The sequence below is a fragment of the Schistocerca cancellata genome, chromosome 8, assembly GCF_023864275.1.
Source record: "Schistocerca cancellata isolate TAMUIC-IGC-003103 chromosome 8, iqSchCanc2.1, whole genome shotgun sequence".
Taxonomy (NCBI): Eukaryota; Metazoa; Arthropoda; class Insecta; order Orthoptera; family Acrididae; genus Schistocerca; species Schistocerca cancellata.
In genome coordinates, this window is record NC_064633.1 from 340,733,404 (window position 1) to 341,857,252 (window position 1,123,849).

The following is a 1,123,849-nucleotide window of genomic DNA, read 5'->3' on the forward strand; positions in this document are numbered from 1 at the left end:
TGTTGCCAGATTGTGCAGATAACCAGACTTAGAGAATTAGCAAGCTGGCCAGTTTTTTTGTCCCATGTCGTGATCGGCGCGGACTTAGCCTCTGAAGCGGCCGGCTGCCGGTCGAGTTTTATGTCAAAGAGTGTACATCCACCGGGCGGATTCGACCCGTGGGCTATGCCTCTCTCTGTGTCTCGGAAGTAGGAGTTTTTATGTGCTCCGCAATCCATGTGGGTCGTTCTGCGAACAACGCTAATCCCATTTAAAGGTGTGCACTCAGATCTTGTCTCAAGTTCGTAACCCAGATTGTTTTTACAGGGTGACTATTATTGAACTATATAAAAAAACGTAAATTAGTTACAAACTACGGCTTGCACACGCTTTATTCAACATTTAAACGTCACTACGTATATTCGGATTTATGGCATTTTCGATAGGTGTGCAATCACTGGTGATGATGTGGCGCGGACGAATAGCGAAAATCTGCATCACCTGCCGAAGTGTCGGAACATCGATACTGTCGATGACCTCTTAAATGGCTGTTTTCAGCTCAGGAATGCTTTTGGAGTTATTGCTGTACACCTTGCCTTTAATCTGGCCCACAAAAAGGAGTAGCATGTGTTCAGTTCCAGAGAATATGGGGCCAATCGAGGCCCATGCCAATTGCCTCTGGGTATCCCAGAGACATAATACGGTCCCCAAAGTGATCCTCCGGGACATCAAACACCCTCCTGCTTCGATGGGCTCGAGTTCCGTCTTGCATGAACCATATCTTGTTGAAATCACGGCGACTTTAGATAATGGGGATGAAATCATCTTCCAAAATCTTCGCGTACTGTTCGGTAGTCACCGTGCTATCAAGGAATATCGCACCGATTATTCCGTGACTGGACGTTGCACACCTCACAGTCAACCGCTGAGGGTGAAGAGACTTCTTGATAGCGAAATGCGGATTCTCAGGCCCCAAATGCGCCAGTTTTGCTTATTGACGAACCCATTCAGATGAAAGCGGGCTTAACTGCTACGCCAAACCATACAGGGCATATCAATTCCCATCACGCCCCGCGACCAACCGTACAGTTTTAACATACTAGTGCAAACCGTTCAGAAGTTACGACGATTTTATTTCATGTAGTTCAATAATTGTCACCCTGGATAAGACCTGCGCTACACTTAATTGCCTTTCCTGGAGCGCACGGATCGTAAATTGCAATTTTTTAGAGAAAATATTTTTGAACAAAACGTGTTATTCTTTCATAACTCGAGAACAGAACCATACAAATGAGGTATGTATAAAACAATCTAAATAACTTTCGTCTACACAGGAATTTCATGCAATCTCTTTATTATTATACTGTAATTTAGTGATTTTTCTTTAAATAGCATCTTTTCAGTTACAGAAATTACACTGTCACATTGAGGGTGTTGATGACTAAATATTGAATAATAAGTTTCAATCCAAAACACTTTAAATAAAATTTTCACTCTTTCGGACATTCGTGTATTCCTCAGTGCACAATTAGCGGATTGCACAATAGAAAATTACTCTGATTAATAAATAAGTATCTCCGATTTTATGTTCCTAATTACCACGTCTGTTTCCAAAACAGCAATGAGGTGGTGAACCTATATATATGTATATTCTTTTTTTCACTCGAAAACAATCCAGCCGACAAGCTTGTCGTAGTTACTTCTGTGTGATCACCTGTGTAGCATCACACGTACATACTATAAGTTCATATTGTAAGACTTTCTCCTGGATACTTTTCATTGGATCATTGTATACTGGAGACTTCACAATAATTCTGGTTTCCGAGGATGGATCAAATCAAATGGCTCTGAGCATTATGGGACTTAACATCTGAGGTCATCAGTCCCCTAGAACTTATACTGCTTAAACCTAACTAACCTAAGGACATCGCACACATCCATGCCCGAGGCAGGATTCGAACCTGCGACCGTAGCGGTCGCGCGGTTCCAGACTGAAGCTCCTAGAACCGCTCGGCCACTCCGGCCGGCTGAGGATCGATCTTCAGTATCGCAGAGACATCGTTTCCACGACCATAAACGTCCGCACAGGACGACCGCAAGTCTTGGACGAGCGGACGTCGTGTCGGATTCATAGGGCAATACTGGGGCTTTGAACGATTTCCTGCCGATCTGAATGTGGGGCGTCAGGAACCCTTTTGCAGCAAGCCTGTACAGAGACAGATGCACAACATAGTTGCAACAGCCGTTAAGCGACCCGTGCCCCCTTACCTTCCCATGATTTTTGCACACTCAGTGCAATACGATCGCGAGACACACGTACGTCAAACTAGTTAAATTTAAACTGAATATATGTTGAAAAAAGCAAGCAAAAAATTTATATACAGTTACTAATACAGTTATATACCATCACTGTTATGGGTGGTGTTGCAACAATACAAGCTGCAGTGACAGGTGTAACTCTCGATTTCTTTTGACTTAGGACACAGAAAATCTCACATTGTACTAGCTCTTTGGTCCTTTTCTAGAAGACGTAAACTCCACCGCCTTAAAACCATTACAGAGCCGAATTTTGGCCGAGGTGAAACGTGATAATTAGCCGCAGGTTTCTCCAGCGGACGCGCAGATTTAGCAGCCACACATGCGTGTTCATCTGAGCGTCCGTGATGACATAACGGCCGTAACTAATTAAGTATTAAGTTGGGAAATGGGCACGCTTGGTAAATTAATGGTTACGCAACATGGTGGACAAAATTTAGTCTCTGACGTGCCTCTATAGTACGTAGTGGACCATCGGCACACACTTCGAGTAGTTACACATGTGTTGGTCAAAACTGTGGAAACCTGTGAGGAATGCATGCTTGAACGCAAATGCAGATGACTGCCAAGTCTGCAGGTTGCGCTCTTGTACTTGACCACGAACGGCATCTGTACTATGTCTTGAATACGTTGCAAGTGTCAGTCGCGGTCAGAACACTGTCCTGTGAGGTTGTGGCCGCCTTATGTTTGAGCTAAGCGAATTCGAGCGTGGCCTGTGCTTCCGTAACCAAGAGAGCCGAAGTGTTTGGTGTTTCAAGAGGCATCCTAACAAAGATTTATACGGCATTCTGGGAAAGGGGAGAGACATCATCAGCTAAGTCACAACGCGGACAAAAGTGTGTGTTGAGTGATCGTGACAGTCGGTCATTCAAGAGGACCGTGACGAATAATAAGAGAACCACAACAGCAAAAGTCACTGCAGAACTGAATGGTGCACTTGCGAACGATTTCAGCACCAAAACCACTACGGAGCAATGGGAAAATGTCACTGTTTTCAACTTATGACCGAGTGTACCTGCCAAGCACTTAAATTTGCAGATTATCCATGTAGATGTAGACGTACGTTTCAAGAGTGAAACTTGGCTGGTGTTCGGTGATGATCTGGGCAGCAAATCGTGGTTCAAAATGGTTCAAATGGCTCTGAGCACTATGGGACGTAACTTCTAAGGTCATCAATCCCCTAGAACTTAGAACTACTTAAACCTAACTAACCTAAGGACATCACACACATCCATGCCCGAGGCAGGATTCGAACCTGCGACCGTAGCGGTCGCGCGATTCCAGACTGTAGCGCCTATAACCGCTCGGCCACCCCGGCCGGCCAACATCGTGGTATTCCATGGGCCGTATGATTACTCTACAAGTTCGCTTTACTGTTGGGGATTATGTGACCGCTTTACCTGATCAGGTCCATCTCAAGGTACAACGTTTGTTCCGCAATGGTGATGCTATGTTCAATATTATTGAGCCTTTATGGTCTACTTTGGAGAGAGGGATGCGTGATTGCTATCCAACTTCAGCATCGTTACCTGGACTTGCCACAATTTTGTAGGAATAATGGAACAAGATTCCTCTGAAAACCATACAGGATCTGTATTTATTCATTCCGAGACATCTGGAAGCCATTTTGAGCGCCAACGATTTTCCTACACCCCATTGGCCTTGTAACGTGTCGCGTTTTTCGTGTTTCCACATTCTTTTCCAGCCTCTGCGGATACAGCCTCTAGGAAAATTAAATAGACTTTGGGAGAAAAGAGTACAGCTGTACGAATACCAAGAGCTCAAACGGAAAGCCATTAGTAATCAAAGAAAGGAAAGCTTGTGGCCGTCTACCTATCGGAAGGTGAATATTCACTATTCAAGTCCGCAGAGGGGCAAATATAGATTCTGACCACTACCTTACCAGAGTTAAAATTAAATTCACTCCAAAAAGGAAACGCCAAAGGAAATCACCACTAATTCCCAAATTTGACTTGAAAAATATCAAGGAATCAGAAATTACAGAAGCATGGGATAAACAACCAACAAACAACTGGAAAGATTTCCGAACGAAAATTATACAGAAAGCAAGAGATTTGATTCCGTTAAAGAAAATATCCAAGCATCCATGGTGGAATTCGAATTGTGATAACGCATTAGAAGAGAGACAACAAGCCTTTTTAAATTACAATTGTGACAAATCAGAAACCACACAACAAACATTTTTCAAAGTGAGAAAACAAACAGCTAAAATACTTAGACAAACTAAAAGAAAATACCTTAATGAACAACTAAACACAATTGAAGAAAACTTTAAGAACCACAACACTCAAGATTTTTATAAAATATTCGCAAATCAAATCAAAGGATACACTCCACAAAATCTCTGCTTCCGGAAACAGAATGGAAAATTGGCACTAACTAACAAAGAAAATTGCCAAGAACTAGCTAAATATTTCTCACAACTCCTAAATTGCCCACAACCAAGTACAAGATTCCCCAGATTACAACCAGAACACACGAATGAGACTTCACCACCACCATCTCAAGAAGAAATTTATAGTCACATTAGAAAACTCAAAAACAATAAATCATCGGGAGAAGATGGAATTGTAGCTGAACTACTGAAAAACCTTGGTCCAAATTCGTTAAAAGAGATCACTAGCATCATCCAAGAAATTTGGCAGACAGAAAATATCCCAGAGGAGTGGAAGTGTGCACTAATTCACCCATTGCACAAAAAGGGAGAGAGATCAGACGTAAACAACTACAGAGGCATTTCACTTTTACCAGTTACCTACAAAATTCTATCTGCATGTCTCCTAAAGAGGGCACAAGAACAACTAGAACATACAATTTCAGACTACCAAGCAGGCTTTCGTCCTAATAGATCATGCCCGGAACAGATATTCAACCTTAAAACTATTTTAAAGATTAAAGCAATCAGGTCAAAACCAATAATCTGCACATTCGTTGATTTCAAAAAGGCATACGATTCCATAGACAGACAGTCTCTATGTCACATTCTCGAAGAACGAGGCCTAGACACTAAAACCCGAAAACTAATTGAACAAACACTAACAGAAACCAAATCAAAAATTAAATTCAGAGGGGAAATTTCGGAACCATTCTCAATTAAAACAGGAGTAAGACAAGGAGATGGGATCTCACCACTATTATTCAATATAGTTTTGGACAAAGTTATGAAAGAGTGGGAAGTAACACTAAGGAAACAAAGCTTGTGGAAGCCAATTGAACTAGGAAGAGGTAAAGGAAAATTGAACATCCCTTATTTAGCGTTTGCAGATGACTTGGCAATTATAACTGACAGTGAAGAAACAGCAGTAAAACAAATTGAGACACTTAAAGAATGTGCTGAGAAGGTTGGCCTGCAAATCTCCTTTGAGAAGACAGAATTCATCTGCTCAAAATTAGATATTTCGAAACTAAAAACAAAGTATGGTGAAATAACTAGAGTCAAGCACTTTAAGTATCTCGGTGAAGTTATTGAACCAACAGGACTTGAGAAAATAGCACAAAAAAACCGATTACAGAAAATCAAGAAAGCATTCGGACTTATTCAAAATATATATAACAAGAAATGTCTATCAAAAGGCACTAAAATCAGACACTACAACACAGTCATCAAACCAACAGTCACATATGCAAGTGAAACACTCTCCCTGAATAGAAAATTAGATTTACACGAAATTAAGAAAGTAGAGAGAAAAATTATTAGAAAAATCCTAGGACCACGATACACACAAGATGGATACAGGCTGCAGACTACTGAGACAACCGAAAAAATATCAAACATCGAGGCAGATATCAGGAAGAGGCGGATGAAGTTTTATGGACATATAGACAGATTACCTGGAAACAGGTTAACTAAACGTCTATTGGACTATATGACATCACTTAAGGCAACAATACCCTGGGTAACTGAAGTTAAGAAGGATTTGAAAAAGGCAAAAATTGACATAACAAACACATCAGACCGGGATACATTCAGAAGAAAAATCGACAAGTGGAAGTTTACTCCAGAGACGGAATCTAAACCTTTCCGACCAAAGTGGACCGAAGAAAGGAAGAAGGCCTTTGGGGAGGCAATGAAGAAATACTGGGAAAATAAGAAGAACATTAAGAAATGTTAATCACCTGCTTATCGTTCTCCCATGGGGACATTCGCTAATAATAATAATAATAATAATATTCTTGCACTGTCTGTTCACCTTCACGCACAGTCTGCCCAATCCTAAACTCGTAAAGAATATTGAATCCGGTCAAGGAGAGATCACCCACAGTTAGGGGTTTGGAGAAAATTCCCACTTAATTTGCATTGCTCAAACTGATAGCCCCGAGTAAAATATTCTGCATATGAGTGCGTTAATATTAGTTATGTTCTTCCCTGCGCGTGAAATGTAAAAGTTTCACTTACCCAACAAATTCTAGAGTTCCCACAGAATAAATGTTTCTCCGCTGATCGTACGCGTATTTATTTTTCTCCAGTGAAGTAAAATGTTCAACATAGATTAGACTTCAGTTCAAAAATCACACGGAAATACTTTCACTTCAGTAACTTCTAGCTACAAATCAGAAAAGGGATTGTCGGCGCAGCTATATCTTAGCCCTCCGAACAACTGTAATTCCGCATTCGAAACACTCAGCCAGTTATGAGAAATATAAACTCCACTGTACTAGAAATGAATAAACATTTGTTAAAGATACTGGTTAGAGCTGAGTCTCGTTAGCGATTGACAAGAACTGTCTATCATTGCTAAGCAATTGTCGTCCTATGTAACATTCATGCAACGCCACACTGCACACAGAAAACAAACCAAAACCCAACGCGGCTGGCGGCTGGAGCGCGAACTACACTCATGGTCATAAATTTAAGGATAATTGCAGAATGTGGTGCCACACAACGTGGCACTACTCAAAACTGGTGCTAATAGCATAGGTACATAGGGAACACACACGACATAGATTTGAAAGTTCACGGTATTGGTGATAAGTTGAGAAAACCGTCCCGAAAGACATGTCCTACAAAAAGCCACTTTCTTGCGCATGTACCCCGACATCAATATGGGATATGATCACCATGTACAAGTACACAGGCCGCATAACGGGTTGGCATACTCTGGATCAGGTGGTCGAGCACCTGCTGGGGTATAGCCTCCCATTCTTGCACCAGTGCCTGTCGGAGCTCTTGAAGTGTCCTGGGGGTGTGAAGACCGAGAGCATCCCAGACGTGCTTGATGGGGTTTAGGTCTGGAGAACAGACAGGCCACTCCATTCGCCTGGTATCTTCTGTTTCAAGGTACTCCTCCACGATGGCAGCTCGGTGGAGCCATGCGTTATCATTCATCAGGAGGGAGGTGGCACCCACTGCACCCCTGAAAAGGGTGCAACATGACGTCCCGATACACCTGACCTGTTACAGTTCCTCTGTCAAAGACATGCAGGGGTGTACGTGCACCAATCATAATCCCACCCCACACCCTCAAACCACGTCCTCCATACAGGTCCCTTTCAAGGACATTAAGGGGTTGGTATCTGGTTCCTGGTTCACACAAGATGAAAACCCGGGAGTATACCTGGACTCGTCCATGAACACAACCTGGGACCACTGTTGCAATGACTATGTACTGTGTTCTTGACACCAGGCTTTACGGGCTCTCCTGTGACCAGGTCCCTAGGCGAATAAACCATGTCTGTTCTGTCGTCTGTAGACTGTGTGTCTGAAGACAACTGTTCCAGTAGCTGCAGTAAGGTTCCGAGAAAGGATACCTGCAGTACTCCGTGGCCGTCTGCTGGCACTGATGGTGAGATATCGGTCTTCTTGTGGTGTTGTACACTGTGGACGTCCCGTACTGTAGCGCCTGCACACGTTTCCTGTCTGCTGGAATCGTTGCCATAATCGTGAGATCACACTTCGTGGCACACGGAGGGCCCATGCTATGACCTGCTGTGTTTGACCAGCCTCCAGTCGCCCTAGTATTCTACTCCTCATAACGTCATCAATATGTGTTCTCCGAGCCATTTTCAACACACAGTCACGATTAGCATGTCTGAAAACGTCTGGATACCTACTCGCTGCACCGTACTCTGACACGCACCTACACACCTCTGCTTTTATGGATTGCTGCCAGCGCCACCGTGCGACGACCACAGATCAAATGTACCGTATGGTCATACCCCGAGGTGATTTAAACCCGATAACCGCCCACCAGAGCGTTGTTTCATTATGTATCAGCATTATCCTTAATATATGAGCATGAGTGTATTTGACAGCTCACATGAACATAGCAGCCGACGATAAATGACGAGCTTGTTGGCTACATCAGCTCCCTCAGATATGCAGAGCGTCGGCCAAATATCTTGCTGGGAAGTGCACTTGACCGCCGAGCTTGTTTTACGTTCCGGAAGCGGATCTGCTTTGCGTGGATGTTGTTGTGCTTGAGGGTGAGGGTCAGGCCTGTTTTGCGGTCGTGAGTTCGCTTATTTCTGGGTACACGTAAGCTGATTTCGCTCTGTCAGTCGAGACTGTGGTCAATTTATCATTCACTAGAATGTCCCGAGCACGTGCTCCTCTATCGACGACGCAGATTTGTGTGAGGCGGTTGTACCGCTGGTTTGGCACCATCCGTGCGTAGCGTGATACGTGTGCATGTCTCTAAATCACGTTGAATGTAGATTAGGGTCGTGCCGTGTCTAGGTGCTTGTTGAGGGCGAATGCGATTAATGTGTCTTCTCAGGTGACAAACGAAATCTGTCTGGTCGCAGTGAGGAAGCTGAACGGAGCTTGGGAGTCGTAGTATTTTGCCGCACACGAGTTCTGCTGACGAACATCCAAGTCCAGGTTACAAGCATTGTGAAGACCAAGTAGGATCGTGAATGAAGCTGTTGTCCAACTAGTGTCGTGACACATCAATGGCCGGCCGGTGTGGCCGAGTGGTTCTATTTGCTTCAGTCTGGAACCGCGCGACCGCTACGGTCGCAGTTTCGAATCCTGCCTCGGGCATGGATGTGTGTGATGTTTTTAGGTTAGTTAGGTTGAAATAGTTCTAAGTTCTAGGGGACTGATGACCTCAGATGTTGAGCCCCATAGTGCTCAGAGCCATTTGAACCATTTTGACACATCAATGCCTATTTCAAGGAACGGTGCCAACGTTCAATCACGCTGTTGCTCGCTTCGTGGTAGCTTGTTGTCCTGTGATGAATAGCGCCGCAGAATTGCTAAGTTGAGTGAATAGCTATGATTCGAATTGTCGGCCGCGGTGATGTGCAGTGGACAACCGTGAAATCCAGTCCGACACAAAGGCCAGCGAGTTTCTATAGAAATGTTGTCGACTAGCGTTGAGTCTGCCAACGAGTTAAACGATCTCATCGCGCATGTCCATTGGATCGGAGAATTTTGTTTATTTTTAGGTTCGGAAAGTGCTGCAGTCAGTGGTTCTTGCAACTCGGCCGAGCGGGGCAGATGACGACGGTAAAAACTAAGTAGTCACAGGAAACAACGTAGTTCCCTGGCGGTTTCAGGTCGTGAAACCTTCATTATGGCTTATACTTCTTTACACAGCGATAGTGACCTTGCTGACGAAATCAGATGTCCTAAGAAGGTAGTCTGTGGTTGGCCAAATACACACCTAGCAGTATTCAATACGACACCATGTTACCCTAAGCGTTTAAAGACTTCCACCGAGTGTTGCTGGTGCTGATCTGCAGTGGCCGAATAGACGAGGATGTCATCTACACAGGAAAACCGGAATCACAATTCTTGCAGCACGAAGTCAATAAACCCTTATCAAGACTGTGCAGCATTACATAGCCCAAATGTCCTAAAGAAACATTCGGACAAGCCAAACGGCTTGATAATAGCCGTTTTTGAGATATCCTCATCTGCTACGAGAATTTGCGTGAAGCTCTTTGTGCAACCTAGCACACTAAACACAGTCGGCCACTAAGAGCATAGTTATAATCTCTTAACAAGGTCACTGGATATCTATCTGACTCTATCCCTGCATTAGGTGTACGGTAATCACACACGAACGCCATGCGCCACAATTCTTGGTTATTAGGCGGAGAGGTAATGACCACAGACTGCTAGAAGGGCGAATAATACCTTCTTGGAGCATACAATCGAATTCTGACTTCGCTGTAGCCAGACGGTCAGCCGCTAATCGCCTAGGTCTTCACGAAACTGGTGGATCAATGGTCATTTTAATGCAATGACCGGTGTTGTGACGTAGTTGTCTCAGGGCACATGGAGGTCACGTTATAGCTGGAAACCGTTCAAATGGCTCAGCGTATTTACGACCTGCCACCTAGACGAGCTTTGGCTGTGTATGGCTGTACAGCGTTAGAACCCAGCAGTTGAAAGGCCTATGATGCTGCCGAAGAGTTCCTGTATTCACGACTTCCGCTAGCAGATGATAACGCGCCAGGAAGTCTGTTCCAGTTATTGGTTCTGTAATTTCAGCGATGGTGAAATTAAAGGGGAAGGCACGGAGCAGTCCCAAGACCAACTCAATACGTTGAGTGCCGTCTTCCAATCGCTGACAAACAGAAGATGAGACTACGACCAGTAATTGGATGCGCCTACGTCCGACAGCTGCTGGCATGTGGGTAAGCACAAGGCGACGTGCACTTCCTGCGATACCAGCAAAGAAAAGGTTGCTGACCTCCACCACTCGGGCCAAGGAGCTCGTAGAGGAACGACTACACGATCTTTTACGGCAGCTTCCCCTGTCGTTGCTAGAGATGCGAAGAAACAACAGCACACTGATCGCTTTCAAAAAATGGTTCAAATGGCTCTGTGCACTATGAGACTTAACATCTGAGGTCATCAGTCCCCTAGACTTAGAACTACTTACACCTAACTTACCTAAGGACAGCACACACATCCATGCCCGAGGCAGGATTCGAACCTGCGACCGTAGCAGCAGCGCGGTTCCGGACTGAAGCGCCTAGGGGATAGTGACGGCTATCGAATTGGACCATCTCGTCCAGCCTACCTATCCGGAAACTTTTCATCTAGAAATCGATAGACATTTAGGGATTAGTAAAGTGGTGCCCCACCCTGCTGGAATATATCAGGTTGCAGGTGTTCTAACTGCGACACAGAAAACTCTCCACGTAAATACCACCGTTGACCGCAGACTGACAAAAAATAATAAAAAATTGTGCATCAGTCCGCAGCAAACATTGACCCTGGGACTCTCCGTTACCATTTCACGTGTAACATGAGGATGCTGTTAACCCCATATATTTCTGAACGTTGTGACGATTCAGTTGGCCAGATACATGAAAGTTGCCTAATGGAAGAAACAATTCTTTTCCAAGAAATCGCTATTTGCGTCAGTCTTGCCTAGCATACTTTTACTTTACTTTACTTTACTTTACACGTGGCTAAGGCCTTATCGACGACCATACACCTGCTCTACGAGCCTCTTACAATTATTTCTATCCAGGGAAATTGTTGTCCAATCAGAGTTGATGCCCATCCTAGCTGCATCTTCCCGGATATTCTCCATCCACCTAATTCGAGGTCTTCCTCTTCTTCTCTTTCCTTCTAATTTCTTAGTGGATGCTATTTTGGGTAGTCTGTTCTCCGGCATCCTTGCTACATGACCAGCCCAGATCAGTCTTCTCTTCTTTAACATTTCCACAATGGTACTATGTTTGTACAGCTCCCGTAGTTCTTCATTTTTCCTTATCCTCCACTCCATGACATTTTCATCGAAGATTGGTCCAAATATTTTTCTTAGTATTTTTCTTTCAAATATCAACAGTTTTTCTTCATCTTTTTTCCTGAATGTTATAGCTTCACATCCATATAATGCTACTGGTACAATAGTTGACTGATAAAAACGGATTTTGAATTCAGTACTAAGTGATCTCATCCTTAAAATTTTGATACAGCTGTAAAAAGTTCTATTAGCTGCTGCTAGACAGGCGTCTATTTCTATTTCTGCTCTATTGTCTCTGCTAAAAAGACTCCCTAAGTACTTGAAGTGGTCAACTGCCTTGAAAGTGAGACCATTTACGGTCAGTGGTGTATTCTTTTGGAGTTTTTTACTTATGACTAGATATTCTGTCTTTTCTTCATTCACATGAAGTCCAGCTTTCTCAGCTATTTTGAAATAATTTTGCATCATCCTGATTAATTCAGCTTTTGAAGTGCTTATTAAGGCTACATCATCTGCATAAGCAAGTCTAGTAATGTTCTGTCCCTGCAGTTGGATCCCTTGTGGATTAGTTTTGGTGAATTCTCTATCAATCTTCTCTAAGATAATATTAAATAGAATAGGTGAGATGGCATCCCCTTCTCTCAGTCCAGTGTACACCTTAAAATTTTCAGTCTCTCCTGCAGGTGTCTTAACTTTGCATATGGTTTCTTCCAAACACATTTTAACTAATTTGATTAATTTTAATGGTATTTCAAATTCTTTCATGGTGTTTAAGAGTGTCTGTCGGTGTATACTATCATAGGCCTTCTTGAAGTCTATAAATAGAATATGGATATCTACATTAAATTCCCATGCCTTCTCAGTTATTTGTCTCAATGTGAATAAGTGATCCAAAGTGGATCTGTTAGTGCGGAAACCACTTTGGTAGTCCCCAATCAGTTCTTCGGTTATGGGAATCAGTCTGTGTAGTATACACAGTCTTGCCTAGCATATCTATCGAAAATTGTTCGCGCTAGGGTTTGTCCGTAGGCTTTAATGCCTGAAGCAGCTGCACCTTATAGAGATATAGCCGTAACTTCTTATCCAAGCCATTGCGTCCTATTGACAGTCTCATTTTCAACTCTCTGGCCTCCGTATGCACAGATTTCATCGGACTCCTTGCAAATACCTGCCGTATCTTGTCAAAGTTGGCGTCTGAAAAAGATGGGCGATTCATCCATCCCCTTCTCCTGCCTTCTCTTCATGGACAACACTACCTATTGCCATAAACGACGTATGCCAAGCCCGAGTAGTTCGTCGGGACGGTGGTTGTCTTCCATACCGTGTTCGAAAGTTTCATTGCACTTGGGTACCGGACGTCATCTGTATGAACCAGACCACACACTGATCTTCATCCTGTGGTGCCACATTTTATTAGATTTTCAAGTTCAATTTTGCTACAACATTGCGTCACCTTGAAGGTAAAAAAATTATGAGTTACCTTATAGCATGGCAAAGCAATTGTTAATATATAGTGTAATTTTAAAGTCATTAATCTGAAGTTGTAAAGATAATTTGTGGACATCCTGTATTCCGTCAGTCGTTCAAGTATTCTATCACATGCCTGACAGTCGATAATAGAGGCTGAGTCAAAAGTCGCAGTACACCCCGTTACGACAAAAACCCTGCAGGATTTGGGAAACCTGAATATTCCAGTAAGTTGGTCTACCTTTTACGATGTATACCGAACAATGGAACCATCTCGAAATCGGCAATCTTGTGTCTACGTCATTTTTGTTAAAATGGAAAGGACGTCGTGTGATATATCAGATGACATCAGCATTTTCTGACAAATTCATTCCTATAAACAGATTCGAAGTAGTAGTTGTGGTTGAAATGTTACAACACTTTTTTTGTTGCAGATAACTGAGTTTGGCTTTGACCAAGAAGTAGAGGACTGACGTCATTTTGATATCTCGAGAACAGAGTTTCCGTGTCATAGCTGCAGATTTTAACAACCAGCAGTCAGAAAGACTTCCAGTTTCACACAACACAGTCAGTTGCTTAATTTCCAAATTCCGAGAGACGGACTGTGACGGACAAGGCACGGAGTGGCCGTCCAAAAAGTGCTACTGACGAGACAACTCAACACTCGTTTTGGCGGCTTTTGTGAAGAGCCCATTCCGCAGCACACTACCTTTGTCGACAGAATGTGGAATCAGCCAGTCATCGAAGGTATGAATCCTTCACGCTTATCGATGGCATCCAGTCCAGATTCAGCTACCTTATCACCCAGCGGAGGATGACCCAGACAGACGTACGCAGTTTTGGACGTGGGTCCTAGAGCAAGATCAACAAGGTCCCTCTTTTGCACAAGGTATCTTGTTCAGTGACGAGGCAAACTTTTTTGTCATTGGTGAAGTCAACCGTCACAACCACAGGTACTGGAGTGAGCAGAAGCTACACTCTGCCAAACCTTCCAAGGTAGTAGGTGACGTAAAGGTTACGGTGTGGTGTAGAATAGGGGATACCCGTGTAACTGGACACATTTTCATTGGCCGGAACCTTACTGCTCAACGCTACCTGGAAATTCTGAGAGAAGCAGTGTTTCCCTTAGTTCCGAATGAAGATAGCAGCTTTCCCTCTTACGTTCAACATGGTGAGTCTCCACCACACTACGGAGAAGTTGTTCGTCAGTGGTTAAATGGTCAGTTCCGTGGTCATAGGATTGGTCGACATGGTTCTGTAGAATAGCCATCCAGATCACCTGATCTCACACAACTTGACTTTTATTTGTGGGGTCATTCAAAGCAACTCGTATATGCAGAGAAAATGCGAAACAGACACTACCTCGAGCAACGCGATGAAGAAGTGTGTGCCAGCATTTCTGCGGAACTCCTTCTGCAAGTGTATAATGATTGTATTCACCTCCTTCAAATGGGCGTCGACCGAGAGGAACACCATGTTGAACACATTAAATGATTGTCCTTTATGGAGAACAGTCCAGCCTGTAATCCAACCAAAATGTTTTATAACTTGTGAACCATAACTGCTACTTCGAATCTGTTTACAGGAATGAATTTATTAAAAAATGCTGATGTTATTTGATACATCACACGACCCTCGTTCCATAAAAAAATTGACTTAGGTTCAAGATGGTGTCCGTGTTCGGTATATACCGTAAAAGGTAGTCCACCTCATTCATACCTTACTGGAATATTCAGGTTTCCCCATTCCTTTGGGTTTTTTGAAATAACAGGGTGTACTGCGCCTTTTGACTCACCCTGTACAATTCAATATTCTTTTTCAGCATACGTAGCGCACAGACAAATCATGGCTGCAGGAGTATTGTTCGCTATGCCATCGTTGCTCACGCTGTCTAAGGCAGGTAGTTTCGTCTTCCCCAGCACCTTTGGATACTGAGATCCGTCGTAGTACTCTTTCTACAGCAGTTTACGTACATATTAGCACGAGACACATCCCCATTTTTCTGATTCTTCAGTCTGAGCAACATATACAAAATGTGTATATATCATATATCCTTCTATCACTGTCATAGGAATCGAAAACTACGATCACCATAGGCAAACCGTTACAAGTTGAAAAGTGGAAGGAATATGTAGAGGGGCTCTTCAAGGGAAATGAACTTGAAAACAGTATTATAGAATAGGAAGAGAAAGTGGATTAATATGAGCTGTGACACTGAGAGAAGGGTGTGGCAGTGAACTAAAAGAAGCCAAATATTGCACCTCGAGTAGACGACATTCCATCAGAATCACTGAAATCCTTGCAAGTCTCAACCATGACAAGACTACTCCACCTGATATGTATGATATACGAGACTCGTTAAATAACCTTATACCTCAGTAACAAAGCAATAATTCCAATTCCAAAGAAGGCTGGTGTTGACAAACGTAAATATCACCGAACTATCACTGTAATAAGTCATTGCTGCAAAATACTGACAGGAATTATTTACAGAAGAATTGAAAGACTGGTTGAAGCCGACCACGAGGAAGGTCAGCTTGGTTCCGGGGAAATATAGGAACGCGTGTGACAATACTGGCCCTACAATTTATCTTAGAAAATAAATTAAAGACATGCAAACCTCCATTTACAGTACGTTTAGATTTAGAGAAACTTTTTGACAATTTTGACTGTAACGCACTCTTTGAAATTTTGAAGGGAGCAGAGATAAAATATAGGAGCGAAATGTGTTATACAGCTTGTACAGAAACCAGACTGCGGTTGAAATAGTCGAAGGACATGAAAGGGAAGTATTGGTTGAAAAGGGAGTGTGAGAGCGTTGCAGCCTATCCCCAATGTTATTCTACCTGTACATTGAGCAAGCAGTAAAGGAAAGCAAAGAAAAATCTGGAGAGGAATTAAGTTCAGGGAAAAGAAATATAAACTTTGAGGTTTGCCGATGACATTGAAATTCTGTCAGAGATGGTTTACGACCTGAGAGATCAAATGAGCAGATTGGATGGTGTCCCGAAAAAAGGTTATAAGATGAACATTAGCAGAAGTAAAACTAGGGTAATGAAATGTAGTCGAATTAAATCACTGGATGCCGAAGGCATTAGAGCAGGAACTGAGATACTAAAAGTAGTAGATGAGTTTTGTTATCTGGACAGCAAACTAACTGATGATGGCTGAAGAAGAGAGGATATTAAATGCGGACTGACTGTGGAAAGTAAAACATTTCTGAAAAAAAAACGAATTTGTTAACATCGAGTATAAATCTAAGTGTTTCGAAGTCTTTTTCGAAGGTATTTGTCTGAAGTATAGTTTGTTCGGCAGTGAAAGGTGGAGAACAAGCACTTCAGACAGAAAGAGAGTAGAAGTTGAAGATTAGATGGGTAGATTGCATAACTAATGACGAGGTACAAAGTGAATCGAATTGAGAAGAAAAGAAAATTATGGTAAAACTTTACTAAAAGAAGCGATCGGTTAATAGGACACATTCTGAGCCATCAAGGAATCGTCAGTTTGGTATTGGAAAGAAGTATCAAAGTAAAAATTATAGAGAGAGGCCAAGGGGTGAATAGACTACGCCCGTTCAAATGGATGTACTTTGCAGTAGTTATTCGGAGATGAGGAGGCTTGCACAGCATAGCGTAGTGTGATGAGCTGTATCAATTGTGGCGTAAGTCTATCCACTGACATCTTTTTTCAGAAGAAAAAAGCCAACTGAAAATTGCTACTTTTGACTGGCAACGAAACCACCAACTATAACGTTTAAATCCGTTGCGTAAATATCCGTTACTTTCATCCCAGTCGTCTTTCATTGTTCATATATGCCGTGTACATACGACCGGCGTTCAATAAGTAATGCAACGCATTTTCTTTCCGAAAGCTGGTTGATTTTATTCAGGATTCCAATACACCCTATTACACCCCACTGTTTTGGCTATAGATCCCTATTTTTTCAACATAATCTCCGTTTACTGCGACGGCCTTACGCCACCTCACTAGGAGGGCCTGTATGCCCACACGGTACCACTCTAATGGTCGACTTCGGAGCCAACGTCTTTCTGCATCAATAACTTCCCTATCATCCACGAATATCTTCCCGCGGAGTGCACCTTTCATTTAGCCAAACAGATGGAAGTCGGCAGGTGCGAGGTCCACACTGTAGGGCAGGTCAAAAAGAACAGTCCAGTGAAGTTTTCTGAACCCTCTAGTGCGCAGACTTGTGTGAACCTTTGCGTTCTCATAGACAAGTAGAAGTTCGTTTGAATTTTCGTAGCTACGAACGTTCTGAAGTCCTTTCTTCAATTTCCTGATGGTAGTAAAATACACTTACAAGTTGATCGTTGCACCATGTGGGAAGACATGAAACATAATAAACCGTTCAGAGTCCCAGATGGCCGCTCCCATGACTTTACTAATTGAAGGCGCTGCTTTCAACTTTTTCTTCAGAAGAGAGGTGGTGTGACATCACTCCATTGGTGCCGTTTTGCTTCCTGTTCGAAATGACGAACCCATGTTTCATCGGCTGTGACTATGTTCGATAAACAATTTTCACGATCAGCCTCGTAACGCGCAAGCAGTTCGTCGCTCTTTATGGTCTTCTATTAAGCGACGAGGGAAAAAAAATGAAATGATTATGCATCATAGTTGGCCGGGACGCCGCATCCGGGGGAGTTCGGCAGCTTAGTGCAAGTGTTGATTCAGTCGACGCCAGATTGGGCGACTTGCATGACGGTGATGATGATGAAATGATGATAAGGACACCACAACACCCAGTCCACGAGCGGAAAAAATCTCCAACCCGGCAGGCAATCGAACGCAGGCCTGCTGCATAGGAGGCAAGCACGTTATCCATCAGGTAAGCAGGCGGACGGCAGCGACGAACCCAGCGGGCACACATCTTTTTTTTACCCCAACTGGTGGACGAGGGTGTCAGCGCTACCAGCAGCTGAGCACCGAGGTATCTGATTGTGATCCGCCGATCACCTGTAATGGACGGCCGGTGTGACCGAGCGGTTCTAGGCGCTTCAGTCTGAAACTTCGCGACCGCTACGGTCGCAGGTTCGAATCCTGCCTCGGGCATGGATGTGTGTGATGTCCTCAGGTTAGTTAGGTTTAAGTGGTTCTAAGTTCTAGGGCACTGATGACCTCAGAAGTAGAGTCCCATAGTGCTCAGAGCCATTTGAGCCATTTTGAACTAAAAGTAAAGCCGTTACTTCGAGTAACGGCAAAAGATGTATTGGAAAAGTTGCAACAGATGTGTGATAATGCATATGCAGAAAATATTGAATTGTTGCGACACGAGTCTCATAATAACGAGGGAAATGGTCAGGTGGTACGCAAATTCATTTATCAAAATTTGGTGAAGTTCAAACAAAGATGGCTACGCTAGATAAACCAACAGAGGAAGCTGATTTGTCTGCACATTTACTTCACACATTGCCAAAATAATTTGGTCACATTTATGTGAATTGGCACAATCTACTACAAGAGAAGAAAAACTGGCATCAATTACAGAAAAAAGTCAAAATTACGAGTTTCGAATACAAGGAAGAGATGAAACAAATGTCGCAACTGCAATGTTTTCACAACCCATGGAAAGAATATCAACACAGCAACAACGCAAGAATAAAATGATTAGTATTCAAAAAGGGCAAAATTTAAGCAAACGCGACGTGAGGAAGTGTTTTTCCTGTGGTAATAATGGACATATTTCGAAATACTCCAAAGCAGGCTTCGTGTGCTTAACGTCCAAAGGTAAAAGTCATCTATCCCGGAACTGTCCTAGGAGAGATGATTCTGCACTGCAATGCATTCATTCTGATTCTGCAGTGTTATCAGCTTCGAGAATATCATCAGAAGCAATTCCAGGAAAAACATGGCACTAGAAGTCTGATTTACCTGAAAAAGTAGACATATCAGTGTGTGATGAGTGGTACATGGATAACGATGTAACACATCATGTAACAAACCTTCTAGATTGGTATGTTTCACACAATCATTTTGATACACCAAAGAAAAAGGACAGCGCTAAGAATTATGTGCACATCAAAGCGTTTGGAAATGGCCGTATTGATGTTGAAGCTTTTGATGGAAAAATGTGAACCGATCAATATTTTGAAGATGTGTGGTGCCGTCCAGATGGTGCTTACAATTTATTTTCTGTTAGAAAGGCTGGAGAGAAAAATATTTATCAGAGTATCAAAAATGATGGTAAAATATGGTTACTTTACAGAAACAACATACTAATTTCAGTAGATTTATCCAAAACACGAACGAACTTTATCGTTTGGCAGTGAAAGTGCTCCAGCAAGAAACATCTTTTGTTGTAAAGAAAGCTACTGATAATCTTCAAAGGTGGCATGAAAGATTTTGGCACCAGAGTAAACGACGTTTACAATCTTTCTTGACAACACATGGTATGATGTAAAGGTTGATGGAGATATTTGTGAAGGTTGTGTGCTAGGTAAACATCATCGGTTAGTCTTTGGTAACCGAGTCGGAAAATCAAGTGGCCCAGGAGAATTCGGCTTTGCCGATGTCTATGGTCAAATGGAAGAAAAGGATTTAGCTGGATATCGATAATTCCTTGTTTTTAAGAATGATTTTTCTGGTTTCAGAGTGACGTATCTTTTACGGCTAAAAAGAGATTAAACATAAAATGTCAATATTTATTGTCATGGTGAAAACACAAGCTCAACTGAATATTTAAAAAATTGCGAAATGATGTTTACATGGAGTTTGATAACTGTGATGTAAAAAGATATGCTGTATCAGTTTGGATGAAACATTCTCTGACTGTGTCGTACACACAGTAGCAAAATAGAGTTGCTGAACGCGAGAACAGGATTATCTGTGAGATGTTAGGTCCATGGCTTCAGTCAGTAAGACACATTCCATAAGCATTGTGAGGTGAAGTTGTACTTGCTGCAGTTCACACTCTGAACCGAACTGGGCCGACAAAAGATAAAGGAAAAACAACAACTGAATTATTTTTGAGAAAAGAGCGTCGGTTTGGTAATTTGAAATTATTTGGAGCAGAATGTTTTGTCTGGATTCCAGCAAAGAAACTGAAGTAGTTTGATGCTAAGTCTTTGAAAGGTTATGTATTTGGCTATGAGTACTGTAGCTAACGTGTGTACCTTCCAGCCAGACAGTCAGTTATTGTCAGCCGAGATGTAAAATTCAAGGATAAAACATTATAACCAACAGTGATTAGTTGACGTCTCGACTGTGAATGATTTTAAAATTGCAACATCGTATTGTTTAAATGAAGAGGAAATCTCAGAAGAAAATATTACAGTACTGAATCATCATGATATTGAAGTGATTGAAGACGCAAATGACATCTCGAATAGAGAAATGGCCTGATGAGAAGGCCAATACGTTATCAAGATGAACCAGAGCAACCAAAGTGTTAATGATGACGGAAGTTCTAAAGCACTACGGTGAAGCAGTGAAGTCTCCAGCCGTAGAAAACTGGGAAGCTGCAATGGATGAAGAAATGCTCTCACATAAAAATTTTGTACCTGGAAATTAGTTGATTTATCAGCCAAAAGAAAAGCTATTGGTAATGGCTGGCTATTGGCAATAAAATTGAATAATAACAATGACATCGTCCGTTACAAGACAAGATTAGTTGCCAAAGGCTTTAGTGAGAGGCCATGAGCTTATTCTTCTGAAATATTTAGCCCTGTCGTTAGATTTGAAACAATGAAAGCCCTTTTATGTGTTGCTGCTTACCGAAATAGAAAAAATTAACACTTTTATGTCAAAACAGCATTCAATGGTACTTTGGACGAAGGAATTTACATGCAACATCCACAAGATTATGATGACAGTACAGGTCGTCTGTGCAGATTGCTTCGAAGCTTGTATAGTTTGAAGCAAGCAGCAAAATGTTAGTGTGAGTGCTTGAAAGTGCACTTGAAGAAATTAAATTTACGGGAGAGCAGTACTCATCCATGTATCTATTTTTTTGAGAATTTAATTCTTTTATTTTGTGTTGATGATGGATTGATAAAGGTATACAATGAAACAAGTTCATAGTTGCTCAGAACAATTACAAGAGAAGTATGACATTTCGACAAACCCAGGGAGAATTGATCATACCAAGGCCAAGGATATGAGACCAATCAGTCTGTCCTCCTTCATTCTCAAAACACTGGAAAACCTAGTTAATGTATACGTTGGGGAGAGGAGGATATGTAGGGTCCCTCTACACCTGAACCAACACGCATACCAACCAGGTAAATCATGTGAGACAGCTCTCCACCAACTCGTTGTGAAGGTGGAAAAAGTACTTCCAAGCACTTCCAAGAAATAGCCCTCTGCATCTTCCTGGATATCGAGGGGCCTTTAGTAACACGACCTTCGATTCCATGGTAAGGGCAGCAGAGGTGCATGACCTGGGGACCACTATATGTAGGTGGACCAGAGCCATTCTTAGTGGAAGGAAGATAGAGGCTACCATGATGAATGAAAAGATGGTAATTAAGACCATTAGAGGCTGCCCACAAGGAGGAGTTTTGTCTCCTCTATTGTGGAATCTAGTGGTGAACGAACTCATTGATGAACTAAATTCCAGACAATGCTTCTGCCAAGGTTACTCACATGACCTTGTCATAGTAATACTTGGCAAATTCACTGACACAGTCAGGAATATGGCACAAGGAGGGTTGGACATTGTGCAAAAATGGTGCATTAAACAGGATCTGAGAGTTAATCCTAAGAAGACTGTTGTGGTGCCATTTACGAAGAGACATATTCAGCATGCAAGTTGGAATCTAAAGCTCTTCGATGAAACTCTACCTGTGAAGGGGCCAGTGAAATATCTAGGGGTAACCTTGGATGAGAAGCTAACTTGGACCCCTCATATTAAGAGTATCTGCTCCTAGGCAGAAAGCACTTTAGTGAGTACTAGGAGGGCTTGTGGCAAAAACTGGGGCCTAAGCCCCAGGGGTATGCACTGGATATACACCACAGTGGTTAGACCTAGGATTTCCTATGGGGGCGTAGTGTGATGGAAGAAGGTAGAACAGCGGGTTGCTGCTAAAGAGGTTACTAAGGTGCAGAGATTGGCCTGCTTAGCCATAACGGGCGGAATTAGCAGCACACGAACCGCTGGAATGGAAGCCATGATGGATATTCCTCCTCTTCACCTTTGGGTTAAGATGGAGGCAGCATCTGGGGCATACAGACTTAAAACTGGCCAAAACTGGGTCTCATTCGGATATCCATAATCACACACTAACATAGTGAGTGAGGTAAATATAGGTATGGCTGGGGAAATGCTCGCTGACTATATAATAACTCCGAACTGCTTCGACAAGCCTTACAACATAATAATTGGAAGTAGGGAGCAGTGGGAAAAAACAGTTCGACACCGTACGGGGGACATCGTTTGGTTCACCGATGGGTCGAAAACAGATCAAGGCGTTGGAGCAAGGTTGTACGGGGTTCAGCCAAGACTGGAGAGCAGCATCTCTCTAGGGAAACTGGCCTCTGTATTCCAAGCCGAAATTACTGCAATCAGGGCCTGTGTGGAGGAGAATATGAGTAGGTGCTACAATGACCGTAGCATCTACATCTATTCAGACAGCCAGGCAGCCCTGAAATCATTGGCAGCTCCTGCAACAAGATCTAAGATTGTTGCAGATTGCCACAGGGTTCTGGTGGAGCTAGGGGGAAGCAACAGAGTGTACCTAGTGTGGGTCCCTGGTCACTCAGGGATCTGTGGCAATGAACAAGCCGATAGATTGGCTAGGATGGGGGCAACAACTCCATTTATTGAACCAGAACGTGTCTTGACAATCACCAAGGCTATGATCAAATTAGAACTACGGAACTGGTTTAGGAAACAGCACGTAGGATATTGGACCAAGGTCCATAAACAAAAACATGGTAAGGTAATGATGCCCGAGCCGCGTTTTAAAAGAAGCTCTGTAATCCTGGGATTGAACAGGAAAGAGACCAAACTCATGACTGTACTGATGACCGGCCGTGGGAACTTCAAAAAACACCTACACACAATGGGTATAATGGAAGAGGATCCTAAATGTAGGATCTGTGATGAGGGTGAAGAAACTGCATCACACCTAATCTTTGAATGCATGGCATTTGAGAGTAAAAGATACAGAATCTTCGGGGCAACTAGAACTGAAGAAATTGTGCCTAACAAAAAACTGGCGGAGGGACTTCTTGCACTATTTAAGGGCACTGGTTGGCTTTACTAGATATACAGGGAGCGATACCGCGCAATAAACCTAGTTTCGGTGCGGGCAGTGGCGTTTTAGACCTAAGCTGTTTTAGCTCTCTTGTTAAAATCAGTCAATCAATCAATCAATGATGTTTCGGCAAGCGAAGTGGATTGCTATCTTGGCCTCAAAATCCAAAGATTTGAAAATTGTGTAAGGAATTATCACATGCACGTTCAAAACGAGTGGGTATGATATGACCGATGCAAATTCAATATTATAACCAGCTAAATCTGTATGAGTACCTGGTGATTTACCAGCAGCTAGTGATACAGACACTTACCGTATTTATAATTGGAACACGTTCAGATCTAGCATAAGCTGTCAGTGTTGTTCCAAGCGTACAAGATTCACCTCCTGAAGCCCGCCTCAAATTGGTTAAATGAAATCTTTGCATCTAAAATGCACAATTGAAGATGGAATTCAGTTTAGAAATTTAATGAGTTATGTTACAGAAGCTTATAGTGAAGTCGATCATGCAGGTGAATAATGTTCTAGACGTTCAATAAGTAGAGTTTTAATGAAATGTTGTAGTGGACGAGTAATATCGAAAAGTAAATTTCAAAACTGTGTTGCACAGTCGTCAATGGAAGTCGATTTTGTTGATGCAAATAAGGCAAATAAACCAATAGCGTTGCTGGATCAGTTATTGAACGAAACTAAAATTATTGAAGAAATTTCAGTTCCTACTTTACATACTGACAAGGGAAGAACAATTAAATATATAAAAAGTACAGATTCTACGAACACTGTAAACATACAAAAAACACATTATCAGTATGTACGGCATTAGTCAGTGAGAAGGAAATCCAGGTAGAATACGTTTCAGCAAAAGATCAAGTAGCAGACACTTTTATTAAGCGTCTTCCAGTGAAGATGCTATCAAGAATGAAAACATTAATTGGACTGACAGAGTCAAATCTTCGATTCAGTAATAAAATATAAGCACTGCGGGAAAGTGTAAAGCAGTGGTCGTCAAACTTTTGTGCCTGAGAGCCAATACCGCCACTGTGGGGCGGTACACGGGGCCGCGTTCTTATCTGTTTTATTATTAACTGGTAACCTCTATAAACTAGTATGTTATGATCCCACTATAGACTAGCCGTAGCAAGCCAGCCTCGAAGTACTGAGCGTTAAAAGGCGGCACCATTCAGAACACTTGGTGTCAACTGTTCTCTGCCAATGTCAGTGACCCCCCAAAAGTTGTGAGACTCTAATTGTCTGACGAAGCATTCTTGTGTTGTTTGTGTGAGCGGATGGTTAACTGTACTTATATTTAAATGTATTATGCAATCAAACACTACTAAATGTACTGAATGCCATTTTTCTTCTACTCAGTATTACAACAGCCTTAATTTAATTTCATATTCTTTGCTACAAATATGTACCGCATTTGATGATGACTGTCCTTATAATGCACATTCACGAATCGACATTACTTCCGTGTCACAGTTTATACTATAACTACTGATCGGTACGAGTCGCTCACGCCCTGAGTTGCCAGCAATGGAAGACAAGCAGTAAAACATTTCCCCTCTCACAGCCTCTAACAGCGCATTGGATTGGCTACTTACCCCTCTGGCTGAGGTAAGCGGCCGAACTAACCAACGTCATTTAAAATAAAGCACATATTGAAATATTACTCTCTCTGCAAGTATTTTAGTTTGTTACTGCACGACTACATTCTTAAGAAGCTCCTAACTTTACACAACCTTTTTGGATTCGGCTGTTAGTTGCTACTTGCATATTATTATAAAATGCGGCTGAGAACCGCTGCCCTCACGATTACTTGATTTGGGCCACAATTTGACAACCACTGGTGTAAAGGAAGACATAAATTACAATTTCGTATTTTATTATATATGTAATGATATTGGTGTCGTTGTGTTAGTTCTTAGGAGAGTTGCTGTTGTTCTTCTTATGTTGTTATGAGTAACATGTTGCTGTATAACAGTTAATAAATCTTTGTTTATGCAGAATATTAGTTGGGTATTTTATTCCTAACAGATGTGTAGTGCAGTATCTTTTATGATTTGTTTTTGATATCGCTCTCTATGCTTCAGCTATATACACTATGTGATCAAAAGTGTCCGGACACCCACAAAAAAGTACGTTTTTCATATTAGGTGCACTGTGCTGCCACCTACTGCCAGGTACTCCATGTCAGAGACCACAGCAGTCATTAGCATCGTGAGAGAGCAGAATGGGGCGCTCCACGGAACTCACGGACTTCGAATGTGGTCAGGTGATTGGGTGTCACTTGTGTCATACGTTTGTATGCGAGATTTCTACGCTCCTAAACATCCCTAGGTACACTGTTTCCGATGTGATAGTGAAGTGGAAACGTGAAGCACACGTACAACACAAAAGCGTACAGGCCGACCTCGTCTCTTGGCTTACAGAGACCGCCGACAGTTGAAGAGGGTCTTAATGTCTATTACTGTGTAATGGGCAGACATCTATTCAGACCATCACACAGGAATTCCTAACTGCATCAGGATCCACTGCAAGTACTTTGACAGTTATGCGGGAGGTGAGAAAACTTGGATTTCATGGTGGAGCGGCTGCTCATAAGCCACACTTCACGCCGGTAAATGTCGAACGACGCCTCACTTGGTGTAAGTAGCGTAAACAATTGACGATTGAAGAGTGGAAAAACGTTGTGTTGAGTGACGAATCACGCTACACAATGTGGCGATCCGATGGCAGGGTGTGGGTATGGCGAATGCCCGGTGAACCTCATCTGCCATCGTGTGTAGTGCCTAAAGTAAAACTCGGAAGCGGTGGTGTTATGGTGTGGTCGTGTTTTTCATGGAGGGAGCTTGCATTCTTTGTTGTTTCGCATGGCACTATTACAGCACAAACCTACATTGATGTTTCAACCACCTTCTTGCTTCCCACTCCCGAAGAGCAATTCTGGGTTGGCGATTGCATGTATCAACACGATCGAGCACCTGTTCATAATGCACAGCCTGTGGCGGAGTGGTTACACAGCAATAACATCCATGTAACGCACTGGCCTGCACAGAGTCCTGGCCTGAATCCTATAAAACACCTTTGGGATGTTTTGGAACGCCGACTTCGTGCCAGGCCTCATAGACCGACAGCGATACCTCTCCTCAGTGCAACAGCACTCCGCGAAGAATGAGCTGCCATTCCGAAAGAAACCTTCCAGCACCTGATTGAACGTATGCCTGCGAGAGTGGAAGCTGTCATCAAAGCTAAGGATAGGGCAACAGCATATTGAATTCCAGCATTACCGATGGAGGGTGTCACGAACTTGTAAGTCATTTTCAGCCAGGTGTCCGGATACTTTTGATCACATAGTGTAGCTCAATTCAAGTTGCCGGTTCCACGGTTCGCTATTTCTCGTGATTTTTGCTATGCCTTATTCCTGAATGTGTTGCATTCCCTGTGTTTTACTATTACTTTTATTCAGAGGTTCTCACATTACGTGATAGCTTCGCTCTATGCAGAACCCTATTTCCTGTGTTTCTCCTGTTACTTCCGATATTTAGCCGCGCGGGGTAGCCACGCGGTCTGGGGGGGCCTTGCCACGGTTCGTACGGCTCCCCCTGTCGGAGGTTCCAGTCCTCCCTCGGGCATAGGTATGTATGTTGTCCTTAGCGTAAGTTAGTTTAAGTTAGATTAATTAGTGTATAAGCCTGGGGATCGATGACCTCAGCAGCTTGCTCCCATGGAACCTTACCACAAACTTCCAAATGTTTCCGATATTTATTTTTACATTAAGTATTTCCGCAATTCAATAATTCGTGATGATATTTCAGCGCCGTGGAATCGTTTACGAGTATTGGTCGCTATAGTGAAATCTTGTGTCTTTTGCATCTTTGAGTCCAGTATGGCGTCAGTGGTCAAATCTGACTGGTGCAACCGTGCGGTAGAATTTATCTGCTGAAGCACCTAACTATCTGTCAGTTCACACAAACTCAGAACAGTTAAAGTCCAGCTCAGCAAACAAGGGAAGGGGTCTGACATGTGAGTCACCGGTTACATTCAAGGTTTGCAAGGACCTCTGTATTGCAAATATGAAGCCACGTGTTTCGGCTTTTCTCTAGACAATCCCTAGTTTTTGGAAACATCGAGGCCAAAATTGATGGCGTAAAATCGTATTTCAATGCTATACATCGGAAGATCGTCTAAAAGCAAACATTTTTATTGCCTTAATTTGTGGTCCAACGTTAATAATATTGGAATTATCAACATTTTTGTATTTTCATGCTGTTAACTTGGGTACCCTCACTCAGTGTGTCCTTGAGAGCGACGTCGACGATCTAGCGGTCAAGGCATTAGACTACAAACTATGGACTGTGCAGCTGGTCCCAGCGGAGGTTCGAGTCCTCCCTTGGGCATGGGTGTGTGTGTGTTTGTCCTTACGATAATTTAGGTTAAGTAGTGTGTAAGATTAGGGACTGATGACCTTAGCAGTTAAGTCCCAGATTTCACTCACATTTGAACGTTTGACTACAAACTGCTGGTCCGTGTTCCATACTTTGTCGTGGCTTATTTTCTCATTCGATATTTTTTCGGTGTATCTGATAATATTCTAAGAACGGGGATTCCTTTCTTTCCTTTTCTGAAGTAAAGCAATTACAGGTGTGGTTAATAATCAAATACGTATATATGATGCACTGACTGTTATTTTCATCATGATACATGGCGCGCTAGGTAGGACTTCATAGATGATTATGCTCAACAGACCTGCACCGTGAAAATAACACCGAAAAGTATCTCTTTGTCAGCAGTATGACTTCTAGTTTTTCCAACAGGTAAAAAATTTCATCACACGACTTCAAAATCACGTGACATCACAGCTGAACAGAGGATTACAAGATAGCGCGGATGCGTTGGTCCAAAACCTGTTGTCCTCACCTGTCTGTCAAACTATGCTTTTATATACTTGATAGGCATCCAAATTGCTAACTGATAGATCTGTTTTTAGCAACGTGAATGATACGTGGTTTCCACGAACAATGTAAAAATTTGGAAATTTGTGGTAAGGTCTTATGGGACCAAACTGCTGAGGTCATCGGTCTCTAAGCCTACACACTATTTAATCTAACTTAAACTAACTTAAGCTAAGGACGACACACACACACCCATGCCCGAGGGAGGACTCGAAGCTCCGACGGGGGAAGCCGCGCGGACCGTGACAAGACGCTCAGACGGCGTGGCTACCCCACGCAGCTCACAAACGATGTAAAGGAAAACATGTATAGGCGGAGAGATTTCGTTCGTGTGTTATGCATGGTGCTAAACATAATTACGTTTTTCCTGTTTCTAGGATAAGTTTCACCACACTGATTACGACAACGCTCACGGACATATCATCAGTTAGGATTATGCAATAACATACGTTAGGTATATTTTTGTACTCTGTATCACGATGAAAATAGTTTCAACGGTGTGACGTGATTAGTAGTCAGACCTGCAGACGTTTTACTTCCAAAACAGGCAAAAAAACATTCCGCTTATCAGATTATTATCAGATACACTGCTAAATTATCGAACGGAAAAAAATGTCTCGACCGAGAATCGAGCACAGTCCAATGGTTATATAGTCTGATGCCTTGACCGCTTGACTGCCGATCTCGCTGTGCTAGACACATTGGACGACTGGTATCCAAGCTACAGCATGAAAGTTAATAACTCAGACTTATTAACTTTGGACTCCACATTATATTAAGAAAAAACAGTCTGCTTTTAGACGATTTTCGATGTATGGCATTGAAAATACGATTTTCCATCATTTACTTTGACCTTGATTTTTTCAAAAACTAAGGAGTGTCTAGTAAACAGGTTAAACACGTGTCTCTTTATTTTCAGTATAGAACGTCCTTGCAAAACTTTATCAAAATCGGAGACTCACATGTCAGACCCTCCCGTTGTCAGATCTTTCCGGGCGCAGCCTTAGCGCCTCGAATGTAGGCAACCACGCCTACTCGGCGGTAAGTGAGGTTGTCGTCCAGCAAGGAGCTAAACACAGAGGTGCTGAGCCAAGGAACGACGGCGCAGTACTTTGTTGATGTCAACGAATGACGATGATTTGCAGAAGAGCTAACACTAGGAGCTCTCCTACTTCACAATTCATCTAAAAATGATATGCTATCACTTTTATTGGAATTGTCTTTATGTGTGACAGGTGAACGTTATTCTTCAGCAGGCTTTACAAACAGCCTTTTAACTGCGACAAGCACCGCTGTCTGACTCCAGTGGCGCACAGCCACGTTACTTTACTCGTTAATAGTGCGAATCTGGTGTTACACAATGGCTCAGTTTTCTGTATCACTATAAAAAGTACTAAGTCTGTCGGTATAACTATTTTCGTTCCTTGGAGTTAACAGCTACTAACGGTCGACTACGTGCATAACATTAGTCAGTTTTTCTCTATCAACTATTTCGAAACAGAGAACGTTTTACTGAGAATACAAAAAAAATTGTAAAGGAAAACATAGTCCGTAGTACGCTGTAATATTCTTTATTAATTGTGCAGTCGGCCGATTTCGAAGCTCGTCACTTTCAAGCACTTGTAGATAACAGTAGTAATTTATGTGCCACATTTAATGTGATATAGCATGTGATGGCTACCCACATGTGCTCGAAAATGACATAAACGTTGAAATCGGCCTATCGCACAGTTAATAAAAAATATTCCTGCCTACTGCGGACCATGATTTCCTTTACAAAAATTTTAATGTGTAAACAAAACTGACAACGCTTAGTATTGTGATATGCACTAATGAGCCTAAAGACTTTGACCACTGATTGAATTCCGTGGGGGGGGGGGGGGGGGGGCAGTGTGGGTACGTGACGTGGTAAGGTAAACACAGTGGTTGAGCAAATTCATGGAAACGCCGCGAGAAATGCATACTTGAATACAAACGCAGATGATAGCCAAGACTGGAGGCTGTGCTGTTGTATTTGACCACGAACTACATCTGTGTAATGTTCTCAATACGTTGCAAGAGCCAGTCGTGATCGGATTATTCTCTTGTGCAGTTGTGAGTCCATTTTGTTGGAGCTAAGTGAGGTCAAGTGGGCAAGTCGTTGATGTTCTTATGATAAGCACTTTTGTAACCAAGGTAGCCGAAGTATTTTGTTTTTCAAAAGGAATCGTATCGTATCGTGTGATCAAAAAGTAACATAATTTTTTATTTCTCTCAAGGAATCTTTATTTATTCATCAATACCTAGTTTGTCCCCTTCAAAGTAATCATCCTCAGATACACTAAACTGATCAAACTTGTCGATATTTTTTCGGTCTTGGCTCTTCAGACAGTTTCCATTGGGACGCCTGGGCCTTGGTTTCGACGTCAGAATCGTATATCCATATTTCATCACCTCTTATAACCTTCTTTATAAATTCTTGGTGGTTGTCGACTTCATTCAATAGCCCCTGAACAATGTCTACGTGATGTCGTTTCTGGCCGAAATTCAACAGTTTCGGAATAAACTTTGCTGCTACACATTTCTTACCCAGAACACCCGAAAAAAAATTTTGGCGTGAGCCAAAGGACATCATCAGCAACCTCTCTCATGGTGATTCGGCGATTTTCCGAAACTATTTTCTTTAGTTCTTCCATATTGTCGTCAGTGATAGATGTGTTATGGCCTCTAGGGCGGTCGTCGTCTTCAACTTCTCCTCCATCTTCTTTGAAACGTTTATACAACTTTTAAACTCTCGTCTTACTTATAGAAGATTCGCCAAAAGCCACAGTTAACATTTCGAATGTGGTGCCGCACTTCATTCCATTTTTCAAGAAAAATTTAATCCAAACTTATTGATCCATCTTTTTCGAATGTAAAATTTCGCGAGCATTCGGAAACACATGTAACCTATTCGACTGTCAGTAATAAACTAAATATTCAAAACAGCTGAAAATTCAAACATACATGAGGAACATGTGTACCAAAAAGATGATAAAACTTTTCTAACCCGATGTATAAAGCCCGCGAAATAAAAAAAAAATTCCCTTTACTTTTTGATCACATTTAGCATACAGCACACAGAAATCAGAAAAACATCATCCGCTAAGTCACAACGCGGACGAAAGTGTCCGCCGAGTAATCGTTATGGACGGTCATTAAAAAGGATTGTGACGAAAATAAAAAGACAACAGTTGCAAAAGCTGCTGTACAACTGAATGTCTCATTCACGAACCTTGTCAGTACTAAAACAACATGAAGGGAGATCCATAAGCAGGGAACTGCAGGGCGAGATGGAATTCCGAAAGCACTAATCAGTGAGGCAAATGCTCGTAACAGGAAAGCGTGGTGCCGAAGCCATTAAACCTGGACTACGGAGCAATGAAATAGTGTTATTTGGTCAATGAGTCTTGTTTCACACAGTTTTCAACTTCTGGCCGAGTTGCGTCCGAAGAGTGAGACTCGGCGAGGGTTCGGTGATAATTTGGGCAGCCATATCGTGGTATTCCATGGGCCCTATGGTTATTCTGCGAGGTCGCACTATTGCCAAGAATTACGTGTCAATTTGGCTGATCACGTACATCCCACGGTACAACTTTTGTTCTCCAATGGTGACGCTGTATACCAAGACTAGAGGGCCCCTGTTCGCACAGCTCACGTCATTCAGAACTGGTTTTGTGTTAAATAAGATGAACTGTCGCATCTCCCATGACCACCACACCACCATACCTCAATATTATTGAGCCTATGTGGTCTACTTTGGAGAAAGGAGTGAGTTTTTGCTATCCACCTCCATCATCATTACTTGAACTTGACACTATTTTGCAGAAAGTATGGTATAACACAGGTTAACAACTCCCTAAAACTGCGAATAAAACATAAACTGAAAGGGAAGTATGACAAATCTGATGGCTCTGGAGTATACAGGATTGACTGCAGTAACTGTGACAAATATTATATCGGTCAAACAGGCCGCTCTTTTAAATTAAGGTTTAAAGAACACTCATAGCCACGAACTGCTTTGGGACAGCATTTATCTGAAACGGTCATTCCATAGAGAGCATTGAGAATTGTATGCGTATTCTTCACAGAGTGGAAAAAGGCCATGCTCTCAATTCATTAGAGGAGCTCGAAATATACACTCCTGGAAATAGAAATAAGAACACCGTGAATTCATTGTCCCAGGAAGGGGAAACTTTATTGACACATTCCTGGGGTCAGATACATCACATGATCACACTGACAGAACCACAGGCACATAGACACAGGCAACAGAGCATGCACAATGTCGGCACTAGTACAGTGTATATCCACCTTTCGCAGCAATGCAGGCTGCTATTCTCCCATGGAGACGATCGTAGAGATGCTGGATGTAGTCCTGTGGAACGGCTTGCCATGCCATTTCCACCTGGCGCCTCAGTTGGACCAGCGTTCGTGCTGGACGTGCAGACCGCGTGAGACGACGCTTCATCCAGTCCCAAACATGCTCAATGGGGGACAGATCCGGAGATCTTGCTGGCCAGGGTAGTTGACTTACACCTTCTAGAGCACGTTGGGTGGCACGGGATACGTGCGGACGTGCATTGTCCTGTTGGAACAGCAAGTTCCCTTGCCGGTCTAGGAATGGTAGAACGATGGGTTCGATGACAGTTTGGATGTACCGTGCACTATTCAGTGTCCCCTCGACGATCACCAGTGGTGTACGGCCAGTGTAGGAGATCGCTCCCCACACCATGATGCCGGGTGTTGGCCCTGTGTGCCTCGGTCGTATGCAGTCCTGATTGTGGCGCTCACCTGCACGGCGCCAAACACGCATACGACCATCATTGGCACCAAGGCAGAAGCGACTCTCATCGCTGAAGACGACACGTCTCCATTCGTCCCTCCATTCACGCCTGTCGCGACACCACTGGAGGCGGGCTGCACGATGTTGGGGCGTGAGCGGAAGACGGCCTAACGGTGTGCGGGACCGTAGCCCAGCTTCATGGAGACGGTTGCGAATGGTCCTCGCCGATACCCCAGGAGCAACAGTGTCCCTAATTTGCTGGGAAGTGGCGGTGCGGTCCCCTACGGCACTGCGTAGGATCCTACGGTCTTGGCGTGCATCCGTGCGTCGCTGCGGTCCAGTCCCAGGTCGACGGGCACGTGCACCTTCCGCCGACCACTGGCGACAACATCGATGTACTGTGGAGACCTCACGCCCCACGTGTTGAGCAATTCGGCGGTACGTCCACCCGGCCTCCCGCATGCCCACTATACGCCCTCGCTCAAAGTCCGTCAACTGCACATACGGTTCATGTCCACGCTGTCGCGGCATGCTACCAGTGTTAAAGACTGCGATGGAGCTCCGTATGCCACGGCAAACTGGCTGACACTGACGGCGGCGGTGCACAAATGCTGCGCAGCTAGCGCCATTCGACGGCCAACACCGCGGTTCCTGGTGTGTCCGCTGTGCCGTGCGTGTGATCATTGCTTGTACAGCCCTCTCGCAGTGTCCGGAGCAAGTATGGTGGGTCTGACACACCGGTGTCAATGTGTTCTTTTTTCCATTTCCAGGAGTGTATAAAGCAAAAAGTAAAGACCCAACTAAACTGCTTAACTAACAGGGTGACTTTGTGCCCATTGACTACTTTGCTTTATTTGACAATGTTTAACTCTAATCACTGCACGCCTCTGTTGTATATAGTTTGTTGATAATTTCACCTAGTATCGATGCCTCACATATTACGATTGCAGTGGGCATAGTATCATCGAAAATGGACAGTGAATTTATGGAAAAGTGCTGCACGGTCAGATGAATAACTTTTCTTGTTACACCAGGTGAGTGATCGCGTCTGGACCTGCCGCCATCCAGGAAAATGGCTTCAAGCGGGTACCAGCAGCGGACGCAGGCCAGTGGTGGGCAATAGTGTGCTGCTAGTGACATTCACCTTGTTTTCCGTGGGGCTTTTGGTAATCATCAAAGGCACAATAACAGCTACGCACTACGTGAACATTATTGCAGAACACCTCCATCCCTTCGTGCTTAGTGTTTTCTCTCATGGCGATGTCATCTTCCAGCAGGATAACTGTCCGTGTCACAGAACCGTGCTACAGTGGTTTGAGGAGCATGACAGCGAACTCACGTTCATCTACATCTACATCCATACCCCGCAAGCCACTTGACGGTGTGTGGCGGGGGGTACCTTGTGTACCTCTGTCGGTTCTCCCTTCTATTCCAGTCTCGTAGTGTTCGTGGAAAGAAAGATTGTCGGTCTGTCTCTGTGTGAGCTCTAATCTCTCTGATTTTATCCTCATGGTCTCTTCGCGAGATATACGTAGGAGGGAGCAATATACTGCTTGACTCCTCGGTGAAGGTATGTTCTCGAAACTTCAACAAAAGCCCGTACCGAGCTACTCAGCGTCTCTCCTGCAGTCTTCCACTGGAGTTTATCTATCATCTCCGTAACGCTTTCGCGATTACTAAATGATCCTGTAACGAAGCGCGCTGCTCTCCGTTGGATCTTCTCTATTTCTTCTCTCAACCCTATCTGGTACGGATCCCACACCAGTGAGCAGTATTCAAGCAGTGGGCGAACAAGTGTACTGTAACCTACTTCCTTTGTCTTCGGACTGCATTTCCTTAGAATTCTTCCAATAAATCTCAGTCTGGCATCTGCTTTACCGATGATTAATTTTATATGGTCATTCCATTAGCTGCTTCCAGTTGCTGACCTGCTATATTGTAGCTAAATAATAAAGGATCTTTCTTTCTGTGTATTCGCAGTACATTACACTTGTCTACAATGAGATTCAATTGCCATTCCCTGCACCATGCGTCAATTCGTTGCAGATCCTATTGCATTTCAGTACAATTTTCCATTGTTACAACCCCTTGATATACTACAGCATCATCCACAAAAAGCCTCAGTGAACTTCCGATGTTATCTACAAGGTCATTTATGTATATTGTGAATAGCAACGGTCCTACGACACTCCCCTGCGGCGCACCTGAAATCACTCTTACTTCGAAGGACTTCTCTTCATTGAGAATGGCAAACTGCGTTCTGTTATCTAGGAACTCTTCAATCCAATCACACAATTGGTCTGATAGTCCATATGCTCTTACTTTGTTCATTAAACGACTGTGCGGAACTGTATCGAACGCCTTGTGAAAGTCAAGAAACACGGCATCTACCTGGGAACCCGTGTCTATGGCCCTCTGAGTCTCGTGGACGAATAGCGCGAGCTGGGTTTCACACGATCGTCTTTTTCGAAACGCATGCTAGTTCCTACAGAGTAGATTTCTAGTCTCCAGAAAAGTCACTATACTCAAACACAATACGTGTTCCAAAATTCTACAACTGATAGACATTAAAGATATAGTCTATAGTTCTGCACATCTGTTCGACGTCCCTTCTTGAAAACGGGGATGACCTGTGCCCTTTTCCAATACTTTGGAACGCTACGCTCTTCTAGAGACTTACGGTACACCGCTGCAAGAAGGGGGGCAAGTTCCTTTGCGCACTCTGTGTAAAATCGAACCTTATCTACGATTTTGTCATCTGTGCGACAATCTAGAGAAGGAACTACAGTGCAGTCTTCCTCTGTGAAACAGCTTTGGAAAAAGACATTTAGTATTTCGGCCTTTAGTCTGTCATCCTTTGTTTCAGTACCATTTTGGTCACCAAGTGTCTGGACATTTTGTTTTGATCCACCTACCGCTTGGACATAAGACGAAAATTCCTTAGGATTTTCTGCCAAGTCAGTACACAGAACTTTACTTTCGAATTCGTTGAACGCCTCTCGCATAATCGTCCTCACACTACATTTCGCTTCGCGTAATTTTTGTTTGTCTGCAAGGCTTTGGCTATGTTTATGTTTGCTGTGAAGTTCCCTTTGCTTCCGCAGCAGTTTTCTAACTCGGTTGTTGAACCACATTGGCTCTTTTGCATCTAGTGCGATCTTGCTTGGCACATAATCTAACGCATATTGTACGATGGTTTTGAACTTTGTCCACTGATCTTCAACACTATCTGTACTTGAGACAAAACTTTTGTGTTGAGCCATCAGGTACTCTGAAATCTGCTTTTTGTCACTTTTCCTAAACAGAAAAATCTTCCTACCTTTTTTAATATTTCTATTTACGGCTGAAATCATCGATGCAGTAACCGCTTTATGATCGCTGATTCCCTGTTCTGCGTTAACTGTTTCAAATAGTTCGGGTCTGTTTGTCACCAGAAGGTCTAATATGTTATCGCCACGAGTCGGTTCTCTGTTTAACTGCTCAAGGTAGTTTTCAGATAATGTACTTCAAAAAAATTCACTGGATTCTTTGTCCCTGCCACCCGTTATAAACGTTTGAGTCTCCCAATCTATATCTGGAAAATTAAAATCTCCACCCAAAACTATAACATGATCGGGAAATCTACTCGAAATATTTTCCTAATTTTCCTTCAGGTGTTCTGCCACAACAGCTGCTGAGCGAGGGGGACTATAGAGACATCCAATTACCAAGTTTGAGCCAGTTTTAACGGTGACCTTCACCCAAATTATTTCACATTTCGGATCTCCGTCAATTTCCTTCGATACTATTGCACTTTATATCGCTATGTCTTGTCCACAAAATTCGCTTAATCTCAACCCGATGTAACACGTCTAGGACGCTATTTGATGCCAGCTTCACAGCCACAAAATATATGCTTGTGATTCGTGAGAACTGCCTGACCTGGGCCTAGACATTGCCATCGCGTATCTCTGAAAATCTTTCAAGGACTTGTTAGTTAGTTATTTAGCGGATTTCATGTTCCATAGATCATTTGAACGATTGTTTTGTCGAAATGATATGGAACGAACCAGTTTACATATGTACATGTGGTTAGTGTTTACATTAATGAACACATTAATTATAGTCCTACTCAGTTTTAAGTAGAAATTCAGGAGAAATGATATTAAATTAGATCTAAAACTTGGTTCGCTACCTGTCAGACATTTGATGTTACTGGGCATACGATGAAAAAAGTTTTTGCTGCACACTGAACTCCTTCCTGAGCCCCTGACAGCTGTTACAGTGGGTAATATAGGTCATCCTCTAGTGTTGTAGGTATGTACATCACAGTTCTTCTCAAACTGTGATGAATTATTTATGACGAATTTCATTAGCGAATATAGTTATTGTGACGGCACAGTTAAAAAGCCTAGCCGCGCGGTCTTGGACGCCATGTCACGGATTGCACGGCCCCTCCTGCCGGAGGTTCGAGTCCTCCCTCGGGCATGGATGTGTGTGTTGTTCTTAGCATAAGTTAGGGTAAGTAGTGTATAAGTGTAGGGACCGATGACCTCAGCAGTTGCTCAATTTAAAAAAAAAATTATAAAGCCTAGCTCCCATGACGTCTGTGGGAGAACACCACATATTATTCTTATTGTTCGCTTTTGTGCATTAGGTACTTCTTCCTAAGAGATGAGTTACCCCATAAAATTATTCCATGAGACATTATTAAGTGGAAATAAGCGAAATATGTCAAGAGGTTGATACATTTGTTTCCAATATTTGCACTTGTACGAAGACTAAAAGAAGCTGAACTTTGTTTGATAAGCTCAGTAATATGCTTCTTCCGTTTCAAATTTTCACCAGTATCTACAACCAAAAATTAGGAGCATTCTACTCTATTTACTGACTCCTGCTGATGTGCTACATGAACTATTGGTATGATTACTTCTAGTACAGGACTGAATGCAGAGTGTGTGTGTGTGTGTGTGTGTGTGTGTGTGTGTGTGTGTGTGTGTTTTTTCAATATTAAGAGAGAGTCTATTTTCAGAGAACCACATAATAATTCTTTCGAAAATAACATTTACCGACTCTACTACTCGTTTCTCTCTTATGGGATTTATTACATCACTAGTATCGTCTGAAAAAGTACCAATTCTGCTTGTTGAATGTTAAGTGGAAGGTCATTCACATATGTAAGGAATAGGAAAGGAACCAAAATTGAACCTTGTGGGACTTCTTTTGTGATTTTTTTTTCCAGTCGCTAAAATTTTCTACCTTTAGGACATTGTCTGAATTATTCTGCACAAATTTTTGTATTACGTTTGTTACTTGTGATTCAAACCAGCTGTGTGTAAAGCCATCAGTTCCACAAACTTGAGTTTTTCTGAGAGATCCGGCTGGAGTGGCCGAGCGGTTCTAGGCGCTTCAGTCTGGAACCGCGCGACTGCTACGGTCGCAGGTTCGAATCCTGCCTCGGGTATGGATGTGTGTGATGTCCTTAGGTTAGTTAGGTTTAAGTAGTTCTAAGTTCTAGGGGACTGATGACATCAGATGTTAAGTCGCATAGTGCTCAGAGCCATTTGAACCATTTCTGAGAGAGTATCACGATCTACACGATCAAAGGCCTTGGAAAGATCACAAAAATACCAACTGGTGTTATACTACTATTTAAGTCTTTTACTATCTCACCGAGCGAGGTGGCGCAGTCGTTAGACACTGGACTCGCATTCGGGAGGACGACGGTTCAATCCCGCGTCCGCCCATCCTGATTTAGTTTTTCCGTGATTTCCCTAAATCACTCCAGGCAAATGCCGGGATGGTTCCTCTGAAAGGGCATGGCCGACTTCCTTCCCCATCCTTCCCTAATACGATGAGACCCATGACCACGCTGTCTGGTCTCCTTCCCCAACCAACCAACCAACCAATCTTTTACTATCTGATCAGTGAATGTATACATAGCATTCTCAGTCGTACAACACTTCTGGAATCAAAACTGTGATATGCTAAGCAAATTGTTTCCACTTAAGTGTGCAGCTACTCTCGCATACATTACTTTTTCGAATGTTTTGGAAAAAGATGTCAGTAAGAAAAATGGTTTCAATATATAATATTAAATATATACTATCACCTTACCGTGTCATAGGACAAAGATTCACACTATTCTCCGTATGATTTTTTTGTCTTCCTCTTTTCGAAGATGCAGACAACACCAGAGAAGTTCAATTTCAGTTCGTCAGTAAAAAACACTTTTCGTAATCAACTTCACCATTACAATTGGATATTTAGTAGAACAGTAATGTGGCGCACTCATTCATAACATACTTATGAAGCAATGTACAAGGTGTAGTGTAACGACGCAAGTTTTGTATGAATGATTTTCTTTTAACATATGACCATGTGCAGACTTCGTCACCTACGTCAGTTACAACACACTTCAAAATTATCTAAATTCTTTTTAAATTGTCTCTGAATGGTTCTTGAACGAAACTGTAAAACATCATCATTTGAGTCGTATGCGCAGAATTACGTCACTCAATCCAATTTGTTTGCACAAACTTTTTTCAATTTAGATGTCGTTTTGTTTCTTCTCAGAAATTATATTAATGCAAGTTATCTGATTTAACAAATATTAGAACCACATTGAATAAACTTTCCAGATTCAAACTCGCGATGAACGTTGTCAAAGTTAATAATCAATTCATTCACATAATTCTTCATAAATAAATTCTCGGAACACGTATTTGAACTTTAGCAGTATCCACTAGTTTATTATCTTCCTACATATCAGGAGAAAGAAAACTGGCGTTCTACGGATCGGAGCGTGGAATGTCAGATCCCTTAATCGGGCAGGTAGGTTAGAAAATTTAAAAAGGGAAATGGATAGGTTAAAGTTAGATATAGTGGGAATTAGTGAAGTTCGGTGGCAGGAGGAACAAGACTTTTGGTCGGGTGATTACAGGGTTATAAATACAAAATCAAATAGGGGTAATGCAGGAGTAGGTTTAATAATGAATAAAAAAATAGGAGTGCGGGTTAGCTACTACAAACAGCATAGTGAACGCATTATTGTGGCCAAGATAGACACAAAGCCCATGCCTACTACAGTAGTACAAGTTTATATGCCAACTACCTCTGCAGATGATGAAGAAATAGATGAAATGTATGACGAGATAAAAGGAATTTTTCAGGTAGTGAAAGGAGACGAAAATTTAATAGTCATGGGTGACTGGAATTCGTCAGTAGGAAAAGGGAGAGAAGGAAACATAGTAGGTGAATATGGATTGGGGGGAAGGAATGAAAGAGGAAGCCGCCTTGTAGAATTTTGCACAGAGCATAACTTAATCATAGCCAACACTTGGTTCAAGAATCATAAAAGAAGGTTGTATACCTGGAAGAATCCTGGAGATACTAGTAGGTATCAGATAGATTATATAATGGTAAGACAGAGATTTAGGAACCAGGTTTTAAATTGTAAGACATTTCCTGGGGCAGATGTGGATTCTGACCACAATCTATTGGTTATGAACTGCAGATTGAAACTGAAGAAACTCCAAAAAGGTGGGAATTTAAGGAGATGGGACCTGGATAAACTGAAAGAACCAGAGGTTGTAGAGAGTTTCAGGGAGAGCATAAGGGAACAATTGACAGGAATGGGGGAAAGAAATACAGTAGAAGAAGAATGGGTAGCTCTGAGGGATGAAGTAGTGAAGGCAGCGGAGGATCAAGTAGGTAAAAAGACGAGGGCTAATAGAAATCCTTGGGTAACAGAAGAAATATTGAATTTAATTGATGAAAGGAGAAAATACAAAAATGCAGTAAATGAAGCAGGCAAAAAGGAATACAGACGTCTCAAAAATGATATCGACAGGAAGTGCAAAATGGCTAAGCAGGGATGGCTAGAGGACAAATGTAAGGATGTAGAGGCTTGTCTCACTAGGGGTAAGATAGATACTGCCTACAGGAAAATTAAAGAGACCTTTGGAGAGAAGAGAACCACTTGTATGAATATCAAGAGCTCAGATGGCAACCCAGTTCTAAGCAAAGAAGGGAAGGCAGAAAGGTGGAAGGAGTATATAGAGGGTTTATATAAGGGCGATGTACTTGAGGACAATATTATGGAAATGGAAGAGGATGTAGATGAAGACGAAATGGGAGATAAGATACTGCGTGAAGAGTTTGACAGAGCACTGAAAGACCTGAGTCGAAACAAGGCCCCGGGAGTAGACAACATTCCATTTGAACTACTGATGGCCTCGGGAGAGCCAGTCATGACAAAACTATACCATCTGGTGAGCACGATGTATGAGACAGGCGAAATACCCTCAGACTTTAAGAAGAATATAATAATTCCAATCCCAAAGAAAGCAGGTGTTGACAGATGTGAAAATTACCGAACTATCAGTTTAATAAGTCACAGCTGCAAAATACTAACGCGAATTCTTTACAGACGAATGGAAAAACTGGTAGAAGCCGACCTCGGGGAAGATCAGTTTGGATTCCGTAGAAATGTTGGAACACGTGAGGCAATACTGACCTTACGACTTATCTTAGAAGAAAGATTAAGAAAAGGCAAACCTACGTTTCTAGCATTTGTAGACTTAGAGAAAGCTTTTGACAATGTTAACTGGAATACTCTCTTTCAAATTCTGAAGGTGGCAGGGGTAAAATACAGGGAACGAAAGGCTATTTACAGTTTGTACAGAAACCAGATGGCAGTTATAAGAGTCGAGGGGCATGAAAGGGAAGCAGTGGTTGGGAAAGGAGTAAGACAGGGCTGTAGTCTCTCCCCGATGTTATTCAATCTGTATATTGAGCAAGCAGTAAAGGAAACAAAAGAAAAATTCGGAGTAGGTATTAAAATTCATGGAGAAGAAGTAAAAACTTTGAGGTTCGCCGATGACATTGTAATTCTGTCAGAGACAGCAAAGGACTTGGAAGAGCAGTTGAACGGAATGGACAGTGTCTGGAAAGGAGGATATAAGATGAACATCAACAAAAGCAAAACGAGGATAATGGAATGTAGTCAAATTAAGTCGGGTGATGCTGAGGGAATTAGATTAGGAAATGAGACACTTAAAGTAGTAAAGGAGTTTTGCTATTTAGGGAGTAAAATAACCGATGATGGTCGAAGTAGAGAGGATATAAAATGTAGACTGGCAATGGCAAGGGAAGCGTTTCTCAAGAAGAGGAATTTGTTAACATCGAGTATAGATTTAAGTGTCAGGAAGTCGTTTCTGAAAGTATTTGTATGGGGTGTAGCCATGTATGGAAGTGAAACATGGACGATAACTAGTTTGGACAAGAAGAGAATAGAAGCTTTCGAAATGTGGTGCTACAGAAGAATGCTGAAGATAAGGTGGGTAGATCACGTAACTAATGAGGAGGTATTGAATAGGATTGGGGAGAAGAGAAGTTTGTGGCACAACTTGACTAGAAGAAGGGATCGGTTGGTAGGACATGTTTTGAGGCATCAAGGGATCACAAATTTAGCATTGGAGGGCAGTGTGGAGGGTAAAAATCGTAGAGGGAGACCAAGAGATGAATACACTAAGCAGATTCAGAAGGATGTAGGTTGCAGTAGATACTGGGAGATGAAGAAGCTTGCACAGGATAGAGTAGCATGGAGAGCTGCATCAAACCAGTCTCAGGACTGAAGACCACAACAACAACAACATATAGACGTGAACCTGAGCCTTGACAAGATAGCACTGACCATTTACAACATGATTAAACTTTCTATGACGTCATTGTTGTACAAAATTACAAAATCTTATTTTTTTCAGTTTTTTAGAAGCACGACGCAACAACTCGGTTTCAGGATCTTCTGTTGCTCTCTGGCTGTCGACCCGCGACGTATAGTGGCCCGCAATTTTCTCTCTGGCCCCGGCAGTGAAGATGCTGTCTCCGTTCGTTGCGCCGCCCTCTCCGTACATGAAACATAAAAAATTAAATACAAAACTTTAGACAATTCACAACAGTTACAAAGATTACAAAAATACATAAACAAAACACTAAATTAAATTTATATTCACCTGCAAACTGGGCTGACACTGGTGGATGGGTGACGCTTCAATTTCGCGTCCCACTACAAAGGGCGTGCTGAAAAATAATGCCTCCGATTTTTTATTCTGTTCCCAGTGTTCGTTAAGGTATTATATGTCGTGCATATTACTCACTTTACTTCCCCACTCCACTGAGGCAAGTGGCCTGAGCTCACAGTTGGTGCACATCGACAGCGCAGAAAGATACTTATATTGCTTCTTTTCTGTGTTTACTTCGTAGATTCTTACTTAAATTGCGTGTGAGTTTCGTATAGGAGATGTAATTTCGAGTTTTAGTTACCGTAATCGTAAATTCAGGCAGATTGTAGTGCAGTCGTTAGGCATTTGTGCAGGTTAGTTCATACATTCTTTGTGTGTTTCCCTTGCGTTATCTAGGCACGGACTCGTGTTTCAGTAACTGTTGTTCAACATCGATTAGAATGGACAGGGACTGTGATTGCTGTGTTCGGATGAGGGCTGAGTTGGCATCCCTTCGCTCACAGCTGCAGGCGGCGCTGACTTCGGTCACGCAGCTTGAGGCTGTTACCAATGGGCACCACTGTGGGGAGCCGGACTTGGGTATCACAGGGATGTCAACCTCGTCCCGTCTGTCTCCAGATCGGTCTGCTGCTGTGGTTGCCCCGGTTGCTGCCCACAGTGGGGCTGAGCCCTTGCCTGTGGTTGATTGGGAGGTCGTTCCAAGGCGTGGCAGGCAGCGAAAGACGTCCCCGGAGGCTGATCAGAAAGCCTCTCCAGTGGGTCTAACAAACAGGTTCCAGGTACTGTCTCTGGCTGAGCTAGATGCAGCTGCCTGCCCTGTTTCAGAGGATGATTCTCAGCCTTCAGGGTCCAAGGAATCGCAGAGGGTGGGCTTATTGGTAGTTGGGAGCTCCAATGTTAGGTGTGTAATGGGGCCCCTTAGGGATATGGTGGCTAAGGAGGGGAAGAAATCCAGTGTGCACTCCGTGTGCATTCCAGGTGGTGGCACATGTCGGCACTAATGATGTGTGTCGCTTTGGATCTGAGGAAATCCTCTCTGAATTCCAGCGGCTATCTGATTTGGTGAAGGCTGCCGGTCTTGCTTACGAGATGAAGGCAGAACTCACCATTTGCAGCATAGTTGACAGAACAGACTGCAGACCTTTGGTGCAGAGCCGGGTGGAGGGTCTGAATCAGAGGCTCAGACGGTTTTGCGACCGTGTTGGCTGCAGATTCCTTGACTTGCGCCATAGGGTGGTGGGGTTTCGGGTTCCGCTGAATAGGTCAGGAGTTCACTACACTCAGCTGGCGGCTACACGGGTAGCGGAGGCTGTGTGGCGTGGACTGGGCGGTTATTTAGGTTAGAAGGCCTCGAGAAAGTACGGGGTGGGCTGCAATCTCAAAGGGTGCGTAGCAAATACAGGACGTGCTTGGATCAAGGAACAGTCGGAATTATAGTTGTAAATTGTTGTAGTTGTGCTGGGAAAGTCCCTGAGCTTCAAGAGCTAGTAGAAAGCACAGAAGCTGAAATCGTTATAGGTACAGAAAGCTGGCTAAAGCCTGAAATAAGTTCTGCAGAATTTTTACGAAGTCTCAGACGGTGTTCAGGAAAGATAGATTAGGCAGAATTGGTGGTGGAGTGTTTGTGTCTGTCAGTAGTGATTTATCTTGTAGTGAAGTCGAAGTAGATACTCCGTACGAATTGGTATGGGTGGAGGTTATACTTAACAGCCGAACTAAGTTAATAATTGGCTCCTTCTACCGACCCCCAGACTCCGATGATATAGTTGCTGAACAGTTCAGAGAAAATTTGAGTCTCGTAACAAATAAATACCCCACTCATACGGTTATAGTTGGTGGGGATTCGACCTTCCTTCAATATGTTGGCAAAAATACTCGTTCAAAACCAGTGGAGGCAGAAAACATCTTCCGAGATTGTCCTAAATGCTTTCTCCGAACATTATTTCGAGCAGTTAGTCCACGAACCCACACGAATTGTAAATGGTTGCGAAAACACACTTGACCTCTTAGCCACAAACAATCCAGAGCTAATAGAGAGCATCATGACTGATACAGGGATTAGTGATCACAAGGTCGTTGTAGCAAATCCACCAGTAACAAACACAAAATAATGTTATTCAAAAAGGCGGATAAAGTGTCACTAGAAGCCTTCCTAAAAGACAATCTCCATTCCTTCCGAACTGACTACGCAAATGTAGACGAGATGTGGCTCAAAGATATAGTAGCAGCAGCAATTGAGAGATTCATACCTCATAAATTGGTAAGAGATGGTACTGATCCCCCATGATACACAAAACGGGTCCGAACGCTGTTGCAGAGGCAACGGAAAAAGCATGCAAAGTTCAGAAGAACGCGAAATCCCGAAGTTGGCTAAAATTTACAGACGCGCGAAATTTGGCGTGGACTTCAATGCGAGATGCCTTTAATAGGTTCCACAACGAAACATTGTCTCGAAATTTGGTAGAAAATCCGAAGAAATTCTGGTCGTATGTAAAGTACACAAGCGGCAAGACGCAGTCAATACCTTCGCTGCGCAGTGCCGATGGTACTGTTACCGAAGACTGTGCCGCTAAAGCGGAGTTATTGAACGCAGTTTTCCGAAATTCCTTCACCAGGGAAGACGAATGGAATATTCCAGAATTTGAAACACGAACATGTGCTAGTATGAGTTTCTTAGAAGTAGATACCTTAGGGGTTGCGAAGCAACTCAAATCGCTTGATACGGGCAAGTCTTCAGGTCCAGATTGTATACCGATTAGGTTCCTTTCATATTACGCTGATACAATAGCTCCCTACTTAGCAATCATATACAACCACTCGCTCACCGATAGATCTGTACCTACAGATTGGAAAAATGCGCAGGTCGCACCAGTGTTTAAGAAGGGTTGTAGGAGTAATCCATCGAACTACAGACCTATATCATTGCGTAGGTTTACAGTAGGGGTTTGGAGCATATACTGTATTCAAACATTATGAATCACCTCGAAGGGAACGATCTATTGATACGTAATCAGCATGGTTTCAGAAAACATCGTTCTTGTGCAACGCAGCAAGCTCTTTATTCGCACGAAGTAATGGCCGCTATCGACAGGGGATCTCAAGTTGATTCCGTATTTCTAGATTCCGGAAAGCTTTTGACACCGTTCCACACAAGCGACTTCTAATCAAGCTGCGGGCCTATGGGGTATCGTCTCAGTTGTGCGACTGGATTCGTGATTTCCTGTCAGGAAGGTCGCAGTTCGCAGTAATAGACGGCAAATCATCGAGTAAAACTGAAGTGATATCAGGTGTTTCCCAGGGAAGCGTCCTGGGACCTCTGCTGTTCCTGATCTATATAAATGACCTGGGTGACAATCTGAGCAGTTCTCTTAGGTTGTTCGCAGATGATGCTGCAATTTACCGTCTAGTAAGGTCATCCAAAGACCGGTATCAGTTGCAAAGCGATTTAGAAAAGATTGCTGTATGGTGTGGCAGGTGGCAGCTGACGCTAAATAACGAAAAGTTATTATGAGTTCCAAAAGAAATCCGTTGGAATTCGATTACTCGATAAATAGTAAAATTCTCAAGGCTGTCAATTCAACTAAGTACCTGGGTGTTAAAATTACGAACAACTTTAGTTGGAAAGACCACATAGATAGGCGAGCCAAAGGTTGCGTTTCATTGGCAGGACACTTAGAAGATGCAACAAGTCCACTAAAGAGACAGCTTACACTACACACGTTCGTCCTCTGTTAGGATATTGCTGCGTGGTGTGGGATCCTTACCAGGTGGGATTGACAGAGGACATCGAAAGAGTGCAAAAAAGGGCAGTTCGTTTTGTATTATCACGTAATAGGGGGGAGAGTGTGGCAGATATGATACGCGAGTTGGGATGGAAGTCATTATAGCAAAGACGTTTTTCGTCGTGGCGAGATCTATTTACGAAATTTGAGTCACCAACTTTCTCTTCCGAATGCGAAAATATTTTGTTGAGCCCAACCTACTTAGGTAGGAATGATCATCAAAATAAAATAAGAGAAATCAGAGCTCGAACAGAAAGGTTTAGGTGCTCGTTTTTCCAGCGCGCTGTTCGGGAGTGGAATGGTAGAGAGATAGTATGATTGTGGTTCGATGAACCCTCTACCAAGCACTTAAATGTGAATTGCAGAGTAATCATGTAGATCTAGACCACTAGAGGGTTCCAAATTGTAGCATGTAACATGGTAGTGTGTAAAGCTGGCCAAACATGCTAACTGCATGCTCGACATGCACGTTTGTGCAAAAGAGCTTGAGCAAGCATTTACAAATTCCTCGCGTGTACACCCAGTTCAAGCATACTTGTACATGCATTAGTTTGTTTACCAGAAAATGTCGAGTTCAGAAGACGATCCACTGGCTTTGACAACATTTTTGCTTGTGTTACAACAAAAGAAAATGAAGATAAAATGTGATATGTGGAGTAAAGAGTGATTAAAGAAACGAAAACATTATTCCCTTATTAACAAGTCATGATAGACATGCTGCGGAAACCATCTCACAGTACTGTTGATTTTTCTTCTCTCTTTCTCTATGTAGTATAGTACTCTTTGACTTGACCTACAGTACAATACAACCTTTGTACAGAATTAAGTTAATATATTTTTTTAAATATAATCCTAGAAATGCTTATGTATACCAGATTAGTTAACTATTTGGACAAACATAACATTCTCATGACCTCACAACATGGTTTCAGAAAGGGTAAATCTACAGAATCAGCAATTGTCAGTCTAAGAGAACACATTTTACAGTCGTTAGATGAGTAAAAGGTTGTCTCTGCAATGTTTCTGGATCTTTCAAAGGCATTTGACACCATTGACCATGAAATGCTGATACAAAAATTAAGCAACTATGGTATTCGGGGGCAACCAGGTGAATGGATAAAATCATACTTGTGCAACCGCAAGCAGTATGTATCATTAGGAAACTTGTACCAATCAGAAACCAAATCCATCAAATATGGAGTGCCGCAGGGTTCGGTAATGGGGCCATTGTTATTTAATGTATTTGTTAGTGATATAGGTGTTGAGGAGAAAGAAAAAAAAATTGTATTCTGATGACATGACAATACTAAATAGTGACCAAAATATGGAACAGCTTGAGAGAAGAGAATACATATCTGCAAATGTCACAGCTCAATGGCTGTTGGAAAATGGACTGGTTATAAATCTAAAAAAGACTATGTATGCAGTGTTTAAAAACAAGGAAAAGGCTGTAGACATGGATTTAGAGGTTGATGGAACAAGGCTGGAAGAAGTAGAATCTGCTAGTTCCTTAGGTATTCTTGTGGATAATGAACTGAAATGGAAAAAAAACATATTAATAATGTCTATAAGAAACTGAGTTCTGTCATATTCTTAATGATGCAGCTATCACAGTATTCAGACAAGAACCTTCTGTGTACAGTGTATCATGGACTTTTTGAACCATACTTACAGTATGGAGTGACTGTGTGGGGAAACTCAAACAAACAAGAGGCAAAACGAGTGTTCACATTACAAAAAAAATACAATTAGGACCATTTTAAGAAGAAAGACTTCTGAAACATGCAGAAACTGTTTCAAGAATTTAGGTATCTTAACTTTTTCGTCGTTGTATATATACAAAACAATACTGTACATCACAAAAGGTATGAGGACTGGATTACAAATGCTAGTGTACACACCCACAACACAAGAAAGAAGAATGAAGTAGGGAGCATACCCCACCGACTGGCAATGCTAGAAAAAGGACCCCAGTACTCTGGTATCAGACTACTAAGAAGTCTTCCCAAAACCCTGCAAGATAGTGTACTTCAGTGACTTTCCAAAGAAACTTAAAGACTATCTCATTGAAAAAGAGTTTTACAGTGTTGCAGAATACTTATGCCATTAAATTTGTATATATTGTTACTCATTATCAGTGATGTAAAAATGTAAGCTCTAGGTGTAGAAAAATAAGTGATAAGGAATGTTAATACTTTGACATGTCCTATATTACACGTACATTTACTGTACACAATGTAATCTTACAGGATCAAATAAAATTCAATTCAAAAATTCAATTCAATTCAATTCAACTTACAGAGATACTTCAGTACCACCCATGAGGATGAAGACGACCTGGACATCCACTAAAATGACTTATGTATCCTGTTTGATTGGAACCAAAACAGGTCAACAATGGCTTTTCATGCCTGAAATATGATGATGATGATGATGATGATGATGATGATGATGATGATGACCTTTACTAACAATATTCAGGTAAGGAAATTGCTTTCCATATATGATAAAAAGCGATTATTATTTACATAAAACTAGTACAAGAGAGTTAAAAGAAAGAACACCTTCACATTTAAAGGTATTTAACATTTCTCACAAATCTTTCATGCATAGAATAAACCTCAATCAGTCATTCATCATTGCTTATTTACTTATTTTGCACTGGAGTGAATATTTTCACAAATCTTTCTGAGGCTCAATAATCTGTCATACATTTCCATGCCTGGGAAAGTGAAATTACATTGTTGCATTGAAGAACTTGAAATCGTAGGTTCCAAAATACATCTTTTCACATGACCTGAACTTACTCATTTCTGAAAAAATGAGTTCTATGTGTGCATTTGACCCTGGAAGGCAAAGGATGAATTCTATAACCTTAGGGACGATTATTGCAATGTTTTTCTCCTTGAGTACTTTAAAAATTTCCATCCACCCATCCTGTACTGCTACGTTGTTAGTATTGCATTCACATGATTGTTTTAGCCAACAACATTCATCAAACAAGAGTGAACAGTCAAGGATTACATTACCTATATCTTGTATTGTTGAAATATTGACCTCCATGTATGACAATTTTGGCTTTTATTTCAAAGTAGACGAACAGAAGTCGGTGCATGTCATGTGCAAATTTCTGACTCCATGAAACTAGATAGTCATATTCTACACTGTAGAGCATATTTAAAAATGAATAAAATCTATTTTGAGCTAATCGGTTACACACATACAATTTCAGTAACATGGGTTTAACTTGCAGACTCAAAAAATTATTCTCTCTCCTATGTTTTACCTTCGATTTTAGTAGCTTATAACAACCTGCTCCTTCTGCAACACAAATATTACGCCACTGAATTTTTAGAACACTTGTCTGAAAGATATTTAACTGACTGCACACAAACCGAAACCATAATTCTCATTCCTCATTATTGAAAAATGAATCCAAAGCATCAGGGTACCATGACTTTGGCAGAAAAATGACAGTAAAGCAGAATAAATTTCATAATCCTTTCAAGTGCTCGCTATAATGCTAATTACCTTGTCCTTCTGTAACCCATTCCTTGCTGATATGCAGTATTCACTATTCACAAACTCACAGAATTCCTTTAGTCATTCCACCCTAACACTGCGTATATGGAAATACTTATAAATTTTACACACAATGTTTTCTACATCGATTGGTAACTTTCCTACTGCTGTTTCTATGCTGTTGTGAATTGTGTGTGCAGTGCAACCAACACCTACAAGACATTTTTTTCAGACTTACTTATAACTTGCTGAAAATGTTTTCTTTATCACCTCTCTTAACCCCACCAAACGTACTATTCATTTTATCTCTGAGAGACACAAAAAGTTTGGCTCCAAATTGTGAGCCTGCAGAATGTGCTGTGCACACTATGATAAGACAGCTGATGTTTCATTTATGACAGAACAGAAATCTAACTTTATATGTATCCCACTTTCAGGTTTGAATTCTCTGACAATGAGAGGAAGCAATTAAGTAGATTTATGATTGTTGGTATCAATTCACTTTATTAAGAGCTTCAGTAAAAAGCTCTTTGCACCATGAACCAATTCATTATAAACAGTACATTCTGTTTTCATTCTTGCTCAACTAAACCTGATGTCATACAGTTTCTTAATCATTTTCAATGTGCAGTCCATAGAACTATAGCTGTGAGTGTGACACAGTGTGGTAGGCAAATGTTCCTTCTGCCACATCCAACTTTAATTCTTCTTTGCCTGAGACAGAAGGAATTTGTAAAAGTTACTAACAAAATAAAAAAGTGCAGTAGTTAATAACAGAAGTATAAGATTTAAATATTACAATATTCTGTTAACATACCTAGTATTGTACTTGGGAAGAAGTTGCTCATTTTCAGTGATGTTGCACCAGCTGTTGAACCCAATTTATATTTCTTAACTTCTCAGGCTGTAAAATGTCTGAACTTCCACGATGTGCAATGGAAAATGTGTTGTGGTGAGTTGTGCAGAAAACCTCACAATCTTGGTACTTTTAGATGAAAACATCCACTTTGCTTTTAGGACAACATGGTATTTTCATTTTTCTACTTATCTGTTTGGGATTAAGTATAGATTAAATACCTACAGTATAGCATTGCTGTGCTGTTATGAGTGCAATAAAATAATTCTGAATTTATAAATAGAGTGAGCAAACCATCTTATGTTTTATTTTTCCGCTGACATTTGATAAACTAGTGTTGTGAATATGTTGTGCATCAAGGGGAGGGCCCATCCTTGTGAGAATTGGCGATGGATCAGTGAGGGAATCCATGCACCAAAGAAAGTGCTGAAACAACTACTTTCTGCAGCTCATTGATGTCTGAATGAGGAAATTGTTATGGCATAGCCGGCCGGAGTGGGCGCTACAGTCTGGAACTGCGTGACCGCTATGGTCGCAGGTTCGAATCCTGCCTTGGGCATGGATGTGTGTGATGTCCTTAGGTTATTTAGGTTTAAATAGTTCTAAGTTCTAGGGGACTGGCCTCAGAGGTTAAGTCCCATAGTGCTCAGAGCCATTTGAACCATTTTTGTTACGGCATAAAGCCAAGCACCAGCGTGCCAATAAGGAATGATAAAGAAGAGATGGCTGTGAGAAGACATCAGCCAATCACGCGCTGACTGACCCCTCTCCAGGATGACAACATGACAGCAGTGGCCCCTATGTGAAGAGGACATAAGCGCCACGATTGCTTATTATGTATGTCGCCCTTTGCTTGCAGCACATGCGTGTAATTGCAAAAGTTAAGAATTGTAAAGTTCTTTTTGTAATAAAACTCATTAATATGATTTGTTTGTCTAGCGAACCAAGAATGCAGGCTTCCTGGACACCACATATTTGGCAACAAAGACATGAACAAACACCAACACGACAACCCAGATCCTGGCTGCCACCATTTCGTTTTGTTGTGGGCTTTTGTGTTTTGCTGGTGCCTTAATTCTACCTTATTTTTTCTCTGTAGGAGTGTGTTTACATGTTTTAATAGTGTCTCTTATAGTGTTTTCTTCTATTAAGTGTTTTCAGGTAGGTATTGCAGAAAACAAAAGTGGTGATGCAAAATGGAAACTGTAAATATAATGGAACAAGTGAGGCTCTTCAAACTATAAACAAACTCAAAAATTCTATCTTGATGCATCTAAATATAAACAGTTTAGCAGGAAAACATTAGGTAGGTTATTCTAAAATTGATGAACTGCAAGTTATACTTCCTGAACTGGCAAATATAAAGGTAGTCTGCTTAAACAAACACTGGATCACAAAAGAATGAGTAGAAGTTCTATATAAAATTAGTAATTTGAAACTTGCCAGCAGCTTTTGTAGAAAAACAAATCTCGTGGGGGCTCCTGTATCTTACTGCATGCCTCCTTAAACTTTAAAAGTGAAAGAAGATTTTAGTTATCTAAATGAAGAATCTATTTTTGAAAGCTGTTGTGTACAGGTGTGTGATTTAAATACTGTGATAATATCAATTTACTGAGTTCCTGGGAGTTCTGCTACTAAATTGTTCTTAGAAAAATTTCAATATCTCTTAGATAAACTTAAACAAGAAAAAGACTGAGAGTGCAGGAGACTTCAAATTAAATACATTAATTGAAAGCAGTGACATTGAAAAGTTTCATGATTTAATCAAAAAATCTAGTTTCAAGTTAAACTTTACTATGTGCACTAAAGCAAACTTCCACTCAGCATCCTGCATAGATAATATTATTGCAAATTATCTGTTTGGAAATGCAAGAAAGTTTTGCCTAGATCTAGGGATATCTGATCACTCTTCTTTGTTTATAGAGCTTCCCAAAACAGAGAAATTAAAATCTGAACCCTATATACAGAGGAATTTTAGCAAAGAATATTTAGAGTTGTTTTGTGATAATTTAAGTGTTACTAGCTATCATTTAGACCACTGTGATTCAAGCAACAAAAATTTTGATATATTTCTAAATTGTTTTTTTGGGTGTATTCAATGAAACATTTCCCTCACAATCTTATCAAAAGAGAGTCAGGAACAAACGAAATTGGATTACACCAGGCATAAAAATTTCAAGTGCCAGAAAAAAAATAGAAACCTTAATTTTGTAAATTATGTTAAGCGCTATAAGACTATATTCAAAAAAGTTATACTGGCAGCAAAAAACTGGCAAATAGTATATTCATAAACAAACAAAGAAATAAAACAAATGCAGCCCGATCTGTTATGAAATCAGAGTTGGGAGTCAATGTTAAAAGTCAAGAAATTTCTCAAATTAGGTTTCAGGGTGATATTATTGCAAACCATGTTAAAATGTCAAACTGCTTCAATGATTTCTTTGTCACTATAGTAAAACTGGACATAGACATGACAGCCCATCAGGACAACATGATTTTCAGGCATAGAGATGATATACAAAACATTTGTTTTAAAAAATTCAGAAAAATCACTCAGAAGGATGTGGAAGACACAATATGATCATTAAAACACAAAAATTCAGCTGGATGGGATGGAATACCTTCCATGGTAATCAGGCAGTATGCCATATTATTTCATACCCACTATTATTGTAAACCAGTCCTTTGAAAATGGGTCTTTCCCAGATGTCCAAAAATATGCAGAGATTAAGCCATTATTTACAAAGGGATCACCAGATGATTTGGAAACTACTGGCCTATCTCTCTCCTTCCTGTTTTCTCTAAAATATTTGAAATACTTGTGGCAAAACAATTAGAAAATTTCCTTACAGTAAATGGTATCATTTGTAAAAATAAGTTTGGCTTTCAAAGAGGAAAAAGCACCATAAATGCCATAAGAGAATATACAAAAAAATAAGCGCATCACTAGACCAGGGTACAAAAGTCTCAGGAATATTCTGTGATCTAACAAAAGCCTTTGACTCTGTGAACCACCCATTATTACTTCACAAACAGATGAGCTGTGGGATTGAAGATACTGCATTTCAGTGGTTCAAAACTTATCTGACAGAAAGGAAACAAAGAGTTATGTTAACATCAAATTCAGTTAACTGCCACTTCAGATGCAAAACTATTTCCCAATGAGTTCCACAGGGTTCCATAATGGGTCCTTACCTGTTTTTGTTGTGTATATAAATGATTTACCGTTAAATATTGATGCTCATTCAGTCTTGTTTGCAGATGACACCTCAGTCCTGATAGAAAATGATACAGCTAGTTGCAATAATGACTGTGTGGACAATGTGGCCTATTCCACACCTTATTTTAGATCTATGTGACGATACTGTGCTGATTATATTTATATGTTTTGACAATGCCATTATGGTCTTATCACTTTAGGACATGGTGTAGAAAAATTCTGAGGATTGTCATTATGGACTGAAATCGGTCATTGTCAAAGGAATTGATATTGTGGTCAAAGAGTGGAATAAAAAACATTTGACTATAGATAAGATTCCAGACAGTATAAAAATGTTCTGGGGAAACTGGAATCCTGGTTCCATAATAATGGACTAAAGCTCAATGTCACTAAGATCAAGATGATGCAATTTGTCTCTAAATTGTCAGTAATACATCCTGTACAAATGATCCATAATAACCGACTGAGCCATGTGAAATTCTTGGGTCTAAACCATGATAAAATTTTAACTGAGAGAGACATATAGACTTCCTGGCAAATAAATTAATTCCCTAGCTTCTGCAATGTTTATTTTATCTGGTGCCACTCATATGGACACAAGAAAGGTAGTCTGCCACAGTTATTTTGAATCTGTTATTCGTATGGGATAATTTTCTGAGGGAACTCTAGAAGCAATACAAGGCTACTAATTCTTCAGAAGAAAATCATTAGAAAGATATGTTGCCCACAAAAATGAGTCATGTCGCCCATTGTTCAAGAAATTAAAAATACTAATAATTACTTCATTGTACATTTTTGAAATCTTAAGTTTTGTATATAATAATAAACATAATCTTGAAAAGTTCAATTTAAACCTAGCTATGGTACTTGCCACAAGGAAAACTTTAAATATCCTTCACATCACTTAAAGCTTTATGCTCTGACACCACTGTGCATGGTGCTAAAAATATATAACAAATTAATAGGAAGAAACATATTAACCTGCACTTTGGTTCGCTGAAATGTTTACTCCAAAATATTTTAATAGAGAAATATTATTACACCATTGCAGAATTCATGGAAGAAAGTCTGACACTTCAAACAATAAAAATCTACAGCTAATACTGCAGTGTTGTCTGTGTATAACAAAGGAAATTGGTAAACTGTTAATTTATAGTAAATATCTTAGTGTTGTATTTATTGGCATTATTCTTAAAATAGTGTAAAAAGAATTTCTGTAAATCATTATACATTATATTTTTGCTAAACTTGACGTGTCTCCTGTACAACAGATCGTATGATCTGTACAATTTAGGTAATGAGACTAATAAATCACATTTTACATTTACCAGTTGTTTTGCAAGTTGATGCTGCTTCTTACGGAATCAGTGCAGTGCTTTCGCACAGATTTGGTAATAAAGATAGGCCTATTGCTTTTGCATCAAAACTGTTGTCCAAAGCTCAGTGTAACTATTCACTAATAGAGAAAGAGACATTGGCTATTGCATATGGTGTCACCAAATTCCACCACTATTTCTATCACAAGCCACTACAGTCTGTGTTTCATATGATGAAACTGCTTCCTGTACAAACTGCCCAGAAATTGCAACGATGGGCTTTGTTGTTGTCTCAATATCAGTACGAGATTGTGTATCATCCAACAGCTCAACATGATAATGTGGACGCACTTTCACGTCTTCCCATTGGCCCTGATACGGACTTAATGCTTCTGCTGCATCTTGTTGTCACTTCTATGCCCAGGATTCTGAATTGCTTCAGTCCTTTCCTCTGAACCAGAGGAAAATTGCACAGGGCAGAAGAAGCTGATTCAGAGCTGAACGTTTTGCTAAATATATTTGCACATCTTGGCCTTGCTCATTGCATAACACAAAGAACTCTGTAGCGCAACAATACTTTGCACATCGGCATAGCCTCACTATACAGCAAGGTGTGATTCTTGTTCAAAAGGACAGTGGAAAGTCACGTGTGTTGATCCCCAAAGCTTTGCAAAAAGAAGTGTTGCAGTTACTTCAACAAAGATGCTGGAGGATTGTTTGTACGAAACAGTTAGCACATCGACACTATACTTGGCAGGGTATGCACAACCAAATAAACCAGATGACTTCACAGTGTCACGCATGTATGGAAAATCAGTCCGCTCCACCACAAACATTCTCTGCCTGGCCTAAGTCGCAATCACCATGGTAACGTGTGTACATAGACTTTGAAGGACCTTTCTGGAACACTCATTGGTTGATTGTACCAGACTCTTATAGCAAGTTTCCTTTTGCTGTGCCAATGAACTCAACAATGTCACATAGCACAATTCAGGTGCTGTCCTCAATTTTTTGCCTCAAAGATTTGCCTGAAGTCATAGTGTCAGACAACAGCACTCAGTTCACATCAAATGAATTTCAAACATTCTGTGAATGCAATGGCATACAGCATCTAAATAGTGCACCATTCCATCCACAGTCAAACTGCAAAAAGGGACTTTTTGTCACAACCTTCAAGCAGCAGATGGCCAAACTATGCACAGCACACACCAGGGATCAAGCATTTCAATTGTTTCTCGCCTCCTATCATTCGCATCCATGAGATTGACCATCGCCGGCACAATTGTTCACGGCCGCCGCCATTGGACACTGCTCCACCTACTCCACCCTCCTCAGTATCCGGCACCAAAGGAAGACCGCAAGCATCTCTTTGCACTGCATGATATTGTGTTTTTCAGGGTTTTTAGCAGCAGCAGATGGTGGGCACATGGCGAGATCAATCGTCAACTTTGCGCATGCATGTATCTCATTTCAGGCCCGGACGGATTGCAGCGCCAGCATCACAATCAAGTTCACCACTGTCATGTGCATGGTGACCCTTGTGTATCTCTTCCCCCAGATTCACGGATCCCGAGGACAGCGCAGCCACAGCAGCCACCAGAGGGTGTCATCACGACACCGTGAGACGACCCCATGGAGACGGATCCTTCGCCTCCTCTCGTCCTACTGATGGAGCTGACCTGCACATGCCACAGTTGCAGACACCATCTACATCTTGGAATGGTCCTCAGGAGGTGAACACGTTCCCTTTTGGGCATTTTCTGGGGGTTGTTTACACCAGAGTGCAGGCTGGACCGTGTTGTACGACCAGAAGTCTGATGTCCCCTGCAGCCACAGCTTCTGGTACATCGCAGTGTCTACACTCCTGCGTCCCTCTTGTTCTCATGATCCTTATACAACGATGGTCTATAGATTTGGTGGGGGGGGGGGGGGGGGGAGGACTATTGCGGTGTAAAGCCAGTTGGGAATGATAGAGAAGATATGGCTGTGAGAAGATGTCAGCCAATCGCATGTTGGCTGACCCATCTCCAGGATGATAACATGACAGCAGCAGCCCCTGTGTGAAGAGGACATAAGCGCCATGACCAAGTGGTGATGGCCCAGTTCAATACTAGCTTCAAGACTAGCGACATTGATAGAAGCATCAACTCTATGTAGCACTGACTTGGAATTGTCTATAGTGACCGCGGATTAGTGTTGAAACTGCAGCCACACCAATGAATCAACACAATTTTCCGTGAATTTAGTGGTAACCGACATTAAGTGACTGATAAGGCTGCAGTATTTCTCATAGCATATGGCTATGTTAAATCTGCAATTTAATAAATTCACAGACGATGATTGCTAGAAATTTGAGAGAATTCTGTAATTAATAATAATGCCAAACACAGATTCCAGTAGGGGCAAGTGCACCATCTTGCCACCTCCCTTGTTGACGCCTATGATGGTACTTAATTTTTAATGATGAAGTTTGCATGCTAGTTCCAGTTTAGATTTTCTTGGATACATATTCCAATGACTTTAGTGCTGTTTACAGTTTTTAAGTGTTGACCGGATAGCATTATGGTAGGACTTATTCTTTATGCAGTATATAAATGCCCTGTTACTATCCTCTCTGCATTTATGACAGTAACAATTAGTGCTCACTTTCATTAGTGGGGCCAGATAAAGATCCAATAAATTTTATAATGAAATTGTTCTGAATTGTTTTATATTTATCAGAAACCAATATAGTGCCTTTAAACATATCATTGCTATAAATCACTGACAGTTCATTTTTTAATTCATCATGACAAATAAATGGACTGTAACTTAATGAAAATACATTGAGCAAAGTGGCTGGGAAATGTGAATTTCTTGGGTTAATAATTATGAAGCAGCTAAATACATCAGAAAATCTTCAGGATTTGGACTGAGAGTTGAGCACATCCTATCCACATTCCTCCAGCACTTCAACACCTTCTCACCCATTTACTTCACATGGCCATCCTCAATGTTGACCACCTGAAGAATACCTACATTTTTCATCCATCCACATCAAACCTACCAACTACCAACATTACCTCCACTTCAACAGATGTCACCTACTCCACACCAAAAAGAGTTTCCATTCAGCCTAACCACCCATGGTCATCGTCTGTAGTGTTGAGCAGTCCCAGACCAAAATTACCCTCCTAACCTTGTCCAGAAAAATACCTCCTTTGCTTCATGTTTCCAGTTACCTGCCACCTACAACATACTCACCATCCAACTACAAAGGAGCTCTCCTGTCATGACAATTACCATCCAGGATTAGTACAACTGAATCACTTTCTCTGACAGGACTTGACTACCTCTCACTGTGCCCTGAAATTAGGAATGTGCTACTCGCCATCCTCCCTACTCCTACCACAGTGGTATTCTACTGCCCACTGAACCTAAGAAATATCCTATCCCATACCTAGTCCACCCCTGCTCCCAACTCCTTGCCTAATTGCTCATAACCCTACAAGACACACACTCCCACTACCACCTAGTCCAGTCCTGTCACAGGCATCTCCTATTGCATCAAAGGCAGGGTTACCTGTGAAAGCAGCCATGCAATCCACAAACTAAGATGCAACAGTTGTGGTGCATTCTATGTGGGAATGACGACTAACAAGTTGTCTGTCTACATCAATGACCACCAGCAAATTGTTGCCAAGAAACTGCTGGATCACCCAGTTGCTGAACATGTCACCCAACACAGTGTGCTTCGCTTCAATAACTACTTCACAGCCTGCACATCAGGAGCCTTCCTACATCAGCTTTTCTGAATAACAAAGGTGAAAACTCCACTTACAACATAGCCTCCATACTCATAACGCTCCTGGCCTCGACTTTTGCTTATCCCCTTCACTGATCACAGTTCCCACTTCAGTACTAAACTTACCCACTACTCCGCCAATGCACCTATACAGTCCTTTTCTCTTCTCTCTCCCTTTCCCCTTCCTCCTCTCCTCCACCCCAGCACAGCCTTCTGATGCTGCACACAGTAGCTCTATCCTATCCCCAGCGCATCCCTGAATATTCCCCCCAAGAAGCACAACTTCTCCCACCTTACCCTATTGTACTGCCCCCTCTCCACACTGTGCCACTCCTTACGCCACCCCTGCCACGTATTGCTGTTCATGTCAGTTGCAGCCTGAAGTCAAGCCTCAGCAGCTGGAGACAGTAGCCAAGTGTGTGTGAGTTGTGCATGTGTGTTTTCTATTTTGGAAGGGCTTTTTTGTCTGAAAGCTTAAATATTTAGCAGGCTTTTCATCGTGCTTGTCAGTGACTAAGTGCATCCTCCGTGTGGCGAGCAGCAATCTACACTTTTCATATGGACATTCCATTGTTTAAGAAAACTTTTTGTTGATGATACCTAGTCGATTGACTTCTTGTTTCTCTTCCATATCTAATTTCACATTTAATAAATTAAAGGGTGTGTATTAAAAACACTCTACTTTTTCATTTTAAAATCACTGAGAATACTCGAGTTTCAACATCACAACTCCAGAATGTGGAATACTACTGACAGACGGCTCCCATTTGCTGCTTGCAACATTTGCCATTGACAAATGGCAGCAGGGGGGAAAGCTTAAGTAATGGAAGTGGAAAATTAGGGCTACTGGCCCAAGCCAGCTGGTTCAAAACAGTGTGCAGACATGTGGACAGATGTGCAGGGAGAGGAGAGTGATAATGTGACAGGGACAGAAGAGTCTGCTGGGATGCAGGGAGAGATGGGTATAAGTAGGATGGTCTGTCCACAGGGCACACCCAAGGTGGCCCTCAGCTATGCCATAATGAAGGGTGAGGTGAAGAAAGGGAAACAGCTGTCACATCACTCTGTCTGTAGTTTTCATAGTCGTTGGTGTGGTGGGTTTACTAGCCACATGACACTGGCTGTCAGTGCTGGATGAATGGCATGGGGAAAGGAAAACAGGATGTGCTGAGGGGAGGGGTAAGAGGGGAGTAGTAGCAAGACCTGGCCTTGCTACTGGCAGCTCAGGGTAATTTCATGTGTGTGTCTGTAGTGGAGCAGAGGAAACTGGGCCTGATTACCTCTGGTCTCTGTCACTTGTATTACACCAAAATCAGGTCATACTCAAACTGTCTGGCATTACAAGGAAAAAATACACAGAAAAAATTATATCACAAAATTTATGGTGAAGCTGGATCTGTCTGTACCTTAAGAATAATCTGCCCCTGATAAATGATAATAATGTTTCTCAAGAACCAATCAGTGATATGTGGTACACATAGTTTGATTTCATTCTCCACATCTTGTAGTCCTCCCTCTTACTGGAATTTTGGTGCCTTTTGCAAGTTTTGTATTCGTTTGGTATGGGTTTACTAACTCCGTCATGTGTTCTTGTTTGAAAACTGCCTCAATCGGAATCCGTTTATTATCTCCAACTATTGAAGACGACACATTTTATCACCAACAGTGCTTTGCTGCTTGTTACTTAATATCACATAGTCTATATTTACTGATGACAGAGTAATCTTATACCTGAAAGAATCAGATCAAAGCTACAGGGTTTACAATGACAAGGCTATCAATTACTACTATATAAGTTTTCATACTTCAAGTGCCATGGAGAAAAGTAAACACTGCACCTGCAATTTACAGTACTCTGAAAGTAAATTGTGCTCTAAGCTTATATCCTACCTCTGTTGCCGACATAATCTTTATGTTGATATCAAACTTATGGTTTTGTAGGTGAAGCCTCTCTTCCAAGAGGAGTTGCTAGGGGACAGCACCACAACCAGCCGCACTCTGGAGGAAACAGTTCCCACGATGTCACAAGTTCATCAGAGTACTATTATTGCACGTGTCCACCAAAATATGGGACTGAATCGAAAGAAAAATGTTGACAGAAAATTAGTAAAACTATTTACGAAAGATTACCAACCTTTTTCTGTTGTAAATGGCTTGGGATTTCATAGTTTTGTGCACACACTGAATTCTGCTAGTTAAGAACTTCAAGTAGGACATCTACATCTACATCTACATGGATAATCTACAAATCACATTCAAGTGCCTGGCAGAGGGTTCATCGAACCACCTTCATAAATCTCTGTTATTCCAATCTCGTATAGTGCGCAGAAAGAATGAACACCTGTATCTTTCCGTACGAGCTCTGATTTCCTTAATTTTATCGTGGCGCTCATTCCTCCCTATTTAAGTCAGTGTCAACAAAATATTTTCGCATTTGGAGGAGAAAGTTGGTGATTGGATTCTTGAGAAGATTCCGTCGCAACGAAAAACGCCTTTCTTTTAATGATGTCCATCCCAAATCCTGTGTCATTTCTCTGACACTCGCTGATATATTTCGCGATAATACAAAATGTGCTGCCTTTCTTTGAACTTTTTTATATACTCCATCAGTCCTATCTTGTAAGTAGCCCACATCGCGCAGCAGTATCCTAAAAGAGGACGGATAAGTGTAGTGTAGGCAGTGTCCTTAGAAGGTCTGTTACGTTTCCTAAGTGTCCTGCCAATAAAATGCAGTCTTTGGTTAGCCTTCGCCACAACATTTTGTGTGTGTTCCTTCCAATTTAAGTTGTTCGTAATTGTAAAACCTAGGTATTTAGTTGAATTTACAGCTTTTAGATTAGACTGATTTATCGTGTAACCGAAGTTTAACGAGTTCCTTTTAGCACTCATGTGGATGACCTCACACTTTGCGTTATTTAAGGTCAACTGCCACTTTTCACACCATTGCGATATTTCTTCTAAATCGTTTTGCAGTTTGTTTTGATCTTCTGATGACTTCATTAGTTGGTAAACGACAGCGTCATCTGCAAACAACCAAAGACGGCTGCTCAGATTGTCTCCCAAATCGTTCATATAGATAAGGAACAGCAAACGGTCTATAACACTACCTTGGGGAACGGCAGAAGTCACTTCTGTTTTACTCGATGACTTTCCATCAATTATTATGAACTGTGACCTCTCCAACAGGAAATCACAAATCCAGTCACATAACAGCTGAGACAGTAATCCATAAGCACGCAATTTCACTACGAGCCGCTTGTGTGGTACAGTGTCTAAAGCCTTCCGGAAATCCAGAAATACGGTATTGATCTGAAATACCTTGTCAATAGCACTCAGCACTTCATGTGAATAAAGAGCTAGTTGTGTTTCACAAGAACGATGTTTCCTAAACCCATGTTGACTGTGTGTCAATAGACAGTTTTCTTCGAGGTAATTCATTATGTTCGAACGCAATATATGTTCTAAAATCCTGCTGCATATCGACGTTAATGATATGGGCCTGTAATTTAGTGGATTACTCCTACTACCTTTCTTGAATATTGGTGTGACCTGCGCAACTTTCTAGCCTTTGGGTGCGGATCTTTCGTCGAGCGAACGGTTGTATATGATTGTTAAGTATGGAGCTAATGCATCAGCATACTCCGAAAGGAACCTAATTGGTATACAGTCTGGACCAGAAGACTTGCTTTTATTAAGTGATTTAAGTTGCTTCACTACTCCGCGGATATTTACTTCTACGTTACTCATGTTGGCAGCAGTTGTCGATTCGAATTCTGGAATATTTACTTCGTCTTCTTTTATAAAGGCATTTCGGAAGGCTGTGTTTAGTAACTCTGCTTTGGCAGCACTGTCTTCGATAGCATCTCCATTGCTATCGTGCAGAGAAGGCATTGATTGTTTCTTGCCGCTGACATACTTCACATACGACAAGAATCTCTTTGGGTTTTCTGCCAGGTTTTGAGACGAAATTTTGTTGTGGAAACTGTTACAGGCATCTCGCACTAAATTTGGAGCTTCTATAAAACATCGCCAATCTTGGGGATTTTGCGTCTGTTTAAATTTGGCATGTTTGTTTCTTTGTTTCTGCAACAGTGCTCTAACCCGTTTTGTGTACCAAGGGGAGGATCAGCTCCTTCATTTGTTAATTTATTGGTATAAATCTCTCGATTGCTGTCGATACAATTTCTTTGAATTTAAGCCACAACTGGTCTACACTTATATCATTAATTTCGAATGTGTGGAGATTGTCTCTCAGGAAAGCGCAAAGTTAATTTTTATCTGCTTTTTTGAATAGGTATATTTTTCGAGGATTTGGGGATTACAATTTTCAGACTTGCTACGAAAGCCTTGTGTTCACTGATCCCTGAATCGGTTTTGATGCTCGCTGTTAACTCAGGATTATTTGTTGCTAAGAGATGAAGTGTGTTTTCACAACCGCTTACTATTCGCGTGGTCTCATGAACTAACTGCTCGAAATAATTTTCAGAGAATGCATTTAACACAATTTCGGATGATATTTTGTGTGTACCTCCGGAATTAAACATATATTTTCACCAACATATTGAGGGTAAATTAAAGTCACCACCAACAATTATCGTCTGAGTCGGGTACATGTTTGAAATCAAACTCAAGTTTTCTTTGAACCTTTCAGCAACTGTATCATCTGAATTGGGAGGTCAGTAAAAGGACCCAATTATTATTTTATTCCGGTTCCCAACAATGACCTCTGCCCATACTAACTCACAGGAAGTATCTACTTCTATTTCGTGACAAGATAACTACTTCTGACAGCAACAAACACACCACCGCCAAACGTGTTTAGCCTATCCTTTCGGAACAGCATTAGGTTCTAAGCAAAAATTTCGGCTGACCTTATTTACGGTTTTCTATTAGCGCTTGGAGCTCTGGTACTTTCCCAACACAGCTACGACAATTTACAACTGTTACACCAATGGTTCCTGTATCAACGTTTTTCCTGTGTTTAGCCTGCACCCTTTGTGACTGAAGCCCTTCTTGGGTTTTCCCAAGACCCTCTAACCTAAAAAACCGCCCAGTTCACGCCACACAGCCCCTACTACCCGTGTAGCCGCTTCCTGCGTATAGTGGACACTGACCTATTCAGTGGAACCCGAAAGCCAACCTGTGGTGCACGTCGAGGAATCTGCAGCCTACACAGTCGCAGAACCGTCTGAGCCTCTGATTCAGACCCTCCACTCGGCTCTGTATCAGAGGTCCGCAATCGGTCCTGTCAACTATGCTGCAAATGGTCAGCTCTGCTTTCATCTTGCAAGCAAGACTGGCAGCCTTTACCACTTCTGTTACCCGCTCAAAACCAGAATCTCTTCTGATCCAAAGTGACATAAATCATTGGTACCGACATGAGCCACCACCTGCAGCTGGCTGCATCCTGTGCTCTTCATGGCATCCAGCAGGACCCTTTCCACATCTGGAATGACTCCATCTGGTATGCAAACGGAGTGCACACTGGATTTCTTACCCTTCTTGTCAGCCAAGTTCCTAAGGGGCCCCATAACGTACCTAACGTTGGAGCTCCCAACTACCAATAATCCCACCCTTTGCGATTGCCCGGATCTGGCAGGCTAAGTGGTTTCCTCTGAAACAGGACAGGCGACAGCATCTGGCTCAGCGAGTGTCAGCCATAGACAGCACCTGGAACCTGTTTGTCAGACAAACTGGGAAGTCTCGCCGCCTGCTTCGCCCCAGGGCGACCTCACATTCTACCACTACCACAGGTGAGGGATCAGCCTCAGTGTGAACAGTAACTGGGTTGGCCACTGGTGAGCACCGATCAGAGCACTCTGACCTGCTGGACATCCATTGGTTCCCCACAGCCGGCTCACAACAGTGGTGCCCATCCACTGCAGCCTCAAGCTGTGTAACCGAAGCCATCACAGCCTGAAGCTAAGAGCGAAGTGTCACCAACTTGGCTCTGCACACAACAATCGCAGTCCCTGTCCATACCAAAGACCGTGGAAAACTAAACTATGCAGATAAACTGACTATTGGCACGTGCTGCTCAACTCTACTATAGAACCTGATGAAAATACAAGAACTGTGTCTAGTAATATGCAGATATTCAAAAACCTAACTACCGAAGCACGCAGGTGAAACTAAATAATTTGACCCTGATTTGGAACTTGTAGTAGGCTGTCACAAAATCGGTTTACTTTCTGACGCAAACGAAAAACGCGACAACTGTCACTATTAGATATTAAATTTACACGCAGAAACTCAAGAAACTGAACTATTAAAGCACACAGATGATATAATAAAATTAGCTCCTGGTTAGAAACTGGTAAATGACAAATGCGGTTACTTGCCTGTTGCTGGGTCTGTCTCGGTCGGCTACTGCTGCCTGACCACTAAGACAAATGTAACAATTCCAATAGCATATATAGAGGCAAAAGAACAAGTTCCACATAATCTGCATGGTGTAAGGGCAGTTTGTTTGACAACAGATTGTTGGACATCCACTTCAAATTAAACCTACCTTACTGTGGCAGGACAATTTGTTTCAGAAGATTTTAAACTACAGTTTGTGTTGCTGGATCATTTCAAGTGCACATAACAGCCCAAATTTGTCAATTGCTTTAATTGCAATCACAGACACATTTAATCTCAGTGACAAAATCGTAGTGGCTGTAACCAACAAGGCACCCATTATGAAAAATTCAGTTTCCAGCTGCCTGCACTGAAAATATTTTGACTCTTACGTCTTGTACCCTTAACTTAGTTGTTCAAGATGCCTTTAACCTTTCCAATCACTTCACTAGAAAGTGAAGACAATTGTAGGTTTCTTTAAAAGGTACAGCAATGCAACAGAGTGACTGTTAATATGCCAAAAACACAGTGGCAACATTAATGTCTAGATATTGATACAGGACATGCCAACAAGGTGAAACTGTACCCTGTTTATTCTGGAGAATCTAAGTGAACTGTCACACACTTTGAGAGCTAGGGTTGCACTTTGTAATGTAGATCTGCCAACAGTTTCTCAAGATGAATGGCTAATCTGCTCAGATCTTTGTTCTATTCTAAAAGCATTTGAGAAGATTTCAGGGTGAGTTACTAGTGCTGAGCACTATCGAACTGGCAGTTCCGTAAGTTAACAGTTAATTTCTTTGACTGATAAATCTTGAGTGTCTTTCTGTCTACATTTTCCTTACATGTTGTGTTAAAAAACTCCACCCAAACAGCTCATGAAGGCCCAATGGTACTGATGGGCCGCTGTGTCATCCACAGCCCACAGGTGTCATTGGATGCAGATATGGAGGGTCATGTGGTCAGCACACCGCTCTCCCAGCCTGTAAATCTAATTTTTAGACATTTTCTTTCCCTTTTGCCTGCTTCATTTGCAGCAACTTTATTTTTTATCCTTTCATCAATTAAATTCAGTGTCTTCTATAACAACCAGGGATTTCTTTTAAGCCTTGTCTTTTTACTATGTGATCCTCTGCTGCTTTCACTATTTCATCTCTCAAAGCTACCTATCCATTTTCACTGTATTCCTTTCCCCTCTTTGAGTCAATTGTTGCCTAATACTCATTTGAAACTCTCAATAACATTGGCTCTTTCAACGTATCCCTATCCCCTTCCTTAATTTTGCACCTTTTTGCAATTTCTTCAGTTTTAACCCACAATAAATAATTGTTCGAGTCCACATCTGCCCTTAAAAACTGCTTCCAACATCTCTGTCTCACCATTATACTATCAACATGAAATGTGCCAGTGCCTCCAGGTCTCTTCTACGTATACAATAAACTGGGGTGAGACTGGTCCTACAGGGTAACAGTGTTGCACTGTGAGTAGTTTGTTATAAATTTCTTTCCTAGCACAGCTAGTGGGGAAATTATGATTTTTATGGTTGGTGTCTGTTGAAGGATGTATGTTGGTGGCAACATTGCTACTAGGGTTTGAACTACAGGAAAATTCTGGTAGAGGCAGCACTAGTATTTTTCGGATCAATCATTTTGTAGAGAAAGAATTGTCTGGGTACTTTCATATCCATGTTGCAGAAGATAACAAACAAAAAAATCTGGTAAGCAGGCATTTGGTGCCTAATATTGTGCTAATGCAGTTGCAGTATGTGGTTTTTATGCCAAAGCTGATATTTCTATGTCTACATGTACATCTATACTCCGCAAGCCACCCGACAGTGCGTGGCGGAGGGTACTTTGAGTACCTCTATCTGTTCTCCCTTCTATTTCAGTCTCGTATTGTTCATGGAAAGAAAGAGTGTCGGTATGCCTCCGTGTGGGCTCTAATCTCTTTAATTTTATCCTCATGGTCTCTCCGCGAGATATACGTAGGAGGGAGCAATATACTGCTTGATTTCCTCGGTGAAGGTATGTTCTCGAAACATCAACAAAAGCCCGTACCAACCTACTGAGCGTCTCTCCTGCAGAGTCTTCCACTGGAGTTTATCTATCATCTCCGTAAAGCTTTTGCGATTACTAAATGATCCTGTAACGAAGCGCGCTGCTCTCCGTTGGATCTTCTCTCTCTCTTCTATCAACCCTATCTGGTACGGATCCCACATTGCTGAGCAATGTTCAAGCAGTGGGCAAACAAATGTACTGTAACCTACTTCCTTTGTTTTCGGATTGCATTTCCTTAGGATTCTTCCAATGAATCTCAGTCTGGCATCTGCTTTACCGATGATCAATGATTATTTCTCGAATAACTGAGATATAACTGGAAGAGGTAATTTTGAGATTAGACAGGGTTACTTGGGTTCTGTACCACTGTCACCCACTGTTTAATTTCAGAGTTGACATCTGAATTGAGTAAAATAATATTTAACTGATTTTTCTTAGCCTGATGTGTCTGAAGTGTGTTCCAATTTTCACCTTTCAGTTCATAATGCACAGAAAGCTCAAACATGTGCCTGGATATTGTTCATATTTAGACTATTCACTTGAAACTTTGCAAAAATATCTGGAAGGCATCAAATAGAAGCATCTCCCACATCACGCAGCCGTGGGAAAATGTGGTACACTTCACGGTTCTATAACAAATAAACTGAAGGGTGTATACAGCTCTGTTATTAGGCAGACAAGGGTGTTTTCTCAAGAGGAAGAGAAAGGTTTTAAGAATGACAACTTGAAACTTGCAGAATTTGGATTTCCTGTCACTAAAACAGACTTAAGATTCTGTGTCAAATATTTCTTATTGAAAACGGGCAAAAGTGTCCCAAGGTTTAAGAATGGACCCCAGTATCAGATTTGGTTGCATAATTTTTAAAATTCCATCCTACTCTGACAGCTCATGTTTCTAAAGATATAAAAAGAGTGAGAGCTGCTATCAGCAAAGAACTGCTTGAATAATACCAAGAGAATCTGGCAAAACTAGTTAACAATATTTCATCAACACACACCTGGAATTATGACGACACGAACCTATGAAATGAGCCAGGTGCAAGGCATGTCATTTATTGCAGAGGATCTAAATATGTAGAACAGATTTACGTTGTCTACAAAGCCAAAATTTTCTGGGGAGACTTGGACACTAAATGGATCCAAACATTGTCATTACTACAGAACAAATAGTGGCTCATTTGACAATGCCACATTAGAAGATTGGTTTAGGAAGGTAATGGTACCAAGTCTAAAATATCGAGATGGCCCAAAAGTGATGACAGGTGATAATCTTGCTTCCCAAATCAGTGAAATAATCCTAAAGGCTTGTGAAGAATTAAATGTTCACTTCATATACCTGCCACTAAATTCTTTAAATGTAACACAGCCACTGGATGTTGCTGTGTTTAGACAATTGAAATTGGAATGGCAATATATACTCCAGGCATGGAAAGATACTGAGAGTGGTAGCAGAATATCTGGAGTTCCTAAAACTACTTATTGTTCTCTTTTAAAGAAGCTAATTGAAACAGTCTCACCAAATGTGAAGCAAAATCAACAAGTTGACATGCATACAGTAGGAGACTCATTTCTACAATACCTAGAAGATAAACATAATGATATTGAAGGCGTTAATATTCCTGGCAAGCAAAAGAAGAAGAAGCTAAGTGTGTCTGTTGGGCAGAGCATTACTGTTGATGATTTGAGGAAAGAGACTGAGTCAGTAAACCAAAGAAGCAGACTGAACATTCAAAGAAATCTCTAGTCGTGCCAGCTAGTTATGATTCAGCCAAACTCAAAGAAATGGAACTGGCATCTGATGACCTGTGTGAGACCTTCAGTGATGCAGAAACTGAAATAGCTACTCATTAAACATCTTGTTTGACATTAGAACAAAAGAAAGAATTGAAAAAGGGAGACAATGGAGAAGAGTATCCAGAGATTATCCATAAACTTTATGTTAATGAGAAGAAAGGACCCACTGTTAACTGTGTGATAAAGTTTGGGAGAAGCTGCTAAAGAATATTCTTTATAATATGAATTGGAGGACATAATCAGAAAAATAGCACCTCGTACATTGTTGGGTAAAATGGGATACTTCAATGTTCCAGAATTAAATTATGTTGTTTAATTAGAATGATAAAGGCCAACCAGCAGGGTTGTTCTATTTCAGTGACATGATGTTAATACTGTACTTAATTTTGAAAAGTATTCACTATTTTTTTTCTTTCTGAAGTTAATTCTGAGATTATTTGCTACTGTTTTCTGTATTTTGTCCAATAAAATAATCAGTTGGGATATTTGTCCATAATATTTTCAATCAGTTTTCTTTCAGTATTCATTCAACCATACCTGGGCTCGCGAGACATTGGTCCTGAACAAAACAGTAACCTAAAAGCACAGAATTACAACATGGACCACAGTCTCCCCGAGCCTGGGCAAAATCGTTCCACAAATTTCAAGGTCTATATCTCAAAATGTCGTAAACTTATGTAGTGACTAATGTTTAATGTTAGCACTAGTAGGGAATGTCATCCCAAAATGAATCATTTCAGAACACAGCATGGTGTTATAATGTCTTGGTATGGTTTCATTATTCTGATTTCATAACTGTCATCTTCAAAGTTATGAAACAGGGTTTAAGCTAGAAAATAAAATGATGTTGCAAAAATGCTCAAATCAAAATTTACATTTGTGCAAAATATAAGAAGTGTGCACAAAATTCTGCTAGTTGTAAATTTTATGCATTGTACTGTTAATGGGGGTTTTAAAAGTAAAGAAATGTGTGTATTGAACTGAAGCTAACAGTAATCTGCTAAATGACATATTTTTAAATTAACTTTTAAACATATAGAGCCACACATCCCACATCATATCTACACTACAGTAAACTGTCAGTATTGATTTGCATATTTTGGATTATATTATAGCAAATCACATTAGAAAACAATTGTTTTTTGTGGTATCGAAAGCTACGATGCCACAGCATAAATACAAGCTCTAAAGTTGGCACTACGACAGACACCAATGACAGCGCGGGAGAGCTCTACGAGGTCCGCTGCAGATTCACCCATTCGATCAAGAGCAGACGGCTGGGACACTTCGCTTCAGCTTTGCACCTACGTACTAAGTTATGTGTGCCCCTCTAAATACTCATGAACCGGTAAACCACTTTCGCTCACTCATAATACTGATGTGTTTTACCTCAGCTGCTCCTACTCGCTTCATTCATTCGGCCAACCTTTCAGTTTTTCAGAGCAGACCCACGCCTTCCAGGCGGGATACAAAAGCTGGTGATGAACAGGGATTAAAACTTTTTTTTCCTCTCCTATCATTTCCTTTCTTTGCACAGTACTGCTTTCTTTTCATGCTAGCCTAATTATAAGCCTTTCATTTGTGTAAACCATGGCTTCGCCACAGGAACAGGCTTCGCTTTCCGATCTTGTACGTTTTCAGGCTCAGTAAATGACGCAGCTGCTTCCTGCCATAAACTGACTGGTCACACTACAAACTGCAGCTACTTCAGTACCTCCAACACCACTGCCTATGCCGAAGGTGCTGCCATTTCGTGTCTTCAATCCTGACGTTAAACATTGGCCAGAATACATCGCACAGTTCGAGGCACACTTCGAGGCATACAACATACCAGGTACAGAGCAGCTCGCCTTTTTCATTGTCAATGCGGGTGTTGTGTTGTACTGTGTGCTCGTGAAATTGTTTCCCACTACTCACCCAGAAACTAAAACTTACGACGAAGTGATTGATTCTTTGAACTCCCACTTCTGTGACAGTGTAAATGTGGCAACTGCACGCTACAAATTCTTTCGCCTCCGGCGTGGCCCTACTCAGTCCAATAAAGCTTGGTTAGCAGACCTACAGGGACTAACATCTGATTGTAACTTTAATTGCTCATGTGGACGCTCATATGCAGATATAATGATTAGAGACAGAACGTGGTGGATCACCGCATCCGCGAGCAAATCCTCAAATTTAAAAACCCAGCTTTGGAGAAGTAGTGGACTTGCTAGACAGACAAGATACTTTAGACATGGCTACTTCCTTGTTCGACGTGACCCCGGGTGTGTGTACTGTTAGCACGGCACAACACGTGCCCTTCCATCCGGCCCCAGCACAGCCAGTCAAGCTGCGCCACTCGCGTGCAAGTAAACACGTTTCAAACCAGGCACCCACTAAGAAACTGAAATCATGTCCGAACTGCTTTCATGCCCACCCACGGGACAGTTGCCCATCCCATCAAGCACAGTGTTATTTTTGTAAATAGAAGAGACATGTACAAGCCATGTGCGGTAAGAGAAGTTCTAAGTCACAACCTGTCTCCCATTCGCGTGACTTGCGTGGGCATCACCACAATGGAAATGCCATGATCATGATTCACATCAGCCTATGGACATTAATGCCATTTATTCAAAACCTTCTGCTTCATGTGTGTCAACAGCTCATCATGTGAATAAACAAGTTTTGGCAGACACTTCCTCTCACATTCAGTGCGATGCGAGGAAACTTTTTGTGACTTTGAACATTTGTAGACATTTGGTTCACATGCAGCTGGAGGACACTCGAGCATCAGTTTCTTTACTGAACAAATTAACGTATGACTTGCTTGGTTCACCCCCACTTCATCGTTCGCATTCCACACTGACTGCATTTACTGGACAGGAAATCTCAGTACTCGGCGTGTGTAGTTTCCAAGCCACATTTGGTGCAATGATTCGTACAGTGTCTTTCCCTGTGCTCTGCTCTAATGATGCTACGAACATTTTTGGCATGGATGCATTTGAACTTTTTGGCCTCGCAATTCAGAACAATGTACTTTACATCAATGCCAGTGACCATGCAGACAGTGTTGTCGCACTATGCGATGATTTTGCTGAACTGTTTTCTGATGGCCTTGGTTGTGCCATAGACTTTGCAGCATGTGTTGTAGTTAAAGACAATGCCATGCTTATTTTCCGATGCGCACGCCAGGTACCACACGCACTGCACACATGGTAGCTTCTGAACTTAAGCATTTGCAAGACAGTGGTGTAACTGAACCTGTTTCTGCTTCACCATGGGCTTCACCTATAGCGTGTGTGAAAAAACCAAATGGTCATCTATGTGCTGACTTTAAATCTACAGTAAATCCCCAGACAGTGGTAGCTACATTTCCCTTACCACGTCTGAGGACATTTTTGATAAGCTTGGTGCAGGAAAATTCTTTTCCACGATTGACTTGCACGATGCATACTTTCAGATTCTGCTCTATGAACAGTCGCAGTGCTATTTTGTGATCAACACCCACCTTGGTTTGTTCAAATTTTGCCGCCTTCCATTCGGTTATGCTTCGACTCCTGCTATATTTAAGTCTTACTTGCAGCAATTGTGTGCCACTGTCCTTGGTTGTTCCAATTATCTGGACGATATTATCGTATCAGGTTGCACCCTTGACGAACATTTGCAGAATTTGCATGCCTTATTTACTGTACTTTTGCAGGCAGGACTAAAGTGTAACAGAAACAAGCACAAATTTTTTCAAATGGAGATTCAGTATTTAGGACATATGATTAACGGACAGGGTATCCACCCCTCGCCGTCACAGCTCAGTGTGATTAGAGACTTGCCAGCACCCAGGAACTTGAAAGAACTTCAGTCTGTGTTGGGCAAAATTACATATTATATTCTGTTTATACCAAATTCAGCGCCTTCAGCGTGAGAACGTTTCTTTTGTTTGGTCTTCAGAATGTGACGCTGCTTTCCCCAAGTTCAAATCTGCTTTGTTGAGTGATAGCTGTTTGATTACTTTCGATCCCTCCAAACCAGTTATTTTGGCTGTCGATGCATCTTCTCACAGCCTAGGAGTGGTTCTCTCACACACCGCACTAATTCAGTCAATCGCCTGATCACTTTTGCATCTAAGTTGCTCAATTCTACTCAGCAAAACTATTCTCAAACCGAGAAAGAATCCTTAGTGACTGTCTATGGAGTGACAACGTTTCATGATTTTTTGTACGGTCACAAGTTCTATTTGGTCACCGACCATAAGCCTTTGATGTTGTCGTTTCACCCGTCAAAGCCAGTTCCAGCCCATACAGCACAAAAGTTGCAACGTTGGTCTTTGTTTTTGTCTAATTACAATTACGAAATCTTGTTTTGGCTTACGGCCCAGCATGGAAATGCTGACGCTTTGTCTCGTCTCCCTATCAGTCCTTACAATGTGTTTGATTCTTCTGAATTGTCCTGTATGTTTATTGATTCACTAGATAAGGAATTATCTGATGGTTTTCCATTGGATTTTCGTCGCATTGCTTCTCTGACAGCTGCCGATGCTTCTTTGCAGGTTCTTTTGCAGTATATTCATACTCAATGGCTTCCATCTGCTACACAGATTCGTGATCCATTTGTTCGACATTACTTTGTGCAACATCACAGCTTGTCTGTACACCACTGTGTTATCTTGTTATGAACTGACAGTGATCAGTCTCATGTGGTTATACCTCGTTCGTTGCAGTCGGAAATCCTCCGATTGCTGCACGCTGGTCATTGGGGTATAGTGCGGACGAAGCAATTAGCGCGTCATCATTGCACTTGGGTCGGCATTGATAAACATATTGAGAATTTGCTTGCTAACTGTCACTCTTGCATGGAGCATCAATCTGCTCCCCGTCAGTGCTTCTTTCTGTGGCCGACTCCTACTGCGCCTTGTCAGCGCGTTCATATTTATTTTGTGGGCCCTTTCTGGCACACCCGCTGGTTGATAGTTATTGATGCGTACAGCATCTTTCCTTTTGTTGTACCTTCGTCTTCTACTACATCTGCCAGTACTGTTCGGGCTGTGACGTCTATTTTTTGTATTGAGGGCCTTCCTGAAGTTACCGACGGAATTGCTACATGGCCGCGCCCATCGGTCGCTCCTGCAGCTATTGCACCCACCGCTGCCCACTCCCACTACTTTACCTCAATCTGGCTTGGCACCGCATACTTTGGTGTTCTATCGCGTTTTCTCTGGCAGGCAGCGCTGGGAGCAGGGGTGCATTCTTCGCCAGCTTGGCCGCACCTTATTTGTCTTTTCTGGTCCCTCCGGCACTGTCAAGCGACACTGGAACCAGATCCGTATGTGCCGTCCTCAGTTTTCTGCCACTGTTTGTTTTCTGGCAGAATTGGAGGCTTCGCGGCTTCCATCGCCTCAGCCCACAACTCCACTGACGGCGCATCCGCCGCGGGTGTGCCTGCCATCGTCGTCGCCGCATCCGCCATAGGTGCGCCTGCCGTCGTCATAGCCGCTGCTGGTCTGGTCACCTGCACTAGACGACACACTGATGACAGCGCCCTCTAGCTGGCACTGTGGAGCTCTACAAGCATTGCTCCGGATTCACCCCATTTGATCAAGAGCAGATGGCTGGGACACTTCGCTTCAGCGTTGCTTCATATAGAGACTTTGCACTACTTACGACAGGTCTAAGGCTACATGCTCATCTGTACAAAGTTACGTATGACTCTGTATATATTCATGCACCAGTAAACCAGGTTTACTTAATTGCAGTACCAATAGGTTTTACCTCACCTGCTCCTACTCGCTTCCTTCATTCGGCCAACCTTTCAGTTTTCAGGAGTAGACCCACGCGCCGCCTTCCAGGCAGGATACAAAACATACCTTCCAGACAGTGCACCATACAAGCAAAGTACTACACCTAGCAGTTTGATGGAGGCGGAGTGCTTACCTCGATGTATCATATTCTTCAAAATGTATCCCGTAACCTCCACAATGTCATGTCCTCTTTGCTACAACATCCTCATGCTACAAGTATCTACAGTGAAGTGTGTGAAGTGTTTAGTAACAGAGCATAGTGAAGTTTTGAATTATATAGTGCATAATGAAAGTACATAAATATAAAAAGTGAATTTACCATTGTTGAACGTAGTTTTGAACCATATTCCAACTTTTCCATAAACTTAATTATTCCAATTTTAGTGTTCTTTTTTCTGATGATACAATTTTATCAAATACCATATAATGTAATGATTTGATAATAATGTTTGATTGCATCACCATTTCTCTTGTTCTGCTGTGATTTGTATACTACTGCATGATGTTTTCTATGTCTTTTGATCTCTCTATTTCACACAGTTAACTTTGATGAAAAAATTTATCCTGATAAATAATCACAGTTCAACTGCATTGTGTATCATGTCATTCCATCTGTTCCTCATAATCAAATGAAAGTTGTTCATGTAAAAACTTTGTTTGGTTAGTTAGCCAGTAGAGAATTTTCCACTCAGCATGCACTGGTTTGATCAGTGTAAGGAGTTGGAGCACAAGATGTGAGCACAGAACATCAACAGGGTGCGATGACAGCTGGGCATCTCCATCTGTTGTGAAGGGATCACTCGAGCTTTGGTGTTGTGGTTTGGCAGTGTTTTGGATGGCACAGAACAAGAGGCTCTGCCTACAATGACAATTCATTCTCTTTTATTATGTTCTGAGGTTCACTTCAGATATGTTGTTCTGATTAATACACCCAGTGTTGTAATTGTTACGTAGAACAACCAAATACAGAAGAGTTCTTTAAAAAGTTATTGTGTCATTTAGTAGCCTAACTATAACAAAGCTTTCTTCCAGCCTTTGACCCTCTGCTGATGAAAAATAAGTCACATGGCAAGAGTTGGTGGCACTGCATAACATGTCCACTGCACCAAGGAAATTCAAGAAAGGGAACTACAGAAAAAGATAATCGAGGTAAAAGTTATCAAGAAGAGTACTAGAATGACAGATTGCTCATCAAGTCATTAGTTCAATACCACAATCTGAAGCCTTTCTAAATGCTTCATTTGGCTTAGTCCCGGGCAAAACTCATTATAACTACTTCAACTGCTACATCAAATTATTGGACCTATTGATAGTCATAAGCCAATCAATGTGATAAAACTTTTAAAGTCTATAGAGATTCGGCTTTACCCTCATCCTACTTAATTGCATAAAACAATGAGTGCTTGCATAGAAGTAATTAACTTTGCTTACATGGAAGTGGCCTGAGTTAAGTATTTAATATCTGTACAAGAGCTTTTCTCCTTGATTATTTATTTCTTGCTGCAGCTTTAAAGTCAGTTTGGATTCTTCCATTTTTTCCTCTGTGATTGTGTTTCACTGACAAGGTTTCTATGTACATATATGTTGTCTAGTTAGATGATGTCTTCATAATTCTGTTTTTGTTGCCATTATATTATATCTTTCTACTGGTTAAACTTACGTTAAGTACACAATATATACATTAGTTACAGGCATACCACAATGTTAATGATTTATTGATCTTAATTGCTGTTGGACAACTTGAATGTTTTGTCTGTGGTTTGTTTTGAATTTCTTCCCTTGGATTTCATATACGTATGAGGAAGCCAAGGTTGAAAATTAGAGTTCCAGGGATGTCAGTTTAGTATGGCTGCACCTCTTTCTTTAGAAAATAAATATAGCCCTCTGTGAGCTGTGGACAACATGTGGCTAAAACTCTCTGGTTGCAACAATCAGATATGACATTACAGGATGAAAGTTGTGGTTGTCATTCAGAGTTGGCCAGTCATAAAGAGAAAGGAGCTATAAAATGTGTTTGGATGCATGTGCAAATGTTTTATGTTAGGGCGAGTGTAGGGAAAGTCGTTGCAGAATTAATCATCTCAGAACACAAGGTGTCATTGGAATTTCATGGTATGATTTCATTATTCTGGTTTAATAACTGCCAGCCACAAAGATATTAATAAATCAATAGTAGCATCTGAATCTATTGTACATTCTGAACCTCATCCACTGGTAATTGAATGTTATTAATCGTTATCAGGAGAAAGAAAACTGGTGTTCTATGGATCGGCGTGTGGAATGTCGGATCCCTTAATCAGGCAGGTAGGTTAGAAAATTTAAAAAGGGAAATGGATAGGGTAAAGTTAGATATAATGGTAATTAGTGAAGTTCGGTGGCAGGAGGAACAAGACTTTTGGTCAGGTGAATACAGGGTTATAAAGACAAAATCAAATAGGGGTAATGCAGGAGGTGGTTTAATTATGAATAAAAAAATAGGAGTGTGGGTAAGCTACTACAAACAGCATAGTGAACGCATTATTGTGGCCAAGATAGACATGAAGCCCATGCCTACTACAGTAGTACAAGTTTGTATGCCAACTAGCTCTGCAGATGACGAAGAAATTGCAGAAATGTACAATGATATAAAAGAAATTATTCAGATAGTGAAGGGAGACGAAAATTTAATAGTCATGGGTGACTGGAATTCGATAGTAGGAAAAGGGAGAGGAGGAAACACAGTAGGATAATATGAATTGGGGGTAAGAAATGAAAGAGGAAGCTGCCTGGTAGAATTTTGCATGGAGCTTAACTTAATCATAGCTAACACTTGGTTCAAGAATCATGAAAGAAGTTTGTATACATGGAAGAACCCTGGAGATACTAAAAGGTATCAGATAGATTATATACAATGGTAAGACAGATTTAGGAACCAGGTTTTAAATTGTAATACATTTCCAGGGGCAGATGTGGACTCTTACCACAATCTATTGGTTATGAACTGTAGATTAAAACTGAAGAAACTGCAAAAAGGTGGGAATTTAAGGAGATGGCACCTTGATAAACTGACTAAACCAGAGGTTGTAGAGAGTTTCAGGGAGAGCATAAGGGAACAATTGACAGGAATGGGGGAAAGAAATACAGTAGAAGAAGAATGGGTAGCTCTGAGGGATGAAGTAGTGAAGGCAGCAGACGATCAAGTAGGTAAAAAGACGAGAGCTAGTAGAAATCCTTGGGTAACAGAAGAAATATTGAATTTAATTGATGAAAGGAGAAAATATAAAAATGCAGTAAATGAAGCAGGCAAAAAGGAATACAAACGTCTCAAACATGAGATCGACAGGAAGTGCAAAATGGCTAAGCAGGGATTGCTAGAGGAAAAATGTAAGGATGTAGAGGCTTATCTCACTACGGGCAAGATAGATACTGCCTACAGGAAAATTAAAGAGACCTTCGGAAAAAAAGAGAACCACTTGTATGAATATCAAGAGCTCAGATGGAAACCCAGCAAAGAAGGGAAAGCAGAAATGTGGAACGAGTATCTAGAGGGGTCTATACAAGGGCGATGTATTTGAGGACAATATTATGGAAATGGAAGAGGATGTAGATGAAGATGAAATGGGAGATACGGTACTGCGTGAAGAGTTTGACAGAGCACTGAAAGACCTGAGTCGAAACAAGGCCCCGGGAGTAGACTACATTTCATTAGAACTACTGACGGCCTTGGGAGAGCCAGTCATGACAAAACTCTACCATCTGGTGAGCAAGATGTATGAGACAGGCGAAATACCCTCAGACTTCAAGAAGAATATAATAATTCCAATCCCAAAGAAAGCAGGTGTTGACACATGTGAAAACTATCAGTTTAATAAGTCACAGCTGCAAAATACTAACGCGAATTTTTTACAGACAAATGGAAAAGCTGGTAGAAGCCGACCTCGGGGAAGATCAATTTGGATTCCGTAGAAATGTTGGAACAGATGAGGCAATACTGACCTTACGCCTTATCTTAGAAGAAGGATTAAGGAAAGGCAAACCTATGTTTCTAGCATTTGTGGACTTAGAGAAAGCTTTTGACAATGTTGACTGGAATACTCTCTTTCAAATTCTAAAGGTGGCAGGGGTAAAATACAGGGAGCGAAAGGCTATTTACAATTTGTACAGAAACCAGATGGCAGTTATAAGAGTCGAGGGTCATGAAAGGAAAGCAGTGGTTGGGAAGGGAGTGAGACAGGGTTGTAGCCTCTCCTTGATGTTATTCAATCTGTATATTGAGCAATCAGTAAAGGAAACAAAAGAAAAATTCGGAGTAGGTATTAAAATCCACGGAGAAGAAATAAAAACTTTGAGGTTCGTCGATGACATTGTAATTCTGTCAGAGACAGCAAAGGACTTGGAAGAGCAGTTGAACAGAATGGACAGTGTCTTGAAAGGAGGATATAAGATGAACATCGACAAAAGCAAAACGAGGATAATGGAATGTAGTCGAATTAAGTCGGGTGATGCTGAGGGAATTAGATTAGGAAATGAGACACTTAAAGTAGTAAAGGAGTTTTGCTATTTGGGGAGCAAAATAACTGATGATGGTCAATGTAGAGAGGATATAAAATGTAGACTGACAATGGCAAGGAAAGCATTTCTGAAGAAGAGGAATTTTTTAACATCGAGTATAGATTTAAGTGTCAGGAAGTTGTTTCTGAAAGTATTTGTATGGAGTGTAGCCATGTATGGAAGTGAAACATGGACGATAAGTAGTTTGGACAAGAAGAGAATAGAAGCTTTCAAAATGTGGTGCTACAGAAGAATGCTGAAGATTAGATGGGTAGATCATGTAACTAATGATGAGGTATTTAATAGAATAGGAGAGAAGAGGAGTTTGTGGCACAACTTGATGAGAAGAAGGGACCAGTTGGTAGGACACGTTCTGAGGCATCAAGAATCACAAATTTAGCATTGGAGGGCAGTGTGGAGGGTAAAAATCGTAGAGGGAGACCAAGAGATGAATACACTAAGCAGATTCAGAAGGATGTAGGTTGCAGTAAGTACTGGGAGATGAAGAAGCTTGCACAGGATAGAGTAGCATGGAGAGCTGCATCAAACCAGTCTTAGGACTGAAGACCACAACAACAACAACAACAACAATTGGTCAACAAATCATTGTTAAAAAAGGAGAGGTGTTATTATCAATTAAGTGAGACAAAGGAGGAGTTGGTTTCAGGAGATGGATGTTGGCTTTGTGTCTGTCTTGGCTATGATAACATGTTCTCTAGGTTGCTTAATAGTAGCTCACCAGCATTCCTATTTTCTTATTCATTATTAGACCTACTCCAGCACTATCACTGTTTGATTTTGTATTTGTAATCCTGTACTCAGCTGAGCAAAATCTGTTCATCCCGCGATCAAACTTCATTAATTCCCACTATATTCAACTTATTTATCCATTTCCCTTTTCAAATTTTCTACCCTACCAACCCAATTAAGGGATCTAACATTTCATGCTCCAGTCCATAGAATGGCAGTTTGATTTTTCTGGAAGGATCAACCTTCTGAGTAGTTTTCTCCCAGGGATCCAACTGGGGGACTATTTTACATTCATAATATTTTACCCAAGAGGATTCCATTAACATTTAAACATACAGAAGAACTGCATGTCCTTAGAAGAAGTAATGACTGTAGTTTCCCCTCACTTTCATCCGTTCACAGAACCAGCACAACAAGGCCACGTTGGCAAATGTTGGAAATCAATCATCCAGACTACTGAAAAAGCTGCTTTTCCTGCCCAGTAACCACAAGCTTGTCAGGCCTCTCCACAGAGACCCCTCTGTTGTGGTTGCACCTGTTGCAGATCAGCAAAACTCACTTTATTAAAATAACCCATAACACAAAATGACATTCAAGTGACAGAGTGAATAAAACAACAGACTAATCTATCAGGAAAAACAAAGAGTAAACATAGATCACAGGCGGAGCCAAAGATGATATTGCAGAGAACTTTCACTTCGCGTAGCACTATGCCATACACATACACTGTATATTAGTTTCCGTACACTTCACTACTCCCTCCCTTAGTGTCACCAATATTACCTGTTGAACTGGATGCATCATCCAGATCAGGTAACAACAGGTCCCATACTGGTTGCAGCTGGAAGAAAGGAGTGCTAGTTCTGCAAGTTTCACAGGAGAGCTTCTGCAAAGTTTGGAAGGTTAGAGATGAGGTACTGGTGGAAGTAAAGCTGTGAGGACAGGTTGTGAGTCATGCTTGGGTAGCTCAAATGGTAGAGCACTTGCCCATGAAAGACAAAGGTCCCGAGTTAGTCTCAGTCCAGCACACAATTTTAATCTTCCAGGAAGTTTCATATCAGTGCACACTCCACTGCAGAGTGAAAATTTCATCCAGCAGTCTTTTTTATTGGGTCAAGTTTTTTTACCTTGGTCTTGTGACTGTTCTTGGGACTTTTGAAGGTTTTCACTCTTTCCATTTTTTTAACATTCTTTCCCTCACCTTTTTTGTGTTTGACCTCCACTTCCAAAATTTTACCAAAGTGTGGGCCATTTGTGGAAGGACACATTATTGTGATGCATTAACTCTCCACTGTGCACTGTTATCTTTTGCACCTAACAATCAAGTGATCTACCTCTGCACCCACAATCCAGTGTGGTAACTGATTTGTTGTGGCGGGGCTGTCATGTACCCTCTAGGTGGTAGCTTCCTGACAACACAGGGATCACCCTCACCCTGCTGATGCCTGAACTATAACCTTCCCATGTCAGCCAAGGAGTAGATGCCTGTCCACTTCGGGGTACTGGGACTCCAGGCAATAGCAATAGGCCAGGTGGCCTTTTTCTTGGTGGGCCAGTGCCCATAGAGATTGGAGTGAGTGGCATTGGGGAAAATGATCCGCAATGAAACGGATCAAATTTAATGGTGGCCATGCCAAAATGGATGTCTTGTCAGTCAGGAACATTGAGATATAACGCAGAAATTTACAATTCTATGACATTTCTGTCATTGACCATGTCCCAAGATGAGGGCCAGGCAAGGAGAAATGAAAGTCGACAGTTTGCTGAGTTCTTGGTTTGTTCTCACATTGAAAATGTCGCAGATCAGTTTGGGGAGGTTGCAGCAATAAAGAGAATGAAAAATGGATCTTTGCTCATCAAAACATCACAAGCCAACCAATCACAGGCAATTCAAGCCTGTGTCAAGTTAGCAAATACACTAGTCACTATTTTTCTCTTCATAACAAGCTCAATAGAATTCAAGGTGCTCACTTCCATTCAGACCTAATGCTAAAACCGACAAAGAGCTGTGGTGTGGAGTCCATTTTATTTGCCACATCTAAAATGAGGCCAAAGATAATAGAGTGGACACTGGATCTTTTATCCTAGCCTTCAATGACAGCGTTTTGCCTGAGAAGGTTAAGGCATTGTTTATCGGTGTGATGTCAGGCTGTACTTTCTTCCTCTGATGAGATGGGTTAAGTGAAAAAGATTCGGACACATGTCCCTTCTGCTGTTCTACCAATGCTATCTGCAGGAATGTGAATGGGTGTCCCACAAGGGCAGCCCTTGTCGCCAACCCCCTCAATGTGTCAACTGTCCCTAACTGCATCCTCCTCATTAACCACAACGCTCAGTGTTCAAGAGGGAGAAGAAAATTCAGGAGTATAAAATGCTTAATGACCTGTTTTACCAAGATGCAAGGAAAAAGTTTGAAAGACTTTATCCGACTAATATTGTCTTCGATATTGTGACTATTGTGTCACAGTCCACAACTCACAAGATGACACATTCCAGAGCCTGCCATACAGTTGGGGGATGGAATGTCAGCCCCATCATCCCCTACACTTATAGCACCAGTGTTCACACACAATCAGAGCAGCCATCAAGCATCAGGGATGAAGACACCTATCAAGGTGCCCCCTTCCAAGATAAGGTCCAGCAGCCACAGGATGTGGACTGAAAAAAAGTACAGTCCTCTTCACTTTCAATAGATAAAATGTGGAAATCTTCACAGAAATTGAAGTCTCAGAGGGATAAGCAGAAAGGTAAACTACTTTCTGAGGCTTCAGATGTTCTGCTCCCCAGCCCTGCAGCAGTCACACCTATGCACACTGACAGTGGATCATGCAATCAGGTGAACGATGACCAGGAAGCAAAGTAATCACACCCATATTTTCCGTCCGCCACTTTCTCAGACCTGTCACCAACACTCCTTCAGAGGAACTGTAACAGTTACTACACAGCTACTATCACCATTTCCCCAAACTCTGTCATTTAATGGCTACTTACTCCATAATTGGCATAATGCTTCAGGAAACATCGTTTATAGCAACATATCTCCCTCCTCTGAAAAACTAGAAACCCTACTGCACAAATTGATTTAATGTCGAGAGAGGGTCTGGCGGTGTCTGTACCCTCACATGCTCTGATATTATCAGTCAGCAGATGCCGCTTACCACTGCACTAGACAATGGCCGTTAGTGTCTACCTGTCAGTTCAGATGACAATATGTAATGTTTATCCCACCAGATGGACCTTTCCATTATCATGAGCTGTTAGAGTTAGTGGGACAGCAACCTACCCCCTTCCTTCTACTGGGGACTTAAATGCCCATAATACTCTGTAGAGGTGGCAACACTATGTCTCACAGAGGCTGGGTACTAGAACTTGCCCTTTCAGACTTGGACGTCTGCCCAAGTATCTTATTCCTGATTCAGTGGTGCATCTATGGCAATCTTTGTAACATTGATGATCATTTTCCTATTGCCTCCCTCTTCACTCACAGATGTCTGGAACACGCTCCACGTTGGTCGCTTCAGAAAGCTGACTGGCAGGCTTTCTCCTCTAGTCACCTTTGCAGCCAGTCGTGTGACACGATATCAACAAATTAGCATAGGATACTATTGCTCATTCTACAGCGGCAATGATACCCTACTCCTCTGGTTCATCCTGACAACTGCTGGTGCCATGGTGGTCTGAAGATATAGCCACAGCTATCAGGGAATGCTGCAGGGTGCTTCAACAACACAATTGCCATACCTCTATGGATAATTTCATAGTATTCAACAGACTCTGGACAAAAGTGTGGTTTTTAATAAAGAAAAGGAAGCAGGAGTGTTGGGAGCAATACATCTCAACTATGCGATTCCACATCCATCGCCCCAAGCACGGACTAAACTCTGCCATATTTGTGGCCATCCACCAACCACAGCAGTTCCTGAAATGCCTGTCAATGGTGACATCTGCACTGATCCTGTGGTACTTGCCGACTGTTTTGTGGCACGCTTCACTGATGTGTCCACTTGCAGTAATTACCATCATTTCCTGACCTGGAAACACCTTTTTCAGTACCATCCACTACCTTGTAACACCACAGCTCTTATGCTGTATGGATTTATTTTGTTTTTTGCTTTATTTAATGTTACATTGTTGATCGTCTGTAAATGTGTTTGAATCGATAACATAAAATTGTGTACTCTTTTCTTTGTCAAACCTTTGATGTCGTAATTTGATTCTATGCAAAGTAGTGTATCTGTAATTTAAAATTCTTTGTCCCATTTGGAGGGAACAAAACTTACTGTATATAATTGTAATTTTGTGTGAATAATTTTTTGTAGAAGTGTCAATATGTGAAAATGTTCTGTTTTATTTAATGTATTTGTTTGCTGTTATGTAAACTGCTGACCTTCACTTAGGGTTCTTAGTTATTCTGTATGTAAAAGGTGTAGTGGTTCCCCTCGGGAACGGAACTGTGTAGCGCGCACAAATTGTGGTTGGCCTAGGTGGAAAAGGTGGAACTGATAGTCAGTTGGGGACGAGCCACCAGTCGGAGACGAGCTACGAGTCCGTGCACTGCCATGTAACAGATGCATATGGTGCCGATTCCGAGAGAGGCTTTTCCTGCTTCTTTCCAAGGCCTCGGATGGATGGATAAATAGCTGGAACTATTCTGGAGTTTGTATATATCATCGCCACCAAGAAATGACAGAGTCCAGCAATTCTGCCTACAATTCCACCTACCAACATGCAGTTGCCACCACATTGCGCAATCATTGCAACGTTATACTATAATGATGTACAGTGAAGGATCAGCTTAATGGACGTGCTAATGTGCTGAAATATAAGGTAATTTGTATCTGAATTTATGTACCTACCTTGATTTTTCTCCTCATCATAACACCTCTCAGGTTCCTTTCCGTTTGAGCTAAAGTGATATCCGAGTGTCCTTACTAAAAGAAATTAAAGCCTAGAGTTTTGCTAATTAATGCCTCTTGAAATTAGTAAAAGGAAAGTTAAAGTTAATGTGGCAATAGAGTGAGTTAAAATAAATGTTATTTGTCCAAAAGTAATTTTCCTATTAAAACTGCTATTTAAAGTGCTGTTGCTAACTTCAATATTAAAAGTTCTTAAGACTGAGGCTTATAAGGCAAATGATCACATTATTGTCTGTAGTAAATTCTAAAAGGTGAGTCAGTTTCTTGCAATTTGGTCAGCATTGTGTTTCGCTGTAGTAAAAGTGAGAAAGCTGCAGTTGTGAAACAGTATATATTCATGTTTGCCAAGTGTTTGTGTATCTTGTGTATTAGAAGTGCATGTTAATAGTAATGTCATAAAGACCATTCACTTTATGTAAGCCTGAAAGTAATAGGGTGTTTCGGTATCTCTTATAATTTAGCAAGTAGTTTGTGCTGCTCCAGTTGTTAGCTTCAATCTTAAAACATATGTGTGTCAGAGTTCATTGCACTCGCGTGTGGCTAAGTCTATGTTGTGTTTGTCCATTATAGTTACTTATACCTACTTTCATAAATGAGAATGTTAATCTTTCTCTTGCCTAATTAGGCTGGCGACCGTTTCCCTTATTCTATAAACAGTATAGCTAGGCAAAATTTTGTTTGTCACTATACCAATATTAACGTAATTCTGACTTTCATTTCCGATAAGCCACCTCCGTTAGGAACATGGTCAACATAACAAAATTCCTCTCAGAGGGTAACACTGCTCTGTTGCTTTGTGCCATAGTTGCTTTTACAAATTAGTCTTGTCACAACCTGTTTCTGGCATTGAGGTTATGGTACAGTAGTAGCAGACAGGAGTGTTATAACCTTTCCATACACATGGCTCTCTATCATATAATTTTCCTTTTAGTGAATGAGAGCTTCACAGCAGGTACAGCTCCTGGATCCTTCAAAATAACCAAATTCTCAAACATCTTTGTGCCGACAGCATTAAACATATCCTTTGGCTTTTTAATCACATTTGACAGTAAGGGTATTTCCCTCCCAATAGCGAGAAGGTATTATCATTCCTGTCCTGAAACCAGGAAGGACCCACTAATTTCAACTAACTACCAGCCAATCTCTCTGACAAATTGGCTGTGTAAACTATTCAAGCAAATAGTCAGCCATCTTCTTTGTTGAAGCCAGAGGGCATATATCACAATCCTAAAGTGGCTTTCAGGATTTTTGGCTTTCCAGTCCACCACGGATCACCTTATACATTTGGAATCTGCAGTGGCCAATGTCTTTGCACATCGCCAACATCTGATTGCTGTGTTCTTTGATCTACAGGTGGCATACAATACCACCTGGTGATATCAGATCCCACCTATGATGCATAAGTGGGATTTCCAGGGCAGTTTACCTATTTTTATCCAGAATTTCCTATCTTTCTGACTTTTCCAGGTCTGGATATGTTCAGCTCTCAGCAACCAACATGTACAGGAAACTGGAATCCCTCAGGGATTGGTTCTAAGCATAACGCTGTTTGCTATCGCTATCAATGGTATCATATATGTAGTGGGCCACATAGTCTCTCCATCACTGTATGTGGATGATCTTTGCCAGTGTTATGTCTCTGTATTACTGTGCACTGCTGAGCGACAACTTCAGGGGAGTATCTGGAGAGTCCATGACTGGGACATGAATCATGGCTATCAATTTTCTCCTACAAAATCTTGAGTTATGCAGTTTTGTTGATTCTGGACTGTGCACCCGCACCAAGTTATTTGTCTTGATGACCAGTAACTTAAAGTCAGTGAAACTTTCCAATTCTTAGATATTTTATTTGACAACAAGCTAACTTTTCGGCTGCTTGTCCACTGGCTCAAGGCAGCTTGCATGAAGAAGCTGAATGCTCTCCATTTTCTTAGTCACTCCTCACTGGGCACGGACCGCACAATTCTTCCAAGATTTTACAAAGCGTTGATTTTATCCCGCTTGGACTATGAATGTGTTGCCTACAGGTTGGCACTGTCCGTATTGAGCTTGCTGGACCCTGTTCACCACACTGGCATGCAGTTGACAACACAGGCATGCAGTTGACAACACAGGCCTTCCGTACAAGCCCTGATGACAGCCTCCTGGCATAAGCCGGTGTCCCACCTGTGTCAGTTAGACGACAGCACCTTCTGGCAAGTTCCTGATGACAGCCTCCTGGCATAAGCCGGTGTCCCACCTGTGTCAATTAGACGACAGCACCTTCTGGCAAGTTACCGAGTCACAACCTGTCAGATGCCTGGTCACCCATGTCACTCCACTCTATTCCACAACCAACTGTTCTGACTGTTTGCGCATCACCCAAAACTGGGTAGACCAGCTGGTTTCCAACTCGATATTCTGCAGAAGGACCTCCAACAGCCTCCATTAGTCTGTATTCCTAGAGCTGCCTCTCACTTTGGCTTTTACATTAATACATTGTTCTTTCCTGATAAGGAAAACTGATGATCCAGTAGGTTAATCCCTTTAAACACATAATCGTCATCATCAGTAGCAGGGTGTATAAAGGACAAGAAAAAAATCATAGATTTCCTGGTTAAAAATACACTTTTCCTTACGTGAAAATACACTACACCTCAGCTAAAAGTAAAATATTTCTGTGTTAAATGGCAATGTACTTTCTCTCAGAGATGTAAAATTTGTCAATCCTTTAAATGAGCCCTTTAGGAAATGAAGTGGGTGGAAGCGCATTTTGCAACATACACACTGCATATTTTTCATATTACAAAAGCATAAACATGAATTCTTTTACAGCATGATAGCTTCCAAGGCACTGACACTGAGATTGCAATGCACTTTTGTCAATCATTTACAGCTCATGTCACATAAGCTCACCTGCCACCGACAGCAGGAATTCAAAACATATACCACGTGATGTAGTCAGCCAATAGCAACATTAAAAGAGTGCAGACAAACAATTGGGAAAAGTTAATGACTTAAATTAAGGTATATACAGCATAGCTACAAGAAAAGCTAAGCTTTTACATATTATAATCGGTCATCAAAACATTGTCCCCCCCTCCCGAGTGTGTGATTAGGTAGGATTCTAAGACTACAGTTTGAATTGTAGCAACTGAATATTTCTGACAAGCAAGATCATCAATTTCATGCTGTGCACCGAACATTTCATGGGTTATCTGGCTGAATAAATTTCTGTCAAGTACTTCAACTTCTCCATAGAAAAGCCAATTATGTGTGAAATTGCTGAAGACCTCACCTTTTTTTGAAGGCTAATTATATTTTGCCATCGTTATTGCACTTTGTAATCTACAAAAGAACTAAAATAAATATGAAAAACTAACATTTAAACTTTGTCTTTTGTAGCATATATTAGCCTTTAAGATGCAAATGTGCTGGTAAAATTTTAAGTAATAGCATAAATGGTTGGTCTTTTGGGCCCAAAATTTTTCCAAGCGGTTGGTCCCTAGTGCGTTTTGAATGAGAATCAAATGCTCCACAATTTAAGAAATTCACCACACATTCTAATACATAACATAATTCATTTGGCTTAAAAGGGAAATTACTTTGAAAGTAAAGCTTCTTAAACCACCATTCCAACTATTTTCCTAAGACCTGTTAAAAATATAAACAGCTGTGACATCATGCTCATCGAAAGCAGTTTGTTGCTATGAAGTACTGCACACTCTTTGTCCTAAAGCCTTTTGACACACTGTGCTTTCAACAGACTTGTAGGTGCAATATATTTTGCTGTTGTAAATGGCGCATTTTCTTTGCAACTTTAGTTTTATTTTGTTGTTATTCTAAATGATTAATGGAAAATCTCATATAAAGATGTGAAATAAATACTAACAAAGAGATAGAGGGGCTGGCCAGTACTTACCTCAGCTCAGTACAGCCGATAGATACACATAAAACAGAACCGAAAATTTACATTCCTAGCTTTCGGAACAAATGTTCCTTCATCAGGGAGGAGAGAGGGGAAAGAAAGGGAAGAAGGGAAAGGAGATTCAGTTACTCACAACCCAGGCTATGAAGCAACAGGGAAAGGAAAATAGGGAAGGTAGCAAGGATGGAGGCATGGTTGTCAGAGGGAAGCCAAAGATATTCAAAGATATTCAATATCTTTGGCTTCCCTCTGACAACCATGCCTCCATCCTTGCTACCTTCCCTATTTTCCTTTCCCTGTTGCTTCATAGCCTGGGTTGTGAGTAACTGAATCTCCTTTCCCTTCTTCCCTTTGTTGTTATTCTCTCACTTATGTTTTACTGCTGCAATATTATTCTGCAGTAGTGGGCTAAAGTAAAATTCTTTCTTAGGGTATTAGTTCTTACTAGTCAAAATTACAAAAATTTAATTGAGGATTAAACAATGAAATAATCTCAGAATTCTTAAAAAATTCTTAGGATTTTCCCAGATTTTGTGGTTGTCCTGGGGCATATACACCCTGAGTAGGCTAAAGACGCATGGCTTGCATGGAGAGCAGAAGATGTGTGATGCTGTTGATGCTGCTGTACATAGTGCAATATGGCATGGTACTGAGCACAAATATAAGCCAAATTTAATGTGTTTGACCATTGTACATCACATGGGTTCACCAACTTTCGCAGGTTAGCAAAACTTACTTTATTGACTTTAAAATAACCCATAACACACAATGACATTTGAATGACAGAGTGAACAGAACAAAAGAATAATCTATCACGAAAAATAAAGAGTAAACATAGAGCATAGGCTGAGCCAAAGATGATCCTGCACAGAACTTCCACTTGTGCATAGCCCTATGCCATACATACATACTGTACACTAGCTTGCATATACTTCCACCTGAGGTACCACTATCTGTATTGTTAGGGCACGCAAGCCATCCCATCTTGGCAGTGTCTATGGTTAATGGAGCAGCAAATTCAGTATAGGATCTAATAGGTATACCATTGTGCCCTGGAACTTAGTTCAGTTTCTATGATTTCAGCTGTTTCTCAGTGCCACTGACATTGATATCTATTTCACTTTTATATGCAATGATACAAGAAGCAAAATGGGGCATCACTCCTGGGTTTTCCTTTTTAAACAAACATTTGAATACAGAGTTAAGCATTTCTGGTTTTACTTGGTAATCCTCCATTTATTTATTTTATTTATTTATTTACTTTTTTTTGTGCTGCTTACAGCCTTTACATATAACCAGAATTTCTTTGGGTTTTATGATAGGTCACTTGACAATATTCTGCTACAGTAGTCACTGAAAGTCCTCTTGATAGCCAAGCATGTTTCATTCAGTATCTCTCAAACTATAGCCACATGCTTTGTTTTACACCTGTTATGCAGCAGTCATGTTTCTTTGCTATTTTTGTCAGAGTAATTGTATACCATGGGGAGTCCCTCTTACCAGTAGCTGTTCTACTGTGTACATGTCCATCCAGTGCATTATCAGCTAGTCTTTTAAATTTGAGCCATAGTTCCTACAATCCTGTCCTGAGCTAAGGTTTCAAGCTCCTCATTGAGATATGACAGTACTGCTTCTTTATCTAATTTACTGAATGTATGAATTTTTAATTGTTTATTTGCCCATTATTCTTTGGTAACCATTGTTGCAACTGCCTCATAGTCACTGATACCAGTTTCGATGTGGACATCCTCAAAGAGGTTAGGTCTATTTCTTGTCATTAGATCCAATATATTTTCATCATGAGTGGGATTCCAAGCCATCGGTTGTAGGCATTTATTAGGTTGGTGCATAAGTTCAAAGCATTTTTTTGTAAGTTTAATAAACACAGCAAAGAGTTCAGTTATTAATAATATATTCTCCTTGACTATTTACAATAGTCTGCCAGTGCTGGAGTAACTTTACGATTCCCCAACTATAAAAATCACACGTTTTTGTGGTGAAGAACTCGTCCAGCCATATTCAGAGTGCATTTTCATCCGGAACAGAAGTTCCTTGAAGGTTGTTTAACAGAGCACCAGAAAAGTGAAAATTTGAGGTCACAAGATCAGGTGAATAAGGTGGGTGTGGAATGACTTTCCAGTCCAACTTCTCTATAATGTTTTTTGTCATTCTTGCAGAATGCTGGCAGCTGCATTTCACATAGTCTTCCTGGTCATTGCTCTTGGATTGCATCTGCAAGACATCTCAGTTGGTGACAATAAATGTCAGCAGTGATGGTTACACCTAAGGGAAGCAATTCCTAGTACACCACACCATTTTTGTTCCACTAGATGCATAACATTATCTTTTGTGGATACACACTGGTCTTTGTACTGTGAACTGCTGCTTTGGTTGGGCTCAGCCATAGGAATGGTTGGTGTTGTTCATGATCCAATTGATTAGCAAGCAGAGATGTGCACATATGGCCACTAATTGGTTTTTGTGATTTTGGCTTAGAGCATGTGGTAACAACACGCTCATTTTTTAACCTTCTCATTTGCATGCAAATATGTTACATAAAGGAATAATCACAGCCATCACATTTGCCAGTTCTTGAGTACAAGCACATGGGTCACTGTGAAATGCATTTAAATAATCCCCATCAAACCTCAAAGGTCTCCTCAGACATGGACAGTCACTAATGTCAAAATGATCCTCCTTAAAATGAGAAAACCATTTTCTTGTCATGCTCTATCCAGTGGTATTATCTCCACATGTGGCACAAATATTTCTACCTGTTTCTGCTGTTGTCACCCCTCAACTGAACCCAAACAGAAGACTATGTTTGAAATGTTCCGATTTCTCCTCTTGATGCTCCATTTTCTGGTGTCCACAGCTCCCCTCACTATCTACAAATGACAAAATGTAAACTCAAATAGCAGCAATGAAATTCAAATAAAAAATTACAATCTATAATTAAACCCTTACCAACTGGAATACCAATACGCAAAACAAAAACAGTATGAACTTATGCACCATCCTAATAGCAATGTTTCACAGGATGTCTTGTCACACAGCAGACAAAACTAATTATCTCAGCTGTTTATTGGATGATTACTACAGTAAGATTGAGGAACTTAGGTACATTAACAAAATAAGGTTCTCTCATAAGTTTTCAATTACACTAGGACGTGCATCTGGTGATCAATGAAGAATCCAATTATAATTTGATGCCCCCTTCCTGATACTGAGTCTTCCTCAAACAATCTCACATGCAGCCAGTGGCAGATCCAGGATTTTGTTTTGGAAGGGGTTGACCCAGCTAAAGTACGCTTTGTCAAGGTAAACACTAAAACATTAAGGGCTAGTTGTATAATCATCGCTGACTGGAGATCAAATTTGACATTACATCAGAAATTGAACTATGTTCAGGACTGAGCTCTATTGTATAATACCTAACTTGGATCCTCCAAAGCAGGTTCACATTTGATCTTAGGTGGCACGTAAGATGCTTGGCAACACGTCTAAAATCAGCTATCGACACGATTATCACATTTCAACCGCAGCTATTTATCATACATCATAGATATGCAGTATTTACTATTGAAGGTATAGTGCAATAACCATGGGAGCAATCAAATAGAAAAAGAAGCGATCATCAAACCTCTCTAAAAATGTAAAACATTTGCTGCTGGAAATTGTGTGCAAAAAAAAATTTAAACTCATTGTGGCCAATAAGGTAAAGGCATGGAGAGAAGTTGCTGTTGACTTTAATTCTCTCATAAGGCCAATACACTGTGGACAGCTCTGCAAGCTGCTGATATGTCTGCTTTACACAGATCACCAACCACTATTTGAAAGGTTCCTGTGGCATAAAATCTTAAGGTTAACAGTAACATGCACATTGCATTCAGGGGTTGGTTTCTTTCAGTTCGTTTCATCAGATAGCCTCTGAGCCGTAACTGCAACTTCTCTGTGGTACTTTTCTCCTGAGCCTTAGTTGCAACTGCTCTACAAAACTTTTCTTCAAATGAAACATCAGCTTAAATGACGTGTTATTTAACTCAAAGAGTGGGTTCAACCTTTCATAGAATGTGCGGGGAGATCATTGGGTCTCATTGGCATCTTCCTCTGTGGACATATTTGAACTCTCAGGTATTTGTAAAGTAAATGAAAGGAAACAATGTAATTTACATCACATAGGGTTTTTGCACACAGAATTTTGTCCAACAGTGGTCCAGAATGCCTGGAAAACAGAGAGTATGGTATGGTTTCGATGGTATGGAAATGCCTGGCGATGTTGTTATAATTATCTTTACAACAAATACAGTAGAAAAAGTAATGACAAATAGAAACAAAATTTAAAGAATTGATGTGGGTTCGAACATGTGATCTTCTGAACTGCAGTCCACAGTGCAACCTCTGAGCCACCGAATTTGATGAAACAGAGTTATGTGGTTAGATTATTTTAAAATACTTGCTTATGTTCTATTTATCAATGCACATGGAATTGTCATAACAGTTGAAGGATGTGTTCGGTAGTTAAAAATTTAATACAGACTGTCTAGTTACTGCTACTTGAACCAAAAGAGAACATATATAAGTGATGAATAGTTACTGTCTGCTGTCAAAATTCCCATACTTAGCTGTTCACCGCAAATATTTCAAATTTTCGTTTCTTACACTGCTGCTAAGTGCCTATAAAATAACTTTGAACGAATCACTTAAATTATGAGTCGTCTCCCAAGAGCTGTTACAAGACTGGTCATTAAGTTCCTTAACCTAACCTTCCAGATAAAAGAAAGTATTTTGAGCCCAGCAGCATGAGAATGACATAGTCACATATTTATTTGGCATTTTTTGTGTTAATAACAACTTTTTTATTGTTCCAGTTGGTATCTGCTAAAAATAAAATCTATGAATCAATGTGCCAATACAATATAAACTGATAATTAGGACTGAACCTGACTTTGAACTGCGAATTTTTGCCAGTCAAATATGATCCAACTTCATGGTGATAAGATCTAGGGTTAGCATTAATACAACACAGATTCCCAGGTTTAGTTTGATCTAAGGTCATTTTCTGTCTTAACCTAAGGTTAAATGTTTTATATAATCGCCCCTAAGAAAGTACACAATTTTTTTTTTTTTTTAATACACAACAAGTCTCCTCCCTTTTTCAAATTCTTCAATGACTTACCAGGTTGTAGGCTACCAGATATGTCTTGGTGAATATATATGGCAGCCAAATCGTTCAACATGTCTTCAATCATTGGACAGAAGTATGATTTTATTAGTTTAAGCAAAGGAAAGCTGCACTCAACATTGTAAGTGGATACTCGTAATGTAGTGAGAATGTGGAAAACAATTTTTATATTTGGAAATAAATCATTTGTATCTTGACGCAACTCTACTTCTGTTTAGGGGAGATGTTTCCTGTCTCTGCAAAGTTCCTTCCAAAGAGTTTTTCATCCCAACAATAAGAGTAGATGAGGTAAGTTGCTGCTGTAAACACATGCAACTGCCACTACTGAGTTCAAATTTTTTGTTTTTGTGATTTTTTGGAGAACACCTTGAGAAGTGAAGAGTGCTCTGCTCTTGAAAAGCAACTCGTCAACTGTGATAATATAAAATCAATGAGAGGAAGGAATACATTCAATCTGAAACAAAACATTACAAGACATGACATCATTCTTGAGCCTGAAAAAACATATAGAAAAGTAAGAAGTGCTGCATTAGGCAAAAAGCTTGTGTATGCATCAAAAGTTTATTTTACCTCTAATACTCCTGAGCATCAGGTGGGTGATGAGTTGAATATTTGGTGGTTTTGGGTGTCTGCACTGAGATGTCCAAAGGTTCTACAGTACTACACTCCTCCTGGAAAATTTCATCATTTTTAGTTTCTCTGTACCTTTCCAGTGTTCTTATTACACTGTCTAGATAGATCATTGAATAGAGGCCAGGTGACTTGCACTTTCTGATGACAGAGAAATTGTGTCCATTTCTTCAAGGAACTGTACGATAGAATCAAGGAGTTATTTGAATTGAATGAGTGAGTCATGTCTTTCAAAGCAGTGTGTATCATTAAGACTTTGTAACTTAACTCTTTTCACCTCTGGGTGTTTCTCAAGTATACCTCATTTGAAAGGTTCCAATATTTCTGATGACTTATGCACAAAATTGGTAACAGTACCATACTACCATACCTACAACTCCCATGATATTGTGGACACTGGGCAAGCTGCAGGCTTTTGTGATACCTTGGTTTAGTTGATATGCTGCACAGTGCATACAAGTCACTAGTGGTTGAAGCTGCTTTATATGAAACTGTATAGCACTAAACCTTCCAGATATATTGGCACCTACACCATAACCTTGACCTCTCAAATTCTCAACTTCTAGGTTGACTTGATTTAATGCTTGAATGATTTCATCACTTAAGGCTGCAGCAGTCAAGTCAGCTGTAGATGGGAAGCATATGAACTCTTCATGTATTGTGCACTTTTGTTCATCCGGATACATAATATATACACTGAGTTGTTCTTTACCACTAACATCAGTTCTTTCATTGCCAAGGACAACATGTTTTGCTCCTATGACTTTGCTGAATACCTTTTTCATTATGACAGAATGGCAACAGCCAACTGATTCTGAGTTGTTTTGCTCGGATATGTAGCATTTTTTGGCACTGTCTCTAAATATTTTTGAAGATGAATCACCTAAGTAATTGTGAAATTTTAAAAGTGCTTGAAATTTTTCTTGGCCCATTTCATCACTCAGCGTACCATCATTTCAGTGGCCTCTTAACAGTATATTTCCTCAACCACATAGTATGATAACCTTTACTATAGGAATCAGCTGCTCTCTATTAGGTTTAAACATTTTCACTTTTGATTAAAATATTGACAGTCTTTTTGGGGTTTTTATATTAACTTTTCAAATGTGTACTTTTAACACCCTCATTTTTTTACAATCAGTAGCAGTATGGTTTCTGCAGATATTTTTTATATTTGCGAAGTGGATGAGTGGGTATAAAAGATCCTAGAGGCACAGAATACTTGCCCCCCTCTCTGGACCAGAAAATAGTGCTCACGGCAAAAAATATGCAGTGTTCTGGTATTGGCTACAGACTAGCCGAGAGTATTCCTTTAGCCAGTTAGATCAGGACTTTCTCTTTTTGCCCACTCTCTGTCTGTTCTGGATATTCAGAATTATGAGGTGGTTCTGAAGATTCCATCATATGTTTATACTTTTTCATCATCACTGGCTATTTTTCCTATTACACAAGAAATACCAAAATGATTTTCAGTGCAAGTAGGGATGTGCTAACAATTCCCACTGACCCTGTTATGGCTCTGTAACAACAGCAAACAAAAACTACACCCTGTACATGAAGTAGAAAATCATACATAATCAAACCAACAATTTGATCTTGAGAAGTGCTCCACAGGATTATTTAAAACTGGCCAATAATCCTATAAGAGGTTAAAATAATACTCATCAGTCAATATGAGCAACTGTTGTTTTTTTATGAGTCTAACTCAAAAATAACAAAAAAAATCAGCAGTTGCCTACAAAAGCTACATAACTACTAACCTACTTGATCAAAAGGTATGAAACAGCTGAATTTTTGAGGGGGGTGGGGGGGATTTCGATGTTGGTCCCGTAGTAAATGTTGTTCTTATTGATGAGTATCTTAATCTCTTGAAAGATTATTGTCCAATTTCAGGTAAATAATACAGCATAAAACTATGAAATTCACGGTGGCTAATGAGAGACAAAATCTAGTTTTTAAAAAGAATTCAGAACCAAACAAACCCGATGACTGATATTATATTACATTATTTACATTAAATATTACTTCACACTGTCGCTTGTAAGGCAGGCAAATAGCATTGAAAACCAACAAACTCACTAAATAAAAAGTCATAAACTTGACTAATAGCATTTATATGAATTTCATTGACAAATATGTACAGACTAAGTAGAAGTATGAAACTTCCTGGCAGATTAAAACTGTGTGCCGGACCGAGACTCGAACTCGGGACCTTTGGCTTTCGCAGGAAAGTGCTCTACCAACTGAGCTACCCAAGCATGACTCACGCCCCATCCTCACAGCTTTACTTCTGCCAGTAGCTCGTCTCCTACCTTTCAAACTTTACAGAAGCTCTCCTGTGAACCTTGCAGAACTAGCACTCCTGAAAGAAAGAATATTGCGGAGACATGGCTTAGCCACAGCCTGGGGGGTGTTTCCAGAATGAGATTTTCACTCTGCAGCGGAGTGTCGCTTATATGAAACTTCCTGGCAGATTAAAACTGTGTGCCGGACCGAGAAGTTTCATAGCAGCGCACACTCCGCTACAGAGTGAAAATCTCATTCTGGAAACATCCCCAGGCTGTGGCTAAGCCATGTCTCTGCAATATCCTTTCTTTCAGGAGTGCTAGTTCTGCAAGGTTCACAGGAGAGCTTCTGTAAAGTTTGGAAGGTAGGAGAAGAGGTACTGGCAGAAGTAAAGCTGTGAGGACGGGGCTTGAGTCGTGCTTGGGTAGCTCAGTTGGTAGAGCACTTTCCCGCGAAAGGCAAAGGTCCCGAGTTCGAGTCTCGGTTGGGCACACAGTTTTAATCTGCCATGAAGTTTCATATCAGCGCACACTCCACTGCAGAGTGAAAATCTCATTCTGGAACTAGAAGTATGTACCTGATGGACTTTTGAGTTTACAATGATAAGTTGCTGACATTGTTTCTAGGTAACATTGGTTCATTTTTGCTCAGTTTGTACTCTTCTTGCTTTCTTTTCCTGGAGGAAAAAAGTCCTCCTTTATGTTTTGATGTCATTTTTCAAAATTTTGCAAAAACAAACAATAGCACACCACAATAACACTTGAAAGACACTTTAACAGCACATTCTATTGTGTTCAATTCTACAAACCATACATCTATGGCCTATGTGTACAGAAGCATGTCACACTCACAAACTATACACCCGTATCTCAAGTAGCATGCACAACCATGGTGCATGGGTGGGTGGCTGTTTGGAGGAGGTTGGGGGGGGGGGGGGGCTGCAAGTCAAATAAGAGGTGCATGAATTAAAAACTCATCACATAAACACATTCTTATAGAAATTTAAAATTTTAAAACATGCTGTACTTACTTCAAATAGGTTAAGTAAGGACAAGGTATGAAAATTGTCCTGTAGGTAGTGTAGTACTAAGAAAGCAGGATAATATCACTTTACATCTGAGATTTGTCAGAAGTGGACACAGACTTTTTTTTGTTATCTACTGCATCAAGTACACCACCTCCATGACCCCATTAGACAACTACTTCAATATATGTTTAAAATTTTTTTCTAAAAGTCTCACTGGTGTAAATCTCAGGCTTTAATCATCTTTTGTACCTAGCATTTTGTAAGATTCACTGCATTTTAGGAGTGCTTTAGACTATGGCTCTTTGTGCAAACACATCAGCAATTAACCACTAGGATTTTAATTCTTTTTCCTGTGAGGCTCCTTGACTCTTACGCTGATAACCCACACACAGCCAGTTACTTGGGTAGAGTCTCTGATGTGAACACCTGAGCCATTCAGGGGGACCCTACTCTTCTCACCCTGTGGTGCAAGCCTAGGAAGTCACAGTCTAGCAAGTCACAGACCTTTGGAGTCATTAATTCTTGAAGAGATTGGTTCTAGCCTTTCATTTGATGCAGAATCAGGGACCACAATTGGATCTGGGAACAATGCAGAAGATTGTACATTTTGCTGAAATTTTGTGAACAACGTTAGTTCATTTCCTCAACCATCTCTGTCAGTCACTGGAATAATCCAAGTATGACCTTGGAGCCCAGATGACAGGCATTGTTTGTTGCAACGTACATCACAATCTGCAGTCAGTAGCACTCTGTTCGCTCAGTGGCTCCCAGAATAGCCTCTTCAGTACGTTGAATGAGGCCCCCAGGCATACACACTGAGTGCACATGGTCATCCTGCCCATACCTTACTACGGAACCTAAGCGGTACCATTATTCACTACATGTTAGAGCTACAAATGATTATTAGACCTCTATCCTTTTGCTTTGGTCTATTTTTGCCACAGACACAGCATGTTCCCATCAGGTGAAGTGTCTCACTGGCTCAGTTTTAGTTTCAGTGGAAGAAAGCACCTCCGTCTTGTTAATTAGGGAGAGGGGTGTGACATCGTGAGTTCTCCCTGGTCCCTGTCTCTGCTGTACAGGGCACCTAGACCTACCATTGGTCCACAACTCACAATCAAGTGTATGAGTAATAATAAATCGTATGCTTCTTGTAGAGGAAACAGTATCCACAGGAATTGTGCTTCTGTACTGTTTCATTGATTAACCTTCAAACATTGATTGTATGGTAATGCACAGCTTTATATATAAATTACCTGCATGGGTGGTAGAGCAACACATCTCTATATTATTAACTCAATTTTGTTCAATTGTAGCTGTAAGAGCTGGAGCACTTCCCTTGTTAGGCCAACACTTTTAAAAGTATATGCTCAACATTATTCCACCCGGGGGTGATCTATGTTTATGTGAAAATAGAAGTAACAAATTTCAAAATACCACCATCACTTTAATACAGCATTTGTACACATAGACTAGATTCTGTGAGGTGTAGTGTGCAAGATCAGAAGATGGCAACATAGTTCTCCAAAAAAAGTAAACTACAGGGTGATTCAAAAAGAATACCACAACTTTAAAAATGTGTATTTAATGAAAGAAACATAATATAACCTTCTGTTATACATCATTACAAAGAGTATTTAAAAAGTTATTTTTTTCACTCAAAAACAAGTTCAGAGATGTTCAATATGGCCCCCTCCGGACACTCAAGCAATATCAACCCGATACTCCAACTCGTTCCACACTCTCTGTAGAATATCAGGCATAACAGTTTGGATAGCTGCTGTTATTTATATTTTCAAATCATCAATGGTGGCTGGGAGAGGTGGCCAAAACACCATATCCTTAACATACCCCCATAAGAAAAAATCGCAGGGGGTAAGATCAGGGCTTCTTGGAGGCCAGTGATGAAGTGCTCTGTCACGGGCTGCCTGGCGGCCGATCCATCGCCTCGGGTAGTTGACGTTCAGGTAGTTACGGACAGATAAGTGCCAATGTGGTGGCGCTCCATCCAGCTGAAATATGAATTGTTGTGCTTCTTGTTCGAGCTGAGGGAACAGCCAATTCTCTAACATCTCCAGATACTGTAGTCCAGTTACAGTAGCACCCTGACGCTGACGACTAGTCAACAGCGCCTCAACTAAATGAAACTTTATAGCTCCCTTAATTCACTGACAGATAGTGCTTAGCTCTGCCTTTTGTCGTTGCAGAGTTTTAAATTCCTAAAGTTGTGGTATTCTTTTTGAATCACCCTGTATATAAAAGCTCTACTAAAGTGATTGTGGCATTTTTAAGTTTGTTACTTTTCAAAAAAAAGAAAGAAAGAAAAAAGAGAGAGAGAGAGAGAGAGAGAGAAAGAAAAGACACTGGCAGTTTCATACAGAAACATGTGAGGTGGCTGAGAGGTTATGTTGTGACTTGCTTTGTAAATATTAAAGTGAATTATTCACAGAACTTGAATTATTAATATTAACCAACAAGAAAAATAAAACTCTGTTATATGGAAATTCTCCCCCTCCCCCATGAACCATAGACCTTGCTGTCAGTAGGGTGGCTTGTGTGCATCACTGACACAGATAGCCGTACCACAGGTGCAACCACAACGGAGGGGTATCTGTTGAGAGGCCAGACAAATGTGTGGTTCCTGAAGAAGGGCAGCAGCCTTTTCAGTAGTTGCAGGGGCAACAGTCTGGACGATTGTAGCATCAGCCAAAATGGCCTTGCTGTGCTGGTACTGCGAATGCCTAAAAGCAAGGGGAAACTATGGCCATAATTCCTCCCAAGGGCATGCAGCTCTACTTTATGGTTAAATGATGATGGCGTCCTCTTAGGTAAAATATTCTGGAGGTAAAATAGTCCCCCATTCGGATCTCCAGGTGGGGACTCCTCAGAAGGATGTCACCATCAGGAGAAACAAAACTGGCATTCCATGGATTGGAGCATGTAATGTTATATCCCTTAATAAGGCAGGCAGATCACAAAATTTAAAAAGGAAAATGGATATGTTGAAGTTAGATATAGTATGAATTAGAGAAGTTCGGTGGTAGGAGGAACAGAATTTCTAGCATGCGCGTGAATTGTGTGGGTGCGCCAGAGCTCGAGCACCAACATACATAATCTTATTGGTGTGCAATACCTACAAAATTTTTAGTTTGATAAGTAAAATAAAATAAATATTTCTCACTTGCCTTCATTAAAAAGTTATGAACTATTAAAAACTGAGATGGAAGTTAAAATTTCTGACCTCTATAATACATGTTTGTTTCAGATGTCTTTGAGCAAAGGCAACCAAGAAACACACTCCCCCATCCCTTGCCTTTCTCTGGCCAGGTCCAAAGCACTACCCAGAATAACAGTCACACTATGTTGTGAATAGAATCTCATCTTTTTGGCTTGCTTTCATTTTTCCTTACAACTGACATGCTACAATACTCCATTTGCCAATAACTGTTTTAAAATATCTCCTTGCCAATACTGAGGTATAATAAAGAATAATCTATGATAGAAGGAAGATGATTGTTACAGACTACCTCAATAGTTATTTTTATTTAAACAGCAGTGTGGTTTAATATTTCAGTAAACTGTTTGCATGTTATCTGGAGTGTTATTGTTTTGTTTGTTGAACCAATGGCTTTGAAGGATGTGGGACCTTATATTGTAGCCTGAAGAGGTATTACCACATTAATAGCTAGTACAAAGTAGAGGTCCACTGATGGGATGCATGGATGAAAAGCTCTTCGCCGGGCAAAAATTTTCAAATGTTGCGCAATTACTGGACGCATATGGAAAGCTGAAACACAATATTGAGAATTGCCTCTGTACATATCTCTTTGTTTATATTGCATGGGATTTTACAACAAAATCCATTAAAGTTCTGTTTCCATCTGCTATAATGAAAGTTATGTTAGTTAATGTAGACTATATATTTTATCCAGAATGAGATTTTCACTCTGCAGCAGAGTGTGCGCTGATATGAAACTTCCCGGCAGATTAAAACTGCGTGCCCGACCGAGACTCGAACTCGGGACCTTTGCCTTTCACAGGCAAGTGCTCTACCAACTGAGCTACCGAAGCACAACTCACGTCTGGTACTGACAGCTTGACTTCTGCCAGTGCATCGTCTCCTACCTTCCAAACTTTACAGAAGCTCTCTTGCGAACCTTGCAGAACTAGCACTCCTGAAAGAAAGGATATTGCGGAGACATGGCTTAGCCACAGCCTGGGGATGTTTCCAGAATAAGATTTTCACTCCGTAGCGGAGTGTGCGCCGCTATGAAACTTCTCGGTCCGGCACACAGTTTTAATCTGCCAGGAAGTTTCATATCAGCGACACTCCGCTGCAGAGTGAAAATCTCATTCTGGAAACATCCCCCAGGCTGTGGCTAAGCCATGTCTCTGCAATATCCTTTCTTTCAGGAGTGCTAGTTCTGCAAGGTTTGCAGGAGAGCTTCTGTAAAGTTTGGAAGGTAGGAGACAAGGTACTGGCAGAAGTAAAGCTGTGAGTACTGGGCATGAGTCGTGCTTCGGTAGCTCAGTTGGTAGAGCACTTGCCCGCAAAAGGCAAAGGTCCCGAGTTCGAGTCTCGGTCGGGCACACAGTTTTAATCTGCCAGGAAGTTTTATATATTTTATGTTAGGGGGTCAGGATTTTTATTTCTGCAGGCAGGCCTGTATTGCGTATGTTATGCCGCTGGGTCTGTGGGTTTATCTTAGTGCATTTGAACCCAAGTTTGATCTCTTTACTGTTGTTTTCAAGTCAGCTTTGTTACCAACTGAGCTAGGGCAGTCTCAGTGTATGCTTATAGTACTGGTATATATTATTATTATTCTTCCTTTTCTCAGATGTTATGTCTGGTCAAAATTGGAAAGAGACGCGTACCTTGATCAAGCGTGACTTCCTTTTAACTGTACGGTATATGTTACATTGCATTTAGGAACTTTTGGGTAATTGAACATGTATCAATAATTACAGATTTCTGTAGTTGTATGTATATGTTTGGATGTAGCTGTATTGCGTTGATGTACTGGTGGATATTGTGTGGTATGACTCCTGTGGTTGATAGTATAATTGGTATAATGTCAACTTTATCCTGATGCCACATGTCCTTGACTTCCTCAGCCAGTTGGATGTATTTTTCAATTTTTTCTCCTGTTTTCTTCTGTATATTTGTTGTATTGTGTATGGATATTTCGATTAGTTGTGTTAATTTCTTCTTTTTATTGGTGAGTATGATGTCAGGTTTGTTATGTGGTGTTGTTTTATCTGTTATAATGGTTCTGTTCCAGTATAATTTGTATTCATCATTCTCCAGTACATTTTGTGGTGCATACTTGTATGTGGGAACGTGTTGTTTTATTAGTTTATGTTGTATGGCAAGTTGTTGATGTATTATTTTTGCTACATTGTCATGTCTTCTGGGGTATTCTGTATTTGCTAGTATTTTACATCCGCTTGTGATGTGATCTACTGTTTCTATTTGTTGTTTGCAAAGTCTGCATTTATCTGTTGTGGTATTGGGATCTTTAATAATATGCTTGCTGTAATATCTGGTGTTTATTGTTTGATCCTGTATTGCAATCATGAATCCTTCCATCTCACTGTATATATTGCCTTTTCTTAGCCATGTGTTGGATACGTCTTGATCGATGTGTGGCTGCGTTAGATGATACGGGTGCTTGCCATGCAGTATTTCTTTCTCCAATTTACTTTCTTCGTATCTGTTGAGGTTATGTTATCTAAAGGGCTGTAGAAGTGGTTATGAAATTGCAATGGTGTAGCCGATGTATTTGTATGAGTGATTGCTTTGTGTATTTTGCTAGTTTCTGCTCATTCTATAAACAATTTTCTTAAATTGTCTACCTGTCCATAACATAGGTTTTTTATGTCGATAAATCCCCTTCCTCCTTCCTTTCTGCTTAATGTGAATCTTTCTGTTGCTGAATGTATGTGATGTATTCTATATTTGTGGCATTGTGATCGTGTAAGGGTATTGAGTGCTTCTAGGTCTGTGTTACTCCATTTCACTACTCCAAATGAGTAGGTCAATATTGGTATAGCATAAGTATTTATTAGCTTTTGTCTTGTTTCTTGCTGTCAAATCTGTTTTCAGTATTTTTGTTAGTCTTTGTCTATATTTTTCTTTTAGTTCTTTTAGTTTTTGTCTGTATCCTAGATATTTATAGGCATCTGTTTTTTCCATCGCTTCTATGCAGTCGCTGTGGTTATCCAATATGTAATCTTCTTGTTTAGTGTGTTTTCCCTTGACTATGCTATTTTTCTTACATTTGTCTGTTCCAAATGCCATATTTATATCATTGCTGAATACTTCTGTTATCTTTAGTAATTGGTTGACTTGTTGATTTGTTGCTGCCAGTAGTTTTAGATCATCCATGTGTAGCAAATGTGTGATTTTGTGTGTGTATGTTCCAGTAATATTGTATCCATAATTTGTATTATTTAGCATGTTGGATAGTGGGTTCAGAGCAAGGCAGAACCAGAAAGGACTTAATGAGTCTCCTTGGTATATTTCTCGCTTAATCTGTATTGGCTGTGATGTGATATTATTTGAATTTGTTTGGATATTAAGTGTGGTTTTCCAATTTTTCATTACTATGTTTAGGAACTGTATCAATTTAGGATCTATTTTGTATATTTCCAATACTTGTAGTAACTATGAGTGGGGTACCCTATCAAAAGCTTTTTGGTAATCAATGTATGCGTAGTGTAGCGACCTTTGTTTGGTTTTAGCTTGATATATCACCTCTGCATCTATTATCAGTTGCTCTTTACATCCTTGTGCTCCTTTGCAACAGCCTTTTTGTTCTTCATTTATAATTTTGTTCTGTGTTGTATGTGTCATTAATTTCTGTGTAATGACTGAAGTTAATATTTTGTATATTGTTGGTAGGCAGGTTATGCAGTGATATTTAGTTGGGTTTGCTGTGTCTGCTTGATCTTTAGGTTTCAGATAAGTTATTCCATGTGTAAGTGTACCAGGGAATGTGTATGGGTCTGCAATGTACCTGTTAAATAATTTAGTTAGATGTGAATGTGTTAAGGAGAACTTATTTAGCCAAAAATTTGCTATTTTATCTTTTCCAGGGGCTTTCCAATTGTGAGCAGAATTAATTGCTTGGGTGACTTCATGTTGCAAAATTATCACTTCAGGCATTTGTGGTATCATCTTGTATGTATCTGTTTCTGCTTGTATCCACCGTGCATGCCTGATATGTTGTACCGGGTTTGACCATATGTTGCTCCAGAAGTGTTCCATGTCTGTTATGTTTGGTGGATTGTCTATTTTAATGTGTGGGTTATCTATTGTCTGGTAAAATTTCTTTTGGTTTGTGTTGAATGTTTGGTTTTGTTTCCTTCTATTTTCACTTTTTTTGTATCTTCTAAGTCGTTTGGCCAATGCTTGTAATTTCTGCTTCTTTTCATCTAATTGCTCTATCGCTTCTTGTTGTGAGATTTTACCTAACCTTTTTCGTTTTTTTCTGACATTTCATTTCCTATAAATTGTGTTAGCTGTCTGATGTCTTTTCTCAGTTTTTCTATTCTGATCTGTAGCCTGTGTTGCCATGCTGGTTTTGTGGGTTTCTTCTGTATGTTGGTTGGTTCTGATCTCTGCCTAGTATGTATATTTAGTGCTCCTATATAAACCAGTAGTTGTAACTCTTCCATAGTTGTGTTTTCATTTATTTTGTTGTGTATGATTGTGTTGATAGTTTTTATTGTTGTTTCAACTTGTGGGTTATTTGGTGGTCTATGCAAGAATGGTCTAATGTCTGTATTTGTGTCTTTGTATTCTATATATGTCAGCTGAAATTTCTCTTCTATATCTAACATGTGTGTCACTTCGTGTTCTATTTGTGCTTGTTCTGGTGGCTGTCTTAAGATTTCGTTTTCCTCTGATTGTTTAATTGATGCGTGTTGTTCTTTGTTTGTTTGCTCTGGGATTTTTGAGTCCATTACTGTATTTTCTTCTTCTTCTGATTGCACATTATTTTGTTCCAGTATTTGTTGTACTTGTTGTTTGATGTTTTCTAATTCTGACTGGGGTATCCTGTTATATTTTATTATTACACGGATCTGATCAGCTAGTCGTTGTTCTGTTAAAAATTTTAAATCTGGGTATCTGATAATAAATGTTGTGTATACTTGTAATCTGTATCCAGTTGTGTTGATTCCTAGATTTGTTGCTTGGTAATAACAGAACATGAGGTGTCGATTAACTTCATCTGACCATCTCATCCTCTGTCTTTGTTTTCCTTCTAGGGTGGTTGCAGGAAGCATATCCTGCAAAACACCTCTATTTGGATTTAAATCATTTTCCAGTTGGCTAGCAGTGTCATTACCATTGTGGGCGGGCATAGTGTTCAAACGTTGTCCCCGACCATGACGGCGCTTGTCCGAGGCTTCTTTAGTTCTTTCCTGAACCAACTAATCACACTAAAAGGTGGGTTCGCCCTATTAGTGGTTTGTTCTTTTCGTCGCCTTTTACGACTGGCAGAACATACCGGAGGCCTATTCTTTTCCCGGGCCTTATTATTATTATTATTCACATACTGGCCCAATAGGACCACAAGAGATACAGTCAGTCAATGTGACTTTTGATGGTTGGCCTTCCTTTGTGTCCAAATTTGTTTCACCCTTTCAGAATAAGGTCTCTTTCTTTCAACAGACCACATCATTCCATTCTGTTTTCTAATCTCCCTTTGACCAACTTTCCAATCAAATATCTTTTGCCTGAATGTTTTTCTATTTGTAATGCCTGCCCAGGTTATACCAGCTACTTTAAGATCCTTCTTAACCACAGTGATCCATTCAATTAGCTCAGATTTGGCCTTACTTCTGTTTTTGTAGAATTCTACTCCTTGTTTTGTCAACCTAATGCCTGTCATTCTTTTTATGTGCCCATAAAATTTAAGTTGTTATTGTCTCAAGTCACTATGTATGTCTGTGTATTCTTCTATTATTTCTTCTCAGCCTATAAGTTTCTCCATCAGTAATTTTGGGGTGTAATATTTTCCTAATAATCTTTCTTTCTTTTGAATTTCTTCAGTATTCTTCTTTCTACTTAAAATTAAAGTTTCTGCTCCATAAATACATTCAGTTTTGATTACTCTGCTTTAATGCCTAAGTTTACTGAATTGAGAAAGTAATTTTTTATTATAAATATTGTGTGTTAATCTGAATGCAGTTGCCATTTTTGACAGCAAACTTCATTTGCAGCTCCTTCCATACCATTTTCTTGTATGATTTCCCCTGAGTATTTAAACTTAGAAATACTGTTTATTTTTCCGTATTTAGTGTTCAAAAACGTTGGTGCTTGCTTGTTGCATGTCATACATTGTGTTTTTTCTAATGATATTTGTAGTCCTACTTTTCCGCAACTTCTCTTTAAGAATTTCAATTTGTTTCTGAGCTGTGGTAATATCCCTAGTTAAAACTGCCAGATCATCTGCAAAGGCAAGGCAATCTACTCAAATATTACTTCTAAGTTGATTGAATGGTCTATATTTTGACTCACTTTTGCTCTTGCCATTCCGTAATTACCTTTTCCAAAACACAGTTAAACAGTAAGGGGGGAGTCCATCACGCTGTCTAACACCAGTCTTTATATCAAATGGTTCAGAAATTTCTCCCATGAATTTAACTTTAGAGCTAGTTTCCTTAATCAATGTTGGAGTTTTATTATCTAGTCCTTGTTCATTTAAGGTTTGGAAAAGAGATTTACAATCAACTGAATCATAGGCCATTTTAAAATCCACAAATCTACATACACTATTGTTACTAGAAATCCTTTGGTGCCTGAAGATTAGTTTTAAATTATGAAATTGTTCCAGACAGGATCTGTTTGGTTAGAAGCCTGCTTGGTATTCACCAGTTTTAGGTTGTAACTGTTCTTGGGCTCGATCAAGTAAACATTTCAAGAGAATTTTGTATATGAGCAGGAGAAGAGAGATTCCTCAGTAATTATTAACATCAGTACTATTCCCTATTTTACGCAGTGGATGAATTAGGGCAGGTTTCCAGTCCTCAGGTATTCCCTCAGTTTGCCAGATATATCCTATTAGTTGAGTGATCTCTTTTGTAGTGTTTGGGCCAGCTGGTTTTAATAGTTCTACAGTTCTACCATCTCCTCTGGATACTTTATTGTTTTTAAGTCTCTTAATTTGTTTAGTTATTTCAACTTGTAAAGTTCTTTTAGGTAGGTGTTATTAGTTTGCTGTGGTTGGAATTTATTCACTGGTTCTGGACAGTTTTTCAAACTACTTAGCAAATACCTTACAATTTCCCTGGTTGTTAATTTAACTGCTATTTCTTAAAGTTGGGCATTTTCATAGTTGCTTTTGTGTGTCAGATTAAGCTAGATGTTTCTTTTCTTACAGGTAGAAAGGTGATGTACATATTTTCAGTTTTGTTACTATTCCTATTTTTGAATGCCTCATGCCTAGATGTAACTACTGTTTCACAATCTGTGCTCCACCAAGGCTGTTTTTGTTTCTTTCAAAGCAGAATTAAATTTTATGCCGTTTTGATGAACTTTTCTTTTAGGCTTTGCCAACTGTTGGATTGTGTTTCATCAAGTTTGCTTGTTATTAGAGTTGGGTTTATATTAGCAGTGTCAAATTTTGGGATAACAATTTTTTTAAAGATTTTTTGAGGTTGAAGTTTTACTTACATCCATGTTAATTAATGGTCAGAATCAATTAATCAAATTTAAAATTTCTTTGTAAGTAGGGTATGAAATTGCTGCACGATCAATTTGAAACTCTCCAATAAATGTGTTGGGTGCCCGCCAAGTTTTTTCTTTAGAAGGGTCCTTTTAAAAATGTGTTGACATTATTTTAAGGTGAAAATTTTTGCATGTTTCAACATTTTTGGTTTGTCCATTTATGCACAGGAAATCCACCTACAATTTTCCTATATTTTTCCTCTTTACCTAATTGAGCATTAAAATCACCCCATTAAAATTTTAACACGATTTGAGGGAATTTTCGAGATAATGCTTTTTAACATTTCCCAAGTTTCATTAACTTCTTCAGGTTTTATACATTTATCCTCATTAACTGGCATATGGACATTAATTAAAGTGTTTGCTTTATTTGTACATGTAAGAGAAATTGTCATTAGTCTATTATTAATGGGTTTTACCACCATTATTGAATTTTTAATATTTTTGGAGACTGCAAAACAACTCCCAAATGTGGTGTACTATTAAGAATTCTTTTATTAGTTTTACTTTTAAAAAGACAATAAATGCCGAAATCCATAGTGTTATTGTCCATCATTCACATTTATTGAAGTGCCAAAATTTGAATCTACTGTTCTTTTAATGTATCTCACAATTTATGAAGTTCACTTGGTTGCAGAAGTGCTTGTATGTTAAGTGTTGCAAAAAAATGTATTTGTTTTGGTTTTAAGTTGCCCACAGCACTCAAACTTCCATTCTGGTTGGCCCAGAATCTGGAAGACCAGTTGCACCAGTAGTACTGATGGTGGATTGACCACCTGGGGTAATATTGTGATTATCAAAATGCTCCGTGATTATTGTACCTTGAATCAGCTAGGGTTGAGTAGACTCACTGAGTGAACTCATAGTGTTAAGACTGGAAGTGTTAGTTGCTGTGTTATGACACAGGCAATGTTCCCAAATGATTATAAACTAAAGACAATTATTTTAAAAAATATTAAGAGTCTCCAGAAGACACATACTACATTCCACCACTGGTATGCATCCACAGAAATTTTGGAAAGTCAGTGTCCTGGACTTCTGGTTAGGTGAATACAGGGTTATAAATACAATATCAGATAGAGGTAATGCAAAAATGGGCTTAATAATGAATTAGAAAGTAGGAATGCGGATAAGCTACTATGAACAGCATAGCGAATGCATTAATGTAGCCAAGATAGACACTAAAAGCCCATGCCTACCACAGTAGTACAAGTTTATATGCCAACTAGCTGTGCAGATGATAAAGAGACTGAAGAAATGTATGATGAGATACAAGAAATTATTCAGATAGTTAAAGGAGACGAAAATTTAATTGTGATGGGGGACTGGAATTTGACAGTAGGAAAAGGAAGAGAAAGAAAAATAGGAGGAGAAAATTGACTGGGGGAAAAGAATAAAAGAGGAAGCCACCTGGTAGAATTTTCACAGAGCATAAGTTAGTCATCACTAAACTTGGTTTAAGAATAATAAAAGAAGACTGTATACATGGAAACAGCAGAGTGATTATATAATGGTTAGGCAGAGATTTAGGAACCAGATTTTAAATTGTAAGACATTTCCAGGGGCAAATGTGGTTCTGACCACAATTTATTGATTTTAAACTGTAGATTACAACTGAAGAAATTCCAAAATGTTAGGAAATTAAGGAGATGGGACCTGGGTAAATCAAAAGAACCAGAGGTTGTTGAGAGTTTCAGAGCGATCGTTAGGCAGCAGATAACTAGATCAGGGGAAAGGACTACAGTAGAAGACATATGGGTAGCTTTAAGAGATGAAACAGCGAAGGCAGCAAAGAATCTAATAGGTAAAAAGACAAGGCCTAGTAGAAAACCTTGGATAACACAAGAGATATTGGATTTAATTTATGAAAGGAGAAAAATACAAAAATGCAATAAATTAAGCAGCCAAAAGGGAATACAAAAGTCTAAAAAATGAGATTGACAGGAAGTGCAAAACGCCTAACCAGGAATGACTAGAGGAAAATGTAAGGATTTAGAAGCATATATCATTGGGTTAAGATAGACAGCACCCATAGGAAAATGAAAGAGGCCTTTGGGAAAAAGAGAACCACCAATATGAATATCAAGAGCACAGATGGAAAACCAGTCCTGAGCAAAGACAGGAAAGCAGAAAGGTGGGAGGACCATATAAAGGATCTATACAAGGTAGATGTACTTGAGGGTAATATTATGGAAATGGAAGAGGACGTAAATAAAGGTGAGATGGGAGATATGATACTGTGTGAAGAATTTGACAGAGCAATGAAAGACCCAAGTGAAAACAAGGCCCCAGGAGTAGACAATATTCTTTTAGAACTACTGATAGCTTTGGAAGAGCCAGCCTTGACAAAACTCTTCCATCTGGTATGCAAAATATATGACACACACAAAATACCCTCAGGCTTCAAGAAGTGTGCAGTAGAATGAGATTTTCACTCTGCAGTGGAGTGTGCACCGATATGAAACTTCCTGGCAGATTAAAACTGTGTGCTGGACTGAGACTCAAACTCGGGACCTTTGCCTTCCACGGGCATGTGCTCTACGAACTGAGCTACCCAAGCACGCCTCACGACATGCCTTCATAGCTTCAATTCTGCCATTACCTCATCTCCTTCTGTGAAGTTTGGAAGGTAGGATTTAATTATTTAAGATGATGATTTTTTGTTGTTTAGTCATGCAAGCCTGGCAACTAATTTTGTGGTCAACCAGAAAGAGATGGAGAACGTACTGACCTTAGTTTCCAGTCTGCACAGCCACATTCTGGTCCAGCCCACTGAAAGAAATGTTTCTATCCTCCTTCCACTTATCAGGATCAGGACTATGATTGTAAATGATGGTATAAAGTTCTAGTTCAAACATATATTGAGTTAAGTATTTTACACACACAGTTTGAAAGTCACTAGGTTCAATTGACAGTAAATCTTTGTATTCTAAACAGCACAACTAGCTGTTCAGAGACCACCAAATAGTCCTTCGTCATGACTACTAATACTCAAATAAATGTTCAAAATAAATGCTTGCCACAAAAGTGAAAATAATAGTCACCACTTGCCATGTGGATTTGTAATTATCACGGACAGCACACTAACAGTTACTTTAGCAAATTCTAAGCGATCCAGGACAGTGTACAGACTTCACGAGTCCACTATCAGTTTTTATCACAAATACGTGATTGTCACAGTCCGTCTCTGACGTCATCCGAGGCAGAGCACAATCCGACATTTAACTGGTGTGGCTGTGTGTGAAGGGAACCCTCTTCCTACCTCTCGGGCTGTATTTATATATGTGCTGCAGCAGACGACCGAGGGAACATCTGTTTTCATCTGCCTTATTTATACGGCAGCAGCCCCTGAACGACCACTTTCTCAGACACATAATCTTTAATAAAAAAGTTATGAATCAATTTTGAATCTTTTTAATGTATACATGTATTTAGGTAAGTTGTTTGAAAGCACAGAAAAAGTTTCAGCTCGCTTTAATAAAAACTTTGCCTTCTACAATTTTTATAGTGGAACTAACAGTAGATCGTTACCTCTGAACCATACCTTTATTAGAACTTGTATTGGATGTTATTACTATTATGGTTCTAAAATTTGGTATAGCTCTATTTTTTAGTAGGTTTTATCATGTGCTGTAACAATTACAGGTACTTAATCTACTACAAATGGCTATATTTTAGTTACAAACTTGTTTTTCATGAAATTACTCAAAAAACTATAAGAGGTAGCTCAACGTGGTCTCTCAGTTATTATTTTTGGGGTGAACTGAAGCATAAAACAAGTTTTTACATTTCTAAGGCCCAAATTTAGCGCCACTTATTTGTCTTAAAAATGTGGATTCAGGTTGTAATTTTTATTCATTTACTTTGAAATTTGCACGATTTATTTCTGTCCTTCATCAGCACCTTCTGACCAAATTCTAGCTTTCTAGCTTTATTATTTAGCACCACTTATTTTTTTCTTAAAAATGCATTTTTATGGAAAGTATTAGTTTAATTACATTAAAACTTGATATATAAAATGTTATTACAATAAAATATATGTTGACAAAGTTTTAAATGAAAATTTTGGCTTTTAATTTTATACTCAATTGTGGTGCAATACTTGTGCGCTACACATGGACGCGTTAAGATGGCATGGTGGTACTAGCAGTGAACTGGGGTAAGTCCCAGCACACTTGCACACCTCTGTATCTCACACACGGAACAGTGTTTTTTTCGCTTCATACTTCATAAACTGGAAACATATAGTATCAGAGAAACGGCTAAAAGACTAATCACACTTAAAAGACAGAGATCAGTTTACACACAGTTGCATACAAAGTGGGTAACATATTAAGCAGTACACATCCAGCCCAGCTATAGCAAGTGTGGTGTGCTCCAAGGCCAGTTGTGAGACCTTTATTGTTTGTATTAATGATCTGACGACAGTGCACAATAGCAAAGTACTTAATTATGCAGATGACACAACAGTCACCGCACTAGAATTGTCTGATCCTGAATTGTTCTAAATTCCCTTGAAGTATTACATCCAAAATAATTACTTGGTCTTCTAAATAGTCCCCAATCTGATGGACTACAATCGAATGTTGTGTCTGATGATAGTACAGAAAAAAAAATTGCATGATACAACTGCCCTCCTTGGAGTAATATTGGACAGGCATCTCCCTTGGGAACATCACACTGACTTTTTTATGTCAAAAATTAAGAAACCCAATTTACACAATGATGATAATGTCATAAGATCTGAATTATGAGCAAATGAGTACTATCTATCATGCCTTAGTATATTTACACCTCACATACAGAATTGTAGTACATAAATGTACTGCTACCAAGCACGTGAATAGGATATTCATCCATCAAAAAAGGGTATAAGGATTCAGTACAATCTTAGTTTTAATGAGTCTTGGAGAGGGATGTCCAAAAGTAAGAATTTACTATAGTCTGATGAAAATTACTTTTTGGTTGACGGTTCACGCACTGGAATTGATTTACTCCAATCACAGAGCACAATGTCATGCCAGAACTGTCTGTCACCACCAAACTGTCACAATGAATGGCCATTCTACTTCCAATTCCTTGTTTGGCTTTCTTTCTTAACATGTTTGGATCCTGAATCCTGTATCTGCCTCTGTTATTTTGCAATTCATTAGACATGATAACAACACAAAAAACAATACACACACTGTGATGTTAATGAATTATGCATATTTCATCCACAGCAACAGCCAAACACTACTACATCCTTTCACACAAGATGCGATTCGGCGTCACATATACAATCATCACAGAGATTGGCCTACATTACATAAGCATTGTATGACATCGCACAGAGATGAACTTTCTGAAAGCTGCTGCTGTATGTTGTGACTGGCTCTTTAGAGAGAGAGCAGTGACGTATTGCAGAGGTTAAGATACATACCTGATGCGTAGAAGGTCATGTGTTTGAATATGATCAGAAGCATTGAAATTTTTAATCTTTCAATCTTTATCAAGGTGACTTTGATTAGTATTCTCATTCAAATAACTGGTTTAAACATAATTCTTTTTCTATTTTATTTTGCTTCTAAACTTTTGTTGCATGATTTACATCCTCATACCGACTTTTCCGTTTGCTCTTTTTTTCTCTTTCTATATTCTTTTTTCATTTGTTATGTCCCTGTGTCAGCTATGATCTGTAAACAGGGACCATCCAGAACTGCTGATTAATAGGTAGCCAGTGTGACAATAGTTTCAAGCAACCACTGAAAGTGAGACAGGACAGTTTGCTTTTAGCAATGGAACTGAAATTTTCTGTCTTGATTTTGCTCACAGGGACTAGTTTTAACAGCCGTGAACACAGCGAGCATGATTAATAATTCAGCTACAAGCAGCTGATGACCGTTTTTAGGATACACTGGACATAACAAAGTTGTGGTTATGTTAGGTCACAAATGTAAAATCATGGCTACAAAACATGTTGTCTGCCACATTTCAGTCAATGCTCACTTACAATCAGCTGTCAACAAAGCACGTCGCTTTCCTGTATCCAGGATGGAAACCAGCACTTTGCAATGTGATACCTTTTTCCCTTACAATAGTGTGAGCACATAAAATCTGACTGTATTTTTTGATTACACCTCCTGAAAGCTCTTAAACTGCCAATCAGTCATTACCTTACACTTCATTATAACAAATTGCACCAATATCTATGAATTTCTAAGGGATCCTCAATATTTGAAACAGCATCTATTCATACAACATGTCTTATAACATAAAAGCTATCAATTAAGAGCTCCACCTGAAGCAACGAAATCTAATATGGCATCTCCTTAGAACTCGATACAACCGTGAAAGTTAATAAACATGCCAAACCATCAAAATTGGGGATGTACGTGTCATAGTGATGTCATAGAGATGTATCACCATGGTGAGCCTAATGTCATACCTCACGATGGCCATTGGCAACACTGCTCCATGTCATATGTAAGTAATGGCACTTGTGAAAGGAGTCACCATGTTTGTGTTGTCTTTCTTTAACTGAGCAGCAGCCGATGTGGCAACACTGTAGCGGCAAGTAACCTATCAACCAACAAGTCGTTTTAATCAGACCATAAGACTACTATCAATATATGTTTATAAAATTGTTCAATTAATTCTAAAATACAAGCAGTACACTAGTCTAAATAGAGATGTACACAATTGTAGTACTATGAAAGTGTGTGATTATCATCTAGAAAGGCATTACACAAAAGATGCAGATAACAGCCCCTATTCCACGGAGATTAAATTTTATAATAAATTTCCAAAGAGTTAAAAAAGTTCAAGTGAAAGCTATTTTTAATTGTTCTTGAAGGAGTTTCTTATCAATAAATGTTTTTACAGTATTAAGGAATTGCTTTCCAATGAATAAAATATTTTCATTTGTACCAATAGTATTTGAAAGTGCCAAAAATCTAGATACATTGTTTTTTTCTTTTTTTGTAATTGTTCCCATGCAGCTATGATGTGAATGAACCTCATGAATGTCCTTCCCGGTTTTGGCAAATCCTTGCTGGTCAATAGTGGAACGTTGGTACTCAGGAAATTTTTACTCAATACACCGTAAAAGTAGTGGTGGTGGTGGTGGTGGTGGTGGTGGTGATGATGATGATGATGATGATAATAAATTATTTCCTGCACCATGAAGGAATTAACCGAAGGTTTTGGCACTCAGTAGCTGTGACATACATGTGAAGACAAACAAATTATTACAATTTCAGAAAAATTGGATTATTTATTCAAGAGGAAGGGCTACACAGATTAAGCAAGTCAATAACGTGTTGCTCCACCTCTGGCCCTTACGCAAACAGTCATTCAATTGGCATTGAGAGAGTTATTGGATGTCCTCCTGAGGGATAGCATGCAGCATGCCAAATTTTGTCCAACTGGTGCATTAGATCATCAAAATCCCAAGCTGCTTGGAGGGCCCCGCCCATAACGCTCCAGACATCCACAATTGGGGAGACATCCAGCAACATTGCTGGCCAAGGCAGGATCTGGTAAGCACAAACACAAGCAGCAGAAATTCTTGTTGTGTGTAGGCAGGCATCACTCTTGCTGAAATGTAAGCCAAGGGTGGCTTGCCATGAAGGGCAACAAAACAGGCTGTAGAACATCATTGATATACCGCTGTTGCTGTAAGGGGGCCATCCTCTGGTGGCTCAAATTGTCTTCCTGGTTATCACATTGTAGCTAGTCAGTCTGCAATGACACCTTTGTTTGTTACGTACTGTCTTTATATATCTGATCAAGGTGTTCATGGTATATACTTCATTTGTTTAACACATACCTGTTAGTAGTTTCACACTCTTGTACATTCTTTGTATAGTTACATTTTCTGTTATTTGCTATGTATTTCTGGATTGCAGACAATCCAAGGATGGGTTCTACCCAAAACATGCCAAATAAAGTCATTGGTTTATCAAGTGGTAGCTTCTAACTAGTGACCAATAAAGCAATTGTGCAGTACTATTGATTTGCAATATGGTCGCATTCGTCCTGTGTGACTTTAAGTCAGAATTGCATGAAATATGTATGTATATTCTCTTGCTTTCAGGGTTGTGCGCAGCAATTGTGCATGGTGTAACTGGCAATTATACATATATTCAAACTAATTTCTTCATTAATAAGTTGTAATTGATGCCACTGGATCAGTAAGATTCAACTGTTTATAAGTTTGTCTCACAATCATCTCATATCTCTCGATCGTTTACTAATGCTTGGAATGAAACAATAGATAAGTATTTCATTCATTAAGCAGAAAAACAAATGAAAACAGACAATATTACTGCTGACTTTATCGTCACTAGGAATGCTAGCATTGTCCCAACTGTCAGACAGTAATAACTTTCACAGCAGTGTGTGCCACAACTGTATATGTTACACCAGGGGTAGTCAATATTTTCTACCTGCTACCCACTTCTGTGTCTCTATTAGTAATACTTTTTTTTACTGCACACTTGTTCCACAGTAATAGTGATTGATAAAGGAGAGAAGTAACTTCACTATGTAAAATTTATAAAGCCAAGTTACAGAAAGCAAAAGCATATAAAAATTACTTACCAAATATTTCGTCAAAATTTTATGGAAACCTAATGAAAATGTTTTTAATACCCTTACCACTTATCACTGTGTTAGACAGTCATGCAGGAATCTGTGAGTGTTAAGAGTTGTAAGACTAATTTAAAGGTGCAATCCAGTGTGTTTCCGTGTTTGCTTTACTTCTGTCTTCATATTTCTCCAACAATTACTGGTTTACTCACAAAAATTCACCTATGCACACTAATGAAGCAAGCTCCACTTTTAACTTCAAATACAGGTAATGTTTTAGCCAGCAATGTCAAATTCTATGTTTTTGCAAAACAAATTGTACCAAAAATGACAGGGTTTAGGGAGATCTTTAATCTGCTGCATCAATTAAACTGCATACTTCTGTAAGACACCAGTATAGATACGAAATTCACCAAATACAACACTTCAGCTTCATCAACAAGTAACTCAAAATCATTCCTGCTCCATTTGCTTTACATCAGTTAGGTTGAAAGGTACTGGACACAGTGTTGATTTACATGCTTGGGAAACTAAAGTGCCATATTTGACTTTTACACATTTGTACTTATGTATTGTCAAAATATCTGTTTAATTGATGCACTGCATTAAAGAGCTCTCAAAAATGCAACCCCTCCCTCCTCTTTTTTTTTAACAGTAGGTTGTGCAAAAATATCAGGAAATATTACTGGAATGTAGTTTGTTTAATGTCACATCTAGATCTCTTGTCCTTTACAGCTTGTCCACAATAACTTGATAATTTTACTGGTGCTGACAGAAGCAGAGAGTCAGCATTACTTAAATAATATTCATATTCCTCTGATCTCTGCCAATGTTACAGTGCCATAGATGTGCAGTGTTACTGTACACAGAGAAGCTCCCATCCCCTTGTCAGTCCTAATGTGGGGAGGGGGAGGGGGGGGGGGGGGGGGGAGGAAGTAAGACATGCAGTTCCCGATAGCCACCATGTATACTGCCAACATGTGGACAAGTTGTATGCAGAAAAGCAATCACTATTTTAAGATTATATGCAATTCTCAGAGTTGTGAAAAATGTCAAAATTCAATTTCAGCCTTCCCAATATTAATCCACTGCGACCCTCAGATGTATAGCATAATGCTATGGCCACTGGATGCGCAGTCAGCTGGGGAAGTGTGGGTAGTGCAGCAGTGGTTGGGGGTCATTCAGAACACTGGAGGGGAAGTGCTGTTCTAAACTGAAGCCTACTCTCACATTTTTTGTAAATATTAAGTGGGTCCCCTCCATGCCCACACTTGTATGGTGACCATTCTAAAAGATCTACTATCACCTCTGCTTTCGTTAGTATCTAGAATTCCACTGAAAATGCAGCGATTTATTTTTGCCTGGCATATTAACCATTTGTAACTTTCAGAGAAGTGTCATGAGTGGCGAATTTTGAGTAAAACCTACACATTTCTCTGGTTGCCATGCCAAAATCTGATTCCTTTGCCCAGACACAATGGAGTTTGCACTGTCTCACCACACTAAAATGTTGTCCAGACACAATTGTGAGAGAAATGTAATGTCTTCACATATGTTGTTCCAAAACCCTTAGCATTTCTTATTTCACCAGGCTCTTAAAAATTACATTCTTTCACCGAAAAATGCTGCACACAATTCCTGATCGTCAGATAGCATGCATGCTATGCCATGACAGTTTGAACTCAATAGTTTTCATGCAAGATGGGGTCCCAGCGCACATAGCTCGTAAACTTCACCTGCTTCTCCGAAACACATTTGGAAACAATCAAATTATCAGTCAATCGTTTTCAAATTCTAATCTCACTCCCTGTGACTTCTGGTTGTGGGGCCTCCTGAAGGACAGGATTTACCAGGGGAACATTCACACATGTGCTGATCTGAAGCACGGCATATCAAGAGAGATATCCAGCATACTTATGGACGTGTTTCATTCTGCTGTGCAGAATGTGACCCTGTGCTTTCTGACTCTTCTGAACACTGATGGGTGCCATGTTGAGCCCCTTTTGTAGCAGTAATGGTACCACTATGTAATGGTATGATGGACCATAGGAGCACATTGAAAGTTTTTCAGTTGAATTGATTCTGCATTATTTCTCTTCCTCATGACCTTGACATTAATGCTAGCAAGTTTGGTACTCGCACGGTAATTAGTTTCCATGTTATAACGTGTTAAATACGGAAAGTTTAATTATAACCACCCGGTACAATTTTACGTGCGAATCGAAAAAACGCCAAGTGTTGCAGCATTTGTCAAAACCGCTGATTTTATGTGATGTTTCTAAAAATCTGAGATTTTGCATATTTTTCAGTTTCTCATTAACACAAATTTTTTCTGACTATGGTTATGTGTGTAAAACTATTTCTTTCAGCCATTGTCTCAACATATTGCCAACACAGACACTAACCGGTATGGAGGACAAAAAAAAATCTTATGGATATTATCCTTTCACTCACCAATGTTGTAAGTGTACTTACTTCTCCATTTTTCATTCTTGAAGTCTGTTACTCCTACTGAGCCTCTAACTTCTTATTGGACACAACTGTATGTGACAATTTTCTCCTAGGTCTTTAGATCCTTTTAGTTTCTTTTTTGTCTCAGTTATTAAAGTGATGTCTATCTTTCTTTCATTCATTATTCTTAGTAGATCTTCAGGCTTATTTGTTACACTTGTCACATTCCATGTCACAATCCTATATCTACATCTACATGATTACTCTGCAATTCACATTTAAGTGCTTGGCAGAGGGTTCATCGAACCACAATCATACTATCTCTCTACCATTCCACTCCCGAACAGCGCACGGGGAAAAACGAACACCTAAATCTTTCTGTTCAAGCTCTGATTTCTCTTATTTTATTTTGATGATCATTCCTACCTATGGAGGTTGGGCTCAACAAAATATTTTTGCATTTGGAAGAGAAAGTTGGTGACTTAAATTTCGTAAATAGATCTCGCCGCGACGAAAAACGTCTTTGCTTTAATGACTTCCATCCAAACTCGCGTATCATATCTGCCACACTCTCTCCCCTATTACGTGATAATACAAAACGAGCTGCCCTTTTTTGCACCCTTTCCATGTCCTCCGTCAATCCCACCTGATAAGGATCCCACACCGCGCAGCAATATTCTAACAGAGGACGGACGAGTGTAGTGTAAGCTGTCTCTTTAGTGGACTTGTTGCATCTTCTAAGTGTCCTGCCAATGAAACACAACCTTTGGCTTGCCTTCCCCACAATATTATCTATGTGGTCTTTCCAACTGAAGTTGTTCGTAATTTTAACACCCAGGTACTTAGTTGAATTGACAGCCTTGAGAATTGTACTATTTATCGAGTAATCGAATTCCAACAGATTTCTTTTGGAACTCATGTGAATCACCTCACACTTTTCGTTATTTAGCCTCAACTGCCACCTGCCACACCATAAAGCAAACTTTTCTAAATTGCTTTGCAACTGATACTGGTCTGTGGATGACCTTACTAGGCAGTAAATTACAGCATCATCTGCGAACAACCAAAGAGAACTGCTCAGATTGTCACCCAGGTCATTTATATAGATCAGGAACAGCAGATAGTATTTTAGACCAAAACTCTTGTCCTCCTTCCATCTCAGTTATTATTGTTAGCTATACAACCGAGACTTTATTGTGAGTATTACCAGTAGTGACAATGCAGCACAGTTCAGGTGCCAAGAGTGTATAAGCACACCCTTAATGCCTGCGCTGCACCGTGCTTCCAGACCTCTCAGTGATTGGAGCTCTAGCACTGACAGGCCTAGCCACATGGTGTGTGTTACCAAATACAATAATTTCATAAACCTGAAGATAGGATTTTAAAATCCCAAAACTGGTCGTGGTTTGAATAAATATTAGTACAACTGAAGGGGATCTCTAAATTAATCATGAGTACCAGCAGGCAAGACGTCCCCCAGCAAAGTTATGGGCACTGTGCAGGTTAAGCCCTATGATGGGGCTGCCACCCCTATGCCTATAGGCTGGCACGATTTTGTGTTGGGGTTTACTTCCTTAGCCTTTGAAGATCCCTCTTCTACAAGGTAGCAGTTAAGGGCCCCTCCATCAGCTTCACTGATTCAAAGGCAATTTCTCCATTGTTGCTGTCATCAAGTTCTTTGCCAGAGCCCCATTAGCTGTCACTCTTCAACTACTGTACAGGCCTTGGAGCACACACAATTTCTGCTGTACTTCATCTCTAAAAGCAATCCCTTTCCTCATGTCATTGCCCATCTCCCGTGAATTGGACAATGGGGTTCGATTTATTTTTATTTCCATCCCAGACATATAGATTTATTTGTGTGTGCTGATTGCTACAGAAGTCATTTGGCTAAATGGCTCTGAGCACTATGGGACTTAACGTCTGAGGTCATCAGTCCCCTAGAACTTAGAACTACTTAAACCTAACTAACCTAAGGACATCACACACATCCCTGCCTGAGGCAGGATTCGAACCTGCGACCGTAGCGGCCGCGCGGTTCCAGACTGTAGCGCCTTTAACCGCTTGGCCACCACGGCCGGCCAGAAGTCATTTAATGACAAATTAATATGCAATGCAGACAAGAAAAGCAATGTAGTCTGGGGTGTCAATAAAAAGGAAATAGGGAGAAACAAATAAAAGCATAACAACAAATTTACAAGAGAGGTAGTAAATTAATACTTAGCTCAAACAATGAGGCTGCTGCACCTAAGGAAGAAACTCGTGCGGAAGTCTGAAGAACTGAAAATAAATGCAAGTGGACAAGTGTAACTTACAGTAAAAAGAATTTGAAACATGTCAGTAATGAAAAACAGAGCAAAAAAATTAATTTCTTGTTATTAGCGATTCTCTGCTGAAAAATGTGGTAGTGCTGAATTCCACAATAGGTCTTTGTCCAGGAATCAAGACCCACCAGTTGAAGAAACACTTTAGCAACATATATAGGTTGCAGGACGGTTCAGCAGAAGCATTTCGGAAGAATTACAAAGGGCTCTTCATCCACATAGGTACAAATTCTCTTAGAAACAGCACTGAAGAGGAAATTGTACGTGAAACAAGAAATTTAATTCCATCTGCCAGAAACCTCTACAAAACTTCTAGAATCATGAAGAGTGGTATTATCTACAGAAGATCAGTTAGTGATTGATATATTGAGAAAATAAACTATGACTTAAATGACAACTGTTATGATCTAGGAGCTGTGTTCATAAATTGAAATAAATTCTTAAGCAATAAATATTTGGGTAAAGAAGGTTTTCATTTAAACAGGTTAGGATCCAAAATTTTTAGTAAAATGTTCACTGATACATGTAAAATTCTGTAAAATAGGGAAAACTTATAAGAAATTATGAGGATGAGAAACAGTGTTTGGTAACGAAAATAGCAAGACAGAAATAGTACCCAAGAAAGAGTATGCTTGAGACCATTAATAGAAAAGAATGTCCTTCCATAATGCACTTGAATATAAATGGTCTAAGTGCTAACTTTTCGAACAAAAGTCATAAAGTGACGAATTAAAAATTATTCTATTTGAATGTAGAAACAGCAAAGTTATTTGCCTCAGTGAACATTGGCTTACATCTGATGTCATTAAAATTCTTAATGAAATTGAAAATTTCAAATTAGACAATAGCTTTTGTAGACGAGAGAAATCACTTGGAGGCTCTTTCATATTTACTTATTCTGATATAAAATGAAAAATGATTCTTATCATTTGAATGAAGAATGCATATTTGAAAGCTGCTGTATCGCGTTGATGGACCTAAATGTCGTAGTAGTTTCTATTTACAGAGAAAGCTACAATTGAAGTTTTCTGGTGAAATTTCATTGCCTGCTTGAAAAAACTCAATAAAGAAAAAATGAAAAAGATAGTAATAGCTGCTGTCTTTAATCTTAACATCATAGTTGAAAGCAATGATGTGTCCAAATTCACTGATTTCATAAAAAACTTTGGCTCTATAATAAACTCCATGCAACCCACTAGACGAAATGAACAGTCAATTACCTGTATTGGTAATATTCTAACAAATTAAATATTTGAAGATGTTTATAAATTTTGCATGGATTTAAGAATCCATCATTCGTTGAACTATCAAACATTAAGAAAGAAATTTCATGTAACAAAAGCCATAAAAAATGAAAAAAAATCAGTCACATTTAGAAATAATTTAAGAGAGATTGGAAGGCCTTACAACAGCTGTGTTTTGAGTAATAGACTCTTAAATAATTTTTTAAGTAGCTTTGTTGAAATATTTAATGAAACTTTTCCACTTAGAACCATATGCAACAAAACGACTAATAAACTTAAATGCATAACCCAGGGTATAAAAATTTTTAGTGCCAGGAAGAGGAAACTCCACAATGAACTGAAATTTAATAAAAACAGACATTTCACTGAGTGTGTTTGTCACTATAAAGCTACATTAAAAAAAAAGAGGTTGGACGACAGCCAAACAAATGGCAAAGTAGTAGTTCATAGTACAACACAAAACAAAACCAGTGTGATCTCTCGTCAAATCAGTTAGGTGTTAGAGTTAGTAGTAATGAAATATCTAGGATTAAAGTAGATGATAGCTTTATTGTAAACACAACTCAAATATCAGAGTTTTAAATTAATTCTTCATTAATGTGGTAAAGTCACATGTTGATGTATCAGAGTACGGTAAATTCCTTTCGAATCCACCAAGAAGCTGAGTATTTAATGGATTTTAAAAAAGTCACAATAAATTGTGGAAAATGTTATATTACCATTAAAAAATAAAATCTCTGCTGGGTGGGATCAGATACCCACAAAAGTGATTAAAACAGTGTGTGGCATAACAGCACCTCCCCTAACTAAAATATTCAACCACTCTTTTGAACAGGGATGCTTTCCCAATGTTTTGAAGTATGCCGAAGTCAGAATTCTGTTCAATAAAGGTTTGAGGGAAAGACATGGGAAACTACAGCCTATTTCTATTCTTCCAGTCCTGTCAAAAGTTTTACAGAAAGTAGCTGCAAACCAGATCAAAAACTTTATTGTAAAAAATGATATTACTGTAAGTAACCAATTTGGATTTCAACCAGGAAAAAATGCTCCGGATGCAGTGAATAACTTTACTGACAAGATCATTGGATCAGAGGAGTAAAGTTGTAGGTATCTTTTGTGATCTCACAAAAGCATTTGACTCCGTGAACCATGACTTGCTTATCTACAAATTAGACAAATACAGGATTAAGTCCAACACTCTAAATTAGCTGACATCACACTCATACAACAGAAAACAAAGGCTAACTATCACCTCAGATGCAGTGAATTATTGTTCTAAATGGAGTAAAGTATCACAAGGTGTGCCTCAAGGCTCCATTTTGGGGCCAATCATGTTCCTACTCCATGTAAATGACTTCCCCATAAATATAAATTCCCTATCAGTTCTGTTTGCAGATGATACTTCTGTTTTAATTGAAGAAGACGATGCAAAAAAAAATTCCGAGCTCCATCGTAAGCACAGTGGATACCTTAGAAAACTGGTTCCAGTTAAATGGCTTGAAACTGAACATAGCAAAAACCAATATGGTACATTTCAAAACCGAACATTCAAAATATGTGGAACTTAAAATACAACATAACAATCAACCTATGAAAGAAGTTGACACTGTCAAATTCTAGGGACTAAATGGGACAAGAACTTAAGCTGAAATACACATATTGACTTCCTATCAAATAAACTAAGCAGTTTTGCATTTGCAATGCAAATACGAGCAAATTCCACTAACTTGAGTACACAAAAAATTACTGATCATAGTTATTTTGAATCTGTCATTAGATATGGGATAATTTTCTGGGGAAGTTCAAGTAGTGTATCTCGAATACTGAAACTGCAAAAGAAAATTGTCCAATACATGTGTACTGCACAGCAAACGGAGTCTTGTTGCCGATTATTTTGGAAACTACAAATCCTAACTGTTCCCTCCATATATATTTATGACATTATAATCTTCCTACACAACAAACAAAAATTATTTGAGGGGAATCATTTTAACCATACATACAACACAAAAAATTAAAATAATTTTATGCTATAAACAAGCACCTGTTGAAATTATATGCACAGATTCCACAGTATATGGGGATGACAATATACAACAAGTTAATGGGCAAAAACATATTTAATATGAAGCCAGAAATTTTAAAAACGAGGCTGCAGAAGATTCTGTGAGAGACATGCTACTATTCAGTAGAACAACTCATAGAGGATGAAATGATAATTTGAGCAAGGGATAATTAAGTGTTAGATGAGACAAATATACCACAACTCAACTATGGGAATGGGTATTTTGTAAGCATTTCAGATAAATTACAACAATTCTCATCAGATACATTACAACAGTTCTCAAAAGAAAATATAACACATGTAAACAATTATGTAGTACATACAGTGACATTATTACCAATCAAAGCATGAAGTCAGCAAAACTTCATAAAACCTGAACAAATAAAAAGTCAGTAGCCTTACATGAAGTACCAATCTTAATCGCAAATAATGCATGCAGACCACACAAGTTCCAATGAATGAGTCACCACAGGGCAATTTACAGACTATTTTAAACAGGTAAGAGTTAGGCATCTGCTAAAGAAAGGTCATTCAAAAGACATGGGAAAGAACGGTCTATAAACTGCTGTCGTCATTCTTAAAAATAATAGAATCAAGTATGAAAGAATTAATGAATAACTTAAGTAAATATAGCCCTCTAAGTCAGACATAGTTTGGGTTCCAAAGTGGCAGAACTATAAAATCACACACAATAGTATTCAGAGAAGTGGTATTAGATTACCTTGACAATGACAAGTGTATCACAAGCTTATTGTCATAACTTTCTAAGGTTTTTGATACTGCTGAGCTTACTATTATACTAAATAAGCTAGAATCATTACAAGTAGTGAGTTGTAGCTATTGACTGGTTCTGATCATAGCTAGCAGAGATAAGACAACTCTCAAATATGGCTAAACTTTTAGCGAAACAAATTAATGTAGGTCGTCCTCAGAGTACCACATTATGACCAATATTGCTCCTGATGTACATCAGTTACTGTCTCCAGTCATGTTAGTCACAGGGAAAAATTCCTCTTTGCAATTTACAGAATATGATGAAGTCCCATACTCCATAACAGAGCGTAGGGGAGACCTGCACTGCTGTATTAGGTAAGGTCCTAGTGGAGATGGTTTACCATTGCCTTCCTCCGACCGTAATGGTGATGAATGATGATGATGATGATGAAGACAACACAACACCCAGTCACCTTGAGGCAGGTGAAAATCCCTGACCCCGTTGGGAATCATATCCGGGACCCCGTGCTTGGGAAGCGAGAACGCTACCGCGAGACCACGAGCTGCAGACATTCACAGAATATAGTCACTGAGAAAATAAAAGACTTGCTTGCCAAGAAAGCAAATGAAACACTCAATGAAGCTTACAATAGGTCAATTTACAAAGAGAGAGAGAGAGAGAGAGAGAGAGAGAGAGAGAGTGAGTGAGTGAGTGAGTGAGTGAGTGAGTGAGTGTGTGTGTGTGTGTGTGTGTGTGTGTGTGTGTGTGTGTGTGTGTGTTTTGGGGGGGGGATAAAATAGGAAAAATTATAGGCAACACTTTAATCCTATGTTTTATCCCCCTCAAAACCCTCATTCCCAAACAATGTAATATTCTAACACCTTGTCCTCTTACTGAGCTCAAGATCCCACTCATTATAGAGGGACACAAACTCTATTTTTGAGGCTAGCAAATGGGGAGTTGCAGAACACAAAATTGAAACCAAACATTGACACTGTTGCCTTTATTTGTGTAGTGTTACATTGTGAAATAATTTTATGTGCAGTGTGTGTTGCGTCTGCAGTGATTGGCAGTGATAAATGAACGGTGTAGCAGTAGCATTTTACATTATTAAATGACTTATTTACAAAACATTATTGTAAACTAGGGATAAACTGAATGAGGCAGCGCTGTTTTAAACAGACTGGCATTGTATTTGGGAGGCAATACTATTTTAGGTTTTAAATGGTTTTCCTAAATTACTTCAGGCACATGCTCGTATGGTTCCCACAATAACGCCTTGGCCCACTACCTATCCTACACTTGTAGAACTCTACCTCTGATCACGTAATTGCCTGTACATAAGAACTATGTTTGTTTATCTTAAACTGTAATGACCTGCCCCACGGCTTGTACACACATGAAAAATTTTTGCATCACCTCGGTTCCTAGAGTCCCGGAACCTGTACAGAAAATTGAAATAGAGATCAACACAATCATCACTTCTCCCCTCTTTATTGCTCATGAAAACCACACATTGCATGTTGTTCCACCATACAGTGAGACCTCCAGAGGTGGTGGTCCAGATCACTGTACACACCGGTACCTCTAACACTCAGTAGCACGTCCTCTTCCATACTATCCACAAGTTCATCAAGGCAGTGTTGGTACAGATTGTCCCACTCCTCAATGGCGATTCGGCGTAGATCCTTCAAAGTGGTCGTCAACCCTTTTCAATCCATCCCAGGCATGTTCGATAGGGTTCATGTCTAGAGAATATGCTGGCCACTCTAGTCGAGCGATGTCGTTATCCTGAAGAAAGTCATTTAAAAGATGTGCACAATGGGGGTGCGAATTTTCGTCCATGAAGACGAATGCTCATCAATATGGTTGCACTATCAGTCGGAGGATGGCATTCACGTATCATACAGCCATTACAGCACCTTCCATGACTAGTATCATATGTCGGACCCACATAATGCCACCCCAAAACAGCATGAACGTTCCACCTTGCTGCACTCACTGGACAGTGTGACTAAGATGTTCAGCCTGACCGGGTTGCCTCCAAACACACCTCTGACTATTGTCTGGTTTATGTCCTATGCAACACTTATCGATGAAGAGAACGTGATGCCAATCCTGAGCAGTCCATTCGGCATGTGGTTTCGCCCACCTGTACAGAGATGCATGGTGTCGTGGTTGCAAAGATGGACCTTGACATGGACTTCGTCAGTGAAGTTGCGCATCATGCAACATATTGTGCACAGTTTGAGTTGTAACACGAATTCCTGCTGCTGCACGAAAAGTGTTACTCAACATGGTGGTGTTGCCGTCCGGGTTCCTCCAAACCATAATCTGTAGGTAGTGGTCATCCTCTGCAGTAGCAGCCCTTGGGCGGCCTGAGCAAGGCATGTCATCAACAGTTCCTGTCTCTGTATCTCCATGTTGGAACAACATCGCTTTGGTCCACGCCGAGATGCATGGACACTTCTCTTGTCGAGAGCCATTCCTGGCACAAAGTAACAATGTGGACACAATTGAACTGTGGTATCGACTGTCTAGGCATGGTTGAACTACAGACAACACGAGCCGTGTATCTCCTTCCTGGTAGAATGACTGGAACTGATAGGCTGTCGGACCCCCTCTATCTAATAGGCGCTGCTCATGCATGGTTGTTTACATCTTTGGGCGGATTTAGTGACATCTCTTGAACAGTCAAAGGGACTGTGTCTCTGATACGATATCCACAGTCAACGTCTATCTGCAGGAGTTCCGGGAACCGGGGTGATGCAACTTTTTTTGATGTGTGTATAAATGACCCATGGCTGAATACTACAACTATTACTGCCATTACCAATCTAGACACATTGCTAATGCATATGTAACAAATTGACTGCCATAAGCTTAGCTTTTTTCACTGCCAGGCCAGGGACATGGCATTGTGTGTGAGGTACTGCTGTGGCTGCAGCTGACCACATGACGTGAGGCATGAAATTCTGCCATGGCCACCAATGGCCTCACAGCAGTCAATGTGTTAAAGAACAAATATCTCTATAAACAACACTTACAAAAAATTATATAATTTTTAACACTACTCACAAAAGGCAGACTTCCACATATTATTCTGGGAAAGTGTTTGTAGCCAAAGTATTAACAAACTGTAAAATCTTATCAGATTTTTGTTGAAGGTCTCATGCCAATAATTATTTATTGTTTACAATTATCAATAGTACAATCACCCAGATGAATAAGCATGCCTTGTGGAAAACACAGTATATATGTACCAAGTGATACCTTTAGTGTAAATATCTCCTTTTTCCAGAGCAGTAGCTACTGCATTTGCTGAGAGTGAATTTGCAGGTAATGCCATTATATAAAAAGCAGCATATTTGTCCATCTCCTCCCGAGCTTCTGGATCAATTTCAACTAAACTTGGTACACAAACAGCCCAAGTATCATCTCTGTGGGAATTAGATCGCCACATGGGATTAGCCGAGCGGTCTAAGGCGCTGCAGTCATGGACTGTGCGGCTGGTCCTGGCGGAGGTTCGAGTCCTCCCTTGGACATGGGTGTGTGTGTTTGTCCTTAGGATAATTTAGGTTAAGTAGTGTGTAAGCTTAGGGACTGATGACCTTAGCAGTTAAGTCCCATAAGATTTCACACACGTTTGAACATTTTTGGAATTAGATCCTCCTAGTCCTCGGAGATAATGGCAAAACCAATTTTTCAGCCCCCGTCAAGTAGGCTGGCCTGGATGACAGGTCTGTTGTGTGGGGATACTTTATCGACCTGATGTACAATGCAGTCTACAAGTCAGTGGGCAAAAAATAATTTTTAAGCCTTCTGACATGTAGGCTGCCTTGCTCAGGTGGTGTATTCTGGGAGTAATAGTAACTTGCTTTATCAATCTGCTGTGCTGAGGTTACATACATGGGTGGGAGGGACAAGACAGATAATGAGAAAGAGAGGAGCATGAGGTGGAGGTGGAGGTGGAGGTGGAGGTGGAGAGGGAAGCCATGTGGACAGAAGGAGGGGGTGGAAGATATGGTTGGAGAGAGGCTGAGGAGGAAATGAACAAAGAGAAGGGGAAGGAGCAGATGAACAGAGAGGTGTGACGGTGAGACAGGCTGGTCAAAAAGGAAATGAACGCAAAGTGAGAGAGGCCGTGGGGAAAAGGCTAGTTTTATATATGAAAGATATGCAGTATTCTTTCTGCATTACTTTTGGTTTATTCGAATGTCTATTTAAGTTTCTTTTGTAAAGCAGGGTGGTGGTGGTGGTAGTAGATTTCAGCAGCTTATTTTGAGACGCATGCAGAAGGTGTTCATCACTAGGGCCCGGATTTTAATTATCTAAAAAACAGTGAAATATGCAAGCATTTATGACCTAAAATTTATATAAATATGACCTTAAACAATAAAATATGACTTAATAGAAGTTTATTTAAAGCATTGTTGTTTGTTTATTTAATGTTTTATTCACCATAATGTAATTCAAAATTCGCTTCTCAAAATATTGTTTAAGTATAGTTCTCTCTTTCTGTAGGGTTTGTGGCTAATTTGCACCTATTTTTTGAATGTCTGAATGTTTTATTTTCTAAACATGAAGTACAGTGAATACATCATCTATTGAAACAGTAAAACAATGTTTTTATTTCTACATAGTATTTAATGCGTTTCACATTATTTAATACCGTATGTCAATCTTCAGTATCTGCAAAGTTGCACTGGATCACAAGGTGCATTTTTTCAGGTTTTCCATTGTCAAAGATCTACGGTTGTCGCTGAGGATAGTTTTGTACCTGGAAAAGCTCCTCTCCACTTCACAAGATGTCACTGGAGCATATATGAAGGCAGCCAGGTCGCTGGAGTTCAGCTTTGTTTCAGTATCTTCAAATGTTGCGACATTCCCTGAAAGACTCTCACTAATTTTGCACAGTGTAGAATATCCAGCATTCCGTTGGAGAACACTTTGCAATTTGGTTTTCAGTTTGTCAGACACATAACCACGAGCTCCATCCAACTCACTCTGCACATGTTGCACGATACTCAGGGCCTCACATTGCTGAGTGCCAACAGCTTCCAGTCGTTTGATGGCTTTTGATATCACTGAAAAATTGACATTGATGTATGCCAAGTTTCGAGATAATGTATCTGTAAAAACTTCTTTCACAATTTTGATAGCACTTGATTCATTGCTATCAAGCTCACAGAAGATTGTCTTTATTTGGGTGTAGTTGGTGCAGTAATACTCAGCAGCATTAAGCCAAGCACCCCATCATGTAAGAACAGGTTTAGGTGGGAGGGACGTTGAAGGTGCATGTTCCTTGAATTTCTGCACCCGTAGAGGATCCTTCACATTGATTTTCTTGTCACAGGAAATTAATTTGTCCACATCAGGGTAATTTGATCGCACCTCTTCAACAACTCTGTGCATCGCATGTGCGAGGCAAGTGGCGTACACCGTACTGGGGGTAGATAATCTGAAGCCCTTTGGCTGCTTTAGCCGTATATGAAGCACTATCTGTTACAAGCAGCAAAACGTTGTCTCTTTTCACACCATCCGACCATAGTAGCTTCAGAGAGTTGTCAAACAAAATAGCAATCGTCGAATTGTTTACTCTATCGAGAGCTTCACACGTTAGTAGGAACGTATCTACAGGGCCATCAACTTTTAGAACACCAACAACATCATTTGCAATATATCGCCCACTAATATCTGTAGTTTCATCTATCGACAGCAAGATCTTTTGCTCATCAATAGTAATTCATATTTTGTTTGACAACTCTCTGAAGCTACTATGGTCGGATGGTGTGAAAAGAGACAACATTTTGCTGCTTGTTCCTGTAGCATACGGATAAATATTTCTTTCTCAGTGTAGATTCATCTGGAACTGGATGTGTAGTGTACTTCTCCAAGAACCGTCTGATGCGTGGATTCTTCAGCTTTTCCAGTGGGATGTTGCAGGACACCATCATCTCAGACAAATCCTCGCAGAATGATTGCATGGTTGACGATTGACCTGTCTGTTCAAATAACAGCATTTGCCTGTTGTTTTCAGCACTTCATTTCACACAGCTGCTGTGTTTAGCGGTATTACAGTGTTGTTCCACATTAAAGCACTTTTCTGCACTAGCTTTAACTTCACACAGTTTACAAAATAATATTTTCCCATCAGTACTAAAGAACTTCTCTCCAAATTCTCGAACATATCCTCGCAACTTCACACTGTCGGAGCACTTTGCTTCAGGAATGTTGAACAAGGTAAAGGCTGTATTCAAACTGGTTACTGGGAACACCTGTGCAACTGCGATGATTATTACGGCAGAAGCCCCCTTTGTTGGCTCTGAAAGCATATTGTCGACTCTGTGCAACAATTTTTTATGTTCACTAAATGACTGTTGTGGTACAGAGATTTTCTGCTACAGTCCTGAGAAATAAAGCTGTGTACTAATTTATCTGTTTATCTTTCATAATAGCACGTTAAATATTGTCTCGTGAGCAACATATTCATTTTCTTATTCGTATGTCCTGTAAGATAAGAGAAAAACAGTTTATGCATTTTTGGCAAAAGTTAGCTGCCATATGACCTATTACTAAAATTAGTTGAAATATGACTTCATATGCACAATCAAAATACATTTTTCAACACTAAAATGCCTAGATTTGTGTATAAATTGTTCTAAAATTCACCCTATAGTTCAGGAAAAAATATGACTTTTCATTAAAATCCAGGCCCTATTCATCACTGCTTGGTCACTGCACCTGCTCAGGAGATGGACATGAAAAATTCCTTAAAGAAAACAATAGGTGAAAAACAAAAGTTAGGCTGCACTGGTCGTACAATTGTGGACATTTGTATGTCCATTCCAAGGTTTCCGCCACATTTTTTTCTGTATAATAACTGCCATTAGTATTGTCATTCACCAATATGTGTTTTTCTGTCATCTTTTGTTTGTGTTGCATTGGCTGTTGACAGTTCGGATGTCATTTTTCTTTCAATAAGGACGGAAGTGGTGGTGGTGGTGATGGTGGTGGTAGGAAGAGGGGGAGGAAGAGGGGGAGGAAGAGGGGGAGGAAGAGGGGGAGGAAGAGGGGGAGGAAGAGGGGGAGGAAGAGGGGGAGGAAGAGGGGGAGGAAGAGGGGGAGGAAGAGGGGGAGGAAGAGGGGGAGGAAGAGGGGGAGGAAGAGGGGGAGGAAGAGGGGGAGGAAGAGGGGGAGGAAGAGGGGGAGGAAGAGGGGGAGGAAGAGGGGGAGGAAGAGGGGGAGGAAGAGGGGGAGGAAGAGGGGGAGGAAGAGGGGGAGGAAGAGGGTGAGGAAGAGGGTGAGGAAGAGGGTGAGGAAGAGGGTGAGGAAGAGGGTGAGGAAGAGGGTGAGGAAGAGGGGGAGGAGGACAAAGAGTGTTCGAATTCTTCTTTAGAAAGGCAATGTTCTGTATCTTAGTTGGTTATTGTTTCAATGGATGAAGTGAAGACAAGAATGATAGATTAGGCATCAGAATTGCCACAAGTTTCAAAATGGTTCAAATGGCTCTGAGCACTATGGGACTTAACATCGGAGGTCATCAGTCCCCTAGAACTTAGAACTACTTAAACCTAACTTACCTAAGGACGTCACACACATCCATGCCCGAGGCAGGATTCGAACCTGCGACCGTAGCAGTCGCGCGGTTCCGGACTGTATCGCCTAGAACCGCTCGGCCACACCGGCCGGCCCACAAGTTTCCTCAAGTGTATTCTACAGTACAAGAAACATTAGTCCAACTGAGGAAATATCTAGACAGAGAGAGAGAGAGAGAGAGAGAGAGAGAGAGAGAGAGAGAGAGAGAGGGGGGGGGGGGGGGGAGGTGGGGTGGCAGATTCCATTTCCTGATGTGAGCAAAAATCTTAAGTACCAACATCTTTTATAAAGAATTGTTTTTTAGATGGAGAAAGCAAGCCCAATGATGTGTGTTTCATTAACACCACTTACATTATTTTATTTCAATAAAACGAAGCAAATTTGGTGACAAAATTCACATTTCATTGGAGTTGCATTACGGATTAAAAATACCTTCACTGATTTCAGAAATAACCTCAGAAAGAAGTAGGCCTCTTGAAAGAAGTGTATAAGGCGGGGAAGAATTGTGTAAAGCAACACTGTAAGTGACCACCAATGAAATGTTGGTTCTACTATGATCGTTATTGTCGGTTATCACCCCATCGTGTTATATCTATTATTTTACAGGTATTGTGTGATTTTTCTTTTGAGAAATATATGAGTACAAAGCATACAAACTGCCAGGGACTCTCAAAATTTTCATCTTATCATCCATACTGTCTAACGTATAAACTATTTTTGAAGTGCCAAAATGAACTAGAAAAAATAAAATCTCTATAAAATGCCACACTGCGCAATGTACTTGCAGTGCGAGAGTACAATTCCTTAAATCCATAATCCCTGGTCTCTGGTCGGCTGAGCAGCACTGCAGTCCTGGTCCATGGATATACCACGAAAATCCACTACATTACGCCACACACGAACAGACCCGGTCTGCTGGCAGATCGTTGAGACTATAGATCTGATGGGCAGGACCTGCACATTAGTGGGAACTGAATGGCTTCAGATCGACAGGCCCAATCCATTACAGATGCTCGTAAAAATGGCCTCTGGTTTCGGCCTGTCATGGGAATTCAGTCGTGTGCCCAGCTATTCGCGAGCCACAGACAACATGTTGATGGAATGAGACCATGGCGATCAATCCATGCCACAAGTAACTTATTCAAATAATCTGAGAATCAGTAATAATGAGGACAGGTAGCAACTCACCGTAAAGACAACCACACTTTCACAAGTAAATTTTCAGCCATAGCTTTTATCTGAAAATGAGAGTGCACACACACACACACACACACACACACACACACACACACAAAAATCACTGAGACGTAACTCATGCACACATGACCACCGTCTGGCCACTGCATCTACAATCTCTGAGGATCAGATCCAAACAAACCACTCCTCATGCCATCTTGCCTCTCATCGGCAGCAGCTAGGCTAGTGACAAGAGGTGGTGGCAGCACTGACTGCAAAGTGAGGGAAGTGGAAGGAAGGGAAGAAGCAGTAAGAATGAGGGACTAGGGAAGTGGTGCATATACTCAGCTGCACTCAGCCAGCTAAGATGTATGACACCCCAGTAAACAAACCTTTTCATCTACTGAGACAAGAATGAGATTTTTCCAGGATTTTTTTTCATATTTTCCTGATATTTCCCTGGTGTATTTGGAATTTCCTGATACTCCGCTATTTCCCTTTTTTCCAGAACCCATGGCAGCCCTGTACATATAAGGAGCAGTCAAATGACAATGAAACACATGGGAAAGTAGGGAAACTGTTTATTACTTCAAAAGTAATTGCCATAACAGTTAATATAGTTAACCCACTGTGAGGTGAAGACAGTCAATGCCTTGATGAGAAAATGCTGGCTGTTACCTACAAAACCACTATTGTGGCCACGTGAACACTTCTTCATCCGAAGCAAATCGATGGCTATGAATGTCTTCCTTCAGGACACCAAACATCAGGAAATCGCATAGGGGTATATCAGGACTGTATGGAGGACATGTAAGATACTTCTCCACAAAATTTCTGCATGGCAACAAGTAGGCAGGCCTCTACACTACTACTTTTTTTTCTTTTTCTATAGCAGTAGAGATTCATCTCCTTGGTAAAATGTATAGAATATGATGCATGAACAAGTAAATGCAAAAGTTCAGATGAATCGAGGGATGCAGCTAAACCATGTAGCGCAGTAATCTCTTGGAGAGAGAGAGAGAGAGAGAGAGAGAGAGAGAGAGAGAGAGAGAGAGAGAGAGAGAAGTTCCCAAGCTCTTGGTTCTAAAACTTTCAAATAGCACTATATGGCTTTTACACTGTTGAAGGTGTTGCCTTCAAAATAACATTTTCCTTTTAAAAATGTTACATCATCATTAATAAATCAATCAATCTTTGAGATACTCTCTGAGTCCACAGGCACAATCTGAAGAATATCTATGTCATTTGGAGGAACTCTGTATACCAGTGTAACTGATAAGAAACAAAAAACAAGTATTATGAAGGATTTTATTTGTGTTGCAATTTAAAATATTACAGTCATAACATAACAAAACAAAATATTCATCAGTGGCAACATGTTATTGCACATATCACTCCAGCAATATTTCCAAAATAAAAATAACAAATAAAAATCAGTTGTCACTTGGCATGAACATTTTCTTCTGTAGATATATTGCTTACATTTTGAGTCCATTTTTTTTATCTTTAGCTCCAAGCAGTTTCCATTACTGCAGTCTGCTATTTTCCATGTGTAAAGTGCAATGTAACAGGCAGCTCTGGTGTCAGTATTAATATTGTGATATAAAAAAAGAAAGGAAGTATTCTTATGATGTAAACTTTGTGCACTGTGAGACAGGTTGATTGATAGGAGCAATGGGCAATCACTGTATACCATTATAAACTTAAATGCCTTAAAGTTTACCTACACGTACAGATTAACTGCAAGTCTTATTTCAATTTTGTTACATACTGTGTATACCTTATACCTCACAGTCCTCAAAATAATCATGGTTTAAAGTGCATGAGATGAAAACTGGAGGCCTGTATCAAATTTTCACTCTGAAAGTAAGATTCAATTATTAACATCAATTAATGAAAAGAATTACATTAAAGTCTTCAAATCATTTTCTTTTATTACTTTACAAAGTATTTCTAAAATTTTCATTTATTGTTGAAGTATTAAACTGTTTCTTTAATAGAACATAATTTTTATCACAATTCTCAACATAAATGTATAAACACCACATATTTTTTGCATAAATTAAACAATCTATTTACAGCTGAGCACATATATTTTAAATCACGAAGAAATAGCTGTGGACAGGAAATTTCATAAATTATATAATATTTCCTTTTTATTACATAATATTTACTTCTTTTAGTGAAGGCCATACAATCTGCACTTTCATCTAGTCATGAGTACCAGCTCTATGGACTACATGAAGACTGTAGAATAGGATTCAAGGTAACAGATTCTCTTCAGGCACAATTCTTAATACTGTAAAGCAACAACTCTGGAAGGATCCCCCATTCTCCCTCCGTAGTAGGACAGAAGTGGCTGAATACATGAGAACAGAGATTTCTTTTTGAGACTGATTAGTAAAGGCATATTTTAAGCAGCCAATACAAATATTATAAAACTGGTTTGTTTCAAATCACTTCACTGGACTACTGAACATGTCTGAGTAACATATAGTCACTCACTTTGACACAAACAACAGTTCCAGTCACACTTTTTGACAATTCTTGCTGCTGTTACTACACAGTACAGTCATATTTAAGGCACTACCCATAAACAAATGTGATGTGTTCTCAATTTACTCTGAGTCCAATACAGTTAGACACTCTAAAGTGTCTACTATCACACTCATGTTACACTTAAGTAACTAAAGGATATGACCTGCTGAAAAATGACATTTAGATCTATAGCTGAATGATTTTGTGGGCATAAAGATTATCACAACTACACTCCAAATAGTGATTACTATGCTGTCAGTCAGAAATTCCTAATTTACAATTACTGTCAACGATTCAGCAGAGATGAATGCTGGAGCAGATATTATCTCTGCAGCGGAAACAATATGACTTCAGCATCTCGTGTACCATGATCAGAATACCTTGATACAACATAAATGACAATCTTGTTCAATCCCTAATGTCTAATCATAAAGACTGAGGAAGCAATCAATATGATTAACCTGTAGTTAAACAGTTGTTTTCACTTGAGCAGCAAAAAGTGGGGGTATTTTATTAAAAATGAGATTATGGGTTAAAAAAAGAAGGGACAATTACACTTCAGTATATATGTTTATCGAGCAGCTTTGATAAGGTTGTCATTTTAAGAATTCAAGCAAATAACTTTTTAATTTATCGAGTATAATATTAACCCAGTTACTGAAGATACAAAGTAAACACTTCTCCTATCTTCTACAGAACAAAAATATGATTATTCCAAAATTCAACTTCACGCAGCACGATGCTAACACACTTCAATCATAGATCAGAGCTCAGGAAAAAAGCAAATGGTACTCTATATGAATATTGTGATGATCATTTTCATCCACACAGTTGTTAGTCATCACAAAACAATACTCTATCACAACTGTTCCACTGCCATAATGTACACAACGGTACTAAGATGGTAGCTCAAGATGTGATCAACCAAGTGGATATCATTTCCAACAATTATCCTCTCACTCTCAGGAACAAACAAAACCATCATTTCATGTGATTTTGTGAAAACCCAGTTAGAATCAGCTAATGATATTATAAAGGCTTAGTACTGTACGGCTATTATCATACCGTAATTCCTATTACTTTACAAGAAATTGCTTGCATAGTAACAATACAGTGCTAATTAATGCTGATATAATTCCACTTCTCTGGAAGATCTGTGTCACCCAATGGCATTCAGCCATTTTTCTCTATCTTAATGACGTGCAACAAATTCTTCCAATGAGACAGGAATCTGTCCACGATAAGGCACATTGTATTTACGAATTGTGGCTGCAGCTAAACAAGTGAGTGTTGTGTAGCGTACTGGATTTATTAATTCATGTAGTGCAACACCTGCAGGCAGCAGCTGTTCAAATGTACGGCCCTGACCATTCCTAGCATCTAAATGTGCACCTCCTTCAAGCAGAGTCCTAATGAGAGACGGTGCACCTAACTCTGTTGTAGCGCCAGCTGCAAAATGAAGTGGTGTGCAGCCATCATCATCCTTTGCATCTGCATTGGCTCCAGATGCAAGGAGCAAAGATACAACAGCTGCTGAAGGGAGACGGCAGGCTGGATATCTTCCTCCTTCAGTTCCACCTCCACCTCTCTGAGCACATGCCACATGCAAGGGTGTGGCTCCTCCAAGTCTGTGTGTTACAGGTGCCTTTGCCAATCTAAAAGACATACAAAATTAACAGACAAAATATACACACACTTATTTCACTAAAATAAATTTTGATATGAACACACAAACTGCTTTATATTTAACCAAAAGAAAAAGCAAAAAGAAAACCACACACACACAAAAGACATCTGTGTTAAACGAGCCTTGAAGACTTAACTATGACACTGCTTCGCAAAAGAAAAACATTTGAACAAAAGGACACAATTCTCCCTTAAAAGTGGAATGTTGAAGGAGGTGCCCATGTACCAAAGGGCAGAAACTGAGCCACAATATGAATTTATTTAATGTATTCTTTCCAAAAAACGTCCCCATTGCCCCTTACATGAACATCCTGCACAATTTTCCCTCAGTCTGTGCACTCCTCTCAGTGAAGCAGTTACCTGCAACCATAAAACATTGAATATGGGACTCTAAAAATTGTTTAAATGTTGTTCATATATTATAATCACCTTCGTAAAGGTAATAATGATGTATCAAACAATGGAAAATCCAGGATGGAATGTAACAATATTATGAGAAGAAAGTTGCTACTCACCATATAGTGGAGATACTGAGTCGCAGATAACCACAACCAAAAGATTTTCACACTTAAAGCTTTTGGCCAATGGCCTTATGTCAACAACAACCCCCCCCCCCCCCCCCCACACACTCTCTCTCTCTCTCTCTCTCTCTCTCTCTCTCTCTCTCTCTCTCTCTCTCTTTTTCGCCTTACAAACCGCACTGCACGCTCTACTTACAAGCCATACTTTATCAACCTTCTCGGTCGTACACAACAGACAGCTACCAAACCACACTGATTGTTGGTGCAGCATCTTATGTCCCGCATTTCTCCCGCCGATATAATTAATCTTATACTTTCAAATTGATTACTCTGCCTGCGCCATTTCACATATTTTTGCATGTTTACTCCGGCACCTTTCCAGTGCCACACAATATTGTATCTCATCCTATGAACCACTCCCCACTCCAGACACTTTCTCCGTTCTATCCCAGTTCGCACCCACTAATACCACCATCTAGTCACATCTGCCATCTCCCATCTTCATACTTACCTACCCTCAGACCGGTTAACCACAGTAATATATGTATATATTTTATCAGTTATTCTTTACTTAGAACCTTGTGACTTCTTGCCAATATCAGCAAGTTTTCGCATTTCGCTATCATCGACTCCTAATTTCTTCTTGTTTCCCCATTTTGCATCCATCCCCTCTTTTTCGTATGTTTTCACACATATTTGGGTGTATTTTTGTGAAATTTTTCAGAAGTTATTCTACATTATTTATGTAATTTTTCGCATTTTTCCACCACCATGGATCCTTCTTCATTCCATCTGTGTCAATACTCCTTATCCCTAGCCAGATCCCAGTCCCCTATACTGTTCCTGTGTTGCTGCTTGGCTCATGGAATCCCCCCTAATGGCCTTACCATCAAATTACAAATCCCTGGCTGCCACCCCTCCTCCCACAATGACCTCCACCTGTTCAAATTCCGCCAGTCTTTAGCCCTCACCAACATAGTCCTGCAAAACCATATCAACCAAGCCCAGACCACCTTGTAGTACCTTCTCCCCATCTACAAGATTCTTCTGCTATGCAACCTCAAATTCCTGGAACCCATAAAACACTCAAACTCTTGCCCTGCAGGAATTTGAGCAACATGCATGATGCCACCTTAAAAACTCTCCATCCTGCTCACTTCCTACTCCCGCCTTGGAGTGCCACTGTCCACCACCTCTACAACAACCTCCAAACCTTGTCTTGCAGACCTACTACACTTACCGGCCCTCCAAAACTCACTCTCACCACCACACAGAATCCGTAACCTAAACAGACCCATAACACAGCCATGAACCTACCCTCCAGAAGCCTTAGCCCCACAGAAATATCAGTCCTTTCCAAAGACCTCACCTTTTGCCCAACTCCCAAATTCAATCATGCAGAACTTGTTAAAGACCTTCTCTCCTTCTCCCGGTCCCTACAGTGGAAACCCTTTTTTGCCACCAACCCTACTAATCAGACTCAACCCAAGACCATTATTGAACCTGCCTAACTCAGTTCAGTCCTCCATCCAACCCATGACCCACCTGCACTGCCCCCAAAACCACCCCCTGTTAACTTTCCAGAGTTTCTTAACCTCAAACCTTGCCTCACCATCATTCCTCAAATCCCTCAACATGCAGACTAACCTTACATCCGCAGAAAAAACCGCAGTCCACCATCAAAAAACTGATCCCAACATCACAATCCTACCTGTGAACGAAGGCTCCTCACTGTTGTTCTGAACCGCAAAGATTACCTGGGGAAGGGCTCTGCCAGCTGTCAGATACTTCCACCTACAAACCTTGCCACAGTGATCCCATTCCAGTAATCCAGCAAGATTTCCATCCCAGAACCTCTGCCCACAATCCATCTCTCTACTCGCCACTGCCACTCCCAGCACTCCTGCCTTCTACATGCTTCTGAAAGTCCATAAACCCTACCACCCAGAACTCCCCATTGTGGCCAGTTACTGTGCTGCCACTGAGAGAATCTCTGTTCTTATAGACCAACACCTTCAACCTATTACCTGGAACCTACCCTCCTATATAAAATATACAAACCATCTCCTCCACCGACTCTTCACACTTCCTGTCCCTTTACCACATGGTGCCCTGCTCGTCACTATTGATACCACCTTCCTGTACACTAACACCAACAACCTCCTTCCTAGTCACCATGACCAACTATATCCTCTCCCACAATTACTTATCCTTTGAAGGCATTACCTACGAACAAATACAGGGTACGGTTATGGGCACCTGCATGGCACCAACTTTTTCATGGGCCATCTAGAGGGATCCTCCCAAAGTACAGTAATTTACTGTTTTAAGGGATGGGGAAGATCCACCATAGTTCAATAGCCGTGTTAGAAAAGTGCTATGTGAACAAAGAGCAGATTCAAAAGAGATAAAAACTTAGCTGACAAACAAAAGCTGAATGAAGCCAAAATGACTATAAGGAGAGCAATGAGAGAGGTGTTAAATGATTTTGAAAGTAAGACACTGTCAACAGACCTGAGTAAAAACCCTAAGAGATTTTGGTTGTACGTAAAATCAGTAAGTGGGTCAAAAATCATCTATCCATTCTCTCAGTGACCACACCAGCACCGAAACAGAAGGTAACAGAGAGCAGGCCAAAATATTGAATTCAGTCTTCCGAAGTTGTTTCACCGCAGAAGTTCGTAGCACTGTCCCTCCCTTCAAACACTGTACGAAAGTCAATATGGCAGATATTGAGATAACCGATTGCCAAACAGGAAAGCAGTTACAATCGCTTAGTAGTGGAAAGGCATCAGGACCAGATGAGATACCTATAAGATTCTATAAAGACTGTGCAAAAGAACTTGCTCCCCTTCTAGCAGTGTTTTATCACAAAACAACAAAAGGTACCTAACAACTGCAAAGAAGCACAGGTCATTTCTGTTTTTAAGAATGGCCATAAGACAGATCCACTCAATTATAGAACTATATCATTGACGTCAATCTGTTGTAGAATTACGGAACATGTTTTACGCTCAAGAATCATAAATTTTTGGAAAATGAACATCTTCTCTATAAAAATCAACATGGATTCTGCAAACAGAGATCCTGCAAAACTCAGCTCACTCTGTCCATCCATGAGATCCACAGTGCAGTGGACAACGGCGCTCAGGCTGATTCCGTGTTCCTCGATTTCAGTAAGGCATTTGACACCACCTTGCATTGCCATTTAATGGAAAAAATACGAGCTTACGGAGTACTGGAGCAAACATGCGATTGGATTCAAGACTTTCTTATGGATAGAACCCAACACGTCACTCTTAACAGAACTAAATCGACAGATTTAAAGGTAATATCTGGAGTACCACAGGGAAATGTGATAGAACCGTTGCTGCTTACAATATGTATAAACAATCTAGTAGAAAGCATCAGATGCTCTTTAAGGCTATTTGCAGATGATGCAGTTGTCTATACCAAAGTAGCAACACCTGAAGATAGAAAGAATTTGCAGAACAACCTGCAGAGAATTGATGAATGGTGCAGGCTCTGGCAGTTGACCCTGAACATAAATAAATGTAACATATTACGCATACATAGGAAAAGAAATCCACTACTGTACAGTTACACTACAAACGGCTCGATATAGCGTCTGCCGTAAAATATCTAGGCGTAACTATCCAGAGCCAACCTTAAGTGGAATGACTATGTAAAACAAATAATGGGAAAAGCAGACACCATACTCAGATTCATCAGAAGAATCATAAGGAAATGTAACTCATCCATGAAAGAAATGGCTTATAAGGCACTTGTTCATCTGATTCTTGAGTACTGTTCATCTATCTGGGATCCCTATCAGGTAGGACTGATAGAGGAGATGGAGAAGATCCAATGAAGAGTGGCATATTTCCTCACGGGAGTGTATATCTGGTGGGAGCGTGTTACGGAGATGCTACACAAACTCCACTGGCAGACATTACAAGAGAGGCCTTGTGCATCAGGGAGAGATTTACTATTGAAATTTCGGGACAGCTCTTTTCAGGAGGAGTCTGACAATATATTACCCCCCCCCCCCCACACACACACACACACACACACACACACACACACACACACACACACACCCCTTGTGTATTGACCATGAGGAGAAAATTTGAGAAATTAGAGCCAATACAGAGGCTTACCGACAATCATTCTTCCCATGCACTACCCATGAGTGGAACAGGGTTGAAGACATCAGATAGTGATGCCGAAAGTACCCTCTGCCATTCACCATTAGGTGGCTTGCGGAGTATGATTCAGATGTAGATAATCACAGATTCTTCCTTCAAATATCCTGTTATTTCCATTTCATAGAGGTTAACAACAGTCCATTTCTAACATGACATGTCATTTTCTTCTTGGAAGAGGAATAATTACACACCAAACAGCTCTCAGCAAATGAGAAGAGTCATGGTTACCTACCTGTAAACAGTGCAGTGAAGTTCAAATGTACGAGCCTCATCAAGTCCTGGCAAAAGACGTGCCAGCAAACATGCAAGCTGCAGGGCAACAACAACAGCTCGACGTAACTGAAGAGTTTCTCGTTCACCAACAGCTGCTGCTGGCATGCGATCCAGTTGAGTTGAGCCAGCCTCTACCTCTCTCACTGCCTTCCGAAGTACATCTAGCACTTCTTCAAATGATGCTTCAGGAACTCTCCTACCACGTGCTGCTGGTCGGCCCTGCTCTCCAGCCATGAAAGCAAACAGCTCAGCGAATGACGACAGTGAGCTCTGGGTCATCTGATTCAGGGGATCCAGCATTCTCTGCAAAGTACAGTTCTACAATGAGGTAACAGACACACAACATTGTATCAAATGTCAAGGAATACACTGTCAGTGAACTAATTTTGAAACATCAGAAATATTCTTTTCTTTATTGTATCTTTTGTCCATTACTTCATTTCAATATGAATACCGATAAATACAAAAGGAAGCAGGAGGGGCAAGAGCTTGGAACTCTTTTTATGTCCAATGGAACATTATGTGAGAAGAGGATAACCAAATTAGCAAAAGAATGACGTTGGTAGGACAGACATACATATACCTCAATAAAACATCCTCAGTGCTACCATTTATCTACGAATGTTTACAAAATGTAGACATTACAAAAATACCACTTTTAGAAAGAAGAACTTCAGTCTAACACTTCTGATACATCATATGAATGAGTTTGCACTTGTAATAAGCTCTACAAGATACAGTGAAAAGTCATAACTATCACGTTCACGTGACCAACCAACATATATAAAACTCAGTATCTTGAGAATGAAACGAGTTATCATTCTGCTCTCAGTATTAGATAAAATTTCGATATCTTATCTACATTTCAAACTTAGTAATTTGTTTTTCTCTCTGTAAACACTTTAAAATTTTCTGCAATGCTCTACTTAATTTGATTTGGCACAGTTACTATGACAAATAAGGAAAAGAAATTCAGCCCTCTGAGCAAATATGTGCAAAAATCAATTTTTTTCACTGAATAGTTTTCTTAAAATCGAATAATTCATATTTCATAGCAGACGGAATGTCTTCTCTCAGTAGAGGTAGCTGCATTAGGCATAGTTTATACACACTTGCATAGTACATAACATGAACTTCACAATAAGACCAATCAGTTATCTATTTCACTGGCATTGGCACCAACAATAATGCTCTGGACAGCTAGGAATTAAATGTTCATTTTGATAAACTTTACTATTACTTACAATGCTCTGTATCAAAAGAGTAACACCACTCAACAAAACTAGGAATTAGTTGCTCTGGCCATCACAATTACACAGCAATAGTTACATAGAAAACACTGAAAATCATCACCTGCTGCATGTCTAAGGCATAGTTCCAAAGGGCAATGCAGCGTGAAAATTTTCCTGCATCAGCATAGACAGCTCCTCTGTAGCGCACATAGTAACTTGTGTCTGGATGTGCAGGGCCAAGTATGCGCTCACGAATCACCAGTGCCTGCATTCTCATTTCATCTGGGTCTGCAAGGAGTTCCTCTAAAGTCTCATGATCTGTCACCTCTCGAGCATGATCATATGCAGCAACTGTCACTACTTGCACAGGTTTAGGAAGAGGTGGTTCTCCCTGAGGAAACCTGCAAGAACATATCATAACTGAAAGCATTCCATGACCAGTACAACATCAGACTACATTCCATTATTAAACTGAACAAAATAATTATTCATTTTTGTTTCTGACTAGTTAATAAGGGGCATAGCTTATAAACTGAAATCAAGTCTCAGTATATAGGAAAATTATATATTTTAAGCACATATTGCAACTAAGTCTCATCCCTTTGACACAAAAAGGTTTCAGCAAAAAATGAATGTGGATAATACTAACACAAATTACGGGGTAGAGATTGAAAAACACACATCTTCCATAACACGACTTCTGAACACAGGAGAGAATGAAAAGAAAGGACGGAAATCTAGTATATCAGCATAAAAAATTGGAATATTTCACTCCCTCCTTACAAGCAAAGCTATTTTGTTAAGAGCATGGTTATACAGATCAAAACTGTATATACACTGAAACACAAGATAATAAGAAATGAAGTGAGTTAATGACAAAAAGGGCAATAAATTCAATCTAGAATGAATTTTTGCTCCTTAGTAGTGTGTACTGACCTAGGCTTCCCACAAGATACACAAGAGAACTTCTGTGATGTTTGGGAGATAGGGAAACTGGTACAGGTGGAAGCAAACCTATGAGGATGCGTCGTAAGTGGCCCGAATAGTTGAGTCAGCAGAATATTTACCCATGAGAAGTAAGGGTTACAGGTACGAGTTCCTATCTGGCACACAGTGTCAATCTGCCAGAAATTTTCAATAAATTCAACGCTTTTAAGGCAAACAGTCATGCTGATACCTTCTGAGGAAGGAGAGCTATGTAAGCCAATTACTGAAAACGGCACCAAGACTGATGGTTCAAGATGGGCATACGAATGAAAGAACACAAAAAAAGGAGAAAACGCAAGTACTATATGTTATGAAATATGTTGTTGCAGTCAGCTGTCTGAAGACAGGTTTGGTGTAGCTCTCCACACTAGTTCATCACGTACAAACCACTTCATTTCCATAAAGCTACTACAATTTACATTCACCTGAAACTGCTTACTATAGCTGACTTGATCTCCCTGTACAATTTTATTCCCTCTACACTTCCTTCTATTCCTAAATAGACGATACCTTGGTGCCTCAACATGTGTCCAATCAAGTGGTCCCTTCTTTTATGATAATTGGGCCGTAAGTCCCCCACCCCACTTCAGTTAAATTCAATTCAGTACTTTAAACTGGGGTCAATCCATTGATATCACAATGCAAATTTGAGTGTTAACTGTACAACCCTGACGTTCATATATTCACACATTAATTTATTTTTAATTCAAAATTGCACTTAGTTTAATTTAATTGTTGATCAGTTTCACCCCATATGGTGAATCACAAAGTAATTTGTATGCAAAGACAGAATCACACTTACAATGTAGTGAATCACATCACTATTTTGAATTTTAAGAAATATATTGGTATATTTATAACAAAATATTAAATTTTCTAGCCTTAAAAGATTATATAGGTACATTAAATTCTAACACTACTGCCACAAAAACCCTTGCACTCAGATAAGTTTGACAAACAATTTTGTTTCAGTAATTTGTGAGACTATCAACGTCAAGATATTTACTCAATATCATAATCATCTACCCCTTGTCCGACCTGAGAGCTGAGTGGTCTGCATGACGGAAAGGGGCTCAAGTTCAATTCCCGGCTGGGTCTGAGATTCTCTCCACTCACGGACTGGGTGTTGTGTTTTGTCGTCATCGTCGCCATCATCATCATCATCATCATCATCATCATCATCATCATCATCATCATCATCCCCATCATCATCCCCATCATCATCATCATCATCATCATCATCATCATCATCCCCATCGACACACAAATCACCAAAGTGGCATCAACTAAAAAGACTTGCACCAAGCGCCCGGTCTACCCATTGGGAAACCCAAGTCGCCAGACATTTCATTTCATCTACCCCTAGAAATATGTATTTACCTCACTTTCTATGATCTGCAACATTTTTATTTTTTCAATAATTTGGAACTTTCTACCCTTAACTGCATCTTCCACTTTCAGGAAGATAAAATGAACATGACCATTAAGAACTTACTTTCTCAGAAATTTCATTTTTAAGCGTCATTAGAGACAATATTAATTTTACCAATAAAATACCTAAACCTTCCTTTGATAGGAAATTACACTAATGGCAAAATCATTTTTATTGAATTCATGGACATCTTTATCCTTTTCCTCCTCCATTCTTTCATTTTCAATTGAACTTGTGCTGTTCTACATCCCCGTTATATGTTCTGGATATAGAATCAGAATCACAATACGATGACTCCCTGCTTTCAGCACAGTCACATTCACTTTCATTGGAGTCACTGACAGCAGTACTTTTTCCTAGAGTCCAAGAGCTTTGCTTTTCTCATTATTCCTTCTGTTTCATTACAGTGAACCTTTTTCAATTGCATTTCGAATATGTGTGTTGTTTCTGGGATCTGTGAAATGACTAGTGGGGCAAAAAGGAAAAAATCCTGCTTTTCTGGGCCCAGATATAATATCATATTTAGAAGCAATGGCTATATTTTTAAAGGCTCCTTTCAACAACCTAGAAAATTTAGATTTTACTACCACCCCTCTATTCTTCCTTTTCCAGTCATCTAGCATGTTTCTCCAAGCAAGTTTTTTGAGGTCTAAAAATGGGCACCTCACGTGGCAGACACAAATTAGGTGGTCGAGATACAAATTTAATGTCATGTTCTTGGCATACTTTAATCATGTTAAGTGACAGATGACTCAAGAGAGCATTACCTATCATCATTTCCAGTCCCTCTAAATGCTGGACGTAAGGCAAGACAATTACAATAGAGCACAATTCAAAACACTGTTAGGTCAAGCCAATCACTTCAATTTTTATTATAAGCTGCACCGATTAAACCACCTCCTGTGCAAGTATAGCAGGGATGTTTTGCCCACTATGTAAGATGGGAGGAGTGTGCCATCTGCAACCGCTGCTTCACTAATTACTTCCAATTGTCCAGGATCATCACAAATGATATTCTTGTTACAGTTTACAATGTTGGAGGGAGGGACACCATTCAACGACCCCTCAAGGTTCTTAAAACAATCACTCACTGTTACCTCACATAACTGTCACCCTTGCCCTCTTTGCATTTTCACTTGCTCTTGGCATTTCTCATTTCTTTTCGAATAACATTTTACCCACCCATGATCAGGTTGATCATCATGAAATCTTTTTTTCAATACGCTCTGCTTGATTAAGATATGACTGTACGGTGTCCCTAAAATCACTATTCTTAAAAGGAAACCCCATTTCGCGTAATGCAATGTTCCTTCAACCACATTTTTACTCACTATTTGCTAACAATGTTTGGCCATCTATTTTATATTTGTGTATGTTCTTGAGTTTGTCATTGTCTTTTAAGGAACTATATATTGTTCTGACACTGTGAATGCTCAATTTTTTTTGATTTAGCAGTCTTCAGAACATTTGGAAGAAACTTTGGGTTGTAGTTGGACTTTTGGGTTGGTCTTAGAACCTTCTTTTATACTCATGATCTGATTCACCCTACAAAAATGCAGTTTTGTAATTAAGCACACATAATGTCTCAGGGGTATTAACAATAAACATAAAAAATGAAACAGTAGCACTTAAAATGTTCATATGCAAGTAAAAGTATTACAACTTACCAATTACATACAGGAAGTACCTGATGCCAGCAGAAGTTTTCTTACTGATGTACCTTATGGCATTAATTAAAGTACTCCATGGAGGTCCAGTGTGGGCTGTAATTCTAGTGATATGACAGTGCTGTAATGTGAAACCAATTTATGCTGGAAAAAAACTGCTTCCAATTTTGGCCACCAGGTGCAAATCTGGCACTGTACAGCATCTATCCCCAGTGCTCACACTGAACAAATTGTGTAAGCAGTAGTTAATAATAAAACTACTTTCTCACTTGTGTCATTTTTTCTGCCCATGCCCCATTCCTAATCCATTACAAATGGAAACATTTCTATTCATTTTTCTTACAATCACAGTGCCTGATTTGTACCTGGTGGGAAAAGTTGGAACAAATTTTTTTCCAACATAAATTGGTTCTGCATTAACGCACTAGAATATCTACCAAGTTTCATTGACGTACAATAATTACAGCCCACACTGGGCCTTGTTCAGTAACTGCACTTTAATTATAACCACGTGACATTTACTTCATGAGTGCAGCACATGAATTGCACATCTATTGATGATGCCAGTTGCTGGTCCCATGCTTTCCAACACACCATTTTTATTGACAAATCAGTCAAGAATTTGCAACAATGATCAGCTGCCGTGTTCTTGGTAAGATGTCACAGTCAGATACTTAAATGTTGAAGAATTGGTTTATCAGATTTACATCATCAGATTCACCTCATTTTACAGTACCACTTCGTTGCTTATCCAATTTACCCATCTAATCTGCAGTTTCCTACTTGAGCAGAACATACTAAAGCTTCTATTCTCTTCTTATTCAAACTATTTACCACTCACATTTCACTTCTACTCAAGACAACACTCCAGACAAATATCTTCAGAAATTACTAACTAACAAATTTATATTCGATGCTAACAAATTGGTATTTCAGCAATGTTTCTGTCACTGTTGATAGTCTGCAATTTTTATCCTCTCTACTTCAGTCATCGTCCTTCACTTTTCTGCTCAAATAACAAAACTCATCTACTGCTTTTAGTGTCATATTTTCTTATGTGATTCCCACAGCATCACCTGATTTAATTTGGCTACATTACATTGCCCATGCTTTACCTTTGTTGGTATTACTCTCACAACATGTTTTTAAAATAGTTCCCATTCCACTCAGTGGATGTTCCAAGTTCTTTGCTATCTTTAACAGAACACTTATAACCACTTCCAAACCCAAATGTTAGTGCTACTACCATCCATGCTGAATGACCTGCGTTCAATTTATGGTACCATCTCAGATTCTTTATTCTGTGGTAGGGAGGTCTTTGGATGCAGTCCATTCAGCCTTCTGAAGCCACATGAGGAGCTGCTAGAATAAAGCAGCAGCACCATCAAGATTCTTGCAACAGGCTGATCACATGTCCTATGATCATAGATCACTACTCATACTGTTTTGTACGCAGTAGTCTGCCAGTCAGAAGATGCCAAAGGGTTAACCCGGGAGTGGTGTTTAAGTTTCAATATCACTGGCGAACTTCAACCTTATTTCTTATTGTTGAACTTCAATTTCATTTGCAAATTTCTTCTTCATTTACTTTAGTGCTTGCTCTATGAACAGACATAATAGAGTAGGGAATATGCTACAGCCCTGTGTCATGACCTTTATGACTACTGCCTCTCTTATGTCTTGTGCCTCTTAACTGCAGTCTGGTTTCTGTACAAGTTATACATGATCTTTCACTCCTCAAATTATATCCCTGATATCTTCAGAATTCTACAGAGTGTATTCCTGTCAACACCATCAAAAGATTTTTTCCTTTCTAAATCTACAAATGCTATAAATGTTTGTTTGCTTTTTTTCCTTGTCTACCTTCAGAGAGAAGCTTTACAGTCAGCATATTTCTGTGTATTCCTACATTTCTCAAGAAGCTAAACAGGTATTCCCCAGCTCATCTTCTGTCATTTCGACCTTTGGTAAGTAGTTCATTGTAATATTCTATAGCCATGACTTATTAACTGGACAGTTTAGTACTGCTCAGATCTGTCAGCATCTGCCTTCTTCGGAATTGGGATAGTTATATCTGTTTTGAAATTTGAGTATTATTTCCTTGGTTCTCCCAAGAATCCAAACAATTCTGGAGAAATACTGTCCACTCCATGTGCTATGTTTGTTTCAGCTCAAATCTTTAATTGCTGCGTTAAATTCTTATCACAGTATTGAATCACCCTTCTTATTTACATTCACTTCCTCTTCTTTCTCCTTCTGTGTATTCCTTCGATCATTATGGCCTTTTCTAATTTGCTTAGTGTTAGCTTCATACTTCAAATAACTTTAGACAGTTTGTCTGGCATTACTTCAATAATTATTACATCACCACCACCACCACCACCACCACCACCACCACCACCTGTGTGTGACTTGAATTATATAAACATTTACAGAAATTTCTGAATATCTGTACAGCTCTCTCTCAGTTGTTTATTACTGTGTTCTCTGCCATCTTAATTGATCGAATGTTGTGTCTACCCAACGTAAGTGACAGAAGTGAAATAAGTTTTCTTCACATTCCAACTGTTTTCAATTATTTCTATGAGGTAACTACTGTTTTATCTTCTCACATCCTTGATGGAACTCCTGAACAATTTCATTTATCAGCACTTTCTATAATGTTTGTCTCATTATTTGCTTGAAAGTATTTCTCCCTCTTTAGTAGTTGCCTTGTTCCATTTGATTTTTTTATAACATCTCTTGCTGTTTTCTGAAGGACCAGATGCCCTTTCTGCCCAGATTTATGTAATACTGACCTTTTAATATTCTGAATCTGTTGCCCCTTGTAGCCTACTCTTAAATAAATTAAAATCTTCATTTCTGCCTTTCTGTTCTTTCTAGCCTTGTACTTTTTTTGTTCTCCATCTTATGCATATGTAATTATGGGAGTTTCTTAAGTGGTTTAGGATGAACAAATCTTGTAAATTTTATACTGTCTAGCAAAATGTGACCTATTTCATGTTAGTTCCATTTAATCCTTGCTTTGCCAAGATACTGTGTGATTTTTTTCTAGGAAAGTTTGTTAAGAACAAACGAATTGTTCTAGACAAAATTTCACTAAGTAATGACATCAGTCATTTCTGTTTTCAGAACCAAAGTTTCCATACGAATAACTTTTCTTTAGTTTGTATCCCACGTCTGCACAGAGATTTTCTTCGTCATCTGCTACTCTTATTACTTGTCATATGTCATTTTCTGTAACTTTTCATAGAGCTCTTCTACCTCTTCATTAAAATGTGAGCACTTTGGTACGTACACTTGACTGATTTCGATAAAATATATTTCATTTAAATTCGAAACAAGGATGGCACAATAGCCATAATATTCCTTTTAATTTTGTTTCTTAGAATAAAAGTTATGTCCGCATTCCCACACTGCTCCATTCTTCAACAAAATCCTTGGTCTGATTTAAATTCAATTTGGCCTTCATTGTTCCATCACATTTATCACAGCCATACTATATATCATTTTTGCTTTTGATCCCAAAGTTCTGCAATTTATTATCCTGAAATAGAAGTTGGTTTTCAATGCTCCATGTTAATTTATTGTAAAGCCAATGGATGGATGAAAGTGTACAGAAGTAGCTAGGTTTAACCCATGTCCTGGAGTCACTGCCTGATTTCCTTCAGTTGATCACTCCTAATATAATTTCACCTAGGACAGAATACCAATGTCCCAAAAATCCGCACATAGTAGCATAACCTTCGATAACCCTAGCTATGGTACACTAGGCTGCCAGGGTTTGAGGTGTTTGGTGACGTGCATTACCAGTGCTAAACATTTACAGAGTTGTATTCAAAGCACTCTCAGTCAAATGCTTCTAAATATCAGAACCCGAGATCAACACAAATCTATATGGACTGGAAAGCCAGCAGGGATCTTACAGTCCAAGAAATTATAATGTATGTTGCTTTATTAGAACATAACAATACACAAGAACAAAAACTTACAAAATACCAAATCAGAAGAATATGATTACAGGCTTACCTGTCATCCATTGCTCTTTTCCAAAGACCCAGAGCACCAATCATATCTCGCTTTTTGTCAACATATGTTGCTCCGAGTAGTTCCAAAGCATCAACACGCTCATGTCTGGATACAAGATTTGGTAATTTAATTAGATATTCTACAATATGTGTATGCCCAGTAACGCTTGCAGCCAAAAGAGGCGTCATGCCTGCAGCAAAATACATAATTATATTTCTATATTGCTTGATGTTCCATTTTTTAATGTTTTGTATAATAAGTGGATCTCATTTGTCTCAAGTTTCATAATGTATCTTGTTTTGAGATGCTTTTTTAACATTAATGAATTAATTTTGTATAGTAAATATAAAAACGAAGTTCAGTTTTCAATGAAATGGTAACTCCTACTTAGAGTAACAGTGAGTTTCTTTCCAGCAGCAGTAAGAATGCAGATATGAAAGGTAGTAAGTTACAAAAAGTAGAAAAAGATTTTTAGTTCAAACATCTTACACAGAAATACATCATGTCCAGACAAGGAATGAATTATATTACTTCACCTGTAGAAAGCCATACTCTTTTTGTAAGCGGACCTACTTGGTGCCAAATGCCGCATTTTAACTTTTACCAAAAAACATAACTACTGTCTAACATGATTGATGTTTGAATTTGGCATGAAGTCACTGTCAGCACACCACAATAAAGCCACTGCTTTAAAAATGTAAAATGTTGCCTCACATGAAATTCATACAAATGTGATGGAGTGGCAGTATTATCCACCTGTCTGTCTGAAAGGAACAATTATAGTGCTGGGAACAATTATGTCAAATTATTGTTGTCAGTGGATAAGTGGTAACAGGATAACATAAATCCATTGTTATGTTCTACATGCAATTAAACATATTTTGTTCCAGTGTACCCACAACCAACCAATATCTGAAATTTTTTTCTGCCTGTTGTAGGAGTTTCCTTTCAACCCAACTGAAATTTGTCTCACTACCCTGTGTTCTGAATGACTTTGTCATTTCTTATTTAGCGTTTAACTTGTCTTCTTTATACCTCTTCCTTTCTTCTAACCAACCATTCTTTTAGTTGTAATACTGTGTTGTCATATGCTTGTAAATTTTAATTATGATTATATCTCAAATAAACTAAAATCAAAGAATTTAACAATCCGAAACTCAAACTTCATTGATGACTTTCTAACAGATACTACAAGCCAAAAATCACAGTACTGTAGCTCCCACTGGGCCCTCTCAAAAACTTGTTTTCATTGGTTCATAGTCTAGTAGTTTTTAGTAATATGTATTGTTAATTGCAATAGAAAAACACCATTCAAATATGATATGTCAAGCAATTTTCATGTAAAACACTATCTTCACAGAATAAATATTTAGGTGCAATTACCATATGAGTCTACATCCATCTGAGCACCATGTGCAATAAGTAACTTGAGGATTTCCAAGCTGCCTGACTCAGCACAGTCATGAAGGGCAGTGTTGCCTTTAACACTCTTCCTGTTCACACTGGCGTTCAGACTGAGGAGAAACTTGGCTATCCGGAAGTGACCCTTGTAACAAGCAATCATCAGGCAGGTGTGGCCATGCCTATTTGCCACTTCAATATCTGTAGAAATGAAAATTACTGTTAAAACTGAAAAATAGAAAAGTATACAAGAGAGAAAATTTTTAATAACTAATAACCAATTTCAGCTCAATTAAATTTTTATCAATATTACCAACGTATTTTTGAATCTCACAAAATGTCAAACCTAAAAACTGTTGAACATTATATTACCTTTACTGTAACAGTAGAGTCTGTTGCACTTGCATGGCAAGTCTGCATTTATTTCTTTACGGTCCACAGGTTATCAATCTGTATTGTAAATTCAACAGACTTTGTCAATGAATCATAAAAAGTTTATCTACCTTAACCCTTTTCCATGCCAATGGAATGGCGAGTGGCAGTTGACACTGCAAATTTTGTTTTCCACACCGATGCGAAGCCTCATTCAACGTAATTTTTTTATAGCTCTCATATACTCCAATGTGAATCTGACTTTACTAGGCACCAACACTGCACTGTTGACCACAAAATATTGCTCCAGAAGTTGGGCCATTACGGAATATGAGGAGCAGCTCACAACTGGTTCACCACTTACTTTAGCAACAGGCAGCAAAAGGTCTTTATTCACAATGTTGATAATGGCTGTGATGTGGGATCTGAGTGGAGTACTGTCAAGTGGGGAGTGCCCCAGGGATCAGTGTTGGGGTTACTCCTGTTCCTTATTTATATAAATGATGTGTCCTCTAGTATTACGGGTAACTCTAAAATATTTCTGTTTGCTGATGACACTAGCTTAGTAGTAAAGGATGTTGTGTGCAACATAGGCTCGGTTTCAAATAGTGCAATACATGACCTCAGTTCATGGCTTTTAGGAAATAAACTAACGTTAAATCACAGTAAGACTCAGTTTTTACAGTTTCTAACACACAATTCAACAAAACCTGATTTTTTAATTTCAGAGAAGTGAAACTGAACAGTTCAAATTTCTAGGTGTTCAGATAGATAGTAAGCTGTTGTGGAAAGCCCACATTCAGGATCTTGTTCAAAGACTTAATACTGCCATTTTTACTATTCGAACGGTATCATAAGTGAGTGATACTTCGACACGAAAATTAGTCTACTTTGCTTATTTTCATTCGCTTATGTCGTATGGTATTATATTTTTGGGTAACTCTTCCCATTCTACAAGAATATTTTTGACACAGAAATGGGCGGTTCGGGCAATAAGTGGTGTGAGTTCATGAACCTCTTGTTGACCTCTGTTCACGATTCTCGGTATTTTGACACTGGCCTCTCAATATGTATATTCCTTATTGTCATTTCTTGGTACCAATATTAATTTATTCCCAAGAATAAGCAGCTTTCACTTGGTTACTACTTGGCAGAAATCAAACCTGCATTTGGATCGGACTTCCTTAACTCTTGTGCAAAAAGGTGTACAGTGTATTTTCAATAAGCTGCCACTCAAATTCAAAAATCTTAGCAGTAATCCACACACTTTCAAATCGAAACTGAAGAGTTTCCTCATGGGTCACTCCTCCTATTCTGTCAAGGAGTTCCTTGAAAAATTAAGCAGATTCTTATTGTATTGCTGATAGTGTTTACTTAACTTATGGACTAAATTTTTTCAGGTTCATGAACATTTATTTTTATCTGTTGTTACTTTTATGTTGTAATTTCATGTACTGACACGTTCCATGACCTTTGAGATTTGCTCCTCAATTTGGTCCTACAGAACTTGACATGTAAATAAATAAATAAGTACTGCTATCTAGGGAAGCCTACATTAACTGTGGCAGTCATGTTGAGAGAAAGGTTTTAATTATTATGTTCAAGTTGGTGCACAATGGATAGGTCTCCACGCACAGTCCTTTCAGAGGTAAAATGATAACATGGATTCATTTGTACACAGTGCGATTGAAAAGATGATAGAATCAAGTTTCAACAAATATCACAGAATGAAAAGTTTTGTGTTGTCCAGCTTTAGTAAATATTTTTGAATGAAAGAGCATTTCTTGTTTTAATGTATACCTCATTGTTTACCCTAAGAGTCATGCAATTCTTTGTGGCGCACTCACAGGCAATTTAAAAACAAGTGCACAGAGACACCCTGAGTCTGCATTATGGAGTGCAAAGGATTATACAACATTTTCGAACATGCCAACAAAAGAACTTCATACCACTTTAAAAGTATCGCTATGCGGAGCTGGTGTCTACCCTGCAGAAGTAGAAGAGACAAGCCATGTCATTCAAGTGTGCCTGGAACAAAATTATTTTCAATTTTAAAGAACCCTTTTAAGCATTTAGATGGCTCAGTTATGATGTCTTCATTCAGCCATGTAGTGGCAGAAATTTTGATGTACCATTTTGAAAAGCTATTCTTAGATGAATAAGAATATCTTCACAGTGTAAATATTTCTTTATATATTTAGGCATTAACATCTCATGAACAATGAGGTCATAAAAGATGGAGCACAAGCTCAGATTACAGGTTGAGGAAGGAATACGACCATAGCGTTTCTGAAGGAACCATCCTGGCATTTGCCTTAAGTGATTTACAGAAATCATGGAAAGCTTAAATCTGGATGGCTGGATATGGATTTGAACTGTCATCCTCCTGAATGCTAGTCCAATGTGGTAACCTCTGCGCCACTCTGCTCAGTAGTCTCTGTGGACTGTCACGTCACCACCAGACAGCTCAGAACATTCTCATGACATATAAACTCTCAACACAACACCACATTTCACTAAGGAGCTTGGTGGAAGTCCATGAATTTCCTTGATCTTAACAGAGACCAGAACATGTGAATGTTGTTTCAAAATCTACAGAAAAATTAAGACAGACACTGTAATATGCTCTTTTTTCAGGGACACTGTAACATGATTTTTTTTTTTTTTCCAGAACATCAAACACCATACAAACCTACTGCCTTCCAATCCATGGTGCATCATCTCACTCCCATTCACATTTCAAAACATGATTTCATTACACAACTAGGCACAATGAAATTCTTTGCATTGGCTATGGCTACAGCCCCGGCTTAATTGACAAAGAAGTGCACAATAAACAAAGACAACAGATCCTACCACACCCTTATGCCCATTTCGCAGTAACAGCCACACCTAGAAACAACTGGTGTACTATATGAATGTGGGGAGTATGTTCTTTCAGACACATCTGAAAGAACAGACACTATGTGTAATCCATAACTGTGCTACATATTAAATAAACTGAAGGTGGAGGGAGGAGAAAGGAAACTAACGTGAAGGGACTATTAATATCAGCTGCACTTTATGTAGAATCAGCAGTGATGAGTGAAAATTTCTGCTGCGCTGGAATTCGAACCTGGGATCTGCTTACTAGGCAGTTGCATTAACCCCTATGCCACCCGAACACAGCATTTATCGCAATAGTGTGAACTATCTTGATACGCCCCTTGGACGACTAACATTCCCACCTTGTGCCACCTATCTGCGGTCTCCATCCACGTCCTCCATCCTCACTACTTTGCAATTCCCGCAGGAATTCATTGTCCATTGAGGTGAAAGAATGGACACCAAGCATTCATATAATTCGCTCACCTTGATGGGCAATGGGTCCACCACCTTGAGTGCAGATGCACAATCATTTCCGACCTCCTGTGGGAACCTCAAAGTAGCGAGCATGGAGGACATGGACAGGAACAGTGGGTAAGTGGCATCAGTTGGGAATGTGGTCGGGTGCGAGTGGTACCGAGATACTCTGCACAATTGTGAGAAACACTATGTCTGGTTGGTGCAGTGGTTAAAGCAGCTGCCTAGAAAGCAGGAGATCCCAGGTTTGAATCCCAGTCCGGAAGACGTTTTCATTCATTGCTGCTGATTCCACATAAAGACCTGATGCAGCCGAAATCAAGAGGCATTTCCCTTTCCTTCCCCCCCACCCCCCACCCCACCCCCCCACCCCCCCCCCGCCCCCACCCCTCCACCTACAATTTACATACCTAGTATAATATTCCATATTTAGGAAAATTGTACAACTGACAAAAAACTCTGGAACAGTTCATTTATAAAACTATTTTATGTATGCAGTATCATGGCTCACATCTTATTTAGATGTAACAGATTTATTACGTAGTGGTGACATTTATTAAGTGTTTCCTTTTCTGATGAAGGCTTCTGCAACTTAATATGTCATCTTTACTGTAAGTAGCAATTTATCTTTTCCTTGTATTGCTGATACTCCACTATTTACTTTTTAGTTTATCCACTCTCAACTTCTTTCTATGTACAGTTGTAACAGACTGTAAGTACAGGCCACTTTATTTGTAATTTCTGGCTAGTGTCATGATGAAAAATTCTGTAAACTGGTAATATTTTTGTGTGTCACGGTTCAGATTTTTCTACTCAATTGCGCACCACACTAATTGCTTGTCAGCTGATGATGCCCTACAAGCCAAAGGCCAGTTTTTAGTAAGTAAATACCAGTGAAACAAAATAATTTTGTTGACTTTTCACACTTTAAAAAGGATTATTATTTGATAGTTTATGCTACTGATGGTGTCATCACCTGCTCCGTTGTCAACAAGGAATTTAACAATTTCGAAGTGGCCATCAAAACAGGCTGCTCGGAGTGGTGTGGAGTTGGTCCTTGTAGTATTATTGACACATGCACCATGCCTAACCAGAAGTCTGACGACAGAGAGATGCCCAGCTGCAGCAGCACACCACAAAGGGGGAGCCCCCTCTATGGTCTCGCCATCAAACATAACTGAAACAGTGAACCAGCATATTACTGCATTTCAATGTAGTGTGAAGGTCCACTGTGCTCACATACACAAATACATAAATACAGAGAAGAATTTATATACACTTCACAAAATGTAATACAATTCATTTTCCATGCTAATTCACAGGAAATAAAATTTATTCACAGTTTATATGCTGAAACCAGCATGACTAGACTAGCAATTATTTCCCAGTTACAGAATTTGCGAGTTTTTCAGATACTTATTTCAGTGAAAGAAAGAAGTGAATAGGAGAAAAGGAAAGCAAGGAAAGGTAAATTAATTTTCAATCTGTGCTGAAAACTAGGAGAAGTTGTGCCAACTCTCGTAAGACATATAAGATGCATTCATCATACACAGTACTTGTCGGCTGCTATAGATCAGAGGTGCAACCACAGTACCTAGAGTAACTTCCTGTTATCCTTACCACTTCACTGTGCCCTCAAAGTGGCTTGCTAAGAACATAAAGATTAGCAAACTCTGAAATAATTAATACTAACATTCTTCTGTCTGAACTCAATCCAAGTCCAAATTTAATTTTCTAGGTAATGCAACTCACCCAGTTTCTTCAAAACTGTTTATGGGTATTATGTGATGAATCGTACTAATGTGTGCAAGTGGTATCACAAGTGTAAGGCTGGTTGGATAAACGTTCACAATGAAGAAAGCTGGGGGAGGTCCTCAATTGTGACTGATGAGACTGTGGACAAGATTGAAGAAATGATTCATGGTGATTGTCAAATGGCTTTGGGCAAGTTGAACACAATGTTTCCAGAAATCTCCAGATTTCTTCCACATGAAATCATTTCTGATACACTTGGTTTTCAGAAATTGTTTGCAAGGTGGATACCATGACAGCTCACAAGCAAAGTCGACAGAATCACCTCTTCACAGGAATTTCTCACGGACTTTGAAATGAAATGTGTACAATTAGTTGATGCTATTGTGATTTGACAAAACACTGGTGGTCCACTACATCACTGAGAAGGAAAGACAATGCAGTAGCAACAACGAGCAACAACACTCATCACTGGTGAAGAAATTCAAAACCCTTGCCCCAGGTCAAAATCTCATGCCCCCCTGTCTTTAGGGACTCGAAGAGGATTCTGACACCTTAGGTTCACTGTCATCCATCATTTTCCGTATTGTCCTGACATGACCCTGTCAGATTTTCATCTGTTTCCAAAACTTAAATAGTACATTCAAGGATCTCACTTTTTTTTTATTTTTTGGATCAACAAGGTAGGTCGAATCATTTACAAGGATTGGATGAATATGGATATGCATGACATGAAAAAGTTTCTTGGTATTCTGACCCTGACTGTAGTTTACAAGTCAAGAAATGAAGATATAAGTCAGATCTGGAATGTTCAAAATGGCCAACTACTGTTCAAAGAAATTCTGTCTCGCAACCACTTCCATGCTGTTCGGAGGGTGCTGTGTTTTGAAAGTGCAGTAGCCTGACATTAACAGAAATTTTCGAGATAAACATGCTGGTCACATTTCAAGGTTGCTCTCCATTTCAACAATACATCCCATGAAAACCTGGTAGATACAGAATATAGTACTGGGCAATTTGTGACAGAGCAACAAGCTACTGCTGGAAGATGAAAGTGTATTTGGGAAAGGAGGAGGAAACCAGAGTCATGCAATTTTGAAAACCCTGTGACTGAACTTGAAAAGTCTGGACATAATATCATCTCCGATAATTTTTTTACATCTCTTGATTCAGCTCATTTGTTGTCAAAATATCTGACACTAGTTGGTACTGTCTGGGGAAAAAAAAAGGAACTGCCTGGAATTTTAATAAACCTAAAGGACGTGACGTGTATACCATATTATTTGGTTTTCAACCAGGTGTGATGATAGCCTCTTATGTTCCCAAGAAAAACAAAGTTGTTACGGTCTTAGCTCTTTTCATGATCACGCAATGGTGTCACCATCACAAATAACAAAGCCTGAAGTTATAATGAAATACAATGGCACAAAGGGTGGCACTGACACCATGGACCAGAAGATGTGATGCTACAGTGTGAGTGATAAAACAAGGTGCCAGCCATTGGTGGTTTTCTTCAACATGATCGATGTATGTATAATGAATGCATATATAATTTCGATGATGTTGGATACCAATAAGAAAATGAGATGTCCAATTTCTATCATCAATTTGGGAAAGCAACTAGCAGCAATAAACAAGTCAATGAATTCGTTAGTAGCACCAGATCAAGGAAGGGCAGTGAAACCACCAGCTAAGAACAGGAGAAGATGGGCGTACTGTGTAGAGAAGAAAGATAGCAAATACCAAATTACATGGTATAAGTGCATCAAACCCGTATGCTCAGAATATTCTGCTACTGTCTGTATACTCCGCATAAATTTGCAATAAGAATATAAGCCAGCAGTAAAAGTATAAAAACTGCATTTTTTTAAAAATGTGAAACTTAAAAAATTATTTTAAAAGTACTTTTATCTCGAAAGTTGTTCACATCTTATGTAGTTATGGCAGTACCAATTTGTGTCAATTTAAACAACACAGGCCTGAGTGCCCTAAATGCTAGGCAATGCCCATACAGATTTTCTGGTAAGCAGAGGGTTGACGACGTCCGTCTTTTATTTGCAAAGGCATATCATTGTATTTTTATGAAAATTTCAGCATGGGGATGGTTGTAGTTTTGTTAATTTATCAGCTAACTAAAAGGACTCATGACATTAATCGAGGCTTCTCCCAGGAGCACTTTAATGGGAACGAGGAATCTTCCTCTACAGTCAAGGTCGTTAATACAAAGCAGCATCCTTAACATGAAAATATTTAGTTTCAATCCCGCTGGCATAAGAAATTTTTATCGCCAGTAATTGAGCAGCCAGATAAGGAAACAGAGGTATGATGTTCTTGGTCAACACACTGAGTATCAATGTCCTGGGTTAAATACCAAACCGATCGCTCAGTCCTACATTTAGGGCAGGTCACACTACTACTACTACTCCCCTCCCATTGTCATCATCATCATCATCCTCATCCTCCTCAACACCAACACCACCATTCCCAATTTAGTACAATGACGAAAAGATACAGTGGCAGATATATCTTATACATCTTCTGAAGGATTTTACCTGGGATGGAACAAGAAGTTATTACATGAACACATAAGCAGATCCAGCAAAAGCCACTAAAATGAATACCATGCTACACACATCAATGTATTAAAATGCATTTCCTAGTTCAATCTGATTTTAATTTAATACATTCATTTTTCTGAAACCTTCCTTGGGGGTTCCAGATGCACAAACTTCAGAGAATGGGAAATATTGTTTTCACTTTTAAAATACCATTCTCTATACAGAAGACAAAAGTTTTACAGTGAATGTTTTCCCAGACTAACCTGAACCTGGCTGCTCTATATCAGCACCACAACGTTCCACAAGATATTCTGCAACATCATAATGGCCATTACGGCATGCCATTACCAATGGTGTAGCTCCACCAGTCCTTGCACCAACAAGCATTTGGACTTCTTCCTTGGTACGTTGTTCAAGGAAAACCTGCAAAACAAAATACTTTTTATAATTATTATTTACCCATAAGGAATAATCTACGTACAATGAAAATTATTTATCAAACCACTGTTCACTTGTATCAGAGTATCAACATCTGTTGGATGAGAAACATGCTCTAATAGCTATCTGATGTGTTAACTTAATGTTGAAACAAGGCTTTTTATGTAGACACATGATATAGCACATTTCAGTATACATGCTCCGGTCACATTAATGCAACTATGCCATGTTGAATGGCACTGTGCAGTAACCACTCGCACAAACAGAAGGTGGCAGCACTATCAGTGGCGGGTACATGAAGAGTGTTCAGGTGATGCTGAAAACAGTGCAGTTATTGTCGTAATGCAGAAATGGAGCAGTTTATCTGGACCCGAAAGGGCATAATAATTTGCTTTCGGGCCAAGTGTGGAAACACTTCCAAAATGGCTAAGACTGTGAACTGTCTGCATGCTGCCATGGTTAAAATACACTAAGCATGGTACAGCTATGAGTCATAGATGACATGGGTCAACGACAGCTGCAGAGATGTATAAGGCTAATAGACTTGCAGCCGTTGAGCAACTGATTGCCTGAATAAACCTCAGGGCTATCAACAGGTGAAAATGAGTATGAAAGAAACATGGTCACTTCTCTAGAAACATAGCTGCATGCATAAAACCTTCCTCCCACGAGATACAGCCTTATTGAAGGAACCTTCAGTCCTGAGCAGAAGGATTTGGTAATTCAATAAAGGTGAGTGCTATGCCGGCAGCAGCATGGCTACTGGCAGGGTCATGCAAGCTGAACAGGCCTTGCCAGAGTAGTCAGACAAATCATATCGCACATAGGGGGCTCTATAGGTGTAGGGAAACCGCCACCACAAGAAGTATATATTCCGGTGCTGGACAGCCTTTAGCAAAAACAGTGATGGAACTATTGACACCTTCTTATGGAAAGTAGCATCACCTCTACAGGGATAATTTTATAACAGTGCAGAACTTGCAAGAAGGTAACTGAAAATAAAATTTAAATTTGTGGAATGATACGGCAAAATAGAGGATTTCTGGAAAAATTAAAGCGCGCAATAGTCAATATGTTTGAAGCTTGTCATCGACAGAATGGTGAAGTACTTGCACATGTTTGGAGAGCTTCAAAAACTGAAACAATAAGAATGATCTCTACAATACATAATGCCACTTTGACTGACACTCACAGAAAAATGTACAAAAACCAATTACACAATAAAAAAACCTGAAAAGTGTATTAGACTACAACAAATACAGGAACGGAGTGGGCGGGCAGACCAATATTTGAGTTATTACCCTATGTACGGCGGTGCAGGTCTCCCGCATTGTCCACTATGTCTGTCAAGGAGTATGGGAGGGTGGTCGTCATCATCATCATCATCATCATCATCATCATCATCATCATCATCATCATCAAAATGAATAAATGAAAACGAAGAAACTGCCATGTATGTTCCAAAAACAAAAAAAGAGGAACAACAAACTTAATGTTTAAGTCTTGTGGAGTTGTGTTCCATCTTGAAGACTGTTTTGCTGCATATCATATGAAAGAGAAACACAAAGTACCAAAGACAATGCAAATAAACAAATATATGAAACAAACAAATTTTGTATTTATTTATGTATGTATATCTTCGACATTTCATGAAATTAGGGGGAAGAGGGTTGGAAACTTATGAGAATTAACGATGAGATTAGTGAAACTTAACAATTTACAATCTACCGATAATGTCAAGAACGGCCGGCAATGAGCCAAGTAATCCAAATTAGTGCTGCCGGCACCAAGAGAATACATTTATATGAGACGTGCAGACAGCAAAGTGTTAAGAGGTCTACCATTGATTCTCTACAACCCAGTGTTCGCAGACAGTGATATACTTCCCTCTCCCTTGTAGCTGACCCTTTCATCCCATGAACATCTACCAAAAGGAGGAATTCCCTCAACTCATTACATAGTTCATCAAACCATTCCTGGCATATGGGGATTTGTATGCACATGTTGTGCTTCATCGTCTAATAATCTGCTCCAGAGGTCAAGATAGTCATGTCTACTATGAACGTAAAAAACTCAGCATTAGTACAGTGTTATCTGTTGTCAATCTTCTGTTTATCCATTGTCCATACTATTATCCATTGTACACACTATTCAGCAAGAAATGGTCAGACACCTGCTCTCTAGTGACTGATTTCCAATATGGATTCATCTATCAGACACAACAGTATCTGGACACAAGACACCAAGGTAAATGCTGAGCAATGAAATTTGTTTTACACACAACTAACTATGTTCAAAAACCTTAACAGTATCCAGGAAACGGTGGATCATATTACCAACATGTTCCCCCTCACTACCGAAACTTTCACATCAAAATCTAAACCCAAATAAAGGTAGATGGCCAGTACTGTAGTGGAATGAGGAATACACTTAGACAAGCAAGTACAGTTTTAAATAAGTTCCCATGCTGCCCACCTGTAGAGAACTTTGCAGTTTTTTTGGTGACAGTAGTTGAATGTTACCGGATTATCATGGAGATCAACAAGGCAAAAGGTCCTGAATACTATACCTTGCCCCACTAAGATTCAGTGGTATCACAGACCATTCACAATATTTCTGTGAGAGCTTGGGTGGTGTCCAGTCACTGTTGTTGTACAAAATGGAGGCTTCATGATCAATCTGGGAGAGCACAGGAAAGAGCAAAACATTTCACCATAGTTAATTTCGTGACCATGTCAGAACCCAGTTTTCTAGCATCATAAAGTGATCACTGAAAATCATGATTGGAACTTTGCTGCCACCACTGGTGAGGCTTTTTAATGATCCTTCCCCATGTAAGATGTGGATTCAGCACTTTGTACAGCTTTTGGTAACATCTGATGGCGATAAAAACCGTTACAGTGTATCAGAGCACCTCACAGGAAACATTAAAATAACACTCTCTCATCCTGTATCTAGAAGACAGTAGAACTATCTGACTCTGAAACTACTTTACGCCACTCTTGAAATCATGGAAGGGATGTATGTACCTGAGTCGCACTCAACACCTTTGTAGGAAAGATCTGTCACCAAATGGTCAGTCATTGTCTGACCCGAGTCTCTCAATCCATGTATCTCCACAGCGGCTTTCAAGGTGAGCTCGGAAGATATCACATTACTGTAAATAGCCTCATCCTGCTGGGTTGTGCAAGTACCTCTGATTTTTCTCCATTTCTCTAATTTTTTTATTAACTGAAGATGTATGGAAGGAGAGGCACGCTGCAGTCAGTCGCAATCCCATTAGTTTTTATTATATTACAAATCTAGATTTTGGCTATAAATACCCATCTTCAGTGCATTTTCACTACAATTCAACAGACTTGCAGCAGCTCATGTCACGAACTGCCGCAAGTCAGTTGAATTGTATGAAAATGCACCAAAGTTGGCTATTTATAGCTGAAATCTGGATTTGCAAGCATAATAAAACCTAAAGGGATTTCAGCTGACTGCTGTGTGCCTCTCCTTCCATACAATCTATGGTTGCTGTGCACAACAGTTTCTGATGGAGTCACAATTGGTTAAGAACTAAAGATGTATTGTGCAAAATATCAACAGGCAATACATTTGAATGAATAGGGTCATTGATAGCATCTTCCCATCCTCCTATGTCACTGACATCGTATCTGACTACTCTGAACAGAAGAACAGTGTCCTTTATATTGGTAGTGTCAGTATGACTATCTTTGCATTTCCTATTAACAGTATAGGACTCCTGTCATGAGGACTCCTATACAGTGCTCTTTGCATGTGGACAATATCTCCATCTTTGATACTTTCCCCACTAATAACCATTCATCGATTCCAACTGACAAGAGAAAGCTACACAAATGGGCAATCTAGAAATGTTTAAGTTGTCAACTAAGAAACCTGTTTTGGTCATTGCAACCTTCTGCACCCCATTTTTAACTTTCCTGAGGTGAAGACATTCGTTCTAAATTTTTGGGACACGGAACACATTAGACATTAAGCTTACCTGGTTGTCTCTTTAGGAACCTGGAGGTGTACATCCTAAGGCTATAAATGTAAAATTAATAAGGGAGAAATACAGCTTAGCTGTTCCAGTTTAACAGAGCTTTCTCTTGTGATGCCAAACTGTGTTGTATGCATGGTATATGATATTATTTGAGAATAATTTGAGTGGACAGTTAGCCAAATACCTCCCACAGTCGCATTTCAGCAAACAGACAAGTTTCCTGTTTTTCGTTTCTATCAACCAAAAAAAGTATTTCATTAGTGACACTGCCAAATCCATTGCTTGGGATACTTCCATCTTACACAATGATACAGATGGTGCAGTGGTAAAGCACAATGGTAAGACACTGGACTCTCATTCAGTAGAAAGATGATAAAAATCCATGTCTGGTCTTTCATACGTAAGTCTACCGTGGTTTCCTAAATTGCTCAAGGAAAATGCTGGAACAGTTCCTTTTAAATGGACACAACTGACTTCCTTCCTCAATCCACACTCCTACTTGTCTCTAATGACTTTATTGTCAGTGGGACATTAAATCCTGACTTTTTTTCCCTTTTGGTTCTTCCAGTGCAAATTTATTGTTGCTTTTACTGTGAAATGTCTAACATAATAGTGATTTAATACTAATGTGGTTCAAACAATCTGGGTTTTTTTTTCAGAAATTTTAAAAGAATTCACTTGCCAGAGAAATAGGTCACATTCATGGAAGTGGGGTTTAGTTTTCATTAATAATTGGAAGAGCAAAATGCCTCTGGTCATGACAGGTAAGTGATGATAATAAAGCAAGTATCCAGGAACTACCATATAGTGCTAAACACTGAAAATGGTTTGATGTTGAAGGTATATAACAGAGATACCAAACAGGACTAGTATCTCCCACCAGCTGATTTTGAAGAAATCTAAGAGGGTGTTTCTTGTCCATGGTTTGGGGGGGTGGGGGGTCTTGGGGATTAACTGCAACCCTGTTGGGCAATACTTGCAGAAGGTGAGGAAAAGATTGATCAGTACTACAAAAATAGAATGCATGTTTCACAATACAGTTCTAAATATCTTTTAAAGACTATCATCCCTTATTAAAGTAGGTACTGGTACATTATATAAGCTACTCCTTTTATAGCTGAAAGGCGATAAATGTAGCAAAAGGGCAGTGGAATAAGAAAGTGACAAAGCTAAGAAATTTGCCCAAGTCATCTCATTCGAAGATGATTTGATGTTTACAGCTGCAAACCTAGTTCACCCGTTTTGATGTACTTAATGTCATTCGGGAATGAAGTAGTTGAATCACTGGTGAACTTGATAAAAACTTGTTAGATGCCGTTAGAGTAGACATGGCGAAGTTCCACATACGAGTCTACAACTGGAAGAAGACAATTTGATTTTTATCAAAGAAGAATTAACTATTTCTGTGTTAATGTCAAAACCTGCCCTGAAGGAACAAAATTTTCTCTATGGGAATAAATAACGATGTTTTGGTATAATACTAGCATTCGGAAGTATTTGAAGCAGACTTTACAAATATGTTTCAGGGTGTCCTTAATTGGAGATCATTCTACGTTGGGTACTATATAACCTTTCTCAAACCCACAAACACTAGAATTATCAATAGAAGAGGAGTTGACAGAACTGTCAACAAATTAAGTGCTACAACTGACATTAAAAAATGAGTATCAAAAACATGGGCTTCAAAGGCTAATTCCAGATTTATGTCCAGTTATGCATTGTATCAAAGAAGTTTCTCATTGTATTCCTGCCAGATTTAGCAAAAAGATTTACTGCAGTCAGCAATTTGCTGACAAAGAAAGTCAGTAACAGAACATGGCGATTTCAGACTGGTGATGGCAAACTGACACCAAATATCGAAAAACTGTCACTGCTTCAAGCTATATATTTATATGACTCTTAGGAGAAACATCATACACGAGTACACCAATACTGTTAATGTACCATGTACATGTTTCCATGACGAACACCATCGAAAAAGCTGAAAAACTATGAGTTATCTTACTGATTTCAGGAACAGGAGTGGTTTTTATTATTATTATTATTATTATTATTATTATTATTATTATTATTATTATTACTATTATTACTATTATTATTATTATTATTATTATTATTATTATTGTTTTTTTTCCTGGAAAGGGGGCAGTAGACCAAGAAAGGTTAGGAACCTGTAGTATGTAATGTCCTGGAGAACGTTGTCTGACAACAGCAGGCAGCCTGGATGGGCCCAAGGTACGAAATGTGTGTATTACATCATTGCTAGTGTTGTACTGTATATGTGTATTACATCATGGCTAGTGTTCAAAACTCCTCTAATGCGGTCTACTTGGGATGCACCCATTGGATTCCACGCAGAACATGGAATACTCACTCTACCATATGGTCTTGAAACTATAATAATGAAAAAGAATGTACTAATAGGTTGTGAGTCCATCGGTCGGACAACAGTTTCCTATCACTACTGCAGTAAAGTGTCACCCACCAAACTCAACATCAAAGACACCTGTAGAACATGGTTGTCAGTATTCGTCAAGTACGCTTTTGTTATAATTCTTGCTGTGGTATTTAATAGTGCCAAAGCCATTTTTCTTTCGCAAGTTACACAGCTTGTCTTCACCAACTAGCTGTCCTTGAAGCTATGCCAAGGAAACTCTCAGGGCCAAATTGCTTCGTCATCAATATCTTTCAACGAAAACATTTTCAAAGAGTATTAGAATTGATTTCAGTACCATGCAAGAGAGTCTTACTGAAACATTGGGTGATTTTCTGTATAGCTCAAACAGCCTCGCGTAATTTTGTTCTTCCTTTAACAGGAATTGTTACTTACAAACCGAGAAGAGTCTTCAACAGAGCTTACAAATCTTTCAGGTATTGCAAATAAAGTTCTATTTGTACCTCTTAGCCCCATGTATCATCATGTTAATTGTCAGAATAATCAATAATATCACCTGTGCATTCACATCCTGAACATACTAATCAAAGCTATAAAGGCCAATAAATGCTAGATGATCCTTACTGCATCTTTTGCACTGGTCAAGTCTCCATATAGCTTTTTAAGTGTTAGTATACAGGGTGGTCCATTGATAGTGACCGTGCCAAATATCTCACAAAATAAGCATCAAATGAAAAAACTGCAAAGAACGAAACTCGTCTAGCTTGAAGGGGGAAACCAGATGGCGCTATGGTTGGCCCACTAGATGGCGCTGCCATAGGTCAAATGGATATCAACTGTGTTTGTTTAAATAGGAACCCCCATTTTTATTACATATTCGCGTAGTACGTAAAGAAATATGAATGTTTTAGTTGGACCACTTTTTTCGTTTTGTGATAGATGGCGCTGCAATAGTCACAAACGTGTAAGTACATGGTATCACTTAACATTCCGCCAGTGTGGACGGTATTTGCTTCGTGATACATTACCAGCCTTAAAATGGACCGTTTACCAATTGCGGAAAAGGTTGATATCGTGTTGATGTATGGCTATTGTGATCAAAATGCCCAACAGGCGTGTGCTATGTATCCTGGACGACATCATCCAAGTGTCCGGACCGTTCGGTGGATAGTTACGTTATTTAAGGAAACAGGAAGTGTTCAGCCACATGTGAAACGTGAACCACAACCTGCAACAAATGATGATGCCCAAGTAGGTGATATAGCTGCTGTCGCAGCTAATCCGCCCATCAGTAGCAGACAAATTGCGCGAGAATCGGGAATCTCAAAAACGTCAGTGCTGAAAATGCTACATCAACATCGATTGCACCCGTACCATATTTCTATGCACCAGGAATTGCATGGCGACGACTTTGAACGTCGTGTACAGTTCTGCCACTGGGCACAAGAGAAATTATGGGATGATGACAGATTTTTTGCACGCGTTCTATTTAGCGACGAGGCGTCATTCACCAACAGCGGTAACATAAACCGGCATGATAAGTACTATTGGGCAACGGAAAATCCACGATGGCTGCGACAAGTGGAACATCAGTGACCTTGGCAGGTTAATGTATGGTGCGGCATTATTGGAGGAAGGATAATTGGCCCCTATTTTATCAATGGCAATCTAAATGGTACAATGTATGCCGATTTCCTACGTAATGTTCTGCCGATGAAGATGTTTCACTGCATGACAGAATGGCGGTGTACTTCCAACATGATGGATGTCCGGTACAAAGCTCACGTGCGGTTGAAGCGGTTTTGAACAGCATATTTCATGACAGGTGGATTGGTCGTCGAAGCACCATACGATGGCCCGCACGTTCACCGGATCTGACGTCCCCGGATTTCTTTCTGTGGAAAGTTGAAGGATATTTGCTATCGTGATCCACCGGCAACGCCTGACAACATGCGTCAGCGAATATTACGGAAGGCGAACTACTCGCTGTTGAGAGGAATGTCGTTACACGTATTGCCAAATGCATTGAGGTTGACGGACATCATTTTGAGCATTTATTGCATTAATGTGGTATTTACAGGTAATCACGCTGTAACAGCATGCGTTCTCAGAAATGATAAGTTCACATAGGTACATGTATCACATTGGAACAAACGAAATAAAATGTTCAAACGTGCCTACGTTCTGTATTTTAATTTTAAAAAACCTACCTGTTACCAACTGTTCGTCTAAAATTGTGAGCCATATGTTTGTGACTATTACAGCGCCATGTATCACAAAGCGAAAAAAGTGGTCCAACTAAAACATTCATATTTCTTTACGTACTACATGAATATGTAATAAAAAATGGGAGTTCCTATTTTAAAAAAACGCAGTCTATATCCGTTTGACCTATGGCAGCGCCATCTAGCGGGCCAACCATAGCGCCATCTGGTTTCCCCCTTCAAGCCATACAAGTTTCGTTCTTTGTAGTTTTTTCGTTTGAAGCTTATTTCGTGAGATATTAGGCCCAGTCACGATCAGTGGACCACCCTGCATTATTCAAGACGTTTTACGTTTCTATCCCAGAGTGGATTTGTTTTATCTGATGATAATTTCAACACGTCATGGTTAGTAACTGCACGCCACACTGAAGTGTCGCAACAGGCAGTCTCAAACATGCTTAGTTTTTCCGGTAAAGAATTGTTTTGACTGACACACATTTCATATATCGCGATTATAATGTGATAGTCCTTCGTTGTTGTGAGTGCCTTTTGAAGTTTGGTGGGTCTTTCTGTGTTTGTGGTACTGTCCAATCCTGTGGGCGGTATGATCTATCCAATATATTCAAAGAAAAATACCTGTAAACAGATAACCATCTTTCATGATTATTGAACCATGTGTTAGCTATGATTAAGTTATGCTCTGTACGAAATTCTACCAGGCGGCTTCCTCTTTCATTTCTTACCCGCAATTCACATTCTCCTACTATATTTCCTTCTCTCCCTTCTCCTACTCTCGAATCCCAGTCACCCATGACTATTAAATTTTCGTCTCCCTTCACTACCTGAATAATTTCTTTTATCACACATTTCATCAATTTCATCATCATCTGCAGAGCTAGTTGGCATATAAACTTGTACTACTGTAGTAGGCGTGTGCTTCGTGTCTATCTTGGCCACAATAATGCGTTCACTATGGTGTTTGTAGTAGCTTACCCGCTCTCCTATTTTTTTATTCATTATTAAACCGACTCCTGCATTACCTCTATTTGATTTTGTATTTATAACCCAGTACTCGCCTGACCAAAAGTCTTGTTCCTCCTGCCACTGAACTTCACTAATTCCTACTATATCTAACTTTAACCTATCCATTTCCGTTTTTAAATTTTCTAACCTACCTGCCCGATTAAGGGATCTGATATTCCACACTCCGATCCGTGGAACGCCAGTTTTCTTTCTCCTCATAATTACGTCCTCTTGAGTAGTCCCCGCCCGGAGATCCGAATGGGGGACTATTTTACCTCCGGAATATTTTACCCAAGAGTTCGCCATCATTTAATCATACAGTAAAGCTGCATGTCCTCAGGAAAAATTATGGTTGTAGTTTCCCCTTGCTTTCAGCCGTTCGCAGTAACAGCACATCAAGGCCGATTTGGTTAGTGTTACAAGGTCAGATCAGTCAATCATCCAGACTGTTGCCCCTGCAACTACTGAAAAGGTTGCTGCCCCCTTCAGGAACCACAAGTTTGTCTGGCCTCTCAACAGATACCCCTCCGTTGTGGTTGCACCTACGGTACGGCTATCTGTTTCGCTGAGGCACACAAGCATCCCCACCAATGGCAAGGTCCATGGTTCATTGAGGGGGGGGGCTGTTATTAACACAAAAAAGTTAAGGAAATATGTGAATGAGCAATACTCCTACTGCTGGAACTCAAAATATTTTTGTAGATCTGTAAGGTACGTTAAGAAACTATCGGTTAAACAAGTAATGAGCGCAGACAATTACTGATCTTATAACAATTCCTCGTAATTAAGGTGATTAAGGCCTTTTGTGGCCACTTAGTGGCAACATTACTGGTATTGAGGTTACGAAAAAAACTTCAACATTGATTTTCTCGGAAAGTAGTCGCCGTCTCGTTGAAAGCCACTAGCAGTATACTCAGGGCATGTTCCTCTACAACAGATCGAAGACTTATCACGGTCTGATGGTCCCCTTGTCACCCGTGGACACAACAAGAACTCGCCACCGTCATCTCGCGAGATAGACATGCATTTGACACTTCATAGCAGATAGGAGTAAGACAACAGCAAACCACTTCCAAGAGGGAGATTACCTCATTTGCCCAGAGCTCATGACCTGAGTATGGGACTGACTTACACGAAGGCTCACAAAACTCTCTAGAATCAGCGACGATGAGACGGAAGTATCAGAACATGGCTATTCTACAAATACTGTACTAATGGTTTAACCGATGGTGAACGACGTCCAGTAATCTATTGGAATCATCTAACGTGACGGAGGAATGAGGATGAAAATATTTGAAATGGGACGGGTCGTAAGTGCTCTCGAACCCGGAGACAGGAGGTGTGGCTGCAACACGGGGTATAATTAGCGAGCGGGGGCAGCGAGTCTTTGTGCGCGGCGCTGGCGAGAGCCCAGCACTGTGCTTGTGGCGTGTCACCACTCGCCACAGCGGGGTCGGGGCAACGACTGGCATACAGGGAAGCAGGAAGCCGACCTTCCGGGCGGGACCCGCGTGTGCTTGCGGAGCGCACCACCTGCCGGTCAAGGACGCGCCACGCTCCATTCTGCCTCAACTGAGAGTGTGGCCCCACTGCCGAACGCGCTACCCGCAGCTGACTGCGCACACTTCAGAGGGAGTGGCACGGTTCCAAGTCGGCGGACATAAACGTACACACTCGGTCGTGCGCCATACTGTCTAACCCATGACGCATGTTATAAACCACCTGCCGAAAGTCGCATTCATCCACGGTGCATGGTCGAGTGTACATGATGTATCAGTATCATTTTCCCATCCTTCCTGTTCCATTCGCAAATGGGGAAAAAAGACGATCTGTAATTCTCTCTCTGAGCCAGAACGTGTCGAATTCTGGCGTTTTGATTCCTACAAGAGACGTATGTCGGCGGGAATGCTATAGTATATTTCTCGAGTCATTTTGGAACGTGAGAATGTGACATTTTTTGAGTAACGCTCTTCGCCATACAGAATGTCTTTCGTATAAAAAATATTCCTAGTGCAATTCACTGAGTATTTCTGCGACACGCTCACCTGACGATGATCTAACGGGAGAGCCAGACTGTAACCCCAAACATTTCACTTAAGCCATTTATATTATCCTCCTTTTTCTTCTACTTCTTCTTCTGCTTTTACTGTCTCATTGGACCACTTCGCAGTTAATCGTTTTCCTCGTCATATTCTTGAAATGGTTTTCTTTCGGAATTGCCGGTATCTTTTCATTCGTTCCGATCTATTTTATCTTTCCTCAGCTGTAAATACCCTTGTTATTGTTTGTCCTTTGTCTTTTTTAAAAATTCTAGCTTTTTCATATCCTCCCTGATTCCCTTGATCCACCCTACTTGGTGCTTTATGTTCCAAAATTTTTCTACAATTTTTCTTGATAATCTGGTTTCTGGTGTCTTCATAATGTGACCAAAAGAGGGATACATCTGTAATGGGCTCCAGTTCGCTCTACACAATTTCATTTGGAACTACTCACCACTGTCCAGCATTTTTTAATATTTCTTATTGATGCAAATTCCTGCTGTTATTCTCTCTTCTTACAGGATTTTGTCGATAATGTTTTTCTGGGTGACATTGCGAAGATTTTCACTTCCGTATGTCATCTCTGGTTGAACCAACGTCTTGTAATGTTTCAGTTTAGTTTTGACTGACAGAAATTTTTTATTGTATGTATACCATGTTAATTTGAGCGTTTATCATTTTAGTAGTTCTTACTTGCCATGCAGATTTCTCGTCCAGGTTGTATGTTAAAATTTCTCCTAGGTATTTACATTGTTTCACTATTTTTACAATCATGTTATTTACTTTTATGTGGTTGATCACTAGGGGATCTGCTGTCATAGTCACAGTCTTTTCAAATGACATCTGGAGTCCTATTTTTTGTGCTATATTGCGCAAACTTGTTACTCCATTTCTGGCTTCTTGAATGTTGTTAGATAGTAACGCCAACTCATCTGCGCATCCCAAGCAATTTAAATATGTTATGTGATCTTTCTTGGTTCCAATTCTTAAGGTTTTAGGATTTTCTTTGTACCATTCCTTCATCAGGGACTAAAGTGCACGGTTGAAAAGTGACGGCAATAAATCACCTCCATGTCTTAAACCCTTTTAAATGAAAATGGCTCAGATATTTCTCCTCTGAGCTTTACTTCAAATTTGGTGTTTGTTAGAGGAAAATTTACCAATTTTATTAATTTGGGGTGGAGATCGAAATTCCTTAGAATATTCATTTGTGAAGGTCTGTGGACATAACCATAAGCATTATTTATGTCTTCAAATGTCATGACTTCTTGTTTTTGTCTTCTTTTATAGTAATCCATTTTCAATTTCAAAGTGATTATCTGATCTAGGCAGCTTCTCCAGGGTCTAAATCCTCCTTGGTAGTCTCCTAGTTCCAGTTCAAGCCAATATTTATATCTATTTCCAAATCTTCGAGATAACTCTCGGAGAATACAGTACCATGAATAGTCTCGTATGTGGCAAGAAATTTCAAAATATTACAAGTTTCGTTTAAGACACCTTACTTTTGCACTTGCTTTCCTTGCTGTTAACCCAAGTGGATTTATTTGCTGCCTGACTCGCTCCAGAAAACATTCCAGCCAGAAAAACGATGTCCGTTCACACGCTGACCATGTGTGCTGCCAACAAAAAATGCGACGTGGTTCCCGATCTAGCATTCGATGTCTTTGTCACATATTAATTTATTGCAGATCATTTCCGCCACTTAAGTACTTTACAAAGATCACCCGTCTCCTCCGCAGGTCTAAGCAGCCTCATTTTCAGATACAGCATTCCCACTATTTTACATGTTCGTGTAACTTTAATCTGGAAACACATGATCACAATTTTAGTACCAAGTCGAATATTGATAATGGTGAGTGCACACTTCGATTTTACACCGTATAAATTAAAAAGTTTCGAAAGTTTGTTGCAATTATAATTATTAGATCTATTATGCACAACTGCTTCTCAAATAGTGTCTTTCTTGAAAGATACGCCCAGCTTTAGTCTTCTTCTTCTTCTTCTTCTTCTTCTTCTTCTTTATTATTATATATGTTACATTGCATTTAGGAACTTTCGGGTAACTGAACATGTATTGATAATTACAGATTTCTGTAGTTGTATTTATACGTTTGGATGTAGCTGTATTGCGTTGATGTAGTGGTGGATATTGTGTGGTATGACTCCTGTAGTTGATAGTATAAATGGTATAATGTCAACTTTATCCTGATGCCACATGTCCTTGACTTCCTCAGCCAGTTGGATGTATTTTTCAATTTTTTCTCCTGTTTTCTTCTGTATATTTGTTGTATTGGGTATGGATATTTCGATTAGTTGTGTTAATTTCTTCTTTTTATTGGTGAGTATGATGTCAGGTTTGTTATGTGGTGTTGTTTTATCTGTTATAATGGTTCTGTTCCAGTATAATTTGTATTCATCATTCTCCAGTACATTTTGTGGTGCATACTTGTATGTGGGAACGTGTTGTTTTATTAGTTTATGTTGTATGGCAAGTTGTTGATGTATTATTTTTGTTACATTGTCATGTCTTCTGGTGTATTCTGTATTTGCTAGTATTGTACACCCGCTTGTGATGTGATCTACTGTTTCTATTTGTTATTTTCAAAGTCTGCATTTATCTGTTGTGGTATTGGGATCTTTAATAATATGCTTGCTGTAATATCTGGTGTTTATTGTTTGATCCTGTATTGCAATCATGAATCCTTCCGTCTCACTGTATATATTGCCTTTTCTTAGCCATGTGATGGATGCGTCTTGATCGATGTGTGGCTGTGTTAGATGATACGGGCGCTTGCAGTGTAGTGTTTTCTTTTTCCAATTTAGTTTCTTTGTATCTGTTGATGTTATGTGATCTAAAGGGTTGTAGAAGTGGTTATGAAATTGCAGTGTCGTAGCCGATGTATTTGTATGAGTGATTGCTTTGTGTATTTTGCTAGTTTCTGCTCATTCTATAAAGAATTTTCTTAAATTGTCACCTGTCCATAACATAGGTTTTTTATGTCGATAAATCCCCTTCCTCCTTCCTTTCTGCTTAATGTGAATCTTTCTGTTGCTGAATGTATGTGATGTATTCTATATTTGTGGCATTGTGATCGTGTAAGTGTATTGAGTGCTTCTAGGTCTGTGTTACTCCATTTCACTACTCCAAATGAGTAGGTCAATATTGGTATAGCATAAGTATTTATAGTTTTTGTACTGTTTCTTGCTGTCAATTCTGTTTTCAGTATTTTTGTTAGTCTTCGTCTATATTTTTCTTTTATTTCTTCTTTAATATTTGTATTATCTATTCCTATTTTTTGTCTTTATCCTGGATATGTATAAGCATATGTTTTTTCCATCGCTTCTATGCAGTCGCTGTGGTTATCCAATATGTAATCTTCTTGTTTAGTGTGTTTTCCCTTGACTATGCTATTTTTTCTTACATTTATCTGTTCCAAAAGCCATATTTATATCATTGCTGAATACTTCTGTTATCTTTAGTAATTGGTTGACTTGTTGATTTGTTGCTGCCAGTAGTTTTAGATCATCCCTGTACAGCAAACGTGTGATTTTGTGTTGGTATGTTCCAGTAATATTATATCCATAATTTGTATTATTTAGCATGTTGGATAGTGGGTTCAGAGCAAGGCAGAACCAGAAATATTATTATTATAGTCCGCCCCGATAGTTGAGTGCTCAGCGTGACGGAATGCCATGTAAAGCGGCCGCGTTCGATTCCCGGCTGGGTCGGAGATTTTCTCTGCTCAGAGACTGGGTGTTGTGTCGTCATCATCATCATCATCATCATCATCATCATCATCATCCCCTTCGAACGCAAGTCGCCCAAGTGGCGTCACCAAAAAAGACTTGGACCAGGCGACTGGTCTACCCGACGGGAGGCCCTATCCACACATTTCGTTATCATCATCTTATTATACTAAGATATTTCAGATATCTTATTGTTATTACTTAGGCATCTGGAGCTCATCGAAAGTCTGCGTTCCGGTAAGTTTTTAATGGAGGGGGGGGGGGGGGGGGGACAAGGTAGCAAACACCCTCCGCGCCACAATCGCTACCTGACTCTCACCCTGACGAAACAATTCTGCAGCTGTTCTTTGATTCTTCCCCATCCCTTTTGTTTTCACAACTTTAACGGGTTCAGGCCGATGAACAACAATCAAGAACTGGTCTTAGAAGGATTTTGCAATCGACGTCTTTCTTATGATACTTCCAATAAAACAATCTGTCACTAATTTTTCTCCCCCACAGTTAGGTTTATGTAGTCTGGGCAGAAACTTGTATATACCAGAAGTTTGTAACTCATTCCAGTGATTGTCAAATGCGTAATCAATTTAAATAGGATTCTTTAGTCTACGCACATTACGTTACATTTATTTATCTTGAGCTGCCATTGTTTACACCAGGCTGTGACCTCTACAAGTCCGTCCGTATTTTATAAAAGCTCCTAACAGCGTTGCCTGCGCGCACCTTCGTAGTTGCACAGACATTATCCGCCAAGTCATACGCAAATGGCTGCCTTTGCTTCTGAGGATCTCTCTCCACTACGAATGACTTAGGGTGTTCTGTTCGCAAATAGCCTTAAGTCCTCAATCGAATCGTGTATCAGTTGGAAAAAGCCCTTATCTGCTTGCGAGTTGTGTTCAAAAATTAAGAGAAATTCTGTAATTTCGCGTGTTGTGTTAGTCCGATTCGCGCGATTTTTTCGTTGTTGTATTGATCAACACGAGTAAAAGGTATCTGCACAGTGTTACGTCATTTAGTCTGTTGTCAGCTGTCAAAAAGTTGACGTGCTTTTGGTAGTATCAACAATTACTTATTTGTATAATTCGTATCAGGGTATTGTATCATATTACCCGTCGGAATGGCGTCGAAAGTAAGGTTCAATCGTCCCATTGTAAAGCATTCCGGATCGCCAAGACGGAGAAAAGCTTGACTAGTGTGCTCAAATATGACAGTTATGTTCACTGGGTTCTTAGATTTTAACAGCATAGTGTACGATGAGTTCTTGTAATAAGTCGAACGAACAATATGGGGTACTAGTCGCAAGTTTAACGCCGTTTTCGTGAATCAGTTAAAAAATCGTATAGTAAAATAATCCATGGATTTTGCACCACAATAATACACCTGCTTACATTTCGTTGACTCGTGCATTATTGGTATAAAAAAAAATACTGTAATGCTGCCCGAGACTCCATATTCGTCAGAAATAGTTCTACGTGGATTTCTTCTGCTTACAGAAAACCTTTAAAAGCCATCGTTTTACAAGTATAGATGATAATAGGCATCGCTAAAAGCTATCCCCCGATGGTAAGAGTATGAGAAGTGTTGGAAAATGGGCTGCGTAAGTGTATAACATCTAATTCTATACAAATTCTATACACATGAGATATCACTGAAGTAGACGAATAAAATTCTTCAAAAAAAATTCCCGATATTTTTTGAACTTGCCTCGTAATTTGGTTCCTAGGCGATGGTGCGGAGCAGTGTAGATTGCACTGTGGATGTCAATAAACACGACTCTGTGGCATTCGGTATGATAAAAAGAAAACAACTTCGCGGTTTTCTTGAGATCGGTTCCTCCATGCTCCATACAAAATGACCACAGCCAGTTCTCTTCTCCCAAATTTGTTCAATCCAAGCTTGGTCTCCATTTATAATGACGTCGATGTCTTCGGGACATGAAGTTGGATCTTGCTTCGATTGTAGATGCCCAGGCAAGGTTCCAGAACATTTTCCCACACAAGTGACCAATCATTTGTCACCCCCTGCCCATCCCCATCCCCCCCCCCCGCCCCCCTTCAGTGCTCGGGTGTCCCTGTCGCCTTCGACCGCTTGGTGCCCCAATCGGCCGCTACGAATTGTGGTATGGCATGTATAGAAATCTTACAGTTGTGGAGACTCTAGGGCCCTTTCAGCTTGGCGTCGGCCGTAAACCAGGACTGTGTATGCCAATTTCTCTTTAGTACGCGGAGTTATCCATTTTAAAGATACCTGGCAAGCTATACTGACGGAAAAATGTCAACATCAAAAAGTAATTTGTAGTAATGAAATTTCGTGAATACATTTGTCTAGGTAACATGTTTAAGAGATTAACGTTGCATTGAAAGATCACAGGTTAATGTAAGCGCGAGATAAGCCATTGCTAATATGAAATGCTGGTACATTAATAAGCGCTGTAACCGCCAGAATGTTGAATGCAAGCTTGCAGACGTGTGTGCATTGTATGGCAAATGTGCCAGATGTCAGTTTGAGGGATGGACTTCCATTCGTGTTGCGCTTTGTCGGTCACTATATGGACGCTTAATGCTGGCTGTGGATGAGGCTGGAGTAGTCGTCCGATGATGTCCCTTATGTGCTCGATCGGTGACTGATCTGGTGATCGAGCAGGTCAAGGAACCACGTCGACTCACTGTAGAGTATGCTGGGTTAGAACAGCGGTACGTGGGCGAGCATTAGCCAGTTGGGAAATACCCCTGGAATGCTGTACATGAATGGCGGCTCGAAAAGTACAATCACGAGACTGACGTGCAGTTTTGCCGGGCGAGTGCGTGGGATAACCACGAGAGCGCTTCTGCTGTCATATGAAATCGCAACCCAGACAGTAATTCCAGCTGTAGGTCCAGACAGGCTGGTTGCAGGCTATCAATTGATGTCCTTCTAACCAACATACGACTATCGTTGCACTGAGACAGAACCAGTAGAAAAAACAACAGACATCCACCCTGCCCTCCAATGAGCTCTCGCTTGGTCAGTGGCTGTCTGCCTCGGATCGTCCTTGAAGTAACTAATTTTGTAACAGTTTGCTGTGTCACTGTGGTGCCACCTGCTGCTCAGCTTGCTGCTGCAGATGCAGTGCGATGCGACAGAGCCATACGCCGAACACGATGGTCTTCCCTCTCGGTATGCCACGTAGCCGTCCAGAGCCCGGTCTGGCGACTGTAAATTCTCGTGACCACCGCTGCCAGCGATCATGCACAGTAGCTACATTCCTGCCAAGTCAGTCTGATACATCGCAAAAGGAACCGACACGTCCTCCTAGCCCTATTGCACTTCCTTGTTCATACTCAAAGGCGCCTTAAATGCGTTCTTGAGTAACTTCAACTCACCACGTCCAATCTCAAAGCTAACTAGCTCTCGTGATTGTTATAGTGTGTATTTAAAGCAAACCTGATTTGCATCCTCGTAGTGGTACTTCCAGCGCCACTCTAATGCGACTGGCACGCAATTTGAATAGACGTCTTTCAGTTGTGGGAACACGTCTACGAACTTTCGTTTATGTCGCAGAACTCCTTGGCGTTGCGATTTTGTTTACGTCAGTGTATTTTTGACATACACACGACCGTTGTCAACGCAAAAGTGTCTTTGCTTTTCAGCATTATAGCTGTTCTGCTTAAGTATACGAGGGAACATTCCTGTGACTGCGCATAAGTCGAACACAATTCCATGTCTGTTCAACGTCGTTTGTTTTCTCAGCATCACGTTCCGCAGCGAAAAAGGTGAATGAGCGATACTGGCTCAGCAACGCACATTCAGGAGGGGGCGGTCGAGTAGGGACGCCGTGTAATGCTACCAGCTTGGCGCGAGCCCAGCAGGCAATGCAGCTGGTCACGGGAGATGGTGAACAGCCAACGGCGTGACTCCCCCTATCAGCTGCTCCCGAGCACGTGGCGGAAAACCCACCACGTAGTTGCCAGCGTCGCTTCAAATATCAACCAGCATCGAGAGCGCAGCTGTACTCTGGTGAGGAGTACAAGCCGAAATGCGCGTCACAACGACCTCACAGCATAAAACGCTCAATTATCTACCTTGTAGTCATCTGCCTTATTTGACTGTATCTACCAATATATCTCTTATATGTCTGATAACTTCTTAGCAATAGATAACTAATGGATTTGTGTAACTGCTCACCCCATAAACGTTACCAGGAACAAACTGGTAACAACTATCGGGAACTGAGGACTTTGCACTAGCTACATTCTACTGAAGAGCTGAATAGCCTGCAACCATAGTAAAGCAGTGGATGTGCCTGTTAATCAACTTTATAGCATTATTACATACTATCTACGGCCAATCCCACTGGAGAAGTCATACTGTCTCGCTGGAATCGCTTCCCCTCTCATTTGAAGAGAATTATCCGCTAGAAAATAGGAGACGAAAGAAATGGCATAAGAAGCTTATCATCTGTTTAATTAGCAGCAAGCACGTTCAACTATCGCAGTCCAGAAAGACTTTAGACAACTGAGGCGCTCACAGAACCAGCATACCAAATTAGTCTATAAATCGTGGCGTACTAAAATCCACCATCCGAAGGAGCACTCCGTCATGACCACTAGAAGAATGAACTACCCGGAAATCACTCGACCGAATCCGTTACGGCGTCACAAAAAGGAAGCCAGTCATCAGAGATGGGTTCTCAATATGGTGTGTGTTCTGTGGACGTAGACCATCTGCAGTGTCGACTATGTCCAGTGTGGTTCTTGTCTGTAGTTTAAGATTTTTAGTATTATACTTTGATGCGTACATGTGTGTTGTATGTTGCTTGCTTCTAATACGGAAAATCAGCCCCATTACTATAAGAATTAGAGACGAAGGAAGTCAAAAGAGCTCGCATTCGTACACTAATAAGACAAAAAAATCTAATGAAAATCGCATCTTCTCTCACTAACTTTCACGTGAACGCGAATTATAAAACTGTAACCTAAGTCATTGTTTGAAACGTATCCTTAAAACACAATAGGTTTATAGGAACGACAGATTCAGTGGTTGAAAGCAAGTCCACTGGTCCGAAAGTTGACGGTTTGATCATCGGTCAACCGTGGATTATTATTTATCTCGTCCCTGCAAAAAATCGAAGTTGCACTGCAGTTCAAAGTCAACATTGAAATGTAGTTCTTCCTTTAACTGACTACACCATTTTGAAAGAAGACAAGTGTATATTAACTCCAACAGGCCAACGTCCGCTGTGGTGTTCAAACCAACTTTTTCATTAAATATCGCCTTACTTTAAGCTAAATAAGAAAACAGGAAGTTCTGATGAGCAAATCAGATAGAATACACGCTTGAAATGTCGTCCTTAAGAGACACTACAATTTCCTGCTTAACAGTTTGGCAATCAATCATTTAAACTGTAAAAAGCGTACATCTGTCTCATAGTAAAATGAAAAATACAAGACAGTTTCGTAGGTAAGATGGTATCTGTAGTCTTCTCAGGAAATTCAAACAGTCTGTTAAAATGCTGTCGAAAGTTTCAAGCCGCAAGTACGTATAGCTGGTAGGTCCTCATGCAGGAGTTGGAAGGCACGCGTCATGGACAATGTCCGATCCGAATGGGGGTTGGTAGCAGGCGTACTGAATTCTTTGCGAACAGTCGGAATTAGATACAGTGAGATCGAATGATGATGTGCCCTGGTACACAGCCCAATGGCTCCTGCTTCGTCTCTGTAAGTGGAAAAGGGTGTTCTAAATATTTTGCATATTTTTACCTTCTCGAGACGTACATTGTATTGTCTCTAGGGCACATCATGTGTCGAAACACACGATAAATCTGGTGACATATTCGCATCTCGTCTCCACTTCCCTGAAGGCTAGACATTCTCCATTATGTAAGTATGGTGATCCATTTAGTGGATCCTGAAGACTGAATCAAAGAAATCCACTGAGCAAGGACAGAAGTTCTCTTGTTTAGATCCACCTGCATAGTCTGTGACTTAGGTAGACTGCTTGAGCAAGGTAAAATACTGACAGAGTCAAAATGGAACGAAGGAAAATTTGGGTTTAAGGTTACGTCGACATCGAGGTCTTCAGAGATAGAGTGAAAGCTTGAACTGCTTGAAGGAAAGGGAAGGTAACCGGCAATGCCCTTTCAAAGGAACCATCCCGGTGTTTGCTTGTAGTGAATTAGGGAAATCAGGATGCCCGGATGCGGGTCTGAACCGTCGTCCTTCCGAACGCCACAGTGGAGACAGACCTACATAGTCATAAACTGCTTAAAATTTTATGAGCTACTTTACATAACCTTGGGCGGCAAAGAACCCAGCTACCACAGAACACTTCAGTTTACAGGAAGATTACGTCGTAACGTCCCGCTACTGGACAGTGAGCATATTCTGAGTTGGGAAAGAAATTTTGCATTCGCTTATTGAAGTACACATCGATCCAGCTACTGTTTAAGTAATTTAGGAAAACGTAAGCACACTGAACAGAAATCTGACTCCCCGCGAGCCATCACGGTAAGAATGCGTAACGCCGCTTTCGGTTTTGATAAAGGCCAAAGTTCCGCTGGGACGTGTGTCCACAAGTTAGCTCAGGTGAAGTACCTCACTGATAACGTGCCCTACAGCTACAACATCGCGGTGATGTTGATTGCTACGTTTCACATGCTGTCCCAGATACACTGCTGTGGCGAAAGTCATGGGATAGCGATATGCACTTATACACAAGGCAGCAGTATCGCGTACAGGTATGAAACGACAGTGCATTGGCGGAGCTGTCATTTTTACTCGGTAATTCATGTGGAAAGGCTTCCGACGTGATTATGGCTGCACGACGGGCATTAACAGACTTTGAACGCCGAATGGTAGCTCGAGCTACACGGATGGGACATTCTATTTCGGAAATCTATAGGGAATTCAATATGCACTTGCAGTGTCCATAACAGCACATCACCTGCAGCGCCACTCCTGGGTTCGTGGACATATCGGTTGGACACTAGACGACTGGAAAACCGTGGGCTGCTCACATCAATCCCGATTTCAATTGGAAAGAGCTGATGGTACGGTTCGAAAGTGGCGCAGCCCGCACAGACCCATGATCTTGTCAACGAGATACCGTGCAAGTTGGTTGTGACTCCGTAATGGGTGGGCTGTGTTTATATGGAATGGACTGGGTCCTCTGGTCCAACTGATCGGATAATTGACTGGAAATGGTTGTCTTCAGCTACTTGGAGAGGATTTGCAGCCATTCACAGACGTATGTTCCCAAACAACGGTGGAATTTGTGTGGATGACAATTCGCCATGTGACTGGGTCACAACTGTTCGCGATTCGTTTGAGGAACATCATGGAGAATTCGAGCGAATAGTCTAGTCATCCGGACCGCCCGACATGAAACCCATCGAAGATTTATAGAACAGAACTGAGATGTCAGTTCGCGCACAAAATCCTGCACCAGCAACGCTTCCGCAATTATAGACGGCTGTAGAAGCAGCATGGTTCAATATGTCTGCAGGGGCTCCCAAAGACTTTCTGAGTCCATGCCACGTCCAGCTGCTACACTACACTGGGCAAAAGGAGGTCCGACATAATATTAGGAGGTATACCATGAGTTTTGTCACCTCACCTCAGTGTAGTCTCTAAGTTTTTCTGTGGGTTTAAGATCGCGCAATTTACAGGTCAAGTCGAGTGGCGATAGTTAACCTGAGTTTCCGTAAGCTAGGAACGTAGGCGTGGAGCCCTTTGAACACGGCTGTTGTCAACCTGGAAAGCGGAAGTGTCAACGGCATACGCATCAGCATGATGTAGAAGGAAGGTCAACAGCTGTTCACAAAGATACTTGAAATACACATCCTGGTTCACGTTCGCGGTAACCTGAATCAGTGAGATTAAGGTCACACAATCACCTGCTACCATTTCTAGAACATCTACAACTCTCCAGAGAGACCAGTGTGCTATTTTGAGGTGGTGACTAATATTTCGGACGGTTACAGGATGGCTGTATGGGGATGTGAAACACTGTCTTCCAGAATGCAAGGCCACTGTCTGTACCATTGCGTACGGTCGGTCGGTAGGACTGCAGTTGGATGCACGTGAAGTGCGAGACTGTCTGCATAGAGGCTGGTAGGAATGATGTGGCGGAGAATGGAGAAATGGAAGAGTAGCGGTGTCTGTTGACGAGCAAGCTCGGCTGCAGTTATGAGTGGAACAAAGGGCGGCGGCGATTGGCGGCAGCCGGCAGGGCAGCCTTGGGCGTGCTCCGTACGGAGAGCCGGCCAGCTGTTACGCGCCGCGCCGCTTCCGTCCTCGCCCGCGCTTGCTCAACGCTCGCCAGCCTCCACCGCTGATCTACCGCTCGGCGGAGCCGAGCTGACAAGACAAAGGGATGAATACGCGCCAGGAAATTGAGGAAGACGACCGTCAGTGTCACGGCGCAGCATCAGCCCTTTCCCAGGAAGAGTTTTCTTCGTAATTACTTAAAAAAATATTTTGTGCAGATGGTGTCGCAGTCAGCTAGTAAGTATTTGAAAAACGTCATATTTGAGCCTGCAGTGAGCTGCTGATAAAGAATTATTTTGTGTATCAATAGTTTCCGTTTTCAGATCTGTAAGTATCTAAAATCATTTATAACGATTACGTTTTCACCGTGGCGTCCAATAGAATAAAAGCCATCCTGTGTCACTGCCGCCACTAGCAAAATATTATACAGTCAATACAAAAATGTACAGGGTGGTTATATTTAAACTTTCGCCACTTGACAGGGCCTCACAAAAACGAGTGATTGTAGGACTATGAAACTTTGTGGAAACATTGGTAAGGACACGCGGAACAGAAATAATGAATAAACCACAGAGATAAACATATTTAATTTCCACAGTAGCGGGCAACATTTGTTAATCGCCCACCATACCTACGTTCCAGGTTACAAACGTTGCTCAATGTGACGACATTCTGCATCCACGACAGCATGGTGCAGCACTAGACACATAATTTCACAACTGTTCGCAGCATTTTTCAAACGGTGGACCATGGACCGTTCAACAATCGTGAAACAGCTCGTGCACTGCTCGAAGAACGCACATTGCGTCAGCGTTCTCAGCGACTTATTCGACAATTTTTGGCGCTATTGGTCCCGGCGCGGAAATATAACCTGTTTGTAATCCTTTAGTACGTGCTCACCTTCTGCACACCCGTGTCGACTGACTGCAGCTGTAATGCATACTAATGCTTGTGTTTCAACACTACTCACAACGCAAATCCTGCTGGGAATCATTCCTATAAACTTCGGTGCCCATATGGTAAGCAGTTTTCCGTCCACTGGTTGAAATGGCGAAAGATTAATTACAAAAAATGGTTCAAATGGCTCTGAGCACTATGGGACTTAACATCTGTGGTCATCAGTCCCCTAGAACTTAGAACTACTTAAACCTAACTAACCTAAGAACATCACACACATCCATGCCCGAGGCAGGATTCGAACCTGCGACCGTAGCGGTCGCCCGGTTCCAGACTGTAGCGCCTAGAACCGCAATCACTCTATAGTAACACAGTAAATCAATCTTCGCATACTGTAATAACCAGGTTCCCCTTTCCGTACCGAGACACCTTACATTAATTGTAACACATTTGCTTGCCGACCAGGTGTTCTAGCTTGGTTTCAGTATTGTAGGCGCCCGAGACAATTTCCGGCAGCAGTGGGAAGGGGTTTTTTTGTTCGGCCTCAGTAAAATGGGCTGGGTTTTCGCAAATCCCTCGAAACAGTGGCCGTTGGGAGCTCACTACGTTGGTTTACAGAGAGGATGGCCGTTCCAGAAAGGATTCTAAACGTCCCGCCAGGTGGGAGCATCTTACAGGAACGCTGTAAGAAAGGACAGGGGAATAGCCAATGACAATGCCTATTTCTTGCTCCTGCTTTCTGTTTCGCTAAAAGGCCCACATTTTAAAGGATTTCGTGGAGTGGTAGGGAGTTTGCGAGATCGGGAAGTCGGTCGTGAGCACTGGTAGAGTGAAGGTGGTAAAGCCGGAACCGCGGGGGTGGGGGCGGTGTCTTCATTATATCAGAAGTCGGGAGTAGGTGAGCCTTCGTGCACAACCAAGTAACTGAGTGCAGCGCGGAAGACTAAGTGCGTTCCCGTGAGCGGGCGTCAATTTCTGCTTACCGCATTATCCTGTTGTATCTCTGCGATTGGTGAAAAGTGATGATTGTGGACTTGGGCGGTAAGATAAACGATCTGCGAAAACTTTGAGATATTAACTAGCTGGAAGAGGTGGTTATGTAAAACTTATTGGACTTGGTTAGGATTATTTGACACCAACAAATTTCATTCGAATCCGTGAAAATCTGAGTGACTTTTTCAGGCTGGCTTCTGAACTGTACTCCCGTTTGTTTTTGGGGTAATAGTCAACGGCAACCGCTAACAGCAAGTTGAAGGAGCTTTACGGAACTGTTGGCGATGAACTATTCCAGTCCTGTATTCAGATCTCGAATCTTACCTGAAAGATAGGTAGTAACAGGGCTTTAATTATTGAGTTAAGTTGGGCAGCTTAACCCCATATCGCAGGTCAACGCGAGACGGAAATACAGAAGCGTCCGATCTTACCCGTCGGCTTTGACCCATGACGTCACAAATACCGCGGAAACGACTATAAACAATTCCAATATGGCGGATATAAAAACATCGCATACGTATTGTAAACACTGAAATACACAAGTTTCACAAAAAGCCTAATGACTGTAACGGGACAAGCGTGGGAAATTAGGGGTTTTTGGGTGCGGAGAAACTAAATATACAGAAATGTAGCCACCGACCGCCATTCAAAACCACGCAAAACAACGAAATAAATCAACATCACAAAACTGACTAAATACCAAAAAACACATTCCTATCCATAATCGGACACTTCCCTTAACCTATATAGCTCAACAGAACCTACCGATCACATCCCCCAATAGAAAACTAAGAAACGAAAGCTTCCCTTACACCTACATACATCGGCACTTATGCAGTTTAGCAGGTACGGAAAAAATTTTTCATTTTTTTTCAAAATTAGATCATCATGTGTCGTTATGCGGTGGGGGGAGTCTGCAGTGCCCCCCCATCCCCCCACAGGCTTCATTAGTGTCAAATCAATATTTTCGAATCATAGGCGGCCGCTGCCGCGGCCGCATTCCAAAAAAAACTCCCAACCTAACCTCAAGTGGGCTACGCTACAGATCAATATGTTCATCAAATTGCTTCATATTACGTATACATGTTCATTAGTGTCAAATCAATATTTTCGAATCATAGGCGGCCGCTGCCGCGGCCGCATTCCAAAAAAAAAACTCCCAACCTAACCTCAAGTGGGCTACGCTACAGATCAATATGTTCATCAAATTGCTTCATATTACGTATACATGTTCATTAGTGTCAAATCAATATTTTCGAATCATAGGCGGCCGCTGCCGCGGCCGCATTCCAAAAAAAAACTCCCAACCTAACCTCGTATTCAGGGCTACGCTACAGATCAACCGAACCACAACCAAATACACTCAATAACAAACTCACCCGACGTACAGCAATGAGCATTAAATTAACCATTAACTCACTAATAGAAATTCCGCTTCAAATCCAACACCTGAGCAACAGAAAACTGACCCCACCACACGAAACAAACGAAACAAACGAAAACCATGAACACACCACCACAGAGCACGACAAACAAAAACAAGACATCTACAAACACGCCACAATCGCAAATCAAACTCCGCGCCGTAATGACGTCACACACCACAACACGCTTACGTCACGGGTCAAAGCCGACGGGTAAGATCGGACGCTTCTGTTGACCCCGCGAGACTGGTGACACTCACTCTAGACTTATTGTACATGTGTAGCAAATTGACTTGGGTGCGCCAATAAACGTTTTCCATTGACTTTGTCAAGCACTAAGTCACGTGATTTGTCTCGTGTGCCGCACAGGTAGAGTCCGTGGATTCTAGCCGCGCCCGCGAGTGTGATTTCGTGCGGCGCCAGGCGAGCTCAGGGGACAGGCGAACGGTACGTTGCCAGGTAACTGCTATAAACAATTTCACTATACCTGAAGATAATATAAAAGCGAAAAGTAAACAAACAATCGCTTTATCCACAGCTAAGAGTCGTTTGAAATGTTACTTTGTAATACCCATTTTCGACCTATTTTGTATCTTTATCGATATTTGTGTGTCATTTTGCAGTGTTGCTTACACAAAATATTGTATCTGTCACCGAAATTCTTTGACTATGTGTTAATGTTTCAGTTATGTGAAACTTTTGAACGATGGTGTTTAAATTATGCTTGTGGATTGAAATAACTAATGGAATGATTGTTATGCAATGGCCTGGTCCATAGTTAGGGAACACAGGGTTGAATGTAACAGATGTGGGGAAGCCCGCACCTACGTCAGTAGCATGGCAGAATGGAAAAGGTGTGATTGGCGCGCAAGTGGCGACTCGCCCTTTGTGACGGGAGTCTGGGCTTAGCAGTGCTGTGGTTAACATATCGTTAACAGTAGCGGATCATTGTGGTTCATATTCCTGGAATCTTGAGGCCAGAAGAACGTTTAAGGGCAGTATTTGTGGGTCTCGGATGTTGAATTTGGTGATACCATCATCATAGCATGGTTTTTGGCCCTATAAATATAATTTCGACGCCTAGAAGATATGTAACTGGGTGAGGCCAACAGTACTGCTATGATAGCATCGCCGCCAGATTAATAGCCACTGCAAATTAAGCCACCAGTACCACCATGATTCCTCTAAATTGTTTATATTTGGCACTCTGTAAATGGACCAGGTATTAGCGAAATTTGGTTGATTTTGTAATAATAATTGTGGTGCTGTTAAAAGCTCTATCTTACACCCGTGATTATCCCAAATCACAAACCTGGACAGGTATCCTATCCTAGTGAATTTAATTCCGACTGTCCTGATTTATTATGAGAATGAGGTTGAGCTTGAATTTAATGTTACGTTGTCATTTGTACAGCCAATTATACTTTTGAATAGTTCAAAAGACTGCTTATGAAAGCACATTTGTTATTTAAGGAGTTATAGTTTGTTGTCCTTCATTTAATTAATAATTAGTGATACGAATACTTGGTTCAAATTGCTCTGAGCACTATGGGACCTAACTTCTGAGGTCATCAGTCCCCTAGAACTTGGAACTACTTAAACCTAACTAACCTAAGGACATCACACACATCCATGCCCGAAGCAGGTTTCGAACCTGCGCCGTAGCGGTCGAGCGGTTCCAGACGGTAGCGCCTTTAACCGCTCGGCCACTCCGGCCGGCCTAAGAATACTTACCATCTCTCATACATACTGGTATAGTTTTGTTAATTAGCATGGTTATTCAAACTATGAAACTTTAAGGAACCGCATATACTAAGCGAGTTAGTTAATGAAGCAATGCAAAGGCTCCTTCAAAGCCAGTGCAGTTAGACTTGGATTCTGTTTAGTTGCGTCAAACCGAGTTTAAGAAAGAACTATTTACTGTGTTATCTATTCTAATGCAAGTTGGTTAATGCACAGGCCTAGAGACACTGTAATAAGCAGTGAAGTTACAGATTATGATCATTAGCAGACCCCGGATTTAAATTCGGAATCATTTAAAGTCTTTTCCTGTTCAGTATTGCTACTAGTATCATGTGTGTCGGTAACTGGTTTTATAAACTGTTACACCTATTTCATTTACGGTATGTGTTGTTGAGAGGCATATGTTACTGTTCACTATGTGTGTGTGTGTGTGTGTGTGTGTGTGTGTGTGTGTGTGTGTCGTTATTTTGCTTGACATAAGAATGCCTAACTGGGCCGGCGATCAGTTTTAATATTTAACGTTACAACTTGCTTTTGTGCTGGGAGAACGTCTGTTCCTGCCCCACCGTTTACTGTTGGTTATACTTAGTTGGATTGTTTCGGAAACGAATACCAGTTTGACTGTTCTATTTCCATTACGTTACCTTACGGTCACAACTTTAAAAAATTCCTTGCACAGGTATAACGTTAGCATCGATTGCCATTTTAAGGTGGTCGGTGGTACCGTTACAACTTGTTCAAATGCTAAGAGGGTTGACTAAAAAGTAATGCCTCCACCTTCGTAACTCGTCAACAGTTGGCCTCTTCTCTACAGCTCCAGTTGGAGGGAAGCCTTAGCATTCAACGATTTTGCTGTTACAGTGTAAAGTATGGAATCGTGCGCAGACGCTCTGTCAATGTGATTTAAGCAACGTGCAGTCAGGGAGTTCTTGACAGCAGAAGGTGTCACCCCAAGGAGATTCATTAGAGAGTGAAAGCAGTTTATGGCGATTGTTTTGATGTGAGTATTGTGCGTCGTTGGGCGAGTAAGTTTAAAGATGTTGAGGCAGGAACATCTGAGCTGCGTGACAAACAGAGTTGGACGTCCTGTGACAGCAACCACAGAGTTTCACAAGTAAAATGTTGACAGATTGATTCAGGACGATCGTCGTATCACTCAGAGAGAAATTGCAAGCACAATCGGCATTCCACAAGAACGTGTGGGTCTCATTATTGCTTTTCTTGGCTATCGGAAGATTTGTGCACGATGGGTACCCCGGATGCTGAGTCCTGAAATGAAAGCGCACAGACTTGAAATTTGCCAGGAACTTCTCTCGCGTTAGGAGAATGAAGGTGACGCCTTCTCCATTCTGCTTTCATTCTCTGATGGATCTCCTTTGGGGTCACACCTTCTGCTGTCAAGAATTCAGTGACTGCACATTGCTTAAATCGTATTGATCGACCGTTTGCGCACGGTTCCATACACTATAACAATACAATCGTTCAATGCTACGGCTTCCCGCCAACTGGAGCTGTAGAGGAAAGGCTACGGAACATGCAGTACCTGGCGCATACGAATGCTGCCAACTTTGAAGAGTTACCAAGTTGGAGGCATTACTTTTCAGTCAACCCTCGTACAAAAAAATTTTTCACCACCCTCATCACTTACACAGTTTTTGTATTTTGTTCTGTCTTCCTAAATGAGTTTCAGTAGGGTGCACTGCGTCACCAATCGCGGACAGGGCAATATGGCTTTCGTACACTGTTCAGTCTGTCAATATGTCTCAAAGGGCTCGCACAGTGTGATTTTACAGCAAGAAGGGTTGCCAGCAAAGGAAGTTGTCAACCACACTGGCATACACCAGAGAGACGTCATTCGAAAAGTCAAACTATAATCTTGTATGAGACAGACAGCACAATAAATCAACCCCGCTGTGGTCGCGCGCAGTCAGCAACGCCTGCTAATAACCCTTCCTACAAATTATGACTCGTAGGTACCTCTATCACAGTGGTTCCTAACCAGCGGGTAATTGCCCCCTGAGGGGTAAAATGCAATTTTCTGAGGGGCAAAACGAAAAGGGTACAATTGTGTTAACTCGAGTAGGTCGTTTACAGGACGAAGGGATCAAGCGAAGCGGTCCTTTTCCGTTATTAAACCATTTTGTCCAACTGTGTCGTTGCGTCTATGTGTACCATAAGGTCCTCAGATTGATGCTGACTTAGACAGTTAAACCATCGTCACTACAGTCATTTTTCTGGAGACGAATAAACGGCGATACTTTCATCAATATAAATAAATCATCAATTCGAAAGTCAAGTCTTTAATTTTTTCCTGTTATTTTTCGAATCGGACACTGTTCAAGTTGAAACACTAAGCTTAGTGGCAAAATTTTTCAACAATTTTTCCTTATCCGTAGTATGCAATGCATCCAACTTCTCTCTTTTACCCGCAAGTGACGGGGAGCTATATAATACTTCAAAACTCAATGTTAATTAATCAACCGACATCCTCTCAGTAAACCGTGTTTGACAGTTTGCTAAATCTAAACAGAATGATTATCGTCTTCTATTGTTGCTGATATTAGCTTCAGATCATCACATACTGTCCGTGTCCATTTACTGCAGTTTCTGTACTTAAAAAAGAAAAACCGATCCGGATGAACAGGGCATCCAGATTAATGAGGGCCTGATTAATGAAGAGAGATGAGTTTTATTGTGGAAGTAATTGTCCTTTCTTCCCCGACGCTATGATGGGGTTGCCGCCCCCTCTCGGGTACGCTCTTGGCCTCAGGTCACGAACATCGGCCAGTGAGAGCGCGCGCACACTCGACGCGAGGCGCCTGGCTCTGGCAGCGCGTGCTGGCAGGCATGCCAACTGCGCAATTGGCGCCGCCAGGAAACGGGGAAAGTGACAAAGGAATGAGCCACACGGCCGGCTAACGGGAGGTGCGATCAGGTAAATTCTAAGCGGCCGGAGCCAGCGACCTGCCGCAGTGACTCAGCAGCATGACAAGGTCGCCAGCACCCGGCAAGGCGCGTGCACTCTGACTGGACCGACCACATTCGCCAAAAGGAAGGGAATGTGCTACGATTTCTACACAATAGCCTATAGTGCACTTTGTTTCGTCACGGCTTCCCACGAGCGAGCGCTAACAAGTATCTTTGCACTTACGAAAGGGAGTGGCAATTCTCTCCACCCATTTCTAGTTTAAGAAGCAAACTAAGTGCAACAATTTCATTTGATGGTCTGAATATCCTGAGGTACTCAGTCTTCTCTTGTGAGTAGATTTAAGATTCTGAAACGAAGGATTACAGAAAAATGGAGAAAATTAGATGGTTCGATCGCATAATTAAACATCCACTTAACTGAATTGGCGATAAAAGAACATTTATTTATTTAACCATTCATAAATTTGTTTCAAATGTCAAGATTAGGGCTTTGGGGATTATTTCACATTTAACCAGATCATCTTAATGAGTCTACATTACAAAGGGTATAGTACATGAGCAAAACACCGTTTTTATATATCTAAAACAGTTCTGACCAACTTTACAGTCAGACATTGTAGCAGGGTCGGCTAAGAGCCTCGTAGCGAGCTTTTTACTTTTACCTGTAATGCGAGGCCAGCCGATGGCAGAATGAGCACCGATTGGCGTGTAATTGTGACATCATGTGGATGTAATACAAAGCAGCAAGCTTTTTAGAAAAGAGGGGAATGAATGCGATTCATTAGCCTGTCGACATTGCGGCATTTTTGGGCATGGAATCTTGCCTATGAAACAATTACACCATTTGGTAGTGCTGGCAACTTTTCAGAAGATTGGTGGATGCGTAATATTGGGGGGAATACAGCAGCAAGCTTCGTTTAGAGATGCAAGAAAGAGAAAGACGTGGACAAAGAGTTGTATCTGGGACGCGGAAGAGAGGAGTCTATCAAGGGATGCGGAGGCTACATTGCAGCTGCGCTGACAAGTCTCGCGGTCGCCGGGTCTCCATTCTGTTCCCAGTTCACAGAATATTATGGTAAGCATTCCTTCCAGCTTCAACACATTAGGGAAACCAAAAGTAGATCAAATTCAAGATAGCTGCCACTCGCTCATTTGTCAGTACTGCCTCAGTTTCTTGGGATCTTTGGGTGCTGGTTCCACACAGACTGCGATGATCATAATCGGGCTACTGTGCTGATTTCATGGAATTAGATCAGAGGTTTGATGCAACTACAAGTCTTTCACTTCAACTTTACTAACTAAAAGGGTTAGTTAGCACTAAGTATAGCAGAAAACGTATTTGTAACATTCTTGCTGTCGTAACTGTGTTTTACTGCATTAATATTCTTTCGATAATAAACCATAGTGTTACTTAAATCTTTATTTCATTATCATAACCAATGCCTTTAACTGATATGTCAGTTTCCCTCCTTCAGATTCTTTGATAGGGCTAATCAATCAGATCGTTAATAAATCCCTTGGCAACACTAAATTTGGCGCTGGGACTCAAGGGTATGCCCGATTCCCGATTAATCTCAGATTCAGATCGATGTCATATTTCTCTGTCACGTGGGCGCGTTGCATATAAACCTTCATTTAAACACGATTCTTTATTATACATCATCACGAATATATCACTGTGGTCATAATAATCATCGTCGCCGTTTCATTCCGAAGGTACATAAGAGAAAAAAAAAAAAAATCACGACGAATCTCAAACCCAGGTGGAACAGACCGCTGCTCGACAGATGATGCTCTCGCGCGGTACTCAACAGGCTCGTAAAACTTTGGACCTCGATTTCTGGCCAACACTTTAGATGCGCACAATACTAGAGCATAATTTGTTATATTAATCATATAAAATCGTTGGGTGCATGCGTCTCTCCTTGGGTGTGTTCAAACAAGGGACTTCTTTAGGAAGAGGAGGGGGTAGTCATCTGTACGACCACTGTGTCAACAACCAGATGAATCCAGAATCAGATTTTCTATCTGCAGCGGAGTGTGCGCTGATATGAAACTTCCTGGCAGATTAAAACTGTGCCGGACCGAGACGGTAGAGCACTTGCCCGCGAAAGGCAAAGGTTTCCGAGTTCGAGTCTCGGTCCGGCACACAGTTTTAATCTGTTAGAAGTTTCAAACCAGATGAAGGCGGTTATGGTCGAAAAGATTCGTTTGGGGAGCTTGAATTACAATTACATGAATTCGTAGTGTCTGTTCCTTCGAACACGTCCGAAAGAAGAGACACCGCGCTTTCATGTAATTGATTTCGCCTCGATGGGCAAGAATCCACCTTCTTCAGTGCAGATACACAATCACGTCCGACCTCCTGCGGAATCTCGGAATAGGAGGGATGGAGGACACGGACAGGGACTGTGGATAGGTGGCGCTAGGTGTGAGTGTGGGTCCGCCGAGAGGCCTACCGGGATATCTCGCGCAGTTGTGATAAGCACCGCGTTCTGGGTGCCGCAATAGTTAACACAAATGCCTAGTAAGCAGGAGATCCCGGGTTCGAATACTGGTCGGGCATACATTTTGACTCATCGTCGCTGACTCCAAGTAAAGAACCAAAGCAGAGCACATCAACTGTCCCTTCCCTCCTTCCACCTTCAATTTACGTATATTGAATTAAAATGTATAAAACTGCAGTGTTTCTGCAGAAACGGAAGTGTTAAACTTTTACCCAGAGATTATTCTTCCTAAGTGTTCCAGAAAACTTTGGGGACACCAGTAGGCAGTTAAGTGGAGACGAGCAGCGTTTAATCTTGTGATCCAGTCGTTGCGTCTGTGGGATTTTTTGAGTAGCAATGGGAGTGCTACAGGGACCTTGTTTTAGTGGTGTAAAGGTTGTTTAATCCTGTATTGCTGAAAGAGCCCTTCTAAACAACATTTCGCGTCTATAGGAGTGCAGGAAGCTGGTAAGGGTCGTTGATTAATGTTACCTTCGCCGACTGTGGCGTCATTAGGTCGCAGAAAACGTGTTCCCAACGTGGAACACATGGGCGCCAGCGGATGTTTGTTGTGCGACCACGCAGATAGAAGCACGGGACTTTTCAGTCCTTATCGAGAACACTTACATTCACTCAGTCTGCGTCCTTCTCTTTCTTCCAGCCACAAGAAGAGAGAATACCGAACCACTTTCTTGGTAACATGCAACATTTTCATTTTCATGTCTTGAATTTTAGGTTATTCTCTTTCTATCTCTTGTACCGAGTTTTTCCTTCTTTTGTTTTTGTCAAGGAATTTCAGTGTGACTCCGTTATCCAACCTATCATCTCCCCCATCGGTGTTACCGTCTTTTACGTACATATCTTTGTTACCTAGACGTGTATATTATCCTTAATATGTTCTTTAAAGTTCCAATATCGCGTAAAGCATTGCTTCCTCCATCAATCCTTTTCTCCTGACTAGTCCTTTCCTTATTAACGTTGAACAATCTGAACAATCGGTTGTTCACGAGGTTGTAGCGTGGATAACTGTACGAACATATTTTTATTTTTCATTGATGAACTTCGTCACATATGTATTCGTTGTTAATTTGTTTGATAAATTTACTACTTGTTTCTTCCCTTTCCTTAAACAGTGTTTTAGATCTGTTCCGGAACACATTTTTATTCCCCGACTAACTTTTTCCACGGGTCTTGACTTCAGTATAATGCTTATCATATACTGCATTTTACAGAATGAATTCTCCACACACGTTTTACCCATGTGACGAACACTGAACGGCCAGGTACGTTGCTGAGCCTAGGTGCCACTGAACAATACCGCGTTGCAGTCTTCAATCATCACATCTTTACATATGCACTGCGCCGTTCGAAACAATTCAATTTTTAGACTTCAAATGACCCACACAGTATTTTATTACACTGCTAAGTACTCTTGTTTCTTCTTTCTTGGGTTAAGATGAGGTGCTCCACTGCTTCCTTTTTAAACAATCGTGGATGTTTTGGCGTGCTGCGAGCCGCCACACAGCTGTTTCGGGTGGACTACTGCTAGTTTGAAAGCACTAGTGACGACAGCACCCTGCGTAGCACCTGAGCTTATCGATTAATACCACACAGTTAAGTTTCTTAAGACTGTCTCAGAGTGCGAGGATAATGTCAAATATATCACATACAAGTACCCTATTTTGCAATATTATGTGCATAAAAAATTTATAAACGATTCCAAACCCTGGCAGGTTAATATGTTACGGTGCACTTCCACTAAAAAAAGAAGCAATAGTTATTTTACGATAGTTATCACAGAACGGGTATTTATTTGGCAGTCAATCGTGTAGTGTGAGTGAAAACTGCTCATTTGATGATAGCAGTACTACGTGACCAAACATAATTCCAAATCACTTACCCTCGTAATCAGGAAGAAATTAAGCAGTTGAGGTTACATACCTCAAAGTACGTTGCAACAGTATGGACAACATGATTCAAAGTTCTTGACAAACACAGAGAGAGAGAGAGAGAGAGAGAGAGAGAGAGAGAGCATCACTATGAAGAAAAACAGTGACACAATACGTAAAATGAAACAAGCTAACTCCTTTCCAAAAAATTGCAGGAACAGTAACGATTAAAAACGCTTATCATATACTGAACAGACGTAAAAAATTGGAGACTTCTTTGTGTTTTGGGCTGAAGGCTCTGTAGCTAGTAGGCCTTGCAGACACTTCTGCACTCCTTTGTGAAACAACTGAATGGCACTGGCAGACGGGAAGATTTTTTCCTTCCTCGGCAGGATATCGATGATTTAGCACAGAACCCTAACTGTGACCATCAAGGAAAAAGAGGCGGGCGGTCAACAGAAACTGAGCTTCAGCTTGGACTGATTTGGGAAGGGCTTCGACGGTGCTCGTTTCATAGAAACCATTCCGGCTTTTGGCCGGACGGTGATATGAACCGCCGCCCTCAAGGGGGGGTAGGGGGAGAGAAGACGCTTGTTTGTGTATCTACACGGTTGACGAGACTTACGAACACTAGTAAACTTGCGTAAATATCGATAGAGATGTATGAGAGCCATCGCGTATCAAAATAACACACAAAAACTAAATTGTCTTATAAGTAAATTTCTTTTACTGTGACTTTCCTCTTTTCTGCGCTTCACTTATGACCACATGCATCATAGGTATGAGAAGTTTCACATCGTCCGTTGTTTTATTCACTAAAATCTCTTTTCACCAATTATACATTCACATATTCAGTAGTGGATTATGGTAAAGTGTTTCCAACCTGAAAAATCATTCTTCCTTTTCGATATCTATCTACATGAATGTTTCTTAGTTTAGATTTTTTGTAACCTCGAATCAAGAAGCTATAAAATGTTTCACCTCACCATGGACATATTATGGGAGCGACGGAAGTTAGGATATTGCTCACCAGTTTATTGTAACCGCAATTTGGAAGGAAATACAGTGATATTCATAAGCCAGATTTTTACCAAATAGTAATGTTTCATAAACCGAAGAGATATATGTATAACGTAATTCAGCTAGAGAAAGAACAATCTCGTGTCAAGGACATTTACTGGGCTGGGGAACAACTGTATGTTTCGGTATATAAGTTAGATGGCTCAGTAGATAAATATGCAAACGAAAATTTGGTCGTTATCTGCAGGTGCGTAATGCTTGAATGCAGTAATCACGTAGTACATCTGAATCTGATCTCACCAGAAAAGAGAACACGGGAGATGCGCATGTCTTCAGTGTTTCGAATGTGGATAACTCTATGTTCACAGAACCAAATTATGATTTGAACAGTGAAGTCGCGATTCCGATGAAATTGTAAACTGACAGTTGATGCGCAAAATGAGTATTTCAATGAAGTAGCTGTGTTGTAATTGCGGCATTAATTGAGAAAGATTTTCTTGTTAGTAGAAACAGAACGATATTTCGTATACACTTGTGAAGAATGGTGAGGTGACGGGTCTTTCGTAATGATTCCAAGGTAGTTCGCCAAACATATGGTAACCTTCAGAAAGAGATTTGAAACAAGAAAGGCCAGCCGCCATCAATGCCACACTGGTGGGGCCGGCACGCGGAAGCACACGAGAGCTGACGCGAAACCTCCCGCGGAAACTGCACACCTGCCGAGCCGTCAAAACCAGTACACGATTAATAAGAATGCATCACTTGCTCAGATTCTGAGAGCAAATGCCCAAATTATCTAGTAATGGTAATAAGTTGCATTTATACCACGATGGTGGCACAAAGATTATGAGACTAATACAAAGAAACAACAGCCAAAGTTGAAAATTTCACTTTTCTTCACCTCATGACTAGTTGCGAGTAGGGACCAACTTTCAAATCACCCAGTAAATAAAACTAATATTTCCCAAATTATAACAACCACATGAAGATATATATGTATAATAAAATAAAACGTTACAGAGCATTGTCTGAAAACGGGTTCTGACCTGAATCTAGTTATCAAGTACATAAAAGTGAAATTTGCAACTTTGGCTGTTTTCCCTTTGTATTGATTAACACAAGTTGCTGCCATGCAATTACTACAGCATGCACGAAGTTCGTAATTCTGATACCCGTCACTACGCAAAGCAACAACGACCGTTCCCTTAAATTAGAAAACATATGGCACCAGTATACGCTACCTTTAGCACCGATCGTAATGGTGTGATCACTTGAATGCAAAAGAACTGGTCTAATAATTTGCTACGTATATTTTCTATGTTAGAAAGATCGCAATGTCACTTAACAATAGGAGAGTGCAGTTCCTGTAATATTTATTTCTTTAGTTCCAGTCTATGATTACAAAAAATTGTCGGACTATCGATATCGATTCATAATGATGATAGACTAGAATTAAAGAAAGGAATTCTTTACTTCCTAGGTCATTGCTTTTATTTGCGACTATGTCGTAGCTTAAAAAACTTAGTTTATCACTGCGACTTTCTTGGGTAATTGGATTCCAGACAGAGAATGTGCTTTAAGAACACAGTTCGCAGCCTCCGAAGACGAAGATTGGCTCGGCCGTCGAAATATTGAACATAAAAATGAAAACGGGAACTCACCAAGAAAACCTAATGGGTCACAGTTTCCGAAGTGCTGAACAAATCAGAGCCAGCGAGAATCGGTTACGGGAACCAAAAATGATTGCCACCTTTACCTTAACTACCCCATTATGTCGAGTACTGTAATCCCACGATTACGTGTAGTAGCGCCAGACATAAAACTTGGTTGGCAGAAATGTGAAACAAAGCTGGAGCATTTCAAATAAAAACATGTGTATCCTCCCAAGCGACGTACGATGCGTAACAACAATTTCATCAGTTCCAGCAGAAAATGTCTGCTATAGGCGCTATCATCGTAATACTCCGTCTGAGTGAATCAGTGGGAAGATTCTACGACATGAGGTGGACGGTGAACAGCGAAGTCCATTACTGACAAAATGACAAAAAACGTTAAGTAACCAGAGGACATGGCCAGATAGCAATTTAATTTCGTATACGTGCACGCCATCGTCGGATACGAAACGATTAGAGCTGCAATTCTCCGTGACAGGTGTAACGGCTACCGGAGTGCGTTAGTGTTGGTCGTGTTTAATGTTGTTACCAGACCCCGTACGGAACGTAAGGGCCGTGAGGGCACGGAGATCCCACGTACTCGTACCAAACAGCGTTATCAACATCTAAACCATCTGAAAGGGGCCTCACTGTGGACCTCCACTTGACAGGCCGGTCCAGTTGTGCAATATCAGTCTCAGTATTTATCGAAACAGTATTATCGGTGACGAGTGAAAACCAGGGAGGGAGGGAGGGAGGAAGGAAGGAAGGAAGAGAGAGATAGAAAGAGAGAGAGAGAGAGAGAGAGAGAGAGAGAGAGAGAGAGGGACAGACGATAAATTTTAATGAGACAGTAATTTTTCGTTTATTTAAATATAAATTTATAAAGTAGCACTAGTTACAGACTTAAAACCAACTACAAATCCACATTTAATTTCAGAAGCACGAAAAATTCGTATTTAAATAAATATATAAATTTTGAAAATGGTTCATTTTTAGAAACATACTTTTTATTCCCCCTCTCCTTGAAATAAGACATTTGTCTCTATAAAAATTGTCAACCCTAGTCACGCTTCACGTACAGAGTGGGGCATATAAAAAGGGCCTGTACGAGCGGATACGATTAGATGTCAATGTATGCATTAACGGAGGAGGAAAAGAACTACAGTTATTTCTAAAAGGATGGAGCAACTGGCCATACAGCCGGCCGAACCTTGGAGCACATGTACACAATCTTCACGCTTCACAATGTTGTTAGCAAAGGTCAGTCTGGTCGTGGCCCTAGCTGGCCGACCATGTCATCTGATCTATCAGCGTGCGATTACACTGTGTGGGTAGCCCTCAAGTCTAAGATGTAGCGCAACAACCCTCACAGTCTTCCAGCAACCCTCACAGACTTCCAGAACAGCAAAGGAACATTTCGTATGAGACGGCGACAATTCCAGCCGTCAAGCTTCGATCCACCTTCAGCAACTTGCTCACCAAGGCCCAAAAGTACCAAGAGATGAACGGTGGTCACTTTCAAGATTTGCTATAGTCAGGTAAGTACTGTATTTCCTTTCCTCTGCTGCGTTTCTTTGTGTCCTGGAACGCTGTTCTCCGGGCCACTTCCATTTGCTCCATTGTGTCTAACAGAAAAGGCTGAAGAGTTTGTTAATGAAATCACTCAAAAAATTTATACATGTGACGTGGCTGCAGACACTAGTTACATTCAGTTGCTTCATTGGACTGAAAAAACAGATTGGACGAAGAAACAGTCGACTGGTCGATCGTTTATTAGAATTACTCGGTTGTCCCACCACTACGGTCCTGCACTACCCCTGATGACTATCGTCGGTGATTATGACGGCAACCAGGGAATACGTTCCACTCTTCCAGTGTTTTGTAGAGGCACTGCGGTGTCACTTCTGGCGTCACACAGTGTGGGAGCTCTCGAGTATAACTTCTGGTCACGGTTGGTAGTGACTGGGGGAATTCTGACGGCACAACAGTACGTTACTGATATTCTGCGTCCTTTTGTGTTAACAGTCATTTGATAATATCGTGGCGCCATTCTTAAGTAGGACCCAACGCTCGTTCACACATGGCACGTGTCTTTATGAATTGTCTTCATGATGTTGACATACTCCTTTGGCCACCGAGATCCCCACATTTGTCCTCGAAAGCACACGTGTGGGATCAGCTTGGACGTCAACTCTGCCTCAGTGCTAATATCCAGAATAGCGATGACCAGTTAGAACAGTTTGAAACAGGAGTGGACACAACGACTTTATGACATCCTCCCCTATGGAATCAGTGCTAGCATCCAGGCCAGAGAGGGGTGTAGAATGATACTGTTATGGGGGCTCATACTTTCAAGTTCTTAGCAAATTTGATTCGATTCTATAATCACCAAAATAATATTACATGCCCTCTCAACATGTGAAATTCCATTTCACTTCCTTCCCCCTTCTGGCGGCTTCACTTGTTTCGTCAGGCGGTGTATCTAGGCTGTTCGTGATCCAGCGGAAAGGCTGTGTTCCTCTGGCTTTAAATACTGTATTGTCACGCAGTAGAAGCCCGAAACACCGAAATCTGGACACAGTTATCAATAATAAGCGTTGTGGCGATGCTTTTTCCTAGAGTCAAGCCGCGAGTTACTGAACTAATATCCGATGAGGGATCCATATTTTATCTGCCAAATAGATAAAGCTTTTTTTCCCACGCTATATGGCATCTGCCATATAGATTTTTTTCCTTGAGACAGTGAAGTGTTTAAAGCACATAATCATGTTCGCTGGCAAGGAACTACGGCACCAACGCTGGACATGCATATACCTAAAAACTGAATGTTTGACTCTCAACTACATACTTTCTATTTTAATGCTTCGTATAAAACCAAATATACTTCCTTTATATGTTTGTTTTTTTATTTTCCCAGCGTAATAATCTTTTTGCACTCGGTGGCTCAGTGGTAAAGTGCCGATTGCAAATACATAGTCACCGGTTCAATTCCAGGATTTTCAACTGTCAAATATCGCTTCTTTCACCTCCGGTAATGTTTTCTCTTGTATAAAACATGTCTAGTTGCACCGTAGTTCGGAATACACACTGAATTTTAAGTCCTCCAATAACTGGCTGCTTATGTCACTTCAAAGATCAAAGGAAGGCAACGGCATGCCACTTCCAAGAGGACCATGGCGAGTGAAACTCTGTGGTGCTCAAATCAATCTTCAGATTGATGACTGCTTTACTAAATGACCTTTTGCATTAATTTCAGATCTGCGCCAGGATGCTCTTGCCACAGAACACGAAATCCAATCGGCAAGCTTTCTTTGTTCACGTGGGGTCGAAGAAACATTTCGGGAAACTAAGCAACAGAAATTTCAAGTTGGACTAACTCGTGTTGAAAATGTTAACGTATGTGAACATAAAATACATCATTCCCTGTTCACGATCGGTTAAATCTAACAACAAATACGAGTCTGAAGTCATGGAAAATTTTTTGCTCTGTGTCCCACCACATCTGGGTCATTACAGGATTTCAGGACAGAATCATTGCGGCGTTTGTGTAGGTGTACCCGTCACTGTAATATGATCTGCCAGCAGCAAAAATCCGTTATGTCGCTCCGATGTCTGATTTTACTCTGTTCCAACTTTATACATTAAAATATTCTGGGAAAAAGTATGGATTTCACATTTTCCGTCTCAGGGGTTAAATATAAATTTTTGTTCTCTTAGTACAATTGCTTTTATGCTTACGAAAGGGCATACACAACCTTGGAATTTTCCATACAACTTTTTCGATTCTAAGCCTCTTGCAATTTTATTTTACACGCGGTGGATACGGATCTTAATTTCATGTTTTCGACACCATCAACTTCGTCAATTTCTCTTCTCCTTTCCAAGCGCTATTCATCAGCTAATTTATTTTTCTACGTTTTCTGGAAGACAAACTCAACATCTTTCTGTTTTTCTCACTAGCCTATCCATTTCATTCACTAGGAAGAGCGTTGATGTTTTGGAAACGTGTTACTTTACGGCAATAATTAGTGCGTTGGGGAAATAATCAAATTAACTTTTTCTGAGATCGATCTCACAAGACTTGGAAAAAACCACGAAATAGTTTACATCAGTATACACACTTACTGCGGTACGCTACAGTTCTAGTTTTAATTTGTGCCATACAATCTGACTTGCGGAAGATAACACGAATGGAAACCGCTGGAGATTTGACGACGTCGGCGCAAGAAAGTGCTAAACGTTTATTGAATAACTCGATGTCATTGGATCAAAATGCGGACACAATTAACCACATTCTAATAATAAGTAGCTTCACATGGCGGGATAAGTCAAGACATTATGACCACTGCCCACCGCGAGGTTGAATGCCTCCTTGTGACATTGCGGGCACGTAATGCGGTTACGAAAGTGTGTAAGAGGACCAGACACGGACGTGGGATCACACTAGCGAAGGTATGGGCTGCAAATGAGGAAATCCATATAGATAAGCGACTTTGACAAAGGGCAATTATTATTACGCAAACCCTGTGAGCGAGTATCTCAAAAACGGCGAAGCTGTCGAATGTTAACGTGCTACTGCCGTGAGTATTTACGCGAACAAGTAGGACAGTGAAACTACCACTAAGCGCTCAATGGTTAGACATTTACGATTCCTCACAGAACGTGTGGTTCGGAGGTTTGTCTGCTCTGTAAAGCAGGATATATGGTGATCCTTGGCATCTCTGCCAAAACCGTACAATGCTGATGCACGGACAAGTGTTTCGGAACAAACCGTTCATTATACATTGTTGAACACGTAGCTCGGCAGCAGACCACCCCTGTGTGTCCACATTTTGACCTAACGACATCGTCAATTACGATTGCAGTGGACACGGGACCATCGGCATTCTACCGTCGATCAATAGAAACAAGTCGGCTCTTCAGGTGAATCACATTTTTGCTACACTGGGTCGATGGTCTTCTCCACAAACGACATCATCGAGGTGAACGTAGGTTCGAAACGTGCAGTGCGCCACGGACGCAGGTGGTTCAAATGGCTCTGAGCACTAAGGAACTTAACATCTGAGGGCATCAGTCCCCTAGAACTTAGAACTACGTAAACCTAACTAACCTAAGGACATCACACACATCCATGCCCGAGGCAGGATTCGAATCTGCGACCGTAGCAGTCGCGCGGTTCCAGACTGAAGCGCCTAGAACCGCTCTGCCACCACGGCCGGCGACGCAGGTGGTGGGGGTAGTATTATGCTAAGGAAGACATTCTCCTGCGCTTGAGTGAGACCTGTGGTAGTAATCAGAGACACGCTGACAGCTGCGAACCACCTGTGTCCCTTCATGCTTGATGTCTTCCCCGACGGTGATATCTTTCAGCAGTATAATTGTCCGTGTATCGGGTGATGATGATGGTGGTGATGATGGTGGTGATAATTATTACTGGTTTCCGGGGCGTTCAACTACGCCGTTATCAGCGCCCGTACAAATTCCCAACCTTTGCTCAGTCCAGTCTCACCACTTTCTTGAACGATGATGAAATGATGAGAACACAAACACCCAAGCATCTCGAGGCAGGTGAAAATCCCTGACCCCGCCGGGAATCGAACCCGGGACCCCGTGTCTCGGAGCTAGCACCGTGCTACGCTACAGTGGTTTGAGCAGCATTATGGTGAACTCACGTGATGTCTCGGCCGAATTCGTCTGATGCAGATCATATGGCACCCATCTAGGTTGCAATAGGGGGCTATCACCGCATTCGCAAATTAGTGACTCGTTATTTACGCGAGTTACACGTCCTGTGCGTAGATATATAATGCCATTTACTTCCAAAAGCCTACCACCAAACTATCGGATTCCTGATACGCAGAATCAGAGATGTATTTCGTGCTAAAGACGGACAAACAAATTATTAAGCATGTGGTTATAATGGATGGCTGGTTTAAAAGAGGGTGGAAGGGACATAACTGCGAGGTCATCGGTCCCTTGTTCCCAGTGAAATAATTAACAACGGAAAGAAGAAAAGAAAGGAGACTTACAGCACAATAACAAGAGAAAAGTAGAATCAGAAGAATGACAGGAGGACAACAACACTACTATGGACAAAAACAGGAAAAGAAAACCATAGAGAGAAGCAAGAAACAGGTAGAAGGAGTAAAAACAAAGAGAGCAGATGACCGTGGCTGGCCGACCACGAGAATAAAAAGGAAAAGCCAGCCACTCTGCGACACATTAAAACACCCACCCTGAAACCATTAGAGTGGAGAAGACTAAGGGACAAAGGACATGCGCTAAAACTTACAAGAATGATAAAACCCGTCGTCGCGTATAAAACGTAAAACTAAATTAGCCGATGTGGCGTTGTCAACTAAAATTAATGGCAACGAATCCGATAACTAAAGAGTTCGTCGCAGGGCAGCCAAAGAAGGACAGCTCACAAAGATACGGGCCACTGTCAGCCGGGCGCTGCACCGACACTGAGGTGGGTCATCACGTCGCAGAAGGTAGCCGTGTGTCACCCAAGCGTGGCCAATGAGTAACCGGCAGAGAACCACAGAGTCCCTCCGAGAGGTCCGCAAGGAGGACTGCCACACATTCGTAGTCTCATTAATGGCTCACAGTTTGTTGTGCGTGCTGAAATTATGCCATTTCGTCTCCCGAAGCCGCAAAACCTTGCGGCGTAGTACTGAACGCACGTCAATTGCAGAGAAGCCGATCTCCATAAGCGGTTTCCGCGTAGCCTGTTTGGCCAGCCTGTCAGTAAGTTCGTTGCCTGGGATTCCGACGTGACCTGGGGTCCAAACACCACTGAACGACCGGACCGTTCCAGGGCACAGATGGACTCCTGGATGGTCGCTATCAAAGGATGGCTAAGGAAGCAATGGTCGAGAGCTTGTAGGCTGCTCAAGGAGTCAGTACACAGAAGAAACGCCTCCCCAGAATCCGAACGGATGTGGTCAAGAGCACGAGATATAGCCATCAGCTCGGCAGTGAAAACACCGCAGGCATCGGGCAAGGAGTACTGTTCAATATGTCCTCCATACGCAAAGCCGACGGGAGCAACAGCCATCGAGCCGTCAGTGTAAACCCCTTCGTGGCCTCAGTACTTATCAAGAATCGAGAGGAAGTGGCAACAGAGAGCCGCGGGGTTAACTGAGTCCTTAGAGCCATGTGAAAGGTCCAGGCGAAGCTGCGGCCTTGGTGTACATCATGGAGGTGTACGTGAATGGACCTCAAGTATAGGTGGTAAAGGCAAGGCCTCCAGTTCAGAAACAAGGGATTGGACAGGAACTGCAATTGGTATCCCTGACCTGGGCCACCGATACGGGAGATGAACCGCCGTGGGTGAAAGGAGACGGTGATTCGGATACACAAGAGAACTACGAACGTATGCTACGTAACTGGCCTGCAGTTGTGCACGCCTAACCTGCAGTGGAGGCACTCCGCCTTCCACAAGGACACTGGTCACCGGACTTGTCCTAAAAGCTCCTGCCACTAGGCGAACGCCACAGTGGTGCACTGGGTCGAGTAAACGCAACGCTGAGGGCGCCGCCGAACCATAGTCAAGGTGGGATTGAACAAGAGCTCTGTAGAGCTGCAGCAGTGTAGAGCGATCTGCACCCCAGTTGGTGTTGCTCAGGCAGCGGAGGGTATTGAGGTGCTGCCAGCACTTCTACTTAAGCTGACGAAGGTGACGAAGCCAAATCAATCAGGCGACGAAAACCAGTCCTCAGAATCGATATCTCTACTACAGTGATCGTCATTAAGGTAAAGTTCTGGTTCTGGATGAACAGTACGACGCCGACAGAAGTGCATAACACACTACTTTGCGGCCGAAAACTGGAAACCGTGGGCTAGAGCCCATGACTGCTCCTTGTGGATGGCTCCCTGTAGGCGCCACTCAGTAACACCAGTACTGGTGGAGCGTTATGAACTGCAGAAGTCGTCTGCATACTGAGAAGGTGAGACGGACGGCCCTGCAGCTGCTGCTAGACCATTAATGGCCACTAAAAATAGAGAGACAATATTGAGCCCTGTGGGACCCCATTCTCTAGGATATGGGGGGGGGGGGGGGGGGGGGGACTATGGGAGGCACCAACTTGGACACGGAAAGTACGAAGCGACAGGAACTTTTGGATAAAAATCGGGAGCAGGCCTCGGAGACCCCACTCGCATAACGTGGCAAGGATATGACGTCACCAGGTCGTGTCATTCGCACGAGATTATTAGAGGTAGAGCGACCCTGGCGGAAGCCGCCCTGACATGGAGCCAGTAGGCCACGTGACTCCAGGTCCCAACACCGCCTACACACCATACGTTCCAGCAGCTTACAAAGAACGTTGGTGAGGCTGATGGGCCGATAGCGATCCACATCAAGTAGGTTTTTACCGGGTTTGAGTACTGGAATGATGGTGCTCTCCCGCCATTGCGATGGAAAGGCTCCATCGCACCACATCCGTTTGAAGATGACGAAGAGGTGTCACTTGAGAGATGTTTAATCATCTGACCGTGGATCCGATCTGGCCCAGGAGCTGTGTCCAGCGCAATGTGCAAGGGCACTGAGGAGCTCCCACTCTGTAAATGGGGTATTATAGGATTCACTGTGGAGTGTAGTAAGAGAGAGGACTTTCCCTTCCAGCCACCGTGGAGAGTGCGAAAGGCTGGTGGAAAATTCTCCGACACAGAGGTTCGGACAAGTGCTCGGCAATCGCGTTTGCGTCGGTAGATAACATGCCATTTACGGTAACACTGGGGACACCTGTTGGGGTCTGGTACCCGAAAACACGTTTGATATTTGCCCAGATATGGGAAAGTGACGTTTGGCACCCATTGGGCGAGACATCTCACCGAACACTCCTGCTTCCGTCGTTTGATAAGTTGGCGAACGCGAGCACGGAGCCGTTTAAAGGCTAAATGAGGTGCTCCAGGGAAAGGTGCCGCTTATGCCACTGTAGAGCTCGCCGACGCTCCTCAATTGCTTCAGTGACTTCTGGCGACCACCAAGGGCCTGCTTTTCGCCGGGAGCACCGTAAAGAGCAAGGGATCGGTGTTTTCTGCCACAGAAACGATTGTTGTAGTCACTTGCTCAACCATCACATCGATGTTCCCGTGTGGGGGAGATTCAACGGTTACAGCAGAGGTGACAATTTTCCCAGTCCGCCTTGTTTAAAGCCCATCTGGGCAGGCGTCAGTGGGCTTGACGCCGGAGCAGTGACATGAAGATGGGGAAGAGGTCACTACCACACAGGTCGTCATGTGCTCTCCAGTGGATAGATGGGAGAAGTCCCGGGCTGCAAATTGATAAATCAATGGCCGAGTAACTACCTCGAACCACACTGAAATGTGTGGCAGACCCAGCATTTAAGAGGCAGAGGTCGAACTGAATCAGTAAAGTTTCGACATCTCTGCCTTGGCCAGTAAGCAAGGTGTCACCTCACAAGGGGTTATGGGCGTTAAAATCTCCCAAAAGTAGGAAAGGTTTAGGGAGTTGATCAACCTGTGAAGCTCATACATTCAGGGGTACTGCACCATCTGGAGGAAGATATAAATTGGAGACAGTTATTTCCTGTGTCGTCATTCTGACAGCCACAGCTACGAAAGGGGTTTGAAGAGGCACTGACTGAGTTTAGGACATAAACGCATACTCCACCTGACACTCGATTACTGTCGCTACAGTTCCTGTAGTATCCCTTATAGCCGCGGAGGGCAGGGGTCCGCATTGCCGGGAACCCGGTTTCCTGGAGGGCAATGCAGAAAGCAGGTGTAAAGCTTAACAGTTGCCGTAGCTCAGCCGGGCGGTGGAAAAAACCGCCGCAATTCCACTGGAGAATGACGTCATCGTGAGACTGGGAAGGAATGAAACGCAGTCATTATTCATTTGGTCTGAGGATCTGGCGAGATCTAGGTCCTCAGCGGACGCCAGAATCTCCACCTCATCTGCAGACGCAGAGCTTGAAGGTAGTGGTGGCGTGGGTGCCACCGCAATTCCTTTGGTTTTGGGGACCTTCTTTTTGGATTTCTATCACTTTTCCTTCGGTTTCCGTGGCTGGGAGGACTTCAGTGGCACAGTCTATGGGACAGAGGATGAGCGTGAACCCTGTGACCCGCTGCTTTTGGGCTCTTCAGCCACTGGCGGGTGTCATCTTCCCCAGCAGCAGAAACCTGGGAAGGAAGTGACCCAAGGGACCCCTTCCCAGCGAGAGCAGCTGAAGAAGTTGTACACTTCTCCAGCTTAGACCTGGGGACAGACGTCCCCGATGGTTGGGGGGGGGGGAGGGGGTGTTGCTCCTGAAGTAGGTGGTGCAGCAGCAACAGGGAGGAAAGCGCGCACCCCCCCCCCCCCAGCATCAAGGGGGCAGGTGTAGTTTTCTGGCTCTGAGAGGTGACTGGGGTTGGCGGAGCTGATGGGGCTAAAACTGTTGTAGTGGCGGTGTAAGACTATGTCATGCGTATAGGATGTGGGCGTTCAAATTTCCTCTTGGCCTCAGTGTAGGTCAGTCGGTCCAGGGTCTTGTACTCCATGATTTCCCTTTCTTTCTGGAGAATCCTGCAATTTGGCGAGCAAGGAGAGCGGTGCTCTCCACAGCCAACATAGATGGGAGGCGGGGCACATGGAGTATTGGGATGCGATGGGCGTCCGCAATCTTGACATGTGACGCTGGAAGTACAGTGGGAAGACATATGACCGAACTTCCAACATTTAAAGCACCGCGTTGGGGGAGGGATATGGGTTTTACACCACAGCAGTAGACCATCACCGGGAACTTCTCAGGTAAGGTATCACCCTCGAAGGCCAAGCTGAAGGCACCGGTGGCAACCTGATTATCCCCCAAACCCCGGAGGACACGCCGAACGAAATGTACACCTCACCATTCTAAATTGGTGCGCAGCTCATAGTCGGACTGCAAAAGAAGGTCCCTGTGAAATATGATGCCCTGGATCATATTTAAGCTCTTATGGGGCGTGATGGTTACAGAAACATCCCCCAGCTTGTCACAAGCGAGTAACGCTCGTGACTGGGCAGATGATGCTGTTCTGATCAAGACTGACCTGGATCTCATTTTGGACAAGCCCTCCACCTCCCCAAACTTCTCCTCTAAATGCTCAACAAAAAAACTGAGGCTTCATGGTCATGAAAGATTCCCCATCAGCTCTCGAACATACACGGTACCAGGGCGAATACGAGTTGCTGTCATTCTAGCCTGACGTTCCTCCTGTGGTGTGGCCAGGAAGGGGAACGATTTGCGGTCGTACTTCTGTGCATTGAATTGAGTCCGTGGAGGCTTAGAGACTGCTGGTGTTTGACCAACAGCAAGAGGTGATGTACTACACTTCATCACATGTCATCTGCCCTGATGCCACCCATTCCGACCAGGGGCCCTCCCCACGGGTGCCACTCACCCGCAGCAAAGGCCACCTGGCAGGATGGCCATTGCCGGAAGTCCCGATGCTCCAGGGAGATGGGCATCTACCCCTTGGCATACGTGGGGATTTAACGGCGCAAGCGTCAGCAGAGCGATCCCTGTGTGGTCAGGAGGCTACAACCAACTGGGTACATGGCAGCCCCACCACAACGGACTGGTTACCGTGCTGGATACCAGGTGCAAACAAGTCCACTATCATCGTCAGCGTAGAAAACGATACTGCACAGTTGATGGGAAAATACGCACCGAGGAGGGTGACCTCGCCCAACAGCTTGGTTCAAATGGCTCTGAGCACTATGGGACTCAACTGCTGTGGTCATAAGTTCCCTAGAACTTAGAACTACTTAAACCTAACTAACCTAAGGACAGCACACAACACCCAGCCATCACGAGGCAGAGAAAATCCCTGACCCCGCCGGGAATCGAACCCGGGAACCCGGGCGTGGGAAGCGAGAACGCTACCACACGACCACGAGATGCGGGCGCCCAACAGCTTGAAATTGAGCAGAAGTGCAGATCCACGTCGATGAAGGATGTAATAGGTTTCAGCGCATGATAGACATGATGCACCATGTAAGGCGCCCTTCCTAAATTGGCTCGCTCTTCGGGAAAATTTTGAAAAATGGAGGTCGAACCCTACAGGGGACCATCACAAAGGCCGAAACGTGAGAGACTCCTTTTAGTCGCATCTTACGACAGGCAATAATACTCCGGGCCTATACTAACCCCCGGAACCGCAGGGGGGTGGTTATAATGTTTTGTCTCATCAGTGTATATCGCTAGAAAGCGCCACCAATGAAGTACGCACTTTTTCATCTAATCGAAGAGAAATAACTGAAAACTACGCTTTCCTCCGCCGACCCCTTCATTTTACTGACACGTGTAACTAAGATACCTTTTGTTCAAGAAAATTATCATAAAAAATTACACCTGGTCCGATCATTTTACTACAAGCAGGCGTTGCGAGGCAAGCGACGTTGGTGGACATAGAAAAACTTAATTGAAAATAATTTTTTCAGTTCATACAATTTTCACAATTTTTACCTCTGGGTTTGGAGAATACTTCTTTGTAACGGTGTATGGGCGAAGTTGCAACACTGGTGGGAAAAAAATCTGAATAAAGACTAAAACAAACATGTTGCGCTTTTTGAAATTCTGTAAGTGTGTGAAAACAGATCGTAAGAGGTTTATTCAAGAGTTGTCTCTAAACGTCAAATATCAACACACTGTTGATCAGCTTTCTGAGAACATACATTTTATCTGCCGCGAATTCCAACATGAAAATCAGTGTATCCAATAGTATAGGACTATTCTCACACGTATTCGCTGTGTTCAGCCGGACTTTTAACAGGCTATGTGCAAGGACTACTTCGATAGATGGATTGTAGGGTGCAAGAAAGTGAAACGTTAACGATAAGCAATTCAGAAAAGAAGAGAATATAAGCTTTTGAAATGTGGCGCTGTTTAAGAATGGTGAAGATTAGATGGATACAATGAACAGCAAATGAAGTGATACTGAACAGAACTGGGGATAAAAAGAAGTTTATGGTAACATACCGAGGCATCAAGAAATCGTCACGTTAATGACGTAGGAAACTGCGGGGAGTAAACATTATAGAAGTCTTAGGCATGAATACACTAAGCTAGTTCAAATGAATGTAGGTCGCAACAGTTGGTCTGATGCGACAAGGCTTACACAGGATAGAGCAGCGTGGAGAGCTGCATCAAATCAATCTTCGAACTGAAAACAATAAGAGTAAAACACCCACCTATCGATCTAGGTGGCGCAGTGATTAGCACACTGGGTTCGCATTCGAGAGGACGACGATTCAAACACCCGTCCGGCCATCCTGATTTAGGTTTTTCGTTTTGTCCCTATATGGCTTCACGCAAATGCCGAGATGGTTCTTTTGAAAGGGCACGGCCGACTTACTTCCTCATCCTTCCCTAATCCGATGGCAGCAGTGACCTCGCTGTCTGGTTCCCTCCGCTAAATCAACCAATCAACCTAAACACCCACCCAAGCGGGAAAGGGGTTGTGGTGGAAGTGGGGGAGAAGGACAATGATTCTAATTACGGTTTTTTAATTATTCTGTTAATCCAGTATCCAAAGGTAATTCAGAAGACAATGAAGCACACTATTTGTTGTAAGACGTGGTTATGATGTCTACAATACGCTATTTTCTTAGTGCAAAACTATGGTTCGGATTGTTGTTGTTCTGAGTGATTGTAACATTCAAATAACATTTTCGGTTAATATTGTCACGAAAAATCATCGAATTTGAAGATTTGGTCGCGTGATCGAAAACGCTCTGTTACTAGCTGAAGCTGTGGTGACGTCAAAGATTTGGAGTAAGACTAAACTTGACACGTGTTACAGGAGTGATAGCCGAACTTACAAGGTTTCTCTGTAATCTCTCTGCTAACAATTAAGCTATTTAGCGATGGAAAACGCATTTACAAATTGTACGTAACAATGGAAAGGAATTTTGTGAACGATGACGGTGGAAACCTTCCTAAAGACGATACGTTCACACTCCACCCATTTAGGGCGGAGATACGTGCAAAAACTGGGCATTCTTTTCCCCGCTCCACGCATAATCATTAAACTAGCTCAAAATTGGTCAGTATATGTTGATTGTCGACTATCACATTCATGTGAAATACACTTGCAGAAAGTAAGATGAGCTCAACTTGTACAACATACCATCGTTCATTGTCCTGTACTCATGAATTACGATCAAAAGCGCAACAAAATTCATGGCTAATCTTAGGGTTGATTTCCTTGTATACGAGACAAATCAGCGGAGGTAATGCAAGATACTATGCTCTGTGGCGCAATGGGTACCGCGTCTGACTACGGGCCAGAAAGTTCGAGATTCAAATTCTGGACACAACGTAAACGTAAACAATGTCGTCAAAGTTTCAGTGTTGCTAGAAACACGATAACAGCGTTAGCAAGAACTATTTGTGGTACTTGTTTCGATGATGGGATGTATTATACACAGCTTGACATTAATTTTAATTGGAGAAATGGCCAACTGATGATAAATGTATTTAATTTGTAAACACACAATTCCGTCTGTTGCAAAGCATTGCTAGTGGTGAAGATATTACCACATGCACATAGTACAACGAGGGGTATGGCGATGAGGTAGAATGACATGAAATTAAATGATTCTATGGTATTGATGGCCGGGAGTCCCCACCTGGAAAAGGTCGGCCGCCGAGTTGCAAGTCTTTTCAGTTGACGCCACATTCGGTGACTTGAATGTCGATGATGGTGAAATGATGATGAGGACAACACCCAGTCCCAATCAGATAAAATCTCCGACCCGGCCCGGACTCGAACCCATACCCGCAACATAACTGTCAGATGCGCTGACCACTCAACTAAGGGAGCGTACGGCGAAGAGGTCTTGTACGTGGAAAAGCATGTACAACATGCAGGCAACATAAACGTAAGGGCTGGAATGTTTGTGAATGGGAACTAACATCAGTGTTTGAAGCAGATTTATTTCATTTTTATGTAAGATGATGAAATTTAAACAATAGATATCTCAGACAGTACGAAGAAGAAAAAAAGGACTGTTTCCAAACCAGTAAAAAGTGTGTGGTCACATTAGCTAGAACTCATCTCGAAGGTGATGTGTATGAACGGCTATTGAAAATGCAAGCGCTTGTAAACGGCAGGGAAAACGCGCCAGTATTACGTTTCTCATTGATATGATGAAGCTATGTAAAAGTGATTTTGTTTTCATATATTGGATTTGAGACAGCTACTAATAGATAACTGTTTATTAAGCATTACAGTCCACCGCACTGCCGACTGAGCTACCAAAGCGTGCGGATAAGGGTGGATGTAACTACAGTCATTTCTCCCTATTTTCACTGCGCGTTTCATCTCGTTGAATTACCCTGTCCTTCCTTGCAACAGTCGGAAAGCATATCTCCGAGGAAAATTGATGTTAACTTCAGAGCGCAAGACAGTCTTAAGTTTGGGAATTGATGTATCGACGTGGTGGCATTTCGTCCGTATAGTGCAACCACGTTTTAAGCAGGTTCTAATTCTTTGGAACACTCAAACACCATATTGCACGAGTTTTTATAGACGTGCGCAGTGTGATCAAACAGTAACGGGAATTTTTTAATTTCGTGGGCTTTATACATTAGATATCGAAAACTTTTTTTATCTTGTGGTACAAATGTTCCTGACGTATGTCTGCATTTTCAGCTGCTTTGAATATTTAGTTTATTGTGGACAGCCGAAAAGGTTACACATGTTTTCGAGTGCTCGGTGAATTTTAACTGAAAAATGGATTAAAGTGGCAGCGCCGCATTCGAAATGCTGAATGTGGCTTTTGGCCCATCCCCTATGAGTAAGACAAGGGTTTACGAGTGATATAAATGTTTCACAGAGGATCGAGAAGACGTTGAAGACGACGACCGCCCCGGACGTCTTAGTACATCAATTACCGACGACAGTGTGGAAGAAGGAAAGGCAATGGTTCCGGAAAAACGGCGTATCACCATTAGAGAGGTTCCTGATGATGTCGGCATATCCTTTAGCTCAGGCCAAGTAATTTTTTGGGATATTTCGGGCATGAAACGTGTAGAAGCAAAGTTTGTTCGGAATTGTTGAGTTTCCGCAAAAACGACCTCGCATAAACATCGCTGAAGAAACTGCTGAATGAAGTCGCCAACGATCAACAACTGGTGACGAAACTGGTTATACAGGAACGACGTCGAAACCAAGGCTCATTAGTCGCTATGGAAACTGCCTGAAGGGCGAAGACCGAAAAAAATTCAAGTTATTTGAAATCCACCTCCACTGAAAAAAAAAAAAAATCTGAAATTCAAGAGGAAATGTGGCATTTTATGAGCACAAAATGACGTATTTAACGATTATGACGATTTCAGGAAACAGTCTAAAATCCTTTTCGACCTCCCCCCCCCCCCACACACACACACATATACAGAGAGAGAGAGAGAGAGAGAGAGAGAGAGAGAGAGAGAGAGAGAGAGAGCGCTGCGGAGCGCGTGCGGGGGCTCAGCGGCCGTCCGCCGGCTGCCTCCGCCAGATATAGGACGCGAGGGTAATTATAGGCCGCAAACCTGCCCCACGAGCGCCTGCTGAAATGCGCGGCACTGAAGATTAGGAGTACCGCACTCTCGCTGGTTTAGCCGGTTACCAACGCCGTAGGACTAGTTTTAGCGCCGTTTCCACAGTTCCAATTCAGTTTTTACGAATTTCTTAATATGGAATGGAATCACTAGCAGCACACATATACAGCAGTGATGACACCGACCACGATTCCGATTACCTTTATTTTCATGTTGAAAACCCAACTCCCAATTAACACATCTAGACGAGGTGTAATAAAAAAGTAACGGGAATTTTTGTTTTCCTTAAAGAGTCTTTAGTTATTCATCAACATCAACTTTGTCCCCTTCGAAGAACTCCCTCTCACATATAACACATTTACTCCAGAGCTTTTTCGATCTTGGAAGCACTTCCTTGATGTTCAACTCCTTCAGTGATTCTGTTTTTATCTCATCAATGGTGGCTCAAAATGGCTCTAAGCACCATGGGACTTAACATCTGAGGTCATCAGTCCCCTAGACTTAGAACTACGTTTAACTAACCTAAGGACATCACACACATCCATGCCAAGGCAGAATTCGAAACTGCGACCGTAGCAGCAGCGTCAATGGTGGCAAAACGCCGTTCGTGGTTCTCTTCAGCCCCGAATGCATTCTTGTAAACTTAACAGGAATTAAAAGTGTGGCTTTTATTGCGGCGACAGCTAAGCTGGCAAACCGGTACTCAACAACAGCCGTTACATCGAACCTTCTTGCATTCAGTAACGACCCTATAAAGTCGATGAAAAAATTGGTAGTTCTTCCTATGCGTTCTACAGTTTGTGGAACGTATTTTACAACACTGCACGACAAAGCCCCCTCCCACACTATGAATCGGACGATGGCCACACTTTGGCTATTTGATCGGGAAACGCTGCAACATTTTGGGTACGGCCCGGATACTTCACCGTGTAATTTTCACATCTTTGGCCACCTGAAGAAAGACACTCGTAGACGCCGTTTCAGTCTGACGAGGAAGTGCAAGATTGGGAGCGGTTAAGGATCCGTCGGTGGCCGACCGCGTTCTACGAAACAGGAATTGGTTATTTCAAAAATGGTTCATATGGCTCTGAGCACTATGGGACTTAACTTCTAAGGTCATCAGTCCCCTAGAACTTAGAACTACTTAAACCTAACTAACACATCCATGCCCGAGGCAGGATTCGAACCTGCGACCGTAGCGTCGCGTGGTTCCAGAGTGAAGCGCCTAGAACCGCTCGGCCACATCGGTGGCTTGGTTATTTCGTCTCCCAAGGGGATAAAAGCCTTACCGCGTGTAATGATTACTTTTGAATGGAATCATCCCATGATCCCGTTGTGGTTGATGTCTGGTTTTCATTTGACTGCCCCCAATAAAACACGACAGCAACGTTGACTGTGATGCTTCCGTGGATGCTACACGACACAACATGACGAGCTGAGAGCCTGAGACTGTTTACTGCAGTATGTCACTCGCCCTTTCTGTCCGGAAAACTAGAGGAAACGTAGAAAGGACAAACTGTACCTAGCCCTGATGGGCGCAGTTACAATTTATTTTTAGGTTTGAAAATCGCTCTCGCTGTGTTATTATTTTCTTAGTTGTATACTGGTGTTCAGCAGCTTGCAAGGCATATGTTGAGCGGTAGAAGCATAGCAAGTTGCCCTCGCCTCTGAGTCACTACGTCCGCCTAGCTCTAGAGGTAGGGGAGATGTGTCAGCAATCCACCACGTCATCTCCGTGGCAGTCCTCTGGGTGCAGGTGCTGCGGAGAGGTAAGGCAGTGTTTTTTCCAAACCGAAACGTTTGACAGTGCTTTTCCTCGGCGAATGTATCTCCATACGTGATGAACATCATCAAGAAATGAAAGCTGCGATTAAATGAAACATACCGAAAGTAAAATTCTAAGTACCGACTTGACAGAAAATCCTAGGGAGTTCTGGTCTTACGTTAAATCAGTAAGTGGCTTGAAACAGCATATCCAGACACTCCGGGATGATGAAGGCATTGAAACAGAGGATGACACGCGTAAAGCTGAAATACTAAACACTTTTTTCCAAAACTGTTTCACAGAGGAGGACCGCACTGCAGTTCCTTCTCTAAATTCTTGCACAAACGAAAAAACGGCTGACATCGAAGTAAGTGTCCAAGGAATAGAAAAGCAACTGGAATCACTCAACAGAGGAAAGTCCACTGGACCTGACGGGATACCAATTCGATTCTACACAGAGTACGCGAAAGAACTTGCCCCCCTTCTAACAGCCGTGTACCGCAAGTCTCTAGAGGAACGGAAGGTTCCAAATGATTGGAAAAGAGCACAGGTAGTCCCAGTCTTCAAGAAGGGTCGTCGAGCAGATGCGCTAAACTATAGGCCTATATTTCTAACATCGATTTGCTGTAGAATTTTAGAACATGTTTTTTGCTCGAGTATCATGTCGTTTTTGGAAACCCAGAATCTACTATGTAGGAATCAACATGGATTCCGGAAACAGCGATCGTGTGAGACCCAACTCGCTTTATTTGTTCATGAGACCCAGAAAATATTAGATACAGGCTCCCAGGTAGATGCTATTTTTCGTGACTTCCGGAAGGCGTTCGATACAGTTCCACACTGTCGCCTGATAAACAAAGTAAGAGCGTACGGAATATCAGACCAGCTGTGTGGCTGGATTGAAGAGTTTTTAGCAAACAGAACACAGCATGTTGTTATCAATGGAGAGACGTCTACAGACATTAAAGTAACCTCTGGCGTGCCACAGGGGAGTGTTATGGGACCATTGCTTTTCACAATATATATATAAATGACCTAGTAGATAGTGTCGGAAGTTCCATGCGGCTTTTCGCGGATGATGCTGTAATATACAGAGAAGTTGCAGCATTAGAAAATTGTAGCGAAATGCAGGAAGATCTGCAGCGGATAGGCACTTGGTGCAGGGAGTGGCAACTGACCCTTAACATAGACAAATGTAATGTATTGCGAATACATAGAAAGAAGGATCCTTTATTGTATGATTATATGATAGCGGAACAAACACTAGTAGCAGTTACTTCTGTAAAATATCTGGGAGTATGCGTGCGGAACGATTTGAAGTGGAATGATCAAATAAAATTAATTGTTGGTAAGGCGGGTACCAGGTTGAGATTCATTGGGAGAGTCCTTAGAAAATGTAGTCCATCAACAAAGGTGGCGGCTTACAAAACACTCGTTCGACCTATACTTGAGTATTGCTCATCAGTGTGGGATCCGTAACAGATCGGGTTGACGGAGGAGATAGAGAAGATCCAAAGAAGAGCGGCGCGTTTCGTCACAGGATTATTTGGTAACCGTGATAGCGTTACGGAGATGTTTAACAAACTCAAGTGGCAGACTCTGCAAGAGAGGCGCTCTGCATCGCGGTGTAACTTGCTCGCCAGGTTTCGAGAGGGTGCGTTTCTGGATGAGGTATCGAATATATTGCTTCCCCCTACTTATACCTCCCGAGGAGATCACGAATGTAAAATTAGAGAGATTAGAGCGCGCACGGAGGCTTTCAGACAGTCGTTTTTTCCCGCGAACCATACGCGACAGGAACAGGAAACGGAGGTAATGACAGTGGCACGTAAAGTGCCCTCCGCCACACACCGTTGGGTGGCTTGCGGAGTATAAATGTAGATGTAGATGTAGACCCAACTAGATTCAATGAAGCTGCAACATTTACAACCTACACTACGTGGTACAGTCCTTGACCATAGCATGTCTACGAAATCTCAACAAATCTTTCTGGTTATCTCAAACGATAAATGGACTTAAACTAAATTTTGTATACAACTTCAGTTCGCCCTACGTCACTGATTCAAAGAAAGGAAGATTAGAGTTCAAAATCTCGTCACCCGCGAAATCATTAGAGACGGAGCACAATCTGTGACAAAGACGGGAATCGGCTGTATCCCGACATTCGCCTCGATCGACTTGTGGAAACCACGGAAAAAATGTCTCTGGGTGGTAGAACGAACACCCTAATACCGCTTTTCCCGGTTACGAATACGATGTCCTGAGATCTGCGCCTATTGGATAACAGTTGAAGCTCAATATTATCACAGATACAAGATTTAAAATCAATTTTCGTATCGACAGCTATGATTTGAAAGGCTGCTTAACGTCAAAGGGTTTGAGAAAATCGACTAAAATGCACCTAAAATGACCAAGGCGTTGGGTATGGCTTATTCCATCCGACAAAATTATAAGAAAAAGGAAAGACATACCTAGCGAAAACTGTTCCCTATTTAAATCAAGCTTCTCAGAAAATTTACGATTAGGTGCATTATTACATTGTTCTACAAACATATTTTATGGTGAAAGATAACTTTCCAGATTTAAAAACATTTGCGATTATCTATGAACATATTTATTTATATACTATCTTTTTGTCTTCGTGAGCGGTAAGCGAAACATAATACTATTTTAGTAAAAGATTAGACGCATAATAAAGGAATTCAATAGAAATTTAATTTAAATACTTCCCACAAATGCAGTTATCAAATACTGCAGGACTAACCACAAATCGGATTACACAGACTAAGCTGCGATGTTCTCGTACAAGATAGAAGTGCCTCAAATTCGCGCTCACAGGTCGTACTTAGGACGACTGCCAACTGAGATGTAAATGCGGCAGCGTCCAGTTCTGGACACGAACCAGGAACCCGTTCCTGCGGCGCCTCTAGCGTAAGGTCTACCACAGCAGTGCGCAGAAGATAACGTAACACGTACAGAAATTATTATCCACGCTAGTAGTAACCATGTTTAACACTGTTGAACATTACTACAAAAACTAAGAGCAGCAACAGCAAATTTTCTGAGGTAACGCTGGCATGTGGCAAAGATTCGCATCTGTATATATAGCTAAACCACAGAGCGATTCTAATGTGCTCTTCTGTAGGTCACTTCTATTATAATTCTGTTCTTTTGCATAGATCGGCCTATGGATGTTGGACCACCGAGTTAATACTCGTAGTGTATTTTTTAATGAGAACAGAATGGGAATTGGAGTATCATAGGTGTGAAGAAATAAAATACTACATGATTGTAGCAACTAGATACGATGCAAATAGGGAAAGTATACCGTACAAAGAAATTGTATGCTTTATTTAACTCCTCAACTGCAGCTGTAACATGAAACAGCGCTATAAAAATTGGGAAGCTCCAGTCTAACCTCAAAGAAAATGACACTCTTCTGATAAACATTTCATACGCAGTTTGAGCTTAGGAGAGTCCTCACTGTGCAACGGGGGTGCAGCTGCTGTAGCTGACATAGTCTCAATATTTTTCTCGTGTTGGTAGGCAGTACACTGCTGCGCTACCGGGATCTACAGGTACCATCTGGCGATCTTAACGTGTAGAGTGCATACTTGAAACAGAGTACAAACCAGAGACTTGGTTCTAACGTGGCAGCGCGCTACTCTAGGTAAAAACCAGATCAAAGAACAGTGTATCAACGCGTCATTCGCCTGTTTACTTCGTGTTTGTTCACAAAGCAGAATTCGACTGTAGTATACATACAGAATAGGAACGTTTCGGTGAGATGCACCTGCGGTAGACAACAAAATCTACAGGAATTTTCCAAAAATGCTTGCTTCATTCTGTTGACAGGTGATACCAGAATTCAAATGAATATTCATTTCGAAGAATATGGCTAGTCTATATGTCCAGAGAACATACCACGACGTAGGGCGCAAAATAATCTTTTCTGCACCAAAGCGTAAGCTTAGTAAGGTATACGACTAAAAATCAGAAAGATCAAAGCATCTTTCTTATCGGTCCTAAGATTTCTTTGTAAACTATCGTCTACCCTGGCAGTGATTCGTACATGTGAAAATTGCCAAGACGTGACGCGTTTGGTGGCCAACGTTAAACTATGGTCTGTCAGTCAGTTCAGAGGTCGTAGGCAAGGCAAGGGCATACCACCTTCCAATAGGAAGATGCTAGTAAAGTAGTGTGGTGTTCTGACCAATCTTCGAGGTGAGGACAGCTTCAAATACACTATGCGATCAAAAGTATCCGGACACCTGGCTGAAAACGACTTACAACTTCGTGGTTCCCTTCATCGGTAAAGCTGGAATTCAATATGGTGTTGGCCCACCCTTAGCCTTGATGACCGCTTCCACTCTCGCAGGCATGCGTTCAATCAGTTGCTGGAAGGTTTCTTGGGGAATGGCAGCCCATTCTTCACGGAGTGCTGCACTGAGGAGAGGTATCGATGTCGGCCGGTGAGGCCTGGCACGAAGTCGGCGTTCCAAAACACACCAAAGGTGTTCTATAGGATTCAGGTCAGGGCTCTGTACAGGCCAGTCCATTACAGGGATGTTACTGTCGTGTAACCACTCCGCCACAGGCCGTGCATTATGAACGGGTGCTCGATCGTGTTGAAAGATGCAATTGCCATCCCCGAATCTCTCTTCAACAGTGAGAAGCAAGAAGGTGGCTGACACATCAATGTAGGCTTGTGTTGTGATAGTGCCATGCAAAACAACATGGGGTGCAAGCCGCCCCCCCCCCCCCCCCACCGTGAGAAACACCACCACACGATAACACCACTGCCTGCAAACTTTACTGTTGGAACTAAACACGCTGGCAGATGAAGTTCACCGGACATTCGCCATACCCACACCCTGCCATCGGACCGCCACATTGTGTACACAACGTTTTTCCACTGTTCCACTGTTCAAACTTCCAATGTTTACGCTCCTTACATCAAGCAAAGGCGTCGTTTGGCATTTACCGGCATGACGTGTGGCTTAAGAGCAGCCGCTCGACCATGAAATCCAGGTTTTCTCACCTCCCGCCTGACTGTCATAGTACTTGGAGTGAATCCTGGTGCTGTTTGGAATTATTGTGTGATGATCGGGATAGATGTCTGCCTATTACACATTACGACCCTCTTCAACTGTCGGCGGTGTCTGTCAGTCAACAGACGAGGTCAGTCTGTACGCTTTTGTGCTGTACGTGTCCCTTCACGTTTCCACTTCACTGTCACGTCGGAAGCAGTGGACCTACGGATGTTTAGGAGTAGAAATCTCGCGTACAGACGTATGACACAAGTGACACCCAATCAACTGACCACGTTCGAAGTCTGAGTTGCGCGGAGCACTGTGGAAACTGACACATTAGGTACGAGGCAAGTCCTTCCATCATATATTCGCAACACATAAGCACATCGGCTATTTTCATCATATTGGTTTGATTGGTCTCCCGCGTACATCCGTCCTCCCACCTGAAAGGTTGGGAGTACCTAATTTTGGTTCTTCAAAATTTTCAGCTAGTCATTGACGAAAAAGAAATGTTAAGGCGCCCCATCGCATACGCCAATTCGCGCCAGTGGCAATCTCCATGAACATCCAGGGAGAGGTGGACGGGTCACGGTGGCCCGATAATGGTTGGCCGTCAGGACGCTCGAAACTGAGTCCTTTGGCGTTTTTCTTGAGGGACTGTGATAGCAGTCTTCTTTACGAGATTCCAGTAGAGTCGGAGAAAGCAAGGGACAAACGCTTTATAGAAGCGGTAGGCATGATTGAACGCATGCCAGATATTTTAAATGCTTAAGCTTCCGTCGATTTCGGCTTCCTTGTTCACTCTGTAGCAGACCGATTTTTCAGACTTATATCTTGTGTAAAACTTTTTCTACCTGCTTGATAATAATATCTACGTCTAAATAACAACAAATGCAAAAAAAAAAGAAAGAAACTGAGCTAGTTGCGGAAATAAGAACATTCAAATAATATAGCGAGGATGTGGGTGCCCGCACTACAACGTAATTTTAATCCTCTCTCTAATTTCTATACGTGTATAACACGAGCTGTTTAACAGTCTGTAGATGGCATATCATTTCTGGTCTTTAGTATGTAATGCAGGTCTGACCGTACTAAGCCACCAAATACAACCACCTGTCCTCAAGTGCTTAGTCTGGAGCAGCGAGACACTGTTCTTGGGGGGAACTTTCGAAATTAAAAGGGTATAGAGACGTGAGAAACAGGAACGGGCCACGTTGCCCCACTGAGCCGCAGCGTGGCGTGGTGCGGCGAGCGTGATGCGGAAAGTGAAAGGACGAGACAAGGTTTGCGCGCGCCGCTTCCGCTACGCCCTGATGGGGCAGATAAAATGCCGCGCTAGTCGCGGAGCCGGCCACCGCCTGTGCGCCAGTAAAACCTGAAACATATGGGCTGGTCGCCAGCAGCTATGAGAACTGGTCTGCTCTTAACGTAGGAAAACTCCTTTCTCACTAGCAGTGAAACATCTCACAAAATCTCACGAAATGTTAGAATTTTAAATCTGAGGTGAGCCTTAATTACGTCATCCACTTATGGTGCTCAGGGTCAGTAGCTAAATCTCTCATTTAACTCCCTACTACTACACAAGTGATGAAATGGTGATCAGTAATTTTTTTAACATAACTTTAAGCACTCGTTACCGCATTACATTCTTCTTCCCAAGCCGATCTTCCTCATTCCCAGCGCTATTAACTGGTACAGTCTATTTAAATTTCCCTTCCTCAGAACTCGCTGTACCAGAAAATATCAATTTTGTACACTTTCAAAACTTTGTATCTGCCACTGATATTTCTTAACCCCAGATTACCAAACGCTAGTACAATTTACGACTGCAGAAAGGTATTAAACGTTAGATTTTGTACTTAATTTCGTATGTAACATACCACTGGAGATCTAATACAGTAGTAGTAATTAACTAATGCATAACCTGCAACTTCTACTGAATAAAATTTAGATTAGTGAACTTGACGATGGGTTAGTACCAGTGTAACTTTCTCCCCTCCCCTTTACTGTTCTAGGGCTAAGTAACAATGATGTAAAAATAATACTATATGTATGAAATCCTGGTCCGGTTTAAGTGATAGGTTTACATAAATAAATAAAACAATTTAATTTCCAAAATACTGACATGAAGTATTTACAGAACAATGGAAAAACAAAGAATCGAAGCTCAGGTAAGATCTGTTTTGCAGCCGGAGAATGTAGGAACACGAGGGGCAATACCGACACTACCACTTACATTATGCTGGAGAAAGCCAAACGATTAGAGCATTTCTAGATTTAGAGAACGCTTTCGACAATATCTTTGAAATTCTGAAGACAGCACGGATAAAATACTTACACGATGAGAGAAACGTTATCTATAACTTACATATAAACCAGATGACAGTTATAAGAGTCGAAGGGCACGAAAGGGAAGCAGTAGTTGAGAAGGGAGTGAGATGATATTCTGTACACTGAGTAAGAAATAAAGGAAACCAAGGGACTACTTGGAAATGGAATTAAAATTCAGGAAGAAGAAATAAAGCAAATGGAGTTATGCCGATGATATTTTAATTCTGTGAGCGACGCCAGGTTACTTAGATCGGTTGCATGAAATGGGTTCATTTCTTAAAAAGATTAAATGATCAATATAAACAGGAGGGAAACAAGGATAATGGAATGTAGGCGAATTAAATCAGGGACGCTGAAGGAATGAGATTAGGAAATGCCTCACAAAATAGTAGACACGTCCTGCTACTTGGGCAGCAAAATAACAGTTGGTTGCCGAAGCAGAGGGGATATATAAAATTCAGACTGGCAATAGGAAGAATAGAGTTTCTGAAAAAAGAGGGGTTTGTTAACATCTAATATAAATTTTTGGGTCACGAAGTCATTTCTGAAGGTATCTGTACGGAATGTAGGCTTGATGTGAGTCGTGGACGATAAGAACTTGAGACGAGAAGAGAGAGAGAGGTCTTGAAATGTGGTGGTACAGAAGAGTGCTGAAGATTAAATGGGTAGATCGGATTACTAACGAAGTGCTAATCACTCTAACTGGCGAGAGAGAAATTTGTGGCTCAACGTGACTAAAGGAAAGGAGACGGCTCACAGGACGCATCCTAAATCATCAAGGAATCGTCAGTTTGGTAACAGATAGAAGCGTATGTATACTAGGGAGGGGGGGGGGGGTGAAACTGTATAGGGAGACGAAGCTCTGACTGTAGTAAGTTCAAGCAGGTTTCGTTACGCAGAGTGAAGAAGCTTTTACAGCGTCGACTAGCGTGGAGAACTGCATCAAACCAGTCGTCGGGCATGACCAAAGCAACAACCACAGTAATTTAATCTCTGCTTAACTACTGTTTACTTTCTCAGCAAGATTCTTCCATACTTGTGCAACTGACCTGAGGTAACTCTGCTTTCTCCAGGTCCTTTTATTAAGACTGATTTTTCGTTTGGGTGTATTTTACTGCGTACTCTCAGATAACAGAGTTGCCCACCACATTCGTTTCTTTTTCACTGATATCTTCTCTGTATCTTTCCTCTCCGCATCATACTTGTTTCGGCTATTTAATACAGTTATTGAATCTCTGATGGGCTACAATTACCTGACTTCACAAGGTTAGATATTCCCTCCCACCGCTTCTCCCCCACCCCCTCTCGCTCTCTGTCCCTGTCTCCACCCACAATAATTTATGTAGTTCAACTGTCACTTCCGTCTCACTCTACGCTTTAAGAAACCCTGGTATTTTAACAACTAATAATCAAAAGGACAAGTGGGGATCTAGAGAGGTCGGTGCCTTCGAAACAAACTTTTCTGACTAAAATTTAGTTTATTTCCAAATAACCTGCCTTTCGAGCTGTAGCATCACCCTATACTTTCCTAGCTTATTGCAGATCTTGAAGATAATAATTAGTTCTCAAACTCTAAAATACCATGATCTCTCCATTAAACGTGAGTTTTCTCACCTCATACTATTTCTACCAATTTGCGTATAAGAAAGAAACTGTAGTATTGAACCAAAGGGGAAGAAAACCGTTCGTAGCAAAATGCAACAATTTTGCTGTTAGGAACTGCAAGCATATTGGAGGATGCGTATTCGGGTGCAAGACTATTTTTTTAAGTTAAATTTGCTACTTTTTAAACACTTCATTTATCACACAAAATATGACATATTGAAATACGGACATTTCACTAAGTTGTTCTCTCCCAGGAAATACAAGAATAGCACACCGTACGCATCCTGAAAGTTTATACCCTTGGCGTTTACAGGCGATGGACAGCCGTCGCCATTATTGGAGCACTTTCGCAAATGGAGTTCCGTTATTTCCATTCTTGCTCGAGATCAGTTTGGTAGAAATTCAGGCGTGTTTCATCACCCTAACATAGTTCAAAAACTTACTTGGGAATGCAGAACACCACACCGAAAGACAGCTGGAAAAAGGTGAGGCAAAACAAGAATCTACTTCTGGTGAACTCTGAGCTGCTTGCAGAGAGTTCTTATACGCAAATATTAAATATCCGTTTAGTTTCGATGTTGACATCCTTTGCTACTAACTTCACAGGTACGTGCATGGCGTAACTGAAACTCGTGCGAAAGTAACGGAATCCATTTAACTTCTTGTATACCCAGCCACGCTGTAGAGTACACAGGGTGGTCCATTGATAGTGACCGGGACAAATGTCTCACGAAATAAGCATCAAACGAAAACACCAGATGGCGCTGCCATATGTCAAACGGATATCAACTGCGTTTTTTTTTTTTAAATGGGAACCACCATTTTTATTACATATTCGTGTAGTACGTAAATAAATATGAATGTTTTAGCTGGACCACTTTTTTCGCTTTGTGATAGATGGCGCTGTATTAGTCACAAGCGTCTAAGTACGTGGTATCACGTAACACTCCGCCAGTGCGGCCGGAATTTGCTTCGTGATACATTGCCCGTGTTAAAACGGACCGTTTACCAATTGCAGAAAAGGTCGATATCGTGTTCACGTATGGCTATTGTGATAAAAATGCCCAACGGGCGTGTGCTAAGTATGCTGCTCGGTATCCTGGACGACATCAAAGTGTCCGGACCGTTCGCCGGATAGTTGCGAAACGTCAACCACGACCTGCAACAAATGATGATGCCCAAGTAAGTGTTTTAGCTGCTGTTGTGGCTAATCCGCACAAATTTCGCGCGAATCGGCAATCTCAAAAACGTCGGTGTTGAGAATGCTACATCAACATCGATTGCACCAGTACCATATTTCTATGCACCAGGAATTGCAAGGCGATGACTTTGAACGTCGTGTAAAGTTCTGCCTCTGGGCACAAGAGAAATTACGGGACGATGACGCGTTCTATTTAGCCCGAAGCGTCATTTACCAACATCGGTAACGGGAACCGGTATAATATGCACTATCGGGCAACGGAAAATCCACTATGGCTGCGACAAGTGGAACATCAGCGACCTGGCGGGTTAATGTATGGTGCGGCATTAATGGGAGGAGGGATAATTGGCCCCCATTATATCGATGGCAATCTAAATGGTGCAATGTATGCTGATTTCCTACGTAATGTTCTACTGATGTTACTACAAGATGTTTCACTGCATGACAATGGCGATGTACTTCCAACATAATGGATGTCCGGCACATAGCTCGCGTGCGGTTGAAGCGGAATTGAATAGCATATTTCATGACAGGTGGATTGCCCCGGACGTTCACCGGATCTGACGTCCCCGGATTTCTTTCTCTGGGGAAAGTTGAAGGGTATTTGCTACCGTGATCGACCGACTACGCCTGACAACATGCGTCAGCTCATTGTCAATGCATGTGCGAACACCACGGAAGGCGAACTACTCGCTGTTGAGAGGTATGTCGTTACACGTATTGCCAAATGCATTGAGGTTGACGGACATCATTTTGAGCATTTATTGCATTAATGTGGTATTTACAGGTAATCACGCTGTAACAGCATGCCTTTTTACAAATGATATGTTCACAAAGGTACATGTGTCACATTGGAACAACCGAAATAAAATGTTCAAAAGTACCTACGTTCTGTATTTTAATTTAAAAAAAACCTACCTGTTACTAACTGTTCGTCTAAAATTGTGAGCCATATGTTTGTGACTATTACAGCGCCATCTATCACAAAGCGAAAAAAAGTGGTCCAACTAAAACATTCATATTTCTTTATGTACTACACTAATATGTAATAAAAATGGGGGTTCGTATTTTAAAAACTCAGTTGATATCCGTTTGACCTATGGCAGCGCCATCTAGAGGGCTAACCACAGCGCCATCTGGTTTCCGCCATCAAGCTAGACAAATTTCGTTCTCTGTAGTATTTTCGTTTGACGCTTATTGTTGAGATATTTGGACCGGTCACGATCAATTGACCACGCTGTATATAAATCTCCACTACAACCATTCTATACTCGTTAGAGAACGGAAGAATCAGTGCTTTTTCAACACAGCCAATTTACTTGTTAAGATACCGTCAAATAAAAATTCACTTTCCAACGAGCTTGCGTAAAGAAATACGATTATGTTCGACTTCATAGATAAAGATGCGCTACGAGCACCTGTTCCTGTTGGTCATGGATTTATCAGACACAGCTAACAGGAAACGGAGCATCGATAGCAAAGTGGTCAACATTTTCGAAAGGTCCGACAGCGACGTTTCCCACGCGTGGCACCTGTTCGGAGGTAGTCATGCGCACACCGCATTCTCCAAACGTCAGCGGCGAAGATAGGTAAATCTGAACGGAGTTTTCACCAAAGCATACGGAACGGCCTTTGCGTAAGCTCGTCTCCGCAGCCTCACCAGGTAACACCACGTTCTAAGAGGAAGAGACTGAGGCACTCAAAAAAAGACGATTGCCCAAGCCCACAGTTCGTCGGTTTATCAACAAAATGACAGGCTCATCGACTACAGAGTCACAGGAACAGAAAACCCATATGCGGAAAAGGAAATCAGCAGTCTCTTCCTGGCATCATAAATAAGGCAACTACATCAAGAATAGGGCGGATTTAATGTCATGGATAGTCACGGTGAAGTAGCTTCTTCACTCTATCAGAGACTGCAAACATCTCCAGCTGGTAGAAATGCGACGTTAATACGAAACCTTTGATTCAGTCTCTTTTCCTAAAGTCGTAACAGTTCGATACGCACAAACGTTTAATTTCCAAGAGCTGAAAAAATCTGCCTCACTCCCTCTGTGTATATTTACTAGTGCTGCCTTCGCTCTTTCTCAGATTCTTACAACCACGTATCACATGAAAGGTTACGACAAATACACAGGTCACTTTTCGATTAACAATAAGTTAATCTAGGGAATTCACCAAGGGAAGCACTTCACAGGTTAAACACATTGCGCAGAACTTTTTCAGTCTTACGAATGGTGTACGAGAATGATCCAAATAAAACCTTGTTGTTGTGGTCTTCAGTCCAGAGACTGGTTTGATGCAGCTCTCCATGCTACTCTATCCTGTGCAAGCTTCTTCATCTCCCAGTAACTTATGCAACCTACCTCCTTCCGAGTCTGCTTAGTGTATTCATCTCTTGGTCTCCCTCTACGATTTTTACCCTCCACGCTGCCCTCGAATACTATATTGGTGATCCCTTGATGCCTCAGAACATGTCCTACCAACCGATCCCTTCTTCTAGTCAAGTTGTGGCACAAATTTCTCTTCTCCCCAATCCTATTCAATACCTCCTCATTAGTTATGTGATCTACCCATCTAATCTTCAGCATTCTTCTGTAGCACCACATTTCAAAAGCTTCTATTCTCTTCTTGTCCAAACTATTTATCGTCCATGTTTCACTTCCATACATCGCTAAACCCCATACAAATACTTTCAGAAAGGACTTCCTGACAAATCTATACTCGATGTTAACAAATTTCTCTTCTTCAGAAACGCATTCCTTGCCATTGCCAGTCTACATTTTATATCCTCTCTACTTCGACCATCATCAGTTATTTTGCTCCCCAAATAGCAAAACTCCTTTACTACTTTAAGTGTCTCATTTCCTAATCTAATTCCCTCAGCATCACCCGACTGAATTCGACTACATTCCATTATCCTCGTTTTGCTTTTGTTGATGTTCATCTTATATACTCCTTTCAGGACACTATCCATTCCGTTCAACTGCTCTTCCAAGTCCTTTGCTGTCTCTGACAGAATTACAATGTCATCGGCAAGCCTCAGAGTTTTTATTTCTTCTCCGTGGATTTTAATACCTACTCCGAATTTTTCTTTTGTTTCCTTCACTGCTTGCTCAAATACAGATTGAATAACATCGGGGAGAGGCTACAACCTTGTCTCACTCCCTTCCCAACCACTGCTTCCCTTTCATGGCCCTCGACTCATAACTGCCATCTGGTTTCTGTACAAATTGTAAATAGCCTTTCGCTCCCTTCCAGTCAACATTGTCAAAACCTTTCTCTAAGTCTAAAAATGCTAGAAACATAGGTTTGCCTTTCCTTAATCTAGCTTCTAAGATTAGTCGTAGGGTCAGTATTGCCTCATGTGTTCCAATATTTCTACGGAATCCAAACGGATCTTCCCCGAGGTCGGCTTCTACTAGTTTTTCCATTCGTCTGTAAAGAATTCGTTTTAGTATTTTGCAGCTGTGGCTTATTAAACTGATTGTTCGGTAATTTTCACATCTGTCAACACCTGCTTTCTTTGGGATTGGAATAATTATATTCTTCTTGAAGTCTCAGGGTATTTCGCCTGTCTCATACATCTTGCTCACCAGATGGTAGAGTTTTGTCATAGCTGTCTCTCCCAAGGCTATCAGTAGTTCTAATGGAATGCTGTCTACTCCCGGGGCCTTGTTTCGATTCAGGTCTTTCAGTGCTCTGTTAAACTCTTCACGCAGTATCGTATCTCCCATTTCATCTTCATCTACATCCTCTTCCATTTCCATAATATTGTCTTCAAGTACATCGCCCTTGTATAGACCCTCTATATACTCCTTCCACCTTTCTGCTTTCCCTTCTTTGATTAGAACTGGGTTTCCATCTGAGCTCTTGCTATTCATACAAATGGTTCTCTTTTCTCCAAAGGTCTCTTTAATTTTCCTGTAGGCAGTATCTATCTTACCCCTGTTGAGACAAACCTCTACATCCTTACCTTAACATTACAAAAAATCATGTAAGTAGTAGTAGTAGTATCGATTTGGCACTTGACAAAAGTTACCAATGTTTCGACAAATGACCAACATTTGGCAGCCTGTTGTTGATTCACAGAAAAGGAAAGTATCATGTCAGTGAAAATATGGCCGCCCCATTGTCGACTCCCAACGTGTTGGAGCAGTGGTGAAGCTGTTAACCTGTGGAAATGGATCCCCTAGTTGAAAGCGTAGTACCGTGATTTGTGTGCGTCCCTGCAGTAAGTGTGCCAGTGGTGCGACAGTTTAAAAGAGGCGCAGCTTTTATGGAAGACGCTAAGTGCTTGGCCAGGTACACCACATAATGACGAACACGTTGCCTCCGTGGAAGAGCTTGTGAAGGAAAACTAGCGTATTAACGTAAACGAAATAGCCACTGTTTTCGATAGTAGTGTTGGTTCAGCACATAATATTGTTCTTTATGTGCTGCGACTCAATCAAGTGTCCGCAAGATGGGAAATACGTCAGTTGGCTGCTGAACTGAGAGGTTGTCGCGTGGATGGCTGTGAGGAAGAGCTGCGTCGGCTCCGGGCAGAAGGTAATAGTTTTCTCGGCATAATCGTTACAGATGTAACCTGGATACAATATCACTAACCTGAAACGAAGAAATCTAGCACGGAATGGCGTCATAGCTCTTCGCTAAACCAAAGAAATTCTGCGATCGACCATCGGCAGTAAACGTCATGATCATGAAAAAGAGGATTGACAGTGACCTGTAATTCATATTCAAATCAGCTACGAAATTATCTTTGCTCTGCAATCAGAAATTAACGGCGAGGACATCTGACTGCAGGTGTTTTGTTGGAACACGATAATGCTCGTCCCCATACTGTCCGTTCAACAGAACAAACAATAAAAATACGAAATCTGAATGTCTGACCATCCACCTTACCCTATCTAGGCCAAAGTGACTCGTGTTCGTACGGCTAAACGAAGCTCTGGGAGACGAGCACTTCCGAAGCGATTACGGGATGGCAACCGCGGTAGACGAGTCTTTGTTTTCATAATCGAACATGACACATCCATGCACTTTGGAAATGGTGGAATGCGTGATTCACACGTCATCGGGATACGTCGAAAAATGAGGTATCTGTAATTTTGCTACTCTGCTTTGCATTATAATAAAGTTTTCAATTACATCGAACTCGTACGTTTATTCATTCATTCACTGCCTGATCTACTCTCTGCTGCCCCCGCTAACTAACCTGCATTTAAAGTAGACGAGAAACCTCTACAGAAAATACATCACAACTCTCATATCCACTTACATTTACTAACAATAAATAGTTATGTATCAGTTCAAAATAAACTCCAACATTAGAACTGACTTTGCCGGTTATAACAGGACCTACAGTTTAAAGTAAACATAGAAACATGCATTTTGTCTTTTCCCACACATAACCATCACTGGCGAAGTGTAAAGTTGCGATACACGGCAGATTAAGCGCAGGACTGACCAAGGGTTGAACGCCCCTGGAAACGTAACGCTGACCGCTTTGATCTTTATCAGGTCGACAATTTCGGGTCAGCTGCTTCCGTGGCTGTTTACTCCTGGACGATGACTAAAATACAGGAAATCATACGTAAGTTACTGAGTTGGAGGGCCAGCCCAGTGACTCCCAGTATAATACTCGTACGTAATTTAAGCAATGAACGAATTTCATCCCTACCGGAGAATGAGACTATATTCTGTTGTTAATCATAGATGGATCTACGTCGTCTTCAGCTTTCCGATGAACTAAATAAACATTTACTGATCTTTGGTAAGTACTCAGGCAATTGGATGTAAACCTGGAACTAATAGACAAATGTACGACCATTTTGTGTGGGGACTCGTGAGAGGCATTTCGTGTTTATCTTGGAAACTAAAATCACTGTAACTGAGAGACACAGAAGAAAATTTAATAGTTTTGAACTCGTGGCGATATCGAAGCATAACTCGAAAAGAATGCACATCTACAGTCCGATATTACAATGGTACAATGTGTAACTACTTCACCATTTGTTACAGGGACACGTGTGTACGTAAGGTCACACCTGCTGTTTTCCGTATTTAAGACAAACGTGATCTCTTCTGTAGAATACTAGTATCACAACATAATTTCGATCCTCTACTGTACCATTAGAGACTGTATTTTTATGTTTTTTCAACACGCAAAACTAGGCTACTTACGCGACGGCGATGATGAGGACAACACAACACCCAGTCCACAGGCGGAGAAAATGAAGCCGGCCGGGAATCGAACCAGAGCCCGCTGCATGGTAAGCAAGCGCGTCACCTCTCAGCTAAGCAGGCGGACACCGATTTTTGTGATTTTGGCTTAGAGCGTGTAGTACCCATATACCCGAGTTTTGAACCTCCCTCATAGTATGCAAATGTCGCTCGATGGTGGAATGATCACAATAAATAACATTTGCCAACTCTCCAAGTACAATGACGTGAGTCATTGTGGATTAATGCTTTTAAACGAAGTTCATCAAACCCCGAAGGTCTTCCTGAGCGTGGAGCGTCACTAATATCGAAACGATGCTCCTTAATACGAGTAAACCATTTCCTTGCCGCGCTATGTCCAATGGCATTTTTCCCATACGCGGCGCAAATGTTTCTGACTGCCTCCACTGCTGTCACCCCTTTACTGAACTCAAACAGTCGGAAATGTTCCGGTTTCTCCACTTAGCACTCCATTTTCTAGCGTCCATAGCTCCACTCACTAACTCGAAATGACAAAATGTGAACTCAAATAGCAACAATGAACTACAAAAAAAAATTACAATCGATAAATAAACTCATAGCAACCAGAATCCCAGCATGCAGAACAAAATCACTACGAACTTTTGCACCAACCTAATAGATCTGTAATACTACGAAAATACACTACTGGCCATTAAAATTGCTACACCACGGAGATGACGTGCTGCAGACGCGAAATTTAACCGATAGGAAGAAGATGCTGTGATATGCAAATGATTAGCTTTTCACAGCATTCACACACGGTTGGCGCCGGTGGCGACACCTACAACGTGCTGACATGAGGAAAGTTTCCAACCGATTTCTCATACACAAACAGCAGTTGACCGGCGTTGCCTGGTGAAACGTTGTGTGATGCCTAGTGTAAGGAGGAGACATGCGTACCATCACGTTTCCGACTTTGATAAAGGTCGGATTGTAGCCTATCGCGATTGCGGTTTATCGTATAGTGAAATTGCTGCTCGCGTTGGTCGAGAGCCAATGACTGTTAGCAGAATATGGAATCAGTGGGTTCCGGAGGGTAGTACGGAACGCCGTGCTGGAACCCAACGGCCTCGTATCACTAGCAGTCGAGATGACAGGCATCTAATCCGCAAAGCTGTAACGAATCGTGCAGCCAAGTCTCGATCCCTGAGTCAACAGATGGGGACGTTTGCAAGACAACAACCATCTGCACGAACAGTTCGACGACCTTTGCAGCAGCATGGGCTATCAGCTCGAAGACCATGGCTGCGGTTACCCATGACGCTGCATAACAGACAGGAGCGCCTGCGACGGTGTACTCAATGACGAACCTGGCTGCACGAATGGCAAAACGTCATTTTTTCGGATGAATCCGTGTTTGGCGACATCGCTGTGAACGCGCATTGGAAGCGTGTATTCGTTACCGCCATACTGGCGTATCACCCGGCGTGATCGTATGGGGTGCCACTGGTTACACGTCTCGGTCACCTCTTGTTCGCACTGAAGGCACTTTGAACAGTGGACGTTACATTTCAGATGTGTTACGACCCGTGGCTCTACCCTTCATTCGATCCCTGCGAAACCCTAATTTTAGCAGGATAATGCACGACCGCATGTTGCAGGTCCTGTACGGGCCTTTCTGGATACAGAAAATGTTCGACTGCTGCCCTGGCCAGCAAATTCTCCACATCTCCCACCAATTGCAAACGTCTGGTCAATGGTGGCCGAGCAACTGGCTCGTCACAATACGCCAGTCACTACTCTTGATGAACTGTGGCATCGTGTTGAAGCTTCATGGGCAGCTGTACCTGTACACGCCATCCAAGCTCTGTTTGACTCAATGCCGAGGCGTATCAAGGTCGTTATTACGGCCAGAGGTGGTTGTTCTGGGAACAGATTTCTCAGTATCTAGGCACCCAAATTGCGTGAAAATGTAATCACATGCCAGTTCTAGTATAATATATTTGTCCAATCAATACCCGTTTATCATCTGCATTTCTTCTTGGTGTAGAATTTTTAATGGCCAGTAGTGTGTTTTCTCCGATCTTTAACGTCAAACAATTTCAGCTCAACTTCTGAATGACATCATAACCTCAATATGTACTTAAAACGAAACAGAAATACGAACAGGTCCCTTAGAAAGTATCTTTTACATTACTTAATTTCTTAGTTTAAAAGGCTATACTGCGCTAATAAAAAAAAAATTCGGTGATATCTGCCTGCTAAAATGTTCATCTTCATTGAAATTACTATGGTACTATCTTACCTTTCATTCTGAAGTGCAACGAACAACCAGGTACGTCTTCAAATTTTCTGCAGTCATAGAACGTCACCGATCAGAAAAACGGTTTTTGTAGAAGGAAAACTGATCTCTCCACATTACAGAACGTAGATGGTGCAAGCTTTAGCAGCTGACATTTTCGTAGAGAGATGTCTGCTGCTGCTGCTGCTGCTTCACCCCACTGAGGATATTTCACATAGTAGCGAGGGTCGAGTCGCCTAGATTTCTTACCAAAACATCTCCATTTCTAACGATTTCTGCAAAGGCAACCCGATAGACTTGATGCTTCTGGCAAGAAATCCGGAGGTGTTATGGCCGTACGCCGGAGAATTTTCGATTTGAAGCTCACTGAAAGCATTTTGTGCCTATTATACTGAACTGAACTATTCTTTCGGAGATCTATCAGTCCCAGATTTCACGACTTGAAAACTTTCATTATAAAAGCGGATAGCTTTAGTCCATATACCCCCACCACTGTAGGACAGACACGCTAAGGCGGAAAAGCTTTCTAGGCGTAGAAATTATTGTATTTACCTCTGCGTAGCTGCCGCGCACTTCTTCGGCGATACTTTACAGTGCGTGGGCCAGACAGGCGAAGTGGGTTAAGCGCGGCCAGAATATACGTTACGTAGTTGCCACCTTCAGTATGCAAGCCGCAGTATCAGAATACTAACAAGAATTCCCTTGTTCTACAGCACTTCGAGTTATTTTTGCGTTTCAACACATTGCACGAAATCAATAATTGCTTTGAGGAATCTTCTCCGTCGAATTTGACAACAGTGAAATTACCAACGAAACTTCCGCATGTGGTGATTTCTTATATACCGCTGCATAGTTTTCAGAACCTCCAGACAGAAAAAATAGTTTTTCCTGAATGTCAGATAAATGTTGCCTGCCGCACTGCTGAAGAAACGCGCGATGTCCAGGCACTTGAAGTTTCTACCAAGAAACTAGCAGTTACAGGGGAGCAAAAAGAAATTCACTTGTGGAGTTCGCATTATTTTGCATCTGTATCTTACGTGTTTTCATTTTCTGGTCAATCTGTACGAGTCATCATAAGTGTATGCTGCTTAAGTCGGGACTTCGTTGAGCATCCGATCGGCTTTGTGCACGTTCAACACAGAACAATTTCTCAATCAAGGATCTAAGCGTCGTCCATTGTAGCCCTAGGTCTTAATTTTGACGATTTTGATGTAAACTGAGTCATCACGAACACCAACAGCTATGAACTCTTTAAGAACCAACTATTTGGTAACATTTTCTTGGTGCACACACTTGCTACTTTTTTGTGTGCGCCGCTGCCAATCTCAACAGCACATGAGCGCCTTTATTACAGAGAATAATGGCTACTGCAATGCTACACATAGTGTTATTATTGTGCTTGCTTTCATTTTGAAAACAAATCTCACGGCTTCGACAACTAACCCCAAGCACGTCCTTCATAATCCAACAAAAAGTGAAATTAGCCACGTTTTATTGCATTAGGACGTGATTTTTGTAGACGATTTACTTCCTTTCTCCAGCTTTTGTAATAGGTCGGATTCGGATAATTTTCTAAGAAAACAACCTACTGGGTGTCTGGGGAAATATGATGAAGGTTAAAAAGATCAATAACACATACTTTCACGAAACACAAAATTAAAATATTTAAATCATTTAATTATAGTCAAATTTGTAAAAAATATATGACGATAAATTGAAATGCGTATCTGGTAACATAATTCCTGAACATTTACATTTCTCAGTTGCGTAGGTGCGAAGTAAAAGAAGTAGTAGGTAATTACATAAAAAATTCGGGTTCTAATGACTGCGTAAAGCACAATGTTCAGAAGAATTAACCTTTGTTGTCACACAGTATCCCAAAAATACGAGAGAGACTACCACAATCTCATGACTGAAAAACAGCTAAGAGTTTACAGGACACATCGGAAGCTCGCACAAATGTTGTAATATTTAAAAACAATAATTATCTGATGAATTTATCCCACAAATAGTGTTCCAAAAGTGACACTAATCAGGATGACATACATTTTAGAACAAATAGACGATAAAAATTAGTGAACACTGCAGAGTTTCGGGCGACTACTGCATTGCTGCACATTTGTGCCTAATGGAACATTAAGTTTGCTTCTTGACCATGGGAACGTGTCTTCTGATTAAGTTAGATATCTATATACTTTGTTAGCTTTATAATATACCCATGAAATCTTCCAAGCATAAAGTCGGTATGTGAGAATTACAATTCATTCACGTTGGTCCAGTAGTTTAACCTGGTGAGCATATATTTAAAAAAGGTTAAAGTGGTTAGACTCCGGAAGAAATACAACCTGGCCAAAACACTTTCATTTTTTCTATATTCCGAGGTCTCGCAACGTCGAAACATACGCCATACTTTTCCAGAACTTAGTTTGTGACGTGCTTGCAAATAACTCTCGAGAAGCGATAACCTATTAACACACACTTCTGTCTCTGACAACGTTGTCACCTTGATATGCTGAATCACGAATGATAAAAATGCTGCGTTCGTCATATGTAGTACGATCTAAATGTAGGACCCCCTCTCACTCTCTAGCCCTTCCACTTAATATGGCCCCTCGAGGAACTTCCAATGAGAAAGGAATGCGATTTCCCGTGCCAGTCTGCTAGTTACGTGCACTGCTTAGAAAGCACTGACTGGATATTCGGTGGCGCTTCTGTTTCTGGATTAATATTCAACGGGGTTCGATAGTTCATTTGCTTGGTCGTCAACATTCCGACCACAAGTTTTCGCGTTTTTATGGTATACAGTGCAATTTCTCTCTTCAACAAAAGTTTGTGCTTCTGAAATATCTCTGAAGGTGGTCATTCGGTTAACGGTAGCTTTACAGCATATATTATAGTTTGATTCCCTGTCAGTAGTTCAAAACGTGACTTTATGTTGCAGTGAGTTCTCTTTTCACGTCCTTTCGTGCTCTTGCTGGAACGGTTATAAGAAAATACCCATCAGAGTATAGAGGCAAACAACCCTACAAGATCATAGTTTATCATTTTGGACGTAAGTCACTGGTATTCTATTTAAATATCACCGTAATAATTTGACTGACAAGCTGTAAGCTTACGCGGCTTTAGGTTACCGGAAAACGGTATGAATTCTTTGAACTCACTGAATTATGTACTTATCATTTGGATAAATGTAATTGGGATAACGAGGGGTCGGGAAAGAGGGTGTGGAGGCACAAGTGATATTCCAGCAGTATAGTTCAAGATTCAGATATATAATAGGAACGCTTATTTGAGCAAAAAACTACATAGGGCATATTCCTTATTCCGAATCGTTTCCAAGATAGAACACATCTAACGTACATTTACTCTTCGGCTAGTGGCACGCATGTGTGTCTTACCGACCCTACCTCGGTGACGCTTTATTCTAGCCAAATCTGCCTCGTTACTTTCAACCTCTTTGCTCGGGGTGTTTTCATGCCATTAGACTAGCCCGCTGAACGTGCAGTTGTCCATCGTGTGTTATAAGTAGGGCGAGGAACTGAGAGTGAATCAGAGAGAAACATCAGTTAACTGCGTTTGGAAACGCGCTGCCTAAAATGCCACACTCCTACACTAATAAAGGATGTGCTGATATGGTGTATGTTTACGGTTTCTGTGATGGTGGTGCTAATGTTGTCGAAGAATACCGTCGGCACTGTGTGTACCACAGTTTTCGGAACATTGCATGAAACGTGTGTTCTTATATGTGCCCATTTTTCTTCTAAGAGTGTAGCTCAACAACCTGCACAGGAACAGTAACGCATTGTTGAAACGGTGCAGCATAGTCCTACAAATAGCACACTGCGATTTTCTACACGTAGCAATGACCCACAGCACACGTGTACGTCAAACATTACATGCGCAAAATTTGTACCCATATCACATAAAGCGTGTCCGCAATCTTCATACTGGCGACAGTGTCACACGACTTGAGTTTTGACCCTGGCTAAAAATCAATCGTCATTTGCTTCCTTTAATACAATTCACTGAAGAAGCCACAACCGTTTACACGGAACGGAGTCAATAACACGGTAATAATCGTCAATGGCCGCAGGAAAAACCACAAGCTACAATGGAAACCAATTTCCAAGTTTTTTTTTTTCGATTAATGTTAGATACGGCAGTAACATGTTAATAGGTCCTGTCATTTTAGACGAACGAATGACGGGGCAGAATTACTTCCCCTTTTTTGGAAAAATTCGTTTGTTGTGGAAAATTCATTTGGGGAACATCTTGTGGGCATTCACTTGACCACAAGGACTGTAATGTACTTCCAGCATGACGGAGCCACTACACATATTACCAGACATGTGAGGAAACATCTCAACTGCAGTTACTCTAATCGCTGCATGGATCGTGGCAGCACAAGTAATTCGCCACCAAAATCACCAGTACATTAGATTTCTGTTTATAGGGTCGAATAAAGTCTGAGGTGCACCAACGAAACGTGATTACGTGAGATGAACTGTTTGGTTGCATCATGGGCGCTGCTGCCTTCATTAGGGAACGTGCACAGACAATGGAACAAGCACCCCTTCATGTTCTCCCTGAAGCGCACAAATGCACTGAAGTTGACGGTGGGATATTCGAACATTTATTGTGAACTGTGAAAACAGCCCCAATACGAAGTGGACGATAAAACTTTGAGCCGGTGAATACGTTAAAAATACGTATTTTTTAATTGATATTCTGTAAAACGCATGTTGTAATGTTCACCATCTGTTGTACGACATACGTGCATGAGTAAGTAGGGCAATGTATTGAGTCATACAGAAAATAAATAACAATGTACATTAAATGTTTCTTATCTCGGAAACCATTCGAAAAAGGGCAGATATGCCCATATGAAGTTCTTTGCTCAAATGATCGTTCCTGTCACATCACTATTCCTCGTGCGACAACCTGTATTGTGTTGTGCTTCTGCTTAACGCAAAATCCTCTTTGCTATAGAAAGTCTTACCACAACATTATTCAATATTAGAATATGTTTATCGCTATATTTCTGGGCCAGGACAACGAGGAAACTATTTTTAAATTTAATGGTGGCGTCAAGACGCTACCAACGTTACCTAGCATAACGGTTACATTTACTTGTGCTTTGACATAATGTGCCTGTGAAGTAATAACTACTTTGAATAAATTTCCACTGTTAGAGCGTTGTCGGAAGCGCATTCTGGAGGTGCACTCTAGAGATGCAGTCTTTCCGTAGTTTGTAGCGAACCCTAGTTCTGATAACTACTGACTAGGTACCTACGCGGGAGGATCGGAAAGCAACGCACAATAATTTCTTTCTCCCCTGGCATTACAGCAGGACTGTCGAAATTTCGGAACGATCTAGTTTGATATTTGCGCTACAGAGTATTTTGTTTTCATGTGCATCTCTAGCGACAGAAACCTGAACTACGAAACAAACATGGTGCGCATATTGCTGTGGTCAACTTGTGAAGAGCACCGAAGTGTAGTTCGATATTTATGGGTCAAAGGCATAAACCGAGAGAAATTCACAGCGATATGCGCGTCGTGTACGAGGACGACTGTATGGACCCTAGTAATATCTCCAGATGTGCATTCTTCCAGGAGGGCCGTGTGAACCTTAGTGATTCGCCATGCTCCGGGCGGCCTGTAACGGCTGGAATCCCGCAGAATGTCGGAGCCACTGAGGCAGCAATACTGAACTACTGGTGTGCGCAAATGCGAAGTTTATCGCAGCAGCTCAATATTTCCTATGCTGCTGTGCGCGACAATGTTCATGACACGTTGAAACTTCGCAAAATTAGAGCTCCCTGGGTGCCTACGAACCTAACAGACAACCACAATGATCAGCGAATTGATTGGTTCGATGCTTAAAGGGACCAAACTATTAGTCATCAGTCCCTTCTTCCTCCTCGATGGGACAGGTCTATATGACTGTAGAACATATAGAGCCTACCGCCGAAACCCAGGGGAAGAAAACCCCAAGGTCTACCGGTGTCAGCGAAGTCGAGGTAAGGGACCAAAAAAAAAAGACAGAGGAAGAAAGGAAAGCAAAGTGCTCCGCCCAGGGAGCAGCCGGAAGCCCTGAAGGCAGAGTGCAATGAGGGGACATATATCCCCCAGCTTCCACCACTTACCATAGGTACTCTACTCCGAGATTGTCTTAGAAAGACTAGCACCACGGACAGCACAAGAGAAGCACAGAAAGACAAAAGACGAACCATTCTAACGGGGCAGCGAATAATGACATGCATGGATCACTTCACACTTTATACCGCAGAAGGGCACGGCATTCAGAAAGAAAAAAAAAGTCACTGGTATTAAGCCGTAGGCGTACCACTAAACGTCGGGAGGAGGGTATTTTAACTAGGTTGTGTACTGGGCACTGCCTTCTTAGCCGTCGCCATTTGTTACCAGGTGCTCCCCCACCACTGTGCACACTGCGCCCAACCTTTAACTGACCGCCATTTCCTGATGGAATGCCCATTTTTTAACCGTTCATGTTCCCGCTTGGGATTGCCGTCCGAGTTATCGGCCGTTTTAGAGAAGGAAGTGCAGGCTGTCGACTGTTTTACTTTTTATCCGTCGTAGCAATATGGCGAAGGCCATTTAAATTTTAGTTCTGGACCTCCCGTTTCTTTATAATGTATTTTATAGACCTTTCTCCACGTCCCTGTTTTTAGCTGTCTTCTCTTACGTCGTTTGGGATTGATGTGTAGTCTTTTTCAACTCCTCTCTGTCTTCGTGTTCTATAGTTTTGACTTGGGCGCGTATGAACCGAGTCGTTTTTGCGCCTAAAACAAAAACTACTCGCCTGAAACCAAGCAGGCCTCTATGGAGCGGAAACATGCTGGTTCCCCAATACCAATAAAAAAAAAAGTGACTCAGTCTGTTAGGAAAGTGTGTGTGACAGTGTTCTGGGACGTCCATGGTGTGTTACTGATGGACTATGCTGAACAGGAGACCAGTGTGTGTGCTGTAGCCTGCATTAAAACTGTGGTTAATTTGCAAACAGCCTTCGTGACAAAAGCCTCAACATTAATGGTGACGTTGTCAAACTTTACACGACAATGTTCGTCCCCAAGCTGCCGCTCCTGTTCGTGAGAAAATCGCCAGATTTGGTTGGGAGGATTACAGCATCCACCACACAGTCCGGACCTTGCACCGTCGGACTTTCAGCTGTGAGCCCATGACTATGTAGGAAATTAGGTTAATTATGTAAGTTCATTTGGGTTTTTTGCATAGTTAATTATTAAAATCTTTGGTAGTAAAATTTGTATGCGTTACTTTCCGATCGTACCTCGTATATACTCACTAAATGCCGATCCACGTGAATGGACCAAGTTTGAACAACAGCAACTGAGGAGTAGCGTACTGATGTAGTTACTGCACAGACAGTTTTTATTTAATGGTGTTGTGGCAACTCTCAAAAAGAATCTACCAAAACCTGATGTTCTAAGGAAGATACATTTCTAACAACCAACTAATCTTTAGTGTACTGAAGGAAGATTAACTAGCTTGAATTACAGTTACAACGTATGACAAGGCTAGGCTACACACATGCCATGCAGCTCCTCCAAGATGATGCTGTCGAGATTTCGCACACGTGCCTCAAACTGTAAGGAACAACTATAATTCCGACTATTTATTGAAGCGCAAACCAAAGAGGTTACCGAACTTTTATACCACGTTTATTTAATTCATCTCGTACGTTCTACCGGCGAAGTGAACCATGGTTTAATGGTGTCAAAACTAACACAACCTGCTCACTCGAAGCCGTGGAGGAAAGGTCTATACTATACAGAGCTTACTGTTTGGTCCCACAGTTTTCAGCAATTGACGAATGAATCAGATATTGTTATTTGAGAATGTTAATACCAAGGTCACCGAGGAGTGAGGAAAACATCTAATATTCAAGCTGCTTAATTGCTTTCGGTATCGAGGCATCGGCTGGTGCTGCTGCAATAAGGAAACAGTTGCCGACTCCATATGCAGCCACTTCAATGCCGTCCGGTACGAGCGGTCAGCATATAGCGAACTTCCCAACACACGTGCTCACCAAATAGTAAACGTCTCAACGAACTGTGCATAAAAAGCATCATCAGCAATGTTAAACGCAACAGTTTTACATGAAACTCACAGAAAATGAAACAACTTAGTGTGGCATGAGATAGATACTGGCAGTTTCTTTGTAACGGGCACTTGACAGATATATATCTGCGGAGTGAAGCTTGTTTCAACTACAAGGCCGTACCGAACAGCGCTGTTTGTATCTGGTCTTACAGTTGCCGGTTATCTACTTGAGAATCACCCAGTATAGAGTAAAATTCAGGGCGATTCCGACCCAAGGATGATGATTACTATTAATTAGTGTGGACTCAACGACAGCGAGGTCTTTAGTGCCCGTACTAAAATTCTGTGGCAGGAGTGTGGATAAAGGGTTCAAACTGTAATCACAAGGAAATACACACACACACACACACACACACACACACACACACACACACACACACACACACACACACACACACACACAAAAACGCGACTTAAATCGCTTACGTTGCCAGACAGAAAACACACACTAAAAAGGAAAAAGCAGAGGAAAGATTGAAATAATAAGGATGAGCCGACCACTCTAACACACTAAAATCTCTAGCCTAAAGGCTTAAGCTAAAATCGAAACATTTTATTAAACATTAAAACACCACCACACTTATTCTGTCATCTTCTAAAACAAAGGGCAGATCCCCACTGATATTTATGTCCTTTCATTACGTATAAAAAGCATTCAGTAAAGCATCACAGCCGGGGGATCCTCTCGCCGGAGTATGAAGCCATGTGTTGAGGTACAGAGTCCAGGTCAAAGGCCTTGATCACTTCATCCTGCCTGCCTGACCGACCTGAGGTATACCATGGCCGGATAACCTGGCTTCACCAATCACAGCGTACTGTCCCTCACCCCCCCCCCCCCCCTCAAACTACCACGATTTCTGGCACTTTGTGTCACGTCACATTGCCTGCAAGCCGCCTTGGCGGCTCAATCTGTTTATTTCCCTAAATTACCACGTGCCAGAATGCTACCTGCTTTTCTCGCTGTAGAAGAAAGTACTGTTGGTCATGTACTAGCTGGACCACTTTCGCTTTCGGGTGGAAGTGCTGCACTAAAAGAAATGTTTTGCATAATACCGAAGATGAAATGCTCGTAGCTCTTAAGGTATGCATTTCGGAGCCCATGTTTACTTGACGTTTTTGCTTCGAATGACCGATCCTGTTACGCTCTGTAATATCGACCATTCCTCCTGGGTCACCCCTTAGCTTCTCATGCGAGTTTTACACACGCGCAATACTCAGCCAGGAAATGCCTGGACATTCTGGAGCTGCGGCTGCTCAGATGAGACCCAGCAGAGGATGACCAGCACGGCTGGATTTAAATTAGAATCAAGGTCACTTGCCGCCTCCGCGCTTCTCAGACCCACAGGCGCTCAACTATTCTTTTCGTGTTCCATGTCAGCATTTTTTTCTGCCTATTCTCTTCTCGATGAGCGCGATTTTTTCACGTGTTGAATGAAAATGTTCACAGAATAATAATAATAAATCGCTGTCTTGTTTGCATATATTGCGAATACATCTAAAAATGGTAATCATAGGTGTGGGGATAGTATGAGGGTGGTGAGTAAAAAATAATCGACAGCGATCGATATTAGCAACGAATACATAGATTTCGAGACCTCTAGTATGATAAGCGCCTATACTCTTGAAATTTACGCTTAATTTTAGTCTAATAGACCTTTGCAGAATCTTCTGATGAGTGTTTAGGAGGATAATTGGACATGACACTGCAAAAAGAAAGATCTGGGATTCAGTCCTCAGCATGTTTTAGGATTTATTTTTTGTGTCATAGGTTCTTTTAGAGGACAAAATTCCAAGAGATACGGAGTTTCGAAGTTCACATTAATCTATTTCGATCGTAGGCAATGGAAACGACCTAACTCTGTCTGTGGAAACCCCTTAAATCCAGTAACCAGTGCCTCCATTATCAAAGAGAGAATTGAAAGGGCATGTACTCCTCTAATGTGTCACTAACTAGGCTTCTACTATATAGTTACAAATGCCAAAATTGTCTCACTATCACTTTATATCATTCTTTAAGCAACTGTTCTAGCTTCTACTGTAAAATTTACCAAAATGGGGTTACTATCGATATGTAGCAGTGTATGCCAGTTCCAAGGTACCAGGAAGCCGAGGGTATATGACACATAGTATTCTAGTAAAGCACTGTGGTGTTCAAAACAACCCCTCAGAATCCGGGCAGATTAACCAGTTACAATATATTGGAAGGAAGGAGTTAAACGTGCAGGAACTGGACTCAACCGGACGTGTTGATAAGCTGATTTAACCATGTGGAGACAGGCGTGCCGTGTGGATTCCAACACACCTCCCAGTTGCCTTTTCGGGAACTTACGAGCCATTACTTGTAAGTAACTGTTATCAGCTGGCGCTCACTACGGGCGACCGCTACGAGACGGATATTCACTGTTTTGTGTCTCACGTTTACGGTTCACTGTTCGACTGCCGTCGCTGTGGTGTACGTCGACTCATTGGGAAACGCGCGTAGTGTCTTAAGTTTGAAGTGACTCACGCAGGCGTGCTGACAGAACACAAGCCACACTGGTCGTTCACGAACGGAGATACAGCGCTTAATTGTACTGATGATAAAAAAAACAGCTTTACCTTTACGTCCGTTAGACACGGAGGGAATACGTCGAGATTTTCTTTAGTCATCAAAGTAATGACAGAAGGTTCCCCACCGATCACGTGCGTTCTCAGAATACTTTCTGCTGCTAGCATTCTTCTCTAGACAGTCGTATCGCCGATGACAGCTTTGAAAGAACCATACATCACAATGCGCTGTGTGAGAAAGCAAGTTTACTACACTGATATAACCTGTGCTACAGAAAATCCACAAGTCCATTTTTCGCGAACCTAACAGTGTAGTTCAACGCGTACATTTTGCTGCGCAGTTGGTTGGTTGATACGGAGGAGGGGCCCAAACGGCGAGATCATCGGTCCCATGGAATTAGGGAAGGATGGGGAAGGAAGTCGGCCGTGCCCTTTCACAGGAATCATCCCGGCAATTACCCCGCGAATGAGAGTCCCAGTGTGTTAACCAACGCGCCACCTCGCTCGGTACTGCCTAATCCATCTTATTCTGTGGGAAGTATGGAGCTTCGTGTACCGCTGTTATTTCCCACATTTCCAGTTCCAGGTGAAAATGGTGCCCGGGAAGGACGATTCATGATAAGCTTACGTGAGAGTGCGAATCACTGATTTTTTTTCATGGTTTTAAACGAGGGAAGTTTGAAAAGTTCTCGAAATGGAATAGAAAGAAACGACTTGCCTCAGCGAAACTTTTTTTATATTTTTCAATGTAGTCTCCCTATACGCTAATGCACTTGGCCCAGCGATGTTTGAGTGCCTTGATCCTGTCACAAAAATCAGATTCATCCATCCAGGATCGCAAAACATCCGTCAACTTCGACTGTTGGTCCTTCGTTTGAAGAGAATCTCCGTCCACCGAACAAAATTTTGGGATTGAGGAAGAGAGGTAAGTCTGATGTACCAAATCAGGAGACTAAGGCGGATGCGGCAACAATTCGTATCGTACTTCTGCCATGGCAACTACACTTGTGTGCGGGCGCACATTGTCTTGATGTAAGCTGACTCTTTTTTCCTTGCCAAATCTGGCCTTTTTGCGTATCTCTTGCTGTAATTGGTCCAGGATGTTAGTGCAGTATTTTCTCTTGATTGTTTCAGCAGTGGGAAAATAAACTCACGCCATTATCTTCCCGGCCAACTGTATTAGTTTTCTTGGTGGTGGCGAAACAACGAGTCTCCACTGTTTTGTTGTTTTGTCTCTAGGGTATAGTAATGGACCCCAGTTTCTTCTGCGGTCACAAACCGGCGCAAAAAACATTGTTGATTGGTCTGAAAATGGGTCAAACTTTGACCGGATATTTTGAGTCCGACGCGTTTCCAATCCTCCATTAAGAGATATGGCACCCATCTAACAGAAAATGTTCTCATATCCAATTCCATTGTTAAAATGTGGTATAACCATTCACGTGACATATCCACAGCTTCAGCAGTTTCTTGTGCTTTAAGCCGACGATCCACCATGACCATTTTACGCATTCTTGCAATAATTTTTGGGGTGGCGGCACATCTTTCTCGGCCACAATGCGGATCATCATCTAATCCCTCCCGATCGAAGTTAAACTCGTTCGTCCACTTGGAAACAGTTGAATATGAAGAATTAGAGTCCCCCAGTGTGTTTTATTTTCATTTTATTTTACACGTCTAGTTCCGCAGGACCAGATGGAGTAGCTAATCTCCAAAGTGATGGAAGTTGTCAGTACATGAAATTACAACATAAAAGTAATAACAGATAAAATAAAATGTTTATGAACTCAAAAAATGACAAGCCACAAGTTTGTGTAAATGCAGTCAGCAATATAACACAGGAATCAGCTTAATTTTTCAAAGACATCCTTGACGGAACAGAAGGAGTGACCCATGAGGAAACACTTCCGTTTCGATTTAAAAGCGCGTGGATTACTGTTAACATTTTCTGATTATTGTGGCAGCTTATTGAAAATGGATGCAGAAATATACTGCACACATTTTTGCACAAGAGTCAAGGAAGTGCGATCCAAATGCCGATTGGATTTCTGCCTGGTATTAAATGAGTGAAAGCTGCTAATTCTTGGGAATAAACTGATATTGTTAACAAGGAACGACAGAGAGAGAGAGAGAGAGAGAGAGAGAGAGAGAGAGAGAGAGAGAAGGGGAAGGGGGAGGGGGAGAGAAGGGGGATAGAAGGGGGTGAGAAGGAGGAGGGAGGGAGTGAGGGAGAATGGTTCAAATGGCTCTGAGCACTATGGGACTTAACATCTATGGTCATCAGTCCCCTAGAACTTAGAACTACTTAAACCTAACTAACCTAAGGACATCACACAACACCCAGTCATCACAAGGCAGAGAAAATCCCTGACCCCACAGGGAATCGAACCCGGGAACCCGGGCGCGGGAAGCGAGAACGCTACCGCACGATCACGAGCTGCGGACAGACAGAGAGAGAGAGAGAGAGAGTCAAGGGATCAACAATTTAGTATTGGAGGGCAGCGTGGAGGGTAAAAATCGTAGAGGGAGACCAAGGGATGAGTACACTAATCAGATTCGGAAGGATGTAGGCTGCAGTAGGTACTGGGAGATGAATAACTTGCACAGGATAGAGTACACGGAGAGCTGCATCAAACCAGTCTCTGGACTGAAGACCACCACCACAACAACAACTTATACCACTTATTGCACGAACCGCCCTTTTTTGCGCCAAAAATACTCTTTTGGGAAAGGGAAGAGTTACCCCAAAATATAATACCATACGTCGTAAGCGAATGAAAATAAGCAAAGTGGGCTACTTTCCGTGGCGAAATATCACATTCTTCAAACACCGTTTTCGAATAGTAGAAGTGGCAACATTAAATCTTTGAACAAGATCTTGAACGCGGCCTTTCTACGACAGTTTACTATTCATCACAACATCTAGGAATTTGAATTGTTCAGTTTCCTTCTGTGAAATTACAACATCGGGTTTTGTTGAATTGTGTGTAAAAAAAAAAAAAAAAAAAACTGGGTCTTGCTGTGATTTAGCGTTAATTTGTCTTCTGCAAGCCACGAACTTATGTCATGAACTGCACTATTTGGAACAGTGCCAAAGTTGGACACGACATCCTTTACTACCAAGCTAGTGTCAACAGTAAACAGAAATATTTTAGAATCACCTGTAGTTCTAAACGGCATATCATTTATATAAATAAGGAACAGGAGTGGCCCCAGCACTGAACCCTTGGGCGCCCCCATTTGACTGTGTGCCCCACTCAGAACCCCACATTAAGCCATTCTCAACACCGTGAATAATAGACTTTTGCTGTCTGTTGTTGAATTAAGATGTGAACCAGTTGAGAGCTAATCCCCGTATTCCACAATGGTCCAACCTCCGGAGCAATATTTTGTGATCAACACAAACGCCTTAGTTACATCAAAAAATATGCCTAGCGTTCAAAACCTTTTGTATAATCCATCCAGTACCTGACAGAGAAGAGAGAGCATAGCATTTTCAGTTGTTAAGCCACTGTTAAGCCACTTCTAAAACCGAACCGTGCATTTGATAGCAAATTATGTGAAACAAAATGATCAATTATCCTTACATACACAGCCTTTTCAATAACATTAGCAAACACTGATGGCATAGAAGTAGGTCTAAAATTGTCTACATTATCCCTTTCTCCCATCTTATAAAGTGGCTCTACTACTGAGTAGTTTAATCGTTCAGGAAACTGAGCAGTCTTAGAGGAAAAATTACAAATACGGATAAGTACAGGGCTGACATGTGCAGCACAGTACTTTAATATTCGACTAGGTGCTCCATCATATCCGTGAGAGTCCTTAGCCTTCAGCGATTTAATTATTGATTCAATTTCCCCTTGTCAGTATCACAGAGGATATTTCAGGCATCACTCTCGGAAAGGCAGTTCCCACGATAGTTAATGATTCCTTGTAGAAACTTAGTTTTTATTTAATTCGCCATCAATGTTCAGAAAGTGATTGTCAAGTACTGTACATATACCTTTCTTATCAGTAACAGAAATATTTTTACTACGAACTGACTTTATATCGTCGACCTTGTGCTACTGACCGACACTGCCTTCACGACTGACCATACGGTTTTAATTTTATTCTGTGAATTAGCTATTCTATTTGCGTACTACATACTCTTTGCCTTCCTAATAACATTTTTAAGCACTTTACAATACTGTTTGTAATGGGTTACTCTAGCTCGAGTGTGACTACTTCTAACATTTTGATATAATTCCCACTCTGTTCTGCATGATATCCTTATCCCACTAGTCAGCCACCCAGCCTTTTACTGCTAGTACCATGTTTAGAACGTTCTAATTGATAGCAACTTTCGAAGAGCATTAGGAATGTGTTAAGAAAAGCATTATATTTGTCATCTATGTTATCGGCACTATGAACTTCCTGCCACTCTTGTTGCTTAACGAGTTTTAAAGAACTCTATTGACGTTGGATTAGCTTATCTACATAGTTTGTAATTATATATAACATTTGTTTGAGTACAAAAACCTTTTAGTGACAAAATTTGTGCTTCATGGTCAAATGTCATTCACCCTTTTACTCACAAAATGCTCGTCTTAGTAATGAAGAATGATTAAAAATGTTGGCTATGGCTGTGCTACTCTTACCCTGCTACCTGGTTGAAAAAACACTCTGCATCAGGCCATATGAATTTAGGAGATCTTTCAACATCCTTTTTCTTGCACGACCACATACAGAATTAATATTGAAGCCACCACATTTAACTAATTTTTGGTACTTCCTACAAAGCGAATCAAGAATCCACTGTAGCTTGAGCAAAAGTGCTCTGAAGTCAGAGTTACGGGACCTATAAACAACAACAATTAGAAGTTTAGTTTCACAAAATTCAACTGCCCCTGCACAACATTCAAATACCTGTTCAGTGTAGTGCCGTGATACATCTACGGACTCATACGGAATACAGGTTTTAATGTCCATAGCCTCTCCCCCACTCCGCAAGGAACTCCTTGTAAAACAGCCAGCTAATCTGTATCCTGGTACACGATCAGTACCAAGAGCACAGACGCGTCGCGTGTTTACTCGTAGAGGATGGCTTGTTATTACGCGGGAACCTCGTTGTGCTGGCATTAACATTAGATTGTGATTCAGAGAACTTTTCAAATCAGCCTCGAGGAAGCAATTTGTTGGTTAACTAACAATGGAGATGGACGGGCGAAGATCCCCTTGATGCTTCCACGCGTACTAAACGAAACGATTTTTTAGATATTCTCTACTTCCTGTAACAATCTCACCTAGTTAGCAATCGTATCTGAAGAGCAATACTCAAGACTTGGTCGAATGAAGGTTTTGCACACTACCACCCTTGTGAGAGGACTACACTTCCTGGTGGCTGCTCCGATGAAACTGTCTGGCAGCTGCCTATCCTATGGTGAGTTTTACGAGTTCATGTTGAGGGTCAAATGTCAAAATCGTTGCAGCAAACGACGATCACTCGCTGTAATTTATAGCGTTCAAATTTTTCTACGTGCTACAGCAGCCTCAGCCGCCAGATACATTATGGTGCTTCCGCTGTGGCAATAGTAAACTTACGAGAGTCGTGGCACGCTGAGAAGGTTCAAAAATGGTTCAAATGGCTCTGAGCACTATGGGACTTAACATCTTAGGTCATCAGTCCCCTAGAACTTAGCACTACTGAAAACTAACTAAACTAAGGACATCACACACATCCATGCCAGAGGCAGGATTCGAACCTGCGACCGTAGCAGTCCCGCGGTTCCGGACTGCAGCGCCTAGAACCGCACGACCACCGCGGCCGGCGCTGACAAGGGAACCTCCTCATCGCACCCCCCTCAGATTTAGTTATAAGTTGGCACAGTGGATAGGCCTTGAAAAACGGAACACAGATCAATCGAGAAAACAGGAAGAAGTTGTGTGGAACTATGAAAAAATAAGCAAAATATACAAACTGAGTAGTCTATGCGAAGATAGGCAACATCAAGGATAATCTGAACTCAGGAGCGCCGTGGTCCCGTGGTTAGCGTGAGCAGCTGCGGAACGAGAGGTCCTTGGTTCAAGTCTCCCCTGAAGTGTAAAGTTTTTCTTTTATTTTCGCAAAGTTATAATCTGTCCATTCGTTCATTGACGTTTCTGTTCACTGTAATAAGTTTAGTGTCTGTGTTTTGCGACCGCACCGCAAAACCGTGCGATTAGTAGACGAAAGGACGTGCCTCTCCAATGGGAACCGAAAACATTTGATCGCAAGGTCATAGGTCAACCGATTGCTCCACAGGAAAACACGTCTGATATATTCTATACGACACTGGTGAGGGCATGTGTGTCACATGACAGGAATATGTTGTCGACCCACCTAACTTGCACACTTGGCGAATGAGTAAAAAGATTCTCCTACATTGCCCGATTTAGGTTTTCTTGTGGATGTGAGAATTACTCCCAAAAAAGTGATGAAAACGTAAGTTTGTCACATAAACTGCAACAAATGAATCCAACAGTTTCACAGTCGCACACTTTTCCCTGTGCTCTGTCAAAACATATGTTTTTAACGTTTTCAATTTTTTCCGAGTGTAGCCCGTCAAATCCTGCATATGTCCAAGCAAATCTGAACATGTCCTGGAATTCTGGAGAGCGAAGTTGATTATGTGTGAGTGCCTGAACTTTGATAACTGTCTGAAAATAAAAAATAAAATTTTTACACTGGAAGGAAGACTTGAACCAAGGACCTTTCGTTCCGCAGCTGCTCACGGTAACCACGAGACCACGGCGCTCCCTAGCTCAGATCATCCTTGATGTTGCCTATCTTTGCATGGACTACTCAGTTTGTAAATTTCGCTTATTTTTTCCATATTTCCACACAACTTCTTCCTGTTTTCTCGATTGATCTGTGTTCAGTTTCTCAAGGCCTATCCACTGTACCAACTTATAACTAAATCTGAGGGGGTGCGATAGGGAGGTTCCCTTGTGAAAAGGGATGACGCTGTCTTACACAAGCCTTGCTGTGATGATGAAATTATGTAACAACTCGCTGGTCCCGCTGCCGGTGACAGTGACCTGGTTGTGCGTCTGCGCCAAGTGTCACCGTGTACATAGATTGCAATGCAAGTTGCCCACTTCTAGTTCCCCGAAGGATGTTAACGTGAAGATAAGATACGGTTGATGATAAAATGAATTATTTTAGCGACACCGGGCGTTTGTTTTCGTGGCTGGGTAGACCGTGCAGAAGGCAGACAGGCAGGTTACGGTGACCCTGGGAGTGCGCGGAAGCGGCGTGCTAGGCCAGACTAGCTGCTGCCTTATATGCTGGGGCAAGGCCCGCACCAGACAGCCTTGCGCCTTGTCGAGGTGCCGCGTGCCACCGTGCCGGCCTCCACGCGGCGTGGCGCTACAGCTGCTCTCGCATTTCCTGCTGCTTCTAGCGTTGGTTGGTTGGTTGGTTTGTGTGATTGATGGGACCAGACTACTAGGGCCATCGGTCCCTTTTTCCATGAACCCCCACAAGGAATAAAAACAAACAATGGAGACCAGACAAAAGGAATTAATATCACACCGAGTGTGAAAATGGTTGGCCGACCATAAAAACAAAAAGGGAAAAGCCAACCACCAATAAATGCACTAAAAACCCCAGTCTAAAATCGTAGGCCAAAGGCCAGACTCAACACAAAAAAAGGACAAACGCTTAGATCAGGCGATAAAAACCCCCTGCGCGAATAAAACTCAAAACTAAATCTGCCATCGCAACGCCATCTGATAAAAGTGCAGGAAGCGTATCAGGCAGCGCTAACGTCTGCCAGAGCGGAATTACAAGCGGGCGGTCCAACAAGATGTGAACCACAGTCAAAGCCGACCCGCAGCGGCGCAATAAATAGCTGTGCGTTATCCAGGTGCGGCCAATGCGCAGTCGGCAGAGGACAACAGAGTCATGGCGAGAGACTCGCAAGGAGTGCCACGCACCGGTTGCCTCCTTGATGGCCCGAAGTTTGTTGGGTAAAGGAAGGGCGCGCCATTCTTCACCCCAGGTGCGAAGTACCTTCTGCTGCAAAACTGACCTGAGGTCACTCTCCATAAGGCCAATCTCCAAGGCTGGTGCACCGACAGCCTGTTTGGCCAGCGTGTCAACACGTTCATTTCCCGGGATGCCTACATGACCTGGGGTCCACACAAAGACCACAGAGCGGCCGCAATAGGCAAGAGTATGGAGGGACACCTGACTCCTGGATAGCCATCACCAGACGAGAGCGAGAGAAACAATGGTCGATAGCTCGTAAGCCGCTCAGGGAGTCACTACAGATAACGAAGGCCTTACTTGAGCAGGTGCGTTTTCTTCATACATATATTAAGGGCGCAATGTCGACGCTATAAGCTCAAGTCGTTTGCTTATCGAGACACACTGTGACAAGCATTGTCATCTTCACTTCGCTTTCCTGGACGTGGCCAAGTACCACGTGATCTCATACTGTTTGCCGTTCAAGAGTATGAAGTACCTGAAAAATTAACTGTTTGGGTCCGGCTACTCTACCAAAATCCTGACAGTCGAGTACTATTTGCTACTGGGGTATCAGGCGACTTTCCTGTTTCTGTCGCTGTCGATCAGGTATCTTAGAACATATTCTGAGCTCAAACATAATGAGGTGTCTCAAACAGAATGACCTCCTCCATGCCAACTAGCATGGATTCCGAAACTATCGATCATGTAAAACCCAACTCACAATGTTCTCCCTTGACATACTGAAAGATTGGACTCACGTGACAGACTGGAAGCTTAAGGTCGAGGCAGTCAGGTAGATGCACTATTTCCTTATCTCCGAGAAGCACTTCTCTCGGTACCATACCTATGCTTACTATCAAAAGTAGGGCCGTAAATGTAAAATTTGTGACTGGATTGACGACTTTTTAGTAGGGAGGATGCAGCATGTTAGCTTGGATGGAGAGTCACCGTCAGATGCAGGAGTAACCTTCGGGTGTGTTGGGACCCCTACTATTCATATTGTATGTTAATGACCTTGAGGAAAATATTAATAGTAACCTCAGACTTTTTGCAGATGAAGTACTGTCTGAAAGAAGCTGCATAAATATTCAGTTAGATGGTAATAAGATTTCAAAGTGGTGCAAAGCCTGGCAATTGGCTTTAAATGTTCAGAAATGTAAAATTGTGCACTTAACAAAACGAAAAAAGTAGTATCTTATGGGTATAAGTCACAATTGGAATCGGCCGACTCATACAAATACCTGGCTGTAACACTTGGTACTGACAAGAAATCGAATCATCACACAGGTTCAGTCGTGGGTAAAGCAGGTGGCACACTTTGGTTTATTGACAGAATACTGGGGAAATGCAATCAGTCTAAAAGTAAGATTGCTTACAAATGACTCGTGCGACTCATTCTAGAATTTGCTCAAGTGTGCGGAAGCCACAAAAGTAGGACTAACAGAAGATAATGAACGTGTACAGAGAAGGACAGCATGAATGGTTACAGGTTTGTTTGAAACGTGGGGATGGGGGGGGGGTGAAAGATACACCGAAAACACTGAACACGTAGACTCAAAGACAGAAATTACACCGAGAAAGTTAAGTAACAAATTTTCAAGAAACAGCTTTAATTGACTTTAGTAATATTCAACAACCCCCTTCGTCGCGCTCACTCAGGGATCTTGAGGGTGATAGAATAATTACAGCACATCGAGTCCATACGTAAATGAAACAGTACAGTTGGATGTACACTACTCCATGCACTAAAAATATTCAAATGTGTGTGAAATCTTAAGGGACTTAACTGCTAAGGTCATCAGTCCCTAAGCTTACACACTACTTAACCTAAATTATCCTAAGGACAAACACACACACCATGCCCGAGGGAGGGCTCGAACCTCCGCCGGGATCAGCCGCACAGTCCAGGACTGCAGCGCCCCAGACCGCTCGGCTAATCCCGCGCGGCTTGCCATGCACTTCAGAGTCGCTTGCAGAGTATAGATCCGAGCGTGAATGAACCCTCCTGAACAGTCTGGACTACGTCTCAATGTAAAGAACACTGAGTACCTGCCAACAGTTGCAAATAATACAGACAAGCAACAAGATTGACGGTATAGATCGGCGGAAAACAAATGTCTAAAGCACCCCTTCTCAAAAATCGCTTTTGGCGGGTCATTCGTTTATGATTTGTGATAAGATCCCAAATCGACTCGAGTCGACAATATACCACACTGCAGTCCACCCAGTTGCCTTCTACGTTACAGAAAGTTCGCTCGCAACTACAGAAGCAGATCAAAGGCTTGCTGTAACAGAAACCAAAATGCTCCGGCGGACGTGTGGCCTGACACTACATCGTGCGACTATTATGCCATTCGCAGGCGGTACAGGGTGGCACCCAGTCTCCTTTCTGACGACGCACAAGATCGTAGCCAATTTGAGACAGAGAGCCAAAAGGGCGGGACCCCACTGCACTTCAGGATAAGTGCTGAGGAACAAGATCAACGTCGTGGCTGGTGATTCATACAGAAGATTAGTGTACTTCTAAAGTGCTCTTCTCCTATCTCACTTGGTATCACATGTTTACAACGCTTTGGTAGGACTCAATGGATTCATTACAGCAAATTTGAAATAATAATCAAATGTTGAAGTTAATATTTTATGGTGATTGACTAGTGCAGTGAGACAACTACGAATTTCATAATTGTAATTCAGCTACAACCACAGTTATGGATACTGAGAAATGGTTATGTACAACACAATGCAAAAAAAACTGTAATTTTGATCCCATTCGCACGGAAATTGACTGAGCTGAACGCATGCACTACACTAGTTAGGCATTCAGCCAGTTAGCGAAGGTTTTCCTCCCGTAGTATACCTGAGACGGGTCGAAGTAACTAATTCAGTATACCCATTGTGGATCATGAACTGCAACTGTGATTTAAAATTGCCATTTTTGTAGGTATAATATGCAACCGATCGCTTTTTTGAATTCGGTACGATTTACTGTACCATTAACTAATTTTCGAGTCCCTGCGGGTTCACCGTCAGGGACACATCTTTCAGGAATATTATAGTCCGGATCAAGTGCTGGAAGACGTTAGGGTTGTGATGCTGGCGGAAATAACGGCAGTGTAGCTAACGAAATATGTACGAGATCATTATGTTTTAAGATACTTACGCACTGCACTGCCTTGTGGTACATTTTATAAGCTGGCAATATGAATTTGCGTGGATACTGCAAGACAGTACAATGTAAGTATCCTAAAACATTCGTGAGTTTTCAGTTGGCTAAATTCCCATTATTTTCGACAGAACAACTCTAACGCCTAGTGGTCTGGAACGCAACACTCCTGTAATGTCTTCAGCTGATGTGTGTCTGCGGTGACTCGAAAAATAATTAACGGCACAATCATTCAAATTCCGAAAACGACTGGTTGCATATTATTGAAACTACATAAACGGCGAATTCTTCGATTAGTTACAAACTATTAACTCGCGGGCATGGTATGTATAAATAAAGGTTCCTTTGTTTTTGAGTGTTATAACGATTCCACCTCACCTGAAACGTACCCTGCATCACGGCTTATGTGCCTGGACGCGTAGCTGCCTAAACCCTTTCAAAGAACTTGCTTACGATGGCCTCTGACGTCTGATATGTGCAAGATGCTCGATGGTCTGTAGAGCAGATGGGGAATCACAACCCCTGATCACGTCTACTTCCTACCACTCCAACGTTCCTTAAACCATACTATAAATACGATGTATGTACTCTCAGGCTACACAAACAATCATCTGCACACCTGTCCAAGACAACAGCCACAAAGCAGTAGCGATTTGCTACGTCCTCAAGAAAGAGGGATAAAATCTCTACCGACGCCGCTCAGACCTTGTTCTGATATATTTACAGATTAGATTGATGTGAGGAGCCCATACAATCCAGTGGCTCGTTACCGAGGAGGCTGAACGTGATGTCTACAGAACGTTATTTGAACATACCCTTTCGAAAACTCTTAGACCTGTGCTTCCACCTTGATGAGGCAATGGCACACAATGTTACGAACCACCTTGATGGACAACCTGGGCAGAGATGGCTTTACAATAAAGGATATCATGCCCGGTTGTTAGGTGCTGGCGAATCTCCCACATTGTATGGTCCTGATCCATGAATCTTTGTTCATGACGTTTCGTCCACAGCCGCGTTGGACATTTTCAGAGGTGCCTCTGTCGGCAAGACTTAGCGTAATCTGATGCACCTCTGAAGATGTACAGAACATCAAGAACAAAAAAGTTTCAGGGACGACGACCATACAACACTGATGATTTATCAGCAGTTAATAATGGCCTTGTCCTCGTAGTCTTGTCCACTGGCAGGTTAAATCAACAGACATAACGCCGAAGGACTACTTCTTCTGCCGGCCGATGTGGCCGAGTGGATCTAGACGCTACAGTCTGGAACCGTGGGACCGCTACCATCGCAGGTTGGAATCCTGCCTCGGGCATGGATGTGTGTGATGTCCTTAGGATAGTTAGGTTTAAGTAGTTCTAAGTTCTACGGGACTGATGACCTCAGATGTTAAGTCCCATAGTGCTCAGAGCCATTTGAACCATTTTGAACTACTACATCTGGCCTCAAATAGCTAAGTGCCGTGGGACTCCCGAGCATATACAACCGCAAATGATACGTCTTACCAGTCCGCCATGATCATGGCGGACGCTGCTCTAACTAATACGTAAAGCTTATGAAACGAATGTCATAATACCCGAAAATTCGTCCCGGACCGGGATACAAAGCAGAATTTCCTGATTTTAGTAAGCAGTCGTCTTAACAATTATGCCACTAGAGCACGCTTCCAGATCTGATTGAAGCTTTCATTTACCACGCTATTTTCACCAATGATTTACGGACACTACTACCGTGAACACAAGAAACCTAGTGTTCTAGTTATCGTCTGGTACAAATTATCAAACATCACGAGATATTCATTACACTGTAGGATCAGTGTGTATGAACGATTTCCACTAGAATCATTTCCCGTCACTGCATCTATACTGATTTCATCTCTATCGATCCATTCGTTTCATGCCAGTCAGTGCCTGTAATTCATTTCCTACACAGAGTGCGTTTAGCTAGAAAATGAGAATTACTCGTGTAATTCATTTTGTGGGTTGCTTGTATGTTCCTGTACACATTATCCTCCAATAGTCAGAGCGTAATGAGTAGTTGCTGATTTATATTTAGAGCGAAATTCAGTCATCAATGTTCCTGAACTTGTCAAAGATATTATTCGATCATAACGCATTGGAGACCTTTGGTTTCACAAACCACGCCGCATACATACCTCTATAACCGCCAAATCGTTGTCAGTTGGAACTCATATCGCCTTTTATACTGATAACTCGAGAATCAGTTACGTCGACGGCACCGTTCTTGTCCATTCAGATCTTTGTGGCCACCTTTACCACAAGAGGCTACTATGTGAATGTGTGGTATACCCTTCGCAGACTACAATTCTAACTCTCGTCTTCTCAGCAATTGAGGAAAAATCTTACTCCATTAACAGTTTAATCACATTCCGTGTTTAATAAAGGATGTAAAAAGTATCCGTTATGTAATTTCTCAATGGGAAATGTTTGTTCCTTGATGTACATAAGCAAAACTCAATTTCTGACACTATATTTTCCTACGTGAGTTTCATTACTTTCTTATCTTGTAGTAACGTCGTCGTTGCTTTCCCTCTTCTCGGTCATAATACGACCGACATGATAGGTGATGTCCGTAGCCACAGACACACGAAGTCTCTCAGACGCCACTGAGCCCCCAACATGTTAACCTACACCATTTGCAATTAATTCTGAGGAATGGCGCGCGACATGGATACCGTGAACCATAGGCCCTAGTCCCATGCATCACGAAAAATTATTTTAGGTCATTTTAGATATCAGAGTTCTTGATTAAAATTTTTAATACTGTCCGTTTAATTACACAGGAGCAAAGAGGTAAGCTATGCGTGAAAGGGAACTACGCAGATGTGAAGGCCATCACAAAATGCCGTTCCCAACGAATGAAAACAGGCTCGGTGCCAGATATTGGCACAACTTAGCCGTTTCGTAGCAAGTTCCACACCACGCCATCCGCTCACAGTGACTTAAAATGCAAGCTTCAAACTATCAGTTCATATACGATATTGCCATCAATAACATAATCAGCTGTGGTACAAAAACAAAGCTGTTTTCTTCCAATCTTAATCCAGTATTTTTCGTATGTTTTAGAACTTTTTTTCTGGCTGTTATAAGTACTCCAAATCCTCCCAACTTTTCCTCCCAATTCCTCTAGGTACAAAAATCGTTCACTTTATGTAAAAGTTTGAAATCTAAAGAAGAAGTCCCAAATATCTACCACAGGGGGGGAGGGGGGGGGGCGGACATGTGCTGAAACGACTGTCTCGGGCCAAGGAACTAACACCAACGAAGAAACTAAGAAAAAAAATGTGTCTTGTCTATAAAATTACATACTGGATGAACTACTGGGTAAATTATGTACTCGAAATTCAAGAAAATTTATTTCTGCGATTCTTTTCGTGGAGTGCACGAGAGAAAAATCAGACGAAAGTCCTATTCCTGCTCTCCCCGACGCATATATACGAACAGGTCTAGCTTCTGTAATTATCTCGCTGGTTAACACGAATTTATTTGCGATCTCGAAATCAAACTTTCATTTAAGCTTAACGGACGAGCAGCAGGTATGATTTTGATAGAGTGACGTAACGAGATGTAGCCCTGTGTATACACACAGTGAATGAGTGGTCTCCACATACATAAAATACCCTGAAACAGATGGGACTTAGAAATGCTTTAATTTGCCAAGAAATGTCAGGCTACGAATGCAGCACATAGTGGTTTCTCGAATGGCAGGTGGAATTACTTCCGGTCTTACAGTCATAATAGGAAACTGTTTCCGTAAAGGCTGCACGCAAAGTAGGTTAGCGACCCTTGGATCGATTTAGGGGCGATGCACAAGTCGTCGACCACGGAAACTCCCGTTATTGTTCGTAAGAAGCTACACAGGGACTAATAACTTTATGTACATTTAGAACCCTACACTTATATTTGAGACTACAGGTATATTACTGAACACTGTAAAATATTTATTTCTGTTTCCCATGTAAGCCTCGATTCCCCGCGTCTTTCGTTCCTCTGATAGCTGTACTGAAATCAATATTACTCCACAAATTACGCGAATTTTAACGTAAATATTCTTAGGAAACAGGTGTGAACCGCCATTAGCTAGCTAACCATTAGCTACGGACAGTTTTCCTCATAAGAATTTTCAAAGTTTTCTAGTTTCATTCTAATAGATGTAATTTTATTTTCGAGAAAGTAATGCCAATTTTTCAGTTTGCAGCGTATTCGTGAAATATCCGAACCATTCGATGATCTGTCGATAGGAGAGAAGAAAAGCGACGATAAGAAAATGAACCCTGTATTTTATCGACGCGAAACGATTTCAGATTACCCGTTCGGATTTGGTTTAGTGAACACGCCAACCAATCGACCAGTCGAAAGATATAATTAGACTATCAGCCAGAGCTTGTAACTTCAGACTCCTTTACATCGAACATTCCCTTCACCTCGCTGTTCACCATAGCGTTTCTACGTTTACGAATCTGAGAAAGGGAAGATATGTAAGACCTCGTTCACTTCGAAATGCCATTAAGGCCTAAGCACCAAGTCAGCCCGAGAAGGATAACTATCTGCCTTGGCCTTGCAGTAGAAACCCTTGGGAAAACTACGAAGAACCTACATCAAGATGTCCGGAAAAGAAATTGAACAGAATTTCTGCCGAAAACTGAGTCCAGTATCGTAAACAATGGTTGCATCAGAGCACCAGTGTTTCTCAGTATGAAGCAGACAAGAATATCACAATAGAGAAGTGGGGTGGTAACTAACGGACAGAAGGTATAGGAAACGAGCTTATTATTACTTAGTACCGTTTTAAACCAGTCCACAAAAAAATGCATAGTTGTTTTATGTGAAGGGCTGCAGCAAACGCTTATTTCACTTATTTTAAGGAAACTAGGGCTGGTTTAGGTGCTATGTACAATAGCACATTAAAACAGGTGGAATTTCTTTACCTAAGTTCTCTGCTTTAGGCTTTACACATTAGTTCGCATCACAGTTTATAAGGTTCGTACTATGAAAATGACCCGGTAACAACATAAGACCAAAATGGCGTGAAGAGGTTTCTGGGTGCTCCTTCCTAATTCTGTGACAGTGACAGTAACTGTAACGTCACACGGCATCAAGTACCTATAAAACTGAAAGACAACTGATAGCAGCGCGTGTAGTTTCTTCTAGTTCAAAATATGAATTTTATAGTGGACGAGGTATTTTACACACATGCAATGTTGTGCTTTATATTTATGTTCATCGGTCTGATCTGTGAAAATAAAACATGTGACCCGCATATAATGAAGGGGTACTTACAGGTATTATTATGACAGACATGTACGTCGCTAGATGTGTTAAGAGCACCAAGCAATTTCTTGCAGTTTTCATAGTATCTTCTTCGATCAGCGGTAGTTTTCGAAGTACTCGTGCCTTCGTCACTAATTTAGACGGAGGCAAAATTTCTGTAGCACCACAAAGGCAACAAGTAATATTCTCCTTGCTATAAAGAAGCAGGTCTGAGGAACAAACATCCTAAAAAATGGCAGGGATTGTAAATGTCTATAATAACACAATTATCAAGGAAGAAGCGGAAAACATTCCTGTGGAGGTATCTGCCAGCAATTAGAAGACATTCATATTGGATTTGGGAAAGAAAAGAAGCGAGAGAAACTAACAGCTGCACAAATTATTTCTAGAAGATAAATCGAGACTTAACATATGCAATAGAGATTTGTCTGTAAGACATGGGTTCTGCACTTTATATTGTGGCCAATTCCGATTACCATCCAACGACTTCAAAAACAACATCTTTGAATCCTGAGAAGAATAGCAAGAACCTGTCCAAGAAAATCCATACCGAAAAATGTAACTAGTGGAACTGCAGCTTTATAGCCGAAACGCATTGCCGACTTGAGACAGAAAAGTGGTTACATAAACAAGGAATTGAGTTTTTTGGATGATGATATACACGATAGAATATGGCACGTGTATTGTGTGAAGACGTATTTGTGATGCTCCCAAGAGCCGAATGAAAGAAGGGTATCAACATCAGCCAGCAGGCGAAACTAGCGAGTGGCTCTGTAATACTGCGCACTAAATCATCTGTGAGTAAAAGGCTATCTGATTACAGTATGCCACTCATACTCCGCGCACTGAGTCTTCAGTTTAAATGGAGGTAGACGTCAAACAGAATGTCATCTCTTTAAAATATGCAATCAGCGTTCTTTCTAAAAGCATCTTCGGCTATATTTATGTATCATGTACGCCAAGCTTTTACATTACTGCTCACAAAACAAATTTAATTCTATACTTAAGAAGGGGAGTACAGAAATGTTCAAAAGATCGGATAAATGTTGGAATTAGTAAACAACGCGATACAACTCCGCTAAATCGGTGACATTAACATAGTGAAGCTGTAAGTGTCAAGTACAACTAGGATGAAGTCACAACATGAAAACATTAGCAAAACCAAAACTTACCAACTAACGCTACCCACCACGGGAATGGAGGGTATTTTATATTTGCATTTTGTTATTAACGTGTAGAAGTATGTTAAAATTTGAAAATTTAAGGGCAAAGTGTATAGCACATGGATTACGCAAACTGTTAAAAAAATATTGTTATGACACATTTATTTGATCCGTTAACTCACGAAGTGTAACTATCCAGCATTACCCAAGCCTTAAACTACGTCACAGATCAGCTTCCGCTAAACTTTTTTACTACTATGATAGACTCGCTGGCGAAAATTCACAACCGAATTATCACGTTACAACCTGATCTTCCTCAGGATACAACATACAGGGTGCCCCACGAGGAATGGTCAATATGCACAGATATGACAGGAACAATCATTCGAACCAAAAAGTCTAGTAAACAAGGGCTCTAAAATGCTTACCTTTAGAGCAATGAGTACATCTTAGATACTGTGAAAAATCTCCACTACAAGCTCTTTGTTTGCCGTATTTTGGAAGGATGCAGTGCGCACCAAAAAATGAGAAAATTGTGAAGTAAGTGCATGCCTTACGAGCTACAAGCACTTTTTCATCCTTCCGCTACTGTTGACACCCACCTCTTCTACTAAAAGTACTTATACCTCTTACCGTATGCATTTTAGAACCCACGTTTACTAGACTTTTTGCTTCGAATGGTCGTTCTTGTCATATCCATTAATATTTACCATTCCTCCTGGGGCACCCCACAGACATATCTGTCACAATACCAAATAAAATAAAAGTACACAGCATAATGTCAGTATCTCGATCTTCAATGCACTTGCCATCCACAATAACTACAAGAAAGTTAAAGAACACGACTGACAAATACATCTGAATACACCAATTACGAAACATACAACGTCACACACCAAGGAATACAGCTCGCCTTGCCTTGTTCGCATGTCTGAATTCCCACCTCAAACCGAAGCAAACACTACTAAGGCTAAGCCCGATGCCAGTGGAACACTGAACCTTTTCCGCATCTGGCAGGAATCGTGGCTTTCACTTCTCGCTAGACCTGCTAACTTAGAAAATTATGGGCAAACCAATCTTTAGGCTGCAAACTCTCTCCTTCCCACTATCTGTCACTGCTACTTATTCTACAAGTAACAGTAAGATAACATCTGCATATGATTATTTACATCAGTTTCACGTGTGTCAAAAATCTCGACACTGTCATAAGAAAGGCAAATATTCACCTGCACAAGTTATTTCAGATGCAAATGAATTTATACATCAGCTTTATGTTTTAATTCCACTTCACTGAATTCCATCCAGTTAACAACCTAAGCTACGATCACAAAATGAAGATATCTTAAGAAATCATACAAATTTAGAATGGTTATATTCAACAATAAAGAATACCTAATGGTCATTTGTCATTTCGGTCGTAAAGTAATGGAAATATATCTGTTTCATAGTCAACCACTTAGCTCAAGTTAATAAAATATTGTCATAGGCTTAATGAAAAGCAACCTCTCTGTACAACTACACAAATTTTCACATCATAGGTACCGTTTCAAATTCTTGTCTCAGTCCTACCGTCGTGTCACAAAGCACTAGAACATACTCTATCACAAAAAAAAAGTTTCGACAAACAGTAAATATGACAAAAGAGAGAACCATATCAAGCACTTCACAAATGACTGCATTAAAACATGTTTGTAAATATTCCCCTGAAGTTATCTCGATGTTTAAAATTAAATATCACTTCTTTTAAATCTCTGCGGTCATGAGACCTTTCACAAAGCTTTAAACTCTGGAACCATTCACAAAAAAGCAAAAATAATAAATACGAACCCAACACCATTACATGCCATACAGGTCGCATTTGTGACAAATGTATACAGTTATCAAAATTGAAAGGCTACCACTTTTCGTAATAATTTTCTTCATCTACAACACATTTGTTTCTTAAATCAGACTGGCTTCCCTTTTACGTATTAAAGAAAATCAGTTGATTTACATCTTTTGGAATTATGTCTGTACAGACAGATTAATGATGTTGTTAAAAAGAAAGAATACAAACTAAAACCAACAGAAAAGAACATACAGCATGCCTAACTTGAGCGGGATTTCCACTGCAATTGTCAACAGCTTAATACCTTAACAAAACAACGTTTCTCAAGAATTAACAGCTTTGTAGCAGGCCATACTGAGAACTGAAACTAATCTACTCCAGCAGACTACTTTACCGGACTTATCAGACAGCTGAATTTTATACTGACTCGAGATATCTGAGAGCACTACTGAATGTAATACTGTGCTAATATATGAATGAAAAAATTCGTGTGTATCATTTCACGACATTAACCACCCATAACAGCAAAATACGGCAGCAACCAAACTCTGGCAAACCGACAGGAGGGGGCAACTGTTTCCAGTAAAACGATATACAGTGAGTGTTTACAATAATAACAATTCTAAACAATAACAAAAAATGTATGCACTACTAATCGCACAACTCCGTACGTTTATCAACATATACGAAAAAAATTAGACGAAAATATATGAAACGCCAAACACAATTACGCGGATGGGTAGCAGCCAATGAATTCTTAAAGTCAATTAACATATTATAAGTTTTATTTCTTACACACAAAAGACATGCCTCGCAAATACAATATACGCCATTCACTACGAGGAAAGCAGTATTGAGGAAAAAAGGACAAATTCGAACTCTTGCAAGGACTACAGCAAATGAAAATTTATCTTTAGAATTGGCAATATACGAATCAAGTTGGCCCAATGAAATTGGTGAGAAGCTGTTTTCATTCAAGGCTTAATGAACTTGTGACTAAGGAATTTTCCTACTCTGATAACAATAGCACATAACCTCAACTGGACTACCAATAACATCTACCTCATTTATCTTCTACTGGACACGTGAACAATGAATCTACAATTACGACTTGTCAGATTAGCTTGCAAAATCACTATTCTTCAGGTTCTATCTTCGTGATAAAGTAAAATAAAATAAACGAACTAATAAATAGAGTACAGACCAAATGCCAGAGATGCTGTACACTAAGCTAGCACGGACTAATAACCGATTCATGCATTGTTTGCAAAATGATTTTATTTTTGAAGCAATAAATTGTCGCACTATTATAATGTCTGCTACTAACGTTTTGTTTTGCATGCGTTAAAGTGCTGTTAAACAGGAGCAAAACAACATCTACGAAATGCAGTGACTACAATCGTATAAACAGTAACAGCTTAGAAATTCATGGAAAATGGGATCTGATAATGACGACAAAATATTTAGGAACCGATAAAGTGGCAGTTGTGTGATTAAAAACATAAGTACATTTCAGAACATTACCTTCAGTCGCCGTAATCTGCCATCCCTAGCTGCATTGAATACAAAATTTTTGATGTCCATTTCTTGATTTTCCGACATACTCCACAGCCCAGGTTCACAAATCTTAATAATTCCCTAATTTTATCCGCTGCAGCTCTCCTCAGCAGCTGTAACGGATAAACTGGAATAAAAACACAATATGGTCTGCACCTGGTTCGGACGTCCCTCACCAGAGGTCTCCACCATACTGCCAGGCTGCTCAGCCCAAAGAGTTTCAGCGGCTCAGCAATACCACTCCTCGAAAAATTCTGACAATAGGTATCAGTGAAAAGACTAACTTTACATTTTGTTTCATTAGTGAAAATAAAAGTAATTAATGCACATATAAAAATACCACTAAGTTGTAATAGACCATATAGCAACATTTTTATTGAATAAATATGCAACAAATTGCACAAATTATGTGGAAACCAGAGATAACTGAACGTCGACTAACGTAGTGAAAGGTACAATAAGTGATATCATTAGCTGTAGTGGAAGTGTGCTGGCTGACTCTTTATGGTCTGTGGTCTCAGCTCCACGCGGAGTTGAAGGGGACCTGTCACTCTTCCACCAGCAGGCGGGGCTTCTGCAGTTCTGGCTGATCATTGGCTGAGAAATATGTGACGTTTCTCTCCAATATACCACGTGGGATATACGCCATTACAAGCAAAGTATCTGGCGGTGGCGGTAGTGGAACAATGGATTGTGCGCGTTAAGAGTGCGAAAACTATATATTTGAATGAAAATCGGCTACGTAATGGAATAAACGAAAAGAATAATGAGTGTATTTTTAACTGGCGCTGTGAAATGTAATTGTGATCAAAGTAATTCGTATTATTGGTAACGGAAAAGTGTGACAACAGTAAAATATTTCGTGTGCGGTGTTGTGGGTTCAGCAACCTGCGGTTTTGCCGAAAGTGGTAATATGTGGAGGTGATGTTTTCTTCAATTGGCATATAGCCGTGTGTGTATTTTGTGCACAGTTTCATCATGTATCCTGCCCCGGCTAGACATCCATCTGCCGCGGTAAGTCACTGTTTTGTTTACTACCTCTTTTAAAGGAAATTTTGTTTCTTGTTGTAGAAGATATGTGTGTCTTCGGTTGTTGAACAATCCATTTGCCGCAGCCATTAAGACTTGTTGATTTTAAAGCATTTGACGATATTTAAAATACGTAATTATTGTGTGAAATACACATGAGTTTTCATTTGTTTACATACATACATTACGCATGTTATTGTGTATATTTTCCTTCATTCATTCCGTGAGGGACTGTTAGTTATAGCGAAGTTAGTAAGAAGGAAAACGTTTCTTCATGGACATTTTTTTTCTTCTTTTAAAACATCCAGATTAGCTACAAAAAGGATGTTCATAAAAATGAACTGAGCTATATTTGCCGAAATATAAGGAAATAAACATTGTGCTCAGACACTGACAATAAATTTCGTTCTCATTTTACTAAATTGTTCCTTGCAAGCTCGAGTAGTTACCACTCTAGCTTACGCTGTTTCTCTCATTCCCGCTGCGTTCTCCTTCCCGCCGCCTCTCTCCATCTCTCACTCTTCCCCACCCAGGCTCCAGCAACAAGCTCCGGGTCAGCCGTGATGAGCCACGATAGAACAAGGTGGCGGGCAGCCGCAGCAGAACAAAGGGCTCTTGCTTCGCGCGTCGAAATGAAGGGAAAAAAAAGGTGGAAGGAATGAGAGGATCCGAGATGTGATGACGGATGGTGGAAGAATGATAGAAACGAAGAGGTTGGTGATCACGGATAGGTCACAAGCTATCTAGAAATTGTCGCATGTTTTGGTTTTTACTGCTTCAAAAAAAAATTATGGGTGATGCACAACTAAGAAAATGTGGGGATTTAATATCAAGTGGATTGTCTGAAAATAGGCTTAATTTCTGTCGCTTGAGAAAATGTGCTTGCCGATACGACAGTTAAATCTCATACACAGCATTCCTTCCAGGATAGATGAAGTCACGGTCACACCGTGCTATGCAGACTTTAGTTTGCAGTTCTGAGAATTTAAAATGCTGGATACTTCCTTGATTCATGGTTTCCATATTTTGTGTTAGGAAGGCATTATCTTACATCTAACATCGCTCGAGTATCTTTCATTTTTTGTTAAGTGTTCGCCCCGTAAAGAAGACGATAAAATTCTTCGTTTCTGTTTACATTACAATACATATCTTCCTGGGAGATCATACGTAAATCAGTTAGTGTTATTGGCATGCACGGTGCGCTTCCAACTGAGACATACCGAGAGAGATCACATAGGGTATTAATTATGTAAACAAGAAATTATTGGGTTACTCGAAAAGAACATACCGGAAAAACGTACCATCCGAAATTGGCCGTTGACCTTAAATTTGAAACATGGTGAAATGAAGATGTAACTAGGCTACTTGGATTGTATTGGGACTACAGAGCCCGTGATCGACTGCCCTCCGTGACAGGAAGCAACATACATGGGCTCTTGGGCTCTTAGGGACCTCAAACATGACAGATTTTTCCCTATCCTGCACAATACAGGGTAATTCAAAAGTCATACCCCATAGGTAGAACTGGGTAAACCAGTACTCCATCGACAATTTACGAGATAGTAGCATGGACCAAAACAGGAAGAAGTGAAGTAAACATGTACTCTGAAATGTATACCTTAAAAGCTATGTTCCCTACTTTATCATTGATACTGCGAAACAAATCTCTTCTATTGCATGCACTTCTCTTTCCATATGTTAAGAGGTAGTGGTACGGACCAAAGAAAAAAAAAGGTCTAACAAACAAGGGCCCCCAAATGCGTTCCTTGAGAGCCATAGTAGCGATGATGAACAAGTTCTCGTAGCACGTAAGGTACACGTTTTAGAGCACATGTTTACTGAACAATTTTTTTAACTTGTTCTGGAAAGCAAAGAGCTTGCAGTAGAACAGATTTGTTTCACAATATCGAAGATAAAGTTTTCATAGTTCTTAAGGTATGTTCACTAAGCTTCTTTCTAGTTTTGGTCCATGCCACCACCTCTGAAAGTTTGTCGGTGGAGTTTTGGTGTATTCTTATGTGTCACAAGGGACATGATTCTGTAAGAGAAATCATGTCGTTTGTTTGTATATGTTGTGTAAGTTATCACGAATAAAGCGTACATCGTCGCCCATTTCCTGCAAGACAATAATCTGTCGCATAGTTAACGGCTCTAATGTGGCATTGACAGCTAGTTTTTATTAGATGAACAGAGCAGGCATCTGAGAGAGCAGCATATTAAGCCAACAACCAGTTGTCGGAATTCCGGTACTTCTTCAGGAATGGAAGATCATGAAGAGAGGTGTCAGTCATACGCGTAATACGCTAAAAAGAGTAATTACATATAGATGATAAACAAGCATAAAACGTTTTCTGAATCCAGTGTATTTCTTATGAGTGTCCGTCTGCATTCATACATCTGTATTCTATGTCTTCGTATTTTTGTGTGCTACTTCATTTAGTTTTAATTCTGCTTGACCATCCTCGTTGTGTACGACCTGGTCGTACATTTCATTGCCACTAGTCACAAACTTCAGAGTAGGGACATATATATACAAAATTGTAATTAGTGTACGACTACTTCTGACAGCGCGCGTGTGCGCTGTGTATGTATGTGTGTGTGTGTGTGTGTGTGTGTGTGGGTGTGTGTGTGTTGCATGAGTTAGTTGCAGTATAATCATTAGGCTTGCGTCTTACGTTGATATGACACAGCAGTATTGCTATTATTAGACTGCTTACTAAGTAACCGCAGAAGACAGTACTTTTGCAGGCGTATGTTCCGTAAATGCAAGAAACACACACATACGTAAGGAATTCTGGTTACTCAATTACTTTCAATAATCGAGCGTGCCAACGATTTTACTACGGATCAGACGATCCATTACAGTAAAAGATTATCTAGCCTGTCATAAACATCAGATATGGTAGTTTGATGCTGTTTAGACCAGGTTGGCAATGGAAAAGCCTTTAGCATTTACATAGAAAATTGATTGTGAATGTAGATGTTGTGTCGGGCTGTTACTACTTACGCTGCATAATCAATGGCGGAATTACGAATAGTTTCCAACAGTTTACAGTAAGTTATCACTGGAAACGTGTAAAAAGGAGTCAAGCAGCAACTTGAGAAATGAGGAGCGAATCTAATTGCAAAAGGTTGCTTATCCTGTGCATAAAAGGAAGGGAAGAGGAAAAGAATACAACAAAAGGCGAGTGGTTAGCTCCCAAGAAATGAAATAGTCAAGGCAGCAAAAGATCAAATAGGCATGCAGAAAACGCCTAATCGAGATCATTGGTTGACATGAGATATGTAATATAACTGATGGAAGGAGAAGTTATAAACTGCAAATGCGCAGGCAAAAGGGATGGACCAATAATCTCCAAAAATGAGACTGGCCGTAAATGCAAAGTGGAAAATCAGGAATGGCAATACAAAGAATGCAATGCTGTAGAATCAGGACTAGGGGAAAGATGGATGAACGTATAGGAAAGTCAAAGACTTGAAGAAAAGAAAAACACCTGTGTGAATATTAAAGAACTCACATGGAAAGGTTGCACTAAGAAAGGAGGACTACGATGTAGGAGGAATATGTAGCTCTATATAAGAAAAACAATATTGAAGGAGATATTGTAGAAAATAGATTATGGTTTGGGAAAAGAAGTTGACAAAAATCTGTAAGACCCAAGTCAAAACAAGGCCCCTGGGATGGATGTCATTCCCTTAGAAACGTGCCACAAGAAAAACGCCCAACAACCTCAAGAAGAATGTAATATTTCCTATTCTAAAGAAAGCAGCTACAGACAGGAGTAAATATTACTGGACAATCAGTTTAACAAGTTGCAGACTGACACGAATTATTTACAGAAGATAGGAAAAACTGGTAGAAGCTGACCTCAGTGAAGATTAGTTAAGAGTTCTGGAGAAACATATTAACACATAAGGCAGTACTGACACTACCAATTACCTAACAAGACAGGCTGCAGAAAGACAAACCCACATTTATAGCATCTGTAGATTTAGAGGAAGCTCTTGACAATACTGACTGAAATACAAATTTTAGAATTCCAGAATTGTTTGGGATAAAATAAACAAGCAAAAAGTTATTAGCAACTTGTACAGTAACTAGACTGCAGTTATAAAAGTCAAAGAACGAGGAAGGGAATCAGTAGTAGAGAAAGGAGTGAGACAGTGTTGTAGCTTATTCCCAGTGTTATTCAATCTGTACATTGTGCAAGCTGTGAAGGAGACCAAGAAGGAAATTGGAAAAGAGACTTAAGTTCAGAAAAAAGGAATTAAAAAGTTTAATGTTTGCCGGCGACGTAATTCTGCCAGAGAAGGCAAAGAACATGGAAGATCAGTTGAAAAAAATGGATAGTTTCTTGAAAAGAGGTAAGAGAAATATCAGCAAAAGTAAGAAACAGCAATGGAATATAGTCTTAAATCAAATGATGTTGAGGAAGTTAGATAAGAAAAGAGAGATTAAATGCAGATGAGTTTTTCTGTTTGGGCGACAAAATAAGTAACTATGGCCATAGCAGAGAGAACATAGAATGCATACTGGCTATGGCAAGGAAAGCATCTCTGAAAAAGAGAAATTTTATTATCATCAAATATAAGTTTGTGAGTTGGGAAAGATGTGCTGGAAGCTTTTGTATGGAAGTTAATCGTGGATGAGCAACACTTAAGACATAAAGAGAGTAGAAGCTTTTGAAATGTAGTGCTACAGAAGAATGCTGAAGATTAAATGAGTAGATCGAATAGTGTAAAAATAAGTTTGTTTCATAGCTTAAGTAGGCCTAATAGAAAGTAGCGGTTACTGTAGCAAAAGGCCTCTCACAAAACACAAATTCTGTTAGTAGGCCTATGTAAAGGCTATCAGGAACACCAAAGCTAGTGTCCAGACTCTCATGGGTGATAAAAGAATTGAAATTGAGGATAACTACACAAAAACACTGAATTCAGTTTTCAAGTGTTAATCCATGAGTACGACACTAGTTAAGCTTCCACAACACTGTAGAGATGAGTCATACAGATCGTAGTGTCGGGGATTGGCCTTACAAAATAGTTAAATTGAACATGGGCCAGTGGGACTCCCATATATTTCAGAACCCTAGAACATGTTTCCAACTCAAAAGTAACGAGGTATCTCGCACAATAGGACTTGTTATATATCAGTATGGAATACGAAAACATCAGTCATGCGAAATCCAAAAGCGATGGACTGAGGCAGTCAGGTAGGTGCAGAATTTATTGACTTGCAAGAAGTCTTTCACTCAGAATCATAACACTAATTGCCAAAATTTAGTTCACATTGGTATCAAAATTTGTAACAGGATTGAAGGTTTCTTGGTAGGAAGTATATTATCTTGGATAGAGTGTCGTCTCAAGGGGAGTGTATTGAGACCATTGCTGCTCATGTTATACACACATCAAAAAACGTTTTGCATCACCTCGGATCCGAGAGTCTGGAACCTGTACAAAAAATTGGAATAGAGTTATTCACAAACATCATTCCCGCCCTTTTTATTGCTCATGAAAACCACACATTGCATGTTGTACCACCAAACAGCGAGACCTTCAGAGGTGGTGGTCCAGATTGCTGTACACACTGGTACCTCTAATACCCAGTAGCACATCCTCTTGCATTGATGCATACCTGTATTCGTCGTGGCATACTATCCACCAGTTCATCAAAGCACTATTGGTCTAGATTGTCCCACTCCTCAACGGTGATTCGGCGTAGATCCCTCAGATTGGTTGGTGGGTCACCTCGTCCGTAAACTGTCCATTTGAATATATCCCAGGCATGTTCGATAGGGTTCATGTCTGGAGAACATGCAGGCCACTCTAGTTGAGCGATGTGCACGATGGGCGCACGAATTGTCGTCCACGAAGACGAATACCTCGCCTATATGCTGCCAATATGGTTGCACTATCAGTCGCAGGATGGCATTCACGTATCGTACAGCCGTTGCGGCACCTTCCATGGCCACCAGTGGCGTACGCCGGCCCCAATAATGCCACCCTAAAACAGCAGGGAACATCCACCTTGCTGCATTTGCTGGACAGTGTGTCTAAGGCGTTCAATCTGACTGGGTTGCCTCCAAAAACAGCAGGGAACGTCCACCTTGCTGCATTCGCTGGACAGTGTGTCTAAGGCGTTCAATCTGACTGGGTTGCCTCCAAACACGTCTCCGACGATTGTCTGTTTCAATGTATATGCGACGCTCATCGGTGAAGATGACGTGATGCCAATCCTGAGCGGTCCATTCGGCATGCTGTTGGGCCATCGGTACTGTACTGCATGGTGTCGTGGTTCCAAAGATGGACCTCGCCCTGGATGTCGGGAGTGAAGTTGTGCATCATGCAAGCTATTGTGCACAGTTCGAGTCGTAACACGACGTCCTGTGGCTGCACGAAAAGCGTTATTCCACATGGTGGCGTTGCTGTCAGGGTTCATCCGACACACAATCCGTAGGCAGCGGTTATCCACTGCAGTAGTAGCCCTTGGGCGGCCTGAGCGAGGCATGTCATCGACAGTTCCTGTCTCTCTGTATCTCCTCCATGTCCGAACAACATCACTTTGGTTCACTCGGAGACGCCTGGACACTTTCCTTGTTGAGAGCCCTTCCTGACACAAAGTAACAATGCGAACGGCGGTATTGACAGTCTAGGCATGGTTGAACTACAGACAACACGAGCTGCGCACCTCCTTCCTGATGGAATGACTGGAACTGATCGGCTGTCGGACCCCTCCGTCTAATAGGCGCTGCTCATGCATGGTTGTTTACATCTTTGGGCGGATTTAGTGACATCTCTGAACAGTGAAAGGGACTGTGTATGTGATAAAATATCCACAGTCAAAGTCTATCTTCAGAAGTTCTGGGAGCCGGGGTGATGCAAAACATTTTTTGATGTGTGTATATTGATGACTGGGCAGAAAATATTAATAGCAACCCCACGCTTTTCACATGTGATACTGTTATCTGCAATGACATATTGTTCGAAAATAGCTGCACAAATATTCAGTCAGATGCTTTAAAGTTGTGCAAAGATTGGCAACATGCTTAAAATGTTCATAACGTGAAATTATGCACTTTGCGAAACGAGGAAAGTAGTATCTAGACTACACTATTAAAGAGCGACAACTGGAATTAGTCACTTAATATGGATACCTCAGTGTGTTTGTGGTAATATAGAATGGAATGAGCACAGAGGTTTAGTTATAGGCAGACTTTGGTCCGTTGGTAGGATATTGGAAAATGCAATATATGAACTTACATGCACCTCTTGTCAACCATTATACAAGGTGAAAACATGCAGAAACTTTCAAGATATTTAGAACAGCTCAGAAGTCTGAGTGACATCTCCCACACACATTTGCTGACCACCTAATGCCCCAAAACCAACTAAAATTGAAGCGGATTTAAAAATACTAAAATTCAGCCACAACCTGTACCATAATCTTACAGTAGAAAAAACTATCAAATACAGAAGACATTAACAGCAGGAAAATTATTAAAAACGACTACACTACACTGTGCAAAGGCCCATATTCAACACATTAAAGTAATTCTACAGAAAAGGCGACACAAACAGCCAAACACACACACACACACACACACACACACACACACACACACACACACAAAGCACTGACTGTTCGCAGCTGGCAAAGGAAGGATGACGTTTGCTACATATATAATTGCTAGAAACGGTATCCTTGCTGTTCTTTCTACCCAGTCTCTGACGAGATGCTTACACTTATTGCATGATTTTGTTGTTACGATAATCAAAACTCACGTCACTGACTGTGGCTTTCATCATTGTTGCCTCAGAAGTCATCGCGCTGTACAACGTTTCTAAACAAGGGTAATAACGAGGCCGATATGGTAATTGGGATGACGCCGATTGGTTTGGTTGGAAACGTCTGAATTTGACTGGGAGGACAGAAAGAAAACTTCGAAAGAACAAGAGGCCTTCGTGTGCTAGGTAGTGTTCATTTGGCCAGCAGTGATTTTACGTGGAAGCAACCAATCAGAAAGGACGCAAAAATCGTGAGTAAACGAGTTTTGTAATGAGGTCGTGTACGCACGAATTAATTGCTATTACACAAACTGAAACATGGGCATTGTTTCTAGGTCACCATACCACGTCAATTTTAATCTATCTTTGGTGACTGGTACAAAACTGTCACATAAGATTTTTTTTCTTTTGTTCCAGGGATCAGGGAATGTGCTTTGCGTAACTTTTGAGACGAGGTGACGAAACTAGACTGAACTCCTGAACATCTATTCGTTACCATTTTTTTGTAATCAGTTTTGATGCATAGAATCGACATACAGTGAATTTAGTAACTCTGTAATACGGTGTTGCAAGAGGCCATCTAAATCTGTTGAATTATCCATCACGATAGCATGTATGTTGGTAGAGACATAAAGCGGGAGAGAGTGAGAGAAAGAGAGAGACAGAGAAATATTTTTCACTTTCGGCTTTACAACCATGACCTCCGCCACTCAATTTACCAGCTGCTACTTGAAGTTCAGAACTTTTCTCTGCTTCACCGACTGAGGAAGGAAGACAGGGTTGTCTACATTTTCATTGTGGAAGCCTATCAGTTCGAGCGAGCAAGTGCATGGCAGAAGGTACAACAAGGAACGTCATGCCATGTTCATACGAAAAATGAACAGAACGATTTATTTAGAACAAATGAATGATCTTTTATTTTATGTCACAGTTTGTAACAAGAGAGAAGTTATGGGCAGAATTTTCTAAATGGGAGGCAATGAATGTTGAGTACAGTAATGTTGCTTCAGGTCAGTAGTTCTTAACATTTATGTGAAAGCAATCGTAAAATGGAGATCAGCAGTTCATGGGAATATTTTACTTCAAGGCAGTATCGTCCTACATGCATACAATCTGGCTGTCTTCGTTAATCAAATATTGTTGAATAAAGTTACAATGTGGTAACATCAGCATCGAAAAGTAGAGCTACGGCCTTCACGAAAAATACATCTCATGGAAACATTTGTGCAGACAGTTCCATAAGTGTTAAGGTATCATTTATAACAGAGTACCTTCAACCTTGCAGACCAGTTTGGTTTCGGGAGGTTAGAGGAGTAGAATGTTTTAGACTGGGCTGCAGATTGTAAACTGTAATCACAGAGAAACACCATTAATTGATCGGCCGTAGAAGATACGGAATTACTGTGTATATGGCCATTATGTCTGTGGCTTAAAATAAAGATGATGCTGAAATAGTTTGTACTGCAAACGATCCAACGTTTTTATCATCATAGGAGGTAAAACTGTTGCCAATGTGAGGGCTGATTCTAATACCAGATTACTTTAATAGGCAACGTACTATTTTAGGTGGTATGCCATTGCCTTCTTCCGACCTTTGAACAGACTTACCCAGCTGCAGGGGAACCTACAGTTTAGCATAGACTTGGAGCTGCAACTTGGCATTTTTACTTATTATCATACTTTGCCATAGTTGGAAGGAATGGAAAATTGACAGACAGAAACCTTAAGATTGTAGTATTCTAAAACGGATGCATCTGCTCAGCTGACAAGCATTCATGCCAGAAGTGGCATTCATGCAGAGTGCTGTGCGCCACCCGCGATTCTGTACCCTTCAAAAATTACTACAAACGCGTGTCGTTAATGCACATTTCTGAAGATACGATGCAAGGAAATGACTGCTAGAGAGAAGCTGCAATGAAAAGCAAATTAAGCTGCCGTATCTTTAGTCTGAGGCACATTTTCGATTCACCACGCAGTTACGAAGAAGCTATGAACTGCTTAGAATGACTTTCATCCCGTACATTTGCGCTTAACATGGCGGTATGTAATTCTGAGTACACGGCTTCCAAGCCCATCTGCGCTGAGTGGCAATTACAGACTTAATTGCCTGAAGTCACAGAGGCGCTGTGAGCATTTCTAACTCTCCCTTCGTATTCTGGGATCGAAGATGTTTGATGACTGAAAATTTTTACTGATTCTGTCTGTATACACTGTTTTCTGATTCTTGTAAGACCACACTCAAGTCCGAATCCGAAAGCTGGATTGTCAATAAATACATCACTGAATATTGAAGGCATGTTTATTAAGCACACCAGCGTACAACCAGAACAGAACTGATCTAGATGGAGTGTGCAGTTATTTATATAAATATCGAATATTCGAGAAAGCTAGTGAATTTGTAGAAGCATTGAATATTCCAGACATACAAACATTTCAAACTTTAAATGTTTCAGGAACCTCCCAAAAATCATAAGTACTTAATAACAAATATTTTCTGTGGTCAGTCTGAACCGGTGCCCCTCCGCACGCCAGCTAGTGACGATAACCACTGCACCACACTGATGGCACCAGAAATCACGACATTGATCCATCTTCTGGAGAAACAGTGACCCGCTGTTTCAGCTGACTGCAACACTTTGGATCTGGATCTTGCCGCTGGTTGTCTGTATGGCGGCACTGGTGGTGCCTCGCATTCTGGTCATGTTGTTACGTCCTCGTCACTACGATGAGTATCGAAGACAACCCCTCGAAGCACCACCATCGAATTGGTCTTACGTTTCCTTCAGACTCCCATCGCCGATCTGCCCCTCTCGACAGTAAGAAGGCTTCATACGGAAACTATGGACGACGTCTCTGCACTTTTGTATTCCCGAGGGAGGGTAATAATCTCCGATTTGAAATACGACGTCCAGCATGCGACAAAGGATACGATTCGGCCCAACCTAGTGCTTTAGTAACTTTGTCTGAAGTCCCACTGTCTACACACGTATGAAGATACGTACCAAATCTCCCGGCCTGTATCTCACTGGCCAGACAACCCCTCGAAGCACCACCATCGAATTGGTCTTACGTTTCCTTCAGACTCCCATCGCCGATCTGCCCCTCTGGACAGTAAGAAGGCTTCATACGGAAACTATGGACGACGTCTCTGCACTTTTGTATTCCCGAGGGAGGGTAATAATCTCCGATTTGAAATACGACGTCCAGCATGCGACAAAGGATACGATTCGGCCCAACCTAGTGCTTTAGTAACTTTGTCTGAAGTCCCACTGTCTACACACGTATGAAGATACGTACCAAATCTCCCGGCCTGTATCTCACTGGCCAGTGCTGGGCGTTATAGTGCTCTCGGTCTTTCTCCTGAGCAGTGAGGGCCAGGATGCTGCCTGGATTCTTCAGTTGGGTGTTTCACATAGTCATCCTGAGTATTGTCAAGTTTGAGACACAAACAGTATATCGATTGTCGTCACAGCCTCCTGACGTGGAGCGGAAAGAGCTGTATGAAATCTGTAGAGTGTTGACCACTGTGTTGTTTGAATGTCTTGAGTGGCAGAAGTGCATCCTAATCTCCCTATTCGACATCGACAAACGGCGAGAACATATCTGACAACATCTTATTAAAGCATTCTATTGGGCCATACGTCTGTGTATGGTAGGCATTTATACTGTGGGAGATGTCGTAACACTAAATTACCTCATACTAATCACGAATGGGAAATTTTTCACGATCAAAGAGCATGACATGGGGTGCACTGTGCGTGAAAATAATGTCTTCTACAAGGAACATTGTAATTTTTGGAGCTTCAGCACTTGGCACAGCTTAGTCGAAAGCATAGCGAGTGAGGAAGTCAGTACAGACTACTATCCATCGATTCCCATTTGTCGACTCAAGAATCCTCCCCAGTAGTTCAGTTCCAGTTTGGTGGCATCCTCCTTGAGTCGGTTCCTCTTCTTCAAGGTTTCTATGGCTTTCAGCAGTATTGGATCTTCCCTCTGTTCTGCAGCAGTGTCATTTAATACTACAACGGCTGAAATTTCGTCCATGTTGCTGTGTTTTGCTAAAGGACTCCGTGAAATGCAGTCAGCGTCCATGTGTTTGCGTCCGCTTTTGTACACCACTGTGACGTCATACGCTAGAAGCCTAAGTTCTTATCTCTCCAGTCGACCTGGCGGATCCTTCAGGGCCAGTGAGCCGGCATGACAGTGGTGATCTATCACAACAGTGAATGGCTTGACAAGTAACTACAGCTGGAACTTTTTGATGGGCCAAACAACTACAAGGCACTCTTTCTCAGTTGTTGAGTAGTTCTTCTCGAACCTGGAGAATACTCTGGAAGCAAAATCTATCACCTTTTCAGCACCTTCTTGATTTTACGCTAGACCTGCCCCTATCCCAAAACCGCTAGCCTCAGTGTGAAGTTCTGTCTCTGCATTCTTGTCATACAGTGCTGGAACGGGAGAAGATGTTAGCGCCTCCATAAGGACAAGGTAAGATGATGTTTCAGGAAATTTGGCGTCTCCCTGCGGTAGTTGTTTCGAGGGAGATGCCTTTACAAAATGCCGGTAGTATGAGCACATTCGGAGAAAACTTCTCATATCACGAATGTGACAATGAGTTGGAAAATCTGTGACCACTGTAATTTTCTCTGGGTCAGAATAGATTAGATGCCGCAAGATTTTTATTCCGCGGGCGACAAAAAAGGCCCTTTTTCGGGTTCAGGCGAGACTTACAGTCTGAATGTAGAACATGTTGCTCACGTATTAGATGTTCTTCAAATGGCTTTGGAAAAATGACATTGTCATGCAGATAACAAGGACATGTCGTCCATTTACGAAGCAGATTTACATTCAAAGGTGGCTGGGAGTCCAAATGGCGAATGAACTCATAGAGGCTCTCAGGACTTACGAAGGAAGTCTTCTCACAGTCACCCTTATCAACCTCTGTGTGCTAGTAGCCTGTCTGCATCTCCATAGTCTTTGTGATTTTGTTCAGTCATCGGGTATTGACGCAGAAATGCCATATGCCGTCCTTCTTCGTACGGATCATCAGAGAGGATCAGTGGCTCTCTGAAGGTTCGATGACGTCTTCTTGCAGTATCTTCTCCATCTACATCTACATGATTACTCTGCAATTCACATTTAAGTGCTTGGCAGAGGGTTCATCGAACCACAATCATACTATCTCTCTACCATTCCACTCCCGAACAGCGCGCGGGAAAAACGAACACCTAAACCTTTCTGTTCGAGCTCTGATTTCTCTTATTTTATTTTGATGATCATTCCTACCTAAGTAGGTTGGGCTCAACAAAATATTTTCGCATTCGGAAGAGAAAGTTGGTGACTGAAATTCGTAAATAGATCTCGCCGCGACGAAAAAAGTTTTTGCTTTAATGACTTCCAGCCCAACTCGCGTATCATATCTGCCACACTCTCTCCCCTATTACGTGAGAATACAAAACGAGCTGCCCTTTTTTTGCACTCTTTCGATGTCCTCCGTCAATCCCACCTGGTAAGGATCCCACACCGCGCAGCAATATTCTAACAGAGGACGAACGAGTGTAATGTAAGCTGTCTCTTTAGTGGACTTGTTGCATCTTCTAAGTGTCCTGCCAATGAAACGCAACCTTTGGCTCGCCTTCCCTACAATATTATCTATGTGGTCTTTCCAACTGAAGTTGTTCGTAATTTTTACACCCAGGTACTTAGTTGAATTGACAGCCTTGAGAATTGTACTATTTATCGAGTAATCGAATTCCAACGGATTTCTTTTGGAATTCATGTGGATCACCTGACACTTTTCGTTATTTAGCGTCAACTGCCACCTGCCACACCATACAACAATCTTTTCTAAATCGCTTTGCAACTGACACTGGTCTTCGGATGACCTTACTAGACGGTAAATTACAGCATCATCTGCGAACAACCTAAGAGAACTGCTCAGATTGTCACCCAGGTCATTTATATAGATCAGGAACAGCAGAGGTCCCAGGACACTTCCCTGGGAAACACCTGATATCACTTCAGTTTTACTCGATGATTTGCCGTCTATTACTACGAACTGCGACCTTCCTGAGAGGAAATCACGAATGCAGTTGCACAACTGAGACGATACCCCATAGGCCCGCAGCTTGCTTAGAAGTCGCTTGTGAGGATTCCTTCCTCCCGATTATCTGTCGTTTAGCTGTCGGCATTCTAAATGAGCGCTGTCTAATTGGTGGATGATCCCCAGCGTTTAGGTGTTTTATCATTGGCTTCTTAGTCTCTTCTTTTCTCCATTACAGGTGTGACATCGTCCGAAAACTGACGCAGAATGTCTTATTACTCGTTAACATTGTTCTTCGTTCGAACCAGATCCAGTTGGTGCAGCGGTAGTAGCTTCCTTCCCTGCTTTATCCTTAGTGATAGTGGTGCATGCCTCTTCATCGATGACACAGCTACCCTCCTTGAACTGGTTCCGCTGCCCCTACACACATATATTTAGGGATGAGTTGTGGCTGCTTGTGACAATTAGTGATCGAAAGTTCTCCTTGTTTCACACTGTTTCCAACTTGTGGCCTAATTTATGTCCCAATGGTGGGACATGATACGGATTCGGTTGTGATTTGGGCAGCCATATCGTGGTATTCCATGGTCCCCATGATTACTCTGCAAGGTCACATTATTTTCAAGGAATATGTGATCAGTTTGAGTCATGTTGTCCATCCCATGGCACATTGTTTGTTCCCCAAGGGTGATGATGTGTTCAGAGATAACGGCCACTGTCCACACAGCTGCATCGTCCAACACTGGTTTTCTGAGCACAGGGATAAATTGTGACATCGCTTCTCTCGCCACCACAGTCCCCAGATCTTAACATTATTGAGCCTTTGTGGTGTATGCAGAGAAGAGTACGTGATCGCTGTCCACCTCCGTCATCGTTACCTGAACGGTATAAGATCCCTTAGAAAACCATACAGGACCTGGATTTATCCATTCTGAGACGAGTGGAAGCCGTTTTGAATGCGAGCTGTTTTCCTACACTGTATTAGGCTTGGTTATATTTGTGTTTTTGAAGTTTCCACAGTTCCTTCCACCCCCTGTAGTTTTTGATGTCTTTTGTTCTTTACCATAAAAATGGCGCAAACATATAAATATTTCTCATGCTGCGCCCAAAAATGTAGTAAATTACTAACACCTTACAAGTGGGGGACAGAAATCTTTGCCATTTAGTTCATATGATTATTACCTTGTTCCTGTTCACATCGATCAAAGAAACATAGTAGTAATAGTATCACCGCTGTTGATTGACCTATCAGCTGTCGGAGTATAGGAGGAAGGAGCCAAATGCAGAAAGCACACTCTGTTAACAGTCGAGGACGAACAAGTTGGTTAGTCTCACGGATTCATGTACTCAGTTTTATGATCGGAACGATATTGTGTATTCACGTATTCTAAACGTGTTATTAGCCTAGTTATAACAGAAAAGAATCTGACCAAATGTCCACTCGGATCTTGATAAGATTGGAACAGCTGCAAAGATTGGCAACTTGCTTTAAATATTCAGAAATGTAAAATTTTGGTGTTCTCGAAACGCAGAAAAATAAAATCCTATGATTAACATATCAGACTAGATGTAACGGTATATGTTAAAATCAAATGGTATGATCTCGTATGCTTAGTCGTAAGTAAAGCAGGCGGTGGGCTTCATTTATTTGCTAAGATAAGTCTACGAAGGAGAATGCTTAAAAACTATTGTGCGATCCATTTCAGAATACTGCTCTGTTGTGCTGAACACACAAGTAGGAGTAACAGGGGATATTGAACGTATACAAAGAAAGGCAGCACAAATGGTCTGAGGTTTGCTTGTCTCGTGGGAGCTCTTCACGTAAATGAAGCAAAATCTGTACTGGCAGACGTTTGAAGGTAGCCGACACCTATTTCATGAAATCATAGGCTGTAGACTTTCGCGGTCGTTATTTACCTTTCTGCTGATATTTATTTTTTTGGTCATTAGGCCATGGCCCAAGGAATAATTCTCTTCCTGACGTTTCGACTTCCAATGTTAAAGACAATATCAGGGGCTTTAACGGCTCAGAAAGCAATTAGTCTCACAGAAGTTCAGCAAGCCGAACTATTTATATGTATCCACGCAATGGTCGTGGCGTTGCGCGAGTGCATACAAACAGTTCGCTTTACTGAGCACGTATGAGACTATAACAGCTTTCTGAGTCGTAAAAGCCTTTGATGATGACTTCAACATTGGAAGACGAAACGTTAGGTAAAGAATTATGTCTTGGACCATTGCCTAATGTCCATAAAACAAATATTAGCAGTATCCCACGAAAGCCTAGTTACTAGTCTTGAAGAAACACTGCTCTGTGAAGAACCTAGTATATACTTAACCCCCTACATATCACTCCAATAGGACCAGCGAAGACAAGATTATACAGGATGTCTCTGTAGGTACCTCACGACTTAAATGTGTCATACAATCCAAACTAATTAAGATATTCAAACCATATTCGGCTTATGTAATACACAACCTCACAAAGTTTTTATGCCATTCAGTCAATTTCAACGTGTGCGCCTCTGGTGACATGCACAGCATGCAGTCTGTGTTCAATCTGTGTCCACACTCGGCGCAACATATGCGCATCAACTGTGGATCCGCTTCTTTAAATCATGGATTTTTTTGACAGGCGTTTGCTAGAATCTATCCTTGACATACCCTCATAAAATGAAGTTCATCAGTCTAATGTCAGGCGACGTAGGACATCAGGGAATTGGACTACCTGTGCCAATGTAGCGATCTGGAGACAACTGTTCTTGGACACCTCGCAAAGTCTGAGCCCAATGTGGCAGTGTGCCATCGTGCTGGAACTTGACTGTGTCTCAGCGGCCAGTCAGTTGTGGTAAAGCAAACAGCTCCAGTATATCAAGGTAGTTTTTAGAATTAACTGTTATTTCTTGGAAATAAAATTTTCCCACGATGCGATCAACCATTAAACAACACTACACATTCACTTTCGGGCTTTCACGTATCTCTTCTGTCACGCTATGAGAATCGATTGTTCGCCAGATGCGAAAATTGAGTTTGTTTACCTTTCCACACACGTGGAATGTTGCTTCGTCAGTAAATGCTAGATTGTTTTCGAATTTTCATCCTCTTCTAAACGGTGAAAAACGTGCATAACGAAATGCAAGGGTCGTGGCTTGAGGTGTGGTTCAGTGCATGCAAACGTTGCAATCGGTATGGATGCATGATAAACGTTTCCGAAGGATTCGGAGCACAGTCTCTCTAGGAATTTGGAGCTCCTGCGGCGCCTTCCGAGTAGACTTTTGCGGTGAACGTTGAAAAGTCAGCCGTGTCCGTTCTGTATCAGCTTCACTGGTTCCAGGTCGTATCGACGTCCGCGAGGGTGGTTGCTTCCTGTGTCCTGACTGGAAGTTCATTTGAATCTGTATATCCGATTTGGTCTGAGTAAACTCTTCCACAAACTAAGCCTTCTCTTGAACCGTTATCGTTATCCGTCACTCACGACAACCTGAAACAAAAACAAAACTTCGTGAGTTTTTCTGTCACATGAGCCAAACCTGGTCGTAGTGTATCTTTTGAGACACGCTGTATTAATTGCAATGCGCACGGAGGCATTCTTGATGCGACAGATACCTTTCTTTTGTAAGCTTTTTATTAAATGTCTGTCGGAGAAAATATAGAATACACTGATTTCGAAATCTTTCTCCTCGTGTAACATGTACCTCAGGTATTGTATTCCATTGCTGAGCAAAACTGACTTGGTTGGCCCTGTGTTGCGCATATGAAACAAAACTTCAAACTTCATGAAACGCAAATTTGAAATACAGAAAATGAATCCAATTAAATTCCCAAAGAAACTAATTGTGTGATCAATGAACACTACGTAACCAAAACTCAGTACGGAAGCAGATTATGAATTATGCGTGATACGAAGTGCAAAGTTAGACGAAGAATATCCACAAAAATAAATTACTGCTCTACTCAGAATAAAATAATTGTTTGAAATTATCAACTTTGTTGACTGAAAATTAATCCACTTGCTACCACGACGCCTGACAATTCTGATTACACACTACTTGCTCAAGAATGCAAGGTGAGATCGGCCCTGAAATAAAAGTGACTTATCCCATGCACAGCATGCTGTTTTTTGTGTCTGGAGTATTGACGTTCAGGAAATCGAGTACAAATCAGCAGATGCAGGAACTAAAGATAAATAATCCACTCAATTGTTGCTTCGTGTGGTATAAGGTGCAATGCACAAAAGATAAAAGTTAAAGACTTTGCTATGGATCGTTGAGAAGGGTTTTACTTTAAAGAAAATCGCTTTTGAGAAATCGAACAGTGGTACTAAATAAATTGCTCTGAGCACTATGGGACTTAACATCTGTGGTCATCAGTCCCCTAGAACTTAGAACTACTTAAACCTAACTAACCTAAGGACATCACACACATCCATGCCCGAGGCAGGATTCGAACCTGCGACCGTAGCAGTCACGCGGTTCCGGACTGAGCGCCTAGAACCGCTAGACCACCGCGGCCGGCAGTGGTACTGATACAAAGACTGCACAATATAAGACTGTAACAATTACATTATTCTTTCATTGCGAAGGAACTACAACCATACCTTTAAAATTCCTCCGAAATCGTCTGTAACAGTAATATGAACAAGAAAGCATTATACGTCAGTTTTCATCTTCAAAATCAAGTGTTCTAGATAGCTTCTCCCAGAGTCACAAAAAACGGATGTCATTCTTTGAAAGACTCAGCTGCATGCTACTATACCTCAAATTAGAATGCCCCAGCGCTACACAACAGACTGACTAGTAGTCAACAGCAGATAAAACTAAACGCAGAATCAAGGATCTTATTTGCCACTCCTGTAGTGTGCTCATTCATCTTTGTCCCAGTACAGTAAAAGTGAATTATTTACAGTAGTAGAAAACAAATGGAGAATTTTATACTTCAAAAGAATCCCTAACGGTAAAGTTAGTATAATTTGAACTATTATAGCCTGCCTCGATAGAATCATTGTCGTAAGGGGTCTAAAATAAAAGTCGCCCGGAAAAATTAATTTACCAGTATAAAAATCGTAGACTAGGGCCATAAAATACGCATCTGACTGCTTTCAGTAATGTTTTGTCGGTCCGGGCACCGATAGACACAAAAGTCTGCTAAATAACAAAACAAACAACAAATAACTGTCTGTTTCACGCAGCAATTAATAAAAAAACTGCACGCTCGAAGGAAACGACGGACTACTGAGAACAAAACAGAACATATATTCTTCAAATAACAAATAATTTCGTAACAATCTTTAAAAAGAAATCAATCGTAGTTTCAGTAGCTCGGGCGCAAATTTATATCGGTAGACCATAACTACTACAGAGCCAAGGCCACCGGGTACTGTTACAAAATTTTCTTGTTTACCCGCGACAAAGGCGGGTTGTTGATACCGTGCATTTTTTAACGTTCTTCTGTGCGTTACCCAGCGATAACTATACTAACAGCTCTTTGAGTGCCAGCCAAATATGCTCATATTTCGTTTCTTGCGTAATTAGGAAATGGATGCCGCGAAACGTCACAAGAATGCAAAATTAATATACTTCACGATTTTGCTCCCACGTCAGCCTGTTAAATCGCAAATTTATATAAAGTTCGTAGTCAGAAACAAGTAAAGAACTCTATCACGTACAGACCAAGGGAATTTATTTTGCCTAACTGTATCATGGAGGACAGTGCAAATTAGGATCTGCGGGCACCCCGAGTTCCTTGCTCTGAGAGCAGAGTTCTACGTGTAGGTCGTATAGAGATCACTGCCTCTACTGCGAGCAAATCTTTCTTGCGTATACTGCATTCCCCGGAACTCGAAGCTGGTGGCTGCTTGGAAGTTCTTTGCCAGTTACAAAGAACAAATATTTACAGTTATTAGTAAAAGGGATTTCTCCCCACTGTTCCCTCTTCTCTGATTATTCAGTAGTAGTTTGAAATTAATATTGAGCTAACATTATATTTCAAATTGGTATTTTAGCGGGAAATGGAGAACTTATGTAGCTGGACCGTTACACAGTCATTGTTCCAATGTTCCATAAGCGAATGGAATGGGCAGGAACCCCAATATGTGCTACAATGCGATGTATCCTCTACCTTGCATTTCACTGCGGTTCACAACGTGTGATTGTAGATTTAGTGTGGAATAAGATGACTGCTTTACAAAACTATTGGGATTTTAAATACAAGTTGTTTTACAAAGATTCATCTGACTCTATAAACTATCTTCTACATGACCCAATGTGGAAACTTAAGGTAAATTTTACGTTATGCATAGGACTTGAAAGTTTTTCGTTACAGAAGAGTGATTCGATTTTCCGAGGATACATCTTTTGATATGTGTACATATAGCCTTTGGGGACGTTTACAATTAGCCTTAGCATCAAATTTTCCATCTAAAAATGCTGAGCGTGCCGTCCACAATACGCACGGCAAACATCCAGTTCGGTTTCAGACATAAACATTGCCTCCAAGCACACCTAAAAGACAAATGAAGACTCGGCTGGTACCAGGAGTAGACTTCTGTCGACCACGAGCGGAACTCTTTTTATGTGCTCTACGTATGGAACGAGCACACCAAAATGATCTACGCATTCTCCGTTACATAAAGAACCAGTGTCTTCAAATGTTATCACCATCGTCGAATGCTTTTTAGCTGCAGTAGATGTGGTGCCGTACACTCGACGAACATGACACTGTACAGGAGTAGTCGCATTTCATCCGTTGAAACGGAGGAAGAAACCAACCTTTTGTCCTATGTTATTGGTAATAAACGAGCGAGGTAGCTATCTGCACCAGGCAGACACCTATTGGCAACTATATGAACCAGCAAGGACTATTACCTTGGTAAACGCTCAGTTTCGATGGATAAGCTGAAATTTACCCCGTGTTTCTATCTTCATTCACAGAGAAGATTAAAGTCAAGACTAACCTACGAAATTAATATCATTATTTGTATCAAGTAACAGTCAACGGCCCTGCCGAGTCGTGTGCATCGGTTCCCGTCAGATCACTGATGTTAAGCAACGTTGGGCGTGGCCAGTACTTGGATGTGTGACCGTCCCGGTACGCCGCGCCCTGTTGTCAGTTGTCGCTTTGCCTTTAAGGGAGGACAGAAGTGATGGTGGTGTGGAGTTCCTGATCACCAGTCTTTGGCGCCAGCGTCCTGAACTAAATTCCAAACCTTTCCGCAGTGAGGGCATGCGATACTGCTGCCGTGTCTCGCGAAGTAAGGCCATCAACAGCATGTATCCGTCCGTCAGACGTGGACGTTAAAAACAATTAAAATCGCTCAAAAAAGGAAAGGCCGCTGGACCTGATGGGATACCAGTTCGATTTTACAGAGTACGCGAAGGAATTTGCCCCCCTTCTTGCAGCGGTGTACCGTAGGTCCCTAGAAGAGCATAACGTTGTAAGATTGGAAAATGGCACAGGTCATCCCCGTTTTCAAGAAGGGACGTCGAACAAATGTGCAGAACTATAGACCTATATCTCTAAGGTCGATCAGTTGTAAAATTTTGGAACAAGTATAATGTTCAAGTATAATGACTTTTCTGAAGACCAGAAATCTACTCTGTAGGAATCAGCATGGGCTTCGAAAAGAACGATCGTGTGAAACCCAGCTCGCGGTATTCGTCCACGAGACTCAGAGGGCCATAGACACGGGTTCCCAGGTAGATGCCGTGTTTCCCCCAATGCGTTCGATACAGTAGTCGTTTAGTCGTTTAATGAACAAAGTAAGAACATATGGACTATCAGACCAATAGTGTGATTGGATTGAAGAGTTCCTAGATAACAGAACGCAGCAAGTCATTCTCAATCGAGAGAAGTCTTCCGAAGTAAGAGTGATTTCAGGTATGCCGCAGGGGAGTGTCGTGGGACCGTTGCTATTTACAATATATATAAATAATCTTGTGGATAACAACGGAAGTTCACTGAGGCTTTTTGCTGACGATGCTGTAGTATATCGAGAGGTTGTAACAATGAAAAATTGTACTGAAATGCAGGAGGATCTGCAGCGAATTGACGCATGGTGCAGGGAATGGCAACTGAATCTCAATGTAGACAAGCGTAATGTGCTGCGAATACACAGAAAGAAAGGTCCTTTGTCATTTAGCTACAATGTAGCAGGTCAGCAACTGGAAGCAGTTAATTCCATAAATTATCTGGGAGTAGACATTACTATCACTCTTACTTCGGAAGGCTTCTCTCCATTGAGAATGACATGCTGCGTTCTGTTATCTAGGAACTCTTCAATCCCATCACACAATTGGTCTGATAGTGATTTAAAATGGAATGACCGTATAAAATTAATCGTCGGTGAAGCAGATGCCAGACTGAAATTCATTGGAAGAATCCTGAGGAAATGCAATCCGAAAACAAAGGAAGTAGGTTACAGTACACTTGTTCGCCCACTGCTTGAATACTGCTCACCGGTGTGGGATCCGTACCAGATAGGGTTGACAGAAGAGAGAGCGAAGATCCAACGGAGAGCAGCGCGCTTCGTTACAGGATCATTTAGTAATCGCGAAAGTGTTACGGAGATGTTAGATAAACTCCAGTGGAAGACTCTGCAGGAGAGACGCTCAGTAGCTTGGTGCGGGCTTTTGTTGAAGTTTCGATAACATACCTTCACCGAGAGACAAGCAGTATATTGCTCCCTCCTACGCATATCTCGCGAAGAGACCATGAGGGTAAAATCAGAGAGTCCAAACAGAGGCGTACCGACAATCTCTCTTTCCACGAACAATACGAGACTGGAATAGAAGGGAGAATCGAGGTACTCAAGTTACTCTCCGCCACACACACCGTCAGATGGCTTGCGGAGTATGGATGTAGATGTAGATGTAGATGAGGAGTAGGCTATGTGCCACCAATGTGTTTCAGCTTCTCTCTTCTCTCATCTTTTCGAACTAGAACATGATACTACACTACAAAACTCTACACACCATACCATTACAGTCAAGTACATTTAACGGGTAGGCTTACACACACAGCTCTAATACTTCGCGAAGGAAAGGTGCCAGCGGCTGCGAAGGATAGGGAACACCTTTTCAATTAGGCGGGTGAACCTTCCTTTCGGACTCTCCCACCCATTCATGTCGTACGACTTTGCTCTTTTTGTGAAGTAACTTACGTAATTTGTCAAGGCGGTATGTGTGGTAATAACTTGACCAAATCGACGGCAGATTAAGGCAAGTTGTTAATGCCTGACGCAGTAACGTTTGGTACTTCGATAATAATTCACGATTAATGTAGTCACTGATTTCTGAAAGCCCGCAGTGCAGGTTGCTTACGGACTGGATGATGATGCCGTGCTGTTCTGTTCTCTGCTGTGGTTAGGCCGAGGCGCGCGTGCCGCCGGGAACGGGTTTGCCGCCTTCCCCCCACTCCACCACCACACACACACACAGTCCCCCACCGCTCCCTCTTTTTTGTTCCTCATCCTCAGAGAGCTGCGTGGTGTCACGACAAATACCGTCGATGCTGAACCAGTGTGACCGCTCCCTACCTGGAGATAAAAGCCTCTTTGTCTGCGACCTAACACAACCAAGAGTCGTAGGTATCGATGTCTTCCTTGCGTCTCCTTTTCACCCGACGGACCACAGTGTCATTGCTGCTAAAAGTACAGGCTTTCTGGATTATGCCGAATTTCCTCAGCAAGTCGCAGAAAGTGGCAATCAATATACAGGGTGAAACTTCCTGGCAGATTAAAACTGTGTGCCCGACCGAGACTCGAACTCGGGACCTTTGCCTTTCGCGGGCAAGTGCTCTACCAACTGAGCTACCGAAGCACGACTCACGCTCGGTACTCACAGCTTTACTTCTGCCAGTACCTCGTCTCCTACCTTCCAAACTTTACAGAAGCTCTCCTGCGAACCTTGCAGAACTAGCACTCCTGAAAGAAAGGATATTGCGGAGACATGGCTTAGCCACAGCCTGGGGGATGTTTCCAGAATGAGATTTTCACTCTGCAGCGGAGTGTGCGCTGATATGAAACTTCCTGGCAGATTAAAACTGTGTGCCCGACCGAGACTCGAACTCGGGACCTTTGCCTTTCGCGGGCAAGTGCTCTACCAACTGAGCTACCGAAGCACGACTCACGCTCGGTACTCACAGCTTTACTTCTGCCAGTACCTCGTCTCCTACCTTCCAAACTTTACAGAAGCTCTCCTGCGAACCTTGCAGAACTAGCACTCCTGAAAGAAAGGATATTGCGGAGACATGGCTTAGCCACAGCCTGGGGGATGTTTCCAGAATGAGATTTTCACTCTGCAGCGGAGTGTGCGCTGATATGAAACTTCCTGGCAGATTAAAACTGTGTGCCCGACCGAGACTCGAACTCGGGACCTTTGCCTTTCGCGGGCAAGTGCTCTACCAACTGAGCTACCGAAGCACGACTCACGCTCGGTACTCACAGCTTTACTTCTGCCAGTACCTCGTCTCCTACCTTCCAAACTTTACAGAAGCTCTCCTGCGAACCTTGCAGAACTAGCACTCCTGAAAGAAAGGATATTGCGGAGACATGGCTTAGCCACAGCCTGGGGGATGTTTCCAGAATGAGATTTTCACTCTGCAGCGGAGTGTGCGCTGATATGAATATCAGCGCACACTCCGCTGCAGAGTGAAAATCTCATTCTGGAAACATCCCCCAGGCTGTGGCTAAGCCATGTCTCCGCAATATCCTTTCTTTCAGGAGTGCTAGTTCTGCAAGGTTCGCAGGAGAGCTTCTGTAAAGTTTGGAAGGTAGGAGACGAGGTACTGGCAGAAGTAAAGCTGTGAGTACCGAGCGTGAGTCGTGCTTCGGTAGCTCAGTTGGTAGAGCACTTGCCCGCGAAAGGCAAAGGTCCCGAGTTCGAGTCTCGGTCGGGCACACAGTTTTAATCTGCCAGGAAGTTTCATATCAGCGCACACTCCGCTGCAGAGTGAAAATCTCATTCTGGAAACATCCCCCAGGCTGTGGCTAAGCCATGTCTCCGCAATATCCTTTCTTTCAGGAGTGCTAGTTCTGCAAGGTTCGCAGGAGAGCTTCTGTAAAGTTTGGAAGGTAGGAGACGAGGTACTGGCAGAAGTAAAGCTGTGAGTACCGAGCGTGAGTCGTGCTTCGGTAGCTCAGTTGGTAGAGCACTTGCCCGCGAAAGGCAAAGGTCCCGAGTTCGAGTCTCGGTCGGGCACACAGTTTTAATCTGCCAGGAAGTTTCATATCAGCGCACACTCCGCTGCAGAGTGAAAATCTCATTCTGGAATATACAGGGTGTTTCGAAAAGAAGGAAAAGTATTATTTTCACCAAACTATCGATCGCTGCGCCTCGGCTCGGCTTTTGGAGAAACGAATACCTAGTCCAATTCATATTAATAGCCGCTAGATGTCAGTTGTATTCTGTTTTGCTTGGTAACCGTCATATGATTAAAATGACTACTCCGCAGCGGAAATCATTTTGTGTTCTCGAGTTTGCAAAGTGCAATTCCGTGATTACAGTCCAAAGATGTTTCGGGTTGAGGTATCGACTTGATCCTCCGAAAGGGTGGAACATTCGCAGATGGTATCGACAGTTTCTAGATACAGGATGTGTATGTAAAGAGTCTTGGCCGCCCTCGTGTTCCTCGAGAAAATGTTGCACGAATTCAAACTGCTTTCCAACGAAGTCCTTCAAAATCAACTCTTCGTGCCAGTCGGGAGTTAAAACTGCGTACAACCACAATTTGGCGTGTTTTGAGACTTCGGTTGGTTATGAAGCCTCACAAGTTACAGCTGTTACAAGTTCTGCGTCGTGATGAAAAACGCAAACTTATGGCATTTTGTAAAGAGATTCTTGATGCTATTGACGACGAAGTTAGTGGTCAGGTAAACACACAATGTTCGAATTTGGGCCTTCAGAATCAAAATGCAGCCATTGAACATGTACGAAACATGTACGACATTCGCCCAAAGTCAATATGTTTTGTGCGATATCCCGATCATCTGTTTACGGCCTATTCTTCTTTGATGGAAACACGGTTAACGGTCAGCAGCATGTCGCTATGTTACAAAACTGGTTGTTTCCGAGCCTGCACGAAAACAACTTCTTTTTCCAACAATACCCCCTCGCTGGAGTCGCCAAGTGCGTAAATATCTGAATGAAACTGTATCGAACTGTTGAATTGGTCAAGGAGCAGACGACTTAGCATGTCTCAGCTGGGCTCCACGGTCACCGGATTTGACACCCTCTTGACTTCTTCCTGCGGGGTGTCGTTAAAGACAAAGTGCATGTACCACCACTCCCACGTTGAAGAACCGGATCCGTACTGCCATAACATCAGTGACCAAGACATGCTCGTCCGAGTGTGGGAGGAAATTCGGTATCGATATGATATAATGTTGTTGGTGTCGCTGGTAGAGGACATATTGAACATCTGTAATCTGAACTCGAGAGGTTCGTGAATATGTGTGTAAAGTTTCATATTCGTGCCGGCCGGAGTGGCAGAGCGGTTCTAGGTGCTACAGTCTGGAACCGCGCGACCGCTACGGTCGCAGGTTCGAATCCTGCCTCGGTCATGGATGTGTGTGACATCCTTAGGTTAGTTAGGTTTAAAAGTTCTAGGGGACTGATGACTTCCGATGTTAAGTCCCATAGTGCTCAGAGCCATTTGAACCATTTCATATTCGTATGGCTTACAGTTTAATAAATATACGCATTCGAAATACGTATATTCTTTTTGAAACACCCTGTATTGCACAGTGAAAGAAAATATCTGCTTATGATATCGTCCTGTAAGGGCGATTGAGTTCAACAATAACATTGGCTATTATTGTTCCTAGCAGAAATAATCATATTATTATTATTACACATTTTTGCCTCCAGGACAGCGGTTGACTGTTACATGAGTATTTATTTATTTCTTGCTTCCTGCTTTTTCTCTTCCCAAAACCTCTTCATCCTTTGGCTGTATTCCTGTTTCGTTTGCTCTGTCCATATTTGCCTGTTTTCTTCCTTTGTCTTACTTCAGGTTTCGTAATGATAATCTTGGTTCATTTACCTTCTTTCATTTATCATTTCAGTGCTGAACCCTGCTTGTGTTCTTTGTGAGTCTGTTGTTGTTCATTCTATGTGTGTGTCCATAGAAGTTACCGAGCGAGGTGGCGCAGTGGTTAGCACACTGGACTCGCATTCGGGAGGACGACGGTTCAAAACCACGTCCGGCCATCGTGATTTAGCATTTCTGTGATTTTCCTAAATCGCTTCAGGCAAATGCCGGGATGATTCCATTGAAAGAGCACTGCCAACTTCCTTCCCTAATCCGATGACCTTGCAGTTTGGTTCCTTTCCCCAAATCAATCAATCAACCAACCAACCAAGTTACTCGGCGTTTTCTGGTCATTCCTGTGTGCGCGTTCATATATTCTTCGGTTGGTCTCCACCCCTATACCATCTCTGTGCAGTGCTCCAAAAATAATTCTGCGGATTTTACGTTCTATTTCTTCTGCCTCTGTTATGCCTCATGCTCCGATCGTTTCCGATGCGTCGAGTGCTTCGTGTAGTATCACTGTATTGTAGTGCCTGAGTTCAGTCTGTCTTGAAATATTTCTTTTATTGTAGTGCACCCATGTCATTTAGTGAGCTTTCTAAAGTTTTTCTGTTCTTTCTGTACTGGATGCCGTGCTTGATCCTCCTGTTTGTATATATTCCCCAAGGTATTTGAGTTTTTTCACTCTTTTAACCTTTCTGTATTTTGTGCATCTGGCTTTGTGGTTATTATTCTTTCTTTCCATTCATTGCGTTTGCTCGTGTGATATATGTAGACCTGTTTCGACAGACACTTCGTGTAAGTATTCCAGTGTTTCTTGTGATTCTTGTCTGTTATTCCCGAGAATTGCCAGGTCATCTACAAGTGCCGGGCATTTTATGATGGCCTTGTTTGCATGTATTCATGAGGTAATCATATATATTATTTCTCAAGTCAACATCCCATTTTTTCAACACATATTAATCGTACAGGGATGAATGAGATACCATTAGAAAGGTTTTTTCAGCAGCTTATGAATTTGCGTACCTATTCTTCGCTAAAGCTTACTGTTTATGGAAAATGTTAACGTAAAAGAGACTTTTAACTGTTATACGCAACAGCGCATCACGGATGCCCAGCTTCATACCAATGTTTTCCGAAACTAACTTATATGGATAAGAGACTCCCTTTTCGTATTATCTTATTACAAATGCCATTGTATTTGTTTTAAAGTACTTATTAACTGGATAATTTGTATGCAGCGTTGTCACAGGCTACGGCCGTGGCCCCTGCGGTAGTCCATTATTTTCCATTATTTCTGCCCGTGGAACAAGTTGACTTTTGTAAACGAAAGTACTTCCAGAAACGACGACATATTTGTCATTGTACCCTTGAATTGTGGTTTACTTATTGCTACTATGACTTACCGTGCTTTCCTGTACGAAAGGCAATTAAAATCTCAAAATTAGACGTTATTGTGACAGGTAAGATGCGAACACTATGCTCTAACCTACACATTTCTCATTTATTTACTTCTTTGTATTTTACATTCGTGGTTCTCCTGAAACTTCTCTTCAACAGCAGGTAAATATAAATATTACGGTCGAAAGCAGTAATGCGTGGAATTGTATGTGCAAGAATGTATAATAAATTCGTAATCATTATGTCACGTCGTTCGGTTCAGTTTAAAGATGTTTTCTCTTCATTCCCACAACTACCCTTATTCCAGTGACTGCACTGGTTCCAATACTGACCGTACTTAAAACTATAAAAGTACTTAAGTTTTGCACAAGTCCCCTCGTTAATATGAAAATAGCCATTCTACTGTGCGAACACCTAATGAAGCATGGACATGAACCATCTAACACGGAGCAGGGCATGAATATTGTTAGGATGAAAATCCACAACAGAAAACACCTAACATTACAAGAAAACTTCAACATACAAAGAGCTCTTGCATTGAACAAGACAGTAATAAATGACCAAATGATCATGCTAACCGCTTAAGCAATAACAGAGAGGCATAACATAGCCAGACTAAATAAAATTAATAATTAAGAAATAAAAAAACCCGCATCACACACACACACACACACACACACACACACAGTAACAAACAAGAGTATTAAACTGCATACAGACACCACAACACAAGCAAAAGAACAAAAAACACAGCGACAATTGTCAACACTACATACTGTAAAGTGTAAATAAACCAAACCAAAACGCAGCATTAGTGGAAGTGAGGTGTTACGTCGAAATGTATCCGTGAAACACCGACAACCAGACATCCTGTGTACTCGTACCATTCAAGTACAACTCCAGGACGCCAAATATACACGAATAAGGTTACAAATCTTTAAACAGAAACAAATATTAATTTAATGTCGCGAAACTTGTGGTACGAAAAGTTGTTTCTTACGTAACAACAAAGGAGTAACAAAAAACTGCAATGAAGTAAGAAATTTGTAATTATTATATAATGCAAATATTATACACGAATACAAACTGTGTCACAAGCCACTGAAGATGCTTCACAATTAGAGTAAGCGAAACGCGTGTCCCACAGTAAAAACAGCGTTTCATTTAGTTCATTAGACGAACCATATCCCAAGAAAAGAAAGAGGAGAAATAATTAACTTAGAACCAATTTGTTCCTGTTAATGTGTAATGTAATCGTATTTTAAGTTAATCCTTCCTCCGAAATTTTGCGATTGGCCTTCGTTTTACCGCGTTCTCTCTGAATGCTGATCACCGATTTCCGTTTTATTGGGTTTTCTCATTTTTTATATTCTTCATTTATCCAATTCTATTTACCGAATTCATTCTTCGTGCTCAGGTTCCTTTTTTCCTGCAGTCTATTCTACCTAATTTTCAATGCTAAAGTCACCGCTTACTGTTGAATAGAATACAATATGTAAGTGGTTACCATCAGCACTACGGTATTACGGATGCATTTATTATCCACATTCGACACATTACTCATAAAATTTTGTTCTCTGTGGTATTTGGCCTGTGAAAATGGGCAAAGCCCGAAACTAGTCAGCCAGTAAATAAATAAAAGCTTTGGTGCAAACATTTAAAAATGTATTTTCTTCGAGGGTATTGGATTGCAGTCGAATTAAATTACCTGACGCTGAGGGAATTAGATTAGGAAACGAGACACTTGAAGTAGTAGATGAGTTTTGTTATTTGGGAAGCAAAATAATTAGCAAGGGCATTAGCAAGAACAGCATTTCTGAAAAACAATATTTGTGTATACGAAGTCTTCCCTGAAGGTATTTGTCTATAGTGAAGGCTTTTACGTGGAACGTGGACGATTAACAGTTCAGACAAGATTTGAATAGAAGCTTTTGACATGTGGTATTACGTAATGGTATTGAACATTACGTAAGAAGATAGGGTAACTAATGAGGAGGTAGTGTATCGAATCGGGAAGATAAGAAATTTAGGGTACAATTTGACTAAATTCGTTGGCAGGACAGATTTGAGGCATCAAGGAATTATCAGTTTAGTAAATGAGTGAAGTGGCTCTGAGCACTATGGGACTTAACATCTATGGTCATCAGTCCCCTAGAACTTAGAACTACTTAAACCTAACTAACCTAAGGACAGCACACAACACCCAGCCATCACGAGGCAGAGAAAATCCCTGACCCCGCCGGGAATCGAACCCGGGAACCCGGGCGTGGGAAGCGAGAACGCTACCGCACGACCACGAGATGCGGGCTAAATGAGTGAAGTCTCAGGAATAAACATTTCAGAGAGCGATGAAGGCTCGACTACAGTAAGCAAGTTCAAAGGACGCAGATTTATGTAGTTACGCAGAGAGATGAAGAGCCTGCGCAGGATATACGTATATACATCGTCCGTCCAAAAAGTTGGAAGACACATTTTATTCCTGGCAACTACAATGGCGGCTGCTTGAGCTAACAACTGTAAGTAACAGATGTTCCTTGTACCTGATGGTGGAAAACCAAACTGTCGAATTCTGCAACTCTGCTAAATCAGTCCACGAACGGAACACACGAATTCGGCAACTTCTACCTGCTGCCGTGAACGGAATACACGAATTCAGCAACTTCTACCTGCTGCCGTTATTTGCAATGGTTTCAAAACAACATTGAAAACAGCGCACATTGAAAGAGATATATATGAAAACAAATATTTTATTTATCATTATACATAATGAAATATCTCAAGAAAAAACTTGAGTTTATTTTACATGTTCATGCTCAACTTGTGGCTGTTTTGCTGTTTGTGTTGATGTGGCCATTTTTGGCAGTATTAATTCTTAAGTACGTATAGGTTTGTGCACGTTTCAAACTTATGAAACCCAAATTCTCAACGTATTGTCCCAGTATTGTCGGACATGTCCGAAAGAACAGATACTATCTTAGTATATATATATATATATATATATATATATAGATAAGGCTCACCGGCCACGTGACCATCTTCTTCTGTGCGAATGCACAAACAGTGCCCGAACTGTTACGGGAATCGGCAACGCGCCGCGATTAATGAGTATAATGGGTGGGGGCACTACGAATGTAGTGCGGGACAATACGTTGAGAAGTTGGGTTTCACGGGAGGCGTGCCAGAGATAAATCCCTGCAGTCGCACTATTCTCTGTGTCCTCGGTGGCTCAGATGGATAGAGCGTCTGCCATGTAAGCAGGAGATCCTAGGTTCGAGTCCCAGTCGGGGCACACATTTTCATCTGTCCCCGTTGACGTATGTCAACGCCTGTAAGCAGCTATGGGTATTCATTTCATTGTAAAATAATCATAATTCGCTCGTGTTATGAAAAACTTATTGGCTCTGCAAAAATGGTAGTACTAGGAATGGCAGAAAGAAATTTGGTGTATATTCATGGAAAGTGAAAGGTAGTCACCTAGGCTGGAAACAGCTAGTGGATCCGTATCAACGAGTGGTAGCGCCTCGACTCTTGCCCGCGCCGGCTGGGAGCTGTCGCCTCGTGGACAGATGCCAGAGCCCCTCTCTCCACCGCCTTCCTCCCCCTCCTCCTGCTATAGCATTCGTCACGGGGCAGCGCATCCCGCACGCCCGCGCCACCGCCTCCGCGCCGACACGCCGACTCGAGCACAGGAATCCCACTCCACTGGGCTCGTGTCTCTGGGCGCAGCTGCCGCTATTGCCACGGCTAACCAAACCTCGCCAGGCATTAAGGCGGCCGCACACACGACAGCGAGTTCGACAAGCATGCATGTGCAAGGCTTCACAAATCTACTTAGCCTCCATACGTGATACACCTGTTCAAGCTTTAGTATGTGTTTCAAATGCGCTGATCTCGGACGATGATGTTATGTTCGTTTTTGTCGACTTTGTCTATATGATTGGAAAAAAAAAACTAGTCAGGTGCGAGTACAACTCGTTCACTGAGGGTTTTCGTACGAACATAAATATGTATATACGCAGTTCGTCCATTCTGGGAATCGAGGATAGCGACATTGACATGAATGTTTTAGTTTCAGCTTTGGAATCGGATAACAAATGACAAAAGAGATATTCTTTCCGTGTGATATACACTAAAGAGCCAAAGAAACAGATACACCTACTTAATAACGTGTAGAACTCCCGCGAGCACGTAACAGTGCCGCAACACGACGTGGCAGGGTCTCGACTAATGTCTGACGTACTGTTGGAGGGAACTGAAACCATGAATCCTGCAGGGCTGGCCGTAAATCCGTAAGAGTACGAGGGGTTGGAGATCTCTTCTGAACAACACGTTGCAAGGCATCCCAGATATGCTCAATAATGTTCGTGTCTGGGGAGTTTGGTGGCCAACGGAAGTGTTTAAACTCAGAAGAGTGTTCCTGGAGCCACTCTGTAGGAGCTCTGGACGTGTGGGGTGTCGCATTTTCCTGCTGGAATTGCCCAAATTCGTCGGAATGCACAATGGACACAAATGGATGCAAGTTATCAGACAGGACGGTTATGTACGTGTCACCTGTCAAGAGTCGTATCTAGACGAATCAGGAGTCCCATATCACTCCAACTGCACGCACCCTATACCATTACAGAGCCTCCACCTCTCGAACAGTCCCCTGCTGACATACAGGATTCATGAGGTTGTCTCCATACGCGTACTCGTCCTTCCGCTCGATACAATTTGACTCGTCCGACCAGGCATTCCAGTCTTCAACAATCCAATGTCGGTGTTGACGGGCCCAGGCGAGGCGTAAAGCTTTGGGCCGTGCAGTCAGCAAGGACACACGAATGCCATATCGGTGATGCTTCGTTGAATGGTTCGCACGCTGGCAGTCGTTGATTGCCTAGTATTGAAATCAGCAGCAATTTGCGGAAGGGTTGCACTTCTGTCACGTTAGATGATTCTCTTCAGTTATCGGTGGTCCCGTTCTTGCATAATCTTTTTCCGGCCGCAGCGATGTCTGAGATTTGATGTCTTACCGGATTCCTGAAATTCTCTGTACACTCGTGAAATTGTCCTGTGGGGAAATCGCCACTTCATCGTCACCTTGGAGATGCTGAGTCCCATTGCTCGCGCGCCGACTATAGCACCACGTTCAAACTTACTTAAATATTGATAACGTGCCATTGTAGCAGCAGTAACCGATCTAACAACTGCGCCAGACACTTGTCATCTTATACAGACGTTGCCGACTGCAGCGTCGTATTGGAAATTTATCGTAATGATTATGGGACCAAACTGCTGAGGTCACCGGTCCCTAGGCTTACTCACTACTTAATCTGACTTAAACTAACGTACGCTAAGGACAACACACACACCCATGCCCGAGGGAGGACTCGAACCTCCGACGGGGGGCTGGGGAGGGGGGGGGGGGGGGGGAGCTGCACGAACCCTCACAAGACGGCTATCCCGCGCGGCACAGCATCGTATTCTGCCAGTTTGTATAACTCTGTATTTGAATGCGCATGGCTATACCAGTTTCTTTGGCGCTTCAATGTAATTACAAGTAAAGTTTTCGGAGATTTTTCCTTTGTTTGTAGTGTGAAACCTTGTTTCTTACTAAACTTCATGAGTCTACATAAGCAGCAAGTACCCTGTCACTTTTGATGACTCAGTTTGCAAGCATCGGAATATGTGACATAAATGGCCGTATCATTTGATCGCATTGACTTCGAAGCTTCACTTGTTGCATCGCCCCGGGACGATAAACCTTAGTATGTGACATGAATTTTAACTTGATACGTCTGTCCGTGTCTGAGGAAAAGGTTCTGAACAGACGGACAACAAAGTGGTCCTATAAGGCTTCCGCTTTTACTGATTGAGGTACGGAACACAGGAAAGGAATACTTGATACGAGGTGCAAAAACTGATCAATGAGACGAAAAACTTATTCTCACAGTGAATTACTCTGTTAGCTAAAAACACACAGCCGGAAAATATGCAATACCATCAAGAAACCAGGCCATTTTATTGAAAAGTAACGTGGACAGGTAGTTCGTCATTGTAGGAGGATGTGATAACGAATTCAGACCAAATGAAACACGCGTCTTACAGTAAAAGATGCCCAAGTGGTCGGGTCAATACACAGTGTCCCCCTTCTCCCCCCCCCCCTCCCTCCACCGCTGTTTGCAACGCAGGAGTGTATTCTCGCGTGCCAGCCAATATAAAGGTTCGAAATGGCATCCTGCAATAGATTGTTACAGACACCTCGCACCTTTTGTTGCAATTCAGCAATGGTTCTTGTAAGATCTGGATAACGACTAAGGGATCTGACGATCTTGCTGTCCAGGGCAGTTATTGTACACCACGAAGAGCACTTCGCGTCGCAGCAGACATATGTGGACGTGCATTGTCCTGCTGAAAAAGCACGTCACCTTCCTGTCGAAGTAATGGTAGTAGCACTAGTGAAATGGAGCAGGCACTGGTTACCTTACCTTCTAGAAACGCCACAAGTGGGCGCGAGCTGGAAATAATCCCCCTCCCCCCTCCCACTCACTTTGAAGCCTTGTGTAGGACGTGTGTGTTGCGGGCGAATGCACTCCAGAATACACCGCTCACAGGTGCCAAAGAAACTAGTCTTTTCACTGAACACATCAGGGTGCGACTTCACTCTCTAGTCGACGCTTTCGCGACACCAGATTAGCCCTGTTTGGGGATGTCGTGGTGTCATTGGTAGCCTGACCAGCGGTACAAGTGATCTTATTCCTGCTGCGAGCAGATAGTTCCCAATGCTCCTTGGTTACACATGAGGTGCAACATGTAGACAGATTTCTTCCCTGATTGGTTTTCGGTCCGCTACCATTGCTCGCAAAATGTGCCGTTCTTGACGAGTGTCTGTACTATGCGGATGTCCAGAATCTGGTCTATGGGTGTGACAGTGCTCCACAGACCACTGCTGCTGATGATGATGTTTGGTTTGTGGGGCGCTCAACTGGGCGGTCACCAGCGCCCAGACAAAGTCTCAATTTTTACACAGTCCAATTTCTTTCACAGTCCAATCTAAGCCAATGTCACGAATGATGATGATGATGATGACCAAATGATGAGGACAACACAAACACCCAGTCCCTGGGCGGAGAAAGTCTCCTACCGGTCGGGAATCGAACCCAAGACCCCTTGATCCAGAGGCAGCAACGCTAGCCACTAGACTACGAGCTTCGGACCGACCATGGCTGAAAGAAGCGGTACATCACAGATACATTGGGCACAACAAGAGCAGCAATCTCCTCATCCTGACCGCTTTCAGATGATTGAAGCTGTTCAACAGGAGTATGTATTTGTCGGTTGAAGCGGTATTTAATAGCATATTTCCATGACTGGTGCATTGGTCGTCGAAGTACCATACCATGGCCCGCACGTTCAACGGATCTGACGTCCCCGGATTTCTTTCTGTGGGGAAAGTTGAAGGATATTTGCCATCGTGATCCACGCCTGACAACATGCGTCAGCTCATTGTCAATGCATGTGCGAACACCACGGAAGGCGAACTACTCGCTGTTGAGAGGAATGTCGTTACACGTATTGCCAAATGCATTGAGGTTGACGGACATAATTTTGAGCATTTATTGAATTAATGTGGTATTTACAAGTAATCACGCTGTAACAGCATGCGTTCTCGGAAATAAGTTCACAAAGGTACATGTATCACATTGGAACAACCAAAATAAAATGTTCAAACGTACCTACATTCTGTATTTTAATTTAAAAAAATCTACCTGTTACCAACTGTTCATCTAAAATTGTGAGCCATATGTTTGTGACTATTACAGCGCCATCTAGCACAAAGCGAAAAAAGTGGTCTAACTAAAACATTCATATTTCTTTACGTACTACACAAATATGTGATAAAAATAGGAGTTCCTATTTCAAAATACGCAGTTGATATCCGTTTGACCTATGGCAGCACCATCTAGCGGGCCAGCCATAGCGCCATCTGGTTTCCCCCTTCAGGCTAGAGAAGTTTCGTTCTTTGTAGTTTTTTCGTTTGACGCTTATTGTTGAGATATTTGGCCCGGTCACGATCAATGGACCACCCTGTATACCTCATCTCTTCCTGCCCCCGGATAATAAATACCTTCCTTTTTGTCTTCTATTGTTCGTTCTGGAAGAATTAATCTTTTACTAACGGTATATATCTACGACATTGTCACTTACTTTGTATTTTGCTACAACCGCTGTTTTCCTTATCGTAATAGGCTTCGGATTTATTTGTACTGAAGCAACGCTGGTTTTCATATTCTCGAATGAACTCTTCCGGCAATTTGCAGTTGACGTGCTTCACATAGCTGGACCTAGAGCTGGTACGAAATGGCGCCTCACAGCTGATATCCGTGCAGAATGTCTGTACACACGGCCAACCATGTATACGTTGTTAAGCTTACACAAGCTTGCGTGACTGAAAATTGGTCAAGCCTTAAGCAGTTGGAAGAGACGTAATACTTGCACAACATTACCGTACAGACGATCAAGTACGTTTCCATAAAATGCTTATCGTGCGTACTTGTCAAGCTTGCACTTACATATGTGGATGGCTGCCTCACTGCCTTACCACATTGTGCAATAAACAATATGTACTCGGTGATAAAGTATATTCACGGTCGTCGAAAAATTAATCTCCAGCCATCATTACGTATCAAATAGTTCATTTCGAACATTACAAGTATGATACTGTGTTAAGAACAACTGACTGCAACTCTTCAATTAGTTGCTCTTCACACAGATATCATCCTTGTGATGTTCGAAATAAACGATACTTTTAATTTAGATATGTAATTGTTATCTGCAGATTAATTTTTCGACGACCCTGAACATGCTTTATGACCGAAACTAGTCGCAATATTTACTTTGCCAATCTAGGAGCTTCCCGTTATTACTCTTTACAAGTTTTATGTGGATTTTAAGTAAGGATCTAATCCCAAATATTCCATGTTGGTTCATGTTTCATTTCAGACGCCCATTTTTCCATATGAAGTATTTGTAATTAATGACAAAGCATACTGCATTTTAACTATTAAGTTTACGATACTGGTCACTCATGTACCCTAGTTTGTAGTGTCCTTTACTGGCCTCAGTTATCTGTATAAATGCTGAATGCATCCAGGCCGTCACCAGCACTTACTATGTACCAACATATACAGATTTTGAAGATGATATGTAGATCGGAATATTTTGTCGTATGCATGGCTGATAATCATGTAAATATTTTTTCTTATTTTTCTTATATAGCACTAGGCTTGTTATAGACTGGCCTTCAGCTAACTCAGCTTAGTTGGTTACACTATTGTTTCTCTATTTGTCATAGATATGAAGATGGCAGTAGCCGAAACCGGTAATTGTGAATTGTAGAAAATGGTTCAAATGGCTCTGAGCGCTATGGGAGTTAACTTCTGAGGTCATCAGTCCCCTAGAACTTGGAACTACTGAAACCTAACTAACCTAAGGACATCACACACATCCATGCCCGAGGCAGGATTCGAACCTGCGACCGTAGCGGTCGCGCGGTTCCAGACTGAAGCGGTCGCAGGTTCGAATCCTGCCTCGGGCATGGGTGTGTGTGATGTCCTTAGGTTAGTTAGGTTTAAGTAGTTCATAAGTTCTAGGGGACTTATGACCTAAGATGTTGAGTCCCATAGTGCTCAGAGCCATTTGAACCATTTTTGAACCAGACTGAAGCGCCTAGAACCGCTCGGCCACTCCGGCCGGCTTGAATTGTAGAATTTGTGTGATCAAGACGGATCTTTACAAATAAAGTGCCATAACATGATCACGGACTCATTTACAGACTGTCTTCAATTGATATATTATTCATTTTCGGATTTTTTCCTGGTGTGGTTCTACTGTCAAGTTTCATGATTGTATGTCAACGGGAAGTATCCAACAGGATTTAATGAGGGAGTTTGCGAGTATCAAAATTTGTGACATAAATGACCTTACCTTTTGATACCGTTGACTTAAAAGCTTCAGTTTTTTATACCGTCAAGGGACCGTAGACATTCATATGTCACAAAAATTTCAACTTGTTACGTCCACCCATTCCGGTGGAAACGCGTTTTTAAGAGTCGGACGGACAGACAGAGGGACAACGAATTAATACAATAAGGGTTCCGTTTTTACCGATTGAGATACGAAACCGTAAAAAGAAGTAAACAAGCCCAGAAATATCGAAAAGAAGTCCAGTAACCAATCGAAACACGAGGTCTGTGCAAAAAATTCCAGAACATCCGTAATTTCGCGTGAATGGTGTGTTGGAGCCAAATGCGTTGGCATCCATGCAGACGCCTGTGTTTAATGTGTAACTGCCGGATGTTCCATTGTTGTTTGTCAGTTAGTTATTATGCAGTGCTGTATTGAGTAGAATGTTGTGTAGCACAGTTTGCGAATTTCGAGATGGCAGAGTTAGAAGAACAACGCGCCTGCATTAAATTTTGCAAGAAACTCGAGAAAACGCCAAATGATGTAGGAAGCCTACGGTGATGAGTGCTTAAGCCGTACTCGGTGTTACGAACAGTTCACACGGTTTAAAACGGGCGGAAGTTACAGATAACCCACGTTCAGGACGCCCACCGACGTCTACCGGCGACGCTCATTTCAGGAACGTCAACGATGTTGTGCGTGCCAGTCGAAGATGACTGCCCGATGATGATGATTTATGACGGAGGGTGCTAAACAGCAAAGTCATCGGTGATGAGTGCCCGAGAGATTGCAGAAGAATGTAACATTTCAGTTGTGTTTATGCTTCCTAGTTGTCGAATTATGGGGTGTCTAGGAAACCTGCTTTCTCGGATCGCTGTACAAAAATTCAGACAAATCGTATTAATGAGTGATATTACGAAAAGGAAAAAAAAAACAATATTTAACATTATGTTAAACAGATGGGTCGCAAGCAAAGGGCGACAGACAAAATGAGAAATCTCTTCAGTATAACAATTCCAAGTTAGAGCTACATATAATGTACAAGGAATGTAATGAGCTTTGACGCTTCTATCTAGTTGCGTCTCCACGCTGCTGTAGAACTGGGCCGCGGACTTTTTTTGTTGTTGAAGAAAGGCCCGTCGGCTTTGCCTATTCGCCGTGTATTTTTGTGTGTGTTTGCATGGTTGTGCTGTGGTGGCACTCTTTATTTAACTCTCGGATGCGAGTACTAGTTTATTTTAGTAAGTAGTATTTGAGTCGTGCCTGCCTATCCTTAGGAGTTATGAACTGTCTACACATTAATTGAGAGAGATGGCTAATGATTCTAATCTATCTACAGCGTTGTATGTTTACTCTAATCTACTAGGTGTCAGTTTAGTCTGCTGACTCTTCAATTATGCTACGTGGGCAGTCGGGCACGGCGCTTATATTCTCTTCGCATAGAGGCCGCTGCCATCGCGTTGTCGTCCTGGAGAGGGGTCGGTCAGCGCCCAATTGGCTGACGTCTCCTTCACAGCCCTCTATGCTCTCTCGTTCCCGACTGGCGTGCCGGCGCTTGACTTTACGCCGTAACTATGTAGTTCGATCAAGTCATGAAAACCTGACACTGCATCTCGGAATGCATCGTGTTGCCGCCAAGTTCGTCCCACGGCCCATGAGTCAAGACCTGAAACACCTTCGCCTCGCAATCTGTGAAGAGCTTTTGGATCGCGCAAATGAGAACGAGATGTTCCTTAAGAGAATCATAACTGGTCATGACACATGGGTCTACTGTTATGATGCTCAGACGTTGAGAGGACGCAAATTTGCAGCGATGGACCAGATAAAAGAAAATTCGCCGACGGCGCTTCGCGCGATCCAGGCGTACCAAGAAGTGGAAACGGCGTTCGGAGCTATGTATGAACTGTGGAGAAGAGTATTTGAAAGGAGACCGTACACAGTAAGTCAAAGGCAAGTGTAGAAAAATTTGTGATCGAAGTTTCGGAATTTTTTGAACAGACCTCGTACGCAGTCAGCAGCGTCAGGAATTAAAAAAGAGTCATTCCAGAGAATCAGTCGTAATTTGGACTGTGATACGACTGGCTAGCCACAAGCAGTAATTTCCTAACAGCCACAGGGTGGTTAAACCCGACGCATCGAGTCTAGAATCGAATGCAGATCCTTCCCAGAACGAACGAGCGCATTTCAAAGTGTCTGAAAGATGAAACGCGCCAACGTTAGAAGTGCTTGTGGTGGAAGTGCGTTGCCAGTGCCTCCATTTCCAGGAACATTGTATCCACAGCGCCGGGTCTCTCTCACGCTGCATAAAACATGCCCTGGAGAGGTGCGCGCGAGTTTTGTGGCCCGTAACGCACAAGAAATGGAAAAAGAGCAAAAGCGATGAATAAGGACGGGAAGCGGACGAGGAGGAGCAGGGGGAGGTGGGAGGAAGCGCAAAAAATAGATGTGGTGGGGGGTGGGCGGGCTGTGAAATATTTCTGACGGATCGGAATGCCATCTGAGCGCTCAGTTTATGTGCGCAGGCAGCTTATCAGAAACGCCAGCGCTCAGAGATTTATGGCGCATAAAGCAGGCAAGCGGACACGGGGTGAGACAGTGTTGGAGGGGAGTGGAGAGGGGATGCCGACAGTAGTGCTGAGCCCCTTCCCCTCCCATCTCCTGCCGTAATTGGTCAACCACCCAGCGTGCATAAACATCACCACCTGCGTAGCCACGCCCCTGCGTATTGTCGGCCAAGGGAAGCTGCGCTAGTTTTCGGATTAAGGGGCTATGTACCAGATGAAATCTTGAAATTTTTGTTTTCTTCATTGATCGTAATCTACGGAATTTCTCCTTTCCAGTGTTATACACTGATCAGCCAGAACATTAGGACCACCGACCTACTATCGAGATAAATCCGTTCAGGCGATAGCAGCGTCACCTGGCGAGGAATGACTGCTACTCAAAAGGGAACCTCCCCATCGCACCCCCCCCCTCCCCCCCTCAGATTTAGTAATAAGTTGGCACAGTGGATAGGTCTTGAAAGACTGAACACAGATCAATCGAGAAAACAGGAAGAAGTTGTGTGGAAATTTGAAAAAAAAAGGAAAATATACAAATTGAGTAGTCCATGCGCAGCATAGGCAACATCGAGGATAGTATGAGCTGAGGAGCACCGTGTTCCCGTGGTTAGCGTGAGCAGCTGCGGAACGAGAGATCGGTTGTTCAATTCTGCCTTCGATTGAAAATTTTACTTTCTTTATTTTCGCAGAGTTATAATCTGCCCTTCCGTTTATTGACGTCTCTGTTCACTGTAATAAGTTTAGTGTCTGTGTTTTGCTACCGCACCGCAAAACCGTGCGATAAGTAGACGAAAGGACGTGACTCTCCAATGGGAACCGAAAACAATTGATCGCAAGGTCATAGGTCAAACGATTCCACCACAGGAATATATTGTATACGACACTGGTGACGGCATGTGCGTCACATGACAGAAATATGTTGTCGGCCCACCTAACTTGTACACTTGGCGAATGGGTAAAAAGATTCTTCTACCTTGCCCAATTTAGGTTTTCTTGTGGATGTGATAATCACTCCCAAAAAAGTGATGAAAACATAAGAGTTTGTCACATAAACTGCAACAAATGTATGCAACAGTTTCACAGTCGCACAATTTTCCCTGTGCTCTGTCAAAACATATGTTTTAACGTTTTCAAATTTTTCCGTTTGTAGACCGTCAAATCCTGCATATGTCCAAGCAAATCTGAACATGTCCTGGAATTTTGGAGAGCGAAGTTGATTATGTGTGAGTGGCTGAACTTTGATAATTGTCTGAAAGTAAATAATTAAACTTTTCACTCGAGGGAAGACTTGAACCAAGGACCTCTCATTCCGCAGCTGCTCACGCTAACTACGGGACCACGGCGCACCTGAGCTCAGACTGTCTTTGATGTTTCATATCTTTCGCATGGACCACTCAGTTTGTATATTTTGCTTATTTTTTCACATTTCCACACAACTTCTTCCTGTTTTCTCGATTGGTCTGTGTTCAGTTTCTCATGGCCTATCCACTGTGCCAACTTATGACTAAATCTGAGGGGGGTGCGATGGGGAGGTTCCCTTGTCAGACACACGCACGGTGCATGTAGTATCAGTGATCGTGCTGTCTATGTGTAGACTGAGGAAAGCGTGCGATCTATTTGAATTTGACCGAGGGAAGATTGTGATGACCCGGAGGCTCGGCACGAGCATTTCGGGAACTGCACTACGTAGGTTTTCGAGGAGTGCTGCAGTGAGTGTCTTCGACACGTGGCGAAACCAAAGTGAAACCACGACCAGACGTCGTGGGATTGGGCGGCCAGCACTCATTTCAATGTTAGATGTCGTTGGCTGGGCAGGCTGGTAAAACAGGACAAGCGACGGATTGTATCGGAACATAGTTCAGACTTTAATGCTTGGCAGATTACAAGTGTGTCTGAACTGACAGTGCACCAAACACTCCTAACGAAGGGCCTCTGCATCCGACGGTCCAGGCGTGTGCCATTTTTAACACCACGACATCGGCAACTATGACTGAAAAGGGCAAGTGACCATCGGCACTGGACGTTGGCGCAGTGGCAGTGCGTTGAATGGTCTGATGAACCCCGATACTTTCTTCATCATGCCGTTGGGAGGGCGCGAACCCGTCGTCTTCCAGGGTAACAGCTCCTTGAAACCTCTATGCGGGACGAAGACGAACTGGTGGCGGTTCCGTTATGCTCTGAAGAACATTTATGTGGGCGTCCATGGGTCCAGTGGATCTCGTGCAAGGCACCATAATGGCCAAGGAATCGTTCACTGGTTGCAGACCGCGTACATCCCTTCGTGAAGGTCATGTTTCCTGACGGCACTGGCATTTTTCAACAAGATAACGCTGCATGTGTGATGGAGTGGTTCGAGGAACACAGTGGGGAGGCCTTGTTGATGTGCTGGCCCTCTAACTCGCCAGATCTGGACCCGAGCGAACACATCTGGGATGTGATTGAACAGAGCGTCAGAGCTCATCACCCCTTACCTGGAATTTACGGGAATTAGGTGACTTGTGTGTGCACATGTGGTGCTGACTCCCTCCGACAACCTACGAAGTCCTCATTGCTTCCATGCCACGACGCGTGCCGCTGTTACACTTACCAGAAGTGAACATACCGGCTATTAGGTAGTAGTCATAATAGTGTTTATAGTACATATACATTATTGCTTTATCTCTGGTTTATTTCATTTAAAGAAAACACTGTGTGGGCGTGACTATTTTACAAGAATCTGAACAGTTGAAGGTAAGATTCTTCAGTTGTTTAGGAGATGGGGATTCAAAAGCTTTCAAAGCAGTTCAAGAAGAGAAGCCACGTGGAGAAAATGTAACTATCACTAAACAGAAGTGCAAAAGTCATATACGAAAAGCGAATGGGTACGTGGCTGCGACGACTGAAACTGCGTACAAGGATGGAAAATGGCAGAGGATTAGGTGGTAAATATAGCCTCACACAACGTATCAGAGATAAAATATAAAATTATGATGGCATGACTGTCAGACAAAATGTTAGTAGCGTAGCTGTACGGGCAGTTTTCTTTCACCTCTCGTCAACAAACGATAAACCTATTCACGGCCTGTGCCCTCCAGGAAATGATTCGTGGTGCAAATACAAAAGAGCACAGCAACATAGGGAGAAATTTATTCACAAAACTGCTATACCTGTTGTCATAGTGGAGGTCTTGAAAAAAGCTTTCAGAAGTTTGTCAGATGTAAGGATATTGAGGAAACGTCATCTTGGCCGCACCTAGAATCTTAACGAGTCCATCAACAGCGTACCTTGGGCCAGTAATTCCAAGACAGTGTTCGTGTCAAATAATACACCGCGTTTTTCTGTCTTTGATGCAGTGGCAATGTTCCATGAAGGAAATGCTGCAAGGTGTGAAGTTCTGAAAAAGACTGTTGCAAACTTTTGGTCGTTTCACAGTGAAACAAAATGTTAAATTTACAGGGCATCACAGAGAGCTAGTGGAAACTCCGCAGACGAGCAGGAGAAAGGACACTACGAGATGAGGTAAAAAAAGGATGCAGACAACCCTTCTTATGGAACTGGAATGAACTGACAACTTTTAACAGCTGTTTCCCGTAATTTTTTACGAATAAAGTGTGTTGTTTCCTCAGGTTCTGTTTGCCAGAATTTGTTCAATGGTTAGAGCCTTACGTGCATAGAAAAATGTTGACAGTTTCTTACTTTGATGACAGCGTTTTACAAAAAATAATTATCTTAAAACTAATCAACATTTTCAGAAATCCTTCTAGTAAAGTGGTTAGAAATGTTTAACCTACATGACATTTTTCTACAAATATTTATCCCTAATAGGTTATGACAAAAGGTTCCTTTCTTATAAATAAATTTTACTTTATTTAAGGTATTATCAACCTGCCTGGACCCACTCAAGGCTTACGTTCAAGAATATCGGAGAATAACGAATCACGGAAAGGAATGAGGGAAGCTGTATTGGCACTAGGTTAACTTTTGGAAAGAAGATTAGAAGGAAACAGAAAAACATGTATAGTACTTATTGACCTAGAAGAAGCATTTTATGTGATTGATTGGAAGTTGTGCAAATTATGACCTGACTCCAAGGAAAGGGGGCTAATTTTGAGTGCATACAAATTTCAAAGTACTATACTGGATGTTAATGGTAGCATGATAAAAGCAAAGATCGGAAGCGCAGTGAGACAGGAGTGCCCTTTATCACTTTACTTATTAAATATGTTCATCTAGGAGGCAATAACAATAAAGAAAGAAAAGACGACCTCCTGTCTCAGCATATGAATTAGGTTCCCAGATACGTGAGAGCTCGAAAACTTATTAAATAACAGAACCCATTACGTGGTCCTCGACGGAGAGCTTTCACCAGAGACGAGGGTACCGCAAGGAATGCCCCAAGGAGCTGTGATAAGACAGCTATTGCTTTTTATATACATAAATGATCTGGCGGAAAGGGTAGGCAGCAATCTGCAGACGTTTGCTGATGGTGCTGTGGTGTACAGTAAGGTGTCGAAGCTGAGTGACTGTAGGACACAAGATGACTTGACAAAATTTCTAGTTGCTGTGATGAATGGCAGGTAGATTTAAATGTAGATAAATGTAAGTTAATGCGGATGAATAAGAAAAAACAAACAACTTCGAATGGGAATCCCTGAAGAAAAGAATAAGACGTCCAGTTTGAAGGATACCACTGGGAAAATTTAAAGAACCCGCGTTTGAAGCTGACTGCAGAACGATTCTACTGCTGCCAACATACATTTCCCGTAAGGACCACGAAGATAAGATACGAGAAATTAGGGCACATACGGAGGTATGTAGACACTCGTTTTTCCGTCGTTCTGTTTGGAGTGGAACAGAAAACGAAATGAATAGTGATGATACAGTGTACTGTCCACCACGCACCGTGCGGTCGCTTGCGGAGTATGTTTGTAGGTGTAAAATCAAAATTTTGAAAAATGCATATTCAGTGCATCAGAGTTGCCGATGACATTGCAGTAGTGGCAGACTCACAGAAGGAATGCTTACGGTCTTAAAAAAGAGGTAACAAAACTAAAAATAAATACCAAGACGACCAGGCGGTTGGCGGAATTGGTGAAGGCGGAAAGCCTCGCTCGCGGGGTGGAATCAGAGCTAACTATTTGTGGTATCGTTCCCAGAACCGATCGCGGTCCTCTGGTTTGGAGCCGAGTGGAAGGCTTAAACCAGAGGCTCAGACGATTCTGCGGAGATCTGGGGTGCAAATTTCTCGACCTCCGCTATCGGGTGGAGAAATGTAGGGTCCCCCTGAATAGGTCAGGCGTGCACTACACGCCGGAAGCGGCTACAAGGGTAGCGGAGTACGTGTGGAGTGCACATGGGGGTTTTTTATGTTAGAGAATCCCCTCCCTAGGCCCGACAAGACGCCTCCTGAGACGCGGCAAGATAGGAGTAGGCAAAATGCAACAGGGAATAACAATATTAATGTGCTAATAGTAAACTGCAGGAGCGTCTATAGAAAGGTCCCAGAACTGCTCTCATTAATAAACGATCACAACGCCCATATAGTACTAGGGACAGAAAGTTGGCTGAAACCAGACGTAAACAGTAACGAAATCCTAAACTCAGATTGGAATGTATACCGCAGAGACAGGCTGAACAGTGAAGGGGGAGGCGTGTTTATAGCGGTAAGAAGTGCAATAGTATCGAAGGAAATTGACGGAGATCCGAAATGTGAAATGATTTGGGTGAAGGTCGCGGTTAAAGCAGGCTCAGACATGGTAATTGGATGTCTCTATAGGCCCCCTGGCTCAGCAGCTGTTGTGGCTGAGCACCTGAAGGATAATTTGGAAAATATTTCGAGTAGATTTCCCCACCATGTTATAGTTCTGGGTGGAGATTTTAATTTGCCGGATATAGACTGGGAGACTCAGACGTTCATAACGGGTGGCAGGGACAAAGAATCCAGTGAAATTTTTTTAAGTGCTTTATCTGAAAACTACCTTGAGCAGTTAAACAGAGAACCGACTCGTGGCGATAACATATTAGACCTTCTGGTGACAAACAGACCCGAACTATTTGAAAAAGTTAACGCAGAACAGGGAATCAGTGATCATAAAGCGGTTACGGCATCGATGATTTCAGCCGTAAATAGGAATATTAAAAAGGGTAGGAAGATTTTTCTGTTTAGAAAAAGTGACAAAAAGCAGATTTCAGAGTACCTGTTGGCTCAACACAAAAGTTTTGTCTCAAGTACTGATAGTGTTGAGGATCAGTGGACAAAGTTCAAAACCATCGTACAATATGCGTTAGATGAGTATGTGCCAAGCAAGATCGTAAGAGATGGAAAAGAGCCACCGTGGTTCAACAACCGAGTTAGAAAACTGCTGCGGAAGCAAAGGGAACTTCACAGCAAACATAAACATAGCCAAAGCCTTGCAGACAAACAAAAATTACGCGAAGCGAAATGTAGTGTGAAGAGAGCTATGCGAGAGGCGTTCAATGAATTCGAAAGTAAAATTCTATGTACTGACTTGGCAGAAAATCCTAAGAAATTTTGGTCTTATGTCAAAGCGGTAGGTGGATCAAAACAAAATGTCCAGACACTCTGTGACCAAAATGGTACTGAAACAGAGGATGACAGACTAAAGGCCGAGATACTAAATGTCTTTTTCCAAAGTTGTTTCACAGAGGAAGATTGCACTGTAGTTCCTTCTCTAGATTGTCGCACAGATGACAAAATGGTAGATATCGAAATAGACGACAGAGGGATAGAGAAACAATTAAAATCGCTCAAAAGAGGAAAGGCTTCTGGACCTGATGGGATACCAGTTCAATTTTACACAGAGTACGCGAAGGAACTTGCCCCCCTTCTTGCAGCGGTGTACCGTAGGTCTGTAGAAGAGCGTAGCGTTCCAAAGGATTGGAAAAGGGCACAGGTCATCCCCGTTTTCAAGAAGGGACGTCGAACAGATGTGCAGAACTATAGACCTATATCTCTAACGTCGATCAGTTGTAGAATTTTGGAACACGTATTGTGTTCGAGTATAATGACTTTTCTGTAGACTAGAAATCTACTCTGTAGGAATCAGCATGGGTTTCGAAAAAGACGGTCATGTGAAACCCAGCTCGCGCTATTCGTCCACGAGACTCAGAGGGCCATAGACACGGGTTCACAGGTAGATGCCGTGTTTCTTGACTTCCGCAAGGCGTTCGATACAGTTCCCCACAGTCGTTTATTGAACAAAGTAAGAGCATATGGACTATCAGACCAATTGTGTGATTGGATTGAGGAGTTCCTAGATAACAGGACGCAGCGTGTTATTCTCAATGGAGAGAAGTCTTCCGAAGTAAGAGTAATTTCAGGTGTGCCGCAGGGGAGTGTCATGGGACCGTTGCTATTCACAATATACATAAATGACCTGGTGGATGACATAGGAAGTTCACTGAGGCTTTTTGCAGATGATGCTGTGGTGTATCGAGAGGTTGTAACAATGGAAAATTGTACTGAAATGCAGGAGGATCTGCAGCGAATTGACGCATGGTGCAGGGAATGGCAACTGAATCTCAATGTAGACAAGTGTAATGTGCTGCGAATACACAGAAAGATAGATCCTTTATCATTTAGCTACGAAATAGCAGGTCAGCAACTGGAAGCAGTTAATACCATAAATTATCTGGGAGTACGCATTAGGAGTGATTTAAAATGGAATGATCATATAATGTTGATTGTCGGTAAAGCAGATGCCAGACTGAGATTCATTGGAAGAATCCTAAGGAAATGCAATCCGAAAACAAAGGAAGTAGGTTACAGTACGCTTGTTCGCCCACTGCTTGAATACTGCTCAGCAGTGTGGGATCCGTACCAGATAGGGTTGATACAAGACATAGAGAAGATCCAACGGAGAGCAGCGCGCTTCGTTACAGGATCATTTAGTAATCGCGAAAGCGTTACGGAGATGATAGATAAACTCCAGTGGAAGACTCTGCAGGAGAGACGCTCAGTAGCTCGGTACGGGCTTTTGTCAAAGTTTCGAGAACATACCTTCACCGAAGAGTCAAGCAGTATATTGCTCCCTCCTACGTATATCTCGCGAAGAGACCATGAGGATAAAATCAGAGAGATTAGAGCCCACACAGAGGCATACCGACAATCCTTCTTTCCACGAACAATACGAGACTGGAATAGAAGGGAGAACCGATAGAGGTACTGAAGGTACCCTCCGCCACACACCGTCAGGTGGCTTGCGGAGTATGGATGTAGATGTAGATGTAGACCAAAGTCATGGTTATAGACAAAGAAGGAGGTGAAGTAAGACAGACATAAGGAAAGGCAGGGAACTACTCGAGGAAGTAACCGAATTTCATTATATCGGTGTCATTGTGAAGGAAAACAGTAGACCTCTCAACGAAAGCGAGAGAGGAATGTCACTGGCCAGCAGCGCCATCGACAATGAGAACCTTCCTTAAGCGTTCACAATAAGCAAACGTATTTAAACTTTTTTGTACTGAGTGTCCTGATATACGGATATGAAAGATGGACGTTAACAAAGCAGGTGAAAGCTCGTCTCGACGCTGCGGAAATGTGTGGCACTGACAGAAAAACGAATGAAATTGTTCTTCAAGAAACAGGAGAGAAGGAAAAACTACTGAAAGCTATAGGATAGCGCAAGAAAAAGTCATTGGACACTTAATTAAACAAGATATTTTTTCACATAACATTTTTCAAGGCAATATCATAAGAAAAAAACCAGGGGACGACTGAGAACACTCGATTAAAAGAAAATAAAAAAAGAAAATAAGTATGACAAGTGAAATGGAATGTTCTTCATACATTGAACTGAAGAGGACTGCTTAAGAGAGGAAGCTGTTGCTTCAGAGACAAGGCTTAGCTTCTTGAAAGAAAGAAAATAAAGCCATCTTACGGTGTGTGGCGGGTGTTATTTGGGTAGTACTTTCGCTTTCCCTCTTTCCTGTTGCAATCGCGAATGCAGCGAAGGAAAAAAGATGCTGGTAAGTCTCCGTGTCAGCTCCAAACTATCTAATTTTACTTTCATGGTTTTTTCACGGGATAAACGTACTATATTTAATGATTATTCTAGGAACGTACGTTTTCTGAATGTTAACAGTAAACCATACCGTAATGCAAACGCTTTTTTGTAACTTGTACCAATAACATTAATGAGCGTCTCAGTGAAGATATCGTGCTGTTCTTCTTTTCATTTTCGCTATTACCTCTGTCGATCCTGTCTAGTGAGTGTCCTAGACTGACAAGCAATACTCGCGTATCGGTCGAAGGGGGTTGTGCAATGTAGCTCATTCCTGGTTGGACATCTTTGCTGGCGAATATTCCTGTGGATATCGGTGTGGCATCTGCTTTTCCTACGAATACGTTTATGTGGCCGTTTGCCATTAAATCGCTCCGTACTCACACCCACAGATATTATCAGAAAAGATAAGTATTGGGAATATGTATTGATTAGAAAGACTGGTAAAAAAAATAGTTGTGGGTCGGTCATGAATTTCTATTTCGTCCACAAAGCATTTCGTTTGTTAACCATCATCATCAGGTACAAAGGCGTCATTTTACATGGCTGTTCTTAGTATTGAGAACTGCCGATTTCGTGCAAGAATGCGAGGTGGCTGTGACGTTAGGTTGTGATATCCAAGTATGGCAGTGCGACTGCTACTTTCTGTGGCTGAAATTCGCTTCTTTATACCAATGTATGTCACTCACAAAATATTGTAAATGATGTAAAGTGAGAAACATATGTGAGTTTCAGCCTCAGAATGCAGCACACGCGCTGCTCATCTTGTACTTGCAGGGTGACAATTATTGAACTGTATGAAAAAAACGTAAATTAGTTACAAACAACGGTATGCAAACACTTTATTCATCGTATAAAAGTCACTCATTTAGGTTATGACATTTTCGATATGTCGGCCATCATTGGCGATGATGTGGCGCAGACGAATAGCGAAATTCTGCATGACCCTCTGAAGTGGCGGAACATGACGCTGACGATGTCCTACTGAAAGGCTGTTTTCAGCTCAGCAATGTTTTTGAAGCTATTGCTATACACCTTGTCTTTGATATAGCCCCACAAAAAGAAGTCGAATGTGTTCAAATCCGGAGAATATGGCGTCCAATCGAGGCTCACGCCAGTGGCCTCTGGGTACCCCGAGACCAGAATGCGGTCTCCAAAGTGCTCCTCCAGGACATCGAACACTCTCCTACTCCGATGGGGTCGAGCTCCATCTTGCATGAACCATATCTTGTCGAAATCAGGATCACTTTGGATAATGGGATGAAATCATCTTCCAAAACCGTCACGTACCGTTCGGTAGTCACCGTGCCATCACGGAGTATCGCAACGATTATTTCGTGACTGGACGTTGCACACAACACAGTCACCCGTTGAGGATTAAGAGATTTTTCGATCGCGAAATTCGGATTCTCAGTTCCCCAAATGCGCCAGTTTTGCATATTGACGAACCCATCCAAATGGAGGTGGGCTTCGTCTCAAAACCAAACTAAATTCACATCAAAGTTCTGTTCATCAATTCTGTGAACAACAGTGTTAGCGAAACACATACGCTGTTCCCAGACTCTGGGGCTTAATGGCTGACGGGTTTGAATTTTGTATAGGAAAAGAGGCAGATCTTCAACAACAATTTGTCGCAGTGTCTCCTGGTTATTTCCCACCTGTTGTGCAACTGGTCTGATAGATTGCCCGTGGTTGGTTTGAAACACGGCGCGTGTCTTCTCGATGTTTTCAGGCAAATAGGCCTTCACAAGAGATATTAGCTCAGGCACGCTGTACCGTGACATTTTCACGTGCAAATGGCCGACAACAAGGTGCGCATGCGGATACTAATTCCCATCATGCTCCGCGGCCATGCCGTGCGGTTTGAACGTCCTTACGCAAACCGTTCAGAAGTTATGACGATTTCATTTCATGCAATTCTGTAATTGCATGTGCGAAATCACCACTGATTATCAGTAAGAACAGCCATGTAAAAAGGCGCCTTCCATTTGGTGATTATGGTCAACCTTGAAAATATGTAGTACACGAAATAAAAATTCATGACTGGGACACAATTGTACGGGTTGCGCAGAAACATTCAGGCTGTACGCGCGAAAATTCAAGCGGGCACCAGGTACAAATTAGTGTCACCTGTTCCCACTAGGTAGATGATAACGCACGAGACTTCTCAGCCTTTGGCTGGTTCGATCATTACTACCGTCCCTGTCAAATTTTTGTATGCCTCTCTTGTTCGGTTTTAGGAAACCAAAGTAAGAAAACGTTTGGCGACACCATCTCTGACGGTCCGCGTTAACTTGGCTAATTAACTCGCGTATCGAATTTTTATCTTAACATTTATCCCTCAGCACAGTCTACCCTGCAACACCATTACAAGTTTTTCAGTCTGTTTCTGATCACCCTGTGTATTTGTTTCACTCCAACACTCGCAGTCCTCGCATTATGGTCCAAATCAGATGCAATGGATAGAGAGTTAAAAAAAAAATTACTTGATGAACATAAGTAAAACAAGGCAAGGATTATAGTTAAAATAAGTTAAGTCATTCTGACAGACTGAGATTAGGAATTGGGATGTTGATTAGATAGATTACGTAGGTAGGTAGGTAGAACGAGTAACGGGTAAATAAGAGGTCCTTGATCGGATTAGGGGAAAACGAAATTTGTGTTACAAAAAAATGGTTCATATTGCTCGGAACACAATGGGACTTAACATCTATGGTCATCAGTCCCCTAGAACTTAGAACTACTTAAACCTAACTAACCTAAGGACAGCACACAACACCCAGTCATCACTAGGCAGAGAAAATCCCTGACCCCGCAGGGATTTGTGTTACAACGTGACTAACCGAAGGGATCAGTTGATGGAACACATGCTAATGCATTAACGAAACGTCGCTTTCTCTCGGGAAGAGGGGGAGAGGTAAAAATTGGGGAAGAAAAGAAAAAGCTTAACTATAGTAAGTAGTCTTAGGGGGATGTTGAGTGCAGTCATTATACAAACAGGGAGAGATGTACACAGGACAGCTGCATCTTACAGCAAGTAACTAGCACTTTCTGTGCCTGCTGTGATAAGCTGTGTAGAAGTTCCATTTATACCTGTGTAGTAACCTTAGTATTACAGCTGATTTCGTCAGGCAAGTAGATTGTTTCCAGAGTATATTAGTACTGTCATCCGCCCCACCACCCCAGTGTAGACTACCCCAATCCAGCGTCGTGCAATGTAGAAGATCCCAGACTGGGAGAACCGAAAGATTGCGCCCACCAACGCCACCCGTGCGTTGGCCGGCACAGAAAGAGCGGGGGCAATTCCCCGTCTTGCTGCCGGCGCCACTGATCGGGTGGCAAATTGAATTTACGGATCGGCGGCTCCTTGGACACTGTGGTGAGATGTGGAAGGGGGAGCCGTTCAGGGACACCAGTACTTCAGGCAACGTCCTGCAAAGGCAGCCGTGTTGCCGCGCTCTGTGAAAGGGCGACAATTAGTCCGCACTGACTTTTGGAAGCCATGTGATTGCAGACTCCACTGAAAACTCACGGCTAGCATTGGGGGCATAATTGCGATTTATCATGCCATTAATTTTTACTACAAGAACGATGTTGTATTGTGAAATGTCTTATTCGTAATATATTTGGAATACTGAGTCCAACCATTACAACTCTTAACGTATTTGTAAATAAATGTCTTACAAATAACAACGTATGTTGCACGTTATAGAGGAGATTATTAGCATTCAAAGACCTTATAATCATATTATATGGGTAAATGCAGAAGTCTTGTCGAAATCAATGCGTGAATCAATGTTAGGATCCCAAACTTCAGTTCATATTATTTAGTGTATTCTGTTTTGTTTTATAAATAAGATTGGTTACTGTAGTTTCAGGTTGACTGTTGAAATAATAAGTTTAATGTAAGTAAGTTCCTCGTTACTGAATAAAATTGAAGAATTTTAATTAAATGAAAGATACTTCAATAAGATTTGTGATTGAATAGACCAACTTGGGATGCTTTGTGCTGAAGGAAGTTTGACCTGGTTACAGATAAGTTCAGATTCAGATTTAAATACGATGTTGTAGTGGGAGGAAGATAGCTTTTGTGAAAAGAGGTGGAACCCGTTTAACTGCATAAGTTATTCAACTGAAAAGAGATTGGAACCCGTTTAACTGCATAAGATATTCAACCCAACGCTAAGATTTTACCTTTCTGCGTGGTGAACGTTATGATAGAAGACGGAGCTGCGTTTTGTTAGCAAAGAGGCAATATATTGTATAACGATTGTACATCGTCTGGCAATAGAGTGAAGTTATCATATCGCCAGTGAAAGAAATATTTAACTGTGCGTTTGGGTATTTCTCTCTCTCTCTCCCTCTTGTTGTTGTGGTCTTCAGTCCTGAGACTGGTTTGATGCAGCTCTCCATGCTACTCTGTCCTGTGCAAGCTTCTTCATCTCCCAGTACCTACTGCAACCTACATCCTTCTGAATCTGCTTAGTGTATTCATCTCTTGGTCTCCCCCTACGATTTTTACCCTCCACGCTGCCCTCCAATACTAAATTGGTGATCCCTTGATGCCTCAGAACATGTCCTACCAACCGGTCCCTTCTTCTGGTCAAGTTGTGCCACAAACTTCTCTGCTCCCCAATCCTATTCAATACTTCCTCATTAGTTATGTAATCTACCCATCTAATCTTCAGCATTCTTCTGTAGCACCACATTTCGAAAGCTTCTATTCTCTTCTTGTCCAAACTATTTACCGTCCATGTTTCACTTCCATACATGGCTACACTCCATACAAATACTTTCAGAAATGACTTCCTGACATTTAAATCTATACTCGATGTTAAGAAATTTCTCTTCTTCAGAAACGCTTTCCTTGCCATTGCTAGTCTACATTTTATATCCTCTCTACTTCGACCATCATCAGTTATTTTGCTCTCCAAATAGCAAAACTCATCTACTACTTTAAGTGTCTCATTTCCTAATGTAATACCCTCAACATCACCCGACTTAATTCGACTACATTCCATTATCCTCGTTTTGCTTTTGTTGTTGTTCATCTTACACCCTCCTCTCAAGACACTGTCCATTCCGTTCAACTGCTCTTCCAAGTCCTTTGTTGTCTCTGACAGAATTACAATGTCATCGGCGAACCTCAAAGTTTTTATTTCTTCTCCATGGATTTTAATTCCTACTCCGAATTATTCTTTTGTTTCCTTCACTGCTTGCTTAATATAGAGATTGAATAACATCGGGGAGAGGCTACAACCCTGCCTCACTCCCTTCCCAACCGCTGCTTCCCTTTCATGCCTCTCGACTCGTATAACTGCCATCTGGTTTCTGTACAAATTGTAAATAGCCTTTCGCTCCCTGTATTTTACCCCTGCCAGCTTTAGAATTTGAAAGAGAGTATTCCAGTCAACATTGTCAAAAGCTTTATCTAAGTCTACAAATGCTAGAAACGTAGGTTTGCCTTTCCTTAATCTTTCTTCTAAGATAAGTCGTAAGGTCAGTATTGCCTCACGTGTTCCAGTATCTCTACGGAATCCAAACTGATCTTCCCCGAGGTCGGCTTCTACTAGTTTTTCCATTCGTCTGTAAAGAATTCGTGTTAGTATTTTGCAGCTGTGGCTTATTAAACTGATTGTTCGGTAATTTTCACATCTGTCAACACCGGCTTTCTTTGGGATTGGAATTATTATATTCTTCTTAAAGTCTGAGGGTATTTCGCCTGTTTCATACATCTTGCTCACCAGATGGTAGAGTTTTGTCAGGACTGGCTCTCCCAAGGCCGTCAGTAGTTCCAATGGAATGTTGTCTACTCCGGGGCCTTGTTTCGACTCAGGTCTTTCAGTGCTCTGTCAAACTCTTCACGCAGTATTGTATCTCCCATTTCATCTTCATCTACATCCTCTTCCATTTCCATAATATTGTCCTCAAGTACATCGCCCTTGTATAGACCCTCTATATACTCCTTCCACCTTTCTGCTTTCCCTTCTTTGCTTAGAACTGGGTTTCCATCTGAGCTCTTGATATTCATACAAGTGGTTCTCTTTTCTCCAAAGGTCTCTTTAATTTTCCTGTAGGCAGTATCTATCTTAACCCTAGTGAGATAAGCCTCTACATTCTTACATTTGTCCTCTAGCCATCCCTGCTTAGCCATTTTGCACTTCCTGTCGATCTCATTTTGGAGACGTTTGTATTCCTTTTTGCCTGCTTCATTTACTGCATTTTTATATTTTCTCCTTTCATCAGTTGAATTCAATATTTCTTCTGTTACCCAAGGATATCTACTACCTCTCGTCTTTGTACCTACTTGATCCTCTGCTTTCTTCACTACTTCATCCCTCAAAACTACCCATTCTTCTTCTACTGTATTTCTTTCCCCCATTCCTGTCAATTGTTCCATTATGCTCTCCCTGAAACTCTGTACAACCTCTGGTTCTTTCAGTTTATCCAGGTCCCATCTCCTTAAATTCCCACCTTATATGTAATTGAAGACCATGAACCTTTTAAGGTCCTGGTTAACAGATTGGTCCCCCGTTTGACAGAATCATAGCTACGTCCTTGAATTCCACTGTATCTGTCAGCTACTAAGCTGATAATAGACTGACTGACATTGTATCGTCACAGGTCAAAAGCGAAACACAGACTGTCCGAATTGACGAGCAACGCCCATATTTATGAGTTTGCAAGTCTGGCGAGAATTGTCGTGAAGCAAATATTTTTAATTAGACAGATATTATAATAAAGACAGTAATTTTGACAAAAGTATACATTTTTTGAAACCTGAGGATTATTGTTGCAAGGATATGCTAGTTATTCGTATTGTGTTCAGTTTAAAAAAAATAATATTCTAGATTGTGAAAGCTTCATCATCGATAACTTTTGAAACAAGCTATTTTTGGATGAAGATAATTGTTCTTTCAAAAGAGGAGAAATGGAGGGTTTCAAATGAGGTATCTCATGGTTTACACAAATTACGTACTCCCGCGTAGAAATTTTAGGAAAAACATACTTTGTAGGAATCGTAAATTTTTCATATTTTAGTAGAACTAACAATAGTATTACAATCAGAAGACTGATAACTAAGCAAAGTTTAATGTGAAACATCTTTGCCCGCATCTCGTGGTCGTGCGGTAGCGTTCTCGCTTCCCACGCTCGGGTTCCCGGGTTCGATTCCCGGCGGGGTCAGGGATTTTCTCTGCCTCGTGATGGCTGGGTGTTGTGTGCTGTCCTTAGGTTAGTTAGGTTTAACTAGTTCTAAGTTCTAGGGGACTTATGACCACAGCAGTTGAGTCCCATAGTGCTCAGAGCCATTTGAACCATTTTTTTGAAACATCTTTATTATAATTTCGACAGTTTGCGAAATATATTGATTATGCATGACGTGTTTGATAGACAGTTCCGCGTTCTGGCCCTAGGCAGGCCAATCGGGTCCGACGACCGCCGTGTCATCCTCTGTGATCTGCATCATTTTATGCGATACGGAGAGACATGTGGTCAGCACACCACTCTCCCAGTCGTGTTCCGGTTTCTTGACCTTCGAACAGCTGTTAATCGGTGGAGAAGCTCCTCAGTTGGCCTGACGAGGCTCAGTGTACCGCGTACCGGTCCTCCAACCAAGAAAGAGAAGAAGAAGAAAAACTTGGCAGTACCGTCAATCGAACCCCTCCGCATAACTTTCAGCCACGCTGACGGACACAGTTACGAAGACGGCCGTTTAATAGACATTATAAGAGAAATATAAAGCGTTATTTGGGTCATTGGCGCCCCCTTTTGCGTTTCGATTACTTTCTTTATTTTGAAATAAATGATGTGATGACGAACCGCTATTACTTTACATTAAACAAACTTCGGTAGGGTGATGACATATTTCAGACGTAAGTACCGAAGGCTTGTTGGTATCGACTACTGCAATATTGCAAATTTACCTACCCTCTGATACAGGAGGACAGTTTAACGTACTCTCCGAACCACGGTGACACTAGGCATTGACCACAGACACAGATCATTGCCAGAGGTGAAATAAGTAATAAAAGAATGTGTTATCGCAAGTAGGTGATGGAAACGTTTAGTCCACATCATACGTATCGCCAGTCTTTGCAATCACCGGTGGAACAGAGTGCTCAGAAATGGTTGAGATCATGGTGATCAGTAGTAGTTTTTTTTTTTCGTGCAGCGCTGTCGCCGCTCCTAGACGCAGGGTGGTCGTAGCGTGACGTGGCAACGCCGGCCACCGGTCGCCCAGCGCCTTCCGTCGTTCCCCAGATCTTCCCCATTTACAGCGGCTGATGGAGAGGGCTTATTGCGGCGACACAAAAGGCCCGCTGCCGCAGTCTTTCCCACCTCCCGGACTCCGCCGTGTCCGTCCCTCGTTCTCCATCTCCAAGAACAGGCTGACCCTTCGTTGTAAGACGAGGACACGAAACGGCCCGGACTGACGGTGTGCTGGCGAACGCACACCCCACTGCCGTCTCTCTCTCTCTCTCTCTCTCTCTCTCTCTCTCTCGTGTGTGCGTATGTGTGTGATACATGAGATTTACGGTAATAGCGATAAAAAGTGTTACTGCATAGTGCAGTCAGTGTGCCAACAACTTAGAAAGTTTGTTATTAATGGCCCATTCAACAAATACAGTTCCTGCACGCTAGGAGGCCGCGCATTTTAAGTGGTTTACTATAAGCAAGGAACAGATTCCGAAAACCACGGCTAGGATCCAAGGGGTGACCTTTCTTCTCTCTCCTTTATTATTATTTTTTGGTTTCATGAACATAGAATCATACATAATTTATACATGCTGTTGAATTTTATGTGCGTATGGTGACACTGATATTCTACTACAGTTCGTCACTTTACAGAAATAATATGGTAACTTAACAAAATAAAAATTTCCATAAATTTGTAGTAGAATTCGCCCTAAGTACGCATTTCAGTATGTGTGTGTTTTTTGTCTTTATCGCCCTCTGCCGCGTTAGCGAGTCGCAGTCGCCCCTCCTCTGGCGAGGCCTTTCTATAGCTCGTGCAGGATACGGTGGGCGATGCGCATTGGCCAGTTTTCGCCCGAAGAGCTGGGCGAGTTCATTCGTTTGTTCAGAAGGGGAGGCCGCCAACGTTTACCACCTTTCGGCCAGTCGGCGATGACAGAATCGACGCGCTCACCGTGCAACATTTCTCAAACGATTTTACAGAAAATGTTGTTGTTGTTGTTGTGGTCTTCAGTCCTGAGACTGGTTTGATGGCAGCCCTCCATGCTAATCTATCCTGTGCAAGCTCCTTCATCTCCCAGTACCTACTGCAACCTACATCCTTCTGAATCTGCTTAGTGTATTCATCTCTTGGTCTCCCTCTACGATTTTTACTCTCCATGCTGCCCTTCAATACTAAATTTGTGATCCCTTGATGCCTCAAAACATGTCCTACCAACAGGTCCCTTCTTCTAGTCAAGTTGTCCCACAAACTTCTTATCTCCCCAATCCTATTCAGTACTTCCTCATTAGTTATATTATCCACCCATCTAATTAATCTTCAGCGTTCTTCTGTAGCACCACATTTCGAAAGCTTCTATTCTCTTCTTGTCCAAACTTTTTATCGTCCATGTTTCACTTCCATACATGGCTACACTCCATACAAATACTTTCAGAAATGACTTCCTGACACTTAAATCTATACTCGATGTTAACAAATTTCTCTTCTTCATAAACGCATTCCTTGCCATTGCCAGTCTACATTTTATATCCTCTCTACTTCGACCATCATCAGTTATTTTGCTCCCCAAATAGCAAAACTCCTTTACTATTTTAAGTGTCTCATTTCCTAATCTAATTCCCTCAGCATCACCCGACTTAATTCGACTACATTCCATTATCCTCGTTTTGCTTTTGTTGATGTTCATCTTACACCCTCCTCTCAAGACACTGTCCATTCCGTTCAACTGCTCTTCCAAGTCCTTTGCTGTCTCTGACAGAATTACAATGTCATCGACGAACCTCAAAGTTTTTATTTCTTCTCCGTGGATTTTAATACCTACTCCGAATTTTTCTTTAGTTTCCTTCACTGCTTGCTCAATATACAGATTGAATGACATCGGGAAGAGGCTACAACCCTGTCTCACTCCCTTCCCAACCACTGCTTCCCTTTCATGTCCCTCCACTCTTATAACTGCCATCTGGTTTCTGTACAAATTGTAAATAGCCTTTCGCTCCCTGTATTTTACCCCTGCCACCTTCAGAATTTGAAAGAGAGTATTCCAGTCAACAATGTCAAAAGCTTTCTCTAAGTCTACAAATGCTAGAAACGTAGGTTTGCCTTTCCTTAATCTAGCTTCTAAGATATTACAGAAAATATTCGGTAAAAAAATCATTGTTGCTTTAGTTGTAGCTTTATATGTCAGGTTCATTATGACGTACCCATCATTTTGTTAATAGTCGTAGTTAGTGTGATATTTACGTGGAAGTAACACGCTGCGCGGATTTCGAAAATGTTTGCAATGAAAAATAGGGGTCCCTATGATTTTGCTTTTGGTGCATATTACATAAGGTGTTGCTGCATATGAAATTTAGCAAACGTATTTAATTTTTTCTTTAGATGTGGTTGACGATCTCTATTTGTCACCAATGTCAAGAAAATTGATCTGATGTAGCGCACTCATCTGCGATCGCACCGCGCCAGCGATAAAGCCAAACTGAAATATCCATTACTTTCCTCGTATTTCATAAACGCTTTGAGATATCGAAATAAGATTTTTGAAAATGATAGCACACAAAGAGGAGAGTATTTTGCATTATGGTTATTATGCAAAACTTCATTATCTGCTGTGTTATTCCGCTAACTACAATAATGTAACTTTTAAGGACCATCGACAGTTGGCTAAAGGAAAAATGCTATAGGTTTTGGAACAACATAAGTGAAGTCAGTATACGTTCATTTTGTACAGAGGATGTGCTATTTCATAAGATGCTGAACTGACTTTTCTTCAGTTCCTAGCTTAGTAAACCAGTGTTTCAGAATTCTCTCACAATTGTGTCGGCACATGTTAGTGAGGTGAGACTGTGTGAACTCCGATGGGTTTTAGCAAAAGAAAAAAATTTTAACTTTGCAACAAGAGAAATGCGTAGGCTTTACTCAAAATTCCCTGTGCGTGACTCCTCTCTGAAAGTTACAAGTGGTTAATAAACCAGGCGAAAATAAGCCGCTGCATTTCCGGCGGAATTCTGCTTAGATACTAACGAAAGAAGAGGTGACATCTTTTCGAATAGTCACCATGCAAGTGTGGGCATGGAGGGTCACAGCTTAATATTTCCCAAAAAGTGAGGCTTCAGTTTAGAACGGCACTTCCCCTCCAGCGTTCGGCATTCCCCCCATAGCGGTCTCAGCGACCAATCCCCCCACCCCCCACCCCTCCCACACTCCGGTATTCCCCAGCCGACTGCGCATCTAGCGGCCACAGCATTTTTTCGGTTGTTCGCCTTCCTGATGTAGGCACCGTATTCGCATTTCGTCTCACACTACAGGTCTCTTCCGTCTCATACCTGGTCGGAAATGCCTTTGTCGCGATGTTTACAGCGGTTACACACATCTGTACTTACTCGCAGGATGTAAATTTTCCAGTGCCACGTTGTTATGGACACAGAGGGCTGACGTCTGTCGTTCCCAACAGAGTGGTAACGCTTTGGGGGTGTCCCTAGCACGCAGTGGTTGTGTTCGGTCTGTCGTGGGTTTATTTTAGGGACATCCTAATATTAAACTTGCTTAACAGTGTTCGTTACATTTTATTATTGACAACGTAATTTGCAGTACCTGACAAAAAAAATGACTCAGGCAGAAGACTTCGTCGGGCGCCAGTATAACTTCGTACACGTACGCACCATCAGCAAACATGTAAAGAAGGGCAGCTGGGGAGAACTCGTGCTCTGCGTGATTAGTGTTGTTACGAGGCCTGGTAGGGTATATAAGGGGCGTCAACAGCGCCAAATGTTGAGTGATCACTTTGAAGGATACGAAGACACTGTGTATACTTGTGAGACAGTGTTATCAGCCCTTGATAGAGTAGATGAATGGTGCAGTATTCAGATTTGTGCAGCATTCAAGTGGAACATTGGGCTGCATGGGAACCTGAGGGTAGCAGTACTTGTCGTCAAGGTTCTGGTTGCCCACATCTCACCACCAAAATGGAGGACCGCCGTATTTACCGTACAGTCCGTAGGCTGCCGTTGACATCACAACACAAACGGCTGCATTTGGAGTGGAGCGCTTTCCGTGAAGTATGGACTGCTTATGAATAGCATCGCATTGTGCCCAACGATGAATCTCGGTCGTGGACTATTCCGTGTGACCCTCGTCTTGAGAGTATGGCTGTGCTCTGGGCAGTAATGCGAGCCGAATTAATGCCTAGTGGGCAGTAAATTTTCTAAATGGGCATTTGCTTAGGAATTTGCCCAAAGCAAACTTTTTAATGTTTTTACTGCAGGAATGTATAGCTTACCTGTTGAAATAAGGAATCGAACGATACCCCCCATATTAAAAGTTAGTAAATGTTTACACTTAAACGTACGTACATAATTCATTCCCTTGGACTCAACTCGTTCGTTGAATAGGTGCGTAGTAATAAGCCAGTGTAAAAAGACATTGTCCTTAAATGATCGCCATTTAATGTAACGTAACGTGTCAAATCTGTGAATATTATTAAAAATGATTATTGATAACAAAATTATGGCTGAATGCATTTGTTTCTTGATGATAAATCTATTCTTAAATGTTAAACTCTTTTCAGTGAAAAAACAAAAAAAAACGCTTTATTGTGAGATGCAGCGACATTTGAGACAAATTATAACTGCTCTGCTATGAATATAAAATGAGATCACTAACATAAAAAAAAAACTTTACTAACAAAGAATCGATGCCCGAGACACTGGAATCATTCGATTCCTAGACAGTCGGCATTTTCTTGGAATCGGAATCGGAACATGACACATCCCTAATTAAAATCATTATGGATAAAGTCTTTTTATTCTAATTTTTTGCAGTAGCATAGCGTAAGTAAAAGTACTAGCTGCTTAATTTAAACTACTTTTTTTTTTCAAAGATTACTTTTTAACTTGAGTATTGTTTTTTTTTCTATTATGTACTATCCCAAGAATTGACCTAATTAAATATGTAAAGAGTTACGATCAAAGTCCAATTTATTTCCCCTAAGAAATCTTCCCTAAGGCTCAAGCAGCTTTTTCAACTTGATTATTCGACCTAGAAAGAAGCAGTGTTGCAAGACAGCTTTTCCAATACAAAATATCACGTTACATTTTTTTATAAGCGCCGCTTGTCGCTTAATCTTTAAAATGCATACATGCCCGGGCATTTATGAATTTTGGGCACTTGCTGTCAGGCAGTTATCCCGGGCTTTCGCCCCAACTTATAAATATCCAGGTATCTTGCACCACTAGCCCTGGGGGGGGGGGGGGGGGAGACTCCATTCTTCCAATGCTTTGGAGGGATACAGCGGTGTAACTCCTGGCCTCGTGGTGCGGGGAGCCTACGCGTTTGAGTTCAGGTCGCAGCTGCCGCTGACTGAGGGAACTCTTACGGCACAACGATACGTGTTACCTCCCATGCGCCATATCGTGATGCCATTTTTCAACAGTACAATGCTTACCCACACGTGGCGTGTGTCTGTATGAACTGTGTGCGAGGTGTTGAGGTACTCCCACGGCCTGCAAGATCCCTGGATTTGACCCCGTTAGAACATTTCTGGGAACAGCCCGGGCGTCAGCTTTGTTCCAATGCAAATATCCAGAATTTCAAGGCTCAGTTACGAGAGTATTGGGGCAGCTGGCCTCAGGTCAGGATACAACAGCTTTATTACATTCTTCCCAACCGAATCAGAGCATGCATACCGATAAGGGGTCTCATACTGTCAAGTTCTTTGCAGATTTGACTTAATATTGTAATCACTAAAATAACATCAGATACTCTCTTAACCTGTGAAGTTTATTACCTGCACCCTTCTGGGTGCCTCGATTTTGTCAGGTATTGTATTTTACAACTTGACAACAGTGGCTTATGATAGAGATTATAATACCTGACGTTTTAGGTTTTATATCGCCATGTAAGCTGGTTTAAACGTCTTATGAACCTGGTGAGGGTCCGAGGACTGAAACTGGTTGTAATACAGAAGTGTTTATTATCAGCTCTTGGCGATGTACTTTGATGTTTTTGAAATATTTGCGAGATTTGGGGCACCACCTTCACAAAATATACGTGATACACCAATAGGAGGTAGAGCACGAAGGTTCCAGTGGATGGAGTATCCTGTAAAAGCATCCAGGTAGCTTTGTGGCAGCTTATGGTAATTACGTAAGTGATCTGTAAAAGAATCGTGAGTGATAAGGAATTGGTCCCACCCGATATATCGAAACCCACCCAGAAAATTTTTATGCCGGAAGAATACAACGAAAGAAATTCGCTGTCAATATTTTAGTTACTGAGATGCACTCCAAGTATTTTTTGTTGTTGTTGTTACTCGTTTTTGTTGCACAGAGGATCGCTTGTGACTGTGGTTCATAGAGCTTCCTGCCTAGCGCGCGATCGATCGTGGCGAGAGAGCATTGCGCCGTGTAGGAGTGAATTTGAGGCACCTAAATCATATAAAAAATGTAATGTATCATTACTGTTTTGAATAAGAAGTAGTTTGTATCGACAGCTAAACTGTTGCATACGTAATTCTTACAAAGGTGACTAGCAGAGGAATATAAATCAAGCAGTTACATTACATACGACCTCCATCAGTCATCATTTATGCAAATGACATGTTTCTAACACATAGATCACTTTACAACAATTCCTGTAGCACAGTTCTTATGATAATTTTTGAATAATGTGTATTTTAGACACAATGGAACTGTTCCCTGTTCATTCCCCACAGTCATCACAATAAAGCAAAGCGTCATTTGAATGAGGAAAACGAAATTTTCCTTACATCAGGCACTCCTGACAAAAGAAAAATTGCCGGCCGGTGTGGCCGTGCGGTTCTAGGCGCTTCAGTCTGGAACCCCGTGACCGCTACGGTTGCAGGTTCGAATCCTGCCTCGGGCATGGATGTGAGTGATGTCCTTAGGTTAGTTAGGTTAAAGTACTTCTAAGTTCTAGGGGACTGGTGACCACAGATATTAAGTACCATAGTGCTCAGAGCCAAAAGAAAAATTAATGCTTTCAGGCGTGTCACAGTAATTATTACTTTTATTGATGCAGAATTGCGGTGGAGTAAGAAATGGTCATGGCCGTTGCTCTGATCTCCTCCCACCCTGATCTCCCCCCACCCCTCCTTCGTACTTCCATCGGTAGTCCACATTACAAAATGTCTTTTATGAAGAATTGAGAGAAGCGAAGATTACAATAAACTTTCTAGTTTACTTAGCTTGTCATGCTGAGTTGGCTCCGGTTCTTCTTCTCTAGCGCTATGTACAGGCCAAGAGTCTGGCAAAAGAAATGAACTGATTTCTCCAGCTGGTTAGAAAACGTTTCGAATGAAATGTTAACAGTTACTCTTTCCTATTATTCCAGATTTTGAAAATTCGATTACAAGATATTTGCCACTAAACTGTCCTTTCTTTTATTTTTGGTCCTAGTAAGCCTTGAGGTCCCTGAAGACAGACATAAAGGCTGCGGAAACAGTTATTCACCCATACTTATCACTGCCATTCTTGTTTATAACTGACATAGCATTGTATTGTATGGAACTGGGGACTTAGAAACGACGGAGAGGATTCGTCCCCGCCGTAGCCCTTAGTGGTACACAACCTCACCGCCGCCCCACACCGAACTCAGGATTATTGTGCGGTTCGGCCCCAGTGTGCTACATCTTCAGTCGGGGGTGCACAAATTCTCCAGCCACCTGGCGAACTACGAATTCGGCAGTTTTCAACATTTTCTAAAAATACTTGCAGTGCATCTTAGCAGCCAAAATGTTGACAGAGCATTTCTTTCATTGTATTCTTCCTGTATAAAAAATTTCAGGGCACGTTTCGACACGTCGGATTCGACCATTCCCTTGACAGACGCACGAAGACGGTTTGTACGACGCATATGGAATGCCCGTGTGATTCTTTGGAAAACCAGGAAGACAGCCATATCGCCTCCTTCAGCCTTACCAGGTGTCAGGAACATGTATACTTTCCAGCTCCCTGCTCATAGGAATACATATAGTGTCACTCCGTCCCAAATGTATAATAACAGAGATTTAAAAGAAAATTTGTTATTTTTATCGATAGCGTATGAAGAAAATAGATGAAAATCGTAATACTGACACTGACCTGTAACTATTAAACATGGAGTAATAATTTTTACAAATATTCCCACATCCACATTTGACGCAGGTTTTCCGCCGCAAAGTAATTGTTACTGCGTGTTTCCGTATCCGCGCAGACCTCTACTTACCATAAATGGAACTTTTTCCCGTTCGCAGTCTGTGTTTAGGGTCACGAATTGTACTTACTGCAGTCGGCGACGATTTCTGGCTTTGATCTGCGCAGAGCGCAGGCGGTGTCAGAATTTTTCGGGCTATGAGTGTTCCGAAACTGAGCCGTGTCAGGAGCCATTATTGGCTGACGTCAGACGGTGTGAACGGGTCGTCACGCGAGTTTCCGGAGCCACAGAGGTGCCTACGAAACTCGACTGCTGAACTGCGTCGTGGCACTCCGTTGTAGTTGAGTTTATTCTCTTTTAAGGACGCTGTGAACTTATGAATGGTGGAAAAATGAATTTCTGTAGTCTTCCTGATTACATTGATATACAGAATGCCCCAAAAATGCTTTTTACAAACTTTGGGAATAGGTTCCTTACACTAAAATAAGAAAAAAAGTCTAGTAAACGTTGGGATCTATTTGCATACTTCGATATTTTGGAACACATCTCTTGTACTGTGAGGTCTTTACTTTCCATATTTTGGGAGACGGTAGTATTGATCAAAACAAGGGAAAGAGTCCAGCAAACGTCGGGTCTAAAATGCATACTTTTAAGAGATTAGAGGACTTATTGATCTTCGCTACCGTGAAACACGTCTCTTCTACAGAATAAGTGCTCGTAGCGCGCTTAAGGTGTACATTTTACTGGACATTTTTTCCTTGTTTTGGTCCATACTACCCCCTCCCAAAGTATGGAAAGCAAAGAGCTTGTAGTAGAAGAGATCTGTTTCATAGTATCGAAGATGAACATATGTTCATAGCTCTTAAGGTATGCATTTTAGATCTCATGTTTACTAGAAGTTTTTTTCTTCTTTTGGTGTAAGGAATTTGTCCGTAAAGTTTGTAAAAGTATTTTTGAAACATCCTATATGGAAATGGAAAATGGCAGCTATGTACTAAATTTTAGAGTTAGCGCCGTATACACTACCACTTCCCCTTTACTTTTATTATATGAAACCATTAGTATTTCGAAAAAAAAACTGTAAAAAAATTGCTTTCAGCGATTCTGCTTCGGATATATTGTATGTGTTGGTGACACTGCTGCTTTCCAGCATCTGTAAATGATGATCTTTGCTCCTTTTTATTTTGGCGTTGGTGAAGTGTTTTGTTTACGTTCTACTGGAAGTTTATTGCCTAAGTGGGTGTAGATATTCTTTAGTGGGCAACAAATACTAACACTGCTGCACATCAGGAAAGTTGATAAAAGAAAATTTAGTGGTTAGTAGATTACAAATAAAGCAATAATTACAAAATGAGACGAAGCTGTGTGTGAGTTCTTCAGGGGAGGAATCCCCGCATGGCTCGCCTCCCGATGACTCCCAATTTTCAAGTGAATAGTGATGCAGTTTGTAGTAGACACTAAACTCTTCGTACTACTTTATTGTTCAGTTACTTTTAGGCAGTTACACCACCAGATTTCTTACTTTTCGCATTTCCATTATCAAAGATGATGTTTCGACAATCGATTGTGAAATTATATCGCACATCCAGAATGTTACCTATACTGATAAATTAACTGTAGGTTTCTATTGCTGGGCATGTTAATTCCTTTAAGCGATTACATATTTCGCCTGGTTAATATACATATTGTGCGGGGTTAAATAGGTCTAGTATCTCAGCCATCATGTCATAATATCTGGTAAAAAGTTGTAGAAGCGTTTTATAATAGATTGCCTATCAGGGTTTTTTAAGTATTCTGCATTGACCGTGACGAACTACAAAACTGTATAACACGTAGCCTACAAAAGAAATTGTTGATGAAAGAAACATGTGCTGATTTTCACATAATGTGGAATCGAAGAAGTACCCATTGCCCCTAAGAACTTAAGTGATTAGCCTATGTAATTGAGAATGCTAGTGTGCTGGCGGTTAATACGTATTTCTCCTTTTTCCATCCTGATGGTAGGAGGAATTTTTGTGATAGGTATTGGGCCTGAAAGGAGAAAAGATTGTGGCCTGCAGTTAATAATCACCATACCCCACGCCTATCTTACGGCTGCCGTCCTCAAAGTCTCCAGAATGACCTCATCATATGGTGACTTGTTCTTCAAATGGGGCCGCTATGTGGAGCCTATTATAGATAGGTAACCAATGAGATGTAACCAGGTTTCATCTTCTACCTTCCTTTCATTTCATATTCGTCGATAACCTTAACATTGCAATGCAAACAGCTCTTTAGTCATTAACTATAGGGAGTCGTGTAGGTTATGTTAGAATTAACGACTAGCGAAGAGTAACATTTGTATATATTTTGTGCCAATCGATCTTACATAAACCGTGTCTCAGTTACAAATACGAGTCATTGTATGGCCATTTATACGGGGTGTTCGATAAGTCTCTCCGCAGAGCCGTATGACTGATAGCCGTGCGTGCCGTATACCGCAGTGAATATACCGAAATGAAACTCAGTGAAATACAAGTTATTAATTTATTGAATATTCCTTTTTATTTACAAATTTTCACATTAATTGTTGAAAGTGTCCTCCCTGTTGTTGAATACACAATTCAATTAGTCTAATCATGTTTCCAAACACAAGCTGTAACATTTCTTCTGTAACAGAAGCAGTGGAAGTGGATGTTGCAGTTTTCGGTTAATCGATGGATTTTGGACGGTTTTTATAGACAGTTGCTTTCGCTGCACCCCAGAAGAAAAAGTCAGGTGGTGTTAGGTCAGGCGATCGTGGAGGCCACAGTCCCTGTGAAATTACGCGATCACCAAAAACATCACCAAGCAGTGACATCGAAACGCGAGCTGTATGCGCGGTTGCACCGTCTTGTTGAAAATATCTGTTCAGTATTTTACCTAACACAAGTCCTCCTATGAATGGGTACAAAATATCACTGCAGTATCGTTGTGCGTTTATTGTTTCGTTGAAAAATATGGTACCGACAATCCGACGTCTAGAAATTGCAGTCCAAACTCCTATTTTTACAGAATGAAGTGGTTCCTCATGAATACACAATGGATTCGCAGTACTCCACATACGAGAATTTTGCGAGTTCATGTATCCGGATAAATGAAACCACGCCTCATCAGTGAAAAACGTTTCATTAAGAATATCCTTCCCATTTTGTTGAACGAAATTTTTGAACCATTGACAATAATGCAGTCTCTTGCCATGATCATTATTTTTCAGTTCTTGCACGACTGTCACTTTGTTTGGGAAAGTTCTAATATTTTGCTTACAGCTGTGTGGGCCGTTCCGACACTAATATCGATTTTACTGACTTGTTCGGACTCATGGAAATTTTATCGGAAATACCGAGTAGTTTATCCTCAGACAGAACGCTAGGACGACCACTTCTCGGTGCATCTGACACCGAACCCGTACTTCGAAATTTGTTAATCAAATCTCGCACAGTATCGCGATGTGGGAGTGTTGTCTCCGGGAAAACTGAGTTAAATGTTTGACGAACTGAAACTGTGTATTTACCGCCAGCTTTGAACACTTGTTCGACTAAAAACACACATTCTTCAACGGTTAGCATTTTAACAGTGACGAAAACGAAACAAAGGAACTAAACTTAAACGTTCACGTCAACACGTAACGACACACACCAACGGTACTACTGATGCTGGCTGAGATAAACGGAACAGAGGGGAATGCTGGGAGAGTCCACTTGAAGGGAAGTAACCCAGGCGGGCGAACAATCGTACGGCACGCGCGGCTAACAGTGATACGGCACTGCGGAGAGACTTTTTAAACACCCCTTATAACGTCTGAATATTTTTACAGACCCAAGTGTCGTATGTCAAATTATTGGTCTCTGTCTTCCACAAGCAAGGAGTTAATCTGGAATTCGGTACACACTGTTACCGACATTTCGCAGAGCTCTGATGTTCAGTAAGCCAAGGTCCATTCACTGAACACCTCTTTCAGATCGTCGTTCATTTGCTCGCAAAGAGGCGTTGCACAAGTAACTGCTTAAACGTGCTATTAAAATAGTTTGCTTCGTTTGCCCAGTCAGGCAGAACGCACTAGTGTTACCTTTGATACTGTTCAGAAAGAAAGAGAGTGGGAGCGGGGAAATTCTGAATTAAGTTATTTTTTGTGACCTGTGTACAAAAACGCCAACGGCCTTGCCGCACCGGCTCCCGTCTGTTCACCGAAGCAAAGCGCTGTCTGGCAGGGATGTGTGACCATCCGGTCTGCCGAGCGCTTTTGGCAAGTGCAGTTAACTCAATCCTTGTGAGGCAAACTGAGGAGGTACTTGATTCAGAAGTAGCGACTCCGGCCTCGTAAACTGGCATACGGCTGGGAGAGCGGTGTGCTGCCCACATGCCCCTCCATGTCCGCATCCAGGGACGCCTGTACCAGAGGATGAAACGGCGGCCGGTCGGTACCGTTGGGCCTTAATGGCCTGTTCGGGTGGAGTTAAGTTTAGTTTTTATTTACAAAAAGGAAAAAAGTCAAGATACGAACATCGACTGTCATCCTGTATTTGGTTTCACATCCTGGACCAATTAGTGTATTCTGCATTCCCCGACAGTTGTAGTAGGTCGGATGGAAGCAAAGTGAGAAGCAGGAAACACACGAGTAAAACTGCAGCATTTGATTCATTATGCCCCCGCTTAGTTAAAATATTGTGTTTAATGAGTTTGTTATTGTGTTGTACAACCTCCAAGATTCAAAAACTGAACCAATGAGACCAAATTGCTGTGTCTGTTCATCCGTTTGATCTACAGGTTTCATTAGCCTACATATTTCCGATGAACTGAGGAAAATTACGTCTTCATCTGCCCTTATCAATGTTGTGTTTGTATGAGGGGGTGGGGGTCAGTTCGGTTATTTACGCGTGGTTAATCTCTTTTCTGCGAATGACACACTTCCAAGTACCATTCTGAAGTCCGTTCTATGGATTCTAGCAAAGATCGTTTGTTGCATCACAATAAATCGAAGGCATAAGCGTTCCCGTTTTTCGGTTTGTCGAATCGAGATCGTGGTTTTATAGGTATCTGCTGTTTTGTTACCGCGTGATTAACAGTTGAGATTGATGCCTGAAATTTGATTCAAATCTGGCGCATGGACTGACCTAATTGACGGGCACCTTGGTTTCGGCCGCGCTTAGTTTCAAGTTCATTTCCCCCGTCGTAACTAAGAAACATCTGTATCGAGCTCGCACGGTTTATATAAATTCGCCTTATCTTTTCAGTTTTGGATTAGAGCGGGGTGGTCATTAATAGAAAGATAATAAACGTTGATTTCAGTGCTCAAAATTTTGTATAACGACACTTTAACATTACTCACGTCACTTGAGATTAACAGCCGTTGTAAACAAGTCGGAGATAAATATTGCTGCAATGATAAGATCCTTGACGCTGTCGCAGATAATACAACGCGTACTTTCATGTTGCTAATACTGTAAGGCACTTATTTACAAGTGGCAATTTCCGCTTTTTCTGGCGAACATACCTGTCAAAGAAATACTCAAATCAGGCAGCCCTGTTCGTACACTGAACATAAATCTCGTTGTTCCAAATTTGGCTTAACATAGAAATGGTTGTGATACTGGTCTGGAACATTTTACTGTGAACAGAAGTCTGAACTCGTACCACGAAAAGAAAACGCAGTCAGGCATTAAAGTTTTACGTCTTTCTTTAACCGTATATGTTTGAGGCCACTACTATTAGATTTATTATTGTTGTGATGAAGATCATCGTGTCGTGCCTTTCTTGGAGACTCATCCAAACGTTTCAAGGCACCAGCAAACTGATTTCTCGAAAACGCGTCGTTTATTGACATGATTGGTTGTGATAGAATAACGGGAAACTTCGATTGGTGGTTAAATAAATTTCGAATGGTAGCTTGCGTGTAATGAAAGTAATCCGTTTCAAGGCGAAGTCGCTTGTTACAGACGTTAAGCATAGCGTAATGAATAGAGACGCTGAGTTACGAAGTGCTGGGTGATGTGCTGCAGGTTCATTCACTTTTTTTTTTTTTTCGCGTTTCCTACTAGGTCCTGAGTCTCTCTTATTAATTCAACCTCTTCGTGGCCGAATTATTTCCGTAAGTTGTGGACTTTTAATGAGCATCTTATAGGGCTAAGAAACAACTCCTAAGTCACAGTTTAAATGTTGAAAGTGAAAAATTAGCCTAAACATGTAAAAAAAAATTAGTGGGAGCTATTGTTCACCCTGGAGTCGCGAGTAATCCCACTCGGCGATTTAAAAAAATGTTTAAGTACAAAAAAATCTTAAAAATTACGTTTTTTCATGCATGTTGGTTGTCCTTCGAGTTCACTAAGGTGATGTACCGTAGAACTTAGAGAAGTGTGGTGCTATACACAAAGGCACAAGGCAGCTTTTACACATTACTTTTGTTTTCATTTTATTGTCCTTTGTGCCACATTCGCGGCACCTGCAGACGAACCTATCTGGAATTCCTGACACGCCTCTTTTCGGTGTTTGAAAAGGCACAGGCCTTCCTCTTCGCTTACGACTTGAGAAAGCAGAGATGAGCTACCTTGCCAGGTGTTGTCAAAATTTTAGTTGGTCTGCTTCTGTCTTTTTGAAACTTTCATATGACGTAGGAATTGGCAACTGCCAAATCTACTAAAAAGGAAACAAAAGTGTGTTGTCACTTCAGTGAGTGATCACCTACAGCATACCGTTCTCGCAACTGATCTAATGTACCAACTCCTCCCGTTGTTTCATTGTACTCTGCCACAACCAAAGGGCAGATTACTTCATTTCTGGTACCATATTTATTTTTTCCCTAAACAGCTATGTTTTTGGAATTTTGATAATTTGATTATATGCACTCGGGTTTACTATCCTGCCACTTGGCTGGTGCAAAGCATGACGTGACAGAGAATTAAAATTATCCTCTGCTAAGTTTTGAATTTTCTTCAGCATGTGTGGGTGATACTTCCTGTTTGACCAAACAGAACCAACGCCAAAAAGTCCACGAGACTGTAGCTCTTCCATTATTCGATACGTTGTAGAATAATTATCAAGTGTCATCAGCCTTTTACTTCCAACCTCTGCATTTGTTAGCGTAAACAGAACGTCTTCACACAGCGAAAATTCAGAGCTACCATCTTTAGCCTTGAATATCCTTTGAATGCCACATTCGTCAACTGCCAAAACAAAAGATGTGTGCGCTTCACATAACTTCTTTGTTACAGCATTGATGACAGATAGGATTTTGTGCAGTTTCTTATATCCTGGTTGTCCCATTTTGACACACGCGATGTTGTCATTGTCACGCAGATTCTCAAACAAAAATTTTGTATCGATGTTTTGTGAACACTGATGAGAAAGCAGGTACACCAATAAGATCGCTACCCCAATAATTTCCGAGTTGTGGCGGTTGATGTATACCCATTAAAATAAGCATTCGCATAAAAGATTTTAGCTCATGAACGGTAATTCCTGCAAGTTGCTTTACTGTTTTCTTCCACGACTTGACTACACATTTTTTCCTGTTTTGCATATAAATTCATTTGATTGGTACTGTGCAGAAATAGATCTTCTTAAAAAAAAGACTGGATATATATTATTTCATTATCGGGTTTAGAGAAATTAGCCTGATCTCTGGGGGTTTCTTCTAATTTCATTATAAGATTTTCAATGTAAGATACAGCCTTCACTCCATGTATTAATACTCTGAGAAAATGTGGACGCAGCTCTTATTAGAGTTGTTACATATTGTGACATGACAAGCAGATAACCAATCATTAAATCATTACATGGTACAACCATGTTATCTCTAATTTCGTTCGAAATGTGTGAAGTATTCAGTTTATACACGTCATCAGAATCGGGGTAGCATCGAAATCTGAATCTTCTACATCGTTTGGTAAGGAGTGCAAATTTCTCAGAATCTATTCTGGTATCAGTCCAGGCATTATACACAGTGAAAAACGTAACAACAAACACAGTGCCAATTTCAGAGCTACACAGCTTGCATATCACACAAGTTAAGTGGGATAAATAGTTCCCACTAATTTACCTTGCAATATTTCTGTGATTTTCAGGGCAAGCTGACAAATAAAGACGTATACTGCTTTCTTGGTAAACACAAAAGTAGAAAAATAGAACGGAGTCTATTCAGGCACAAAACAAAAGCACAGAATACAAAAAAGGCTGTTGCAGTAAAAATAATGGCTCCGTTTCTCTAAGAAAGGCGCCTCTACATTGATTGACTAAAGATGTAGAATATACAAGAGCTTCTGAGCGCCAGTTGACAAACTACAAGCAGTTAGCACACTTGTTACAGTGAAGTGGGAACGCTTACCAATGAGCTTGTTGCGAATACAAATAAAAGTGGGAACTTTGATTGCAGTGGTCAAGATTTAGTACAAGTACATTCTATAATATTCCATGTTATCTAAATTTAAGTGAGCTTTCTATAAGGAGTGTTTGTTCGATTGGCTTAATCTACAAGAGCTATTGCACTAGTCGCAGTAAGATATTTTGTACTTTCTTCTTCAGTCGTGTATGTCTCACGTTCTAAAAATTCTGCTACTCAAGAGGAACAGCGATCAAATACAAATGGCCATAGCGTTTTGCTAAAAAGTAAGAATGGCGAAATAATTTTTATCTTATGTGGAAGACTATTGTAAATTTGTATCACACTATTTGTAATGGAACTTATCAGCTGATGTCTTTACTGATTCTACATGGAACTTACTTTCTGCCTTAAAACATGTTCACGGATATTGAAGGCTTTGTGTACTTATACTACAGACAGAAAAAACATGAGTAGCGTTTGGACAAAGGCGGAAATGTGCAATGTAATAGAGCTAACGTAGGGATTTCGTAAGCAGACTGTGTGATTTGCGAGCCACTTCGAGCCAATAACTGACGCTGCTGCTCGTATGCCACGCCCCTTATGTAGCCCTCGACGCCTCATCGAGACAGGCGTACCGTTTGCACAAGCCGCATCGTTTCTGAGCGTTCAGCAGCACGGTGAACTCGGCACTCCCAACCTTAACGTTCGAATGCACAGTCCTTTTGCCGACGACGTTAGCATACTCGAATTATTGGCCAGAGTCGGACGAAACTTTCTGTTGCCAGAATTTAAGTCGGACGTTACAAGAACCGTGGGTCTAGTTTGCTTTATAATTTTTACGGCGATGAGAGAGGCGAATTCATAACTCATTCTAGTGGGTGAAATTCTTCAGCTCACCATTTTTTGTTCTCTCCAGTAGATTTTTCATTTTTACTGTACCCTATTTCGCAATGTGCCAAATCTGCGTCTAATGACTGACAACGAAACCCGAGAGCTGCATTTGGTCGCATTTTCATTCACCTTCTCTGTTGTTATTGCGCGCCCAAAATCTAGTGGTACTGAACAGTTTCAGCACGTTAATCATGGCATTTAATATTTTCCATGCTATTGGCAGAACACTTCCTAATCGTTGTCAAATAATTGTTGACATCTCTACATTGTAAAGCACTCTTACGTATTATCTTACTTAAACTTAATTTTAAATCAGACCAGTACGAGCTTCCTCGGCCACGACTTGCAGCGGCTAGCTCCAGGCAGACCTCTATACAGGGTATTTTAATGCTATAGGTACAAACGAAAGGGGCGAGTAGAGAACAATGAAAGAAGCAATCATAATAAACATGTGTCCAGATACCAGTGGCTTCTCCGACACGACGTAATGCGACTGAGTATATGTACACCTTTTACCGGAGTCCCTGGGGATCCAAACTGCAGATACGCACCTGGTGACGAGCACATTACAGCAAGCATTCACCGCGGGTAGCGTTCGCTTGTATACGGGCATTAGCATGTTTCTTCATCGATGAAAATCCTAGATGTGTTCTGTATACATTGACAACCATCCGCAGTGCGTTCCCAAAGTTTAGAATAAAAGTATCCAACGGGTTCAACTCGGGGAACCTGGGAGGCTATGGTATTGGCGAACCATGCCCGATTAACAAGTAGAAAAAACACTTATCAACACTCAGGTATCCAGAATGCTTCTAAAATCGAACGAGAGGAGTTTACCATTCTTAATTTACGCATCACTTACAGTGTTCCGATATAAACTTAGCGTTAGATGGCTATAACTTTCACATGGCTGCACATTCGCAAACTGGTACTTCAAATTGAGTAAACAAGTTCCTCCCGGACTTACGTTTATTAAGATTATTGTTTAATTGGCATCTGCCCGCCTCTCTCTTTTACAGCTATAACTAGTCTTTTCTCCATGGATTCGTCGACGTACATGTATGTCACATATAATGCACACATCGCTTCCTCCTCCCATCTCTTGGTCTATCTCCTCCACCCACTCACTGCCCCTCTCCTGTCCCCTCTCTCCTTCTCCCGCTCTCTCTCTTTCTCTCTGCCCATCTCCTCTTTTCTCCTCCGTAATATGGTTCTATACCTGCAGCCAAAGAGAGAGAATATACGTAAGGAGGCAGTGGCACGTTATCTAGCGCTCCCTGCGGTACCAGGCTCTGCCATTAGCCGCGGTGTTCCGTGAAAGCGTTCTGTGGTTGATCGGAAAGCGAGTGTACGGGTACTAACTTTTAAGGTAAGCAGTTGTCGAATTTCTTTTCGAATTCGTGCCTACTATTTGCGAAACATGTAACTGCATTCAGAGAAGCAATAAAACTACGAATATTTCTTAGGTGTACTTCAAGTCGGCACTGTTTAAAAATATTAGTTAGGGGTTTTGTACACTTGTCTTATACGCCAAACAGAAAGAACTTCCACAAGTTTATCTTTACATGAATCTGCGAATTTATTGCTTATGCGAGCTTCCCTAGGTTTCCATTGGAAAAACAAGCCACTGACAAAGACATGGGATAGTCCGATGAGAAGAGAAGATTGGTTTCTGACGAAAAATACATTTGTTTTTCATATTTCGAAGCCAAATTTATGCATGAAGTGAATGACAAAAAAAGGTACGCCTAGTATTTTCCAAGTCATCAGCAAAAAAGTAATGTACAGAAACGGCCACCTACAGAAAGTGTGCCAAACGAAAGGTATTTGCAGGAAACTCGCGCTAGTATCCATGCATCGGAAGTGATGTCAACATCAACTGTATATTTAGAAAATATTTTTCTATTAGTAAGTGTTTGTAAATGTACGCCACATACTCATTTTGAAATATGTTGATCATGTTGGCAGAACGTATCAAAGCATTAACAGCTGAGTTCTGCGCTCGTTTCGTCTACTACTTATTGTTCTACATATTATCCCATACTAAATTTTCCAGGCCATGGCTTCTGCTTTTGAATGCTCCACTGTTGACTGTTTGTTGTTACAGTATTCATATGAAAGCTGCTCATACTGTTAGGAGATGATGTACGTGAAGTGTTAGTGTGCTATACTCAGAGATAATTTTGTTTCTGGCTATAATTGCTAAACGTGGAGATTAATAACCCGGGTGACACCCTGTTTAATTGTATAAACCAAAACCTACCCATATGCTGATCACGTTTGTGTGTTCTCTAGAAGATTGAAAGAGCTGGAAGAAGGATTTGGCAGACTAGAAAACGAGGCACGAGAGTTGGAGTCTTCGACTAATTCTTCGGCTCCAGGACAAACGCTACAGTTAGAGATGTACATCCAGTTAAATGGAGCCAACTGTGGAAGGTGTGAGAAGCGCTGGTAACGGTAACAGCTTAAGCAAAGAAATAAATGCTGAAGGAAATAGAGCTTACTGAGCCCTGATTATCACGTTGCCTGAGAAGAAAATCTAACGGGACTGTCAATCGAACGATTGTAAGGCCGGTCCCATCTTCTCAAAAAGTCATGTTCTGTCACAGCCACTGCTCATGTTATGTGTGGCTCAGAAACATGGTCAGTGGCTGTGGCAGAACATGACTTGTTGAGAAGATGGGACAGGAAAATATTCAAATGGCGCTAAGCACTATGGGACTTGACATCCGACGTCATCAGTCCCCTAGACTTAGAACTACTTAAGCGTAACGAACCTAAGGACATCACACACATCCATGCCCGAGGCAGGATTCGAACTTGCGACTGCAGCAGCAGCGCGGTTCCGGACTGAAGCGCCTAGAACCGCTCGGTCACAACGGCCGTCCAGGAAAATATTGAGAAAGATTTTTGAAACCGTGGCGAGTAAGGGCAGTGGAGAACACGGAAAAACAAGGAAAAGGAAGGGCTGTACGGTTCTGCTGACCTAGTTTTGAAAATCAAGTGCTACAGATTAAGATGGTTGGGCCGTGTTAAGCGAATGCCAGGGGATAAATCTGTCAAGCCGGTCCAGAGACGAAATCCAGGCGGCAGAAGGTACAAAGGAGTCCACGGAAACGGTGGCTGGATGGTATGGAGAAGGACTTGCGAAAGATGAGAATGAGAAGATGCAAGAAACGAGCAGAAGATCGTCAAGATTGGGCTGCGATCGTCAGAGAGTTCAAGGTCGATCATGGACTGTAGCGCCAAGTAAGTAAGTATAATTGTTAAACGCTAGCAGCTGAAAGTTATTTCTTAATTTCCTTACGCATTATCATATACGACGCTCAATTCTTTTTTTATGCGAAACATGTCGTACGGTTGATCAATTTGCTTCACTCTGGGGGCGGAATTGCCTTTCTATGGTATTCCGTATCTTCGGCTGCAACTGACAGAGAATTTTTGGACAGCATGGCTGTGGAGGTGAAGCAGCGATTGGTATGATTAATCAATTATTCAAAAACAGTCTTAATCGCATTTATTATTATTATACCGCCAACCGGTTTCAACCCGACGTAGTGGTCATCTTCTGGGCGTTTACACACATACTAGAGTGCGCCTGATATACGCTTTATAATTCATGGCAACGGCGTCCTCACCACAAGGTGTAGAGGGCTCTGTAGTCCGTCCATATTAGCCGTTTAGTAAATTGACTCAAATATTTTGTACGTAAATGTACGAATAGATATATTATAATACAGGCGACACCAGTTTTTGTATGTCACGAATTGTTTTACTTTTTATTATGGCACATAATGTAATATACTTTTACGAGTTGACTACGGAACATATGTTATTATCTTATAATTAACGCTATAATTGTAACTCTTTCTAAATGGAATAGTCCCGTTTTCTGTTACTGTCACTTAAATTTATGTTAAACCAAGGTGACTAGTAACGACATATAATAAACTGTATTTAAAGCCGTTGATCGCCGCTGGGGGTGTTGCCGTCTATTCACGTGATCTCAGCACGCTATTTAAGCCCATACGAAGGGTTAGTCTCGCGTAGTTTCGTGCCGTTATGTAGACAGGAGTGACACCACGAGCAGTCGACCAATGGGTAACAAATTTTAAATTTACGTAATTTTGGCTGTTGTGTAATGGGGTCTTTCTGACGGATATCTATAAATTCACAGTGTGAACGCCCAGATGACCCCTACGTCGGGTTGAAACCGGTTGGCGGTATAATAATAATAAATGCGATTAAGACTGTTTGTGAATAAGCGACACACAGAAGTTTTTGATGTGTTGATGTACCGCAGTTATTTGTGTGATATTTGTATGTACTGGTTTCATCGAATAAACAAATGTAATGATGTTAAATGGGAGTATTTTGAGAAACAATAAAATCATCTACATTTTTAAAAAACCATGTTTGATTTTCTAGAAATTTTCAGTGTCGCCCTCATTCGCTTACGTTGTGTGCGAGACGTAGCACCTCTGTTCCGCGCCTCCACGTGTTCCTTGCGAAAGTATCAATCCCGAAGTAATTTTGAACAAACTGCAGTTAGGCCATTGGGAGCCTTAAGGAGCATAGCTGTGGACGTGCTGAGAGGCAAGACTGAGCGGCTGGGCCATCTTGGCTGGACGTAGGCACGTCCGTTGGGGCGCCGTCCACCGGTCGCTTCAATTACGAGCAATCAGGCGCAACGGCAACGGCGCACTCACGCCCACAATTAATGCGCTCGCCCGGCCGCCCGTGGCCGAGGAGGAGGGGAGGTGCGCCCCTCCCCCCTCGCGCGTCCGCGGCAACGGCCGGCCGGGTCGCGGTTCACAGCCGGGTTAATTGTCGCGGCCGCAGCGGCCAGAAGTCCGACTGCTTGTATTCCTGGTGACGCCACGGCTCACGTGTAGATGGCGCCGCGGAAACTCCGACACACACGCCACTTTGAAGTACGGGACGTGATCTCTGTGCTACCTCCATGTTCGGTACAACGCTGCTATCTCAGTCCAGAACTGCACCATGCATACAGATGCCTCGGCATCTCCCGCAGTCTTCAAGTTTGGCCAAATATTTCGATCGGTCTGTACGTAATTAAGGACTGTTTACTTATTTCAGATTATAAACATAGCGATGGTCTGTAACAGTGACTGAGGCAGAGAACTATCAAATCGGCAAGAGACGTCACAACTTCATTAGAAGTTCATAAACAAAAATGTTCCACAACTATTCCTAAACCACCGTCCTAATTTCAATCATACTTGGTGCACAAATCACAATCTGGAAAGAATCGGTGTGGGGTAAGAACCACCCGCCTAACAGAGGGATTGGAGTGGGACTGAAATAGCATTGTCACCCACGACGCGAGAATGACTGCAGTTATAGACTGGCGACAAACTGTACACATAATTTCATACCAAATTTGTTCTTCCTGACGACCACCACAAAATTATGAAAGGACAAAAGCTTGTCGCTTACTACATTTTCGCTGTACATGCAGTAAAACTTTCGCATGAAGCATGACGTTTTAATTTCTTTATCTTCTTTACTACTAACTGTATTCGTGACACATATACCACTGAATGAACCAGAAAAATTACATCGTTGTATGGCAGCTAGCCCAGGAGATATGACGTCAGATACTGAGACGCGTGAAAAACTGCGCATCATGCATGACTTTTTAATTTATTACTTCTTTGCCACCAATTCTCGTCGCAACACATTTTGTAAACAGTAGCCACATAGAACACTGGATGTACCTGCAAAACTGTATCATTACACAGCACATAGTTCAGGAGATACAACGGCACAAACAATGAGCTGCGTGAAAATGAAACTGTAGAGCGAAATTCGCTAGACAGACAGGTGAAATACGTGTACAAATATCGGTGAAATGTGTGAAATATATGTGGCATGTGCGTATGCGGACAAAGCTACTGGTAAAAATCTCTTCCTTAACGCATGGAACTATTTCAATTAACTTTCGTACGCAAATAGTTGCAATAAGGAAAGAAGTATTTTAAGAATAAAAATCAGCATTCTGCTGTTGGTGAGCATGATAACATGAAGAGAGACCAGGGGAGGTAGAGGAGAATGATGAGCGTGGGGGAAGGAGGGGATCGATACAAATTGAGGAGGAGATGCACAGAAGTAGCGAAGGGGGAAATGGGTAGCGAGTGGAATTGTGGAGATAGAAAGAGAAAGGAAAGAGGAGGAGATGAGCAGACAGAGGGGGAGGAGGAAATGGATAGAGAAAGAGAATAGGAAGAGGTGGGCAGAGAGAGTGGAGAGCGGAGAAGATGGACGGAGAGAGGGGGTGGAGGAGATGAACAAAAACGGGGCGTAGGAGGAAAGGAAAGAGGGACAAGCAGGAGATGGACTAATAGAAGATTGTATTAAATACATACCCGAGCAACTAGTCCAGAATGATTGCTTCCTCCGCGTAACATCAGAATTTTACAATCTGTTTCGTGGTTTATTTTCCTTCAAATATTAGCAGAAAATGTAGTACTCCAGAAATTTTTCTTGCACTTTGTTTCTTTATTGCAGGAAACTGACAAGCATTTAGAACACTGTATCGTAAATCAGTTGTCTGTCACTCGTACATGTATCTGTCTTGTCAAAATAAACAATATATAGCACCTATAAGTGCACACAGTTTTTCTTGAAACTCGATATTTAATTGCCAGTTGAAACAAACATGATGTGGCAGTTACAGGACATGTATCTATAACATAAATGGCTCAGCTGCGCTATTAATCAGCTAACTCTGTGCACGGAACCAGTTGCACGTTGTCTGTCTGTGTTGCCGCATGTCGTTGTACTAAGGCTTTTCTCTGTTCCATTATTGACAGAACAGAAGAACACACTCTAGAGGTAAGCAAATTGTGATCTATTATTGCCATAGTTAAAGAACCAAAGGTAAGAAGTTAAGGTGTACCATTCACAATAATGTGAAATTTGTAACTCTTATTGTTGCTTGTGTAAGAACAGAGGTTATGCAGTGCGTTATCAACAAATATTACTGGCGTTTTCCTCAAAGATCGGATATGCTGCGTCTTTCGAAATGTCTACACTTGGACGTCGGGCCATTTTCGCTGTCATATTATTAGTTTAATTGATGTTTTAATGCGGAGTTGTAGAGAACGCGTTAACTTCGTTTCTTTATGGATAGTCTACACATACAAAAGGAAATAAAGCCAAGTTCTTCATGATCCGCGGAAGATGTGAAACTAGCATTAACAAGCGTTACAGGCGGCTCCTCTGGATGACGTACCAGCAGTTAGCTACATGGTTTCAGAAAGCGTGTGGGTGCAAAAAGATGGAAAATGGTAAATGCTTCTGAGTTTTGATACTGAAATGCATTGGCCGGAATAGCCTTTTCACTGTGTGGAAAAGCATACCAGTCTGATTTCTGCCGTCTTCACATGCTTGTTTAGTCTTTTTCCGTGTAGATGAATTTCGACCTTTTATATACTGGACCGTTTTCACAATTAAAATACCGTAATTGTATTACATCAACTATAGCTGCATGGTTGGAATCCAGGCAGTGAGTAAATCATAATAGCAATACTCGGGGCATCTAAAGAAGACGGATGGGTCGATCGTCGAAGTATTGTATATAAAGTAGAAACAAAACCTCGGCAGAAGACTCACGATATTTGGTTGCTTTGTGTACCACCCCCCGTCCCCCGTCCACCGTCCCTTCCTCGCGAAGAATGTCAGTTGGTTAGCCTTTGTGGGCTGGAATGTGTCAGCCGAAAGAAATACTGCTCATCGCGTCATTCGTGCGACGCTCAGTATTGACGGAAAGCGCTGGTTTGTGTTCCGTTACAAACAAAATAATCTTTTCAAGCAAAATTTTACGTGCCCACTCGATCGAGCGGTTTCGAATTGGTTTAGTGAGATGTTCTTTTACTCGACATGTATTAACAGGGACCGTAAAACACGAAGGATAACATATTGTTCACCAGCGACAGCTATGATCGAGCGAGGTGGCCCCAGTGGCTAGCTCACTGGACTCGCATGCGGGAGGACAACGGTTCAAACCCGCGTCCGGTCATCCTGATTCAGGTTTTCCGTGACTTCTTTAAATCGCATCAGGCAAATGCCGGGATAGATCCTGTGAAAGGGCACGGCAGACTTCCTTCCCCATCGTTCCCTAATCCGATGGCACCGATGACCTCGCAGTTTGGTCCCCTCTCCCAAATCAACCGAAAGCAATGACGTGGACCGCGATGACTGCTACGGCCGTGCAGCGGCGTGGCGCAATTTGACTAAAAGAAAGGGTCGGTTGCTATAACACCTACCGAGGCATCAAGGAATTGTCAGTTTGGTAATGAAAGTGTGGAGGGTAAAAATTATAGTGGGAAACAAAGGCCTGGATACAGTAAGCATGTAAGAATGGATGTAAGTTGCTGTTGTTAAGCAGAGATGAGGATAGAAAAGCTAACTTGGAAAGCTGCGTCAGACCAGCCTTCGTATTGAAGACCAAAACGACAACTGAACATCAACAGAGGTACAAAGAAGTCACCATAGCACTTTCTGTACTGCAGGGGCGTAACCGCTCTATTTGGGACGATGCAGGTGCGAAGCGTGGAAGATTCTTGCAGGCATTCTCCGACGGAATTGAAAGCCTATATGGCCGCAGGGTTTGTAACACAAGACGCAGAGCGCAACGAAGCGCGACGGCGGCGAGGGAACTAACGTAAGAATGCGTGCCTCTGGGGAAAAAAAAGAAGGCGCTACCGTGTAGACCTGGGCGAGTTGTAGGAAATACGGCTCTCGCATACAGCGAAGTCGACGCAAGGCACTAGCTGAAGGTGGTGGGAGACACGGGCCTACGGATAATGCTGAGACATGGAAAACTCATCGATGTGCTGGCAGGCTTTGATGACGCGTTCCTATAGTGTTAGTACGTTATTAACAGCAAATATTTAAAGCGTCCCCACAACCAAAATCCAAGGGATGAACATTGGGGGAACGAGCTGGCCAACGTATTGGACCTCCCCGACCAATCCATTGCCCATTAAATGTCTGTGTAAGTGTTCTCGGATATTCCGGAGAAAACGGGATGGTGCTTCATCGTGCATTCAACGTTGTTGGAACGGTATCTGCTCTAGCAGACCAAGTAAGTGGTTTGGGAGGAACTGAAGATACCTTACACAATCACCTAGTTTGTTATTACGTGAGGTACTGTTAGTTCATCGCTCATCATTCCTGTCATACATGAACTGACAATCGGCACTGAGTCTTCCCTCTTCAAGTGCCCATGACCAGTCGCAGAGGAATGTGTCCTCGTTTGTTTACTGCATTTTTTATTTTTTTATTTTTTTGGGACTCAACATCTGAGGTCATCAGTCCCCTAGAACTTAGAACTAATTAAACTTAACTAACCTAAGGACACCACACACAGCCATAACCGAGGCAGGATTCGAACCTGCGAGCGTAGCGTTCGATCGGTTCCAGACTGAATCGCCTAGAACCGCTCGGTCACATCGGCCGGCTCTACTGCATTCTCTATTCGTACCTAATAACAAAGAGCCTGTAGTAGAAGATCTGTATTTTGTAGTATCGAAGCGATCGTTTGAGACCCAACTCGCTTTATTTCTTCATGAGAATATTAGATACAGGCCCCCAGGTAGATGCCATTTTCCTTGACTTCCGGAAGGCGAGGCGTTCGATACAGTTCCGCACTGTCGCCTGATAAACAGGGTAAGAGCCTACGGAGTATCAGACCAGCTGTGTTGCTGGATTGAACAGTTTTTAGCAAACAGAACACAGCATGTTGTTCTCAATGGAGAGACGTCTAGAGACGTTAAAGTAACCTCTGGCGTACCACAGGGGAGTGTTACGGGACCATTGCTTTTCAAAATATGTGTAAGTGACGTAGTAGATTGTGTCGGAAGTTCCATGCGGCTTTTCGCGGATGGTGCTGTAGTATACAGTGAAGTTGCAGCATTAGAAAATCGCAACGAAATGCAGGAAGATCTGCAGCGGATAGGCACTTGGTGCAGGGAGTGGCTGACAGTTAACATAGAAAAATGTAATGTATTGCGAATACATAGAAAGAAGGATCCTTTATTGTATGATTATATGATAGCGGAACAAACACTGGTAGCAGTTACTTCTGTAAAACATCTTAGACTATACGTACGGAACGATTTGAAGTGGACTGATCATATAAAATTAATTGTTGGTAAGGCGGGTGCCAGGTGAGATTCATTGGGAGAGTCCTTAGAAAACGTAGTCCATCAACAAAGGAGGTGGCTTACAAAACACTCGTTCGACCTATACTTGAGTATTGCTCATCAGTGTGGGATCTGTACCAGGTCGGGTTGACAGAGGAGATAGAGAAGATCCAAAGAAGAGCGGCACGTTTCGTCACAGGGTTATTTGGTAACCGTGATAGCGTTACGGAGATGTTTAGCAAACTCAAGTGCAGACTCTGCAAGAGAGGCGGTCTGCATCGCGGTGCAGCTTGCTCGCCAGCTTTCGAGAGGGTGCGTTTCTGGATGAGGTATCCAATATATTGCTTCCCCCTACTTATACCTCCCGAGGAGATCACGAATGTAAAATTAGAGAGATTCGAGCGGGCACGGTGGCTTTCCGGCAGTCGTTCTTCCCGCGAACCATACGCGACTGGAACAGGAAAGGGAGGTAATGACAGTGGCACGTAAAGTGCCCTCCGCTACACACCGTTGGGTGGCTTGCGGAATATAAATGTAAATGTAGATGTAGAAGATGGACAAGAGGTCATAGCTCTCAAGCTTTTAAAGCCCATGTTTACTGAAGTTTTTTTGTCTCAAGATACAGAATAACGTTTTCTTAATACCCTCAATATTTCGCAAAGATTCCTGATATCCCCTCTTCCGTCTCTCTCTCTCTCTCTCTCTCTCTCTCTCTCTCTCTCTCTCACACACACACACGCCTTTGATGGGAACGGACAGTGAGCCAGTGGTGATGTAGCGCAGTCAGAGGCGAGCGCAGCGCCGGGGACCGGAAGTGGCAGCAGCCGCGGCCTGTGGCCTGCACGTTTCCGGCGCCAGTGGCTGGCAGCTATACTGTGGCGCCCACTCGTCGCCACTTCCTGCCAGCGGCCATTAGCAGCCGCAGCCCACTACCTGAACCTCCTCCTTCCTCTACAGAGCGTCTCTCACCGTTTGTCAGTCGCTCCCATACGCATTCACTCGCCGTATACACAATGTGTACTATTTATCTTAATCACCGCAAATAACTTTTTGCTAAGAAGAAAAATTTAAAAAAAATGTATCAAGCAAATGTTGCTTAGCTTCGAGAGGGACATATCCACCATTAACACATTTCTTGTACGTTTGTTCGTTACGAAGACATGAAGAGCAATGCCTCCTTTTTAAATAGCACCATGTGCACTACTGGCCATTAAAATTGCTACACCACGAAGATGACGTGCTACAGGCGCGAAATTTAACCGACAGGAAGAAGAAGCTGTGATCTGCAAATGATTAGCTTCTCACAGCATGCATACAACGTTGGCACTGGTGGCGACACCGACAACGTGCGGACATAGGAAAGTTCCCAACCGATTTCTCATACACAAACAGCAGTTGACCGGCGTTGCCTGGTGAAACGTTGTTGTGATGCCTCGTGTAAGGAGGAGAAATGCGTACCACCACGTTTCCGACTTTGATAAAGGACGGATTGTAGCCTATAGCGATTGCGGTTTATCATATCCCGACATTGCTGCTCGCGTTGGTCGAGATCCAATGACTGTAAGCAGAATGTGGAATCTGTGGGTTCAGGAGGGTAATACGGAACGCCGTGCTGGATCCCAACGGTCTCGTATCACTAGCAGTCGAGATGACAGGCGTCTTATCCACATGGCTTCAACGGATCGTGCAGCACGTCTCGATCTATGAGTCAACATATGGGGACGTTTGCAAGACAACAACCATCTGCACGAACAGTTCGACGATGTTTGCAGCAGCATGGACTATCACCTCGGAGACCGTGGCTGCGGTTACCCTTGACGTTGCATCACAGACAGGAGCGCCTGCGATGGTGTACTAAACGACGAACCTGGGTGCACGAATGGCAAAACGTCATTTTATCGGATGAATCCAGGTTCTGTTTACAGCATCACCATAGTCGCATCCGTGTTTGGCGACATCGCGGTGAACGCACATTGAAAGCGTGTATTCGTCATTGCCATACCGGCGTATCACACGGCGTGCTGGTATGGGGTGCCATTGGTTACACGTCTCGGTCACCTCTTGTTCGCTTTGACGGCGCTTTGAACAGTGGACGTTACATTTCAGATGTGTTAAGACCCGTGGCTCTACCCTTCATTCGATCCCTGCGAAACCCTACTTTTCAGCAGGATAATGCACGACCGAATGTTGCAGGCCCTGTACGGGCCTTTCTGGGTACAGAAAATGTTCGACTGCTGCCCTGGCCAGCACATTCTCCAGATCTCTCACCAACTGAAAACGTCTGGTCAATGGTGGCCGAGCAACTGGCTCGTCACAACACGCCAGAAACTACTCTTGATGAACTGTGGTATCGTGTTGAAGCTGCATGGGCAGCTGTACCTGTACACGCCATCCAAGCTCTGTTTGACTCAATGCCCAGGCGTATCAAGGCCGTTATTACGGCCGGGGATGGTTGTTCTAGGTACTGATTTCTCAGGATCCGTTCACCCAAATTGCGAGAAAATGTAATCCTTTGTCAGTTCTAGTATAATATAATTGTCCAATGAATACCCGTTTATCATCTGCATTTCTTCTTGGTGTAGCAATTTTAATGGCCAGTAGTGTATTTTTAAATTTTTTTCTATTCGGTTATCCGCTTGCTTTCCTCAACGTCTGTTCCAAAGCTTATCACAGTATACGACTCACGTAAACGTGACGCTATTAAAAACTTAACACAAAATTGACTGTGACACTCCTGTACTAGCTCACAGTGCAGCTGCCTGGGGTAACGTAACTCGTCCACTTGCTGGAGTTGACAGTAAACAATTGGAAACACAAGGAAAATACAGAATGGTCATTAAGGCAACCGCCTTCAGTTGAAGGTCTGAGAAGGAACCCCGTGAGTGTGAGGTCGCAAGTTGAATCTTTAGGCTCGTGTATCATGAAAAATAGTGCGCCACAGTGACGCCAAAGGTTCGCATCAGCAAGATGGAAGGCTAACTCTTTGGGAGGTGCAAATCGTGCAGGACGTTCAGCGAAGTATACACTCCTGAAGAATGCATATAGAAATATATTGGCGCAAGGGGGTGATAACAAACAGTGGAGTGTGACAGCAATCAACCGAATGCGAAACAGTCTGTCATGGACCTTATCGTAAAACCGGCTATCCTTCAAGGCTTAGTTGCTGATAATGCGATAATATATTTTATAGGCAAGGAAAAAACAAACATCCAATGGTTCAGAGGATGAATTTGTCCACTGGTTCCAGCCGGTATGAACTGCAATGTCACATACTTTTCAGGCGGGATAATTTACTCTAAACGGGCATGATATTTATACAAAGCAAGTTCTTTTGACCAGCCACTGGCCAAAATCAGTGCTCATAACATAGTTGCAGTTCTCTTACTCGCATTTTCACTTTTGCTTGCGGTGACGTAAATACTCCCGACTGCCCTTGCAAGATCACGCACAGTGAGAAACAATCGTTGGGGACAAAGCGCTTCCAACTTCTCGCAGCACAATAAATAACTTTCAAGCCAATCTGGCATCCAGATTAACAGTCAGCATAATTGTATACCCAAGCGTTAAAGCATTAATGCTATATGATCTTGGCCGGCCGGTTTGAGGCCCTTCAGTCTGGAACCGCGCGATCGCTACAGTCGCAGATTCGAATCCTGCCAAGGGCATGGATGTGTGTGATGTCCTTCAGTTAGTTAGGTTTAAGTAGTTCTAAGTTCTAGGGAACTGATGACCTCCGCTGTTAAGTCCCATAGTGCTCAGAGCCATTTGAACCTATATGATCTTGATACAACTCTCTTGGTACCTCTAATTTCCAGGATTCCTTTCATACGCATTTTCTCTTCGAATCGCGATTGGTCGGGATTCAAACAAAATGTGCTGAACGACGAGAGAACTTCGTTTATCTCATCTACAAATTTCTGGGCCGATTCCGTAGTTTTCCGTGCATCTTAAAGTTAACACTTTGTTTGAAATTCCTTTATCTTAGGTCTTCCACTTCTGTAGCATTGTTTGAAGTTATGCAAGCATCAATTGCTTTCCTTGAAATCATTGTAATCTATGTCGCGCGCAATTTGATGTGCATCACGTAGTAAGTCACTATCATGCACATCCTGTAAATTGTATCGAGCATCCTCGAAACGCGCAAATATGTGTTTGTGACAAGTGCGTCTTGTCCTCCCTTGAATATTCGTAGTTTTTCTTATGAACTAGACGGTCATATTACTGCGGACATGTTAGAAATCTGTTCATAATTTTTTTATATATATTGCGGATGATCTTCCATGTACGTAATTATGTTTAGTACCCACTTCTTGGACAACGATTGTCCTTTACTACGTTTCACTGGAGACGGGATTTGTGGCTCCGTGTCCGACAAGGATGATGAAGTTTGATTTGTTAAGCACATATCGTCATCACTGCACTTCTCATGTACATTGTTCGCACAGTCCAGCGTGTACGACACCACACGTGCCACTGACTCATCTTGCAGGAACACTGATGTTTCATCTGCCACTTCCTGCGAAATTCCTTGGTTCGTTTCTGACGAAATGTCGTCTTCGGAAACAGTTCTTGTAGATATAAACCAACGTTTCCTTTGTCAATCGTTGCCACTGCTCTGCTTTGTGTCAACACCACTAGCACTGTAGCACCGTCATGAATTACTCGTCGACTAAGCAGTTGTAACTACGCTCCGTAGCCACTTGCTGTGCTTACCATTAGATACGTCCAATCCCCGCTCCCTTTTGTCATTAGCAGCGTGGGGCGTCGAATGCCCTGAACATCATAGGCTTTTGCGACCTCGCACTCAAGGGGTTCCTTCTGAGCAAGTAGAATGTGCATCAACGAAGAGCAGGAGGAAATGTTACATAGCGATAAAAAATATACTCCACTACTGCACTATATTTAAACGTACTGTAAAAAAGAAAACAATATTGCAGTTACTGTTCTGCGAACTGACATTCTCCACAGATGAGTAGCATTTTCACCCTCTTTTCGTTAATCTACATTATACCTTATATTTGACCGCAGAGACTTTCTACACAGAGGAGACATAAACAGTCATTTTAGAGAGTAAGGAACTACACAAGATAAATGAAATAATGACGCCCTCCCCCTAAGAACGGAATCCTGCACCTGCACCTCAGGGACCAGTAAATAATGGTTTGAGAATTCTCTGCATTTCCTGAACGATATGAACAGACAGCGTGAGACAGTTACATGAATACTCACAAACTGCAGCGGAAAGCTAACTTTGAAGGAAGAGCCAAGAACCATATTACTTCCTCCCACACACTTTCTCCTTTATGACTATGGCGGTAATCTACCGGGTGATCAAAAAGTCAGTATAAATTTGAAAACTGAATAAATCACGGAATAATGTAGATAGAGAGGTACAAATTGACACACATGCTTGGAATGACATGGGGTTTTATTAGAACAAAATGGTTCAAATGGCTCTGATCACTATGGGACTTAACATCTGTGGTCATCAGTCCCCTAGAACTTAGAACTACTTAAACCTAAGTAGCCTAAGGACATCACATATATCCATACCCGAGGCAGGATTCCAACCTGCGACCGTAGCGATCACGCGGTTCCAGACTGAAGCGCCTAGAACCGCACGGCCACACTGGCCGGAATTATTAGAACCAAAAAAATACAAAAGTTAAAATAATGTTCGACAGATGGCGCTTCATCTGATCAGAATAGCAATAATTAGCATAACAAAGTAAGACAAAGCAAATATGATGTTCTGTACAGGAAATACTCAATGTCCACCATTGTTCCTCAACAATAGCTGTAGTCGAGGAATAATGCTGTGAACAGCACTGTCAAACATGTCCAGAGTTATGGTGAGGCATTGGCGTCGGATGTTGTCTTTCAGCATCCCTAGAGATGTCGGTCGATCACGATACATTTGCGACTTCAGGTAACCCAAAGCCAATAATCGCACGGACTGAGGTCTGGGGACCTGGTAGGCCAAGCATGACGAAAGTGGCGGCTGAGCACACGATCATCATCAAACGACGCGCGCAAGAGATCTTTCACGCGTCTAGCAATATGGGGTGGAGCGCCGTCCTGCATAAACATCGTACGTTCCAGCATGTGTTTATCAGCCTGGCAGGGGATGATGCGATTCTGTAACATATCGGCGTACCTCTCACCCGTCACGTTGTTGTTGTTGTTGTTGTTGTTGTGGTCTTCAGTCCTGAGACTGGTTTGATGCAGCTCTCCATGCTACTCTATCCTGTGCAAGCTTCTTCATCTCCCAGTATCTACTGCAACCTACATCCTTCTGAATCTGCTTAGTGTATTCATCTCTTGGTCTCCCTCTACGATTTTTACCCTCCACACTGCCCTCCAATGCTAAATTGGTGATCCCTTGATGCCTCAGAACATGTCCTACCAACCGGTCCCTTCTTCTGGTCAAGTTGTGCCACAAACTTCTCTTCTCCCCAATCCTATTCAATACTTCCTCATTAGTTATGTGATCTACCCATCTAATCTTCAGCATTCTTCTGTAGCACCACATTTCGAAAGCTTCTATTCTCTTCTTGTCCAAACTATTTACCGTCCATGTTTCACTTCCATACATGGCTACACTCCATACAAACACCTTCAGAAATGACTTCCTGACACTTAAATCTATACTCGATGTTAACAAATTTCTCTTCTTGAGAAACGCTGTCCTTGCCATTGCCAGTCTACATTTTATATCCTCTCTACTTCGACCATCATCAGTTATTTTGCTCCCCAAATAGAAAAACTCCTTCACTACTTTAAGTGTCTCATTTCCTAATCTAATTCCCTCAGCATCGCACGACTTAATTTGACTACATTCCATTATCCTCGTTTTGCTTTTGTTGATGTTCATCTTATATCCTCCTTTCAAGACACTGTCCATTCCGTTCAACTGCTCTTCCAAGTCCTTTGCTGTCTCTGACAGAATTACAATGTCATCGGCGAACCTCAAAGTTTTTACTTCTTCTCCATGAATTTTAATACCTACTCCGAATTTTTCTTTTGTTTCCTTTACTGCTTGCTCAATATACAGATTGAATAACATCGGGGAGAGGCTACAACCCTGTCTTACTCCTTTCCCAACCACTGCTTCCGTTTCATGCCCCTCGACTCTTATAACTGCCATCTGGTTTCTGTACAAACTGTAAATAGCCTTTCGCTCCCTGTATTTTACCCCTGCCACCTTCAGAATTTGAAAGAGAGTATTCCAGTCAACATTGTCAAAAGCTTTCTCTAAGTCTACAAATGCTAGAAACGTAGGTTTGCCTTTTCTTAATCTTTCTTCTAAGATAAGTCGTAAGGTCAGTATTGCCTCACGTGTTCCAACATTTCTACGGAATCCAAACTGATCTTCCCCGAGGTCGGCTTCTACCAGTTTTTCCATTCGTCTGTAAAGAATTCGCGTTAGTATTTTGCAGCTGTGACTTATTAAACTGATAGTTCGGTAATTTTCACATCTGTCAACACCTGCTTTCTTTGGGATTGGAATTATTATATTCTTCTTGAAGAGTGAGGGTATTTCGCCTGTCTCATACATTTGCTCACCAGATGGTAGAGTTTTGTCATGACTGGCTCTCCCGAGGCCATCAGTAGTTCAAATGGAATGTTGTCTACTCCCGGGGCCTTGTTTCGACTCAGGTCTTTCAGTGCTCTGTCAAACTCTTCACGCAGTATCTTATCTCCCATTTCGTCTTCATCTACATCCTCTTCCATTTCCATAATATTGTCCTCAAGTACATCGCCCTTGTATAAACCCTCTATATACTCCTTCCACCTTTCTGCCTTCCCTTCTTTGCTTAGAACTGGGTTTCCATCTGAGCTCTTGATATTCATACAAGTGGTTCTCTTCTCTCCAAAGGTCTCTAATTTTCCTGTAGGCAGTATCTATCTTACCCCTAGTGAGACAAGCCTCTACATCCTTACATTTGTCCTCTAGCCATCCCTGCTTAGCCATTTTGCACGTCCTGTCGATCTCATTTTGGAGACGTTTGTATTCCTTTTTGCCTGCTTCATTTACTGCATTTTTATATTTCCTCCTTTCATCAATTAAATTCAATATTTCTTCTGTTACCCAAGGGTTTCTATTAGCCCTCGTCTTTTTACCTACTTGATCCTCTGCTGCCTTCACTACTTCATCCCTCAGAGCTACCCATTCTTCTTCTACTGTATTTCTTTCCCCCATTCCTGTCAATTGTTCCCTTATGCTCTCCCTGAAACTCTCTACAACCTCTGGTTCTTTCAGTTTATCCAGGACCCATCTCCTTAAATTCCCACCTTTTTGCAGTTTCTTCAGTTTCAATCTGCAGTTCATAATCAATAGATTGTGGTCAGAATCCACATCTGCCCCAGGAAATGTCTTACAATTTAAAACCTGGTTCCTAAATCTCTGTCTTACCATTATATAATCTATCTGATACCTTTTAGTATCTCCAGGATTCTTCCAGGTATACAACCTTCTTTTATGATTCTTGAACCAAGTGTTGGCTATGATTAAGTTATGCTCTGTGCAAAATTCTACAAGGCGGCTTCCTCTTTCATTCCTTCCCCCCAATCCATATTCACCTACTATGTTTCCTTCTCTCCCTTTTCCTACTGACGAATTCCAGTCACCCATGACTATTAAATTTTCGTCTCCCTTCACTACCTGAATAATTTCTTTTATCTCGTCATACATTTCATCTATTTCTTCATCATCTGCAGAGGTAGTTGGCATATAAACTTGTACTACTGTAGTAGGCATGGGCTTTGTGTCTATCTTGGCCACAATAATGCGTTCACTATGCTGTTTGTAGTAGCTAACCCGCACTCCTATTTTTTTATTCATTATTAAACCTACTCCTGCATTACCCCTATTTGATTTTGTATTTATAACCCTGTAATCACCTGACCAAAAGTCTTGTTCCTCCTGCCACCGAACTTCACTAATTCCCACTATATCTAACTTTAACCTATCCATTTCCCTTTTTAAATTTTCTAACCTACCTGCCCGATTAAGGGATCTGACATTCCACGCTCCGATCCGTAGAACGCCAGTTTTCTTTCTCCTGATAACGACGTCCTCCTGAGTAGTCCCCGCCCGGAGATCCGAATGGGGGACTATTTTACCTCCGGAATATTTTACCCACGAGGACGCCATCACCATTTAATCATACAGTAGAGCTGCATTTCCTCGGGAAAAATTACGGCTGTAGTTTCCCCTTGCTTTCAGCCGTTCGCAGTACCAGCACAGCAAGGCCGTTTTGGTTAATGTTACAAGGCCAGATCAGTCAATCATCCAGACTGTTGCCCCTGCAACTACTGGAAAGGCTGCTGCCCCTCTTCAGGAACCACATGTTTGTCTGGCCTCTCAACAGATACCCCTCCGTTGTGGTTGCACCTACGGTACGGCCATCTGTATCGCTGAGGCACGCAAGCCTCCCCACGAACGGCAAGGTCCATGGTTCATGGGGGGCCCGTCACGTTAGCAGTTACAAAACCAGAATCACGCATTTCCTCGAAGAAAAAAGACCCGATAACGGTAGATGTGGTAAATCCAACCCATACCGTGTCTTTCTCGTCGTGCAATGGAGTTTCCACGACAGTTCTAAGATTTTCGGTAGCCCAAATTCTGCAGTTGTGGGCGTTGACAGACCCTCGGAGCGTGAAATGAGCTTCGTCGGTCCACAACACGTTACTCAACCAATCGTCATCTTCCGCCATCTTTTGAAACGCCCACACCGCAAATGCCCTCCGTTTCCCTAAATCGCCAGGTAACAGTTCATGATGCCGATGGATTTTGTACGGATAGCATCGGAGGGTACGCCTAAGTGCCAACCAAACAGTAGTGTATGGAATGCCGGTGCGATGTGCGACTGCACGAGCGCTGACTTCCCCGTGCATAGACGAACCCGCTACAGTCTCCATTTCTTCCTGAACTGTCTCAGCAGCATTACAACTTCTGCTCAGTCGGCCACTACGGGGTCCATCGTCTAAACAACCCGTGGCTTCGAACAGTGAAATCATTCTCGCCACAGCTGCATTTGTCAACGGACCTTTACCCGTTCGAATCCCCTTCCTATGGCGATAGGACCGTAACGCTGAACTAGCACATTCCCCATTCTGATAATACAGCTTCACTAAAAGCGCCTTTTCAGGTAACGTCAACTTGCTGCGACTGCTGGCGCATCTGATTCTCTCTCTCATTACAGCTCTATTTATACACGATTGTCATGCGCAATCACTGACGTTTTGCTGTCCAGCGCCCTCTGTCGGACATTTTGCGATATTTTTTTTCTCATAAAACCCCATGTCATTCCAAGCATGTGTGTCAATTTTTACCCCTCTATCTACCATATTCCGTGGTTTATTACGTTTTCAAATTTATACTGACTTTTTGATCACCCGGTATTAAAATCTGACAGTCGTCTTTCCTGCTAAGTATCAATGAAATGTTTTTTGGGGGGGAGAGGGGGAGGGAGGAGGTGAGAAATAGTACAGCGTATTGTATGGTATCGGTGTGACGTTCCAGATCGCGCGTCCTTGGCATGCGATACCTGTCTTTACCTAAACCGCTTCTCCACCTCGTGATCCTTGCAAAGGACCTACAGTGCCGTTCGTACATTTGTGTCATACTTTGAATTTTCGTTCCTCGCACTCCTTCCGCAATTAGGAAGCCTCCATTGCTCTGTTTTCATTGGTGTCCAGTAAATTGCACCCAATGAAATTTGCGCCCGGAAAAGGCCGAGGAAGGGTTCACTAATCCCCCCTCCTAACTCTGCGACTTGCCCAGCAGGAAGGAGGACTGATGAAGATGACTGGAGATACTCGAAGAACTGTAATGCGTAAATTTTTATATTAGAAGTGATTGTTGCAGTTTTATTTTCTGTCGGACCTAATAATATGTATTTACTTTGCGAGCAGATCTTCAGAAAATGCAATGGAAAACATTAAATCCGAATTAATAACGCGAATTTTAAAAATGATATATCCTTTACTTGACAGCGAGTACTTTAAAATAAAATAGGGTGTATTCCCACGGGTCAGCATGTGGTACATGTAATGGGCATAAGATGCGGTGTCATACTAACGAAAAGGCCAATTTGCATGCTTGCAGGGTGAACCATAACTTCACCGACAAAATTTCGCATATTGTCCAGGGATATTACCCGACTAATTTGGTATGAGGGTGGTCTGCAGTGGTTCGTTACAGAGCAGCACCTTTCGCTTGTTCTCTTACCCCTTGTACCGGTATTTCATTGAAAATATCCGCATAACAGTGACATTGCTGACATTATGCGGCGTGAGTCTTATTTGGAGACAAACTTACTCCATTCACTCATGGTGCTTACTACAGACGACAGTAAGGCACACTTTACTCTCGGTGCTGAAGCCTGCATTCGGTAGTGCACTGCTCCAATCTCGGGTTGGTTTTTCCAGCAGTGTTGGTACGTTAACAGTGACATTCAACGGCGTTTTTCGTTGCGACGGGATCTTCTCATGAAATTTCAATCACCAGTTTTCTCCTCCGATTGCAAAAACATTCTGTTGCCACACAACTACATAAGGAGAAATGATCATCACGATAAAATACGAGAAATCAGGGCTCGCACAGAAAAATATAAGTGCTCGTTTTTCCCGCGTGCCGTTCGAGAGTGTAATGGTAGAGAGACAGCTTGAAGGTGATTCATTGAACCCTGTGCCAGGCACTTTATTGTGAATGGTAGAGTAATCACGTAGATGTAGACGTAGATGGATAGGTTTACTCATGAAGAGTCGGCCGATATGTAGCTTGTCTATGGGTTCCCTGAACACCGTGGAGAAACGGCATGATTACGATATGCCCAGCTGTTTCCGCAGTGATGGCAACCCCGTAACAGCAGTTTTGCATCTTTAAATATGCGTCCACGAATAACCTTATCCTTTCGTGTTATTACGCTCTGGTGATTGCTTCGTCACTCTTGTGAAAGTATTTTCACAGAAACAAAGATAATTATAGTAACAAAGCCTGTTATGTCATAATTACCTAATGTAATGCGCCATTGGAGACGACATGTCTTTATACCAAAATACTCAGAAAAAATATCTCTGAACAAACCCTGGGCCGGCCGGGGTGGCCGAGCGGTTCTAGGCGTTACAGTCTGGAACGCGTGAACGCTACTGTCGCAGGTTCGATTCCTGTCTCGGGCATGGGTGTGTGTGATGTCCTTAGGTTAGTTGACCTCAGATGTTAAGTCCCTTAGTGCTCAGAGCCATTTTGAACAAACCCTGAAATTTTGTCGGTGGGTCTGGTCCATCGTGTATAGGTGTATGAAAGAGGGTACTTCCCACAGTACCAGTTATCATCGTTTCTTCCCGTTCCATTCGCGTATGGAGTGGGGGGGGGGGGGGAAAGATTGCTTAAACGCCTCAGTGGGCGCTGTAATTAGTTCACACTCTCCTCGTTATCCCCACGGGACCGATACTAACCAGTTGTACATTCATAGATTCATCATTTAAAGCCGGTTTTTGAGACTTAATAACTAGGCTTTCTCGAGATAGTTGGCACCCATCATCACGCGTGTTCCAGTTCAGTTTCATCAACGTCTCCGTCACAGTCGCCCACTGGTCGAACGAGCCTGTGACCATTAGTACTGCCTTTCTCTTTTTCGCCATATATCCCCTGAATTGACGAGGATCCCACACACCCAAGCACGGGTGTTTTCTACATTGTCTCCTTCGTACACTGATTGCGTTTCCCTAGTATCCTAACAACGAACCGAAGTCTACCCCTGCTTTACCTACGACTGAGCATATGTGATCATTCCATTTCATTCACCTGCGAAGTGTTACACCAAGGTGTTGTTGGTATTGTGGTCATAAGACACCACGTAGTTTTCGTTTTGTGAAGAGTACTATTTTACAAAAAAATGGTTCAAATGGCTCTGAGTACTATGCGACTTAACTTCTGAGGTCATCAGTCGCATGGAACTTAGAACTAATTAAACCCAACTAACCTAAGGACATCACACACATCCTTGCCCGAGGCAGGATTCGAACCTGTGACCGTAGCGGTCGCGCGGTTCCAGACTGAAGCGCCTAGAACCACTCGGCCACTCCGGCCGGCTACTATTTTACATTTCTGAACATTTAAATCACGTTTTCAGCCTTTTCATCACTTTGGAATCTTATCATTATCTGTCTGAATATGTGTGCAGTTTTTTTTTTCAGACAGTACCTCATTATACACCAAGATGACGAAAATCGAGATAGGGATATTTCACATATACAGATGGCGGTAGTATCGCGTACATGAGCTATAACAGGGCAATGCGTTGGCGGAGCTGTTGTTTTTACTCAGGTTATTCGTGTGAAAAGGTTTCCGAGGTGATTATGGCAGCACGACAGGAATTAACAGACTTTGAACGGGACATGCTGTTTCGGAAATCGTTACAGAATTCAATATTCCGAGAATATTGCCGAAGTGTGCTGAAAGTACCAAATTTCAGGAATTATCTAACACAACGTACAACGCGGTAGTCGGGGGCCTTCACTTAACGACCGAGAGCAGCGGCGCTTGCGTAGATTTGTCTGTACCAACAGACAAGCAACAGTGCATGAAACAACCACAGAAATCAGTGTGAGACATACGACGAACGTATCCGTTACGACCATGCGGTGAAATTTGGCGTTAATATGTTATGGCAGCATACGACCAACGCGAGTACCTTTGTTAACAGCACGTCAACGCCTGCAGCGTCTCTTCTGGGCTCGTGACCTTATCTGTTTGACCCTAGAGGACTGGAAAAGTGTGTCCTGGTCTGATGAGTCACGAGTTCAGAACTCATGGTAGGATTCGAGTGTTGCGCAGATCCCACAAGTCATGGACCCAAGTTATCAACAAGGCACTGTGCAAGCTGGTGGTGGCTCCATAATGGTGTGGGCTGTGTTTACATCGAATGGATTGGATTCTCTGGTCCAACTGAACCGATCATTGACGGGCAATGGTTATGTTCGGCTATTTAGGAACCATTTGTAGCTATTCATGGACTTCATGTTCCCAAACAAAGATGCAATGTTTATGGATTACAGTGCGCCATGTCACTGGTCCACAATTCTTCACGATTGGTTTGAAACACATTCTGGACAGTTCAAAAGAATGATTTGGCCACTCAGATCGCTCGACGTGAATCCCATCGGGCAATTACGGGGGCGTAATCGAGAGGTCAGTTCGTGCACAAAATGCTGCATCGGCAACACTTTCGCAATTATGGACCTTATAGAGACAACATGGCTCAATATTTCTGCAGGAGACGTCCATCGACTTTTTGAGTCCGTGCCACATCGAGTCACTGCACTACGGCACGACATTAGGAGGTATCCCATGACCTTTGTCGCCTCGTTGTAGAATACTGGATCATCAGCGAAAAGCATGAGATTACTAAAATATTGTCCGAAAGGTCATTACTAAACAACATCAACAATCAGGAAGTCAGGTGGAAAAACTGCGAATTGGATTTCACAGGATCGGATGTGTTCGGAATCCATGCTGTTTGACACGGAGGAGATGCCGCATAACATTTGAGATCAGGATATGTTCCAAGAACATACAGCAAATGGATGTCAAGGATGTTGGACGTTAGTTTTATGATTCACTACTGATACATTGCTTGTGTATGAGTTTGACCTGTGCTTTCTTCCAACCCCTGGGCACCGTTTTTTGTTCGAGGGATCTGTGACAGATTATGGTTAAAAGCAGGCTAACTCAGACGGAAATCTCATATAAAATCTGATATAGATTCCACCGGGTGCTGAAGCTTTGTTAAATGTCATCGCTTTCAGCTGTTCCTCAACACCACCAACACTAAAATTTGTATCATTTCTCTTTGTAGTGGTGCGAGAAATATGTGGGAGCAATACTCCTGGATAATTCTGCATATCATTGTCGACATTACTAGCTAGAAGATAAATGATCAATGTAAAATTCTATGCTAAAAGATCAGAGTATTCATCACAACTTACTGTACGTAACGTCATAACATACGTACGAAAGAATAAAAAAATTTCAAAGTGACAAAAGTATATCGATTTTTTATATGGTGACATAGTACGCATGGTAATGTTACCGATGACAGTGCCACTACAAGGGAATTACTAAATCAGGTTTTCCGAAATACCTTCATCAAAGAATGCGAAGTAAATAGTCCAGAATTCGAACCAAGAACTGCTGCCAACATGATTAACTTAGGAATAGATATCATCGGTGTAGCGAAGCAACTCAAATTACTTAATAAAGGCAAGTCTTCCGATCCACACTGTAGACGAATTAGATGCCTTTCAGTGTGTACTGCCATGGTATATAACCGCTCATTCGACGAAAAATCCGTATCACAAGTCGAGGAAGTTGCTCAGATCTCACCAATAGTAAAGAAACGAAAGGGGAGTAATCCGTCCTCTGCTAGAATATTGCTTAGCGGTATGGGATCCGCATCACATAGGATTGATGGAGGACATCGAAAAAGTCCAAAAAATGGTAGCTCGTATTGTATTATCGCGAAACAGGGGAGAGAGTCATGGAAGTGACACACGAGTTGGGGTGGCAATCATAAAAGAAAGGCATTCTTTGTTGTCGGGAATTTCGATCTCTAAGTTTCTCCCCCTGTTATGAAAATGTTTCGTTGCGAAAACGATCATTATAATAAAATAAGAGAAAACAGGGTCGCCTTTCCCGCGCGCTATTCGAGAGTGCAACGGTAGAGAAATAGCTTGGAAGTGCATCCGCCAGGCACTGCAGAGTAGTCATGCAGATGTAGATGTAAATATGCATCATAAAAAAGGAAAGCAGGGTATAAGCGTTCAAACAAGTGGAACCGGTGTCATACGCATATGTAAGAGAGAATATCGTGATCGTTATGTCGACAATTGGTGGCACTCTTGCTCTTCTTGCGGCAGTAGGATATTTTGTTCACGTTGGTATTTGCATGGCGGCGTCAACGCAGCTCGGTCAGGGTTTTGCAGCACCTCACTGCGGTCGGAGGGAGGGAGCGAGCGAGAATCCGTGTTGCAGGTAGGCCGTGGCGTGGTGAGTGGGTAAACTGGGTGCAAATTTCACAGGTTTCTAGTTGGGTGCAATGTTCACTGCGTGCAATTTTCATATATCCATTTCCAGAACTTTTGAGTTCAGTGGACGTTCGACACTTGCACGTGCTCGCCGTGTCGTCATGTGCGTGTGGGCCCGTGTCCCTCTAGCGGCGAAGTTTGCAGCCTTAGCGCTGTTATAGAGACCACACATTATGGTCCCTTAAGCGGTTTTCATTTCACGGCGCCGGCTCGTTTCTTTTTTGAAACGCTGTAATATGGATAGTAGGCAATGAAAACTTCGTAGCTCCATCTGTCTGTGAAAACCACGTAGACCCAGCAAACACAAACTCCTTTATCAAAGAGATTTGGTGGTGTATGGATTTCTCTAATCTTTCAATAAGTAGGCCCCTACTAGATAGTGATAAAGTTGCTACATTTATAACTATCACCATATTAATTTTTAAGACATCGTTTTAGCTCCACCCGGAAAAATTAACAAAATGGAGTTAGGAGGTTTTTTTGCTTACCAACGATATGTGCCTTGCACCTTACCGTACGATGGCCTGCGCTGACCAGATGTAGATGTGCTAAAGATGCCGGAGCTGACCAAGTTCGAAAGTAGTTGGTTTTGTCTGTAGGATGATTTGAGACCGGCGTAGAGTGCCTTCAGAGCAAAGTCGGTGGACAATGGGGCAACTTTGAACGCGAATGTGGTCGGCTGGTGGCATTTGGGCTGCGGGCGCTGCCGGACTCATTTTGAGGGCGAACAGCTGGCGGCGCGGCGCGCTGTTTGCGGTTGGCACCGCTTCTCGCCGCGGACTGCGGCCATAGCGACGCAAATGTCAGCGCCGCGTTTCCTGCCGGCCTTTCACCCGGCCACCACTCCTCGCCGCGCTGGCATTTGTGGGCCGCGGCCGAGTGTACCGCTCTGCAGTCGCGCGGGCCACAAGTACGAGGGGCGTTCAATAAGTAATGCAAACTTTTTTTTTTGAAAGTACGTTGGTTTTATTGAGGATTGCAATACACCGTATTATCCTCCACTCTTTGGGCTACAAGACCTTTTTTTTTAACATAACGTCCGTTCAGTGCAACGACCTTACGCCACCTTACCAGGAGGGCTTTGATCGCTTGGTACCACTCTACTGGTCAACGTCTGAGCCAACGTCTCGCTGCTTCAATAACCTCCACGTCATCCATTTACTCCTTCCTGTGGAGTGCGTCCTTCATTGGACCAAACAGATGGAAGCCGGAAGGTGCGAGACCCGGGCCATTAGGGTAGATTAGGAAGAACAGTTTTGTGAGCTTCTCTCATCTCTCTCGTATGTGAGGCCTTGCATTGTCATGAGGAAGGAGAAGTTTGTTAGCATTTTTGTGGCGGCGTACTCGCTGAAATCGTTTCTTCAATTTTCCCGGGATAGCACAATACATTTGATAGTTGACCGGGTCTTTGATTCTGATCTGTCGATCACCTGGAATTAGTGTATCCGCACGTTCCAACATTACAGAGGTCACAGCTACGTATGTGCGGCCGGCCGGCGCGCGGGTGATCGGAGAGTTTTGCGGGACCTTGTTGCAATGATGACAGACGCCTCGTCCAACGACTCATCGTGCGTTTGTTCACGCCAGGTTTATGTACACACGCCATTTTGAAGGCTATGTATAGCGCCGCCATCTATCGGAACTTCATGATATTAGCGGAAATATTCCACGATCTCCTATAACGAACTCTCTTTTTTATTTATTTATTTTTTATCAACCGAAACTGGCCGAGGCAGAAATGTGTTTCTTTACTTTGGCCGGCCGCTGTGGTCGAGCGGTTCTAGGTGCTTCAGTCCGGAACCACGCGGCTGCTACGGTCGCAGGTTCGAATCCTAACTCGGACATGGATGTGTGTGATGTCCTTAGGTTAGTTAGGTTTAATTAGTTCTAAGTTTAGGGGACTGATGACTCAGATGTTAAGTCCCATAGTGCTTAGAGTCATTTGGACCATTTTTGTTGCTTTAGTTATTGAACACCACTCGTATCTCTGGAGCGATTGCTGGCTAGTGGTGGGCAAGAAATAACATATCAGTTCCAAATCACAACGAGTGAGAAGTCGCAGTTTTCACAATAGCAATTTTACAGTTTCTGGCTGCGACCTCAGAAACAATTACAAGTCACAAGTAGCAATTTGAATGGCATTGAACATTCAGCGCTGTGTGCTGTGTGTTGAACGACGTTCGTAGTTCGTTCTCGGAGGCTCCTAACTGACGCTATGGATCGTCGAGGAAATGAAACAAAAAGCCAATTTTTTGTGGGAAAAATTTTGCGCTTGATGTTTTACCAGGCAGCAACACTGATACATTTGGTTATAGTAGTGGTCGCCAAACTTCTTTTTCTCAAGAGCCAATACTAATCTTGATGGTCCGCATATGTACCGATAGTGTTGTTAATTGGTAATCTACATAAATTAGTATTTTCTGAGCCCCCTATGGACTAGCTGTAGTAGGAGTTTGATAAGTCGACCGCCGGCCACCAGATACTGGTTGTTGAAAGTCGACTGTTGTTCGTTTCATGTTGCTGCCATTCTCAGCGTCCCCAAAGTGTGACACTGCAATTGCCTGACGAAATATTTCGTTATCTGTATAAGCGGGGGTGAATATATAACCAGCGTCAACGAGTGAAAATGTGTGGCGGACCTGGATTCAAACAAGGGACCCCCTCATTAGTAGGCAGCTGCGCTACCCACACACCGTGTCTGTCGCAATTGCGCGGACTATATCGGCACGCCTCTCAGCCGACCCACATTCCTGCCCAGCGTCACCTCTCTACACTCCCCATCCATGTCCTCAGTGGTTGCTACTTTGAGTTTCCTCAGGAGGTCGGACGTACTTGTGCATCTGGACTGAAGGTCACGGATTCATTGCCCATCGAGGCTAATCATTGTACGAATGCATAGTGTCTGTTTCTTCGGACATATCGAAAGAACAGACACCATGCATTCATATGAACGGTCACACATGTTTACGAAATGTTTTGAATGAAATGTTTTGAATGTCATTTTTCCTCTACTTATTGCGTTGTGTTGCAACAGCTGTCATTTAATTTCACCCAGTGACGCGGCGCATTAGTTAGCTCCATGGAGGAGACACTTCAGATCCGCGTCCAGACATCCAGCTGTAGATTTCCGTAATTTCCCTCAGTCGCTCCGCTCCAGGCAAATGCCGGGGTCGTTCCTTTGAACGGGCACGACCGATTTCTTTCTCCATCCTTGGAACATTCCGAGCTTGTCCTCCATCCATAACGAACTCTATGTCTAGGGGACGTTGATTCCTAATCTTCCTTCCTTGTTTAACTTAATTTCATATTCCTGCGGTATGTACCGCATTTGAAGATGAGCGTCACTGTAATTCACGAACAAATCTTACTTACATGTCAAAAGTTACACCGTAGCAATTGATCGGTACGAGTGGCGCTCGCCCGTGAATTGTCAGTACTGGAAGACAAACAATAAAACATTCCTCGCTCAGATCCTCTAACCCCGCATTGGCAATGATACTTACCCTCTACCTCTGAGGTAAGCGGCGAACTTACTCAGTTCAAGGCCGAATTTACCAACATCGATTACAATTAAGCACATGCCAAAATATTACTTTTTTCGGTGGTGGCTCATCTAATGCAACTATATGAAAAGCCATTTTCGTATGCATTCCGCTCCTTTTTATTTGTGAATCACTGCACTGCCGATTAGTGATCTCATTAATGTGTGTGTGCCGTTCTGGAGCTGTACTTGGTTGGCTTGTGTACCCAGCACGTCCGATTTTTGGTGTTTGACAAACACAATTCGACTTAACACCTGACGTCCACTGATCACTGTGTTTTGGTTTGGTTTGTCTCTAAATATTTTTTTGTGTTACTCAACAGGAAAAGTACACTCAGTTGAAGTTTTTGGATTTGGTTGTTAGTTGCATATTATTATAAAATACGGCTGAGAACCGCGGGCCGCAATTTGTCGACCAGTGAGCCAGGGTGCATTATTGGACATTCACAGGCCCTGCGCCCCCCCCTCCCCCCCCCCCCCCCACGTGAAATCTTGGCTGTGGTGACGCTGGGACAGATTAACTTGTAGTGTAGCGCGATATTTAAACACACATAACGCACTTTTCATCATAAAAGCTACAATTGCTATGTAATTTCAGGAAATGTATATTACAAAATGGAGAATGCTCCGACGAATGTTTCGAAGCGCATTATACACGTGTGTCATATATATTATTTATCAAGCCAACATCGCTTTTTCTCAACACAAAGTGGTCGTAAAGGAGTGTATGAGATACGATTACAAAGATTTCTTCAACGGCTTCTGATACTGCATACCGATTTTGCACTAAAGCTTACTGTCTGCGGAAAATTTTAACATTAAAGAAATTTTTAACTATCAAAGGCAAAATGGCATCATCGATGCCCAGCTTCATACCTATATTTTACGAAGCTAACTTATTAATCACGGATAAGAGACTCACTTTTCATATCATCTTGCTGCAAATACCATTTAATTTGTTTTAAAATACTTATCAACTGGATAATTTGTATACATCATTGTCATAGATAATAACGACGACCACTGCGGTAGTCCATTGTCTCTGCCCGTCGTACAAGTTGACTTTTCTAAATGAATACACTTTCCGAAACGACAAACATATTTGCCATTATCGGCTTGAATTGTGATTTGCCTATTGCTACTACAACCTCACGTACTCACTGTGACTGAAAATGTCTGTCGAGTTAAAGTTATCGGTTATGTGGCCCTCCTGGCAGCCCCCGATCTCTGCCAGTCGTACAAGCCGGGACAAACATTCCGAATGCAAAACACATTTTTGGACACATCGGAATGTATATACAATGATGTATCATTCATTCGTGATTATCATTTCCCGTCGCTCGCTTCATTTTTAATGATTTTTCTTCATTCCTACAACTACACATATCCCAACGACTACACTTGTGCCAAAACATTGTCATTACTTAAAGCTATAAACTTTCGCACGGGTCCCGGGAACGTACATAAACTACTAAAAATGCAATCAGGTGCCCATTGCGTAACTTAAGCATTTTTTTCAACACTGCAAGGCACAGGTAAATCTTTGCGCATATCTTGAAGTATCGCCCTTAAACTATTCCCGACGTCAAATACGTAACCATATCTTTATCAATAATGACCTGGCAGAAAATTTAAGAGTTGAGAAGGCTTTAACAAGGGAAGAATGGAATTTTCATTATTCACTCGCAGTCTGTTTCACCTTTACTTACTATCCCTTTAAATGACTTCAGTGACACATTTTTAAAATACTAAATTTGCACACTTTACAGGGCCCGTTGGTTGCTACCTGCCGCTAATCACAGTGTAACGTCTACAGTGATAAGTCGCAGAAGTCACATTTTAACTTTGGCAAAAATGCGGAAGGTACAAGTAATGCGCGTGACTGCTACGGTCGAAGGTTCGAATCCTGCCTCGGGCATGGATGTGTGTGATGTCCTTAGGTTAGCTAGGTTTAAGTAGTTCTAAGTTCTAGGGGACTGATGACCTCAGAAGTTGAGTCCCATAGTGCTCAGAGCCATTTGAACCATTACAAGTAATGAAATCGTGAACTGCGATTATAAACGTTGACAACTCGCAATTAAAATTCGAATTTATCGAAAGGTATCATTCACAGAAATCATTGATATCGGAAAGTCAAAGTTTAGCGCATACAACTTCGCGTGATCTCAACATCGAGCCGAGACAGTCTGGTGACTTCGGTACAGAGCTGTTTACGATTTACTTAAACATCGAGAATTCAGTATTGCACTGTTTGTTCTATTTTTACGCGTATGTATGCGTAGCAGCAACAGTATTACAGAAAAATATTTGAAAGAAGGAAGAATTCCTTTCCATTGGACAGTACCACAGAGGTCTGGGTATACTTATCGCATTGTAAGAGGAGTATAACGTGTTGAAAAATATGAAGACACTGTCTGATCAACAGGTAATATTACAGGACGAAGTCTTGCGATTTAATACGCCGTACGTTTACTTAAGAAGATAGAAACAAATTAAGTAGTATGGAAATACGCGCTCAGTCGTTCCAGTGAATGTATTCAAATTTAGGTTATTGTCATCTGCAGATTTCGGTTATGTACGGTAAACACGGCCCAGTCACGTTAATGTGATCACCGCCTCTGTTCGATGTCACTGTACAATAACCACTGACAGAATGCAGATAGCGGCAGTAGCACTGAATGATGACATTTGGTTTGTCGGGCGCTCAACTGCGTGGTCATCAGCGCCCGTACTAGTTCCCAATCTTTGCACTGTTTAGCCTCGCCACTTTCCCGAATGATGATGAAATGATGAGGACAACACAAACACCCACTGCGCGGACAGAGAAAATCACCGACCCGGCCGGGAATCGAACCCTGAACGCCGTGATTCAGAGGCAGCAACGCTAGCCACTAGACCACGACCTGCAGACTCTAGTGTTGGAGGGTATGTAAAGCGTGCCAGGGAACGCAGAAAACAATTCAGTCGATACCGTACTGCAGAAACGGAGCGATTTACCTGACGTCCAAAAGGGCATGATCATGATTTTCGGGCCACGGGTGGAAGCATTTCTGAAACGGCAAAGTTCGCCTGCCAACATGGTGAAGGTATACCGTGCATGGCAAAGTTTCAGTATCCAAAACAGGCGCCGAGTCAATAGTTGTGCTGCATGGGCCTTAGATGGAATTCGTGAACGACGGCGCAGAGATGTGTTCGGGCAAATAGACGTGGAGCTGTTCAGCAACTGACCGCCCAGATGAAACAAGGGGCTAGCGACAGTGTCTCCTCAACGACCGTCCAGGGCCTCCGTAGCAGGCACCTATTTCATGCACCCGTCCTGGCTGCTTTTCATTGGCGACGAGGGCTCGCGCTTGCACGCAAATAACGCAGCCGGAATTGCACGGAGTGGCCATTAAAGATGAATTACGTTTTATCCTCCATCGAACAGTGGCCGTTGTCATGTACTGCGTGAAACGTCTGAAAGCAAATACCCTGCAACAGTCGGCGTAAGGGTCCAGGTCTGAAGGCAGTCCCCAGGTGACCTCGTCTGGAAGCCACAGAGGATCAATGCAAGTAAGCACCTATGCTTGGGGACCATTGTCTTTTCATCGGCACTATGGCATTTACCGGTAGGACAATGCAACGTATCGTGCAGCTCGCAGTGAGTACGTGTGTAAAGATTCGGAGAATATGGCGGCCAATCGGGACCCTTGGCAGTGGCCTCTGGGATCCCAGAGTTAGAATGTGGTCCCCAAAGTGCTCCTTCAGGACTCTCCTACTTCGATGGCATCGAGCTCCGTCTTGCATGAACCACATCTTGTCGAAATTAGGGTCACTTTGGATAATTGGGATGAAATCATTTTCCAAAACCTTCACGTACCGTTCGGTAGTCGCCGTGCCATCAAGGGATATTGCACCGTTTATTCCCTGACTAGACATTGCGCACCGCACAAGTCATCCGTTGAGGGTGAAGAGACTTCTCGACCGCGAAATGGAGATTCTCGGTCCCCCAAATGCGCCAGTTTTGAGTATTGACGAACCCATCCTAATGAAAGTGAGCTTAAAAAAAGTTCAAATGTGTGTGAATTTCTATGGGACCAAACTGCTGAGGTCATCGGTCCCTAAGCTTACACATTACTTAATGTAAGTTAAACTAACTTACGCGCGAAGCACAACACACACACACCCATGCCCGAGGGCGGACTCGAACCTCCACCGTGCGGCTACACCGTGCTGCAAAAAGTGAGCTTCTTATGCACAGGCGCATACTAATTGCCATCGTGCCGCGCGACCAACCGTGCAGTTTGAACGTCCTAATCCAAACCATTCAGAAGTTATGACGATTTTATTTCATGTAGTTCAATAATTGTCACACTGTATGAAAGGATGCGTGGCAGACAAGCCTTGTGCAACGATCAGCGGACTCGCTACGTGGAGCATCTCACATGTCAGAGCTCGTTGGCTCCACTGTGTGCTTAGCGTGAAGCGGTAGATCTGAAAGTGATCCGATTTTGAAATTTTTTTTTCATCCCAACAGTACATTCTGAAAACGGGTTCCTCATCAAAACTTTATCTTCTAGCTCCCCTCCACAACCCCTAGAAGCCTATCATTGCAATTATAAAACACTTTATACACGTATATACGAAAGCAACATGGGAAATACAGTGTCACAAGATCAATACTGTTGGCAGAAATTAGAAGCAGTAGTGTAACTGCCCGGGCCTACTGATACAAATCTTATCACAAACTAAGAACTTCTTTTGTTTTATTTTAGTCCTCTCCGTCCAGCGAACTACGGGATGCCAGAGAAAGACTGTTACTTGGCTGCAAATAATATCCCGTATAAAGGACAAGCAGTAAAGCGCATTTTATTGGTATTTTCTTGTGGCGGAGGCACTAAAAGTTATACGTTGCGAGCGTCCGGAGGAAATTACTTTAAAGGAAAATTAGTATTTTTATGCTAAAAATTTTGATCACATCTGTAGCAATAAAAGCAGCGCGCAAGAGTCGTAAACGGCCCCTCGGTTTGTTCTCTCGTGGTCGTACTGCTCCAAGGCATCCATCGAATCAACGTCGCCGTCAGTCTACTGCTGCGTCATTAGAGTTCCAAATAGAAATAGACCAGAATCCAGAAGGTTGGAGCAAAGCCCGACTCTCTTCGTTGCCATTACGCTTCAAAGTTTGAAGAAATATGCTTCTGTAGAATACAAAATTCGCATGTAACGAGGCCCTAGTGAAATTTAAATCAAGGGTTTTGAGTCAGTAATATTAGGAAAATAAGCTTATCAAATGTGTTGAAAATAAAAAATGTAATGTCTAGAATAATAGCATTATTGTTAAAACTGCATTTATAACTAATTGGTACGATACCGATACGCTACCTAGCATGTTCCAAAACGCCCCGCATAAAAACGGGATTTTTCCGGAGCTCATAGGTCGCGTTATATTGGTGATTGAAAGGTACGGTCAAGTGATGTAGATAGAGCTTGGAATAGAGATACATTGTATACCCAACACGAGGATCGTTTTACTGTAACTATCCAATAGTATAGCGTCAAAGTTTGAATATTATGCACTTCCTCCAGCTTGGGCAAATGTTGTTCTTTTTGCGTTATTTGTGCTCTGTGGTGCACTTTAAGGGGGCTTATAGAGACACCATTTAGTTCTTGGGGGGGGGGGGGGAGTGTTAATGAGAAAATTCTAAAAACATGGTTTTTGGGTACCAAAACCGAGCTACGGATTCGCAAACGGGCACGCCCAGCAAATGACTATAATTTTTACTATATATTCCTAAGATCCCGATCTCGAACAACCTTGAAAATTTTTTCTTGATACCTCAATCTGTTATCGAGTTACAGAGATTCCAAGTTAGCCAAATTGTACAGGGAAAATATGGTGTGAGACGAAAACGTAGTTTATAAAGTGACGTAACACGGAGAAACAAGCTGTAACGTGTCTGTTATCAGTGTAAGGGTTCTGGGAACCACATGTTGTCGAACTGAAGAACATGCAAAAAAAATTTTACAAATAAGATCCGATCTGAGATGTAAAGTTAATTTTGCGTTATTTCGATTTCGCATAAGTACACTATCAAAATTTTGCTGCACCATAAAGTTCTTTTCCAATGAGTGACACGCCCTGCTGTAGTACGGAAAAGAAGGGTACCAGCGGAAAAATGCTCCTAAAAGGAGCACAAAAAGTTTAATGTGCTCCTATTTTTAAAAGACTCTGAGTAAAAAGTGGGGCACCAGTTGCCTCATTCTATCTTCCTGTGGTGTGGGTACTGTAAGACCTTCGGTACACACACCATAGATTATTTGACTTGTCGCTCTAACGAAGTAGGCGAGTGTCAGCAATATGTCTCGTGGTCTTATCGTGGCGTGTTTATCTTCTGCCGTTAGGTCAGACGATAGGAATGCCACTTGCACGCTTAGAGTAGCAGATTGACGGTGACCAACTTTAAACAGAACTTGATTAATTTTCACACAAATTTATTAAAATAATAAAAAGCATAGATATCACGTAACTTGATTCTGGATGCTGTTTACAATTGACAATCTGAAGTTCCTTTGGTCATGGTACGTTAATCTTATTATCACATATCTCTGATACTTGACAAAGTGTCTATACATTTATCTTCATGGCTATGTACAGGAATATGGTAATCTTATTAGGCGCAGACTGAAACTTGACTATAGACTGGTACAGACAAACGCAGACTAATGCAGACTGACTAATCGGAGGTCTGTACACTCGTTATAATACCTCGCGCGTTCAGGTATCTCTGCGCGAGTGTGATCCGCGAGGAGAATAGGTTCTACGGTAGCATCAATCTCATTGGCTGCGTTACATATTAATACGCGGATCGGCGGAAGCAGAATTTGGTCCGTCTCTGTGACAGCGCCATCTCGTAGTGCGGAGACGGACGAGCGCTGCGCCTGCGCTCTTGTGCTTAGCGGGGCGCGCTTTAGTGGGGAAGTTGTGTACGCGCTGACTACGCGGAACTATGTACACAACACTTCCTCATCACCTTTTAAAATTTTCCCAAAAATTTTGGCATGCGAACATATTTGTGCTTAGAACCTGCTGAGAGAGAAGGAAAACTAATAAATACTGGAAGATAGTAGACAGTGGTTGTGGTATAGAAAGAGCGCAGTAGACAATGGCAGTGTGGGAGAAAGACCGTGTAACAGTGGCAGTGGAACGTAGTTGATAGTGCCAGGAAAAGAGAGGAGACAATGCCAATGGGAGAGGAATAAAGATAAGGAGAAAGTGGCAGTGGATGAGAGCTAGTGACAGTGAGAGACTGTCTATGACAGTGTCAACGAGGAAGGCTGAGATGGTGACAGTACGAAGAGACAGCAGTAATGAGAAGGAATAAATGAGATGATGGCTATAAGAGGGAGTAGTAGTAGGACAGAATGTGGCTGTGAAACAGGAGACAATGATAGTTCGAGAGAGACAAAGAGATAATGACAATGAGTTAGGTGAATGAGAATGGGAAAGAGGGACTGGATAAATGTGAGCGATGGACTAGTGGATGTCTGTGCGAGTAAAAGTCTCAGCTTGTGGGAGTGAGATGTTACATGTTAGAAAGAGCACGAGTATGTTCGCGTTCCAAAATTTTTGGGAAAGTTTTTTAAAGATACTGTGGAAGATAGAATGAGGCATCTGGTACTCCACTTTTCAGTCGGAGTCTTTTAAAAGCAGGAGCACATTAGCCTTTTTCGTGCTCTTACAGAAGCAATTTTCAGCTGGTAGTATTTTACTTGAAAGGATACGAAGTTGTACGTCGCCTGAAAGTTTTCGTATTCTGTAAATTAAATCAATCCATTATTCAATAGAACATTAAAAAGATGCGTTTAAACGGCCATAGTAATTTCACATTGAGATGACAAACGTCATAGGATACCCCCGTAATATCGTGTCTGACATCATTTCGGCCGGCGTAGTGCAGGAGCTCGACATGACATGGACTCAAAAAGCCGCTGGAAACCCCTGCGGGAACATTGAGCCATGCTGCCTGCCTCTATAGTCGTCCATAACGGCGAAAGTGTAGGTCCGATTCGATGGGGCTCGTGTCGGGTGAACTGCGTGGTCAAACCATTTGGACGAACTGTCCAGAATGTTCTTCAAGCCAGTCGCGAACGATTCTGGCCCGGTGACATGGCGCAATATCATCCATAAGAATGCCATCGTTGTTTGACTACAAATGATCTCCAAATAGCCGAACATCCGGAGGACCCACTCAATTCGATGTAAAAACAACGCACACCATTATGGAGTCACCATCGGCTTGCACGGTGCCTTGTTGACAACTTGGGCCCATGCCGTCGTGGGGTCTGCGCCACACTCGATTCTTGCGATCAGTTCTTACCAACTGAAATCTGGACTCATCTGACAAGGCCACGGTTTTCCAGTCGTCTAGCGTCCAACCGATATGATCACGAGCCCAGGAGAGACGTTGCAGACGATGTCGTGTTGTCAGCAAAGGTACTCACGTCGGTCGTGCAGCCATAGCCCATTAACGCCCAATATCGTCGTTTGTCCTAACGGACACGTTCATTGTATGGTCCATTTGATTCCAAGGGTTATTTCACGCAGGAATGACAACTCTACGCAAACGCCACTGCTCTCGATGGTTAAGTGAAGGCCGTCGGCCACTGCGTTGCCCATGGTGAGAGGTAATGCCTGAAACGTGGCTCGGCACACTATTGATACTGTGGATCGCGGATTATTGAATTCCGTAATAATTTCCTAAATGTAATATCCCAAGCGTGTAGCTCCAACTACCATTCCACGTTCGAAGTATGTTAATTCTCGTCGTTCGATCGAATCAAGTCGGAAATCGATTCACTGAATCACCTGAGTGTAAATGACAACTCGGCCAGTGTATGGCCCATTTATACCTTTTGTAAGCAATATTGTCGCCTGAGTGTATATTTCTGAAAATACACTGGTGATCCAAATGTTATGATTAATCCCCAGTGAGAGACTGAATGTTGCCAGGTGCTGCTGCGGGCGTGTGACGGAGTAAGAAAAATGTGTAAGTGTAGCAAAGACCAGTGAGAAATAATTCCATTGACGATACAGGCTGCAAATGGGGGGAATGAAGTGAAATGATCGTATGGCATTTATTGGCCGGGATATCCCCTTCGGGGTTCGGCCGCCGTATTGCAAGCCTTTTTAGCGGACGCCACTTAGGCGACTTTCGTGTCAATTATGATGAAAATACAGTGACATGAGCGACTTGTTGAGGGAGGGCAGACTACACGACCCAGCTGGGTGCCTGTTCATGTGCTGCTGTTATGAACTCATGTGGAAAGTCCTTTGGGGACGGTGAAACTACGAGTTGTTGGATTCACGCCTCATCACGGAATGTGAGTCTCGGAGGCTTGCCCGCTCTGTAAAGTAGAATAGGTGGAGGTCTGTATCAGATCTGACGACGGAGTAAAGTACTGGTGCAGGCGCTAGTATTTCGTAGCTTACCATTCACCGCATTTTGTTGAGCACGGAGCTCCACAGCACACGACCCCTGTGTGTTCCCGTGTTCCAACGGCATCGTCCGTAATGCTCCATTAAATGTACCAAACAAATGGCGTTACTAAATCCGACGATTTCCACATGGCTGACAACGGGGTATACAGAATGTTTTGAAGGGGAGTAAAAACTTATGAAGCATTTATCTATTTTGTATTCGAGGTATGTTCAAAAACCATCTGTAATTTAGCTGGTTGTGTTTGTCCGATTCGCGCGATTTTTCGTTTTTGTGCTGGTAAACGTGTCTGGAATACATTCGCTAGATATGACCCTGTGTGACTGTTTTCTGTTTCCAGGAACAAAGACAACCTTAAATGGCCGTAGTTTTACAAGCTTAGATGAGATTAAAAGCGCATCGTCGAAAGAGCTAAGTGCTATCCCGTAGGTCGAGTTCCGGATTGTTTTGGGGATTGGAAGAAGAGCTAGCACAAGTGTATAATATCTAAGGGGGACTACATGGAAGGAGTCATGCAGTCGAACCCAGGGTTGCATGGCTGTCGAGAATGTTTTAATTTCAAGTTCGGAGTCGGATGACAAATGAGTAAAGAAATTTTTTTCGTGTTATATAATTACAAATTAACACTTTTATAACGTTTTTCCTTTACTTGCAGCTTCAAACCTTTCTTCCTGACAAATTTCATGATTCTACGTTTACGTTACGTGCCCTATAGGATTTAATGTGCGAGTTCGCGAGTTTCAAAATATGTGACATAATTGTCCGTATCTTTTGATTCCATGGCCTTAGAAGCTTAACGTTTTTACACTAACAAAGGACTATAGACCTCACTATGTGACACAAAATTTCAGCGTGATACAAGAAACAGTTACTGAGAGAAACGTGTCTTAACAGACGGAGGGACAGACAGACAGACAGTCGGATAACAAAGCACCAAAATTTTTTTCGTGTGATAGGATTAATAATTAACAATTTCGGATTTTTCCCTTTACCTGTACTCTGACACCTTTTTTCTTCCCAAATTGCGTGATCTTAGACCAATGAGAAATAACTTATAGGTTTTGATAAGTGATATTTGTTTTGTAAATAAAAAACCGCCTTTTCTTGCTGCACTGTACAAGTATTTTATTTCTCCCAGGCGCATTTCGCCTCTTTTCACTTTAAGGCATCATCAGTGGGATCTGGAACAATACAGTTTTGTTTCGATATGTGTTATTTGTAGATTACAAAATAGGTTTGGTACTGAGAGATGAAGAAGCTTGCACAGGATAGAGTAGCATGGAGAGCTGCATCAAACCAGTCTCAGGACTGAAGATCACAACAACAACACATATCACAACAAAACTGTATTGTTCTAGATCTCACTGATGATACCTTGAAGTGAAAAAGGCGAAATGCGTCTGGCAGAAATTAAAATATAGCGCAGCAAGAGAAAGCGTTTTTTATTTACAAAACAAATGTTCCTGTGCTTGCTGCGGAAGATGGCCCGCAAATAAACTCGTCTGATGAGTGAATTTGCAAACATCACAATTTGTGACGTAACTGTCCGCACTTTTTGTTTGCATCAACTTAAAAGCTTAGAATTATTACATCGCCAACTGACAGCAGACCGTAGTATGTGACATAAATTTCAACATGACACGTGTACCCGTTCCTGATTAAAAAAAGAGGGCTTAACAGACTGCAATCCGATAATAATTGACAAAAATTTTTTGTGTGGTATGATTACAGATTAACAATTTTCGTATTTTTTTTCTTACGTTGTAGTGTGAAACTTGGCTTTTCGTCGATTCTAGGTCAATGAGAAGTGGCGTATAGGTTTTAATGAATGAGTTTGCAAGTCTCAAAATATGTGACATAGATGGCCTTTTCTTTCAATTGCTCTGACTGATAAGCTTCACTTTTTTACATCTCCGAAGGACCATAGATGTTAATATGTGACACAGGTTCCAACTTTATACATATACCCATTGCTGAGAAAAAGGGACTGAAACAATTGGACAGACAGCAGCAACAAAGTCATCCTATAAGCGTTCCGTTTTTACCGATTGAAGTACGGAACAATAAAAACGAAAATTGCCTAAACGTTTTGAACACGCCTCGCATGTCGTAAATAAATGTTGCTTCTATTAAAGTTCCAACCCTTGTGCTAAATGGAGGCTGTGACTCGGTATGGCACTATATTTTTCTTCACAGATTTTTCAAGTAAGAAGAAAAAGGTATCAAGAAAAGGACTCGGTGTAGTCTTATTATTGTAAACATTCTGATAATGAGAAAACGTGTAGAGAACGGACTGTGGTATCATTGCAACATGCGGCTGTCTAGATGTCGTGTTTTGTTGGTCCTCTGCGTGTTGGTTCGCACATTAGCGAGTCGCGTACACGGTAGGGTTGCTGTCAGTAATCTACGCGCGCGCCACGCTGCCACCTATCACCTCGACTCCCCGATATGGCGCGCTGCTCAGCGCTGTCCACCTCTGCCTGCTCTATTAATGACGGCCGCCGTGATTCACACGCCGGCCGCTGATTACCGCGGCGCTGCTGCGCACGTGTGTCCGCTCGCTGTGATTTATACCTGTTGCTAGCGATTTGTTCGGCGTTCATCAACAGCTATTTTCAAGTAATGTGCGCTCTGTCCGACTGCTGTCTCTCTCTCTCTCTCTCTCTCTCTCTCTCTCTGTGTGTGTGTGTGTGTGTGTGTGTGTGTGTGTGTGTGAGAGGGAGGGGGGAGAGCATGCGTGGTGCGGCTAGTCGGATTTTGCCACCGATGTTTGCGCATTGTAGAATGTTATCCGCGCTATATGTTTCGTTGTCACACTGTCATCACAACATATGGACCACACCTGTGACTGTGGGGGTGGGGGAGGAGGAGGAGGAGGAGGAGAGGGGACTACCGGTTACATATTGACCGCTGTTCCGCTCTCCTAGATCCGCACATGAGGTATCTAACGCGACACCTGCAGTTACTGATTATTCGTTTGTAGATAATGAAGAACGCCAGAGATACGATCCAGCCTCAATGACTTAATTTGATCCTTGGACTATACATTACTTTCTTATATCTTTCAAAGTTGTGAGGAATGCATATTATTTTGGTCATTCTGTAAATTCTACTTCTAACGTAAATATCGATATGCGTAGCCCACACAGAGAGCAAAACCATGTAACTGAGTAATCTTCGACTACTGCTGCAATATCTTTGTGTTCCTGCACCGCCTCTACCTGAAAGCAGTAACAAAGTTACACGCATTCGAAGTTCAGCAGTGTTGATTAGCTAACGTATTTTGACGATCTGGCAGGAAATGTTTTTTAGAAGTGTGATACGAACGAGATTAATGGAATTGGAGTATAAACACTTTTGATGCATTTATAGAGAAAGATGCTAACGAGATTATTTGTTTTTCTGGAATGTTAAGAGATTGTGGTAAGTACGCAAATGCGTAGCATTCTTTTATGTTATTGAGATTTTAGTAACGGAGTTCAGATACTAGGTCTGTTATGTGGATTGTACTGATAAGAAGATGAGATTCTCTTACTTAAAGTTATTTCTGAAGGTCGTGTTGCGTAAACACTGCTTTGACAGTCAGTTGATTTTTAAAGCATTACTTTTGAATATAGTGTTTCATTTGAATTTTATCAGAAGTCACATCTCATCAGTTACAACACGTACCCTTCGTTCAGTTTATTATGTACGTACACACATTGCACGTTTTGGTACTCAGTTTTCAGTCGTGGTTTTTTAATATTGCTTTGCTGCTATATGCTGTGCGCTACTTTCAAGAAACGTGCAAAAATGTTAATCAAGACACGAGGTAAGTGAAAATACAGTTTAGGGCCATGGATTACTTTGTAAGTTCAGTTGCGCGCTTATTTCAGAACTCAGGTTACATTCAGAGTAGCATTGCAGTTTTTTTGTAGAAACAGTTAACTCCAGCTTGTAGGCGGCGTTGAGAAAATCAGCCACTGCGTCGACCACAGCCGTAATGAAGTGGAACATGAAATGTTTTCCCAGTTGTGTGTACGTACAACTATCAGTTTTATAATGGAATGACGACAATGAAAATTTGTTCCGGACCGCGACTCGAATCCGGATTTTCGCTTTGGTTATCCGTGCACAATTCACGGCCAGACCCAAACTTCCATATGTCGTCGTTGCTGCGTCAAAGCCTGTAGTCGTACATACTCATACTGGCCATTAAAATTGCTACACCAAGAAGAAATGCAGATGATAAACGGGTATTCATTAGACAATTATATTATACTAGAACTGACATGTGATTACATTTTCACGCAGTTTGGGTGCATAGATCCTGAGAAATCAGTACCCAGAACAACCACCTCTGGCCGTAATAACGGCCTTGATACGCCTGGGCATTGAGTCAAACAGAGACTGGATGGTGTGTACAGGTACAGCTGCCCATGCAGCTTCAACACGATACTACAGTTCATCAAGAGTAGTGACTGGCGTATTGTGACGAGCCAGTTGCTCGGTCACCATTGACCAGACGTTTTCAATTAGTGAGAGATCTGTAGAATGTTCTGACCAGGGCAGCAGTCGAACATTTTCTGTATCCACAAAGGCCCGTACAGGACCTGCAACGAGCGGCCGTGCATTATCCTGCTGAAATGTAGGGTTTCGCAGGGATCGAATGAAGGGTAGAGCCACGGGTCGTAACACATCTGAAATGTAATGTCCACTCTTCAAAGTGCCGTCAATGCGAACAAGAGGTGACCGAGACGTGTAACTAATGGCACCCCATACAATCACGCCGGGTAGTACGCCAGTATGGCGATGACGAATACACGCTTCCAATATGCGTTCACAGCAATGTCGCCAAACACGGATTCATCCGAAAAAATGACGTTTTGCCATTCGTGCCACCCAGGTTCGTCGTTGAGTACACCATCGCAGGCGCTCCTGTATGTGGTGCAGCGTCAATGGTAACCGCAGCCATGGTCTCCGAGCTGATAGTCCAAGCTACTGCAAACGTCGTCGCACTGTTCGTGCAGATGGTTGTTGTCTTGCACGATCCATTACAGCCATGCGGATAAGATGCCTGTCATCTCGACTGCTAGTGATACGACGCCGTTGGGATTCAGCACGGCATTCCGTATTACTCTCCTGAACCCACCGATTTCATATTCTGCTAACAGTCATTGGATCTCGACCAACGCGAGCAGCAATGTCGCGATACGATCAACCGAAATCGCGATAGGCTACAATCCGACCTTTATCAAAGTCGGAAACGTGATGGTACGCATTTCTCCTCCTTACACGAGGCATCACAATAACGTTTCACCAGGCAACGCCGGTCAACTGCTGTTTGTGTATGAGAAATCGGTTGGAAAGTTTCCTCATGTCAGCACGTTGTAGGTGTCGCCATCGGCGCCAACCTTGTGTGAATGCTCTGGAAAGCTAATCATTTACATATCACAGCATCTTCTTCCTATCGGTTAAATTTTGCGTCTGTAGCACGTCATCTTCGTGGTGTAGCAATTTTAATGGCCAGTAGTGTATATTTCCCCTTCAAGGGAGAACATTTTAACTGAAAGTCGCCGCCAGGAATCGGCGGAGAAATACGATATTGCAGGGCCTGTGTTGCTGAGAAGAACGATGCGATGTTCCTTCGTACATGTATGCATGCATACAAGGTAGTGACTTTCAATTGAAAGTCCTCCGCTGTGCGGGAATTAATCTGTGTGCGAGTACAGGTTGTGACGCAGGAACGACGACATATGGAAGTGACAGTGAGACGTGCCTGGTTAACCAAAGCGCTTACGGCGATCGCTCGCGTAAAGCGGAAAATCTGGATTCGAGTCCCGCGCCGGCCCAAATTTTCACTGTCGTCATTCACTAACATGTATGTAGAGAAGAGCTGCAAGGTGTAGCTAAACGTTACAAATCGAACAGTTTTTATCTTCGCTGTGGTTTCCATTCCGCGACAGATTCTTCATGCTTTGAAGCACTCATTTGTTACCGTGTGTGAAAAAATTGTACTACTGTAGCCTGAGCGAGTGCTGGGAGAATAGGTTAGCAGAGGACGCCACTGTTCACCAACGCCGGCGTTATATGTTTACTCCCGAGAAACTTTGACGAAGCCGTTTCGTTAACGGTCTGTGTGAATGGCGCCATTTGAAATGCGTTATGGAATGTTTTTCATGTTGGTGCGTAGGTAACTTAAAGCGGAAAACCACTAGGCCCAAGAGGACGCCGAAGAAGAAGCTAACAGGTGATATTAATGTAACGGTGCTGATAAGGGTGTGTCTTCGAAGTGGTTTGTACTTACCATATAAAGTAAACGAACTTTTAAAAAAATAAATAAATGAAAAGACAAGTCTGACGCAGAACAACCGTTTATTATTCATTAGAAATAGAACGTCTTTGCAGCGATCCAAATGGCTAGGGAGAGTGTTTTTCTTTTTAAAAAGTACTTGTAAGTTTGAGTTGCGTCCGGTAAACATCATTAAGGAGACCCGAGAAAAGAGGAGCAGCGGCTCGTTAAGATGGGCGGTGGCGTGTAAACGCCGCGGCATGGCTCAGCACGGCGCGCTTGTAGCGGGGGACGCTTTACAAGACCCGAGCAGACACTGTATAGTGTATGGGAACAGCCTGCCGGGGGCAGGAATGTGGGGGAACCGCGCCAGGGGTGCGCAAAACCGCTCGCGCCGTGCCGCACACCAACCCGCGCCCCGAAGCGCAGCCCTGGAAGACAGCTGCGCTGATGCGCCATGCCGAAAGGCGGGTCGCGGGGAACAGCGTGATAATAAAATGTCCGCGAGGCCGCTGCTGCATACTGCAAGGTGGTCCGTACGAGTGGAACCACCTTTCTAAAACAAAAATAGCTGGGTAAACAGAAGTCTGCTGTCAGGCAGTACGAGAATGGGAAAAGCGAAAAAACCAGTGAGGCAATGCACCAACATAATAGCTATTTTGAAAGCCACCATCTTGGAAGCAACACGTAATATTCAGATGGAAAGGAGGACAGGTGACGTACCCGTCAGATAGAGAATTTTAGTGCTAGTTCATGCATGCTGGATTTTGTGAACTCGACAGTCTTTAATGATTATTGGTCCATAGCTCAAGCAGACACAGATACTTTTAAAATGTTTGATTTCAGTGACATAACCGGTTTCGGGCATTCATACCTCTCTACAGGTGGCTACCGTTTCCAGTTTCATTAATCTGTTCGTCAGCAGCATGTCGCCAGCTCCAGCATTGCACATGAATATTTGAATATATAGCGCCACTTTATATGTTTCTCCGATAGTAAAAACATGCTAACGGCCTGTTTTTATTTACGTATATGGTGAAAAAGTTGTATCCAATTATTACGTGCCAGTGGATGGCGATTTCTCTTGCTATGTTCCATACGTTTTTCCAGAACACTGTGTAAACAGTTGCAGAGCAGACAGTAGACATATTTTAAATACATCACTGTGACACATAAAACACGGTTCATAATATTCTTCATGTCAGTTAAAGCATCACACATGTGATTCACATTCGATGTTTTTCTTTTGAAAGCAAAGACAATCCAATAAGCCAAGATATCATTAATCTTCTATTGAGCAAAAGGCCTAAACTAAGCAAATAAAATAAGTGGAAAATGCAACTTGTTAATAATAAAGAAACGCCTTTATTCTAAGAATGAACTAATTATTTAAGTCAAATATTATTGGGCTCTCCTTCGTAAAGTTACTGTAGTTAATGAAAGAAAGTTTTACACCAGACGCATTTCGCTTTTATTTATAAAGCATCTTCTGTGATCATCCTGGAAATGTGGATAAACGTATTTGCACAATTTATTTTTATGTATTCCTTTATAAAGTTGGCGTGCAGTGTACTTACGGTGTTCCTGCTTCTCGTCACATCTCCGCAAACCATTGCTTTTTCCTTCGTTGTTAGCCGAGTTTGTGGTCGAGACCAACTTCCTTGTACATTTACACTTGCCTGTCTTTTGTTTTTTTGAAAGTACTTTTCTTACGCTGCCTTGGCGTTGTTTCCACGTCACCTCACTTTACAAATAGAAGTGCAGTCACATGTGTTCCGCACGCAGCACTGTATTACGGCGTTTAAGTTTGTTTCTCGTGTAGGTTTTGAGCCTTGCCAACGTGTGATTTTTAAAAATATGTAATTCGTCTGTGTGTGTGTTTGTGTTTATTTGTGGCTTGTAGGAGGGGGGGGGAGAGAGAGAGAGAGAGAGAGAGAGAGAGAGAGAGAGAGAGAGAGAGACGTCTCAAATGGCTCTGAGAACTATGGGACTTAACTTCTGAGGTCATCAGTCCCCCAGAACTTAGAACTACTTAAACCTAACTAACCTAAGGACAGCACACACATCCATGCCCGAGGCAGGATTCGAACCTGCGACCGTAGCGGTCGTGCGGTTTCAGACTGTAGCGCCTAGAACCGCTCGGCCACACCGGCGGCCTATCTATAACAACCAAAATGTACAAATGTACGTATCCATATTTCCGACGACCACAGATGATTTGTAAATAAAAGCAAAAAGCGTCTGGTGCAAAATACTCTTTAATTAATTGGTGTATGCTTAATACGGAGAAATCAGTAACAACTGATTGGAACAGCTGTGGCGGAAAATGATTATGCAAACATATATTTTTTTTAAGAACTATGGCATAAGTTTTTTAACAACTACCAGCGGAAATTTTAACGAAACCTAATAAAGCCATCAGACTGCAAACTATAAATTACACACACACACACACACACACAGAACTTTTGATGATTATTACCGTTTATAATTTAGCTGAGATCAATGTAAAATTACACGATAAAAACAATGGTGACCTATATTTAAGCGTGTCATTCATTCGAGTGTTATGTCACATTTTTCACAGATCGAAGTAAATACTGGCAATACAGGCTGCAGGACATGCTCGACATGTTCAGCACATTGTAAGGTTATTATCCGCTTCATCGATTCCTCACTGACTTAAACTAGTTCACGTAGAAGAATATTAGCACAGCCATCAACTAGACGCTCCCTCAGGTGTGCGATATTTCCATTCCTCACCGCGTACCTGTTTGCCTTCACATGTCCCCACTGATAGAATTCTAAACGTAAACCTGAAGAACGACGCGGTCATTCCATCAGTCCACTACAACCTATCCGTCTGCGGGGTAACTGAATGTCCAGGTAGATGGGGAAACGACGATTGTCGTCTAGCGAGCGTGTCACCCCTTCTGCAAACTTAACGCGAAGATCCGTACGTTACTCGGCGAGGTGTTCTAACTTAAGCGTTTTTCAAGCGTGTCATTTATGTGCTGACAAAATTTCCATTATTGACGTGTGGCTGACCTCAGTCTACGGCGAATGGGGGCGAGTTCTGAGGTTGATGTTGTTTCATCCGTAGCCGTCTTCTATCGTCCATCTTCTGGTTTCCCTGCGACAGAGACAGTTTTACCGAATTTGGCGAGAAGTTTCATCTCCGTACTGTGGATAATGGGTGTTCGTCTAGGTGGTGTCGGTTGAAATCCTCTGTGATCACATGAAAGAGGCTAACAGCAAATTAAAGGAACCCTTTTTTTCCACTCTAATTCTGTCTGTATGATATGTCACATGGTCCCCTTCCCTTATGAAAATTACTAGTTGCATCCAGGATGGCGGCTTCCAAAATGACCACCATGATGGCAACATAGCCTCAGAAGTTTTCACCCCTTCCCAATCTGCTACTTGACTTTTGGTATGTGTTTATCCAGCTCTTTTTTTTTTTGTGGGTGAATCCATATCTAAGAACCACTGTGTAGAATAGCATGAATAATTTTTCATGATATTTGATCATGGATCATTCCCTAGCCATCTTCATAGAATACAAGTTTGAGATATTCTTTATTGTAATACAAGTTTGAGATATTCTTTATTGTGAATGTGATGGAATGGCGGTAGGAGGTATCAGTCACATTTTTTCCGAATGTAAACTACGTGCAAATCAGCAAATTGATTTCATACAACAGTTAATTAGACATCATCAACCATCACCCACTGATGTAGCAACACCCCTTCATCAAAATAACATATTAATTTTAAAATTAACCATGAAATTTTTAAATGAATGCAACCTTAGTCGGTAAAATTCCAAAACACTGATATATAACTGTATGGCCTTCAGCCCAAATTTCACAAAAGACAAAAAAAAGCTCCTTCTTAGTGGTAATCATCAGTGATTTGTTGCAGCAAAAGATTAGGTTGCGACAGACAAGTGCAAGAAGACAATATTTGTGCTGCATTCTGACGCGGAAAATTGCATATTTGTACCAATTAGTTCCAAAACGCCGCGCATAAAAACAGGATTTTTCCGGGGCTCATTCCACGGGTGATAGAAAGGTCGGGTCAAGTATTTTGGGTAGCCCTTGGGCTAAGGACCATTTTGTATAACTAACAAAAGGATCGTCTTACTTTGACTATCACATGACCAGTTTTTTAATATTACACACTTCCTCCATCTTAGGCAGATGGAGCAAAACGGTTGGCTTGTTTTTTTTTTTTTTTTTTATGTGGTCTACGGTGCGTCTTAAGGGCTTATGAAGACACCATTTAGTTCATGGCCGGTTCCCCAGAAACCCGGGAAAAAACGTTTTTCGCTATTTTTTGCCTTTAGCAGCGGATATCTAAGTAACTAACCGCAACTAACTGCTCAAATTTTAACGATGTATTCTCCAGACATTTGTCTAAATAAAAGTGGTTTCTTCCCGTTTTCAAAAATCTATCTGTTATCGAGAAACTTGGTTTCTAGGTACCAACCGCAGTTCCAAGACAATTATAAGCAGCAAATGGCTGTTTTTTTTAATATGTATTCCTAATATTCTGATCTTGAACATCGTTGAAAATATTCTTCATATATTCATCCATTTTGGAGCTACAGAGTTTCAAAGTTATCCTACCTCTACGTGTAAAATACCCTCGCAAATCCAGTGTGGGTTGAAAAGTGATTTACCACCGAGTAATATGTTGTAAAGTGTCTCTGTTATCGTCAGAAGTAGTTAGTACTGAAGCACTTGCAAAATTTTTGTGCACGGAAAACTCTGGTCTGAAGTTTAAAATTAGTTTTACGTTATTTCGGTTTCACACAAGTGAACTATAAATATTTTGCCAGCTCCACAAAGTTCTTTTATAAAAAAATTTGCACCTTTTAACAGAAAATTCTATATTATTATATAGGCTTAAAAACTGAAAATCTGATTTTTTAGCGTTTTACGGCATTCCAACTTCCGTAGTCTAACAAACCTACTATGTTTTGTACTGTATTTGCTTGCCTTTTTTGTCTTGTTTGCCGTAAGTTCAGAAGAGTTCTACTAACATAACTTGTACTTTTGTTTCCTTCTAATTTGTAATCTTATTTTTCTGAGACAAATAAGTCAAATACAAAAAGACTATATATTGTCTCAAGGATATGAGAGAGAAAAAAAGAGAATGAGAGAGAGGGTGGCGGAAGGGGGGGGGGGCTACGACGGTTCAACCAGACGAGTTTCAAGTCTGTAGCAGCTCGGAGTGTAAATATTAGCTCGGGAAAGCCTCGCCGACTTTGCTTCTTCCTCGAGATTACTGCTGGTTGGCATCGTGTTCGCCTCTGCGCCATCTTAAAAGCGAGTGCGCCGTGCAACTAGTGATGAGAGTACATCTCTCTTACGCCTTTCTGCTCTCGGCCTTGAGTCCTAGCATTCTACGGTTTTGCCCCCGAGCTTAAAAAGCTGCCAGAAATCTATTACGAAAAAGAAGAAGGAATATACAGTATAGAAACGTGTCATTTGTACTCGGGCAACAAGTTTCGCTGAATTTTAGTACCCCCGGTACGAAAAATTTTTTGCAAAGCTATTAAATATATTTTGAGTAGGAATAAACCATTCCACCTTACATATAGAAACTGTGCCAGATTTTAAAATGACACTCTTGGTCACCCTGTTGTTATTTCCAAATTACTGACAGATTGTATAACTACTCGGTCCCGGCGGAGGTTCGAGTCCTCCATCGGGCATGAGTGTGTGTGTGTGTGTGTGTGTGTGTGTGTGTGTGTGTGTGTGTGTTTGTCCTTAGGATAATTTAGGTTAAGTAGTGTTTAAGCTTAGGGACTGATGACCTTAGCAGTTGGGTCCCATAGGATTTCACACACACATTATAATTACTCCTATTTACTACCTTTTCCTTTCAAAGATTCAAAGCTTTTTCTTAACTAATCAAAACATCTCCCCTTCCATAGTTTTAGGAACAGGAAGCTAATAGACGGGAAGGACTTCGGCACATTGTGGTATCACCTCCCTGCTTGTCATGACTGGCAAGCTCGCTACTTTGCATGATGCGTTTAACGAAATAGAAACGCTTTGGATCAATAGGCGCCGGTTCGATCCCATTTGCAGGATTTGAGAGCAACATTGTGGTCGTGGATCGATTCCACAGCTGCAGAATGAGAAGTGGTAGCAACACAAAATTAAATATTTTTAAAGGACTCCTGGTAAAAACTGTATTATTATTATTATTATTATTATTAGTGCTTTTCAGTGCATACTGTATAATGATAAAAACGTATAGAAATCTGGTTAAGGTGAGGAAAAACATTTGCGACAGGGTTTCGCAAGGCACAGTGGGTTTACGTTTAAGCTGCAATCTAGGTCGCTGCAGCGACAACGACCACAATGGTGGAAAGACCCGTCGTCGGAAACAGAGGGCCTTCCTACATGGAGAAGGGTGCTGGGGACGTCTCGTCTCTAATGCTGCAGTGGGCTCCTATAAAACCTCTAAAACCAGTTGGCTTCACTGTGTCTGCTGCAGTGGTTCGTCCCATGTTTCCAACCCAGGGAGAAGAAAAGAATTTATCTCCGTAAGTTTTCTGGTAAGCTCGATTTTGCATGAGGCTTCAGATTGCGAAGATCTCTGTCATCTTCGCTGAGTTTGAAATAACGGCCCTAATCTCATTTCGTGTCCCAAAGCAATAAAACTCCCTCCGTTAGTCCGGGAACACTTTCAGTTATTAATTGCACAAGAACCAATCATTGTACAGGTATCATGCATATGGTGGGCTTATTTCAATAGTGGCACAGTGCAAATTGTAGGATACACAGACGTAGGCGAAGAAAATATGTTATATGGGTCTGGGAGCGCTTTGTTTACAATTTACAACTAATTTTCACCAACTCATTAATCATAGAAAACGCACGAAACACGACGTTAGAATCGTGGAGAACATCCACTCTTAGAGACGTCTGGTTAAGTTGTGCACCGTCAGTGTTATGTTTTACATGCCGTTGTTGCCTTGCGACGTACGCCACTGCTTTTTTACAGTAACATCAGCCGTTCCAGCGATCAGAATTTCCTTTGCCAGCACACGGGTTAGGGGCATTTGAGCTTGATAATCGCGACCGGGGGAGACCTAGGACGAGGACGGTGTCGTGTATTCTCCGCCCTGTGAATTTTCCGCCCTGTGAAGTTTCGTCCAGAAAAGGTCGAGGAAGGGCCCACTTATCCCCTGGGGATGCGAGCTAGCATGCTCAAGCCGTACCGTACCAGCCATACTATATGTTGCATATAACAGTTTCAGTGTTATTAGTTCTGATATGTACAGGGCTATTACAAATGATTGTAGCGATTTCATAAATTCACTGTAGCGCCATTCATTGACATATGGTCACGACACACTACAGATACGTATAAAAACTCATAAAGTTTTGTTCGGCTGAAGCCGCACTTCAGGTTTCTGCCGTCAGAGCGCTCGAGAGCGCAGTGAGACAAAATGGCGGCAGGAGCCGAGAAAGCGTATGTCGTGCTTGAAATGCACTCACATCAGTCAGTCATAACAGTGCGACGACACTTCAGGTCGAAGTTCAATGAAGATCCACCAACTGCTAACTCCATTCGGCGATGGTATGCGCAGTTTAAAGCTTCTAGATGCCTCTGTAAGGGGAAATCAACGGGTGAGCGAAGAAACGGTTGAACGCGTGCGGGCAAGTTTCACGCGTAGCCCGCGGAAAATTGGCTCATGCCAGAACTGGAGACCGACAGCGCCGACTTCATCTTTCAACAGGATGGTGCTCCACCGCACTTCCATCATGGTGTTCGGCATTTCTTAAACAGGAGATTGGAAAACCGATGGATCAGTCGTTGTGGAGATCATGATCAGCAATTCGTGTCATGGCCTCCACGCTCTCCCGACTTAACCCCATGCGATTTCTTTCTGTGGGGTTATGTGAAAGATTCAGTGTTTAAACCTCCTCTACCAAGAAACGTGCCAGAACTGCGAGCTCGCATCAACGATGCTTTCGAACTCATTGATGGGGACATGCTGCGCCGTGTGTGGGAGGAACTTGATTATCGGCTTGACGTCTGCCGAATCACTAAAGGGGCACATATCGAACATTTGTGAATGCCTAAAAAACTTTTTGAGTTTTTGTATGTGTGTGCAAAGCATTGTGAAAATATCTCAAATAATAAAGTAGAGCTGTGAAATCGCTTCAATCATTTATAATAACCCTGTATATGTTTTTACGTAGAGGGTTCTTACTGATTTAAAAAAAAAAATCTAATAATTTATGCAGAGATTTGGTTTAGAACACATACACAGCGACGTTGCCCAAGTGAAGTACCAAATAAGTAAATAAATAAATAAACAAGTAAATTTCGATCAGGTTTTTGAAGGACCATTTGTTGGCTGGTTCAATGCTGAAATTTGTTAAACTTACGTCAGAGAAGCACTTGACCCAAAGGACATGAAAGAAGGCGCTAAAATATTATAGTTCAAGAGTGCTCTTGTAGATGATCAAAAAATTGTCGAGACTAATAAAAATTAAGAAACAGTTGAGGAGGTGGTTCTTAATAAAATTGAAAGGCTTAAAGAAAACGTAGAAAATCTTTCACATAATTGTCATACAAAAGAAGACAGTGTATTAGTTGAAGAAAGAGCAAATAAAGAAGAATCCAATGAAAGTAGTAGTAATATTTTCTTTTCTGACATCTGTCAGTGACCTTTGACTGTCTTGGAAATCTAACAGTTGAATCATCAAAATAGTAAGTGACGAAATATTTAAAAACAAACATTACTCATTCGTTTTTGTTTAACAGACAATGAGATAAAAAAAGCCTGACTCCTTCTATATCAGCCACAGCGTGAGATTGTTTATAGAACTTGGATGGCACATTCAACTAAAAATCACAGTTTGTACTATTCTTGTTATAGTCTGTTTGCCACAGGCACGAGTTTGAACAACGCATATGAATTTGTTAAAAGTTTTCAAGCGTGGTTGAATTTTTAAAACCGTAAAACCTTAGGAACAAGTCTAACTGTAAACAGAAATACCTTACCTTGACAGCACCTCAAACGGAAGAATGGTCCTATCGGAATTAGTAAATAAATAAATGATTTTGTGAGGAAGGTAATTGGTGAGGATGACAGAAGTCCGCGTTGGGTGCCAAAATACATAGCTAAACCACTGCGTAAACATCGGTCTAAAGCAGAACAAAATATTCGACGTGTAGGTAACAAAATAGGAAATTAATACAGTTCTGTGTGAGCTCGAAATTGATCACGCCAAACATCGCCGAGTCATTGGTTCAAATGGCTCTGAGCACTATGGGACTTAACATCTATGGTCGTCAGTCCCCTAGAACTTAGAACTACTTAAACCTAACTAACCTAATGGATATCACACACATCTATGGCCCAGGCAGGATTCGAACCTGCGACCGTAGCGGCCGCGCGGTTCCAGACTGAAGCGCATAGAACTGCTCGGCCACTCCGGCCGGCTGCCGAGTCATTCAATAACTTAATATTTAAATAGCTTTTTATCCTGTCTCCTGATTTATCGTCGCGTAACAGGAAACTGCTGACAACATCCATAGTTAATAATGGTTCAAATGGCTCTGAGCACTATGGGACTCAACATCTTAGGTCATAAGTCCCCTAGAACTTAGAACTACTTAAACGTAACTAACCTAAGGACATCACACACACCCATGCCCGAGGCAGGATTCGAACCTGCGACCGTAGCAGTCCCGCGGTTCCGGACTGCAGCGCCAGAACCGCTAGACCACCGCGGCCGGCCCATAGTTAATAGCTCTGCTTCAAGTTCAGTCTCTTCTCTTGTCTCTGGATCCCTCTCACTTCCCTGCAACTTTGCCCTTTGCTTGTATAACGTGCTCTTCGTTGTGCGCTGGTCAGGCATTTCTGTCACAAAGTGGTACCCTCGATTATGCACGCTACCTAGCTGCTCTGAACATATTTTGGAAATAGACGTATTTTCCTCTCGTGCCTTCTTCTTTGCCTGGTTCAGAGTCCTCTGTACTTTCAACCTTGCGTTATCCTGAGCTCCACATTGATGCTCGTGCGAAAAGAGCACTGTAGAATCCTTGGTTTTAAGCTCTCCTCGTCGGTGCTTCTCTTTCTGTTTTGAACGGCGCCAAATCACAGTCTCATCTTCCTTCGTTTTCTTGACTGTGTAAGAATAACCTTCATAGTGGCAACTAGGCTTACCACGAATTGTCGTTGAAACTTGTATATCACAACTACTGAGGTGGTAATATCCAGATGGCACGATGTGAAGTCTACGAAAACTAGAGCGATACTAACAGGCAGACGGGACTGTGCCATATGGCACTCTGTGACTGTGCAGGCGGAGTTCGGCCGAGCCTGCGGAAAAGGTAGAGCAAGGTGATTAGGACGGTCCGGCTACAGGTAGGACGGGGCACAATGGACGCAGGTACGAGGCGGTGGGGCGGAAAGTTAGCAGGGCGGGGGAATTCATACATTCGACAAGGACACCTTAACGGGAGGCGGCAATTCTTCATGCAGTTGACAACGACCCTAGTAGTGTCAGAACGAGACATGTAGCAGCAACACTGAATGTTGACCACGTGATTGTTTGACGAGTGTTACGCGAGGACCAGGTGTATCCATACCATTTACAGCATGTGAAACACTATCAGCAGCTTATTTTCTTGCACGTGTACCCTTCTGCGAATGTTTTATTTAACAAAGTGTCAACCCTACTTTTTGTGCAATGGTGCTGTTCACCGATGAGGCTTCGTTTCAAGGAGATCGGATTGTAAATTTTCACAAGTGGCATGTATGGGCAGACGTCAATCCTCACGCAACTGTTGACGATTCTCTGTCAATGTTTGAGCCGGCATTGTTGGTGACTATTTTGTAGGGCCTTGCTTTCTTCCATCCAGGCTCAGCGGACAAAGTTGGCCGTGGTGAGAGTTAATGCTTTAAATTTGGTACTCTCGCTACATTCTTGACACTGTGGATCTAGAAATACTGAATTCCATTATTGTTTCCGAAATGGAATGTCTCATGCATCTTGCTCCAACTGCCATTCCGCGTTCTAAATCTGTTAATTTCGGTCGTGCGGCAGTAATCACGTCGGAATATACTGTGTTTACGCGATACTAGCGCCATCTGTATATGTGCATATCGCTCTCCCATTACTTTTTCTTATCTCAGCGTATAATCTAGTTTGGAGGGAAATAGGATCGTGTCAGAATTATGCTCCAAAGAAAAATTCGTATTGGAAGTCTCCGAGGCACGGTTCACCAAAGCTTGTCACGAGATGGATACAAATCCTGTCTCACACACCGTACGCTGCGCCAACGTCTCCACACAGCTGCGCAATATTTACCCTGTGTGATGAGAAAACCAGGGGCGGGATAGAGCACGTGAAATCTTGCGGCGTCGCGCGGCTTCTGTCCGCGCTGTGCATGTTTGTTCTCGTAATGGGCGATCACTGCGTTCGCTGCTTTTGGAAAGTCTGTTCAGACAGCACAATCTCCAGTTTGGCGGCATCTGTCCCCTGCGACGGATGGGAGATGAGGAACACACTGTGGCGTTTCTGCTACAGTTTTCGTCCACATTACAATTCTGTTTTACTTCTACTCGCTATCACTGAGACAAGAACTTTCAGTAGCACCAAGGTAGGGAGAGAGCATCTTGCACTTAGTTGTGCAGCGGATGGTTTCACAGCGTGCGAACGTGCCCGCTAGCGGTGACTGTATCGCGCTGGAGTACCGTATAGACAGCCAAGAATCAAATACTTAGCGTGGCGCGAAGCAGTACAGTGTTGTTAGTTAATATTTATCACTAGCTTAGCATCCGCTGCTGCGCCCTCGTAAACTTTATGGTCTGTACAGATGTTTTTGTTTTTCTGTAATTGAATTTTTATCTTGTTAACAAATTGCAACATCATCTAAACTTTTCACACTAATTATGGCCTTAGAAACATAGTCTTTTCGGAGTGTACATCTGACAAAAAAAGCGAATCTTGTCGGAAGTCTTTGTTAATGCTGCCTTTTGAGTTCTTGTGGTGATGTTTCCACAGAAACTTCCGCTCTTCAAACACAAAAATTATGCACTTTTTTCCAAAAATGACACTGAACACGTACTAATTTATACATCAAATACCAGTTTCCATAAATGTAGCGTTAAAATGCTTAGTAGTATTTTAATAATGATTTATTTTCAGAAAAACTTTCACGCACTATTTTACCCCCTTAGTGGCTGAATTTCAAAAAATGTTGAAACATATATTTTGTAAAAGTTTCTGACTAATAAACGACATACCAATTTTCGTAATTCTAGCTTCAAAATTGCCCTAAGAGCCACATGTTTTAAAATGCATTTCATCACATTTATCACCCCCTTAGGAGTGGAATTTCGAAAAACCCGTCTTAAATGACGCCAACAGTATAAGATGAACACCCTCTGCAAGTTTCAAGTTTCTTTCCTTGGTGGTTTTCGCTGGGCGCTGATGAGTCAGTAAGCGAGTGAGTCAGTCAGTCTGGGCATTGCCTTTTATTTATAGAGATTTGAACTCTGTTGTGCTCCTCCAGCCATACCGTCAACAATTATTGCACTGGTAGAAGGTTAATAATAATTTCATAAAATGATTAACTAAAGCAAAAACATAAATATGTAGAACATTCTAACTTGGTCGTTATGGACCAATCAAAAGCGCGCACTGAATGTGCAGACACCAAACTGTTACTGTAACTCACTGCGATTCTTCTACCGGGCACGAGTGAGGCAACACACGTCGGGACGGTCAAGTGGAAAAGTGATTCCGGTAATAATTCGTCGCGATTAACAGTGCATCGGAAAACGTTTGTGTGTAACAACTCACTAGAAGTTTTATACGAGGCGTGAACAAAGGCAAGATGTAGTGTAACGTGTAACCGGAAATCGTTTGTCGTGTTGAACAGTGACTGTGTGAAGTTTTGGAAATCTTGTGATATTGTGAATCATTAGATCGTGTCTTGTTGGGGTGCACTTCCACGGAATTTAATTTAGTGAATGCCCATAATCAGGCTCTCACTTGCGGTTCTTGATTACCGGTAAAAGTTAATGGACAAAAAGCATGTCACATTCTATTTATTGTTAACTTTATTTCGTAGCATTGGATTTTCGCCCACACTGCCACTTTAGTCTAGCACAGTTTGTTGTTTGAACGTCGAATCCTGTGCCTATATCGAGAAGAAACCAATCTAGATGAGACCTACAAAACAACTTTAGAAGACGCGAAGTAGCCAAACCAGTCAGTGATGCTAGGAAGGTGAAAAGACATACCCTCATAAACCGTAGCATTGATAGACCTTGGCATTTCTGCAAGGTGGGTAGGGCATCTTACGAAACCCACGGTGTAACGGATAATAATGCAACGTCGCCATTCCTGTATAATTTTTTTAAACATTACAACACGACAGCCCGCAACAAACGATTAGCTGGCTCTCTGCTTCGAAGACTTGTTGCACTCTGCCAGCTTGTTCTCTTCTACAGTTTATCATCATCACTCTACATCACTCAATAGCGTATACCGGCACTTTAGTGCACAGACCTCTTTCTCTTTCTTAAGGTCTTCGCGGTTTCTACACAAATCATTCGCGAAGATCTTTTTCTTAAGCTATATTGAACCTCCTGTAACTAAGCACGCGAATACATAGGGTCTAACGGGTATAACTGCCGATATCTTTATACGTGGTACCTTAATACGTACACACATCAGTTCAAATGGTTCAAATGGCTCTGAGCACTATGGGACTCAACTGCTGAGGTTATTAGTCCCCTAGAACTTAGAACTAGGTAAACCTAACTAACCTAAGGACATCACAAACATCCATGCCCGAGGCAGGATTCGAACCTGCGACCGTAGCGGTCTTGCGGTTCCAGACTGCAGCGCCTTTAACCGCACGGCCACTTCGGCCGGCACACACATCAGTGTGCTGATTGATTTTTCTCTGCTTCGAACAGTCTTCCCACTAAGAGGACTATGCTTGTCAGGATAGACTGAATATTTTTCGCCCAAACGCCCACACTTCAACACCTGACTAGCTGCACAGGGGAAAGACAGCATTAATGGCTTGCTCTTGTCACACGTACTTGGAGATACTAATCAGTGTAAAAACATACGACTTGTAACAGCTAGTTAGTCTGCAAATGACGTAAATACTTATGTAATCTTGTTCAGTACACCATCCTGAGTCATCAATAGAAATATCTGCTCTTATATCCGTTACACCCTATATAATCAACAATTTGTAAGCTACGTCTGTCCCTTGCTTGCTATGACTGTGTAAAGTCTGAGTCCTACTTTTATCAGCTTGTAATAATGAACTTCTTCCTTCCTTTCACGACTGCAAATCTCTGACTCTTGTTATGTCGGCAATGAGTTTTGCAAAAGAATTACTAAGTCCGCTCACATCTCGAAAGAAGAAAATAATGAATAAAAAATAACGGTAAGAGATCAAAAAATATCGCTTAGCTTGAAATCTCCGAAGAAGCAGGCCTACGTTTGCGTACCTAAAACTTGCCTTTTATCTGTTTACCCTAAACACGAAGATGGTCCTTAAATGAACTGTATGTATTTTATATATGTCCACAAATTTAAGGCCATAACATACACTGATGATTTATATTCGAAATGAAGCATTACTTTCGAACCCGGCATCCAAGATGTTTTTTTCATTACTAGCAAAAGACGTCACGGGTACATTGCGTGTTGTGTTCCATTAGGTCTAACACACTATTAAGCTTGTGGATGTTTCGGCCCATCATTGTCTATAGCGTTGAATTGCTTGCGAGAAATTATGATGGTGCAACTACAGCGTACGTAATATTGGTACCTTCCTGGCAGATTAAAACTACCAGACCGGTATTCGAACACGGGACCTTTGTTTACCTTTGGAGCAAGCAAATGCTCTACTGACTGAGCTATCCAAGCACTTGCCCGCGATAAGCAAAGGTCCCAGGTCGGCTCACGGTTTGAATCTGCCAAGAAATTTCAAATCAGCGCACACTCCACTTCAAAGTAAAAATTTTCCTGTACACGTATTAGCTTTCGGCAACTGACAACAACATGCCAAAGGATGTGAAGTGGTAAATTTCTTATCACGTGTAACTTGTTATTCTTATCTCTTAAGCCGAACGTTTGTACTGAAGGTGTTAAACCAAGTGCTTCGGAGTGGCGTGGTTTCAGCGCAGATGTGTAATCGATTTTTTTAAAGTGCTGTACTTAAATCTTTAGTAACAGAAAGAACACTGCAATACTTTATTTACGTGCATAAAACGGCAGAATCTATATAAACTGCGTCATTTTCACATGTAGCACTATCTTAGAGAGTTGCTGCAGCCGGTATAAGTGATGGGGGAGTGCCTGTATGTAGGACGCACCGTCTGAGGATGAGTCTGGCGCGGCTCGAAAATATATTTTTGAAAAAGCGTTACAAAGCAGCTCTTTGCAGTATGATTAAAAATTCAATACGTTATTTTATGCCATATTCGACCCGTCAATGGGACAGAAATATACCGAAAATCTTTTATTGTTTTTTGTTTTTTCAACCTCGGTTACAGAAATGGTACAGTTACTGGTTTCGACTTCTTAGTAAATCACCATGATGGGGTGATGATGATCTACATACATACTCTGCAAGCCACCGTATGGTGCGCGACGAAGGGTACCCTGTACCAGTACTCTTCATTTCCTTTCCTGCTCCAGTCGCAGGGAAAAACTACTGTCTATTTGCCTCTCTAAGAGCCCTAATTTCTATTGTCTCCGTGGTCCCTGAGCGAATTGTACGGTGGCGGCAGTAGAATCGTTTTGCAGTCAGCTTCAAGTGCCTATTCTCCATATTTTCTCATTAGTGTTGCGTGAAAAGGAAGTCGTCGTCCCTCAAGGGATTTCCATTTGAGATGCCGTAGCATCTCCGTAACACGTGCTTGTTGTTCGAATCCGCCGGTAACAAATCTAGCAGCCCGCGACTTAATTGCTTCGATGTCTTCCTTTAGGAATGGGTCAACTTGCGTCCTATTTGCGAGCACCTTTACCGGTCAATTATACGTTCCTAAAATTCTCCCAATAAACCGAAGTCAACCATTCGCCTCCCCTACTACAATCCGCAAATGCTCATTTCGTTACATATCGCTTTGCAACGTTACGCCTAGTTATGTAATCGACGTGACTACGTCAAGCACCTCACTACTAATGCTGTACTCGGAACATTATTGATTTATTTTTCCTGCTCATCTGCATTAACTTCCATTTTCCTACATGACAGCTAGCGGCCGTTCATCACACCAACTAGAAATTTTGTCTAAGTCATCTTGTATCCTCCTACAGTCATTCAACGACGATAGTTCCCCGTATGCCTCAGCATCATCAGCAAACAGCCACGGACTGCTGCTTACACTGTTCGTCTGATCGTTTATTTCATGACGATACCCTTATTTATTTCGTGACGATACTCTTGTCTCTGACGAACAGTAGCTGAGCTCTGTTACGTAAATTGTCGTCGAGCCACTCGCATATCTTGGAACGTACTCTGTATGCTTGTACCGTCGTTAACAGACGGCAGTGCCATCGTGTCAAATGCGTAACGGAGCTCTAGGGTTATGGAATCCGTTTGTTGCCCTTCATCCATGGTTCGCAAGATCTGGTTCAAATGACTCTAAGCGCTATGGGACTTAATATCTGAGGTCATCAGTCCCCTAGAACTTAGAACTACTTAAACCTAACCTACCTAAGGACATCACACACATCCATGCCCGAGACCGGATTCGAACCTGCTACCGTAGCGTGCGCGACTTTTCCCAACATCTCATGTGAAAAAACGGTAAGATGAGTTTCGCATGAGCGATGCTTCTTAAAGCCGTACCGATCGTTGGACGGAAGCTTTTCCCTCTCAAGGAACTTTGTTATATTCGATGATGATGAAGATGATCGACGTCAGCTTTCCAAGAAATCAAATCCCGTATTGGTACCCCTTTTGTACCCGAAGCTGAATACTACATGAATCTCTCCATAATTCTGGCACCGAAGGTAATAGTTATTTTAATGCTTATCTGTTTTAAAAGATCTTTCTTCTTGAAAAAATTCTCCCTCCTCTTCATTAATAAATGTCCTTCTTTCCGTCTGGTAAGCTTAGTAGCACGCGACATTTTGTAAAAGCTGCGCTGCACCCTACGCCGCGTCCATTTTTCAGCGACGCTGGCGCACCTGCGCCCTCCGCTGTCAGCCGTGCGCCTTGCGGAGCTGCCGGGGACGAAAGGGCGCCAAACACAAATCACTATCGACCGACCGACCGGTGAGTGGGAGGGCGGGTGGAAGCAGTCTCTCTCTCACACACACGCGCGCGCGCGCGGTGGCTCGAGGACAGGCGGCGCGTGTCGCATCGACCGCCTCGAGCGGTCTCGCCGCGGATCGCCCCAGGGTCGGTGTTAATGCCGGCCAGAGTCGGCCCGAGCCGTACAGCAATCAGGCGACCGCGTTATTAGGCCCCTAGCGCGCGCGCGCGCCCTGCTATTCCATTCCCGTCACGGACCTTTAAGCGGTCTTCCTTTGAAGTGCGCTCTCTCTCCCCCCCCCCCTCTCTCTCCCTCCCTCCCTCTCTCTCTCTTCCTCCAACCCTCCTTCCCTCCCCTCGTCACTGCTTCACACCGCCTCCCCTCCTTCCTCAGACTCATTTGCTCCTTTATTTATTTAATGTAACACACACGAAGCATTATGACGGTGCTTGATGAATAAATAGATAAATGGAGGAAACTATGGGCTCTGCTGACAAACCAGCTGTCATTCACGAATAACCGCTCCAGTCGTTACACGGGGTGTTCAGTAAGCAATGCAACAAATCCGAACATATCCGAAAAGGAATGATTACAACACTTAAAATGTCTATGAAGAAGAACCAGAAATAAACAACAATCCCAGCGACTCCGTCGACCCTGTAGATCTGATAACAATAGTTGAGCTACGAAATATAAGCAAAGAAACAGAAAACAAAAAGTCGCCTGGCACTGATAATATAAATAGATTAACTATGCATCTGGTCAACTAAAGCATAGGCTCTTAAATTTTGTGAATGTTTGCTGCTTGAGCGGATACGTAGCTAACGAAGGCAGCGAAGCTTTGGTATACCCTATTTACAAGAAAGGCTATAAATCACAATGCACAAATTGCCGAGGAATAAGCCTATTAAATTCCAGCTACAAACAGTAAGCTAAAATTATAAACGAGAGATCAGTACTGATAGTGGAAGCACGTATGTTACAGGTGCAACATTGTTTTAGAAAAAGTAGCTCATGTTCTGATTGTCTTTCCACTTTGACACAAGTAACCGACAAAAGATTATGAACTTACTACATTTTTATCGACTATGAAAATAAATCTGACAAATTAATGCGGAAAATTCTGTGGGAAGCACTTAAGGAATCGGGAATTCCATATCATCTGATTACGGCAATTCAGTCATCAAACAAAAATAATAAAATATCGATCCGTGCTGTGAGGAATGCCACACAATCTGCTGATATCAGTCCAGGAGTCAGACACGGCTGCCTACCATGCCTTACTCTTTATGATGTTTACATTCAAGATATCATTCACAAATGATTATTTTATTCAATAACATATTAAGAGGTGATGATTTTAATTTTATGTTAATGCTATTTGCTGATGATCAGATTGTAATAGGAGAATCTGAACAAAAGGACCAAAATTCAGTACACAAACTGAGCTGCCGCTAAATACGGAATGAGAATATCGACCGATAACACAAATCTGATTTCATTTCAAGGACTGGAAACCTTAAGACCCAAAATAGTTATAGATGGACAAATAATTGAACAAATAATAGTGTTTAAATACTTACGGTGCAATTTTAAATATCCTAAGCCAGATGAAATAGAGATGAAATTGACCGGAATCGGACATTTCTGTGGAACTATACAACCTACAATAAAACGTAACGGACGGAAAGAAACATTAATTAAACCCTATAAAGTAATAGCGTTACCTTTCCTGCTGTATGGTACCGAAAGTTGCAGCTTAACATCTGATCAATAACGACGAATCGAATCATCAGAGATGAAATCGTCCGCTTTGTAATGAGATATTCATTGTTGCACCATAAAAGAAATTCCGATATAGACTACAGCTAAATGTTGGACCTATTTCATAGATAATTGAAAATATCGACTGAACTGGAAAGAACATGTCCAACATATGTCCGATAATGGAATAACGAAAGCGGCAGTACAAGATAATTCGACCGGCAAGAGGAACGTTCGACGTCCATTTAAGAGATACCGTGAACAATTCTGAGGCAGAACAGGCCAAGAGAGCTAATCCTTTAAGAGGATGATGATGATGATAATTTTTTTTCTGAAAGCAGATCGGTTTTATTCAGGATTCCAATACACAATATTATTACCCACTGTTTTGGCTACAAAACCCTATTTTTCAACATAATTGCCCGTTTAATGCGACAGCCTTACGCCACTTGACTGGGACGGCGTGTATGCCCTCATGGCAGCACTTTACTGGCCGACTTCGGAGCCAGCGTCTTCCTGCATCAATAGTCTCCCTATCATCCATGAACTGCTCCCCGCGGATTGCATCCTTCATTGGGCCAAACAGATCGAAGTGAGAAGGTCTGACTTCCGGGCTGTAGGATAGATGACGAAGAAGAGTCCAATGAAGTTTTGTGAGCTCCTCTCAGGTGCACAGACTTGTGTGAAGCTATGAGTTGTCATGGAAAAGGAGAAGTTCGTTTGCATTTTTGTGGCGACGAACACGCTGAATTCATGTCTTCAGTTTCCTGAGGGTAGTACAGAGTTGAACGTTGCACCATGAGTGAGGACATCAAACAGAAAAACACCTTCAGAGTCCCAGAAGGCCGTCGCCATGACTTTACCGGCTGGTGGTGTGGCGCCACTCGGTGGACTCCCGTTCTGTTTCCGGTTCGAAGTGATCACGCATGCTTCATTGCTTGTGACGATGTTCGACAAAAATTTCACGATCGGCCTCGTAACGCGCAATCAATTCCACACAGACGGTCCTTCGTTTCTCTTTATGGTCTTCTGGCGCTGGGGAACCCAGCGGGTACCCGCCTCTGAGTGTCCCAATTGACGGACGTGTGTGTCAGCACTACCAACAAAGACGCCAAGTTGTGCTGCGAGGTGTTTGTGATTCGTCCATCACCTCGAATGAGGGTGTCTGCACGTTCCAACATTACGGGAGAGCCGGTCGTGGTGGCCGAGCGGTTCTAGGCGCTTCAGTCCGGAACCACACGACTGCTACGGTCGCAGGTTCGAATCCTGCCTCGGGCATGGATGTGCGTGATGTCCTTAGGTTAGTTAGGTTTACGTAGTTCTAAGTTCTAGGGCACTGATGACCTCCGATGTTAAGTCGCATAGTGCTCGTAGAGCCATTTGCACCATTCGGAACTTCGTGAAACTTTTAAAAACTTAATTAATTTATGCCACTAATACTTACATTGAGGTGACAGAAGTTATGGGATAGTGATACGCTCATATACCGATGGCGGCAGTATCGAGTACTCAGAGTATAAAAGGGCAGTACATTGGCGGAGGACATCACACACATCCATGCCCGAGGTAGGATTCAAACCTGCGACCTTAGCGGACGCTCGGTTCCAGACTGTAGCGCCTACAACCGCACGGCCACACCGGCCGGCTTTGCAGGCATTCATGGACTTCATGTACCCAAACATTGATGGAATTTTTATAGATCAGAATGCGTCATCTGATCGGACCTCAATAATTCGCGACTGGTTTTCGGAACATTCTGCAGAAGTCGAGGGAATGGTTTTGCCAACAGATCATACGACGTGAGGACCATCGAACAGCTATGGGACATAATGGAGAGCTCATTTCGTGCACAAAATCCCTTCACCGGCAACTCTTTTCCCAATTATGGACAGATATAGAGGCAGGATAGCTCAAAATTTCTGCAGAAGACTTCCAACGACATGTCGAGTTAAGGTCGCTGGTTCGAATCCTGCCTCGGGCATGGATGTGTGTGATGTCCTTAGGTTAGTTAGGTTTAAGTAGTTGAAAGTCTAGGGGACTGATGACCTCAGATGTAAGCCCATAGTGCTTAGACCCATTTGAACCATTTTTGTCGATTTCATGCCACGTCGAGTTGTTGTACTACCCCAGACAGAAAGATGTCTGACACGATATTAGAAGGTATCCCATGACTTTTGTCACGTAGTGTGTATGGAAGCCATGTTCTAGTGAAAACTGACATTGTAAATGTTAAGTTGTACATAATGATACAGTGAATACTTAGAAACGTCCCGTTATAGGAATGCAGGAGTTTTGACACAAGGAAACTTTAACCCGCTAACTACTGTCAGGACATGTGTTCCAAGATAGATTATGAGAGAATCATTAGGAATTTGCTGCCTGTTATTGATACGTGCCAATGTTCCTCTGGTAATGGGAAGTCTGTTAATGATTTGCAGAATTCTTATGATTATAGAGTGCACCTGTATGTTGTGCTGTTTTCAACTTTCATTGTTAACCATCTGCTCGTATCATCGCGGCTGCAGATAGGCAACCCAAGGAACAGATTAGCATATCTTGCCGCCGCAGCGCATTCCCCTACAATTCGTGTTACTGAATGGCAAGCACGTATTGACGTTTGCCGTGTCACAGGCTGTGCCCACAGAGAGATGCTTCCTCTAGTGCTGTGGGCCTATGGTATATATGGTATTTTTGCGCTGTAATCTTCTGTAATGCCAGGAGAAAGTAGAAATAATCCTATATGTTCCTACCCTCACACTGTTGGCAAAAGAAACGTCACGCTTTTTTCATAAAGTTCCTTTTACCACCACATTAAAAAGATATATTGGTAGACAGTGAGTAAAAATTTCATCCATACAGTATAAGTACAACGAAAAAAAAAAACGTAGTATAGCATACACTGTGGTGTAGTGAAGCAAAATTAAATACTCCCAGAATGAATTGTCACTTTGCAACGGAGTGTGCTTTGACTTGAAACTTCCTGGAAGGTTATAACTTTTTGCTCGGCCTGTCGTCGAACCTAGGACCTTTACCTTTCGCGGGCAAGTGCTCTTATCGACTGAGCTACTCAAGCACGACTCACGACCCGCCCTCGTAGCTTCACTTCCGCCAGCTCCTCAACTGTTACTTCCAAACTTCACAGAAGTTCTTCCGCCTACCATACGGGACTAGCACTGTGCTAAAGGCAAAGGTCCCAGTTTCCAGTCCCGCTCCTGTCCCCCGTTTTAATCTGCCAGAACTTTTCAAAGTCAAATGAAGACGAAAGTAAGAGTTTGCTGGATGTAAAAGAACCCTTTTTCTGCAACTGGAGTGGGTATTCATCATTTCAGTACAGAGTTGCGTAACAGCAGCTATCTCCAAACATCGACAAACTAATAAACTAATAGTTAATCCGAGTAGCCAGGATTCCCATTACTGTGGAAAAACGAAGTACGGTTATGTGTTAATGGAACTTATCGTTGTGGTAGTGATGCTCTACTTTTATCCGCTTCAGTGCGGATAAATGGGAACTGCGAATGGCAGATCAGTAAAGCAAACTGTGATAGTTGACCCGAAATGGATTACAATTACATCAAATAAATTTATAATCCGGAGACTGAAAAGAAAGCAGCACAAATTAACAGTGTCGCAGAATATCTCGCTTATACGATAAATCATGCACATTTAAATCTTGTAGCTCTTACGTCTTGTCTTTAAGACACGTCGAAGAAAGGCAAACATACACTCACAGCATTTGTACATTTAGGGAAAGCTCCACAAAACGTTGATTTCTATACACTCTTCCAGATACTTCCAGGTATCAGGGACAGAATACGGGGTACGAAAGGTCATTCGCAACTTTTACGAAAAGCGGACTACACTTACAAGAGTTCAGGGATATGAAAGGTAAGCGGTAATCGAGAAGTGGGACACGTTTGTGGCCTATCCCCACGCTATTCGGTTTGTACATTGAGCAAGAAGGAAGGGATGCAAAGGAGAAAATTGGAAAGGGAACTAAAGTTTAGGGAAAAGAAATAAAAACTTTGAGGTTTGCCTACGAGATTGTAATCCTGTCAGAAACAGCAATGGACTTCGAAGAGCCGTTGAATGGAATCGATTGTGCCTTGAATAGAGATTGTTAGATGAAGAACAGTCAAAGTAAAACAAGGGTAACGGCATTTAGTCGAATCAAATCAGGCAATGCTGAGACAATTAGATTACCATATGAGTCAGTAGAAGCAGTTGATGAGTTTTACTATTGATTATCACGAAAAGTAGATAGCATATAAAATGCATACAGGCGATAGCAAGAAGAGCATTTCTGAAGAAGAGAAATTTGTTAGCATCTAATATAAATGTGGTGTCTGGAGTGTAGGCCTGCACGGAAGTGAAACACGGTGATAAACAGGCCAGACAAAAACAGAATAGAAGCTTTAGAAAGTTGGTGCCGTAGAAGAACGCTGAAGATCAGATGGGTAGATCGCATAACTAAAACGCCCGTACACGAACAAACAGTATGTCGAAGTTTACTATATTTGCTAAACATTTGCCCGTGTACGGTGCTGTTTGACGTGTTTGCCAAGAATAGACAATGTTTTTGATGTGGTTCAAAATGGCTCTGAGCACTATGGGACTCAACTGCTGAGGTCATCAGTTCCCTAGACTTAGAACTACTTAAACCTAAGGACATCACAAACATCCACGCCTGAGGCAGGATTCGAACCTGCGACTGTAGAAGCAGCGCGGTTCCGGACTGGAGCGCCTAGAACAGCTCGGCCCCCGCGGCCGCCGTTTTTGATGTATTTGCAAGAAATTTTGATAGACAGAAAGTATGACAAGATGATGGACGTTGTCTGCATCGATGTTGCGCCGCATATGTTTACTGAAAAATAGTTTTATTGCAATTTATCTCAATGTATCGTGAGTTTCCACAACTATGGAAACTACGATCAAGAATAAAAACAAAATAGCACTGACAATTACCAAAATGATAGAGGTGTCTCATCTTTCCTAGTTACGCGGGATGAGGTTATGAACAAAATCAGTAATCTACGCACAGGATAAAGCGGAAATGCAGTGAAAAAAATCGAAGTTGCCCGGTTCTTCCACGGATGATATGAGCTGTACACCCCCACGTTGCGTCATTTTAATAAACAATCATTAGGGGAACAAGCAGAAGAGAATAAATTTTCGCATACTTTAGTCATCTTTTTCAGTGTGAGGGCGCAGCAACTCCTCTCACTGTCCATTCACAGAAAGTTAATGAAACCAATATGTTCTGAGGGTAACATTTCCTTTAGCAGGTTTTCATGTTTATATATTTCATTTTAAATCATTCCCTGTGCCTCCGTCTTATTTTCCACTTCTTGTTCTTCTTTAAGCACGGTGCTAGAGTCAACGTTAGAAGTGGTTAATCTGCATTTGTAGCCGTTCCCACTAGTGTCAAAATACAGCATACACGGAAAGTGTCTGCTTGAAAACTAAGGTTAAAATTATAATCATCTTTGCTGGCACGTGCACGGGCTTGTTTGACATATCCGTAGCTAGATGAGAGCGAATTTGACAGACAAGTTTGCTCTTTGTCGATAACCTTAAGAAGTTGTTAAATGTTTCATTGTCATTCAAAGAAATTTGATGTAATAATTGGCTTCTGAGATGAATATTTTCTTCAGCTGATTTTTGTGGGCAAATCTCTCAAGCCATCCCCTAAATCAATTTCTTCTACTTCTTCTTCTTCTTAATTTCTTTAAACAATGCCCAAGTCAATGCCAGAAATGCTTTGCTGCATTTGCGGCCATTCTCACGAACACGAAGAGCGTCTGCTTCAAAGTGAGGTTAAACCGACAAACCTAGTTTTTACATGCACGGTCACGTTTGACAAATCGACGGCTAGATGAGAGCGAAATTGACAAACAAGCTTGCTCGTTGACGAGGTTGCTAATAAGGAGGCAGTGAATCATTATAGGGAAAATTGAAATTTATGGCTCAACATGGCTAAAAAATTCGGTTGGTTGGTCACATCCTCAGGCTTGAGGAATCATCAATTTGGCAATGAAGAGTGGAGTGAAGTGTGTGCATGGGGTGGGGGGAAGTATAAAACATGTAGAGCGAGTCGTAGTCCTAGGCAGATGGATGTAGGTTACAGTATTTATGCGAAGAATAAGAGAATTTTTTAGGATTAACTAGTGTTCTCCAAACCATTCTTAGAACTGTAGGGGCCGGCCGGGGAGGCCGAGCGGTTCTAGGCGCTACAGTCTGGAACCGCGCGACCGCTACGGTCGGAGGTTCGAATCCTGCCTCGGGCTTGGATGTGTGTGATGTCCTTAGGTTAGTTAGATTTAAGTAGTTCTAAGTTCTAGGGGACTGATGACCTCAGAAGTTAAGTCCCATAGTGCTCAGAGCCATTTTAACCAATTTTTCAGATAGTGTTCCTGAACAGCCTGGGAAATTTTCTCAGTGGAATTCGGGTTCGCGCACTCTGTTCCTATTATGTTTTGAAGTTGCTGAGAGAAGTTGTCATAGTGTCAGGCAGTCCGGAGCATCATGTACGGGCGCACCTGAACTTTTTCGCCATTTCCTGCACCAGCCATATCAGCCAGTATTATCTTCAGCTAGTGGAGGCACGATAAGTTAATGGCCTCATTAGTAGTAGTAATAGGAAGAGGGGGCGGCATTGCTGCCGCTTCTGTGATGAGTTTCGTCAGCTCTGCAGGCCGGCGGTTGGCGGTTGCGCAGCCACGGCGTGTGGGCGGGCTGCGGCGGCGGAGCTCCGAGAGCTTTGTAACCGTAGGGGGCGCCGCGCGAACGCGATAACGCCGACTAGCGAAATGACACGAATCGTCAACTCACTGCCGCCCGTCGGTCTGGCTGTTCGGTGAATCAGAATGTTTCTGGAGACAGACTGCAGTCGGGCCGGCCGTGTGAACGCGATTACGGCAAGGAGAGTGTGTGAGTCAGTAGTGGCGGGTAGTCGGTGGCCGTCCGCGGCGCGAGCGGTGCGACGCGGCCATGGCTGGCGAGTGGTCGCCGGAGCAGCAGGAGGAGTTCTTCCGCGTCATGGGCGACGTGCTGCGCGCCCGCCTCGCCTGCCTCGAGGGTCCGCGCTTCGACGCCTGCCGCGGGCGCCAGCAGCAGCCGGTTAAGGGCAGGCGGCGACGCGGCGCCCAGGTACCGTCGCATTTATAGGGTTCCGTACCTCCACCGCTACAAACGGAACCCGTATAAGATCGCTTTGTTGTGCGTCTGTCTGTCTATCTGTCCGTCCGACTGTTAAAAACCCCTTTACTTACGAACGAGTAGACGTATCAAGTTGAAATTTATGGCGTTCATTAAAATCTCCAGTTTCTATATGGTGTAAAAAAGTAAAGCTTCTAAGTCAATGCAGTCAAGAGATACGGCCATTTATGTCACATATTATGATGCAAACTCATTCATCTTCACGTGTAGGGTACTTCCCGTTGACCTAGAATTATAAAATTTGTCAGGAAGCAGAGTCTCGCCGTACAACAGAAGGAAAAAAAAATCCGAAAATTGTGAATTTGTAACATTCTAAATTTTGGTCTCATTTGTTTTCAGACTGTGTGTCCGTCCGTCTGTTAAAACCCATTTTTCTCAGATACAGGTGTATGTGTCAAGTCGAAATTTATGGTGCTTACTAAGTTCTATAGTCCCTTGGCGATGTAATAAATGTAACATTCAAGATTCATGCAATCAAAAGATATGGTCATTTATATCACACGTCATGTTATGTTAACCGGGGACCTAGAAACGACGGAGAGGCTCCGTCCCCGCCGCAGCCGCAGTGGTCCACACCCCCACGACGACTACCGCCGTCCACTTCACCCCTCCGCCGCCCCAAACCGAACCCAGGGTTATTGTGCGGTTCGGCACCCGGTGGACCCCCCCCCCCCCCCCCAGGGAACGTCTCACACCAGACGAGTGTAACCCCTGTGTTTGTGTGGTACAGTAATGGTGATGTACGCGTACGTGGACAACTTGTTTGCGCAGCAATCGCCTACATAGTGTAGCTGAGGCGGAATAAGGGGAACCAGCCCGCATTCGCCGAGGCAGATGGAAAACCGCCTAAAAACCATCCACAGACCGGCCGGCTCACCGGACCTCGGATTCGTGCCGGGGACCGGCGCTCCTTCCCGCCCCGAAAGCCATGCATTAGACGGCACGGCCAACCGGGCGGGTATTTATATCACATACTTTGATTCTCGCAAACTCACTCATCAAAATCTACAGGGTACTTCTCGTTTGTGTAGAATCTCGGAATTTGGCAACAAGCAATGTTTCACAGTACAATCAAAGAGAAAAATCCGAAAATTGTTATTTTGTAACTGTATCACACGAAAAAAAAATTGTCATTCGTTATCACACTGTGTGACTGTCCCTGCCATTGTTAAGATGGTGTGACCATATTTTCTGAAGCTGAAAACGAACCACTTCTCAACTGAGCTTTTTTTTTTTAAAAAATTGACGTTAACCATAGGCCTTTAATTTAATGCAGATAGGAAATCTAAAACCTTACTTATGTATTTATATTAATAAACAAAATACTCGTATAATTATGAGACTACTCAACGTACTCAGTGTGACAAAGGCAATGTTATTACAATATACAAAAAATGTGGTGTTTAACATTACTGTTAATGTAAATATAGCCACCAAAACAATTATCATGTTGTATAAGTCATAAAACTGTATGTTATTGGACATACTTTTCTGAAGAATGAATTTTCTTCAGAAGTTTCTGTCTGCTTCAAGTAATTGAAAAACTCAAGACAGTTGTATTTGAAATTTATTCTGGTGATTAACAGTGCTTTCTGCGTTTCAATTTTCAGTTGCATGTTTTCTGATGTACATATTTTATTCATGATTATAAAAACCCACTCCATAGGTGCGTTAGTAGCTGGCATTGAAAATTCGAATTCTACTACCTTAGAAAACTTGCTGAATGGTAACTTTTGAGAGAAGTCGAGTCGCCAGATGCACTTTTAATCACTGGCATACATATTTCAGCATCGCTCTATTTTTGGACATTGTTAAGTAAGAACCATTCAAATTTCTCATACAGTTCAAATCTGTCAATCCAGACCGTTCGGTATTCAGTACATGAACCATAAAAGCATATGCTACTCTTAGGAAATCCTCTACTTTCATCTCACTGTCATCTTCTAACTCACGCAAAGCACATTTTACAATATGTAGCATAAAACTGTTCTCATTTTTCTCTGTCATATCGTCTTTCAACTGGGAAAGAGCCATAGCTACTTCAACATCTGTTGCAAGCTCGTCTTCTACCTGCAGAACTGCCTGGATGGAAAGTTGTGGCTTGGTTGTGGGGAAAAAGAGGAACAACTTTTGCCAAAGGGTTTTCAAAAGAGAATTTTATTATCCCCGGTCGTTTTTCGTGACTCAGAAAATAGGATCTCAGACCTTCAAAAAATGTAAGAAATCTTTTATCCAGTGGTACTATTAGTTAATAATTTCCTGTGTTCAAAATCTCAGCAAAGCTGCAGAAAGATTTCCGTAATTCTATTCGCACCGTGTGTGTGTGAAAATGATAATAAATTTTGTGAACACCTATTTCTATATCGATAGGTAAACAATCTGCAGCAGTGCTGATTGTATTGTTCATTATATGTGCTGCGCATCCAACCCCAAAGTTTTCACGATTCAGTACCATTTTAATTTTGTGTTAAGTATTTCTTGTTCATCGACGTACTACATGATAAAAATTACTGTGGGTATAATAATCGCAGAACGTGATTATTTTGCTATCTAGGTTGTTTTTTGGAAGCACATCAGTCAGGTAACTGGAAACAATGTCTGCTGTTTCGCTTGGACATTAATCGAGATTCTAAAGTCGGACACGGACACCCTGCAGCGGTAAAAGGTACCTAATCCTAACAGGAAAAACGTTTTTGTCCCCTTGAAAAAGTGGAAATGAGCGTACGGCATTGTGGGAGAAGTTCGTCCGCCGAAGGCAAGTACTTACTGCATTCGACGCCACATTGGGCGACTTGCGCGTCGGAGATGGGGATGAAATGATGATAACACAACAACCAGTCCCTGAGCGGAGAAAAAAAATCTCCTACCCCAGCCGGGAATCAAACCCGGGCCCCTTGGCGTGGCATTCCGCCACGCTGACCACTCAGCAAACGGAGGCGGGCTGTCCTCATGACTGGAAGCATCTGTAAACACTGTAACATAAATGACTTCCTGCAACTAATTTTGTAACATTTAACAAGAATGAGGGGCAAATACGTTCATAACAATGGTTCAGTTTTCGCGCGACCGCAAGAGAATTTCTGTTCAAGCCACGATACTAGTTTCGAAGCATAGTCATTAGAGCGAAAACTATGCTTTTCTTCAACCACGCGGTAACCCCAGGCTCCTTCAATTACAGCCGGGAGCAATTCAGGGTCTGTTGCCTAATTTGGCCGGAAAAATGAATTTAAACTTCTGGATGACGCTGTAGAAATTTGTGCCCCTTTTATGTTTACTTAAATTCACATGGTGCTGATTGTCGCTCATCCCTCCGTGACACAACCAAAACTCAATGTTAGAAATGGTGCAATGAACTTCAGAATCCGACCGTGTTTTCATTATGAATGTGTACCTACGATAGAAGGTAAAGTATAATCAAAAGACTTTCCTGAGTATTTACTGATTTGTGCGTAGTCATCGCAAGTTAATTTAAAATTTGCTATAAATTGCAAGCCCTATACTATAAGCTTAGATACTTTTCCTGCAACGCAGCAGTGAACACACACTTTCGTTTTGGCATCTTGAATCTTCCACGGAAATGCTGAAACAATACACATCTCACTACGATGTCACTGAGTCACTGATTGTGAGAGAATGGAATCGAACTGTCGAAGCGAAGCGCGGGAAACAAAACAGTGTCGGCAGTGTGGCTATTTAGATGATTTGTTTTTCGTAACGAATTTAGTCCATAGATAATATAACTTCCGTTCTTAGCAATTATAGCATGACTCAGAGAATGAAAAATAAATGCAAGTTTGTAACAAAACGGGACAAAGAGGCGTCCCGAAAAAATCTATCGGGACACTGGGGCGGCAGGTTGAAAAACGTGTTCACTTTAGTTAAGACCTCCTTTTCACAGAAACGTGTAGATGTGTAAAGTTATCATTTATATCACACATTGAGATCTAAGGTTTTCTGGTGGAGTAAAAAAGTTGAACTTGTAAGACAATCCAATCAAAAGATACAGCCTTTGACGTCGCATATTTTGATACTCCCAAACTCGTTTATTAAAACTTATAGGGTATTTCCCATGGACATAGAATCAAAAGATTTTGCAAGAAGCAGGTTTTCACAGTACAAGTAAAGGGAAAGCAAATCAGAAAAAAATATTTTTAATTATATCACACGAAAAAATATCCGATTATCGTTTATATTCGACTTGAAACTTTTAATTAAAACGTTTTTGAAGGTCTTGGAATCCTGGGACCGATATCCTGCGAGTAACGATGTCGATAGCAGACAAAAATCGTTGAGATTCTCGATTTCCAGAATGGATGAAATGTCTGCACACATATTTAAGTCAGTGCGAGAGACCGCGAGTCGTACTCGCACACGGCCGATTCTTTTCCTCGTAGGCTGTACGAGATGTGTTCAAAAAGTATCGGGTGTTCTGTAATTTCGCAGACTACATTATTCCTATTGCGCGATTTTTCGTTGTTGTGTTGATAAACATGTCTGAGTCTTATCTGTACACTGGTAGCCTGGGTGTTTAGTCTCTCATCAGTTGCCAAAAAGGTTACATGTGTTTGCTTACGAGTGACGTTTATTGATTCGTTTCAAAAAATGGGTAAGAGAATTTGTATTAAAGTTTGCTATAAAATAGATAAAATGTAACAGTTTCAGAAATATTGGATATTGATTTTGTGAGTCTGCTACGAGTGGTATAAGCGTATCCAAGATGGCCTTGGAGAAGTTGAAGATGACGAACTTTCTGGACGCCCCGATACAACAGTCGACGAAAACGTGAAAAAAACTGATCACGAACGATCGCCGAATCACAATCAGAGAAGTTGCTGATAATGTTCGCATATCAGATGGCTCATGACATGTAATCTATTCGGATGTTTTGGGTATGAAATGTGCATGAGCAAAAACAGCGACGAGTGGAAGTTGTTTAAGGGTTACTAAAAGAAGTCAGCAACGATGCAAAACTACTGAAATGTGTCATACGATGTGGCGAAAGGTGGGTGTAAGAGTGTGACGTCAAAACTATGACTCAATCCTCACAGTGGAGGCTATCTGGATCGCAAGAGACGGCAAGTGCGGTCGAATGGGAAGATTCTTTTAATTGTTTTCTTCAATTTTAACGGCACAGTGCATCAAGAGCTCTTACCAAAAGGGCAAACGATCAATACGGAGTGCTACGGACAGGTTCAGCGCCGTTTGAGGGAAGCAATCTGAAAACGCCCTGATTTATTGTGGAACAGTTGTGACACCTTATCGCACTTCATTTCTTGTTCGTGATTTTTTGGCGAAAAACAACACTATAATGATGCTCTGGATCTGGTCCCGTGTGACTTTTTTCCGTTTCCAAAAGTAAAGAGAACCTTAAAGGACCGTCGTTTTACAAGCTTAGATGAGATTAAAAGCGAATCGCTGAAAGAGCTAAGTGCTATCCCAAAGACTGTGTTTCACAATTGTTTCGGGTATTGCAAGAAACGCCGGCATAAATGTATAATACCTAATGGGGACTTCTTTGAAGGAGGTCACATTAAAGTAGACGAATAAATAAAATTATTTCCAAAAAATGAAAATTGTCGATAATTTTTTAAAACATTTCGTATACATTTAGACCTCTGCTTCGTTCAATACTTAGTTTGGGCATTATCGAATTGAGGATACGAAGCACGGAAAACATAAAGAGCAGACTAGAAGAAGCAAAGGTGGCATTGCTTGCTAAAGGAAGTCTGCTAGTATCAAGCACCGCCTTTTATTTGAGGATTTGTGAGAAAGCACGTCTGGAACACCGCATTGTGTGGTAGTGAATCGTGGAGCGTGGGGAAATCAAAAAGAACAGCATCGATGCCTTTGAGAAATGGTGCTATGAGATGCTGCTGAAAATTAGTTAGACTGATAAGAAATCGCCGAGGAAGCAAAAATATGGGAAACACTGACAAGAAAAGGGTCAGGTTTTAGGACACGTGTTAAGACATCAGGGAATAACGTCCACGGTATTTGACGGAGCTGTAGAGGTTAGAAACTGTAGAGGAAGACAGAGAATGAAGTACTTCCAATAAATAATTGAGGATGTTGAGGGCGCGCTACTGTGAGTTGAAGACGTTAGCGCAGGAGAGGAATTAGTGGTGGGCCGCATCCAACCAGAGGACTGATTAAAAAAAAATTGAGTTTTTAGCTAATGCAAGGTGCCATAGTATGAAAATGGCGGAGTGCTCACATGTAGTGCGTCCTTTCTGTTTGATTTACTGGTTGTACTTGTCTTGTGTAAGAGTATCTGTCAAACCACCAAGAACCTCACAATTTGTAAATCGAAAAGAAAGCAAACTCTTCGTGTGAATATCCTGTCATTGCCATACGTAGAGTACGTTGTTCTAACTAAACTCGAACGAGTGAAGGGTCTGAATCAGTCGTCCTCAAACTTCAGTGCTTAAGAACCAGTATTGACATTGTAGGGCGACGCGACACCTCGGGCCGTATCGGAGTGGGGGGGGGGGGGGTGTAATGGTCATTCAAAGAGAAATTCAGTTTTCACCAAACCATGGTTTTTGACAGGAACCTGCCAACTAAAAATTATAAATCTACGTATTATAAGGTATCGCATCAAATATTGGAACTAGATTCACTTTTCTGAAGGCTTACATAGTAAACAGTTCCTAAGCGAATGCTGTGCCCAGTACCTCCGCGACAGGATCCCATGTTTTTTGTTTTGTTTTCCGGGCACATTTCCTAGGCGTCTTGTTAACGCCCTACTATCTGAAAGAATACCAAGCGACTTCAGCACACCATTTTGCATCAGGCTTTTGTAATTAACCAAATATGACAGAACAGTGACGGCTTTGATAATATAACTTTATTAATTCAGAACTGTCACAGAGGGATAGAATGTCGGATGATAGCTTTGCATATATAAAAGGATGTAAATGTCAGTCTGATCTGTAATATTTTGCGGGATGCGCGTATATGGAAGTCACTAACTCTTATTGGGATGAACACTTTGGATAAAACTGAAATAAACAAAAAGGAACTGCATTTGTTGGCCAAAAGACGTTGTTAAACATCGATATTGTAGAAATTATTACTATTCATACAAGTGAGCTGACAAGAATAATATAAATGACGTATCTGACGTGAGACGACTCTAAAACAAAAACTATTTCACTAAAAAATAACGGAGCAAGATTCCTCTGTCAGTCTCACTGACAACAATGGCGATGTGTGTTAGAAGTCGCCTGACCTCTTCGCGGCAAGCAGCGGCGCTCTTCAGGTTAAAAAATATCCAATGGCCACTTCTCTCGTTTTGACCCCTTCAGCACGCCTTCTTCTACCGATCTTATTATTGATTTGTAACATACATGAATTAGTATATTATATTAATTACTAACAGTAATTGCAATATTAGACACGATCACAAACGTTAACTGAATGTTTTGAATGTCATCTTTCTTTTGCTCATTGAGTTGTATTACTACAGGCTTAATTTGATTTCATATTAGTTGTTACATACATGTATCACATTTGAAGATGACCGCCTGTATAAAATGGTTCAAATGGCTCTGAGCACTATGGGACTTAACGTCTGAGGTCATTAGTCCCCTAGAACGTAGAACTACTTAAAACTAACTAACCTAAGGACATCACACACACCCATGCCCGAGTCAGGATTCGAAAGTACGACCGTAGCAGCACCGCGGTTCCCGAATGAAACGCCTGGAACCACTCGCCCACAGCGGCCGGCACCGCCTGTATAACGCATATCACGAATTCAGATTTCTTTCATTTGACATTTATACCAAAGCAGGTCGTCGGTGCCATTTGCACACGCTTGTGAGTTATCGTTAGAAGCCGAACAATAAAACATCTCACTCTGATTTGTGTTAACTCTGCGGCGACCGTGCTACATACCACTCTGACCCTGACGTAAGCTAATGGTCGAATTCACCAAAGTCAGTTAAAAGTAAGCACGAATATTACTCTGTCTTTAAGTATTTTTGTTTGTTGTTTTGTACTTGACGTTTTTGGATTCTGACAAGAGTTGTTAGAAGCATACAATAAAACACAACCGTGGGCCGCACGAACCCTTGATTCGAGCAGCATGCGGCACGCGGGCCGATGTTGACGGCCAATGGTCTAAATAAATAGAGAGCGAATGAAAAAAAATCCCACCTTCGTGTAATTAATTAGATGGTATCAGACGTTTAAGGTCCTAAGTGTTAGGACTTCGTCGCTACGAGTGCTGTTCGTCCAGGTGACAGAGCCACCGCGCTTCGCAGCCTAGAGCGATAGAAAATTTCTTTAAAGTCTCTGTCTGCTACATAAAACACATAATAAATCTTGACTTCGTATGTGGTATAGAACTCTGTGATATCTCTAAGCATAATGTCTCTGTCTCCTAAGTAAATCACGTAATAAATCTTGACTTGACACTTGGTATCTCTAAACGTATCAAAAAAGTTTGGTCTTAATTTGTTTTTGAAACTGTGGAAGTTTTCTTATCTGGGAAATAGCCTCAGATTTATAACTCACTGACTTACTTTCCTTCTTCGTTGGTTACCAAAATACTTCTCTCGGCAACGTATATACGAAATCTTATCAAAAGTACCCAATTCACCCCTTAGTAGTGTGGAATTAACCAGAAGATGTCACCAGAGGCGGATTCGTCAGTGTAAAAGACGGGGGGAAGTATTGTGTCGTCAGTACTAAACAGTAACAGCAGGATGTGGCAACCGGGAGAACTCAGTGACGTTTACATCTACATTTACATTCATACTCCACAAGCCACCTGACGGTGTGTGGCGGAGGGTACCTTGAGTACCTCTATCGGTTCTCCCTTCTATTCCAGTCTCGTATTGTTAGTGGAAAGAAAGATTGTCGCTATGCCTCTTTGTGGGCTCTAATCTCTCTGATTTTATCCTCATGGTCTCTTCGCGAGATATACGTAGGAGGGAGCAATATACTTCACCTCGGTGAAGGTATGTCCTCGAAACTTCAACAAAAGTCCGTACCGAGCTACTGAGCGTCTCTCCTGCAAAGTCTTCCACTGAAGTTTATCCATCATCTCTGGAACGCTTTCGCGATTACTAAATGATCCTGTAACGAAACGCGCTGCTCTCCGTTGGATCTTCTCTATCTCTTCTACCAACCCTATCTGGTACACATCCCACAGTGATGAGCAATATTCAAGTAGTGGGCGAACAAGTGTACTGTAACCTACTTCCTTTGTTTTCGGATTGCATTTCCTTAGGATTCTTCCAATGAATCTGTCTGGCATCTGCTTTACCGACGATCAATTTTTATGATCATTCCATTTTAAATCACTCCTAATGCCCAGATAATTTATGGAATTAACTGCTTCCAGTTGCTGATATGCTATATTGTAGCTGAATGATAAAGGATCTTTCTTTATATGTATTCGCAGCACATTATACTTGTCTACATTGAGATTCAATTGCCATTTCCTGCACCATACGTCAATTCGTTGCAGATCCTCCTGCATTTCAGTACAATTTTCCATTGTTACAACCTCTCGATATACTACAGCATCATCCGCAAAAAGCCTCAGTGAACTTCCGATGTTATCCACAAGGTCATTTATGTATATTGTGAATAGCAACGGTCCTACGACACTCCCCTGCGGCACACCTGAAATCACTCTTAGTTCGGAAGACTTCTCTCTATTGAGAATGACATGCTGCGTTCTGTTATCTAGGAACTCTTCAATCCAATCACACAATTGGTCTGATAGTCCATATGCTCTTACTATGTTCATTAAACGACTGTGGGGGACTGTATCGAACGCCTTGCGGAAGTCAAGAAACACGGCATCTACCTGTGAACCCGTGTCTATGGCCCTCTGAGTCTCGTGGACGAATAGCGCGAGCTGGGTTTCACACGATCGTCTGTTTCGAAACCCATGCTGATTCCTACAGAGTAGATTTCTGGTCTCCAGAAAACTCATTATACTCGAACATAATACGTGTTACAAAATTCCACAACTGATAGACGTTAGAGATATAGGTCTATATTTCTGCACATCTTCTCGACGTCCCTTCTTGAAAACGGGGATGACCTGTGCCCTTTTCCAATCCTTTGGAACGCTACGCTCTTCTAGAGACCTACGGTACACCGCTACAAGAAGGAGGTGGAGATTAGTCATTGCGTGACACCTTATTAGCAAATCCATCAGGCACATTTCACCCGCTGTAAATTTTCCCAACTCTAGGGTGGGCGATAGGACTGTGAAGTGGGGAAACGGGAAGGAACATCCACAGCCAAGACGGAGACCAGGAAGACCTCACTAACTGACGGACAGGGACCGTCGGGTATTGCGGAAGGTGGTTGCAAACAGTCGGATGAAATCAGTGGAAAGAGCCTCTCGTGTGTTGGAAAGTGCTACCAGCAGTCTGTGCTGAGGAGTTAGAGTGGTTTTCAGTGGTCTAACAGTTCCTCATAATCTGCACATTTCTGCAGTCAGTGCTAAGCAGCACTTGAGATCTAAACAGCATCGCCAGTGGGAAGTAAATGAAAGTCTGTTTGTTTCGTTCCGTGCAGTTTCCTAGACGCATAGGCAGTCCACATCACCAAGAATATAGTACTAACTAAATAACCTTGGAAAACAAAAAATGGCTGTGTTATCTTTCCACTATTCTACTTCTGCTGCCGTTGGATGTGACTCCGCACATTAGTTCGTATTGAACATTTTGATTAGCAGCTTCATTAGAAAACTTCGTTTTAACTGGGTAAGAATGTTGGAAGCACAAAGAATCTGTTAGAACGAGGTTAGTGAAACACTGAAGTTGTTATATAGTACTTTGTATTGTTCTTCGAATGTTTCGTAGGTTCATGTGAAATCCACGTGTGGTTCTTTTCTCTTGCGGAACGGTTTGTTAGCCTTTTTTCTTTGGTTTGTGATTTACAGAACTAAATATTTTAAGGGGACCAGGAAAGGAAGGGCTAGGAAATTCATGTCGCAAAAAAAATCCTTTCCACACTGAACATAAAGCGGGGTGCGTGCGGTCATCTAGCAGTGCATTGTTTCATTGCTACGGCTTCGCAGCGGTGACACTGGAGGCCAAGTCAAGTAATTACACTTTCTATAAGTGCGGTCAGCTTTCTCGGGGGAACACCTATACTTAAGAACTACAAAACTGCCGGTCTGTCTGCAGTTAAACAGATATTTCCCGCTCGAGCATAAAGGAACCGACCGCCGACAGCTGCGCGTTATGCGAACGGTGAGTGGGATGGAAGGGAAGGCTAGGCTTTAACGTCTCGCCGTCGTTGTCTTCGAGCTTATTAACTCCGAGGTACGTTAGCCGACAAATGAGTGAACGCGGCGGGCATAAAGCCGAAGGAGCCAATTGCCGGTGGTGCGGCAGCCGCCCTAACGAGATTCGACGGAAATGCGAGGATATAGTGAAGGTGCCCCGATTGACGGTTTTAACCACATTCTTCTCCAGTGTGAATCCTTATTCTTACAAGGGAAGCGCCACCGACTTTTCTCATTTTCCTCTCGCTTACATACTGAGGTGAGAAAAGTCATGCGATACCTCCTAATGTCGTGTCCGATTTTTCCCGGCTTAGTGCAGCTACTCGTGTTAACCAAGTCGTTGGAAGTCCGCTGCAGAATTATTAGGCCATGCTGCCTCTATAGTCGTCCATAACTACGAAAGTGTTCCCGGTGCAGGATGTCGTGCACGAACTAACCTCTCCATTGTGTCCCATAAGTGTCGATGAGATTATGTCGAGCGACCTGGGTTGCCAGATCATTCGCTCGAATTGTCTAGAATGTTTTCAGACCTATCGCGAAAAATGTGGCCCTGCGACATGGCGTGTTGTCATCCACAAAAATTCGATCGTTGTTTGGAAGCATGAATGGCTACAAGTGCTCTCCAAGTAGCCGAACGTAACCATTCCCAATCAATAATCGGTTCAGTTGGACCAGAGGACCCAGTCCATTCCATGTAAACACAGCCCACACTATTATGGAGTGACCACCAGCTTGCACAGTGCCCGTTGACAAGTGTCCACGGTTTCGTGGGGTCTGCGCCAGACTCTAACCCTACCATCAGCGCTTACCAACTGAAATCTGACCAGCTCACGATTTTCCAGTCCTGTAGCGTCCACCCGGTATGGTCACGGGCAAGGAGACTTGTTGCAGGTGATGACGTGCTGGCAGCAAACGAACTCCCGTGGGTCGTCGGTTGCTTTAGTCCATTAACATCAGATTGCGCCGCACTGTCCTAAGGGGTACTACGTCACACGACCCACATTGATTTTTGAGGTTATTTCACGCAGTCTTGCTTGGTTGTTAGCACTGGCAACTGTAAGCAAACGTCGCTGTTCCCGGTCGTTACGTGGAAGCCGCCGGCCACTGCGTTGTCCGTGGTGAGAGAAATGCCTGAAATATGGTAATCTCGACACACTCTTGACGCTGTGCATCTCGGAATATTGAATTCCATAAACGAATTCCGAAATGGAATGTCCCATGAGTCTTGCTCCAACTGCCATTCCGCGTTCAAAGTCTTGTAATTCCCGCCGTGCGGCTATAATCACGCTGGAAACCCTTTCAGATGAATCACCTGAGAACACATGACAGCTCCGCCAGTGCACTGCCATTTAAACGTAGTGCTCACGATGTTACCGCTATCCGTGTATGTGCATATCGCTAACCCATGACTCCTGTCACGTCACTGTAATACATATTTAGCAAATGCTGCTCTATTAGGATGCACTTCTCGAACATTTTAACGGAATTACAATTCAGAGTTTTACGAACCAGCTAAATATCATACGAGAGGCGCCTATCGAACGTAGCTCTCGATCTAAAAAAAAACCTTTCGCTAAATAGGAAGGTACATCACTTTGAAATTGTTGTGAAGCCAGTAGTTATGTATGTAGCCGAAACCCTGTCCCTTAATGAAAATAAAGGCCTCCACGAAGAATGGGAAAAAAGAGCGAAGAGTCATTAGGGAAATCATTGGGTCCAATTACAAAAAAGGCGTCCACCAAAAAAATCCAACAGGGAAGTCTACGGCAAACTAGAAATGACTCAAAAGTTCGCTCGCAAAGATGTGCGTGGATTTACTGTCACCTCAAGCGAATGGAAGGAAACAGGTTGACCAAGAAGATATTTCACTTCTTTGATTCAGACAACAACGTTCTGGTTTAGATATACGGATGAAGACATCTAAATCTTATAAGTCAAACCCCAAGACACCGCTGACACGGATCTCCTTCGGTAAGGAGACAGTGACGAACAAGCTACACCGGGATGAGCAACCAAAAAGAAGAATGGTGTCCCTTAGACGGAAGACCGTAAGTAAGTCCGCTCACAAAGAATGAAGGTCCGGCCGGGGTGGCCGAGCGGTTCAAGGCGCTACAGTTTGGAACCGCGCGACCGCTACGGTCGCAGGTTCGAACCCTGCCTCGGGCATGGATGTGTGTGATGTCCTTAGGTTAGTTAGGTTTAAGTAGTTCTAAGTTCTAGGAGACTGTTGACCTCAGAAGTTAAGTCCCACAGTGCTCAGAGCCATTTGAACCATTTGACCTGGTGAGTGCTGTCTCGTGAAGTGTTTTCATTTAAGACACACTGGCCCCATCCCAGACGTTATGGTCTTGAGTGCGGTAAGCTACGACTCGTTATTGGCATTTGAAGTGTTGCAAGCAGTAGCTGCGGACGATTGAGCTGTAATGTCCGCCGACAGCCGGAATAAAAGTAGGAACAGATGTTGATATTCCTGACTCTGTGTCTCTCTCTCTCTCTCTCTCTCTCTCTCTCTCTCTCTCTCTCACACACACACACACACACACACACACACACACAGTTAGCATTAGTTGCTTGTGTGTTCGCTTTTGGTGTTTCTAGAGGACACGCTAACCAGCGCTCGATCCATTCAGAATGTTGTTAGACCCTCTTTTTGCCGTTCTTACAACAGGAAGGTGAAGTGTTGTTCCAACAGGATAATCCTCGTCCACACACTGCCCGTGAAACTCAACGTGCTCTGCAAGGCGTGCAGCAACTTCCCTTGCCAGCACGATGTTTGGACTTGCATCCAATTGAGCACGTGTGTGATATGATTGGACGAGAAGTGACTCGTTCGACTCGTCAACCACCAACTCGTACAGAATTACGTGAACAGGTCGATCAGGTGTGGCATAACGTTTCTCAGGACAGTATTCGCCATATGTACGGCAGAATGGATGCCAGAGTCACCGCGTGCATTGCCGGCGTTGGAGGTGGAGGCTGCATCGTGTACAAATGGTTGTTTCGGCATGTGTCGATATCTGGTACCTAAGAACGCTTGTGCTTTTCATCTGTAAATGTAATCATTTCATGTACTCCACGTGCATTGTTGCAACTATAAATTTTTAGTGAACTGGAAACCTGTAAAAGGGTGTACTGCTTTCTTTCCAGAGTGTATATGGGACTATACAGAAGGAGCGCTTTAAAATGGGATGACGATATAAAACTAATCACAGGTGAGACAGATGCCAGCCCGGGGTTTATTGGAAGAATCCGTAGGAAGTTTAGTTCATGCACGGAGGAAGTAGCTTACAAAACCGTCGTCGTTTGACCTATATTTAAAACATTGTTCTTCAGTCTGGGGTCCGTACCAGATAGCACTGATAGGACAAACAGAAAAGATAAATGGTTCAAATGGCTCTGAGCACTATGGGACTTAACTACTGAGGTCATCAGTCCCGTAGAACATAGAACTACTTAAACCTAACTAACCTAACGACATCACACACATCCATGTCCGAGGCAGGATTCGAACCTGCCACCGTAGCGGTCGCGCGGTTCCAGACTGTAGCGCCTAGAACCGCACGGCCACTCAGGCCGGCAGAAAAAAAAGCAGAGCTTTTTGTTACAGGTTCATTTAATGAGAGCGAGAGCATGAATAATTGGTCTAAAAGGAATGCAAAGGAAACGGGATGGGAAAGAAATAACGACTTCCAGCCGCACAGTGTATTGCGGCAATGCAACGCAGAGAGTAGAAAATTAGTGCTGGAAGGGACTCGAACCCGGATGCTCCGCTTCTGTAGAATGGTAGCCTTAACCGACTTTTTTCCGTTGCTGACATCCTATGACCCCCGTCCAAGTTCGTCGTTGATCCAGCCACTAAGTTTTTTGTTGCAGGGGGCAGTTAACCCTCTGACCGAACACTCTGAGCTACCGCGCCGGCTCCGCCTCGGTCATCCAGACACGCTTCCCTTGAGACCCAAATTCCCAATTTAAAATTATAGATAACAGTGGCGTCTGTTGTGTCAGACATATCCGACAGAACAGACAGCACTAATATCTTGTATAAGTGCGAAAGCGTCCAGAGATGCTCCGCTAGATCCAGTGGCAGACGCTGCAAGAGAGGCATTCCGCATCACGTTGTGGTTTACTGCTAAAATTTGTAGACCGTAATATCCTACAAGAGTCAATCGATATGTTGCACCCTCCTATGTATATCTCGCTACGAGACCATGAGGTATATGTGAGCTCACACGTAGGCTTACGAACAGTCGTTCAAGAGCAAGGGGCATGTGACAACGGTATACATAATACCCATTGCCACACACAATAAAGTGGCGTGCACAGAATAGGTGTAGTTTAGATTCAGAAACAGTAAGTTTGAATTTATTCTCAAATTCATAACACAGCACAGTAAGTAAATGTTTGCGATGTGGTCTCTCTCTCTCTCTCTCTGTGTGTGTGTGTGTGTGTGTGTGTGTGTGTGTGTGTGTATGTATGTGTTTTGTTTTGCCTTGCTTTGCCCTAGCTTACGTATACCGACAGTGATTTATCTCAGTTGGCTGGTGGCAGTGGGAGCTTGGCACGGCTTCCGGGAACTCCCGTGAGGAACGCTGCGAGGCTGTTATCGAGCAGAACGCCTGATACCCGCAACAAAAGTCTGCTACTGTTTAGTCACCAAAATACCGCTGATAGGCTCAGCACTTACGGGCTAAAACAGTTATCCTAAGAGGATACCGCCAAGCTTGCGACCGAAGTCTCATATATTAAATGTCTTTCCACGAACCAGGATGTCTTCTGGTAGTTGCTGAATATTTACGACAGCGCAATGAGATATTGTGGTGATATCCAGTGGCTTTTGGTTTCGAATTTTGAATATTTCGTACAAGACAGACAATACGTCGTGACGAAACTGCACTACGAAACTTTCATTGCGTTACTTACTTTGCCAGCTCAGCACCAGCAACGTTAGTGGAGACGTGTGTTATTGAAACGTCCTGAACTCGTGCTACATAAGAGCTTAGAGAATCATAAGAACATATAAGTTCTGTAACGTTCTGGGCACATTTTAATAAGGTGGAAATGTGTGTTATTGTTCAGTTGTGGGGCGCCATGTCTCAGAAAGACAGTACTGAATCGCTGAACATAGGTTTGACGCAGAATTCTTCAATATACTCCGATTTCGTACATAATAAATTTCCTTGAGACCTTAAAGCTACATGAATCAGCACGGTTTTAGTAAACATCGCTCGTGCGAAGCTCAACTTGCCCTTTTCTCACACGATATGTTGCGAACTATGAATGTAGGGCAACAGGAAAATTCCGTATTTCTGGATTTTCGAAAAGCATTAGACACGATACCCACTGCAGACTGCCAACGAAGGTACACGGGATAGGTTTCTAGGTATGTGAGTGGATCGAAGACTTCTTAAGTAACAGGACTCAGTATGTTGTCCTAGACAGCGAGAGTTCATCAGAGATAAAGGTATCTCTTTATGTAAAGGATCTGGCGGACAGGGTGGGCGGCAATCTGCGTTTATATGCTGATGCTGTGGTGAACGCGAAGATGTCGAAGATGAATGACTGTAGGACGATGCAAGACGACTCGGACAAAATTTCTGTGTGGTGAATAGCAAATAGCTCTAAATGTAGAAAAATGTAAGTTAATGCAAATGGGTAGAAAAAAGAAATATGTAATGCTCGAATATTGCATTAGCAGAGTCCTACCTCACACATTCGCGCCGTTTAAATGTATGCACATAACGTTGCAAAGCGATATGAAGTGGAACGAACATGCAGGGACTACGGTAGGGAAGGCGAATGGTCAATTTCGGTTTATTGGGGAAGTTTGTGGAAATTGTGGTTCATCTGTAAAATTGACCGTATGTAGGATGCTAGTGCGACCTATTCTTGGGTACTAGTTATTCGGCTTGGCATTGATTGATAGGGTTGTGGGATGTGCCCCTGAGGGATGCTGTACCAAAGTCTGTCGAATTGGCGCGATGGATCGTCCAAATTCCGAGCTGGTTGGAGTGTCTTGCCCATAATGCTCGGATCGTTCTCAATTGGGGAGAGATCCGGCTACCTTCATAACCAAGCTGGAGTTTGGCACCACGAAGACAAGCAGTAGAAAGTCATTATCTTGCTGAAGGAAGGGCAACAAAGTGGGGTGTAGAATATCGACGTACCGCTGTGCTGTAATGTTGCCGCGGATGACAACCAAAGGGGTCCTGCTGTGAAATGAAATGCACCGCTGATCATCACTCCTGGTTATCGGGCGACACCCACCGCTGTCCAGGGTGTCACCAGAACGTCTTTGCTGGTCATCGGGTCTCCGTTCGATCGGCGCAGAAGCCGCCTTGAGCGTAGCCCCTTTTCTGTGAGTCGCCTATTAATGTTCCTTGTCGTCACTAAAGCACCAGTTGCACGTCAGATCGACGACGACGACGACGACGACGACGATGATGATGATGATGATGATGATGATGAATCGTTTCCTCACGTTATGTCGTCTCTCAACGTCAACTTCTTCCTTCTTGGCGATGTGTTCGTCCATGGTTCATCCATTCCTGTCAGCATCGTCGAATAGTGGCCTCACTCTTATTCAAACGTGGGGCGATTCGCCGATTATTACAAGCGTATTCTTTGAGTCCAACTACACGTCGTCTCAGATAGTGACTTGCGAGCATATTGGTCACGCGCCTGTCTGCAAGCCGTAGTTACTGCCAAACTAGTGCGGAATGAAATTCACAAAGGCTTTATGCCGTGGTACCGACATGTTTCGTGTTTACAATTCTTACTAGCTGCGCGGTAAAATTGCGCTGCGATTCCATCGGCGGCCAAAGTTTCCAGTTTCCCATTTTCCGTCGATACCTGTATGAATATCAGTTTGTGACCGATTTGATTAACTCCTTCGTGGTGCGTCTTTTTTCTTCTTTCTTTCGTAAAGTGTACAAATATCCTGCTCGCCGTATATCGAGAGCGATGTATCGATTACAGAATATCGTTTTGGAAAATGTTTGAATAACCGTAAAGTGTTTTTCACACTTGACTGTCACTCTGCAATCCGTTCAACTAAAAGATTTCATGAGCTCATTCGTGACATAAATAGTCTATTAACTAATTTTGTGCCTTACTTTTAAGCTGACCTTGCATCGCATATAAGGTTAATACTTTTGCCGAAAACGATTATGATATCCTCTAATCATTACTGCCAGTATTAACTTCATTATTCATAGTCAGTATTATTTGTTCACGTCACCATATAGAGTCAACATTTTAATACGACAAATAATATTAAAATGTTTACTTCTTATGTTACTACGATGTAAAAAAGGTACTGTATGTGTGAAACCCTGGTGCGATGTAAGAGAAGGCCTGATGGCCGTAATCAGATCAGGTTGACTGTATATTGCACTGCCGCGCGGTTTGAGGCGCCATGTCGGGATTATGCGACCCCTCCCGACGGAGGTTCGAGTCCTTCCACTGGTGTGTGTGTGTGTGTGTGTGTGTGTGTGTGTGTGTTGTTCTTAGCATAGGTTAGTTTAAGTAGTGTGTGCGGGACCGCTGACCTCAGCAGTTTGGTCCCTTAGGAATTCACACATACATTTATATATTGCATTCGGTAGATGCCGTGCAGAATGTTTACGTGTTCACTTCTATCGATGAGCGGTCCCGCCTGGACAGTTCAGTCTAGCACAGCGTGTTGTTATGTTCATGGCACGCACGCAATAATAGCTGAGCTTGTGCCGGGCGGTCGGCAAAGTGTTTCAGTGCGCCCAGCGTGTTCCAGGACCTTTTAGCAAGTTTTTTGCGCGGTGAAACCGGCACATTTATGACTGTGAGAATTATTTACGAAGACTGTTGATGAACGTCCAGTGTGATTTACAAATGGTTCAAACGGCTCTGAGCACTATGGGACTGAACTTCTAAGGTCATCAGTCCCCTAAAACTTAGAACTACTTAAACCTAACTAACCTAAGGACATCACACACATCCATGCCTCAGGCAGGATTCGAACCTGCGACCATAGCGGTCGCGCGGTTCCAGACTGTAGCGCCTAGAACCGCTCGGCCACCCCGGCCGGCTGTGATTTATATTTAGTATATTGTGTGTATATTATGTGTGTGTTTTAGTGGCTTGTAGCCTACCCTTGTCCTGTTGAATTCCAGGCCACATATGGATGTTCATTTAGAACTAAACAGGGTGTGAAGTAGTAAAGGCAAGTGAAATACAGCTGGGATGCTTTCTTTTATTAACATTAACCAAATGAATTTTTCAAAGAATGGTTACGTGATTTTCTGAAGATGCCACTCCCACCACATTTCAGAAAAGCACACTATACTGAGTACTGCACACTAAATAGAATCACATCAGCCAATAATGTTGTGCATGAATGATGTAGAATCCATCAGATACGTTGACAAAAATCTGGGTTAGAGGAAACATGCTATTGAGCCTCTCAAACAGATTTGTTTTGTTGTTAAATTTGTTTCAGTTGTAACAGTAACAGTAGGAAAAGCTAATAAGCTAATTTTGGTAAAATGTAAACCACTTTGCTATTTATTAATGTCTGTGCGGCCAATATGCAACCATACATACAAATAAATCATATATACATACCCTGTAAACTGAGTCTTTCCCCGTCACTTCGATAGTGATCATGGAAATGATCAACGGGGTCTCTGTCTAAGTAAGTAATCAACAAGTGGCCGTGGTGGTCTAGACCGGCACCGTAGCTCAGCGTGTTCCTTCAGAGCGCTGGCTGCCCTGTAAAAAAACACACACAACTGAGTGAAGTTCAAATGGCTCTGAGCACTATGGGACTTAACAGCTATGGTCATCAGTCCCCTAGAACTTAGGGCTACTTAAACCTAACTAACCTAAGGACAGCACACAACACCCAGCCATCACGAGGCAGAGAAAATCCCTGACCCCGCCGGGAATCGAACCCGGGAACCCGGGCGTGGGAAGCGAGAACGCTACCGCACGACCACGAGATGCGGGCTAAACTGAGTGAAGTATTCACCGCTTAACTTGAAGAGGCGTCCTTTGACGTCCGCCCAGACCAAATGACGAACAGACAAAGAAATGGGTAGAGCACTAGACTGGACTTGGAGGTTTGTGTTCAATCCCGGAGAGGGGCGGGGATTTCTGCTCGTTCAATCCCTCCAGAAAGGCCCCAGTCCATTCAGGCAGATATATGGTTATCTCTGTTGCTAGGGGAGGAGCTGTCAGCCTCCCCCTCCTAGTGCTGCGGCCAATGGGAAAGGCTGCACTATAACTGCAGTCTTCACGATAGTCTGGCCACGGGCTTGCGCCACAGATTTCACCTGTTAAATATTAAAGGGACAGACCAGCCATACTTTGCCATGCGCTTGTCGTAGTATGGACTGCGACGTTTCCATCCCTATCTTCCAAAGTGACTACTCTCGGGTCCACCCGGCCCCAATTGCTCCTGAACGCTCCTCACGGCACATATCTACTGTCTCGTGTCTGGATGGGCCACAGAGGCCGCGGATTTGTACCCCGTTGAAAATCACTGGGACTACCTCGAGCGAAATAACTAGTTGTAGAATTTTGGAACACGTATTATGTTCGAGTATAATGACTTTCCTGGAGACTAGAAATCTACTCTGTAGGAATCAGCATGGGTTTCGAAAAAGACGATCGTGTGAAACCCAGCTCGCGCTATTCGTCCACGAGACTCAGAGGGCCATAGACACGGGTTCACAGGTAGATGCCGTGTTTCTTGACTTCCGCAAGGCGTTCGATACAGTTCCCCACAGTCGTTTATTGAACAAAGTAAGAGCATATGGACTATCAGACCACTTGTGTGATTGGATTGAAGAGTTCCTAGATAACGAACGCAGCATGTTATTCTCAATCGAGAGAAGTCTTCCGAAGTAAGAGTGATTTCAGGTGTGCCGCAGGGGAGTGTCGTAGGACCGTTGCTATTCACAATATACACAAATGACCTTGTGGATAACATCGGAAGTTCACTGAGGCTTTTTCCGGATGATGCTGTGGTATATCGAGAGGTTGTAACAATGGAAAATTGTACTGAAATGCAGGAGGATCAGCAGCGAATTGACGCATGGTGCAGGGAATGGCAATTGAATCTCAATGTAGACAAGTGTAATGTGCTGCGAATACATAGAAAGAAAGATCCCCTATCATTTAGCTACAATATAGCAGGTCAGCAACTGGAAGCAGTTAATTCCATAAATTATCTGGGAGTACGCATTAGGAGTAACTTAAAATGGAATGATCATATAAAGTTGATCGTCGGTAAAGCAGATGCCAGACTGAGATTCATTGGAAGAATCCAAGAAAATGCAGCCCGAAAACAAAGAAGTAGGTTACAGTACGCGTGTTCGTCCACTGCTTGAATACTGCTCAGCAGTGTGGGATCCGTACTAGATAGGGATGATAGAAGAGATAAAGATCCAACAGAGAGCAGCGCGATTCGTTACAGGATCATTTAGCAATCGCGAATGCGTTCCAGAGATAATAGATAAACTTCAGTGCAAGACTTTGCAGGAGAGACGGTCAGAAGCTCGGTACGGGTTTTTGTTGAATTTTCGAGAACATACCTTCACCGAGGAGTCAAGCAGTATATTGCTCCCTCCTACGTATATCTCGCGAAGAGACCATGAGGATAAAATCAGAGAGATTAGGGCCCACACAGAGGCATACCGAGAATCTGTCTTTCCACGAATAATACGAGACTGGAATAGAAGGGAGAACCGATAGAGATACTCAATGTACCCTCCGCCACATGCCGTCTGGTGGCTTGCGGAGTATGGATGTAGATGTAGAACATGACGGTATCCACGCCACGCGAAATTGCCCGAATGTTCTAATTGTTGCTGAAGAATTGTGGTCACTCGTATATCCTACACACTATCAGGAATAGAGATGATAAATTTTTTGTCTAGTCAACGCACTTCCATAATGACAAACAAATCCTGTACAACCTGAAAGAACTGGCTTTTTCGTAAAATTTTACGTGAGCGTCTTGTAGTCTGCTGTAGTATTTGAGCCTATTGTAGCTTTTTTTGCATCATGCTCCAGATGCTACAGGGCATTTAGCAGAAGTTTGGGATTGTTCTAAAGCGTGTAGCTTCATTAGCTTGTTTTATGGCTGGAGTGGAATTGGCGTACACATACGGTTCGAATTTGAAATGCTGAAACACTGAAGCGGATCGTCGTCCCGCCATTAGCGAAATGCAGCAGACAGTAATTGCTGTCAAGTTTGTCGTTCTGCTTCACAAGTTAGCAGCAGCAGACAGAAATTGACTCTGTCAATTCAGAGCCCAACAGCCAGGAATGTTTCGATATTCCCATTTGCAAAACAATTTCGTTTCAGCGATCCGAGTTGGTTTTTTTATTATTTTTTTATGTTGCAGAGCTATAGAATTTATCAGGACTTCGACATAACGTAATGTTTGGTATATATTTAGTACCAATTATATGACAAGATTCGACATAAAAACACGTTAAGTACGAAGTCCTTGCTGTATGTCGATGTACTCTAATTCGATGTCTTATAATGGCAATAGTAAGATCTTAGGTGAACATTATTTTTGGAGTCCAGCTACCATATATAAAGAAACGTAAAAAGTGTTTAAGTGCTATTCAAACAAATGTATGGACAATTTATTTAGAAACTTCTTTGGAAGAATGCATAAACAGAACATTATCGTATAATAGAGGGAAATGGAAATAGTTTGCGCTGTTTTAAACAGACTAGTCTTGTATTCGGAAGGTGTGAGGCTCTGATTTCCATACGGTCTTCCTTATTGTGGTTTTCTGTAATTTCTCGCCAAGTAGCGGAATGGTTCCTGCTCTCAGGTCAACGACAGGCTACCCTTCTCATCCTTGTCTGGATTTGTAAGTACAGTAGAACCCCTCTAATTCGACCTTGGATGGTCCGTCACTCCGGTTAGTCCGACCATGCTCAGGCTCCCGAGCCTGTGCCGACTTGTCACTGACTGGACGGTAGTCGGGCCATTGTTGTAGTATCTATCGCTGTGCATGTTGTTATACTGTACGTTACTGTGCAGTTTAATCCTTTGTTGGGATTAAAAAACGTCGTTGTTTGCTTTATTCCGTGTTCTCTACAGTACTTATTACTGTATATTCATTGTGGGTAGCCGGCCGTTGTGGCCTAGCGGTTCTAGGCGCTACAGTCTGGAACCGCGCGACCGCTACGGTGGCAGGTTCGAATCCTGCCTCGGGCATGGATGTGTGTGATGTCCTTAGGTTAGTTAGGTTTAAGTAGTTCCAAGTTCTAGGGGACTGATGACCTCAGAAGTTAAGTCCCATAGTGCTCAGAGCCATTTTGAACCATTGTGGGTAGAGTTGTCTGTTTTTCAACATGTCTGGATTCAAACGAAAACACGTAACTCTTTCACTAAATGAAAAATTAGCAGTGCTACAAAGACTGGACGCAGGAGATTCGCTCCAAAAATTGCAAGGGAACTGAATGTGGTGTTGCGACAATTAAGGATTGGAGGAAGTATCGGAAAGACATTGAATCCTAAGCCTGCACTTCAACTGCTTGAAAACGCATTGCGTATGTGGTTTTGTCAAGAAAGAAGGCAATATCCGGGCAAATTCTCAAAGAAAAAGCAATAGTTTTGCACAAAAAACTGGAAGCCGAAAGGAAATTTGCTGTCAGTGAAGGCTGGATTGATCGTTGGAAAACTCGTCATGGTGTCCGATTTGTTTCTATTTCCGGTGAAAAACTATCTGCCGATGCCGCAGCTCCTAAGGAGTTTTCTGTTAAGTTTCAAGAAACTGTAGAAGAAAATGAACTGTTACCCTGCCAAGTGTATAACATCGACGAGACAGGGCTGAACTTCAAAATGTTGCCAACAAAACTGCTCGCAACCTCAAATGAATCCGTGGTAGGAACGAAACTTATATAAGGTAGAATAACAGTCATTCCTTGTAGCAACGCAGATGCTACCCTCAAGCTCCCCTTGTTCGTCTAAGAAGCCAAGGGCATTCAAAAATATAAACTTATCTGCCTTGCCGGTTTATTACCGCAATCAAAACTCTGCTTGGATGGAATGCGACCTTTTTAAATCCTGGTTTTTCGACGATTTTGTGCCATCGGTCGAAAAAGACCTGAAGCAAAAGAATCTGCCTGTTCGTGCTATACTGCTGTTGGATAACTCACCGTCACATCCATCTGAGGAAGATTTGGCGAAAGGGGACATAAAGCCCTCTTCCTGCCTCCTAATGTGACCTCACTCATCCAAACAATGGGTCAAGGCGTTATCGAATGGTTAAAAAGGCGATATCGCAGAAAGTATATCAGCTCAATCTTGGAAAAATCTGAAGGAGGTATTAACTTATTTTAGGCAATGAAATCCCTGGACATCAAAGATGCTATCTACACAATCGCTACAGCATGGGATGAACTGAAATCTGACACACTGCGGAAATCGTGGCGTAAGATTTGGCTACAAGTTATGACTGAAAATGAGCATACCGAAGATGAGCAAAACAACGACACACTGGAAATCGTTAAAGATCTACAAACTCTGAAGCCGAACGTCCCTCTCAATGAAGTTGAAGAGTGGATCAATGAATGTGACAAGGACTGTGACACTTTTGAAGAGCTCAATGACGACCAGAGTGTTGCCGCTGTTAGCAAGGAAACTGTGAATGACGACTTGGACGGCGAAGACGAACCCCTCTCCCGGATTTCACACAACTATGCAAAAAAACGCTTTTGACATCGCCCTTCAATACATAGAGCAGAATCCAACTTCAACTTCAACTCCAATGGACGTTTTGTGCATAAAAAAATGGAGGGACACTGCAGATAAATCTAGAAGAACATCTGCTAAACAAAAATGTATCACTGACTTTTTTCCAAGTAATTTGTTTTCGTTTTTGCTGTAATAACAATGCATACAGTATAATTATTTCTTAGTTTATGCATACAGTAGTTTATTTCTTTGTAAAGAATTTCTTTTTTATATACAGTGCTATAAACATTTTTTAGTTCACAGTATACATCGCCGGCCGGAGTGGCCATGCGGTTCTAGGCGCTACAGTCTGGAACCGCGCGACCGCTACGGTCGCAGGTTCGAATCCTGCCTAGGGCTTAGATGTGTGTGATGTCCGTAGGTTAGTTAGCTTTAAGTAGTTATAAGTTCTAGAGGACTGCTGACCTAGGAAGTTAAGTCCCATAGTGCTCAGAGCCATTTGAACCATCTGAACAGTATATATCGTTTATACGTTAGTAAGTACAGTACAGTACTGTAATGTGTTCGTCGTTTATACTTTTAAAACCAATACATGTTATAGTGTGTGTAGATGTTTTTTAGTTCTTAGATCGTTTAATTTTTTATACTAAATTCCTTTTTATATTTTTTGCAATAAATATCCGATTTTTCGGATAATCCGACCTTTTTCCCGTTCCGACCATGGTCTCGGTCCCGAAGGTGACGGATTAGAGGGGTTCTACTGTACGTAAATACCGCTAAATAGTGAAACTGCAACATCATGACGTGTCCAATATCCTCATAAAAGTGATCCACGGGTGAACAGAAGTATTAATACTAAATTGAAACACCTGTATTCCGTCATACAAGAGATTTGATGTAGCAACATTGATCATTCGGGTGTTGCGATTAACACTTATTGTCGCAGTGAGTCAAAATAATCAACCGAAAGGTGGACATATTATTGCGCTAAATTTTTCTTGTGGATGCTGTTTAACGCCTATTATAACAGTTAGGATCTGCACTACACAATACACAGTAATACGTATTTTTATTTTGACGATAGATTTCGGAACAGTTGCGGAGGCACAGTTAAATACATCTTATATGACATGAGGATGATCCGAGTGTGACCAAAATCGTTCGTCAAAAACTGTGTATTGCATAATGCAGTTCGTGAAGTTTATCATATACATTTGTCCGTGCTGTACAGGTGCTGTTGCAACTGAGACGCCCCCTACTTTCCACAGTAGTAGGTCGCCACACTGCGTATAGTTACAACAAGTGTCAGAAATTTATAGCGCGTAAATACTGGTCGTATACATGTTTGCTGGTTATCGTGGCTGTGTTGTTAGTTATTCAGTTTTGAAATGGAAGCTGAAACCGAGTCAGGTTGGATTACACGTTGTGACCAGCGTTCCTACACCAAAATCGAACCCAACGGAAATTTAGAACGCTTTGAGAGAGGTGTGTGGTGATAGTGCAGTGCGAATCGTAAGACAGTATCACAGTGGTCTGCTCGTTTCCTCACTTTCGTGTACAGAATCGTAACTGAGAAAATTTGCTGCCAGATAGGTTTCACATGATCCGAGATAAGAACAGAAACCAGGTCGCAGAAGAATTGCTTCAACGTTATCCACATCTACATGATTTCTCTGCAATTCACAATTAAGTGCCTGACAGAGGGTTCATCGGGTACCGTCTTCAAGCTAGTTCTCTACCGTTCCACTCTCGAAGAGCGCACGGAAAAACCGAACACTTAAATCTTTCTATGCGAGCTCTGATTTCTCTTATTTTATCATGATAGTGATTACTCCCTACGTAAGTGGGCCCCAACAGAATATTTTCGCACTCGAAGGAGAAACTGGTGATTGAAATTTCATGAGAAGATCCTGCCGCAACGAAAAACGCCTTTGTTTTAACGATTGCCACTGCAATTCACGTATCAAGTCCGTGGCACTGGCTCCCCTACTTCGCGGTAATACGAAACGAGCTGCCCTTCCTTGAACTTTTTCGATGTGCTACTTCAGTTCCATCTAAGGCGGATAACACACTGCACAGCTGTACTCCAGAATAGGGCGGACAGGCGTAGTGTAAGCAGTCTCTTTAGTAGACTTGTTGCACTCTCTAAGTGTTCTGCATATAAATCGCCCCACAATATTATCTGCGCCATCTTTCCAATTTAAATTATTCGTTATTGTATTTGCCTTTAGATTTCTGTAATTTATCCTGTAAGCGAAATTTTGCAAGTTTCTTTTAGTAATAATGTGAACAACTTCACACTTGTCGTAATTTAGAGTCAACTGGCAATTTTATAACCATACAGATATTCTGTCTAAGTCATTTTGCAGTTGGTTTTGATCATCTGAGTTCCGACGCCAGTAAGCAAATGTGGAACTGGTGATGAAGTTTGCGTATGGTATAATTGGGGTTGTAGCTACAAATAGAGTGCCCCAGAGGACTCTGTAACGGGCGCATAATACAAGCTGTTCCTGCAAAATATTTTGCGCCCGAAAATTCTCCAAAGGCGGTCTTACATGCTTGCAGCTGGTCTCCTCATTTTGCGCAATAATACAAGATCGCATATTGCCTTACCAGTGAGAGAAACACTTAAGAAATATGGGTGGAAAATACTGCCCCACCCACCATACAATCTTGATATGAGCCCACCAGACTTTGATTTGTTTCCGAAAGTGAAGGAATAATTCCGTGAAAAAAGTTTTGATATAATTGAAAGTTCCAGTGAGATGACTCGAATAATCAGACAGTACAATAATGAAGGTGCCTTATCGAGACTACGGAAGTTGCCAAAAGCTTGGGAAGCTGTCAAATCAAGAATGGAGATTATAATGAAGGCCTCTAAAGCAATTTTGTAAACTATATTATTTTCTTTAATAGTTTCTTACAGTGTGCAGTACTTTTGAAATGACCTTCGTATTAAAAATCACAAGTTGATCCTATTCGCATGTCTTGATTGCAATCCTGCCTATTACGCTCATTCATTTTGCGCGACTCTGTAGCGTTCCATTCCTAGAAACGCGAGTACGGTATCTTATCTGCAGTTTCGCTTTGTTTTCCAACAGCTATCGCAAGCCATTCCAGCTGTGCCAATACACTTCGCGTGTAAACGATCCACATGTAGGAACTGAGTCAAGAATATCAATGCGGAATTGGAATTACTTTATTTCACTTATATTTTCCACAGGAAACAATATGATCCACAACTGCTTTTTAAAATTATTTAAGACATTTAATATCAAGTCTACGTTTATTTTACACAAGTATAAAATTTCAAATGTCAGTCTGCCCCTACAATATTCGAAGAACAGATAGAACGAGTCTCCTCGGAAGATCTTTCTGGCTGTACCACGGTTTTGTTGGTATGGCTGAACTGACGTTCAAGTGAACCCTTCCCTGCTGCGGTACATACCCTGGTGGTCCTATTGTTGATATGTGGACGGATAGGAAATAAGGGGATTATCCGGGAAATCAAAGAAAGGCATGTGTTGATAACACCGTTTAGAAGAGAGGACAGGATGATAGGCTGTGTTAAAGCCTACATGGGGAATAACTATCGTGATAGTAGAGGGAACCGTACAGAGCAAAACTTATAGGGAAAGATAGTGATTAGAATATATTCAACGAGAGTACGTTGGGTGCAAGTGCCACTCCGAGATAAAGATACTGATACAGGAGAGATGTCGTGGCGTGCCGCATGAAGCCATTCAGAAGACTGTTAGGGAAAAAGAGAACGGAACGTTGATCTGCTGCTCCACATAGTTTTCTTCGGCCTTTCAGAGTTTCCATTTCCTTCTGGACAAAGTTCATACGTTTCGGGGAACGCTAGCTTGAGACAAGTTCGAATAAATTAGTGTTTCATATTTTTTGTCCCATGAGTTACACGAGGGAAAACGGTCTGCTGGAGGACTATTATAACGTGAAAATCTATACACAGTTGCTACTCAAGTGAAATATTTTTTGCATGGATGTTTGCAGACAGAGACTATATGTGAAATGAAATTAAAACTTCCTGAAGGTATCGTTTAACCAGTCATAAGTGAGTCAAGGAACTAGTTATTGACAACCAGTTTCAGTCTTAGAATAGAGTGTCACCAGGTTTCTGTGGTATAATGAAAGATTAAAAACTGAAAAGTATACGTGCATAATCGGCGAGAGTGATGAGTTCATATACTGAGCTTTACGATTTCAGTTATCTTCACGATAATAGTATATGTGCCCGGGTTATTATCTAAGGAAGAATGTAAAACGAAATCTAATAAATAAATATTCATATTTAAACTAAAGGTAACCTGTCTGTAGTAAACATGGACTAAAGATGTCTTATATAAAATAATCTGGTTGTTCATATGTACATTTAAGTTTTTAAACTTTCATTTTCGTGCAGGAACTTTATGATGCTCCAATAAAATGCATTATCCATAATGAAAGAACTGACTTGTCTTTTTTTTTTAGGTATGTGTGAATATATATGTCGAGTCGTTCATAATGGACACAATTGATACGTCAGCATAAAAATTGCCTTTCGGTTCTCGTATCCACTATCCTTCACGTGACGTCATTTTCGTTGATGCTTACTTACGCCAAACTGAATAAGTGGTAAATATAGAAATGGTGCAGACATGCATGTATTTGCGCGTTTCACTTACAATGACTTGGTAATGACTTAACAGCCGAAACAGACGTTTTGTTAATCTCAGTAAATTATTAATTTTGACAAAAAGTTTTCAACTTTGGTGGAATCATGATTCCTACCTTGGTATTATCGCGTCAAGTGGGATAATACGAAAGGAAGAACATCAACAAAATTGTCATATAAACATTTAGAAGCAATTAGTATCGCAGAAAAATATGGCGATGGTATTGCATCCAGCCGTCAGGAGTGCCCCAGGGGAGTGTGATAGGACCATTGTTGTTCTCTATATACACAAAATGATTTGGTGGACAGGGTGGCCAGCAGTCTGCGGTTGTTTGTCGATAATGCCGTGGTGTTCGGTAACGTGTCGAAATTGATGGACTGTAAGAAGACACAAGACGACTTCAAAATTTCCAGTTGGTGTGATGAATGGCAGCTAGCCCTAAATGTGGAAAAATGTAAGTTAATGTGGGTGAATAGGAAGAACCAACCTGTAATGCTTGGATACAGTATTAATAGTCTCCTGTTTGATACAGTCAAGTCGTTTAAATATCTGGGCGTTACGTTGCAAAGCGATATTTGGTGGCACGAGCATGTGAAAACTGTGGTAGGAAAGGCAAATGGCCGACTTTGGTTTATTTGGAGAATTTGAGGAAAGGGTGGTTCACCTGTAAAGGAGGCCGCATATCGGACGCTGGTGTGACCTGTTCTCGAGTACTACTCGAGTGTTGGGGATCCGTACCGGGTCGGATTGAAGGAAGACATCGAAGCAATTGAGAGGCGGGCTGCTAGATTTGTTACCGGTGGGTTCGAACGACACGTGAATGTTACGGAGATGCTTCGGGAACTCAAATGGGAAACTGTGGACGAAAGGCGACGTTCTTTTCGAGAAACACTATTGAGAAAATTTAGAGAACTGGTATTTGAGCTGACTGCCGAACGATTCTACGCCGCCAACATACAGTGCCTGTAAGGACCGAGAAGTTAAGATACGAGAAATTAGGGCTCATACGGAAGCATATAGATAGTCGTTTTCCCTCTGCCGGCCGCGATAGCCGAGCGGTTCTAGGCGCTTCAGTCCGGAACCGCGCGATTGCTACGGCCGCAGGTTCGAATCCTGTCTCGGGCATGGATGTGTGTGAAGTCCTTAGGTTAGTTTGATTTAAGTAGTTCTAAGTTCTAGGGGACTGATGACCTCAGATGTTAAGTCCCATAGTGCTCTCAGCCATTTGAACCATTTCTAACTGATATCCGGAAATGAAGAGAAACACGAACTCATGATGGGTCGCATTAGACGAGTCAGAAAACCGATGATCAACAAGAAAGACGTACATCTGCATAACAATCTATTACAACCAACCCCTCGGGACCGGTGCAGGGAATTATGGTAAAGTGAGCAGTGAAATCCACAGCGCATCATCGCGTATGTGCTATGTTTCTTGCATGCCGTTCTTCATCATATCTAGACGCCATATGATGCGCTCGGCCACGGAAAGCAAGGAATCAAGCGGACCCTTCACCACCGCGGGACGCAAGCTAGGGGGAAAAAAAAAAGAAAAACATTGGAGCGCTGTAGGAAGCGCGGGGCTGATACCAGTCCATCATGTAGGCATCGACTGCTAACATTAACTAATGGCAGTGACATGGTGCGTGTGTGTGTGTGTGTGTGTGTGTGTGTGTGTGTGTGTGTGCGTGCGTGCGTGCGTGCGTGTACGCGTGCGCGCGTTCGCCGAGCGGCTGTGAATTTGATAACGTAGGAAACTAGGAAGTGGGGTGCAAGGTGAATTTAGTGAATCGCTGCAGCGTATATAAATACGAAACTTTGATAACGGCATCGCTGCCAGCGCCGCTGGATCACCAGTTGCTGAAAGCTAACGACCGGCTCCCCACAACACAATCCAAGGCATGAGCGGGGGCGGGGGACGGGAGGGGGGGGGGACGCCGGCGTGAAAAAGCAAGAGCTGTCGCGACATGGGCCACGCCGCCCTAATCCCCCATCAGCCTCCCCTTGTTTATTAAGACAGCCGGGCAGGGGTGCCTCCGCTCTCGGCGTGCGTCGCCGAGGGCGCAGCATTAATCGTAGCCTGCTGGCACATGTACCGTGTCACTGGCCGATCCGTCAGGGATCTCTTGTCGCGGGTGTGAGCATCGTATGCTACGCAGACCTAGCGTATGGTTCGTCAAGTCGAGCACACACAGCTGGGTTTCTAGATTCTTAGACTGTGTGCTGTAGCTGTCCGGGTTGTGTTGCAGTGATCAGATTTTCTGTCTTCCGCTCTTCGAAGCTCATTTTCGTTCTGAACATGTGAAACATTGAGCAAGTCCTCTGGAAAAATACTTAAAAGAAAAAGAGGTTTTAGATAATAAACTATCAGATCAAACATACCCTGCACCCATTAGCAGACATTAATATCAGGTATGTAATTTCTTAGACTTTCCCGGCGATTTGATGACATCTCGTGGAAATTGGGTTTTCTGCCAATTTCCACGAGATGTCAATATCAGGTATGTCTACGCTTGTCCTTCATGACTGCTTGAACTCTGCTGGGTACACTTTCAAGGAAGTGCCAAAATGTCGGTGGAGTAATGGCAGCCCATTCTTCCTCAAGAACCGATACCGGAGACGATATTACTGTTGTTTGACGCAGGGGTCTGGACCTTATAGCACATTCCAAAGCTGTTCCATTGGTTTCACGTCAGGACCCTGAGCAGGTCAGTCATTTCAGGAATTTTATTGTCCACAAACCATTGCTTCATAGATGATGCTTCATGACACGGTGCATTGTCATGGTCATACAGTCATCAACTCCGAATTGTTCCTCTACCGTTTACAGTACACAATACTGTAAAATGTGTTCATATCCTTCCACATTAGGTGTTTACTTAAATGCAGTAAGAAAACTACACCCTATCTACGGAAAACACCTTCTCCCTGTATCTCACTATTGGCATTATACATCATCATCATCATTTTCTTTCGGCCTCGGTCCCGCTTTAACGCGGGATCGGCCTAATTACTACGGATTTGGCGATGTTAATGTCAAAGGTTGGCCGGATGCCCTTCCTGTCGCCACTCCTGTACCCCCAGGACGGAATTAGTGTACCCCAGCTGCCTGCGTCTAGTGTAAGCCTTTAAATAGTGCGAACGGTTTCAAATGTGTGCGAGTCGTGTAATTGAGGCGGGACGTGGGGACCAACCCGGTATTCACCTAGTAGGCTGTGGAAAACCGCCTAAAAACCACATCCAGGCTGACCGGCACACCGGCCCTCGCCGTTAATCCGTCGCGCGGATTCGATCCGGGGCCGGCGCGCCTACCCGAGACCAGGAAGCAGCACGTTAGCGCCCTTGGCTAACCTGGCGGGTTACTATTGGCATTATACATGGTGACAGTTAAAGTTGTTCAGGCATTCGGCAAACCTGAATCTTTCCATCCGATTGCCACACGGTATAGATTGGCGTCGCTCCATATACTCCATCAAATGTCATCGTACCTGCTGGATTGCTGGTAACACTTGCGACTAACGACTGATCCTTCCGCTAACTTCATGCGATTTTTTGCAACCAACCTTTGCAGTTCTCGTCGGTCCCTGCCCGTCAGTACTTGAGGTCTGCCTGCTGATGGTTCAGGTGTGGTTGTTCCTTCGCGTTTCCAAGTCACAATCACATCACCAGCAGTCGACTGGGATGATGGATTTATTGCTAGGGTGACGTCCAGTCCACGTTTGGAAGTCAATCAGCTCTCCTGACTGACCCATTCTGCTGTTGCTGCTTCTCCACTGACAACAAAGTTCAAAATGTTCAAATGTGTGGGACTTAACTGCTAAGGTCATCAGTCCCTAAGCTTACACACTACTTAACTCAAATTATCCTAAGGACAAACACACACACCCGTGCCCGAGGGAGGACTCGAACCTCCTCCGGGGCCAGCCGCACAGTCCATGACTGCAGCGCCCGAGACCGCTCGGCTAATCCCGCGCGGCAACAAAGTACTTGTCGTGTCCTTATATACTGCCGGGTCTGCCTCTCGTGACATCTAGTGGTCAGTTTCGTATTACATAGGCGTATCCGGATGCTCCTCATCAGACAGTGATGAGGAAGCTTTTGAAGCCTGGCTTTTACTTGCCAAATAATGTTGACGGAGGACAGCTGAGGTAGCACTCATTGAATCAAAGCGTTTTTCGTTGCGCCGAGTTCCTTTCACGAAATTTCCGTCACTAATTTTCTCCTCCATATGGCAGAATATTTTATTGGCACCAGTCTACATGGGGAGAAATGGCCATTATGATAATCAGGGCTCAAACGGAAAGATTTAGGTGTTACTTTTTCCCACGTGCTATTCCAGGGTGGAAGTATTTAGAAATCGTCTTAAATTGGTTTTATGAACCATATGGCAATGAATTGCGAAGTAACCGTGTACATGTTGTAGACGTAGGTGTAGATGGCCTTAGAACTTCCGATCTGAGAAGAAATGTCATACGGAACGCTGGTAACTAACGTTTCATCCCTCTCTGTGGGTAACACCTCCAGAGGTGATAATTATTGCACGTTGCGAAACAGCCTTGTGCATTTCTTTGAATGGCTGCCATTTAGACGACTTGGGTATCCCTAACCTACAGAGACAAGGGCCGCTACGGTTTAATGGGAAATCCGAACCATGTGTCGATTTTGGCGAATCTTCACACCATTGTGAGGTGAAGGCTGGGTTAAAACCATCCTTACATTTATGAAATTCCATCGGGATTCTATCCCTCTAATTTTCGGTTTCCAGGCAGGCACCTTACCACTGGACCATCAGGCCGTACAATCTGGAGATATGAAAAACTGGCAACTTCGTAGACAGTCAAGGCGCCACGATTTTATGCGAACCAGTTATATATAAGAACAGCTCAGTTACCTACGGTTGGCTTTTATGAAATATTGATACTACAAAAAGAGAAAGTGGCGATTCGTCTGGAAAGCTTGAAATTCATAGGGATTTACATTTTACCTAGAGAATTCAGGGCAACCTTAAGGAATTTCGGGAATTTCATAAAATGTCAAGGAATTCTGAGTTTTTAATCTAGCACTGAAACTGAATTTTACTGAATATTGTAAATCATAAATTTTAAAATACTTAATATTTTCATAGTGTGTTAAGTATATGAATATTATCCTATAGGCTATTCACAATTTGTACAGAAACCAGACGGCAGTTATAAGAGTCGAGGGACATGAAAGGGAAGCAGTGGTTGGGAAGGGAGTGAGTCAGGGTTGTAGCCTCTCCCCGATGTTATTCAATCTCTATATTGAGCAAGTAGTAAAGGAAACAAAAGAAAAATTTGGAGTAGGTATTACAATCCATGGAGAAGAAATAAAAACTTTGAGGTTCGCCGACGACATTGTAATTCTGTCAGAGACAGCAAAGGACTTGGAAGAGCAGTTGAACGGAATGGATGGTGTCTTGAAGGGAGATATAAGATGAACATCAACAAAAGCAAAACGAGGATAATGGAATGTAGTCTAATTAAGTTGGGTGATGTTGAGGGTATTAGATTAGGAAATGAGACACTTAAAGTAGTAAAGGAGTTTTGCTATTTGGGGAGCAAAATAACTGATGATGGTCGAAGTAGAGAGGATATAAAATGTATATTGGCAATGGCAAGGAAAGCGTTTCTCAAGAAGAGGAATTTGTTAACATCAAGTGTAGATTTAAGGGTCAGGAAGTCGTTTCTGAAAGTATTTGTATGGAGTGTAGCCATGTATGGAAGTGAAACATGGACGATAACTAGTTTGGACAAGAAGAGAATAGAAGCTTTCGAAGCTATAGAAGAATGCTGAAGATTAGAGGGGTAGATCACATAACTAATGAGAAAGTATTGAATAGGATTGGGGAGAAGAGAAGTTTGTGGCACAACTTGACCAGAAGAAGGGATCGGTTGGTAGGACATGTTCTGAGGCATCAAGGGATCACCAATTTAGTATTGGAGGGCAGCGTGGATGGTAAAAATCGTAGAGGGAGACCAAGAGATGAATAAATTAAACAGATTCAGAAGGATGTAGGTTGCAGTAGGTACTGGGAGATGAAGAAGCTTGCAAAGGATAGAGTAGCATGGAGAGCTGCATCAAACCAGTCTCAGGACTGAAGACCACAACAACAACAAATTATCGATGTTTAAAAACTGCTGTTAAACTACTGCTTATTGCTAGTATATGGATTATGAGAGAAAAATAGTTCAAATGGCCCTAAGCACTATGGGACTTAACATCTTAGGTCATCAGTCCCCTACACTTAGAACTACTTAAACCTAACTAATCTAAGGACATCACTCACAGCCTAGCCCGAGGCAGGACTCGAACCTGCGACCGTAGCAGCAGTGCGGTTCCGGACTGAAGCGCCTAGAACCGCCTGGCCACAGCGGCTGGCACGAAAGAAAAGAAAAGTCATTATAGTGGTATGCTGCCCCCCTCCCCGCTCACAGTTAATTTATCACGGAATTTATTTTTTCCGTGTTTGAATAGCCATCCTGAAAAAAGACGGAACATGGTCTACGACCGAGAATAAATTCCTGCCCCAAAGAATAACGGGAAAGAATATCATGAATATCAGATTTGAATTATTTTTTTTTGTCATCAGTCTAGTGACTGGTTTGATGCGGCCCGCCACGTATTCCTTTCCTGTGCTAACCTCTTCATCTCAGAGTAGCACTTGCAACCTACGTTCCCCAATTATTTGTTTGACGTATTCCAATCTCTGTCTTCCTCTACAGTTTTTGCCCTCTACAGCTCCCTCTAGTACCATGGAAGTCATTCCGTCATGTCTTAGCAGATGTCCTATCATCCTGTCCCTTCTCCTTATCAGTGTCTTCCACATATTCCTTTCCTCTCCGATTCTGCGTAGAACCGCCTCATTCCTTACCTTTTCAGTCCACCTAATTTTCAACATTCGTGTATAGCACCACATCTCAAATGCTTCGATTCTCTTCTGTTCCGGTTTTCCCACAGTCCATGTTTCACTACCATACCAGATTTGAATAACAAGACCATAATTTCTTACTGGCACGAACCCCACGTCCAATACTACAAGCCGGAAACAAAGAGCAAGTGATTGACACTATTGTCCTCATCAACTTGTAGAATTAGAGAACATATCCATTTGGTGGGACTGGTATAAAATACAATTTTGAGAATTTCAAGGCGCCACACACGTAGAAGGGAGGAAAATTGAAGGATCAGTATCCCGTCGACTTCGGCGTCAGTAGAGACGGGCCACGAACTCGGATTGCTTCAAGGATGGGGAAGGAAATTGGCCACGACCTTTCAAAGGAACCATTCGAGTAATTACCGGGATAGAGTTATCTGGATGGCTGGATGAATTTGAGCAGTGGTCCAGTGCGCCGCCATGCTCGCTCACACTCGTGGGGGAAACACTGCCGCTGTTACATCAGATTCGGATCTCCTAAAAAATCCAGTGTTTTCTGTCAAATAACAGTAGGATTACGTCGATTGCTATCTGTGAGTGTCGTTTCATAACACGACAGTTTGACAGTTTGATGTCCTATTCTGAGCGCAGTGTGTATGGACTGCGTTTGCAGTGCGCACCTCGTACATTAGACTGATTGGACTTCCCTTCCCAGTGATGTTGGAGAGGGGCTGCGAGGAAGGATGTGACGCTCCAATAGAGATTTATCACTCGCTTTGGAGAAAAAAAAAAAGATAACGCTCGTGTGCTATGTAAGCAATGGTACACTTCATCGTGATGGAGTATGTCAGTTTGATGTAATTTTTCACCACCATGGCACCCTAAGTGAATATCTAAGGTGGTCATTTCCTTCTGCCTGTAAGAGTCATATTTTTATATTTATTTAAGGACTGCCGCGTAAATGATATTAATTTCTCGGGTTGCAATAAGACTGTTCAGATGAACTGCCATTAGAGTTGAACATCGATTATCAGGAACAACTGTGCAACGGAGATATTCGGAAAACACAATTTTTGTGTAACCAAACATTTATGAAAGTATATTGTACCGATTTCCGTAGGCATATGAAATAGAGAGACACTGAGCTAAACACAAAACTAAACACGCATCTTATATCCCATTGTTACTAGAGAGACCTTAGTAAGTTGCACAGTATTATGGTAGGCCAAGCAATTTTTATTGAATGCTGTACTGTGCTTCAAACTGACACAGATACATGACACTATTTTTCTACCAAGTCCCCAAGTCTCTGTAATCAAAGATTGGAACATTCTACCAATCTTCAGTTCCTCGGCGATAGAATTCCGCTCCTTCGCCACGGATCCATTAGAGAACCGCTGTGTTAACGTCCTCATCTTCGGAAAACTTCTTTCCCCAGAAGTTCTTCCAGCTTGGCCACAAGGTGGAAGATGCGTGGTGCAAGATATGCACTGTATGGCGGATCAGCATCACCGTGTCTGTGCGAGCTTGGTCAATTGATGGCAACATTTCACTGTGGCTGGACGCGACATACGGTTGGCAACAATGAAACTTGTCTGAACCTGCACGACGGAGGCTGGAGTCTTCGATCCAGCTTTCACCAGTTTGCATTGGTAAATCCTAAGATTTACCAATGTCTCTTGGTAAAAGTTCGAAATCTATGCTTATAATGAGAAATTGCGGACTTTTACCACACCGGGATTGGTAAATCTTACGTTTCATCAGTTAATTCTAGGATTTACCAATTGCCTTACATTCAGTAACACATATACCTCCAGATTTCACGGTGAGTCTGTGTGCAGCTTAGACGTCTTGCACACAAGAATCATACTGTTCCGAATATTTCAACTTCCCGGCTGATGTGCCGCTTTACTCTCACACTGTGCTGTGTGGGAAACAGAGAATGTGTATTATGTTCTGACAATGCTCCATCCTTGTAGCACAGTGGTCTTAGCTTGGGATGACGTGTGTAGCTTATGTTCTGAAGTCGCCACGTAATAACACGAAGAACTGACTGGTAAACTGTAATTTAAAAGGTCTGATTCTCTCATTGCGTGCCTAGATTTGAAACGTGTAAGTCAGCCCGCAGTAGTATTTAAATAGCGATGTCCCCTTGCTCATTTTAAGAGCTTTTTAAAAAATCAAAGGGTCCGTTTATTGTTTGCCTTTGCCTATTTATCTACCTGAACCATGTGTAAACTGCATTATTTAAATCTTGTTTTTTCTGCCATTTTGTTTCCTATTTTTGCGGAAGCTTAAACCTTAACTGCTAAGTACACTCATATTTTTTAATGTCATCACTGTTCTTTTTAATATCCGGTATTGCCCCATTTCCGACTTCATATTCCCGAGCTACGTTTGATCTACTAGCACCTTTATTATTTTATGTTCAGCAGATACATTAAGAGCAACGTGTTTACATTTAGTCGCCACTGTGAACTATGTAGCAGCAACGTGATCTGCCACCAGGAAGAATCAGATGTTGACACCTGTAACGGGACATCTTCCTCTAGCACTACTTTTCTCGACAGTTGTCGGTACCAGTATTATTTTTCGAATTTTGAACAGGTGAGTATTATCTCAGCTGCTTATCTGAAAACTTTCATATAATTTTATACACCATTTGTTACATTTCAAGCTAAAATGAAAAGGAAATACTTTATTTTGGATGTTATAATCGATAAATACTAGTTCTGGATGTACAGTTAAAATTACTTTTTTTTTTTTTTTTAGTAACCTTTGATTTTACGAATTATTTGGCAAACTCTGTTACTAACTACGCAATCTACACCTGTCTACTACGTTTATTTCTGGATTCATTTATGAAATATTAATAGAAATTCATTTGTCAAGAAAAATGCTAAACCCTTTGGATTATGGTTATTACCGCAGAGTGTAGTAGTAATAAGCATGCCTGTGATGTGATCGGACGTATTTTTGTATCTTGGGCGAACGATGTAATTTCGGTTTTGTTAATGTGAAAATTTAAAAGATTGTATGATTTACTAAAATGTGACAAACTATATTAACGTAACAATAAAAATTCTGCAACAACAATCTTCAAACTTATTTACATCAATTCAACCATGAGAATTTCAGCTTCAAGAATCAGACCCCTAGACAAGAAGAACTGGAGCCAACTCTGCAAGTAAAGCGAAGCAAATTGGAAAGTTGATTGTAATTTTCGTTCCTCTCGAGTTTTTCATAAAAGACTTCGCTTATTGTGGATAATAACTGGAATTAGGAAAGAGAGGGGAGATTACACACCGAACAGCGACGTTGACGGTTGTCAGAATGCAGAAAACGCCGAACTGTCCAGTGCCAGCGGAACTTCTACGTGGGGTGGGTGCAAATTCGAATTTACCGATTGGAACGCTTTCGCTTAACCGATGTTTCGCGTGATCGGTATTAGCTAATCGATGCTCTGCAAAATTCCACATGCCGATGGATATCTTTACACGTAACACATATACAGTATCGCAGAGCTGAAGCTTTAAAGTATGACTCTCGACCTAGAAATGTCGGAAGTAGTGACATTTATTGTCAACAACTGAGACGTCTTGCAGGCGATATCCACGAACAACGACCAGGAAGACCGCGTGAAGTGGTGCTACTTCACGATAATGCCACCCGCATTCTGCTAGACTGACAAAAAACACTATACAGGGTGTTGCAAAAAGGTACGGCCAAACTTTCAGGAAACATTCCTCACGCACAAATAAAGAAAATATGTTATGTGGACATGTGTCCGGAAACGCTTAATTTCCATGTTAGAGCTCATTTTAGTTTCGTCAGTATGTACTGTACTTCCTCGATTCTGATGATCAAATTGTAAATTTTCACAATCAACATATGTGGGCTGACGAGAATCCGCACGCAATTGTGCAATCACGTCATCAACACAGATTTTCTATGAACGTTTGGGCAGGCAATGTTGGTGATGTCTTGATTGGGCCCCATGTTCTTCCACCTACGCTCAATGGAGCACGTTATCATGATTTCATACGGGATACTCTACCTGTGCTGCTAGAACATGTGCCTTTACAAGTACGACACAACATGTGGTTCATGCACGATGGAGCTCCTGCACATTTCAGTCAAAGTGTCCGTCGCTTCTCAACAACAGATTCGGTGACCGATGGATTGGTAGAGGCGGACCAATTCCATGGCCTGCACGCTTTCCTGACCTCAACCCTCTTGACTTTCATTTATGGGGGCATTTGAAAGCTCTTGTCTACGCAACCCCGGTGCCAAATGTAGAGACTCTTCGTGCTCGTATTGTGGACGGCTGTGATACAATACGCCATTCTCCAGGGCTGCATCAGCGCATCAGGGATTCCATGCGAGGGAGGGTGGATGCATGTATCCTCGCTAACGGAGGACATTTTGAACATTTCCTGTAACAAAGTGTTTGAAGTCACGCTGGTACGTTCTGTTGCTGTGTGTTTCCATTCCATGATAAATGTGATTTGAAGAGAAGTAATAAAATGATCTCTAACATGGAAAGTAAGCGTTTCCGGACACATGTCCACATAACATATTTTCTATTTTTGTGTATGAGGAATGTTTTCTGCAAGTTTGGCTGTACCTTTTTGTAACACCCTGTATAGGCGTTGGGTTGGGAAGTCATTCCGCACCCACCTTAGTCACCGGATCTTGCGTCGTCAGATTTGCACTTTTCCCGCTCTCTGTCGAATAACCTGCAAGGAACTTTACAGAGCGTTGGCAGACTTGTAAATTAAGAAGGAAATCATATTATTGATGACTGAAGTCTCTGTTATGTTCTGTTATCTGTTGTCTTTAATAAACTCATGGAAATACGCTACAAACATACATTAAATGTATTTATCACGGAAACTATTCGTAATAGACATACGTCCATGTGACTTCCTTTTGTACAGAATCACTAATACTGTCACCGCTAAAAGCATGTACCTTTCCTCCTGACCATCCCTGTATCCGGGGTGATTTTTTTCCACCGTGTACAAACTCTAGGGATTGGTCGATGAGAGAGGATACGAAACAATGTCTGATGAACTTAAGTCCGGAAATGTATCGTTTCCACGCTAGAGACCATTTGTTCAATTTGTTGTTGCAGAGTCTGCCGTCTAATACGCGCTGTACCATGTAGGCACAGTTACAGTATGTTTTGAACATGCTTTCCATGTGCCTCAACAAATGCGTGTACGCGCAGTAGCATTTTCTGTCTCACACGTTCCCATCGGCTAGGCCGCTTCTGAACAGTGTCAAACGCAGAACGAATACGCTGCTCCAGTGTCTCCGCATCTGGAATGAACTCTACATACACGATACTTCTGAGATGGCCCCATAACCATAAACTGCACGGGTTGACATCCGGTGAACGAGCAGGCCATGCAACTGGACCACCTCGTCCGATCCATCGACCAGGGAAGACACGATTGAGATGTGTCCAGACGTTAACGGCGAAGTGGGCTGGAGATGCCACATAACCCTTCGAATCATCAGTGGCAGTTCTACCAGGAGGGGAGGTTAAGTCACCCGCGTAGTTCCAGCCTGTTAGGCGACGTGGAAGAACGACTGTTCCCAAAATACGGTCGCCGATTATCCTGGCCCACATATTCCGGCTGCACTGATGCTGATGATTCGCTGTCACCATACCATGGGGGTTCTGCACATTATTCCACAGGTGACTGTTATGAAAGTTGGAGATACCGTTCCGTGTAATGGTTGCCTCATCTGAGAATAGGGTGAATGACAGAAATCCCGGAATCGTAGTTGCCTGGTGAAGAAACCAGCGACGAAACTGCTCCCGATGTGGAAAGTCTGTCGCTAGTAAGCCCTGCACAAGCTGTAAGTAATAAGGGTAGTAACAATTGATAATGGTAATAACAATTGTCATGGAAAATGTTCCATACGGTCGTCTGTATTGACGGGCCAACTGGCTGTTACTCACAAGGCTATCGCCTTCCACAGTGTTGCATTTTCTTCAAGGTCTGATGTCCGAAAATTTCGGCAACGTCCTTCAGGATTTCCTGCTTTCTGAAGCGACCCTGTGTCAGAAAAACGGCGAAACACTGTTGCAAACACTGAATGCTGTGGTTGTTGTCGGCGGGGATTGGTATCCTGATACAGCCTTGCTGCCCGCCGCCCGTTGCCATTTGCCTTTCCGTGAGCAAACACCGTGGCGGCAAGCTCTCGATTCGAGTACAGAACCATTGTGTACAACGCTGAATCACATCCACTGCAAGGTGAGTCAGCGAGAGAAGTGAATCGCACACAACATTACCAATGACTATGGCAGGAGACGAGGCTATGGTGTGACGTATGATGAAAGAGGGAGGAAACACGGATACTGTAACTGTGGCCGCATTGTACAGCGCGTATTAGACCGCAGTCTCTGTAACAAAGTATGATTGAATAAATGGTCATTAGCGTAGAAGCCATGCATTTCCGGCCATAAGTTCATTAGACCTTTTTTGTTCCGCATCGTCTCATCGATCAATCCCTAGAGTTTGTACACGTCTGAAAAAATCACACTATATTAAATGCGTACGATTCCTCATTGCGCACAGTGCCAAAGTCCTCCTTGCGTTTTCCACTCCAGTCTGTGCCTTACTTCCCAGGCCTTCCTGTCATTTCCCAGGTTGCGTCTCCCTTTTTCTCGCTGAGCAGTCCCGAGGTTTTTAATTTTTTTTTCTCCATGACAAATCTGTTAATGCATACTGGATATAAACATTAATACATAAATCGCAGAGTTTGTGTTGAAAAGCCAGTTTAGTGTACCAAATCTCTCCAGGCTGCTGACAAGCCAATATTTTTCAACTGCCCAAAAATACAAACTCTCATCCGATTATCTAGCTTGATTGCTAATTTGTATTATTTTCTTTTTGATTTGTTGATTATGCGTTATTGAATTTCAGATGTACACCGATCTTGCTCAAAGAAATTCTTAGATTGCTTGTTCATATGCATGTGCTTTACTACACTGCAATTCACTCCTAAGTGTTTGGCAGAGGGCTCATAGTCCCACTTTCAGACTACTTCTTACCCGTCCCACTCTCGAAATGCACGTGATAAAAATTAACACCTAAATCATTCTGTGCAACCTCTGTTTTCTCGAGCTGCCCGTCTTTGAACTTTTTGTTTATCCCCCGTCAAATCTATGTGGTAGGGACACCGTGGAGCGCAGAAATACTCCAGAACAAGACGGACAAGCGTAGTGTAGGCAATGTCTTTAGTAAAGTTCCTGAAGTTCGTTTGAAGCAAAGGCAAACTGTTCGATGTACTTTGCAAAACATACATTGTCCAGGTGTGTTGCATTAATTTGTATCTTAAATAAGTCAAGAAAGTTTCCTTCCACAATAGAACTGTGTGCCGAATTAAGACGTAGAGCAGCCATGTCTTGAGCAGGATGTTTTCTATACCTATCATTAAACCCCCGATTCTTTAATCTGTCGAAATCCCGTATATAAAACAGCATTAAACATATGATTACTTTATAAATGAGTTAATGTGTCAAATATTTGACGTTAAGCACGTAAGCGATAAAAAGTTTGGAGAATGTTTGCTATTATGCTTGAAGTTTGTTGGAAGCCGCTAAGTCGTCTCATTTTGAAACACCGGATGAGTACAGTCTGGGTAATTTTGCGCTCCACTGAAGCAAAAGCAAGTTTTTGAATAATCTCAACGTTTATGACGTCATAGATCCTGAACGATGTGTCTTACGCTGACATAATTTTGCAGGTACATTCAGTGGTATATATGTAAAAGCTGTCCGCAATGTGTATGGCGAATAGAGTGGTAGCAAAGAAGTAAAACTACCAGTAGCGAGATTCGATCCACAGACCTTGCGCTTATGAAAGTAAGAGCTTACTCTCTCGGCTGCGGAATCCTTGAAGATTATCGACCAATACGAAGTATATAAACATGCCAAAATTTTCAAACTCTATGTTAAGTTTCATTGCTAGAACAGCAGAAATGTAGTGAGCGATAAACTTTTTCCGCTCATTGCTTTGTGGAGTGTGTTAGAGAGAAAAATTTTCGTAAATGTTTAAATTTGTGTAAGGTTTGTGGGAAGTCTATAAATGCTCTCATTCCCAAATACTGGATGAATAAAGTCTAGATAATTTGCGCGCTGTCTGTTACGCTGCATCAACACACACACACACACACAGTGTGTAACTGTAATATTTGTCTTATTGTGTTCAGTCTTCAATATAACATTATACCCCTTAATTAGTAGACTGTGACAGCTATTTAAATTTTTAAAGTCGGTTGATAATCAAATTTTTGTTGTACGCTAGGACCTCAAAACGAAATTGTGTGATGATGATGAACTGCCGGCCGGGGTGGCCGAGCGGTTCTAGGCGCTACAGTCTGGAACCGCGCGACCGCTACGGTCACAGGTTCGAATCCTGCCTCGGGCATGGATGTGTGTGATGTCCTTAGGCGTTCTGAAAAGTAACGCCTCCGAATGTTTTATGTGAAGACTATTAATTTTTTTTAATGAAACAATCGTTATTAACATTCTATATCTTTATTCTTTATGTCCACGTATTTGTTTCTCAACACAGGCGATGAACGTATTTCTCCCAGCGAGAGACTGCTTCTTTGATACCGCCACTGTACAATGTTGGTTGATGTGGGCACGCCTCACCTCTGCAAGCACCGCTTCATCACTATCAATGTAAAGAGCTCGAAGGTGTTCTTTAAGTTTGGAAAACAGGTGAAAATCGGATGGGGCCATTCGGGACCGCATGGAGGGTGATGGGTGACAGTGAACCCAAAACATCCGATTGTTGCAGATGTTGCAGCGCTCGAGTGTGGTCTGGCATTAACATACTAAAGGAGAGTGTGCTCCATGTGTGTACAAACTCTACGAATTCAAAACTCGATTACAGCACACCGTTTCTCACGAATCGACATAGTTACGTTACACGTTGCCGTGTTACAGACTACAATTCGGAACCCTCAAGTGGCAGAGGGCTGCAAATATATAGACATGAAAAATGAAGACGTAGACTTTTATACACTACTGGCCATTAAAATTGCTACCCCACGAAGATGTCATGCTACAGACGTGAAATTTAACCGACAGGAAGAACATGCTGTGATATGCAAATGATTAGCTTTCCAGAGCATTCACACAAGGTTTGGCGCCGATGGCGAACCCTACAACGTTCTGCCACGAGGCAAGTTTCCAACCGATTTCTCATACACAAATGGCAGTTAACCGGCGTTGCCTGGTGAAACGTTGTGATGCCTCGTGTAAGGAGGAGAAATGCGTACCATCACGTTTCCGACTTTGATAAAGGTCGGATTGTAGCCTATCGCGATTGCGGTTTATCGTATCGCGACATTGCTGCTCGCTTCGGTCGAAATCCAATGACTGTTAGCAGAATATGGAATCAGTGGGTTCATGAGGGTAATACGGGCGTGCTGGATCCCAACGTTCTCGTATCACTAGCAGTCGAGATGATAGGCATCTTATCCACATGGCTGTAACGGATCGTGCAGCCACGTCTCGATCCCTGAGTCAACAGATGGGGACGTTTGCAACACAACAACCATCTGCACGAACAGTTCGACGACGTTTGCAGCAGCATGGACTATCAGCCCGGAGACCGTGGCTGCGGTTACCCTTGACGCTGCATCACAGACAGGAACGCCTGCGATGGTGTATTCAACGACGAACCTGGGTGCACGAATGGCAAAACGTCATTTTCCGGATGAATCCAGATTGTGTTTCAGCATCATGATGGTCGCATCCGTGTTTGGCGACATCGCGGTGAACGCACATTGGAAGCATGTATTCGTCATCGCCATACTGGCGTATCACCCGGCATGATGGTATGGGGTGCCATTGGTTACACGTCTCGGTCACCTCTTGTTCGCATTGACGGCACTCTGAACAGTGGACGTTACATTTTAGACGTGTTACGACCCGTGGCTCTACCCTTCATTCGATCCCTGCGAAACCCTACATTTCAGCAGGATAATGCACGACCGCATGTTGCAGGTCCTGTACGGGCCTTTCTGGATACAGAAAATGTTCGACTGCTGCTCTGGCCAGCACATTCTCCAGATCTCTCACCAATTGAAAACGTCTGGTCAATGGTGGCCGAGCAGCTGGCTCGTCATAATACGACAGTCACTACTCTTGATGAACTGCGGTATCGTGTTGAAGCTGCATGGGCAGCTGTACCTGTACACGCCATCCAAGTTCTGTTTGACTCAATGCCCAGGCGTATCAAGGCCGTTATTACGGCCAGAGGTGGTTGTTCTGGGTACTGATTTCTCAGGATCTATGCACCCAAATTATGTGAAAATGTAATCACATGTCAGTTCTAGTATAATATATTTGTCCAGTGAATACCCGTTTATCATGTGCATTTCTTATTGGTGTAGCAATTTTAATGGCCAGTAGTGTAGTAACGTTTGTTTTAAGTAAAAAGCTTTAAGAGTTTTCACATAAGATATTCGGAGTCGTTATTTTTCAGTACGCCCCCGTAGGTAGACTCTACTGCCTTGTCTTTGTCTCTCTTTGCTTACATATTATTGCAAATGTCACAGTGGCGTAGCTGCCTACGCTTAGCGAGAGGTCGCCTTAATAAGTGAGGCGGTGTGTGTAGCCCCCAGCTGCCGCGGCGGAAATGATGGCGCCTCCTCCTGTGCGGCCAGGAGGCGCCATTAGCGGCCGTGAGTGGAGCGCCCTGCCCCACCCCACCCAACCCCCACCACTTGTTTATTGTTGACGCTCCACAAAGGCCGGCGCCGCCGCCGTTGCCATGGGAACGCATCGATTGCGGCTGACAGCGGCCGCGCACTTGGACTTGTCTTCGTCGCCGCGGCCGTCAGCAGGACATTCTGCCGGCGCTCTGTGCCTCTCGAAAGGATAGCGAGGGAGGCAGCGCTGCCTTGCAGGTAGCGCGACGTCACCAAACAAGTGCTCGTATTTAGCGGAACATGTCGCGTTATTTGCTGTAACTAAATTCGCCCTGCACTTGCAATACACTCACGCAAATGAAAAGCGTTACAAAATGAAGCAGCCGTTCAGTATTTATCAAATTTTGTTGAAATGTTCATCACATAACATATATTAAATCATTAACACTTCCATTCCAATTGTAACTAGTTCCCGTCATCATCATCGCCAGCCGCGGTGGTCTCGCGGTTCTAGGCGCGCAGTCCGGAACCGCGCGACTGCTACGGTCGCAGGTTCGAATCCTGCCTCGGCCATGGATGTGTGTGATATCCATTAGGTTAGTTAGGTTTAAGTAGTTTTAAGTTCTAGGGGACTGATGACCACAGCTGTTAAGTCCCATAGTGCTCAGAGCCATTTTGAACCGTCATCATTATCGTTATCGTCTTCGTGATACTCATCATCAGTGTTAGGTCTGACCTCCACGGGCACGAATATACTCTCCTGTTTGTTGTGGCACCGAAGTAGGCAGCTTCCGAACAGCGTCTTGAGGAATTTCTTTCCATGTCACAGAAGATTTCTGGCGAGAGGTTATTATTAAGGTATACGTCCTTCCATCGTATCCCAGACATAATCTGTGGCAGCGGTCCCTCTCCTCTCTGAGACCATTACCATGAGTAAAATCAGATGTTAGCTGGTGCTTCTTTTTTCGCAGTTTACTACAGCTCCTTCCTGTTTTTGTGGTTGGTTGGTTGAGTTGGGGGAGGGTGCCCAACAGCGAGGCCATCAGTCTCGTCGGAGTAGGGATGGTTGTCGGCCGTGCCCATTCAAAGGAACCATCCCGGCATTTGCCTGGAGCGATTTAGGGAAATGACGGAAAACCTAAATCAGGATGGCCGGGTGCGAGTTCGAACCGTCGTCCTCTCGAATACGAGTCCAGAGTCCAGTGTGCTAACCACTGCGCCACCTCACTCGATCTCTTTTCATGCTTGACCTGCGTTCAGTTTTTGACGGGCTCTCAAATGGTTCAAATGGCTCTGAGCACTATGGGACTCAACTGCTGTGGTCATAAGTCCCCTAGAACTTAGAACTACTTAAACCTAACTAACCTACGGACATCACACACATCCATGCCCGAGGCAGGATTCGAACCTGCGATCGTAGTGGTCGTGCGGTTCCAGACTGTAGCGCCTTTAACCGCTCGGCCACTCCGGCCGGGACGGGCTCTCCACGGGGCATCTTACCTCTAAACATGAGGGGGTGCGATGGGGAGTTTCCCTAGTCAGTAGCCGTCATACACTTACACATTTCTTCCTCTATAGAGATTTTTTTTCTGTGCTGAAAATATGCTCGCGTAAGTATGAGATTTTAATTAACATATCTCACAGGCTTCGAAATGCTGGAATATTAGTTAGGTGGCATTCCGTCACGGTGCTAATGGCGTGATACTTTACATTTCCGTCAATATATGTCTATGTGAAGAGACGTCTTTTTAATTTAGAAAGTGTAGTCACAGTGCCTAATGAGAAAACAATGACAGTCTTGTAAGGGAAATTCTTTTATTGGAATTTTTGTGCCTCTCGACTTCTTACAATGTTATCATCGGATTTGTTTAAAAAGAAATAAAAGAGACCAAATAGCAAGATACTTAGAAACTGAATTACAAAGTCAGAGAGAAACAAGAATCACATGGCGTTGTTGACTGGGAGACACCGTTAGGATTGTTTACTTGCTTAATAGGAAAGCGTTGCGCGCGCGCAGAATGGGCCCTTTCCACGCTCTGCATAATAAATGGTTCAAATGGCTCTGAGCACTATGGGACTTAACATCTGAGGTCATCAGTCCCCTAGAACTTAGAACTACTTAAACCTAACTAACCTAAGGACATCACACACATCCATGCCCGAGGCAGGATTCGAACCTGCGACCGTAGCAGTCGCGCGGTTCCGGACTGCGCGCCTAGAACCGCTAGACCACCGCGGCCAGCACTCTGCATAATACATGTGTTGCAGGTTTATCTGTTGAGTGTAAGTGACCGTAATGGATGTGTGTGAGCGAAGTATCATACTTGTGTTGTTTGATGATGATAGAAGAGAAAGAGAGAAACACGGTGCTGGCTCATAGCTTACTCGTATGGAATAACACCCAATGAGCTATGGAATAACACTCAAGGAGCCGCCAGGCTTAACGTCCACGTCCAACGGACAGTTCGTTGCCTACAATGTCACATTCCCTCACCCTATGAGACACCGCGGAGCGCTTGGAATTTAATTCAGGAGATTGGCGTTAAGTCTGATGATCAGGAACTTGACACCACCACCATTATTTCCCTTGCCTGCCAAGTACTGGTGCCGAAAATTTCTTCTACCACCACCAAGATTCGAATAAACAACAACAGAGACTAACGGCACCATATAGGCAAGCGTTACCAACATAGAAAAAAAATACGATACTGGACGCACGTGAATACGTTGCAACTTAACGGACAGCAGAGGCACACACAGTGAAACGTACTGCCTACCGATTCGTTAAACCGAAGACGGTCCAATATCTCTGCGCCATAATTACGTACAACCATTTGGAACGCAACTACAATCGAGTCGCTGTAAGAACATAAGTGAAAGTTGCAGTGGGATGGGGTAGCAGCTTCGCCCGTCTACAGCAACCAATCACGTTGCACGTCTCTGTGGCAACGTCTCACTGTTGCTGGAGCTCGATAGATGGCTACTGCAGTCGCTGCAGCCGTTTTCGCTTTTAAGTTGAAAGCTGCAACAGTGCTGCCAGCTGTCAGGGATCAACTCAACTATAGTTAACAAACTGTATTATGAGAATGATTGCCAACTTCTGTGAAACCCCTACTCTTGAAAGAGATTAGATACCAGGAAATACCCTCACTAATGTTTAGAACCTAACCGAACTGTAGATAAAAAACTACCCTTTTTTAAAGTGACGACTTATGAGTAATTTGACACTAAAACAATGAAAACTGGCGGTTCGTAGGTATGATATGCAGCCGGTAGTTTTTTAGCGTTCCGTACGCCCCTCGGTAATAACGGAACTCTTATAGGAACACTTCGTAGCCCGTCTTTGTCTGTCTGTCCGAATGTTAAAAACCATTTTTCTCATGAACGGGTAGACATGTGAAGTTGCAACTTGTATCACGTACTAAAGTCTACGTTTCCTAGGCGGTGTAAAAAACTGAAGCTTCTAAGTCAAAGAAATAAAGAAAACACTGCTATTTATGTCACATAGTTTGATAATCACAAACTCATTCATGAAAATCAATAGCGTACTTCCCGTTGACCTACATTCATGAAATTTGGCATGCAACAAGCTTTCAAAGTAAAAGTAAAGAAAAAAATCCGAAAACTTAATTTTTGGACTAACTACATCCATTATTAAGTTTGTACGGAGCCCTCACAGCGCGAGTCCTGCTCGCACCTAGCCTATTTTTTGACTCCACTACGACTTATTCTGCAGTTAACTAGTTTTCGAACCACTGCAGGTTCTTCATCAGAATTTCTGGACCATTGCAGGTAGGTGCTAGGGTCGCGGTGCTGTCGAAAATAACGGAAATTCAGGCATAAGTTAACGAAATGAGTACGAAAAGAAAAGCTATTTATGTTTTACGACATTTACACTGTAGTGCATTTTGATATCCACTGCCATTTCATTCCGATAATGTACATTTTAGCCAGCTTACACACACACACACACACACACACACACACACACACACACACACACGTGCATGCGCGCGAGCTCCTCAGGGACCTGAGTGCACCAGGGAAAAATCGCCAATAGTAACTCGGATTGAACCGGTCTCACACACGGCTGACAGACACGCTGACCCATCACCTACAGAGGTAATAGTTGTAAACAACTAACATATATAAATCAGGTAGTAGTAGTAGTAGTAGTATACCAACGGGAAAATGCTTCTATCGGTGCACGAAAAAAAGCGAATATGCTTATGTTTAAAAGACTCTGGCTGTAAAGTGGGATACGAGCTGGGTCGTTCAATTTCCTCAGCATCTTTAAAAAGCTGCCCACAAATTCTGGCATGCGGATATATTCGCGCTCTTTTAACATATAGCTCACCTCTCACTCCCAAAAGCTTCCCTAACTGTAACTCGCTCACACCCATAGCGAGGCAGCACAGCGGTTAGCACACAGGACTCGCATTCGGGAGGGAGGGTTCAATCCCGCGTCCGGCCATTCTGATTTAGATTTTCCGTGATTGTCCTAAATCGCTTCAGGCAAATGCCAGGATGGTTCCCTTGAAAGGGCACAGCCGACTTCCTTCCCCATCCTCCTCTCATTCGATGAGACCGATGACCTCGCTGTTGTTTGGTCTCCTTCCCCAAATCGACTCCAACCCTACTAGTCCATCGCTGTAAGACATTCATACCAGTCTACTCCCACTTGCCCATTCTACTGTATCCCTGACTCTCACCCACTTCCACTTCTCCTCCTCTTTGTTCCTCTCTGCTGGCACTGTCTCCCTCACGCTTTTCAAAAATGTTCAAATGTGTGTGAATTTCTAAGGGACCAAACTGCTCAGATCATCAGTCACAAGACTTACACAGTGCTTGAACTAACTGATGCTGAGAACAACAGACACACTCTGCCCGAGGGGGACTCGCACCTCCAACAGGGGCCACGCAGTCCGCGACATGGCGCCTCAAACCGCGCGGCTCACTCTTTTCCTAACACTGTTCCGTCACCGCTGCGTTCTTCTCTTTTTCTCACACTGTCATTGTCTCCTTCGCTCTTTCTACATCGCAACCAGTGTTTACCATCATTCAGTATTTAGTACTTTTTCCATCTCTTTGCCACTGCCACTGTCTCCTCCTATCTCAGCATAAAAAATAGCTAATATGTTCGCACGCAAAAACTTTTGGAAAAAATTTAAAAGTGCTGAAAAAGGTAGAATGAGGCAACTGGTACTCCATTCTTCAGTCCGTCTTTTTAATAAACAGGAATATATAAGCTTTTCTTGTCTCCGATAGGAACATTTTTCCGCTGGTTGTCACTCGTATGCAAAGAAATGTATTGGTCTGTAAACAGTTGATAGTTTACGTGCAAAAACATTTTACATGTGCTTCAGAACTGCAACATGGGGTTGCGAGAACCCATCTGATGATAACGAATACACTTTACAGCATATTTCTCCGTGCTACGTCACTTTATAAACTACGTTTCAGTCTCACTCCACATATTACGGGCGCATTTTACGTGTACAAGTAAGATAACCTCTGTATCTTGGAAACAGATGAAGTTGTGAAGAAAATTTTCATAATTTTTTGAAATCATGATCTTAGGAATATATCGTAAAAATTTCAGCCATTTGCTTTGCATAGCCGTATAGGAACCTGCGACTCCGTATTGTTACCGAAAAATCATGTTTTAGGATGCTTCTAGAGAACGGACAAAGATTTTTGAAAACGGGAATTCTCACTTCTATCTAAATGCGTAGAGAATATACCGTTAGAATTTGTGCAATTTGCTGCAGTTAAGTCATGAACTGTGCTGGTGGTCCCGGCGGAGGTTCGAGTCCTTCCTCGGGCATGGGTGTGTGTGTTTGTCCTTAGGATAATTTAGGTTAAGTAGTGTGTAAGCTTAGGGACTGATGACCTTAGCAGCTAAGTCCCATAAGATTTCGCACACATTTGAACATTTTGCTGCAGTTAGTTACTTGGATTTCTGCTGCTGACAGCGAAAAAATGGTGAAAGACACTTTTTCGGGTTTCCTCAGGAACCGCCCGTGAACTGAATGGTTTCTCAGCAAGTCCCTTAAAGCGTACCATATACTGCACCTAATGCAAAAAGATCCAACCGACTTGCTCCATTTTCCTAAGATGGAGAAAATGTGTAATATTCGAATTTTGACCCTGCGCTGTAGGATAGTTTCAGTAAGACTACCCTTCTGTTGGGTATACAAATGGTCCCTAACGCAAGGGCTATCCAGAACTTTTCTACCTTTCTATCCCCAATAGGACCCGAGGTATGAGCCCCTGGAAGAATCCTGTTTTTATGCGCAACGTTTTGGAGTGTATTGGTAGCGCATGCTGTCGTATGCGTACCGGTCAGAACTGTTTCCCAGAGCTGTACGAACAGCGGCACGTCTTGTACAGAAATCGAGAAAAATATAATTCCAGTTTAATGTTGACAACATGCGCAGGATGCAATGCTCACTCCAGAGATATTTCTGCTCTATGATGCTCACCAGAGACTATACTGTTGCCAACGATGACGCATTAGACTGACCACTGTTTTACAAATAAGCACTAGACCGTGTAGTCCATCCCACGCTTGAAATTACCGGGACCAGTCTTCAAAGTGATTGTGCAAATTACAGTGCGTGTCAGCAACATTATTAGAGATACCTGATGAGGACGTAGCGAAGCTTGATAACTAGAGACTACATTGCGTATTATACATCTTGATGAAAACAAGGCACTGCTGGTAATGCCACAGTCTAATGCGTCATCGTTGGCAACAGTATAGTCTCTGGTGAGCACCATAGAGCAGAAATATCTCTGGAGTGAGCATTGCATCCTGCGCATGTTGTCAACATTAAACTGGAATTGTCACGTCATCTAGGGACGACGTCGATTGTTTAACGCCAATTCACGTCCGCCATCAGGTGACGTCGCGTCTTGTCACATAACATCAAAACATTCTACAATACCTTTCGAATGGAGGCATTCGCACAGGTCGTCAACGGAACGTCACGTCATTTCACGGTACGTCAACGTTTTCGGGAAGAAAATTTTGACGGTATCAGTCTGTTAACATCTTACGTTAATATATTTTCGCCGCGCTCATTCTCCTTATAATAGTGGAGTTTGCTCTGTTGTATCTTCATAATCTTTATTTTATAATAGCGCTTTGTTTTAGTGACAAATTGGAGATGTTCCATGACGAGTGCGATATTTTTTTCACTTTTTTACACAACCGAGGTCGTATATCTGAAGGCGAAAAGTTATTTAGCTTTTACGATAACACAACAGCGCTGACGCCCACAATGTATATGTATAAGAACATAAGTAGACGAAGCAAATTCCACCATATGACATTTTAAGCAAAAAGGTCAGCTTTAATAAAGGAGTAAAATACAGTTGTTTATGACGTTATTAATTACGTAAGAAAAAACATAATGGATCACTTTAACAGGCTTCATTAATTCGTTTGAAGCTTTCTTTGATGTGTATGAATGTACATATTTTCCCTAGCAAATCATTGTCGATGTTTGGAAACGTTGTCACTTCTCAGTAATTTACCGAACATAACTGCTCAAGAACATAGGTTATAAAGTTTGCTTCGGCCATTGACAAACTTTTGTCATTGTTAGCTCCTGAGTTCTGATACTATACTCTAACATTTTATGCATATTAGGGGTGGTGACTCAAAACCCCAATTTTGCCGTTCAGTACTGTGTTAAACGACTTGACGAGATGTGACATGAAAGACATTGTAAATACATGCTGACATGAAGCTTCTGTGACGTCATGCTCGTTCATTTTGCTCTTCAAAGCCAAGAGCACAATTTATTTCAAATATCCGACGTAAACTGCTATGGTGCCTGCAAAACGTCTATACTAAATCCACAGCACTTACGAAGGGAATCTGTCTTTACTAGCGATATGACAACATTCAAAATTTATAGGACAAATTTCGGACAAATCTACGGCGTCCCGAGATCGCGTGACCATTGTGACAACGTATGTTGACAACACAAAATCAATTCTGCGCTTCTGAATGCTCACTCCAGAGATATTTCTACTCTATGGTGAGCACTACTGCATTACTTACATCTTTGAGTTTCCGTTACTTCCACTAGAGTTAATTGCTTCTCTGACGCAACAGTGTTGGATATTGTCGATGGTTTGGATTTTGATAGATGATTGAAGCGACAAGTGGACCGAAAACATTTGATATAAAATGCAACAAACGTGTTCGATATCGACAAAACGATGGATGCATAAGGAAGGTTCGTCCGTCACAGTCTGATTGTTAAATGTATCTCTTATTTTTTCTTGTTCTTCCGAAGCCCTGTCAACAGTGTTAAATTCGGAGAACAAGTGATATCCCAGTTGCACGTATTTCTGTTCGTTTTACATAATCTGTAGTAAAATGTACGTTTGACACTTGTATCCTTTTTTTGATATTACAACTTCCACAGACTTAATTATAGATACAACACTAAGGTCATATGATTTGTTCTCTTTGCTGTTGAAGAGTTTTTACTAAAATATGTATTTCCTTTGTTGCAGGTGAGTGGTGCTACTTTTTGCCCGTATATTTTTGTGGATCCGTAAGTAAAAGAGACCTTCTTATTGCAATAAATAGTTAGGCTCCGACAGTTTTTTTAGCAGTCCGTGTGTCGCATTATCTGAAGAATACATGAGGTAGTCATATAAGCGATAAACAAGATTGTGAGAAAGGACGTAGTGCAGCCGGCCACGGTGGCCGAGCGGTTCCAGGCGCTCAGTCTGGAACCGCGCGACTGCTGCGGTCGCAGGTTCGAATCCTGCCTCGGGCATGAATGTGTGTGATGTCCTTAGGTTAGTTAGGTTTAAGTAGTTCTAAGTTCTAGGGGACTGATGACCACAGATGTTAAGTCCCATAGTGCTCAGAGCCATTTGAACAATTTGACGTAGTGCAGAAATACGGTGTGTGGACGCCTTCAGTGCTTCATGTGAGTTACCCTGTCTTTTCCTTTAAATAGGGAATTCGTATAATAAATCATGCATAGTAACTATTCCATCACTATTGTGTTAGTTTAGTTCCAAGATGGATTTATGACATACATACGTTCGTCAGGTCCATCTTTCTGACTTGCTTTGATTTTTGTTGTCCGCGAAAGTTATTATACTGTGTTCATCATAAGACTAAACCTGGTGTTAACATTACATAATGTTATGTACTGCGTCGCATTTAGTTTCACGTGAAGCCGAAGCCAAGCAGTCTCGAGTACAGTCAAGTAGGACAATATTTAAATTTCTACCGTGCGTTACGCGCATATCGACTCAGCTATAATACAGGACAACTCTCTCGGCGCATTTAACTGGGACAGAACTGGTCCAACTAATCTGCAGTGATGTCAGCGGTTGCAGTTACTATATAAAAAAGAGGCGAGCAGAGAAATAATATAGCTTGGAATGTCATTCAGTTTTTAAAGAGAATGAAACAACATAAGGCAAAATTCCAGCAATACCGCACGTGTCTAAGGAGACCAGTCGGAATGCTAACATTCTCTCATTCTTACCTTAGATACATAATATTGTAATTAAAAATAAGCCTCACGAAAATTCCTACTTAAACATAGGGTAATTTTTCTGCGCGAGATATGTGTGTGACGCGAAACCATATTGCAGGGATTTAACCGTCATCATCATCAGGATTTCCTTCCAGCGAGTCGGGTAGGAGCTTTGTGAACGAAATGCCTCCATTGGTTTCTGTCCTGGTATAGCTTTTCCCTCTCCACTAAATCCCATGTTACTCCTCTCCTCTTGAGATCTTCCTTAACCTGGTCTGTCCATCTCTTTCTAGGCCGCCCAATTGGTATTCTTCCTGGTACCTCAATTTCCAAATACTGTCGTGGAGTTTGAGTCGGGTGCATTCGCTTCACATGACCGAACCACTTCAGTCACAAAGCACTCATTGTCTCCTCTGTAGTTAATGTCACCTGCAGGTCTCCCCTTACATAATCATTCCTGACTTTGTCTCTCCTAGTTTTTTTGTAGAGCTGACCTAAGGAACTTCATTTCACATGCTTGTATTTGACTCTCTTCTCTCTTTTTTATGACACATATCTCTAGACTATACATCATGATTGGCAGGAAATAAAGTTTTATACATGGTCTGTTTGGCTCTTTCAGGGACTTCCTTGTCCCAGATTAGATTTCGTACTTGGTGGAAGAAGCTAGATCCTTTCGTTAGTCTGTTTAAGACTCCTAGTTTGAAACTTCCACCGCGTGATATGATGCTACCCAGATAATTGAAGCTTTTCACACATTCAACCTTCTCCCCCTCCAGTATGATGTAACCTCCATTGGATTAATGCTACTAATAGAGAAAAGTAATTATTGATAACTTATATAAGCAATATTAGAGTCTTAAAGAATTGTGGTATAGTAATGATCTTTTGAAAATAATTTAGTTTCGTTACCGAGACCTAGTGAAAAGTGTGAAAAAACTCGGAATACAAAATTGTGCTTATGTTTTGAAAAAAAGAGTGGTAGAGCGACCTCCAGACCAGATGAGAAGAAACGCAGATCACAGCGAATTATCCCACTGAAGAAGCCTTAGAGCAATAAAAAGGCGAAACGCGTCTGGGATAATTATTTTATTTTGCCTATCAAGTCAGACAAAAAATAATCCTAGAACTGGAATGGAACTATCGAACTCCTGTATTCGAAGGCAAAACTCCAACTATATCCACTACTTCAGTTAGGCAGCACAGTTACACAGTATTGAATCTAGATACTTATCGTACATGTGTTACAGTGTTGCGAAATTGTCTTTCATTGACATCCATTTTCTGTCGAAAAAATCCACGGACGGAACTTCTTTGTCATCAGTCTTCTGACTGGTTTGATGCGGCCCACCACGAATTCATCTCCTGTGCTAACCTCTTCATCACAGAGTAGCACTTGCAACCTACATCCTCAGTTATCTTCTGGATGTATTCCAATCTCTATCTTCCTCTACAGTTTTGGCCCTCTACAGCTCCCTCTAGTACCATGGAAATCATTCCCTCATGTCTTAACAGATGTCCTATTATCCTGTCCCTTCTCCGTGCCAACGTTTTCCACATATTCCTTTCCTCTCCGATTCTGCGCAGAACCTCCTCCTCATTCCTTACCTAATCAGTCCACCTAATTTTCAGCAATCGTCTGTAGCACCACATCTCAAATGCTTCGATTCTCTTCTGTTCCGGTTTTCCCACAGTACATGTTTCACTACCATACAATGCTGTCCTCCAGACGTACATTCTCAAAAATTTCTTCCTCAAATTAAGACTTATATTTGATATTAGTAGACTTCTCTTGGCCAAGAATGCCCTTTTTTGCCATTGCTAGTCTGCTTTTGATGTCCTCCTTGCTCCGTCCGTCATTAGTTATTTTACTGCCTAGGTAGCAGAATTCCTTAAATTCATCTACTTCGTGACCATCAGTCCTGATGTTAAGTACCTCGTTGTTCTCATTTCTACTACTTCTCATTGCCTTTGTATTTCTTCGATTTACTCTTAATCCATACTCTGTACTGTTCATTCCGTTCAGCAGATCATGTATTTCGTCTTCACTTTCACTCAGGGTAGCAATGTCATCAGCGAATCGTATCGTTGATATCCTTGTCTTCTTTCCACTTAACTTCACTGACCCCTGCTATACCTGGAGTGAGCCTTTGCATTTCCCTTTTTAGATTTTCTAGTTTCTCTACCACGTTCAAGCGTCTGACATTCCACGCCCCGACTTGTAGAATGTTATTCTTCCGTTGATCATTCAATCTTTTTCTCATGGTAACCTCCCCCTTGGCAGTCCCCTCCCGGAGATCCGAATGGGGGACTATTCCGAAATCTCTTGCCAATGGAGAGATCATCATGACACTTCTTCAATTACAGATATTATTGTGCAGTTAGTGTTGTGGGGTGTGAGTGCGCAGATTTTGATCCTCCGTGTAGAAGCGGAGAAGTGACGAATGGGGAATCATTCTAGCGACGATACGGGCCGCAAATGGGAAAATCCGCTGACATAAGCGACTTTCACAAAGGGCGGAGTGTTACGTGTCTTGTGAGACAGGGAGGTGAATCAGGATTGGATAGGACCCACGTATCGAAGAAATCGCCGCTAGGCACGTGGCCAATTAGCTTGATCGTTGGTTTGTTTTTAATCCTTTTGTCAACAACTTAGACGAATGCAGGGCGTCTCAGGCATTTAAAACACCCATAAAAGTTTCGATTCACATGCATGTGTGGTACACGTTTCAACCTCTAAGGAAGCGACGTGGCGTTAGACAGTTATCTGACCACAGCAAATAGGAAGAGACCTTTTATTACTTAAGTTCATCAGTTTCTGGAATTGTTATGTGGGAGAACGGCAGGAACGGGAAAACATTACACGAGAGAAGTGCAATCGGAATAGCATGCTTGCTTTTGATAAGAATGGTGATTAATGTGGCTACAAGACTCGATATAAACAGTGGATGGAACATACTTGCCACTGAGAATTGTTGTTGTTTTGCTACCAACTCTAAGGTTGTTTTGCAGAAGTTCTTCATTGCTGCTGCTTTCCAGCTATCCTCTCTTCGGCTTGATTTTTGCATCCTACATCACCAACGGTCTACTTAATTCATTCCTAATGATACCTACTCCTGCGATTCTATTCCTCTTCCACTGTTACTGCAACGACTCGCGTCCTTACCTGTGCCCCACAACTCTATCCTTCTGTTTCATTATGTACTTTCTTAGACAATTTTCTAGTTGATTTGTTGCAGAACATCTTAGTTTCCTGCTCGACTAATCCAACTGATCTTCACCAGTGTTCTGTAACACCACATTTCAGTGCTTCTGATCGTTTCATTTCTGTCTTCGATATAGTCCATGTTTCCCATGAAACGAGACGAATGCTCCACAAATGCGTTGTTTATGAATCTTTTTCTGGTTTCAAGGTTTATATTTTTCGATATTAGTTGCTGTTTCTTTTGATTGGGGACTACAACAATGGTTATCCAGTGTTCTGCTGCCACTGGCGCTTGATGAATATCTGTGAACATATAGCATGAAGGTGCGGAACGTGACAGGGTTATTGTTTACCGTATATGTTAATAATCTATTAGATCGCTCGAATGCTCCGAGACGTTTTTCACGGCCAGTGCTGCTGTTTATAATACGGTTGCAATCATGGCAAGTCTCTACAATTGGATATCATGAAACTTGAGAAATTACTATTGATTATTAACAGATATACAGCAGAAATGCCGTTGATTAAGAGAAGAAACAGGAAATAAACTTTAAAAACGTTTATTCAACTCATGCCACTGTAACACTGTTTGCTTACAAAAATTAACTCCTTGTCATAACAAAGTATGTTTTCAGAGTTACATTTTTTTGTTTGTTTGGGCGAGTAATGGTCGAGATGAATGTGGGGAACTTCCCAAAACAACCACAAATTATACAGTACAATCGACTCTTAAGAGTCTGGCATTGCACCAAGATGAGCCTTGTCTCGCAAGTTTGACACGTTATTGTGTACACATGCCAACAGGAGAGATAAGTTCGTAATTCTGAGACTGAATTAAACGTTGTGTTGCACTCAATGGAATTTGAGAAGGTTGCATTTCTTGAGGTGGTGATCCTTTCGGCCTCGATTTTTCACACTTTTTCGCTCTCTATTAGTGCAGAAAACGGTATTTTTCTCTTTCCGATTGATGCTTTGGTACCATTGGTGAAGTGCAGATGAACACGTCCACGTTGTAGTAAGATAGTGTTCTTCAGAACGTGCTACATTTAGTGTGCAATTGTAAAACCGAATGTAGTATTAGCAAGAGGTGACAGGTCTTCTTCGGCTACAGACAGATGGAAGCTACTGGTGTGATTTGTGTGTGCAGTAGGAGGACGGAATGTCGTTGTGGTAATTGGGGATGTACGCTAGGCAGGGATACTTAATCATATTCTATTTTTGACTGGAAATTTCTGTGCCAATGTGTTAAAATGGTCCATTTCTGGAGTTTGATAGTTACTGTTTGAGGAAGGGACTGAGGATAGCTCGGGAACTATGTTTTCGCAGCATTCTGTAAATTTCCAAATGCCCCTTCACTGCAGGGCAACTAAAAATTCACTGCTGCGCTAAAGACAAGGTGTAATTTCGCGTGAATAGTCGTCCGTGTGAGAATGCTGTACCCCAGATTCCAAGAGGAGCAAGTGCCGCTCATGCGCCCTTCCCCACCCTCCACCCCCCACCTTGCGGACATCTATGGTAGCAACGCTAGGAGACTCAAGTGAAATGCAGGAGACCTACAGAGGATCGATGGTTGGTCTGGGGAGAGGCAATTGACGAACAACGTAAATAAATGTAAAATCTTGAGCATAAATAAAAGAATACTTCCACAACTGTTCGGATACACTATAGACGACATTCACCGGGTACAGTAACTTCCTAAAAATACGAGAGGCGTTCAGTAAACAACGCAACACATTTTTTTTTCTGAAAGCAGGTAGGTTTTATTCATGATTCCAATACACCATATCATTTCCCGTTCTTTTGGCTACAAAACCCTATTTTTTAACATAATCTTCGTTCAATGCGACGGCACGGTACCACTCTACTGGTCCCCATCATCATTACTGCTTCCCGAGGAGTGCATCCTTCATTGCGCCAGACAGATGGAAGTCTGAAGGTGCGAGATTCTGGCTGTAGAGCGGATGAGGAAGAACAGTCCAGTGAAGTTCCGTGAGCTCGTTTCGGGTGCGCAGACGTGCGTGAGGTCTCGCTTCTCATGGGGAAGGAGAAGTTCGTTTGTATTTTTGTGGAGAGGAACACGCTGAAGAGGTTTCTTGTGGTTCCAGAGGATAGCACAGTACACTTACGAGTTGATCGTTGCACCATGAGTGAGGACAGCAAACAGAATAACCCCTTCAGAGTCCCAGAAGACCGTCGCCATGACTTTACCGGCTGAGGGTGTGGTTTCGGAGGAGAGGTTGTGTGCCGTCACTCGGTGGATTTCCGTTTTGTTCCCGATCCCAAGTGATGAACCCATGTTCATCTAAATTTACATGGATACTCTGTAAATCACGCTTAAACGCCTGGCAGAGTGTTCATCGAACCACCTTCACAATAATGCTCTATCATTCCACTGTCGAACAACGATCGGAAGAAAACCAATACCTATATTTTTCCGTGCGAGCTCTCCCTTATTTTACTACGATGATAATTTCTTCCTATGTAGGTCGGTGCGATCAAAATATTTTCACATTCGCAGGAGAAAGTTTGTGATTGATGTTTCATCGCACGTGTCGATGTTCGGCAAAAAACATAGTCAAGATCAGCCTCCTAACGCGCTTGCAGTTCCGCACAGATGGTCTTCGTTGGTCCTTATGGTCATCCGTTACGTGGCGACGAACCCAGCGGCCACACACCTTTGAGTACCCAACTGGCGGACGAGTGTGTCAGTGGTAACAGTTGTGCAGGGAGGTGTTTGATTGTGATCCGTCGATCACCTTGAATGAGAGTGACCGCACGTTCCATAGCTGAGTGCGGCCGGGCGACACGAGGGACAGAGTTTGCGCGATTTTGTTGGGGTGTTGACAGACGTGTCGAAAGACGACTCAACGTGCTTTTGTTGACTGCCAGGTCTCCGTAGATATTCTTCAAGCACCTATGAATATCTGCGATGCCCTGGTTTTCTGCCAAAAGAAACTCAATGAAAGCTCTGTGCTTGGAAGGCACTTCCGTTACAGACTTCGTATAGCGCCGCCAACCATCGGAACTAACTTAAACTGTAAGGACTAAAGCGAAAATATTCCACGATGTTCCACGAAAAATTCTACATTTTTTCAAGCAAAATTGGCGGAGAAAAAAATGTTGCATTACTTATTGAACGCTCCTCTTAAGCAGGAGTAACCTACCCGGAGCGACCTATAGAGGAATGACCATATAAAACAAACTAGGGAAAGGAGATGCCAGGAAGAAGTGGTTTACAAAATACTTGTTAGCCTGGGACCCTTACTAAAGTAGGATTAATAGAAGAGACAGAGAAAATCCAACGAAAAGCCCCAGGATTAGTCGCGCGGTCGTGTAGTAAGCAAGAGAGCAGTACGGAGATCCTTAACAAACTACAGTGATAAACGTTACAAAGGAGGCGGTGAGCTTCACGGAGAGATTTATTGTTGAAATTCTGAGACTGTATGTTCCAGGAAGAGTCTGACAATGTACGTATTACTTCCTCCCACTTACGTCCCATGAAATGGGCAAGAGGAGAAAACTTAGAGGTTACACCACGTGTGGCATAACATGTCGGCATGGCGTATCGTGCTGTTCAAATCGGTGCGTTACCCCATCAGCATTAACGTCGCGGACGCTATAATTTTGATTCTATGTTGTAGGAGCGTTCCTGTCGCAGAGTGACGAGGCGACCCGCGAGCTTACTTTAGTATGTGAATCAGGCCCACGGCTGACCAAAGGTTGACTATAGCTGCGGCACACGCGGTTTATAGATGTTCCGGCGCACCATTCGAGAATGGCTTAAGGAAGGGGGAAAAGTTCGTGGTGCCATACAGACTCTCCGGCACACATCGCATTATAGTTTACGGAGTATAGTTGGGGGGGAAGGAGTATGTGTGCAGGTGTAAAAAGAGGAACTTGAAAGTTCTTGGTCCTATTCTCGCAATGTAGGCGTGTTCATGGCTCTCGGTATTGCACACACATAGAGCGGTCTGTAATACGAACAGGATCGCGGAATTAACTGGCAGTTTTTTGTTCGCGAGCGCGCGTCACACTCACTTGACACCCGTAGCATTTTTTTGCATGAAGGCGTGACAAGCTAAAACAGTAGATATCGAACGCCACTTGTGCCATCGGCGGGCGGCAGAGGCGTCACGGTGGGAGCGGGGTGGGGGTACACGCGGCGCAGATGTAAATAATGAAGTTCGGCCGCGCCGGCAATTCACACGTAATTTCGACATGTCCTCTGTGCCCGTCCCGTCCACACCGCCCCCAACCCGTTCTCGCTTCCAACCCCCCCACCCTTCCCCCTTTTCTCCTCTCTTTTCCGCAACCTGCTGCCCTCGCCCACTCCGCCCACCTCCTGACTTCCCGCTTTCAATAAAAACAAGCATGCGCGCGCATCCGGCGAAAACATCAAATGGTTAAAAAAAAATATCGCCGGCAATCGTCGCGAGGTTCCGTTATTTGGCAGCTAATAATATTTGGCGGTGGCTATAATCATTTTCCGATGGCGCCGGTTATGCTGCTGCTGCTGCTGCTGCTGCTGGTGGTGGTGGTGGTGGCTGCCTGCAGCGAGAAGCAGCTCGGGTCGTGAGGACTGAAACAACAAAAAATGAGTTTGAAATAAAAAAAAAGGCAAAAACGGTTTGGTGGCGGCGGCGGGGGCGGCCGGCCGGCCATTTTGGGTCCGGCGGCCGCAGCGCGCGGACCGCGCTTCCGCCCCTATCCTGGCCCTCGGCATTCAATTTTCAGATAACCCGCATCGCCACAAAAGAGACCCTCGTCCATAGAATAAACCAATGCGCAGAGGGGAAAACTCATTTCCGAAATAAAATACATAGCTCGGGCTCGGTTTTATTATTATTATTTTTTTGTCGTGCCGCGCTGGGGCGCGTGGTCGCGCTCCGTGAGTGTCGACGTCTGTTTTTATTTCCATCGCCTCCCAGTACCCGTCTACCAAGGGAGGGAACGCCGACGTAACGGCTGTTGTTCGCCAGCGCCTGCAAGGAAAGAGTGTGGTGTAGGCTCACCGGACATAATTCTAGTCACCAACCTGGTCGATTCGGAGCGCTGTGTATAGTGTAGAGCTGGTAACAAACGGCCATGTCATTCGTTCCCGCTGATGTAAGGTATGTGATGTGATGTGTACTACCTGATCAAAAATATCCGAGTACCCCTATCTAACGCGGACCACTGGATGCACGAGACGTGGTGTTAACAATACGAAAGGAGCTTGGAATATTGTGTTGTCAGTAGAGAAACAATAACAGCTGAATGTGTCGGCCAGGCCAGGAGAGCTCAGCGGCTTTGAACGTGGACTAGTCTTCGGAAGTCACCTGAGTATCAAACCCATCAGCGACACTTCAAACCTGCCCAAGTCGACTGTTGGTGGTGTGATTGTGAAGTGGAAATGCAGAGGAACAGCTACAGCTAAACTGAGACCAGACAGACCTTGTAGGCCAACGGACAGGGACCGCGGGCACTGCGGAGGGTGGTTGTAAAAAGTCGTATCAAATGAGCGGAAGCAATTACTCGTTAGTTACAAAGTGGTACCAGTATGCGCGGGGAGTTACAAATAATGGCGTACAGTGGTTGAGCAGCTCCTCCTAATCCACACATTTCTGTAGTAAATATTAAACGGTGCTTAAGGAGGTGTAATGAGAAACGCTACGGGACAGTGGACGACTCGAAACGAGTGGTTTGGTGTGATGAACCGTGCTGCATCCTGTGGCAATCCGATGCAACGTTTTGGGTTTGGCGGATTCCTGGAGATCGTAAGTGAAGGATGATGGAGGTGGTGCTACAATATGCACATGTTTCTGATTCTCTTATTGTGCGCCGAGCGGTTCTAGGCGCTACAGTCTGGAGCCGCGCGACCGCTACGGTCGCAGGTTCGAATCCTGCCTCGGGCATGGATGTGTGTGATGATGGTTCAAATGGCTCTGAGCACTATGAGACATAACTTCTGAGGTCATCAGTCCCGTAGAACTTAGAACTACATAAACCTAACTAACCTAAGGACATCACACACGTCCATGCCCGAGGCAGGATTCGAACCTGCGACCGTAGCGGTCGCGCGGTTCCAGACTGTAGCGCCCAGAACCACTGGGCCACTCAGGCCGGCTGTGTGTGATGTCCTTAGGTTAGTTAGGTTTAAGTAGTTCTAAGTTCTAGGGGACTAATGACCTCAGCAGTTAAGTCCCATAGTGCTCAGAGCCATTTGAACCTTATTGTGCTCTAGAAAAGGCTAAATGGGGAAAGAATTTGAAGACGTTTCACTGCATTATCTATAGCGTACAGTAGAGGAATTGTTCGGAGACTGTGATTGTATCAGTATGAAAATGCTCCCTGTCATAAAGCAACGTCTGCGAGGCAATGGTTTTGGACAATAACATTCATGAAATGGACTGGCCTGCCTAGAGACCCTACGTCGACCAAATGGGAGTTATGAAGCCGATTTCGCTCCAGACTCCAACGCGCAACACCACTATGTTCTCTGGTTTCTGCCTTTGAGGAATAATGTGCTGCCTTTGCTCCACAGACATTCAAACACCGCGCTGAATGTGTCCCCAGCAGCGCTCAAGCCATTATAAAGAGGAAAGGTGGACACACCCCAGTTAATGTCTAGAAATATGTGTCCGCATACTTTTCATCACATAGTGTATGTGTCAGTCGCCTGTAAGGAATCAGTGCAGTAATACAGGCCGACGTTGAGACATGACGAATGGACTTGCCCGATTTGTTGATAACCGCGCACTGTCCAACATGCCCACAAGGAACGATGTACCACTCGCAGCCGTGTTACACGAATTACAGTGAGTGCTTATAAGAGTATCCTAACCGACAGGTGCCAGAGACAATTGTCATACCTCATCAATGACACTCGGCTTCGAACACGACAGTAATTACTTCTGCCAGTGAATGCAGATCCATATTTACAAGTTCCCGAACGAACATGGAGCTGAACAGAATGGACGTATGAAGTCGTGGAATTCGCAAAAGGTCATTGCTGACTGCGGCTCATAAGACTTTAATTCTACAATGGTCCAAGCAAGGCAGAAACTGTTATGCTGACTGGAGGCGTTTAGAGTCGTCCTGCAACGCCCTACAAGATTTTAAGACTGGTTGTGACGACACTGTACGTAGAAGAAGATATGCTGTGGAAACTCCGGTCTTCCAAAACGACAACAATTATGTTCGCATAGGTGCATGCATAGTCTGAAAACACCTTATCAGTGACATTTCGTTTGGCCCGCTAAATCATCCGATCATAATCTCTTAGAAAATGTGCGGGACTATTCGGAACTGCAACCGAATCGCAGCAATCAGTATCCCAGAAATTTGGTAGCTATATGTGTTCCAATCATCAGCTGGATATGGCACACATGAAGAAACTTGTGGACTGTAGTATTCGGCTAGGTGTTCTCATTATCAAAGGTAGATGCAATGTTGGACAGCAGTAGTCGTCTACGAATTTCATTTTTTTTTTGCTGGAATTAGAATGACGAGTTTTTCCCAAGTTGGTAAACTACTTCAAAGGCTAGGCACATAGAGCATTCTTGTATTCTGACTCAAGACAGCTGTAAACTCTACATCTAAATCCACACCCCTATTCGCGAACGCTCCATACAGTGCAAGGCGAAGGGCATCTTGTACCATTGCCAGTCATTTATTTTCCTGCTCCACTCGGAAATGGAGTGGGGGAAAAACTACTGCCTGGAGGCTTCTGTACGTGCCTCAATTCCTCTTACCTTGTCTTCGCAGTTCTTTATAAAGATGTACGTTGTACGTTGGTGGCAGGATCGTTCAGTAATCAGCCATAAATGCCGGTTTTCTTATCTGTCTCGATAGTGTTTCGCGAAAAGAACGTCTTCTTCCTTTAAGAAAATCCCACTTTTGAGTTCGCGGAGCATTTTTGCAATACTCTCACGTTGTTCGACCCTACCCTTAAGAAATCTGGCAGCACGATTCTGAAGTTCTCCGAAGTCTTCGTTTAGTCTTACATAGTAGTGGTCGGTAACAGCTGAACGGTAATGAAGAATGTTGGTTCCGGAAGTGTTCTGCACGCAGTGTACTCTATAGATGAGCTACAGTTTCCTAGAATTCTCTCAATAAGTCGACCATTCGACTTCTGTACAAGCGACGTTACATTTCGATTTGAAATGATATTCCTAGATACATAAATACAAGACTTATCAAAGTAGGACACCGGTACTGTATTTACAACACCATAGGACTGATTTCTACTCATCATCGTTAACATACATATAACAACATTTAAAGCACGCTTGTATTCATCACGTCAAGCAGACATTCTATCGAAGTTACCCTGTATTCTCCTAGCGTCACTTAACGACAACCCTTACCCGTACATCTACACCACACTCCGCAAGCTACCTAATGGTGTGTTGCGGAGGCTACTTCTGGTGCCACTAGCAGATCCCCCTTACACTCTTCCATTCGCGAAGGCCGCATACGAAGAATGACTCTCGGTAAGCCTCTGTATTGGCTCCAATTTTCTCTTCGCGCTCAATACGTGAGATGTATGAGAGGAAGTAATATGTTGTCCGACTATTCTTGGAAAGTGCTGCCTCGAAATTTCAATAGTAAACCTTCTTGTCACGACTGCCAATGGAGTATGTTGAGTAACGCTATAGCGGCGACTAAGCGATTCCGTGGCGAAACACTCCGATCTTCGTTGGATCTTCTCTATCTCTTCTCTCAGTTCTACCTGATAAGGATCCGAGATTGGTGAACAATACTCAAGAATCGGTGTGACAGGCTCCGTGTAAGCCGTTTTTTTCGTGGTGAGCTACATTTCCTCAAGATTCTTCCTATGAATCTGTCTGGCATCTGTTTTTCCTACCACTTGTTTTATCTGGCTTAAGGTCGCTACAGATAGATACTCCTAAATATTTTACAGTAGATAACAGTTTCCAGCAATTTGTCATCAACGGTGTAGTTGTGCAGTACTGGATTTCTTTTTCTGTGTATGCGCAATATGTTAACATTTATTTACATTCAGGGTCAGCTGCCAGAGCCTGCACCATTCATCATTCATCGGCAGGTCACTCTATGCTATTTTGTTTTACACAACCACATCACCTCCGAACAGTCTTAAAGAGCTTCCGACGCTTTCTACTAGACCTTTTATATACGAGAGACTTTTCATAAATGTTGCACACTATTTTTTTTAGTTTCACGTTTATTTTTTTAGTATATTTTTACAGCCCTTAAGTATAGTCTTCATGCTTCTCTATGACTGAATCCTAGCGTCTCGGAGGCTTTGTTACTTTATCCAGCCCACCAATTCTATTCATCTATCTAATGTCTCGGGTGACGATGGTAGAAATCCCTTCCGGAGAAAGATACTGACGTCGGCTCATAGTTTTTTTTTCTTTTTTTTCCCATTTCGAGAACTAGTCGAAACCATATGTCCGGTCTGTAGGAAGGGTGTAACAACACTTTCCATCCGTAGTCGCGTAGTTTTTGGGCTAAAACATTGCCGATACGCGGGCGAGCATTGTCGTGGAGAATGAGTGACCCAGCCTCGAGCAACTGAGGTCGGGTTTTGTGCATTTTTCTGCGTAGATTTTGCATGAAATTACGATAAAACACTGCTGTGATACGTGTTCCACATGGGGCTCTATTTTTAGTGATGATTCCTTGGTAATCATAAGCAAAAATCATCATTTACTCGAGCTTTGATTCAGCGTCTCGAAATTTTTTTGAACGTGGATAATCTGAAGAGTTCCACTTATTGGACTGTGATTTCGGCTGCGGTTCCAAGTCTCTAATCCAAGTTTTATCAGTAGCGACAATTCGAGACAAGAATCCGTGGCCTTCACTGTCGAATCGTTGTTTGAGCAAGGTTGCAATGTCCAGGCGTTTCTGCTTCTCTTCAGCTGTCTGACAGTGTGAGACCCATCTCGCAGAAATTTTTCTCTTCTGTCTCACAAGTCGCACTGCAATCTTCAAGTGCATCTGCCACAAGTTTCACACTTCGTTCGTCTGTTGACGTTTTTGGCCTCCCGGCGCTTGGATTATTCTATATGCTCATACGATCACCACGAAAACGATTAACCCAACGTGAAACTATACTACGGTCTACTGTGAACTCACCACAAACTTCATTTAACGCACTGTGGATTTCTGTCGGATTTTTGCCGCGTAAGGTTTTGATTTTCATGTACGTCCTCTGATCACGGTTCCCGAGACCGATACAGGGTCCATTTCTGCCTCTCGCCAATTTTAAGTTAGAGAACACAGCGGAAAAACAAAAACACGTGTTCCTTTCTCAAGGTCCCAACTACATCTGACGTAATTTTCAGCGTTGTTGCATCAAATAATCTACATTAACAACAACCTGTGTATTATTTATGAAATTCCCTCGTAGATTGTAAACAATAATGGTCGTATCACACTCCCTTGAGATACTGCGGAATTTACTTTTATATCTGTCAGTTTTGTTCCGTTAAGAGCGACGTGTTCAGTTCTATCTGCAAGGAAGTCTTGAATCCAATCACAGATCTGACCCGATATTTGATATGCCCTTTTTTTCTCTAAACAGCAGTGCGGGACGGTGTCAAATACTACAGCCTCGTCAGGAAACAGGTGGAGATTGCTGCTGACCCTATGCGTCATATCGTTTATATGTTTAGTGAACAAGAGCCGTTTAGTCAAACGCCTCTGTGGGCTGTGAAATTTAAAATTTACCCGGCGAACTAAATATTCAAAAAGATTTCGGGCTTGCAGCCGGTCGTCGTTAGCTTCCATCCACGATATTTCGACTGGACAACTGCCAGCCATCCTCAGGTGAGCCATCGAAGACTGACGAAGACGCCCTCCGTTCCGCAATATATAGCGTGCAGCGAGTATTCGGCGCATGCGTAAAAATCATATTGACGACGAACCACACCGCCCGCCAGCAGCGCCCTCGCTGGTGGAACTGCAGAACTCAGCTGTCTGCGGCGTTGTCAATTGTCGCGGCCATCGGAGTATTCTGACGTCTTCGTCTGGAGCAGATCATAGAGATGACGGGGTTCCACGCATTATCTAGCTGGTAGCCATTGTCACGGTTAATAAGATTGTCTGCCATGCGAATTTCCACTGATTCATTTATGACGGGGTCCCAAAAGGATGTTGCTGTGGCCAAAATTCTTATACTCCACTGAGTGTCCTGTGGAAATGCAATGCTCAGCAATTGCAGACTTGCTAGCTTGCAAAAGCGAGTACAGCGTTGATGTTCAGTGCAACGTTCTTCTACTGTTCACAATGTTTGTCCTATATATGATATGCCACACTAACAAGGTTTTTTATAAATTCTCGCCTTCCGCAATACCAGATCGTCTTTTAGTTATCCCAGCAGGTCGGAAATCTTCGATGGTGGACGGAAAATCACTTCTCTGTGGGCTCTCCGTACGATATCGTTGTCTCCACATTGACGGTACGGTGGCGCTGTCAGTTTTTGCTCGCCAGTGTGGACGTGTGCTGCTGTCTCGTGACGGAGGTGGCAGTTGCAACGCTCGGCTGCGCCTGGCGGCACCGGGGCGTGGGCGACAACTCGGGCAGAGCTGCTGCAGCGGCCGGCGGCGGCGGCGGCTGCCCTCGGAATTTGATTAAGAGCCGCCGGCCGCTCGACCCCGCCTCAGCATGTCGGCGGCTGGCCGCGCCGGCCACTCACAAAGAGCCGGAGCCGGAGCAGGAGCCGGCTGCCTCCGACCCACTGCTCACCACTCGCCGGCGCCGCCTCCTGTCTTTACGAGGACTTCCTTGTTAAACACGCGACCATAAAGAACGATGCGACGTTTTCATTTTTTTCTCCTAACACCGTCGATGAAGGGGCGAGGGGGGGGGGGGGAATCGCATGACACCTTCCGTTACCGTAAACTCCGTCGACAGGCCTATCAATACCACCGATCGATCGCTGTGTCATCCTCGGCCAACAGCGTCACTGGATGCGGTATGTAGGGGCATGGGGTCAGCACAGCGCACTCCTGTCCGTTTGCCAGTTTCCGTGACCTGGATCCGCTACTACTCGGTCAAGTAACTCCTCAGTTGGCGTCACGAGGCTGAGTGCACCCCGCTCTACTCCTCCCACCAACGAAAAATCACTGGCAGTACCTGGAATCGAAACCGGGTCCCCCACATGGCAGTCAGTCGGACTGGCACTCAGCTACGGAGGCTGACTATCACTCCCTCCTTCCCTTTAAAAAAAAGTAAAAGCGTTTGTATTTTCACATATACATGGCGTTAAAACTATTCCATATTTTTGTGCGGGGTAGTAAGGTACAAAACAAGACAAAAATGTCTAGTAAACAAGGGTTCTAAAGCGCATACCTTAGGAGCTACGAGCACTTTTTCATACACGATACTGTGGAACACACCTCTTCTAATGCAAGCTCGTTGCTATTACGAATGACCTACAGAATTCAGAACACTAAAGAGGACACATTCTTCTATAATTGCCCATAGATTTAGCATGCAGTTAAAATCTGTAAATGTCGTTACTGTAAACCGTATTCACAATCTTGGGTATGTGCAGCACATACATTAATTCTAATGGAACTAGTTTATGGTTTTGATGAGTTTCTGAAATGTTTTTAAATTTTAGTTTTATCTTGGCACTTGCCAGCGTAGTGGAAGTATATTATTCCACAGTGCAAATGGCAGACATGATCTTCTGGCAAATGGATGCAACCGTCGAGCCCGTTTATTCAGCCGTGTTTTTCAGAGAATGTGTGACTCCCTAATATCTTGGATAGAAGCGTCCCTTACTATGAATGTATACCATGTTGAAAATTTCCTTTAGCGATGACTCTGCAGGTCGCATGTAATAGGAAACGGATTAGAATCTCTGCATTCTTAGGTCATTCGTAATAGCAAAGAACTTGTAGTAGAGGAAGTGTGTTTCACATAGCCAAGATGAACAAGTGTTTATAATTCTTGGTATGCATTTTGATGCCCACGTTTACTGCAAATTTCTTTTTCTTGTTTTGGTCCACACTACCACCGTTCAAAATAAGTAATACTTTCTTTAACACACTGTATAAACTTAGGACTTTCCACCATCGTTGTATAGTAGACACACATTTTATTACACTTATATCAAGCTTCCTCAACTTGTTCTTCACAACAGTTGGAATTGATATTTGTCTGTTAATGTATCCTATCGTTATTCACTATATGATCAACAATATGTGGACACCAGTTACTGGGGTGTGTCCAACCTTCGCCGTTATGACGTCTTAAATTCTGCTGGGGTCATTTTCAGTGAGGTGTCTGAATGTCTGTGGAGGAATGGCAGACCATTCTTTTTCTAGAAACGAAACCAGAAAACGCAGTGATGTAGAACACTGAGTACTGGAGCGCAGTCGACGTCCTAACTCATCTGAAAGGTTTTTCGTTGGGTTCAGGTCGGGACTCTGGGCAGGCCACCCCCCCCCCCCCCCTCCAGGAATGTTGTTGAAAAAAATTAACGATCTTGATTATATTTTTGTAAAATTTGATGTTATACATTTAGCTTTAACGTCGTGTGGAAATATTAGACAGGAGAGGTTTGTCACACAAGTTACTAAGAACAAACCAATAGATGTACCAATACTTCAGAATTGGTATTGCCATTAAAGAGAATTTAAAAGTAAAAAGTTTAGACTACGGACAAGGATGCAGTTTGTCTCCGATAATTTTTTAATATCCATGTTGGTGATATGTTGAGACAATGGCCAAAAGAAATAGCTTTACACCCATAACTTTAACGAAGGAAATTATTTGATGACACGAGAGAAACATGCTGAAAAAAAAAGCTATGCTGAACACAGAATAAAAATGTGAGAAATGAAACCGTAATGAAGTTCTACAAAACAATGGCAGTGTCATCAATATTTTTTGACAGTGGGACTTTTGACACTGACAGCTAGAAATGAACGTAGGACACAAGTTCAGAAAATGAGGTCTTTAAGAAGAGCAGCAGGCTACCGAATTTCTGAAACGATTGCGAGCAGAACAATCAGACAAGAACTAGGCCTTAAAATAAGTATAGGAGGATAGAAATAAATGGAGAGATCAACTCACGACAATGAATGAAAACAGAGTACCTAAAATTCGTAAAGAATTATCGACCAGTAGCAAAAAGATTAGTAGGTAGACCAAGAAAGAGTTGTAGAGATTAAATAGAACTAATCGCAAGTAATAAAGATACTGAACAAGAGAAAGTAATTGGCAAATGTGTGACATCACAAGGAAGAAGAAGAAGGAGAAATACATTTTATTTCCTTGTACTTTCTCGACCTTGTTGAAACTGTCAAATATGTCGGGAAGACAGACAGTATCAGGACGTCGTAGTTAGATTAAATCACAAATGCTTGAATCAGTCGATCAGTGAAACACAACTGCTGTACCAAAACATTCGCAGAAACGTCTCAAAGACATTCCTTTTGGTAGTCACCTTATCTTCGATGTGTAGGAGAAGACCTACAAATTCCTAGTCATTTTCTTGACAGATCTAGCAGAAAAGATCATTCAGAAACATCAATTATATCTTGTTAACGTAGTGCAGAGGTTCGTGCAACAAGGTATCCTCCACACAGTGGACTGAAATAGCCTCAGATAAAGCAGATTATAAATTGGCTAAAAACCCGCGGTATCGACCAACCACGGACGCAACACTGTAGGCTGATCATGAAAATACGTTTCATAAAGGAAAGAAATTGACACTATAGTTCAGTCTGACCTCCCAATTCTGTGGTGAGAACATTCTTGGTGAGTGCACAGAGCTACCCCTAAATATAACACAATACGAGATCATACACTGTGCAATACAAGTAAAGAATCTTTTTTTTTTTTGAGACCCCGTCATTTTCTTTTATTGCGGCGCAGAAGTTCGAAATTTGGCTCGAAGGTGCCTATAACCTTACTCTGTAATGGCGCAAAAGTGTGGCGCCCTGAGATATCACCATCGGGCTTCGACAACGCTTCAAGCAACAAAATGTCAACACACGCAAAAAAATTGCCAGAAGTCAGAAGTTCATTTGTGTTTTAAGGTGGGTCAATGATGTCACATTGGCACCAAAGTTCTCCATAAATTGTGTACAACGCCACCGTGAAGGCGTCACACGACGGAAAAGCAGTCAGTGAAACAACCCTTTTCCTTCGGGCGTTGATTCCCACATTTTTCACGGTCGAAAACGACAGTTCGTAGTGTGATGAGCAAAGAACGACGTTCTTGACAATCTTTGACACTGCTGGCACCCCCCCCCCCCACACCATACACACAAATAAATGCTTCTCGAAGGACATTGTGATACTACAACGCAGTTGAATGTCATCTAAACCCTTTGGAATGGAGTGTGTTATGGTATACAGGACAGAACCACTAGGGGCTCCTCAAAACCATTCGACGAAATTTGAACGTGATCCAAAGCAGCAGAGGGCGTTTATGCTCTTTGAGCTTTCTTGTTTCGCGTCCTCCTGTAGCCTGATCACGACGTTGACACATGTGTGAATAAAGTGGCAAAGGGTGACTCTTAAGACCAGCGCCTGTTGAGCAACAGCCTCAGTGTCAACCGTGGGCCTTTGTTGACCACTTTAAAAATGTCCCTGCACAGAGACATGCTTTCACTGATGACTATGCGCTGACAGGATAGGCAACACTTTAGACACCCATCAAATTTAGCTTGCGAACAACAGGCGCTAATGCAACGGTGTAGAGACACACAGCTGAGGTTGTGACAACAGGGTTGCCTACCCTGCCAGCATGTAGTCTTCGGTGAGTGCATGTCTCTTCGTTCACGTGCGTGTCAATATTACACTCCCCATGATCATGCCACAGGAGGGCACGAAACAGAGGTGGCGTTACCACTTTGGATCACTCTCAAATTTCGTCAGATGATTTGAATGGTCCTTAGTGGTTCTGCCCTGTATACCAGAACATAAATTACGGTCTGCTCCACTGCAAAGGGGTCAGACCACGTTGAATGGGGTTGCAGCCCCACGATGTCCTTATAGAAGGGTTGAATCGTCAGCAGTGTCCAAGGTTGTTAAACACAGAAAACTTTCGTTTGCGGCCGCGAAATATGTGTAAATGAACGCCCCAAGGGAAGTGGTGGTTCCATTGACATCGTCTGTGACACCTTATGAAGCTTTTCGTGTCGACTCTTGAGTGGTGGTATGTCTGAAATGTCTCCCTCTGCCACGCATAAGAAAACCACGTCATTTCAACGGTGAGTGTCGCAGTCCTGATCTCCATTGCAGAGGCGAGAAAGGAAAGGATGAAATGTGGGCTAGAGAGGGGTGTGACGACCTTCCCGTCGTGTGACAGGTCCGCCCACATGAACTTTTGAGCTCTGGCATTTTTTCCGCATATGGTGAGGCCTTGTTGTTTGAAGCGTCACGAGCCCGAGGTGACGTCGCAGGCCGAAACGCTTTTGCACTATTACAAAGGAAGGCTGTAGACACCTACGAGCTAAATGTCGAACTTCTGCGTCGCAATGGGAGAAAATGACGGGATTTCAAAAAAGTTACCCGTTAATTGAGTTGCGCAGTGTAGAATGAAAGTAGACAGTGGAAGCAAGCCTTGTGTTTAAGTTTTCGAAGCAGCGTGATTTATTCTATGGGGAAGATACCAGCATAGTCTTTGCACAAGTATTTGAAGGTGATGTTTTCAAGAAAGCTTTTGTTCTACTTTCGATCGCAAGAATTTAAAATGGTCGACTTGACCGACTGACCAACTTGGGCGAATGAAAGGTCGCTTTTACAAGAGTTGTGTGTCAGAAAACTTATGCGTCCTGTTTTGTTTCAGTTAAACGTTAATCTGTTGTATAGAAGCCAAGTACTGGTGTTACCTACTACCCTGACTATCCTATTAGCCAGCTCTTTCTCATTACATTACATTTCACTTCTTTCACGATAACACTTCTTTCATCTGTAAAGAGGAACAAATTGCCATCATCTGTCACGTTTGGCGAAAATCGGTGATACAAAAAATACAGGGTGAGATTTTTGATACAACGGAATATGTCAAAAACTCTGCATCGGATTAAAAAATAGAAAGACATGTATTTTTAAAAATGCTATCCGTAGATACTAACATTAACCACCCCTAAGAGGTCGGACGGGAGACAACTTTGAAATCTTATGTAGAAACATCCCATTTTTATTGTAGATTGGGATACTACCGGAAAAAAATTCGTAACGTTGTTCGTAACACTGTTGTCGTTGCGCGATAGATGAAGCTCTCGCCTCTCACCAACGAAGTCCTTGTTTGTAAGAATTATTTCACAGTGAATGCTCTAAAATGTCGCCGCCCACTTCGATTCTCATATTTATCCACAAATGGAATGATTTGATATAACTAAGAAATGTTTCCGGTGTAATCATCTGACATGTGTCAGTGAATCACGTTATCACGCTTCATTATAAACCTTACTCTCCAAGTAACCCTACAAACGGAAGTCACGGAACGTAAGACCTGGCCTTCTTGTAGGGTAAGACGCTGGACCGCTTCTTCCGATCCACCGAAGATTGTATACGCGTTCTGATACATCCCGTGGTGCTACAGAACTTGTGCTAGACAACCATCATGTTGCAACGGTATTGTGTGTCTCAATTCCAAACGAAGGTCTGCAAGTAATACTGGAAGATCGTCCTCCATAAATGTTCGATATTTATCTCCATTTAAAGTTACATCGATGAAGAACGGAAATATTTATCGCCATTTAAGGTGACATCGATAAAGAACGGATCAATGCGTTTGTCACCAATTATTCCACACCAAACATTCACATTCCACTTACGCTGGTATTCAGCTTAGCGGAACCAATAGGGCTTCTCCACTTTCCAATAATGCATGTTGTGCTAATTAATCGTACCGTGGTTCGTGAAGGTCGACTCGTCGGGGAATTACTCGTATACTCGATGCGAAGAAATTGGGATCTCTCTGTATTTGCTGAAGCGACGTCTGGAAAAATGTTACTTAGTCCTGGAAATCATTGTCATGAAGTTCCCGAGGGAAGGAAATATGAAAGGGATTATATTTTCTGCGTCTCAATATTCGGCAAACAGTAGTCTGGCTAATTCCCAATTCACGACTTAATTGCCGAGTGCTAATGTGGGGTTCTGATTCACTGCAACTGATATCGCAATTTCATTATTCTCTTCAGCAACTCTTCCTCGACGGTTCCATTTTCTGTGGTTTCCAGTTCCCTCGGTTGAGAAATGTCGAATTACCGGACAGAAAGAAGCGCGTGATCACACCCTGTGTGGAAACCTTGAGCATGAAGGGTTATAGCATTATTTACTTACCTGCCGCTTTCACCAGAAATGAGAAGTATATTAGTTTTATTAACGCAGTCAGCTTATGAAGGAAGATATTTAAGGAATAAAGGACGACGTACACGCAATGAAACCGTCAGATAATGAATGAATGAATGAATGAATGAATGAATGAATGTTTCAAACCAGCTACACGGAGAAAATTGCAAAACACTGGGTCATTTGCCACATGCGCCCCTTTTTATGGTTTTGATACAATGCATTTTTTTCGAGACAATGCCGTTCTCGAACTCAATTATGTTGTTTTTCGATTGTAGCACCATCCATCGTTCAACGACAAATGTGTTACATTTTCTCCCGTAGAATCCAGTTTTACAATACAAAATGGGACGCCCATATTTAATATTTCTAAGTTGCCCTCGCCCTCCCATCTCCTAGGGGAATCACCAGATACCATTTTTTAAAATATTGGACAAGTATTTTCCGTTTTTTAATCCGATGCGTAGCTTTTGAGATATTTCTTTGTCTCAAGATGAAAAAACTCACCCAGTATATATATTCAGAAAAGCAACGGATCATGAACGGAATCCTGTGATTCCCAAAAAAAAAAAAAAAAAACTCAGTTTGTGTACTAAGAAAAGCAACGAACCCTGAACAGAATCTTGTGATTCCCTCTCCTTTACATGGCCACAGTGAGATTCAAATCTCTCCACTGTTAGTTGACAGTAGAAGACAATATTCTGTTTCGTACTGTAGCGGTAGGGTTAGTAGGTGCGGCTATTCGCTGGTTAGAAAGCCGTTCTTCAGCCGGTCAGGATCGCTTGGCTGTTCTTCCTCCCAGTGCTTTTGGGTTTGAACGGGGTTGTGGAGGTCAAAGCCTAGACGGCAGGAAGGGAGACCGCAGCAGCTACTCAGCATTACGTTCAGAGGGGAGGGGGAGGGGGGAATCATGGGTGTCATGACACGCCTCTCCCAAAACATGCACCCCTCCCCCCCCCCCCCCCAAAAAAAAACGAATGGGAGAAATCGGTGGTTGTGATGTACATGCACGGCGAAGCAAATGATTACAGTCTCAGAAAAATTGGATGATTTTTTTTTTTTTTCAAGAGAAAGATCTTCACAAGTGGAGCAAGTCAATAATCTGTTGGTCCATCTCTGCCCCTTATACAAGCACTTATTCGGCTTGGCATTGACTGATAGAGTTGGTAGCTACCGAAGGATATCGTGCCAAATTCTGTCCAATTCGCGCGTTATGTTCTCAGAATCCCAAGCTGATTGGAGGGCCCTGCCCATAATGCTCCAATCGTTCTCAACTGGGGAAAGATCCACGAAGACGAGAAATAGGAACTCCCACCATATGCGGACGGGCATTAACTCGCTAAAATGTAAGCCCAGGATGGCTTGACAGGAAGGGCAACAAAACCGGACGTAGAATATCATCGACATACCGCTGTGCTGTAAGAGTGCCGCGGATGGCAATCAAAGGGTCCCTGCTATATAAATAAATGGCTTGAGTGTGGTTTTTAGGCGGTTTCTCATGCTCGTTTAGGCAAATGCTGGAGTCGTCCCCTATCTCCGGCACAGAAAATACAATCACACACACACAACAAAGTTTACAACGACAATTCACAGACGAGTGTCGCAATCGACTCCACTCCCTCAGGTGGCTAGCAATTGTGACAGCAAGAAGGGGATCTGGCCGCAATGTTAAATAAAAGCAAAATTGCGAAATCTTAAATACAGAGGAGCCCGCAGTAGAAGGTATTAGCGGCAACGAAAAGGAGAAGAAGAAAAAGAAGAATCTGTTTTCCAAATTCCACAGTCACGTTTCGCAAGATAGAGTAGCATAATAGCATGAGAACTGCAAGTCTCGAAATTCTCTAGGAACGTTATAAATTACAAGCTACATTTAGCACGGTATATTTATCAGTTGCTTGTGTGGTGGTGTACCCATACTAATGGTCTTACGACGACACCGGTAACATTCCAGCCAGGTAAAGGCCCACATTCCCAATCTAATCGAACCTGCTATCAACATCAAATCTGACACGGTTGGTGAGTTGCAGGAATAACCGAACATTTAATAATTTTTTTGTTCTTAATAACGAAGGTATTCGTGGCGCCTTCAGAGTCTAGGTGACCGCTAGTAATATTTGTGGCGAGGGGAACAGGGGAGACAGTAAAAATGTAAATGTCGTATGGCATTGTTGGTTGGGATATCCCACGGGGTGAGATCAGCCGCATATCGGAAAGTGTGTTCTTCCTCCTCGCACATTGGGCTAGCCCCTTGCACATACACAGGGTGACAATTATTGAGCTATATGAAATAAAATCGTCTAACTTCTAAACGGTTTGCGTCAGGACGTTCAAACTGCACGGTTGGCGTGGCCGCAGGGCTTAATGGGAATTAGTATGCGTATGCATTGTTCGTTTTAACGACGAAGTCCACTTTCATTTGGATGGCTTCGTCAGTAAGCCAAATTGACGCATTTTATGGTCTGAGAATCCGCGTTTCGCGATCGACAAGTCTCTTCACCCTCACCCTCTTCACCCTCTACTGTATGGTATGCAGTGTCCAGTTACGGAATAATCGGTGCGATTTTCTTTGATAGCTCGGCGACTACCGAACGGTACGTGAAGGTTTTGGAAGATGATTTCATCACCATTATCTAAAGTTACCCTGATTTCGACAAGATTTGAGTCATGCAAGATGGAGCTCGACCCCATCGAAGAAGGAAAGTGTTTGATGTCCTGGAGGAGCACTTTCTGAACCGCATTTTCGCTCTGGGGTACCCAAGGGCCACTGGCATTGGCCTTGATTGGCCGCCATATTCTCCGGATCTGAATACATGCGAGTCCTTTTCGTGGGGCTGTATTAAAGTCATGGTACACAGCAATAACCCCAAAACAATTGGTGAGCTGAAAACAGCCATTCAGGAGGTCATCGGCAGCATCGATGTTCCGACACTTTCAGCGGGTCATGTAGAATTTCGCTCTTCGTCTGCCCCAGATTATCGCCAGCGATAGCAAGCATATCGAACATGTCATAACAAAAATCCGACTGTCTGTAGTGAACTTTACTTGTTGAATAAAGTGTGTGCACGCCGTAATTTATAACTAAGTTATACTTTTTTCATGTAGTTTCAAAATTGCCAGTCTGTAGAAGAGTCGTGTCGTATGTGTATTTCTAGAGTGTTGGTGAGTGCAATGGAGGCTTGTGTTTGTAGTGATGTGTGATGATGGGGGGTGACGGTGACACCCTTCGAAACCGAACTAGATCCGCCCCTGTTCGCAACTAATCATGACATTGATATTGCGACGGAGACGAAAAGCTGCTACGATTGCGATCTGGCGTTGAAACCGGCGCAAGTGAAAATTACTCTGCCGACGAAAGACACCTACCGGCTTCGAACAGATACATTACAAAAACATCATGAGGATATGAATAACGGAATAAACTGTGTGAAGGAAGGGACGAAGATAGAAGAAGTATTCTTATATTCACATGTCTCCTAGGTGGTCTGCGGTTCGTAAATACCTCACAGTGCAACCTTTTAACTGACGAACTGTTTTTGCAGCGTAGCAGTGAAATATGTCAGCATGTATTCTTGTGGGAATAGTAATGAATAAAACTAACCAACTTATTGTTTATTTCCACCATGAGGTGTGGAATGGTAAAATTAAAACCGGTGAATGAGAAGAAAAAATTATAAATAGTACCTACGTGACTGCTCTGCAATTCACGCTAAAGTGCTTGGCAGAAAATTCGTAGAATCACTTTCAGATTGTTTCTCTACCATTCCAGTCTCGAACAGAGCACGGGGAAAACGAATACTTAACATGTTGGCGTGCGAGTTCTGATTGCTCATATTTTATTACGCTCGGTCATTTCTCCGCATGTTGGTGAGAGTCAACAAAATATTTTCATATTCGGAGTAGAAAATTGGTGGTTGAAATTTCGTGAAAGCTCTCGCCGCAACGAGAAACGCCTTTGTTTCAAGTGATTGTCACCACATCTCGCGTATCACATCCGTGGCAGTCTTACAACACAGCAATACTCCAGAACGGGACGGACAAGTGTAATGTAAGCAGTCTGTTTAGTAGGTGGAAGACAAATGGTAGCCTCATTGGTAAACGTATTTGCCAGTATCACTTACAGGTTTGAGCTATAGTCTGTATGAGCAGTCAGTTGCTATGGTGTGCTGAGGGTCGGTCTCTCTCTCTCCCTCTCTCTCCCTCTCTCTCTCTCTCTGTGTGTGTGTGTGTGTGTGTGTGTGTGTGTGTGTGTGTGTGTGTGTGTGTGCCGGCTTTGTGGCGAGGCGAGTGGTTGAATGCCGTCTGTGCAGCGCAACGCCAAGCCGCGTCACGCGCATGCGCAGCTGGCGTCCGGGCTTGCAGCGGCAGCGTGTGTGGTGTGGTGCGTGAGCTGCCCGGCAATCAGCTGATGGCCCGTCAGCCGCCGCGGCCGCCGCCGCCTCTTCTCCGTATCGACCGGTGGCCGCCACCGGCCGCCTACGTCACCGTCCGTCTCCCTCCCAGCCCACCAGAAACCCGCACAACAGAGGCCGCCCGCCGCTAGAGAGTCTAGCTTCCCGACCAACACTGAGACCGCACCACGTGTGTTCCTCATGCAGAGCTGCTAGCCCAGTGGTTAACAAACTTTCTGAGACCCTGGAGTACAATCATATACTAGTCGGTCCCTCCCCCCCCCCCCTCCCCCAACATCACGGTCAGAAATATTAGCACCTAACCAAACTTCAACGTAGGAGTTACCACATCTGCCTAGTGAGCAGGAGACGCGCGTTCGAATCCTGTCCTTGGCACAAATATTCATTCGTCATTTCAGTCTGCATACATAGTAACAGATGTTGTTGTTGTCTTCAGTCCTGAGACTGGTTTGATGCAGCTCTCCATGCTACTCTATCCTATGCAAGCTTCTTCATCTCCCAGTACCTACTGCAACCTACATCCTTCTGAATCTGCTTAGTGTATTCATCTCTTGGTCTCCCCCTACGATTTTTACCCTCCACACTGCCTTCCAATACTAAATTGGTGATCCCTTGATGCCTCAGAACATGTCCTACCAACCGATCCCTTCTTCTGGTCAAGTTGTGCCACAAACTTCTCTTCTTCCCAATCCTATTCAATACTTCCTCATTAGTTATGTGATCTACCCATCTAATCTTCAGCATTCTTCTGTAGCACCACATTTCAAAAGCTTCTATTCTCTTCTTGTCCAAACTATTTATCGTCCATGTTTCACTTCCATACATGGCTACACTCCATACAAATACTTTCAGAAATGACTTCCTGACACTTAAATCTATACTCGATGTTAACAAATTTCTCTTCTTCAGAAACGCTTTTCTTGTCATTGCCAGTCTACATTTTATGTCCTCTCTACTTCGACCATCATCAGTTATTTTGCTCCCCAAATAGCAAAACTCCTTTACTACTTTAAGTGTCTCATTTCCTAATCTAATACCCTCAGCATCACCCGACTTAATTCGACTACATTCCATTATCCTCGTTTTGCTTTTGTTGATGTTCATCTTATATCCTCCTTTCAAGACACCATCCATTCCGTTCAACTGCTCTTCCAAGTCCTTTGCTGTCTCTGACAGAATTACAATGTCATCGGCGAACCTCAAAGTTTTTATTTCTTCTCCATGGATTTTAATACCTACTCCAAATTTTTCTTTTGTTTCCCTTACTGCTTGCTCAATATACAGATTGAATAACATTGGGAAGAGGTTGCAACCCTATCTTACTCCCTTCCCAACCGCTGCTTCCCTCTCATGCCCCTCGACTCTTATAACTGCCATCTGGTTTCTGTACAAATTGTAAATAGCCTTTCGCTCCCTGTATTTTACCCCTGCCACCTTTAGAATTTGAAAGAGAGTATTCCAGTCAACATTGTCAAAAGCTTTCTCTAAGTCTACAAATGCTAGAAACGTAGGTTTGCCTTTCCTTAATCTTTCTTGTAAGATAAGTCGTAAGGTCAGTATTGCCTCACGTGTTCCAGTATTTCTACGGAATCCAAACTGATCTTCCCCGAGGTCGGCTTCTACTAGTTTTTCCATTCGTCTGTAAAGAATTCGTGTTAGTATTTTGCAGCTGTGGCTTATTAAACTGATTGTTCGGTAATTTTCACATCTGTCAACACCTGCTTTCTTTGGGATTGGAATGATTATATTCTTCTTGAAGTCTGAGGGTATTTCGCCTGTTTCATACATCTTGCTCACCAGATGGTAGAGTTTTGTCAGGACTGGCTCTCCCAAGGCCGTCAGTAGTTCCAATGGAATGTTGTCTACTCCGGGGGCCTTGTTTCGACTCAGGTCTTTCAGTGCTCTGTCAAACTCTTCACGCAGTATCGTATCTCCCATTTCATCTTCATCTACATCCTCTTCCATTTCCATAATATTGTCCTCAAGTGCATCGCCCTTGTATAGACCCTCTATATACTCCTTCCACCTTTCTGCTTTCCCTTCTTTGCTTATAACTGGGTTTCCATCTGAGCTCTTGATGTTCATACAAGTGGTTCTCTTATCTCCAAAGGTCTCTTTAATTTTCCTGTAGGCAGTATCTATCTTACCGCTAGTGAGATAAGCCTCTACATCCTTACATTTGTCCTCTAGCCATCCCTGCTTAGCCATTCTGCACTTCCTGTCGATCTCATTTTTGAGACGTTTGTATTCCTTTTTGCCTGCTTCATTTACTGCATTTTTATATTTTCTCCTTTCATCAATTAAATTCAATATTTCTTGTGTTACCCAAGGATTTCTACTAGCCCTCGTCTTTTTACCTACGTGATCCTCTGCTGCCTTCACTACTTCATCCCTCAAAGCTACCCATTCTTCTTCTACTGTATTTCTTTCCCCCATTCCTGTCAATTGTTCCCTTATGCTCTCCCTGAAACTCTCTACAACCTCTGGTTCTTTCAGTTTATCCAGGTCCCATCTCCTTAAATTCCCACCTTGTTGCAGCTTCTTCAGTTTTAATCTACAGGTCATAACCAATAGATTGTGGTCAGAGTCCACATCTGCCCCTGGAAATGTCTTACAATTTAAAACCTGGTTCCTAAATCTCTGTCTTACCATTATATAATCTATCTGATACCTTTTAGTATCTCCAGGGTTCTTCCATGTATACAACCTTCTATCATGATTCTTAAACCAAGTGTTAGCTATGATTAAGTTATGCTGTGTGCAAAATTCTACCAGAAGGCTTCCTCTTTAATTTCTTAGCCCCAACCCATATTCACCTACTATGTTTCCTTCTCTCCCCTTTCCGACTGTCGAATTCCAGTCACCCATGACTATTAAATTTTCGCCTCCCTTCACTACCTGAGTAATTTCTTTTATCTCATCATACATTTCTTCAATTTCTTCATCATCTGCAGAGCTAGTTGGCATATAAACTTGTACTACTGTAGTAGGTGTGGGCTTCGTATCTATCTTGGCCACAATAATGCGTTCACTATGCTGTTTGTAGTAGCTTACCCGCATTCCTATTTTCCTATTCATTATTAAACCTACTCCTGCATTACCCCTATTTGACTTTGTATTTATAACCCTGTATTCGCCTGACCAAAAGTCTTGTTCCTCCTGCCACCGAACTTCACTAATTCCCACTATATCTAACTTTAACCTATCCATTTCCCTTTTTAAATTTTCTAACCTACCTGCCCGATTAAGGGATCTGACATTCCACGCTCCGATCCGTAGAACGCCAGTTTTCTTTCTCCTGATAACGACATCCTCTTGATGGTAATGATCTTTCAGAAATAATTTGGTTTCGTGACTGAGACACAGTGAACTCTTTCGGCTTCACCCCTCAGAATATTTCATTTTACACCTCAGGGGCTAATAATCCCCAGGTTTGGAAGCAGTGTTCCAGACAAAATTTACAGCCTACGATCCAACACAGGGTCCCGTCTGCGCCGCGGGGTGCCTGACAGCTATAGCAATAACACGCTCACACATCAACAAAAGTTTAACGTCTCCCCAATATGAGCGCAGGTGTGTGGTTATAGTGACTGTACCTGTATCGATCGGAAGGTTGGCCCTGACGTTGTTAGCAAACGTACACACACTACCATGAGCGGTACGTACGTGTCGAACGACGCACTCGAATGGATTGCAGCATTTTAGTTGGAAGCAAAGCACCAGTAGGGATGCACTGGAGACACCTGTGGAACAGTAGAGTGAAAATCCATCGGCCCACGAAGGACAACTGCGACCAATAATCAGGTCCCCTTCTTCACGTTGTGTGTCAGGGCTTGTCACCAGGAATGATGCTCGACGTGTGCGCCAGGGTCAAAGTGATGCGGAGTGGACACGGGATCGTTTCCAACTGACGGGTGGTGCTGAGAACATACGCCTCACAGGCCGTCCACGTTCGACAGGTGCACAGTATGATCGATGTCCACGGCTTTTGAATCAAAGGAAACGTGAGCTGAGTGCTCCAGATAGAATTTGGCGTTCGAAGAGGCTACAGAACCTGATGTATCGCGTCAGTCTATTCGGAGACCATTGTATGACGCTAATCTCCTTTCCTGACGACCGTGCGAGCGCCACGTCATATACCACAACAGTTGCACGCCGTTACAGATGGGCAAGAAATGATACAGAATGGGCGCCCCCAGGACTGGTGTCGGGTGTTGTTTGCGGGCGAAACAAAATGGTTCAAATGGCTCTGAGCACTATGGGACTCAACTGCTGTGGTCTTAAGTCCCCTAGAACTTAGAACTACTTAAACCTAATTAACCTAAGGACATCACACACATTCATGCCCGAGGCAGGATTCGAACCTGCGACCGTAGCGGTCGTGCGGTTCCAGACTGTAGCGCCTTTAACCGCTCGGCCACTCCGGCCGGCTGCGGGCGAAACTCGGATCTGTTTGTAGCCTTATAATCGCGGACAATGTGTTGGAGACAATCCAGTAATATCGAACGCATCCGACACTGAGTGCATGTGCATGATGGTTTTAGTGGAGTGATGTTGAGCAGTGGCATTACTTGGGGACACCATAGACCGCTCGTGGTTGTGGATAGCAATCTCTCTGATCACCGGTACAGTAACAAGATTACGCCAAAAAAGGTGGGACCGTATCGTCAACATACTGGTCTCAGTTTCATCGTGATGGATGATAACTCATGTGCTCATGTTGCTGTTGTGAACACGTTCCTTCAACACGCTAGGATGACCGGAGTGGAGTTGCCTGCCTGGTTTCCGGACATGAACCCAATCGAACATGTGTGAAATCGATTGAAACGAGCTGTTTTTGGACGTCGACAGTGATCACGTGCCCTGTGCGACTTATGGAAAATCGCCATTGAAGAGTGAGACAGCTTACACCATGGCTGGCTTGATGGCCTCATCGGCGGTTCACTGTGACGCATTCAAGCCTGCATCTTATAACTACGTACAACTGATATTTACTTCTCTACTAGACCCTTGGTCAGCCCTTAATTATGTTTAACCTGGCCGTGATATACAGATTTTCGTTAACGTTATGCCCATTCCAGTACTGTTGTAAAGACCAGTAAAGCTCCAACGAGCAAACCCTTTCCTTATTTTTCATTGTGTGTGACTGGACAACTGTAGGGTTTCCAGTCCATTTAACAACAGTGTAAAAACAAATAAGTACAGCATTTGTTGCATCGTAGTACGTCCATCACACCGCTATTACGAGCAACGTGGGGTTGACGCTTGCATCTCGAGATGTGCAATAGAGGCGCGTTTCTTATATTTCAAGTATCAACTGCACGTTGCAGTTTCTCGGAGTGTAACGGACCTTTTGCGATGCAACCAATGCCATTCTTCTTGTGATTTTTCATGTTATTAATTGTTTAAGAAATAATATGGGGTGTCCATTTAAAAAAAATATGAGTGTGTGTTGAAATTAATATTTGCTTACGTTTTTAGAATGCCGCGTAATATTTCTTTCATAAACTCCAACCTGACATTCATACCCGAGAACGACGTTTTTCAATATCTTTTGTTTTCTAGAGATATTTGCGCAGAAATGTTTAAGTGGGCCACCCTGTATATGCAGGACCGTATTGCCAGTAGCAACACCACAAACGTAGTAATTACGTCTTCCTCTTTTTGCCTTGGTATTTAGTAAAAAGCAAATATTATATTTCCGTTAGCTTTTATTTTGTAGCAGATTCTTTCTACCATTCCGAAGAGAACTGAGATCTGCAGAATTTCAACGACCATAAATACAGGTCCTGACTTTGGTTAAATGAAATCACGTGTCAGACTGTTAAGTCGATTACGGTCTTTGCTAGAGATATTACTTCAACTGTTTTTCGTAGTAATTCTTGCATTAGTATTAATGTAATTTGAGCGTTGCTTTTCTCTTCTGTAGACAGAACAAATTATCAGACTCATTTAATTTCGAAATACTTTCCAAGAAATTGGTGGGTAAATAAAAATTGCGACTTCAAAAAACTGAGCAAGACTACTACGAAAACTACCGTAGTCTGTGTCTGCATTAGTTTTACATCTCTAGTCAACACAGATTTAATATAAACCGTTCAAGAACTGTTAGAAGTGAAAATATTTTATTTGCAAATTAAGTTTATTTTGATATAATAATGTGCATGGATCGTCTTGAAATAGATAGACATCCGTAAACACATACTATTATACGTTCAAAAAATGATACTTGCCTACCTGATGTCGCTTAAGCGGGAAAAGAATTCGGTGTTTCAGTTAATATGCTGGAGCATTACAAGCTGGGGCCATAATGACGGCCAATCAGCTACGAATGCGTGGAACTGTGTGCATTTTAGTCACCATACCTAATACTTGTTGCGATAAAGAACGCCTGCTATTTAAGTTAGTCCAACAGTCAAAGAGAAGCAAAGTTTAAAGTCATATTTTCTGTTATGTCTACTGAGTAAAGCTTGACTATTAAATCAGTCACCCAAAAATGTCGTAATGCCATTAATTTATTAAGGCAATAAACTGTATTGAGGTAACAACATTGCAGTAACGTGGTCGCCTTGTGATACTATAAGGTGGAATGTTATTAATAATTAAATTCGCAGGTTTTAATTTTTGCTCATTTACAGACAGTATGCATAAACTATTATTTAAGGTGCGGTTCTCATTGAGGCGATGCAGTGTGCTTAACGACGTGTTGCAAAAACGTTTGCGCGACACGAAAGTTATCAGTGCGACCCCTGTGATTCCACAGCAACAAAAAGTGGCACTCCACTGCCTGCGTCGTCGCGAACAACTTCCAGATGCGTCAAGTATTTACTCGAGACTGGAAAGAGGTACAGCTCTTAAAAGAAATTTCGATTGTCAGCTACATTTGGTGCACAGCAGTTGTGCCGTCCCCTGATATTTCGACAAATATTGAATGAAATACAACGTAAAGTGTTGTGCTAAAAAAGGGCGTATGAAAATCACAGTAGTATCACAGAACGTTGAAAGTAATGTCAGAGATTATTATAAATCTTGTCTTATACGTGTTAACTTTTGTTCATTCTGATTCGGCTGCTGTGCTCCAGAGATAGAGCATCTCTGTACTAGCGTATCTGGTTAAACGATGGAATTATCGTCTTGTTGAAGCTGTATGTATCATGCAATTGTGTTCGAATAATAGATGAACCGTTAATTTCAAGTTGTCATGGTTTCCTTCACCTTCACTTCCCTGCTGTGGGATTGAATAACAAGAATTTTTCTAGCTTTACAAAAGCTCTGTCGTTAAAGCAGTGTTGGTTAGCGGCCATCAGCCGCCATTACGCCAGAATAACTTAATTTCAAATGTTAGGGGCTTCACCCGCTAAATAAAGAAGCACAATTTATGTTATTTAAGAGAGAAAGCTACACCGATCGTTTTTTGACAAACAGTAGTAACTGAAATAGTTTCTTTGATGAGAATACGTTAATGCTCCGATCTGGTTAGTCTTAAGGCGAAATAATTTGTAAAATAATCTGTGAACGAACTTTTATCATAAAACCAATGAATTAATGACCCATTTGAAAGCATAAAGTAATATATTTAGTCAAACGTCACCGTATGTTCCTCTAAATTTCTTTAGTTAAGGTAGATGCGTTGTACTGGTACCTTCTAGAAACTTAATGCCGGGCAAAGCATAGTGCTGATTACCGGCTGCGATTAGTAGCTTTGGGCACACCACTTACTCGCAAGTAGTGTCGCACATATGAACAACTTCAAAAATTTTCATTGGGTACGTAACGAATTGTTATTATTCTTGGCTGTCGCTAACTGCACATTGCTACGAATATCTTCACGTGTAACTTGACGCAACTTTTATTATCCCGCCGAACAGTTACTCCGTTTGTGAAATTGAATAACCTTGCAAAATCGGCTACTTGTCGGCGTCAGTAAAGAGAAGCGGCAAAGTACACATTGTATGATCCAAAATGCACCAAACGTAAACTGGCCAGTGACTATATTTTTTACAGCTTACTTTTCACAACATGCATTCTCTTTTCCTTAACTTCGAAGTATCATAATAATCATTGGCAGAAGCGAAAAAAAAATCAGTTTTTTATCAAGCTGTGACATACTACAAGCTGCAAAAGGAAACTTTTTTCTTTTTTTGGCGATTAGTTGGCTCAAAATCGAATGAGAAAGTTGGCATAGCGGAGAAGGCGCACAAATTCCTAAGCAGTGGTTTTTAAAATTTTTACGCGGGAAGTATTTGCATTGAAGGAAGGAAAGTAGACTGGGTTTAACGTTCCGTCGACATCGAGTCATTAGAGCCGGGTCACAAGCTCGGATTGTGTCAAGGGTGGAGAAGGAGATCGGCCGTGCCCTTTCAAAGAACACCAGCCCGGCACTTGCCTGGTGCGGTTATGACCGTAGCTCCACAACGGTGTTTTCCCGACATGTGGTTTTCCGGAATATTTTGCTCGATTTGAAATCCCTTATGGTGCTGTAGATATCTTTCTCTACACTCTATAATGAGGTATTATTGTTGAAAAGCTGCACCTGTATTCAGTCAGGTCGTGTAACATTTCAGTGTGGTCCGAAGGTTGGCAGCTGGCTTTAAATGTATTGAAATATAAAACTGTGCACTTAACAAAGAGCACAAAAGTAGTATCCTATGACTAAAATATCAATGAGTCATACTTGCAATCAGAGAACTCATATTTGACTGTAACATTTTGTAAGGATATCAAGTGGATTCACCACATGGGCTCAGTCGTAGGTTATTTATGGGGCAGACTTCAGTTGGGTGGTAGAATACTAGGATAGGATACTAGAAATGTCCAATCATTCTATAAAGGAAAGTTTTCGTGAGACATCACGAAACACTGCTCAGGTGTGTGGAACCCTTACGAAATAGTCCTTATAGATTGAAAGCACACTGGTGTGCAGAATTTAAGGGCGAAAGTAACTTCCGCACAATGTGCTACTGCCAACTAACACAGCTAGATGAAACTTACACTATACATAGAAATAACTGGTCCAGTATGTAACAGAAGGTAATTGAAAGAAATACGCAATGAGACGAACAGGAAGGACGCTTTTATTCTAAGACAATAATTACACTGTCATCATGATTTATAGTAGTTCCCTGGACATTGCAAAATGCGGGATATGTTTCTTAATAGGGCCTGTGATCAACAAGGACACCCGCCCAAGCATGGTATGCAGTGTGCTCCTATGCTGGCCACAAGATTGTTAAGGAATTTTTGTCGTGGGGAGTTTCATTCGCCCTCCAGCTAACAACTGCTGGATGGACGTTGGTGCAGCACGTCTCCCTCGTGCATCCCACACGTGCTCGATGGAATGGAAGTCGGCGGAACGGTCAGGCCAGTCCGTTCGCCAAATATCCTCACGTTCCAAGAGCTCCTCCATTTGCGCAGTTCGATGTGGTCGCCCATTACCATCCATAAAAATTAAGTCGGAGCCGAATGAGACCCTGGAAAGACCGGTGAGTCTCGTGCGTTAAAAGATTTGGATGTCATTACGCTCATGCAACTTTATGCCACTCCATACCGTAACACCTATATGACTAGAACTATCATGTTTGACGTGTTTCCTGTGGTCCCACCTCTCCCATATGATGATACGTCCAGCATCACTACTAAGACTGAATCTGCTCTCAACCGATATGAGCACGCGACGTCAGTGGTCCAGTCCCTATGCTCTTAGTACCATCGCGTGTAGCCGATGTGCGATGTCAGCGGAATACAACGTACTGGTCGTCGGGCAAAGAGATCAGCCCTTGCAGTGGCCGTGCCACTATGGAGCGTGAGACAGTATGCCCTGCAGCACTGTTACATGTGCTTGCGGTTGCACTCGCTGTTTGAGATGGATCCCTTCTTGCCTGTTGCATGTGTGGTCATCTGCTGCTGTGGTTGGCCGTGTGCATGACAGTGATCTACTACGTTATGCACATCAACTTGCAGGGGAAATACATTACAATGATTTCAAGAGAAGCAGTGGATGGTTGCATAACTTCAAACAGTGCTACAGAATTGGCAGACACAAGATAACGAAATTTCAAAGTGTCAACTTGACAATGCGCAGCAAACCGCGGAATCGGCCCGAAAATTTGTAGATGAGATAAACAAATGTATCCCATCGTTCAGTAAGGATTTTTTTTTTTTCAACTCCGACCAGTCTGGGTTTGAAGAGGAGGTGCATATGAAAGGTTGGTTCAAATGGCTCTGAGCACTATGGAACTTAACTTCTGTGGCCATCAGTCCCCTAGACTTAGAACTACTTAAACCCAACAAACCAAAGGACATCACACACATCCATGCCCGAGGCAGGATTCGAAACTGCGACCGTAGCGGTCGCGCGGTTCCAGACTCTAGCGCCTAGAGCCGCTCGGCCACTCCGGCAAAGGTTGGTTGTCCGATTTATTCTAGGCAATTGGAAATTTGTGGAAAGGCCTTATAGGACCAAACTGCTGAGGTCATCGGTCCCTAAGGTTACACACTATTTAATCTAATTTAAACTAATATACGCTAAGGACGACACGCACACCCATGCCCGAGGGAGGACTCGAACCCTGACGGGGGGACCCGCGCGGACCGTGACAAGACGCTCTAGACCGCGCTGCTTTGTTCTAGGGAGCGGACCAAACAGCGAGGTCATCGATCCCATCAGATTAGGTAAGGATGGGGAAGGAAATCGCGTGTTCCCTTTCGGTGGAACCATCCCGGCAGTTGCCTAAAGTGATTTAGGAACATCATGGCAAACCTAAACCAGGATGCCCGGACATGGGTTTGAACCATCGTCCTCCCGAATGCGAATCCAGTGTACTAACCATTGCGATGCATATGAAAGGAACTCTGGAAATTAGGGGTACCAAGAGAGTTGTATCAAGATCAATTAACATCAATGCCTTAACGCTTTCATATACAATTATGCCGACTGTTAATCTGAGTGGTAGATTGGCTGGAAAGTTATTTATTTTGCTGCGAGAAGTTGATGCTCTGCCCCCTACGATTCTTTCTTTTGTGCGTGATCTTGCAGGGGCAATAGGGAATATTTAGTCACAGCAAGCAAGAGTGCGAAAACGGACGTAAGAGAACTATGGCTATGGCATGAGGACTGCTTTTGGCCAGTAGGCTAGCTGATCAAAGTAACGCTTTTGGTGCATTCCTAGTATGCGTATGAAAATCATACTCCTTTAGAGCAAGCTTGCCCTCCTGAAAAGCATGTGACGTTACAGTTCATACCACCTGGAATCAGTGGACAAATTCGGCCTCTTCATGTTCATTTTTTTCCGTGCCCATAAAACATATCACACTGCCTGCAGCTACGGATTGAAGGATAGCCAGTTACACGAGAAGCTCAACGACAGACTGTTTCGCATTCGGTTCAATACCATCACATTCTCGTCACCCCGGTACACCAGTGTTATTCTACAGGGCGAAGAAAAATTCGCGCACTCTGACTTCGCAGCGGGATTCCTCACATATGGCAATTCAAAAATGTTTGTCACAAAATTTCGTCCTTCACATATTTCGGCCCCACTGTAATCACGTGTTCGGTAACTACATCTGTCAGGATATAACGCTAAATTATAGTGCTGTTCAGTTGGTGCAGTACATAGCGTTTTGGGTTAGCATGCAGGAGGTCGAGGGTTCGATTTTGTCTTATTTTCTAAAAGCAGTCTGCGTGGTACGGTGTCTGGCGTCTTAATCATCATACAGTGATTACAGTGGGTCTTCTACAAAACATTCGCTGTCACGTACTACGAACACAGAAGTGGAAATACAGTCGTTTTCACCAGTCAACTTTGAAAGAAACCTTTTGCATGTCGTGGACGTGGGTTGTTTTATACCACTGCATCTACTAGATTCCAAACTTGTTTTGTGTGTACCCTCTCCCAGTGGTCCCATAGATTAATGCCACTTATTAGTCTTGCTAAGTTCAGGTCCATTACATTTTGTTAGTGCCTTGCGTCACCAGTGGGCTAGCAACTTGCTTTGCAAGTAATTTTGATGGGGCCGTTGGGGAAGGTACACGGAAAACAGATTTGAAATCTAATAGAAGCAGTGGCGCGAAACAATTCACGCCCACGCCTTCTTTAAAAGATGACCAATGAAAACGATTGTATTTCCATTTCTGTGTTCATAGCATGTAGTCGCAAATGTTTTGTGGAAGACCCACTGTAATCGTTATATGATGATTAAGATGCCAAATATCGTACTACGCAGACTTCGTTTAGCAAACAAAAACAAACAAGCCTCGACCCAGACTCGAACCCTCGACCAACAGCACGGCACTGCTCTTTCTATTGTACACGTGATTACATTGTTGCCAGATGATTGCCAGTCTTTAACGTCCATTTACTGCCCGAAATATGCGCAGGACGAAATTTTGTGACAAACATTTTTTTATTGCCAGTATGCGAGGAATCGCTCTGCGAAGTCCGAGTGCACGAATTTTTCTTAACCCTTTATAAGCAGCCTTTTGGAGTGGATACCTAGATGAGTAACTCCCGAGATGTTCGCCCTCGATCTTGCTGGTACGAAGCTTTGTGATCGCTGTGGCATGCGAGTTCTCATTCGGTGTTCATGGCAAGTTAATTGTTTATTCTGAACATTTCTTGAAGGACGACGTTGTCGATTTTGTGAAGTGTAGTACATACATCCCATAGAAGGTTGACCTCTGCACCTTCCGGAACACCCATTTTCTGTCTCCCTCTTGATGCACATAATGAGTCATTAGCAGCTAAATATTTTTCCTGTCGTGATTGTTAACACAATACAACCATACGAAAGACTAAACTTGCGGCCTCGCGCTCAAGGGCTTTGTTGTAAATGCCGAAGAAACTGACTTGGTAGTAACGCCAAATATCTACGGCATTTGCTTGCTTTCGTTTTGGTCTGCGAATTGTACTGTCATTAATGGTTGCACAGAGACTCGGGCACTAAATTTCGGAAGACAGTATTAAATGAGGAATCTTGGAATATACTACAATCCCCGTACGTAACGCTCCGTAGGGACCGGGAAAACGAGGTTACATTAATTACAGCGATCACAGAGGCATTTAAGCATTCAAAATCTCGCCAACGATTCCTTATACGTGGTGCAGTGGAAAGTACCATCTGTCCTGCACTTCACAAAGGCTTACAAAGTTTAGATGTAGATAAAAATCATTTGATTTTCATTATACTACTGTAAGAATGGTATTCTTGTGGCTATGTATCGTTACGTATGTACCTTTTGCGGAAAGAAGAGTACAACTTCATTGAAGAAAAAAAAGTGAAAAGTCAAATATTTTGTGCAAACGTATTATTTCGTTAAACTAGGGTATGTATGTGTTATTTGTGAAAAGTTGAATACGTTGAATGTGTATTTGCAGGGAAGACAAAGTTGTTATAACATCTGTATGTTTCTAGGAACGTGAAAATGTTAACTGAAATTGAGCTGTTGAATTTCGTTACACAAAGAATTATCTCTTGAAATGGATGAACCAAATCCTTGATAAAACTGAGAGCATAGATGAACCATTCTGGAAAAGAAAAGCTGATGACTTCGCCGAAAAATGTACGATTACAGTTTCTCAGCTGTACGATTACAGTTTCTCAGCTAGCAATTGTTGGGTAGATAGTTTTAAAAAGCAGAAAGGCGTGGATTTCAAGAATGCGGTCTGATGACGCGCATCTGTAGATCAAAGTGTGGACTGAAGATCTGCTACTTCTTGTAGACAGGAATCATCCAAACTACATGTACAATGCGGTCGAGACTAATACAGTTTCATTTAAGAGTTAGGAAGTATTTTCTAAGGATATTTATCTGGAGTGCAGTCTTGTACGACATGGAACGTGTACAGTAAATAGTTCAGACAAAAAAAGAATGCTACAGAAGAATGTTGAACCTTTGAGGGGAAAATCACATAACTAATGAAGAGGCACTGAATCGAATAGAGGAAAGAAAGAAACGTTAACACAGATTGAGTAAAATAAAATAATAAGTTGATGGTACAGTCTTGCAACATCGATTAATAGTTGATTTGGTAATTGGAGAGAGGTGTGTGTGTGTGTGTGTGTGTGTGTGTGTGTGTGAGCGAGAGAGAGAGAGAGAGAGAGAGAGAGAGAGAAAGTGGAGGCGGTGGTAAAAATTGTACTGAGGGCAAGGTTTGAATCAGAATAGAGTAGATACGTTCAATGCGGTAGTTGTACATAGATGAGAAGACTTTCACAGGCTAGACTAACGAGGAAAGCGACGTCGAATCAGCATTCGAACAGAAGACTAATAACTACAAACGGTCAGTATGCTTATTGGGTACAGTTTTTAGGTAGGAGTGAGAAACCTTTCACCACTTGAAAGGATCTGGTTACAATTAGTCTAAAGTATTTATTTAATGAGGTATTCCTGGCTGGTACTTTCCCTAATTGAAGTCGCAAGTAAGACCAGTAGCTATTTCGACCTATACGGATTGTTTCTCTTACATGCCATTGTTAGTAAAGGAGTGACTAGATCGGGTTGCGAATAAGTGTCGTCTGTTGTCAGCCGGGTGGCGGCGCCGAGGTCTGTGGCCAGGCGTGCTGCACGGCTCACTTAGTCACCGTCGATAAGTGTCCGATTCCTATTAGCGTGAGCTGTTGGCTGCTGGTACTCTTAATCGAAGCGGCAAATGGCGAGGCGCGTGTAGGAGCAGGAACGCGTGCACCACGTCAGGGCGCTGAATAATGTAGGCGAGGCGGCTGGCCGCAGGTAGCGCGGCCGTCTCGAAAGCTTAGCCGGTTTGTCTTGGCGAGCGGCAGCTGTCTGGGAATCCCCGGGCTGCGGGGAATCGCAGAGCGACGGTGGCGCCGCGGCGGCGGCACAGGTCCAGCGCTCTCCGCCTGGCGCCATCGTTCGTGCATGTTTTACGTGACAACTCCGATCTGGGCTCCGGACCAACGTGCACTCGCCAGTAATTATTATTGACACTCACAACTGGCCTCTCGCTACTGCATTCACCGTGCCTTCGCGACCGCAGCCGCACACGAATATCTATTTTAACAGTTACCAATACACAACTCCGCTGTCTTTTGTAATGAAAAGCAGTTAGCGCTAAAGAACCTTTCTTTATACCACTTAGAAAAGCTTGAAGATGTGTTATCCTTATACACGTGTGCTAAACGGTTTCGATTAGCGAATTTAGTTTTTCGATTCATTCTGCCACCAAGCTTGTGTGGGATCTTAGATCCCAACACTTTTCAGGGCTATTGAAAAGGCCACTCATGACTGCCTATGTATGGGTCCTCAATTAGAATTTTATCCCGTATTATACCATTCTGTCCTTTCATTAATTCAGCATGCGTTTTCCAGTTCTTCAACTTGAAAGGACTGGTTATAATTACATTCATCGAGTTAGTTAATGAGAATCGTACTTGCTTGACTTTGCCACGAATGTTATACAGTATTGGCCCAAATATATGCTGTATTGTTTCTTCAAAATTCGGTCACGAAAAATTTGCGTAGGTCACTACAATTTTTTACATCAAACTATAGTGTTCGTTCCTTAGGTTGCTGCAGTAAAAACAAATTTAATCGTTATTCCTAGATGTATATCTCTAAAAGTGATGGTGGTACTTGTCGCAAACAAACCATTTAAAGTTTGCTTACGGAAACGCTATTTTCATTTGCTTGTCTAAGGGAATCATGCAGCCACTTCATCTTCCAAGATTAAAACCCCATCAGTCAGCATTTTGTGTACACGACTTCTATCATGTCACGCAGTATTACCAGTTTCACAGCGTTCAGTAAGTGCTGCTTGTCTAATGTCCTGGATAGTATTTGACGACAACGTATTTTGGGAGGATGGAGAGTGACGAAAGTACGGACAATGATGAAGCAAATACTGATAGCAAAGTTAACAGTGACATCAGGGAGGATCGTGTTGAAGGCTGTTATTTCTCTGTAATTTTGCTACATAGTGGAAAATTAACACTTGCTCAATTACAGCATCTTTTTCTTCTAAAATATGTTGGTAGTTATGCATAAAAAGAGAGAAATCAGAACACTTTGTTTATTTAAAACTCTGCAACACAAGGAATTAGAGATAATACTGAAATACTGAAAGAGGGGAAAGCAGAAAGGTGGAAGGAGTATATAGAGGGTCTATACAAGGGCGATGTACTTGAGGACAATATTATGGAAATGGAAGAGGGTGTAGATGAAGATGAAATGGGAGATATAATACTGCGTGAGGAGTTTGACAGAGCACTGAAAGACCTGAGTCGAAACAAGGCCCCGGGAGTAGACAACATTCCATTAGAACTACTGACGGCCTTTGGAGAACCAGTCCTGACAAAACTCTACCATCTGGCGAGCAAGATGTACGAGGCAGGTGAAATACCCTCAGACTTCAAGAAGAATATAATTATTCCAATCCCACTGAAAGCAGGTGTTGACAGATGTGAAAATTACAGAACTATCAGTTTAATAAGTCACAGCTGCAAAATGCTAACGCGAATTATTTACAGACGAATGGTAAAACTGGTAGAAGCCGACCTCGGGGAAGATCAGTTTGGATTCCGTAGAAATGTTGGAACACGTGAGGCAATACTGACTTTAAGACTTATCTTAGAAGAAAGATTAAGGAAAGGCAAACCTACGTTTGTAGCATTTGTAGACTTAGAGAAAGCTTTTGACAGTGTTGACTGGAATACTCTCTTTCAAATTCTAAAGGTGGCAGGGGTAAAATACAGGGAGCGAAAGGCTATTTACAATTTGTACAAAAACCAGATGGCAGTTATGAGAGTCGAGGGACATGAAAGGGAAGCAGTGGTCGGGAAGGGAGTGAGACAGGGTTGTAGCCTCTCCCCGATGTTATTCAATCTGTATATTGAGCAAGCAGTAAAGGAAACAAAAGAAAAATTTGGAGTAGGTATTAAAATCCAGGGAGAAGAAGTAAAAACTTTGAGGTTCGCCGATGACATTGTAATTCTGTCAGAGACAGCAAAGGACTTGGAAGAGCAGTTGAACGGAATGGACAGTGTCTTGAAAGGAGGATGAAAGATGAACATTAGCAAGAGCAAAACGAGGATAATGGAATGTAGTCGAATTAAGTCGGGTGATGCTGAGGGAATTAGATGAGGAAATGAGACACTTAATGTAGTAAAGGAGTTTTGCTGTTTGGGGAGCAAAATAACTGATGATGGTCGAAGTAGAGAGGATATAAAATGTAGACTGGCAATGGCAAGGAAAGCGTTTCTGAAGAAGAGAAATTTGTTAACATCGAGTATAGATTTAAGTGTCAGGAAGTCATTTCTGAAAGTATTTGTATGGAGTGTAGCCATGTATGGAAGTGAAACATGGACAATAAATAGTTTGGACAAGAAGAGAATAGAAGCTTTCGAAATGTGGTGCTACAGAAGAATGTTGAAGATTAGGTGGGTAGATCACATAACTAATGAGGAGGTATTGAATAGAATTGGGGAGAAGAGAAGTTTGTGGCACAACTTGACTAGAAGAAGGAATCGGTTGGTAGGACGTGTTCTGAGGCATCAAGGGATCACAAATTTAGCATTGGAGGGCAGCGTGGAGGGTAAAAATCGTAGAGGGCGACAAAGAGATGAATACACTAAGCAGATTCAGAAGGATGTAGGTTGCTCTAGGTACTGGGAGATAAAGGAGCTTGCACAGGATAGATTAGCATGGAGAGCTGCATCAAACCAGTCTCAGGACTGAAGACCACAACAACAACAACAACTGAAATATATAAAAACTTCAACAGTTTACACTTTGTCTGGAATAGTGTATATCCTGTTCGGGAAAGATGAAGTATTTTCCTTCACTAACTTGGTCACATTAGGAATTACGGCTTTTACTCTTATTCGGAGAATTGATTTAGTTGTTAACTAGTCTGAAATACTCCAGCGCGGACAAAAAATGTTCAGCGCAAAGCGGCGCATAGGTGTGGAGGTGAAACCGCGCAGCTCTGCTGAACAACGAATACGTTGCGCGCAGTGTCGGTACATCAAACTAAATGGTTCGTTCGTGCGCGTTGGCGTTTCTCGTTTTCCATATTTATTGACACGTGTGCGTGCCCACAGGAATATTGCTGAGCATCTACGAAGACTGCACAGGCACCTGCGAAGACTGCGCAGTTCTCAGCTGCCACTGCAGTTGCCCCCTCCCCCTCGATGGTCCGCGTTGGAGAGAAATGAAGACAGCACACCACCTTGTCAGCAGTTCTGGCAAAGAGAAGACAAAACAACGTGGAAGGGCAACATGCTAACACAAAAGGAACGTGAAGAAACTCCACACAACAAAGAAATCGTGGAACAGCACACCTGCTTAACCTCCGCAGCAACCAGGGCTAAGGGGAACCACGATGGAGGTTCCGTCTGGTCTGGGCCCGACGCGTCCGGATGCGACTGATATACGATAAAGTTTTTTTCGGTAATCAATGTTAAAATAAGCCGGTTTCGTTGTTGAAGACATATTTCGCTTCGTATTGTTCGAGCATTGAAGGCAACGAACATCGTTTGCATCAGCGCTAACAAATTATAACGCTACGCCGTTCCTTACCTTGGAAAGTTTATCCAGTCTGCATTTGTAGAAACTTCAATAACGGCTTGTTTCGCAAGTTCATGAGCTCATTCCAGTAAAAAAAGTCCTTTATCGGGAGCAGTCTGAGACATAGCTCGGTTGAAACAAACAAGGAACACATTCTCTACATCAGTTCAGCAATTTTTTTACGTTTTCCCTCTGGCTTGAACATACGACGCTCACTTATTGTCTTAGTGTGATCTCTGTCACAATTATCGTCGGCTGTTCAGAGTTAGCAATGCCAACATTTTTAAGGATTTCCGCTTTCGAAGTCAGTTTTTCACCAACGGCCTTAAGCAGCTCCATCTACAATTGAGCGAAATGGCGGCTTGGTTTCATCTCGATTTCTCCGCCACGTAAGAAATTGCGTTATCTCTATTTAATGACAAAAAACGTGTGACGAATTTGACATAAAGTCAAAGTAGTACGACACAACCGTCGCCGAGTTCAAAAACTGACTGAAGTGGTTGGACCATGACAGCACCCAAAAGAGGAGCAGCAACATAGCAAGCAGTAGCGACAACTGTTAATTTGTAGGTCTGACAATATAATAAACCAATACAGCTGGGCGACTGCAAAAAGGACGTCCATTTGTTCGGCCGAGAACTTTCCGGATCGGTTTTTGTTTCGTTTTAAAAGAAAAAAGAATGTAATTACGCACTATTTTGTCAGGACCGCAGTATTTTTTCATGTTAACCGATTTTTCGTGATGAAAATTTTTCGAAGTGCATGTAAAAATATAAACTGTTTTACTAAAATGTTGTTTCTTTGGGAGTGTTCAAAATGGTTCAAATGGCTCTGAGCACTATGGGACTCAACTGCTGTGGTCCTAAGTCCCCTAGAACTTAGAACTACTTAAACCTAACTAACCTAAGGACAGCACACAACACCCAGCCATCACGAGGCAGAGAAAATCCCTGACCCCGCCGGGAATCGAACCCGGGAACCCGGGCGTGGGAAGCGAGAACGCTACCGCACGACCACGAGATGCGGGCTTTGGGAGTGTTATTTTCCATTCAGGTGGTTCAAGTGGCTCTGAGCACTATGGAACTTAACATCTGAGGTCATAAGTCCCCTAGAACTTAGAACTACTTAAACCTAACTAACCTAAGGACATCACACACATCCATGCCCGAGGCAAGATTCGAACCTGCGACCGTAGCAGTCGTGCGGTTCCGGACTGAAGCGCCTACAACCGCTCGGCCACCGCGGCCGGCATTGTTTCCCATTGCTACACCCCTTGCCTCGATTTGTTATCAAAACAACACAACAATTAATACTAAACATTTTAATAGTTTCGATCGCAGTACAATCCAATAGTACCTAAATGATAACCGCTTTCTTCAGATCTATGGAACAAACAAAAATTTGTCTTCCAGTTTAGGTATGAAAAAAGAGATTTGAAAGCATATAATTGTGTAAAATATTGTTACATTAAATACAGTAAAACATTGCTTATCAGATTGTGTTAACACCAGAAAATAGTTCCTCTGGGTAGCTTGTCAAAATATTTTGATACGTTACTCGTAGTAAAGTACGTATGTATTAGCACTGTCTTACGTACTATTTACAGAGAAAGGTTGGTACATTGTTTACTGTATTTACTATTTTTTCAAATTCTACGCTTTTTAACGAAAAAGTGGAAATTTCAAACGTTGTGAGCACTGGTTTTTCACAAAACGTGTTCTCTCTGTTATTGTTTCTCGCTTCTCTGTTGCATGTCTCGATACTTGTTCCAAGTGTCAAATCACGGTGTAAACGTTTCCAGCAATCATTACCAGATGGTGCGTAGACTGTGTGCCAAGCAGTGCTTGTCTCCGGACTTCCAAGTGCCATACATCATTTGTTTTGTCTGCAAGACGCACCAGGCTGAAGATACCAGTTTGGTGAAACGCCGTGCCCTGCTGCATAAAATCCGTAACTCCCTACTGCGCATATTCGTGCACAAGATAAGAGTCGTCGACTATTCAGCATTTTTTAAAGGACCGAAGGCGTACCAATCGCATGGTGATAGATCAGGACTATAGGTCGGATGCTCGAGTGTCTCCCAGTTGGCGCACGTACCGCGTTACGACATTTGCGATTACGCGATGTACATTGTCATAATCCACCAGCACCCCTTATCGCAGTTTTCCCGGTCGTTTCGACTTAATTGCCCATACTCATTCTTCGTTCTCCGATGGATGTCCATCGGTGTTTGTCTTTCAGCAGCCCAGAAAAGAATAACAACTCATTCGTCCTGTTTGGAAACGTCTGGAAATAGCGTCGAAATAGTTAACGCCGAAAACGCACGAATGCCGCACTAATCCCTTGCCTATATGTCGATGTTTATATACCCTCATCGGAGTCACGCTACGTTGCGTATACGCTACAGCAACGCCCTCAAACGGAAACTTTTTGATCGTCCCTTGTGCAAAAATTCTTACACTGGTACAGAAGGTGGAAAAATTGTCAATTCAAAACAGGAAAGACCGTGGGACTAGTGTATGTTATGCCGTATTTCATCGGGAAGACCATCCATGTTTCACCATCATCAATACCCAGTTGAAAGTTGGTGACCCATAACACGAGGTGGCGCAGTGGTTAGCACACAGGACTCGCATTCGGGAGGACGACGGTTCAAACCTGCGTCGGTCATCCCGATCCAGGTTTTCGTGATTTCCCTAAATCGCTTCAGGCAACTGCCGGTATGGTTCCTTTGAAAGGGCCAGGTCGATTTCCTTCCCCATCCTTCCCTAATCCGATGGGACCGACGACCTCGCTGTTTGGTTCCCTCTCCCAAATAAACCAACCAGTCAACCAACCAAATCAACCAACCCACCACACGACCCTCTTACCAGTCTGTCTCCAATTTGCCGGTCTTCTGCGTCTCGGCGTAGCTAGCCCCGTGTTTCGTTTGTGTTCTCCTTTATCTGGTCCATCCATCGTCTCAGTGGCCTTCCCTCGCACTTTGTCCTGGATGATCATTGGTTCCAAGTTATTCTCCTGTCGTCGAATTATGTGACCACAGACCTCCAGGAATCGCTAAAGACAAATACTGGACAGCCTCTTCTTTAACCAGAGTTCTTGAGGGATTGATTTGTGGGTTCGTTTTTCCATCCTTGTTTGTCAGCCATGATCATCAGTTTATTTCTCAATAGCATAGGGCAATGGTTCCCAACAGGTGGTCCGCGGACCCCCAGGGGTCCGCGAGCTATGCCAGAGATGCTATTAGAATAAAACATATATTAAATATATTTCGTATGATAACAGATTTTTTGTTTTGGCCACTTCCTGCATGAACAGTTTTAAGCTCAATATTTTTTCAATAATGAATATGTCAATGTTTTTTCTAAGTACCAGAAACAGAAAACGTATAAAAAGACTCTTAATTTGGCTTTTTTAGGTACTTGATACTGTGATATGACAAGGTAGCAATCATGCTCGATGAGGGGGACCTCGAGAAAATTTTGTTGTGAACCTCTGGCATAGGGAGCTACACAGGAAACTTGGCAACATCTGATCCCAGCAATGGAGTTGTTTAGGGAACAGAAGACAATACTGCATGATTTTTTTCGTGAATTTAATGATTTTATTCCCCTCTAAAAAATTTAAAATAAATATGAAGTGATTTTTCATGACTACACTTCCACTAGTCAACATATTACTGCAGTATTTCTCCACTTGTATTATCACAAGTAAAGCTTAGTGTCTCAGCACCAGTGGCACTTGAAACAAATTTTTCTTATTGGCACTTGCAACCAGCCGGTTTCCTGGTATCACTAGTCGAAAATCTTTAATAAGTAATGTATTTTATAAGTTTCCTCATTACTCTTTGCAGTAGTGAGATGTGCAATCTAATTCTGGAGAATCAGAATACCTTTCTAATTTTTTCTCTTTGGTTTTTGATTCTCCTGACAAATATGAAATTTCGAACTTAGAACTTTTGAATTTCCGCCCTTCAAATATCTTTTATAGGTTTTTATCTAATACGAAAGGTAGTTTTCTATTTGTTCCTAGTAGTTATCTAAATCTAAACCATCTGGTTATTTTTGAATTGTATTACGATGAATTCTGAAGGTAGCCGTGGTAGAATGCTGGGAGCGAAATATTATATACAATTTGTACAGAAAGCAGACAGCAGTTAAAAGAACTAAATGGCAAGAATGGGATACTGGTGTTGAGAAGGAAGTGAGACAGGTTGTAGTCTATTCCCGATGTTATTCAATCTGTACATTAAACAATTAGTGAATAAAACATTGAGCAATTAGTAAAAAAGTCAAGGAAAATTTTGGAGAATGAATTAAACTTCAAGGAGGAGGAACAAAAACTTCGAAGTTTGTCTACTACACTATAATTCTGCCAGAGACAACTAGCAACTTTTGGCCGGCCGCGGTGGCCGAGAGGTTCTAGGCGCTTCAGTCCGGAACCGCGCGACTGCTACGGTCGCAGGTTCGAATCCTGCCTCGGGCATGGGTATGTGTGATGTCCTTAGGTTAGTTAGGATTAAGTAGTTCTAAGTTCTAGGGGACTGATGACCACCGACGTTAAGTCCTATAGTGCTCAGAGCCATTTGAACCACTTGAGCAAGCAACTTTTGAAATGAAGTTTGAATGAAATAAACAGTGTCCTGGAAGAAGGACATAAGATGAATATCAGCAAAACAATACAAAGATAATCAAATGTAATCGAATTAAATCAGCAGATGGCGAGGGAATTAGATGAGGAAACTAGGTACTGAAGGTAGGAGATGAGTTTCGCTATTTGGCCAGTAAAATGATAATAATAATGATGATGATGATGATGATGATGATGATGATGATGATGGCTGAAGCAGAGAGGACATAAAATGCAGACTGGCAGTGGCAAGATCAGTATTTGTGAAGAAGAGAAATTTGTTAACATGTAACATAAATTCAGGTATTAAGAAGTGCTTTCTGAAGGCACTTGACCTGATTGTAGCGTTGTACGGAAAGGAAACAGGGACGAAAAACGTGTTGGTAAAAAGAAACTAGAAACTTTTGATGTGAGCTGCTACAGAAGAATGATGTGAAGATTAGAAGAATAGATCGCGTAACTAATAACGAAGTACTGAATAGAATTAGGGAGAAAAGAAATTTATGGCGTAACTTGACTAAAAGAAGAGATCGGTTGGTAGGGCACATTATGAGACATCAAGGAATGGTAAATTTAATGTTGGAGGGAAGTGTGGGGGTAAATATCGTAAGAGAGAGGGAGAGAGAGAGAGAGAGAGAGAGAGAGAGAGAGAGAGAGAGAGAGAGAGACGAGTACAGTAAAGAAGGCTCAAATGGATGTGAGTTGCTGTAGTTATTCGGAGATGAAGAGGCTTGCACGAGATAAGTAACAGACGGTTATTACGGGCTAACAAGAAAATTATGCCATTTCTCTTCGAATGCGAACTGGAAATCGCACTAAAATTACGCAATTTCTGTTTGAATGCATGCTAGCATGCAAATAAGACGTACGGAAACATGTTTCTGTAACGCTCTCTCCGCGATAACTAGAAACCTGTGATGAGTGTCTAAATCATGGTAAGCCATGGTTAGAGAAGCAACACGGTTCTGTTTTCAACTGCGCATGCTGTAATGTGACGTTATCCCTTCCGGCATGTGAGTGCTACGTTCCTCGCAGCACTAGCTCAGTATTTTTGTTTCAAATGGCATGTAACGTACTGTGCAACCATATTATATGAGGACTTTATAAAGAACCGTACTTCGAGCGAGTGTATAAAGCACAGAGCGGTAATTTACAGAGCAGGGTTCGATTGCCACTGATACCAACATTTTTTCCATTTTATTTTATTGCTCGAAGTGTTAAACTATTGAGAACTTTCAACATTGCAGCGCGTCAGCAGTCGTGAATAATTTAATGATTATAAAGAATCCGCTACGATTGCAGTACGGGCGGATTCTTTATAATCGTTAAGCTATTAATTGTAAAATTTAAAAGTAAACATTTCAGTTTATATATGCGAAGATAACAGATTCGATTTAGTTCCAATTATTAGCCTTGTAAGTCAAAAGGCTAGACTACAACGTGGTAAAACAAGCGAGTATATGAAGATCTTTAGTATGAAGGTGTTTTCTGTAGATGATATGCTAAAGAGACCCTTTTCTAGTAGACCTTTCGAGGAAAAAGTAAGATTTAAAGCGCGTGAGTGACTGCGCGGTTTGAGGCGCCACGTCACAGACTGCGCGGCCCCTCTCGCCGGAGGTTCGAGTCCTCCCTCGGGCATGGGTGTGTGTGTTGTTCTTAGTATAAGTTAGTTTAAGTAGTGTGAAAGTCTAGGGACCGATGATCTCAGCAGTTTGGTCCCTTAGGAACTCACACACACATTTCAGATTTAAATAGGTTGGTAGATGTACTTCAAATGTAAATCTAACAATAGAGGGGTGTGGGACAAGGCTCACAATTTGGTTTACATGACATTGAAAAAGTTGAAATACTTGCAGAATATTGTGATCATCATCTTAATTATTCAGAACCAATACTCAAACACTCATGAAAATCTAGAAGATGATTTGCCCCCAACTATCAAAGAAATTAAAGAATTTATTAAAACCTTATTAAGCTAGTGGGGAAGATTCTATTACCGTAGAAGTTTTGAAGTGATCTTTACCAAAAATTAAAAAAATAAGCTAAAATTAATCTTTGAGAAAACTTGGAAAACAGAAAAACTCCCAGGAGAGTGGAATGTGTCCGTGATAGATCCCACTACATAAGAAAGGCAATAAACAAGATGTTATTAACAACATCTGTACAATCAATTGCATGTAACATATTTTCCAAAATTATGCTGGGCGAGGTAGAAACAACAGTGGACAATAATATAGGGGATTCTCAAAGTGATTTTGGGAACGGCATATCAGGTTCCAAAGAAGTATTTAATCTCAAGTTGGTCACTTGCCAGAGATTACTGAATTCAAGAGAATAGTTTTTTCTTTGAAATTACGTACAACGTATTGTGCAAGTGTAGAGTATGAGGTATTTTTAAAGCGACATTGTCATGACTCCACTGTGTGCGTGTGATCTAAAGCATACACGGAGGCGGTAGTATCGCGCACGAAAGGTGTACAAGGGCAGTGCATCGGCAGACCTGTCATTTGTACTTCATGTGGAAAGGTTTCCGACGTGATTAGGGCCACACGATGGGGAATAAGACTTTGAACGCGGAATAGTAGTTGGAGCTAGACGCAGGGGACATTCCATTTCGGAAATCGATAGGGAATTCAAATTTCTGAGATCCAGTGCCAAGAGTGTCCCGAGAATACCAAATTTCAGGCATTATCTTTCACCACGGACAATGCAGTAGCCGACGGCCGTCACTTAACGACCGAGGGTAGCGGCGTTTGCATAGAGTTGTCTGCGCTAACAGGCAAGCAGCCCTGCGTGAAATAACGGCATAAATCAATATGGGACGTACGGCAAATGTATGCGTTAGAACAATGCTGAGAGCCAGCCGCGGTGGCCGTGCGGTTCTAGGCGCTGCAGTCCGGAACCGCGGGACTGCTACGGTCACAGTTTCGAATCCTGCCTTGGGCATGGATGTGTGTGATGTCCTTAGGTTAGTTAGGTTTAAGTAGTTCTAAGTTCTAGGGGACTGATGACCTAAGATGTTAAGTCCCATAGTGCTCAGAGCCATTTGAACCATTTGAACAATGCTGAGAAATTTGACGTTAATGGGCTATGTCAGCAGACGACCAACGAGAGTGCCTTTGGTAACGGCACGAGACCGCCTGCAGCGCCTCGCCTCTCCTGGGCTCGTGACCATTTCGGTTGGACCATAGACGACTGGAAAACCGTGGCCTGATCACACGGGTTCCGGTTTCAGTTGGTAAGAGCTGATGTTGTGGTTCGAGTGTGGCGCAGATCCCACGAAGCCGTGGATCCAAGATGTCAGAATGGCCCTGTGCAAGCTGGTGGTGGCTCCATAGTGGTGTGGACTGTATTTACAAGGAATGGACTTATATCCAACTGAATCGACATTGACTAGAAATGGTTGTGTCGGGCTACCAGGAGACTATTTGCAGCCATTCATATACTTCATGTTCCTAAAGAAAGATGGAATTTTTATGGTTTACAGGACTGTTCGCGATTGGTTTGAAGAACGTTTATGGGACATGATCGAGAGGTCAGTTCGTGCATGAGCAAAAATTTCGCAGTTATGGACGATTGTAGAAAGAGCGTGGCTCAGTATTTCTACTGGGAACTTTCAGCGACTCGTTCAGTCAATGCCACGTCGAGGTCCTGCACTGCGCCGGCCAAAAGGGGGCCCAACACGGTATTAGAAGGTATCCCACGACTTTTGTCACCTCAATGTAGACTGGTAGTTTGTGGACGCGGGTTCGACTCTGGAGATACGAACACTTTTGTTTTATTTTATTCTTCGCAGTATTTAACTGTTGATTATAAATTTAAATGTGTTTAAGCACTTCGGTGTATCTAGATCAAATTAATACTGCACAGTCAATTTAGTCACTGTTACTACCGTTGTGAGTGAGAAGGCAATAGGCCAGCACATTGTAGTGCATTGGCATAATTTTGCTCGAGCTGCCACTGCACAGCATAGGTTAGCGTGTAGAACTGCATCAGTTCAGTCTTCGTATTGAATACCAGAACAACAAGATCAACAACATTGCGATCAAGACTATTGGAGTTTGTTAGGATTGATTGCTGTGTCTCCTTCACCTGAGAATGTTGGGTTGTATACACACAACAATGGATATTATATATTTTAAGAAACCTTTCCAGTTGATGTTCCTACGATTTCTCATTTCGAAGCTTATGCAGAGTAGCTAGACCTACAGCTACCCTTTACGTCTCCAGTAGATGCTGACTTGAAGCGGCTGCAGCTTCATCAACTTCATGTTTCAGATCTCAGCAGTTAGACGACGAAACGTAGGTCCCATTGTAGTATGCAGTGCATGATTGTCTTTGTTTTCAAATTGTGACTGAATTTGTCGCTAAAAAGGAATGTTCTGCGCATTACAGAAAACTGTCCTGTTCAAATGTATAGTCTGTGAGTTGTGATAATAACTAAATTTATTTATTTATTTTCATAATTATTGCGGTAGTTCCTTTTGAAAGCACTGCAGCTACAAGGGCAACGTGAGTAGCTGTGAGAAGCTGTGTTTTCAGTTTCATACGATGTACGCTCCCGGAATAAAGCAAGAGGAAATTATGGCGTGCCTTCGGAAGGGATTTTTTTTTTATGCCGACTCAGATTGACAGCAGCAGTGAAAGTGGAGATGTTGTGTTAGCTGAAGACAGTGATCTCGATTTTCGAACGGAAAAATCAGTGTTGTCTTGTGAGAGAGCGCAAAGAACCATTAGCAAAAAAATGTGACACAGTTGTTCCGGTTGAAAAACATACAACAGGAGCAGAGCCTCTACCAATACATGGCACCTCAAGGCACTGTGTACTCATTAGCGCGAAGAAGGAACATCACAGAAGCAGATGGATGTGTGTTCTCTGTCAAGTAGCCCGATGCCTATCTGCATAAAGGAACTGCATTTTACCTTATCACCTAAAGTAACGATTTTTCGTGGAAAGTGGCTCCATCTGAAACCACCCCGTATGTGTTCAAAGAAATGTATGTAACACTTGTTTTTCACGTTTTCCATTCCCAATGTAAGTCCAATAATCTAATGAAAACAAAAAATTCAAAAAATTAAATTTTTTAAGGTTTCGTGTGTGAAAGGGTTAAGAAAATCATATGTTATCCTAGTTACGATGCATGCTGTCGTTAGGAAATGGTTTTGCCGAGTGCAGCGTCACGGAATGAATTTTTCGTACGTCGCCTTTGCTTGTAGCGCCGATGCCGTGCCGACGCCAACACCTGCGAGTCAGCGCCCTCGCCTGTGGCGGTGGTGTAGGTGTCGCGGCAGAGTGGGGCGGGGGTGGGGGCGGCGGCAGGGGCGGGGCGGGCGAGGACAGTGGGTACTGTAGACGCGTGCGGGGACGGCGAGCAAGCAATCCCATTAATCACGCGGAAATGGAAAGCCCCCCCCCCCCTCCTCCACCGTCTCTGTGTGTCGCCCGGCGCGCCATCGATCCGGCCGCTCTGCCTCTAGCTCTGCGTCTGCCTCAGGCCAGGCTACCCGAGCCGAGGTAGAGACGGCGGCAGCCCGCGGCCTGGCGTGGCCGCCGCGACGGCCGCCCGTCATTGCCACGCTGCAGTATGCGCGCTGCACTAATGGTCGCGCACACAGTCCTCGTCATGACAGCTGCTCTTGTCTGGCCCCTAAAACTATAGTCCCTGTTACACGAGTTGTTATACGACTGCTGTAAATTTTTACACCTACACTATATGGTCAAAAGTATCTGGGCACTCGTTCTCTATCTTTGGTCTACACTGAAGTGACAGATAACCACCTAATATTGTATCGGACCTTCTTTTGCCCGGCGTAGCACTCAATAAATCGTAGTAGTTTCCACGCAGAAATATTCAGCCATGCTGCCTATGTAGCCGTCCATAAATGCAGAACTGTTGCCGGCGCAGGATGTTGTGCACCAACTTACCTCTCGATTAATTCCGAATAAATGTTTGATGGGATTCAGTCGGGTGATCTGGATGGCCAAATCATGCGCTCGAATTGTCCAGAACGTCCATCAAACCAACCACCAACATCGTCAACCAATAAATTACATCGTCCAGTGACTGAAAATGGTCTTCAAGTAGCCGAACATAACCATTTCCAGTCAGTGATCGCTCCAGCTTGACCGGAAAATCTAGTCCATTCCATGTAAACACATCACACACCATTATGGACCTACCACCAGCTTGCACAGTGCTGTGTTGACAACATAAATCCATGGCTTCATGGGGTCTACGCCTCACTCGAACCCTACCATGAGCTGTTACCAACTGACATCGGGTCTCATCTGATCAGGCCACAGTTTTCTAGACATCTGTGGTCCAACCAATATGATTACGAGCCCAGGAGAGGCTGTAAGCAAAAGAGCTCGCATCGGTCGTCTACTGCCATATCCCATTAACGTCATATTTCGCCTTACTGTTCCAACGGATAAGTTCGTCGTATGCCCCACACTGATTTCTCCGGTTATTTCATGCAGTGTTGCTTGTCTGTTAAAAACTAAGCTAAACTTAACTCCGTCCGAACAGGCCATGAAGGCCCAACAGTACCGACCAGCCGCCGTGCCATCCTCAGCCCACAGGCGTCACTGGATGCGGATATGGAGGGGCATGTGGTCAGCACACCGCTCTCCCGGCCGTTGACAGTTTTCGTGACCGGAGTCGCTACTTCTCAGTCAAGTAGCTCCTCAGTTTGCCTCACAAGGGTTGAGTGCACCCCGCTTGCCAACAGCGCTGGACAGACCGGATGGTCACCCATCCAAGTGCTAGCCCAGCCCGACAGCACTTAACTTCGGTTATCGGACGGGAACCGGTGTTACCACTGCGGCAAGGCCGTTGACCTGCTTGTCTGTTAGCACTGACAATGCTAAAATAACACAGCTGCTTTCGATCGTTCAGTGAAGGCCTTCGGCCACTACGTCTACCGATCTGCGTTCAGATCTGTTAATTCCCCTCGTGCGGCCATGATCACGTAGGAAACCACCTTTTTATATGAATCACCCGTGTACAAATGACAGGTACGCCAGTGCACTTCCCTTTTATACCTTGTGCTCGGGGTACTACCGTCATCTGTGTATGTGCACATCGGTGTCCCATGACTTCTGTCCCTCTGCGTAATCCTACACGTTGCTGTAGTGACATCACGTGGTAAGCCCCTTGACGACCCCTCCCCACGAGTCTTTCTCTCGGTCAAGGTGACTTCCTTTTTGCAGTGCCATTCTGGTCACGCTATTCATCAGGTGTACCCATCGTAATGGTGTCCACTCTTCAGTTTTCGGTCATCAATTTTTCCTTCTACCACTTTTCTTTCCATTGTCTCTCGCCTTCTGGTCATGTGAGCAAAATACACTCTAAGATAGAAAATAGAGAAAAAAAAACAGAAAAACTTCGCACTACGAAGGAATTATCCGAATGTGACGGAAATTGGTAGATGCGATGTAGATGTATGGAGAAACAAATTATTACAATTTCAGAAAATCTGGATCACTTATTAAAGAGAAAGAGCTTCACAAATTGAGCAAGTCAGTAACGTCTGGCTCTTATGCAAGCATCATTCGGCTCGGTATTGATTGACAGAGTTGTTGGGAGTCCTCCTGAGAGATATCGTGCCAAAGTCTACTCGACTGGCCCGTTAGAACGTCAAAATCTCGCATAGTTTGGTGGGCCCTGCCCATAATGCACCTAACGTTCTCAATTGGGGAGAGATGCTGCGACCTTGCTGGCCAGCTATGCTTTGCAAGCACTCAGGCAAGCATTAGAAACTGTCCCCCTTTGGGTGCGGGTATTATCTTGTTGAAATGTAAGCCTAAACACAGGATGGCTAGCCATGAAGGGTAACAAAACGGGGCGTAGAATATCGTTGACGCACCGTTGTGCTGGTGGAATGGCAAAGTAAAGAATGTCGAGGTTTTCCACAGAACCACGGAACAAAGGAATATGTGGAAACACTGACAAGAGGAAGGGACAGCCTATTAGAACACCTGTTAAGACATCGCGGAATGACTTCCGTGGTGCTAGAGGGAGCCGTAGAGGGTAAAAACTGTATGGGAAGACAGAGATTGGAACACATCCAGCAAATAATTGAGCACATATGTTGTAAGTGCTACTCAGACATGCAAAGGTTGGCACAGGAGAGGAATTCGTGGAGGGTCACGTCAAACCAGTCAGAAGACTGATGACTCGTGTTGCGGATGACAACCAAAGAAGTTCTGCTATGAAAAATAATGGCACCCTAGACCATCACTCGTGGTTCTCGAGGGGAACTGAGGGTAACAGTCAAGTTGCTATCCCACCACTGTGTGGGACGTCTACAGACACGTCTTCGCTGGTCACCGGGGCTCAGTTCGAAGCGGGACTCACGTCAGCACTGAAGACAATTCTACTTCAGTCAACCAGATTCCAAGCCGAAGACGTGGCTGGAGACGCTCTGGACAGCGGTGAGATATCAAGCTCACTGCTGCCTGCCATACGGTCCAACAACCAGAAGTGTTGGTCTGGGGTGCCACTTCTTTTCATAGCAGGACCCTTTGGATGCCATCCGCGTCACCCTTACAGCACACCGGTACGTCGTCGATATTCTGCGCTCCGTGTTGGTGCCCTCCACAGCAAGCCATCGTGGGCTTTTCTTTCAGCAAGGTAATGCCAAACCGCACACGGCGAGAGTTTCTACTGCTTGTCTTCGTTATTGCGAAACGCTGCCTTGGCCTGTAAGGTCGCCGGACCTGATCTCTCTCCAATTGAGAACGCTGGAGCATTTGCATATGGGGGACGAAGAATTTTCAGAAACTGCGCGGTGAAAACCGATCCCATAATTTTCCTAAGTGCATTTTCTGAAGACAGTAGACACCTGTCGTACAATGTATGGCAGCTTTTGCAACATTCGTTATGCACATAATTCTGTTACTCTCCTGCGACGTAAACAAGATTGTGACGACACGCCTCAGTCTTCTTTCTGAATACACCAAAAAAAGGTTTGCCAACACCTTGGTTGTGGGAGTTCTGGAACCGGTGCAGAAAATTGGAATAGAGATCAGCATAAACATCATTTCCGCCCTTTTTATTGCTCATGAAAACCACACATTGCATGTTTTACCCCCATAGAGCGAGACCATTAGAGGTGGTGGTACAGATTGCTGTACACACCGGTACCTCTAATACGCAGTAGCACGTCCTCTTGCATTGATGCATGCCTGTATTCGTCATGTCATACTATCCACAAGTTCATCAAGGCACTATTGGTCCAGATTGACCCACTCTTCAACGGCGATTCGGCGTAGATCCCTCATGTCGTTGATGGGTCATGTCGTCCATAAACAGCCCTTTTCAATCTCTCCCAGGCGTGTTCGATAGGGTTCATGTCTGGAGAACATGCCGGCCAGTCTAGGCAAGCGAAGTCGTTATCCTGAAGGAAGTCATTGACAAGACGTGCACGATGGGGGCGCGAATTGTCGCCCATGAAGACGAATGCCTCGCCAATACGCTGCCTATATGGTTGCACTATCGCTCGGAGGATGTCATTCGCGTATCGTACAGCCGTTAAGACACCTTCCATGACCACCAGCGGCGTACGTCGGCCCCACATAATGCTACCCCAAAACAACAGGGAACCTCCACCTTGCTGCACTCGCTGGACAGTGTGTCTAAGGCGTTCAGCCTGACCAGGTTGCTTCCAGACACGTCTCCGACGATTGTCTGGTTGAAGGCATATGGGACACTCATCGGTGAAGAGAAAGTGATGCCAATCGTGAGCGGTCCATTCGGCAGGTTGTTGGACCCATCTGTACCGCGCTGCATGGTTTCGTGGTTGCAAAGGTGGACGTCGGGAGTGAAGTTGCGTATCATGCACCCTATTGCACACATTTTCAGTCGTAACACGACGTCCTGTGGCTGCATGAAAAGCATTATTCAACATGGGTGGCGTTGCAGTCAGGGTTTCTCCGGGTTCCTCCGAACCAAAATTCGTAGGTAGCGGTCATCCACGGCAGTAGTAGCCCTTGGGCGGCTTGAGCGAGGCATATCATCGATAGTTCCTGTCTCTTGTATCTCCTTCATGTCCGAACAACATTGCTTTGGTTCACTCAGAGACACCTGGACACTTCCCTTGTTGAGAGCCCTTCCTGGCACAAAGTAACAATGCGGACGCGATCGAACGGCGGTATTGACCGTCTAGGCATGGTTGAACTGCAGACAACACGAGCCGTGTACCTCCTTCCTGGTGGAACGACTGGAACTGATCGGCTGTCGGTCCCCCTCTGTCTAATAGGCACTGTTCATGTATGGTTGTTTACATCTTTCGGGGGTTCAAATGGCTCTGAGCACTATGGGACTTCACTGCTGAGGTCATCAGTCCCCTAGAACTTAGAACTACTTAAACCTAACTAACCTAAGGACATCACACACATCCATGCCCAAGGCAGAATTCGAACCTGCGGCCGTAGCGGTCGCGCGGCTCCAGACTGTAGCGCCTAGAACCGCTCGTCTTTGGGGGGTTTAGTGACATATCAGAACAAAGGGACTGTGTCTGTGATACGATGTCCACAGTCAACATCTATCGTCAAGAGTTCTGGAAACCGAGGTGATGCAAAACATTTCTTGATGTGGTTATAAGATCGGTATTTCTTTCTGCAGTCCGACCTGATACGGATTCGAGACACTTCTGTTAGTTTTGAAATTACCGTCGATAAATTATTCATTTAATGTCTTTCGTAGATGAACTGTAGCTTCAGAGCGCCTTATCAAAGAGCAGAAGCCTGCCATTTGCTTTCACTTCGACTAAGTTGACCTTCAGTTATATCATCACCATGTATTGTTTTACTCGGCTCATTGTATGACGAGAATGACTCAAGTTGTGTCCGAGGGGACGTTAAGCCATAAACTTGCTTCCTTCCAGTTAATCGTGTTTATCTGGCATACCTTTAAAAATTTGGTAAAATAAAGTTATTTGCTAGTAAATGGGTATTCCTCAATGAATGAAGTATTTATACAATTAGTTTTTATTTAGCAAAAGCAGGCATCGCTTACACGGTATATAGTACCTACAAGTCGCGTATATTACATATGACTAGTTTCACTCATCAGACGCGAGCACGTTAGAAGTTTTACTTGTTGCCATCAGGACAATGTACGTCGGAAGATGCGCACTTTTTATGAGCACGCAGTAAATCAAATAATGCACGACGTGTGGCTGTTTATCTGCATAGCAGCTTTTATTTATTTAAAAAAAATGTAGGCTATTTGTAATCAGCAGTTAAGTCCTTCCAGTGCCTAAATATTTATTTTTATATAACTCCCTGTGAACATACTGCAGATATCTTATAAAAGTGAATTGACGAAGCCTACGTGAAACTATTCCCGCAGTTATCTTAAGATAAGAAAGCACGTGCCGTCCGGCAGCTTACAGGTCGTGTTCAACATGTTGTACATTATGTGACACCTGGTAGCAAAACACCGCACTACAAAGATACACGTTGCCACTGTGCGTAGCCAGTGTTTGACTAACAAGGGGATGGTTTGACATGTAGGTCACCGATTTTGATTAAATTTTGCAAAGACGTTCTACGTCGAAAATAAGACGACTTGTGTTTCGACTTTTTGCCAGACATTCCCTAGTTTTAAAAAATAAAATTAAAAATTAAAAAAACCTCGAGGCCAAAGTTGATGCCGCAGAACCGGTTTTTCAATGTTGCACATCGAAAGATTGCTTAGAAACAAATATTTTTTATTAATGTAATAACGTTCAGGTTATTAACTTTTTTGTGCTTCCACGCTCCAGCTATGGTGCCCGTCATTCAGTGTCTGTAGTACAGCGAGCGGCGGCGGTCGAGGATTCCCAGATGCGGTAGCTCAATATGTTCGGTCAGATGGCTTGGATAGAAAAACGCTGTCAAGACATTAGACTATCGAACCACTGATCCGTGTTCGATTCTTGGTCGTGGCTTTATTTCGTTCGATATTTTTTCGGCGTGTTTGGTAATATTCTGGTAATCACAATAGGGCTACTTTTCTTTGTCTTTTTTTAAGTAAAACATCCGGAGATGTGATTATTAATCAAATAAGTATAAATATAATGTATTGACAGTTATTTAGAATACAAAAATACACCTAAAGTATGTTTTTGCGTAATCCTAACTTATCGTCTATTCGTGAGCATTCTCGCAATCTGTGGGGTGAAACCTATCATAGAAACAGTCAAAGCATAAATATTTTTGCACCACGCACAACACACGAACGAAATCTCGCCGCATTGACAAGTTTTCCGGTACATTGTTCGTGAAAAACATATCCGATTCACGTTGCTGAAAACAGATCTCTCAGATATCGAATTACATGCATACCAAGCGTGTTTAAGCATATCTTGAAGGACAACCGTAGGCAACTTGTTGTGGACCAACGCATGAATTTTGTTAGCATACGCTCTATTTGCTCTGCTGTGATGTCGCATGATTTTGAAGTAGTGCGATGAAATTCTTTATCTGTCGGTAAAAGTAAACGTCATACGGTTGACAAAGAGAGGTACATTTTGGCGGTATCACTTTCACGATGCAGGTCGGCTGAGCATCATCATCTACGAAAGTCCTATGTAGCGCGCCATTTATCACGATGAAAATAACTGTCAGTACATTACATATACTTACTTGATTATTAATCACACATCCCGATGTTTTACTTGAAAAAGGAAAGAAGGGTATTCACATTATCAGGATATTAGCACATACACCGAAAAAAGTATCGAACGTAAAAAATTGCCAAGACCAGCGCGGTTTGGCAGTCTAAACGTCTTGACCGCTCGACTGCCGACGTCGCTTCGCTAGACATCGAATGACGGATTCCCTAGCTATGGCATGAAAACACAAAAACGTTAATAACTCGAACATTACTAACGTTGAGCTCTGTGTTATGTCAATAGAAAGTGCTTGTTTTTAGACGATTTTTCCGATTATTTTTCAAAAACTATGGAGTGTCTAGCAAAACGCCGAAAAAGGTGTTTCTTTATTTTCAATATAGTACGTCCTTGCAAAACTTGATTAAAATCGGTGAGCCACATGTCAGATCCCCCTCTTGTATGATAACAGAGCCGGTTATAATATTTTCTGAAGGATCGTTTACTTGTCGCACGACGCCTATTGGAAATCAGCATTGTTTCAGAGCAACGTTGTCATTTAAAGTATTGGTGTTGTAGGCTATATTCGTGCCTGGACCGTGGTTCCAAGGTAAATGAGGTGGTACGTTATTGCTTGAGTTCAGCACTGATGCGGATATCCGTAGTAATACGAGTAATGTTCTGCCGATGAAAGCCTGAGCGAATTAGGATATCCGCCAGTATATCATCAGATATCTGCTGTAATTGTAACAGTGTGATTAAAAGTAAAACGACAGTATCATAATTACAATTGTCGCGTGTTTGCATTACATGTGATCTATAAGAGTAATAAGAATAATTGCAATTATTATTGTTACGCGTTCGGGATGGAGTGACTTGACTGTACATTGTCGTGGAGATAACAGATACATCGTTAGACATCTGCAAGGGTTAAAGATGACGACATGCTCTTCCTCTCAGTTTTCGTGACAATTACACGTGCATCTCGTTTCCGACCCACCTGCAGCAGTCCTACCCCTGATTCATCCGTGATGCGTTTGCGACAAGGGAGATCACTGGTACAGTCAGCGAGAACTGCAAAACAAAGTGATGTGAAGGTTATGTTGTTGTGCCATGCTCAATTTCGTCAATTAAAGAGTGTCGAGCGGTACCGCCACCAGTCACAAATACTTTTTTTTCCAACTTTATTTTTTTGCCACGTTCTGTTTCGGCTGTTATCCCCATATTGAGGTAGATAAATTTCTTTCGTACACAGCGCTCGAGCAGACGACGTGCTGATGTTATTCTAAAACAAGTGCAGCTATTTAAAGATGGGCATAATGGCCTTTGACCGATGATGGTGGTAAAATACTTGTGAAATGTATGTGTGGCGGGTTGCGAAATGACAGCTGTTGTAGGACCTTCTATCCATTGAAATTTTCATCAACTGTCAGAGTTCCGGTGGAATGAAAAGGTTAAATCGTTTACGAAGTTTGAATATCTATGCATATTAACAGGAATGCAAAAGACTGACACATTTTATTTGCGGAAGAAGGGAAAAATTGTTGGGAGATGACGACGCTAGGTAAGATCAGTTTGAGTTCCAGAGAAATATAGGAATACGCGAGGCAATACCGAATCTATGTCTTATATTAGAACGCGCGTTAAAGAAAGAGAAAGCTAAATCAAGAGCGTTTGTGGATTTGGAGAAAACTTTGACACCATTGGCTGGAGTTGAAACCTGAAGGCAGCAGCGATAAAATACAGGGAGCGAAGCGTTATCCTCAACTTGTACAGAAACCAGGCTGCAATTATTGTAGTCGGTGGATATGAAAGGTAAGTAGTAATTGAGAAGTGAGTGAGACAGGATTGTAGGCTACTCCCGATGTTATTCACTCTGTACACAGAGCAAGCAGGGAAGGAAACTAAGGAGAAGTTTGGGACGCGAAATAATGTTTAGTACATACTACTGGCGTAAGATTGCCTGGGAGTGAAAGGATCGGGCCAAGTAAGAATTAAATATCATTCGTAAAAAGATTTTTATTTACACACCTCAGGAAAAATAGATTTTCTTATTAGGTCAACAGGACCTTGACATTTTAAAACTATGCAAAAATGTAAGAACAATTATTGTTAATCGATCAACAATTTATCAAATATTTCAGTGAGATCAAATAACAAACGTTTTGTGTTAATACTTGCTTTCAATTATCGAAGATGGGAACATGCAGTATGATAGTTTAAATTTACAACAAATGTTATTCTCTTTCCAAAAACATATAAATTTTGTGTGCCACTGGTTACTATTGTCGAAATATGGCGAGTTTCAAGAAGGGAAGCAAGATAATGTTTCACCAATTGAAGTTACATAAAAACTCTTCAAAAGTTCTAAGAAAACAGTCTTCAAAACAGGCAGAAATTTATAGAATCTGTTTGGCTAAAATACAACAAATAATTCAGGTTTACCTAAAATGGAGTTTATTGAAAAGAAACAAGACAATGAAAACTGACTGATAAGAAACCACCACATATCGGACAGTGTGGTGTGGACTAACGAACCCGAAATTACTCAGGGCGGGCCGGTACGCTGATCACCATACTTCTCCTTTTCTAAGCAGCCAGTGTGAACAAGCCCGAAGGTCGATGTCCAGTATGGTAGATATTCTGAACGTGAGTTTGAACATTGACCAATAAGGTGGCAGAAGGGTGTGTGTGTATGAATTCCTTAAGGGACCAAACTGCTGTGGTCATCGGTCCCTAGACTGACACACTACTTAAACTGACTTAAACTAACTTATGCTAAAAACAACATACACAACCATGCCCGACGGAGGACTCGAACCTCCGACGGGAGAGGCCGCGCAGTCCGTGACATGGCGCCTCAAACCGCGCGGCCACTCAGCGCGGGCAGTGGCAGACGACCACCGACGTGACAAGTGCGCTATCTCCCTTCAGTACAGAGTCGCGAAGCGCCATATTGGCTCTCAGTTGAAGCCCATATGTACATGGGCCGTTTCTGAGAACTGACAGATTGAGAAGCTCTCAAAACGGCTTCGTTACTTGTATGATTCGTTTTAATAAAATGACGGGAAACGTCATATTCGAGGTTAAAGAATTGTTGTAACTTGCATTATTATCATAGTATGCCATTTGAAGGCAGTTCGTGGTGTCGCGGTCACTTCCCGGGTTCGATTCCCGGCGGGGTCAGGGATTTTCACCTGCCTCGAGATGACTGGGTGCTTGTGTTGTCCTCATCATTTCATCATCATTCATGAAAGTGGCGAGATTGGACTGAGCAAAGGTTGGGAATTTGTACGGGCACTGATAACCGCACAGTTAAGCGCCCCACAAACCAAACATCATCATCATTTTCTGAAGGTATTTTTCAGGAATGAAGCTTTTGAAATGTGGGGCTACAGAAAAAAGCAGAAAATTAGAAGGGTAATCGGGTAACTAACGAGGAAGTGAAACTAATTGGGCGGAAAAAAAGATGTATGGTACGACATGACGAAAAGAAGGGATTTTTTGATAGGGCACTTCATGAGGCATCAAGGAATCGTCAGTTTATTTATGGAAGGAAGAGAAAGGGGTGTGAAATGTAGAGCAAGACCAAGACTTCAGTACCATAAGCAGGATAACATGGATGTAGCTTATAGTAGTTATGCAGGGATGAAAAGCTTGCTCAGGAGAGATTAGCTGTGGAGAGCTGCTTCGTACTGAAGACCGCAATAATGACGGCAACAATTACAACAACAGTAACATACGGCTGCGGATGAAAGACACGCGGATAATACACTTAGGTATGCAGATAGCCTTACGCTCATACTGGGCAGTTCGTTGGAGATTATTTCTCGTGGGGCACTGCGCTTCGTTATGCCCGGGGCTCAGCGCTTGGCCTGTCTACAGTGCCGCGTGTTTGTATTCAGTCACCCGTTGCTGACAAGCGTCGCGGAGGGCGGACGCTTATCATAGCAAACTTGTCAGCGCAGGCGCGCACACGATAACGTCCGAATCACCCACGCGCGCACCAGCAGCCGGTCCTTTCCACAATAATCCGCCGCCATCACGATGCGCGTAATATTACCTGTCAACACTCTGCAGTGTTCGGTGCTGCATAGGGCAAGGAAAGGGTAGCGGGAGCCATTGGCTCGTCATCCGAATCGAAAGAACTTTGACTGATGGGGCATATTCCTGTTCAAACAAGCTTCCATCGTCACACACTCTCCTACCTATGAAGACCGATCCCCACTAAACGGAAAGCGACGTCGCCGTCAAATGGTGGTTTAGAAGATATACCTATTTTCACTCGGTTAGTTGTTTTTTCTTGTCTCCTGATTACCGGTTTTAGACACTGTCCCTCATCTTGAGACCATTCATAGTTACACGGTAATCCGTATGAATTACATAACACTGAAACTTGTTTTTCTGTAAGACGTGGTTACTGTATATAACTACCAGATTCGAGAACAATGCAGACAATAAAATAAAACTTAAGGAGACACACAATTCTCTACTATAACATGAGTGAGGAGGCCAGGAATAGACAGTGTTAGCAGAGGACGCTGCCGTCTCCCCGCCGACGTGAAAGTCAAAATTTCCTTTCCCGGAAGCGTTAACGTTGACTCCCCGTTCCGTGAGTATACAGTCACTTGAAATCGAATGTGGACTAATTTGACGTTCCATTCCGTCAAGTGTGAATCGACCGCAGAAAGCTCTTTCAGGCTTTCCATATATTTCAGTGGCATACAAACGAAATACGAAGTAGATACATGTTTGTGGCTTTTTGTGTAAATCTACTTTCATCTGCTTTTCCGTTAAAATGTTTTATTCGTACGAGCGTGAGTTACGCTTGAATGTAAGTATAGAGTGTCGATACCGAAAAAGAATTCTATAGTAACTGGAACTAACAGTTTTTTTGGAACACGGCCAGAAAAATCTAAGTGGCGAAGTAATGTGTGTTCGAATAATGAGGAATTAAAAATACCTTTCCCAACTGAGGAATTACTTTTCAGAATGACTCCTGTAATGTGGACTCGCACAACATTTCGTGAAGTATTTAAGGTAGGTAAGTAATATTTGCGGAAAAAAGCGTGCAAAGGAGTCAAGCATTTTGTTCCGTGGTTAAACTCTAACTTTCTATCTCGCAATTGTGTTGATGGCTGCGTAGAGCCTTCAATGTTGATGACATAGATGGATAAGCTGTCCACACTGTTCCATAGCGTCGGTCTCCGTGTCCGAGCTGGTTTTCACTTTCACAGTGTCTCATTTCCATTCTTGCGTCACACACAGGCACGTACACAATAACAAGACAGTGGAGCCATTCCAGAGAAGCACCTTCGTTGCTGGAAATGATGCACGCCCTACCTCAAAATAGCAGTTCTTCTCGTCGTCGTAGGTAAGTGCACGAACATAACAAACGCAGGACATGAACGTTTCTGTCATTTATGGTACATGGATCTTTGAGAATGACACAAGAAAGAACGATAAGGGTTTAATGTTCCGTCAACGAAGAGGTCATTTAGTGACTGAGACAATCTGGCATTTGGGAAAAGTATCGATCATGCGTTTTCAAGGGAACTATTCCCGAATTTGAATGCGAAACGTGCTTCTGGATGGCGAGAGGGGGAACTGAACTGTTGTCGACATGCCTGATAGTACAGTGTCTAAACGCTGCACTATCTCATTCGATGCCGATGCTATGCGGTTTTGATTTTGGACAAATATTTGAGCGGAGCGAAAACAAAACTTTAGAAATCATACAATGGATTTTTGTCCGAATTTTCATAGCGAAACGGAGAGTGCGAAGTGGACAAATGGGACATCAGATTGATCAGCGTGATGTTTAGTTTCGAAAAGCTGATTTAATTGCTTGCAAGTAATCGGAGTAATTAAGAAAATGTCAAATAGTGGTAGTTTCTCGGCCAGCTGTCAGAAAGTTCATCTCTTCAAAGTCTAGCTGTTTTCACATAAAAAATTAGCTTGTGAAAATATTTCGCTGTCTAAAGATGCGAAATAATAAAAATTGAAAAAATAGGTCAATTGTGTTGTTAAATGGTTTGTCTAAAAGTAAGAAATAAAATAGATTAGTGAAAAATTTGACACGCCCTTTAATGATGCTACACAGCAGTAGACTGCAAGATCTACGTAATTCGTAATTCAACTGGCAGATATCCTCAAGCATTCTAAATTAAACATTGAACTTTAAATTCATCATCGGCACCTCATTTTCTGTCCATGATTTCGAGGATCATTCAAAGGTGCGTCAAATGTTGCTCTAAAATGTTTTTTTGTTTGTTTATTACTTTAGAGAAATCATTTCACAATACACTTGCCCCTTGTCCTTTTTTCCCCCCTCAACAGTGTTCCGAAGTTCGACATCACGGGCTGCCAATCACAAATCATGCCCATTAAATAATTATTTAAATTTATACAGTGAAAATGGAGCTGTTAAAATCGTGTCTGTGATCAGCATCCAAGAGGTACTTTATGGACGAACTATGAGTAGTACTTAATAACAATAGCTTTTCCTGTGGCCCCCATATACGATTCCACATTTATCCAATATTTGTTGTACCACGAATGAATTCATGTTTTATGATAATTTCGCTACGAGAAATTGTGGCGATTGATTTCTTTCGGTCGGAAACTAGACTACACTGCCCTGCAATTTGCAACTGTCTGTTGATGACGTTGTAGTGTATAGGAAAGTGTCGTCGTCAATTCACTATAGGAGGATACAAAAATAATAGGACAGAATTCCCATTTGGTGTTATGAATGACAGGTTACTCTATATGTTTTAAAATATAAGTTAATGCTGGTGATTACAAGAACAATAGTGTAATATTCGATTACAGTCACATCTATTAAATATCTAGGCTTAACGTTGCAAAGTGCCCTGAGGTGGAAGTGAAGTCGATCGTACAGGAGGCAAATGGTGGACTTCGGTCTATTGGGAGAATTTGGGGGAAGTGTAGCTCATCTATAAACACTTTCACGACCCTTGCTAGCATACTGCTCGAATGTTTGGGATCCCCACCAGGTCGGATTAAAAGATGTCGAACCATTTAAGATGCTTTCTGCGACATTTGCTCTGACAGACTGCAGAACGCTTTGCTGCCACCAACGTACATCTAGGTTAAAGAGCGCGAAGACAAGATAAGAGAAATCAGGGATCGCACGGAAGCATATGCTTATAGACTGTCGTTTTACCCTCCATCCCCCCTTGCGAGTGCATCAGAAATGGGAATTACTAGCAGTAGTACAGGTTAATCTCGTAGGTTAACTCTTTGGTAAAACTGTGTGTTTTTTCAATTAACTCCAAAGTACAGAGCGTATCGTCTAACTCTTACCAACAGAGAGGAATTACTCTCCTCAGTAACTGGGGAACCATATGCGCTAAATCACGCAATATGGCGTGTCTCCGTGTCTTGCAACTGAAATATGTTCGAAGAGCTACATAAAATTAAGTAAAATATTAGATTTTGGAAATATAGGAAAGCAAATATTCAGGAGTTTTAAAATAAGACACAGTTCTTGTACATTACCTTTTGTACTCGGCGGTACTTCAACGAAGACGCGGAAGGTGGGACAGGTGGCCATGCCGCGTTCCTTGACTTTAGGAAGGCGCTCAATACAGTTCCAGACTGTTGCTTCAAGGAGATAGTATGAACATAGGGATTCTCGGTCCAGCTTTGTGAAGGGATTGATGAGTTCTAAGCAGATAGAGCACTGCTTGTCACTCTTAACGAAGAGAAATCTTTAGAAGTAATAGTGACTTCGGGCGTACCCCAAGCGGGAGATGTAGGACCATTAATTTTTACAATATATAAAAAAGAAACATTGTGGATAGCGTTGGAAGTCCCATGAGGCTTTTCGTGGATGACGTTGCTGTATACAGAGAAGTAGTAACGCTAGAAAATTGCAGCAAAATGCAGGAAGGCTTGCATAGGCCCGAAACTTCATGCAGAAAGTGGCAATTGACCCGCAAAATCAGCAGATGTAACCTATTACGAATAAACAGGTGGAACTCGAGTTGTGGTATGATTACATGAATGGCGAACAAAAACTGGTCGCATCCATTAAAATATCCGAGGGGCGTTCGGTAAGAAATGCTACACATTTTTTTCTCGGCAGATTTCGGTTGAAAAATGCGGAATATGTTGTGGGACATCGTGGAATATTCACACTTCTGTTCCAGTAGTTTCATGGAGTTCCGATAGATGATGGCGCTATACGTAGCCTTCAAAATAGCGTCTGTAATGGAAGTGCCTTCCAAGCAGAGAGCCGTCATTGAGATTCTTTTGGCAGAGAACCAAAGCATCGCAGATAGTCATAGAAGCTTGCGGAAGGCAGTCAACAAAAGCACAGCGAGTCGTTGAGAGAGACGTCTGTCATCGTCGCAGCAGGGTCGGACAAACTTGTCAGATCTCCGGTGTGCCGGCTAGCCAACACAGCTGTCACACTCTCGTTATGTTGGCTCGAGGGACAGTGGTCATGTGTGTGTGATTTGCGCTTGCGTGAATGTGTCTGTGTATGTTGCCTAATTCAGAAGGCGGCCTTTTGGTCGGAAGCTTACTGTGTAGCAGTCTTTTTATTGTGACTGTCTGCGACTCAACATCTCCACTATATAGTGAGTAGCAATCTATCTTTTTCACAATACTGTCAGTATAGTAAAAGCGCTCTTTATTATGATACAGTAAATTAATAAGTTTGATTAATCTTACCAACCATTCTTTTATATTAATGATTGAATTTTAATTTTCTTAGATCATGGACTTCATTTCAGGTTAAATGAATGTATCTGAACTAATAAAAACGCAACACCTGCCAGAAACTGATTTATTAATCACTCAGTCACAACTAATTTCGTGAGCATAGTCACATATTGCCCTCGTGAGGATCAAATCACAAAGTAATGTTCACCTGTTTTTCAGCTTAAGATGTGACTTTATGGTCCGAAACTAGTTTTGATTGAGAGATTAATAACTCCTGGCAGCTGTAGCGGTTTTATTAGTTGAAATGACTTACTGCAGCCCCAAATACCAAGTTACGTCAAATGAATGTAGCTGATAATCGTTGGTTTTTAATCGTCTCAGGCTTCTACACATTTAAATGTTTAAAAAATATTGTGAGACCGGCTGTATGGGTGTTGACCAAGGGCCATTACTACATTAAAAAGAGGAAGTTATTGTACACTAGCGATAACCGAATGTATTTCTCGAAATTACCTCAGTCAAATGCCAGTACCTGCAGTAGTGGAAATCAGTATAAACGCAGGGATACTACTAAAGCAATGGTACAATGTCTGAAGCGTGCCTGTATAGAATTTATTATGAAATTGGTAGATACATGTAAGACAAAGAATCACGACGAAATTACATAATACGAGTAACAAAATAAGGTGTCGGCATTTCTTTACGGAAACTGGTATAAAGACACTCACTGTCCTCTTGTATTATTGCATTGATCGAATTTTGTCCAATCTCCGTTCAGCCTAATTACCTCAAGAATTCTCTTCGCTACTGCTCTTGTTAGGCTATGTAGTTCTTGCAGTGAAACTGTCACCCATACTTCTAGTAGCGCTCTTTTCAGCTCACATTCGGCCAAAAATTGCCTTGCATTGCGATAAACACGTCTTGCAAGTATTCCCCAAAGGTTTTCTACGATGTTCAAATATAGACTTCGTGCAGGGTGGGAAAGACATCGATATCTTTATCTTTGAATGACTTTTCTGTTGTAGAAGAAATATGCACAGATGCGTTATCGTGTTGAAGCACTGGACTGTCTCCTTGGTCCTCATACATTCTAATCAATTTTTCTCTAGCATCTCACTGCACATGTTAAGAGACTATGCTAGTGTTCAGCCAAATAATGTGTGATTTACCTTTAGCGCAGAAAGCTGCCCAAACCATAACAATTTCAGCGCCTAAATCTTTGCTCATTCTTACGTGCTACTCTGTTCTCAGATCATGCCAATAATATTGAAATCCACCCGGCCTATGTAAATTAAACTTCTTGTCTTCTCTGAAGGTCGCTTATCCCATTCTCAAGCCCATGGCATATGTTTTTCACCAAACTCCAATCTAGCCTGTTTGTGTTTGGGTATTAGATCTGTTTTCTGCAGTCGTTTTCTTGAATGCAAGATGTTTGTCAAGCGACTAATGTTTTAGTAAGCATCTAGCAGTTCCTGTCAACTATAAATCAGCAACAAGTTGAGGGTTTGTGACACTTGCTTTACGCAAAAGTAACAGTTTCGACGCCTCAGATAATTTTCTATATTGCCCATATTTTCCATTTTGTCCAAATCGTGTGCCCAATCTAACGAAAATAACGATCACTGTACTTGAACGGTTCAACTTCTTCTCGATTTGACGATTAGAGCGCCTCATTTCCTTGTATGCGCCGATTTTTGCTTTTTCGTTACTCGATTACTGTTTCCCGCGTCGCATTGTCACAGTGGTGGTTTATATACACAACACGCACTGACGGTAATGGTAACTTGTTTCTTACCTGCAGAAAAGGCACGTACGAGCACCCTAACACCGCACAGAGCCGACTGCATTTATACCGAGTTCCATCCTCTACAACCTGAATCGTGATATCTTGTTATATATTGTACTGCCGACATCAAACGCAGTACCGTTTGACTGCATTTGTAAGTGTACTCGTTGTGGATCTCGATACTGTTCCACATATTATGTGCACAACTATTCCAACCGACAATGTAAATTTTCGTACAAATATTCATGCCTTTATACTGATTTCCATTACTGTACTATAAGGCCACGGCCGACCACCTCCCTAGTGAAACTAGATCTATAAGTATGAGAATACCTGTTTTTTCTAAAACTACACTCCTGGAAATGGAAAAAAGAACACATTGACACCGGTGTGTCAGACCCACCATACTTGCTCCGGACACTGCGAGAGGGCTGTACAAGCAATGATCACACGCACGGCACAGCGGACACACCACAAACCGCGGTGTTGGCCGTCGAATGGCGCTAGCTGCGCAGCATTTGTGCACCGCCGCCGTCAGTGTCAGCCAGTTTGCCGTGGCATACGGAGCTCCATCGCAGTCTTTAACACTGGTAGCATGCCGCGACAGCGTGGACGTGAACCGTATGTGCAGTTGACGGACTTTGAGCGAGGGCGTATAGTGGGCATGCGGGAGGCCGGGTGGACGTACCGCCGAATTGCTCAACACGTGGGGCGTGAGGTCTCCACAGTACATCGATGTTGTCACCAGTGGTCGGCGGAAGGTGCACGTGCCCGTCGACCTGGGACCGGACCGCAGCGACGCACGGATGCACGCCAAGACCGTAGGATCCTACGCAGTGCCGTAGGCGACCGCACCGCCACTTCCCAGCAAATTAGGGACACTGTTGCTCCTGGGGTATCGGCGAGGACCATTCGCAACCGTCTCCATGAAGCTGGGCTACGGTCCCGCACACCGTTAGGCCGTCTTCCGCTCACGCCCCAGCATCGTGCAGCCCGCCTCCAGTGGTGTCGCGACAGGCGTGAATGGAGGGACGAATGGAGACGTGTCGTCTTCAGCGATGAGAGTCGCTTCTGCCTTGGTGCCAATGATGGTCGTATGCGTGTTTGGCGCCGTGCAGGTGAGCGCCACAATCAGGACTGCATACGACCGAGGCACACAGGGCCAACACCCGGCATCATGGTGTGGGGAGCGATCTCCTACACTGGCCGTACACCACTGGTGATCGTCGAGGGGACACTGAATAGTGCACGGTACATCCAAACCGTCATCGAACCCATCGTTCTACCATTCCTAGACCGGCAAGGGAACTTGCTGTTCCAACAGGACAATGCACGTCCGCATGTATCCCGTGCCACCCAACGTGCTCTAGAAGGTGTAAGTCAACTACCCTGGCCAGCAAGATCTCCGGATCTGTCCCCCATTGAGCATGTTTGGGACTGGATGAAGTGTCGTCTCACGCGGTCTGCACGTCCAGCACGAACGCTGGTCCAACTGAGGCGCCAGGTGGAAATGGCATGGCAAGCCGTTCCACAGGACTACATCCAGCATCTCTACGATCGTCTCCATGGGAGAATAGCAGCCTGCATTGCTGCGAAAGGTGGATATACACTGTACTAGTGCCGACATTGTGCATGCTCTGTTGCCTGTGTCTATGTGCCTGTGGTTCTGTCAGTGTGATCATGTGATGTATCTGACCCCAGGAATGTGTCAATAAAGTTTCCCCTTCCTGGGACAATGAATTCACGGTGTTCTTATTTCAATTTCCAGGAGTGTAATACCATGAAATTTCTGGTATCCCTATAAAAGTATTCCATGGATTAATAAAAATGCTACACCTGCTGATGCTGATTAAGGAAACCAGGCAGCACTCGTCAGTCACTTATTCACCAGTCAGACAGAAGCAGTATATCCGGTCTATTTGCGTATAGAGTAAATTCTGTGTGCAAGTATGAGAAAGCGTTGCACATGCTCGTATAGCGTGTATCTGAGGCGGAACATGCGAACCATCCAGGTGTTCACCTAGTGGGTGCGGGAAATCGTCTAAAAACGATATCCAGTTTGGCCGGCACACGACCCATCGTCGCTAATACGCCGGGCGGACTCGACCCGAGGCCTTCGTATCTCCCCGTCGCAGCATGCGCGGTTATACGAGAGCGTTCAATAAGTAATGCAACACATTTTTTTTTCTCTGCCAATTTCAGTTGAAAAAAATTCGGAATTTGTTGTGGGACATCGTGGGCTATTCCCGCTTCAGGCCTTATGGGGTCATGAAGCTCAGGTAGGCGGCATTTCTATACGTAGTCTTCCAATTGGCGTCTGTAACGGAGGTGCTTTCGATGCAGCGAGTTTCTTTTGGTGGAAAACAGAGCGTCGCAGATATTCATGGGCGCTTGCAGAATGTCTACTGAGACCTGGCAGTGAACAAAAGCACTGTGAGTCGTTGGGCAAGGCGTGTGGCATCATCGCAACAAGGTCGCGCAAACCTGTCCGATCTCCCGCGCACCGGCCGGCCGCACACAGCTGTGGCGCCTGCAATGTTAGAACGTGCTGACACTCAGATTCGAGGTGATCTTCGGATCACAATCGAAAACCTTGCGGCTCAACTGGACGTCTCTAATGGTATTGCTGACTCACCCTTTCACCAATTGGGGTACTCCAAGGGTGTGTGGCGGCTGAGTTCCTCACCGCATAACAGAATACCATCAAGAGCAACGGAGGACCATCTGTGCTGAATTGCTTCCCATTACGAGGCTGATCGTTACAGTTTCTGTCGAACATCGTCACAGTGGACCAGTACGGCGGTACCAACCAGGCGTACAGGCCCTGCCAGTAAGGTTGCGTAAGGTCGGCACATTGAACCGAGATGATTTTTGGGTTATCTAGCCAAAAGAGTGGGGAATAATGTGACGTATTGCAATCCTGAGTAAATATACTATTACTACTGCTGCTACTAATACACTGGTAATAAAAAGCGTTTCCTCCAGTGTATCACAGGAACATCTTCATGTCCGATGAACTTTGCAAGTCAGTCTGTTGGATAGCGCGTACCGAGAAAGTGATCAGATATCCTTTCATTCCTTATTGTAACGTGTAATACGTGAGTCTATTGACTAGTTGCACGCTGATACGGCGAAGGGAGCTGCAAGACTTGATGTGCCGCCGAGAAGATATCGAGCGCGAGCAGCAAGTAGAGAGTAGAGAGCACAGGAAGCTGGTCCGGGTGTTAATGACAACGCAGCGGGCGGTCGTTAAGGAGCGCAGCGATCGCCATAATCGTCAGCGCACCGCGCTACGCTGCCGGATTATTGTCGTGCGCTCGCGCCCTCGCAGTTTTTTGCCTTCCCCTCGCCCTTCTCCTCCATCGCACCACCCTGCCCTGCGCACACCCTCCGCGACAAGGGTGCGAGGCCAGAGTGATTCCCGGTCTCGCCAGAGGATGCGAGAGAAAGAGGAGGCGAAGAAACACTGCGGCCGTGTACAGAGATATATGACGCACGCGCGGAATAAAAATGGCCCTCTCTGACCCTGCGTCACCTCGGCAGCCGACGGGGGTGGCGAGGAGGGGTGGCGCGCGGCTGTTGGCCGGAGAGGGGGAAGGAGGGAGGAGGCGGCGGCGGCGGCTCGAATGGAAGCCAGCATGGCGACTAGCCGCTCAAATTTGGCCAGCAAACTGACGTAGTATCGATTTCCTCCCCACCCTGTCCGGTGGTGCCTGCTCACCTCCACACCCCCTTCACTCACCCTCGGACACACACACACACACACACACACACACATTCCTGATACAGCAGCGAACCCTTCAAAAAATGCCCGGCTATTGGCTGGCTATGATTGGGAATGAGAGGGAGAGGGAGAGAGATGAAGAGAAAGAGAGATGAAGAGGAAGAGAGAGAGAGAGAGAGAGAGAGAGAGAGAGAGAGAGGGAGAGAGAGAGATGAGCGAAACGAGGAGAGTTAGTGCTCTGCTCCGACACACGTTCACGTTTTTGGCGTACACGTGTAAAAAGGCTGGCCGTCCTCCCATGATGAAAAATACGGCTGCCCCCTGCCCCCCCCCCACTCCCACCCCCTCCCGACAGACACGCAGACAGGCATTGCGAGAGCAAAGTGTCACCCATCCAACGTACATCTGATCGTACGTTCTCGTGTAAAGACCTCATCTTTGTCTTTTGTGACTTACATCTTAGTGCCTATTCCTACTAAAAGTCAGTGAGATCCTACATGGTACTATGTAAAAGTTCTAATTAATTAAAATTGGTACGTCTTACTCGCATCCTACCCTTGAAAGCAGTTCGCTTGGGAGTGAATTTGCCGATCCCAACGTTTCTGTTGAAACGCGTCCTGGAAGTCTTCCTTTGATAGTGTGATCTCTGCCGCCCCGCTTGTATCTCCTCCGCTGAAATCAAATCTTCGCCGCTTAGACTTCAATTACGTACTGAAGAAGAGGAAGAAGTCTCATGGAACAACGTGTCTGGTGAGTACGGCGGGTAGGGAACAACTATCGTCTTTTTTTAATCAAAACATTTTGAATAGTGTAGGCCTAATGTGTTTGTCCAGTCATTGTGGAATACGAGGCATTGTGACGTACGACCCAACAGTCTTTTTTAGCTGCTGTGAGCTGTGCTAGTATGTGTGCTCGCTGTCTGGTCTTCAACCAGGCAGCAACTACGGACAACAACAGATTTCGTAGCATCTGTTGACGTCTGGGTCGGTCATCGAAATATTGTTCGTTTTTGGTCTAGAGGTAAAGCATACGCTTGGAAACAGGAAGGTTGCAGGATAAAATATCTTGATATTTTTCAGTCTGCCTTTACACTTGCCATAACCTTTCACTGGTGTGAATATATGCCAGGGACGACACGTTCGGATTCCACGGTAAACTGTAGGTTCCCTTTCCCCGGTAGTGTCACTAGATTGTAGGTTAGGGGCCAAGCAAGTTGTCGAAGTGACGACCAGTTGAATGACTTGCACCAGACGGCTGAACATCCACCTTGAAGGACTCACAGCCATTGCGCTGTCCCGTAAAATGGAAATAACTCGGCTGTATATTCGAGCCCAGCATTAATTAATCACGCCGAGAAAACCCGAAAGATCAAGATTGGATCGTCTTCAAGCAGTTGCTTGAATTCTCTGCAGATTTCCGTGCAATGTTCATTCTGATCGTGTTGAAACAGTCATGGTACAAACTTCGCCACACTGTTTCTGAAGTTCAGTTCTGCGGAATACGTTCTCAAGGTGTTACAGAGGCACTGAATGGTGAGACTGAGGTCCTTCATTTGCTGGCGTGATACGAGTCGACGGCCGATCACGACGGTCGTTGTCATCATCAGTCGATGTTCGCTAATTTTTTGAACCGCTTGTATCAGTCTTATGTCTGTGTCTGATCTGAAGCCATGCGTCCAAAAAATTGTTTCAACGTTTGGTGCGTTTCTTCGGCGTTTTGCCAACTCTAAAACAAAATTTCATACATGCATATTGCCCTTTCAGGTTAGCCGCCGCAAAACCCTAAACTCACGGGAATATGGTAATGGAAATACGCTCACCAACAACTAACCGAACCACTCAGCCGACTTCACCTCTTCCAAGAGGGAAGTAGGGGAGAAACCTTGCGATATTCCACTATATCCCAAACTGTTTCCGCGCAGCATTCAAATTTTGGGAACTTATGGCTAACACTTCGTATGATAGTGCTTATCAGAGGGTAAATGCAAGAAAGAAACGAATGACGAGTGGCATGTAGAAAGATGCCTTAACTACTAGCTCGCTTGTTCCTTCCTACTTCCTTCATTCAGCTTCCTATAACAGATATAAACTGTTAGCAGCACAGTTAGTGATAATCAGGTTCCAATGTAGCAGATTAAATCTCAGTCGAGTCGATGACAGCTTACTGCTAAGTGGATAGCTATTACGATTATCAGTGAAATGTAAATCATTGATAAAAACTGACGCGGTGGCCAAAGGGTAATCCCTGCTTCTCCTGGCATGTCAGCCAATTAGATTATACGATTACTATGTGGGAGCAGTTTCTCATCGATGTGGTACTCGCTGTACCACCCACTGTCTGCACCTCACTCCACACATGCGTCATACATCAGCTAATGCTTTCTCTGTGCACTACAAAACGAAGCTTGGGATAGAAATTATGGCTCCCAGAGCTAGGAATGTTGCACACCGTTCGTTACTTGGCTTGACGACCGCTTCAGTGGATTCACGACAATGATTGGCTCCCCAGACGATCCGATCTTAAACCAGCTGAGCTTTTGTGGGCTGCTGTCGATATTCGGGTGCAGTCGAAGAATCTAGCGTAAACTACACGAGAACAGCTGCCCGTACAATTCCAAAATGCGTTAATCAGTACCTTTTCGGAACGATTCCTGTACGTCAGAGCCCATTCCACGTCGTGTTACTGCAGTTTTGAGTTCCCGCGGAAGGCGACTCACTACTATCACCACCCACTGCCCTCCGATAATCTGCGGCTACTCTGTGCATTTCAGGAGTGTGGCTTGGAAAGGGGGAGGGGGGGTTAATGTCAGTCTGCAAACTCAAAGATCCGTGGTCCGTCCTCGGTCGGTCTTATTTCCAGAAGTGAAAGAACCGATAAGTGGCTGTGTTAATGTAGAAACTAGATATTTAAATTCTCATGTGCACGCCATTAACTCATAGACTGCATCTTGGATGCTGCGGCCGGCCGAAGTCTCATAATTACTATTAAAAATTCTTAGCGTGAAATAGAGGAATGGAAAAATGTCAAAATCTGGAAGCCCACGGCAGACGTTTGCCGTGCCGTACTTGATCTGGAAGACCTGCCGTGTTAGTCAGTAGAAAAACAGAAAGACATGTTAACGGTATTAGCCGGCCGGGGTGGCCGAGCGGTTCTAGGCGCTACAGTCTGGAACCGCGCGACCGCTACGTCGCTGGTTCGAATCCTGCCTCGGGCATGGCTGTGTGTGATGTCCTTAGGTTAGTTAGGTTTAAGTAGTTCTAAGTTCTAGGGGGCTACAGTCTGGAACCGCGCGACCGCTACGTCGCTGGTTCGAATCCTGCCTCGGGCATGGCTGTGTGTGATGTCCTTAGGTTAGTTAGGTTTAAGTAGTTCTAAGTTCTAGGGGGCTGATGATCTCAGAAGTTAAGTCCCATAGTGCTCAGAGCCATTTGAACCATTTTGTTAACGATATTGCCATTTCTTCCTCACACAGGGAGCTCGCAACGTCTGTTCCCAAGATTGGAGTTGCGTAAGAAACAGAAGTCAATACTAAAGATATTTTTTTATAGTTTTTAATTATGTTGTTAATTATGTTGATCATGTCACAAATGAAACGTAATGCCTCTGTATGGATGGCACTTGGAACAAAAACTCTTATTGGCACTTAAGAGTATAACCAGTCAGTTTATTTATTTTGTCGTTTCATTTTTTGCAGTAATGAGGTGTGAAGCATACCACAAGGTATCTGAATATCTTCTCAGTTTTATGGATACAAGTATGACAGAAAGAGACATTGTTTTTTAACTCTTCTGAAAAATGTTATGTTCGGCCCGTAGAATCTTTTCCTTTTTCGCCTTTCAAATGACGTCAAATGCAAGAGGTGTCTGTTTGAAACAAAGAGGAAAAAAAGTAAAACAATTACGAGTTATACCAAACTGGTCTCGGAGGCTAAAATGCGAGCGCTGTCATCTTACTTTTGATTTCTAACTAGTTTATTAAAATATAGGCGCTTGTATGGTTCTCACGAAAGTCGAAAAACAAATGGCCGGTATGTTGTTGAGAGGATTTTTCCATTCGCTGCGAGTACCTAAAGCGTAAATCAAATGACCGATGGAGTTCTGGCATTACTTAAAACGTCATTCAGCTCTAGGTTTTTATGCTACATCTGTTCTTGCTTCGATTTTAAAGATTCTAATATTTCTTGCTGTTTTTTGCCGTAATAATTCCTTCCCCGAGAATATCTAGAGCAGCAATGAAAGTAATAACGCTGTTCGTAATTGTATTGTTGGTTTGTTACGCTGTAAATTATTTGATTGTAAAGTTTTGTGCAAAACATCAGTTCCGTTTTGAGAGATATATCATTCTTAAATCTTAAACAAGAAATGCGTTAACCTTGTGATTATTAAAAGTTATGAATAGACGCTGTCCTTTGTGATCTAATAATTCGCCTTACGTAAGAGTCTGCCGTAGACAATATCGCGACCTCTAGGCCACTGGATCAGATTAGGCGTCTCAGCTTCGCTAAATGCACTTAAAGCAGATGGCGCCTGTAGCAACCTACCCCGGCAGTAGAGTTCGTTACCGCGCACTGTGCGGTGCCGCTCCGTTTCATCACCAGCGTTTGGCTGGCAAAGGGGAAGGCAGGTACTGGCGTAACAGTGTTAATCACCATACTGTGCGCCGGTGTCGGCAGTTAACTTCCGAACCTCTTCGCAGTGCACCGTGGAATGAGGCATGTGACGTAGTTGATGGGTATCTGTCCGTTGTGTGGGGATGTTAAGCTGGGGTGTGCCGGAATCACAGCCTCTCCCGTATCTTGTATCATCGTCATCCAGACCAACACCAAGACGTCAGGAACACACACACACACACACACACACACACACACACATCACTCGAAACTGTTGCATTCAGTACACCTTGACTCGGAGGCCAAAAAGTTTACAATGTTGCTGGATGCGTGAGCGCATTGGAACACAAGAACTATCACCAGACTTTACTTTCATCATTATTCCATACTTCCTACATAACGCTCTTCCTAGAGAGTATGTGACTGTTGCTCTCGAAACTTATTTGTATTTTGTATTGCTCTATTAATGATGCGTCCTATTAATCTGTTGTATCGCTAAGGTTTTTATAACCCTGCAAGTGAAATTTGCCATTAATTGCGAACACAGGTAGCAGTTGATTACGAATAGCCTAAATACAGGAATTATTTAGACAGCTGTATTATTCCCTGTGGACACGCCATTGCGACTTCAACCAACACTAATTCTGTGATCGCTACGTTGAGACCATACTGTCTGTTTTGTTGCGGAGTAGAGAGATAATGTTACTTGACAAAGATATACTCACCTGTAATCCAATTATTTCAATTTATAAGCTGGAACGAACGACATCTGTGTGGTAAAGGGTTGAAAATATAAGAACTAACAATTTCGTAAAGAGATATGATCATATCAGAGATACAAGAGGCGTTCAAGAAGTTTCTGTTTGAAGGCGTTGCTGGAGCGTATCTGCAATGTAGCGCAAATCCGATGCGGATATTTACCACTGACACGATTAGTGTTGCATTCGTGTCTTTCCTGCGTGCGTGGGGTAAATGTGGAAACGTGAACTATGGCGATGTTATCGCCAAGTCCATCTAAATAGTGCCAACGTGCTTCGGAGAATGAATAACGTGGCAGCATAACTGTCGACAACCACCGTTGATCAATGGTGCGCCAAGTTCCGTGCTGCTTCATGATAACGCATGCTCCTATAACGCAAACGTCATAACGCAGAAATTACACCAACTCGAGCACCCGCCCAATATAGCTCTAATCTCTCCCTATGTGACTCTCCTCCTTCGTCCCTTAAAAAAAGCTTGGAAGGGTCGACGATTGCTGTCGGACAAGGATGTGCAACATGCAGTTTTGGACGTCTTCAAGCAGCAGGACACTGTATTTTATCAAATGGATATATTCAACCTGGTGCGTCGGTTGGATGATTGCCCCACTGATCACGGCTATTTTGCCTGATTGATGTACTGATTCTGTACTTCACAGGCTTCGAAAGTAAACCTTTTAATTGCTTGTTGTATAAACAATCTTAAAAGTTACCGAAGTGTGTGCCCGGAAGAGCATACGCGTAAGAGCTGAAGTGCAAAAGAAAAAGAAGAAAACATTAAAATTGGGATAGATTCATACACGTTTCCAGACAGCCTCTGTTTAGTAAGAAAAATTTCATTTGTGGTACAATGTGAGAACTACTTTCCAGGCTGGACTTTGATGAATTTGACAATAGAGAGCTAACGATCATTCCTTTAGATGATGTTAATACCTTGAAACGTAAGTGTTTGACAACGTTCAGGAAGCTCTTATCAGATTTTATTGCAAATTTTCATTATTGACGTAAAATCGCTTAAAATGAATTTTGCTGTGTTAGAAATAACAGATGAATGTTCTGCTTGTTTTCTAACGTAAGCCATTTCATTGCCGAAGTCATGAATAACCCGAACATAACTCTGTGTACGTCTACATTTATACAAGCCATCTTATGGTGTATAGCGGAGGGTACTTCTCATACCAGTATTTGTTGCCTCTTTCATTTTTATCATTCGCGAAAAGAGCGTGGGAAAAATGATTACTCGTAAACCTCCGTTTTAGCTTTTATTTCTCGGAATTTCTCGTTGTGGTCATTTCGTCGGTCGTATTTCCGAGTCAGTAACATGTTGCCCGACTTTTCTGGAAACATACGCTCTCGGAATTCCACCAGCAAACCTTTCCGTGATGCGCAACGCCTCTGTTGCAGCGTTTGCCAATGGGGTTTGTTGATCATAATCTCGCGCCGACTAAGCTATACTGTGACGGCAACGACCGTCTCTTCGTTGGAGCTTCTCTGTCGCTTGTTGATCTAGGCGTGGCTGTTGGTTGATTTAGGGGAGGGGACCAAACAGCGTTGTTATCGGTCCCATGGGATTAGGGAAGGATGGGGAAGGAAATCACCCGTGTCCTTTCAAAGGAATCGTCCCGGCATTTGCCCGCAGCGATTTAGGTAAATCATGGAAAACCTAAATCAGGATGGCCGGACGCAGATTTAAGCCATCGTCTTCCCGAATAAGAGTACAGTGTACCAACCATTGCGCCACCGCGCTCGAGGCATGACTGTCAGAGACGTGGACGGCTTAGCTGCGGCGGGGGGGGGGGGGGGGCAGTAGTAAACGGCAAACGGATCTAAATCATGTACTACAGGTACTACTACTATTGCTACTACTACTGATAGTAGTAGTAGTAGTATCTAGTGGAACCGTTTCACAGTGCATGTACAGAATTCTACGAAAAATGTGCTGTTGACGACCGCAGTGATACGAACAAGCAATAGATGTTTGTACAGACAGGATTGTAGATCACGCTTGAAACTACTGGGACGTATCTTCAAACAGATTGTGCAAATTAGAATGCGTGTAAACAACTGTAATAGAAAAAACAGCTAAGCTTTTCGCAAAGCATGGATCCAGACAATTGATAACGAGCTTGGAGTATCTACATTATTATACAGGGTAATTCTAATTAATGTTTAAAAACCTCCGAAGCGATGTAGATGAGGTTGAGGCAAGTAATTTAATATAAGATACCTGGGATCGCAAATGTCGGGAAATACACGTAAAGTGGATGACAAATTTTGAACTTCGCCGCACGTGCAGCGGTTGAAGCTATTCATCCTAACCCACGTCAGCTATTCATGTCGGTGTAGCTCTGGGCTCACGCACTCGACTTAAGCGCGTGAGGCTCAGGGTTCGAATCTTGCGCTTGGCAGGTAGTATTTTTTTCATTGCATTAAACAGTTATGTGTTTACATTGAAGTAAGATTTATTTACCGACCCGCGGTCCTCCGCTGGTTAGTGGCAAAGTACAGTACAACGAAAACCCTCCATATTGTGTGACAAAAAAAACCTACAATCTTGTGTCACACGTAAATGAGTATTAGGTTCCGAATTCCGTCGTTACCAGTAAATTATTTGCGATTTCTTTACTAAATAAACTGAGTAAAGGAAAAAAGAAGGGACAAAAGACAAAAAAACACTAATTAAGAACATATTTTACGTGGTTACAGCGGGAACAATAACTTTGTACTTTATGTTTACAACAGATCACATTTACAAAAGGTGGTCGAATGCAAGTATCGCATACCTCAATCATTCCATCACGCCCACCCCAACCGCTGCATGTATGGCGAGGTACGTCATCTGGTGACGCCACATGTCAGCAATTCTCATCCCTTTTTGGGGCATTTCCCGACATTTGCCTTATATTAAATTACATGTTCCAGCGTCGTCTACGTCGCTTTGGAGGATTTTGGGTTCTTGAATGCTAAAAAGAAACACTGTATATCATGACCGGAAAGAAGACACTGTTATTGATGCATCATCGTTGGCACGATTGTAATCTCTGGTGGGTACTACTACATCATGTACATCTGTGAGAGCCCGTTACGTCTTTGAGAGTCAGTTGCTACCCTGACGAAGGCAACGTTAAATGTTGTCGATAGTTTGGATTTTTATACAGAATTAAAGCGACAAGTACACCGAAAACATTTAATACAATATATGCCACACATGTCGACGAGCTGATGTTTAAGTATCGTTCATCCTCAGCAATCCGATTGTCGAATATATCACTTTTTTCTTTTCTTTCCGAAGCTCTGTCAACAGTGTTAAATCCGAGGAACGAGCGATATTCCAATTGCATTGGATCGTATCCTTTGGCCTAGAGGATCGTCGATCATGCCCTGCTCTGTTATCCAAAGGCTTTGTGTACTTTCATGCACGGAACCTAATCTGTAGTATAATGTACGTTTGTCAATTGTTCCTTTTTTATGTTATGGCTTCCACAGACTTAAGTGTACATACAGCATTAAGGTCTTTTTTGTTACTGAAGCGTTATTGAATGTGTTAAAATTGTGCTTTTCCTTTGTTGCAGGTGAGTGGTGCTGTTTTCTGCACGTAAACTTTTGTGGATCCGTAAGTAAAGACATCTTCTTGCTGCAAAAAAGGAATCTTACAGGAATAAATAGCTAGTCTCTTACCAAATCTACGTAGTGTGTACCATTAGCTGCAGAAAAACGGGGTACTTATGTCAGCAGTATACTAATGTGGAAGGAAGGTACTTTTTCATATCTCGATAAAACATTGTATATTTTTGTCCAGAAATCTTAAGTTCGAAGTAATTAATATTATACTTCGTCTTTTTTGACATCACTTACGAGACACGTAAACATTTATTTTACCTGCGATCTTCTGTCAGTGTTTGGCAGTTAACTGCAAACATAAATTTCTAAAGGATTAGTAGTTACTGTTCAATAAAGACTGAGGGAAGCCGGCCGCGGTGGCCGAGCGGTTCTAGGCGCTTCAGTCCGGAACCACGCGGCTGCTATGGTCGCAGGTTCAAATCCTGCCTCGGGCATGGCTGTGTGTGATGTCCTTAGGTTAGTTAGGTTTAAGTAGTTCTAAGTTCTAGGGGACTAATGACCTCAGCAGTTAAGTCCCATAGTGCTCAGAGCCATTAGAACCATTTGAGTGAGGGAGTTTCGTACCTTGGTCTCTGATTATTTTTGAGCGCTGCAGGTATTAGCTTCCATCATGCTCTCCCTACATTCTAATATTATTGTGGCCAACACTTCACACGCAGCAGTAATATTTCATTAGACTGTGCTTTCATAAAAGAGCGGCTAAATGCACACATCGGTTCTTTCCGAGAAAGCTTCTAGCTTATTCGACTCATGAACCACAACTAAGAACCAATGTCTGATACTGTCTGCGTCTCCGCAGAGATGAAGAGTGTTATTGAAAATTGAGTGAGTAAAAATGCAAATCTCTGCCATGGTAAAAGACACAGAGGACAATGTACTTAAAATATGTATATCGTAAGGAAAATGTATGTACGCTGTAGACGTTGAAGTTAACATGAAACTGAGATTTTACAACTTGGTAGAGAAATATGGTAGTGACGTGTTTGTTTCCGCCTACGATGTTACAAGTGGGCTGCCATTGTTTCTTTTCTTTTAAAAATGGAATTCATATAAGTAAGTCTTGCCCAGTAATGATTACTTCATTATCGTATTAATTTAGTCTGAGGAAGGACTGATTACATAAGTTCCGTAACTCCATCTGTCACACATGTTCTGATTTTATTTTTGAGTACGCCATAGTCATTTGACGTTTCGTTAAACGTGAGAAAATTAGTTTGGTGTGAAATCTCTGAGGATATCACTGAAGAACCACACCATTATGACCACTGCCCACCACGAAATTGAAATTCGATTAGTGACACTGCGAAGCATGTGACGCCCTAAGAAAAGAATACAGAGTGAACCAAAATTCGCGCACTCCGATGCGTATAGGCTAACAATAGCATAAAAATGTCACTAACAAAATCTTATTTCATTAAATATTCACGTCAAAGAAAGGCCATTTGGGAAAAGTTAGTGCAGTGGACTGAGTTTCCCGTTAGAACACCACCATCACCACGCACTTTCGATATGTACTCAGTGTTTGCACTCAGTACGCAGTCAATTTTTTTTCTTTGTTTCTTAAAACGAGAGCTGGATTTTGTTTTTCGATATAATTTTAAAATACGTTTTTGTTGGCAATGTCAGTGCCCTGTGTTTGACTTCTTACGTGTTTTTCGTATTTTCGCGATTTTTTTAAAAACTAATTGCGTTACATTCTTATTCGATGTTTAATTGTTCGCGATATGAAAGGCCCCGGTTGAACTACACAAAAACACGAATACATGATAGTCCAAATTGGCCCTTAATGTCATGTCTATAGTCGCTGATAAGCTTGCACTCAGCCGTACAATTCATTTGTCACACTGCCGTCGCTAGACGAATGCTGAAAGTCGGCATGACCCCTGTGATGCATGAATAGGGTGCAAAGTTCCACTAGGTTCGGCAGGCTAGAGGGAGGTTACTGGCGAACTGGAGTGTCCCCATCGCCAAGAGGACGTTTACTTGGCATGCAAGTCATTTTTCTGTCGCTTCCATTGATTGTTTGGCAGTCATGTAAAATAATAAAAGACTTTCGCCTATTTATTCACAATAAGTTACTTTTATTGTTGTTGAGGGTCAACCGTTTATCTCTGCACAACGCATCAATTCTCTGGAGGACTTGCATTTCGTTACAACTTCTAGCATCTTAATTTCCCTGTATACAACAGCATCATCCGCGAATAACCTCGTTAGGTTTCATAAGTTGCCCACTAAGTCATTTATACAGGGTGACCCAGCTATCTTGTCCACCCAAAATATCTCTGGAACAATAATAGCTATTGGAAAACGACTTTCACCGGTATCAATGTAGGGCTGGGGCCCATGAATGTACGTATTTAGAAACATTCTAAAACGAAAGCATATGTGTTTTTTAACACAAACTTTTGTTTTTTTAAATGGACCTCCTATATTTTTTCTTCAGAAATCCATAGCATGACAAAGCACATACACAATGGCGTTGATTGCATCTCAATATTCCCATTACATCCCGAGATGTTGAGACGTGAAGGTGACACTTGAAACACCCGACATGCGTTGCTAGCGCACGTCCTGAGGCTCAGGCGTGAACCCCATGCTGCCCGTAATCGCGATGTGATGGACATGCGTAATCACACCTCCATACTTATCAAGAGGTCCGAAACTAATAATACGGTCTGCTGCAATCAACTCTCATAAGCACATAATGGTTTCCCTCTTGTACGTTTTACGTATCTACGTACACAATATGAACCATTACCGATCGGTGTACACCCGTCAGGTTGTCTTATTTATCCTGCACACCCAAAATAAGGTTTATCTAATGCGTTATATGACCCATTGTGCCTGTCGCGCAGGGCCTGGCTCTACCTAGTAAAGCGTCCAACGTAGTTCCCACTACTGCCACAGTTACCACTTCGCCTTGTTTATGATTTGCGACCCATGCAAACTCCTGTACTCCACCACCCTCCGAGCATCCCATTTGTTGTTGCTTTGCGTGCAGTACACCGCTTGCCAGTGTCGTCGTGCATCAGAGTAATCTAGTGACGGCACGGAGGTAGTACACATTGTGAATAAACGTTGTGTTGTGGAACTTATACTATACAGTATAATGTACACACATGAAGATACGGCAGAAATGTTGCTGATCTATGGAGAATGTACGTTGACGGGAAATACGTTATGAGATTGCTTGTTTCTTGATAGTACTGTTAGCGAACATTATGATTATTAAGTTAATATGTCTGTTTTCTACCCTACTCTCCATACCTGTACTGTACCCTCTTGTAGGTGGACGAAATGCTGTTCAGGCAGAACGACTGTACAGAAGACGATTCCCTGACAAGCCATCGCCTTCGCGCCGGATGTTTGGTCGTCTCACATCTCGTCTACGTGAAACGGGAAGCTTAAATCCAAGACCTCGACATCATCCTAGAACACGCACAGATGAACGTGCTGAAGTTGAAGTTGCTGTGCTCGCTACCATAGCTATGAATCCTCAAATCAGCACACGTCAAATTGAACGTGAAGTTGGTGTGTCGAAATCAAGTGCACAGCCTATTCTTAAACGTCATAAATTTCATCCTTACCATGTTCATTTATACCAGGATCTTCATGGAAATGACTTCCGCAATAGGGCAACATTTTGTCGGTGGGCTCAGCAAAAACTTCTGACTAATCCAAATTTTTTTGCAGATGTTCTCTTTACCGACGAGGCATCATTCTCCAACAAAGGAATTGTCAATATGAGGAATATGAATTATTGGTCCGCAGACAATCCAAAATGGCTCCGTCAGGTAGAGCATCAACGTCCGTGGAAAATTAATGTTTGGTGTGGGATTATTGGAGATACCATTATCGGACCTTTATTTATAAATGGCATCCAAAATGGCAGACAATACTCCAGATTTATACGACACAATCTTCCTGTTCTCTTGGACACCGTACCTCTGAACCGGAGAACGGTCATGTGGTATCAGCATGACGGATGCCCTGCACATAACGCCTTACGAGCACGACGACTTCTGAACCGTAAGTTCCCTGGTAGGTGGATTGGACGAGGTGGCCCAGTTAGGTGGCCTGCCCGATCTCCGGACCTTACACCGCTGGATTATTTTCTTTGGGGAGCAGTGAAGGATGCTGTTTACCAACATGAACCAACAACACCAGAGGACATGAAGCAACGCATTACTGATGCTTGTACAGCCATCAAAGAGGAAACAGTAGCACGAAGCAGGACATCCTTCATCCGCAGAGTGACCCTATGTATGCAAGCCAATGGGCATCACTTTGAGCATGAGATGTGAACGCTATGTTTAGTATGTAGTGCTGGTATCACAGTGGAAGTTTCTACAAAGGGCCATTTTACCCAGTGATGTTAAGAAACATTTGTTTGCAACAATTTGTCATTTAACGCATTAGATAAACATAAAATTGATAATTATGTGATAATAAAACTAATTGGTTAAACATGTTTACATTCATCTTCTATGTCCTACCTGAACTTCCCAAATCAAAACATTTTTACCTAAACATCGATAAAACTTTTAGTCCACTTGCTCGTTTCACTAAAACCATCAACATGAATTTTACTATTACGAGTGAATGATTAACTGTCACTTGCGCTAGATCTACAGTAAAGTAAAGTTTTAACGTTGAACGGCATTACCTTTTTAGTAACGGATTAACGATAAGCGAAGTTAACTTTGTGACTAACGTTGCGGTACACAGATATGTTACAGAACCGCATCACCCCTAGCCTATGGGATAAATACCTGCTGGAATGTACGACGTTAATGCACGATGGCAGCAGACCGTATTATTCGTTTCGGACCTCTTGATAAGTATGGAAGTGTGATTACGCATGTCAATCACATCGCGATTACGAGCAGCATGGGGTTCACGCCTGAGCCTCAGGACGTGCGCTAGCAGCGCATGTCGGGTGTTTCAAGCGTCAGCTTCGCGTCTTAATATCTCGGGATGTAATGGGAATATTGCGATGCAATCAACGCCATCGTGTATGTGCTTTGGCATGCTATGGATTGCTGAAGAAAAAGTACAGGAGGTCCATTAAAAAAAACATAAGTTTGTGTTAAAAAACACATATGCTTTCGTTTTAGAATGTTTCCAAATATGTACATTGATACCGGTGAAAGTCGTTTTCCAATAGCTGTTATTGTTCCAGAGATATTTTGGATGGACAAGATAGCTGGGACACCCCGTATACAGCCTGGTGGCTCAGGAGGAATGGTAAATTTTTTAGATAGTGATTGTATAGATTGATTTGAATAAAACATTCCATAAAACATGTGTCCAAATTTTATTGGTTACAGAGATGAAACTGGTTCCAGAGATAAGATTTCATTTCCTGCAACAGCTGATACGAGGTTTTTCTTTATGGATTGCCGTTTTTGTTTGGAAGATCAAGTTTTGAAGTTAGGCTTGAGTGAACATAACTGAAATTTTCAAATGTGGTTGTGACTATAATTTGTTGGCAATCCTCCTGTGCCGTTTAATCACGCCGCACGCATTTACAAATACTGAGTACGTCGATATGGTGTTTGTGTACGGATTTTGTCATAGAAATGCTGCTACTGCTGGAAATGCCGCTACTGCTTGTGGATTATACGGTCCACAATTTTCTAAGCACAGAATACCATATTCAGTAGTGTTTGATCGTGTTTTCACTGAAATCAGTAATACTGAGTCAGAGCCCAGAAATTTTGTCTCATTTGATCGTGCAGATGAACAAATCTTGATGAAGTAGAAAACATTATACAGTTTCTAGACCGTAGTCCTCCAACAAGCACACACAGAATTTTTACACGTATTGGTGTTCAACATAGAAGAATTTGGCGGATATTACGAATGCATATCCTCTGTCTTCATCATTTGCAGTGAACTCAACACCTTCGAGATGGAAAATGAAGGTGTCGGAATTGAGTCATTGGCTAATTGCAAATCGCTGTGTAATTTCGTTAATACTATTCACTGTCGAAGTCGGTTTCACCCGTGGTGGCACGTATACTTTTGTGGAAGCATATTTTCAAGATCGCTTCTCTGTAAATGTGTGGTGTGCTATGATAGACTAGTTGATTTGGCATGTTGTGTACAGGGTCTCGTTATCCAGACTATTGAAAACGAGCTACCTACATTGTGAGATTCCTTTTGCTGAAATGATGAGAGTCTGCTTCCAGCATGACAGGGTCCATCCGCATGCTAGGCGTCAGGTGACACATAATCTAAACCTAACATTGCCCGGAAGATAGATAAACAGGACTGAGCACTTTTCGTGGTCACCTAAATCACCACGGATCTTACCCCCTTAAATTTTGCCTGTGGAAATTATTGAAAGGCGAATTTTACAAAGAAAAACAGACGAATTGATCGTTAGGCGCATGAATAATTCCGTCTCCATAAAATAACGCCAAGACGACCTAAGGGAAAAGAAACCTTACTTGTTTTTCTCAAGAACTAAAGTGCATTGAAGTCGGATGTGCAATTTATGAAAATCAACTTTGAGCTTAACCGTTTGCCTTTGTTCAGCATCTTCTATGAATAATCAGGTTACATCCTAACAGCTATGTCCCTGTAACCGTTAAAAATTGGACATTTATTATACAGTGTAGTCCAGTCTGAACAGCTTGGAGTGTTTATAGGATAGGTTGTGCTGCGAAATAACTGTTAAGAAAAAAAGTTAGATACGTTGCGCCGTTTCCGAGTTAATTAGCATTGAAGATAGCTAATGAGGCCGTTGTGCGCGCAAATTCAAGCGGCCCGCCAGATACAATGTGTGTCAGTTGTTCCCATAGCGCCACTTGAACCATTTTGTTCCCATAGCGTAGATGATAGCGCACGAGACACCGCAGCCTTTGGCTCGGGTTCGATCCATACTATCGTCACAAGTACAATTTTTGTATTGCTGTCTTTCCGGTTCAAGGAAGCCAAACGAAGGGTACGCTTGGCGTCTCTGGCGAGCCTCTTGAATTTACGCTCGCAATGGCTTGATTCTGACTTCAATGCTAAATAACTGGGAAACGAAGCAACGTATCGCATTTTCTTCTTAACAATTATTTTTCAGTACAACCCACCCTGCAACACCCTTAGAAACTTTTCATACTGTTTTTGACCACCCTGTATAGAATATTTTATTCGAATTAGTCTGTATAACCATGTCCTCAAATATTTATTATTCATTCTGAAACACCCTCTGTACATAGTACATAGTCAATAGCAATGGTGTGTAACATTCACTTGGGGTAGCCCCTGAGTTACTTTTGTATTTGATGATTTCTCTCAATTAAAAATGATATGCTATTTCTAAGCTTTTATTGGCACTCTATAATTTAATCACAAAGATGGTCTGATATTTCCCACGCTCCTATTCTGTTCTTTAAGCGACAGTACAGAACAGCATCGGGCGCTTTCCGGAAGAATTAATGATTAGATACGTCGTCAGGCTTTTGTCGCTGGAATCGTATTTGGAGAAAGTCGGCTTAGAATCCCGCTCCGGCCATCACGTGCATGACGACTTGGATATTTTATTCCATTGAGTATTCTTCTACAAGAAAGGCCAGATATCTGAAAGCGAAAAATGATGTAGGTTGTACAGTACCTAGGCAGAGAAAAGGCCTACACTGGGTCTAAATAAGAACATAAGTTGTTGAAGGAATTTTCACTAAATAAACTTGTTTAACAGTTAAAAATTCAGATCACTTTAAACAGGCTCTATATATTGCCTTGTAAATATTGTTTGAGGTGAAACTTCCTATCAGATTAAAATTTTGTGCCGGACGGGGTCTCGAACGTGGGGCCTTTGCCTTTACTTGATGTTAGCATCTTTTTTCGCTATCAAATGAACGCCGAGGTTTTGAAATGGTTGGACGACACTTCCCATTTTGTTTCATTTTTCAGCAATTTACATGGTAAACTTTATCAAGAACATCGAATCTGAAGTTTCCTTTGGCCACTAATCAGTTTTTTCATTCCTAGTTCCTGAATTCTGACCGGCCGGAGTAGCCGAGCGGTTCTACGCGCAACAGTGTGGAACCGCGCGACCGCTACAGTCGCAGGTTCGAATCCTGCCTCGGGCATGGATGTGTGTGATGTCCTTAGGTTAGTTAGGTTTAAGTAGTTCTGAGTTCTAGGGGACTGATGACCTAAGAAGTTAAGTCCCATAGTGCTCAGAGCCATTTGAACCTTAATTCTGGTACTGTATCCGGACTTTTTGTTCTCACGAATGTTAACGCCATAACTCCACTTTCAGCTTCGTCTGCTGGTTTAATCCTGAAATTTTTGAGCGAAGGGACGTCATGTTGACGTTCCTCCTAGTGCGAACATACTAACATTTATGTGACTATTTTTGTTTACTTGGGTCCACAGTCCTGCATTATTTTAAGAGAAGACGAAATTTTTCGCCTGATCTCTCATTAAATTTATTTTGTCATCATTTCGGCTTATAATGCCATGTTCAAGTGAGAGTTCAAGAAGTGCGTTGACATTGCGTTCCTTCTAAGAGAGTACTGCCCTTGTTTCATTCATATTACATATTCCATGTGTATAACACAGCAGTATTCGCCGTCTATAAAAGATCGTAGCACGACTCCTGTCGTATTATACGTGTGGAAATTTTAATGTGAGTAACATAATCACAGTGTCCTCTTAAAAGGAACAATGCATTGACACACTTGATGAGCTATCACTTGAAAATGGCATAAGTAGAAACCGCGATCGAAGTGACTGAATAAGTCATGGGCGAAGGGCAACAGACATATTCCGTACGCCCAGATCTCCGGAAAGCGCTTGTTGCAGTGCCCCGCTGCAGACTGTCAGCGAAGGTCCAAGCATACGGAACGGTTCCCAGATATGTCAGTGGCTCAAAGCCTTCTTAAGTAACAGAACCCAGTATGGTATGCTCGCCAGAGACAAGTGTACCGTCAGAGTGCCATGGGGGAGTGTGATAGGACCGCTGTTATTTTCTGTAAACGAATGCGTAAATGATCTCGCGGACAGAGTGAGCTGCATGCCTGCGACTGTATGCTGATGATGCTGCAGTGTACGGGAAGCTTTCGTCGTTTAGTGACTGTTGGACGACGCAAGATGACGTAGACAAAATTTATAGTTGGTGTGATGAATGACAGAAAATATGATGAGAAGGGAAAAACTATCCTGTAATGTTCGATACAGCATTAGTAGTGTGCTGCTTGTTACAGTCACTTCGATTAAATATCTATGCGTGACGTTGCAGATCGATGTGAAATAGAACGAGCATGTGAGGGTTGTAGCGGGAAAGGCGAATGGGCGACTTCGGTTTTATTAGGAGAATTTTAGGAAAGTGTAGCTCGTGTATAAAGGAGACCACGTGTAGAACACTAGTGGACACATTCTCGGATATTGCTGGATTGTTTTGGATCCCTCCGGGTAGGGGTGGCAGTTATCACTAAAACAACCGGTTTCGGTTATATCGGTTTTTTAACATCGTTATAACTTGAGTGTTAAAACTGCTCAAAATATCCGGTTTCTAAAGTAAGCGATTATCTCTTTTTTTTATTCCTGTTATTTCCCACAATAAGAGATAAATGGAACAAAGATTGAAACATTGTGACTCTCTCAGTTTCGAGCTACAAAGACTCAAAATAAATAGGCAAATAAAAGAAAACTTAGTACGCCTTTGGCTGCTTTTCCCGAAAAGTGACAAGTGGTTGAATACTACAAAAAAAATCAGCATTGATCCTATTAGTTCTAATTTTTTGAAACTCTGCCCAAAATTCATGTTGTAATTGAATATCCTACCACTATTTGGGTATTTCGAATAGTCAGTGCTAAAAGGGTGAGAACTGAGGGTGCAGAACTCGTATTTTTGCTTTAATTTGTCCGGTTTCAAGGGCTACAAGCAGGTAAAGGCGTACTATGTGGACACAAGCAACAGATCAGCTACTTTTTATTTTTATTGTGAATTATTTGTTAATTTTTAAGTTTTCTCTTTATTGATGTCGCAAGTCGAGCAAATCGAGCATTGTACGCCATTGATATCCCTCTTCGTCAAATACTTCCAGACTAGGTATGGAGCCTTGCTGGAATACAACAAATGTTCGACAACAGCGAGAAACTACCATGTAGAACAAGTCTCACGAACTGTATGTTAATGCGTATCGTCCAACAGGCCACGTCACGTGGTAACACGTACATTATGGTGTCAGCAATCCTGTAGCAGTTCTTATGCCATGTGTTTGTTGCTCGTTTCTGCCAGCATTGTTATTAAAATAGCACTGATTGCTTTTTCCATTTTCTATAATAAAGTAATATTTCATAACAATGGAAGTTTTACGAATAAAAATCACTCGGTTTTTTTTCAAAAAAGTATATTTAAAAACCAAAAATTTTTACCACTGCTGCTGTGGCTAATTGACATTCCGGATTTTGACCCAGTCGTCGCTAGAAAATAAAATACATTTGTTGTAACTGAGACCAAACAAAACGGAAAAATACCGGTTATCCAGAACTAAAATACTGATATCGGTTTTAACCGGTCGGTTTTCCCATCCCTACCAAAGAAGACATCGAAGCAATTAGATTTGTCATCGGTAGTTTCACACAGCACGTGAATGTTATGGAAATACTCCGTGGAGGGAAGATCACCTTCTTTTCGCGAAACGCTATGTAGAAAATATGGAGAACTGGCATGTGCAACTGACTGCAGAATGATTCTATTGGCTCCAAGGTACATTTCGTGCAAGGACCTCGAAGACCAGGATCTCGAAAAGAAATTAGGGCGCGTAGAGAGTGTTTGTTCCCTCGCTTCATGTTGAGAGTAATACGGAAGAGAATGGCTAGTATGGAGGCTTGCGGAGTATGTATATACACTGATTAGCCAGAACGTTATGACCGATCTGCACACACAAGTCACCCATTTTCCGTAAATTTCGGGAGGAGGCCGATTAGCTCTGACGCTACGCTCAATCACAACCCATATGTGTTCGATCGGGTTCAGATCTGGTGAGTTGGGGGCCTGCATATCCTCTGGAACTCGCCACTGTGTTCCTCTAACCACTCCATCGTATTCCTGGCCTTGGAAAACATGATTGTCACGAAGGGGTGTACGTGGTCTGCAATCAGTGTACGGTACTCCATGGCCGTCATGGTGTCTTGCACGAGCTCCACTGGGCCCATGGATGCCCACATGAATGTTCCCTACAGCATAACGGACCCGCCGCCAGCTTGTCTTCGTCCCGCAGTACAGGTGTCAATGAGCTGTTCGCCTGGCATACTACAGATTCGTACTAACTTTGCCCTACCCGATGCAGTCTACTGCTGTGTGGTGACCCTGTCAGAGGCAGCAACGGCTGCGCGTATCAATAGCAGCAGCAACAGTAGGATCGGCTAGAGGCTGTCGTGCCCTGCCTCGCTGTGTGGCGCTGTGCTGGCAGGCGGCCACGCGCGCGCAATTACCGCTCTCAGGCTTTTGTTCGGCGGGTGAACCCAGCCAGGCAGCAGTACGCCTCGCGGAACTTTACGGATGGCAGTTTGTTTTAAAATCATTAAAATGTCATTTTGGGTCCGGCGCTAAACGCCACTTTCGCGCCGCAAGGCATCATAAAATTTACATAATCATAACGCAATTTGCATGTGTATCACGCGCGCCGCGCGGGGAGTGGTATGGGCCATGTTAGCGGCCGTTCGGGAGAGAGTGGGGGATGGAGGGAGGGCAGCCCTGAAAAGCGGTGCGTAATCCGGCTCCCGGCGAACATCGCAGGTGCGTCCAGCCTGCGGTGGGTCTCTGCTCGAATCCCACTGACCGCAGCTCGCTGGCTGGAAACTGTGGGGGCACAATTGGCTCACTGCACATATCTGTGGGTTTCTTCTGTCTGTTTCTCTCACATGAGTGGCAGCTGTTGTTGTTGCTGTTGTTGTGGTCTTCAGTCCTGAGACTGGTTTGATGCAGCTCTCCATGCTACTCTATCCTGTGCAAGCTTCTTGATCTCCCAGTAACCGAGCGAGGTGGCGCAGTGGTTAGCACACTGGACTCGCATTCGGGAGGACGACGGTTCAATTCCGCCTCCGGCCATCCTGATTTAGGTTTTCCGTGATTTCCCTAAATCGCTTCAGGCAAATGTCGGGATGGTTCCTTTGAAAGGGCACGGCCGGTTTCCTTCCTCATCCTTCCCTCACCCGAGCTTCCGCTCCGTCTCTAATGACCTCGTTGTCGACGGGACGTTAAACACTGATCTCCTCCTCCATCTCCCAGTACCTACTGCAGCCTACATCCTTCTGAATCTGCTTAGTGTATTCATCTCTTGGTCTACCTCTACGATTTTTACCCTCCACGCTGCCCTCCAGTACCGAATTGGTGATCTCTTGGTGCCTCAGAACATGTCCTACCAACCGATCCCTTCTTCTAGTCAAGTTGTGCCACAAACTCCTCTTCTCCCCAATTCTATTCAATACCTCCTCATTAGTTATGTGATCTACCCATCTAATCTTCAACATTCTTCTGTAGCACCACATTTCGAAAGCTTCTACTCTCTTCTTGTCTAAACTATTTATCGTCCGTGTTTCACTTCCATACATGGCTACACTCCATACAAATACTTTCAGAAACGACTTCCTGACACTTTAATCTATACTCGATGTTAACAAATTTCTCTTCTTCAGAAACGCTTTCCTTTCCATTGCCAGTCTACAGCTATAAAGTTTTATTTATCTCTTATCGGCTTCCCCCTGCAAGATCCAAACGCCTGTCGGCATGTTATAAGTAGCTCGCCCCAGAATTTCCAGGCCGCAGCAGCTGACTCTGCGTTCTGGAGAAGAAACTTAGTAGGTTCGTGCGTTTTTGTTTTGCTTTTAGGTATTTTGGTTCCTGTGGGTTTATTTATCCACTGTCATTTTTATTTGAAGTTCACAGTTGCTATTTGAGTTTACATATTGTCATTTGGAGATAGTGAGTGGAGCTGTGGACGCCAGAACATGAGTGCCAAGTGAAGAAATCGGAACATTTCCGACATATTCTTCTGTTTGAGTTCAGTGCAGGGATGACGGCAGCGGAGGCAGCCAGAAACATTTACATTGTCTATGGGCATAAGGCTACTGGACAGAGCACGGCGCCGGCCGGGGTGGCCGAGCGGTTCTAGGCGCTATAGTCTGTAACCGCGCGACTGCTACGATCGCAGGTTCGAATCCTGCCTCGGGCGTAGATCTGTGTGATGTCCGTAGGTTAGTTAGGTTTAAGTAGTTCTAAGTTCTAAGGGACTGATGACCTCAGATGTTAAGTCCCATAGTGTTCAGAGCCATTTGAACCAGAGCACGGCAACAAAAGACATATTCTAACAGATTTCAATCACTGGAGATTTCACTGACGTTCGAATACTCTTGCAGACAGAGAGATCAGCCTATGAATCAGGAGAGCTGTTAAGAAAATTGGAGCTGACTGTAGAACGATCCTACTGCCGCCGACGTACATTTCGCTTGAGGACCACGAACATGAGATTAGAGAAATTGGGGTTCTTTCGGAGGTATATAGATAGACGTTTTTCGCTCGCTCGATTTGCGACTGAGACAGGAAAGGAATGACTATTAGTGGTGCAACGCATCCTGCGCCGAGCGCGATACCGTGGCTTGCGGAATGTGTCTGTAGATGTAGATCATAAGATCACCAGCGAGGTAATAATCAAGAGTGGGTCCGGAATCTGCAGTGATGTGTGTGTGGAGTATTAATTATTCATGGTCTTTTTCTTAGATAGAGAACCCGTGCGCACGGTAGTTTATGCGCCCCTACACGTGGCGAGCCTGTTTACAGTTTTTCCCAGCGATGGATGAATTGGTGCAAGCCTTGGTTGTAGTAGCTGCATTTTTGCCGTTCCGGAAAAATACCACCTCGTTCTCATTCTGGCAATGTCTGCCAAGCAAGCAATGATTTCTTCATCCGAGGGAAGAGAACCAAGTCGCGTGTGGAGAATGTGAAGGCGAGGTAGCATTTGATAACCTAAAGAAGCATGTGCGATGATGTAAGGACAGCCTCCCGTAATCCCGTCACAAGTCGCTAGATTTGCTCAAGTGGCCTTTTACCTTTTCCGAGCAATATATATAGTGTGTGTGGTTCATAGGAAATTGTTTGTCCATTGTAAAAATATCTTACATTTTGCTGTAGTTAGAATGAAATTGCTCCGCCTCGAAGTGTAATATTTTGAACAACTCATGGTAGGTCATCAGCACAACTAAATTTGATGCTGTTGTTGCCAGACATGTCACTTGTGTGCTAAGTGAAGAATACTCGTCATCACAGAACCTTTAGATACCTCATGCTTTACTATGTACGATTTGCTTGTGAGATGATTGAAATAGTTATTTGTAAGCATTTTATTCATCTCTCTTTTTTTTAGCACAACATTTATGCGTAACGACTAGTCCATCCAGCGACAGGTTATCGTCCACGGCAGATTGGTTACCAAAATTTGTTGGTGTTTTTAACTTTTTCTGAAATCCTGACTCATTGTTAGATGTCAGTGCCGTTCAGGACAGTTAGACATGCTTCTAGACTATTTTGATATGCTGGAACTGTTTTGTTCATTATAGCCTGAAATGTGTTGAATTTATTAAAGTGCGAGGAGTTCGAAACTGATGTTGAGTAATGAAGTACACCTGTGATATGATGCACCATCTGCTGAAGCCACAGGTTGAAAGATCACTGTGTTGTGAGCCATATTGAACTCTGGATAAATATTCCCAGTGTTTAAAATGTGACTGACGATACTCTGTAATAATGATTGTCAATGTATTCTTAGACATCGAATTAAATCGAGCATTGTTCCGTCCAGTTCCGTTCCTTTCCCCATTTTCAGCTTTCTGGTGACTTCACTACATTTCAGTAGGGGATGTAGTGTTTTCAGAATCCATGTGGGTGTCACGTTTTCCTTCAGTAATGATTACTCCATCGAATCTCTCATGACTTTTTAACATAGGATATATGTTTTGCAGATTATTGGTCTTTTCTTTTCTCTGTGTCACGTAGCTGAAAACACTAAGGTGACAAAAGTCATCGGATAGCGATTTGCACATATACAGATGGCAGTAGTATCGCGTACTCAAGGTATAAAAGAGCAGTGCGTTGGCAGAGCTGTTATTTGTACTCAGGTGGTTCATGTCAAAAGATTTCTGACTTGATTATGACCGCACGACGGGAATTAACAGACTTTGAACGCGGAATAGCAAATGAAATTAGACACGTTGGACGTACCGTTTCGGAAATCGTTAGCGAATTGAATATTCCGAGATCCAGAGTGTCAAGAGTGTGCCGAGACTACCAAATTTTAGACATTACCTCTCACCGTGGACAACGCAAGGGCCGACCGCCTTCTCTTTACGACCGACAGCAGCGGCGTTTGCTTAGAGTTGTCAGTGGTCACAGGCAAGCAACACTGCGTGAAATACAGCGGAAATCAATGTGGGACGTTCGACGAACATATCGGTTAGGGCAGTGCCCCGAAATTTGGCTTTAATAGGGTATGGCAGCAGACGACCGACGCGAGCTCTTTGCTGACACCACATCGCTTGCAGCCCTCTCCTGGGCTTGTGACCGTATCGGTTGCACCCTAGACGACTGGAAACCCGTAGCCTGGTCAGATGAGTCCCGATTTCAGTTGGTAAGAGCTGACGATGGGGTTGGAGTGTGGCGCAGATCCCAAGAGGCCATGAACCGAAGTTCTCAATAGTGTACGTTGTGTTTACATCGAATGTACTGGTTACTGTGGTTCAGCTCAACCGATCATTGAAAGTAAATGGTTATGTTCGGCTACTTCGAGGCCATATGCAGCCATATAACGCCGGAATTTGTATGGATGACATTGTGCCATGTCACGGTAGCAATTGTTCGTTATTGGTTCGAAGAACGTTCTGGGGAATTCGAGCGAATGATTTTGCCACCCAAATGTCCCGCCATGAAACCCATCGATTCTTTATGGGACATAATCGAGAGGTCAGTTCTTGTACAAAATCCTGCACCGGCAACACTTCCGTTCTCATAGACGACTGTAGTGGGAGTACTGCTCAATACTCCTGCAAATGACTTCCAGCGACTTGTTGAGCCCATGCCACGTCGAGTTACTGCACTGCGTCGGGCAGAAAGGAGTCCGACATGATATTTTGAGGTATCACATGTCTTGTCACCTCAAGTCACACACGACTATTGAATATCATCTGACTTTATCCGTGAATCTTAGTGATGGAATTTCAAGGCTGACAATTGCCGGGCGATACTGATTTTTTAGAATTTCATTTAAAACCATTCTTGAGTGGCCTTCAGTATTTCCTTTATATCTGGCTGAGCGAAAATTTTTTCTTTATTTAGCTCCAAAACAGGGACGTAAATTTTGCCCTTCACACCATGTACCTCTTTCTTTCTGTTACGTCAAACCGTGTGCAGGTTATTAGAATCTTTCATGTAGATGCATGGATGTGGTGGCAAGAGTAAGAGTTGATCAATCTGTCATGTGTTTCAGATGTGTACTCGCTAAGCCAGTTAGTTCGGAAGTAATTCAAAAATGGTTCAAATGGATCTGAGCGCTATGGGACTTAACTGCTGCGGTCATCAGTCCACTAGAACTTAGAACTACTTAAACCTAACTAACCTGAGGACATCACACACATCCATGCCCGAGGCAGGATTCGAACCTGCGACCGAAGCGGTCGCGCGGTTCCAGACTAGCGCCTAGAACCGCTCCGTCACTCCGGCCGGCTCGGAAGTAATTAAGTCTACACTACCGAGTTCTTGCTAAATTCAGTTTTTAGTGCCACGTAGATATTTTAGTATGTAGAATCTATCCAAGGTGGTGGTTTATTGAAGCTTCGCTGTCACATTGTGTTATGAAAGCTTTTCGTTGGTGGTAAGTATGTCTTCAATCAATGAGTTGCTTGTGGGGGTATAATACCAGTTATATCTGCCTAGGCTCTGAGACCATGTTTAGGCTGTGAAAAACGAGAGTGGCTGCATTAGCATTGTGCTGAGAGATAAACATTGGTCACATGCTGCGTTGGCAGTCCATGTTGCTGTGTGCGCCTTCTTAGCGGCTGCCTATACTTCCTCCCTCCCCCTCAAACGTAATTGACTGGCAAGCACTGTAAGAACGCTACTTTCACGCAGTCGCCAACATTCTCAAACGTTCTTTCTCCGTTAATTCCATATGGAATAAAAATGCAGTGCTGTGACTGAGCATTTTTATCCTGAAATATCTGCCTCTGCACCCAATTTGAAAGACCTGTAACAGCGTGCGCGAACGAAAACGGTAGAAAGAAAGACGAGGCAAAGAGAACGTGGGATTGATGTTAAGCGGCCCACAAATCCGCTGCAGCGTTAGCCCCTTGTCGATTGAATTTCTGCTATCAGTTCGCCTGGTCCATGTTACGCGTTTTTTAGTTCTGCTATTGAAGGACTGATTTACGAATACCTTTTTTACACAAAAGTATCAGATTCATTTGACTAGCGAGATTAAATTCTGGTGTAACGCAATACTGGGGGGGGGCTTCCTCTCTCTCTCTCTCTCTCTTTCTCTCTCTCTCTCTCCCTCTCTCTCTCTCGCTTCACAGCAGTTGCAGCTTTACTCTGCGTTCTTTCTGTTTAGTCACTTCCCCCAAATTCACAGCAGCCCCACTAACTTCCGTTTTCGACTCTGAAAATCTTCCATTTGCTTGTAGGCTATTTTCGGTAGCACAATGTGCTCTGTTCTTCTTAGAATTTAAAGATATTTTCTCTTTTCTTCATCTTCGTCTTTAAGCTTCTTTTTTATACATATATCAGTTTATTTCCATGTCATCTTTTCAGCTCTTTGTCACTCTTTAAGTATCGCATATCTTCACCAGTCTCGCCTTCTTTGACGTTACCCAATTCGCTACCATACAGCAACGCTAGCAGACTCACTCTTGATAAAATTTAACCCTTCTTCTGTTATTGTACTTGGAAGGTTTACATGTACACTAGCTGACCAGAAGTTTCCGGACACCGAAATGTGCGATATCCACCTTTCACCGTTGTAACGGCTTGAACAATGCTGCGGAAACTTTCAGTGACGTGCCCTAGTGTCTGTGGAGTTATGGTAGCCCATTCTTCCTTAAGAGCCGAAATCAGAGAAGGTAGTGATGTTGGACGCTGCGGTCTGGAGTGAAGTCGACACTCTAACTCACCCCAAAGGCGTTCCAATAGCTTGAAGTCGCAGTTATGGGCAAGCCAGTCAATTTCAGGAATCCTATTGTCCGCAAACCATTTGCTGCTTTATGACAGGGTGTAATGTGATGCTGATACAGTCAACCTTTACGAATTGTTCCTCTGCTGTAAGCAGTCCTGTATAATGTGTTTTATCCTTCCGCAATTAACGTTTTCTTAAACGCACAGTGGGACCACACCCTAATCACAAAAAATATCCCCTTACCGTAAAATTACCTCCTCCCTACTTCACTACTGACACTACACCTAATGCTAGGTAACGTCCTCCAGGCATTCGCCAAACCCAAACCCTTCCATCGGATTGCCACAGGGTATAGCTTGATTCATCATTAGAGATATCCCGTTTCCAGTCATTCACTATCAAGAGTGGCGTCTCTCTTGACACCACCTGATGCGTCGCTTAACATTCGCTACAGACGAGTGTGGCTTATCGAATACTGTACGCCATTATTTTAACTCGCTACTCACAGTCATTGTGCTAGCTGGACTGCTGGTAGTACTTCGGAACTAATGAGTGATTCCTTCCGCTGATTTCAGGCGATTTTTTACGACCACCCTGCACATTGTCGGAAAGCATACGTGTTCTGCCTGGTCGTGGTTTAGCTGTGATAGCTCGTCAGCGTTTCCACTTCAAGATCGCATCGCCAGAAGTCGACTTGGGCAGCTTTAGAACTGTTGAAATGCCCCTGGTGGATTTGTTACTCGGACTAGTCCACATTCGAAGTCACTGAGCTCTCCTAACCCACCCATTGTGCTGTTACTGCTTCTTTACCAACAACACAGTACCGCCCGCCATATTTTATACTGGCGGGTCGGCTTCTCGTGACATCTAGTGGCCAGTTCCGCATTATATGGTGTTGTCCGGATGCTTTGGTCATGTAGAGAATATTTGTTCACACAGACTGAAATGTCTTGTTTTAACACCTGTAAAGGAGCACACATCCTAGATAGGTGCCAGACTCTACTTTTCCACCACTTTTATATTCGATGGTTATTTTAGTTCTCGTTGCACCCATCGGCCAAAGTATGTACTGGTTCTTGTCTTACAAATTTCATTACAGCACACAGACCAAATCTGTAGGTCAGCCTCACTTTCGTATGTTGTTATCGCGGCTTAAACAGATGTATCCAATTACACATGACAATATCTTGTTCCATAATTAAAAAAGAAACTAGGGGTGTATTTTAACTGACGCATGGGCATGGAAAGTTATTATTGTCAAACACCTATTCGAAGTTACATTAAAACACGCACATTAGAACTGTAATGTTTGATGAAATTAAACTCTTATTGGGCGGTTCTACACCGGGTGGTTATAATTAAAGTGCAGCTACTAACAAAGGTGCAGTGTGGGCTGTAATTACGGTATGGCAGCGAAATTTGGACGATATGCCAGTGCGTTAATACGGAACCGATTCACGCTGGAAGACATTAGTTCCAGGTGAAAATCTGGCGTTTCAGAACGACTTGTCGACATCTGCGTTGCTTATATTGAACAAATTGTCCAAGTCGAGGTAAATAATAAAATCAACGATAAGTCTTTCACACCTGTGCTACTTTTCGACCCATGTCACTCACTCAATATAGAAACATTTCTGTACGTCGTTCTTGCTCTCGCAGCGCCAGATTTCCACCTAGTGGCCAAAACTGGAACTATTTTTTTCCAGCGTAAATCGGTTCCTCATTAGCGCATTAGAATATCTATCAGTTGTCACTGCCATGGGATATTACAACCCACACTGGCACCTTTGCGCTTAAGCTATAATCACTTAGTTAATACTGGTGTTTTTACTAATGAAGCAGTAGAAATAAGAGGAAAAATGCTCCTCTCGGAGCACAAAAAATGCGAATATGTTCTTGTTTATTTAAAAGACTTTGAAAACTGGCGTTAAAGCTGCCTCATTCCGCCATATTCAGGACCTTTAAAAGTTTCTGAAAAGCTTTGGAATGCGAACATACTCGCGCTCTTTTTAACAAGCAGCTCACCTCAGATTCCCACAATTTCCTTTAACTGTAACTTTCACATGACTAGTCCATCGCTGTAAGTTACTAACACCCATCCACTCCCAGATTCTCTTTTTCACTCACTCAATTTAGGCAAGCTGTCTGCCCCGATAGCTGAGTGTTCACCGTGACGAATTGCCGTCCTACGGGCCCGGGTTCGATTCTCGGTTGGGTCGGAGATTTTCTCCGCTCAGGGACTGGGTGTTGTGATATCTTCATCATCATTTCATTCCCATCCGGCGCGCAGGTTGCCCATTGTGGCGTCGAATGTAATAAGACAAGGCGGCCGGATCTGCCCCGCAAGGGGCCTCCTGGCCAATGACGCCAAACGCTCATTTCCATTCAGCCAAAGTGATAATCTCTTCGTGTTCCTCTGTCATTGTCTCCTGTCTCACAGCCACAATCTCATTCGTTCTGCCTTTTCTGCAGTCTCCTCTCACTGCCACTGTCTCCCTCTTGCTCTCACTTACTGCTAATATGTCATTCCTTTCGTTCCTCCAGCTGCTACTGTCTTTTCTCACTGTGTCACCGCGTTCCTCGTTGTCACTATCGTATACTCTGTCTCTCATTATCACTTACTCTCACGTATCTTCATTTTCTCTTTCTCTTTATTCTCCAAATGGTTCAAATGGCTCTGAGCACTATGGGACTTAACATCTGAGGCCATCAGTCCCCTAGAACGTAGAACTACTTAAACCTAACTAACCTAAGGACATCACACACATCCATGCCCGTGGCAGGATTCGAACCTGTGACCGTAGCGGTCGCGCGGTTCCAGACTGAAGCGCCTAGAACCACTCGGCCACTCCGGCCGGCCTTTATTCTCCTCCCCCCCCCCTCCCACTCCTTGCACTGTCTCCTGCACTCGTTTCCTAGCACTATTCTGTTACTATCAACTGTATTCTTCTGCCACTGTGTCCCTCTCTTGTACGCACACTGCCATTGTCTCCTCCGCTAACACAGCCATTGTCTACTATTTTCAAGTATTAATCACTTTTCCCTCTCCTTACTGCTGTCACTGTCTTCTTCTCTCTCAGCATAAAAAACCCGAATATTTTCGCGTGCCAGAATTTATCAGAAAATTTTTAAAGGTGCTGAGGAAGGTTGAATGTGGCAGCTGGTATCCCACTTTTCAGTCTGTCTTTTAAATAAACAGGAACATATTCGCATTTTCATGCTCCAATATGAGCATTTTTCCGCTGGTTACCTCGTTTTCCCTGTTGTTGCGGGACATATAACTCGTATGAAAAGAAATGTATTGTTGGTCAGTGATATTTATATTTTACTTAAGTAAAATTGAAATAACGCAAAACTAACTTTCCACGTCAGATCGGATTTTACGTGCAAAAAAAAAAAAAAAAAAATTTTTTTTTCATGTGCTTCAGTACTACAAAATGGAGTTCCCAGATGATTACAGAGACGCTTTACGGCATATTTATCCGTGCTACGTCATTTTATAAACTACGTTTTCCCCTCACACCGGATTTTACATGTGTATTTTATGTGTAGAAGCAGGGTAGCTATGATCCTCTATACCTCGGAAACGGATAAAGATATGAAGAAAATTTTCGAGGTTGTTCTAGATGAGGATCTTAGGAGTATATCGTAAAAAGTTTAGCCATTTGCCATGAATAGCCATCTTGGAATCGTCCCCAGTGTTTTGGTCCGCTGATGACTGCTAAAATATAGTAAAAATTCCCTTTTTGTGCGGTTTTCCGGGGAACCGCCCATGAACTAACGATACTTCCATAAACCTCATCAAGCCCACCATAGACTACAGCAAATGTAAAAAGAACCAACCGATTTGGTTCATTTTTGCAGGAGGAAGCGTGTAATACCTGTAATACTTATTCATGCTTTGACCCTGTACTGTAAGATAGTGACACTAAGGTGACCGTCCTGTTGGGTATATAAATGATCCTTAGCCCGTGGGCTATCCAAAAGACTTGACGCTATCTTTTTATCGCCAATAGAACCCGACATACGATCACCGGAAACACCCGTTTTTATACGCAGCGTTTTGGAAGACATTGCTGTCGCATGCATTTCGATTACAATGTGTGAGATAAATTTCAACTGGGACAGAGGCTATAATGTTAATGATGCGTGAAGCGAGTTCTCGATGCTGGGAAGACGTACTGATGGGGAGTGTGGAACTTTATTGCTCCACCTACAAATTGCAACATGCATTCTTCCTGCTAGTAAGTAAAATATCGTTAGTAGCTATGCTCGCAGGTGCTGCTGTTGTGGTGGTCAGAAGTGTACCATTGGCTTCAGGTGAGTGCACGACCCCGACCTAGAAGCGGACCGTCTGCTTGCAGGCTGCGCTCAAATTGAGCCGCGAGCGAGCGAGCAGGGCAGGGCAAGGCAGCTAGCGGCCGGCCGGCGCCCCGCTTTCTTCCGCAACGCTCGGTTCCCCCGCCTCGGCCGCCTCCTCTCGACTCGTCTCGTATCGGCGCTGCGCTCGTTAAGAGCCGTTGCGGCGCGTCCGCGTTTCTCCGGATTCAGATAGCGCCAGCCGGCTGTGCCCCGCCCAGCGCTCCTTTCACTCGATTGCGCGTGGGAAGGAGGCGTAGCGGAGAGCGCTTGCCCGGCCTGGCCCCGGTAATTACGGATAATTGCGTGTCCGGCCGCTAATGACGGCTCCTTCCTCCCGGCGAGGCGCCGGCCCGCACAAAGCCCGGGGAAAAGTGCGCGCCGTGCGCGAGTGGGGCTGACATCTGAGCGGCGGACTCTGCGAGCGATATCTGCCGCCAGCGGAGACGAGGGGCGACCCGAGGGTTCAGACTTTGCTGTCGTCGTCTCCCTAAATAAGAGTTTACACCGCCTCGCTCGTGGTCGCCGTTCGCCTGTGCTTCCTCCACAAGCAAAGTACAGGCACACTTGTAGGTGAAAGTAGGATTGCCATGTGTCGGGCTTCAGCTGGACTTGTCCGGCTTTTTACGGCGAGCGAGGTAGCGCGGTGGTTAGCCCAATGGACTCGCATTCGGGAGAGCGACGGTTCAAACCCACGTCTGGCCATCCAGACTTAGATCCTCCGTGATTTCCCCAAGCCGTTCCAGGCAAATGCCGGGACGGTTCCTTTGAATGATCATGGCCGATTTCGTCGTTTTCGGCCAAATATATGGAAGCCCGGCTTTTGTTGGGCATTTTAGCGATGAAGTACAGAACCTACTTCTAAGGACAGTTCCAACCTAATGACGTAAGCGCGAGGATTAAGAATAAGGAGATGTACTTTGATCACTGGCAATATTTCGCGAAATTCATATATAAAACGAGACAACTCTGCCCTTAAAAAAACTTTTGGTGCACGAAAAGTGGACAGTTTATTTCAAATCACATCTCAAGGAAAATAATGCTAGCGTCGTAAGAGTGTTCTCCTTCATAAACGCCCAACGGACAAAGGAACGCAATAAACTAAAAATTGACACAATCACAAAGATAATGTTATTGTTGTGTATTTTAGATTTAACTTGACAAGAGTTTCACTAAATGATTTCGAAGAAAAATAACGTTGTTTATTGAGTTCAAGAATCTTAATAGTTAATTAGGAAAATTTGGAAATTTGTGGTACGGTTCTATGGGATCAAACTCTTGAGCTCATCGGTCCATAGACTTACACAGGACTTGATCTAACTTGAAGGAACTTACGCTAAGGACAACACACACACCCATGCTCGAAAGACGACTCGAACCTCCGACTGGAGGGGAGGGGGGGGGAGGGGAAGCCGCAATTAATTACAGATTGTTCTTGTTTCTTTATAAACCTACACTACTGGCCATTAAAATTGCTACACCAAGAAGAAATGCAGATGATAAACGGGTATTCATTGGACAAATATATTATACTAGAACCGACATGTGATTACATTTTCACGCAATTTGGGTGCATAGATCCTGAGAAATCAGTATCCAGAACAACCACCTCTGGCCGTAATAACGGCCTTGATAAGTCTAAGCATTGAGTTAAGCAGAGCTTGGATGGCGTGTACAGGTACAGCTGCCCGCAACTGGTGACTCAGGGATCGAGATGCGTTACAGCCATGCGGATAAGATGCCTGTCATCTCGACTGCTAGTGATACGAGGCCATTGGGATCCAGCACGGCGTTCCGTATTACCCTCCTGAACCCACCGAGTCCATATTCTGCTAACAGTCATTGGATCTCGACCAACGCGAGCAGCAATGTCGCAATACGACAAACCGCAATCGCGATAGGCTACAAAACGACCTTTATCAAAGTCGGAAACGTGATGGTACGCTTTTCTCCTCCTTACACGAGGCACCACAACAACGTTTCACCAGGCAACGCCGGTCAACTGCTTTTTGTGTGTGAGAAATCGGTCGGAAAGTTTCCTTATGTCAGCACGTTGTAGGTGTCGCCACCGGCGCCAACCTTGTTTGAATGCTCTGAAAAGCTAATCATTTGCATATCACAGCATCTTCTTCCTGTCGGTTATTTCTCGTAATATCTTTGCCCGAGTGAATCCATTCACACCTACAGAGAAGCACTCACTCGACTCGATTGATCAAGCTGCAGTGGAAGGCTAATAAATTCGCCTGTGTGGCTGGTCAGTGGGCAGTGGGTTTGTTTATCAGGGACAGCCAGGAGTGCTGGCCCTCCAAAGGCATGTTGAGGGCTACCGAACTTTTCTTATTAGACTCTCAGTGAAGAACTAGACACTTGCCAGATTTTTAACATTTACAGTGAACAGGTTAGCAGTATGCAAATGTGTATATTATATTTATCTCGCAGAACCTGAACCATAAGGATAATTTTAAACACGAGAAAAATTCGTGTTAAGAAAAGAAAAAGCAGTCATCAAATCAACGACTTGGAAAGCCCTTCAGTTTATATTATGATTGTATGGTTTTTCTTCGCTTGGAAAGATCGTACGCAGGAGCATTGGAAAGAATCTGAAATGTCTATATATTTTGATGAATTCGACTCGCTGGCTGAGCCGGATTCGTTGCGAGGTGAAATTCGTGAAGCATAGAGGGGAGAACTTCCAGCAGTATTTACATCTGCAACACACAAGGTCTGGCCGGTAGCTAATGAAGAAATACCGGATATTAGATGTTGGGTTTCCGATTCCGTTTGAAAATTAAGAAGTACTTTATGGATGCGCGTTTCTACTAGATATTTCAGTGTTCTTTTATTTTTTCTTGTCGACGCAGACTATTTACGAATCAAAGCTGCTCGTAAAGCAATCAGGACGCCTGCGGCATATCGAGGGCCCCAGAATCAGTTCTCTTCTTCAAACATGCATTCATCGGAAGTACGAACGAAGGCTCTTTATTTTGTTCCGGTTTCCCTTTCTTATTTGTTAATTGTTATTTATGAGGAACGTTAGACAGTTCTTTACTTTCGCTCTGTTTTTATAATCCACGGAATTAACGAGGCAGGAAAAGGACATGCACGATAATGCTGTTCATATTCCATGTGTTCTCGTTACACCACCCGGTCAAAGTGCTAACGCCAAGACAAATTTGAGTGCCTGCAAAAAATCTGTACCTTTTAACAGTGGGATGTACTAAAACAAAGAACCAAACGTTGAGGAACACGAATAGGCGGACGTGTCTCCCAGTCTGGGGTGGGAGGGCTCCTGCGCCTGCGCACGGTGACCCACACGCACATATCAGAGGCATGAGTGACGTTACACCGATGCGTGTACCTCAATGCCTCTTCGTGCAACGGCCGCATACACCTGGTGCGCACGGGAAGTTACACAGATGTAGCTGTGCCTTAAAGGTACTCTCCGTTTGGTGATTTGTATTACAACGTCTGAGTATTACGAAATACAGTTTTTCGGTTGCATTCAAATTTACCTTTCCTTTACCACTATGACCGAGTAATCGTACGAGAAACAGAAGGATTTTAACAGTGTTTTCGGGCATTTCCTCTTTGTGGCTCGTTAATTCCGTGGATTATAAAGGCAGAGTGAAAGTAAAGAACTGTCTAAAGTTCCTCATAAATTACAACAACTTGGGCGTAAGAAAGGGAAGCCTCCAATCCTTCTAGTTTGGGGAAACTAATAAAAAAATCTAAGTAATTGCTTTTGACAAAATGAGAACCTCCCCACCCCGCCAAACCCACAGACATGTACATATTCAGACATTAACCCACAATGGCATATTCTGCGACTGCTGAAGCGTGAAGAAACAACATTAACGGGCCTTCAACTTAGTTCACTGTAATTTTCGGGGTGTTTTACGACAGCCTGGCAAATTTACGAGACAATGAAATGTTTCTATGCTGTACATATGTGAAACAAGAACTTTGAACTTGGGGTAATTGGCTCCGATAGCAAGAATTCGAAGTGTCGATGATAACCTAGTAGCCACATGTATAGCATCTCTGTATTTTGTATTTTCCTTCGCTATCGGTGTTCCGACTTGGTAGAGGGAGAGAGAGCAAGGATGGGGGACCCTTTATGTTGGGTAACAATTGTTCCATGTTTACTCTGGGGAAAGATACGATGAGAAAACCGCTACAAATTCTAAGGGCTGTCCAAAACGCAAGCCCAGAATAACTAATGACATACACCCAGGAAATGACGAGGCACTTATCGTGCTACACTCAGAGAACCAAGCTTCCGCGAAGAGTGATCATCTTATTTTCTTTGGAGAAAATATTTCTGAAAAAATTAGAAGCTTTAGCAGCACAAGTTGCCAATCTCTAGCACAAACGCGCATCTATACTTTATGATTAGTGAATGGAATCAGAAACCCGACATCTGACTCCGGTATTTCTTCATTAGGCAGCAATCAGTCCTTGTATGTTGTAGATCTATAAACTGCAGAAACTACTCCCTTCTATGCTTCACAAATATGAGGTCCAAACACAACCGGCTTAGTCGGCGAATTGAATTCATCAGAGCAACAACAAAATGTCCAACTATCAGAGTCTTTCTGATGATACGGTGTACGAGCTCTGTAAGTGAAGCAAAAATATGCAATCATAACAAACTCAAGGAGTTTTTACAAGCATGTTGATTTTTTTCTTAATATGATGTTTTCTCGTATTCAGAATTCATCAGTATGATTACACGTTTTGCGAGATAAATAAAATACAGGGTTATTACAAATGATTGAAGCGATTTCACAGCTCTACAATAACTTTATTATTTGAGATATTTTCACAATGCTTTGCACACACATACAAAAACTCAAAAAGTTTTTTTACTCATTCACAAATGTTCGACATGTGCCCCTTTAGTGATTCGGCAGACATCAAGCTGATAATCAAGTTCCTCGGCGCAGCATGTCCCCATCAATGAGTTCGAAAGCATCGTTGATGCGAGCTCGCAGTTCTGGCACGTTTCTTGGTAGAGGAGGTTTAAACACTGAATCTTTCACATAACCCCACAGAAAGAAATCGCATGGGGTTAAGTCGGGAGAGCGTGGAGGCCATGACATGAATTGCTGATCATGATCTCCACCACGACCGATCCATCGGTTTTCCAATCTCCTGTTTAAGAAATGCCGAACATCAAAATGGAAGTGCGGTGGAGCACCATCCTGTTGAAAGATGAAGTCGGCGCTGTCGGTCTCCAGTTGTGGCATCAGCCAATTTTCCAGCATGTCCAGATACACGTGTCCTGTAACGTTTTTTTCGCGGAAGAATAAGGAGCCGTAAACTTTAAAACGTGAGATTGCACAAAACACGTTAACTTTTGGTGAATTGCGAATTTGCTGCACGAATGCGCGAGGATTCTCTACCGCCCAGATTCGCACATTGTGTCTGTTCACTTCACCATTAAGAAAATATGTTGCTTCATCACTGAAAACAATTTTCGCACTGAACGCATCCTCTTCCACGAGCTGTTGCAACCGCGCCGAAAATTCAAAGCGTTTGACTTTGTCATCGGGTGTCAGGGCTTGTAGCAATTGTAAACGGTAAGGCTTCTGCTTTAGCCTTTTCCGTAAGATTTTCCAAACCGTCGGCTGTGGTACGTTTAGCTCCCTGCTTGCTTTATTCGTCGACTTCCGCGGGCTACGCGTGAAATTTGCCCGCACGCGTTCAACCGTTTCTTCGCTCACTGCAGGCCGACCCGTTGATTTCCCCTTACAGAGGCATCCAGAAGCTTTAAACTGCGCATACCATCGCCGAATGGAGTTAGCAGTTGGTGGATCTTTGTTGAACTTCGTCCTGAAGTGTCGTTGCACTGTTATGACTGACTGATGTGAGTGCATTTCAAGCACGACATACGCTTTCTCGGCTCCTGTCGCCATTTTGTCTCACTGCGCTCTCGAGCGCTCTGGCGACAGAAACCTGAAGTGCGGCTTCAGCCGAACAAAACTGAGTTTTTCTACGTATCTGTAGTGTGTCGTGACCATATGTCAATGAATGGAGCTACAGTGAATTTATGAAATCGCTGCAATCATTTGTAATAGCCCTGTACACGTACTTGCTCGCATATTCTTGACCTGTTCGTTTTAAATGTTAAGAATCGACCAAGTGACTTGCTCCTCACAGAAAGACTTACAAGTAAAATTGGGTGGTTCTCAGACTGCCTTTAGAGCACAAATCTTTGCTGCAGCTTCGGACGCACGCGGCTAGCACACCTGGCTGACCCTGATAAATAAACCCAGTGCCCACTGGCCTGCCACGCAGGCGAATTTAACCTGCAGCATGAACACTGGAGTAGCTTCCGTGCTTCCGTCTAGGTGTGAATCATCTTGTTCACATGGGGCCCCGAAAACCGGATTTCCTAAACCGATTACAAAATACTGTTTCTGGTTGACCACGTCAGCACTCCGTTTCTAGCGGCCAGTTTTCTACCTCCATAATCGATTGTCTCATGTAAACGCACAAGATTTTTTTGAAACGTGCTTGAGTTGTCAAGTTACGTCTTGTTTTCAAAATATTCGACTGATATGTACGGGGTAATTTGCTGTGTAGTGAAGTAGAAGCAGAAATAGTAGACTGAGCATGAAACTAATATTTCCGCGAAGAGCAATAGCGATTGTGCCGACTAAATAAAAAGCTGGAACAGCTGTTTTCCAGACGCCATATTTTACTGGGCTAGCAAATCCATTTCTGACCATAACATGCAAACATGACACTGAAAAACGGCTTCTAAACTTCGGTTTTCGTGTTTTGGAAGATATGTTGCTTGTAAACATAATGAATAGAATCACGCCGAGAAGGAGGCATGCAACTACACGCCTGCCTCTGTTTGTTTGAGGAGCAAGCAGGGTCACACTCCGTCTTGGTGCAAAGCGCACGGGTGTAAATGCAGCAATTTACCAGCGGCCTGTATAGTGCGACGTGTCGGTAAGCTGCGCCAGCAATGAAACAACGCACTGATAGAGGAGCTTCTGGTTACTGCATTGTTTCATTATTGAGTAACGAATATTCAACAAGACTAAATACTGGTTTGTTACTACCTGAAACGATTACTCGCATGTAGGATGACCAACATATGACCACGATTCAAAGGAAGATAACCACCATCTCACAATGTTTCTAAGGGAGGTATAGTCGCAGTAAATTTCAATGGCACAACAGCACAGCACTTTCCTGGAATGGGTTACAATGGTGATACAAATATGAAAGTCTGGATACTCCTCACTAAAAAGTTTCATTAATGTTTTTGGGACAGTAATTTATACTTTTCAAGTAGCTCTTAATAGGTTATGTTGCGTGAGCCAGTCTAAAAGTAAATAATGTAACGTGTGTGTAAACATGACCGTCTCTATAATCCGCTTTCACGTGCCCCTGTTACTTTCGTGTGTTATTTAAATCATAGCTGCTGATCGGTATGAGGCGAGTGCATCCGTGGGTTGCCAGTACTAACCGAGAAACAGGGAAACATTCTCCCTCCCTCGACCCCTCTAGACGTTTATGCTATGTCATTCTTTCTCCGCTTCTCGCATTCCGTTGAACCAAACAGTCTCCTTTCTGTAGAAGCACTGTCCGCAGCTCGTGGTCTAGTGGTTAGCGTTACTGCCTCTGGATCACGAGGTCCCGGTTTCAATTCCCAATCGGGTTGGGGATTTTTCTCTCCCCGGGGACTAGGTATTTGTGCTGTCCTAATCATTTCATCACCACCGTAATCATCATTCGTGACAGTGGCTATATTGAATTGTGTTAAAAATTTGACTGTGTAAAAATTGGGACTTTGTAAAAATTGGGACTTTGTATGGCCGCTGATGACCGTGCAGTTGAGCGCCTCAGAAACCAAACATCATCTGTAGAAGAACGAACAGAAAAAAGGACAATGCCGACAGTAGTATCGATTATTATACCAAAATTTTCCGAGACGATTGAAAGCGGTTTTGAAAGGCAACGTTTTCTCTACACTGTACTTAATATGTGTTTCTTTCAATATTTTTTTTTCCACCCTTGTGCTTAGCTGTTAAGAGAATTCCTACAGTTTAACGCGGACTCCAAGATATTACCCTTATACAGTTGCCAATAATTCGGGTCGGTCCTAACTAGTGATTCATCAAGGAAGAGAATAAATTCTCAAAGGCTCGTCAATGGATGACAGTATTTAGAACATGTTTGACGAGCTGTGTGCGAAGAACGTCAGTCATTTACAAAACGGGCTCAGTAAAAGGAAACCTTTCTGATGCCTCTAGTATGAAACCAGCTGCAATGACAGGTAGAAAACAAGCGGCCTTTTAGCTAACTCTGCAGCTCGACCGCCGGCTCTGTACGCTCTCCGCCTGCATTACAGGCGATCCTCGGCCGCTGGCCGCGTTCAACGTACCCGGAAGAGCGCTGCGGAGCACGCTTCGTGACCGGGTGTGATCGCTAGCCGGCTAGTCGGCGCGGGTCGTGCGGCGAGAGCGCAGTAATGACCGCCAGGTCACAAGCAGGGCGGCGCCGCGGCTGCAGCCAGTGCTGGCATCCGCTCGTACCGCAGACCTCTGCGATTGTTGATGTCGCATCTGGCGCAATTATTCTCCAGTAATGAGCGGAGATTTTCTGTAGGCTCCGCTGCGTAGCTTCAACGTATTTGAAGAGCAGCAACGTGGATCCAACAAAAGTAGTTACCCACCTGCAACTAGTTTGTCAAGCTATCGTCAAGTCACGGGTTAATCGTTGTTGTATGTACCGGGTGGTTGTACTTACACTTTCCCTATTTAACACGTTGTAACACGGAAACTAATTACTGTACGAGTACCAAACTTAATAGCATTAATGTCCAGAGTATGAGGTGCATGATTCCCAGGCGTCACAGCGCCGCCATAAAGTTCCCACTACGGCCACCAGGTGTCGTGATCAGTCATCGTGATTAATAGTCTCACAAACCTGACCAGTCGCAGTGCACTTGTTGACGTATTAACATGAGCTTGGACAAAAGGAGCAGCGCATTATTGGTGAAGCTCTATTATCAAAACAACAGTAATGCTGCATGTGCACTTCGAGAATACCGCGGGCTGAAAGGATTACCGAAGGATCGACTTTCTCCACTTGCTGTGCGGAGCATGGTGAAAAGGTTTGAATCAACTGGAGAACTGGGCGTCGCTTCGGGAAGAGGCCGATAACCGGTTGCACCACAGATGAAGTTGCTGTTGCTATGGCAGACAGCACTGCGCGCAATTCCCGGTTGTCAGGCAGTGCGCGTGCTGTCTTATGACAATTGAATATCATCTACATCTACATTTATACTCCGCAAGCCACCCAACGGTGTGTGGCGGAGGGCACTTTACGTGCCACTGTCCTTACCTATTTACATCTGCAGTCGCGTATGGTTCGCGGGAAGAACGACTGCCGGAAAGCCTCGAGCCGCGCTCGAATCTCTCTAATTTTACATTCGTTATCTCCTCGGGAGGTATAAGTAGGGGGAAGCAATGTATTCGATACCTCATCCAGAAACGCACCCTCTCGAAACCTGGACAGCAAGCTACACCGCGATGCAGAGCGCCTCTCTTGTAGAGTTTGTGACTTGAGTTTTCTAAACATCTCCGTAACGCTATCACGCTTACCAAATAACCCTGTGACGAAACGCGCCGCTCTTCTTTGGATCTTCTGTATCTCCTCTGTCAACTCGACCTGGTACGGATCCCACACTGAGGAGCAATACTCAAGTATAGGTCGAACGATTGTTTTGTGAGCCACCTCCTTCGTTGATGGACTACATTTTCTAAGGACTCTCCCAATGAATCTCAACCTGGTACCCGCCTTACCAACAATTTTATATGATCATTCCACTTCAAATCGTTCCGTACGCATACTCCCAGATATTTTACAGAAGTAACTGCTACCAGTGTTTGTTATGCTATCATATAATCATACAATAAAGGATCCTTCTTTCTATGTATTCGCAATACATTACATTTGTCTATGTTCAGGGTCAGTTGCCACTCTCTGCTCCAAGTGCCTATCCGCTGCAGATCTTCCTGCATTTCGCTGCAATTTTCTAATGCTGCAACTTCTCTGTATGCTACAGCAACATCCGCGAAAAGCCGCATAGAACTTCCGACACTATCTACTAGGTCATTTATATATATTGTGAAAAGCAATAGTCCACTGTCCGGAAGGTGCTTCGAACCATTCTCAAAATGGTACCCGTACAAGATCCGTATTGTACAGCATCTTGCACCACAGAACGCACAACGAGGTGTTAACTTCGCTCACCACTTCCTCGCAAATATTGAAGTTGACGAGGGCTACTCCTGGACCGTCCTTTGGACAGACGAAGCTCATTTTCCTCTGACTGGTGAGGTGAACACAGAAATGCTGGCTATAGATCTTTGAACCGTGGATTTAATTACAAAATGTTTTCTTAAAGAATTTACTTTATTTACTAACGATTCATCACGAACATTAACACATTTAATCACACTATGGGAGCGTGGAAGTAGTTGCCAGTGGGTAACTGATCAAAACAAATTAAATTTCAACAATTGGAAATTTTATTCCTAAAAGCCCTTTCCTTTAAAAAAAATTAAAAATTAGAATCAGAAAGCACCCTCTAAATATCAAGTTACAATTTATTCAGAGACAGAAATAACATTTTTTTTTTCTTTTGACAGTATGAGCTTTCGGGCTGAGAAGCTTGCCGCTCCCCCCTTAACACGGCCGTAGTCACGACCGCTCACAACTACCTCTGAAAGACTACACTGGTGCAAATCTGCAACACACCAAATTTCTTTAAACTAAAAATTTTAACAACTCACACAAACACACAAACTATGCACCCCGTAGGAGGGATGGAAATGGTAGAAAACACTCACATAAAAAAAATTACTTGCCACCGAAAGTGTAACTTGTTTTTAAAAGAAAACTCTTACGGTGGAAAGGTGGCAACCTTACATACTAAAATGACCATTTAAATAAAACCCATGAAATGCAGTCATACATAAAATGTACAAACATGCTGAACATTACACGTATACCGCCTCTCAAGATGATAGGCAAAATAAAAACATATTTCAGGATTCGGCTTTTGCCGGCCAGGATGGCCGAGCGGTTCTAGGCGCTACAGTCTGGAATCGCGCGACCGCTACGGTCGCAGGTTCGAATCCTGCCTCGGGCATGGATGTGAGTGATGTCCTTAAGTTAGTTAGGTTTAAGTAGTTCTAAGTTCTAGGGGACTGATGATCTCAGAAGCTAAGTCCCATAGTGCTCAGAGCAATTTGAACCAATTCGGCCTTTACCCTTTAAGCAATAAATTCGCTAACACCGAATCCGACAAACATGAGAGAGGCAGCTATTAACGTACAGACAGACACTAACTGCCTAACAAAGGGGGACGAGAGACAGACCAAGAAAACAAGTAGAATTTAACAAGTACATGAAACAACATATCACGAATCGCTTAACTTCTAATAATCTGCGATGTCTGGCGAAGACCTGGCGCAGCACCCCCAAAACGCTCTCCCGAACCGTCCGCTGCCAGCCGCTTCAACGGACGCATGAAGGCGCGCCGATCTCCCGTCTCACGGCGTCGCAGCTCGCACTGGCCAGACCGACGTCGTGGGTTGACTCCTGTTGCTCTCGTGTCAGCCGCGAAGCCACTACCCTTCGCTATACGGCGCGGCCCACTGGACTGACGTGGCGACCTCACATGCGCAGACGCCCAAGACGGACAAGTCATGCTGTGTCCCAGTGCGCGACCAACCGACCGATCGATCCAAAGGCCAATGACCATTTCCTGAACAAACTCGAGCAGACTGGCGACCTAACATATACTAGCACTCCGGACGACAGACTGACACTGACTGCCCCACACTGACCCGGCTGACCAACTGACCAGACTCGCCGAGACTCACCAACTGACCCACTAGCGAGCTCATAGCGCCCCTTTAATGCACGTGAACAGGCAACCTTTGCCCTTTCCCACCAGAGGGAGACACCAAAGCTGCGATTGCCACAGCGGCGCAACCGCCAGAAACGGAGGGCGATTGCTTCACGCTATGCGCTGCGGCGCGCTCTTCAAAACAGCAATTTTACCACGGCTCAATCTTCACCTCCAGTCACTGTGCATTGGAGTTCCTCTGTATGGTGAACGTGTCACCGTGTGGTGTGACTTCGCACACACTTTCATCAATTGCCCATTCTTTTATGAACAGGTTGGTGCTCAAGGACCAAAGACATGCAGTGTGACTGGCCTGCGTTTCTGTTACATGCTTCGCCAGCATGTCAGACCCGCCCTACAAACGCATTGAGCCCAATAGTTTTCATGCATGGCGGGGCCCAACCGCACATCGCTCGTTAAGTTCACCTGCTTCTCCGAAATACACTCCTGGAAATTGAAATAAGAACACCGTGAATTCATTGTCCCAGGAAGGGGAAACTTTATTGACACATTCCTGGGGTCAGATACATCACATGATCACACTGACAGAACCACAGGCACATAGACACAGGCAACAGAGCATGCACAATGTCGGCACTAGTACAGTGTATATCCACCTTTCGCAGCAATGCAGGCTGCTATTCTCCCATGGAGACGATCGTAGAGATGCTGGATGTAGTCCTGTGGAACGGCTTGCCATGCCATTTCCACCTGGCGCCTCAGTTGGACCAGCGTTCGTGCTGGACGTGCAGACCGCGTGAGACGACGCTTCATCCAGTCCCAAACATGCTCGATGGGGGACAGATCCGGAGATCTTGCTGGCCAGGGTAGTTGACTTACACCTTCTAGAGCACGTTGGGTGGCACGGGATACATGCGGACGTGCATTGTCCTGTTGGAACAGCAAGTTCCCTTGCCGGTCTAGGAATGGTAGAACGATGGGTTCGATGACGCTTTGGATGTACCGTGCACTATTCAGTGTCCCCTCGACGATCACCAGTGGTGTACGGCCAGTGTGAGAGATCGCTCCCCTCACCATGATGCCGGGTGTTAGCCCTGTGTGCCTCGGTCGTATGCAGTCCTGATTGTGGCGCTCACCTGCACGGCGCCAAACACGCATACGACCATCATTGGCACCAAGGCAGAAGCAACTCTCATCGCTGAAGACGACACGTCTCCATTCGTCCCTCCATTCACGCCTGTCGCGACACCACTGGAGGCGGGCTGCACGATGTTGGGGCGTGAGCGGAAGACGGCCTAACGGTGTGCGGGACCGTAGCCCAGCTTCATGGAGACGGTTGCGAATGGTCCTCGCCGATACCCCAGGAGCAACAGTGTCCCTAATTTGCTGGGAAGTGGCGGTGCGGTCCCCTACGGCACTGCGTAGGATCCTACGGTCTTGGCGTGCATCCGTGCGTCGCTGCGGTCCGGTCCCAGGTCGACGGGCACGTGCACCTTCCGCCGACCACTGGCGACAACATCGATGTACTGTGGAGACCTCACCCCCCACGTGTTGAGCAATTCGGCGGTACGTCCACCCGGCTTCCCGCATGCCCACTATACGCCCTCGCTCAAAGTCCGTCAACTGCACATACGGTTCACGTCCACGCTGTCGCGGCATGCTACCAGTGTTAAAGACTGCGATGGAGCTCCGTATGCCACGGCAAACTGGCTGACACTGACTGCGGCGGTGCACAAATGCTGCGCAGCTAGCGCCATTCGACGGCCAACACCGCGGTTCCTGGTGTGTCTGCTGTGCCGTGCGTGTGATCATTGCTTGTACAGCCCTCTCGCAGTGTCCGGAGCAAGTATGGTGGGTCTGACACACCGGTGTCAATGTGTTCTTTTTTCCATTTCCAGGAGTGTACATTTGGAAAGATCGAATTATGAGCCGATCGTTTCCAAATGCTTGACCGGCATGATCACCTGTTCTCACTGCCTGTGACTTCTAGTTGGTGGGGTACCTGAAGGACAGGGTTTACCAGCGGAGCATTTACACATGTGCTGATCTGAAACGCAGCATATTAAAAGAGGTAGGCAGCACACCTACGGACACGTTTCGTTCTGTTGTGCAGAGTGCAATCCTGCGCTTTCGGACTCTTATGGACACTGATGGGCGCCATATTGAGCCCCTTTTGTAGCAGTAATAGTTGTCTTGGGGAAGCATAAAACAAACTTTACATGTAATTTCAAACCTAACGAAGCTTTCTCCCGCTGTCACACCCGTGCACCCCATAAAATAATGGAAGGAAATTTTTTTTCGCTCACTACAGTTTTGCTGCTCATGCCCGATATGTTTTTAATTTACTTCTTCTTTACCACAGACTCTATTCGCAACACACTTTGCAGACAGTATTCACATGTGCCACTGAAAGTACTTGCAAAATTACATAATTGTCCGCCACATAGTTAAGGAAGTATGGCGTCTTAGACATATAGATGCGTGAAAAACTAGCTCTTCCTTAAAATTGTGCGCAAATTACCCAATTATACGTATCCACTGTTTCACAATGGGAACACTTAGCGATTTCCAACAAACTTGAATGATAATTCCCAAACTTTTTCTCGCTTATACGCTTAACGTCAAATATTTGACACATTAACTCATTTGTAATTAGACGTTTGAAGCTGTTTTACACACGGCAGTTCGATTCTTCAAAGAATGGAGATTTACTGGAATCCTCCTAAACCAGTAGATCTGTTTCACCCAAACTTGGTACACATATCCTTACTGTATAGAAAGAAGTACTGCGGGAGTAAGAACCAGAGTGTTCCAAAGTGTTTCCATGGAACGTATAGGATTGATAGATCACCTCATAGGGGAATAACTTTTGATAGAGATAGAATGTTCGCTGACGCATCCCGCCGACGTTAGGCACCCTTTTGTATGCCCGTGAGAGGCTGCAAGACGTAGGCACTCTAATGCGGCGTATGCCTTGCATGGTGCCTACAATCCACTAATCTGCTCCGTACGAAAGGGGGTACGCCAGCAGTTTCTGATTCTTCACTTAGAGACACTCACTCTTAAGGCTTTCTTGTTGAAAATCACTCTGTCAGTTTCCTGGCGTAGTTAGTATGCAGATGCAGCACACCTGGTTAGCTGACCCTGCTAGTTCGGCGGTATCTCGTCGTACCAGAGTCGGCGAATATTAAAGGACACCTAGCGTCGCCACGAAGCGCCAGTGAGCATTTTGTCTGTAAGAAAAGTTGTTCCCCTTGACGTGCTATATCAACCTTTGACGCTTGATGCAAAGACTTTGATACACCCTTTGTATGACTCATTTTGTAGTTATTTGTATGAAGATACTGTAGGTTAACACACCCCTTGAGGCGGTGATGAGAAGACGTAACGTCTAAAAATGTTTGATAAGGATTGATATTAGTATCGAATCCACCGTTTTTGGAATCACTGATCGCGTCGGTCACAGTCTCGATGACGTTTCACACCTGGAGGTTAGGGGTGACGGTGAGGTGCAAAGACAGCAGCGTATTAACATGTCGCTATAACACCTGAAGCAATTTTTACCAAATGTGGTCAGCATTTCACTTGCTGTCTGGAAAAAATGACGGTGACCTTGCGGTCTTATGGCTGAGCGCGAGGATGGAAAGAGATGACATGAAAGCATTTCTCTGGACTGCCTGGAAGAGCCGAATTTGATATACTTATGACTCGTTTTTATAAACTCATACCCCTGCTACCCCTAGGTGCCGGGAAGAGAAGGCATGAACACGAGTTCTTTCGTTCTGTGGTGTAGTGCCTGTAAATTGAAATAAATGTTGCTTTCAAAACTCCTCGCATTTTCAGTTGAACTCTCTTTTAAGACCAAGAAAATTAAAAAAAAAAGAAGGAATGTGAGTGAATGTCGAGAAATGAGATGAAAGATGTATCCCATTGTAAATGTAGAAAGTGTTTGTTCCATTTTCACACCTAAAAAGTTGAACTATTGTTCACGACTTTGGTGTACTTCTTTCAGAGACAGATTTATACGTTTCAGCTGTATTTAAGGGGAAACTTCAGGGCGAATTCTATACAGATAGAGATTAAGTGTGTGTGAAATATGTTAAATATATGTGAAATGTATATACGTGTGAAATACATGTGCTGTATGCTAATACGGCTGAGCTACGGACAGTTACCTAGCATTACGAAATTAGGGCAGGTTCCTTGGCGTCGAATACACACTTGTTTTTAATTCCACCTACACATACACCCATTACTTCAAAAGTGCTAAAATCGACAGTGCATTATAATGTTAACAATACTACCTGGCAAAAGCCGTACCATAAAATGTTGTTTCCTCAAAGCATTTAAACGGTGCACTGGTCTTTCTTGTGGGTTGCAGCGCACTCGTGAAAACGATGTTATACACTCGTGAGCAACTGAATTAGAGCCATCTACATAGCAGCATGTAACACCCCGTTTTTCAAGTGATGACGCCAGCGGCGCACCGTGGAATGAACTCTGAGGGACACCGAAAGCTTTGCGGAAGCGTCCTGTTCCATGTCTTCGGCCACAACTCTCGGAGATTGATGGCAACTGCGTGCTAGGGGCGCACACCGGTCCCTGGGGCGTCCCAGAGGCGATCAGTAGGATAGAGGTCACGTGGCCAGGGGCCCACTGAAGCACCGCAGCGGCCTCAGTCCATCCGACACAATTGGGGCGCCACCAAATAGCCTGCAGCATGCTGTTGGCAAACAGGTGGATGGTTGCGCAGTTGATTCCTGTATCGTTCACCCGTGAAATAAGGTGGAAGGCATGCAGACTGCATAACTTCATGTGATTTGCGACATGTACGAACGCGACACAAGTAGTGTGTACAGGCTACATTTTTCAATGTCTCGAACGTCCAATGGCAGTGTCTTGCACCCGTCTTCTGACGAGCGATGAGCAAAGGTACACCTTTTAGACGGTGACTTCTGTACCCCATAACTTAGAGATCGTTCTTGATTTTACATTCTCTTTTTTGAACCATCCCGTACGTCTCCAAGGAATATGACAACAGCGAAAACTGACACGAATATGTACTTACCATATAGCAGTCTAAACTGAAGTGCAACTAACTTCCAGCCGCGCGGCTTTTGAACATTTTTTGAACTAACTTACAAGGGTTGTGTAATGTTAAAAAAATGAACTAAAACACTGAATCTAAAAATTAATATGCAGGTTTTTAATCTATTCAGTAGTTGCCTCTGTCACTTAAAAGAAATCTTCTACATTTCCGGAGTAAGCTCGTCGGCTACAACTTGTTACAAAGTGTTTGATGGTCTTGTGTTCATTGCCACCGTCACATTGAGAAGATGATGCCTTTTCCCAACGGTGGAGGCTTTCCGCACAGATGCCTCGGACTGTACGAATCCTATTAATTGTCTTCCAAAGATGCAATTCCACGCTGCCAGGTCTTGTACCAGATCTTACGAAGGAATGATATTTCTCATGGGCAATGCTATTCCACGTTTGTGCCACTTCCTGCTCGTGTTGAAATCCGCTACTTTCAGCGATTCTGCCAATATGATAGGTGTGTGTGTGTGTGTGTGTGAAATCTTATGGGACTGAACTGTAAAGGTCATCAGTCCCTAGCCGGCGGGAGTGGCCGTGCGGTTCTAGGCGCTACAGTCTGGAACCGAGCGACCGCTACGGCCGCAGGTTCGAATCCTGCCTCGGGCGTGGATGTGTGTGATGTCCTTAGGTTGGTTAGGTTTGAGTAGTTCTAAGTTCTAGGTGACTGATGACCTCAGAAGTTAAGTTGCATAGTGCTCAGAACCATTTTTTTCATCAGTCCCTAAGCTTACACACTACTTAACCTAAATTAACCTAAGGACAAACACACACACCCATGCCCGAGGGAGGACTCGAACCTCCGCCGGGACCAGCCACACAGTCCATGACTGCAGCGCTTAGAATATCATAGGTGACTGCCTTGATTTTAATCGGTTATTCTAAGTGCAGGAACGTGATGATAATGATATTTGGTTTGGGTGGGGTGGGGGGGGGGGGGCGCTCAACTACTTGGTCATCATGCCCCATACAAATTACTTATTTTTACATAGATCAATTTTTTTTGCAGTCCAGTCTAACCTCTGTCCCGAATAATGATGATGATGTAATGATGAGGACAACAAAAACGCCCGGTCCCCGGGCAGAGAAAATCCCCAACCCGGACGGAAATTGAACCCGGTACCCCGTGATCCAGAGGCAACAACGCTGGCCACTAAACGACGAGCTGCGGACAAGTACAGGAACGGCAGAGTGGATTGGGAGCTGACGAATTTTAGTTAATTTTTTTGCGTTCTTTGCGAAGATCTTTTGCATTCGAAGATCTCGCGGCGGAATGTGACTTGCAAGTGGTAACCAGGGAAGAGGAGTTGATACGCAGCCTATAACTATCCACATTGCTGCATTTATCTGAACATCGATTTCTCCCACATGAGAACTATTAACCCTAGGACGCCCAAGCCTTTTTTTTCTAACTTCGATGCCCAAGGGGGGGTTCGGCGAGCCCACAGGTATTAAATAACTTTAGTGACCAAAAATTACAACTTTCAAAATGGTTTATGTATTTTAACTAAGGCATTGGTTTAATAATGTTGTTAATTGTTATAAATATTGGATTGAGTGAATAAAAAATTGACATACTACAATACAAAATACAGATGTGTTCATATACAATAGACTTCTCTGAGTCCTCAACTTCAAGGCAAGAGACACATTTCACAATTTTTTCTGAATGTGTGTTACACACATGTTTATGACACTGTCCACAATACTGTTTTGGTTTACTTAGATTGTTGTACTTCTGCTTCTTTGTTTTAGATTTTCTTACACAAATATGGCACCGACCTTTCCCTGCTGGAGGCTGATGTGCTTCTGTTGCCACTTCTTTGATTTCCTTTTGTAGAATAGTCTCCATTGATTGAACAGTTTGGTTAGATAACCCTCATGCATTCGCACTTTTTTCTTCTACCTGCAATTTCATTAGTTCCATCCCAGCTTGCACAAGATAAATTTTCCATTTTTTGTGTTTCTTCTCCTTCCATCTTGGATGTTGCTGGATGATGAATATGGTGGTTGCATTGATGTCACAAATGTCGATGAGAGAGTAAAATACAGTTAGAGGCCATCTCTTTGTTCCCCTCTTGCAGGTGTACATACGCGCCATTTGATCAATGGTATCAATTCCACCTTTAGTGGAATTATAATATGCATTTATCTCGGTTTTATTCTTCTCTCCTCCAACAGTGTCTTTATCTTGGTGCATTGTTGACAACATCAGTAAGTTTTTACTTGGTTTCGTTTTTGCTCTGTAGGACACCAAAGTTACTGGAGGCCTACGTATTGGGAACTGCACTCTCACTGCAAGTTTACAAGATAAATAACAGCTGACTGACATCAACAATCACCTCCTCTGAAAGTAAACCGATTGTTCTGAATATCAAGAACACCAACCAACAAGAAACTAACTTGCATTGTTGTAGAGATGAGAAATACGAAATCCTACTAAGGGAAATTTTCTATAGCATGGAAGCATAAGGGGGGCCCATAATAAGTTTATTTATTTTTTTCTTTCAAAGCAGGAATTTTTTATAAAATATATTGACACTAACGTTTCATAAAATAGCCAACAAACAATAACTCAAAGGGAATATGTAGTATGAAAGTTACTTGGACAAAAGCAGGGGACATAAAAAAATTATGGGTTCAACGAAACCCCCCCCCCCCCCCCTTAGGCGTCCTAGGGTTAAGCCACACTAGCGCACAACACTCGTCCAAAGATGGCGAGTCCTAAGGAAGAACATCGCAGTGTTGTAGTTTTTGCACTCCATGAAGTAACACTCAGCTCCTGTGTGATGTTATTGCGCAGTCTGAGCTTTGCTGCGGTGTTTTATGTGTGTTTCATGTACGACAAGTTTCTGTCAAGAGCTACTCCCATTTTGGGGACGTTATGATAGAGGAGAACCTAGCCATTAAAGGTGACGTTTGGCTTTTCATTGGCCATTGTGTTAAGATGAAAACAGGTCGTACTGGATTTGGTGTTAATCTCCACTTTCCGAAACATTCATGCATTCCATTTAGTTAGATTTGGAGAGAATACCTCTTCATTGGCTTCAAGGCTTCTCTGTTGAGTGGCTATACCCAGATCATACGTATGTAAGTTGAACAAACCTTGTGTCAAAACAATGTTGGGGAAGACCATTATGAAGTTTCTTCGTCTGCTTAATCGATTGCTGAGGATCACTTGGAAGTATCTCTGCGATAACATGTTGTTTATGAGCTTAATTGTGGTTTGGCAGCGTATAACACTAACGAGTTTGTACAGTAGTCTGTTGTCCTTCAGCTTGCTCGCTAGACGACCTCTGGCTAAACAAGCCTGAAGCTTTTGACTTAGCCCAGTACTGGGCCGAAAAATTGACAGCTCCGGACGTGAAAACGTAACTCTTGTAACTTAGTGGATGTTACTGAGATCAGATGCAGAGCTTAGATGCGCACTTTTGACTGACGATCGTACGTAACTTGCCACACTTCAATGGTTCGTTGCTGATAGTAAGTCAAAGCCTGGAATTTTTCGTCTCTGATTCATTAGCTCTCCATTCTCAGTATGTGTTTCCTGAACAGCAAGAACACCGATGTTAAATTTTGATAAAATCTTCTGTAAGACTTGGCAGTTTGATTTCCTTATGCCTTCAATATTGATATAGACACATCTTGATAACAGGTCCAAAGTTTATAGCTGGGAAGTCCTGAGAAGAACTGTGAGAGTTCGTGTCTTGTGACAAATTCATTTAGTCAGAAGATCTTTGAGATTATGTGTCAACCTCTGCTTCTTGGCTTTAGATATTTCGCTTGATGTGATTGTTCTTTAACACTACCCAGAGGACAAGTGTGACTTACAAAATGTCACGGATGCTAACAATCACTGTCCCCCACAATCGAGTCAGAAAGAAAAAGATTAATGTAGTTCTTCTCCCCAGCGTTGGCATTTCACTTCATGCATGACAACGATCGTCTCCCCTTCAGAACTTTATACAACAGACATCAATTAAAAAACTGACTCAAATCCAGTGAAAATAAGTCGAAATCGGAGAATACTATTCAGCACTTTTTTTTCTTTTTTTGAGTGATAGCTAAAGACATGCTCATAATGTTGGATTAACCAACAGTGCCATAACCATAAAGGGAGGACTAAATATGACGTGCACTGAGGTGTACAACCGAATTGTTGATTTCATTTTATGCACAATATTTCGAAGATTGAGCAGTCGTCTTCTTGAGGTGCTGTGAGTAGTGTTATTATGCGCAACACATCTCGCGACACTGGCTAGTTCGTCGAAGTATTATGCATAAAGCGGACTCAACAGCTCGGTTGTACGACCAGACTGAAATTCAATCACAGCAGCTACCGACAACACCTCTATAGACTGCACATCATGGCACTACCGTATTGTGATTGTGGGGAGATTTAGGCCGTCAATCACATCTAACTTTGGACGCCGCTCATACAGAAGAGAATCAGATTGACTACTTACGGAGCTGGCCCGCATGAATCAACAACTTCCTCCGATGCTAACAGTTGGGATGAAATTTTAACTTAAGTTTGTGTGTGTGTGTGTGCTTGTGTGTGTTTGTTTTTCAATTTATTAGAATTGTATTTTTTACCCTAAGAGGCCAATATATTTACTTGCTTTATTCAAGAAGGCAGTGAAATTTGTTTTGAATTTCTCAGGATATGTAATAACGACATTTTGGTGCCTTCAAAGGACAGGCTAGCATCGTAAGTTTGTAGTGACTATATTATCATGCCCCAAGGCCAACAAATAAAGTAATAAAAACAAATATGCCAGTCTTACGTCTGAATGCACACAAGTAATCAATCGCACCAAGAAAAAAATTTCGAGTAACCAGGGATGACTAGTAGTTCATTTCACATTCGGGAGAAACGCCAGAGCGCACACACACACACACACACACACACACACACACACACACACACACACACACACACGAGAGAGAGAGAGAGAGAGAGAGAGAGAGAGAGAGAGAGAAGTAGCGTGGACTGCCACTTCATCACATTTCCGCGCCGTCCCCCATACTTAGCGTAAAATAAAACGCAACCCCCGCACCACAGACTTGGGCTTGCGCGAGCGACACGTGTAGCTGAAACCAGAGGGGAAGCCATCCGCCCCTGAGGACCTGCTAAAGGGAAAGCGAGCCGGGAGGCAAGGCGCTAGTCTTGTGTTTTCCCGACTCTGCGCGTGTTAATTAATTCCTCATTCCACCCTGCCCGCACCGCACCGCAACCGTGGCAGAGGGTGGGGCAGAGGGGATAGGGATGTGGGGTTGTGCTGAGGGTGAGATTGGCATCTCCTTGGTTCTGCTGCCCTCTCCATACCGCCCTCTCCCTCCGCCTTTAGACACGCCTGTTGCTCCGCGCCCTCTCTGTCGGCAAAAACTGCCCTCCTGCAGGAATGCGTTAAAGACAGTGGAGGGTCTGCTGCCGTAGGTGTGCACTCAGAAAAAAAACAAGAGCAGTGGGTTCATGTTTTCCAGGACAGACAACTATACACGAGATGCGTTCGAAATATAACGGAGTTTTTGTTTTTTAGAAAGAATTTAATTTATGTGCATCAGAGATTCTTTTCTGCCTCGTAGACCACGTGCCAATTTTTCCTGTCTGTCGTAGCCCCTCCGCCTTTTATATATTTAAGTTTTACAAATTCATCAACCACAAATGTGTTTTTATCGCTGATACGGTGCTACACACTTTGATAGGTTTAACTGTAAAAGAGTAATGATAGGTTTAACTGTAAAAGAGTAGAGAGAAAAACTTAAAAAAATGTTTAAGCTTTATACATTTCGTAATTTAAATGACAAAAAATCGAAGTTAGTAAAATTAATATGTCAATGTTTTTAATGGTAAGGATGAGCCTGAATCTTTATTAGCAGATTTTCAATATTTGGCTTCAGTTTAATTAGGTTCAGCCTTAAATGGCCTCGTCGGTAACTTCCAATTTATTATTATTATTATTTAGAATGGAAATAATGTCTCTCTTTCTACGAGATATAAAGTTGGAAAAAACTGTCAAATAATTTCTCGCTATAGTCCGTAATACAGGAAAGGTAACAGGTTTATGTATCTGAAGCCAGAATTGCTGACATTCCTTTCTAACTGTACCTTAAGTTCTTCGTTAGTGCTCATTCCTATCAGTTCTTCTCGTAATATGATATACGTTTCTTCAGTGTCACTGCATGGATTGATAATCCATTGTGGTATTTCCATAGCAAAAACATCCTCAGACCTAGTTTCAAGGTCTGTGTTAACATTATTAAATTTAGTAAACAGATCTGTTAAATTAGGAATAGCCGGTTTTAAAATTTTTAATTTTGTATTTGTAGCATACGGAAAATGTAAAACAGTCTCAAAAAGTGAGAAAAATCTTGTCAAACGTAAGTCTTTTAGTAGTCTTTGTGAAGGAGTGATCGATCAAAGGTCTCGTCATTTTCTTCACACAACTACGGATATAACCTAGCATTCAACGCATTGCATCGAACTTTGTTTACTTTTTTAATGACAAATTTAAAGCACTGATGGAATCAACCACTCAGGTTTTTAGTAACTAAAAATTGTCGATGGATGAGTCAGTGTATTGCAGACACCTCGAATACCTTTTGTTTTAAGTGGCGTAGATATCCACGATAGTGTCCAAACATGGCAGGTGCTCCATGTGCTGCCGGTGGTAGTGTATTTGATAAAGGGATCGCATTTTCCATCAAATAATGTTTCAAAAAATTATATACTGGTTCACCTTTAGTGTCTGTTGTTACAGTTCTTCATGGCTTTCTTGGACCACAACTAAATAAACATATGCCTGTAATAATGCTTCATTACCATGTAAAGCTGGCTCGTCCAGTTGTAGGGAGAAATGGTTCAGTTGGAGATGATTACACAAAAAGCTTTCAATATCATAACTCATTTAATCAACACGTCTTTGAGCTGTGTCGTTGCCCAACGAAATTCTTTTGAGTATATCATTAGTAGATTTTGTAGAACATTTTTTTAAAACCACTTCATTGGCTCGCAAATCAGCTGTTCCCTGACAGTATGCAATTTTCCAGATTTTCCTGTAAGTAGCGAGGTATTGTAAGCCCCCGCAAACCGTGATCATCTCTTCGTAATGGCGTCGCAAACATACTGTCCACCGTGGATGTCTCATTGCGCATTTCTTTCAGTTGCCTTGTATACTGTACTGTAGTAGTTCTTTCTGTGTATGATGCAAGTTTCATTGAGCTGTGTTACTTGGCAGATCATTCGAAAGTTACTTTCGTCGTTAAGTTTTGCACACTAGTGTATTATATACACTTGTGCCGCTGTTTTATCAATCCCTCAAAATCTTCTGGATCACTATCTTTCGGATAGCTTTTTGCAATCGCAGCATTGAGTTTTTAATCTCACCTGTGCTACTCAGATCATGACATGTCGGAAGTGTACGAGGTAAGGGACTGTTGCGCTCTCCGACTCCCGCCTTGCAGGCGTTCTTCTCGTTGCCCAATGTAGGCTTACCTAGCCTCATATTTAAGTCACTCTCAGAGGAAGATAGTAGGAAGAACTTGAAGTTAGAAACTTCAGACAAAAATGTGGATAGTATTCAGCGAGTCTGGAGTTACTCTGGAAAGGAATGACAAAGAAATTAGAAAGAGATAGTAAACAACGTATGGAAAAATACACTCCTGGAAATGGAAAAAAGAACACATTGACACCGGTGTGTCAGACCCACCATACTTCCTCTGGACACTGCGAGAGGGCTGTACAAGCAATGATCACACGCACGGCACAGCGGACACGCCAGGAACCGCGGTGTTGGCCGTCGAATGGCGCTAGCTGCGCAGCATTTGTGCACCGCCGCCGTCAGTGTCAGCCAGTTTGCCGTGGCATACGGAGCTCCATCGCAGTCTTTAACACTGGTAGCATGCCGCGACAGCGTGGACGTGAACCGTATGTGCAGTTGACGGACTTTGAGCGAGGGCGTGTAGTGGGCATGCGGGAGGCCGGGTGGACGTACCGCCGAATTGCTCAACACGTGGGGCGTGAGGTCTCCACAGTACATCGATGTTGTCGCCAGTGGTCGGCGGAAGGTGCACGTGCCCGTCGACCTGGGACCGGACCGCAGCGACGCACGGATGCACGCCAAGACCGTAGGATCCTACGCAGTGCCGTAGGGGACCGCACCGCCACTTCCCAGCAAATTAGGGACACTGTTGCTCCTGGGGTATCGGCGAGGACCATTCGCAACCGTCTCCATGAAGCTGGGCTACGGTCCCGCACACCGTTAGGCCGTCTTCCACTCACGCCCCAAAATCGTGCAGCCCGCCTCCAGTGGTGTCGCGACAGGGGTGAATGGAGGGACGAATGGAGACGTGTCGTCTTCAGCGATGAGAGTCGCTTCTGCCTTGGTGCCAATGATGGTCGTATGCGTGTTTGGCGCCGTGCAGGTGAGCGCCACAATCAGGACTGCATACGACCGAGGCACACAGGGCCAACACCCGGCATCATGGTGTGGGAAGCGATCTCCTACACTGGCCGTACACCACTGGTGATCGTCGAGGGGACACTGAATAGTGCACGGTACATCCAAACCGTCATCGAACTCATCGTTCTACCATTCCTAGACCGGCAAGGGAACTTGCTGTTCCAACAGGACAATGCACGTCCGCATGTATCCCGTGCCACCCAACGTGCTCTAGAAGGTGAAGTCAACTACCCTGGCCAGCAAGATCTCCGGATCTGTCCCCCATTGAGCATGTTTGGGACTGGATGAAGCGTCGTCTCACGCGGTCTGCACGTCCAGCACGAACGCTGGTCCAACTGAGGCGCCAGGTGGAAATGGCATGGCAAGCCGTTCCACAGGACTACATCCAGCATCTCTACGATCGTCTCCATGGGAGAATAGCAGCCTGCATTGCTGCGAAAGGTGGATATACACTGTACTAGTGCCGACATTGTGCATGCTCTGTTGCCTGTGTCTATGTGCCTGTGGTTCTGTCAGTGTGATCATGTGATGTATCTGACCCCAGGAATGTGTCAATAAAGTTTCCCCTTCCTGGGACAATGAATTCACGGTGTTCTTATTTCAATTTCCAGGAGTGTAGTAATACAAAAATATGAAAATTATTTACAGTTCCATTCAAATGATCAAAACTTACTTCCCAACATGTATACAGTTATCAGCTCTCTTGACAACTTAAATGTGGCTCTTATGAAAATGTCTTGATATGCTTTTGTGGTTGTGGCCCAGCTCTTTGCTTTTCTGTCCGCCCCGATAGCTGAGTGTTCAGCGCGACGGACTTTCATGCCAGAGGGCCCGGGTGCGATTCCCGGCTAGGTCGGAGATTTTCTCAGCACAGAGACTGCGTGTTATGTTGTCCTAATCATCATCTCATACCCATCGACACGCAAGTCCCCGAAGTGGCGTTAACTGAAAAGACTTGCACCAGGCGACCGGCCTACCCGACTGGAGTCCCTAGCCACACGACCTTTTTTTTTTTTACTGGTTCTATTTAGACATCTATCGTCATCAGTCCTGTAATGGTACGGGCGAAATAACAATTGATCCTCACGTTATTGTAGACCTAATCTGTTAACTTCCTTGTAACTGGACTGTTACTGCCAAGATCAATAAAATTACTTTCCCATACCTCACTTACAACGATCGCACTGTAAATACTTTAACATCTCCCCTGCGTGTTGTAAATGGGAACAACCGAATGAAAATAATTCATTCGATTCTTGGAAAACAATGGGCACATGCGGTTGTAGTTTTACGTATCGGTTGATTTATTGATTCATTATTTTGAGTGAAACTAGTCAGCGAGAGCAACCAAACGAAAACAATCGAGCCACTTGGTTACAGTTTTTACAGTTTTATGTATCGGTTGGGTATTATTCGTTCATTTCTTTCGAGTGATACCAGTCCGTGGGAGTAACCACATGAAAACAGTCCAGTCCGTCGTTTTTATGTCGACTGAACCATATACTCGTTCTTTCTACTGAAATCACTCTTCAGTGTACTCGTTGACTGGGCTATCCATTCATTCTTCTGAGTGAAACCAGTCTGTAGTAGTTTAATTAGTTAAGCTAAAGCTGTGATACACTCGTGCAACCGACGCACACGTACCTCTCTCCCCTCTCCCTCGAAGAGTACCCCCTATCCCCAGGGATATGTGAAGATATCTCATGTGAACTACTTACTGTCGGGGTTTATGGTTATGTCGAATTTTTTAAAGGCTGTCGGCTATACAATCATGTATTTCGTCTTTGCGATTTCGGCCATCATCAAGTGGTACTGCAAAAGTTAAAAAAAAAAAAAATGAATCACAGCGTGTATACACAGAGCTGCAAGAACATGTCATGCACATTACAAAATGGTGAAGGAACATCACTTACATTTTGCTTCAGTACGTGTCAGATTTAAAATCCTCAGACGTGTGTACATAACATCGTCAAAACTAAGCGTTTTCACTGCAGTTATGGCGTTTGTCATCATCCGTTGAGGGGAGATGGCAGCATCGTAGATATCACTGGAGTGTTGGAAAGATAACGAATGCAATGTATGCTCAAACAAAGTAGTGTGAGATTGCTGTTGCCATGCTCTGTACCAGTACCCAAGCCAGTATACGTTCGTTTTTTACGCTACTCTGCTGTAAATAAATGTTCCTATCCTGTCCCCTTGTTCCTTATAAATATATCATCACATAGAAGGCTTTGGTCAACAGACGTTAAATGATGTTATGATGTGAAGCTTAAAGTTGTTATAGCTGCAGTGTAGTAGTATCTCTGATGAGTGTACAGACAGGATGACTTGTGAATGTATTTTTGCTCTAATGGCCTCAATTCACATCTAAACAGTGTGTTAGGACGTTAACATCGGTAACAGTTCATGCAATATACTTCATTTGATGATGTACAGACCTTCGTGCTCGTTTGATGTCACAGTTTTTCTACGATGACCTGTACCCATGTCGGAGGATTTCAAGTCTGACATCTGCTGAAGCAAAATGTAAGTGGTGTGTAACTTTCACCATTTTACTACTATATACATGACATATTTTTGCAGTTCGGTATATACACTCTGTGCTTCATTTCTTGTATTCTTTTACCTTTTACAGTACCACTTGATAATGGCCAAAGGCTGAAACTGCAATTGTGAAAAAGATTTTTACAGTCAACGGCGAATAAGACGTCCTTTAAAAAAACATATAAGGTGATACAACGAAGTTAAAATAAACGTTATACGTATTCATTTAAGTATGTACTGAACTGACTAATTATTCTTTACATCATTTAAAACTGATTAATACGTTGCTGTGGATTAAGCGATGCCAGATGCAAGTGACACGAAACTAATTAAGATGATGTATCGTAGTGGCTACAAAGTTGATTATAAAAGTTCCCTTATGGGCAGGTGAAAATGAAAGGAATGTTACCACATTTTTGTGACTGTTGCCCTGTCGTCTTACTGAAAAAGTGTGATGATATCCATTATTTAACAACCGTCTGAATCCAGGCCTTAAGGGGGACGTTCCTGAATTTGACAGAAAATGACCATTTTCAGTTATTTTTTTTTATTATTAGCAGAACTCGTGGACAATAAGTTTCCATAGTATCAATGATGAAATCACATCCGAAGTGGTTGAAAAATAATTAACTGTGTGACGCGATCTTCTGGCATGCCCACTTTCTGAAGTAACGCTTCAATACTAGCTCGGTGAACTACTATTCCGCGGATTACTTTCAAGCAAACTTGCACAGGGATACATCTAGAAGCTGTGGTCTATACATTTTGGTTTTATAGATCATCTGTGATTGTTTTGTATCTTAGAGACAGTAACAAACCAGCAGCTTTGTTTATGAAGAACATATCTTGGTTTGCCACATTTTCATCTGTTGCAGTTGTTAGAACTGGAATTTAGGATGCAGTAGTTGTGTTGAATGATGAAAACTTGGGGGGGGGGGGGGGGATGAAGGTATCAGAGAGAATAGGGTTTCGACTTAGGGAATTTTATTCAAGACATCTTGAGAGAAATAGATTGACATCGTCTGTCTGCAGCCGCAATGTCAGTTGAAGGCCTGTGAAAGGAAAGAAGGCTGAAAACAAGAAATCAGAAGAGAAGGCTTGAAAGGAAAGAGGACCCTGAGTACTAATCTGGAGCCTTCTGAAGAGGCGACTTCAGAAAAAAACGTTAGGTTAAACTTAAAATTGCGTTTCCTGAAAATTGTGTTTTTTGTGTACCTTATTCTCAGAATCTTTGAAGGGTAGAATTACGAAATTTTGTATACTTATTTCCATAAACCCAATAAATGTTCTCTCAAGAGTAAATTTTGAAATTCTGAATGTAAGCTGAGATGTGGGGCAAAGTGTTTGGAAATTTGCATGAATTTTGTATTCTCCTTATAGAATTATAATTAAAAATTTATCCAAATTCCCATATTCGATATATTCAGAAAACCTTGTGAGAGAAGCTTACTGTATCCAAAGAGATTAAACAGAGAAATTTTGTAGAAATCTCGTATATAGTTTCTGAGAGAAAGGTACATACATTATTTTTTCCAAATAAAATTTTTAAATTTCATAAAAAGTTAAAATAAATATAATCCAAAGAACTTAACAGTAAATGTATCTATTTCTTGTAACTCACGGTACAAAATTTCATTGCCGTATCTTCAAAATCGTGGATTTGATGCATCTTTTAAATAGTGTATGTTTTATATGAACGTCCCCCCTTAAACACCTAGCCAGCTTTTTATTTTTATGGAAAGTTAATATATGGTGCAGAAAACAACGTTACGGGCTACATACACACACGTTCAGATCATGTTCATCCACACAATTCTGTTTACGTTTTACGGCCTGTGGAAAGTAGCAGGTAGTTCGCGGGTATTAAATAGTACTTACAATCCACGTTCATATTTTCAGTTTCACAGTTAACTTATTGCGACGCCCCACGTTCGCCCACGCTTGTAGAACGCTGGGAGCGACTTGTTATGTCACCGGCGCTGCCGCCCAGGAAGACAGCAGCAGCGGAGAGGTGGCGCGTGTCGTCCGCTGCCTGCTGCGCTCACCTGCTCTCCTCGCAGTTCTCGCCGCCCAGAAGGCTGTGCGCTCCGCTCTCCGTGGCAGCCATGCGAACTGATGGCGTGTGAGAATCCAGGGGAGGGTTTAAACGTAACTAATTCTCCGGTCACATGAAGGGGCTCTCAGCACAGCTGTTAGCGTTCACAACTCTTACAGTAACCAGTAATGATCTGCTGAAAGTTCCGTAAAGTGAAACACGTCAAATGTTTTCCTCCACCAGGAGGAAATATACTTATTTTTTAGAAATATACTTATTATTCAACTCTCCTTGAAACAAGATACGTTATTCGTCTCTAAAAATGTCGACAACCCTAGTCACGGTTCACGTGAAACGTAAGCGCTGAAAAAGTATGTAAGTAAAATCACTCAAATCCGGATACTGACAATGGGAGGCCACGACGTTCGGATCTCGGATTTACTTCAAACTCTGTACACTTCTAATAGCCCATTCGGGCAACACAATGTGCAAATAGTCAGGCGTACTACGTTGGTGATTTCGAGAAAATAGCAAGAGAAGTTTTACGTGTCATTGACGTAGCGGTACGTTGCGATCCCAATCTTTATTACTGTGCGACTTTTATTTCTGCAAGCAAGTTAAAAACTTTATCAAGCGCCTTCAGACGTATTCACGTTTGAATGACAGTGAACGAGAAATAGCTTCTCGTGAAGAGTCCATTACAATACATTCGATCTTACGAAATGTATGTCAGCAAAGGTTGTAAGTCTGACCTTGTAAAACAATTATTCTTTGTAACAAAAAAAAAGTGGTCAGCGCAACAGAATCTCAATCCTAAGAGCCCGGGTTCGATTCCCGGCTGGGTCGGAGCTTTTCTCCGCTCAGGGACTGCGTGTTGTGTTATCCTAATCATCATTATTTCATCCCCATCGACGCGCAAGTCATCGAAGTGGTGTCAAATCGAAAGACTTGCACCCGGCGACCGGTCTACCCGACGGGAGGCCCTAGTCACACTATATTTACATTTATTTAACCTTACATCGCCAATTTTCGGCACCGATATTTACGAAAATGTTGCGTTACGCATGGTTTGCATCCTAATTGTTGGAAAAAAGAGAAATTTTTCAAAATGTCAAGGAGCTTTGTTTTTCCTTAGAAACTCTGAAGATTCCTTGTGCACACGAGAAAATTGTATTCATTAGCTGTAGTAGATGCAGTTTTAATTTATGGTTTCCGTGTCCGTAAGAAAAAAGATCATCCTGCAACCTGTAATGTCGAAAGCACTTCTGACGATTAATCGTACATTTCCTTCGTATTCCAGTATACAGGGTGATTCAAAAAGAATACCACAACTTTAAAAATGTGTATTTAATGAAGGAAACATAATATAACCTTCTGTTATACATCATTACAAAGAGTATTTAAAAAGGTTTTTTTTCACTCAAAAACAAGTTCAGAGATGTTCAATATGGCCCCCCCCAGACACTCGAGCAATATCAACCCGATACTCCAACTCGTTCCACACTCTCTGTAGCATATCAGGCGTAACAGTTTGGATAGCTTCTGTTATTTATATTTTCAAATCATCAATGGTGGCTGGGAGAGGTGGCCGAAACACCATATCCTTAACATACCCCCATAAGAAAAAATCGCAGGGGGTAAGATCAGGGCTTCTTGGAGGCCAGTGATGAAGTGCTCTGTCACGGGCTGCCTGGCGGCCGATCCATCGCCTCGGGTAGTTGACGTTCAGGTAGTTACGGACAGATAAGTGCCAATGTGGTGGCGCTCCATCCTGCTGAAATATGAATTGTTGTGCTTCTTGTTCGAGCTGAGGGAATGCTTGCTGGATGCGTGCTACATTTTCATCACTCGCTCTCGGCCGTCCAGAACTTTTCCCTTTGCACAAACACCCATTCTCTGTAAACTGTTTATACCAACGTTTAATACACCACCTATCAGGAGGTTTTAACACCATACTTCGTTCGAAATGCACGCTGAACAACTGTCGTCGATTCACTTCTGCCGTACTCAATAACACAAAAAGCTTTCTGTTGAGCGGTCGCCATCTTAGCATCAACTGACGCTGACGCCTAGTCAACAGCGCCTCAAGCGAACAAATGTACAACTAAATGAAACTTTATAGCTCCCTTAATTCGCCGACAGATAGTGCTTAGCTCTGCCTTTTGTCGTTGCAGAGTTTTAAATTCCTAAAGTTGTGGTATTCTTTTTGAATCACCCTGTATTGTAAAATGGTTCAAATGGCTCTGAGCACTATGCGACTTAACTTCTGAGGTCATCAGTCGCCTAGAACTTTGAACTAATTAAACCTAACTAACCTAAGGACATCACACACATCCATGCCCGAGGTAGGATTCGAACCTGCGACTGTAGCGGTCGCTCGGATCCAGACTGGAGCTCCTAGAACCGCACGGCCACTCCAGCCGGCCAGCATATTGTAAATCATTGTATTATTGATTATTATTTACATCTTTATTTATCGACATTTGAGACTTGGCCTTTCCAAGCGTGCCCCTCGTCCTTGAAAATTGTGTCTGCAGATCGACGCGTCCAGATAAAAACTAGTTCTCGGTACCCTACCCGATTGCAGGTATAAGAGATTTAGGGGGAATCGCGATAGCCATTTCAGGAAAACTTTAGGCGTTTGGTCGTTTAATCGTCGATGGTTATAACTATAATATTTGTTGTGACAATAAAAATTAGCAAACAACCAAGTAACATTGGAAATTCAATAAAAGTTCCTGCAAATACACACGTCTTTTCATTGTATTACCTCTCAAATGTAATATGTTTGAAATAATATGAGTAGTGTTGAAAAAACAAATTTAAAAAAAAAGCATAAGCGGGACTCGATCAAGCGATTACCGTTAACGAAACTTGAACGCTAACCACATGACTACCGCCATGTCGTGCTCATGCTCGCAGATATTTTAATTCAGCTGATGTACCGTGGAGAAAATATACTGGAAAGAATGCACGTATTTGTAACGTATAGCAAATGGAGCAATCTGTAAAGTTACATCACTGACGCGTAAAACATCTCATGCAGTTTTCTCGAATTCGACTGAGTAGTACGCCGTACTATTTGCCCATTACGTTGCCCTAATGTGCTACAAAAAGTGTACAGAGTTTAAAGTAAATCTGATCTGAACGTCGTGGCCTCCCCTTGTGAATGAAAACATTCATGTTGAAGTAGGAAGAGTCACGGATTTTGTGAAGTGAAATGTACTGAATTATTACTCTTTGTCAAAGAAATTCTTTAAACACTTTGACACTCAGCAGCTTGACCTTAAAACACTGCTGAACATTTACATCGTGCTCTACCACATCAGTGTTAGTGATCATGACTTTTAATGAATTCAAGTTGACACCTTACTAAGTGCGCATGACACATAGTCATGCGCCATGTATGAAAAACTACTAAAGCTCACTTCAAGTTGTGTATGCACAAACGCAATAGCTGTAAACTAGCAACCTTCACAAACGTAAAAACCTTTTCATAATTAAAAATGTAATTAACTGATTCATCCAGCTTTACCCTACCGCAGAACGTTCAGTTACTTTTGTTATTAGCGAGCGTATGCCCGATGACAGTTTTCATATACATATACTTTCTGCCTTTTGCCTTAACGTATATGTCAGGTTCCCAACGGTTGTAGTATCTTCTCTCTCTGGTCGTAACGTTAACGAGGTGTATAAGTGAATAAGATGCAAAGTTCGGAGCAGCTCGTTTCACTAGCTGTTATTAGACCTAGCACACTAATTCTTTGGTGGAGAGCCTGCACATGTACGGAAGTACGTCCGTAATACAATTCAATTATGTTCTCGAACATAAACACATTAATATTCTCGACGTTAACGTACCATTTGCTTACGCAAAATAGTCGATCTCCAGCTCCAGTGTTTAACATTCACGGTGGATGCGTTCCAAGTTCGTGCACCGTAATCTAGGCCTGTGGCGTTGCTACCAACGGACAAGGCTGCCGTCAGACGTACTGGCCGCCTCGCCTCCTGTTACTTAGTCCATACTTCGCCCTCTGTCTGTGTGCGCCAGAGGGACGGCTAATCTCGCGTCGGTACGTTCTCTATCGGTGACCACAGTTAATGCCATAGCTTCATTTCTTACTGATTGTCCCTTTCAATCTTATATCCGACTGGCTCTCTCCCCTTACTCTGTCCATAGAGTGTAAATATCTATGGACTGATTCGGATGCGCAGACGACCGTTCTGTGCGCAACCGTCTCCTGCCGCTTAAGTTACGTGATTTTGGGACGGAGGATTTTAGCACTTACAGTGACTAACGTATTTTGAGCGTTATTATTTCGCTGCTACAGATATGTCACCTTCAGAAGTAACGTGACACTTTGCATATGCGTTTTACAGACGTCTTATACATTTGATACCAGGAACAGAATTTGGCTTAAAGATGTGAAGAGCAATGGTATTGCGCTTTTTCGCGACTGTATCATAGCCCAGATTCCACTTTCTTTGCATTTTTTCGGTAGCGCGATAAGAAGTGACAGCCAATAATATTGTTTCACGTTTTTATTGCATTTTTTCATATTGTCGAATCTGTGTTCTAATTACGGTACAATGACACTATAGGCATCGCATTTGGAACCATGAAACTGTTGCAGTAAATACAGTAAGCGATTTGCACCACCTGTTTGTCCATTATTTTCAGTTTTTCTTTATTTACTCTTCTGCCTTTTATAGACAAGTAAAAAATCTATAATATTTTTTCGTCACCTCATCAGAAAAGTAAAATCATCACAAAAAAGTAAAAAATACAATATCAGTGCTCGGATTTTGGTGTATTAAAAGAAGTGACAGCCAACAACGTTTTGGGGGTTTTCCTGTTGCACTGATTCATATTGTCGAATCTATTCTAATTAATTACGTTATAATGACACTCTATAGGAAACTGACTTACGCAGAAATATGTAGATACATAACAGGGTTTCAAAATGTGCGTGAAAAGGAGGAAATTAATCAGACTGTCAAGTACAAATTTTGTCTTCATATAAACATAACACCAGTATGTATACATTGACTGACAGTTTACTCAAACACACTTGCAAATTTATAGCACGTATTTCGTAAACACACGGCCATAAAATCACAGAAATTATTTTTACAATACAAGACTTTGTAATACCGTGTCTCAACGTTTTTCAACATATAAAGTGCCTCATATCAATATGACATTTACGGTTATACATTTGTTGTTCATACCTATGAAAAATAACTGGTTCTCCTTTCGCATACTTATCTTTACGTCCGAAGCAACAAATAATGTTGCACCATAGCTGTTACTATTACTTAAACGTCCAGGAACCCATATAAAACATGGCGAATAAGTGTAATATTCAAGTTTCGCTTGCCGCAAATTGTAGACAAGCATCGTCGTCACAGAATCACGTGACTAGCCCTGTTGGATGTTGAGAACCTGCGCAGTACGCTATTATTTTTTACAAGGTCTTTGGTACGCTATGCTCAATCCATAGAGATACACAGTCCATGACTGTTCAGCGATTATGTATATTCGCAACGCATAGTTCATGTCTTTGATAATAGCCGAGTGACGGCTAGACTGTAACGTAGCGTAATCGATAATGTAACACGGCTCATATATAACTGACGTAAATTCAGAGACTTACGTCTGTTGATTGTCTCCCATTAAGTGAAAGCGCTCAAACCCGGTGGATGTGACTGCAGAGACTAGTTTCAACGGTTCAGACGACACTAAATGGATAGATTTAGCCTGGTGCGCCATTATATCACTTTTAACAATAACACATGAAACAATTCACACACGAGGTAAACTGAAGCAATATTAAGCTGAACAAAACGGTGCAACTTGACAACATACAAGTATGCTAAAATAACAAACGCATTCATTTCAGTATTCATTCATTCTCCAAACTCGCACATTCCATGAATTTGTAGCCCAGTAACTACAACTAATAAGAATCGCAATATCTGCAACAAACACAACGTTAAGTTCCAATTTTGGTGACAAGAATTAATATGAAGAAATGTATTCAAATAAATTTGTATAGGGTGAAGTCGAACTTCACCGACAAAATTTCGGAGATCCTTCAAGAACGTTTTCTGACTCTTTTAGTATAAGAGACCAGTGGTCTCCCGTATTTTGTTACGGAGTAATTACGTTTCGTCGAATTATTACCGTCACTTATCTTTACTTTTCGCCCTCAAGCTTGGATCCAGTACTGCCCGGTTTTGCGTCTTTGTTTTTCCGGCAGTGTTAGTCGCACGTTGACAGTGATAGACAGCAGTACTACAGATAGGTTTACCGATGGAGAGTTGGCCGATGTGTACTTCGTGTGTGTGTTCACTGAGTGCAATAGAAGAGCGGCACAACGACGTTATGCAGAGCCGTTCCCGCAGCGAGGACAAATACGTCACAGCACAACTTACGTTACCAAACGGCTGACCTCGTTCATGGTTCACTGTTCCAGTCACAGGATGCCTGTGTAACGCATTTGATTGTCTCTATTTCGCTAGATTATTATTCGAATTTAAAAATTTAAAATGCTGTCTTAATGGACTATTTCATAGGTATAGTCTTATGCTTAGGTTTTTACACAGTGGGTATTACAGTTAGAAACAGCTTATATGTCTCGAGGCAGTGTAGCCCATAGCGCGCCATTTACCTGCAGGGTGTTTCAAAACGACACTGACAAACTGCGAGGCGGTGTAGAAGGTGCCTTCAGGAACAAAATGGGGAGAGGAAGCCGTATCAGGAAACGCCATCCAACGACGCTACAGAGCGTCCAAGTTCCAGGCGCCAGCGACTGTATGTGTATGTATATACATGGTGATTCCATGATGATGTTACAAACTTTCAAGGATGATGGAGACGGATAAGTGTATCAGTTTGAGATGAGAGTCCGTGGTTCGGAAACGAACGAGCCTTAAGTTACAAGCAAAACTCTTTCTAACACCTCTGACAGTGGAATACATGTACCGGTAATGTTGTTGCTAAGACTGTAGGGTAGGAAACTTTCTACGGATCAAAAAATCCGAGTAAACATGAGCTCTAAAATGCAGATCTGAGGTGCTATGAGCAACTGTTCATCTTCGCTGGTGTGAAACACGTTTCCTCTGTTGAACAAATACTCATAGCTTTTAAAGTATGCATTGTAGAGCCCATGTTTACTGGACCTTTTTTCTTGCTTTGTTCCTTATAATTACCTCTGAAAGTTGTCTACCCTACAATCTTAGCAACAACAGTACCCGTTCTTGTATTCCACTGGCAGAGGTATCAGAATAATTTTTGCTTATAATGTTCAACTCGTTCATTTCGGGACCAGGTCCTACCACAGATTGATACATTTATCTTTTCCTCATCCCTGAGAAATAGTAACATCATCACGGAATCATCTTCAATATACATACATATAGAGGCGACTATAACTCTGACGCTCTTTAGCGTCGCTGGGCGACGTTTCCGGACACGGGTTCCTGTTCTCATTTTGTTCCTCAAGACACCTTCTGCATCTCCCTCAAGTTAGTTGGTGAAATTTTGAAACATACTTTACACTCATACACTATTTGGGAATAAGAGCACTTATCGACCTCCAACAAAATTTACACAAAATTTAAAATCTGTATGAAACTATTTGTCGCAGGCGCCCCCTACACATTGATATTTCCGTTATTTTCGCTGTTCATATACTAAAACTGCCGCATAACTGTATGACGATTTAATTGATTTCGAACAGTATCCACATATATCACTGAATGAACGTGCAAAATTTTATCGCTGTACGACACACGCATTTCATGGAATATGCCGTCAAAAACGTTGGCGTGACATGAAAACGTAGTTTACGATTACAACTCAGCGCAAATTACTCCGTCTGTACTCACCCAATGTTTGATAATTAGTGCACTTGGTGCCTTTCAACAAACCTTTTCTAATCTTTTTGTCGCCTATACCCGAAAGTAAAATGTTTAACGCATAAACTTATATGTAAAGTAATCAGAAATCTGAAGCTGTTTTATACATGGGAATTCCATTCCTTAAAGAATCGGGGGTTTATTGACCGCAATACAAATACGTCTGTCGGTGAATGCATACGACAAGGTTTTTCACTGTTGTGAAGGTATTTTCACGCAAGTAAAGGTAATTCTTGCAACAAACAGAATAACTCATAGTTATATAACTCACTTCTCTCACTTTTAATGGCTTATAATGAAATTGCCGAATGCACGTAGAAGAACACACACACACACACACACACACACACACACAAGCACTCGCGCGCTAGTTACAAACGACGGCGTGCACACACTTTATCAACATGTAAACGTCACTACAGATATTCGGACTTAGGTTATGATATGTTCGATATGCCTGCCGTTATTGGGTAGGATGTGGCGCAGACGAATAGCGAAATTCTACATGACCTGGTGTATACCCGCTGAAGTGTCGGAAAATCGGTGCTTCTTATGACCTCTTGAATGGTGTTTCCAGTTCAGCAATGGTTTTGGGGTTATTGCTGTGTACCTTGTCTTTAATATAGCTCCACAAAAAGGAGTTGCATGTGTTCAGATCCGGAAAATATGGCGGCCAATCAAGGCCAATGCCAGTGGCCTCTTGAGTCCCCAGAGCCAGAATGCGGTCCCCAAACTGATCGTCCAGCACATCAAACAATCTCCTGCTTCGATGGGGTCGAGCTCCGTCTTCCATGAACCACATCTTGTCGAAATCAGGTTCACTTCGGATAGTGGGGATGAAATCACCTTCCAAAACCTTCACGTACCGTTCGGTAGTCACCGTGCCATCAAAGAATATCGCACCTATTATTTCGTGAGCGGACATTGTACACCACACAGTCACCCGTTTAGGGTGAAGAGACTTCTCGACCGCGAAATGCGGATTGTCAGTCCCCCAAATGTGCTGTGCCGTGATATTTTCACTTCCAAATGGCCAACAACAACAAGGCGCTTGCGCCTTCGCATACTAATTCCCATCATGCCCCGCAGCGAACCATGCAGTTTGAACGTCCTAACGCAAAACATGCAGAAGTTTTGACGATTTAATTTCATGTAGTCCAATCATTGTCACCATATACAGGGTGAGTCACCTAACATTACCGCTGGATATATTTCGTAAACCACATCAAATACTGACGAACCGATTCCACAGACCGAACGTGAGGAGAGGAACTAGTGTAATTGGTTAATACAAACCATAAAAAATGCACGGAAGTATGTTTTTTAACACAAACCTACGTTTTTTTTTAATGGAACCCCGTTAGTTTTGTTAGCACATCTGAACATATAAACAAATACGTAATCAGTGCCGTTTGTTGCATTGTAAAATGTTATACATCCGGAGATATTGTAACCCAAAGTTGACGATTGAGTACCACTCCTCCGCTGTTCGATCGTGTGTATCGGAGAGCACCGAATTACGTAGGGATCCAAAGGGAACGGTGATGGACCTTAGGTAGAGAAGAGACTGGAACAGCACATTACGTCCACATGCTAACGCCTTTTTATTGGTCTTTTTCGCTGAAGCACATGTACATTACCATGAGGGGTGAGGTACACGTACACACGTGGTTTCCGTTTTCAATTACGGAGTGGAATAGAGTGTGTCCCGACATGTCAGGCCAATAGATGTTCAATGTGGTGGCCATCATTTGCTGCACACAATTGCAATCTCTGGCGTAATGAATGTCGTACAAGCCGCAGTACGTCTGGGGTTGTAGGCACATCACGGCACACATTCTCCTTTAACGTACCCCACAGAAAGAAGTCCAGATGTGTAAGATCAGGAGAACGGGCTGGCCAGTTTATGCGTCCTCCACGTCCTATGAAACGCCCGTCGAACATCCTGTCAAGGGTCAGCCTAGTGTTAATTGCGGAATGTGCAGGTGCACCATCATGCTGATACCACATACGTCGACGCGTTTCCAGTGGGACATTTTCGAGCAACGTTGGCAGATCATTCTGTAGAAACGCGATGTATGCTGCAGCTGTTTGTTACAACACGCAACTGAACGTCGGAGGTTTCAAGCGTCAACTTTAGGTTACAATATCTCCGGATGTAATTAACATTTTACAATGCAACAAACGGCACTGATTACGTATTTGTGTATATGTTCAGATGTGCTAACAAAACTAATGTGGTTCCATTTAAAAAAAACGTAGGTTTGTGTTAAAAAACGTACTTCCGTGCATTCTTGTATGGTTTGTATTAAACACTTACACTAGCCCCTCTCCTCACGTTCGGTCTGTGGAATCGGTTCGTCAGTATTTGATGTGGTTTACGAAATATATCCTTCGGTAACGTTAGGTGACTCACCCTGTGTATATATATATATATATATATATATATATATATATATATATATATCCCATTGTAATTTGTTTGTATAGGGTCGCACCAGACTTTTAGTTGAGCATCGAGAGGCAAACATGTCCAGTAGGTCACCCTTTGAATAATCCGGTTTCCAGTTCTAATCAAAACTCATGCCCGCATTATATGATGCAAATGAGCGGGGAGGCAACCTTAACCAGTTCTACACCCTATGAAATTTTGAAGGCAGCAAGGCCTAAGTATTGGGAGGAAAAGGTTATCTAGGCTACAACTTGTACAGAAACCAGACTGGAGTTACAAGAGTTGAAGGATATGAAAAGGAAGCATTAAGTGTGAAGGTACTGGGGCAGGATCGCAGCTTATCATCGATGTTATTATGTACATCCGGCAAGCATAACATTAAGAACAAAATTTGGAAAGGTAAATAAAGTTGAGGGAGGAGAAAAAAAAACTGAGGTTTGAGGTTTGACATGTTTTGTTCTATCAGAACCAGCAGAAGACATAGAAGAGAAATGGTACGTAATGGATAGTGTGTGTAAAAAGGGATGATCATCAACCAAAGTAAAAAAAAGAGTAACGGAATGCAGTCAAATTAAGTCGGGTGACGCTGAAGGAATTAGATTAGGAACTGAGACACCACAACTAGTAGATGAGTTTTGTTAGTCGGGCAGCAAAATAACTCACGATGGCCGAAGTAGATGGATATACAATGCAAACTGTCAGTAGCAAGAAAAGGATCCATAAAAAAAGAAATTAGATAACACTGAAGATAAATTTAAATATCAGAAAAAAAATTCTGAATGCTTTTATCTAGTGTGGCATCTTGTATGGAAGTGAAATGTGCACGGTAAGCAGTTGAAGTAGTTTTAAATGTGTTGGTACAGCAGAATTACACTGAGGTGACTAAAGTCATAGGACAGCGATATGCACATGTACAGATGGCGGTAGTATCGCGTACACAACTTATAAAAGGGCAGTGTATTGGCGGAGCTGTCATTTGCTCTCAAGTGATTCATGTGAAAAAGTTTCAGGTTTGATTATGGCCGCACGACGGCAATTAACAGACTTTGAACGCGGAATGGTATTGAAGCTAGACGCTTGGGACATTTCATTTCGGAAATCGTTATGTAATTCAATATTCTGAGATCCACAGTGGCAAGAGTGTATGTACCTAGAATACCGAATTTCAGGCAAATGCGTCTCGCTGCGGGAAACGCAGGAGCCGACGGCCTTCACATAACAATCGAGAGCAACGCCATTTGCGTACTGTTGTCGGTGCTAACAGGCAAGCAGCAGTGTGTGAAAAAAACCGCAGCTATAAATGTGGGACGTACGACGAACATATCCGTTAGGGCAGTGCGGTGAAACTTGGAGTTATTGGGCTCTGGCAGCAGACGACCGAGGCGAGTGGTGCCTTTGCTAACAGCACATCGCCTGCAGCGCCTTTCCTGGCCTTGTGACCATATGCGTTGGACGCTAGACGACTGGAAAACGGTGGCCTGGTCAAATGAGTCCCGATTTCAGATGGTAATAGCTGATGGTACGGTTCGAGTGTGGCGCAGACCCCACGAGATCATCGACCCAAGTTGTCAGCAAGGCTCTGTGCAAGCTGGTGGTGGCTCCATAATGGTGTAGGCTGTGTTTATTTCGAATGAACTGGGTCCTCTGGAAATGTTCGGTTACTTGGAGACCATTTGCAGCCATTCGTGGACTTAATGTTCTCAAACAACGGAGGAATTCTTAATGGATGGCAATGCGCTATGTGACCGGGCCACAACTGTTCGCGATTGGTTTTAAGAACATCCTGGACAGTTCGAGTGTACGATTTGGTCACCCAGATTGCCCGACCTCATGGAACATAATCGAGAAGTCAGTTCTTGAACAAAATTTTGAACCGGGAACACTTTCGCAATTATGTACGGCTATAGAGGCAGCGTGGCTCAGCATTTCTGCAGGGGACTTCCAACGACTTGTTGAGTCCATGCCACGTCGAGCTGCTGCACTATACCGGGCATAACGGCGTCCGGCACGATATTACGAGGTATCCCATGACTTTCGTCATCTGAATGTATCTGGATAGATCGGACAACCAACGAAGAGGTGCTGAATCGAATTGGGAAAAAACAGAAATTTATGGCATAACTTGACTAAAAGAACCGGTCCATTGATGGAAGACATCTTGAGGCACAAAGTAATCGCCAAGTCTGGTAAAGGAGAGAAGTGCCGGTTAAAAAATGTAGAGGGAGACCAAGTCTTGACTACTGGTTGCAGTAATTATTCATAGACGAAGAGCCTTGCACAGAATAGACTAGCGTGGAGCGCTACATGAAACCATTCTCCGGACTGAAGATCACAACATCATCATCTTAATTACTGCAGTTCCACCAGCTGCGCGTGCGATCTGCAATTGTTTCCCTTTGCAATGAAGTGCAGAGTGAGTTAGTTTGAATTATTATGGATGCTGTGAGACTGTTTTGTGAACAAGCAGGCATGTGTGTGTGTGAGTGTGAGAGAGGAAGCGGCCGCCGCGGAAGACGCGTGTGGCAGTTAGCGGAGGTAATTAAGCGCCGCTATTCTTAGCACGAGCGACCGACAGGTCGCTGTCGGATCCCGCGACCTGCGTGCGGTGGGAACTCTTAACATTACACGGCACGCACCGTTTGTCTTTACTTACGTTTCAGCTGACTTCTGTTTCTTACTGTACTACGGGGACTGTCCGGAACAATACTCATGTAACCTGGGGCTTAATGGAAGGTACAGAACCGTCCCTACACCGTCCCAAGCAGTAGATCACTGTATTTAGAAGCGCGATAGCGAGAAAGTAAAATGGCTTATCTGCGGTAGCCCGTCAGAATATGACGGACTGGATGAGCAGAATCCGTTTATGTCGCTGAAGTGTACGAGAAAATGTCGTCTGTGGGAGAATAAAGATGACTTGGATAGGACATGTGCTTGGTGTGGTGAAATGTGCTCAAAATGTGGACTGGTGTAAATTGATGCAGATAAGTAGAAAATACAAATATGCAGTGTTCGAACACAGTATTGGTGGTCTGCTGATTGACACAGCCGCGTCGTCCTACACTTTTTACAACAGTCTGCCAACAATGGGGTAACTTGTCGATTCCACGACTTTAGAAATCATGTTATTGAGGCGAAGAACTCGTCGAGACATGCTCGGAGCGCATTTTCATATGGAAAGGAAGTTCCTTGAAAGTTGTTCGACAGAGAGCGGAAAAGGCGAAAAGCTGAGGACGCAAAAATCAGGTGAATAATGTTGGTGCGTAATGACTTCCCTACCCAACTCCTGTATGGTGTTTTTTGTCGATCTAGCAGAATGGGGAGAGGGGGGTTATCGTAGAGTAGCATCACTTAACGCAGTCTTCCGGTTCGCTGTTTTTGGACTGCGTCTGCAAGACGTCTCATTGTTGACAGTTAATGTCAATAGTTACACCTCGGGGAAGCAATTTTTAGTACACTACACCATCAATGTTCCACCAGATACCTAACGTTCTCTTTTGTGCATGCACGGAGGTCTTCGCACGGGGAGTTGCTGCCTTGTTTGAGCTCAACCATTTCTTTCTTTTCCTTATATTAACACCAACAGACCATTTCTCGTCACCAGTAACGATACAGGATGTGAATGGTCGGTGTTGTTCACGAGTCAGTAGATGACGAGCAAGCAGAGAAGCACCTATAGTCCCCCACTGATTTTTGTGGTTTTGGCTTAGAGCATTCGCTACCCATACACCTGATTTTTTTTTAACGTTCCCCATTGCATGCAAATGTTGCACGATATTGGAAAGATAACAGTTCATCATAATTGACAGTTGCCGAGAACACAACGTGGATCATTGTGGATCAATGCGTTCAAACGATCTTCATCAAACCCCGAAGGTCTTCCTGAACGTGGAGGTTCACTAATGTCAAAACGATCATCCTTAAAGCGAGAAAAAAGATGTTCTTGCTGTGCTCTGCCCACTGGCATTATCCCCATACAAGGCGCAAATGTGTGTAGCTGCCTCAGCTGCCGTCACCTCACTATTGAAGTCAAACAGAAGAAAATGTCGGAAAAGTTCGTATTTTCCCACTTGCCACTCCATTTTCTAGCGCCCGCGGCTCCACTCAGTATCTCCAAACGACAATATGTAAACTTAAAAAGCAACAGTGAACTACAAATAAAAAATTAAAGTCGATAAATAAACCCATAGCAACCGGAATACCAGCATGCAATCCAAAAACGCTACAAACTTATGCACCAACCTAATATGTAGGCTTAACACTGCAAAGCGACGTGAAATGGAACGAGCACATAAGGTTGGTTGTAGGGAAGGCAGATGGTGGTCGACTTTGGTTTATTGGGAATATTCTGACAAAAGTGTAGCTTGTGTATAAAGCAGACCGCGCACAGGACAGCTGTACGACCCATTTTTGACTGCCGCTGGGGTGTTTGGGAATCCCACTAGGTCCGGTTACAGAACGACATCGAAGCCATTCAGAGGCCGGTTGCTAAATTTGTTACCGGTAGATACGCCGACATGCGAGTGTTATGGAAATGCTCGCTGTAGTTAAATTGGATTCCTTGAAGGGAAGAGGAAATTCTCTTCGGAAACCGCTATTGACATTGTTTAGAGAACTGGCATTTGCGGCAGACTACAGAACAATCGTACTGCCACCAACTTACATCTCTACTAAGGGCAATGAAGACAAAAAAGAAACCGGGTCTATTAAGGAAGCATATAGACAGTCGTTTTTCCTACGCCTAATTTGCGGGTGGAACAGAAAAGGAATGGCTTCAAAATGGCTCTGAGCACTATGGGACTTAACTTCTGAGGTCATCAGTCTCCTAGAACTTAGAACTACTTAAGCCTAACCAACCTATGGACATCACACACATCCATGCCCGAAGCAGGATTCGAACGTGCGACCGTAGCGATCGCGCAGCTCCAGACTGTAGCGCCTAGAACTTCTCGGCCCAAAGGAATGGCTATCAGTGGTGCAAGGTACTCTCCGCCATGCACCGTTTGGTGACATGCGAAGTAAGTATGTATAGGCTGTACCGAATTAGCCACGTAGCAAGAGTTAACAAATGCTATTGCCACGTGCATAATGGTCCCCGCGCCCCACCTCTAAAAGCCCGAGATACGGATGGTATTCTACCTACCGTCCAAAGGAAAGACGGTGGCGTCCAAATGTACAAAGAGTAAGGGCTTGGTAACTGTCTCTAGTATGCCTGTTAATCGCGTCACATCGCCCTTTACCGTTTTGAGCACATTGTAAGCTAGTAAAGGTGGCTGCAACAGTAGTATCTCCCGCTAGGTATGGGTGCCCGCTGCTAGGTTTGGCCTGATTTAATGCAACCCCACATAAGGTACCTCCATACATTTCCTTCTTCATGACAATTTCTTGGCCTCGCACTACAGGAGAAATGATGACGCCCCTGCAGCGAATTTCCGATGGGAAATGTTTGACCACCCACCATACAGCCCGGTCTTGGCTCCATCTGATGTTCATCTCTGCTCACATGAATCGCTGGAAATGAAGACAACATTGTCACACAGACAGCGCACTGCAGACCAACGTAGAGAAGTGGCGGAAACCACAGGCGGCTGCCTTTTATGACGAAGGTATTGGAAAGTTCATACAACGCTAGGTCAAACATCTGGGTTGAAGCGGCTACGATGTAGATAATTAGCTGAAAGGCTTAGCCAACTGTTGCAAATAAAACATTTTTGATTTTCACTGTGGTTTCCTTTTAGCGACGGATCGGACCTTTCTTGTCGAACAGCCCTCTTAGTTCATTTCTAAAAGTGAGCGCTGGCCACACCATACATTAAGTAAGTTGAAAACACCGCGAAACTTAAAGGGCCGTAATGTTGCCCAAACTAGTCGTAATAACAATAAGAAAATAATTAATGATTGCCGTATTTATTTTTGTAAATTTACAATTACAGTCATTCATTTCTTATATTCGTTAGAATCGTATTTCCCGGCTTTAAAAATAGTCTTACACATTTCCTTGTCTTTGAAGATCATTAACTGCAGTGGATAGTGTCCTTTTTCAGCGTTAAATCGCATTAAAGTGAGTTAACGTACACCATAGGACTTGAACGTGTAAACGATCTCATCGCAATGAACATAGAGTGTGATTTGCTTAGAGCCATTGATTTGCCCCAGTTAAATCGAGGAAAGTTTTTTGTAATGGGCTGTTTTATTTTATGTTCTAAACTTTTAGGCCTAAAGTAAACCAAGAGCCTCTTTGTAGCACCTTGCTACGAACCCCGCGCTGGCTTAGTCCGGCAATGCATGGAGGTAGATGTAGAACTAGTTTTTCAATTCATAGCCTCCCTTAGTGTAATACTATTTTTAAAGGCAAAAATTGTTCAAATCAGTCGACATTAATCGCGAAATTTGAAGAGTAGATCGATTGTGATGAGCAAAAGTGTTGTCCATCATTGCCGTGGTTGATTGAAGAGTGGATGGACCAATCTTCCTAAGATGACAGTTGTAGTCAGCAATTAACTGGTACAGAAAACTTAAGAAATAAATCCGTGAAAAGAGTCGTTTCACAGTACACTACATATCGGAAAACTTTTGTCAATTTCTCGGGGTGATTTGCGTGAGATAAACGATTAGGGACCAGCAGTTCAGTGTTTTTTAGGTTCCATAACGCATTTCTGAGAATCACACACCTCAGCATTTGACTGCTTCCCTAAACTCTCTTTATTTTACGATGAGGATGGAAAAGATCTACTGTACAGAACCATTACTGGTGACGGGATGTGAGTGAATTTGTTTTCTACGCTAATGCGGAAAGGGTTGCGCTCATGCCACCCAGCCCAACAAACCAAAATATTTTTGGGGTGTGCGCCTCCTACCAGGTCACGACGAAAATCCTCAAATGAATCTTGAAAATCTTGACGGTGGAGCTTTCGCTCCGGTATCCACATTGGAAATAAAAACCGAAAAAAAGGACTACAAACAGCGATTGACTTTTATTTATGAATTATGTATATGATACAGTTGTTCGTGAAGTCTATACCTGAGCATCAGAAGTGATTGTTGCCTCCAGCGCTGAGTAATCGTATGTCAGAAATGATGATGATGATGATGATGATGATGATGATGATGATGATGGTAGTAGTAGTAGTAGTAGTAGTAGTAGTATAAAAATTGATTTCTCTGCCTCGTGATGACTGGGTGTTGTGTGATGTCCTTAGGTTAGTTAGGTTTAAGTAGTTCTAAGTTCTAAGGGACTGATGACCTCAGCAGTTAAGTCCCATAGTGCTCAGAGCCATTTGATCCATTCGGCGACGAGCGATGTCAGCGAGTTGTTCTAGGGGACTGATGACCATAGATGTTGAGTCCCATAGTGCTCAGAGCCAAAGAGGAGGTGGATACAGAGAGAGGGGGAGGCTGAGGTATATAGAGAAAAGGAAGGAGAAGGAGATAAAGAAACAGAGAAGGGGAAGAGGTTATGGACAGAGAGAGGAGGGAGAATGAACAGGAGGTAGGTGGAAGGAGTAGAGAGGTAGTGAACGGGTGGAAAAAGAAGAGGGGAAAAGAGGAGATGGACGAGTGAGAGCGAGGAGGATATAGCAGAAGGAGGTGGTAGGAAGGTACGGTTGGAGAAAGGGGGTGGAGGAGAAGATGTACAGATAGAGGGGGAGGATTATGTGGACAGAGAGTGCTCAGAGCCATTTGAAACATTTTATAAAAATTGAGCCCGTCGTATCTGCGCATGCTGTGAGGTCGCCCTCAGCAATGCCTTAGACGGCTCTTCATAGCAGACGAGTGTCACACTCCGGTTGACGAGTCCCAGCTAGCAACTAAATACTTTCTCGCCCTGTAGAAACAAACGTAATATTCTCTCAGAGATGGGAATAGTCATTGCTTAACGCAGAGGGGGCGACAGGAAGAGCCGCTGCGATGGGCCGGCCAGTCCAGGACACTTGACGAGGCAGAGCGCCCTTGCCATTACGCACTCCTTGCCGCCATAATACTATCGCGTCTCTCGCCCCGAGAGTTCTTTTGTCGCGGGGGTTGAATGCCGGTCGCCCCAGCCCCGGCACAGGCGGCAAACAGCGGCGGCCTCCCCCCGTCACTTCGATTTAATGTTTCACGTCGCTGAATCCTCATTGTTCGTCGCCGCATGAAAGCCTCTCTCGCGTCCCCCTCTCGCTGCTTCCGCTTGCCCCCCACCCTACCCCGCTACTGCAGAAAGCAATATGATTCTCCCGCGATGCGACCCGTGCGTGTTTCACGCCTCGCTCTGCGGCGTACCCCAGGTTTTACTTTTGTTTCCCTGCACGTGCCTTGCCGCTCGTAAGGCCATCGCGTCGTCTGTGCCGACTCCGTGCTGTGCCTGTACAGTGCAGGAGCTCGTCCTGGCAGGCTCGGATCCGGGGCAGGGGGGGATGTCATTTTACTAAAACTGTTTTATTTCCAAATTTCTAGCTATCTTTCGTAGAACACAGTATTATGAGAACTAAGAGTATTGACAAAAATAATTGTAAAAAAAAGAAGTTTCGTTTAACACAAGAATACTTTTCAGTTGCATTCCTGAGAGTTAACCCAAGTGGTTTGGTTTACGGTCTTACTAGCTGGAGAAAAAACAGTGCAGCCAGGAAAGGGCGCTCATTCATAGAGCGATCGAACGTGCAGCCAACAGCAAATCTGACACACTTCTTGACCCCACAACTGGAACTAGCAAAAATCAGGAAGTTGAGGGAAGGCAAGATTAAAAGAAAAGTAATTATCTTCTACAAACAAACAAAAAAATTGAAACAGCGAACGTTGGTGGAAATTTCCACCTGTCTGCTCTCTCTCTCTCTCTCTTTCTCCTGTGCATTTCACATTATAATTCCCATTGCACTCTTAATGTTACCGCCCTTGCTTTTAGTTTCAGCGAAGGTTGTTTTGACTTCCCTACATGCTGAGTCAGTCCTTCCAACCATCATTTTGTTCTCGATTTCTTCACATTTTTCATGCACCTGTTTCGTCTTAGCTTCCCTGCACTTCCTATTTATTTCATTTCTAAGCGACTTGTATTTCCGTATTCCTGAATTTCCTTGAACTTTGTAGTGCTTCCTCTTTTCAGTGAGCAAATGAAGTATTTCTTCTGTTACCCATGATTTCTTCGCAGTTACCCTCTTTGTACCGACGGTTTTCTTGATGGTTTCTGTGGCTGCCTTTTTTTAGAGATGCCCATTCCTCCTCACCTGAACTGGGCACTGAGCTGTTCCTTATCGCAGTATCCACAGCTTGAAAGAATTCCAAGCGTACCTTTTCATTCCTTAGTACTTCCGTATACCACTTCTTTCGCATTGATTCTTCCTGACTTGTCTCTTGAACTTCAGCCTAATCTTCACCACTCCAAAATGTTATGTGTCTATATGTGCTCCTGGGTACGCCTTACAAGCGAGTATCTGATTTTAGAATCTCCGCCTAACCGTCATGTAATCTCGCTGAAATCTTCCAGTATCTTCCGGGCTTTTCCAAGTATACCGCCTCCTCTTTTGATTATTGAACAGAGTCTTCACTATTACTAACTGAAATTTATTGCAGAACTCAGTTAATCTTTCTCCTCTCTTATTCCTAGTACCAAACCCATATTCTCCCGCAACGTCTTCTTCTACTCCTCGTACAGCCGCGTTCCAGTCCCCCATGACTATTAGATTTTCATCTCCTTTCACGTACTGCATTTTCCGTTCAATATCCTCGTATACTTCCTGTATCTTTTTATCTTCGGCTTGCTATGTACCCAGGTATACCTGAACTATCGTTGTCGGTGTTGGTGTGCTGTCGATTCTGATGACAACCATTCTATCACTGAATTGTTCACGGTAACTGCCTTCCAATTCATAACTCATCCTACTCCCGTTATACCATTTTCTGCCGCGTTTGATATTACCCTATAATTGTCGCACCAGAAATCCTTGTCTTCTTACCATTTCACTTCACCGAGCCCCCCTATATCTAGATTGAGCCTTAGCCTTTCCGTTCTCAAATTTTCTAGCTTCCCTAACACGTTCAAACTTCTGCCATTCCACGCCGTGATTCGTAGAGCGTTGTCCTTTCGTTAGCTATTCCACCTTTTTTTCATGGTTGCCTCCTCTTTGGCAGTCCCCTCCCGAAGATCCAAATAGGGGACTAGCCCGAAATCTTTTGCCAATGGATAGACCATCATGGCTCTTTTTCAATTACAGGCCACATGCCCTGTGGATACACAATATGCGTCTTTTGATCCGTTGCTGATTCCGCCGCATTTAGGGGCAGTTTCCCACCCCAAGGACAAGAGAGTGCCCTGAACCTCTGTTGCTCCTCCGCCCTCTTTGAAAAGGCCGTTGGCAGAATGAGGGCGACTTCTTATGGCGGAAGTCTTCAGCAGCCATTGCTGATGATTTTTATTCAAAATTTAAGTGACAACGAGTTTGCAACCCGCGACCCAGAACCTTTTGATTACTAATCACTCCACCCCTAGACCACGGGTGCTATGTTGAATACGTATTCGAAAGAGAGAACTTGAAATAACAACACAGCAAACAGAATCAGTATGTCACAGTCAGGTGCAGGCAGAGCACTCGTTGTGGCATCTCTTATTTATGAAAAAGTGAAGGCAGTGCTCCTCAGGCCTCTCTAGAGTTAAAAGAGGCGGCAGAATCGCGCGCTACTTAAAACAACTTTCACTCAAGCGCGGGCCGGATTGAATCGCTTCGCCGGCCTGATGCGGCACGTGAGCCGTATTTTGTAGAACACTGATATAGGTGGACCGCGTTGTCATCACTTCAGAAAGCTTGCCAAAATCGTGTTTTTGAGATACCACCGGAATGGAAAAAAATTTTCTATAATTCCCTCGAACTCTTGCAAAAATGTATAAATTTTAAAGGCAAATTTTTTGAAAATCATTTGAACTATCAATACAAAAAATAATGTTTTTGTGAAAACTGAAAATGTGGTCTCGCAGCTTCTGGATGGCGGTTGTCGCTGAAACAACTGGTTCTCGGTTATATCGTTTTTATTACGCAATTTTAACTGGACTTCCAAAACCTCTCAAAATAATCAGTTTCTGAAATAACCGAGTTTCGGTTTTTTATTCGGTTTATTTCCTGTAGTAAACGTGGAAGGCGAACGGAGATTGAAAAATTTTGACTCTCAGTTTCAGGATACACAGAATCAAAAAATTGCATTAAATAGGCAAACAAATGAAAACTTACGTCAGCCCATCGTTCGCTGCTTTTCTCTAGAAGTGATAAGTAGTTGAGTATTACAAGAAATCACCAGTTTTCTCCTATTGATTGTAATTTTTTTGAAACCCTGTTCAAAAATCATGTTGTAAACGGAGATCATGCATACTGTCGTACCGCTATTTGGGCGTTACAAATAGTCAGTGCTGAAGCGTCAGAATCGAGGTTGAAGAACTCTGTTTCCGTGATAATTTGTCCGTTTTCAAGAATTACAAGCGGATAGTCACATTATGTAAACACCGATAGCAGATCAGCTAGTTTTTATTTTTATTGTATACTCGGAATAAATTACTGTTAACTTTTTTTAATTCGTTACTGTTAACATAATTTCCATCCTCCTTTGCTATCTCATAGAAAAAACGGACAAACCTTTAATCTCTTAAAGAAAGTGAGGCATTGTACTTCATTGCTACGTAACTTCGTAAAAGAATTTCCAGATTAGAGCTGGTGCCATTCTGCAATATAACGGATGTCCGGCGACGACAGCGCGAAACTAATGCATAGGCGTGGTGGGGGAAGTCATGCACGTTGAATGTACACGCATACCCTAAGCTGCAACACACGGTAACAGAAACATTATGGTCTTAGTAATGCTGTACCAATTCTTACGCCATCTATTTGTTGCTTGTTTATGTCGGCATTGTTATTAAAGTAACACTGCTCGCATTTACCATTTTCTATAATAAAGCAATATTTGAAACCAGGGCAAATTTTACGATAAAAATTATTCCTTTTTTTTTTAAAAAAAAAGATACTTATTTAAAAACGAAAAATGTTAGCACTGGTGCTGCAGTAATTGATATTTCAGTGTTTTTACCCGGCCATTAGTAAAAATAATAAACACCTGTTATGACTGCGACCAAACAAAAGCCGATAAAAATTCCGGTTATTGATAGCTAGAACATCGGTAAGGGTTTTAACCGGTCTTTTTTTCCCCATCCCTAGTGTAGCCAGGCAATGAGAAGTGCTGGTGCCTGTCGCAGGAGTCGGAGGCACTTGACTGAGCCGGCGCCACGCCTGCGGTCAGCCACACCGCAGCCTTTGTCCCGCTTCACTTGCTGCCAGGGCTGTACAACGTTTTAGCGCTCGCCACGCGTAGCCGAGCCCTGGTTTGCGAGTCTCATTTGTATGGAGAGCGGTTACCGCATTGACTTCTTTCACTGTCTTCATCAAAGACCCCACGTCGTTACCCGAACACTGTACCTAAAATAGTAATAAGGAAGTATGATGTTTAGGTTTTGCTAGTGATAAGGCCATAACTACAGAATCTTTTGAAATTGCGACAGAGCAAACTAATGTACTGAAAGAAGTAGCAGAACAAACTGGCTTGCACATATTATTTGGGAAAAAAACCATGTCAAATATCGAGGACAATAATATAACCTGTAAGTATTCTTAGTACTTCCCATGCACAGCAAATTATAGAGTTCGCAGCAATATCTTTGGAGGATATGCCGATGTGGATGGGCGTGGGTGGGTGGGGGGAATCAGTGAGTGGATGGACAAGGGAGCAGCAAGTAAAAGTGTGTGGCAAGGAATGTGTGTAGGTTGCATTTCGTTTTTACGTATTTATGTGAAGAGTGCAGCCATACGAATCTGTTTACAACAAAACGGCATTAAAATCTTTATAAACTGCCAATTCTTTTTCTTTGAGCTCTCTCCCAACAAATGTGTGTTACTGACGACGGTGAGAGAAAGAAATGTGAGGCAGTGAGTAATATTTTATCTGTAGAAGTAAGGAGTGCTATCAACAGGGGTGCCAAATGGATATCATATTTTACTTTTCCACAAGGCTTATGACACCGTTCCTCACAAGTGACTTCTGATCAAATTGCGTGCCTATGGACTACTGTCGCAGTAGTGCGATTCGATTCGTCATTTCCTGTCAGAAAGATCACCGTTCGTAAAACTGGCCGACAGTCATCGAGTAAAACAGAACTAATATCTGGCGTCACCCAAGGAAGAGTTACAGGCCCTCTGTTGTTCCTGGTCAACATAAACGATTTAGCAGACAATCAGAGTATCGCTCTTATATTGTTTGCAGATGATGCCGTTAGTTACCGTCTTGCGCAGTCATGAGATGAACAACACAAATTGCAAAATGATTTAGACAAACTGTCTGTATGGTGCGGAAAGTGACAATTGACTCTAAATAATGAAAGGTGTAAAGCCATTCACATAAGTATTAAACGGAATCCGCAAAATTTCGGTTACACAATAAATAACACAAATCTAAAGGCTGTAAATTCAACTAAATACTTAAGAATAGCGATTACGAATAACTTAAATTGGAACGATCACATAGACAACGCTCTGGGGAAAGCAAACCAAAAACTGTGAATTATTGCCAGAACACTTAGCAAATGTAAAAGGTCTGCTAAGGAGACTGCTTACACTACGCTTTTATGCTCTCTTCTGGAGTATTGCAGTGCGGTGTGGGATTCACATCAGATAGGATTGACGGAGGACATCGAAAAAGTACTTTTTGTACTGTCGCGAAATAGGGGAGAGAGTGCCACATTTATAATATACGAATTGGGGTATCAGTCATTAAAACAAAGGCGCTTTTCGTTGCGGCAGGATAGTCATGAATCATGAAGTTTCAGTCACCAACGTCCACCTCAGAATATGAGAATATTTTTTTGGCGCCCACCTACGTTAAGAGAAATAATCATCATCATCATATAGTAAGAGGAATCAGAGTTCGCACGGGAAGATTTAAGAGTCCGTTTTTCCCGCGCGCTGTTTGAGAGCGGAACGCTAGAGAAATAGTTTGAATGTGGTTCGATGAAACCTCTACCAGACACTTAATTGTGCACATGTAGATGTATATCTCTAATTCATAAGTGATATAAGCAAAAAAATTTTAGAAAAGTAATTTTGGCACCGGTTGGAGAGATTACCTGTGATTTAGGAGCGTTACCTATAGGCTAGGACAAAAGTATATGCCAGCAATGGTGGTAAAATTTATATCATTAGTCGCCATCGAAACAGACGTCGAATAAACCCGTTAGTCGCCTAACTTCCGTTTACAAATCCGTTTAAACACCCGATACAAAACAATTAAATGGTTTAGATATCTGGGTGAATGGGGATTACAACCAAGGGGCTAAATAAACAGATCTTTAAAACTGTAAAAATGGAAATTGCGTACCAAACCATATGAAAGATACAAAAAAAGTGCTTTTCCTTGAATACCATAATTCATCATTGCGGCTCTCTTAAGAAACCCATGTACCTATATGCACCCGAGTGTCTGATTCTCAGCCGGCCGTTGTGGCCGTGCGGTTCTAGGCGCTTCAGTTTGAAACCGCGGTCGCAGGTTCGAATCCTGCCTCAGGCATGGATGTGTGTGATGTCCTTAGGTTAGGTAGGTTTAAGTAGTCCTAAGTTCTAGGGGACTGATGACCACAGATGTTAAGTCCCATAGTGCTCAGAGCCATTTGAACCATTTTTTTGTCTGATTCTCTTTAAGAGATGTGTAGGCTACTAGTGAACTCAGAAAGAAAGATTTTACACAAAATATTGGGATCCAGTTGTGAAAAAAATAGAAACAAGAAATAATTGTACAGTAGAATAATTTACGGACAGTACGTGAAAGGTCAGTTTTATGGCGGCGCATGACGGATGAATGCTTCAATACGTACGAAGCGCATTTTGAACATCTTTGACTGTAAATCGAAAATGTGACTATGCTGGTACAAGAACCACGGAAAAGGTCTAAAGAAAGTAGCTATACTACTTGACGCACAGAACGGAGACATCTTCAGAACAGCTGTAGCTCTGTAGAACTTTCCGAGATGTGAAAAGTACATATGGTACCAAATGCTCAGATGGACGCCTTGACGAAGACAGTGTATTGATGAAAAACTAGGGCTCAACACAAGAATGAAACTGGAAGCATTATAAATATCGCAAACCTAGATCATTGGAGGCAGACATAGGACGACAGGGAAAAAAAAAATGCAAGAATCCTATTTGGGCCAGTGAGCATAGGTGGTTGAAAAAGAAATCTCAGGAAGAGCTGATAGAATTCACAGTCTTCTCTGTCTCAATGAAAGTTAAAAAGTGGCTACTCGGAACTGAAAAATATCTTCAGGAAATGAGCACCACTGCTGACGTGGTACAGGACAGAATTTCTAATGAATGTAGAATTTCTGTACTACAAGAGTAAGTAAAAACAAACTGCGCCCCAGAGGCCGTCTGATATCCCTCGTACAGCCTCGAGAAGCACCGTCTGAGCCGTCTATCTGACGGGCTCCGAGCAGCGCAAAGAAATTATTTTAACATTTAGGCCTTACTGTCCGTCCTCTCCAGTAACAGAATGCCAGTAATTTCATTGACCATTTACCATTTACGCTAATAACATTGCTCTCTGCCAAGTGATTCTTCCTGCCAGGGTTTTAAAAAATTATTTTCATCAGGCGTTGGACAAAGCCCTCCGAGAGAAAAGCAACAATCCCGTACACCAGCCTAGTGGGCTCAGACCAACGACCCATTAAGAAGGATTATGAAAAGAATGGTCCATCATCTCGAGACTGAACAAATGGGCTATCTCTGCCCTTTGGATACCATAGGCCGGCACAGCTATTCACAGTTGTCAACCGGCGTCGTCAGGAAATTGTATGTTGCATGACGACCAGTCGCAGAGCGTATATTTTTTACGCATGGGTTGAACTTAAGGCGGACCAAGTGTGGACCGAGAGCTCAACATTGCATGCAGAATCTCACAGCGTGTGACGCGTGCGAATGCTGACTTGGCGGGCAATAAATATCAGGAGGTAGTGGGGTGAGGGTAATTTATAGTATAACTGGATGCAGCGAGGAAGTCGGATCTTGTTCGGATGCGGCACGAACGGTAGAGGAAGACAGGGGAAAAAATGGATCGGAGCAGAGAGTGTGCGCTTTGGGGTAGTTGCTACTGGTACTGGGTAGCAGCGGGCCACACAGAGTTTATCTGGCGCGTGTATCCCGGCGAACGCGAGTGACAAACGGGCAACGGGAGGCGGCTGTAGGCGTCCGTTCCGTGCCAAACCCTCAAACGGGCGTCGCCAATGCTCCGGGGTCCGGCGTGAATAATGCATCTGGCAGCGCGGCGGCGCCGTCGCCTGCAGATTAATGGCCGCCGGAAAGACACGCCGTCAATGTTTCACAGGCCTCCCGGTGTCTCCTGAAAAATTAGCTGCCGCGCCGCTGTCGCTGTTCAGCGCCGCCATCGATCCCACTCCGCACTGGCCCTCGGCGCTAATTGCCCGCCGTGGACGCCGCGCCGCGACTCGCCGCCTGGGGCTGGGGGTGCGAGCGTGGCCCCAGCAGAAACCTTGATCAGTCGTATTCGGACACAGAGATAGAGAGCGACTGAGAGAGAGAGAGAGATAGAGAGAGGTGGGGGGGGGGGGACGGAAAAGGGGGGTAGAGAGAGAGGGGTCAGATTGTTTGCACACGAACGCTCTTATCTCGTAAAGTGTAAAAGTAAAACTTAAAGAAATTTATGTCACTCTACTACTGTGTGAGTATTTATTAGGACTGATTACACCGTAAACAAACAGAACGCTAAAATTACAAAAATGGACTGTAGTGTTACAGAAGGGTGTCGAGAATAAGTTAGGCCTATATAGATCTACATCCACTTCCACTTACCCACTTCCCTGTTCCAGTCGTGAATACTCAGGTAGGCCGCCAGGCGAGCATCTCTCTAATTTTATCTTCATGATGGTTCAAATGGCTAGGAGCACTATGGGACTTGACATCTGAGGTCATCAGTCCCCTAGAACTTACAACTACTTAAACCTAACTAACTTAAGGACGTCACAAACATCCATGGCCGAGGCAGGATTCGAACCTGCGACCGTAGCGGTCGCGCGGTTCCAGACTGAAGCGCCTAGAACCGCTAGGCCACATCGGCCGGCTATCTTCATGATCTTATCACGAGATACCTGTGGAAGGGAGCGATGTGTTGGCTGACCCTTCTAGGAACTTAAGCTCACGTAATTTAACAGTACACCACACTGCGATGCACAACGCCTGCCTTGTATTGTACGCTAGCGGAGTTGGATGAACTTCTCCGTGACTTTTTCGCGCTTACTAAACGGACATGTGACGGAACGCGCTGCTTTTCTTTGGATGATCTCTATTTCCTGCACCAATCCTATCTGGTAAGGAACCCGTACTGATGAATTGTACTCATGTGTATTAACACATCTTTAATTTTTCTTTCCTAGGAGCGTCCACATTTGAGTTAATGGTGACCAGTTTGGAACGTGTCTATACATTTCAAACCATTACCTGTGTCGTTCTCAGGTAATTATTAAAATAATTTTATAGTATAACATTTAAACATTTCTAGTTCTTCTCAGCAGAACACATTTGAACATTCTGTGTCATGCAGAATACACGGGAGAAGCTGACCACGAAAACAAACAAAACACAGAGGTCAGAGGGTGCAGCTACAGAGAAGGTAAACTTCCTCGAGGAATACTCTAGTGGTGAAAAGAAAACTAGTTCATTACTACATGTGATATCGTTCGGTTCAAAATATAGAGATGATTTATTTCAGCAAGCGATGACACGATGAGCGGCACGCGTTTTCTATATGTTAAATCCACTTAACTCTTGTATGAACTGTGATACTGAAGCAAATGTCTGTACTTGGAACTTTATGCTTTTTTAATGGCATTCGAAAGATCTTGAAACAACGAGTAGAGTGAAACCGCTGAAACATTTCACAAAACTATCAGAGAAATGTACATAAATGTAAATGAAAGGTGTCAACAACTAGCTATTGTGGTGTAAACACCTCACAGCGAGGCTCGCATGACAGGTTCAAGCGTTGTGTCATCCCTTTCGACTGTCCTCGTGTTTCCACGAAAACTGTTCGCTTAGACATACTGACATCCCAGTTGCCCTGCATGACCGGTGTGTTGTGCACATAGAGGAAAAGGAGATGTGTGCGATATACGTGACATATACATACATATGCGAAGCCGCGTGTAAAATACTAATAGATGTCTGTATAAATAAAAATGTAAACGTTTGTTTGTTCTAAATCGCGTATCTCTGAAAGTTCTTCGCCAATCGCTTTGTATTTTGCCACAAAGTTGCATTCGAATACGAGCTTGTTTTTATGTACCCACTGGAGCGCCATGTGGTATATACTGTATATGCGCTATGCGTTTAACAAAACCCTTATGTTTGTTCCAAATCGTCAGTCTCTGAAAGGTCATCCGATTCCTTCCAAATTTTGACACAAGACTGTATTCGGTTCGGATACGTGTATATTTCATATACCTAGTGTAGCGCCGTATGATGTATAAATATATGTATTATTAACAAGGTAATATTTATATGTAATTTTTATGCTATATGGCGCTCCTGTAGGCATATAAAAACCCGCGCTTTTTCGAATGCAACGTCGTGTCAAAATTTCAAAAGAAGCTGCGAAGAACTTTCGGAGATTTACAGATTTTGGACAAACGAACATTTACATTTTTTTTTGTTCGAAATCTTAAATCACCAAAAGTTCTTCACTGATTGCCTTCAGATTTTGACACAAAGTTGCTTCCGAATAAGAGTGTGTTTTATACACCTATTATATATATGAAACCTTATCAAAAATCTCGAAAAATTCTTGACCAATGTACATCAAATTTTGAGCCGATATATATAGTGTGTGTGCATGTGCAAAATATCGAGGGGGGAGCAGTTACAGAAAATCTTAAAAAGTAGTCGATCGAATTACTTCAAATTTTTACACATTATTCTGATGAATGTATATATAGTGAAACGTTGTTATAAAAGAGGAGAGTTGTATATATGGCTAAACGGCTTATGATTAGAATACCACTACAGAATCACAATTTGCAATAACAATAAACATGGCTCGGGGTCAGAGAGAGGGGGGGAATGGGAGACAGACCGAGAGGAGAGCAGAAAGGAGGAGATGGACAGAGATAAGATGCAGGAGGAGATGAAGAGAGAGGGCGGTTGGACATGCAAAGGGGGTGGTAGTGCTAGACAGAGAGAGGGGGAGAGTGGGGGAGCAGCAGGAGATGGAAAGAGAGGGAGGGAGCAGAAGTGGGAGAGGTGGGGAGGAGGTAATAAACACAGAGAGAGGGAGTTAGACATGGCCACAAGAGATGGAGAGCGGGAGAGGAGAGGACGGATGTGGACATAGGAAGTGGGAAGGAGAAGAGGAACAGAGAGAGAGGGAGTAGGAGGAGATGGAGAGAGAGTGGGAAGGAGTTACTGGGCAGGGTGTGGAGAAAGGGGGCTTAGTGAAGATGGATGTAGGGGAAGGAGGAAATAGACAAAGAGATGGGGAGGTGGAGATGATGGGCAGAGTGAGGGGGGAGAGAGGAAGCAGGAGGAGATGAGGAGTGAAGGGGATGGAGAAAATGGATAGAGAGGGGGGGGGGAAGGAAGTGGAAACGGACAAAGAGAGAGGTAGGCAGAGATGAAGATAGAGTGAGGGGGAGAGAGAGGAGGCAGGAGGAGATGAAGAGAGAGAGGGGTGCAGAAGATGGACAGAGAGGGGGAGAAGTAGGAGGAGGAAACGGACAAAGAGAGTATTAGAAACGTGTGCTCTCTCTTTTCTTGCATTTTCATTTAAACAGACTGAGCCACAGCAATGCATGGTCAGGAATAACTAGTTTATATATCGCATAGAAATAATTATCTAAATAAAAAATATAACATCAAAATGTTTAAAATCCATTCATAAATTTTACACACGCAAGACATTTGAGTAAAAATTATTTTTTAATATAACAAGTTTTGAATTAGATTAAAAAGTTTAAAATAATTTATCGTAGCATCATACCAATTCGTAACCCCGGATAGTCCTGAAAACGTGTGCTTGTGAATTTTTAATAGCTATAATAGTACTTGTAAGATTTATAATGAAACGCGTGGCGTGCATGCAGTAGATAATAGTTAGGAGTTGAACTATTTATGTATCAATTAATTATTGCAAGCGCCCCACAGTTTTCGTTATTAATTTTGTAAGTATTGTTATAGCTTTTATAAATTCACAAGCACAATTTTTTAGGACGGTGAGTTTGAGATTGGGAATCTGTTTGAGGCTTGGAGAATTTAATTTATAGTTTTTAGTCGGATTTGAAAACGCGTTATACTAAAAATTTTTTTATTTAAATAACTGTTCGGTAATCCATTTCCTCTCTTCGAGGCTTGTTTAAAAACGTATCACAGTGTACCATTCAGATAAACAAGACAATTCTACTTTCTCTTCGTTGATGTATGTACATTCTACTCGTTGACATCTTCAACTGAAGATGGTTGAATGGATGACCGGTGTACATTCTCCTTGCGTTTCAAGTTGTTGACTGTTATCTTCAGCAGGTGGACGGTTGCTGTGTGCTGGTAAAAGAGAGTCAAAGTCAGTTTTGTCTTATGTTTTTAAAAACGTCATTTATACACAGATACATTTTTGAATAGATGTTGAGGAGAAAAAGTGGGCTGCCGACTAAAAGTATAGGGCGTTATTTAAATAAGACGCACACCTGTTTATGTATTCGTAATGAACGAAGTTACGAGAGAGGCATTAGAGCTGGTTAATGTCCATTTGGTTGGCAAACAACATTTGCCTGATACTTTTTTTTTATTTTGCTTCTGGACCAAAAGTTATTTGGAATGATAACAACTAAACAACTAATGGGACCGTCTGTATGGTTTTTTTCCTCTGTGGGTGAGGAATTTTCTGACCTTTGTTATTTACAAGTCACTGTATAGTTACGCTTGTCTATGTTTAGCGCCGGTGCTCTATTAAGGTTAATTTATTCCGTTTTTTCAATCCTTTTCTCGTATTAGGTTTCACTTGTTTGCCCAGTTGGTGCTTCGTTCTTTTATAAATGCACTTCATTCGTGATTTATCCCGGCATTTGACAGTAAAAGCCCGCCGCGTGCGCGCGCTTATTACTCAAACAGAATTAGTTAGTGTTCCGGAGGTGCGCTGGGCGCCGTCAATCCATTTCGCTAACGATGATAGTTCCACGACGGGATTTACTTTGATTAAAAGCGGTGCCTCGGCCAAACAATGCGCCAGTTTCTTTTGGTCTGCCCGGGATACATTCAAACATTTGCGGGTTTCAGTTCAACACTCGCCAGTGTAATCCGCAAATATTTGCTCGATGACCTGGTGTTTGTTAGCTCTGCACGCGCGACACGGACGCGCTCGCCGGCGTAACAGCCGCCATCACCATCTGCCGCCATTTAATCACTGCAGCTGCGGCGAGCACGGCACGGCCGCTCAGAAAGTCATTCACTTTAGGAACAATTTCTTTCTCCTTGCAAAAATCCAACTTGTCCCTCAACACTATGTTCTTTTTGTTCGTCACTTCTTCTCTAACGTTATCGATAATACCCTACATCTATTCCATACTTCACTAGCCAATTTTGCGTTCTATGGCGGAAGATACTTCTGTTACCTTAATTTTAATCACTATAATTGGTATTTTTCGAAAGCTAGCAATTGTGTCAATGATTTAAAAACTAAAACGGCGCATAAGGTACATATTGTCGTTCATAGCGCGACGCGTTTTAGGAGTTTATTCCCATTTGTAAGTGCAACGATTTACATTTGTATTTTTTGTGATATTTCCGTGTGTGGTCTTTTGCCACTCTTCCCGTGCAGCCATCTTGTCGTGGTCTCATTATAGCCAGAAAACAGAAATCTTGCCATTTGCTAGAAAATGTTTTGTTTATCTATTTACAAGTAAGTAGCTCAACACTGCGTTATTCTAGGTGTTGTGATCGCACTAGCCTCTGTTGTGCTTATTGCCGGTGACAGAAGGAAGGAATATAATATTGGGTTTGTGAATAAGTTCCTAACCGTTTCCATTAAGTTTAATAAACCCAACAGAGACTTGAGTCATCAATCATATATTGCCCAGTGTTTACAACAGTCTGCCATCGCTGGGCTAACATTTTGATTACCTGACTATAGAAATCTCGTGGTTTTGAGGCAAAGAAATCGTCGAGCCATGTTCTGAGCACTTTTTTGCCTATAAAGAAAGTTCCTTTAAATTTGTTCGATTGAGAGCGAAGAAGATGAAAAAACTGCGGGCGTTAGATCAGGTGAATAAGGTGGGTGCTGAATGACGTCCTAACCGAGTGTTTTTTTGTCAGTCTTGCAGAAGGCCGACGGGCGTTATCGTGGAGTAGCATTACTGGGCGCAATCTTCGTGGTCGTTGTGTCGTGGATTGTGTCTGCAAGACGTCTCCGTTGCTGACAATGAATGTCAGCAGTGATGGTTACAGCCCAGGGAAGCAATTCGTTGCATACCACCTTCGCTGTTTCACCAGATGCAGTACATTACCTTTTGTGTATACGCGCAACTCTTTGTACGGGGAGTTGCTGCTTTTTTTTGGGCTCAGCCATTCTTGTTTTTCCCTTATGTTAGTACATAGACACTATTTCTCGTCACCAGTAACGATACAGGATAGGAATGGTCGGTACTGTTCACGAGCCAATAGATGACGATCAAGGACAGATGCACATTTGGCTCGAGAGGTTCTAGGCGCTACAGTCTGGAACCGCGCGACCGCTACGGTCGCAGGTTCGAATCCTGCCTCGGGCGTGGATGTGCGTGATGTCCTTAGGTTAGTTAGGATTAAGTAGTTCTAAGTTCTAGGGGACTGATGACCTCAGCAGTTAAGTGCTCACAGCCATTTGGACCACATGTGGCTACCCGCTGATTTGTGTGGTTTTGGCTTAGAGCATGCGCTACACATTTCTTGTGTCCTGCCTGCTCGTCGAATACGGGGTGCCTAGGAAACCTGCTTCCTCGGATCGCTAGACAAAAATTCTAGCAAATCGTATTAATGAATTTTAAGATAAATAACAATACTTAACTTTGAGAATTTACAGTGATGTGTCGAAAGCAATGGGCGACAGACAAAATAAGAAAATCTCTTCAGTATACACAACTCCTAATACAAGTGTAACAATACAGTTCCTAAGTCGCTGTTCTAGAGCTCGCAGAACGGTTAGTCTTCAACTGGGCTGCGGCCAGGCGGCGTAGGGCTTATTTTCTCTTCGCCTAGAGGCCGCTGCTGTCTCGGTGTCTTCCTAGAGAGGGGTCAAAAGTAGTTTTACTATTTAGATCCAAAATAACTGACGATGGCCGCAGTATTGATGATATAAGATGCAAACTGGCACGAGCAAGAAAACCATTTCTGAAAAAAAGGCAAATTTGTCATCATTGATTATAGACTTAATAAAGCCCTTTCTGAAGGTATTTGCTTGGAATACAACTTCGTTCAGAAGTGAAAAGCAGACGATAAACAGTTTACTCACGAAGAGAATACAGGCTCCTGAAATGTGATACGCAAGAAGAATGCTTAGATGGGACGAGTGGAGGCGCTTAATGGTGTTTGAATGTTATGGCGTAACTTCAGTAAAACAAGGTACTGGTTAACAGGACATATCCTGAGGCAATGTGACAAGGGGAGGAAGTGTAGGATTAAAAATTGTAGCAGGAGACGAAGGCTTTTCTACACTAAGTACATTCAAATGATGTAGATATGCCGATTGACGAGATGAGTGAAAATTTGTACCAAGGCCACTATTCGAATCCGAGTCTGTTTACTAGGCAAGTACGCTAATCGTTACGCCACCCTGCCACAGTGGCTTTGTATAACTGCACAGGCTGCCCTAAAACGCCTCCCCCTCAATGCATTCGTCGCTTCCGCCTGCATATGGACACCATAGCTGTCTGAGACATAGAAAGGTCTCTGGAACCATATATACTGACGGAAAAGAAGTCGCAGCACCAGGGAAGAGTTTTGCGACATAAACGAAAGTTGGCAGGCGTGTTTCTACCTCTGAAAGATGTCTGTTCATATTTCGCGCCACTCTGAGGTTGCAAATCAGGTTTGCTTTAAATACATACCGTCACGGTCGTGGGCGTTTGTGACCTTTGACGTGCTGAGTTTGTATTAGTCAAAAATGCCTTTAAAACGATAAAAACGCCATTGCCAGCACCTCACTGAGTTAAAACGAGGTCGTTTAATAGGGCTACGAGAAGCTGGATATCTCTTCTGCGATACTGCAGAGAGATTTGACAGCAATGCAGCTATTGTACATTATTGCTGGCAGTGGTGGTCAGCCGCGCGGGATTAGTCGAGTGGTCTAAGACGCTGCAGTCATGGACTGTGCGGCTGGTCCCGGCGGAGGTTCGAGTCCTACCTTGGGCATGGGTATGTGTGTGTGTTTGTCCTTAGGATAATTTAGGTTAAGTAGTGTGTAAGCTTAGGGACTGATGACCTTAGCAGTTAAGTCCCATAAGATTTCACACACATTTTTAGTGGTCATGGCAATGTACGATCGCACGAACACCCGGTTCCGGGCGGCCGTATAGCAGTACCGAGAAGGAAGATAAGGATGTTCGGCATATGGCACTGTCGCATCGTACTGCATCTGCAGAAGCAATTTGAGTAGTAGTTGGCACCACAGTGACACAACGAACTGTTGCAAATAGGTTACTTCAAGGATAGCTCCGAGCCAGACGCCCTGTAGCCTGCATTCCACTGACTCCAAACTGCCACCATTTGCGACTTCGGTGTTGTGAAGCGAGAGCTCATTGGAGAGTAGGGTGGAGGTCTGTTGTGTTTTCTGATGACTGCTTGTTCTGCCTCGGTGCTGGTGATGGCCGTGTGTTGCTTAGGAGGAAACCAGTTGAGGGCCTGCAACCAACATGCCTGCGTGCTAGACACATTGGACCTGCACTTGGAGCTATGGTCTAGTGCGATTTCGAATGACAGCAGGAGCATTCTCGTGGTTATCCCACGCACTCTGACTGCAAATTTGCGCGACAATCTGGTGATTCGACCTGTTATGCTGCCATTCATGAAAAGCGTTCCAACAGAATAAGGGTCGCCCACAGACCGTCATTGTTACCCAACATGCTCTAGAGAGCGTTACTTGTTGCTTTGGCCTGTTCCATGAACTGTCTCCAACTGAGCACATATGGGACATCACCGGACAACTCCAGCCTCATTCACAAACAGCATTAACCATCTCTCTATTGGCCGACGAAGTGCAACAGGCATGGAATTCCATCCAACAAACTGACATCCAGCACCTGAACAACAGAATGAATGCACGTTTACATGCTTGCATTCAACAATCTGGCGGTTACACCGGTTATTATTGTACCAGCATTTCAAAGTAGAAATGGCTTATCTCTCACTTACATTAACCTGTGGTCTTACAATGTTATCCTTTAAATATGCTACCTGTCTTTCCTACATTGTTGATATTCCTACCTGGTGTTTCCACTGTTTGATTTTTACCTGATATTTCATTACTCTACATTTATTATTTCTTGGTGTAGCGATTTGATCCGTCAGTGTAGTTTCATTTGATTAAAGTCGTATGCCTGGGTTTCAGGCATGATCCTCCCGCTTCGGTCGATGCTGAGATGCTACTACAATACAGTTCCAGAGCCTCTGCAATGCTGTTCGACATCAGGGAGAATACCAAATGAATTGAGGAGGGAGGCGTGCTAGCGTAGTCCGTGCATCTGTGCAAAGCCACTGTGCCAAACCCCAGCCTTCGTACAAATTTTCATTATTCTCTTCTGTTTCCTCCCGGACCGTCGTCACAGCTGGTAGGACATCTTGTGTTGTTTGAAAATGGTGTCCCTTGACCGCCGTTTTGACTCTTGGAAATAGAAAAAAGTCGCACGGAGCGATATCTGGTGAATACGGTGGCTGTGGCAGTACTGAAATTAGTTTTGAGGTTAAAAATTGCTGTACTGACAGAGCAGTATGGAATGGCGCATTATCGTGATGCAAAAACCAGTTACGCACAAATCTTTCTCATACCAAGATCTTCAGTTATTATTAGACGAACCGTTTCTCGATTAATGTTCAGTTCTTCTGCAATCATTTTCACGGATAATTTTCGATCAGATCGTACGAGTTCACACATCCTGGCCAAGTTGACATCAGTCCGTGAGGTTGATGGTCGTCCACTGCGGTCTTCATCTTCAACATTCGTTCTGCCTTCACTAAACATTTTATGCCAACGAAAAACTTGAACTCTTGACATAACCTCCTCTCCAAAAGCCTTCAGAAGCTTACCGTAAGTTGGCGTCGCGTTTTCACCCAAGTTAACGCAAAAAAAGTGGCATATCGTTGCGCAATATTATGCGGTTCCATTTCCGTGACGAGAGACACAAACACACGTTAACTTATAACGGCACAACTCATGACTGATCAGTTGCATCGATGTGCTGCTTGGACTAGAAGCAGCTTATATTGTTGTTGTTTGTTGGTTGGTTTGAGGAAGGAGACCAGACAGCGTGGTCATCGGTCTCATCGGATTAGGGAAGGATTGGGAAGGAAGTCGGCCGTGCCCTTTCAGAGGAACCATCCGGGCATTTGCCTGGAGTGATTTGGGGAAATCACGGAAAACCTAAATCAGGATGGCCGGACGCGGGATTGAACCGTCGTCCTCCCGAATGCGAGTCCAGTGTCTAACCATTGCGCCACCCCGCTCGGTTCTGCAGCTTATAGACCAAGGTCAAAGATATTATGCCTACGCAAGCCTGCAGGGTTGCCACATCTTGCAAAGAAAATCAGTTTCATTACTTTATTGTCGCACCTCGTAGTTCCATTTGACATTCAAATGAATATAGTTCAGTAGTTACATGGACTTTGAGAGACTTACTTAAACAGATTATTCTAGCGTGGAGACCTGCATCACACCGGTCTTCGAATTTATGATCACAACAACATACATACTTTTGAAATGCCTTGTTTAGATATATTGACCCTCCCCTAAAATGTAGTAGCAGTCACGTTACCGGCTTACACAAGTACTGCTCACATATTGTAATGTGTACCGCTATCAGAGGACGACCAGTTGTAGCGAAATTAATTCCTTTTTGACTGTCGAGAAATTTTACACTCAGGTAAATAACATAGTCGTAAAAGGTCTGTTCTCCATGCCGTTAGTGATAATAAGAGAGATTTTCTTGAAAATGAGTTAGGATACGCGCTTCGCTACAGTAGGTAGCGGTCATTATAAATAATTCTTTTTTTTTTTCACACCAGGTACTGGCAATTAATTAGGGAACAGAAACACAAGCTCGCGGCTCTCCTGGGGGAACAGTTTTGTTTTTCAAGCCAGCTCATTTAATTGACTGTGCGTAACATTTTCAGTGTAGTTATAATAATTATGTTTTTCACTCCCAGTTTTTTTTTTTTTTTTTTTTTTTTTTTTTTTTTTTTTTTTTTTTTTGCACCAGTGACTTGTTTATATTGACTACAGGTTTCTGCAGGGAACGTCTGTATGCTACTACAAATTGTGAAATTTTTGGGGATACATGCCTTCTGTGTGTGTGTGTGTGTGTGTGTGTGTGTGGTCGCCATGTATTCGTGAATTATTAATGTTTAGATGACAGTCTAGCAGAAGAAACTGTGTAATTAATAGTGCTCTTTACAACATATAAGAGATTCTAGCGTAGCAAGAAGCGACCTGATTGACACTGTTCAGCTAAAGCATTATTACCATCTCCCACCCTTAGAATGAATTACGCCTGGTAGCGAACGGGAACGGGACGCGCTAAGTATGTAAGCGGAGCAGAGAGAGACGCGTAGCAACGATATGGCCCGCAAAAGGGGAAATCCACTGACATTAGAGACTTCAAAGAAAGGGCAAATTTTTATGGCCCAGCCCCTGGGAAGGAAAATCTCGCAAACGGCGAAGCTCATCGGCTCTTCGGGTTTCGCTGAGTGCCTAAAGTGGTTGAAGAACGGCTCCCGCCTCATCACAGAGCTTTTAGGTCGGTAGCCTACCTGCTCTGTAAAGTAGGGCAGGCAGCGATCTGTGACAGATCTGACGACAGAGTACGATGCTGGTTCAGGCACAAGTAGTATTACGGAGTACATGATACAGCGCACATTGATGAACATAAGTGTCCATGGCAGAAGTGCCTATGTTGATCCGACTACGTCAGTTGCGGCTGCAGTGCACAGGAGGCCGTATAGACAGTGTTGTGTGGTTAGATGAATCATTTTCCTTCACATACCAGTTCGATGGTCGTGTCCGGATACTCCGCCGTCCAAACGAACGGCTACTCCAAACATGCATCGCGCCATGGATGCAAGTTGCGGAGGCAGTACAATGGGATGACTGAAGTCATGGGATATCTCCTAATATCGTTTCGGACCTCCTTTTGCCCAGAGTAGAGCACCACCTCGAAGTGGCATGGACGCTACATGTCGTTGGAAGTCCCCTGCATTAATACTGAGCCATGCTGTCTCTATAGCCGTCTATAGTTGCGAAAGTGTTGCCGTTGCAGGATTTTGTACACGAGCTGACCTCTCCATTACGTTCCATAAGTGTTTGTTTGGATTCATGTTGGGCGATCTGGGTGGCCAGATCATTCAGTCGAATTTTCCAGAATGATCTATTCAAACATTTGTGGCCCACTGACACGGCGCATTGTCATCCATAAAAATTCCAGCTATGTTTGGAAACATCAATTCAATGAATGGCTGCAAATGATCTCCAAGAAGCCGAACATAACCATTTCCAGTCAATGAACGGTTCAGCTGAACCAGAGGACCCAGTCCATACCATGTAACTACAGCCTACAAGAGTATGCAGCCACTAACAGCTTGCACAGTGCTTTGTTGACAACTTGGTTCCGTGCCTTCGTAGGGTGTGCGCCACAGTGGAATCTTATTGCCAGCTCTTACCAACTGAAATCGACACTCATCTGACCAAGCTACGGCTTTCCAGTCGTCTAGGGTCCAAACGATATGGTCAAGAACCCAGGAGAGTCACTGTAGGCGATTTCGTGCTGTTAGCAAAGGTACACGCGTCGGTCATCTGCTGCCATAGCCTGTTGACTCCAAATTTCGTCACACTGCCCTAACGGATACGTTCGTCGTACGTCCCACATTGATTTCAGCGGTTATTTCACGCAATGTTGCTTCTCTGTGAGCACTGCCAACTGTACGCAAACGCCGCTGCTATCGGTCGTTAAGAGAAGGCCGTCGGCCACTGCATTGTTCTAGTGAACAGCCTTCAAGGAACTTCCTCTCCGGATGAAAATGCGCTTCGAACATGGCTCGACGACGTGTTATTCGCCTGAAGAACACGTGAGTCCTACTGTCACGGAATTTAAAAGTTACGCAGCCTTTTCAGACTGTTGTAAATAGTGGAGGATTTGATGGCTAAAGCCTCTGTCATGTCTGTTGTGTTTATTAAGCTTATCGGAAAACGCTGCGCTGTGAGTACATTGCCTTCGGAGAGCGACGAACGGATTCGTGACGCGATCTGGCACAATGTGTTTTTTGTGCGATCCTCACACTTCTACAGAATGAACCATCACTTGTGAGACAACGTAACATGGCTACAGTAGCCGTAATATTATCAAGAAAAGATGTGAAGGAGATCTGACAAAAACAGCTGCACCAACCTGATACTTCATCATCACGTAAGTGGCAAAGCCGACGCCCGTTGTCTATAGGTAAACCGACCCACAGCCCATGCCAAATCTACACAAGCGCACATCGTGGGTAAGCCATACCCTACGTTGCAGATTCCGAACTTGTAGGCTTGTCGTGTGGCAGCTGCCTGAAAGAGGAAGCGCGAGGTCTTGCATTTCAGGCGATGCATGACGTGTGTTCAGATGCGCCAGCTGTGAGTACATTGTCTTCGGAGAGCGGCGAACGGACTCACGTCGCGGTCTGGCACAACGTGGTTTTTGAGCGGACCTCGCACTTCCACGGAATAAACTATCACTTTTGAGATAACGTAACACGGCTGCCGTGGACGTAATATTACGGGAAAAAAATATGTATGAGGTGTGACAAAAACAGCTGGAACGTCGCACCAAAAAAATCTTTCGGAAACATTTCTTAATAAACTTGGAATAAACCCATCGTTCGAATTTCAACCTAATAGTTAATTTAGTTGCTGGAGTGAATGTTATACACCAGTAATGTCCACTATCTTCTACAGTCGAAAAGGACCTATGGCGTGAGTTGGGTGTAGCAAAATCATGTGTCATTAATGATTCTGCCCGATTCATTCAATTCATACGATATTTTTTCAGGCAAAATTGTGGTGGCAGTTCGTTCAGTAAAGCGTTGTGGTAAAATAGGAGCGACAGGGAACGATAAAATTATGACCTCGTTCGGGGTACTGAATCATAACGTGTTCGTACATGTGATGTCAATGAACTGTACATTTCTAGCGTCATGATACTCAATTTACAATGGGCTCGCATATCTCGCTTTTATGTCTCATGTCAGTGAACTGCCTTTCGATGCTGTGTCGACCTGATGATAAATGAATCAAGCAAGAGCTAAATAAAACATTATTCATGTGTTAACCTTTGGCGGTTAGGTGACGTCTTTCCTGAATCATTTGTGAACTGTGGTGCACTACCTGGAGAAAAAAAAAAATCTTCCCGTTCGTCGACTGCTCTGTTTGGAAAAGAAGCAGCCAAACTGGTATTCGATGCGGACTGCGTTAGTCGAAAACACATCGCATGTGATCCAATCACGTTATGTTTTTTGGTGTTCTGCTATGTGTGTGCCCAAAATTTACGAAGTGTACTGAATACTCATGTAAAATTTGCGAATGCAACTGACATTTTTTTGTCTTTTCACGTGTTGGACAGGCCTACTAACTTTATTTTATCATTTCTTGACTTCATGAAACTGTCAGGCAGTTTGGAAAGATTTTCTGCAACACGGTAAAAAAAACATGATATTGACACTATTCATAAACCGGAGCCCATAACTGATTAGATGGAACGAGGATAGCAGCCTTTCAGTGAAAGAAAAGCACTTGCTGGATACACTGAGGTGACTAAAGTCATGGGATGGCGAGGTGCACATATAGAGATGGCGGTTGTATCACGTACACAAGCTATATAGAACATGTTATTTTCGCGATCCACTTGACCACCATCTTCAGGTGAGAATGTTGTCTGCTAATCTCGCCGAAACTGTTTCATATCGTAAACGGCGGGCGTTCAACAATGAGGCGACAAACGTCATGGGATATTGATACTCATGTATACATATGGCGGTAATATCGCGTATAAAAGTTATAAAAGGGTAGTGCACTGGCTGAGCTGTCATTGGTACTCAGGTAATTCATGTGAAAAGGTTTCCGACGTGATTATGGCCGCATGATGGGAATTAACAGACTTTGAACGCGGAAGGCTATTTGGAGTTAGACGCAGGGGACATTGTATTTCGCAATTCATTAGACCTAGGGAATTCAATATTGCGAGATCCACAGTGTCAAGAGTGTGCCGAGAATACCACATTTCAGGCATTAGCTGGCATCACGGATAACGGCTTTTCTACTGACCGAGGGCAGCGGCGTTTGCGTAGGGTTGTCAGTGCTAAAAGACAAGCAACACTGCGTGAAATAACCGCAGAAATCAATATGGGACATATGCGGTGAAATTTGGCGTAAATGGGCTGTGGCAGCAGACGACCGACACAAGTGCTTTTGCTAACAGTATGAAATAGCCTGCAGTGCCTCTCTTGAGCTCGTGACCATATCGGCTGGATTCTAGACGACTGGAAAACCGTGGCCTGATCCGGTGAGTTCCGATTTCAGTTGGTAAGAGCTGATTGTAGGGTTCGAGTGTGGCGCAGACCCCACGAAGCCCTGAACCCAGTTTGTCAACAAGCACTGTGCAAGCTGCTTGTGGCTCCATAATGGTGTGGGCTGTATTGGCCTGTGGTCGAACTGAGCCGATCATTGAGTGGAAATTTTTATATTCGGCTGGCTGGGAGCATTTGCAGCCAGTCGTGGACTTCTTGTTCCCAAACGGGCACAGTTGTTCGTTATTGGTTTGAAGGAAAAATAATTTGGCCATTCAGAGTTTCCGACATGAATCCCATGGAACATTTATGGAACTTAATTGAGAGGTCACTTCGGGCAAAAAATCCTGCACTAGCAATACTTTCACAGTTACGGATGGCTGTGGAGGCAGCACGGTTCAATATTTCTGGGGAGGCTTACACCGACTTGTTGAGTACATGCCACGTCCGGTTGCTGCACTACGCCGGGCTAAAAGAGGTCCGACACGATGCTAGGAGGTTGCCCATGACTTTTATCGCCTTTGTGTAAGTTTCAGTACGTCCTTAGAGAATAACGCGAGATCTCATTAAACCTTACTTCACACTAATGAGGATGTAAGTATCAACCTCAATAATATTTTGGGGTGTAGCACAGCGGCTTACATCGATATTAGACTGTAAAGAAAAATGGCATACCTGTGATTTTTAGGAATTACAATGTCCTTGATGGAACTGCTACAGTATTTTCGAAATATTGTCATTCACTTATTTTTTTACATTTTACAGCATGACGTGTCACTGCACCCAACAGTTTTTTCGGGTTGCAACAATGTTCTCAGTGTTGCTGAAAAAAATCCAAACAATATATGGTTCTGCGTAATGCCTTTCAATAGCGTCAGCAAATGTAAAATCGGCGAAGTACAGCCCTGAATCATATTCAGACGTATAGTTTAAGATAAAATGCATGCTGTTGGTGATCGGCTGTTACGGGCAATCTACTGTTTTTGTATACGGTAAAGGGACCGAAATTCGCTAGGTGATGTCCAGCACCGGCGATTTTGTGCTGCCTTTTAAACAAAATCTTCCGCTTGATTTAGTTACTTTATGATAAAAGAACATAATAATTATGTTAGAATGTTAAGTGTCAAGGAGAATGATGTACTGTTCCCCGACGATTTCTGATTGTAGTTGGATAACAGTGAAGCTTCAGTTCGGCACTTGAAGGGAGCCCTTTTGCCGGAACAGTTATAACCGAGAGTACTGAAGAAAATCAAATGTGATATTTGTTTACAAGGAGGAGCCAGTTTCTTAACATAAAGCCAAAAATATGACGAAAAGAAGAGTCGTAAGAACAGAGAATACACTCCTAACATTAATTTTTATAACGTTATGTGAATCAAGAATAAATAATATATTTCTCACGGAATTGACCAGTTTTCTCCAGCGCAACGTTATTAACTATCAGTTTAGCGATGTCTCTCTCTCTCTCTCTCTCTCTCTCTCTCTCTCTCTCTCTCTCTCTCTCCCCTCCCCCCCTCCTGCTCTTATGCGTATTTTCGTGAGTAAGCACTGCGTGATATAATGTTATATTTTAATATAGAGCTGTTCAGAAATTCTGGATGAATGTATATTTTATCAGTAATATGAGAACGTTTGTGACCACAGTGAAAATATTTTTATACTAATATTTTTAACATAAACGCAATTATTTTTTGTCCATGGCGAGATGCTTAATGAAAGGCGAATCTCTAACATGTGACGTGTTCCCGACGTATCGCTTCCGTGATGGATTCGGTTTGTTCGCTGGTACACATTGTTTCCATTCGCTGCAGTAAATAAATCCTTACCACTTCTGCATGGAACGAGTGAGTTCGTCACCCGATGTTAGATTGTGTTTCTGTTGTCAGAGGAATTTTAATTTTCAATTCGAAATTAAAAATAGCGTTTGTTTTGTTGACGCGAACCTTTACTTTGTTATTACAAGTGTAAATCGATGACATGTAAGCAGAGTCGCAGCCATCATTTGAATAATTGTCGCCTGCGTGTTTGTTTATTTATCGAGAGAGAGTGGCGCGCATTCGTGTAGCGTAACAACTCGAGGCGACACGCTATGCCGACCCCTGATCCCCCCCCTCCCCCACCAACGCCATCCCACCCACGTCCAGCCAACTTTGCGCCTCTCACCCGCCGCTCTCTACGCCATACCCGCTTGACCGTGCGAAACTATCTATCAACAGACTATAAACATGTGTTAGCGTGATTCGTATCCACTGTGAATGTGGTATGTAGAGATACTGTGTGTAACTGACTAAAGGAGAAAAACTCACTGCTGAAAAGAAAATTAGAACACCATTTTAGTGGTTTCCAATTCACTCAAGATGTATTGTTGCAATAATGCATATGGAGTACATGAAATGATTACATATACAGACCAATAACACGAGCAGTTCTGAGGTACCAGGTATAGACTGATGCTGAAGCACCCATATTAGTAGGTGGTGCAGCCTCCACGTAAGAGTTGTTGGTTGACGAGTCGCACGAGTCACTTCTCGTCCCATCATATCACACACGTGCTTGATTGCACACAGTGTGGAGGGCATGCTGGCCAGAGAAGTTGTAGCCGATCTTGCAGAGCACGTTGAGTTTGATGAGCAGTGTGTGGAAGAGCATTATCGTGTTGGAACAACACATCACCTTCTTGTTGTAAGCACGGCAAAAGAACGGATCTAACGACATTCTGCGCGTACCAAGCACTGGTTACCGCCCCCCCCCCCCCCCCGGGCACCTAGCATCAAAGGTGAACGAGAGTTGTAGCTTATCGCACCCCTGACCACTGTGTCTTGAACGAATTCACTCTGCGAGACAGTGCTCACCAGATCTACGTCGTATGCGCAAACGACCATCACCTGCGTGCAGGCTGAATCTGCTTTCATCGCTGGAACCCTCGGCGCGTCATTCTAGTGATGCTGTGGCGCGAGTGGAAGACGGGCAGGAGTTGTGCGTGCCCATAGCCCCACTGCTAGTAACCGGTTCGAACAGTTCGTGTTGACACATCTGGGCTCACAAGCTCTGTTAGTTGTGCTGTGATAACTGTATGCTAAGGCACTGCTGTCCCTACAATACGACGATCCTCGCAGGCGTCTGTGATACGTGGACGAACAGAACCTCGTTTACGGGTGTGAGAATGTTCACGTGACCACTGACAGCAGTATCGTTGCACAACTGTCGCAGAACGTCCAGCTTGTGTGGCAGTGCTCCGAAAGGACCATTCCGCCACTCGGAAGGCCACAATTTGCCCCTTTCAAACTCGCTCAGTTGGTCGGAGGATGCACGACTGCGTCACCGCCGCATGGTTGCCTGCCTGATTCCCAAGTTTTCACCACACTGAGCGTTCTGGCTGAGAGCATTCCCTATTAAAGGATAGACACAGATGGCGCTCTGGAAGCTATGCCACTACGCTATCCATTGGCCAATGACGTTGAGACCATTATCAGTACACCTACTATCCTCCAGGTAGCATAAGCCATCATCGGATCAAAATCGTCGTCGTCTTTCCAGGTGTACTATTTTTTTCCAACAGTGTATAATAATGCATAAAATGAAGCGTCTAAAAATTGAGATTGACACGAAGTGGAAATTTCCAGATTAGAAGTGGGTGGACGAGAAACGCAAGGATTTACAGTGGAGTTGAAACTAGAAGGGACGGGCAACGCGTAGTGCGCAGAGAGGGACAAGGAGAATACATTGCAACGCTACCAGTTTGAGCTTTGTTTCTGTCCCACGGCAGACGGTCCATCGGAACGTTCGGTAAATTATCAGTGTTCCTGCTTAATGTAATACCTAATGGTTTTGCTTTATTATTGTTGTGGACGTCAGTCCGAAGACAGGTTTGATACAGCTCCCCATGCTACTCTATTCTGTGCAAGCCTCTTTATCTCCAAATAACTTTGCAACCTATTTCCATTTGGACCCACTTACTGTACCGATATCTTCTAAGTCTCTCAGTGATGCCAAAGGTTTTGGAAGGAAGAGCGGCTGAATATAATGAACACGCGCCACAACGGTACAATGGATTGGTTCCATTCAAATGGATTGGTTCCACACTCACGCGGTCGGCCACTGACAGGTCCACAACCCCACCCACTCCTCGTCCACCTGAAATCGACGTCCGTGCATGTCTCTCTTCGTGTCGCCAAAGATGTGAAAATCATATGGTGAAAGATCTGGGCTGTACGGAGTACGTAGCAGTATTTCCCAACTAAATCGTTGAAGCGTGGCCTTCGTCCGATTGGCAATGTAGGGGTAGGCGTTATCGCGCAACAGGACGCTTCCTCTACTCGTCGAGTTCGTCGACAGTGGAACCACAATCAGTGTAGAGCGTTATGAAGACACTTTGCGGAAACTACGACGCGCCATAAAGTCAGCCCAGGAATGCCGTCGGACGGAATCTTCCTTTTGCAAGATAACGCAGCGATTTGTTTGAGAAACACTGCAACATCCTCCATACAACCCAGATCTTTCACCGTGTGATCTTAACAATTTTGGCGACCTGGAGAAAGACATGTGTGGACATCGATTTCAGTCTGGCGAGAAAATGCGAAAGTGGGCGGGGTTCTGGACACGTCAGCGGCCGACCGCGTTCTACGAAAAGGGAATTGATCGTCTCGTCTCCCAGTGGGATAAATATCTTAACGCGCGTGGAGATTACTTTTGAATGGAACCAACCCATGGTTCTATTGTGGCCGATGTTCGATTTTCATTGACTGCCCTTCATACTTGGGTGAGGCCGTGGATTTTCACGGCGAGACCAGCAAAATCTGTTAAGGGAGCTGCTAGTCGAGAACGTAAGGTTGTGTGAACTGGACGAGAGTACATTTCAATATGTGCTCAAAAACGTAGCTCCTCATATTACTAAGCAGAATACTCACCTCGGAAATGCTATAGCCGCAGAAGGCAGACCTAACGAAACACTACTATGCTGCTCTAGTTCAGCACTCGAATACCACAGTGTGCATTGACGAAAATAATTCCAGAAACGCATGAAGCCATTTATAAAGCATTAAAGGAGAAACATCTGAAGGCAAATAACTGTTTAGTACGTACTATAGCCATCAATAAATATTTTTATTTCTACAAAAGTTTTAGTAGGTTTTCTTCTTTATATCCTGTGGGATGCATCTTGATCCTACTTCACAGCTAATGGCCTCCTTAATTTCTTTCCTTTTTTTTATACTGCTCTCGCTTATTCATATTCTACGAGGGTCATTCAGTAATTAAGGAGACAAATTGTTCTGGGGAAAAAACTGTTAGTAGGGTACGTTTGGTACTTTTATGGCATTAAGTTGGCTTCACTGGGACGAGCCCTGATCTGCTGATTATCAACATTGTTTTGTTTATAACTCCAGAATACATTTCACGATGGCGAGTGCGCTTGAAAGTCCACATTAGTTGAACAACGTTCTGTTATTCGTTTTTTACTTGCTGAAGACGAGAAACCAGTGATTATATGCTGTAGAATCTCTAAAGTTTATGCTGAGGGTTGTATAATTGTACAAATTCTTACAAGTGGGTAGAGCAGTTCAAAAATGGTCGCGACTCAGTGACTGACGAACGCGTTCTGGACGACCAGTTGCAGTTTCAACTCCATCACTTTAAAGTCGAATTGATGCCATTATTCGTGCCGACCGCCGTATGACTGTGCAAATGATAGTTGATAAGGTTCAAGTTAGTACTGTTACAGTTCATAACATTATCTGTGACAAGCTGAAGTACTACAAAAAATGTGCAAGATGGGCCACAAAGGAGTTGACGTGCCTACACAAGGAAACAAGGTTGAGAGTGTGCGCAGAACTAAAGGAACGCTGTGAAAGAGAAGGTGAGCACCTCCTCGACAAAATTTTAACTTTGGTTTACTATTATGAGCCAGAATCAAAAAGACGCAGCATGGAGTGGAAGCACACCAATTCACCTGTCAATAAAAAATTCAAAACCCAAGCATCAGCAGGAAAAGTCATGTTGACGGTGTTTTGGGCTGCTGAAGGTCCAGTTTATTGTGATTATCTCGAAGAGCAGTGTACAATGAACAGCCAGTACTACTCGGATTTGCTTTTGAACAAGGTGAAGGCAGCTATGAGGGAGAGACGTCGTGGATCTCAGAGGGGAAGTGTGATTCTCCAGCAAGACAACGCACGACTTCATATTGCTCAACTAATCCTTGAAACCATCGAAAAAATTGGCTGGGAAGTAATGCCTCATCTCTCTTAAAGTCCTGATTTATCACCTAGTGATTTCCATTTGTTTGGTGCGCTGACAGTGGCATTACATGGGGAATGGTTCCAGGACAACGAGGACGTGAAAAAGTTTGTGGGCAATTGGTTCAAACATCAAGATAAAGAGTTCTTTGCAGCCGGAATAAAAAAAGTTTGTAGCCCATTGGAACAACTGCATAAATATTCAAGCGGATTATGTTGAAAAGTAGAAAAAATATTGTTTTGTAAAAATGAACGTATTTTCTATTTAATTACTGAATGACTCTCGTATTTTTGTATTGGGGATGCCGTAAGTTATGCATGCTACATCTGCCTCGCACATTTCTATCAATTTCGATGTAGATGCGACGCACCATGGAAATTTGGAAGCCATGTTGATAAATATTAGATGTCCGGCAGCTGCAGCGATGCTAACGCTCCAAGCAGTTACTTTCTCCGAAAGCATTCTTTGAGCACACCTAAGGCGAGGGGCTAGATTTGACCAAGGCCAAACTTTGACGAAGTTCCTTATTACACTACTAAATTTTTTTCGACGAATAAATTTTGTGAAAGAAAATTTGATAGTGTAATACCGACAGTAAGGAAGGCTGGGGAAGCAAATTGGCTGTGTACTTTTCAGTGGAACCACACCGGCATTTGCCTTAGGCAATCTGGGGAAACCGTTGGAAATATAAATCCGAATGGGCGCACGGGGATGTGAACGACCGTACTTTCTGAAGTGTCGGCAGTTCTAGAGCAATGTCGCAGTGTAAGGAGCCTTCTCAAGTAGGCTCAACAACAGACTGGCGATGGGAAAAACCGAACGGCTGAAACCGATATCAGTATTTTAATTCTGAATAATTGGTATGTATAGGTATTTGTTTGGTCTCGGTTAAAACAGATGTTTTATTTTTTTATTTTTTGCTACTAACCGAATAAAAAGGACCGATGTCTCAATTCATGACATTTTTTTAAAAAAAACTAGTAATGTTTGCTCGTAAAAGTTCAGTTGCTTTGTTATTATAGAAAATGGGAAAAGCGATCAGTGGTATTTTAATAACAATGCTGCTGGCAGTTGGAAACGATTAACGGACATATGACATAAGAATTGGCACAGCATTGCTGACAATGATGATGTTCCCACTGCCATGTGTCGTGACCTATTAAACGATGCGCGTGCACGTTCAGTGTGGACTGGTTTCTCATTTGTGAGCCAATAATGTACCTGCTGCCGTCAGGCGAACTCAAAAATGATTGGTGTCTGCACAGATTGTGGGAACAACAAGATAGGAGTAAGAAAGTTGTTGAGTGAAGGGAAGTCCATTTGTTGTGTTGCCGTTCTTCTACAATTAATAGTAGGATATAGTCTGGAGGACATTAATAATGAAATTTTAAAAAGGCTAATAAGCGCAGTAAAATCAATCGTGATATTTGCAAAGCAGAGTAATGTATTTGTGTGGGATCTCAGGGTGGGGGACGAACGGGAGGACAAAGCAGAGGGAAACGCAATGCTTTTGGATAAGTCAGCACAAACAAGGTGAAATGTCACCTAAGTTATGTTGAAATGTTTTTAAAACTGTCGCCATCAACTGGTCTACTGCTACCCAACCCCTCCGTAAAAAAAAAGAAAAAAAAAAAGTCTGGTACAGATGTTGAATTGTCAGAAATATACGCTGTTTTAATGCCTTCAGGCAAGATCACAAAGGAGAATTCTGGAAGCGAGTACATTACCAGAAATCTTGTTATTCCCTTAGTAACCACTCCTGAAAATTCATCTCAATCCTAAACATAGTGCAGACAAAGTCCTGTCTCGACAGCTTCTGTGCAACCTTAAAAGAAATAAGGGCAAAATTATTATAGTTCTGATAGCAATTCTTCACTGTCAAATCTAGGGTGTAAAAAAATGTGCTTGGTCTCCCTCATTGCCAGCAAAGCTGTTGCAAATGTGACATAAAAGATAAACACCTACTTGGGCGAAACCGCCAAACTTTCGCCTCCGCTTCAAAAGCAGGAGCCTAGGACAACTGCAAACCCTCTTTGATCATCACTTGATGAGGAAGTAGCCAAGAAGGATGGTCTAGCGCAGCCTGTTGTCTCCGAATGAAATAGATGAAATAGCTTTGCTTTCAGCATCCTTTACTACCCAAAAGCAGTGATTCATTATTTAAATTTCAACTGTTTCATGTTCCTGTTAAAAGTTACAGTTCGCATTTTTTGAAAGGGCGTTTTTATGTTTGTAAATAAAAAATCAGTTGTGTTGAAATTCCTGTTAAAAAGTGAATAAAAATATTTGACTACAAAACGGGTTTTTCATTCGAAGTAATTAGAGAAAAAACCGCTACATAAAAAATCAGTTGTATTCAAATTCCTATTAAAATTGAATAAATATATTTGACTGCAAAATGGATTTTTCATTTTAAATGATTATAGGAAAAAACTCTGTAAATTTTATACATAAGTTTATTATTTCTCTGCCATTTTTGTGAAATAATAAAAGAGATAGGAAATATGGCAACAGTAATAAATTCAGAACTTAACAATTCGTTCATAATTTATAATAAAAATGGAAAGTGGCTGACCTGCTGCATGTGTCTGTATTATATGTCTTTATATGCTTGTAGCCCTTGGAAACGGACAACTTAACACGGAGAATAGAGAACTGCACTGACTATTCGTAATGCCCAAACAGTGGTATGTTCCTCTTTTACAACATGATTTTTAAGCAGACTATCAAAAACTGATATTCAGTAGGAGAATGCTGGGGGTTGTTCATAGTATTCAACCACACTTTTTTTTCTACGTATATTGAAACTTATAAGGCGAAAGCCTCAGAATTTGTCATTTTTTTCATGATGTCTACGTTTATTGCTGTAAGAAATGGCAGCAAAACACCGAAAATCGGTTATTTCAGAAACCAGTTATTTTCAGCAGTTTTAACAGTCAGGCTGAACTGCAGATGAAAAAAAATTGGTATACCCGAAAACCGGTTCTTTCAGCGATATCCGCTTGTGGTGTCATCGCCAGACACCACACTTGCTAGGTGGTAGCTTTAAATCGGCCGCGGTCCATTAGTACATGTCGGACTCGCGTGTCGCCACTGTCAGTAATTGCAGACCGAGCGCCACCACATGGCAGGTCTAGAGAGACGTACTAGCACTCGCCCCAGTTGTACGGACGACTTTGCTAGCGACTACACTGACGAAGCCTTTCTCTCATTTGCCGAGAGACAGTTAGAATAGCCTTCAGCTAAGTCCATGGATACGACCTAGCAAGGATACGACTCTAGAGAGAGTCTCACTTGTATCATCCAGAATGCTGTATACAAATGATGGATTAAAGTTAAGTATTCCAGCAGCTACGTACTTTCTTTATAGCATTCATTACGTATCCTGTTTCAGACTTAAGCAAGCCTGCGTGAATTAAACGCGTGCCTTTCGGTTACCCGTCACTGTGGACTGGCTGTCTTGTCAGTCCACTACACCGCTCATCCCTACGACTTCGAACAGATTGAGAGACGCGCTGTTGCGATCGTAACAGGTCGGTATAGACCATGAGATATGCTCGGGGAACGTACTTGTGAATCCTTGGGAGAAAGACGACGTATCTACGTCTCGGGAAACTATTTTTGGGAAAATTTAGAGAACATGTATTTTAGGAAGAGTGTGTGCGGTCACCATTGTGTATCTCGCGTAGGCATCGTGAGAATAATATTTAATATTTATATATAATTATAATAATATAAGAGGTGTATCTGTTGAGAGGCCTGACAAGCCTGTGGTTCCTGAAAAGGGGCAGCAGCCTTTTCAGTAATATCAGGGGCAACAGTCTGAATGACTGACTGATGTGGCCTTGTAACATGATCCAAAATGGCCTTTCTGTACTGGTGCTGCGAACGGTTGAAAGCAAGGGGAAACGACAGCCGTAATTTTTCCCGTGGGCATGCAGCTCTACCGTGTGGTTAAATGATGATGGCATCCTCTCTGTAAAATATTCCGGAGATAAAAATAGACCCCATTCGGATATCCGGGCGGGGACTACCCAGGAGGATGTCGTTATCAGGAGAAACAAAACTGGCGTTCTACGGATTGGAGCGTGGAATGTCAGATCGCTTAATCGGGCAGGTGGGTTAGAAAAGTTAAAAAGGGAAATGGACAGGTTAAAGTTAGATATAGTGGGAGTTAGTGAAGTTCGGTAGCAGAAGGAACAGGACTTCTAGTCAGGTGAATACAGGGTAATAAATACAAAATCAGATAGGGGTAATGCAGGAGTAGGCTTAACAATGAATAATAAAAAAAAAATAGGAACGCGGTGAAGCTACTGTGAACAGCATGGTGAATACATTATTGTAACCAAGATAGACACCAAACCTACACCCAGCACATTAGCACAAGTTTACGTGCCGATTAACCCCGCCGATGATGAATAATCTGAAGAAATATGTGATATAAAACAAAATTACTCAAATTGTTAAGGGAGACGAAAAGTCAATAAACATTGGGGACTGGAATTCGAGAATAGGAAAAGGAAGAGAAGGAAAAATAGCAGGTGAAAATGGTCTGGTGGAAAGTACAGAAAGAGGAAACCACCTGGTAGAGTTTTGCTCAGCTCATAATTTAATCTAGCTAACACTTGGTTTAAGTATGATGAAATAAGGTTGTATACATGAAAGAGACCTGGAAACACAGTAAAGTTTCAGATTCATTATATAATGGTAAGACAGAGATTTAGGAACTAGATTTTAAATTGTAAGACATTTCCAGGGGCAAATGTAGCCTCTGATCATAGTTTATTGGTTATGAACTGGAAATTAAAACTAAAGAAAGTGCAGAAAGATAAGGATTTAAGGAGATGGGACCTGGATAAACTAAAAGAACCAAAGGTTGCAGAGAATTTCAGAGAGAGCATTAGCGAACCATTGACAAGAACAGAAGAGGAATACAGTAGAATGGGTACCTTTGAAAGATGAAACAGGGAAGGCAGCAGAGGATCAAGTAGGTAAAAAGACGAGGGTTAGTGGAAATCCTTGGGTAACGCAAGAGACATTAAATTTAATTGGTGAAAGAAGAAAATATAAAAATGCAGTAAATGAAGCAGGCGATAGGGAATACAAATTTCTAAAATATGGGATTGAGAGGAAGTGCAAAATGGCTAATCAGGAATTACTAGAGGACCAATGTAAGGATTTGGAAGCATATATCACTAGGGGAGCGATCTTTGGAGAAAAGAGAACCACCTGCATAAATATTATGAGCTCAGATGGAAAACCAGTCCTAAGCAAACGAAGCAGAATAACGGAAGGAATATATAGAGGGGCCATACAAGGGAGATGTACTTGAGGGCAATATTATGGAAATAGAAGAGGACATATATGAAGATGAGATGGGAGATCACTTGTTAGAAGCGAACACTGCCACAAGAATTCTATGCTGCAGTCTCTTAACGCCTTGTCGGACAATAGGATAAGTGTTTTAAGTTAACAAGGGGAGTATGTTGAAACAAAATAAATTTCGGGTTGATCTACTATACAGGACCTATATGACAGGGTAAGAAATATTATAGGGTAGTGGAAGACTGCCTTGCAGGAGCTACATATGAGGATAGGCACAACTTGGGGAAGGTTGACATCTATAGAGGGGGGGGGGGAGGGGATTGGGCAAAGAAAGGGGACTGGGAGCGAATGTATTGGGAGAAAAGGGGAGGAGGTGAGAACAAAGAGAGACAGAGGAGAAGGAGATGTGCAAAGAGATGAGGGAGGAGTAAATGGATTGGGAGAGGGGGCAGGAGGAGATGGGCAGTGAGAGGGGGCAGAAAGAGATGAATAAGGAGAGGTGGGGTGGAGGAGATGAATAGGGAAAGGCGGGCAGGATGGAATGGACAGAGAGAGGGGTGGGTAGGAAGACAGGAATAGGATGAGACAGGCAGGAGGATATGGATAGGGAGAAGGGAGAAAGAGGAGGTGCCGGCCGCGGTGACCGAGCGGCTCTAGGTGCTCCAGTCCGGAACCGCGCTGCTGCTACGGTCGAAGGTCGAATCCTGCCTCGGGCATGGATGTGTGTGATGTCCTTAGGTTTAAGTAGTTCTAAGTCTAGGGGACTGATGACCTCAGATGACCTCAGATAGTGCGCAGAGCCAAAGAGGCGGTGGATACAGAGAGGGGGGGGGGGGGAGGCTGAGGTATATAGAGAAAAGGAAGGAGAAGGAGATAAACAAACAGAGAAGGGGAAGAGGTTATGGACAGAGAGAGGAGGGAGAAGGGGAACAGGAGGTAGGTGGAAGGAGTAGTGAACGGGTGGAAAAGGAAGAGGGAAAGGAGGAGATGGACGAGTGAGGGCGAGGAGGATATAGCAGAAGGAGGTGGTAGGAAGGTACGGTTGGAGAAAGGGGGTGGAGGAGAAGATGTACATATAGAGGGGGAGGATTATGTGGACAGAGAGATGGGTGGGTGGGAGGGATGGACCCAGAGAAGGGGAAGAGAAACGTGGGCAATGTATGTGTCAAATGCATTCGCTAGCGAGGCCACGGGGAAAAGGCTTGTACATAATAAATTGAGCAGTTTTATTGATTACTATTCTCAAGGTGTACATACTGACAAGTATGTCATCGGCATGGTGCATAAGACATTTCGCCACTTTAAGGGTGATACGACAGACGCCGGCTAATTCAAATCAGAGTGTAACGGAGGTGGAAGAAAGCAGGATGTGTCCACGGCTGTGCTGGCGAGACGAGAGCGTGCCGGTGTGGGGGCGGCAGCAGAGGGGGGTTGTCGCAGCAGGTGGATGGATGTCGGTGCGGCCTCCCGCAGCTCTTCAGGTATCGATCTCTGGCGCGCGAGCGGCGAGCCGAGGTGTGCCGCCTGCGCCTCTGTCTCTTTCTGCAGCTGTCCGCCGCTCTGCCTGTGGCTGCGACCGCCCCCTCCCCTTGCCCCTCTTCAGGCGCCCCTGCAGCCGCTGGCATCTGCCCGAGTACTGCGAGCTCCACTCCGGAGCCGTTTCCCTCGCACACGTCCGGCTATCCAACTTCTAGCCGTCGCTTGCGTCTATACAGGCTGCCCCACTTATCTTGACGCCTCCAAGTAACTTTTCGTCTAGGAGCAAACTAAAGAAAAAATTTATCAAGCAAATGTTGATTTTCTCGTTGGGTCTGCCTGCTAATTTCGCCAGAACTGATTCGTATCGTAAACAGCGGAACTTTTACACTGAGGTGACAGAAGTCATGGAATAACGATATGCATGTATACAGATGGCGATAGTATGCCGTATACAAGTTATAAAAGGACAGTGCGCTGGCGGATCGGTCATTTGTAGTCAGATGATTCACGTGAAAAGATTCCGATTATGCCGCACGATGAGAATTACCACACTTTGAACGCGGAATGGTAGTTGGAGCTAGACGTATGGGACATTTCATCTCGGAAATCGTTTGGGAATTCAATATTTCAAGATGAACAGTGTCAACAGTGTGCCGAGAATACCACATTTCAGGAATTACCTCTGAGCACGGACAACACAGTGGCCGACAGCCTTCACTCGAAGACCGAGAGCAGCGGCGTTTGTGTTTTCCGTACTAACAGACAAACAGCACTGCGTGAAAGAGCCACAGAAATCATTGCTGGACGTATGACAAACGTATCCGTTACGACAGTGCGGTGAAATTTGGTGTTAATAGGCTATGGCAGCGGACGACCGACGCGAGTGTCTTTGCTAACAGCATGACATCGTCTGCAGCGCCTCTCCTAGGCTCGTGACCGTATCGGTTGGATACTAGACGACTGTTAAACCGTGACGTTGTCAGATGAGTCCCAATTTTAGTTGGTAGGAGGTGATGGTAGCGTTCGATTGTGGCGCAGACCCCACGAAATCGTAGACCCAATTTGTCAGCAAGGCACTGTGGATGCTGCTGGTGGCTCCATAATGGTAAATAAGGAAGTGTGTTTAAAGTCCCGTCGACATCGAGGTCATTAGAGACGGAGCACAAGCTCGGATGGTTTCAAGCGTGGGGAAGGGGACTGGCCGTGTTTGTTCAAAAGCACCATCCCAGCATTTGCCTGGAAAATCACAGAAAACCTGAAGCTGGATGGCTGGAAGCGAGTTTGAACTGTCGTCCTCCCGAATGCGAGCCCATTGTGCTGACCATTGCGCCACCTCGCTCGGCCCCATAACGGTGTGGGCCTTGTTTACATGTAATGGACTGGTCCTCTGGTCCAACTGATTTATGGATGACAATGGGCAATGTCACAGGGTCACAATTTTCCACAATTTGTTTGAAGAAAGTTCTGGAGAATTCGAGCGAATGATTTGGCCACCCTTACGGCCTGCATGAATCCCATCGAACGTAATCGAAAGGTCAGATCGTGCACAAATTCCTGCGCCGGCAACACTTTTCCAATTATGGTCGGCTATAGAGGCAACATGGCTCAATATTTCTGCAGGGGACTTCCAATGACTTGGTGAGTCCATGCCACATCGAGTTGCTACACTACGCTGGGCATAAGAAAATCCAACACGGTATTAGGAGTACCACATAACTCTTGTCACCTCAGTGTAGTTCATCACTGCTTGTTATGCCTCTGTCTTTCGACGTCATAAAGGTACAGACAGCACAGTGATTAGGCGGCTAAAGAAATTATCTGGTTCGCCGTGACACAGTCACAACAATTCCGTTGCTCCCTTTTTGAATGGGTAGTCGCATATCCTAGCGGTAGTCGACCGTTGACAAGATCAAAATGCGCTGCAAGATGTTGAAAACTGATCGATTACTGATTTCTTTTTTCCCACTGTCTTCCCCCAGTCTTCGAGTACTAGGTGCCCCATTTATCTTGCGATCCTTCGTGCTTCACGGAGATGCGTGAGCCACTTTGTTTTTCGTCATTCAGGTCTATTCGACAGCTCTGGAAGAGTCTGCACCAGCTAACCACTGTGTCATATGATGGTGCGTTGTTGCCACTCACTTCCACCAACTGAGGATTTATGCAGGGTTGTCAAATGCAGAAAATCGATTACCGTGTGACATTTCACTTTATCAGTGGGCTGCTAGCGACATGATACGGTACTGTGGCGCAACACGGGGAACAGCAGCATGGAGTTACCACTGTGAATAATTTCGTAGGCCTTTGAATAAGTCGTTTAGTCATTTGAACAAGTCGTTCAGTGAACATCTATCATAACGACACCAGTGTAGTTGCAACATGTCCAATGCTGCCATTGGGGGGGAGGAGGGTTTGATGTAGCAAAATTTTTGATCGAACTAAGGCAGGAACATTGGCTATACTTTTCATTGTTAATTCAGTTCATGCTTTCGTGCTCGTATTGATGCAATTCTTCTTTTGTGTTAATTCCGAAAGTTGTTACTTTGCATTATGCAAATACATTTATTATACATAAGATTGCATTTGCTCGACGCAAATATAAATGCTTGTGTTTGTGTGTGTGTGTGTGTGTGTGTGTGTGTGTGTGTGTGTGTGTGTGTGTGTGTGTGTGTGTGTGTGTGTTTGGTCTTCAGTATTGAGACTGGTTTGATGCAGCTCTCCATGCTACTCTATCCTGTGCAAGCTTCTTCATCTCCCAGTACTTACTGCAACCTACGTCCTTCTGAATCTGCTTAGTGTATTCATCTCTTTGTCTCCCCATACGATTTTTACCCTCCACGCTGCCCTCCAGTACCAAATTGGTGATCTCTTGGTGCCTCAGAACATGTCCTACCAACCGGTCCCTTCTTCTTGTCAAGTTGTGCCACGAACTCCTCTTCTCCCCAATTCTATTCAATACCTCCTCATTCGTTATGTGATCTACCCATCTAATCTTCAGCATTCTCCTGTAGCACCTCATTTCGAAAGCTTCTATTCTCTTCTTGTCCAAACTATTTATCGTCCATGTTTCACTTCCATACACGGCTACACTCCATACAAATACTTTCAGAAATGACTTCCTGACACTTAAATCTATATTCGATGTCAACAAATTTCTCTTCTTCAGAAACGCTTTTCTTGCCATTGCCAATCTACATTTTATATCCTCTCTACTTCGACCATCATCAGTTATTTTGCTCCCCAAATAGCAAAACTCCTTTACTACTTTAAGTGTCTCATTTCCTAATCTAATTCCCTGAGCATCACCTGATTTAATTCGACTACATTCCATTATTCTCGTTTTGCTTTTGTTGATGTTCATCTTATATCCTCCTTTCAAGACACTGTCCATTCCATTCAACTGCTCTTCCAAGTCCTTTGCTGTCTCTGACAGAATTACAATGTCATCGGCGAACCTCAAAGTTTTTATTTCTTCTCCATGGATTTTAATACCTACTCATTTTTCTTTTGTTTCCTTCACTGCTTGCTCAATATACAGATTGAATAACATCGGGGAGAGGCTACAACCCTGTCTCACTCCCTTCCCAACCACTGCTTCCCTTTCATGCCCCTCGACTCTTTATAACTGCCATCTGTTTTCTGTACAAATTATAAATAGCCTTTCGCTCCCTGTATTTTACCCCTGCCACCTTTAGAATTTGAAAGAGAGTATTCCAGTCAACATTGTCAAAAGCTTTCTCTAAGTCTACAAATGCTACAAACGTAGGTTTGCATTTCCTTAGTCTTTCTTCTAAGATAAGTCGTAAGGTCAGTATTGCCTCACGTGTTCCAATATTTCTACGGAATCCAAACTGATCTTCCCCAAGGTTGGCTTCTACTAGTTTTTCCATTCGTCTGTAAAGAATTCGCGTTAGTATTTTGCAGCTGTGGCTTATTAAACTGATTGTTCGGTAATTTTCACATCTGTCAACGCCTGCTTTCTTTGGGATTGGAATTATTATATTCTTCTTGAAGTCTAAGGGTATTTCGCCTGTCTCGTACATCTTGCTCACCAGATGGTAGAATTTTGTCAGGAATGGCTCTCCCAAGACCGACAGTAGTTCTAATCGAATGTTGTCTACTCCCGGGGCCTTGTTTCGACTCAGGTCTTTCAGTGCTCTGTCAAACTCTTCACGCAGTATTGTATCTCCCATTTCGTCTTCATCTCCATTCTCTTCCATTTCTATAATATTGTCCTCAAGAACATCGCCCTTGTATAGACCCTCTATATACTCCTTCCACCTTTCTGCTTTCCCTTCTTTGCTTGGAACTGGGTTTCCATCTGAGCTCTTGATATTCATACAAGTGGTTCTCTTTTCTCCAAAGGTCTCTTTAATTTTCCTGTAGGCACTTCCTGTCGATCTCATTTTGGAGACGTTTGTATTCTTTTTTGCCTGTTTCATATACTGCATTTTTATATTTTCTCCTTTCATCAAATAAATTCAATATTTCTTCTGTTATCCAAGGGTTTCTACTAGCCCTCGTCTTTTTACCTACTTGATCCTCTGCTGCCTTCACTACTTCATCACTAAGAGCTAACCATTCTTCTTCTACTGTATTTCTTTCCCCATTTGTGACAGTTGTTCCCTTATGCTCTCCCTGAAACTCTGTACAACCTCTGGTTTAATCAGTTTGTCCATATCCCATCTCCTTAAATTCCCACCTTTTTGCAGTTTCTTCAGTTTTAATCTACAGCTCATAACCAATAGATTGTGGTCAGAGTCCACATCTGCCCCTGGAAATGTCTTACAATTTAATACCTGGTTCCTAAATCTCTGTCTTACCATTATATAATCTGTCTGATACCTTCTAGTATTTCCAGGATTCTTCCATGTGTTCAGCCTTCTTTTATGATTCTTGAACCAAGTGTTAGCTATGATTAAGCTATGCTCTGTGCAAAATTCTACCAGACGGCTTCCTCTTTCATTTCTTTCCCCCAATCCATATTCACCTACTATGTTTCCTTGTCTCCCTTTTCCTACTCTCGAATTCCAGTCAACCATGACTATTAAATTTTCGTCTCCCTTCACTACCTGAATAATTTCTTTTATCTCATCATACATTTCATCAATTTCTTCATCATCTGCAGAGCTAGTTGGCATATAAAGTTGTACTATTGTAGTAGGTGTGGGCTTCGTGTCTATCTTGGCCACAATAATGCGTTCACTATGCTGTTTGTAGTAGCTTACCCGCACTCCTATTTTTTTATTCATTATTAAACCTACTCCTGCATTACCCCTATTTGATTTTGTGTTTATAACCCTGTATTCACCTGACCAAAAGTCTTGTTCCTCCTCCACCGAACTTCACTAATTCCCACTATATCTAACTTTAACCTATCCATTTCCCTTTTTAAGTTTTCTAACCTACCTGCCCTATTAAGGGATCTGACATTCCACGCTCCGATCCGCAGAACGCCAGTTTTCTTTCTCCTGATAACGACGTCGTCTTGAGTAGTCCCCGCCCGGAGATCCGAATGGGGGACTATTGTACCTCCGGAATATTTTACCCAAGAGGACGCCATCATCATTTAATCATACAGTAAAGCTGCATGCCCTCGGGAAAAATTACGGCTGTAGTTTCCCCTTGCTTTCAGCCGTTCGCAGTACCAGCACAGCAAGGCCGTTTTGGTTAGGGTTACAAGGCCAGATCAGTCAATCATCCAGACTGTTGCCCCTGCAACTACTGAAAAGGCTGCTGCCCCTCTTCAGGAACCACACGTTTGTCTGGCCTCTCAACAGATACCCCTCCGTTGTGGTTGCACGTACGGTACGGCCATCTGTATCGCTGAGGCACGCAAGCCTCCCCACCAACGGCAAGGTTCATGGTTCAGGGGGGAAGATAAATGCTTATATATGAAGGAAACCAGTATACCCATATTAAAGTTTTTCACTTGTTGGTAACCTTGAAGTTCTCGAGTAGCTGTTAACATCAGAGATAACTAAATGATACAGAACATCGTATTCGGCGACGAACCGGCCGCTGTGGCCGAGCGGTTCTAGGCGCTTCAGTCCGGAACCGCGCTGCTTCTATGGTCGCAGGTTCGAATCCTGCCTCTGGCATGGATGTGTGAGATGTCCTTAAGTTAGTTAGGTTTAAGTAGTTATAAGTTTAGGGGACTTATGACCTCAGATTTTAAGTCCCATAGTGCTTAGAGCCATTTGAACCATTCGGCGACGAGCGATGTCAGCGAGTTGTTGATACTTTACTTTTTGAGCACTTATGTTGTTATGATGTGCATAAAAAATGGAGAAGAAATCCGCGTTGCGTTAAATGTGGAGTGAGCAATAATAACCTATTTATAACTGAATCATTATTGGTACTACGAACAGATAATAGATAAATCGCAAACGCCTGGTTACCGCATATCGTTTTAAATTTCGTGCTTATATGTATCTAGAAGATGGAAACACATGTCGCGCGGAAGGTAGCCGATACTCAGTATTCCACGACCAATGTTTAATGATCTGCAGTCAGATCAAGATGGCAGGGGTGCTATAAGTGTGTACCCGACTAGGACAACGCGATCTTTGTGAGCCGAGCGACTCCCTTGTCCACAGAGGACGTCCATAGCGAAACTCGTCCCATGTGTGATTAGAAATTTATTCCAGAGATAGTTGTGCTCAATTACATACAGGAATTGAGTAAAGGATAAGAAAAAGTCACAAAAAAGAATGGTCCTGGCCCGTAATGCTTATGCGTAATTACACATTTTTTCCCAGTCTAGGGGTATTTCGCTACCCCCATGTCTGATCGGTGAACAAAATAAACTTGTTACATCGCGAGAGATCACTTGTTAGAAGCGAACACTGCCACAAGAATTCTATGCTGCAGTCTCTTAACGCCTTGTCGGACGATAGGATAAGGGGAGTATGTTGAAACAAAATAAATTTCAGGCTGATCTGCGTGGCTGTGATGCCTCTTCCGAAGTTCCAAATTATTTATTGACCCTCTCTCGTATTACAGCCTGTAGACGTATAATTGTGGGCTATACAGTGTTAATTGTTGTTGTATTTATTGATTAATAAATGTGAAATTAGGTTTAAAATTTTAGAAAGCCTTCTATGAATAGACCGTAAGCTGCGATCTGTAGAAAATGTTAAAATTCAGTAAAACGGTCTCTATCGCAACAGATGTTTACTGTGTTTTGATTGGCAATCTATTTCTGAACAGTTGACGCCCGTGGTGTTACGGATCCTGCTCCGTCTGAAGATGCTTTAAATTATATGGTTCAAATGGCTCTGAGCACTATGGGACTAAACATCTTAGATCATAAGTCCCCTAGAACTTAGAACTACTTAAACCTAACTAACCTAAGGACATCACACACACCTATGCCCGAGGCAGGATTCGAACCTGCGACCGTAGCAGTCCCGCGGTTGCGGACTGCAGCGCCAGAACCGCTAGACCACCGCGGCCGGCCTCTAAATTATAGACCGAAACTGGTTGCCAACCAAAATGAACGTCTTTTGAATGATTTCTTGAAGCCTTCAGCTGCCATTTTCTTTATTTTCTGCACGATTGTACAATTTCGGCCATAGGCCATTTTCAAGTATTTTACGGATGATTTTTTGTTAGCAGATTATATCATATGTGTCGTTGCTCCTATGACAACATGTCGCGCTCATAGGAGCAACGACGCATATAACATAATCTGCTACCAAAAAATCATCCGTAAAATACTTGAAAGTGGCCTAAGGCCGAAATTGTACAATCGTACAGAAAATAAAGAAAATGGCAGCTGAAGGCTTCAAGAAGTCATTCAAAAAATTCATTGTAGCTGCGGACCCTATCGCATTAAAAATTATAAAATGAACATCTGTTGCGATAGAGACTGTTTTACTGAATTTTAAAATGTTCTTTTTACGACAGTATTTATATTGATCGTTTAACATCGACGTTTTAGAGTCGACTATTATCAGCCGTCGACGTATAGACGACGGTGATGAAATGGAAATCAACGTCGGTGACTTGCCAAGTTCGCACACCCCTACCTCGGCTGCGTTGGCAGTCAGCTGGCGACTTGGTTGTGCTGCAGTTCAGTAAGGCGAGCGAGCTGACGTTACTAAGGGCTGCTGTTTGTGTCCGCAGGGCCCTCCGCCGCAGCCTGGCCAACTCAAGTTCACTGTGGCGGAGACGTGCGAGCGCATCAAGGAGGAGTTCAACTTCCTGCAGGCGCAGTACCACACGTGAGTACCACCTCTCTGTATACCCTACCTCGGCCAGCAAGGTCGCCGGATCTTTCCCTAACTGAGAACGCGTTTGGAGCACTATGGTCAGGGCCCTCCAACCAGTTCGGGATTTTGACGATCTAACGCGGCAGTTGGACAGAAATTTGCACGATAACCCTCAGGAGGTCGTCCAATAATTCTTATCAGTCAATGTCGAGCCGAATAACTGTTTGCATAAGGGCTAGAGGCGGACCAACGCCTTATTGCCTTGCTCAGTTTGTGAAGCTTTTTCACTTGAATAAAGTATCCACTTTTTCTGAGATTGTAATCATTTGTCTGTCTGTACATGTACATCACACCTATCGCTTTCCGTTCCATTCGAATAATTCCTCCGTGATTTGTCTTCTTTTTGTCTTATAGGATATTATAAAAATGCAATTACAAGTTAAAAAAATTGAAATAGAAAATATTGACAAAGAACAGAAATTTCTGTTTTCAAGACAGAGCATATTGTTAAGACATTAAAGAAACCCAATTCATTTACAAATATCACGTGTTCCATCGTAGACGAGTTTCTTCCGTTCTTTGACACAAAGATGGTGCACATCCGAGAAAAAAAGGCTTAACCCTCCCCACGTTATGTAACTCGTTTTAAAACTATACTGAATTTTACTCACTGTAAGTTTCTTTAACTAAAGAATTAACAACATCCTCCACATATTATATAACGTATAATATGCTAAATAATTTAGTAAATTTAATATACGAGTATTATACAGCACTTAAATTTGTAGAATTGGTAATATATAGAAATGCTACCGGAAACACAACGTCGTGGTTCACAGCAACAAATTCAGTAGAAAATGGTCTTCTGTTGTACACCTTTCTTCATGTGATTCTAAAATCGGCCACTAGTTTGAAACCACGACCAGGAAACGTCATACGTTCCTAGGTACACTTTCCCCAAGGCGCAACACTCACACCCACTACTACAGGGTGTTCCCTTTACCCTCTACAATTTATGTATTCCAAATAGCGAATATCACATGTGGGGACGTGTGGGCTTCATTGTGGTCAGGCAAGGGTGTTCATAATGGGTATCGTTCCACAAGGCCGTTACAATACCACTGACGACCTGAAGTATGCTGTGAGAGAATTTATACCAGCAGTGCTTCGAAAAATATCGCACGACACCTAGCGCGTAATACCCTTCACCTTGACTATGACGGTGCATAAACTGATCTTTTGGATAAGTAATGTTTCATAACTCTAGAGAACTCCTCTAAAAAAACTGTTGTTCACATTAAGTTTATGGTTTTAAGTTGGTTATTATAGGGGGTAAGCGGATTCTGTGGGCAATCTCTACATAACGCTGAAAGAACGAGATCTGCGCAGCTAAACATGTTCCTTCGCTGCAGTGATGTCTCCTCAATGTCCTGGCTAGCATGTTTCCTGTATTTGAATCTTATCGAACAGACCTGGAATTCGCGTAGAACACCCACGCAGCCAACTTAACGTCTACCACAACTGTTCCACATTTGGAAATTACGTATCTTGAGGAGTTGTCCTGCGCCACCCTTTAGATACTCGCAGGAGATACACTGTATGAACAAGCTCTAACAGCATTGCAATGCGAAGGTGAAAAGTAACGTCGGACAATGTCACTCACTGTTGTAATACTATAATAAGTTGCCTACGCTCAACGACGTAATCTGTGTGACGTAATCTGTGTGACGAAATAATCGTCCGTACTAACACGACGTCACGTAAGATTTTATATTCAGCTTCCCACGCTATAAATGACACTACAGCTCGCTACGACATCGCTATATACGTTACTATCCCGTAGTGCGTGCTGTAATCTACAACCACAAAATAATTAAACGACTTTTAGTGAACATCTCTTCACATACACTATACAACGGAAAATCTCCCAAAAAAATTTGGACGTTCTCCTATAAACGCGTCGCTATTAAGCAGTTCAACCACACCATTAATCGCAAACAGGAGACGCTAATTCCACACTTCAAGAAATCGGAACTTTTCCTATACCTGGCGAGTCTACAGTCCACCAAAATCGGCGAAATAACCATTTTTTACACCAGCCGATAATCTTCTTAAAATAGCTTTCTAAACGACTTATATTTGCTTTCAAAACACTTGTGTTCTATCCCCATTGCAGAATAATTCACGTATCGTACATGTGAGCCGATCTCATCATACTCTTGAGAGAATCTCTCTCGAGGCTCACTACTCGAACAATACTCGGATACTACTACTGAAATTCTGAAAGGACAAGCCAATAACCATCCTCTGCGAACAGACATGTCACGCTAATTCTCTCTTTAACAGTAAGTGCTTCTTCTTACAAGGGAACCTCCCCATCGCACCCCCCCCCCCCCACCCCACCCCCTCAGATTTAGTTATAAGTTGGCACAGTGGATAGGCCTTGAAAAACTGAACACAGATCAATCGAGAAGAAAACAGGAAGAAGTTGTGTGGAACTATGAAAAAAATAAGCAAAATATACAAACTGAGTAGTCTATGTGCAAGATAGGCAACATCAAGGAGAGTGTGAGATTAGAAACGCCGTGGTCCCGTGGTTAGCGTGAGCAGCTGCGGAACGAGAGGTCCTTGGTTCAAGTCTTCTCTCGAGTGAAAAGTTTACTTTCTTTATTTTCGCAAAGTTATGATCTGTCCGTTCGTTCATTGACATCTCTGTTCACTGTAATAAGTTTAGTGTCTGTGTTTTGCGACCGCACCGCAGAACCGTGCGATTAGTAGACGAAAGGAGGTGCCTCTCCAATGGGAACCGAAAACATTTGATCCCAAGGCCATAGGTCAACCGATTCCTCCACAGGAAAACACGTCTGATATATTCTATAGGACACTGGAGACGGCATGTGCGTCACATGACAGGAATATGTTGTCGACCCACCTAACTTGTACACTTGGCGAATGGGTAAAAAGATTCTTCTACCTTGCCCGATTTAGGTTTTCTTGTGGATGTGATAATCACTCCAAAAAAGTGATGAAAACATAAGAGTTTGTCACATAAACTGCCACAAATGAATGCATCAGTTTCACAGTCGTACAGTTTTCCCTGTGCTCTGTCAAAACATATGTTTTTAACGTTTTCAAATGTTTCCGTGCGTAGACCGTCAAATCCTGCATATGTCCAAGCAAATCTGAACATGTCCTGCAATTTTGGAGAGGGAAGTTGATTATGTGTGAGTGCCTGAACTTTGATAATTGTCTGAAAATAAAAAATTAAACTTTACATTCGAGGGAAGACTAGAACCAAGGACCTCCAGTTCCGTAGCTGATCACGCTAACCACGGGACCACGACGCTCCTGAGCTCTCACTGTCTTGATGTTGCTATGTTGCGCATGGGCTACTGTTTGTATATTTTGCTTATTTTTTTCATAGTTCCACACAACTTCTTCCTGTTTTCTCGATTGATCTGTGTTCAGTTTTTCAAGGCCTATCCACTGTGCCAACTTATAACTAAATCTGAGGAGAGTGCGATGGGGAGGTTCCCTTGTTAGCAGTCGCCGGTAAACGTTCGTATAGCCAGCCGCATCGTAGTTGTTATCTTTGCCGCACGCCGCGATTCAGAAGTCGGCACTGGTGTAGCAAACTCAGTGACTCGACAGGTCACTGCTTCTCTCAACCATCAGGTGCTACTGTTACACATATCTACAACATTTTAACAAAAAAGTATAAGAAAACTATACAAACAACGTAACGAACTCTTCATTCTCTTAGCACATGAAAATGGATAATAAGGTGAGGCGATATAGACAAGTGATGCGGTTTTTAGGGTCTGAAGACTGTCTGGCGCATTACACAGCAAAAAGTGTTCATAAAGATATCACGCTAATGTCATCGAATTCATGAAACGCTGATGCTAAACAGTGGTGCTAATCGGTGATAATGGCACAGCGACTTGGTGGACGTAACATCTACATCTGTCTACATCATATTCCGCAAGATACGTAACGGTGTGTGGCGGAGCTTACTTCTGGTACCATTAACTAATCCCACCTCCTCTGTCCCACTCGCGGATGGCGCTTGGGGAAAAATGGTTGTCGGTGAGCTTCTGTATTGGGTCTAATTTACCGAATTTTCTCGTCGTGGCCATTTCGTGATTTGTGTTTGGGTAGAAATAATATGTTGTCGTCTCTTTCCGGAAAGTGCTCTCTCGAAATTTCAATGGCAAACTGCTTCGTATGCCACTACAGTTTGTTGAGCATTTCTGTTACACTCGCGCCGACTAAACGATCCTGTGAAGGAACGCGCCGCTCTTCGGTTGATCTCTCTCTCTCCCTCTCCCCCCTCTCCCTCCCTCCCTCCCCCTCTCTCCCCCCCTCTCTCTCTCCCTCCCTCCCTCCCTCCCTCGCTCCCTCCCCCCTCTCCCTCCCCCCTCTCCCTCCCCTTCTCTCTCCCTCTCTCTCCCCCTCTCTCTCCCTCTCTCTCCCCCTCTCTCTCCCTCTCTCTCCCCCTCTCTCTCCCTCCCCCCTCTCTCTCCCTCCCCCCTCTCTCTCCCTCCCCCCTCTCTCTCCCTCCCCCCTCTCTCTCCCTCCCCCCTCTCTCTCCCTCCCCCCTCTCTCTCCCTCCCTCCCCCTCTCTCTCCCCTCCGCCCTCTCTCTCCCTCCGCCCTCTCTCTCCCTCCGCCCTCTCTCTCCCTCCGCCCTCTCTCTCCCTCACCCCTCTCCCTCCCTCCCCCCTCTCTCTCCCCCTCTCTCTCCCTCCGCCCTCTCTCTCCCTCCGCCCTCTCTCTCCCTCCGCCCTCTCTCTCCCTCACCCCTCTCCCTCCCTCCCCCCTCTCTCCCCCCTCTCTCTCCCTCCCCCCTCCTCCTCCCCCTCTCCCTCTCCCTCCCCCCTCTCTCCCTCCCCCCTCTCCCTCTCCCCTCCCCCCTCTCCCTCTCTCTCCCCCTCTCTCTCCCCTCCGCCCCTCTCTCTCCCTCCGCCCTCTCTCTCCCTCCGCCCTCTCTCTCCCTCCGCCCTCTCTCTCCCTCACCCCTCTCCCCTCCCCTCCCCCACGCTCTCCCCCCCTCTCTCCTCCCTCCCCCCCTCTCTCCCTCCCCCCTCTCTCTTCTCCCTCCCCCCTCTCCCTCTCCCTCCCCCCTTCGTCCCTCTCTCTCCCCCCTCTCCCTCTCCCTCCCCCCTCTCTCTCCCTCCCCCATCCCCCCTCCCTCACCATCCCTCACCCTCCTTCCCCCTCCCATCCCTCCCCAAACCTCTCCCTCCACCCACCCCTCCTTTCCCCCTCCCACCCCATCCCTCCCCCTCCCTCCCCTTCCCCCTACCTCTCCCTCCTTCTCCCCCGTCCCCTCCCTCCTTCCTTCTCCCCATTTCCCTTCCCCTCCCTCCTACTCCCTCTCCCCCTACCACCCTCCCTTCTCTCCCCTCCCCTCCTTCCTTCTCCTCCTTCCCCACCCCCTCCCTCCTACACCCCCTCCCCCTCCCTCCTTCTCCTCCCTCCCCCCTCCCTCCCCTCCCTCCCTCCCTCCCTCCCTCCCTCCCTCCCTCTCTCTCTCTCTCTTTCGCTCTCCCCCTCCCTCTCTCTCTCTCTCTCTCTCTCTCTCTCTCTCTCTCTCTCTCTCTCTCTCTCTCTCTCTCTCTCTCGCTCTCCCCCTCCCTCCCTCTCTCTCTCTCTCGTATCAGTGTCCGCACGTTCCAGCAGCTGTGTGCTGCAGGCAGACACGCAGGAGATGCGGCAGGTTAGCGCGACCTGGTTGCAATGACGGCTGACGCCTCGCACGACTCGCCATGCTTTTTCTCACTGCCAGGTCTTCGTACACATTCTGCAAGCACCTATGAATATCAACAATGCTCAGGTTTTCCTCCAAAAGAAACTCATTGACAGCTGATCATACAATGTAAGCTTTCACGGCCGGTATTGTCTTCACTTAAAATTTCCGGGCTAATAGGCCGTGGTCGAAGCATAAAACTCACTCCTGGCGTTTCGTCTCCGACTGCGGGAGACATCCTCGGAGGTAAAGCGGCGAACTGCGAAGAGAACTCGAGGAAGCGCTGATTATATAGGCAGTACAGAAGGCGCCACTGTCGATCACGTGGCGTCGGCTATGAGACTGTCTCTGGCAATGCCAACATTCTCGATTGAAAGTAATCGATCGTCACGCTTGCGGTGCAACGCTGACATCCAAATTTTATCCAGTTTAACACCTTCGTCTTTCCTGTTAAAATTATGCACGATTGTATAGAGAGGCTATCAAGATTGATAAACATCGTGATAATTTTAACAGGAAAGACGAAGTTGTTAAACTGGATAAAATTTGGATGTCAGCGTTGCACCGCAAGCGTGACGATCGATTACTTTCAATCGAGAATGTTGGCATTACCAGAGACAATCTCATAGCCACGTGATCGACAGTGGCGCCCTCTGTACTGCCCTATATAATCAGCGCTTCCTCGAGTTCTCTTCGCAGTTCGCCGCTTTACTTCCGAGGATGTCTCCCGCAGTCGGAGACGAAACGTCAGGAGAGAGTTTTATACTTCGACCACGGCCTATTAGCCCGGAAGTTTTAAGTGAAGTCATTGACAGCTGTCTACTTCAACGCACCTCCGTTACAGTTGCCATTTGGAAAACTACGTATAGCGCCGCCACTAATCGGTACTTCATGAAACTGTAGGGGCTGAAGCGAAAGTATTCCACCACCACAACAAATTCTGCATTTTTTTCAACCGAAATTCGCGGAGAAAAGAAATGCGTTAAATATTGTACGCCCCTCGAATTTGGTCGTTCCACGTAAGGTCGCTCTGGATAGCTACTCCTGGAAATTTTACGGTGGATACAGTTTCCAGCAATTTGCCATCAATAGAATCTTTGTACAGTAGTGGATTTCTTTTTATGAACATAAATTGCGATTGCTTCATCTGCTTCTGAACTGTTTTGGTAAGCAAAAATGATTTGCCTACCAGTCTCGTTTATTGACAGCATTTTATCTACTTGGTGCCACATTTTAGGGTTTCTTCCAGCTCCAATCGCCTATAAAGCATGGGCAAAGTGACTGCTTAAAAGCCTCCCTGCGTGCTGTAATTAGTCTAATTTTGTCTTCACGGTCTCTACGGGAGCGGAGCTTTTTGGTGTGATGTCATGTTTGCAGCGGACTGCTGGTAAGGCAGTTGTGAAGGCCAGAGGTGGGTGGTGTGTGTGTGTGTGTGTGTGTGTGTGTGTGTGTGTGTGTGTGTGTGTGTGTGTGTGTGTGTGTAATAGGTGACAGGTCCGCGGGCCCCGTGTCGCGCCGCTGTTAACACGTTATGGCGGCTGTAGCGCCCACATAACATCTGCATGTACACGCGGCGCCGACCCGCAGATTTCCCGCACCGTACCGCTGTCAGACGAGCACGCCCTCTCCTGAGGCATTGCGTGCCCTGCACACTCGTTACACGACAGCTGTTATGAATATTTAATCGTGACACTGGCACTTGCACTGCTATTTCCGCTACGACACAAGTAGTAGTAATATTAATAGTAGTGGAAAAATAAAAGTGTCGACTCTCGGGTGGTATCTTCATAAGAAGACTGCTGGTGCCTCCGAGTGATTGAACACTGTTGAAAACCAGTGTCAGGTTCTCATATAAAAGGATGCTTTCCCATGCTTTATCTTAAAAAATGGAGTTATAAAAAAAAACTGCTCAGGCTCTCATTACGCAGGTACTACAAAAGAGGACGAAAGGTGGGGGGTGTATCTACCGAAGTATTATTGGTGTCATTTCATGATATAGGGCGGGCACTGTAACGAGCTAGTCGGCCGCGATCTTAAACGAACGGAACACTTGTCAAACAGACCGCTGGGCGCTGGTCCCTTCTGGTGTCGTGGCAGTCTTTCTAGAATTCTATGCCGGACCAGGAATAGTCTCTTTACTCATTTCAAAATACGGAAAAAGGCAACGTCTTACCCAAAGCCAAGCGGAGTACGTCTACACCTAGAGGACTTCTCTGCTATTCACACTTAAGTGCCTGACAGAGGACTCAAAGAACGATTATGACTATATCTCGACCGTGGCACACGTAAATCATTCCGTGCGAGCTCTGATTTCTCTCATTTTATTACGATGGCCCTATCTCTCTGTGTAAATGAGAGTCGCATTCGGAGGAAGAAGTTGGTGATTTAAATTTTGTGGAAAGATTTCCCTGCAGCGAAAAACGCATTACTTTTAATGATTGACACTCCAACTCACGTATCATATCCGTGAAACTCTTCTCACCATTTTGCGATAGCACAACAAGCACCTCCTTTTTGAACTTTTTCGATGTCATATCTGGTAAGGATCGCACACCGCAAAGCAGTTCCCCAGAAGAGGACGGACAAATGTAGTGGAGGCAGTCTCTTTAGTGGACCTGTTGCATCTTATAAGTGTTCACCCAATAAAACACAGTATTTGGTTTGCGTTCCCCACACATTACCCATATGATCTCTCCAGCTTATTTTGTTCATAATTGAAATGCGTTGGTCGGTTTTAATTGATTCTACAACCTTTGTATTGCTGTGTATTATAATGTAACCTAAATTTACCGTTTTTTTTTTCTTTTTACTCAGGTGGAGGACCTCACACATTCCAATATTTAGAGCAATTGCCCCTTTTCGCACTACAGAGATATCTTAATCATTGTGCAATTAGTTTTACTCTTCTGATGAGTTTAGTAGACGGTGAACGGCAAACGTCCTATAACCCTTCTTCGGCATCACCAGATATGAGTTATTATTCACTCGGTGTCTTCCAGTCCATTATACCAACTGTGATTTTCCGAGAGGAAATCACCAATCCAGTCGCACAACTCCTCGGACACATTATTTGATTAGAAGCCGCTTGTTAGGAACGGTATCGAAGGCCCTCTGATAATCCAGAAGCCTGGAATGGACTAAAGAGCCAGCTTCTGAATCTCTGCTGGTTATGTGTCAGTAGATCGTTTTGTTCGCAGTATTTCATGATATTCGAACAGAGTGTATGTGTGTTAGATCAGGCTCCAACTCTAGCAGCATCTTAAAAAACCATAGTTCAAACAACCCCCACCCCCCTCTTTTCCATCTCAAACTGTCTCATTGAAGGCCCGCATCCACGCGCAAAGGCTGGATACTTCGTCCATTCGCACTGAAATCACACTCTTTATTGGAGAGCTCACCGTTCCATGACTTTTCTCCTGTAGACGTCTCATTCTTTTAGTAGCACTGGTATTTTATTAAAAACTATATGCTGGTCACAGTCCTGGTGTTGGACAACCGCATATTTTCCATTTTTTAAAGTGTCTTGCGTTCATGCTCTATTTCGCTTTCTTTTGTGGTCCCAGTTTCGCCTATTTACACTTTACGACAACCATGCGCCCCTGTGTAACACTGCAGTAGTGTGGAGCCGATCAAGCGCGTGTGTTGTATGTAAGAAAGACGTCTTGTATTTTGTACTGGCTGAAGATGTATGTAGTCTTCATAATCCTTTTCCGAAGGCTATAATTTATGCGGATGGTTACTCTAGTAGCGAACGGTACCCTTACAGATTGAGGAGGAGGTCACTCGTTCTTCCTGTTTGCATTATTAAAATAGCTTCGTTTCGAGGTCCTTTGTATGGAAAAGCAGTCACAGCCGTTGCCCATCATTATTTTCCAGACGGAGTCCGTCTCCTATCCCATATAATTAATTGACACAGCCAAGGGAATTATTGTAGGTCGAATGGCTAAAAGTTAATGAAAAAAGTATTTTAAAATACCGAGCTGTATCTGCTCTACCATCCATTGAAACCATAAATATATAAACATCTGCATTTTTGTATAGTCGATCTTTGAAGGTTAACGCTTGTGAACATTACAGAAGCACTAGAAGATGCTGGAAGCAGGACAGCAGCGTAACATACTAGCAGATTCACAACAGTCATAAAGCAAATATTATTCCCAAACAGAAGTTGCTGTTGCGTCGTACGTTCCTCCCTTATTCGTCATCGAAGTGCAGATGTGAGTGTTTCTATGAAGTGGTCGAAACACAACGGAATGGAATAGTGTACAAACTTGGCAAGAGCAACTTGATGATTGATTTTTGCTGTATCCGCAACACAGTAGCCCAGTCTCAAATGCCTTGCCAGTGATATTTTGCAAGTCTTTGCCGCGTGGTAAAACGATGAACAAGACGAGAGAACCAGGAACTTTTAAGCAAAACATGCTAAAACCGCGATATGATTTTGCGACTTTCTATGTAAAATAAAAAAAGATATAGAAAAAGCTTTGTTGTTCATAGATGACAAGCTGTATAAAAAGACGTAGTAAATTTCGTAGGTCATATATGTAATGTGTGTCACAGACGTTAGCTAAGTACCTGGGCTAACATGAAATGATGTCAGATTATCACTGCTGTCTATAGAAACAAAAATATTTGAATTCATAGTAACCTCCATACGTTGTCACCATGCCACAGAAACTTTTCAGGCAGAATAATAACAAAAGCCATTGATTATAGCACACGAAGTGGTCTATAATGTACCGGTAAAAGTAAAAGTAAGGTAACTAGGGAACTAAGAAGAGCTGAACTATTCGAAAGATGGTTGTTTCACATTGTTCGTGATGTAAAAAATATCTACAGGGTGGGCGAGGAGTCCCCGTAGCCCCCAGTATCGGTTGCTAATTGATTTGATTTGTTTTAGCACAAGTACTCGCGTATTAAGTGTCCATTATATGGGTACGTTCCCCATCGTGCTATAAAAACATTTCCATACGCCTTCATGTTCTTCTTGACATCTCCGGTGTTATAATGCGAAATGCATCCTCAGTAACATTGCACAGTTCTTCGTGGTGGTGGTGGTGGTGTGTTGGGGCTTATGGGCGCTCAACATCGAGGTCATCAGCGCCCTGACACACATTAAAAGGAACGAATGTGGACAGACCTAAGAAAACTAAAGCGCACACTCAAAGAAAGCAGGAAAAGAAGGAAAATGCTACATAAGAAAGTAAAACCTAAGGAAAGGGGAAACATAGCAACAAAAATGTCACAGGAAATTGTTATTGACTGGCCACTTACATAAAATATGGGAGAGCTTGTCACACAGTGAGCAAATTAAAATCCTCTCCCTAGAGGTGCAGATACATGCGCTTAGATGACTCCCCCACAACGAGTTGTCAGATGTGGGGACGTCAGGACGTCTTGATTGCCGTTTCAAGGGCACCGCTGTTGCTGACGAACTACGACTTATCCACTGTTCCACCGTACTGGAAAGTGTTCATTTTGGAACACGCTTAATGCAAGAGCGTAGTAGGAGGCGTTCCGTCTTTGTGCAAACATGTGAGTTCTCTAAGGCCCCCTTCCGCGACCGGAGGTATTAACTATGTTGTAACAGGTGTAAATAATTTGCACCATTCACAGTCCCTTCAAAAAAAGTACGGCCCAAGGAGATGTGATGTCATCGCTGCCCATGTCATTATATGAGTCGAGTTTCTTTCTAATTAGACTGTGTAGTGATGATTCTCTTTGGCCCACACGACAATATTCCTAGCACGTGAGCTGCGATAAATGGCACATTCGTCTGAAAACAAAACTTTGGTACGGTTCACTGCACTTGGAAATTGAGTTACGAAAGCACGCGCTTAGTCTGGTCTTTATCTGATAACTCGTTCGCGAACGTTTGTCGAAAAGGTCTGACCTTAAGACCTTTTCTCATGTGATCTCGCATTGTTGTCCTCGGCATACCGAGCTCCGAAGCACGTTTACGTGTCGACTTCATACGCGATTGTTCAATCGAAGCAGAGACTGTGGTACATGTTTCTTCTCGTGTCTTCTTCCTTCGACACTGCGGCCTGTCTTGAACAGTGCTAAAAGCAAAAGCACAAGCACGTCTTTCCCAATCCATAAGTGTTGCCTTTCGCGTTGGAGTCTTATTACATCTTTCTTGCAATGCTCCCATAATCTGTCTCATTGTCTGCCCTTTGTGTTGTCACACACTTGTTACTAAGCACTCCTCAATAGTGTAACTATGACCGCTCACTTATGCCATGACTAAAAATTAAAACTTGACTGCGGAAACATGTAGAAATGAATTCCAACAACTGATTCCAATGACTCATAACAAGTAACATAGTTACCAACCTGCAAAATAACATTTGATACTAAACAAGGATTACAGGACCGAGTGAGGTGGCGCAGTGGTTAAGCACACTGGATTCGCATTCGGGAGGACGACGGTTCAATCCCGTCTCCGGCCATCCTGATTTAGGTTTTCCGTGATTTCCCTAAATCGCTTCAGGCAAATGCCGGGATGGTTCCTTTGAAAGGGCACGGCCGATTTCCTTCCCCATCCTTCCCTCACCCGAGCTTGCGCTCCGTCTCTAATGACCTCGTTGTCGACGGGACGTTAAACACTAATCTCCTCCTCCTCCAAGGATTACAGGGGTAGACGTCTCGCCGACCCTCTGCATCTACGCTACAAAATTAAATATCTGTAGGCTGATGTAGTGTAGGGCTTCAAGGTGACTAAATAACCAGACTAAACAAAAGAATAAATAATTTAAATGAGCTTAGTTACACTGTCTACAGCAGAGATTGTTGTGACATCGCGAATATAGCGTTTCCCCAGTGGCGTAGTGTTAAGATACGTTTAGTGAAATAGGTTTTAATAAATGTATGTGTCTAAGTGCTCAGCGTTGACAAAATCGTTACTAGACGGGATTCCACAATGTACGGGCGTATGCATTTCGAACTAACGACGTGCGTGCATGGTAAGTGCTGCAGTGTGTCCTTTTTTATTACTGTGTAGATGAATCTCTCTCCTTTCTCCCCTGCACTCGATTGCTGCAAAACCCATTCATTTCGTACGGCGCGCGCGCGTGCGCTCACACATGGGGTTACAAGTCGCAAAACAAATAAAAATAAATTATGCAGGCGATCCCTTTTCGAACAGCGATGTCAGAGAAGACACCGGAGAGCCCAGGTGGATTTGCACTTTAACAATGCATTAATCGCGCAGCGCGGTGGAGGCCGCTGGCATATTTACACAAATACGCACACACAAGCGAGCGTGTGTGGACTGGCGCTGTTTCGGGCATGGGGTGGCTTAGTGGGGGTCGGGTGTTCGTGCCGTGCTTCACTCCCTCTCCTCGTAAACAGCCAACAACAAGCCACGGGACCTGTGGTGTCTGTACTACCGATATGGTCACGAATTGTGATGTGTTTGAAGAACGAAAATTTACTCCATAAAAATCGAGACGGATTCCGCAAACAGGGATCTTGCTGAACTGAGCCTGTTCTGTTCGTCCATGTGAAACAGAGCGCAGTAGACCTAGACGCTTAGGTTGACCCTGTGATCCTTGACTTTCGGAATGCATTGGGCACAGATCCGCACTGTCTTTTAATGAACAAAACACGCGCTTACCGAGTATCGCACATTATTTGTGATTTGATGCAGGACTTCCTTAAAGGCAGAGTTCAACACATCGTTCTCAACTGAACAAAACCAACAAATGTGAAGGTAATTTCGAGAGTACCCCAAGGTGGTGTCATAGAGCCACTACTATTTACACTGTACGACGGGACTTCAAAAAGTAAGTTCCGCGTTACTATAGCAGGCCAAGTAACTTTTACTGAATGCCGCTCTACACTTCAAAGTTGACACAGGTACGAGGTCGTGCTGAAAAGTAATGCCCCGGAATTTTTTATTCTGTTCTCGATAACGGATGAAGCATTAGATGTCAAGCATATCAGTCGGTCGACTTTCCCGCTTCGCTGACGCAAGTTGCAACCATTTGCCGCTAGAAGACTCCGAATCGTAGCTGGTAACATGGCGGAGTGCATGGTAACTACAGTATGTCGGTGCGTGAGGAACAAAGTGCTGCAATCGAGTTTCTAACCGCGGAAAACGTGCCTCCAATTGAAATGCACAGAAGAATGAAAGCTGTGTACTGTGATGATTCTATAGGCATCAGCAGTGTACGACGTTGGGTTGTTAGTGCTCATAATGAGGGAAACTGTGGTGTTAACCTCTGCGTGTGTGACAGCGCTCGGAGTGGACGTGTGCGTACGGTAACCGACGAGAATCGCCGGAATCGGGTTGGTGAATTCATCAGAAAATCGTTGGATAACACACACACAGCTCTCAAGTAAGTGTGACACATCACAAGAGGCCATCATTGCAGAGCTGCGGTACAGAAAACTATATGCACGATGGGTGCCTCGAATGTTCACTCGTGACATGAAACAGACGAGATCAGACATTTGTCAGAAATTTCTTTTGCATTTTGACCCCGAAACAAGAGCATCAATAGAGTTCCGCCACAAAGGATCACCAACAGCTAAAAAGTTCAAGACCGTGCCATTAATATGCAAGGTCATTCTCGCAGTGTTCTGAGATGTTCGAGGTGTTGTGCATTTGTAACTCGTGCATAAAGGCACCACCTTAAACTTTGCAGGTTACTCCGAAACCCTGAGAAAAATGAAAACACGAATTCGTAGAGTTTGTCCATACGTGGAACACCTCTTCCATCAGCGTAACAATGCCAGACCATAAACGAGCACTGCGACATATGCAACAATCCGACGACGCCTTGGGTTCACTGCCGTCGATCATCCTCCTTACCATCCTAACTTGGCCTGAGCCGATTTTCATCTGTTTTCAAAAGTTAAGTTTGATTGTGACGAAGCGGTGCAAGCAGAGGTGAGGTCAACAAGGTCAAATATTCGATAGCGATGGTATCAACAAACTGGTCGCTCATTGGGAGAAATGTGTAGCCAGGGTGACTCTTTAGAAACAAATATGTGGACAAGAAGAATAAAGATATAGAATGTTAATAAATTTTGTTTTATTTAAAAACCTTTTAAGAGCTTTCACATTAAATACTGTTAGGCATTACTTTTGAGCACGCCCTCGCACATGACACTATTTTTCGACATAGTCACGTAGTCTCTGTGAACAACGGTCTGAACGTTCTGCCAGTTATTCAATAACTCAGCGATAGAAATCTACTCCTTGATCATGGAGCCACTCAAGAAGCACTGTGTGAAGGTCCTTATAGTTGCAAAAATCTCTTTCCCCCCCACATGTTCTTTTAATTTGCCGAAAAGATGGAAATAGGCTGGTGCAAGAGCTGGACTTTCCTATCAACATCACCCACGTCTTTGGGCCTTTGGTGACATTGGTGCTGGCACCGTTTCACTACTGCTGGACGCGACATTGCATTTGGTCCAGATACCGCCGGAATTTCACGGTGACTCCGGGTGCAGCGTAGACCTTTTGCCCACAAAAATCATAACGATCGGCGTATTTTGATTTTGGAATAGTTTTCCAGTTGCCGCGCCATTTCAGTCGCACACTGAGGTACGCCTGTTATCCGTAACGCACCAGAACCTGCGTCCGAAGGAAACCTGGAACATTTACTTTCTTCTGACAATAACCCACTTTTGTTGCGTAATCATCTTTCAAGGAAACATCACCGACTTATTATTTTAAGGAGAAAAGGCACGCTTCCCATATGCTACCATCAACAATCGCACCCGCGCAAAAATTTGGGCCATAATCTTGATAGTACGCATTTACGATCTTCTGAATGTACAGCCTTTAAACATTCACACGCACAGGTTGTCACTCGCTCCTGCGCATCGCTGCCGCCTGATGCCCGACCGCGAAGTGAGTGAGAGGTTCGTGTCACAGTGTCGGTGAACCAACAAGCGATGATGCTCTGTTCATTGTGTCAAACTGCGCGGTTTCTAACACGTAGCTGGTACCAGAGATTGCTTTGAACGCTTTTTATTTAACGATTCACAAAAGCTGTGTGGATTGATACAATCAGTGAGTGTGGCATTAAAGAAGTGGCGTAGCGCTATTTAATTATTAATATCGCGTTGTTTGGGTTATTTTCTTTGCACTGAAGAAATGACACGATTAAAGCAAAGAATATTTCGGCCATTAGGCTGTTTTAATGAATTTTTATCATCATCTTACAAATGTACATAGTTAAGTAATTTAGCATTGTAAATGGTAAATGATTTGATACTTAATACAGTTCATTGTGGCTAGGTGTTACTGAGAGGCCGACTCCGTGTAGAAGGATATTTGTACGTCTGGCTGTTGCTGCGTCTTGTTGTTGATAGGGACCAGCTGGTTTGTTGACACAGGATTGTATTAAAGGGAAGAGTTCTAGCAGCTGTCGTGTTTCCGACGAAAATGTCGCACGAATTCAAACCGCTTTCCAATATAGTCCTATAAAATCAACTCATCGTACCAGTCGGGAGTTAAAACTGCTTACAGAAACAATTTGGCGTGTGTTCAGATGTCGGTTGGTTATGAAGCCGTTCAAGTTGCAGCTGTTATTGGTTCTACGTCGTGACCACAGACGCAAACGTGTGGCATTTGCTGACGAGCTTCGGAATGCTATTGACGATGATATCATTTCGCACAACGCATTGTGTTCAGTGATGAAGCGACTTTCCATCTTAATAGGAAAGTAAACAAACATAATATCCGAATTTTGGGCCTACAGAACCGACATGCATGAGATTCACTGTGTTTTGTGCGCTGTCCCACTCATCTGTTTACGCCCCCCCCTCCCGCTCCCTCCCCTACACTACCTGGAGTCGCCAAGTGAGTTAATATCCGAACGAAAATCTACCGAGCCTTTGGACTGGTCATCAAACAGCCGGCGACTTAGCACTTCGCCGGCCGGAGTGGCCGCGCGGTTAAAGGCGCTACAGTCTGGAACCGCACGACCGCTACGGTCGCAGGTTCGAATCCTGGCTCGGGCATGGATGTGTGTGATGTCCTTAGGTTAGTTAGGTTTAAGTAGTTCTAAGTTCTAGGGGACTCATGACCACAGCAGTTGAGTCCCATAGTGCTCAGAGCCATTTGAACCATTTGAGTTAGCACTTCTCAGCTGGCCTTCACCCTCACCGGATTAGAGGCACTGTGATTTCTTCCTGTGGGTTTTCGTTAAGGACAACGTTGAGGCACCAGCGCTGCAACGGAAGTGGAAGAATTGAAGAATCGAATTCGTACTGTTTACAACATCAACCGCGATGGACATGCTTACCCGAGTATGAGAGTAATACGACTCTCGATGTGATATTATTCGTATCGTTGACGGAGGAAATACTGACCGTCTGTAATCAAAAATTGTTAAAAGTTTCATAGTTGCATGTCTTACAGTTTAGTTAACATATGCGTTCGAAATACGTATATCCCTTTTGAAACACCCTGTATGAGATCAAGTTGGTGATGTTTTCTAGTTAGCGATGTAACTTCCCTCTTCAAGGTCCTACTTGTCAGCAATGATGTAGTGAATAACGTTAGAGATTCCGTGAGAATGTTTCCGGACGACGCTCTTGTCTACGGTTGGCTGAAGCGCCAGAGGGCCATAGCGAAATCCAGGAAGAGCTGCAGAGGATCGACGGCTGGTGCAGGGACCGACAGTTGCTTCTGACCGTAAAATACACTATGTGAGTAAAAGTATCCGGACACCCCCAAAAACATACGTTTTTTTATATTAAGTGCATTGTGCTGCCACCTACTGCCAGGTACATTACATCAGTGACCTCAGTAGTCATTGGACATTGCGAGATAGCAGAATGGAGCGCTCCGCGGAACTCACGGACTTCAAATGTAGTCAGGTGATTGGGTGTCACTTGTGTCATACTTGTGCACGCGAAATTTCCACACTCCTATAGGTCCACTGCTTCCGATGTGATAGTGAAGTGGAAACATGAAGGCACACGTACAGCAGAAAAGCGTACACTCTGACCTCGTCTGTTGAGTGACAGAGACCGCCGACATTTGAAGACGGTCGTAATGTGTAATAGGCAGACATATATCCAGACTATCATACAGGAATTCCAAACTGTATCAGGATACACTGCACGTACTATGGGGAGGTCATCATGCCGGCAAATGACAATCGACGCCTTGCTTGGTGTGAGAAGCGTAAACATTTGAAGATTGTGGAAAAACGTTGTGTGGAGTGACGAATCACGGTACACAATGTGGCGATCCGATGGCAGGGTGTGGGTATGGCGAATGCCCGGTGAACGTCATCTGCCAGCGTTTGTAGTGCTAACAGTAAAATTCAGAGGCGGTGGTGTTATGGTGTGGTCATTTTCATGGAGGGGATTTGCACTCCTTGTTGTTTTGCGTGGCACTGTCACAGCACAGGCCTACATTAATGTTTTAAGCACCTTCTTGCTTCCCACTGTTGAAGAGCAATTCGGGGATGGCGATTGCATCTTTCAACACGCTCGAGCACCTGTTCATAATGCACTGCCTGTGGCGGAGTGGTTACACGACAATAACATCCCTATAGTGGAGTGGCCTGCACGGAGTCCTGACCTGAATCCTGTGGAACACCTTTGAAATGTTTCGGAACGCCGACTTCGTGCCAGGCCTCACCGACCGACATCGATACCTCTCCTCAGTGCAGCACTCCGTCAAGAATGGGCTCTCATTCCCCAAGAAACCTTCACTTCAAGCACCTGATTGAACGTATTACTGCGAGAGTGGAAGCTGTCGTCAAGGCAAAGGATGGGCCAACACACATTGAATTCCAGCATTGCCGATGGAGGGCGCCACGAACTTGGAAGTCATTTTCAGCCAGGTGTCCGGATACTTTTGATCACGTAGTGTAAGTGTAGCGTAATACAGATAAATAGGCAAAGAAATCCACTACAGTTAGATTTCTACACTGATGAGAGCCCCGTGGAGTCGCCGCGCGGTTAGAGGCGCCATGTCACTGACTGCGCGGCCCCTCCCGCCGGAGGTTCGAGTCCTCCCTCGGGCATGGGCGTGTGTGTGTGTTGTTCTTAGCATAGGCTAGTTTAAGAAGTGTGTAAGTCTAGGGACCGATGACCTAAGCAGTTGGTCTCTTAGAAACTCACACGCATTTGAACACTGATGAGACGATAGTCGTGTCCAATCTCCTTTTGCCCGGAATAGTGCAGGAACTCAATAAGTCGCTGGTCCCCTGCGGAAATAGCGACCCATGCTGCCTCTGTAGCTGTCCATAACTGTCGGTGCAGGATTTTGCGCACGAAGTGACCTCTAGATTCCGTCCCATAAACCTTTCATGTTGGGTCATCATGGTGGCCAAACCGTTTGCTCGAATTATCCAGAATGTTCTCCAAACTAATCAAGAACAATTGTGGCCCTATGACATGGCGCATTGTCATCCATAACAGTTCCATCGTTGTTTGGGGACGTGAAGTCCATGAATGGCTGCAAATGGTCTGCAAGTAGCCGAAAATAACCATTTCCAGTCAGTGAACGGTTCAGTTGGATCAGAGCACCCAGTCTATTCCAAGTAAATACAGCCCACATCATTATGGAGGAACCACCAGCTTGCACAGAGCCTTGTTGACAACCTGTCCCCTTCGTGGGGTCTGCGCTATACTCAAACCCTTCCATCAGCTGTTAACAACTGAAATCGGTACTCATCTGACCAGGCCGCGGTTTTCAGTCGTCTAGGGTCCAATCAATATGGTTACAAGCCCATGAAAGGTGACGTGCTGTTAGTAAAGACATTCTCGTCGGTCGTCTGGTGCCATAGCCCATTAACACCAAGCACTTTTCTAAGGGATATGTTCGTCGCACTGCCACATTGATTTCTGCGGTTATTTCATGCTGTATTGCTTGTCTGTTACCACTGACAACTGGTCGCAAATGCCGCTGCTCTCGGTCGTTAAATGAAGGCCGTCAGCTACTGCGTTGTCCATGGTGAGAGTAACCCCTGAAACTTGGTATTCTCGGTACACTCTTTATATTGTTGAGTTCGGAGTATTGAATTCCCTAACGACTTCCAAAATGGAATGTCCCATGCATCTAGCACCAACTATCATTCCAAGTTCAAAATCTGTTAGTTCACGTCGTGCAGCCATAATCACGTTGGAAATCTCTTCACATGAATCACCTGAGTACAAAGGAATGTCCTGCTAATGCACTGTGTACGCTATACTATCTCAATCTGTATGTGTGTATTGTGCTATCCCATGACTTTTTACATTGTGAGCGTATATTGGCGACAGGTCACTGGGAATTGTAACTACTGTAAAGCACCTAGAAGTAACCATCTGGAGCGACCTATAGTGAAATGGCCACATAAAACCATAATAATAAACAGTAACTGGGGAGGGAGGGTGGATGGAACTATATGTCAGATCGGATTTCTCAACCACCCAGACGACTTTGCCGACTGTTCGGGCACGTCTGATGGTTCATTTCTCTTCCTTGCCATCAAACACCAACAGACGTTCTTCTGTATTATTAGCTGTACCAAAACTCGTGCGAGAAATGATATTACTGCGGATAGCTTGCTACAGTCTGTAGATCGTCTACAAAATCCATCTTCCCTTGTAGAATGTGGAAACTAGGTGTCCTGCCTGATTGGAACCGTGACCAGGACCTAAAGGCATGCGTGGTGGGAGGTTCACTCATTGAAGGCATTGCTCGCACAGTGTAAAACAGCGGTTACAGTAACTATCAAGATTTTTATTTCATAGTAGTCTGCAGTCTTAATACAGAGTGGGGTTATAACTCTGGCGACATTTATAAGTGAAAGTCTGTAGCAGTCATTATCCGGAACGCTGCTTTGATTATACTTTGCCGCACGGGACTAGCCGAGCGGTCTAGGGCGCTGCAGTCATGGACTGTGCGGATGGTCCCGGCGGAGGTTCGAGTCCTCCCTCGGGCATGGGTCTGTGTGTTTATCCTTAGGATAATTTAGTTTAAGTAATGTGTAAGCTTAGGGACTGATGACCTTAGCAGTTAAGTCCCATAAGATTTCACACACATTTGAACATTTTTGATTATACTTTGCTTGCCATTTGAGAACCTCCGTAGCGAAAACTGCAATAATACTTGATGACGCACGATTCGAGCAACTGCATGCTCTCACATGCGCCCAACACGGGTTTTCCCAGGATTAAAGTAGCTTTGTGATAGGTGTTTCAGCGAGTCGAGTGATAGGGGCCAGACACCAGCCAGTCACAATTGTTTCTCGGGCAGCACGTGCTTGCTGTGTTGCACTGAGACATTTTGTGTCATTCTTTAAGCCCCCCCCCCTCTCTCTCTCTCTCTCTCTCTCTCTCTCTCTCTCTCTCTCTCTCTCTCTCTCTGTTTGAAAGGCGGATTTCTCTCGCAGGAGATAATTGTGATCTGGTTTTATAATTCTGTAAACAAAACACATTGTAGACTACTTTTATTTCATGCGGAAATTAGCGATTTCTGCCAGTGTAGTTCATCTTTAGATCTAAAATACGATGTGGTAACACCGTTGAAAAATGCAGCGCACTGGTATAAGCCGCCCCTCTCAGTGGGATGGTCACGTTGCATCACGTGCATTTACGTATTGGTGTACGCGTTTGTGTTACTAGTACATTTATTGCACAGGCTAAAACAGCAGTGCCATGTGTTGAAGTGCCGGCCGGAGTGGCCGAGCGGTTCTAGGCGCTACAGTCTGGAACCGTTCTACCGCTATGGTCGCAGGTTCGAATCCTGCCACGGGCATGGATGTGTGTGATGTCCTTAGGTTAGTTAGGTTTAAATAGTTCTAAGTTCTAGGGGACTGATGACCTCAGAAGTTAACAAAGTCCCATAGTGCTCAGAGCCATTTTGTGTTAAAGTATCGCAATACACAAAATCTGACGACCGTTTTACAGTGCGGCGGTTTGGTTGCTAGGATTAACTAAGATGTGTATATTCACCAAGTAATCACAAGAACCAGCTGTAATGCCACATATTACCTGACGACAGTGGTAGCTACATTATATTTTATAATTTTGGCTTTTTCTTTATCCAAATGTATCAAAAATGATAGTTCCCAACAAAAACAATAGAAGAGATATTCCGCATACGGAAGTAATGAAAAGTTTTGAACGATTAGACAACGTCGTGCAAAAAAAGAGCACTATTTGCCACAGTCAGGGAATTATACAAAGACGTATACTCAGAGAAATCTCCTGTACTACCGAAAAAAAAAATGCCTGCTACTCACTCTCTCTGTGTCTATGTCTATCACTCTATCGCAAACACACAACCAAAATTTGCGCACACAGACGCCACAGCGTGATTTCTTATGTATTAACAATACAAAAAGTGAACGAACAAAATGTAGTCGCGTACACACTTTTGGTAGAAAAAGGACATCAGAGAATGGCAATTTGGCAACACTGTAAAAACCTGTGCGACAAGTTCAAATGTGTGTGAAATCTTATGGGACTTAACTGCTAAGGTCATCAGTTCCTAAGCTTACACACTACTTAACCTAAATTATCCTAAGGACAAACACTCACACCCATGCCCGAGGGAGGACTCGAACCTCCGCCGGGATCAGCCGCACAGTCCATGACTGTGCGACAAGTACTTTGATTCAACATTGTATAATTTTATTGCCTAATTAGAGGCTTGGATGGAGTTTTAGGTTAGAATAGTCGAATTCCTGGTGTAGAAGGGTTTTTTCCTAGTTTTGATCAGTTCAATAATGCTATACCTTAAACTGTTTGTGGTGGAGATATTAAGCATTCAGTAGGAGCGGCCAATTGTAGTATTTTAAATCTGTTATTAGTGATAGTATGTATTTCACAAAACATACGTAGTCTTCGGAGCAGAGGCTCAAACAGATCTCTCCGTACCTCCAGACATATAGCGATTCGCTGGTTCAGTTACAAGAGCAGCATGGAAGCGCGCTTACCAGTTCTTCCGCATGCATCGGCGGATCACAGTAAACGTAACAGAGTCTGGTAAATATCTGTGAAGCGGATTGCTAGACTTACTGGTGATGTGATGTCCTAATTTAATGTAATGGACGTGAAAATGGTAAGCACGATAGTCGTTACTAATCAATAGAATCAAAATCACGAGGTTATACTGAAAGTGGTTCGCATGTAGTTTACGAACAATTCACGTAGATGACGTGGCTATGTGATTTGCATGGTTGCAGGAAAAGTACCTAGCATAAAAGAACAGGAGCAGACCAAAAAGGAGGGGGAGGGGAAGTTGATAGTTGGTGTCTTCTGCTGGTTGATCTCTTTTTATAAAAGGGGTACAACTAAAGAATAAGAAAGCAATATTCACAATACACCGGAAACCTTGGAGGGGTGTAGTACATGAAAGAGAACGGAGTAAACGTTTAAAGGTAAAATACCTTTTTAAAGAGAGAGGATGCAGACGATTGTACCCTCATTTCTGCGTCTGTATTAAATAATTGTATGCATTTTATACGAGACCTGCCTTGATTGCTGTAGAACGGTTACGAAGACAGAAGCCGTATCACGTACTGCATAGTTACAGAAAAAATTACCTGGTGACTCAGCATCGAGTATCCTATCACAAAACTCTATCCATCGCTCTGATTAGACAGCGCAGTTACACAGTATTACGGCGTTGTCAAATTGCCCTTCTTTGACGTGTGTTTTCTGCTGAAAATATGCGCGAGACGAAACTTTGTTGGGGGACATTATTTTCTGTTACTATGCAAGGAATCGCGCTGTGGCGTCCGAGAACTTGGATTTTGGTTCACCATGTATATAAATATAATACATTCGCCTCAATTCTTGCACCACAATGCACCACATAGATTCTCACCAAATATTCAAAATTAACGTTGCACTCAGCATAAACAACACAATAACAAGTGAACAGCTACAGGAAATTAACACCCCTCAATAAATATGCCCAATAAGTTTCTCTAAATCTCGATTTGTGTGAAAAATTTAGATACTGGTGAAGAGAGAAGTCAATAAAGATGGGAGAAACATTGTGCATAATTGAAACTCACAAAATACAATCCATCTGTAAAATTAAATCAGTTTTAGGAGAGCAACCACAACAGAATAAAATGTACACATTTTCAGGTTCTAAAATAATCAACCAAGAGTTTGTATGGTATATTACAGAAATGAAACAAGATTCACAGAAGATGATACGTAGGTGTCGAAATATGTTTGGATAAATAATACGAAAAAAACACTGATTTGCAGAAGGCGGAAGTTTTAACACTGTAAGTGGCAGAAGGCTTTTTCAGCATAACAATGACTTACATGTCAGTATGTACTTTTTGGGGGTTGCAATGAGTAAAGCTGCGCAATTTATTACGTATTTTTAGGGTTACCATGAAATATAGGGTGAAAAATATTCGTACCTATGAATCACGACAAAAAACTATAGGTGGTAATTCCAGTTGTTTACCAGGTATGTACGTATTTACCAGTGTCACTTACAGGGCTACAAAACAAAAATGTGGTAAACATCTTCGCACAGCAAGTACTCGTCAGTCCAGCAGGTGTTCCCATCGATGTTCTAGGACGTATTGCACCGTCCTGTCTGTCACTCGTCACTTTCGGGGCTTCAAAATGTTCGCTTAATACTAGCAGGAGTGTAATCTAACGTGACTGCAATTGTTACCAAAGACAAGCGTGACGGTTTTGACAACGAGACATGTCGCCGGCCGCCTGCCTTTGTCTGTTTTCATGCGCTCCATGTAGCTCTTGCGGAGGTGATTCATGGAGGCCATAACCAAGCAACGTTTTGAAACAATGAAGCTGACTATACAAGGAGAAGCGCTATGGCTCGCCATGGGCTATGAAAACTGCCTCTTATTGGTGTTATTGTCAACAGCAGCTTACAATTATAGGTGGTGGTGTCTTCAATTACCCTCGACATGTCAATGAAAAAGTATGTGGAAAGTGGGTGGTAGGCAGAAAACGTTGTCGGAAATCGTACTGAATGTCTTGTCAGAAAATTAATTTGAACAACTAGTTCAGGAGCCCTCTGGAAATGCAAATGCTTACGAAAACATACTTGACCTCTTAGCAACAAATAATCCTGGCCATTTGGGGAGTATCATGACATGGCAGGGGTTAGTGACGAGAAGATGTAGCTAGACTGAATGCCGTAACATACAAAACCGCCAAAAAAGACACAAAATACATCTATTTAAATAAGTAGATAAAAATTCGCTTCACGTCATCCTAAAAAAGTCTCCACTCCTTCCAATCTGACTGTGTAAGTGTAGACCATATGTGGTTTATTAAATTCAAAGAAATAGTATCGACAGCCGGCCGCTGTGGCCGAGCGGTTCTAGGCGCTTCAGCGCGGAACTGCGCGCCTGCTACAGTCGCAGGTTCGAATCTTGCCTCGGGAATGGATGTGTGGTATGTCCTTAGGTTAGCTAGATTTAAGTAGTACTAAGTCTAGGGGACTGATGACCTCAGATGTTGAGTCCCATAGAGCTTAGAGCCATTTGAACCATTTTGAAATAGTATCGACGGCAACTGTGAGATATATACCAAATAAATTAATAAGAGATGGTACTTGATCCCCCATGGTACACGAAACAGGCTAAAACACTATTGCAGAAGCAACTAGAAAAGCATGCCAAATTTAAGAGAACGTAAAATCCACAAGATTGGCGAAGCTTTACAGCATCTCAAAATTTAGCGTGAACTTCAGTGAGTTAAGATAAGGCAAGGCTTCCGGTCCAGATTGTATACAAGTCAGGTTCTTTTCGGGGTATGCTGATAGAATAGCTCCATTCTTAACGATCAAATACAACCGCTCGCTGGTAGAAAGATCCATACCCAAAGAAAGTAAATAGGAGTAATCCGCTGAAATAAAGATCCATATGACTAACATCGATTTGCAGTAGGATTTTCGAGCATACACTGTGCTCGAACATTATGAATCATCTCGAAGAAAACGATTTTTGACAAATAGTCAAAATGGATTCTGAAAATATCGTTGTTGTGAAACACAACTAGTTCTTTATTCTCACGAAGTAATGAGTGCTATCGGTAGAGGACGTCAGACTGATTCCATATTTTTAGATTTACCGAAGGCTTTTCACACCGTTCCTCACGAACGACTTCTAATTAAATTACGCGCATGTGGAGTTTCTTTTCAGTTGTATGACTAGATTCGTGATTCCCTGTGAGAAAGGTCAAAGTTAGTGATAATCGACAGAAAGTCATCAAGTGAAACAGACGTAATATGTAGTGTTCTCCAAGGAAGTCTTATAGGCCCTCTGTCGTATCTGATCTACGTAAACGATTTAGGAGACAATCTGAGCAGTCATCTTAGATTGTTTGTAGATGGTATTGTCATTTACCATTATGTAAAGTCATCAGATGATAAAAATGAATTGCAAAATGATTTATGCAAGATAAGTCTGATGGAAAAAAAATGGGAATTGGCTCTAAATCATGAAAAGTGTGAAGTCATCCACACGAGCACGAAAAAGAATCGGTTACGCGATAGATCACACAAATCTAAAGGCTGTAAACGTAACTAAATAATTAGGGGTTACTATTACGAATAACTTAAACTGGAACGATCACATAGATAATGTTGTGGGGAAAGTAAACAACAGACTGCGATTTATTGACAAAACACTTAGAAAATGTAACAGATTAATTAAAGAGGCTTCTTACACTACGCTTGTCCGCCTTCTGTAGTATTGCTGTGCGGTTTGGGATCTACATCAGATATTGACGGAGGACATCGAATAAGTTCAGAGAAGAGCAGCTAGTTTTGTATTATCTGGAAATACTGGAGAGAATGCCGCGAATATGATATACGAATTGGGGAGGCAGTCGTTAAAACAACGGCGTTTTTCTCTGCGGCAGGACCATCTCGTGAAATTCCAATCACTAACTTTCTCCCCAGAATGTGAAAATATTTTGTTGATGCCCACGTACATAGGGAGAAATGATCATGATAATAAAATAAGAGAAATCAGAGGTCGTGTGGAAAGATTGAAGCGTTTGTTTTTCCCGTGCGCTGTTCGAGAGTGGAACGCTAGAGAACTAGCTTAAAGGTGGTTCGATGAACCGTTTGCCAGGCACTTAATTTTGGATTGCAGAGTAACCATATTGCTTATTCATTTATTAAGTCGCCTCGGTAACTGAAATCGACGATTATAATGTGAATTTACAGTTGAGTAAAATCTTGCTGTTCAAGCCGTGTCGTTTCGAATACAGTGCTCGAGGTTTTGACAACTGTCTGTGCTGTGGTCCTGTTGGGTTAAATTACTGACAAATAGGGTTGGCCTGATGTTTTGCCTATTCAGGAAAGGCAGCAACATTATCAGCCTTTCAAAGATCGCCTGAGTGGGCTCGATCCGTTGGAACACAGAGCGAAGAAGTTTGACGTTGACCACCTACAGACGAAGTTTCGACCCTTGAGACTCGTGACGTGAATTGCGATTATATTCGAAATGGCGCAGCTTGAAAAAATTGAAATGACTTTATTTAGGCAATCCGCCGTGAAAGACTCCAGATAAATGTGCCTAATTGAAATATTCCTGTATTTCTAATTCAGCATTCGCTGATCTTAATACCACTGGCGCATACAGTGTATTTTGTTGTGTTGTTTGCGTCGTCTTTGCACCATTAAATGGTTCAAATGGCTCTAAGCACTATGGGACTTAACATCTGAGGTCATCAGTACCCTAGATTTAGAACTACTTAAACCCTATTCTAAGGACATCACACACATCCATACCAGAGGGCAGAATTCGAATCTGCGACCGTAGCAGCAGCGCGGTTCCGGACTGAAGCGCCTAGAACCTCTCGGTCACTGCGGCCTTTGCACCATTAGCTCATGAGAGGCACGCACTTCATTGAGCATTTTTGACCTCGCTACGTGGGAGATGGATCATATCATTGGATTCAACACTACACTGCTAGATGACATAACTCAGAATATGCCACTTCAATTCCCAGTAGAATTTTGCATAATACGTGGATATACAGTTCATTATTCTAATTTACGTGAGATTTTATTTCTTATTAAAGAGTCTGTAATATTCAGGCTGGAAGTTGGAATTTCATAATCAGATCTTTATTACTTGCAATAGATAGGCACAAAAATTTTCAGTAGAGAATTATCGTTTTCCATCGGTTGAACCAAAAGTACACTATCTGATCAAAAGTATTCGAACACCTATTAGCGGACATTAATGCCGGGTATGTCCACCCATCGCCTTTACAACGACCTGAGCTGAGCCGGGGACGCTTTCAATGAGGTGTCTGACGGTCTGTGGAGGAATGGTAGCCCATTTTTCCTCAAGACCCATAACCAGAGAATTTAATAATGTTGGACGCTGGTGTCTGGAGCAAGGTCTGTGTTCTAAATCTTCCGATTGGGTTCAGGTTGGGGGCTCTGGGCATTCCAGTCCAGTTCAGAAATGTTGTTATCCACAAACCATTACTTGACAGAGTGCAGTGTCGTTCTGATACCATCATCATGTCCGAACTGTTCCTCTGATGTACACAATATACAATGCTGTAAAATAAATGCGTTCATATGCTTCCAGTCTAGCGTTTCCTTAATTGTAATAAAGGGGTCATATCCTAACCACGGAAAACATTTACAGGTCGTAATGTCACCTACACTACACGTGGGGACAGGTAACGTTTTCCAAGAATTTGTCAAACCCAAACTCTTCTATCGAACCACAGGGTATAGTGTGGTTCATCGCTCCCCGTCTCTCGTTTACAGTTATCGCTGTCGAGTGGTGCATCTCTTTGCACCACCTCAAGCCTTGCCTACGGAAATGTGTGCCTTATAAGGAGCTGCTCGATCATCGATCATTGTATACCATTCTTTTTATTTCCCTACCCACAGTCATTGTGCATGCTGGACTGTTGGTAGTACCGTACATTGGAACTCACGAGTGATTCCTTCCACTGATTTCATGCGGTTTCTTCCATCCAGCCTCCGCAATGTTCGACGGTCCCTGTCCATCAGTACATGAAGTCTACCTGGTCTTGGTTCAGCTGTGGTTGTGCCTTCGCGTTTCCACTTCACAATCACATCACCAACAGTCGACTTGGGCAGCTTTAGAAGGGTTGAAATGTCCCTGATGGATTTGTTACTCAGGTGCCATACACTGACTAGACCACAGTCGCAGGCGGTGTGCTCTCCTCACCAATTCATTCTTACTGCTTTGCCACTGAGAACACAATACTCTCCGCCGCCATCTATATTGACAGTCTCCTCTCGTGGCATCTAATGGTCAGTTGCGCATTATGTGGGGCTGTGCGGATAATTTTGAGCAGATAGTGCGTATGTGAAACTGGAGATTTTGCTATTAACTGTGTGTGCTAGCACTTACTGCAGGAAGACAACTCAACCTATAATTGTTGTCGTTAGTTTAGTGATGTAAAAGAATGAAATAATATTCGTTGAACGACAGAAGTAGGGCGTAGCAGTGCCGAGATTTGCGTAAAGGTTTTGACGTGAGTGTTGTTTCAGGGGAATGCAGTAATTTTTTGTGTCTTTTGTGTACGATGACTACCGGAAGTCGTGTATGTGTGTTACGATGCGACGGTCGTGAGGTACAAATTTATTCTGCAGTTAGAAGGTGCACAGAGCCAAGTGAGACTGCACTGTCTTCTCAGTGTCAGACCGGAAACGAGCAGTAAGCCACCAGCGTCTTTATTTTCAAAGCCGTAGGACTGGAAAGCGCGAACAAGTGAGTTACGACTGTCAGCCAGTACAAAGAGAACGTCGCCGTCTGTTCAGCGTCTGCAGCCGTGCTCCAGGAATTGCGAAGGACCAGGAAGCGCCCTGTGCGTTGCGAATGGTAAGCTAGCGACAGAGTGAAGTCTGTTGTGGGTTGGGGAACGTGGCTGGGCCTCCAAGAAGTCGTGCTCAGATTGTGCAGGTGCGGAATCGTAGAGTCGACACCGACTTTTGGGACGCAGGCGGTAGAGGACCTTGTGTTAAGTATTTTGAGATCATGCTGCAGTAAGAAAGTTATATTTGAGGCGGTTGTCAGTCTTGAATAAGCAGTATATACGAGGCACGAATTTTTAAACTGGTTGTTTTTCATAAGAAAGAACTGCGTGCTACAGATATCTGAAAGGTGCTATCTCGAAGTGCAATACATAGTCGTCTGTGTTTTTTCAACAGTTCAAAATGACTCTGAGCAGTATGGGACTTAACTTCTGAGGTCATCAGTCCCCTAGAACTTAGAACTACGTAAACCTAACTAACCGAAGGACATCACACACATCCATGCCCGAGGCAGGATTAGAACCTGCTACCGCATCGATCGCGCGGTTCCAGACTGAAGCGCCTACATAAAACCGCTGTGCCACGGCGGCTGCCTTTCCAGCAGTGTTTCCTGCTGTTTACAGTTGGTGACTGGTTGTCGAAGATGTAGCATTACTCGTTATAGGACCTTTCAGACATAAAATTCAAGTATATTGCAGCAGATGCAGTACACGAAAAACGAAAGAGTGGATAGTGAAAAGTTTTTCAACAGCCGTCTTCCTCAATGGAATAAATTTGTCTTCGTGGCTAGTAACTTCGGAGAAACCGGGTCCTCCAGAAAAGAATTGTCCACACAGTGGAATTTGAGGAGATGGCGTTGGATCGTGCGAAAGAATATTCACCAATAAGCAAGCGTCAACTAGCCTGTGACATGCGTGCTTCGAAGAACGCTGAGTGGAGAGTACTGATGAAGTAGTAGTTATGTCCATATTGTAAACAACGTGTACAAGCCAAATAATTTTGAATCCAGCGTTATTTCGGCCGAAGTAGTTTCCATCTGGTGTTCCAAGCGAACATTTAATTTCTTACTCTGTGTGTGACGTCACCGTCTCAGGCGAGCGTCTCGGATATGCGCTCGCAACGGCCTGATTGACTAACTTCAATGCTAATTAACTCGTAAACGGCGGAACGTATCGAATTTTTTTCTTAACGGCCATTCTCGAAAGAACCAATCCCACAATACCCTTATGGGAATTTTAAACTTTTCTGACCATCCTATAGATAGGTAATTAGGCTAGTATAGTAGTGGGGCAATTGGGGTGCTGTGCTGGTGAGTTTTGTTGGTGCAGGTTGCGTACATCAGGGGCAAGTATGCACTCAAGCACAAACCTATTGTTCTCCTTTGATTGACAGATCATTAACATACTGTTCTGCTAAAATCCTTCCTTTCCACCACAGACCCACCAATTTCCAGACAGGGGAGTGATGGTGAGAGAAGGGGATGGGGAGTTTACCAGAATGGGAGGGGTTAATTAATTACTCAGTTTAATGAAGTAGTCAATCAAAATGATTAGAGTGAGAGGGGCTATTCCAATAACTCAGACCTGAAAGTCTACTTGTATCAGCAGGGGTGGGTGGGGTGGGTTTGAGGTTTCCTGAGGGGATGGGGGGAGGGGTGGAGGAACAATAGGTTAAGGATCCGTCAATCAAAAGGAAGGATCTTAGTAGAACAATAGGTTAATGATCTGTCAGTCAAACATTTGCACCTGATGTAGACAACATGCACTAACAAAATGCACCAGCTCCCCTGTTGTCCCAATACTTAGTACAATAGTGCCTATGTATTTTCAACTTACCATAACTGTACTGCATGAATCAAAATCGATTTTTCCTCTTCTTTCTTGTTAAAACCTTTTCCGTACAACACAAAACACAAAATCTGAAAATGGGAGCACTTACATTAAACTCAACTTCAAGTAAGAACTGAACTGATTAGTAAAACAATTGATCACAGTTAAGACCAACAATGTATACTAGTTGGCCTTGGCTAAAGTAGGGAATGGTGATAGCCGACAGTGCTATCGGTATATCGATAGGTTCTATCTTCGATGGCCATGTTGACCATCGATTGTGTGTATTCCTTTTTCGTCGTATGATAAGTGGGAGGGGTGTCTGTACCCCTCGGACCCCCTCCCTCCCCTTTGGTTACACTCTTGCCATTGAATTGTGAATCAATGGAAACATGTCACTTGGTGCGTTAAATCACGTTTCTTCATACACCAGGTCGACGGCCTGTCTGCTTACACATACGCTATTGTCTAGGCAAACGGCTGCTTGAAATATACGGTCCGATCACATTAATGTGACGACCGGCTGTGTTCGATGTTATTGTGCAATAACATCTCACAAACAGCAGGTGGCAGCACTAGCAATGGAGAGTGTATAAAGTGTGTCCGTAGAATGTGGGAAACAGTGCAGCTGTTGTCCTTATGCACAGACAGCGCGATTTATCTGATGTCCAAAAGTGTATGATCATTGGCTTTCGGGCCAAGGGCGGAAGGATTTCCGAAACGGCTGATTTTGTAAACGTTCGCATGCTGCTGTGGTCAAAGTATACTGTGAACGGCAACAGGACAATGTCGAAAATCTGCGCCGAGAAAACTGTGGTGCACCAAGGACCGCGGATGACAGGGGTGAACAATGGCTACGGAGAAGTGTACAGACGAATAGATGTACAGCTGTTGAGTAACTGACAGCCTAGATGAACCAAGAGGCTGCCAGAAGTGTCTCATCAGGTGGGCGTCCGCAGCAGGTGCCTGGTTCAAGCACCCATGCTGACTGCTGTTCATCGGCGACGAATGCTATTGGCGTCTACAGCGTAAAAGTTTGAAAGCAAAGAATCCATTCTAGAGGACGGACCATTATAGTCTGGGGAATGATTTTGTGGCATTCTTTATTCAGGAAGGCACAATGGACCAAAACGAATATGCATCTATCTTTGGGGACTATGCCCACCACCACATGCAGTTTGTTTTTCCCTCGACACGATGGCATCTACCAGCAGGACAGTGCAACGTGTCGCACAGCTGACAGTGTACGTGCGTGTTTCGAAGAGCATGATGATGAGTTTGCCATACTTCCCTGGCCACCAGACTCCTCGGATTTAAACCTAATAGAGAATCTTAGAAACGACTGTGATCGGGATGTTTGCGCTATGGATCCTCAGCCTGGTGCAGCTGGCCATGGCTTGACATTCCTGTGAATATGTTCCAGTACCTCATCGAATCTCTTCCTGTACCTCTCGCAGTCGTCTGTTCTACAAAAGGTGGTTATTCAGACTATTGACAGGTCGTCGCATTGGTATGCCCAGCTGCAGTCTGATGCGGACATTATTGTACTTCGAGAGACTTTCAGCGTGGCTACGATGGAACCTGAGGTAGTAATCGAAGGCACCATGGCAGCTGTGGACTACATGAAAATTATTGCGCGCCACTTGCATCCGTTCGTGCTTGATATCTTCCTTGACGGAGACAGCATCTTTCAGCGGCATGACAGCCTGTGTTACTAGAGCAGAATCATGTTACAGTGGTTTGAGAAGCATGTTAATGAACTCACGTTGATGTCTCGGCCGCCAAATTCGCTTGATCTCAACTCTACAGAAGGTACCTGGCACGTATAGCTCTACAGCTCCATGCCCATAAACTGCCGGCACGTAATTTACGGGAACTGTGTGACCTTTGCATAGCCATCTGGTGCGACATAGTCTTGAAATATATCTAGAATCCATGCCATGCAGAACCGCTGCTCTATACCGAATTTATGGTGGACTACTGAGCAGATGACCAGAATGTTTTGGCTTATCAGCGTATTCATCGAAGTGGTTCAAAACGAGGATGGATTGTTGGTTAAAACCTCAACGTGTTCTCCGTGGGGGAGGGGGGCGGAGGAGATTTAGAACACTCTGAGTTACTAGAAAAAAAGAACCGTGTCCATCTGCTGTCGACGTACACGTCAGGTGGCGGGATACAGGAGAGTCAGCAAACCTCAGCACGAGGTGCAGAACCGACGCGCAGGCTTCGGGATCGCCGTGCGATTCTCAGAAAGAATAACAGAAAACAGTAGATACATAGACCAGAATAAATCCTGTTTTAAAACTTGCCTGCAGCATAGACTAAAACTATAATCCACCGGGAAAGGACCCCGGGACGTATGCCATTCGCGGTCAGTGCTGTTACCGACTTAACTGTCCAGGCACGAATCACTACCGGCTACCGCAGCTAGACTCCTACCAGATTCATTTTTCCGGTTTCCTTTTCTGTACGAGTGTCAGCAAGGTATACATGAGACCTTCTGTAACGTTCGGAAAGCAAGAGAGACGTACTGGCACAAGTGAAGCTGTCAGATCTGGTTGTTGTAGAAAGACAAGATAGCTCAGTCGACAAGAATAGTGACCGCAAATGGCAAGGGGTTGGGGGCTAGCGTCTCCTTGCAGCATACAGATTTAATATGACAGAATGTTTCAAATGCAGAGTCCGTCAAAACCGAACGGCCATCAGTAACTTGTCAACATATACGTATATATTTAACAAATCGCTGTGCCGTGCACGCCGTGCCATTTGCCATCACTATTAGCACTGTTCGCTCAGAGTATAGAGGAGTGGAAATTGTTTCCGAACGCGCTTTAAATTTATTTAATTCACGTATTTCCTATGCGAGATACACGATGGAAACAATGTCTACACCTTCTTTAAATTTACGCAGGTGGGTTTCACATGCCTGCCTTACCGATTCTAGTAGCACGTCTCTAAATATTTCAATGTTCTTCGTCAGATGGACTTGATTACGACCAGCAAGCAGTGTAGCAGAATTATAGACTTAGTCGTACTATGATCCTGATTGACGTTTTGTAAAGTTTGAAAAATTTTCTCAAGATTTTTCTAACAAATCATCGGCGTGGCGTTCTTCCATGCTGTTGCTACAAAGAACATTTGCAAACTGGTCACTGTCTAGATACACTGGTGTGCCAAACTTACGGACAAATTTAACTTTCGCGTGATGTGTTAATGACAAGTAACATAGCTGGATGAAACTTGGATAATACAAAGAAAGTACTGCTAAGGTATTAGTACGGATGGTAGCTGAAAGAAAACGCAATGAGACAAACGGAAATGGCACTTTCATTCAAAGACAATAATTCCAATGGATTGACCGCGGTTCATTATGGTCTCCTGGATGGGGTTGGAGCACTTGCACGGAGTGACACTTACACGGAGGCTGGGACTCTTGCCGGGATAACCGGCTTGTCACAGGTACAGGCACATTTGAGAAGTCCAGTTCAGCACAGCTGTTCGTGCGAGGTGGCTGGCGCTCACACCACAGCAGTGAGCAATAGTGATTCGCTTCAGGGTGGCTCATTAACGCGTTTCGTAGCAAATTTATTTTTAAAACTCTTGTATGAATTAGAATTGACAATGAAATCTATTTTAATTTTCAATGCGGTAGGGTCTGCAGCTGCGATGAATTTTTGGAAAGATTTCGTTATGCCTTCAGCTGCCATTCTCTTTATTTCATGTAAGATTGTACACTTTCTGCCTTAGGCCATTTTCAAATATTTATGGACGGTTATTTTTTACGAGCATAACATGGAGTCATAGGAGCAGCGATATACATGGCATAATTTACCTCTAAAAACCGTCCATAAAATATTTCATAATGGCTTAAGGCCGAAATTGTACAATTGCACATGAAATAAAGAAAATGGCGGCTGAAGGTATCAAGAAGTCTTTCAAAAAATCTCTTTTAATGTTTTGGTGATGCAAAGAATGGGGGTCAGCCAAGTAAGAAACATGGTATTTCATACGACTGTTGCAGCCTTACGATGACTGCGTTTTAGGACGAAATTTAAATTGACAAATTTATATTTCGTTACCATTTTATTTAAGCGTTAAACATAAAAACACAGAATATCGATCAATATTATTTTTTTTCGCTAAAGGATCAATATCTGAGAACACTTTTCGAGTAATGCTAATTCGAAGACAAGCTTTGAAGTTGGAGTCTGCCAATCAGCTTCTGTGGGTGACTTTCGTTCTCTTCATTGCATGCAAAACCAGTATGTACATGTAAGTCTAAACATCGACATAATCGTAGCTGCAGACTTGTAAAGTCGTGAAAATTTAAAGTGAAGAAACAGAAGTCTACGAGGCTATTTTTGCTCTAAAAGTAATCACGAAAACATCCCGTAGTAGGGTATAAGTTCTAACTGTAGCCGAGTTTGCACATTGTCAACTTTACCGGAAAATCAATGAAACTGCGTAACCCCTTGGAAGCTGAAAAGTAGTATGGTAACTTGATCTAACTACAGATGCATCCGTTGAATGTTCCTCCTGAAAACAAACATGTATTTTCATGTGGAAAACGTTGGAAAAATTATTGAGACGTTTATTTTTCTGCTCCAGAATTATGAATACTTTCTTCGGTCATATCGTTTAAAAGCGTGTTTTTTCCGTTGTGTTCAAAATTTTGAAGCACATGAATAGAAGACTAAGCGTATCAAGGCACCATCGCATACAATAAACATATAGATAAGGCATCCTGCACTCACACGTGGATGAAGTTCCTAACCCGACTGTCATGCTACTTTTCATCTTTTTAAAAACAGCTGCTGTCCATCTTGAGGGAATACACCATCCTATTACTTAATTTTTTTTGCTGCTCTTTCATATCTTTAATGTGCTTTCTCTTAGATCCCAAAACGATTCGGCTGTATTCGTATTAAAATTATGTCTAAGTAATGTTTAAAATACGAAGTGCGTAACGGGCTGACGCAAACTCAAACTGTGAGGGACAAGTTGCGAGAAGCGAAGTCAGCCAGTCGTTGGAAATCAGTTACTTTGTCTACTGACTGTGTAAATATAAATTTAGGGAATATGCTGAAGTCTTGTTCAGTACAGTCGACAAGCTTATAGGAAATAAGCATTGGCTTACAATCAGAAATGCCTACCACTGCACCTCCTCAAGAAGACTGTTAGAGCTTTTTTATTCAGAAAATTCAAGAGAAAGTCTATCCTGATGGTGAAATTATAAGAAGCCTCATATAAGCAGGAAGGGAAAACGTAATGGTGCCGGCGAGTTTTGATGGGTATGTGCCTTGTAGTAACATTCATTTTTTGATAAAATATTGAAATCCACTCCATCTTAAGTTTCTTTTCCTAAGCTCAGTGCCACCTTTTTTGTCATAAATATTAAACAGTGTGAACGATATTTTTGAAGGAGGTGGTGTTGATGTGTATGGACTTCAAAACCTGGGTATTGCTACATCCTTTTTTTTAAAGTTTTAAAGTTTTTCGGCAAAGTTGACAATGTGCAAACTCGGCTACAGTTAGAACTTATACACCTACTACGGGATGTTTTCGTGATTACTTTTAGAGCAAAAATAGCCTCGTAGACTTCTGTTTCTTCAATTTAAATTTTCACGACTTTACACGATTTTAAAATTAAGTTGCTATTGGTAAAGTAGAAGAAAATTTAAAATTGGATGGAGTTTCCCTTAAGTACTGCACCGTATACACTGTATGTTCGTGTCTAACGCTACGTCGATCCTAATTATGGCCATTCCTCTGGAGACAGCACATTGTCTGCACTTCTTTTGCGCTAGCAGATGGCCGCGGTGCGCTACGTAACGCCTGACCGTCTCATTTCACCGCTTGCGCGTGAGCGCGCTTGCTGCTCCCATAGCCGCAGCAACAGGCCTGCTGCAGTCTGCGACTTGTGTTACTAGAAATTAGTTTGAACATTTGCTGATAGATTGGAAAACTGCGCCCAGTCACTTTTTTACGATAATTTAATTTGTCTTTACTCGTTTCATGGTGCTTTATTCATCTTCTAACGGAGGGAGAAAGTATGGATTTAATTGCAAATCGTTTGCCTGCGCTTTCGATACATAGATTTTGTATTCGTTGTCTGCCCACACAGATTTTGATTCTAAGAACCTCTAAAGGTGGGTGCCACAAACATTCCGTAGAAAAGGCGTGTCCTTTGAGATAGTTTTGTCAGTCTTCATTACGGAATATTTTACAAATTTCAAGAGACATTTAGCCGACTTTGTGTCGCTTCCAGAGAACAGCACTCGAACATAATCTCTTTCTGTCTCCCATGAAATGTATTTACAGTATTGCCAATGATTACATTAAACTGTTTTTCAATATTTACAAATTTTTCAATGATTCTGACGTTTTCTTCGTCGTTGTAGCTTCTGTGCGCAGGCGGTGCAGGTCAGAAATGAGTTCCCCTTAATTTGGACTTTGCCTTTGTAATCGTTTCATCAGGCTTCATTGCTGACTTTTTTCATCTTTTCCCTTTAGAATTTAAAATAAATCAATCAAACTGGTAGCTTTGGTATTCTGCATCTTCTCGAAGATTTTTCACAAATGAATAAGCGGTCGGATGAACTTTAGATATTACTGTATTCGGTTCCATCGTTCTGAGATGTTATTAGTGCGATGGCGCCTTCTAATGCAATTCCACATGCCTTTGGCATATGTTCGTTATCGATCCACTCACCCAAAAAATAGTCATAAAAGTCCTGAAGCCTTTGATTTTCAGGCGTGCTCTCCTGAATACACAGCCAACCATCGTCCATCGTTTCCAGGGGAGATGCACTAGAGCGGAACACATTCTTATGTGACAACGTATTTCCTCGTTTTCCTTATAGGCTGGAACGAGGCCACAACACTGAACTTGTTTTCACAAACATTGGGTAAAATAATTTCAACCAGTAATCTCTGTTCCAGGAAACAAACTGTTAGCTGTTTAGAAGATGGCAATTCCGAAGTCCATCAGCAGAAATTTAGGGTTCCATCCACGTACGTTAGTTGTAATAGCTTTAAAAACTTTCATATGTTTCTCGCTTTTTATTTGGCAGTAAAGAGTCAACGAGTGGAATGACGTCAACAATTGGGATGGTGTTTGTTTCCACCCAAGAATGATTAAGGCCGGTGTGGAGTACAAACAGCTGTCCAAACTACTTGCTCGAAATTTTGAACGTTCCATTCAAAAAGAATGATTTGCAGTTTGATAAACAAGGGTTTTACTTTTCGCTGGAAAACACCAGTATTCTGTCGTTCGATCCCCCGTTATCATCTGCAAGTAAAAAATTCCTACCGTCATTCATCAGTAAATTATTTTCTTGGAAAAATATTCCTCCAGAATCGATGGAATATTTTGTAGTTCCCATATATTTTCACCTAATGCGATGTAACGATTATTTCGCACTTCTGTATGGTGGTAACGATGTTACGAAGCCATAGCCTCGACTGAAGAGCTGCCCCACTTCTGTAACGAGAACTGAAGAAACTGTAGCGTCTGCTTCTTTCGTTCGCTTTTTTGCGCTGAAAAAAATGTTTTCACGCTTCTTTTGTAGCTTTTTCTGGATTACAAAAATGGCTAACTTCCTCTAAAACTGTGTTACTTTTTGTAGATAGTCGTCCCATGCATGTATTATTTTTGAAGTTTACACAACATCAGAAGTCACTTCTTGTGTGTTTGTGTAGTCCACTATATACTGATGCCCCTGTAAATCAGTGAAGGCTTCTCTTTGGTAGTCTCGGTGAACTCCGTTACCTCACCGTTACAACACGGAACACTAGTTGCCTTTCAGAGGTCAAGTACTGAACTCGGTGAGAAACCCACTTCGAGCTGATGCGGGGACAGGCAACTTCGTGCAGAAAGGGGCTTTGGCCTTCCCCAGAATATGTCGCAGGTACCGGCGGACACGCCAGTGTATCCTCCTACTTCTGGAACACCCTGTCCACCACATACAGTGTCCTGGGCTCCGTGCAAATGTGAACACATTTCCTCTCCGTACAAGTGTCACTCCATGAAAGTGTTACAAACTCCCCCTGGACATTACAAAATGTGGGACATACTGCTTCATGGGGTATGTGACTGCCACGGACAGCAATGCATGCTCTGCAACTTACTCCCTTGCCGGCTCAAAGATTGATAAGGAGTTCTTATGGTAGGGCGTTCCATTTCTCGACCAAAGCGGTTGACAAATGATGGACAACCATTTGTCCATGTGGACGCGCTGTAACAGATCTCCCCAACGCATCCTCCCGTGCTCGATGGGATTTAAGTTGGGGAACGGACAGGTCAATCCATTCGCCGAGTGTCCAACAGCTGCTGCACCTACGCAGTTCATTGCGGTCGCGCCATGTCATTCATAAAAATGTACTCGGGGCCGAATGCCTCCGTGAAAAGACACATTTGGAGGAGTACAGTGTCGCAATAAGGGTGACTGGTGGGAGTATCGTGTTTGAAGACTTAAGAGCTCAGTATGCCTGTGTGACACAATGTTTTCCCACACCATAACATCTGGACAACCAAAACGATCATGTCTGACAATGTTCCTGGGTGCATTATGTGTTCCCCCACCTTTCGCAGCATGAACGTGCGTCCACAGTCACTACTCAGACTGAATATGCTGTCATCCAAGAAGTGTTGAATGGGGGTACCGACCTATGGGTCTTTCAGCATGATATACTCCCCGGTCAACGTTATTGTTACACTATACTACTTGATTATGTGCGTTTTTTTGGGGGTGCAATCCTCACTGACTTCATTTTTATGGATGGCAACGCGCGGCCGCATCTAACTGCGAGATGGAGCTCGTGGAACGAGAGGATATTCGGCGAATGGATTGGCCTGGCTGTACCTCCGACTTAAATCCCATCGAGTACGTATGGGATGCGTAGGGGAGACGTGTTACAGATCGTCGACATGGACAAATGGTTGTCCATCATTTGTCAACCGCTCTGGTCGAGAAATGCAACGCACTACCAAAAGAACTACTAACCAACCCTGCGCCCAACGAGGGAGCTCGTTGTAGAGCATGGATTGCCGTCCGTAGTGATCGCACACTCTATTGAGAACCATGTCCCGTCGCCCGTAATGTCATGAATCGCGGTGACTTCAGTGTAATTATTGTCTTTGAATGAAAGTGTCATTTCTGTTCATCTCACTGCGTATTTCTTTCTGCTGCCCTCAGTACTGTACTGTAGCAGTTCTTTCTGTGTATGGTGCGAATTTTGTCGAGCTGTGAACACGTCACGCGAAAGCTACTTTCGTCCTTAACTTTGCACACCAGTGTATCTGCCCACAAAGACGAACACATTCGTATGAGACTAAAAAAATCCGAGCCGTTGAAACTTGAACGAATGATTATTAAAGGGCAGAAACACGTAATGACATGGTTTTGTCTGTTTTTCAGGTTGAAGCTGGAGTGCGAGAAACTGGCCAGCGAGAAGACAGAGATGCAGCGGCACTACGTTATGGTGAGTTAGACAGCTGTGCCACAGACTGTTAACGCGGCGCACTAAAGACCGGATGACATCGATTGGCGCTTGATTTTAGTATTATGTGGATTCGAACTGTACTCTACATTTTAGTAGGGTAGGGTGAGCAGCAATCTGCAACTGTTCGCTGAAGATGCTGTAGTGTACAGGAAAGGTAACGTTGTTGATCGACTGTAGGAGCATACAGGATGGTTTGGACAATATTTCTATTCAATGTTATGAGTGACTGCTTGCTCTAAATGTGAAAAAAAAGTAAGTTTATGCAGATGAGTAGGAAAAGTAACGCTTTAGTGGTGTGCTGCTTGGCAAAATCACGTCTGTTAAATATAGAGGCGTCACGCAACAAAGCGCCGTGAAATGGAATGAGCGTGTAAGGTAGGTTGTAGGAAAGACGAATGGTAGACTTTGGAATATTGGGAGAGTTCGGAAAATGTCGCTCAGCTATTTTTTTTTTTTTTTTTAAAAAAAAGAACTGGTATAGATCATTTGTGCGACCCATTCTCGAGCACTGCTCGAGTGTTTGGGGTCTCCACCAGCTAGGATTAAAAGAGGACATCGAAGCAATTGAGAGGCGGGCTACTATATTTGTTATCGGTGATTTCGATCAATATAGGAGCATTACAGAAATGCTTCTTTAACTCAAATGGGAGTCCCTGGAGGCAAGAGGCATTCTTTTTCCGAGGCATACTGAGCAACTCTGTAGAACAGGTATTTGCAGTCGACTATAGAACAATTCCACTGGCATCAGTGTGCACCTTCCGTAAATGCCGCGAAGTGAAGATAAGAGAAATCAGAGGTCTTACCGAATCATATAGATAGGAACAATAAAAATTCGTTTTATTTTATAGCCAAATTCGATGTTACGTTTTGCGAAGCTATTTTTTGCTACATTCGGTGCAAATTTTTGCTGGGTTTGATGCTATCTTTTGCCAGATTTGGTGTTACTGTATGTAACATTCGGTGTTACTATTTTGCCATATTCGGTGATTTTTTGCGAAGCTGGCTGTTATTTTTGCCAATTTCCATATTATTTTTTCTCTTTTCGCTGTTATTTCTTTCGGTGTTTCTTTGCCAGTTTTGGTGTTATTTTTTTGTCATATTTGGCATTATATTTTCCAAATTCGACGCTATTCTTTGCGCCGCACGGGGTAACCGCGCGGTCTTGGGGCGTCCTGTCTTGTCACGGTCCGCGCGGCTCCCTCCGTCGGAGGTTCGAGTCCTCCCTCGGGCGTGGGTGTGAGTGTTGTCCTTAGCGTAAGTTAGTTTAATTTACATTAAGTAGTGTGTAAGCTTGGGGACCGATGACCTCTGCAGTTTGGTCCCGTGGATGTTAGCACAAATTTCTAATTGCTACTATTTGCAAAATTCGGAGTTGTTTCGCCAGATTGGATTTTACTTTTCGTGCCAGATGTTGTGTTACTTTTTGCCAGATTCGGTGTTTTTCTATCAATTTCGTAAAAATCGCTAGTTTCGTGTTTTTTCGCTGAAAACTGCCAGTTACGCGTCGTTTTTCGCGTTATCGTTTTCGCGAAGTTTTCCTATCCCTACAATACATAGTCGTTTTTCTTTCGCTCCACTTTTGACTAGAATGGGAAAGGACATGACTAGCAGTACTATCAAGTACCCTCCGTCATGCCCGGTGTGCTGGTTTGCGGAGTATGTACGTAGATGTAGATATACTATGGTGGGATATTAGTTCATGTATTGATGCTGGTCTACAGGGAACTACCAGTGTTAGGCAGCAGGTAATAATCAATGATTTTCGTATTATTGTATCCCATAGTTGTATGCCAATCTTTTTTCGCCATTTTTTGGTACGTAATTTCCTTCTAGACATACTGTTGTAATTCGCTATTTTCCCGTGATTCACCACCCTTAATATATTACTGCAGCATTAGACTTTAGACCATGAAAAGTAGCTGCGAGAGTATTGGTGACAGGTAACACACGATTATTGTACTTTCGAAATTAGTTTCTATTCCTATAGTGACAAATGTCAGCAACATCATATTCATTATTTGACCGTACGGGAGTCGTCACTTTATGTGGCCTATAACCTACAGTCGCTGGGCAGCTTATGCCCAAACTGTCACGCAACTGATGTAATATGCACATCCCAATAGTCGGTACAGTAGAGACTCGCCTGTGGAACCGACGGACGCGGACGACGATCCCGACCGCCCACACACAGCCGAGTGGATCGGCGGACCAGTCCGCCTGTGTATAGAGGTCTTTCAGACCGTGCGCAAGTCGAACTGACGCACACCACAGCCTAGTCATTACAACACTGAACCGAACACTGTCGTGAGACAAAAAACACTGAAGCTCTGTCTCTTAGAGGTCGCCCACTTTCAACACCACCAGCTTATGACCGCAAACTATTGGGTTGGTACAAAGTCCGTAGTGTTTTCCCATAAGTTTGATAAAAACAACGGATTTATTTATTTATTTGCTCTTTTGTAAGTTTGGCTTAGAGCAAGCGGTAGCCATACACCCGATTTTCGAAAGTTCCCCGTTGCATGTAAACGTCGCGCGATGATGAAGTGACCACAGTTCATCACATTTCTCGAGTACACTAACGCGGATCTTTGTGGATTAATGCGTTTAATGGATTTTCATCAAACCCCAAAGGCCTTGCTAATGTCAAAACGATCCTCCTTAAAACGTGAGATTTTCTTGCCGTGCTCAGTCCAATGGCATTATCTCATACCTGGCGCAAATGTTTCCAGCTGTCCCCGCTGCTGTTACTCCTCTATTGAACTCACGGAAGAATATGTTGGAAAAGTTCCGATTTCTCCACTTGACACGCCATTTTCTAGCGTCCACAGCTCCACTCACTATCTCCAAATGACAAAATGACAATGTATAAACTCAAACAGCAACAGTGAACCCACAGAAACAGGAATACCAACACGCAAAACGAATACGCTACAAACTTAAGCACCAACCTAACACAAATTATGGTTCATACGTAATCCGAGGAGAATGCAACAAAACTGAGCGTTGAAACTAATTGGGAGAGCTGTGGCGACTCAAAGTCTGCAATCTGGTGTGCATTTCAGTTTTGCCTCTATGCCTCCGTGGCTAACAACAGTACAAATGCCCCGCAGCATGGTGCGCAAACAAGGTGAGCAAGAGAACAGAAACAGACTTAGCAGTGACAGGTTCTTTCCACCGACGAGTGCTACTATTTGTTTGACGCCAGAACGGTATCGTACAACAGTGTTGAGGCAGGAAGTAAAGCTACACAATTCCTCCCACGCGAAGACCATTGCGCAACAAGAGAGTCGCATGTCAGAAGAGATTACATGTTCTGCACTGCCTGCAGACAAACTTCAGCTGCGGTACGGATAACAGGTGCACAACATAGTGGGATGACGCAGCACGTAGAATCGTACTACAAAACTGAATTAGGGGGACAGTACGATTTTTGTGGGCAATGCGTTTAAATTGCACACGTGTTTACCGGATTGGTTACCGTGTTGAAAGATAGTGACATATGCCTGAGTTATTCTCAAGTGTAGTGCAGCATCCAGTGAAAGTTATTGACGCGCCATAATAATGTGGAAATTACTGTTTGGAGTCCCCGCATAGCAATACACACTTCAGAGATTCAGTCTGACTGGTTAAGCGGAGAGATCGGCCAGTAATATTTTGGTTCTGCCATGATGGTTGTCGGACGTCTCTTGTCGCTGTTTGATGTCCTCTCGTAGCATTGTGTCAATTGTAGACTCTGTCGAATATTCTGAAATCTATTTTTGCAGAACGTACTCGTCCGTACCTGTTTGTCCTCTTTACATAATGGAGATGGTATTTACTCCAAAGACACACGACTAAAACTGTTACTATTATTGCAAAAACATAGTCAAGAATACTTAGCATTTCCTAATCTCTTCAAATGAATGGCGCTAGTTGTCGTGTTACTAGCCACAGATTTTCCTTGTTTTCCAGTCGCTACGTCTATTCTGCCCGTGATGACCGCAACCTGTAACTTTCCTTCTTTCCATGTACGTGATAGAAACTACAGCAGTTCATCACGGTACAGACAGAAAAATTAAACAGTGTGACCCAAATATAAAGTTACTTTCGCCGAGATTGTCATAATCTAAATTACTAAGCGGCTAAGCCCGCGCGCGGGTCGCAATTGCAGGATGACTATCTGACGGCCTCCAGGAGCAACAAAAATTGATTTTCGCTGTTTCACATAATAACTGACCAAATTTTAAAAAATTATAACGCTGTCATAATCTACTCATTAAGAGATGTAATCTTACGTTAAAGGTTTAATGCAGTAAGTATAGAAGTTTGAAACTGTGCATTATGTCTTGAGAGAGCGCCTCTCACGGAGCGCACGTTACCCAGCCATCCAGTACTTGAGAGCGAGAGGACGTACCGACTTCCAATAAGCTTTACACATAATTTCAAACCGTTTTATAATTTTTTCTGGCTGACACTCCCAAAATGATGGAGGGAAAACCTAATCACTTGCTACATTTTCGCTGTTCATGCAATGAAACTACAGTGTCAGACATGACGTTTTAATTCATTATTTCTTTACTACCTACTGTATTTGCAACAAACTTTGTAGACCGAATCGAGATATACCACTGAAATTACCTACAAAATTATATCATTGTGCGACACGTAATTCAGGAGCTGTGACGACGTAAACAGTAGTCCGCCGCTCGTGGTCTCGCGGTAGCGTTCTCGCTTCCCGAGCACGGGGTCCCGGGTTCGATTCCCGGCGGGGTCAGGGATTTTCACCTGCCTCGAGATGACTGGGTGTTTGTGTTGTCCTCATCATTTCATCATCATCCAGGAAAGTGGCGAAATTGGACTGAGCAAAGATTGGATAATTGTACGGGCGCTGATAACCACGCAGTTGAGCGCCCCACAAACCAAACATCATCTCCCTCGACGTAAACAGTGCCAGGCGTAAAAAAAAATTGCTTTTGTTTTAACCATTGTTTACAGAATCGGCTGGGGTGCGGATGGGGGTGGGGAGAGGTGCACTTATTTTACCAGTCTGTCGTAGCCTGATATTATAGCTACCCTGATCTGCGCCAAAAATCTCTATCCTTTCTTATTCTGCAGTTCACTAGTAATAATATGAGGAAATTAAACGATTTGAAACCAAATTAACTCATCTCTAGAACTTACTTTCTTTATTGTGCAATGGGGTCCACAGGCAAAAGACTTTCTGAGTGATGACAATTTACGGCAATGGATTTCATTGTTTGCCGGTCAGCTCGGTTTTCTGAGTGCAATCGGTGAACACAGAAGCACTGTGCCACACGCGACTGTACTTGTAGCCATCACGCTCATCATAGATAGTCTTTTCTTTATTTCTGCTTCTAAGTACATACTTCCCAAGCTACCCTACAGTGCGTGGCGGAAGGTACGTTGTGCCACTGCTAGTAATTCCCTTTCCTGTTGCACTCGCAAATGGTGCGAAGGAAAAATGACTGTCTATATGCTTCTATACGATCCCTGATTTCTCTTATCGTATCTTCACGATCCTTGTACGAGATATACTCGTGTGTTGATGGCAGTAGATTCGTTCTACAGTTTCCCGCGGACGGTGGGTCCCTAAACTGAATCTATCTTTGCATAATCAAATATAATTTATAAATATCACATTTTGACATCTGTTTAATATACGTATACATACAGGGTGGTCCATTGATAGTGACCGGGCCAAATATCTCACGAAATTAGCATCAAACGAAAAAACTACAAAGAACGAAACTCGTCTAGCTTGAAGGGGGAAACGAGATGGCGCTATGGTTGGCCCGCTAGATGGCGCTGCCATAGGTCAAACGGATATCAACTCAGTTTTTTCGCTTTGTGATAGTCACAAGCGTATAAGTACGTGGTATCACGTAACATTCTGCCAGTGCGGACGGTATTTGCTTCTTGATACATTACCCGTGTTAAAATGGACCGTTTACCAATTGCGGAAAAAGGTCGATATCGTGTTGATGTATGGCTATTGTGATCAAAATGGCCAACGGGCGTGTGCTATGTATGCTGCTCGGTATCCTGGACGACATCATCCAAGTGTCCGGACCGTTCGCCGGATAGTTACGTTATTTAAGGAAACAGGAAGTGTTCAGCCACATGTGAAACGTCAGCCACGATCTGCAACAAATGATGACGCCCAAGTAGTTGTTTTAGCTGATGTCGCGGCTAATCCGCACAGCAGTAGCAGACAAATTGGGCAAGACTCGGGAATCTCGAAAACTGTCGGTGTTCAGAATGCTACTACATCAGCATCGACTGCACCCGTACCATATTACTATGCACTTTGAATGTCGTGTACAGTTCTGCCACTGGGCACAAGAAAAATTACGGGACGATGACAGATTTTTTGCACGCGTTCTATTTAGCGACGAAGCGCCATTCACCAACAGCGGTAACGTAAATAAAAATGGTTCAAATGGCTCTGAGCACTATGGGACTTAACATCTATGGTGATCAGTCCCCTAGAACTTAGAACTACTTAAACCTAACTAACCTAAGGACATCACACAACACCCAGTCATCATGAGGCAGAGAAAATCCCTGACCCCGCCGGGAATCGAACCCGGGAACCCGTGCGCGGGAAACGACAACGCTACCGCACGACCACGAGCTGCGGACAGCGGTAACGTAAACTGGCATAATATGCACTATTGGGCAACGGAAAATCCACGATGGCTGCGACAAGTGGAACATCTTTGACCTTGGCGGGTTAATGTATGGTGCGGCATTAAGGGAGGAAGGATAATTGGCCCCCATTTTATCGATGGCAGCCTAAATGGTGCAATGTATGCTGATTTCCTACGTAATGTTCTACCGATGTTACTACAAGATGTTTCACTGCATGATAGAATGGGGATGTACTTCCAACATGATGGATGTCCGGCACATAGCTCGCGTGCGGTTGAAGCGGTATTGAATAGCATATTTTATGACAGGTGGATTGGTCGTCGAAGAACCATCCCATGGCCCGCACGTTCACCGGGTCTAACGTCCCCGGATTTCTTTCTGTGGGGAAAGTTGAAGGATATTTGCTATCGTGATCCACCGACAACGCCTGACAACATGCGTCAGCGTATTTGCAATGCATGTGCGAACATTACGGAAGGCGAACTACTCGCTGTTGAGAGGAATGTCGTTACACGTATTGCCAAATGCATTGAGCTTGACGGACATCATTTTGAGCATTTATTGCATTAATGTGGTATTTACAGGTAATCACGCTGTAACAGCATGCGTTCTCAGAAATGGTAAGTTCACAAAGGTACATGTATCACATTGGAACAACCGAAATAAAATGTTCAAACGTACCTACGTTCTGTATTTTAATATGAAAAACCTACCTACTACCAACTGTTCGTCTAAAATTGTGAGCCATATGTTTGTGACTATTACAGCGCCATCTATCACAAAGCATATTTCTTTACGTACTAGACGAATATGTAATAAAAAATTGGGGTTCCTATTTAAAAAAGCGCAGTTGATATCCGTTTGACCTATGGCAGCGCCTTCTAGCGGGCCAACCATAGTGCCATCTGGTTTCCCCCTTCAAGCTAGACAAGTTTCGTTCTTTGTAGTTTTTTCGTTTGACGCCTATTTCTTGAGATATTTGGCCCGGTCACGATCAATGGACCACCAAATATTTGTAATGTAAAATGATCTCTGACCGAGCCCAGTCGTTCAATTAAAAAAAAGAAATTGTGCAGCAGCTTGGCGTATTACGTTACGTCAGTCTACGATTTCTCAATAGCCATTCGCGAAAAGAACGTGTTCTTCTCTCCATTCGAGTTGACTGAGTATTTGCATAAGACTCTCGTGTTGATCGAACCTACAGGTAACAAACAAATCAAAGAGCACACTTCTCTGTTCTTTCGATGTTGTCCTTTAATCCGACCTGGTGGAGATCCCCAACACTCGAACACTACTCAAGAACGGATCGCATAACTTTTGTGTACGCGGTCTGCTTTATACCGAGCCATACTTTCCAGAATTCTCCCAATAATCCACAGTCGAACAACTGCCTTTCGTACAACCGACATTACGTGCTCGTTACATTTTATATCGCGTTACAACGTTACACCTAGACGTTTAATTGACGGGACTGTATCAAGCAGCACACCAGTAATACAACATTTGAAGATTACAGAATTTTTTTCCATACTCATCTGCATTTAGAGTAAGTGGCCATTCATGATACCAAATATAAATCCTGTCTTTCATTCTGTTTCTTCGTACAGTAACTCAAACTGTAGCAGTTTGCTGCTCGCCTTATTCGTTGTATCATTTATGCATATAGACGCAAGAACGGTCCTATCATGCTGCGCTACGACACTCCTGACAATACCTTTGCTTCCTGACTCTCTCTCTTTCATGTGTTCTGCCGATAAAACAAGTCCATCACTGCAATTTCAGCATTTTACACTCCTCCTGATTTTCCACTTTCTTATGATATATTTCCATTCATTTTATCAAAATCTACATATCAAAAGCCTGTAAGCGTTTCTTCTCTGTCCTTCGTAGTACTCAAGTTAAGGCGTCATCATTAACATTTATTCTTAATTGTTTACTTAATGGACAATAGAAAATACTCGTATCAGCAACTGGATAGCGCTAATGCAAGGCGGCGTACGAGAACACCACACAGGCCAAGTCGCAAGACTAAGACGGGTCGAACAAATGTGTGCGGTGTGGTAAGTGCTAGATGAACACAGAAGCTGGCTGCTTCCTTAACTTCAAAGCGTAGTAAAATGCAGTAGGTATTACGGTGTTGCGGATACGGAAACTAGAACAACAGGCCGTTCTGTGATATTGTACTGAAAATGATAATGCCGCCGGGCTGTATTAGTACTGTGGCTTTGTATGTGGTTTGCTCTCGGTCAGCCTCTAATGCGGGCGGTAACAGCTGACTACGGGCACAGTACTCTGTGCTACGGGACATCGGTAAACGCCCACGTCCTCCTTGCCAGAGTCGCCCGTGGCCGTCTCGTGCGGCGGCTATCGCCATGCAGCAGTGCTACTCCAGAAGTGGAGTATTGGCTGTTCTTCGTGTTTTGCAGTCCCTGTTGTAGTAGACCACTTAGGGACCGACCTACCGAATGTACACTAACATTATGCTTAGAAATCATTTTATTTGCATAGAGAAACAGCTGTATGCTTTTTGGTGACAGTGCGCGTCGCATGAAATACAATTATTAAAGTGAAATTGTAATGAGACGTGTTTCAAAAACATTTATCCGATTTGACAAGACTGTATAGACAGTGTACATGAAGTCCGGGAAGACTTTCAATTATTTATTGTATAAGAACCAAACATTCTACAGATATCATGCATATGTCATTTTGAAGAGAAACCCTGACAGTTTTTTTTTTTTTTTTTTTTCATGTGTACCGCCACAGCGTAGTTTGGTAATTTGCCGATAGTCAGTGCTAGTAGCAAACACGACGAGTTCAGGTGCGGAGCGAGCTTTCTGTGTGTTGGAATTCATGAAATGGCCTCCCCAATCACCAGATCTCAATCCGAGTGACTTTTTTTGTGGGGACACATTGAAGATCTGGTGTATGTACCGCCTCTACAACGTGATGTAGCAGAACTCCGGGAGGGAATACGGGAAGCGACTGCCACACTCAACGATGCCATGCTGGGGCGGGCATGGCAAAAATTCGATTACCGTATTGACGTCTGTCGGGTCACGCATGGTTCGCATATCGAATGACTGGAAAAAAAAATCAGAGTTTCTCTTCAAAATGCAATATGTATGATATATGTACAATGTTTAGTTCTTGTGCAATATGTAATAGAAACTGTTCCCGGACTTTATGTACACCCTGTATTCTAACTGAATGATAATTTGGAGTTAATTTTAACTACACTGACACTTTATCTGGGCGCCAATGGTAATTTGCCATTTGTGGTTGTCAGTCACAGCAACAAAAGGCGTTAAGGTTGTTCGCTTCAGCAGATGCAACTCGTTTGCAACTGTGCTGCACGATCTTCGCAAGCCTTACAGCTACAAACTGCCGACGATGGCATCAGCTGTTTCGAGACACTGGTTGTTTATGAAGGGCAAATCCACAGGTCGCCCCCAGTATACTAGTTCAAGAAGGAGAGTTTTGCACAGAGTCCACACTAGTCTGCTCGTCTTGCCAGTCGAGAGTTAGCCATTTTTCGTGTGTGTGTGTGTGTGTGTGTGTGTGTGTGTGTGTGTGTGTGTGTGTGAGGGTGGGTGGGTGTGTGCACCTGGCTGATTTGCGATGACGTTTGTGTTACAAACAATACCGGATTCAGTTGCTACAAGCCCCGCATGAAGGCGATGAACAACAACGTGTAAAGTTTTGCGAATACTCTGTGGACGTGGAGTACTCCAAGGTTGTACGTACAGACATATAAAAGATATACCAGTGTAAAATCTCGGTTGTTGTTATCCTATGATTCTTCTTCTTCTTCTTCTGCTGCTGCTGCTGCTGACTAGAGTTTCTCCACTTTGTCGGTCTCATTCCGCGAATACATTAACTGTCGTCCCATTTTTTGGACGGTCTTCCGGGCAGTTGTTTCCCATGCGGTCTTGCATCTTCACAAATTTTAACGTGTCTTGTGGAGTCCATCCTTTCCACATTGTCCTTCCAGTTTATTTTCCTTTTCTTTATATATTTATTTATATAATGGCTCTGAGCACTATGCGACTTAACTTCTGAGGTCACCAGTCGCCTAGAACTTAAAACTAATTATACCTAACTAACCTAAGGACATCACACACATCCATGCTCGAGGCAGGATTCGAACCTGCGACCGTAGCGGTCACGCGGTTCCAGACTGAAGCGCCTTTAACCGCACGGCCACACCGGCCAGCATTTATTTATATCTTGTGTTCCACACTGTTCCTTTCTCGACACATTTGTTCTCTTATCCCGCATTCTTACTCCTTGGGTCTCTTCTTAGTGCCTTCCATGTCTCCTGCCGTTAACTTTTGTTTTATCTTTTTTTGTTTCCGCTCTAGTTTCTGCTCATAACCGGACACACCGCTATTATACATATTTTTACTTCCTCTTCAGTTCTCATAAATTTGTTTCTACACACAGAATTTTGCAAGAATCCGCCTACCTTTACTGCCTTTCTCACTTGGTTTTTCTCTTTCATGTTTAAGACTTTGTTGCTGGTTATCGCGGTCTCTAGGTAATTATAGCTCGTCATCTGTTCAACTGACACACCACCTGCTTCTAATTTTCGTCGTTCGGGTGTTGTCGATATTACTACACCCTTTGATTTTTTTGATGAAATTTCCATTTATATAGCTGAATCAATTAAGTAACATTTGCAAAGTATCCTCATTATTTGCCATCAGTCAGCATCATCAGCATAACATATAATACATACCACCTTATTTCCCATTTTGTATTCTGATGTGGTCCATTACTAAGTTGAAAAGGAGTGGGCTTAATGAGTCTCCTTGTCTGATTGCTTTATCTGTTATAATTTCATCTGTCAGTTCTTCTTATCTTTTAATTTTCGTTTTTTACGTGTATATATATGTCCTACGATTTTCACTAAGCCAGTTGGCACTCTTATGTCGATTAAGATTTGAATTATACGCTTTTTTTCTAATCTCATCAAAGGCTTTTGACAAGTCAGCGAAACACAGGTAGGCTGGTTGTTAAGCTCTATGGATATCACCACAATACGTTTCAGTGCGAAAGTTAAACTGTTGCGCTCCTGATTTTCTTGAATCCTTGTTGTTCTTCTGCTATTTCTATGTAATTCTACATTCTGCTTCTAAGTACTATTGTTTTAAGGTAATATCAAGTATACTTCTCCAGTAATTATTTAATACTTGTTTGCTTCCTTTTTATGCATTGAAGCCACGCGGAGTGGCCGCGCGGTTTGAGGAGTCATGTCACGAACTGCGCGGCCCCTCCCGCTAGAGGTTCGCGTCCTCCCTCGGGCATGGGTGGATGTGTTGTTCTTAGCGTTAAGTTAGTTTAAGTAGCGTGTAAGCCTAGACACCGATGACCTAAGCAGTTTGGTCCCTTAGGAATTCACTCACATTTGAACATATGCACTGGAATTGTAATACGTTCTTTCCATTCTCGTGGTATCCTACCTTACTTCACAGTTTTGTTAAATAAAGTGAGAAGCTGTTGATATAATACTTACCTTCCATGTTTTTTGCGCATTGTGTATGCCATTTGGTTCTGGAGATTTCTTGCTTTTAAGTTTTTTTTTTTTTTTTTTTTTTTTTTTTTGTTGTGGAGCATATTTCCTCTAATGAGAAGTCTGTTTGGTTGTCATTTACTATGCTTTGGTGTCTAGTTTCAATTTGCACTCTGTTATGTCCTAATACTGTAATTTAAAGTAATTTTCCCACTGGATTTTGACTACTTTCTGTATCTCAATGCGTTCATTAATATCCTTGATTTGCGTTTGGAGCATCCACCATCCTTTCGTTTGTGTTCCATAAAGGTCTTGTCCCATACTTTTTGTGTGTCGCTCTCAACACTCCTCTTAGTTTTCGAATATCCGAGTTCATCCTACTACGAGTGATCTTGACTTTGACTGTCTTGATATTTTAGAAATGCTTTCTTCTTCTTAATAGTTACTTTTTTTCAACAAGGTATTCCCTATGTAGTACCACATTTACTCATTTCGTACCTATAGCTTCCCCTCCTACCTGATATATATACGACCTGAGAGTACCCTGTCTAACTTGTTCATGTAGACATGGCTATGAAGGATTTTCTGCTTTAATGTAGTTTGATACAGCATCTTAGTACTCTGGTCCTCTGTGACTTTAGTATTAATCCTTTCTTCAGTCAGTCTCTAATTTTTTTCGTTTTTCGATCTAAGTTTCTGGTTCAATTTAAACTTCACCAGTGCATATTCTAATCTTGCATTGGACGATGTTACATTCTCACATCTAATATGTGACTTGGATGAATGGCTCTATTGCTTATGATGTAATCAGTAACCGACACTTAGTCTTGTATTACTCCTGGTTTATTTACGCTGCTGCTTACGGTGGAAGTACGTGTTATTAATACGTGGTTCGTTCAGTGCGCAAAAAGACTTAGATATTCTCCAGTTTTATGTATTCTTGTTCATTAAATCTTTTATTTAATGCCTGGCATAATCTAATCGCCAGTATGTCTATTGAGATCTCCCAAGAGCAAGATCTTTCCCATTTTGGGAACTGTCTCAGTTACAGCTTGAAGATTATTATAAAACATCTCTCTCTCTTGTTTAGGTCATCCCACATCAGGTACGTATAAGTATACAAAAGTACGTAAAGTATAGCTTCATCTTCTATTGTCGTCTTGAGTATCCTTTCGTTGACATAGATAACGTCAGTAATGTTTTTACGCTCGTAGTAGTAATAGAATGTGTAAGTTAAAATTCATCCCAATTTTCTATCTTCACGCACGTAGACGATACTCATATAGTCTTGTGTAACTAGATGAATGGTTTTTGACATACCTTGTATACACAAAACAAAAGAAAGAGGTTCAAATGGCTCTGAGCACTATGGGACTCAACATCTCAGGTCATCAGTCCCCTAGACTTAGAACTACTTAAACCTAAGGACATCACACACATCCATTCCCGAATCAGGATTCGAACCTGCGACCGTAGCAGCAGCGCAGTTCCGGACTGGAGCGCCTAGAACCGCTCGGCCACCGCGGCCGGCTGTATACACCAAACGCAGAGAATATGCAAGAAGCACTCATGCATACGCTCCTAGTATTAATAGAATGCATAAGTTAAAATTCATTCCAATCTTAACGCGTGTATGTAGACGATACTCATATAGTCTTGTAAAACTGGATGACTGGTTTTTAACACTCCTCGTATACGCCAGTAGCAGAGAATATGCACCTGGCAATCGTCAAGGCGCGTGCATATCTCTCTCTCTCTCTCTCTCTCTCTCTCTCTCTCTCTCTCTCTCTCTTTGTGTGTGTGTGTGTGTGTGTGTGTGTGTGTGTGTGTGTGGGCGCGCGCGCACCTGCACAGCTCTATCTTGACAGACGTCACATGTGACATCTACGCCTCACAATGGTATGAATGTTTTGATTATTTATAAAGAACGACACTAATTATTTATTTGCGTTCGGTGCAGTTGCAGCTGTTGGCATTCATACGCTCGCTGCCAGCTACTGAACATGAAGCTACCTTACACCTGATCCTAAATGATTTGGGCGGGCGCGGTGTTAAGTTGGAATTGCCGTTGCGGTCCGGCGAGCGACGCGAAATAGAGTGGCGAACTGCTGGGAACCGTGGGCGATAGCTGTGTTATCGGTCTCATTAGCGGCGTAAATGCCAGAAATAATGGCGCGTGTGAAGTGCGGAGGGGGCATCGTTACCGGTCGCTAAACGCTCGCGAATCAGTTTTGCGTGGCCTTCTCATGCATAGGCAAGTGTCATCAGCCGTAATTAGGACAAATAACGCGGCAGGATTGGCGCCGCAGCCGTCTCTCGTATTTTGCCAAGGCCTGCGCGCCCTTCCCTTGTTCGTCGGCGCTCAGTAATCAGCCAGAATAATTGAATCTCGCCGCCGTACTTCGTCGTTGGAGCCTTGTAAATTGCTTTAAGGGAACCAGAAATATTCCTCGTCTCTACAGCATGCAGGAAAAATACCGAATCATTGGACAAAAATGCCTTATTTGTGAGTGACGTAGCGGGGATATTCGCAATACACAGAAATTCACCGAGTCAACTGTTTTCATCATTTACGATTTTGATGTTTACCGCAAAACTGAGATTACAACAAGAAATTATTTCTTATTTATTTTTTTATATAAGAACCATACAGTTACCCTTTATACAAGATGAACATTAATAAAACGGACAAACTGCAGGGGTAGATTTTTGACTGGACATGGAGGAAAGAAGGTCTTATGAACATGTTTCCGGAAATGGACGGTGTGCATGCAACGACAACAAATCGTCCCGGAACATTCTGTGTCTAAATCTGTGTCACAAGAGATGTTCAGAGTGCCTATATGGGATGCAGTGCACGTTGCATCATGGATTGCCGCGCTCTTTCGCACGTTCCGACCTCTCTCCCGAATAGCGTCAGAGGCGTCGTGAAACTCATTAGTAAGCAGGAGATCCCGGGTTTGAACCCCGGTGCGGCACACATTTTCACTCGTCACCACAGATTCTACATAAATTCCCGATGCAGCTGATATCAATAGTTTCTTCTTTTTCCTTACACTTCTCCCCCTATACCTACCATTTACGTAATAGGTATCATAGCTGCGGATTCCGCATGGTGTCAGTTCTTCCGGACATGTCAGTACAACTGTCATTGCAATCTCGGACCTAGTGTTCACAGTTGCTATTTGTGCATCACCCTACTTCCAGCGCCGAACTAGGCGTCTAGATCCCATATTTACAAATAATGCGCCGTGTCGCTCACGACTCCAGACATGCGAATGCATCGCCTCTATTCCGATATTGTGCTAATCGTTTTGCATCTCGCTAGATTACAAACACTAACTGCGAGACTGCATGTGACAATTTCATGGCAGTTGCTTTGTGTAACAGTTCTCATAGCTCAAGTGGAAAAAATCTCCAGAGATAACTCGCTGGTGTATACATAATTTACCGCTGATTTACAGAAGCTTTAATTAGCGACGCTGGACACACTGACAAACTACATCAGCAAGAAGATCCCCCGTGAGAGATGGACAGTAACAAAACACGAATTAAGCTCAAAGCCTCACCAGTACTACAAAAAGCTAATGAAGCAAAGCCGACCTCACTTGTGTGTTCGGGCGGCCATCAGTGAAAGTACTCGTCTTCGACAACAGCTCAATCGCCAAATGAGAACCCTCACAGCATTGGACACAATCGGGCAGTGAGGCCTCCCCTGTCACAGAGTGCGCTGCTGCGCACAGAAGCAGACACGGACTGCACATACTTCGCGTATTGCGCCACGCTCCCCTTCGCCGACTGCCGCCTCGGCCGCCTTGTCCCACCCCGTGCCGGTTGCAAATCTAATTTGGAGCCTCGGCGGCGCGCCCCCGGCAGGTAAGCCGATGCGCTTCCCGCTGGATGTCGTCTCCCGGCGTAATTTGATGGGCCGGCCGCTACGTGTCTCCCTCTGACAGAGTCGTCCTGGCTCTGCCAGCTGGATCTACGGTGGCACCGAGTAGCCCGTATAAGTCTTGTCTGCTTCTCAGAGTAGGTACACCAGAGACCGAAACCACACATTTGACTTCTGTGCAAGCCACAAAGCGAAGTGTTAGCAAACAGGGGTCGAGTTACTACGACCGAAATCTTTTACTATTGAGGCGTCAGGTTACTGAGTGTTTCTTCATGATAACATAGTTCACCCTGTGTGGCGCTTCTGCTATTTGGGGTGCTGTGGCAATATACACTGAGGTAACAAAAGTTATGGCGTATATCCTAATATCGTGTTGGCTTCCTTTTTCCCGGTGTAATGCAGCAATTCGACGTGGCATGGACTCAGCTAGTAGTTGGAAGTTGCCTGCAGAAATATTGAGCCACCCTGCCGCTCTAGCAGTTAGTAATTGCGAAAGTGTTGCTGGTGCAGGATTTTGTGCACCAACTGACTTCTCGATTACGTCCCACATATGTTCGATGGGATTCATGTCGGGGGATTCACCGGCCAGATCATTCGCTCGAATTGTCCAGAATGTTTTTCAAACGAGTCGCGAACGACTATGGCCCAGTAACATGGCCTATTGTCGTTCAAAAAATTTCCATCGTTGTTTGGGAACATGAAGTACATGAATGGTTGCCATTGCTCTCCAAGTAGCCGAACATAATCATTCCCAGTCAATGATCGGTTCTGTTGAACCAGAGGATCCAGTCCATTCCATGTAAACACAGTTCACACCATTATGAAGCCATCACCAGCTTGCACATTGCCTTGTTGACAACCTGGGTCCGTGGCTTCATGGGCTTTGCGCCACGCTCCAACTTTACCATCAGCTCTAACCAACGGAAATCGGGACTTATCTGACCAGGCCATCGTTTTCCAGTCATCTAATGTCTAACCGATATGGTCACAAGCCTAGGAGAGGCGCTGCACGCAATGTTGTGCTGTGGATCTCGGAATATTGAATTGCCTAACGATTTTCGAAATGGGATGTCTCCAACTACCATCCCGTGTTCAAAGTCTGTTAATTTCCGTCGTACGGCCATAATCACATCGGAAACCTTTTGACATCAGTCACACGTGTACAAATGACATCTCCGACAATGCACTGTCCTGTTATACCTTGCATATGCGATACAACTGCCATCTGTATGTGTGCATATCGCTATCCCATGACTTTTGTCACCTCATTGTCTTGTCTCCTTCTCAGCGTAGGTACTACAGGGACCGAAACCACACACTTAAATTATGTGCACGCCAGTTAGCGAAATATTAGAAAACTGGACTCGAATTGCTACGAGCCAATGCTTGTACTATCTGGGCGTCAGGTTAGTGAGTGTTTCTTCGCAATAATCTAATTTAGTTTACCCTGTGTGGCTCTTCTTCTATTTGGGGTGCTGTGGCAGTATACAGGGTGGTTCAGCAGCCTCTACTGCAACCCGCAATGTTATATCTGGCCTTTAAAAACCACGCGCGAGATTTTCGTATCCTCCCGCTCTCTACGCGAAAACTATTAGTCCTACAGAAGAAACGAATAGGACCTAGTTTTGTAGGAAATTTAATGTAGTTAAATTTTGTATTGGTATACGTTTTCTCTAGAGGCCGTAATTTTCGAGTCATTCAAGAAAAACGTAAAAAACTGACCAGCCCCCATTCGTCAGGATTTCTAGTTTATTGCTTACGTCACTGCTTCTATTGCTGTACAAAAATTTGCGACTGCGCGAACTATTTCCCAAATTCGACCTTTCTTGATCTTCATTGATTGGCCTTATTAAGCCACCGGCTTAGTCGAGCATTTACTAATTTTAAAAGTGACGTTTGTATGAATTTTACCATGCAATTTTGTGAATTTTGGTAGCATAAAGTAAACAATTACATCGTTGCATTATGTCAGGCCTTCTGAGTACGAAACTACTGAGCTTATAAGGGTTAACTTCGGATCGAATTGTTAGTGTAATTAGTTTTAGCGTAACGTTTACAAAAGTCGTTTTTTCTTTCATTGCCACGGGCACATTTAAATTAATTATGTTGACGAAAAGACCGGCTATGCTGGTGGCGTAATAGCTCAATCAATAGAGAACAAAAACAGTCGAATATAAGAATGGTCCTTGTAGTAGGAAATTTTGCCGGCAGGACTCAGCAGGACCAGCCATACCTCTGAAGATGTCCAACGTAGTATTGGACGAAACGTTAGGAATAGTAGAATTCCATGGACCACGGCCATATAACCCGAAAGAATTATCAACAACACATTCTAACAATGTCACTCAAATATACTCTTAGAGTAAAAGCTCTATGTTGGAATAAACGGGTACTTAGTTCTACCTTCTCAAACTTCTTCTCAGACGCAAAATGCGCCTCGTAAAACCCATATCTGTTTTTTTTATTGATGCAATCAAAATTAACAATCAGTGGATTTAAATAACCTGATATGGCGCAAAATAAATCATACGCCATCTGCCAGTTGAAAAATGTATTTCAGTTCCTCAGTCAATTGTATTAGAGGACCGCGTGTATCAACGTCCGGTATGTTAAATCTATGTCGATGCAGGCGGTAGTTTTGGTTTTATTGAGATCTTCGCTTTCAACGTATGCAACAACTAAGGTCATTTGCCGTCTGTCGGCTGTGTTATGTATCACAGTATCAGGAGTCCTCCCCCCAGAAGAAAGCGAGTACCGGTGTCCCAGTGTTTCCTAGTGAGGTACACAGATGTCAGTTGCCATCTTTGCCGGCCGGAGTGGCCGAGCGGTTCTAGGCGCTACGGTCACAGGTTCGAATCCTGCCTCGGGCATGGATGTGTGTGATGTCCTTAGGTTAGTTAGGTTTAAGTAGTTCTAAGTTCTAGGGGACTGATGACCACAGATGTTAAGTCCCATAGTGCTCAGAGCCATTTGAACCAAGTTGCCATCTTTGATCGTTGTATTCAACCAAGCACTTGCAGTGCGACATCTTAATGCAGTGCAAGTTACAAGGGGGGGTCTGTTTGATCCAAAAAGAATCAATGAAGGTTGTTGGAGATGCCAGTGCCTGTCCATGTGCCATCAATAGCTTGTAGATACGTTACAGGGAGACAAGTCAGTCCGCAAGGCAGCTTGGAAAAGGTCGCCGACGCATTACAAGCCCACGTGTCGACCGATATCTGGCCATATTTGCATTGTGGTGTCGTATGGATATTGCCAGAACATTGCAAGCTGATCTCAGAGGGGCCACTGGAGCCGCTGTGTCCGATCAGACTGTAATAAGTAGGCTTCGAGGAAAGACATTACGACCCAGACATCCTGTTCGAGTACCCCTCTTGACACAGCAACTTGTTGCAGCTCTAGCTCTTACACAAGTAATTATTCGACTTGGCATTGATTGATAGAGCCGGCAGTTGTGGCCGAGCGGTTCTAGGCGCTTCAGTCTGGAACCGCGCGACCGCTACGGTCGCAGGTTCGAATCCTGCCTCGCGCATGGATGTGTGTGATGTCCTTAGGTTAGTCAGGTTTAAGTAGTTTTAAGTTGTAGAGGACTGATGACCTCAGCTGTCCCATAGTGCTCAGAGCCATTGATTGATAGAGATGTCCGACGTCCTGAGGGGTGTCGTGCCAAATTCTGTCTAATAGGCGCGTTAGACAGTCAAAATCGCGAGCTGGTTGGAGGGCCCTGGCCATAATGCTCCAAAAGTCCTCAATTGGGAAGAGACCCGGCGGCCTTGCTTGCTAAGGCAGGGTTTGGCAAGTACGAATACAAGCAGTAGGAGAAAATCTCGCCATGTGCGGGCAGGCATTATCTTGTTCAAATGTAAGCCCTGAATGGCTTGCAAGAATGGCAACGAAACTGTGCGTAGAATCGTGCAGCTGAGCTGTAAGGGTGCGCTAATGAGAAGCAAGGGGCTCGCTGTCAAGGGCAGTGGCACCTCAGACCATCTCTCCTAGCCGTCTGGCCATATGGCGGGCGACAGTCAGGGTGCCAGCCTACCGCTCTCTGAGGCATCTCTAAACACGTCTTCGGTCTGGAATCTCATTGTCTTCGGTGATAAGTCTCGCTTCAGATTGAGCACCGATGACCAGTGAAGACACGTCTGGAAGACGCCACGTACAGAGGTGGGGAACCAGCCTGATTGTCGCGCACCATAAGGCCCTACAAGCTGGAGTGCCACTTCTTTTCACAGCATGTCCACTTTGGTTGACATCTGCGGCGCCCTTACAGCACAGCAGTAACTCGACGATATTATACGCCCCGTTTTGTTGCCCTTCATGGCACGCCATCCTGGGCTTGGATTTCAGTAAGATAATGCCATCCTGCATACGGCGACGGTTTCTACTGCTTGTCTTCCTGCTTTCCAAACCCTACCTTGGCTAACAAGGTCGCTGGATCACTCCCCAGCTGAGAACGTTTGGAACTTCGTAGGCAGGATCCTCCAACCAGCAGAATATAATGACGATGTAACACACCAATTGGACAGAATCTCGCACGATATCCCTCAGGAGGACATCCAACAATTCTATCAATCCAGTCGAAAAACTGCTTGCAGTAGAGCCTTATGTCCTTATTTCCTCTACTACGTTGTAAGAGTACGACAATGTGAAGAAAAATGTTGCTGAGCGGCAGAATGAAGGCACAAGTGGGGTATTAATCTTGTGTTAATGTTTTTGATGAATGCTGTAATAAGTAATTCGTCGCGCTGGAGAATTCAGTACCTGGCCGTAGCAGCGTATGTGGCGACGAGGTACTGCAATCGGGATATCGACTAGACGTATTCCTCTTCAGGGAATATCCGCAGTTGTCAAAATTCAGTCGCCATATCTCTTTCCTTTATTTCTATATGACAAGTTTCGGCCCAGCTGCCCATCTTCAGGGAATTTGTTACAGTTACAGAGTAACCCGTCGAATATGGAACTGAAAGTTCACTTTCACTGAATTATGACAATGAACTTTCAGTTACGTATTCGGCGGGTTAATGTGCAGCTGTAAGACATAATTTTAAGATGGGAAGTTGGCAGGAAACCGGTCATGTGGAAGCAAAGGAAAGCGATCTGGAGATATAATGTGGATAATTTTACAAAGTAAATGTAGTGTCACAAGTAACTCAAGTTAGAGTAGTTGTAATAGTAGTACACTGACGGAAAAAAAATCGCATCACCAAGAAAGAGTTGTGCGACATAAACGAAAGTTAGCGGGCGTCTTTCCACACCTGAGATATATCTATTCAGATTTCGCGCCAGTCACATAAGAGTGGCGCTAGTAGCGTCTCTATGAGGAAGCAAATCAGATTTACGTTAGATACACGCTGCAACAATCGTGAGCATTAGTTAGCTTTGAGATTGGACGTGGGAAGTTGATGTTAGTCAGGAATGCCTTATGTGTTTTTAGCGGTATTGCAGAAAGACTTGGCAGGAATGTAGCTACTGTACATGATTGCTGGTAGCAGTGATCACGAGAATGTACGATCGGAAGAAGGCGGATCTGCGGACGGCCACGTGGCACTGCAAAGAGGGAACACCATCGTTATCGATGTATGGCTCTGATGCATCGTACTGCATCTGCAGCAGCAATTTGAGCAACAGTTGGCATCACAGTCACACAACGAACTGTTGCAGATCTGTTACTTCAAGGACAGCTCCGAGCCAGACGCCCTGTAGCGTCCATTCCAGTGACCCAAACTATCGTCATTTGCAACTTCAGTGGTGTCAAGTGAGAGCTTGTTGGAGGACAGCATGGAGGTCTGTTGTGTTCTCTGATGAAAGCTGGTTCTGGCTCGGTGGCAGAGATGGCCGTATGTTGGTAAGGGGGACGCCGGTTGAGGGCCTCCAGTCAACCTGTCTGCATGTTAGTCACCCTTGACATACACCTGGAGTTATGGTCTGGGGTGCACTCTAGCGATTATCTCACACAACCTGGCTGCAAACTTGTATCTCTGTCTGGTGGTTCGACCCGTTGTGCTGTCATTTATGAACAGCATTCCAGGGAATGTTTTCCAGCAGGATAACGCTGGCCAACATGCCGCCAACTTGCTGTACAGAGTGTCGACACGTGGACCTGCTCGATCACCAGATGTGCCTCCAACACAGCACACGTGGAACATCATCGGACAACTCCAACGTCATGCACAACCAGCAATAACCGTCCCGGTATTTACCGGCCGAGTGCAACAGTCATTGCACTCCATCCAAGAGAGTTACATCCAGTACCTGTACAACACAATGCATTAACGTTTGCATGCTTGCGTTCAAAATTCTACTGTTACGCCGGTTATTTATGTACTAGCGTTACCCATTTGCACTGGCTTATCTCGCGCTTGCATTAATATGTTATCTTACAGTGTTAACTACGTCAATATGTTACCTAGACAAACGTATTCCCGAAATTTCTTTACTCGATATTAATTATTTTTTGGTGTCGAAACTTTTTTCCGTCAGTGTAGATTGTTATGATGGTGGTTGTGTTTTCAATGTTGCTGTGAACAGCGAGTTGTTCTCTCTTCCATGTAATTGTTTTATTTCCAACGTTATCTATACTCTAATATATTGTTTGCTTTCATTTTTCAGTACTACGAGATGTCGTATGGCCTAAACGTCGAGATGCACAAGCAGGTGAGTACAATGGGACGCCAGCCTGCTATCCTGAAACTCTTGTGACTCGGTGTTATATACCCAAGTTCTTGTATTTTTTGTAAAAAACTGGAAGTAGCGTGGACGCGCTAACGTTTCACATGAAACACGAGGTAGAGTAAGGTGCATTTTCACAAATACCCTTGACGGTGTTAATATAGCGCTCAGTTACAGTTCACTCTGCTGTAAACAACAACGGAACGCAAGATGCGGTGACAGTGGATGCACACTTAATAGACGTGCGTAGCAACAATTTAGTCTTTGACACAAGGCAGGCTAGAAAATGAATGGATGGTTTGCGCCTTACTTTGTATTCTAGCTGCAGCTACTTCTTTGGAAGAGCATATAAATGTCTTTCCACACTGCTGAATGTGAAGAATACAACAAATTTTGTTTTGAAAGGTGGATTAATTTACTAACGTCCACTACAGCTGAACGACAAGAAACTAAGAAGTAGGTAAGTTTGAAAGGATCTTGATGTGGAATAAAAAATGGTACACGGCGAAAACTAAATCAAAATAAATCGACAAGTTAATGTGTGAAATGATAGCAATTGGGGATATCCTGGAATAGGTTGGGTTTCGACGCTGAATGCAATTGTACCAACTGGCCAATTAAGCCGTCATTGTCCGCAGCTCGTGGTCGTGCGGTAGCGTTTACGCTTCCCGCGCCCGGGTTCCCGGGTTCGATTCCCGGCGGGGTCAGGGTTTTTCTCTGCCTCGTGATGACTGGGTGTTGTGTGCTGTCCTTAGGTTAGTTAGGTTTAAGTAGTTCTAAGTTCTAGGGGACTGATGACCATAGATGTTAAGTCCCATAGTGCTCAGAGCCATTTGAATCCGTCATTACTCTGCACGAGGCAGTTAACGTGAACACGTACGCGGATAAGTACGCCCCACCTCAAGAGAGAGAGCGCCGACGGCACACGAAACGAGCTGGCTAACGTGATTTGCGCTCTCCAGCGGCCCTTGTCGGCTTTATTTGGCTCGTAGACAACACAGGGTCTCTACGAAAATGTATGCACGCAAAATAACTGCGTTAACTCTCCTAGCGATTGTCAGAAAAGAGCGGAAAAAATCGCGAGGAAGGTTGATACTCTATGGCTTGAACTGTGAATTGCTGGTAAAAGAAAACCACATAGCGCTACAACGATCTGAGATACATACCAGTAGAAGTTATTATTTGTTAACTCAGTTGAACTGCCATGCTATCTTCAGTTTTGAATTGAATATACGAGGATTGGAACTTTAATAGTGGCAACTATTTATTTACAGCTCGTACGAAATAGATACGTGTTCCAAAGTTTTACTTACCTTCAAAATAGTCACCAGCATTGTGTGTAACCCGTTGCCAGCGATGTGGAAGTCGTAGGATACTCTTAGCAGTAGCCGGCCGAAGTGGCCGAGCGGTTAAAGGCGCTACAGTCTGGAACCGCACGACCGCTACGGTCGCAGGTTCGAATCCTGCTCCGGGCATGGATGTGTGTGATGTCCTTAGGTTAGTTAGGTTTAAGTAGTTCTAAGTTCTAGGGGACTTATGACCACAGCAGTTGAGTCCCATAGTGCTCAGAGCCATTTGAACCATTTGAACTCTTAGCAGTGCCAGTTGTGTTGACAGTTCGAGCGGCGCGGTCTGTTGCGACGAATTTGTAGCAGTTCTGAAGCGAAGGCAGTGAAGTGCTCCCTTCAGTTTAGAAATCGAGTTGAACTTACGAGGACTTAAATCAGAGGAGTGCAGTAGGTCGTATAAGACTTAGCAGCCCCATTAGTCAAACAGATCAGTAACAGATTGCACTGTACGTGCTTGAGTATTGTCCTGCAAAATGATGGTAAGGTCCTGCAGAAAGTGTCATCACTTCTGTCTCTGAGCTGGTCGTAGGTTGTGTTCCAAAAATGCACAGCATGGAGACAGAAGTGATAACACGTTCTGCAGGACCTGACCATCATTTTGCAGGACAATACTCAAGCACGTACAGTGAAATCTGTTACTGCTTTGTTTGACTGATGGGGTTGCTAAGTGCTATACCACCTACTGCACTCCCCTGATTTAAGCCCTCGTGAATTCAACTAGTTGTCTAAACTGAAGGAAACACTTCACGGCATTCCCTTCAGAACTACTACAAATTCGTCGGGCAATAGACCGCGCCGATCGAACTGTCAACACAACTGGCACTGATAAGAGTATCCTACGACTTCCACATCGCTGGCAACGGGTTATACACATTGCTGGTGACTACTTTGGAGGTCAGTAAAACTTTGAAAACGTATTTATTTTGTGCGAGCTGTAAATAAATAGTTGCCACTATTAAAGTTTCAGCCCTCGTAGATAAGTCATTTTTTCTGATGTCAGTTTGTGCATGCATAATATCCATACTCTCGCTGATTCGTTGACTACCAACACTCTAAAATAACGTACATCGTCACACTTAGTTCAAGATCGAGATCCATTTCGTAATTTCATTCGAACTGAAGAGGAGATTTTTTCGAAGCTGCTCACTGTCACTGAAAAATATATTCACCGACAAGATAAAAACGTGAGCCAGTCCATAATCACAGAGATAGTAATATTTATTTTACAGAAAGTTTCCTAACAGCAAAAACTTCCAGTGTGCCTTTATGGCATGGGCTGGCAGTCACTTTAAGACTTCTGGCCACTGGGAAAACATTCCAGTCGTTAGCCTATGCAATAAGAATTTCAACAAATACACCATTTATAATAAATAATATCGACTTCGGCAGGTAACACTTCTATTAAATTAATAAGAAAGAACCAGAATCGTTTAGAAAACAGCAAGTGAAAAAAAATTTTTTGGTCGGAGAGTGATGCAAACCTGTTACTTTTCGCTGTACAGCTCACGACTCTATCAACTTAGCTACGGCTTCAACATGGCAGTTTTTTCTCTCGTACATTGTAACACGGTGTAAAGACAGTATATTCAAATGTCATTATTTGATATTTAGTATGCAAACTGTACCGAAAAGATGCGCTTTTGATAGATCATCATTGTGCCGTAGCATTGAAACGGTTGGCTGTACTTTCGTAAAAAAATGGCTCTGAGCACTATGGGACTTAACATCTGTGGTCATCAGTCCCCTAGACTTAGAACCACTTAAACCTAACTAACCTAGGGACATCACACACATCCATGCCCGAGGCAGGATTCGAACCTGTGACCGTAGCAGTCGCGCGGTTCCGGACTGAAGCGCCTAGAACCGCTCGGCCACCGCGGCCGGCGTACTTTCGTAGCACACAAGTTATAACACTAAAAAAATCAGCTACAGAAATCCGTTAACTACGGGCATGTAGTCATTGTATTGCAAAGATTAGTAGCGAAAACGAGGCGTTTTCGAAAGAGCCTCAGTTTGCTGGAGCACACTGTATGAGAAAGCAAACCAACGAAATACGTAGTTTAACTCGGTACAATATGGCGGCTCCTTCGTTCCGCTTGTGACGTAAAACAATGTCGCATCTCATTGGCTGCCTTCCTCTCCACGAGCCAAAAATCAGTCATGGTAGATTTTTTATTCCACGCTCCGCAGTGTAGTGGAACGTGGAATTGCACGCTCTGTGGTCACCAGCTCCCCGCCCACGTGCGTTTTCGCGTCCCGTGAGAGGACGGCTTTATAGTGGAGCCATTTAATTTTATTTTCTTAGCATGTATTTCCATTTCTTAGCATGTATTTCCATTACATTAAATAAAGTGTTACTTTTACCTAGTGCAGTTCTCGACCAAAAATAATTACGCAAGTGCTACCTCCGACTTCGACAAAACTGTTGCCGGGTCTGACTCGGGTTGCGATAAAACCACGTCCTCCGTGTCACGACCCGTCACGATGTACACGTAAAGGCGGCGGCGCGCCAGCTGGGCTCGCGCAAGGCCGGGCCCGCCGCCAGCGCTGGGAACTGGGTCACCTGCCAGCGGTCCAGCGATCGCCATCTCCCAGCCACCTGCGGCCGCCACGCCACGCCACGCCTCGCCGACTGATCGCCACCAGGACTGCGAGCCCAGCTGCAGATAGATGCCTCGGCGTGCCGTACTTCGTTTCTCGCCTCACTGCAACATGGCGGCATCACAACGCAAAAGAAAATACTTTCAGATTCCACGCCCGCGAAATTCTCGCATGCCATCGTCACAATAACCGCAGCATTCAACACTGATGTCCACCGTGGTGCTGAACGCTCAGAAACGATCCAGCCTGCAGCTATTAGCTGTATCTGGCTCTCAAAGCACACAGTTTGTTTACGAAATGGGCGGGCATAAAATTCCTGCGTTACGACTATTAAAACGCATATTTCTCCTTTGTCCGTATGATAGTCATGCTGTTCATTCTTTAGTATACAGGAATAAAAACTTCATTATTATGAACATATTATAAAGCCTTAAGAAAAGTTCCATGTCCAGCCGGTAAGAACATCACCTTAGAAGAGTTCCGTAACAATTTAAAATAGTGTACCACATAAGATAAATAAGTATTTCACTAGCCTCACTTTTTAGTGAAACCCTGTTGTCATCCTTACTTCATCACCGTTTACATCCAGTAGCAGAATCTTTAGAACGTGTGAAATAGAAGACTTGAAAGAAGAAAGCGAAAAATATCTTACTGCAAGCTTTCTTGGCATTTTTTACCTAATATCGAGCATTAGAAACATACTTCTGTTAAATTAATAAGAAGGACCCAGAACATTTTAGAAAACGCAAATGTGAATAAAAAATTGGATTTTGCGAGACACCATCCAGCTACACGCCTCACACACCGCTTCGTAACTCCGCGTCTCTCCATAATGCATTGTCATGTCTTGTAGGTTACGATCTCCTGAAGACTTCAGCTGGCGATATGTTATTGACTAGCATTTAATTATAACAAATCGTGCGAAGAAAAACGCGCTTTTGCCGGATCTTCAGTGTACCGATGACGTGAAACGACATACTTTTCACCAAGTGAGGTGGCGCAGTGGTTAGCACACTGGACTCGCATTCGGGAGGACGACGGTTCAATCCCGCGTCCGGCCATCCTGATTTAGGTTTTCCGTGATTTCCCTAAATCGCTCCAGGCAAATGCCGGGATGGTTCCTTTCAAAGGGCACGGCCGACTTCCGTCCCCCTCCTTCCCTAATCCGCTAAGACAAATGACCTCGCTGTCTGGTCTCCTTCCCCAAAAAACAACAACATATTTTTCATAAAACGCAAGCCATAATGTGAAAAGGTCTACATACGAAAATTCTTAAACCACTAATATGTTTCCTGTCATTTTATGGTAACAAATCATACGAATAACAATCCGTTTTCAGTAGATGCTCTCTATGCTGGTGCTTCGCATTGGTATTGAGTCATAGCATGTCGCCCTCCATCGGTAATTCTGGAATTGAATATGATGCTGGCCTACCCTTAGCCGTACATACTTTCAGTCAGGTGCTGGAAGCTTTCTGGGGGAATGGCAGCCCATTCTTCACGGAGTGCTGCACTGAGGAGAGGTATCGATGTCGGTCGGCGAGGCCTGTCAACGGGGTCGGCGTTCCCAAACATTCCAAAGGTGTTTTATAGGATTCAGGTCAGGGCTCTGTGCAGGCCAGTCCATTACATGGATATTGTCGTGCAACCACTCCGCCACAGGCCGTGCATTAGCGTGCTCTATCGTGTTTAAAGACGCAGTCGCCATCCCCAAATTGCTCTTTAACAGTGGGAAGCAAGAAGGTGCTTAAACCATCAGTGTAGGCCTGTGCTGTGATAGTGCTACGCAAAACAACAAGGGGTGCAAGTCACCTCCATGAAAAACACGACCATACCATAACACCACCGCCTCCGAATTTTACTGTTGGCACTACACACGCTGGCGATGGCATTCACCGGGCATTCGCAATACCCAAACCCTGCCATCGGATCGCCACATTGTGTACCGTGATTCGTCACTCCACACAACGTTTTTCCACTGTTCAATCGTCCAGTGTTTACGCTCCTTACACCAAGCGAGGCGTCGTTTGACATTTATCCGTATGACGTGTGGCTTATGAGCAGCCGCTGGACCATGAAATCCAAGTTTTCGCACCTCCCCATAGTACGTGCAGTGGATCCTGATGCAGTTTGGAATTCCTGTGTGATGGTCTGGATAGATGCCTGCCTATTACACATTACGACCCTCTTCAACTGTCGGCAGTCTGTCGGTCAACAGACGAGATGGACCTGTACGCTTTTGTGCTGTATGTTTCCCTTCACGTTTCCACTTCACTATCACATCGGAAACAGTGGACCTAATGGTGTTTAGGAGTGTGGAAATCTCGCGTAAAGACGTGTGACACAAGTGACACCCAATCACCTGACCACGTTCGAAGTCCGTGAGTTCTGCGGAGCGCCCAATTCTACTCTCTCACGATGTCTAACGACTACTGAGGTCGCTGATATGGAGTACCTGGCAGTAGGTGTCAGCACAATGCACTTAATATGAAAAACGTATGTTTTGGGGGTGTCCGGATACTATTGATCACATAGTGTAGATAATGTTCTCCCACCTCATTGCTCTACGTTCAGATGCGCACTTAGAATGTCTGACATGCTCGATGTTACTTTGTACGTTCGGGAAGACTCCGTAGAATGCTTTTTCCACGCTGTGACGTCAGAAACTCTGCACGCTCGCGTTGACATTCGAATGCACGGCCCATGTGACGACAGCTGTAGCATCTGTGTACACAAGCAATTTATTATGGCGAGACGCAGCAAGCAATGTTTCCTCGCTCTATTTTGCGGTACTCGTTTGACGAACACTTCGGAAGTGAAACTTTGGTTCGAGTTGTGCTCGCCAGCCGCTGCCGCATCCTAACGATCTCGCCGATCACCGCGAAGCAGTGGCAGTATTGGCCAGTGCACGCGTGTTCACAAAAGGTGTCTTCAGGCTCCCACGGATACAGCCGGTTTGGATGTAGAATTACTTACTGAAGAAGTGAAGAAATACACTGAAAAGTGGGACACATCTAGCAACGGTTACCTAGCTAAGAAGATATTTTTAAAAAATTTAAAAATTTATTAACCCGGTCTTGATCGCAACAGATGGTCTAAATTATAGACCAAAACTGGTTGTCAACCAGAGTACCATCTATTGCAATCAAGACTTTTTTATTAAATTTTAAAAATATTTTACACGGATCGCTGTTTACTCTCAACTGAAATAACGATTTCTAATTTTTTTTTACTAACAAGGGAAACTCCCCGTCGCACCCTCCTCAACAAACCTCCCTATTGCAACCTCTATAACCGCGCGACTACTACGGTCGCAGGTTCGAATCCTGCCTCGGGCATGGATGTGTGTGATGTCCTTAGGTTAGTTAGGTTTAAGTAGTTCTAAGTTCTAGGGGACTGATGACCACAGATGTTAAGTCCCATAGTGCTCAGAGCCATTTGAACCATTTTGCAACCTCTATTTCTTCGTTGTTTGCTATGTTCAAATTTGTGTCTGTGTCGTGCTGTAATGTCCTTTTGCAAACTGAGGTGTAAGGAAGGGACATGTAACGACAGTTGATTCTGCACAACTACTGTATTACCAGCTGAAAAGCTGAAAGAAAGTAGCTTTCGAATGGGAACCGCAAACGATTGTGTCAAGGCGAAACATCAAGCGAATCCTCCAACGGAAAACACGTCTGGTGTGTCATGTACGCCATTAGCCGTACGTGTATGATACGATGGGAAACTCTTACTGGGGCATCTAATTTTTGCGCCTGATAAGTGAGTGAGATATGCCTTCTTGCACGATTAGGTTTTCGTATGAATGTGAATGATCACTCCAAAGGAAATGAAGAAAACGTAATAATTTGTCACATAAGGTGCAACAAGTAAACGCAACAGTTTCGCAATCACACAGTTACTCTGTGCTCTGTCAAAACATATGTTTTTAACGTTTTTGAAGTTTCGTTTCGTTTTGGAAGTTTTGACATTTGAATTCCTTTGTTGTAACGTAGTTCAGACCCGTTTCTTTTCCCCTGTGAGACGTCTATACGGTATCTTGCGTGCTCTCATTATTCATCACAACGGCAATGTATTCTTATCGCATGACTCATAATCTATAACCAATGTATAGTATGACAACTGCTAAGACTACAGAAAGAGAAGAAACATTTTAATGACGGGACGGACAGTTCATAATATTGTGAGAAAAAACGTAAATAGCACGAGGGAGGTTTGAATACGACTCGCCCACTTGGCAGTCCGACAACATGACCATGTAGCGACGACGCCATTGCTCTTTAGAACTACCCTATGTTGCACTTGTTATTCTTAGACCGTTTACCATTTCTATTTTGCTCTTTTTCCTTAGTTCAGTAGAGCTTCTTCCTGTTGTCATGCTTGATCTGTGTTCAGTTTTTGACGGTTTGTCCTTCGCTAAACAACTTTAGTTTCATCTTCTCTTAAATCTATAAACAGTGTCACAAATGCAACTTTCAGTGGCCGTGAACTAACGAATGAAAGAGTGCAAAACACTGCTTTTCCTCTGCCCACATCCATACTAGTTGCCTTCCAACCTGATACTGCTGAATCATAATGCTGCGATATCGCCGTCTGTGTACTGAAACGACTTCTGGCACAGCGAGCACGTGCTTTCTCAGTTATAATTTCATCTGTTAATCCGCTCTCTTTTGTCAATTAAGATTTGAATCATATCCTTGTTTCTAATCATGTCAATGGCTTTGACAAGTCAACGAAACATAAGAGGATGGGTTATTAAACAGTATGGATATCTCCACAATTTGTCTTAGAGCGAAAATACCAAGTATTTTGCTCCTGTTTTTCCTGAATCTTTACTTTTCTTCTGCTATACCTATAAAATTCTGTATTCTACGTCTGCTTACAGTTAAGAGCAGTTTTAAGGTGGTATCGAGCACGATACTTCTCCAGTAATTATATAACACCCGTTTATCTCCTTTTTTATACATTGAAATTATAATACTATTCTTCAGTATGGAACCGCGTGACCGCTACCGTCGCAGGTTCGAATCCTGCCTCAGGCATGGATGTGTGTGATGTCCTTAGGTTAGTTAGGTTTAATTAGTTCTAAATTCCAGGCTACTGATGACCTCAGAAGTTAAGTAGCATAGTGCTCAGAGCCATTTATAATACTATTTTCCATTCTCTTGGTGTCCTATCTTCCGTCACATTATTATTAAAAAAGTACTCGCCCGCGTTCGTCGAACCTTACATACGATGTTTCAAAAGTCGTGCGAAAAGTACTGTATCATTTCAAAACTAGTGTGGTCTACACATACACAGTGCGTTCTGGTCCTTTCCTTAACGCGACGTAGCACGAGGTCCAAGGGGGCACGCTGGCGGCTGTGTTCCTCCGATTAGTAGTCGTCTAAAGTTGCATGCGAACGGCTACGCCAATAGATGTCGCAGATTACTTACTATAATCTTAGGTTTTGTTCGTTTGGCTTTTTTTAATTATGTATTTTATAATTTGTATATGATTTGGTTACCTCCCATGAACTTGATACATTGTTATGTTATCGCTGTTCCTAAAGCCAACGTCATAGCTTTCAACATCACATTTGTCACTCTCTCCTTTCCTTTTTAATAATTAAAAAAACTTTATTAATGTTATTTATGTATTTAATTTTATTTCTGTTTCGACGTTTAACACATTTTAGTTCAGAATAGTTTTTACCTAACTGTACGGTTTTCGCTTAACTGTCCATACTCATATGTCAAACTTTTGTACAGTAGCGACATCTGGAGTTTACGTAACAAATATGTTTTTTGTCACAGCTGCTGCCCTGTTTGGACTGAATTGCAGCGCCATTCAAATTACGATGTTCCTGGCACTATGGCCTGGCTTGTACGAATTATTATATCTGTTCTCCTCTCGAAAAGCACCAAGGGAGATGCCGAGCCTAACATCCCCATCAGCCGGACGGATCACATGAGACATTGCGGAGACGTGTGGAATTTAATTCGGGATATTGACGATAAGTCTGATGACCAGGTAATATGCGCCACCAATTCTCCCCTTGCTTGCGAAATACTGGCATTGAAAACTTCATCCATCAGAGGGATTCGAACCGTCTTGCCTCCGAGTCTAGCGCTCATGCACAGGCGTGCATTGACCACTCCGGCTACGGAGGCGGGTAAATTTTAACTGAATAAGATTTGAAGAAAGACATCGTCCCACCAGTCTGTACGTTAAAAGTGTTCTTAAAATAACATAACCAAAAGTGTCTGGACACCATTATGTAATGCGGAATTGGCCACTAGATTTTACAAGAGGCGGACCTGCCGGTACAAAAGGAGGTGGGGTGTATTGCATTGTCAGTAGTTATGCAACATATCTCGGTAGAGAAGCAGTTAACAACAGGATGGCCCTACCAGGGGAACTCAGTGCCTTCTACGTGGACTAGTCATTGCATGTCGCTTATTTAACAAATACATCAGGAACATTTCAACCCTACTGAAACTGGCCAGGTCGACTGTTGACGATGTGATTGAGAAGTGGAAACTCGAAGGAACAACGACAGCTAAACAAAGATCAGGCAGATCTCACATACTGACGGGCAGGGATTGTCGAGGCGCATCGCGGAGGATGGTTGTAAATGTCTGTATGAAATCAGCGGAAGGAATCACTCGTGTGTTCCAAAGTGCTAACAGTAGTCCAGCTAGCACAGTGATTGTGCTGAGGGAGCTAAAAATGAGTGGGATACAATGTTCGAGCATCTCCTCATAAGCCACACGTTTGCGTAGTCAATTCTAAACGATGCTTGAGGTGGTGTAAAGAGCATTCCAATAAACAGTGGATGGTTGCAAACGAGTGACGTGGAGTGGTGTCACTGGCTACTTCGTGTATAACGTTACCTGTCATCATCTCTAGTGCCAACAGTGAAGAACGGAATAGGTGGCTTTACGGTACTTGAGTGTTTCTCGTGGTTGGGGTGTGGCCCCCTTATTGCTCGTAAGAAATTTTTCGGCGTTTTGTACTGTGCACAGTACAGGAAGAGCTTGGAGACGATGATTGTATCAGCATGGTAATGCACTCTGTCATAAACCAGCATGTGTTAGGCAATGATTTATGGACAGTGACGTTTATAAACTGGACAGGCCTGCCCAGAGTCTAGTGTCTGTACCCAGCGGAACACATTTGGGATGAGTTAGAACGTAGACTTCGCTCCAGACCCTCGTGTCCAATATCACAACGCTCTCTGATGTCGGCTCTTGAGGAAGAATGGGGTGCCATTACTTCACAGACTTCCAGACATCTCATTGAAAGTGTTTCTAGTGGTCGTAGAGACGAAGGGTGGACACACGCCGTATTAATGTCCACTAGGAGGCGTTCGGATACTCCTGATCAAACAGTGCAATCATGCTTTGGTGGTCGTCAACAATTCACTTGGTACGTAGTGAAGGGATTTGCTGTATTGGCTACGTGTTATAAGAGTGGAAATTGTGGCCTGTAATTTCACAGGGGACAAACCTTTGCTGAAAATGCGGAAGCCCCAGAAGGCGAACGAGGTGACGAGCGTTTGTCGCTCTAAGAGGATTGTCGCACGCTGAGCCGCGTTCCCTTAACTTCAGCGTTGTCTCGCGGGGCACCGCAAAGCACGCTGCCTCAGGGACGCACTTCCTATGTTCGTTTAGTTTCATACTTCTTCGACACACAAAGGGTAAATCATATTTAAAGCCACATGTTGCAAGCGGTATCCGTTGCATTGTCGTAAATACTGAAGGTAATAATAGGTAGAGGTCGAAGTTTTGTTAAGTGGAGTGAAATCTGCTCTTCGTCTACATTCGCGGGAGGAATATCTTCTTCGGCAGATTTTATAGTTACATTCAATAATTTTTTCAAGGTGTAAAATACTTCTTAAAATATCAGCAAAATAATGAAGAAAAGCGTAAAATAATTAGTTACTTTTATGTTGGTTAGTAAAAATGAGTGTGAGGTGTACAGTGACATCTAGGTGGCGTTACATTTCTCGTGATGCGTAGCTCCTAAGGTGTTATTTCCATGTAGCATGATTGTAATGTTGTCGAATTGGTATCTGTTAACGTTCTATTGTCACAAATCTTCTTTACTGGCCAGGGACCATATCCCATCTATTTATTCAGAACCAAGGGGAGAACGGACGGAAGATGACATTGGCTTGGAATGGAAACCAGAAAACGCACTTTTCGGGCGCGACAACTTGATCTGCAGCAAAGACGATGACAAAGATCTCCTGAGAGGTATGAGTATTTACAGCATCGTACTGTGTGTGGATTTGTGTTACGTGTTGTTTAGGCAGGCAATTAAGCTCTCCCTACGGGAACTCATCTTGTACTTACAAAAAAAAAAAAAAAAAAAAAAAAAAAACCTGTAGCTAGGTCACGGGCAAGATTGCTGTAGGCGACGGGGGATGTTTCGTTGATATTTTGACTTTTTTGTATTTCTAGGATTTTTTCTTTACTGCGATTCGCCTCCTCGCCTCATAATGGAGGGGGTGGCCAATCAGCTGTACAAAATCTCGCTCTTAAGACAAAAAGTTTCAAAAAATAAGTAGATACGAAACGATGCAATTAAAGGGTGTCATATTTACAGATGTTTCTAAAATTAAAAGATGAATTCATTGATCTTATTAATATAAAATTCATGCATTTGCTTCCTTCATTGTTAGTCAAGTCCTAATCGTAACACGTAAATATGTAAAAATCTTAAAATGAGGATTTTCATTTGGGAAGGATATTTGGGAGGGGAAGGTATTTTGTAGGCTAATAAGGTGTGGGTATAAACAGTTGACCCGTGCCCGTTGCGTTGGAAATAGGGAGAAGAGTTCATTTGGTGTGGATAGTAGGAAACAGATCTGCTACATCCTTGTAGCAGATTAGTGTATGTGCGAAGGGCCGCAACATGAAGAAGAAAGAGATAGTGAAAGATGGAGAGGAAAGAAGGAAACGTGACAAGGGGTGGAATAGAGAAGGAAGAGTTAGTGTTGGTAGAATGGATAAACGTCGGGCCAGATCTTTAGTGTTGGTAGAATGGATAAACGTCGGGCCAGATCTCATTGTTTTGGACAGGGAGTCAGTTGAAGTTATCTTGTTAGAGGATTGGTGAAACGAGACGTGTCTGTAAAAGTGTAGCAGCATACCAGGATTTGAACTTAGAAGGGAACAATAGGACTGTTGGAGTCAAGTTTGCCGACGTTGTAGTATGTTAAGAGGTATTCAATGTAATTGAGGAGAGGTTTGAATTTGATGAGATGGCGAAGGATCTTTGCGGACGGAAGGTGGATGGTACATACGGCAAGTTGGAGAGCTGGCGTTGAGCGTGGAATTCAACGGTATAGATGAAGTAATAGAACTTTGCTGGAGTGGATATCCATGCAGCAATGGCGGAGGATAGGTAGGGTGAAGGTTTCGTGGGTTTGATGCATAGTGAACAGCTGCAATCCCCATCCTCGGTCAGTTAATAGTCTGATTATCGTGAGCTTTCCGTTGGATGATAGCACCTGAGTTTTCCGTGTTAGTTGCCGGTCGAGTGTAAGTACTAAGTATTTTAGTGTGTCAGTTAGTAGTGTAGGATAGTAACAAGTGGATCACCAGAAGTCACGAGGAAAGAACGTGCGGGTTTATCTATGAAGTTTTATGTGCCGTTGAAATCAATATGCATTTGATGTCCAATGTGAGTATAGAGCTAGTAAGATTCTAGTCACATGCGACTGATGAAGCCTAATCTCGCTCAGTGATTGATGCTACGTTAACTAAAATTTACTGGATTTTTTATTTTTTTTAATTTTGAAAGCTGCTTAGCCAGATTAGCGCTGCCACATGGAACAGTCTGGGGTTCCCAGTGACCGTGAGCCGAACCATTCTCTTCCTTGGTTGGTCTTAGATAGATTAGATTGGTGGTGGGATAGTAGTAGGGTTAGATTTTAGTTTTTAATTATCTTTGCTGTGCTCTTCAGTACTTGTGCATATTTTAGCGCAAGATTGCTTTACAAATGTAAATGCCACGTACAAGCTGCTTTAGCCTCTAAATGGTGCGCAAATTCATATCTACATCAATAATAATAATGATGATTATGATGATGATGATGATGATGATGATGATGATGATGAAGATGATGATAAAAGAAGTTGGTGTGTGCGCTAACTTTATAGCGAATAGACACCGGCGGTGGGCCGGCGAAAGGTATGTATAGGACAATCCCCCTCCTGTTCCTCCCTCAGGCGCTTCCTATGAGTCGGTGCGGTCCGCGCCCCGCGGGCGGTCCAGGTACAGCGTCCGTTCTCCCGCTGTCTGGGCGCTGCGTCCTAGGTCTTCTCGTTCAGGAGGGTCTGCCGGCACCGCTCTCGTTATTCTTCCCTCCTCTCCCAAAGTCGGTACACTGTGGGAAATATCCTTTTTCTTCTTAGTCCGGGTGATCGCGGGTTCCCACGCCTTGCTAAGTATGTAACCGCTGTCACGATTTAGTTGTGGCTCCCTTACTCTGATCTCTATGGCTTTTTTGATGACACAGCCCCAGTATTTGGAACTCCGTTTCAAGACTTTGGTTTGGTTATAATCCATGCTGTGGAGTTCCGACAGGCAATGCTCAGTGATTGCCGACTTACTGGGCTGTTGCAGTGTAGTGTGCCGTTGATCTCGGCATCGGTCCTCAGTGGTACGAATGGTTTGACCTATGTATACACTACCGCATTGGCAAGGTATCTGATAAACCCCTGATTTACGTAGACCAAGGTTGTCCTTGACACTACCAAGAAGGCTCTTGGTTTTGCTTGGAGGATGGAAGATGGTTTCCATTTGGTGTTTACGTAAAATGCGTCCAATTTTTCCGGATAAGGCCCCACAAAACGGAATAATAGCCAGGGCCGCCACCTCCTGAGGTTTTCATCCTCAGTTTCCGCCGGTGCTGCAGGTGTGGGATGTACAGCCTTCCGAATTTGCTCTTCCTTGTAACCGTTCCTCCGAAACACGGTCTTCAGATGGTCCAATTCTTGTTGGAGACTGTCCCTGTCGGAGATGGTGTGAGCTCTGTGTACAAAAGCTTTGAGCACGCCATTCTTTTGTGCCGGGCGGTGGCAGCTATCCGCATGTAGGTACAAATCGGTTTGCGTCTTCTTCCTATACACCTGTGGCCCAAAGTGCCGTCAGCTCGTCTTCTAATCAAAACATCTAGGAAAGGGCGCATACCATCTGTTTCGATCTCCATGCTGAACTTAATATTCTCGTGTCTGGAGTTGAGATGTGTGAGGAAGTCTGCTAATTTATCTCTTCCATGTGGCCAGATAACCAGGGTATCATCCACGTATCTAAAGAAACAGATGGGTTTTAGATGTGCTGATTCAAGAGCTTCCTCCTCGAAATGTTCCATGTACATATTTGCGACAACGGGTGAGAGTGGACTCCCCATGGTTACTCCTTCTGTCTGCTCCTAGTATTTACCGTCAAATAAGAAGTAAGTTGATGTCAGAACATGTCTGAAAAGGTTGGTGGTCTCTTCGTCAAATTTCTGGCTGATGAGCTCCAAGGATCCTTGTAACGGAACTTTAGTGAATAGAGATACCACGTCGAAGCTCACCAGTATGTCAAGATTCCTTAAGCACCAGGTTGTTGATACGTCCCAGGAAATCCACGGAGTTACCGATATGCTCCCAAGGTAGGGAATAAGCAGTTGTTTGAGGTGCTTGGCGAGAAGGTACGTTGGGGCACCAATACTGCTGACAATGGGACGTAGTAAAATACGCCTGGAGAAACTGAAGAATCACATCACATACCTCTACAGGGAGGAGATGTATTGCAGCATGAAAAGGATCGACAAGCTGCGTCATCGGAGAAGTCGTCTACTGAGTTCTTTTATTTTTCTTATGAAGTGCCGTCTGGCGGGTTGCCGTACCATTGGTCCCCAGATTGTATACCAGCACAGCAGCCGATCAAAACACGCCATTATGTTTACGAGTTAGCGCCCAGCAGACCTCCCCCCTCCCCCCGGGAACAAGCGGCGCTCTTACCTTCTTCAGCGACACAGCTGTTGCCACCATCGGCGTTACTTCTGTGGCGCTACTTCGCATCTACCGATCACGGGTACGTGGCAAGCCGAGAAAGTATCAATCCGCCGAGCCTGCACATCATTGGCCGCTCGTCATTGGAGCCAGCAGTTCCAACCGCACTACCAACCACGGAGCAGCACCGCAACGAGCTGCTAGCAGTCGCAGCCGGAGCTATCGCTTCTGTCGACCACGGTCTCTACGGACTCTGTGCTCGTGGGACACTATGCGCCGGATGATCTCAGACTTTGAGCTTGTGACAAGTAAATCACAGTGTCGACAGTGAGCCGCGAATACCACATTTAAGGCATTACCTCTCTCCACGGACAACGCAGTGGCCGACGGCTTTCACTTAACGATCGAGAGCAGCAGCTTTTGTGTAGAGTTGTCATTGCTAACAGATAAGTAACGCTTCGTGAAATAACCGCAGAAAAAATATTTGACGTACGATGAACGTATCCGATATGACAGCGCTGCGGAATTTGGCGCCAACGGGCTGTGGCAGCACACGATCGACGTGTGTGCCTGCACCAACTCTCCTGGGCTTGTGACCATATCAGTTGGACACTAGCCGACTAGAAAACCGTGGTCTGGTCAGAGGAGTCCTGATTTCAGTTGGTAAGAGCTCATTGCAGGATTGGAGTGTGGAGCAGCCCCCACGAAGCCTTGGATACAAGTTGTCAACAAGGCACTGGGCAAGCTGGTGGTGGCTCCATAATGGTATTGGCTTTGTTAACATGGTATGAACTGAACATGGTATGAACTGGGTCTTCTGGTCCGACTGAATCAACTGAGACAGTATGCAGTCATTGATTGACGTCATGTTCCCAAACAACAATAGAATGTTTATGGACGACACTGCGCAATGTTAACCGGCCACAGTTGTTGGTAGTCGGTTTGAAGAGCATTCTAGACAATTCGAGCGAATGATTTGGCCACCCATAACGCAAATGTGAATCCCTTCGAACATTTATGGGACGTAATCGATAGGTCATTTCGTTGACCGACAACACCTCCGCAATTATGGACGGCTATAGAGGTAACATCGCTCAGTATTTCTGCATTGGAGTTCCAACGACTTGTTCAGTCCAGGCCAAGTTGTCTTGCTGCACTACGTAGGGCAAAGGAAGGTCCTACGCGATACTAGGATGTATTCCATAACTTACGTTACCTCATCGTATATTTGCGTCTGTAGTTGCACAATCATCACTACAAAGTGATTGCATAATAGGCGGATCTAAATTTCAATAACTCATGTGTGAAAACTTGGCTATTCCTAGAGCTTCAAAACTAAATTATAATTACGAGTCTCATTACTCTCCTAAAACACCCATTAGGTTGGTGACAACCTGGTTTACTTCGTCATTGGCAATGGGAATTGTGTGCTTTATACCCTTTGCTACCTTTGCAGTTTGCCACAGTAATGGAGGGAGAGCAGCGTCACTGGTGACTGGTCAGCGGGTAAGCTAGAGGTAGAGGTAATGGCGGGAAAAGTGGTGGTATCTGCCGTGATTGGAGTCTGGCAGGCACTTTAGGCTGCGGGTAAATTTTAGATGGCGCACTAGGTCAGCTGAAAGGACGCGAAATGGACCGTACTGCGGGGTGAGGGCCGGCGCTGGACGCGCGTGGGTCCGGCAGAGTGGTGCCGGTGGTATCGCGCCGTGAATAGAGGTGCCCTGCCTGCCTCGCCGCTTCGCTGCTATATTTACTGCGCGGCAGTTCCCGACACTAGCGCATCCCCCGGCGGGAGAAAGCGCCGCGCGAGTCTGTCCAGCAGCTGCAGGGGCCAGTTCGAGGACCTCACAGTCCGTCCTCTTCCTTCTCTTCGCGACTACTGCACTCTGTTGGACCAGAAGGACTGTACGTCACCTTTAGACGTTGCGAGCGGTCGCCACCTACTATGGAAACACCAAAAACAACAATAATTTGCCCTGCCTAATGCGATGCAGGAAAGCCGTTGGTATTCAAAACAGCTTTAAGCCGTCTCGGAATGGATAAATATGGGTCCTGTGTAGTATTCAAGGGAATCTTTTGCGTCTTCCTGCAAAATAGTGTCAAGTTCAGGTAACGATGTGGAGGTCGATAATGATCACCGCACCCTTCTGTCGAAAGTAGGTCAAAGGCAAAATAATGTTGAGATCTGATGACTGTTCGCCCAGGGGAGATGCGACTATTCACCACCGTGCTCACAAAACCAGTCCTGTATAATGCAAGTTTGTGAGTAGGGGCCCTGCCGTTTTCGAACATAGCATCACCGTTGGGGAACAAATATTGTTCTCCGGGACGGACCTGATCAACCAAAATCACATAATCCTTGGCAGTAATGCGACCTTGCAGCGTATCCATGGGCCCCATAGAGTACGACGCTATTGCTGCTCAAACGATGTATCAGTCGTGGCAGCAAGCAGTCTACATCGTAGGCAGTGACGGCGTACACCAGACGCAAACGCGGCAAAAAGTTGAAAGCAGTATACTATTAGACTCATCCGACCAAGTGACATTGTGCCATTGCTTCACAGTCCAAGTTTTATTGCTTCGGCACCACGTTTTTCTGCTACAGGCATTTGTATCACTGATGAATGGTTTCGGAATTCCAGCTCTCCCTGCGATTTCCTGATTACGGAGCTCCCTTCGTGTTGTTTTCGTGCTGACTGGATTCACGAGTGCGACATACAGTTCTGCAGTGATTTTTGCAGCCCTCGCCCTCATATTTTTCGCCAAAATTCTCTTCAATGACCGTCTGCCACATTCACTCAACGTGCACTTTCGTCCGCGTTTTGTCTTAGCAGATGGTGTTTTTCTGCCTTCCCTGAATGGGATTTAAATCTTCTATACTGTGTCTCTTGAAACACTAAATACTTCAGCTCCTTGCTTACGAAAGCACACCCCCTACCCCCCACCCCTATGAGCACCAATGATCTGGCTACATTCGAATTCACTTAGCTCCGTCTACGACTGGCACTTGCAACGTATTCAGTGCGTTGCACAGGTGCCGTTCGTGATCAGGTGCAACAGCGCGACCAGCAGGCTTGGCTAGTGTCTGCATTAATGTCCAAGCATGCATTTTTTCTATATTTTTGTCCACCCCCTGTATTTGCTTTAAGGTCGACGGTGGAAATAGAGCCGGTTGTCATACGGTAAGGACATCTATAGTTGACTCGGCTAATTGAGGAAATCTTTCAAAAAAAGAGAAATTCCAAGGAAGCAACACTAAAGCTTAATGGTTATGTATTTTCTGTCTTTGAGCGTAAGCGACTAAACAAGAAGTATGCAGGTGTTGCAAAGGGACTGCACAAAAAATTCCAAGTCCTACGAGAGGCATGGTACTACCAGAGATGACTGCGGAGAGGTGAGATGCGAAAATGCAAAATCTAAATCACTGCTCGGGTAACAAACGGTAACAGGCTCGGGCACACCTGTGGCTGACCCCGAGTGTCACCACGAGGGAGGGTTCCTTACCTATTTATGTAAATATTATTAATAGTTGTCGTCTTTATGGTTTTTGGTGATGGCAAAGCTGACTGCTATTACTTCTCGTTTGCTGGATTGGGGATTCCTTGCTTGATGAACCCTTTGCTCAGCGTACTGGACATGATCATCTACCTGGTGTAATATGAAATCTGTTCCATCCAACCAGGCGACACGTTTCCGTTGACTTACTGTCCAATCTCGATGATTCCGTTTCAACTGCAATCGTAACTGACAATGTCGCCGGCCTCGGTGGCCGAGCGGTTCTAGGCGCTACAGTCCGGAACCACGCGGCTGCTATGGTCGCAGGTTCGAATCCTGCCTCTGGCATGGATGTGAGTGATATCCTTAGGTCAGTTAAGTTTAAGTAGTTCTAAGTCTAGGGGACTGATGACCTCAGATGTTCAGTCCCTTAGTGCTTAGAGCAATTTGAACCATTTTTTGACAATGTCGTTGGGTCAGCACGGAAACACGTAGTGGTCCTCTGCTGCGGAACCTCATGTTCAGCAGTGTGCGCTGAATGGCGTGCTTCAAAACACTTGGGCCTGAAGCAGTATTGTACTGCATCGTCAGATACGCCACATACCGCCTCCGCCTATCCTGTTTCGGACAGCGGGCAAGCCTCCAACCGCCACGTTCTGTGATGAGGCGTGGGCATTCAACACCTTTCCGCATACTCGTGGTTTCAATCGTCTTCGACCACTTCCCATCACGACAGTAGCACGCTGACAGCCAACCAGCTTAGCCATTGGTCGATCCCTGGCTTCGGGGGCCGTAAGAATGTGCCCTCTGTCAGAGTCGCTTGTGTCACTGGGATCCCCCATTTTCGGCTAGTCTCGTTATTGGAATGACTGCCCATTCGCCTGTTCTCTGCTTATAAACTTTCCTTACCGCGCGACGTGCTCGTAAAGCCACCACACGACATTCAGTATTGCAATGGGCTAGGGTCGTAATGTTCTGACTGATCAGTGTAAGTACAGATTTGATTTTTCTCCCATATACGTCCTTATTTTACGATACATCTTCGGTCTTCTTTTTGCCGCAATTGCATGTGTCAGTTCGCCTTTATACTCCTCTGACGGAGGTGTTGTCGTACATTGCGAGGTGTATGAGAAAAGTAAAGAGACTGACTTTTTGTCTGCCAAAGTTTGTTTTCAAACAACAATATTGTCTGCTCCAAAGAAGTTCCCTTCGGCAGCTATACGCCGGTGGAATCGATATTTCCAGTCTTGAGAGCAGCGCTGAAAGGTTTGAACTGCTAGGGCCTTTAACATTGAAACGTCCCCTTTGAACAATTATACAAGACTGTGCTTAAACTGACATACAATATTATTTAGCGCAACGCAATCTGACTTTCAAAAATCCCTACAAAAGAATGGCCCTGACTAACATTAACCTATACCTTTCACAAATCACTTACCTCACAAAAATCTTCATTACTCGAACTACTGCAATACAGCGAGCGCCACTAATGCCAGCTACATAAAAGATTCAAACTACTGAAGGCACTAACTACTGATAGGGATAGTTAGCAAATGAAAGATTTTAATAGAGAACAAACAATGTATTTACCTTAATAGTCATAATATATGATATCCAGTATTACAAACTTCGAAACTCCGCCATCTCTCTCCCCACATCCACCACTGCTGGCGGCTCACCTCCAACTGCGCAACGCTACGCGTTGTTCACATCCAGCTGCCGCTGCCTAACACTACAATGGCAGACAACAATGCAAACTAGCCACAGACTGCACACAGCACAGCCAGTGATTTTCATATAGAGCGCTACGTAACGTTGCCAATAAGAAAACATAAACAGCCTACTTACATAAAGAAAACATAAACAGCCTACTTACATAGCAGCCTACTTACATAGCCCCCATGCTCCCCACAAAAAATTTTACAAATTGTTTTGGCCAGTGGCCAATAATGATTTGATAAAATTTTTCATAATTACACTAACAAAGATATCCAATGCACACACTTATTGATACAATGTTGGTCAAAAGCTAAAATTTTCTCACAGTCCATAAAGACAGTCCTGATCATTCATCATAATAGTAATTACAGTTTTTTTTTCACAAAGTCTCATTAGTAAAAAAAATTGCACACAGAAGTAGTGGATTTCCATGCAGTCTTGAAGAAGTAGTGGTGTCCTTCCAACGGAAAGACAGTGCTGACTCTTGACATGCTGACAGGTAATGGGCCACAATGGAGCAAACCCACAGCAGAGTCATTCGAAGTTCTGAAGAATATTGGTAGGTAGGTCATCACAGAGCAGACCCACTGTAGTCCTGGTAGAGAGTATGGTATTGGTGGGCCATCAAAGATGCAGACCCACTGTAGTCCATGTAGAAATAATGGTATTGGTGGGTCATCAAAGATGCAGACCCACTGCAGTCCTTGTAGAGATGGCCAGCAGCCATCTGTTGTGACTGTGCGGGTGCACAATCACCATTGAAGAGTCTTGCAGTTAATATAGCAAGTCCATAATCACCACTTGTGCACTCACAAAGTTTTTGGAATTGTCCTTAGAACCAGCAATGCTGTTATCCAGTCCCTTGCTGAATTAAAGTAAAACATGTGCAAACACCAACAGTCACAACTTCTCACATTTTGTGCATTACTGTGACCAACAGAAATGTGTGCAGTGAAATGAATGCTTACAAGTTACTTAATTTGATTAACTGGTGTCAATTACAATATTATAACATGAGAATACAATTACAAAGGTACAAAATACATCATTAAAACATAACAATACAGATAACATTTGTAGTAATACAGGCTTTACAAAACAATAGAAATAAACATATACATTAGTGTTACAGGAATTATGACATAAGTACATACATACAAGATCAGAATAACTTTTGAAACATCAACTTCACACATGAGCATTAAAATAAAACAGAATAAATAATGTCTAAGCATCTTTACAAGGTAAATAACATATTATTAATGCCAATTATATTTGAGGAGAACAGTATTCCTCATCATAGTGAATGTAGCTTAATATTAAAAGAAGAAAAAATTCTATGAAACTACACAGAGACAGGAAGAAAACAAATACACAAGGGTACACAAACACATAGTGGGATAACACAAAAGGAAAGGACAGGCTTCGTTTTCAGTGTAACATTTGGTACTGCAGTCCAACCCAAAACTTCATTCCATAGATCGTTCGTCTTATTTCACCCTTTCCTTCCACCAAAAAAAATCCTATCCAAACATCCTTTCTGTATTTTTCTCGTATAACCTCTCAGTGCATTTCTTCAAATTCATCGCAACTCATTCTCTTATATAGTCTACCCCTTCTTAAGCTAACTTAAATCTACTGAGCTCAGATGCTAAACTAAGGGACGAGGCAATGCAGCAGCATAAAACAATTAACACAAACATCAAGGACAAAAATTTTAAATAGGCAAAGCAATTGCAGTACTACAACTAATATAAGGCACTGTGCAGCAAACAAGAAAAATAAATCCGTAGTAAAACTGGCTTAACAGCGTAATACAAAGTCAAATTCTGTAACATTATGCCTGGCAAACAGCAGTAACTTATACCTAAACATGACATAGCTCAAGCAGAAAAAATATTACAGTAAAAACAACAATGCAGATAAGGGAAATGTATATTCACATCTTAATGTCTATGTAATTAAAGTGGTGCACCACAAATTATTCTACAAAAAATTACCAAGTACTTGAAAAGAAAATTATAGATGCAGTTACTGTTATTAGTCCCTTCTTATTGTTCTCTCCATTCCAAGAGCTCCTTTTTCGAAGAATGTGGATCAGAAAATAATTATTTAATAAATCTGTTGACAGAAAGTGTTCACATTAGCAGATGCATTTAAGTTTATTTTATAAAACCAATGCTGCAACACAGCTGGAAAACAGGTATCAAATGAAATAAGCAATTACGCAAACCAAAGCATAAAAACATCATTCAATAGCTATGTGGCATTTTGTAAGTCAGTAGTTCTCAACTCTCGTAGAAAGACACTTGTCATAATCAGGTGTGCAGATGTACGAATATTTCCCGTCAATTCATAAGCATTTCAGTAAGTAGCACAAAGTACGAGTAATCATATGTTTTCAAGTAACGAGCGTGTCGTATTAGCGATGCTTTCTACAAAGGAATGTCAACAGCGAGGTTAATGGCCTCTTTTTTTTTTTTCTCCACCTCTGCCTCTGAAAGGCGCACACACTAATGGCTTTCTTTTGTCAGACGACTACCTCTCAGCTGGGCACCCAAAACGCATTACGTCAAGGTCACTTACCTTTCTTACTGAAATATTTATGACAGCAGTTTCCGCTACAGTGGCAGTCTCATATAAAAAATTTCACCGGTCGAGAATTTACGTTGCAAATGTGTAGAAACAAAATCCTATGAATATAACAGTGTTCAAAACGTTTTCGTCGGCATTGTGATGCATTTACGTATATACACACATTTCATAACTCTTAAAGTACGATTCTTGGTTTCCAACAACCTTATTCACAAACCAGAGTCCCTAACCACTACCGAACGAGGTGGCGCAGTGGTTAGCACACTGGACTCGCATTCGGGAGGACGACGGTTCAATCCCGTCTCCGGCCATCCTGATTTAGGTTTTCCTAAATCGTTTCAGGCAAATGCCGGGATGGTTCCTTTGAAAGGGCACGGCCGATTTCCTTCCCAATCCTTCCCTCACCCGAGCTTGCGCTCTGTCTCTAATGACCTCGTTGTCGACGGGACATTAAACACTAACCACCACCACTACCACCCTAACCACTACTCATTATTCCTTACCTTATTACATATATACATATTCGTCGACACTTCTTCAATATTTCATCACAACAGATATGTAGCATAATCAAATAACTCATATAGCATCAGCTTATTGATCATAAACATACCTCAGCAGCATAATACACATAGTCATCGTAATAATAACATCATAACACCTCAGTCAACTCTCAAAAACGTCGTAGCTTTCTGCAATAATTAAAAAAATTCTCTGCTCATTTCAAAAGTGTCATCTACCTCAAACGTTCTTTAAAAATCATGATCCCATCCCAAATACATCATTCAAAGCTCTCATAGTATCACAATGGTTCCGAAAAAATATGAACAGTTCACAAAGTACAGACAAAATACAATTTCGTAAGTGTGAAGTTATCCAACTCTGTAGTTGCGTAAACATCTGTCACTGACGTAGTAAAAAAGTTTATCTCTCAGTTAAATGATCAGGTGGCTGTGTAATTCTGTGTTGGAGAAATATGGTACCGATGTGTAAAGTTGTATAAGCAAATACCATATTAGCTAGGGCTCCTTGTGCTTGCCACACACATGGTACACAAAGTAAGCGTGTACCCCCCTGAGGATTATTGTAATTATACCCTCAGGTGTTACAGATTACAGCAATGGAATGAAATGTATCACGGAAAACTTTCTTTGTTATTCAAAAATCTTGAAAAATAAATGGTTCAAGTACAAAATTAAGCACTCAAATGCGTGTCCTGTAGCGCTAAATGTGCGTCTTGCTGTAAGATAATTCTGTGGAAGTGTCGTAGTTATCGTCCTCCGAAAGCTATGTTCTGCAGAAGTCAATGTACTTACCTCATGATAAACAAAAGTGAAATGCTTTGCGTATAGATATCTTAGTTATTACGCTTATTGTTGTGATGAAGAAATTACTGTGCTGTAACGTATTGTTGTGCTACGGAAAAGGCTGTCTCATTGTAACTATACCACAAAAGTTACTACTAAAACATGTTTTACTTTCCAGAATAATTCAGAAAAACTGTGCAGATATAAAACAGATACACCGCAAAAGCAACATTGTAAATTGTCACTCGTTAGTAGCGTCGTGATAAAATCGTGTAGCTGTCACATAAACTAACCATTGTCTCATCTGGTATCTCACAGAAAGTACCTTAAATCCAGAATGTATTTTCAAGTAAACCAAAATGTTGCATTAAAACATTGTTGCATGTTAACAGTTTCTTAAGTCTGACAAAGCATACTAGCAATGTAAAGTGAAAAGTTATATGGCAAAGACAAAGTTAAAAGGCAGATTATCTTTCAATAAAGGGTTTCACATGTGAAATGTGGTGTAAACCTTTACTCTTCCTAGTACGTAGTGTTTCAACTTCGACGCAATTATCATGTGGTATACGTCGGATTCTGTCCAACTGCGCAACGCTACGCGCTGTTCACATCCAGCTGCCGCTGCCTAACACTACAATGGCAGACAACAATGCAAACTAGCCACAGACTGCACACAGCACAGCCAGTGATTTTCATATAGAGCGCTACGTAACGTTGCCAATAAGAAAACATAAACAGCCTACTTATATAGCAGCCTACTTACAACATGTCAGTCACATTCTTTTGAATGTTCTCCAGAGTCCCAAAATGACGTCCTTTTATGAGTCACAGGACTCAGACCAGGTAAGTAGGGAGACTGTCGAACAACAGAAATCCATTTTTAGGTAAAAAAAATTCCGTGATGAAAGTGGCTGTGTGATATGGAGCGTTGTCGTGATCCAGCATTCACTATTCTGAAATTTCCGGTGTCATTCGATTAACCCTTTTCCGGAGCCTTCAACGACATCTTTGTACAACATTTGGTTGACTGTTTGAACTGGATGAACAAATTCTTTGTGCACGATACCACTATTGTCAAAAAAGCAAATCTCCGCGCGGGGCGCCTGTCACGGTTCGCGCGGCGCCTTTTTGGCATCCCCCCGTCGGAGGTTTGAGTTATGGGTGTCTGTTTTGTCCTTAGCGTAAGTTAGTTGAATTAGTGTGTAAGCCTAGGGACCGATGACCTCAGCAGTTTGGTCCCCTAGAACCTTACCACAAGAAAGCAAATCAGCGTTGTTTGATCTTTGATTTATTTATTCGAGATTTTTGCGGCCGAGGTGATGTCTCAGCGTGCCACAGTTACTGCATTGTCTCAGGACATTGCTCGGAAGTCCAGGATTCATCACCTGTGATCACACGACTAACCTTTCGTAGTTATTGGCAGTCCTCTCAAGAAGATCAATGCACACGTTACTTTGATTGTCTTCTTGCTCAGTTGTTAAGTTTAATGGCACCAACCTTCCGCATGTGCAAAATTTCGGTCAAAATGCGATATGTGGCGAAGGCGTTTAAGTTTAACGGGTCACCCATGGCTCTTATTGTTAAACGTCGGTCTGATCACACAAGACCACGCACCGACGTTTTCATCGGTTTTTTTAAGTTGAGTGTCTCCCTTAAGCGAGGTTCTTCTTCAGTGTGTTCTCAGTCTTCTAAAAATGATTTGTGCCAGCGCAAAACTTGTGCACTAGATAAGAATGTTCCCCATACACCTGTTTCAACTTTTTGAAGGTCACACTCGCGGATTCCCAAAGTTTAGCACAAAACTTGATGCCATAACTTTGTCCTGAATTCAACTGTTCCATTTTTGTAACAACAAGAACACAACTTCACTGATGGCGTTCTCAAAAATCAAAAACGGCTCTGAGCACTATGGGACTATGGTCATCAGTCCCCTAGAACTTAGAACTACTTAAACTTAACTAACCTAAGGACAGCACACAACACCCAGTCATCACGAGGCAGAGAAAATCCCTGACCCCGCCGGGAATCGAACCCGGGAACCCGGGCGTGGGAAGCGAGAACGCTACCGCACGACCACGAGCTCAAAAATCACGTGATGGCTCCTCGGACTGAGCATCTGGAAGGGATGAATACACCGGTCTACACGAGTGGAACAACACAGCGTTACCAGATGGCTCGCAGTGTTGTCAGTCTCACTACTTTTCTGTCACACCTCGAAAGTAACGGTTCGTCGAGAAGCTGGCGACTCGCAATCCCAGAGTCATAAAGGAATATTTGATTGAACAGAGGTGCAGAATTGTCCTTTGTATTGATTTAATATGTCTGTTTTTCATCCACGTCCCTTTAACGTAATTCCTCCTACAATGCAGAACCTATGTAAACTGCAGTTCCACGTTATGAGGCTTCCTCGATGTAACAGCCTCCTCGCAAGTTATCAAAAACTTCACAATTGCAGGTACTCGAATCTGAGACAAATACGAATTCAAAGTTTTGTAAATGTGTTGCTGTTGCCAACGAATAAAACAGACATGGCAGTGTGGAATGGGACTCCTTTCTCAACTTGTATTATTTCACAAGCTATTTCTGACTTCCGAAATGACACAATGACGTGGTTGAGGTCAATTATTTGAAAAGCTATCTTGGGGCATGGCCTATGTGTTACGCAAGGAAGTGCAGTGATTTATGAGTGTACTAATATGGAGAAATGGTCGCAGCAGTATTTTCATTTTTTCTCCGTAGGAGGGAATGTAGGGTGTTCGTGGGCTTCTTGTATGCGCTGTTCAGCCAATGGATTTAGGAATTGTACTTATGTCGTGACGCTGTTTATTTAGTCAAATAGGGTGAAATTTAGATATGTTTATTGGGAATGTATTTGATGCAGACTATTATGGCTAGGTATGATATTCAATTTCCAACCACGGGAAATCTCCGAAAGCCCTTGGAGAACAGATATTACATCACTCGTGTATGTATATGAGATGTGTGAGAAAAGTCGTGAGACTGACAACCCTGTGAGCGATCTGGCAAATCTGTGTTGTTCTACTTGTGTAGATGGTGTGTTCATCCCTTCCAGAAGCTCAATCAGAGTTCCAGCAATGTACAGCCATCACGTGATTTTTGAGAACGCCATCAGTGAAGTTGTGTTTTTGTTGTTACAAAAATGGAGCAACCGAATGCAACGTTATGGCATCAAGTTTTGTATTAAACTTTGGGAATCCGCGAGTGTGACCATCGAAAAGTTGAAAAAGGCGTATGGGGAACATTGCTTATCAAGAGCACAAGTGTTTCGCTAGCACAAATCGTTTTTAGAAGGCCGAGAATACGTTGAAATTGAACCTCGCTCAGGGAGACCTTCAACTTAAAAAACCGACGAAAACGTTGGACGTGTCCATGCTCTTGAGAAATTGTTCCTCCAGGACAAATTGTCAACCAAGTATTTTACAAAGATGTCTTTGAATGGCTTATGAAAAGGGCTAATCGAGTGAGACGAGACATTGCTGGCAAGTGGATGCTGCATCTTGACAACGCCCCATGTCACGTGATCACTTCCATCATGGAACTTTTGACCTCAGAAGACGTTCCTGTTGTTCGACAGCCCATCTATTCACCTGATATGAGTCGCTGTGACGTTTATCTTTTCCCGAAAATGAAAAATGTTTTAAAAGAACTCATTTTGGGAGTCTGGAGAACATTCAAAAGAATGGAACTGACATGTCTGAGGCTCTAGCAATTGAAGCCTTTCAGCGCTGCTTCCCAAGACTGGGATCAACGACTCTGCCAGTGCAGTTGACGAAGGGAACTAATTTGAAGAGAACAATACTGTTGTCTGAAAAACATTATAAAAGTTGGTATATAAAAAATCAGTCTTGCTACTTTCTCACACATCACTTATACACAGAGATAGTTCGGCGTTGTTCATGGAGTAGAACGGCATTAAGCACGTAGATACAAAATAATTCTGCAATATTAATTTAAGTGCCGCGATACTTTTGCGGATCGAAAAGTTGTGAAACGTATTTTTACCTAGTCACTAGTCACCTCAATCAAAGACGTTGTATGAACAATGGCCACTAATTCGTTTCAGATATGGTTCAGAGCATTTACTTACATCTCGTCCTTCCGTGTGCTTTAAACATGGCATCCGTGGAAATGAAATCTTCCTCTCGATAGGTGATGTCAGCAACACGAAATCAATGTCGTAAACCTGAAGATTCTGTCATCTGCCCCGAGATGCGTTGGACATCCGAATGAAGGTAAATGTCATAGTGACTGAAAAGAGAGATCGCTGTGTCGTGATCTTAGAATATGTCCACTTAATTGTGAAGGACACTGTGAAAGTTAACGCTGAGTCACCTGGAACTATAAGAAATCGCTACAGACGCCCAAAAATTGAATCACAGTCATAAACGTTTAACGATAGTAAGTAAAGTCTTAAATTGTGAAATGTATGTCCCGCTGTGTAAGGTGGTGGATGCAACATTATGAGATATTTTAACGTGTAAGTTACCGTTTTCTTGGCTTTAATTTGTGTTTCGATCAATATTAAAGCTAAAAATGTATTGATGGCGGTGTATGGACCCCACCGCTACGTGAAAGTATAGTGAGTGTTTGAAATTTAAAGCATGAACTTCTGTGAAACGCGTAGAAATGAGACACTTGGAACGACGTGAGGAAAGCATATGATAGACTTTAACGGGAAACTCAGCGAGCTAAGTTATTAGTAACGGATGATTATGACGACAACGACGGAGACAATGACGTGCTGGAGTAAACTCATCTAGCTAATTTACGTCAACTCATCAAGTACCTCAGTGGACTGGTTTTGCCCTCGCAACACGAAAAGGCGTGGAATCCACAAGACATTTATGGTGTTCACAAGACCACCATGATTTATAACCATGCAACAGTAATCAAAAATCCCCGGTGATTGTCTGGACTAGTTTCCTGGGCGTATTTCCTCTAAAAGGCTGTTGTTTCACATACGAATGCGTTGAGAAAAGGAGTCACATGGTAAATAAAGCTACGTAGTACTCCTAACGTGGTCTTAACCAGTATCCTTTCTTTATCGACAGCTAAATTTGCAACGATTTAAGATAGGTCAACGCTGCTCCACATAGTTAACTTCAGCTATAGCAGCAGGTATGTTTCGCTCATGTTTTTACCACAATTCGGCAAATGGTGACGTAATATCACTGTCTTCTACGCATACTTTAGTGTTCAGTTGCACCAGGTGACATTTCCACCACAACACAGACTCGTGCCTTCGAAGTCGCTTCAGTTACACGTTTATTATTTCGGAAGACACTTTTTAACGGAGACACTTTCGCGTTATCTTGGATACTCTGATGTTGCTGTATGCAAGATGAAAATCCGCTGTTGAATGCCGTAAGGTTGTGTCGTGATTGTGCGCTGTCTGTTAGATGCTAGACGAATGAAAACATTGAGATATTCCCGTAAATTCTCAGGTGAATGGTACACGACTTGGGGAATCATTGTTTGTTACTGTTTCAAGAACGATGACTGATACAAGGAGAGTATGAATTTTACTGTGGAATTCTATAACACTGTTTCGTACCAAAAGTATGCGCAGCTGGTGAATAACGTTTGATTCATATAGCGATGTGGAACGAGATTCAGAGACCACAAGTGCGAGGAGCGTTCAATAAGTAATGGAACTCATTTTGTTTCTCTTCCAATTTCAGTTTAAAAAAATGCGGAATTTATTGTAGGACGTCGTGGAATATTCCCGCTTCAGCCACTGCAGTTCATGAAGTCCCGATAGGTGGCGGTGCTACACGTAACTTCAAAAAGATGGCTATAACGGAGGTATCTTCCAACCACAGAGCTATTATTAAGTTCCTTGTGGCCGAATATCAGAGCATCGCAGATATTCATGGGCGCTTGCAGAATGTCTACGGAGACTTGGCAGTGAACAAAAGGACGGTGAGTCGTTGGGCTAGGCGTCTGCCATCATCGCAACAAGATCGCGCAAATATGTCCAGTCTACCGCATGCCGGCGGGCGGCAGTTTTGGAACGTGTGGACACTCTCGTTCGAGGAGACCGACGGATCACAATCAAATACATCGTTGCTCAACTAGACGTCTCTGGTAGTAGTGCTGACACATTGTCGACCCTTGGAGGTACTCAAAAGTGTGTTCTTTCCTCATCTACACTACAGCCCGGATCTCGCACTTTCCGACATCCATCCGTTTGAACGAATGAACAATGCATTCGCAGGTGCAGTACGTGGATGGTGCGGAGGTTATTAAATGCAGCAGGATATTGGCTCCAACGTTGATCAGCAGATTGGTAACATGCGGGTATACAGGTTCTCCCAGTAAGGTGGCGCAAGGCCGGACGGAGATTGTATTGAAAAATAGTGTTCTGTAGCCAGAAGGGTGGAGAATAACACGATGGATTGGAATCCTGAATAAAATAACTTACTTACTTTCAGAAAAAAGTGTTGCATTACTTATTGAACGCCCCTCACATAAGCTTCCTCTGAATTATTCGAAACAGTCAAGAGTTATATGTTTGTGGGTCTGTCCTAATCAGCTGCTTCACTTATTCCTATGATTTTATTTTGTCCTTTGGAACTGACATAAACAGTGGATACCTATCAGTAGATCAACCGTTTCAAGACTGAGGACTGTTGTGCTCTTCAGTCCTAAAAGTTTCGAGAGTCGAGTAATAAAAAAAGAGTAATTTTAAATGTTGATTTTAATGCTTTGGGTGTTCTACATGATCTCTTTTAACTGCACGTCTGCCCTAGTGATTGTCGACGCCGTAAAGCAAACAGCCCGGTAACAAGGTTTCAAGGTGTCTGGAACTACTTCGAAAAGGGCTCTCCGAAAGCTGTTGCATAGTTAAGTTCCGTGGACATAGATCTCTGATGGAACTGTGAAATTAATGTCTCCAAATGTTTACTTGCTGTAATTTTGTGCTAGTTTGTTAATATTTTGGTCTGTTTGTTCTTTGCCTTATTTTTCTGCTTTCCGTGTGTCATATTTTATTGTAGTTTTACCTCATGCATAATAAAATACTAAATTTTAAATATAAAAAAGATAGTAATAAAATGAAAAACAGAAATAACAAAACAACTAGGAAGAGAGAAATCAAAGAAACGAAAATAACAAAATGAAGCTTTTTTTTATGTACGAAGTACTACACAGTGGTAACAAAATTCTTGGGATACCTCCTAATATCGTGTCGGATCTCCATTTTCCCGGCGTAGTGCAGCAACTCGATGTAGCATGGACACAACAACTCGTCAGAAGTCCCCAGCAGAAATACTGAGCCATGCTGCATAATTGCGAAAGTTTTGCCGATGCAGGATTTTGTGCACGAACTCACCTCTCGATTATGTCCCATAAATATTCGATCTGTGGCCAAATCGTTGGCTCCAATTGTCCAGAATGTTCTTCAAACTAATCGCGAACAGTTGTGGGCCACTGACATGGCGTGTTGTCATCCATATGAATACCGTCCATGAATGGTTGCAAATGGTCTCCAAGTAGCCGAACATAACCATTTTCAGTCAATGATGGATTCAGTTGGACCAGAGGACCCAGTCCATTCCATGGTAACTATTATGGAGCCACCACCAGCTTGCATAGTGTGTTGTTGACAACTTGAACCCATGGCTTTGTGGAGTCTGCGTCACACTCGAATCCTACCATCAGTTATTACCAACTGAAATCGGGACTCGTGTGACCAGGTCACGGTTTTCCAGCCGATATGGTCACGAGCCCGGAGAGGTGCTACAGGCGATGTCTCTCGTCGGTCGTTTTTATTTATTTATTTATTTACACGTCAAGTTCCGTAGGACCAAATTGAGGAGCAAATCGCCAAGGTCATGGAACGTGTCAGTGCATGAAATGACAACATAAAAGTAATTACAGATAAAAATAAAGTGTTCATGAACCCGGAAAAAGTCAATCCGCAAGTTTTAGTAAACGCAGTCAACAATACAACAAGAATCAGCGCCGGCCACGGTGGCCGAGCGGTTCTAGGCGCTACAGTCTGGAACCGCGCTACCGCTACGGTCGCAGGTTCGAATCCTGTCTCGGGCATGGATGTGTGTGATGTCCTTAGGTTAGTTAGGTTTAAGTAGTTCTAAGTTCTAGGGGACTGATGACCATAGAAGTTAAGTCCCGTAGTGCTCAGATCCATCTGAACAAGAATCAGCATAATTTTTCAATGAACTCCTCGACAGAACAGAAGGAGTGACCCTTGAGGAAACTCTTCAGTTTCGATTTGAAAGCGCTTGGATTACTGCCAAGATTTTTGAATTCGAGTGGTAGCTTATTGAAAATGGATGCAGCAGTGCACTGCACACCTTTCTGCGCAAGAGCTAAGGAAGTCCGATCCAAGTGCATGTTTGATTTCTGCCGAGTATTAACTGACTGAAAGCTGCTTATTCATGGGAATAAACTGATATTGTTAACAAGAAATGACAGTAAGGTATATATATATATATATATATATATATATATATATATATATATATATATATATATTGTGAGGCCAATGTCAAAATACCCAGACTCGTGAACAGGGGTCGACAAATTATTGCCCGAACCGCCAGTTTCTGAGCCAAAAACACCCATTTAGAATGGGAAGAGTTACCCCAAAATATAATTCCATACGACGTAAGCGAATGAAAATAAGCAAAGTAGACTAATTTTCGTGTCGAACGATCACTCACTTCAGATACCGTTGGAATCGTAAAAATGGTAGCATTAAGTCTTTGAACAAGATCCTGAACGTGGGCTTTCCACGACAGTTTACTATCTACCTGAACACCTAGAAATCTGAACTTTTTGTTGGATTGTTTGTTAGAAACTGTAAAAACCGAGTCTTACTGTGATTTAGAGTTAGTTTGTTTTCTACAAGCCATGAACTTATATCATGAACTGCACTATTTGAAACCGAGCCAGCGTTGCACACAACATCCTTTAGTACCAAGCTAATGTCATCAGCAAACAGAAATATTTTAGGGTTACCCGTAATACTAGAGGGCATAGCATTTATACAAATAAGGAACAGGAGTAGCCCCAACACCGATCCCTGTGACACCCCCTACTTGACCGTACTCAGACCCACATCACAGCCATTCTCAACATTGCTAATAATGACTTTTTGCTGTCTGTTGCTAAAGTAAGAGGTGGACCAATTGTGTGCTACTCCCCGTATTCTGTAATGGTCAAACTTATGGAGCAATATTTTGTGATCAACAAAATCAAACGCCTTAGTTACATCAAAAAATATGCCTAGCGTTCGAAACCTTTTGTTTAACCCATCCAGTACCTCACAGAGAAAAGAGAATATAGCATTTTCAGTTGTTGAACGACTTCTAAAGCCGAAATGTACATTTGGTAGCAAGTCAATTATCCTTACATTCACAGCCTTTTCAATAACTTTAGCAAACACTGATGGCGTAGAAATAGTTCTAAAATTATCTACATTATTCCTCTCTCCCTTTTTATAAAGCCTCTGTACTCGTACTATTGCGTACTTTAATCGTTCAGGAAACTGACCATTCTTAAAGGAAAAATTACAAATATGGCTAAATACAGGTCTAACATGTGCAGCACAGTAAATAAATATTCTGCTAGGCACTCCATCATAACCATGAGAGTCCTTAAGTCTTCAGTGACTTAATTGTTGACTCAATCTCCCCCTTGTCAGTATCACTGAGGAGTATTTCAGACATCAGTCCCGGAAAGTTATATGATTCTTGTAGAAACTAAAGTTTTATTTAATTCACCAGCAATGCTCAGAAAATGATTGTTAAATACTGTACATATATCTGATTTTATTAGTAACAGAAATATTTTTACTACGGACTGACTTTACATCGTCGACCTTGTGCTGCTGACCAGACACTTCCTTCACAACTGACCATATTGTTTCAATTTTATCCTGTGAATTAGCTATTCTATTTGCATACCACATACTCCTTGCCTTCCTAATAACATCTTTGAGCACCTTACAATACTGTTTGTAAAGGGCTACTGCAGCCCGATTGTGACTACTTCGAACATTTTGATATAATTCCCGCTTTGTTCTACATGATATCCTAATCCCGCTAGTCAGCCACACAGACTTTCTGTTACTGCTAGTACCCCGTTTAGAACGTTCTAATGGAAAGCAACTCTCAAAGAGCATGAGAAATGTGTTAAGGAAAGCATTATATTTGTCATCTATGTTATCAGCGCTATAAACGTCCTGCCACTCTTCTACCTTGACAAGGTTTAAAAAACTCTCCATTGCTGTTGCATTTACTTTTCTACATAGTTTGTAATTGTATGTGACATTTGTTTGAGTACAAAAGCCTTTTAGTGTTAAAATTTGTGCTTCATGGTCTGAAAGGCCATTCACCCTTTAACTAACAGAATGTCCATCTAGTAATGAAGAATGAATAAAAATATTGTCTATGGCTGTGCTACTGTTCCCCTGCACCTTGGAAAAAACACTGTCTGCTTCAGATCATATGAATTTAGAAGATCTACCAACATCCTTTTTCTTGCTCCATTATATACCAAATTTATATTGAAATCGCCTCATATAACTAATTTCTGGTACTACTGCTGCCATAGCTCATTAACTCCAGATTTCGTTGCATTATCCTAACGGATACGTTCGTCAGTTCATACAGTGTTGCTTGTGTGTTTGCACTGACAAGTCTGTTGGGTCGATAAGTGAAGGCTGTCGGCCATTGTGTTGTCCATGGTGTGAGGTAATGCCTGATCGGCCCACTGTTGACATCGTGGATCTCGGAATATTGAATTCCCTAACGATTTCAGAAATGCAGTGTTCCAAGCGTCTAGCTTCAAAAATGGCTCTGAGCACTATGGGACTTAACATCTATGGTCATCAGTCCCCAAGAACTTAGAACTACTTAAACCTAACTAACCCACGGACAGCACACAACACCCAGCCATCACGAGGCAGAGAAAATCCCTGACCCCGCCGGGAATCGAACCCGGGAACCCGGGCGTGGGAAGCGAGAACGCTACCGCACGACCACGAGATGCGGGCGTCTAGCTTCCCAAGCGTTTTGCTCCAACTACCATTACCCGTTCCAAGTCTTTAAATTAATCATCTGAGTACAAATGACAGCTCCGCCAATTATAAAAGGGCCTTTTACACTTTGTGTAAACGATACTAGCGCTATATGTATGTGTGCATATCGCTATCCCAGGACTTTTGTTACTTCAGTGGAAGTTCAAGAGGCGTTCAGAGCTGGAGAGATTAAGAAACCAGTTACAACATGGACGGAAGATAGAAAGGGAAGCCGCGGGGAGAACATGGAGTACTGGAAAAGTAAGAAAGAAAGAACGAACAGGTATTTATGTTGTTACGTGGTTTTAGAACAAAGCTAAAAAGCCTGGGATCTGCGGTACAGGTTATCGGGTTAGGAAATAGCTTGTGACTTGTAATTTTTACGGCCTATCCAGAGCTAGCAGGCGTTTCACGCTTTACGTTCGAGGGAGCCGCGGCTCCGTTCCGCGACTTGCCGCTTCGCTTCAGCTGCTGCCGCCAGCGCTATCTGCGCGGCCCGCCCTCACACTACCTGTTGCCGCGGCCGTGTCTATAAAACTGTGCGATTAGCGGAAGCACTCAATCGCACCCACACGCCTTCCACAAACCGGTAATTTCATCCACGCGTGTGACGAACTGATAGAGACCTCTGACTAGGAAACGCCTGTATTGCGTGCATACGCAAAGGCTGGTATTAGTACACAAGAAGATTAAGCTCTGTCGGCTAGTCCTAACGAGGAGTATTCGGCAAGGGCCACAACTTGATTTCCTAGAAACTTAGTGCAGTAGATGAGGGATCAAATAAGCGGTATCTCGGTTTATCCGTAGATATTCGATAGTTTCTGGGAAAACGATTTTCAAACTTCTCGAGATACTTTATGTGCCTTTTAGCGAGTAAACTAACTTTATGTGCCTTTTAGCGAGTAAACTATTCAACCGCTGCGGTGGCGCAGTGGCTAGCACCTCGGCATTACACTTTTTCGCCCCGTTTTCGAAACCCAGTTATTATTATTTTTATCATTATTATTATTTCTCTATCATGCCCATTGAAGATTACTCCACGAATGTTTCCCTGTGTGTATTGAAATAACGTTGTCCTTATTCGTGTGCTAATTATATATCTGGTGAATGAATGAAAGATAGAAACAATAAATGAATGAACAAATGATTTGAAATTGTTTTCAATGAAATTTCTGCAGTATGCATAATCAGTTGCCGCCAGTTATCGGCAAAGTTATCCGTTATGCATGGTTTACTGCGAAATTATTGTCTGCGTAAAATCTTCAGAATGTCAACGACGTTTCTTTCCGGAGTGAGATTCATACGCTGAAAAGTCGCTGTGGCAGAAGGTAGTGCATCACGTGAAAGGAGTGATACAGGACGCATGGAACAATGAAGGTATCTTACAACAAAGTGTCGAAGACTTGATTATGTCTGTCAGCGACACGGATAGTTCCACTGACTCTGACTCTGAATTAAACGGTGTTTTCGCATTGTCTGATTAGTGTGTAGTGTACTTACTGCCATTAAATATTGTGTTTGTGAATTTATTTCGATTAATTCTTATTCTTGTTGTGAGACTAAGAAATAGTGTTTGGCCAACTCTCGTCATCTCCTTACGGTAAGTTAGACTGAATTTTATTTCTATTTCATTTTGTATATACATCAAGATGTTATTCAATGTGTGTAATAGTTTTCGAGATTTGCAATCTAAAGAAGAAAACTTTTCCGGACGCGAAAATTTCTCACACTTCGATAGTTAAAGTAACAACGACCCTAATTAAAATTAAGAAAAGATATTTGATATGCTTATAGATACCACTGAGACCGATACTGTACGTAAATTTCAAAATATTTACATAGTATTTATAGGAGATAGAGATTTTAAATGTCAACCTTGTTTCGAGTTCAGTACTGATAGGGTTGCTTAAAAACGCTGTTTTCAGAAATTTATTTGCAGGAAATGTAATGCACTACGAAAACATTTAAGGATTCTTTGCCGAGTGCGTTACTTTGGTAATGAATGGAAAAAAAATATTTTACTGCGACACCAATAGTTTTTCAGTAATGACGTGATAAGTTAGAAGCTGCGAAATCGAGAATTTAAATGGTTTCAAATAAATTAACGTAACTCTTGTCCTAATTAAAATTAAGAATAGATATTTGACAGATTGAGAGACATTGTAGAGATATACATCATATGTGGGTTTGAAAGTTTTTGCTTACTTTTTGTAGAAGATACAGGCTTTAAAACGATTTTCTATCGCCGGGGTAGCGATGCGCTGGAGCGGCTACCTCCAGCCAGTGCTTGACGTGACAAGGCCGCAACTTCGAAGCGCAAACGTCAAATGACAAGTACTTTAAATCAGACAATAGAAGGTGTTTAAATTACGTCGAAAACTTCGACGGCCATTTTCTCAGAAACGGTCGAATATCTATGAAGACACGTTTTCGCTTATTTTCGTTCCTGTTTCACCGAGCGAAGTTTTTGGGAAATCGGGTTATGGCACTTGCCGTGTTCTCCTCCTAAGTAGAACTAACGTCTAGTGTGGTCGGGGGCGCTACAGGCAGCGCCATCCACCCGTCCACACGCCGAACATATTGCTCTGGCCCCGTACTTCCGTTGTTTCCTTGTCGAACTGGCGCTACTGAATAGGCTGGCTTGGAATGATCGTACACTGGATTTACCTTTAGTCCATGCCGACTGTGCTAGTCTCCGGTCAGCATTTGTTTGTGATCTGAATTTATTCCTCGCAGATACTACAGTACTCCTCTTTCTTCCTTTTCTTAGCCTTCGTCCCGCACATTCACAGAGTCGGTATGCTAATTACTGGATTTGGCAATGTTGGTACGAGAAATATTAATAAGTAATGCAACACTTTTTTGTCTGAAAGCAGGTTGGTTTTCTTCAGGATTCCAATAATCACATTATTCCCCGCTCTTTTGGCTACAGATCCCTCTTTTTGACACGATCTCCGTTTAATGCGACGGCCTTAAGCCACATGCCCGCATGGTATCAATCTACTGGTCTACGTCGGAGCCAAAGTCTTGCCGCCTGAATAACCTCTGCATCATCTATGTACTGCTTCCCGCGGAGTACGTCCTTCATTGGGCCAAACAGATGGAAGTCGGAAACTGCGAGATCCGGGCTGTGCGGCGGACGAGGAAGAACAGTCTAATGAAGTTTTGTGAGCTCCTCTCATGTGCGCAGACTTGTGTGAGCCCTTGCGTTGTCATGGAGAAATAGAAGTGCGTTTGCATTTTTGTGGCCACAAACACGCAGACGTCGTTTCTTCAATTTCTTGAGGGTATCACAATACACTTACGAGTTACTCGTTGCATCATGAGTGAGGATATCAAAGAAAATATCTCCCTCACAGTCCCAGTAGCCCATCGGCTTGACCTTAGCGGCGGAGGTGCGGCTTTGAATGTTTTCTTGAGAGGAGAGGTGATGTGGCGTCATTCCATTTTGTTTCCAATTCGAAGTGATGAACCCATGTTTCATCACCTGTAACGATCTTCGACAATGAAGTTGTCACGATCAGTCTGGTAACGCACAATCTAATCCTCATAGCTGGTTCCTCGTTGCTCTTTATGCTATTCTGTTAGGCAGCGAATAATCCAGCACGCACACGCTTCCAACCGGTGGAAGAGTGTGTCAGCACTACCAACAGAGACGTTCAGTTGTGCATCGATGTTTTTGATTGTGGTCCGTCGATCACCTGGAATGGGAGTGTCCACACGTTCCAACGTACCAGGAGTGACAGCTGTGTGCGGCCGGCCGGCACGTGGGTGATGACAGACACCTCGCCCAACGACTCGCTGTCGTTTTTTCCACCGCCAAGCCTCCGTAGACATTCTGCAAGTGCCTTTGAATATCTGCTACGCTCTGGTTTTCCGCCAAATGAAACTCAGTAACAGCTGTCTGCCTGGAACGCACCTATCTTACAGACGCCATTTTGAAGGCGACGGGTAGCGGCGCCACCTATCGCAACTTCATGAAACTATAGCGGCTGAAGCGGGAATATTCCACGATGTCCCACAACAAATTTAGCATTTTTTCAACCGAAAGTGGCCGAGGAAGAAAAGTGTTGCATTACTTATTGAATACACCTCGTAGTAGAGGGGGTGGGGCGGCGGTGACTTCCATGGCACTATACCTACTTGCTTCCCCTTCCCTGGGACAGAATTTGTGCACAGTAACGGTCTCCGTCTGGTGTATAACTGAGGTGGGTTATAGGTAGCACATCTAGTCGGATATGGGAAACCGCCTAATAGCCACATCCAGGCTTTGCAGAATGAGTGTTGTCTGCAGCAGAGTGTGCGCTGATATGAATCTGCTTGGCAGACTAAAACTCAATGTCGGAGCGGCACTCGAACCTGGGACCTTTGCCCTTTCGACAGCAAGTGCTCTACCGGCTAAGTTCTCTCGCGAGAGAGCATTACTTCTGTGAACCTCGAAAGGTATGAGATGAGGTACTGGTGAGAGTACAGCTTTGAAGACAGGTCGTGAGACGAGCTCGGGTAACTCATTCGGTAGTAGAGCACTTTCCCCGCGAAAAGCAAAGGTCCAATGTTCGAGTGCCGGTCCGGCACACAGTTTTAATCTACCAGGAAGTTTCACGTCCAGATAGGTCGGCATACCGGCACTCCTCCTTAATCCGCCAGGTGGATTCGATCCGGTGCCGGCATGCTTTCCTAATTCAAGGGAGTGGCGTATAAACACGCACGGCTATCCAGCGGGTCGGAGTTAATCAGTACTGATGAGCCAAAACATTGTGAGCTCTACCCATCGTGAAACTGAATCTCGCCCTATGGCGTTTCGCGCAATGATGCGTTAAGAAAAGTACATAAATAGAGCAACGCGAATCGAGAACATTTTACCTACGATACAGGCCACCGAAATGGTGGAATCGGCAGACAAAAAAGCGACTTTGATAATGGGCGCATTGTTACGGCCCTCCGCCTGGGAACGAGGATCTCGGAAACGGCGAAGCTGGTCGTCTGTTCTCGTGAGCTTCTGTGGAAAGTGGTTGACGGGCGGTGAAATCACGTTAGACGCCCACGCATCACAGAGCGTGGATTTCGGAAGCGTGCCCGCTGCAGAAAGCAAGATAGTCGACGATTTGTGGCATATCTGACGTCAGAGTACAGTGCTGGTGTAGGCGCAAGTGTTTCAGAGCACTGTTCAGCACCCATTGTTAAACATGCAGCAGACAAACCCTACATATTCCCTTGTTGTCCCAATTCGTCAGTTATGATTACAGTAAACACGGGTTCAGCGAGATTGGACCGTAGATCGATGGAAAGGTGTCACTTGGTCGGATGTACCACGTTTGGTCGCGGGGACATTCACCGGGCTTTTATGGGACCTTTGGTAGTAATCGAACGCACCACGACTTCCGTGGACTGCATGAATGACCACCAGAATTCCTTTATGCTTCATGTCGAAGCCGACGGCATCCTCCAGCATGATAAATATGAGTGTCGGAAAAGTATTAGCGCTACAGTGGCTTGAGGAGCATTATACTGAACTCAACTTTGTTGTCTTGGCGCCTGATCTGAACCCGGTGGAAAACACGTGGAACGTTATGGGACGTCAGTTTCGCGCGTGCAACGCATCGGCCCGTAATTTACGGGAACTGCGTTACTTATGCGTCGACATCTGGTAGTACATATCTCCGGAAACTTACCAAGGTCGTATCAAATCTATGCCTCTCACAAATCTGCCGTGCTGCATACCGAAGATGGACCAACAAGCTGTTAACCACGTGTCACTGTGAATAAAATTTTCACTCTGCAGCGGAATATTCGCTGATATGAAACTTCATGGCGGATTAAAACTGTGTGCAGAACCGAGGCTCGATGTCAGAACCTTTGCATTTCTCTAGCAAGTGCTCTACCGACTTCCTGTGAAAAGCAAAGGTCCCGAGTTCGAATCTCGGTTGGGCGCGAAGTTCTAATCTGCCAGGAAGTTCCAGATGGTTATAAGGTTTTGGCCCATTAGGGTATTATTTCAGTTTGTATTTGTAATTAATTTTATTGACTGTTACATTGCCGACAACACACGCGTTGTGACACTCTAATCAAGTATTTCGAAATGTGATTGGTTGTTGCCAACCAGCTTCATAAGCTAGTAAATACATTGTCAGCTGCTGTTAGTATACTCGACTGTTTATAAAGAGCCGTCTACAAGAACCTCCAGAGTGGACTCCACTGATTATTGTTGGTACAGATTGCAGTGTAAGGAGCATTTTCTTTCTAAATGAAGAGTTGACGCAGAATACAACGTCCTACAGACATTAGAAAATTAAAATATTCGTCTCCAAAGTCTGCTATTGTCCAGAATGGAAAGACTGGAGATTTTAGATGTCTGAAATCTCTAACATAAGACTCCCAGTTCAGCTTCTTATCTTTATAAACACCTAAGAATTCAGAGTATTCTGTTTCATTTAGTGATTTTTCCCGCATATATTAGCTTGGTGCGTAACTTGGTTGCGGTTTAATTTTGCATGTTGGATTCCGGTTTCTATGGGTTTATTTATCGATTGTCATTTTTTATTTGTCGTATTGTTATTTTGTCATTTGGAGACAGTATGTGGAGCTATGGACACTAGAAAACGGAGTGCCAGATGGAGAAATCGGATCATTACCGACATGTTCTTCGGTTTGAGTTGAATAAGGGGTGACAGCAGCGGAGTCAGCCAGAAACATTTGCGCCGTATATCGGGATAACTCCATTGGACAGAGTTTTCTCTTTTTAAGGAGAATTGTTTTGACGTTAATCACTCTCCACGTTCAGGAAGACCTTCTGGGTTTGATGAAGATCGTCCAAACTCATTAATCCACAATGATCTACGCCATTGTACTCGAGAACTGGCAAATGTGATGAACTGTGATCATTCCACCATCGTGCGAATTTGATTGGAATGGGGAAGGTTCAAAAATCGGTTGTGTGTACCGCATGCTCTAAGCCAATATCACAGAGATTAGTGGGTGGCCATATGTGCATCTCTGCTTGCTCGTCAACAGTTGGCTCGTGAACAAAACCGAGAATTCCTAACCTGTATCTATGCTAACGTTAGGAAAAGAAGGTAGTGGTTGGGCCCAAACGAAGCAGCAACTCCCCGTTCAAAGGACTGCGCGCATCCACAAAGTATAAAGTTTTGCATCTGGTGGGACAGCGAGGGTGTGGTGTGCTACGAATTGCTTTCCCGAGGATAACCATCAGTGCTGACATTCATTGCTAGTAACTGAGACGTCTTACAGACGCAATCCAAGAACGACGACCTGGAAGACTGCGAAAGGTGATGCTACTCCACGATATCGCCGTCCGCATTCTGTAGACTGACAAAAAACACTATACAGGAGTTGAGTTGGTAAGTCATTCCGCACCCACCTTATTCAGCTGGTCTTCCCCCTCTGATTTTCACTTTATCCGCTCTCCATCGAACAACCTTCAAGGAACTTCCGTTCCGGATGAAAATGCGCTCCGAACGTGTCTCGACAAGTTTTTCGCCTTAAAAAAAAAGTGCACAGTATGTCGTTCAAAATTGGTTCAAATGACTCTGAGCACTATGGGACTTAACAGCGGAGGTCATCAGTTCCCTAGAACTTAGAACTACTTAAACCTAACTAACCTAAGGACATCACACACATCCATGCCCGAGGCAGCATTCGAACCTGCGATCGTAGCGGTCGCGCGGTTCCAGACTGAAGCGCCTAGAACCGCTCGGCCACAGAAGCCGGCTAAACAGGTCGTGGAATCGAAAAGTTACACCGTCGTTGGCATACTGTTATAAATAGCGCAGGAGAATATATTATTGACGACTAAAGTATCTCTTCTGTGTATCTGTTCTATTTATTAAACTTGTGGACAAACGATACGAAATCAGCCCAATATTATTTGTAACTTGTTTTCGGACCGACACAAAAGCCGTAACCGGAATTGTATTGTCTAGTGTAGTACAGCAGCAGACCTGTTGGAGCAGGGCGACTAATCCACCGGATGTCGCCCATCTCGGCGGACGATAAAAAAGTTGAAAATGTAAAGACGGTTACCGCGTGCGCAGAATGCGAGACGAGACGATCGCGATAGCTGGTTGCGGAAGCGTGCGGCGCATGGTCGTGGCGCTGCCGTCGCCTCGCCCGCCTGGCCTGGCCGCCGCGCCGTGCTGTGTTTTTCTCGGCGCGGTGGCATCGATTTTTCGAGTGCGGGTTAATCTGCGAGACGGAGCGCGGCGCGGCCCCGCCAGGGTAAACACTCTGGCCGGCCCCCGCTCTCAGACCCCCCCCCCCTCACTCGCCACCCCCGCCCCCATCACGCCTTCCCGCCCACTCGTTCGCCGGCCACCGACCGCTTCGCCTCCGCCACCGGCGCACCGCCGCTCTTTCCACTGTCGCCTCGCCCTCATTTCGTCCAGCTTTCGCGTTTCCCTGTTTCTGCACATCCTCGTCCCTACTGCGTACCTATCACTTTTCTTTTGTCTTATTCGTGACGGCGCCTGCCCCCTCTCAACTTCCCCTCCCACTTCCCAACCTCTCAGCTTGCCGTTCTTTGTTGCGATCGTGCTTTTCTATCTTCCTTGGTGACTTCGTATTTCACTCAGCTGTTGATATTTACCCTTCCTTATTTCAGACGATACTGTCGACGTGCTATAAGTTTTAAAGTCTGTGTTTCCTTCCCCGTTCGTGGCTTACATTTCCTGCAGACTATTTGAACTGTACTTTCTTTTCGTAGAACCGCATTGAATGTCTTATCGACGATGCGGTAATACTGCGCGCCCTAAATCGATTTTCTAATGGAAACTGGGGTGTTTTATCTCAGCTTATCTCTCAAAGTGTTAGACAATACAGTTAGATTTCGGAAGCTAGCGAATATTGTTGTTCTGGTGTCAATATACGCTGCTAATCTTTAAAGGAAGGATAGAATATAACAAAACCAGAACGAAAAGTGCTACTATCGTAACACCAAAAGACGAATACGTTCCGCGCAAAGTTAGAGACGTAAAAGAAGGAAACTAGCTTTTCGGCTTTCTAGCTGTTCAAAGACATTTAAGTCAAAAGATCTTGACGTATTCGTCCTTTTTTACTTTTTAGTATTAATACCCATGTCATGTAATAATGCATAATGGAGGTGGAGGAGGGGAAGCTGAAGGAGGAGATTAGTGTTTAAAGCCCCGTTGACGAAGAGGATGTTACAGACGGAGCACAAGCTCGAATTAGGGAAGGATGGGGAAGGAAATGGGCCATGCACTTTCGAGGGAAACATCCCGGCATTTGCCTGAAGCGATTTAGTGAAATCACAGAAAACTGAAATGAGCATGGTCGGACGCAAATTTGAACCGCCGTCCTCCCGAATGCGTGTCCAGTGTGCTAATAACAATAATGGATCACCTCAAGTAAAGTAACATTATCGTCTAGTAAAGTCATCAGAAGATTAAAAACAATTGCAAAAAAAAGGTATCTGTACGGTGCGGAAATTGGCAGTTGACCCTAAATAATGAAAAGTGTGAGGTCATCGACAAGAGTGCTGAAAGGAATCCGTTAAACATCGCTTACACGGTAAATCAATAAAATGTATAGGCCATAAATTCCAACTAAGTACCTAGGAATTACAATCACGAACAACGTAAATTGGAAAGTACTCAAAGAAAATTTTGTGGGGAAGGTGAACCAAAGACTGCGTTTTAATGGCAGATCTTCGGAAAAGACTGCCGATACTATGCCTGTCCGTCCTCTTTTTAGAGTACCGTTGCGCGTTGTATGATCCTTACCAGACAGGATTAACGGAGTACATCGAGAAAGTTCAAAGATGGGCAAAACGTTTTGTATTATCGAGAAATAGGGGAGAGACTGTCACGCAGATGATACAGGATTTGGAGTGGACATCATTGAAACAAAGGCGTTTCTCGTTGAGGCGGGATCTTCTCACGAAATTTGTCTCCCAACTTTCTTCTCCGGATGCGAAAATATTTTGTTGACGCCGACCTACTTGGACTCTCTGCCAGGCATTTAAGTATGATTCGCAGAGTAGTCATGTAGATGTAGATGATACATGATGTCATGTCGTTCAACATAACAAACGCCGTCACGTCATCCGACATGGAATTTGTCATGTTGTGCAATATCACACAACGTGTCGTTAGAGATTAGGAGTGGCCGAGCGGTTCTAGGCGCTTCAGTCTGGAACCGCGCGACTGCTACGGTCGCAGGTTCGAATCCTGCCTCGGGCATGGATGTGTGTGATGTCCTTAGGTTAGTTAGGTTTAAATAGTTCTAAGTTCTAGGGGACTGATGACCTCAGATCTTAAGTCCCATAGTGGTCAGAGCCATTTGAACCATTTAAAGATTAGGAAGCATGCATCCCCACTCTGGGATGCTTCATATTATAGATGCGCCCCCAAACTTCGATAGTGCCTGATGTAGATGTAGCCCACTCTCTAGAAGCACATAAATTTGTGTTTACTTATTCATAGGTTCCTCACCATACACACAGGGTGCGGCACGGGAAGTTCCTTATTTGAAACGCGCGGTACACAGCGACTGTTACTCATTGTCGCGTGGGTTTCAGTGCAATCAAAAGTGCGAGATTCCACGTTTTTTTCAAGTTTAGTTTAGTAGCGATCATGCAGCAAGAAAGAGAGGAGCGTGCGTTCGCTGTTGCGGCCTACTTTTCGAATGGTCGTTCGGTCATCAGAAATCAGCGTGCATTCAGGAACCAGTTCAGCATCGCGCGTGCAGGGCGTTTTTCTGATGGGAAATCAATTGTTATGTGGCTAGACAGCATTATGGATACTGGAAGTGCGCAGAAAAAGAAATTAGGACCTTCAAGAACCACTAGAAACCCTGAAAACATCGAGAGGGTATGGATATCGATTTTGAATTCCCCCAAGCGATCTGCACGCAAACATGCAGCTGCTCTTGCAGTTTCTGAACGCACAGTGAGACGAATTCTTCATGAAGAGTTGAAATGTCATTCGTATAAACTGTCAGTGGCGAACACACTTCATCCACGTGATTTTGTTTCACGAAAAAATGCGTGTGAAGCCTTGATCGATAAACTGACTAATGACGCCTTAGTGTTTTTCAGCGACGAGGCACATTTTCATTTGATGGCTGCGTGAATAAACAAAGTATGCGGTATTGGATTGGCACGAACCCCCGAGAACTTCATGAGCAGCCCCTGAATACAGAACGTGTGACTGTTTCGTGTGCACTATCTAAAGTTGGCATTATTGGCCCATGGTTTTTCGAAGAGAACGATAAGGGTGTGACGGTCTCTTCTGACTGTTGTATTCAGATGATTGAACAGTTCTTTCTTCCAGAACTTGAACAAATGGATGTGGGTGATGTCTGGTTCCAACAAGATGGCGCCACAGCTCGCACGACACGAACATCGATGACCATGTTGCACCAGCACTTCCCCGATCGTCTCATCTCTTTTGAAGGGCGACCTCCAGCGGCCAGCACGCTCGCTAGATATAGTGCCATGCGACTTTTTCTTACGGATCTATCTCAAATCCTTGGTGTATGCCAATCGCCCGCAGTCTCTGGCTGAGCTACGGAACAATATTCGTGTTGCTATTGCCAACATGGACAGAGACATGTTGGAGAAAGTGAACCGAAACTTCCCATTTCGACTCTCGAAATGCATTGAGCAGAACGGAGGCCACTTTCAAGATATCATTTTCAAAACTTAATGGAACCAGACTTTAAGATGTTACTCTTTGTAAAGAAGAAAGAATTAAATTGATGGCTCCAATACTTTCTGATTCATGATTCTTTTTAAATAAGAAAGTTCCTCTGCCGCACCCTATATGATAGCAGGTGGGTCTAAGAGAGCTCATTGCGTTGGGGAAGTAGGGTTAACTCGTAAGAAACAAAACTGCGAATATGTTTTGATTTAAATTTCATTGACGTTGACAGATAAGTCGAACCTTTCTTTTACGTCCCTGACTTTGTCCAGGACATATTTGGTTTTTTTTTTCTCTCTTACGATAGGAGCACTTTTCATTCAGGTTCCAAATCCTTACCATAATTTTGCCATTAGACTGTCATAGCGTGGCCTGCCAATGTAGATTTTTGTGGACTCAGTCGACTAATCCGATATAGTTTCTTTTTATTTTCTTTCAACCATGTTGCTTGTATCGTAGTAACGGATAAAGCATTCACAAAACGACTGATTGATCGTTAATTGTATGTTTTGTCTACATCCTTACAAAATTTGTTCCGATTCGCACAAGTTCGAAAAATAAAAGAGGCGCGCGTGTAAATCTCGCAACAGCGTCTTTTAGCACGTAATATCCAAACGAAGCAAAATATTTTTCAAAAGGTTAAAACTTACCGTAGATTTAAGTCCGATACACCGGTGGACCAAATTTTAACCATCAGTTTCGCTTCAGTCCGGTGTTATTGAAGGGTCGGTTTTTTCACATAAAATCCGAACGCGTGTGATTGTTTTTGCAAGTAAAAGTGGAAGGGTACGCAAACAATTGGTTCCATTAGTTTAGCATTATTTCAGGCCACTTAAATATTTTGGAAAATGAGTTAATCGATTCGCACTATTTGCGTGGACATCAGCTCTGGTTCGTCGTTCAGAGCTTGCTTTATACTGTAACATAGAGTAAGGTAGATGTTCGAATGGCTATACGAATGGCCGCTGCTCCAGGCTAAATAGAAAACGTTTTACCCCATATCGGGTCCGTCATACCATGCAGTTTCAACTCTTTGCCAGCCTTTATAAACCGAACAGAACTGGCCTCGGCAACAGTCGGACGGCCCTTACATCGAGGTGAGTCAGAACAGCACAGGAAAAGGCGGTCTTGCGTTATTTTATTGAGAGATTGCGCCACTGAGCCCCTGAAAATATCGCGTTGCCATCAGCGTTAACACATCAGAAGTCTAGCAGCTGCTGCGCAAATTACCGGCTAAGCGGATCAGAGGTAATCACGTGTGTGCCCAGTGGCACACTGTACCATCAGGCCAGGTGCCGTGCTGGAGGGACGATGCCAATGCAACCTGCCCTGGAGTCATGAAATCAACACCCGTCACCGCACTGTAAGTGGAAGCGTCTGCAGAGCCGCTCATCAAACGTCGGCAGATGCTGCCCGATCATTTTCTCCTTAGTCAGTCTTCCACGTCTGATTGTGCCTCTCTGAAGACGGTGCTTAAGTCCTGGGGGCTTAAGCAGGCATATCACAGACGAAAGACGAACCGAACTCTCTTTCTGATTCGCAGCTATGAGAAGTGGCGACATCTTTTACCGCTAGTCTTACAAGACTCGAAACACTCGTGCTTTCGCACTCGGTTTGGTACTTTCTTCATCACGACCCCGGTGTCGTTACTCGCCATTACGACCTGGAGCACTTCCTTATACGACATTGGCCACAACATGATTGCATCTACAAGGATGGCTCTAAAAGTGAGGCGGCTTTTGGCTAAGCCTTCTTCAGCCCCTCTAGCGAGACATAACAAATGTTTGCAGTGCTACCTGAATCGTCTATATACTCGGGGTAGTTATTAGCGTCAGGGGAGCACGCAGATTTCCGGTTCGCACTGATCATCACGAACTCCCGAAGTCGTTGCAGAAACTACAACATCCGGCGCTTGATAAACAGATATGTCTTGGATGCCGTAACAGACGCGCGAACATTGGGCGATATCCGCTTACTTTGGATGAAAGGGAATCGAGGCATTATCCATAATAAAACTGCAGACCATCTCACCGAGCGAGGTGGCGCATTGTTTAGCAGACTGGACTCGCATTCTGGAGGACGACGGTTCAAAACCCGCGTCCGCCCATTCTGGTTTAGGTTTTCCGTGATGTCCCTAAATCGCTTCAGGCAAATACTGGGATGGTTCCTTTGAAAGCGCACGACCGACTTCCTTTCCCATATTTCCCCTATCCAATGGGGCCGATGACCTCGCTGTTTGGGCAAAAAAAATGGTTCTGAGCACTATGGGACTTAACATCTATGGTCATCAGTCCCCTAGAACTTAGAACTACTTAAACCTAACTAACCTAAGGACATCACACAACACCCAGTCCTCACGAGGCAGAGAAAATCCCTGACCCCGCCGGGAATCGAACCCGGGCGCGGGAAGGGAGAACGCTACCGCACGACCACGAGCTGCGGACGCTGTTTGGTCCACTCCCCCAAATCAACCAATCAGCAACTGCAGGTCATCTCGCTAAGAGGAGGATTATGAAGGACAGTTCGCCCATCACCAATCCCTTATACGTATTTCATCTCGACGGTCAAGAAAGCTGCTTATCACGATTGGAATTGCGAATGGTACGTATCCCAGCCTACAAGTGCGGGCATCTGGCGGCCGATGAAGCTGAGTAGACATCATGTAACCTTTCTCTCATCCATATGGGGTTGGGACACGTGTACTACCCCGACCATCTGTACCGATTGAAAATCGTCGTTTCTGGACACTGTCACCAGGACACAACGGCGGTGGCGGATCTGAAACTCGTGGCGTTGATCAGGTACTCGGAAGCATAGGCGGTCTTCTACAAAAAACCGGTTGCGAGGGGCTACACCTCCCTACGGGTGTAACTGCTTTACTTCACCGGTGCGATATACATAGGTATTATTTCTTCGCGAACTATTTAAAAGATATCGCTGTACGGCTTTGATCTATAAGTTGTGTGGGTCTTGTTCTCACATGAAATCAGCCCAGTACGAAACCAGTGTTGTAATTTTCTGTTTTTAATTTATATTATGAACTTCCCTCTGTAATTCACACTCTTGTCATTGTTCCATTATGAAAATTGCACTAGTGTTAACTAGGCATTGTTATAATTACTGCTAACTCGTATATCCTGTTCGTCTTTTATTGTTTTTATATTACATTAAGAACTTGCGTTTGTACGTGAAACTCTTTTTATTGTTTTAGTGTGGAAATTGCAGTTGAGTTAACATGGCATTTTTGTTACTGCTGCTGCCTCTATGAATTTTCCTGACCAAAATAAGAAATAAATAAATATAAAACCAGCCAGCGCTTGTTCTCCTCGGACGTAGACGTCTGTCGTGATGCGTGTCAAGTCAACCCACAACAGTGATCGCCGTATTGACAGTCAGTCGTGACCCAGACGCTGTCGCATTGCCGGTGTGAATGCTTATCTTACTGCAAACAAGCTCATTTCCTGAGCAAGGTACATGACGTAAATGTCCGATCCTGCACGGCTGTTCGAAACTTATATCCGTCCTTTCGTGCACTATTCCTTGGCCGCTGAGATTGTGCATGCCGTTCAATAAGGCTCTTCTGAACCCTTCGATTCCATATTCGCGTGACAGTTGTCGGATACCAATCCACGCGAGCAGCAGTATCACGGTACGGTACGACACGGTCTTGGTAGGCCACTAACCAACCGCTGCCGAATTCCGACACGCGATGGTAGACGTTTCTCCTCAGGCACAAACACACTGGACAAACGAAGGCCAACAAACCGACAACCAACCGTTTCGTTGGCCGAGATTTGCTTAGTGTTTACGGACGGTAAATCGGAGCCAACGAAGCGGTTGGCCTTGGTTGCGGTCCGGTCAGCTGGTGGTAACATCAAAGCGCTTGCGGTTGTTTGTCGTTGGGACCCCTCTCTCTTCTAGTGTGGAAGCTGAGTCGATTGTTCGTTGGTTCAGTAGCGATTTGTTGTGTCTCTGAAACTGGTGTGTAATTAAGTTTTTCAGGACAGCCACAAGTCACACTTAGTAAGCTTTTTTGATCGGTTTCGCTCTTTAATTTAACAACAGCATCATTAGAAAGTCTGGAATTTACAGTTTAATGTACAGTAGTTGGCTGTTAAATTAAAGAGCGAAACTAGTCAGTAAAACATAAAATTATGAAATAGCCCATACTACAGTTTAGCTTTAAGGTCACGCATTCATTTTGTCCTACCACACTGCTCCCTACTTTTAAAAAGAGAGGTCGTCCACCAGCGCTGTTCCTTCTTTTTCTGATGATCAGCTTCTTGCAGCAAAATAAACGCTACACTTGCGGCTATTGCTAAACCCTCTTCTTCCCCTCACAATATCGCCCGGTCAAACTGTTGCTGAAACGCTACTTTATGATAGTAACAAAACGGGAGCAACATTGACAAGTTATCAGAGCCAACTGTGATCCCACATGGCCGAATCCTTTGGCCTCAAGCCCTTCGTTTGGTGTGCATGAGAAGCCGAACGCCAATGCGTTTGCGATCAACGTTCGGCTGAATCCACCCTCTTTCGTTCGTTGGCCTTGGTCGGCCTAGTTTGTACTCGAGGCACAACACGCTCATTTCACGGGCAATCGACATTCAGATGTGCTTCCCGTATAAGAAACCCGCTGCATGATCTTCCCTTACACATAGGATGTAGACGACATTATTCCTACCTTGTTTGTGTTTGCAAAGTAGGAGAGCTATATTGACAGAAGTGAATCTGTGAAACGGGAAGGGATAGGCTGTTCCAGTCATATCCGGATGCCTTAGTCGGGAAAGCACTTCCCAGGAAAGGCGAGATTCCTGGTTCGAGTCCCGGTCGGGGATTCAAGAAACTCCTAATTTCTCTGACAGTACTATTTGGTGGCTCCGTTACTGCCAGTTTATCTGCTTAGCTCCCGAACTGTTACTCCTAAGTGCCTTAAGCTGCGCGGTGAAACCTGTTTTTATAGTTTTCGCTTGTGCATGGAGCGCTTCACTTACAAAACCCTCGTTCGCCAATCCTTGAATACTGCTCGTCACCTGGAATGCGCAACAGACGCGATTGATAGAGGAAATGAAAAGATCCAAACAACAGCAGCATGTTTCGTTACAGGTTCATGTAGCGAGCGCGAAAGCGTCTCGGAGATGTTCTGTCAACTTCAGTGGCAGATGCTGCGAGAGATGCATTCTGCGTCACGGTATGGTTTGCTGTTAAAAGTTCCGAGAGCGTACGTTCCTAGAAGTGTAAACCAATATATTGCTTTCTCATATGTAAATCTCTCGAAAAGACCATGAAGATAAAATTAGAGAGATTCGACCCCACTCGGAGGCTTACCAGCAGTCGTTCTTCCCGCGAACCATTTCCGACTGGAGCTAGGAAAGGAGAGGTGATAGTGGTACACCAAGTGCCCTACGCCACACACTGTAAGGTGGCTTCGAAATACAGATGTAGGTGGAGACTGAAACGCTCTCGATTTAATTCCGTAAATTGTTAACAACAGAACAGCAGCGTGTGTGAGTTAATAGATAAGTGATAATCGGATACGTTTCTGGAGTCGTGTCTTAATCAGAATGCTCAACAATATTAAACGCAGTCTGCGAAAATCAGTTCATAGGTTTTGATCACTGATGAATGGGGTATACAATTGGAGTAAACCTCCTCAGTGTCAATTAAGGCCTGAAGATGGTGCATTGATGCACCGAAACTGGTAACTATATAATAAATAACATTGTAAGGACGGCTGTAGATACTGCATATTGTTACACAGTGGAAAGGGTCTTTTGCAGTAATCCATGTCAAGATGTATTACACTATTTGAGCAATATAGTCTGGCTAGACACAATGGGAGGCAGGCAATAATTTCGTCCCACACTTCTAATTACGGCTTGTCTCAACGCAGGTCAATACTTTGGTGCATTGTCACACATTATAACAATAGTTAGACCAATCAGAATACTAACTTCAATCCAATGTGTGGCGGGGGGCAGGCATTTTCGGCACTCCATAAACTAACTTTTTGAACACTTGTCAGTAACATCACTTGTCACGATTCGGTATAATGTTTTCCTTAGGGTCAACCCGCGGCCGGTGGGAGCGCCCTCAGCCAATACGAGGTGCATTCAAGTTCTAAGGCCTCCGAGTTTTTTTCTCCGGACTGGAAAGAGATAGAAACATGCGCATTGTTTTAAAATGAGGCCGCGTTCATTGTCAATACGTCCCAGATATGGCAGCACCGTACGGCAGATGGAATTTTACCGCCAGCGGCGAGAATGAGAACTGTTTTAAATACTTAAAATGGCGACGTTTTCCTTACTTGAACAGCGTGCAATCTTCGTTTTCTGAATTTGCGTGGTGTGAAACCAATTAAAATTCATCGACAGTTGAAGGAGACATATGGTGATGGAGTTATGGATGTGTCGAAAGTGCGTTCGTGGGTGCGGCAGTTAAATGAAGGCAGAACATCGTGTGACAACAAACCGAAACAACCGGGGGCTCGCACAAGCCGCTCTGACGACATGATCGAGAAAGTGGAGAGAATTGTTTTGGGGGATCGCCGAATGACTGTTGAACAGATCGCCTCCAGAGTTGGCATTTCTGTGGGTTCTGTGCACACAATCCTGCATGACGACCTGAAAATGCGAAAAGTGTCATCCAGGTGGGTGCCACGAATGCTGACGGACGACCACATGGCTGCCCGTGTGGCATGTTGCCGAGCAACGTTGACGCGCAACGACAGCATGAATGGGACTTTCTTTTCGTCGGTTGTGACAATGGATGAGACGTGGATGCCATTTTTCAATCCAGAAACAAAGCGCCAGTCAGCTCAATGGAAGCACACAGATTCACCGCCACCAAAAAAATTTCGGGTAACCGCCAGTGCTGAAAAAATGATGGTGTCCATGTTCTGGGACAGCGAGGGCGTAATCCTTACCCATAGCGTTCCAAAGGGCACTACGGTAACAGGTGCATCCTACGAAAATGTTTTGAAGAACAAATTCCTTCCTGCACTGCAACAAAAACGTCCGGGAAGGGCTGCGCGTATGCTGTTTCACCAAGACAACGCACCCGCACATCGAGCTAACGTTACGCAACAGTTTCTTCGTGATAACAACTTTGAAGTTATTCCTGATGCTCCCTACTCACCTGACCTGGCTCCTAGTGACTTTTGGCTTTTTCCAACAATGAAAGACACTCTCCGTGGCCGCACATTCACCAGCCGTGCTGCTATTGCCTCAGCGATTTACCAGTGGTCAAAACAGACTCCTAAAGAAGCCTTCGCCGCTGCCATGGAATCATGGCGTCAGCGTTGTGAAAAATGTGTACGTTTGCAGGGCGATTACGTCGAGAAGTAACGCCAGTTTCATCGATTTCGGTTGAGTAGTTAATTAGAAAAAAAAAATCGGAGGCCTTAGAACTTGAATGCACCTCGTACAACATCTCGGGATACTCTCTCCCGCCATTCCAACCACGTTATGCTCACTGTCTGACGGCTACGCTCAGACTGCTAGCACGTTCACCCACGTAGCTCTCGCGGTGCTTGACAATCGATTCTGCCTACCATCAACCTGAGTGAGGCAATAATTGTGTTCATCTCTGAGTAAGGGATTTTGGACCCCTTACAAGAAGTCAGAAATTTTCGATATCCCAAAACAATTATCTCATGGAAGTAAATTTCTTGTACTGATCATTCTCGATAAAAAGTAATTCCATTGAATGCAATTCTTCAGTTTCTCCCGGCGTAGATGATTGAAAATTAAATGCTGATGAAGATAACATCAACTTCGAGTAAATTTCAGATTATGCTTCGGAAATAAAAGTTTACCTTGACGCCAGTTGTATGCTGCCGGTTCATGTTGCCGAGAGGGGTGTCCCTGATCAGCAGGCTAGCTGCAGCTACCTACCTCGATTGTACATTACGCAATATATCGAGATGACAGAAGTCCTGGGATACGTCCTAATACCGTGTCGGACATCCTTTTGCCCGGCGTTATCCAGCAATTCGACGTGGCATGGGCTCGACAAGTCGTTGGAACTCCCCAGCAGATATACTGAGGCCTACTGCCTCTGTAACCGTCTGTAATTGCGGAAGTGTTGCCACTGCATGATTTTCAGCATGAACTGACCTCTTGATTAGGTCCCATAAATGTTCGATGGTATTCATGTCGGGCGATCTGGGTGGCCACATCATTCTCTCGGATTTTCCAGGATGTTCTTGAAACGGGTTGCGAACAATTTTGACCCTGTGACCTGGCGCGTTGTCACCCATAAAAATTAATTATTTTTTGGGAACATGAAGTTGCAAATAGTTTCCAGGTACCCGAACATAACAATTTCCAGTCAATGAGCGTTTCAATTGGACCAAAGGATCCAGTCCACTCCATGTAAACACAGCTCACACCATTGCAGAGCCACCACCATCTTGCAGAGTGCCTTGTTGACAATCAGGTCCATGGCGTCGTGGGTTCTGCGCGATACTCGAACCCTATTATCAATTGAAATCGGGACCGATCTGACCAGGCCGTTTTCCAGCCTTCTAGGGGTCCAACCGGTATGGTTACGAGGCCAGGAGAGGAGTTGCAGACAATGTCGTGTTGTTAGCAAAGGCACTCGCATCGGTCGTCTGCTGCCATAGCCCATTAGCGCCAAATTTCACCGCACTGTCCTAATGGATACATTCGTCATACATTCCACATCGATTTCTGTAGTTTTTTCACCCGGTGTTTCTTGTTTTTTGTACTGACAACTCTACGCAAACGCCACTGCCCTCGGTCGTCAAGTGAAGTCCGTCGGCCATTGCGTTGTCGGCAGTGCCTGGAATGTGATATTCTCGTTACCCTGATGACACTGTGGATCTCGAAACACTGAATTCCAAGCCGATTTCCGAAATGGAATGGCCCGTATTTCTAGCTCCAAGTATCATTCCGAGTTCAAAGTCCTGCGGCCATAATCACATCGGGAACATTTTTCACATCAGTCACCCGAGGACAAATGACCGCCGCACGGGGTAGCGGCACTTTCTGAGGCGTCCTGCCACGGTTCGCGCTGCTCCCCCCGTCGGAGGTTCGATCCCTCCCTCGAAAAATATATATATATATATATATATATATATATATATATATATATATGTGTGTGTGTGTGTGTGTGTGTGTGTGTGTGTGTGTGTGTGTGTGTGTGTATTGTGCTCAGCGCTAAGTTAGATTAAGAAATGTGTAAGCCTATGGACCGATGACCTGAGCTGTTTGGTCCCATAGGAACTTATCACAAATTTAGAAATAAAATGCAAATGACCGTTCCGCCTTGTGTACACGTTACTACCGGCATCTGTATATGTGCATATCGCCTCCCATGACTTTTATCGCTTCAGTGTATGAGCTGAGACAAGACGGTGATAAAACGGCAAGAGAAAGCGCTTTGCGTTCTCTGTTTCAACAGCTGCAATTCAGTTACACTGTACTTCGTGATTTTCGATGAGAGTGCCGCTGATCGTAGGAGCGCAGGTATCTCGCATTCGTGTTCTACGACTGGTCTCCCAAGGCTGCCTTTTCTCTCCGAGTGCAGTTTTTACTTCGGGGGGGGGGGGGGGGCATTTTGAAAGACTATGTATGTTCCTCTCCTCCTAACGACTTTCTTAAATCAAATATTCCGAGACGATACATGGTGTCCATTGAAATAAGATTAAATACGTGACACGGAGACCAGAGATAGGAATAAGTTTTTACGTTGATCATATAACGGAGGGTCGCAAACCATAAAGGTAACGAATATCTTCATTATCGAATTACAGTTCTGGTATGTAATTACTCCCTACACAAGTGACTTATAGTGTGGATCATAATTAATGGCGTAATCGTATACTAAAAACGAAAAAGTCCAGTACACAGGGGCTCTAAAATGTGTACCTGAAGATATACGGGCACGTCGTCATCTTTGATGCCGATTCTGTTGTAAACTCTTTGCTTTCCATATTTTACGAGGAGGTAGTATGGGCCAAAACAAGAAAAAAGTGTCAAGTAAACAAATGCATACTTTAAGACCTGTGAGCACTTGTTCATCTTCGCTACTGTCAAACGCATCTCTTGTGCTGAACAAGTGTCCAAGCCCTTAGGGTATGGACCCGCTCGCGAGCGTTTCCGGGTCGAGGAGGTATGCCAGCCCCGGTCGAATCCGCCCGGTGGACGACGAGGAGTTGGTGTGCCGGCCAGCCTGAATGTCCTTTCCAATCGGTTTCCCATTTACCGCCAGGTAAATACCGGGATGGTTCCCATGTTCCATCTTACAAACACGCTACGCAAACATTTAAAACACTTTCTCACATTTGGACACACGATTTGCTCTATACGCAGACGGAATTGAGTACAATGGTTCTGTCATGAAGGGTGAATAGGAGAGTGATGACCTTATCTGTTTGGTCTCCATAAACTATTACTCAGTTGCATGTTACGCTATGTTTTTTTCTTGTATTGCTCCGTATTACCCCCTCCAAAAATATGGAAAGCAAAGAACTTGTAGTACAAGAGTTGTGTTTCACAGTATTGAAGAAGAACAAGTGTTCACACCTCATAGATAAACATTTTAGTGCTCTTATTTACTAGACTTTTTTGCTTGCAGTATCATGTACTTTCGACTGCATACGTGTACGCCATTAATTATGATACAACCTGTACACCGTTGGTAGTCACATAGTGTACCTCTTTAAATACTATTATTCCTAAATTGAAGGGACAAGCCAAGTTACTCGCCCTTAAATTAGTATAATATGCTGGGCCAGCTAGCATCGAGATATATAGCAAGCAGAAATTGAGTTAAGCTCGCCATTGCATTTTGTTGTTATTTTTGTGATCTTGGAAGACTATTCTTCTGCAGCTCTCCACGATAGTGTACGCTGGGCAAGGCTCTTCATCTTAGCATAACAACCGCGTAGTCGTAGAGGCTGGGCTCCCACCATTGCGAATCAGGCGCCAACAACAACTTGGCAGTTATGCTACACATGATCGCAGCTCCTCTAAGCATCCGTACCATCGTCTCCTGTATCCAAACACAGGAATTTGTCTCCTGCATCGACGGCCCAGATCAGGGATTACGATCACAGTCCCCATCTGGTCCCTCCTCTCTGAACTCCAGTTGTTTCGCCCACCACCTCTCCTCTGGGCACAATCACGTATACCTCCGTGGAGTATCTATCGGCCAAGGCTTTGTCTTGACCTGTCACAAGGTGCGAAAGACTCGGCTCATCCCTAGGCCCTCCGCCACCAATTTTTCTACATCCTTGGCGCATCCCCAGACTCTGAAGTAGTCTATACTGATGGGTCGATGGTTGCTGGTCATGTAGGCTTTGCTTATACTCACAAGGAACATACTGAACTGCGCGCTTGCCGGCTGGCTGTAGTGTTTTCACTGCAGTGCTCTGGTGAGCCCTTTCTCATCAGGGAACTCCTTGAGCAGTTTGCAAGCTCTCGACCAGAATGCCCCACGCCATCCCTTGGTCATTGGTCTCCAGGATTCCTTGTATGCCCTTGAACAATGTGGCTGCTCTCGCCGTCAAGTTTTAGGAACCTGGAATACCAAATGGCTCACTCTGCCTTCACCAAACTACAGGTGATAAAGAAGGGTAAAGACGTGTAAAGGTTCTCCATGCAGACATCTCGCGAGGACTGTACTATCCTTTGCCGGCTGCTCATGGGCAGTACTTGACCGACTCACAGTCATCTCCTCTGTCGCGAGGACCCACCCCACTGACGTTGTGGTTCCTGTTTGACGGTGGTCCACATTTTGCTGGACTATCCCAACCTACCTGCCTTGTGGCGAACACTTTGTCTTCCTGTCTCACTACCCCTAGTGTTAGGAGATGGTGCCTCATCAGCTGAATTAGTTTTAAGTTTTATTCGTGAAGGAGACCTTTAACGCTCTCTTTAAGGGAGGTCTACTTCACTTTATTGGCCCACTGAGGGGTTGGCAGAACACTCCGTTGCCTCCTCTGCCCAGGCCAGGCTGCGGCCGTCTGGGCTTGGTAGTCCAGCCCGGCCCTCACCTTATCTGATCTTTTATTCTTCCTCCCCCCTCTCGCATGGTCTGTTCGACTTGTTCGTCTTTCTCTCATGTCCTGTCCTTGTTGCTAGTCTTTCATAGTCAGTTTCTGAGTGGGGTACCTCTTGTAAGTGGCGGAGGTTTGGGGATGTATGTCCGTTCATTGCATTCTGCTTTCGGGGTCTTCCAGTTGCTCCCTAGATGGAGCATTTTGGCTGCCTTCTTCCGATGTCTCCCTTCCTTCTTTTTGTCCTTTATCTCGCCTCCGTTGACCTTTGATAGATCTTGGGTTTTTCTTCCGCTGGGCTTTGCGCGGAAGGCCATCTCTGATGTACAGTCGCGTAGACCCTTCTCTTCGAGGATAAAGGAACTGATGACCTAGTAGTTTGGTCCCTTTAACCATCCAACCAACCAACCAAATAATTAAAGGGTCCGCTTTCCTGTAAGAACAGAATCTTTCACGACACTTGTGGTATCTTCAGTTGGTTTTCTTTTTACTGCTTCTGAAAGATATACTTACAAAATTGTATGTGGATTAAGGTTATCAAAGGTTATAAAATAGTGACATAACATTTTTCTGTTGTTTAAACAATAGAAATCTGACAGGTTTTTGGTTTGGAGTGGAAGGAGGTATGATATACATCCTTAGAACTTCGTTCCCACAGTATGTACACCCGCCTCGAATAATGAAAAAGTTTCTCGGTTGTAGAAAATTTACTAACGTCGTTAGGCAATACTTTACGTATATCATCATGAAATTTTACCGAAACAGATAAAGTAAGGTTGCAAATATATTGCAGTTCTTCCAGAACACGCTCATGTCAGTGCCATGTGCGGCACGTACGTACGTTGAATAGCTTGAATACATTGTGAGGTTATACGTGTGCTCCGGGTGGGATGTGGCAACTCTCCTCGGCCCTCCAAGTGCACCTGCCAAAATGTCAGTCTGAAAAGTAATTTTGAACTGAGTAAGAGTAGTATGAAGACACACACACACACATACATCATACAGGGGAGAGAGAGAGAGAGAGAGAGAGAGACCTTATACATGGGCAAGGTCTTGTGGAAGACGGAAGGTAACAAAGTTGCTGGGTACGCCCTCTGGGTGTGGGAGTTGCGGTGAACTTGCCTGCGACCTGCTCGTAGCGCTAGCGGCGCGGCGGTCAGGAAATTAGCACGCCGCTGCCTCCCACCGCAATACGTGGGCGCCCAACACACAACCTCTGCTGGCGAACCCTTATCTAACAAGTAAGCCTAACAACAAATGGCCAGGCATGTGCCGCGACCCACGTTGCGTGTGGAAACCAAGGCGGTCGCCAAGTAGATAGGCGATAAAGCGGTAGAGAGCGATTCAAGTTACGATGGGCGGAAGTGTTCGACATCGTTTCGCAGCTGCCGTTCAGTGAGCGAAAAATGCACTTACTAGGCATAGGACCAGATTTGTGACTGGATCCAGAACTTTCTGTTTGGTGGAACCAACATGCCGTCCTTAACGGGGCAAAGTCGTCGGATGTGAAGCGAACTTCGGGAGGTTCCTCAGGGGCCGTTACTGTTTACAGTATAGAGGATGAACGAAAGTTCGCGCACTTGGACGCTTTAGAGCCATTCCTTGTCAACTAATAATGCGAAAATGTCTGTATATTTTCGGCAGACAATGGATGTCAAAGAAAGACGATTTGGCAACATTGTAATAACTTTCTTTTTAGGGTCATCGATCTTCTGATTGGTCTGATGCAACTTGCCACGAATGCCTCTCCTGTGCAAAAGTTTTAATCTTAGAGTAGCTCTTGCGACTCCCACTCCCTTTTTTGTAGTCGTTGGTCTTATGACTGGTTTGAGCGGCCTCAATTATTTGCTGGGTGGATTCCTCCCCTATTACAGTCATCTTTAAAATTACATTCCATTCTGTTCAGATATTTGAGATAAGATCCATGTCACGTAAGGAGATGGGCCGTAGATTAGGTTAGAACACACTTCAAATGAAGTCTTTTCTTCGTATGGGGAAAGAAGTTAGAAGTCAGTCCTGATTTTCCTGCATCCCATTCTCGCCTTATTGACGAAGTATTTCTTAGATGGTGTTTGCTCTCTTTCGTCTTCTCTTCGTACTGTGCTCATATTGTGCTCGTATTCTGCCTGTACTGAAAATTAGTGCACTTGTTCGTCCCAATTTCAGTGCCTAAATTCGTTTTCCTGTTCGTATGTAAATCTTAAGTACGGAATACATTTCAATTAATGAGGCACATTTGTGCTACTCCAATTGTTATGGCTTTGGTACTGCCTTTCCTGCTGACGTATGTCCCCATGATAAGGTTTGATTAATCAGTGTTAAAATGGACTACTTGATTCATGCCTGTAAATAGGACCTAGTCACATAATGCCACGGCCACACAGTATGGCATCGTCTTCCTTAGGTTACACTTTTTAGAGCAGTGGTGGGTAGAGGGGCGAGGTGTAGCACCACACGTTGAAACTAGGAGCAGTCTTTGCTCCAAAGTGGAAAAAAAATTAAATCGGCAATTCCTCGTTCAACTACTACAGCAATCGCGAGTTTGTTTGCTTTAGTCTTAAAGTGTCATAATATCTGGACGTACCAAGCACTATGGTTGAGACATGGAATCTCGTAGGAGGCAGGCGACCATGGTTATATTATAATGAGTACTGCGGCTAGCCCTAAATGTAGAAAAATGTAAGTTAATGCAGATGAGTCGGAAAAACAAACCGATAATGTTAGAATACAGTATTAGTATTATGCTGTTTGTCACAAAAACGTCGATTATCTTGGCAAAGCCACATCCACATCTACATCTACATGGATATCCTACAAATCACACTTAAGGTCCAGCCAGGGGGTTCAGTATGAAATGGAACGAGCATGTGAGGATTGGCGTAGGGAAGGCGAACGGTCAACTTGGGTGTATTGGAAGAGATACTGCTTATAGGCCATAGTAAGACACATTGCTGAGTGCTGTTCGAGTGTTTGGGATCAGCACCACGTCGGATTAAAGGAAGACATCGAAGCAGTGTAGAGCCGGGCTGCTTGATTTGTTACGGGTGGGTTCGAACACCGCGCAGATATTATGGAGATGCTTCTGCTACTGAATTGGGAGTCACTTGTGGGAAGGCAACATTATTGAGAACATTATTGAGAAAATGTAGAGAACCGGCATTTGAGGCTGCCTGCTGGACGATTCTACTGCCACCAACGCACATTTCGCATAAGGACCACGAAGAGAAGATCAGAGAGATTAGGGTTCGTACAGAGGCATATATATCAGACGAGCAATTGTCCAGTAGTGGTACAGGGTGGTCTGCGGATTAGGAGCTGAACAGGTCGCTTCAAAAAAGTTCAACAGCCGGTGAAAAATGACTATTATCCAGATTGCTCACTTCATGCGTTTCGGATTTGTTTCCATTATAAAATACCTGTTATTTCAGCATAATGCTTGGATTTATATGGCAAGCGAATCTCACTTTTGGCGTATAAATGTACACACTTGCCCTTAACCCTATTTGCACTCGAAGCTAAAGATTGAAACTCATGCTTAACGTAATTGGGAACCACACCATTAACTAAACACTTCCAGTTAAACACAATTCTGAGTTGCCTTACTAGCATTTTCTTTCGAAAGAGTAACGAATATCTAATCATGGAAATGAATCCGAAACGCGTCAAACGAGCTATTTGAGTAATACAGTCATTTTTCACCGGCTCTATGACATTTTTGAAGCGACCTCTTCAGCTCCAATAAAACAATAAAGTACTAAATTATAGTACTAAGCCCTGTTCGTGGCAGTCTCAGACACGTTGTATCGCATATGCAATTCTGTACGTAAACTGTTGTCCCGGCGTGTCTAATCATGAGTAGGATTTTCGTATGAGTCGATTGCAGACGCTGTTCTTGGTGTAACCCCCCCCCCTCTCTTTTCCCCCCTCCCTCCCTTCACCTCTACAGAAGCAGTTTCCGCCCTTGAGGACTGGCGACGGGAAACTGGCGGCGGCCTCGCGCATCGAAATCCAATTTCCCGACCACGGCCGCCCCCGCCGCGGGAGAACTGCCGCGCGTCCCATTAGCAGCGCTCCTTCTTTGCTGCGAGTGTTGCCGAAAATTTTTGGTCCTCTCCTCGGGAAGTCTGTGAACAAAGGGGTCAGCAGAGCGACACGAGGACTCCGCAATATTAAGATTTCTTGAAGCCGGTAAGGCGAAACAAGTCGTGACAGTGGGGCAAGAAAGGATGCAACAGTGCACACGAACCACGACGACACTCTCGCGGGGTGCGACGATAGATATTTTAGAGGTGGCAGCTTAGACATATTCGCAGGCTGATTGCAGAGGTAGCTTTTCATATCTCCATTAGCTATCGCTTTGTTTTATCGATTGTCATTTTTGTTTCGAAGGTCGAGTTGTGAAATTGTGCCTGAGTTTAAATACTGTAATAGAAGTTTTTTAACTGTGAATTAGATTGTGATTGTTGGACAGTTCCACTGCATCGTTCATCCATTGTGCGCGTTTTTACAAATGCTGAGTACGCCGACATGGTATTTATGTAGCAGCTTCTTAATGGGATTGTTGCTGCTGCTGCTCCAATGTAAAGAATACGGTTCGCGATTTCATAGCCGAAGAGTATTTACTTGTATATTCGCTAAACTCCTTGAGACTGGCGTAGTTGCATATCGTCGGCATGTGCATATGGACAGTGTATGACTGACGCAGAGGATATTATCCAGTTGACAGATAGTAATCCTTCAAGAAGCACATGCAGAATTTCTCCATGTATCGGTGTTCCACAAACAAGAACGTGGTAGTTAGTACCTACGCATGTACGGAAGGCTGGCTATTGCCTGCGCTAGTCTCACATGTGATAGACAGGCAACAGCGAATCGGCAGCTTGTGCCCAGAGGGTAGCATTTTTACTCAGCAAGAAGTCGATGTCACACGGTATTTCCCTTGTGACCGCTTGGTTATGTTGGTGTACCAGGATCTTGAGGAGCTGCCGGCTGACGAACGCATGCGGTTCGTTGGAAAGCGATGGCTGGCAGCCAGGCCGTCGGCAACTTGTAACCAACTAACCATCCTACATGTCCATGTAGCTGGGGCCATTGATTAACTCAACAATCTCTCTCGATTTCCGCTCTCCATCAACGGTTGCCGAGCAAGCAAGCGGATATAGAGAGTCAGGAATAGGCTCTGCGTGTGGTCACAAGCTGTATAGGGGCGAATGTGAAACTTGGAAGGTTAGCTCTGCGATCACTAAGACTCTGCGAGTCTTCCCCTGGAGGTGCGTGTTAGGAAAATTCTTGGAATCTTTTGGCTACATTTTTGGAATCCAACGAGACAATAGCCCATTGCCATCGAACTAAAGAGGAGAAAGCGGAGCTGGATCGGACACACTCTCCGACAAAGCCAGGATGTTATATAGAGATGAGCTCTCTGCTGGAACCCACAGGGTAAAAGGAGACGAGGAAGGCCAAAGATATCATGGAGGAGGACAGTGCAGGAGCAGGCAAAGAAGGAGGGGAAAACTTTTGCAGAGATGAAGATCCTGACTCGAAATCAATTACGCTGGCGGTGCTTTGTCGAAGCCTTGTGCTCTGCATCAGAGCAACAGGAAATAAGTAAGCCAAGTGTTCATCAGCCAGTAGCCCCTTAAGACCGTGATATACTAATGAACTGAAGCTTCCTCAAGAGTGTTGCATCGATGGCTTGCTGCGGGAAAACGCTGTCCCAGGGTACAAACTGCCGAACGGTATTGCCTGCCAGTCACCACTTTGAACATACACCCACCTCACCACAGGCATCTCGACTTCGAACTATCCAATAACATTTAAGATAGTGATGCAGGAATGCCGGCCGCGGTGGTCTAGCGGTTCTGGCGCTGCAGTCCGGAACCGCGGGACTGCTACGGTCGCAGGTTCGAATCCTGCCTCGGGCATGGGTGTGTGTGATGTCCTTAGGTTAGTTAGGTTTAAGTAGTTCTAAGTTCTAGGGGACTTATGACCTAAGATGTTGAGTCCCATAGTGCTCAGAGCCATTTTTTTTATGCAGGAAATTTAGATTGCCAACTTTTTAACGACTATGAAAAGGCTATTAACAAGGTAAAGCGGAAAATGCTATGGGTATCACTGAATGAATCGGGAGTTCCTGCACATCTGATTACGGAATTTCAGCCATTATACAAAAATAATAAAATGAGAATCCGTACTGTGAGGTATGGAACAGAATCTGCCGAAATCAGTTAAAAAGTCAGACTAGTCTGGCCACAGTCCCCCACCCACTTTAATGTTTACTTTGAGGACATTCGTAAATGGCTGACTTTTTTAAAAGACACATTAAGAAGTAATAAATTTTAATTTTATGAAGATGGTATTTGCTGACAATCAAAGTATAATAGGAGAAACTGAAGAAAATGTGGAAATTTCAGTACACAAATTCAGTCAAATTGCCGCTTAATACGGAATAAGAATATCGACAGATAAAACAAAAATTATGGCACTTCAAGGATTGCGAAAAGAGCCAATGTTGTTGACCAACTGAGGGAATTTAAAAATTTAGGGTGCAGATTTAAATTTCCCAAGTCAAAGTACGGAAAGAAACACTAATTGCACCCTACAAAGTAATAGCATTACCTTTGCTGTTGTATGATCAATTACGATTAATCGAGTTATCAGAGATGAAGTTCCTCCGCTTGGAACCAGGTTATTCAGTTTTGGACCGTAAAAGAAATACGGATATTTGACTAGAATTAAATGTTGAACCTGTCACAAATATAACTGAAAAATACCGACTGAACTGGAAAGACAATTCCAACTTAGTCTAATGATAGAATAGCTAAAGCGCAGTACAGTGTATCCCAACAGGCAAGAGGAACGTTGGTCTTCCCTCAAAGAGATGGTGTGAACAATTCTCGAAGATGATGTTGATATTATAGGTTACCAGGTGGCAAAGACCATCCCCAGGAAACAAGTTTAGTCTCCCAGTAGAGGACCTCTGCAAAGATGGTCTAAACATCGCTTTCAACGGCGTTTTTTTAGTTTTAGAGTGACTTAACTTAATGCCAAAACGGTATTATTCGGAATGACACTGGTCGTGGTAGCCTTCACACTTTTAAAAATAAAAAATATTACCTAAAAATATTACGTGTTAGGCTACGTGGCCCTCTCATGTCATGAGGAACTGCAGTGGTGGACAGGTGGTCCTAGTGTTTGTTCGTTGCCACAGGTGCCTCAGAGTGTGGGGGGGAGAGGGGGTGGGGGGCAGTTGAGTGTGGCGTCGCGGCGTACAGTTGCTGCGACTGTGGCGGCGATGAAAGATGTAGCGCGGCCATCGCTGCACGGCGCGGCGGCAATCGATATCTGGCGAAGGGGAAGCACCACGCCGTCTAGTGGACAGCTGCCGCCGCCTCCTTTATACATGGCGCTGGTCGCTGGCTGGCACTCTTTACACGCCGAGCGCGCCGCCGCTGGACGTCCGTTTCCGGCGCGTGACGCCGCTCGTAGCCGACATGGCGCCCCCTTCTGTTCTAATCTGACTTCGCCGCCGAGACGACTTCGGGATCTGTCGCCAACAAAAGTTCGCCAACTTTTCGATACAGTGTTAATACTGTTCAAGGGGAAGAAAAAAGAACGACTCGGGATATCCTTCACCTCTTAACGTTGTTACATTTACGTAAGATACTCAGCAGCTCCGTGCATGGGATGAAGCTGAACGCACTTGTACAATCATTAGTCAGATTCCTCTCTGTCACATTCGAGCGAGCAAAACTGACCCACTGAATGACTCGGCATGCTCTATGATACTGAGGTGACAAAAGTCATGGGACAGCGACATGCAGAAATACGGGTGGCGGTGGGATCGCGTACACAAAGTATAAAAGTGCAGATAATTGGCAGAATTGTTATTTGTACTCAAGTGATTCATGTGACAATGTTTCCGACGTGATTATTACCGCACGACGGGAATTAACAGGACTTTGAACGCGGAATGGTAGTTGAAGCTAGACGCATGGGACATTCCATGTTGACAACATTAGGGAATTCAATATTCCGAGATCCACTGTGGCAAGAGTGTGCCGAGAATACCAGATTTCAGGCATTACCTCTCACCACGGACAACACAGCGGCCGACGGCCCTTAACGACCGAGAGTTCAAATGGTTCTGAGCACTATGGGACTTAACAGCTATGGTCATCAGTCCCCTAGAACTTAGAACTACTTAAACCTAACTAACCTAAGGACAGCACACAACACCCAGTCATCACGAGACAGAGAAAAAACGACCGAGAGCAACGGCGTTGGCATACAGTTGTCAGTGCCATCAGACAAGGAACACTGCATGAAATAGCGGCAGAAATCAATGTGGGGCGTACGACGAACATTCCGTTAGGACAGTGAGGCGAAATTTGACGTTAATGGGCTATGGCAGTAGACGACCGACGGGAATGCCTTTGCTAACAGGACGAGATCGTCTGCAGCGCCTCTCCTGGGCTCGTGACCATATCGGTTGGACCCTAGACGGTGGTCTCGTCAGACGGGAGTATTTCAGTCGGTAAGAACTGATGGTAGGGTTCGAATGTGGCACAGAGGCCCGACGCCATGGACCCAAGTTGTCAACAAGGCACTTCTCAAGCTGTTGGTGGCTCCATAATGGCGAAGGCTTGTGTGAACGTGAAGTAGACTGGGTCCTCTGGTCCAACTGAATCAATCTTTGACAGGAAATGGTTATGTTCGACTGCTTGGAGACCATGTGCAGTCATTCATGGACGTCATGTTCCCAAACAGCAATGGAATTTTTATGAATGACAATGCGCCATGCCACCGGACCACAATTTTTGGCTACTGATTTGAAGAACGTTCTAGACAATTCGAACCAATGATTTGGCCACCCATCGAATATTTCTGGGACATGAACGAGAGGTCAGTTTGTGCACAAAATCCTGCACCGGCAACACTTTCGCAGTTGTGAACGGATGTAGAGGCAGCACACTCAGTATTTCTGCAGGGGACTGCCAACGACTTGTTGAGTCCATGCCACGCCGAGTTGCTGCACTACACCGAGTAAAAGGAGGTCCGACACGATATTAGGCGGTACACTATCTCACGACTGCCACCTTAGTGTATATCTTATTGTACAGAGTGAGCATAAAATCTCCTCTGATTACAAAAATTTATTTTTAAGAAACTTGCTAGATACAACTAATGCAATTTCTTGCAAATGCTAGCTTACCTCACTGAGGTTTTTATGAATACCCTTTTCTTGCTCCGTTTGCTGTCCGTAGAACTTCTAGACATATTCAGTTTCTCTTCATTTCTTTGCTGATATGCCTTGCGTCACCGTCTCTATGGCATGTGGTATTCCTGCCGTAAGAGACGCAAGAATTGGTGAACTGAATACTTTATCTTCAACGTAGCCCCACAAAAAAGTCAAGAGGTGTTATGTCTGATGAACTTGATAACAGTAATATCGGACGGTTTCTACCGATTATCTGTCTGAAAAGGTTTCGTCAAGAACTGGCGAACAAGTGAGCCTCGGTGTCGCGGTACACATCTTTTTTAAACACTGCGCACGGTTGGAATTTTCATAGCTGAGCTGCAACGTGCACATGTAGAAATGTTTCCGTATAAACTTCTGAGTTAAGCTACCATCTGCAAGAAAAGAAGAACCATACAGACATGTGAAGGTGAAACCATAAAAAACTCTGAACTATGCTATTATTTGCAATGAACCGCATGCTTGTCTAGCGTAGCGCCGTGAAAATAAATTTTTGTAATCAGCGAAAGACCATATGCTCACCATGCACATAAAAGGGAAACGCTACAACCAAAGGGTCACCGATTTTGCTCGTCTTTCGGACGTTTGTAGTTCATACTTAGCTGTAGCAAATGGCACTCATGTACGACACTGTACGAGTACTATTCTGAAGCCTTTTCGTGAAAGGTTCGAAGCTGTACGAGCCTGGTGAACACCGCACAAGAGCGCCAACCAGGCGACTGGTGATGTAGCATAACCGGCTAAGCCGGCGTACCAGATGTCTGTCACTACTGCTTTCCAGTCTCGTAATTTTTATTTTTAAATCGTCAACTTAACACTCGTGTAATGATTCTTCAGTCATCGTTAAAAATCATGGTAACGACTTCATTCCAGAACAAGGTAAACGTATTTTTCCAGAGCAATTACAAGCCGTTCACGAACAACTCAGTCACCTTTAGCATCGAAATGAAGCTATCTGCAACCACGTAGGACGGTATGCCACGATTAGGAGACACATCTGCTTTCTATTGATGTTCAAAAAGCAGGACAAAATACAGTGTACATTTATCAATGCATATATAGCCCGTCATGACTTTATCGAAAAATAAATGGTTCTATCATCGTGATTCCATATTATACGTCGCCAGGAATGTATCACAATCCTTGTTATTATTATTATTATTATTATTATTATTACTGCTTCCTGCGGAGGAAACATTATTCATTGTAGTGATGCAAATGTTTAGTGTAAAAATAGAAAAGAAAACAAAATAATGAAAATGGAGCACAGAATTGGCAGAATCGTAGTTTGGTGCCATAGCCGGTTGCTCTGACGTCGTCCGACGGCTGGCGTTCCCGTATGGAATTCAAATATGCTCCTGAAGCTTCGAATGTTGATTTCCTGAAAACGTTTAAGAGGCGTATCGTACCAGAGCAACATCTGCTACATCTGAGTTTGTGGTACAAGCGTGCCAAATACACTGACGGAAAATGTCGTAACACCAAGGAGGCGTTGTGCCACATTAACGAGAGTTGGTTGGCCTGTTTCCGTATCTGAAAGATGATGTCTATTCAGATTTAATGCCAGTCGTGTACGAGTGGTGCTAGTAGCGGCACTATGAGGATGCAAACCAGGCTTGCTTTAAATACGGGCTGCTACGGTCGTATTTGTCAGTTACTTTTGGAATCTGACGTGGTGAGCTGATATTAGTCAAGAATGCGTTTAAGGCGACAAAGACGCCATGATCAGCACCACACTGAGATTGAACAAGGTCGTGTAATAGGGCTACGAGAAGCTGGAGGTTCCTTCGGCGAAAGAAAGACTTGGCAGGAATGTAGCCACTGTACATGATTGCTGGCAGTGGTGTTCACGGGACTGTACTGTTGCAAGAAGACGGGGCTCCGGATGGCCATGTGGCACTACCGAGAGGGAAGACCATTGTGTTCGGCGTATGGCTCTGGCGCATCGTACTGCACCTGCAGCAGCAATTCGAGCAGCAGTTGGCACCACAGCGACACAACGAGCTGTTACAAATCGGTTATTTCAAGGACAGCACCGATCCAGACGTCCTGTAACGTGCATTCCACTGACCCCAAACCACCGCCATATGCGACTTCAAAAGTGTAAGGCGAGAGCTCATTGGTGGACAGCATGAACGTCTGTTGTGTTTCTGATGAAAACTAAATCTTCCACGGTACCAGAGATGGTCGTGTGTTGGTTAGAAGGTGGCCAATTGAGAGCCTACATCCAACCTGTCTGCGTGCTAGACGCAATGGACCTACAGGTGGAGTTATGTCTGGGGTGCGTTTTTGTACTAAAGCAGGAGCACTCTTGTAGTTATCCCACTCACACTGACAGCAAATTTGTAACTCCATTTGGTGGCTGGACCTGTTGTGCTGCCATTCATGAACAGTATTTCGGAGCGTGTTCTCTAACAGAATAATGCTTGCCCACACGCCGTTGTTGTAACCCAATATGCATGCTCTAAGAGTGTCGACATGTTGCCTTGGCCTGCTCGATCACTAGATCTGTCTCCAATCGAGCACACATGGCACATCGTCGGACGACAATTCCAGAATCATCCAAAACAGAATTAATTGTCCATGTGTTCAACAGGCGTGGAACTGAATCCCACAAACTAACATCCGGCACATGTACAACACAGCCCATGCACGTTTGCATATTTGCATTCAACATTCTGACACGGTTACAGCTGTTATTAATGTACCAGCATTTGACATTTACAATAGCTTATCTCGCGCATGTGATCTTTAAACGTAAATTACATAATATTTTGTGGACACAGCCGGCCGCTGTAGCCGAGCGGTTCTAGGCACTTCAGTCCGGAACCACGCGGCTGCTACGGTCTCTGGTTCGAGTCCTGCCCCGGGCAAGGATGTGTGTGATGTCCTTAGGTTAGTTAGGTTTGAGTAATCCTAAGTTCTAGGGGACTGATCACCTCAGATGTTGAGTCCCATAGTGCTTAGAGCCATTTGAATTTTTTACCGACACAAATGTATTCCCGAAATTTTATTGTTCTACATTAATTATTTTTTGGTGCTGCGATTTTTCCCGTCAGTGCATGTGATAACGTTTTTCAGTTCGTATTATCTAGACGCAAAAGAATCAAAAAGAAGACCATTGACTGTTTGGTAATGATATCACACCTTGCTTCAGGCTATAAATTCACTTCCGTAATCTGGAAAAGTGTGTCCGCTAATTTTTTTGTATTTTTAAGATTACTTTTGGAACGAAATATTACTTCCTTCAACATTTATTTCGGTACAAGATCTCACCATTGTACCTGTAGTCGAAATACTCCAATTAAGATAAACTGAACAGTGTTCCTGAAGACACCTGCAAATGCATGTCGCCACTAGTGTACCTGTTGTCAAAATACTCCAGTTAATATAAATTGAACAGTGCTCCAGAAGTCGCGTGCCATTGGATGTCGCCACCGGTCAGATAAGCGAGATGTTTGTTGTAAAGTGATGACATCATGCACGGTCTGTATAATTTGTTCTATGGGGTGAAACTTAGCCACATAATCCTTGTTAGAGACTGACGTCTGGTCGGAATTAGACGTCTCTTTACGAAACTACTTGGACGAGATGACACGAGAACTGACGCTGTCACCACAGCGTGCGTTTACAGATCAGAAATGAGCTCTGTGTACTCGCTTTAAACTCGCCAGCGGGTCCTGTGACATCAGCTACGAACTTGGCGTCTCCGTACGCCCGGAGACATCGTCTCGCGAGTCTCCGTCGCGGCCATTTAACTGAAAACTCGTCTGTTGTGTATGTTGTCGGGTAAAAGTCGGCTGCACGGGCGTAGAAAGGAGAGCGAGCACAGGAATACGCAAGTATATCCGAGGACTCGCTGCACTGCCGCTACATACGCTACCGTTGGGCATGGTGATAATTATATACCAATACAAAGACTGATGGGTTAGCAGTGAATATGTGTGTGTGTGTGTGTGTGTGTGTGAATTTTTTTCGGAGATTGCTGTAAGTTTCTTAAGTTTATTTTAAAATTTAGTCTCCATTCAGAGAATGTTGAACACTTATCATGTATTTATGCATACTGAAACGACGAAGGATCTGCACCCAAGTCTCCTGCTAACTAGGCAGATGCGCTAACCACTACGCCTCCCTGGCACAGTGGCCTTGTACAACTGCAGGGACTACCCTAGCATTCCTCCTCCTTCATTCCGAATTCCCATTCGCGCCTCAGCCCACAATTACGTCGGTATGTACACACTTTCAACATGTTAGAGGGTGAAGTGTATTCTCTAAATGGTGATTAATTATTAAAATAAATTTACGGCAGCCTTGAAAAAGATATGGAAGCGGGAAATGAGCTACACAACTCGTACCTAGCTTATAAACGCATGTTGTCGTGATCAAAAGAAAACACGAACAGCGCGCGTTTTGGTCACAGGGACATAAAAGCACGTAGCTCTGTGCCCAGTTTTCTGTTCTGGAGCTAAAATAAACAAGAATACAACAACTTTGTTTGCACTGGACGAACTTTGTATGTTTTTCGTCTGAAGTGTGGACTACAGCATAAAACATTTTCCAAACGCCACTCTTCCTCTAATGGAGAACATTTGAAACTACACTCCTGGAAATTGAAATAAGAACACCGTGAATTCATTGTCCCAGGAAGGGGAAACTTTATTGACATATTCCTGGGGTCAGATACATCACATGATCACACTGACAGAACCACAGGCACATAGACACAGGCAACAGCGCATGCACAATGTCGGCACTAGTACAGTGTATATCCACCTTTCGCAGCAATGCAGGCTGCTATTCTCCCATGGAGACGATCGTAAAGATGCTGGATGTAGTCCTGTGGAACGGCTTGCCATGCCATTTCCACCTGGCGTCTCAGTTGGACCAGCGTTCGTGCTGGACGTGCAGACCGCGTGAGACGACGCTTCATCCAGTCCCAAACATGCTCAATGGGGGACAGATCCGGAGATCTTGCTGGCCAGGGTAGTTGACTTACACCTTCTAGAGCACGTTGGGTGGCACGGGATACATGCGGACGTGCATTGTCCTGTTGGAACAGCAAGTTCCCTTGCCGGTCTAGGAATGGTAGAACGATGGGTTCGATGACGGTTTGGATGTACCGTGCACTATTCAGTGTCCCCTCGACGATCACCAGTGGTGTACGGCCAGTGTAGGAGATCGCTCCCCACACCATGATGCCGGGTGTTGGCCCTGTGTGCCTCGGTCGTATGCAGTCCTGATTGTGGCGCTCACCTGCACGGCGCCAAACACGCATACGACCATCATTGGCACCAAGGCAGAAGCGACTCTCATCGCTGAAGACGACACGTCTCCATTCGTCCCTCCATTCACGCCTGTCGCGACACCACTGGAGGCGGGCAGCACGATGTTGGGGCGTGAGCGGAAGACGGCCTAACGGTGTGCGGGACCGTAGCCCAGCTTCATGGAGACGGTTGCGAATGGTCCTCGCCGATACCCCAGGAGCAACAGTGTCCCTAATTTGCTGGGAAGTGGCGGTGCGGTCCCCTACGGCACTGAGTAGGATCCTACGGTCTTGGCGTGCATCCGTGCGTCGCTGCGGTCCGGTCCCAGGTCGACGGGCACGTGCACCTTCCGCCGACCACTGGCGACAACATCGATGTACTGTGGAGACCTCACGCCCCACGTGTTGAGCAATTCGGCGGTACGTCCACCCGGCCTCCCGCATGCCCACTATACGCCCCCGCTCAAAGTCCGTCAACTACACATACGGTTCACGTCCACGCTGTCGCGGCATGCTACCAGTGTTAAAGACTGCGATGGAGCTCCGTATCCCACGGCAAACTGGCTGACACTGACGGCGGCGGTGCACAAATGCTGCGCAGCTAGCGCCATTCGACCGCGGTTCCTGGTGTGTCCGCTTGTGCCGTGCGTGTGATCATTGCTTGTACAGCCCTCTCGCAGTGTCCGGAGCAAGTATGGTGGGTCTGACACACCGGTGTCAATGTGTTCTTTTTTCCATTTCCAGGAGTGTATATATCACTAATTTTCGTGTAGTGCCGCAGCTTCGTAAGATGCCATATGATCCTGACAATTGGTCATTTCGCCCTGACAGATTTGCTTTAGAACAGCAAGACAAGTAGGAAGCCACCGCAACGCCTCCGTCCTCAGACTCGTCATATCGCGTTAACTACAGCGGGAAGGAAGGAAGGAAACCAGTATAGCGCTGACGTAACAGCGGAGCCTTGATATCCAAAGTATGCAACCCGCAACATAAGTCGTACTTCGTTTCTGATCTGATGTGATCGCGGGCTTAGGGGAAAGCTTCTTCTCACAGGCAGGAGATAGCAACACAGGGGATAGGAGAACTTAGGTACCAGTTCTGGTTAATTCTTAAAATGTTTCTCCATTCTCCTCTTTTCTTTTTGCTCACTGTAGGCGTGCCTGCGTCGTTCGTGGTGGCCTATCTCGTCGTGGACTCAGTGCGGCCTTGACACCATCTGCAAATGGCCACGTGGAGCTCCCAACATATTCACGTGGTTACCTATACACAAGAAATCCTTTTACCAACTTTGGGAACAGGTTCCTTACACCAAAACAAGAAAAAAATGTCGAGTCCCCATGAGCTGTGAAGACTTGTTTATTTTCAGTATTGTGAAACACATCTCTTCTACTGGAAGCTCTTTGCATTCTGTATTTTGGAAGGATATAGTATGGACCGAAATCGGAAAAAAGTGCAGCGAGCATGCGTACCTCAAGAGGTATGAGCCCTTAGTCATCTTCCCTACTGTGAAACATCTCTCTTCTATTGAGCAAATGATCGTAACTTTTAAGGTATGCATTTTATAGCTCATGTTTACTAGACATTTTTTCCTTGTTTTCATCCCAAAATTTTGTAAAAGTATTTTTCAAACATCCTGAATGTTTTGTAGCGGTATAACTTTAACCGTTTGAGCAATGGGTGAAGCGATTAACTGAGCTTTGGGTTGCACCTTTAACAAAGCGTTTATTACAATAATTCCCAAATTTAACATTGACATAAATTTCTGCCTCACCATCAGTTTCATGGACTAAGGAAAAACGTGACTTCCAAGTTAAAAGAAATTTTCAGCTCTGATTTATAATAAGAGAAAATAGATTCAATTTGATTAAAAAGATGCACAATAAATCATTACTACCCAAGAGCATCTGGGTAGACCAGAAATAAAATATGTGCTTAAATCCAATTTCCCATGCAGATATCGTAGTCATAAATATTTTACGACGACAATTAGCTTTACAGACTCGCTGTCAGAGTACAACCAGTGACAATTACATTTCTTTATGATTCCATATGTAATACTGCATCATACAGATGTAACTAAGTTTCCGGGACAGATAAGGTTATGTGAGAATCTGAACTCGGTGTTATAATCACTAATCACAGTGGAATCAAACTGGAAATAGTGAGTAATTTCCCGGCAGCTTGCAAACAAAACTAATCGTTTAAAATTATACATCAATACAATCATAACCTAAAATGCACAAGTTAAAAACGATATTAAGGTAAAGGCTCAAACTTTTTCTGATCAATAGATGAAATTCCAACTTCGGAAACCATCATGATCAGATGAGCTTATAGATGCACAGTAGCTTTTGTAATACACAGATCTACACTAAACTTACAAGTAGTGAAGCATATGCCAGATAGAGCTTCCATGGTTAACTGTGATCTTTGTCACACTACACTCTTTCCCGCATGGGGCAGATCTTTAGTACATGGCAACTTCAAACTCATAGGCAAAATTAGCAGTAACCGGAACGGACTTATTATTAACATGCAGAAGTGGCAAATGTTATTATCAGAGGAGTTTTCTAGTTACAATAATAACAAACAGCGTTCAGCTTCACACACATTACAGGACAGCCAGATAACACGAGTTAACTTGATTTAGAAAACTAGTTAGTAAGTAATGCCTCCCGCAAGTAACGCTGACAGCACTTCACAAGGCCCAAACGCTCTCCAGTGAACTCGCTGTATCTCGCAACTATTCCTTGCAGAATGTCTCAAATATTATTACCTTTAACGAGGAAAACCACGGCTAATTCCACTCCGTCTACATTCACGCTCTTCCTTCATATGACTCGCTGGACTGGCGGCCGGGCAACACACAGCTCCAGTATCACCCGGCCGACCAGCTGCGGTCTGTGCTTACAATGCTAGGGCATCAATAAACAGTACTTCCCGATCACCGTTTCGTAACCGACCCCCTTCTTCCTTACCACCCTCTGATAAACAACCTGCCTCACAAGGGACATCACTGATTCAGGAGGCGGGAGTACTGCCAACCTCTGTATGCGGTGCCAGCCGTGACACAATTTTGAACGGTGACGGTCCTTCCAAACTCCCTTGCGGTACGCCCGAACTTTCTGCAGATTACTCTCCGTTAAGAATAATAGTGCTGCGTTCCGTTTATTAGGATCCAGTCAAAAAGCAGGTCTGATATTCCTCTATGCTCGTGCGTTGTTAACAGTTAGGCCGGTTCCACAGTGGCACCGACAACGGTCGTCAGACACCGTCGCCAGAGGTCGCCCAGTAACGTCGGCCGACAGTGTGGTCACAGTGCCTCCGATCGCAGTCGTCAGTTTTTGCAGAGTCAAGGAAGTTAGGTTAGAATGTATTCTATGCATGAAGTAGGTTACATTTTAACTACTTAGGGTGGGATGGATACTTGACGCTTCTGTGCTTGGAGACGAGTGCTGCATAGCGGCTTTTGCTGTTAAAAAGAGGTCGAATGGATGTGAATGAGCTTTTCTGTCTCGAAAAGAACGTGGCGAGTACTGTACACTTTGTCCTCAGTTATCAGAATAACCAGACAAGTTTTATGAATATATGAGATGGTGGGTTCTGTTACATGGCTCGAGATAGTTCGTGGTGACTTGAAAAGCTGTTTCGCTGCATTTATTTAAAGCTGTGCAGACGTACGTCAATTAACTTTCGAACACCTGAAGCACTGGAAAGGGGAAATACGTACCGTATACCACATTTGGAAACCACCTCATATTATCAGAATCAGTATCCTTCTGGCATAAAATTGCCAGTAAGTGGTAGTGATAATTTATAGACAACTAATACCAACCTACCACAAAAAAGATACAGTACAGTAACTATAAGCGTGTAAATTACACCACCATTCTCACTTAACAAAATATTTTCCAAGATTAAAATCTATTCCAATAAAGATTTTGCCTACTGGTGGTTTGCAATAAACCTGCGTCTTCAGTCCATAGATTCCGAACTATATCCCGATTATGATATTTTCATCCTCGAAATGCCACAAACTCACTCTGTCTTGGACTAAATTTATCAGTTTCTCACGCGTCGTATTCCTTTTGTGAGAACGTCGGTCGATTTGACCAGAAAAAAACAAACTTATTTGAATTTTACCAATTGTCGTCCCAAGTTGTACGTCTCACCAATAACATCGGCAGGTAGTGGAGAACTGATTTGAAGAGTCGGCCGTCTTCGGACGATATCGGTCGTCGTCGGAATCCACCAATGTCGGTGCCACTGTTACCACAGCCTTTGTTGCTATCCTCGGTTCGTAGGATGGTTGCGCACGTCATGCCAGTAGTAGGAAAAAGTGGCACTATTGAGGAGTGCGCAGGCGACGGTGGGGATTAGTGCGAGGGTGATTTTTGGTTTGGGGGGAGGGGGGGGGGCGCTGATGGCAAGTCAGCCGCGCGGACTAGCCGGCCCTCGTTAGCCGGCGTCCGCATGGGCTGGCAATCTCAGCCCGCTAACAAGCGGCCTAGCGGCACCCCGCCCCGTCTCCCAGCGACGTCGCCTGCCTACCGCCTTCCCAGCGTCTTAACGCTCAAACAGCGGCTACCGCGGGAACAACATGTCAGCTTCGATTCCACAGTGTACTCCGAGCCTGATTCTACACCTAAACAGTGAAGTGTACGGCTGCTCCCTAACATTGTACGAGGGGCGTTCGATAAGTAATGCAACACATTTTTTTTCTAGGCCAGTTTCGGTTGAAACAATGCGGAATTTGTTGTGGGACGTCGTGAAATATTCTCACTTCAGCCCATGTAGTTTCAGGAAGTTCCGGTAGATGGCGGAGCTATACGTAGCTTTCAAAATGGCGTCTGGAACGGGAGTCCGTTTCAAGCAGACAGCTGTCAATGAGTTCTTCTGGCGGGAAACCTGAGCATCGCAGATATTCGTAGGGCTTGCAGAATGTCTGCGGAGACCTGACAGTGAACAAAAGCATGGTGAGTAGTTGGGAAAGGCATCGTCATTATCGCAAAGAGGTCGCGCAGACCTGTGCGATCTGCCGTGTTCCGGCCGGCCGCAAACAGCTGTGATTGCTGCAGTATTGGAACAAGTGGACACACTCATTTGCTGCAGTATTGGAACAAGTGGACACACTCATTCGAGGTGATCGACGGATCACAATCACACACCTTAGCTGTACAACTGGACGTCTCTGCTGCTAGTGCTGATACACTGGTCCAACAGTTGGGGTACACAAATGTGTGTGTCCGCTGTGTTCTTCGCTGCGTAACAGAAGACCATAAAGAGCAACGGAGGACCATTTGTGCGGAATTGCATGCGCGTTACGAGGCCGGTCGTGACAATTTTTTTGAATATTATCACACGCGTTGAAACAAGTGTTCATCACGTCCAGCCGGACAGAAACGGCAATCCACGGAGTGGCGCCACACCATCTCTCCTCTGAAGGAAAAGTTGAAAGCCGCACCCTCAGCCGATATGGCGATGGTCTTCTGGGAATCCAAAGGGGTTGTTGTGTTTGATGTCCTCCCTCATGGTGCAACGATTAACTCTGAATTGTATTGTGCTACCCTCAGGAAACTGAAGAAACGACTTCAGTGTGTTCGCCGCAACAAAAACGCAAATGAACTTTTCTTTCTCTGTGACAACGGAAGGCTTACACAAATCTGCCCACCCGAGAGGAACTCACAAAACTTCAGTGGACTGTTCTTCCTCATCCACCCTACGGCCCTAATCTTGCACCTTCCGACTTCCATCTGTTTGGCCCAATGAAAAATACACGCCTTGGGAAGCAGTACGTTGCTGATGAGGTTATTGGGGCAGCAAGACATTGGCTCCGACGTCACCAGTAGAGTGGAACCATGCAGGCACAAAGGCCACCCCAGTAACGTGGCTTAAGTCCGTCGCATTGAACGGTCATGTTGAAAAATAGGGTTTTGTAGCCAAAGGAGTAGGTAATAATTCGCTGTATTGGAATCCTGAATAATACCAAGCTCCTTTCGGAAGAAAAAAAGTGTTGCATTACTTATTAGATGCCCTCGAACTCAGAGAGTAATGGTGGCAGATGTATAGATTCAAACTGACCCTTGCGGTCAGGAAGAAGCTCCCTCTCCTCTAAGGCGAGGGCAGAGGTTTTTGTGAGACCAATTTTTAAATTTGTTTTCGTCTTTTGGCAGTTAATATGCTTCTCTTATTGGCTTGTCGTATATCTTTTTTACTTTTTCACGACTTCACGCCGGCCAGTGTGGCCGAGCGATTCTAGGCGCTTCAGTCTGGAACCGCGCGACCGCTACGGTCGCAGGTTCGAATCCTGCCTCGGGCATGGGTGTGTGTGATGTCCTTAGGTTAGTTAGGTTTAAGTAGTTCTAAGTTCTAGGGGACTGATGACCTCAGATGTTAAGTCCCATAGTGCTCAGAGCCATTTGAACCACGATTTCACTAACAGAGATAACATCAGCCTAACAGCCTGATTAGGAATTTGCCTGTTGCAATAATTGTCATCACTTCTGTAATATTGCAGAGCAACAGTAAGCTATTTGGTATCAGTGTCACTAATTATACCTATAGCAGTGTTTAGCTTTGGAAACAACGCATCACATTGGGTGCACATGTCACTATCTTCGGGTGGTGCACCAAGTGCGTTACATTATAAACTTCACAAAGTTTTGAGGATGTTGCTTACGTAAAACATGTTGCAATTTCTTACACTTTTCTTTGTATATACCGTTTCCTTCTTGTGCTTCGTATCTTGCCTGGTCGTTTAAGGGGGGATATATTAGGTGCTACAACAGAAATGCTAACGTTCAGTGCATCATCAACTTCACACACAGGAATATAAACATCTGCTTTCTTCAGTTTCACATTCCAGTGACAGTGATCGTTCGGGTTCGTTATCACTAAATTTCTTGATTTAGCGAGTATAGCAATTCCTGGTGTTATGGTAACACCACTATATGTTTCTACTATGACTCTGACAAATTTCCAACAATTCTATCTTTCACTTTTCTTAAACTCCTCATTATTGTTTGTGTGTGTGTGTGTGTGCGTGTGTGTGTGTGTGTGTGTGTGTGTGTGTGTGTGTGTGTGTGTGTGTGGTGCAAGTTCTCATTCCTTTGTTAGAAACAGAGGAGAGCTGGAAACAGAGTTGCCAACAGTCATATTTTACACTAGAAATTCGATTACGCGAAAATTTCTAAGAATGTTTCTCACTTTGGTTGCAGTAACTACTAACGCGTTAACCAAACAATATCTTGTGCAATTTTCATAAGTTGTTGATGGGAGTTTTGGAGTAAATCTATATCTACATCTACATGGATACTCTGCAAATCACATTTAAGTGCCTGGCAGAGGGTTGATCGAACCACCTTCACAATTCTCTATTATTCCAATCTCGTATAGCGCGCGGAAAGAATGAACACCTGTATCTTTCCGTACGAGCTCTGATTTCCCTTATTTTATCGTGGTGATCGTTCCTCCTATGTAGGTCGGTGTCAACAAAATATTTTTGCATTCGGAGGAGAAAGTTGGTGATTGGAATTTCGTGAGAAGATTCCGTCGCAACGAAAAACGCCAATCATTTTATGATTTCCACCCCAAATCCTGTATCATTTCTGTGACACTCTCTCCCACATTTCGCGATAATACAAAACGTGCTGCCTTTCCTTGAACTTTTTCGATGCACTCCGTCAGTCCTATCTGGTAAGGATTCCAATAATAAATTCAACTGGGAGGAGCACACCACAGAACTGCTGAACCGTCTTAACAAATCTCTGTTTGCAATGCGAATTTTGTCAGACATAGGGGATATAAAAATGAAAAAGTTTGGCATACTATGCTTACTTTCATTCCATAATGTCATATGGGATTATTTTTTGGGGTAATTCATCAAGCCAAGCTAAAGTTTTCCGGGCACAAAAACGTGCAGTAAGAATTATATGTGGTGTGAACTCAAGAACATCCTGCAGAAGCCTGTTTAGGGAACTAGGGATACTAACTACAGCTTCCCAATATATTTATTCCTTAATGAAATTTGTCATTAAAAATATATCACTTTTTCAAACCAACAGCTCAATTCATGGAATCAATACTAGAAATAAGAATAATCTTCACAAGGATTTAAAGTCACTTAGTCTTGTACAAAAAGGTGTGCATTATTCAGGAACACACATTTTCAATAACTTGCCAGCAGCCATAAAAAGCTTAACAACCAATGAAATTCAGTTTAAGAGAAGCCTAAAGGATTTATTGGTGGCCAACTCCTTCTACTCCATTGATGAATTTCTTAGTAAAACCAACTGATTTGTATATAAGTACAACATAACTTCTGCACAATTTCAGTGCAGTAATGTGTTCACTGAAAATTTGTGTGTGTGTGTGTGTGTGTGTGTGTGTGTGTGTGTGTGTAAGTATAATCTAACTTCTGCACCATTTCAGTGCAGTAATGTGTTCATTGTAAATAAGTATTACAGTAGTTGTATTACATGTTTATTACCTTATAAATAAATAACAAACTTTTTATTTTAAATTCAGTGCATTAGTATTTGTAAAATGACTCTTAGTGTTCATTAAAAAATGACGATCATTCCACTCGGGACCTGTGGAATGGTACATTAGCTTATTTGTTTTAGTTGTAAATATTTGTCATGTATTGTTGTTTTTCTGACATGTTCCACATCCTGGAGGACCTCCTCACTACGGATCAATTGGAATGAAAGTAAATCTAATTTAAAAAAAAAACCGCGCAGTGTTCCTTCCAATTCAAGTTCGTAAAAACTCGTAAAAATGCAATTTTTAAAATTTTTGGTAATAAATATTTACGTAACGCAGATAGCTGGAACAGAGAATATAATGTTTATAATAATATCAGTTGTGTATAACAAAGAAATTAGCATTCTGCGACATTTCAAATTAGAATAAAATTAAGTAGAAAACATCAGTTTTCGTGTTTTCTTCTTAAATTTGTACGTTAAAAGAAAGCCAGCGCGCGCGTTGTGTGTGTGTGTGTGTGTGTGTGTGTGTGTGTGTGTGTGTGTGTGTGTGAATTAAAGTTGAACATATAAAGAGGGAGCTTTAAAGCAAAACATCTGCTGGTCTCCAGTACGTTTCGTTTATAAGTTATAAACTTTTTTTAGTTTTCTACTGTTTTAATAGTTGTTTACAAAATACAAGTTGTTGATAGGACTGTACCATTTACAAAACCAAGATGAAATGAAAATATTTTATTTCTTAACACATATGATGTCGACGTCTAACATATATTTTTTTCAGAGAAATTCATGATCATGAATTGATATGTCCTGTATGATTTGAGACGAAATTGCCTGAGATTACGATTCTTCTGATTTAGAGACAAATTGCAGATGATGCATTTAAAGTAGTTATTCAATCAAGAAGGAATTTGTAAAGCATTTTCACACGTACTGTCATAACAATTGTACTAATTAACCCCTACATGTGGTCGTCCTATCATGTGAAAGCGCTCATCCAGACAAATCGAGTGAGCTACCTAAGTATTTATATATGTACTTAATTGAATTAGATGTTTAATTAAATGGCTCTGAGCACTATGGGACTCAACTGCTGTGGTCATAAGTCCCCTAGAACTACTTAAACCTAACTAACCTAAGGACAGCACACAACACCCAGCCATCACGAGGCAGAGAAAATCCCTGACCCCGCCGGGAATCGAACCCGGGAACCCGGGCGTGGGAAGCGAGAACGCTACCGCACGACCACGAGATGCGGGCTGTTTAATTAAATGCAGCATAATTATTTACACAATACGCGATCTGCCTTGCCGCAGTGGTAGCAACTGTTTAGCTAAAACACAAGACAGCTACACAAATAGCATTGCAGGTTGTGGTGGATAACGGATGCACAAATCATAAACAAAATTTAGATCGTAAGTTTCCTGTGCTTAATTCAGTTATTCCGATTGTTGCCCCTGCAACAACTGAAACGGAGATTGCCCCTCTTTAGGATCCGTAGGTTAGTCCGGCTTTTCCACAGATAATACTCCCTTGTGGTTTTACGTACTGCACGGCTATCTGTATCATTGAGGCACCCAAACCACCCTACCTTGGCAAGGTTAATGGTTCATGGGGGATGGCTACAATGTATAAGGAATCACACTTACTCACTTCAGACATTTTTAGCAAAGAAGATGGTGATTTGGTTTGATTTTCGTAAAACCGACGCATTGTGCCAGCTATAAACACACGCCGCCGTCTCGCTTGATCGCTCACAGCCCTTTTGCTCCGAATTCTGAAAGCTTCGCTCTAGACGACAGCACCAGATCTGTTACTTTAGTGCAGTAGTTCCCAAACGTTTTCTCTGACGGAACACATTGAGAATCCTGCTATTATGACGGAACACCTTTTTTATTTTGAAGGATAATGAAATTAAAAAAATGAGAATTACTTGTTTTATTCAATGATTAATTAAATTTTATAACTAATAACACAGAAATCCTAATAATTAAAAAAAGATTAGCATCATCACAGTGTCGAAAAAAACCGCCTTATTATTAACACTTTTTCACGGGGCACTTATTCACTTCCCACGGAGCACAGATGTTTCATGGAACACAGTTTGGGAATTCCTGCGTCAGCGGAGAATTTGGGTCCCATCAACCGTGCGTCTGCGAGCGCTTTCTTTTTCTTCTTCAGCCATTCCACGATTAGGCATTATGGCCTACTCCTGCCTCAGCATTTCTTCCCGGCCTTCCCACACTCTTTTTCCCACTGGAATTGTGTTCCATTGCTCGTCGAGGAATTCTCTGCGGTAATTACGCTCTTTCCAATACTGCTTTCGTTACATTACTTTTTCATTTAATGACTGTAACTCCCTCCCCCCCCCCCCTCCCCCCAGTTTATCTTCTCTTATTTCGAGGGAAATTCATTTCTCATGTTTATAGTTTTCTTACGTTTTTATCTTAATGTGTAACTTTCTGCACCATATAGTACCGTAGATATTGTTGTGACTTTATAAAATTTAACGTTTCTTGTGGTGGCCATTTTCGCAGCAGCTGTATACAGATTGCAGTAGTTTAAAAGAAAAACCCCTTTTACATGCTGCACATTAATTTTTTTTATTTTTCTTATGCACCGAGATGCATTTTCGAGAGAAACCTGCTTGGTTTACAAATAATAAATTCGACTCTGATCTGTAAAAAATTGCCATTTTATTATAAAAACTCCCATGAACTCTTTTAAATCTATAACCTATATGTGTAATGTAATCATCATGTAATATTTTAGGACACCCACTGATGATATCTTGTGACTGAGGCGAAAATAGTCTAGGTGCATGTTGTTGTTGTTGTGGTCTTCAGCCCTGAGACTGGTTTGATGCAGCTCTCCATGATAATCTATCCTGTGCAAGCTCCTTCATCTCCCAGTACCTATTGCAACCTACATCCTTCTGAATCTGCTTAGTGTATTCATCTCTTGGTCTCCCTATACGATTTTTATCCTCCACGCTGCCCTCCAATGCTAAATTTGTGATCCCTTGATGCCTCAGGACATGTCCTACCAACCGGTCCCTTCTTCTAGTCAAGTTGTGCCACAAACTTCTCTTCTCCCCAATCCTATTCAATACCTCCTCATTCGTCACGTGATCTACCCACCTAATCTTCAACATTCTTCTGCAGCACCACATTTCGAAAGCTTCTATTCTCTTCGTGTCCAAACTATTTATTGTCCATGTTTCACTTCCATACATGGCTACACTCCATACAAATACTTTCGGAAACGACTTCCTGACATTTAAAGCTATACTCGATGATAAGAAATTTCTCTTCTTCAGAAATGCTTTCCTTGCCATTGCCAGTCTACATTTCATATCCTCTACTTCGACCATCATCAGTTATTTTGCTCCCCAAATAGCAAAACTCCTTTACTACTTTAAGTGTCTCATTTTCTAATTTAATTCCCTCAGCGTCATCCGATGAATTCGACTACATTCCATTATCCTCGTTTTGCTTTTGTTGATGTTCATCTTATATCCTCCTTTCAAGACACTGTCCATTCCGTTCAACTGCTCTTCCAAGTCCTTTGCTGTCTCTGACAGAATTACAATGTCATCGGCGAACCTCAAAGTTTTTATTTCTTCTCCCTGTATTTTAATACCTGCTCCAAATTTTTCTTTTGTTTCCTTTACTGCTTGCTCAATATACAGATTGAATAACATCGGGGAGAGGCTACAACCCTGTCTCACTCCCTTCCCAACTACTGCTTCCCTTTCATGCCCCTCGACTCTTATAACTGCCATATGCTTTCTGCACAAATTGTAAATAGCTTTTCGCTCCCTGTATTTTACCTCTGCCACCGTTAGAATTTGAAAGAGAGTATTCCAGTCAACATTGTCAAAAGCTTTCTCTAAGTCTACAAATGCTAGAAACGTAGGTTTGCCTTCCCTTAATCTTTCTTCTAAGATAAGTCGTAGGGTCAGTATTGCCTCACGTGTTCCAACATTTCTACGGAATCCAAACTGATCTTCCCCGACGTCAGCTTCTACCAGTTTTTCCATTCGTCTGTAAATAATTCGCGTTAGCATTTTGCAGCTGTGACTTATTAAACTGATAGTTCGGTAATTTTCACATCTGTCAACACCTGCTTTCTTTGGGATGGGAATTATTATATTCTTCTTGAAGTCTGAGGGTATTTCGCCTGTCTCGTACATCTTGCTCACCAGATGGTAGAGTTTTGTCAGGACTGTCTCTCCCAAGGCCGTCAGTAGTTCTAATGGAATGTTGTCTACTCCCGGGGCCTTGTTTCGGCTTGGGTCTTTCAGTGCTGTGTCAAACTCTTCACACAGTATTGTATCTCCCATTTCATCTTCATCTACATCCTCTTCCATTTCCATAATATTGTCCTCAAGTACATCGCCCTTGAATAGACCCTGTATATACTCCTTCCACCTTTCTGCTTTCCCTTCTTTGCTTAGAACTGGGTTTCCTTCTGAGCTCTTGATATTCATACAAGTGGTTCTCTTTTCTCCAAAGGTCTCTTTAATTTTCCTGTAGGCTGTATCTATCTTACCCCTAGTGAGATAAGCCTCTACATCCTTACATTTGTCCTCTAGCCATGCCTGCTTAGCCATTTTGCACTTCCTGTCGATCTCATTTTTGAGACATTTGTATTCCTTTTTGCCTCCTTCATTTACTGCATTTTTATATTTTCTCCTTTCATCAATTAAATTCAATATTTCTTCTGTTACCCAAGGATTTCTACTAGCCCTCGTCTTTTTACCTACTTGATCCTCTGCTGCCTTCACTACTTCATCCCTCAAAGCTACCCATTCTTCTTCTACTGTATTTCTTTCCCCCATTCCTGCCAATTGCTCCCTTATGCTGTCCCTGAAACTCTGTACAACCTCTAGTTTAGTCAGTTTATCCAGGTCCCATCTCCTTAAATTCCCACCTTTTTGCAATTTCTTCAGTTTTAATCTACAGTTCATAACCAATAGATTGTGGTCAGAGTCCACATCTGCACCTGGAAATGGCTTACAATTTAAAACCTGGTTCCTAAATCTATGTCGTACCATTATATAATCTATCTGATAGCTTTTAGTATCTCCAGGGTTCTTCCATGTATACAACCTTCTTTTATGATTCTTGAACCATGTGTTAGCTATGATTAAGTTATGCTGTGTGCAAAATTCTACCAGACGGCTTCCTCTTTCATTTCTTAGCCCCTATCCATATTCACCTACTATGTTTCCTTCTCTCCCTTTTCCGGCTGTCGAATTCCAGTCACCCATGATTATTAAATTTTCGTTTCCCTTCACTACCTGAGTAATTTCTTTTATCGCATCATACATTTCTTCAATTTCTTCGTCATCTGCAGAGCTAGTTGTCATATAAACTTGTACTACTGTAGTAGGCATGGGCTTCTTGTTTATCTTGGCCACTATAATACGTTCACTATGCTGTTTGTAGTAGCGTACCCGCACTCCTATTTTTTTATTCATTATTAAACCTACTCCTGCATTACCCCTATTTGATTTTGTATTTATAACCCTGCATTCACCTGACCAGAAGTCTTGTTCCTCCTGCCACCGAACTTCAGTAATTCCCACTATATCTAACTTTAACCTATCCATTTCCCTTTTAAATTTTCTAACCTACCTGCCCGATTAAGGGACCTGACACTCCACACTCCGATCCGCAGAACGCCAGTTTTCTTTCTCCTGATAACGACGTCGTCTTGAGTAGTCCCCGCCCGGAGATCCGAATGGGGGACTATATTACCTCCGGAATATTTTACCCAAGAGGACGCCATCATCATTTAACCATACAGTAAAGCTGCATGCCCTCGGGAAAAATTACGGCTGTAGTTTCCCCTTGCTTTCAGCCGCTCGCAGTACCACAACAGCAAGGCCGTTTTGGTTAGGGTTACAAGGCCAGATCAGTCAATCATCCAGACTGTTGCCCCTGCAACTACTGAAAAGGCTGCTGACCCTCTTCAGGAACCACACGTTTGTCTGGCCTCTCAACAGATGCCCCTCCGTTGTGGTTGCACCTACGGTACGGCTATCTGTATCGTTGAGGCACGCAAGCCTCCCCACCAACGGCAAGGTCCATGGTTCATGGGGGGAGGTGCATAAAAAAATAAAAAGGCATTTTACTTTTAAAACGCTGTAATTTATAAAATTTCGTTTGGGTTCCTGTCCTCGTTATGCTCTCTAATGTTGTTCTAATCGTGCCACGTATTTGTCGAGAGGAGTTAGTTTTCTTATTGGTATATGTTTTTCTCCTTCAAAAGTTGTCACATGCTAGATACTAGAAGTTGGACACCTGTTCTATTAATATGTTGCAGTCGTTATCATAGTTCTTATACGGTATTTTCCTAAAAAGGCTATTGTTTGTGTTGTTCGTGTCTGCAGAATATAATTTAGACGTACATTATTTAACCTGCGTACCGGTATTTGTAATTTGTCTTGCTGTCCTGTATGATTACCTGATCATCAGCAAAAAGCATCGTATTTAGAAATTCATCTGTCTCATCCATCCTCTGACCATATTTCGATGTAGATGTTCAACAGTCGCCGAACAAATTCTAAAATACTATCAGTCATAACGAAGTAGCAACGATACTTGAATAATTCACTTAACATGTTAGACTTGTTTGACATCGGTCCCACGCACTAGAGCAATATTCTAGGATGAGTCGCACGAGTGCTTTCTAAGCAGTTTTCTTTTTAGGCAGCACTTTTCCAGTATCCTACCACAGAAACGAAGTGTACCATCTACTTTACCCACGAATAAATAAGATGTCACATCCCTACAACTGTCGTGCGAATACGGAACCGGTGGGTTCATGATGGCGATAGTCACCGCCATGCACGATCTCCGCACCCCAACGCTACTAGCGCCCAAGAGGTCAGACATACTGTTCGCTCGGTCTTGAAAGATCCTACAGCCACGTTACTTGCCTTGACTCGGGAAATGGACTTGTTCACAGCAAGACAAGTGCGACGATTGCATTCATCATCGTCGTACTGTCCGAGCATCTGGTGGTGGTGGTGGTCGTATGCAGTGCCATTAGGTTCACAACACGATCATCTCTAGCTCGCATAGTGGGTAACCTGGAAGAGCGTTACATTTCAGGCATGTTAATGCCGGTGGTTATGCCCTATCTTCGAGTTCTCCATTGCATTATCTTTCAACAAAGTAATGAAAGACATTTGTTTCCCGTGCTGTCCTGACTTATCTCGATACGTAGTGTGTTAGGCTGCTGCCCTGATCAGCATGATGTCTGGATGTCTCACCCACAGAAAACATCTGGTGATGGGTTGGAGAGAGCCTGGTACGGCACCACTCGCCAGCTACTTCGAAGAATTCACTATGTGCTTCCGAGTGTTCTACTGAGTTGTTGTTTCCATTTTATACGTAATGTTTCGACGGCCGGCCCAACCGTCTGCTTCAGCACGCGAAGAAGACGGCTGGGTCGGTCGTCGAAATATTGCCCATAAAATGGAAACGACTTGGCAGAATACCCGGAAGCACACTATTAATCAGTCGCGCCTAGGGAACCTGAGAGAAGTTTCTCTCGGTACCCAACTGGGTAAGAACCGACGATGCTGCCCTAAGTATCAGTTCTAAATGCCGCACCGTGTGTACGCACAATAAGTATAATTTCATTATATACTATGCTCCCTGGTGGCATAGTTTTGATGGTTTTCAGCGTATATATGCGTCTGTGAACTCTTGAAATTTGGTGATCGGTACCTCAGTGTAATCCTCGTGCACAATTTCGCATTAATAGAATGTACACTGGTGAAAAGAACTAGGGGAATATAATTTTGCGCGTCTGCCATGCCCCACTGACCAATGATTGAGGACTGAATGTGTTACGAAATTATACCTTTATCTTTCACAAAGTAAGTACGCTATAAAACATCATTACACTCTCGTTCGTTTCCTCAAGAAGAACTGGAATGTCCGACAGGTGTCTAAAACGAAGTGGAAACAGTCGTTCATCCCGTCATGCTGGGTGGTTTTCATTGAACTTCGAGAGATTCAGTAACGTGTACGCTCTTCGTGAGCGTTTATCACTGCTTGACACCTACTAGGCATGCTCTGTATAAGTCTACGGAGGTCACCATCCGTTTCCATTTTTCAGTGAGAGCTCACGAGAGTTCTTGGATAGTCTATGGTGGAACAGGACGATCACGAACACGTCTGTCGATCATGTTCCACATAAGCACGATTAGTTTTAGATCAGGACTCACCACCGGCCGTTCGATTATTTCAATGTCCAGGCTTCGCAAGATATTCCTGCTGACGCCCGCCACGTAGGCCCTGGCATAAGAAGAAATTCAGGGCCACCACCGTATGCAGCAGCAACCACAAGGTGCAACAGGAACTGTTCGATGTACTCTCTGCCAACAAGGCGACAATGGACATCGACAATATCCTTATGGCTGTCAACACTGAAGCCTCCCCACAACATCACAGAACGTTGGAAATCTGTCGATTTGGTGGTCAACATTTTTGACAAGTACCGCTCACCACGGGTTTCCGCACACGAACAGAGAATATTTAGACTCGTCGTGAATAACACGTTTCGGCAGTAACGAAGTTGCCAGTTGACATGAGGACGTCAGAAGTGAGAGAGAGCTGCAACATGTTGTGTCAAGCGGGGTATTCAAAAAGGACGTCTGGATCGTAAGAACCTTTCTCGTAGCCAGTTCATTATAGTCTGATCTGACACAGCGACTCCAGTGACTCTTCTGAGATTGTCTTTCAGTGCTCTGGCGGTATTCGTACGACGCTGCGATGCAGAGATGGCCAGATATCGGTCTGCATGTTGGTTGTAATTTGTCAGCGACCTAGTCCAATTTGCGCTTTGTACTGACCTGTCTTTCTGTAGCATGTCCTACTGCCATCTGTGTACATCACTAGAAAACACTGGAACACCGGTGCGTTCTTCCTTCTGAGGACCGCGGGTACCAACTTCCTTCTGAGGGATCACTTGACACTGTAATGCATAACACGGCGCCTAGATGGTGAATGGTTTTAATTGTTGCCTACATTGAACGCGAAGATCTCAAGCCATGCAAGTAAGATCACCGGTACCTCAAGTATCAAAATAGATTCAACATACCCGACGTCGATGCACGTGGCCTACTAATTCTTTTGAACAAGGTATATTTGCGTCGCACCTTGTGTACACCGATAAAAACACATGGTCACAGTTTTCTAAATCTTCCATTGCCGGGTGCGTGTCTTGAGTTAACGTACCTAGAAAACTCGCTGGAAGAACGCCGTGTCCCCGGGAGCAGCGAGTAATTTAATTTGATTTTAGTGTCGGCGATAACTAGCGGCCAGAGAGGTAGTCCGACTCGCAGAGTTTTTACGATGCGCCGTTTCCGCTGCAGTGATTGCCTTTCCACTTCCACGACCGGCGGTGTTGTTGGAGCAAGGCGAGCTTTGTGCCGACCCACGCAGTGAGTCAGCTAATGGCCACCACACGATCGCCACATTCTGCCTGAGCAAAGCGACCTGTGGCACCTTAATCCTACCGCCTGTACGTGGGACACAAATTGCGGAAGACAGAAACCGAATTTCGGAAACAGATTTTTTCTGTCATGCTTACATCTTATATCTGAATCGATTTTACTAGATGTTTATCGTGCATCAGTTGTGTTACACAGACGGCTGTTCCGATTTACGTTCCACGGATATAGTGAAGTTATCGGCTGCATTCTTCATTTTCTTCATAAAAGAGACGGTACGATTTTGTTATAGATGTGGATCATCTCTTGGAGACAAGGAGGGGGAGATTGATGGAGCAACAGTAACGTGTCACGATCTTCGATTAAAACATGTTATATTCTTGCATAGTCTACAACTTAAGTCGCTAGTTTTGTGGAAACATTACAGAAAATATCGTCTGTGACACACATGTATCGCTATGTGAAAAGTAGGTTGTATGTTAGAAATCGTAAGGGGCAAACTACTTAGCAAATAAATTATTCAAGGACTTGTAATTCTCTGCCGCGTGGCGCTTGTTGTATTTTTTTCCTCTCTCTCTCCAACGAAAGAAGAAATGACAAAAAAGATTTTGGCCGTGAAGAAATAAAAAGAATTGTACAATACATACCATTAACTTTTCTCTAAGACACAGTCGCAGATCTCGTAAGGCCAACGGGAAGAGAACAACGTGGACAGAGGGCAAAAGCTGATAAATCCCGATCTTCAGAATAGGTAGAGACGGCAAAAGTACGGTGTAGGCATCAATGTGACGTAGTTTCCCGCTAGACATGTTTGGAAAGTCATCACAAAGCTTTCTTGTGGCGCCCAAGCGTTCGTAGCGTCACGACGTTTACCTTCGTTAACTTCCTGCAAGAAAGCTGAGGGAAGTAGATTTGTACTGTGGTTTAGGATCTACTTCGTCGTCACAGTTATCATTAAATTCTTTAAGATTTTTAGCACGTAAAATATTTCCAGAAGATGCCGCGAATGTGGTGTTGTCTGATTTACCTTTTTAGTTGTCCAGACTTCTTCGGTATCATTTATTTTCAAAATGATACACGAAACACCTCGCCTGTTTTGGGAGATAGACGCTCACACTAAGCTTCTGTGAACTACGCATGTTTCTCTTGCTTGTCTCTGTGTATGGCCGAAAACGGTCGCGATTAAATACTATATTAGCGTTTAGCAGAAATTTTAAAAACCATAGGAGAGAAGAAATCATTTTCCTGCGAAGCTCTGGACCCTGTCCAACTTTTGCTTGCTGTTCTGTACTAACTGCACGTTGTGTTGCTTAAGGCAAAAGCATGAATTTTATTTTTGACAAAATGCAGCAACTCCGAAAGAGGCACGCTTGTCTGCCAGATATCGGTTATTGTAAGATCACAGCCGCCTGCTGCGTATATGTATATTCGGCTTAGCTACATAGAAACGTGTGTGGACAAACGATCATACGCTCTGCAGAGATCAAGCTACGTAACAGCAAGGAGACCATACTGCAGAACAGCAGGGTGCCCAAACATGTGTATGGCACTTGCTGTAATGTCAGTTGTCTGGCAGAGACCGGTTTCTGGAGAATGTAATGGAGCTATCAATAAACGATGTGTACCTTAATGAGAGCCCCAGTAGTTGGCACCCCAAAACTTCGAGATATGTGTAGAAAATCATGTTGCACACAGTCAACTGCTAGAAAAATTTTATTGTTGCTTCCAATTCCAATTTTTACAAATGTATTTGCTGATTATTATTAAAAAGCGAAATTGGTAGCAATAACAAAGATTTTCATAGAAGTTGACAGTGTACAACACGGTTTTCGGCATAGATACAAAAGTGTAGCACGTAAGGAAACCAATAAGAAAACGCTTGGGCCTCACCGCCGCGTTTGATATCAGCAGCCAAGGAGGATTACTTACGTACTTATTGGAATCAAAGAATTGTACGTAATAGCTACATTATCTAGCCGTAGTACTGACAGCCAAGGGAAGAAATGTTAATGTCTCTGCTGTTTGTAAAATGATCTTTTTTCACATCCTTTAGTGTATTACTAGTTCTGTCAATTTAAAAGCATCCCAGCGTGTTCTGTTGGTTGTACCTGTTGCGGACATTCTGTATGTAGTGTTAGTACTTCTATTGACCTGAATCTTAGTAAATAACTTAATTTTTTGTCAGTAATGATGTTTTTTTTCTTCTGTTTCAGACGGAGATTGCTAAGAGACTGAACGCTATTATAGCACAAGTACTGCCATTCCTCGCCCAAGAGGTAAGTAAGTAGTAAGAAATTTTAAACTAAGAAATATAAAGCACTTCTTTATGAAGCATAGTGTTCCAAACAGATTAATCCATTTAACAAGACTGTATCTTCTGTATGAATGTAGATAGAAACTTGCTAACTTTGACTTAAGCACAGTACTATAAAGCTGCTTATTTTGAAAAGAACCAATAGAATTTACAAGGGTATATGTTTCACGTGTATGTACATACAGCCTTGTGTGCCTTTTACAATTACGCTTAGAGTACAATTCTGGTCGATGCACTTTCATTTGTCATGACAATAATACGCTGACGGAAAATATGTCGCAACACCAGCAGGGAGATGTGCGACATTAATGACAGTTGGTAGCCCTTTTTCTATATCTGAAAGATGATGTCTGTTCAAATTTTACACCAGTCGCATATGAGGATACAAATCAGGTTTTAAATACACACTGTAACGGAGGTGGAGGAGGAGATTAGTGTGTTACGTCCCGTCGACAACGAGGTCATTAGTGACGTAACACAAGCTTGGATTAGGGAAGGATTGGGGCGGAAATCGGCCGTGCCCTTTCAAAGGAACCATCCCGGCATTTGCCTGAAACGATATAGGGAAGTCACGGAAAACCTAAAACAGGATCGTGGGACGCGGGTTTGAACCGTCTTCCTCCCGAATGCAAGTCCAGTGTGCTGACCACTGCGCCACCGCGCTCGGTCACGCTGTAACGGTCGTGAGCATTAGTTACTTTGAGATTGGACGTGGTGAGTTGATGTTAGTCAAAAATGCCTTTAAGGCAACAATGACTATTTTATTAACACCTCACTGAGTTTGAACGAAATCTTGTAATACGGCTACGAGAAGCTAGATGTTCTTTCTGTGATACTAAGGAAAGGCTTGGTATTAATGTACCCACTGTACATGACTGCTGGAAGTGGTGGTCACGAGAGTGTACGGTCGCAAGAGGACTGGGCTCCGGTCGGCCACGTTATGCTACCGTGATGGGAGACCATCGTGTTCGGCGCGTGGCTCTGACGCATCATACTGCATCTGCAGCAGTAATTTGAGCGTCGGTTGGTACCACAGGGACGCAGTGAACTGTTACAAATCGGTTGTTGCAAGCGCGACTTCGAGTCAGACGCCTTGCAGCGTGCATTCCACTGACCACAAACCACCCCCACTTGCGACTTCAGTGGCGTCAGAAGCAAGAGCTCATTGGAGGCCAGGGTGGAAGTCTATTGTGCTCACTGATGAAAGCTGGTTTTGCCTCAGTTAGGGTTGCCATCCTTCCCGATATATCGGGACCGTCACCGCTATGAACCTTACTGTCTCGACATCCTGATAAGATCCAATTTTGCCTCGATTTTGCAAAATACTTTTACGAACTTGGCCCAAGCACTGAAGTAACGCCTTCTGCTAGCTCAACATGTAAATGCAGCCTCAGTTAGTTTTATTTATGTCAATAAGTTTATGTTAAGTGCGTTTAAAATTAGTTGCGACTTTTGACGTTTGGCTCATCGGAGGAGACATGACGCCGTTGCCCAGGTAACACCAAGGGCGAGCCGGGTTTCCCTATCACGCCGTCTTTGGCAGTAATGGTATCACACAAATCAATGGAAATCTCACAGATAAATTTGTAGCCCAAACCAAGAAAACCATCAAAGCATATCATACAATACTTACACAATACGAAGAAAGGACATGTAAACCAATGAACCCTAGGACACCAAAGCTCCGTGGACACCCTAAGACACACAAGGAATTAGTTCCTATACGTCCTGTAGTAGACAATGTTACCAGCCTCACATGGTACATAAGCAAGAAATTAAACAACCTCCTTAACAAATTTTACAATACAACAAAAACCTATACAGTAAGGAATTAGCTAAAAATATCAAAGACATAAAAATACGCCAAAATGCAAGATTTGTGTCTTTCGACATTACTAACCTATACACGAACATTCCAATTCACTAAAGAATAGAAATCGTACAACATAACCTACTCAAATACAGAAAAATCTCAATATAAGGCACTACAGAAATTTTTCAACTAACAAAACTTCTCACGCGGGGTAGCCGCGCGGTCCTGGGCGTCTTGTCACGGTCCGCGCGGCTCCCCTCGTCGGAGATTCGAGTCCTTCCTCGGGCGTGTGTGTGTGTGTTGTCCTTAACGTAAGTTAGTTTAAGTTCGATTAAGTAGTCGGAAATCTTAGGGACCGATGACATCAGCAGTTTGGTCCCATAAGACCTTACCACAAATTTCCAAAAGCTAACAAAACTTGTTTTACACCAAAATTATTTAATATATGCACAAACAGATGGAGTCGCGATGGGATGTAGCATGGCTGGAACCATAGCTCACATATTACGTACCAGCTTGGAAGAAAAATTCTTTGAAACAAAAAACGCAACTAATCAGAAAATCATATAGTACTGCACATACGTAGAAGACACTTTAATGCTTATAGAAGGTTTTCTTAGTGACATAGACGAAATACATAAAGCATTGAATCAATTGCACACCAAAATGAAATTTGCCATAGAACACGAAACTAACAAAACAATTAACTTTCTCGACTATTAAGAATACTAACAACGAACATGGCTTCGAAATTTACAGAAAGCCTATAACAACGGACTATATTATCAGTGCATATTCATGTCATCCCAAAGCCCACATACTCGCATTCTTCCATACAATGCTTAACAAATTAATAAATTTTCCACTAGAAAACGAAGCAATTCAGAAGAAAATAAAAATCTTAGAATACATAGTGCAGCACAACTTCTGTGACCCCAAAATTGTAACAAAATTATACTACAGTAAAACACAACCAAACAGGCCCAATATACATAAAGAAATAGCATTAAGCAAACTCACAACGAAAAAGAAGAAAATAACATACGTAACCACAACTTATATAGGAAACATGTCAAACAAAATTAACAAATTATTTATCAAAACCGACATCGCCTTTTCACAGCAAAATACACGCGGCCTCAAACACAAAATCCACAAAGGCAGCTCGAAAATTCCCATACTCGACGACCCGGCGTTTACAAAAATTTCATGTAACACAAAGCCCCAAATTCTGCATAGGACAAACCGGTAGAAACTTCAACTTAGATGTAAAGAGCACACCAGAGAGAGTGGAAACAACCGAGCCACATTTTTCAACATCTACAAACAGGAAAACACGACGTAAAACCCATGAACGAAGCACTAGAAATCTTCTGTATTACGCAAAAGGCAGCAAACATGAACATCTTTGAGGAAATAGAGATATATTCACATGCGTACAACCCCATAAATTTACTGAATGTGCAAGCGACCTAAACCACAAAAAAATGTTGAAAACTTTATTCAGATTATAAAAGCTAGAAAACGGGTAAGTAATAAATCAGAGACATTAAATAGTACCTACCCATAGTAATAGCGATAACATAGACCATAGATAACATAGACTGCGCATGACGTCACTTTATTGAAACCAACATCTAGGTCACGTGACTCGGAGCACGAAGCCGAGTATGCCATAACGCATTTACAGTGCACAATTTATGACATTTTTGTTACAGATCAAATGTTGTGCTTTTAAGTAGAACGAAAAGTAATGAAATCCACAAACGCTCAGATAAGTCTTGTTTTGTATCCTGCAGATTAGGTAAACTGACGAAAATCGCAGTTGAGAAAGTGAACTACTTTAAAAGACGTGCAGAGATATTTCCATGAGTGGAAAATTACACTATATGTTGATCCTTAGATGTAAACCTCGATGAAAGACTAACATTTTAAAATGACAGAACGTTAATATCTAACTCACTACAGGAATTCTGTACAATATTTTCTAATACATTACGTTCATTGTTTTGGTATCTGTACTGGATTAAGCAAAAGTAATAAAATATAAACACTTGTTATGGGAAAAGACGGACATTATGGATACAAACGGATTACATTTCTTGCCTGGCAAATTGATAGAACACCATCTACTCCCGTGGAGTCCGCCTCCGTAGCGCAACGGTAGCGTTACCGCCTACCACGCAAGGGGGCCCGGGTTCGATTCTCGGCAGGGGACTGGGCGTTGTGTGTCCTTCATCGTCATTGACACGCAAGTCGCCGAAGTGGTGTCAACTAAAATGACTTGCAATACGGCGGCCCAACCCCGAAGGGGATATCCCGGCCAATAAATGCCATACGATCATTTCATTTTTTTACTCCCGTGGAAGTGGCGAATTATGCCTGACACTGCAACAGAAACAGGCATTCACCACATAACTATGATTCTGTCGTAATAAGGATAACCGTCGCATTAATATTACGAATTTCGAAAAATTAGGTTAAATGTACTAATACATGACGTATAGTAGCAGTACCACAAGGTATTTTACTGTTAAAATCTATGCTTGATTTCGGGTGTAAATGAGAAAAACTGTCAGCTCCATTCCGCATTGCGCGTAATGACTTCGATTCGGCTGCTGCAGTGATTCGGCTTACTGCAACGAGTTTAGCTTGCTGCCCCGAGTCACGTAACTTACTTGTTGGTTTCAAACGTCAACACGGCAGAGATTGGTGCGTGCGTAGTCTATGTTATCAATGGTAGATGCAGCGATAACAACATGAAAGAAGTAACACCAGGAAAGCATCGCTAATCATCGACAATAAAAAACTATTACGAAAAAAATTTAACATAAAAATCTGAACTAAAACTACAACAGTATCTTAGGCAATAACATTATTGTAATCAAACCTACTAAAATAATAACCAGTCGAATTTCCACGTATCACTTACTTATAACGGTAACTGTGTAAAGACGTAATATCGCTAATCCACTGTAATCCAAGCTATCAAGAGAAAAATAGCAAACATAAAAACTGACTAAAGTCAGATATATGTCTCCAATGTACATCTAAGAGGAGAAGTAATAATTTTAATAATAAAAAAAGCACAGGTTATGCCAGAAACGATATTACATTTAAGGTAAAAACACCAAATGAATGTATTATAAATTTTCTGATCATAGTTACTGAGCATTACATTGAGATCATCATTTACTTATGTATTCACAAAGCACCTGATGACGGCAATACGCCGAAAAGGGCTCATCGTGAGTGATTTATAAAATAAAAACCATTTAAAAAGCTGTGTAGCTGGCTGATATTCACAATAATCATGCCATTGGAGGACATATTTTGCACCGCGGGTCCCAAAGAGTAAAAGTTATGTTAAATAAATTTTGTATTTCATTTCTACACCCCCATCTGAGGGTGTCCCGATGAGGTCCCACCTAGGTATGGCAACCCTAGCCTCGGTACCAGTGACGGCCCTGTGTTGGGTAGGAGGAGGCCAGTCGAGGGCCTGCAGTCAACACCTCTGCGTGCTAGATACAGTGGAAGTACACCTTGAGTTATGGTCTGAGGCCCGATTTCGTATGACAGCAGGAACACACTCGTTGATCGTCCCACGCACCCTGACTGCAAATTTGTACGTCAGTCTGGTGACTCGATCTGTTCATGATCATCTTTCCAGAGGGTGTCTTCCAATAGGATAACGCTCGCCCACATTCGCTGTTGTAACCCAACATGCTCTATATTGTATCGACATGGTGGCTTGACCTTCTCGACCAGATGTGTCTCCAATCGAGCACTTATGGGTCATCATCAGACGACAACTACAGCGTCATCCTCCATCCCACAATTTGACGTCCCTCATTTGTATAATACAATACATACACGTTTGCATGCTTACGTTCAACATTCTGGCTGTTACACCTGTTATTAATGTATCAGCATTTGACATTTGTAGTGACTTATCTCGCGCTTACATTAACCTGTGATCTTGTAAAGTTAATCAATTAAACATGTTACCTAGACAAATTTATTGCCGAAATTTAATTACATTAACTATTATTTGGTGTGGAGATTTTTCCGACGCTCCGACTTAAAAGGCCTAAATACTGTGACACTGCAGCATGTACACATTACCTTCATTATAAAACAGTCACGGAAAACGACAACTGAATATATAGGCTGCGTCATGTTGATCTTCGGTGCAGCACCTCGTGGTAGGTGTAATAAATTTCTCACTTTAATTGCTGACTCACCACCTTCGTGGGTACCACCAGTTCTCCCGTTCAGACCTGCCGTAAAATCGGACATACTCAGCGCCTAGTTCACAGGACGTCTACGTAGACAATGTAAATGCTCACTGCCCTGGCGAAGTTTATATCGCAAGGAAATTACCTAATATGCCTCAAGAGGTCCAGTTTTATGTGTGTGAGTAGGAAGACTTTGATCACCAGATACCGTGGTTATTATATACTGTCTGACAAAAGAGTGAAACACCCAGTAGGGGAAGAGGAAACGAAATGAAACTTCACGAGCTGAAAGAGTATCTGATGTTATTTCAGTGATTACAGTATCGAGTTAAATTTAAAAAGAATATTGAGCCCAATTGTAATTGTGAGGTTGCTCTCCTCTGGTGTGGGTGCACGCACTAATTCGGTTGGGAAGAGTGCCATGAAGCCGTTGTTTCCACTCCTGAGACACGGTGGCCCACAAATGTTGTAACTGGTCCTTGATATCCTGGATAATGGCACTGCGACGGAATTGACGTCCGAGGTGGCCCCTCACACATCATATCTGGGACTGATCTGGGGATCTTGAGGGCCACAAGAGTACCTCCCCATCACGCAGACATTTCATAGAGACACGTGCGGTGTGTGGACAAGCATTGTCCTGTTGAAAACTGGCACCACAACATTGTCGCATGGGAGGTAACACACGAGAAAGCCGGATGTCTATGACGTACCATTGCACCGTCAGAGTACCCTCAGTCATTACTAGCCATGACCTGAAGTTGTACCGGGGGGCTCCACTCATCATGAAGCCAGGAGTGGCACTGCTATGCCTCTCCAAAACATTGGAAGAGTAAGTCCACTCCCTCCCTCCCCTACCCCACACACCTCCCCAGGTTGGCACCATATTCGCCGACGATGGCCATCTGACGTAGTGCAGAACTGCGATTCATCGCTGAGCACAAGGCGACGCCGTTCATCAGCAGTCTGTCCTTGCCAGTCACGGCACAGCTCCAGATGCACCCATTTGTGCTGTGGTGTTGACAGCAGCCTACGCAAGGGATGGTACGAGGGTTGCATAGAAAGTAATGCACCGCATTTTTATCTTCAAAAATTCTTTATTGAACATAATAAGAATTACACAATGAAAGAATGGTCTTTTATCTACGCATACTATTTTTCCACGTAATCTCCAATCCGTTCTATGGCCTTCCTCCAGCACGAAACAAGAACGTGTATGCCCTGTCGGTACAAATCCTTGTCCTGGTGGCGGAGCCAGTGCTTCACTGTGTGAATCATCTCCTCATCGTCCTCAAAATCTCTTCCGCGAGTGGCGTCCTATAATGGCCCAAACAAGTGGGAAGTCCATGGGGGCTGCATCAGGTGTGACAGCCGTGGATGGTCTCCCCGACCGCTGCAAGTCGTGGAGCTCCGCCGAATCGCCTTCTCATGACCTCACCCTCCGTGCCCAGGGACTAACTGTACTTCCGTCGACAGCAGATGCGCCATAGACTTTGTACAAGCATGTGTGAATGTTCCCTACAATTTCTTTCCCTGCAGTGAGAAATTCAATGGCGGCATGTTGCTTGTAACATACATCACCTATAGACACAATTTTGAAACTGTCCTGCTGCTACGCTATCTGTAGGAAGCGACGGAAAGTTGGCGCGCTCACTCAGGAGACTTCAAATAATACATACGTAACATTTGGCATTCGTAGCATTGTTTTCGGTTGAGACAAAAAATGCGATGCATTACTTTCTGGGCAACCCTCGTAATTCCCTAGTCCGGCTGATGCTAGTCTCTGACCAACGGTGCAGGATGACACAGAGTGTTGCATGTTCTCGCTTGCCAGACACAGATGTGAAGGGGCTACGATGTGCTTGGTGCAAATTAAGACTGTGCTCCGCTGTGGTCAGACGTGGCCGGCCAGAACCTTGACGGCAAGTACGCCTACTCTCGCGTTCCCATGCAGTCGAACATCGCGCCAGTGTCACATCTAAATGCCGCAAAAATCTGGATAGTGCACCATTCGACCAGCTGGCAAAATGAAGACCCACAGCGAGGCCCCTTTCAAACTCTGTCACGTGCTGATAACGCTGCCTCGAACGCGTACGCGGCATCTCCATATCCTTCACAGTGATCATTCAACATCTCGTACCGTCCCAGGCTTGGTATCAACACTAAACTCGAACAAGACTATGATGCATGATGCACTCTGGTTGCCGTTCTTCCTGTCACTTACAATTGCAACTTTAGATCATTTACACATCCGCCAATGATGTATGGTGCACGAAATTATATTGGCACCCATCCATGTCATATGGGTGCTTCACTTTTTTTTTGTCAGACCGTGTAAATAACCTACTGGATAACGTGGAAATGAGGCTTTTTACGGATGATGCTGTTGTATAGAGAGAAGTCGAAAGCCTAGAAAATTGTAGTGAAATGCAAGAAGACCTACAAAAGATCGACAGTTGGTTCGGGGATTCGCGGTTAACCTCGGCATAAACAAATCCAAAGTATTGCGGAAAAATAAACAGAAAGCCCAATAGTGTATGATTACACGACTGCAAAAAAAAAAAAAAAAAAAAAAAAAAAAAAAAAAAAAAAAAAAAAAAAAATCCCTGGAAGCAGTCACATCCATCAAATACACTGTCCAGACGCATTGTGGCCACCTGTCAAAAGCCTGAATAAACACCTTTTGCAGCGCGGATGTGCAGGAGGAGTGTCAGTGAGGTTGTGGAAGGTACCGACAGGTATGTGGAGGCATGCCGACTCCAGGGTCGTGGCCAGCTGTGCTAGGTTTCTCGGTTGAGGCACCATGAGGCGGGGCGTGCAGCCCGACCGAAGTGGCCCAACAGATCCTCGGTTGTGTTTCAATCCGTTGAGTTTGGTTAACTTGGAAGCACGATAAACTCATCCTGGTGCTCTTCGAACCATACACGTACACTGAAAGCTGCGTGGCGCGTTGCATTGTCCGCTGGTACATGCCATCGTGCCGAGGAAAAAAACAAGCTGCATGTAGGGGTGGAGATGGTTCCCAGGGATAGATGCATATTTGTGTTGATCCGTCGTGCCATCGGAACTGGCAAGATCACCCAGGGAACGCCGCGAAAACATTTCCAAGACCATTACGCTCCCTCCTCCAGCCAGGACCCTTCCGACGATTGTTTCAGGGTGTCGGCCATCTGTTACGGAGCATAAAACGCATCTTATCTGAAAAGGCCACCTGTCACCGCCCAGTGGGCGCCCATTTGCGGTATTGGCGTGCAGTTTCCAGCCTTGCATGAACCAGGTGCTTGCCGTGGAGGCCCAGACGCAGCAATGTCCGTCTTTGAGGAGACACTGTTGATAGCCTCTTTGTTCATCTGGGCGGTGAGTTGCTCAACATTGCACATCTGTTCGCCCGTACACATGACCGTAGCCGCTGTTCACTTCCTGTAATGTATGGCCCGTGGTGCACATCTGTTGCCTCGCCGCCTGTTTGGGTAGCATCATTTTGCCATGCACGGTGTACTTTAAGCACGGCGGCACGCAAGCAGTTTACAAACTTAGACATTTCGGAAATGCTTCCACCCTTGGCCCGAAAGCCAATGATTATGTCCTTTTGGACGTCAGATAAATAGCTCCGTTGCCGCGTTACAACAATTGCACTGTTTTCCGCATCCCCCCCCCCCCCAACACACTTTATATCCCTCCACTGCTAGTGCTTCCGTCTGTGAGTGACGTTGACGTCGAACGTAGGTGGTACAGTAGAGTCTCGATATTCCGAATCTCAGAATTACGAGATTCCCGTAAAACCGAGCCTCGTCGATCCGTTTCCCCGACCCGCTCGTACCACTCACCTAGTTGTGTCGGTGTCAGACTACATGTTTTAATTATTTACATAAGAAACTTTTTGTTGAAAATGGTGTCTTTGGTTTGTCATTGTCGGTACAGTACCGTGCTGTGTTTCATTTTCTTTGTTGACAGCTTTTTTCTGTACACCTAAAAATTAGTGCTGTAGCTAACGAAACAAAATTTACGACTTTAAATGGGACGTTAGAAGAATTGAACCGACTAGTGAAAGGAGCAACAGCAAAAAAACTTCTTTAGAATACCGTGTCGGCGAAGTTACCGACGGCGACTGGCGAATAAGCCGACTGGAATCAGATCAGTTTTCTTGAAAGAAATGCTGTGAATAAACTCGTAACTGAACAACCATAAAGAGATGGGAGTTTCAAAAAACTACTGAGGCATGTTGTACATGTGATTTATTCTTTTCAACATCGTTTTATTTCTTTTTCCCACATAAATTGCGATAGTTCCAGTGTTCAATACTTCAAAGAGATGATCGCGGTCCGATCCACGTCGAACTATTGAGACTTTACTGCAGTCATATTACTGTGACCGGTTCGTGCACCGAAGACTAGGCTATGGAGCGACTTGAGGTGGAACGACCACACTAACCGCAGAGAAGGCAGATGCCAGAATGAGATTCATTGAACGAATCCACAGCAAATGTAGTCAACCCACGAAGGAGTTAGCTTACAAAATCCTCGTTCGAGGATTACTGGAATATTGCTCGTTAGTCTGGGATACGCAGCGGATAGGATTTATAGAAGAAATTGAGAAGATACAAAAAAGAGCAGTATGTTTCGTAACAAGTTCATTTAGTAAGCGCGAAAGCATTACGGATATACTAAACTAACTCCAGTGGCAGAGAGGCTTTCTTCATTACGGTGTGATTTACAGTTAAAATTCCGAAAGTGTCCATTCCTAGAAAAATCAACATATATATTGCGTCCTCCTACTTACACCTCCCGAAAAGGCCACGAAGATAAAATCAGAGAGAGGCTTACCACCAATCGTTCTTTCCTCGCGGCTATCGCGATTCGTATAGGAAGGGGCAATGGTACGCGAAGTACCTTCCATCACACACCAGAAGGTTTACAGGTATAGATGTAGTGTATGCCGTGAACGTCCCCTCAAACCGTTTGCGCCGCAGCGTTTCGGTTGCCGGAGACCTTCCTCGGCCCATTTGCAAATATTTTCTGGCGCGAAGTGGCTCCTGCGGTCCTGTGTGTGTGAACTGAAGCGCGACTGTTTCTTGTTGGCAGCACCAGCAGCAGGTGGCGACGGCGGTGGAGCGCGCCAAGCAGGTTACCATGACCGAGCTGAACGCCATCATCGGGGTGAGTATACTAGACCTAGACATAGACCTAGGCGTACGCCCAGCTGGCGCTGCTGCAAGCCTCTGCCCCATGGGATTGCCTCTCGTCGTTGGCTCGCTGTCCTGTTGATACACGAGAAACGCGTGAGGGGCTGTATTGAAGAGAGCCTTATTTAACTTTCAAATTATACAGTGTCCCAATTTTTAGTTCCTTTCTGTTTTTGTGAAATAGCAACTAACAAGCAGACACCAGACCTCGCGATCGAACAATTTCGACGAGCTTCAGCACGATAATCAAGGCCCACTACATGGTAGCCTACATGCTTGCGTTTTCGAAGAGATATTACAGTCAAAGGCTATGACGAAAGATCTGTTTCTTGACCCGGTGGAATTGTTTGAACATTCGAAAATACGGAAATTTTATTTCTAGATATTTCATATGCAACCTAACAGAAATTGAAAAAATAATATGCTTTCGATCCACTGCATATCTACGAGGTGCATTCAAGTTCTAAGGCCTCCAATTTTTTTTCTCCAGACTGGAAAGAGATAGATACATGCGCATTGTTTTAAAATGAGGCCGCGTTCATTGTCAATACGTCCCGGAGATGGCAGCACCGTACGGCAGATGGAATTTTATCGCCAGCGGCGAGAATGAGAACTGTTTTAAATACTTAAAATGGTGACGTTTTCCTTACTTGAACAGCGTGCAATCATTTGTTTTCTGAATTTGCGTGATGTGAAACCAATTGAAATTCATCGACAGTTGAAGGAGACATGCGGTGATGGAGTTATGGATGTGTCGAAAGTGCGTTCGTGGGTGCGACAGTTAAATGAAGGCAGAACATCGTGTGACAACAAACCGAAACAACCGGGGGCTCGCACAAGCCAGTCGGACGACATGATCGAGAAAGTGGAGAGAATTGTTTTGGGGGATCGCCGAATGACTGTTGAACAGATCGCCTCCAGGGTTGGCATTTCTGTGGGTTCTGTGCGCACAATCCTGCATGACGACCTGAAAATGCGAAAAGTGTCATCCAGGTGGGTGCCACGAATGCTGACGGACGACCACATGGCTGCCCGTGTGGCATGTTGCCGAGCAATGTTGACGCGCAACGACAGCATGAATGGGACTTTCATTTCGTCGGTTGTGACAATGGATGAGACGTGGATGCCATTTTTCAATCCAGAAACAAAGCGCCAGTCAGCTCAATGGAAGCACACAGATTCACCGCCACCAAAAAAATTTCGGGTAACCGCCAGTGCTGAAAAAATGGTGTCCATGTTCTGGGACAGCGAGGGCGTAATCCTTACCCATTGCGTTCCAAAGGGCACTACGGTAACAGGTGCATCCTACGAAAATGTTTTGAAGAACAAATTCCTTCCTGCACTGCAAGAAAAACGTCCGGGAAGGGCTGTGCGTATGCTGTTTCACCAAGACAACGCACCCGCACATCGAGCTAACGTTACGCAACAGTAACAACTTTGAAGTGATTCCTGATGCTCCCTACTCACTTGACCTGGCTCCTAGTGACTTTTGGCTTTTTCCAACGATGAAAGACACTCTCCGTGGCCGCACATTCACCAGCCGTGCTGCTATTGCCTCAGCGATTTTCCAGTGGTCAAAACAAACTCCTAAAGAAGCCTTCGCCGCTGCCATGGAATCATGGCGTCAGCGTTGTGAAAAATGTGTACGTCTGCAGGGCGATTACGTCGAGAAGTAACGCCAGTTTCACCGATTTCGGGTGAGTAGTTAATTAGAAAAAAAAGTCGGAGGCCGTAGAACTTGAATGCACCTCGTACTTGTGCGGGAAAATCCTTGCTAAGTGGGGCGGTAAGTGTTATGTCTTGCGTTCAGGTGACATCCAAAATTCATACGTTTGGGTTCGAACTACATTTGTTGCGAAATTTTCTTTTTTGCTAGGGGAAGAAATTTCGGAATATTTTGAAATTAAAACACGAGTGATACAAGGTCATGGACTCTTTCCACTGCTTTTAGATATTTAATTCACAAAGTTAATTCAAGGGTGGCGGAAATTACAGTCGGCGCTTATTTTGGCGAACCAATCGAGTCAGGAAGAACCAGCGTTAGAGTTGACTGCGTAGCTTTTGCAAACGACCTGTCAGTTCTATGGCAGCGCATTCAAACAGCACCAATAAAACAAAGTAAATTCTTGAGCAACAGAAAGCATAGGTGTGCAAATATGACCTGAGGGGAAAAAAACCTTGTGAGCAACCAGGGATCCAAAACATGACAAAATCGAGAGAGGTTCTCAGTTCAGATATTTTCCAAATTCATTGTCATAAAAGGAAAACAGTTTGTAGACTTACAAAAAATTCGTGTCAAAAATACAGAAAACGGATACACTACAACAAGGCCATCAAACCAGAGTGTCTTTATGGGAGCGAAACGCTCACCTTAAACAGAAAGAGAGACGTTTAAGAAATCCGAAAGAGAGAAGAAAAAGTAATTAGAAAAAATCCTGGACCAAAGTATGCCGAAGAAGAAACATAAAATTACTAAAAAGCATCTGAAAGGGCCACCTGATCCGAGTTGCAGGTTTCCTATCTAATGGCTTCTGGTGACAACAAAAATTTGATTTTAAGTATTTCATTTAAATACTGACACAATTTTTTTATGTTAAAAACGTAACACAGTGAATCGAGTATCAAAATTGGACACTTTGTACGAGTGAATTGTGTCTCGAGGGAGCATAACTCGCAGCGCGCAAATTACCGAGATTATATTTACCCAGTAGCAGAGAAAGAGAGCACTCAGTGACTCCCAAAAAACCTTACACATTTCAAATATGTTCGAAACTTTTTTTCGCTGGCCTCCCTTACCCACCCCCCACCCCCACAGACACACGAAATAATGAAAAGAAAAAAGTTGATGGCTTGCTACATTTTTCGCTATTTACCCAGTAAACGTCAGTACCAGGTACGACGTTTTAATTTATTACATCTTCACTACTAACTCTATTTGCAATACATTTTACAATCGCTATCCACATGTAGTATTGAATGCACTTCGTTCACACAGTTCAATTCGTTTAAGCACGCAGTTTCTCTAGCAGCGACATAGTTACCTTACATACCGCCATGTTACATACTACACCATCTAGCGGCAGAGGACGGCAGCTATGTCGACGTCAACAATGAAAATGTAGAATGGTATAATGTTTTTTTTAAAAAAATCTTTAAGAATTTTTAAATAAAAAATTCGAAGACATTACTTTTCAGCACTCACCCCGTACTAAAAATCCTGATCTTTGCAGTGTGAGCGTGTGGGTGGGGAGAGGGCGATCAAAGGTCACATTTGTATGTTTTTCTTGACGATCTCGAAAACCACGACTTCGAGCGAAAATGTTCCCACGTACAAAATTAATCTGCATTAAATATCCCACAAAAAGGTTCCATTCAATTTTTATGTGGAGCTAATAGTTTCCGCGTTGTAGGAGATTGAAAAATAGCAGTTTATTAAAATAGTGTTTCAGTGGAATAAAATTAATGTGTTTTGTTAATTAACATGGATTAAGAAGAAATATTAAATTTTTGTACCACGTCCTGGTGCACCAGAACCGTATTAAGGGCTTCAGCAACAGAAGACTCCTCCTGATTTTCCATATCAAATTATTTTATTATTGTGACTCAGCGAAAGAAAAAAAAGATCCTTTAACTAAAAAACCGAAATCATTATCGCCAACAATTTCACATCCAGCGCTAATTGGAGACGTCATGAAGACTTTTCCCTGCATTAAGTTGGTAAATTAGTTAGGTGTTCCATAGATCATGTGAACGAATTTTTTGTCGAAATGATGTGATTGAGACAGTTTACAGGATATGTAGACATGATAAGGGTTAACGTTAATGAACATATTACTTTTTAGTCTTATTCATACAGCTAAATAAAAATTCTTCCATGTAAAAGGAGGAGTTATCCAGAAGAAATACTTTCAGGTTAGATTTAAAACTTGCTTTGCTGCCTGGCAAAAATGTTATGTCATTGGGCATGTGAACAAAAATTGCATATTGAACTCTTTACTGAACCACGGCCAGCTTTAGTAACGGATAATAAGGACATGTAGAAATGGACATCGTTATTCTTCTGAAATTGTGCTGGATTATTCATGAAGAATTTCATTAGCAAATGTACTGTAAGCGTATGTATTGTGGTGGTGCCGTTTAACCAAGTACAATGCGTAACTCCTTGAAGATGTACCTACTTGACGACCGCTAGCGAACAGCACATATTATTATTACTGCTCGCTTTTGTGCAGTCAGCGCTTTCGTTGTAAGTGATGATCTACCGCAGGACATTAATGACATGCAAAGTACGTCAGGAGGTCGTTTCGTTTGTTTCCAGGACTAACAATAACTAACTAAACGTAATTGTTAGAGCAGCTTGGTAATAGCTTCTTGTTCTTCAAACTTCATTCACCGAGAAATTTGGAGCAATCTACCCAGTTTACTGGCTCCTGTTCATGTGCTATATCAATTGTTGGTATGATTCTGTTTGTTGCACAGAACTGAATATGGTGTGCTTTCTCAAACTTTAGTGAGAGTCTTTTTCACAGAAGTAGACGGTCATTCACCTATATAAAGAATAGGAGTGAACCTAAAATTGAACCCTGCAGGACTCTCTTTGTGAGTTCTCCTGAATCACTAAAATTTTCTCTCCTTTCAACATTGTTCCACTTACTCACAATAACTTTTTGTATTGTGTTTGTTAAGTATGATTCAAACTAGTTGTGTGTATAGCCATCAACTACATAAAATTTAATATTTCAAAGAGTTTAACGTGGTCTACGCAGTCAAACGCCTTGAAAATATTACCGAAAATACCAACTGGCGATATTAAGGTATTCAACTGAAAGCGTCCATGATTCTTCTGCGTATTTTCCAATGTCACCACTCACTCTGTATTACGCAATCGTCTTGGTCTTTGCTTATCTCTTGGAGTCCATGAAAGAACATTCTTGATCCCTCAGCCACCCATTCACCTGGCTACGTTTCATTTCCGTTACGATCCTCCCATTCCTTCTCCTGCATCTCTCTGTCGCTCGACAAACTGCTCTAACTTTTTGACTGGTTTCTGCATTTGAAATCCATGCCCTTCACAACTACTTGTCGAAACTGATAGTATATTCTTATTGTAACCATTCTCATACGCGTATGACTTTAACCAAAATCAAAATATTTCCAATCCCCCCAGTCCGAGCAAGATTTTCGAGATCCACAGTGTTATATCCGGCGAACGTCCCAATTAGAACTCTTCTTCGAAACAGTCCGAGTTGGGATTCCTTCTGCCCAATTCCCAATCTTGTGGGATATTTAACCGAAAAGAATAGCGGCCTGCCCTGCTCTCACGAATTGGGAATGAGGAAATATATAGTTGCTAACTTCGTTTTTAAAACTCTACTTAGTATACCAAAACCGCTGTGAGTCATTTTTTACTGTTCTCTTTATTTCTTTCGCTGTCCATTCAGCCATACTATCTTCGTGAGTTAAAACACTGACAAGCAATTGCCTGGGTTCTAAGACTATTTACAGAGCTTGTCGGATTTTTTTCTGCAAATAACATTCGAGACAAAGTACAGTTTTGTGGAATTCGCGAAAGCAACACTTTTTATAAATAGATTTTGATAAGTAGAACTGAAAAAATTTACTGGAAATGTTCGGCAAGAGTTTCCATTAGTCCAGGGAAAAAACTTCAAGAACAAAGATTGCATTTGCCACGACTTGTTTGTAGAAGTTAAAGTATACTTTCGAGTATGGTTACGATAAAAACAAAAGCTAGGAATCGAATGAGCTAGGAATGTGGTAGCGATAAAAAGAGTAAAGGCGAGGAACCGAATGAGCTTGGAATAAGACCTGCGATGTCCATTGGCAAATAGCAGACCGAATAAAGAAAAGATTGTTAGAAACAAGCAGTACCAACAGTTTATAGTATACTTTGTTTTTTATGTTAATTGAGTACATGTTATTCAATCTGTATATTGAGCAAGCAGTGAAGGAAACAAAAGAAAAATTCGGAGTAGGTATTAAAATCCATGCAGAAGAAATAAAAACTTTGAGGTTCGGCGATGACATTGTAATTCTGTCAGAGACAGCAAAGGACTTGGAAGAGCAGTTGAACGGAATGGATAGTGTCTTGAAGGGAGGATATAAGATGAACATCAACAAAAGCAAAACGAGGATAATGGAATGTAGTCAAAGTAAGTCGGGTGATGTTGAGGGTATTAGATTAGTAAATGAGACACTTAAAGTAGTAAAGGAGTTTTGCTATTTGGGGAGCAAAATAACTGATGATGTTCGAAGTAGAAAGGATATAAAATGTAGACTGGCAATGGGAAGGAAAGCATTCATGAAGAAGAGAAATTTGTTAACATCGAGTATTGATTTAAGTGTTAGGAAGTCGTTTTTGAAAGTATTTGTATGGAGTGTAGCCATGTATGGAAGTGAAACATGGACAATAAATAGTTTGGACACGAAGAGAATAGAAGCTTTCGAAATGTGGTGCTACAGAAGAACGCTGAAGATTAGATGGGTAGATCACATAACTAATGAGAAGGTGTTAAATAGAATTGGGGAGAAGAGAATTTTGTGAAGACTAGAAGAAGGGATCGGTTGGTAGGACATGTTCTGAAGCATCAAGGGATCACCAATTTAGTATTGGAGGGCAGCGTGGAGGGTAAAAATCGTAGAGGGAGACCAAGAGATGAATACACTAAGCAGATTCAGAAGGATGTAGGTTGCAGTAGGTATTGCGAGATGAAGAAGCTTGCACAGGATAGAGTAGCATGGAGAGCTGCATCAAACCAGTCTCACGACTGAAGACCACAACAACAACAACAACAAGTACATGCAAAAGTACGGAAGAGTGTGTGCTACGGTTTGTGTGTGTTTTTAGCGTTCAGGGTGTGGTCTCCTTAAACACATTTTACAGATTAGTGTAGTACGTACAGTAGAGGAAGATTTCGGAGACGGTGATTGGTTGTTTCAGCATGAAAATACATCGTGTCATAAAGTAGTATCTATGAATCAGTGGTTTGTGGAGATAAACATTCCTGAGATGGACTGGCCTTCCCAGAGCTCGACATGAACCCAACGGGACAACTTTGGGTTGAGTTAGACCATCGACGTCGCTCTGGTTTCGGCTCTTGAAAAATGGGCTACCGTTCCTCCTCAGACATTCAGATGTCTCATTAAAAGTGTCCCCAGCAGAGTTCAAAACATCATAAAGGCGAAGGGTGGAACATCCCATATTAATAAATATCTGAATGCATTTGATCAGATAATGTACACTGAGGTGGCAAAACTCATGAAGTACCTCCTAGTATCTCTGTCTAATCTTTTGCCCGGCGTATTACAACAACTGGACGTGGCGTGGACTCAACGAGTCGCTGGAAACCCTTGCAGAAATATTGAGCCTTGCTGCCTCTATAGTCGTCCATAATTTCGAAAGTGTTGCCGGTGCAGGATTTTGTGCACGAACTGACCACGCGATTATATTCCATGAATGTTTGGGATTCGGTTGGCTCGAATTATCCAGAATGTTCTTCAAACGAACCACGAACAGTTGTGCCCTGGTGACAAGGCGCACTGTCATCCACAAAAATACCATCGTTGTTTGGGAACATCTACAGAAGCCATTGGAAATTAGTGACCTCTATAACAGCGTGGACGTTTAGATGACTTATCTAGCTACGTGTATAGAGCCCTGAAGATAATGCCAGTGAGGCACCGAAACTGATGGAAAAATAAAATAATTAATAAATACGAACTTGCAGCTTGCTGCAGGTGAAAAATAGTTCTCTAATGTCCGTCCGACGTGGTCTGTTTACAATACCGCTTTGAACATCACTCCAGGAGCAGTTTTTGTAAATAGGCTATCCCCTGAATTCACACACTTACGGTACGGACGGTTTGAAATGGACACAAACGTCCGAAACTAGTCATCATCAAGAAATAAAAAAAGATACTTCTCATTGCAACTTGTGAAGGAGCTATAATCATTTACTTCGGCAATAAAATTACCGCTGTCGGTATTTATTTTCTTCAGCTCTACGCAAACGCCACTCGGTCGTTAAATGAAGGCCGTCGGCCACTGCCTTGTCCGTGGGGAGAGGTAATGCCTGAAATTTGTTATTCTCGGCACACTCATGAAGCTGTGGATCTTGGAGTATTGAAATCCCTAAAGATTTTCGAAATAGAATGTCCCATACCTGTAGCTCCAACTCCCATTTCGCGTTCAAAGTCTGTTAATTCCCTTCGTGCGGCCCTAATCATGTCGGAAATCTTTTCACATGAATCACATGAGTAGAAATGACAGCTAAGTCTTATGCCTTGTGTACGCTGTACAACCGCCATCTGTTAATGTTCATACCGCTATCCCATGACTTTCGTCAACTCAGCGTATGTTCTCATTAAGGTAGTAGTGCATATTTCTGCGCCACGAGGAAGAGTCAGATTCTCGAAATTCATTGTCATATACATGTTTCCGTTTTGTTTTCGCTTGTTTCAGTCGCGCTGCGGTGGTCATATGTAGAGGTCTGCGGGATAAGAAAAATGCTATGTGCACCCCGTCCGCAAGTCACTTCGTATTCCATAGACTAAGTAGGTAGAGGCCAATCATAAACACATTTTATTGCAACACAGTCTGTCCTTAAAGTTGCAACTTCCTCTCACAATCGCTGAAAGGAATTTTGTAGAATTTTCTGTGGACTTTCCCACAACGTTGCGAGATCAAACGATGTATTAAAAGTTGTTGCCACTACTTTCATACTGGCATGTATTAGTTCGTTTATCAAACGTACTTTATTCTCCTTAATGTTAAACCATGTTAACATGCTGCTCTTCTCAAAGTAGTAACCACTGCATTGTTTACTAGTTAATGTTTTTAAGAGAAACATTAATAGCTGCACGGAGTTAATGCAAACGAAACAGGGACGACTCAGATGTAAGCAGCTGTTGGTATGACGGAATCGTGATGTAGCTGTAACTGTGGGAAAAATCAGAAAAATTGCCATCTGTAGCCCTCGCAAAGGTCAGCAACGCATCTACATTCGCCAGGATACTGCGCATTCAAGCCAAAATAACGGCTTTCTGTCCCGAAAGGGAATTGGCCTGTGGGCGATGGATACTGGGAGTGGAAGCTTCCGATTGGCTCGTTGTGGATTGGCTATTGGGGTAGGCCCCGACTCCTTTTGCCAGGGCAGCCAGTTTATAAAAGAAAAGAACGTATAATGGGTTAATACGTCGCATCAGTCATACAAAAATAAGCATCAGTTTAACGTACGAGTAATCGAGTCGCTAGAAGACCCAAATGCAGCCTTTCGCTGATTTTTGTAAATAATATTAACAACTGTTGGGTACACGAATAAACACTACTATATTGACAATGGCTACGGCATATAATACTACTATACAGCTGAAGGTTGTGGAAGAGCGGAAAAGTTTCGGAGCGGCACGAAATTAGTCGGAAATTCACCGATCAGGGACAGGCCAAGTTATGTGCGACCTGTACATGTACATTTATCTGAAGTGCTATGAGAATTATTTGATGTGTATACCAGTCGAGCTATGTACCGAAATTTAATTTTGATGAAACTTTATTTTTCTGTACGCAGAAACGATAATAAGCACGTTCACATTCAGATGGTTATGTGCCAACAGATTTCCGGTAAAAATGGTTAAATTTCGGAACATACCCACACTGGCACACGCAGCAAATAATCCTATCACACTTCAGATTACTGTACGTGTAATTGTAATGCACCCAATAACGACAGCTTGCTGCTGAAACGTGGCGTGCTAACGAATATTAGTAAAAAGTGATTGGAGCAGTAAAAATTATTTCATAAATTTATAGTATAATCGCCGACCTCAACCAATTCCATATAATATCTATAAAAGTGGTTAAAAATAATCGTTATTATCGATCGCTTCTAATGGAGAAAATTGACGAAAAGCGTAATATTGACCGGGTTCTTTAACTACAAAGTAATTATTATATTGGATGTCAGCAGCTACGACCTCGGATATCCGCTTCGGCGCAAGTTTTTATGCTGAAAGTCGATGTTACTGCGACTATTCTCGAATGTATCAAGGGATAATACCTGCATCCGCTCAGACACCTAGTCGTACAGGCCGCCGCAGTGGACCATAGTTTAGGCCCTTGCTGTCGCCGAGTGCTGAACTCGGCGCGATGCGGCAATTCACACGCGCCCCCCTCACGTGTCCTGTCCTCAGTAATTGCACGTGTCGCAACCCCGCTAAGCTGCTGGTGTGTCACACATGGCAACGCGCGCAAATACACGCTCTCTGCCACGCACACACACACACACACACACACACACACACACACACACACACACTCACACACCTCAGAACTTTGTGTGCTTTCATGTTACAGTACAAGCCAAAAAAACTATTGCGGCACGCGCTGCTTCAACTATCGTCACTATAGCGTTGTTTTTCTTTCTGTTTCTCCCCTCTTCTAGCAACAGCAACAACAGGGTCTCCATCAACTCTTGGTAAGTTTGCCTCGAAGCTGTCTTAGCGTGCTTCTCTCTTTGTTTCTTCGACTAATATCCGAGTATAATGCATAATGTGTTAAAAATAAATGTAATATAAATCTCTGGCTTTTATTTTTATGTTTTTCGACGTAACTACATGAGCATCCTACAAATTCTTTGCTGGTTTCGACCAGCCGCTGGGCATCTTCTGACTGTCAACAAAAAGAGAATACAAAAACGTCACTGTAGTATCCATAAAATCTGCCAAGTCATTATCTAAGTAATGATAAAAAAGAAAGAATAAAATCGTACCTAAAGGCACATCCTGCAAGCGGTTTCCGTTATGTTGTCAACAAAACTGAAGAAAATCTGTCGACGGAGGTCGATGTTTTTCTAGGCGTAGTTAGCATTTGTAATCGCGGAAGGAATATCTACTTTGATGTATTCTATAATTCCCCTAAAGCATGCAATGAATGTATTCGCTGAAGGAAGACATTCGGCAGACATTAAAGCTACTCTAATGAAAGTAACTATAAAATCTGCCGAAATAGCTACTCCTTCAGTGAATATAGACGAAAAGAAGACTGCAGTGCGCTTACAAAACTCAATCTCCATCTACGGTTTTGTTGACAATGCAATGGAAATCGGTATCAACCAGTGTCTTTAGGATGTTTTATTCTTACATTTATACCATTACACAGATGGCGGCTGGTCGGATTTTATGGATTATATAATCATTATGTGTATGCTCATTTTATCTTTTGACAGTCGGAAAATGACCACTGACTGGTCGAAACTGGTAAAGAATTTCTATAACACTTGTTTGGTTGTGTCGAAAAACACAAACAAAAGAACGTAAGTCAATCGCTTTATCTCGAAGACATTTCATTTTTTCCATAAATCGCTAGTTCTTATTGATGCACCGGTTGATCCAAAAGTTACAAAATCGGGTTTAACCTTTAATTCTAAACTACTCAAATTTACGCCACGCATTTTGCTTGGAAATGTACAGAAAGGTATGAAACATTTTATTGAGTCCACGGTTTATATAGTGCCATCGCACGTTTCACAATTGTGTTATTGACACTTTCATGAAGAGAGAACTGAGTTTCGTCTCTTCATAGGCCCCCTAAAAACCGTTTATAACAAGCAGGAAATTTTTTTCTAGTAGCAACGGATGGCATTTCCGAAACTTCTACAGCGCCACATGAACAGGAAATGAAAGCCTTACGCCTTTTTCTACGTTTGTAGGGAAACTCCAGTTGCAATAACTTTTCAAGTTACTGCTTTTCCAATTTTTCTGTTACTTTTGCGTTATTGGAATTTAATTACCGCACGAATAACCAAGAAGCCTTCCGACAGAAAATTGTATTGCACCGCCCTCTTTAAGAGGAGAAGCATTTCCTTAAGGTCTTCGTCAATAACGTCTTATTGGCTGTCACTTGCAGTGCATATGTAAAAAAATATTGGAAGAAAAACGTTGCTGTTGTGTTCAGAGTACTGCGTTGTGCAGAACAGAAAATAAAGATTTCTCCTGCCTGAACAGAGTATTTTTTGCCACAGTGATTTTTATTAATTTACCTTTACACATCATGACGTATAAAAGTTTGATAATTTTAAGCATTGTCTTAAACTAATTAGAAAAAAATTAATGAGAACTACTCGAAGTTATTTTAGTCAAGCACAAGCTGCAGCCATGATTTTTCTTCAGGTGCGCAAACCCCAATGTAGAAACGGAATAGAAGCTTTTACGACTTCAGGGACGACGCCGAACTTAATTCGAATTGTGTTCAAGGTTTTGATATTTTCCGTGTATGACTGTCGGAACTGGTGACACAGCGAAAATGCTGCTTGGCAACGAATAAAGATTTGTTGCTATTTTAAAATTTAGCCAGTAAAACATTTTAAAATTATTACTTGTACAAAATCCCATGATAATGACGTAACAAATACGGCTCTGATAATTAACTGTATTGTATGTGGAGAAACCATTAAAATAACGAAATAAACAGAAGATAGCTTTATGTGCTGCCTATATTCTGTTATTCATAAGAATAAACCTGATGTAAACAAGCACAAACGCTAAGATTGGTTAGAATTATGTTGTTAACGCCCTTGGAAGTAGGTCTTACGTATGTATTGGGTATATTGTTACAAGTTACGTTATATCAAACTTTTAAAATATTCTAATGTATTAACAGCCATCAAAGTTTTTCATAACCACGCTTTAGCTAGTTTTTATTTTAAAAACATCATGTAATTACAGTCTCTGTACTCTTGTGCTCTGATTGTCGCGCTGATAATACGCATTATGAAACTGGCTGAGGCTGATACCTGTTCCGTAGCGAAACATGTGGAACACAGTTAAAAAGTCCCGAGAAATAGGTTTGTAAATTTACAGAAAAAAATCGGCATTGAAGTACTCTGAGGGACTGTATTTGATACAGTTGAGACAGAAATACACCTCTTGGATGTAGAGTAGAATCGGTAGCGTAGTCGATTGATAACCTAGTGCAATTCATGACTCGCTGTTTCCAGTCTCGCCTTAGTCTTCTTTTCGTTCAGTTTGAAATACTTACATATCATAATTGTAAAATTCATCGTCTTTTATGGATAATGCACGTGTTCTTGTTTCTAATTACATATTGAACGCAAAATTCCTGATTTCATGTCAAATATAAATTCTTAATTATCCATATTTTATGAAAGATTGTTAATAAAGGTTGCTTAAATTAAGAAAACATAAGTTTAATTTTTTGGGGCAAAAATGAAAAACCAAATTCTCTCTATTTGGACTGTGTCCATTGTTTTATACTTTAGGTGTAGCCTCACACGAACCAGAGTCATAAGTGTTGTAGAAACATGAAAATCATTTTCACAGTATCTAGCACACCATACAAATGCTGCATTTTTACATTTGCCACTGCACCATTATAATACGAACCCAACAGAACTAATCTGCAGCCAAGCCAAGGTATTTGGTCCTAAAAATAACAGGTCTATTAAGCTGCCGGACCTGCAGGTACTAACGCACGCAGCTTTTTCACATGTCAGTGCCGAACGCTAGCGCGATACAGAACGGCACATCGTAAAAGAAGACAAGGAAATGCGGCGCGTGGGTGGCTTCATGGATTGTGTTCTTGATCGACTTGTTATCAACGTAGCAGATGAGAGTGCCAGAACTTAAATGTATTTTTCGGATGTGGGTAAGGGAGGAGCTAAGAGATTACCAGACGACTGACTCTTATTAATACCTTCCGTGGTTCCGTGGTTTCAATATTCAACAGTACGGTGATATCTCTGCAGTATGCTTTGCATCACACATAGCTCGTTCAGAAAAATTGACCTGTGTTTAAATTAGGAATTTTCATCACTCTTCTTTGTAACTATAATACTGTGTTAGGTGAGAACCAGAGCATTTTATGCATTTCGTCTGGTCACTCAGGAATCGTGGGGTGGTGCTGTAGTTTTGCTTAATTATTATTATTTATTTTATGGCCTTCATTGGACCACGCTAGTCAAAAATACAAAGTTGTAAACAAGTTGTTACACAGGGATACATTTTGGCTCAACAATAACTTAATATGATATTTACGTAATATAATTATTAGAGTCTATTCTTATATGAAAGCTGTTTTGCTCTTCTGTCTGCCCAATATTTCTTCATTCTTTCAGATATTTTCTTTCTTTCTTCATCTGAGACCACTCTTCCTGTACTCCTTTTATTGATTTTCATTTGTAGTCTGGTTTGCGGGTCTTGCAGTATTCTGATTTTCTCTGTCTTGTTTTTTAGGTCATCTACTGTAATTTGGAGTTGCTTTATATCTTCCTTAATTTCTGTGATCCATTTAATGTCGCTCTTGGTATTCCGCAATTTTTGTATTATTTTTTTTACTAATTCTGTTTTCTGGAGTTCTCATCAGATGTCCAAAGAATGAGATGCGTTTCTTCCTGATCGTGCTCATGACTGGTTCTATTTTCTTATATACTGTTTCATTTGATGCTATTCTCCAATGTCCATTTATTTTATACTGTTTATTTATACATGTCCTAATTATTCTTCTTTCTATTTTTAGTATTCTGTCAATTTCTGCTGTATTAGTTGTTTTTAAGGTAGTTTCAGCTGCATACGTTATTTCTGGTTGTGTAACTGTTTTATAGTGTTTTAATTTTGCATCTATAGACAGGCTTTTTTGTTATATGTAGTTTTGGTAATGTAACTTGGGTAGTTCAGTTTTTTTATTCTATTCTGCCATGATGGCTTCTCATTTAGATTGTATGTTATTATTTCGCCTAAATATTTAAATTTATCAACAATTTTGACTTCCTGTTCTCCTATTGTAATTTTGTTTGCAAGTGGTGGATCAGTTAGCATAATCTCCGTTTTTTCAAATGATATTCTAAGGCCTACTTTCTCTGCTATTTCTTGTAGTGATTTCACTTGTTGCCTGGCTTCTTGAACGGTGTTGGCTAGGAGAGCAAGATCATCAGCGAATCCCAAGCAGTTTAAGCTAATATCATCTTTTGCACTTCCAATTCTTATCATCTTTGGATTGTCCTTGTACCATTCTCTCATTATGTATTCCAGTGCACAGTTGAACAGTAATGGTGATAGGCAGTCACCTTGTCTTAAGCCTGTTTTTATGAGGAATGGTTCCGAGATTTCTCCTCTAAACTTCACTTTTGATTTGGTGTTGGTTACAGTGAGTTGCATTATTTTAATTAGTTTTGGATGGAGTCCTAGATTTCTTAAAAATTTTAATACTGAAGGTCTTTGGAGACAGTCATATGCCTTCTTAAAATCTACAAATGTTATTGCCAGAGGTTTGTCACGTTTCTTGTAGTATGCCATAATCAATTTTAAACTAATTATCTGCTCTGCACAGCTTCTCCATGTTCTGAAACCTCCCTGATATTCCCCTAACTCCTGTTCTAATCGCTCCTTGATTCTTTCATATAGGATCTTGGATAGAATTTTGTATGTGCAATCTAGGAGAGAGATTCCTCTGTAGTTGTCTGGGTTGCTGTTATCTCCCTTTTTGTGTAGTGGGTGGATGATAGCTGTGGTCCAATGTTCGGGAAATTGTTCTGTTACCCAAATTTTTGTTAGAGCCATGCGTAAGGCGGTCTTGACTGTGTCACTTGCATATTTCCACATTTCAACAAAAACCTGGTCTTCTCCACATGCCTTATAATTTTTTTGTTCTTTAAGAATTTTCTCTACTTCTTGGAAAGTTGGAGGGTCTAGTTTGTTAGGTTTGGTTTTTATTGGGGTATTTATGTTGATATGTAAGGCTTCTTTGGGTTCCTCGCAATTCAGAAGTTTGTTAAATGCTTTTGCCATGATTTCTGCATTTTCCTTGTTACTGTGTGTCATTCTTCCATCTTCATCTTTCAGTATTAGTCTATGGGCCTCATATTGTTGTAGTTGTTTCACAAAGATTTTATAGTAGTTCCTGGAGTTGGTTTTATGATAATTACCTTCTATGGAGTTTATAATATCTTTATGGAATCCTCTCTTGATTCTTCTAATATTTTGTGTGAATTTTTTCTTTCATTTTTTAGGTTGACGGCATTTTCCTCAGTTTTATGTGTTTGAAATTTTAACCGTGCTTGGTGTCTATCTTCATGGAATTTGTCACATTCTGATGTCCACCATGCATGTTTCCTTCGTGGGTTCAAGGGAGCTAGATTCTCTGCTTCTTTTTTAAGATTAGACACTAGTTGTTCTAGATCATCTGTTAATTTGATGGTTTGTGTTATTTGTTGGTATTTATTATTTTTAATTAGCTGATGTGGGTCAAACCTTTTTATTTCATTAGTTTTTCCGGTCCTCTTCTTTAACGGAGTGAATTAGATTTTAATTTTAACCATATAATGGTCTGAGTCCGTGTCTACTCCTCTCAGTACTTTAACATTATGGATCTCCTTATGAAAATTTTTGTCCATACAGACATGGTCTAGTTGCCACTCCCCCTTCCTCCAGTCTGGATGTTTCCATGTTTTAAGTTTACTTGGCTTCCTCTTAAAGTATGTCGACTTAGATATAAGGTTGTGTTCTCTGCAGAGTTCTACAAGTCTTTGACCGTTTTTGTTCGTAAGTTTATGTGGACTCCATTTTCCAATTATATCTTTGTATTTCCTTTCTTTTCCCAACTGAGCATTGAAATCTCCCAATAAGATTTTTACATTCTTTTTATTTACTCTGTTCACAGTTTGTTCTAGAAGGTCCCAAAATTTATCTACCTCTTCCTTTGTTTTTCTTAGAAAATTTTTTTCATTTGTTGGGGCATGAGCATTTATTATTGTATAGGTTTTATTCATTCTTTTAAAGCTTAGAGTCGCAATTCTTGGTGATACTGCTTGGAAATCCGTTACTGAATCTATTATTTTTATGTTTACTAAAAACCCTGTTCCAAACTGGGGACATTGTTTCATTGCCCTCGGTCCTGGTTTCCCATTATAAATTCTGTATCCTTGCGATTCGAATGGGTCTTCTGTGGTGTTTCTCATTTCTTGGATCCCTGCTATTAAAATTTTTTGTTTATTTAGTTCATCTGTGAGCTCCTTGAGTTTTCCGGTCTGAAGCAGTGAGTTTATGTTGTGTGTTGCTATATAATTTATTTGCTCATGTTTAATCTTCTTTTTGTGTTTTAGTGTGCATTTTGATGGTTGCAAACGCTCCGTTGCTATCTTCTAGTTGACTACCCACCGAATCCGATGTAGCCTTTTCCTGCCTTTTTGAGCAGGACGGTGGAATTTTTTTCCTAAAAGACCTTTCCATTTTTGACTTTCGAAGGTTGTCAACCTTAGTTGGAGCAAGCTCCGATTTACAACTACGGTTGTTAACCGCAGAGGGTGTGTTTGGTCCGCGAGAGCTATTTTATTTCGCTCAAGTCCGCCGGTAAACCGGTGAGGACTTCCCTACCCGCCACCTGGGACGCGCCACGTAGGAGTATCACCTCTCCTCCTACTATGACAGCATAGTAGGTTCGCGGAGTTTTGCTTAATATTATTTTATTCTCTTTAGAAATTCAATGATATTCGAAGCTACGTTGTTTCTTAGCTCGTCTCTTTTCACGTCTGAACTGCAACTGCTCACATCATTGCAGGTTAGTTGGAGCAGCGGGCTGGCCAGTGCTGTCCAAGTTTAATGCGACGGTAAAGCAGTTGTCCCGCATTATCGCATCATTGTGATCGTACTTGACTGTAGTGGACACAGCTTGGCTTCCGCTCCTTGTGAAACGAAATGCAATGAGATTGAAGCACACGCGGAAGAATACGTGGCGTAATGTTTACATCAGGTTTATTCTTATGATGACCAGAGTATAGTTGATCGCAGTTTTGAGTCAGTGTACACGGGAGCTGCATTCGAAACGTTAGTAGCTTTGCTAGCAATCATGTCTTAACGGAATGCCACTTAAAAAATCATAATGGTGTTCACAAGATACACGAGAAATATTTTAGAACTATTTTAACTGGCTTTGTTGTGGGTTCTTGGCGAAACATTGTAATTATTACACAAGAGAACATTCGTTTTTGTCCACGATTTCCACCTTTTGCTATCTGTCCCGGTTTCTACATTGACTTTGATCAGGAATTATTGTTATTAAAACAATAGATTCAAAAAGTGCGTACCAGCCCAATTTAATTGACAGCGTAATCTGAAGAAAGACAAGGCAGTAATACGCTCAACAGTTAACTCTAGTCTAGAAAAGACATGTGTTGGCTATTGTTGACAAATTGAAAACGAAAGTAGCAACATCCTGAAAGCAAAAAAATATTCAGTGGTCTACTACACCAATGAGACAATAAGCAAGAATCTAATTATAGAGAAATACTATCACCGATGAATGAAAATGATAATGTATTGTATATTAACCGGGAGCCTAGAAGCGAGGGAGAGACTCCGTCCCCTCCACAGCCGCACTGGTCTACAACCCCACGACGACGGCAGCAGTCCACTTCACCCCTCCGCCGCCCCACACCGAACCACTCTTTCAGGGTTATTGTGCGGTTCGGTGCCCCCCCCCCCCCCCCCCCCCCCCTCCCAGGGAACGTCTCACACCAGACGAGTGTAACCCCTATGTTTGCGTGGTAGAGTAATGGGGGTGGACGCGTGCGTGGAGAACTTGAGTGCGCAGCAATCGCCGACATAGTGTAAATGAGGCGGAACAAGGGGAACCAGCCCGCAATCGCCTAGGCAAATGGAAAACTGCGTAAAAACCATCCACAGACTGGCCGGCTCACCGGAAATATGTAAATTTCTGGATATACTAAGTGTACCATGGTTGGTGTTGTTACAATATGTAATGTGTCGCGTTAGACCCCACGGCTAACCTGGTGGGCAAAAAAATGATACAATATAAAATCATCCGCTACGAGAGTGGCACATATTACATATGGAAAAGAGAGAGATCTGTATGCACACAGACCGGAGGAATATCATGGATACATAGACTGCACATATGATAGCACTGCTTAGAAACAAACCAGCAATATTCCGTTGATGTTGGAGTACGCCGGACAGAGGACAGATAGTTTTAAAGGCTTGAAATATTATAAATTTAAAAGGAAAAAGAGACATCAGAAAGGCAATTCAGAACTGCTTCTGAACGACCTGGGGGATTTTCTGAACAGTACCAGAATAGTTAAAGCAAAAGGTGGTTGATTACCCCACTACCTCCTCCCTCCCAAACACCCTGTGCTGCTCAGTTATATAATTTATATAAAAAAATTCTTAAATAGTGTGAAAATTACCGGAACAACCTTGACTCTCTGTCATACAGTAAGTAGTACCATTGCCATTAAGGTGTTGCAAAAAGTTATACGTTTATCCCGTTATCTACTAGAATATGAAGCATTCGTGTCTCACGTGATCATATTTTTAGAGTTAGCTCTTTTCTTTAGTAGTTCCAAATTCTAATATTCTTGAGTACACCAGGAGACCTGCATAACATCTTGAAATGGTAACACCAGAAAATGGGATTGTAACTCGAATCTAAGTCGCGTAAAATAAAAGGTGTGAATCTTATGCACGAAATTATGTTTTCTTGAATGCTTTAGAACTGTTTCGTTTGGCTAGCCTCTATAGTAGAGGTTCTTGGTTCTTTTCGTGGTGTAAAATGAATGGATGCATTTGAGGCATGGATTGGTTAGGTGACACGGTCTAACGTCGAGGGAAATAATGTGTAATTTTTGTGAATGTGTAGTAATTATAACACATCAAACGCCATTTAGTTTCGATATTTGAAGGTTGAAGATGGAATAGTTCGTATAGTGAGGCATTCATGGTTTTCTCTGTGTGAAACCGGACACTGAACATAGTAATATGTTTCAGATAATTAGCAGTTCGTGAAGTAACGAAGTCTGATGGTGTTTCGACAAATGAACCACATTTCTATAATAAATGTCTCACCTCAATGAGTACAGTGAACTTGCTACGTGTAGAAGCATTTGATGAGGATTCTACATTTCCGATGGGCTATCGTAAGTCTCTGTATTTTTACTAACTAAAAAGTAATAGATTATTTTTGCTATCAGGGCACTAATTTGCGATGATGTGCAAGTTCTGCATTTTTCTTTGCTCAAATTCGTTTAGTGGGCGTCATTAGCACATATTATGAACTATGAGAATTTTGCACGTTGGGCGGCCAACGAGCCAGTTGGACTGCATCCGCTAGTTACTAAAAGAATAATTTAATCGAACAGGAACGTCCAGTTTACCGTCGAGTTCCACCACTCGCGCTTGCAATGTGGTGGCAAATCTGAAATACAAGCACAATTTAAAATCTCCAAAGCAGTCGGCTATAGTGCGTTCCCAAATGGCGTGAACAGTACGTAGAAGCCGATTTAATTGTGTATCAATACATATTTGGCACAGCTTCATACACTAACAATCATTAGAATCGCAATTATCCTTGTGTGCAGTGAGCTGATTACATGCAAACTTTATTCTGGTGGCACACTGTTTGTGAGTGCCATCCTGTACTGAATAATTTGAGTGTAGTCTTGTTTCTTTTGCACCGTGGAAGTGTTTTCTCCACTGCAATTCATGTACACTCAATCAGGAGTGATAATGTAATCTTTTTATAGTAATTTAAGACGTGATCGAATGTGATCTTCAGCTCTACAGTCGGATTCGACCTTGTACGGCCAAAGTAAGACTGCTATCAAAAAACAGAGCACTAAACTACTTATTTATTTATCAGACTATAATATGGGAAAACAGTACTGTGTAAAACTGTGGGTACGAAAACATTTGACTAGCGTGTAATAAAGTAGAAATATGTAAATTTCTGGATATACTACGTGTACCATGGTTGGTGTTGTTACAATATGTAATGTGTCGCGTTAAAACCTGCATATGTTTTCTGCCTGTTGCTTGAAAATTTCGTCTTTCAAATGAAACTGGATACAAATGCAAAAAAGTCAGATTTGCGAGATATTAGCGCTTGTAATACCACAATATTGCCGTGATTACTTTAGCATCCCCATGTTGGGCACCAATTAAGTAGTGCTACGGGGATTCTGTGAAGGTCAAGTGTAAATTAATTATTCTACACTGAGGTGACTGAAGTGGTGGGATGACTCCTGTTATCGTGCCAGACCTCCAAATGACCGGCATAGGACAGCAACTCGATGCGACGTGGAGTCAACAAGTCGCTGGAAGTCCCGCGCAGGAACACTCGTATTGAGCCATGCTGCCTCTGTAGCCGTCCATAACTGCGACAGTGTTGTCAAATGGTTCAAATGGCTCTGAGCACTATGGGACTAAACATCTGAAGTCATCAGTCCCCTAGAACCTAGAACTAATTAAAACTAACTAACCTAAGGACACCACACACATCCATGCCCGAGGCAGGATTCGAACCTGCGACCGTAGCAGTTGCGCGGTTCCGGACTGTAGCTCCTAGAACCGCTCGTCCACCGCGGCCGGCGCAGTGTTGCCGGTGCAGGATTTTGTCCACGATTATGTCCCATAAATGTTCAATGGGAGTCATGTCGGGCGGTCTGGGTAGCCAAATCAGTCACTCGAATTGTCCTGAATGTTCTTCAGATGAGTCGCGGATAATTGTCCCGGTGACATGATTCATTGTCATCCATAAAAATTCTATCGTTGTTTCGGGATATGAAGTCCATGAATCAATGCAAATGATCTCCCAGTAGGCAAACGTAGCCATTTCCAGTCAAGTATTGGTTCAGTTGGACCAGAGTAGCCAGTACATTCCATGTAAACACAGCCCACACTACTATGGAGCCACCACCTGCGTGCACAGTGTCTTGTTGACAAGAGATGCACTCGACTTCGTGATGCCAATTGAGGAGCAGTTTGGCCGAACAGTAGCCGACGGGCCAGGCAGAGTGGCCGAGCGGTTCTAGGCGCTACAGTCTGGACCACGACGGTCGCAGGTTCGAATCCTGCCTCGGGCATCGATGTGTGTGATGTCCTTAGGTTACTTAGGCTTAATTAGTTCTAAGTTCTAGGGGACTGATGACCTCAGAAGTTAAGTCCCATAGTGCTCAGAGCCATTTTATTGAAGTAGCGGGCGGCACCAGATCTGATTACCCGACAACGGCTGGGAGAGCGGTGTGTTGACCCCACGCCCCTCCATACCGTACATCGATGACACCGTTAGCTGAGGATGACAAGACTGTCTGTCGGATCCGATTGGCCCGGCTGTGGCGTGAATGGCGGTTCTATTCCACCTCAACAGTTCGTTAATTACACCAAAAACCAGATTCCTTGTTACTGTTGTTGCGGTCTTTAGTGCAAAGACTGGTTTGATGCAGCTCTCCACGCTAGTGTACACTATGCAGGCCTCATCGTCTCCGAATAACTACTGCAACCTAAATCCTTCTGTATCTGCTTACTGTATCCAAGTCTTGGTCTCAATCTACAATTTTTAACCCGGCATTTCCCTCCACTAGCAAACTGACGACTCCTTGACGCTTTAGGATGTGTCCTATCAGCTGACCACTTTTTTTAGTCAGGTTTTTTTCCCCCAGTTTGATTCAGTATTTCGTCATTAATTACATGTTCTACTAATATAATCATCAGAATTCATCTGTGACACTATATTTCAGAAGGTTCTATTCCCCTTTTGTGTGAACTGCTTATCGTCCACGTTTCACTTTCATACAAGGATACACCCTATACCGATACTTTCAGAAAGGACTTCCCAACATTTAAATGTCCGAAGGTCCTTTCAATAAGTAATGAAATACATTATTTCCGGAAACCAGGATTCCAATACAGCATATTGCTCCCTACTGTTTTGACTGCAAAACCCTATTTTTTAACATAATCTCCGTTCAGTGCGACGTTCTTACGCCACTTTACTGGGAGAGCCTGTATGCCCGCATGGTACCATTCTACTGCTCGACGTCGGAGCCATCATCTTGCTGCATCAGTAATCTCATCATCATCCACGTACTGCTTTCCGCAGAGTGCATCCTTCATTGCGCCAAAGACATGGAACATATCCAATTAATTCGCAATTGCGAATAAGGTCTACCATCAGCTGTAGAATGGAATGGCGACAGTGAAAATCTGAAAATCGGTCGGACACAGATTTTCACTCTCGCCATTCCATTCTACAGTTGATGATAGTCCTTATTCGCAATTGCGAATTAATTTGATGTGTTTCGTAGCAGTTGTGTTCGCCACAGTGCCTGTTCCTTTGGACATACATGCTTGAAGGTGCGAGATCCAGGCTGTGGGGTGATGAGGAAGTACACTCGAATGAAGTTCTGTGAACATCTCTCGCGTGCGCAGACTTGTACGAGGCCTTGCGTTGTCATGGAGGAGGACAGTTTCGTTTGCACCTCGAACGAGAGTGTCTGCACGTTCCAACATTGCAGGGGTCAGCTGTGTGCGGCAAGCCGTATGAGGGATATCGGACAGGTTTGCTCGACCTTGTTGCGACGATGACAGACGTCTCGCCCAACGACCCACCCGTGCTTTTGTCCACTGCAAGGTCTCCTTAAACATTCTGAAAGCGCCTATGAATACCTGCGCTGCTCTGGTTTTCCGCCAAAAGAAACTCAGTGACAGCTCTATGCTTCGAACGCACCTCATTTATAGACGCCATTTTGAAGGCTACATATAACGACGTCACCTATTGGGACTTGATGAAAGTGTAGGGACCGAAGCGAGAATATTCCACTATGTCCCTCAACAAATTCCACATTTTTTTCCACCGCAATTGGGCGACAAAAATGTGTTGCATTACGTATTGAACAACCGTTGTATATTGGACGTTAAAAAAGTCATGTTTTTCGAGAAATGCTTATTAGCTATTGCCTATTTCAGTTTTATATCCTTTCTCCTTCGGCCATTTTGCTGCCCAAATAGCAAAACTAATGTATTACTGTTAATGCCTCGTTTCCTAGACTGATTCTCTGTACATCGCCTAATTGAATTCGGGTACATTTACATTGTTGATGTTCCTCTAACAACCTCTTTTCAAGAGACTATCTTTTCCATTCAATTGTTCTTCCAAGTTTTGCGGTCTGAGAAAACTAGACTCTCATCGACCAATTTCAAATTTTAATTTCTTCTCCATCAGGTTTAATTTTCTTTCCAAGTTTTACCTTAGTTCCCTTTACCACTTGCTCAGTGTACAGACTGAATAACATCGGGGATGGCCACAATCCTGTCTCACTCTCTTCTCAACTATGGGTTCTTTTTCATGTCTTTCGATTCTTGTAACTGCAATCTGGTTTCTGTACAAGTTATAAATGACCTTTCGATCCCTGCATTTTATCCTTGCTCCCTTCAGAATTTCGAAGATGGTAGTCCAATTCGGTCCACATTGTTAAGCTTTCTGTAAATCAACAAATGCAGGTTTGCCTTTCTTGAACCTATCTTCGAAGGTAAGTCGGCACCTACCGTCCTTGCAATTATTATATCCTTCCTGAAGTCTGACAGTATTTGAACTGTCTCATTTATCTTGCACGCTAGGTGGAATGATTTATTGCGAGTGACCCTCGCAAGAATCACAGTAATTCCCAGGAAATGTCGTCTACTGCAGGGGTCTCGTTTCAAACAACTTTCAGCGCTTTGTCAAATTATTCTCACAGTATCATATATTGTCAACTACTTCCACTTCTATAATAATGCTCTTAAAATTGTTTCCCTTCTGAAGATCCCCTGTGTATTCTTTCCACCTTTCAGCTTTCCCTTCTGTACTTAGTACTGGGTTGTCATCTGAGCTCTTTATATTTGTATATTAGGTTCTCTTTTCTCCAAAGGTCTCTTCATTTTCCCTGTGCACGGCATATGCCTTTCCTCTAAGTCATGCAGCCTTGAGTTCGTCCTATAGCCATTCTTGCTTAGCCGTTTTGCATTTCCTGTTACTCATTTTTGTAGACTTCTACAATTCTTCTTGCCTGCATCATTTTTCGCATTTTTATATTTTATCCTTTCTTCAGTTAAATATCTCCTGGGTTATCCAAGGATTTCTACTAGTCCTGTCCTTATATCAGTGTGATCCTCTGCTTCTATCTGTATTTCACGACTCAAACATACATCTCCATCTTCTGTTATATTCCTTTCCTCTGTTTGAGGGTAACGGTACTTAAGTTTCTCTCGAAACTCTTGGAAACCTCTCTTTCTTTCAATTTGTCCAGAACCAAAATAATTAATCTTCCACCTTTTTACAATTTGTCAAGTTACAATTTGCGGTTGTAACTTGTATATAGCCAATAAATTATGGCCAGAGTGTACATCTATCCCTGGAAATGTCTTCCAGGTTACAAATCTGGTTTAGAAATATCTGTGTTTTCATTATACACTACTGGCCATTAAAATTGCTACACCAAGAAGAAATGCAGATGATAAACGGGTATTCACTGTACAAATATATTATAGTGGAACTGACACGTGATTACATTTTCACGCAGTATGGGTGCGTAGATCCTGAGAAGACAGTACCCAGAACAACCACCTCTGGCCGTAATAATGGCCTTGATACGCCTGGCCATTGAGTCAAACAGAGCTTGGATGGCGTGTACAGGTACAGCTGCCCATGCAGCTTCAACACGATACCACAGTTCATCAAGAGTAGTATCTGGCGTATTGTGACGAGCCAGTTGCTCAACCACCATTGACCAGACGTTTTCAGTTGGCGAGAGATCTGGAGAATGTGCTGGCCAGGGCAGCAGTCGAACATTTTCTGTAACCAGAAAGGCCCGTACAGGACCTGCAACATGCGGTCGTGCATTATCCTGCTGAAATGTAGGGTTTCGCAGGGATCGAATGAAGGGTAGAGCCCTGGGTCGTAACACATCTGAAATGTAACGTCCTCTGTTCAATGTGCCGTCAATGCGAACAAGAGGTGACCGAGACGTGTAACCAATGGCAACCCATACCATCACGCCGGGTGATACGCCAGTGTTTCGATGACGAATACACGCTTCCAATGTGCGTTCACCGCGATGTCGCCAAACACGGATGCGACCATCATGATGCTGTAATCGTGCACCCAGGTTCGTCGTTGAGTACACCATCGCAGGCGCTCCTGTCTTCTGATGCAGCGTAAAGGGTAACCGCAGCCATGGTCTCCGAGCTGATTGTCCGTGCTGCTGCAAACGTTGTCGAACTGTTCGTGCAGATGGTTGTTGTCTTGCAAACGTCCCCATCTGTTGACTCAGGGATTGAGACGTGGCTGCACGATCCGTTACAGCCATGCGGATAAGATGCCTGTCATCTCGACTGCTAGTGATAAGAGGCCGTTGGGATCAAGCACGGCGTTCCGTATTACCCTCCTGAACCCACCGATTCCATATTCTGCTAACAGTCATTGGATCTCGATTAATGCGAGCAGCAATGTCGCGATACTATAAACCGCAATCGCGATAGGCTACAATACGACCTTTATCAAAGTCGGAAACGAGATGGTACGCATTTCTCCTCCTTACACGAGGCGTCACAACAACGTTTCACCGGGCAACGCTGGTCAACTGCTGTTTGTGTATGAGAAATAGGTTGGAAACGTTCCTCATTTCAGCACGTTGTAGGTGTCGCCACCGGCGCCAATCTTGTGTGAATTCACTGAAAAGCTAATCATTTTCATATCACTGCATCTTCTTCCTGTCGGTTAAATTTCGCGTCTGTGACACGTCATCTTCGTGGTGTAGCAATTTTAATGGCCAGTAGTGTATAATCTATCTGAAAAGTTCCAGTATCCCGAGATCCCTTCCAGATTTTCAATCTTGTTTCATGATTCTTAAAGCAAGTGATAGCGATGATGAACTTATGCTCTGTGCAAATTTCTGAAATGCGTCTTCCTCTTTCATTCCTTTGCTCCATTCCACGTTCTCCTGCTATTCTTCTTTCTCTTCCGTTTCCTACAATTGAGTTCCAGTCATCCATCTCAATTGAATGTTCGTCTCCCTTTACAACCTAAATAATTTTGTCTCATCATACATCATTTCAATCTCTGGATCATCTTCAGAACTAGTTAGCTGATAAACTTGTAGTAATGCGATGGGTGATGTCTTCGTGCCTACCTCGGCTAAGATAATGCGTTCAGTACGCTGTTCATAGTAGCATTCCTATTTTCTTGTTCGTTATTAAACCTACTCCTACTTTATCCCTATTTGACTTCGTATTTATGTGTATATCTGTTCTTGTGGCCAGGAATCCTGTTCCTCCTGCCACTGAAATTCACTAATTCCCAGTATATCTGTCTTCAATCTATCCATCTCTCTTTTTAAATTTTCGACATACCTGCCCAGTTAAGGGTTCTAACATTCCATGCTCCACCCCGTAGAATGCCAGTTTTCTTTCTCCTGGTGACGACATCCTCCTGAGCAGTCCCTGCCTGGAGATTTGAATGGGGGATTATCTTACTTCCAGAATATTTTTCCCAAGAAGGTGCCATCATCATTAAACCATACAGCAGAGCTGCGTGCCGTCAGGGGAAAAAAGCAATCACGGCTGTAGTTTGTCGTTGCGTTGAGTCGTTTGTATTTCTAGCACGGCAAGACCGTGTTGGCCAGTTGGCCAGATAGCCAGTCATCAAGACTGTTGCCCTTCCAACTGCTGAAATGGCTGGTGCCCCTCATCAGGAACCACGGGTTAGTCAGATACCCCGCTGGTTGTTTGCACCTAGAGTTCGGCTTCCTGTATCGTTCAGACTCGAAGCCACCCCACCTTGGCAAGATTTGTGGTTCGTGGTGGGGACAAAAAAAAAAAAAATGGTTCTGAGCACTATGGGACTTAACTGCTATGGTCATCAGTCCCCTAGAACTTAGAACTACTTAAACCTAACTAACCTAAGGACATCACACACATCCATGCCCGAGGCAGGATTCGAACCTGCGACCGTAGCGGTCACGCGGTTCCAGACTGTAGCGCCTAGAAACGCACGGCCACTCCGGCCGGCGTGGTGGGGACAGGTCAGTATCTTAGGCACCATATATGTTCTCGCACGATGAACGTGAGCTAGCTCTACTATCATTTCAGAGAATAGTATACTGATAAAGGTATGCAGAGTTTAGCGGATATGATGGCAGACCTTTTTTTGTTTTTTCTCTGCATCAGTCTTCTTACAAACGCGACACACAATTTATTACCGGATGTTTACTGTACAGTTGTAACTTCATCAGTAACTGGACAACATCTGTCAGCATTGGCTAACTGTTTTGCATTCATGTGACCACCATTCAACACCTGACCTGCTGCCCAGGGTAAAATAAGCATTAATGGCTTGCTGTTGCCACAAGTACCGGGAGGTACTAACCAACTTAAAAACATACGACTTGTAATAGCTATAATTATCGGCCTGTAAATGACGTAAATACTGATGTAATGTTATTCAGTACACTATCCTCAGTCACCAAAAGCAATATCTGCACTTACACGTGTTACACCCAGTGGAGTGAGGTTTAATTTTGCATGTCTCTATGTTGGTGTACTGATATCTTCTGCTCACTGGAAAAACTGTTGTAAAGGGAATGTGAAATACAGATAATGTCTGGATTTTCCCTAGCTCCCGAAGGTTATAAAACTCAGCCGATGCTGTCGGAAGCAATTATGGCGGACGGTAATTTTCCATGGCTGTTTTGTCAAAGGGTTTATGGCTAGCTCGCTAAAAGCACTCCTCAGACAAGTCATTCATCAGATTGCAGTCTTTTCTTTGGTAGGTAGTCTGCTGTAAAGTTTGCACATATTAAGAAACTGGCTGGAGTTTCATATAGATGAGATTACAGATACAATGTTGCTTATAATCCATCTTGGTTGCAAAAATGTTTATTCACATGACCGGTTTCGGTTCCTCTAGAACAATCTTCAGATCTGAAATGGCAATGATACTAATTTACTATTTCACAAATGCAAATCTATTTCGTCCTATCCCATCAACATCAAATGAACCAGAACGAACCTGCAATTTCGGTTACAGGAGTAACCCGTCCACACACAGCAACCTTCACATGCTGCATCACATTAAATTGGTTGGCGGAATGCACGTCATTTATATTAATTATAAAACTCTTACCGATAATTTTATTGTAAATTGCAGTTGTTTCAAAGAAACAAGAATTTTATTGTGTATTTTAATTTTGACAAGTACAGATTTTAACCTTGACACCTACAGATCTATGTATTTTTAGAGATAAAAGCAAATTAGAAAAATCTGCTTAATGCAGTATGTGCATATGTAATGTAACAAATGTACCATATGCCACCTGTCGGCAAGAGCTTTATAATTAATATAAATGACGTGCATTCTGCCAATCAATTTAATGTGACGCAGCATGTGAAGGTTGCTGTGTGTGGACAGGTTACCGAATTGCAGGTACGTTCTGGTACATTTGATGTTGATCGGATAGTACGAAATAGGTTTGCATTTATGAAATAGTAAATTAGTACCATTGTCATTTCAGATCTGAAGATGGTTCTAGAGGAACTGAAACCAGTCATGTGAATAAACATTTTTGCGATCAAGACGGTTTATTAGAAACATTGTATAACCAGTGATTGCGGTATCCCTACAGACATTATGTCTGTTTTTGCAAAGATTACAGATAGTTGTGTGTGTAACAATATCGACAACAGCGCGTTTGATACAGATGGCGATTTTAATGTATTTCAGTTGCATCTTTCATTTAAATCTTCATTTGTATGGCCACTGTGTCCATAGTTGCTTTACATTTATTATTAATATCCGTGATTGCAACTACTAAAAAAAATCCTCATTTTTTTTTACTAAACGCCTTTAATTATTCTGAATTAATACAACATTAGCGGCAGCATGTTGTCTGATTTCCGCTTACATCTGTAAGTGTGGTCTACAAGGACGATTTTGCAGATATTCATGCGTTTGGCCTAATATCTCGTTGGCTTGCAGCACTACACATATCTTAATGTGAAATACAACAACGTACTGCGCCGCTAGTGTTTGTTAACTTTCTCACTGCTAAACGAGTGTGTAGGCCAAAAATACCAATTCCAAATGGAAAATCTGTAAAATGTAGACGCAGGCGTCACTTCCAGATGTGAGCTGAAATCGGACAAAAATATTCCGCTGACGATGTTTTAAATCAGTGAAAGGTAAATCCGCAGGTAAAATAAATACGATGTTTTTAGTGGTTACGAAGATGCAATTGAAATATTATTGGACACTTTAGTCTAATATTTTTATACTGAAACCTTTATGTGTCGTATAGCACTATTTCCATTTTTCACAGTTTGATGTACAGATAGTAAGTTTAGCTCCCTGTTTATCTACACTGTTCTGATAATGGCTGCAAAAAGTTCAAACCACGCATAAAAGTGAATATTGCATGTTATCAGGAACGTTAAAAAAGGGTACCATAGGTCGCTTAACCAACATGTATAGAAGAAAATTTCGAATGTAAAGAGTTTCCAAAACCAATGAGGCGTTGTGACGTGACAAGTGTTCATTGAATGACGATAGTAGGACTTAGTTACATACAAATTTCCTGCTTATGGTGCCGCCTTATATTTTAATATAATGGTCACTGAATGAAACGAGCATTTCGGTCGCGCTTGCGGTGGTCTCATCGTTCTGCTGATATACACTACCCGCCATTAAAGTTGCTACACCACAAAGATGACGTGCCACAGACGCGAAATTTAACCGACAGGAAGAAGATGCAGTGATATGAAAATATTAGCTTTTCAGAGCATTCACACAAGATTGGCGCCGGTGGCGACACCTACAACATGCTGACATGAGAAACGTTTCCAACCGATTTCTCATACACAAACAGCAGTTGACCGGCGTTGCCTGGTGAAACGTTGTTGTGACGCCTCGTGTAAGGAGGAGAAATGCGTACCATCTCGTTTCCGACTTTGATAAAGGTCGTATTGTAGCCTATCGCGATTGCGGTTTATCGTATCACGACATTGCTGCTCGCGTTGGTCGAGATCCAATGACTGTTAGCAGAATATGGAATCGGCGGGTTCAGGAGGGTAATACGGAACGCCGTGCTGGATCCCAACGGCCTCTTATCACTAGCAGTCGAGATGACAGGCATCTTATCCGCATGGCTGTAACGGATCGTGGAGCCACGTCTCGATCCCTGAGTCAACAGATGGGGGCGTTTGCAAGACAACAACCATCTGCACGAACAGTTCGACAACGTTTGCAGCAGCATGGACTATCAGCTCGGAGACCGTGGCTGCGGTTCCCCTTGACGCTGCATCACAGACAGGAGCGTCCATGATGGTGTATTCAACGACGAACATGGGTGCACGAATGGCAAAACGTCATTTTTTCTGATGAATCCAGGTTCTGTTTACAGCATCATGATGTTCGCATCCGTGTTTGGCGACATCGCGGTGAACGCACATTGGAAGCGTGTATTCGTCATCGCCATACTGGCGTATCACCCGGCGTGATGGTATGGGGTGCCATTGGTTACACTTCTCGGGGGTGCCATTGGTTACACGTCTCGGTCACCTCTTGCTCGCATTGACGGCACATTGAACAGTGGACGTTACATTGCAGATGTGTTACGACCCGTTGCTGTACCCTTCATTCGATCCCTGCGAAACCCTACATCTTAGCAGGATAATGCACGACCGCATGTTGCAGGTCCTGTACTGGCCTTTCTGGATACGGAAAATGTTCGACTGCTGCCCTGGCCAGTACGTTGTCCAGATCTCTCACCAATTGAAAACGTCTGATCTATGGTGGCCGAGCAACTGGCTCGTCACAATACGCCAGTCAAAACTGTTGATGAACTGTGGTATCATGTTGAAGCTGCATAGGCAGCTGTATCTGTGCACGCCATCCAAGCTCTGTTTGACTCAATGCCCAGGCATTTCAAGGCCGTTATTACGGCCAGAGGTGGTTGTTGTGGGTACTGATTTCTCAGGATCTATGCACCCAAATTGCATGAAAATGTAATCACAGGTCAGTTCTAGTATAATATATTTGTCCAATGAATACCCGTTTATCATGTGCATTTCTTCTTGGTGTAACAATTTTAATGGTCAGTTGTGTATTTTGTTGCCGAGGTCAATTAAAATGTAATCCAATACACTTTAACTTTTCCCCCACAGGAGACCAATAAACCTAGTAATATTACTGGGTTTGTTTTAAATTGCTACTTTATATTTACTTAGTAGAGGAGTCACGATGAAAACAATGTACATCGGACAACTAAGTACACCAGTAGGCTCAGTGGAATGCGAACGCAACCGTGCCCGTAACGCAGTGGCGCAGCTGTGTAGTTTGACACCCCACAGAAACATAAAATAATGTTTTGAGTGGAAGCAGTTTTTGATACAAGTGGTTAAGCAAACAAAATATGACGTTAATCATTTTTTAACAGTTTTTTTTGAATGAGAACAAATCAGCAAAACGCGCTTTTACAAATAACACGGTTTAGTTGATTATTAATGAAGCACACCAAAAACCAAAGATCTTTTTAGCGATTGGTGGCTTTAATATGTGGCTTAGAATATCTTCCGTCTAATTTCTTCTGCTGCAAATATTGAAAGTGCATCATCAAACCGATACATTTAGCGACATTATTTTCGATTGACAAATTTGACGAACTAGGCGCTTGATTCATAGTGGACGTAAGATAATTCTTAAAATAGTTTCAGTTCTGAGAAACATAATTTAACAAACGTAACAGCTATGTCTTTATTGTAAACACATACGACCGGCTAGGTAACATTACCTTGAAAAAAATTGTTTTTTAACGTACTGATATTGGTAAATGTATTCAGGTAGATATTTTGCAGAAAAACCCTTTTTTGACTCCGGGGAACCCTAAATCAGATATCTCCTTCATTCAGAACCTCAATTTTTTATTCACGATTGTTGTATTGTATTATATGGAACCGGGGACCAAGAAACGACGGAGAGGCTTCGTCCCCGCCGTAGCCCTCAGTGGTTTACAACAGGCTACAGCAGCCCACTCACGCCACCGCCGCCCCACACCGAACACAGGGTTATTGTGCGGTTCGGCCCCCAATGCCGCCGCCCCCCCCCCCTCCCCGTCTTACACCAGACGAGTTTGCTTGGCAGAGTAAATTATGGTGTACTTTCTTAAATCCTTCATTTTCTTCCTCGCGACGTAGTAGTTCGTAATTTGGCTCGAAGGTGGCTACAAGCTTCCTCTGTAATGATGCAAAAGCGTGGCGCCCTGGGACGTCACACACTTGAAACGACAAGGCTTCGACACATGGAAAAAAGACCTAGCTCAGAAATTCGTGTAAGGGCGGTTAATGATGATACATTGGCATAAAATATCCAAATTTTACCTCTCCTCGTGACATCTCTGCGATGGAGGACAAAACCACGACGCCCAACGTTGGAATCACGCCGTTTTATTATGGGTACCCGAGGAAAACATTTCGAACACATCGCTGCTCAGACTCGACATGAGAAGGCCTTAGGGGGTGGCATACAGGGGTGACATGAAACCACCCCTTCTCTTGCGGCGTTCATTTTTACACATTTCGAAGTCGAAAACGACAGTTTGCTGTATTATGTGCAACAGGACCACGATCTCGACAAAATTTGACACTAATGACCCGCCCTCGGACAATTCAACGCTTCTATAAGGACGTCATTAGGCTGCAACTCCATTGAACGTGATCTCATCCCTTTGGAATGCGGCGTGAGTGCAGTTTTTGTTTTGGTGTGCAGAGTGGAACTACTAGCGGCCGTTAAAAACCATTCGACGAAATTTGAAGGTGATACGAAGCAGAAAAGTTTGTTTTCTCATCCCTCATTTTTCGCGCACTGTGTGGCGTGCGCATGGGAGGTGCTACATGGACATACGCGTGAATAAAATGGCAAAGGGTCCCTCTAAGACTTCCCATTCCAGCAACAACCTTCGTGCAGTCGGCGCGCTTTTGTTGGGCGCATTAAAAAGTCTCCGTAGGGAGACACCCGTCCACCGAACCCTAACCGCCGGTGGGATAGGCAACCCTTTGAACATTTTACATGCAGGTAGCAGGCGCTAGCGTTGAGGGGGTTGCCTGTCTCGCCAACGGGTAAGGATCGATGGATGGGTGTCTTTCTACAGAGACATTTTTTAAAGTGCCCACAAAGGTGCGCTGGTGGCACGGAGGGTATTGACGAACTGAGGGGTCCTAGACTGGACCCTTCGCCGTTTTATCCATGCATCTGTCAATGTTACTCTCACCAGTACATAAGCCACAGAAGTGGCTGGAATTCTGTAATACCCTTAGAGAAGGGTTGAATCGTCTAGGAGTTGTCAGCAATGTCAAATTTTGTCAAGAATATCGTCCTGTTGCATGTCACACAACAAACTGATGTTTCCGACCGCGAAATGTGTGAGAATGAACGCCCCAAGGGAAGGGGTGGTTTCATCGACCCCTGAGATCATTTCGCCCATTCTGAGCAGCGATACGTCTAAAATGTTTTCGTCGGCTACGCACAAAAAAAAAAAAGAAAGAACGAAACAGACTTGAGAGCTGACCTCCATCGCAGAGGTGTCAAGGGAAGGGATGAGATGTGGAAAGTGGGGGGGGGGGGGGGGGGTAACGATCTTCTCCGGTGTAACACGTCTGCAATGACATTGGACATAAGCCGGCCAGGGTAGCCGAGCGGTTCTAGCCGCTACAGTCTGGAACCGCGCGACCGCTACGGTCGCAGGTTCGAATCCTGCCTCGGGCATGGATGTGTGTGATGTGCTTAGGTTAGTTAGGTTTAAGTAGTTCTAAGTTCTAGGGGACTGATGACCTCAGCAGTTAAGTCCCATAGTGCTCAGAGCCATTTTTTGAACATTGGACATAACTGTGGCGAAATTTTGAGCCAATGTGACGAACCCGCTGTTCACATCAGATGAACGTCTGAGCTCGGGTTGTCTTTTTGCGCGTGTCGATACCTTGCTGTTTCAAGCGTCTCGGAGGCAGAGGGTGATGTCGTAGCTTGCCACGCTTTTGCGTCATTACGGAGGAAGGTTGTAGACGCCTTCGAGCCAAATTACGAATGCGTGCGTCGCAATGGGAGAAAATGAAGGGATTTCAAAGACTTTACCGTTCAATTTTGTTACGCTGTGTAACAAGAGCACAAAATCTTCACAGTTCAATCAAATCCTAGAACATAGTGACTGAGAAGCTTGTTAAAAAAATACATATTAAAATAAGATCGTTGAGATTATTGTCTCAAGTACTGTATGAGAATAATTTTGGTCTTCACGCCATTTTGGCGGTAAAATGCGCATTTCCAAGCAAAAGGGCTAGGCCCAGTCCAAAAGCTCTCTATTTGCCCGCCTGTTCCCGTAAGTGTCAGGAATGAAACGGCAAAAAATAAATATGATGGAATTACATTTTTCTAGAGACATATGAGTCTCAGCTTCATCAGCAGTAAGGATAGAAGATGAAGTAATGAATTAAAATTTGTGCGAAGGCCGGGACATGAAGGCGGGGCTCCTGCCTACTAGGCACATGTTCGAAGCCCCACGTGATCGTGGCATTGTGGCCACCACAGCTGTACGGACTACCGTAGTCCAGTGCCCTCCCTAACACAAACGCTAATTGAGGGCTTCAGCCCGTTTTCCTTTCTTAAATAGTCAATATTTCTGAGGCTCTCCGATATTGGCATAGCACCTCCACTTCAGCTTCTTCAGGAAAATGTAATTCCATCATACTTATTTTTTGCCGTTTCATTCCCGACGTTTACGGGAGCAGGTGGGGAAATAGAGAGCCTGAGGTACAGACAGATTCCCCATTATGTACAAAGCTGGGGTGCTATTCCATTGTCGGAGAGCCTCGGCAATGCTGACGATTTAAGAAGGAAGAAATGGATTGAAGGCGTGAACTGAAGTTTGTGTTAGGGAGGGCAACCACAGTGGTGTACTGGCTATCACATCTACCTAGTGAGCAGGAGACATGGGTTCCAAACTCGGCCCTCGTACAAAATTCAGCTCCTCTCCTTATCGACAACAAAAATAAATTATGTTCTTACAACTCGCGTAGTACCCAGTGCAGAAGCGCCCTACTTCGTAATCCCTCTTCCCTCCAACTACGCCTCTGTCGAAACGTCGGTTTTATTCAGTGACAGTTATTTTACAATAAGGCGCGGTGCCATGCCGAGAAAACTCCAAGTGACTCTGGCCGCGGAAGCGTAGGCATATGTGTGAGAGTAGGGTTGTCCCTGTCGGATGAGGAGACCCCTTTAGCTGGGAGAGTGTGAGGCAGCCGTGGCGTGCGCAGAGTTGGTGGCCGGGCTGAGGGCCCGTGCTGTTCCCGCAGCAGCAGCTCCACGCGCAGCAGCTGCCGCACGGCCCGGCGGCGCTGCCGATGGGCCCGCACCCGGCGCTGCCCGCCGCCATGGGCCCCGGGGGCCTGCTGGCGTTCGGCGGCGGCCTGGGCCCCGGCGCGGCGTCGGCGGCGGCGCAGGCGGCGACTGCGGCGGCGGCGGCGGCGGCGGGCGCGGGGCCGCTGTCCGCGGCGGCGGCGGCGGCGGCGGCGGCGCAGCAGCACCCGCTGCTCAAGACGGCCGCCGACCTGCATGCCGCCAGGGACCCCGACCTCAAGGCGGCCGCCGACGAGAGGCTGGTAAGGACTTAGCGCCAACTATTGCTTTGTCGTCAGTCGCAAAGAGCGCGCTTATGACGCGCCGGTTGCTTGCTGCCATGGCGACTTCTGTTTCGAGACAAAGTCGCCGCCTCGGCCGGCATTTTCACATTTTGACTTCAGAAGTTCAGTGCTGGTGGTGGGAGATGGACGATGTCAGCTGTACCCTTTATAAAATGAGAATGAAGTTCATCTTCACAAAACGAATTTGCATCCTGCTCCGTCAGATGAAACACGGGAATCAGTTCAGCACGAGTCACGAGCTTGAACAAAGATAGGACGTGTAACAGATACTGATTGGTAGCAACTGTACCTAGAATCATCTGTAGCGATATCTCCAAGCTATTTCGCCATTTACCACGATACTAATGGGAGTCGTCATTTAGCACCCTAGTAGTCCAATTACTCTGAGATGACACAAGTCACAGGATACCTTCTAATATCGTATCACGTCTCGTGCAGCAACTCGATGTGGCGTGGGCTCGACGAGTCGTCGGAAGTCTCGCGCAGAAGTATTGAGCCTCGCCATCTCTGTTGCTGTCTGTAATTGCGGAAATGTTGCCGGTGAAGAATTTTGTGCTCGATCTGAGGTCTCGGTTACGTACCGTAAATATTCGACGAGATTCGTGATGCGTGATCTGGATGGTCAAATCTTTCACTCAGATTGTCCAAAATGTTCTTTAAATCGATCGCGAACGACTGCGGCCCAGTGAACGGGCACATTGTCGTCCCTAAAAATTTCGTCGTTGTTTGGAAACGTGAAGCTTGTGAATAGCTGCAAATGGTCTCCGAGTAGACAAATGTAATCCTGTACAGTCAAAGATTAATTCAGTTGGACCAGAGGACCCAATCCATTCCGTGTAAACACAGGCCACACCATTATGAAATCACCAACAGCCTCCACAGTGCCTTGTTGGTAACCGGGGTCCACAGCTTCGTGGGTCTGTGCCACTCTCAAACACTACCGTCAGTTCTTACCGACTGAAATCCAGACTCGTCCGATCAGGCCACGGATTTCCTGTCATCTGGGGCTCAGCTGATATGGCCACAAGTGCAGGAGAGACTCTGCAGGTGAGGTCAGTCTCTTAGCAAAGGCATTCACATCAGACGTCAGATGCCGTAGCCCATTAACACCAAATTTCACTGCACTGTCCTAAAGGATATGTTCATCATCCATCCCACTTTGATTTCTGCAGTTATTTCACCAAGTGTTGTTTGTCTGTTAGCACTGACAACCGTACACAAACGCCACTACTCTCGGTTGGTGGGTGAAGGCTGCCGGCCACTGCATTGTGCGTGGTGAGAGGTAATGCCGAAAATTTGGTATTCCTCTTGACACTGTGCATCTCGCAATATTGAATTCCTAACAGTTTCTGAAATGGAATGTCCCATGCATTTAACTCCAATTACAATTCTGTGTTCAAATTGGTTGATTCCTGTCATGCGGCCATAATCGTATCGTAAATCTTTTCAGGTGAATCACCTGAGTGCAGAGGACAGCTCCATCAGTACACAGCCCTTTCATATCTTGTGTACGCGATACTACCATGATCTGTTTATATGCATATTGCTGTTCTGTGGCTTGTGTCCTTAGATATTTTCAGATTTGTCCATGGAATGATTTCTTATAGAATATCTGTGTAAAGAACAGATTTCAGGCCTCCAAAACAGCAGGGTTTCTCAGATTCTTTTCATCATTTGTTGCAGTCCAGACAGCTGTGAGGCAATCTAATGTTGCCTTCACCTTATGTTGGGTGGTGGCTCTTGTTTTCTCATTAAAAACATCTGCTGCTACTGTAGAAGGAAGCTTGTCCATCACCATCAGATGTCACTTCATCTCGTTCAGTTTCATGTTCCGAATAGTGTCATGATCACTAAATCACTTCACTTCTTAGGTGTGTGCGGAATATCAAGAGACAAAAGAATAATAGCAGGCTGAGAGATGGTTCACAGTGTAAGTGGCCATCAAATGAAAATGAGACAGATGGGGAAAAATGTAAGTAAACTGTTTTTTATTTCAGAAGTTATCACCACAACAGTTAATACTTTTATCCCACCATGAAACAGGATAGTCAGTGCCTTCATGGAAAAATGTTGGAGGTTGTGTACAGAACCATGATTGTGCCCAGGCATCGACCCCCTTCATCTGAAGCAAATCGACAGCTGACAGTGTCTTTCGTCAGGGCTGCAAAACTGTGGAAATTGGATTTGGAGAGATGGGAACGGTATGGAGGACGTGTATGGGCTTCCTAGTGAGTGTATGGGCTTCCTAGTGAACATTCTGAAACACAGTTGAAACAACCTTGGCAACATGCGGGAGGCATTATCATGCAACAGAATGATGCTGTCCATCAATATTCCTGGGCATTTGGACAGATTGTGGCTTTGCAAAATGTCCATGTACTGCTGTATAGTAACTGAAACACATTATCAGGTCCAAACTCCCAAGAATGTTGTGACAGATGGTATCGTTCTGTTACAGGATATTTCCTGCCCATATGTTGCCAAGGTTTTTTGAGTACACTGCAGAAGTCTCGCTGGAAAGCTCTTACACATTCTCTATACAGTCATGATCTCTCTCCATGTGATTTCCATTTTTCTTGGGCCCTGAAGAAAGACATTCACAGCTGTCAATCTGCTTTCGACAAAGGGGTGCATGGCTGTATACAGTGATGCTTCCATAGACAACCAAAACACATTTCCACAAAGACATTGACCATCTCGTTTCACAGGGGGATAAATGTACAAACATTTATGATGGTTGCTTTTGAAATAATAAACAGTTTAATTACCTTTTTCCATTGGTCTCATTTTCATTTCACTTATATTTAAGTCAGCGGCTTGTGGTCTAGTGGCTAGCATTGCTGCCTCTGGATCACAGGGTCCCGGGTTTGATTCCTGGTGGGGTTGGGGATTTTCTCTGCCCAGGGACTGGGTGTTTGTGTTGTCCTCATCATTTCAACATCATCATCATTTGTGACAGTGGCTAGATTGGTTTGTGTAAAAACTGGACTGTGTACAAATTGGGACTTTGTACGGGCACTGATGACTGTGCAGTTGCGCGCCGCACAAACCAAACATCATCATCACTTATACTTAAGGGTTAATGCCATAGCACATTTCAGTTTTGACAATGTATATTTTCACAGCCCATAACAAAGAAGTAACAAAACACGAATCCATTGGCTTGCCAAGGAAGAAATTGTAATATGCTGTAGATGAGACTTAATAGATAAAGTTTTAATGAGGAACCCATATCTACAAATGTACCATTAGTTTATAAAATAAGTTTTAATATCACATCACTTTCAAATTTCCCACTTACGGTATGAATACAGCGAAGATAATGAGCTCTTAGATGTGTGGTCTAAAGGATGCGCTTCTCATGGTGCCTTGCTGTTCATTGCATGAGGAGTGTTTGAGGCACATTCAGTGTACATTTGCTTGTGCGCGTGTACACGCACACGCGCGCGCACACACACACACACACACACACACACACACACACACACACACACACACAAATCCTGGCATGTGCCCGTAGAGTAGTGTAGTCAATGTACCAGTTTCTCACAGTCATTGCTGTAGTTGGACAAAAATTGTATATGATAGACTGAGGTGATGTGGAAAACATTCTCAATGTTTGCATTGCGCAGCATTACCATTACATACCACATTGTGAAGCTGGAGATTTTAAAGCGATCTAATCTTCGAACTTATTTTACATCCATACATTACATTTCAGGATATTGCATTCCTTAGCTAAACTTTATCTACTAAGTCCTCTTCACAACCCCTGCAGTCCACATAGGAACAGTGAAATACCTTATGTAATTTAATTATGTTTGTTTGGACCACATATATTTTATTAAATTTGTGACTGATATTGGCCACAGGCCACCTTCAGTGGGCATGAAATAGATTGGTACAAAGTATCCTATGAATTTTGTAGGTACAAATAATAACTACAAAGTTTTTTGTCATGCATCAAAAAGTCATTTGGTGAAATATTCACTACCATGTTAAAGCACCAATGTTACATTTCCCTACACTTCAGCACAGCAAATTTTACTAAAAATGACTCATTTTGGAGAGATATTTAATATGGTGTATCACCGAAACTATGTATTTTATAATACACAAACATAAGTATGAAAACCACCAAATATGCGGCGTTAGCTTTGTCAACTTCTAAATCAACATGGAAGCTGTTTGGTTAGCTCCTGTCAGACAGTCACAGCCCCCAAGCGGCAGGAAGACATTCCTAGAGTCTTGCAGAATTATGCCAAACACCAATTGTCATCATCATCATCATCATTTAAGACTGATTATGCCTTTCAGCGTTCAGTCTGGAGCATAGCCCCCCTTATACAGTTCCTCCATATCCCCTATTCAAAGCTAACATTGGTGCCTCTTCTGATGTTAAACCTATTACTTCAAAGTCATTCTTAACCGAATCCAGGTACCTTCTCCTCGGTCTGCCCCGACTCCTCCTACCCTCTACTGCTGAATCCATGAGTCTCTTGGGTAACCTTGCTTCTCCCATGCGTGTAACATGACCCCACCATCTAACCCTGTTCGCCCTGACTGCTACATCTATAGAGTTCATTCCCAGTTTTTCTTTGATTTCCTCATTGTGGACACCCTCCTGCCATTGTTCCCATCTACTAGTACCTGCAATCATCCTAGCTACTTTCATATCCGTAACCTCAACCTTGTTGATAAGGTAACCTGAATCCACCCAGCTTTCGCTCCCATACAACAAGGTTGGTCGAAAGATTGAACGGTGCACGGATAACTTAGTCTTGGTACTGACTTCCTTCTTGCAGAAGAGAGTAGATCGTAGCTGAGCACTCACTGCATTAGCTTTGCTACACCTCGCTTCCAGTTCTTTCACTATGTTGCCATCCTGTGAGAATATGCATCCTAAGTACTTGAAACCGTCCACCTGTTCTAACTTTGTTCCTCCTATTTGGCACTCAATCCGCAAATATTTCTTTCCCACTGACATTACTTTCGTTTTGGAGATGCTGATCTTCATACCATAGTCCTTACATTTCTGATCTAGCTCTGAAATATTACTTTGCAAACTTTCAATCGAATCTGCCATCACAACTAAGTCATCCGCATATGCAAGACTGCTTACTTTGTGTTCACATATCTTAGTCTCACCCAGCCAGTCTATTGTTTTCAACATATGATCCATAAATAATATGAACAACAGTGGAGACAGGTTGCAGCCTTGTCTTACCCCTGCAACTACTCTGAACCATGAACTCAATTTACCGTCAACTCTAACTGCTGCCTGACTATCCATGTAAAGACCTTTAATTGCTTGCAAAAGTTTGCCTCCTTTTCCATAATCTTGTAGAACAGACAATAACTTCCTCCTAGGAACCCGGTCATATGCCTTTTCTAGATCTATAAAGCATAGATGCAATTCCCTGTTCCACTCATAACACTTCTCCATTATTTGCCGTAAGCTAAAGATCTGGTCCTGACAACCTCTAAGAGGCCTAAACCCACACTGATTTTCATCCAGTTGGTCCTCAACTAATACTCGCACTTTCCTTTCAACAATACCTGAGAAGATTTTACCCACAACGCTGATTAAAGAGATACCTCTGTAGTTGTTACAATCTTTTCTGTTTCCATGTTTAAAGATTGGTGTGATTACTGCTTTTGTCCAGTCTGATGGAACCTGTCCCGACTCCCAGGCCATTTCAATTATCCTGTGTAGCCATTTAAGACATGACATTCCACTGTATTTGATGAGTTCCGACTTAATTTCATCCACCCCAGCCGCTTTATTGCACTGCAATCTATTGACCATTTTTTCCACTTTCTCAAATGTGATCCTATTTCCATCATCATTCCTATCCCATTCTACCTCGAAATCTGAAACATTACTGATCGCATTTTCACCTACATTGAGCAACTCTTCAAAATATTCCCTCCATCTGCCCAAGGCATCCACAGGATTCACCAGCACTTTTCCTGACCTGTCCAAAATACTTGTCATTTCCTTCTTACCTCCCTTTCAAAGACTGCTAATTACACTCCAGAATGGTTTTCCAGCAGCTTGACCCATAGTCTCCAACCTGTTTCCAAAGTCTTCCCACGATTTCTTCTTGGATGCTGCAATTATCTGTTTGGCTTTGTAGCCATTTTTGATACGCCTTCTTTTTCCTTTTACAGGGTGCCTTGACTGTATCATTCCACCAAGCTGTTTGCTTCATCCTACTTTTACACACTACTGTTCCAAGACATTCTTTAGCCACTTCTAGTACTGTGTCCCTGTACCTTGTCCATTCCTTTTCCAGTGACTGTAATTGACTACATTCAACTAACTGGTACCTTTCTGAGATCGCTGTTATGTACTTGTGCCTGATTTCCTTATCCTGAAGTTTCTCCACTCTTATCCTCCTACATATGGACCTGACCTGCTGCACTTTCGGCCTCACAATCCCAATTTCACTGCAGATTAAATAATTATCAGTGTCATCAAAGAATCCCCTGAATACACGTGTGTCCCTCACAGCCTTCCTGAATTCCTGATCTGTTATTATATAGTCAATGACAGATCTGGTTCCCCTGCCTTCCCAAGTATACCGGTGAATGTTCTTATGTTTAAAACAGGAGTTTGTGATTACTAAGCCCATACTGGCACAGAAATCCAAGAGTTGTTTCCCGTTCCTGTTGGCCTCCATATCCTCTCCAAATTTACCCATAACCTTTTCATACCCTTCTGTTCGATTTCCAATCCTGGCGTTAAAATCACCCATGAGCAGAACACTGTCCTTGTCCTTTACTCTAACAACTACATCACTGAGTGCCTCATAAAAACTATCCATCTTATCTTGATCTGTCCCTTCACAATGCGAATATACTGACACAATCCTAATTTTCTTGCTAGACATTGTCAAATCTATCCACATCAGTCGTTCGTTTACATACCTTATTGCAACTACGCTGGGTTCCATTTCTTTCCTGATGTAAAGCCCTACACCCCATTGTGCTATTCCTGCTTTGACTCCTGACAGGTAGACCTTGTATTCTCCCACTTCCTCTTCTTTCTTACCCCTTACCCGAATGTCACTAACAGCTAAAACGTCCAGCCCCATCTTACTTGCAGCCTCTGCCAGCTCTACCTTCTTCCCAGAGTAGCCCCCATTGATATTAATAGCTCCCCATCTCATTACCATTTGTTTGCCAAGTCGTGTCTTAGGAGTCCCTGGATTGTCAGTTAGAGGTGGGACTCCGTCACCTCCAAAGGTCCGAGGCATTTTGCTCTGATTGTTGCCAGCATCATATTTAAAGTACCAGGGAAGCAGGTTGCTAGCCTTACTTGCCCCGAGTCCCATTGGGTTTTACCCCTAACGGCTGAGGGACTAACCGGTGGATTTGGTAGTCTTTGCCGTATGAGCACAAAGGTGACCACGACTCAGAATATGTCCGAGATGCCCAGCTTTATTCCAAAGTAACTGGTATCCCGACTGTCGGGACCACTTACTTGGCCACTCATACGTTGCCCGTGGCTCATGAACTAGGACATGACTACAGGAACCCACACCATGAACCACCAATTGTCTAACTAGTATTTTATACAGGCAGTGACCCCATTGCATTTTGTCTAATGTCATCTCACTATTCTCACCTTTTATTTCTACAGTTTTACCATTCCTAACTGACCAGCAATCATAATTGTTTTTCTATTTTCAGTGACTATTTCATTCAGTCTCAAATATAAGTGACTGTAGTATACATTCCTTTCATTGTTTCATGAGTTAATGTGTATGTAATATTCAGTGATACGTTTTATACACAGCAGCTAGCTATAGTTATATTTCATTTAACAGACAGCCACTGGGTTCTATGATATCTGTAATGAGTAAACTTATCTTTTATGATGTTCATTATGTTGATGCAAGAAGAATCACAGTTACATTTTCTTTGGCTCAGTGTTACAGAAGTAAAGGCATAAAAACTGAATTCTGATTGATTATCATTCAAAATATTTGTACAGCTTGTACAAGTAATATATCATCTTGGCAGACATCTGTGACAACACAGTGATCTGTGCTGTGATCAGCTGACAGAAGGGGACCAGCAGCCACCATGTTGATTCAAGTGCTTGGAAAGCTAACATGCCATATTTGGTAATTTTCATAAGTAACTTGCTTGGTACAAAAATATGCAGTTTCAGTGATACATCACACTGAAGATGTCTCCAGACCCAGTAGTCTTTAGTACGGTTCAGTGTACTAAGGTGTCGGCAAATTTGACATTGGCATATTAACAATGTACCAATTTCATGCTCTCTTTTAAAGATGATCAGTGACCGAAATGCATTAGGAATTTACCATCATTGTCTTTATTGACTGTATTGTAATGTTTTGTTTCTGAGCCTCGTGAATTTGAATTTAATGACCATGATCAGTGTCCTCGAAAATATTTCAAACCTGATTGTCAGGGGGTTCATGCGTTTTTCACATTCTGGAACTCATGGAGCAGTCATCCCTTAACCTGTACTACAGAAGAGTTCTTGCATTTTCAGTCTGTTCTTAGCAGCTAGCTGGGCTAACCACAGGGCTTGAGACATCCTGTTGATGTCAGGAGTTTCCTGTGAATATTATGATGTAAGTTATAGCCTAATGATAGCACTTTGCAGAGAAAGGCGATTAGTGGGAGAACAGACAAGAGTAATAATTATCTCTATATTGGAGTGAAAACCAACCTTACTATGCAGAATCCTGCTGCCATGAGACCTACCCAATGCCAACAAACTGAACATTAACTTTCTGCTCAGCTGCTTATGCTGTGAGATGGCCGAGGCTGCAGCAGAACAGTATACAGTGTGATTTCTCATGACAACAGGCCACTTTCTGTCTGGCAAAGCTTAAAATTTTTAGTGGTGTTCTACATCATTTGATAGAATTTTCCTCAAAAGAACAATTCCATTTCTGCGAGAAGCATAATACACCTTTTTATGGTTTTACCTGTACAGACCAGAATACATATATAATATTAAAATATGACACTCCTGATGGTTGCAAAAGGAATATTGTTTCATCCTTGTGTTTGCCAAACTTATCTTGGACATTTTTATCTTTCTGAGTGGGTAAATTATTGCCTCAAAAGATGTGGTCAGCTTCTTGCAATAGTATCAGTACCACTGAATGAAAGTAGTCACACAAAATTGTTTCCTTGGTGTCACTAAAGAACTTTCAGTTTGATAGTAGGGCTGATTGACAACAGTACTATCACTATTCAAGAGCATAGAGGGACCTTCATGATAATTAACAATTAGATGCAGTCAATCTGAATTTCATTCTTCCTACCAGTGTTCTCCATATGTAAATGTATCTTACTGTAGGAAATAGTGTTAATTTTCTTGGGAAACCAGAAAACGTGTTCCAGTTGTTTGTTAGTCATGGTTTTATGCTCCTTCTACTCCGGAAGCTTCCCTTTGCACTTACCTGATTTGAGAATGGTTTGGAAAAAGCAGTGTTAGGATGAATGATCCACTCAGTGTTCTCTGATAAGTTTGGCTTTTTCCACTCTGCATTTAACAGGCAAGATTTGAATACAAAATGTGTTTGCTATTTTGATGCTGGATACAGTAGCTTAAGATAGTCTATAGCAGCGCATAGGACAGTTGGCACAGGTCTTCCGTCCAAGCGGACACCAGTAATTTGCTTTTGAAGAACAGATCATGAAGTCTTGATAATAAATTAGAAGTTTGCATGATTTGAAATGATATGAAATTCGAAATGATGTGAAAGATATTTATTCATGAAAGGACCTGGTGAAAATTTTGGCTTCAGTGTGTATGCAGATATAAAAACAGCAATTTTCACAATGATGGTTGAAACACTGAACTGCTGGCTGAGTGACAAATCGAAAGTTCTTATTTTTTGATTGTTTTCTCCACATTGTTTCATTTACTACGTGGTTGTAATACTTTTCTGTAGCAGTTGTTTACAAATATAGAATTTTGAAACTACCCAACAGTTTAAAACTGTGAGCTGAATTGTCACTGTTATTTACCACCATCTCCTTTCTCTCAAGGATGCTAGTCCATCATGGTATCCAAGGTTGTTAAAAGTATTGCGTGCTTTAAGCTTTGAGTCAGACTTTCTATCATGTTGTGATAGATCATTCACTAAGAGGCATGTGGGGGGATGAAAGGCATAGTTATAGTTTCAAGTTCCATTCAAGGATAAAGTTTTCAGCTATTTGGAAATTTTGTTACTTTACTTGCTCCAGTACCGAGTGAAAGATTAATTCAGGGAACTATAATGTATTTACATTTGTAAATAAATAACTAAAATTCTTGGTTTATTCTGTATGCACCCAAATATCATTTGGCAAAAGAAGTCTCTCTCTCTTTTTCTCTCTGAGATTTTTTTTTTTCCTTTCTTTTTTCAGAGAGCTTCTGTGTCACCGGGTGAGAGAGACAAGTATCGTTCTCGATCACCGGATGTTGAACCAGATGTGAAGAGACGAAAAGAAGATAAACTTGGTCATGTAAGTGAAATTATCTATTTATATCTTAGAATGAAGGCTTTTCTGTTTTGTTATGTATGTAGCCTTCGCTTATTTAGTTGGAATGTTAACAAATATCTCCTGAGGGCCTCAGCAACAGACAACAGTTCATCAAGATAGAATAATTATTCTTTCAGCGAAAGTAAACCAGAAATTGCCTGTAGGCCAAACTTGGACAGCAGATAACAAATATTTACATGGAAGAGAATGATTACCTTGAATTTGCAAGTCTGATTTTCATTCTAACTGGAATGTCTGACACATAACACAAGTACAAGTATATAAAGGAATTGATTCCACACGAGCATGTGTGCTATGGGAACATGAGAACTGGTGTGAGTAGTGGGTGCATGGATTTAAATGTGAGACTGAAGAAGATGGATGGAATAAACATTTTGTGGGCATTACTGGGAGAGGCATTTGATTGAGAGAACTGCACAAATTAGATGAGATGAATAAGCAGTTCAAATACAACAAGAGAGAATATGTAAATGATAGTATGAAAAAGACAAAGTCTTTGCAATTAAGTAAAGTGAAAACAATGACTGGAGGCTTTTGAGCTGTAGCAGGATGAGAAATAACTATAGAAATGAAGTGAAGAAGTTAAGGTGGGTTGTGGAAGAAGTGGAAAGCTTCCACCATTTACTACTAAAGCATCTCCAGGATTATCACAGACACTGTTTTTTTTTTTTTTTTTAATATGGTAATGAAATATCCTTGTTAACAAAATTGGCAATCACCTTTACCTGAAGCCACAGTGTTACTTGCCATATATTATTAACAGCCTCCTTTCTTTTCTAAAATTATACAGACCTCCCTCAGTCTCCTTTAATTTTGTTTTGTGTTTAATGCCTTTGTTTTCATCATTCATTTTGCTTTACGCTTCAATTCATAATCAATTTATCATTATACCTCAATGTACTTTCCAATCAATATTTACTGGTGGTCAATGTAAAGGCTGTTATCAACACTATAAAGTTTTAATGAGGGGATAATCTGAAAGTAGGTTTAGTCACTGTTCTCCACACCGAAACTGTATAACCAAAAACAAATACACTATTGCATCATGAACTACACACCTTGTACTATTTTTTGACATAGTTGCCACTCTGGTAAATCTTGGGGCCCTGTGATGCAAGGAATTGTCACACACCCTGCTCTGCCTCAGCATTGATTTGGAAGTGATGTCCCAAGACTACAGCTTTCAATGCAGGAAACTGATAAAAGTCTGATGGGGGCAAGATTGGGCCTGTAGGCTGGGCAATCCAATCTCTCCCATCCGAAAGAATGACTCTGCCCCTGTGTGAGCCTTGCTGTGTGTGGTTTTGCATTGTCACATATGTTGTTGTTGCTGTTGTGGTCTTCAGTCCTGAGACTGGTTTGATGCAGCTCTCCATGCTGCTCTATCCTGTGCAAGCTTCTTCATCTCCCAGTACCTACTGCAGCCTACATCCTTCTGAATGTGCTTAGTGTATTCATCTCTTGGTCTCTCTCTACAATTTTTACCCTCCACGCTGCCCTCCAATACTAAATTGGTGATCCCTCGATGTCTCAGAACATGTCCTACCAACCGATCCCTTCTTCTAGTCAAGTTGTGCCACAAGCTCCTCTTCTCCCCAATTCTATTCAATACCTCCTCATTAGTTATGTGATCTACCCATCTAATCTTCAGCATTCTTCTGTAGCAGCACATTTCGAAAGCTTCTATTTTCTTCTTGTCTAAACTATTTATCGTTCACGTTTCGCTTCCATACATGGCTACACTCCATACAAATACTTCCGGAAACGACTTCCTGACACTTAAATCTATACTTGATGTTAACAAATTTCTCTTCTTCAGAAACGCTTTCCTTCCCATTGCCAGTCTACATTTTATATCCTCTCTACTTTGACCATCATCAGTTATTTTGCTCCCCAAATAGCAAACCTCCTTTACTACTTTAAGTGTCTCATTTCCTAATCTAATTCCCTCAGCATCATCCAACTTAATTAGACTACATTCCCTTATCCTCATTTTGCTTTTGTTGATGTTCATCTTATACCCTCCTTTCAAGACACTGTCCATTCCGTTCAGCTGTTCTTTCAAGTCCTTTGCTGTCTCTGACAGAATTACAATGTCATCGGCGAACCTCAAAGTTTTTATTTCTTCTTCATGGATTTTAATACCTACTCCAAACTTTTCTTTTGTTTCCTTTATTGCTTGCTCAATATACAGATTGAATACCATCGGGGAGAGGCTACAACCCTGTCTCACTCCCTTCCGAACTACTGCTTCCCTTTCATACCCCTCGACTCTTATAACTGCCATCTGCTTTCTGTACAAATTGTAAATAGCCTTTCACTCCCTGTATTTTACCCCTGCTACCTTCAGAATTTGAAAGAGGGTATGCCAATCAACATTGTCAAAAGCTTTCTCTAAGTTTACAAATGCTAGAAACGTAGGTTTGCCTTCCCTTAATCTTTCTTCTAAGATAAGTCGTAGGGTCAGTATTGTCTCACATGTTCCAACATTTCTACAGGATCCAAACTGATCTTCCCCGAGGTCAGCTTCAGTTTTTCCATTCGTCTGTAAAGAATTCGAGTTAGTATTTTGCAGCTGTGACTTATTGAACTGATAGTTCGGTAATTTTCACATCTGTCAACACCTGCTTTCTTTGGGATTGGAATTATTATATTCTTCTTGAAGTCTGAGGGTATTTCGCCTGTCTCATACATCTTGCTCACCAGATGGTGGAGTTTTGTCAGGACTGGCTCTCCCAAGGCTGTCAGTAGTTCTAATGGAATGTTGTCTACTCCGGGGGCCTTGTTTCGGCTTTGGTCTTTCAGTGCTGTGTCACACTCTTCACGCAGTATCATATCTCCCATTTCATCTTCATCTACATCCTCTTCCATTTCCATAATATTGTCCACAAGTACATCGCCCTTGTGTAGACCCTCTATATATTCCTTCCACCTTCCTGCTTTCCCTTCTTTGCTTAGAACTGGGTTTCCATCAAAGCTCTCGATATTCATGCAAGTGGTTCTCCTGTCTCCAAAGGTTTCTTTAATTTTCCTGTAGCCAGTATCTATCTTACCCCTAGTGAGATAAGCCTCTACATCCTTACATTTGTCTTCAAGCCATCCCTGCTTAGCCATTTTGCACTTCCTGTCGATATCATTTTTGAGACGTTTGTATTTGTTTTTGCCTGCTTCATTTACTGCATTTTTATATTTTTTTCCTTTCATCAATTAAATTCAATATTTCTTCTGTTACCCAAGGGTTTCTACTAGCCCTCGTCTTTTTACCTGTTTGATCCTCTGCTGCCTTCACTATTTCATCCCTCAAAGCTACCCATTCTTCTTCTTCTTCTTCTGTATTTCTTTCCCCCATTCCTGTCAATTGTTCCCTTATGCTCTCCCTGAAACCCTGTACAACCTCTGGTTTAGTCAGTTTATCCAGGTCCCATCTCCTTAAATTCCCACCTTTTTGCAGTTTCTTCAGTTTCAATCTACAGTTCATAACCAATAGATTGTGGTCAGAGTTCACATCTGCCCCTGGAAATGTCTTACAATTTAAAACCTGGTTCCTAAATCTCTGCCTTACCATTATATAATTTATCTGATACCTTCTAGTATCTCCAGGATTCTTCCATGTCACATAAGAGCACAAAATCTTCACTCAAGAACCCTGGAATTTTTCGTTGAATGGCAGACCTGAGTTTGGTGAGGGTACCACAGTAGCAAGTTGCACTGATGGTCCCTCGCTGGAGGAAATCACACCTTTTGTGTCCCAGAACACTGCAGCCATAACCTCTTTTATGGAGGGTGATACTCTGAATTTTTCTTCACTAATGAACTGGGATGGTTCCATATAATTGAGGCGATGTAGGATTCTGGTGTACAGTGGCACACCCTCTCGTCGTCTTTGATGATTCTGAACAGGAACTCATTTCTCTCTTGCACATGCTGCATCAAATGATCAAGGGTGATTCCCATTCCCACTCTCTTGTGAACTGAGGTCAGGTTTCTCAGCACCCATCTTGCAGACATTTTTTGGTAACTCAAAACATCATGGAGTATGCGGCCTGAGCACAGCCAGTACGCAGTGAGGATGCCACATCTGATACCATTATACACCTGTCCACCAACAACATGTCGTGTACTCTAGCAATGGTGTTTTCATTTGTGGATGTGTAGGGACACTCACTTCAGTCTTCCATCTACCCCACCCTCCCTTCCTACCCTGAACATGCAACACCAGTGACCAACCATTTGATGAGGCATGGTCTCTTCACAATACATGGTGTGTAGACAGTTGTGGATATGGACACCTTAGTCCCACGCGCCCATTCATACCAGATAACAGAATACACTTCCACTGGTGGGCACATTTTCAGTACACATCTATCTGCCATCATGATGTGTACTCGAATAACCTCAGGTATGCTGGTCTGCTGCTACTCTTTCTTCTTTGGTGCTGTGTGCATGTTTAATTCCTCCTCTGCTGATGCAGCTTCTATTGTTGAGCCAATAATGGCGTGGATTCATATTATGTTTGTTTGTTGTTTGTGTCACATGGTGGACCATCTTCTCTTTCAAAAACTTTTGGAAGTCTCTCGTATTAGAAAGTGGTTATGCACTCCCAATACATCTAGCTTCACTTCATCTGGAAATTAAGTAATGTCAATGTGTAATGACATAAACATCTGAAGACACGAATTGTTATTGAGCTGGTATTGGTATTTGCCATGACTAAGTATAATTCGTAGATGTTAGGATTTAGTATAGAATGCTAATCTAACCTTAAGACATATAGGCTGGTTTGCTTATGATGTATACTTTGCAAGATATTATATGTTATGTTGTGTGTGAACTAATGTATGTAATCTTTAAAAAAATGTTTTTACTATGTGCACAAATGCTTTTGAGGATGAGACATAAGGCCTCGAAATCGATCATGCAATAAAACTTATTACTCCATAACTGCACCCTGAGGCTACTTCACTTATTGTCACAGACACTGAGAGTTTCTTGTATAGTTTATTCTTTGCCAGTGTTACACAATGATGGCAAGAATACACACATATTACAGACAGTTGTGTTCGGATTATTGACTGACTCATATTATGCATCGCTGCTATAGTGCAGTACTAGCACTTCCACCCGTGCCTTACATATATGACCAAATAATACTCAATAAATAATGTCTAAAGCTCACAAATATACACAATCTTCTAATACTAGTGTCTCATAGCATGCTCATAATTTTATCCGCCTCAGAATGAAAAGAATCTGCACAATAAAACTAGACCAAACTGACAGAAAAACCTTGTACTTGTCGTATGGTAGCAGGCCAATGCACAAAAGCTGAGTTTATTTAACCAGGGACTTTTCACATTGCACAACAAGAAAGTTTGGAGAAAATTGTGCTGTTCACGTGTCGAAAGGGAAAGTCAGCCGGAAAACAGAGTCAAGAATGAACTGTGGGACAACCCATGAGGTGACTTTCAGCTTATAGATGTAAGTGTAGATGTCCTTTTTAAATTTGCTCTTCCCACATCTTGTACTAGGTAAGGTGGTACAGTGATGTGGTGGACTTGTAATCAGGAATACAGCAGTTAAATCCATTTCCGGCTACCCAGATTTAGAGCTACTCTGGTTACTCTAAATCATTTAAGGTGAATGCCAGGATGACTCCTTTGTAAATGACATATTCTCCATTATTCCTTCATCCATGCTTGTGCTCTGTCACTAATGACCTCATCATCAACAGGATACTGTACCAGAATATTCCTTTTTCTTTCATCTTCTTCTCTCCTTTGACTCTGTGTTCTTTCTCTTCCATCCCCTTCTTCAAACTGTTCTGTAATAGTAATATTTCAGTTAGCAGCCACTTAGAAAAATCTTTCACTAAATGTCTTCAGTTGATTTACTCACAAAATTTTCTATAAGTAAGTTCAGATAAGAAGGATGTCTGTCTGTTGGTGGGCAATGGTTCGACGTCTCTATATATCTAACCATTGCACTAGAGCATCTGTCATAGGCTCTAACAATTAATGTAAAGCATGTATCAAAGTGATGTTTGTGAGAAAATTAAGTGACTTACGATATTTTATACTTTTCTGCACATTTTGCATGCTCTCATATTACTAATCTCTTCAAATATCCTATTTTCTTATAATACTTAGCATTGCATGAAATTTTCTTTTATATCCATCAGAATGGTGCATGTTTCACTTTGACAGATTAACTTATTGGTGAAAGGACGTAATAAAAAGCTTTGAAAACATTTGTATTGTAACATTGGATGTGTATTTGTTACCTAATTCTACCACCAGTTGGGTTAATTTATGTTAACAAATATATGTCTGTTAAACCATTCAAACAAAATATGTTACATACATATTTGTGCAAATCACTAACTGGTTTTCATTTGAAAAAGGGAGAAAAAGTGATGGAAAGATTCTTTAAAAAATATTCTTCAAATAAAACTTAACTTGACAAACTTTTGAATGAAAACAAACTCAATTATAAATTAAGAATTTTCGTTTGGAGATTATTTCTTACACTATAATTTCTGTCACATGGCAATGCAGTATGTGTTTTCCTCAAAGAAAATCCTTTATTATGAGTTGTTGAACAACATTTGGGTGTAAATACTTTTAAACTCTTTTTGTTTCTTTTCCAGGAAAGTGATGGAGAGAAGAGTGACCAAGATTTAGTAGTGGATGTAGCAAATGAGGTTGGTTATTGAAGTGAAGTTTTGATTCTTTTAACAGCTAATCATCTTGTTTTCTTGGTCTGTTTAAATCTCTTTCTCTCTCTCTCTCTCTCTCTCTCTCTCTCTCTCTCTCTCTCTCTCTCTAGCATGAAATACTTAATGTATTGCAACAGTGTTCACCTATTCCAATCAAATTATTTGTGGTACTTAATGCATTGTCTGGTGTACAATTCTAAAACTGATAAGAAAATGTGTACTAAATATCATTTTCTACTGAAATACATTCATGGTTCCATCAAAGGAATCCCTGATTTTAAAATTAAATATCTTGAAAGCTGAGATTGAGAGATGAGTGCAAGAAATGGTATGTTTATTGTGCAAGCTGTAAAAATTTGTTACCAAAGTTGTACAGCAGTTTCGAAATAGTTAAAAAAACTGCTGACACATGACACTGTATTCACAATATGTAGTGTCTATAAATAGTGCGCTGCAGCTCACTGATGAGTTCCACCATTGAAACATGAGAGGAGGTTAGGGTAGAAGGAAGGAATGAATGAAGAGGTTGAAATTATGTATTCCACTGGACAACATGTTTTTCTATTACTGGAGTACCATAGGTTAGAATGCAGTCCTACAGTAACAAGGCACAGTTTTCAAACACAATGTAATGTTCCAAAACTACCTGAAATGAAAACCAAAACCATCACTAAAGTTTCTGCAATTATTCTGCAAAATCCAAGGAAATCTGTTTGAAGAATTGCAGCAGAGACTGTTTTGCAGCATTCCAGGATGCAGAAAATACTTCGACAGAGACTACACATTTCCATTCAAAATCAAAAGCCATCAGGCCATAACTGTGAGATGTCCAACAGAGGGCTGACTTTGTGAGCCAGATTCTCACAATGATTGATAATGAAGGATTTGATGTTGGCTGCATCCAGTTCGCAGATGAAACACACTTCTACCTGAATGGTGTCATGAATAAACAGAATTGGCAGTTGTGGAGTTCCAAAAAAATCCCAGTTTGTCTGAAGTGAAGTGAAGTGAGACCAGTGTATTCTTCCAAAGTTACTGTTTGGATTGTGGTATGCAGAAGAGGCATTATTGGCCCTTTTTTCTTGTGAGAAATGGGCACTAGTGAATGTTACATTGCAATTTGTTGCCACATATCTAGTGCTGGAGGTTCGACCGGACACCAAGTGATTCGTGCAGGATGGGGGCCTGACCACATCCGCACCAAACATGAGTTTCGCTTTCTTAATGAATACTTCGGGACTAGAGTCATTGCATTGGATTATTGCAAAGTTAATGGCAAAGGTATGGGTTGGCCTTCATATTCACCTGATCTGAGTTCTTGTGACTACTCTTCATGGATCACATTCAGACACTGTCTACCAGAATCATTCCACCACACAGGATGAGATTGAATCAGCAGTCTGTGTGGCATATGAATCCATTTCCATTGAGATGCTGCAGGACATGATGGCAAATATAGTTGTTCACTTGCACCACCTCTGTACAGTGGGTGGCGGACATTTTGAAAATATTGTGATGTGTTTGTAAAGACTGCTTGCAGAAGACGAGTTTAATTATGCAAGCAGATTCTGTATGAGCTGCACAATGTACAGTGCTGCCTGTTAGTTGCTTTTTGAACTATTTCAAAACTTCTGTATAAAATTCTTAACAGCTTTCACAATAAATGTACTCTTTGTTGCACTCTTCTAGCGATCTTTGTTTTTGAGAGAATTCTTCTATGTGGTTTTTTTGTGTGGCTTACTTTTAAATGTTACTTTCTGAAATTCTGTCTATAAATCATCTCAAAAGTCCCTTCTTAATTTGTGTTCTCTATACAATTTCAAAGACAAGACACAAAAAGATCTATGGATTTCATTAGAAATAGGTAAAATCACTGTGCTCTTCAAAATTATGGAAGAACTGACAATATCTCACTAAAATAATTTGTTATTCATATTTGGAGCTATTAAAAGTAAGAACCACTGGAAAATGTGTAACATTTTAAACATTCTTCAACGTAAAATTCGGCCTCATGATGTGTTCTCATTTAGTCACCATGGTCAGTTAATTGCTCAGTCATGCCAGACTGAAAGCACAGGTTTTTCAAAATTTAAAGAGGATTCCTGTATGTGAATATTTTGACTCAAATCCATCCCAGTGATGCGTAAATAATTTTAAATGACCACTGAGTGGTTTTTTGAGTAATTTGATGAACAATTTCTTCTCTTATTTTAGCAAGCTAGATTCCACTTGTTCTTTTACAAACTTGGTTATAACAGTGCATCACAAGATGTTTTCTTATCTCTTTGACCTCTCACCCCTCCCCATCTCCCTTGTCCCGCCAGTACTTTAATGGAACCACATCTTAGTGTGACTGCTAAAATCGTAGTTCTCTAATGTTGCAGGTGCATTGTAACAACTTAAAACAGTAATTTTACTGAATTATACACCTCTGAGCTCATCAAGATGACAGCTTAATTACTATCATCTCACAATATGGAGATGCACTCTTGGACAATGTTGGCAAAGCTTTGTGTGGTACAGAGAATAAATAAATGAGATGCAATGTACTTTACATAGAAACTTTTGACTATCTGGCAGAAACATTTCCTCTGTCTTTTCTCCTTTCGTGTCTCCATTATTCACTTCAGAGCCTTCAAGCATCCCCATCCCCATCTATACCCCCATCACACTCACACATACATAGTATCACTGTATGCCAACTCTACAGCTTGGTATTAGATAATCTACATGCTTTTTTGCTTGAAACTACATCCTGTTACACTCTCATCACATATTTATTCCTCTCCATCATTTGTTTTATGGAGTAACTCTTGTAGGCCCTGGTCCAAGAGTCACTTAGTATTGGTACTTATCATTTAACATGTCTCATAATATTTATTTTCCCTATTACTTCGTGGTTCCATTAGTAGGAACAGCATTTTCATTGGTACGTAAGCTCACCATTTTCGTAAATAGATTCTGCTCTCACCAAAGGCCTCAGTAAGAACTGTTATAGCTGAAAAGTAAAGGAGCAGCATTTTCTGTGTTCCAAGAAGTTAGTACTAAAAAAATAATAATATCAGACAGTTTTTAATGATAACTCTGAACTGGCTTTAGCAAATTGTTTGGTGACAGTGTTGGCCCATACATGTAACCACAACAGTGCAGTCCAGCAGTCACGCCTATTCTGTCAGGGTGCATCCTCCTCTCCTCCTTATCAACAGTAGTGATGCTTTACTCTGTATTGAAACAATTTTCAAGCACAATCACCATACAACAAATTACAGAAATACACATCCATGCACTCTTCTTCTGTGCAGCCATTACTCTCATCAGGTGCAGCTGATACCATGAATGCGTCTGTTTTACAGACAAGTGAAACTAGGTTGCTAGAAGCCACTACTGAAACATTTTTTTTTCCAAAAAATTCTCTATGTTAGAAGTGTGTATCTGTTGTTGTTACAGGTATAATATTTGTGAAGTGATGTCTTTAAAGTTCGTAAAGTCATGTGATTGTTGCAGGTTGGTAGTGAGTTAGATGTAGACTTATGGAAGTAAGCTATGTTTTTGAAGAGAATTAATAACTTGCTAATTGAATTCAAGAGCATATTCAGTGACTGCTTCCCTTTTGTAACAGTGTGGACTGAGTCTTGTAAAAGTAGATCATGGGTAACAAAAGGAATTAGTGTGTCTAACATTAAGAAGAGGAAACTGCATATGGAGGCAAAAATGAATTGAAGTGCTGAATTTCTTAAATGTATAAGCACATATAAAAAAGTAATTAAATTAGCAAAGTTTACTGCAAACAATACATTCATTTGAAATGCAAAAAGACAAATCCAAAGCTGTTTGGTCTGTTGTAAGAAGTGACGTTGACAGTGAAATAGAGAGAAAATGTCCCTGTAAACTAATGATACATAATAGAACATTGACAGGTCCCGGTGCTGTACATGAATCCTTCAATGATTTCTTCATTAGTTGTAACAGAATTGGTGACTGCTCACCACAAAGTACAATTCCTAGGATGGCAGAGAGAAATTGTTCAGGTTTTAAGTTTTCACCTGTTTTAAGCTCTGATATCATTAAAATCATAACATCCCTAAAAAATTTAAACTCAGTGAGTTGTGATGAGGTTCCCACTAGAATAATAAAATCAGTACATCATAGTATTTCACATCCATTCTCCCTCATCATCAACCAGTCTATTGAAGAGGGCTATTTCATTGTTATCAATTTTTTTAAAAAATACTTGAAAGAGCTGCATGTGAGCAGACAGAAAATTATAATTCATCCAACAATACTATTTTATGCAATCAGTATTGTTTCAAGAAAGGCTCCAGCATAACCCATGCAATAAATATATTGGTCACAAAAGTTAGCAGTTGTCTTAATAATAGAATGTGTGTATCAGGCATCTTTTGCAATCTTACCGAAGACTGCGACGCTGTAAATTGTGACCAGCTTCTCCAAAAACTGATTAGTTATGGTTTTTAAGGAAAATCTTTTAGTTAAATGTCATCATACTTGGCAAACAGAAAACAAAGAGTACTTGCAAATAACAGTGACAAAAAATTCCTTTCTGGCTGGAAACACATACAGTTAGGTGTCTCATAAGGCTAAATATTATGGCCACTATTATTTTTGTATTACATCAATGAAATGCCATGCCAGGTTGAGTCAGATACTATCCTTAATGCAGATGACTCAACAGTGATAGTCTGCCGTAAAGCCGATGAAGACTTAATCCGCCTTATTTAGCAGACACTTGGGGAAGTGGAGCCAAGGGAAAAAAATAATAATTTGAAATTTAACTTTGGAAAACAATATATTATTCATTTCATAACAATACAATCAGCATAATGTATAAGTAAAATAAGCTGTGTTGACAAAAAATTGGACACTGCAAGCTGTGTAAATTCCGTGGTGTGTTAATAACAAAAAATATGTTGTGGAGTGATCATTTAGTGTGGAGTGATCATGTAGATGGCATTCGTGTTAACTGAAAACTCTTGTGTATGTCATGAATAGCTTATCTAGTATCACTGATTTAGCAATTAAAAAACTGTGTTGTGCATATTTTGTTTCAGTCGTTAAATATAGCACGATAAAAAGATCATTCGAGCCATGGTGGGAGAAAAAAAGAATTGACACTGCAAACCTCTATTTGAAAGGCTAGATCTAATGTCCATTACAAGCATGTGCATCTATGAGATTCTCATTTTCACAAAGAGAAACCCATAATATTTTGTGGACAACTGCTTCCTTCATAAGTATGAGACTAGATGCAAGGCAGGTTACACACTACTTGCCCACAGACTCAAACTATACGAAAATTCTTGTTCAGCCAATCCTTGAATATTTTTCCTCAGTCTGGGATCCTTGCCAGGTGTGCTTGAGAGAGGAAATACATCTCCAAAGAATATAAGCACTTTTTTTCAAAGGTTTTTCGAGTGTGAAAGTCATGGAGATGTCACTACAGACTTACGCTGTACATTTTTTTGAAGAATTCTGCCATGTTAGAAGCCTCAGAACGTCAGTAAACTGCTGTTTAAGATTGTTTCTTGTTTTTAATATCTGTCTTGTGTGTACAACAGCTATTATAAATAGGAAGTGTTACTGTGCTTTTGCAAATAAAACGTTATCAGAAAGGCATTTTCAGGCATTTTTCCGCTCTGAAATGCATATTTCATGTGGTAATAGGACACGTTTAACCTTGTTAAAATAACTTCTTTTTTGTTATATGTTTTGATTAACCAAGAAGAGAAGCATGATGTGTGAAAAGGCTGCTTTGGTAAGCCAGCATTTTCCTTAATGTGGGCTGATGAAACTCATGTTCAGACAATATTCCCTTCCTGAAAATGGTGAGAACATATTTTGCTCTATTTGGTTGGTTTCAAATCTTTCCTTCTCACATTTTTCATCCAGAGAGCTTTAAAAGTTGGATTGATCAGAAATCTAAAGTCATATGACAGAAATAAAACCACTACAGTAAAAGTAAACAGTACAACCAAAAATCATATATGTAAAATAAATGTTATTCCTTTACACTTCAGACTATAATCAGAATGATTAGTTCACACATAAATAATGCCAGCTGGCATCTTTTTGTCAAAACACTTCCATCAGAAGCTAGTGTTTGGGGCAACTAACATGGTGGATGTCTGCTTCAGGTTAGTGACATTATGAGGACAAGGACAACCTTTATTGTGTCTCCATGCAGAATGTGTCCAGACACTACAAGAGAGGCGTTGTGCATGAAGGTGCAATTTACAGTTAAAATTCAGAGAGCATATGGTCCTGCAGGAGTCAGCCAACACATTGCTTCTTTCTACATAGGGGTGATCAACAAGTTTCCTTTGAAAAGCCGTACAGTCCAGAATCAGTATGCCGAACAGGCAAAATGATCGTGACCTTTAAGGCAATCATCCCACCAGTGCACCAGCTTGGAGATACCTGTTTGGTAAACCACTGTGTCCCATTACTGAAGAAGTCTAGAACTGTGTGCTGCACATCCTCATCTGACAGGGCCTTTTTTGTGAACTGAAGGCAAGATAATTGCATGGGGAGAGTTCAGGGCTATAGGATGAGTGCTTGACTGTCCCCCACTTAACTCAGCATAACTTCAGCACTCCAACATTTGAGATATAAGAATATGTGTGATCATGAAGCAGCAGCACGCCTTGTTGCAGTTGGGTTTTGACAGACATGGAGCCCCACACACATTCTTCATTCTCCAATGGATGTCTACTGATGTTTATCATTTGGCATCTAAGAAAAGAATAGCTGCATGGGATTAGCTGAGCGGTCTAAGGCGCTGCAGTCAGGGACCGTGCAGCTAGTCCCGGCGGAGGTTCAAGTCCTCCCTCAGGCATGGTTGTGTGTGTTTGTCCTTAGGATAATTTAGGTTAAGTATTGTGTAAGCTTAGGGACTGATAACCTTAGCAGTTAAGTCCCATAAGATTTCACACACATTTGAACACAAGAAAAGAATAACAGCCCATTGGTCTTGTTTGGAAGTATTTCGTACTAATGTTGCCATAGTTCACATTTCTGCATTTGCAGCAAGCACATTGGAAAGACATGAATGCCACACTAATCCTTTGCCTACATGTCAGTGTGCATATACCCGCATCGGAGTCATGCTACATCGCTTATATGCTGCAGGGATGAATTCAAAAGCAAACTTTTTGATCGCTCCTTATATATCACGAAAAGACCCTGAAGGTAAAATTTGGGAGATTTGAGTTCATAAGGAGGCTTATCAAAAGTTGTTCTTCCCATGCACCATTTGCAACTAGAGGGGACAGTGGCAGTGGTACAAGGAGTACCCTCTGATACACACCCTAAAGTGACTTTTGAAGTGTAAATGTAGATATTCATTATCTTAGATGAAAAAAGGCAAAATTTTCTTCTCTAAACAACATCTTTTCTGTTTTTGTATTCTCTGCAGGACCCTAATTCACCTCACCCCAATGGTGGTGATCATCCTGGGGCAGATATCAGAGAAAATGGTGAGAAAAGCGGTGGTCTAGGCAGTGTTAAGTCAGAGAGGCCACCCAGTCGTAGTGGTTCCAGTTCCAGTCGGTCTACGCCATCTCTGAAAAGTAAAGATGTAAGATGCAGAGTACACAGCATCATATTGTACAGCAGTTACTTATTTCCTAAATCTCATATCACATTTTGCCACTGCAATAACAAGAAACAAAAACATTGCTACCTATCAACAAAATAATTTCTCTTCATTGAGGAGGAAAGAAATTAAGATATTGAATGTTTCATTAACACTATAGTGTTATTGTTTCTTAGTGTACTGTAAATGCTCAGTTGACAAATTGTAATCTTGCTGGAAGGTTGACACCTATGAATTTCTGTAACACTGTGGCATTACACAGCTGTGAGCTAAAAATGCTGATCACTGTTCATGTCGTTTTGACGAGTTTGAGCTTTTATTTGGCTGTTTTAGTACTTTTCTGGGTTCAATAGGTGAATGAATATACCCAGCAAATTGTGCTTGTTAAGCAGGTGGCTTACAAAATAACATAAGCATTTTTGAACTGTTAGTACTGACTTCAGAAAAAAAAACAAATTCTGATGATACTTATGTTGCAGGCTGATAAACCATCCACACCTGTCTCCAAAGCCACAACACCTACAGGCGCCCCAGGTTCGAGTGGAGGCAAATCAGGAGTACCTGCTGTAGTGCTTCCTCCAGGAGCATATCCATTCCCTCTTATGGCTGGTGGAGTTGGAGCAGCTAGAAGTAATGATGCTAGCCCATACAACAGTGTGCCACCCTCTCCTTACTCAAGACCACCCATGGTACTTATATTTTTACTTTGATAGTGGTTATTTTTGTTTGTTTTGAAGGAGTATAGGTGCTTGATTGCCCGACGTGATGCGCAGCTATGAATATTCTATGAAGAATGTCTGACTACCTTTACACCTGTAAATTTGAATGTTACAAATGGAATATCCCGAGTTCATAAAAATAAAACAAATCTCAAATTACTTGAAAGCTAAGGGAATAATAAGCATAAAGTCTCTTCCACTCATGAAACGGCATGTATTTCTTGCTTAGCTTCCCCTCCCTATCCTAATAATTGATACAGGTCGTGAACTATTGCTGGTCTGTCTGATGAACAAACTAGGCAATAGTAGTGACTGAATACAAACATGAAGTTTTATTTCTTTCTGCTGAGCTTCTTTTACTGGTTGTCACAAACCTTTAGCCTCAAAATTATACAGTCAGCAGATAATCGTCAACTGAATACTTTGAAATGAGAGACCAATAGCTGGAACTGAGTAGTTCATACAAGAGCATTGAGTGTGATGTACATGCTTCTGGATACTTATGTTTCACATCAACCGTGATGTACCATATCAACATTGAAAACGGTACTCAGTCACCTTGTCAGCGGTCATCTCTGCCTGCAGTTCATGAGAGGTTGTCAAAGATGGAGTATTATTCGTTACAGGTACTTGTAAACATTCATTTCATGTGTGGTAGATTTATGCAGTGCCCAAAAAACCTGAATGAATGGACTATGAAATGAACAAAAGTATCCAAATGCCTCTTACTGTCTTCATGGCAGGTTTAACGCTTCTGGGGATACTTTCAATGAGGTGTCGAATGTCTGTGGAGGAATTGCAGCCCATTCTTCCTCAAGAGCTGAAACCAGAGAAGGTAGTGAAGTTATATGCTGCGGTCTTGAGCAAAATCGACATTCTTACTCATCCCAAAGGTGTTACTTTGAGTTCAGGTCAGGACTCTGAGCAGGCCAGTCCATTTTAGGAATGTTAATGTTCACAAAGCAGTGCTTCACAGATAATGCTTTATGACAGGGTGCGTTGTCATTTTTATGTAAACAGTCATCTTTTCTGAACTATCCCTCTACTGTGCATCATCTCTGTTTAGTTCCGTAACACCCCTCAGTTAGTCAATCAATCATCTCCACTTTTTTCATGGCACAGTGACTACTCCATTAAATTTCAGATGTGCGGCTGCATAAATCCAACTTATTTTAATATTTTGCCAATTACCGTTCAGTCAGCTTCAGAATGAGCCTATATTAGATTAGATTAATACTAGTTCCATGGATCATGAATACGATATTTCATAATGATGTGGAACGAGTCAAATTTTCCAATACATGACATAATTAAGTTAATTTAACAACATACTTAAGTTAATATAACAACTTTTTCATTTTTTTGTGACCAGTGTCAGTGCAGTGCTCTTCCACAAGTGAATTATTGGGCTGTAAGAGCCGAGTTACCTATGGTGTTCCATATATCTTTCATGGACCGTGTGAGTCATCTTACTGCTGAATGAAAGTCCACACTTGCAGGGTATCTTACGAACCACAGCCTTCCGGATCATTCATTCATCTTTAACAGAACCCAAGATTGGTGCTGTCTTCACACAAATGGAGGAGAGCAAGGGATTTAAATCTTTCATTGTTTCCTCCTGCATTCATGATGCCTATCTTTGGTTTCCTTCATAGCACTTTATATATCTGCTATGGAGGATACCCTTTGGCTTCAGAAACACACTTTACATTTAGAAGCTCCTCCTGCAGACTGCTCTCATCAACAATGATGTATGCATTGTGAATCAAAGTTCTGAGAATTCTCATTGTCTGGGAAGGATGGTGGCAGCTATTTGCATGTAAATATAAATCTGTATACAACAGCTTTTGAAATGCTGCATGCTCACCATCCATGTGACAAATTGTACATAGTACTCAATGCTGTAAAATGTGTCCATATCCTTCCACATTTAATATTTCTTTACTCGCAATAAGAGGCCCATGCACTAACAGTGACGAACATCTCCATACTATAACACCAGCTCCTCCATACTTCACTGTTGACACTACACATGATGGCAGATAATTTTCTCCAGGATTTTACCAAAGCCAAACCCTTCCTTTGGATTCCCACAGTTTATAGTGATTCATCACTCCAAATCACTCATATTCAGTGGTGCTGCTTTACATTAGCTCAAGCATTACGCAGCATTGACTGCAGTAATGTTATGAGGAGCTGCTCAACCATTACAGCCCATTATTTTTAACTCCCTATGCATGTAACTGTGCTAGCTAGACTGATGGTAGCATGCTGGAACCGAACAGTGGTTCATTTCACTGCTTTTGTGTGACTTTTTTTACAAACACCATCTCCAGTTGTTGATGGTCCCTCTCCATTAGTGCACGAGGTCTTCCTGACCTTGGTTTACTGTGGTTGTTTCTTCATATTTCCACTTCACAATAACATCATCAACAGTAAAATTGGGCAGCTTTAGAAGTGTTGAAATGCCCCTGATGGATTTATTACTCTGGTGACACCCAGTGACCAATTCACATTAAAGTCACTGAGCTCTCCTAACCAGCCCATTCAGCTGTTATTGCTTCTGACCCGATTATACAATTCTCCTTGTCTTCTTTTATACTGATGGATCTGCCTCTTTGACACTGAGTGGTCAATTCTGCACTACATAAAGGTGTCCAGATACATTTGATCTTGTAGTGTTAGTTGTAAGAAATTATTTCTGTGGGTCGAAATGTACAAGAAGCGGAGTCACTTAAGCTACAAAGTGCCGGCCAAAGGCAATGGAGAATTGTTCACAAAGTAGAATGTGAGGAAATGGGTCTTGAATCATGTGGCAAATTCAGCAAACAGCATATGTCAACTTGTCTTTGAAATGCACACTTTGACTATCACAAAATGGAGATTATTGGAGGAACAGTAATTATGTCTCTACCGTAAACAATGTGTACAAGCTGTGAGGCAAAACGAATATGAACCAAGAGGTCAGTTCTGTCACTAGATTATCCAAGGCAGTATTGCAGGCTGGTCATCCTATAGGGTCTGGTGTTCATGGATAAATCAATCCTTGATGGTTTTTTTAACAGCCGCAATAACCATGTGATTTGTCACACTCATCTCAATCACTGGTAGTGATTCTTTGTGGCTTACAGAACCTTGTTTGTTGCCATCCCATTTGCATGATGCAAATCACCTGGTGTTAATTTCAGAAGTGCTGTCACAGTTGCTGCAGACAGTGCCTATTGTTGTCATTAAGAGACTGTGGCTTCAAACACAATGGTACATATTGATATTAATGTCTGTGTGTACATGAACAACAGATACCCTTATCACTGCATTGTAAGGGATGGTTCGGTCCCAAGGCTAGCTCATAAACCCAACTATATTCTCGTGAATTTTTTGCTATTGGTTTACACAAAGTCATTTGTGAATGAAATGCCATTAGAAACTGAAGAGGATAGGGTTGTAGGTTTCTAATTACCTCTCTCATTGTACAGAAAACTATAGGTATATTGGAGAGAGTATGACAAACTTTATGTTCCATTGTAAAGTATGACTTTGAGACTGGCAATCATCACTGAGAGAAATTGCTATGAGTTTTAGTTATTGTTATTATGTATAGATTGTTTACATCACTGAAAATTCAAAATATAGAGGTCTGATGATTAGTTATCTCAAAGTTCTCCCTTTAGAATCCTCTGCCATATGTATAATATTGATCTTAAAGATTTGGAAACACCTGCAGAACAGCTACATGCAAGCCAAAACTGATGAAAACGTGGAGATATCTGGAAGCCTGTGTTTCCAGAAAAAACATAGTGCTACATTTATGCAAGGCAGGTTCGATCATATGATTAGAGATTTATTTTTAGGTAAGATTGTATGTAAGGTTTAGGAAGCAAAAACATAAGCTGTATTGAAAGATTTTAAAAGCATTTTTTCGTAAGTCTTTTGCAGGAATGAAGTCACTATAATTGTTTAGAATCGTACCAGGTTTTAAATGATGTAGTAGATGAACACATTATTCGGAAATCTGTAGATAACTTATGAGAATTATGTAGCCCATTGAAGGCTTTATACATATAGACAATAAAGTTGTAACAGAGCTGTCTTCCATTTCTAGATCAGGGCATCCGCACTTTGTGTTTTCCTCAGACCTGTTTTTGGAAACCACTATGTCTAGTTAGTTCAGTTAATAGAAATACTGAAGCTGAGACTGCTTGACATTACTGCAAGGGTGGATAACATGGAAACACCAAATACACAACACATTACCATGCCTGATATGATGTAGGAAATCTGTTGTCATTCAAAATAGCTTCATAAGCTCAGAATGGTTAAATACAGGCCCTGCATGGTTCAAGAGAATCTTATATCATTCTTCCTGCAAAATTGTGGCAAACTGATGACGAAAGTAGAGAGCGATTGCGCACTCTTCTTTTCAAGGTAAACTACAGAGGCTCAATAATAGTGAGATATGGTGACTGTGGTGGCCAGGGGAGTTTCATCCTCGTGCTCACAAAACCAGTCCTGAGCAATGTGAGCAGTGTGAACAGGAGTTCCGTCTTCTTAGAATACAGTATCACCATTGGAAAACAAACAGAAAACGTGCCATTGCGGAGTAACCATGGGGCCCATGGAATACCTGGTATGACTGACAAATCATCACAGAGCCCACTCCATGTTTCCCATGTGGGACGTAAACTCAGTGAGAAGTTGGAAAAAGTGTGAAACAAGCCTCATGTGACCAAATGACTTTCTTTCATTGCTCTAAAGTCCAGGCTTATGGCTTCGGCACCATGTTTTCCTGTTACAGGCATTTGTGTAACTGATGAAAGGTTTTGGAATTCTAGCTTGCCCTGTAACTCCCTGCTTCTGGAGCTCTCTTCATATTGTTTTGACCCTGACATGGTTCTCAAATGTAGGATTCAGTTCTACAGTGACTTTTGCAACTTCATCCTCTTATTTTTCATTACAATCCTCTTGAGTGTCCATCTGTCATGATCACTCAACATACAGTTTCTTTCCCGTATGACTCATCAGGTGATGTTCTTTCACTTTCCCTGTATGCAGTATAAATATATGTGGTGCTTCTTGAAACACCAAACACTTTGGCTTCCTTCATTACCTGAGTACCCACCATATTAGCACCAGAAATTTGTCCAAGTCCAAAACCATTTCACTTTGACATAATACCCTCTCAGCTACATAGAACACCATTCTGACCCTGATTGACACTTGCAATATATTGGATGCTGTTTTTGGTCAAATACAATGTCACAGCCTGCAGTGTTGCATACCATCTACAATTATGTTCAAGCATGCATTCCCCATGGTATTTGCATATTTTTGTCCAATCCCTGTATAACTTCTTTCTTAGTATTGGCTCATGTTGTACATTAAAGATAATTATACCATGAGAAATAGTAGACAGAACTCAAATGCAGCTAGATGAAAATAATAGGCTTTAGATAAGAAAGTGATCGACTTGTCTAGAGTGGAAAATTTGTCGTAAGTAAGTAAAGGCTTTCCCATCTTGACTGACTATAGTACATACAGTGCATGTAACTCCATTGAAGTTTGTTTGTAGACTAGAAGTAGAAAAAGCAGCCTGTCATGCGCCAGCCTAAATGAACTTGAAATCCTGCAAAACTTGAATTTTGTGTCATGTTAATTCATATGTGCCATGTGACATGTTATGACTTTATAATAAATGAGTAATTTTTTTACCTGTAACGGAATGTATCTGCCTTGGGAAAATGGTTTGCTACTTGATGGAAGTTTGTAAGGAATGTATCATGATTTCATGACCCAGATGTTATGTGTCAACCACAGATTTAAAGGCCTGGGGTTCAGCTGCTGATTGGTACTAAGACTGTTGCACAACTCGCCATCATGTCTGTCTGTTTGAACACACTAATCTCTAAAACCGATAGACGAATTTTCATGGGGTTTTCATGGGTAACTTGGGTGTAGCTTGGGGCAACATATATTGATATTTTATCAAAATTGGAACATGGAAAAATATATCTTAATTTGAAGATTTGTTTAAAATCATGTGGTCAGTGTAGTAGTTCAGATGTTTAGTCACCATGGCATAGTACACCAAAGAACCAGTTGATGGCACTGTTATGTTTCTTAACTCAGTGGCATGTATTTTTAGAAGTTTATGTCACTAACAGCACTAAGTGCCACAATATTACCTTTACGAATACAAACTAACAGTGAATTTATTGGGCTAGTATTTATGGATTTACTAGTTTTTCTTTGTGTCTTAAAAAATTAACAACATTGCTTTGCTTCTTTCAATAGGTTTTGTTTGTATTCTTTGCTAGGAAAGCAAGTTTACTAAGTTTGCTCTATGATTTGGGTGCCTACCCATTACATTTAATTTCAATTATGATTAAAAATGCCTAAAAACATCAAGTCTTTCTGAATACACCAGAATGGGTAAAATACTGAGGTCTATGCAGTGTGCAGAATTCAACAAAGATCATGAGGTGAGACTTGCTGTGGCCTGAGAATATCAGGCTTTAATTCGCTCTTTGGGAAGTCCTTCCAAAGTTAAAATGTGATGTGATCAAGAGTGTTATGCATTATCCTGCTCCTCACAATCCTTCACTAACAGTGGCTTAAAGTTACTTCTCTCCAATCATATAAGCAGAAATGTTGATGGGAAATGGTGCAGTCCAATGAGTTTTTACACTGTGAATCCCACTTATACGTAATGATTTACCTTTTTGCTTTAAACATCCTTTAAACAAAGCTCAAGGCCAGACGCTGCAAGTATTGGGCGTAGACCTTGGTGTCAGCTGCTTTCCACATGGGCAGGTCTATGTGGCTTTCTCCCCTGTTATTGAAGCAAGCAAGCTCTTTGTTCATGTACCCTGTCACACTACTTCAAAATTTGTATACAAAGAAGCTTTATAAGTCAAAAATAAAATCCCTGGGTGTGAAATCTCAGGCACAGTTACAAATATGTACCTGAGCGACACCAGGTTTCTCTGATAGTTCCTAAAATTGTTCCATGTGTACGAGGAATGGTGTATTATTTTATGATTTAGTTTCCAGTAAAGCTCTGGGTCCTTCTCATAACTGGATGGTTGAGTTGCAGTGGTCAAAAGGAGGCAAGGGGTCAAAAGGAGGCAAGGGCATGTAATCTCCGAAAGGACAATTTGCTGCAGTGCACTGTGGCATTCAGCTCAACCTTCAGCTTGATTACAGCACTATTTTAGTAAGATGTTGATAGCTCTATCTGGCTGTCAGCTGAAATAATTGATATTCACATTTGTTTTGATTAATCCAATAAACTATTATCATGGATCATTGCAAAATACATCTACCTTGATTTGTTGTCTAATGCATTAGCTAATGTAGTATGTTCTCTGTGTCTTACAGTTGGGGTACGATTCTCATCCGCATGTGCGAACTCCAGGGCTTAGTGCAAATGGACTAGGTGGCATCCCTGGCGGAAAACCGTAAGTTAAAGTAGTTGCTATAAACTAAAATATAGATCATAATATCATAACACTGTTTGTGATTTCCCTGTTCTCTCTAACTTTTCCTCCTTTGTCTTGTCATGATCCTCCATTCTCATCATGTGCATGGTTTTTTTCTGCAATGGAAACCTAGCTAGTAATAATACAATTACACTCGTATTGGGAACAGAATAGCAAAGTGATTGATAGTCAACCATAGAGTTCCATCAAGGGGGACGTTCTTAGTTTGCCATTACTTTAACAACTGCTATGCCCTGTGGTGGCAACAGCGTTGGTGTTCCCTACTGGATACATTCATATTCTACTGTTAACATGCAATATTGAAGTTGCTTGTTGGTCATAAAAGACTTATCACTTTTCTGCCCATTCTTCAATGCTTCTTCAAAAATTTTGTTACAGAAAATAAACACAATACTTGAAGAAATGAAGCACATTACATTGGTGCGTGATGATGTGATTTGCTACTGACTGTTGTAACACACGTCAAATAGCAAATTGGTATGGTACAGGAGGGTAGACCAGAAAGTGTGACACAATTCATTCTTAGATTGGTTGTAGGTATGGTAGTTGATCTATGAAATTATATTTCAGTCACTTTCTTATTCTGATCAAGGTATAAGTGCAACTATCAAAGAGCCCAGTATGCAGACAGAGAATAATTTGAAAGATATATCAAACTTCTGAATCACTAGCCCTGTCTTCTTCCGTATATTGTTGGTCATGTTCTATTTTCATCTCTTTGCTGAATTGTACAATGTAGGATTATGAAATTTTCCAATTCAACCCAGTTACATGATACTAGTCTCTTCAGTTGAACCTGATTTCTTTTTCTTCTTTTCTTCTCTGTCTTTATTATTTTATTTTATTTATTTATTTATGACATCATTACTTTTGATCAGTACGAATGCATCATCTGCAAACCAAACTGTGAAGAAACGATATTTATGGGCAACTCATTACATACACTAGAAACAGAATGAACCTAGAATGGAGTCTCGAGAGGCGGTATTGTGCTCTATTTGGGGTAATAGCTGGTTGCATTTGAAGTGTAATGCATCATGATTAGTTATTTTGTATCCGATTCTTTGTTGTCCTGTGAAATAGCTTCAGAATAATGCTATTTGCTAACTGGTAAAAGTATTATTCGTTGACACTGTAATTTCCAGCACGTGTTGCAGTTTCAGGATTGCTTGAAAACATTCTATAAGTTTTTGTCTTTAGTCATTCTCTGGTATTGAGTGACAGTTTATTTGCTGTGATTAAAAATCTGTATACATAGGATATGTTCCTAATGCTTAATCTTGCTTGAAGATGCCAGCATTAACAGAGTTAATTGTTTCAAGCCTAAATACTCTACTTTGTGATTCATTTATGTTTAGTTTACTGTGTATATTGTTTGCACGCTTTTATTTACAGTCTCATGTTGATACGAGGGCGGTTCAGAAAGTAACCTCCGATCGGTCACAGTGCGGGTTGTGGGGGGAGTAGCAACGCCATCTGTGCGTTCACGCACTCAACAGGTCAGTCGGCATCAAGCCGTGGTCGAGTGAACGTCGTACCTGCGCTAGTTTAGTTTTTGTGGCAGTTTGAAATGTGTGCTGCAATAGAAAACCCCGCCAAATGTGAAGTGCGTGCTGTCATAAGGTTTTTTACAGCCAAAGGATATTCTGCAGCAGCTATTCATCGTGAGCTTTGTGCCGTGTACGGACCAAGAGTTATGAGTGAAGGAGTTGTCCGTGAATGGGTACGTTTATTTAAAAGTGGACGAGAAAACGTTCATGATGAAGAGAGGAGTGGTAGACCATCATTGGTGACTGACGAACTCGTTCAGACAGTTGATGCAAAAGTTCGTGAAAATCGACGTTTCTCAATGTCGGAGTTGTCTACTGGTTTTCCACAGATTTCTAAGACTCTCTTGTACGAGATAGTGACAGCAAGATTGGGTTACCGTAAGTTCTGTGCACGATGGGTGCCCAAAATTCTTACCGGCCACCACAAAACTCAAAGAATGGCCTCTGCATTAGACTTTCTGTCACGTTATGAGGACGAAGGAGAACCATTGTTAAACAGAATCGTGACCGGTGACGAAACCTGGATTAAGTACGTGAACCCTGAGACAAAAGAACAATCAAAGATGTGGGCACATTCAAATTCGCCTACCAAACCAAGAAAAGCCTCGCAAGATTTTTCTACCAGAAAACTGATGGCAACGGTGTTTTGGGATGCCAAAGGGGTGTTGTTGGTTGAATTCATGAAACGTGGTACGACCATTAATCAAGACGTGTACTGTGAAACAATAAAAAAGTTACGACGGGCTATACAGAACAAACGCCGTGGTATGCTGACTTCCGGTATCGTTTTTTTGCACGATAATGCCCGTCCTCACTCTGCTCGCAGAACAACGGCCCTTCTTGAGTCCTTCAAGTGGGACGTTATCAACCATCCACCTTACAGCCCAGACCTGGCGCCAAGTGATTATCACCTCTTCATGCATTTGAAGAAATGGCTCGGGTCACAGCGGTTTGATGGCGACGAAGAGCTCAAAGATGCGGTCACAGGCTGGCTCCAGGCACAAGCGGGTGAATTTTATGCAGAAGGAATTTCAAAGCTTGTGAAGAGATACGATAAGTGCCTCAATCGCTATGGAGACTATGTAGAAAAATAGTGCAAAGATGTAGTTGTAAGATGTATATATTAAAATATTTTTATTTAACTTGGTGTATTTTTTTAAATCAACCGGAGGTTACTTTCTGAACGGCCCTCGTAATTGCCTCCTTCTGAAGCTACTTTCCATTTGATTCTGTGTTTCTTTTTAAGTTCTGCATTTACTGTGAGTGAGTTTTATAAACATTTAAATATTAAATAAAAAAAATTCAGTATATAATTTGAATGACAATCTAAGAAAAAACAACAAAAATATATTCTAAAGAATAAGCAGTGAAATATTCTTAGTGACAATATACTTTATAATTCCTGCTTTGCTTTCTCATAATATATTGGCACATAGAAGAAGGTGTAATTAGATGAATGACGAACACTAACTTCACTTAACGAAGGTTTATTCAGCACTTGCACATACAAGAGCACGGAGCAAACTGCCTCCGGCCACAACACATACGATATATAAACAGTTACACAACATTCCAGTACAAAGATTCTTGACATTTGCGGGTACTTCTAGAATGTACTCGAACCGAATATAGAAATTACAATTTTACAGTTCAGGTGAGTTTTGACCTCACGACCCTCCATGCAACAGTCTAGTATCAAACCACTACACTACGGTGACTGTGCTAATCAGCTTCTTCTGCGACATTGCTCCCTCCTTAAGAAAACAGCATCTCGGTGTTATGTCCTCCTAGTCCAGGGACGAGTCATCGGTTCTGCATATTCTGTCTCCTGATGACATGTTCGCCCTGGCGGTGATCTTAGAAGTTCCTTTGCCGCTACGCTCTTCATCACCTTTCCGCTTGTTTCCTGTTGTTAGAGCTTCGAATTTACCCTGGGTTGCGGGATCCTTTTAGGGCTTCATTCAAAGGACGTGGACCGTATCTCTGATCTTTCATCGTCTTATGTTGGGGGCGAAATCTTCAACTTCATAAGTAACGTCAGACAACTGTCTTACAACCTTATAAGGTCCAACCTTATAAGGAGCTTCTCAGAGAGACCAACCTTCCAAACAGGAGTGAAGATCCAGACAAGGTCACCAGGCGTGTAGACAACAAGGCAGTGGCTCGCTTCATACCTTTGACGATTGTTTTCTTGAGCCTGCAGCGTGTGGAGTCGATCTAACTGCTGAGCTTCCTCAGCTCTGGCTAACACCTGATCGATGTAGTCATCGTCCACGTCATCAGGATGTAACGGAAATACAGTGTCCATCGTCGTAGTCACCTCATGCCCATGCACCAGGAAAAATGGCGTAAATTCTTTGGTGTCTTGTTTGGCGGTGTTGTAGGAAAATGTCGTGAAAGGTAGCACCTCATCCCAGTTGCTCTGCTCAACATTGATGAACATTGGTAGCATGTCAGCCAAGGTCTTATTAAGGCATTCAGTTAGCCCGTTAGTTTGCGGATGGTAGGCAGTCATCGTGTGATGAGTAATGTTGCACCAACGGTTTATCTCTGTCACAAGATTCGATTTAAAAACTTTACCTCGATCTGTAATTAACGAACTTGGGGCATCGTGTTTTAATACAAGGTCTTCCATGATGAATTTGGCTACCTTGGATGCTTCGGCTGTTTTCATGGCTTTTGTAATGGCATAGCATGTCAGATAATCAGTGCATCTATTGCCACTAGCAGACGTTGGAAATCATCCAAGGGGGTCAATCCCAACACACTGGAAAGGGGTTTCAGCTGGTGGAATTGGTATTAGTCGGCCAGGTGGTTTCTGACGAACTGCCTTTCTCCTCTGGAGCTCTGAACAGAGTGACACATAGTGACGGACACTCCTAAATAAACCTGGCCAGAGAAATCTCTTGCGGATTCTATCGAATGTCTTAATAAATCCTAGATGTCCAGCATCAGGTGCGTCATGGAATTTCTGTAGAACATCTAAGCGCATGTGTTTAGGAATCACTGGTAGCCACCTCCTTCCAAATGGATCAAAGTTTTTCTTGCAAAGTAATCCATTAACTACCTTAAATTTTCCTTTCACATCCTCTGACTGATTTAAGGCAAGCATAATTTGAGATATCTTGGTGTCCTTCTTCTGCTCAGCAGAGAGATCCTGGAGTCCAGCAAGACAGTCACTATCTTCGTCAATTTCTTGAGAGACAGTCAGCATCTTGGTGTTTTCTTCCACTTTTGTACACTATGGTAATGTCACACTCTTGAAGGCGTAGTGCCCACCTGGCGAGTCATCCTGTTGGATCCTTAAGATCTGTCAACCAACAAAGAGAACGATGGTCTGTAACAACTGTGAATGGCCTTCCATAGAGATGTTGTTGAAATTCGCACATGGCCCAGATCACAGAAAGACATTCTCTTTCTGTAGTTTAGTAGTTTCTCTTGGCTTTTGTAAGTGTCCTAGAAGCATAGGCTATAACCTTCTCTTTTCCATCCGAAATTTGCACCAGAACAGAACCAATCCCATACCCATTGGCATCTGTGTGTAGTTGTGTAGGTGCTTTCTCATCATGCATACCAAGTACAGTGTCAGTCATCAGAGCTTTTTGCAGCACATCGAAAGAATCTTGTTGAGCACCACCCCAGATAACTTTATCATCAGCTTTTAATAACTCTTGGAGTGGCCTGGCATACAAAAGTCTTTGATAAAATGACGGTAATGAGAACATAATCCGAGGAAGCTTCTCACATCACTAATACTTTTAGTAATAGGAAATTCCTTTATAGATCTTGCCTTTTCTGTGTCTGGCCACATGCCTTTGTTTGAGACAAGGGGTCCAAGTGTTTTGATTTTTTTTGCTTCAAAGAGGCACTGTCTTGGATTAAGTTTCAATCCGCCTTGTTGGAGACACTTAAGAACGGCCCTCAGTCTTTTTGTGTGTTCATCAAATGTCTCTGAGAACACTATAATGTCATCTAAATAACAAAGACACATCGTCCACTTCAGATGACTTAGAATATTATCTACCATCCGTTCAAAAGTTGCTGGTGCATTACACAAACCAAACAGCATTACCTTAAACTCATACAGGCCCTCAGGGGTGATGAATGCAGTTGTCTCACGATCAGCCTCATCTACTTCGATTTGCCAGTGTCCTGAGTACATGGCCATGGTTGAGAAAATCTTAGCCCTCTTCAGACAATCTAGTGTATCATCAATTCGTGGAAGGGGGTAAACGTCCTTTTTGGTTATCTTATTAAGCTTTCTGTAATCAACACAAAAGCGCCAACTTCTATCCTTCTTCCTGACAAGAACCACTGGTGATGACCATGGGCTCTGTACTTCATCGCGAATTATTTGACATTCCATTGCTGACATACAGTATGCTCTCTGGCTTATTGGTTGGTGGTCTAAAGTGCTAATGCAGTGCGTCACCGCCGATTTGTCTTATTTGCTCTTCACCTGTGGATTGAAGCATTCAGAGAACTCTTGAAGAATGGCAAGTAGCTTCTTCTATTGTTCCTTTGTGAGATCTGGTGATAGTCGAGCTATAAGATCTTGTCTCTTAGTGGTAGCACCAATTACGCCCATAGACTTGGCATGGGAGGTTTCTATGATGCTCAGCTGTTCGCCAATTAAAGGCTCAGTGTCTGCTACGCACATGCATCTTGGAAGGATCTGCGGTTCTCAGTGACAGTTAACTATCCACAATTCACCGAATCCATTTTTAAACAAGACGACAGAGGCTGGGATGACCAAGTTATTCTTCAGTGGTATGCTTCTCTTACATTCCACTACAAGATTCATGAGTTGACACATGACATGACACGTGACAGCCACCTTTCTAGTGCTGACTGCAGGAATGATCACTTCATCCAGCACACATAGTCTCCACCCACACGGATGCACATCTTCCTGTCCACAGTATCTCATCTTGTCTAGTATAATCTTCGAGCGACCACAATCTATAATTGCCTGAGAAGCTTTCAAAAAGTCCCATCTGAGAATGACATCATGATTACACTCTTGTAAGATGATGAATTCTAAGGGCTGTGTATGGCCACTTATACCCACATGAATGGTACATTTTCCTGTAGGTTTTACATATTTCCCATTATCCACCTTCAGCAGAGATGTTTTGTTGTTGACGAATACGGTTTTCTGCAATGGTGACAGTACTTCTCCAAAATGACTGAATATGATGCTCCTGAGGCCACAAAAGCTGGGACTGGTCGGCCATCCATGAGGATATCGACTTAGTTTCTTATCATTTTTGTAGTGATTGATGGTGGAGAATTTTCCTCTTCGGCGGCCTCACTTCCAAGCTAGGTCGCACCCTTTAGTTTTCCATGTTGCGGCAGGTAGGTGATTGGCAGGGGCTTCTAAACGACGATGGAGACCTTGATCGGCATGTTGGGGAGCATCCTCTCCAGCAGCTAGCTTGCGGTGATGGTGACCTACGTCGTCCCGGAGTTGACGTCAGCTAAGATTGGTCTGCTGTCTTCTGGCGCGGGCGTCATCAAATATCTGCCGCCTTTCTAGACAATAGTGCACCACATGTTCTGATTGCCCACAGTGGAAACATACTGGTTGGTTATCCTGGGTCATGCAGACGTCAATCTTCCTTGGTGCCCAAACAGGTTCCTCATGCGGCATTGTAGGAACATAACTTCACCTGGGTCTCGACTTTTTCACTGTTTTAAAGGGAAATGAAGGACGAGAGATTTGGTTCAATGTCTGTTCCACTTCCTCCCTTATGACCTCTTGAAGCGTCTCAGTTTTTTGCTTGCCTTGCAATCCAAGTGCCTTCTGAACTTCCTCTCTCACTATCTGACAAAGAACACTTGTGAAATCAATTCGTTCCTCCATCACAGACATTGATACGATGTTTGGAAGCCTTTCAAACTTCTTTCGTATAATTCTTTTTTGATGCATTGTCTCGATATACTGGCACCATTTTATGAAGACGTCTGCTGTCAAAACCTCCTTCAACAGTAGGGCTTGATACATGTCCTCAGCAACACCCTTCATGAGATGTGCAACCTTATCTTCCTCCTTCATTCTAGGATCTACTACTTTACACAGCTCCAAGACGTCTTGAATGTAGGATGCTGTAGTTTCCCCTGGACACTGTGCCCTGCACTTTAATTTATCTTCAGCACTTCTGTCATTGTATGTCACCGAAATACTTGCGCAGTTCCTCCTGGAATACTTCCCAACTTGTGAACTTCTCCTTGTTGTTCTTGTACCATTGCTTGGCAGTGCCCTCCAAGTAGAAAAATACGTTAGCCAAACACATGGTGTCATCCCATTTGTTAAATTTGGCTATATGCTCATGTAACTTCAGCCACTTGTTTGGATCTTGGCCATTGTCACCAAAGAACCTGGAAGGATGTCTCATGTGGTGGCACACAGTTGCTGTCATCATAACATCCTCTTCTTCTTCTGTCTCCGATAGATGGCGATCTGTTGAATATGGCTCAAACTCGGGTTTCTTGCCACGTAAACAGCGGCTCTGTCGTAGCCTGATGGGAGCCACTGTCGATAATGTGCGCTATCACAGGTTCTAATACCCAGTGTCTCCACCACAATAATAACACATAGAAGAAGGTGTAATTAGATGAATGACGAACACTAACTTCACTAAATGAAGGTTTATTCAGCACTTGCACATACAATAGCGCAGAGCGAACTGCCTCTGGCCAGAACACATACTGTATATATACAGTTACACAACATTCCAGTACAATGATTCTTGACATTTGTGGGTACTTCTAGAATGTACTTGAACTGAATATAGAAATTACAATTTTACAGTTCAGGTGAGTTTTGAACTCACGATCCTCCATGCAGCAGTCTAGTATCATAATCACTACACCACAGTGACTGTGCTACTCAGCTTCTTGTGTGACAGTATACTGAACAAAAAAATGAGAATTCTAAAAGACCAAGAGTTAGCAGAAGTCAATGATTTTTGTTATCCTAGTAGGGGTTTTCATTATAAACTGTTCCCAACTGTTGTAAACTAACACATAATTGATCCAAAGAAAATTTAACAAAAGAAAACCATGTAATTATGAGACACAATTACTGGCCATAACTTAACCTTCAGGACTGTCAAAAAAACACACACACACACACACACACACACACACACACACAACACTATAACTAGGTCTCTAGGTGGTTTGGTGTGGTGATTCTCTACTGGAGATGGATATGGGTGCAGATGAAGAAGACAGCTCTTGGATACAAGAAACCCTTTATCACTATTTATTTCCAGTGATCAGTCTTTGATGCTGTTAGTGTTGGTCCCTGGCAAATGTGGCAAATGCGCTGACGGGGCATTTCCTTGTCTGTTGATCTCTCAGCCCAGACCTGTTAGTGGTAACACAGACCATGCACCACTACCACTGCTGCTGGTGTATCAAGGAATGTCTTGTGTTACTGGCCTGTAGCAGATGGCTAAGTGTTGGCTGCTGTCATCAAAAATACAGCAGACTGCAACTCGTCCCAGTGGCACAGGGCGAAAGAGTCCTCAGTTTGAACCTCAGCAGATGAGGAGGTGGCTGAACTCCAAGTGTCATTGACCCACAAAGGCAGCAGAGTGCTGAACTGGCCAAGCACCCAGGAAGTCAGGCATCAGTCGGAAGTTCGAGTGGTGGCGGCCACGTCATTGATGTGGTACTGACTGTCACAGACTGGGCATTGCAAAATGGCCCAGCTCTTAGACAGTGATAGGTTGGTCTCAGGCAGTTTAAATACAGCTGTTTGGGGCTGATCATGCAGAAGTTATTGCATTTCTGTGTCATGTGGTAACATTTCAAACAGGGGCCAGTGACTGGTGTCACCACTTTCACCACGCGGGAGGAGGTCAGTGTGGAAACAGGTAGATGGCGGAGAGGTGCTGCGTCAGCGATTCGCTGACTGTGGCTACTGGAGGCAGCTTCTAATGTCCTAATTACAAGACGGGGCTGTGGCCTAGGTCCATGGCATTACACTTCCTTTGTCCTAGGAAAACCTGACTCTCCAGATTCCTGTTTGTGAACTGGCTTCAACATAAGCACTGACTTATTTACAATTATTTAAGCTTTGTGCCCTCTACTTCAGTTGATCATGCATGCTATATACACTTCCTTTGCTGTTTCACTTGTACTTGGTACACACAGTTAGTTTTTGGTTCATGATTGGCTGTGTTCTTGGTTAGAACATTCTTCACTGGTAAGTGGCTTTTGGGTTCATGATGGCAGAAGGAATGAGTATCAGGGTGGCTTCCCAGCACTACAATCTGATTTCCTCATATCTACTCCTCCCCGTATCATTTTCTACAAGTTTAGACTGATAACTTACTACCTATTGTTAATGACTGTCAATTAGAATATACATACTAAGGACTAATCCCTTCCTTAACCCGTGGGGAACAATATGACCTATGTGAACTGAATGGTATGTGCACTGGCCTATTGTTTGTTGATTCTGGCCTGTGTGAACTTGACAGCACTGCATTTTTATACTGTAGCAATGCAGAAAAATTTATTTACAACATTAAGAAATCCATGGCAACCATGCTTTGGTCACGTTTTCAAGACATTCCATAAACTATTACCCTTTTCACACTTAATTAATTCTTCTCGCTCTGAGAGTTTTATACAGTTGCCCTGCTTCAAAAGCTTTCCAATACCACTAACCCCGGTATAGGTACTATACCAGCTCCACCTGTAGTGTACACTAATCCAGTAATTTTTTCACTACTGGTGCTATACCAGCTCCATATGTGCTATCCAATAACTCTGTAATTCTCCTTAATTCTTCCCTGGCTACAGGTGCTATACCAGCCAAACCCGTGCCATGTATTAAAAAAAAACACTTTAATTCCTTTACTTCCACACATCTTCCTAACATCTGAAAGACTTTCCCACTGTGTCAAATCTTTCTGTTGGCCGGCTATTGTTGGTGAATCTATTACTACCATGAATAATGCTTCTCAAGAGATGTGGGGCAGTCTAGTTGATGACACCGTGGCTAGTGATGTGTCTCGTGCCTGTGGGGCATATCATTACTTATACTGTTTTGAGACGATGCAACATGATGCGAAGACAATAAAACCTTACCAAACAATACTTTTACAACTCCTTATTCTTGTTCTAATTCATTCGACTCCTTACTCTTCTTCTGATTCATTGTCACTGTACCACAGCTTACCCTTATCAGATAAGCAGTACCTGTTAACTATTTTCTTTTAGGGTCACATTTTGCCCAGTTCTTGTCTTGGCATATATGGTACAGCTATCATCCTTAACATCCTCAGTTTATTTCCTCTGTAAATTCTTATTTCAAACAAAAGCTTTACAGCTATTCTGGCTTATCCTTAAAAAATTACCTAGGTTTTTGGGATACCCAAAGTTTCCCACACTTCATCCAGGCAGTCTCTTGGCAGTGGCTGGCGAAACGCCCATTTTGGTGGCATACTCAGCAAAGTATTTGGTGTGGTTGATGCACAGGACGGAGTGCCCAGGTAAATTGCACTGGGTGTGTGTTACAGGATTGAATGACTCAAGCCTTAGTCCTTCACTGAATACTACAATGCTATCTAATCCTGACATTGTGGAAAAAATAGGGAGAGATCAAGCCCAAGGATGTAGGGATCCCACAGGTGATTTGAAAAAATCTGAGCTGCTCCATACAGATAGTGCTGCTGTCCATGGTAATTCTTCAGAGTTCTGTCTTCCTGCCTTCTCTTCTTGTGGTAGTTTTTTGATCAGTCGGTATTCTTTTCCATCCATCCACTCCCCTTTCCTCTTCAGAAAGGTGCTGCTGTTAAATTGTGCTTTCTACAGAACCATGGAACTGACTGCTATCTTCCATTGGTTATCCATCTTCATCTCCAGTGGTTCTTCTGACACCAAATATGATGGTGAGAAGAAGAAAACACTAAATGGCTATAAAAAACCTTTATTACTGTTTATTTACATTTTTCAGTCTATGATGCTGCTAGTGGCTATGCCAGATACATTGACATGGAGTCTCTCAGTGTGCTGAACTTGCAGCTCGATCCTGTCATCACTAGTGCAGACTGTGTGCTGCCATTTTGTCGAGGAATGTCTTGTATTACCAGCTCGTAGCTGGATGGCCAGATGTCAGCTGCTATCACCAAGAATACAGCAGACTGCAACTGGCTCCAGTGGCACAGGGCAAAGGAGTCCTAAGTTTCAACTTTGTCAGATGCAGAGAGTGAGATGGCTAGACCCTGGCATCATAGGCACAGGAAAGCAGCAGAGTGCTGAGGTGCCCAAACACCCAGACTGAGTGAGGTGGCACAGGGGTTAGTATACTGGATTCACGTTTGGGCCATCCAGATTTAAGTTTTCCGTGATTTCCCTAAATTGCTTCAGGCAAATGCTGGGATGGTTTCTCTGAAAGGGCATGGCTGAGTTTCTTCTCCATCCCTGAAGCATTCTGAAATTGAGCTCTGTTTCTAATGACCTAGTTGTTGATGGAACATTAAACAGTAATCTTCCTTCCTTCAAATACCTGGATGATCGGGTGGCAGTCAAAGATTTGAGGTCCAGTGACAGTAGTATCATTGGTGCAGCATTGTCTGGATGTCACAATATAGCCCAGCTGGTCGATAATGACAGGCTGGCATTGGGAGGTTTAGATACAGCTGTCCGGGGCTGACCATGCAGAAGTTATTGCATTTCTATGTCACATGGCAACTTCTTGAACAGGGGGCAGTGTCCTGGGTCCTAAGTGTTGTCATGCAAAATTAGGTCAATGCAGAAGCAGGCATACGGCAGAGGGGTGCTGCTTAGGCAGGTCGCTAACTGCTGCTGCTAATGTCCTAGTTATGACACTGGGCTGTGATCTTGGTCCATAATGTTACAACACTGTTCTAGCTTTTGGAATTATTAGTTCCTCCCTTGGGGAGGAGAGATAGATAGTTTTAGGAAGGTTAAAAAGGAAGGAATGACTTGCACTTATTTTGTAAACATCCCCAACCTATCCCCCTATCTTCCTTGTGAAAGGTACTAACAACTAGGGTGGTGTTCTTTATTTATTTATTTTTTTTTTTTTGTGTCTCAGCAGCACTAAATATTTTGCTTCCTGAAAATAAGTATTGGCCAGCAGTTTTGCCTAAAAATTTTATGAACTTGAATTCATTCCTTTAATCACACTTTTACTGTTAAGCTTAATTTACATAAGTTGGCAAGAAATTACAGCACAAAGGATTCAGAAAGCAAATAATATTCTTTTGTTTCAGGGCTTACTCCTTCCATATGAATGGTGAAGGACAGTTGCAGCCTGTACCATTTCCCACAGATGCACTGATTGGTCCAGGGATTCCAAGGCATGCAAGGCAAATTAATACATTGGCACATGGTGAGGTGGTCTGTGCTGTTACTATAAGCAATCCAACTAAGTATGTGTACACAGGTGGAAAAGGCTGTGTTAAAGTTTGGGATATCAGTCAACCTGGTTCCAAAAGCCCTGTGTCCCAGCTTGATTGTCTTGTGAGTATGGTATTTGTAAAGTTGTGGGTATGGTTTTTGTGGACATGGAGTTGTTATACTGTTGTAATTATCATCTTGAAAAAATAAAGAATTTTTTGTTTGTTTGCATGTACATGTGGCAGTCCTGGTTCACAGTGAAGCCCCCACACCATAGTACCATACCTTGCCAGTAGTGGTGCTACAACAAAATGGGTTTCTCCTAGCAGCATGGTATGGTACTGCATCTGACAAAACTGCAGAAATGTACTTGCAAACAAACGAACAATTAATTGAAATTTCCTGGCAGATTAAAATTGTGTGGCAAACTGAGAGTCTACTATAGAACTGGAGAGAAAACTTTATTATGTCACTTTATTTTTTTGAGGTGATAATTAAAGCTAAAACTACCACACAGAGCTCATATTTTAATTTTGTCAATAATTAATGACTGATGTGCATGACACAAATGTTTGACACAACTGCAAGGATTCTTATAAAGTTGAATTCAAATTATTTTAGTTGGGAGTGTCTAAAACAAATATTTTCTTTGTGGTATTGTGTCTACAACTAAAGAGAACAATGCCGTTATATATTTTAAAAATTCTGAAAATGTGTGATACAAACGGCATCTACCAAAAACTCAGTTTTTTTTCTTTTTTTTTTTTTCGAGGATGAACATGATATTATCTTACCTTAATTTAGATTTATGTTGTCGATGACTTTGCACCAAAATATAGAACTATGTCCTGGAATTCAGGAAAGGATGTAAAGTTTCTCCAGTTTTTCTTGTTGCATGTTGTACCGTTTATACATGGTACCAGAAAACTGACTCTGGTTGTTAGCCAAAAATACCATGACACATTATATTCGTCTTGGTTATGACATCTTGTTTATTGGTATAAGCCTGTATTTAATCATACAATGAAGGCTTCCACAGCTGGTTGTCTTTATCACTTGTGACTCTTCCAGATTGTATGGTTGTGGGCCATGAAAGTTTTTTGTTCTTGACATTTTGTCCAGAGCTGCATTTGCCATCTTCAGAGGTGCTACTGATTCTACTAAGTCTTGCCAACTGATGGAAGGCACATCGAGAGTGATTATATTCTTTTCAATCATTATATTCTTTTCTCCTGTACAACAGATTCAGTGATTTGTACACTGCATGTAATGAGAATAATAAATCACGTTTCACATAAATATCATGTTGGTAGATCACCAGAGATAATCCTTGTCAAAGATAAAACTTGTCTATTTAACTGTCATCTCTCAAAGATAAAATTTATCTGTTGATTCTGCAGTCCTACTGTCCATATATCAACAAATTTCGTGGCATTTTATTTTCTGTTAATGTTGTACCAAAGTTCATATATTTTGTTATATTATGTTTTTAGCAGTTTTTAGTAACTACTGTTTCAATGAAACTGTTCTGGCTTTGTTGTTACCACAATTTCTAATTATTGCCAGTCCAAATTCAAAAAAATCCAGTGAAGTATAGCAGACATGATCATTTCACCTACAAGTTTTTATCGCTTACATTTTACTTTTTATGTATTAATGTATTACAAATAAAATATTTAATGTAACTGGGTAGATAAATAATTTACTCATCAAGCCGTGGCAAGAGAAAACACATATAAAAGTTGTGGGCATGTGTAAGATTTTGGAGCCAGTGGCTCCTTCTTCTGGCAGAAAGATTGAAGGGGAAGGAAGAGAGATGAAGAAAAAGGACTGGCAATGCTTAGCAAGTGGAGAGAATTACTGAAAAGTCAGCCAGAATTCCAGGTCAGGGGAAACTTACTGGTTGGGATGAGAAGGAAAGGCTGAATCAGTCTTTCCTTCTCAGCCTGTCCATCAAATCTCCTTGACCCGCAGTTCTGGGCAACTTTCCTGTAACTCTTCCCACCTACTAAACCTTGCCAGGCTCTTTCCTTCTTTCTACCTTTTCCTGCAACCCTTCTGCCAGAAGAAGGAGCTGCTGGCACTAAAAGCTTCCGCATTTCCCTATCTTTTACACATGTTTTCTCCTGCTTCTGCTTGGTGAGTAGATTTTTTATCCATCCAATTACATTATATTTTCAAAAATTGATTATTTCCCTTGACAATAAATATCTAGATACAAGGGGCATTTGAGAATTCCATGCAAAAATAAAAACTACTTACGTGTTTGGGATAAACCTTTTCATTTTTCGACATAGTCTCCTTTTAGATTTACACATTTTGTCCAATGCTGTTCTAATTTGTTGATCGCTTCTGAATAATAGGAATTGTCCAAGTCTGCAAAATAGCTATTAGTTGTTGCAATCACCTCCTCGTTTGAATAAAATCTTTGTCCCGCCAGTCATTTCTTCGAATTGGGGAACAAATAGTAGTTCGAGGGTGCCAAGTCTGGAGAATAGGGGGGATGTGGAATGAGCTGGAATCCTATTTCCATTAATTTTGCGACCACAACTGTTGAGGTGTGTGCTGGTGCATTGTCGTGATGGAAAAGGACTTTTTTGCGGCCCATTCGCCAGCATTTTTCTTGCAGCTTGGTTTTCAAATGGTCCAATAATGATGAGTAATATGCACCCGTAATAGTTTTATTCTTTTCCAGATAGTCGATGAGGATTAGCCCTTGCGAATCCCAAAAGACAGTCACCGTAACCTTTCCAGCCAAAGGAATGGTCTTCGCCTTTTTTGGTGCAGATTCTCCCTTGGTAATCCATTGTTTAGATTGTTGTTTGGTCTCAGGAGTATAGTAATGTATCCATGTTTCATGCACAGTGACAAAAACAACGCTTAAAGTCCTCCGGATTCTTCCTAAACAGCTGCAAACCATCCTTGCAACACCTCACATGATTCCGTTTTTGGTCAAGCTTGAGCAATCATGGAACCCATCTTGCGGATAGCTTTCTTATGTCCAAATGTTTATGCAAAATATTGTATACCCATTCATTTGAGATGCCCACAGCACTAGCAATCTCGCGCACCGTAACTCTTCTGTCATCCATCATCATGACATGGATTTTATCAATGATTTCTGGAGTCGTAACCTCCACAGGGCATCTAGAATGTTCAGTAACACTTTTTTGTGCCCATATGGCCACTGAAAATTTTGAAACCACTTATAAACTGTTCAAATCAAAGGTGCAGAGTCACTGTAATGTTTATCAAGCTTCTCTTTAGTCTCCTGAGGCATTTTGCCTTTCATAAAGTAATGTTTAATCACCGAACGAAATTCTTTTTCATCCATTTTTTGACAATCACTAGACTTCCTTGATTCTCACAAATGCCAAACACAAATAAATAGACCAATATGGCTGAAACTTGGTTTCTGTTCTTTCCAAAGATGCTACTAACTAAACATGACCTCGATACGAACCGGTGGTGCCATCTCTCGGACTTTGCATGGACTTTTCAAATTCTTCTCGTACTTATATCCTGAATGGACACAATAACACACAAAATAATAGGTTCTAGTTAGTTGGAGAAAAATACCTGTAATATTAGTCTCTCTCTCTCTCTCTCTCTCTCTCTCTCTCTCTCTCTCTCTGTATAAATTACTACGCTTTGTCTTTCAGTCACTTATTACAACATTAGGATTATTAAAGCATTTTTTTCCTTGCAGCTGTTGTAGGAAAAGAAGTATGTTATAAGTGTACATTCTGACTGTAACTATATTTTCCCCTTATTTCTGTTTCAAACAGCAAAGAGACAATTACATCAGATCAGTTAAATTGCTGCCCGATGGAAGAACTTTAATTGTTGGCGGGGAGGCAAGTAATTTAAGCATATGGGATCTGGCCTCACCAACACCACGTATTAAGGCTGAACTAACTTCAAATGCACCAGCATGTTATGCTCTTGCAATTAGTCCAGACTCGAAGGTCAGTGAAGTTCAAGTAATGTCATGCATAATTGTAATTTAAGATCAGTATTTTATTTTTGTTGAAATTATGAGAAGAAAAGAAAAATATTTAATTCAATGAGTACTTAGATGTAGTGACTTATTCTTTTTCCTAAAATTTTTCTGCTTATGCAGGTTGTTCAGATGTAATGACTAGAATGTGGATTTTTATGTGGTAAAATATAATATTGCATTACAGTGAATGGTGAAGACCACGTTTAGGCTGTCAGTCATAAAAGAGTGATGATGGTCCTGGAACAAGACTTTTTCACATTACAGGGTGTAGTCCATGGTACATGTTGGCAGTCTTGCACATTTAAATATAGTCAGTTGTTTAATTGTGAGTCCATGAGAAATGATGCAGAAGTGTCACCATTCAAAGCAGCAGGAATATTCCACATATCTTTGCAACTGTGGTTTGTTGCAAATTGAGAAGTGCTTTTTTGTGCAGTTGTATTTGACCTTACTTCAGCCTACCTTCCAGAGTGCTGCAAAGGCATGATCAGTCTTACCAACTGCATCAGTCAAAAGCAAGTAGGAAGTTTCTAAAAAAGCTTTGATTACCTTCGTTGTTAATGTGAAATTTGATTTTATGTAAACCAGGTATAATCTCAAATTTCTGTTAGAATGCAAATCCCACAAAATGGCAATTGAAGAATCAACCTCTGTATGAGGTGCATTCAAGTTCTAAGGCCTCCGATTTTTTTTTCTCCGGACTGGAAAGAGATAGAAACATGCGCATTGTTTTAAAATGAGGCCGCGTTCATTGTCAATACGTCTCAGAGATGGCAGCACCGTACGGCAGATGGAATTTTACCGCCAGCGGCGTGAATGAGAACTGTTTTAAATACTTAAAATGGCGACGTTTTCCTTACTTGAACAGCGTGCAATCATTTGTTTTCTGAATTTGCGTGGAATGAAACCAATTGAAATTCATCGACAGTTGAAGGAGACATGTGGTGATGGAGTTATGGATGTGTTGAAAGTGCGTTCGTGGGTGCGACAGTTAAATGAAGGCAGAACATCGTGTGACAACAAACCGAAACAACCTCGGGCTCGCACAAGCCGGTCTGACGACATGATTGAGAAAGTGGAGAGAATTGTTTTGGGGGATCGCCGAATGACTGTTGCACAGATCGCCTCCAGCGTTGGCATTTCTGTGGGTTCTGTGCACACAATCCTGCATGACGACCTGAAAATGTGAAAAAGTGTCATCCAGGTGGGTGCCACGAATGCTGACAGACGACCACATGGCTGCCCGTGTGGCATGTTGCCAAGCAATGTTGACGTGCAATGACAGCATGAATGGGACTTTCTTTTTGTCAGTTGCGACAATGGATGAGACGTGGATGCCATTTTTCAATCCAGAAACAAAGCACCAGTCAGCTCAATGGAAGCACACAGATTCACCGCCACCAAAAAAATTTAGGGTAACCGCCAGTGCCGAAAAAATGATGGTGTCCATGTTCTGGGACAGCGAGGGCGTAATCCTTACCCATTGCATTCCAAAGGGCACTACGGTAACAGGTGCATCCTACGAAAATGTTTTGAAGAACAAATTCCTTCCTGCACTGCAACAAAAACGTCTGAGAAGGGCTGCTCGTGTGCTGTTTCACCAGGGTGATAACAACTTTGAAGTGATTCCTCATGCTCCCTACTCACCTGACCTGGCTCCTAGTGACTTTTGGCTTTTTCCAACAATGAAAGACACTCTCCGTGGCCGGACATTCACCAGCCGTGCTGCTATTGCCTCAGTTATTTTCCAGTGCTGAAAACAGACTCCTAAAGAAGCCTTCGCCATGGAATCATGGCGTCAGCGTTGTGAAAAGTGTGTACGTCTGCAGGGCAATTACATCGAGAAGTAACACCAGTTTCATCGATTTCGGGTGAGTAGTTAATTAGAAAAAAAATCGGAGGCCATAGAACTTGAATGCACCTCGTATTTTAACTGCTGCTTAATAAGCAGTTTTAAACTGTATGCATAATACTTAGCTGTACTTCACCATGTACTGAAGCCTATGATGATATGATAAGGGGATAGGGTAACTTCCTGAGCCATGTTGTGAAAGAGTTAACTTTGCATGCTAGTCTAAGAAAATCTTATTTCATGTTTGCGATCGGAGCATCAACACTGTGAAAAGGAGTCTGCATTATCTTGGAATTATTTTTTTCATGTATACAGCCACATCAGTTTAAAGTAAAACACTATTATCATAGCAAACATCTTTAGGCATCAGAAATTTCATCAATTCATTCAGAAGTTGAGCAATGGAGTTTTCAACCCTCGGCAGTTTAATAGTAATGGTGGAGAATACCCCCAATTCTGTGGATCAGTTGAGTCATATTTTTTGTCAATAACCACCCAGATATCTGGACTGTTGCATCCCTTGTGTATTCTGTTCATGATATTTTTGATGCACTGTGGCAGATAATATATAGGGAGGGGAAAGGATGAGAAAGAATATAAAGCATTAAAGGGTTTTAAGAGGTTCTCTCTCTCTCTCTCTCTCTCTCTCTCTCTCTCTCTCTCTCTTCTCTCCCCCCCCCCCTCCCTCTCCCTCCCACCCTCCTCCCCCTCCTCGACCCTGCCATCTTTAAACAAAGAATAAGTGATACATACGAAAACACTTAGTGATGTGGCACATTGATTAATATGTCTTTGTGGAAAGTTCTGGTAGAATATAAATACTTTAGAAGTAAAGGAGATCACTCACCAAAAAACAGAAGCATTGAGTCACACACACACACACACACACACACACACACACACACACACACACACAAAGGGAAAAAAAATATTTACTAGCTTTTGGAGCAATCCTTTTTCAAGCTAGAGTGTAAACACACACACACACACACACACACACACACACACACACACATATGCCCTCCCTACCTCCCTCTTCAGACTTGCTTTCAATAGATTATGAATTCAAAATTCTATCCAGAAATTCTTATGTAGGTTTCCTGCAGTTTCTGTAGGTGATATGAGGTAAGTACCAGAGATGACTGATTGTCTTGCCCTTACTTGCCCAACCTGAGCTTGTACTATCTATGGCTTGTTAATTCTGGTCATCCTTTTTCCCTCCCCGCATTTGGTTAACATCACAGTTGGACCTGACTGAAGGTCTGAAAAATCGCACACCAGTAAGTAAACGAAACTGTAGGCTCTCTTAATGGCAGTTCCAACACTGCTTTGGTATAAAGGACCAGCAACTCAATTTATTTATTATTAGTGAATCCGGCAATGCTTTCCAATTGCTAAATATGTGGGCACTGAATATACATCCTAATCTCCTCTCCCATTTTTCTGTATGTCTTCTCCTCCCCTTCTCTTTGTCCATCTCCTGCTCTTCCCTCTTTCTCTTCGTCCACCTCTTCTTCTCCTCTCTCTCACTGCCCATCTCTTCAATCCTCTCCTCCCCCCCCCCCACCAAAAAAAAGAATATCTCTCCATCTACTACTCACCGCTCTCTCTATTCGTCTTCTCCTTCCCCCTCTCTGTGTCCATTTTCTCCCCCTCTCCCATCGGTCCATGTCCTCTTTCTCTCTGACTTTGGGCCTTGTTTGCAAACGAAACCTAGATTGGGAAATGAAGTCATTTAAACTAAATGGGTAAATCCGAGTAATATAAGGGGTACAGGAGAGACCTCTCCAACTGCTGGATCTGTGAGGATAGTAGCTTCAATGACAATATTTCTCATACTTTAAATCTGTGAAGGGGTAGGATTGCAAAGTTTCAGATGATTCAGATTCTATTGTAGTATTCTAATCAGAAGTTGATCAGAAGCCATAAATAAAACATTCCTCTTAAAACTGATTGCAGCAAAGAAAACAAAATGGCACACTGTCATGTATTGTCATTGTTTGTTTAAAATTACATATAATGTGAAAGAAATGAAGAAACTCTTTGTCTAATGGTTTAAAGGTCATGATATCTAAGTTAAATCTGACTACAAAAAAGAAAATCAAACTGCCAATTTTTGCAGCACACCATTCTCTTTCTCGTAGTTGGCTTTAACAGAAAATCTGTCCATTATTGTTCAAAAAATTATATAGCCTATGTCCATGTGAGTGTTAGTTGAGTATCCTGCAAGAGTTTGATGCAAAATGGTCAAGGTTTTTGAGATTTTTGCTAACTATGTTTGTCCTTTTCATATTACAAATATATTTATTTATCATATATATTAGCCTCTATCTGTACAAAAGTTTATTAGAATATCATGTAAAAGTAACAAATTGGTCAAGAGTTTTTTGAGATTTTTTACTAACAGTGGTTCCCCTTTATGTATTCCATACATATTTATGTAAAATACATATTTTAAAAATGTGTAGCCTGTGTTCATCGGAATCTTTATTAGAGTATCATGCCACAATTTGAAGTAAATCGATCAAGGATTTTTAGAGTTTTTTTTTGCCAATGTTTCCCCTTTATCTACTATATATACATTCCTGCACCACATATATTAAAAAAATATATAGCCATTGTTCATCAGAATATATATTAAGTAGCATGTAAAAATGCAACAGCAGAACAATCAAACTGATCATAACATTCTTTTTGTTCTGAAAACATGTGACAGCAGAACTGTCAAACCAGCTGTCATTTTTATTTCGTTGAGATTTTCATACAAAAACACCATCCATATTACCAACTTTTCCAGTGGATTTTCCAAAAATGTTCTTTGTTACAAACCTTGAATCGGCCAAATTGGTTGAGCCCTTCTCAAGTGATGATCTTTTATACCTGCGGCAACTGATTTTTATTTATATATATTTATTTAAGTTTCTGACAGAGTTGCATAGTTTTGTATGTTTGTGTTCATTGTCAAACCGTTGCCTCCATCTCTAATGTTTGACTGTAACATAATTCCAAAGGAACATTCAAAAGACATATTCATACATCAGATCAACATACCAAATATCGTTAGAAGTCGAAAGGGGCCTTTTGTTGTTTACTGTGTATTAATGTGCACACATTGTTTGCAGCTGTGAATAAAGAAAATCGTCTTCCTCCCCCTCCTGAACCTTCTCTTTGTAGAAAAAAATGTGGGTACAGAGGGGTATGTTCTGTACATCTATCACAGATTAATATTAATAATATGCGCATTCCATTCATCTTTTTCTATTGTGCAACAACAACATTTTCTGCAAAACCAGCTGCCGAAGTTTTATTTGTGGAAATAAAACCCCTGTTGACAGCTGCAGTTCAGTGTATGACTGCATTGCAGTCTGAGAAACTGTCTGTTGGTTTGTGTTTTGGGCTCTTTGGCTGATGTTTGTTGGTGGAGTGTGAAGCTTTGGCAATGCAAGCCAATCATTCTGGCGAAACGTTAGAAAACTCACCAAAAAAATGTCAGCTGAAGAACCTGAGGCAGAGGCCAACAAGCACGTTTGTCAACAAGTGGTCACGAAAGCCTCAACAATTTCATTACAGTCTGTTTAAGGGGTCTGACACTGCAGCGTTTTTCAAGTGTTGTAAGTTGAAGGACTTTTCAGTTAGTTTGTGCTCTGACTTGCATGCAGTAATAGAATCAGGAAATTTATTCTATGTCCTTTATCCATATTCCCCTCCAACATAACGTACTGTCACCAACAATGTTTTCTAGTCTTACTGTTCCAGTAGAGTAAAATATTGAGTCATAATACTATACAGAGCCCCTGCACAGTGACCAAGAGATTTTTAACATGGCCTGTATCATTCTTCTGTTTATGAAAGAGGTAATACTCATTGAGTAACTGATCAGCATTACTGGTAATTGAAGATCCTGTAGTAGTGGGACTGGGCATATTTTCTCTCAGTACTCAATTGTTGTCTCTGAGTTTGTGATGTACTTATGTTTTTTCCTCAGTCAGAAACCACTTCTTTGCAGTTCTACTCATATTAGGGAATTTATAGTACACAACTTCATACTGAAGTAGTTTTTTAAATGTCTGTCAGCATTGGAGACATCTGAAGTTCACTTTTTGTAGTTCCAAATTGCCACTTCAGTTGCATAGGTGTTACTGTTTGATACGTCTACAACATATGGGAAAATATGCGGCCCAACTGTGATACATCCTCCAAGCAATTAAAAAAAAAAAAATCATCAGCATTCACCTTAAGAATTATTTGCCGAGACTGCTGTATCTAAATCGGAATATCTTGGATATTTTAATTCTCTAATGTGTTATACCATAAATTTGTGTGTCAGCATTATGCAACTGTTGCTGGCTAATGCAACACTGAAACAACTTCCATCTATTGAAATACACAATACATCCATGTTTCTCAGTCCAATAGCCCCAACAGAACTCCTAAATACCATTGATTCACTGAAGAGTAATTATTCAACTGGTATTGATGATATCCCAGATTATATTATAAAAATAACAGCAAGACACTCTCTCCTTTATTAGACATATGCAATTCATTCCTATCGTGCGGTGTCTTCCCACAGCAACTGCAAATGGAAAAAGTAAGGGAGACCAAGAGATGAATGCACTAAGCAGATTCAGAAGGATGTAGGTTGCAGTAGGTACTGGGAGATGAAGAAGCTTGCACAGGATAGGGTAGAATGGAGAGCTGCATCAACCAGTCTCTGGACTGAAGAACACAACAACAACAACAACAACAACAGCAACAACAACACATGTGTGTCTTGTTCTAAACAATTCCTTACTATGAAAGAAATGGTTTACACTATAGCCAAAGCATGACATCTGCTGTGAACTTGCATCTCTGTCACTAGCCCAAAAGGGGATAAAGTATGCTATTACTAAAATTGTCAATTCCCTACTGACCAATATTAAATGCATGAGAGACAGTACATCTTCTTTTTAACACAACTTAAGGAAATATCTCCTAGATGTGTCTCTCTATTCTTTATAATAATTCTTCCTTTTTATATATTTAAGTTTATGGGTCAGTGTTCCTAATAGTGTAGTGTTTTTTTTGGGGGTGGGGGTGGGATGGGGGGGGGGGGTAGCAGATGTTAGATGTTCATACATTTAGTGGTTAAAGGTATTGGTGGATTGATGACTAATAGAGTACTGTTCTCTATAAGGTATGTTTCAGTTGCTGTTCTGATGGGAATATTGCTGTCTGGGATCTGCACAATCAGACATTAGTACGCCAATTTCAAGGTCATACTGACGGTGCTTCATGCATTGATATTTCTGCGGATGGCACAAAACTGTGGACAGGTGGCCTTGACAACACAGTACGCTCTTGGGACCTCAGGGAAGGACGACAGCTGCAACAGCATGACTTCTCATCGCAGATCTTCTCTCTTGGTTACTGCCCAACAGGAGAGTGGCTTGCTGTCGGCATGGAGAACTCAAATGTTGAGGTATTGTGGTATTCGGGTGGTGGAAGAAGTGGAATAGTATGTAATAAGTAGTGTTGTGAATATAATATTATTAGAGATGTTAGACTAACTATGTGAGAAACTACATCAAAAGAGGCTCTATTTTTGCAATAAAATTAGCTACAAAAGCATCACATTGGTGAAATATAACTTAAAATATGAATTACTGGAATGACAATTTGAATCATTAATATCTTGGGTAAGAAATGTTCATTTTTTGTGTTTTACTTTCAAAAGTATCACAAGCAACTAGAACTGTACATATGGAGACGATGTGTACGCCATTGCACATTACCAGTGCAATTGGATTACCATTGCATTTGGATTGCGACCATCTTGCTAGACTGCTGTCTTTTGCACAGCAAGTTTTACTGTCTATAGACACACTGTTGGCAAGTGTGCAGGTGAGGTGATGTACAGGTTATACTGCTTGCAGACAAGTTACTAATGCCTCACATGTGGTGGTCATCTCTTCTTTTATGCTGTGAAAGCACTTTGTGTTCCAGACTTCCGGAAATTACTGTAGATCCTCTCCTATATTGCAACATAAGGCAAAGCTTGGGAGCAGTAGTATACTATTGTTGGTGCCAATGGATGACATTCTACACATTGAAAAAATATGTGAACCATTTGTTGTGGGAAAACTTCATACTGCAGTGATATTCATTGATCACAGACTTTTTCTATTGATAGGTACTTCTCATTTAGAGATAACAGTGAAAATATACTTCTTCAATTTAATGATAATACTGTAGTAGTCATGACACACTGAAATTGTGTGGAGGAGCTGCAGTTTTCCGTGAAAAAAGCAAATGGTAAGGAAATGGTTCAAATGTGCAAAGCAAAGGAAATATCTCACAGAAACTCATTAAGAACACACTGGATGTTGGAGCAGCAATTCTGAAGTGAATGCTTTAACATTGCCAGTAATAGCAGTGCCCTGATTCTGATATTGATCATCTTCATGGCTGGTTTCCTCCCTTCCCCCTCCCCTTCCCTCCCTCTCCACCTTCCTCTGCCGTTTCTAGTCTTCATCTGGGAAGAGTATGGCAGAGGGTACTTCCCATTGTACCATCTCATAGTGTTTTCTGTCATTCCATTCACAAATGGAGTGTGGATAGATTGACTGCTTAAATGCCCATGTGTACACCGCAATTGGTCTAACGTTTCTCAATAGTACAGTGGAGGTATGATTTAAAAAATGCCTTCAGTTACAACTTTTCATGTTTTATTAAATACAGGATGCATTTTGGACCCTGTGTGTCCATCATCAGGTGTAATGTGCCTTAATACACGTTTTATTTCTTATCTTGAATGAGGTGAAATAAAACATGTATTAAGACAAATTACACCTGATGATGGACCCACAGTGTCCAAAATGCGTTGTGTATTTACTAAAACACGAAAAGATGTGACTGAAGGCATTTTTAAATCCATACCTCCAGTGTACTGAATACAGTCACGTTTGAAGCTGCAAAATGTGGATAAAATTAAATTTCTCAATAGTGCCTATGTGAATAATACTTCAGTGGCTGTAGTACAGTCCTAGATTCCTCTCTTGGTATTAGTTCTTAAAACTTTGTAAGTAATCTTTCTTAGGATAATTGACTTCTGCAATAAACTTTTTCATCTCGGCCATGGCACTTTTTGATGAGTCAGACAAACCTGTAACCATTTGTGCTGCCCTTCTTTGCGTACATTCAGTATCTCCTGTTAGCCCAGTCTTATTTGGTATAGGTCTCAGATACTTGAGTAATATTGTAAGGTGGGTTGCACAAATGCTTTACAATCAACCTCTTTTGTTAATTGAGTGGATTTTCGTAGTATCTTAAGAAAAAAGTGAAATTTGCCACTTGTCTTATGTCTGGTTCAACCAGCTAGTTGTGGCTGTAACATTTTTGTGCTTTTGAAGAACTGTTTAACATTTTGGAACATTTAAAACAACCTGCCAATATTTGCACCACTAATCTTATCTAGATCTGACTGGGTGTTTGTGCAACTTTCTTCTGTTCATTATAAGTAACAGCATTACTGCAAGATTGCAAGGTTAGAATTAATGTTGTCTACCCGGTCATTAATATATAATTTGAACAGCAAGGGTCCCAATGCATTTCTCTAGGGCAGATTTAGTCACTGTTGCATCTCTTGATGACTGTCCTTGCAAGATAACTTGCTGTGTCTTCTGTACCATGAAACTATCAGTCCAGTCACAAATTGCATTCGGGAGGACGACGGTTCAATCCCGTCTCCGGCCATCCTGATTTAGGTTTTCCGTGATTTCCCTAAATCACTTCAGGCAAATGCCGGGATGGTTCCTTTGAAAGGGCACGGCCGATTTCCTTCCCCATCCTTCCCTCACCCGAGCTTGCACTCCGTCTCTAATGACCTCGTTGTCGACGGGACGTTAAACACTAATATCCTCCCCCCCCCCCCCCCCCCCCCCCCCCCAGTCACAAATTTCCTTCGATACCCTATATAATCATACTTTCTCTAATAAGCACTGGTGTGGTACTGGGCCTTGAGAGGTCAAAAAATGCTGCATCCAGTTTATTGATTTGATCCTTGACTTTCCAGTTGTCATGTGAGAAATGTGTGACATGTGCTTCATGTGGCAGATGTTTTAAGAATTCAGTTTGGTTGGTGTGGAGGAGATCATTCTGTGTAAGATACCTCATTATGTTTGAGTTCAGAATCTCTTCTAAAATCGTATAACACATGGATGTCAGTAAAATCAGAAGATAGCCGTGTGGATCACTTTTGCTACACTTCTTGTAGGTGGGTGTGACTTCTGCTTCCTTCCAGCCATTGGGCATAGTTCTTTTTTGAGGGATATACTGTATCTTACGGCTAAGAGAGGGGCTAACTTAGCTGCAAATTCTGTATAGCAGGATCAGCCACGGTGTACTAGACTGCACGTCAGCACGATGTGCTGGCAAAGGATGAGCCTGTGTCAGCTTTGCTCAGTACTTCTTGGAAGTATGACATTCTTCTGGTATGGTGTCAGTGCTGTTTACCCCTCTGCTATTTGTTCATAGTGTAAAAGTAGTTCACAGGTCCAGTTGCTGTTTGCACAGAAAGAGGCAGTCTAGTTATCTAACACAGAAGCCTTTAAAAATGAACGGTAGTGATCTAATACAGAAGCCTTTAAAAATGAATGGAAATGTCTGAAGAAAAGGCTAAGAAATCTCAGTATCTATACAGTCGCATAATCGACAGGTATCGCAAATTTGCTATGAAATATCATTACACCAAGCAGAAAGAATTTAAAGATTTAGTTGACGATCAAAGAGCAAAAAAATTACAGTGATCAGCAGATTGGATTAATGAATTGTTCTGTATATCAAGAAGCACTTTGTGCTAAATTTGCAGGCATGGAACACATGATGAAATGAGTGGTACGAATAGTAAATTTTCTGAAGTCACACACATCATTTCACTGTGAGCTGCTATAGTTTTTGAGTGCAGAGATATTATAAGTTACTGCAAAGTACATTGGTTACATCAAGGAGCATGCCTGGCATTATTTTTTGATTTAAAACCTGCTGTTGTTGAATTTATGAAGGAAAATTGAGAGTAGGAATGGGATTCCAGACCTTGCTTTTTAAGTGAATTTGACTGCACTCTGACCACACTAAGACACTGCTGTGTGAGAAACATAATCACTTCTGATTGGATGGGGCTGCATTTAAAAAGAAAATCACATTGTGTAAGGAACAAATCCTGACAAAAAAAAAAAAAAGGAAAAAAAAACTATTTGTTTCCCCTAAGTTCACTGGTATTGAAGAAAATGCAAGGCTTGAAAATTTCATTGTGGCCATGAAGGAATGTCAGGGATAGTTTTCTAAAAATTTTGAAACACTGCCAATCTTACCTCTGTTTTTGAGCTGTTCTTGAGACCATTTGCTATTTCAGTTGAAAGCACCTCTTTGCATGTGCAGTTGGAACTGAGTGATCTGCAGTATAATTCCTGTTTAAAAAAATGGTTCAAATGGCTCTGAGCACTATGGGACTTAATTTCTGAGGTCATCAGTCCCCTAGAACTTAGAACTACTCAAACCTAACTAACCTAAGGGAATCACACACATCCATACCCGAGGCAGGATTCGAAACTGCGACCGTAGCGGTCGTGCAGTTCCAGACTGTACCACCTAGAACCGCTCGGCCACTTCGGCTGGCCCTGTTTAAAAGAAAATTCTTTTACATTGAAAGTGTCTACATTGTTTTCCTCTGAAAGAGTTTCTACAGTGAGGTTTCAAATGTGATAAAATATTTGAATCAACGTGTGTGTGTGTGTGTGTGTGTGTGTGTGTGTGTGTGTGTGAGAAAACAAACAATGAAAAATTCATAATGGAATAACAACAATATTATGAAAAAGATAGACTGCTATTTACCACATAGAAGAGATGATGAGCTGCAGACAGGCACAAAAAAAAAAAAAAGCCTGCTATATATTTAAGTGTTTGTCCATAAGGCCTCCATATAAAGTAGAAAACACAAACATAACTCACACGTGTGTGTGTGTGTTTTCTACTTTAGAAGAAGACCTTTTGATGAGTAGCAATCTATTCTTTTCATAATATTGTTGTATGTGCGAGAACAGCTTTCTTCCATCATTAACCTAAATAAGTCATAATTACATGGTAACGTGAGTATGAAAATCTGTGAAATTATGTGTCTCTGTCCATGTTCCAAAAGTTTGTACCAGATAAAAATTATATTATGCCTTCAGTACACGAAAAATAATTAAATAATACTGCAAAATTGTTTTCTTAATGACCTGTGTTGTTAAGAAATATAAAATATGAAACTAAGTCCTATGCACTGTGATTACATTGTCATTTAAATGCGATGCATTCACAGTTTCTCCCTCCTTGTGCCAGGCGTGGTGATGGGTGAGTGCGCAGCTGCTAGGTGAGAGTCTTATGGTATGCAAGACATAGCCCTGCTCATGTGCTGAATTGTTGGCCATCTCTGCTGTATAGAATTTGATAGAGACAGAGCCCTGCTCATGTGCTGAATTGTTGGCCGGCTTTGCTGTATAGAATCTGATAGTGTTTTATGGGGCCCCCTGAAGTCATGTTCAATTTTAATGATTTTGGCTGTTCCTCAACACCATTGACATCTGTCATATATCTGTATCTTCCTTTGTAAATAAACAGTTTAAAATGAGACTCAGCATTCTGCTTTTGTTTTGCCAACCTCAGTTTCACTTCCTGTGTCATCCATGAGCATCTGGATAGTGCTGGTGCCAGTGATAGTATTTACGTATAATCTGAAATTCTTTTTGTTTTGTGAGAGGTATTTTTGATAAGATTCTGTTAAAATAGTAATTGAAAGTGTCACAATTGCCCTTTTGACAGTGAAACACATTTCATTTAGCATCTCTCCCTAAATCCCTATGTTTTGTTTTCCACCTGTTGTGCAGTACTATGTGTTTCTTTAAAGAGACTGTACACAATGGGGGTCCCTCTCATTAGAAACAGTTCTACTAGGTACACAGCCTACCTATTTAGTGCTTGGTTAACTATTCTTCTAAACTTAAGCAACAGTTTCCTACATGCTCCTATACAGAGTGAAATGGCTTTTAGTTCCTTCTTGAGGTATGGAATTGCTACTTCTTTATCTAGTTTACTGAATATGCAAATCCTTCTAATTGTTTTAGTAGTCCTTTGTACTTCCTTAATTATCACTGCTACAGCTGCTTCATGGTCAGTGATACAGGAGTCATTATATGTATGGAAAGTGGACAGGTCTATATGTTACAAGGATATCTACTATATTTCCTTCACGAATGAGTATCTAAGCTATCTTTTTGAAGTATTGTAAGAGATGTCTTGTCATGCCCACACGCTTGACATATGTGCAATAAAGACGACCATCACTATCAACTGGCACAATGAAGAAAGATTATCCATTACTGCTTGACCTCAATTGCCACATTAATTATGCAATTATAAATAATCTTTTTGTGGATTTCCAGTGAAGAAATTTCCAGTGATGTATTGCATGAACAAACTGTCGCTAATGATGGTCTTTCTGTCATCTGCAAGTATGAAGTGGTGTCAACCACAATCCTATTATTCTTCTAACTTGGTTGTGCTGTGCAGGTGAACTTGAATGTCTCAACAACAGAGCTACTGAGCATCTGCAATTTACTGTCATATGTGATTTTTCCCTCTTTAGAGCCTCAAAGATTCTTGCTTTTCCTTGATTGACTGATTTTGTTGTTATCTTTGCTTTGTTTTGCAGTCTTTTAGAAAATATTGTATTTATTTTCTAGTCTCAGTAACTTTACAGCGTGAGTCAAAAAGGACTTTACAGCTTTGGAATTATGTAGAAATCTATTGAGATAACTTAGAGGGTCAGTAGATGTATGGAAAGTTCTGGTTGAGAATAACATTACTTAGGAATAAAGAGAGAATTCACTGAAAGGCAGAAGCGCAGAACCATCGACAGATACATGAACAAAAGATACAGAAATTTGCTTTGCTAGCATCCAGAATGAAATTCCTTTCTCAAGCTGTAGGAGACACACACACACACACACACACACTCATTCACTCACATGCACATGCCTGTCTCACTAATTGTGCTCATTCGACTGGCAGCTCTTACCCGGCCCATGGTTAGTGCACTGGGGTGAGGTGAGGGCGCAGGGTGGGGTTGTGTGTGGGATGGAAAGAGGCCGAGGCAGGGAGAGGGTTGGAGGGAAGCATCTAGTGGCTTGAGTGGGGAGCCATCCATGGGCCATCTATAGAGCACATCCTGTAACTCGCTGTGCCCCCACCCAATAGTGTGTGTGTGTGTGTGTGTGTTTGTGTGTGTCCCATTATTCCCCCCCCCCCCCCCCCCAAATACTTGTCAGCTAGTTTTGTGCTGTAATCTCACGCCCTAATCTGTTAAATCGCATGCTCAGCTGTCTGCCGCCTGCCCCCTCTACCTGCACCCGTAGGTAGCCCACAGATGGCTCCCGCTATCCCTCACACACCCCAATCTGCACCCCACCTCACCCCAGTACACTCACCAAGGGACAGGAAAGAGCTGGCAGACAAATGAGCACAATGTAGGGAGACTGGCATGTGATGTGAGTGAGTGAGCGAGTAAGTGCATAGCTTTTGCAACCCATGGTTGCTTCATCAGGAAAGAGGGAAGGAGAGGGAAAGACGAAAGGATGTGAGTTTTAAGGGAGAGGGTAAGGAGTCATTCCAATCCCGGGAGTGGAAAGACTTACCTTAGAGGGAAATAGGGACAGGTATACACTCGCGCGCGCGCACACACACACACACACACACACACACACACACACACACACACACATATATCCATCCGCACATATACAGACACAAGCAGACATATGTAAAGGCAAAGAGTTTGGGCAGAGATGTCATTTGAGGCGGAAGTACAGAGGCAAAGATGTTATTGAATGACAGGTGAGGTATGAGCGGCGGAAACTTGAAATTAGCGGAGGTTGAGGCCTGGTGGGTAACAGGAAGAGAGGATATATTGAAGGACAAGTTCCCATCTCTGGATTTCTGATAGGTTGGTGTCAGTGGGAAGTATCCAGATAACCCTAACGGTGTAACACTGTGCCAAGATGTGCTGGCTGTGCACCAAGGCATGTTTAGCCACAGGGTGATCCTCATTACCAACAAACACTGTCTGCCTGTGTCCATTCATGAGAATGGACAGTTTGTTGCTGGTCATTCCCACATAGAAAGCTTCACAGTGTAGGCAGGTCAGTTGGTAAATCACGTGGGTGCTTTCACACGTGGCTCTGCCTTTGATCGTGTACACCTTCCTGGTTACAGGACTAGAGTAGGTGGTGGTGGAAGGGTGCATGGGACAGGTTTTACACTGGGGGCAGTTACAAGGGTAGGAGCCAGAGGGTAGGGAAGGTGGTTTGGGGATTTCATAGAGATGAACCAAGAGGTTACGAAGGATAGGTGGACAGCGGAAAGACACTCTTGGTGAAGTGGGGAGGATTTCATGAAGGATATGTGTGTGTGTGTGTGTGTGTGTGTGTGTGTGTGTGTGTGTGTATTTGTTTGTTTGTTGCATGTTTCTCCTACAGCTTGAGCAAGGAATTTCGTTCCAAAAGCTAGCAAAGCAAAGCTTTATACATTTTGTTTGTGCATCTTTTGATGGTGCAGTGCTTCTGCCTTTCGGTGAGTTAAGAGGTGGAATCCAAAATTTTCAAGGCTGGTGCTTCCATCTGAAAAGTAGGAGTACTAGATCTTTGCACTGCTAGGTGGCAAGAGCTGCATATCTGATGAGTCAGTGTGCAGAGTGGCATTCAGATGGGAGGACGTGTTGCATGTCCACAATGATTTCCGTAATACTCTGCATTCGGTGTGTGGCGATTTTATGATGGATCCGTGAACAGAACAGCGCGTGTGTATCAAATTCTGTGTGAATCTCAGGAAAAGTGCAAAGGAGGCCCCTCCAAGATTCAACAAGTGTTTGGGGGACAGAGCATGAGCCGTGTGTTTGAGAGGCATGCTCATTTCAGGGCCGGCCATACAGACGTCAAAGATGATGCTGACACTGGAAGGCCTGATAGCCACACAACGCCAGAGATTGTAGCCAAACTTCAACAACTGGTTCGTGTGGATCGACATCGAACCATTCAAGACCTTGCGAATGAAGTGGGTATTGGTTATGGGACATGTCAACGAATGTTGACTGATGAATTGGGGATGCATTGTGTCGCCGCAAAATTTGTGCCAAGGATCTTGACTGCCAATCAGAAGGCACAGCATGTTGAAGTGTGCACGGACCTTCGTCAGACCGCATCTGATGATCCAACCTTCTTGTCACAGGTTATCACGGGCGACGAGAGCTGGATTTACCGTTATGACCCAAAGACAAAGCAACAATCGCCCCAGTGGAAGAGCCCAGGCTCTCCAAAACTCAAAAAAGCGAGACAGGTGAAGAGCAAAGTGAAGAGCATGATCATCGTTTTCTTTTATACCAAGGGAACTGTGCACAAGGAATTCATCACACCCAACCAAGCAGTGAATTCCATGTACTACTGTGACGTTTTGCGACGGCTCCGTGAAAACGTGCGGTGATGATGGCCTGAACTTTGGCATCAAGGGAACTGGCTGCTGCATCACGACAATGCGCCCTGTCACACGTCCTTGCTCACCAGGACCTTTTTGGCAAAAAACAACATGGCGGTTGTATTCCACTCACTGTACTTGTCAGATTTGGCACCTTGTGACTTCGTACTATTCCCAAAACTGAAACTGAAGTTGAAAGGCCATTGGTTCAACACTCTAGAGAGGATTCAAGAAGCATCGCTGGCGGTGATAAGCACCCTCAAAGAACACGACTTCCAGAAAACGTTTGACCAGTGGCAGAAGCTCTGGGACCAGTGTGTACATGCAGATGGGAACTACTTTGATGGTGATGGTGACCATTAGTTCAAAGGTAAGGTTTTCAACAGATGGCAGCACCAGTCCTGAAAATTTTGGATAGCACCAAAATAATAATTTGTTAGAAATGGTAGATATGTCTTTTGTAGCAAACAACCTCAGGTTTGATTTACATAGTTCATGAATACCCCTGTCTGCCACCAGGAGCTTCAATTCCACAGATTGATGAAGATAACCGAAATGGAATGGTTTATTACCAGCAAGATTCCTGTTATATCAGAATAACACAATAAAATCCAAAATACTTAAATGCTTCATTCACAACGATACTGATTCGCAACAGCGCTTCACAATCCATAACAATTACACAAGTCCAGGGCACCCCAGTTCACATTTGAGATGGTAGAGACAGTATCCTAAGTTCCACAGGGTTCATAGTACGTGTGGTCACTAGTTACAAGTGCAAGCAAAGGCAGGTGCTAGACTCACTGTACGAAGCTGTTGCAGTAGCCTATATACCGTCCTGGTAGTCCGTGAATACGGCATGTGGTAGCACCAGGGGCCGAGTGGAGAGTCGTCTCCATTTCGCAACACTGGCCCTCTAGTGGTCATTTCGAAATGGGCTTCGCAGCCGGTCGGTGAATCTATGTGCCCAGTCCATTTGTGTTATCTTTGTAGCTGTGCAGCTGGCTGTGCTTTCCGTGTGTTGACATCTGCCATTGTTGGCTGGTGGCTGTGTGATATCAGATATCACACTCCTCCTCCCACAGGAAGCTGTGAAACAGTGGCTGGTGATGTAGGAGACATCCATGTGTTCTTCATCAGATTCGTGTGGGAGAGTGGTGCAGTAAGGCCGAAAATGTCTCTGGCGATGGCGGAGACAGCGAGGCTGGAAGACCTGCTGGGGCTGAGGTGGTGGAGGCAGTTGCAGAGGCGCCTCGTCATCTGGCCCCCTGTCCAGGAACGGCATTGTGGTGCGGGGGAAATGTCTTCTGCCAAAGGTTGTGCTCCCAGTGAAGGCGGCTGTTGTCTGGATGGGCTCCGGACATCGGGCATGGCCGAACCGCCCTCAGGGCTAGTAGACAGCCACTGGCCAGTGATCAGAGGTGGTGGGATACCCGTGATGCTACCTGCTGGAACCAGCAGGTCCGCACCAGGTGGAGGAGAAATCTGGCTGATGGGCCTGTGATCCAGCTGTCGGTGAGGTTCTGGCTGGCAAGCAGTCTATAGTTGCTGCGCTGACTGAGGAAGGAGCTGATTAGCATGCTAGAGCATGACCTGATCCTGGATCTTGACACGGAAAACCTTGAGGCCCCACTGTTGGAGGATCACACCCAGCAGCCAATTTGGTTGGCAACCAAAACCTCAAGCCCAAACAGCCACTCCGGGACAGAAACGCAACGCTGATGGAGGTGGCACTGACTTGGGCCGTGGGAACAAAAGAGTGAGGAGCATCCTATTTCTGCAGTTGGGTCTTGAAAGTCCACACAATGCATTCTGCCTTGACATTGGACTGGGGATGAAGTGGAGATGTAGGAACGTGGTGGATTCCATGGTACAGGCAGAAGGTGAGAAATTCCTGGCTGTGGAATTGAGGGCTGTTGTCAGTAACCTTCCCTTCATGGAGACCTTCAATGGCGAAGCACGTTCTAAGGCAGGTACGGTAACGGATGTGGTCATGGAAGGACAATGGACAACATATGGGAAGTGGGAATAAGCATCCACTACGATGAGGTAGGTATCATCAAAACACTAGCCAGCGAAATCTAGGTGTAGACATTCCAGCGGGCAACAGCAGGGAGGCCAGAAGAAAAAGTCTGACATGGTGCCACCTGCTGGTGCTGGAAAGCTGGGCAGGCACGGCCCATCTCTTCAATGTCAGTACAAATAATGGCAACCCAAGAGCTTGGAGTATGTGATGCCCCAATGGCCCTCATGAAACAGTTGCAGGACCTCGGATTGCAGTGCGTCTGGAATGATCACCTGCCGTTGTCCATACTCAGGGAGCAGGAGCACTACTCTGTCTATAGTGGTGAACAGGTGGCCCATGGTAAAGTAGTGCTGGCAGGCAGGAGAAGAGAGAGGTGGCTGCCTCTCTGGCCTTCCGTGGAGAATGCTACTGTGGACCCACTGGATCAGGATCCTGGCCTGTTGCCTTTGCAACTGTGGAACTAGTCAGTGGAAAGGAGTCCTCCGCCACTTGGACTGCAGCATTCATCTGAAAACAGAGAAGCTCTTCTTTGTCAAATTCGGGATCGGGGCCCCAGGGAAGGTGTGAGAGGGCGTCTGCACTAGCATGTTCTGAAGTACGCCGAAAGTGAATGTCATATTGACAGTGGGTCAGGAACAGCTCCCAGTGCTGCAAACAATGAGCCGTCTGGTCCGGAATTTTGGAGGCAGGGTGGAACAAAGCAATGAGAGGTTTGTGATCTGTTATTAAGTGGAACTTAGTGCCATACAGAAACATGTGAAATTTATTGAGTGCAAAGACAATGGCAAGAGCATCTTTTTTGATCTGGGAATATTTTTTCTGAGCATCTGAAAATGTTTTAGAGGCATATATTTCATCTGTGAATCGATGCACCAACACTGCCCCGACACCCGCCTCTGATGCATCTGTGGCCAGGATGAGTTGCTGCCGAAGGTCAAAGCAGGAAAGGGACGGGGCTGTAAGCAGTTGTGTTTTCAAGGTCTGGGAGGCAGTTTCACAAGACTGAGACCAAGTGAAAGGCATCCCTTTTATACAAAGTAGGGAAAGAGGAGCCATCACTGTTGCTGCCGCAGGAAGGAACTTCCAGTAGTATGACACTTTATCAAAAAAGGGCCGCAGTTGCGTGAAATTGGTGGGTCTAGGCAACTGGACAGTGGCATGGATGTGATGGTCTAGTGGCTTGATTCCTTCGCTGGAGGTCTTGTGTCCCAGATGTTCAATTTCCTGCTGGAAAAAGCAGCATTTGTTTTTGTGGTAGCAGAGGTTACCATTACGGAGAACCTGGAAGATTCTGGAGGTGGTTGTTTATCATGTTGTTGTGTAACAATCACATCATCAAGGTAGTTGACACAGCCTTTGACTGAGTTGACCAGTTGTTCAAGAAAGTGCTGGAAAATGGCCGGTGCGCTAGCAATGCCATACATGAGGCACTTTAGGCGATACAGGCCATGTGGAGTATTGAGTGTGAGGAACTCCTGAGAAGCATCATTCAAGGGTAACTGCAGATATGCCTTTGCTAAATCAATCTTAGAGAAATATTTGCCATTGTGGAGTTTTGCCAATATTTCTTCCGTACGAGGTAGTGGGTATGTGTCGATTTCCGATTGGGAGTTGATGGTCACTTTAAAATCAACACACAAATGAAGTTTTCCAGGTGGTTTCCGGATGACGATGACAGGTGTGGTCTGTGGACTGGAGGATATGGGCTCCAGGACACACGCTGCAGTGAGACGATTTAGTTCTTCCTTGATGACATCGTGGAGAGCAATAGGGACCGGACGGGCACGAAAATAATGAGGACGGGCACCAGGCATCAGGGAAACATGTGCCGGAAAATTGCGTGCTTTACCCAATTCGTCACAGAAGATATCTTGGTATTCATGACAAAGCTCTTGCAGGCCAGCATATGGAACTTCATCAGAAATCACATTGACAGAGTCCTTGATAGAAAATCAAAAGGCACAAAAGCCGTTGAGGCCAGAAAGGATGGTGGTAGTACCGCAGTTGATTATCGTGTATGTGATCATCCGTGTTACGCCACAATAATTTGTAGGAAGATCAACCTGGCCCAGGAGACGAATGCTGAGTTTGTTGGAGGCCACTAGCTGGCGAGAGGAAGTCTGCAATGGGGGTGATCCAAGATGTACATAAGTTGCATAATTGACCTAGCTAGCTGCTGCTCCGGTGTTGACCTGTAATTTTAGTGGCCTGTTGTGAATGGAGGCGTCCTGGAACAATTTATTGGAAGTGTCCTGGACCTCAATAGTGGAAATCTGATTAACATCCATTGGAGTGTTAAAAGAGTCTTTCTTGGACCTGGATTTAGCAGAATGTCACACCGATGACACATGATCTTGTAAGGTGCAGATAGAGCAGTAGGCCCAACGATCTGGGCAGTTGTCCCTATCATGTTGTTTGTAGCAGTCCGGACAAGACGGAAGACAGCGTGGGGTCCACTGGTGTGAAAAGCAGCCGGGCTTCTGCTGAGATCGGGACGGGCATGCAGGACACCTGTCAGGGTGGACGGTAGCAACCTCCACATCGTCAGTGGGCATATAGGGATCATCAGGATTATGGGGCAAGGTGGCATGGACAGTTGCAATCTCCGCCCAAGTCTCCAAATTTTGGCTTGCAGCGCAGGAGGCTTCAGTCATTTGAGCCAGTTCTAAAACGCTGTCTAACGAGGGATCCTCAAGTTATAGGGCGTCATCCTGGAATTCTCTGTCTAGTGCACCATGAATAATCATATCATGGATCATTTCCTCAGCATACGATTCATTATATGTGGCAGTGACAAAATGGCATTTGTGGCTGAGACCTTGTAATTCAGCTGCCCACTCGCGATATGATTGTGATGTGTGCTTTTTGCATTGGTACAAAGCCACTCGTGAGGAAATAATGCGTGGGTGGTGCTGGTAAAATTGCATCAACAAGGCACATATCTCCGGAAATGATAATTCCAAAGGAGTAGACAAGGACCCAATTTGCACAGGAAATGACAGACCACCAGTTTAGACCAGGAAAGAAACAGAGATTTCATGAACTTGATGTCAGTTGCCTGGAAAGCCTAGAAGTGTTCCTTCAGACTTGTTTCATATGATTCCCGCTCTTCAAGGGCTTCATCAAAAGAAGGGAAAGCCGGAATTTGATGAAATGATTTTTGATGTAGGATGCTGGTGAGAAGAGGCTGTAAACTAGCCATGAGTTGTTGCTGGTTCTCCACCTGTTGCTGCATTAACTGCGTGATCCAGAGATGTTGATTCTTGTTGACTCATCGCCATTTTATTGTGTTATATCAGAATAATACAATAACATCCAAAATACTTAAATGCGTAATTCACAATGATATTGATGCACAATAGCACTTCACAATCCATAACAATTGCACAAGTCCAGTGCACTCCAGTTCACATCTGAGACAGTAGAGACAGTACCCTAAGTTTCACAGGGTTCCTAGTACGTGTGGTCACTAGTCACAAGTGCGAGCGAAAGCAGGCGTAGGAGTCCCTCTACGATGCTGTTGCAGTGGCCTATATACCATCCAGGTAATCTGGGAACACTGCATGTGATGGCACCAGGGGCCAGGTGGAAACTTGCTTCCATCTCGTGACCACCCCCCTGTAGTGGACATATCGAAATGGACTATGTGGCCAGTTGGCGAATCGATATGCCCTGTCCGTGTGTGTTATCTTTGCAGCTGTGTGGCTGGCTGCGTTTTGCTCATGTTGACATCCATCGTTGTTGGCCGGTGGCTGAGTGATGGCAGATACCACAATTGTGCACCGCCTCATTGTCTCGTGCAAGTTTGAAGCTTCCTCAATAATTGCTTCCCAGGTCTGTGCGCTGGCCACAAAGGGCCAATCGCGTGGCCATCTCACTTCCCAGACTCCACACCATTGAATTTCTTTCTCTGGGGCTTCATTTAAAGACTGTTTATATGTTCCTTCAAATAGTTCAATTGGCTCTGAGTACTATGGGACTTAACATCTGAGGTCATCAGTCCCCTAGAACTTAGAACTACTTAAACCTAACTAACCTAAGGACATCACACACATCCATGCCTGAGGCAGGATTTGAACCTGCGACCGTAGCAGTCGTGCGGTTCTGGACTGAAGGTCCTAGAACCGCTTGGCCACCTTGACTGGCTATGTTCCTTCCCTACCAAACAATTTATCTGACCTGAAATCTTCAATCTACACTGCTGACACCCAAGTTATACCTGATTTGCTGCAACAAATTTGAGAAGAAATTGATTACCAGTGAGATGTTTGCTGCATCAAGTGCTAATCACATCGTATCAATGTGGCACTACTTGTATGTGAAACTTGAGGTTGTTTGCTACAAAGGGATACAGTACCAATTTGGTAAGCTATCTCAATAAATTCCTATGTCATTCCAAAGTTGTAAAGTACTTTTTGACTCACCCTGTCTATAAAATAGTACAGTTTGTTTGATGTGCATTGGTTGATAGACACTGTGTTTCAGTTTTAAGTTTCTTTTTTCAAAAATGTTGTCTCTCTTGATCTCTTTTCTTTCCTTAGCTGTCAGTGGCAAAATTTTATATTTTAAGGATGAAATTTCCAGCCATATTGCTTATTTTTCTGTTCCTCTTTCTAACATAAAATCTCATCAAAAATTTAACTCAATTTTCGCATGAAATTACATATGGGTGTTACCTATGTTACAGTATTCAGACTGATGTACTTTGTTTCTTACAGGTGCTGCATGCTGTGAAGCCAGACAAATATCAGCTTCATCTGCATGAATCCTGTGTACTTTCATTGCGTTTTGCTGCCTGTGGAAAGTGGTTTGTCTCTACTGGCAAAGACAATTTGCTCAATGCCTGGAGGACTCCGTATGGTGCATCAATATTCCAGGTATATTAAGCATAATTTTTAAGACCAGTATTGAAATAAATATTAACAATAAATTATGTATAGTTGTTTCATGATACAGCAGTTGGTATGGTAGTTTATGAAAGGCAAAAGTCTGGGTTTATTTCTTGGTCTAGCACACAAATTTGACTGCACCTGCAAAAAACAAAAAACTACCAATAATAGTGATAAGGGCAGTGAGACCTGTTGATAACCACATTAGGTCCTATACAAGTGGATTAAGACTGCTATTGAATGAGGAGAGCATTTTTTTATATGGTTTGGAGAGGACACTGACTTCAATTAAGTTTTGTTTTTGTTATGGTGATGTAAGTTGCACAGTAAGGTGTTCCTGTTTGAACTTTATCTGCAGATGAGTTTATACTGATGAGCTAAAACATTACAACCACTGTTCATAGTGGGATTAAAAACCACCTGGCGACATCGTGGGCACATGACATGGTAAACAAAGCATATAAGCAGAGCAGAAATGAATGGAGAATCATTCTAACAATGATACAGTCCACAAATGAGAAATCAACTGACATAAGTGACTTTTGCGAATGACATATTGTTACAGCCTGGGACTGGGAACAAGCATCTCAGAAATAGTATAGCTGGTCGGCTGTTCATGTGGTACTGTTGGGAACATTTATGGAAAGTGGTTTAAAGGCAGTGGATCCACGAGCAGGAGGTAATGTGTTGGATGTATGCATCTCTTCAAAAAACATGGAGATTGGAGCCTTGCTCACTGTAAACCGGGATAGGTGATGATCTGTGGTAGATCTGATGATAGAGTGCAGAGCTGGTCCAGGCACAAGTGTTTTGGAGCACACTCCTCACCTCAAGTTATTGAACATGTGGCTCTGCAGCAGGCAACCCATACTTATTCCTGTGTTGGCCCCATAACATCGTCAATTACAATTGCAATAGGCATGAGATCATGGAGATCGGACTGTGGATCAGAGGAAACATGACAGATGAATCACATTTCTTGTTAGACCAGGTCAAGTGTTGTGTCTGGGTTTGCAGTCATCCAAATGAATGGCTTCTCAAAACATGCATCGTGCCACAGTTGCAGGCCAATGGGGCCCTTATTATGCTGTGGAGGCCATTCGCCTCGGCTTTCATGGGGCCCGTGATACTATTTACTATTTGGAAGCATTATGAATGCTGTGGGCTGTGTGAACCATCAACATACTTTACACTTGATCTCTCCGCCAACAGGGATGCCTCCAAATTCACCCCCCCCCCCCCCCCCCAAAGCCCCGGACTGCAATTTACAGGACCTGTGCTTAGACATTTAGTGCCACATACATCCAGAAACCTACCAGGGACACGTCAAATCCGTGCCATGCAGATCTGCTGCTGTAAGGGTTGTGGCTATAAATTAATGGGACTGATGCTGTCACAAATTAAGTACCCATTCACCAAAGATGAACAATCAATAGCAGTGAAGCGTGGAGCCTTCTCAGCCGAACTCAGCATCTCTGTCATCTATAATCAGTGTGGCCATGGCCTTCATTTGTGTAAGAGCTGTAGTTTTGTTTTGCAGCAAAAATTGTGAACGTAATAATAAAGCAACAAGTTGTTGTGAAATTTCACATGAAACTTAGAAAAACTGCTGCTGAAACCTATCTTTTATTAAAAGAAGTGTATGCTGAAGACGGTTTATCAAATATGTGAGTTTTTAAGTGGTTGAAGCATCTACAAGATAGCCGAGAAGACGTTGAAGATAACTCCCTCCCAGGATGCCCATCAACATAAAAAACAAATGAAAATATTGAAAAAGTGGGTAGTATGATTCAGTCTGACTGCCGGTTGAGTATTCAGTCGATTGCTGAAACCGTAAAAGCTGACAAAGAATGCATAAGACAAATTTTACCTAACCAATTTAGAAAAGTGTAAGCGCAAAACAGTGCTGAAAATTCTCACTATCCAACAAAAAGAAGCTCGTGAAAATGTTTGTACTGACACATTGAATACCATTGAAAATGATACTAATTTCTTGGGAAGAGTGATAACATGTGACGAATATTGGTTTTTCACAAGTGATCCAGATCCATGCACCAAGAGCAAATAGTTTGAATGAGCACGTCAAGATTCAAAGCAATGATGATTGTTTTTTTTCTGAATTTTGTAGAACTGTATATCTTCACTGGATTCTTGAAGGTCAGACTTATTAATTGACATTACTACCTTGAGGTTCTTGGGGTGGGGGATCCAAGTTGTGAAAGAACAAGTCTGCGTCAAGACAGTGCACTGGTTCATACTGCATTGCCTGTTAAGAGGTCTCTAATGAAGTGCAGCATCCTAGTGTTAGACCATGCACCATGATTTTTATCTTTTCCCCAAGTCCAAATCTACATTAAAAGGGACAAGATTTCAGTCCACTGAAGGGGCATGTGTCATCAAGGATCTCACAAAGGAAGACTTCCAGCACTGTTTCCATCAGTGGAAAATTCGTATGGAGCATTGTAGGGATAGATGAGGGGAATATATTAAGGGTGACAATAACTAAATATGTACAGTTCTGAAGTAAAATATTTACAACAATAATCCCATTATTTTATAGTCACACCTCATATTGCATTCCAAAGATGGAACAACATGCTTTTAAGCAGGTGGTCATAATTTTTAGCTCAACAGTTGAATTTAACATTTTTTAAAGTGATTGTATTGTGCATGTTTAGTTCAAGTAGAAAAATTGGAATACAATCCCTCAAATATTTCTTTGGTTTGAATTGCTTATTACCAGTGGATATTCGTTTGTAATTGGTGAAAATTGATAATGCATGCATCCCTCTATCATTTTCAACAGTTATCCATCTTAGATTTTTTAAGTGTTCACTTTGTACTTCTTTTTTTGTGTTCTGACTTGTGCCAGATGTTAAAAAAAAGATCCCATATATACATCTATACCTCACAGACCATCTTCCAATGCATGTTTGAGGGTACATCTGATACAGCATCATTTTCTCCCTTTCTGTTCCATTAATTTTGTGAATGATGTGCTGGATGAACAACTATTGGTAAGCGTCTGTATGAGCTCTAATTCCTCCGACTTTCATGGCATAGTCATTTTGTGATACGTATGTGGGAGGAAGTGATATGTTGCCGTACCCTTCTTCGAACATGGACTCTCAAAATTTTAGAATAAAATTCTGCATCATGGACAATGCCCGCTTTTAATGTTTGCCTCCAGAGTTTGATAAAAGTTTCAGGGATGCTCTCGCACATGCTGAACAAACACTCCTTTATTTTTGATGTTTTTTATCTCCACTATAAATCCTACAAGGTAGGAGTCTCAGATTGATGGACAGTGCCGTTGAGTTTGTAAAGAAAACAATTTCAGTTGTCAAAATTAAGAATAATGTCTTTTTGGAAGTTGTCTGTATCAACAATAAAAGATGCTCTTACTGTTGTGAATAATCTTGGCAGCAAATTAAAGTTCAATGAATTCTCATCCAGATATGAAATCCTCAGTGACTGTGGTGTTTTCCCTATGATGTACATACAAATGAATCATTGTGCCCCAATGTCAGCAATATTAGGCCACCTACATAATTGCTGGAAAAATACGTGATGGAAATACTAAGTCCTTATTTGGGTAAATGCACTCATCATATCTACAATTCTGTGGACTTTGTAAAAAGCCTCAGCAACTTCAGGGTGAAAGACTTAGATATTATGGTGAGCTTTGATGTTATTTCATTAATCACCGGGGTACCTCTATGAGAGTCAGTAGAACCTATTGGTCAGAAATTTGACGAGAAGACCACCGACCTTCCCATGTATGTCCTGGCCCCCACGCATTTTTTGTTTAATGGAGAATACTATGAGGAGATGGAAGGAGTCGCAATGGACAGCCCACTCTCAGCTGTGGTCACTAATTTGTATATGGAGAACTTCAAGGAGGAAGCCCTGGCATCACCCAAATGAAAACCCGTTTTTTTCCTGTTATGTGGATGACACACTTCATCATCTGGTTCCATGGAAGGGACAAATTCCTTGATTTCCTTACACATTTGAACTCCGTACATCCCAACACCAAATTCACTATGGAGACTGAAGCAGAGGGAAGATTCCTGGACATCATAGTCAACAAAAGAGCTGATGGCAGCCTGCACCACAGTCTGTATCAGAAGAAAATGCACAAGGACCTGTGTTTGTGTGCAGGCAGCTGCCACCACCCAACACAGAGGAATGGGGTACTAAATGCACCAGTACACAGGGCGTGCACCATTTCAGATACAGTGTGTCTGCCTCAGAAGCTGGAACACCTTAGAACTGTATTCTGAGAAAAGGGGTATCCAGAATGGCAGATTAGGCACGCTCTCCAGCCCACCACAATAGTACAACCTGTGGAGACAGAAGTAGCCATAGAGAAAGAGGCAGCCACTGCCTTTATACTGTATACTGATCGGGAAAAATTGGATGCATATTTTGCCAAGTGTAGACTGTCTTTTGCTTGCCCAATAAAACATGAGCATTATTGGAAAGCATCAAAGATCATGTTGGTTTACAGAAGGCCGGCGTATATGAGATTCCATGTCAGTGCAGGAAGACATATATTGGACACACAGTGCGTGCCATCAAAGATTGTTGCTGAGACCACCAGAGGCACACCGATTGATGTATCTCACCAAATCAGCAGTTACAGACCACTATTTATCCAAGAATCATATGATGAACTACTAAAGTACCAGGATCTTGGCACCAACTTCCAGATACTGGGGCATCATTGTTAGAAAGGTCATAGAACTTTGCACCAGGGACAATCTCATCAACAGAGATTGCAGCTATAATCTTAGCAAGGCTGGGGAACCAGCACTGAGTTTAATAAAGAAGACTCTCAGCAGACAAAATGATCAGGAGACGATGGCGGACAGTGAACTATCTCTGTGACTGCTGATGCTCAACAGCAGGCAGGGACTGTGAAGGGAGTGGCTCATGGGGCAGGTGATATTAGTGGCCGCACGTCCTCAGGAACTTAGTTTGTCAGCGCACCCAACGATGGCAACATATCTGATCATTGAATTATTGTGCCTGTTGGACACTGTGAACTGGTGGTACACCCATGAACTGTTCAAGCTACATACAAATAGTTTAAAAATACCAATTTTCTCATCAGAATATTCCATAATTGTGGCAGATTTGTTCATGCTGTTTGCAAGACATGTGATAGCTTGAGTGCAAATGAAGTGTGAACCATTACATACAGCACACATTTAAATTGTTTGGTTACAAATCATATCCAGTGTCTCATTTGGATGGTCTTGTACAGGTGATTCAAACCAACATATTATTCCAAGGAACAACATATCCTTTGAGAAAAGTATGAAGTTAAGTTCTTCCAGCAACATTGCCAACCTGGATACCAGTAACCTCCTCCTAGCATTATACCATGTCCATAGAGTTCAGTCTTTAATATCACTGAGTGTATATATCCATCATCTCTCTGATCGTCATTGTGGTCTTCATCCATCCACATTGAGCTAATATGCAAACTTCATCACTGTTCCTTATGCTGCTCTGTGACCTGTTTTCTCAGTGATTGGTTTCATGTTTGCCCACAGTCTGATAGTGGTGTTACGCAGTCAGACAATCACATGTTATTAGATGACACTGATGGATTGCTCAGTGAGTTTTGTTATTGACCAACACATTGTAGCAGATACAGTGCAAGTTCTAGCACAGTTTTAAGTACTTGGGCACTAAGTTGGAGTAGAATTTTGCTGTTGCATAGATATCCTGTTACTTTTATGCCATTGCATTGATGCTGCATTGATCCTGGTTCAAGTATCATCATTTGTGATACCATCACTTTGCATACAGGATCTGAAGTAGTGAAACCTTCTCTGGTATGTTGCCTCTTAATGTAATGAAACCAGGGACTTGAATGATTATTAAGTATTTGGTCAGATGGAAGACTGTTCCTCAGCTAGAAAATGTAAAGGAAGCCCCAGCAGTAAATTACATGGAAAGCCCAGTCAGCCCTCTCTCTGCATGAAAGTCATCATTGCTTGGAATAAAAGTATACAGTTTGGACAACTTAAATGTACTACGTAAAGACCGTATCTGATGCCCTATAGTTGCCCAGACTTTAAGCTACATAAAAAAGTTCTCAAAGCAGTTTTTACACTTTGCAAACTGTATCGTAACTGTAGTGTAAACACAGGTTGCTAAAGAACCAAGTAAGAAGCTTCTATTTATTCCATTTTGTTTGTCATTGGTGGACTTAATTAACTGGGAGCATCCTCAGGCCTCTCTTGAAAATTCAGCTTTCAAGGGGCATGTAAAAATAATTTATCATTCCGAACATCTACTACATTCAAAATTCTGTAAATACATAGATGTTGTACACAATAGAGAGAAATTCATTAACTCAAAAAGTTCAATAAATTCAATCATGAAAGACAGCCTTAAAGAATGTGGAACAAGTCAAGTTATAGATTAACAGGCAGAAGCAACAAGTGCTGCTACTTCTGTGTAAGAATAATGAAATGCTGAAATTGTTTATTTGCAGGATGGCATATCCACAATTATACATACCCTTAATATCCCATTCATACAGCAAGGGGCACATGTATTGTGAGGTTGGGCTAGACATAGTTTGCACATGTTAAAATGAATAGGTGTAGCAACTGGTTGCCAGCATTGTATTCTAACTGGTATTGCCAAGAAGCACATTGCAGTCACAATAATCAAAGGTCGTGACAGTGAACTTCACTGACAGAGTACGGATATTTAAGCACCTGAAACTAGCAGAAACTGAAAATATTGTATTAATCCATTTTGCTCAAATTCTCTACCTAGGTCTTAAGAGTTGAATCTTTTGCAACCTAACTCATCAAACTGCTATGCATGTTAAGATACTTTATAGTTGCTTATTTTAGAAAATGAAATCCTAACATGACAATAAAGACAAAACTACCACTGACCAACTGCATAGAATGCTTGTTGTTCATTCAAAACACTTCACTCAAAATATCACTGAAATCACGTGCACTTAACAATATTCTGGAAGAATCCCACTGTTTAGATAAATAGTTACTTCAGATAAATAGTTCATACACATATTAGATTTACCCAGTATTGTTAACTAAATTATAATTTATCATTTATTTTAGTATAATTATATGTGCACCACAGTTTTAATATTGTATAATAGACTTAAAGTAATGAAGATGGTTTAGTCCATAGCAATATTATTTCAATTGTAAGTCAATAATATTAGAATTTTTCACAAGTGTATTCATCATTTCTTTATTCAGTTTAGGTTATTTAATAATGAATTGTAAATGTTAGGTTTCATTTGAAATTGTATAAGGTGCAGAACAATACTTTCATCTTCAGAATTGCATGAGAAACGTATACAAAGTTAATGACAATATTATGGAAAGGATAGATTGCTACGCCAGAAAGACCTTTTTCCAAAGTACACACACACACACACACACACACACACACACACACACACACACACACACACACACACACGACCACTGTCTTGGCTGCCGAGACCAGATTGTGATGGGGGAAGAAGAAATCATTGTGGTGGCAGAAAGGAGGAGGCTGGGGCAGAGAGGGGAATGGATAACAGGATTGGGGTGGGTGACAGTAAAGTAAAGTACTGCTTGTGGGAGCATACAGAGCCATGGTTGGGAGAGGGTACAGCTACTAGGTGCAGACAGGGAGGGGGAGGGGGGACAGAAAAGGAGAGAAATAAAAAAGACTGTGGATGCATTGGAACGGGCACTGAAGTGATTATAGCTGTTATGAAATACATTAAATGTATTTGCACTTGCGAATATCGATAACCACCAGCTGTATAATGGAATGATACAGGCACTTCAATGTCATATTTATCCACAGACACAGTGCAAGCAACTTCCAAGTAAATTGTGATCCCTGTATGGGAATACACGTAATGGATGTACGAGTTCAGAGTAGAGACACTTGGTTGACAACATATGGAAGTTTGGGTCTGGCTGTGAATCATGCTCGTGTAGGCAAATGGTAAGGTGGCTGACCGCAGTAAGTGGGAAATCCAGGTTCGAGTCCCAGTCCGGCACAAGTTTTCATTGTCATCATTCCATTATACAGCTCATTATATGGTTATCCATATCTGCAACTGCAAATACATTTAATGTATGACTTAATGAAGGTTGTGGTTGGGAGGGTTATGAGACGTAGGATATCTTGCAGGAAGAGTTCTCACCTGCACAATTCCAAAAAGCTGGTATTGGTAGGAAGGATCCAGATTTGCACAGGCTGTGAGGCAGTCATTAGAATGAAGAACTTTGCGTTGGGCAATGCACTCAGCAACTGAGTGGTCCAGTTGTTTCTTGACCACAGTTTGTCGGTGGCCATTTATGCGAACAGACAACTTGTTGGCTGTCATACTCACATAGAACACAGCACAGTGACTGCAGCGTAGCTTGTGGATCACATGACTGGTTTCACAGGTGTTTGTAGTAGGTGATTGTGGGAGGATGTATGGGACAGCCTTGTTTCTAGGTCTGTTACATGAAGCAAGGAGTTGGGAGTAGAGGTTGTGTAGGGATGGAGGAGAATATTTTAAGGTAAGAGAATATTGTAAGGTCTGGTGGGCAGCAGAATACCAATGTGGGAGCGATGGGAAGGATAGTGGGTAGGAAATTCCTCATTACAGGCCACAATGAGGTAGTTGAAACCCTGGAGGAGGATGTGATTCAATTGCTCCAGTGCGGGGTGGTACTGAGTGATAATGGTAAAACTCCTCTGCAGCTAGATGGTGGGACTTTAGGAGGTGGCAGTTGACCAGAGAGATAACGCACAAGGTTGGGAGCATAATTATGGTCTATGGAGGCCTCAGTGAGACCATTCACATATTTCAAGAGGGACTGTTCATCACTACAGAAGCGATGGCCACAGGTAGCTAGGCCGCATGGAAGGGACTTTTTGGTATAGCATGTGTAGCAGCTGTTGAAGTGGAGGTATTGCTGGTGGTCGGTAGGTCTGATATGGATTTGAGCTACTGATGTAGCAATCTTTGAGTTGGAAGTCGACATCATGGAAGATGGCTTGTTGGATTGAGGAGGCCCAGGTGAAGCAAATGGGGGAGAAGGTGCTGATGTGCTATAGGAATGTGGATGGGGCATCCTCATCCTCGATCCAAATCACTAACATGTCGTCAGTGACTGAACCAGGTGAGGAGTTTGGGATTATGGGTGGCAAGGAAGGGCTCCATTGCCATTCTCTGGATTTGTTTGTAGGTGATGTCTTCAAAGGAGAAGTAATTGTGGGTGAGGATAGAGTTGGTCATGATGACCAGGTGGGAAGTTGTATGTATGGAATCTGCTGGGCGTTGGGAGTGGTAGTGTTCAATTGCAACAAGGCTATGGGCATTAGGGATGTTAGTATAAAGGGAGGTGGCATTAATAGTGACAAGCAGAACACCTTTTGTTAAAGGAACAGGAACTGTGGAAAGTTGTGGAGGAAATGGTTGGTATCTTTTATATAGGATGTTAGGTTGTGGGTAATAGGCTAAAGATGTTGGTCTATGAGAGCGGAGGTTCTCTCTGTGGGGGCACAAAACCAGCCGCAATGGAGCATCCTGCCTGGTTGGTTTTATGGACTTAAGGAAGCATGTAGAAGGTAGCAGTGCGGGGGAATGGTAGGGGTGAGGAGGGATGAATCTGACAGCTGGCAGATCCTTCTGCCAGATAATCCGCACAGTTCGATACAACTGTGATGGAACCTTTGTCAGCAGGTAAGGATCAGGATCACTTTTTAGGTGGTGGATTGTGGTTCTCTCTGGAGATGCTAGAGTATCTTGCATGTTGAGGGTTGTGAAAATGATGGTGAGGCAAGGTTAAGGTTAAGGAATTGTGGAAAGTTAACAGGAGGTGATTTGGGGGGCAGTGGGGATGGCACAAAGTTGGATGGAGGAGTGAACTAAGTCAGGCAGGGTTTGATATTGGTCTTTGGTTGGGATGTTGGCGAAAAAGCGTTTCCACTGTAGGAGTCAGGATAAGAAGAGAAGGTCTTTACCAAGTCTTGCACAACTGAATTTGGGAGTGGGGCAAAAGGTGAGGCCTTTGGAAAGGACTGATACTTCCGTGGCGCTAAGACTTTTGGAAGAAAGCTTCATGACTGTGTTTTGGGACTGTTTAGGTTCTGAACTCTATATGGTGGTTGGAGGGAGTTTTTGAGAGTGGGGTAAATATAGGAAGTTGATGCAGAGGTGATGGATTGTGGTAGTCCAAGGCAGGAGTAGGAAGTGATCAGAATGGAGAGTTTTTTGAGAGGGCATTGTGTATGTTGCTCTGGTTCCTGGAGGGCAAGAGATTCAATGTGCAATATCGATCCAGGAATATGGGAGTGCATAGCAGGAGAATTTTGCAGATAGAGAGAAGGTATTGCAAGGTAGTTTGGGCCTGATTGATATGGTTTTGCAGGACTATGTTGGTGAGGGTTAAGGATTGGCAGAATCTGTACAGACGGAGGTCATTGTGGAAGGAAGGATGGCAGCCGGAGATGGGTAATTCGAGGGCAAGGCCGTTTACAGGGGATTCCATGGCTTAGGTAACAACACTGGAACAGTGTGTTGGACAGGGTTCTGGCTAGGGATAAGGAGGTGTTTCTGTATTGGTGCAGATGGAAGGGGCAAGGACCCATGGTGGAGGCTAAAAATCCGTAAAAATACATAAATAACATAAAAATACATGTGAAAAAAATTCACAAAAGTACACCAAAATATGTGGGAAAAATCATTAAAAGAAGGGAATGGATGAAGTATGCAGAAACTAGATGGAACCTGAGGAAGCAGGCCAATAGTGAAAGGTAAATATCCACTGAAATTGGAATGATAACACAATGAAATCAAAGAAAAAATAAATACAGTGTGATGTTGCTTGCAGGTCGGTGGCCAGATATGTCTGAAAAGAGGGACAGCAGATGTGACCAGATAGAGTGAGGTTAGTTTGTGAGAACTGAAATAAGAGAGGTGAAGGAGTGGGGGGTGAGGAGGAGTTGGTAGCATGAGTTACAAGTTTGTGTGGCACAGGAAGGTACAGAAAATAACACGTGAAAATATACAGGAGTGACACAGGAGGAATGACCTATTTGAAGGTCTAGGGTTAATGATATCGGCAGTAGAAATGTGGGACACGAGATGCTGCACTGACAATCAGTGCACCCTTGTAACCTCATGTTGTGCACGGATGAGATAGTTGGTACAGTGTGGCTCATAAGTAAGAGCATGCAGTGCAGGAAGGCGACACGTAAAACACAGGAAAGAAGAGAAAGAAGGATAGACACGGTCTATAGTAATGCATTAGAAAATAGTAACAAAGGAAAACAGCTCTGGGTTACAGGATGGAAGAAAATCTGCTAGGCAAAATGAAACAATAGAAAATTCAGAATGGAATAATGACAATATTGTGGGAAGGATAGATTACTACTCACCTTACAAAGGAGACATTGAGTCACAGATAGGCACAACTAAAAGACTGTCAAACAAGTACATCTGCAGAAAGAACCACAAACCACCACCTAAAAACTGATCCTGACCTTATTATCTAACCTGCTGACAAAGGCTCCACCATTGTTGTTTTGAACTGCAAGGATCACCTGGCAGAAGGGCTCTGACAGCTATAACATTTGTCTACCTGCAAACCATGCCACAGTGACTCCATTCCAGAAAACCAGCAGCACCCCAGAGTCTGTCTCTCTCCTCAGACTTACCACTCCCTGCACTTCCACCTTCTAAATGCTTCCTACACTCCATAAAGCCAACACCCAGGACACGCCATTCCGGCCAGTTACTGTGCCCCACTGAGAGAATCTCCATTCTCATAGACACCTCCAGCTTATTACCCACAACCTTCCATCCTATATAAAAGATACCAACAGTTTCCTCCACCGACCTGTTCCTTTACCACATGGTGCCCTTCTCCTCACTATTGATGCCATCTCCCCTTACATTAACATCCCTAATGCCCCTGACATTGCTGACATTAAACACTACCTTTCCAAAGGCTCAATGGATTCCAAACCTACAACCTCCATCCTGGTCACCATGACCAGATATGTCCTCACCCACAATTCCTTCTCCTTTGACAGCATCACCTACAAACAAATGAAGGCATGGCAATGGGTACCTGCATGGCACCATCCTATGCCACCCTTTTCATGGGCCATCTAGAGGAACCGCTTCTAACCATCCAGAATCCCAAACTCATTATCTGGTTCAGATTCATTGACAACATTTGTGTGATCTGGACTGAGGATGATGATACACTATCCACATTCCTCCAGGACCTCAACATCTTCTCCTCCATTTCCTTCACCTGGTCCTCCCCAACCCAACAAGCCACCTTCCTTGATGTTGACCTCCACCTCAAAGTTCGCTACATCAGTACTCCGTCCATATCAAACTTCCAACCACCAGCAATACCTCCACTTCAACAGTTGCTACCCATTCCATACCAAGAAGACCCTTCCATGCAGCTTAGCCACCTCTGGCCGTCGCATCTGTAATGAGGAGAAGTCTCTCTTGAAGTATACCAAGGGCCTCACTGAGTTCTTCACAGACCATAATTACCCTCCCAGCCTTGTACAGAAACAGATATCCCATGACTTGTCTCTCCAGTCATCACCCACCACCCAAAGTCCTACCATCCAGCCACAGTTGAGCATTTGCCTCATGACTCAGTACCACCTAGGTCTGGAGCAACTGAATAAGGTTCTCTACGAGGGTTTCAACCACCTCTCATTGTGCCCAGAAATGAGGAATGTCCTACCCACTATTCTTCCCACCCCACCCACAGTAGTATCCTGCTACCTACTGAACTGACGCAATACCATTGTCTGTCTCTACACAACCCTTGCACCCAACTCCTTGCCTCCTGGCTCATATCCCTGTAATAGATCTAGGTGCAAGACTTGTCCCATACTACCTCCCGCCATCACCTATCCCATCAAAGGCAGGGCTGTGAAACCAGTCATTTGAACTATAAGTTAAGCTGCAACCAATGTGCTGTGTGACTGTCAAGAATCTGTCTGTCCGCATGAACGGCCGGTGACAAACTGTGGCCAAGAAACAGCTGAACCATCCAGTTGCTGAGCACACTGCCAAACACAACATCATTCATTTCAATGACCGCTTCAAAGCCTTTGTTATCTGGATTCTTCCTACCAACACTAAATTTTCTGAGTTGCGCTGGTGGGAATTCTTCCTGCAATATATCTTACTTTTCTGTAACCCACCTGGCCTCAACCTTTGTTAGTCATTTTCCAGCACCCATCTGTCCACTTCAGTCTTCCAATTCCAGCACTACACACACCCACAGCCTTTTTACTTCAATCCTTTTCCACTCCCCTCCCCCCTTCTTGCCCTCAGTCTAACATCCCAATTGCAACTAACTGTGATACCCTCTCCACACCACGTCCCTGTATGTTCCCACAAGCAGCACTTTACTGTGCCCCACCACTACCCTTCTCTCCCTCTCCCTCCCCTCCTTACCCCCCCACTACCCAGATTGCTTCTTCCCATCATGTGCAACTACTCACAGTCTGGCCTCAGCAGGCAGAGACACAGTGGTCACATGTGTGGGAGTTATGTTCACATGCTCATGTGCACGCACGTGTGTGTGTGTGTGTGTGTGTGTGTGTGTGTGTGTGTGTGTGTGTGTGTGGGCTGGCACTCGCACGCATGTAAGAAGGCCTTTTTGGCTGAAAGCTTACTTGTTTGACAGTCTTTTTGTTGTGCCTGTCTGCAACTCAACATCTGTGTTATATAGTGAGTAGTAATCAATATTTTCCATAATATTGTCCATCATGAATTTTACATTATTTGATATTGTTTAACACAAAAATTGTAGAGTGACATAAATACTTGGTAGGTTTAATTCCTGTCACATACCCTAGCAGCCACAGGGTCTTACGCTACTGTGGACTATCTGTTTTGCATTTATACATTTTCTTGTAGTATTTCTTTGCTGCCTGATGAATATTTTCTCCTGAAATCTCAAGATTACTTTTTTTTGTCACTTACATTATGTGAGAACCTGATGAAATCTTTACTTCTTTTTGCAGTCAAAAGAATCATCATCGGTGCTGAGCTGTGACATATCAGCTGATGATAAATACATAGTGACTGGTTCAGGTGACAAAAAGGCTACAGTTTATGAAGTTATTTATTAATGTTGTAAAAAATTTCTTCATAATGTAATACTGAAATAATTTTCCTACTCCCTTGTTTTATTTGGAGTTTCAGATTGTTACATTATTTGTCATTGAAACTGAAATGGACATCAACAGAGATGAACAAAGTATCAAAACAGTATTCTTGAAATCATCTACAAAGATGATTGCCAATGACAGCTATTTTAGTTTTAATTTCAAAGTATCTGAACTTAAATTATTTTTCTCTTTAACAAAAAGAGAGTGTGTGTGTGTGTGTGTGTGTGTGTGTGTGTGTGTGTGTGTGCGGGCGCTTGCACACACGCGTGCGTGCGTGTGTGTGTGCTCATGTGCATGTGTGTGCATGCTTGTGATGCCATTACACATGTATGTTTGAATGAATGTCACAGAAAGAATTAGAATAAAATAAAGTTGTGAATGTTAAATTTCTTGTGTTACAGTACATGAAAGCTTAAAGGATAATAGTACGAATGATTTCGTGCTATTTAAATAAGCAGGGGTTAGTGTGTTATAATGAACATAATATTGTTCTCCAATAGTTGACAGTATTTTTACTACAACAGAAAAATCTTTTACATGCCATCAATCTGTGTTAATTAAGTGACTGACTTCCAAGGCTCTCTAGCTGTAGAGATGTTATTTCTTGTGTACATTCCTTTGTTTAATTTTTAAGGAACTGTGGCAAAAATGAGCCTTAAGGTATGGCTCTTATATTATCAATGCCTGTAAATTTTCACCCCGTTTACTGGTCACAAATGTATCTACATGAGTGCTTGCTTATGTATACCACAAGGAAAGAAAGCACACATGCATAGTAAAACACGCACTTTTGTAACTTTAGCTGTCAAGGAGAGATGAGTTTAAATGAGAACTCTGATGAACTTGGGTGAATTTTCTTGGTGGAGTGAATATTCAAAGAAGTTTTGGGTTCGCTGCTGGCTGTTGTTAATTACAGTCCATGATAATTCCACTGGGCACCTGCCAGTCATCTTCAGATGAGCCATCGAACACTCGAGATGTTTTTCCCCATATCACAGTTTATTATTATCATGCTGTGTATATTCCACACATGTTTAAGATAGCAGTGGGAGATTGACCACACTACGTTACTGGCCTGCCCACCACCGGGTGCTGCCTGCAGGGTAGTGTGATCAGTTTCACGTTACTATCTTAATGCATATGTGGAATACACATACCATGGTAATTAATTGTGGGATGGGGGAAATCATCTTAAGTCTTCACTGGCTCACCTGAAGATGACTGGCAGGTGCCTAGTCAAAATAATGTGCCAATGACTGGCAGCAGGTTTGATTAACTTGGAGGATAGAGGAGGAGGAGGAGGAGGAGGAGGAGGAGATAGAGAGAGAGAGAGAGAGAGAGAGAGAGAGAGAGAGAGAGAGAGAGAGAACTTATTTTTGTTTCTAAATACATCCATCAGATGTTAAGGGAATGTATGTTCTCGATTTTGAATAGGATTTGTTCTCTCTCTCTCTATATATATATCCATGTTGGATAATTTTGTTTGGAACTTTATTTTGAAGAGTAATATCACTGCAGTGTAATTTCTTTCAGCAAAGAGAAATTTGAAAAAAATTGTAGATTTGCCTGTATCAGGTGCTTTCTGTATAACTGTAAATAGAATCCCTCCTGGTTACCCCCACAGTTGAAAATTTAACATATAACTAATTGTGGGATTTGTTTTCATTTTGTAGCCCTCATTCTTGTTACAAAGGAGACATATCTTGAAAATGTGTCAGGAGATAGTTTGTGGATGAGGAGGGAGGCACCAGGTATATGTGAGCTCACAAAAATGACTAAGATGATTGTGAAAATTTTGCAAATTAAAAATCATAACACTCCTTGAATCATATGTTACCACAGTTTTCTGTATATGGGGAAGGAATTGAGATAACAGTGTTGTATTACTGTATTTTTTTAAGGATTAGGTAGATTCTGGCAATTAGTTCATCAAAATTATGATTCAAATAGTCAACTAAGAAATAGAATTGTTATGTCTTGGAACCATTCAAGCCATATTTGATCCTTCATTTGCAGTTCTACAGAAAGGAACCATTGAATTTTACAATTATTTTGTTAGCCATTGTTGTTACAGGCATTGAAAATGTAAATTACAAAATCTCAATTTTTCTGGACAGTGTACTTCACAGCAATCAGTGCATTTTAATCCATTAGTTGTAATGAAGGAATAACAAATGTATCAAACTCAGAATGCAATAACAGGCACAGCCAGTTGATGTAAATCAGGGATTTATTTTTCTGAAAGTGTGGTTAGCTGTAGCACACCAATTTAAACCCTTCCTGTCACTTTTATACTAGCATCTCAGAAGATCAAGATCTGTATGTGTGAATGTTATTTGGATCAAATTACATATTTTTGAAGTCAACCTGATTTTTTTCCTTTTGAAATGGTGCAGTGTAATAGTGAAAGTTTAATTCAGTTAATTTTGCTTTGTCAGATGATGTAACACGACAGATACCTCAGCACGAAGTAAGTGTGCTTTTTGCTCTTTTTTTCGTAGATAACATCTCTGTTAATTAAAATGCTTGGCAGTATGAGAACTGTTTCAAACTCTCATGCTGATAGGTCTATTTGTTGTTGAACATCTGATTGCATTGCATCATTGCAACCCACAGACAAACATAATAAAGGGAGTGTGTTTTACGACATTCACATTTGTTTTTATGGATATTCTGCCTTGACTATGCAGTTGACACATTATCTCCTCAGAGTTTTATTTTGTACACATTATGTATTGTAACAGTATTTCATGATGTAAGCCTGTTACATTTTAAATATAAGCCCTGTAATGGGCACATCTTATTACAGAAACTAACAAAACAAAATGTGAAGTGGCTATTTGCTATGTTTATCTCAGGGGTTTCTTTCATAAGCTGCACAGATAATGGATTTTTTTAACTGAAGCAGAATACATTTTCTTTCAGCAGATGACATTCATGTACAATAAAGAAACCAAATGAATGAAAGAAAATATAGAATTTTTTTCTAATAAAAAACTGAAAATGTTACGTACGTGCCACAAATTTAATTTCCTGCTGCTGGTAATAATTTAAAAGTGTTACCATTTATTATTAAGAAAAATACAACTGTAAAAAATGCAGCTATTGCAATAAATGTTAGGCCTTTTTCAAATTCTAAAAGTTCTCTATTATTTTAAAAACCACTAGAGATATATTACAAGATCTGCGATGTTTATATGGAATACCACAGTGTGGGACAAATCAAAGTGGCCTGGATGAGTGGCTAAGACTGGATCTGAATGTATGCATTAATGGAGGAGGAAAAGACCTACAGTTACTACCAAGAGGATGGAGCAGCTGCCCACACACCCAACCAAACATTGGAGCACATTTACACAATCTTAATACCTGGCAGAGTTGTAAGCAGAGGTCAGTCTTGTTGTGGCCCTAGCTGGCCACCCAAGTCACCAGATCTGACAGATTTGATTACTGTGTTTGGGGAGCTCTCAAGTCTAAGGCATACCGCAGTGACCCTCATAGTCTTCAAGAACTGCAAAAGAACATTTCTAATGAGATTGCAGCAATTCTAGCAGCAATGATCCTCCTCCAGCAACTTGCCGACCAGGGCCCAGAAGTGCCAAGAGATGAATGGTGGTCGCTTTCAACACCTGCTGTAGTCAGGTTAGTACTGTGTTTATTTCTCTTTGTACCTTAGAAGTCTGTTCTCCAGGCCACTTTCATCTGCCCCATCCTGTATAATTTATGCTTTAAAAAATTGCCACATGATATGAAATTACTACAGCATGTTACACAGGATGATTATTATTGTTAGTATACCATGTCAAAGGAAATGAAGGGCAGTATCCCATCTTTATTTTTCATATTGTTTGACATCCTTTAGGTACACACACATTCATTTTAAGATGTTTGCTACAATGAGATTTGCAAATACTTTATGTTCTCTATTTTTCTTCAGTGTTTGTGGTGAATTATGAGTCCAAATTAGTTCTCGAGTAAATTTTTATTTTGGAAAGTAAAAGTTGAACACCCCCTTCACCCAGCCAATGCTGGGGTTAAGGACTGGTATGATACTTCTCCAATTATGTGGAGAACCAATTGTACCTGTGTAAAGGATATTATTACAATGGGGGTCACAACTTCCAAAGGCATTTGAAAGCGACTGCCACCTGTCCTGTTTGCTCTGTTAACTTCTTCCATTAATTGCTAAAAACATGAGGAAAATGAAAATGTGTCATCAGCAAAAAAAGGTGGTTCAGGTGTGGTGCATTAACCCATATTTCTTCTTATTTTTCCCAATGTAAAAACTTGATAATTTTCTCTGAAACTACTAACAATAATTTCTGCAACCCATTACACCCTTGCTTAATTCTCTATGAATTCTTGATCTTCCACCATATTTTCCTGAGTATTTGAACAAACTGAATAATTATTCAGCTTCTGGAGGACTGTTGGGATACATTTTATGAAAATTTAGTTGTGGTTTTTTTTTTTCTTTTTTTTTTTTAAGTCAGGCAACGCTGTAATAATTTTCATTGCTAGTTTTGTTCACAACTTTCAAGTTGTTTGTTCTGAAGCCAGCTTGCCCTGTTGCTTGATTTCTCCATGCAATTCATGATAATCTTTCAAGATAGATATGGTTCAACTGTATAAGTCTTGTTTGGGAAAAACTAACATATCAAGCTCAGTTTGAGTCAGTGGATGCAGTGGTATTGATGTCCTGTTACGGAAGTGCCTAGTTTTCAATCAGTAAGACCATGCATTCATAGACCAGATATCCATTTTGCAGGCAAGTGGCAGTGTTAGTCCAATCTGAAAATAAACTCTGCAGTACACTGTACAGTGTGTAAACTCTAACGGATACATTTGTTTTCATCCTGTAACATGCATATATACCTACCTAACTACCTACATATGAATATAATAGAGGGAAACATTCCACGTGGGAAAAATATATTTAAGAAGAAAGATGATGAGACTTACCAAACAAAAGCGCTGGCAGGTCGATAGACACACAAACAAACACAAACATACACACAAAATTCTAGCTTTCGCAACCAACGGTTGCCTCGTCAGGAAAGAGGGAAGGAGAAGGAAAGACAAAAGGATATGGGTTTTAAGGGAGAGGGTAAGGAGTCATTCCAATCCCGGGAGCGGAAAGACTTACCTTAGGGGGAAAAAAGGACAGGTATACACTTGCACACACACACATATCCATCCACACATACACAGACACAAAATAAAAATTGTGTATGTGTGGATGGATATGTGTGTGTGTGTGCAAGTGTATACCTGTCCTTTTTTCCCCCTAAGGTAAGTCTTTCCGCTCCCGGGATTGGAATGACTCCTTACCCTCTCCCTTAAAACCCATATCCTTTTGTCTTTCCTTCTCCTTCCCTCTTTCCTGACGAGGCAACCGTTGGTTGCGAAAGCTAGAATTTTGTGTGTATGTTTGTGTTTGTTTGTGTGTCTATCGACCTGCCAGCGCTTTTGTTTGGTAAGTCTCATCATCTTTATTTTTAAATATAACTACCTACATACATACATACATACATACATACAAACATACATTAATATGAACATAAATACATGCACAATTATACCTACAAATGTTGTATTCATTCACAATCAATATAAGACGTGTTGTTGTTGTTTTTTCCGGATACAGACTTGTACTTGTCTACTGTAAATGAATTTCTATACTGGTGTATTTTGCTCCATCATATGATGGTGTTCATATGTGATAATGAGGTCTGATTACAAAATGTTCAAGGCAGAACTTCTTAGAACAGTACAGACAATTAATAACAGCACAGGATTCACAATGTTTGATACAACAATCACTATTTAGTACATGTAACACTGATTTAAGTATGGTATTGGAATTCAAATCAGTTTTCTCTGTCGCATATCCAATGGTCTTCCAGGCATAAATGACCACGTCCTTGAAAACTGGTAAAGACACTTGGTGGTAAATAACTGAATGAAGTTTCATTATTAACCCTTAACATAAATCCCCAACTTATCTCATTTTTATTATTTTGACAGAAACTTAAAATCTCGAGTATACTCGGGCTGAACAGATCTTCGAAAAAATGAAACCTTGCTTATATTTGTTTCAGCACTGAAATTTAAATAGTTCAGCCAGTAGAGAGCTCCTGGTACTACATTTGTAGTGGGGCTGTTGTGTTTTAGTTGAGGTGGTTGCCACTAAATATCATCTTTACTATGTGCAGCTTTGGATACTTGTCAACAAAACATGTTTTCAGCCTCTCTCATGTGTTGCTGTTCAGGCAATGCTTTAAAAAAAGCATGGCTATAGTGATCCTAAGTTTGACATCGAATTTAGTGGCTCAGAAAGTGAAGAAGAAAGTGATGCTACTTCATTAGAGACTGGAAGTGATGACAGTTCATCAGTTGAGTGACACGTGCTTGCCAGTGGCATGGGATAAATACATCAACTGCGCTTCAGCCAGCTGCTCCAAGATTTATGTTCACAGGAAACCATTGTGAAATACGTGGTTAGACTTCACAGCTACACAGAAACTAAAAAATGTCTTCAAGTTTCAGAATATTTTCAAAGTCCGGTGCATGAGTATCTCACAATTTCACTAGTGATGATCTTAAGACTTTTGTAACTCATTATTTTGGGCATTAAAAGCTACCTTTATGTGTCTATATGTAATGTCATTAATTGTAGAATGTTTTTCATTAGTAAAAAATATATTATTTTTTGGAACGTAATTTGAAAAAAAAAGCATCATTATGTTAAGGGGTTAATACTAGGTCATGTGTAACTTGCAACATCTCAATTTCTAATGGTGTATTCATGCATGTGAACAACAAGTTTATATTGCCTGAAAAAGTAGACATCAAATGGCTGGATGTATTGTGAATGCATTTTCAGTTTAAGGATTTCTGAATTTCAGATTCTTAAAATGTAGCTCCATAGATTGCCTAGTCCAAGAATCAAGCAAAAGTAAGGAGTTGCCTTTTAAATCTGGAATTCAAACATTTTTTAATCAACTGAGAATAGATTCCATTTAAGTTTACTAGGGGTACTAACATCAACAACTATGTTAAGAGGAGTTTCCCATGTCTCACCTTTGGCCTGAATTGTCCTTTTTGTTCTTGAAAACAAATGTACAGCTTCTTACCAAAAAATTCAGCAGATGGCATATGAAGTCGGACAGTCTGAGAATATGTTACAGATAATATAGATTTCACCACAGCATACATATGCTTTTCTCTTACATTCTATAAAGTTTGCCTACTTGCCATTTCATATTCAAATCATGATTGGTCTGTATTGAAAATACTGTTTCCACTATACCTGTCACCACTATACCTGTCACCTGTGATTAAGGTGTGTAAAATACTGCAGCAGACCGCGTAATGTCTTTTTGTCTTTTTTGTCCTTCGTTCCCTTTTGTACTAACTAATCTTTTGGGAGTTTATGTGGTTTTCTCTTTTAAATCTGTATGCAAAAGTTTTTGATGCAGTGCATTTAAAACTGCATTCTTTGGCCGAAATAATAGCCCAGTTTTGTACATTGTAATCATGGACAATCAGACCATGATCACTGCACTCCTTAAACTTTTCAAACATTTACTTTTATATTAAAGAATACTGATATGATGGGAGATTTTTTTAACAAAATCTTACCAATTTATAAGCTATATTCATTGCACAATTAAACTTCTTTGCAGTTGCCAGTATATATTTTCTATTATGCTTCTTTTTAAACTTTTCTACATATGCACACATTTTCTTATACATCTCTCTCTAGTGGTTTCTGTCAACTCGTGTCATTTAACTCTGTCTGGTGATGATCGTCCATGTTAAACAGCTTCAAACAAATACAAAGTATTTCTGAAATGGCGAGGTTTCTCAAACTGATGATAAAGTGTATTATTTGTGTGCTTGAGTGGTGTACAAGTAAGGTGATGACTTAGTGCAGCATTCTGCACAGAGAGAGAAAGAGGGAGAACACTTTGCAGCATTGCCCCCTTGCATGCTGCCATTTCAGCGCTAGGTGGACATCTGGGAGAGGTGCACAAGCAAGTATTATCATTGTTGGTAAGAGTTTGTCATTCCGAAGGTAGTGTTGTACATTTATTAAAAGAGAGATTTTGAAAGAAGACAGCAATGACATAAAAATTTAATTGCTTACTGGATGAACAAAAATTTCTGATGAAAAATTATTTCTAAGTACGTCTGTGCCACATAAGAAAGAGAGTCATGTTAACAACAAAAGTGGAACTAACTAATAAATGTAGTAGCAGTAGATGGTGTGTTGGTCAAACTGAAAATAATAAACTGTGTGTTGTTAAAGGCAGCAACCTTAAAGAAATTTATTTAGGGAAATTCTATTTGTTGATCGTATGTGCGTGCTTTGCATATTCAAATGAACTCATTCTGGCTCAATTTCTGAATTTAGAAGAAGACCAAAATGATTATTTTCTGAAACACACACACACAAAAAATTAATCTACACTCACATAGCAAATGCTGGAAATCACTATTTGCCTCTACAAAAATAAAATATAAGCATCACAAGGACAGATCTTTACCCACTGAAAATTTGCAATGCTCTCATGGATTTGACACCTACACAGACAAGGTGATAATTGGTTCATGCAAATACATTCGTGGTATCTAATTCCTGAACGTTTATGATAGGCTCCAAGACAAAACCCTTGCTACTATTTTTAAAATCTTCGACTTGCACATCTTATCACTCTGCCCATACAAACCTTATTATGCTTTAGATCAGTGTGAGAGACTTAACATTTGCAATTTACGAAGTTCTGCTTTTCTTTGCATGCACAGTTTTTATACACCCAAACTGAAACAGCGAGTGAAAATTTGAACCAAGGCCAGGAATCAAACCTGGGTCTCCTGCTTACAGGGTAGGTGGATTAGCCACTAAGCCACCTTGGCACAGTGGTTAGCACACCTGCACAGATTATCCTGGCATGCCTCCCTCCTCAATCCAGATTATCACTGCAGTCCCAGTCTACTTAAATACGGCCTTACACACGAACAGAATTGCCGAGACTCTCCATGTTCTGGAATAGAACCTCAGCATTGAACACAAATGAGGGACCCGGCCTGAAATCCAGGTGCAGTTACCTCTAGAAATGAAATTATGCAAAATGCTTGTATGTAAGGGGGAATTTAAAGTAGACTAGGGCTGCAGTGAGAATTTGGATTGAGGAAGGAGACATTCCAGGGTAATCCATGCAGTTGTGCTAACTGCTGTGGCAAGGTGGCTCAGTGATGCACATACCTAGCAAGCAGGAGACCTGGGTTTGATTCCTGGCCTTGGTACAAATTTTCACTCGCTACTTCACTCTATAAGCATGAGATCATATCTATATGAGAACAGTAAAGTCTCTGAAATTGTGTAATTTCATTTGTATATGTGCAATTTTTACCTGCATTCATAACAGCTTGATGGGATTTTAATGTCACTAGTATGTCAGCAACCTACTAACTTTGTTCCCATGTTGTTTTACAGTCTTATTGTCAGTTTGTAGGCAACAGCAGCAATTTCACTTTGATTTGTGATGAGCTGTGAGAGGGAGAGAGGTGACACATTGTTCAGTAACAAAATGGTAATACCTGATTTCAGTGTACGCATGGTGGGGGCTTCGTTGTTGCTGACATCCACCACAGTGATTGAATTTGGAGGGGGTACAGGAATTACTGGTTTGTAAATCAGTGTGTGAAAACACTGTACATCATTTTGCAATGGTTTTAGACTTTTATGCCTTAAACATAATATTAGAGAATTAAGGATGTTTCAGTGCAATGTTTTTTCATTGCATTGCATTGCATTGAAACAAGCGTTCAGTTCATAGTGCTGTGGAATGGGGAAAAAACTGCAAATTGGCATTCATAAGAAGAAGAACAACACCAAAAATGCAACAGGAGCATAATATGTAAGAAATTGTCCACGCAAACTGCCATTGATGATGCCTTGCAGAAAATAAAGGTGAAACACGAATGGCACTAAAATTGTGTTTTATTCAGTTGCTGTCAGACGGTCCATAAGTAAAAATTATCAATATACCGTAATATTACATGCAACTGAGGAAGACAGGACTACAAAAGTTGAAGATGTATTTCAATTACAATTAACTACAAAGATATTTTTTGTTTGGTGCCCTGCCCTTGGATACACGCCTTTGCTGCATTATCTTAGCCATGAAAATTCATTGAATCTATATCAGCGAGTAAATATCTCATTCCAAACCAAAAATACCTACAGTTACGCATGTACAATGGAAGCACACCAGTCACCGACATACAGTACAAGCACAAAACCACTGCACTATCTCTTAATTTCTTTACCAGTATTCAGCAATAATTATTTGACTGGAGATGACAGTGGGGGCGTGTACGTGTTATGTCTGCAACTGATAAAGTACTTAGTCCGATAGCTGATATTATCTAGCAGTCTTTTTCAACTTGCCTTTCTGCCACTCAGTACTTGGCAAGTAGTGATCTATCCACTTCATATTGAAGTTATTACATCCCAGATTTTCAATTGTTCAACAAATGAGTAGCTACCCTGAGTCTGTTAATTCCATTGGAATTAATATAAAGGGTCCATCAAAAAGATCTCCCGTACTTGGAGAGGCCTCTGTATGAATGGTGGTGGAGATACTGATGTGGAGGGGATATTGATCAACAGTAGTGTACGTCACCAGTATGAGATTTTCACTCTGCAGCGGAGTGTGCACTGATATAAAACTTCCTGGCAGATTTAAACTGTGTGCCGGACCGAGACTTGAACTCGCAACCTTTGCCTTTCGCGGGCAAGTGCTCTACCAACTGAGTTACCCAAGCATGACTCACGCCCCGTCCTTACAGCTTTACTTCTGCCAGTACCTCGCCTCCTACCTTCCAAACTTAACAGAAGCTCTGGCAGAAGTAAAGCTCGCCTCCTACCTTCCAAACTTAACAGAAGCTCTGGCAGAAGTAAAGCTGTGAGGACGGGGCATGAGTCGTGCTTGGGTAGCTCAGTTGGTAGAGCACTTGCCCACGAAAGGCAAAGGTCCCGAGTTCGAGTCTCGGTCCGGCACACAGTTTTAATCTGCCAGGAAGTTTCATATCAGCGCACACTCCACTGCAGAGTGAAAATCTCATCCTGGAAACATCCCCCAGGCTGTGGCTAAGCCATGTCCCCTCTATATGCTTTCTTTCAGGAGTGCTAGTTCTACAAGGTTCGCAGGAGAGCTTCTGTTAGGTTTGGAAGGTAGGAGGCGAGGTACTGGCAGAAGTAAAGCTGTGAGGACGGAGCGTGAATTGTGCTTGGGTAGCTCAGTTGGTAGAGCACTTGCCCACGAAAGGCGAAGGTCCTGAGTTCGAGTCTCGGTCCGGCACACAGTTTTAACCTGCCAGGAAGTTTCATAGTGTACGTGCCATTTTCAGTAGGCGCAATGGCATGGCTAGGTGAGCATCATGCGTTTGTTGTGCAGCAGTATATTCGTAATGGTAGTTTAGTGATTATTACTCAGCAAAGCATTTCACTTTTGGTTCAAACTTGGCTGACATGATTCTGTTCATGATAGAAAAACTATTCAAGTTTGGAGTCTACTGGCTGGCCTTGGACTGCAGTAATGTGGAAAATGTGGCATGTTTGAGAGCATCCGTCCAGAAATATGCAAATCATTCAGTACTTAAACAAGCAGCTGCCTAGGGATCTCTGATAGGAGTGTAAGAAGACTCTTACATAAAGATTTTCATATGCATCCATACAAAATGATGGTTACCAAAGAATTAAGCAAGAGAGAGTTTGAAAATCGCGTAGCTGTGTGTGAAGAAATTCTTCAGAACATCTCCCTGAAAATATCTGCTACTGTGCAACAGAAAATCCTCGGGAATTTCATGTATGACCACTTCATAGCCATTGTGTAACTGTTTGGTGCACCTTTGCTGAGTTTGGTATTGGGTCCATATTGTATTGAAGAAGATGCTGTAATGGGAGTAGTTAATTCAAATTGCCACTTTCACATGATAGAGACTGTCCTCTGACCTAAGTTAAACTAGTTTGTTGGGGAGCTTGAAGATCCCAACAAGATGGAGCCACAGTTCACACTTCTTGGCATTTCCCAGTAATTTTGAGAGAGTTGTTTTCAGGATATTTTCTCTTTTACTGAAGAAAAATTGTCTGATCCATCACCTTGTGATTGTTTTCTTTGGGGCTACTTAGAGACTCAGGTGTACAAACGTTGCCCCACAACCCTGCAAGTGCTTAAGGAGCCAATCACCATTCTACTGGAAATGGCACAGAGAACTATGGACATCTTCTGGGAAAGGCATTATCAGTGTGTCAACAGTGGAGGATGCCATTTACTGGACATCATTTTTTTAATCAACTAATGTAAAATCAAATAGTATTTATTGTTCACAAATAAAAGTACTTTTGTGCATCCTTCTTTCTTTGTTTGTAACTACCTTTTGAAATATGGTAGGTCTTTCTTCTGGACCCTTTAAATTATTGTTTGTAAATTGATCAAGACATTCAATGAGCAGCAAGTAAATTAAGTTTCCAGTTCAACAGGATAAATGCAGAATACATGAATCTACATGGGGACCATAATGTCTCACAGGGGCTACTTCCACATTTCCAGGCTGCAGATGGACTATGCTCTCAAGTTCAAATAAAAGTATTTTTGTGCATCCTTCTTTCTTTGTTTGTAACTACCTTTTGAAATATGGTAGGTCTTTCTTCTGGACCCTTTAAATTATTGTTTGTAAATTGATCAAGACATTCAATGAGCAGCAAGTAAATTAAGTTTCCAGTTCAACAGGATAAATGCAGAATACATGAATCTACATGGGGACCATAATGTCTCACAGGGGCTACTTCCACATTTCCAGGCTGCAGATGGACTATGCTCCCAAGTTCAAGCATTTAGGGGTGCTACATTCAAACAGGAACCTACCAACCAAGTTGAAATACTTGCAAGTTGGCCTTTGACCCATATTTTTGCATCAAGGAGCTACATGGAGCACCACAAGATAAGATTTGAACAGGCTACTGGTGTGTGGAAGAACCTTCATAAAATCTATGGACTCATTGTGGATGCAGAAAGTGAAAAAGCGATCACAATTTTGAACTATACACCACATACAATTAGCCAAACATTATAGCTGTAATCAAAATGTAACATGAATAGTGGGTAGGTATGATTAGCCAGAAAGCTGAAGGTCAAAAATAGTGTTAAATATCAAAATCACTGGCGCTAGACCTGTGGGAAGACCCCAAACATTGCAGATGAAGTGTGATTTCAAAGACCTACAGCATGTAGGAAAGAGAGCACTGAACAGAGAGCTGGAATGATGTCTCAACTAGGATTCCAGATACTAACTAACTACTTTTTGTAAAAATATCAACAATGTAGAAAAATATAGATTGCTACTTACTATAAACAAGACATATGAAGTTGCAGACAGGTGCAATTAAAAGACACTTGCACAAAGCTTTCAGCCACAGCCTTCATCAGCAGAAGAGAAACACTCACCACCCATACACACAAGCAAGCACACAAACACACCTCATGCACACATTACTGCTAACTCCCAACAGCCCAGGCCAGAATATACCTGTCACATGGGATGGCAGCAGCAGTTTGGAGGGGGCAGGGAAGGGGAAGGGATAATAGTGACTGTGTACAAGTTGGTGTACAGAGAATCCTGTCTGGCAGAGTGTGCAGGGACTAGAATGCTGACAGGTGCAGTGTCAGGAGGCTGTGGGACAGGGGGATGGCGAAAAAAGGAGCAAAAAGGAGAGAAACGGGAAAAGATGGGCGAGTGCATTGGCAGAGGGTGGCAAGCAAAGAGGCTGGGAGATGAGAGTGGGGAGGAGATAACAGGACAGAGGGGGTGGAAACTGTTGGATAGAGGTCAGTATGTTACCGCAAGTTGAGGTTGGGATAATTATGGGACTGGAGAATGTGTTGTAAGGATAACTCCCATCTGCACAGTTCAGAAACGCTGGTGGTGGAAGGGAGGATCCAGATGACTTGGGTAGCGAAGCAGCCATTGAAATCGAGCACGTTATGCTCAGCTGCATGTTGTGCCACCAGGCGGTCGATTTTGTTCTTGGCCTTGGTTTGGCAGTGGCCATTTGTCCTGGTGGACGGCTGCTTGGTAGTCATACCAATATAAAACACTGTGCAATGGTTGCAGCAGAGCTGATAAGTGACATGGCTGCTTTCACAGGTGGTCCATTCTGTGTTGGGGTAGAATAAACCTGTGACAGGACTGGAATAGGAATTGCTGGGCTGGTGGATTTGGGAGGTCTGTTAACTTGTTCTTGCACAGGGATATGATCCTTGTGGCAAGAGGTTGAGACTGGGAGTGGCGTAGCGATGGAATAGGATGTTGTGGAGCTTTGGTGGTCGATGGAAGGATGCAAAGGGTCTCAGGTAGGATGTCCCTCATTTCAGGGCATGATGATAGGTAATCAAAGCCCTCGTGAAGGACATGGTTCAGTTGTTCCTGTCCGGGGTGGTACTGTGTGACGGATATTGGTATGACTACCAACCAGCTATCCACCAGAAAGAACAGGCATCATCAAACTGTGGCCACGAGCAAAGTCGACCACCCTGTGGCACAATATGCAGCTGAGCGTAACATGCTTGATTTCAATGGCTGCTTCACTACCCAAGCTGTAAGGATCCTCTCCTCCACCACAAGCCTTTCTGAACTGTGCAGGTGGGAGTTATCCTTACAAAACATTCTCCACTCCTGTAATTATCCTGGCCTCAATCTGCAGAAACATACTGTCCCCACAGCCTCCACCCAACAGTTTCCAGCCCCCTCTGTCCTATCATGTCTTCCCCATTCCTGTCTCCCACCCTCTTTGTTTACCGCCCTCTGGCGACACACCTGCCCATCTTTCCTCATTCCTCTCCTTTTCTCGCTACCTCCATACCCCACAACTTCCTGATACTGCGTCTTTTGGCATTCAAGTCCCTGCACACTCCACTGGACAGCATTCCTCTGTCCCCCTACCTGTACACTACTATCCCTTCCCCTTCCCTGCCCCCTCCAGATTGCTGCTGCCATCCCACGTGATAGTTGCATTGTGGCCTGAGCTGTCCATCATGTGTGTGTGAGGTTTGCATGCTTGTGTATATGTGTGGTGCGTGTTTCTATGTTTCTCTTTTGCTGATGAAGGCTGAGCCAAAAGCTTTGTGTAAGTGTCTTTTAATAGTGCCTGTCTACAACTTAATGTGTCTTCTTTATGGTAAGCAGTACTCTACCTTTTCCTGCATTGTTTGTTATTGTCTGTAAAAGGCTCATACAAATATGCTGTCCAAACAAAGGGTAAGTCATAATTTACGAAAGGTATTACTTCTTGCACAAAAGAAAATCCTTACCCAATACATAATTACAATTTTTTACTCTTCATATCAGAATTAATCTGCAAGAGTGCCATCATACATGGTGCCCAATAAGCTGGGTTGGAATGGTGGAATGGAAAAATGAGGAAGGTTTTGACTGAAACAAACACAAAGGGGGAAGAACTGGGACATTTCAACAAGGTTTTGTGCAAATCGGGATGAAATGAAGAGAGGGGGAGGATAAACTTTGAGAATACTGGAGCTGAGGAATTAAAAGAACACATAACCAAAAATATAGGTACCTCTTCCCACCCATTACACCTGGAACCCTATTTATGTGAGAAACTGACAATCTTTCTGGAAGGTAGATGGCCAGGTTGTAGAGAGATAACATCATAAACACTGAGATGTATGAAAAAATGCTGTATCATGCATGAAGTTTTAATACATTTAATCTTTACTACTAAGACAGTCCTACAGTTGACTCAACTTAAGGAAATCCCTGACACCTGGCAGCATTTTTGACAGCTTTCAATTGTGATGCACAAATGGCTGTAGATAAAAACAATCACCATCTGTACAGCTATGAAGAGGTGAAGCAGCCGTGCCAATTGTACAGAAACTGTCTGGGATATTACCTACAAACAGGGTTCATTTTTCTTTTTGTTTCCAATAGAAAATTGGCAAAATGAGCACCCAAGTAATGCTGGGTTTTTGAGCTAATAAACAATAAAAATGTCGTGTCACCGCCAGACACCACACTTGCTAAGTGGTAGCCTTTAAATCAGCTGCGGTCCGTTAGTATACGTCGGACCCGTGTGTCGCCACTATCAGTGATTGCAGACCGAGCGCCGCCACACGGCAGGTCTAGAGAGTCTTTCTAGCACTCGCCCAGTTGTACAGCTGACTTTGCTAGCGATGGTTCACTGACAAATTATGCTCTCATTTGCCGAGACGATAGTTAGCATAGCCTTCAGCTACGTCATTTGCTACGACCTAGCAAGGCACCATTACCAGTTACTATTGATGTTGTAAAACATGTACCATCAAGAGCGATGTTCACCAATTATGGATTAAAGTTAAGTATTCCAGAAGCTACATACGTTTTTTGGCTAGTCTCCAATTCCTTGTCCTGTTCCAGACCTCATGCCAGCCTGCGTGAGCTTAAACGCGTGCCTTTCGGCTTCCTTATAGTGGGTTGGCTGTTTTGCCAATCCACAACAAAAAATATACATAACCAATTAATTTCCATCACTATCTCCAACCATTCACCATTCTCCTTGTGGTACTATTGCCATACAGTGAATTTCCTTTAGCAAGGACTGCATCAACTTTTTTACCATATTCTGCAAACCACTGTGAAGTGACACAGCAGGGGATAATTTCCATTATATCAAATAAATGGATCTCCTTCCATTCCCTTTACATATAGATCACAGGAAGACTGACTGTTTAAATTTAACGTTAACTCTTTAAGTCCCCACATAGAGGGGTGTAGTAGATTCATAAATTCTGCTTCTTGAAAATTTGTATGTAAGTTTTTCAAATAATTGAAAATCTGGTATACAATAGCAATAATATGAATTATGATATATTGTTACTCACCACACAAAAGAGTCATTGAGCAGCAGGCAGGCACATTTAAAAGTAGACTTAAGCACTTAAGCAATCAGACAGTTCTCCTTCAGATTTAGAAACACACACACACACACACACACACACACACACAAACATACATACACAGGGCCAGATGTTATAACAAATCTAATTGCTACATTGCGGGTGTTTCCTATTACCACTTGCTCTAGGCTGTGTTCTAGTCTTTGTGCAAAATTAAAATCTGTCCCATTTTACAAAAACGAATTTCTCCTAGAAGTTTGTAGGGAAATACAAATTTATCTTCCCCACATTACAGTATGTGCTCATTATGTTTCAGTTATTAGACACACCCAGAAATACATTTCATGGGGTATTAATATTACTCTAGAATTACTCTTGAATTTAATGATCTAATTTTCCTAACAATTTCTTCCATATGTCTTTACCAAAACATCGACTATGCTTTAAAATCTAGCGTTAGGATCTGCATATTTTTTGTCATTTTCATGTAGAAAATATGAATTGGATATCCTACTGCACATGAAAGCCTTATAGTTACTATTAAGAGAAATTATGTTTCCCATAAAGATTAATATTATAAATTAAATGAAACACAAAGAATAAACAAAAAGACACAATAATCAAATAATTGTTCAATTAAAATATCATTGAATATCTGACATGGATGAAATTTCAGCTCAGTCACTACTGAGGGGTCGCAATATAAGCATGCACATGTTGTACTATGTCCACTGCTTATTGTACTACCTACTCCACCACAGCATGCACTAACCAGACAGCCCACAAGTCAAAAGGTGTAGGTTGGTTGGTTTAAGGTGGGACGGGTCAAAGGGGCCAAACTGCTTGGTCATCGGTCCCTTGTTCCTATAAAACAAGTCCACAAGGGAAGGAATGAAACAAACAAGACTTATCGCACAAAACCTGAAGAAAAGGAAAACCAAAAGAATTACAGAAGGGCAACAGACACTACAGTGGACAAAATAAGACAAGAAAACCACAGAGAGACACAAGAAACATGTAGAAGGGATTAAAGCAGTAGAGCAGATGACCATGGCTGGCTGATCACAAGAATAAAAAAGGATAAGCCAGCCTCTCTGCAACACATTAAAACCTCCAGCCTAAAAGCACTAGGATAGGGAACACAGATGGACACAGGACACGCACTAAAACTTAGATGGAATGATAAAACCCTCCCTCACATATAAAACATAAAACTAAATCAGCCAGTGAGGGGTTGTCAGCTAAAACTAGTGGTAACAAGTTTGGTAACTGAAAATTCCATTGCAGGGCAGCTAAAGCAGGACAGTGCAACAGGATGTGGGCCACCGTCAACTGGCCACCACACCAACACTCAGGTGGGTCATCACGGCGGAGGAGATAGCTGTGGGTAAGCCAAGCGTGGCTGGTGTGGAGCCGGCAGAGAACCACGAGTCCCTGTAAGAGGCCCGCATGGAGGACTTCCACACATTCGTAGTCTCCTTTGTGGCACACAGTTTATTGGCCATACCTAGATTATGCCATTCTATATCTCAAATCTCAAAAGCCTTGTAGCGTAATACTGGGCACAGGTCAGTTTCAGAGATACCGATCTCCAAAAGCAGTTTCTGAGTAGCCTGTGTGACTAGCCTTCAGCAAGCTCATTTCTTGGGATTCGAACGTGTCCCGGAGTCCAGACGAACAACAATGAACAACCAGACTGTTCCAGGGCATAGACAGACTCCTGGATGGTCACTACCACAGGATGACGAGGGTAGCACTGGGCAATAGCTTGTAAGCCACTCAAGGAGTCACTACAGACAAGAAAGGACTCACCAGAGCAGGAACGGATATGCTCAAGAGCATGTGATGTGGCCACCAGCTCTGCAGTGAAAACACTGGGCAGCCATCCAGCAAGGAGCACTGTCCAATATGTCCTATGTGCCTATAAGCAAAACCAATGTGACCATCAACCAGCAAGCCATCGGTGTAGACTACTTCAGAGCCCCAGGACACATCAGGAATCGAGAGAAAGTGACAGCAGAGAGCCTTAGGAGGAACTGAGTCCTTAGGGCCATGCGAAAGTTCCAGCCAACACTGCGACCTAGGTATGCACCATGGAAGTGTATGTGAATGGACCCAGACAAGAGGTGGTAAAGGAAAGGACTCTAGTTCAGGCAGAAGGGATCGGATGCGAACAGCAGTTGTAATCTCTGACCTGGGCTGGCGATGCAGGATATGAACTGCTGTGGCTGGGAAAAGGAGATTGTAATCTGGTTGCTCAGGAGAGCTACGAATGTGCGCAGCATGATTGACAAGCAGTTGTCAGTGCCTGATCTACAATGGAGGGACCCCAGCCTCCACCAGCAGGTTGATCACCAGACTCATCCTAAGAGCTCCCATAGCTAGCTGAACCCCACAATGGTGGACCAGTCCAGCAACCACAATGCTGAGAGCACTGCCAAACCATAAACCAGACTACCATACTCAAGGCAGCACTGAACAACGGCTTTGTAGAGCCTAGAGCTATCTGCACCCCAATTGGTGTAGCTCAAGCAGTTAGGGCATTATGGTGCTGCCAGCACTTACGCTTACGCTTACAAAGGTGAGGAAGCCAAATCAATTGGGTGCCTAAAACCAGTCCTAAGAATTGTCATGTGTCCACTACAGTGAGTAGATCGTCATCAAGATAAAATTCTGGTTCCAGATGAATGATACGATACCGACAGAAGTGCACGACGCATGACTTCATAGCTGAAAACTGGAAACTGCGAGTTAGAAACCATGACTGTTCCTTTTGGATGGCTCTCTGTAGATGTCGCTCAGCAACACCAGTTTTGGAGGAGCAATAGAAATTGTAAATGTTGTCTGTATACAGAGAAGGTGAGACGGACGGCTCCACAGTTGCTGCTAGACTGTTAATGACCACTAAAAATAAAGAGACACTCATTGCTGAGCCCTGCAGGACGCCACTCTCCTGGATATGGGAGAAACTACAGGAGGCACCAACTTGGACACAGAAAGTACAGAACGACAGGAAGTTCTGGATAAAAATCGGCAGTGGACCCTGGAGACCCCATTCATGTAATCTTTGTACATCCATAGTTGAAATGGAGGATAGTGGAACATCAGCTGGTGTAAATTTATATTAAAAATAAAGAAATTCCTCCAGCTGTATTTAAGGTGTCGATTTTATTTTGGCAACTAGTTTCAATGTTGTAACATCATCTTCAGGCTCTATAAAATATACCATACATACAACAACCAATGTGACATCAGTAATCTATGAGTTATTATGTAAACAAATATAAACATATTACATAATGGACAAATTCAATAAAATTAACTACATTTTGGCCGTTTTCATTAAATGCAATCATTCTGGAAATTAACAATTTATGTGGTACAAATAAGTACAAATGAAATTACAAATACATGATCATTTTTGTTACAGATCAATGTTAAGCATTAAATGAAATGGGAGTATACATAAAAAAATTTAGGTGACAAGCCATTACACTTACGGATAATAAGCGCTAAAGAGAATATGCATTGCCTAATCAGACATATGTAGGGTAAGATCCATTATTAAAGAATAGTAAAGGGAGGGAAAGGTAGAAATAGAGTTATGTTTGCATAACACGGCATTGCCATCATACTAAAGTGACGGTGAAACGAGTTACTTAAACAATGTCAATCATAACGTCGCAAAATGAATAATAAGAAACCGGAAAACAAATATGGAACCTAATTAATAAAAGGTAATTTGTGGTGTAAAATACATACTAATCAATCTAAAACCTACTCATTTCAATAAAAATGTAAGTTAACATGTCGCTGAAAAATGCTATTTCAACATCTTTGTCTCATCAATGGCAGTAACCTTGGCCACACTTAGTGTAATTCTAGTATGCTTACATGGTCAATAGAACGATCAAGTTCATAGCAATACTCCAAAAGAAGTAACTAGGTATTGACAGTCGAAACAATACATCACACCTGTAAAATATTTGCTGTTCCTCTAATAAACACTTATCAGAACGAAGACACACAGTAAAGTGTACAGCGTATAACCCTCGTATTGTAAATGTGATCTAGTCAAAGGTTGATAAGGTTAATTACACTCAATGACATGCTTAATCACTACTTATTAGGACGGTGGAACATCTAACAACCAATATCACCATTACACCATGGGAATTCATTCGTTTTGCTTATTCATATACATCAGTTCTTGTATAAAATTAATAATTAAAATATAAACTATCTACTGATTACAAGAACAAGCATGAGAATGGGAAGTAAAATTATTCTGAATACAAGGTCTCCTAAGTGATTCAGATGAAACTGACCTGTAACAGCGAAAGACGATAATGTGTCCAATCTGGAGCCTGACAATGGAAAGCGAATTCTCTGTCGAATTGACCACATAGTGAACTCCATAGTGGGTATAACCGAGCACAAACACATGAACTACTACCTTATAATCAGTAAAGGACACATCTCCATCTATAGGGGTGTCAATCCAAGTACATGAATTCACATAATCTAATTATCACATCAACCACAATATGGGAAACCATGAGAATCTGTATGGATGATAGGCATCCGGTAATCATTAACAGGCCGACATCTCTCACAATAATGCGTCATGTAATCAAAGGAATAATATTGGTCCTACTTATACCACAACTGTTGTAAATATTTATGATACTGTTTATCTGCACTACTAACAAAATACTATTAACTTCAAAGTGAGTGGCTATTTCCTGTTCATACAGAAGTCAGTTCTGCTCTATACTGTATGTCAAAGGAAACCAAAAGTAGTATTTAAAACTGTATCAATGTTTATCGATCAAATAGTTTGAAACCCAAATACATAATCGTTGTTATAGTGCAATGTGGCGAGGATATGGTGTTGCCATGTTGTGTCGTAGGCTTTTCTTAAATCAAAAAAGATGGCTACCAGGTGTTGGCATCTGGAAAAGGGTGTTCAAATGACAGACTTGAGGGACACTAGGTTATCATTGGTAGAGTGATCCTCGCAGAAACCGCCCTGGCAGGGAGCCAGTAGGCCCCATGACTCCAGTAACCAACAACGCCATCACTCCAGATGCGGTCGAAGATGATGAGGATATGTCGCTGATAGTCCAATGAGAGATGTTTAATTATCTGAGTGTGGTCACGATCTGGCCCAGGAGATGTGTCAGAGCAATGTGCAAGGGTGCGGAGGAGCTCCCACTCAGTACATGGAGCGTTATATGGTTCATTGTGACATGCAGTGAACGAGAGAAGTCTCTCTTCCATGCATCATTTGAGGGTACGAAAGGCGGGTGGGGGGGGGGGGTGGGGGGGTGGTGGGGGGGCTAATTGTCCGACACAGAGCCCCGAGCATAGTGCTCAGCAATTTCGTTTGCATTGGTAGTAACGCTCCATTGATAGATATGCCAAGGACACCTGTTGTGGTCTGGTACCCAAAGACGCATCTAATCTTCGTCCAAACTTGCGAAGGTGATGTAAGTGACCCAATGGTGGAGACGTGCCTCGCCCAACACTCCTGTTTCCATCTTTTTAGGTGCTCCAGTGATAGATGCCACTTTTGTCACTGTAGAGCCCGCCTCCACTCTTTAATGGCCTCAGTAATTTCTGGTGACCAAACAGGCACTGTCTTTCACCAGGGCCACCCTGCGGAATGAGGGATCACGTTTTCTGCAGCAGAAACGATCATTGTGGTTACACTCATGACCACCACACGTTACTGTGTAGGTGAGTTTCAGTGGTGACGGTGGAGGTGAAAACTTCCCAGTCTGCCTCGTTTAAAGCCCAGCTGGGTAGGTATCTGGGGGAATGATGCTGGGGGAGTGACAGGAAGATGGGGAAGTGGTCAGTACCACACATTTATTTATTTATTTATTTATTTATTCCATGTGATCTGATGGTACACAGAGTGTTGCAGGTGTCGGAAAATGTCATTTAACATTGTTAACATGTATTAATGTAAGCCTATAGTATTCTAATGTATTATATTGCTCAATGTTTTCAATTTAGCACAAACAGCAAGATTACTGATCTAAGTATTCATTTACAGAGTAAAAACAGTGACACAACAAATATGACTTCATGGCTTTGCTAAATTTTATGTTGTCTTCGATGGACTTAATACTAGTGGGAAGATTGTTGAACAGTTGGAGGCCCATGTGGAAAACTCCCTTTTTACACAGTTGAGTGTTTGTACGTATAACATGCAGGTTTGCGTTTTTCCTGGTGTTGTGTTCATATATTTCATTATTTTTTACGACTCTGGGGTCAGTTGGCACTATATGTTTTCTGAAGAATTTTAGAGTCTCAAGAATGTAGAGGCAAGGCAGTGTAAGGATTTCTAACTTTCTGAAGATGGGTTTGCAGGAGTCTCTGGGTTTGCTCCCATTAATAATCCTCAATGCTCTCTTCTGGATTCTGAATGTGCTCAGAGCAGTTGGAGCATTTCCCCAGAATATTACACCATATTTTAGGTGGGCTTGTATATAAGCGTAGTATGCACTGGTTAATATTCTCAGGCTAGCACATGTTTTCAGTACACTCAATGCATAACAGCCAGTACCAATCCTGGCATTTACCTTTCCTGTATGTGTATTCCATTTCAGGTTATCTTGAACCCACAGACCTAGGAATTTGAAAACAGTGTCGGTATCTATTGACTGGTTATTTATAGCGACAGATGGCTGAGAGGAATTTGCATTTTGTGTTGTGTGGAAGTTCATGGAAGCTGTCTTTTTGGTGTTGATAGTTAATCTGTTGATTTTTGCCCAGTTGCTGAGTTGATCAGTAGCCACGTTCACAGCTTTTTGCACCGCCTCTGTATTCTCCCCTTTGAGGAGTACAGTTGTGTCATGATGTCGTGGGCTCTCCATGGACAGATGGAAGGAGTCCTGGGTTGCAAAGAGATAAATCAATGGTCGAGTAAGTGCCATGAGTCCTACTGAAATGTGTGGGGGACCCGGTATTTAAGAGACAGAGGTTGAGTTGAGAGGAAATTTTTGGGTGCCACTCTACAAGGGGTTATAGGCTTTAAAATCTCCCAAAAGTTGGAAATGTTTGGGGAATTGATTAATCAGTGTAGCCAATATGTTCAGGGGTACCTCACCATCTGGAGGAAGATATACATTGCAGACAGTTATTTCCGGTGTTGTCCTTATCCTGACAGCCACAGCTTCAAGAGGGATTTGAAGGCGCACAAGTTCACTACATACTGCATTCAGGACAAAGATGCATGCTCCACCTGACAGTCTATTATATTCACTACAGTTTTTGTTATATCCCCTATAGCTGTGAAGGGCGGGTGTTCACATTGCTGGGAACTAAGTTTTCTGGAGGGCAATGCAGAAAGGAGGTGTAAAGCTTAACAGCTGTTGTAGCTCATCTAGGAGGTGGAAACAACACTGCAGTTCCTCTGGAGGATGAAGTTGTCTGGAGGCTGGGAAGGCAAGAAGGACCCAAGAAGGCAGTTTTTGCCTCAGGGTCACCTGCCGCCACTGACTGACTACCTGTGCGATTGATAGCCATCGTGTCTGAAGCTGCGGCGAGATCTAGGTCCTTGGGGATGCCAGAATCTCCACCTCGTCCTCAGACATGGAGTTTGTAGGTAGCAGTGGTGTGGGGGCCACCACAATTTCTTTTTTCTTGGGAGTCTTTTTCTTTTTGGATGTCTCTCACTGCTTATTGGATTTCTTTGGCTGGGGGACTTCACTGATTCAGTCTCAGAGGCCGAGGAGGACCTTGAGCCCCCACGACCAGCTGCCTTTGGGTTCTTCAGCTGCTGGCGGGCATCCTCTTCCCACTGGTAGGAACCGGGGAAGGCAGTGACTCAAGGGACCCTTTCATAGCAAGAGGAGCCAAAGAAGACAGGTGCTTCACCGACTGAGAAGTGGGAACTAATGTCCCCAATGGTTGGGGGGCATTGCTCCCAAAGTAAGTGTTGTGCGAGCAAGTGCCCCCCACCATCAAGGGGGCCAGGTGCAGTCTTTCAGTCCTCAGGGCCAACTATAAATGGCAGAAATGATGGGGCTGTAACTATTGTTGTAGCTGTGGCGTAAGATGATGTCATGTGCACAGGATTTAGCCTTTCGAATTTCTTCTTAGCCTCTGTGTAGGTCAGTTGGTCTAGGGTCTTGTATTCCATGCTTTTCCTTTCTTTCTGGAGAATCCTGCAATCCAGCAAGCAAGGGGAATGGTGCTCTCAGCTGCTGACACAAATGGGAGGTGGGGCACATGGCGTTTTGGGATGTGATGGATGTCCACAATCTTTATATGTGATGCTGGAAGTACAGCGGGAAGAACTACCAGCAATTAAAGCACCGCATTGGGGGAGGGATATAATTATGGGTTTACATCACATTGATGTACCATCACTTTGATCTTCTCAGGTCACCCTCAAAGGCCAAGATGAAGGCACTGGGGACAACCTGATTATCCTTCAGACCTCTTTGCATGTGCCAGATGAAATGAACACCTCGTCGCTCTAAGTTGGCACGCAACTCATCATCAGACTGCAAAAGGTCCCTGGGAATATAATACCCTGCACCATATTTGAGCTCTTATGGGGCATGATGGAAACAGAAACATTCCCCAGTTTGTCACAGGTGAGTAATGCCCATGACTGGGCAGAGGATGCTGTTTTTATCAGGACTGATCCTGATCATATTTTGGACAATCCCTCCACCTCCCCAAACTTGTCCTCTAAACACTCCACAAAAAACTGAGGCTTCATTAACAGGAAAGATTCCCCATCAGCTCTCATATATACTAGGTACTGGGGCGAATAAGTTTTACTCCTACCTTTAGCCTGGTGATCCTACCACGGTGTGGCCAGGGAGGGGTATGAGTTGGGGTCAACTTCCTTGCATTGAATTGAGACCTTGAACTCTTAGAGACTGCTGGTGTTTGACCACCTTGACCACCAGCAAGAGATGATATAGTCTGCTTCATTGTGAGTCATCCACCCTGATGCCACCCACTCTGACCACCTCCCCCCCCCCCCCCCCCCCCCCCCCCCCCAGGCGCCACCTGGCAGGATGGCCATTGCTGTGAGTCCCGATGTCCCAGGTAGATGGGCACCTACTCCTTGGCATACATGGGGAGTTAACAGTGCAGGCATCAGCAGAGTGGTCCCTGTGTAGCCAGGGGGCTGCAACCAAAAGGGTACATGGTGACCCCACCTCAACAGAGTGTCAGTGCAGAAAATGACACCGCACAGTAGATGGAGGAAATGCAGTTGGGAAGACATCCTTGCCCAATGGCTGGAGACTGAGTGGAATTGCAGATCCATGATGATAAAGGACGCCAAGGCCACAGCACACGAGAGATATGATGTACCATGTAAGGCACCATTCCCCATTTTGCTCGCTCCTTGGAAAAATTTTGAAGAGTGGCTGGCAACACTATAGGGGACCATCACAGATAGGCTAAAACATTTGAGACTCATTTTGGTCACCTCTTCGACAGGCAGGAATACCTCGTTGAAAATTTGTGTATAGGTTTTTCAAATAATGGAAAATCTAGTATGCAATAACAACAATATGAATTATGAGAAACTACTACTCACCACATAAAATTTGTATTGAGCAGCAGACTGGCAGTTTAAAAGTAGACTTAAGCAAACGGACAGTTCTCCTTGAGATTTTAGAGAGAAAACACACACACACACACACACACACACACACACACACACAAGGGGCCAGTGTCATTTCTGTCCTTTAAAAGACACCCTGTTATAACAAATCTAACTGCTACTTTGTGGGTATTTCCTATTACCACTTGTTCTAGGCTGGCTTCTAGTTTTAGTGTAAAACTAAAATGTAAGGAAATACAGATTTATTTGTTCCACATTATACTATGAGCTCATTATGTTTCCCTTATAACCCCACCCATTTCATTGGGTATTAATATTTCTCTAAAGGTCTTTGAAATAATGAGATCTCCTATTTTCCTATGAATTTCTTGTGCGTGTCTTTACCATGAGATTAACTATGCTTTAAAATCTAGCTTTTGGATCTGCATATTTTTAATTATTCTCCTGTAGAAACTATGAATTAAATATCCTATTGCACATAAAAGCCTTACAGTTTCTATTCAAAGAAATTGTGTTTCCCATAAAGATTAATATTATGTATTGTATGGAACACAAAGAATAAACAAAAAAGAAGATGCAATAATCAAATAAATGCTCAATTAAAATATAATGAAACAGCAACGAATCTTCATTGCAGTTTTAATTAACAGCATCAGATGTAATGTGGATGAAACTCCAGTTCAGTCACTGCTAAAGGTTTGTAATGTAAGCATGCACATGTTGTGCCTTGTCTACTACTTATTCTACTACCTAATTCACCATAGCATGCATTAAGCAGAGAGCCCACAAGTAAATCTTTGGAAAAAGTGTATGCAAACGGTCACTAGCAGCATCAAGAAGCCCCAGTACTACATGCTGGATATTGTCACCATGTGCCCACGAGCACTGAGTTCCTGATATGCAAGCTACCATTCCAATACCACATGTACAACACTGTGGAGGATTTAAAGACTGACCTACACTTCTAATGATTTCTCTTTCAAGGTGCTGCAGGAACCAGCAACACTTACAAAGTGTCTGACAAATCCTGTCCTCCCTTCAACTTTGTACACTTGGGGAAAATAAATAGGTCTTTTATTGGTATCCCTGTTTCGAAGCTGACAATTTTGTTAGACTACTGTATTGTTTCAGTTGTGAAGCTGTGCCTTATTTGAGAGGATGGCATTACACGGTTGTGGGGTGATTAGTGGCATGTCTGTGGTTGCAAGAATGTACACAGAAAGGGAAAACAATGTCAGAAATGTGCTGAGATTACTTTGGTTAAGTCCCTACCTTGTAAAGCAACCCTACCTAATTGTTTCAGGCAGTGGCAAAGAAAGGTAACTTACTGGATGTAAGAAAACACAAGAGAAAATGTATACGCTGTCACTCAGTGAGCAATCTCCAATGAAATCATTCACAAAAGAGCAACTAAACTTCAAGTACTGTGGTGCATGACCACATTAAAAAAGACTTGTAAGTGAAAGGATTTTGACTGAAGTTTGTGAATGAATTATCTGAAAGTGACAAGGAGCAGCAAGTTGTAGCATATTGTGCTTTATTGGCACAATTTTCAAATGTCATGTGTCACTCAAGAGTGTTATTTTATGATGGATATACAATTTATCACAATTCACACAGGAGGAATGTGGTTTTATGGTCTAAAGAAAATGCCTGTTATGTGCAAGAGTTGCCAAGGAACTCGCCTCATGTTATGCTAGGGGCAAAGATGTTATCATGATACTGTTCAGACCCTATTTTTCTGAAATGCACAATAATGAAAATTCATATCTGACTGTGTTGCCAGTATGGTTAATACCTCAGCTCAAATAATGAGATGTGTGGTTAGTGCAGGAAAAAGCTTCAACACATTTTGCTTTTCAGGTGAATGAGTTCCTTGACGAGCAATTTTGAAGCCTCTGGATTGGGCATGGTTGAGAAACATTTCCTGTGCCATTGGTGTGGCCTCTACAAGACTTGCACATTACCACACCAGACAACTCAATATGGGAAATAATGAACTCCCATGTGTCAGTAAAACATTAATGGAGAATTGCGCAAAAATGTTGAGGAAATCTTTCAAAGTATAACTTGTCAGATGCTCTGCAAGGTATCAAGCAGGACACAGATAGCATAAGTCTATGAGTAAGGCTTGATGATGCACAAATCTATGTATATATACATACTTTAGAAACCACTGTGAAGAGCATGGCAAAGGGTGTTTTCCATTCAGACAGTTATTAGGGCTTCTTTCCATTCAATTCACACATGGAGCATTGTAAGAATGACTGTTTAAATGCCTCTGTGCCCATTGTAATCAATGTAATCTTGTCCTCACGATTGCTATGGGAGTGATAAATAGGGGGGTTGTAGTATGTGCCTATTTTAAAGCTGGTTCTCAGAACTTTTTAAATAGGCTTTCTCGGGATAGTTTGCATCTATCTTCAAGCATATGGCAATTCAATTTCTTTAGCATGGCTGTTACACAGTCCCATTGGACAAACAAACCCGTTATCATTCAGGCTGTCTTTCTCTGCATATGTTCAGTATCTCCTATTAATCCTATTTGGTACAGGTCCCATACACATGAGCAATACTATAGCATGGGTTGCACGAGTGATTCGTACACAATCTCCTTTGTAGACTGATCACATTTCCCTAGTATTCTACCAATTAACCAACGTCTGCCACCTGCTTTACCTACAATTAAATCTATGTGATCGTTGTTCCATTTCATACCCCTAAAAAGTGTTACACTCAGTTGTCTGTCGCTTGACTGATTAGACTGGATTGGTGCAGCTATACAGCTAAAGGGACCAAACTATGAGGTCAACAGTCTGTCCATCCTGTATACGTCAAGCTGGGACAAGTCCTCAGAGAGGAAGGACACAGAAGACAAAACCTGAGGAATGCTTTGTAACCGAAAACCAATAGAACCAAGAGATAGAAAAAAGTAGAAGTGAGAGCAGAGGAAGAGGTTGAAGACAGGTGAGTTTCTCCACTCAGAAAGCAGCTGGAGGTCCCCGTGGCATGTTATGCAATGGGAGATGCACCCTTGGCATCTGTTATTTCCTCATCTTCCATTACCACAAGAAAAACTAGCGATGCAGACAAGTTGATAAAATCTCAGGAAAGAGAACAATAGCTGTGAGACAGTAAACCAACAACAAATGTAAAAGAATAAGAAGAATTGTTGCATGTATATACGCAGAACCAGTTCATCTATCGACCATACAGCCATCAGTGTATACCACTTCCAAACCCAGAGATGAATCAAGGATGGCCAGGAACAAGTGGCAAAAATCTTGAGGTGAACAGAACCTTTCAATGAGTTGACTGGTTCCAACTGTGACTTGTACTCATAGGATGTTACATTTTTTTCGTTCTTGTGAAATGTAGAATTTTATATTTCTGAACATTTAAAGCAAGTTGCCAATCTCTGCACCACTTTGAAATATTATCAAGAGCTGGGTGAATATTTGTTCATCTTTGTTTCAGACAGTACTTCATTATAGATAACTGCATCATCTGTGAAAAGTCAGTGGTTACTACTAATATTGTCTGCAAGATCATTAATATACAACTTGAACAGCAAGGGTCCAAATGCACTTCCCTGGAGAACACTTGAAGTCACTTCTACATCTGTCGGTGTCTCTACATCTGACATAACATGCTGAATCCTACCTGCCAATAAATCCTCAGTCGAGTCACAAATTTTGCTTGATACTCCATATGATCGTACTTTTGATAATAAACATAAATGTGGTACTGAGTCAAATGTTTTCCAGAAATACAGAAACACTGCATTTACTTTTTGCCTTGATCCATGGCTTTCAGGATGTCATGTAAGAAAAGTTCGATTTCGCTTTCATGTGATTTGTATTTTTCCATAGGATACAAAGTTTTTATGTACAGGGTGTCCATAATTAAAGTTCCCACCTCAAAGTGCTGTAGAAAGAGAACCATCGCTGAGAATGATGTCGAATTTGAACAGCATATTATTGATATGGGGGAAACATCTTGGAACAAAAAAATATTTAATGAAAATTTGACCAATGATGGCACTGTGTCAGAATATGCACATCAATAGACACACAGTTCCTCAATTTGTGACCGAGATGCCCAGCATGACTGTCTTCATGAAGGATCACACACTGCTGGTAAAGATTTTTTACACGAACAGTGACTATGCGCCATTAACCCTGCAGAAGTTCTGTTCACTCAGGGCATGGAAAAAGGCATTGGGATGATGTCTGATGAGGGTCTGGAGAAAATGATTACAAAATTCGAAAATATAGGTTCTTTTTAAGTGCAATGTGGCAGAAGGAGGAAAGCAGTTGATCTGACATCTATCAAAGATGTGGCCGCAGCACTACAGGAGGGGTGGAGGGGTTGAGTGGTGGTGCGAAAATGTGCAGTGCATGGGGAACTGCCTGAACATTCGACATGCCTGCGAGCATGGTGTATAAAATCCTATGAAACGTCCTCCGTTGCCATCCACATAAAAGCATCCAGGTTCAGGAGTTACTTCCATTTCTATCCATATAAAATCACCCATGTTCAGGAGTTACTTCCTGCTGACCTGTCAGAAAGAAAAATGTTTGCTCTGGAATTTCTTGCTCACATGGAAGTGGACAATGAATGGGTGTGGAACGTACTGTGAACAGACGACTCCCACTTCCGTCTCTGAGGACATGTTAATATGCACAATATTGGCAATGGAATATCAGCAGACACATCAACTGGTATTACTTCATTCTGCAAATGTGACTTTATGGCAAGGATTGATGGCATCATTCATCATAGTGTCATATTTTTTTTGAGGAGATGAGTCCTGTGCATCTTGTTGCCTGTATCATCTCTGGTAAATGCTATGAGAGCATTTGTGCATCAGTATCATTCCAATCCTTCAACAGAGCGAATGTGTGGGTAGGATCATTTTACACAAGATGGCCCTCCTCGAAAGATGGCCCTCCTCCACACATCGCACAGCCAGTGAAGCATATGCTGCAGTGGCATTTCGAAAATTCCTAGAATTATCAGCCATCATTTGCCTACAGCCTGGCAGTCCAGACCACCTGGTGTTAATCCTGGTGACTTCTGGCTATGGAGTTATCTGAAAAATGTTGTATTCAGTGCTCAAGTTACAAACATAGCTGAATTGAAGGCATGCTTTGTGCAACACAGTTTGAACGTGATGCCCAAGGCAATCCGATCTGTTGTGGAACCAACTTGTGGCAGAAAAAGGTGCATAGGATACAGAACATGTCTTACACCAATCTCATTACACTTGGAAATCGACGTCATTTTGCCTTTTACATGATTTTTGGCCCCAGAAAATTAAAAACCAATATCATTTTCCTTTTTATGCAATTTTTGGCCTCAGGGCAATTAAAAACCAATTTTTCCCATCTAATGTGGTATGACCTAGCCGTAGTGAAGGGCTTGCCTAACTAACTGCACCACAACTATTGACTTCCAAACTTGTGCAATATGCAAATTGAACAGTATGGAAGGTGTAATGTGCAATTCAAACCACAGCCGTTGTACGAAGTGCATTCAAGTTCTAAGGCCTCTGATTTTTTTTCTAATTAACTACTCAGCCGAAATCGATGAAACTGGCGTTACTTCTCAACGTAATCGCCCTACAGACGTACACATTTTTCACAACGCTGACACCATGATTCCATGGCAGCGGCGAAGGCTTCTTTAGGAGTCTGTTTTGACTACTGGAAAATCACTGAGGCAATAGCAGCACGGCTGGTGAACGTGCAGCCACGGAGAGTGTCTTTCGTTGTTGGAAAAAGCCAAAAGTCACTAGGAGTCAGGACAGGTGAGTAGGGAGCATGAGGAATCACTTCAAAGTTGTTATCATGAAGAAAATGTTGCGTAACATTAGCTCGATGTGCGGGTGCGTTGTCTTGGTGAAACAGCACACACGCAGCCCTTCCCGGACGTTTTTGTTGCAGTGCAGGAAGGAATTTGTTCTTCAAAACATTTTCGTAGGATGCACCTGTTACCATAGTGCCCTTTGGAACGCAATGGGTAAGGATTACACCCTCGCTGTCCCAGAACATGGACACCATCATTTTTTCAGCACTGGCAGTTACCCGAAATTTTTTTGGTGGCAGTGAATCTGTGTGCTTCCATTGAGCTGACTGGTGCTTTGTTTCTGGATTGAAAAATGGTATCCACGTCTCATCCATTGTCACAACTGATGAAAAGAAAGTCCCATTCATGCTGTCATTGCGCGTCAACATTGCTTGGCAACATGCCACACGGGCAGCCATGTGGTCGTCCGTCAGCATTCGTGGCACCCACCTGGATGACACTTTTCGCATTTTCAGGTCGTCATGCAGGATTGTGTGCACAGAACCCACAGAAATGCCAACTCTGGAGGCGATCTGTTCAACAGTCATTCGGCGATCCCCCAAAACAATTATCTCCACTGTCTCGATCATGTCGTCAGACCGGCTTGTGCGAGCCCGAGGTTGTTTCGGTTTGTTGTCACACGATGTTCTGCCTTCATTAAACTGTTGCACCCACGAGCGCACTTTCGACACATCCATAACTCCATCACCACATGTCTCCTTCAACTGTCGATGAATTTCAATTGGTTTCACACCACGCAAATTCAGAAAACAAATGATTGCACGCTGGTCAAGTAAGGAAAATGTCGCCATTGTAAGTATTTAAAACAGTTCTCGTTCTCGCCGCTGGCGGTAAAATTCCATCTGCTGTACGGTGCTGCCATCTCTGGGACGTATTGACAATGAACACGGGCTCATTTTAAAACAATGCGCATGTTTCTATCTCTTTCCAGTCCAGAGAAAAAAAATCGGAGGCCTTAGAACTTGAATGCACCTCGTATTGTGATAACTCTGTCATTTACAGCTGACCCTATTTACGTTAAGACACTTGCAGCACAATACAAAGTATACTAGTAAAATTTTTGTTAAACTTTCTTTGTTCCATAATGTTTCCCCCAGCATCAAAAATATGCTGTTCAATTGTGACATCATTATAAGTGGTGGTTCTCTTTCTACAGAGTTTTGAGATGGAAACTCCAATTATGATGGACGTCCTATATAAGTACTGCAATATGCAATATACTCCATAACTTCTCAGACACACAGTACCCACCAGCCTCTTTGAAGACACCAACTGGTGTGTCAGTCATCCTAAGTGCATCACCACTATGTCTGTGGACTTTCAGCCTGCATACACAGACTAATTCCACTTTGCTTCATTCATTCATGATGTGGTGTTAATGCAGCAAAAGAGAAACATACTGATGAATTTATACAATAGCATAAAAATTTTTGTCTTGTGCACAGAACTATCAGATAATAATATCCCATCAAATTTCACTAAAATAATGTCTACCATGGAGACTCCCTAAACTTCTATTTATTACATGTGCTTTTTTTTATAGAATCAATTATTTTATTATGCTTGTCTTGTCACAGGTAAAAAACAGCCTTTTTCAGTCCATTCCACAATTATTTTAACAATGTTTTTGATTTGTCCTTCTTCCTCCTCAAACTGGATTAATGCTTTCTGTCATATTGTACATAGATTCAAGGGGAAGTGTTTTGACAATTCACTAGCAATCTCTGTATGAAACTGTTCACAACTGCTTATAAATGGATACCTTTCTGTCTTTTATTTGAAAACCTATCGCGTGAGTCTGCTAATTTGGTCCATAATAGCTGACCTTCCCTATTCACATTAACTACAATGTCACTGTTATTCTCTTCAACTATGTTCGTTTCACCTCCAACAGTTGTACTTTGAATAGTAATTGCAATAACTCATTTGAATACTGCTGTGTTTAGAAACAACTGTAGCAGCCAGAGTACTAATAAATCTTTTTCTTCTTTAGGTCATACTACTTCTGCAATCTGCCCATCAGTTTTTGTTGGGTAACCTTGAGACAAGAATTAAGATAGATTTTGTATGCACTTCTGACAGTCAGTCCCACATTTGCATTGTTAAATGTTCATTCATTCTTTCACACCATTCTAATATTTCTTTGTTTGCATTCAATAATGTTTTGAACATATCCTGTATATTCTCCCTGTATTAATTGTTGAAATTTGGTCACCATAAAAATAAATAATTACATGAAATGAGTGGCAAAAAATATGTTTTAATCTTGTAATCATGTTTTACAGTACCCATAGTGAAATAATTTAGCAATATCTAATGTTAAGCAGTACCCTACTCTACACTTTCCCTTTAATTCCTTGAACACTCATTATCCAAATACCTGTCAGGGCAAGAGAGGCTATTCCACATTAAAATTGATTTTTCTCCCAGTAATACTTTGCTATTATACTCATTTCATTACAATCCTCAAGTATCTTGTCAAGGATCACTAAAAAGTGAAACATCAGCAGCATGGGATGGGATACCAACGAAAGTGTTAAAAACAGTCTATTTTCCAAACACACTGAAGTATGCTGTAGTTAAGCCACTATTCAAAAATGGCACAAAAGGACATATGGGAAACTATCACCCAGTCTCTCTTCATCCATCACTATCAAAAATATTTGAAAAGGTAGTCACCAAACAAATTCAACATTTCATAGAAAAATTTAAAATTATCTCAAAAAATTGGTATGGATTTCAAAAAGGCAAAACCACAGTATCTACTATAAATAACTTTGTTGATAAAATTAGCTCATCTCTAGACAATTCACTGCTTGCCACATGAATTTTTTGTGACCTATCAAAGTATGGAATTTGGGGCATGGTATTAGAATGGTTTAAGTCCTATCTAACCAACCAAAGACAAAGAGTGGTTATAACATCAGAGAGAGGAACTTATACTTCAAAATGGAAAACCATTTTACATGGAGTATCCCAAGGTTCTGTCTTAGGTCCCATTCTGTTTTTGTTTTACATAAATGATCTGCCACTTAATATTGGGTGTCATTCAGTTTTATTTGCAGATGATGCATCATTGAAAGTAACATTACTGATCAAATTCCACAAACTGAATTAAATACTTTAGAAAAATTAGATACCTTGTTTGATTTAAACGGGTTAAAATTAAACATGGAAAAGACTCAGTAAATGCAGCTTAGAACAAAACAACCAAAATTAAATGATATTCAGGTCAGTCACAGAAACCAGGATTTGCAGAAAGCTAGTTGTGTGAAATTCCTTGGAATGCAACTAGATAAAAATCTATCATGGGGATCACATATACAGTACCTTGCATATAAATTAAATAGCCTAGCATTTGCAATGAGAATATCGTACAATGCTACCAGTATGGGCATAAGAAAAATAGTATATCACAGCTACTTTGAGTCAGTAATAAGGTATGGAATTGTATTTTAGGGTAACTCAAAACATATGTGTCGAATACTAAAACTTCAGAAAACCATAATTAGAAATATGCACAATGTAGGGCGAAGAAAATCATGTCGTCCACTCATAATAAATCTAAATATATTGTATGTTCCCTCACTAGACATATATGAGCTGATAATCTTTGTACACAGTAACCTTGATTTATTTGTAGCAAATCACTTTCAACATGATTACAACACCAGAAATCAAAATAATTTTATGCTGCCCACCCACCGTTTGAACTTTATGCTCAAACTCCACATTATATGGGTATGAAAATTTATAACAAAGTGAAAGGAAGAGAATTACTCAGCATAAATTTAGAGACACTGAAAAAATCCTTGTATGAGAAACTAGAGCAGAAGTATTACTATTCAGTATAATTCATAAATGACAACCTGAAAATTTGAGTAGGAGAGAGCAAGTACTTAAGACTGTTAATCTTAAAAGTCTGTTACTTTTGAAGAAAAATTATTAACTTCTTAATTAAGTAATTATTCAGTACTGTATATTATATTACTGGTATTATAAGGAAAATTGTAAACCAGTTTTTGTGTTTTGATGAGTCTCCTGTACTTTAAGTCAATGGCTTGAAATTCCAATTCTACCACTATTTATTCCCCTGATATTGTTTCTGTTGCTAATCATTTTGAAATAACTTTTGCACCTATTTCTTTTTCTTCCAATAACTGATCAGAATTAATTATCCCATTAGTTAAATATAGTAGAGTACTCCATATGTATCAAAGAAAAATTTAATACAGAAACCTATAAATTATGAGACAGAATTGTTGGCAAGTACTTCATTCCCGGAAATGTGTAGTAATGGCAACAGACACAAATGAAAGTAAAAGTGACAAACTACTTTGGAGCTACAGTTCCTTCCTTGTCAAAGAGAGCGGGAAGGGTTGGTAAATTTAACAAGGACAAGCAAGGCTTTCAGACCCCAGCTGAGAGAGAATCACCTCACTAAATGTGAGGAATGAGTGACCTACCCTTGGTTTTCTAAATTCAGCAACATATCCCTCACTCTCCCATGAGGAAGAACTGTAATTGCGAAAGGTAGGTAGTTTGTCAGTTTTATATATGTCTGTCACCAGTATTATACATTTTGTGGTCGGAACTTAAATACTGGCTGACCAGCAATTCTGTCTCATAGTTTATTAGAGAACTCCATATTTGTATTTGAGTAACATGAAATTTATTTTCCAAGTTGTTTCTTCCTTTCTTCTTTAACAAGATTCTCAACAGTCCTTGATGAGCACATTTGGAACCTTGCTTCAATTCTGTTTTCAGATGCATATAAAAATTAGTGCAGCACTTCAATAACATTCTAGGTAGCAGTTCTGACAGCCTACAGGTTACCAACAGCCAATGTTTTAAACTTCATTAAACACTTAGTTAGGGGCTTATTAAGACTTAGCAGAAATAATGAGGAAGTGACTGCATGTGGAGATTTCAATACAGATTTCACACTGGATAGTCCTCATTGAAGACATCTATAGCTAGCAATGTCCAGCTTTGTTTCAACTCCACAGTTATCTTCCCAACAAGAATAGGAGGACATAATGCAACTGCAATTTATAATTATTTCTAAATCCAACTTTCTTTTATGAACAGATGTAAGGCCCTTGACAAATAGTTAATATGGCCATGGCAACAATAAAGCATCCACAGCAATCAGGTTAACTAAGAAAAGAGAAATAAAATTTCGCAGAACTATAAATGCTGACTCATTTACATTATTCAGAGAGTTTACAGGATGAAGACATCAGCAGTGTTTGAAGAACGTGCAAAGTACGCTGCTGGCGTCAGAGACCACAGGGGTGGGGTTGTGGGCTGCTGTTGGCAAGTGATCAGCCAAAGCTATCCAAACAAATGTGGGCATAAAAGGAAGGTACTATGAAACAGATGTTCATTTATATTGCAGCAACAATGGAAACATGATGCCTAAATTGAAAACGTGGAAAGATAAAAGGACAGGTGCAGCTCGTGCTTTATCATGGGCTGCAACAAAAAGAATTAATGCTGCAAGACTTGCTACATCTGCTACTGCTGGTGTTGCTAGCGATAATTTTATTGCAGGTGAAGTACTTGACACTGTAGTTGATCTGTTACCTAATTTAGACGATGAACCACAAGAACCATGAGATATTATTCAAGAAGCATATGATAACAGTGAATTAAATACTCCACCTATTGAGGAAACAGATAAGCATTTTTGAATGAAATGGAAAGCTGAAGAAGATCCACAGGCTGGTCCGGTAGAATATAAGCAAGCATCACAAGATACTTCAAGTAATGAAGTAGAAATAGCTGAAGAACATTTTGCACAGATTCGTCCTACTGGAAACAATAATAGTGGCGCTGATAGTGGTATAAATAGTGTGGATCAATTGTCAAAGTTTTTTATGTGGAAAAGTGTAAATGCCATTAGAAACAGTGATATACATTTTATTAATATTCATCTATTTCAAGTGTGGGGTTATGGACATAGCTGGCAAGATGTTAACGATGCTCAAGATAATGTTTATGGTAAACATTGTGTTACATCTGCAGCCCAGTGGTATTCTAATCAATTAAGTCAATTTTTATCTAAGTCAATTTTTATCTAAAGCTCAATTTCATAGTCTACCAGATTATTGTTGTGTTAAATCGATTTATATTGAATTTTGAAAACATAGTTTAAGAACGTTTATTCTTTGTACTGTAATATCCGAGTAAATTATTATGTTGGAGATAAGCCTCTGTAATGAGGAAAAGCTCAAAATAATAATAATAATAATAATAATAATAACAGATAAAACAACACCACATAACAAACCTGACATCATACTCACCAATAAAAAGAAGAAATTAACACAACTAATTGAAATATCCATACCCAACACAACAAATATACAGAAGAAAACAGGAGAAAAAATTGAAAAATACATCCAACTGGCTGAGGAAGTCAAGGACATGTGGCATCAGGATAACGTTGGCATTATACCAATTATACTATCAACTACAGGAGTCATACCTCACAATATCCACCAGTACATCAATGCAATACAGCTACATCCAAACATATATTTACAACTACAAAAATCTGTAATTATTGATACATGTTCAATGACCCGAAAGTTCCTAAATGCAATATAACATATACCGTACAGTTAAAAGGAAGTCACGCTTGATCAAGGTCCGCGTCACTGTCCATTTTTGACCAGACATAACGTCTGAGAATAGAAAGAAATAATAATAATAACAACAACAATAATAATAATTGATTTAATAGCTTTTGCATTAGAAGCTTCATTTTCCACACATAGTACATTAAGTGGATCAGGATCTATAACACGTGTACTATTTATTATTTATAATAAAGGTGGAAATTTAGTTGTTGCTCATGAAATAGTTGAAATTAAGTAGTACATCTACTAATCCAATGTTAAATAGTGGTATCAAGGGAAAAAAGATTTAGCTAAAATCATGTGGGAGGAGGGATATAATGATCATCTGTCCTGTACAACAGTAGTACAAAATTGGCCTAATTATGACTCTTGGTTTATTCCATTTGATAATAATGGTTTAGGAAAAAAATATGTAGAGTATTCAAAATGCAGTAAGTGGACCAGTATTATTAAATAAAATGTGTTCATAGAGTATAGTAAGTTGTGCAGTTGATAATTCAGAAATTTTTTCATGGAATTATACGCCACAAATAGTAGAATTAAAAAGCACTTTGTGCTCAGGGTGTAGGTTTAGCAGATGATACACATATGTTATGTTCAATGAATCTACATCTACATCTACATCCATACTCCGCAAGCCACCTGACGGTGTGTGGCGGAGGGTACCTTCAGTACCTCTATCGGTTCTCCCTTCTATTCCAGTCTCGTATTGTTCGTGGAAAGAAGGATTGTCGGTATGCCTCTGTGTGGGCTCTAATCTCTCTGATTTTATACTCATGGTCTCTTCGCGAGATATACGTAGGAGGGAGCAATATACTGCTAGGCCTGGTTTTTCAACTGTAATGAAGAATGCAAGCCCAAGTGGTTTTGCAGTTCAAGAAGAGAGTGAAAAATTAAAACCAGTATCTAATAATATAACATTATTTGTGTATGATCAGTTTAGTGAAAAAGGTCGGGAAGTAGGTAAATTAAATGAAATGTATCAAGCACCTCAAATACCTAGTTTTAGTTTAGGTATTAATCCTGATCCAAATAATACTCGTACTGGGATAAGTTTGTTTGTGAATGCTAAAATGGTAATTCAGATGACAACTAGAATTACTATGGGCACTAATTATGAAACATATATTTCTCAAACATGCGCATTAAGTCATACTGATGAAATGTGGGTGACTTCTTCAACTATATATTTTGTAGATGATTTTAGAGGTGTTTGTTTTGATTCTAATACAATGTAGAGTACTGATATAATACCTGGATCCTCTGCACATATTTCTGATACTTTAAATGTACCTGATCCAAAAAATAAAGGAAAAATGTAATAACCATGATCGTAGTAGATCACCTATTACAGGTACTAAGGATGATGACGATTTAAGATAAAACAATTTGTATTATTTTTGTCAAAGTTTATATTCAATAAACAAATTGTACAAAGAAAATGGATTTAATTGTTTTTCTAATTTTATATCCTATGTAGTCCAATAATATTTACAAATCCTTTGTTCCCATACATCTCCTTTGAAATATTCAATCTTAGAATATACAAATTCAGGAGTTTTATCAAGAGTAAAAACTCCTTCACACTTTATTTGAATATTGGGTCACTAAAAATACATTTTAATTGAACAAATGATCCTGGATCAAAATTAGGATCATCCATCCATTATTAGCACACTCCATCAATCCCGACGTAAAATTTTTATTATTTTTATTACATCATCCACTATTAATCATAGCAGTTGCCATTAAACAAGCAAATGTAGATTTGAAACTATTAGGTGAACCTATTAACTGAATACAATTCCATTTTCCATTTACCGAGCGAGGTGGCGCAGTGGTTAGCACACTGGACTCGCATTCGGGAAGACGACGGTTCAATCCCGTCTCCGGCCATCCTGATTTAGGTTTTCCGTGATTTCCCTAAATCGCTTCAGGTAAATGCCGGGATGGTTCCTGTGAAAGGGCACGGCCGATTTCCTTCCCCATCCTTTCCTCACCCGAGCTTGCGCTCCGTCTCTAATGACCTCGTTGTCGACGGGACGTTAAACACTAATCGCCCTCCATTTTCTATTTGTTTTGTTTAATATATTATACAATGTACATATAAAATCGTAAATGATATCCCAGTCACTTCCAAATTGATATTCTAATAAATGTTTAATTATATTTAAAGATTATTTTTCATTGAAATAATATGAATCAAATTGTCATGCATATGAAACTTCCTGCAGATTAAAACTGTGTGCCAGACGGAGACTCGAACTCGGGACCATTGCCTTTCACGGGCAAGTGCTCTGCCATCAGAGCTACCCAAGCACAACTCACAACCCATCCTCACAGCCTCAGTTCTGACAGTACCTTGTCTCTTACTCTGCTGCAGAGTGAAAAATCTCATTCTCTTGTGCATATGCTTGAAAATACATTTCCTTTGCATTCAAAAGATAATTATATAATTGCCATACAGAAAAATCACTTAACATAATTTGAATATGTTTTATAACATTTGAAAAAATCTTATCATGTAAAGTACATAAAGAAATATTATTCCTCCAAAATAATGTATTTTGTATCTTGTTAATTGGAACAGTAACATGATTTTCCACAATATTAACTAGTTCTGAAAATGTTTACTTTCTTTTGCAATCTTATTTATGGCCCAGATAAATTTGTATACTGGTTATCAAATTCTGGACTGCTTAAGTCACTTTCAAATTGGGATTCTCCGTATTCACATACATTTGTATTTCCCTTAGTTTGGCTTTGCACCAAACATTGCTTGGTAGTTTTGTGATTTTCTGTACATTGTAAAACTGACAAATCATAAGTACATTTTTTGGTTTGTCCGACCATAACGAAGAAACACATCTGTCTTGGTTTCACGATGAAATACTTGAGGAGACTGATTTTCGTAAATTCGGCCCGCCCAAAGTTAGAAGTGATGCTGCTGTGGAAGATACATCTGCATGATACGTTACATCATTTACTGTTGTGAATGAAGTGGATGTGTTCTTTATTACTTCCTGCTTTTTTAAGGAAGATGAACACAAATTTTCCAAGTTTTGTGTAAATTTTGTACTAAAAATTTGTAATGATTTTGTAATGGTAGTTATTGGTTTTGCTGGAAGACCTTACGTGTCCAATTGCTTGTTGCCGAAATTAATGAAATGTTCTGGTTTTTGGAACAGTTCCATTTGCCTTGTATACAATTCACTATTTTGAATAATTGTTGTTGTTGTTGTGATATTCAGTCCAGAGACTGGTTTGATGCAGCTCTCCATGCTACTCTATTCTGTGCAAGGTTCTTCATCTCCCAGTACCTACGGCAACCTACATCCTTCTGAATCTGCTTAGTGTATTCATCTCTTGGTCTCCCTCTGCGATTTTTACCCTCCACGCTGCCCTCCAATACTAAATTAGTGATCCCGTGATGTCTCAGAATATGCCCTACCAACCGATCCATTCTTCTAGTCAAGTTGTGCCACAAATTTCTCTTCTCCCCAATTCTGTTCAATACCTCCTCATTAGTTATGTGATCTACCCATCTAATCTTCAGCATTCTTCTGTAGCACCACATTTCAAAAGCTTCTATTCTCTTCTTGTCCAAACTATTTATCGTCCATGTTTCACTTCCATACATGGCTACACTACATACAAATACTTTCAGAAACGACTTCCTGACACTTAAATCTATACTCGATGTTAACAAATTTCTCTTCTTCAGAAATGCATTCCTTGCCATTGCCAGTCTACATTTTATATCCTCTCTACTTCGACCATCATCAGTTATTTTGCTCCCCAAATAGCAATACTCATTTACTACTTTAAGCGTCTCATTTCCTAATCTAATTCCCGCAGCATCACCCGATTTAATTCGACTACATTCCATTAGTCTCATTTTGCTTTTGTTAATGTTCATCTTATATCCTCCTTTCAAGACCATGTCCTTTCCGTTCAGCTGCTCTTCCAGGTCCTTTGCTGTCTCTGACAGAATTGCAATGTCATCGGCAAACCTCAAAGTTTGAATAGTGATTTTGAATAGTGATGCTCATATATTTTTTGATAAAGTGGTTATATAACCATACAAGGAATCCATACACTCTTGTCCCAACTAATATAATTTAACAATTTTAATTAGTAGTGTTACAATTCCTAGGTATTTTACTGAATCAGTACTTTCAAGTTTTCTTTTCCTGCCTCTTTTTCTTAGATGGTGAATTCAAACTGGTGTCTTCTTCTTCCTCTTCTACAACAACTTCTAGATCTTTACCTGGGGTTTTAGGAGGTTCTTGATCAGTGATCTCGCCAGTATCAGAATAGTTTAAAGAAGAATCAGTAGCACTAATTTTATTATTGGACATGGTTTTCGATCCAAATAATTTGTTAATTTCTTTTTGGTTTGGTTGAAAATAAAAGTACACTTTAGGTGTATTTGTGTGTCATCATGATAAATATATTCATCAACAAATTTTGTATGTATTCTTTCTCCAAATGTTGCTTTTAAATATACATTTCAAAAAAAGAATTGAACTCATTTGTAATAATGTTTCAAACATATTATTAATATCTTTACATCTAATTTCCAGTCTTCGGAAAGCATAATGATGTTGACTTGGAGAATAAGTTGAACAGATGTAAGTTCTGGTACCGAAACACAGTTAATTCTTTCAATGCATCATTATGTAACATTCAGGACACAGTGCTGATAATATTACATTTATATAAATTAAAAAACAAATGTTATTTTTCAATATTTCACACGTGATATATACAATTGACCAAAACAATTTCTGTAGTTGGAAACTTATATTCATTTGGCCATAACCATTTTACACAATGTGTGTCAGTTATTACACCCAAACATCACATAAAATGATCATATCTTCTAAACTCTTTTAATTCCAGTCAAAAGACCACTGGAAATTATTGTCATTAGGATATATGTTGTTTATCCAATAATTTCATGAATATGTGAATTAAAAATTCATTTAGGCCATGTTAATTCAAAACAAAATACGTCTGGTCTAGATGTAGTTCTTTATTTATACTTCTTATATCTTTCGTGCACTTTATGGAAATACATTTCAAATGTTCTTTTATTTGTGAATCAGATATAGTTGTATTTGATTCATCATAAAGATAAGCTGTAATACCATCAGATTCATCTGAATCCCATTCTAAGATTACACGTGCATCTGTTGTAGATGGAAGTGAATCACTAGAATTGGTATCCAAAGTTTCTACAGCTTTAAAAGACAGTCATTCAACATTTCTAAAAATAAAATAAGTTAATTATGTTAATAAGTACCTGCTCATGCTTTCATGATCACTTGCCAACAGCAACCCACAACCCCCCCCCCCCCCCCCCTCCCTTATGGTCTCTGATGTCAGGAGTGTTCGAAGAATGCACAAAGCGATCATAGGTTGCTGTTGCTGTTTCAGAATTGTGTGTTTCATCAGTAGGATCTTTAAATCTTATTTATGGTGTATGTTATGGTATGTTTTTAAGAGTTATTGTCATTGTTTGATATTTTCTGTGCTTTTTTTCTCTCAGCATACATCATGTCATCTGCAACTTTGTTGGACAGCATGTAGCTGATTCTATACACAGAAAAACAAAACTTTTGCATTTTGTTTATGTTGAAGAACATAATGCCATCTTGCTATTCTAAACTAAAACTAGGTACTTGAGGTGCTTGATGTATTTCACTCGATGTACCTAGTTCCTGGCGTTTTTCAATACACTGGTCATACATAAATAATGTATATATATATATATATATATATCTAAAAACAAAGATGATGTGACTTACCAAATGAAAGTGCTGGCAGGTCGACAGACACACAAACGAACACAAACATACACACAAAATTCAAGCTTTCGCAACAAACTGTTGCCTCATCAGGAAAGAGGGAAGGAGAGGGAAAGACGAAAGGATGTGGGTTTTAAGGGAGAGGGTAAGGAGTCATTCCAGTCCCGGGAGCGGAAAGACTTACCTTAGGGGGAAAAAAGGACGGGTATACACACGCACACACACACATATCCATCCACACATATACAGACACAAGCAGACATATATGTCTGCTTGTCTGCTTGTGTCTGTATATGTGTGGATGGATATGTGTGTGTGTGCGAGTGTATACCCGTCCTTTTTTCCCCCTAAGGTAAGTCTTTCCGCTCCCGGGACTGGAATGACTCCTTACCCTCTCCCTTAAAACCCACATCCTTTCGTCTTTCCCTCTCCTTCCCTCTTTCCTGATGAGGCAACAGTTTGTTGCGAAAGCTTGAATTTTGTGTGTATGTTTGTGTTCGTTTGTGTGTCTGTCGACCTGCCAGCACTTTCATTTGGTAAGTCACATCATCTTTGTTTTTAGATATATTTTTCCTTCGTGGAATGTTTCCTTCTATTATAATAAATAAATATATATATATATATATATATATATATATATATATAATAGAGGGAAACATTCCACGTGGGAAAAATATATTTAAAAAGAAAGATGATGAGACTTACCCAACAAAAGCGCTGGCAGGTCGATAGACACACAAATAAACACAAACATACACACAAAATCTAGCTTTCGCAACCAACGGTTGCCTCGTCAGGAAAGAGGGAAGGAGAAGGAAAGACAAAAGGATTGGGTTTTAAGGGAGAGGGTAAGGAGTCATTCCAATCCCGGGAGCGGAAAGACTTACCTTAGGGGGAAAAAAGGACAGGTTTACACTCGCACACACACACATATCCATCCACACATACACAGACACAAGCAGACATTTGTAAAGGCAAAGAGTTTGGGCAGAGATGTCAGTCGGGGTGGAAATACAGAGGCAAAGATGATGTTGAAAGACAGGTGAGGTATGAGCGGCGGCAGATTGAAATTAGCGGAGATTGAGGCCTGGCGGATAGCGAGAAGAGAGGATATGCTGAAGGGCAAGTTCCCATCTCCGGAGTTCTGACAGGTTGGTGTTAGTGGGAAGTATCCAGATAACAGGACAGGATTTGAGGAAGAGGAAATGAGATCCATCCTTCATGAAATCCTCCCCACTCCACCAAGAGTGTCTTTCCGCCATCCACCTAACCTTCGTAACCTCTTAGTTCATCCCTATGAAATCCCCAAACCACCTTCCCTACCCTCTGGCTCCTACCCCTGTAACCGCACCCGGTGTAAAACCTGTCCCATGCACCCTCCCACCACCACCTATTCCAGTCCTGTAACCCGGAAGGTGTACACGATCAAAGGCAGAGCCACGTGTGAAAGCACCCACATGATTTACCAACTGACCTGCCTACACTGTGAAGCGTTCTATGTGGGAATGACCAGCAACAAACTGTCCATTCGCATGAATGGACACAGGCAGACAGTGTTTGTTGGTAATGAGGATCACCCTGTGGCTAAACATGCCTTGGTGCACGGCCAGCACATCTTGGCACAGTGTTACACCGTCCGGGTTATCTGGATACTTCCCACTAACACCAACCTGTCAGAACTCCGGAGATGGGAACTTGCCCTTCAGCATATCCTCTCTTCTCGCTATCCGCCAGGCCTCAATCTCCGCTAATTTCAAGTTGCCGCCACTCATACCTCACCTGTCATTCAACAACATCTTTGCCTCTGCACTTCCGCCTCGACTGACATCTCTGCCCAAACTCTTTGCCTCTGTATATGTCTGCTTGTGTCTGTATATGTGTGGATGGATATGTGTGTGTGTGTGCGCGAGTGTATACCCGTCCTTTTTTCCCCCTAAGGTAAGTCTTTCCGCTCCCGGGATTGGAATGACTCCTTACCCTCTCCCTTAAAACCCACATCCTTTCATCTTTCCCTCTCCTTCCCTCTTTCCTGACGAGGCAACCGTTGGTTCAGAATTTTGTGTGTATGTTTGTGTTTGTTTGTGTGTCTATCGACGTGCCAGCACTTTCGTTTGGTAAGTCACATCATATATAAAATAGAAAGAAACATTCCACATGGGAAAAATATATTAAAAACAGAGATTCCATGACTTACCAAATGGGAAAGCACTGGTAGACAGGCACAATAAAAAACACACAAACACACACACAAAATTTCGAGCTTTCGCAACCCCCGGTTGCTTCGTCAGGAAAGAGGGAAGGAGAGGGAAAGATGAAAGGATGTGGGTTTTAAGGGAGAGGGTAAGGAGTCATTCCAATCCCGGGAGCGGAAAGACTTACCTTAGGGGGAAAAGAGGACAGGTATACACTCGCACACACACACACATATCCATGTGTGTGTGTTTGTGTGTTTTTTATTGTGCCTATCTACCAGCGCTTTCCCGTTTGGTAAGTAATGGAATCTCTGTTTTACGACTTTCACCAGTATCAATGTAGGGTTGGGGCCCATGAATGTACATATTTGGAAACATTCTAAACCGAAATCATATGTGTTTTTTAACACGAAATTATGTTTCTTTAAATGGACCTCCTATATTTTTTCTTCAGCAATCCATTGCATGACAAAGCACATACACAATGGCGTTGATTGCATCGCAATATTCCCATTACATCCCGAAATATTGAGACGCGAAGTTGACGCTTGAAACACCCGACATGCGCTGCTAGCACATGTCCTGAGGCTCAGGCATGAACCCCATGCTGCCAGTAATCGCGATGTGATTGACATGTGTAATCACATCTCCATACTTATCAAGAGGTCCGAAACGAATAATACGGTCTGCTGCCATCAACTCTCATAAGCACATAACGGTTTCCCTCTTGCACGTTTTACGTGTCTACGTACACAATATGAACCAGTACCGATCGGTGTACACCCGTCAGGTTGTCTTATTTATCCTGCACACCCAAAATATAGTTTGTCTAATGCGTTATATGACACATTGTGCCTGTCGCACAGGACCTGGCTCTACCTAGTCAAGTGTCCAATGTAGTTCCCACTACTGCCACAGTTACCACTTCGCCTTGTTTATGATTTGCGACCCATTGCAAACTCCTGTACTCCACCACCCTCTGAGCATCCCATTTGTTGTTGCTTTGGCGTGCAGTACACTGCTCGCCAGTGTAGTTGTGCATCAGAGTAATCTAGTGACGGCACGGAGGTAGTACACATTGTGAATAAACGTTGTGTTGTGGAACTTATACTGTACAGTATAATGTACACACATGAAGATATAGTAGAAATGCTGCTGATCTACGGAGAATGTACGTTGACAGGAAATACGTTATGAGATTGCTTGTTTGTTGATAGTACTGTCAGTGAACATTATGATTATTAAGTTAATATGTCGGTTTTCTACCCTACTCTCCATACCTGTACTGTACCCTCTTGTAGGTGGACGAAATGCTGTTCAGGCAGAACGACTGTACAGAAGACGATTCCCTGACAAGCCATCGCCTTCGTGCTGGATGTTTGGTCGTCTCATATCTCGTCTACGTGAAACGGGAAGCTTAAATCCAAGACCTCGACATCCTCCTAGAACACGCACAGATGAACGTGCTGAAGTTGCTGTGCTCACTACCATAGCTGTGAATCCTCAAATCAGCACACGTCAAATTGAACGTGAAGTTGGTGTGTCGAAATCAAGTGCACAGCGTATTCTTAAACACCATAAATTTCATCCTTATCATGTTCATTTACACCAGGATCTTCATGGAAATGACTTCCGCAATAGGGTAACATTTTGTCGGTGGGCTCAGCAAAAACTTCTGACTAATCCAAGTTTTTTTGCAGATGTTCTCTTTACAGACAAGGCATCATTCTCCAACAAAGGAATTGTCAATATGAGGAATATGCATTATTGGGCCGCAGACAAGACAAAATGGCTCCGTCAGGTAGAGCATCAACATCCGTGGAAAGTTAATGTTTGGTGTGGGATTATTGGAGATACCATTTTCGGACCTTTCTTTATAAATGGCATCCAAAATGGCAGAAAATACTCCAGATTTATACGACACAATCTTCCTGTTCTCTTGGACACCGTACCTCTGAACCGGAGAATGCTCATGAGGTATCAGCATGACGGATGCCCTGCACATAACACCTTACGAGCACGACGACTTCTGAACCGTAAGTTCCCTGGTAGGTGGATTGGACGAGGTGGCCCAGTTAGGTGGCCTGCCCGATCTCCGGACCTTACACCGCTGGATTATTTTCTTTGGGGAGCAGTGAAGGATGCTGTTTACCAACATGAACCAACAACACCAGAGGACATGAAGCAACGCATTACTGATGCTTGTACAGCCATCAAAGAGGAAACAGTAGCACGAAGCAGGGCATCCTTCATCTGCAAAGTGACCCTATGTATGCAAGCCAATGGGCATCACTTTGAGCATGAGATGTTTGTTTGGTTTGTGGGGCGCTCAACTGCGTGGTTATCAGCATGAGATGTGAACGCTATGTTAGTATGTAGTGCTGGTATCACAGTGAAAGTTTCTACAAACGGCCATTTTACCCAGTGATGTTAAGAAACATTTGTTTGCAACAATTTGTCATTTAACGCATTAGATAAACATAACATTGATGATTGTGTGATAATAAAACTAATAGGTTAAACATGTTTACATTCATCTTCTGTGTCCTACCTGAACTTCCCAAATCAAAACATTTTTACCTAAACAACGGTAAAACTTTTAGTCCACTTGCTCGTTTCACTAAAACCATCAACATGAATTTTACTATTACGAGTGAATGATTAACTGTCACTTGCACTAGATCTACAGTAAAGTAAAGTTTTAACGTTGAACGGCATTACCTTTTTAGTAATGGATTAACGATAAGCGAAGTTAACTTTGTGGCTAACGTTGCGGTACACAGATATGTTACAGAACCGCATCACCCCTAGCCTATGGGATAAATACCTGCTGGAATGTACGACGATAATGCAGGATGGCAGCAGATCGTATTATTCGTTTTGGACCTCTTGATAAGTATGGAAGTGTGATTATGCATGTCAATCACATCGCGATTACAGGCAGCATGGGGTTCACGCCTGAGCCTCAGGACGTGCGCTAGCAGCGCATGTCGGGTGTTTCAAGCGTCAACTTTGCGTCTTAATATCTCGGGATGTAATGGAAATATTGCGATGCAATCAACGCCATTGCGTATGTGCTTTGTCATGCTATGGATTGCAGAAGAAAAAATATAGGAGGTCCATTTAAAAAAACATAAGTTTGTGTTAAAAAACACATATGCTTTCGTTTTAGAATGTTTCCAAATATGTACATTCATGGGCCCCAGCCCTATATTGATACCGGTGAAAGTCGTTTTCCAATAGCTGCTTTTGTTCAAGAGATATTTTGGGTGGACAAGATAGCTGGGACACCCTGTATAATAGAGGGAAATATATCTAAAAATATATCTAAAAACAAAGATGATGTGACGTACCAAACGAAAGCACTGGCAGGTCGATAGACACACGAACAAACACAAATATACACACAAAGTTCAAGCTTTCGCAACCAACGGTTGCTTCATCAGGAAAGAGGGAAGGAGAGGGAAAGACGAAAGGATGTGGGTTTTAAGGGAGAGGGTAAGGAGTCATTCCAATCCCGGGAGCGGAAAGACTTACCTTAGGGGGAAAAAAGGATAGGTATACACTCGCACACACACCCATATCCTACCGCACATACACAGACACAAGCAGATGCTTGTGTCTAATAGAGGGAAACATTCCACGTGGGAAAAATATATCTAAAAACAAAGATGATGTGACATACCAAACGAAAGCGCTGGCAGGTTGATAGACACACAAACAAACACAAACAGACACACAAATCCATCCGCACATATACAGACACAAGCAGACATTTGTAATGGCACTTGTTTTTATTATGACATGCTGTCTTAATTATACCTATTTGTGGTTTATAATTCCATGAAAAAAAAAATCTGAATTATCTACTGCACGACTTGCTATACCTTGTGAATGTTTTATTTAATAATTAATACTGGTCCTCTTACTTCATTTTGAATACTCCACATAATTTTTTTTCCTGGACCATTATTATCAAATGGAATAAACCAAGAATCATAAATAGGCCAATTATGTAATACTGTTGTACAGGATGGGTAATGATTGTATCCCTCTCCCCACATGATTTTAGCTAAATATTTTTTCCCTTGGTACCACTAATTAACATTAAATTAGCAGATGTACTATTTATTTCAACTATTTTATGAGCAACAGCAAATTTTCTGCCTATATTAAAAATAATAAATAGCACATGTGTTATAGATCTTGACCACTTAATGTACTTTGTGTGGAAAATAAAGCTTCTAATCCAACAGGTACTAAATCAATAGAAGTCGAATTAACATAACAATAATCCAGTAGACTATGAAATTGAGCTTTAGATAAAAATTGACTTAATCGATTAGAATACCATTGGGCGGCAGATGTAACATAACGTTTACCATAAACATTATCTTGAGCATCTTTAACATCTTGCCAACTATGTCCATAAGCCCTTACTTGAAATAAATGAGTATTAATAAAATGTTTATCACCATTTTTAATAGCATGTACAGTTTTACACATAAAAACTTTGATGTCTGATTCACACTATTGGTACCATTATCAGTACCACTATTATTATTTCCAGTAGAACAAATTTGTGTAAAACGTTCTTCAGCCATTTATACTTAGTTACTTGAGGATTTCATCATAAAAAAAAAAATGAAACTGACATTCTGTGTGTTGTACTGCAGAATGTATGAGTTCTTAATTGAGTAGGTAGGTTACCAAATTTAAAAAAAGAAGTGAACATGTAGCAGTCAGAGACAGTGGGAAGTAGTGAAGTGTGATGGTCATGTTAGTTCACGATTATAATTACAGAATCAAATAGGGGTAATGCAGGAGTAGGTCTTCAATCAATCTCTTTATTCATCCATTAGCAATATACATTGTATGGATGTCATCGTTACAATATAATTTCTTATATTTAATTTGTTTCAAAAACTTGAATAATAAACACGAATATTTTATATCAGTATATATAAGTAATATTACTTTTCTATATTCAGATTTTCTTAAACATTATAAAAACTATGTGTTAGTAAAAATTGTTTTTGATCTACCTTGAATTTATGAAATTCTTTTATTTTCTTTATTGTTGCAGGCAAAGCATTAAAAAGTATCTTGGGCTGGCAGCTTACACTTTTTTGGTAGAGCGCTCCTTTGTGGGTGTCTCTGTGAAAATCATCTCTGTTCTTTGTCTCAGGTTATAAACCTGATTATTTAATGTTGAAAATTCCTGGTGAATTCTCAGATAGAAGACACATTCATAGATGTATAAGCTAGGAAGAGTAATTATTTTAAATTCTTTTAATATTTCCTTGTGTGACTCTCTACAGGGAACCCCTTTCATTATTCTAAAAGCCCTTTTTTGAAGTTTGAGAGCTTGTTTTGCCATACCTGTATTTCCCCAGAAATCACATTGAAGCAAACTGTTCATACATGCATAATAGGTACACATCAATGATTCAGTGTTGCAACAGCCCCGAAGCATTCTTAGCACGTAGCAGCATTTAAACAAAACTTGTAGATGCTTTTCCCATCTCGAGTGCTCATCCACCCACATACTTAGGAATTTTGTGTATGGAGCTTGTGCAATAACATATTTCCCTGACTCAGCTTTTACTCTTCTTCTAGCTTTACTTTTAATATTACTGAAATTCATCAACACTGTTTTATCCTTATTTATGATCAAAGCATTATTGCTAAACCATTTTACTGTCTCATTTATTGTCCTAGAGACACTGTGCTGTAGATTATCCTCAGTGTATCCGTTTATGAAAATGCTAGTGTGATCAGCAAACATCACCATTTCTGCAACTGTCAGATGGTTTGGCAAATTGTTTATATACACCAAGAACAACACAGGGCCGAGCACAGAACCCTGGGGCACTCCATAGTTAGTTGTTTTTAAATCTGAAAGATACTCTTTGTCTTCATGACATACTTGTGCTTTCTGTTGTCTGTCGAGAGATAAGTCTTGAGGCATTTGAAGGCAAGTCCCTGGATCCCATAAAATTCAAGTTTCATAAGCAATAAGTCATGGCTGATTAGATAACATGCTTCAAATAAATCTAAGAATATCCTGCAGCTTAATTCATTATTGTCCAAGGCATTTAGGACCATTTTCATGAATTATAAGACTGCTGTTTCTGTGGATCTGTTCTTTTTAAACCTATTTTGAGCATTAGTCAGTATTTTATTTTTATTCATGAAGTCAGCTAGCCTTTCATACATTACTCTTTCAATTACTTTAGAAAAACCTGACAATAATGACACTGGCCTATAATTATTTATGTTAGCTGTACTATCCTTTTTGTGAAGTGGCTTTATTATGGAGAATTTTAGTTTTGATGGGAACACTCCTGTCCTGAAAGAAGTATTAATAATGACAGTTAGGTGAGTATCTATACTGGTAGAACTATGTTTGATTACCTTGTCTGGAATTCCGTCAATACCACAAGACGTTTTATTTTTTAGTTTATTAATATCATTTCTAATTTCACATTCTGTGACTGGGTACAGAAACATTGTCTTTTCACAAGTTGGTACTTTTATGTTTTTGTTGTTTGAATTGCACAGACTTTTAATTAGGTTCGGTGCTATGTTCTCATAATGTTGATTGAATATATTGGCTATCTGATGAGCATCTTCTATCACTTTACCCTCACTTCTAATTTTAAAATGATGGGTCTTGGTTTTATATTTTCCTATGCTATTGTTTATAACCTTCCAAATTGATTTACTGCTTTCCATGTTAATGTATGAATCATTCCTTAGCCTTTTTGCTGCATGTAAAACTTTCCTGACGCTGACGCTAGAATGACGAGCCTGTCCTTGGCTCGTGGTGGTGCAGTCTAGACAAAATTTGTCATTGCTGCGGTTCCTGTAAGAGAGAGAAATATATATTACCACTCTTGTCGATTGGTCCTGTTTGGTTTAACCTGAAAAAGAGAAAGACACATTCTGCTGAGGGATTAGTAAAACTTAATCCCTCAGCAGGTCAGGTCAACGCGTGGTTGGCCTGTGATGAGGTTGTTGGCCAGTCCACGGATGAGCCAGTTGTGGGAGCGTCCCGTCTTCTCGTAGAACTTCCTGGTGATGGCGCGGAACCTGTCTCGGAGAGGCAGGATCCCGGTGTCCTCGTGGAGTTGGCGCTTCGAGAAGCGCCTCGGAAGATGCATAGCAGTCTTCAGGGCGCGGTTCTGTATCCGTTGCAGAGTCACAACGTGAGCATCTGCGGCTTTCCCCTAGACCATGGCCGCATACTCTAACAGTGGGCGAACCAATGTTAGGTAAAGCGTGATGCCGTGTTGCGGTGGCAATGACGACTGTGGGTTTAGCAGCGGATACAGGGCGCGGAGGCGTCCAATTGCTCTCCCTTTCACATCATGGATGTGTTGCTTCCAGGTGAGCCTGCGGTCTAGTGTAACCCCTAGGTATTTCGCCGTCCCACTCCATGGGATAGGTTCTCCCAGGATTTCGAGCGGCGTAAGCCCTGGCGGCAGAAGTCTTCGAATGAAGACGACTGCCTGGCTCTTTGTGGCGTTGAATTTCAACCGCCACTTTGTTGCCCATGAGCCCAAGGCGTCGCATCCGCGTTGGAGGCGGTTTCTCAGCACTTGGGCGTTCATGCTGCGGGTGAATAGGGCCGTATCATCAGCGTACAGTGCCAGTTCGACTCCTGCCACTTTCGGTGCGTCTGCAGTGTACAGGGAGTACAGCGAGGGGCCGAGAACCGACCCCTGCGGCACCCCTGCACGTATCTGCCGGTCTGTGGACGTACCGTCGTCAGCCCTCACATGGAAGGTTCGTTCGGACAGGTACGACCGCAGCAGCGTCATGTGGGACGTCGGTATCCCTTGTTCAAAAAGTTTGAACTGGAGACCGTCGTGCCACACCGAGTCAAACGCTCGGGAGATGTCGAGGAATACTGCGCCAAGGAATTCCCTTGTTTCCAGTGCCTTCATGGCCAGTTCTACCACCCGCAAAAGCTGGTGGGAAGTGGCATGCTCTTCTCGAAACCTGAACTGCTCATCCGGGATGATGCCCTCCTGGGTGATGTGTCGTATCAGTCTTCTCGCGTACAGCCTCACGAAAACTTTTGAGAGGGACGGGAGCAGGCTGATGGGTCGGTAGCTCGATGCCTGGCATGGGTCCTTGCTGGATTTCAGGATGGCCATGATCTCCGCGTGTTTCCACGCAGAGGGGTAGTCACCTGATCGGAGAATCTCGTTGAAAACATCGGCAAGTTGCCGGTGTAGGCCCGGCGGAAGGTTCTTCAGCAGGAGGTTTGTGACGCCATCGCTGCCTCCAGCCTTCTTGGGGTTCAGCGAGCGAAGCTGCACAGCAACTTCCTCCTCCGTTATCAGCTCGATAACGTCGCCTTCCTCCCTTGCGGTGCGGAAGGTTGGTAGTTGCTCGGTAAATCTTTCCTATAGACCCTTCTATGTTTCCTATAGTATGGCTTTATTGTTGTAATTATTTTAGTATGTTTGCTTAGGTTTCTAATAGTGATTGCTGATTTTTTAATCCCTTGTGTTACCCATGTGTTTGTCTTCTCACTGACTTTATAATCAGTAAGAAAACTGTCATACTATTTGTCTACATCATCAGTTTTTTCTATGCCCCATTGTACCCTCTTTAGCATACTATTAAAAACCCTTATGGTGTTTGCATTAGTAAGTATTCTTTGTACATATTTTTCAGTGACTGTGATTTTCTTATTTTTCTCATTCCGTATCATCATTTTTAAAGCCATATGGTCAGAAAAGACTGTATCTGTTACTTCAATATTGTACTCACAGCTTTGTCTGTTGGTAAATATCTGATCACGTGTTGTTTCTGACCCATCCCCATATCTGGTAATTTCCTGCACCGTAGGTTGCATGTTGTATGAGTTAAACAGATATAATAATTGTTCCTTGTTCTTATTACTTTTGTTAAAATTAATGTTTAAAGTCACCAAGAACTATCATGCATTTTGACCTGCCTCTCGATTCACATAAAAGATCATCTATATACTATAAGAATTGGGTAAAGTCACCTGATGGGGACCTATAGATGCAAGCAATGATAGTCCGATAGTGTAAGTTCACAAATACAACATTCAAAATCTTTTTCTGCACTCTTCGCCTTGTTAAGTTTTACCTCTTTAGACTTAACATTACTGCTAACCTAGATGCATACACCTCCACATTTATAAGTTTCCCTGCAAAAACTACTTATTAAATCAATGTCTGGTATATTTGATGCACAAATCTGAGTGTCCCGAAGCTCACTGGTACACAGCACAGAAACCACCTTAAGATTACAGGAATATGAAAGTAGGAGTGTGGGTAAGATCTATGAAGAGTATAGCAAATACATTACCATAGGTAAGATAGACACAAAACCAACACCTATCACAACAGAACAAGTTTATATGCAAACTAGATACACAGATGTAACAAAGAATGAATGATGAGATAAAAGAAATTATTGTGATAGTTAACTGTGATGAGTGACTGCAATTTAGCTGTAGAAAAATGAAGAGGACAAAAAACAGTAAGAAATGTGAATTATGGAAAAGGAATGAAAGAGGAACCTACATGGTAGAATTTTGCACAGTGCGTAATTTAATCATTGCTAATACTGGATTAAAAGTCATGATAGAAAGTTATATACATGGAAGAGACTTGGAGACACAAGAAGGTTTCAAACAATTACATAATGTACAACAGATATTTCAAAACAGATTTTAAACTGCGAAACATTTCCAGTGGCAGGTGTTCACTCTAATCATACTTTGTTGGTTATGAACTGCAAATTTAAACTGAAGCACTCCAAAAAGCTAGGAAATTGAGGAGATGGGACCTGGACAAACTGAAAGAACCAGAGGTTGTTGAGAGTATCAGAAAGAGCAAAAGATGACTGACTGATTGAAACCAAGGAAAGGAATATAGCATAACATGAATGGCTAGCTTTGAAAGATGAAATAGTGAAGACAGCAAAATGTCAAATAGGTGAAAGGATAAAGCTCAGTAGAAGTCCTTGGGTAACACACACGGTACCGAATCTATCGGACAAAAGAAGAAAAAATAAAAATAAAAATGCAGCAAATTAAGCGGGCAAAAGGGAACATAAATAGCTAAAAAAGGAGACTGATAAGAAGTGCAAAGCACTAAGCAGGAAATGCACAGGTGTAGAAGCACGTGTAACTAGGGAAAAGATATGCAACACCTACAGGAAAAATAAAGAAACTTTTGGGGAAATGAGAAGCACCTGTATGAATGTCAACAGCTCAGATGACAAACTAGTACAAAGCAAAGACGGGAATGCTGAAAGGAGGAGGGAATACAGGGTGGCCCAGGAGGAATGGCAAATATTCAGGGATATGACTGGAATGATCATTTGAAGGATTGGCTCTAAAATGCATTCCTTGGAACCTACGAACACTACTCCATACCTTCAGTACATTGAAACAGATCTGCAAGCTCTTTGCTTTCCATAGTTTGGAAGGAGGTATTATGGACCAAAATAAGGAAAAATTGTCTAATAAACAAAAGCTCTACGAATGCTTGCTTGCCTTGTGAGCTATAAGCTCATGTTCAGCAGAAGAGATGTGTTTAATAATAGCGAAGATGAGCAAGCGCTCAAAGCTCTTAAGATATGTACTTTAGATTTATGTTTACTAGACTGTTTTTTTTTTTCTTTTGATCCATACTGCCTCAGACATTTGTTTCACAGTTTCGAAGATGAAGACATGCTCACAGTCCTTAAGACATGTATTTAGGGTCCATATTTACTAGACTTTTATGCTTCTAATATTGTTCCTGTCTTATCTCTGAATAGTGTACACTCTTTCTGGGACACCTTGCGTAGAGAAGGGTTGTACTAGAGAAATGAACTTGAGCACAATACTATAGAAAGAGAAGAGGTAGTAGATGAAGACAAGATGGGGAATATGGCACTGTAAGGTGACTGTGACAGACTGCTGAAAGACCTGACGTGAAACAAGGCCCCTGGAGTAGACGACATTCCTCCAGAGTTATTGAAGCCCTTGGAGGGGCCAACCATGAGAAAACCATTTCACCTGGTGTGTAGGATATATGAGAGGGGAGAGCTTCAGACTCCTAGCAGAATGCAATAATTCAGATTCCAAAGAAGGTAGGTGCTCAAATGTGTGAATACAACCAAACCTCAGTTTAGCAAGTCATGCTTGCAAAATACTGGCACAAATTATTTACAAAAGCATGGAAACTGGTAGAATCTAAACTTATGGAAGATCAGTTTGGGTTCTGGAGAAACATGAGACCCCACGACTTGTCTTAGAAGCTAGACTGAGAAATGGAAAATCTATGTTTATAGATTTTGTGGATTTAGAGAAAGCTTTTGATGACATTGACTGCAACATTATTTTAGATTCTGAATGTAGAAGGGATAAAACACACAGAGAGAGGGGAGGGGTTGTTTAGAACTTGTTGAGAAACTAGACTGCAGCTAGAAGAGTCAAAGAACATGGAAAGCAAGCAGTGGTTGACAAGATAGAGAGACACAGTTGTAGCTTATCCCCTGTGTTAGTCAATCTGTACACTGAGCAAGTACTAAAAGAAACCAAGGGCAAATTTGGTGAGAGAATTACAAGTTCAGGGAGAAGAAATAAAACTTTGAAGTTTACCGATGAGATTATAATTCTGTTAGAGGCAGTAAAGGACTTACAAGAGCAGTTGAATGGTATGGATAGTCTCTTCCAAAGAGTATATAAGACGAACATCAACAAAAATAAAACAAGGGTAATGGAATGTGATTGAATTACCTCAGCTGACACTGAAATAATTAGATTGGGAAATTAAACATTAAAATTGCTATTTTGGGCAGCAAAATAAATGGCGATTGCTGAAGTAGAGAGGATGTAAAATGCAGGTGAGCTCTAGGACCAAAAGCATTATTGAAGACCAGAAATTTGTCAACATCCAATTTCAATTTATGTATTAGAAATACTTTTCTGGAGTTATGTGTCTGGAATGTAGCCTTGTAATGAAGTGAAATGTGAACGATAAGCAGCTGAGACAAAAAAAGAATAGAGGCTTTTGAAATGTAGTGTTACAGAAGAATTCTGAAGATTAAATGTGTAGACTGAGTAACTAATGATGGGTTACTGAACCAAATTGGGGAAAAGGAAAGTTATGGCACAACTTGACTAGAAGGAAGGACCAGCTCATAGGACACACCCTAGGACTACAAGGAATTGTCAGCTTGGAAGTGGAGGGAAGGGCAGGGAGCAAAAATTGTAGAGAGATACCAAAGGATGAAATCAGTAAACAGATTCAGGTAGAAATAGGCCGCAGTGGTTATTCGGCAATGAAGAGGCTAGTACAGGACAGAATTGTAGAATAGTGTAAAGAGTTACTTTACATCAGTCTTCGGTCTACAATGACAATTCATCAAAATACTAGTAGGAAACTTGTCCAAAGTCTAGTATAGTTTTGTGAATTTATCTTACAGGTATAGTTTTTATGCCAGAATGCATTAAATACAGCAAACTGTGATAAATATGGTACAAAGGTAATGTTAGGCTACCAGTTCAATTTTCTACTACAACCCTTTTGTTTGGCACTGACATTTGTTGGTTTCACCAACTCACAACCAAATTATCATCTTCCATCCACACCTAGGCATTAGGCTACACTACATATCAGTCAAAGGCAAAGGCAAATGGTATTGAACACTCATATGACAGTAGCAGCAAGACAAATGATATGAAATTCAAGAAGTAGTTGCAAATACAGGGGCAAAAAATGGTCCATCAACAGCAGATCCAATAAACTGACTCAAGACAGGAAAAGTGTACAGATTAACTGAAACGTCCAATATCGCTTCGCCAACTCACAATCAAAGTGTCACAACCGAACTTAACATACACTCCAAGCCAGTGGTTCCCAACAGGTGGTCCACGAGCTATGCCAGAGGGGTCCGCAAAATGCTATTACAATAAAAAATATATTTCGTATCATAACAGATTTCTTTGTTTTGGCTGCTTCCTGCATGAGCAGAGCTTTAGTGAACGCTAACTTCTGTGTCTAGTGTCTTCCTAGAGCCAACTAACGCTAGCATACTCTAGCGCAAAACTTGAATTAGATAGAGGCGAATAGTTCTGCTGTATGCCGTTAGACTGTGCGTGCTGCGTCTTTGCAGCTGACAAAGACAGTAATGAATATGTCAATGTTTTTTCTAAGTACCAAAAATAGAAAACGTATAAAAAGACTCTTAATTTGGCTTTTTTAAGTACTTGATACTGTGATATGACAAGGTACCAATCATGCTCGATGAGGGGGTCCTCGAGAAAATTTTGTTGGGAACCCCTGCTCCAAGCTATGCTTCAGAGCAGTACATCACATGTAATATTTTGTAATCACATTTGTTGTCCTCATCAACAGTCGGCCAAGCTCACTTTCTAAATTAACCTCAATCTCTAGCTATACTGCAGATCAATGACACCACAACTTACATTTGAAAAACTTGTATAGAAGAAAAAACAATATTGTCAGTGGTCTGTTCTCTTTCTGTTTACTCAGAAGTGAAGCTACACACCACATTTCATTATGTTACAGGATGAAACCAACATCCGGTATCAGAAAGTTCAGTTGACCTTCAGTGCTTGGGACAGGGACTGGGAACCGTAGTGGGTCTATGCGGTGTAATAATAATAAAATGGAAATGAAAAAGAGCTAATGCAGGACACTTATTTCTCTGAGAATCATTACTTTCACTCGCATACATCTCCCAAGACGACTATAAGGAACAATACAGGGAAATCATAGCTCATATTGAGGCTTATTGACAGTTGTTCTAAGCACGCACCATTTGCGAATGGAACATGAATGAGGATAAATGATAGTGGTACCCAAAACACATTGTCACATACTAGAAAAATACCAGTCCTGAATGTAATGAGCGTCTCAAAAATCCTCACCAATGAACAGCATCAACACCATGGCTAACCAAATGACTAGTGATTCTCATCGTTTCAAGAATTAAAGTATTTTTTCCCAAACCGGCCTAATGCCAATTTATAAATCCCTTTTATTCCAAGATATTTGCTCTCCTCTGTGATGACAAAAGCTGTCCCTGCTGTTACTCATAGTTTGTATAGATAATGTCATTTCCACATGTTACCTATGACGATTTCCGCTTGGTCAACAACTTATTGGCAGTTCTCAACTCTTTCACATGCAATGGACAATAACATCTGAATTAGCCGACATACATATAAGCGTCATTCCATGCCAAACTGAGCCTGAGGATTATTTTTTGAAAAAATTCCAAATTTAACAATGTTATAGTTTTTCAGATCTACAAAAGTTGAATTTTACTGTCCTGAAAAAATTATAAAAGTTACATAATTAGCTGAGGAAATATAGTTAAACAAAGTTGGCAATTCTACAGATGAGGATGGAAAACAAAAGGTTTGCTTTTTGTGTTGGCAGCTGTTTAAATTTGAGTTGCAGCGATTGTTGATGTTTTAATTGTTAAATTTCAAGAGCAGAATCTTATCTTTCTGACAAACTTCAGTTTTTAAAGAAATGTAAGTTATTAAGTGTGCAGCTAATTCACAAAAGTTACTATGTATTTAGTGTCCCACACGTGACAAAAAACATGAAAAAGTTTACCTTCTAACTCAGCAATTATAGTAATTATATATATTTTAGGTTAGGAGTAAGAAAAACAAATAAAAACATCCAATGAACCATAAGGCACCTTCTAAGTTGTAAATGATCATTTATAAATGTTAAAAGAAATTGTGTCCCACCTGTGACAGTTTTTTGGATGTTACTCAAATCTAAACCATTTAACACTTCTTGTTATTGTTAAGTTAAATTGGTTGATATAACAAGTGCTTTGATGGTTTACACTAAATAAAAACTTACTATTTATTCAGAAAATGGGGAAAACAACATCAGCAGAGCGTAAGAGAAAACTTCGAGAAAAACTGAAGAAAGATACCAGCAAGTACAACGTCCATAAAGAAAAAGAAAGAGAGCGGGATAAAAAAAGAAGGGAAAATATGAAGATGAAGGTATCCTCCAGTGAAAAATCTTTATTGGAATATCAAAAGAAGGAAGCTGAAAGAAAAAAGAAGTACAGACTTAAACTAAAATCCGTATTAATTGAAGATCAGTCTGAGACCTGTATTTCCCTGTTAGGATCATATAAATGTCCTCAGTCCCTTGGCAAAGCTGTTTCTTGGGTAAAGAAGGTGCTTCCTTCAAGCCCCTCAAAAAAATGAGTGGTAATGAAAAAGCTTGTAAGTGAAACCTTATCTAAAAAGGTAGTAAGGCAGATTTTCCCAGTAGTGAAGAAAACGTCTCGTAAACTTACAGGTTATAATCTGCTCAAAATACAAATTTTTTTCACAAATGATGAAATCAGCAGGCAGACACCTGGTATAAAGGATGTACACTCTATTGTAGACCATGAAACTGGGAAAAGAGCTTGCAGAAACGTCACATGAATATGACAGTTAAGGAAGCATTTTTTTCTTTTTAAGCAAGACAATCCAGATATTGATATCAAGATTTCAAAATTCTACGAGCTTTGGCCTAACGTCTCAAATGCCTCATAATGTATGCGTGTGCAGATATCATGCTAACTTCAACTTCATCATTGAAGCCATTCACAAAAATAGCTAGTTTCCCTGCTACTCACACTCACCTTATGAATCTTGTTTGCTGTGATGTAGAATGTGAAAAATGCATGACAAGTCAGTGCAAGAAATGCATCATGAATTTGCACACATTAATGGATGGAAAGTTTGATTTGTGTGACATAATATCTTGGAGAAAATGAACCGAACATGAGTGTCACCCTAAACAGACTACTACCAGTGGAACACTCTGTGAAGCTCTCTCTGAACTTCAGTCTCAACTAACAACATTCAAGGAGCACTCTTTGTCAAAAGGATGCAATCTGGAGCTTTCAAGACTGTGAAAGCATCAGTTAGTTATGATGAAGTGATATTGCAAATAGATTTTTTACACCTACATCTACATCCATACTCCGCAAGCCACATGACGATGTGTGGTACCTTGAGTACCTCTATCGATTCTCCCTTCTATTCCAGTCTCGTATTGTTCATGGAAAGAAGGATTGTCGGTATGCCTCTGTGTGGGCTCTAATCTCTCTGATTTTATCCTGATGGTCTCTTCGCGAGATATATGTAGGAGGGAGCAGTATACTGCTTGACTCCTCGGTGAAGGTATGTTCTTGAAACTTCAACAAAAGCCCGGACCGAGCTACTGAGCGTCTCTCCTGCAGAGTCTTCCACAGGAGTTTATCTATCATCTCCGTAACGCTTTTGCGATTACTAAATGATCCTGTAACGAAGTGCGCTGCTCTCCGTTGGATCTTCTCTATCTCTTCCATCAACCCTATCTGGTACGGATCCCACACTGCTGAGCACTATTCAAGCAGTGGGCGAACAAGTGTACTGTAACCTACTTCCTTTGTTTTCGGATTGCATTTCCTTAGGCTTCTTCCAATGAATCTCAGTCTGGCATCTGCTTTACCAACGATCAACTTTATATGATCATTCCATTTTAAATCACTCATAATGTGTACTCCCAGATAATTTATGGAATTAACTGCTTCCAGTTGCTGACCTGCTATATTGTAGCTAAATGATAAGGGATCTTTCTTCCTATGTATTCGCAGCACATTACATTTGGCTACATTGAGATTCAATTGCCATTCCCTGCAGATCCTCCTGCATTTCGGTACAATGTTACATTGCTACAACCTCTCGATATACCACAGCATCATCCACAAAAAGCCTCAGTGAACTTCCGATGTCATCCACAAGGTCATTTATGTATATTGTGAATATATAGTTTGCAGAAAACTATGTAGCACTGGCACAAGATGAGATACAAAGTGCCCACTGGAGTCATACACAGATTACAGTGGTCGCTATTTGTGTTTGGATGAAAACAGGGATACAGTCATTTGCAATTGTGAGGGATGAACTGTGCCATGACAAGTACTCAGTTTACGCATGTTTGAAGATAATAATAAGTAAGCTGAAACAAGAGCTTCCCAATTTGACTTCGATACGAATTTTTTCTTATGGTTGTGCAGGTCAATTTAAGAACAAATTCACCATTTCTAACCTCTGCTACATGATGCAAGGCTTTGGAGTGTCTGGAGAATGGTTTTTCTTTGCAACATCACATGGGAAAGGTGCAGTGGATGGCACTGGAGCTGTAACAAAAATGACTGCTTGGAATAATAAAGTTAAGCAAAGAAAAGTCATCATCAGCAATGCACAGGAATTTTTAGACTGTGCCAAATGATCTGTTTCTGGAATAAACTTCCTTCTTCTGACAAAAGATCATATTGATGAAAACAGAGACCTTCTGGATGGACACTGGAAAGCTTTTAAAAAAATAAAAGATATTCGCAACAAGCATTACTTCAACGGTTACAATACCTGTAACCTGGTATGTGGTAGAACTTTCCTAAAATCAGATTTAGAGAAAGTGGAGGTTTTTCCACTTGGAATCATATCCTGATGTCCTGTTGACACCCAATTCCCAAGAAGTTACAGGTTCAGATCCAGCTGTGGAACAAATCATGCCAGGAACATTTATTTTAGTTGAGTTACAAACTGCAAGAAAGAAATCCACTACACACAGATATGCTGCAATTGCACAGAGAAGTGTAGAAGACAGTGGGTAAATACAGATTATGTGTATGTGATCTGTTGGGGACTCAGCAAAGGTATTCAAAGCTGACAAGCAGGGTGAGAGGTCAAGTGTATATTTTTTCGAAGTGGTACATTCTTCAAGTGAAATAATTAAGTACTCAGAACTGTAAACTAATACTATACCAAAATTTATATTATTTATAGGCAACAAAAATGTTCTACAAAGTTATTAAAACTTAAAGTGCCCTCTAGATATATGTTACCTACTTATTCATAGCTAACTGACATAAAAAAGCAAATTCAAATTGTACTTCACGAGTCTCACCCATGACAATTCCTTGTCCCACCCGTGACAGTCTTTGATTGCAATTATTGTAAGTATTACTAATCTAATATTTATTGATATTATGTCATGTAGAGAATTGTTTTATTAATGTGAATTCAATGTTTTCAAAAGAAAATAAGTGCATAAATCACAGATTTCTTCTAAAATGTTGGTGGTTATTCATGGCTACGTCTATTAGCTGTCCCACCCGTGACAAAGTTTTAAAGATGAATAACAGCTCAATTTGTAAACTTCTGACATTCAGATTTAAAGGGAGGTAAAACAATTATTTGTATCGCAACCAGTCAATCTTTACTTTATTTCTATTTATATTTTATGTTACATCAGCACCTGACGGTTGAAAAACGTAGTGCAACTGTCCCACCCGTGACAATGGAATCCCCCACAAGGCAAATTTATCTTTAAATTCCTTGTCGCCTTGTAGGATGGCAATCACAGTTACTTTTTACGCAAATGTATTTCAATAAGGACCCTTCATCTGATCACCATCTCGTAAAATGTTAGTTCATTTTCATGGTAAAACATTGGCAGGATGTTGATGGTTTTCCTGATTAATATAGAAAATCTTGATGACGGAACTAGATTCACTGTCACATCAGATGAAAGTTGGCTGTTGCCTGTTAATAAGCTCCAAGCTGGGTATCAGTTGAAAAACGCAAGACAGACAAGAGAATTTCGAGTGTTTAAACAGAGACGTTTATTAAACAACTTCTTCGGCAGATTTTGATACATTCAGTTAACAAGTATTGTTAAGCAGTACACATTAACAGCTCAGAGCAGCCCAAACCATACACCGAGCTTTTCAATTGATTTGATACACTATACACTATCGATTGTCATTATAATTTTAAGGCGTATCCTAATGTCAAGGATGATGGAAAGATATATCATTTTAGCTTCACATTAAGAATATCTATGGACGTTTCCGAAAACTTGTCAAAATAATTATAGAAATCTATGTTTTTCAGTGATACGTAGAAGGTACAATTAATGTACTGGGAACAAGCGTCATATATCTATAAATATCAGCCCATCTTTTTTTCTTGACGTGACGAATCATTCGTATCCTGCTTTTGCCTTCACAGTGCGCATGCGTAGTTTGCATAGTATTATGGTAACTGTTCATTGAGGAATGGTGGGTGGTGTTTTATTAAAGTTGTTTGATTATGCCAGTTATTAACTTTTTTTTTACAAAATGTGAAAATTTTACAATCGTTTAAGTGACATTTGTTTGAGTTTTCCGCCTGTAGAAATATGATAATTGGCAAATTTGAAGCTTCATTTGGTTCTTTGCTGTCGAATAAAGGCACTGGTGGTTTTTATGGAACGAAGAAAAGTGTTGTATTCTGCGTTAAATCGCGTTAACAGTCACTCCACTGGAACAACGGAGCTACACATTCTTATTGCTTGGAATCAAACCGTAAAGTGAGACTGCTGTTGCAAACAACCAAGTTAGGAAGTGGATGTGTCATAAAAAATTGTCTCGTGTTCCTATATTGACATGTGTTGTTCTGAAAGTGCCGAAGGCGTTTTCCTGTGGAGTGCATCAATTAATTGCTTGGAAACTGTTCATATTAATCAGTCATGGCGTTAAACAGAGTTATTATGGATGCTTTGGAGGTTAGAGTGTGGTGTTTTCTGTCTGTTTACTTTCATCAGCTCTGAATGTTAAAAGGAGCGATGAGAAAACAGTAGCAGGTGTTGCTGATGTTTTCGACTCTTGTCAAATCGCCTGCAAACATGTTTCCACAAGAAATCAAATGTGCTGCCCATTATGTGCCTCAACCGTTGAAGAGAAGACCAACATAGGCCACAAGAATGTCAGGAAATGTGGAAAACAATCGCTATATAGTACAAGTGTTCGTGGGTGCTCTTTCACAACATTATGAATCACTGTCTGTGGAAGCTGGAAAGCAGACTACATCTGAAGAAATAGTGTCATGTATTGTCGAGCGATTGTCGCTAAATGATAGTAATGGAAATCACTATGAACTTGCCGAGGTGGTTGGTGATTCTTTTGGCCAGGAATGCAAGGAAAGAAGACTTGGACCGAATGAGAAACCTGTTGCTGTTATGCTGTTGTGGCCCAGGGTGCTTGACTCTCATCAACAGTATTACAGGTAAGCTTATATAACCTTTTGCATTTGGAGAGGGTGATTGCAGCATACTGTCATATATTCTAGATATATTGGTAGTAGATACTGTACTGCAGCTGTAATATTTATTTGAGATCTTTGATGAATTAGTTTAGATAGACCACTGTTTATATTTCATTGTAGGCTATGTAACAGTATCATATTAAATTTACTTGCTAGAGAGAATATTTGTGATTCTGATTGTTGGTGCAGAGATTGAATAGTACTTACATTTTTATCTTTTAACCTAATTACTGTTTTATTTCTTCAGTATTAGGTAAAAGTTGTAATGTTGCTATGTTTGACTATCATTGTGTTAGGCCTGCGTCTGCTTATTTGTCAACAGAAAAACTGACAGCACTGACATGAATGGTTGTACACACAAAAACAAAAATAAATCATGTATGATGAATGGAGCAAGAAAAACTAGTATTGTTCTTCTGTCTTTTGTTGCTGAACAAACAGACAGTTTTGATTTGCAGTTGGAACTTGCATTTTTGTAAAAGATCTCATCTTTGTTTAGTTTGTGTCAGTGTAGCCCATTGACTTCTTTGTTGTAGTGATGCTGATCGTAAGCGTGGTCTGACATCTAGTTCATGTTGGAAGAAAAAAGTGCGATTACGTTTTCATAATTCTGTGTGGACTTGATGATCAGTGATGTCAACTAGTAGTAAATAAAAAAAAGCAGTTTCTTGCAGTTTAAATGTATCATTCCAGAAAGTATAGTTGAGTCACTGTAAGTCGTTTCCTGGCAGTTGCAGTGAGGTGGGTGTGGCACCTTTGTTGGCCTACATCAGCCAATAGTGTAATGCAATTTTGTAAACTATGGCAGTGGCTCAGTGTTATCACAGCTCTGTAGATAGCTACTGCTTACTGCTTCTGCCTGGAGCCATTAGCTTTTCACAGGTGAAAACTGGCAACAGCTCTATGAACTGTCGGGGTTTTCTTACACCGTCTCGATGTTACTTAATAATATAATTGTTGGTTTTGTTCTGCTCATAAAATTCTGTATTAAGGCTAGCTTACGACTGAGTAAAAATAGTATATTGAAAGTTAAAGGAGTGATGACTAGGCTGTACTTTATTCTCGAATGTGTGCAAATTATTGTGTTGCGTTTCATATTGGTGCATGTTTTGGGAGAGGAAGTTTTTGATAGAGCTAGTATGAGATAGTGGTAATACTACATGTTACTCCACTCAGGCCAATTATATTGTGATAGATAAACTTAAGTAATTACCTAATCAGTAGTAAATACAATTGATTCTTGTAGCAAGCATAGCTAATATCGTACATAATGTCTTGCCCTACTTCTAGAGTCTATATTGGTAGCCTTTTCTTGGTTTTCATTTCCATAGAGTAGTAGCATCTTTCAATTAGGAAACAATGTAACTTGTTTTTTTAAAATATTTATCTTCATATTCATTGTGTTGCATACTTTTATTGTGCTGTGAATTTTCATGGCTATATATAGAGGAGTCTGAGCACACAGTTTTAAGTGATGTGAGGCGAGCATAAAGTTTTCTTTATATCTTGTGTTGGATGAGAGTTCAAAATTTTTTTAAGTAGATCAGCTGTGCTGCGTCTTTGTGAGTATCATTCTTGGCCAGGTAGACGTAGTTACACATCAGTCTACCAGAGTGATATGTAATACTACATATTACTCCACTCAGGCAAATTATATTGTGATAGCTAAACTTAAGTAATTACCTAATCAGTAGTAAATACAAGTGATTCTTGTAGTAAGCATAGTTAATATTGTACATAACATCTTGCCCCACTTCTAGAGGCTATATTGGTAGCCTTTTCTTGGTTTTCATTTCATATGTCTTTATCTTATTTTAGTTCTCATATTAATAGCTCTTAAGCACTTATACTGAGAGTGTGGTCATATATGAGTCTCACCGATTTTCACCCTAAACTAAATTTATCATTTTCCCTTGATTATTTTGTTTTGTTGGTACATAACTTTTTGTACTCTTTCTTATCCGTGGTGCAAATGCAAAGACATCAGCATTACTCAACAAAGTTATAAGGGGCTGTCAAATGAAAATGAGACAGATTGAAAAAATATTAGGCTGTTTATTGTTTTCAAAGTAATTGTCATAACTGTTAATATGTTTATTCCATTGTGAGACAAGACGGTTAATGCCTTCCTGGGAAAATGTTTGCGGTTCCCTGCAGAGCCCTGAGCATACCCAGATATGCATCATTCCATAAGAAGCAAATCATTGCCCATGAATGTAAGAAGCAAGTCATTGGCCCTAAATGTCTCACTTCAGGGCTCCAAAAAATATCAAAATATCCAGGTTGTCACTTTGATAATATTGAGGTCCACCATCAGGTCCAGATGCCCAGGTATGTTGATGGGCAGCATCATTCTGTTGCAGGATAGTGTATGCTCACATATTGCCTAGCTTATTTTGACTACACTGCAGAAGTTTTGCTGGGAAGCTCTTACACGTCCTCCGAACAGTCCCGATCTCTCCCCATGATGCAATTCTTGGTCATAAGTTTGATTCGGATGAAGAGTTTCACATCTAGGTGCAATTATGGTTCTTTAGGCTATAGCAAACATTCCTCCATGAAGGCGTTGAACATTTTGCTTCACAGTGGGACAAAAGTATTAACAGTTATGATGATGAGTACTTAAAAAAACAGTTTACTAACATTTATTTGTGTGTCACATTTTCATTTGACAGCTCCTGATATATTTGCGTATCATTTATTGATGTATTTATTTTCTTTTGGATGTATAACCTGCTGTACACCATTCTGTATTGGTATCATTTACCTTAAACTCATAATAGCATTTTTCATACTCTACATACATATATTTTACAATAATTTGCATGTCCCTTGGTCACCATAACCACACAGATAAAGTTACATTTTGAGCACCCAGTAACCTTTGATGGTCATCATACAAAATTAAGACACTTTTTCATTCTTAACGATTACTACCTTTAGTATAAATAACATGTTATTAGAACCCGGGTAGGTTTCTCTAATCTACAACTTTGGAGTAAGCCTCAGAAGTATTGTGCCCTATGCTTACATGTACAACTGTAGAACTGCTGAGAACACCTCTTTCCCCATACGGACTTAAGGCACCAAATTCTACACTTTTCACAGTGATGATATCCCTGTATACATTTCATTTTTCCTCAGGTGTAGATTCTGCTTTGATGCATCTAGCCTGTTCCATATTATATGTATAAGGACACATCATCCTGCTTATAACATCTCATTTATTCTGAGACCAGTTAACTCCTCCAGTATTATAAATACATATGACATTGCCTAGTTTACTTGATTTCTAGTTTATAAATATTCCTCTACATTACCTTAGCCAGTAGCTATTATCATTGATGTCTTATCATAGTTAGTTTTTATTGACCTTTATTGCTCATTAGAAACACATTAAGTTATTCCAAACCAATGCCTACTTATGCTGTTAAGGATTCCATTGGTTACTCATTGGAATATGTTATTCAGAAACTGTGTCAACTTAAGCTGCTTTGAATGCTGAGAACACCTCTTTCACTAACTTGGATGACGTCAAACACATGCCTTATCTTTCGCTTGTGAATGTAATTTTCCTAACATCTGAATACTATATTGTGCAAGATACGGGGTGTTTCAGTGTGTTTGTGACAACTATCTAAGGGTAATGGACCACATAGGGAACAACTTTTGTTAGACACAACTGAGATATCTGCTTTTTTCTATATTAGTTTTGTGTTTCGCTTTTATTTTTTCCTAGATAGAAACGTGATCATTAAATGTTCCTTTACCTCACAGACCGAAGCCCAGGTCCTTAAAAGCACTGAATGTTATAACAGGGGTGGGACAAATGTATCTGCTTCAGTTTTGTCAAACTATCGTGTGATTCATGAGTGCACAATTTTGCTACCATTGTGTTTGCAAATATTGTATGTATTGCACCGTTATGGAATTAGTGTAGCTACAAGGGCTTTTTGGACCTGCCAGGTTAGCTGAGAGCGCTAATGCACTGCTTCCTGTAAGGGTAGGCGCACCGGCCCCGGATTGAATCCGCCCAGTGGATTAACGATGAGGGCTGGTGTGCCGGCCAGCCTGGATGTGTTTTTTTTTTTTTCTTTCGGTTTTTCACATCCTGCTAGGTGAATACCGGTCTGGTCCCTATGTCCCACCTCAGTTACACGACTCGCAGACATTTGAAAAAACATTCGCACTATTTCATGGCTTACACTAGACACAGATAGCTGGGGTACACTAATTCTAGCCGAGGGGGGGGGGGTACGGGGTGGCGACAGGAAGGGCATCCGGCCACCCTCTGCAACTACCATCGCCAACTCCATAGTAACAGGGTCGACCTCGCATTGAAATGGCACAAAGGCCCAACGAAAATGATGACAAGGGCTTTGGGACCAGCCTTATTTACATCTGCGTCACTTCGGTAAATTTTGGGATGGTTCCTTTGAAAATGATAAGGCAGATTTCCTTTCCCATGCTGAACTTGTTCTCCATCGCAAATACCTTATCTTTGATGAGACATAAAAGCATAATCTGCCTTCATGTACCTAGTCTGTGTGCTGAGATTGGCGAGCAGTGACTGAACAGCTGATGCCACTCAACACTCATCAGTTCTATAAGATAAATTACTATTTACACTACTAACACCTGCATATCATACTGTAGCTCAACCAATAACGGAATGAGTCTTTATTAATCATGTTTGAGTAATGATACTCTGTGGATTCCTTGCAAAGAGAGATTTGGGTTTGACTGGTTTTGTCATTTTTTGCCAAGATTGGAGCAGCTTCTAAAAATGGCCTATAATTATATTCGGTTCCTCAAAATTGTAAGAAAGGATGCATTCGGATGTTGCTATACATCGATTGTTCAAAGCAAGAGGAGGGCCTCAGGGTTTTCAGAGTACATGTTTTCAGGGTACATGTTCTCAGTGAGTTCATTGTATGCAGTGTAATACTGCACATGATTCTGAAGACAGTGGAACAGGTGAAATGCCCTCATAGCAATAAATGTATCATCGATTCAGATTCCTTTAAAATGTTAAAAGCAGTACAAAAGATTTAAGCAGCAGCATAAATAGTGCAAAATATACAGGCCTCTCTCATCTCCTATAGTGACACGGCCAACATGTATCATTTTGCTAGGTACCTGGCACATATGAGTCCAGAGAAAGTAAGAAGCTGACAGCAGCTGAGGTAGCCAGTACAGAACACAATAAGACACAATACACCATTAGCTTGGAAGCTACAGTTTTCTTGTTGATTTCAAAAGCTATGGAAATGGGAAAAGAGGAATGAACTGTGGCCAGTGAAATAATTGATTCACCTTTGGTGTAGGTAACACAGGATGATGTCACCCTCATCCACCTCTGATTCCCTCTTCCCTGTTTGATGTGCAAAAAATGATTGGGAAGAATGATTGTCAGTGAGCCTCTGTAATTAGCTCTAATTTCCAGAATTTTGTCATTGTGATCATTTCACGAAATGTATGTGGAAAGAAGTAATATGTTGTCTGACTCTTTGTGGAAAGTACCCTCCCGAAATTTCAATTCTTTTAGTGTCTGCCACTGGAGTTTATTGAGCATCTCTATAAAACTCTTGTGCCAATTAAACTATCCCATGATGAAACGCACCACTCTTTGTTGGATCATAGGTCTTCTATCAATCCTACCTGGCAAGGGTTGCAGACTGATGAACAGTACTTGAGAATCGTTCACGTAAGTACCTTGTAAGCCTCTTCTTTAGTGAACGAATCACATTTCCTTAAGATTCTTCCTAAGAATCTGTTTTGAGTCTGCTTTTCCTACTATTCATTTAATGTGCTCATTTCACTTAAGGTCACTCTGGATAGATACTCTCAGATATTTTATGGTGATTACTGTGTCCAGCAACTAGTTGTCAATAGTACATTGTACAGCAATGGATTTCTTTTGTATATGTGAAATATGTTAATTTATTTATGTACAGAGTCAACTGCCAGTTCTTGAAATCCTCTGTAGGCCCTTCTGCAAATTGTTACTGTCTTCTGGTGTTGCTATGTTCGTGTAGACGACTGCATCATCTGCAAACAACCTTAAAGAGCTACCCGTGCTTTATATTCAATCATTTATATACGTTCTAAACAGTAATGACACCCCCATCATTACATTTTCATCTGTCAATTTTATCCCATTAATAGTGACTTGTTGAGTCCTGTCTTAAGGAAGTCTTGAATTCAGTTGCAAATCTGTTCCAGTACTTGGTAAGCCTTCTTTTTTTTTCTCCCACTCCACTAAATGGCAGTGCAGGACAGTATCAAATGCTTTCCCCCAAAGACAAGGAACACAGCAACAACCTGAGTACTAATGCCTAGAGTGCTGTGGATCTCGTGGAGGAACAGAGCGAGCTGAGTTGTTTTTCGAGTGATTTTCGTTCTCCATAATTCTGCAACGGATTGGTGTCAGCAATGTAGAGCAATAATTATGTGCTCCTCTCCTAAGACCCTTTGAGAAAACAGAAATAACTGGCACTTCCTTCAGGTGCTACATATCCTTCATTGCTCCAATAACCTATCATAAACTGCTCCCTACTAGCAGGGGGCCGGTCCTTTCACATAATCTCTGCAGAATCTTAACAGGTATTTAATCTGCTCATGATAACTTTCAGCTACAAAGCAGTTGTAGCTGTTTTTCTGCTCTGAGATCAATTACCTCAATATTTGCCATTTCAAAGTTCATACGATGGCTGAAAGGATGAACTGTGTTAAGATCTTTTGCTATGAAGTAGTTTCGGAAGACTGAATTCAGTATTTCAGCCTTTCTTCTGTTATTTTCCATTTTGGTGCCATTATCTACACCTAAATCTACATCTACATAAACACTCTGCAAGCCACTGTACGGTGCATGATGGGGTATCCTGTACCACTACAAGTCATTTGCTTTCCTGTTCCGCTCTCAAATGGAGTGAGGGAAAAGTGACTTCTCTGTGGATCCCTATGAGCGCTAATTTCTCTTATCTTTGTGGGCCTTATGTGCAATGTATGTTGGAGCCAGTAGAATTATTTGTCAGTCAGCTTCAGATACTGGTTCTCTAAATTTTCTCAATGGTGTTTCTCGAAAAGAATGCCGCCTCCCCTTCCCCCCAGGGATTGCCATTTGAGTTTCCAAAACACCTCCGTAACACATACGTGTTGTTCAAGCCTACCGGTAACAAATCCAGCAGCCCGCCTCCGATGTCTTCCTTCAATTCGACCTCCCAACACTCTAGCAGTACTCAAGAATAGGTCGCACCAGCATCCTGTATGCGCTTTCCTGTACAGGTGAACCACTTTTTCCCAAAATTCTCCCAATAAACTGAAGTCAACCGTTGCCTTCCCTACCCCAGTTCTCACATGTTCATTCCATTTCATATCAGTTTTCAAAGTTATGTCCAGGTATTTAAATGACTTGACTATGTCAAACAGGACACCAGTAATACTGTATCTGAACCTTAAAGATTTCTTTTTCCCGCTCATCCACATTAATGTACATTTTTCCACCATTCATTACACCAGCTGGAAATTTTCTCTAATCCTTTATCTTCCTACAGTCACTCAACTTCGACATCATACTGTACACCGCTGCATCATCAGCAAACAATAGCAGATTGCTGCCCACCCTGTCTGCCACATCGTTTATGTATACAAAGAACAACGGGGGTCCTATTACACTTTCCTGGGGCACTCCTGGCGATATCTTTGTCAATGGTGAATTTTCGCCGTTGAGGACAACATATTGGGTTCTATTACTTAAAAAGTCTTTGAGCCACTCACATATCTGTGAACCCGTATTCTCGTGCCTTAGTTGACAACCTGCAATAGGACATTGTGTCAAATGCTGTCTGGAAATCTAGAAATATGGAATCTGCCAGTTGCTCTTCATCCATAGTTGACAGTGTATCATGTAAGAAAAGGGCAAGCTGAGTGTCACATGAGGGATACTTTCTGAAACCTCACTGATTTGTGAGCATAAGCTTCTCAGTCTCAGAAAAGTTTAATATATTCAAACTGAGAATATGTTCAGTGATTCTGGAGCAAACCGAAGTTATGGATATTGATCTGTAATTTTGTGGGTCTGTTCTTTACCCTTCTTATATACTGGAGTCACCTGCACTTTTTTCCAGTCACTTGGGACTTTGTGCTGGGCGAGAGATTTGTGATAAATGCAGGTTAGGTTAGCAGCCGTTACCATAGAGTACTCTTTGTAAAACCGAGTCAGGATTCCATCTGGACCTGGTGATTTATTTGCTTTCGAATCTTTCAGTTGTTTCTCTGTGATGGGGATGCTTATTACTGTCATCCATACAGGAATCTGCCTGATGGTCAAATGATAGTATGTGTGCACTAATCTCTTGTGTGAATGATTTCTTGAGCATGAAATTGAAATCTTTGGCTTTTATTTTGCTGACTTGAACTGCCACACCAGACTGATTAACAAGGAAGTGATGGAAGCCGTAGACCCACTTAGTGTTTTCTTGGGATCTCAGCCAGCTCTTTTGACAAGGTGTGATGGTGCTAGTTGTTGAATGCTTCATGCATTTCACCTTTTATCCACTTACTAGGCACATACCTCTCCTGACCATAGTTTACAATCTGCTTAAACTTTGCCCATTATTCCTCCACATGTGTCTTACTGGTACCAAGTGATGTCAGTTCACTGTTTAAGTGAGATGCTAACAGCTGCTTATCTGCTCTGTGTAGCAGAAACACTCTCCTAGCCTTGTTGACTGATTTATTACCTTTTGTAATCAAAGTTTCTGAAGAAGAGAAATTTGTTAACATTGAGTATGGATTTAAGTGTCAGGAAGTCGTTTCTGAAAATATTTGTGTGGAGTGTAGTCATGTATGGAAGTGAAACAATGGATGATAAACAGTTTAGACAAGAAGAGAATAGAAGCATTTGAAATGTGGTGCTACAAAAGAATACTGAAGATTAGATGGGTAGATGGTGTAACTAATGAGGAGGTACTGAACAGAATTGGAGAGAAGAGAAATTTGTGGTACAACTTGACTATAAGAAGGGATCGGTTGGTAGGACACATTCTAAGGCATCAAGGGATCACCAATTTAGTACTGGAGAGAAGTGGGGGAAAGGGGGGGGGGGTAAAAATCATAGAGGGAGACCAAGAGATGAATGCATTAAGCAGATTCAGAAGGATGTAGATTGCAGTAGGTACTCGGAGGTGAAGAGGCTTGCACAGGATAGAATAGCATGGAGAGCTGCATCAGACTAGTTTTTGGACTGAAAGACCACAACAACAGTTGGTATAATGACATCATGATCACTAATTCTTATTAACCTTGTCGATAAAGTTGGCCTAAGATCTAAGATATTTCCATTGCTTGGACTGCCGAGCTAGCTGCTCAAGACAGTTTTCAGAAAAGTTATTCAAAAAGTGTTTCACATGACTGTATGTGTGCACCCATCACAATGAATCCATAGACATCCCAGTCTATACTCGGTAGGTTGAAGTTGTCTCCAACTAGTATTGCATGATCTGGGTTTTATGTGCTACTGGTTGTAGACTTCCTTTGAATGACTCTAGAACTGTTGCACCAGAATCAGGTGGCCGGTAAAATCAGCCAACAATTAACTTGCTTTCACCTACACCTGTTATACATGATCAGATAATGTCACTGTCAACCACATTCAGCTTCAACCACAATGGAGACAGTATTTTTATTAACTGAAATGAACACTCCCTCTCTTATGATCTCTAATCTGTTGTTATGACTCACTAAATGTCTCAGAACTTTCCACCTCAGCTTTCAGCCAACTCTCAGTCCGATAATTTGAGTATGATTAATTTCCTGGAGGGCAGTAAATCTGAGAACTTTATTAAGAAAACTTTGGCAAGTTACTGATGAATTTTGACAGCTACTACGTCTCTATTCTGAACGCTGTTTGACTTTCCTTGCTGTTTATCAACTGACGAGTGTTCATCAGAGTGCATCAAACTACTGTCTAGCCATAAAACTGTCGAATGCCCTCCACAAGTACTCTGATACCCGAGTAACTACTTTCTTTGTATAGTGCACACCTGACCTATCAAGGAGAGTACTACAAATCCCCACACAATAACACAGGTCTAGAAATCTGCAGCCAAGACCGTCACAGAGTCAACAAAGCCTTTGGTTGAGACCCTCCACTCAGCTCCAAACCAAAGGTCACCCATCAACTCTGGGAACAATGCTGCAAATTCTGAGCTCTGCGCGCACCCTACGTGCGAGACCAGAAGTCTTCACCACCTCCGCCAGCTGCCTGTATGAACCGAGGATGGCCTCAGAACCCATGTGATAGCCGTTGTCAGTGCCAATGTGAACCACAACTTGCAGGCAACTGCACCATGCAAGCTTGTTGGCTGCAGGCAAGGTCACCTACACATCTCGGATGAGCAGCCCCTCCCCACCCCCTCTCCCCTCCCAATACACTGAGTACTAATTGGCTTGCTTTCCAGCCCTGAACACTATCTGCTGAAGGGGCTCCATAATGCTCCTAACTTTGGAGCACCAGATAACTGGTAAACCCCTCCCACCTGCTGAAGGAGTGCCCACTTGTCCACTCACAGGGTGAATGGGTGAGGCCAGTCGGCCAGTATCCACATTCCCCTCTGCCTCTAGTGACGCAAATGCGTCACCACCACCACTCATCCTGATGTGAGAGCAGATCCAACACTGGGTGCACTAGGAGGTGCTACGAAAGCAGAACCCATGAGCAAAACAAGCCACATCTGAGGAGTCCTAAGCGACGTGCCAGATTCTATGCCACCGCTACACCCCGAGGTAGCAGCCTGAAAATGACAGACCATAGCCAAAAGTGCACTTAGCTGTTCATGAAGCGCCAGCTCCTCCTGCATCCGCACACAGCAGGCACATGTCCTAACCATCCTAACAAGATGAACTGAATAGTAAACTGTAAGAGTAGGCAAACTCCTAGAAATGCAACTTTCCGCTCTCCTTATGTGTCGCCAATGGATGCCGATATTTTAATGAGAGATGTAGCTGGCTGTTCAGTGAGTAACTATTGCACTATAGAATGAATAAATTTACACATACAAAAACATGGATTTAAACCTCTTAAAACAGAAAATTATGCACAAAATTTGATAAATATACTATGAGGAAAACAGAGAGAAAGATAAACACTAAACTTTTTCTTCTGTAGACTTATATCAGCCAAGATCTGGTGTCTGACAGTCACTGACTGACTGAATAGATGACTTTGAACTGCTTACCAATGTTATGCAACACCAAAACTTCTTACTGTTTTTAGTAACATATTCATTTGCACTTTGTTCAGCTTTTGTTTACCAGATAGGTTTTGACTTCTCTCAGATCTGTGATAAAGCTTTCTTTGTTTAAGTAGCAGTTTTCTAAGACTGCTACTAAACCACGGTGGGTCATTCACATCCCTTAAGACCTCCCCTCGGAACGTATTTAAGGCATTTTGAATCATGCTTTTGAATTTTTGCCGTTTGTGCTCTAAACCTTCTTTCCTAGCACTGAACATTTGATGTTATGTAGATACTCTGCAATTTGTGTCCCGTCACTCGTGCTAAGCAAAAATTAAAATATTTTCCTAACTTTCGTAACATTCCTTATAATAGCTGAAGTGACAGATGTTACCATAGCGTATGATCATTTATATCTTCCTAAACAATTTCTGATTTGAGAAGCTTGTGTCTGTTTGTTGCTAGGAGGTCTAAGTCGTTATCTTCATGAGTTGGTTCTCTGATTACTTGCTAAAAGTTAATTTTCAGACAATACATCCAGAAAAATGTCACCAGTTTGGCTAGCATGACTCTTGCAATCTATACCTGGCATCTTGAAGCACCTCCTATTACAAAGGTATGATCAGGAAACATAATCAAGGAATTCTGCAGATTCTCTCTGAAGTACTCTATCGCAACAGCTGGCCTGCAGACGGGTGGCCCATAAAAATCCAGTTACCAATTTTGACCCACTTTTTATGCTTAGCTTACCCAGATTAATTCACATTTGGAATCCGTGACAACATCGCTACATGTTATTGAATTCTTTACTGCAATAAATGCGCTGCCATTATTGTCAACTAAGCTATCATTATGATAAATATTCGAATCTGAATTTACGATTTCATTGCTATTCACTTCTGGTTTCAATCAACTTTATGCTCCTAATACAATCTGGGCATTATAACCTTCAGTAAGCACTACTAATTCTGGGACCTTAAAATGGATGCTCCTGCTGTTTACTAATACCATATGGCTGATGTATCTTTGATTTCAGCAGACAGTTCATCTCTGATCCCAAGGGAAGTTCCTCTAACCTTAAAAACCCCCATGTGCAGACCTCACATAATCCGCTATCCTAGCATCCACCTCCTGTGAGTAGGGCATGCCTGGTCTATTAAGGGGAACCGTACAACTCTCCCCCGATACTGGAGATCGTTTGCATCTGGATGGCCTCTTTCCTGACCTGCCCCTGTTCGCCGAGGGGCTCCATTACTTGCCTAACATACAAGATCCCAACGGCTAGCATCACTGTCCTCTGCAACTGTTCGGACTGGGTTGGAAAATGACCCATTGGCCAAACATGAGAGGTGTCACACACTGGCTCAGAAGTGTCATCAACTCAGGTAGTATCTCATACCTGTTTTTAAGCTGTAAGGAGTCAGCCTTGCTGCCAGTTCTCTGTTTTGACTTCTGCCCAGAGACACTCGAACCCACCTTTATCCACCACCCATTCTCAAGTGAAGACAGGCTGGTAAGATGTTGCATATCGGAAGTCAAGTGACAACTGGGTTGCCAGGGCACCAACAGTTTCCCAGGTCTTGTCCCAATGTCACTGTAGCTTTGAGAGCAATATGCAGAAGCCTGTTGACCATGGCTAGCATAACTTCCAGCTTTTTAAGGACAATGGCCAATTTCCCTTGTGTCTGAAAACAAGTAGTGCAGTGCTTATGCATATCATACTGTTTAAAAATTTGTATGAGATCTCAAAAAATACAAACAAAGCCATCTGAACTCACTGAGGTAGAACAAGAAAACTCCCCCTCCCTCCCCCCCCCCTGCCCCAACCCCTCCCCCCCAAACCACTCCAAACCAGGAAATTACCCAACTGTGGCACTACTGAAGTTGGGATATGTGCAAGATATAAATGAGAAGATGAGAAGAAGAAACAGGCACTAAAATATGCTCCATAGAATTCTCACTATAGCCTAAGATTGAAAGAAATGTACTGAGGGAGGGGGGGGGGGGGGGCGGCAACAGCTTAGAGTAAGTTAGTGGCAACAACTTAGAGTAAGTTAGTAAACACTAGTCAAGACACTAAAATGCACAGGCACAATTCACTTCCTCACAGAACTGTGTTTGGAAATGGAAACTAACTAAATTAAATTACTGCGTATCAGACAAACTGCTACAGCTATATGCACACTTCTCGTCTCCTCAACAGCTGCTACAGATGATTCGGAGTGTGCTAAAGATTTGGCTGTGGTGTTCCTAAACAACTGTAATGTTGCCACCCCCTGGAGTTGGCAGGGTGGCTTTGGTACAGGAAGTTTTGGTGGGGTTGCTAGCCGGAGGTAGCCCCAATAAACATGGCTATTAAAATACACACTTTACTTTACTCAGATATGTGCACTTGTCATACACAGAGCAATGAGAACGCCTGTTTCAGCATGTGTGCCAGCAAGGTGACAGCTAGTGCCCAGCAGGCTGGTGCACTCAAGATTGCTGACGCCAGTACCCGGTGCACTCAAGATTGCTGACGCCAGTACCCAGTATGTGTCACACGACCCAGTTAGCTCTGTTGCGTCACACGCTTGTTGTATTAGTGGTGCTCAAAGGTAGCCTGAGTTCTTGCAATAGCGTTCTGATGGATGGATGTATCCTGCGAGAGACAGTGTGAAGCGTGGCAGCACCTGCATCAGTGGTGGCAGAAGGCAGCTGCCTGCCTGGGCAGGAGTCCAACTCACTGATTGAGTGGGCCCGGGATAGCTCTGCTACACCCAAGGCACCAAGTGTGGAAGGTGGACTGAATACATGATGCAGCTACAGTCTGTCACTGTAGATCCAAACTGGTGACTATTGCCAGTGGCTTCGTGTCTATGAATGGCTGCAAATGATCTCAAAGTAGCTGAACGTAACCGTCCCCAGTCAACGGCCAGTTCAGTTGGACCAGATGATCCAGTCCACTTCAAGTAAACACAGTCCACACCATTAGAGCGCCACAACTTGCACAGTGCCTCATTGACAACTTTGGTCCTTGGTATCATGGAATCTGTGCCGCACTTGAACACTGCCAACAGCCCTTACCAACTGAAATTGTGACTTATCTGACCAGTCCACAGTTTTCCAGTCATCTAGGGTCCAACCAAAATGGTCATGAGCCCAGCAGAGGCACTGTAGGCGAAGGCAATGTCATGCTGTTAGCAAACACACTTGGATCAGTTGTCTGCTGCCATAGCCTGTTAACACCAAATTTCACAACATTGTCTTAATGGGTACATTCGTCATTCTTCCTTCGGGGGTTCCTTAAAGAGAGGGTGTACCACAGAAACCCCAAAAATGCAGTGCAACTTAGGGCCAACACTGTGGAGTTGAGCTGCGCCATTCCAGAATATGTTCCATAATGTGACCTTATAAATTCATCCACTTGACAGCGTGACATTGTTTATCAAATCCTGTTTTATCATCGGTTCTGCCATCTTGTCTAGTCATTCAACTCTTGATCCTATCATGCACGTGCAAGTATTTCCCAGCTGCATCTCACACTGGAAAAGCTGCTTACACCAAGAGCAGAGACAAGCCAGAACTTTGCCAGTTCTGTGATAGTCTCAGCTTCAGAAATTTTGACATGAACTGTAGGTGTGCTATGCATATAGAGGGTGGTACACGATAAATCACCTGATTTGTTTCATGAATAACACATTTGTTGTTGACAATATTTGTAATTTATTGATGTAGAAATAAAGAATACAGCTTTGAAATTCAACCTAATGAATCACATGTTCAATATGACTGCTGTTTTGGTTTACAACTTTTTCAAGTCGCACGCGTGCATTTGTGATGACTCTCCGACATAAATCTTCTGGAATGGTGCGGCTCAACTCCACAGTGTTGGCCCTAAGTTGCACTGCATTTTTGGGGTTTCTGTGGTACACCCTCTCTTTAAGGAACCCCCAAAGGAAGAAGTCACATGGGTTAATATCTGGGCTGTGGGGAGGTCACATTCCTCCTCCTACATAACGTCCTGGAAATCTGTTTACAATACCCTAAAGCCGCCGGCACACGGACCATGCTGTCGGACGTTAACGTTGAGCGTGCCAAGTTCAACGTGCTGCTGAACTCTCAGGAACGATGCGACTTGTGCATACGGTACGTGGTCCCCAACATTGTATACCCAATCGCAATGCACTGCAGCGGCAGTTGAGGGATGTTTCTAGTTCATAAATCACATTGTTTACCCAACGGGCGCGCATAAAATTCCCACGTTAGCTCTATTAAAACGCACATTTCCTCCATTGTCCACGAAAAGGAATGTACCATGTCCAATAAATAAGGACATAGACTTATAAAAGTTCCATTACAAAGAGTACGGTACAAATTTGGAATACTTCTCTGAATAAGATAAACATTATTTCATCATTCCCACATTTTAGTAAAACCCCAAGACCAGTCTTACTTGATCACTGTTCCTACCCAGTAGCAGAATGTTTGCAACATGTGAATTACGAAGCGTAAAAGAAAAAGGAGCAAAATATCTTTATACAAGTAGCACAAGCTGTCCTGTAGATTAAGCCAATCGAACAGTCACCCCTCAAAAAAAGGTGAACATATATTTACATAACATCAAATATTATAGCATATACTTATATTAAACTAATAATGAAATATCAGAACCTAATAAAAACGCGAATGTTAGCGAAAAAAATTGGTAGTGTTAAAATGGGAACCACCGCCCCATCAAAGAACTCCCTACGGGACAGTGACAGCTACTCGTTATGTTAAACCACCAACACATGCTATCTGTCTAATAGTATTATGTTAGCCGTTGCTGAAAACGTTAATTGTAGATAATTAATGTTACTAACTGAAATTTAATTATAACAAATTGTACCAAGAACAGTGCGTTTTGGTTGGATCTTCATCGTGTCGCTGCCTTAAAATAGCCTACTCTCTTAATACACAAGTTACAATAATTCTTTTGCCACGAATATGATGTTTCTCATTATTTTATTGGAACGAATCACACAGTTGACAATGGGTTTTCCAGTGATTCTCAGTTTGCTGGTGCTCAGAAATGGTATATATACGTATAGGCTTGAAACGAATGCCAATATGGCGCCTCACAACTCTGTACTGAAGGGAGACAGCGTGCGTGTGACGTAGGCGGCATTGTGCCATCTCATTGGTCAATGCTCAGACGCACGCTCAGAATATCTGACATGCCAGATATTGCACTGCACGTTCGGAAATATTCCCGAACGTGCTATTCCACGCTATGACGTCAGAAACTTGGCACTCTCAACGCTCAACGTTCAGATTCACTGTCCATGTGCCGACGGCTTAAGACCCAGTCTTTTGTGTAGGAAATCAAGTACATCGTTGGCAGTATGGGGGTGTGCTCCATCCTGCATGAACCATTGTGTCTGCAATGGAAGACATGAAGCCATGAGTTGAGGAAAGAAATGGTTTTGCAGCATGTGCAAACAGCATTCACTGGTTGCTGTAGTATCGAAGAAGAATAGCCGATGATTCCATGGCTTGACATCACGACCCATACCCACACTTCACACTTTCCCCCCATAGGTGTTTTTCCTGTGGATTATTCGCAGAGGTTCGCGTTCCCAGAATCAAATGTTCTGTTTGTTCACAACACCATTCACGTAAAACTAAGCTTCGTCAGAAAACCATGTGTTGTGTAGCACTGCCTTTTGGTCTTGCTCGATTGCCAAACAGGCAAACTGCAGTCTACGCTGCTTGTCTCTCGCAGTAACCTTATATACTACAGTCATTCCCAACTCGGTACTGGCTCTTCTAGTTGATTTACTCAGACTACAAGTCAAAGCCACTCGAACTGCTTTAATGTTTTGCGGCAAACGTACGGTATGTGCATGTGGCTGCTGACACTCCAAAACAGATCCAGTACCTTTGAATTTTAGATGTAATCTGCATATTGTCTGTGGGCTGGGAGCCCACCGTGTGCCGAAATGAGCACGAAACCCTCTCTGTGTTAATGTAACGCTGTTCGTCACTGCGAACAGTAACACAATCTTCGTCTTTTGTGTGATGGCCAACCGTCCTTTGTCCGCCAAACTGAAATGGCGGACTCACAATGAAAGCAATGAACTTGCAACGACATCTGGCATAATTTCCATAAGCTGCATGAAGTTGGGCGCACAATTTGAAAGCTATTGCCCCAATAGTAGACTTGTAGGGTCAGAATTCAATCAGGTGACTTACCATGTGCCACCCTGTTTCAGGCATACACGGTACACCGAAAGTTGTTGTTATGGGGATTTGCTAGTGCAATTCCAGGGCTATCAGCTCCTAAACAAGGAACAAAATTTAATTGCTTTGAAACTCGTTGGGAATGTTAAGAGTTTAGTACATATCTGCTTACATATTCTCAATGAAAACCTAGATTCACCTCTCTCTAAGAAATCGGTGACGTTCTTATAATCCTATGTACCAGACACCCAGTGGAACCTGAGATACAACTTAAACAAGATACATAATGGATGATTAGGTTAAATGTCAAATGAGGAGGAATCTTTAATAACAGTATGATTATTTGATTAGTAAGTAATAATCGTGTCTTCTTGACATTGTATGTGGAACTGCTCTGCAATTCACTTTTGTAGTATTTTTTTGTTTGGTTTGTTTGTGTATGTTTGTGTGTGGAAGGGCAGGGGAGGGGGGAAGGCGCATTTGTGTTTAGTCATTTTTAACAGGTTTGTGTGGCTCAAGAAAAGAATAATGAAATTAGTGAATAACACTAGAACTGTCCTCAAGCCAACTAAGAATGGAATGGGATAACAACATAAAATGAAAATGTGTGCTGGAGCTGTGTTTTGCTTTGGTGTTCACACATGTATTTTGAGGTGGATATTCTAAAGTTTTGGTTACTGGTGAGTTTAAACTGTTTTGTTAATATTTTATTGCAACCTAGAACCCCATCAAAACAGAGTCTGGCAGAGAGACATTTACCAAAAAGTGATGTATATAGGTGAGCAAGTTGCACACACTTGTGTTTCTATTGAAATATGTACTGACAGAATGTTACATTTCATGAACAGAATTATCGTTAGGTATGGTTACTGGTAATGTAAATTACATATCAGAAAGGAAGTGGCTCTTGCAGGGAAACTGAGATACACAATCCTTTCGGGTGTTCAGAATACAACTCTATTGGATGTTATGGGTCCGGGAGAAATATACAAATCTTACCAAATTAACAGCTAGGCAAAGCAAAAGGAAAATTTTTCACTTGCATTTGCTGTAATATTTCATGAGATATGATGTCTCAGAGAAGTAATCTGTCAATTGTCAGCATTAGATTTGTAGTAAGAAGTGAATGGCTGCCCTAGGAGTTCAGCTTTTTATGATAAAGATATGTACATTTTCTGCAGTTTGAGGGCAGGACTGTTAAGGTTAACCAAATTTTATTAAGTTGTCAGGTGCCATACTTGTTTCTTACTGTTATTGCATAATTTTTTGCAATCATTGATGTTTTATAATTATATTGGAGCAGTACCATTTGTTGAATGTGAAATTTCATTGTTTCAGGTTCTACCTTAGGGAAAAAGAACGAGTCAATGATGCATTATGGACTGACACTTTCACGATGGATCCACAACTTATTCGGGACTATTTCTACAGATTTCTGTATCAGCCAAAGGACCGGGAATATCCTGATCTGTGCCAGTTACCAGATTTAAATGAACAAACACTCTTAGATAACCTGAAGGCAAGGTTCAATGGAGGGCATATATATACTTATGTAGGGTCCATACTTATTGCACTCAATCCCTTTAAGGTAATTCAAATTGAGTATTTTTCTATCATCCATCAAAAATTTGAATAATCATAGGTTGTTGTTGTTGGGTTTTTTTATTTTTATTTTTTAGCGTGTGTGTGTGTGTGTGGGGGGGGGGGGGGGGAGAAAAGTCAGTGTTTGTTCTTTTTCCTCCCCATCAATATAATGAAAACAGACGCTCCTATTCCAGAGCTGTGAGCAATCTCAGCTTTCACTGTGACATGTGTTCATTCTCATGGATCAGTCTCGTGAGTACTCAACAATTGCCGTACTATCTAAGAGAAACATTTGTCGGTTGAGAGAGCTGCAAGAAATATTTTAATGAAACCAAATTTCTTGGTCAAAACAGCAAAAGTACAATTTTGTTAGAAGTCAGCTGTTAATTCGAAAGTGAGATCGTTCCTGATAAATTCTCAAAAAAATCTTTAAAAAAAATGTTGGGTCTATGTAAAATGAGTTAATGGAACAAAATCTGCTTTCCAGATGCTTCCTTCAGTTGTCATTTGGGGGGAGGGGGGGATACATAAATAATTGAACAAGGAATTGAAAATCAGTCTACGCCACTAGACAGACGGAAGGCCACCATATGTGATTATGTACCTGTCATATTCTGTATCAAATATGAACAATTGACTGTTTTCAAACTGTTTCTTGTAGATCTCTGGAATACTAAAAAACGGTAAGTGATTGTAAGAAGGTGCAGGTGCTAATCCAGAAGAAGGATGCAGAACACGCGTGCACAACTGTACGCTTACCGCACTCCATCAATATGTTGTTAAGGGGTACATTGTACTCATATATGGTAATGATGTTTCTGGATACTGAACAACTTAACTGCAGGAAACAACATATTTTCAGCAAGCACCAATTGTGTCTAAGATTGAACTCCCCATGTATACTCCATACAACACTTTCTGAAACCATCCAGGTGAGCTGATAACAACTTCCCTAAGCGCTTATTCTGGTACCATTGTAAGGGAGTGGAAAATTTGATTGTGAGGTAGGGCTGGAATTCAATAATAGGAAAAGGAAGAGAGAGAAAAATAGTAGGAGAATATGGACTGTTAGAAAGGAATGAAATAGGAAGCCACCTGATGGTATTTACCACAGAACATAATTTAATTATTGCTAACACTTGGTTTAAGTATCATGAAAGAAGGTTGCGTACATGGAAGAGATCTGGAGACACCAGAAGTTTTCACGTTGACAATATGACTGTAAGACAGATTTTGGAACCAGATTTTAAACTGTAAGACATTTCCATAGGCAGATGAGGCCTCTGAACATAATTAATTCACTTGAATTACATATTGAAAGTGAAGAAATTCCAAAAAGATATGAACTTTAACGAGTTGAAACCTGGATAAGTTGAGAGAACCAGAAGTTGTTAAGAGTTTCAAAGGGAGCATTAGGTAGTGATTGTCTGGTACAGAGGAAAGTAACACAGTAGAAGATGAAATGTGCAGCTTTGAAAGACAAAATTGTGAATGCAGGAGAGGATCAGGTAAATAAAAAGACAAGGCGTAGGAGAAATCGTAGGATATCACAGCAGGTATCAAATTTAATTGATGAACAAAAAATGCAGCAAACGAAGCAGGCAAAAGGGAATACAACCATGTAAACAATGAGACTTCAGAATGTACAAAATGGCCAAGCTTCAATGGCTGGAGAATAAATGAAAGTGTATAGAACCATGCACATCTAGGAGAAGATAGATACTGCCTTCAGAAAATTAAAGGCATCTTTATAGGAAAGAGAAGCAGCTGTATGAACATAAAGAGCTCAGATTGAAATTTAATACTAAGCCAGAAACTGAAGCTAAAAGATAGAAGGGAGGAAAAGGAACATAAAGAAAATATTACAGAAAGGAAAGAGGAAGTAGATGACAATGAAATGGGAGATGTGGTACTGTGAGAAGAATTTGACAAAGTACTGAAACACCTGAGTGGAAACAAGGCCTGTGGAATAGATGACATTCCCTCAGAACTACTGATATCCTTAGGAGAGTCGGCCATGACAAAATTATTCCACATGGTGTGCAAGATGTATGAGGTGGGCAGAATATCCTCAAACTTCAAGAACAATGTAATAGTTCCAGTACAAAGAAAGCAGATGCTGATTGTTGTGAACATTACTTAACCATCAATCTTATAAGTCATGGTAGTAAAATATTGACCCAAATTATCTACAGAAGAATGGAAAAAGAGGTTGAAGTCTACTTGCAGATACCCCATGTGGTGTCTGGGGGCTAGAATAGATCTGTGACCCTTCCTTGCCTGTTGTAAGAGGCGACTTATAGGAGTCTTTTTATTTGGCTATGTTTTTACCTTGGTATGTTGACTATACTTTGGACTTCTGAAGGTTTTTGATCTTCCTGCTTCTGCCTCCCTCCCCCCCCCCCCTTCACCCCTCACACACCCATCACACCTTTTTTGGCTTTTTAAATTCTTGTCCCCATTTTGGGTTTGACCTCCAGCCTCCAAATTTTACTGCGGTGCATTAACTCTCCGCTGTGCACTGTTATCATTTGCACCTACCAAACAAGTGGATATACCTTTGCACCCGAAATCCAGCATGGTAGCCAGTCCATCATGGTGGATTTGTCATGTACACTCTCGGTGGTAGCCCCCTGACAACATAGGGATTGCACTGTTGATGCCTGAGCTGTAACCTCCCCATGTCAGCCAAGGAGTAGGTGTCTGTCAGTTTTGATGTACCCAGACTCCGGGCAACAGCTACTGTGCTAGGTGGCCTTTACCTTGGCGGGGTGGCACCCATGGGGACAGCCTCTGATCAGAGTGAGTGGCATTGGGGCGGATGGTTTGCAGTGAAATGGATCAAACGTAATGGTGGCTGTGGCAACACATCTGTTTCAACAATCAGGAACAGTGATTTTAATGCAGAGGCTTGCAGTCTTATGGCATTTCCATTTTTGGCCATGCCTCAAGACGAGAGCCAGGTGAGTAGAAATGGGAGTGAACAGTTTGCTGAGTTCTTGATTTATTCCTGAACGGATAGCTGATCTTTCATTACAATGAAGCCACTTTTTTTTTGTTGAAAATATTGAAGACCGGTTTGGGGAGGTTGGAGCAATAGAAAATATGAGAAATGGATCTTTACTGATCAAAACAACATATGCCAACCAATCATGGGCACTGCAGGCCTGCATAAAAATAGAAAATGAACCCGTCACCAGTTCAGTAGAATTCACAATGTTATCTCCCATCAGGACCTAACTCTACAAACTGATGAAGAGCTGTGTACTAATCTGGCATGGTGCAGTTTTGTCCACAGCATCCAGAAGGGACCCAAGGATAATAGAGTGGACACTGGAGCTTTCATCCTGGTCTTTGACGGCAGTATTTTGCCTGAGAGGGTTAAGGTCATGGTTTATAGGTTTGCCTTACTATTCTCTTCTGATGAGATGTTTTAGGTGCCGGAGGTTCAGGCACATGTCCTCCCACTGTTCTAAAGAGGATGTCTGTCAGGCATGTGGGTTGGCATCCCATGGGGGTGGCCCTTGTGACCAAACCCCTCAATGTGTCAACTGTCCGGAACCACACCCTCCTTGTTCACTGCAGTGTTCAGTGTTTAAGAGGGAGAAAAAAAATCAAGAGTATAAAACACTTGACTGCCCACCTTATCAAGATGCAAAGAAAAAGTTTGAGTGATTTCATCTGACTGATGTGGTCTCCAATTTTGCGATTGTTGTCCCACAGTCCAAACCTCACTTGATGAAAAGGTCTTGCATGGCACCTCCTGATCATGCTCATATTCTGGGGTCTGCCCCACAGTTGGGGAGGGAGTGCAGCTCCCATGCCCCCTGCACCTGTAGCACAGGTGTTTCCCACACCATTGGTGCAGCCAGGGATGCCCAGTCATCCTCTGGCGGCGATAGGGATGAGGACACATGTCGAGCTGCTCGCCTCTCAAGACAAGGACAAGCAGCCATAGGCTGCGAGCAGAAGAAAGGATGGTCCTCTTCGCTCCTGGAAGATAAAATGAGGAAAATCTTCACAGAAATTGAAGTCTCACAAGGATAAGAAGGAAGATAAACTACTTTCTGAGACTTCAGGTGTTCCTCTCTCCATCCCTGCAAAGGTTGAGCCTATGCACCTTATTTTCCACTTTCTGAGACCTGGTTCCAATGCTCCTTCAATGGAACTCTAATGGCTACTATTGACATCTTGTCAAACTCCGTCATTTACTGGATACTTGTTCCATAATTGGCATAGCAGTACTGGAAATGCAGTTTACAGCAATACATCCCCCTGCTCTGAAAAATTACAAACACTGCTGGACCAATTGCATTAATGTTGAGAGAGTGTCCAGTGGGGTTTGTACTCTCATGCGCTCAGTATTTTCAGTGAGCAGAAGCCTCTTCCACTGAACAAGAGGCCGTGGCTGTTAGTGTCTACCTGTCAGTTTGGATGACAATCTGTAATGTTTATCTACTCCCAGAAGGACCTTTCCATTACAAAGAACTGTTAGAGCTACAGGAACGGCTGCCAGCCCCCTTCCCCTTACTGGGGAACTTTAATGCCCATAATACTCTGTGGGGCGGTGACACTACGTCTCGTAGAGGCCAAGCACTCAAACACCCTCTTTCAGAATTGCACGTCTGCTTACTTAACACTGGAGCTGCAACGATTATCAATCGTGACTATCTGTTCCTGGTCACTTGGTGCTTTTACTCAGTCTGGTTAAATGAAAAAGAAAGGAAAGGGAAAGCCCATTTGATGTACAGGCTAATCTCCTACTCCCTATCTCTTTGTCCATCTTCTCCTCCTCCCTTTCTCTTTGTACATCTGCTCTTCCTTTACCCTCTCTGTGTCCGCCTCCTCCCCCCCCCCCTCTCTCTCTCTCCATCTTCTCCTGCTTGTCTCTCTTTGTCCATCTCCTCCTTTCCACTTTTTATGTCCATTATCTCCCATCCCTCAGTCCATGTTCTCTTCTCCCCTCTCTCTGAACTTGAGCCTTGTTTACTGTTACAGCAAATACATATTTGCAGTAATATTCTAATCATAAGCTGATAAGCAATAAATACAACTTTCATGTATATATCATTGGTGTATTGTGTAAAAATTTGAAGTAAATTCCTCAAGAATTTTTGAGATTTATGGTAATATCATTTCGCCTTTATAAATTACATTTTTTTATAACCATATATATATATAAGTGCCTATTCAAATGCAATATTTGTGAAAATTTCAAAGCAGTTGGTAAAGAACTTAAAGAGATTTAGGATTTTGAGCAAATGAACATTTACATTTTTATTTATGTAGTCGATGAATTTGAAAATAGGTCACATGTCTGACTAAATTTGAAAGCTTGATGTATATTATTATAACTGTTATGGCATCTTTTTGAAAATAATATTAAGTTTCCAAATTTAATAAACTGCATGATCATTGAATAATGTCATCTAAAGGAAGTTAACAGTAGCATCTCTTGGTCTCATAAATTAACATTAGAATTTGTATCCCTGTCGACTGTGTAATAGCCGTAGTTGGTTAATTGGATATATTTTATAATTTTTGAGCTATGCATTACAAATTTTTAAGAGTCTTCTCAGTATCTCATTATTATTCCTGTGGCATTTTAAGACCAAATGGTACTTCATGTTATGACATGTTTGAATGCAGTTTGCAATACAGAATCATTATCTTATGTTTCAGTTTCATCCGATCTACAATCCGAAGTATGTTAAACTGTATCAGAACCGACGGTTGGGTCCAGAGTTGCCCCCACACATATTTGCAGTGGCAGATGCAGCATATCACTGCATGTTAAAAGAAAGGCGGAATCAGTGCATAGTAATTAGTGGTGAAAGTGGTTCTGGAAAAACGGAAAGTACAAATTTTCTACTCCATCATCTGACAGCACTCAGTCAAAAGGGGTGTCATGGCAGTGGAGTGGAGCAGACAATACTCAGTGCTGGTCCTGTACTTGAGGTTGGTTATAATTCTTGACATTCCTTTCATAGAACTGATAATTTACTTCGTGTTCTTACAAATTACAGCAACATAATTCAGATTAATATTTGATATATATATATATATAAAATGTCATCTAAATGTCATTTTTCGCATCGTGGAATGTTTCCCTCTATAAATATGTCTGCTTGTGTCTGTATATGTGTGGATGGATATGTGTGTGTGTGCGAGTGTATACCCGTCCTTTTTTCCCCCTAAGGTAAGTCTTTCCGCTCCCGGGACTGGAATGACTCCTTACCCTCTCCCTTAAAACCCACATCCTTTCGTCTTTCCCTCTCCTTCCATCTTTCCTGATGAGGCAACAGTTTGTTGCGAAAGCTTGAATTTTGTGTGTATGTTTGTGTTAGTTTGTGTGTCTGTCGACCTGCCAGCACTTTCATTTGGTAAGTCACATCATCTTTGTTTTTAGGTATATATATATATATATATATATATATATATATATATATATATATATATATATATATATATATATATATATATATATATATATATAAAAAGAAAGATGATGAGACTTACCCAACAAAAGCGCTGGCAGGTCGACAGACACACAAATAAACACAAACAAACACACAAAACTCTAGCTTTCGCAACCAATGGTTGCCTCGTCAGGAAAGAGGGAAGGAGAAGGAAAGACAAAAGGATTGGGTTTTAAGGGAGAGGGTAAGGAGTCATTCCAATCCCAGGAGCGGAAAGACTTACCTTAGGGGGAAAAAAGGACAGGTTTACACTCGCACACACACACATATCCATCCACACATACACAGACACAAGCAGACATTTGTAAAGCAAATGTTCATCCCTATGAAATCCCCAAACCACCTCCCCTACCCTCTGGCTCCTACCCCTGTAACCGTCCCCGGTGTAAAACCTGTCCCATGCACCCTCCCACCACCACCTATTCCAGTCCTGTAACCCGGAAGGTGTACACGATCAAAGGCAGAGCCATGTGTGAAAGCACCCACGTGATTTACCAACTGACCTGCCTACACTGTGAAGCGTTCTATGTGGGAATGACCAGCAACAAACTGTCCATTCGCATGAATGGACACAGGCAGACAGTGTTTGTTGGTAATGAGGATCACCCTGTGGCTAAACATGCCTTGGTGCACGGCCAGCACATCTTGGCACAGTGTTACACCGTCCGGGTTATCTGGATACTTCCCACTAACACCAACCTGTCAGAACTCCGGAGATGGGAACTTGCCCTTCAGCATATCCTCTCTTCTCGCTATCCGCCAGGCCTCAATCTCCGCTAATTTCTAATTTCAATCTGCCGCCGCTCATACCTCACCTGTCTTTCAACATCATCTTTGCCTCTGTACTTCCGTCCCGACTGACATCTCTGCTCAAACTCTTTGCCTTTACAAATGTCTGCTTGTGTCTTGTATGTGTGGATGGATATGTGTGTGTGTGCGCGAGTGTATACCTGTCCTTTTTTCCCCCTAAGGTAAGTCTTCCGCTCCCGGGATTGGAATGACTCCTTACCCTCTCCCTTAAAACCCATATCCTTTTGTCTTTCCTTCTCCTTCCCTCTTTCCTGACGAGGCAACCGTTGGTTGCGAAAGCTAGATTTTGTGTGTATGTTTGTGTTTGTTTGTGTGTCTATCGACCTGCCAGCGCTTTTGTTTGGTAAGTCTCATCATCTTTCTTTTTTATATATATATATATATATATGGTTACATCTGTACTCAGTTTTTTCCTCCTTAGTATACCTTCTGACTATTTGTTTGACAGTTTTCCTTTCCCATTGATGGACTGTGCTCTAGGTGTTGTTCCTCCCTTAGTTTCTGCTGCCTCAGACCATGGGACCGATATCCTTGCCATTTGGTTCCCCCATCAAATTAACTAACCAATCAACTCAGCAGATACTAATTAGTAAAGTCGTTGATCGTAATGGATATTCCCTTTGATGGCTGCATGTTTGATTTATAGTACAACCTCCTGAAGACAACACTGTCGAGGTTGAGGTGAATGACCTCTGTTGGTTGGTGTAGCTGGGCTGCTAGGGGCTAGGAAGACCTGCAGTTCACCACCCTAGGCGTGGTTGTAGAGGTGTGGTGGGTGGGTACCAGGTGGCGGCCTCATTGGCTCATAGAGACAGGCTGGTCTTGACTGGTTAAGTGTGTTTAGCTCGGCAGTAGTCTGTTGTCTCTGCCAGTGCGTGGCATTCCCCTGGGCAACGGGAGGTGTTCAAGTGAGGCAGTCTGGTCAGCACTGCAGTGGTAGTACTGATTTGAGCCCTGTAACCAGAGTGGCAAGTGGCGACCACTGTAGACAGCTGTGCAGACTGGCACGAATACACAGCTCAGTGTGGGAAGCACTATAGCATGCAGAACACAAACTGTGGACCCCACCATGGACAGCAGCGGCTTGCAGTGGTGATGAGTGCTCACACAACTGATGATGACGAGCAACGGGTGTTTGCTGGCACATGCAATGGCGGCTAGGTGTCCAGATGGCCCAGGCTCAAACTGTGGATCCCAAAGTAGACAGCCAGCACTGGTCTGGAGATAGCCAGCAGTAAGCCCACCAGTTAGTAGGCAGAAAGTCAGCAGTGCTCAAGACATAGTTGCGGACAACAGACCCACAGTTACTGAAGAAGGAGTAGAGCGACAGCAGCTTATAGACCCATTTCAACTTGTAGACTGGAGTAAATTTCCTCTCGTAATTGGCTGCCGGTAGTGAATGCATAATGCCCGTTTAAAATTGGCAGCATATAAGCAGGCCTGTCCTGCTATTGTTTGTGAAACTGTAGTGCTTTTGCCCTCAAGTCATAACAGGATGAAGGTGCAAGACGTGACTGTTGAAGATTACACCATTGCCCCAGCTTTCCTGTTGTGTTGGCAGCTTCACAGGCCTAGGTGTGTAGTAATTCAGGTTCCCAGTAATAGTTTCTATTGCATCACCATAATCCGCTTACAGTGTTTTACATGTAAAACCTGACCAACCCAGTACTGTGGCTTGTCGTGTCACCTTGGTGTGATGTCTGCATCTAAATAAGTCATAGAATTATTCTGCTGGGAGAGGCGAAGCTGTGCACAACAGTGCGAACTGTGTCAACCACATTGCGAGTTGCAGTCTTACATTTGAACTGTACTCCGTTTAGAAAAAAATTTTGCTATATTGTATTTAAAAGTTGATTGTGGAGTGGTGTTACATGCCAACATCCAGTTTCCACTGAGCTGCTGGAGAATCCAGTAGGCAAATTATTTTTTTATCCAGTGTTGTGCAGTGTGCTCGGAAACCCTCCATCGCTTTAATGTGCCCCTGCCTCCGACGCTGTCAAATTCCCTTTGCCCACCAGAGTAGTGAGTAGCTTTGTTACCAGTGACTATAATAATAATAATAATATAGATGGGAATCTTATATATATTGCAAATGCAAAAGTTTGTGTGTGTGTGTGTGTGTGTGTGTGTGTGTGTGTGTGTGAGTGAGGGCGCGGGCGCGCACGCATGAGAGAGAGAGAGAGAGAGAGAATCAGTATGTGTTTTAATGGACTGATTTGGATGAAATCTGGAATGGAGATAACTTATACCTTGTATTAACACATAGATTACTTTTTATGCCAAAGAAACTTAATGTTCTCCTGGGATGTTCAATGTGACTACTGTTCCTGTAGGACTATCAAATAAATATGTTAAGTTCAGCATAGAAATTAGTTTTTAACTGTTTTCACAGATGAAATATGTGCATACATAAGTGCAAGACAACAGAAATATTCCTGTAAGGTAACTTCACTAGCTCTATACAGTTGTAATGTCCTCACATGAAAATATTTTGCACCATGTAGAAAGTTTTGAAAGTCTGTTTGAATGAGATTATATCGGGATTCTTGAATTGACATGGCTTTTCTGTTTGGATCTGAATATTCATAGTGTCTTTGATGATTTTGTTTGTCTCTAGGATCTTGATAGTTTGCTTTCCAGATAAGTTTGTTGTTTCTTTCATGCACTGAAACAGCATTTGTAATGAATTACTGATTGTGTTTTTGATTTGGCTGCAGATTGCAGCTACCTTTATATATCATCATCGACTTGGCTTATTTATGGGGTTTTGGTATTTGCATTTTGAATAGGTTTTTGGTTTTGTATTTCTAGGTATTTCTTGACTTAGTTATATTATTTTAGGGTTAGGTTGGTTAGTTGTTGGGTTAGGTTTTTCAGGTATGGTATATTTCAACATCAGTTCTTTAGTTTAGGTATAACTTTTTAAATTTATAACGTCTCACAAATGCAAGTCACATCTTTTGCAGAATTTACAAAGAGCTTGTACTATGGAGATAGACAGCAAGAATCGTCACTTCATACTGAACGGCACAGATTAGAGCAGGTGGGGTGTTAGGTAAATGCTTGAGTAGCTAAATTATTAGTGCAGGCTGATACTCGAACATCAGCAGAATGCTGCCGGCGTTGCATCTCAGTGTGCTGCTGAGACACCAGAGCAGTTGGATGCTCCATGACAGGATGTTGCAGAACCCATGGCCTCTTAGCGTGCTTCTGACACGCCTGAGAAGGCAATTTCTTGAGCTCAACAGCACTCATCACCTCGCAGTGTGTCTCCTGAGACAGAAGCATTGGTTTCTCGACATCAAGCTAACACAGAACTTGTGGGCTCTCTATGTCCTACCGAGATAGCTAAGGAGGTGGTTTCTCAGTGTCAGGAAAATGCAGTATGTGTGACCACATTGTGTGCTCCAGAGACAGCCAGAGTTGTGGTTTAGATGTCATGAGAACTCAGCATGTGTGGCTTCTCAGTGTGCCTTTCTCAGCATGCCTCTGAGACTGCAGAGGAGACGGTGTCTTGACACCAGCAGCACGCAGAACTTACGGCTTCTTAGCATAACTCTGAAACAATCGAATAGGCAGATATGCACCGACTCTCTGTTTTTAAAAAATTTCAACTATGATCCAACTTTAGTTACCACAGGCTTGTCAGTATTGACTGTAAAAACAGCATGCAGATTTTGTTGGGCACTGAAATGGAAGGAGGAAACAGAATGTGTCACTGTGGGGGCAAGGTAATCATTCTCACATTAGAGGAGCCGGTCAATCTTTTAAAAGAATTATTTTGTGTTGAGACTGCCCCTTTGGGGCAGATAAAATTCTCGCCATGCATAGGGTTTTACTGATTTTTATTGTGCAGGGGTAAGTGCACCCTAAAATAGGGCCACTTTTACCTCTATGCAACAGTCAAGCACAATTATTCAAGTTTACTTTTATGGGAGATGATGAGAGGGAGACAGATACTTGATGTCAAATTATGCAGGGAGTTAAACAGGCAACTGTGCTCTAATACAAAAAAATGTTGCATGACCCTGCTGTGTTGGTGCAAAAGTTTAAAACAGCCCTCGGAAACTTGCCTGATGAGCTGTGAGGTGGTGATCCACTCAGATGGCGTGCCGAGCGGACAGCATGCAACCAATGCCTCTACAAAGCATTGGTTACGCCGAGGTTGTGGTTGCAGGCACTGATCCCACAGTCCTGAGGGACATTGTCATGCTTGCACAGCATGATTCCCTCACCCAGATCGCTGACACACACCGCTTCTAAGCTGCTCTACAGTATCCTCTTATGTTCTGGAAAGGGCAAAAGTTATCAGTTCAGTATCCCTAAAATGAATCCGGCAACTGGGTGACTGAACCTGAACAAAAACATGTTTTGTATTGTGCATGGATTTCTATGCATTTTGCCTGATATTACATGAACATGACATATTACATGAACATGACTTCAACTTGTCGGTGCAGTGTAGTGTACTTCTGTCCCAGTTTGTGGTAGACGTGTACATGAAGATCAAGAATGAGCCTCAAGACGCCATCGCGAATGACGGCAATGTGAATCCTAATGACTTACGACAAGTGGTGATCCTCTTGTTATTGAGTGACAACACTTGAGTGATCCTGTGCTCACCGCTTCTTTCCAAAACTCTTAATACTCACATTAACATGAAGTTTTGTAACCCGGTCCAGGAAATTAAATACATTTGTAAGTACATAGACAAAGGCAGTGACAGCAGCAGTAGGGCTGTGCCAAAATTAACCCGAGACGAATTGCAGATGTTTAGAGTGGCTTGATATGAGAGCAGTAATGAAGCAGTATGGCGGATATTGGGCTTGCTGCGAGAGCCACCTGACAGTGGCATATCTTGCAGTGCACCTTCCCAACAGTGAGCATGTGTACTGCACAGAGGCCATCTGGCACAGTAGAGTAACGACACTGTCCATGACCACCCTGACCACATTTTTCCATCTGTGCCAGACAGACAACTTGTGGAAATGTCAAAATATTACACGTAGTATGCATTACGGAAAGAATGGAATTGCTTTGTACAGGGCGCCCCCACTGAAGGCTGCTGTGGTGTGAAGGTGTCAGATGCCTGGACAGAATGTAAACTGTGCAGGTGACATATTTTGAGTGTTACTGTGTATGATTACTGCTGACCTGTGTCTAAGGACCCATCAGCTTTCAGGCCCTCAAAACAGTCAATGGACAGAAAAAAGCCATGTTCTGGTAAGTGCATGAGATAATGACATATTGTGCTGGTCAGTGGCCAAGTCGAGGGAGCTCTTCACTATCACATTTAGCACCTGCAAGTGCTTGAATCCATGCAGCTTTGGAACAAATATAAAACCACATTATTGGAGGAGATCTCACACAGGAGCTAAGAGAGAGCAAAGGCTGCCACAAGAAAAAAATATTTTAATGAAGCACTAAAACTTACTGAGGACAAAGTTTTCTCAATTGTGGGAAAATGGCTGATTTTGGCATGCCCATTTCTCAGCAGATGGGAAGGTTGTCCACTGATTTGCCCAGGGAGCTCAATTACGACACTGCAGACTTGGAGGCTCAAGTCACCCAAACTGAGCCCCAGTTTTTACCAGAGCAAAGGCAAATTTTAATAAAATTGTGAGTCATTGGAGAGTGGAGAAAGGGGTCTGTATTTTTTGGACACACCAGGGGTTACTGGCAAGGCATTCATATTGAATTTGTTGCTGACTTAAGTGTGCAAGGACAGGAATGTTGTGGTAGCTGTTGTGTCCTCTGTGGTAGCTGCAACTTCGCTCAGTGGAGGAAGAACTGCCCACTCGGTGTTCAAATTCTCAGTGAACCTTGCAAGTGAGGAAACCCTCACTTGCAGTATAAGCAAGAGCAAATGCCTTGGCACTCAGTTGCAGCATTGCAAATTGATCGTGAGGGGCAAATGCTCTATGTCACACAAGCATGTGATGGAGGTGCTCAATCGTAGCATGCAAGACACTCATGGTAACTGAATGTTGGTGGGCGGAGTGATCGTCTTGCATGCAACCGACTTCCAACAGATGCTGTTGGTCATTGAGTGAGGCACTGTTGCAGGTGATATCAATGTGTGCCTCAAGGTTATCAGTGCATGTCTCAAGGCTTTGCCAGTGCGGCCAAATATAGACAGGTCACACCTCTCAACTAATATGAGAGTCCAGCTCTACAATGACAGTGTGTCTGCGCTCTTTGCTCAAAACCATCTCGAGATCAGTGATGGTCACATGGCAATGGCTGTGGAAAACCTAACAAAATTTGAAAGTCACTTTTTAATATTGTAAGCTTGGAAGATGGCCAAGTTAATGGTGTTTTTCAAAGCTTACAACAAAATTTGAGCAACAAGGAGTGGTTATATGAAAGAGCAGTCATGGCGCCTAAGAACGAATCAGTGGGAAACATCAATAAAAAAAATTATTGATCCAGTACATTCTGAGATGACCATCTATGTGTCAATCAATACAGTGATGACAAGTTATGACACAACTACATATCTTGTAGAGTTTCTAAACTCAGTAGAGCTGTTGGTGTACCATCCCACAGGTTAGAGCTGAAGATGGATGTGCCTGCCATACAGTTATGTAACCTGGATGCACCAAGATTGTGTTGTGGCATCAGGTTATTCATCAAAGAGCTGAAAAGGCACATTGTGCAGGCCACCATCATCACTGAGAGGGCCAAAGGAGAGATGGCATTGGTTCTATTAATTCCTACCATCCCAACAAACGTGCCTTTCCAGTTGAAACGCTTGTAGTTCCATTTAAAATTTGCCTTCTCGATCACTATAAATAAGAGTCAAGGATAAACATTAAAAGTAGCAGGTATTTATCTGTGCATTGTCTATTTTTCACATGGACAGCTCTATGTTAGATTGGATTAGACTAATTATTCATTCCATAGACCCATAAAAGAGGGAATCCTCCTGGGTGTGGAACATGTCAGATAAACACATTACAAAAATGTAAGTAGAAAAACTTGAGTTTAATTAATTTTAATGATCCTCAGTCAATAAACAGTAAAATTATGCACATGAATAGAATATTTACAGGTTTAATTCTTACATCTGCTTTCATTAAATCCATCATTCAGACATTTGCTAGTTTCTTGGCTATTACAACCAAGTATTGTCAAAAATTAAAGTATAATAAATTTTCATTAAAATGGTCTACTGCACTTGTTGAGAAACTCATGGATGGGATAGAAGGAGTTGGCCACCAAAAATTCTTTTAAATTATGTTTAAATTGTGCCTTATCTGAAACTAAACTCTTAATGGTTGCTGGTAACTTATTGAAAATATGTGTTACTGAATACTGGACTCCTTTCTGGGCAAGAGTAAGTGTATTTTAGATCTTTATGTATATTGTTCTTATGTGTACTGAGCAGTTAGTTGGAAAAAGAGATGTATTATTTACAACAAACTTCATTAAGGAATAAATAAACTGAGAAGCTGTGGTTAATATGCCCAATTCTTTGAATAGGTTTCGACATAATGTTCTAGGATTTACAGTACTCATTACTCTTATTATACGCTTCTTTACTCTAAAAAAGTTTTCTCTGTTTGTGGAGTTACTCAAAAGTTGATACCATATGACATAATGGAGTGAAAATAAGCAAAATATGCCAGTTTTTTAATATTTATATCTCCTATGTCTGACATCATTCACATTGCAAACACAGACTTGTTTAGGCGCTTAAGCAGTTCGTTAGTATGTTGCTCCCAACTGAATTTATTATCAAGTTGTAATCCCAAGAATTTTACACTCTCAACTTCTTCTACACTACTGGCCATTAAAATTGCTACATCAAGAAGAAATGCAGGTGATAAACGGGTATTCATTGGACAAATATATTATACTAGAACTGACATGTGATTACATTTTCACGCAATTTGGGTGCGTAGATCCTGAGAAATCAGTACCCAGAACAACCAACTCTGGCCGTAATAACGACTTGATACGCCTTGGCGTTGAGTCAAACAGAGCTTGGATGGCGTGTACAGGTACAGCTGCCCATGCAGCTTCAACACGATACCACAGTTCATCAAGAGTAGTGACTGGCATATTGTGACGAGCCAGTTGCTCGGCTACCATTGACCAGACGTTTTCAAATGGTGAGAGATCGGGAGAATGTGCTGGCCAGGGCAGCAGTCGAACATTTTCTGAATCCAGAAAGGCCCATACAGGACCTGCAACATGTGGTTGTGCATTATCCTGCTGAAATGTAGGGTTTCGCAGGGATCGAATGAAGGGTAGAGCCATGGGTCGTAACACATCTGAAATTTAACGTCCACTGTTCAAAGTGCCGTCAATACGAACAAGAGGTGACCGAGACGTGTAACCAATGGCACCCCACACCATCACGCCAAGTGATACGCCAGTATGGCGACGATGAATACACGCTGCCAATGAGCGTTCACCGCGATGTTGCCAAACACGGATGCGACCATCATGATGCTCTAAACAGAACATGGATTCATCCGAAAAAATGACGTTTTGCCATTTGTGGACCCAGGTTCGTCGTTGAGTACACCATCGCAGGCGCTCCTGTCTGTGATGCAGCATCAAGGGTAACAGCAGCCATGGTCTCTGAGCTGATAGTCCATGCTGCTGCAAACGTCATCGAACTGTTCGTGCACATGGATGTTGTCTTGCAAACGTCCCCATCTGTTGACTCGGGGATCGTGACGTGGCTGCACGATCCATTACAGTCATGCGGATAAGTTGCCTGTCATCTCAACTGCTAGTGATAAGAGGCTGTTGGGATCCAGCACGGCGCTCCGTATTACCCTCCTGAACCCACCGATTCCATATTCTGCTAACAGTCATTGGATCTCGACCAATGCAAGCAGCAATGTTGCGATACGATAAACCGCAATCGCGATAGGCTACAATCCAACCTTTATCAAAGTCGGAAACGTGATGGTACGCATTTCTCCTCCTTACACGAGGCATCACAACAAAGTTTCACCAGGCAACGCCAGTCAACTGCTGTTTGTGTATGAGAAATCGGTTGGAAACTTTCCTCATGTCAGCACGTTGTAGGTGTCGCCACCGGTGCCAACCTTGTGTGAATGCTCTGAAAAGCTAATCATTTGCGTATCACAGCATCTTTTTCCTTTTGGTTAAATTTCGCGTCTGTAGTATGTCATCTTTGTGGTGTAGCAATTTTAATGGCCAGTGGTGTATTTCCATGTCATCATATTTTATACACACACCAGAAGGAAATCTCTTGGAAGTTCTGAACTGCATATAGTGGGTCTTTTCAAAGTTTAATGACAGTGAATTGGCTATGAACCACTTATTAATGTCAGTAAAAATTTGATTAGCTGCCATTTGATTTACTATTTATTGCAATGTTTGTATTATCTGGATATAAGACAAACTTGGCATCTGGTACTGTAACAGATGATAGGTCATTAATAAGACAAAAAGAAACAGTAGTGGACGTAGTATGGAACCTTGGGGAACACCACTTATAATTTCTTCCCAGTCAGATGATGTCTGATTGACTACTGCTGAAGTTGACTGCTCATATGCATCAAGAGCCAGAAACCTGTATATATACGCAGGGAACAAGAAGTCTGGGGAATGTTGTTTACAGATGTATTGCTGTACATTTCTAGCCGTCCATACACACAGAGGCAATAATGACCTTTCCTGCGCTAAGAATGTCACGCCCTTGTTTGGCACATTTTGTTAATTCGATACTCCGTCATATAAAAATGTTTTCCACAAACTAAATGAGTGAGGTATGAGTGACTTGAGTTCTGTCATTTTTTCTCGTTATCTCAACATTTGGTGCTTTTTTTTGTCATGCCATGTTGTTTGCTGGGCTGCAAGTAGCTCACACTTCAAGGCTTCCAAGAGAGAACTTTTGCGATGGCTCATTGCGTGGGTAGTGATTTTCGGCATTATCATTTTTTATAAAAGCTGTATAACCATGGGGAACACCAATGGGCACAGCTAGTAATACAATATGTGGTTGTAGATAATCATGTGTATGGTGTCATACTATCATTCATGCAGTCACTCACCTTTTAATTAACTACGCACAGACACATTTTCATGAATATAATTCAAGTCTATTTTCCAGTGACTATTAGGCAAGGGGAATATAAAACTTCCTGGCAGATTAAAACTGCGTGCCGGACCGAGACTTGAACTCGGGACCTTTGCCTTTTGCGGGCAAGTGGTCCCGAGTTCAAGTCTCGGTGCGGCACACAGTTTTAATCTGCCAGGAAGTTTCATATCAGCGCACACTCCGCTGCAGAGTGAAAATCTCATTCAAGGGGAGTATATGTTGTGGGTTCAAGTCCCTGCACTAACGTTTTTGTTGTTTTTCTTGAGGTAAGAATAATACAATATGTGGTTGTAGGTAACCATATTATTATTATTATAACTTTTGTAGAATTTGTAGCCAACCTATGTTTGTGGGCTAGCCGTATTGCCAGTTTTATCATATTTTCCATTACAAGTGAACCTCGCCGATTTGCAGCCTTAAAAAATTGTCAGATGTACTACGAAAAATTAACTGCACCTCATCGGAATAGAAGGAAATTTTTCCGTAATAATAATAATAATAATAATAATAATAATAATAATAATAATAAGCTGTTAGAACTTAACGTGTAAGCCAACCTCAGCTGCTTTACATTCAAAGCCTACAGTTGGACCATTTGGTTATAGTGATGACCCGCTTAAGGGTCTATGCAGTGTATCTATAGCTTATAACAGTGTATTTTATTTGCTAGAAAACTTTTTGTTTTCTTCGAATAGGTTTAGAATACAGACCGAACAATTTCTGTGTTGCATTTGAAGTAATAATTCCTCTTCTGCATGTTCCCAGCATAATCCGGAAAAATGGCGCGTATCATTTCTTTTGCATCAGTGCTATACCCTACAATGACTCTGGCTGTGATTTTCTTCCACTACTTCTTGTTGCGTCAAGTGCACAATGGAAATATACACCAAGCCCAGATCAATGGGCATTGGAATCAAAAGGAGTGGCTGAAGAAAGTGCTAACCCATGAGAGAGTGATTTTGAGTTATTATCTGTTCGTTAAATCAAAGACAAGAACATAGTTACAATAAGATGTACACTGGGATTTCAGAAAGTAAGGTACACATTATTATGGCAAGCCAAGTAACTTTTATTGAATGTTGCACTACACTTCAAAGTGTCACAGATACATAAACTACTTTTCAACCTAGACACCAAGTCCTGTAAACAGGGTTCGGGATGTTCTCTCAGTTGTTCAGTTCCTCGATGATAGAAATCCGCTCCTTGGCCACAGTGCTCCAAAAATTGCTGTGTGAACAAATGTCCTCATTGTTGAAAAATCTCTGTCCCCTTAGATGTTCTTTCAGCTTGCCAAAAAAGATGGCAATTGCATTGTGCAAGGTATGGATCACTCATGTCTTTGCGGCGTAGGTCAAATTATTGATACCATTTCACTATGGTCGAGACACGACATTGCATTTGGCCCATGTACCACCTGTATTTCATTAGACATTTTGTGCACAAGAATCACACTATTCCACATAATTCCCCGATTTAACTTTGGAATGTGTTCCCAGTTGCTGCACCATTTCAGTTGGTCACAGTTATGCACCTATTATCCGTACCACAGCAGAACTGTCTTTGTAGAAAACCCGTAACATGTACTTTCTTCTGACAATGTGACATACTGTTCTGCAATGACCTTAGTCGGATGTCTTGTGTAACTTAGTTTTTGAAGTTGCTACCTATCTATGGTTGTAGTTCAGAGTGTATGATGCATTTGTAAATGCAATAGATGATGTGATGTACTAACCATTACTAAATCATGGGTTAACATTTCCTTCTCCCGATCTTTTCACTCGTTCCACAAACTTTGGGAGAATTACTAATATCTTTCTTGAATAATTCAGAAGTTACAATATACTTGCATAATTTTAAGACCATTATTACTTCTGAATCATTTCCTGTGACTTCTCTGCCCAGCAGCAACATTTGGAGTAACTTTCCCCTTCTTATGCCATATTGCCTCCCTGCTTTTTGTCTTCTCTTGGCTAAAGATTATTTTAAATACTAAGCTATAGAGTTTAAAGTTTTGTCTTTCAATCCAACTCCAGTTATTAGTATTATTCATTTCAGTTTGGTTGTTTGCATTCTTTCCTTTGAGTTCCTAGTGTCTCCATCACTTTTTTGGGTCTTATTTTTATTCATCTGCTCACTGTCATTCTTGAAAGAATCAGGGCTTTTTCCACTGCATTTGGAGACTTTTAATGTGTCCTGGAGACTTTTAATGTGTCCCAATGCCAGTCTTAATCACTGTAGCATTTAGTTTTTTTTTTTAAATAGATCAGACCATCTCTCCAAGATATTACTTACATTTCATTTTTATTCTCATTTCTTCTTCTTTGTATCCTTTACCCCCCGCCCCCCCTTCCCGCACTCCCAAAGGCAGGAGCTCAGTGTACTGTATTTAGAAATAAGATAACTAGATGATTTCTGGGCAGCGGTAGCCTCACGGAGTATTTCAGCTGTGCTGCGCTTTTGCTGTTTATGATAAGCTTGTATTTTATCTGTTTTCATTTGTTTTCCTAATTTGAAACATAGGAGTAAAAAATATATTGTCATTATTAGCAATTTATATGCTTTGAGAGAGAAAAGAGTCCACTGTCCAACTGATCAGTAGGCACAACTGACGCAATAAAATTATGTCTTGTGTGTGATGTTCAAGCGTGGGATGTAGAGTAATTATTATTTAAGGTGAGAAAGCCAACGAGAAAAGGAAAGTTTTATGTGTGGTTAATGTTTTTATTTGCCTAGTTCTATCCATGTCTTTGTGTTAAACTCTTTATATTCTGGTGGAAACATCTTAGTTGAATTATCTTTATTTTCTTTTTGTAGGCCTTCGGGAATGCCAAAACAGCACATAACAACAACTCTAGCAGATTTGGAAAATTTATTCAAGTTAACTACAAGGAGAATGGAATGGTTCATGGGTATGTTCTGCAGCTGTTATTTGATAAAGATTATATTTTTATTTTGAATACATTCATGATTTCTTGCCTGATTTATCATCAGCTGGTTATCCAACTAATACTGATGATAAGTTATTCCGATGTTTATTTTATAGTGCTGTTGTCCAGAAGTACCTCCTTGAGAAATCCAGAATATGTTCCCAAGGTCGCAATGAACGCAATTACCATGTGTTTTATTACTTGTTGGCTGGAGCATCTGAAACAGAGAAGAAAGCTCTTCATCTAAAAGATATGGAGGAGTACCACTATCTCAGCAAGGTACTTTTAGTTGAATTCTTTTAAATAAGATATGATACTAATTGTAACAATTATGAGTAATACAAATATTTCATTCAGAACTCAATTGGATTAAGAAATAAGGAAACTGTAGCAGAAATTTTATTGGTATGTGAAAAATCAATTCTTCATTATGTGATAAACAATGGAGAATACAGGATGGAATGTAACAATATTATGAAAGGACGGTTGCTGCTCACTAAAAAGCAGAGATGCTGAGTCGTACGAGGGGCTATCCAAAATTTTCTGTACTGGTGCTGCCATCTGTTGAAAACCTTACCTTTGGACTAATGGTCACTATCACCCTCAAACTAGTTCCCATCCACATGTACACACCAGTCCCAGCACTTCTGCCACTGGTGAAACGTTTTCTGGAAGTCCTGCTCTTTGAGGGTGTTAATCACCGCCAGCGATGCTTCTTGAATCCTCTCTAGTGTTGAACTGGTGGCCTTTCAACTTGAGTTTCAGTTTTGGGAATAGTGCGAAGTCACAAGGTGCTAAATCTGGTGAGTACAGTGGGTGGGGTACAACTGCCATGTTTCTTTTTTTGCCAAAATGTCCTGCTGAGCAAGGACATGTGACAATGCGCGTTGTCGTGATGCAGCAGCCAGTACCCTCGATGCCAAAGTTCGGGTTGTCGTCGCCGCAGGTTTTCATGGAACTGTTGCAAAACGTCACTGTAGTACACGGAATTCACTGTTTGTTTGGGTGGGATGAATTCTGTGTGCACATTTCCCTTGGTATCAAAGAAATGATGATCATGCTCTTCACATTGCTCTTCACCTGTCTCGCTTTTTGGGGTCTTGGAGAGCCCGGGCTCTTCTACTGGGACGATTGTTGCTTTGTCTCTGGGTCATAACCGTAAATCCAGCTCTCGTCACTGGTGAAAACCAGTTGAAAGTAGGCTGGTTCGTTAAATGCGGTCTCATGAAGGTCCATGTACCCTTCAGCTCGCTGTGCCTTCTGATCAGCAGTCAAGATCCTTGGCACAAACTTGGCAGCGACACGATGCATGCCCAATTCATCAGTCAACATTTGTTGACATGTCCCATAACCAATACCCACTTCATCGGCAAGATCTTGAATGGTTCAATGTCGATCCACATGAACCAGTTGTTGAAGTTTGGCAACAATATCTGGCGTTGTGCGGCTAACGGGCTTTCCAGTGTGAGCATAATCTTTGATGTCTGTATAGCCGGCCCTGAACCGAGCATGCCACTCAAACACATGCTTACGGCTCTTGCTCTGTCCCCAAAACACTTCTTGAATCATTGGAAGGGTCTCCTTTGCACTTTACCGAGATTCACACAGAATTTGATACACACGCGCTGTTCTGTTGGTGGATCCATCATAAAATCGCCACACACCAAACGCAGAGTATTAAGGAAATCACTGTGGACACGCAACATGTCCTCTCAGCTGAATGCCACTCTGCACACAGTCTCATCAGATACGCAGCTCTCGCCATCTAGTGGTGCAAAGATCTACTACTCCTACTTTCCAGATGGCAGCACCAGTCCCAAAAATTATGGATTCCACCTCGTAGATAGGTACAGACAAAAGACTGTCACAAAATAAGCTTTTGCCCAACAAGGCCTCTGTCATAAATAAACACACACACACACACACACACACACACACACACACACACGCACACACGACCACAGTCACTATCAGCGGAAGCCAGACTACAAACAGCAGTGCAAGATGGGAGAGGCAACTGAGTGGGAGTGAGGAGGGGAAGGGATAGTAGGGTAAGAGTGTGGGATGGTAAAGTGCTGCTAGGGGAGCGTTCAGGGATGAGGTAGTGTGGTGTGCATACTGTAAGACCTTCGGTACACACACCATCAGATTATTTGACTTGTCGCTCTAACGAAGTAGGCAAGTGTCAGCAATATGTCTCGTGGTCTTATCGTGGCGTGTTTATCTTCTGCCGTTAGGTCAGACGATAGAAATGCCACTTGCACGCTTAGAGTAGCAGATTGACGGTGACCAACTTTAAACAGAAACTGATTAATTTTCACACACATTTATTAAAATAATAAAAAGCATAAAAATAACTTAACTTGGTTCTGGATGCTATTTACAATTGACATTCTGAAGTTCCTTTGGTCTTGGTACGTTAATCTTATTCTCACATATCTCTGATACTTGACGAAGTGTCTATACATTTCTCTTCATGGCTATGTACAGGAATAGATAATCTTATTAGGCACAGACTGAAACTTGCCTATAGACCGGTACAGACTAATGCAGACTGACTCATCGGAGGTCTGTACACTCGTTATAATACCTCGCGCGTTCAGGTATCACTGCGCGAGTGTGATCCGCGAGGAGAAAAGGTTCTACGTTAGCAGCAATCTCATTTGTTGCATTACATATTAATATGTGGATCGGCGGAAGCAGAATTTGGTCCGTCTCTATGACAGCGCCATCTCATAGTGCGGAGACGGACGAGCGCTGCGTCTGCGTTGTTGTGCTTAGCGAGGTGCGCTCTAGTGGGAAAGTTGTGTACGCGCTGACTACGCAGAACTATGTACACAACAGGTGGAGAGTGAGTAGAACAGCTAGGTGCAGTCTGGAGGTTAGACGGAGGGAGGGGGAGAGGGGGGGGGGTGGGGTAGAGGAAAAGGAGAGAAGTAAAAAGGTTGGGTGCGATGGTGGAAAAGGGGTTGGGTAGTACTTGAATGGGAACAGGGAAGGACCTAGATGGGTAAGGACAATGACTATTGTCTTTGAATATCTCACTTAAATTTTAAACCGTTTTCATATTAACATAAAATTCACTATGAAACCTGAAAAATAGGGCCAACTGTCTCTCCCTGAAACATTAGTGACGAACAGAATGGTCACATCCATGGGTCTCAGTATATATAGAAAACCAATGCCCACAGATTTATCTCTCCGCACTCAAAGCAATTACCATCTGTATCAAAGAAATTCTGTACTAAGGACATTTGGTCCAAAGAGCTCAAACACTGTAAGGTGGCTAGAGCCTTGCCAGTGAATTACAACATCTACAAATAGTGTTCCAAAGGATGGTTACGCAGATTGATAAATTGTGCAGGCATTTCGCCAGAAGCAACAATGCCTGAGGAAGGGGTTTAGTCAAAGGAAGAAAAAGAGAAGCAAAGAAATCTCAATGCTTCGGGAGTGCAGCCGGTTGTCATACCCCACACCATACAATATTTCACCTCGACACTTATCAGACATCTTCAGATGGGCCATTGGGGAGAGACAGTAATCATAGTGCTGTGTCACAAATAAACTAAGTAAAAACAAATTATCTTTCTCTTGGGAAGTTTCTACCACATCTAAAATTGATTCTTGTTTACAAAAATTCATAAAAACTATTACAAACCTCCTATTTCACATACAAAGATAGACAGTGAGTGCCAGACGAAGCCTACAAGGCAACATCTACTTGGAAATGACAGCAGATGAAAGAAATGGAATGATAGTTCCTCAAGTACAAATTCAGATTTCGTTTTAATCTGTTTCCAATGTTGGTCTCATTCTGCACACCACTAACATATGTAAACAGCTTATCAAGAAATCTGTCTGAACATGCTTCTATTGTCTGTCACGTTTCTCTATTTGCATATGCATTTCTTCTCCTCATTGAAACTGCATTCTGTAAAATGTACCAGTATATGCACTGCAAGAAGCACGGGGAATTTATTACGTAATGACCATGTAGCGGAGGTGCTGAGTTGTGCGCAAACACACACACACACACACACACACACACACACACACACACACACACACACACAGGCGCGCGCGCATGCGCGCGACCACTGTCTGTGGTAACTGAAGCCAGACTACAAACAGCGGCACATGATGGGAGAGGCAACCGGGTGGGGGTAAGAACAGGGTGTATACGGCCCGGGACATCCGGGAATTCCGGGAAAAACCCGGGAATTTTTTCATCCGGGACAAATCCGGGAAAAACCCGGGAATTTTTTAGAATTCTGGGATTTTTCGTTGTTTTAGATTTCAGTTAAAGTTTTGTAGGTGTGACGTGTAAGATCTGATACGCTGACAAAGAACTTTAGTCCACTACTGCTGAATAATATTGCAGCAATGAAACACAAATCAGAGAGTAACACCAAAATAAAAGTTTAGTTGCATAGAAAATGGGTAATTTACACAATGCACAGACCAGCTTACCGACACCGTTAAGTGTCAAAGGCTTTAGGTCGAAGATTATGCAGTACGTCCGTAACAACTAACGTGCATTCGATGTGTGTGACGTCACAATTGTTTACATTTCTAACAAATCACCAGAAAATATTACGAATAGTGGCTTGAGATGCGTTACTTTCAAAGGAAATTTCCACACAAGATGATTTATGTTACGTGTGAGAATGTGCAGTGAATTTCTTAAATCACAGGGCGTTATAACTCTCATTCAAAACGTAACACTTTGAGGATCAGCCATTTGAAAAATGTCGGGCCGAGAAGATAAGTCATTTATGCCACTATTTAAAATTTTACCGGCACATTTGTATTTGATATGACTTAACGTGTAACACACGCTAAAAAAAGACCTAGCTTCAAGTTAGTTTTCATATTTAATGTTGTTTTTACATAGATAAAAATTATGCGATCGATGGCAAAAAGTGTAATTGACCTTCAAAAAAAATGTGCATAATGTGTTACTGGGTAATGTCACAAGGCTCTTCATGCCAGAACACCTCGACTTTTCTACGCAACTGATAATCATTTTGGCACGATTTTAATTGCCAAATTACAGCCTGTTAGTAGGCCTACGGACTTCCTATCATTGTAGGACTAATATCAGTGAATGCCAATAGACGATGCAATTCTCGTTCGACATACACATCTACTTATGAGTTAAGCGCTGTAGAAACGCACTTTGCTGAGTTCAGCGAGCTCGGCCCACGTTCGTAACGTACGCGCCGCGGCCTGTCTTTCTCGTAGGCCTCGTGCTCTGAATAACTGCCGTCATTCGCTAGCGAGATCACGTGACATGAACTATGACTGGCTGACAAAAGTGCATCGCTCAACGCAATCTCTATTTTAGAGTTTCGGAAGCTACCGTGCTGTAATTTGTGGAATTTGTGTATATACTTTAGCAATACGAAAATAAACTCTGTGCATATTGTCTCGCATCAAACGACTTTCCAAACGCATTGTTTTTCCTAGATTTCGTTTTCTTAAATGCTGGGACGTCCTCCGCCGGTATAAGACCTTTACGATTCAAAGGACTGATAGGTTTTACAGCTCCGAGGGAAAGTATACTGCTACTTAACACGGATGTATTTTCACCCGCTTTATACGTAATTTCATCCGGGAGAAATTGTGTTTTTAACCGGGAAATCCGGGAAAAATCCGGGAATTTTTTTTTCTTGTCCACGTAGACACCCTGAAGAAAGAGAATGGGGTGGGGAGGGGGGAGGATAAAGCAGGGTAAGGGTGGGGGATGGTAAAGTGCTGCTGGGGGCAGAGTGCAGGTATAAGGTGGAGAGAGGGTAGGGCAGCTTGGGGCAATCAGTAGGTTAGATGGGGGGGTGGGGGTGGAGGGGTGGGGGCGCTAGTGGGAAAAGAGAGAAGTAAAAAGATTGGGTGCGATGGTGGAATAGAGGGCTGTGTAATGCTGGAATGGGAACAAGGAAGGGGCTGGATGGGTAAAGACAATGAAATATTCAAGTTCCTTTGTTCCATGTGGTCACACCACTAATGTGTAGTCCAGGTATTGATAGAAACATGTTGGCTTGAACTTGTTGGACTCTAATGTGTTTGCTTCAAAGTGTTTCATATATAGGTTTCCCAGACTACCTAAAGCCACATCATCAGTTTGTTCATAATATTTTCTGTGATACAGGAAACAAGTTGATACGAGAATGTGCTTCAAGAATTTAGTGAAACTATTGTCGACCTTCTTCACAATTAGTTCCAAGGATTCAGATTTGATACTCTCATGTTGAAACAGACCTTAATCTCAATATCATGGAACTGCAGTTGACTGAGGCTATGTATAAAATGAGCAGAGATGCGAATGTGGTGTTTACAATTCCCCACATTTTCTCTGACAACGTATTTCAGGCATTTTACCATTTAGTACATAGTTGTATCAGTATTACTTTGCATTTTGCAAAGGGACCACTTGGCAATCAGGTTTTTTAAATCTTCATTGATTTGAAATTCAGAACTTTGAAATCAGTTGCCAAGTGCAGTTACATGTGACTCTCAAAAATTCTCAAGAAAATCCACTTTGAAGTTCTCCAAGCAATTTTAATTCACTAAAAGTAGAACAGTTTTTGAAGGCCTTCATGACTCCGTTGATAACACAAGACTAGTAATTGCTGGCTCGAGCCTTTCTTCAGTCCCTCTCTCTTTTTTTCTCAATTCAAACTCCTACTTCATTTAAATGTAATAGTCATCAAAAATATCATTTTGGTTAACACATGTATAACTATAATTTTTATGAAAAATGCTCCACTTCTTATTTATAATTACACATCACACTCAAAATTCCAGTTGCAAATATAGATACTTATTAACAACCTGTTATAAATGATTGTTAATAAAAAAAAATTTCAATTTAAATAATTGAAAATTAAATTTTTGTGGGGTAAAAATGGAAAAAAGTTGGGTTGGAGTCAAATACTGGTTATTTGGACTATGTTGTTATATGCCACAGATGTGGTCTCACTCGAGCCAAAGTGATAAGCACGTAACATCACAGAAAAACATAATTTTCATGCTATTAAGCCCACCTGCTGCATTTTTACAGCTGCAGTTTGTTTTTTCAATAGATGAGTTAGAAAACAAACTTTTTTCGCAAAGTTTTGAAATGAATCATGAATACCCCATTTCACAGAAGATTGGATAGTACAACTGACGATGAACAATTGATTGAAGTTTTATGCAGTCTTCTCTGCCTTTAATTTCACTTCCGTGTTTGATCAAGTAGGTGCCAGTTCTATAGACACCTCATGAAGCTTTCCACTTAATGGTAAAAATAAATGTCAGTGGCTGTACTAACGGGGTGCATTTTTGTGGCAATTTCGGGGTGAAAATTTTCAAAAAACTTCATACTACAACAAGAAATGTAATGTGCCTACTGCTATTTGTAAGGCTGTGGACCACGTGAAAGTTTTGTGGTTGTCATTACTTATTTGTATTGTCTGCTTGTCTTAGGCAGCAGACTCCTTCTTTGAAGATACAATGTCTGTACCAACTGTAAATAGTACCATATACTAAGGGGGGAGGGGGGGGGGGGGAACAGTCCTTATAAGTTGCAAGTGGATTACCCCAAGTCTTAGCAGTCACGAAGTAGTTCTATATCTTTCTGCTTAAGTAAATCTCCTTTTCACAAACTAATTTTATTCACATTACTTGTTATCTAGAAAGAAAATTCTTACCACAGCAAAGTTTTGCATGTGAAATTACTCTATTTTCATTCTATTTTAACTTTAATCAGTGTGGATCAGCCACCTGAAAGAACTGTTCCACTATTAATAACCTCCACTGTTATGGGGCAGGCCTGACACACTGAGAAGAGATATCATCTTCCTTTGAATTTCATTTGTAGGATTGACATTTTTCTGTTTGTAAGCCATATCTTTTAAAAGATCAAAAATAACATGACATTAGGGCAATAGTGTTGCCCTTGTCGACTGGCAGAATTACAATTTCCTTGTTCTCTTCAAGATTCCTAAGTCCTACTTGCTATTTCTTGAAGATGTTTGAGGTAAGCGTTGTGTCACCTTGATAGCACTCCCCAAGTTTCGTGGTAAACCTCTTCTGCTTCATTTGGTGGGAGTGAACCTACAACGTACTCTGTGGAGCTGATATAATCCATTATTGATAGTAATTTTGATGGTCATGAAATGTAGCCCTGCAGCAAGGATCTTCACTTTATCCTCTTCCATATGTTTGACAGTAAAATTAATTATTCTGGATGTCAATGCTTCCTATCTTATCATTTTGTGGAAGTGATAGAATTCTGCTTTCTGGCAGGTAGTTATTTTAAACTATATGAAGTCTTCTTGTTACCAGTTCATATTGCCAACCCAATCATGAACATCTGCAGTAAGTGTGTCTGACACGGTAAGCTACCTTTACTCGCTGTCTTAGTTAAGACCTTTACTCGCTGCTTTGGTTAAGGTAAGACTGGATTGATCCTACATCAGCTACACGGACTGACCTCTTGTCTTCTTAATTGGAGCCATCACCATCCTTTACAAAGAAATTCCTCGCTAAAGACTCCACTTAACAGAGCCTGAATACTGTCATATGAGGAGAGCTGAGGCTGTAAACAGTTGTTGCAGTGAAAATCAACAATGCCCGACAAAGGTGCTGAGAGTGGAAAAGTAATTGAGAAGCCAAGGATAACATATCTGCCTTATACCAGACAAATCTTCTGAAACATCAGTAGACTCTTACAGAAATATAGCATCCAGTGTAATTTGCACACACAAAAAATATAAAAAGTCTGCTTGGTAATGTTAAAGACAACCTTGATCTCCTAGGCCATCCACAATATAGACGTAGCGTCTTTGATTAGTAATCAAAAGTCCTCGGTCCCAGATTCAAACCCTGACTGCTTAACTTTTGGATAAAAATCAGCAGTAATGGCAGCTGAAGACTTCTGGAAGAAGGAGTCACCCTCATTCTGCCAACCTCCTTGTCAAAGAGGGTGGAAGGGCAGACAGAGCTTCAAGGCACTCTCTTGCTGTTGGGATGGGAAAGTGCTCCTAAAAGCTGGAAGAATCAGCAATGAACAAGGGCATGAGGATGCAGAAGGCAATGGAAACCACTGCATTAAAGGCAAATAACGTGTATCCACAGGGCATGTGGCATGTAACTGAAAAAGTGTAAAGACGATCTCTATTGGGAAAAGATTGTGTACTAGACCCCGATTTGGATGACCAGGAGGGTAATGCCAAGGCGGAGGTGATCATAAAAAAAAAAGGTTAAATAACCAATGTTCTGTGAGTCGGGATGTGGAATCCCAGAAGTTTGAAAGTGGTAGGGAAGCTAGAAAATGTGAGAAGGCACATGCTAAAGGCTCAGTCTAGAAATAGTGGGCGTCAGTGAAATGAAATGGAAAGAAGACCAGGATTTCTGGTCAGAGGAGTATGACTAACATCAACAGCAATAGAAAATGATATAATGGGAGTAGGGTTCATTGTAACTACGAAGATAGAGCAGAGAGTTTGTTGTGGGTTGATAATTGTAATTATAGACACTCTGGAAATATTGATTATCCTTGAATTAATGTTTTATATTCCATGATGTACGTTCCTTGGAGAGAAATAAATTAATTTTGTATTGGAATCACGGTGTTGTGTGTCCGTAATATTTTGGTGCCGAAACCCGGGAGAAATTGCGATTTCTTGCATGATTTCAACAATTAACGGCTTACTTCACGCTGTAGGAAACAAGAGACGACGCCGAACCGCATCACAAGCTAAGTCCATTCCAATATAATATGATCGCATGAACTGGTTGCTTCAAAACAATTTTTGCAGCTTTGTATTGCAAGCCTGAAACTCAGAGTAGTTAGTTTTGTTAAAAGGTTTTCGTTCACTTACGTTTGCATATACGCTGCTTGTTAAGCGTTTAAGCTATTCTTACGCGCACTCGTAAACAATCTTACAACAGCGGTCTTTAGTAAGACATAATGCAGGACGAATCAGAGATACAGTTAGCAAACTTCAAAAGAAAGTGAACTAGGGAGAGGACTAATGCTACGTGGTTTTCTGTGACTGTTGATGCTCTTACCACAGAAAGCCCGTTTGATGATTTTGGACATTACAGGGAACGTCTTCAAGAAACTCTAGAGAAGCTCGTTTCATTAGATGACGCTATTCATAATTTTCTCTCTGACGATGAATACAATGCAGACGTGCTGAGCTGTGAGGAATATATAGACAAAGTCAAACGCGCTATACAGAAGGCTACAAAAGCAATTGATTACAAGCTTTCAGCCACAACGTCGCAGACGAATATCACGTCACCACCAGTGCTCACACAACCAACTGTATTCCACTCTGTCAAGCTACCAGCAATTAAGCTTGAGTTATTTTGTGGAGATGTCGAAATGTGGTCCCGCTTCTGGGAACAATTTGAATCGACCATTGATAAAGACCCATCCGTTTCTACAGTAAACAAACATTTTTTCCTACGAGGGTATCTGTCAGGCGAACCGAAGTTGCTAGTAGATGGAATACCTATAACGGCTAACACGTATGAAGAAACAAAGAAAATTTTATTGAATAGATATGGAGATAGCAATTGCATTATACAGGTGCACCTCGATTATTTGGATGCGCTAAAGCCTGTACAGTCAGCGACACCTGAAACGCTGGACAGTACATTCCTGGAATGTAACCGTCGTATTCAAGCAGTGCGTGCCTTTGGAGAAGGTGTCGTGGCATATGGTAAAATTCTCACTATGAAAATTCTGCGTGCATTTCCTGCTGAAATGTGCCAGAAATGGGTCATTCATGCTAGAAGAACCGAAGTAGCGGAAGGAGATGTACTGAAACTACTTAACTTTTTGGAAGAAGAAGTTCGTGGTGCTCTCACTGCACAAAAGATTCGTACAGAATATCAGTCATCTCCTAGCTTCACGCCCACTGCAGCAGCACTTCACATAAATTCAAAGCAAGCAAAAAATCCGCGTAAGCCTAAACGAGAAGTACCGGTACAACCATATTGCGTATTTTGCGTAGCTCGCTCTCATTGGGCCCAAGACTGCAATATAGTAACTGACAGCCAACAACGCATCGATAAACTAAAGCAAGATAATCCCTGTTTTATATGTCTAAACCGAGGTCATAATGCTAGAAACTGCAGTAAAAAGGGCAAGGTCTCGTGTTCTAAGTGCAAGAAAAGTCATCACAAAGCAATCTGTACTGACATTGCTGCCTCTTCTTCATCTTCTCAGCAAATTAGCTCTACATCTGTAGGGAGAATCGATGTAAGTTCAGCAGGTTTTACTTATCTTCAGACAGCTCAAGTTTGGGTCAGTGGACCTACAGGATTAAGCAAATTTACTCGCTGCGTTCTGGATAGCGGTAGTCAGTCAAGCTTCATTTCCAAGTTCCTGTTTGATGAGCTAGGTTTAAGAACTATAGAACATCGTGATCTATCTGTCAACGCCTTTGAAATGCCATCCACAACTTCAACGCATCGTAGAGTCATAGAATTCACACTACAGGGTACATGGACTAATTCCAAGACGTCTGTGACTGCGTTTGAAAGCACATACTCATTTTCCGCGCACGCAACTGTGCCTTCTGATTTAAGAAAACTTGTACGCACACGGGGACTTCAGTTTTCGGACATAAGGGATGGTACAGAAGATCTTCCCATCGAGATTCTTATCAGAGTAGATTACTATTGGAAAATCGTTAAAAGATTCCCTTCCGATTCGACTAACGTCATCAGTTGTTCTGGTACCTTCCATTCTAGGTTGGATTCTTAGTGGAAGCAAATCAAGCACCACGGCTAACCTTATGATGGCAAACTACATCAGTTTAGAGACAGCGACAACAACAGACGATATTTTACAACGTTTCTGGAATTTAGAAACAATGGGAATCACAGAAGATGAAACAACTCTGAATCAGAAGGAATTGGCGTTATTGCAAGATTTCTCAAAATCCTACTGCATCGAAGACAAAAGAAGAGTGGTGTCTTTCCCCAGAAAACCCAACGTTATGTTATTAAATATCTTCAGCAAGCAGAGAAGAGATTTGCTTCACTGGAGAAAAAAATTACATAGGAAAATAAACTGAAACAAATTTACGAGGCGCAAATGATAGAACACATCAAGAAGAAACATGTGGAAGTCACCCCTTCTGGACAGAAATTGCGTGACACATTTTATCTACAACATCATGCAGTAAAGAAAGAAAAGTTAGGTGTCATCAAATGGAGGATTGTATTTGATGGTTCGTCGCACGACCAGAATGCACACTCATTGAATGACTCTTTAGAAATAGGTCCTAATTTATTTCCTGACATTCTTTCAATATTACTGAGATATTGTCTACATCGAGTAGCCTTAATTGCCGATATCAAACAAGCATTTCTACAGTTAGTTCTTCACAGGAAAGATAGAGATCTCACGAGGTTTTTGGTACAAAGTAATTGTAGATCAACAAGGAAACTATATTACAATTGACGAAAGGATTACATACCGCTTCACCCAGCTACCTTTCGGACTTACCTGCAGTCTGTTTCTTCTTGCAGCCATGCTGAAAGAACTTGCTGTAATGCACAAAATGAATTTTCCGCAAGCTGCTTTACTTGTTGAAGATTATATGTACATGGATGATTTTGTAGCAGGTGCTAAAGATGACAATGCCGTAATTAACTTATATTATGAGCTTACATCACTCATGGGACAGATCAGTCTACCAATGGCAAAGTGGGCCCCAAATTCAAGCCAACTGATTGGAATATGGCAATCAGAAGGTGTCATAAACACTACAGATACGGAGGTACTGGGAGTCCACTGGAACACACAGACTGATACGCTCAGTGTTGTACACAACAGTTTTACCAACAATGTTATAAATCGTCCTGCCACTAAGCGAGATGTACTACGAAACACTGCTAGATCATATGACCCACTGGGTTTGTTGTCGCCTGTGTCCCTCACTGCAAAAATAATTTTCAAGAAATTTGGTCAAGAGGAATTGAATGGGATGAGCTTTTACCCCTTGATCTTAGCGAACGCTGGCATCAACATTGCCATCATGTTCACACATAAAAATGCCCCGATGGGTTGGTGTATCTGAAAACACTGAGCCAGAAATCCATGTCTTTTGCGACGCATCAGAAAAGGCCTACGGAGCAGTCCTTTATGTACGGTGCACCACAACAAATATGGTATCAGTCCATCTAATTTGCAGTAAAAACCAACTAACTCCCATTAAAAAAATAACTCTTCCACGGCTGGAACTTCTAGCGACACTTCTTGGATCAAGACTACTTCATTATTTCTGTAAGGCCACGAGCTATAATGCAAGTCGTGCAACATTGTGGACTGACTCAACTGTAGCCTTAGGATGGATACAACATTACCCTAATCGATGGAAAACCTTTGCGTCAAACCATGTTACGGAAATACAATGACTAACGAATCCGTCACAGTGGAGGCACTGCCCTGGTGACGAAAATCCAGCTGATCTAACCTCCAGAGGTACCACAGCAGACAAACTTCACCATGCTTCTGTATGGTTCCATGGACCTGCTTGGTTAACAAAGAACAGAACACAGTGGCCTCAAATTTCACAGACAGAAGAGCACTCCTTGCCAGAAAAGAAGAAATTAACAGACCAAGTCTTCATGGTACAAACAACGGTTCCTATTTTAACAGCTACACGGTACAGCAGCTACTTCAAGCTTTTAAGAGTTACAGGATGGGTACTTCGCTTTAAACGGCACTTATTGAAAGAAAACAGAACATATGGAGAACTAACAGCATCAGATTTGGGCGAAGCACGCAGTTACTGGATTCAAGTTGTTCAACAGCAACATTTTGCGCTCGACCTGCATGCACTATACGACAACATACCTCTACCACGTAATTCTCAGATAGCTCGCCACAACCCATTCTTGGATAATGGTCTTATTCGTCTCAGTGGGCGGCTGCAATTTGAAGAATTACCCAGAGATCAACGCCACCCGATTCTTCTTGAAAGACATCATCATTTCACACATTTACTGATCCAGCAGACTCACATTCGTTTGCATCACCTTGGAGTAAACATAGTGTTATCTGAACTGAGAACAGAATTCTGGATCCTTAGAGCTCGACAGACAATTAAACATGTTCTACACCGTTGCCTACCTTGTAAGATGGAGAAAGCCCACGTTGTTCAACAAACTGAGGCTCCATTACCAGCTGAACGAGTCTCACCACTGAGACCATTTGCAGTAACAGGTGTTGACTTTGCTGGTCCATTATATGTCAGACAAGGACATATTACGAAGAAAGCGTATATTGCTCTATTCACATGCGCAACAACACGAGCCATACACCTGGAACTACGCTCAGATATGTCAACTGACAGGTTTCTTCAAGCCCTACAAAGGTTTGTCGGAAGACGAGGAGTGCCCAGCACAATTTACACTGATAATGCTACTACCTTCCATGCCACGCACTTAGAGCTGAAGGAGCTCTGGCAGGCTCTCATGGCAAGCAAGACGCACAAGTACCTCGCCCAGCAAGCCATCACTTGGAAATTCATCGCCCCACACGCGCCTTGGTGGGGAGGATTGTAGGAACGGATGGTGGGATCTGTCAAACGCTGCCTGAGAAAAGTTGTAGGACAGTCACAGTTGGACGAAGAAGGGCTCGACACAATCCTGGTCAGCATAGAAGCAGCACTAAACTCTAGACCAATTACGCAAGGGGGAGAGGAATCTGAGCCACTGACGCCCGCACATTTCCTTGTAGGTGATCGACTCACAACACTACCTACTGGTCCAGAATCACCCGTTAGAAAGGACTTGTCCAAGGAATTTCAATGGCTGCCGAAGATGGTAGAACACTTCTGGAACAGGTGGAAGAAATAATATCTGATCCTGCTCAAAAACTTCCATGTAACTCATCACCCAAGGCCAGGTTCAGGAAGACTCCAGCTGGGTGATGTCATTCTTCTACAAGAGGATGTTCGGCCACGACACGTGGAGGAAGGCGCGGATAGAAGATCTTCATGAAGGAAGAGATGGGGAAATAGGAACTGTAACCTTACAAACTTCAGAAGGATCCATAATCTCACGTCACGTTCAACTGGTCATTCCTCTAGAAGTTGACCAAGGTGGGGAGGGTGTTGCGGGTTGATATTTGTAATTAGAGACACTCTGAATTATCCTTGAATTAATGTTTTATATTTCATGATGTACGTTCCTTAGAGAGAAATAAATTAATGTTGTATTGGAATCACGGTGTTGCGTGTCCGTAATAGAGTTACTGTGATCAGTTCAGTGACATTTAGTAACAGGGTTGCTATCTGATTCAACAGCAAACCAACACAGACAACGATAGTTCAGGTATATGTGCTGAAATCACAAGTAGAAATTGAAGAGAGAGAGAAAGTATTGTAAGATATTGAACACGTAATTCAGTACATAAAGGGAGGTGAAAATCAAATAGTTGTGGGGGATTGGAATGTGGGTCTAGGGGAAGGAGTGGAAGAAAGGGTTACAGGAGAATATTGGCTCGGTAGTAGGAATGAGAGAGGAGAAATACTAGTTGAATTCTGCAAGGAAGCTAAGACGAAATGGCTACATGAAAAATGCAAAGAAATAGAAAAAGAAATGATTGTCGTACTAACTCAGCATATAGAAAAGTCAGAACAACAGAGGTGAGATAGGATATGTGGAAAGAGTACATTGAGGGCATCTGCGGTGGCGATGACTTGTCTGATTATGTGTTAGAAGAGGAAACAGGGGTCAGTAGGGAAGAAATAGGTAGGGGGTCCTGTATTAGAATCAGAATTTAGACATGCTTTGGAAGACTTAAAATCAAATAAGGGAGAAGGGGTAGACAATATCGCATTGGAATTTTTAAAATCATTGGGTGAGAATTATGTGTGTGTGTGTGTGTGTGTGTGTGTGTGTGTGTGTGTGTGTGTGTGTGGGTGGGTGGGGGGGGGGGGGGAGGAAGGAGGATATTTTTTCACACAGTTTCCAAGATTGCAAGAGCGGACAAGTGCATGAATTATGGCACAGTCAGCTTGACAACTAGTGCATCCAAGTTGCTGACTGGAAAAATATACAGAAGAATGGAAAAGAAAACTGAAGATCTATTAGATGATGATTAGTTTGGCTTTGGGAAAGGTGAAGGCTCCAGAGAGACAGTTCTGACATTGTGGTTGATAATGGAAGAACGACTGAAGAAAAATCAAGACATTTGTCAACCTGGAAAATGTTTTCAGCTGTGTAAAATAGTGTAAGATATTTGAAATTCTGAGAAAAATTGGGGTAAGCTATAGGGAAAGATGGGTAATATACAATATGTACAAGAACCTGGAGGGAATGGTAAAAGTGGAAGATGAAAAAGAAGTGCTTGGATTAAAAAGGATGTAAGATAGGGATGTAGTCTTCCACCCCTACTAGTCAATTTAATCGTTGAAGAAGCGATGACAGAAATAAAACATGGGTTCAAGAAGGGGGTGAAAATTAAGTGTGGAATAGTGTCAGTGTTAAAATTCACTGATGACGTTGCTATCTGCAGTGAAAACGGAGAAGAATTACAGTATCTGTTGAATAGAATGCACAGTCCAGTGAGTACAGAATATGGATTGAGAGTAAATCAAAGAAAGACGAAAGTAATGAGAAGTAGCAGAAGTGAAAACATCGAGAAACTAACCATGGTTGGAGATCATGAAGTAATCGTTATTGGTGATCACGAAGCAGATGAAGTTAAGGAATTCTGCTACCTAGGCAGTAAAATAAGCCATGATGGGCAGAGCAAGGAGAATATAAAATGCAGACTAGTACTGGCAGAATGGGCATTCATGGCCAAGAGAAGTCTACTGGCATCAAAAATAGGTCTTAATTTGTGGAAGAAATTTCTGAGAATGTGCGTTTGGAGCACAGTATTGTATGGTAGTGAGACATGGACTGGGAAAACTGGAACAGAAGAGAACAGAGCATTTGAGATGTGGTGGTACAGAAGCGGGTTGAAAATTATGTGGATTGATAAGCTAAGTAATGAGGTTCTCTGTAGAATAGACAAGAAAAGGAATGTATGGAAAACACTGACAAGAAGGGACAAGATGATAGGACATATGTTAAGACATCAAGGAATAATTTTCTTGCTAGTAGAGGGATATGTAGGTGGTAAAACCTGTAGAGGAACACAGAGATTGGGATATATCCAGCTAATAATTGGGGACATGGATTGGCAAGTGCTATTCTGAGATGAAAGGTTGGCACAGGAGAGGAATTTGTTGTGGGCTACATCAAATCCAGCAGAAGACTGACTTAAAAAAAAAATTACAAACGAGAGAGCAGATAGGTGGAAAGATTATATTGACTGGGCGTGGCTGATGACAAGATAGAAAAAGAAACAGGAGTTGGTATAAAAGGGATAGGGGACCCAGATTACATGCAAATTGAGGAAAGCTGGAAGGAACATCGGTGGTACACCTGACTAAAATAACAGTGAGATGACATACAAGGAGATCAGTTATCATGGTGTAAATGCAAAGTTTCTGGGACAGCATAATTAAGGAGTCAATTGAAATAAGACGATTGGAAAACATGATAAACTGTGATGGTGGTTTCAATTTAAAGAAGGCTCTAAGTCTAATGTTCAATTAAGTAAGAGCTCACCAACCGTCTCGTCCAATAGAGCTGGAAAACAGAGTGTTGCAGTGGTGAAGTGGCTGCCTCTCCTAAAAGAATCTCAATGAGACTGGAACAAAAAATCTTGTTTGCTATTCTGAAACTACTACTGTGAACAGGATCTAGTATATTCTCTGGTGCTCTGACACCCACCTGGATTCATTGGAGTCTGTAGCCTCAATCCACCTGAAAAATGCTAAGATAATGTGCAGTTTATGAAGTAACAGTGCAAAACTGAAATAAAAATGAGAGTCAGAGAGCAGAGCGCATGTATGGAGAGAAACTGATATAAATAGCAGTGCAATAGCAGCGATAATTGACAGTGTGGTTGGAGTCCATACGGTGAGTATACAAACCAACTGCACAACTAACAGTAATTGAAGATGACTGGATCAGTTCTCAAAATATTGTGCAGAAAATGAAATTGATAACTTGGCTGCATACCTGAGTGCACACCATTAATCAATCACACTGAGAAAACCTTGAGAGATCACAAGCTGTCATGGTCACTACATACAAATCAGCTGTAGTGAACTAAGTGACAAAATAAAATGTACTCCAGTTCCTCAGCTTCACCTACAGGAAATCCAATCATATAGTTACTTTATGTTTCCTTACAGTTATCCTACTTAGGCCACAGAATCCAATGACTCCAGGTGGATGTCAGAGCACCATAGAATCTACTAGATCCTGTTCACAGGAGTAGTTTCAGAATAGCATACTACATCTACATCTACATCCATACTCCGCAAGCCACCTGACGGTGTGTGGCGGAGGGTACCTTGAGTACCTCTATCGGTTCTCCCTTCTATTCCAGTCTCGTATTGTTCGTAGAAAGAAAGATTGTCGGTGTGCCTCTGTGTGGGCTCTAATCTCTCTGATTTTATCCTCATGGTCTCTTTGCGAGATATACGTAGGAGGGAGCAATATACTGCTTGACTCCTCGATGAAGGTATGTTCTTGAAACTTCAACAAAAGCCCGTACCGAGCTACTGAGCATCTCTCTTGCAGAGTCTTCCACTGGAGTTTATCTATCATCTCCGTAACGCTTTCGCGATTACTAAATGATCCTGTAACGAAGCGCGCTGCTCTCCGTTGGATCTTCTCTATCTCTTCTATCAATCCTATCTGGTATGGATCCCACACTGGTGAGTAATATTCAAGCAGTGGGCGAACAAGTGTACTGTAACCTACTTCCTTTGTTTTCGGATTGCATTTCCTTAGGCTTCTTCCAATGAATCTCAGTCTGGCCTCTGCTTTACCAACGATCAACTTTATATGATCATTCCATTTTAAATCACTCATAATGCGTACTCCCAGATAATTTATGGAATTAACTGCTTCCAGTTGCTGACCTGCTATATTGTAGCTAAATGATAAGGGATCTTCCTTTCTAAGTATTCGCAGCACATTACACTAGTCTACATTGAGATTCAATTGCAATTCCCTGCACCATGCGTCAATTCGTTGCAGATCCTCCTGCATTTCAGTACAATTTTCCTTACAACCTCTCGATATACCAGAGCATCATCCGCAAAAAGCCTCAGTGAACTTCCGATATTATCCACAATGTCGTTTATGTATATTGTGAATAGCAACGGTTATACGATACTCCCCTGCAGCACACCTGAAATCACACTTACTTCAGAAGACTTCTCTCCATTGAGAATGACATGCTGCGTTCTGTTATCTAGGAACTCTTCAATCCAATCACACAATTGGTCTGATAGTCCATATGCTCTTACTTTGTTAATTAAATGACTGTGGGGAACTGTATTGAATGCCTTGCAGAAGTCAAGAAGCAAAGCATCTACCTGGGAACCTGTGTCTATGGCCCTGTGTCTCGTGGACAAATAGCGCGAGCTGGGTTTCACACGATCGTCTTTTTCGAAACCCATGCTGATTCCTACAGAGTAGATTTCTCCAGAAAAGTCATTATACTCGAACATAATATTTGTTCCAAAATTCTACAACTGATCGACGTTAGAGATATAGGTCTATAGTTCTGCACATCTGTTTGACGCCCCTTCTTGAAAAACTGGATTTTTTGTTCCAGTCTCATTGAGAGTCTTGTAGGAGAGGCAGCCACTTCACCACTGTAACACTCTGTTTTAATTATGCAATAATATTCTATCTAATACTTACCGGCTTCCTAGAAGTGGACTCTGTTAATCATAAAATAAAATAAAATTGCTGGACAGTAGTTGGCAGCAAAATAGTTACCTGAGTTATAGTTTGGAGTGATTCAGATCTCTGTTGGTGTATTTGGAATTAGGTTTCCACGAGTTCCTAAAACAATTTTGAGTTCCTTGAACAAAGCCACGTCTGAATCCTCCACTTCCCATGTCCATCTAACCTACTGCACCATTTGCAGTGAGGTGTTTAACAGTGTCCTGCATTCCTCCTTATATGGCAAAAGTCCAGAGTCTTAAGATTGTACGTTTTGTGTCTGTTTTTCATAACAGTAATTTGTCTGGAACAACAATTGACAGAAGAGGAATGAAAGATAAAAAAAAAAGACGGAAAATTTCTCTTATGGCTTTTACATTTCTTACAGCAAGAAATGAGTACTTAATTAATAGATGCAACATGTGTCATGATTCAGTGATAGCATCATTGTACAAGGTCTTCACAATTGGATTTAAATTTGTTCATTTTCTGTGATTCACTTTATGACATTGTAATGAATTTTCTTTACAGAGATGTTTTGTAAATCTGTCAGTGCTGTGGCTGTCAACATATTATTCTCAGCAGTGTTTGAATTTATTCCACATTCAGAAACACCATCTTCTGTAGAGATTTCTGTATTAATGTGTGTATATGTTATTTTTGATCTTGTAATGTCTAAAATTGTGGTTTTAATGCTACTGGTTTTCATTCACAGAGTGATTGTTACACCTTTGACAGTGCCGATGAGAAATATGAGTTTTCACGCCTGAAACAGTCTATGGAAATGGTTGGCTTTGCAGCAGAGAAACAGAGACGTCTCTTTGCGGTATTGTCGGCAGTACTGTTACTTGGCAATGTGGAATTCGCACCACGCAAATCGGCTGCCTATCATCATGATGAAGCAGTTGGAGTGAAAAATCTGGAAGTTGTACAACTCATATCCCAGTTACTCAGGGTACGACAGGAGACTCTTATGGCGGCTCTTACGGCAAAACGTGCACGCGCATCAGGAGAGACACTGGTGATAAATTTTCGCCTACCAGAGGTAAGCCATAAAGCAAAAATGCTTTATTACATTCTTTTGTGGTAAACCTTATATGTGCCTGTTCTCTGATTTATACTTGTGAGCATGGGAGTTGAATTTATATTAAATACCTTAAGATAAGGCTTTCAAGAATTGAATTAAATGTATCATAGTTCAGAATAATTTTGCATTGTATTCTCTGTGAATTGTAGTGCTGTTACTTCTCACCCTGGCCTGCATAAAAACTCCCAAATAATTATTTTTTACTTTTATGAATGTGACATGAATGTAGATGAAGACGAAATGGGAGATAAGATACTGCGTGAAGAGTTTGACAGAGCACTGAAAGACCTGAGTCGAAACAAGGCCCCGGGAGTAGCTAACATTCCATTTGAACTACTGATGGCGTCGGGAGAGCCAGTCATGACAAAACTCTACCATCTGGTGAGCACGATGTATGAGACAGGCGAAATACCCTCAGACTTCAAGAAGAATATAATAATTCCAATCCCAAAGAAAGCAGGTGTTGACAGATGTGAAAATTACCGAACTATCAGTTTAATAAGTCACAGCTGCAAAATACTAACGCGAATTCTTTACAGACGAATGGAAAAACTGGTAGAAGCCGACCTCGGGGAAGATCAGTTTGGAGTCCGTAGAAATGTTGGAACACGTGAGGCAATACTGACCTTACGACTTATCTTAGAGGAAAGATTAAGAAAAGGCAAACCTACGTTTCTAGCATTTGTAGACTTAGAGAAAGCTTTTGACAATGTTAACTGGAATACTCTCTTTCAAATTGTGAAGGTGGCAGGGGTAAAATACAGGGAGCGAAAGGCTATTTACAGTTTGTACAGAAACCAGATGGCAGTTATAAGAGTCGAGGGACATGAAAGGGAAGCAGTGGTTGGGAAAGGAGTAAGACAGGGTTGTAGCCTCTCCCCGATGTTATTCAATCTGTATATTAAGCAAGCAGTAAAGGAAACAAAAGAAAAATTCGGAGTAGGTATTAAAATTCATGGAGAAGAAGTAAAAACTTTGAGGTTCGCCGATGACATTGTGATTCTGTCAGAGACAGCAAAGGACTTAGAAGAGCAGTTGAACGGAATGGACAGTGTCTTGAAAGGAGGATATAAGATGAACATCGACAAAAGCAAAACGAGGATAATGGAATGTAGTCGAATTAAGTCGGGTGATGCTGAGGGAATTAGATTAGGAAATGAGACACTTAAAGTAGTAAAGGAGTTCTGCTATTTAGGGAGTAAAATAACCGATGATGGTCGAAGTAGAGAGGATATAAAATGTAGACTGGCAATGGCAAGGAAAGCGTTTCTCAAGAAGAGGAATTTGTTAACATCAAGTGTAGATTTAAGGGTCAGGAAGTCGTTTCTGAAAGTATTTGTATGGAGTGTAGCCATGTATGGAAGTGAAACATGGACGATAACTAGTTTGGACAAGAAGAGAATAGAAGCTTTCGAAATGTGGTGCTACAGAAGAATGCTGAAGATAAGGTGGGTAGATCACGTAACTAATGAGGAGGTATTGAATAGGATTGGGGAGAAGAGAAGTTTGTGGCACAACTTGACTAGAAGAAGGGATCGGTTGGTAGGACATGTTTTGAGGCATCAAGGGATCACAAATTTAGCATTGGAGGGCAGTGTGGAGGGTAAAAATCGTAGAGGGAGACCAAGAGATGAATACACTAAGCAGATTCAGAAGGATGTAGGTTGCAGTAGGTACTGGGAGATGAAGAAGCTTGCACAGGATAGAGTAGCACGGAGAGCTGCATCAAACCAGTCTCAGGACTGAAGACCACAACAACAACAACGAATGTAACATTGGCAGAAGATTATAAAACATTGTCTGCTCTCTAGTTTATGTGGTAGCTGCATAATTGCAAATTCACTAGTGATCCCAAGTTAGTGGTGCTATACCTGTAATGCCATTAAGTGCAATGTTCACTGTTTTGCATTCGGTTTTATTGTGTGTAGAAATTTATTTTTGAATAGGCTAACATTACCATTCCTGAAATTGACTCAATAAATTACCTTATTCTTTAGTAATGAAATTTAATATTAACTGAAATGCATAGTCTCCGCAGTACACCAGTCTTCATATGTACTACGTCAGCATCTTGCTCAGTCATGAAAAATCCAGTTATGCAGTAAATAGTCAAATCTTCATGCTTTGTGGGTTCGTAGTTGGGCGTCAGGGTACCTACTCCCAGTGTACATATTTTTACTGTACTTGTATTGTGACATTAGCCAGCACTCACCAAGTGACAGTGTTTTAAGATCTCTTCAGTTGAGTGACTTGTAAAACATCAAAATTTATGTACACAGAGAAATGTGCTGTAATTACTATTTTATTCAAAACATGTACATAGATTTCACAAAATTACTGACAAGCTTCTGGTTTTACTCACAGCTCTGGGTTTTCTGACTAAAATCAATTTCCTTCTTTTTCCTGCACTTTTTACTGTTTGCAACCACCATTAAATTGTTGCAAATATTTTCTGAGTGAAATTTTTCTGTATCACTTCCATAATAGACTCAAAATTATGAAGTGTAAATGTGTGTGAATAACCTACGTCTAGACAGAAAAAAATTGTTCTGACTGGTATAATAGCAGGGCTGCTCTGAAAAGAGAACTAAATCTTGTCACTGTACAGGGAAAGGTATGTCCACCCTCTGCCTTTTTTTTACTCTGCCGTTCATGTTGTTAATAATAATGATGATAACAATAATATTAATAATAATAATAATAATAATAATAATAATAACTCATTAGATTGGGTCAGTGCAGACACACATGTAGTTGATGCTATGTTAAAATACAGGAATGTAGTAGACAACAGGTGCAAAAACTCTTACGGGAAAAGGCAAACCATTTTTTCAAGGCTAAAGGAGTAGATAGGAGGAGAAAAATGTAACCAGAAATTCAGATTGGCTGAGGCATTAGGAAAAAAGGAAAAAGAGTATGGAAAGAAGAGTGAAACAAAACAGAAGAGGAGGTTAATGCGTTTGACTTAAAGGGAGAGAGAACACAGAAAAAAAATCAATACTAGAAAGAAATATAGCAAAAGAAGGGATTAAAAACCAGGAAATCAGTGGCAGGCAATGTAAAACAAGGATGAAGAGTATAGGAAGGGCTATGGTAATGTGGTTGTCCAATTGAAAAGCTAGTTTATTTTTGCCCATATCATTGCCAGGCCCAAGATATTTTAGTCATACCACCTAGTGTGTATAATTACAATGATGTCAAAAATGCGCTCATAAATCTTCTGCCGTAATCAAGAATATGCACCTCAAGAAGCTAATGTGCACTGAAGGAACACACTAACTGTGTACTGTCACCCAGTGGCTATGTTCCGTGTACTTTTGAGCAACCTAATGGATGATATTACAAGGAGGAATATTCTTAATTTTCACTTCGCGGTGGGTATGCAAAACAGCCTCGCAGTGTGTGACAGTGACCTTGATGCTCTGGCCAAAGCAGCAGAATGTGTCACGGAAATGCATCCATATGTAGGTGTTGCTATCACTTCTGATTATTTGGAGAACTCCATAGGATAATACTAGGAACAAATTGTTAAACCTGCCAAGCATATTGTGGACTATTGAATGAGATGTTGTGATCATGCTGTCCATTTTTTATCACAGGGTGTTTGATGATATAGCAATTTCCAATTAACACTTTATTTATTTACATTCACACTTTGTTTATTTACATTCAGCTTCAACACAAAAAATGTTCCAATTCATTGTTTCCAGTATGCTCTATTGGATCATTGCATCAGATTTTTCCAATTTATGGACTTCTAAAGATCTACACCATCATTGTTTTGTTGATTCCAAGATATGATCAGCTTATGATGGGCAGAGTGCTGGCAGCACATTGATCAGCAGTGAATCTCCATACACTAATCTGCTTAATCAATTCCGAGAAATCACTTGTTTGTTCACATACTTCAGCATCAGTAAAACATTGAAAAATACACCCTTTTGTCACAGTACTGAGTCACCTACTTCATTTCTATTCATTATAAGTGTTATGACTGTTCTTCAGCTGTATGAACTTTTTACAGGGTAGGTTTGCAACAAAGTACTTTTGACTGCACCACTCAGGGTGTTTTTCAGGAAATTTCCAAAGCTTGATGCTGTATTACAAAAGAAAACTGTGTCACAAATGAACCTGGCTAACATAAAAGCCACAGTGCATTTTCAACAAAGATGGAGGCCATTTGCAACAATCCTTCAACTACTTCCAGTAAATAGATAAACATGTGACTGCACTCTTGCTTTAAAAAGCTTATGTTAGTCAGTTCCGACACATGGTTGAAGTTCAATGCCTACTTATCAGAAGCCAAATGATGCATAATCACATCAACCATAATCCTGGATTATGTTTACTATGAACATCAAATATGTTGATGCTGAGAAAAATGTACCAGCAGTCGCATATGTATATAGGGAATAAACTTCAAATTACTTGTCCCTGTTCAGCAATGGTTATTATCGACAAAAATATTATGTCTATTGAGGTTGAAATTGAGTCTGCTTGTAAAATGGTCTTGACACAAATAGCAGGTCTAGATGAACTCTTAAGTTAATTATTGAATGTTTTTACCAGTCACTTGATTCCACTGTAACAGTTGTAGAATCATTCAAGGAAACTCTATGCTCAGTAGTGCAGAAATAACCAGATCATGCAGTATTAGTTGGAACCGACTTCAGCCTGCCAAGTATAGACTGGGGTGTCTATGGATTCACTGCAGGTGGTATATAGACAGTGTTGTCAAGTTTTTAGGAACACATTTTCCAAAAAATGCTTTGAATGAATAGTTAAACGTCCCACACACAGTGTAGTTATTTTAGACCTTGTAGCTACGAACAGGCCTGACCTTACTGACAGTGTCAGTATAGAGGTGGGGATTAGTGATCATGTTGTCAACATGACGACGATGGTTACTAAAGTTAATAAATCTGTGAAGACAGCTTGGAGAATATTTGTTAGAAAAAGCGGATAATCAGTTATTAGCATTCCACTTAGACAATGAATGGACAAAATTTAGCTGCAGTATGACAGACCTAGAGAATTAGGGGCAAAGTTTCATTTGACTTTAAATTGCACTCTGTTGTGTCCTTCCTACTCCTCAAATATGGGGTGCCTAGGAAACCTGCTTTCTTGGATTGCTATACAACATTTCAAGCAAACTGTATTAATGAATTTTCAACGGGCGGCAGACAAAATAAGAAAATCTCGTCAGTATACACAACACCTAATACAAGTGAAACAGTACAGTTCCTAAGTCGCTGCTGTAGAGCCTGTAGAACGGCTAGTCTTCAGTTGGGCTGCGGCCACGCGGCGCGGCGCTTATGTTCTCTTCACTTTGAAGCCGCTGCTATCTCGGTGTCGTCCTAGAGAGGGGTCAGTCAGCATACAACTGGCTGACATCTTCTTCACAGCCCTCTTTGCTCTACCGTTTCTGATGGTGCGCCGGTGCTTTTTACGTCAGAACATTCTCATTCTCAGCTATGGCTGCAGGGGATGTCAGGCCTCCAGTCGTACCACGCCATCCGGCCTTCGCTCTGGCGGAAACGTTCCCCGGAAAATGACCAGAAGGGTATGCGTCCACCTCCTGAAGACCACAACCAGATTTAGAGGGCATCGGCTGCTGTTGTGCGGACGGGTTCAGCTCCATCGATAGGACAAGAGGCGGCAGAGGCTCTTTCTCCGTGGGGCCGTCCCTAGGTGTCGTGATGACACCCTCTGGCAGTTGCTGTCCTCGGGATCCGTGAATCTGGGGTAGAGACACAGAAGGATCATTGTGCACCTGACAGTGGTGAATTTGATTGTGATGTCGGCGCTGCAATCTCTCTGGGTCTGAAATGAGATAATGTGTACGCCAAGTCGATGAAGGATCTCACCTCATCCCCACCGTCTGCTGCCGCTAAAATGGTGTAAAAGACAATATTATGTGTCGCGAAGTGATACTTGCGGCCTTACATCGGCACTGGATGCTGAGGGGGTGGGGGTGGGGGGGTGGAGCAGTGCCATCAAGGCAGTGGCCACGAAGCAATTCTTCCAGCGGTGGTCCATCTTGTGGATGCAAAACAATAGGAGCCGAGAAACAGTTGCAATGCTTGGTCCCTGGTGTGTTCGGTGCGAAGTTTGGCTATCTGCTGCTTGAAAGTTCTGACAAAACATTCTGCTTCTCCCTTTGACTGTGGATGGAATGGTGCACTAGTTGGATGCTGTTATGCTGTTGCGTTCACAGAATATTTCAGATTCATTTGACGTGAACTAAGGGCCATTGTCTGACACTATGGCTTCAGGTAAACCTCCGAGACAAAAAATAGAGGACAACACCTGAATTGTGCTATGTGATATTCTTGAGTTCATTGGCACAGCAAAAGGAAAGTTGCTATACAAGTCAACCACAATCAACTGATGAGTGTTCCACAAAGTCCCTACAAGGTCTATGTGCACACGTTGCCATGGTGATCGTGACTTAGGCCAAGGAGAGTACTTTTGTGTCAGAGCAAAGTTATTTTCCGCATGTGCGTGACACTGTGATGTCATCTGTTCTATTTGGGTGTCCATACTCTGCCAAGTACAGTGTCGACGTGCTAACTGTTTTGTACGAACAATCCCCCAGTGTCCCTGGCAAAATAAGTGCAACACTTCTTTTTGCAGAGCTTTAGGGATCAACACATGTGACTGTCCACTGTCATTTTGAACAAGAATCACACCTTACTGCATAGTGAGGCTATGCTGACATGCAAAGTATTGGCGCACTATAGAGTTCTTGATGCTGTGCAGTGAGCGAGGCCAAGATATGTGAATGTATTGTAGCAAAATGTTCAAATTTGAATGAGCTTCCCCCGACTGTGCAGTTTTCCTATAATTCAGAGGAAAGGATTGAAGCAATTCAGAATCCTGAGCATCGATGTGACAACAAGATTCAGCAGAATTGTCAAAATCTGTATCAGGGCCAGTCAGAAGACGGGAAAGTGCATTCGCCTTGCCATGTTTAGCCGTTAGATGATATACAATATCGTGCTGGTATTGAGGCAACAACAAAGCCCATCTTTGCAATTTTTGGGCATTTCTTACAGGAACTGGCTTCGTCGGATGAACCAAGGACTGCAGTGGCTTTTGATCCATTACTAAGAAGAATTTTCTGCCATACAAATAGTGGTGGAATTTGTGACACCGCACACAGTAACCAATGCCTCCTCCTCTATTTGTGAATAGTTAACACTGAGCTTTGGAGAACCCTTTTGATGCGAAAGTAGTAGGCATGTCTTTATCACCAATTCTGTGCGAAAACACTGCACCGATTCCGTAAAAGGAAGCGTCAGCTTGCAATAAGACTGTTTTTTTCAGGATCAAAGTGCACAAATCATTGATCACTGAGCAATGCATCTGTAAGTTTTTGAAAAGCTTCTTGGCACTCAGCTGTCCAAACAAACAGGACATTCTTGCAATGCAAGCGATGCAGTGGAGCTGCGATTTGTGCAGCATTTGGTATGAACCAAATATAAGAGTTCATTTTCCCTAATTCTGTGATATTGTGAGGAACTGGCAAGTTGTGGATGGATAACAAATGTGACTAAAGAGGATGTATACCTCGACTGTTTATGACATGACCAAGATACTGCAACTCAGATGTAAAAAAAAAATCACACTTGTCCAGTGTACACTTTAGTCCTGCATCAGATAACACACGAAACAAAAGACACAAATTTGCGATATGTTTTTCTAGTGTACGACCTGCAACGACAATATTGTCCACATAGTTTGAACAGTGCGATACTCGAGCAGTTAGCTTTTCCAGATACTGTTGGAAAATGGCGGATGTGGAAGCACTTCCACAAGGCAAACACAAATATTTAAACAAGCTCAAATGAATGTTCACAACACACACTTTTTGAGATTCTTTGTCTAGTGGTACTTGAAGATATGCGTCGTGCAAATCAATTTTTGAAAAGTAGCAACGAGCACCTAATCTGTCCATGAGATGCTCTGGGCGTTGCAATGGATACGTATCAATCACAGTTTTTGGGTTGACTGCAGTCTTAAAGTCAAGACAGAGTCGAACGCGACCTCAAGGTTTGGGGAGCAAAACCAGTGGACTTGCCCATTGACTATCTTGTATGGGCGCAATAGCTCTGCTACCATGCAATTCTTTAAGTTCAGCAGCGACTTCGTCCCATAATGGAAAAGGAACAGTTCTGGCCCGGCAAAATTTCAGCTGAGCATTGTTTTTCAGAGTAATATGTGCAACAAAATTGTTAGCCTTGCCTAAATCGTCAGGAAAGAGTTCCGGGCATTCTTTCAGCAAGCTAGCGACACTGTCTTTTGCATTGAATGCAGACATGGCTTAAATTTTAAAGCCAAACAAGTCAAATGAATTAAGGCCAAATATGTTCTCACAGTCGCTTGATTGTAGCACTATTGTGCTACAATTGAACGCAATACGTGGCAGGAAAAGTACATTTTCCGAGAATGGGAATGTCTTGTACATTATAAGCCATCAGGTGCATATTAGTTTTAGACAGGTGTGGGGAGCCTGACAGTTCATATGTGTTACAAGTCAGCAGTGTAATAGAGGCACCCATGACCAACTGAAATTTCATGTTTTCCACTAATAAGCAAATGAACAAAAAGTTCGTTGGACTGGCATAGCACCGAAGAAACTGTTTGCTTCTGTTTTTAACCCTGTATACACCTGACCAGAAGTCTTGTTCCTCCTGCCACCGAACTTCACTAACTCCCACTGTATCTAACTTTAACCTATCCATTTCCCTTTAAATAAGAAAGGTAAAAGAATGGGCCTGTGTAATTGCAGACCAATGTGCTTAACATGAGTTTGCTGCAGAATTCTTGAACACATTCTGGGTTTGATTATAATAAATTTCCTTGAGACAGTAAAGCTTCTGTCCACAAGTAAGCATTGATTTAGAAAGCATCAGTTGTTAGAAACTCAGTTTGCTGTTTTTCACATTATGTCCTACAAACAATGGTGGAAGGCAACAGGCAGACAGTTTCTATATGCCTAGATTTCTGGAAAGCATTTGACTAGGTGCCCCACTGCAAACTGTTAACAAAGGTACGAGCATTTGAAATTGGATCCCAGATTTCTGAGTAGCTCGAAGCCTTCTGAAGTAATAGAACCCAGTATGTTGCATTCAGAGAGAAGGATACAATCAGGAATGACCCAGAGAAGTGTGATAGGACTGCTCTGATTTATGGCTGCTTGCTGATGATGCTGTAATATACAAGAACGTGTTGTCATTGCGTGAGTGTAACAGTGTACGAGATAACTTAGATAGAATTTCTAGTTGGTGCGATGAATGGCAGCTTGCTGTAAATGTAGAAAAATATTAGGTAATGTGGATGGGTGGGTGGGGGGGGGGACCTTTGGATGGGTGGGTGGGTGGGGGAACCTTTAACGTTAGACTACAGCATTAGTAGGGTGATTCTTGCACATTCGCCCGCATCTCGTGGTCGTGCGGTAGCGTTCTCGCTTCCCACGCCCGGGTTCCCGGGTTCGATTCCCGGCGAGGTCAGGGATTTTCTCTGCCTCGTGATGGCTGGGTGTTGTGTGCTGTCTTTAGGTTAGTTAGGTTTAAGTAGTTCTAAGTTCTAGGGGACTGATGACATAGATGTTAAGTCCCATAGTGCTCAGAGCCATTTTTTGAACCATTCTTGCACATTCCCACCAATTCAATATCTAGGTGTAATGTTGCATAGCATTATGAAATGGAATGAGCGTGTCAGGTTGATTGTAGGGAAGGCAAATGCTAGACTTTCATTGGGAGGATTTTGGGAAAGTGTAACTCTTCTATGAAAGAGGCAGCGTATAGAATGCTAATGTAACCCATTCTTATTGTTTGAGTGCTCAGGATCCCTACCAGTTCGGATTCAAGGAAGACATCAAAGCAGTTTAGAGGCATGGTGCTAGATCTGTTACCAGCAGCACCTCAGGGTTCACACTTTGACTGTTTGTGGCATTTAATCTCCATATTGTACATGCTCACTGAGAGTTGAAATGATGAGGTTGATTATTACTCTGATCTTCAAAGCAGCAGTCTTTCTGTGATCCACAGTATATGTGAACCTGGTCATTTCTCCTAGTCATGACATAGTTTTTACTTGAATACAATAACGTTTATGTAATTTGAAAATGTGAAGTTCTGTTTTATATTGTGTCATTGTTGGGGTTGGGTTGGATTGTTTGGGGGAAGAGACCAAACAGTGAGGTCATCGGTCTCGTCGGATTAGGAAAGGATGGGGAAGGAAGTCGACCGTGCCCTTTCAAAGGAACCATTCCGGCATTTGCCTGGAATGATTTAGGGAAATCACGGAAAACCTAAATCAGGATGGCCGGACGCGGGATTGAACCGTCGTCGTCCTGAATGCGAGTCCAGTGTGCTAACCACTGCACCACCGCGCTCGGTGCATGCCATTGTTCTTGCTGTTTTTGTTGTCTTGTGCTCAGAATGATTCGTGGAGCTAAACAACAGGATTGTCTTGGACGATAGTTTCCCATGCCATCAGTTTTGACTGTTTTTTTGAGCTGTCCACAGTACACCTTAATTAGAATTCCTCACCCGAGTTCCATGATGTCGGGTAAGCAAAGATATTGCTTGAAATTTTTTTTCAAAGTTGAATGGCACCACTCCATTGACTACTGTTTTGATTTTGTGCTGGTGTAGGATATTGATATTTCACTGTCTCTGTGGGAAAACAAATCGTCTCCATCTTGTCGATAGTAATTCAAAACTGTTCACTTGTTTGAAATTCTGAGCTTTTCTTGTTGATCGGTAAGCATGTTCAGTACCCAGCTCACAAACAGTTTGTGATATCTCAGCTTTTCCTTGACAACAGTGCAAATAGAGGTGTGTCCAACATAAGGAAAAACACCAGCCTTCAGTGAGTTATAATGCATATTTGTATGGCCACTTTTAAAGTCTCAACACTGTTGTCCAACCTTTCCTTCACTCACTACCCTAAGACCATAGACTAGGCACAACTCCTGATAATTCTGAGCAGCTTCAGATACGTTTGTAACAAATACTGTGTAACAGTATGCTCATTGCTGCTGGTGGGAGCAACAATTTTTGAAGTCATTTTTCCTTTCATCCACAGCCAAATGAATATTGAATCATATCAGTAAATTTTGTGGCTTCATAATCAGTCAGTAGGTACAAGGAACCCAGTGCAATGTTACTTATTTTTGGACAGTTGTTTTTTATTCCTCTCCCAATCTCTCTCTCTCTCTCTCTCTGTGTGTGTGTGTGTGTGTGTGTGTGTGTGTGTGTGTGTGTGCTTTTTGATTTTTAACTGTTGTCCACAAAATTTTAATTTAGCTTACTTGAAAATGAACAGTTTTTTTTAAAGTGTGAAAGATACAACGAGGTTATTGGAGCTCATATTTGTTTTGAAACTGTTGGGGCTACCACACAGAATGGATCTAAAGATAGGGTCTCCCCTGACACTGAACATCTGGAAGTGTCTTAATTATGGGTCTTGGGGAGCAGACAGGTTTTAGGTAGATTATGGCTGCACTGTTTATAGATCAGCAGGACATCCCACAAGAGTATCAATATTATCCACAGTGAGGGGATCAAAGTGACCACAGGTACTTACAACACTAGCTCTAAACTTAGTGTCCTATGTGCTGGTGCTGTGGAGCCACGATTTGTTGTCTGATGGCAGTTCATTAAGGTGCATCAAGCATGTAAGTTCTTTATTATTCCAGAATCACCAGTATGTCAAACTGTTACTCGCCATACCATGGAAGCAATTTTCACAAATTGTCCATTAGCAGCGAAGCCATTTGTGATCTGTAGAAACCACAACCCATTGCATTTGATATGAGATTTCTGAGCCAGGGTTGGAATGATCGCCAGCTTGGCTACTGAAGGCCCTTGAATAATTTTGATTTATTGAGACGTAATAGAGACTGCACTCCTGCCTATGTTTTTAATATGACGTTCCTTTGAAGTTTTAAATGAGCACGACAACTATATAGCTGCACTTTGACTCTTTGAGTGTTCTTAAGTCTGTACAGTATATGTACTCAGCAAACAGAAGTGCCCTGAACAACCAAGACTCCGTTCTTCACCTGCAAGGGCTAGGAATGGAGATGTCATTCTGCTCGGAACAACTGTATGACACATTAAAATCTTCAGGAAACATGGGAATTCTTTCAGTAATTTTTGGGTTTGCAGTTGGATCCCATCAACATTCTGCTACAATATTTCGGCCCAGAGATGTCCGGCCGTCCTCAGGTGAGTAGGTGAAGTACTGAAGAGACCTGTTGCGGTCATGGTATTTATAGCGAGTTCTGCACATGCAAATCGTACTGACGGATTGCGGTGCATGTTAGGAGGTGACATGCTCAGCACAGCCAAGTTGTGTGTGCTGTCCTCAGTAGTGACATAAGAACAGACTAATCACTGAGTTTCGACTGAACATGTTGATTTCGTTGTGACCGCATAATTTAATAATTGGATTAATTTTTATCCAGCTGAAAGCCGTTATCACATTTCATTAAATTATCAGCAAGACGTATTTCCATGGATTCTTTAATTACAGAGTCCCAGAAGCTGGAAACTGGTGCTAAAATTTTGGTATTATTGTATTCCATTGAATGTGCCATGGAAATGTAATGTTCTGCCACTGCTGATTTTAAAGGTTGCCGCAGATGGTGTGTCTTTAAGTGTTCTACACAGCGTTCCTGGACCGTTTGTGTCATCTGACCTATATATGCAGAGCCACACTCACAGGAAATTTTATGAACACCCGCCTTCCTTAATTGTAAATTGTCTTTAACGGATCCGACTAAGGCCTTGCTCTTTGCTAGTGGGCGGAAGATGACATTAATATTATTCTCCCTAAGCAATTTGCCTATTTTAAGAGACACATTCCCAGCATATGCTGTAGTTGGATCTATTAAAGACGATTTACAATTGAGGTAGGTGGGTGTTTATAAATCGGAATCAGAAGGACAGATCCTCTCTTGTTTCAATCAGATCTGTTTTCATGGACAGTACCCCACAACTTGGAAGGAGGCAATATTAATTCCCTTCTGGAAACCAGACAAGGACTGGAGCACCCCTAACAGTTACCGGAGTGTAGCCCTTAACAGTTGTACGAGTAAGACTCTTGAATGCATAGTCAACTGCCAACTCGTCTGGCTACTCGAATCCCTAGTTCACCTGAGCCACTCCCAGTGCAGTTACAAAATAATATTACTGGAGATGACAATACAGGAGTTCTTTTCATGCTGGAACCATTTGGTTTGTGTGTTTTTTTGACCTCGATAAAGCATATGATACTACTTGGAGGTACAACATCCTTTGCAACTTCATGAATGGGGACTACTTGGATGCCTGCCGCTTCTTATCCAATCCTTACTTGAGGACTGACGTTTTCGATATCGTGTAGGTGATGGCTTGTCTGACTGCTATGCACAAGATATTGGGCCCCCAAAGCAGTGTCCTCAGTGTTACATTGTTTGCCATAGGTATCAGTGGCATTTCCTCTGTAGTCAGGAGTCTTGTCAAATGGTCTTTGTTTGTGGATGATTATGCAATCGTCTGTTCTTCCTCTGATCTTACAATGACAACAAGGTAGCTAGAGCTGACCATTAGGAGCCTGGAAACCTAGGCCAGGCAACTGGTCTTTTGGTTCTCACCCAAGAAGACCACATGTGCTCATCGAAGTTTTACCCAGCCAGTGCTCACAATGGGGGACAATATTTTACATTTTCAAGAAACTGTGCACTTTTTGGTTTTATTATTTGACTCGAAATTAACATGGCTCCCACACCTGAAAGACTTACAAACAAAGAGTGTCCAGTCATTGAATATTTTGAAATACCTTAGCGGAAAAAGATGGGGAGCTGACAGGTGTCTGCTCCTCTAGTTTTATAGGACATTTGTTAGATCACATTTAGATTATGACAGCATGGTCTACGGATCAGCCCATTCTTCCTACTTCAAAATGTTAGATGCTGTCCAACATGAGGGCATTCGGATGTTGAGCCTTTTGGACCAGCCCAGTTCAAAGTCTGTGTGCAGAGGCTGGTGAACCACCACTCTGGATTCGGCAACGTATCCTTTTGGCTCGACAGGTGCTGAAAATATCAGTGTCACCTCAGACATTGACATTTAGTTTAATGGTCCAATCCACATTTGAACGGTTGTTCAGGAATTGGCTCCTTACAACCAAGCCATTTGGAACACGTGCTACAGACTGTGTCAAGCATCTGGATCTATCAGGCATCAAAATACACAGCCAAGGATGGAGTGCATTGCTGCCTTGGCGTCTTCAGAGTCCCAAAGTGATTTTAGCTTTACACAATACAAGAAAACTTGTACTCCAGATTATGTTTTTACAACTGTGTCTTCGTCCAGTTTAAGTATGTACCACAGTTTTATTGTTATTTATACAGTTGGATCCCAGTAAGAGTGTGTCCTCTGTTGTTCTAATGTTTTCCCTGTTAGGATCTTCAAAATGCATCTTCCAGAACAATTTGCAAATTACAGTGCAGAATTATATGGCATTCTGATGCCACTGAAGACTGTTCACAGACATCACCGGACAAGGTTTCTTGTCTGTTTCAGACTCACTTAATGCACTGCAAGCACTTCACCAAAGGTATCCAGTAGACAAGACGATTCAGCTCTTCCATGACTCCTTACAGTGGCTCCAACACCATGGCAAGAAGGTGATCTTTTGCTGGGTACCTGGCCACGTTGGAATACAGGGCAATGACATGGCCGACAGAGCCACTAAGGAAGCTTGCCAGAATTGTACTGTCCATCAATGTCCCATCCCATTGCACGTCATCATCCCATTTTCTGACAGACGTACCATGCATCAGTGGGAGACTGAATGGCCGTAGGTGACAGAAAACAAACTGCTGTCACTCAAATTGATCACAAAGGCATGGCAGACTTCATGTCAGCCTCACTGCTGGAAGGAGGTTCTGCTTACTAGACCGTGCATGGAAATAGCCCTTTAACACATTGCTTCCTCCTTCGGTGGGAGGATCCACTAATCTGTGAAGTCTGAGGCATGCCACTTACAGTTCAACACATTGCGGCCACGTGGGTCCTTTGTAATGATACTAGGGCCCTCAGTCTCGATGGAGATCTGCCCACAATCCTTGCAGATACTGATTCCAGTGTTACAAGGGTGGTGAAATTTTGTGAATTGTCAGGCCTTATCACTAAATTGCTGGGAAGGGCAGTAGACTTTAATCCGCGATAAACTGCTCCACATGTGGGGACAGCCTTCATCCCCACCCACGAAATTAGCATGCTGACTTTTCGTCAGGGTGCTGATGACCGTGATGTTGAGCACCCCTCACTTCAAATTATTGTCATCATCATCATTATCGTCGTCATCATCATCATCATCATCATCATCATCTATCCTCTTCTTGCTGGGCATCTGACCAGGAAAAATAAGAAATAGTGCCCAGAACATTACAACACCTTAAATGTCTCTAAATCTAGATGTACAAAATGAAATGATTAAGCTAACAAATGAACCAAGGAGAACTTCAGCATCGTAAAAGTAACTTTGAGACTAAAAAAGATCCTGTTATGTGACTTCAATGAAGACATTAATTTTTAGACCATCGTTTTGTCTGAAATTGACTTCATTTCTTTGAGTTTCCAGTAACCTTCTAGAAATTCACTCTAATCTTGAAAGTTTTTATAAAATCTATTTTATTCAGAAACAATCGGTTGCATTGTTTATGAGAAGAGGTATTATGAGACTAGCAACAAATTATTGAAATATCACTTTTCTGAAAAAGAAAGGAAACTGCGTCAGATTTTTACTGATAAAATGCATTTTAGGTAAAGCTCTTTGAAATGAATGATAAGCCTCACAGTAACAACACTCTGCTTTAGAGAAAGAACAACATATAATAAATGAATTTACAGGAAAATGTGACAAAATATTGTTATTAGCATAACAATTTCTAATAGTGAACCAGACACTGTTCTCTCTCTCTCTCTCTCTCTCTCTCTCTCTCTCTGTGTGTGTGTGTGTGTGTGTGTGTGTGTGTGTGTGTGTGTGTGTGTGTGTGTGTGTGGACGTGCATAGCAACTGAATGTGATTTGTAATTTTTTTTTCCAGGCAATTGCTGCACGTGATGCAATGGCAAAGTGTTTGTATGGTGCCTTGTTTGATTGGATTGTCATGCAAGTAAATCATGCTCTGTTATCAAAAAAGGACACACTGCGAGATCATCAGGGAAATTCAATAGGTGTTCTTGATATTTTTGGGTTTGAAGACTTTGGTTTGTGTAACAGGTAATTATATTTGTAGTCATAATAATGAGTAGTATTTTTAGTCTGCTGTCACATTTGGAATTCAGGATTCTTGACTGAACTGTTTTCATTTTAATATTTATTCACTGTTTACTGCCTCAGGTCATAGTTTTTGGTTAGGTTATTGATTAACTTGAATTTAAAACTGTGTTTGATCTCAGATGTTCAGGAGTAAACCTGAAATACAGTTCAGTTGCAATGCATCAGTTGGACTGGCCGACCAGTACGGTTGCAGGTTTGAATCCTGGCTTGGGCATAGATATGTGTGATGTCCTTAGGTTAGTTAGGTTTAAGTAGTTCTAAGTTCTAGGGGACTGATGGCCTCAGAAGTTAAGTCCCATAGTGCTCAGAGCCATTTGAACCATTTTTTGGTTGGACCTCCAAGCATAACATTTCCACTCACTGACCTTTTTAGCAGTAAAAAGAGTCATCTGCATTTAACTCTATAGATTAGCGATGCTCAGAGTGTGCTCGGCAGAGCCATGGTGCTCCGCAAGGCCTCCATGAGGCTCTGCCAAAATAATATCAATGTGATGACTAAAGCATGTCAAGTTTTGTCAAATACTGAAAATAAAGGCTGTTGTAAATGTATCAGTGTTGACAATATCAGGAAAAGTACATCAACAAAAGAAGAAGGGTTGATTGCTACTCATTGTAAAGATGACTTGGTGAATTGCAAACTGGCACAACGAAAAGATTGTTCCATCCGTAGCTGTCTGCAGGAAAGCGCACGTGCGCGCCCACACACACACACACACACACACACACACACACACACAAAAGAAGGCACATCTCAGGCACTCATGACCACAATCTCTGGGAGCTCTGGCAAGAATGCTGGAGATAATGGTCTTATGTGCTTGCTTGCTTGCTTGTGTGTGTGTGTGTGTGTGTGTGTGTGTGTGTGTGTGTGTGTGGGTGCACGCTTCTTCTTTTCTGAAGATGGCTTTGGTCAAAAGTTACATTGTAACAGTCTTCTTGCTGTGCCCGTCTGCAACTCAACGTGCCTTCTTTATGGTAAGTAGCAATCTATCCTTTTCCTAACTTGTTGATACCCCAACTTGGAGTTTCCATTGTTTCATGTCAGTGTTGGTTTTATAAAAGTTATTTTTTCTCTCAGTTTGTAATAGCCGAAAATGAGGCAGCAAGCAGCATAATAAATACACAATAATGCTACGATCAAAAACTACAAACAAAAGAAATCAGCTTGTATGAGTAGGTATGTGGCGACTAGGTACTTGCCTGACACTACACATGATACAGCGGCCGTGCTGATGCTTAACCCCCTCCCCCCAGTACCTCACCCCTCTTTTTCTTTCCACTTGCCATGTCGTTTACACATGCCACAAACATTCCACTATGCTCTCTCCAGCTCTATCTCATCAACAAACACCTCAAACCGCCTCAATGGATTTTTGTTGCTTCGCTACCTGTGGCTTCACCAGCAGGGGTCTCAGACCATAGTATACTCGATTTGTGTTTGTTATTGAATGCAGTTGAAAAATTCATTGTCTTTTGGCACTATTATTCTACATTTATCACATTGAAAAATTAAACAGTTGACTTTAAAAGATAGAATGGAGGGTTGGCTTCAAGGTGTTGCAACAGAATCTTGCCTTGAAAGTTCAAAGGAGTCTTGCCCATAAGATGTGCCATCAAACTCAAAGATTTCCAGTAAAGATCCATTACAGCCTTAAACTTCTTGCCATGTAAATAAAAGCGAAAGTATGCAGTCCCATATAGAGCTGCTAGCATTTCCTTTTTTGTAGTGGGGTAGTTATGCTCCACACTGTTCATTTGCCTTGAATCATATTGCGTCTGCCCCTCGAGTTGTCACTGTAGTCTATTATACTCTCTGCCAACTGTTGAGTTATAAACTCTTCCATTAGGGGCTTTCTATAAACTTGCACATTGGTACCTATAGCATAACATGTTGCTGGTAGAGATCCCTTCATCTTAAATAAATCCATAAATTGTAGTAGCAAAGCTTCCATTGCCTGCCGATGCTATCTTGCAAGTGACCAACTTTTTTGTGTAACACTTCTGCATTGACAGTTCACTTGTGACTATGATCATCACATGACCTATCAATATCCTCTACCTCTAATACCTCTGAAGTGGTAATGATTAAGCCCTTTGGCAGACAAACTGTGTCCTTTCCGAAGTTATCCAAGCCTACAGGAATTGTAAATTCACCTTTAATACTACGTGTGCACACTACGCATCTGTGCCAAAACAGTGCATTTTGTATAACTCTTCATTTTTCGACAGTGGCTCTACCACATGTAATGCTTCATCTGGTAAATAAGTATCAACATAAATGCTAATTTTTTGTTCCTGCTGGTATTTTATCGTGGGAACCAATGTTTAGCGCATATGTTTACAGTTGTAGTTGGCAGCACCTTCATTAGCGATGCTCCTTGTGACAGTGCCTCGGTTGCAGCTATACACTCCAATGAAGATAAAATCTCAATGAGTCCTACTTTATACTTCAAAAGACGAATTTTGACATGATGTTTGTCAAGAAAATGTAGTCCAAGAATTGCTGAATATCCTTCACCCATGTATGGTAATGCTTTTATATGGACACAAAAATTTCTAATTCTCATACTAAAAGTAAGTAGTGTCATACCTAAGAACTACATGATATTGTCACCGACTCCATGTAATTTGTAGCATGCAGACAAAAGTCTCCTCCTGCCTGCGAGGTCCAGACTGATGACTGATACATGACCACCAATTTCCACCAGAAATGTAAGTTTCTTGCCTGCCACAAAGCGTGCCAGTAACGTTCTGTCTGTGCTTCTGTTTGTGCCCACCAACATTTGAAACATTGTCATTTGTATTTTACTGTGGCTTTCCATTGACATTGTTTTTCCTGCCTTTAATTTCCACAGCTCTGCACTTGATGTTGAACTCTTGAACTCGTCCACACTTATATCTTTCAGGTTGCCAACATTGCTTCACTACGTGATCTTTACACTCACGTTATAATGCTTTAACTCTGAAGCAAGGACACAGTGGTCTGTACGTACTCTTCTGGTGATGTCAGTGTCTTCCAATTGCGGAGTAACCCTAAGAGCCGCAGCCAAGTCACCAGAATTTTCCACCCTCACCGTACATGATATCTCGGTAGGGATACCACATAGAAAAACATCCTCATCCGTATTTTTGTCTTGTAGCACCAAGACTCTTATTGACTTCTACATTTTGCGTCACTTGGTATATCTGTGCATTTATATTTCAGATCCTACCTAAAAGGCTTCCACTGATTTCTTATGCTTTTACATTAAAGTGCTCAATTTTTCTTGGAACAACATTGTGCTATTTTACTTCCGATAATGCTGTGATAAGCCATCAATTTACTATTGGAATGTATCCAATGTACTAAGAACTCCATGGTACAACATGTATGTTTTAGCTCTCCTGTCAATCATAAATTAGCCACACAGAGAAAAGTCTCATCTGACCAGCCACACTCTGTGGCAGCAGCCCTCACAATGGCAGAAAAAGGCATTATTGAGGTAGCTGCCAATGGATCAAGAGGAGAAGGAGAGGGTACACACAACTGTCTTAGCTTCCACTTATACTAATTTGCAATTGCTGAACCGCAGCTTTTAAATGCTTCAGCCTGCTCACACAGCACCTCTTTCTCCAGCTGTTGTTGAGAATTCAAACCTGACAATACCTGCAGCTGCTCTGTCAAAGTGGCAGAAGTCTCTCCCGTAGTAGCAGCACATGTGCCTGGAGTTTTGTATAATCTAAAACTGCCATTTACAACAACAGACTAGTACAAATAGAGAAATTGCACTAAAAACACACAAACAAGTATTCACTAATCCTTTTACTTTATCATCACCCAACACCTCTCAGAAAATTTGTGTACCAAATGCCCAAATCCTCTAAAAGTACTACATGCTGCTGGCACAGCCTTGGTACCTGCCAGTTCATGCCCTGACAGGCTACAGAACATACAGTACAGTGACGTTAAATACATTTCCATGACATTCTCTCTAAAAAATGACAAGTTAATTGGCTCCGCCAATTTAACAAATGACCACCGTCAAGCTGCTGTTGATGTCTGTGCAACTTGACATGGTAAAGCCAGACACACACAGATACTAAAAAGGCCATCAACAGAGAAAATGTTCACTCACCACACCACATCGTGTCTATACTGCCAGATGATTGCCATTTCCGTAGGCATTCTTCCAATGTCATCGAAGTCCTGAGGTGACAGTGAATTCTGACAGCAGTGTTGTGACCCAAGGAGCTGGGTTCGCTTTGTGTACGGGAGGCTGAGCAGGGAATGTGGGAGAGTGGTCCACAACAGGTCTGTTTAGGAGGCGGCAAGGGGGGCAAAAGTGTTCACTCTCGCTTGCCGTCGGGAGTGAGCGCTCACTGTAAAATGAGGCAGTGAGATCTCATTACGTAGCAGGGAGGATGCACTAACTTCAAAGGAATGACTACAGTTAGGCTCAGTGTAGCCTTACACAAACACATACTGAGCGTCTCCTAAGATTCTCAGGTGCATTTTCGCTAGTGCTTCAGCAGATATTTGAAATTTCGTTTTAGCAACATTTAGCTGAAGTCAGCCCAAACAAATACAGCTCATCACATCTTTTATACGACACCCATTGTTGGTACAAAATGTCTGTGTATTTCCCATTTCAAACAAAATTATTATTAAAGTTGAATCTTGTGTGCCCCTTTGGTAGAGCATTACCAAATTAATCTAGTGTGTTATTTTTCTTATTGATATGTATTAACAGGAACAATAAAACACACAGAATAATCAGTACTCCAGCTGCGACAGCAGCGCTTCAGCATGGTAGCAGCAGCCTAGAGCAGTAATGTTGCTGTGGAGTACTGATTATTCTGTGTGCTTTACTGTCCATGTTAATTCACATCCATAAAAGGAATATTGCACTAGACTGGTTTGGAACCACTCTATTGAGTGGGTATGTAAAATTCCAGTTTAAAAATAATTTGGTTTGTAACTGGAAACAAAACAATGTTTCCCATCCATGGAGGGTGTTCCCATGGAAAACATGATAAGCAATATTTGTCTGGGCTGATTCAGCTGCGTGCTGCAAAAAAGAAATTACAAATATATGCTAAAACACCAGGGAAAATGCACCTAACGACTCTTAGGAGAGATACCTATATACTTCAGGTGCAGGGCTCAAATGGAGAATAGCTGTTTTTAAATCAATCAAAAGTAGCACCGTGGCTGGGTGAGGAACTTCAAAGTTAAAGTCAGACACACCAGTATCAGTTTACAACATGTCAGTGCAGACAGAGAAAATTCAGTTTACAGCAACATTACAATACCTTTCTTGCAAAGGATTATCGAAAGTTGTAAAGTGAACAGTGAGAAGCAAAGGTGCAAAAATTGAAAAAAGAGCTGCTACGTGATGTACCGAAAGAAAGAAATTGTCATATGGGAGTACAGAAATAAACATCTGAATAACATTTCCCAACATTTCCACTATGAAAATATATTTTTGTTTTTAGGAGGGACACTCAACATATGAATCTGCAGTTTGAGCAGTTTAACATACTGCTTTTCTCTTTGCAAGTGTTGCACAGTTTCACTGATTTTCAGTTGATGTTGACAATGTGGAAATTGAGCTACAATTAGAACTTACAGACCTTCACTGTAATGTTGCGTGATAGGTTTCATAACAAAATTAGTATTGTAGACTTATTTCCTTAATGTAAATTTCCACGACTTTACAAATCTGTAGCTATGATTATATCAATGTTTTGATCTACATTCTTGTGCGGGCAACATTTTTCTGCAGTGAAGAGATTGAAATCTACCGACAGAAGTTCACTGACTTCAATTTAAAACTCGTCTTAGAATTAACAGTGCCCAAAAAGAGATACCAAACATTGACAGTTTGATGAATAGCAAAATAAATAATATTCAGTGACATCCTATGCTTCCATATTTAATGTGTAAATAAAGTGATAATGAACTGTGTTTGACAGTTTAAATTTCATCCTAAAATGGCATTCTTCATAAGGGTGCATCAATCATAGGAAAAATCTTTCGTACTTAGCTGCCTCACATTGTTCACTGCATCAGAATGTTAGAAGAGATGCTTCATGTCACTGTCATTCCTCATTAATACAACAGCCCAACAAAATAAATTTGCCATGAAATGCATTGATGAGCTACCATGAAGCAATGTATCTCCATAGAACATTATGTTACTGGCTTTAGAATTAAGATTTGTTGCAAAGCTATCTAGTCTCAATTCCTCCCTCCTCTCTGTTCCCTTCACCACTACTTTAACCACTATCTGTCACATGAGCCAGTCAGTTGCTCACTGTTTTGGCTTGAGTGTGAGCCAGCTCATGGAACAGGCGTAGTCTAGAGTATGCCCGGAGTCATTTGCAACACAGTGGTGAATGTAACAACATTTATTTGCCTGCATGAATTTACAAAGTTATTAGTTTGTGTCAGTGTATCGGATCGCAGTCAGATATCAACGTGAGCCACAAAGTAGTGATGATGTGCCCCGTCAGTGAGATGTGACATCTCAGCCACAAGTTGGTGAGTGACGGCGATGTGTTGTTGTGCAGGCAGCAGCATGCGGGCGGGCAGGCACCCGGGCAGACACTGCTCATCCCGAATGTTTCTGTGGTGCACTGGAGCCCTTACATCTCAGTGCTCTTGTAGACAGCCCAACGTGATTAGGTGATAATAACCGACTCTGTGATCCAGGATTAGGCTTTGGGCATCCACCATGGATTGACCAAGACTGCAGCAGATGTTCACGAGTTGACCAGAGGCACGCAGATGCGCCACATCTTAACCGTATGGAGATAAAAGCTTTTAGGTTATCCACAGTTTGCCCTCAGTGGAGAAAGATGGGCAGAAAACCAATCTTCTCCTCATCTGCGGCGTCACAGTAGGCAGCAATGACAAACCAAGGCAGTGGTTTGCATCATCTTTGTTGTGTTTCAGTGTTGAAGTCAGCAAGAGGTAGCTTTAAATGAGTCGAGGCATGCATACGACACAGTGGCTGTTGGTACATTATTGAATTTACCCTTGTTTATCGGCCTCGTAAGCAAGCCTTGCCTCATTGTGGTTGCCAACCATGGGTTATAGACTGTTGCAGTGATGGTTGAAGTAATGGGGTGTTACTTAATACTGCTCTGTCACATAGCATTGTGGCATTTGCACATTTACTTCCTGTGCTTAGAGATTCTGTGGTAAAGCTTGCCTGGTGCCTTGTCTTCCACTACATCGGCGATATGCTGTGTTGACATTTTGATTGGCACACTAACCTCGAGCTGACCACTTCAGCTCTTAGCTCACCAGGTAGAACATTTAAAAAATGTAAGCGTTGACAGTGAAATTATTCTGTGGTGCAACAGAATGCTGTTTTCTATTACATGTGTGTATGCACCAGTTTATGTATTGTTCCATTCAGAAATTTGGTGTTAATTTTAAATCTCTTTTATTCTGAAGACTGAAGGTTTTACATTCCTGGAACATGACTACTTGTCAGTAGTTACTTCTGAGTTTTTTCGGCATTGGTCTCATTTAACCCTTGTGTTTTAGTTGTATGTTCTTGTGAACAGACCGCACCTGTAGCTGAGTGGTCAGTGTGGCTAATTGCCATGCCCCCCACCCCGTCCCAGTCAGGTTGGAGCTTTTATCTTTTTGGTGCTGGTTGTTGTGTTGTCCTCATGATTATTTAGTCATCATTGATGTGCAAGTAGTTGGTGTGGTGTCAATAAAAAGACTTGCACTAGGCAGTCGAACAACTGCAGATGGGGTCTCACGGCCAAATATCATCGTACAATCATTTCATTTTTTGTGAACACTTTATTTACTTCAGTCTAAATATTTGCTTATGATCTGTTACAGTTTCGAACAATTTTGTATCAACTACGCAAATGAACACTTGCAGTACTACTTTAACCAGCATGTCTTCAAATATGAACAAGAAGAATATCGTAAGGAAGGTATTCGATGGACAAATATTGATTTTATGGATAATACAGGTTGTCTTCAGCTCATTGAAGGAAAGCCAAATGGCTTGTTGTGTGTTCTTGATGATCAATGCAAGTAAGTAAGAACAATTTTTTTTGTATCTAAGATTTCATAGTGCATTGTTATGGATTCTTGACTTGATAAATTTAGTGATACAAGAATTGGAAAGGGTTGCTATTAAACATTTTTATTGTGATCTATTCCTGAGAGTTCTTTTTATTTAAAAAAAAAAATTTTTTTTGTAGTTTTCCAGGAGCGACTAATGAGACATTGTTACAAAAATTCAATTCCGTTCACAAGAGACAACCCATTTTATGAAATACCCCAGCGGAGAGAAGCAGCATTTATTGTAAGGCATTATGCAGGAAAAGTTAAATACCAGGCAAGTACTTTTGTGAATCCAAAATTTTTGCAATGATTTTTTCTAAGAAGAATAACAGTAGTGAAACAACACTAATAATCAATTAATATTGTAATCCCTGTGGTGCCATTGTATTGTTTTGCGTCTTAACTATAAACTGTACCTGAATGTAATCAACACCCTCAGTTTTGACCTAACGGGGGGGGGGGGGGGGGGGGGGGGAGCTAAGTGGAGAAATATTTGTCATATTACCCACTTACAAAAACTGTTCGCAATATGCTCACTCCTAATCTCATTTTTGAAATGTTTTGATGTGGATTAATTACACGCACATATCAGCCTCCAGGGCACTGGACATGTGCAGCACATCTTTAATACTGTGGCCCGAGTCTAGCAATGTTGTGAACCATGAAGAGAGAATCACTTCACACATAAGGCTGGTTAATTGTGTTCTAACCTAGCCAGATAGAGTGTGTGTAGGATCCTCATCTTAAAGCCAATCAAAATAGTGTTTTTTTGCAAGCAATTTTTTAATGACTTCTCTATGACATCAAGCACCTGCAGTTTGAAGTCCTGAAGTAATGATTATGCCTGTCTTCAATGCAGCAACAATTATGAGGCGACCTGTAAAAGCATCTAACATACTTACTGA

General features: G+C 42.3%; 3 protein-coding genes, 2 non-coding genes and 1 pseudogene across 5 annotated transcripts in view; 3 read left to right on the top strand and 3 right to left on the bottom strand.

The window, feature by feature from the left end:
* The first annotated feature begins 103,600 nt into the window (after positions 1–103,600).
* Positions 103,601–103,675, top strand: Trnal-caa (transfer RNA leucine (anticodon CAA)). The gene has a single exon. It is a non-coding gene; the product is annotated as a tRNA-Leu (tRNA).
* A 34,966-nt stretch (positions 103,676–138,641) lies between these two features.
* On the bottom strand, positions 138,642–271,959 carry LOC126094606 (protein fem-1 homolog CG6966). The gene is made up of 8 exons (XM_049909083.1): positions 271,723–271,959; positions 164,229–164,388; positions 160,632–160,832; positions 155,924–156,142; positions 154,541–154,730; positions 146,547–146,826; positions 145,153–145,496; positions 138,642–140,160 (listed from the first exon to the last, which is right to left on the bottom strand). Exons 1-8 carry the CDS (start codon positions 271,798–271,800, stop codon positions 139,698–139,700), a joined length of 1,935 nt encoding a protein of 644 aa, XP_049765040.1. The 5' UTR covers positions 271,801–271,959; the 3' UTR covers positions 138,642–139,697.
* Positions 271,960–272,365: 406 nt separating this feature from the next.
* Positions 272,366–973,676, top strand: LOC126094552 (protein groucho). Its single transcript, XM_049908986.1, has 18 exons — positions 272,366–272,769; positions 677,453–677,550; positions 718,269–718,332; positions 741,021–741,065; positions 835,601–835,663; positions 846,834–846,908; positions 857,392–857,424; positions 883,124–883,429; positions 893,879–893,977; positions 900,663–900,716; positions 908,164–908,325; positions 908,823–909,032; positions 916,440–916,519; positions 929,370–929,619; positions 933,285–933,464; positions 940,531–940,815; positions 956,640–956,798; positions 970,881–973,676. The coding sequence occupies exons 1-18, from the start codon at positions 272,734–272,736 to the stop codon at positions 970,986–970,988; spliced, it is 2,307 nt and encodes a 768-aa protein (XP_049764943.1). The 5' UTR covers positions 272,366–272,733; the 3' UTR covers positions 970,989–973,676.
* Positions 485,895–485,978, bottom strand: Trnas-gga (transfer RNA serine (anticodon GGA)). Its single transcript is given in 2 exon segments — positions 485,895–485,929; positions 485,939–485,978. It is a non-coding gene; the product is annotated as a tRNA-Ser (tRNA).
* On the bottom strand, positions 532,455–532,572 carry LOC126095915 (5S ribosomal RNA; annotated as a pseudogene).
* A 63,589-nt stretch (positions 973,677–1,037,265) lies between the features above and the next one.
* LOC126094510 (unconventional myosin-IXa-like) overlaps positions 1,037,266–1,123,849 on the top strand; it is a 303,759-nt gene continuing 217,175 nt past the window's right edge. Inside the window, 10 exon segments of the mRNA XM_049908919.1 lie at positions 1,037,266–1,038,249; positions 1,057,068–1,057,317; positions 1,062,996–1,063,271; positions 1,077,504–1,077,598; positions 1,077,733–1,077,895; positions 1,098,147–1,098,476; positions 1,114,629–1,114,804; positions 1,122,711–1,122,911; positions 1,123,082–1,123,136; positions 1,123,138–1,123,222. Of these exon segments, the coding sequence (XP_049764876.1) occupies positions 1,037,948–1,038,249; positions 1,057,068–1,057,317; positions 1,062,996–1,063,271; positions 1,077,504–1,077,598; positions 1,077,733–1,077,895; positions 1,098,147–1,098,476; positions 1,114,629–1,114,804; positions 1,122,711–1,122,911; positions 1,123,082–1,123,136; positions 1,123,138–1,123,222 (1,933 nt within the window). The 5' untranslated portion in view covers positions 1,037,266–1,037,947.

Bases quoted from the DNA above. Each gene is read 5' to 3' on its own strand.
- LOC126094606 (XM_049909083.1), bottom strand. From the start codon at position 271,800: ATGTCGGAAAATCAAGAAATGGACATCAAAAATTTTGTATTCAATGCA. The intron at 164,389-271,722 runs GTAATGTTCTGA...TTTGTTTTGCAG, and splicing joins GCAGATTACGGCGACTGAAG to GTTTTCCTTGAACAACGTAC. The intron at 160,833-164,228 runs GTTAGTCTGGGA...TCACTGTTTCAG, and splicing joins TATAGAGCAGCCAGGTTCAG to TTATGTTTGATGGCGAGACC.
- LOC126094552 (XM_049908986.1), top strand. From the start codon at position 272,734: ATGTATCCTGCCCCGGCTAGACATCCATCTGCCGCG. The intron at 741,066-835,600 runs GTGAGTACAATG...CTTCTGTTTCAG, and splicing joins ACGTCGAGATGCACAAGCAG to ACGGAGATTGCTAAGAGACT. The intron at 893,978-900,662 runs GTAAGTGAAATT...TTTCTTTTCCAG, and splicing joins AAGAAGATAAACTTGGTCAT to GAAAGTGATGGAGAGAAGAG.